The sequence below is a fragment of the Bos javanicus genome, chromosome 6 (genome assembly GCF_032452875.1).
Source record: "Bos javanicus breed banteng chromosome 6, ARS-OSU_banteng_1.0, whole genome shotgun sequence".
Lineage (NCBI taxonomy): Eukaryota > Metazoa > Chordata > Mammalia > Artiodactyla > Bovidae > Bos > Bos javanicus.
This window is the reverse complement of record NC_083873.1, coordinates 26423653-27536986: the sequence shown is the minus strand read 5'-3', so window position 1 is coordinate 27536986 and position 1113334 is coordinate 26423653. Positions and strand designations below refer to the sequence as shown.

The window sequence follows — 1113334 nt, the reverse complement described above, 5'->3', positions numbered from 1 at the left end:
AGATCTTTGTTAGGAATACAATCACTGGGCTAATGGGTATTTGGGGAGACTGGGTATTAGAAGAATTGGTTTTAGGTAAAGCACTCTCAGTCTCTCACAGGGTCGGGATGTGAGAACAGTGGCACCAGTTTGTGCCTGAGTCAGTTTGCTGACTTTCCTCTGTGACTAGGTTCAGCTCTGAAACTACTTGCTGTCAGATCTAGTCTGACAGCTTGCAACTTCCATTCCATGACAAATTTTCAGACCTGGAGCCTGCTTGCCCACCTTGGTTGACCTGATGATGAAGTAGCAAATCTGTATTCTGCACAGATTTGACACAGCCACAGAAATCTATTTTGCCCTATCTATGAACTCATAATGGTACACATTAGTTAATATAACAACTTCTTTTCATTTAACTGTTTTGATAATATGTATTTTACATTAACCATCTCCTCTAATAATAGGAAGTTCTATAATCAGTTCTTCAAAAATGAGAAAGATAATTCGGATGTAAAGGTATGGCAAGTTTGCCTAGGAAAAGAAGTATGGGAGAACATTCAAAATGGATGGGGAACACATACAGTGTTTACACAAAGGAATCCTAAGATGCATGCAAACTCACAGTGCTTTTCCAAAAATGGCAGCCAACACACCAAACCTCTCTTTGAAATCAGTTTTATTTTCACTGATCCCAGCTCTCATATGAAGGAGTCAGTTCTCTGATATTGCTACTTCGTAAAATTCTTCTTCCATTGTACATGTACTGTAAAGGCAAGGAATTTTCATTTTGAGGAGAACATTTACATTTTCCTGAATGCAAAGGAAAGTAAATAGCATGCTAGGTGCCCGGAGTTTGTTTAAAGTTCCACTTGCCTATATAATAATACAAGTGTGTCCATCCCATCATGCAGTAACTGGTAGTGTGGAAACTGACATCTGCCAACCAGTAATGGTGGTCATAGCTCACTGCTGCTCCAACTGCTCACAGTCCGGCTCAGCCTGCCACCCTGAGCTCCAGCCAGCTGTCAGGATCATCACAGCTGCCATCGTATTTACTGCCATAAGCTTTCTTGGCATTGTGGACCCAGACACTGCTGAGATGGCGCCTGTCATTGGCTGTAAAAGGCACAGGGACGAAAGAGTCTGAGGAACCCTGGGAAGGTGCAACATGTTCAGACCACCTGACAGGGGAACCAGTCGGCACTGAATTCTCCAAGGTTGTTCTTTGTTGACTGATAAGATTGGACAAGGCACAGTAGGCCCCCAGAACTCCTATTCAGAGCTGTTTTAATTGAATGTGTCACTGACAAGGGACATCACTTGGGCTGTGGCATCTATTCCAAATGAAACAATTGTTTTAAAGTAATTGGTCTGACAAGAATGCTGGCAGCCATTGAGGATAAGATGCATGTGTTTCTATGAGAAGAGACAGAAAACATGCTCCCTGTAATTGCCCAGGCTAAGCTTTTAAACTTTTCCCTTTACTTCTCATGAAACAAGTCCTTTCAGACCTCTGATTTGAATAAACATTAAACAACTCGAGGGACACCGCTTTACTTTATGTTTTTTATACACATAAGAGGCTCGTTCTCAGCTTGTTTAAACTATTCAGCCACAACAATATACAATGGATTTAATAGGAGGGGAAAGTGCAAAGAGTTAGCGTCTTTCTGAAATTCTTTGCAGATCTCACTGTTAGCAACTCTCTACACAAAGGTTACAATTACACATTATAAGACAGAAGGTCAATTACATCCGCCAGTTAGCACGGATTGAGCCAAATTTTTCCCAGTATGTCCATGGTTCCTCAGGAGACTGGGTGAGTCTGCAGGAGCCAAAAGGTCTGGGCAAATGGTGTTTAACCATATAACACACCTATGCCACAATAGAATATATAGCATGTTAGAAAGAGAAGAGATTATATTGAAGGAGGAAACAGACAGAACAGTCTGTCTTGAAAGCAGGACTTCACCTTGGGCTGGACAGTGGACTTTGAACTATATGCCCAGTATCTATGGAAACGACATACCAATTAGAAAACCAGACCCCCGGATGGAAGAGCCCCAGGGCTCGTACCTAGACTCTCCGTTACCTAAAAGAATACCCTAATTATCTGTGTAACCAAATAGAATCATAAATTCTATTATGCTTATTGGGGTATGACCACAGGTCTATTGAAAATTGTCCACTGTTAACTACCTAGGCTTAAGGCATATGGATCACAGGTTAACTTTGATTATATCTTTCTTTTCCTTTGTTCAGAATAGTTTCAGGGAATTTGGGGAGGTGGGTTTGGGCACGTACACTTAGGGTATATAAGGTTTTCACAAAAACTGGTCAGGGTCCTTGGCTAAGAGGAAACTCTGCCTTGGGCCCGCAGGTGTAATAAACGCCACTCCACTATCTGCATTGTCCTTCTGAGTGAGTTTGTTTCTCAGAACATGTGGCTATAACAATATGCTCTAACCCACAATCATTGCATGCACTTAGGCAAGATCACGCCCTATTATAAAGAAAACCAATGTTGCTATAATATTCTACAAAATATCTCACATATATGATCTCATTTGATCCTCACAATATCTAAGGTAGGAATTATCTTTAGCCATTTTGCATATAGGAAGAAAGAAGCCCATCTTTATGTGGTGGAGGTTAATATGAAAGCCGTATTTTTCACTCCAAGTCATCATTTTTCTAGCACACCGCAATGACTGATTCTGTTTTCAACCTGCTTTTATGTTTGCTATATTGAATATTCTCTTCTTATGAAATCACATCTGGTCTAAAATTTTAACTGAAATACATAAACAAAGGAAGGAGAGAGAATTTATTTCTTTTTCTCTAATACCTTCTTTTGTGAATCAGTTTCCACTGTGAGTCACAAAGCATATAAACATGCATGTTCTTAGTGATATTGCTTAGGCTTAAAATCCAGCTTTTGACATCTAATAGCTGTAGGAGTTTAGAAAATTTACTTATTTCTCTATGCTACAGTTTCTTCATCTATAAAAAGAGCATTAATTCATCCTTTCATTCATTTTTAGAATGTATTCAGCAAGCATTATTTACCCAAAGAAGGCAGGGGACTTATCCCAGGTCCTGGGGGATATAACAGGGAACAAGCCAAAGAAAATCTCTGTTTATGTTACCCAGGGAGATAGTCAGTTAACAAATAATAGGTATATTTATTGGATAACAATACTGAATTACAAATGAATAAAGACAAATTTGGTTGGAGGCTAGAGACTTATGGTAGAGGAAGAAAAGAATGCTGTTTTAGATAGGATGGTCAGGAAAGACATCTTATAAGAGATGACGTTTGAACAGAGATCTGTCTGTGGGAGGGAATTCTCTGAATACAATTCCAGGCAGAGAAAACAAGTACAAAGGCCCTGAAGCCAAACTTGCCAGTGTGTATTCACAGAAGAACAAAGACTACATATTGAGCAGAGTGAGAGAGGTGGAGGAAAGGTAGACATTTAGGTCAGTGAAGTAACCAGTGATTGCTCAGGTAGGGCCTTGATGATCTTCAGAAAGAGTTCTGATTTAGGTCTGAGAATCAGTTGATGTGTCTGAAGCCTGGGGAATGTCACTCCAAGTACTGTAGGATGAATAGAATGTATGGAAACAGACAAGAACAGGCAAACCAGTTAGCAAGCAGTTTCAATTGATACTGGGGAAAGATGATTGCAGACTGGACAAGGGCTGTGGCTATGGAAGTGGTAAGAATGACTATCCTCTTTACTGATGAATTGGAGGAAGGGTAGAAGGGAAATATTAATCAAGATTCAAGTTATTAGGTGAAAGGGAGTCCCAGTTACTCAGCTGAGACACATTAGTGGTCAACAAGTTTTGGGGAATTAAACATACCTTCTGGTGAAGAAGGCTGAGCACCAAAGAACTGATGCTTTTGAACTGTGGTGTTGGAGAAGACTCTTGAGAATCCCTTGGACTTCAAGGAGATCCAACCAGTCCATTCTGAAGGAAATTAGCCCTGGGATTTCTTTGGAAGGAATGATGCTAAAGCTGAAACTCCAGTACTTTGGCCACCTCATGCGAAGAGTTGACTCATTGGAAAAGACTCTGATGCTGGGAGGGATTGGGGGCAGGAGGAGAAGGGGACGACAGAGGATGAGATGGCTGGATGGCATCACTGACTCGATGGATGTGAGTCTGAGTGAACTCTGGGAGTTGGTGATGGACAGGGAGGCCTGGCGTGCTGCGACTCATGGGGTCGCAAATAGTTGGACACAACTGAGCGACTGATCTGATCTGATCTGATCACCCTCCAGGATGTCTGGCTCTAAGTGACCATACCATCGTGGTTATCTGGACCATTAAGGTCTTCTTTGTATAGTTTATTTGTGTATTCTTTTCACCTCTTCTTAATCTCTTCTGCTTCTGTTAGATCCTCGCCATTTCTATCTTAACAATGCCCAACCTTGCATGAAATGTTCCCTTGAAATCTACAATTTTCTTGAAGAGATCTCAAGTCAATGTTGTAGCCATGCATTCCGGGAAACAAACTCACTCAGAAGGACAATGCAGATAGTGGAGTGCAGTTTATTACACCAGCGGGCCCAAGGCAGAATCTCCTCTTAGCCAAGGACCCCAACCAGCATTTGTGAAAATCTTTTATACCCCATGTGTACGTGTCTGAAGCCACCACTCCAAATTCCTTGAGACTTACATAAACCAAGGAAAATACAATCCCAATAACCCCATCATTCACGTGCTATGGGCTCATGTGCTCAAACAGTCAAACAATTAGCCAATAATCAATAAACCCGAGACTACACTCCGATAGATACAGAAAAATTTATGGCCTGTCTGGAAGAAGGGGTGATTAGTGTATGTTTTCTCTTAGGTGATGAGTAATCTAGATATGATCTTCAAGGTTCCCCTGTCTGGAGGGGGTCTTATCCTTCTGTTGTTTTAATAGGCACTAAACACAGAGTTCAGAGTCCATTAGAAAGGTGGCTGAGCATGGTCAGTATGAACAGGCCTAAGATGGAGTCCAGGCCCTATGAATTCCTTCTTCAACCTCTTCTTAATCTCTTCTGCTTCTGTTAGATCCTTTCCATTTGTGTCTTAACAATGCCCATCCTTGCATGAAATGTTCCCTTGAAATCTACAATTTTCTTGAAGAGATCTCAAGTCTTTTCCATTCTATTGTTTTCCTCTGTTTCTTTACATTGTTCATTTAACACGGCCTTCTTATCTCTCCTTGCTATTCTCTGGAACTCTGCATTCAGTTGTGTATAGTTTTTCTTTTTCCCTTGCCTTTTGCTTCTGTTCTTTCTTCAGGTATTAATATTTCTATAGTCTGCTCAGACAACCATTTTGTCTTCTTGCATTTCCTTTTCTTTGGGATCGTTTTGGTCACTGTCTCCTGTGCAATGTTACAAACCTCCATTCATAGTTCTTCAGGCACTCTGTCTACCAGATCTAATCTCTTGAATCTATTCATCACCTCCACCGTATAATCATTAGGGATTTGACTTAGGTCATACCTAAATGGTCTATTGGTTTTATGTAATTTCTTCAATTTAAGCTGCAATTTTGCAATAAAAAGCTCATAATCTGAGTGACAGTCAGCTCCAGGTCTTGTTTTTGCTGACTGTATACAGCTCCTCCATCTTCATCTTCAAAGAATATAATCAATCTGATTTCAGTATTGACTATTTGGTGATGTCCCTGTGTAGACTGTCTCTTGTGTTGTTGGAAAAGGGTATTTGCTGTGACCAGCATGTTCTCTCAACAAAACTCTGTTAGCCTTTGCCTTGCTTCATTTTGTATTCCAAGACCAAACTTACCTGTTACTCCAGATATCTCTCGACTTCCTACTTTTTCATTCCAAGCCCCATGATGAAAAGGACATCATTTTATAGTGCTAGTTCTAGAAGATCTTAGAGTTCTTTATAGAACCAATCATCTTCAGCTTCTTCATACATCAGTGGTTGGGGCATAGACTTTGATTACTATGATGTTAAATAGACTTAGAAAGAGGCTATGAATCACTATGAACAAAGCTAGTGGAGATGATGGAATTCCAGCTGAGCTATTTAAAATCCTAAAAGATGATGCTGTTAAAGGGCTGCACTCAATATGTTAGCAAATTTGGAAAACTCAGCAGTGGCCACAAGACTGAAAAAGGCCAGTTTTCATTCCAGTCCCAAAGAAAGGCAATGAGACAGAATGTTCAAACTACCATACAGTGCCTTCCTACATTTCTCATGTTAGTAAGGCTATGCTTAAAATCCTTCAAGCTAGACTTCAGCAGTACATGAACTGAAAAATTCCTGATGTAAAAACTGGGTTTACAAAAGGCAGAGAAACCAGGGATCAAATTGCCAACATTCATTAAATCATAGAGAAAGCAAGAGAATTCCAGAAAAAGATGTCTATTTCTGCTTCATTGACTACACAAAAGACTTTGACTGTGTGAATCACAACAAACTGTGGAAAATTCTTAAAGAATACCATCTTACCGGTCACCTGAGCGAATTGTATGTAGGTCAAGAAGCAATAGCTAGAACCTTACATGGAACAACTGACTGCTTCCAAATTGAGAAAGAAGTAAGACAAAGCTATATATTGTCACCCTGTTTATTTGACTTCTAAGAAGAGTACATCATGTGAAATGCTGGGCTGGGTGAATCACAAGCTAGAATCAAGATTGCCAGGAGAAATATTAACGGCCTCAGATATACAGATGATACCACTCTAATAGCAGACATGGAAGAGGAACTAAAGAGTCTCTTGATGAGGGTGAAGGAGAAAAGTGAAAAAGCTGGTTTAAAACTCAACATTCAAAAAACTAAGACTATGGCATCTGGTCCCATGACTTAATGGCAAATAGATGGGGAAATGATGGAAACAGTGACAGACTTTACTTTCTTGGGCTCCAAAATCACTGCAGATGGTGACTGCAGCCATGAAATTAAAAGATGCTTGCTCCTTGGAAGGAAAGTTATGACCAACCTATACAGCATATTAAAAAGCAGAGACATTACTTTACCAACAAATGTCTATATGGTCAAAGCTATGGTTTTTCCAGTAGTCGTGTACAGATGTGAGAGTTGGACCTTAAAGAAGACTGACCACCAAAGAATTGAGGCTTTCAAATTGTGCCTCAATTTGGGAGAAGACTCTTGAGCGTACCTTGGGCTGAAAGGAGATCAAACCAGTTAATCCTAAAGGAAATCAGCACTAACTATTCATTGGAAGGATGGATGCTAAAGCTGAAGCTCCAATATTTTGGCTGCTTGATGGAAAGAGCCAACTCATTAGAAAAGACCAATGCTGAAAAAGATTGAAGGCGAAAGGAGAAGGGAATGGCAGAGGATGGGGTGGTTGGATAGCATCACTGACCTATTGGAAATGAATTTGAACAAACCCTGGGAGATAGTAGAGGACAGAGGAGCCTGATGTGGTGCAGACCATATAGTTGCAAACAGTAGGGCATGACTTAGTGAATGAACAACAATGATTGTTATGATCATTACCATCCTCATTATTAGTAGTAGTAAATTAAGCAAGTCTTGTAAATCTTTTTTCCTAAAAATCTCTCAGATACATATTTTCCTCTCTATACCTACCATTATGCCTTGATCCAATCCCTCATTCATCTTACACTTGGATTCTTGCAATGGCCACCTGAATTTCCTGCCTCTAGACTAGACTATATTTAGTCTGTTTTCTTTAATGCAGGCAGAGTAATCTGATTATGTTTCTTCCTAGGTTCAACACTTCAGTGGTTCTCCATGTCCAACAGAACAAAGCTATAACTAATGATTTGCCTCTCTTCTACTTCTTAGCACTGCTGCTGCTACCGCTAAGTCGCTTTAGTCGTGTCCGACTCTGCGCGACCCCGTAGACGGCAGCCCACCAGGCTCCACCGTCCCTGGGATTCTCCAGGCAAGAATACTCCTGTTTTGTTTTGTTTTGTTTTGTTTTACAGGCTCCAATAATTTTAAAAAATACCTATGGTTACCCTAACATTATAGATGTTGCGTGTATTCCTGCCTTTGCCCATGTCATTTATCTTGCTTCGCATACTCTTTCAGTATCAGTAGATCTTGCAAAATTTTATTCTTTGTTTAAATTAGAAATCACCTTTTCCACTGTAGTATTTTATAAATATTCCTAGGAAGAGTATGTTATCATGTTTTATACACAGTTCTATTACTAAAATAGTACATGTCTCTTATATTCAGAAAGCTTTACCATTATGTTTGTCTCTCCTTCACAATTGTGACATCCTTGATGGCAAGGATATGTCTTTTTACCTATGAATGAATATATGTGCAATGTTAGTGGCACATATGTGTTTACCTTTATTTTTGTACCCTAACTTGAATGGTTTGTAAGAACAGGGTTTTCTTCATCACTCCTGAGTCTAGATGTCAGAGATGAAGAATAGAACTTTAGTGGACCTTCTAGGCTTTGCTGCCTAAGATCATAGCTTCTTAAGACAGGTTTTGGGGTTTTAACCAGATTTTATTATGGATATTCCAATGACATATTGGCTATTAACACTAGTGAGTTACGCTAAATTTGAAAACCATTATAAAGATGAAATAAAAATTATGATGGAAATAACACTATTTTCTTTGCTTCATGTAATTACTACATTGCATCATGCCTTTCTAATGTCTTATGTATTCATCCTTTTCTTTCATCACTACCTCAAAATAGTCATATCAATATCCTCTTTTAGATATTTTTAAAATCATCTCTGCCTTGGAGCTTTTATACTTCTGCTATTTTAAATAGTGTTTCTTGTTTTCTGAGACTGTACATCAAATATATACCATTTATGAGTCACCTCTGTCTTGGTATCTTTATTGTTTGTTGTGGTTTAGATTGATACCTCCCTTCCCTGAAGTTACAACATTGTACAATCTTCATTGGTTTCCAGATACACATGGTTTTATATTATTTTGGTACTATTTCATTTGTACATTTATTCTTTCTCCAAATAGACTTTAAAGCCAGTAATAGAAAATACTGTCACATATTCTTTTTGCATCTCTCAAAGCCCATGGTACCGTTTTGACCTCAGTACAGGTGTTCAATAATAGATGTCAAAATGAAAAGAGAAATGTGTAAGATGTGATGATCAAACCCATAATTATAATCATTTCAAGCTTACATTCATGGATACTTGCATGATCTCAGACAGAATGTCTTTTCGAGGATCTCAAGGCAAAGATAATAAACACTTTATTTCCTTTCACCTACAACCATATCTAGGAAAATGAACTAAATTAAAAATGAAAATATGATCATCAGTCTTTTTTTTCTAGTTAGAAATGGAGACTCTAGTTAGAAAAGAGAAACAGAACTCATTCTCCCTTCAATTTTATAAGTATAATAAATTCCCAGGTGGTATTTTACCACACAGAAATGATCTTCCAATTTTCATTTTTCAAAGAAGTGGGGCCTATCTGAAAATAGTTGGCTGAAGTTTTATTTGTTTATGTGCTTCAGAGGCCAGCATTTTGAGGGCAAAACAAAATGGACCTGAAGGCTGAAGGCCTTGTAGACCCAGATTATACCACCTCTGTTCTCCAAGAACTACAAGACAAACAGATAATTCAATACACCATGATTAAGAGCTTTGAAGGACCCAGGAAAGTGATGTTATCATGGTAAATCCAGTGTATTATTTGACTGCATTCCATCCTTGGTTCCACTATTGAAATACAAAGTTTGGGGAGAGGAGAGGGGAGATTTAAAAGCACTTCTACCTTCTGATACGTACTAAAACAAGAAATAAGGGAACATACACTTTTTATAGCACACAATCTAAGGACTGTTTATATTGCCCATGTAATATCTAGTGTAAAGTTTCCTCATTAGAGTTTTTCACACTGGCTGACTGGCCCCCTCTCCATTACTTCTTTGTCAAAAAGTTTCAAAAATGAAAGCCCAGTTCAGTTCAGTCACTCAGTTATGTCAGACCGAATGCAGCACACCAGACTTCCCTGTCCATCACCAACTCCTGGAACTTACTCTAACTCATGTCCATAGAGTCGGTGATGCCATCCAACCATCTCATCCTCTGTTGTCCCCTTCTCCTCCTGCCTTTGATCTTTCCCAGCATCAGGGTCTTTTCCAGTGAGTCAGTTCTTCGTAACAGGTGGCCAAGTATTGGAGTTTCAGCTTCTGCATCAGTCCTTCCAGTGAATGTTCAGGACTGATTTCCTTTAGGATGGACTGGCTGAGTCTCCTTGCAGTCCAAGGGACACTCAAGAGTCTTCTCCAACACCATACTTCAAAAGCATCACTTCTTTGGTGCTCAGCTTTCCTTATAGTCCAAATCTCACATCCGTACATGACTACTAGAAAAACCATAGCTTTGACTAGAGGGACCTTTTTTGGCAAAGTAATGTCTCTGCTTTTTTAATATGTTGTCTAGGTTGGTCATAACTTTTCTTCCAAGGAGCAAGCATCTTTTAATTTCATGGCTGCAGTCACCATCTGCAGTGATTTTGGAGCCCCCCCAAAATAAAAAAATAAATAAAGGGCATTTTAGGAATTAAAAACTCTCACAGCTCTTCCAACCAACCTGGGAATACATACAGCAAATTTTACACACTTTCATGTTATTTTTCTTAGAATAACTGTTGGCAAGTGGTAAGCCTGTCATGACAGAGTCCAATTAAAATTATATATCTTTGCAAGTTTTCTTTTCTCTGATGTCAATAATGGGATCCTTTAGATAGCCCTTCAATATCCACTCCTGGGCATTTTAATTTCCTGACAAATCTATCATCTGAAACTTGCCATCAGGAATAGTCAGTCTCTGAGCAGTGATAAAATAGAATAAATCCTGGTACTTCCCTTAGCATTGTAACAAAGAGACAATCTTTATGACATTATTGTGGTTTGTATTCTTTTAATCTTGCCTGTGTCTGTGTATCAGAGTACTATAGGAATGAAATTCAGTCAGGGATTTGATAGAATTAGGAAGGAATATATAAATAGATGATATTTTAGACTAACATTTCCAAATCTTCAGGATCTCCCTGGTCTCTCAGATTCCTATTATGTTATAATAAATTTCTTATACATTGTTAGACTATGTAAAAAGTAAAATTTTTCTTCACTCACACAGAAAAGTAATTATCCTCCACAATTTCCTGGTGAGTATATTGAGAATGAATGCAGATATTTTGAAATAGAAAAATTACTAACAGAGAGGTCAAAGCCACAAATTTAAACAGTTATGAATATATTGTTTTTGAAATGTTTATCAAATTAAACAAAATATAATATGTTCTCCTGGTATATATAGAAATACTTAGGATCTGGGGCTAGGGGGTAGGGGTGAGAGTTTATTTTTGAATTGTTAACTATTTTTTACTTAACAAATCAAAGTAGAGGCCAGTGAATTTATTTACTTTAAAATAAATTAATTTTAAAATAAATTTATTTAATTTTAAAAATAAACCAGTTATTTATTAATAAATAAATAATAAAAACCAGTTATTTATTTTAAAAACCTGTTATTTATTAAAGTGGTTTAATAGCAGCAATGATTACAGAGTATTTGGGGGAGCTATCGAGTTTGCTTTCCAGTAGTGGTAAGTTGCTGTGGAAGAGATTAGCTGATAAATGGGATGGCTCAAATGAGAGAACTGCGAAGACATCAGCAATGCAGAGTACTGTATATGCTACTGTTAGAACTGTAGAATTATGCCCTTCCCCAAATATTTATGTTGAAGTCCTAACACCCAGTTACCTTAGAACATGACTGTGTTTGGAGATGGGATCTTTAAAGAGGCGATTATGTTAAAATGAAACTCTTAGGGTAGGTCTTAATCCAAGCTGACTTGTATCTTTCTAAAAAGAGGAAATTAGGATACAGAGAGAGATGCCAGGGATGCTGTGCACAGAGAAAAGAGCATATGAGGACACAGCAATAAGGCAGGCATGTGTAAGCCAAGAAGAGAGGCATCAGAAGAAACTAAACCCTTCAATACCTAACCTTGGACATCTAGCCTCCAGAACAATGAAAAAATGAATTTCTGTTGTTTAGGTCCCCTCTTTCTGTGGTACTTTGTCACGGCAGCCCTAGCTAACTAATATATTAGGGAAGGCCAAGACCCACTAGGAGTAAATGCAATGGCATCCAGAATGGAACTGAGGGAACAATGTTTGTTGCAGAAGTTTCCCCTACCCCACACATTTATGCAAATGGAGCACAAGAGAGCCAGTTTGCATTTGAAGCTCTGTACCTTGTGAGCATAAGCTTAATCACAGTTACATACCAAGCATATGAATCTGCATTCTGGGACATAGCAGTAAAGGAGAATTTGGTAATAATTCAGTTCTGAAATGGGGCAGTGATGTTTTGCTCTACGTCTGGCAGTTTGTCCATACAAAGGAGGATCTTCTAATTAGAGCCAGAGGTAAACTAAGCAGGATTTAGATCTAGGATAAGAGGATTGGCTCCCTGATGTGAACAGCTGACTCATTGGAAAAGACCCTAATGCTGGGAGAGATTGAGGGCAGGAGGAGGAGGAGGCAACAGAGCATGAGATGGTTAGATGGCATTATTGACCCAATGGACATGAGTTTGAGCAAACTCTGGGATATGGTGGACAGGGAAGCCTGGTGTATTGCAGTCCGTGGGTTGCATAATCATTTATTTATTCAGACACTCATTTAAATGCCACCATTTGTGGAAAAACCACAATACCTGAGGGTTCTTTCTGCCATAGTTAATTCAGCAACTGATATTGAAGATGGGCTGAAAGGGAAGGTAGTTTAGAGAGGGAGGTAGAACTTGAGTTTAGTGAACTACAGAGGGAGAGGGAGAGAGATAAAGGTGTGGATTACATTTATTAGGTAATCTTCAAATTAGCAAATACTTGGAATTGTATAATGTGCCTAGTGTTACACAAGATTCATTATAGAATTCACAAATCATTTAAAACATAATCTCAAATTTTAAAGAATGATTCTTACTTAGCAGAAAAATGCATTTACAGGGAAATGTAAACTATATGACTTAGTGGGATAAGGAGCATAGTCTTGCAGACAAAAGGCAGTGGAATGTCAATGTGGATTAAGATTTTGTGCATTGTAAATGGGGTTGGCACTGAACAAATGGGAAGCATTGAAGGCAGATACACTTAGCAGAGGTTTTGAACTAAGAGATCAGTAAGGCAAATTTTTTTAAAACAGAAAACATGTTGGTCCTCCTGGAGGGACATACATATTTGAAGAGTGAAGGGCACTTGAAGGTGTTGATTACCCCAGGACGGAGACTCTGAGATGGAGAGTGCATCAGGGGGTGCTTGCAGGATTAACAGCCAAGGGAGGGCCTGGGTTTGGAGGCTGTCTCAGCAAAGGCCTCAGCTAGCCAAGGTGAGGAGCTCTGAAGCTGAGACAACCCTCAGAGTTGCAACGAAGAGGACTGAGTCTTTGTAGTCTCATACTGACCTGTTCCCAGGAAGAAGTGTTTATTTTGGACAAACTAGATCTCTCCAGCTGTGGGCAGCTCCCAGAGGGCCCAGACAGCCAGAAGGATGAGCTGACAGCTGGGAGAATTAGTCTTTGAGCTCTGAAAGGAAATATGTGCCTGTTAGGTACAATCGTATGTATACATTTTTGGAGCAAATCTTCTAGGATGCTGGTGTACCTATTTTCCTTAGGAAAACACAGAAGAGAAAGGTTAATGGGTCAAACTACAGCCCCACTGGTACAGCTGGTTTCAGGATCACGAATTATGCACAAATCTTCCTTCTATACTATTGATCAGTTCAGTTCACTCGCTCGGTCATGTCTGACTCTTTGCAACCCTATGGACTGCAGCGCACTAGGCTTCCCTGTCCTTCACCAACTCTATATACTACAGAATGTACAAGGTATACTATTGATACATTCTAGTTTTTTTCTATCCTCAGCTGATTCTCTTTGTCTAGGTGGTTTACTAGATGATGTGACTGTGACACTCATTCCTGTGGGATCTGAGCTTACCCTTTTTAGGCTGTTTTTCTACCTTAGTCCATTTACTGTCAAAGTTGAGCAAGGAAATAGCAAAAGGTACTGAAGTGAATCAGCTGGAGCCAAACATTTTCCTCCCTGTCCCTCTTGTGTAACATCAGGCTGATAACCCTGGTCAGTTATCCTTGCCAGAATGGTGAGTCCTCCTGTTGCCCTCCTGTCTCATGCCATAAGGAGCCTGAAGTTCTCAGGAAAAGTCATAACTTATAGAAATCATTAGAACTTTGTGTATGTGTCCAGTTAGAGACATCCCTGCTTTTGAAATCAGAATCTTTAACTGATTCACTTTGTTGCACACCTGAAACTAACACAGCATTGTGAATCAAATATACTCCAATATAAAATAAAATTTTAAAAATCTCTGCCATGACTATTACTAAAGAATGAAGGCAAAGTAAACCTGTTTTCTAATTATCAAACAGTGTTTGGTACCATCACATTCACTAAAGGATGTTCTAAAAGCTTCATCTTAGGAACATGGAAATTGAACCTCAAAAGGTGTACTGTGATATAGCAGAGAATAATGAGAAAAAATTTTGGTAATATATGGTACATATTTATGACATGAAACAGTAAGTTAGTGATTAGTCTATATATTAGGATAACAACATAGAATTAAAATACAGAAAATTAATGTCATGAAAGATGTGAGGGAAGAAAAGCAGAGTTAAGCATTCCAAGTTCCTAAAATTGTTCAGGAGTAGAGTTGAGATGTGGCTTCACATTTGTTACATATGGAAACTGAAAATGTGAATATGCACTAAAAAAATAGACAATGTATAATTTGCAATCCAAAGGAGAAATAAAATCAATAAATGAAAGAGAAGAAAGCCTGCTTGCAAAGAAAAAGAGGAGTAAAAAACATGGTGATAACTGGGTAATAAGAAAGTACAAAATAAAATCAAATAAAAGATGTAAATATGTTGATAATCACAGTAAATATAAATGAATTAAATTTATCTGTTGCAATTCAAATATTGACATTTTTTAACAATCCAGCTGTATGTTTTTAAAATAAGAGGCACACTTATAGCATAATAATAAAGTAAATTAAAAAAAACAAACAGAATGTTAAAGTGTACTAGGTATACACCGTCCATCAGTGTCCTATCTTTTTGCATTCTCACCTGACCTGCCTCCTGAGAAATCTGTATGCAGGTCAAGAAGCAACAGTTAGAACTGGACATGGAGCAACAGACTGGTTCCAAATCAGTAAAGGAGTACATCAAGGTTGTATATTGTCACCCTGTTTGTTTAACTTATATGCAGAGTACATCATGAGAAACGCTGGGCTGGATGAAGCACAAGCTGGACTCAGATTGCCAGGAGATATATCAATAACCTCAGATATGCAGATGACACCACCCTTATGGCAGAAAGTGAAGAACTAAAGAGCCTCTTGATAAAAGTGAAAGTGGAGAGTGAAAAAGCTAGCTTAAAACTCAACATTCAGAAAACTAAGATCATGGCATCCAGTCCCATCACTTCATGGCAAATAGATGGGGAAACAATGGAAACAGTGACAGACTTTACCAACAAAGGTCTGTCTAGTCAAAGCTATGGTTTTTCCAGTAGTCATGTACAGATGTGAGAGTTGGACTATAAAGAAGGCTGAGCACTGAAGAATTGGTGTTTTTGAACCTTGGCGTTGGAGAAGACTCTTGAGAGTCCCTTGGACTGCAAGGAGATCCAACCAGTCCATCCTAAAGGAAATCAGTCCAGAATATTCACTGGAAGGACTGATGCTGAAGCTGAAACACCAATACTTTGGCCACCTGATGCGAAGAACTGACTCATTGGAAAAGACCCCAATGGTGGGAAAGATTGAAGGCAGGAGGAGAAGGGGGAAGACAGAGGATGAGATGGTTGGATGGCATCACCGACTATATGGACATGAGTTTGAGTAAGCTCCAGAGTTGGTGAAGGACAGGGAAGCCTGGCATGCTGCAGTCCATGGGGTCACAAAGAATAGGATATGACTGAACAACTGAACTGAACTGATATACCCTCCAGAATGCAGTTGATAAGGTGATATAAGTGTCAAATAAATGATATTCTAATTTAGTGATGAACAATTTATTAGGAATACAATGCTTTCAACATATGAATACTGACTAATTTGCCATATGTAATCTATTATAAATCTATATATGATCTGCCTCTTGAGAAATTTGTATGCAGGTCAGGAAGCAACAGTTAGAATTGGACATGGAACAACAGACTGGTTCCAAATAGGAAAAGGAGTTCATCAAGGCTGTATACTGTCACCCTGTTTATTTAACTTATATGCAGAGTACATCATGAGAAACGCTGGACTGGAAGAAACACAAACTGGAATCAAGATTGCCGGGAAAAATATCAATAACCTCAGATATGCAGATGACACCACCCTTATGGCAGAAAGTGAAGAGGAACTCAAAAGCCTCTTGATGAAAGTGAAAGTGGAGAATGAAAAAGTTGGCTTAAAGCTCAACATTCAGAAAACGAAGATCATGGCATCTGGTCCCACCACTTCATGGGAAACAGATGGAGAAACAGTGGAAACAGTGTCAGACTTAATTTTTCTGGGCTCCAAAATCACTACAGATGGTGACTGCAGCCATGAAATTAAAAGATGCTTACTCCTTGGAAGGAAAGTTATGACCAACCTAGATAGCATATTCAAAAGCAGAGACATTACTTTGCCAACAAAGGTTCGTCTAGTCAAGGCTATGGTTTTTCCTGTGGTCATGTATGGATGTGAGAGTTGGACTGTGAAGAAGGCTGAGCGCTGAAGAATTGATGCCTTTGAACTGTGGTGTTGGAGAAGACTCTTGAGAGTCCCTTGAACTGCAAGGAGATCCAACCAGTCCATTCTGAAGGAGATCAGCCCTGGGATTTCTTTGGAAGGAATGATGCTAAAGCTGAAACTCCAGTACTTTGTCCACCTCATGTGAAGAGTTGACTCATTGGAAAAGACTCTGATGCTGGGAGGGATTGGGGGCAGGAGGAGAAGGGGATGACAGAGGATGAGATGGCTGGATGGCATCACTGACTCGATGGACATGAGTCTGAGTGAACTCCGGGAGTTGGTGATGGACAGGGAGGCCTGGTGTGCTGCGATTCATGAGGTCGCAAAGAGTCGGACACGACTGAGCGACTGATCTGATCTGATCTGATCTGATATATGTATACATCTCATATTAATTGATTCATCAAAAATAATATATATTAATTCAAAATATGCATTCATTCATTGGGTTATGGAGAAAGCAAGTGAGTTCCAGAAAAACATCTACTTCTGCTTCATTGACTACACTAAATTCTTTGACTGTGTGGATACAACAAACTAGAAAATTCTTAAAGAGATGGGAACATCAGACCACCTTACCTGCCTCCTGAAAAACCTGTACGCAGGTCAGGAGGCAACAGTTAGAACTCGACATGGAACAAATTGGGAAAGGAGTATGTCAAGGCTATACATTGTTACCCTGCTTACTTAAATTATATGCAGATGATACCACTCTAATGCCAGAAAATGAAGAGGAACTAAAGACCCTCTTGATGAAGGTGAAAGAGGAAAATGAAAAAACTGGCTTAAAATTCAGCATTCAAAAAACTAAGATCATGGCATCTGGTCCCATCACTTCATGGCAAATAGTAGAGTAAAAAGTGGAAGCAGTGATAGATTTTATCTTCTTGGGCTCCAAAATTACTGCAGACAGTGACTGCAGCCATGTAATTAAAAGACATTTGCTCCTTGAAAGGAAAGCTGTGACAAACCTAGATAGCATGTTAAAAATCAGAGACACTTTGCTTACAAAGGTCCATATAGTCAAAGCCATGGTTTTTCCAATAGTCATGTACGGATGTGAGAGTAGGGCCATAAAGGAAGCAGAGCACCACAGAATTGACGCTTTCAAATTGTGGTGCTGGAGAAGACTCTTGGGCTGCAAGGAAATCAATCCAGTATATTCTAAAGGATATCACCCCTAGATTATCCATTAGAAGCACAGATGCTGAAGCTGTGGCTCTGATACTTTGGCCACCTGATACAAAGAGCCGACTCATTGGAAAAGACTCTGATGCTGGAAAAGATTGAGGGCAAAAGAAGAAGGGGGTGGCAGAGGATGAGATGGTTGGGTAGCATCACTGACTCAATGGACATGAATTTCAACAAAAACTGGGAGGTAGTGGAGGACAGAGGAGCCTGTTATGCTGCAGTTCATCAGGTCACAAAGAGTTGGACACAAGTTAGTGACTGAACAACAACAAATGCACCTAGTATTATCCAAAAATACAGAAAACAAAAGTTAACAGATTTATATGAAATCAATATATCAATTTTTATAATATGTACAAAATAATGAAGAATTTTTGGTTTGAGCCCTTGATATTAAATTCTTATTTCTTTTTCTAATTACCTTATGTTGTACAACAGAAACCTCAGATCTTAGCATCTTAAAACATTTATTTTGCTCTTAAATCTGCAATTTGAGCAGGGCTTCCCAGGTGGCACTAGTGGTGAATACCCTTCTGCAAGGGCAGGAGACACAAGAGATGTGAGTTCGATCCCTGGGTTGGCAAGATCCACTGGAGGAAGACATGGCAACCCACTCCAGTATTCTTGACTAGAGAATCCCATGGACAGGTGGAGCCTGGCAGGCTACAGACCATAGTGTTGCAAAGAGTTGGACATGTCTGAAGCAACTTAGCACACCAGGGATAGTTCATTTCTGCTGTACTCAGCATCATTTGAAGTGCCTTCAAGGCTGGGAATTGTAATCATCTCAAGGCTTGGTCACTCACATGTCTAGAAGCTGATGTCATTCATTTGATACCTTAACTGGAATACTGATCAGAACAGTTATTCGTGACTACTACACATGGCCTGAAATTCTTCACGACACAGTGGCCGGATTCTAAGGGTGAGCATTTGAGAAAAAGCTGGGGTAGGGATTGAGCCAGGTAGAAGCTACATTACCATTTACAGCTTGTCCTTGAAAAGTAATGTATCATCACTTCTATTTTATTCTACTTATTTGGCAAAAGAAAGGAGGGGAATCATATCAATCTGACAAATAATTACTTGAACTTAACTACCTTGTGTACTTATCTTACTTTAACATAAGTATCTTAGATAACCAAAAGATTTCATTGCCATCTTTACTGAGTTCCCTTTTATTATAAAAGGTAAATCAATATTTGAAGTATAAGACTTGTTAAACCACCTATAACTTATTATCTAAAGTAATTATCTATTATGAAAAGCAGTACTTTCTTTATTGATAGGTGGAAGAAGTTGAAAAATTGCAATTGGAAACAAACAAGGGTATTTTATAATTGCTTTTCATGGAGTTTTCTCCGGCTGTTAAAAACCCCAGACAAGCAAGCGACTGGGTCAGATTTTGAGATGGTCTACAAAAATCTTAACACACTTATAGTTCAGTGAGAGAATAAGCTCTTAGTTTCAAAGCCACACTATTCTTAGTAAATGGGGGAAATATAAAGATAGAATTATATTGAAGCTTTAGTAGAACTCACCTGGAAAAGTAGGGGAGTTTTTGGTTTGTTTTTTCCTGCCTTTTGACTTGTTTGCCTTCCTCCAAGTAATAGCATCCATAGGTAATCACACCCATATTTTAATTCATTTTAGGTCGTGATCCTAACGATAGCGACATTTTGTTGACATTTATGTTTTCTCCATAGTATCCATTGCAGTGTCCTCATGCTGAAAAATAATCACAATTATTTATTAGAAAAGTATCATATTGGAAAACAACATAAAAAATAGTAAGGTTACAAAAGATGTCAACAGCACAATTAAGCAAGCTTCCACTGAAGGACATAAACAGTACATACCTATTTTCCCTAATTAATGATTTGATAAATTTACTATAAGCACATAGAAAATTTATGAAAACTAGTATTAGGTCATAAGTTAATATGCTACGCTATTATACTTTAATGCATGTTTTCCAATAAACTTTTTTCTTAAGTTCTTTATAGTTCTTGTTGCTATTGTAGGTGACTTGTTAATATAAGTTTCATTTTATAGCTGTTGTTAGGAGCTTCCTAGGTGACGCTAGTGGTAAAGAATCAACCTGCCAATGCAGGAGATGAAAGAGACGCAGGTTTGATCCTTGGGTCAGGAAGATTCCCTGGAGTAGGAAATGGCAACACACTCCAGTATTCTTGCCTGGAAAACTCCATGGACAGAGGAGCCTGGCAGGCTAAAGTCCATAGGGTAACAAAGAGATGGACACAACTGAGCAACTGAGCACATAACTGTTATTGGACTGTACTTTTAGATATTAACTTCTGAACACTTATCAATTATGAGAATGTATTTTCAGCTTCTCTCTGGATTCTACATGCACTCAGACTTTATGGATTTCTGGAAAAAGTAGGGGCATGAGGCTTATTGGAAACAGCTGTGACTTTCTTGGCGGAGAGTGACTACACTGTTCTGGAGTTCTTGTTCCAAATGCTTAGCATGGTGATGCAGCTGTGAAGCCGTCTCCCTGGCCCTTTCCTGTAGTACTCATGGCACAGCATTAGCTCGAGTCTCACATTCCAGTTTTCACCATTCTAAATACATTCAGTAGGATCACAGTAGGGTTATGAATAGCTCTTGAAAGCAAGGACAGTTGTTATGTGGAAAACCTCTTTTAGACAGGAAAAAATCAACGCTTATCCACTTAGCTAATTGACATTAATGAATTGCTTTTTAATTCACTCACTCTTAAATTTAATGGCCACTTCACTGACACATTTGTTTAACATTTTTCTCTTGTTGCTTATATTTACTGTCCTTAGTATCTAAAGATTTTATCTAGAGATTACTCTGAATATTCCCAAATAAGCAAAATCCTTCTTATGTGGAACTAGACTGTTTAAGGACTATGGAATAAAGCCATTCTAGGAATGAAACATTAAGTGTGGACAGACCTAGGTATAACAGGATGATAAAAGACTATAAAGTCACCCATCATGAACACAAGCTAGATGTAGAGGCTGGAGTGGATGGTATGTGGAAGAATAATAACAAGGAAATATACTCACAAAAACATTTCCTGAAAATAGATATTGATTTGAACTCTGAACAAACTAACACTTAAGTATCACATTCATCAATTTTATTTTAAGCAATAAACTGCATTTTCTGTGTATTCACAGAATGATTACCAAAATATTTTGTTAACATGTATAATATTATTTCAAAAATGTCATTTTTAAATTTAAAACATGAAGCCCAAAGGAAGTGCTGTGACACACAATTTTGTTTTGGAAGTCATGAGAGGTCTGAATGCCAGACACAGGTCTAGTGAGTTTTAGGGGAAATATAGGTCTATCCAGTTAGATAGTTAAATGCTAGGTAGATAAGTGCCCTCAAATAAATACAAGGATCTGTGCTTTAGTTCTCTCATCTATAAAATGACTCTCATAAATTTAATGTAATTCTCAATACTATACAGTTGGTGATTTGGGGGTATTTCTAGGAGAAATTATATATCCATTCATTTATCAGAACTGTTTTGAATGCTAATAATATACCACTCCTCAAAACAAAAAGGACAAGTCTCAGCTTCATGAAGCTCATGTTCTGTTAAGGGTAAACTGATAAATATATCAGAGAAGGCAATGGCACCCCACTCCAGTACTCTTGCCTGGAAAATCCCATGGGCAGAGGAGCCTGGTAGGGTGCAGTCCATGGGGTCGTGAAGAGTCAGACACGACTGAGAGACTTCACTTTCACTTTTCACTTTCATGCATTGGAGAAGGAAATGGCAACCCACTCCAGTGTTCTTGCCTGGAGAATCCTAGGGACAGGGAGCCTGGTAGGCTGCCGTCTATGGGGTCGCATAGAGTCGGACACGACTGAAGCGACTTAGCTGCAGCAGCAGCGGATAAATATATAACATTCCAGGTACCAATAAGGGTTTAAAATACACACACACACACACATGAAAATGTAATCACTAGGGTCTAGGGTTCTATTCTACCAAGGGTGAACAAGAAGCCAGCTGAGCAGAGGTCTGAATGAAGCAGATCAGTGATTGAGGTGGTTAGTATGGTAGAGTGATCCAAGCAAAACAACAGACCAGGACAAGAGTTCCAAGACAGAAGCAAGAATGGCATGTGCAAGGGGCAGCAAGAAAAGCAATGTGGTTAAGAAATGTAAATGAGGGAAAGAGGAAAGCGAGGTAATGGGTCCATAACTCCTAGGATTTTACTCTGAATTGCACTGCAAGCCATGAGGAATTCTTAGAAGGAGAGTAACATGGTCTTATTTAGTGTTCACAGGATCACTCAGGCTGCTGTGTGACTTGGGATTGGGAATGGGAGGATTCAGGGAAACGGTCCTATTGTTGTAGCTTAGGTGAGCCACGCCATGTAGGGCCACCAAAGACGGACAGGTCATAAAGTGGAGAGTTCTGACAAAACATGACCCACTAGAGGAGGGAATGGCAAACCACCTGAGTATACTTGCCATGAGAACCTCATGAGCTGTATAAAAAGACAAAAAGATATGACACTGAAAGATGAGTCTCCCAGGTCAGAAGAGCGGAGGACAACTACTAATATCTCCAGAAAGAATGAAGCAGCTGGGTCAAAGCAGAATCAATGCTCAGTTGTGAATGTGTCTGGTGACAAAAGTAAAATCTGATGTTGCAAAGAACTGTATTGCATACGAACCTGGAATGTTATGTCCATGAATCAAGGTAAATTGTCATGGTAGACAGGAAATAGTAAGAATAAACATCGACATCTTAGGAAACAGTGAACTAAAATGGACGGGAATCAGCGAATGCAATTCAGATGGCCATTATGTCTACTACTGTGGGCAAGAATCCCTTAGAAGAAATGAAGTAGTCCTCATCATCAACAAATGAGTCCAAAATGCAATATTTGGGTACAACCTCAAAAACAACAGAATGATCTTGGTTCGTTACCATGGCAAGCCAGTCAGTATTACAGTAATTCAAGTCTATGCCCCTACCACCAATGCTGAAGCTGAAGTTGGTTTTCTGTTCTATGAAGACCTAGAAGACCTTCTTGAACTAATACCAGAAAAAAGATGTGCTTTTCATCATTGGGGATTGAAACGCCAAAGTAGGAAGTCAAGAGATACCTGGAGTAACAGGCAAGTTTGGCCTTGGAGTACAAAGGAAGCAGGGCAAAGGCTAACAGAATTCTGCCAAGAGAATGCACTGGTCATAGCAAATGCCCTTTTTCAACAACACAAGAGATGACTTTACACATGGACATTACCAAATGGTCAATATCAAAGTCAGATTGATTATATTCTTTGTAGCTGAAAATGCAGAAGCTGTATACAGTCAGCAAAAAACAAATAAACAAAAAAGACCTGGAGCTGACTGTGGCATAGAAAGGGGGGAAAACCACTAGACCAGCCAGGTATGAATTAAATCAAATCCCCTATAAATAAACAGTGGAGGTGATGAATAGACTCAAGGGATGAGACCTAGTAAACAGTGTGCCTGAAGAACTATGGACAGAGGTCTGTAATATTGCACAAGAGGCAATGAAAAAAAAAAAATGCCAAAGAAAAAGAAAAGCAATAAGGAAAAATGGTTATCTGAGGAGGCTTTACAAATAGCTGAAAAAAGAAGAGAAGCAAAAAACAAGGAAGAAAGGGAAAGGTGCACCCAATTAAATGCAGAATTCCAAAGAATAGAAAGGAGAGACAAGAAGGTCTTCTTCAATGAACAATGCAAAGAAATAGAGGAAAACAACAGAAGGGAACAGACTAGAGATCCCTTCAGGAAAACTGGAAATATCTAGGGAACATTTTGCCCAGAGATGGATACAGAATAAAGGACAGAAATTGTAGGGACCTACCACTCCAGTGTTCTTGCCTGGAGAATCCCAGGAGCAGGGGAGCCTGGTGGGCTGCCGTCTATAGGGCTGCACAGAGTCAGACACGACTGAAGTGACTTAGCAGCAGCTGCAGTAGAAGCTGAAGAGATCAAGAGATGGAAAGAATACATGGAAGAACTGTACAAAAAAAGATCTTAATGAACCAGATGACCACAAAGATGTGGTCAGTCACCCAGAGCCAGACATTCTGGAGCGTGAAGTCAGAAGGGCCTTAGAAAGCACTGCTGTCAGTAAAGCTAATGGATATGATGGAATTCCAGAAAAGCTATTCAAAACCCTAAACGTTGATGCTATCAAAGTGTTGCAGTCAATATGTCAGCAAATCTGGAAGACCCAGCAGTAGCCACAGGACTGCTGCTGCTGCTGCTAAGTCACTTCAGTAATGTCCAACTCTGTGTGACCCCATAGACGGCAGCCCACCAGGCTCCCCCATCCCCGGGATTCTCCAGGCAAGAACACTGGAGTGGGTTGTCATTAAAAGGTCAATCTTCACCCCAGTTCTCAAGAAGGGTAGTACTAAAGAATATTCAAACCATCAGACAGTTGTACTCATCTCCCATGCTAGTAAGTTCAGTTCAGTTCAGTTCAGTCACTCAGTCATGTCCGACTCTTTGCGACCCCATGAATTGCAGCACGCCAGGCCTCACTGTCCATCACAAACTCCTGGAGTTTACTCAAACTCATGTCCATCGAGTTGGTGATGCCATCCAGCCATCTCATCCTCTGTTGTCCCATTCTCCTCCTGCCCCCAATCCCTCCCAGCATCAGAGCCTTTTCCAATGAGTCAACTCTTCGCATGAGGTGGCCAAAGTATTGGAGTTTCAGCTTCACCATCAGTCCTTCCAATGAACACCCAAGACTGATCTCATTTAGGATGGACTGGTTGGATCTCCTTGCAGTCCAAGGGACTCTCAAGAGTCTTCTACAACACCACAGTTCAAAAGCGTCAATTCTTCAGCATTCAGCTTTCTTCACAGTCCAACTCTCACATCCGTACATGACCACTGGAAAAACCATAGCCTTGACTAGACGGACCTTTGTTGGCAAAGTAATGTCTCTGCTTTTGAATATGCCATCTAGGTTGGTCATAACTTTCCTTCCAAGGAGTAAGTGTCTTTTAATTTCATGGCGGCAATTACTATCTGCAGTGATTTTGGAGCCCCCCAAAAAATAAAGTCTGACACTGTTTCCCCATCTATTTCCTATCAAGTGATAGGACCAGATGCCATGATCTTGTTTTCTGAATGCTCAGCTTTAGGCCAACTTTTTCACTCTCCTCTATCACTTTCATCAAGAGGCTCTATAGTTCCTCTTCATGTTCTGCCATAAGGGTGGTGTCATCTGCATATCTGAGGTTATTGATATTTCTCCCAGCAATCTTGATTCCAGCTTGTGTTTTTTCCAGTCCAGCGTTTCTCATGATGAACTCTGCATATAAGTTAAATGAGCAGGGTGACAATATACAGCCTTGACGTACTCTGTTTCCTGTTTGGAACCAGTATGTTGTTCCATGTCCAGTTCTACCTGTTGCTTCCTAACCTGCATATAGGTTTCTCAAGAGGCAGGTCAGGTGGTCTGGTATGCCCATCTCTTTCAGAATTGTCCACAGTTTATTGTGATCCACACAGTCAAAGGCTTTGGCATAGTCAATAAAGCAGAAAAAGATGTTTTTCTGGAACTCTCTTGCTTTTTCGATGATCCAGCAGATGTTGGCAATTTGATCTCTGGTTCCTCTGCCTTTTCTAAAACCAGCTTGAACATCAGGAACTTCACCATTCATGTATTGCTGAAGCCTGGCTTGGAGAATTTTAAGCATTACTTTACTAGTGTGTGAGATGAGTGCAATTGAGTGGTAGTTTGAGCATACTAGTAAGATCAGATCAGATCAGTCGCTCAGTAATGTCTGACTCTTTGTGACCCCATGAATCGCAGCATGCCAGGCCTCCCTGTCCATCATCAACACCCGGAGTTCACTGAGACTCATGTCCATCGAGTCAGTGATGCCATCCAGCCATCTCATCCTCTGTCGTCCCCTTCTCCGCCTGCCCCCAGCATCAGGGTCTTTTCCAGTGAGTCAACTCTTCGCATGAGGTGGCCAAAGTACTGGAGTTTCAGCTTCAGCATCATTCCTTCCAAAGAAATCCTAGGGCTGATCTCCTTCAGAATGGACCAGTTGGATCTCCTTGCAGTTCAAGGGACTCTCAAGAGTCTTCTCCAACACCACAGTTCAAAGGCATCAATTCTTCGGCGCTCAGCTTTCTTCACAGTCCAACTCTCACATCCATACATGACCACAGGAAAAACCATAGCCTTGACTAGACGGACCTTTGTTGGCAAAGTAATGTCTCTGCTTTTGAATATGCTATCTAGGTTGGTCATAACTTTCCTTCCAAGGAGTAAGCATCTTTTAATTTCATGGCTGCAGTCACCATCTGTAGTGATTTTGGAGCCCAGAAAAATAAAGTCTGACACTGTTTCCACTGTTTCCCCATCTATTTCCCATGAAGTGGTTGGGACCGGATGCCATGATCTTCGTTTTCTGAATGTTGAGCTTTAAGCCAACTTTTCACTCTCCACTTTCACTTTCATCAAGAGGCTTTTGAATTCCTCTTCACTTTCTGCCATAAGGGTGGTGTCATCTGCATATCTGAGGTTATTGATATTTATCCTGGCAATCTTGATTCCAGCTTGTGTTTCTTCCAGTCCAGCGTTTCTCATAATGTACTCTGCATATAAGTTAAATAAACAGGGTGACAATATACAGCCTTGACATACTCCTTTTCCTATTTGGAACCAGTCTGTTGTTCCATGTCCAGTTCTAACTGTTGCTTCCTGACCTGCATACAAATTTCTCAAGAGGCAGATCAGGTGGTCTGGTATTCCCATTTCTTTCAGAATTTTCCACAGTTTATTGTGATCCACACAGTCAAAGGCTTTGGCATAGTCAATAAAACAGAAATAGATGTTTTTCTGGACTCTCTTGCTTTTTCCATGATCCAGCGGATGTTGGCAATTTGATCTCTGGTTCCTCTGCCTTTTCTAAAACCAGCTTGAACATCAGTAAGTTCACCGTTCACATATTGCTGAAGCCTGGCTTGGAGAATTTTGAGCATTACTTTACTAGCGTGTGAGATGAGTTCAGTTGTGTGGTGGTTTGAGCATTCTTTGGCATTGCCTTTCTTTGGGATTGGAATGAAAACAACTTTTCCAGTCCTGTGGCCACTGCTGAGTTTTCCAAATTTGCTGGCATATTGAGTGCAACACTTTCACAGCATCATCTTTCAGGATTTGGAATAGCTCAACTGGAATTCCATCACCTCCACTAGCTTTGTTCATAGTGATGCTTTCTAAGACCCACTTGACTTCACATTCCAGGATGTCTGGCTCTAGGTCAGTGATTACACCATTGTGATTATCTGTGTTGCGAAGATCTTTTCTGTACAGTAGTTCTGTGTATTCTTGCCATCTCTTCTTAATATCTTCTGCTTCTGTTAGGTCCGTACCATTTCTGTCCTTTATCGAGCTCATCTTTGCATGAAATGTTCCTTTGGTATGTCTGATTTTCTTGAAGAGATCTCTAGTCTTTCCCATTCTGTTGTTTTCCTCTATTTCTTTGCATTGATCACTGAAGAAGGCTTTCTTATCTCTTCTTGCTATCCTTTGGAACTCTGCATTCAGATGTTTATATCCTTCCTTTTCTCCTTTGCTTTTTGCATCTCTTCTTTTCACAGCTATTTGTAAGGCCTCCCCAGACAGCCATTTTGCTTTTTTGCATTTCTTTTCCAGGAATGGTCTTGATCCCTCTCTCCTGTACAATGTCATGAACCTCAGTTCATCAGGCACTCTATCTATCAGATCTAGGCCCTGAAATCTATTTCTCACTTCCACTGTATAATCATAAGGGATTTGATTTAGGTCATACCTGAATGGTCTAGTGGTTTTCCCTACTTTCTTCAATTTAAGTCTGAATTTGGAAATAAGGAGTTCATGGTCTGAACTACAGTCAGCTTCTGGTCTTGTTTTTGCTGACTGTATAGAGCTTCTCCATATTTGGCTGCAAAGAATATAATCAATCTGATTTCGGTGTTGACCATCTGGTGATGTCCATGTATAGAGTCTTCTCTTGTGTTGTTGGAAGAGGGTGTTTGTTATGACCAGTGCATTTTCTTGGCAAAACTCTATTAGTCTTTGCCCTGCTTCATTCCGGATTCCAAGGGCAAATTTGCCTGTTACTCCAGGTGTTTCTTGACTTCCTACATTTGCATTCCAGTCCCCTATAATTAAAAGGACATCTTTTTTGGGTGTTAGTTCTAAAAGGTCTTGTAGGTCTTCATAGAACCATTCAACTTCAGCTTCTTCAGCGTTACTGGTTGGGGCATAGACTTGGATTACTGTGATATTGAATGGTTTGCCTTGGAAACGAACAGAGATCATTCTGTCGTTTTTGAGATTGCATCCAAGAACTGCATTTTGGACTCTCTTGTTGACCATGATGGCCACTCCATTTCTTCTGAGGGATTCCTGCCCTCAGTAGTAGATATAATGGTCATCTGAGTTAAATTCACCCATTCCAGTCCATTTCAGTTCCCTGATTCCTAGAATGTCGACATTCATTCTTGCCATCTCTTTTTGACCACCTCCAATTTGCCTTGATTCATGGACCTAACATTCCAGGTTCCTGTGCAATATTGCTCTTTACAGCATCGGACCTTTCTTCTATCACCAGTCACATCCACAGCTGGGTATTGTTTTTGCTTTGGCTCCATCCCTTCATTCTTTCTGGAGTTATTTCTCCACTGATCTCCAGTAGCATATTGAGCACCTACTGACCTGGGGAGTTTCTCTTTCAGTATCCTATCATTTTGCCTTTTCATACTGTTCATGGGGTTCTCAAGGCAAGAATACTGAAGTGGTTTGCCATTCCCTTCTCCAGTGGACCACATTCTGTCAAATCTCTCCACCATGACCCGCCTGTCTTAGGTTGCCCCACAGGCATGGCTTAGTTTCACTGAGTTAGACAAGCCTGTGGTCCTAGTGTGATTAGATTGACTAATTTTCTGTGAGTATGGTTTCAGTGTGTTTGCCCTCTGATGCCCTCTTGCAACACCTACCATCTTACTTGGGTTTCTCTTACCTTGGGCGTGGGGTATCTCTTCACAGCTGCTCCAGCAAAGCACAGCCATTGCTCCTTACCTTAGACAAGGGGTATCTCCTCACCGCCACCCTTCCTGACCTTCAGTGTGGGATAGCTCCTCTAGGCCCTCCTGCGCCTGCGCAGCCAGGGCTCCTTGGACGTGGGGTTGGTCCTCCTGGCCGCCGCCCTTGGCCTAGGGCTTAGGGGCATGCGGTAGCTCCTCCCGGCCGCCGCCCCTGACCTCGGACGTGGGGTGGCTCCTCTTGCCTGCGCTATGGTGCGCCCATGGCAGCCGCCTGCGCTATACTAGTAAGGTCACACTTAAAACCTTGCATGCTACGTTTCAGCATTATGCAAATCAAGAACTTCCAGATGAATACGTTGGGTTTAGAAAAGGAAGAGGAACCATAGATCAAATTGCCAACATTTGCTAGATCATAGAGAAAGCAAGGGAATTCCAGAAAAACATCTACCTCTGTTTCATTAACTATGCTAAAGCCTTTGACTGTGTGAATCTTAACAAACAGTGGAAAGCTCTTAAAGACATGGGAGTACTAGACCATCTTACCTGTCTCCTGAGAAAGCTGTATTTAGGCCAAGAAGCAAGAGTTAGAACCCTGTGCAGAACAACTGATTGACTCAGGATTGAGAAAGTACAACAGGGCTGTCTGTTGTCACCCTGTTTGTTTAACTTATACACTGAGCTCATGTATAAATACATGATAAATGACGGGCAGGATGAGTTACAAGCTTGAATCAAGATAGGCAGGAGAAACATCAACAACCTCAAATATGTAGATGATACCACTCTAATCGCAAAATTTGCACTCATCTCACATGCTAAGCAATGGTAACCCACTCCAGTACTCTTGCCTGGAAAATCCCATGGATGGAGGAGCCTGGAGGGCTGCAGTCCATGGGGTCGCTGAGGGTCAGACACGACTGAGCGACTTCCCTTTCACTTTTCACTTTCATGCATTGGAGAAGGAAATGGCAACCCACTCCAGTGTTCTTGCCTGGAGAATCCCAGGGACAGTGGAGCCTGGTGGGCTGCCGTCTATGGGGTCACACAGAGTCGGACACAACTGAAGTGACTTAGCAGCAGCAGTAGCACATGCTAGCAAAGTAATGCTCAAAATTCTCCAAGCCACATTTCAACAGTACATGATCTGAGAACTTCCACATGTTCAAGCTGGTTTTAGAAAAAGCAGAAGAACCAGAGATCAAATTGCCAACATCTGCTGGATCATCAGAGAAGCAAGAGAATTCCAGAAAAACATTTACTTCTGCTTTATTGACTACACCAAACCCTTTGACTGGGTGGATCACAACAAACTGTGGAAAATTATTTAAGAGATGGGAATACCAGACCAACTTACTTGCCTCCTGAGAAATCTGTATGCAGGTCAAGAAACAACAGTTAGAACAAGACATGGAACAACAGACTGGTTCCAAACTGGAAAAAGAGTACAACAAGGCTGTATATTGTCACCCTGCTTATTTAACTTATATGTAGAGTACATCAGGCATAATGCTGGGCTGGATGATTCCAAAGCTGGAATCAAGATTACCCAGAGAAATATCAATAATCTCAGATATGCAGATGACATCACCCTCATGGCAGAAAGCAAAGAGAAAGTAAAGAGCCTCTTGGAACTAAAAGAGGAGAGTGAAAAACCTGGCTTAAAACTCAACATTCAGAAAACGAAGATCATGGCATCTAGTCCCATCACTTCATGGCAAATAGATGAGGAAAGAGTGAGAGACTTTATTTTCTTGAGCTTCAAAATCACTACAGATGGTGACTGCAACCCGAAATTAAAAGGTGCTTGCTCCTTGAAAGAAAAGTTATGACCCACCTAGACAGCATATTAAAAAACTGAGACATTACTTTGCTGACAAAGGTCTGTCTAGTCAAAGCTGTGGTCTTTCCACTAGTCATGTATGGATGTGAGAGATGGACCATAAAGAAAGCTGAGTGCTGAAGAATTGATGCTTTTGACCTGTGGTGTTGGAGAAGACTCTTGAAAGTCCCTTGGACTGCAAGGAGATCAAACAAGTCAATCCTGAAGAAATTAGTCCTGAAGACTTATTGGAAGGATCGATGCTGAGGCTGAAGCTCCAATACACTGGCCACCTAATCCGAAGAACTGACTCACTGGAAAAGACACTGATGCTGGGAAAAATTGAAGGCAGGAGGAAAAGTGGATGACAGAGGATGAGAAGGTTGGATGACATCACCAACTCAATGGACATGAGTTTGAGCAAGCTCCTGGAGTTGATGATAGACAGGGAAGCATGGTGTGCTGCAGTCCACACGGTTGCAAAGAGTCCGACATGACTGAGTGACTGAACTGAACTGAACTGAAGGGCAGGAAGTGAAGAGGAACTAAAGAATGTCTTGAAGAGGGTGAAGGAGGAGAGTGAAAAAGCTGGTTTAAAACTAAATATTAAAAAAAACTAAGATCATGGCATCTGGTCCCATTCAGTTCAGTTCAGTTGCTCAGTCATGTCCGACTCTTTGCAACCCCATGAATCATAGCACGCCAGGCTTCCCTATCCATCATCAATTCCCGGAGTCCACCCAAACTCATGTGCATTGAGTTGGTGATGCCATCCAGCCAACTCATCCTCTGTCGTCCCCTTCTCCTCCTGCCCCCAATCCCTCCCAGCATCAGGGTCTTTTCCAATGAGTCAACTCTTCACATGAGGTGGCCAAAGTATTGGAGTTTCAGCATCAGCATCAGTCCTCCCAAAGAACACCCAGGACTGGTCTCCTTTAGGATGGACTGCTTGGATCTCCTTGCAGTCCAAGGGACTCTCAAGAGTCTTCTCCAACACCACAGTTCAAAAGCATCAATTCTTTGGCGTTCAGCTTTCTTCACAGTCCAACTCTCACATCCATACATGACCACAGGAAAAAGTCTAGCCTTGACTAGACGGACCATTGTTGGCAAAGTAATGTCTCTGCTTTTTAATATGCTATCTAGGTTGGTCATAACTTTCCTTCCAAGGAGTAAGCATCTTTTAATTTCATGGCCGCAATCACCATCTGCAGTGATTTTGGAGCCCCAAAATACAATTATGTAAGGTTTAAAAATAAAATAAAATTAATTTAAAAAAAAAAGCAAAAAATAAAATAAAATAAAATAAAAGATGTGTATTTTAATAGCTAAAAAAAAAAAAATAAAGTCTGACACTGTTTCCACTGTTTCCCTATCTATTTCCCATGATCTGGTCCCATTACTTCATGGCAAATAGAAAAGGAAAATGGAGAAGCAATGACATATTTCCTCTTTTTGGGCTCTAAAATCACTGCAGATGATGACTGAAGCCATGGAATCAGAAGACAGTTGCTCCTTGGCAGAAAAGCTATGACAAACCTAGACAGTGTGTTAAAAAGCAGAGACATCACTCTGCTGACAAGGTCCATATAGTCAAGGCTATGGTCTTTCCAGTGGTTACATATGGTTGTGAGAGCTGGACCATAAAAAAGGAAGAACACCAAAGAATTGATGCTTTCGAACTATGGTGGTGAAGGAGACTTCTGAGAGTCCCTTGGACAGCAAGGAGATCAAACCAGTCAATCTTAAAGGAAGGACTGGTGCTGAAGCTGGAGCTCCAGTATTTTGGCAACATGATGCAAGCAGCCGACCCTTTGGAAAAGTCCCTGATTTGGGGAAAGATTGAGGGCAGAAGGAGAAGAGGGCATCAGAGGATGAAATGGCTGGATGGTATCACTGATGAATAGACATGAAGTTGGGCCAACTCTGGGAGAGGGTGAGGTCAGGGAGGCCTGGTGTGCTGCTTCCCATGTAGGGACATGCCTGAGCAACTGAACAACAACATGTGAGGCTCATGTTGAATTTTGAGTAGGATGATGGAGGTGAAGGTGATGAGTAGCGATCAGCTTTGGGCTCCATTTCAAAGAAACAGCCAAGATTTGCTGATAGGTTGGATGTGGTATATAAAAGAGTCTAAGATGGCTCCAATGTTACTATTAAATTTTGTAACTCAAAATTGTACAAAAAAAGTTAAAATAAAAGAATGTATAGTATTGAAATGTTTTAGTTCTTCCCCTTCATGGTTTGGATCAGTGGTTCTCAAACTTGGGTTTGGAGAATTGTTCGGAAAGCTACCAGAGCATAGAGGCGAATGGATTGATGCAAGATAGGATATGAGCCTCTGTACTTTTACCAATTCCCCAGGTGACTGTAAAGAATGCTGAAGTTTAGGAACCATGGGTTTAGATAAAATCTTTTAGGGATATTGACTAATAACTTAGGTCTTTTTCATCATAAGCCAAAAGAAAACTTAGAAATTTATTTTTCTTCTACGCCCAAGGACTGTTCTTTATAAGTTATTTAGGATTTACTGGGCAGAAAATAAATCTTATTAAATTAACCATACATATTTTTATTTCCTGACATTTTCTGTTTTGCTTAGATTTAATCCCCAGACTGAATAAATTCTTGTTTCCCTATTGTATTTGAAAACCGCATTTATTCTTGGTGACAGTTGCCTGTAACTGGGCAGGTGAGTGTGTAATTCTCCTCCTGTTTTCACACACATAGGAAGGAATACTTGCTGGCATAATGGAACACTGTGCTAACATTTTCTGCTTTGCTACACTCACCCTCCTGCTCTTTGGGGCTTTCAGTTTCGCATTGTGCCTTCATTTTTCCAGCAGAGGAAATTGTACCACCCACAGGGATCCTGCTGTGTTTTCAAATCCTGGAGGTAATGAACAATGGTCATTCCTGGAAATGGGGAAACCCAGAGAGAGGAAAACAGTTCTAGTATCTGGGTCATCCCAGCTGCTGCTGGCTTAAGGAACAAGCGTGAGAAGTCCTAGACACTTGGGAAACTGGTCTGTGCCCAGTTTGTTTTTGCACAGCAGGCTGCCTCTGTGTGGCTGAGAGGGCACCTGATGAGATGCAGTGGAGTGATGTGGGCTTCAGGAAAGAGGAGGGAACTTGGGGATAAAATATTGGACAAAAATGCAAATGAAGTAAAGGTAATGGCTAGCATTACCAGGCTCCGTTGCTTTCAATAACACAAATGCTTTCAAGAAGATGAATTTCTAGGACAAGAGAAAGACAGCACAGATACAATCTAATTGACAGAACTGCTATGGACAACTGATTCTATTATTTGCAATAGGCTGAATCAGAGAATATGTTGAAGCATAGTCATACCTTGTAATATTTAAAAGGGAAGAATGCGTAAGAGGTAAAACTGAATTTAGCTTTTTAATATTCCTTCACATAAATACCTAAAGATGTAAAGTTTCAAAATGGCCTAAAGAGTAAATCTGGAAAGGGAATCTGTGTCAGGCTAAATAATCTAATTAACATAGTTGAGAGGTAAAGAAACTAGAAAGCAAAACTCTCAATCTGATCTTTCATTCACCATCTTTCAAACAAAACCTTTTTTCTGAAAATTCATGTATCACCCACATCTGTGGAGTTATCTGAAAAAAAGCAGATATTTCTAAAAAGCTGGTATAATGGATTTCCCTAATCTATTGATCATATACTATGTTACTAGATTTTAGGATATTGATAGGTATTCATAACTTTTCATTTAAATCCATTGGCTCAAACCTATAAAACTTTTTCCTTCATTTTAAAACCAATTTCCTAAGGTAAAATTATTTTCTCAGTTTTAAATCAGAAAGAAAAATATATATTGAGATTTTTTGGAAAGATATTCCTAAATCTATAAATATTAATTTTTCTGTGTTTATTAGTTTAGAAGCAAGCAACTAATGAAAAATTCAGGATTAATATTTTGATTTGCATATCCAGTCATGGTCCAGATAGCTATGAGAATAATCATTAAACGGTATCTGCATTTTAGTTTCCTTACCTGTCAAGTGAAAAGACTCCCAGTCTTGTTTTACATCGTTTGTGGAAACTTGATGAAGTTCATTAAAATTCTCTGGAGAACTGTGCCTCATACATGCAGAATTACTACTTAAAAAAATAGGTATCACAGAGATTTAGACACAGACTGTACTTGGAAATCCCTGAAAATAGAACTGACCTCATCTGTTCCCAGGGGTATTGGTGAATCAGTAATCTAGTGGGATGGATTTCTGTGAAGAAAGCACTTTTTAAATTGCAAAGTACTTACAGAAAGTGCAAGTTTGGGTGTTATTATTAATAATATCCATCTGTGTTACAGTTGTAGGTGGATGGTCACAGTTGGTCTCTGGCTCTGGGAAGGAACAGTTAAATAATATCAGAGTATATTTTTATAAGATCAAGTAAAACTTACCTAGTCTCCTAAATTCCATGTTTAACTAGGCATAACTTTACAACAGAAAAATACGCTTAAGCCACAAGCTCAATAAATAATTCCTGCATTTCCAAATGTTTCATTGTTATCATTATCATTCAAAACACTTCTTTTTAGGATGGGATTCATAAACTTTGGAGTCACAGATTCCTTTGATAATCCGGTGAAAACCAGGAATTCTCACTGTCCCACTCCTTTGTGTATACACAAAATTATACTTAGAATTTCAGGAGGTCTTGGAGCCATCTGAAATCCAGGTGAAGAATTCATTCCTAGGACCTCCCTAATGGCTCAGTGGCAAAATATCCACCTGCCAATGCAAGAGACACGAACGAGTTCGATCCCTGATCCAGGAAGGTCCCACATGTCTTGGAGCAACTAAGCCAGTGGACCACAACTGTGAAGCCTGTGCTCCATAACTCAGAAGCCAAAACTACTGAGTCCACGTGCTGCAACCATTGAAGCGCATGCGCTCTAGAGCCCATGCTCTGAAAGAAAAGCCACTGCAATGAGAAGCCCATGTCCAATTAGAGAGCAGCCCTTGCATACAGCCCAAGAGAAAAGCCTGCACAGCAGCAAAGACACAGCACAGCCCACCCCCCAAAAAAGAATTTACCTCTAAAGGGACTAAGATTAATCCATTCAGCAACCTCTTACTGAGTACCTACTTTGTTCTCAAATATGCCCTAGATACTAAAGATACACAGGGAACTAGGCTCTGCCCCAATTCTAGTAGCTGGTATACATACATTGAGTAAAACATAAATCTCATCTAGTCAAAGATATGACCTCATTTGGCTTCACAGACACAAAAAAGGTGATAATTAGGATGATTACGACTTTTGAACATACTAAGGGAATTGAAAATATTCCGCTCAAGGAAATAGTGAGCTTTTTCTTTTGTCTTCCTTTTTTCTTTTCCTGCTTTTTTAATACCATAAAACATAAGTAAACATGGCATCTAAATTTTGCTTTCAAAAAGTATATTATGGCTTATCTTTGCATTAATAATCGTTTTTGAGTGCCTACAATACAAAGAGCACTATACTAGAAATTGTAAGAATACACATCTAAATATTTCAAAGTCATCTTTTATTTCCATCCATTTCTATGCTTTCATAATCATGTGTTCTCTCTCACTGAGCACTTGCCTTTGAAAAATGGTATTTTAACACTTGGTTGTCTCTTCAGCAAAAGTCATCTTATTGAAATAATAAAGCAGACTATACCCTGCTGAGCATGATATTGTGTGAGGAAAAAGAGAAAAGGAATAAAGATTTGCTTAACACTGATAAATGTAAGGAAAAATAAACAAAATGTTAAGAGATAAAAAGGATAAATACCCAATATTATATACCCCTGTGTATGTCCTATGCATCAAAGTCCTAAACAAAGAATGTGACAGTGATATTCAGATAAGGAAGCATAACAGTAAGCGCTCCCTCTGTATTTTACTGTTTCTCATTTGGGAACCAATTCATTCAGTAACTGGGAGGTAGGTGAGAGGACTGAGAAGGCAATAAAAACAGAGGGAAATAATAGAGAAGGAGACCGTTAGAGATCCTCTGGGAGTTGTTCATGAAGTGGGTGTGCTTCTAGAACAGAGAAAGAGACCCAACAAAACCCTTCTATTTCTGCAACTCTTTCACCTGAGAAGTAAAGCAAGAAGCACTGATAATAATAATAATAATAAAAGGAGAGGACAGCAGAATAACAAATAACCACACACAGTCACTTCAGACCTATTCTGAAACAACAGAATACACTTTAAAAAGCAGTAAAAACAATAAAAATCCAGTCATTGTGAAAAAGGAAAGCCTTCGCTGCAATAAAGCCAGTCAATAAAGAAGCTCTCTCATTTAAACATCAAATGCACATTGTTTTGCAACACCTGTTATTCAGACATAATAGCTTTCTTAACCTGTCAAAGTGTTTAAGCTGAGGAAAAGAAATGGGCCTCCAGCTGTGCAGTTCTGTGGAGAAAGCCTGTGCGAAGCGATATTAGTTTAATGAAATGTGTACAGATTGTAATTGTGGTAATAAGAGGGCAATTCCCTGAGGTGTCATAGGAAGGCGGTGAGCTCAGCCAGGCAGAAAACAGAAGCTTGCAGGCTGAGGGAGAAAACCCAGCCTACTCTGGAGAGAGGGCAGGAAGTGAGCAGAAAGGCCGGGGAATGTGCTGTCCTCAGACTCTCTCCGAGAAAGAAACCAGGTCTAGAAGGAGTTAAAACCCTCTTCTTACAGCACTGCTGACCCAGAGCTAATCTGAATCAATGTAAACTGTGCTGCAGGTGCTGGGGAACTCAGGGGAGACAGTTCTCATTCTGTGACAAGATGACAGTGACCCTTCTGAAACTCATATTCAGGGTGAGAGACAGTGAATAATCAAACATAAGTGAGGCGAAAAGGGAGGGATGCAGGAGAAGAATAATGCAAATCAAGCAAGCAGGGCCTTCTTTTTGTGTTTATCTAGATATCATCCCGGGATTTACTCTGGAAAGGACATATTTTAGGGAGTCTTCTTGAGAGATGGAGCCACTGATATCAGTTGCTTGACAATCAGTTTGTCAAAGGTTTAAATTTCCCAAATAATTTAAATGCCTGAAGGTGAGGCACGTGTAGCCAATCCTTTTTCTAACTAGCTGTATGCCTTTGGGCAAGTCATAGAACCTCTCTGGTCCTCCATCTTATTACCTGTAAATCTAAGGAAGTCATTCTAAGCAATTACTTTGTGTGATGCCTGTCAGTGGTTTGCTACTACCTAATAATATCAAGGTCCCTTTCAATCTTGACTCTCCTCCCCTCCTCAGGATTCATGTTCTGTTATTTGACTGCAGAATTTGATAGAATTATACCAAAATACTATTGCTTCCTCATATACATAGTGGATTTAATTTCTCTATAACTTTACACACGGTTTTCCCTTTCTCAAAAATTTTACTCAATTGGTTTAATTCTATTTGTTTTAGAGTATGAGGTTGAGGCTGTTCTTTCTATATACTCTTCTCTAGGCTGGAATATTTCCTTCACTTTCCCCTCTTTTCTGGGGCTATTCTTTCTCTGACTTCAATTATCAGTTCAGATGTCACTTTGAGAAAGCCTTCCTCGAGTTCCCAAGTTTGGACGGTTTTCATTTCATATATTCCAGTAGCTTCTTCTACTGTCTATATCATGTCAATCTATGTTGTAATAGCATAGTCACTAACATCAATCAGATTCCTATTCCTTAAGGACAACGTTTATAGATCTATGTTAATTTTTTATGGTAGTGCCGTGAGAGATTGGTAAAATTCCTAACATCCGACTGACTCACAATGAGTGTGCCGTGTATGAAAAAATGAACAGAGCACTAGGAGAAGCTTAGCATGTACATCCAGGCAGAGCAAAGGACCCAGTATGTGTGCTGGCCCAATGCATCCTTTACAAGTTAAATACTCCCTGTCTTTGTCCACCTCACTCACCAAATTCTTAACTTCCTTCAAAGCGGTAAGGTCATTTAGTACTCTGCACAACACCTCGACTATAAAGATGTTTGATGAATACTCTTTGAAATATATGTTTACTGCTGGAAGTTCTATATAGATTATATAATGATAAGTCATTTCCAAAAAGATTTTTCACTCAAAAGGGATTTGGGGGAAATTATATATCTTATTTATTCAATATTTGTCTTGTGTTTTAGAGAGCATATGTATAAAATTTAGAGGAGGAAAAACAAATATGAACAAAAAAACAAATTAGCACCAAAGTTGAACAAAGACTACTCAGCTTACTTTCTCTCTCCATGGAAGGAATACGGGATATTATAATTCTTATCCTCAAAAATGTACAGACTGAACATTCCTCAAGCATTTCTGATAACCACTTATGGATATAAAAATAATTAACTGATATAAAACTTCCTGGAATAAATTTATCTCTTTACTACATGACATATGCCCAGGGGTCATTTTTTAAAAGTAAATCAATCCTTTAATAAAATTGATCTGATAGAACTTGAGCTCTAGAAATCATCTGTTAAATTATGTTTTCTTTGTCATGTCTTGGACACAGTAGAAGGTGGCTTTTAGACTTTGAAATTTAAAAATTAGGTTTATGTCCTCTCTCACTTTGTGTTCATTGGCCTGGCTGAACCTCGGTTTCCTCTTATGAAAAATAAGAGTAATAATATGTACTCTCATTCCTACTGGGTCCCCCCACAAAAGTTTTATATAGCCGTAGCAGCAACATATCCTCAGTTGCTTAGGAACGGGCATTTTGAAAGTCTGAGCTAAGAGAACAGAGATCCTAGATAGCATAGAGCAAATTGAACCTGGTTTCTTGCATTATTTGAAATTCGATAATAGAACAGATTTTAAAACTTAAGAGTTCAAAATTGTTAATACTTGGGGACTGAGTGTATCTTCTTTTCTTCTGTGTAATTACTAGGCATTATAGTAATTATATCTGAAGTCATACAGATATTTAGTTGACTACTTAGAAACTATGGGGTGCCAAGTAGCATCACTGTTACTATTAACTGATATTTACAAATAGCATTATAGTTTGTACAGTATTCATAAAGCTGCTCACTTACTGTAGACAAAACATTTATTGCATTATTACCTAGGAATTGTGGCCTAGGACATGATTAACCTTCAACAAATGATAAATTTTCTATAGTTTAATTATCTTCAGTGACTATTACAAAGAGGAATATTTTAATTCATGGTTCACCAATAGGAAAACTGGCTCAAAAGTCAAGTGACTTGCCTAACTTTACAGCACTAATTTTCAGTTTAGAATCTGAATCTAGATGATACAGTACCAAATTGTGTACCCTTATCATTACTTCCCTGATAGCTCAGTTGGTAAAGAATCTACCTGCAATGCAGGAGAACCCTGTTAAATTCCTGGGTCAGGAGGATCCGCTGGAGAAGGGATAGGCTACCCACTCCAGTATTCTGGCCTGGAAAATTCCATGGACTATTTCCTTTCCAAGACTACATATTTCTTTAATTTCTATGACAACTATGTTTTCCTGTGTTATTTACATCAAAGGTATCTTGCTGTTAATTAAACTACAATTTGAAGAAGACATACACTATATGTGAGGTGCTGCAAAGCTAGGATCTTCATTATCATTTTCTTGTTTCATCCTCACTCCAACCTTAGGTAGTAAATAATATTATCCCCCACTTACTAGGGGCTTTCCAGGTAGTGCTAGTGGTAAAGAAACCTGCCTGATAATGCAGCAGACATAGAGACACGGGTTCAATCCCTAGGTCCAGAAGATCCTCTAGAGGAGGACATGGCAACTCACTCCAGTATTCTTGCCTGGAGAATCTCGTGGACGGAGGAGCCTAGTGAGCTATAGTATACAGGGTCACAAAGCGTCAGACAGGACTGAAGCACGCACATTTACTAGAGAAGGAAATTCAGGTTTAGGGTTGCTAACTGACTTATCAGGTACACACACTTAGTAGTAAAGTTATGATTCTGAGCCAAATCTATTTGAGTTCTCACCACCACACATTGCCTTGAGGAAATGATGAAGAAGCATGTTAAAGAGGTTTTTTGAAAAAAAAAAAAAATTATCAGGTCTTGAATACACTGATATACAATGAGCATCTCCAGATGATGGTATATTATACACTACTACTTATATTTTTTTAATGATAAGACTTTTTTCAGAACATCTCGTGGAAATACTATTCTTAAATTTGTACGTTTTAAGAAATAGATGATTTCTAAGAAAACTTCCAACTCTAATAACTGTAGTTTTATTCCTAACATTTTATTACCTGGATCTCTCTTTTATTTCTATCTAAATCTTCTTTTTAACCAAGACTGGTCTCAAGTTTCCTCTATGTGAAATGATGTCATATAAACACAGAGATATTTATTGGTGTCATTGGGCATCACTTGCAAAAGAAGGTAAAACAAAAAGCATTTATTTCTGAATGGTAATAAGGACTGTGTGAGTTTAAGTAATATCATAGATTGTATCATCAATTAGAAAACCCATGTAGGCTTTTCTAACTTAAATGTATTTTTTAAATAATGGTGAGATAAATGAAAGAATTTAGCAAGTAAGATGAAGCCTAAGCTAAGTGGGAGAATTCTAAGACATATCCTTGAACTAAACAAAGTCTCTGAACCCAACTTTGCAATCTTTGTTTACGCTCATGTGCTCTGAAGTTTTTCTGAGATAAAATTTTGAGCCAAATAAAATTCATTTTGCCCAAAAAGCTGAGCTTTTCATTTCCAATTTATTTACTTTTAAAAATGGGTTGGAGGTTTTCTGAGACTTTCCCCAGCTGAGACCTCATATAGTGAGTGACACCATCTCCTTTCATCACCTGCACTCGTCTCTGAACCATGAGGTCATGTGGAGCGTTATGACAGATAGAACCTGACGCGCCCTGTCATGGAGCCAGATGCACCAGCTGGGAAGCCTATGGAGCAACAAGATTCATCTATGGGCAACTTGGAGGTTAAAGACTTGTCTTTTTTTGTTGTTTTCTGAGGACCAATTTACCTGAATTACAGAGAACTGTTTCCAAATCTAAGCCAAGCAAATGATTGAGAACCAGCTCCATGTTCACTTTTGAATGAAAGATTCTGGGATGATCCTGCATATATATCCTCTTCTGATTCCATTTAAAATAAAAAGTAAAAGTTACTTTTCTCTCTTCATATTGAAAACTAAAAGAAACTATTGAGAGAGACTAGCATATTCTTAATAAAGCTCAAACAGTATTTTGGTTATCCAGTTTTAGTAAGTTTCTTTAAACAGTACAAACATTGCTTTTGCACTGATTTCTATTCAAGTATTACAAGGGAAATGGTGGGTTTTCTCAGTGGCCTATGGAGTAACTCATATTTTCTCATGGCTATTAGCATTTCCTTCTTTTAGGGGGTACCTGATAACATTGCCATGGGAAAATCTCTGCCTAGGGATGAAGTTGAATGACCTTATTCTGACTGTCTTATCAGTTAAAAAAAATTGTATTGCAGTATAGTTGATTTAAAATGTTGTGTTAGTTTCAGGTGTACAGAAAAGTGATTCAGCTATATATGTATATGTATGTATATACATTCATTCTTTTTTTTGATTCTTTACCCAGATAGGCCACTGCAGAATACTGAGTAGAGTTCCCTATGCTATAGAGTAGGTTCCTGTTGGTCACCTATTCTGTGTATAATAATGTGTGTATGTCGATCCTGAGCTCCAAATCCACCACTCCTCCCATTTTCCCCTTTAGTAAACATGTTTGCTTTTGAAATGTTTCTGTTTTGTAAATAAATTAATTTGTATCATTTTTAAAAATTAGATTCCACATATAGGTGATATCATGTGATATTTGTCTTTCTCTCTCTGATTTATTTCATTTAGTATGATAATCTCTAGGTCTATCCATGTTGTGATAAATGGCATTATTTTGTTCTTCTTTATGGATGAGTAGTATTCTATTTTATATATGCACTGTTGCTGCTGCTGCTAAGTCACTTCAGTCATGTCCGACTCTGTGTGACCCCATAGATGGCAGCCCACCAGGCTCCCCTGTCCCTGGGATTCTCCAGGCAAGAACACTGGAGTGGGTTGCCATTTCCATCTCCAATGCATGAAAGGGAAAATTGACAGTGAAGTCGCTCAGTCATGTCCGACTCTTAGCAACCCCATGGGCTGCAGCCCACCAGGCTCTGCTGTCCCTGGGATTCTCCAGGCAAGAACACTGGTGTGGGTTGCCATTTCCTTCTCCAATGCATGAAAGTGAAAAGTGAAAGTGAAGTCGCTCAATCATGCCTGACTCTTCACGACCCCATGGACTGCAGCCCACCACGCTCCTCCGTCCATTGGATTTTCCAGGCAAGAATACTGGAGTGGGGTGCCATTGCCTTCTCCAGTTATATATGCACTACATTTTCTTTATCCATTCCTCTGTTAATGGACATTTAGGTTGCTTCCATGTCTTAGCTATTGTAAATAGTGCTACAATTAAAATTGGAGTACATGTATATTTTCAAAATATGGTTTTCTCTGTATATACGGCTGGGAATAGGATTACTGGATCATATGGTAGTTCTATTTTTAGTTCTTAGAGAACTTTCATACTGGTCTTCACAATGGTTGTTCAAGTTTACATTTTGACCAACAGTTCAGGAGGGTTCTCTTTTCTTCACACCTTCTCCAACATTTATTGTTTGCAGACTTTTTGATGATGACCACTGTGACCTGTTTTTGTTTTTGTTTTTGTTTTGCCACCTAATGTGAAGAGCTGATTCATTAGAAAAGACCCTGATGCTGGGAAAGACTGAAGGCAGGAGGAAAAGGGGATGAGAGAGGATGAGATGGTTGGATGGCATCACCGATTCGATGGACATGAGTTTGAGCAAGCTCCAGGAGTTGATGATGCACAGGGAAGCCTGGTGTGCTGGCGTCCATAGGGTTGCAAAGAGTCAGACACAACTGAGTGACTGAACTGGACAGAAGTGATTGTAACCTGTGTGAGGTGATACTTCATTGTGGCTTTGATTTGCATTTCTCTGTTGAACATCTTTTCATGTGTTTGTTTGTTTTTTGGTGTTCTATATGTCTTTATGGAGAAATATCTGTTTAAATCTTCTACCTATTTTTTGATTGGGTCGTTTATTTTTCTGACATAGAACTGCATGAGCTATTTGTGTAATTTAGAGATTAATTTCTTATTGGTCACTTTGTTTGAAGATATTTTCTCCCATTCTGTGGGTTGTCTTTCATTTTGCTTATGGTTTCCTTTACTGTGCAAAAGGTTTATGTTTAATTAGGTCCCATTTTTGTTAATTTTTGTTTTTATTTTCATTACTCTGGGAGATGGATCCAAAGAGATATTGCTGTGATTAACTTCAAAGCATGTTCTACCTATGTTTTCCTCTAAGAGCATTTTCGTGTCTGACCTTACATTTAGGTGTTTGATTCGTTTTGATTTTACTTTTGTGTATGGTGTTAGAGAATGTTCTAATTTCATTATTTGACATTGCAGCTGTCCAATTTTCCCAGCACAGCTTATTGAAGAGACTATCTTTTCTTCATTGTATATTTTTGTCTCTTTTGTCATAGATTGATTGACTATGCTGCTGCCGCTAAGTCGCTTCAGTCGTGTCCAAATCTGTGCGACCCCATAGATGGAAGCCCACCAGGCTCCCCCGTCCCCAGGATTCTCCAGGCAAGAATACTAGAGTGGGTTGCCATTTCCTTCTCCAATGCGTGAAAGTGAAAAATGGAAGGGAAGTCACTCAGTCGTGTCTGACTCTTAGCGACCCCATGGACTGCAGCCTACCTAGCTTCGCCGTTCGGGATTTTCCAGGCAAGAGTACTGGAGTGGGGTGCCATCGCCTTCTCTGTGATTGACTATAGGTGAATGGATTTATTTCTGGGGTTTCTATCCTGTTCCATTGATTTATATTTCTGTTTTTGCACCAGTACAATATTGTTTTGATTACTGTAGCTTTGTAGTATAGTCTGAGGTCAGGCAGCCTGATTTTTCTCCAGCTCCATTTTTATTTCTCAGTACTCCTTTGGCTATTTGGGATCTTTTCTGTTTCCATACAAATTTATTATTTTGTTGTTGTTGTTCTAGTTCTGTGAAAAATGCCATTGGTAATTTAGTCCTACTATTACATTATCTTGACATTATTAAAATACATCTCCATTCTAAACAGGAAGACTTACCTCCTTGAACACCAGGGGAAATGAATTTGAACTTTGGCTGTTCTATTACTTCCTCTGTTCCAGCAGCCCTAAATTCAACACAAAAGCAAGATTCCCTGTGTGAAATGCCTCTGAAAGCTTTATAATAGTGCATATTGTCCCAATATAAGCAGCTGAACTTTTTCTCCACTTGTTTATTCCAATTTTTAATTATCTTCTTCCATTCAACATCTGAACCCAAAGAAGGTATCCTTTCTCTTATCTCACCACCCCACTACCAATCAATAAAGCAAAATGGATCAACTTTAGGTTAATATGAGTGAGTGTTAGCCAATATTCAGTTATACTTCTATAGATATTTAAGCCATTTCTCTAATCATGGAAACAAAAAGTCCTGGAACCCCCATTAAAATAAATATAAAACTTCATTGAATGAGACAAAAATGGAAAATTTTATGACCTAAGGAAGAAAATTTCCTTAGAACATCTCTAGAAAAGGACATTCTAATTGGGATGGTATTAAAAAAGAATTCAGTTCTTACTCTATGTATTAATTCAGCATAACCTCTGCCTGTAAAATGTTTCCCATTTAAGAGTAAAAGGCTTGGTTTCTGGAGGTTTGCAGAATGGGCTCTATTCATAATAACATTTTTGCTGTCAGTAAACGTCAGCAAGTTGAGAATTGTCTCTCTCTATTCTTTCAGCCTTCAGCTGCAGAGAAAAGAAAAACAAACCTAAGGGAAAATATATGAGCTACCTGTATTGAAAAGCCTTGCTCATTTTGTCTTCTCTGTGTGCTCTCTGGGCATCCACAAGTTCTGCAGTGTTTTGCTCAAGCTACTCAAGGTTGAGCATCCATTCATACTACTTTGAAATTGATATAGTCATAGCTTTTCCAAAATGACCTGCCTATTAGGTCCAGGCCTTTCTACTCCCTATCTCAGGGGAAATAATCAGACCAGCTTCCTTTTCTCCTTTTTGTACTTTAATATGTGTTTCAAGATTGAGAAAAATACAGGATCAATGATCTTCCTTTAAAGTATGACACAGCTCTTTCTTGCCCACAGAGTAGATACCATAGATTTTCCCTGGGCCCTGATTGTGATACTAGATGAAGTTAATTTTAATGCATCAATTTGAGACTGTTTAACTCCTCTACTCTTTGCAGGCGTAATTCACTTCCTTCTTTACATATATCCTGGCTGAAATTTTAAAACTGTGGGTTTGTTTCCTTTTAAGCACAATACACAAAATCAAATTCAGTGGCAGCTTTATCTATACCCAGAAGGCAAGACAATTCGAAACCCAAGACAAAATATCTATTTTAATAAAATATTTTTTAAAAATAAAGCATTATCAGGTTTTGCCTGGGATATTCATCAAACATAGGAAATGATATTGGTTACTTGTTATCATCATTGAATCTTTTTGTACTTTGATTTTAATTTATTTTGGTGATATGGCTAATAGCAACAATCCTGCATTTTTATATGATCACATCAAAATGTATAAATCTTCTACTATAACATAAATTTTCAGGGTACTCAAGCTTTTGTTGGATAAAACTGAGCCACTTTTCCTAGTATCAGGAAGATATATCTTTGATCCCGTTTAACATATAACCAAAGGAAAAGATATTTTCTAATGGTGACTTAATTTCCATTTTTATTAATATATTGACTAGCATGACAGAATTTTTAATAAAATGCTGAAATAAATAGTGTTTTAGCTGTTTTAATTCAAACTGAAGCCAAAAGAACTTCTAGGCACTGCTGACCTCATGAGAAAGCTAGTTATTTCAAATGAAATGAGGAAGCATGAAATACAGAGTTTAAGATCACAAATTTTGAAATTAGCTATATTTGCCAGTCATTACCTGTTATTTAACCCCCATGATTTCCCTGGATTGGGAAGATCCCCTGGCAGAGGGCATGCCAACCCACTCCAGTATTCTTGCCTGGAGAATCCCATGGACTGAGGAGCCTGTGGGGCTACAGTCCATTGGGTCGCAAAGAGTCAGACATGACTGAGCAACTAAGCATGCATACAACCCCCATGATCCTCAGTTTTCCTATTTCTATGGTAAGAATAATAATGGGTAGATGAAGAGGATTCATTTGAGATAGCATAGATCCTAGCATATCAAAAATACTCAAGAAACTACTGATACCACATTATATATTTTTAATATTTGCTGAGAACATAGAAGAGTTCCTCCAAGTGCACTGGTATCAGATAATGGTTCTAGACTCTTAGCTTAAATCTTATCATTCAAAAACACAATAACCAATGTATTTAAACATTCCTTCAACCTCATACTCTCTACAGGCATGAGAGAAGGCCATCAGCATTTTAAGCTTCCCTTTTACTCATATTCTGCACTCCGGACTGAGATTTACCTCAGATGTGGTTACTAAATCATGACCCACTTGAGGCAGTTCTGCCCATTGACTCACTCCATGTTATAGTTCTGACAAACTAGGTTTATGCTGGGCAGGAAGAATGAGTTGCCAATGCCAAGTTAGGATTTCCATTGTATGAAAGACAGCAGAGACCATAACAATGATAACCCCCATAAGTAGGAGCCCCCAGCCCTCTGCCCACTGCATCTTCTATACGTTCAGAGTTGCCAAAGAAGACTCAATAATGCGCTGGTTGGAAGAAGCCTTACTCACAGAAAGGAGAAGAGATGGAGCGAGATCAATGTGTGAATTCTGATTGCCAGCACAAGGCAGGGGAACTCACTACCCTTTTTGTGCTGCAGGCGAAGATCTCTTTACCTTGGGCAGGGAGTGCAGATTTATTGGTGGACTTGTCTATACAACAAATGTGTAAGTAATTCCAGGGAATTCACCGTGTACCCAGAATATGGGAAAGTTTCCTGCTAGTAAGGAAAAATCTGGAGCCAAGTGACACCTCAAACTGTCTTCCATATAAGGAAATGTTCCAGTCCTAGGACACTAATTGGGCAGTCCCAGAGAGAGGGGTGGCAGGTTAAGCAATGGCTGCTTACCCAACAGTGTGTGTGTGTGTGTGTGTGTGTGTGTGTGTTTAATGGTGATGTAAAGACAAGTTCTGTGACTTAGAAGTGAAACTCTTCTTACTAAATTACTAGGCCTTTGAACTCATATGTCTCCTAAGTAGGCAATTCCTATCATCAAATTTTATTTTCTATCTTTATGATTGTATTTCACTCATCGCTAATCCCCTATTTCTCTTGGTCCTCATTAACTTCTTTCATTTTTTTATTAGTCCATTGAGAAAATGTGCTCTCAACATGTTTTAAACAGTAACAAGTTCATATATATTTACTCACCAAGCAATCATTAAGAAAGCATTTAGGATGTGCAAAGAACCATGCTAAGGATGGGCAAGTATACAAGAATAATAAGATAAAGCTACTGTCCTTAAGGATATCAAACTGAGAAAATAGAAGTGTTCACACCTAAGAATAACAAGAGGCAGATTCTGATTAATCTCATAATTGTCTCGTCTTACAGTAATTGATTTCATAGACTACAGTTTTGCCTTCCTTTACTGTATACCTCGTCCTGGAATCATATTGGTCTTTTAAAAAAAATCTGATCATTGCTTGCCTTCAAATTCTTCATGGGCTGCCTTTTGTTGTCAAGAAAAACTTCAAACTCCATAGCATGATATTCAGTGCTTTTCATGATTTGATCTCGGTTTAGATCTGTTGCCCTTCTTGCCCTCATCTCTCTCAAACCCCACCCCACTTTCTGTTTACTTATCCCCATCACAGAAACTCCATTCTGTTTATTACTTCATCCTTAGCACCTACCAGAGCCTGGACAATTGAAGCCAACTGATAAATAATTTTTTTTTAATTAAGGGGAAAAGTGATGTGCCTTTTAATATTGAATTCAAGGTTCTGGCATAAGATTCCATCCAAGCTATTCAACAGGTAACTGGGAATGTGGATTAATGTTTGACATAGAAACCAAGACCCATTATACACAGTTATTTGCAGATACATGATCCTTTAAAGTATAGTAACAAACAGGAAACCAGGAAGAGTGCTAGATGTTAAACACAAACAAGGTTCTTTACTCCACGTCTTGTAAAAGAGTCTAATATGCTTTGGTAAGTTACAAAGAAAAAGGTATAATTTGTAGTATTTTCCAAATTTATTCAACAAAATAGCACCTTTCTCACTGGTTATTATTGGTTTATAAACATTTTGAAAGAGAGAGAGAAAGAAAGAAAGCAAACAAGAAGTGGTCAGAAGGTAGAAGGAGAACCAGGTGAATGAAGCATCTTGAAAATAAAAGGATCAATTTTAAGAATAAATTGGTATTCAGTAAATGGATTAATGTTGAAAGATCAAAGAGAAGTAGCCTAGCATAAGTATTTTCAACAAAATAAAATATAACCAACTTGGAAAATGGAGTAGACTGGAAGAGAGTGAGAAAAGGGTAAAAGAGAATCAGGAACAAAATGAGACAGTGTCATAGATGGGACAGCAGCTGTGGAACTGACTGCAGCCATCCTGCATTGGCCCAGTAATATGAAAGAGGTGATACCACCACTTTCAGCTTCCAGCTACATGAGCCGCACAAAACTGGGCCAATTAAGATTGCAGTCTTCATTCATTCAGTACACAGAGATGCTTCTCAACATAGAATTTGGATAATGGTTGTGCCTATTAGAGTTATATAATTGATAGACAATAGTCCCCACATTGAGTTTATTTATTTATTTTTGACAGCCTAATTCATTAGAAACAGGCACATTGAGTGTTTAACATTCCAGAATCATTTGCTCAGGGACAAATAACAAATGTGACCCCAGAGAGACTGCTGACTGCCAACATACCTGTACTTATTTTATATTCTGCATCTATTCACCCCACTTCCATTCCATTTTATGTGCCATTTCTGTTTTATTTCACTTTTCCCCTTTAGAATCAGGCTTTGGTGAGTCTCATTTTCTGCTTATTTTCCACCCTCCTTTATTCTCCCTTCTCTCTGACCAACAAATGCAGTATAGCAGACAGACTCATTCATCTCTAGAACCTTATCTAGGGGAGCACATGTTTCTTTTCTTTGAGGTCAGATTAACTATTCCATATATGTAACACAAAGAAGAAATATGCATTGGCAGCAAATTCTGCTACAGTAAACCATCATTTCTGTCCACTATATTAAGCCAATTTAACATGCTTAAACATGCCTTTTGTCATAGACAACAAAAGCAAAAAGCAGCTGAACTCTGGTTAATAAATCATTTTCTGAATCAGAGAGACTGCTTGGGAAATATGATGCCAGACATTTAAGACTATTCTCTAAAGAATTTTAGTCATGCGTTCACTCAATTTCCTCATGATTAAAACTATTAATATTTTTTTTTAATTTTTTTAAATTTTATTTTATTTTTAAACTTTACATAATTGTATTAGTTTTGCCAAATATCAAAATGAATCCATCACAGGTATACATGTGCTCCCCATCCTGAACCCTCCTCCCTCCTCCCTCCCCATACCATCCCTCTGGGTCGTCCCAGTGCACCAGCCCCAACCTGGACTGGCATCTCATTAATATTTTAACAAAAGACAGTTAAAGGTGCAAGAGGAGTAACTAAATTTAAAAACAAACTCACAAAGTAGTAGAGACAGAAGATTTTTTATTTGCAGAAGGGTTTATGGGATAAATTATTCCACAGAGAAGAATAATGGGAAGATATAACTGAAGTATTTCATGAGGATATGAATTCTAAGAAATGTTAGCTTCTATAGTCCCCCACGCAAAATCCCAAGCCTTCAACTTTCTCTATTTGAACTTCCATTTTTATTAATTAAAGTAAAATGCATTTATTCACTACTAACAGGGTTATAAAAGAGCTTCCCAGTGGTTCAGCAATAAACAATCCACCTGCAATACAGAAGCCACAGGAGATGTGGGTTTGATCCTGGGTTGGAAATATCCCCTGGGGGGAAGGGTTGGCAACCCACTCTGGTATTCTTGCCTGGAGAATCCCATGGACAGATGAACGTGGCAGGTTACAGTCCATAACATAGCGAAGACTCAGACATAACTAAAGCCACTTAGCATGAATACATAGTGATAAGGCTATTGTGTTTTCTCCAAGAGCACATTATAAAGTACTTACCATAAAAGGCAAAATACCTCAACACCAAAAATGAGGGAAAAAAAAAGAGAGAAAGAAAAGCAAACTTCTGGAGACTACTACATGTTCAGCTAAAATGGCCATCTCTTATTTGACCACACACACACAAAGGCACTACAGCTATTATAGCAAAAACTTGTCAAATGCCAGGTTCTTAGTGATCACTGCCAGATATTTGAGATGATAGCATAAACAGGACTAACTATTCACACTCCTGTATTTAATTTTATTACACTATGAAAAAAATTATTGATATATATTCATTATGTTTGGTAATATATGCATTCATTTCAGATAGAACATTTTCAGGTCTGGTGATATGTTTAGAAATACATCTTCAGGTGGTCTGGGAAGAATTTTTCTGGCCTGTTTTTTATTTCTCCTCCCACCCAGCTGGTATATGACTTTTAGAGTTTGGTCATGCTTCCAAACTGGGCAAACTCAGACTAAAGCGGAGTAAATCTTTTGAACACACAGGTGGCACTGTATGTACAATCTTCTGTTGCCATGTTTACTGATGAATGTAGGGGTGTGACAAACAGCCCTGGCCAGATAGCATAGTCATCTCTAATCTCTGAAAATGACATTGTTTCCTAATAGATGAGTAACATTGCAAAATACCATTGCCCATATGGACACCTCGAGGAAAACCGGGTTGAGTGGCATTTAGGACGACATAACAAGCTGTTCTTTGAAAAGAGCTGTCTATAGTTAGCAGAGACAAATAGCAAATCTCTGACTAGTGTGTGGCTTACTACTGTCTCTATAACAACATGCTATATTTATATAAATGTTTAGCCTTACAATAATGAGGTCAACTTGGCTAAATGCACTTATAGTAACCAATGACACTTATGTGCCAGTTAATATGCAAATGCTAAATATTCATTATCTCTTTTATATGAGACTGTTAGGCTGAAACAGCAAATTATTTAGCATGCCTTTCGTTATTTTTATTAGCTTTATCAATGGAAAGAGTGCTACTTTGAAACATCTCTTTGAGGCCAGTTCTATTCCATACAATTATTACCTTTACTATCTTTTAAAGTAAATATTTATTAAACACATACTATTCTGCAGGCATTGTTCTAAATGTTTTACTCATTTAATGTTACTCATATTAACAATAAAGCCATAAAATTGTATTATTGTTTCCATCTTACAGATATGGTAACTGGGAGCAAAGGAGTTGTTTACTAGATAATTACACATGTGATAGGAGGCACAGACAGGACTTGCACCCTGGCATTCTGGGCGTTCTTCACCATTCAATGCATCACTTCTCTTAAAACCCTGGAATAGCTCACTTCTTGGTGTTTTGTTTTGTGTTTTTTTTTTTTTTTTTTTCTTTTCAAAATCGTGAATGATATTGGGTAAGGAGATTTTTATTCTGGAAAGTACCATGCAAATGGTGATTTATTCATCCATCCATCCATTCACTTATTCATTTACTCCTTTTTCCACTAAAGAATGAAACCATCAAAATCAGTAAAATGCTGTTTAATTAAACCTTTGTATTGCTTCAGATGCTAGATTGACTTCTTCCTTCCTATCTAACAGCTGCTGCTAAGTCGTTTCAGTCGTGTCAGACTCTGTGTGACCCTATAGACGGCAGCCCACCAGGCTCCTCCGTCCCTGGGATTCTCCAGGCAAGAACACTGGAGTGGGTTGCCAGTTCCTTCTCCAATGCATGAGAGTGAAAAGTGAAAGTGAAGTCGCTCAGTCGTGTCCAACTCTTCGCGACCCCATGGACTGCAGCCTTCCCGGCTCCTCCATCCATGGGATTTTCCAGGCACGAGTACTAGAGTGGGGCGCCATTGCCTTCTCCGACTCTCTTAGGTACTTTTCACATATATCAATAAGATGCCCAGTTTAAATTGTTTTAATTTAACAGAAGCTACTTCAATTTCTCTCAACTTCCTGACAACTTTCCTGAGGAAAATAAACCTCATTCATGAATTTAAATAAAATAATAACAACCTAAAATCACCTGGATGTATATAAATTTCAGTTTACCTCAGAAATGCATAGACAGTTTAGTATCAGGAAATATATAAGTACAATTAATTATATCATTATGTTAAGGGGAAAAAAGCAATATTCATAAACAGTTCCTATGAATACTGAGGTCCTACTCCACACACAATCAGATATATCCTTTTAATACATAATGCTTATCACATCACTTCTTTGCTCAAAATTCTTCCATGACTTGCTACACATTTAGAATGAATTTCAAAGTCCTTACCATGTCCTTAAAAGGTTTTACTTGATCAGGTCCCAAATTATCTTGAGATATCATCTCTTAACCAGTCTCCATCTCATTCTTTGCTAAGACTCAACTCACCTGTACCCAATCAGAGTCCTTTATACGTAAAGATCTTCTGCCTGAAAACTTTTTCCATTTTATTTTCATGTAATTTTGCCCTCTCATATTATTCAAATTTTATCTAGTAACACTCCACACAGTGTTTATTGGCATACATTAGAATATTAAAAATATAAACCCAAAAGCAAGCAAAACATGGTAAAATACCTCTAATTGAGCACAGTAATGAGTCCCTTATACACATTTGACTTTTCATAATTTATATATTAAGGGAATACACAAAAATTTTAGTCCAGTCCAAATGATAAATATAAATTTTATGTCTTCCTAGATTAACAGACTCATTCTGGGTAAGCAATAAAAATGTACATTTTGAAGTATACAGGTCTGCTCTATATGCCTCACATTTAATTCAACCCAGACATCCACGCAGATTTGCAAAAATAATAAAGTGGAATGTTGAAATGAGCATCCACTTGGTTGAACAACATACGGCAAATAACCTAATGAAATGCACCCAACCTCCTTTCACAGCTGCACATAATACAACTGATACTCCTGCAAATATTATAAGCTTGTGTCCACTTGCCTCTATCCACAAAGGACAGATTTTCTGACCTAACAAAATTAATACAATGGACAAGCATCAGCATTTACAGTGCACTCACAGTGCAGCTGTACATTAAAATCTCCGGAATTACGCTTTCATGGGACATCAGAAGTCTAAGCCTTAGACCTCAGGATTCTGGTGTACTGTACATATAAGGATATTCTTTACCTTAGATACTGATTCTTTATCTTATTCTTTATCTTTGATACTGATTCCTGAACATGTAATTAGGTTGAAAGATGTGAATAAAAAGTTCTTTTTACAAAATTTGTTTGGTTGCTTGTGTGGATAGTTAGATTAATTATTTGTGCAATATAATAGCAGTTCTAAATTCTTTCTGTCACTGAGAAGTTGTTGACACAAAATGTTGCCCTCTTTTCCAATTGCGTATTTGGGTCAAATGAAGGGATGCTGTTGTCATAGATAACAGAGTTTCTAGCTAGATCAACACATCTCGGGTTTTCATATAACTGATGCAGAAGGAAAGAAAGATTAGCTTTGACAGCCCCCTACCCCACCACGGACTTTCTTCATGTAAATTTGATTTTCAACAGATTTCTTAGGGAAACTATGTTACAGCAAGCCCCTAAGTTTGAATATGCTCTCAGAGCATCTCCCTAGGTCTTTGAAGTAACATAAATATGTGCTGCCTCTGTCTGTACATCAAATTTCAGAAATAAGCAGGAAAAAAAATAAACAAGTGCTTACATTTGTGAGGGCACCTAATTAAAAAAAAAATTATTTTTTCAGGTATCATTGACAAGTGGTGCTCACTTTCTCAGTCCAATCAGATCACTGGGGCAGTGAGCCAGTGCCCACAGCGCCTTTTCCTACACTTGCATGACAGGATTCTCTCAAATCACTATCGCATGAGGAATGGAAAAAAAAAAAAAAAACACAAAACTTAGGAAACTGATCTGTCATTTTGGAGTGAACTGATTTTCATCTATGTCACAAAAGCATAAATATATATAGAAAAATACAGCTATATATATCCATGCTCTCCACATAATTTTAATAAATCTAGACAAGGAAAAGAATAAATCAATGCTGTCAAGTTCTAGAAAATTACTTTCTATAAATTAATATATATTTTCATAAATATTTTAGTTTCATGAAAGAGGTTAATATGGTATACCACATATCTTTAGACATAAAGTTATTCCCAGGGAACTATTTCTCTGAATTCTTCTGAGAATCCCTTTTTGCCGTTTGTTTTCTCCCTCTTTGGGCCTGAAATTCAAATGTAATGACACTAACATGATATCATCATCCTAGGAGCAGAAAAAATTAAGCCTTCTTTTGTATAAGAAAGTAATAAATTCCTATCTTGCTCTTATTACTGCCATTTAATAAACTATCTAATCAAACCTAAACCAACAAATAAAAACAGGTGGAGACAGGGGAGGTAGGAGTCCCTTATTGGGGCACAAACAGGAAGTCTTCTTTGTACTGACTGCTATGGTAAGTGTGTGAAAGATCCCATATACCTGCTCCCAGGGATTCCACCCTGAGAAGAGAAATACGCTGGCTAAGAATATTGTTTCTTGTCTTGATATCTTTTTCCTAAAATGATCTTGAAGGTGCAATAACTTGAATTGACTTAGGATTTTTTTTTTTTAATGATAAGCTAGAAACCAATTTCACGTATGTCATTTTGGCTGTGGAGCAGATATCAGGTGGTCTTAAAGATTTTCGTCTTTTTACAGTTTGTCCCTGGGTTGTTTTTAAAAAAGTCAACAAATACCTTGAATTGCATTTTATTTAATAACAGGATCACGTAGGGAAAAAAATTCACCTTTTCAAAGGCTTTGACCAATAGAAATGACATAGCAGTTTTTTAAACAATGAAGAAAAAGTACATATGAAAAACAACTAGAAACATCTTCAACCATTTATATAATATGATTTATCTTAGAAATCTTAAGCAAATAGCAAAAGGAAGTCATTTTTAGAATGTTTATTTTCTTTAGATTTGCTTTTTGAAATACGTTTCTTAAATGTTGAAGAGCCAGAATTACTAAAATATATTCAATATGTGAGATATTTTACATTGTCTTCACAGCAATGCTTAAACCTAAATACTATACATAGCATCAGCACTTACCAAAGCTGATTCCCTGGTTTGTTTTGCCTTCATTCCACAATATATCTGTATTACACATATGTAAATACTCCAAATATAAATTTTCAAAATCTTCTGTAAAGAAATAGGAAACATTTGTACCTTTACAAATACAAGAAAACCATGGAAGATTTCACACTCCACAAGCAGTTCAAAAGCACTGATAAAACCATAAGAGCAATTTGATAAGTTGCCAACATGGTTTGCCCTCCTTTAAGTTTTATAAATGTCTTTCTGCATGTCTGGAAAGAAAAAGTGCAAAGGATGTTCAGGGATGATCTTACAATTCTTTTCCAAATGTCATTCACCTTCTTGCCTAGAATAAAGCTTCAGTGCAGAATTAACAGAGCCCTCTTGCTTAGGTTTAATTTGGATACCTTCGCTCTTTAAGGAGAGATATTTTACACAGACAAAGATCCTATTTGGAAAGCAGTTGGCAGGGGGATTCTTTCCCTCAGAGTTTTGAGTATTGAAGGTATATCAATGTCAAATCTAATTGATCTGTTTTCCACGATTGATGGAGTTGAAGCCAACAAGTCCATAACACATCTCATCATTATAGCTTTCTCACTGTGGGGTTGATCGGTGCACCTGCCCATGTCAGACCAAGGGCCATCCAGATTTGTCTTTTTAGTCTCTCTGTTGCTCCTGCAGAGTAGAGCTGCCTCCTACCCTGAACATGAGTCTACCAATCATTGAGATGAAATATGGATTCATAAATAAATCAAACAAGTTATGAAAACAAATTCATGAAGAAACCAGTATGACTAATTTTAAACATAATATAGGCAAAATAAAAATGGATCTTACCTATACATGAGCATATATACCTGTAAAATGAGCATAGCTTAAACTGCAATCTGGAGAAAGGCATAAGCTGTAAGATAGGAATAACTGCAAACTACTGATAACTCTGAGACATAGGCTTGAATGCAACAGCACATCACAGGTAAAGAACATACATTAAGAAAATGACAGCTCTAGTGGCTGCAGAACCAAATGTCATTGAAATACAGGCTTAGAAGTTCATAAGTTTGAGTAATATCAAATAAAAATGATAATCACTAAGCATGTTCTGTATTCTTGGGGCTATGCCAGTTCAGACAACGTAATTCCCTTTTGGAGGGAACTACTTTGAGAGGAGTACACTGATGTGAGTTGATCAACATCTGATGAAACATTGAGATCATTTTCTCATAGCAGAGGAAAAATTGCCTATGAAGACAATACCTTATGTTCAGATAATACAGTATGGTAAGTGCAAATACAGATATGCATGCATGTGTCTGGGTCTTGAGTCTGCATGTAGTGTATAAAAAACTACAAAATTAGCATTCTGTATCAAGATCTGTTGTTCATTTGCTCACTGTGTCCCGCTCTTTGCAACCCCATGGACTGCAGCATGCCAGGCTTCCCTGTCCTTAACCATCTCCCAGAGCTTGCTCAAACTCATGTCCATTGAGTCGGTGATGCCATCCAACCATCTCGTCCTCTGTTGTCCCCTTCTCCTCCTGCCTTCAATCTTTCCCAGCATCAGGGTCTTTGCTAATGAGTCAACTCTTGGCACCATGTGGCCCAAGTATTGGAGCCTCAACTACAGCATCAGTTTTTCCACAGAATATTCAGGATTAGTTTCCCTGAGGATTGACTGGTTTGATCTTCTTGCAGTCCAAGGGACTCTCAACAGTCTTCTCCAGCAAGACAGTTAAAAAGCATAAATTCTTCAGTGCTCAGCCTTCTTTATGGTCCAGCTCTTACATCCGTACATGACTACTGGGGAAAAAATCATAGCTTAGACTATACAGACCTTTGTCAGCAAAGTAATATGTCTGCTTTTTAATATGCTGTTTAGGTTTGTCACAGCTTTTCTTCCAAGGAGCAAGCATCTTTTAATTTTAATTTCATGGCTGCAATCACCATCTGAGAGATTTTGGAGCCCAAGAAAATAAAGTCTGTCACTGTTTCCATTGGTTCCCCATCTATTGCTATGAAGTGATGGGACCAGATGCCATGATCTACATTTTTTGAAAGTTGTGTTTTAAGCCAGCTTTTTCACTTTCCTCTTTCACTTTCATCAAGAAGCTCTTTAGTTGCTCTTTACTTTCTACCATAAGGGTGGTGTCATCTGCATATCTCCCGGTGATCTTGATTCCAGCTTGTGCTTCATCCAGCCCAGCATTTTGCATGATGTCCTCTGCATAGAAGTTAAATAAGCAGTGTGACAATATACAGCCTTGACATATTCCTTTCCCAATTTGGAACCAGTCCGTTGTTCCATGTCCAGTTCTAACTTATTTCTTGACCAACTACAGGTTTCTCAGGAGGCAAGTGAGGTGGTCTGGTATTCCCATCTCTTTAAGAATTTTCCACAGTTTGTTGTGATCCACATAGTCAAAGGCATTAGCATATTCAATGAAGCAGAAATAAATGTTTTTCTGGATTTCTCTTGCTTTTTCTATGATCCAATGGATGTTGGCAGTTTGATCTCTGGTATCAAGATCTGAAAGTGCATAATTAATAATTTCACAAATCTTATATATATATTACTGTAAATGTGAAATAAATAAAGCACCTGAGCAAAATATATTTAGCACCTGAGCAAAAATATAGCACCTAAGCAAACATTTATGCTGAATGATTTTCAGCATAAAAATTCAGACTGAAAAAAATAATCAGGATGAACTAGAATCTTAAAGTTTTGATTTTTTTTTTTTTCATTTTTTGGCATGCAATCTTAATTTTAACATCAACAATTAATCAACTTAACTTATCATGGTCAATTGGCTTTCCATCCCAAGGGCCACTATATAGGATGGCAGGAGGTTTCCTCTTGGAAACTGTGCCAGCTTCACTGTGGAGCAGATGGCAAGTCAACTGGGTTTAGGTGGGTAGTCTAGATAATGCCATATTAAATGACATCGTCCTTCAGGAAGTCAATTTCATTGGACACTGATGCCGCCTTGATATACTACAAGGCTATCTCCTTGCTTTCCATTAGACATGTTGCCACTGACAATGAAAATAGGAAAACTTAGGCAGTGATTGAGATATTCAAACAGTAAACTCCTGAAAATTTATTTCAAAACACCTCAGCTTCCAAGTAAAGTCCTGTCCTTTAACTGTTCAAACAGAGACATGCATTGTGAATTAATAGTCCACGTTGTAAATGAACTATTGGTTTAACAGTTTAGAATGCATCTTTTCTATAGCATCAGACACACAGTCCACAACTTTTTATCATGTTGAAGAAAAAGTGATACTATATTCCCTTTACCTCCTGCAATATAGTTGGCTGTTGTTGTTCAGTTGCTAAATTTTATCCAACTCTTTGCGACCCCATGGACTGCAGCACACCAGACCTCTCTGTCCATCACTGTCTCCTGGAGTTTGTCCAAGTTTATGCCCATTGAGTCGGTGATGCTATCTTTCAATCATCTCTCCAACCACCAATAGTTGGCTAGAATAATGGGAAGTATTTATACTATTTTACTGTGAAAGTAAAATATAATAAAATTCCTCATGTATAAAATTCCTAATGTATAAAGTGTATAATGTATATTCCTAATGTATAAAATTCTCCATCAGTATTGTATTCTTACCAAATGAAAACATATCTGACACCCTATTCAGTCTAAATTCAGGCCAAATTTGGCATAATTTGTTGTATATCCTTAGCAATAGCTTGGAGCAGAAATTATTTCCTCTTCTATTTTCCTGGAGATCTGACTTTTACTTAATTTTAGCTCAGCATCTCCACTTGTATACCAGAACATGAAATCTCATTGGTATTCAGTTCTTCTGAATTGAAATAATGTCTCAACCAACGAAGCAACTTCCAGTAGGAATTATGTAACTGGCCCAGCCATGGCAGAAACAACAGCGTGCTCTGCCAGAGGCCCCTTTTCATCTGTCCTGGGTAGCTTCATTGTTATGCATGTTGATAGGCATAACAACAATCTTCTTGTCTAAATACTACAACACAAAAGAAGCAGGTCTCTGCCTCTGAAATGAGGACTAAAGCTTTAGAATGTGGTGCCTTTGATAGCAAAAATTGTAGCTGGGCAATTTACATCCTCGAGCAATAGTACCCACTTGTTTTGGCAGATTGTAATCAGTTTATAATGGTCTGTATTTTACCAGCTAAAAGAAATAGACTCATTGCCTTTTATCAACAGCTTTTACAATTATTTTAATGCCCAATTATTTCATTATTTTTTGAATAATATAACCAAGAGTTTCCCTGTTTTTTTGTGCTTAAATTTTGTGGTATCATTAGGAAATGATTGTGAATTGAAGCCTTTTTTTTTCTTCCATCAAGTGAACCTGAGTTCATATCATAAATCGTTAACATTTTTAGAGAGTGGAGATCTAAGCATTCTTCACTGGCAGCTTTGTCTTTGGGTTTAGCTTTAAAGTCCATCTCACATATACCTGCTGACCATGAGAAGCAGCCAAGATAGTCTGTTCAAAGTTCAGTTCTATAAAGCATTGCCTAGTGATTAGGGCAGATGACAAGAAGTGATAAGCAATATTTCAGAGGATCTGTATTTTGCCCAGGATCACTATGTGATCCCAGGATATACGTGCCATGTATCTGTGCTTTGGTAACATTTCATTCAAGTTTGTTTTCATGCAGAGGGCACAGAAAGCATGAACCCCTAAGAGTAAGATGATTATTTTGGTTTGTAAGTTTCGTGATAAATTTTAGTTCCATCTTGTCCTCAACCCCCAATCGAGATGTATTTCTCTCCTTCTTTCTTTGTCCAAGGAGAAGTTAAGAACACTACTGGAGACAGACAGACGCAGACACTCCGATAGGTACTTTGTTTGGGTCTTATTTCACTCTCAACACAACTTGAAAGAGTTAGTTCAGTTTTATAGTTCAGAGAACAGAGCATAAGGGGGTCTAGGCAATTCTTCAAGACTCACAACTTGTAAGACAGAGCCATGAGCCAACATTTGAATCCAAGTCTAAAAGACTTCATAGCCCTTCCCTTTTTTCACTGTTGCTGAGTACGGCAAAGCAGTTTCCTGCCTCTTGATGACAAACTTCAGTTGATTGGCAGTGGGTCTCTGGAACTGGGTCTTTAGAAAGATTCTGAGGTAAAGTTAAAACCCAGAGGAGATACGTACCGGGATCTAGGGATCTAATAGTATTAACTGAGGAAATGGGAACCGGAGGAGTTTGTCATGGGTGACATGTACTTGGCATGAAATCATTTGGCCTCTAAAGATCAGGCCTCTTTTCTGATCTGCAAGTTGGAAAACATTTTTGTATTTCTCCATAATTCCACTCAGAGTTGAAGTGACATTATGGTGGACTTTGCTATAATGCTTGCTTTGAAAACATATATTTGTGCTAGTGAGATTGATTTATTAAGGAACATTTTGAGCATCATGTAAATTTCACATTTGCTTATGTGTAAGTTCATCAGTGAGAAAAGCTATGTGATGGCAAAAAAACTGCCCTGCTGAATTAAGACCTATATGAGTGTATGCGATAAACACATGCACATACCTCAAATATTTAATAATTATCTTAGTTCATCCAGTGTGTTATAAGCCATACCTACCCACAGCTGCCATTACAAATCTCAAACTGATTTCAGATAACACTCCCTTTGCTATTTCACAATAACTCTAAGGCTACAACCCTTCTAAAATGCCCCTCCAAGTAAACTTTAGGTCTCTGTCAAGATAAAGTGTCATATAAATTACTTATGTATTTCTTAACAATTTAAAATGTGTAAAACTGTTCTAACATTTTTATTAGATTCCTATCTTTTTAAAATGTCACTGAAGAAGTTTTTAGAGTGGTGACTCTCACCCCATTGTTCCTATAAGTCCTGTGAACTTGATCAGTGTTAAGAGCTTAGCTAAACCATTAACTATATTACTGTCTTTACATCCAGCATCTGTGTTATGTGGCAAAAAGCCTTCAGGTACCTTGAAGTGACACTAGCCACACCCTCGGTAACATGCCCTGGATAGCCTGTATTTCAGTTCAGTCACTCAGTTGTGTCCAACTCTGCAACCCCATGGACTGCAGCACACCAGGCCTCCCTGTCCATCACCAACTCCCAGAGTTTACGCAAACTCATGTCCATTGAGTCGGTGATGCCTTCCAACCATATCATCCTCTGGCATCCCTTTCTCCTCCCGCCTTCAATCTTTTCCAGTATCATGGTTTTTTCAAATGAGTCAGTCCTTCGCATCAGGTGGCCAAACTATTGGAGTTTTAGCTTCAGCATCAGTCCTTCCAATGAATATTCAGGACTGATTTCCTTTAGGATGGACTGGTTGGATCTCCTTGCTGTCCAAGGAACTCTGAAGAGTCTTCTCCAATAAGACAAGTTCAAAGGCATCAATTCTTTGGCACTCAGTTTTTATAGTCCCACTCTCACACCCATACATGACTACTGGAAAAACCATAGCTTTGAATAGATGGACCTTTGTTGGCAAAGTAATATCTCTGCTTTTTAATAAGCTATTTAGGCTGGTCACAGTTTTTCTTCCAAGGAACAAGCATCTTTTAATTTCATGGCTATAGTCTCCCTCTGCAGTGATTTTGGAGCCCAAAAAATAGTCTCTCACTGTTTCCACTGTTTCCCCATCTATTTGCCGTGAAGTGATGGGATCAGATGCCATGATCTTAGTTTTCTTAATATTGAGTTTAAAGCCAAGTTTTACACTCTCCTCTTTCACTTTCATCAAGAGGTTCTTTAGTTCATCTTCGCTTTCTGCTGTAAGGGTGCTGTTAACTGCATATCTGAGGTTGATATTTCTCCCAACAGTCTTGATTCCAGTGTGTGCTTCATCCAGTCCAGCATTTCTCATAATGTACTCTATATATAAGTTAAATAAGCAGGGTGACAATATGCTACCTTGACATACTCCTTCCCTGATTTGGAACCAGCCTGTTGTTCCATGTCCAGTTCTAACTGTTGCATCTTGACCTACATACAGATTTCTCAGAAGGCAGGTCAGGTGTTCAGGTATTTCCATCTTTGGAATTTTAAGAATTTTCCATAGTTTGTTGTGATCCACACAGTCAAAGGCTTTATGTCAATAAAGCAGAAGTAGATGTTTTTCTGGAACTTTCTTGCTTTTTCGATGATCCAGTGGGTGTTGGCAATTTGATCTCTGGTTCCTCTGCTTTTTCTTAATCCAGCTTGAACATGCAGCTTGGAAGTCCACAGTTCACATACTGTTGAAGCCTGGCTTGGAGAATTTTGAGCATTACTTTACTAATGTGTGAGATGGATGCAATTGTGGCCACTGCTGAGTTTTCTAAATTTGCTGTCATATTGAGTGCAGCACTTTCACAGCATTCTTTTAGGATTTGAAATAGTTCAACTGGAATTCCATCACCTCCACTAGCTTTGTTCGTAGTGATGCTTCCTAAGACCCACTTGACTTCACATTCTAAGATGTTTGGCTCTAGGTGAGTGATCACACCATCATGATTATCTGGGTCATGAAGATCTTTTTTGTATAGTTCTTCTGTGTATTCTTGCCACCTCTTCTTAATATCTTCTGCTTCTTTCAGGTTGATACCATTTCTGTCCTTTATTGAGCCCATCTTTGCATCAAAAGTTCCCTTGGTATGTCTAATTTTCTTCAAGAGATCTCTAGTCTTTCCCATTCTATTGTTTTCCTTTATTTCTTTGCATTGATCACTGAGGAAGGCTTTCCTATCTCTCCTTACTATCTTTGGAACTCTGCATTCAAATGGGTATATCTTTCCTTTTCTCCTTTGCCTTTCACTTCTCTTCTTTTCATAGCTGTTTGCAAGGCCTCCTCAGACAACCATTTTGCCTTTTTTCATTTCTTTTTAAGGAGATGGTCTTCATCACTCTCTCCTGTACAATGCCACAAACCTCCGTCCATTGTTCTTCAGGCACTCTGTCTATCAGATCTAATATCTTGAATCTAGTTTTCACTCCCACCATATAGTCATAAGGGATTTGATTTAAGTCATACCTGAATGGTAGCCTGTAGAGTAACAAGTAAATGTATGTGCTGATATGACTTCCAGCATCTGCCCTCATGATAAGCAGTCTCCCCACATCCCAGGGCCCTCCCCTTATGCCTTAAATAAGTTTCCCCTTGGATAAGACCCCTTCAAAGCCAGTTTGGCCTTAGCCCTGGAATCCCAAAGTGCTCTGGCCACGGACCATATTGAAGACATGTGTCCCATGCCCAGTTGTTCTCTCTGCCCTCACTCTGCCTTGATTTCACCATGAAGTCTCTGAGGAATGCCTTTTCCTCCCACAAGATCTGTGAGCAATACATTTCTCTGTTTCAGTTTTTTTGGAGTCTTTTATTGAACCGTAGCTTACCATCAGATGAAAAGTGAAAGTGAAAGTCGCTCAATCATGTCCAAGTCTTTGCAACCCCATGGACTGTACAGGAGTCCAGGCAGGAATACTGGAGTAGGTAACCTTTCCCTTCTCTAGAGGATCTTCCCAACCCAGGGATCAAACCCAGGTCTTCACATTGTGGACAGATCCTTTACCAGATGAACCACAAGGGAAGCCCAAGAATATTGGAGTAGGTAGCCTATCCCTTCTCTAGGGCATCTTCCTGACCCAGGAATCAAATCACAGTCTCCTGCATTGCAGGTGGATTCCTTACCAACTGAGGAACCAGGGAAGCCCGTTCAGATATCATCAGATACCCAGGGCTTTACTTAACAATTGTTAATTTAATGAAGTCACAATATTGAGAATCTTTATATTGATTTTTAGGCCTATATATGTCTCTTTATAGCATCACTTACTGTACCTAAAATAGCCAGATTAGATTCTGATAAGCAGACATTAAAAAAAAATACACCTAGAAAGAATATTATTGATTCAGTGGCAAACCAAAAGTGGAACAGCAGGAATAGTGCCTCCTATGTAGAGATGGCAAAAGAAGGCCCATTGATCTGCCTGCTGTCATCATGATCCTAAACAATGTTAGCGGTAAATTGCCTCTCTGTGAAAAGGATCTTTCGATGGTCTAAATTTTGAACAAGTGCTACAGTTCCTGTTGAATTTCACTATTGTACAAGTGACTTTAACATTAGCACATTTTCATGGCTTATCCTTTAATAAATATCATTTTCTTCATTAAAGTTATTTCAGGCAAATTCAAGTTATACAACTGGCCCTGACACATGTAGGCTCAACTATACAAATACATTTCAATAAATTCATAGGAATTCAAAAATTTTTCCACTTTTGGTACAGTTCGTTTATCTAATTGCCTTGACAAATTCTGTTTAATAAATTATATTAGAAATGAACATATTTTTGTGTTTACCTGTTTTGACAGAAATAAACCAACAGAGCAACAGTCCCTAGCTTTTTTAACACCAGGGATTGGTTTCATGGAAGGCAGTTTTTCCATGGACTGGAGGGGTAGGGGCTGTGTTTCAGGATGATTTAAGTGTGTTACATTTATTGTGTACTTTATTTCTTTTATTATTACATTTTGATATATAAATGAAATAATTATATGACTCACCATAATGTGAGTAGTAGAGAGAAGCTGTAAATACAGATGAGGCCTCACTCACTAGCCTGCCACTCACTTCCTGCTGTGCAGCCCGGTCCCTAACAGGCCATGGACCAGTTCCTCATCTAGGGGTACTGCAGTAGAGCACAGTCATTGTAAAAACAAACAAACAAAAAAAATCCAGTGTTTGAGTTCCTTCAATTCTGTCAATCCATGCATGATGCTCCTGAAATAAACTTGGGTCTGCTCACCCAGTGAACAGTAAAGCCAATCTACTGACACAGGTTTGTGGAAAAGGAAACTACAGTGTTTATTGGCTTTCCAAAAAGAATTTTTAAAGACAGTGAGAGAGAGGATCACCAAGTTGTGCTCTGCTTGTGTACCACTCTCTGAATGATTGACAGTAAGGTAACGGGGTGGTATTTTGGGAGTCAACATCATCAACCTTCTGGTTCCAACTGGTCTGGGGTCTACATCTTTAGTACAATTCAGTCACTCAGTTGTGTCCAACTCTTTGTGACCCCATGAACCGCAGCACACCAGGCCTCCCTGTCCATCACCAACTCCCAGAGTTCACTCAAACTCATGTGCATCAAGTCAGTGATGCCATCCAGCCATCTCATCCTCTACTGTCCCCTTCTCCTCCTGCCCTCAATCTTTCCCAGCATCAGGGTCTTTTCCAATGAGTCAGCTCTTCGCATCAGGTGGCCAAAGTATTGGAGTTTCAGCTTCAACATCAGTCCTTCCAATGAACACCCAGGACTGATCTCCTTTAGGATGGACTGGTTGGATCTCCTCACAGTCCAAGGGACTCTCAAGAGGCTTCTCCAACATCACAGCTCAAAAGCATCAATTCTTCGGTGCTCAGCTTTCTTTATAGTCCAACCTTCACATCCATACATGACCGCTGGAAAAACATAGCCTTGACTAGACAAACCTTTGTTGGCAAAGTAATGTCTCTGCTTTTTAATATGCTGTCTAGGTTGGTCATAACTTTCCTTCTACCACATCCTAGTGGTCAGCAATTAATTTCTTCCACCTGATAGGGGTTTTCGTATCTGCAAAAAACCTCAAGGATATATTCTTGAAGGAGGAACTAAAAGTCCTTGACTTTGTTTTATTTTTTAATCATTATTTTGTCTTGCTTGACTGTTTTCTCTTGATTCTGCATTTCTCTGATTAAATTTCCTCTTTGGAACTCTGGGAAGGCCTAGGAGGCTGACACTTTATTACAAATAAGGGGAAGGAGACATGGCTGAGGTGGGGGGTGGCTTTGAGAAAGTCGGGCAGGTTTGGCATGGCTTCAGTGTCAGCATTTGGAGGTGTATTTGTGTTTAAGATAAAAAGCCATGAAAGAAAGAGCAAACCCTAAGTCATAATAATTTTTCATTTGAGTAGTAGGCAAAATAATGACCCTTTCCCTAAGATGTCCTTATCAGAATCCTTGAATCCGTGAATACGTTACCTTAACTCAGCTAAAAGAACTTAGCAGATGTGATTGAATAAGGACCTTGAGATGGAGTGGGCTCAATGTAATGGGAAAAGGTAAAGAAAGTCTTTCCTACAGCCTCCAGAAGGGACACAGCTCTGCCAGTAGCTTGATTTTAGTCCCATGAAACCCATTTAGGATAAAACGTCTGACCTCCAGAATTATAGGACAGTGAATTTGTATTGTTGTTAAGTTTGTCATAATTAGTTGCAGTAGCTATAGGAAGCTGCAATTGGTTAAGTACAATTTTAGCTCACACATGAAATATGTTAATAAATTTTAATAGCTTTAAAACTGAAAGCAATTCTCTTCTTAAATTATTATTTTCATTAATAAAGGACAAATAAAAATAATTATTAAATGCTACATAATTATTACTGAAAACAATTTTGCTACAGAGAAAGGAGTAATGTTAAAAAAAAATGTTAGTATGCTAAGTCCATCATAGCACTGGTGCTAAAGATCAAGAACTAAGTTGGCTTTTCCCTTTTTATCATATTTATTTGTTACCTGCTCTGATTTATTAATTTTAATGTCTTTTCTCTCTATCTTATCTTCTCCCCTTATAACTTATAAGTTATAACTTATAACTGACTGGTTAAACACAATTTTTTAAAAGTCTGCATTGATATATTTATACTACAAGAAGAAAAAGAAAAAAAGATAAATTGCTTTCATAAAATGAACCACACAATTATTTCTTTGAGGGTAGAGACCACACCTTATTCTTCCTTCCTCCCAGCATTTGACATAAGACCTGACATATAACAGAACACTCCATGAAATTTGATTAATAAATAAATGGTAAAAAGCAAAGGTCTGTGTTTTGAATGTCCTCACTCCCCAGATACTGTAGCCCACCACGCTCCTCTGTCCATGGGATTCTGCAGGCAAGGATACTGGAGTGGGTTGCAATTACCTTCTCCGATATAACTTCTAGGTGTCTTTTAATATTCTGCTTCAAAGCTGTATATGTTTACCAAAATTTTTCCAGGTACCCTCCACTCAGAATTAAGTTCTTTCTTCCCTAATTCTTATGGCCTATTTGCATCACTGTATAAGGATCTTATTATGGTGTGCCACATTTTAAATCTAATTATATATGATATTTATTTCCTCTGCTAAATTATATGCTCTTAATGGTTAAGGACATGCAGTTTATTAATAACTGTGATCACCATAGGACCTATAGAATAATTTTCGTATTTACATTAGCAATAAATCACTGCTCAATTTCAGTTGAAAGCACCATCTCATCATTACCTATTTCATTCTGTCAGATCATGCTTTTAAAGGTCTAAGAGTGTCAAACATCTTCTCATATACTCTAACAGCCTTGTGTAGTAAGATCATAACTTTCCATCATTACCTTTACTTATTTTATACTATAATGTATCAAACGAAGAAATTTCCTCCAGGGAACTGATTCAATTTACTTGAATCAGTTATTATATCTGTCATTATTTGAGATTTCAATATATGTTACATGCACTTATTCATGGCCCTGGATATAAATGAGTTATTTTTCCTTTCCTTACTGAAACCATGTAGTTAAAATGAGTATTTTTTATATAAATGCATTTCAATACATTTGCAAAATATTTTCCTTCCTCCTTTTTCTCTCTCCAAACCCTCCCCTCACCCCTGCCCACCTTATATTACTGTACATCATATTCTTATTTTCTCCCTAAGCCACCTACTGAGATTTATGGAGACTAAATGTCAATGACTTTAATGTTAATAAAAGATTTGATGTGAAACTGCATTTGCAATTTAATCCCCGAAGTCTTTCCTGGAAACTAAAATAATCTGGGCTTCAACCTTACTTCTTCATGTATAAAGGGGAGCAGATAGCTGAAGCTTTGGGCAAATTGTCTTTTTCCCCCCAGCTTCCAAGACTCCCCAAGCTCAAAACCACTGCCACTGCCTATCTGTGGCACTAACATTATTATGGCAAAGGGCTCCAGGGAACAGCAAATTTTCCAAAGTCTGGTGAAAAAAATCAACAGAAAATCTGTCGAAAAGAAGAGTACCCGGCTTAACTCTCTAATATTCCTATCACAAAAAATCCACATGGCAGTATCTCAGATCAACCAAGTCCAAGATGTTTTACAAGTAAATGCTGAACCATAGCGTCGCTGGGAGTCGGACATGACTGAGCAACTTCACCTTCACTTTTCACTTTCATGCATTGGAGAAGGAAACGGCAACCCACTCCAGTGTTCTTGCCTGGAGAATCCCAGGGACAGGGGAGCCTGGTGGGCTGCCATCTATGGGGTTGCACAGAGTTGGACACGACTGAAGTGACTTAGCAGCAGCAGCAGCAGCAACATGAAAAAAAAATGGGAAAAATGAATTTGGCTGGAGGATCTTGAGAAGATAAAGCCCTCTCTAGGATGAGAATACTCTCTGAAGAAAATAGTCTCAATGAAATGCAAAATAGCTTATTATTAACAAATATATTTGTACATATATCTTGTTACAAAGTTTGTTTAAAATCATACAGTGGTTAAAGGGTATGGTTTCATAGACCTAGGATTCAAATATTTCAGATGACGTTTGTAGATATTTTTCTAACAAAATACATGAGAAACAAGACATTTTGAGACAAGTTGATTATAGAGAAAACATCTCCACATCTTTCTCCAATAGTCAGAATGGGAAGGGAAGTAGTAGCAGAGAGATAATGAAAGAGGTTATACTTTTAAAATACAGATTGTGGTGTGCTGGAGCCAGGTCATACTGGTTCATGAACATTAAGGTAATTCTGTAAATACTAAGGAATTTTTATAACTGTTACTATTTTTGCCACACCATGCAGTGAATGGAATCTTAGTTCCCTGACCAGGGATGGAACCCGTGCCCCCTGCAGTGGAAGCTCAGAATCTTAACTGTTGGACCACCGGGGAAGTCCCGAAGGAATTCTCTTAAACCATTGGTAGCCCAAAATTGTTCACAGTGGGGGTATTTTCACCACATAAATTATTTATGCATAATTATTTAGCACATATTAATTTAAGGACATTATTTAGCCTAGTATGAGCTATTTTATATACTTGGAAGACGAATGTATATATTTAACGAGTTCAAATTAGCTTATTTCTAGTTGGCTCTCATTACAGAGGTTTTACTGCACAGGTTGATAGTTGTTTCGTAATTGCTTTCATGTTGTTTCATGTGCCTATGTTTTATTTCCTTATGCACTGGAGAAGGCAATGGCAACCCACTGCAGCATTCTTGCCTGGAGAATCCCAGGGACGGGGGAGCCTGGTGGGAGGCCGTCTATGGGGTCGCACAGAGTCGACACGACTGAAGCGATTTAGCAGCAGCAGCAGCAGCAGCAGCAGCTTCTAACAGCCTCATAATCAGGAACCATATTTTCTATTTTATATTCCTATCTAAAAGATCTGTGTGCACTACTAGCTGTAAGATTATACAATGAATTTTTAATTTATGTTGGATAATTGGGAACATATTAAAAGAAACAGTTACTACTATTCTCAAGAGGCAAATACATATAATATTATTTTGTGCATCTTCAGTCAACTTAGTCTCAAAAGCAATACTGTTAAGACAAATGTACTTTGTTATTGTAGTAGGTATAAACATACAGACTTACCCTCTTTGGTAGCTATCATTCACCATCTTCCTAGCAAAGCTGATATTTTGTCTTTTCGACAATTTTCTCTGCTAATCATCAAGGATGGTGCTTTACTGTATTTGTTTATCAGTAAGTGTTCAGTAAATAACATATTTGTTCTCTCTTAATAGTCATAACAAGAACAAGAGATCAAATGTCTAAGCTACTAAGTTTACATGGGGCTTCCCCCAGTGGCTCAGTGGTAAAGAATATGCCTGCAGTACAGGAGCTGCAGGAGGTGCAGGTTCAATCTCTGGATCAGGAAGATCCCCTGGCAGGGAGGCGGAGGAAATGGCAATCCCCTCCAGTATTCTTGCCAGGAGAATCCCATGGACAGAGGAGCCTGGGGGGCTACAGTCCATGGGGTCGCAAAGAGTCAGACACGACTGAAGTGACTTAGCATACACGCAGGAGCTTATATGGGCCAATTTCTGTGTTCTCTTATAGTTTCTAGCTGCTTACTACTAGATCTGAAAAATGATGATGATATTTGTAAGATATTTTGTAATTAGCAAGCTACTTTTCGTTTTAACAACTTATTGATTCTGTTGGACTTTCTATGTAGATAATCATGTTATCTGAAAAGAAGAAATATTTTTTAGTCCATTTATATTTTAGCTAGGATCTCCAAACTTGTATATTATATTTTGGCTAAGTTTAAAATCAGTATCACAGCTTTTCTTTCAATCAATATTTTCCTGGTATATCTTATTTGATCCTTGGCTTCATTCTTTGCCCTGAATATCTTCTTTCAGGTAATATCACTTAAAGACTAAGAGTGGTGAGAAGAAAATTCTTGGGAGCTACTCCCCCTTATTAGCTCTAGACACTATGAGCTCTCCACCGCAGCTGGACCCCTGTCTATACTGATGTTACCCTGCAACCTCTGATTGGTTTTACTGTGGTGTCTTTGGTTTTTCTTTCCCAGAATAGTGCAAATGCAGGTAATTATCCCCCCATGCTTAAGTGGTGGAGAGAGAAAGGCACAACTCTAAAGCTCTTGCCCACTTTAAAACATCTAATTCTTCTCTGACCTCAACTCCAGATATCCCCATTATAGATGTGACCCAAATGTCTTCTCTCTCCCCAGGAAGTTATTTCTATTTGTCTTAGGTTATTGAATCATTCTTAAAAGATTCTAACTTTGTATCACTGAATATACTTGACACTTTCCCTAAAGGCTTAATAACATTTAACTAAGGTCTAGAAATAACCTTTAAAATACTGTTTATAAGGATGTCACCAGGAATTCACTAAAGACTTGCACTTAAAATACCTTTATTAGTAATGTGAAAAAGATAGTAAGCACAGATGAGAAGAGCTTGGGATACACGGGTGAAGAGAAAGACCAATCTTTTATCAAAGACATATTGTGGATAAAACTTCAAGGTAATACCTTAAGGGAACAAAATGGAGGTAAGGAAGGACAATAGGGCATAAGAGATTTTTAGCCAAGTTACTCTGTCATTGTCCTTCAAATGTTGAATGTTTCTCACACTGTTTATGCAGAATTCTAGTTCTGCTACTACTGCATTTAGACCAAGTTGGACAGTTATTATATGAAAGATTAATCTTCTAATAATTTTTCTCTTGTAGCTGTTTTAAGAATTCTACAATCCTTTACAAAATATTTCAGTTGAAGAATAGCCATTTTCTCATTCAAGTTATAAGTAGTATTTTATGAGTTTATTCTTCCCAATAGATTTTTTTAGCTTAAAAAAGAGGCAAAGTTTAGAGAAAAATCAATCCATCTGAGAGGTTTTTTTTTACCCCCCTTTCTTTCAGAGGCATATAATATGCTTTACAAGGAATTCTGATGTAATTAACATTAAGAGACACTTCTGTAGGATTATTTATGCACCATGTTCAAGAAGAGAAGAGAGGAATCTGCTGGTTAGAATTTCAGGTCATATCCCACTACAGTACATGACTGATGAGTTTCAAGGTTATAATTACATATTGATAAATATGTAGACATAGAAACATCCTGGGATTTACAAAGACAGAGTTAAATCTCTCCCCTTGGTGCACAGTGACGTTTGTTATTTCTATACCTCCTTAACAAGGTGGAATGATTTTCATTCGTTATTAAAAAAAAAAAAAAAAAACTTTCATGTGGAAGGCATTCATCATCGGGATCCTTTATATGTTATTTCTGTGTTTATTTATATCTGCCATAAAGCGAAACAGGAATCTGAGATAAAGGATATTGTATACTAAATCATAATCCATGTCTTTTGTTCAAATGACCTAAAATCTTAAATATAATTAGCATGGAACCAAATCTACATTCTCCAAAACCATGAAATTTCAAGCAACCTATGCATTTGTTGTTGTTTAGTTGTTATGTCTTACTCTTTGTGACCCTATGGACTGTAGCCCATCAGGCTCCTCTGTCCATGGGATTTCCCAGGCAAGAATACTGGAATGTGTTGCCATTTCCTTCTTCAGGGGATCTTCCTAACCCAGGAACTGAACCTGCATCTCCTGTGTCTCCTGCATTGCAGGCAGATTCTTTACTGCTGAGCCACCAGGGAGCTCTAATTCAAGTTGTTTCCCGTTGTTTCCAGTTCTATCTCTAAACACCAATACAAGCTGGTAATGTTTGCCTTAATATGTTCTGACTTTAAGAAGAAATGATGTGGTTATTCTGACTGTAAATCTGAGATAATCGTAGCTACCTATAGGACAGTAGAGGCTTCCCTAGTGGTTCAGACAGCAAAGAATCTGCCTGCAATGGGGGAGACCTGGGTTTGATTCCTGGGTTGGGAAGATCCCCTGAAGAAGGAAATAACAACACATTCCAGTATTCTTGCATGGAGAATTCCATGGACAGAGGATCCTGGCGGGCTACAGTCCATGCAGTAGCAAAGAGTCGGACATGACTGAATGACTAACACACTATAGAATGGTAGAGGAAATTTTGAATGTTAGTTTTGTGGTAAACTCAGAAGTCAGAATGAACTTTCCTTCATTAGAATCTACTGCCTTAGGAACATTCTTTAAATTCAGAACCATCCATTTTATTTACACTTCCTCTTATGATGCTTATCCACTCCTCTGTGAATTATCTAGCTATCTACTCTAAAACTGCAAAAAGGGAAAATTAAATTAAATTTTAAAAATTAGATGCTTCCTATTATTAGTTTTCTTTTATTATCTCTTTATTCTTAGGAAAAAAAGTGATGTATCATTTTGCATCATTTTATATGTATTCAGGAAGGATGACTACGCAAATAAGAATGATTGATTAGACTTTTCCCATGCTCTTTCACGTGTGCTCATCCATGGGTTATATTCCAGTCTTCTGCAGTCTACACACTGACAAGGCCTGCAGAATCTAAGGCCGGTTTGAAAGTATAGAAAATATAGAAAACATCAACACAACAGATGCCCAGTTCTGGGACATGGATCCCAATAGTTAAAAAAGTAGACTGTTTATTTGTCTGGAATGAATCTGTCAAAGGAACATTTTTTTAACTCAATTTTCAAACACTTTTAAACCCTGCTTTTTGGGAGAAAGCATTGTGATATGTTTTTTAAAACATTGTTTATATAATATAATGTATATTATATATAATTATATATTATATTAAATTATATAGATATATTTTCAGTTTCTAACAGATCCCAGGTACAATAAAAGGCATATGACATTGATTAATTAGTTTTATGTTTAAAAACACTCAGAAACTCTTAGAAATTAAAAAGCATAAATGTTAGAGTGCACAAATCAAAAAGGGGATATGGACAAAAGTAAATGTTTCTTATGGCATTTTAAGATTTGATGTATATCAGCAGTCAAAACATCACACACATTTGGTTTTATCTTTTTTTTCCCCCAGAAAATTCAAGAAATTTGAAGGCATTCAAATGTGCACTTGGCCTTAAGATATCAGATGTATAAATATGGCAAAAATAATAGTTTTATATCTTTTTAACATTCTATTTTATACCTTGTGAATAGGGAGGTATAATTAATCTAAAAATATCATGTTCATTGAAGGGCTAATATGTCTTAGTCTGCATTGACTTAAGTGCATTTATCAAAATAACAATTCCTTAAATTGTACACTGTTCTTGAAGAGGAATGCTATCATACAGGGAAAAAATTAATTAGAGATTTTAAAATATAGTATTAGAAATATAAAATATAGTGTTTGGAAATACTATATGTATATAAAATTTATTCTTCAAATTATTCAGTGTCTACTATGTATCAAACATTTTGGCTCTCACCCTTAATAAATTTAATACTATTCACATAGAATCTACATATTAAAAAATCAGGAGTATCTTCCATAGGAAATTAAAACTGTCATAAACTATATGAAAGACTACATGTGGAAGAGGGATTATACTTAGTATGTATTGTCTTAGAAAGGAGAATAAAGATCAAGAGATATAAGTCCAGGACTATAAGTGGGAGTAGAGAGGATAAACCTGCAATTCACCTTCTATATCAATGATTTAATAAACTCTATGGAATATATCACCAGTTTCCATTCATTCAACACACATTTATTGGACACATATATCAGGATTCTTGGTATAGCCCAGTAAAAAAATTAATATCCTCACATTTGAGTATTTCCAATTCTTATTTCTAAAATTAAGCTCTTGGTTCCCACTAATAACCATCTGGTACTAGTCGTGATTATCAGGCTGTGGGTAGTGCTGAAGTACATATTTTTACTACCAGTTTTATATAAGTTTCCTGCTATAAATTCACTTTCATGAGAGCAAAAATCACTGAAGTAATGCACATCACCTGCAATTTTGTTATCACCATTGGAAGTGTCCAATATAAACTGTCAGCAGAACACCAAAAATATGTGTGTGTGCTCAGCTGCTCAATCATGTCTGACTCTTTGATGGACTGTAGCCCACCAGGCTCCTCTGACCATGGAGTTTTCCAGGCAAGAATACTGGAGTGGGGTGCCATTTCCTACTCCACGGGATCTTCCCAACCCAGGGATTAAATCCATGTCTCTGGAGTCTCATACAATGGCAGGTGGATTCTTTACCACTAGCACAATCTGGGAAACACACGCCAAAAATTAAACAGGCCAAAGAAAGGGCAGGAGACACCTTGAGCATTCCTCAATGGGGCAACATTTTATGATCATTGTTATGCTAACAGAAAGATTTGGAAAATTGGGATCTCTGATATGATTTAATGCTTACCTAGTTATCCAAATTACTTAATATATTTCTGGAAAAATAAAATCAGTGAACAAGAGATGGGAAAAATAGAAGAGTAGAAAGACCCTAAACTCATTTTCTCCAATGGACACACCAAATTTGCATCTATTTACAAAACAACTATCTATGAGAACAACCTGAAGGCTAGCAAAAAAAGGTTTTCCCCAGCTAAAGACATAAAGAAGGATCCACGAGAGATGCGGAGGATGAAAACACACACAGGTATAAGCTAAACAGAATGTTGGTAAACAACCAATGGGTCTCTGAAGGAAAAAAAAAAAAATTGGAGGTAGGAATTCCCTGGCGGCTCAGTGGTAAAGAATCTGCTTGCCAGTGCATGAGACACAGATTCAGTTCCTTGTCCAGGAAGATCCCACATGCCTTGGAGCAACTTAGTTGCTCCACAACTGTTGAACCTGTGTTCTGGAGCCCAGGAGCTGCACCTACTGAAGCCCCAAGCACCTAAAGCCTGTCTACACCACGGTAAGTCCAAGCACCACAGTGAAGAGTAGACCCCACTCTCGGCAACCAGAGGAAAGTCCACTCAGTCATGGAGACCTGTTACAGCCAAAAGCAAATAAATAACTTTTAAAAAACCCTGTAGGTAAATGAAAATGGAAACACAATAACCAAAAATGTATGGGATGCAACAAAAGCAGTTCTAAGAGTAAAGTTTATAGCAATAAAGCCTACCTTATGAAACAAAAATTTCAAATAACCTAACCAAACCTTTGTGCCTAAAGGAACTAAAAAAAGAACAAACAAAACCCAAAGTTAGTACAAGGAAAGTAATACTAAAGATCACTGGGGAAATAAATGAAATAAAGACTAAATAACAAGAGAAAGGATCAATAAAACTAAGAGCTGGTTCTTTGAAAGGATACAAAAAATCAATTCACTTTTAGCCAGACTCATCAAGAGCTAGAGAGGGGGGCCCAAGTCAAAAAAATCAGAAATGAAAAAAAGAAGTTACAACCCACACCACAGAGATACAAAGGATCATCAGAGACTACACTGAGAGCTTAGTCACTAGTCGCTCAGTCGTGTCTGACTCTTTCCAACCCCATGAACTGTAGCCCACCAGGCTCCTCTGTCCATGGGATTTTCCAAGCAAGAGTACTGGAGTGGGTTGCCATTTCCTTCTCCAGGGGATCTTCCAGATCCAGGCATCAAACCCACATCTCTTGCACCTCCTGCATTGGCAGATTGATTCTTTACCACTGTACTACCTGGGGAGCCCATGGAGAGTACCATAAACCATCACATGTCAATGAAATGGACAACCTTAGAAGAAATGGATAAATTGCTAGAAATTAACAATTTCCCAAGACTGAATCATGAAGAATTAGAAAATATGAATAGACTGATTACTAGTAATGACATTGAATCAGCATTTAAAAAACAAACAAACAAAATGCACGACTCCCAACAAATAGAAGTTCCGGACCAGATGGCTTCAGAGGTGAATACTACCAAATAGTTAAAGACAAGTTAACACCTACTTTTCTCAAACTAGTCTAAGGAGTTTAAGAGGAAAGAATGCTTCCAAACTCATTCTCTGAGGCCAGCATAACCCTGATACCAAAACCAGAACAAGACAGCACGATAAAGGAAAATTTCAGTCCAATATCAGTGATGCACATAGATCCACAATCCTAAGCAAAGTATTAGCAAGTCATACTCACAAAGGCATTAAAAGGATAATACGCCATGATCAAGCTGGACTTATGAATGCAAGGCGGTTTCAATATCCACAAATCAATAAATGTGATATATACCACATTAACAAACTGAAGAATAAAAATCATGTGATCTTTTCAAAAGATGCAGAAAGGCTTTTGACAAAATTCAATATTTATTTATAATAAAAGTTCTCAACAAAGCGTGTATAGAGGGAACATACCTCAACATAATAAAAGCCATATATGACAGATCTGGGGTTTCCCCAGTAGCTCAGCTGGTAAAGAATCCACCTGCAATGCAGGAGATTCTGGTTCGATTTCTGGGTCGGGAAGATCCTCTGGAGAAGGGATCAGCTACTCACTCCAGTATTCTTGGGCTTCCCTGATGGCTCAGACACTAAAGAATCTGCCTGCAATGTAGGAGACCTGGGTTTCATCCCTGTGTTGGGAAGATCCCCTGAAGAAGGGTACAGAAAACCACTCCAATATTCTGGCCTGAAGAATTCCATGGACACAAGCTACAGTCCATGGGATTGCAAAGAGTCGGACACGACTGAGCAACTTTCACTTTCATGACAGATCTACAGCCAACATCATACTCAATGGTAAATAGTGGGAAGCATTTCCTCAAAGATTAGGAACAAAACAAAGATGCCCACTTTCACTACTTTTATTCAATATAGTATTAGAAGCAAATACCCATGTATATCTAGAGTTAATAAATATTTATGAGAATATCAATAAAATTTGAACAGAAAATTCACAGAAGAGGAAGCAGGCATGGCTGTATTACTAGATAATGAAACTCTATAAAAATTTTAAAATAGAAATTAAACAACAGTGAGTTTTTGGATTATTTGTATTTGAATATTTATTGTGGTACATACATACCACACACTATATATCTGAGTGGAATTTAAACTAGACACAGTTGATAAAATTTTTACAATTATACAATAACCTTTAGGACAAGAAATAGTTTCCTAGGTTCTCATTGCTGGTGACCCCACAAGCAACATGGCAGCAAACAAATTTGTATATTTCCTTCATTATGATTATTTGTGGTTATTTGATATATGATTATTTGTAAGTAGATAATGTGGCTGTGCCCCTTCACATAAACTTCAGGATCACTGTGAAGTTGGCTGAAATGTTGTGAAGTTCTCTATTCCATTTCTGAATAATCATTCAGGCTCACCAGGATCAGCAAATGTACTCTTAAATGCCAGATAGAAAATATTTTACGTAGGCCATAGAGTCTCTGTTGCAACTTGACGTTGCAGTCATCAGGGAGGAGAGACTCCTCAACCCTCTTAGGTTTATTACATGGACGCTGTGACTTAAACTGACAGAAGACCAATGAGCAAGAGAGAAAATAAGCTTACCTACATGCTTACAAAAAAAGAAAAAATATGTCTCAGAGAGAGAGAGAGACAGAATTGGGGATTTATATACCATCTCAATAGGCGAAGAGGTGGAGGAGAGAGGGCACTTGTGGGAAAACAAGTGACTTTTAGGAAAGATCAATGGGCCCTTAGGTGAATAGATAGGAGATATGATAGTTCTGTGACAATTTCTGGTTATTTCTTATTCCCATTGCTGACTTCTTTCTAGTGATAGGAGTCGATCTTCCTTGGTTGTAAAACTACAGAGAGGGATTTTATGACATTTGAATTCTTTTGGGAGACTCTGCTTTTAAGCAGATAAAGGGAGTTCAGAGGAAGCCTCTTTCTTTATCCATTGATTCTCAAGTGTCTTCAGCTCTATATAATCCTTATGCCACAATCCTAAATTCTAGGACCCTTCATAGTTTTATAACAAAGGCAGTCATAGACAGTATGCTAGTGAATGGAGATGGCTATGTTCTGATCAAACTTTCTTTACAAAAACAGTCATCAACTAGGGGTTTGTAGTTTGCAGACCACACTCTAGACTTTTACTGTAAGTTCAGGACACACACTAAATATAGATGATGCAGTTAAGATCCATCTTGTGAACAAAGTTTTTACTTAGTTTCCTATACTTAGTCTGTCAAGAGCCTTCAATATGTATTTCTATAGTATTTATAATGTTGTTTTTGACAAGGTAGAAAATAATAGCATATAATGCTCAGATTATTAGAAAATTGTCACTTGAAAGAACATGGCTTTGAAAACAGTAATATTGCTCAGATTTCTGGCTCTGTCATTTACTAGTTATGGGAATATAATGTTTCCAAAACTCAGTTTGTTCATTTATAAAAGGGAAAGAATACAATCTATTTCACAGGTGGTGGTGGTGGTTTAGTCACCAAGTCGTGTCCAACTCTTTGCGACCGCATGGTCTGTAGCCTGCCAGGCTCCTCTGTCCATGGGATTCTCCAGGTAAGAATACTGGAGTGGGTTGCCATTTCCTTCTCCAGAGGATCTTCCTGACCCAGGAATCGAACCTGGGTCTCCTGCACTGTAGGCAGATTCTTTACCAACTGAGCTACAAGGGAAGCAGATTATTATGAAAATGAAATGAAAAATATACTGAAGGAGATAGCATACTCTTAAGCATAAAGTAACTTCTAAATAACTAACGGCTAAATTATTGTTTTATGGTGGTGTCAGCCCACTCCAGTACTCTTGCCTGGAAAATCCCATGGGCAGAGGAGCCTGGTAGTCTGCAGTCCATGGGGTCGCTAAGAGTTGGACACGACTGAATGACTTCACTTTCACTTTTCCCTTTCATGCATTGGAGAAGGAAATGGCAACCCACTCCAGTGTTCTTGCCTGGAGAATCCCAGGGACAGGGGAGCCTGGTGGGCTGCTGTCTATGGGTTCACACAGAGTCGAACATGACTGAAGTGACTTAGCAGCAGCAGGTGGCATACTAGTTAAAGAATCTACCTACCAATGCAGGAGATGCAAGAGATTCAGGTTCAATCCCTGGAGTAGGAAATGGTAAACCATTCCAGTATTCTTGCCTGTCCTTGGACGAAAGAGCCTGGTGGGCTACAGTCCATGGGGTCACAAAGAGTCGGACATAACTGAGTGAACACATACACAAGTTATTGTTATCATTTATAAGTAAATAGAGGTTTTACTGGACAGACAATAGTGAAATGAACATTGGGTTCTACTGATATCCTAAAATAGATTTGACATCTGCATTTTAAAACATTCAGTTTTAATGATCATAATTACCACTTAGAATTCCTTCATGGGTCACAGCCTTGTTGTGGTGAAGGGGCTCGCATAACTCAAAGAAGCTATGAGGCATGCCATGCAAAGCCACCCAAGATGAACAGGTCATATGGAAGAGTTCTGACAAAACTTGGTCCACTGTTGCAGAGAATGGCAAACCACTCCAGTAGTCTTATCGTGATAACCCCATGAACAGTATGAAAAGGCACAAAGATATAACACCAGAAGATGAGCCCCTCAGGTCAAAAGGTGTCCAATATGCCTTTGGGAAAAAGAAGAGGGCAAGTATATACTAATAGCTCCAGATAGAATGAAACAGCTGAGCCAAAGCAGAAACAATGCTCAGTTGTGGATGTGCCTGGTGGTGAAAGTAAAGTCCGATGCTGCAAAGAAAAACATTGTATAGGAATCTGGAATGTTAGGTCCATGAATCAAGGTAAATCAGGCATGGTCAAGCAGGAGATGGCAAGAGTGAACATCCACATCTTAGGAATCAGTGAAGTAAAATGGACCAGACTGAATGAATTTAATTCAGATGACCATTGTATCTACTACTGTTGGCAAGAATTCCTTAGAAGAAATGGGGTAGCCTGCATAGTCAAGAAAAGAGTTTGAAATGCAGTACTTCGATGTAACCTCAAAAATGACAGAATGATCTCAGTTTGTTTCCAAAGCAAAACATTCAACATCACAGTAATCCAAGTCTATGCCCCAACTGCTGATGCTGAAGAAGCTGAAGTTGACCAGTTCTATGAAGACCTACAAGACTTTCTAGAACTAACACCAAACAAAGATGTCCCTTTCATCATAAAGGATTGGAATGCAAAAATAGACAAGAGATACCTGGAGTAACAGGTAAGTTTGGCCTTAGAATACAACTGAAGCAAGGCAAAGTCTAACAGAGTTTTGTCAAAAGAACATGCTGGTCATAGCAAACACCCTTTCCCAGCACAAAAGATAACACTACACATGGATACCACCAGATGTCAATGCCGAAATGAGATTCATTGTATTCTTTGCAGCCAGAGATGGAGAAACTTTATACAGTCAGCAAAAACAAGACCTGGAGATGACTGTGGCTTAGACCATGAACTCCTTATTGCAAAAATTATGCTTAAATTTTAAAAAGGGAAAACCATTGGTACCAGCAGTAAAGACCCCACTTGGAAATGCAAGAGACATAAGAGACACAGGTTCCATCCCTGGTTTGGGAAGATCCCCCAGAGGAGGGCATGGAAACCCACTCCAGTATTCTTGCCTGGAGAATGCCATGGACAGAGGAGCCTGGCGGGTTATGGTCCATAGGGTTGTCAAGAGTCAGACACAACTGAAGTGACTTTGCACTCAGCACACCAGGGAAAACCATTATGTCATTCAGCTATGACCTAAATCAAATCCTTTATTGTTATACAGTGGTGACAAATAGATACAAGGGATTAGATCTGGTAGACAGTGTGCCTCAAGATCTATGAACTGAAGTTCGTAGCACTGTATAGAAGGTGATGGCAAAACCATCCCAGAGAAAAAGAAATGTAAGAAGGCAAAGTGGTTGTCTGAGGAGACTTTACACATAGCTGAGGAAAGAAGAGAAATGAAAGGCAAAGGAGAAAGGGAAAGATGTACCCAACTGAATGTAGAGTTCCCAAGAATAGCAAGGAGAGATAAGAAGACCTTCTTCAATGAACAATGCAAAGAAATATAGGAAAAAAAAAACAAAAGAATGCAAAAGACTGGAGATCTCTTCAAGAAAACTGGAGATATCAAGGATGCAAGGATGGGCATGATAAATGCAAGGATGGGCATAATAAATGGCCTTAACAGTAGCAGAAGAGATTAAGAAGAGGTGCCAAGAATACATAGAAGAACTATATGAAAAAGATCTTAATGACCTGGATAACCATGATGGTGTGGTCACTCACCTAGAGCCAGATATCCTGGAATGTGAAGTCAGGTGGGCCTTAGAAAGCATTACTATAAACAAAGCTAGTGGATGTGATAAAATTCCAGCTGAGCCATTTAAAATCCTAAAAGTTAATGACGTTAAAGTGCTGCACTCAATATGTCAGCACATTTGAAAGACTCAGCAGTGACCAGAGGACTGGAAAAGGTCAGTTTTTGTTCCAATCTCAAACAAGGGCAGTACAAAAGAATGTTCAAACTACAGTATAGTTGGGCTCATTTCACATGCTAGTAAGGTTATTCTCAAAATCATTCAAGCTAGGCTTCAGCAGTATGTAAATTGAGAACTTCCAGACGTACAGCCTGGGTTTTGAAGAGGGAGAGGAACCAGAGATCCAATTGGCAACATTTGTTGGATCTTAGAGAAAACAAGAGAATTCCAGAAAAAACATCTATTTCTGCTTCATTGATTATGCTAAAACCATTGACTGTGTGAATCACAACAAACTGTGGAAAATTCTTAATGAGATGGGAATACCAGACCACCTTACCTGTCTCCTGAGATACCTGTATGTGGGTCAAGAAATACAACAGAATGAACATGGAAAAACTGGTCCCAAATTGGGAAAGAAGTACAACAAGGCTGTTTATTGTTGCTGTCTATTTAACTTATATGCAGAATATGTCATGTGAAATGCTGGGCTGGATGAGTCACTGGGTGGAATCAAGATTGCCAGGAGAAACGTCAATAACCTCAGATATGCAATGACGCCACTTTAACAGCAGAAACTGAAGAGGAACTAAAGAGCCTCTTGATGAGGCTGAAAAATCTGTCTTGAAAATCAACATTCAAAAAAGTAAGATCATGACATCTAGTGCCATCACTTCATGGCAAATAGAAGGGAATAAAGTGAAAGCAGTGACAGATTTTATTTTCTTGGGCTCCAAATCACTGCAGATGGTGACTGCAGCCATGACATTAAAAGGCGTTTGTTCCTTGAAAGGAAAGCTATGACAAACCTAGATAGCATATTAAAAAGCAGAGACATCACTTTGCCAACAAAGGTCTATCTGGTCAAAGCTATGATTTTCCAAGTAGTCATGTACAGATGTGAGAGTTGGACCATAAAGAAGGTTGAGCGCCAAAGAATTGATGCTTTCAAATTGTGGTGCTGGGGAAGACTCTTGAGAGCCCCTTTCCCAGCAAAGCGATCAAACCAGTCAATCCTAAAGGAAATCAACTCTGAATATCATTGGAAGGACTGGTGCTGAAATCTCAAGCTCCAATAGTTTGCACCTGATGCAAAGAGCCAACTCAGTGGAAAAGACTCTGATACTGGGAAAGATTGAAAGCAAAAGGCAAAGAGGGTGGCAGAGAATGATATCCTTAGATAACATCACCGACTCAATGGACAGGAATCTGAGCAAACTCCAGGAGATAGTGGAGGACAGGGGAGCCTGGCATGCTACATTCCATGGGTTCACAAAGAGCTGGACACAACTTAGCAACTCAGCAGCAGAACAAACCACTTAGAAACAGCAACTCTGAATTTTGTAACCAGCTGCTGCTGCTAAGTCGCTTCAGTCGTGTCCGACTCTGTGCAACCTCATAGACGGCAGCCCACCAGGCTCCCCTGTCCCTGGGATTCTCCAGGCAAGAACACTGGAGTGGGTTGCCATTTCCTTCTTCAATGTATGAAAGTGAAAGTGAAGTCGCTCAGTCGTGTCCAACTCTCAGCAACCCCATGGACTACAGCCTACCAGTTTCCTCCTTCCACGGAATTTTCCAGGCAAGAGTACTGGAGTGGGGTGCCATTGCCTTCTCCAGCAGAGGAGTCTAAATTGGCATCACCAGAAGTTGAGGAAGCTGACTCTTATATCCTTTTGTCTAAACTTCCTAGTTTTATGTAAGAGGCCTAGTGATTGAATAAGAATAGTGTAGTTGAATAAACAGGTTATAAAAGTGCTTTGAATACTTAAAATACAATAATAATGAGGTAAACTGCTGTCAAGCATGGGAGAAGCTGATGACATTACAATCACAGCATTCTCTGCAAGTCAAAAGTATTTTATTCACCCTTCTCTCTCATCAGGGAGCACTGACAACCCTAATGACATCTGAGTTTCTTTCAAGCCAGTGGGTTTTGGACAGGGTGGAGAGTTTTTTTCTCTGAATGGTTCAGAGCCCCAGTTAGGAACCAAATTAGCTACTATCAGGGGATGGATGATTCTTTTCACAGAAGACTTCTTCTGAGTATATTTGAAATGCAAGTGTCAAAACCTCTAAAGAAAATGAAGGCAAAATAAATAAATAATGCAAGTATTCTTAAGAGCAACAGTAATTTATTATCAAGCAATTAACCTTGCAATAAGCTCCCATTTCTGTTTAGGATATTTCAGTCAATATAGGAAATATAATTATGATAAAGGTTGAAGACACAGTGCAGTACTCAAATGTTAACCATTTACAAACAATTTGTCTTTAATGACAGACAGGAGAGCATCTAATTACACTCTGCATTTCAAGAAAGGCTGACTGTTTGTCAAACATCATTCCATTTGATTGCCTGTAAAGTGCAGCCCTGGGTTGTTAAAGGGAAAATAGGATTTTTGGCTCCAGGTAATTAACTTTCCCACGGTTTCTTTCTAAGGCCCTAATGAAGGCCCTTTGAAGTCTTCATTTTACCAATGGGTATTTGTGAAAGCCAAAAAAAAAAAAAAAAAAAGTGCAGAGCCCAACCAAGTTCTTCAAGTAATAATTTTCTTTATCATTCCTCTGTAAAATCTTTGAAATAACAAATGATGACCTGAAAGGTGCACTCGCCAAGGCTCTCTGCCTGAAAGGAGGTCAGTCATCTAGAGGGCTGGGAGAGGACAGCCTAAGAGAGAAAAGTAATACTGACCGAAAGGCGCTAGAGAGGGATTATTTGAAATTTAGACTCTTTCAACACAGGCTCATTCTTCAGAGCATTGTGGAAAAGTACAAAGTAAAAAAAGAAAGCATGAAAAATAAAGATAAGTGAAAAATTTTAAAGCATATTTTAAAATCCATACGTGATCATAGGAATTCTTTGTTGAATGTGAATGGGTCTATATTTAGAAGCATTTGCCTTGAAATAGGAATAAGAGTGAGATCAGTCAGAGAGCTGGTCGGCTGCGTTTATCTCAGAGATCACTAGATATATTTCTAGCAGTTCTTTTTCTCCTGAGTCTAGCATTTATAGAATCCATTCGACAAAACTCAGGAGTGCAGAATTTCATGGACTTTTGATGAGCTGTGTGAATCAGGTGCCATTGTGCCATGGATTTCCTCAAGCCCCTTCCTTCATTAAGGTGCACAGAGAGACTCTGAATGACTGACTCGCCTTTGTTAAGACTACTGCCCAGTTTCTGCAGTGTCCTATTGGAGACAAGTTTTCTTAGAGCTGATAATGAGCTCTCTAATTTTGACACATTTGGAGGTCTCACGTTCTTATATATATATATTTCAGATTATTCAGAAGAGAACCAGCGCTGATGGGATATTCACTATGTGCCACATTACCATTTCCTCACTTTAACTTCCCAGCTCTTGGGAGGATGAAGGCATGATTTTAATGAGTTAGCCCCTTTCTGGTTTCAACTCCAGGTAGCCTGGACTTGATTTACTTAAACTGCTACATAAACCACTCTCCCAAAAATGACTTCTAACACCTAGTGCAATATTCTTCCAGAAAACTCACCAGGCAAAATCTAAGCCTTAGAATAATGGGGACATCTGCTCTCTCCAGTGCCTCACTCTATAGCTTATTCCAGATGTATCTGTTGTATGTTCAAATGAAGCCTCTAAAAACTTGCTTAAGACTTGCTTTTCTTCTGAAACATACTAGCATTCTACAAATCTGCTACACATAATTGTTAAAAAAAGAAGACACCAGACCCAAATGGAGTCCCTTATGCTGAGCCCCATGCCACCAAACAGGCTTCCCTGGTGGCTCAGATAGTAGAGTCTGCCTGCGATTCAAGAGACCAGGGTTCGATCCCTGGATCGGGAAAATCCCTTGGAGAAGGGATTGGCTACCCACTCCATTATTCTTGCCTGGAGAATCCCATGGACAGAGGAGTCTGACGGGCTAGTCTATGGGGTCGCAAAGAGTCAGACATGACTAAGTGACTTTCACACACGTCACCAGACTTAATTACAGTTTCAGCTCTTCCAGAAATGGAATCTTAAACCAGCACTGGTTAGGTAATCTGCCTGATTACCTGCCATCCCCGAAAGGAAAGCAATCTTGAAGTAATCAATCTGCTTTTTTTGCCTCATATTAAACTTCCTTGTTATTCTCTTCTACCTATAAAAGTCTTCCATTTTTTCAGCTCTTCAGAGCTTCTATCTGCTAGATTGGATGCTGCTCTATTCAAATTGATTTCTGCTCAGATAAATTCTTAAAAAGTTTAATATGCCTCAGTTTAACATAATAAATTTTCTTTGATTTAATATTCTCCTCCAGCCATCATCTGATCTCTCCTTCACCAAAAAACCTGTATATCAGAAAGAATGCTAACCCTGTGCTGTCACAAGTGCTTAACCTGCCATTTAATTACCATTGAAATCTGATTTCTCTACCAAAAGAATTGATGCTTTTGAACTGTGATGTTGGAGAAGACTCCTGAGAGTCCCTTGGACTGCAACAAGATCCAACCAGTCCATCTTAAAGGAAATGAGTCCTGAATATTCACTGGAAGGACTGATGCTGAAGCTGAAACTCCAGTATTTTGGCTACCTGATGTGAAGAACTGACTCATTGGAAAATATCCTGATGCTGAGAAAGACTGAAGGTGGGAGAAGAGGGAGAAAACAGAAGATGAGATGGTTGGATGGCATAACTGACTCAATGGACATGAGTTTGAATAAGCTCTGGGAGTTGGTGATAAACAGGGAAGCCTGGCACACTCCAGTCCATGGGGTCACAAAGAGTTGGACACGACTGCATGACTGAACTGAACTGAGGCTTCCCTGTCCTTTACCATTTCCCTGATTTACTCAAACTCATATCCATTGAGTTTTTGATGCTATCCAACCATTTCATCCTCTGTCATCCCCTTCTCTTCCTGCTTGCAATCTTTCCAAGCATCAGGGTCTTTTCCAATGAGTTGGTTCTTCGCATCAGGTGGCCAAAATATTGGAGTTGATATATACATATATATCGCTATAGATCCACATGTATGGCTCTTTCCCTCATTCCATCCAAATGCTATCTAATCAAATAAACCCACCTGACAACCCCAACTAAAGGGGTAACCTCCCTTCAGTATTCCCTATTTTCTTATCCACCTCCTTTTTTTTTCATAGGATCAGTCAATGTGACCTATATGTTGTTTTTTCCTACTATTCCCCAATAAAATATAATCTCCAGAAGAAAGAAGCTTCATTTTACTGTCCACCACTGCATTCCCAAAATGGGAGATGATGAGTAAATGAATGACTAGATGACTGGTAAATGGATGAATGCTAAGTCGCTTCAGTCGTGTCTGACTCTGTGTGACCCTATAGACAGCAGCCCTCCAGGTGCCCCCATCCCTGAGATTCTCCAGGCAAGAACACTGGAGTGGGTTGCCATTTCCTTCTCCAATTCATGAAAGTGAAAGTGAAGTCTCTCAGTCATGTCCGACTCTTAGCGACCCCATGGACTTCAGCCTACCAGGCTCCTCCGTCCATTGGATTTTCCAGGCAAGAGTACTGGAGTGGGGTGCCATTGCTTCTCTGAATGGATGAATAGATGATAGTAAATGAATGAATAAATGGATAGATGAATCTATTATCTTTCAATTTGTATCTTCCCGTCACAATAGATTCTAAGTAAAAACTTGTTATCACTCTTTTAGGATTCTAAAGACAGTTTGCTCCCAATTTTGAGACATTTGGAACCACAGGGCATCACATTCCATATGTTACTATTACCCATTAACTTGTAAATACACATTCATTCATTTGATTGTTCAGTTCAAAGAGCTCACATTTCAGGTGGATACCATGTTGGGAAACTGTTAACATCTTACAGAATTGAGGCAATCCATAAATTTTAAAAGTGCTTTTATTTTCTTGCCTAAAGCTAATTCCATTTTAGAGATAACCCTGAGTAACATACAGTGGTAAAGAATCCACCTGCCAGTGCAGGAGAAGGGAGAGACATGGGTTCGATCCCTGGGTCGGGAAGATCCCCTGAAGAAGGAAATGGCAACCCACTCCAGTATTCTTGCCTGGGAAATCCCATGGAAAGGGCAGCCTGGCGAGCTCCAATCCATGGGGGTAACAAAGAGTCAGACATGACTAAACGACAGAGAATGTACCGTGAGTAATGTAGATAAGACCATTGAAACATATTAGATATTTGGTTTCCTAGCATTGTCCTAACAAAGCACCACACCAGGTGTGGTGGCTTAAATCTGCATACATTTATTCTCTCTCAGTTCTGGACACTAGAGGTCTGAAATCAAGATGGTGACAGTACCGTGCTTCCTTCAGAACCACTAGTGGAAGATCTTCCTTGTCTCTGGTAACCCCCGTTGCTCCTCAGGTTATAGGAACATAACTCCAATCTTTAGCCCTGTCTTTATGGTCCTCTTCCTTCTGTGTCTGTCTTTCCTCTTCTTATAAAGACACTAGCCTACCCTCCTCCAGCATGATCTCACTTTAACTAGTTACATCTGCAATGACCTTATTTCCCAATAGGGTCACATTTTGAGATCTGGGATTCAGGACATCAACACATTATTTTAGGGGGATGCAGATCCATCCATAGCCCAGGGAAATGAAATCTTGTATATTTCCCACCATTGAAGCTGCTACTTTATTCATTTCACAGACATCTTTTCAGTGGGTCTTTTTTGATAGACACAATGCAGGATTCTGAGCAATAAAAATGAGTTAGACCTGGTTTTTACCAAAAAGGATATATAGAAATAAATAAAATACCATGTTTCAATGTGATACTGGTGGTATGACCAGAGTGCTTTGGGGACACAGATTAGTGTGTGATTAATTCAGCCTGTGCAAAGAGATCCAACCAGTCCATTCTAAAGGAGATCGGTCCTGGGTGTTCTTTGGAAGGAATGATGCTAAAGCTGAAACTCCAGTACTTTGGCCACCTCATGCAAAGAGTTGACTCACTGGAAAAGACTCTGATGCTGGGAGGGATTGGGGGCAGAAGGAGATGGGGATGATGGAGAATGAGATGGCTGGATGACATCACTGACTCAATGGACGTGAGTTTGAGTGAACTCCGGGAGCTGATGATGGACAGGGAGGCCTGGTGTGCTGCGATTCATGGGGTCGCAAAGAAAGAGTCGGACACGACTGAGTGACTGAACTGAACTGAACTGAACTGAATTCAGCCTTTGAGACCAGGTTAGCCAAACAAAGATAATTTTCTGAATTTAATATTAATGACAGTATAAAAGTGAATCAGGCAGAAAGATCAGAGGAGGCATTCCAAATGGGAATTCATTCAGCACACATGTATTGAGCACCTGTTGTGTGTTAAACATGAGTTAGGTGCTGGCATACAGATATAATTGGTGTTAGTTTTGGGGTATAGTGACATAAAATGTTCTTGTTTTATGTAATATTAATTTAATCAAGAGTACAGAAAAGAAAACAAATAATAATAGAATGTGATGATGGAACTGTAAAGAAACAGATGAAGACAAATAATTAGGCTTGAATGCCATGTAAAATGCCTTGGCAATATCCTGCAGACTATTTATATAGGGGAATTATATGACTAGACATTTTGCTAAAAAGAAAGAAAGATTCCTATAGAGCATTTTACTGCAGAATGAAGAATACTTTAGATAGGGCAGTGTCAATCTTTCTTTTGCTTTAAGTCCAGATTTTTATGTATCTATTTTCGTATGTTCTTTGCTAGATGTTGCATGGGTGTTGTGTTTTTTATCACTATCCATAAATTAGCCACCCAGGGTCTAAAACAAACAGATGCTAAGAAAGGAATTAAAAAGAGGGCCAAATTTCTATCTTTTCCTTTGGCATCAAGCTACCAAAAAAATGGAAGGGAAAGAAAGTACCAAATCAGACATCATTTGGTAATATGAACTGGAATTTAGTTTTAAAATACATTATAAAAATGTAATCGCCTTTTAAATCACTGGATTTAAGGATTTGAGGAAATCCTCATTTACCAGAGTTCATAATTTTTACTAAAGACAACATTTTCCCATGATTCCTTTTGTTTTAAGAGGATCTCAGAAATAATGGATTTATATGAATGGACATATGCAAAAATTACATGGAATAAATTTACATATACATATGAGTTACATGTTATAATCTTATCTTTTGAAATACACATGGATGAAATTCTATAATACACTAACCTCTGGAAACCACCTTAAAATAAAGCAGAGAGAACTTTTGCTGAAGTTGTTAAGCATAAGCATAAAACCCTGTCTTTGAGGAAAAACTTTTCCTCTACCCTCTTAGGATGAGTTTTTTTGGGGGCATCAAATTAAATTGACAGAACACAGGTTAACATGAAAAATGACAGATTTTAATGACGTATGTACATAAGAATGTTCACCAAGAAATGGTGACTCAAAGTGGTGGTTAAAACACATAAGTGAAGGGAATGGGAAGAAAATTTATAGGAAAGAATAGTTTCTTAGAAGGGGGGTGGCTGCATAAGAAAGGTACTTATGGGAAAACAAATGACTTTTTGATAAAGGAGTACTTCGCAGAACAGACAGGAGTTTATGATAACTTTGTGACAGTGTCCTTTTTCAGGTGTGCTGATGACGTCTCATTGTTTGTCTCGGGTGATAAGAATCAACTGTCCTGTGGCTTCCTGGAGGGAATTCATGACAACTGAGTTTTTTGTGTTTTTAGAGGCTCTACTTTTAGGTAAATAAGGGATTTCAGGAAATCTAATGTCTTCAGCTTAAAATAATTGTTATGCTACCGTAGGGTATTCTTCAACCAGATAATGAAAAGGTGGGTGCAGGGTCTCAATGGAATAGTAGAGATAATAGGATTCTCAGTCTGTGCTGCGCACACTAAGGCAAAGAAGAAGAATCTTCCTGTATCCTCACTGAGTAACTGGGCGGCTACCACTTCCAGTGGAGTGTTGGAGGATAGATAGATTTCACCCTCAAATTTTAACTCAGAGGACATAATGGGCTAAGTACATTTGCCCCTGCCTCTTTCCTCCTTCATTTCTCTCTTTTTTTTAATAGGGAAGAATTATAAGCAGCTTAAATTAGCTAAGATCCTCTTTACTGAGTTATTTTCTAACTACCCTTGCAGTTAAAAGGAGAAAAAATCCACTTCTAATAGTGAAGGGATTTAAATTAGGACTTTGAAATCCAAACACAATACAACTCTGTGTATGACTGAAAACGAAGGAGACTCAGAAGCACGCAGGGTGTCTGTAGTAAGCCTGGGTCTATGAGGTCAGGGAGGGTGACAGACCAGCTGGAGAGAGCTGCCTGTGCTTTGAGCACGAGGAAGGGGTGCTTCAGACACAGTGGCAATGGAGTCAGCGGGGGCAGTGGGGAGGGTAATGGTACCGTACAGTCTAGTGACTGCCTCTCCTCCTCTCGGGCTGATTTGGATACCACTACTGTCAAACATCCTTTCGATTATCTGTGCTAAACATAGACAATGCAAATCATAATCGGAAGGGTTTTTTCTACAAAAATATAAAAACCACATTTTCTGTTTCTTTAATTAATCAATGCCATCTTGTTCTCTGTATTTCTATCATGAATTCTGTAGTTGTAGCTTCTTTTCAGTTCCTTCCTATTTCGTACTCACTTTTATGTATAGATAAGAGGTTTTAAAGGCATTCTCATTTGCTGAATATAAAAACTGAAGTGGAACTGAAATCCTTAGAAGAGTAAACTATGTCTATCATGCACCATTACCTTCTACATTGTTTGTGATTACCGGGCCGGAACTTAACAAAAGGCTTAGTTAGAAACCAAGGGCAAGATCCCACTTTTTTGAAAGAATCTATTAAACAAAACAAAGCCCATGAGATCTGGGGGAAAAAAATGAATATCTGACCCATTTTTAGCATACTAAAATAAACCACCAGCACCATCTATCAGGAGGTTTTAAACAATGGCAGTAGCACAAAAACCATCCAAACAAAAAGGTGATTTGACTTGAACTGTTGGTTTGCCTCACAGTCTTTAATTAGTTCATTATTAATTCATTATTTATTGCCTATTTCAAACTCAAAACTCATTTCATGTATGCAAAACATAAAAAATGCATGTGCATCCATGAATGTATGTATGTGAGTGTGTGAGTGTACATACACACACTGTAAAGTGCAGCAAAGACAAAGACACACACACAAAATAAAGTCACATTAAGGTGAATTTAAAAACATAAGGACTTTTTAATATGCTAGATACAGGCTTTTGGGGCTGTTCTTAGTCGCTCAGTCACTCAGTCCAGCTCCTTGCAACCCTGTTGACTGTAGTCACCAGGCTCCTCTGTTCAGGGGATTCTCCAGGCAAGAATACTGGAGTGGGTTTCTATGCCCCTCTTCAGATGATCTTTCCAACCCAGGGATCGAATCCAAGTCTCCCACATTGCAGGCAGATTGTTTACCATCTAAGCCACCAGGGAAGCCCAATTAATTATTTATTTATTACCTAGTTCAAACTTAAAACTCATCTCTTGTATGCAAAGCTTAGACAATACATGTACATCTGTGAATGTATGTATATGAGTGTGTGACTATTTGTATACATACTGTAAAGTGCGGCAAAGACAAACACACACACAAAATAAACACCGAAATCAGATTGCAGCCAAAGATGGAGAAGCTCTATACAGTCAGGAAAAATAAGACCAGGAGCTGACTGTGGCTCACATCATGAACTCCTTATTGCCAAATTCAGACTCAAATTGAAGAAAGTGGAGAAAAACACTAGACCATTCAGGTATGACCTAAATCAAATCCCTTATGATTATACAGTGAAAGTAAGAAATAGATTTAAGGGACTAGATCTGATAGACAGAGTGCCAGATGAACTATGGATGGAGGATTGTGACATTGTACAGGAGACAGGGATCAAGACCATCCCCATGGAAAAGAAATGCAAAAAAGCAAAATGGCTGTCTGAGGAGGCCTTACAAATAGCTGAGAAAAGAAGAGAAGCAAAAAGCAGACGAGAAAAGGAAAAATATAAGCATCTGGATGCAGAGTTCCAAGAATAGTAAGGAGAGATAAGAAAGCCTTCCTCAGCGATCAATGCAAAGAAATAGAGGAAAACAACAGAATGGGAAAGATTAGAGATCTCATCAAGAAAATTAGAGATACCAAGGGAACATTTCATGCAAAGATGGGCTCGATAAAGGACAGAAATGGTATGGACCTAACACAAGCAGAAGATATTAAGAAGAGGTGGCAAGAATACACAGAAGAACTGTACAAAAAAGATCTTCATGACCCAGATAATCATGATGGTGTGATCACTCATGTAGAGCCAGACATCCTGGAATGTGAAGTCAAGTGGGCCTTAGAAAGTATCACTACAAACAAAGCTGGTGGAGGTGATGGAATTCCAGTTGAGCTATTCCAAATCCTGAAAGATGATGCTGTGAAAGTGCTGCACTCAATATGCCAGCAAATTTGGAAAACTCAGCAGTGGCCACAGGACTGGAAAAGGTCCGTTTTCATTCCAATCCCAAAGAAAGGCAATGCCAAAGAATGCTCAAACTACTGCACAATTGTACTCATGTCACACACTAGTAAAGTAATGCTTAAAATTCTCCAAGCCAGGCTTCAGAAATACGTGAACTGTGAACTTCCTGATGTTCAAGTTGGTTTTAGAAAAGGCAGAGGAACCAGAGATCAAATTGTCAACATCCACTGGATCATGGAAAAAGCAAGAGAGTTCCAGCAAAATATCTATTTCTGCTTTATTGACTATGCCAATGCCTTTGACTGTGTGGATCACAATAAACTGTGGAAAGTTCTGAAAGAGATGGGAATACCAGACCACCTGACCTGCCTCTTGAGAAACCTATATGCAGGTCAGAAAGCAACAGTTAGACCTGGACATGGAACAACAGACTGGTTCCGAATAGGAAAAGGAGTACGTCAAGACTGTATATTGTCACTCTGCTTATTTAACCCATGTGCAGACTACATCATGAGAAACGCTGGGCTGGAAGAAGCACAAGCTGGAATCAAAATTGCCAGGAGAAATATCAATAACCTCAGATATTCAGATGATACCACCCTTTGGCAGAAAGTGAAGAAGAACTAAAAAGCCTCTTAATGAAAGTGAAAGGGGAGAGTGAAAAAGTTGGCTTAAAGCTCAACATTCAGAAAACGAAGATCATGGCATCTAGTCTCATGACTTCATGGAAAATAGATGGGGAAACAGTGGAAACAGTGTCAAACTTTTTATTTTTTTGTGCTCCAAAATGACTGCAGATGGTGATTGCAGCCATGAAATTAAAAGACACTTACTCTTTGGAAGGAAAGTTATGACCAACCTAGATAGCATATTCAAAAGCAGAGACATTACTTTGCCAACAAAGGTCCGTCTAGTCAAGGCTATGGTTTTTCCAGTAGTCATGTATGGATGTGAGAATTGGACTGTGAAGAAGGCTGAGTGCCGAAGAATTGATGCTTTTGAACTGTGGTGCTGGAGAAGACTCTTGAGAGTCCCTTGCACTGCAAGGAGATCCAACCAGTCCATCCTAAAGGAGATCAGTCCTGGTGTTTATTGGAAGGAGTTTTGCTAAAGCTGAAACTCCAATACTTTGGCCACCTCATGCGAAGAGTTGACTCATTGGAAAAGACCCTGATGCTGGGAGGGATTGGGGGCAGGAGGAGAAGGGGATGACAGAGGATGAGATGGCTGGATGGATCACCGACTTGATGGATATGAGTTTGGGTAAACTCGAGGAGTTGGTGATGGACAGGGAGGCCTGGCGTGCTGTGATTCATGGGGTTGCAAAGAGTTGGACGTGACTGAGTGACTGAACCGAACTGAACTGACTGAAATACATATAAGGACTTTCTCACATTCTAGATATGGGCTTTTAGATTTCTAATGGCAACAAAAAAGCTATGGTCAGTTATAAGATTCACATTGGCCAAACCTTTATGAACCTAAGAAATATCCCCAGCAATCCCACTGCTGGGCATACACACTGAGGAAACCAGAAGGGAAAGAGACACGTGTACCCCAATGTTCATCGCAGCACTGTTTATAATAGCCAGGACATGGAAGCAACCTAGATGTCTATCAGCAGATGAATGGATAAGAAAGCTGTGGTACATATACACAATGGAGTATTACTCAGCCATTAAAAAGAATACATTTGAATCAGTTCTAATGAGGTGGATGAAACTGGAGCCTATTATACAGAGTGAAGTAAGCCAGAAGGGAAAACACCAATACAGTATACTAACGCATATATATGGAATTTAGAAAGAGGGTAACAATAACCCTGTGTACGAGACAGCAAAAGAGACACTGATGTATAGAACAGTCTTATGGACTCTGTGGGAGAGGGAGAGGGTGGGGAGATTTGGGAGAATGGCATTGAAACATGTAAAATATCCTGTAAGAAATGAGATGCCAGTCCAGGTTCGATGCACGATACTGGATGCTTGGGGCTAGTGCACTGGGACGACCCAGAGGGATGGTATAGGGAGGGAGGAGGGAGGAGGGTTCAGGATGGGGAACACATGTATACCTGTGGTGGATTCATTTTGATATTTGGCAAAACTAATACAATTATGTAAAGTTTAAAAATAAAATAAAATTAATTAAAAAAAAAAGCCTGAGTAAACCTCTGAAAAAAAAAAAAAAAGAGAAATATCCCAAGTTTGAACAAACAAAATACTTGACAGAGCCTTTGACTAATCAGAGGTATGTTCTGATTATATCATCCAGCATATCCAGCAAAGTTCTATGGACAACACTGAAATAGGAAAGCAGTGATAAAAGTGAATGTAAGAATTACTGAGGGTATACAGGGAAATCCTGGCTGTCATCACAGAGTCTAAAACTCTAATAATCACAGTCTTCATATAAGTCCTTTTCAGAAAATAAGGTTTGCAAAAAGAGTGTATAACACATACAAATTCTCTAGTCTGTAATCTGGATTAAAAATAAGAATGGGATACTAATGCATATATATGGAATTTAGAAAGATGGTAACAATAACCCTGTGTACGAGACAGCAAAAGAGACACTGATGTATAGAACAGTCTTATGGGCTCTGTGGGAGAGGGAGAGGGTGGGAAGATTTGGGAGAATGGCATTGAAACATGTATAATATCATGTATGAAACGAGTTGCCAGTCCAGGTTCGATGCACGATACTGGGTGCTTGGGGCTAGTGCACTGGGACGACCCAGAGGGATGGTATGGGGAGGGAGGAGGGAGGAGGGAGGAGGGTTCAGGATGGGGAACACATGTATACCTGTGGCAGATTCATTTTGGTATTTGGCAAAACTAATACAATTTGTAAAGTTTAAAAATAAAAATAAAATTAAAAAAAATAAGAATGGGAGAGTTTTTCAGTTTTTTACAAGTAAAACAACTTTTTTATGTTATTGGTAATATACTTCTACCTTTCTCAGCAATTTTCTCTAAATGTTTTATTTCAGTTCAGTCGCTCAGTCATGTCTGACTTATTGCGACCCCTTGAACTGCAACATGCCAGGCCTCCCTGTCCATCACAAACTTCCGGAGTTCACCCAAACTCATGTCCATCAAGTCAGTGATGCCATCCAACCATCTCATCTTCTGTTGTCCCCTTCTCCTCCTGCCCTCAATCTTTCCCAGCATCAAGGCCTTTTCCAATGAGTCAACTCTTTGCATCAGGTGGCCAAAGTATTGGAGTTTCAGCTTCAGCATCAGTCCTTCCAATGAACACCCAGGACTGATCTCCTTTCGGATGGACTGGTTGGATCTCCTTGAAGTTCAAGGGACTCTCAAGAATCTTCTCCAACTTTACCCAAAAAGGAAGTAGCATGAGTGACTTTATAAAAATGATCCTTAAACCAGTCCTTTATGTTTCACTGACAAGAAAACATGTCAGTGTTTTCAAGGTATGATTTTAGATAACATGAAATAAGTGAGAACTCTGAAAGCCAAGTCAAAACATCTTATTCCTTATGAACTTCCCCTAGTCATGACTGCTCCCAGCATTTGAGAAGAGGTGCAAATTAGGACTACACCCAAGAATTATACTCCCAGTAGAAACATCCATAGCTGCTGCAGCATGTGTTGTAGAGGCTGGTTTGAATCAGCACTGTTAGTTTTAAAGAAAGATAAAAACAGAGTCTTTATTGTCTTACTTTCATTTAATATTAAAAGTGAGGCATTTTATTCAGCAATTTTCCATCTAGTTGCGACACAACAGTACTCATCATGGTTGATGGACAAGTAGATGATTGAGTTGTATTTGAGGTAAGAACTGCTTAGTAGAAGAGTTGTGGAGCAAACCAGCCAATAAATCCATCTATAAAAAATAATGGACAGTGAAGACAGAGCTATAAGCACAGCAGGAAACATTTTTAGCTCCTTTTCCTGTCATGGGGGTGCACTTTCCTCTGCATTAGCAAGGGTTGGGTCAACACCTGCAATGTAATGCATTTTAAATCTCAAATGCAAGATCACCCTGCTCAAAAGCAAAATGTTCAATCAGATTTCCTTTCAGTTTAGTGGAGCCATTGTGATTGTGTGGCCACCTAACAAAACACATGGGCTGGACATCACAAGAAAAAAATAAGCCAAATTATGACAAATTCTTAACATCTGATAATACCAACCTATTTACATATAGAGATAAAGTGATCTAATCCAAATGACAGAACCTGACTTCTCCCACAACTACAAACATAGAAAAAGTGGGCACATTTTATTCCTAAATCCTAATTTCAGTTTCATTTCCACCATAAGGTTTCCAAGTTATTATCAAAGACAAGTGGAAAAGAGAATGGGAATATAGACAAGTCCTGGCTTAAGCTCAGGCTGTTGGGCAAAATTGGAAACTTGAAGAGAAGCCTAAATTTATGAGATACTAAAAATTTCCAGAGAAATAACTCAATCTAAGAGATACTAACAAATCTCTTTTCCTTGGAGGGCAGAGCAAAGAGTCATTAAGATGGCCCCCATGGATATATAGCTAAGTGGAATATCTCATAAATAAAAACCAAAACTTCTGCTTTGCTAAGAACTCAATTAGACACAGACCACATAAGAGTTCCTGGTACCGGTTTTATGTGTGACTTCCTCAAACAGATTTAAAACAGCTTTGCATTCAGTATACAGTTAATGACAGCAGAGAGAAATTGATTTTCTCTTTTAATATTGTTTTAAAAACAGGCTAACATTATTTAATCTCCATTGTCTGAATCAAACCTGGAATTCTGGAAGTAGCTTATAAACCACTGCCTTTTTTTGTACTTGTTCTTTAGCACTGTCGTGATTTTTCAAAGCTTTTTGGGAGGCACATTAAGCCATTTATGACCTTAGATAATAAAAGAGGAAAATTAGTCTCAATAAACAGCACCATGCCATGTATTATTATTTTTAAGTTTTCAGTTAACTGTGATCACTGGCTTTCAACTAGCCAAGGTATGTGACTTTGCAAACTGAATCAACAGAATAGACCTATGTTAGCAGGAAGTTGATGCTGTTGTTGTATTGTGATGGTTTACTTTTGTCAAATTCCAGCCAGTGCTCCAGTCCATTTCACAGGGAGTAAACATCATAAAATGAAAGTGTCAATCACTACTAAGTCATGTCTGATTCTTTGCAACCCCGTGGAGTGTAGCCTGCCAGGCTCCTCTGTCCATGGCATTCTCCAGGCAAGAATACTGGAGTGGGTTGCCATGCCCTTCTCCAGGGAATCTTCCTGACCCAGGGATTGAACCCAGGTCTCCCACACTGCAAGCAGATTCTCTACTGTCTGAGCCACTAGGGAAGCCCCAAACATCATAATATACCAATAATGTTTTCTCTCTAGAAGGAAATGGCAACCCACTCCATTGTTCTTGCCTGGAGAATCCCAGGGACGGGGGAGCCTGGTGGGCTGCCGTCTATGGGGTCGCACAGGGTCGGACATGACTGAAGCAACTTAGCAGCAGCAGCAGCAGCAGCAGAGCTACATGTTGGCTGGCCTACTCTTTTCTCAGACCAGGACTAAAGTGGTATCTTCTTTATACCCTCAATCTTAGAACAACCTTTCAAGATGAGAAACCAGTTAGTTCCCAGCTTCATCTTAGAGCACTGTATGATGTTAGGGGATACACTATTCCATTTCCCCCATGTTTACGTGGGTTTCTTTCTCCAGATTCTCTGTCCTTCTCTTAGTTTCTCCTCTCTGCAAAAAGAGGATTGACTGATTTGATTGGTGAGATGAGGAGGCTCTGGTGCCCTCTGTTCCATGTGTCCATGATCGTCCATTGGCTAGTGGCTCATGTCCTGGGTCTCACTCTCTGCCCCTGCTCTCGGGGGGTAGAGGGTATGAAATGGCCTGCATACCCTGTATTCCTAAAAGGAGTTTTTCAAGATCAGAAAAGAGTTAGTAGGAAGTCCACGCACAGTCACAAACCCAAGCTGTGTTTTCTAATCAGCCTCTGCTGGTGATTAAGCTGATATTTTAGACTATATTTATCAAGCTCCTGTATCTGTCTTTCAACTGACTCTACACTTCACAGGAAGGGAGTGTGTACTACATTGGCTCTATTTAAGCTCCCAACTCACAGGTCTGCCACCTCTAAAGCTCAAGGGCACTGTACCCAGAGAAGGCAATGGACCTGGCAGGTTCCTAGGGCCTTACACAGGGAGGCCATGCCAGGAGAAAGGGTAAAAAAATCTGCGGATGACATTTGATAACCCATTGAAAATGTTTACAAGAACATGAGAGACATCCCTTGGAAGTGAATGTGAAAGTTGCTCAGTTGTGTCTGACTGTTTGTGACTCCATGGACTATAGAGTCCATGGAATTCTCCAGGCCAAAATACTGGAGTGGGTAGCCTATCCCTTCTCCAGTGGATCTTCCCAACCCAGGGATCGAACCCAAGTCTCTGGCATTGTAGGTAGATTCCTTACCAACTGAGCTATCAGGGAAGCCCATCCCTTGGATGCTCAAATTAAAACTCAAAGAAGAAATTTTAGGAGGAGTTGTAGTGAACTTATGAAATGCAGGGTCAAAACAGTCAAGACATTATTATCTTAAGGTTTGGGATCTCAGACTAGTGATACCTGAGGAAATTTAGGTCATGTGTGCATATATCAAATACGTTGTTATAGGCAACTTATTTGTTCAGAGTACTTTTTTTGTTTATATCATTTAATTATAAGAATATGTCTGTGAGGTAGACAAGATAGCCATAATTTCCCTGTTTCATATGTATAAAACTGAAGCATAGTGGATTATGAAATTAACCTATGTTACATAGCTGGCAAAGACTGAGGAACAATTTTAAAATATATATGTTCTCTAATTTCTAGACAGATTCAATAATACATCACTTAGGATTTCTCAAGCCTATGAATGCTCCATCACAGAAATATTTGTACAAAACTTTTCAGGAATACAAAGTTATTTAGACATGTTGTTTTTGTTCAGTTGTCCAGTTGTGTCCAACACTTTGCAACCCCATGAGCTACAGCACTCCAGGCCTTCCTGTCTCTCACCATCTCCAAAAGTTTGCCCAGGTTCATTTCCATTGCATTGGTGATGCCATCCAGCCGTTTCATCCTTTGATACCCTCTTCTCCTTCTGCCTTCAATCTTTCCACGCATCAGAGACTTTCCAATGAGTTGGTTGTTTTTCATCAAATGACCAAAATATTGGAGCTTCAGCTTCAGTATCAGTCCTTCCAATGAGTATTCAGGGTTGATTTCCCTTAAGATGGACTGTTTTGATATCCTTGCTGTCCAAGGGACTCTCAAGAGTCTTCTCCAGCACCACAGTTCAAAGGCATCAATTATTTGGCACTCTGCCTTCTTTACAGTCCAGCTCTCACAACTGTGCATGACCACTGAGAAGACCATAGCCTTGTCTATATGGACCTTTGTCAGCAGAGTGATGTCTCTGCTTTTCAACACACTGTCTAGGTTTGTCATAGCTTTCCTGCCAAGAAGCAATCATCTTCTGATTTCATGGCTGCAGTCACAATCTGCAGTGATTTTAGAGCCCCAAAAGAGGAAATCTGTCACTACTTCCACCTTTTCCCCTTCTATTTGCATGAAGTAATGGGGCTGGATATCATGATCTTAGGTTTGTTTGATTAACATTTAATTTTAAGCCAGCTCTTTCACTCTCCTCCTTCACCCTCATCAAGAAGCTCTATAGTTCCTCTTCACTTTCTGCCATTAGAGTGGTATCATCCACATATCTGAGGTTGTTGAGAAATCACTTAGGATTTCTCAAGCCTACAAATTCTCCCTTTGAATGTGGATAGCATTTAAAGCAGTCATCTCCCTTTGAACGTGGATAGCCACTGTGACATGCCTTTAGCCAACAGTATATGGCAAAAGTGATCTATCCTCCCATAGGGCAGAATCTTCTAGAAGACTCTCACTATTGGCTGTGTCTCTTGCTGGCTCTGATGAAACAAACTGTCTTGTGAAAAGGCCTGCATAGGAATTGAGGAAAACCTCCAGCCAACAGCCAGCAAAGAACTGAATCTTGCCAGCAACCATGTGAACTTACAAGAAGATCCTTCCTCTGTCCAGCCTCAGAGGTAACCCCATTCCTGGTAGACACCTTGATTGCAGCCTTGTGAGACCCTAGGCAGAGACTTTGGCAAATCCATGCCCTGAATCCTGACCACAGAAACCATTAGGAAATAATATGTGTTATTTTAAGCTGCTAAGTTTGTGATAATTTCTATGAGACCATAGTAGCTAAAGTAGTCATTGATCCATCATTTTATTTTCAATAGAAGGATTTCAAAGAATCCTGCTGTAGGTAAAAAAGTGCAAACACATGTGTGTGTGCATGCTAAGTCTTTTCAGTTGTGTCTGACTCTTTTCAACCCTGTGCACTGTAGCCCACCAGGCTCCTCTGTCCAGGGTATTCTCCAGGCAAGAATACTGGAGTAGGTAGCCTATCCCTCCTCCAGGGGATCTTCCTGACCCAGGGATGGAACCCAAGTTTCTTTATGTCTCCTGCATTGGCAATGGGGGTTCATTACCACTAGCTGTCATCAGTCTGCTTTATATGCTACCCTAACTGGTACCAGGTAATAGAATAAGTACTTGTGCCTGTGATCTTGTGCAGCAGACATAATATCATATTGTGTTATCACTTACTTCCCCGGAAGAATTTAGTGCTCGGTTGTCTACTACCTGGCACTGGAAGGCCAAAATCATCTATTACAGAATGTTTAAGAATATTTCTGTATTAACAAGCCCTTGTGAAATAAGTATTAATGGAAAGCATAACTCAGTCTCAAGGTACCTTATGGAACATTTATCGTGAATAACTCTACCAAGGCCTGGAAACAGGTGATCGAAATTCTCCTCTGATGATGTACGCAGCACAAGACTATTGTGATAGATGAAGGAAGAAGAAAAAAGATATCAAACCCCTTATATTGTTCCCAGGCAGTGTTTCATTTAGGGCATCTATTTTATTAATGTTTTTTATTCCTCCTGCTTCCATGCAAGAAGTGGAAATGAGAAAGAAATTGGTTTAATCATTTTCTGAGAAATCAGCTAAATTCTAATGTTGTTTGATCACATCCAGTTGCAAAAACGTCAAGTGCATTTCCATTTAGAGTGCTTGCTTAAACAGCCGTGCGAAATGGGAACACCCGAAAATCAGCATGTATCATAAGAGAGTTTTGATTTTTTTTTTCAGTACACACTTGCATTAATCCACTGTTACTCTTGAAAATAATGCATTTTTCCAGCACATCATTCCTTAAATGAGGGTGATCCATCACCACTGGGGATTCACCAGTGAGGCACATTAATAAAAGCAGACAGCTTTAGTCGTGTATTCTTTGGGAAGTTTTGCTTCTCATGAGTACATGTTGTTGCTTATGCCAAAAATCCAACCCAGATGTTTCTGCAACCTCTATTTTCCTTGCTAGGACATTTCCCTAGATAATAGTGTATCATAGCTCTCATTCTACTCTTCATTTAGAAGCTGTTCATCTCAAAGTATTCTATGTGACATGGTGGGATGGGATTTTTCTCCCCTCTTCTGAAAACTAAAGAATTAAAAGGTGTTATACTAGATATCCTAATCTCTGATTAACTCAGAACTATTATGTGATTAACACACACATTAAAAATGCCCATTTGAATAATAATCAGTGAGGCTCAGACATGGGGTTTAAACAAATTTCACATTTTTATCACATAGTTTTCAAATCAAATATTTCTAGATCATTTGCTTCTTGCAAATGGGTAATAATGTACTATATGGGAGAAATGAATCTTTAAATTTCAGTGTTTAATTAGATTAAGAATTAGCTAAGTGATGTTTTATTGAATGAAATTATATGGTATTTTTTGTCCTAATCAAAACCCATTTTTAAAATTCCAAAATGTGTTTAAGTGCATTCATTACATGTTCGGGCAGCACTATTGATTTTGTGCAGTTTAATCTCTAAATCCCACTACTATATTTTAAAATCTAGACTTTCTATATGGTAGTGTGAACTCTCCAGCATAGCTACATTTTAACCTCAGTGAAAAGATGATTTAATCATCTCATATTTATCTTGACAATTCCATACTTCAACTATATATAATGATTGAAAGAAATGTCTTTGCTTGTAGTGTTGCTTCAAATATCTAATCACCTTAATAACCCTAAAAATAAAAATGTCTTAATATATGAATCATCAAATAATCAGCATTCAACTATATATATTTATCACATATACAGGAATATAAAACAATAGGATACATAGGAACTCTCTAGAACATATCAGCTTTTTTGTTATTCTCAGTAAATAGATTCAAAGAAGTTCATGAAGTAAAGCAAATTGATAAAATATGTGTTGATTAATCATAGCAATATGGTTACATGGTAGATCCATGGGGCCATGCATTATTTGAAATTAATTTACAAAAATTCTCAATAGAAATAGTGCTGAGTACCTAACTGCATGAAGTTGCCAAAAGCTGGGAAGGGATTTATTTATTTATTTTTCTTCCTGTTTTACTGATATGCTTCCCAGGTGGCACAGTGGTAAAGAATCTACCTGCCAATGCAGGAGACTTAGGAAACATAGACTCAATACCTAGGACAGGTAGACCCCCTCAAGTAGAAAATGGCAACCCACTCCAGTATTCTTGCCTGGGAAATTCCACGGACAGAGGAGCCTGGCAGGTTACAGTCCATGGAGCATCAAAGATCCGGACATTACTGAGCAACTGAGCACACACACACACACACACACACTGTATAAAGTGCACAGCATAATTATTTGTTTTATGTACAGCATAAAATGTTTTGCCCATAATAAGTTTAGTGAACATCCATCATCTCATATAGCTAAAAAATAAAAGAAGAAAAAAATGTTGTTTTCTTTGTGAAGAGAACTCAGAGTTTACTCTCTTAGCAACTCTCATAGATAACACACAACAGTGTAAATTGTATTTATCATATTGTACATTACATCCCTAGAACTTATTTATCTTATAACCAGAAGTTTGTATCTTTTGGCTACCTTCATCCATTTTCCCCTCTACTCACCCTCTACCACTGGTAAACACAAATCTGATCTCTTTTTCTATTAGTGTGTATGTTTGCTTGTTTGTTCTTGATGTATAATTGATGTGCAACACCATGGTAGTTCATGGTATACAAACATAGTAATTTGATATCTCTATACATTACAAAATGATCACAATAGTCTAGTTGCCATTTGTCACCATACAAAAATATTACATTATTATTAACTATGTTCCTTTCACTGTACATTTTTTCTCTGCAGCTCATTTATTTTGCATTTGGAAGTTTATTCCTCTTTACCTCCCTCACCTATTCACTCACTTCCTCCAAAAGACAGGAAGGGTTTTCAAAGAAAAGAGAATTACCTTAAGACTCAGATGTAAGATCAGGAGGATTCACATGCTCTTATATAAAGACAAACTGACCTAAACAAGAAAGAATACATTCAAATCAATTGAGGAAGTTGGCACAAAAATGAATACTATAGAAATGAATTGAAATGTTCAAACACCTAGTATGAAAAGCTTGGAAACAAATAAATTTGTATGCTTGATTTTTTCCTTAGGGTTACCTGAGGTTGGGTGTGAATTTCATAGTGTCCCAGGGCACCAGAATTCACATTAGTAATACTAATTTTTCATTATCAACCGGAGTTAATATCTAGAAAGTCACAAGTGAATCTCACTCCATCCTAACAATAAAAACAACCGAGGTAAGCTACAAAATCAGGTGTTTTAGAAACTAGAGAATTGACTATGCAAAGAAACTAAAATGAACTAAAATCCTGAAAGGTATGAGTGCTTGGGCACCTGTTTTCATGGCTAACAAAGGGAGAAGTGGAGAAATCTTTCAGAGACAAGAGCAAGATTTGTAGAAGTCTGACCAACATTTAATGAACTTTCACAGCAAAATGTAGGTCAGTATGATGAGTGAGAATCACAGAGCACTTGAGCCACCGTGTAAGTCTGCACCCAGTCACCCAATTCTCCTCCAAGTATTCACATAATGGGGTACAGTGAAGCCCAGAGACAGAGCAGCAAAGTTGAGAGAGATACCCCTCAAAGTACCTGGACCTTTTCCAAAGGTGAAGCAGCTGTACACTGAAGGCTGGGTCTAAGAAGGGAGTTATGAGAAATTCACAGAGGTTCTCTTAGCTTTTGCCGCCTACACTGCCGCAGCATGCCAAAGGCTGGGGACAGGGCAGGAGAGCAGAGAGAAATCCCTCAGACAAACTCTGGCCCTACACCAAGAGCACTGCAGCAGTACCAAAGCCTATGAACTGGGCTGCAGGACAGAGAGAATTCTCCCAAGGAGCAGGACTAGAGAGCAAAGAGAACTCCCAAATGGCCCAGAAAGTTGGAAGGTGGACATTAATGAAAAAGAGGGTAGCCAACTCTTCCCAGTGAGCAGATCCTAAGCCTTGCTAAAGGGAAGCATTTAAGTCTGTTCTCCAAAGTATTTTAAATCAGGGATTCAGTTCAGTTCAGTTCAGTCGCTCAGTTGTGTCCGACTCTTTGCGACCCCATGAATCGCAGCATGCCAGGCCTCCCTGTCCATCACCAACTCCTGGAGTTCACTCAAACTCACATCCATCGAGTTAGTGATGCCATCCAGCCATCTCATCCTCTGTCGTCCCCTTCTCCTCCTGCCCCCAATCCCTCCCAGCATCAGAGTCTTTTCCAATGAGTCAACTCTTCGCATGAGGTGGACAAAGTACTGGAGTTTCAGCTTTAGCATCATTCCTTCCAAAGAATACCCAGGGCTGATCTCCTTCAGAATGGACTGGTTGGATCTCCTTGCAGTCCAAGGGACTCTCAAGAGTCTTGTCCAACACCACAGTTCAAAAATATCAATTCTTCGGCGCTCAGCCTTCTTCACAGTCCAACCCTCGCATCCATACATGACTACTGGAAAAACCATAGCCTTGACTAGATGGACCTTTGTTGGCAAAGTAATGTCTCTGCTTTTGAATATGCTATCTAGGTTGGTCATAACTTTTCTTCCAAAGAGTAAGTGTCTTTTAATTTCATGGCTGCAGTCACCATATGCAGTGATTTTGGAGCCCCCAAAAATAAAGTCTGATACTGTTTCCACTGTTTCCCCATCTATTTCCCATGAAATGATGGGACCAGATGCCATGATCTTCGTTTTCTGAATGTTGAGCTTTAAGCCAACTTTTTCACTCTCCTCTTTCACCTTCATCAAGAGGCTTTTTAGTTCCTCTTCACTTTCTGCCATAAGGGTGGTGTCCTCTGCATATCTGAGGCTATTGTTAATTCTCCCGGCAATCTTGATTCCAGCTTTCCTGAATTTAACTAAGCTGCAAAAAACTCAAACAATGGTCAAATATGTATTAGGCTGATTTAGTCCTCATCACCTATGGCTGACATAAGAAGAGCATACCTTTATGGAGACAAATAGTATCCACTTTGCTCTTTTATGTATAAATTATCATAAAAAGCAATAATAATAATAATGAATGCAAAGAAATAAGCTATATGATCTTAGATGAAGAGAGGAACTAAACAATGGAAACAGAACTAGAATTAGCCACAATGCTGGAATTATCTATGACAGCAACTTTTAAATAACTGGGAAAATATACCTAGTGGAAAAGGTGAGCAACATGCGCATACAGATGATGGATTTTTGCAGAGAGGTGGACAATATAAAAATGAAGAAAATTAAAAGTACAACATCAGAAATATTTTTATTTTCCCTATGGGATTAACAGAAGACAGGCCACAACAGAAGGACGAGTCAATGAATTTGAAAACCTGTCAACAAAAAAGTATACAAAATGTAACCCAAAGAAGATAAAAAGGCAAAGAACACCTGAGGTCTGTGGAACAATATCAAAGAGTTAGGCAATATATATGTAATTCAGGTCCCTGAAGAAGAGAAAACAGAAAGTGGGCCAGAACTATTTCAAGAGATTATTGGCAAGATTTTTCCAAACTGATAAACCATATCAACTCACAGACTGACAAAGCTCAACAAACCTCAAGCAGAGTAAATGCAAAGAAAACCATAATTCATTTCATCATACACAAACTGATGAAAACAAAAACAGCTAAAGAAAAAAGAATCACTACATAGAGATATATTGGTAGCTGACTTCTCATCAGAAAAAAATGAGAACCAAGTACAATTGAATGACACTTTTAAAGTGCAAAAGAAAAACAAAAATGAACCACCAAATACATTCAAAATCAAGTTAAAATATTCTTCAAATATGAAGGCAAAAAAAAGATATTTTCAGACAGGGAGAAATCAAACAAATTCATTGCTAGCAGACCTGTACTGGGTAGAATGTTAATGTAACTCATCAATACCATAGAGAAGTCAGATATACAGAAACAATTAAGGGGACCAGATAGGGTAAAAATATGGGTGATTATAAAACTTCTTTTTACTTACATCCAAATTTATTTTTAAATATTTTAAAAAGAATACTGACTTGTTAAACATATGTTTCTAGCATAATCAAAAATAAATATATTACAATAAGAGCATGGAATTATACCATTGTACTTTTTAACATTGTTAAAGAAGTAAGATTTAAAAAAATTGAAAGTTTTAGTTGCTCAGTCGTGTCTGACTCTTTGCAACCCCATAGACTATTGCCCACCAGACTCTTCTGTCCTTGGAATTCTCCAGGCAAGAATACTGGAGTGGGTAGTCATTCCCTTCTCAAAGGGATCATCCCATTCCAGGGATTGAACCTGGGTCTCCTGAAAAGCAGGCAGATTCTTTATCATCTGAGCCACCAGGGAATAGGAACAAATATGAAGATGATAGACAACCTTAATCATGATATATTAAATTAAAAGGAACTAATCACTCCACACAAAAGGCACATATCATTAAACTAGATTTTTTTTAAATGGATTCTGTGAATGGATTCCAAGAAACACAGTTTATATATTAACAAAAATGTTGAAAATAAAAGCATGAAAAGATACAGCATGCAAACACCAAGCATAAGAAAACTACCATGGCTATATTAACAAGATGGTGATTTTCACTATAACTAAAGACATGTCATAATGATAAAAGAGGGACCTGATTAAGAAGAACTTTGTTGTTGTTGTTCGGTTGCTAAGTCCTATCCAACTCTTTGTGACCGCATGAACTGTAGCACACCAGGCTTCTCTGTCCTTCACTATCACTATCTCCCTGAGTTTGTTCAAACTCATGTCCATTGAGTCAGTGATGCCATCCAACCATCTCATGCTCTGTCACCCCCTTCTCCTCCTGCCTTCAATCCTTCCCAGCACCAGGGTCTTTTCCATTGAGTCATCTATTCATATCAGGTGGCCAAAGTATCAGATCTTCAGCTTCAGCACCATCCCTTTCAATGAATATTCAGGGTTGGTTTCCTTTAGGATTGACTGATTTGATCTCCTTGCTATCCAAGAGACTCTCAAGAGTGTTCCCCAGCACCACAGTTTGGAAGTGTCAATTCTTCAGTGCTCAGCTTTCTTTATGGTCCAACTCTCACATCCATACATGACTACTGGAAAAAACATAGCCTTGACTAGATGGACCTTTGTCAGAAAAGTAACATCTCTGGTTTTTAATATGCCGTCTAGGTTTGTCATAGCTATTTTTCCAAGGAGCAATTGTTCAATTTCCTGGCTGCAGTCACCATCCACATTGACTTTGTAGCCCAAGAAAATAAAATCTGGGCTTCATTCAGATTTTCTGAAATAGTGTTTCCCATCTATTAGCCATGAAGTGATGGGACCAGATGCCCTTAGTTTTCTGAAAGTTGAGTTTTAAGAAGACCTAGCAAACTTAAATTTATAATTACATAAAGATAAAACTTTCAAGTATATGAAGCACAAGCTAAACACTAAGGAAGAAATAGACAAAATTCACACATGGATGGATATTTTAAGAAACTTTTCTCAGTAGTTGAAAGGACAAAAGTAGTTGAAAGTAGACAAAAAACCAGTATTATGATGGAAGACATGAGAAGAATTATCAACTTAGTTGTTCTGATTGATATTTGTGGAACTATACCAAACAGTTATACACTCTTTTTGTGAGCAGACATACAGCATTCACGAAGAAGGACAATATGCTGGGTTCACAAAACAAGCCTCAAGAAATTTCAAAGGATTGAACTAATAATACACAATAGTGTTTCTGCCATGATAATGTTAACTAGAAATTAATAACCATAACAAATCAGAAACTTCAGAAAATAGTAGGAAATAAAAACACTTAAATGGCCCATCATCAAGATGTACAACTGGATCAGTCTGGCAAACTTTCAGATGTCAACAGGAAACAAGATTGTGGATATATAACTATAGCTTTAAAGCTTTCAAGGTATATAGCTTTTAAAGCACAAGGAAATGACTAGTCCTTCTAATGTGAAATAGAAATGCTCTTATATCTTTCACAATCACTGAGAGTTAATTCCTATTTTTGGAGTTTTGATCAACTGTGATTCATTTCTATCTGGAATTTTTTTTTTTTTAGTTTCTCCACACTTCTCCTATTTTATCCTTCATCTTCAGTAAAATAGTTTACAGCAATACCAGAATAGTATGGGTAGCAGCTGGTAAATACATTTAGTTCCCAGGAGTCCACAGTGCTGTAGTTACCATTCTGACAACAGAAAGTCTGTAAGGGAAGGTTGGGTGTTGGGGATGAATGTTATTAATGTAATCAACTCATGGATATAGGTATAAGTACATATATACACATATTACAGACTATCCTGTAATCTGACTTATTCATATAATTATGCAATGCAGTTCTATTTCAAATTGTGTATGCATGCCTGCTAAGTTGTAATTTAAATACTAGAATGTTGGCATAATTAAAAAATAAGTTCTCAAGTATTAAAACCTTATAATAAAGCAAGACAAACAAATGTAAAGAATGAAATTTTAAGAAAAAATGCAACATAAAAACCACAGTGATTGTTCAGAAGTAAGTGTAGCTGCAGGAAACTAATGTGCATGGAAATATTTAACTCTGACCTCTCTTAAGAAGATGTGATGGAAATTGATGAAGTATACAAAAATCTAAAGATTTTGCATCTGATCTTAATACTTGCATCTATAGAACAGTATCTGATCCCAATTATTTTCTGTTAAATTACTAATAATTATTGGGCCAAATTTGCATATGTAACTAAATTTTCTCCTTTATTTGCAAGTGTTTTGCTTTTCAGATCATTCTTATAATCAAAGTAATCTTGTTCTATTTTTAAAAGTAATGCATGTGTATTATTAAATATATATTGCTTTTGTTGTTTTTTAAGTTAATTTTCACATAATTATGCAATGCAGTTCTATTTCAACGTGTGTGTGCCTGCATGCCAAGTCAGTTCAGTCATGTCTGACTCTTTGTGACTTTATGGACTGTAGCCCTCCAGGCTCCTCTGTGTATGGGTTTCTCCAAGCAAGAATAAAGGGGTGGGTTGTCGTGCCCTCCTCCAGGGTATCTTCCCAACCCAGGGACTGAACCCACATCTCTTATGTCTCCTGCATTGACAGGCAGGTTCTTTACCACTAGCTGCACTTGGGAAGCCCATTTCAAAATGTACTGTAGGTGACAAAAATCCAGCATTTATAATAGCTATGTGCCAGGTGTCTTTGTCAGCACTTGACATTAACTCATTTTATCTTTGTAATAATCAGTGTGTTAGATACAATTATTATCCTCACTTAAAGTTGAGAGAAATGTTGTGCAAAGAGGTTAAGTGAATTGTCAAAGATTGTATCACTAAGTGGAATAACAGGGGACTCAGGTGGCACAGCAGCAAAAAATCCACCTGCCAGCATAGGAGATGCAGAAGACATGGGGTTGATCCCTGGGTTGGGAAGAGCCCCTGGAGAAGGAAGTGGCAACCCACTCCAGCCTTCTTGCCTGGGACATCCCATGGACAGAGGAGACTGGTGGGTTATAGTCCGTGAGGTCACAAAGAGTTGGACATGACTGAGGGACTGAGTACACACACACACACACACACACACACACACACACACACATACTTATCCTCTTTTACAGTTACCCAGCAGCCCAATGAATAAATGCACCTTAGTTATTTAATTAATCCCCTGTGGATTAGCATGTAAGCTACTTGTACTTTTAAAATAGATGTTGCAATACACATTTCTGTACATGTGTTTTTATATATTTGTCCAGTCATTTTCATAGGATAATTTTGTAGGATAAATAGACTATCTGGACTCGAGGATATACAGATATACATGTACTGCTGTGCCTTAAGTACATGGTGGGGCCCACACATACCAACCTCCAGCAGGGGAATCCAAGTATAACAGTATAGTCTGCCCTCCATATTCAAGATTCCTCTGTATCTGTGGTTCCAAATCTGAGGACTCAACCAATAGTGGGTAGTGTAGTGCTACTGTATTTACGAAAAAAAACCCATGTGTAGGTGGACCCACACAGTTCAAACCAATACTGTTCAAAGGTCAACTGTACATAATAAAACCAATAGAAGAAAAACAGCTTTTGTTTCTTGAAAGATTGTTGACAAGGGTAAAAATGGAGAAATATAAATTTTGATGACAAATCTTATACATGCATATAGATATGTTATACAGGTATGTATATGTTTTTACAAATAAGTTTTACACACACATATATATATATCATGTATTGTGTATTTATTATGTGCCTATTGCATATATATGTATGTAGGTATATATAAACACGAAATTTCGCATCAAAGTGCATTTTTATCCATACACAACTTTCCCAGTAATCTTTACAAAAAATACAAAATTGTGTTTCTTTTATTATCAGTGATATTATGCATCTTTTCATAAAGTTTAATAGCTATTTGTTATTTCTTTCCCAGGAGTATTTGGTCCTGTGGTTATTTCTACTCTGGGAGACTGTTGTTTCACATTTGTGGTTGAAATTCCATAACTGCTTCTAGCCCACTTGCTACTCTCTAAAGGAAAAGCATATGTTCCCTGTAATTTATCTACAGTTAAAATAAGTGTGCCCGAGAGTTGGCCTCTGTGGGAAGAACACCTGCGTGGAATGCAGAAAAAGAGATGCATAAGCCCCCATGTGTGATGTGCCTGCCTCTATTTGTAATGCAAAGTTTGTTAATAAGAGCCAGCTGTCTCCTACAGAGCCAGGGAGTTCCTGCTCAGAACAAGTTTACTAAAAGGGCCTCTCAAGATGACAGCCAACCGGGCAAGTATCCTCAAGCTGTTTTTAGATGAGAGAAAAGAAGGGAAAATGGGGTTAAAGATACATTTTATAGGACGCCTGCTGAACAACTTCAGGAAGCTTTCCAATAAATTTAAGGTGATATTCAATAGAGAGAAAACAATTGTACTTAGAAATTGCTTTTAAGACCCTTAATTTCCTTCATTTTCACTTCATTTGGACCATTTCATCAAAGCAACTCCTAATCTGGTAATGATGCATATCTCTTTATGTATTCAAAATATATATCAATTACCTAATATTCAGTCATATTCAAAAGTGTTTAAAGACCAATGCCTTGATATATTTTTTTTCAAAATGAAATATTACTCATAAAATGTGTGTGTGTGCATGTGTATGGGTATGAAAGCACTTTAAACAAAACAAAACAAAAATATGTCTCATTTGGAAAGATTTGGGAAGACAGTAAGGAACTCTATTATTCATAGAAGGAAAATTGTGGAAGAGAAATTAAGCAAGATGTTTAATGTATGAATTGTAATTTGGAATAGTCTGATAAACAGGACCTAGTTGGAAGAGAGCCTTTAGAGATTCATTTTGTAAACTATGTCAATTCAAGTATTGTTAGGGGAAGCACACTGATTGAAACTGCCCACCCTGGCCAGACAACATGGAAACCATTTGCATGAGTTCTTTCATGACAGGAGATCCTGATAAGGAATACGGAACTAATAAGCCACCATCAACCGGAAGAGTTCAGGAAAGGTGTAAGGGAGACACCACGTTTCTGTCCACTTCCCAGAATCCCTCTCACTAGCATCCATCTTGGCTGAGTGATGCGTATGCCACCAGGAAAGACTCTGAATTAGAATGATTGGCCAAAGACCACCCGGAAACTAATCCCATCACCATAAAACCCGAGACTGTGAGCCACCCAGCAGAACAGTTCTCCTGGGTTCCCTTACCCTACTGCTCTCCACCCGGGTGCCCTTTCCCAAAAAAATCTCTTGCTTTGTCAGCATATGTGTCTCCTTGGACAATTAATTTCCAAGTGTTAGACAAGAGCCCAGTTTCTGGCCCTGGAAGGGGTTCGCCTTCCTGCAACAGTATCATTTTACTTATTCAGAAGTCACAAATTGTCAATAGTGAAAACTATTGATTTCCAGCCTACGGAAACTTTGTAGAAGTCTACAGATATACTGAGTTATTACGCAAAGTTGAATAAGATCCAAATGCAAATCAAAATGTAGTAAAACAAAGTTGTTGCTTTACATTTACAAGTTTCTTAAAAAATCAGTAATAAAAAGATGATAGTCCAAAGGAAACTATAATGAGTTTAAAAATATAGCTAGTGAATGGCTTTTACAGCATACCCGTAGGCAGGACATGAAATTTTGAAACGTTTCTTTTCAGTAGGAAAGGTTGAATGGTATATTGTTGGGAGCACTGGGTTTAAGTCAGAAGGTCTTGGGTTCCAGCTTTGTGACCTATGGTAAGATAGAAACATGGCGTTTTAAGTTTCAGTCTCAGTATTTTTATTTATAAGAGAAAAATAGTTCTTATAGTGTTATGTGAGAATTTTTTTCTTGAAGAAGTGCATTGGTAGCTAATAAAATATTTTCCATATTTTACTTAGTCAAATAATTAGACAATGCTATTCAGTATCCGTGGGGTCGCTGGGGGTTGGACACGACTGAGCGATTTCCCTTTCACTTTTCACTCTCATGCATTGGAGAAGGAAATGGCAACCCACTCCAGTGTTCTTGCCTGGAGAATCCCAGGGACCAGGGAGCCTGGTGGGCTGCCGTCTATGGGGTTGCACAGAGTCGGACACGACTGAAGCGACTTAGCAGCAGCAGCAGAGAAATGAATAGAACATTTCATGTAGAAGTTCAAGCTGAATCATCTTGCTACACTGGAAGGAAAGTTGGCATGTGAATCAACACAGGGAGCAATTCCATTTAAAGAATCCATATTAAAGAAATAAAAAAAAATAATGAAAAGTGTATGTGCAAGGTTGTTTGCTAAACTTTTCCTTTTAGTAGCAAGAAAAATTCTAACAGAAAAACACTTTTGCCATGTAAAGCAGTACCTGATAATTTACAGGGCTTATATAATTCTCTGACACTAGCAGTTATATTGAATTTAACAAACCTTTTTAAACTTATTTTTAATAAGTTCTCAAGTTCTATCTGCCCTTCCCTTAGTAGGATTAGCTAGTTACAAAAATGAAGGAAAGTTTTAAAAAATGGATATGCCTCTCGTATACCTTTCCTCTTATGAAAAAAAAAAGAACATTTCTCATATTTTAAAAATGTTGCAAAATACATTGGTCAGGTTGCAAAGAATGTGTTTATCTTGATGATTTTTCTAAGGTTTCCATAGAAATTCATGCTAAATCATTTGCATATATTGATCCAATAAATGTTTATGGAAAACCTGCTGTGATCAAGGTGTAAACTTGGAGTGAAAGCCTGAGTGAAAACAATGGCTCAATGCATCCATTGATCCCCAAAACAAGACTGATACTAATGATTAAAAGAATCTGGTCATGAACAACAAAATCACATTGCTTTCCCCCCCCCTCACCCCCAAACACTAACATACAGAAAGCAACTAAAAATAAATAAATAAAATTTATATTTTTATTTATTCCTCTAAGTACAATTTGGGCTTCCTGGGTAGCTCAAACAGTAAAGAATCTGCCTGCAATGTGGGAGACCCGAGTTCAAACCCCTAGGTCAGGAAGATCCCCTGGAGAAGGGAATGGCAACCCTCTCCAATATTCTTGCCTGGAGAATGTCATAGACAGAGGAACCTGGCAGGCTACAGTCCATGGGCTCGCAAAGATTCAGACACAACTGAGTGACTAACACACACATGCAAGCACATTTTAATGGTAATTTATTTTTCTTTTCTGATGTTGGCCTTTATTTCCAACTTACAAACTTTGACTACATCTGATTTGAATATTATAAAAAATTATAGTAACATCTGATTAAAATATTATAAAAAAGATTACAGTAATTTCCATTATTCATAAACAGAGTGGAGAGAAAGAAAATAGGAAGAGTATGAAACAATCACAGTATTTGCTGAATTCTGGATGAAATGCCTTACATATATAGAATCCCTTTCTAAAGGATGTTATATAAAATTTCAATATATAAGAAAAGCCATCTTATATAATCACCTGTGTGAGCTAGAATTTGTAGATTCAGGGACAATGACTTTTCTTAGTGAATTTGTCATTTTCTTTGTAAAATGTAGATTGTGAAGAGAAATGAACAGCCACAGGAGGCTCGATTCAAATTTGTTGAGTCAATTCATTTAAAGTCAACAAATGTTTTTTGAACACCCACTGGGTGTCAAATCTTGGCGTTGGAGTAATTGATTCATAATGGCTTGGTGGTTTTCAATGAACAGAGTTTCCCATATTTCCTTTGTTGTATGTGTGGTGGGGTTCTGAGATAACTAACATATTAAAATCTTGTAAATTCCTAAAGGCATGATACAGAAGGACAAACAAATACTATTATCTGCACTCAAGACTATCATTTCTTTTGTAACAACCCTTTTGTCAGAAAATTGTGCCTTAAAAATAAATATGAAAAACTTGTTGATAACAAATGCAAATGGAATCAAATTTGCAAATTATTTTGAGACTTTACAAAAATCTTGACAAATCAACATCTGCTCCTAGAAAGTTATTCAGGCATGCTAATAAATAAAGAAAGATGAAGTTATACATAAAATCATGAAGCTAAATGAGGCTTCAGGATGTATCTTTATTTTTTTTTCCCTTCTCAGAAAAACTATCAAATTATTCACAGAAGATTTGGCTATTTTACTCACACACCTCCAAAAGAAGAGTTTTTTTGTTTTGTTTTATTTTAAAGCTTCTACAGGAGATTCACTTATTCTTTATTGAATTCTATGGCAAGCCACTTAATATCTCCTTATATGGTCAAAATCTATTAAGCTTACCATTTAGCTGCCAATTTCTATTTTCTTATTACTGTATTTCTTTATCACTTCTCACAGATTGCTCTAAAATATTTCACACCCTGGTGTCTCTCTTCAGTACCCACTTAACTCTGCTCTTAAAATTCTCCCATAGGTTTTTTTTGAGCAAAGTCTAAGCATCTAGAATTTAACCAGTGTGTAGTCTTAGGAGATAAACTCTTACAGTAGTAGAAGCATGAGAAACAGGAATCCAGGATTTTTATATTATGTCCGGTTTTGTCACACCAGTGAATTCGAGTCAATGTTGAAGGAAAATGCTGATGTAGGATGCTTGGATAGGTCAGTTCTGGTACATAAGGTTGTACTTCTTTTATGGGAGGCACCTATGGGTGGTAAACAGCTAGAAAAGTAATTCCACTAGAGGGTTCTCTAGTGGTTCTCTATAGAGACAGTCATTTACAGCCCTGCCTGCTCATTTGCTTCTCAGGAAGCCATTTGGCTTAGGTAACAGGTCTGCTTTCAGGGCTGGTCATACAGCAAATCCCAAACCCACGATAAAATCTGTTTTTGTTCGGCTTTCACTAAGAAGGGTCTGTAGCGATAGGAACCATTCTGGGACCTCCAGTACCGAAACCCTGATACTCACACACCCCCTACCCTCCCATCCACACCCCTTGTCAAATTTCCCAAAAAGGATTTTGCCTTCCATTAATAGGCTGAGCTTGGCAGCACCTCTAGAAGTGACCATATGAAGTTACATTTACTCTGGAAGAAAGGGGTTTGTGCTTTTTTAGTGGTGCAATTAAATGTCAGGCATCTCTTTGAGTACATTTTAGAATAAAGGTGGGGAAAATGTGGTAAGGACTAGATTCATTATCATAGAAATATTTCAGTGTCCTGGTCTAACTTAGTCCTTCGCTTTCCTCCATAGGAATGAAATAATTTTTAGATATTTTGTAAATGAAGAAACAGGATATTAGGAAAGAGTGGAGGCAAAAGTGAAGGACTTGATTTCAGAGGCTAAACGACCAATGCAATAAATAACTGGAAGTAGAGGAAGAAACTGAGAAAAAGAGAACTTGAGATGGCAAGAATGGTGGATGTGAGGTGTGAGAGATTCTGAATGAGTTGTGAATGAGTGAATGGGCTATTTGAGATGTGTCACCTGGGCTCTTCAGGAGACAGGAGTGAAAAAATGAAACTCTTAACTTACACAGCTGTTGTCCAGTGCTTCTCCAAATGTGACTGTGCAGACGTGGAATCCCAGTGCCCCGGGTTTTGTGGGTCTTCATATAATACTCAGTTTATCTGTACTTCTCCCTTTCTAAACTTTGAACTGCTTAAGGGCTATACTGTTTTACTCATCTCTGATTTCTGGCCATGTTTGAACAATTGCAGAGAAGGCAATGGCACCCCACTCCACTTTCATGCATTGAAGAAGGAAATGGCAACCAACTCCAGTATTCTTGCCTGGAGAATCCCAGGGATGGGGGAGCCTGGTGGGCTGCCATCTATGGGGTTGCACAGAGTCAGACACGACTGAAGTGACTTAGCAGCAGCAGTAGCAGCAGCAGTTGAACAACTGTGTGATTACTTTAGCATGTCCCTGCAATGCTACATTGGCATTTCCAAATACAAAGATTTTATTACAATAGTTTAATAATAATTTTCTCTTTTTCTCTTGAAAGCATTAATATATTTGTGTTACTTTAAAAATATATATGTGTGCGTATGTATATATATATATATATATATAAATGTATAAATATATATGGATATTTACTGTGCTTGGTCACTCAGTCGTGTCCAATTATTTGTGACCCCCATGGACTGTAGCCTTCCAGGCTCCTTCTGTCCATGGGGATTCTCCAGGCAAGAATACTGGAGTGGGTTGCCATTTCCTCCTCCAGGGGATCTTTCCAACCCAATGATAGAACCCAGATCTCCCACACTGCAGGCAGATTCTTTACCATCTGAGCCACTGGGAAAGCCCATGTATAGACATCAGTTCATTCTCTCAGTCGTGTCCAACTCTTTGCGACCCCACGGACTGCAGCATGCCAGACTTCCCTGTCCATCACCAACTCCTGGAGCTTGCTCAAACTTATGCCCATTGAGTCAGTGATGCCATCCAGCTATCTCATCCTCTGTCATCGCCTTCTCCTCCTGCCCTCAATCTTTCCCAGCATCAGGGTCTTTTCAAATGAGTCAGTTCTTCGCATCAGGTGCCCAAAGTGTTGGAGTTTCAGCTTCAGCATCAGTCCTTCCAATGAATATTCAGGATTGATTTCCTTCAGAATGGACTGGTTTGATCTCCTTGCAGTCCAAGGGACTCTCAAGAGTCTTCAACACCACAGTTCAAAAGCATCAATTATTCTGTGCTCAGCTTTCTTTGTAGTCCAACTCTCACATCCATACATGACTACTGGAAAAGCCATTTGTCTAGACAGATCTAGGCATAGTTATATTCAGCATATCTCTTAAAGGTACATATTGAAGGTATAGTTAGAATATTACACTTTATTCTTCAGAACTATTACAAAAGTGTAATGACATCATGCTTGAGAAAGCACATTTCCTACATCTGAAGTTATACAGTTTGGCAGCTACTGTTTGAATAAAGATACAATGCACATAATCTAATGTTGAGGCTCTAAAACATCTTAAAATACATTTTAAGTTTTATTACATTCTAAGTCTAGACTATCACCTAAGAAAATAATTTTTTCTATTCTTCCATTGTCTCTCTCTCTTTTTAATTTTTATTGTATATTCAAGTATAGTTGATTAACAATGGTATGTTAGTTTCAGGTGGTTATGTTACTTTTCGGTGCACAGAAAAGTGATTCAGTTATACATATACATTTATCTATTCTTTTTCAAGTCAATTTCCCATTGAGGTTATATGGAATATTGAGCAGGGTTCCCTGTGCTATTAATATATAGTAGATCCTTGTTGGTTTGTTGTTGTTCAGTCACTAAACTGTGTCCTACTCTTTGTGACCCGATGAACTGCAGCACGCCAAGCTTCCCTGTCCTTCACTATCTCCTGAACATTGCTCAAACTCATGTCCATTGAGTCAGTGATGCCGTACAATCATCTCATCCTCTGTCACCCACTTCTCCTCTTGCCCTCAGTCTTTCCCAGCATTACTCTTTTCCAATGAGTCGGTTGGTTATCTATTTTAAATATAGCAGTGTGTATATGTCAATAATTTTTAATTCAGAAAATAAACTTATGTGCAAAGATATTCATTGAACATTGCTTTTTGATAACGGAAAAATTAAAAATATCCAAAATATCCTAAAAAGAGAATAATAGTTTAGTTTAATTGGTATAGTTTTAAACAAAATGGCTAGAAAATATTTTGTTGTGATGTTGCTGAGAAAGGCAAGATTAAACTAATGTACATATATATAAAACAATCATTAACTTTATAAATATAAAATGATTAGAAAATAATACATTTGAATGTTAACAGTGTTCTTTTTTTTTTTTTTAACAGTGTTCTTTAGATTGGGTTATTTTCTCTTTCCTTTTAAATTTCTATATTAACTGTATTTCTATAATGGTATAACTTTCAAAATTAAAAATAACTTTAAAAATCTTATTATTAAGGAATAGTTAAACACTATTTTTAAAATTCAGTTAATAAAATTTATTTTTCAAATTTCTCATGTTTCCAATAAATTAATATGCATAACTACTCATTTGATCAATGTATAGTGAACACATTCTGTATATGAGACAGGATGTTAGATGTTTGGGACACAAAGTGCCAGAATTTGAATTATGAATCTCTCCTATGTTATTTTTTGAAATAATGAAAAATATTATTACCAAGATAATCACACGTATTATGGAAATTTTTACTATTAGAATTATTAAAATGTACTATTTTCCTCTATATGCTGGGTATTAAAAATACATACAAAATTCACAGTAAAATATCACTAAAATGTATTAGCTACAATTAAGTCCCAAATGATATTTTAGAAGTAAGCCAGCCTAAAATTTAGTAATAAAAAGCATGCTTATACTACCTCTTCCCCCCATAAAAAGAACCAAACTAGAAGATAGAAAGAATTTAAGAAACAGAAGGATAACAGACTAAAATCAACCTTGGAGTTTAGGCCATCAGTGAACTTCTTTTACCATCTATACTCACTCATAGGTGATTTTGTCCAGTTCAGAGGATTAAATACCATCTTTAGGCTTGTGTCTCTAAATCTTATATATCTGGTCTAGATTACTCCCTTGAATTTCAGCCTTCTATCCAACTAGCTCTTCACTTTCTTCACGTGGATATCCAGTCAACACCACAGACCTAACATATTTAAAACTCTCTTCCTAAGAGTTTCCACTGTTCCTCTTACAGCCTTTAGTGTTTTTTTTTTTCTCAGAGCTTAGGCCCAAATCTTGATGGTCTCTCTTATCTTTTATTTTATTTTTTTCCTTTCACACTCATGTGTGATCTTTGAGCAAATCCTGTTGGCTCTGCTTTAAGAATATGGCCAATTCTCTCTGCCTCCACTGCCACCACCCATGTCTCACCTGAATCATGATCTCCCCATTTCTGTCCTTAGTTTCTCCTCCTCCTGTTCTCAGAACAAGAGAAGAGACTGTTATTCTGCTGTACCTGGGTTCTTTTCCTTAATAGCCACAAGGCTTATCCCAACTCTTCCTTTTGATCTCCCTTCAAATGCCCCCTTTCTCAATGAGTCCTCCTCTGGCCACCCTAGACAAAATTGCAACCCCCACGCCCCACAATGAAATTCCCTAATCCCCCTCCCTGCTTTGTTTTTCTAACCAGCACTTTAATTATTTTAATATCTTACACCCTCCTCTCCCAATATAAGCTTCATGAGGGCAGATATATTTGTCTGTTTTGTTCATTGCCACATCTTCAGTGCCAAGGAGAGATGCTTGGCACATAGCTGATACACAGCAAATATTTCTTAAATTGATAAATGAATGCCCCATGGAATGATGGTGGTAACTTGGGTAGAAATCTGAGTAGAGGCAAAAGAGGGACTAAAGATAAAATCTTGCTTGTTTAAGAGCTGGGAAATGTAGCTGAGTTATTTCTCCCATCAAGTGAATTAATAGATAGTGAAAATAAGTTAAAATTGGCCAATTTGCGTTGTTTCACATTCTCAGCCAACCAGCCTCATTATAAACCCTGACTGAAGGGCAGAGTACATCATGAGAAATGCTGGGCTGGATGAAGCACAAGCTGGAATCAAGATTGCTGGGAGAAATACCAATAAACTCAGATATGCAGATGACACCACCCTTATGGCAGAAAGCAAAGAACTAAGGAGCCTCTTGATGAAAGTGAAAGAGGAGAGTGAAAAAGTTGGCTTAAAGCTCAACATTCAGAAAACTAAGATCATGGCATCTGGTCCCATCACTTCATGGCAAATAGATGGGGAAATAGTGGAAACAGTGAGAGACTTTGTTATTTTGGGCTCCAAAATCACTGCAGATGGTGATTGCAGCCATGAAATTAAAAGACACTTGCTTCTTGGAAGAAAAATTATGACCAACCTATACAGCATATTTGGAGAAGGCAATGGCAACCCATTCCAGTACTCTTGCCTGGAAAATCCCATGGGCAGAGGAGCCTGGTAGGGTGCAGTCCATGGGGTCATGAAGAGTCAGACATGACTGAGCGACTTCACTTTCACTTTTCATTTTCATGCATTGGAGAAGGAAATGGCAACCCACTCCAGTGTTCTTACCTGGAGAATCTCAGGGATGGGGGAGCCTGGTGGCTGCCGTCTATGGGGTCGCGCAGAGTAGGACATGACTGAAGCGACTTAGCAGCAGCAGCAGCATCAGGCAGCATATTAAAAGGCAGAGACATTACTTTGCCAACAAAGGTCCATCTAGGTGGTGTTGGAGAAGACTCTTGAGAGTCCCTTGGACTGCAAGGAGATCCAACCAGTCTATCCTAAAGGAAATTAGTCCTGAATATTCATTGGAAGGACTGATACTGAAGCTGAAACTCCAATACTTTGGCCACTTGATGTGAAGAGCTGTTTTTTTGGAAAAGACCCTGATGCTGGGAAAGATTGAAGGCAGGAAGAGAAGGGGACAGCAGAGAATAAGATGGTTGGATGGCATCATCGACTCAACGGACATGAGTTTGAGCAAGGTCCAGGAGTTGGTGATGGACAGGGAGGCCTGGCGTGCTGCAGTCCATGGGGTGGCAAAGAGTCAGACACTGCAGGGAGCTGCCCGTGAGAACGGGGTCCTTTGTCCGAAGGACACAGCTCTGGGAGCTGCCTCAGTCCTTGAGGGTTTGCTTGCAAACATAGCTCTCTGTCCCGCCACCCCAGAGATTAGGCGCTTATTTACTGCAGGCACCTGGAGTTCTGTGCAAACTTCTCACGCACAGAGAAATGTTATCTGGTGTAAGAAATAATAACAGGGTGCCATTCCCATGCTCTCAAGATTTCTTGTGACTGTTTGTAAGATGTATAGGTCAACCAAGAAAAAATGTCAACTGTCTTGTCTCTCTCACGCTCTTCTGTATAAATATAAGATGCTGAATAAAGTTGGTGTCAGACTGCATCCCTTCGTGGAGACGTGTCTGAACCTCTCGACCCCATCTTTGTTGTAGTCTCTTGCTTTAGTTTCCTTTCTTAGCCCCGCCGTGCATATTCTCGGGACCTGATCGACTTTGCCGGCTGGCACTGGCAGGTGGCGCCCGAACAGGAACTCGGGAATCGGAGCACCATGACGGCCGCTGCCCGCCAAGATTGAGGTAAGTAACAAGAAATTCCTAATTATTTAAAGTAAAGGACAGGGAGTGTTATTGTAGAGAGTAATAAATCATGGGATAAGACAATAGCCGCCAGTTATTTGTACATATGTTGAAAACTATGTTAAAAGGCAGGGGAATTCATGTAAATAAGTTACAGCTAGAAAAGTTTTTACTTTTTATAAAAGAAGTTTGTCCTTGGTTTCCAGAGAAAAGAACAGTTAATCTGGAAACTTGAAAAAAAGTAGGAAAACAATTGCAGACATATTATTCCTTACATGGTCCCAATCGTGTCCCTGTAGATACTTTTTCTTTGTGGACTCTCATAAGAGACTGTCTGGATCCTGAACATGAGGGACATAAAATTCAAACGGCTCTCAGGGATTCCACAGAACCCGAAGTTACAGAGCCTTCCGCCCCTTCGCCTGAGCCGCTTTATACTGTGCCTGAGGGAACAGCTTGTAAGGCTGGAGGGAATGATGATGTGTTAAGCTCTGATGAACAGAAAGAGTTCAATGAACAAGCGGCTCAGTACCATAGAGAGGATATGCCTTGGGAGATGATGGTTAGCATACAATCCCCCTCAGGAAAAGGGGAATTAAAACATTCAGGGCTTTCCGAAGAACAGCTGGAAAATTTAATTCAGAAGATTGTTATAGCAGTAAAGAAGGATGCACAGGGAGACTCCCACTCCAGCCAGCCTGTGGCTCCAGCATATCCTCCCTCAGTTCTTGCTGGGCTCGACCCACCTCCACCTTTCGTAGAACCGCGAGAGCTTATATCTATCCCTGCTTCTTTGCCTGGTGAAAACATAAAAATTAGAAGTGAGATATTATTATCTCCTCTTCAACAAGCAATTAAGCGAGCCAGTGAAGAAGGAGAACATATTCCTGGGTTTTCAGGAATCTATCCAGTATTTGAAAATGCTCAACAGCAGAGGTATTATGAACCGCTACCCTTTAAGCAACTGAAAGAGTTAAAAGTGGCTTATGCACAATACGGCCCGACTGCACCGTTTACTCAGGCTATTATAGAGGCTTTAGGAAATCAAAATCTGCCACCTAATGATTGGAAACAGGTTGCTCGGACTTGTTTATCTGGAGGAGATTATTTACTATGGAAATCTGAGTTTGCTGAGCAGTGTGGGATCACAGCCGATATCAATCGGCGACAGAGACTGAACACTACTTATGAAATGATGGTGGGAGAGGGAGATTATCGAGACACTAATAGTCAACTTAATTATTTGCCTGGAGCCTACCCTCAGATTAGTGCTACGGCTCTACAAGCATGGAAAAAGCTTCCAAATTCTGATAAAAAGACTGAAGATTTATCTAAAATTCGCCAGGGGCCAGATGAACCATATCAAGATTTTGTTGCCCGCCTGCTTGAGGCAATTGATAAAACGATAGGGGATGAGCAGGCAGGGATGGTGTTGGCTAAATTGGGTTATTGCCTTAGCTGGTTTTAGTGGATGGCTTGATAATCATTATCCCTCAGATAAAATTTTGCAATTTGCTCACTATCACCAATTTCTCTTCCCCAAAATCGTTGTTTCTCAGCCCCTTGCTGATGCCCTAACTGTATTTACTGATGGCTCTTCTAATGGAATAGCTAGTTTGATTATACAGGACAATACTGCCGCCTGGCGTGCTAATTATAAGTCTGCTCAAGAAGTAGAACTATTGGCGGTTTTTCAGGCTCTATTACAAATTTCTGCTCCATTTAATTTATATTCTGACAGTCAATATATCATAAGAGACTTAAACACTATTGAGACTGTTCCATTTATTGGTACCCTGAATTCTACTATCCAAACTCTTTTTTGTGATATACAACATTTAATTTGCCCCAGAGTTAATAAATGCTATTTCGGTCATATTCGTGCTCACTCTGGGCTTCCTGGACCTTTAGCACCAGGCAATGCTTTGGCTGACGAAGCTACACGTATGATATTTCCTTAATTGGAACAAATGGCAAAAACTTCTCACAGCTTACACCATCAAAACAGCAATAGCTTAAGACTTCAATTTGGCATTACTCGAGAAGCTGCCAGACAGATTGTTAAGCAATGTCAAACATGTCCTCAATTTTTTAGCGTCCCCCATTATGGAGTTAATCCCCGAGGATTGTTGCCAAACGATATATGACAGATAGATGTTACCCATATTCCTAAATTTGGTAAACAAAAATTTGTTCATGTTACTATTGACACCTTCTCTGGCTTTTTACATGCCTCTCTACAATCCGGAGAAGCTAGCAAACATTGTATAGCTCATTGCATTAAATGTTTTGCTGTTATGGGAACCCCTAAGACCATAAAAACAGACAATGGTCCAAGATACACTGGAAAAAATTTTCAACTATTTTGTACACAATTGTCTATCTCAAAAAAACGGGTATCCTTTATAATCCTGAAGGTCAAGGAATCATTTAACGGGCACATCAAACTATCAAACATCAATTGCAAAAACTAAAGAAGGGGGAATTGTATCTCAATACCCCCTCCAACTCTCTAAACCATGCTTTATTTGTTCTAAATTTTTATAATTAGACATAAGTGGCTGTTCAACAGCACAGCGATTTTGGAACTTTGATACACAAACAATAAGACCTAAAGTCTTTTGGAAAGACCCACTTGTGAGAAAATGGTATGGACCAGATCCTGTAATAATTTGGGGACGAGGGCATGTTTGTGTTTTCCCACAGGATGCCGAAGCGCCGCGCTGGCTGCCAAAAAGGTTGGTATGCACGGCGGAGATGATCGCTAGTAAACCAGATGAAAAGACTGACGATTCAAGAACATGATAAATTACCATCTCGGCAACAACTTCAGACATTGATGCGAGAGGCACAGAATTGTGTTGATGTGCAGGGCGATCCGATATCGCCTTTAAGCTTCCTAATAACCTTATTAATTATCTTAAATCAGATTAACACTGCACACTCTGAAGAATATTCAAGTGCTTACTGGGCTTATTTTCCCGACCCTCCCCTTCTCCAACCAGTGGGCTGGGAGGGTCAGTCCATTCCCATATACACTAATGAAACTGTTTTATTTCTTGCACCTTGTTTAATTACAAAACTGATTCATGATCTATGGATGATAAAGGCTTCCATCTATGGAAATGGTCTGCGGTTAAAGGAACATAAGCGTGCGCCTATATAAAAAAAAGGGGGGGGAGATGCAGGGAGCTGCCCATGAGAACAGGATCCTTTGTCCGAAGGACACAGCTCTGGGAGCTGCCTCAGTCCTTGAGGGTTTGCTTGCAAACATAGCTCTCTGTCCCACCACCCCAGAGATTAGGCGCTTATTTACTGCAGGCACCTGGAGTTCTGTGCAAACTTCTCATGCACAGAGAAATGTTATCTGGTGTAAGAAATAATAACAGGGTGCCATTCCCATGCCCTCAAGATTTCTTGTGACTGTTTGTAAGATGTATAGGTCAACCAAGAAAAAATGTCAACTCTCTTGTCTTTTCTCACGTTCTTCTCTATAAATATAAGATGCTGAATAAAGTTGGTGTCAGACTGCGTCCCTTCGTGGAGACGTGTCTGAACCTCTCGACCCCATCTTTGTTGTAGTCTCTTGCTTTAGTTACCTTTCTCAGCCCCGCCATGCACGTTCTCGGAACCTGATCGACTTTGCCGGCTGGCACCAGCAAGACACTACTGAGCAAGTGAACTAAACTGAAGTGCATTGGATTGGTCAGTTTCTGGGAGTCTCATCACAACTGAATTGCTCTCCCAACTCCTGTTCCCAGCTGATGCATGAATTAGAGAGTGGACTCAACAATATCTGGATATGGGGTACTTTTGTCTTTGAATTTACATGATAGAAAGCTAAATTTCTGAAAAGGATACATGCATTATTCTGGAATCACCAACATCTGCAGGACTTTGAGCTGGAAAGGATTTAGGCAATATATAGTATATTCAGTGTTGAGGAATTTTTCAGTATTTGGCTAAATATGGAAAAAAATTATTAGAAAATTAGATATTAGGCTCTTTGCAACCCAATGGACTGTAGCCCACCAGGCTCCTCTGTCCATGGAATTTTCCAGCCAATACTGGCATGGGTTGCCATTACCTCCTCCAGGGGATCTTCCCCACCCAGGGATCAAACCTGTGTCTCTTGGATCTCCTGCATTTGCAGGTGTATTCTTTACCACTGAACCACCTAGGAAGTCCATCAGATGCAGTAAGTTCAAGTAAACATAAATATGACTTCCTATTTTTATCTTTGAGGCTCAAGTGACAATGATTCAGAATTGCCATGTTCAGAATAGAATTCACAGATAATTATGTCCCACATTTGTAAGGAATCTAGTACATAAATTCTTAAACGGAGCAGTTTAACCAACTTTAAAAAGAATGAACTGCTGAATGAAATTGTAAAGATATAATGTAGAAGCATAAAAATTGAGAGTATAGACACCTTGTAAATTTTATCCATTTTATATTTATGCACTCTCTTCTGTTTATTGTATCGTATATCATATGATTCAGCTTCCATGGAAACTCATTTTTTTGTGTTTTGAAAAATAGTCCCAGTGATATAGCCATGGTAAGCTTGGAGTAGTAACTTAAGGATACGTGACCCCCTATCCACTCCAGATGGCCTTGTATGATTTCTTCAATAGTTTTAAAATGTAAAGAAGCTCTGTGGACATCAGTCAAATAGTGACATTTAATAGTTCACTAACTTAAGATTTTCTTGAGTGAAAAAGGCATCTGGATATATGTGCACATTTGGAAAGCAATGCAGTCAGTCTCCCCAATGCAACCCTGTAAAAGAACCAGAATGAGTCAGGAATGATCCGATGCACTCCCACACAAAAGCAAATCATGCTGTACCTTGAACCAATTCTTCGTCTTGAGTGTCAAATTAAAGTGGTTAATATATCCATTGGTCTTAGAAATGGCTTGATAGCTGTTGATAAGACTGGATTGCTTAAATTGCCACTGAACTGCCCTCTTCAATTACTTTGCCATGATCAGTAAAAAGCTTCCTATATTATGTATAGGACTCTTGAGAGTTCCTTAGACTGCAAGGAGATCCAACCAGCCAATCCTAAAGGAAATCAGTTCTGAATATTCATCGGAAGGACTGATGCTGAAGTTGAAACTCCAATACTTTGGTCACCTGGTAAGAACTGACTCATTTGAAAGGATTCTGATGCTGGCAAAGATTGAAGGTAGGAGGAGAAGGGAACAACAGAGGATGAGATGGTTGGATGGCATTACTGACTCAGACATGAGTTTGAATAAACTCCAGGAGCTGGTGATGGACAGGGAAGCCTGGCATGCTGCAGTCCATGGGGTTGCAGAGTCGGACACAATTGAGCAACTGAACTGACTGATATTATGTCTAAGGTGGTATCTAAGGCTATTGCTCTTGATGAGACCTATGAAGTATTCAGTATTACCTTTCTAAAAGATATTTATGTCATACTGTTCTTATATATAATTTTTTAGGTATTCTGTTGTCTGTTGTTAATAACTACTTTATGTGGACTTTGAGTAACCACTACAGAATATTTCTATTTAGCACTCTGTCATGTTTTTGGCCTTCTTTAATCTCATTCAAGCATATTATTTTATTAGAGAAATGAAAATTATTATTAGCTTATTTCAGAGAAGGTTTTTTCCTCCTTTATCTATAAAAATGATTCAGATGTGTAAAATGTCCACAATGTACAAAGCAGTTGTATTTACAGAATAGCCGTAAGTCATGAAACTTTTAAAGCCAAAGTACATCTTTTCATGGCATTAATTTTACTCAGAGGTGGCTATAAAAATGTTATTACATGTAATGTTCAATATATTAAGGAATATAATTAAGAAGTCATATGCTTTTTTTTTATTTTAAAAACAAGTAAAACAAAGAAAATTTGTGTTTGTACAGCTGGTTTACATTTATCCCTGGAGTCTCAAGGTTATACATCCATACCCCAGGACCATAAATCTTGCATAGATAAAAACTGGGAGACACACCAAATACATTATTTAAACATTTTGTTTTATTTTATGGTTGCACTGGATCTTCACTGCTGCACGAGGGCTTCTAGTTGCGGTGAGTGTGGGCTACTCTTCCTTGCAGCGCACGGGCTTCTCATTGTGGTGGGATCTCTTGTTGCAGAGTACAGGCTCAAGAGCATGTGGGCTTGGTTGTTGCAGCTCACAGGCTCTAGAGTGCAGGCTCAGTAGTGCAGGATTAGTGCTCTGCGGTGTATGGAGTCTTCCTGAACCTGGGATGGAACCTATGTCCCCTGCATTTTTAGGTGGATTATTTACCAAGGGACCACCAGGAAAGCTCCTATTTATTTGTTTTGCTCATTTTAACTGTTGTGCATGGTAGGTATGGCAGAAGTTTAACAATCCCATTTTACAGAAGCTGAGGCTAAAAAGGATTTTATGATGTGCCAAAATGAATAATTATTGTTTTGAGACATGGTCCTAGGTCTTAACACTACAAATCTGAATCTCTTTTCTGAATTTCAACTTATATTAATAATAATTGTGAAGGACAAAAATTTATAAAGAAAAAATAGTAATAACATAGCAAGAATAGATGCTGTTCTTGTTGCTGTTTAGTCACTAACTCACGTCCAATTCTTTGTGGCCCCATGAACTGCAGCATGCCAGGCTTCCCTTTCCTCCACTGTCTCCTGGAGTTTGCTCAAATTCATGTTCATTGAGTCGGTGATGCTGTCTAACCATCTCATCCTCTGCTGCCCGCTTCTCCTGTTGCCTTCAATCTTTCCCAGCATCAGTGTCTTTTCCAGTGAGTCGGCTCATCAGAAGGCCAAAGTATTGGAGCTTCAGCTTCAGCATCCGTCCTTCTAATGAATAGTCGGAGTTGATTTCCTTTAGGACTGATGGTTTGACCTCCTTGCAGTCCAAGGGACTCTACAGAGTCTTCTCTAGCACCACAATTCAAAAGCATCAATTTCTTGACACTCAGCCTTCTTTATGGTCCAGCTCTTACATCTGTACATGATTACTAGAAAAAACATAGCTTTGACTATACAGACCTTTGTTGGCAAAGTGATATCTCTGCTTTTTATTCAACTATTTAGATTTGTCATAGCTTTTCTTCCAAGGAGCATGCGTCTTTTAATTTCATGGCTGCAGTCACCATCTGTAGTGATTTTGGAGTCCAAGAAAATAAAATCTGTCACTACTTCCACTTTTTTCCCCATCTATTTGCCATAAAGTGATGGGACCAGATGCCATGAATAGATAAAACCCATCACATCAAAAATGAACTTTCTTTCTTGATTCTAATATATACTTTCTCTGATTTGTAAAAATTCTACTTAATAAACTTCTTAGTATAGCACTTTTAATATGACTTTTAATATGGCTCATTTGGCCAAATAATCTGTTGCTATGAATCACCCACAAGAGCTATCTGTCTATTTACCTATCTACCTATCTAGTTGTATGTCTACAAGGTGTGAAGTATAAAAATAAAAAGCTAAAAGGAAATATTTCCTTACCACAGTAATAATTACAATAAAATTGTTCGCTGCAGGACAGCCATGGCCTGGTGTGATCCATATTGGATGCTGTAATATGAACTAAATGCAGTATATTAGCCAAAGGAACTCAGCAGCATATGCAGCTGTTAATTGACAAAAATAAATTCAGCTGGTACATGAACTCATACCATGAACCCTGCTTTATAGTCCCACAATTTCTGTAAAACTGAATGGTGCCCACATGACATAACAAAACAATGGTTATCAGAAAAATTGCCTCCACTACCTCCACTTGATTTGTGTGTTTAAATACTCCCATGGTTTCACATTTCATGCAGACAAAGCCATTACTTAAAGGGGGATCAATGAAAAAAAAATTGTTTTGGAGTTCAGTTATTTTGTAATGTCATTTAAGTCAATCCAGATCCATCCATTTTTAGAGAAAGAAGAATTTAAAAGCTTTGTGTTTGGTATACCTTATAATAGATAGAAATTTGTGGAATTTCCAAAAATTGATGTTATGGATTACTAAAGAATGACTTAAAAAGAAACATGTATTCAGTGAAGTCTCTTCACGTGGCATATACTGCATCTGTTTCACAGACTGGTTTATGCTATAGATACTCTGTAAAATAAATATTTTACTTGATATTTTTCATGGTATACTAACTTTTCACCCAGGTACTGACTTTGACTCTCTTCTGTGGACCAGGCGGATTTTTTTCCATAAAAATGAAAAAGACACAAATAAATAACTTTTATTTTCTTATTTTACTAAGTATGCATCCTGTCACTTAATTCTCACAGAAAAACTATTAGATAGGTAATTTTATCTGCATTTTCAATAAAAGTATGTCAAAGTTTACAGCAATTAAGTAACTAGCCACAAATTACATATGAGTATACTGGGATTTCTTTGGAAGGAATGATGCTAAAGCTGAAACGCCAGTACTTTGGCCACCTCATGCGAAGAGTTGACTCATTGGAAAAGACTCTGATGCTGGGAGGGATTGGGGGCAGAAGGAGAAGGGGATGACAGAGGATGAGATGGCTGGATGGCATCACCGACTCGATGGATGTGAGTCTGAGTGAACTCCAGGAGTTGGTGATGGACAGGCAGGCCTGGCGTGCTGTGATTCGCAAAGAGTCCAACACAACTGAGCGACTGAACTGAACTGATACTGGTATTTGATCCCAAGCCTATGTAAATACTCCAGAGTCAGTGCTTTTAACCAATGCTCACCATATTTGCCTCTAAATGAGTATAGGAATTTTTAAAAAAATCAAGTCAGGTTATCTCTTCATTTTTTAAGCTTCAGTTCAGAATTTTCCACAGTTTATTGTGATCCACACAATCAAAGGCTTTGGCATAGTCAATAAAGGAGAAATAGATGTTTTTCTGGAACTCTCTTGCTTTTTCGATGATCCAGCAGATGTTTTTAAGCTTAGAAAAACATAAAATCGTGAAATCTTTATCTGGGTATGACAGGCAGACCCTAAGGTAACCCCAGTGATCTCCGCTATCTGGCATTCATGCCTGTCAGATCCCCACCCCTAGAGTGTGGGTGGGACCTGTGACTTGTTTGTAACTAACAGAATGCAAGAAAGGTAATGGAATGCACTCCTGAGATTATTTCACATGGTGTTAAGTCTTACTGGGCTTCCCAGGTGGCGCTACTGGTAAAGAACCTGCCTACTAATGCAGGAAACATAAGACATGCGGATTCGATCCCTGGATGGGGAAGATCCTCTGGAGAAGGGAATGACAACAGACTCCAGTATTCTTGCCCTAAGACTCCCATGAACAGAGGAGCCTGGCAGGCTACAGTTCATAGGGTTGCAAAAAGTCAGACAAGACTGAAGCGACTTGGCATGGAGGCAAGTCTTGCTAGTCAAATTGCTTCAGAGCTTTTCTTTGCTGGCTTGATGAAGTAAACAGCTATGCTGAGAAAGCCCACCTGGCAAGCAATCACTGGTGTTTGATTTGTAGCACCTGAGGGCAACCTCAGTTGAGAGTTGACAGCCAAGAACAAGTCAGGGCCTTTGGACTTACAGCCCCAAGTAAATGAATTCTGATTGGATGTGCTTAAGAGAAGATATATTCCCAGCTGAGCCAGATGAAAATGCAGTTCATAAACTTGTTTGCAACCCTGCTACATCTTGAGCAGAGAACCCAGTCCTGTATCAGGATGCCACACCAACAGAAACTAAGAGGTAATAAATATGTGTTCTTTTACCCACTAGGTACATAGGAACTTGTTGTGGAGAATATAAAACTAATGCCCTGGATGAGAAGCAAGATTGGCAGGAATATTTCAGAAAGGAAAATGACATCTCTATTTTAATTCACTTGCATCTGAACCATATCTGTGTGCACTATCAATCCTTGAAATATAGACTCTAGACTTCTGAAATTACGTCAGTGATCTCGACCTTGAGGCTTAGAGCAAATCCCAGAATGAACAGTGCTTAGAGTTCCATCATGTCAAGTGGAGAGAAGTTTTGCTTTCTCTCAAGTTAAAGTATTTTTTATTCTGCAAGTGAGAATTCATCTCCTGAGTCATTATTATTCAACATCAAATATACAATATTTGAGTTGAGATTTTGCTAATGCACAAGGAAAAAATAACAATATTCTTTTATTTTTCTTGCTGTCCCTTGATTTTCTTGGGTGCCCTTTATAAAAAGTCAAGACATACCCAGGGAAAAATAACTGAATTTCAGAAAACTTGGAGTTATGTTGCTCACTTTCAATGACTACTAAATGTCAGGAAACCATCTGAAAGAAAAGGTGATGTTGATGTAAAATTCTAAATAGTGTTTGGGAAAAAATGTAGATGTATTTACAAAGTGTTTCCTGATTTATTGTATATAGTCTATCACAACCATAAAGAATCACCACACTCTTAGCCATTTAAACAACGCAAATGCATTGTCTCACAGTCCTATGGGTCCTAAATACAGTAGGTTTGGCTGGTTTCTTTACTAAGGCTCCCAGAAGGCCAAAATCAAGGTGTCATCAAGGTTCTGGGTTTGTTTTGTTTTTTTCCTGGAGGTTCTTGGGGAGAATCCATTTCCAAATCCTTTTAGAATCCACCCACTGGCAAAACTTCAGTTCCATGGGTTTGTAGTACTGAAGTTCCCATTCCTTTGCTGGCTGTTGTCTGAGCTACTGATGTGTAATAGGGAAGATTCTATTACAAGCACATCACTAAAGGGATGTTGCCTATAACAGGTGTCTCCAACCTTCCAGGATCTAATTCTTGGTGATCTGAGGTGTAACTGATGTAATAATAATAGAATTAAAGTGTGCAATAAATGTAAGGTGCTTGAATCATCCCTAAACTTCACCCCCACCCCCCAATCCTGGTCCATGGAAAAATTGTCTTCCACAAAAGTGGTCCCTGGTGCCAAAAAAGTTGGGGATCACCAGCCTATAAGTTTAAATTATACATAATAACCCAGTTCTGGGAACCTGGCTTCCCAGATAATGAAGGTTAAGCTAAAATACCTTTTGTTAACTCACAGGAGCATCTTGACCAGGGCCACCTGTGAATGGCTAGGGAAAGGAATAAATTAACACATTCTTTCCAGAGTCTGGCCAAAAGCAAGACCTTATCCCCTCCCCTTTTAGGATTAAAAAAAGCCCGAATGCCATCTTGGGGAACATGGTTCTTTAGGAACGCTAGTCTGCCATCCTTTCCATCTGCTGGCTTTCTGAATAAAGTCGACATTCCTTTCCCCAACATGTTGTTTCATGACTTATTGTCAGCCTATTTTGTGTCAAGCAGTACAAACTTGAACTTGGTAGCACTAGAGGTGAGTTCATTTCTTGGCTTATGACCACCTTCCTTCCATCTTCAAAGGGGCTCCAGCTCTTCTCACATTTCAAATTTCTGTGCTTCGTCTATCTGTTCCTGGTGAATTTAAGGTCCTTTCTTTATCGTGAAAGAATTCAAAGAAGAAGCAGAGACATTAAGAAGGGAAACAAAGTTTATTTAAGCAGGATATGCTCTTACAGGGAGAGCGGGCAGATAGGTGAAGCGCTGTTGCCCTGAGTTTCCTTGGCAAGCCAGTTAGGGGCATACAGATGAAGGGGAGGAATAGTCACTGGGAAAGAGGAGTGTGGGGGGTCATGTTCCCTTATTTTCATCCCAGCCCCAGATTCCCAAGAGGAGGAGGAATTTTTTTCCTTATTTAGCTTAGATCAGAAGTATCATGGCGTCAGTGCATGATGGGCACTTCTTATCTGTAAGTCTGATTCTACTGTAATGAGAGCATAATTCTCAACAGGCTAAATAAGGTCACAGGAGAGTCCCACCTTTCCCCACCTTTTTTTGTCTGCTAGGCAGACACTTAACACCCCAAATGTGCGGTTCTTGTCAGTCTGCAGGTTGCTGCCTTCCTGTCTGCCTGTGAACCCCAATTGTTTGTAAGGTACCAGGATTTCTGCCTCTTTGCCCCTCCCTGCCCCCATTTTTCTGCTCATACCTAGCTACCTGCCTGCTGGAAAATATCCGCTGCCCTTCTCTTCTGTTGCATCTCTGACAACAGCCAGAGAAATGCCTCTGTTTTTAAGGGTTTATATGACTGGCTCAAGCACATCTCTGTAAGCCAGGCTGATCTCCCTATCTCACATACTATAACCTCAATCATATCTGTGAAATCCCTTCTGCTGTGTAACTGGTAACATTCACAGGTTTGGGGGATGAGAGCTTGGGCATATTGGGTGCGGGGCCATTATTGTACCTAGTATACTATTCAAGTTAAATTATCATTTTACAGTAGACAGCTGCATAGAGCCAACACCATCTTTAAATTGGGGGAAATGGTTTCTCACAGTAGTTTTCTGGTGGCTAACTTTTGTGATCTTTGTTTAGAATTGATTCCCTCACTTTCTTTTCCACTCTGTGTAGAAGCCAGTTTAAAAGCCTCTCTAGTTATCCACTATCATATACTTTGCTTTTAGTATCTAGTTATCTAATAATGATAGTCTTCTATTTTTTCTTTACAGACTTTTTTAATTGTGATAAAATTTGCATAACATAAAATGTTAACCATTTTTAAGTGTATGATGCAGTGGTGTAAAGTACATGCACAGTACTGTGTATCCATCTCTATTTTCAGAACTTTATCATCATCTCAAATAGAAACGCGATGCCTATTAAGCAGTGATTCCCTATTGGCCCAGCCCCTAGGTGATGGTAACAATTTCTGTCCCCAAGAATTTGCCTTATTCTAGATACTTCATATAAGTGGCATCATAAATAGTTTTTCTTCCGATTCTGGCTTATTTCCGTTAGCATGTTTTCAAGGTCCAGCCTGTTGTGTGTGTGTGTGTGTGCTCAGTCATTTCCAGCTCTTTGCGACCCCAAGGACTGCAGTTCACCAGGCTCCTCTGTCCCTGGTATTTCTCAGGGAAGAATACTGGAGGGGTTGCAATTTCCTACTCCAGCAGATCTTCCCGACACAGGGATCAAACCCACATTTCTCCTTGTAGCATGCATCAAAACATCATTTCCTTTGGTTGCTGAGTAACATTCCATTGTATGTATGTATCACATTTTATCTGTTCAATCATCTGTTGATGCACACTTGGGTTATTTCTGTCTTTTGGCATTTGTAAATAATGCCACTATGAATATGAGTAGACAAAAATATCTTTGACTCCCTACTTTTAATTTTACATGCATATAACCAAAAGTGTAACTATCAGATTATGAATTATTAAATCCATTTTTAATATTTTGAGGACCCACCATACTGTTTTCCATAGTGGATACATAATTCTACATTCCCCAAAACAGTGCACAATGATTCCAATTTTTCCACATCCTTGCCAATACTTATTTTCTGAGATTTTTTTTGTTTTTTTTTGTGTGTGTTTTGATAATAGCCATCCTACTGTGTGTGAGGTAGTAGTATATCCGTATGGTTTTGGTTTCTCAAATTATTAGTGGTGATGTGTATACTTTAATTTGTTTATTGTCTGTGTGTATATCTTTGGGGAAATGTCTACCCAAGTCCTTTGCCCATTTTTTTCATCTCATTTGTTTCAAATGTCCCTCCTCTTATTAAATCAGTACATACTCATTCTAGCAATTTTGACATATTCAGAGCAGTATGAACAAGAAATTAAAAGCCCACCAACACGTTAACAATTGCTAAACACTTTTGTGTCTATTCCTCTTGACTTTTCTAGGCATACATTTTTTTGTAAATATATTAGCTAGTTATAATTTCTAATATTCTGGATACAGTTATTTGCTTCCTATTTAACACTGCTGCATTTGGTTATTAGCTCCCCCCCCTTTGCTTGTGTTTATAATTGAGCTATTTTTCTTCTATTAAGTTGTAGGTGTTCTTCATTCTCAATATTACATCCATATTAGATATGTGATTTGCGAAGTTCTTCTCCTGTCGGTTGCCATTTCACTTTTTATAGTCTACTTTGCATGAAAGTTTTTAATTGTGATGAATTTCAATTTTTTTTCTTTAGTAGCCTGTGATTTTGGTGTCATATTTGCAAAGTTATTGCTTAATTCAGGTCATGAAGATTTTCCTATTTTTTTCCAAAGAGTTTTATAGTATTAGCTTTTAAGTTTAGGTCTTTGATCTGTTTTAAATTCACTTATTTTTAATCCTATTGTTTACTCTTTCATTTTTCATGATTTCAATCCAGATAGCAAAAAGTGTTCACATTTTTTCAGCACTTGGCAGCAAAAATATCTCCCCTTCTGTTTCAAATGAAAATCTTTAAGATATGAACAATATCTAATTGCTCAATATTGTGTCTTGTTCATTTTAATAAATGTAAGCAGAGTCAAGATTTAGATAAATTATGGACACTGACCTTTTTCTCATTAAGTTTAAAAATGCACACATGGAAATCTAAGGAGCCAAATTTTCTTCTGCTTGGTAAGAATAAGACTGTTAAACTTGTATATTTAATTTTGTGTGAAAAAGGATTTGGCTGGCTGTTTTACCCAGTACTGAAGAAATAACCTTCTAATCTTTCAAATTTCCCGAGTGATAGGACTGTTATCCAGGGTTGGTCCCTGAACCACATTTGATAGTTTATGCTGACAAGGTAAATCTTGGGCTCTTGGATAAGTTTATGCTAATGAGATGACTCAAGAGGGAAACTGGCCATGCCAGAAAGACCATTTGTGCAAGTTGAGAGATGGAGCTTTGAGCCAGGTGATATTAGTCCTGCGTCTGAGGAGGAGGGTAAGAGGATAGACATTTAGTTCAGTCACATGGCCAATTTTTTAATCAGTCAGGCTCACAGAATGAACACTCAGCAAAACCTTGGACAGTGTAGCTTAGGTGAAGTACACTGGTTGGCAACACTTTTTGAGTATTGTCACATTTGGTTCTGAGAAGTTAACACATTTCTGGAAACTTTGCATTTGGAACTCTCCCCAACTTTGCCCTATTTATCTCTTCTCTTGGCTAATTCTAGTTTGTATACTCTTGCCATCATGCCATCATTCCATCATGAGTGCACACTCAGTCGTGTTTAACTTTTTGCAACCCTATGTACTGTAGCCCACCAGGTTCTGGCAATGGGATCCTCTAGGCAAGGATCCTGGAGTGGGTTACCATGCCCTTCTCCAGGGGATCTTCCCAACCCACGAATCGAACTTGCCTCTCTGGTGCCTCCTGCATTGGCAGGCAGGTTCTTTACCACTAGCACCATCTGGGAAGCCTGCTATAATAAACACTTGCTATAATAAAACTAATTCCAAGAATGGCGCTTTTAGTAAGCTTTGTTGAGAAGACTTGATGATAAATCTGAAGGAAGGTCAATGGAAATAAAAGGCAATTAATGAGGAGAGCAGGTGGAGTTAAGGGTTCAGTTCACATCAATTGTAAAACATGTGCTGAATATAAGAAAGAAAGATTACGCTGGGCTTGAGGTATCTGAGAACTTCTTGGAGGTGTCTTGTGAGGATGTTGAAGGCAGAACAAAGTGAAGGAAGAGAAGATGTGAGCATGCCAGGCAGGGAAATAATGTGAGCACAGTCACACACTGGTCATCAGTTTTAAGACCATGGTGTGAAGATCTAGAGGTACAGATTTAAACTGAGAAATGGTTTTAGTTTTTTTTCCCCTCAAATTTATCCCCTAAATTAAATGATAAGTGTGATAACCAATAGAATGGACTATGCATATTGCTATGTTTTTCTTACTAGTATAAAAAAGATGAGCATTAAAGAGATCATATGCCACAAATATGCCACTTATGCTCACCACATGGAACTAGGATACCTAGGGTTTTTTTTAATTTTTAATTTTATGCTAATGTTTTACTTACTATAAAAATGTACATATATGGCATAAAAGCTAATTTTAATAATATAAATAAGCAAAATAAGATCATCCATAATACTTCCATCTAGAGGTAATAGTCATTATAGATAATAACTATATTTTTAAGGAAAATATCCTTCTAGTTTAGGCATTTTTTACATAATTGGGGTATTATAGACAGAGTTTTACTTTAATTGCATAAATTTATAAGCAGTTTTCCATGCTTTTATAAAAACTCATAAAACATTTTGAAAGACTTAAAAACATTCTAGTATAATTAGGCATTTGCCTATTAAATATTTAGTTTGTGTTCATTTTCATAATTCTAAATATTTATGTACATAAGTCATTATGTACATTGCAGATTATTACCTTAAAACTCTAGGCATTATGTTACAGAAATAGTGAGTAGAACTGAGATACCTTATTTTGACAACCAACTTATTTATCAAACTTGCAAAATATTTGTTTTATTCAATTTAATGAATGACCAAGAACCAAACCCATACCTTCATATGCACAAAGGAAAGACTACTTTTCTCCTCCCAGGGTCTCTTCGATACTGTTATGTTGGAATAAACTTGTGGGAAATTACTTTGTGAAAGCATTTTGTTCATTCAGCTAAGCTGAAGGAAAAATAGTCATACCGTATACCTGGAACAGTGGTGTACGTACACTGTAATGCATGTAACTAAAATAAAGTATGATTTATACTGGCATTTAGTATAAGCACTTTCTATCAAGGAGCATCCATGGAAGAATGCTTGCCAGGAATCTGAGTCTGCCTGTACCTCTGAAACCCATACATCAATCAGCTTGACCAGATGAAGGTGTGGGTTTTTGGCAATATCAGACTATATATTGCTGTGAAGGTATCTTTCAGATGGGATTAATATTTAAATCAGTAGACTTTGAGTAAAACAGATTGCTCTCCCTAAGTGGATAGGCCTCATCTAGTCAGGTGAAAGCTTTAAAGGACTGAGATTCTTGAAAAGGAATTTTCTTCTCCCTCCAGATGACCTTCAGGCTCAAGTCACAACACCCACTCTTGCTGGAATATAAGGATATATCTCTATTTGTATATATTAATCCTATTGATTCTTTTCAGCTAAAGTATGTGCATATATATGTGGCAGTGGTTTAATCTCTAAGTCATGTCCAACTGTTTGTCATCCCATGGACTAGAGCCCACCAGGCTCCTCTGTCCATGGCATGTTCAAGGCAAGAATACTGGAAAAGGTTACCATTACCATCTCCAGGGGAACCTCCCCACCCAGAGGTTGAACTTGTGTCTCCTGCCATGCAGGCGGATTCTTTGCCAACTGGGCCCCCAGGGAAGCTGCTATATACATATATGTGTGTGTGTGTGTATATATATATGCATATGTATATAGTCATATGGTCTCATTTAATCCCTACAAAAGACTTCAAAGTTAGATACAATTACTATCTTAATTTCATAGACAAAATCTCAACTCGATATTATTTCCTCAGAGAGACCTTCATGATTATTATAAGTAGCATCCCTTTTATGCAACTTTCACTCATCTCCCTATTTATTAATAGTATCTTAAAATCACTAATCACCATCAGGATTTTCTCACTTAAGTGATTTGTGTACTATTTTACTATCAACTTGGCAGAGAGTAGGCTTTTGGCAGACAGTAGGCTCTCATTTGGGCTTCCCTGGTAGCTCAGCTGGTAAAGAATCCACCTGCAAGGCAGAAGACCTTGGTTCAATTCCTGGGTTGGGAATATCCCCTGGAGAAGGGATAGGCTACCCACTCCAGTATTCTTGGGCTTCCCTGGTGACTCAGATGTAAAGAATCCACCTGCAATGCAGGAGACCAGGATTCGATCCCTGGGTTGGGAAGATCCCCTGGAGAAGGGCATGGCAACCCACTCCAGTATTTTTACTTGGAGAATCCCCATGGACAGAAGAGCCTGGCGGGCTACAGTCTGTAGGGTCCCAAAGAGTTGGACACAGCTGAGCAACTAAGGACATCACAACCTCTCATTTAATACTGGAAAAATGAATGAGTGAATGAAATTGTTTTGGGAAGATGTGAACATATATTATAATTCAACATACATAACCATTAAAAATTTAGAAGTATTAGTAAAAGCTCTAGAAACAAATGCTATTGCAGTTTACATTTCTGAACAATTAACAGAACCTGGAAGACTCATCAGAGAAGGCAATGGTACCCCACTCCAGTACTCTTGCCTGGAAAATCCCATGGATGGAGGAGCCTGGTAGGCTGCAGTCCATGGGGTTGCTAAGAGTTGGACATGACTGAGCAACTTCACTTTCACTTTTCACTTTCATGCATTGGAGAAGGTAATGGCAACCCACTCCAGTGTTCTTGCCTGGAGAATCCCAGGGACAGCAGAGCCTGGTGGGCTGCCGTCTATGGGGTCGCACAGAGTCGGACACGACTGAAGCCACTTAGCAGCAGCAGCAGGAAGACTCATCTCCACTCTTTCTGAGAAGCCTGAGATACAAAGTTTCTTGGTTCTCACCTCCACTGTTCTATAGAATCCAACTGTGGGCAAGCCTAGCTAAGAAGGAAGATACACTTCAGAATGGTACTCTCTCCCTCTCAGCACTTAATCAGGAAGATATTGAGTGCCTGTTGCTGATGTTTGCCCTCCTCATAATTTCCCTTGTAACATACCCAGTCCTTCAGTAATACAGTCATTTGGCCCCACTGTGTTGGTGTTATGGTCTTGAAGGATCTAGATGACAAGGAAGGTGACCTCCACCTCTCCACTAACACCCAAGGTCAACAAGTTGTACCCAAGAGAGGAGGAGTTGTAGATGTGGTCAGCATCACTATGAGTGGAGGTCCCAGAGATACTGGTACATGTGCAAATCAAAAGCAACCAAGGACCAACATCTGCATTTCCCCACCATAGTCTATAGTGAGCCAAACTACAAAACAGGGGCTTGAGGAGCGTGGGAAGAGGTATTTAACTGCAGTCTTATTGGTGAGGAAACTGTGACCTGACAGGTCATGAATTACCCAGGTTTAACCATTAGTTACAGAGAAAGGTCTAAAACTCTAATAGTAATAATTCTTCCCACTATGTGGTGCTTTACTTTTTCTTGATTGACAATGAGTATTGCAAAGCTTATTTTCAATGAATTCATTTGAACAATAAAAAGAAGAAACTATATTTCAGAATATGATAGATGAATACCTGCATTTGGCAAGGCATTCTCTTCCCAGAGGCTTCATTTGGTTATCATTTCAAAGATTCTTCATGTGGCTTTCTGGTACGTCTACTACATTTTTGTGCTTCATCTCTTACCCACCTCAACCACACCCCCCAAATGGTTTTGCAAATTGTCCAGCAGCTGTTATAATCAGGCACTGCATAATTTTGTAGAAATTCTGATAGTCACTCTTATCTTTAAAGTCAAAGTAAAATATTATTTTCTCACCTTCCACAATTAATGCTTTAAGAGGCAAGCTGTGAGTGAAGGCACTTTCTATTTGGCCAGTAAATATTTGGTATCTTGAGTTGAATTTTGAGATCTCCTCAGCAAAATTAGCAGTATCTGGTAGACTGGTTCTCTTCGTTGGGGAACTGTGCTTTAAAGTTGTATGAGTGACGAGTGAAATGGTTCTGACCTCCACGCTGCATGAGACAGACTGAACTCAGATTGATGGGATATATGCTTGCACTTTAGTGTTCGAGGCAGCTTGTGAGCTCTTGGTCTCAGGGAGCCTAGTTACTTATTTTCTATGACAATTCATAATTTCTTTGTCCCTAAACACATTCATATCCAGTGTCCTGCAACACTTCCCTTTTCTGTTATTTGTACTTTTGCATTATTTGTCATTTTTTTACCCCCTGAGTCCTTGCTTTAAACTCATTCTTTTCATAATTTTTGAACAAATTACTTATGTAAAGTGAACTTTGTTTTAATTTATAGTTAACTTGGCAGACTGTATTTTTACATGGATATAACAAATGTGGAAGCTTTCCCATAGGGGTGCATTATATATTTCTTTTTAGAAGACAAACTAATCCACTGAAATAAAATTTTTCACAGCATAACAGTGAGAACAGTAGCTGTCTAATTAAATCTCCCCCTAGGTGACAGATATCAGATGAAAACATTGAGGTTGGTTCCAGATAACATCTAGTCCACTCTTTCTCTAATTTTCATTTCTCTTACTTTAAACAAAGAGGGAAGTGGGAGCACTTATTTGTGGAAGTTTAAAGAGAGCTGTAAAAGTGGCCACTAGTAACAAATGAAATATACTCCATAGAATGAAGTAGAATGTATAGAAACAGCAAGTGCCTGCTGTTTCAATATTCAAATATGTTAATAGACTGAAACCAAGCAAAAATATATTGAGTTGGCCAAAAAGTTCCTTCCATGTTTTAGTAAAAGACACATTTTTCATTTTCATAAAGAACTTTATTGAACAATGCATTGTCCATTTTATTCCACTATCTTCTGCCATTTTTAAGGCAACTTCATAATTCCATCTTTCCAAAATTTATCTTTTTGAATAAAGAACTCTTCTAGGGCTTTTACAGTCTTCCAGGTAATTGGCGGGTTTTTTTTTTTTTTTCCATAGAGACTGTTGTAAATCTGAAATAAACGAAAATTGGAAGGTGCAATACCAGCTTTCCATGGGGCACTGGTGGTAAAGAACCCACTTCCCGTACTGGAGACATAAGAGACAAGGGTTTGATCCCTGGGTCAGGAAGATACCCTGGAGGGTGCGGCAACCCACTCTGGTATTCTTGCCGCCTGGGAAGTCTGGTGAATATGGCAGATGAATCAGAACTTCCCAGCCAAGCTGCATAGTGTTACCTGGTCATCAAAGAAACATGCCGTCCTGAGTTATCCTGATGGAAGATGATGTGTTTTCTGTTGATCAATTCTGGTCACTTTTTCATCATTTGCTGCTGTCAGTGGGTCTAACTGGGAGCATTCCTTGTTGGAATTAATCATTTGGTTTTCCAGAAGGAGCTCCAGTAGAGGACTCCCTTCCAATCCCACCATATACACATCATCTTCTCGGGATGAAGATCTGCCTTCAGTGTGGTTGAATGGTGATTTATTTTACTTGCCCAATGATTTCTTCTGTTCCACATTATTGTACAGTATCCATTTCTCATCACCTATCACAATTTTTTTAAAAAACAACATTTTTGTTACCTTTAAGTACAGAATTGCATGCAGAAATGCAGTTAAGGTTTTTTGTTTGTTTGTTTTGTTTTTTGCTTAACTTATGTGGAATCCAAACATCAAAGCAATGAACATAACCAAGCTGGTGCAAATGATTTTCAGTGCTTATTTGGACATTTTGAGTATGTTGGCTATCTCCTGCATACTATAGCAATCTTCTTCAGGCTAAGTCTCTTCAATCCTGTCTGACTCTTTGCGACCCTAGGGGACTGTAGCCAGCCAGGTTCCTCTGTCCATGGGGATTCTTAGGCAAGAATGCTGGAGTGGGTTGCCATGCCCTCCTCCAGCGGATCTTCCTGACCCAGGGATCAAACCCATGTCTCTTACATCTCTAGTATGGGAGGCGGGTTCTTTATCACTAGCTCCACCTGGGAAGCTAATATAGTATTGATTATTCTCAGTGTCTTGATTTGATCCCTGTCAACTTCAGCTGGTCTATCTGACAATGGAGCATCATCCAGTGAGAAATCTCCAGCATGAAACTTCTCAAACCACTTTTGACGAGTTCAATCAGTCACAGCACCTTCTCCATACACTACTCTGATCTATTTTTGTGTTTCAGTTTTGCTTTTACCTTTCTTGAATTAATAAAGCATTTTGCTGTTCAGTTGCTAAGTCGTGTCCAACTGCAATCCCATTGACTGCAGTACACCAGTCCTTCACTATCTCTGAGTTTGCTCAACTCTTGTCCATTGAGTCAGTGATGCTATCTAACCATCTCATCCTCTGCGGCCCTCATTTCCTTCTGCTGTCAATGTTTCCTAGCATCAGGGTCTTTTCCAATGAGTCAGATCTTTGTATCAAGTGACCAAAGTATTGGAGCTTCAGCATCAGTCCTTCAAATAGATATTCAGAGTTGATTTCCTTGCAGGCCAGGGAACTCGCAAGAGTCTTCTCTAGCACGACAATTCAAAAGCATCAATTCTTCAGTGTTCTAAAAAGCATCAATTCTTCAGTGTTCAGCCTTCTTTATGGTGCAACTCTTACATCTGTACATGATTGCTGTTAAAAGCTGTAGCTTGACTATTTGGACCTTTGTTGGCAAAGTGATGTCTCTCCTTATTAATGCACTGTCTAGGTTTGTCAGAGCTTTTTTTCCAAGGGGCAGGTGTCTTTTAATTACATGGCTGCACTCACTGTCCACAGTGATTTTGGAACCCAACAAATTAAAATCTGTCACTGTCACTGTTTTTTACTTTTTATGCCATGAAGTGATGGGGCCAGATGCCATGATTTTAGTTTTTTGACTGTGGAGTTTTCATTCTCCTATTTCACTTTCATCAGGAAGCTCTTTAGTTCCTCTTCACTTTCTGCCATAAGGGTGGTGTCATCTGCATATCTGAGGTTATTGATATTTCTCCCGGCAATCTTGATTCCAGCTTGTGCTTCTTTCAGCCCAGCATTTCTCATGATGTACTCTGAATATAAGTTAAATGAACAGGGTGACAATATATAGCCTTGTACTCCTTTTCCAATCTGAAACCAGTCAGTTGTTCCCATGTGAGTTTTTAATTGTTACTTCTTGATATGCATACAGGTTTCTCAGGAGAAATGCTAAAAATGTTGCTTTTTTTCCCATCTTCAATATTAAAATAGCTACACAAAAATTCACCAGTTTTGATAAATATTTTACTTAAATGCATGCTGATATGACAGCTGTCACCATACAGTCCAATTAAATTGATTTGAATGATGTTAAAGACAAGCACTACTAGATCTACCTGATGGAAAAACTGAACAAATGTTTTGGCCAAACAAATATATACCCTTCTCTGTACTGAGAGGAAAATGTTTATAAGTCAGGATCATCTTGGGAGAATATGCTTATAAACATGGACCATACCCACACTTTTTCCAAGAAATTAAGTCAGGATATATCTTAACTCTCCCTCTATCTTGCCTGTGATCTATTCTTACCACTTCACTGCTACCACCTTGAACGGAAATACTATGAACTCACACCAGTTACATCAGTGGCCTAATTTCCTTGCTTCTACGCCTCGCCCTTCATAGTGTTTTACCAAATCAGCACTTATGAAGGTTACCCTTTAAAAAAAGGGTCAAATCTTACCCATCTTCAGCTCAAATTGGCAGATCCTATAGCTCAGAGTCTAAGCCTTATAATAGCCTAAAAAGCCTTACTAGACATAGAACCTGGTGTTCTGATGACCCATTGCTGTGTGACGTCACCCCACAGTGATCATTTTATTCTTTCACATGGTTCTGGGGTTGACTTGGCTCAGCTAGGTGGTTATTTCTTAGTTTCTTTCATGGTGGTGGGGACTGGAATCATTGACAGGCTTTCCCAGTTACAAGTCTGACAACTAATCCTGGTTGTAGGTGGTCTGTTAGCTGGAACCTACATGCAGTCCCTTCACTCAGCCTGCACATCTCACAGTTCTGAGAGCAAGCTTCCCAAGGAACAGTAAGAGAAGGTACCAGTTTCATAAGGTCTGGACCTAGAAGTCAGCACAGCATAACTCCACCCACATTGCCAGTCAGTCACCAGCCTCCGTCCAAGAGGATGAGACCTATAGGCCCCAGCTCTTGATGAGGGGCCTGTCAAAGCATTTGGTAATTAGGCTTTGAAACCACCAAAGCTGGCAGCCTCTTCTCCTTGCTCACTCAAATCTAAATCTACTCATTCCCTTTTGGTCTTAAACATGCTAGTCAGGCCCCTTCCTTTTGAGGCATTTGCACCACTGTACCACCAACCCTCACTTTCTGCCACAACCACACATGCAATGTCTAAATACCATAGTGTTCCTGAAAGGTAACTCTAAAAGATCCCATTTGAAACTATGCTATTTTTTTTTAATACTAAGTTATTTGTTTCTTAAAGAAGCTTTCTTTACCTTCCTTTGGTATACTTCATGAACCAAGTCATTACTGAATATAGAGAGAGTTGAAAGCTGATTAACCATTTCTATTTGTAATAATGACTTAAAGAGTACAAAAATAACCTGGATTCAACAAAAGATTAAATTATGTTTGGTATCATGTAGTTAGTAAAGCAAGGGATTAAGTTTAATAAGATTTTCAATTATAAATATTGATATAAAAAGAAAATTCTGGTTAATTTAGGGTTAACCAGAAAACAATTTAAAATATGTCTTTTCTGAGACTTAGTTCAGGGTTGTACTGAAATAACACATAAAGCTGTATCACAATTGATGGAAGTTGTACCTGGTGTCTGTCTTATTCATACTTGAGTATTATGTTCAAGGTTGGTTTTTTTCTTTTTCTGGAAAGTGATGTGATAGTTTGTTCAAAGATACATTTTTATCTTTGCTGTCTTAGGCATTGACAATAAAAAAAAAAAACTATAAATGAGTGAACATTCTCAGACTTTTAACAATGTAGTTTAAGTACATGCTTGGTAAAGAAATATAAAACATGGGAGAGTAACATAGTGTTACAAAAATGTCCTTTGATGAATGATGAAGGAGGAAGGGCTACAAAAGCATAACTATCCTATGTCATTCCTCATGTCCAATTAACCACTAAATACTGTCTGTCCAATCTCTCAGATCTGTCCTCTCCACCTGGGGAACCAGCATCTTGAATTATGGCATCATCATTTCACAGTCCACTGTGGTAACAATTTCCTAAATGGTTTCCAAGATTCCTATCTTGCCCCCTTAAGTTCACTTTTCACATTGTCACCAGGGTAATATTTCTTTACACCACATTATGTAGCGACACAATCGTTTTCTCAAAACCCTTCAATAGCTCTCTATTGGCCGAAGGGAAAGGAAAGTTTAAATTCCAGTGTGACATGTAGGTTCTTTTATGGCCTCTCTCCTGCTTCCCTCTTCAACTCCCTCTCTTCCCTCCTTCCTACACTGGCCACTCAAAATCCACTCCATCTAAAGCACTAGCAGTTTCCTGAAAGAGCCCAGCTTTTCTTGCCTTCAAGCCTTTGTATTTGTTATTCTTTCTGTAAAACACCTCTTCACTCTTCTTTCTTTCCTTTGGGAATGTGTAAAGGTGTTAGCATCTGCCTATTATCTAGTCCTCTCTATACGCATGAATTGGGAGTAGTGAATACAGAAAATTATGAATCAGATGCTTCCAGACAACATAGCATCAAGGTCAGGCAGAACTGATCAGCATGAGTGGGCACACTCAGTACCCGGATCCAACAGTACGTTGCAATAGACATTGAGCTTTGGCTAGGCTGAGGCTGGACACACACCCCTTGCTCTTAAGTGGAGTATAAACGAATGTGTGTTTTCTCTGGCTTATTGCTAGTAAAGGACAAGTGTACTTGTGGCCCTAGGAAATTCTTCTGTCTACACTGGACTTGGTGCTTGTGGACCCAGGACCTTATAATAAGAAACTACTTAATCATAGTCAAAGCTGAGGGTTAGTATTCACCTGCTCCTGGAAGAGGTGCAGGTGAATACTCAACCCACTTCCTCTGGCCTTTCCTTCCCAGCTTAGGTCAGTGCCCTCCTTTGCGCCCATGGCAGCCTGTGCTAATCTCTAGGAGCACACTGTCAGCCTATCTTGTGAATTTCTATTTATTTATTTTTACTTCCTCTACCCATCTGTATGTTCTTTAAATAAAAATACAAATAATTAACACCTAACACAGCGCTTGACACATAGTAGACTCTGAATTAATAAAGTGAATGATGTCCTAAGACTTCGAAAGACACCAGAGTCTGAGACTATCACTGCTGTCTTTGTCGTCGTTGTTCAGTAGCGCAGTTGTGTCAGACTCTTGGCAACCCCACAGATTGCAGCATGCCAGGCTTCCCTGTCCTTCACCATCTCCCATAGCTTGCTCAAACTCATGTCCATTGAGTCGGTGATGCCATCCAACCATCTTGTCTTCTGTCATCCCCTTCTCCTCCTGCCTTCAATCCTTCCCAGCATCAAGGTCTTTTCCAATAAGGCTGCTCTTCTCATCAGGTGGCCAAAGTATCAAAGCTTCAGCTTCAGTATCAGTCCATCCAATGAATATTCAGGATTGATTTCCTTTAGGATTGACTGGTTTGATCTCCTATAACTATGGTACATTTATCTTCAAATTCTAGGATGGAAGAAAAAGACAAGTAGAAGATAAGACTTCCCTGGATAAGAATGCTTTAGCTTACTTGGTGAGAACCTGTGATTCCAAAATATAATGGCATTATATTATAGCATGGCAGTCAGAGTCTATATCCTTGCATTATTCCCAGTCTTAAAGGAAAAGTGAATATTTTATCACTTAGTACGGTGTTGGGTGTACGAGGCTTTTCATACATAGATCAGGCCTTGGAAGCCTCTTTTTATTCCTCACTTACTGAAAGTTCTTTTTAAAATGAGTGCTAAATTTCATCAAATGCCTGTTCTGATCCTATTGAGGTTAATTTATATTTTCTTCATAATATGGTAATTAAGTTGGTAAAAATGTTAATGCTGAACTGAGAATTTCTGAAAAACTTTGCTTGATCATGATGGATTATCCTTTTTATGTATTGCATAATTTGATTCACTATATTCTGTTAAGGATTTTGTATCTGTGTTCATAAGTATCAGATTCAAGTTTTATTGACATTGACTCAAGTTCACTAAATCTTCCTCCATCTTGCTCAGACCATATTAGCCCATCAAATAAATTATCTGTGATATATATCATATTTTTTATCCATAGAAACTCCAATCTTGGTTCTTCCTATAGTTTCCACCTCTCTCCTGTTGTCCCCTTAAGTTACTAATCTTTCCCCTAGAACATTCTACATTATTTCTCAGTTATTCTGTCATATCTGAAAATTCCAACATCTGAGCCATCTCTGAGTTTGATTTTATTGACTCTTTCCTCTTTTGACTATATGTATTTTTTAACTTCTTTATGTGTCTTAAGTTTTTATCATAAAATATTAAGAAAGTATGTTATTAAATAAATATATTTTCCACATAGAAAAATCTGTGTGTTGGGAAAGGCAGTCTCATGTTCAGTCTTTTGACTCCCACTCAACCTCATAGGAATGGACCTTGGGCCTGGAACACTTCCTTAACCAAGAGAAAGGGAGCCACCTACACGGTAGGTGGTATATAAATTGGCGCAGTCATTATGGAAAACAGTATGGAGATTTCTCACAAAACTAAAATAGAACTAGCATATGATCTAGCAATGCCACTTGTGGGTATATGTCTGAAAAAACATAAACACTAATTGAAAAAGATACATGCAGCCCAATGTGCATAACAGCATTATTTACAACTGTCAAAATATAGAAGAAACCTGTGTCCATCAGCAGGTGAATGGATAGAGAAAATGTGGTACACACACACACAATGGAATACTACTCAGCCATAACTCCCTGAAGAAGGTAATGGCAACCCACTCCAGTATTCTCCCCTGGAGAATTCCATAGACAGAGGAGCCTGGCAGGCTACAGTCCATGGGTCACAAAGAGTCAGACACCACTGAGCAAATAACACACACACACATAAACAGAAATGAAATGTTGCAATTCACAGCAACATGGACGGACTTGGAGGACATTATGCTAAGTAAAATAAGTCAGAGAAAGGCAAATACTATACGTTATCCCTTATATGTGGAATCTAAAAAATATAGCAAACTAGTGAATTAAACAGAAAAAGAAACAGACTCATCGCTGTGCCAAACACTGCAGATAAGAGTCCAGATGCCCCTGCCTATTTCATCTTGTTATCAGAGTTTCCAGGGAAAACAAAGCATCAAGCAATAGATAAAATGATGTTTTACTTACACAGAGATGGACAAAGCGTGATCAGCTTCTATGCTGCTGCTGCTAAGTCGCTTCAGTCGTGTCTGACTCTGTGCGACCCCATAGACGTCAGCCCACCAGGCTCCTCTCTCTGTCCCTGGGATTCTCCAGGCAAGAATACTGGAGTGGGTTGCCATTTCCTTCTCCAATGCATACATACGTGCTAAGTTGCTTCAGTCGTGTCTGACTCTGAGAGCCCCTGGACAGCAGCCCACCAGGCTCCTCTGTCCACGGAATTCTTTAGGCAAGAGTAGTGGGTGCTGATTCCTCATGGCCCGCAGGTCTCTCTTGGCAGCCAATGCAGGGGAGAGAACAAAGGAGTGGTTACAACTGGTGAGAAGGGAAGAGGGAGGGGCAATATAGGAGTAAGGGACAATAAAAATGGTTATTATGGGATTCTATGAAATCATGTGTGTGTGAAATTTTTGAAAACTGTAAAGCATTATAGAAATTAAAGAATCTTTCATTCAATTTAAAAAAATTAAGAGTTTACACAGCCTGTGTCACGCTTAGTGTGTAGAAGTAACCTTTCCCTGTTTCATGTTCAGTGGGTTCTCTGTGGTTCTGTTTGAATCTGTGCCGTTAGGGCCCTTGACCAACCCTGCCACTATGTCTGCCTTTTACAGGAATGGCACGGGGCCCTTCCACTGCAGCATGAGGCTGTACATAGGAGAACTCCCCTGCATTGACTGCCGAGAGAACCCTGCAGGCCATGAGGAATCAGCACCCACTACAGAAGCTGATCACGCTTTGTCCATCTCTGTGTAAGTAGAGCATCATTTTATCCATTGCTTGATGCATTGTTTTCCCTGGAAACTCTGATAACAAGATGAAGTGGGTAGAGGCGTCTGGACTCCTATCTGTGGTGTTTGGCACAGTGATGGTCTTTTCTATCCTCCATGTAGTTGAGAATTTTTCCTTGGCTTTGGGATGTGGCGTACAATGTTTTATTGGACATTATGCCTCTTCTTCTCTTAAACTGTTGGTACGAAGGCTTGAGTTAATATAATCTTTTATTTTGGTCTGAGTTTTGTTGTACTTCTAGCTAGATTCAGTTCACCACTGACTCCAATGATTTGAGGGCAAGGTCATAATCTTTCCTTCAAAATTGGAGGCTGGAAATGCATGGCATTGTTTCTGAAAAGAGCATTGCAGTTTGGGATCATACGATCTTTGGAGGATGTGATACATTTTTTAATATTGCTACTGTAGATTTTTATCCTTTAAGTGGATTCTTGTATTTTAAAAGTAAATATCTTTTTTAAAGAAGATTGTTTTTTAAATTATTTCTTCATTGGCTGTGGTTGGTGTGTGGACCACATAGGTCTTCATTGTTGTGTGGACTTTTTTGTAGTTGCTGAGAGCAGGGGCTGCTCTCTAGTTGCGATTCCCAGGCTTCTCATTGTGGTGACTTCTCTTTGTGCAGAGCGTGGGCTCTAGGGTGCGTGGGCTTCAGTAGTTGTAGCGCATGAGCTCCGTAGCAGCTCCCGGGCACTGGAGCACGGGCTCAATAGTTGTGGGGCACGGGCTTAGTTGCTCCACAGCATGTGGGATCTTTCTGGATCAGGGATGGTACTCATGCCTCCTGCATGAGCAGGTGGATTCTCTACCACTGAGCCACCAGGGAAGCCCCGAAAAATAAATACCTTTGAAGCAACTCAGTCAAATAAAATTTATGTGACCAAAAGGGTAAAATGTCGTTATGATTACAGTAAGATAGTGTGGCCACCAGGGGAAAATGTCAGTTTCTTGGAGTGTCTTATGCTCTGTCCCAAAGTCAGGTTCATAGCAGATTTCAAGCAATGACAGTCTTTTTGGACTAGGGGTACTGCTCAAAGCACTACTTTGTAAAGGGCAATGTGTCTGACTCATTAATTTGTTCTGGCCTAGTGCTTCTCAGAATGTAGTGTGTGTGCAAATCACCTGGATGTTATTAAAGGTTCTAATTCACTAGGTCTGAGATATAGCCTGTGATTCAGCATTTCTACTCAGCTCCCGAGTAATGTCAACCCTTGGATCACATCTTGAGTGGCAAAGGTTGTGTCTCTGGTCCTAAAGTCAAAATGCCTGACACCCCACCCATGCTAGCCAGCTTCCAACAGGGCTTCCACTGATCTGTGCCTCCTGGTATTAAACTTTGTGTGGCCCTCTCCTTTGTGTGTGTCACCAATTAAATATGACAGAATAAATGGTATGTCACTTCCAAAAGGCCCTCTTTCTTGGTTTCTCCATTTCTATCTGAGATTCCTCACTTTGGTAGATGCTGGCTTCCACATCACAAACATCCCTCTGGGGAGGCTGACCTGGTGAGGCACTGGGATCTAAAGCCAACTAACATTGCAGAACCAAGTGAGATTCCAGGTGGATCCTCCAATCCTACTTAAGCCTCAGATGACTATAACCTCAAACACCAGTTTGACTAAAACCTCATAAGAGAAGCTGAGCTAAAACAACCCAATTAAGCTATTTCTGGATTCTTTGATCCTCCTAAACTGTTAAATAATAAAAGTTTACTATTTTAATTGTGTGTGTGGGAAGCACTTTCTTATGGAGCAAGAGAAAAGTAATAGAAGTTGTTAACTTCTCTGTTATTAAACACAATGGTATCAGTGGATTTTAGACACTAGATCAGAACTTTTTACTTTGAGTACTTTAGTTGGTTAAATTGTGTCAATTCTCTACCAACACCTGTATATTGATTTCCTAACCCTGGGTCCCTGTGAATGTGACCTTATTTGGAAATAGGATTTTTACAGATGTAATCAAGTTATAATAAGATCATTCTGGATAGCTGGGGCCCTAAATCCAGTGACTGGTATCCTTATAAGGAGAAATATGGAGACACAGACACAAAGGGAGGAAGACCATGTGGCAGCAGAGAATGGAGCAATGCAGCTGCAAGCCCAGAAATAATAAAGATTGCAGCAACCTCAGGAGCTAAAATGAGGCAAGGAAGGATTCTTCTTTTCAGGGCTTTCACAGAGAACATGGTTCTGCTGACACCTTGGTTTTAGATGTCAAGCCTCCTAAACTGTGAGGGAATACATTTCCGTTGTATTAAGCCACCCAGTTTATGATACATTTTTATGGCAGCTCTAGGAAACTAATAAAAGTGCCCATTAGAGTGATCTGTGAAAACTCTAAAAATATACATGCCAGGTTCCCACTCTTATCCATCCAGTGAATAAGAATCTCAAATTCCTATTCATACCTACCTGGGGTTCAAGTATATATGCTTTCGCTCCAGCGCTTATTATAATGAATATTCAAGCTTGCAAATCACTACAGTAGATGGTTTTGAAGTCCTAACTTTAAAATTCAATGACTTCAAGTCCTAGGAGGACTATTTTAAAAGAAAAAATTATGTATTAATGTATAGTCTACTTTGATTATTCATGCAAACACATGAAAGGCATTTGCAATCATCTGCACAGGTATATGTATAAACATAATTAATTTTTTGTATGTAAGGCATTCTAGGTATTGAGTTGTTAACATTAAGTTTTTTGTTCTGGAGTTAACTTTTTAAAATTTAGAGACAACTACATTTAAATATTTAAAGATTTATAATTATCCCAAATAAGAACAGCATATGGTTTTGCTTCTAAAAGTGTTCCACAAAGAATAACTGCCTGCATTTTGCTGATTTTTTGCATTGTGTGATAAAGTGAAAAATTATCAGGATCTGGGTCTTCAGTTTCTGTTCAAATAATTACTGAAAAATCGAACAGATGCTGGATATAAATAAATTTTGTAAATGCAGATAGAGATCTTCCATGGGTTCCAGACACCATTCATAGAGATGTAGAGATATATTTATGATGGCCTCAGTGAAACAGTTATTTTGTACTTTTCCAGGTCAGTGCAGTGAGGTGAATCTCTCTTCCAAAAGACCCATAGCAACATGGAGCCGGAATGTCACAGTTTTATCTGCCAGCAGGAGGGCAAACAAGCTCTTGATTCCCACACAACCAGAGCCTTGGCAGGCAGTCATAAATTACTTCCAGCATAATACTGCTCTTCTTTTTCTGTTCTCTATCGGCAGTACCCAAAGCACAGGAAGCAAAATTTCCCTACTAAAAATAGAGATGCTAAAATTTGTTTCTAGGACTTACAAAAGAGATGACGTGGATAGAATGTGACCACACAGATTTCAGGACACTGCTGAGGGCTTGGTGAGAAAGGCTGCCACTTCACTGCATCATCGTTTACCAATGAGAAGGATTAGGTTAGTAGCAAGTGCCATTCTTGGGAAATTAAATTTAGAACTGCTATCACTGCCACACTCGGAGTAATTATGGATAAATAAGACGAGTACATACAGAACAGTTGAAAATATAGGATTGTGTTTCTAACAACAGACACTTAGGAGAGGGCAACTTTGGATTTATGATGATTTCTGCATATTCAGGCAGAAGGAGCCAGCATGCAGCAGAAGATGTGATTCACATGTGGGCTTCAATTAAGGCTATCAAAGAGCAACAAGGGAACAAGATATGTGTGTAGGAAGGAAATTAGAACCTACTCTTAACATTCCTTAATTGCCAACCTTTATCAGTAGCAGATGGTAGGTGAGCTGGAATTTGGGAGAATAGCTACCTTTCCGGCATTATCTCTAATTAAGAAGGTTTTCCCAATTATCAGGACAAACTTTGAAATCATTGTATTTTTCCCAGATCCATATTAACTCAGAAGGTATAATGAAGTCTGTTCCTCTTCTGTCTATCATCTCTTCCAGCTGCTTCCATCTGTTCTAAGGTGAAGAGATGAACTTTTCAATGATTCTAGTCAGGCTGCAGACTCAGGGGCCCACAGTAACTCAGGAATGTTACTTCTCATTGGATAACTTTTAGGGGAGAACCATCCTGATGGCACCATTGAGACAGACCTGGGAGGGTGTAAAATGTGCTCTAATAAGTCAGACCACCATAATGTGACAGCATGGGAATTTGATACAAAACAACAGTGAAACAAAACATTGCTACTTAGCATCAAGCTTGAACACAATGCTGTTCTGGAAGAATAAATCATCCCAGGCCAATAAAAGACCAGTGCAGACCAGCTGAAAACATTTGTGTACCTCTTCACAAATACTATTCTTGGAAGACTCTAAGACAATAATTCTGCTTAAAGGCCTTTTTATTTAACATATCTAATAGGTGTATATGTTAAATGCCTCTGACAAATGTCCCTGATACAGCATGATCACTTTGACAGCATCTATTTTATAAAACATTTGTCAGAAACTCTATGGCAATAATGCTCACCATATGATCCTCAAACCTATAGCAGCAGCATCACTTGGGAAGTTATTAGTAATGAGGATACTCAGGCCTTGTCCAAGAGCCACTGAAACAGTAACTTTTGGAGTAAAGCTCAGAAATCTGTTAACAAGCCCTCCTGTGTGTCCAACGGAAACTTGTTTGAAGCTGTAATAGGGATAGATACCAGGTGCTGAGTGATAGCTGCATACCACACTTGATACTTCATAAGCATATGTCAGCCATCACAAAAACCATTTGAATTGTTTTTTATCACTATTCACACTGTATAAGTCAAGAAGCAAAGGCTTATCAAGGTAAAGTAACTTGGCCAAAGTTGCAGAACTAACAAGTGGGTGATAGATGTCTAACCACATTCTGACCAGTCTAAAGCTCATACTCTGAACCACTGAAGAATAGTCAAGCATAAATGGAAAAGATAACTTCTCCAGTACTGCATAAAGATACACAGTAGGCACTACACAAAAGTCAACTCTAGGCCTCAAATAGAAAAGGCTATGCAAAACTTATCAGAAAAACAAGGCTTGGGGAGTCAGTAATTGCCCCAATGGCGAGAAAAAATGACCTCCCTTATGGATATAAAAACTCTTGTATTGTGGAATACAATTACTTTACTCCAATTTAATGCATGATTTAAGGTTATCTTAATAAGTATTTTCAAAAATTTCAATTGGGAAGCAACTGATATGAAACATGAATAATATAAGTAATAGTTTTGGAAATTGTGGCAAGTACTCAGCTTCCATTTCCTATAAAAACCATAGGAAGATTACATACAGTCTAGTTTCATTCAGGACCATCTTTAACACATTGTATTTCAGTGTTAATCATTCAATTAAAAAAAAGTTGATGAAAGTATGTAAAAACCAATGCAGTATTTGTTTTTTGGATTTTTGCCAAGGATACGTTGAGTATATTATTCAGCAGCCCATAAGGACCCACATTAAATAAAACTTTCACAACTTTCTCATAAAAATGATTCATGATGAGTCATTAGTTCTGCAAGATTTTAGTGAGTGTTCTTGAACACTCACTAAACATTGTTCCAATGTTGAGCAGGTTTGCAAACACTAGATTACACCCATGCAATATCTTCATTGCACATCCGAAGCCTTCAGCATACTAATATGCTTTGTGAATTTCCAAAGAAGTTATACCATGGTTAAAGTTCCCCTATTCATTAAGCCACAGAATCTTTTTCGGGTGATTATTCTGAGAGATTGTAGTTCTCTGGAATAAGTGCAAAGACATCTTTCTATAATTAAATACCAAGAGGAATGTCTTCCCTGAGGTATCATTATGCTCCATTTTTGCCCTACATTCTGGAACTCAGAATCAAGCCAGATACTCAGTTGTACAAAATGATCGCATAATGTAGAGGAAGAATTAACTCCAAAGCCTGTCTACCAGGACTTGGTTTCCAGTTCTACCTCTCCTTAGTTCTTTGACTCTAACAAGGTACTTAAACTCTCTATGTCTCAGTTCCCTCAGCTGGAAAATGTTACTTTTTTAAAATAAGAGCAACCTCTTTGGGGTTTTTTAAATATTAAAATTTGCAAAGGACTTAGAGTACCTGACATATGGTTAAAACCACATAAGCATTTGTTAAGTAGCAATTAAACTAGCTCTCTCATGGCTAATATTATTGCTTTTTCTTTTGATCCAGCTCTTGCTTGTTAGCATCTATTTCTCTTTTACTAATTTTAAGGTACCCAAGTCACTTGTGGGTGGTATGCTTTTTTGGAATCATATAAATCATATAATGTCACGGTTCAAAATGAAGCAGATGGGGTTCAAAAAAGAAAACTTTTAAAATAAGCGTGATCAGTCAGTGCTTCTGAGAACAGTTCATGGAAATAAGTTCTATGTCAGCTCATCACAAATATAGTTAATGGAGACTTTCCAGAGGATCTGGTCGGTCATGGGTAGGTGCCAGCTTTGTGACACTCCTCCAGTCTTAATATCATCTAACTAACTCCTCGTGCTCTGATCTCAGTTTCCCAAGAAAACTTTCCTACTGGGATAAATAGCTATTTGGGGAATTTTCTATTCTTCTTAACAAATTTTGATTTATCTTTTGTTCTTTTCTGATTTTTGATGGTGTGCTTTAATTCACTAGGGTTTAGAAACCTTGAGTGATCTGATAAAAGTGTGTTTTCACCCTGACAAAGGTAGTTAAGTAGAAGCTACAGAGGAAGCCAAAACGGAAGCAGTTCCCGTGACTGGAAACCTGGTCTTGCTTAGACTAGCAGGTCAGCTGTGCTTTCATTCCAAGGGATACACAGACTCTTGCTGCCCAGGGGCTGTGCTGCGTAAGTAGACCTGCTGATGTTATTTGAAGAAATGGAGAAAAAAGTGTTTGCAACCTGACAAAAGTACAAATGTGAGGAAATAATTAAATTAAGATGGAGACTAGGTTTAGAACCTGCTGGTGTTAATGAAGATTTATTCACTAGTGACATTTGACCAGATCTACAGGGTGGATTCTTAGGTTTCATTAGTTAAAGACATAAAGCAGTCTGTCTGATTAAAAGGGGAACAACGGTAGGGAGCACCCATAAATTACTATAGCACAATTAGGTGCAGGCAGTTTAGTGAGTGTTTATTACTAGTACAAAGGAAGATTTTCCAATTAGATTAAAAGGTTTTGAAAACAACAATTATAGTCACAGTGATTTAGACCAGTTGCCAGAATAATGCATCGTGAGAAGCTTTATTGATTAAAAGTAAACTGATAACTTATTTGTAGTGTTCATTGTTTAGCGGTAGAAGCCCTGTTGTGAACAATTTCCCTCCCAAGATCAATGAGAGGACTCAGCTAATTTCTTCTTGCTCTGAAAATTGATAAGAATATAAAGGGCAGTGCTGAAAATACCAGCATGATTTATTCGGGTTAATCATCAAGAAAGTGACATTGCATAAATCATTGGGAATTTGCTTGCCAGGCTGGGCCCTTCAGGCTGGTTTCACTGTCAAAAGTTGGACCAAAAATAAAAAAACCAAAAAGAAGCCTAGGATTTGTTCAAAGCCTTTAGCTTACTGAGCTACCATTGTAAGCTTTTGTAAAACCTGGAAATGGCAAGAAATCAAAGGGAAATTACATGGACACCGTCTGTGATAGTGACCACTAGTATTTATGACAATAATTTGTTGGGATGAAGCCTTAAGATGCTGAAGCTCATGTGTCTCTTTGTCTTGAAATATCCATGTGACTTCTAGGAGAGCTGGAAACACCCTCCACTTTGCCTGATGTCTTGGAGTAGGCATTTCATTGGCTACAAACTACCACTTTCTCAATACATGTGATTAAGTATGAAAAGAGGGAAAGGAACAAAGAGATGATAGCTGAGATTCTGGATTCTGCAGCTGCAAGCAATACTAATGCGTGCTACACGCAGACACCATGACACACATTACCGAAATTCTGCAGAAAGAATGGCATAAACATCATTTCCCTTAAAACTCTTTTTCTTTAAAAAGTAGTTCAGAAATGAACAGTGTCCCCTTTGTTTTCTTATTAAAGAATATACTGAATTTGTCTTTGATAGATTTGCCCCCTTGTGGTTCTATTCTTTCTCATTCAGTTTTTCTGACTATGACTTTCTAACTGAAGTTTTGAAGCCAGAAGCAGCAAAGGACAGAATAAGAAAACAAACTAACATTCCATCTGTTGTGACATTTAGTATTAATTTTCCTAAGAAACTGTTTATTGAATCAACTTCGTATCAGCATTAAGAACTTGAAATCTTAGTTCACATGATAGACACGCATGTCTATTTCCGTTGATTCTCGAATTCATCTGCCTTTTTAAATACCTGAACTGCTCTTCCTTGCTGCATGTGTGTGCCATTGGATGAGTTTTTCTATTTTTTGCTTTTTATCGAAGTATCCCTGGTTTGCAATATTGTGTTAATTTCTGATGTACAGTAAAGGGATTCAGTTTACACACACACACACACACATACATGTATATACTTATTCAAATTCTTTCCCATTATAGATTATTCAGTTCAGTTCAGTCACTCAGTCATGTCCGACTCTTTGCAACCCCACGAATTGCAGCACGCCAAGCCTCCCTGTCCATCACCAACTCCCGGAGTTCACCAAAACCATGTCCATCGAGTCGGTGATGCCATCCAGCCATCTCATCCTCTGTCGTCCCCTTCTCCTCCTGCCCCCAATCCCTCCCAGCATCAGAGTCTTTTCCAATGAGTCAACTCTTCGCATGAGGTGGCCAAAGTACTGGAGCTTCAGCTTTACAATCATTCCTTCCAAAGAAATCCCAGGGCTGATCTCTTTTAGAATGGACTGGTTGGATCTCCTTGCAGTCCAAGGGACTCTCAAGAGTCTTCTCCAACACCACAGTTCAAAAGCATCAATTATAAGATACTGAATATACTTCTTGTACTACACAGTAGAATCTCGTTTTCTATTTTATATATATAGTAGTTTGTATCTGCTGATCCCAAGCTCCTAATTTATATCACTTCTTTCCCCTTTATTGACCATAAGTTTGTTACCTAAGTCTTTGAATCCATTTCTCTTTTATAAATTCATTTGCATTATTGTTTAGATTCTGCATATAAATGATATGATATGGTATTTATCTTACTCTTTCTGGTTTACTTCACTTAGTATGATAATCTCTAGGTCCATCCACATTGCTGCATGGCATTATTTCATTCTTTTTTATGGCGAAGTAATATTCCATTGTGTATATAAATACACACACACACACTACATCTTTTTTAGTCATGTGTTCATGGACACTTAGGTTGCTTTCATGTCTTGGCTATTGTAACTAGTACTCTATGAATACTGGGATGCATGTATCTTTTCAAAGTATGGTTTTCTCTGGATATATACCCAGGAGTGGGATTGCTGGATCATATGGTAACTCTATTTTTAGTTTTTAAAGTAACCTTTATACTTTTTAACATAATGGCTACACCAATTTATGTTCCCACCAACAGTATAAGAATTCCCTTTCTCCACCCGTCTCCAGCACTTATGATTTGTAGACTTTTTAATGATGGCCATTCAGACCAGCCTGAGGTTATACCTCATTGTAATTTGCATTTCTCTAATAATCACTGATGTTGAACACATTTTCATGTGCCTGTTAACCATTCATATGTCTTCTTTAGAGAAATGTCTATTAAGGCTTCTGCCCATTTTTTGATTAGGTTGTTTGCCTATTTGGTATTGAGTTGTATAAGCTGTTTGTATATTTTGGAAATTAAGCCATTATTGATCACATAGTTTGCCAAAATCTTCTCTGATTCTATAGGTTGTTTTTTCATTTATTTATAGTTTCCTTTGCTGTGCAATAGCTTATTAGTTTGATTAGGTGTCATTTATTTATTTTTATTTCTTCTACCTTAGAAGACTGATCTAATAAAATATTGCTACAGTTTAAGTCAGAGAACATTTTGCTTGTGTTCTCTTCTAGGAATTTTATGGTGTCATGTCTTATATTTAAGTTTTTAAGCCATTCTGAGGTGTGTGTGTGTGTGTGTGTTTGGTGTGAGGATGTGTTCTAACTTTATTGATTTACTTGCGACTGTCCACCTTTCTCAACACCACTTGCCAAAAAGACTGTCTTTTCTTCATTTTATGCTGCTGAGCATGTAGGCCAGATTAGAAAACTGTTGCGTCTTTTCTCTTACGAACATTCACTAAAGACTTCACACAAAAAATGCTAGGACTGATAAATGAATTGAGCAAAGTAACAGGACACAAGATTAACATACATAAAGATATTGGATTTGGACAGAGATCAGGATTGGACAGAAATCAGGGATCAGTTGGAGAAATTAAATAGCCTGTATTGTTTATATATTAATGAAAACAATGTGGGCATCTGGCCCACAGGCTCAGCAGCTCTTGCCTCCTCCTTTGTCAAAGATTACTTGACCGTAGGGATGTGGGTTTGTTTCTAGACTCTCCATTGAGATCCACATGTCTGCTTACATGCCAATCCCATGCTGTTTTGATTTCTAAAACTTTGTAGTATCTTCTGAAGTCTGGAAAGGTTATGCCACTGGCTCTGTTCTTTTACTCAGGATTGCTCTGGCAATCCTGGGCCTTCTGTTGTTCCATCTAACTCTTAGGATTATTGTAATTCTGGGGACAATGTCATGGGTAATTTGATAGGGATCGTATTAGATCTGTAGATTGCTTTGGGTAGTATGGCCATTTTAACAATATTAATTCTTCCCATTTCTTGAATCATCTTTTATTTCCTTTATCAGTGTTTTATAGTTCTTAGCATAAAAGTCTTTCACTTCCTTGGTTAGGCTTATTCCTAAGTAATTTTTTCAGTGTTATTTTAAAAAGTGATTTTACTTTCTCTTTCTGATATTTCATTGTTAGGAGAGGGAAATGGCAACCCACTCCAGTATTCTTGCCTGGAGAATCCCTTGGACAGAGGAGCCTGACAGGTTACAGTTCATGGGATCACAAGAGTTGGACACTACTTAGCGACTACAGCACCACCACCACCATAAAGAAATCCAACAGATTTCTGTATTTTAATCTTGTATCCTGATACTTTGCTGAATTCATTTATCAGTTACAGTCTCTCTCAAACCCTGTCGATAGTATCTTTGAAATAGCACATATATCCTTACTGTTGTTTGTAGTTATAATTTTCATTTTCATTCTGTGCCATTATTCCTTCTATTCTAAACTAAAGCAATTATTGCACAAATAACTATATTACCTCTGTTTTACTCAAATCTCTGATTCTAAACTCTTTTGCAAGCTGCCATTTGCTGAGCACTTATGTCAGACACATTGGTGAAGGCATTAAACACAGATGCTCATCTAATCCTCACAGTCACCTGAAAGCTAGGAGGTGATAAGTGAATTGGCTCCTTCAACGTTTAGTCTAACTTCTTCCCAGTGTACCTTCCTGGGCTTGGAGGTGGGAAAGCTAAATGCCACCTTCCCCAGACTCATTTCCAACAAAGGTATCAGTGCATCACTCATATACATTCATGCAAAACTTGATTCAGAACTGAGAGAACTTGAGAGAGATGTGGAAATGGAGGTGTATGTTTTCTATCACAAAGTGTAGCAGAGATGTTGTGACTCTGGACTTGAGAGAAGCCATGGTGACTTGGTGACACAGCAGTGGCTTCCTGACTATGGCAGCAGCATCAATGCTGGTTCAATTCCACAGTGGCTTTGGGCATCAGTTTTAAAATTCAGCATAAAGCCTGTTTTCTTCCATCCAGTCATTGCTTCTAAAGGTCATTTACTGTTCTGTGGTAACTCTCTCCATGCATAAACAAATAGCTGAGAAAAGAAAAGAAGCTAAAGGCAAAGGGAAAAGGAAAGATATACCCGTCAGAATGTAGAGTTCCAAGCAAGGAAAGATAAGAAAGCCTTCCTCAGTGATCAATGCAAAGAAATAGAGGAAAACAATAGAATGGGAGAGACTAGAGATCGCGTCAAGAAAATTAGAGATACCAAAGGCATATTTCCTGCAAAGATGGGCAAATAAAGGAAGGAAACAGTATGGACCTAACTGAAGCAGAATATATTAAGAAAAGGCAGCAAGAATACACAGAAGAACCATACAAAACAGATCTTAATGACCCAGATAACCACAATGGTGTGATCACTCACCTAGAGCCAGACATCCTGGAATGCGAAGTCAGGTGGGCCTTTTGAAGCATCACTATGATCAAAGCCTATTGGATGTGATGGAATTCCAGTTGAGCTATTTCAAAAGACGATGCTGTGAAAATGCTGCACTCAATATGCCAGCAAATTTGGAAAACTCAGCAGTGGCCACAGGACTGGAAAAGGTCAGTTTTCATTCCAACCCCTAAGAAAGGCAATGCCAAAGAATGTTCAAACTACCACAAAACTGCACTCATCTCACATGATAGCAAAGTAATGCTCAAAATTCTCCAAGCCAGGCTTAAACAGTACATGAACTGAGAACTTTCAGATATACAACTGGATTTAGAAAAGGCAGACGAATCAGAAATCAAATTGTCAACATCCGCTGGATCATAGAAAAAGCAAGAGTTCCAGAAGAATATCTATTTCTGCTTTATTGACTATGCCAAATCTTTTAACTGTGTAGACCACAACAAACTGTGGAACATTCTTAAAGTGATGGGAATACCAGACCTTACCTGCCTCCTGAGAAAGCTGTATTCAGATCAAGAAGCAACAGTTAGAACTAGACATGGAACAACAGACTGGTTCCAAATTGGAAATGGAGTACAACAAGGCTGTATATTGTAACCATGCTTAAACAACTTATATGCAGAGTACACCAAGTGAAATGCAGGGATGGATGAAGAACAAGCTGGAATCAAGATTGCCGGGAGAAATATCAATAACCTCAGATATGCAGATAACACCACCCTTATGGCAGAAAGCAACGAGGAACTGAAGAGCCTCTTGATGAAAGTGAAAGAAGAGAGTGAAAAAGCTGGGTTAAAACTCAACATTCAAAAAACGAAGATCATGGCATCCAGTCCCATCACTTCATGGCAAGTAGATGGGGAAACAACGAAAACAGAGAGAGACTTTATTTTCTTGGGCTCCAAGTACACTGCAGATGGTGACTGCAGCCATGAAATTAAAAGACTCTTGCTTCTTGGAAGAAAAGCTATAACCATCCTAGACAGCATATTAAAAAGCAGAGATGTTACTTTGCCAACAAAGGTCCATCTAGTCAAAGCTATGGTTTTTCCTGTGGTCAGGTATGGATGTGAGAGTTGGACTATAAAGAAAGTTGAGCACCAAAGAATTGATGCTTTTGAATGGTGGTGTTGGAGAAGACTCTTGAGAGTTGCTTGGACTGCATGGAGATCAAGCCAGTCAATTCTAAAGGAAATGAACCTTGAATATTTATCAGAAATACTGATACTGAGGTGAAGCTCCAATATTGTGGCCACGTGATGTGAAGAACTGACTCATTGGAAGAAACCCTGATGCTGGGAAAGACTGAAGGCAGGAGGAGAAGGGGATAACAGAAGAGGAGATTGTTGCATGGCATCACTGACTCGATGGACATGAGTTTGAACAAGCTCCGGGAGTTGGTGATGGACAGGTTAGCCTGGTGTGCTGCAGTCCATGGGGTCGCAAAGAGTCTGACATGACTAAGCAACTGAACTGAACTGATACATAAACTGGCCGAGTGCTTGTAATAATTGCAGATGAGCTCTAAACTTATCGGCTAAATTTATTTCTACAGTCTATTTGAGATAGAGTGGCTAACTATATTTTAAATATATACAGATAATCAGTAATGATTTAGGATTTAAATCCAGGCAAAACTAAGACATTTCTTTTACCCACTATGGCATCAAGTGTGAGCACTGTTCTCTCTCTCTTCATGAACTCCTCACTGCTGAAAAGATGAAGTCCAATTACCACCAGAAACCACTAGCCTTTCCTCCTCTTTTTTTTTCCCCACCAAAGCACTCTATGCCCTAGTCATGCTGAAATTACTCCTGGCCTTCCCCTTCCATTTTGTTTTCCACTCTAATTCTTTTATCTGTAATTCTTTTCATTCACTTTACTTGGCCCAATTCTACCCATACTTTGAAGAATTTATTCCAGTGTATTGCTTAGAGAAAGCTGTAGTGCTTAATGATCCTTGCTTTTTAATTTCATATCACTTAACAATATATCACTGCTTTGATAATTGAGGATAATTCCTTATATCTTACTTATCATTACCTTTTGTAATAACTCTTTAAACTTGTGTCCATTTCATCTTTATGGCTAAGTCAGAAAGATTTTGATAAATGGGCTTCCTTTATAGTCCACTTACTCATCCTCAGTAATATAAATATCCTGGTGACCTGCTTCTTCTATTTGTATAGTAATTTTAAGATGATCATTTTCAAGCTATAACACTCACAAGGATTCCGTAAAATATGAATTTTACGGAATCCTTAAAATATGTTCTTAAAATATGAATTCCTGAGCCCATCCTCAAAAATTCTTATTCAGTAGAACTGAATAAGAATCTGTAAATTTGAAACTTTAACAACCTCCCAGATGATGCAAATGCTGCTAGTCTTGGAACTGTATGCTGGCCTTGTGATAAGAATAATGGACTTTTCTATAAAGTTTTAGAAATTCTTTTCAGAAGTACCATTTTACTTGATTCCCCACAATAGCTCTTTTAGAATTCTAGTATTATCCTATTTTAAAAATAAAAGGATATTACAAAGTATAAATGATTCTCCCTGGTCAAAATGGTAGTAAGCAGCAGAACAAGATTTGTAACACAGGTATGTCCATTAATTTTAAATTCTAATCTTTCCTTTGACATCATAATGCCACTAACTTCTCTTAAAACTTGAAAAGAATTTATAGTCAGTTATTTGTTACAAATGTTTTCCTTTCTTTCCATCTTGGAGCTCAGAAGTAAAAGTTTCCTGTCATAGGATAGATGTTTAATCCTTGGTTTTATTAATTTGATGTCAAATGAACAAATAAAACATGCTTTATACAACTCTGATCAAATGAAAACCTTTACAGAAGAAAAAGGAATCGAAAGGTAAACAGAAAGCATGTATTCATTTGCATATCAGAAAATTCTAGAAAACTGCCTATGAATCAAGACTATTTTAGTTGCAAATGACAGAAACCCAACTCAAACCACTCCAAGCAAAAAAGGGAAATGTATTGATTCACAAGTCTAGAGGACAGAGCTTCAGTTACAGTTGTATCTGAGTACTTAATACTTCTCTTTTCTTTTTCTCTTCAACGGTCAGAAATTCTTTCCTCTGATCTGGATAATTCATATGAGCTATACCTTCATGGTGGCTCACAGAGTTACCAGTAGTTCCAAGTATGGATCTTAGTACCTCATGTGCCCTGTACAAAAGAGAGAGGGTCTTTCCCCATGGCCTGGCTCATAGCTATTGGCTCTATACCTCAGCCTGATTCGTATATTCACTTGAGTGACGTTTAGTTAACAACTCATGTTTAGTTTCAACTGAGTAAATCTGAAAACCTAAATTTGCAGAAGTTTTAAGTGATTCATGAATTGGGCAGCATCTTATCTGGCAAGTACAGTGATGCTCTGAGGGGTTATACAAATTAGAAGGCTTTTATAGAAAATGGGATAAGGAAGCTATCAAAGCAAGAGAGAAATGAAAGTTCATTGAAAGAAAATAAGAGCTCAGGTGCAGGTGATAATAGTTTCTCATTGGTTGAACTGTGGCAGATCCATTGGCTGGGCTTGTTGCCGGGCAGGAAGAAAATCTTCTTCTCCCTGCTGGCTAGCAAAGCAGTAACACGTCCTGTTTAGGAGCACAAGACCGTCTCCTCCAGATGGGGTCTGTAGATGACCAAAAATGGTTGGGTGTGAGTTTCCTCTATGGGCCTTCCTGACTCAAATTTTAGATGAGTTTTTCTGTTTTTAATTTTCACACACTTTAAAGTACAGAATACCAGCTGAGACATGGGGCTGAAAATGGTGAAAGGGTAACTTTTTTATAATTGGAGTATTATTACCAGAAGAAGCTGGAATGTTACCTGAAGTAGGAAGAAGCAAAAAATGTCTAATAGGCCACTAAATATTTGGGTATAAATTTTGGGAAAGGTAATATTAATCAGCATATAAGGGAACCTTTTGTTTATTTGGAGAGCTTGAAGAGATTAATTAATCTCTTAATTAATTGAAGTGGATTAAATCTGATTTAGATGTTTTTCAAAAGGTCTTTTACGAGGGCTATCAATATTAGTCATTTCAAGGTTACAATTATATTTTTCCAGACTAGAAACAACAAAAATAGGTGAATGTTAAGGGGAACATCTATGGAGAAAAAAATACCAATATTGGTGTTTTTCAGGTATCAGAACTATGATTATCTTTGTAATTGACTGTATTATGTCCCAAATTATTTTCTTTCTCTTTTCCTGTTAGAAGATTATGCAGTTTTGTCTTTTATTATGTAACTTTGAGTGCCTTTCTATGGAAGAACTATATACTTCCCAATCTCCTGGCACCATGCAGGCCCAAATGATCTGCTCTGGGCAATGGCACTTAAGCAGAAGTAAGACTATGCCAGCTGTGAGCAGAGCTTTAGAGCTTTGACTATTTTTGTTTGGTTTCCTTTCCTCTCCTGTATAGAACATACAAGAACAGCATGTTCTAGCTAGGGCCTTCGGTCACTATTTTTAGCATTCTGAAAAGAGGGAGAAACCTGGAGGAGCAGAACTGATGGGACAAGTAGCTAAAGCAAAACAGGAATGAGGAAGAAACAAAAACCAAAATGAAAAACAAAGCCTCTTTGTTCTTATAAACTGCCAGAGATTTTGGGGAGGGTCATTTGTTACAGCAAACTAACCTAGGACAAAATTGAAACAGTTTTCTATAAATTTTGTTGAATGATCTGGAGAAAGGCCAGCGCTGTTTTTCCTTCACTAAGCCATTTTGAATAATAAAATGAAAATGAGTAAATTACCTGAACATCTGTTAAGTGTCAAGCATCATGCTAACAGCTTTACTGCTTTTATTTTTAGTTTTGTGTTCAGTCCTCTCTGAATCCCTATTATAGATATCATGAATTCCTTCACCAGTAGGGAAGCTCACTTGCCCAAGGTCGTAGATCTACTATCAGGCAGATTCAAATTAAAATTCCTGCTTCAGGTGCCAGGCTTTGAAGCATTTATGAATTTTGGAATGAACAAGTTATACATAACCTATGTATGACATGACAACCCAAACAATAACAATGAAGTTGAGGACCCTAAGAATGTAGAAATTAGAAAGGATAAGAAGGAACACTGTAAGGCACCTGCATGGAGGCATTTGGAACATTATAGACACTGAAAATAAATGCTAAAAGAATATGTGACAAATCTAAAAAGCCATGAAGAGTGTAAGAAAAATGGATATAATTTAAATATAAATTTTAGACTATAATGAGTTATTATTTCGTGTTGCTTGAATAAATTTAACTTAGATTAAATACAATTGTATTATAGGTTGAATTATGTGCCCCCAACTGTCAAATTCATATATTGAATTTCTAACCCTTAAATCTCAGAATGTGACCTTATTTGGAAATAGAGTTGTTGCAGATGTAATTAGTTAAATTAAGATGAGGTCATATTGGAGTAAGGTGGGCCCCTAATTTAGTATGACAGGAATCTTTATGAAAAGGGGAAATTTGGACACAGACATGCACACAGAGATTGCCGTGTGAAAATGAAGGCAGAGATTACGGTGATGCAGCAGGCGCTGATGAAGGATAAAGATTGCTGCCAGACCCCCAGAGGCTAGGAGAGAAGAATGCACAGATTTCGCTCTCCCAGCCCTCAAGAGGAACTGATGTGGCTGACACCTTGATCTCTGTTTTCTAGCCTCTAGAACCAAGGGACAAAGGCACCCACTTTTTGGGACTTTATTGTCATTTAAGCCACCCAGTTTCTGGTACTTTGTTACAGCAGCCCTACAAAACTATTAGAAATAAATTATTACCTTAGAAAATAAGTTGTAAATTTATTACATACCACCACAAAGTGATAATCTGCCTATCAATAAGATAGAACGTTTATATAAATTCATAAAGCTAAATTAAGCTGTGAAGGACAACTGTGATATATTTATGCTTCTCGTCTTTGAGGCTGACTTCAGAGGGAGATCCTAATAGAAAGCATGACAAAATTTCAGTTACTTATATCAAAGGGATAAACACTCAAGGTTACATCAATAATTGTAAGACCAGGATGCTTTTCCAAATTTAATTTTTGGTATTTCCCAAGAGTGTTTAATATCTCCTTTAAATTTTTAGTTGCTTTAAAAATGTAGGCATAGTGGGAAGGGCAGAAGAACTTTGGCCTCTCATAGAAATAGTGTATTCTTTCATGCTCTCTAGCATTCAGCTGAAAATGGCCTGAGAGAGTTAATTCACATCCCAGATGCCAAACTTACTCCCTGGGAGTAAATGACTCATTGACTGGACAAGGTCATTCATCATTTTAACCATTAAAATAACATTTTATATTGTCAAGTGCTACGTGGTTTCTCAATTCTTAAAATCCCCTGGTGAAATAAAGGGGATGACAAACAAATTATGTCTGATTTACAGAGCGGGGAACTGGGACTCAGGCAAGAGACAAAGCCATCGTTGGTAAGGACTGTCCCGGAAGGCAGGCGCTGTGGCTTGGGTCTTTGTTTATCATGTAGAGAGCAAACACAAACCTAAGGGATAGTAACTATACCTGAAACGCTTTCATTTCTTGAAACTCTACTCCCCACCCAAGCTGATTCTTGGCAGCAGCCATCTGTCAAAGAAGCAAAAGGTACAGAGAAAGTTAAGCACAAATTATGCAGTGTGTTAGAATCTAAACGAAACACACTGTAACTTAAAGTCTACTTCCCAAAACAGCGTCCAGGGAACTAAGGACACTTTACTGTTGTTCAGTCGCTCTTCTTCCCTTCGCTCAGTCGTGTCGACTCTTTGCGACCCCATGGACAGTAATCTACCAGGCGCCGCCCATGGGATTTTCCAGGCAAGAATACTGGAGTGGGCTGCCATTTCCTTCTCCAGGTGATCTTCCCAAGCCAGGGATCGAACCCGGGTCTCCTGCATTGCAGACAGACGCTTTACCGGCTGAGCCACCAGGGAAGCCCGCTAAGGCAGTCGCTAAAGAATGGCAAATTCTTTGAGACCCCATGAGCGAGCTGCAGCACACCAGCCTCCCCTGTCCTTCAATATCTTCCAGAGTTTTCTCAGATTCATGGGCACAGTGTGCCACTATTTTGACAGGTGAATCCAACTAAAAGTATCAGTGGTAACATGACAAGGGGGCCAAGAGAGACAAAGCTTCAGAAAAAAAGTACAAAGAACAAGTATTCAACTTCTTACTATAATTTAATCTAGAAGTTCATATTAATTTGAAAAAAAAATCACTGTTTCCACTTTGTCACTTAATAGTGAGGTCATAAAACCATTCAACTTCAGCTTCTTCAGCGTTACTGGTTGGGGCATAGACTTGGATTACTGTGATAGTGAATGGTTTGACTTTGAAACAAACAGAGATCATTCTGTCGTTTTTGAGATTGTACCCAAGTACTGCATTTTGGACTCTTTTGTTGACCATGATGGCTACTCCATTTCTTTTAAGGGATTCCTGCCCACAGTAGTAGATATAATGGTCATCTGAGTTAAATTCACCCATTCCAGTCCATTTTAGTTCGCTGATTCCTAGAATGTTGACGTTCACTCTTGCCATCTCCTGTTTGACCATTTCCAATTTGCCTTGATTCATGGACCTAACATTCCAGGTTCCTATGCAATATTGCTCTTTACAGCATCGGACCTTGCTTCTATCACCAGTCACACCCACAACTGGGTATTGTTTTTGCTTTGGCTCCATCCCTTCATTCTTTCTGGAGTTATTTCTCCACTGATCTCCAGTAGCATATTGGGCACCTACCGACCTGGGGAGTTCCTCTTTCAGTATCCTATCATTTTGCCTTTTCATACTGTTCATGGCTTTCTCATGGCAAGAAAACTGAAGTGGTTTTCCATTCCCTTCTCCAGTGGACCACATTCTGTCAGACCTCTCCACCATGACCCACCCATCTTGGGTGGCCCCACATGGCATGGCTTAGTTTCACTGAGTTAGACAAGGCTGTGGTCCATGTGATTAGATTGGCTTTTTTATGTGATTATGATTTCAGTGTGTCTGCCCTCTGATGCCCTCTCCCAAATCCATTCTAAAGGAGATCAGTCCTGGGTGTTCTTTGGAAGGACTGATGCTAAAGCTGAAACTCCAATATGTTGGCCACCTCATGCAAAGAGTTGACTCATTGGAAAAGACTCTGATGCTGGGAAGGATTGGGGGCAGGAGGAAAAGGGAATGAAAGAGGATGAGATGGCTGGATGGCATCAAGATCAGGGCAGCTGGCTGATTTTCAAATTTCTGAAGTTGAATATTGGACATTTCATGTCTGCTTCAAACTGAATCCTAAAATGCAAGCAGTCAGTGCAGAAGTGATTTGATGTAGTTTAATGTTTCTTGCCTTTATTTTATAAAGTTTGAAATGTTCTCACCCATTTCGCTGCTGCCAATCAGAGATCCAGCATTGCCCTGATGTCCCACTGAATCTAAAATCAATGGCCGTGCTGCCTGTTTTTAGAGAACATGATTGCTCTTTGAAAGCAAGCTCTGGGTAAAGATGACCCTTCTGAGTTTGATCAATTTTTACCACAATAAGGCAGAAAAGTTAAGAATCAGTGTGATGATCTATTTAGATGTCACTCAGGTCTAGAGCTCTTCTGGCATAAAGACTTATAGATAGAAATTACAAATTGGGGGTGACAAGTGTGGAAACAGCTGCCACAGATGTATAACACAGAGCATACCAATATTTATTTCAGTGATTTTACAATTCAAGAAATGAATACATAATTAGACCCAATTGTATGATCCAAACCACACTCTTTAACATAATCATAGAATTTCTTGTTTGGTGGTTAGATCATAGTATCTCCTGAGTTTAATAACTTTCCAGCAGACCAAGCAAATAAATTAGCATTATATGCTCTCACATGGAATAAATAAGGGAAAGTTCTCAGATGCTCTTTCATCTGAATTTTAAGATAAAATTCCATTACAAATATTTGGGGAAAAGTTTATACTTTAATGAGAAATAAAACTTAAAATGAATGTACACAATCCATTTGGTGGGGAATTTTTTTATTCTTTTATTGTTAAAATTCACAGCATAAAATTGACCATTTGAACTACTTTATACAGTTCAGTGGCATTTTACTAATGAATATGTGCAATAAATAAATAAAGTAAATATGTAAATAGATATACTATTCCCAGTGTTATGAAACCATCACCACTTTCTCATTCCAGAACAATTTCATTACCACAAAAGGAAACTCCATATCCGTTCATGAGTCACTACCCATTCCTCCCTACCCACAAACCCTGGAAGACTACTACCAGTTTGTCTGTTCTTGAATATTTCATATAAACAGAATCATACTGAACATGGCCTTTTGTGTCTGGTGCTTTGGGTCTAACTTTTCACTTAGCATAAGGTTTCTAAGGATATACATGTTATATATTATATCAGTGCTTCAGTCCTTTTTATGGCTAGATAGTATTCTATTGTGTAGATATACCACACTTTGCTTATCCATTTATAAGTTGATCAACATCTGGTTTGCTTATATCTTTTTGACTATTCTGAATAGTGCTGATATGAATATCCATGTATAAGTTTTTATTTGAACGTCTGTTTTTAATTCTTTAGAGGATTTCCCTAGGAATGGGATAGCTGGGTCACGTGGCCATGCCATAGGGGACTGCAAAGCCGCAGTTTTCCAGTCACAGCACTGTTTTACATACTCAATGGCAGTATACGGGCATTCCAGTTTCTCCATGTTTTTGCAATATTATCGACTACTTTTCTTGTTATTTTTATAGTCATCTTACTGGATATGAGGTGGTATCTTATTGTTTTGATTTGCATCTCTCACATGAAAAATGATGTTGAGTATCTTCCATGTGCTTCTTGACCATTTATGAATCTTCTTTGGAGAAATCTCTAAGTACTTTACAAAATCTTTAACTGAGTTGTCTTTTGTTGTTGAGTAGTAAGGTTGTTTACATATTGTGGATACTACATCCTCTCTCTCTCTCTCTCTCTCTCTCTATATATATATAATTTACAAATATTTTCTCCCATTATGTGGGTTGCCTTTTCACTTTTTTGAAAGCATCATTTGTACAAATGTTTAATTTTTATGAAGTCCAATACATATTTAAACTTTGTTGCCTGTGTTTTTGGTATCATATCTAAAAAAATATTGCACACCCACGGTTATGAAGATTTACTTCTGTTTTGTCCTAAGAGTTTTTTTTTTTTTTCCCTTAACTGTAGTATAGTTGATTTACAATGTTGCTGCCAATCTCTCCTGTATAACAAAGTAACTAGTTGTGTGTGTGTGTGTGTGTGTGTGTGTGTGTGTGTATTCTTTTCCATTCTGGTTTATCACAGGAATATAGTTCCCTGAATATATAATAGTTCCCTGTGCTATAGTTTAGCTCTGGCACTTAGTTTTTTGCTCCATTTTGTTGTAATTTTTGTATATGGTAGGAGGGAAGGGTCTAATTTAATCTTTAGCATGTATTTATTCACCTGTCCTAGTATCATTTATTAAAGACACTATTCTTTCCCCACTGAACTGTTCTGGCATCTTTGTCAAAATAAACTGATCATAGATATATTGACTTATTCTCAATTATATTCCATTAATCTAATATACAATATTTGTTTTTCTCTTTCTGACTTACTTCACTTTGTATGACAGACTCTAGGTCCATCCACTTCACTATAAATGACCAGATTCTGTCCCTTTTATGGCTGAGTAATAATCCATTGTATATATGCACCACAACTTTTTTATCCATTCATCTGTCAATGGACATTTAGGTAGCTTCTATTCTATGTCCTAGTTATTGTAAATAATGCTACAATGAACACTGGGTTGCATGTATCTTTTTGAATTTTTGGTTTGCTCCAGGTATATGCCCATGAGTGGAATTGCTGGGTCATATGGTAGTTCTATTTTTAGTTTTTTAAAGAACCTCCATACCGTTCCCCATAGTGACTGTATCAATTTACATTCCTGCCAACACTGCAAGAGGATTCTCTTTTCTCCACAACCTCTCCAGCATTTCCTGTTCATAGATTTTTTGATGATGGTTATTCTGTTTTGAACTGTGGTGTTGGAGAAGACTCTTGAGAGTCCTTTGGACTCCAAGGAGATCCAACCAGTCCATCCTAAAGCAGATCAGTCCTGGGTGTTCATTGGAGGGACTGATTTTGGAGCTGAAACTCCAATACTTTGGCTACCTGATGCGGAGAGCTGACTCATTTGAAAAGACCCTGATGCTGGGAAGACTGAGGTCCGGAGGAGAAGGGGATGACAGAGGATGAGATGGTTGGATGGCATCACTGACACAATGGACATGGGTTTGGATGGACTCCAGGAATTGGTGATGGACAGGGAGGCCTGGTGGGCTGCCGTTCATGGGGTTGCAAAGAGTCAGACTCAACTTAGCAACTGAACTGAACTGATTCTAACAAGTGTGAGATTATATCTTATTTTAAGTTTTATTTACATTTCTCTAATAACTAGTGATGTTGAGCATCTTTTCATGTGCCTCTTAGCCATCTGTATGTGTTCTTTGGACCAATGTCTATTTAGGTATTCCTCCTTTTTTTGATTGGGTCATACGTTGTTTGATATTGAGTTGCATGAGCTATTTGTATATTTTACAGATTAATCCCTTGTTACCTGCTTCATTTGCCAATATTTTCTCCCATTCTAAGGGCTGTCTTTTTGTCTTATTTATGGTTTCCTTTGCTGTTCATAAGCTTACAAGTTAAATTAGGTCCCATTTGTTTATTTTTATTTTCATTCCTCTAGAAGGTGGGTCAAAAATCTTGCTGTGGTTTATGTCAAAAAGTGTTACTCTTGTTTTCCTCTATGAGTTTTGTTATGTTTGGTTTGACATTTGGTCTTTAATTAATTTTGAGTTTATTTTTGTATATAGTGGATATACTTAGTGTTTTAATTCATTCTTTTACATGCAGCTATCCAGTTTTCCAATGAGTCAACTCTTCACATGAGGTGGCCAAAGTACTGGAGTTTCAGCTTTAGCCTCATTCCTTCCAAAGAACACCCAGGGCTGATCTCCTTTATAACTGAACTGACCCAGTTTTCCCAGTACCACTAATTAAATAAACTTTTCTCCATTGTGTATTCTTACCATTTTTTCATTGATTGATTGACCACAGGTACATGGGTTTATTTCTGGGCTTTCTACCCTGTTCCTTTGATCTGTACATATTTCTGTTTTTGTTTTAGTAGTATACTCTTTTGATGGCTGTAGTTTTGTGGAATAGTCTGAAGTTAGGGATCCTGATTCCTCCAGCTCCATTTTTCTTTCTCAGTATTACTTGGGTAATTTGGGGTCTTTTGTGTTCCATGCAAATTATTTTAAAAAGTTTGTCTAGTTCTGTGAATATCTCCATTCTAAGAAATATAGATCAATAGTACAGGATAGAAAGCCTACAGATAAACCCATACACTTTTGGTCACCTAATCAATGACAAAGGGGGTGAGAATATACAATGGAGAAAAGACAGTCTCTTTAATAAGTGGTACTGGGAAAACTGGATAGCTGCATGTAAAAGAATGAAATAGAGATGATCAGATGATTTTTATTCTTTAATTTGTTAATATGGTGTATCATACTGATTGATTTACATTTATTGAAGAATCCTTGCATCCCTGGAATAAATCCCACTTGATCATGGCATATGATCTTTTTAATATGTGTTTGAATTCTGTCTTCTAATATTTTATTGAGAATTTTTGTGTCTATGCTCATCAGTGATATTGGTCTGTAATTTTCTTTTTTTGTGATATCTTTGTCTGGTTTTATTACCAGGATGATGGTGGCCTCATAGAACAAGTTTGGGAGTGTTCTTTCTTCTACAGTGTTTTGGAAGAGATGTATAGGTGTTAGCTCTTCTTTAAATATTTGATAGAATTTGCTTATGAAGTCATCTGGTCCTGGACTTTTGTTTGTTGGAAGATTTTAAATTATAGTTTAAATTTCATGACTTGTGATTGGTCTATATGTATTTTCTATGTCTTCCTGGTCTAGTCTTGGAAAGTTGTACCTTTCTAAGTATTTGTCTATTTCTTATAGGTTGTGCATTTTATTGGCATATAGTTACTTGCAGTATTCTCTTATGATCCTCTGTATTTCTGTGGTATCAGCTGTAATTTCTCCTTTTTCATTTCTAATTTTATTGGTTTGAATCCTCTTTCTTAATGAGTCTGGGTAAAGTTTTATCAGTTTTATCTTAAATAATCAACTTTAAGTTTTATTGATCTTTGCTGTTTTTATTTCTATTTACTTCTCCTTTGATCTTTATGATGTTTTCCCTTCTACTAATTCTGTTTCTTTTTTGATATTGTTGCTGTCCCTCTTTCTCTAGTCGCTTTATTTGTAAGGGTAGATTGTTTATTTGAAAGTTTTGTTTCTTGAGGTGAGATTGAATTGATGTAAACTTCCCTCTTAGAATTGTTTTTATCACATCCCATAGGTTTTGGGTCACTGTGTTTCCATTGCCATGGCTTCTATTTATTTTTTATTCCCTCTGATTTCCTCAGTAATCTCTTGGTTATTTAGTAGCATACTGTTTAGCCTCCAAGTGTTTGTGTTTTTTATAGTTTTTCCTGTAATTGATTTCTAATCTCACAGTGTGATTGGAAAAGATGCTCATTATAATCAACTTTCTTAAACTTACTGATGCTTGATTTGTGACAAAGATGTGATCCTGGAGAATGTTCCATGTGTACTTGAGAAGGAAGTTATTCTGAGGCTTTCAGGTGGGATGTCCCAGTATTGATTAAGTCTACCTGGTTTATTGTGTCATTTAAAGTTTGTGTTTCCTTATTTATTTTGTTCCTGGATGGTCTGTCCATTGGTGAAAATGGGGTGTTAAAACCCTCTCTTATTGTGTTAGTATTGATTTCCCCTTTTATGGCCATTAGCATTTGCCTTATATATTAAGGTGCTCCTTATTGGGTGCACCATACTTTTTTTGGATGATTGTAGGTTTTAGTAAGTTTTGGGATTACAAAGTGTGAGTGTTTCAACTTTGTTCTTCTTTTCCAAGATGGGTTTGAGTATTTGCACTCTCATGCAATTCCATATGAATTTTAGAATCTTTTCTGTTTAAAAAAAGTCATTTAAATTTTGATAGAGATTGCACTAATCTATATGTTGCTTTGGGGAATAATTCCATTTTAACAATATCATATCTTCGAACCCATGAACATGCAATGTCTTTCCATTTACTTAAGTCATCTTTAATATTTTTAACAACATTTTATAGTTTTTAATATACCAGTCTTGTACCTCCTTGGTGAAATGTATTCCTAAATATTTCAATCTTTTTTTATGCTATTATAAATGGAATTGTTTTCTTAATTTCCTTTTTGGAATGTTCATTGATATATATATATATATATATATATATATATATATATATACACACACACACACACAACTGATTTTTGCATGTCAGTCTTGTATCCTCTGACTTTGCTGAATTCATTTCATAAAACTATGTTCTATGTTATACTTACTAGTCAAAAACAGACTAGGGAATGCCTGAAAATCTTAGGCACAATAAGTTACTTTAGAAAAACCATTACATGTTAAAAAAGAAAAAAAAATAATAGCACTATACTCATCATAATTGTATTTTAATTAATATTATGGTTTATATACCTCTTCTACAGAAGACTAGTGAATTTAAAATAAAACCCTCTGAATGTGACCAGACCAACTAATTTTTCTTGCTTTCAGAAAGACTATTTGTCTTCTTCTTCTGGAACCCCTATGATTCGAATGTTGTAGCGTTTAATATTGTCCTGGAGGTCTCTGAGATTGTCCTCATTTCTTTTAATTCGTTTTTCTTTTATCCTCTCTGATTCATTTATTTCTACCATTCTATCTTCTAATTCACTAATCCTGTCTTCTGCCTCTGTTATTCTACTATTTGTTGCCTCCAGAGTGTTTTTAATTTCACTTATTGCATTATTCATTATATATTGACTCTTTTTTATTTCTTCTAGGTCCTTGTTAAACCTTTCTTGCATCTTCTCAATCCTTGTCTCCAGGCTATTTATCTGTGATTCCATTTTAGTTTCAAGATTTTGGATCAATTTCACTATCATTATTCGGAATTCTTTATCAGGTAGATTCCCTATCTCTTCCTCTTTTGTTTGGTTTAGTGGGCATTTATCCTGTTCCTTTATCTGCTGAGTATTCCTCTGTCTCTTCATCTTGTTTAAATTGCTAAGTTTGGGGTGTCCTTTCTGTATTCTGGCAGTTTGTGGAGTTCTCTTTATTGTGGCGTTTCCTCACTGTGTGTGGGTTTGTACAGGTGGCTTGTCAAGGTTTCCTGGTTAGGGAAGCTTGTGTCGGTGTTCTGGTGGGTGGAGCTGTATTTCTTCTCTCTGGAGTGCAATGAAATGTCCAGTAATGAGTTATGAGATGTCTATAGTTTTGGGGTGACTTTGGGCAGCCTGTATCTTGAAGCTCAGGGCTGTGTTCCTTTGTTGCTGGAGAATTTGCTTGGTATGTCTTGCCCTGGAACTTATTGGCCCTTGTGTGGTGCTTGGTTTCAGTGTCGGTATGGAGGCATTTGATGAGCTCCTGTCAATGAATGTTCCTTGGAGTCAGGAGTTCCCTGGAGTCAGGGTTTGGACTTAAGTCTCCTGCTTCCGATTATCGGTCTTATTTTTACAGTAGTTTCAAAACTTCTCCTTCTATACAGCACCATTAATAAAACGTCTACATTAAAGATGATAAGTTTCTCTACAGTGAGGGTCACTCAGAGAGGTTCACAGGGTTACATGGAGAAGAGAAGAGGGAGGAGGGAGTTAGAGGTGACCCAAATGAGATGAGGTGAATCAATAGTGGAGAGAGCGGGCTAGCCAGTAGTCACTTCCTTATGTGCACTCCACAACTGGACCACTCAGAGATGTTCACGGGGTTATACAGAGAAGAGAAGGAGGAAGGTAACAGAGGTGGCCAGAAGGATAAAAGGGGGGAATGAAAAGGAGGGAGACAGATCCAGCCAGTAATCAGTTCCCTAAGTGTTCTCCACCGTCTGGAACACACAGAAATTCACAGAGTTAAAGGAAACTATTAGCAAGGTGAAAAGACAGCCTTCAGAATGGGAGAAAATAATAGCAAATGAAGCAACCGACAAACAACTAATCTCAAAAATATACAAGCAACTCCTACAGCTCAACTCCAGAAAAATAAACGACCCAATCAAAAAATGGGCCAAAGAACTAAATAGACATTTCTCCAAAAAAGACATACAGATGGCTAACAAACACATGAAAAGATGCTCAACATCACTCATTATCAGAGAAATGCAAATCAAAACCACCATGAGGTACCATTTCACACCAGTCAGAATGGCTGCGATCCAAAAGTCTACAAATAATCAATGCTGGAGAGGGTGTGGAGAAAAGGGAACCCTCTTACACTGTTGGTGGGAATGCAAACTAGTACAGCCACTATGGAGAACAGTGTGGAGATTCCTTAAAAAACTGGAAATAGAACTGCCTTATGATCCAGCAACCCCACTGCTGGGCATACACACTGAGGAAACCAGGAGGGAAAGAGACACGTGTACCCCAATGTTCATCGCAGCACTGTTTATAATAGCCAAGACATGGAAGCAACCTAGATGTCCATCAGCAGATGAATGGATAAGAAAGCTGTGGTACATATACACAATGGAGTATTACTCAGCCATTAAAAAGAATACATTTGAATCAGTTCTAATGAGGTGGATGAAACTGGAGCCTATTATACAGAGTGAAGTAAGCCAGAAGGAAAAACATAAATACAGTATACTAACGCATATATATGGAATTTAGAAAGATGGTAACAATAACCCGGTGTACGAGACAGCAAAAGAGACACTGATGTATAGAACAGTCTTATGGACTCTGTGGGAGAGGGAGAGGGTGGGAAGATTTGGGAGAATGGCAATGAAACATGTAAAATACCATGTAGGAAACGAGTTGCCAGTCCAGGTTCGATGCATGATGCTGGATGCTTGCGGCTGGTGCACTGGGACGGCCCAGAGGGATGGTATGGGGAGGGAGGAGGGAGGAGGGTTCGGGATGGGGAACACATGTATACCTGTGGCGGATTCATTTTGATATTTGGCAAAACTAATACAATTATGTAAAGTTTAAAAATAAAATAAAATTAGAGAAAAAAAAAAAAGACTATTTATGTTAACAAAACATTGTTTGTCTTGTGAGTAAATAATAAACCTGTCAGCCCCAAACCTATAAACCACTGAAGAAAGCAAAGATGAACCTAGGAGCTAAGCAAAATAAATTTTTAAAGAAATGGTGGTGAGATATAAAAACATGTTTTAACAGTTAAGACTCAGATATATTTCTTGGGCACTTGAGTTCTGCTGAGGTCACAGGTCCTGTCTATTGGTAAAAAGTTCACAGTATTTGCAGACAGGTTTAAACCAGAGCATCAGAAAGTCTGCCACTACAAAGAAAATGAGCACACAAAATTTATGTCATAGAAAGTTGAGTGAATTTAAAGCAAAAGGGATTTATGAAAAATTAAAAATCTTAGCAATGATAAGAGAGAAGAGACTAAGTGGCACAGAAAAAATTTAGCCAGAGATAATTATGTGATTGAAAGGGTGGGGCTAAGAACTTCACTCTCCATCTATAAAGAAAAAGATAGTGATACTGATAGTGAAGTCCCTCTGTCCTGTCTCAAGAAAAAGAGGTGAAGCAGAAATAGGTTGGCTCAGGAATGGAATCAATCACAAACCAAAACTGAAGGAGCTAGATAGTTTATGGCCAAATACAGGGACAAAAACCTGGGAAGAATCAGATTTCACATTAAGAGCTTAATGAACAAAGTAAGTAATTTGCTGAGAGCTTAAGCAGTGGAATTATCAACCAGTAACATCCCTATCTAAGGTATAGTAGAACCTGAGCTCTCTAGGCAAAGTGTGAAGTGACTGGCTGAAAATATTTTAAGGCAAGTAAAACATGATACATTTTTATGGCATCAAGGACATGACATTTGAAATAATTTTGTTTTAAAGTCCCAGCTTAAATTCCCCAGAGTGGTAGCAGTAAGAGGTGATCAGTGACAAAATAACAGTGAGTTGCTCTTTAGAGTTTGCTTCAAGTCTGCTTTATCATGCTGATCTAATAGTGTTTGAAAGCTCAGGTCAGCATCCATCAGTGTAAGAAAGCATTTAGCATTCAAAATTTCACAGAGTGCTCATATGAACATAGAGAAGAACCCTGCCTCCAGCAAGGTCAACATGTGAATATACTGGTTATCTTGAAGCCAGATCTCTAAATTAGTGTGTGGTTATTTCCTTTATGAAATAAAGCATCTTTCGTTTATAGAAGTTTTAAATATGACATCTCTTATCTCATAATTAAAATTGTTCCAATTAAAAAGATTATGTAGAGACTATTAAGAGTATCTTTTACAAGAGAAATTCATGGGGACATTCATTCTTCCACGTAATGGGCACTGTAATGCGGTGCCCAGGTTCCTTTCAGTGAAGGACTTGCCACCTCAGCTGCAGGAAGTGCTGTTGGTAAACAGCTTTGAACTGTCAGCCCCTTCAGGGGATAGACTCAGCTGCAGAGCCACCCTGCACAAGGTCACACTCATTTCAGGAGTGGCCCAGTCCAGTGACTGATGTGCATAGGAGTACAAAGGCCAGCTGCCTTTGCCCATTAGCAGAATTCTGAAAGCCCATTCTCTCTCCAAAGCACTCCTGCTGAGTTGACTAGAGCTGCTGTAGGGCTCAGATCGCAGTTTAACTTCTTCTGGGTAACCCTGCTTCCTCTCCCTCCCTCCCTTAAGTGTTGATCACAAGGATCCTTAAAAGACATTCTGCACAGAGACTGTATCCCAAGGAGTCCCATTTCTAACTTAGAAGACACATCAAACATGTATATAAACAAAATGCATCCAGATTGCAAAAAATTACAGATTACAGAAAATTTGTAAAGAAAAATGTGTCCAGGTTGTTGAAATACATACATTATTTTAAGAGATAACAGAGATAATAGAGTATTGACAGAAAATGTTAAAAAAAAAAAAACACACACACACAGAAGTACTTAAATAATACCAAATAGAAAATTAAGGTTGAAGCTAACACGGATACATAGTGGTTAAAGGGAGAGTGTGTGAATATTCCATAAATGATATGCTTTTCCTTTTTTTTTAATGAATATTACTGGAAATTAAAAAAGAAAAAGATGTCGTTCTCCTCCTATCCATTAGAAAATAGAATTCACCTACACTTTATTTTTGGTGGCCAAAATAAGGATTATTAATAAACTGAAAAGGACAAAAAGAATGGAAAATTAGAAGAGAGAAAGTAAATTTCTATAATTTGCAGTATTATCTATGGTTCTCTTTTCCAGTTTCATTTTCAACACTACTTTGTACACAGAATTTTTTTTTTTAATTTCCTAAAATTAAAATCTGATATTGCAAATAGATTTCTGTTGACTTTCATCACAAATATTTGTTTTTGCCTCCAGCAGCACATTTTAACCTATAATTGAAAGGTTAAACACTAGATTCATTCTTACATAACCTAAGTATCTAAATCTAAATTTCAAGTTGTGATTCATTCATACTGTGTTAGCTTACTAAGGCTGCCAGAACAAAGCACCACAATCTGGGTCACCTAGACAAAGTCTTTTTGCCTGGTTCTGCAGGCTAAAGTTCGAGATCAAGATGTTAGCAGTGTTGATTCTTTCTGTGGGAAAATCTACTCCAAGCCTCTCTCCTAGCTTCTAGTAGCTTTCTGGCAATCTTCAGTGTTCATATTTTCTGCTGGATCACTCTGATTTCTGTTTTATCTTCACATGGGGCTCTCTCTATGTGTATTCACACAGAGAGAAAAGTCTTCCCTTTATAAGGACAGAGTCATATTGGATTAATCTGTCTTAACTTAAATATCAGTAAATATCCTATTTCCAAATAAAGTCACATTTACAGCTGCTGGGAGTCAGATATCAACATCTTTTTGGAGGACACAATTCAACTATATACATATGAAATATTTTTTTTCCTTATGTTCAAGTAAGTTACAAATTCTAGTAAGATATGTATTTTGAAGATGGCTTAATACTTCTGATAACATTGTTATAATATTTTCCCTGAGCAAAAAGAGAAAAACCATACTTTGTTTTCTTACATCTCATTTTATCATCAATCTGGCATGGGCAGAATTTATCTTAGTAAATCAATGTGTATTAACCAATCAACCTTTACATGCAAAACATTTTTGCTATGCTCTTTGGGTGATATGAAGATATATAAGTTGAGGACTTTGCTTTTTTAAAGTTTGTAACTTCATATTTACATGTAATTTCATGGTGGTGGTGCTTCAGTTGCTAAGTCATGTCTGACTCTTGTGACCCCATGGACTGTAGCCTGCCAGGCTCCTCTATTCATGGGATTCTCCAGGCAAGAATACTGGTGTGGGTGGCCATTTCCTTCTCCAGTGTAATTTCATAATTACATATAAATAAATTACTGATGCAATGAATGTGAACTTGGGCAAACTCCGGGAGATGATGAAGACAGGGAGGCCTGGTGTGCTGCTGTCCATGTGTCACAAAGAATTGGACACAACTGGGCAACTGAACAACAACAATTTCATATTTATAAAAATATCAAGGGTACAAAGACATTTCAATCTGAAAACTTTACTGCAGAATTTGGTTTATACTCAGAGCTGGAAGTTGTGAAAAGTCCTTGAATGTTGTAATTCTGTGAATTTATACCACCAGTTACATGGAGAATGACTATAATAGAACAAGAACTTTTCAATTGATACAGGAAATTTAAAGCATTTTTATTGCTGAGTAAAACAATGATTCAATACACTAAAGTTACGATTGGTAGTTAACTTGTTACAGGATCAGCAGCTTATGTTTCATTTGACATTCATGAAAAATTATCCTTGAATATTAATTGAATGACTTCAGTTGAGAATGAACAGCTTCAGGTACAGGATCTGGAAAGTAATCTTTTATTTGCTTAAAAATTGGTTTTGCGACCCGTTAGCAAACAGCATACAATATATTATCATTCTGACATAAAATTCTGATTAATGCTATATTCAACTTCCTTGTCTCTGCTGCTGCTGCTAAGTCACTTCAGTCGTGTCCGACTCTGTGCGACTCCATAGAAGGCCTCCCACCAGGCTCCCCCATCCCTGGGATTCTCCAGGCAAGAACATTAGAGTGGGTCACCATTTCCTTCTCCAATGCATGAAACTGAAAGTGAAAGTGAAGTCGCTCAGTGGTGTCCGACCCTCAGTGACCCCATGGACTGCAGCTTTCCAGGCTCCTCCATCCAGAATAAAAATTTAGGCAAGAACGAACTGTTCTCTAAGAAGATGGTTTTACATGTCACGTTCCATATAATTGAGTGGGTAACAGGCAGGAAGGCCAGGGGTCTCCAAACGGAGGAAATAGGCTGCAAGTATCAGACATTTTTTCTCTCTCTTAAGTGGCAGGAGGAAACAAACTACAAATGTTAGATATTTTCCCCTTCTGTATACAAATTTAAAAAGAGGTTTCTTTTAAAATTCTGTGTTGCCATTAGGACACCTGGTTCCACCTGAACTTAACCTTTCTCAAACCTTGAGCTAACCAATGCGTTTTTCTTATGGAAAGTTTTCCTTAAGCTATGTTAAAAAACTATGTATTTACCCTAGACTCTGTCTTCAAGTCCATTAGCCTAAGACTCAGAACTGACTTGACAAACCAGTATGTTTTACTCATGCAAAATATTCTCTTAAACTATGTTAATGTGACTCTGTTTGCTTGGAAACCTACCTTTCTTCAAGATTCATGTCAATCATTTTATGGCCTGGGACAATTCACTTTGTGCCAATGTTATCTCAAAATTCATGTAGTGGGTAAAGGGGCTGGAGCCAGTCTCTGTGTTTTGAGACATTTCCTTCCTTTAATTTCCAGACTGTTCAGTTCAGTTCAGTTTAGTTCAGTCGCTCAGTCTTGTCCGACTCTTTGCGACCCCATGAATCGCAGCACGCCAGGCCTCCCTGTCCATCACCAACTCCCGGAGTTCACTCAGACTCATGTCCATCGAGTCAGTGATGCCATCCAGCCATCTCATCCTCTGTCGTCCCCTTCTCCTCCTGCCCCCAATCCCTCCCAGCATCAGAGTCTTTTCCAATGAGTCAACTCTTCGCATGAGGTGGCCAAAGTCCTGGAGTTTCAGCTTTAGCATCAGTCCTTCCAAAGAAATCCCAGGGCTGATCTCCTTCAGAATGGACTGGTTGGATCTCCTTGCAGTCCAAGGGACTCTCAAGAGTCTTCTCTGGCTAAACACTAGCAGGTGGGCACTCTTTCTGCACCCTTCTGATGTCTATGTCAGAAGCTTTTTCTATCTTTTTTACACTTTAATAAAACTTTATTACACAAAAGCTCTTGAGTGATCAAGCCTTGTCACTGGCCCCAGATTGAAGGACTGAATTCCTCTCCTCCAGAGGCTAAGAAAGAATCCCGGCATCTTTCATGGCTCAGCAAAAACCTTTCATAATCCTATAGGTTACACAGATCCCTGTTCACCCTCAAAGCAGTTTATAAGATTAAGTTAAAAATGAGATAATTTGTATTTTTGGAATAGTGTCTCTCTTTTTCCAAATCATTTAACAGTAAGATTTAATACATTTAGCCACAGGGAGAGAGACAAGCTTCAGTAAAGAATTTATGCCTCCCTCATGATATCATCTGCTAAGAATAATGTTAAATCCTACTTCAGATCTTTGATTGTAGAGAAAATTGTATGTATAGCCACCAAGGTAAACTGAAGACAATTCATGAATAGGACCTATATCACAGAAAGATAAAATCATAATCCACAGAGTATATATCATTGTGGATATCTGAATTATCTAGATAGCTAAGGTATAACCTTTTAAATACTATCAATTAAAAATTTTTAAATTATTTTTAATGGACACATTTCCTTCAACAAATCTGAACGTCCCTGTCATGTTAAGCAGAAGATGAGCAATGAAACTTTCTTGACACCATAGCCATTATTATTTAATATTTGTTATTTAATAGAGCAAAATATGATTTTAGACCAGATGTATAATGAAGAGATTTAGTCCTGAGGGGGCCCTGATGAAGACATGAGCCCTGAATTTTCTTTCTTGACTTCAGTCTTCTTTTTAATCATCGGTTGTGTCATTATAAAAGCTGCTTGTGAAAGATTAATTGGTACCTCCTCATGATTTGATGTTACCTTCTTTTATGTGGTTTTCTCATTGTTCAGAAAATTATATTCTTCATTGTATTAATCTCCATCACTCAAATTTTATCTCCCAACTGAGTATCATTGGCTCAAAAACTGTCCCTCAAATCTCTGTATCCTTTCTTTTATAGTAAGTATCTTACTTTCCAAAGAGCATAAAGGAAACATATGCCTTATCATTTTAAGAATTAGTTTTAAAAATTTAGAGTTAGCTTACTATAAATTCAATAAATACATACAAGAGAGAAACCTACAGACAAGACTCTTAAGATTCTCTTAGTGTTTGACATTTATTAGAATTCTAGGTATTAGTAATATTAAAGACCACACATAACCTACATAAATAAATATTATATTCAGTATTTCTGAGTATAAGTTTACAAATCAGAGAACCTTTTAAATCTTGAGTTTTATAGGTAAAACTTAGTTTAAACTGTACTATGTCTCCATATATATGTTGTTTTATATATATATATAGTTTCATATATAGGGAAATTATTTTTAATGGCCACATTTCCTTCAACCTATCTGCATTTCCCTGTCATGTTTTAAATATACACATACACACACACACACACACACACACACATACATACATATACATGCATACATACAGTGCAATGAACACTGTAGGGGTTCAGTTCAGTTCAGTCACTCAGTCGTGTCCGACTCTTTGCGACCCATGAATCTCAGCACACCAGGCCTCCCTGTCCATCACCAACTCCCGGACTTCACCCAAACTCATGTGCATCGAGTCAGTGATGCCATCCAGCCATCTCGTCCTCTGTCGTCCCCTTCTCTTCCTGCCCCCAATCCCTCCCAGCATCAGGGTCTTTTCCAATGAGTCAACTCTTCGCATGAGGTAGCCAAAGTACTGGAGTTTCAGCTTTAGCATCAGTCCTTCCAAAGAACACCCAGGACTGGTCTCCTTTAGGATGGACTGGTTGGATCTCCTTGCAGTCCAAGGGACTCTCAAGAGTCTTCTCCAACACCACAGTTCAAAAGCATCAATTCTGCAGTGCTCAGCTTTCTTCACAGTCCAACTCTCACATCCATACATGACCACAGGAAAAACCATAGCCTTGACTAGACGGACTGCCGGGGTCCAGCCTCGGCTGATCCAGGGAGTTTGAAGCGGGGACGGCGTCGGCGAGGATCAGGATACAATAGCTTCAATTAGATATTAATTAGAGATGTAAGGAGTAATAGAATGAGGATAGCTCAGTAGGAAAATTCAGTGGAGAAAAGAGGCTGAGTAGCTTGGTTTACGTGGGAGACCAATAAAATTTCAAGACAAGAAGGTTGCACCACTTACGTAGGCCGCAGGCGTCCTTCTGTTCTCCCGAAGGAGAGGAGACACTGAGGCCTCCCTGGTCGGATCTTAGAAGCCCAGGCAAAATTAGTAAGCTTGGTGGGTTCCGCGCTCCAGATGGAGACTCAGCCAGAATGAGAGAGAGAGAGAGACATGGGGAGACCAGTATTTCGAGAAACTGATCCCAATTCTTTATTTCCCATGGTCTACTTTTATACACTGAGATGTTATGCAAAAGTCACGCAGGGTCAGCAGTCCTGACTTTTATCAAAGTCAGGTGCTTCATACAAATGTATACAGAGGTCTTAGGGGTGTTACATCATCTTCTGGCCAGGGGGACCCGCTGACAATTTATGACCTTCTCCTTGTGACAGCGGTCAGTCAACCAGGACACTTATTTCTCCAGGGGTGATTATTCTCAAAACAGATACCACTAAAATAAAGTTACATTCCTATAGGGTGAGGGTATAGTGGGTTTTAGTTAAGGAAAGAATTTACTTAGCTTAAGGTCTAACGTGATTTATATCAAAGGTTAGTACTTATTTCTTCTATATTAATGTGTGTAAGGGCAGGGGATGTGGAGACTTAGCAACAAACATTGGCTCAACAAATGAAAAACCCTTCACCAATACAATTTCTAATCAACCCATTATACTTATATTAATAGTTTTCTAACTTTTCTAAGGAACCTGTTTTTAGAAGGTTTAAAGCATCTCGTGCCTCTCACAGTTGGGAGGCTGTGAGCAATCACATGTGGCCAGACAAGCCTGTCAGGCAGGCTAGAGAACCTTCAGAGGAGTTTGTAGGTTAAAACACTCTTGTCACGCCCAGGAGTTTTTATTAACTGGAGCTCTAGGTTAACTCCTTCTCCGAAAGAGGTGGTGGGGGACAGCCCCCCGTAAAGTCAGAGGTGTAGGTGAGAGCACAAAGTAGTAAAGTAGGCAGGCTCTGGTTATGGGGGTAGATGCTCGAGGATGTCCAGGGGGACTCCTGAGGCTCGATCCCGCCTTTGCGTATGTCGAGCCTCCTTCCTCATGACCTTTGCCACGGGCGGAGTACCTCACTCTGGCCCCCAACAACGGACCTTTGTTGGCAAAGTATTATCTCTGTTTTTTAATATGCTATCTCGGTTGGTCATTACTTTCCTTCCAAGGAGTAAGCATCTTTTAATTTCATGGCTGCAATCACCACCTGCAGTGATTTTGGAGTCCCAAAAAATAAAGTCTGACACTGTTTCCACATGTCTTTCCCATGAAGTGATGGGACCAGATACCATGATCTTCGTTTTCTGAATGTTGAGCTTTAAGCCAACTTTTTCACTCTCCTCTTGCACTTTCATCAAGAGGCTTTTACTTCCTCTTCACTTTCTGCCATAAGGATGGTGTCATCTGCATATCTGAGGTTATTGATATTTCTCCTGGCAATCTTGATTCCAGCTGGTGCTTCTTCCAGCCCAGCGTTTCTCATGATGTACTCTGCATATAAGTTAATAAGCAGGGTGACAATATACAGCCTTGATGTACTCCTTTTCCTATTTGGAACCAGTCTGTTCTTCCATGTCCAGTTCTAACTGTTGCTTCCTGACCTGCATAGAGGTTAGCATTGGGAGGACGCTCAGGGACCACCAGAAACTGGTGGGAAAATATTTGTCCATCCCAGCAACAAAGAAGTGCTCAGGTGAATCTTTTTGTAATTGTTTTCCTGTAGCAACCAAAATGGTACAGGTTTGGGATGAGAAGGCTCTGGAGAAAGAGGTCAGGACAAAGTAGGTAGTCCCTTTGTCAAACAAGAAATTCTCTGACCTACCTGCCACATCCAGTTGCACCCTTGGCTCCAGTCCCATGATGGTTATCTGTGACAGGAAGGCTGGCTGGGAGCGGGCCACTTCAGTCCTGTTGAACCATTGTGTGGGAAGACTTGGCTCTTGACCTTGAGGCTCTTTGGTCCCCAGGGCAGAGTGCTGCCCAATGTCCCAGCTGATGGCAATTGTAGGAAGCCATTTTCAGAGACTTGTCATGGTTTGGACATTCTGGCCCAATGTCCTGCTTGTCTAAGATTAGGCATTTGCCTTGTGCCTTGTCCTTCAAGGACTCACGGTTACCATAGGGCTTCCCTGGAGAGTGGCCAACAGCTTTATGCCTTTTCTCTTTCCTTTTTTCCCTTTTCTGGGCCTTGGCCTCCCTCTCCTTTTCTCTATTATAAAAGGTATTGGTGGCTGTCTGAACCATCTCATCTAAAGAGGCATCAGGGTCCTGCTGCTGTAGCTGTTGTAACTTTATCCCTATGTCTGATGCACACTGGGACAGGAATTTGTCCATTAAAATCACCTGTCCATTGTAAGAGCCTAAGTCCAGATTGGTAAACTCTTGGAGGGCCTCTTTTAGTCTTTCCAGAAAGGCAATGGGGTTCTTATTGGGCTCCTGAGTTATTGCTGAGACCAGGCACAGTCCGACAACTAATAGGCTTCCTTCTATTTCCATGGGTGGACTTCCTTAGGGGTGAATCTTTCTGAAGCTTATCCTACCCACTACTGTTGCAACATGAGAGCCAAGTATCCCTGGGTCAGGGTGCGGATCCCCAGGCAGGCTGACGCATGACAGCCTCCTAGAGATCGAATCCCTGGGCAGGTTAAGGCAGGTCAGCCTCCTGAGAATTGGGGCCCTGGGCAGGTCAAGGCATGTCGAACTTCTGGGACCCTTGGACTGGCAGGTTGAGCCACGACAAACTTCTGAGAACCAGATCTCTAGGCAACTCGAGGTAGGTTGACCTCCTGGAACACCTGGACTGAAGTTGGGCACCTCCAAGGTCTCCAGCATGACCAATGCTGGGTAGGATGAAAGGGTTGTAATCTTCACTCATTGCCAGTTTGTCCACTGCAGATGGGAATAAGTATCATGATGTAACGAAATTCAAGCCTGTGCCCTCAGACTGGGACACCTGGTGAAAAAGCCATAAGCCTTATCCACTTATTAATCTGATGGAATGTAAGTCACTGATTTTCCTCCCTTCAGTTCAGTTTAGTCACTCAGTCATGCCCGAATCTTTGCAACCCCATGAATTGTAGCATGCCAGGCCTCCCTGTCCATCACCAACTCCCAGAGTTCACTCAACTCAGGTCCATTGAGTCAGTGATGCCATCCAGCCATCTCATCCTCTGCCGTCCCCTTCTCCTCCTGCCCCCAATCCCTCCCAGCATCAGGGTCTTTTACAATGAGTCAACTCTTCGCATGAGGTAGCCAAAGTACTGGAGTTTCAGCTTTAGCATCATTGCTTGAAAAGAACACCCAGGACTGATCTCCTTCAGAATGGACCAGTTGGATCTCCTTGCAGTCCAAGGGACTCTCAAGAGTCTTCTCCAACAGCACAGATCAAAAGCATCAATTCTTCGGCGCTCAGCTTTCTTCACAGTCCAACTCTCACATCCATACATGACCACTGGTAAAACCATAGCCTTGACTAGACGAATCTTTATTGGCAAAGTAATGTCTCTGCTTTTCAATATGCTATCTAGGTTGGTCATAACTTTTCCTCCAAGGAATAAGCATCTTTTAATTTCATGGCTGCAATCACCACCTGCAGTGATTTTGGAGCCCAGAAAAATAAAGTCTGACACTGTTTCCACTGTTTCGCCATCTATTTCCCATGAAATGAAGGTACCGGAGGCCATGATCTTCATTTTCTGAATGCTGAGCATTAAGCCAACTTTTTCACTCTCCTCTTTCACTTTTATCAAGAGGCTTTTTAGTTCCTCTTCACTTTCTACCATAAGGGTGGTGTCATCTGCATATCTGAGGTTATTGATATTTATGCTGGCAATCTTGATTCCAGCTTGTGCTTCATCCAGCCCAGTGTTTCTCATGATGTACTCTGCACAGAAGTTAAATAAGCAGAGTGACAGTATACAGCCTTGACGTACTCCTTTTCCTATTTGAAACCAGTCTGTTGTTCCATGTCCAGTTCTAACTGTTGCTTCCTGACCTGCATACAGGTTTCTTAAGAGGCGCTCAGGTGGTCTGGTATTCCCATCTTTTTCAGAATTTTCCAGTTTATTGTGATCCACACAGTCAAAGGCTTTGGCATAGTCAATAAAGCAGTAATAGATGTTTTTCTGGAACTCTCTTGCTTTTTCCATGATCCAGCGGATGTTAGCAATTTGGTTCCTCTGCCTTTTCTGAAACCAGCTTGAACATCAGGAAGTTCACGGTTCACATACTGCTGAAGCCTGGCTTGGAGAATTTTGAGCATTACTTTACTAGCGTGTGAGATGAGTGCAATTATGCAGTAGTTTGAGCATTCTTTGGCATTGCCTTTCTTTGGGATTGGAATGAAAACAACTTTTCCAGTCCTGTGGCCACTGCTGAGTTTTCCAAATTTGCTGACATATCGAGTACAGTACTTTCACAGCATCATCTTTCAGGATTTGGAATAGCTCAACTGGAATTCCATCACCTCCACTAGCTTTGTTTATAGTGATGCTTTCTAAGGCCCACTTGACTTCACAGTCCAGGATGTCTGGCTCTAGGTGACTGATCACACCATCGTGATTATCTTGATAGTGAAGATCTTTTTTGTACAGTTCTGGGTATTCTTGCCACTTCTTAATATCTTCTGCTTCTGTTAGGCCCAAACCATTTCTGCCCTTTATCGAGCTCATCTTTGCATGAAATGTTCCCTGGGTATCTCTAATTTTCTTTATGAGATCTCTAGTCTTTCTCATTCTGTTGTTTCCTCTATTTCTTTGAACTGATCATTGAGGAAGGCTTTCTTATCTCTCTTTGCTATTCTTTGGAACTCTACATTTAGATGCTTAAATCTTTCCTTTTCTCCTTTGCTTTTTGCTTCTTTTTCACAGCTATTTGTAAGGCCTCCCCAGACATCCATTTTGCTTTTTTGCATTTCTTTTCCATGGGGATGGTCTTGACCCCTGTCTCCTGTACAATGTCACGAACCTCCATCCATAGTTCATCAGGCAGTCTATCAGATCTAGTCCCTTAAATCTATTTCTCACTTCCACTGTATAATCATAAGGGATTTTATTTAAGTCTTACCTGAATAGTCTAGTGGTTTTCCCTACTTTCTTCAATTTAAGTCTGAATTTGGCAATAAGGAGTTCATGATCTGAGCCACAGTCAGCTCCTGGTCTTGTTTTTGCTGACTGTATAGAGCTTCTCCATCTTAGGCTGCAAAGAATATAATCAATCTGATTTCGGTGTTGACCATCTGGTGATGTCCATGTGTAGCGTCTTCTCTTGTGTTGTTGGAAGAGGTTGTTTGCTATGACCAGTGCACTCTCTTGGCAAAACTCTATTAGCCTTTGTCCTGCTTAATTCTGTACTCCAAGGCCAAATTTGCCTGTTACTCCAGATGTTTCTTGACTTTCTACTTTTGCATTCCAGTCCCCTATGATGAAAAGGACATCTTTGGGGGGTGTTAGTTCTAAAAGGTCTTCTACGTCTTCATAGAACTCCAGCTTCTTCAGCATGACTGGTTGGGGCATAGACTTGGATTACTCTGATACTGAATGGTTTGCCTTGGAAATGAACAGAGATCATTCTGTCATTTTTGAGATTACATCCAAGTACTGCATTTCAGACTCTTTTGTTGACCATGATGACTATTCCATTTCTTCTAAGGGATTCTTGCCCACAGTAGTAGATATAATGGTCATCTGAGTTAAATTCTCCCATTCTAACCCATTTTAGTTCACTGATTCCTAGAATGTTGATGTTCATTCTTGCCATCTCCTGTTTGACCATTTCCAATTTGCCTTGATTCATGGACCTAACATTCCAGGTTCCTATGCAACATTGCTCTTTACAGCATTGGACCTTGCTTCTATCACCAGTCACACCCACAACTGGGTATTGTTTTTGCTTTGGCTCCATCCCTTCATTCTTTCTGGAGTTATTTCTCCACTGATCTCCAGTAGCATATCGGGCACCTACTGACCTGGGGAGTTCCTCTTTCAGTATCCTATCATTTTGCCTTTTCATACTGTTCATGGGGTTCTCAAGGCAAGAATACTGAAGTGGTTTTCCATTCCCTTCTCCAGTGGACCACATTCTGTCAGACCTCTCCACCATGACCCACCCATCTTGGGTGGCCCCACATGGCATGGCTTAGTTTCATTGAGTTAGACAAGACTGTGGTCCATGTGACTAGATTGACTAGTTTTCTGTAATTATGATTTCAGTATGTCTGCCCTCTGATGCCCTCTCTCAACACCTACCATCTTACTTGGGTTTATCTTACCTTGGATGTGGGGTATTTCTTCACAGCTGCTCCAGCAAAGTGCAGCCGCCTCTCCTTAACTTGGATGAAGGGTATCTCCTCACCACTGCCCCTCCTGACCTTGAATGTGGAGTAGCTCCTCTCGGCTCTCCTGTGCCGCGCAGCTGCAGCTCCTTGGATGTGGGGTAGCTCCTCCCTCGGGTATGGGGTAGCTCCTCTCTGCTGCTCCTGTACCATCACAGCCTGGCACTCTCGGTCACCGCCCTTAGTCCTCCTTAAGAATATCTAAGGGGTTTTCCAGTGGTAAACATCTCATTGTCATAGACCCACTTTAGGTAATAACAGAAGTAATGACAAAGGAACAGGTTATTTGGTCCTGTTGGGGCATTAGGAGTTTTTTAATAATGAAAAGTGTGGTGGAGTGATGTTGCGTACAATGGGGCAGGGTCCTGGTTACAGGAGTTAGTAAGTGGCTTAAAAACAAATTGATAAGAGGCAACAAACCAGATGTTCCATAAAAGTGGAGTGGAGATTTGATCCAGGGATATGTTTATAACTCTAAGAGAAGGGTGGTAAGGTTTTGGGCCCAAATGGCCTACTGGGCTAACTCTCAACGTGGCAAACATTATCCCTAGAAGCCCAACTGCCCTTGAAGGGATACCACCAACAGATGGACTTCTAGCAGGCTTTGTGTGCCTGTCACCCACCCTAGCAGGTTCACTGAGAGATGCTGTTGTTGCACATGTTGCAGGAAACATGGAAGATGAAGACCTGAATATCTAGAGGGATTGGGTTATACAGTATTTCTCTCCAAAGGGCCAGCTATTTTCTGGTTGTCTCTCCAGAAGATTGTAGAGCCAACATTGTGGGCCTGGACCGGGCTCAGGAAAAGAGCATGAAACAGGAGGGAAGAGCGGAGGGCACAACTTTTGAAAGAATAGTAGTAGTAGTGAAGTCATTCAGTTGTGTCTGACTCTTTGCAACCCCATGGACTGTAGCCCACCAGGGTCCTTGGTCCATGGGATTTTCCAGGCATGAATACTGGAGTGGGTTGCCATTTCCTTCTCCAAGGAATCTTCCCAACCCAGGGATCGAACCCAGGTCTCACATGTTGTAGGCAGACGCTTTACTGTCTGAGCTACCAGGGAAGCCCTTTGAAAATGACATAGCCCAAAGACATAACATAAACTGATTAAAATCTATTGGGTCCAATATGACAGACAAGTCAATTTCACCTAAACCTTGGTTCTCAATCTGCAAGCTAAATAACATACCCAGAGGTGTCAGGACAGTTCCAAGGCACTGTCAAAAGACCAAGGAATAGGTGGTTCCCCAATTGTTGGAATGATCCTCCCACTCATTAGCATATGAAATCACCCAGCCAGTGAAAACTAACCACACCGCATTCCATGACCCATACCGCATTCCATTGCCACAGCACTCCGCTCTGTAATGGCCCACACTCTTTGGATTGTGCCTCTCTCCAAATCTGAACAAATCCACCTGTTACCTATTACTGTGTCTCTCACTGATTTTTGCAATGAGACATCAACAGCCTGAGCTTCATTAGGCCCTGAAGCCAGGCACCATGGGTTTTGGCCGGGTTCAAGTCCTGGGAGAGAGGAGCTGAAGGACAGGAGGAAAAAGCAGTGGGAAAAACATGACTCGGAATCCCCTTCATAACCTGCCAGAAAATCTGCTAAATACCTGACCTGTACTTACAGTTTTCTTTGGCCTGATCCTTGGCACAAAGAAGGTTAAGAAGAGAAGAACTTCAACCTCCTTGGGCAACAGCTACTAAGTAGCCGCTGCCAGATCCCTCAGTTGTACCCACTGCCACTCGCCTGCTCACAGGTGGTTCGAGGAAACAAGAGATTGTAAAGGAATTAAGATTTTGTTAGTCATATGTCCTTCCAGCCATAGGAGCGAGGAGTTCCTACCCCAGCTGGAGGTCTTCTGGAATCTGAGACTGAGGTGCGTCAGTTTTTGCCAAGTTTGTGTTTGCTGCCCTGGTTTCCAGCACACTGGACTTCTTGTCACTTCCACTGTGCTGGGTTTTCTTCGCATTCAGCTTCCACCGTGGGACCTTTTGCCAAGCTGCACTTTGCTGTGCCTGGCCTTTGCCTCATGGGGGCCAAGCCAACGTTGTTTCAGCCAGGTTAAATCTGAGAAATGGCACCATATATGTCAGGGGAGTTTTTAATTTCCCCAGTTCTGTCTCACTGCAGCAAAAATTTGAAGCGACGGACTGATTGGTATTACAGCTCAGTTTTATTTGGCAAGCAAAGGAAAATACATCCTCAAGGGATGAGGGCTGGCTGACCCCAAAGCGAAGAGAAGAGAAGCCCACAGTCCAGTTTTGGCTCCACTTTTTACATGTTTCTTTCCCCTCCCCCTGAGCCTTTCGTATGTAAAGTGGGCTAGCCAGGAGGGCTGTTTGTTTCACCTGAGGTTCTCACTTGTGTCCTTGGACCTTCCTTTGTTCTATTTTCAGGGCTTTTCCCTCCTTTGTCTTTTACCCTACCATTCTGGACTCCTTTTTCCTATTCTATCTAACAGAAGTATACAAAAGATCCCTTTTGTAATAACATTTAATATCCCAAACATTAACATATTAAGCAAAGATTAAATTTGTCAGTAACTCTAAAGGTGAGATATGATTTTTAAAATACCTAAATAAACAAACAAAAAAAACCCAAAAAACCCCGCCTCCTCAAAACAAGCTCTATAATCATCAAATAAGAGATGAGTTTCCTCAACAAAACCTAATGTTGACAGTGCTATTTCAACTGAAACAGAGGAAAACGAATTAAAACAAATAAGAAACTTGGTGAAATTGTTGGAAAGGATTAGTTGGAGGGTGAGTAAGAGTCTTTTCCAACTAGTTTTGTTTTTCCAGCTAGTTCTGGTCTAGAAAACTTTTGAAGAATTTAGGATTACAGAGGTAAGGATTGTTTTAAGAGCCGTGACTGGTAACTCTCTCCCACATTCTAAATTTTCATTTTTCTGTTTTTCTTTCATCAACAAATTTTCTTATCTTGTAATATAGAAGTATAGAGTTAAGCCAGAGTCAATAAAAATCATTCTGTAAGTTTTATCTTAAAAGAGTACATGCAAGGGTATCACGACATATGTAATGCTTCAAATGCCTCTAGTCACCTGAATTTTCTGGCACCAGAATTATATTTTATGTGGTTCACGTGACATATAACATGATAACTGCTGAAAAAGCACCATGTGGATAACAGAAACCTTGTAGATTATATAGCTAGAGTTTAACTTCACCACATGAACACCTAAAGGACAATAGAGGTTCCAGGGCTCCATTCCAGGATACAGACCACAGGAGCTGGGGAGTTGTTAGATGGGGAAGCTGTGTTGTTTTATCAACTCATTTACTAATTGTGAAGCAGTGTCTGTGTTTGAAAATTACTGACCTGGCACACCAGCTGCTTTATTTTACAGCCATAGAATAAAAAACTAGGTGATTAAGTAATTCACTTAGGGTTACCTAGCCAGGACATGAGCTCAAGGTTTCCATTCAACTATCAACTTTGTGCTGTTTTCCAAATTCATCAATCCAATGGAAGAACAAGTATTCATAGACCATTTATTCTGGGTTTTATTGTTCCAATCTTTGATGAGTACTATTAGGTATGCTAGTGGATATATTTTAGGTAAAATTTTCTTAAACCAGAACATATAGAGAGATTTTCAGACATAAATCTTTTGAAATTAGGTTAAATTTTAGGTTATCTGCTTAAGTCCACATTTTTCAAATAAAATATTTTTTATTGGAGAATATTTGCTTTACAATGTGGTATTGGTTTCTGCCATTTCAAGGGAGAAACAGACCCCCCACCAAAAGAAAAAAAAAAAATTAAGAGGGATTGATCCAAATCCTTATCTCTGATTGCTTTCCAAGATGATGTTAGAGCATTAACCCCAAAAGGCTTGTAAGATAATATTTATCTTCCCCAAATATGTTGGCTACTGAAATTAAATTGTGTTGCCACAATTCAGTCACTTTTTCCTTACTCTCTTGTTTGGACATAACATTTACAAAATGTAAAGCATACTGAATATTCCTTTTATGATTTTTATTCTCCATATTTCTATGTATGTATTATAAGGAAATAAGTAGATAACACACATGAGAACATCATTTACTTTGTTTCAGCATGCCTAGTATTTGGAAGGAGCCAGACATGACTGAGTGACTGAACTGAGTATTTGGAAAATAATTGCATTTTCTGGTCACAGAATGAGATTCTGTACAGTAAAGAAGAAAGGCTTTTCATTAGATGTATTTATCCAGCATTGTATTTTATACGAAAGTCTGCTGCTAAGTTGTGTCAGTCGTATCTGACTCTGTGCGACCCCATAGACGGCAGCCCACCAGGCTCCCCCGTCCCTGGGATTCTCCAGGCAAGAACACTGGAGTGGGTTGCCATTTCCTTCTCCAACGCATGAAAGTGAAAAGTGAAAGTGAAGTCGCTCAGTCGTGTCCGACTCTTAGTGACCCCATGGTCTATAGCCTACCAGGCTCCTCCGTCCATGGGATTCTCGAGGCAAGAGTACTGGAGTGGGGTGCCATTGCCTTCTCTGTTATACGAAAGTAGTAGTAATATATATTCAGAAAGAATGCAACAAATACACACATTGCTTTTGTAATAGGAATTTTTTGAGGAAAATATACAAAATTAAATGTCCTGTAAGAACAGATTTTTCTATTTCTTGAGGTTAGAAGAGCAATTATGTTTCTTTGAGCAGCTGATGGATGACATCATCAAAATGGAATTACTTCTTTGTGAAAGAATGTCAGCTTACCTTTATATTAAAAATACCTTTAGAATATATCTGTGGGAAAAGAAAAGCTGTTTCAGTAAGTGATGTCTCTATTGTACTTCTCAACCTAAGCCAAAATATTCTCTCAGATCACTCCTCTAGTTACAGTACCTCAAATTTAAAAAGATACAAAAATATCACAAAATACCTTCTCTTCCCCACCTCTCCACCCCACACCCTGGTCCTTCCTGTAAACCAAGTTAACTAAGTATGGCTGATACCAAGTAGTTCTCATATCAAAATCCTAGCTTTTGTATTGTCCTAATGACTCTGCTGGAGACTCAGGCCAGTTGAAAATATATATTAAAATACATATTATACTTGCACCTGTTTAGATGTTATATCATAATAATTTAATGAGATGAAATAGCAACTAATAGAACAGAAGATGCAACTAAGTAAGCTGCTACAACTTTCAAAATGTAATTTGATATACTGATTTATTCACTGATGAATATTTAGGGAATGAAGATCCTTTATAATTGGTTTTCTAATGCACTTGTGGCACATAAGAAACTGTACTACATTTCATCTTAGGATATATCATTTTTTTCACTAAGTTTCATGTATATGAGGCTTTGTGCTGCTGCTGCTGCTAAGTCACTTCAGTCGTGTCCGACTCTGTGCAACCCCATAGACGGCAGCCCACCAGGCTCCCCCGTCCCTGGGATTCTCCAGGCAAGAACACTGGAGTGGGTTGCCATTTCCTTCTCCAGTGCATGAAAGTGAAAAGTGAAAATGAAGTCGCTCAGCTGTGCATGTCAAAAACATTTTATGTTCATTTCCATCATGACCAGGAACAATTGAACAAAATGTGGTTATTTGACCCAAGGTAAACCTATGAAGTCCAGAGACTTTGTTCTGGTGATATGACCCTTGCTATTTGGTATCCAATTGGTGATTCTTTCCTAATTTTCAATCATCCAACATTTTCTACTATTATCTAGCTTGCTTCCCCTTCACCCAGACATGTGTGGAGCTGATACATGAACATGTTAACTCACTCATTTTTCTTTAGAGTTAGTGTAGTGGCTCACCCAAGCATTAAACTCCTCTCTAATTATGAAATACAATTGTCTTTCCTGAAAGTTAACTGAAGGAAAGGGCCTCTAAATGACTCTCAAGTTTTCTGAAATGCAGAATAATTCTGAATGCAACTCTGATGTCTTTTTTTCCTGAGGTTCTCTGGTGGTAATAATGGTAGGAGTATACTTAAACCAAAAAGATATACTTAAACAGAAAAGTCTTTCTGTTCATCTGTAATGGTAATCTTGAACAAGGACTAGACTGCTTTATCTTCTGCAGGTTTATTGCACAAAGGGTTTGGGATTAGGCAGGCATATCTGGGACATGAAAACAGTTTTGAGGAACTTATTTTGTGACACCAAGTATAAAATAATTAAATAACTAAACATATAACCTTAACATGTTCTTTTAGTTTACAATGTGACAATAATAATCTTCTGGGAAATAAATATACAAGGAAGTTGAGAAATATAGGTCCTTAAAAATAATGTATAATTTTAGTAGGATGATGAGCATATAGTTACATGTCTAGGAAATATTCTTTTTAGGTATAAATGTTCAGCAAAGACATACGATTTCAAGACCTGTTTGAGTGGTAAAAGGCAAAGAACTTGGCAAACTAAAGTAAAGGAAGAATTTTAGGTATGGCAGAGTAACTTGATGTAAACCAAGTCTCTGAGAAAAATTAGGGAATTTATTTTTGTTTCTATCTAAATCAGGAGAATAGAGAGTGACAGAGGCAGCATGTCTTAAGGGCCTGGAACATGGTGAGCAGGGTGTGGAGGAGACAACACCGAGGCGAGCATTATATTGCCTTGGAGGACTCTTACCTAAGGCTAAGAAGACAGCCTGAAAGTAGACAGAAATCTATGCTGAGATTTTAGGCTTCTTAGGTTTTATAGCAACAAATGTTTACTTCAGGTCCGAGATGGCAGGACTTGAGGGGACGAAAGTTCAAAGAAAAGAGAAGATGAAAGTATGGCATTGTCATTTTTTCCCCCTCAAGCCATTATTAAATTTTATTTGCTGGAGGGTTGAGGTCTAAGAAGTAAAGTCAGAAGTCGCAGGTAAAGATCTGGGCAGCTATACACTCTTTGGTAATTTCACAGGATGGAGGAAAAAACACTGGAGGAGGATCTCCAGTGATTATTACTGAATTCCTCTTAGGATCACAGAAAGGTTAAACCCTAGGAATATGGATGATGAGAATTAGATTAATTTTCACAAAAATGGGAATCTCAGTCCTAAACAAACAAAATCTCACACTACAAAAAAAATTATTTGCCCCATATTTAAGGTGCCTGAGAGAAAACAGAAAGATATTCTGTTTGGAAGATAATATGAAAAAAAAAATCAAATTATCTCTATAATTTTTCACAAGCTATAACCAAAACTTGATCAAACTTATTAGGCATGCCAGGAAATAGAATTAAAAGACAGGAACTAAGAAAATAAACAATATAAGCAGATCCAAAGGTGAATCAGAGTTGGATTCACTTTCATGTATTATGAGCTTAATGAAGAGTAAAATGCTTAACAAATTGTTGGTAAGATAAAGAATCTCACCATATAATTGAAATTTATAAATAATAACCGAATGGAAATCATAGAATTAAAAATATAATTGACATTAAGAATGCAACAGATGTGTTTAACTGCAGATTAGACTATTGAAGAGATGACTAGCGATCTAGAAGAGAGATTGTTAGAAAATATACAGACTGAAGTACAGACAGAAAAAAGGTCTCTAATATAGAAAAGAAATCCAAGACATGACATACAGTAAAGTGATTTAATATCTGTGACTAGTTTCAGAATAAGAAGAGAGAGAAGGTTATAAAATGTGATAAAAGGAATATTTTAACAGATAATACCTGAGAATTTCCCACAACTGATTAAAGGGCGTCAATCCACACAATTCAGAACTTTAGCAAATACCAAGGAGGATTGTAGCGGAGTGAAAAAAAAACCCTAGGTGTATTAGATTAAAATCCATTTTTTAAAATGCATAAAGAAAATTTGTAAAAGTAGTCAGACAAATAAAAGACATACTATATTAAAAGAAAAAACATTTCATAAAAAGCATGCAGAAGATAATACAATGAAATCTTTCAAGTGCTGAAAGAAAATATGTGTGAACCAGCAATTTTTATCCAGGAAAAATATTCCTCAAAAATAAAGATGAAATAAAAATGTTTCCAGACAAAAACTGAAATGACTCATCAACAGCAAATCTGCATGAATGTGTACATTAAAAGGAGTTCATCAGATAGAAGAATAATGATCCCAAAGAGAAACATAGAAAAGAAAGAATGGAGAGCAATGCAACAGATAAGGGTAAATTTAAATGAATATGACTCAAGAAATGATAATAAGAACAACCCCTTTGGGGTCAAAATAGATATCTAATTGAAAATATGACAATTAGAGCATAAATGGTAAGGCACTAGTTTTAAATGAAATAGCTTTTAAATCTTTGCATTTTAGAGGAAATACTGCATATTAATAACTAATAATGATTATGAGTAAATTTAATGGGCTATTGCTCCCAGTAATAACAAAACATATAACAAAAGCAGAAGTATAATGTGTGAAATGGAATTGAAAATGAAACATTATTGCAGACTTTGTTTTTCAACATAATTTACTGAGAATTTCATTATTCCTAAATATGGATGTTCTAGATCAGCACTGTACAATAGAAATCTAACATGAGCCTATGATCATATTAAACAGGTAAAAATAAACACTAAAATAAGCATAATGTAATATTTTTAAAAATATATCTTAATATTCTTTCAACATATAAAATATTTTTAATCAGATATTTTATATTTTTTGTCAAATTAAGTCTTCAAAATCTGGTGTGCATTCAGACTTGCAGCTCATTTCATATTGAAATAGCCACATTTCACGTGCTTAATATTCACACATGGTTAGTGGCTACCATCATGGGCAATAGTCTGTGGTCTATAATGTAGCAGGAATAAACTTGGATGAATCTATATGAATTAGATCTACTGACCAGTAAGTCATCTAATGATATATTAAACTGTATATTTTATTACTTAAATAACTTTCTGCTTAGAATCTAATTCCCCAGCAATTAATATTATCTTAGTTCTTGAAATATAATGCTAATTGGCAGTATGGATACTGACGTAAAAAAGAATTCTGGAATACAATAGTATCAAATTGTTCACACCCAGCCCCTCCCCCAAATCAAAGTCAAAAGCACTGTCACAGTCATTATTATATAGTGGAAAATCCAATACGTTGGCCACCTGATGTGAAGAACTGACTCATTAGAAAAGACCCTGATGCTGGGAAAGATTGACGGCAGGAGGAGAAGGGAACGACAGAGGATGAGATGGTTGGATGGCATCACTGACTCAATGGACATGAGTTTGAGTGAGCTCCAGGAGTTGGTGATGGACAGGGAAGCCTGACATTCTGCAGTCCATGGGATCGCAAAGAGTCAGACAGGACTGAGCAACTGAGCTGAACTGATTTGTCTAAATGTAAACTTGCTTGATTATACAATTTGGTCAACAAAACATAAATGTCAAGAGATGTAATCTCACAATAACTTACTTAAGCATGACCTTAATTTTTAGATTACTTTGTATTAAAAAAGATAAGTTAATTCAAATAAAGCTGGCCACCTTCACCTCATTAAGGAAACTTCAATTGTGGCTTCAAAGGTAAATGAGAAGCATGCTTTATAAAACTGAAAATATAATAGCTCTACTTTTAGCTATTAAAGATTATAGCTTATAAAGCTATAAGATTAGCACTTATTTCTATAAGCATGTAGACTTTACTCAACTATAATCTCTTAATTACTCCATGTGTGTGTGTGTGTGTGTTAGTAGCTCAGTCGTGTCTGAGTCTATGAGACCCCATGGACTGTAGCCCACCAGTCTTCTCTGTCCATGGGATTCTCCAGGCAAGTATACTGCAGTGGACTGCCATTCCCTCCTCTAGGGGATCTTCCCGACCCAGGGATTGAACCCAGGTCTCCTGCATGGCAGGTGGACTCTTTACCATCTGAGCCACAAGGGAAGCCAAATTACTCCTTCGGCCCATGAATATAAGCAATCTTTAGAAACGGGATGTAAATATATTGCTTTGAAGACAACAAGTCGTCTCACCCAGAGAGTCTGTATGACAGTTAAATTATGGATTGTAAAAATGTACCAGCTGTATGATTCAGTGAGGACAAGCAAGCATACTTACCATTCAGAAGACCCTGCTTGGCTTCCCAGACATTTTTGTTTGTTTTTTTTGTAGTATAAGTGCAGCATCTTCTATCTTAATCAGAGAAGGATTTGGTAGAGTGACATTAAATGTTCTTTTCAGAACAGAATGTCTTAAAAATGGACTGAGCTATGGGTAGTCAAACAAAAGAAAAAACTGTCTTAATTATACTATTCATAAACATAATAATTACACTATTCATAATAATTTGAAAAAAGTATTATTTTACAAAAATGAATAATGTATTCATTAATGGAAATAAATTTTGTAACATACCTACACCATTCATTAATATCTTACACTAAAAAGGAATTTGGGGATATAATAATTTTAGATTATAATTTAGGTTTACATTATAATTTAGGAATATAATTTAGGTTTTTAGGGTTAATATCTGTAAATGTATGTTAAAGTGTAAAAAAGTTACTAGTCATGAGGTAGACTAAAGTATGTTTAATAGTTTTGCCAAAAATCATATATATTTGAGAGAGACCAAAATCTTGGATGAAATCTTAAACATTTTTAATAAGAAATACATAGATTTTTGCATATATTAATATCACATAAAACTGGCTTAAAACACAACTTTCAAAAAACTAAGATCATGTCATCCAGTCCCATCATTTCATGGCATATAGATGGGGAAACAATGGAAACTGACAGACTTAATTTTCTTGGGCTCTGGAATCACTGTGGATGGGGCCTGCACCCATGAGATTAAAAGACACTTGCTTGTTGAAAGTAAAGCTATGACAAACCTAGACAGTGTATTAAAAAGCAGAGACATTACTTTGCCAACAAAGGTCCATCTAGTCAAAGCTATGATTTTTCCAGTAGTCATGTATGGAAGTGAGAGTTGGGCCATAAAGAAGGCTGGGTGCCAAAGAGTTGATGCTTTCAAACTGTTGTGTTGGAGAAGACTCCCAAGAGTCCCTTGAACTGCAAGGTGATCAAACCAGTCAATCCTAAAGGAAATCAACCCTGAATATTCATTGGAAGGACTGATGCTGAAGCTGAAGCTCCAATAATTTGGCCACCTGATGTGAAGAGCCAACTCATTGGAAAAGACCCTGATGCTGGGAAAGATTGAAGGCAGGAGGAGAAGGGGACGACAGAGGAGGAGATGGTTGGATGGCATCACTGACTCAATGAACGTGAGTTTGAGCAAGCTCTGGGAGGTGGTCAAGGACAGGGAAGCCCAGTGTGCTGCAGTCCATGGAGTCACAAAGAGTCGGACATGACTGAGCGACTGAACAACAACAAATATCACATAATTTTATTCTGAAAACACATTTTTCTTCCAATGAAACTAGGTGTTGGTTTCTCAGATGTCTTCTCTCAACCTTATCGTTTCATCAAATATTGACTAAATTCTTATCATCTGCCCAAAACTATCTTTCATACTGTAAACATCCAGTAACAAAAGTTCATTTACTTATATTCAGCATTTACATTCCAGTGAAAACATTCAGAAAGACAAAAATTTGAAACAACTCAAAAACTAAAAATCAAATAAACCCCCTAGTGTCTAAGTTTCAACTGCTGTGAGGAATGTCCACTGAATCTCTTGCTAAAAGGAGATGACTGATAAACAAAATTATGGAATTTCACTCAACTGATATGTACTGAGTACCTCAGAGGGGACTGGCAAGGCTTCCCTGCTGGCTCAGACAGTAAAGAACCTGCCTGCAATGTGGGAGACCCAGTTTTGATCCCTGGGTCAGGAGAAGACCGCCTGAAGAAGGAAATGGCAACCCACTCTAGTATTATTACTTGGAGAATTCCATGGACAGAGGAGCCTGGTGAGCTACAGTTCATGGGGTTGCAAAAAGTTGGACACAACTGAGTGACTAACTCACTTTCATGTGACTGGTACCAGTTCTACCATAACCTTATCAACACATATCCTTTTTTTTTTTTTTTAAATGACCCTGCCAGGAACACTGTATTACTTAGGTATACAAAGAATTTGGGTATTGGGATGAGTAATTAATAAGTAAATGATTTTTGAGAATACTGCATTTCTCACTGTCTACATGCGATAGGAAGATAATTACAGGTTTAGAACTGGTTTCATAAAGAAAGGGTATTTAACAGATCTCAGTGAAAATTTGGACTTGTACACTTGTAATATCTGTGGCATTTGGAAGGTTATTTCCCCTTTTTGAACCTTGATTTCCTCATTTTTCAAATAGAGAAAATGTTATATACTTTATACAAACTTTATGGTTATATTAATTGAATTAAAGTATGTAAATTAGTCTTTGTTCTTGAGAAGCAGTATAACTCAGCAGTTAAAAGCATGGACTATCAATCCATCCTTGATATCTGCTTTATTTGTGTCCTTAAGCAACTTATGGGCTTCCCTGGTGGCTCAGATGATAAAGAATGTGCCTGCACTGCAGGAGACCCAGGTTCAATCCCTGGGTTGGGAAGATTCCCTGGAGAAGGGAATGGCAACACACTCCAGTATTCTTGCCTGGAGAATTCCATGGACAGAGGAGCCTGGTAGGCCATACTCCATGAGGTCATAAGGAGTCAGACATGACTGAGCAACTAACACTTTCACTTTCAAGCAACTTACTTAACTTACTCTTTGGTTTTGACATGTGTTAGATGAAGATGATAAAATAATACTTATTTGACAATATTGTTTTGAGGACTAAATTAATTACAATGTTTAAAGCACATCAAACCTGGCACATCAACACCACTATGTATCAAGTATTATTATTATTACTTATATAGTGTCTTCCCAAAAAGTGAACATTTGCATCAAGTTACTAAAAATAAATATTCTGATATAAAGAGACAGAAAGATATCTTGTGTAAATGGATTGGAATAATAATCTCTGATGGCTCAGCAGGTAAAGAATCCTCCTGCAATGCAGGAGACATAGGAGATGCAGGTTTGATCTCTGGGTCTGGAAGATCCCCTGGAGGAGGAAATGGCAACCCATTCTAGTATTCTTCCTGGGAAGTCCCATGGACAGAGGAGCCTGGTGGGCTACTGTTCTTGGGGTCAGAATGAGTTGGACACGACTGAGCAACTAAGCACAGGGCACTATTGATAAAATGTCTATACTACTGAAAGAAGTTTACATATTTAATGCAATCTCTATCAAAATACCCCTGACATTTTTCACAGAATAGAAAGAATAATCCTAAAATTTGTTCTGAACCACAAAAGACCCTAAAATAGCCAAAGTTATCTTGGAAGAAAAAAAAAAAAAAGCTGCATTTATCAAGTTCTCTGACTTCTGGCTATACTACAGAGCTATAGTAATCAAAACAGTATGATACTGGCACAAAAACAGATACATCAATCAGTTAAACAGAACAGAGAGCCCAGAAATAAACCTATGCACTCATGGTCAATCTATGACAAAGGAAGTAAGAATATACAGAGGAAAAGTCAGTCTCTTCAATATGTGGTACTGGGAAAACAGGACAGCTACCTGTAAAAGAATGAAATTAGAACACTCTCTAAGACCACATAAAAAATAAACTCAAAATAGATTAAAGACCTGAATATAAGATGAGATACTATAAAATTCCTAGAAGAAAACACAGGCAGAACATTCTTGCGTAAGTAATGGCAATATATTTTTTGGATTTGTCTCTTAAGGTAAAGGAAACAAAAGCAAAAGTGAACAAGCGGGACCAAATGAAACTTAAAAGTTTTTGCACAACAAAAGAAACTATCAACAAAATGAAAGTAAAACCTATGAAATGGGAGAAAATATTTGAAAGTGATGCAACCAACAAGCAATTAATATTCAAAATATACAAATATTCAAAATAATATTCAAAAATATACTGAGTTCACATAACTCAGTATAAAAAAAAAAAAAATCAAAAAGTGGACAGAAGACCTGAACAGACATTTCTCCATAGAAGACACACAGATAGCTAACAGGAACATGAAAAGGTGCTCAACATTGTTAGTCATCGGAGAAATGTAAATCAAAACAAGATACCACCTCATGCCTGTCAGAATGGCTAGCATTAAAAAGTCTACAAATACCAAAATTTGGCCAGGATATGAAGAAAAGGGAACCCTAGAAAGCATACGTGGGAATGTAAATTGGAATAGCCACTAAGACGAACAGTAGAGAGGTTCAAAAAACTAAAATTAGAACTACTGTATGATCTAGCAATTCCACTCCTGAGTATATATATCTGAAGAAAATGAACACTAATTTTCAAACATGCATGTTCTGCTATTTTCATAGCAATGCTATTTACAATAGCCAAAATACAGAAGCAGCTGAAGTGTCCATCCACACAGGAATAGATAAAGAAGATGTGGAATATATATACAATGTAATACTACTCAGCTATAAAAAGGAATGAAATTTGCATTTTCAGCAACATGGATGGAGATTATCATACTAAGTGAAATAAGTCAGAAAAATACAAATATCATATATTACTTGTAAGTGGAATCTAAAAATATGATATAAATGAACTTATTTACAAAATGGAAATAACAGTGAACCAATGTTTGTGCCGAAGAATTGATTCTTTTGAACTATAGTGTTGGAGAAGACTCTTGAGGGTCCCTTGGACAGCAAGGAGATCCAACCAGTCAATCTTAAAGGAAATCAGCCCTGAATATTGATTGGAAGAACTGATGCTGAAGCTGAAACTCCGATACTTTGGTCAACTGATGTGAAGACCTGACTCATTGGAAAAGACCCTGATGCTGGGAAAGACTGAAGGCTTGAGGAGAAGGGGACAATGGAGGATGAGATGGTTGTATGGCACCACCAACTCAATGGACATGAGTTTGAGCAGGCTTTGGGAGTTGGTAATGGATAGGGAAGCCTGGTGTACTGCAGTCCTTGGGGTAACAAAGAGCTGGACACGACTGAGCAACTGAACTGAACTGAATGTTTATAGAATTACTTTCAAAACTATAGTCCTAATCCAAAATTTTCATGATTTAAAGAAGGAAAACTGGGTAAATACTATTTATTCCCCCTTCCTCTTATTTATTTCACAAGTGGATATGAAGTGCTTACAACATACCAGGTACAACACTAGGGTCTAATGATAAAATATTCAAGAAATAAGACAAAATATCAGGCCTTGTGAAATCCATTACCAATAATCAGATAATCATAAAATAAATGTAAAATCAAAGAGTGATAAGAACTCTTAAGAGGTACATAAAGACAAATAGGAAGATTTGACCAAGGAAGGGCAATCAGAGGCTTCATCAAAGAAATGATGATTGAACTGAAATCTGAAGAAAGGATAGAACGCAGTTAGGCAGTGGTGATGGGGGAAGGAAGGATGTACTCCAGGCTGAGAGACCTAAACAAAAACTCTGAAACATGTTCTAGTAACTAAAAGAAGATTAGTGGGCTTGGAGTGGAATAAAGAAACACATCGTAAGAGATGTTGCTTTGAGGATAAACAGGCCAAGTTAAGGGGAGTCTTTATGATAAAAGTGATTAGAGACCACTGAAGTCTATTAAAAAGAGGGTGCGAGATGATTTTCTTGTTTTTTAGAAAGATCATTCATTACTATATTTTTTAAATTCAAATTTGAATTTGAAAAGGAGTCCTCCCATTCAAATTCCCATGGAAATGGCCAAAGAAATATATGATTAGGAAAAACTCTATATTAAGGAAAAAAAGGGATAGAACATTTTTATGCTGAAAGTTTCAAAGAATTACAAGCAGATAGAATAGTGATGAGAACGGACTGAAGGAGATTTAGAGGGATGATTCAGGCTTCCTGTCCCCTATCCTGAACTGATTTCCAAGTAAAAATATTCACTTCAGGAAGTTGAAATTTTGTCATTCTCAATCTGCTGCTGCTAAGTCGCTTCAGTCGTGTCCGACTCTGTGCGACCCCATAGATAGCAGCCCACCAGGCTCCCCCATCCCTGAGATTCTCCAGGCAAGAACACTGGAGTGGGTTGCCATTTCCTTCTCCATCTAGAGATGATCAAACTAGCATAATGTCACTGAGGGTAAAATACTGGAGTCAGTGATGCCATCCAACCATCCCATCCTCTGTCATCCCCTTCTCCTCCTGTCTTCAATCTTTCCCAGCATCAGGGTCTTCTCCAAGGAGTCAGTTCTTCAAATCAAGTGGCAAAAATACTGGAGCTTCAGCTTCAGCATTAGTCCTTCCAATGAATATTCAGAATTGATTTCCTTTAGTATTGACTGGTTGGATCTCCTTGTAGTCCAAGGGACTCTCAAGAGTCTTCTTCAACACCACAGTTCAAAAGTATCAATTCCTTGGCACTCAGCTTTCTTTTTGGTCCAACTCTCACATCCATTCATGACTACTAGAAAAACCATAGGTTTAACTAGATGGACCCTTGTTGGCAAAGTAATGTCTCTGCTTTTTAATATGCTCTCTAGGGTAGTCACAGCTTTTCCTCTAAGGAACAAATGTCTTTTAATTTCATGGCTATAGTCACCATCTGCAGTGATTTCAGAGCCCCAAAATATAAAGTATCTCACTGTTTCCACTGTTTCTCCATCTATTTGCCATGAAGTGATGGGACCAGATGCCATGATATTTGTTTTTTGAATGTTGAAATTTAAGCCAGCTTTTCACTCTCCTCTTTTTTTTTTTTTGCTTCTTCCTTTTTGCCATCATCATTTTCCCACCAAATGTGAACAATTGAGGCTCATTCTTTTGTCCTTCCTCTCTATTTTTTTTTAAACTTTATTTTATTTTTAAACTTTACATAATTGTATTAGTTTTGCCAAATATCGAAATGAATCCACCACAGGTATACATGTGTTCCCCATCCTGAACCCTCCTCCCTCCTCCCTCCCCATACCATCCCTCTGGGTCGTCCCAGTGCACTAGCCCCAAGCATCCAGTATCGTGTATCGAACCTGGACTGGCAACTCGTTTCTTACATGATATTTTACATGTTTCAATGTCATTCTCCCAAATCTTCCCACCCTCTCCCTCTCCCACAGAGTCCATAAGACTGTTCTATACATCAGTGTCTCTTTTGCTGTCTCGTACACCGGGTTATTGTTACCATCTTTCTAAATTCCATATATATGCGTTAGTATACTGTATTTATGTTTTTCCTTCTGGCTTACTTCACTTTGTATAATAGACTCCAGTTTCATCCACCTCATTAGAACTGATTCAAATGTATTCTTTTGAATGGCTGAGTAATACTCCACAAGACAAGGGTGCCCACTTTCACCATTACTATTCAACATAGTTTTGGAAGTTTTGGTCACTCTCCTCTTTCACCTTCACCAAGAGGCTCTTTATTTCCTTTTTGCTTTCTGCCATAAGGGTGGTGTCATCTGCATATCTGAGGTTATTGATATTTCTCCCAGCAATCTTGATTCCAGCGTGGGCTTCATCCAGCCCAGCATTTCACATGATGTATTCTGCATATAAGTTAAATAAGCAAGGTGACAATATACATCCTTGATATACGCCTTTCCCAATTTGGAACCAGTCCGTTGTTCTGTGTCCAGTTTTACCTGTTGCTTCTTGACCTGCATACAGATTTCTCAGGAGGCAGGTAAGGTGGTCTGGTATTGCCATTTCTTGAAGAATTTTCCATAGTCTGCTGTGATCCATACAGTCAAAGACTTTAGGGTAGTCAATGAAACAGAAGTAGATGTTTTTCTGGAACTCACTTGTCTTTTCTAAGATTCAATGGATGTTGGCAATTGTTTTGGCTATTATGGGTCTTTTGTGTTTCCACATAAGTTAAAAAAAAAAGTTGTTCTAGTCAGTGAACGATTGCCATTGGTAAGTTGATATGAATTGCACTGAATCTATAGATTGTATATTGTATATTGCCTTGGGTAGTATTTGTTTTTTAAAAAAACAGTATTGATTTTTCCAATTCAAAAACATGGTATATCTTTCCATTTGCTTGTATTATCTTTAATTGCTTTAATCAGCATCTTACAGTTTGGAGTATATATCTTTAGGTAGGTGTATTCCTAGGCTTTATTCTTTTTGATGCAAGGGTAAATGGGATTGTTCCCATAACTTTGCATTCTGCTATTTCATTGTTCGTGTATAGAAATGCAACAGATTTCTATGTATTACTTTTGTATCTTACAAATTTACTGAATTCATCGATGAGCTCTAGTAGTTTTCTGGTAGTGTCTTTAGGATTTTCTGTGTATAGCATTATGTCATCTTCAAACAGTGACAGTTTTACTTCTTCTTTTCAAATTTGGATTCTTTGTATTTTTCCTCTTATTGCTCATGGCTAGGACTTCCAAAACTATTATGAATAAAACTGCTGAGAGTGGACGTCCTATTCCTGGCTTGGAAGAGATGCTTTCATTTCTTCACCATTAAGTATGATGCTAGCTGTGAGTCTGTCATAAATGACCTTTATTATGTTGAGGTGGTTTCCCTCTATGGACAGTTTCTGGAGAGATTTTGTCATAAATGGATGCTGAATTTTATCAAAAGCTTCTTATGTATCCATTGAGATGATCATACTGTTTTTATTCTTCAATTTGATAATGTGGTATATCATAATGATCTATTTGTGGGTATTGAAAAATACTTCCATCCCCAGGATAAATCCCACTTAACCATGGTGAATGATCCTTTCAATATATTGTTTTTGTTGGATTTTTTCATCTATATTTATCAGAAATTTTGGCCTGTGATTTTCTTTTTTTGTAGTATCTTTCTTTGGCTTTCAAAGGGGCTTCAAAGAATGAGTTTAGAAGTGTTCCTTCCCTTGTCAAGTTCTGGAATAGTTTTCAGAAGTATAGATGCTAATTTGTCTCAAAATGTTTGACTGAACTCACTTATGAAGGCATCTGGCCCTGGACTTTTACATCTTTGGAATTTTTAAATCATAGTTTCAATTTAAGTACTTGTGATTGGTCTGCTCATGTTTTCTATTTCTTCCAGGTTCTGTTTTGGGAGATTGTATCTTTTTAAGAAATGGACAAATTCTTATAGGTTGTCCATTTTATTGGCATATGTATACAGTTGCTTGTGGTAGCCTTTTGTTCCATTGTATTTGTGTGGTGTAAGTTGTAACTTCTCCTTTTTCATTTCTAACTGTATTGATTTGGACCTTCTCTCCTTTTTTCTTGTTTGGCTAAAGGTTTGTCAATTTTATCTTTTCAGAGAACCAATTTTTTTTTCATTAATCTTTTCTATTGTTTTTTTAATTTCTATTTCATTTATTTCTTCTCTGATCTTTAGGATTTCTTTCCTTCTATCTTTGGGTTTTGTTTGGTTTTCTTTCTCTAGTTTCCTTAGGTTATTTCTATGAGATGTTTCTTGTTTCCTGGGGTAAGCTTGTATCAGTATATACTTCCCTCTTAAAACTGCTTTTGGTCCATCCCATAGGTTTTAGATCACTGTGTCTCCATTTTCATCTGTCTTTGGGTATTCTTTTTATTTCCTCTTTAATTATTTGATTATTGGTTGTTTTCAGCATATTGTTTAGCCTCCATGTATTCATGCTTTTTGCATTTTTTTTTCTTGCAGTTGATTTCTAATCTCAAAGTGTTTTGGTCAGAACAGATGCTTGATAAGATTTCAGTTTTCTTAAATTTACCAAGATTTGCTTTGGTCCAGCATGTGATCTATCCTAGAGAATGTTCCATGTGCACTCGAAAAGGATGTATAGTCTGCTTCTTTCATATGGAATGCCCTATAAATATTAAGTTCATTTGGTCTAATGCATCACTTAAGACCTGTATTTCCTTATTGATTTTCTGTCTGGATCATCTGTCCAATGATTTAAGTGGGATGTGGAAGTGAAAATGAAGTCACTCAATCGTGTCCGACTCTCTGCGACCTCATGGACTGTAGCCCACCAGGCTCCTCTGTCCATGGGATTCTCCAGGCAAGAATACTGGAGTGGGGTGCCATTTCCTTCTCCAGGGGATGTTCCCAACCCAGAGATTGAACCCAGGTCTCCCGTACTACAGGCAGACGCTTTACCGTCTGAGCCACCAGGGAAGCCCCCCACTATTATTTTGTTACTGTCAATTTCTCCTTATAAAGTTGTTAATATTTACCTTACATATTAACATGCTCCTATGTTGGATGCATATATATTTACAATTATTTTATCTTTCTCTTGGCTAGATCCCTTGATCGTTATGTAGTGTCCTTCTTTGTCTATTTTAAAATTTATTTTGTCTCATAAAAGTATTGCAACTCCATATTTATTTTGATTTCCTTTTGAATGGAATACCTTTTATCAACCCCTCATGTTCAGTCTACAATGTGTCCCTAGATCTGAAGTTGGTCTCTTATAGGTAGCATATATATGGGTCTTGTTTTTGTATCCATTCAGCTGGTCTGTGTCTTTTGGTTGGAGCATTTAATCCATTCATATTTAAGGTAATTATCAATATGCATGTTCTCATTGTCATTTTTAAATTGTTTGGATTTTTGTAGTTCTTTTTTATGCCCTCCTTCTTTTATTCTCTTTTCATATGATTTGATGGCTTTCTTTAGTTTTGTATTTGCATTGTTTTCTTATTTGTGTGTATATCTATTGCACATTTTTGATTTGTGGTTATTGTGAGGTTTTGATACAGCACTCTCTTGCTACCTGTTTAAATATACATGATTGTTTTATGTTGCTGATCTCTTAATTTCAAATCCGTTTCAAATATCCTGCATTTGTACTCATCACAAAATTATTGTTTTTTTGTTCATTGTTCAGTCACCCAGTCTTGCCCCACTCTTTGCAGTACCATGGACTGCAGCACGCTAGATTTCTCTCCTTCACTGTTTCCTAGAGTTTGCTCATATTCATATCCATTGAGTCAATGATAGCATCCAATCATCTCATCCTCTGTTGTCCCCTTCTCCCACTTTAAATTTTTCCCAGCATCAGGGTCTTTTCCAGTGAATTGGCTCTTCCCATAAGGTAGCCAAAGTACTGGAGCTTCAGCTTCAGCATCAGTCCATCCAATAAATATTCAGGGTTGATTTCCTGTAGGATTGCTTGGTTTGATCTCCTCACAGTCCAAGGGACTCTCAAGACTCTTCTCCAACACAACAGTTAGAAAGCATCAACTCTTTGGTGCTCAGCCTTCTTTATGGTCCAACTCTCACATCCATACATGACTACTGGAAAACCATAGCTTGGATTAGGTGGGCCTTTGTTGGCAAGGTGATGTCTCAGCTTTTTAATGCATTGTCTAGGTTTGTCATAGCTTTTCTTTCAAGGAGCAATAGTCTTTTAATTTCATGACTTTAGTCAATTTCTGTAGTGATTTTGGGGCCCAAGAAAATAAAGCCTGTCACTGTTTACACTTTTCCCCATCTGTCTGCCATGAAGTGATGGGACAAGATGCCATGATCTTAGGTTTTTTGAATGTTGAGTTTTAAACCAACATTTTTGCTATTCTCTTTCACCCTCATCAAGAGGCTCTTTAGTTCCTCTTTGCTTTATGCCATTATGGTGGTGTCATCTGTATATCTGAAGTTATTAATATTTCTCCCTGCAATCATGATTCTAGCTTTGAGTTATCCAGCCTGGCATTTTGCATGATGTACTCTGCACATAAGTTAAATAATCAGGGCAACAATATGCAGTCTTAATGTACTCATTTCCTAATTTTGAACCAGTCCATTGTTCCATGTTTGGTTCTAACTCTTGCTTCTTGACCTGCATATAGGTTTCTCAGGAGGCAGGTAAAGTGCTCTGGTATTCCTATCTCTTTAAGAATTTTCCACAATTTATTGTGATCTACACAGGCAAAGGCTTTAGGGTAGTCAATGAAGCAGAAGTAGCTGTTTTTTTCTAGAATTCTCTTGCTTTTTCTATGACCCAACAAAAGTTAGTAATTTGATCTCTGGCTCCTCTGCCTTTTCTAAATCCAATTTGTACATCTGGAAGTTCTTGGTTCACACACTGTTGTAGCCTAGCTTGGAGGATTGTCAGCATTACCTTGCTAGCATGTGAAATGAGCACAATTGTGTGGTAGTTTGAACATTCTTTGGCAGTGCCCTTCTTTTTGATTGGAATGAAAAATAACCTTTTTTCAGTCCTGTGGCCACTGCTGAGTTTTCCAAATTTGCTGTCATTTTGAGTGCAGCACTTTAACAGCATCATCTTCTAGGATCTGAAATAGCTCAGCTGGAATTCCATCGCCTCCACTAGCTTTGTTCATACTATTGCTTTCTATGGCCCACTTGACTTCACGTTCCAGGATGTCTGGTTCTAGTTGAGTGACCACACCATCATCATTATCCGAATCATGAAGGCCTTTTTTGTACAGTTCCTCTGTGTATTCTTGCCACCTCTTCTTAATCTCTTCTGCTTCTGTTAGGTCCTTACCGTTTCTGTCCTTTATTGTGCCCAACTTGGTTTGAAATGTTCCCTTGGTATCTCCAATTTTCTTAAAGAGATCTCCAGTCTTTCCCCTTCTATTGTTTTCCTCTATTTCTTTGCATTGTTCACTTAAGAAGGCTTTCTTGTTATCTCTCCTTGCTATTCTTTGGAACTCTCCATTCAGATAGACGTATCTTTCCTTTTCTCCTTTAACTTTTGCTTCTCTTCTTTTGTCAGCTGGTTGTAAGGACTCCTCAGACAACCGTTTTGCCTTGTTGAATTTCTTTTCCTTGGAGATGGTTTTGCTTACCACCTCCTGTACAATGTGCTAACTTCTGTCCAAGTTCTTCAGGCACTCTATCAGGTTTAATCCCTTCAATCTGTTTGTCACTTCCACTGTATAATCATATTATTGGTTTAGATATCAGATTTGTGTGTGGATGATTTCCTACCTTTACCATGTGTTTCCCTTTACGGGTAAGATTTCCCATTTGTAATTTCCTTGTTTCTAGTTGTGGCCTTTCCTTTTTCTGTTTGGAGAAGTTCCTTTGGCATTTGTTGTAAAGCTGGTTTGGTGGTGCTGAATTCTCCGAGGTTTTGCTCATCTGTTAAGCTGTTGATTTTCTGTTAAATCTGAGTGAGAGCCTTGCTGGGTAGAGTATTCTTGGATGTAGGTTTTCCCCTTCTATGAAAAGGAAAGATTTTATTCCTTTATTTAGTCCCTTCTATAAATATTTTGTGCCACTCCATTCTGGCCTGCAGATTTTCTGCTGAAAAATCAGCTGATAACTTTATGGGGGTTCTTTTGCATATTATTTGTCACTTTTCCCTCACTTCTTTTTAATATTTTCTCTTTATCTCTAATGTTTGTCAATTTGATTATTATGTATCTCAGTGTGCTTCTCCTGGATTGATTCATTATGGTAATCTCTCTGCTCCATGGACCTGTGTGACTGCTTCCTTTCCATATTAGGGAAGTTTCTGCATTATGTCTTCAAACATCTTCCCAAGCCATTTTCTTCTCTTATCCTTCTAGGAACCCTGTAACGCAAATGTTGGTGCATTTCTACATTGTTCAAGAGTTCTCTTAAACTGCCCTTGTTTCTTTTTATTTTTAATGATTTTATTTGTTTTTGGCTGTGCTGGGTCTTTGTTGCTGTGTGGTCTTTTCTCTAGTTGCAGAGGCTACTCTAGTTATGGTGGGGGGGCTTCTTATTGTGGTGCCTTCTTTTATGGTGCCTAGAGCACGTGTTCTAGGGTACGTGGGCTTCAGTAGTTGTGCTTCCTGGGCTCTAAAGCACAGCCTCAGTAACTGTGGCATACCGGCTTAGTCACTCCACAGCATACGGGATGTTCCCAGATCGGGGATCAGAGCTGTGTCTCTGGCATTGGCAGATGGATTCTTTACCACTGAGCCACCAGGAAAGCCCTGTCCTTGTTTCTTTTAATTCTTTTTTCTTTATTCTGCTCTGTAGTGATTTCCACTACTCTGTCATCCAGCTCACTTATTTGTTTTTCTATCTGAATTATTATGTTATCAATTCCTTTTACTGTATTTTTCATTTCATTGTATTCAACTGTTTGGTTGTTTTTCTATTTTTTGTAATTGTTCGTTAAAAATTTCTCATAACCTCTTGATCAGTTCATCAACAGTAAAAATGACTGGAAACTATCAAAAAAAGATACTCTATATCCAAAGACAAAGAAGAAATCACAGTGAGTTGGTAGGACAGGCATACTCAAAATATAATTAAAACCAGGTTGGCAACCCACCAACTGGAGAATAATTATATAACATTCTTTTCCTGAGTTCTTTGATCATCTTTGGACTCTTTCTTGGGTAGACTGCATACCACTTGGTTATTCTAAGGGAGTTTTATCTTGTCTCTTCATTGCAAACATGTTTCTATGTCATCTAATTTTGTCTAAACTTCTATTTGTATTTTTATGTATGTACAAAGTTAGTATATTCCTTTACCTTGGAGAAGCTGTCCACTGTAGGGGATATCTTATGTGTCCCAGCAGTACACTCCCCTCCTATCACCCACTGGCCAGGGACCTGTCCAGCTGTAGGCTGGGCTAGCCTACAACTGTGTTGGTGGGCTCAGTTCCACAGGCTGTGGGGATGCATATTTTTTGCTTCTGGTTTCTGCCCCCTCGTGGATGAGGTTGGTCTAGAAATTTGTGGTGGGAGGGGCTCATCCCTGCGTACTGGTTGGTGTTGATCAGTGACCTTCCGATGATGGGTGGGACTGTGTTCCTGTGCTCTTGGTGGTTTTGGCCTGAGTCATTGCAGCACTGGAATCTACAGGCTGTTTGGTGGGACCAGGTCTTGGTGTTAATGTCCTAAGTAAGATGTCAGCCTTCAGACAAGTACTCCCTGATATGTTTACCTCCAGCTTTTATGTCTCAAGAAAGAGTCACAGTCACGCCCTCCACCTCCCAATGAGACCTTCCAAGACCAGCAGGTAGGTCTGGCTCAGGATCACATGAAGTCACTGCTTCTGCCCTGGATCCTAGGGCACATGGAGATCTTGTGTGTATCCTCCAAGAGTAGAGTCTCTGTTTCACCCAGTCCTATGAAGCTGCTGCGATCAAGCTCCACTGGCCTTCAAAGCCAAATGCTCTCAGGGCTCTCAGGCTACAAAGCCTGATTTGAGGCTCACTCCTGTGTGAGAACTTCTGTGATATAATTATTCTCCAGTTTGTGGGTTGCCCACCTGGTGATTATGGGATTTGATTATATCTTGAGTACACCCCTCCTACCATCTCATTGTGATTTCTTCTTTGTCTTTCAATATAGAGTATCTTTTTTGGTAGGTTCCAGTCTTTTTTATTGTTGGTTATTCAGCAATTAGTTGTGATATTGTTGTTCTCATGAGAGGACGTGAGTTCAAGGTCTCCTACTCTGCCAACTTGTCTTCTCTCCTTTGGATTCAGTATAATTTTGTGAGCCTTCTAGTTTTAATCATGGCACAGCACACTAAACAGTCTTAGACATGCACACGGTCAACTTTGCTTCTGACAATAGGAGCAAGACAAAACTAAGGCACTAGCATGTCTGGATCTGGGAAGCAGAGATGTAGAAGTGGAGTGGAGGTATATCAGGTTTATCTAGAGCAGAGAAAAGAAAGTCTTCCAGAGACTATTCATTGTACCAATTCTGTCTGTATCTTTACCCAAAGGCTTTTGGATCTGAAGGGGTGTGAAATTTAATGTCCATCTGAGAAGGATTTGGGGAGGTGTGTAAGATTATAAAACCAGTCTTTATAAAATAATATGTCTATAATATTTAAAACAATGGCTCAAACCCTAATATAGATGGGGAAAGACAATGGAAAAGTAGCCTGTTGTGTTTAAACATATGATATAGCATATGGTAAAACTGGCATTTCAAGTCAACAGGAAAAGAATATACTCAAAGTTCATTGGTACTAGAATAATGAGATTTGTAAATGACTGTATATCATATCTTCACATTATGGGCTCATGCAAATTTAAATGTTTAACTTGGAACATTTAAAATGGAACATTAGAATAAGTAGAAGAAAACAAAAGTGTGTATCAGGTCTAGGATTTTACTTTAAGAAATCATCCTGGTTCTTCACAAATTAGTATATGAGATGATATTTATTGCATTGTTTTATTTAATAAGTATGCTAATAATCTTTTACATATTCTAAAAAGAACTTCTGATAATGCTATAGATTATTCCCAATATAGCAAAATAGAATGGTCATTTTATAAAATTAGTTATATGATTCTAAAATGGCTACTATGCTTATAAAAATATCTACTTCAAGACTTAGTCTATGATACATTCTATGCAGTAATTAAGATAATGTGGCACTGGTGAAAGAACTGACTAAGAGATAAATGGAATAGAATAAAAAGCCCCCAAAATGACCCACACAAATGCAGTCAACTCATCGTAATTTTTTTTTTAAATTGGAGTATATTTGCTTTACAATATTGTGTTAGTTTCTGCTGTACAGCAGCATGAATCAGCTGTATGTATGCACATATCCTCTTCTTTTTAAGCCTCTCTCCCACCCACCGCTCCTCATTCCACTCCTCTGGTAGTCAACTGGTCTTTGACAAAGAAATAAAGACAATGCAACAGAACAAAGACTGTCTTTTCAACAAACAGTGCTGTAACAACTGAACATCCAAACGCACAAAACAGATCTGAAAACACATATTACACGGTTCATAAAAATTATATAAATTGACCTAAATGTAAAACCAAGAAACTCAGAGGGTAACATAGTAGAAAAACTAGATGATCTTGTGTTTGGAGATAACTTTTTAGGTATAATGTCAAAGGCATAACCCGTAAAAGAAATACTTGATTAACAAGCCTTCATTAAAATTGAAAGCTTCTGTTCTACCAATGCTACTGGTCAAGACAATGAGAAGGCAAGTAATAGACTAGGAGAAAACATTTGCAAGAGACATATCTGAAAAAGGAACATTATCAAAACATGCAAAGAACTCTTAAAACTGAGTAATCTGATTTTAAAATGGGAAAATCTAAAGAGATATTTCAGCAAAGATATGCAGATATCAAATAGGCATATGATGCTCAGCACCAAATGTCAGTGGGGAATTACAAATTAAACCAATTATACCACTACACATCTATTGGGATGGCTGAAATCTCAAACACTGACACCAAATACTGGTGAGGATGTGGAACAGAAACTCATTTATTGCTGATCAGAACATAAAATGGGACACCTATTTTGGGACACTTTGGTGACTTCTTACAAAACTAAACTTATTCTTACTAGATAGGCCACATGATTTGTATTAATATTTACCCAAATGATTTCAAAACTTTTGTCTACAAAAAACTTCAACACAGACATTTATAGCAGTTTTATTCATAATTACCAAAACACGGAAGCAACAAAGATAAGCTTCAGTAGGTAAATGGATAAACACATTGTGGTCCACCTAGACAATGAGATTTTATTCAGTGCCCAAAATAAACGAGTTACCAAGCCATAAACCTGCTGCTGCTGCTAAGTCGCTTCAGTCATGTCCGACTCTGTGTGACCCCACAGACAGCAGCCCGCCAGGCTCCTCCGTCCCTGGGATTCTCCAGGCAAGAACACTGGAGTGGGTTTGCCATTTCCTTCTCCAATGCAGGAAAGTGAAAAGTGAAAGTGAAGTCGTTCAGTCGTGTCCGAACCTCAGTGACCCCACGGACTGCAGCCTTCCAGGCTCCTCCGTCCATGGGATTTTCTAGGCAAGAGTACTGGAGTGGGGTGCCATTGCCTTCTCCATATAAAACCTACTGAGGAACCTTAAATGCATACTACAAAAGAAGAGAAGTTCAAGACATTATACTGTGTGGTTCAACTATGGCATTCTGTGAAAGCAAAACCATGGAAACAGTAAAAAGAGGAGGGGTTACCTAGGATTAGTGGGGCATGAAGGATAAATAGTTGAAATATAAAGGATTTTTTAGAATAGGAAAACAATTATTTATGATCTTAATATGCTGGGTGGATGTTTTATTATTAACCAAAGTATATTTGATTTACAATGTGCTGTTATTTTCTGCTCTACAGCAAAGTGTTTCAGTTACACGTACACACACACACACACACACACACACACACACACAGTTTTCCATTATGGTTTATCACAGGATACTGAATATACTTTGCTGTGCTATACAGCAAGATCTTGGTGCTTATCAAACTCCCACTCTAACCCCTCCCAGCCCCTTGCGCACCACATGTCTCTCCTCTATGACTGTGAGTCTGAGTCTTTCTGTTCCATAGATATGTTCATTGGTGTCATATTTTAGATTCCACATGTAAGTGATATCATATGGCATTTGTCTTTTTCTTTCTTATTTAATATAATGATCTCTAGTTCCATCTATGTTGCTGCAATTGGCACTGATTCATTCTTTTTACGGCTGAATACTATACCATTGTGTGTGTGTGTGCACGCACACATAGATACCACATCTTCTTTATCCACCCACCCGTCTGTGGATATTTATGTTACTGCAACGTCTTGGTTATTGTGAATACTTCTGCTATGAACACAGGGGTGCATGTATCTTTTTGAATTATAGGTCTGTCTGGATATATGCTCAGGGTGGGATTTCTGGATTATACGGAAACTCTATTTTTAGTTTCATGAAGAACCTCCATTCTATTTCCATAGTGGTTGCGCCAACTTACATTCCCACCAACAGTGTAGGGAGGGTTCCCTTTTCTCCATAGCTTATCCAGCATTTGTTATTTTTAGACTTTTTAATGATGGCCATTCTGACCAGTTTGAGATGGTACCTCATGGTAGTTTTTATTTTCACTCTTTGCCGGGGTCCAGCCCCGGCTGATCCAGGGTATTCGAAGGAGAGACGGCGTAGGCGAAGATCAGGAAACAATAGCTTCATTAAATGTTAATTAAGCATATAAAGAGTAATAGAATGAGGATAGCTCAGTAGGAAAATTCAGTGGAGAAAAGAGGCTGAGTAGCTTGGTTTACGCGGGAGACCAATAAAACTTCAAGACAAGAAGTTTGCACCACTTACGTAGGCCACAGGCGTCCTTCCGTTCTCCCGAAGGAGAGGAGACACTGAGGCCTCCCTGGTTGGATCTTAGAAGCCCAGGCATAATTAGTAAGCTTGGTGGGTTCCGCGCTCCAGATGGAGACTCAACCAGAGTGAGAGAGCGAGCGACATGGGGAGACCAGTATTTCGAGAAACTGATCCCAATTCTTTATTTTCCATGGTCTACTTTTATACACTGAGATGTTATGCAAAAGTCACGAAGGGTCAGTAGTCCTGACTTTTATCAAAGTCAGGTGCTTCATACAAATGTATACAGAGGTCTTAGGGGTGTTACAGGGTCTTCTGGCCAGGGGGCCTGCTGACAATTTACGACCCTCTCCTTGTGACAGCAGTCAGTCAACCAGGACACTTATTTCTCCAGGGCTGATTATTCTCAAAACAGACACCACCCAAATAAAGTTACGTTCCTATAGGGTGAGGGTGTAGTAGGTTTTAGTTAAGGAAAGAATTTACTTAGCCTAAGGTCTAACGTGATTAATATCAAAGGTTAATACTTATTTCTTCTATATATTCATTAATGTGTGTAAGGGCAGGGGATGTGGAGTCTTAGCAACAAACATTGGCTCAACAAATGAAAAACCCTTCACCAATACAATTTCTAATCAGCCCATTATACTTATACTAATAGTTTTCTAACTTTTCTAAGGAACCTGTTTTTAGAAGGTTTAAAGCATCTCGTGCCTCTCATGGTTGGGAGGCTGTGAGCAATCACATGTGGCCAGACAAGCCTGTCAGGCAGGCTAGAGAACCTTCAGAGGAGTTTGTAGGTTAAAACACTCTTATCACGCCCAGGAATTATTATTAACTGGAGCTCTAGGTTAACTCCTTCTCCGAAAGAGGTGGTGGGGGACAGCCCCCTGTAAAGTCAGAGGTGTAGGTGAGAGCACAAAGTAGTAAAGTAGGCAGGCTCTGGTTATGGGGGTAGATGCTCGAGGAGTTCCAGGGGGACTCCTGAGGCTCGATCCCGCCTTTGCGTATGTCGAGCCTCCTTCCTCATGACCTTTGTCATGGGTGGAGTACCTCACTCTGGCCCCCAACAACTCTTCTAATAATTAGTGATGTTTAGCATCTTTTCATGTATCTGCCGTCATCTCTTGTTGTCTTGGGAGAAATGTCTATTAAGGTCTGCTGCCCATTTTTTTGATTGGATTGTTTTGTTGTTGAGTTGTATGAGCTGTTAATGTACTGTGGAAATTAAGTCCTTGTCAGTCACACCGTTTGCAAATACTTTCTCCTATTCCATAGGTTGTCTCTCCACTTTGTTTATTGTTTCCTTTGCTATACAAACCTTGGAAGTTTGATGAGGTTCCATTTGTTTATTTTTGCTTTTATTTCTACTGCTTGAGAGACTGACCTAAGAAAACAATGGTATGATTTATGGCAGAGAATATTTTTGCCTATGTTGTCTTCTACAAGTTTTATGATGTTGTGTCTTATGTTTAAGGCTTTAAGACATTTTGAGTTTATTTTTGTGTATAGTGTGAAGTGTATTCTAACTTCATTGATTTACATGCTGCTGTCCAATTTTTCCAACATCCCTTGCTGAAGAGACTCTTTTTTCCATTGTATATTCTTCATCTTTTGTCAAAGATTAGTTGATTATACCAGTTTTGGTTTATTTATGGGTCCTCTCTTCTGTTCCATTGACCCACACATCTGTCTTTTGTGCCAGTACCATGCCATTTTGATCACTGTAGCTCTGTCGTATTGTATGACGTCTAGGAGCGTTATGTCTCCTGCTTTGTTTTTTTTCTTCAGGAGTGCTTTGGCAATTCTGGGTCTTTAATGTTTTCATATAATTTTAAGATTATTTGTTCTAGTTCTCTGAAAATTGTCATTGGTAACTCAATAGGGTTCACACTAAATCTGTAGATTGCTTTGGGTATAATAGCCATTATAACAATATAATTCTCCCCATCCAAGAGCATGGAATATTTTTCCATTTCTTTGAATCATCATTCATTTTCCTTTATTAATGTTTTATAGTTCTCTGCATATAAGTCTTTCACCTCCTTGGTCAAGTTATTCTGAAGTATTTTACTTTTTTGGTGCAATTTTAAAAGTTGTTTTTTTTTTTTAATATATCCTTTCTTTTAATTAATTACTTTGGCTGTGCCAGGTCTTGTGGTACACAAGATCTTTGTTACAGCAGTGGGATCTTTTGTTGCAGTGCAGTACTCTTGCCTGGAAAATCCCATGGATGGAGGAGCGTGGTAGGCTGCAGTCCATGGGGTTGCGAAGAGTCGGACACAACTGAGCAACTTCACTTTCACTTTTCACTTTCATGAATTGGAGAAGGAAATGGCAACCCACTCCAGTGTTCTTGCCTGGAGAATCCCAGGGATGGAGGAATCTGGTGGGCTTCCGTCTATGGGGTCGCACAGAGTCAGACACGACTGAAGCGACTTAGCAGCATGGGCACTAAAACATGGGCACTACAACATAGTTGTAGTGTATGGGTTTAGTTGCCCTGTGTGATGTGGGATCTTAGTTCCCAATCAGGGATTGAACCCATGTCCCCAGCACTGGAAGGCAGCTTCTTAAGCACTGGACTACCAGGGAAGTTCCCTACATTCCCTTTCTGATATTTAATTGTTAGCATAAATAAATGTAATCAATTTCTGTATGTTAATCTTGTATCCTGCTATCTTGTTGAATTTGATTATCAGTTCTAGTAGTTTTTATGCGGAGTCTTTAAGGCTTTCTCAGATAGATACATAGATCATATTATCATCACTATACATAGAGAACATAATGCCATATGCATATATAATGAAAAATTTACCTTTTCCCTTCCAATTTAGATAACTGTATAATGAAAAATTTACCTTTTCCCTTCCAATTTAGATAACTGTAGATAGAACTTCCAATATTATGTTGAACTGAAGTGGTGAGAGTGGGCACACTTGTCTTATTCTAATTTTAGTGGGAAGACATTCAGATTTTCATCATTATTATATTGGCTATGGGTTTGTCATAAATGACTTTTATTATGTTGAGATATGTTTCATCTATACCCACTTTGGTAAAATATTTTATCATGAATGAATGTTGAAATTTGTCATATGTTTTGTCTGCATCTACTGAGGTTATCGTGGGTTTTTTTTGTTGTTGATGTGTGTACCACATTGACTGACTTACATATGTTGAGCCATCCTTGTGAACTTGGGAGGACTCCAGCTAGATTTGGTGTATGACCTTCTTTATGTGTGGTTGGATACAGTTTACTAATACTTTGTAAAGAATTTTTGCATCTATACTCATCAAAGATATTGGCCTGTAATTTTCTTTTCTGGAGGTATCTTTGGTGTGGGTTATCATGGTGATGGCAAGCTTCATACAATGTCTTTGGGAATGTTCCCTCCTCTTTAGTCTTTTGTAAAAATTTCATACGAGTTCTTTGTATGTTTGGGAGAATTTGCCTGTAAAGTCATCTGCTCCTGGATTTTTGTAAGGAGATATTATATAAATTATAGATTCTATTTCACTTCTAATGCTTTGTGTTTTCAAATTATCTGTTTCTTCTTGATTCACTTTTGGTGGGCTGTATGTTTCTAGAAACATATTCCTTCTAGATTGTTGAATATGTTGGCATATAATTGTTCATGATATTCTCCCATATATATTTTTAATTTATGCATTATTCATCATTAATTCTTTTTCATTTCTTATTTTATTTGGGTTCTCTCCCTTTTCTTCTTGGTGAGCCTAGCCAGAGGTATGTTGCTTCTGTTTATGCTTTCAAGGAATCAGGCCTTGGTCTTATTGATCTATTTTCTTGTTTTTTAAATCTCTATTTTATTTATTTCCTCTCTGATTATTTATTATTTCTCTCCTTCTGCTGATTCAGATTTTGTTTGTTCTTCTTTTCTAATTCTTTTAGGTGGTAGGTGCATTGTTTATTTGAGATTTCTCTTGTTTTTTTGAGGAAGGCTATAAAATTCCTTCTGAAAACTATTTTTGCTATATTTCATAGACTTCGTATGGTTGTGTGTTCACTGCCATTTGTCTCAAGGCAATTTTAAGTTTCCTCTTTGGTTACATTATTGAACCATTGGTTTTTAAGTAGCATGTTGTCTGGTCTCCTTTTGTCAACCTTGTCTTATTTCTTTTTCTGTGGTTGATTTCTAGTTTCATGCTATTGTGGTAAGAAAAGATGCATGGAATAATTTCTATACTTGTAAATTTATTGAGGCTTGTTTTGTGCCCTTTTTTGTTGTTCAGTCACTAAAGCATGTCCAACCCTTTGTGACCACATGGATTGCACCATGCCAGGCTTCCCTATTCTTCACCATCTCCTGGAATTTGCTCAGACTCATGTCCACTGAGTTGATGATGCCATCTCATTCTCTGTCACTCCCTTCTCCTCCTGCCCTCAATCTTTCCCAGCATCAGGCTCTTTTCCAATGAATTAGCTCTTTGCATCAGGTGGCCAGAGTATTGGCACTTCAGCATCAGTCCTTCCAATGAATATTCAGTGTTGATTTCCTTTAGGATTGACTGGTTTGATTTCCCTGCTGTCCAAGGGACTCTCAAAAGTCTTCCCCAGCACCACAATTTAAAAGCATTAATTCTTTTGCACTAAGATTTCTCTATGCTCCAACTTTCACATCCATTTATGACTACTGGAAAAGCATAGCTTTGACTATATGGACCTTTGTTGGCAAAGTGATGTCTCTGCTTTTGAATACACTGTCAGGGTTTGTCATAGCTTCGTGCCCTAGTATGTGGTCAATCTGAGAGAATCTTCCATGTGTACTTGAAAAGAGCGCATTCATTCTAGGGGATGTAATGTCTTGAAAACATTAAGTCTAACTTTTCTGTTGTATTATTTAGGAGATCAGTTTCCTTATTGGTTTTCTATCTAGAAGATCATTCCATTGATGTGAGTGGGGTGTTAAAGTCCCTGCTATTATTGTACTCATGTGAATTTCTCCCTCTATGTTTGTTAGTATTTGTTTTATGTGTTTGGGTGCTCCTATGTTAGATGCATACACGTCAATAAGAGTAATATCCTCTTCTTGTATTGATTTTTTAACATTATATTGCATTTTTATCTTTATGGCCTTTGTGTCAAACTCTATTTTGTCCTGTATGAATACTGTGATTTCCCTCTTTCCCATCATTTCTCTTTGCATAAAACATCTTTCTCCATCCTCTTACCTTCAGTCTATGTGTGTCCTCTGTCCTAAGTGGATTTTTATAGGCAGAGTATTATAGGCTCTTGTTTTATTATTATTATCCAAACTGCCACTCTGTCTTTTGATTGCAGCATTCAGTCCATTGACATCTAATGTAATTACTGATAGATAAGTATCTACTGCCATTTTAAAGCTTGTTTTATTTTTTTTAATTTAATTTTATTTTTTAACTTTACAATATTGTATTGGTTTTGCCATATATCGAAATGAATCTGCTTGTTTTATAGTTGATTCTGTTTCTTCTTTGTACCTTTCTTATTGGTTTTCCCTTTGTAGTTTGATGATTTCCTTTTATTTTATGCTTGTGTTCTCTTTTTTATTTTTGTGAATCTATTGTATATTTTTCACTTGTGGTTACCATGTTTTTCAAATATGTGACCCTCTCCTATATCTATTTCCTGTAGACCAATAGTCATATAGGTTCAAACACATTGTAAACAGAAGAATTTTTTTTCATTTTCTTACTCTCCTCCCATACATTTTATGATTTTGGATGTCCATGCTTTTACATCTTCATGTTTATCACTTTGTTGTTAATTTTGGTTGTCATCGTTTTCAAGAACATTTTTTTCATTAAAAAAATTTGGGGGGACTTCCCTGGTGGTCCAGTGGTTAGGCCTCTGAATTCCCAATGCAAGGGGCTCAGGTTTGATCCCTGGTCGGGGATCTCCTGTATGCTGCATAATGCAGTCAAAAAATTAAAAAAAAATTTTTTTTACCATATACTGAGTTACTTAAGTGATACTTTCCAATTGTGATTTTCATATAGCTTCTCATTTCTTTTCCATTTAGAGAAGATCTTTCAACATTCAAGGATAGGTTTAGTATGTATTCTTTTAGAGTTTGCTTGTCTGAGAAATTCTCTCTCTCTCCCTCTATTGTAAACGATAATCTTGCTGGTAGAGTATTTTAGGTTACAGATTTTTCTCTTTCAGTACTTTGAATATATTTTGCCACATCCTCTTATCTACGATGATTCTGTAGAGAAATCAGCTGATAGCCCTCTGGGGGTTCCCTCGTAATTAACTGTGTTTTATCGTGCTGCCTTTAGTGTCCCCGCTTTAATTTTTTTCATTTTAATTATAATATGTTTAGTGTAGGTCTATTTGGATTCATCTTGTTTGGAACCCTCTGTGCTTCCTACACTGGAATATCTATTCCCTTCTTCAGACTGGGGAAGTTTTCAGCCATAATTGCCTTAAATATATTTTTAATCCCTTTATCTCTTTCTTCTTCTTCTGGAATCCCTATTAGCATAGATTAGCATAGATGCTAATCTATGTATTATCCTATAGGTTTCTTAGGTGCCTTTTTAAAAAAAGTAGGTGGGGCTTAGTTCTGGTCAGTTCAGTCACTCAGTCGTGTCCAACTCTTTGTAACCACATGGACTGCAGCACACCAGGCCTCCGGGTCCATCACCAACTCCCAGAGCTTACTCAAACTCATGTCCATTGAGTCAGTGATGCCATCCAACCATCTCATCCTCTGTTGTCCCCTTCTCCTCCTGCTTTCAATCTTTCCCAGCATCAGGGTCTTTTCCAATGAGTCAGTTCTTTGCATCAGGTGGCCAAAGTATTGGAGTTTCAGCTTCAACATCAGTACTTTCAATGAATACTTAGGACTGATTTCCTTTAGGATGGACTGGTTGTATCTCCATGCAGTCCAGGGGACTCTCAAGTCTTCTCCAACGCCACAGTTCAAAAGCATCAATTCTTCAGTGCTCAGCTTTCTTTATAGACCAACTCCCACATCCATACGTGACCACTGGAAAAACCATAGTCTTGACTAGACGGACCTTTGTTGGCAAAGTAGTGTCTCTGCTCTTTAATATGCCTTTTAGGTTGATCATAACTTTCCTTCCAAGGAGCATCTTTTAATTTCATGGCTGCAATCACCATCTGCAGTGATTTTGGAGCCCCCCAAAATAAAGTCTCTCACTGTTTCCATTATTTCCCCATCTATTTGCCATGAACTGATGGGACCAGATGCCATGATCTTAGTTTTCTGAATGTTGAGTTTTAAGCCAAATTTTTCAGTCTCCTGTTTCACTTTCATCAAGAGGCTCTTTAGTTCTTCACTTTCTGCCATAGGGTGATGTCATATGTGTATCTGAGGTTATTTTGATATTTCTCCCAGCAATCTTGATTCCAGCTTGTGCTTCATCCAGCCCAGTGTTTCTCATGATGTACTCTGCATATAAGTTAAATAAGCAGGGTGACAATATAATGAGTTCCATTATTCTATAATCCAAATCATTTATTCATTATTCTACATTATCCCTTCTGCTATTTATTGCCTTTAGCTCAGCTTTTGTCTCAGCAAATGAAATTTCTAATCTTTCTTGTCTTCTTATTGTTTCTAGTTACTTTTTTTTTTTTTAACAGTAAGCTGTATTTCTGTTGAGAGTTTGTCTTAATTCCTTCAGTATTTTCATTATCTTCTTTTTGAACTTGATACCTATTAAACCAAAGAGGTCTGTTTCATTGTTCTTTCACAGGAATGAATTTCTTGGTCTTTTCACTGCAAATGGTTTCTCTGCTTTATTATTATTATTTCTTTTACATTTCTCTCTTTTATTTTTTTTTTTTTTTTTGTTGGAGAACTCAGGTTTATTACACAGGCGGGCCCAGAGGAGTTAACACTTCAAGCTCTGAGCCCCAAACAAAGGGATTACAGAGTTTTTATAGACAGACTGTAGTGGGCAACACTAGCTGTTATAGGCTGGTTTAATTTAAACTAAGGGGTTTCGCACACGCAGGAAGGAGTAAAATCACCTACCATGGTCTTGGAGGTCTATTTCACATGAGAGCATCCAATTATAGCCTGTGTGGGTTTAATATTTTTGGTGTGAGAGCTGTTTCTAATATGGATGTCTGCCTCCTCTTTCCTCAGTAAGTGCCAGCCATTATCCCCTTGACGGGTTCTGTGCAGATGCAGTGGCCAGTGCCCACCTCTATGGCAGGCCCAGGCTCCCTCCACATATGCCCTCAGTGGCACCTACACCACACTCCAGCCCCTTCAAGCTGTCTCTGTGCAGCTAACCCCAGTCCTTCACCTGGGCCTGATGTCTGAAGCTTTAGCACCAAGTAGACACATTTCTCTGTCTGGGGAACACAGGGTGCTGGCATGGACCATCCATGCAGGATGCAGGTCTGTCCACTCTGTAAACTGGCTGCTGTGCCATCCTCTGAGGCTCCCCACCAGTGATGAAGGGGGAAACTCCTCCAGGCTCAGGAATCTTTCTTTTCTCACAGTTCCCTCCAAGGGGCACAGGTCCCATCCTGATTCTCTCTCTTTTTTCTTTTGTCCTACACAGTTACATGGGGATTCTTCTTGCCCTTTCAGAAGTCCAAGGACTTCTGCCAGTGTTCAGTATGTATTCTCTGAGAATGGCTCCACTAATGTATTTTTTGGTGTAGATGTATTTTTGATGTATTTGTGGCAGGAGATGAGTGCCGTGTCCTGCTACTCCATCAACTTGATTACGCCCCTCTGGATACAAGTTATTATACATTTATCCAAACCCACAGAACATGTAACACCAAGAGTGAACACTAATGTAAACCATGGACTTCAAGCTGTACCACTGTGGTGTGGGTGTTAACAGTAACGGAGGCTGGGTGGGGAAGGTGGCATACAAGAACTCCCTGTATTTTTCACTCAGTTTTACTATGAACCTAAAACTGCTCTGCTGCTGCTGCTAAGTGGCTTCAGTCGTGTCCGACTCTGTGGGACCCCAGAGACGGCAGCCCACCAGGCTCGCCCGTCCCTGGGATTCTCCAGGCAAGAACACTGGAGTGGGTTGCCATTTCCTTCTCCAATGCATGAAAGGGAAAAGGGAAAGTGAAGTCACCCAGTCGTGTCTGACTCTTAGCGACCCCGTGGACTGCAGCCTACCAGGCTGCTCCATTCATGGGATTTTCCAGGCAAGAGTACTGGAGTGGGGTGCCAGTGCCTTCTTTGAAAACTGCTCTAAAAATAGTCTATTAAAAATGTGGAGTAATTATGACATTCATCTGAAAAAATAGACAAAAAGAATAGTAAACTTTTAAAAAGAATAATAAGGAGAATAATCTTGTCCTGCTTTAAATAATTTATGCTATTGACTAATTTTTGTGGAAACAACTTTTATCAAACTCAAATGTTACAGTGTCCTACTTTTTTAATCTTAACCTCTTGTCAAACGTTAATTCATCCTCTTAGACAGGTTTTTAATGTAATTTAATATAATTTTCTCTAATATAAGTTAAGCATAAGGCATTCATAGTAATTGTTCAAGAATACATCTATTGTTATGACTGAAGACATAAACTTAGAATCTGAGGCTGGTATGCAACATAAATTAAGGGGTTAAAAGTTATTATACTGCAAATAAATTGCAAAAGGACAATAAACAAGTATATGAAGAGAGAGCTTAGGTTTGAAAAAAACTAAACTACATGATGACAAATTAACAATATCCTAATAACTAATTTTTAACATTCGTTATACTGTCAGGCAAACAAAATGTTGTATGCATGATAGCACATAATCATGGGTTCTAAATTATTCAAAAACATCTTCTAATTTTGTTGTTTGGTTACTAAGTCATGTCTGACTCTGCAACCTCCTGGACTGTAGCCTACCAGGCTCCTCTGTCCATTGGATTTCCCAGGCAAGGATACTGGAATGGATTGCTATTTTCTTCTCCAAGAAATCTTCCTAATCCAGGGATCAAACCCGCCTCTCCTGTTTGGCAGGCAGATTCTTTCCCACTGAGGATGAAGTCATATGAATGGTAGCACATAATCATGAGTTCTTAACTAAGCAAAACATCTTCTAATTAACAATTTGCTTTTGCTTAAACCATACACAAGTAGGAAAAGTAGAAAGACTGCTATCTTTGCTATGTGGAGATAAAAACATTTATTTTGTATTCCAAGCATTTTCCACATGGACTGAATGAATATGAGATGGCTCTTAAGTGTATTTGATCTGCACGGAAATCATGTTCAGATTGTAGCTTTCAGAATACAAAAATATCTGAAACTATTTGTCTGCAGCAAAGAGTCACCTAATGTCCACTTAGACTTTTTATATTCTGTGCTCTGTGGTTTGTAAAACTGATTTAAGATTAATCTGAACTAAAGAACAATTTATATGTACCATTTCATTGAAATTATGGTAAGTGCATTTGAAATTTGAATTACAATTGAAGTAAAATCAATACAGTGTTCAAAGTTATGTTTTCTTTTTCAAACTCATAATGAAATAAAAGCTAAAATGCCTACATTCTAATTTGCCATGTTACAGTTTTCATTGAAATTATAAATAATATATTATACATTTATTATGTGAAATAAAACACACTGCCTAAGACATTTTAGTCCCAACAAATCATTAGGATATTTATATTCATATGTTTGGTAGGATAACAACTATTCTATATCCTGGCATGATGAATGTCTTTGCATGCCACTGTGGAATATTAAAAGAGAAAAAAAAAAAAGCATTACATTGTTCCCTGTTGGAGAAGGATGAAAGGACAATTACTGGATAACTTTTGTACTACTGATAAGAAGTATGCATTTAGAAGAGAGAATGAACAAATATTGAAACTAAGTTTACTAAATAGCTTCAGCAAGGTCAATGTCCTTAAAGACAATAAAGACTGAGCAACAGTTATAGATTAAAAGAAAGTAAAGGAACATGATGATTAAAGGCATTAGATGATCCTGGATATAGAATATTGTTAGGTTAATTCAAAAAATTAGAATAAGGACTGTAGTAATGTAAAATCCCAGGATTTGATCACTATTTTGTTGTTATAGAGGAGAACATCTTCACTGTCAGAAGACACATGCTGAATTATTTAAAGATGAAACATTGTGATACTTGGTATATTCTAATGATTACACAGTGCTGCTGCTGCTGCTAAGTTGCTTCAGTCGTGTCGGACTCTGTGCAACCACATAGACGGCAGCCCACCAGGCTCCCCTGTCCCTGGGATTCTCCAGGCAAGAACCCTGGAGTGGGTTGCTGTTTCCTTCTCCAATGCATGAAAGTGAAAAGTGAAAGTGGAGTTGCTTAGTCGTGTCCAACTCTATGCAACCCCATGGACTGCTGCCTACCCGGCTCCTCTGTCCATGGGATTTTCCAGGCAAGAGTACTGGAGTAGGGTGCCATGGCCTTCTCCATTACACAGCACATAGTTCCACAATAACAACATGAAATATATGTATATACATGTGTGAGAGTCAGTGTGTAAGAGAGACAAAGATAAAAAGATCAGAGAAAGTGCAAATGATACAAAATGCTTCCACTGGTGCATTAAAGCTTGAATTTTTTCAAAATAAATGTTGAAACAAATTTAAATTCAAAACATGCTCTCTTCAGGACTTCAAGTATTCAGTGGCTCTTAGCTAATATTATGGTTACAATTTCTCTTTCCAGGGAATAAGAAACCCTCTGCCTGCTACTCAGTCTTATACTATGCAGTTCAAAGGATGCCTCTCTTAAACAATACAAGCTTTGATGTTAGCCTCAGATTTATTTTTCTCTTAAAAATTTGTAAAAATCTATATTATTGGGCTGGTTTGGATTCTGCTAGTCATCAAGTCTATTTGCATGAACTCCATCTATCACCCTTATGAGTGGTGGTGTTTGGCGGTTTAGTCTCTAAGTCATGTCCGACTCTTGCGACCCCATGGACTGTAGCCTCCCAGGCTCGTCTGTCTATGAGATTCTCCAGGCAAGAATACTGGAATGGGTTGCTATTTCCTTCTCCAGGGTATCTTCCCAACCCAGGAGTTGAACCTGGGTCTCCTGTATTGCCGGCAGATTCTTTCCCAACTGAGCTATAAGGGAAGCCCATCCTTATGTGTACTAAAGATAAATACATTTTTTCTACTGTATTTCTGTCATTCTTCTCAAATAGTATGACCCTTTGATCTTTTTCTCTTTCAAATAGTTAGAGTGATATTCTGAGAGGCTTAGAGAAACAACGTGATGCATCATTTACTAAGTGTATGGAGTAGAAGGGGCACAGAGAGGGGGAGGGAGATGCAAATGTACATGTTAACATTTGATATATAGTCATTCTACATGGTCCTTATAAAACACCATGGAATGTTCCTCACAACTGGGTAACAATAACTGAATTATGATTTAACTACAGAGAATTAGCTACAGTTTTTGTAAATGGATATCTGACTTTATCCTCTTCTATCAACCCCCACAACCACATCTACCCACCTACCTATATCTGTATATTTTATATCTCTTCACATTCAGTAAAGCTATCCCTACTCCGGAGAAGGCAATGGCAACCCACTCCAGTGTTCTTGCCGGGGAGAATCGCAGGGACGGTGGAGCCAGCTGGGCTGCGATCTATGGGGCTGCACAAAGTCGGACACGACTGAAGTGACTTAGCAGCAGCAGCAGTATCCCTACTCCATTTAAGATTTCACCATTGCTTCCCAAGCCCAATATTTCATATAGTTTCTCTGCTTTATGTTTTATACTGACTACTAATTTACATATTATATAGTTTGTGTCTTGCTTTACTTCTTATCTAGCTTACTTGAAGTAGTTTTTGTCTTTTGCTGTGTAGTAATAACTATTCCTGACCCAGAGACCTGAGAAGTTTTATGTTTCTTTGTTTTAACATTCTGAGGACTTCAGATCTTCATTTCTGGAAAATTCTCAGCTAAGATTATATGTGTATCTCTTCTCCATTTTGTTTCCTTTTTCTGGAACTACTATTAGACATTGTTTGCTGCTGCTGCTGCTAAGTCACTTCAGTCGTGTCCGACTCTGTGAGACCCTATAGACGGCAGCCCGTCAGGCTCCCCTGTCCCTGGGATTCTCCAGGCAAGAACCCTGGAGTGGGTTGCTATTTCCTTCTCCAATGCATGAAAGTGAAAAGTGAAAGTGAAGTCGCTCAGTCATGTCTGACTCCTAGCGACCCCATGGACTGCAGCCTACCAGGCTCCTCTGTCCATGGGATTCTCCAGGCAAGAGTACTGGAGTGGGGTGCCATTGCCTTCTCCAAGACATTGTTTAATCCTTCTAAACATTATTCATTTAAGTGTTTGCTAAAGTATAATATACACAAAGAAAAATTGAGAAATACATATAATGAATCTCCAAAAAGTAAATATTGTTGTGTAAAACAGACATAGGTCAAGAAATACTACCAGTCCTCCAAAAGGTTCCTATATGTAGTCATAACTCTCCAAATTCACTTCAGGGCCTGTAAGAGTCAAAAGTATCCTGACTTCTAAGACTGTATTAGATAAGTTTTGCCTGAATTTGAACTTTACATGAATAGAATCACACAGAGAATCTACTTTTGTACCTGGCTTCATTCATTCAACAGTATGTTTGTGATACGTATTCATGTAGTTTGCAGTTCATTCTCTTTTCTTTTGCATTCTATTATATAAACAATGTATTTAATCCATTGTACTTCTAAGGACAATTCATAGGGATTTTTTCCCCCAGATTTTAACAGTTACAAATAGTGCTGCTATCCATTATTATGCATGTCTTTTGATGTACATATGTACATGTTTCTGTTGGTTATATACCTAAAAGAGTAACTGTTAGGTCATAACGTATCTATACTTTTAGTAGTCACGTCTTTGTGTGACTTATGTGTGTACTCAACTTCTGAGTACACGAGCTCATTCCTTTTTATCACTAAATTTTTTTTTTTCTCTCTAATTTTATTTTATTTTTAAACTTTACATAATTGTATTAGTTTTGCCAAATATCAAAATGAATCCGCCACAGGTATACATGTGTTCCCCATCCCGAACCCTCCTCCCTCCTCCCTCCCCATACCATCCCTCTGGGCCGTCCCAGTGCACCAGCCCCAAGCATCCAGCATCATGCATCGAACTTATTGTATAGATGGATCACAGTTTGTTTTTCACTCACCTGTTGAATGACATCTTGGTTTCTCCCAGTCTTTAGAAATTAAGCATAAAGCTTCTATAAACATTGACATACAGGTTTTTGTGTAGACATTAGTTTCAAATCAGTTGGGTAAATACCTAGGAACATAATTGCTGGATTGCATGGTAAGACTGTATAGCTTTGTAAGAAAGTGTAAAATTATTTTCCAAACTATTTTCCATTCCCAAGAACAATGAATTTTCTTCCTGCCCCTATAGTTCCACATCCTCATCAGCAATTTTTATTGACAGTTGTTAGATTTTAGTAATTTTAATCGGTTTATGGTGGGATCATAGGCTCTTTTAATTTGCATTTCCTAATGATAAGTAATGTTGATAAATTTTACATGCTTATTTGCCCTGTCACTGTGCCTGATATGTATCACTATATGATAGTAGTGATGACCAGTGGGTGAACTGAATTATTTCAAAGATTATCTGTGAGGAATTGAAATGCATTATCATGTAGGCATACATTAATAGCTCAAAGGTCACATTTATTGTCTGCTCCAATAATTGTGCTGTACTGGGCTTAGTCGCTCAGTCGTGCCTGACTCTTTGCGACCTCATGGACTGTAACCCTCCAGGCTCCTCTGTCCCTGGGGTTATCCAGGCAAAGATACTGGAGTGGGTTGCCATTCCCTTCTCCAGGGGATCATCTCAACCCAGGGATCTAAGCCAGGTCCTGCACTGTGTCAGATTCTATACTGCCAACAGGGAAGTCTTGCTCCAATAATTATTGCACTCTTAAAAAAAAAAAAAATCACCTATATTTTTCTGGGACTCAGTGTTCTTCAGCTAGCATAAAGTTTCAGAATTACATCAGGCGAAGTCCTTTCACCTGGAGAGTAGACCTTTATTACAGAGAAGGCTCTGGGCTTGTTTCACAATGGTTACACTCTCTGCTGGGTTTATAAGGGGATCTTTCTAGGATCCTCACCAGAAGAACCTATTGGTGAAGGATTTGGGAAGGAGGTCCCTTAAGCCTGCAGCCCCCATGATTTTCTCATCTTTAGATTAGTCCACACTCAGCCTCCAGAATTGTCAAATTTTCCATGTAGATATCCCTACCAGTTTACAGCTCTAGTGGCTCCTGCTCCAGGTGAGACGAACTCAGTCCCTGTGTCTCTCTGGATGTGCCTGTCTCTTCAGACTTCAGAGTGGTGGTTGTCCCTGCAACTTCAGTTTTCAGATGGGGCTAAGAAAAGTCATTGATTTTCACATTGTCCAGTTTTTTGTTGTGCAGACAAGAGTGATGATTTCCATGTTCTGTATGTGTGACAGCTGAAATCAGGAATCTATGAGTATTTTAGAAATCTTTAAAAATCTTTAAAATCTTTGTGTTTCTTTGCTTCCCAGATTTTTCATTCTGGTTTATATTAAATCTTTTGCTTTTTCTTATGTATTTTATAGTCTGATTATATGTATTTTTAGAGTTTCATCAAATTGCTTTATTATATATTGGTTTTGAGTGTGCTAATTTTCCTTTTATTTACATATGTTTATTCTTCCTAATAGGGGTTTGTAATGTTTCATTTGTAGCTCATTTTTAGGAATAGGAAAGAAAAATGTGTTCAAAACTGAAAATAATCCTATAAAGAAGTGTTGTATTTGCTTTCACAAGATTCTGGAGTTTTAAAATAATTCTCTATCCATTATTATACCAAAAGGTAATAAAAGTAGACCCACACCTATGATTAATGGGAGGCCTATGGCTTAGATTTCTCCTATTTACTACCCAGCCACACCAAACTCTTGTGCGAAGGACAGAGAGCCTCTAAACTTTCAGTTTATACAGCCATTCTGAAATGTAATTGACAGAAGTGGGGATTCATCTTCTACATTAGTTTAGTTTTAAAATATCTAGATGTTTCCCAATCACTGTTCTATGCATTCCTTTATGGGATTTGTTACTGTTGCTGATTGCTGCTTGCTTATCATTTTGTATTATGTAGGAATAGTTATAGTATATATACAATGTCAGGATTTTCCCAAGGCTATTCAGTGAAGGACATATTTTAGGGCTGTTATGTCACATTTACTTCTACACTTTAATACATATATATAATTTATACAGTTTTTAGTTTTTCACTTTTAAGGTAGATGATTAGACACAGAATTACTTAGCCAGAGGGAATCATATTTTGATTTTTTAAAGAGGCCCAATTCATACTACTGTCTTTTTCATCAGATTTTTATTGTCATTGTGTATCTTTTTGAATAAAAAGTCTTTTTGGTATCTTAATTGATATATAGTCATCTAGTTCTTTTTAATTTTTTTGGTTGATAGTACAGGGGAGTCTAAATTCTACTTTTACCCAGTTATTTTTAACTGGACCCTCGAATTAAACTGACTTAAGACAGATAAACAGGAAAAAAACATACAAGTTTATCTAACACAAATTTTACATGGCATGTAAGCCTTCATGAGTGAGGAGTCAAAGAAATGGCAAAATCTAGGTTTTCTGTACTAGGTTGAGAAAAGAGAGACAATTGGGAAAAAGTAACTAACCCATGTGGAGAGGCTACAGGGAGATAAGAATTATTTTAACAAGGTCTACTTGTACAGAATTCTCCTAGTCTTAGCTTCTCATCCTTAATGATGGGAATGTTACTTTTCTTCTGGTATAGGGAGGATATCTTTCACAGGGAAATTTCATCTTTTTTTTGTTGTTTATTGTCTTTGCCATTTTTCAAGTGTCTTTAACTCAAAACAGAGGGTACTTCAGAGTGGCTTATGTTAGGGTGGCATGTTCTGAACTTATTCACTCATAATGGAAATAATTATATTTCTTTTAATTCTTAGTAGAGAGGTTAAGAGCATGTTCTCTCAAGCTATACTTTTCTAGACTTAGAACCAGGCATTGCCTCTTAATAGTTCTGTGAATGAGAATCGGTGATTTGTTTAATTTTCCATTAATGGGAATGAATAGTGGGAATTAGTGATTGGTTTAATTTTCTATTGATGGGAATGAGTAGTTCTTAGAAGGGAAGTGGGCACATAATAAATGATCCACATCTGTTAGATATCTGTAATATTTGATCATTTTAATTTTTCTGAGGATTTTAGATGCTTATTTATTTTTCATCCAAAAGTTTTTACTCTCTAGATGGATAAATTGATCATATTTGTCTTTTGTGGGTTTCTTCCATTTTATGGTTACATTATTCACACTCTCCTAGAGTTTAATGAAATCATCCTAAAAGTATATGAAGATCATAGTAAAAAATGCTAGAATGAATAAAAAAGATACTGGAGATCTTTTTCCATGTCCTTTCAGAAGACTAGATCATAGATTATTCAATGCCATAAATCATGCATTGAAGTGTGAAATAAGATTATAAGTTGAGAAATACAGAGTTTGTTAAACATATTTGCAATAGACTTTTTCGCACCCATGTTAGTATAGTCAAAACGCACAAATGTGTGAAGAAAAAAAAAATAGTTAACATTTTAGTGACATTTTTTAAAAGTTCACAACATTCAAAAGAAATATTATAGCTGAGAAATGGAAAATGACTAAGTTATCTCTAGTATCTGAAAAAGGTCATGAGAATTGCATAGCCACTCAATTTAACCCCATCTTATGGGAGAGTTTTAACCAGGCAGTGCTTTGACATTATTTTAGATGGAAGTTAGAAACCAGACTCACTGAATACATTCAAAGTCTTCTAAAATAACCATTTCTGGTTTTCATGATCCCTCTAAAAGAATTCTTTCTTAAATTTTTTAATTAAAATGTTAAAAAGTATAGGATTAAAAGAATATTAAATATTTTAAATTGGATAAAAGCATGCAAATTCTTAATTATATATTGTAATTACTCTTCTTTTATTTATACAGAAAAGAATTCCAATACTAATGACAAATGTAGAAGAGCCTAACCAGATGATGATTCACCAAAAGATGTTTTCCACTTAAAAATAAATTACATGTATAATATATTCAAAAACTCATTTTACAGTCATATAGTATGGTATATGAACCATAAAGCATATTAATAAAAAAGTAATTTTTGAAACCTATGGAAAGGACACTAGTCTGTTAAGCAGTTATATTAAAAATGTAAATTGGAGAGGAAAAAATGAGAAAGCTGGTAAATAGGTTAAAAATTTAAACCATTTTGATGACTGAGTTCAGGAAATATTTGTAAACTCAGTAGACAAATGCAAAATAATTAAATTGTGATCAAGGAACACTGCCAGGAGCTGGACAATAAGTAAAAGTCATCCTATGACTTAAATAAGAATATGGTTGATGAAGTTTATTGAAACTACTTTGGCTTTTTTTTTCTTTTTAAGATAGAACTCTGTATACTGCAGTAAGAATGGATTCTCTACTTGATAAGGCTTCTCTCTGGAAAACTGTAGACTGTAATGCCTCTAATAGAAGAAAGTAAGGTGATAGGAAAAAGATACACTAGCATATTTAAGGGAGGGCCTGGTGGGCTGACGTCTATGGGGTCACACAGAGTCGGACACAACTGCAGTGACTTAGCAGCAGCAGCAGCATATTTAAAGGATGTGACTATATATCCTCTTAAAACTAAATCCTGTGACTAAATTATACTTTAACAGCCTACCATCAATGTCCTGTATAAACAATGAAAGCTAAAAGAAATAAATGTTTATGATGTTAATAAATTAGTGCATAAAATATTTCTGTTACACATTTTTCCTCATTTAATGATTTATTTAAAAATATGTGATATGACAAATGTATATTGTCTTATTAAAATTTGAAAGTAATAAGGAAAAGTGATTTAAAATTTTCAGTCTTTTCTCCTTCCATGCTGTGCAACATTCTCTCCCTTAAATTCCTAAATATATAACATGCACTTCTACATAAAGTTCTGTCTGGAGGCTTTGAGCTTTTTAGAAAAGATATTTTAAAGTGGTAATAAATAGTTCAAAGTTTCTCTGGAGGCGGTCATGATAAACCTGATCCCTAAAGTACTAAATTTCTTTCTTTGCCCTATAAACACTATAGAGCAGCAAACCTACTCCCCACCCCCCCCCGCCCCCCACCTCCCAGGTTTCAGCTGAATCCCATTTCCTTCCCTTTAGGCAAAGAAAGTTCTTGCTCCGTGTCAAATAGTCTTGCAATAATTTGGCCTGTGCAGTGGAACTGGAAAATAAAGAAAAAGATATTTGAGAAATGTATTTGATTAGTCAATCTGCTTTCAGATTTCTCACAGATGACTACAAATTGTAAACTCCTTTCTCTCTATCATCTAGCTTCTCTTGCTGCAGTCCATGGGGTTGCAGAGTTGGACATGACTGAGCAACTGAACTGAACTGACAGCAAAACTAAAACAAAAAACACATACAACCATAGTTTAGTACATTCAAAACTTTATGGTATTTTGGTCAGACAGTTAAATGTGTTGCTACTTTTCTAGAAAATATGGGTCAGAAAAAACTAAGATTGGAAATATACCCACATGTCAAGAAGCATTTTTTAAAACTCAGGCAAATATATATATATACATATATATAAAATAATAAAATCCATGTAGTATTAAAATTTGCCCACTTACTGGCTTAACAGAGTACTCAGTTATCTATAATAACAACCCAATAATGTTCATAATTTTTAAAAAATATATCTTAATACCTTATAGTAAAAACTGAGTGTACTTTGAAGAATTTGGATTTGGAATTGCTGTAGTCATTTTTTTACTACTTTTTGAATAAAATGAAATAAAACCTGAAATTATATTACTGAATCAAGATATTCAATAATAACATCTGGAATAGAGAGTTGGTGATTCATTGGAAACACTGGGTGAGTTCTCCAGTTAAATACGGTAGGGATGTACAGGAAAAGGTCAAAAGTGGTGCGATGTTGCTATAGCTCACCATTAGAGAAGGTATAGTGGGAGAGCAGAGTCAAAGAGAAAGATACTAAGCTTAGTTCTAGACGTCTGGGGTCTGAGATGTCTGAGGGAGAGCTAGAACAATGAAGGAAGGAGGCAGCCAGCCGCCCATTTGAGTCTATCACTCACAGGATGGGAGGGATAAAATTAGTTGTTTCTAGCCCATGACTACAAAGAAGACAAAAAAAAGAGGCCAAACCAAATCAAAAGACCAAGCTTAAATAGCCAAAAAGAAGACTGGAGAAATATACACATAGAGAGTACAGAAGCTAAAATACTGAGACAGAAACCTCTGTCAGGAACTCAGGAAGGTGATGGAGTGCAAGTGCCTAGAAAAGGTTTTGTTATTCCTTGCCTCCTTTTATGTCCTGGCCAGGGCATTGTGAGGGAATGATGAGACAGAATTTATAGGACCAGTAACCAAATGAACAGACAAGGAGAATACTTTGAGCATGCGTCATTTCTAAAAGCTATGATTATAAAGAAGTGGAAATTAACATGTGAGTAGAACCACTATATTTAATAAGCTATGATTATGGGAGCTTTCATGTTTTCATTTTATAAAACAAACTTAAAGTTTGAGACAATTATTTTGTGATTTGGATTCAAGTTGTCTCTCAGGAGACAGAGAATTAACAATATTTTTTTTTTTAAATGGAAGCAATAAGATTAGGGAATTAATGTGGGTGAACTCTTTAATGGGAACTATGCAATTGCACAAAACACCTGATTGAGATCTGACACATATTTGCTTTGCTGATATGTGCTGCTTTGTCAAAGTTTTTCATCAAATATTCTGTGATTTATAATGAGGAAAAATTCCATAATTTTACAAAGAACTTCATATGTTTTAAATATAGTATTTTTCAGTGTACATTCAGTTCAGTTCAGTAGCTCAGTCATGTCCAACTCTTTGCAACCCCATGGACTGCAGCACCCCAGGCTTCCCTGTCCATCACCACCTCCTGGCCTGGAGCTTATTCAAACCCATGTCCATTGAGTCGGTGATGCCATCCAACCATCTCATCCTCTGTCATCCCCTTCTCTTCCTGCCACCAATTCCTCCCAGCATCAGGGTCTTTTCTAATGAGTCAGTTCTTCACATGAGGTGGCCAAAGTATTGGAGTTTCAGCCTCAGCATCAGTCCTTCCAATGAACACCCAGGACTGGTTGGATCTCCTTGCAGCCCAAGGGACTCTCAAGAGTCTTCTCCGACACCACAATTCAAAAGCATCATTTCTTCGGCACTCAGCTTTCTTTATAGTCCATCAGTGTACATTAGGAAAGGTAATTCTTAAAATATATGATATATGATACAAAATGCATCTTTATAGAATTTTTATACACTATTATGGGCTTCTCCAGAGAAGGCAATGGCAACCCACTTCAGTACTCTTGCCTGGAAAATCCCATGGATGGAGGAGCCTGGTGGGCTGCAGTCCATGGGGTCCCTGAGTCAGACATGACTGAGCGACTTCACTTTAATTTTTCTCATTCATGCATTGAAGAAGGAAATGACAACCCACTCCAGTGTTCTTGCCTGGAGAATCCCAGGGATGGCAGAGCCTGGTAGTTCGCATGGAGTCGGACACAACTGATGTGACTTAGCAGCAGCAGCAGCCTGGGCTTCTCCAGTGGCTCAGCAGTAAGAATCCACCTGCCAATGCAGGAGCCACAGTTTCAATCCCTGGGTTGGGACGATCTCCTGGAGAAGGAAATGGCAACCCACTCCAGTATTCTTGCCTAGGAAATCCCATGGACACAGGAGACTGGTGGGCTATAGTCTATAGGGTCGTAGAGTCAGACATGACTTCGTGACTAAACAACAACAACAATTATATCATGTAGAATATATTGTATCACAAAGTCTAAACTTTAGTCTGATTTATCTGTGTTTCCTAACCACAAGTGTCTCCTGACCATAGTCTCTAGTTGGAACAATAAAAGGAAATAGGAATAGTCACATTATTAAAAAGAATATGTTATTTGTATTATTTCAATGTTTTTCAAACAATCTTCAGAATTATACAGGTCACTGAAGTGATTCCTTTCTATGGCAATAGAAAGGAATCCACAGTAAAATACTAAAATACTGCCCAGGAGACCCACAGAGATTCTGAGAACGTGCCTCAGGGACTCTCTTGGATGTGGGTCTAGGGAAAAAAGTAGTAGCAAGCAGGGCAGGGTAGCCACCCAACCATTCCCTGTAACAATTGCAGTTGTATCTGTTTACCCTATTTGACTTATTAAAAAAGTAATTTTAAGATAGTCTTTCACTGTTGGGGAAAAAATGAAAACTAATATTCCAAGAAGAGGTTCATAGCAGTTAAGGCTTAATACTGTAAATAGAATACCTCTTGAATTTGTAGAAAACATTTTCTGAGTGTTTATTGATTTATCTAAGCACTGTTATTTCTTCAGTTTCACATATAATGCAAAACCAACTTTTATAAGGCAAGCAGATCTAACTGGTAAATAAAAGATTTCTTTCTTCCTTTTGAACTCTCAAATTAGATATGCATAAAATATGCATCATGCAAAATTTCAAACTGGCTTATTGGAGAATACTTATGTTTATATATTGAGTGTATGCACCATGTATGAAACTCAGGCTATTTGGAATACATATGAAGTCAAGTTACATAATTTGATAAATAGCACAATAGAGGATAATGCCTATTTAACATTTAGAAAACCATGTAACTGAATTTTGAAATGGTTCAATTTGTTTATGTTTAATCTAAAAAGATCAGAAGGAAGAAATATCTGCTTATTGAATGATATACACCAGGGGTTTAACATTGGTTGTCCTTTTTGAGATAGAATTCAACATTCTATTAACTTTCTTGAATATTTCATTTTTATGAATATATATTTCTATTGTGATGAAAGTAGACTTAACAAAAGAAAAATGCTGTTTATAATACTTACTGCCACTCCCAGAGCATACACACATATATATATATATACGTACATATATATATATACACCAAAAAAACCCTCAATATGTGCTACAAACACACAAAGGCACACACACATTCTTTGTTAATGGCAAAGAATTAAGTAGATAAAAGTCTAAAATTGAGATATGAGAGAAGTTACAGGTTTGGTAATTAGTTACCTAGAATTTATTTTTCTACTTACATATAATTGACATATAATATTATATTAATTTCTTAACTAAAAGTGGAAAATGGAAAAATTGTGGAGGGAGGGTGATAGTGGACACTCTGGCAGGGAGAGGCAGTATCACTGATGTTATTTAGAATCGCCAGTTCATAGTGATAATAAAAATCCAACTAACTTTTAGTGGGTGTGATTATTATCTTTAGATTTTTTTCAATATACTTTCTTATTACTTTCATGTAAGACGAACTTTTCCTACCACCCTTCCTTTTGGTACACCAGAAACTTGGAACATGTTTAAAGAGGAGAAAGTCTCACCAGTGGATCAGAAGACTTTGAGTTTCAAAGAAAAGGCTCAATTAATATCTATCATGAATTTCCCTCTTATGATATCAAAGTTTTTTTAATAAATTGTATTTTTTAAAGGTAAAAACAACTAACCCTTTCCCAGCAGGTAACAAATAACTTTTCCATGTGGATCCATCCATAATTTTCTCTTTGCTGAAACAAATTATGCACATACGGATTTTCATAACATATGGCATTACATAACAAGTTTTAATTGCTTGTTTACTTAATGTATTATGATATCTCTATAAGACAATTAATACAGCATCAATTCACTATTCATTTTCTATTTTGTCATAGTTGTAGTATAGATACTTCTATCATTTATTCAGATAAATGATAAGACATGAGATTGCTATAGATAGACATGAAATTTGAGTTTGTTGCCTACAAAAATATTGAATAGCCATGTTTAGAAATAAATCTTTATATAATTATTTTTTAAGGATGTTTTCTAAAATTGGAATCTGGTAGGGCAAATAAATACGGTTTCTCCAAAAATGCTGTAATACTAGATATTTTGATTGTTCCCTACTTGGGCCAAACATATTGTAAAGACAGTAGTGGGCCCATTGTTTTGATTCATATTTCACTGTTAAAGACTTTGAATATCTTATGGTCATTGGTCATTTGCTCTTCCTCCAGACTGAATTTCATATATTTTTTCCCTCTTATTTTTTTTTAGTGAAGTATTGTTGACTTCTAATGTTGTGTTAGTTTTACCTATATAGCAAAGTGATTCAGATACATATTCTTTTTCAGCTTCTTTTCCACTATAGATTATTATAAGATATTGAATATAGCTCCGTGTGCCATACAGGAGGCTGATGTTATGTATTTAAATACAGTAGTGTTAATCCCAAACTCCTAATTTATCCTTCCTCTCTCTTCCCCCTACTGGTAACCATAAGTTGCTTTTTTATATCTGTGAGTCTCTCTTTTGTAAATACTATTTTGTATCATTTTTTAAGATTTCATATAAATGATATGATATTTGTCTTTCTCTGTTTGATTTATTCAATATGATAATCTCTATGCCACCTATATAGATGCAAATGGCATTATTTCCTTCTTTTTTTTTATAGCTGAGTAATACTTCATTGTATATGTGCCACTTTTTCTATATCCATTCATCTTCAGTGAACACTGAGGTTGCTTCCATGTCTAGATTATCGTAGAGAGTGCTGCTATGAATACTGGGGTGCATGTATCTTTTTGAATTAGAGTTTTTGTCTTTTCTGGATATATCCCCAGGAGTGAGATTGCTGGATCATATGGTAACTCTATTTTTAGTTTTTAAAGTAACCTCCATACTGTTCTCCAAAACGGCTGCACAAGTTTACATTCCCAAAAACACTGTAGAAGAGTTTACTTTTCTCCACATTTTCTACAGCATTTACTGTTTGTAGACTTTTTGATGATGAGAAATGTCTTTTTAGGTTTTCTGCCCATCCTTTGATTGGGTTGCTTTTAGTTGTTGAATTATATGAGCTGTTTATGTATTTTGGAAATTAAGCCATTGTCATTGGCATCATTTGCAAATATTTTCTGTCATTCCATAGGTTATATTTGGCTTTGTTTATGGCTTCCTTTGCTATGTGAAAGCTTTTCAGTTAATTTGGTCCTATTTGTTTATTTTTGCTTTTATTTCCATTACTTTAGGAGACAGATCTGCCCCAATATTGCTGTGATTTATGTCAGATGGCAGGGTGTTCTGCCTATGTTTTCCTTTAGGTGTTTTCTAACTTCTGTTCTTAGATTTAAATGTATAATCCATTTTGGGTTTATTTTTGTATATGGTATTAGAGACTTTTCTGATTTCATTATTTTGCATGTGGCTGTCCAGTTTTCTGAGTGCCACATATTGAACAGACTGTCTTTCCTCCATTGCATATTCTTGCCTCCTTTGATATTGATTAATTGACTGTAAGTGCATGGGCTTATTTCTGGGCTTTCTAATCTGTTCCATTGATCTATGTGTCTGTTTTGTGCCAGTACCATGCCATTTTTATTAGTGCAGCTTTGTAGTATAGTCTAACTTACCAGGAGTCTGATTTTTTCAGCTTTATTCTTCTTTCACAAAATTGTTTTGGCTATTTGAGACCTTTTGTGTTTCCACACAAACATAATCTTTTGTTGTTGTTCTAGTTCTGTGAAAAATGGCATTGATAATTTTATAAGGATTGTATTGAATCTGTGGATTGCTTTGAGTGACATGGTCATTGGACAACATTGATTTTTCCAATCCAAGAGCACAGTATATCTTTCCTTCTCTTTACGTCATCTGCTTTTTTTCGATCAGTGTCACAGTTTTTGGAATACAGATCTTTTAGCTTCTTAGGTAGGTTTACTCTGAGGTATTTTATTCTTTTAGTATGATGGTTTCCCCAGTTTTTCCTTTTGATCTCTCATTGTTAATGTAAAGAAATGCAACCAATTTCTGTAAATTAGTACCCTGAAACTTTACTGCCTTTATTGATATTGATATAATACCAGTAGTTTTCTGGTAGCAATTTTAGGATTTCCTATGTATAATACCATGTCATCTGGAAAAGTTACAGCTTTAATTCTTCATTTCCAGTTTGGATTCCTTTTATTTCTTCTTCTCTGATTGCTGTGATTAGGACTTCCAAAATTATGTTGGGTAAAAGTGGAAAGAGTGGGCAAACTTGTCTTGTTCTTGATCTTAGAGGGAATGCTTTCAGCTTTTAACTCTTGAGTACTATGTTAGCTTGGGTTTGTCATATATAGCCTTTATGTTGAGGTATGTTCCTTCTATGTCCACTTTCTGGAGACTTTTTATCTGAAATGGATGTTGAATTTTATCAAAATCTTTTTCTGAATCTACTGATATTTTTTGCTTCAGTTTGTTAATGTGGTGTATTATACTCATTGATTTGTAGATATTGAAATTTTCCAGCATCCCTAGGATACATCCCACTTGGTCATGGTGCACGATCCTTTTAATATATTGTTGGATTTGGTTTGCTAGTATTTTGCTGACTATTTTGTTGACAATTTTGTTATCATATTCAACAGTGATACTAACCTGTAATTTTATTTTATGGTATCTTTGTCTGCTTTTGGTGTTAGGGTGATGGCAGTATCATAGAATGAGTTTGGAAGTTCTCCTTCCTTTGCAAGTTTTGGAAGAATTTTCAGGAGTATAGGTGTTAAATAGTCTCTAAATATTTGATAGAATTTACCTGTGAAGCCACCTTGTCCTGAACTTTTGTTGGGAGTTGTTTTAAATCACAAATTCAATTTTAGTACTTTTAATTGGCCCATTTATATTTTCTGTTTTTTCCTGGTTCTATCTGCACCTTTCTAAGAGTTTGCCCATTTCTTCCTGGTTGTCCATTCTATTGGCAAATTGCGGCTTGCAGTAGTGTCTTAAAATCATTTGTGTTTCCGTGATTTCAGTTATAAGTTCTCCTTTTTCATTTCTGATTGATTGATTTAGACCCTCTCCTTTTTTTCTTGAGTCTGGCTAAATATTTTATCAATTTTATCTTTTCAAAGAATCAGATTTTAGTTTCTTTTCTATCTTTTTTAGTCAATTTCATTTATTTCTGCTCTGATCTTTATGACTTCTTACCTTCTACTAACTTTGGGTTTTGTCTCCTTTCTCTAGTTGCTTTAGGGATAAGTTAGGTTTATTTGATTTTTTTTTCTATTGTTTTCAGAGGTAATCTTGTATTGCTAGAAACTTCCCTCTTAGAATTGCTTTTTCTGTGTCCCATAGGTTTTGGACAATCATTTTTGTATCTAGATATTTTTTGTATTCCCATCTTATTTATTCAGTGATCCATTGGTGGTTTAGTAGCATACTTTTTAGCCTCCATATATTTGTGTGTTTGCAGTTTTATCCTTACAGTTAATTTCTAGTCTTACAACATTGTGTTCAGAAGAGATACTTGACATATTGAGGCTTGTTTTGTGGTCTAGAATGTAATCTATCTCAGAGAATGTTCCATGTGTACATGAAAAGAATGTGCACATAGTCTGAATCTTTCAGGTTGAATGTTTTATATATTATTAAATTTATTTGGTCTAATGTGTCACTGAAGACTTGTGTTTCCTTATTGATTTTCTATCTGGATAATCTGCCCAATGATGTAAATGGAGTATTCAAGTACCCTACTATTATTGTGTTACTGTTGATTTTTCTATTTATGTCTGTTAACACATTACTGACTGGGGGATTTTTATAGAAACTAATACCTATGGACAGTGATTTGTTATGTAACTGAAGTCACATTTGATGTTATTTATCTGAAACTTTGTACATGTCTTACTAAAGCATTCTAATATGTTGTTAGAGTGTGTTAGGCACTGTGGCAGCACCTCTGCCTCTGTGCAGGGAAATAGGACATCTTTTACAACTGTACTGTGTTTTCACCTAGAAGGGCAGACTACACTTTCTGCCAGCATTTTTTTTTTTTTTAGTTCTAAACTATGGCGTAAAACCTGATACACAATCCTATCTCATTCCTTGGAGTGACAGAAATGGAGTCAGTTTCAAGAGAATAATTTATATTTCAAAAACAATGTAAATGTAGGTAAAAACTATATATTTTTTGTATTTACAATGTTCAAAGAAACTCACTCCCAGCAATAAAGCTATATACATTAAATGTTTGAGAAAAAAGTTGTTTAGGACAAAAAAAAAAAAAACCAAGGGAACAATATAAGGAACAAAATTTCAAATTTCATTGAATTCTATCTGAGGAGTTTGGTTAAAAAAAAAAGATGAAGTAATTTATATCAATAAGTAGCTATTGTCCACATGAGCCTGTATACTTGCAAGGTCTTTTTTTAAGTTTCACTCTTAAGAGACAAGAGAACTATTTTGTATTCTCTCTGAAGACTTCATGAACACATTAAATAAATACTTGAAAATGATTTACATATATATATGTTAAAAAATCAGAAAGGGACCAAATGTGTTTTATATATGACAAATATTTATAAAGGCAATTTTTTTCAGTACTGTCATTTTCTACTTTTATTACCCTAAATATGAAAATGTCTTCCAAACCCTACTTGTATGCCCCAAAAGGAGGAAAGTGTTCTCAATCAGAATATATTGTAAACAGAAATCTAAAAATAATTTGCAATTTTTTTCTTGATTTTAAAGCTGTTGCTTATACTAATACAGAGCTTTAACAGTTGAACAGAATGTCTTTGTATCTCCAGGCAGACAAAATAAAACTGCCTCAGGAAAAAAAAATTATTAAACACACCTCCCCAAGACACATGCTGAACTCAAAATTACACAGCATGCACCTAGTCTCAAAAGATTGTGATTTGCTTTTCAGTCAAATGTTTCCTGCTGCTAGAACAAAAAAAAGAAAAAAAAAAAAAGTAAGCTTTGTTGCATGAAAAAGCTTAAACCAGAGAATTACTGCACTGCCTTGGTTATATGAAATATACTGCATAATCTGGAAGGTAAAAATAAAGCATTAGGTTAGGGTAAAAATGATCTTTCTGTTGCCAAGACATACACATACCCTTTATGCTTGTACAGATATCTGTACAGTTTCATGCACTCTCTTAGAAGCATCCTAACTCTGAAGGAAGTTCCCATAGAGCCGTATGTGTATCCCAGCAGTGTGTGAATCATTTCTCTTATCTAATAATTCCTTACAAATGTACCTTGGTTGTTCTTTGACTTTCTTCAAAGGTGAGACTCACAATGGGGCATTAATTTTGTCTGCCAAATATATTTTTAAAAGTTGTTTGTTTTTCTGCTCTATAGCTTAGCTAGAAATTCATGACTCCATGAGAGAGAAGAAAGCAACATTTATATTAAAATGCTAAGAAAAATAAATTTCTCATGTTTAAGTCCATTTTTTTTTAAAAGCAGGAGTTCTTGTCATTGTTTTACATAGGATAAAAGAAGCATTATTTAAGATGAGTTATACAGGAAAACAGAGAAGGCACTGGCACCCCACTCCAGTACTCTTGCCTGGAAAATCCCATGGACAGAGGAATCTAGTAGGCTGCAGTCCATGGGGTTGCTAAGAGTCGTGTCATTTTCCCTTTTCCCTTTCATGCATTGGAGAAGGAAATGGCAACCCACTCCAGTGTTCTTGCCTGGAGAATCCCAGGGACGTGGGAGCCTGGTGGGCTGCCGTCTATGGGGTCGCACAGAGTCGGACACAACTGAAGCGACTTAGCAGCAGCAGCAGCATACATGAAAAAATAACCATTATTTAAAATAAAAATGATTAAACAGTTTAGAAGTATTACTTATTGCCATTACTTCCCAAGTATTAAGGATAATCCAAACAGAAAAAACCATATGCAGGCAGCTTATACAATTCTGATTACTTGCCAATTTGACCTAAAAATGATAGAAATTAATTATATAGAACTGTTGATAAACACGACCTTTACTGCATGAAAATTACAATTATTTCACTACAGTATTTAACATAACCAGTAATTTAATAAATGTCAATTATTTAGCATTATTGATCAGGTTACATAAACAAAATGTGTAGCCATATAAATGCTCCAGTTAAGTTCTAATACAACAGGAAAAGCAATACTTTCCTAACACATCATGTTTTCCAAATTATAAGAGATCATTTATAAAAAAAAATCTAATAGAGAAATATATACCTCTTTTATTTAAAGTCTTCAATTTAAACAAACATACATTTCTGGTAATCTCTTTGTTAGCTAATTAAATTAATTTGAGGACCATAAAGAAGGTTGAGCCCTAAAGAATTGATGCTTTTGAACTGTGGTGCTGGAGAGGATTCTTGATCTCAAGGAGATCAAACCAATCAATCCTAAAGGAAATCAACCCTGAATATTCATTGGAAGGACTGATGCTGAAGCTCCAATACTGTGGTCACCTGATGCGAAGAGCTGACTCACCGTAAATGACGCTGATGTTGGGAAAGATTGAGGGCAAAAGGAGAAGGGGGCGGCAGAGGATGAGATGGTTGGATGGCTCAATAGACATGAGTTTGAGCAAACTTAGGGATACGGTGAAGGAAAGAGAAGCCTGGCGTGCTGCAGTTCACGGGGTTGCAAACAGACACAACTTAGTGACTGAACAACAAATGTTACACTCATTACTTTGAATCTGTAATAAAAGATTGTTACCCCGTGTTAGAACTTTAAAATATTTTAGCACTATAAACAGTAATACTCTAAGAATCCATGGCCCATTACTTTGTTTTCTTTAGGCAAAACTGCTAGCATGCCGTTGTATGGTATGTCTGTAAGGGAAGTGCATATTATTACAAAACATTGATAAGGAAAACACGAATTGCCAAGCTGTCACTATAAATTTTTGCTTTCTTACATAATCATGTACATATTTTTCTGATTCCTATATTTTCTGTTATTTATTCCATTTCTCTTATTTCATCAATATAATTTATCATTGCTTAGGTATAATTTTAATGATGAACAGTCTGGGAGCCAGTTCTCCTGACCATGTGCTAGAATGGGAACAGGGAGAAACAGCTATAGATAGCACTTACTAAATGAACCCTGGAGAAAAATCAGAATCCAATAGACCTCTTTACTTTCCTAAAAATGAGGGTATAGAATTAGAGCATATGTTCATATATAAATGAATTTTAAGAAAGAAATTCTCAATTTAGTATTGGTGAGTCTTCCATGGGCTAAGCACTCTCAAACAAAGACTAAGTTTTCATTTCTGAAATAAACCATGCTCCCCACCTTTAACTGGTGGACTTTTTAAATTGCAGAGAATGTGCTCATAAGGAGCAATGCTGCTTCAGTGGGTGAAGTATTTTTGAAGGTATATGTAATTTTCATGTAAGATATTAAGTTCTTTTTTAATAGTACTCTTAGAATTTTGGTTTTTATTTTGTATGGAGGTATAGCTGATTAACAAATGTTGTGATAGCTTCAAGTGACCGGCAAAGGGACTCAGGCACACATATACATGTATCCATTCTCCCCCAAATTCCCCTTCCATCCAGGCTGCCAATGTTAATTGAGCAGAGTTCCATGTGCTATACAGTAGGTCCTTATTGGTTATCCATTTTAAATATAGCGGTGTGTACAGGCAACTATAAGTTCATCCTCTAAGTCTGTGAGTCCCTTTCTGTTTAGTAAGTTAGTTTCTATCATTTCTTTCTAGATTCCACATATAAGGGATGTCATACAATATTTCTCTTTCTTTGTCTGACTTACTTCACTCAGTATGACAATCTCAAGGTTCATCTGTGTTGCTACAAATGGCATTATTTCATCCTTTTTAGCAGCTGAGTAATATTCCACTGTGCAAATGTACTACATCTTTTTTTATCCATTTCTCTGCTGATAGGAATTTAGGTTGCTTCCATTTGTTGGCTATTGTAAACAGTGCTGCAATGAACACTGGGGTGCTTATATACTTTTGGATCATGTTTTTCTCCAGATATATGCATAGGAGTGGGATTGTAAGGTCATATGGTAGCTCTAATTTTAGTTATTTAAGGAATCTCTATATTGTTCTCCATAGAGGCTATACCGATTTACATTACATTACTGTTTGTGGATGTTTGATGATAACCATTCTAGCCAGTGTAAAGGGATATCTCATTGTAGTTACTCCTAGAGGAAAACATAGGCATCACTCTCTCTGACATAAATTGAAGAAATATATTTTTCGCTCGCTCTCCTAGAATAATGCAAATAAAACAAAAATAAACAAATGGGATCTACTTAAACTCAAGCCTGAATTGGATGGAGCTAAAATAAAGATGTAAACATCCTAACTCATCCATTGAAATCTTCTTAAAAGGCCAGAGCAGTGGCTGTTCGGTGCTGGAGCGACCATGAAGAGATACCCCACATCCAAGAAAGTATGGAAAAGCACTAGACCATTCAGGTATAACATAAATCAAATCCCTTACAATTATACAGTGGAAATGACAAATAGTTTCAAGGGATGAGATCTGACAGAGCACCTGATGAACTATGGACAGAGATTTGTGACATTGTACAGGAGACAGGCATCAAGACCATCCCCAAGAAAAAGAAATGCAAAAAAGGAAAATGGCTGTCTGAGGAGGCCTTACAAATAGCTCTTGAAAGAAGAGAAGCAAAAAGCAAAGGAGAAAAGCAAAGATAAAACCATTTGAATGCAGAGTTCCAAAGAATAGCAAGGAGAGATAAGAAAGCCTTCCTCAGTGATCAGTGCAAAGAAATAGAGGAAAATAATAGAATGGGAAAGCCTAGAGATCTCTTCAAGAAAACTAGAGATACCAAGAGAACATTTCATGCAAAGATGGGCACAATAAAGAACAGAAATGTTATGGACCTAACAGAAGCAGAAGATATTAAGAAGAGGTAGCAAGAATACACAGAAGAACTATACAAAAAAGATCTTCATGACCCAGATAATCACGATGGTGTGATCACTCACCTAGAGGCAGACATCCTGAAATGCAAAGTCAAGTGGGCCTTAGGAAGCATCATTATGAACAACTCTAGCGGATGTGATGGAATTCCAGTTGAGCTATTTCAAATCCTGAAGATGATGCTGTGAAAGTGCTGCACTCAATATGCCAGCAAATTTGGAAAACTCAGCAGTGCCCACAGGACTGGAAAAGATCAGTTTCATTCCAATCCCAAAGAAAGGCAATGGCAAAGAATGCTCAAACTACTGCACAATTGCACTCATCTCACACACTAGTAAAGTATTGCTCAAAATTCTCCAAGCCAGGCTTCAACAGTACATGAACTATGAACTTTCAGATGCTCAAGCTGGATTTAGAAAAGGAAGAGGAACCAGAGATCAAATTGCCAACATCTGTTAGATCATCAAAAAAGCAAGAGAGTTACATAAAAATATCTACTTCTGCCTAATTGACTATGCCAAAGCCTTTGACTGTGTGGATCACAACAAACTGTGGAAAATTCTTAAAGAGATGGGAATACCAGAATACCTGACCTGCCTCTTGAGATCTCTGTATTCAGGTCAGGAAGCAACAGTTAGAACTGGACATGGAACAACAGACTGGTTCCAAATTGTGAAAGGAGTACATCAAGGCTGTATATTGTCACCCTGCTTATTTAACTTATATGCAGAGAACATCATGAGAAATGCTGGCCTGTACGAAGCACAAGCTAGAATCAAGATTGCTGGGAGAAGTATCAATAACCTCAGATGTGCAGTTAACACCACCCTTATAGCAGAAAGTGAAGAACTAAGGAGCCTCTTGATGAAAGTGAAAGAGGAGAGTGAAAAAGTTGGCTTAATACTCAACATTCAGAAAACTAAGATCATGGCATCTGGTCCCATCATTTCATGGCAAATAGATGGGGACAGTGGAAACAGTGGCAGGCTTTATCTGTTGTGGCGGTGGAGGGGGGGGCCTCCAAAATCACTGCAGATGGTGACTGCAGCCATGAAATTAAAAGAGGCTTGCTCCTTGGAAGAAAAGTTATGACCAACCTAGATTTAAAAGCAGAGACATTACTTTGCCAACAAAGGTCCTAGTCAAAGCTATGGTTTTTCCAGTGGTCATGTATGGATGTGAGAGGTGGACTATAAAGAAAGCTGAGTGCTGAAAAATTGATGCTTTTGAACTGTGGTATTGGAAAAGACTCCTGAGAGTCCCTTGGACTGCAAGGAGATCAAACCAGTCCATCCTAAAGGAAATCACTCCTGAATATTCATTGGAAGGACTGATGTTGAAGCTGAGAAGCTGAAATTCCAATACTTTGGCCAACTGATGCAAAGAACTGACTCATTGGAAAAGACCCTGATGCTGGGAAAGATTCAAGGTGGGAGGAGAAGGGGACGATAGAGGATGAGATGGTTGTATGGCATCACTGACTTATGGACATGAGTTTGAGTAAGCTCCAGGAGTTGGTGATGGACAGGGAGTTCTGGTGTTGCAGTCCATAGGGTCACAAAGAGTCGGACATGACTGAGCTACTGAATTGAACTAATTTCAAAAGCTTTTGCACAGCAAAGGAAACAATAAACAAAATAAAAAGACAACCCACAGATTGGTAGAAAATATTTTCAAATGATGTGACCAATAATGGATAAGTCTCCAAAATTTACAATTAGCTCATGACACTTAACAGCATCAAAACAACCCGATCCAAATAGGTCTTCTTGGGCAGAAGACCTAAACAGACATGTATACAAAGAAGACATACAGGTCACGAGGGACTACGAATTGTGCTGGAGGCGGGAGTTGACAGACGGTCTCTGGCTGAATCTCTGCAGCCCCGGGACCCTGGAAGAGGCTCCGAAGGGCAGCCGCGATGCCCAGCCCTCAGCGGGTCAGTCAGCTCCCGGATCTATGCCTTTGGTGCTTCATGAAGGATATTTCTAGATATATCACAGACATTAAGCCTTTGCCACCCAACATAAAAGATAGACTCATCAAAATTATGAGCGTGCAGGGGCAGATAACAGATTCAAACATAAGTGAGATTTTACATCCTGAAGTCCAAACTCTAGATCTACAAAGCTGTGATATTTCAGATACTGCTCTCCTGCACCTATGTAACTGTAGAAAACTGAAGAAATTAAATTGAAATTCCTCAAAAGAAAACAGAATTTCCAAAACTTCAAAAGGAATAAAAGCTGTGGCTTCATCTTGTTCTTACCTGCATGAAGCTTCTTGGAAAAGATGCTGCAATCTCACTGATGAAGGAGTCCTTGCTCTTGCACTCAATTGCCGGCTGTTAAAGATCATTGACTTAGGAGGCTGCTTAGGTATTACTGATGTGTTCTTGCAGGCATTAGGAGAAAACTGTGCATTTTTGCAGTGTTGATTTTCCAGCCACTCAGGCATCTGACCATGGTGTGGTTGCACTTGTTAGTGGACCTTGTGCCAAGAAATTAGAGGAGATTCATATGGGGCATTGTGTGAATCTGACTGACGAGGCTGTAGAAACTGTCCTTACTTGCTGTCCTCAGATATGTATATTACTCTTCCATGGATGCCCTCTAATAACAGATCATTCACGAGAAGTCTTGGAGCAATCAGTAGACCTGAACAAACTAAAGCAAGTGATGTGGACTGTGCATTGATGCTCACTGAAGCTTAGCAAATCTATGATCTTCATACTACTTTCCCTGCAAACAGTGGTCTCAGAGATTGGCTTTCCAATAGTATGATTTATGCTTTGAAGTTAACCTGGCTTTGCTTTTATTTTAATAGTGCTTTTATTTCTATATATAAGTTCGTTGATGAGTGAGTGTTCTTGAAATGGCAATTATAGCATGCCCTCTGATATATTGGGGGAGGGTATTGTTTTCTTTTTAAATAATAATGTTTTTAAGTTACCTGTTTCCCCTGGAAATTTCCTTCTAACTAGAAATTTGAGCTGCTATAAGAGATATTTATCATTGTGGATAAACAGGAGAATTCTAAGTTATTTCTAAAAGCATAGTTACCTTCCTAGCTGTTTTCTGGCTACTGCCTTCCAAAGTATTTAAATGTCCACTGGCCAAAAAGCAAAGCTGAATATCAGGCCTGTATATTCTTCACAAAAATTATTATTTCAATGACACAAAGAAATGTAATAGTTTAATGTCATAATCTCAGATATCATATCTTAGCATTTGAGTGATACTGAGGCCTCTGCCTGGCCACTTATTTCATTGATTTTTATGGCTACTTTCCCCCAATACATGCTATTCATCTACAAAATTTCTTCCTTAAAAACTGCATTCAAGAACGTGTTCAGTTCAGTTCAGTTCAGTCGCTCAGTCGTGTCCAACTCTTTTCGACCCCATGAATCGCAGCACACCAGGCCTCCCTATCCATCACAAACTCCCAGAGTTCACTCAGACTCATATCCATCGAGTCACTGATGCCATCCAGCCATCTCATCCTCTGTCGTCCCCTTCTCCTCCTGCCCCTAATCCCTCCCAGCATCAGAGTCTTTTCCAATAAGTCAACTCTTCGCATGAGGTGGCCAAAGTACTAGAGTTTCAGCTTCAGCATCATTCCCTCCAAAGAAATCCCAGGGCTGATCTCCTTCAGAATGGACTGGTTGGATCTCCTTGCAGTCCAAGGGACTCAAGAATGTGTAAGAATGAGTAAATATGAAATAGCATCACAGAGGTTGTATCCTGAAGCTCTACTGGTTTCACATTGTAAAATAAACAGCAGAGGTCTTAGTTTTCAAATGCAATATATTACTATCTATAATCACAAAATTCTCTAAAATACACCATGCTTAAACGATCCCCAAATTCACCATATTCCCTATGCCAAAAGCCTTTGTCAGTGGGACCTTCTTGCTGCTGCTGCTGCTGCTGCTGCTGCTGCTACTGTGTCGCTTCAGTCGTGTCCGACTCTGTGCGACCCCATGGACTGCAGCCTACTAGGCTCTTCCATCCATGGGATTTTCCAGGCACGAGTACTGGAGTGGGGTTCCATTGCCTTCTCCAGGGACCTTCTTAAAGACTTCCTATTTTAACTGTGATACTGTGAATAACAGGGAAAGTACGGTATGGTAGATTACTTGGAGATACATAGAGGGACAGGTTTACATATTCAACTCGACTTCTTCTCCTTACTATTACCTACTTTATAAACGTGCTGTTTATAGTGTATAGTGTACAATATAGTGTATTACCACTGCAAAGGTGGTACACGTGTGTGTATGTATAAAATGGGTAAGGCCTGTTCCATCTATGAAATTTCTCTAAAGACAAATTCAGTAAGATTTAATATTGAACACCTAACCAAGTCACTACCTTTTTCCCCTTTTTAAGAAACTAGTTTCAAGATCTAAAGTGTCAGATTTTTAAGGTTTATAAAGGACTTATCATCCTAAAAAAAAAAAAAAAAAAGAAGAAAAAGAAGACATACAGATGGCCAAGAGGTACATGAAAGGATGTTCAACACCGCTAATTATAAGAGCTTTAATAGAAAATCCATTTGTGGTGGTTCCCTGGTAGTCCAGTGATTATGACTGAGCTTCCAGTGCAACAGGCACAGGTTCCATCCTTACTGGGGATCTAAAATCCCATATGCTGCAGGATGCACCCATGAAAATTTCAATTTGCTTCAATTTTTATATTATTCAGTTTATATTTTTTACATTTTTAAATGTATGTTTAATGGGAGGAAAATTGCTTTACAATGTTGTGTTGGTTTCTGCTGTACAGAATCACAAAATCAGTCATAATCATACATAAGTCCCTTCTGTGTGAGTCTTGCTCCCCTCCCCACATCCAACCTCTATAGATCATCACAGAGTGCCAGCCTATCTATTTAACACCCTACTCCAGCACTCTTGCCTGGAAAATCCCATGGATGGAGGAGCCTGGTAGGCTGCAGTCCATGGGGTCGCTAAGAGTTGGACACGACTGAGTGACTTCACTTTCACTTTTTCACTTTCATGCATTGGAGAAGGAAATGGCAACCCACTCCAGTGTTCTTGCCTGGAGAATCCCTGGGGCAGGAGAGCCTGGTGGGCTGCCGTCTATGGGGTCACACAGAGTCGGACACGACTGAAGTGACTTAGCAGCAGCAGCAGTGCATATATGTTGATACTACTTTCTCCATTCATCCCACTCCCTCCTTCCCTGACTGTGTCCAAAAGTCTGTTCTCTACATCTGTGTTTCCATTCCTTCCCTGCAAATAGGTTCATCAATACCATTTTCTAAATTCCGTATTTATGTGTTAATATATGATATTTCTTTTTCTCTTTCTGACTTACCACACTCTGTATAACAGGTTCTAGTTTGATTAACACTAGAATTGACTCAAATTCGTTCTTTTTTATGGCTGATATTTCACTGTATACATGTACCACAACTTCTGTATCCATTCATCTGTCAATGGACATCACTGTTTCCATGTCCTAGCTTTTATAAATAGTGTTGCAGTGGACAGTGGGTTACATGTGTTGTTTTCAATCATGGTTTTCTCAGGGTATATGCCCAGTAGCGGAATCACTGGGTCATATAGTAGTTTTATTCCTAGTTTTTAAGGGAATCTCCTTACTGTTCTCCATAGTGTCTGTATCAATTTAAATTCCCAACAGTGCCAGAGGGTTCTCTTTTCTCCTCTTCTCTAGAACATTTATTGTTTGTAGACTTTGATGATGACCATTCTGACTAGTGTGAGGTGATAACTCATTGTAGTTTTGATTTGCATTTCTCCAATAATTAATGATGTTGAGCATCTTTTCATGTGTTTATTGGCCATCTGTATGTCTTTGGAGAAATGTCTGTTTATGTCTTTTGCCCATTTTTTGATTGAGTTATTTTTCTGATATTGAGCTGCTTATATAATTTGGAGACTAATCCTTTGTCAGTTGTTTCACTTGAAATTATTTTCTCCCATTCTGAGGGTTTTCTTTTAATCTTATTTATTGTTTCCTTTGCTATACAAAAGCTTTTAAGTTTAATTAGGTCCCATTTGTTTTTGGTTTTATTTTCCATTACTCAAGGAAGTGGGTCAAAGAGGATCTTGCTGTGATATATGTCAAAGGGTGTGCTGTCTATGATTTCCTCTAGGAGCTTTATAGTTTCTGGCCTTACATTTTAAGTCTGTAATCCATTTTGAGTTTGTTTTTGTGTATGGTGTTCAGATGTGCTCCAGTTTCATTCTTTTACATGTAGCTGTCCAGTTTTCCCAGCACCACTTAATGAAGAGGCTATGTTTTCTCCATTATATATTCTTGCCTCCTTTGTCAAAGACAAGGTGCCCATGGGTATGTGGATTTATTTCTGGGCTTTCTATCTTGTTCCATTGGTCTATATTTCTGTTTTTGTGCCTATTATGCAGTTTAGTTAAGAGAAATCTCATAAAGATCTTATTTAGCATTTGAGAAGACGTTTTCGTCACTGAGAAGCGATACTGCTGAATGTTGCTGTTATTTAATTATAAAGAGTTTTTATAAATCACAAACCAAATGCTTTCATGGATGAAACAAAAGAAAAATGCATAATCATATGGTTTAGGAAAATGTCACTCAGATTCTCAGTAAAATCTACAGCTGCAAAAATAAAAAGGAAGACTGAACAAAAATATAATGGTCTTGAAACTTGCAACAAATAACTGCACATTTTAACTAAAATAAGAAACAGAGAAACAAAAACATGCCAATGGTGCAGATTGCTGGTTTATTTTTAATATTGCTTCATTTTTAAAAATAAAGTATACAGACTTCCTGTAAAGATAGAGGATTGAAACAGTACTGGGGGAAAAAAAAAAAAAAAAAACCCTCACTCCTTCCGTATTTAACAAAATGAAGGAAAACAGTAAAAAATTACAACAAAATTCACCAGCAAGACCTAAACTATGAATGGGATACAATGAGATGCCCAAACTAAAAAATGTATCACTCCTTGCCCCATCTCCCTCAAAGAAATTAATATATACTTAGGAAATGAGGACTTAAGAAAATCCTGCTAATTCTCATTATACTTTCTAATTTTGAGCAAAGCTTACTCGAGTGACTCATCAGCCCTGGGAAAATCAGGATAAACCCAAGAAAGTACAAACATTAACAACTTCTCTGATGCAGGACAAAATCAGCAGAGTGAGAAACTATCACCAGGAATTTCTATAATCCAGGATATCATGTTGAGTTAAGTAAAAGATCTAAAAACTATGGGAGTTCCACACCTCTTTAGTTGGGATGAGTGAGCCCTAACATGGCAATTAATAAACAATAAGAGAAAGAACCCAGGTTGCACAGCATGGATTATAGTGAGCTATGGCTGAGACCTAGCCCTTGCACAGTTCACTTGCTCATTCTTTTCTTTGTTCATTTTACCACACTTAATTGAGAATCTATTGTGTATATGGCACTGCTTCAGGTACTGAAGAAATGGCAGTAAACAAATCAGATAAAAATATTTAGTTTTATGAAGTTTACATTATTTAGAGAGTTATTAAAATCAAAACTCAAATATGTCTATAGCGTATTAAAATGTGATTAAACATTAAAGAAGAGACATGGAGAAGTCCTTGGGGGAGAAGGGTTCCAATTAATACAGTAGTCAGGGAAGTCCTCTGTGAGAAGGTGATAAATGAGGAAAGACTGGAAGGAATTGAGAATGAACCACTGGACAGGTGATGTTGAGATTCAAGGCATCAGAGATAGCAGGTACAAAGGCAGGCCTGAGGAACAGCCAGAAAGACAGTGCCACTCACATGGAGTGAACCCGGTGGAGGTTAGTAGGGGATGAGAAAAAAGAGCAGTTGGGTTGGAGCTAGAGGCAGGTATATTGCATAGGACCTTATATCACTGTAAGTTAAGTATTTTCGCTTTTACATAGAATGAAAAGTAAAGCATGGAGTGTTTTGAACAGATGGGAGATTTAGTCTAATTTATATTTTAATTAGCACAGTCTGACTACAGTCTTGAGAATAAATGCTAGAAGGAGCAAGCAGACACGCAAGGAGACCCGTTAGGAAGTTACATCCATCATTCAGAGAAAAGTTGATGACAGTGGTAGCACCAGAAGTTTTAGAGCAGTTGAAATTCATATATATTCTGAAAGGAGGGTCAATAGGGGTTTCTGACCGATTACATGAAGGTGAGGAAGAGATGAGTCAAGCCAGAAGTTTGGCTTTGGATATGTAAATTTTGAAATGTCCACTAGACTTCCAAGTAGGGGTTTGATGATTGAAGCTTAGTGAAAGAGCCTGACTGGATGGAGGTAAAACATGAGACATCATCAACATAAAGATAGCATTTAAAGCTGTCATCAAGGCTCCGAGATAAAAAAAGAAGTTGAAAAGTAGAGCCTAAGAGAACTCCAACTTTAATAAAATTAGGGAGATCAGAAGGAACCGGAAAAGGAAATTGAAAATGGGTGGTTAGGGAGACAGGATGCTGTCCTATATGTTAAGCATAGAAGTTTCAAGGAGGTGAAAGTGAAAGTCACTCCGTTGTGTCCGACTCTTTGCAAGTCAGACTATACAGTCCATGGAATTCTTCAGGCCAGAATACTGGAGTGGATAGCCATTCCCTTCTCCAGAGGATCTTCCCAATCCAGGGATCGAACCCCCGTCTCCTGCATTACAGGTGGATTTTTTTACCAGCTGAGCCACCAGGGAAGCCCTTCCAGGAGGAATGAGTGCTAAGTGCCATGTCAAATGCTGTGAACAGGTAAGATACAGACCGAAAATCCACACCGTATTTAACCACATGGCCGTTCTTACTGGCCATGACAACAGTGGCTTCTGTATCGTGTAGAGTAAAAGCCTACTAGGTACAAAAGAGAATAACAGGAGAGGAGGTGGGGAAAACAAGTCCAGAAAATGTTTTAAGGAAAGTTATAGTAAATGGAAACAGAAAGATGCAACAATGATTGGAGGGGAAAAGGGATCAACCAAGCACTTTAAAAATGCAATATACCAGAATCTGATGTTGAGATGGTCTAAAAGAGAAAAAAAAGCCTGATGAAGAAGAAGGAAAGCAGAATTGCTGAAGAGATGCCTTTGAGTGAAGGAGGACCTGATCTATTAATAGTACATGATGGAGAGAGGAGGACATAGGTGCAGGAAGAGTTCATAAATACTACTTAATATGCCAATACAAAAAGTGTATAGATAAGAATATTTAGCCTTTAGATAATAGTAAAATAGAGAAAATACTCTAAAATGTACAGAAGTGTCAAGGATAATTCAATCACATGAAGTCAGAGAAAATAAAAGATCTGAACAAAGCTGCCCATTTTAACATTTCTAAAAAATGAAAGGAAATAGCCTATACAAACTATACAAACATATTCTAATAGGAAAAAAAGAAAAAGTATTAGAAGGGAGAGAGATGCAAAATAAAAACATAATTTGAAACATAATATAAGGACTAAAAGCATATTCTCAAGAACAATATGAGAAAAATTTAATAGAAGAAATTAGAAATCAATAAGGTGACTTACAAAGATAAGATGAAAGACAACAAAATTTAGAGCCAAAATACTCAAATTGAATGTACAGATTAGAAATATTAAGAGTCAGAATTAATAAAAGCCACATCAATGACTTTAGAGAATACTTGAGGTAGTTATAAAAAATTAAGACAAAATAGAAACATATTAAAGATTCTCATTGAGAGATGCTGATAAGCAGACACTAAGATGATCAAATATATGGATAATTACTCAATAGAAATCTGGTAAGTTGAATTTTAAAAACTGAAGACATGTAGTAACATTTCTCGGAATAAATGAAGAACTGAATCTAAAGATGTTACACTATATACCAGAAAGGACTTTAACATTCAGAAATGACACTAACTCTGGTTAAACTTATTCTGTGTCCATGATAAAGAGTTCCTCAGGCAAACAGGCAGAAAATTCAAGTCAACTTCAAGGAGAAATAAATTTAAGCTAGTCTCAAATTTCATCACCACAACACTCAATACCAGAATTCGGTCAAATGTTGTTTTCAAATTAAAATTTCTGATGGGGAAAAAAATGTATGAGTGAATATTATTATTCCCCAATGAGTCGCTTTTTGGGTATAAACGCAAATGCCAAACACTCTAATATATGAGATAACATATATGAGTTCAAGGATGCTCAAAAATTAACTATTCAGTGTTGAAATCCACACAGCCAAAAGATGAGTCAAAAGTCAAGAATTACAATTTAATGATATAGCTATGATTATTTAAGGATGACACCAAATGTTGAATTCACTTAGTGCTCTAGTACATACCTGCTAGAAAAATTAGGGTTGTAGGGGAATATATACTATAAACCCTGACCAAGAAAAACAGTATTAGCATCAAAATAATTAAAATGAGAGGAATGGAAAAAAGCAGAGCAGGCAGTCATTACATGCAGAATAAGTTGAAACATGTAGTTAAAAACATTAAAAAAAAAAAATTGCTGTGTTCTCCTCCATTACACGGTCAGCAGCAGAGATCATGTCTATTTTGCTTTTGTGTTGACTATTTCTCTCCCTCACTCACTCTCTCCTATTGATGTTCAAAAATCTATTTTGAGTTCACTGAAAATAGGAAAGTTGTTATAGTTAATTTTTATTATTTTGTGTTCATTTGTAGCTGAAATAATTATTTATAAGGAGATATTTCTTTATATTATTTGGTTACCAAGGATATAATTCAATTGTGAAGTGAAGTCACTCAGTCGTGTCCGACTCTTTGCGACCCCATGGACTGTAGCCTACCAGGCTTCTCCATCCATGGGATTTTCCAGGCAAGAATACTGTAGTGGGTTGCTATTTCCTTCTCCAGGGGATCTTTCCAACCCAGGAATCGAACCCAGGTTTCCTGCATTGCAGGGAGACGCTTTACCCTATGAGCCACCAGGAAAGCCCTTGTAAATACTTTATTCTTTCCTTTTATGTACCTAGTTTTCAGGATGATAAGATTCCTAAAATGCTAGAGTGACATAGACCACAGAACAGTGTCTAAAGTTTCAGAATTTTTACCCACTAATATTTTAAAATTGTCATGGTAGAAGTATTTACAGAAATTGTCAAATGCTATGAACAGAACTTATAGATAATATATTTTTAATAATTTAGATGTTTCCAAAGATAAGACATGGTTTTCAATATCTTAAAAAATATTCATTTGAAAACAGAACAGCAGGGAAAAAGAAAATATATTTCAAAAATGTATCATTTAGTCATAACTGCCACTAATATTCTTGTGTATTTATAAGTTTTTAGTATGTATGGTTTTAAAAATTAAAATGCAGCTTATAATTGTGTTTTTCATACTTTATATTGCAACACAAATTTCTCCCTATACGCAACATTTGAATAAACTAAGACACTAAATGGAAATAGTATATACAATTGTTCTGAATTTGTTGGGTATTTAAATATTTTCAAAATATGTACAGTTATACAAACTCATCTGAGAACATGCTTGTGTACTTTTTTCTTCCTATTTTATGATAATTTCCATTAAATATATCCTAGATTTGAATTATATAGGAAAAGAAAATTAACTCCTTTAAGATTATTGCATGTAGGTAAAACTGGTCTATATTTTACATTCAACAGATTCTGGTTTTGGTTCAAAATTATACTTCTCCATTTAAATAAGCTTAAAAAATCTTGTGGTGGGGTAAAAAAAGAACATTATTTAAAAATGAGAAAACCTGAAAAAGTACCCATGGAAAATAATGTGAGAAAAAATAATTATCTTTTAAAATTTTAAGCTATGTTACACATAACAAATTATTACATTAAATAGAAAAAAATATTAAATTTTCTATTCTCCAGGATCTTAAAATCTGAATGTTCTCTTTTATCAACCTACACTGGTCATTGGAGAGGAAAATAATCCAAATCACGTACAATGCAGCAGATTAGTAATGAAAGTGCTTACATGGAATTTCCTAAGGGATTGTTAAAATGTAAACAAAATAAACAGAAAAAAATATGCTTGAGTTTTTAAAGAGAAACCTTTTACTTTCAAATAATGGTTGAATGCCAACAGAAAAAACTATTACGTCCTGGGAGTGATTTAATACCTATTGTTATATGTTTTTGCTTTTTACAATTCTGAAAGTTATTGTTGTCAACATGTTAAAGCAATGCCAACATTCATAGGAATTAGTCTTGCCCAAAGTAGCACAGCTAAAAAATGGAAGTCTGAAGCCCACACGCAAAAGGACAGTCATAAATGGTGACATACTCCAGAGGTATGTCTTCATTTAGATAACCTGAGTTGGACATGTAGTCTACTGCTGCTAACAAAACAAGACAGCACATAAGTACCAATCCAAGCAGAGCCCAAAGCATTTACTCAGGATGACCTCAAGGCATGCAAAGGACCCCTCTCCCTAAACAGCATTGCTCCCGTTTTCACAATGATTACCCTCAGGTGAGCTTTGCTTACTGTCGCCCCTACAATGACTAGCAACAGCAAATATGTAATCAAGATACTTATCTAACCCAGAAGTTGAAAATAGAAGTTGATAGTCCTTGACATACGATTTCTGGGGATAAGTTATTGAAAGAATAATTGTTGAAAAAAAAAAAGGGAAACAACAACAAAAGCAAAGAGTGACTCAGGTACAGAGGGGTTAGGGTGAGAAGGCAGACTGAACTGGTTACGTGCTGGATGAGGCAAAAGCCCTAAGTTCTTGGTGGCACTGTTTGGAGCACTGTGCTTTGAAACTGCGCGCGGTAGTGTTCTAATGATGCGTTATCTGTTGTGAATATGGAACTGCAGCAGCTTGTCTATAATAACTGCACATATTTTGAATAATATTTTGCTTATCGCTCATCTTAAAATGTAAAAATCAGCTAACCATAGATCAGTACTATTGTGCACCTCCACGTGGCATTTTAACTAGATGGTGACCCTAGAGTTGTGTAATGAGAAAATCCTACCTTAGGTTGTCATGCTCATTTTGAAGAGATTTTTATATAAAATTGACTAGCTACTAGTTTTACATGTATTTTCTCCTATCATTGTTAGCAATTATATACTTGTTAAAGACAATATGTTTAGTGCAGCAAATGAAATATTTCTTAGCATCTGGAACACATATGTTCTTCTGTACAGATTGTTCATTCAACACACTTAAAAAAAATCTCTAGCATGTTCCACACAATCAGGATACAAAAAAAAAAAAAAAATGAACAAGACACTCTCATGGTCCTTGAGAAGCATATTAACTTGAGTATCAAACTTCAAATCACATAGCTAATTTACCTTGTTCTGATTAGATATTCACCAAACTACCTTTCAATTATAATAGTTTCTCTCATGGCACCTAGAGAGAAAATGTGCTTACTGCAAGACTCAAGTGTCCAGTTCCCTGGATAGTTGTATTTCTTACCATGAATTTATAGACTGGTGCCTTGATTATAATTAGGCTTTGCAAGGTAGTTTTCCTTATTTAGTAGTACCTTTAGACATTACAGTTCTTATTGTAAATTGATATTTGGGTTTTATATGTCTGTCTCCTGAGCTTGGTTAACATAAGTTTTCCCATGAATTTTACATGTCTTTGGTGTACTAGAAAATAACAATTTATGAAATAGAATAGCTGACTCGGGCTTTGGGAGATGGTAGATTTACTAGGGTAGTGCCATGTTTTAGAATCTCCTGGGAATTACCCATCTTGGCTTCCCTAGTTAATCCAACTCTTCCTTTAGATTAGTTGAACCAATTACATATTTGATAGTAAACAAGTTAAAATATGAGGTTAAATATTAGTGTTTCTGGACCAATTACAATTCATGCATATGAAATTATAACTAAACAACTTGATGTTTTCCTCTTAAATATTGATATATTTCTTTGAATAACTATCTACTAAAAGCACATTTAACCAGCTGCTTCCCCTACCCTACCACCTATAATCCAGAGAAGCAGAAACCATAAATATAGGCAACATATTTTTGAATAATTCCTGGGTCAAAAAAGTCAGAGTGCAAATTAGGTAACATTTTTAACTGAATGATAAAGAAAATCAATATATCAAGAAAGCATCAACTCAGTATTACTGAGCTACTCAAAATAGTTTGCTGTTTTCCATTTCATTAACTAGTGTTTTTTAACAAGCATGTCTATTCTATATATTCAAAAATTTGAAACTGTGTTTTATAGGCTATTAACAAATCACTTAATTCAAAAGAAGATAATATTTGGAATAAAAATAATGTAAGAAGCTTTATAGAAAGTGCTTCAAATCTGACTTCTTAGATATTTTTAATATCACATTATCACTCATTAATCCCCTATGATTTGTTTCCTTTCTTAAATAACTAGTGAGGAATTTTGTTAAATTAACAAAAAGGTTTTAGTAGAAAAAGATTGGTAGTTACAATTTGACTACATTAGGGATATAAAGCTAAGAAAATATTCACCAATTAATTTCAACTCATGACAAAATTTTAAGAAGGCTCAGATGTAGGGTTACATAATACTGAAAAAGTTTCCATTTGAAATTTTAAGATGAAACTTTACTCCTCCTTATGAACTTTAGACATTCAATCTGTAAAATTAGAAATGATGCACTAGATTTTAATTAGGTTCAGACAAATCTTACAAGAAATTGTAAGAGTGTCTTGCTTTAAAATAAACCATAAAGAACAGTGAAGCTTCATTAGCACATTGTTCAGGGAATCATAGAATTTCCTAATGAGAAAGAAATGTGTGATCAAGAATACTTAATTAGAATTTGTGTAATTACAATATTAAAAAAAAAACCCTGAAAACTAACCCTTATGTAGGTGTTAACATTAGAAAGTTACTCATAGTTTGTGATTTTAAATCAAGAAAAATATGCACTTTTAGCATTACATAAGGACAAAAATATATAAAACTTTGCTGTGGTTTTCCACACTTCTGTCACATGGTAAAGAGATGGAAAAGGGCAGGAGTTTGTGCTACAGAATTACAAATAACATTGTGATAGTGTTCTCCAGGTAAAAATGTTATACAGATGATTATCAGAATTAAGTCTTCAAAATTTAAGAACACTGCAACTTTAGCAAGAGTTTTACCTATAAACATTGTCTACTCAGAGCAGAGCACTTCACTGAACTCTATGAAAGATACAAATTGGAAGTTCTATGTTTACCAGGGTAAAATGATAAACTATTGTCAGGGCCAAAATTACATCTTTGGCACAAGATTACATATCAGATGGGAGATAGTTATGGATACTGGAACTATTTACATCAAGCTATTTTAAATATTTCAGATGACAACTAATTCCAAACATCTAATAACCTGTGTCCTAGAATGAGTATAATTGCCAATCATTGATTTGTTCCACGTGTATTCACCTTCCATCATTCATAGGCACATGCTGGGGACATTGACTCTAGAAACCCTACAGTCTAGGCACAGAGACAGAGAAACACAACCAGTATACCCTATCCCCTGCACACACATATAGACACAGAGGGGATCATTGTTATCAAATGAGAGAAGTATTATGACAAAGATAAGCAGACAGTATCAGGATGTTATGAGAACCCTAGGAAAGAACAGACAGCTTCAGATTCTTTATCGTCTGAGCCACCAGGGAAGCCCAAGAATATCGGAGTGGGTAGCCTATCTCTTCTACAAGGGATGTTCCTGACCCAGCGATCCAACTGGGGTCTCCTGAATTGCAGGCTGATTCTTTACCAGCTGAGCCACCAGGGAAGCCCAGATAAGAGTGGGGAGCCTCCATTTCTTCACAGCATCTAATCAGTTGCCAACGTTCACACTACAACAACTAGTAAAATGAGTAAAACAGATAACTTGAAAAAGAAACATTTTAAAAATATATCAGAGTATTGAGGAAACAATAAAGAAGAGAAAAACTAAAATACCAAAGTGGTGAGTCTTTTCTCAACAGGCAATCACCATCTGTTTTCTTCTCTAGGGCATTTGGGTATGATCTGCAGATCAGAGTAGGATCATACAAAGTGACTTTACTGGAATAAGAAGAAACCAGCAGAATAATCAGTGGGCATGTGGATCCAGTGTACCTGTTCAGAAACTAGACAAGTCACAGGGTAAGTGGCTGGTTTTCCACATCAGGTGTAAGTGGACAAGGATGGTGCTGGGCCTGAAGGAAACAGTGCAGTCTTTTCCATCTTGCTGTGTTTGTGAGGCAAATACTAAGAAGCCACAGTCCCATCACACATGCACATCTGATATATCATGAAGCTTTCTGGGGCAAAACACCAAAGCTAAATCTCCTGTAGTCTTTCATAGCTAAGGAGACAAAAATTTACCAGGCTTTCAGTGAAAAGTTTATCAGGGTCATGTTCAAGGAACAGGGATGAACCAAAGATAAACTGAGAGTTAACTCAAATTGCAACCTAAACTTGATCCTGCTCAGTCCTGGACAGGATTGAAGTGATTAGTCTCACAGGTAAACCTATCCTGTTGGCAAATAAATTATAGAGCTAAAACTTATCTTATATACAAGGTCTGATATACAGTAAAAAAATTACTGTCATGCAAAGGAGCAGGAAATCGTGATCAACAGTCAGGGAAAAAAGTAAACAAGTATATGAGCAAGATAGATGAATAATGATTCAGATACTGAGTTATTCAAGATGAATACTAAAATATCAGTGTTATTCATAATTAAGGAAAAGACTGAAAAATTTCATGAAAAGATTAAAAATTGCTATAAAGTAAGTATCAAGTAGGCATTTAAAAACTGTACAAGCACAATATCTGAAATTTAAAGCTCACTGAATGAGGTTAATAGAAACTTTCTATAGTAAACTAAAAAACAGGTCAATAAAAAATTTGTAAACTGTAACACAGAAAGAAAAAAGCATGGCAAGAACAAAGTAGAGTACAACACACATAAGGAAATAGCAAAGGTCTAACATACTTGAACTAGACTACCCACAAGAAATGACAGGGAAATTGTAGCAAAATCAATTTTTTATTAGATAATGACCAAGAATTTTCTAAAACTGATCCACATTATCAACCCATATATTTAAGATCATTGCATCACAAGCAGAGTAAACAATATGAAGACCATAACTAACCACATCAAGGGTAAGCTGATGAAATACACAGATTAAATTATAAAAGTAGTAACATAAAACTGATAACCAACTTATCAACAGAAGTATATAAGTCAGTAGAAAATGTGCTAAATTCTGAAAGATTTAAAAAAAAATTCCAAACTAGACTTTAACCCAGTGAAATATCCTTTAAAGATAAGGGTTGGAATCAAAGTATTTTCAGACAAGGAAACGATAAGAGAATTAGTCACCAGCTGAAATAATTGGTTACAATACAAAAAAAGTACACAACAAGTTTCTCAGGCTGAAAGAAACACATGACCTCAATGGAAAGATGAAACTGAAGGAATGAAGGGATGAATGAAGAGCAAGCACTAGAAAAGGTGATTTTGTTGATATATAGAAAAAAGGTTGACTTTTTAGAACAACAATATTATTTCTGTCTTGTGGATGTACATCACAGAAAGCAAAATGTCTGAGCAATAGTACGAAAGGTACGAAGGGGCTAAATGAACCTAAAGTGAGGCGCCAGGCCTCCCTGTCCATCACCAACTCCCGGAGTTCACCCAAACTCATATGCATCGAGTCGGTGATGCCATCCAGCCATATCATCCTCTGTCGTCCCCTTCTCCTCCTGCCCCCAATCCCTCCCAGCATCAGGGTCTTTTCCAATGAGTCAACTCTTCGCATGAGGTGGCCAAAGTATTGGAGTTTCAGCTTCACCATCAGTCCTTCCAATGAATACCCAGGACTGATCGTCTTTAGGATGGACTGGCTGGATCTCCTTGCAGTCCAAGGGACTCTCAAGAGTCTTCTCCAACACCACAGTTCTAAAGCAACAATTCTTCGGCACTCAGCCTTTTTCACAGTCCAACTCTCACATCCATACATGACCACTGGAAAAACCATAGCCTTGACTAGACGGGCCTTTGTTGGCAAAGTAATGGCTCTGCTTTGAATATGCTATCTAGGTTGGTTGTAACTTTCCTTCCAAGGAGTAAGCGTCTTTTAATTTCATGGCTGCAGTCACCATCTGCAGTGATTTTGGAGCCCCCCAAAATAAAGTCTGACACTGTTTCCCCATCAATTTCCCATGAAGTGATGGGACCAGATGCCAGTGTTTTTAGGAAGTGCTAATAACACTAACTTAGGAAGACTCTAATAAATCAAAGTTGTATATTAAAATCTACAGCAAAAGCACTAAAAATGAACACAAGAAAAAACAATAATAAACAAGTAAATTAATTAGAAAATATAATTAAATACAATGAATATAAATATAATTAAAGTTCTTTATAAGAAAGAGGGAAGAGAGAAATAACAGCAAAAAGTACATGGAAGAAATAGAAAATATATAGCAAGATGACATTAGTATATATTAGCAAATATATTACCTACTGCATCAAACCTAAAAGTACTAAAAATACATTAAAAGAGATGGAAACTAACATAAACCACTTGCTGTTTACAAGAAACATGTTTAAAATATGAGCACACAGAAAAATGCAAGTAAAAATGAAAAAAAATGCCACAAAATTAAAGAAGTGTGGATATATTAATATTTAACTAAGATGATTTGAAGATAAAAATAATCACGAGATAAAAAAGGAATAATTCATAATGATAAAATAACTCCAATAAGAAAATAGTCCTTCAGTTCAGTTCAGTTCAGTTGCTCAGTCATGTCCGACTCTTTTCGACCCCATGAATCACAGCACACCAGGCTTCCCTGTCCATCACCAACTCCCAGAGTTCACTCAGACTCACGTCCATCGAGTCAGTGATGCCATCCAGCCATCTCATCCTCTGTCGTCCCTTCTCCTCCTGCCCCTAATCCCTCCCAGCATCAGAGTCTTTTCCAATGAGTCAACTCTTCGCATGAGGTGGCCAAAGTACTGGAGTTTCAGCTTTAGCATCATTCCTTCCAAAGAAATCCCAGGGCTGAGCTCCTTCAGAATGGACTGGTTGGATCTCCTTGCAGTCCAAGGGACTCTCAAGAGTCTTCTCCACCACCACAGTTCAAAAGCATCAATTCTTCGGCGCTCAGCTTTCTTCACAGTCCAACTCTCACATCCATACATGACCACAGGAAAAACCATAGCCTTGACTAGCCGGACCTTTGTTGGCAAAGTAATGTCTCTGGTTTTGAATATGCTATCTAGGTTGGTCATAACTTTCCTTCCAAGGAGTAAGCGTCTTTTAATTTCATTTTCTGTTTAATGATAATGAGATGTAAAGTATATAAACAAAATTTTACCAGGGGAATAAGGAGAAATATATATATCTACAATCATAGTGGGAGATTTTAATGCACCTCTCAATAACTAGTACAATAAACAGACAAAAAAATAGTAACACAATTGAAAATTTGAAATACATATTTAACCAAATTGATATAACTGACATATATAAAAAATTATGCACAGTATCTTCAGAAGAGAAATTATTTTTCAACTGCACCTAGAACATTTGCCAAGATGTATCTATCATTAGAATATCATTTGCCATACGTAAGACAGTAATGGTCAAAACAAAATATACAGAAAACAAAGCAGTTAAACCATTCATATGCATACCTTGTTAAGAAGTTGTTTTAAACCTGAGATTGTACAAGGAACAATTAAAACTTTAACAATTATATGACAATCAGATCTGTACTTTGAACGTTTCAAACTGGCATAGTTTGAATACTGGATGAGAAATGTGCAAGACCAAAGGTAGTGAGCTTGTATAGCAGGCCACTATAGTAATCTAGGTGAACAATAATAAGACCATGAGCTAGAAAAGGAAGAACGGCCAGGAAAAAGATGATACAGATTTAAGAGATAGTGAAACTAAAGAACTTCCAGGACTAAGTGACTGGCGTTAATAACAAGGAACGGAACTGTAGGTAATGGAGCATATGGAGAGTGAATGGTGAGATGGGGTCACTTTAGCATGGAACATGCTGTCCTTGAAATCCCCAGCTGGAAATGTTTAGTGTGAAATTCAATACGTAGTTGAAGCACCTGAGAAAAATGTGACCTGGGATAAACAGATTGGGATTTACTGGTAGCAGAAGCCATGCTAGTGATTGGAGCATCTGAAAGGACTAAAGAAAGAGACTGAGAAGCGGGGAGGAAGAAAGTAGGAAGAGGGGAGGCAGGGGACAAGGAAAAGGAAGAGAAGATAAAGAAAAAAGGGGAAGGATAGAGGAGTGGATATAAAGAGGAAAGGGAGAGAAAGGAGTGTCCTCATGGTTTAAAAATATGAATAACAGCTATCACCTACTGAGGGCTCAGCATGTATCAAATGTGATAATAGACTCTTTAATAACTAAAAAAAATTGATCCTTAGAGCATTATGGGTTAAATATGATTACTATCTACTTCAAAGAAAAGAAAACTGAGTTTAGAGAGATTAGGTAATGTTCCCAAAGTAACCCACATATTAAATAGTACAATAGGGATAATAAATCCAGATATTTCTGACAAGTTTCATGAAATCAAACACTATGCTGTCATGCCTGCCCAGTCTGTGTCACAAAGCTAAGTCAAGACAGACAAGTACAAATACAGAGGAAGTGGTCACAGTGGCCCATAATGAAAAAAATCAAAATCAAATCAGACAAAAATTACAAAGTAAGAAACAATACTTCAAAACCTGTTCTTTTGATTCTGTATTTAAGAGTTCACAGGTGCTCTTAACAGCTGCCACTGGGTGGTAGAAGATAGAGTACAATAGGCGGAGGCATCATAGAAGGTAAACAGATAGAGACAATATAGTTGGACTCTGCTTTAGAGCCTGAACACAAAGAAAGGGAGACTGAGAATAGTTAATGCGTCAAGGAAGGACATCTTGATTTTGGTCCAACTATTCTTGGAATCATAAATATACTGGATGCTGAAGGGAATGTCAGCAGCTGGAGAAGTTAAAGAAATAGGAAGAAGAGGATAATTGAATTAGGGAGTATTCTGAAGAAATGGGACAGAGGAGATTGATGTAAGTATGACAGCCATGGAGACAGATGAAAGCTAGCCTCAAACCCAAGGAAAGATTTTCTTTTTTCTCTGAGAGTGGATTTCCAAAGTGTCTATAAAAAATGAGTTAAAGAAATTCTTCCTGATCCTTTCTTACAGAGCAGAAAAAAAGTGAGCTGCATAATTTATTTACAATAAAAATATTTTTCATACAGTATGTGACTTAGTTTTATTTAATGGTACACAAAACTGAGTCACTCATATTTATCCTTATAATTTCTTTGCTTCAAGAATAGAGGCTTAAATACGTGAAGATACTATTTGTAGATATTTGAATACAATTTAAAGTTCCACTTCTTCATGGTAGTTGGCTCAAAGTTTTTCCCCAGCCTTCAATTATATTTTGTACTTTCATCTTTTTTATTACTGCCAAAAGTGATATACACAGTCAAGCCTGAATTCCTTTACTTGTAGTTTCTCTCTCCTGAACCTATCATTACCCTGCAAAATCTCATTTAAGAGAGATGTGTGCTGTTTATTTTTATACATTCTTAATGCAGATGACACCACCCTTATGGCAGAAAGTGAAGAGGAACTAAAAAGCCTCTTGATGAAAGTGAAAGTGGAGAGTGAAAAAGTTGGCTTAAAGCTCAACATTCAGAAAACAAAGATCATGGCATCCGGTCCCATCATTTCATGGGAAATAGATGGGGAAACAGTGGAAACAGTGTCAGACTTTATTTTCTTGGGCTCCAAAATCACTGCAAATGGTGACTGCAGCCATGAAATTAAAAGACGCTTACTCCTTGGAAGGAAAGTTATGACCAACCTAGATAGCATATTCAAAAGCAGAGACATTACTTTGACAACAAAGGTCCGTCTAGTCAAGGCTATGGTTTTTCCTATGGTCATGTATAGATGTGAGAGTTGGACTGTGAAGAAGGCTGAGCGCCAAAGAATTGATGCTTTTGAACTGTGGTGTTGGAGAAGACTCTTGAGAGTCCCTTGGACTGCAAGGAGATCCAACCAGTCCATTCTGAAGGAGCTCAGCCCTGGGATTTCTTTGGAAGGAATGATGCTAAAGCTGAAACTCCAGTACTTTGGCCACCTCATGTGAAGAGTTGACTCATTGGAAAAGACTCTGATGCTGGGAGGGATTAGGGGCTGAAGGAGAAGGGGACGACAGAGGATGAGATGGCTGGATGGCATCACCAACTCGATGGACGTGAGTCTGGGTGAACTCCGGGAGTTGGTGATGGACAGGGAGGCCTGGCGTGCTGTGATTCAGGGGGTCGCAAAGAGTCGGACATGACTGAGTGACTGAACTGAACTGAACTGAATGCATTCGCTTTAACTATGATGGCTGAGGATGAAGCAGGGCTGAGGAAAATAGTCAGTAACTGGAATATCTTATCAAAAAGTTTATAAAATGTTATGAATAGTAACATTATAACATTGTCTTTTAAAAAGTATGTATATTTAAGTCCAAGGTCTCAGTGAAATCAAGCTAAGTACAAAATATTCAGAGACCTTTGGACAAAACCAAAACTATGTGGAATGCGATCTCCCTAAAGTGAGTGTGAGGCATGACTAATAAGTGCTTTGAAGATATACAGTCATAATTAAGTAAACTACAAATCTGTTTTGTTGTGGTATGGAACACTTTCAGAGATGAAAATCTTATAGGAATTTACACGACTGTAAATCATGGCCTTAGTAAATCTATAAGGTTGCATTATTATAAGTAGTTATGGATATTAAAGTAAGTCATTTGCCCGTCTGGCTTTTCAGATTTAGGGTCATGTATTCAGAAATGTATACGCATTTGGGACACTACATTCTGGAATTTTTAACCAGATATAAAATTTCATTTTCACAGAAAGACAGTCTCATGAAAAAGACCACATATCAAGTAAACGAGGAAAGACACTTACATGTGTTTGTGGGTGCTTAGAGGGGAAACCTAGAAAAGGGAATTCAAAGAAGGAAATAACTGGAAAATAATCAACCCATAAAAAGTTAACCACTGTCTCCAGAGTAGTAAATTATAAGTTGACGGAGCAATTTGAAACAGGAAGTTGGATAGAATGCAGTTTGTTAGAATGTTGTTTAAAAATTAAAATGTTGCAAAATTGGACTAAGGAATTTTAACATAATTTTAATGTATGAAAAAATTTTGGAACTATGCCGTATTACTTTTCTTCACTTCTAAAAAAGTGTACAGTAACTGGGTATAAAATTTCCTATGAATTCAGCCTGTAATTATATGTTAGAAAAATATTTTTATTTCCTTTATACATGCAAACTATGTACTACATGCATATGTATGTGTGTATCTAACTTTAAACTTTTATGTGGAATATTTTTTGTTCTGATATTGCAATACTATATTTTCAGTCTGATATAAAGAAAAATGTATCAAAAAGTCACTATTTTCCACTCCTTAGTGAAATCCAGGGGAAAAACATGAAGATTGAATGAAGAGTGGAGGAAATTAATAAATGAAGCAAGTCATCTTTATTTCTCAGCATTCATATGCACCCTAGAAAAAGATCTTTAGGGTCTACCTGAAATTCCTCCATCCTTGTCACTTGCAATGGAACAGGATCCATAAGCTATGAAGCTGCCTATTACCAATCTCAGCTCATTCTCCACTGAAAAAAATACTTCTAGATTCATTCAAAATAGCAATTTACTTGCAGTCACTTTTATATGATTTAGCCATGAATTTGGATCTGAATCAGAGTTACAAATTTTAGGGTTAAAGAGAAAATTTCAAATACTCTAACAGAACTCATCTGTTTTATATGCAAATCTGAATGTCAATTGTACTATATACTACACTGTTTTTTCCGTCAACAACTATCCATATGGAGCAAGTTTTAAGAAATCTGAGATATATCTCACTTGAATTATCCTTTTTGCCATTCTTATGTTACTTACAAGCCAGTTTTTTTTTTTTTTAATTAAAATAATATGGTTTGGCCCTTGAGGGAGAACATATTTTTTTCATATCAAGTACTAACTGGGTTCCCAGTTTGTGTTATATATTGGGCTTAGTCCTGGAAGCCACAATGATTAGCAAGATAGGGATGGCCCCTGTTCTAAGGGAGCCCCCCCAAGAGAGAGACAGGCTTAGACCAAACAACAATATAGTGTTATAAGAATCTCTGATTGCTATGTGGAAAAACAATAAAAGCACATTTTAAACTAAAACACAGCATAAAGTGTATTAGGTCATAAAGTGTATTAGCCTTAGAATTTTGTATACCCTTAGTTTTAAAATATACTTTTCCAGTTTTAAAAACCAATATATAACTATATTTATATTTATTACATTATTTATCATAAATTTTTATTTATGAAGTGTATTTTACATTTCAAATCCTTTCGTCTTCAATTTCTTCTAGGTGTCAAAAAGCTATTAGTCTGACAAACCACATTACCACATCCATTTTTATTAGCCACAAAACAATAACTTATAATATTCGACCTGTGATTAAATTGCAGTTTAAATGTTAACAACTGAATTAATTTTAACATGCTTCTACCTTGTTAGTTTTGCTGTTTGAAGTTTTCTGTTGCTACTTTAACATAAAGCACATCAACTATATTGTCTTTATAGATTGTTCTCTTATTCAAAGAGTTATTACTCATTTACTAAAAATAAGGTGACTAATAGAACAAGGCTTTCTGAACTATATATCAGGGAGAAAGTTTTATAGCCTTCGTATTGCTTACAAATCAATTCCTTAGAGTCGGCCTGCCATTAGGAGCTTTTAAGACTGCCGAGAGCTGTGTCATTCACTGCTGTTTTGACACATTAATGCACTAATGGTATGTTTCGGCTGACATAACTTCTTTTAAGTTCTGTTGCAATAATTATCAAGACCTATGAGATATGCAAAGTTAAGCAAGGTGACAAAGAGTATGGAAATACTCAGATATTCCTGGAGCATTCATTTCAAAATGACAGTGAATAATTAAGAAACTATAAAAACAGAGATAAGAACTATCTGCTTGAGAACCCCGTCAGAGGAAACAAAGAGACAGTCACTTAGAAATGATGGCAGGTACACTTAAGTATTCATTTTCTTTTTATAAAATAAAGTTAAAAGTTATGATAACACATTCACATACTAAAACATTTGAGTTATTGGTAGTTTATTAAATGAATATACATTTAAAGAGCACCTAATATGGTGAAAATGGAATTGTCAAAAATTATTTCTCCTTTTGTGGGAAGGTAGACACTAGTCTTCCAGGAAAAACAAAAGCATTAATGTAAACTAGTAGATATGGCACACTCAGGAGGAAATAATTGGCTATAGGCAGGAAAGTACTTAATCTGCCTTCTGTTGTCTCCCTCTTTTATTTTATCATATCTAGCACAGCAGCACAAAACAACAAAATTCCTCCATACAACCTTCCTGTTAGGTTACTTCCATCTAAAACATTAAACGCCTTCCTTTTATTTATCTCATTAAAACAAAATTTTCATCAATCTAGCTCCCTATCAGTTCATTCATATCAACATTTTCTTTACCTCCAATCTGATGCTAATGTGAGGAAATTACATTAAAATCTTATAATAGAATTTGTTTTCATCCTTCCCCTTTCCTTGTCCTGATGAATGGCCTAGCTACTTGCTGAAACTTGGTGCCTTACGGGACAGTGGAACCAAAAATAAACATCAAGTCCCTGCCTTTCAAAATATTAAAATCAGCAAACAAATAAAAATAGTAATTCAGTCTTAATACAGGAGAACTGAAAATAATAAGAACTGCAGAGCTGACAGTACAGAGACAAGAAATTAAAACATAGAAAAGATGGAGATATGAGAGGCTTAGAACCAGAACTAAAATATAGGATATAGCTGCTCTCTTCCCTAGCTTGCTCTGAGAGGTATCAAGGTCCAGAAAGTTGCCCAGAATTCCATGTCAAAAGGAAATGGAATTGAGGGAGCTATGAAAGGAGATTGGTGTAGAAAAGCCCATGGAGATTCCTGGAATGTCAAGAAAGTATAGAAGGGCAGCCAAATTCTCCTTATCATGAAAGGATTAAAAAAAAAAAAAAACAACACAGAGCCAGGAGACACTGAGGAGCATTTTGGACATAATGAAGGAAGTCGCAAAAAAAAAACAACGGGGGATCAAATGGAGATGCATACACCTCTGCAAATGCCAGCACAGAAGGAAGATCCCGGGAAGATGATGATCACTCAGAAAAGATGACTCTAGAGCAAATATCCCTTTGCATCTCTAGCTGGGATACTCCACAGCTAGGAATTCATCTTATTCCTGAAAAAATGAGAGAAGAGTAAAGGGGAAAAAGGGAGAGAAGGAAAGATAACAAGAAGTAGAGAAAGGATGAAAGAGAAGAAAGAGGGAAGGATGGGGGAAAATCTCAAAATAAACTAGTTGGGAGATCAGATTTTTTTGAGTCAGAATGTCAGAGTTTAACTCTCAGTTCTATGTTATTTGCTGTGTAACCTTGAGCAAGTTACCTCACCTTTTTGTGCCTCAGATTTGCTATCTGAAAAACTGGGATATCAGTGGTACCTAACTCACAGAGATGCTATAAAATTAAATGTGTCGATACACAGGCAGAACTTAAAGAGAATAAAAGTAAAGCTTTTAAACAAGTGGAGAGGATATTCTGGTAAAAAGGAATAGAATAATTATGGCATGTCCAGGTAGCAAGTACATGTCCAAGTAGAGGACAGTTGGCTAAAGTGGAATATTTGTACAGAAAAGAAAATGAGCTGAGTATGGCACACTAGATAGGAATTAAGTATAAAAAAGCGGACAAGGACTTGGGTCTAGATCTTGCGTTCTGCATGCAGAGGGTCTACTATAAGTAGGTATGGAATTGATGCATGAAAAAAAAATGGTCATTGGGGAGTCAAAGAAGGCCTTTAAATTGGAGGAAACATGTATAAACCACTAGATTTTGAAAGACCAATCTTGCCTAGTTAGATTGAGAATAAGAGATGAACTAGAATGAAGTAAATAGGATAGAAGATACACATATTTTCATAATAATGTGCTAACATTGACAAGAATAGTGACAGTGAAAATCAAATGAAATTTATAACTAGAAATCTAAGTCAGAAAAAATACATAACAAAATGATAAAGCTATGAAAATCATAATCTCCAAACACTGACTTCATAGATTAAAAAGAAGGACATTAAAAATCCCAACATTCTTTTCCTTGTTTCCTGGCCTTTCCATAACGACAATGGTCCTCTGTTGATCATTATCCAGAATGGACACATCAGTAAGTCAGTATTCAGAAATACACTGTGGACACCATGAAATATGTATGACAGTAACACTGGGGTTAACAACAAAATCAAAGACCCATTATTTTATATTATTTCATCATCTTTGGGAGAGTTTTTGAAAAATCAAACTAGAATCTCATCTTCAACATACATAAGTTCTAATTTGTTCAGAAAGAATTTACAATAAAGATTATATTTAAAAACTGAACTATATTAGCATGCATGCATTAGTGGGTTAGAATAGAATCCTGAAGTTAAAACAGGATGAATTAAATTAACTTTAAAGAAAAGTATTTTACACAGCCAAAGTTAATTTGTCATTTTAAAAGTCAGAAACAAATATACTATGCAATCCAAGTATATTTTATAAAATATTAGTTGTAATGGAATATCTATGATTACTAGTAAATACCAGTTAGTTATTACACTTTCAATCGAAAGCCTGAACTTCTCTATCTCCTGTAATCAGAGGATATAATTTTTTTTAAACCTACATCCTGAGATTATTAGTAAAACCTAGTAATCACAGATATCTGATTAACTGAATACTGTTTACACAAATATTTATTTTGATACATTGGACTGTTTTTTAATATAGTAATTTGATGCTACAACTAAAATAGAAAAAGAATATTAATAGAATTGCTAGTACTGTATATTTTCATGGTTTTTCTTCTATTGAAGAATAAAAATAAAAATCTGCTGCTTTTACATAAACTTTACTAGGCTTCTTGTATATAATTTAGGGGCTTTTTAATAGGTTTTCAAGCTTTTATAATTTCAAGTAATTAAAAATTTCCCTACTTCCAGTTTACAATGGACTCTGGTGGAAAATCAAACACTGTATAGTAAAATTTGTTGGAATTAATTTTTCCATGCAATTTCTATGCAATTAATATTCATTTAGCTATTTAAATTCAATATGTTACCATACAAGTATGGTAACCATACTTGTATGGTAACATACCATACCATATATTATTAATATATACTTACTTTAGGGGTTACTAGTGAGAATTAAATCATTTATAATAACACAAGTTTTACTACAGAAACCTGACAAACACCCTGCAGGTGATATGAAAACTTTGTATAGCCTTAAGTAATATTTTTAGCTCAGAGAAGAGAGCTGATTTATACACACACACACATACATGCTGGTGAGCTGTCCTACAGATAAACAATGGAAAGTGTAAATTAGACCAGCAGAAGTTTTGGTTGGACAGCTGAAGAATAAATAAAACACTGGTATGGCCTGGAGGGGTTTTAAGTTTAAAAACAATTGTTGACCATCTACACTAAATAATTTGAACAATCTTATGACTCAAAACAGATGTCTGGAAGGCATAATCGCTTATAAGTCTTTTCAGCTATGATATTACAATTTTAATTTCTTGCAATATCATATACCGTTGTACTACCAAGATGCTTGTCACATGTGAATGAAAAGTTTCCTCCACTACAGTGAAGTAGCTCCTTAAAGAAGCCAGCTAGTTGAACAATTAAAAATGTCATGCTGCTTTAATGTTACAAGTTTAATGTAATACAAAACATGTTTATCCACTGTATAAATAGCACATAGTATTTGACATTTTTCTACTATTTTATGGTTTTAGATACATAACATGAAGTTTTCAGAAGAAAAATTTAGTTCAGTATTCAAAAACTTAATTAAAGAGTATGCAGAAGTTTTGATGCAAGATAGATTTGGATTGTATTATAGCCTCTGTTTCCTATCAGTTGGATACAGGTTTTAAACACTTAGTCTCACTTTCAACATCTATCAGAAGAGGCCATACTTACAAAATTAAGTATTCCCAGCATATTTATAAAGATTAAGTAACAGCTATTATATACAGGCCTGGAAAGCATATGATAGATGCTCAATAAAAACCAGTCATGAGTCCTCTTATTATTTGTGTTTATTAGCAAATTAGTAATAGTAAAAGGTAAATGGATAGTCAAAAATTGTTTGTTAGACTTGATAGTCTTAAAAGGTATGATTATTTATCAGACAAAGTGTATAGTATTAGGTAACCATATAGTTACTATGCAGTTGTTTGACTTTCCACCAGATTCCATTGTAAAATTGGAGAGGTTGGGGAAATATTGTCTAACATCAGAGGAAAAAAAATATTGGTCAGTAAGTGCATCTTCTCTAGGTTGAGGTAATTCTATTTTACCCAACAACAAATTACAGTCATTCGCTCAGCATGTAGTCACTGAACGGGGTATTGGCAATGCAATGATAAAAAGAGATGCAGACCCAGAAGCATGAAATGTACAGTGAAGTGAGGGAGACATATACTATTAAAACGATCACAATACTGAGTACATAGTTAAAACTTATATAAAACATCTTGGTCCCTAAACAGGGATTCAGACTTGGGTTCAGAGCACTAGGAAAACTTCTTGAATGACCAGATTAATCAGTTATTGTTGCAGAAATAGACAATGGAGACTCCAGGTATATAGCAGAGAAGCTGAACTACAACAAAATGTGTAAAAGCTCTGTTTATTTTATAATTTAAAAGCTATCAAAATATAGAAGAAAGGAAATTAAAATAAATATGGCTAACAACTATTTAATATGCCAATTATACCATTATCTTTTTCTAATAGCACTATTTCAACAAATCCCTAAATTTATCACTGCAGTTGTACCAGACTTGTTTTTTTTTTTTATTTTTTTGGTTGGTATTACCAACTTTAGGAAATGGCAACCCACTCTAGTATTCTAGCCTGGAGAATCCCCATAGACAAAGGAGCCTGGCGGGCTACAGTCCATGGGGTCGCAGAGAGTCAGACAGGGCTGAGCAACTAAGCACGCATAGAGTGTTATCTCTATAACACAGAGTAAACAAATTTGAGATTTTCCAGTGCTATTCTGATTTTCTTGAGTCAATATTTCAAAATTTCTTTAATGAGCAAGACACGTTTGGTATTATATTGGTGTGATTCTTCTCAACTTACAGGAAGCTCCATATTCTATCTCCTTTATTATTGCCTTCTGTTTGTACTAATAATGCCTTGATTCTCACTCTTTTGTTGAAACACAAAAGAACAATGTTCTTTTCCTAAGTATCTTATTCTAATGGGATTCTAAGAAGCTAGTCCATTATTTTATTTTTTAATGGACAGATTAACATGCACTTCATCAAACAGCAACCCTATCTTTTGGAGCATTATCTACTGAGATCTTCCTAGTAAGGATCAGATTGTCTCCATCTCTGAGTTTCAATCTGGAAAGATTTTGTACAGTCAATCACTGGATTTCTAAGCTGAAGCAAGCTAACATTCCCAGATCACAGACTGATTCTTCATACTGACAACATTTTTGTTCTTCAGTAGAGGCCTGTGTTCACATCTTTCCTTTCCAAGAATTCAACTTCAGTAGCTCAAAAGGTAAGTGAAGCAGCAAGCTGACTTTCAAATTAAAGACTTGTCTTTATATAGAACATATATATATAAAGTAACTATTTAACAAAAAAGGCTAATTTTAATCAGAGATATTTCTATATTTAAACATGTAGAATATTCTATATGTAAAATCCAAACTCTTGGATAAAGTGAGTTCACTGAACTATACCTTATAAATTATAATAATAAGCAATACCTGTATATTTATAATATGTATAAGTCATATGTATATATTATATACACTTGTTCTTAAATCTTAAGTACTACTGGAGGAAGGAATAAAAACTTAGTATTTAATGGGGATAGAGTTTCATTTTAGGAAAGTGAAAAATTTGGGAGATGGATGGTGGTGAGAATTGTACAATGATGTGAATGTACTTGGTGCCACTGAACTGCACAATATGTTAAAATAGTATGTTTTATATGACTTATCACAATAAAAAATTTTAAAAATAAAACAAACACTATTACAGAGAGTAATCAATACCATGAATAAAACATTATAGGGTGACACAACAGAAGCTATCTGAGATTGAATTCAAAGGGAAAGTTTCTCTGAGGAATTCATAGTTCACCAGAGACACTAAAGACATGAAAAGAGGCAGTCTTTAATCAAAGTGAGACAGAAGGCTCCTGAACCTCCCTCCTCCCATGGACACACCAAATAAATAACACACATGGAGCAGTTCCCTCTAAAAGAAACCCAGAAATCAACTGAGCAGCTCTTACACATTGGCAAATGAGAAAACATTCACAATGAAGTGGGTAGGAAAATCTGAGATGTGCTCTCCCTATAAACCTTATTGCCAGCATAGCACTATAAAATTAAGAGAAAACTCCCAGCTTCTCCCTGTAAAGCAGAGAGTTTGTACACTATATCTAGCACATCAACTTTAAAGACTCAAATAAGGGCAGGCCCTCAAGACATTTACCTGGGAAAGCCAATGGAGCTTGAGGCCATGAGACCCACAAGACCACAGCAAATAAAGAGGTAATGAACAGGATCAAGCATAATCTGCAGCTATCAACTGAAGGCTCAGTGCAGAGACAGTGGCAAAAATTGCCCATCTCCTAGTCTTTCCCTAAATGGGGACTATTTGTATACTTTAAAGGCTGTGGTCTAAAAGTCAGGCTTCTAATTTAGCATACATCACTAGGCTGGCTATGAACCTCAGCTGAGAACAGGGAAGCCAGTGGACACCTCTCTCACCCTTTCTCTCCTGCCTACTCCAATTCACAAGTAATTCCCCTGGAAAAGAGCTTGTACACAGTTCTGCACCCCAGCTTTAGCAGCTGCTACCCAAGGGACAGGTCCCCAGATTGTCTGGCTCTAAATGGATTCCCACGGGACTGTAGCAAACAAAAGAGTCCTTAATGGGCTTAGGAGTTCCGCCCCCCGCCCCCCCCCCCAAAAAAAAAGTTACACACCTGAGCCCAGTACAGTCTCTCTCTCTCTTTAGTTGCTAAGTCATGTCTGACTCTTGCAACCTCATGGACTATAGCCCACCAGACTCCTATGTCCATGGAATTTCCCAGGCAAGAATCCAGGAGTGGGTTGCCATTTCCTTCTTCAGGGAATCTTCCTGACCCAGGGAACAAACCTGGGTCTCCTGCACTGCAGGCAGGTTCTTTACCAAATGAGCTAGAAAGGAAGCCTGCCCAGTACAGTGGGAGATGGCAAAAAGTCACACCCCACCCCCAGGAGTGACTTAACCATGCATTTCCCAGTATTGCCTGGGATCCAGTTCTACTCAGGCTGAATATACATGCTGACTGTGATCCTTTCTTTTGGGACATTGATGGATCTTGGCACACCCTCAAATTAGTTGGAGTCACTAAGAGCAAAGGAAGAGGACTGGACATCATAAAGATTTAAGAAACAATCAGGAGCATGGGTTGGGCTAACTGACAAGATTCATTCATCTCCTACATGAGACCACTCTGTCAGGCCCAGGAGAGGTGGCTGTTTTACCTAATGCACACGCTGCTGCTGCTGCTGCTAAGTCGCTTCAGTCGTGTCCGACTCTGTGCGACCCCATAGATGGCAGCCCATCAGGCTCCCCCATCCTTGGGATTCTCCAGGCAAGAACACTAGAGTGGGTTGCCATTTCCTTCAATGCATGAAAGTGAAAAGTGAAAAGGAAGTCGCTCATTTGTGTCCGACTCTTAGGGACCCCATGGACTGCAGCCTACCAGGCTCCTCCATCCATGGGATTTTCCAGGCAAGAGTACTGGAGTGGGGTGCCATTGCCTTCTCCGACATAATGCACATAAACCAACACAAAGAATCATGGAAAACGAAGCAACACAGAAATATATTCCAAACAAAATAACAAGATGGAACTATAGAAGTAGATCAAAATGAAATGAAGACTCATATAGAGTCAAAATAATGGTCATAAGAGATGCTCAGAGGTCAGATGAACAAAGTACTTAAAAGTACTAAACAGAAATAACAGAGCTGAAGAGGATAATAACTGAACTTACAAATTCAATAGAGAAATTGAACAGTTGACTAGATGAAGTCAAAGAAGCAATCAGCAAACTCAAGGACATAGCAGCAGAATTAATTCAATCAGAAGAACAAAAATAAAAAAGAATGAAAACAGTGATGATGGCTTTAACAGAATTTATGGACTACCATAATAATATGCACTATAAGGATACCATTAAAGAGAGAAAATGGGTGAGGGAACTAGAAGAAATAATGACAAGAATCTTTCTTAACCTAAGAAACAAATATCCAGATCCTTTTGCATGGAACAACAAAAGACCCAGGACAGCCAAAAAGAAGAAAAAAAGCTAGAACTTTCAAAAGCTTCTTGAAAAAGAAGAACAAAGCTAGAAGCTTCACCCTTTTTGATTTCAAACCATATTACAAAGCTATAATAATCAGAACATATAATATTGGCATAAAAACAAGACACAGACCAATGGAACACAATGGAGAGACCAGATGTAAATTCATGTATATATAGTCAATTAGTGTAGGACAAAAGAGCCAAGAATACACAATGGAAATAGGACATTTTCTTCAATAAATGTTGCTGGGAAAATTGGGACAGCCACAAGAAAAAGACAAAAACTGGATCCTTTTCTCACACCATCCATAAAATTCAACTTACAATGGATTAAAGACTCAAACACTTGAATGTAAGAGTTAATACCATAAAACACCTAGAAGAAAACATAGAAGGCATATTCCTTGACATTGGACTATTTATATATTTTTACTTTGACACCAAAAGCAATGACAAGAAAAGCAAAAAGAAACAAGTGGGACTACATTAAACTAAAAAGCTTCTCCACAGCAAAGAAAACCATCAACAAAATGAAAAGACAATTTAAAGAATGGGAGAAAATATTTGCAAATCATATCTTATAAAAAACTCATAGAAGTAAATAGAAAAAAGAAAACCAAAAACTAATCCAGTTTAAAAATTGGCAAAGGAGCTGAATAGATATTTTCTCAAGAAGATAAACTAATGACTAACAAGTATATACATGAAAAGCCTCTCAACATCACTGACCATTAGGAAATTCAAATAAAAACCACAGTGAGAAATCCTTCTTCTTCTGTTAGAATGGCTATTATCAAAAGAGAAGAGATAAAAAGTACTAATGAGGATTGTGAGAAGAGGGACCCCTTGTGCACTGTTGGCAGATAGTAAATTGGTACAGCCCCTGTGGGAAACTGTATGGAAGATCCTCAGAAAATTAAAAACAGAACTACCATGTGATCCAACAATCTGACTTCTGGGTAAATATACAAAGTAAAGAAAATTATTTTCTGGAAGAGAAATCTATACTCCATTTTAGCATTATTCATAGTAGCCAAAATATGGAAAAAACCTAAGTGTGTTTATCAATGCATAAATGGATAAAGAAAATTTGGTATGTATGTGTTGTGTGTGTATGTGCCTAAAATGTTGTAATTATATAATGATGATGGAATATTATTTAGCCATGGAAAGGAGGACATCTTGCTGTTTGTACATGGATTAGCCCTGACAACCTTCTACTAAGTGAAATAAGTTGGATAGAGAAAGATGATATTGTAAGAGAGAAGAACAAATCTGGCATATTGGATCTGTTTATTTTACTTTGCCTGAGCATACTAAAGTCCTTTGTTTAGCTCATAGGAAACATCTTGACCAAGCCCACATGGTCAACTCCAGCAAAGAAGAAATTAACACCCCCCTCCCCAGAGTCTGGCCAGAACTAGGAAATATTTGCAGCAACTTACTGCCTTTTAAGTTTATCTCCTCATTTCTCCATCTTTGTTCTATGAAAGAAACTAGCACCCAAACCCAGGGAAGATGGTTCTTTGGGACACTAGTCTACCATGTTCTTGGTCTGCTGGTTTTCTGAATAAAGTTACTGTTCCTTGTCCCAACAACTTGTCTCTTGATTTATTAACCAGTTGTGCAACAATCAGTATAAGCTTGGACTTGGTAACAACATAATTATATGTGGAATCTAAAAAAAAAGCTGAATTCACAGAAACAGATAGAATGATGGTCACTAGAGACTGGGGTGGGGTGGGGTGGGACTATGCAGAGATTTGGGTCAAATCCAGTTACAAACTGAATAAGTTCTGGTGATCTAATGTACAATACAGTGATTATAGTTAACAATTATGTATTATATAATTGACAGTTGCTAAGAAAGTAGATCTTAAATATTCTAACTACAAAAAAGAAATGATAATTATGTTGTGTGATAGAGGTGTTAGCTTATGTTATGGGGGTAATAATTTTGCAATATATAAAATATATCAAATCAATACATTGTACACTTTACATTTACACAGTATTTTACGTCAGTTATAGCTCCATAACTGTAGGGAAAAAAGAAAAAGGGAGGAAGTTCAAAAAGAGAAAAAAGACATGAAGGAATCAGGCTGCAAAGCTTCTGGGATGAGCCCATGGTAAGAAATAACAGCTAAAAGAAAATCATCTGGAAATCACTGTAGCTGAAATATAGTAAATAAGGAAGAGAATAATTTAAAAGTAGGTAAGAGCCAGATTGTGTAGAGTCTGGAAAGAAACGTTGAGAAGATTGAATATTATTCTAACGTATGGCTTCCCTTGTGGCTCAGCTGGTAAAGAATCCACCTGCAATGCGGGAGACCTGGGTTCCATCCCTGGCTTGGGAAGATCCCCTAGAGAAGAGAGCAACTACCCACTCCAATTCTTCGCCTGGAAAATTCCATGGACTGTATAGTCCATGGGGTCTCAAAGAGTCGACACGGCTGCCACTTTCACTTTGCTTAGGGCTTCTCATTTTAGGAGGAACACAGAGAACATGGAATGGCATAGCACTGAGGCTAAATCAAAAGGTACACCCAAGAGCTTCTCTCCCTGCTGATGATCTGAATATTTCCTATCATGGTGCCCAAATATTTTAAACATCTTCAAGCTTAATATAAATGGTTTGCTCACTGAACATTCCTGAAAAGAATAGAGGGTGTCCTTTTTCACCTTCTCTTCTAAGGACATGAGTTCTAGTGTTTAATACATAGTCATAAGTGCCTATCCTTGCTTTTCCTAGGAGGTCCATGTAAATACAGGTTCTCGTGTACATATTTCCTTGAAATTCACTCTGGAAAACAAGTTATCAGATTAAGACTCTTCATTAATCAATAATAATAAACCCCACATCAATGGTCTAGGGCTTCCTTATACTGCTTGAAGTATGACCATCTGGAAAAGAAATTTAGTGTGTAAAGAAGAAATTTCTTTTGAGAGAAATATGTGGAAGTAAATTAATTTTTCTGACTTAATAAAGAGAAAGACTAATAGCTTATAGCTTCAAAATGCATTTGTGAAAAGAAAAAGGCATATATGTCTATGTAGTCAGTTTTCTTACCTAAGGGAGCTTCTTTGTCAATTCTGAAAATACAGTTTTAATGTAGTAATATAACTCAGAGATTAAAGGATTTTTAGCAATCATATAATCCTAATTGTTAATAAATGTATAATTTATTAATGCCAGGTAATTATATAAGCCTTGTTTTGCCTTAGAGTTTTGTCTTTTTTATTTAGGTCACTATACTAGATGGCAAATACCAATGAGAGAAAATATCCTGCTTATTAAGATTTAGGTGATAATCAAATTATACATTAACTACTAAAGTTACTATTGACTTTATGGTTCCAAGAATACAAGGTTTATATAATTTTATTTTATGACAATAAATTGAATATATAATCTGTAATCTTGATTCCTAAAGGAGATCAGTCCTGGGTGTTCATTGGAAGGACTGATGTTGAAGCTGAAACTCTAACACTTTGGCCACCTGATACAAAGAGCTGACTCATTTGAAAAGACCCTGATGCTGGGAAAGATTGAGGGCAGGAGGAGAAGGCAATGACAGAGGATGAGATGGTTGGATGGCATCACCTACTTGATGGACATGGGTTTGGGTGGACTCCGGGAGTTGGTGATGGACAGGGAGGCCTGGCGTTCTGTGGTTCATGGGCTCACAAAGAGTCAGACACGACTGAGTGACTGAACTGAACTGAACTGAATCTTGATTCAGTCTCCTTGAGATCATAAGTAAAGTCTTTTAAACGTTATCATATTTTAATAAAAATCACTTGGAGAATTAAACACATAGATGCTGGAATGAATAGGTCCTTGATAGCACTCAAATATTTGCATAATTAGGAATCCCCTTGATATATGAGATCTACTGGCCACACATTGGTATATTGTAATGAAGAAGACATCCAAAAGAGAAAAACTGAAAAGCTCCCCCCACCACCCACCCAGTCATAATTTGATTTATCTAAGGGAAACTCTGCAAACAAGTCATGGAAAGTTTAACTTAAAATTAAACATATTTATCAAATAGCTTCTAAACAAACTTAACTAAGCAAATATACGTCATCAAAAAATAAGTTGTAAAACGAATCTCTATGCATAAAAACATTATGAAGACACAATTCCAATTAATTATAAGTCAATATTTCAGAATGTGTGATAACAAAGTTCATGGAATCTATAGAGATATCCATAAAGTATACAGTTCAGCTTCAAATAACAGTACCAGTGAGTAGTAGGACTTTTCAGATGATATCTATAGACTATTGTTCTTTATTGTAAGATTCACAGGTTGAAAGAAAGGATAAATGGATTAAATATTTTTAAAAGAACAATGGAAATAGCAGAGCTCTCTTCAAATATTCAAAGGACATTCACAAAGAAAACACTTCAGCCACATAGCTGTTGTAGAGAACTAGAAAAATTGAAGAAAGCTGTGAGGAGGGAATTGTGTAATACAAACAGCCTTCAGCAGTTAGAGCTGTTTAGTGAAACAGAATAGTACAAGTACAAGCTGTCAGGAGAGAGGGTTCCTGACCTTGGCAAGATGTTATACTTGATGACCCTAATGTTCCCTTTCAAATCTGAATTCAGTGAACAAAAGAACAAATCTACCAAAAGTAGAGGAGCATACTTTGCAAAGTAGCAGCAATACAAAAATAAAAAGCATTCTCTTTACAGGAGAATTGAATTTTATAGCCATATTTTAAAAATGATATTAGCACAAGCTCACATGAGCTTACAGAAGAAAGGCTGTTTAAGGAAGGTCTACATCCACACAAGTACATATCTCACAAGGTCTCTCAGGTGGCTCAGTGGTAAAGAATCTGCCTGCCAATGCAGGAGAAGCAGGTTCAATCCCTGGGTAGGGAAGATCCCCTAAAGACGGAAATGGCAACCCACTCCAGTCTTCTTGCCTGGGAAATCCCACAGCCAGAGGAACCTGGTAGGGTATAATCTGTGGGATTGCAAAGAGTCAGACATGACCTAGTGACTAAACAACATACCTTGCAACTGAACTCAAGAGTTCCTCGTAGCTCCAAAATATAAATCCTCTCTACAAAGCATTACAAGGCAACAATATAGATTTCACTGAATATTTTGGTAAAGTTATGCAAGAGAAGGTATATTACCTCAGTTCAGTTCAGTCACTAAGTCATGTCCCACTCTTTGCAACCCCATGAATCACAGCACGCCAGGCCTCCCTGTCCATCACCAACTCCCGGAGTTCACTCAAACTCACGTCCATCAAGTCGGTGATGCCATCCAGCCATCTCATTCTCTGTTGTCCCCTTTTCCTCCTGCCCCCAATCCCTCCCAGCATCAGAGTCTTTTCCAATGAGTCAACTCTTCGCATGAGATGGCCAAAGTACTGGAGTTTCAGCTTTAGCATCATTCCTTCCAAAGAAATCCCAGGGCTGATCTCCTTCAGAATGGACTGGTTGGATCTCCTTGCAGTCCAAGGGACTCTCAAGAGTCTTCTCCAGCAACACAGTTCAAAAGCATCAATTCTTTGGTGCTCAGCTTTCTTCACAGTCCAACTCTCACATCCATACATGACCACTGGAAAAACCATAGCCTTGACTAGACGGACCCTTGTTGGCAAAGTAATGTCTCTGGTTTTGAATATGCTATCTAGGTTGGTCATAACTTTCCTTCCAAGGAGTAAGCATCTTTTAATTTCATGGCTGCAGTCACCATCTGCAGTGATTTTGGAGCCCCCAAAAATGAAGTCTGACATTGTTTCCATTGTTTCTCCATCTATTTGCTATGAAGTGATGGGACCAGATGCCATGATCTTCATTTTCTGAATGTTGAGCTTTAAGCCAACTTTTTCACTCTCCTCTTTCACTTTCATCAAGAGGCTTTTTAGTTCCTCTTCACTTTCTGCCATAAGGGTGGTGTCATCTGCATATCTGAGCAAACAATTTAATGCTAATTAATCACACTTCTCTTTTATCCAAAAAAGTCTTCATTTCCAGCTTCCATGCCTTCTTCTTTCCATGCTTCCCAATAGCTTCTAAAAATTTCTCAGATTTGAGTCTCTCCCTCCACCTACATATACCTCTCTATATTTGTGGCTTTCAGTGCTAAACTATTCAGCTAAATACCAACTCCCTTGATGCTGCATCCTCCACATTATTGCTTAAAACCATTCTGATGTGTATGAAATGCCACTGAATGCAGAGTGACTCTGTACTCTCAGAAATACTCAGGGTGACTTGTAAATAACAAATACCTTCTTCTGCTTCACTTTATCTTTTTTATTTTATTTATAAGCATAACTATGGTATGTATTAAATGTAAGTTCATGTTTAAAAAATAATTGTTTTGCTAACAACTCAATTTTCCTATCAGTGCAAATCTTCTAAATGTATAGGCTCGCACTACAAACTTCTGGTTATAAATCAAGATCTACATATTCATTTGGATTGGTACTTTTGAGGTAGACAATAAACTATAAAATATAAGTGGAAACAGTTAATGAATTTACTGCCTACAATGTTTAGTATATGATTAAAAACAAATGCTTGCTTATGTTTACAGAGGAGCAAAAGGTAATCTTATATATTGTGAAATCATAAAATCAACTTAAAATTTGCTAATTATAAAGATAATACTTTTTATCTGAGTTTTCTATAACAGTACAGATTAAACTTGGCTATTCTAAAAATATAAGAAAAATACAGACCAGGAAATTTCTAAGAAGCCAGAATATTATCAAAGAAAATTAACATGGTTTTAAAAATTCCCCAACATACTGAAGGCATTAAAACACAAATGTAACACCTGAAAAGACTCTTTCCTTCACCAAATTTCAGTTATGTGTATCTGAATTATCTTTTTGACCAGGCCCTACCCAAACTCGAGATCTAAGTAAATCTTTTGTCTACTTACTTTGGTTTTGACAAGAAACCTACTGAATCGGTTTAGTTAGATCCCCTACTCTAGATATATTATCCCTCTAGATACCTAATCAAATTCCTCATCCACCATCTTTAATATTTCATCCCTCTGGCCTGCCTTCCACAAGAATCCTGTTGAGTTGGTTTAGAAAAAATTCCCATAGCCTTGATGTTTCCTCCTAGTAATTTTCCATCCACTGACCCCTATCCTTTCCTTGGCAGTAAATCTACACATATCCTTATTGCATTTGCAATTGAGCCCAATCTCTCTCCCCTACTGCAAAAACCAATTGTATCAGTCCCTCTTGAATAAACTCTTACCTTTAACAAGAGTAATACTTTTTTTTTTTTTTTAACACACTAAGATAAAGGAGACATAATGCCTAATCTCTACTTAAACCTAAAATCTATAATGGAAAGTTAAACATAACATGCTAGACAACATGTTCTATCAGGCAAGAATCATTTAAGTACATTGTATAGTTCATTATCCAGTAAAAAAAAAAGAGAAAAAACACAAACCATAGATACTACAAAGCCTAGATCCAGATAAAGTGGTAAATGCTAAAGAAGAGAAGGGGACTAAGGAGGAAATGAAATCTATAGCTGATACTAAAACTGACATGTGATTGTTTTTTTACACTGTAGTATTTCTCAAAGTGTGGTCTACAGAGTGCTTCTCGAATTTTAACAGGCAAATGACATGTAAGAATACTGTTCAAAACTTAAATTCTGATTCAGTGCCTGGGAACAGGTCTGAGATTCTGCATTTCCAATAAAGTGCTGATGCTGATTCTTCTAATCCTTGGGCAAGACTTTAAGAAGCAAAGCATAGGCAACTAGTATTCATCTAGGTTGTTTCTTATGTTAGGTAGTTAGAATAGGAAACAGGAGTCCAAAATGGCGGTGGCTAAAAGACAAGGAAGGGAAAAGCCCATGAAAACAGAACAAAGGTCGGTCAAAGGAAGGTCTGAGGACTGGAGTGAGGACCTCAGGTAGAACAAACAGCACTCCTGGCTAGCCTAATTACATAGGGCAGGCCCGGGGGGAGGAAAAAGGATATAAAACGAGGAGCCAAACGGCAGGGGCTCTCTCTCCTCCTCCTGTCTTTGGGTCAGTATGCCTTCACACCTTGAAGATGTATTTTCCTGCTATTTTCTAAATAAAACTGAGCTGTAACATGGAGCTGTAACACTGATCTAAGAGCTATAACATGGTCTGTTCCAGACTCGAGAGCTATAACATGGTCTGTCTAAGAGCTGTGACGCACCTAGGGCTTTAATGTCTGTTGCTTCAAATTTTTGTTGAGACGAGACAGAACCAAGGAGATTACACTCACCTGACATTCAAAAGGGTAAAATGAGTCAACCAAACCATGCTACATTCTGATTCAACAGATCCAAAGGGAGGCAAAGGAATCCACATTTTTAACATCTTCTCCTAGATGTTAAACTCTGAGAAGCACTGACTCATTAAAAAAAAAAAAAAAACTGGAGGAGGATTTGGAAATGGGTTTGCTATCTGAAAACAAGTCTTCTTTATACACAGCTCCCAGGAGCTTTATACTTTAAGGATGCCCTTGATGTTAACTTTCACATGATTTCATATGAATAAAAATGTTAAGCAATGAGACGGCAAAATGATTTGCTCAGGGCCCTCTACCCCACTGGAGATGGCCCTAAGCCATTAAAAACAAATTAAGTGGTAGAAATTGAGTGGAAATAAGTTCCAAATCCTTAAGAAGCAAAGAGGTTAATTAGCAGGGTTAGTCTAGGATCCAGAACTGTGTCTTCTTTTCAATACTTTTGTTAATGATCTGGAAAAGAAGATGAAGTTTTAAAATTTGCAGAAAAAACTTATTTTAATTTTCTTGAGATTAGGGAAACTGGTTGAATTCCAAAAACACCTAACAATATAAGGTAATTAAGAAGCACAAAGGTTGGTAAAATCTATTTAAAATATGTAAAGGCAAAGCACATTTGAAAAATAAATTTAGATTACTCATACACATTGATGAGCCTTGAACTAAATGCAATTTTCTCAGGAATAAGATTTATGTATCTCTTTGTATAATTCAATGAAGACATTTGTTCACTACCTAAAGGCAATAAAAATGGAATGAGGCATTAAACCATATTAAAAGAGGCCAGAAATAGGACACACATATTATAATACCTCAATTTACAAATCAATAATATCTCTTTATCTTAACTATAGTACTTGAGTAGTCATCTTAGTCATATCATCTTTAAGAGGCTATGTGAAAAAAACAGAGAACCAGAAAGCAATGAGGACTGTTACACCTACAAGGAAAATGAGGTACTCTTTATGATGAAAGATTAAAGAATACATTTAGTTGAAGAAGGAAAATTAAAAGGATATGTAATAGTATATAAAATAATGAATACTAATGGAAAAACCAATTGGGCACTTTAATTTACCTATATTTCTAAAGACCATTTGCTAGTAATAGAAAATATATAATCCAATTATATTAGGAAATAGACAAATATTACAAATAAAGGATATACTGGTTCTTAAAAATGTCTCCCTATGAAAAATTCATTGTAAACTGTATTGTATTATCTAGGTAAATAAAATGACAATATTAGCAGACATGGTTTAAAAATAATGGCTCGTAGCTATATCTGAAGATAATATGCAGTATATTGAATAATATGACCAGTTAAAATAGAGGGTTTTTCCTTTGTTCCTATACTTTGTGGTACAAAGAAAAGAAAATGGAAAAAAAAAAAAAAAAAGATTGCTATTTCACCATGGCAGGCAAGGTGGATCTAATTCTTTCCATCTATTGTTTCTAAAAAACACAACTTTAAATATGCATTTATCAATTCTTATAAAGAAACAAATAAAATTCAGTTCAGTTCAGTTGCTCAGTCGTGTCCAACTCTGTGACCCCATGAATCACAGCACGCCAGGCCTCCCTGTCCATCACCAACTCCCAGAGTTCACCCAAACTCCTGTGCATCGAGTCGGTGATGCCATCCAGCCATCTCATCCTCTGTCATCCCCTTCTCCTCCTGCTCCCAATCCCTCCCAGCATCAGGGTCTTTTCCAATGAGTCAACTCTTCACATGAGGTGGCCAAAGTATTGGAGTTTCAGCCTCAGCATCAGTCCTTCCAATGAACACCCAGGACTGATCTCCTTTGGATAGACTGGTTGGATCTCCTTGCAGTCCAAGGGACTCTCAAGAGTCTTCTCCAGCAACACAGTTCAAAGCATCAATTCTTTGGTGCTCAGCTTTCTTCACAGTCCAACTCTCACATCCATACATGACCACTGGAAAAACCACAGCCTTGACTAGATGGACCTTTGTTGGCAAAGTGATATCTCTGCTTTGTAATATGCTATCTAGCTTGGTCATAACTTTCCTTCCAAGGAGTAAGCGTTTTTTAATTTCATGACTGCAATCACCATCTGCAGTGATTTTGGAGCCCCAGAAAATAAAGTCTGACACTGTTTCCACTGTTTCTCCATCTATTTCCCATGAAGTGATGGGACCAGATGCCATGATCTTCATTTTCTGAATGTTGAGCTTTAAGCCAACTTTTTCACTCTCCTCTTTCACTTTCATAAAGAGGCTTTTTAGTTCCTCTTCACTTTTGGCCATAAGTGTGGTGTCATCTGAATATATGAGGTTATTGATATTTCTCCCAGCAATCTTGATTCCAGTTTGTGCTCCTTCCAGCCCAGCATTTCTCATGATGTACTCTGCATAGAAGTTAAATAAGCAGGGTGACAACATACAGCCTTGACGTACTCCTTTTCCTATTTGGAACCAGTTGTTGTTCCATGTCCAGTTCTAACTGTTGCTTCCTGACTTGCATACAGGTTTCTCAAGAGGCAGGTCAGGTGGTCTGGTAGACCCATATCTTTGATAATTTTCCACAGTTTATTGTGATCCACACAGTCAAAGACTTTGACATAGTCAATAAAGCAGAAATAGTCATATGCTATTAAAAAGTTAATATCATCTCCTCCTGTGAGAATACCAAAATTGCAACTAGCTGTTGAGAAAACAATCAACAGGAGGACACTTGAACCTACCAAAGAAAACATACCCCGTGTCCAAAGACAAAGAATAAGCCTTAGCAAGATCATAGGAGGTGCATAAACATGATAAAATCAAATCTCATACCCACCAGGTGAGCAATGAACAGTCTGGAGAAATATAATACCAAAGAAATTCTCTCACTGTTGTAAAAGTTCTAAGTCTCACATCATGCGTCCAAGCTTGGAGATCCAGCAAAGGGACTGGGAATCCCCAGGGAATCTGCCTTTGAAGGCCAATGGGATTTGATTTCAGGACTTCCATAGGACTAGGGGAAGCAGATTCCATTCTTGGAGGGCACAAACAGAATCCTGTGAGCACCAAGACCCAGGGGAAAGGAGCAGTGACCCCACAGGAGACTGAACTAGGAGACTACCTGCCAGTGCTGGAGGGTCTCATGTAGAGATGTGGGTTGGCAGTGGCTTGCCACTGGGACCAGGGCACTGGCAGCAGCAGTCCTGGAAGGTGCTCCTTGGCATAAGCCCTCTTGGATGTTACCATTAACCCTGCCATTGAACCCAAGTAGACGCCAGAGTTGGGTCACCTCAGGCCAAATAATTAACAGGGACTAATTAACAATAACCTCACCCATCAGTGGATAATTGGATTAAAGTTTAAGGAGCGTGGCCCTGCCCACCAGAGCAAAACTCAGTTTTTCCCACTGCCAGTCTCTCCCATCAGTAAGCTTACACAAGCCTCTTAGTCTCATCCAGAGGGCAGACAAAAGAAGCAAGAAGAAGCACAATTTCACAATGGATAGAACAGAAACCACATTACAGAATGTTAATCAGAATGAAAAAGCAGAGAGTGATGTTCCAGATGAAGGGACAAGATAAAACCCCAGAAAAACAAATGAAGTGGAGATATAGGCCATCTTTCAGAAAAAGAATTCAGAATAATGATAAGTGAAGCTTATCCATGATCTCAGAAACAGAATGGAAAAGATACAAGAAATGTTTACCAAAGACCTAACGGAACTAAAGAACAAAGAAACAGGTGAACAGTACACTAGAAGAAAGCAATAGCAGAATAACTGAGGCAGAATGGATAAATGACCTGACGGACAGAAGGGTAGAAATCACTGCTACAGAACACAATACAGAATGAAGAATTTTTAAAATGAAGACTGCCCAAGAGACCTCTGGAACAACATTAAACCAATATTCAAATTATAGGGGTCCCAGAAGGAGAATAGAGAAAGGAAATATATTTGAAGAGATAATAGCTGAAAACTCGCTAACATGGAAAAGCAAATATTCAACCAAGTCCAGGAAGTGCAGAGTCCTAGGTGGTTAAACCCAAGGAAGAACACTTTGAATACAGAGTAATGAAACTGAAAAAAATTAAAGACAAGAGATAAAATATTAAACACAACAAGGGAGAAATGACCAATAACATACAAGAGAACTCCTGTAAGGCGGTAAGCTGATTTCTCAACAGAACCTCCACAAGCCAGAAAGGAATGGCACGATAAAGTGATGAAAGTGATGAATCTACAGCCAAGAATACTCTACCCAGCAAGACTATCTTTCAGATTTGATGGAGAAGTCAAAAGTTTTTCAGACAAGCAGAAATTAAGAGAATTCAGCACCACCAAAACAGCTTTACAACACATGATAAAGGAACTTCTCTAGGCAGGAAACACAAGGGAAGGAAAAGACTTACACAAAATAAACCCAAAACAATTAAGAACATGGTAATAGGATCAAATATATCAATAATTATCTTAAATATAAATGGATTAAATGCACCAATCAAAAGACATAGAATGGCTGGGTAGATGAAAACATGTGCGTGTATGTACTTCCACTTACCAAATCACTCTGCTTAATCCCTCCAAATTGTACATAATTATTTTATGTTGTTAGGTTAATCGTGTTTCCATTATGGCTTGCAATTATAATTATCTTTTGTCTGGCTATTGATTGAGAGAACTTATAAAAATCTTTTACTGTAGTGATTATGTAACTATTATTTGCTTAATTCCATTGTATCGTAATTGGTCAACAGAAAATAATAGAATTCTATATCACCAAAACTACCATTTAATGGAGAAACCTGTAATCACTTTTTAAAATCCAGATGCATACAGAATTATCTTAGACCTTTTTGAAAAATACAAAAGCCCAGGTATTGTTTTTTTCCTCCAAAGCTCCAGATGCGTTTCTAATGAGCAGTGATGTTTAAAAACAACTGGACTACGTGATGATCTTTTATCTAGTTTCACTTTATCTATTTCATATTCAGTGCTCCCATTTCATGCAGTTTATGTTTTCCAATATCTGTCTATTTTTGTTGTTCTTTCTCAAGCTTTTTATGAAGTATAGTAGAAAAACATTTGTGTATATATATATATATAGTATGTATAATATATATATATTAGAAAATTTATGAATTTTTGCCTAGCTAAAAAATGTGTTGTATTTTGATTCCACATGTTTGACTTAGTGTGAATAGAATGCTAGATTTCTATTTTTTTTAACTTTAAAAAATATTTATTTTTAATTAAAGGATAATTGCTATACAACATTGTTTTAGTTTCCTCCATACATCAATCAGCATGAATCATCCACAGGGGACAGGTATACATATGTCCCCTCCCTCTTGAACCTGCCTGCCACCTCCTACCCTACCCCACCCCTCTAGGTTATTGCAGAGTACTTGTTTGAGCTCCCTGAATCACACAGCAAATTCTCACTGGCTATCTTACGTATGTTTAGTTCAGTTCAGTCGCTCAGTTGTGTCCGACTCTTTGTGACCCCAAGGACTGCAGCACACCAGACCTCCCTGTCCATCACCAACTCCCAGAGCCCGTTCAAACCCATGTCCATTGAGTTGGTGATGCCATCCAGCCATGTCATACTCTGTCGTCCCTTTAGTGTGTATGCTTCTATGCTACTCTCTCCATTCATCCCATCTCCTTCTCCCCCTCCCACCCATGGCCACAGCTCTGTTCTCTATATCTGCATCTTCATTCCTTCCCTACAAATAGGTCCAATACCATCTTTCTAGATTCCATATATATGCATTAATATATAATATTTGTTTTTCCTCTGACTGACTTCACTGTATAATAGGCTCTGATAATATAAAGAAATGTTATATTGTAAAAAAAATTAAATACAGATTTTGTTCAAATTTCAAAGAAAGTCTAAATCAAAAGATTATAATCACTTGAACTTGAAGTGTGTTTGTTCATTTTTCCCTATTTAGTCAATTAGAAATTTTTTGTTTTTTACATACTAAACATTTCCCTGATTTGTCTGATTCTTTTCATTTTCAATATCAATACCTTCCCCATAATCATCTACTCCATAGAAACTGTACAAACTTCCAGTCTTTCTCCTCAGCCTCAATTCCCAGTCTGTGCTTCACCATGCAGCTACATCACTGTCTAAAAGTAAAAATTTACTTATGTATTTCTACCACTCAAGAGTTTCTCATATCTTTCAGGATAAAATTTAAATAGTTATCATGGCATGCATGACCAGACCTTAGTTTTTCTCCATAGCCTCTTTTCCATTCTCATTTTTAGTTTGAATACACTGAACTTCTTTCATTTGCAAGAATATACCATGTAATTAATTCCATTGAACAGGTTGGCTCTGTTGCCCTTCATGTGAATATTTTTTAGCTCCCCATGTTAGGAATCAGATGTTCCATAAAGCTTTACCTGATACCCTAAATCTGGATATCTTCTGTATGTTAGATATGTCTCTATATGGATATGTCTCTTCTATATGTTCCTATATTATCATATACTCATTGTATTTGTCTGTCTTACAGTTTCTCACGCTGGAGTATCAGTGCCTATGGAGTTGGCTTGACGAAGTCAGGGACAATGTATTTCCTGTTCATCAGTTTACTTCCAGCATCTAGCACAGTTACTGGCAACAGAAACTCCACAATTTAAAATATCTTGATTTATTTTGCCATAAAGATTTTTTTTTGCCATAAATGGATTTCCAGAAGCCTGGAAATAAAGACACAGCATTGGATCTGGAGTGTGAACACATAGGTTCAATTCCTAGCATGTCTCTTATTAGTATATGCAGATGTCATGGGTTGAATTGTGCTCGTACCCAACAAAATGTCACCAAACATTTATCCAAACCTGTAGAATATACAACACCAAGAACACTCTCTAATGTAAACTATAGATTTTGGGAGATAATGATATATTAAGTACGTTCATCCTTGGTAACAAATGTACCAACTTAGTGAGGGGTGCTGATAATTTGAAAGGCTACGTATGTATGGGAGCAAGATAATATATGAGAAACATGCATATACTGCTCAATATTGCTGTGAACCTAAAACTGCTTTAAAAATAAAATTTATTAAAAACAAAACAAAAAAGCTAATAAAGTAATTATTTAAAAAATTAAACAAGGGAAATGGCTATAGAAAAGAGTGGCTTATACTATGGTACAGCCTAGTTTAGAAGAATCTTAGGCTATTTCTGTATTTATTTACCACCATGTATGGAATGTTGTAACACTAATAGCTATAACTACCTATGTTGTTAATACTATCTACTGTAACAATATATAGGAAAATAATATATCCCTTATGATTTCTAAAAGGGAAGTCAGTTCTCTTTAAAATTAATAAAACTCCAAATGCTCTGTGAGTGCAGAATTAAAGTAGGAAATGAAGCTCTTTTTAAACAATCTCTTGTGGTGCTAAGCTCTCTCTTTGTGTAATAAATAGAGCTTTCAATTTGCTTAGACTATCCACACAACTAAATAAAACACTACTTTTTCTGAGAGTTTTTCACTTTTAATTTTTTTTTTTAGAATGTAGCTTTAAATCACTTTTGATCAAAATCTGCTGTTGATTTTTTGTTTGCATGAGAATAAATTTTAACCTCTACTGAACATCACCATAGGATACCTAAATTTTAGTCTTTGCTCTCTCATTAATAGCTGTGTTACTATGGTTATTATTATGTAAATTATAAGGTTTAAAATGAGGAGCCCTTACATGTGTATCTGGACAAAATGACTCTTACTATTACTATAAAAATTCTTTTTCTAGCTGTCTTTGATAGTTGTCAAGTGTACAGATAATATTAACAGGTTCAGGGAAGTATTCAAGCTGGTACCTAGGCTTGGTGGGTTCTTTGTATCATAGTTACTTGTTTATGGACACTTTCACTGACAAAGACTGAGGTGCCTCTTACTGTGACTATTAAATGAATTTAAGAGTAACTAAAATCTTAAAATCTTATCCATGTTGCATGATATTATCTAGATTCTTAATACCTAAATAAACTAGGATATAATAAACGTGTTTCAACACAGATAAATATAAAGATATATATTTTAAAGAATACAAATCGGACGTAATAACTGTCTAGATTAGTTTGTGTCAAAAAGATTTAAAAATTGTCTGTGAGCTGTACTGATGCCAAGAAAGTAACTGAGCTGGTAAGGAGAATCTAATCTTAGTTCACATAAATAGGAGAAATTTATTGGTCCATATAGTCAAAACCATGGTTTTTCCAGTAGTCATGTATGGATATGAGAGTTGGACCATCAAGAAGGCTGAGTGGTGAAGAATTAATACTTTCAAATTGTGGTGCTGGAGAAACTCTTGAGAGTCCCTTAGATAGCAAGGAGATCAAACTAGTCAATCCTAAAGGAAATCAACCCTGAATATTCATTGGAAGGACTGATGCTGAACCTGAAGCTCCAATACTTGGCCACCTGATGTGAAGAGTCCACTCACTGGAAAAGACCCTGATGCTGGGAACGATTGAGGGCAGGAGGTGAAGGGGATGACAGAGGATGAGATGGTTAGATGGCATTACTGACTGAATGGACATGAGTTTGAGCAAGCTCCAGGAGGTGGTGAAGGACAGGGAAAGCTGGTGTGCTGCAGCCTATGAGGTCGCAAAAAGTCAGACACGACTGAGTGACCAAACAACAGCAAAAGGGATTTAACAAGCAGGACAATCCATCACATGCACACTCTCAAGATGCATGTACACTATCAGGTTTTCCCTGTGCTGCCCAGCACCATATACTCAATATATTTAGTTTTCAGATACTAATACTGGAGAAAATATGAGAACATACTTTTTCAAGTTCTCGAAAGTATGCTAGGAGTTGCTTTCCATGATATTCACTATCATTTCATTCACTGCTATTAATATCTGGACCCTGAATCCTGAGAAAGGTCAAGCTATCTATGAGTTATGTTTTAAAGCAAATCAAACCAGACTGATACTCTTAACTCTCAATCACCCCATTAGAGTAATATCTTGCAATCATAAGTCTCTTTTCCATGGATCCTTTTTCTGAATCATCTACCTCCATTATAGAAATAGATGGCAATGCTCCTTTTTACAGTTCTCAAGTACATCTCTAATTTTCTCCATTGTGGAAGCAGTTAATGGCTTATCTTTTCTTTCTTTATGACATGAATCTTAATAGCAAGGGTCTGAGAGATAAGTGACTATATCCTAGACAAAAGGCTTTGTTGGAAACATCCCAAGTCATGGCAGAAAATGAAATTATTTTTGTTTTCTTCTAATTTCTATCATTGTGGTGTATCGTGGCCATTTCATTTTTGTTACAGAATAATATACTGCTGTACATGCTTAGGAAAACAACCAGACTAATGCAGATGCAGTGAGAACAAGTCACCCCTTTCTCATCATTTTCAAATATTACTAAATTTCTTCATGTGACACTTAGATATAGGCTCTATGGTTTTATGAATATAGGCTCAAAACTATTCAGACTGGCAATACATTCTAGGACTTCTTTTATTTAAGCATCATTTCTAAGTCTCCTCTTCCATTAAAAATTCTCAGTATTATGTATGTTCTTGGAATAAAAGATTCTGATTATATTTGAAAGAACAACTGACTGGGTGTTAGATAAATGGTTTCACATTTACTCTGCTACTTAAGATCTATGATATATTTGGGAAATCCGTCCACCTCTCTTAAATCTCTGAATTCTATAGGACTGTTTTGCCTCAACCCCAAGTCTTCCTGGTCAATAGTAAGCAGCTCCGATCAGGTATGGGTATAGGCCCTTTCTCTTGGGTCTGGCCTATTCTACCATCAGAATAGTCAATTCAACATCATTTGCAAGCCACACCTCAGGAGAATGACAATAATATGCAATTTTGTTTTCACTTCTAGCTCAATCTCATTATCCCAACTTTAAAGCTTAGATTATTGAGAACTATGTGGTAGAAGGCAGTTCATACCTTCAAGTTCAACCTCAACTCCCTATTTCCTAAATGTTCTAAGGTCCATATTTAATTTCTTACCATTATTTTTTAAATCTCTCCTAAAAAGTCATAAATAACACATATATTTCCAACTGCAGAGTTTATTTTTCTATCCCTAAATCTAAACTCTTTCTCTGTTGTATTTCCAATTATGTCTCAACAAAATGGAGTGAGTACAGAAATTCTTGAGCCAAGAACAACATTCAGATGTAAACCTGTGTGTCCTAGAATTTCAGGAATGAAAAACAGGAAGAGTTTTAGACTCCTGTGAAAATACTACCATAAGATATGCTTATATGCTTATGCTAGGTAAGCTATTCCAACTTGAGCACTCAAAGAGCATCTGTTTTTAAGGATGCATCACTTTTCTTTAAATTGGCTTGGCTGCAAACCGTTTTACATCTCATTCTGTCTCAGTAGAAGACATGGGTAGGTAATACAATGAAGTAGGTAAAATCTCCCCGAAACTCAGTCTGCCTCAGGGGGCTGAAATTCATATAAAATTTATTACCCTGTTAGGTTTTTTTCCCTGTAAAAGTACTGTGGAAAGAATGATGGGGAAAGGGAAGTACAGAACATATTATCTGTCCATACATTAATGCTATTTTTTTAAACCTAAAAGGTAACTCAGAACAGTTATTTATGGTTATGCACGCTATCATAAGAGTAAGGAGAAATGATAACTCCAGAGATCAATTAATTTGTAAAATCAACACATTAATTGAAAGTTCACTATATGCCAAGCACTCAGTACATACTAGATTCTGCACAAGTAGAAGCCCTGAAGCAGGCAGTACAGGACAGATTGGGAGCAGCATGAAAAAATAATCTAATAGAAACAGGTGGGGGGGAGGAGCCAAGATGGCGGAGGAGTGGACGGGGAGAACACTTTCTCCCCCACAAATTCATCAAAAGAGCATTTAAACGTCGAGTAAATTCCACAAAACAACTTCTGAATGCCGGCAGAGGACATCAGGCACCCAGAAAAGCAACCCAACTCTTCGAAAGGAGGTAGGAAAAAATATTAAAAACAAAAAAAAAGAGACAAAAGAGGGAGGGACGGAGTTCCGTCCCGGGAAGGGAATCTTAAAAAGAGAGAAGTTTCCAAACATCAGGAAACCTTCTCACTGCCGAATCTGTGCCGAGCTTTGGAAGCACAGAGGGCAACATAACAGGGAGAAAAAAATAAATAAACAATTTAAAACTCGCAGATTGCGAGCCCTACGGTAACTCCCCCAGCAGAGAAGCAGCGCAGACGCCTGCATCCGCCATTAGCGAATCGGGGCTGGGCAGGGAGGCGCGGCGTGGGCTGCATCGCTGAGAGTAAGAATCTGGCCTGAATACCCTGAGCGCTATCTGAGCGAAATAATTTGGGCTAGCAAACCAGACTGTGGGATACCTACCACGCGAAAAGCCAGCCCTAACCTAAGACCGCCAGGCCCGCGCACGGAACAAAGGACTGAACAGAGATAGCCGGCTGCAGACCTTCCCCCTCCGGTGACAGGCAGCCAGAGCCGGAAGGGGGCAATCGCAGCCCCAGAGAGACATTATCTATAAAATTGTAAGCAGGCTTCTTTGCTAACTAAAACTTCTTGGGGGTCTGGACGGTCAACATCTGCCTGAGAAGGTGCGCCGGTTTTACATCCAGATAACCGAGTGGCGGGGAGGCGATAAGTCGCAGCATTGGCGCTCGCCTGGGAAGAGCAAATTGGCGCTCGGACCTGGGAAGAGTACAAAACGCAGGCCCAACTGAGTCTGCGCCTCTGAGGACTACCCGAGTGCCTGAACCTGAGCGGCTTGGACCTGGAAGGTGCATGCAGCCCAGGGCCAGCCTCGGATTGTTCTCGGCGGAACAACCTAGAGTCCGAGCAGTGTGGACAGGGAGGCTACACGCGCCGTGAGCGGGGGCAGACCCAGGGTGGCTGAGGCACTGCGAGCCCACGCCAGTGTTATTTGTTTGCACCCTCCCTCCCTCCCTCCCCACAGCGCGACTGAACAAGTAAGCCTAAAAAAAAAAAAAAAAAAAAAGTGTCCTCCACCGTGCCCTTTGAGTCAGGGCGGAAACCAGATACTGAAGAGACTAGCAAACAGAAGAAGATATAACAGAGGGAAACGCCTTGGAAGCTACAGGCAATAGATCAAAACCCTGTGGTTACTACGGACTACATAGGAAGGGGCCTATAGATCTTGAGAAATATAAATCTGACCAAGGAACTAGCCAAAAATGAACTGAACCCACAACACCCACAAAAAAAGAAACAAAAAAGTCCTAGATATATTTTTATTATTTTTACGATCATTCTTTCTTTTTTTTTTTTTTTAAGAGAAAAAAAAAATTTTAAGTCCTCTATTGTTCCTTTAATTTTCGCTTTTATAACCTATTACTTTGCAAAAAAAAAAAAAAAAAAAGACCCTATTTTTTTCTTCTTCAGCAAACTTCATATATATATATTTTATAATTTTTTGACCTTGTTTTTTTTGTTGTTGGTTTTTGTTTTTTTCTTCTTTTCTTTAACATTGTATTTTTGAAATTCCAAACTCTACTCTAGATTTTTAATTTTCGCTTTTTGGTATATGTTATCAATTTTGTACCTATAGTTTTTTTTTATATAATTTCTGTGATTTTTTTTTTTTCTTCTTCTTCTCTGTTTCTTTCTCTTCTTCTTTTATATAACATTGTATATCTGAAATTCCAAACTTTACTCTAGATTTTCAATTTATGCTTTTTGGTATTTGATATCAATTTTGTACCTGTATTTTCTTTATAATTTTTGTGACATTGTTCGTATTTGTTTGTTTGTTTTCTCTCTTTATTTTTCTTCTTCTTTTTTTTTTTTTTTTTAACATTGTATTTTTGAAATTCCAAACTCTACTCTAGATTTTTAATTTTTGCTTTCTGGTATTAGTTATCAATTTTGTACCTGTACTTTCTTTATAATTTTCACGACCTTGTTTGTTTTTGTTTGTTCATTTTTTCTCTCTTTCTTTTCCTTCTTCTTTTCTTTAACATCGTATTTTTGAAATTCCAAACTATACTCTAGATTTTTAATTTTCGCTCTCTGGTATTAGTTATCAATTTTGTACCTGTCTTTCTTTATAATTTTTGCGACCTTGTTTGTTTTTGTTTGTTCGTTCTTTCTCTCTTTCTTTTCCTTCTTCTTTTCTTTAACATCGTATTTTTGAAATTCCAAACTCTACTCTAGATTTTTAATTTTTGCTTTTATGTATTTGTTACCAATTTTGTACCTTTAAGGACCCAATCTTCAGGACCCATTTTTCACTAGGGAGTGAGATTACTGGCTTGACTGCTCTCTCTCCCTTTGGACCCTCCTTTTTCTCCACCAGGTCGCCTGTGTCTCCTCCCTAACCTCTCTCTACTCTACCCAACTCTGTGAATTTCTGAGTGTTCCAGACGGTGGAGAACACTTAGGGAACTGATTACTGGCTGGATCTGTCTCCCTCCTTTTCATTCCCCCTTTTATCCTTCTGGCCACCTTTGTTACCTTCCTCCTTCTTCTCTTCTCTGTATAACCCCGTGAACATCTCTGAGTGGTCCAGTTGTGGAGTGCACATAAGGAAGTGACTACTGGCTAGCCCACTCTCTCCACTATTGATTCACCTCATCTCATTTGGGTCACCTCTAACTCCCTCCTCCCTCTTCTCTTCTCCATGTAACCCTGTGAACCTCTCTGAGTGACCCTCACTGTAGAGAAACTTATCATCTTTAATGTAGATGTTTTATCAATGGTGCTGTATAGAAGGAGAAGTTTTGAAACTACTGTAAAAATAAGACCGATAATCGGAAGCAGGAGACTTAAGTCCAAACCCTGACTCCAGGGAACTCCTGACTCCAAGGAACATTCATTCACAGGAGCTCATCAAATGCCTCCATACCGACACTGAAACCAAGCACCACACAAGGGCCAATAAGTTCCAGGGCAAGACATACCAAGCAAATTCTCCAGCAACAAAGGAACACAGTCCTGAGCTTCAAGATACAGGCTGCCCAAAGTCACCCCAAAACTATAGACATCTCATAACTCATTACTGGACATTTCATTGCACTCCAGAGAGAAGAAATACAGCTCCACCCACCAGAACACCGACACAAGCTTCCCTAACCAGGAAACCTTGACAAGCCACCTGTACAAACCCACACACAGTGAGGAAACGCCATAATAAAGAGAACTCCACAAACTGCCAGAATACAGAAAGGACACCCCAAACTCAGCAATTTAAACAAGATGAAGAGACAGAGGAATACTCAGCAGATAAAGGAACAGGATAAATGCCCACCAAACCAAACAAAAGAGGAAGAGATAGGGAATCTACCTGATAAAGAATTCCGAATAATGATAGTGAAATTGATCCAAAATCTTGAAACTAAAATGGAATCACAGATAAATAGCCTGGAGACAAGGATTGAGAAGATGCAAGAAAGGTTTAACAAGGACCTAGAAGAAATAAAAAAGAGTCAATATATAATGAATAATGCAATAAGTGAAATTAAAAACACTCTGGAGGCAACAAATAGTAGAATAACAGAGGCAGAAGACAGGATTAGTGAATTAGAAGATAGAATGGTAGAAATAAATGAATCAGAGAGGATAAAAGAAAAACGAATTAAAAGAAATGAGGACAATCTCAGAGACCTCCAGGACAATATTAAACGCTACAACATTCGAATCATAGGGGTTCCAGAAGAAGAAGACAAAAAGAAAGACCATGAGAAAATACTTGAGGAGATAATAGTGGAAAACTTCCCTAAAATGGGGAAGGAAATAATCACCGAAGTCCAAGAAACCCAGAGAGTACCAAACAGGATAAACCCAAGGAGAAACACCCCAAGACACATATTAATCAAATTAACAAAGATCAAACACAAAGAGCAAATATTAAAAGCAGCAAGGGAAAAACAACAAATAACACACAAGGGAATTCCCATAAGGATAACAGCTGATCTTTCAATAGAAACTCTTCAAGCCAGGAGGGAATGGCAAGACATACTTAAAATGATGAAAGAAAATAACCTACAGCCCAGATTATTGTACCCAGCAAGGATCTCATTCAAGTATGAAGGAGAAATCAAAAGCTTTTCAGACAAGCAAAAGCTGAGAGAATTCTGCACCACCAAACCAGCTCTCCAACAAATACTAAAGGATATTCTCTAGACAGGAAACACAAAAACGGTGTATAAACTCGAACCCAAAACAATAAAGTAAATGGCAACGGGAACATACTTATCAGTAATTACCTTAAATGTAAATGGGTTGAATGCCCCAACCAAAAGACAAAGACTGGCTGAATGGATACAAAAACAAGACCCCTACATATGTTGTCTACAAGAGACCCACCTCAAAACAGGGGACACATACAGACTGAAAGTGAAGGGCTGGAAAAAGATTTTCCATGCAAATAGGGACCAAAAGAAAGCAGGAGTAGCAATACTCATATCAGATAAAATAGACTTTAAAACAAAGGCGGTGAAAAGAGACAAAGAAGGTCACTACATAATGATCAAAGGATCAATCCAAGAAGAAGATATAACAATTATAAACATATATGCACCCAACACGGGAGCACCACAGTACGTAAGACAAATGCTAACAAGTATGAAAGGAGAAATTAACAATAACACAATAATAGTGGGAGACTTTAATACCCCACTTACACCTATGGATAGATCAACTAAACAGAAAATTAACAAGGAAACACAAACTTTAAACGATACAATAGACCAGTTAGACCTAATTGATATCTATAGGTCATTTCATCCCAAAACAATGAATTTCACCTTTTTCTCAAGCGCACATGGAACCTTCTCCAGGATAGATCACATCCTGGGCCATAAAGCTAGCCTTGGTAAATTCAAAAAAATAGAAATCATTCCAAGCATTTTTTCTGACCACAATGCAGTAAGATTAGATCTCAATTACAGGAGAAAAACTATTAAAAATTCCAACATATGGAGGCTGAACAACACGTTGCTGAATAACCAACAAATCACAGAAGAAATCAAAAAAGAAATCAAAATTTGCATAGAAACGAATGAAAATGAAAACACAACAACCCAAAACCTGTGGGACACGGTAAAAGCAGTCCTAAGGGGAAAGTTCATAGCAATACAGGCACACCTCAAGAAACAAGAAAAAAGTCAAATAAATAACCTAACTCTACACCTAAAGCAACTAGAAAAGGAAGAAATGAAGAACCCCAGGGTTAGTAGAAGGAAAGAAATCTTAAAAATTAGAGCAGAAATAAATGCAAAAGAAACAAAAGAGACCATAGCAAAAATCAACAAAACCAAAAGCTGGTTCTTTGAAAGGATAAATAAAATTGACAAACCATTAGCCAGACTCATCAAGAAACAAAGGGAGAAAAATCAAATCAACAAAATTAGAAACGAAAATGGAGAGATCACAACAGACAACACAGAAATACAAAGGATCATAAGAGACTACTATCAACAATTATATGCCAATAAAATGGACAACGTGGAAGAAATGGACAAATTCTTAGAAAAGTACAACTTTCCAAAACTGGACCAGGAAGAAATAGAAAATCTTAACAGACCCATCACAAGCATGGAAATTGAAACTGTAATCAAAAATCTTCCAGCAAACAAAAGCCCCGGTCCAGACGGCTTCACAGCTGAATTCTACCAAAAATTTAGAGAAGAGCTAACACCTATCCTGCTCAAACTCTTCCAGAAAATTGCAGAGGAAGGTAAACTTCCAAACTCATTCTATGAGGCCACCATCACCCTAATACCAAAACCTGACAAAGATCCCACAAAAAAAGAAAACTACAGGCCAATATCACTGATGAACATAGATGCAAAAATCCTTAACAAAATTCTAGCAATCAGAATCCAACAACACATTAAAAAGATCATACACCATGATCAAGTGGGCTTTATCCCAGGGATGCAAGGATTCTTCAATATCCGCAAATCAATCAATGTAATACACCACATTAACAAATTGAAAAATAAAAACCATATGATTATCTCAATAGATGCAGAGAAAGCCTTTGACAAAATTCAACATCCATTTATGATAAAAACTCTCCAGAAAGCAGGAATAGAAGGAACATACCTCAACATAATAAAAGCTATATATGACAAACCCACTGCAAACATTATCCTCAATGGTGAAAAATTGAAAGCATTTCCTCTAAAGTCAGGAACAAGACAAGGTTGCCCACTTTCACCATTACTATTCAACATAGTTTTGGAAGTTTTGGCCACAGCAATCAGAGCAGAAAAAGAAATAAAAGGAATCCAAATTGGAAAAGAAGAAGTAAAACTCTCACTATTTGCAGATGACATGATCCTCTACATAGAAAACCCTAAAGAGTCCACCAGAAAATTACTAGAAATAATCAATGACTACAGTAAAGTTGCAGGATATAAAATCAACACACAGAAATCCCTTGCATTCCTATACACTAATAATGAGAAAACAGAAAGAGAAATTAAGGAAACAATTCCATTCACCATTGCAACGGAAAGAATAAAATACTTAGGAATATATCTACCTAAAGAAACTAAAGACCTATATATAGAAAACTATAAAACACTGGTGAAAGAAATCAAAGAGGACACTAATAGATGGAGAAATTTACCATGTTCATGGATTGGAAGAATCAATATAGTGAAAATGAGTATACTACCCAAAGCAATTTATAGATTCAATGCAATCCCTATCAAGCTACCAACAGTATTCTTCACAGAGCTAGAACAAATAATTTCACAATTTGTATGGAAATACAAAAAACCTCGAATAGCCAAAGCGATCTTGAGAAAGAAGAATGGAACTGGAGGAATCAACTTACCTGACTTCAGGCTCTACTACAAAGCCACAGTTATCAAGACAGTATGGTACTGGCACAAAGACAGAAATATTGATCAATGGAATAAAATAGAAAGCCCAGAGATAAATCCACGCACATATGGACACCTTATCTTCGACAAAGGAGGCAAGAATATACAATGGATTAAAGACAATCTCTTTAACAAGTGGTGCTGGGAAATCTGGTCAACCACTTGTAAAAGAATGAAACTGGACCACTTTCTAACACCATACACAAAAATAAACTCAAAATGGATTAAAGATCTAAACGTAAGACCAGAAACTATAAAACTCCTAGAGGAGAACATAGGCAAAACACTCTCCGACATACATCACAGCAGGATCCTCTATGACCCACCTCCCAGAATATGGGAAATAAAAGCAAAAATAAACAAATGGGACCTAATTAACCTTAAAAGCTTCTGCACATCAAAGGAAACTATTAGCAAGGTGAAAAGACAGCCTTCAGAATGGGAGAAAATAATAGCAAATGAAGCAACCGACAAACAACTAATCTCAAAAATATACAAGCAACTCCTACAGCTCAACTCCAGAAAAATAAACGACCCAATCAAAAAATGGGCCAAAGAACTAAATAGACATTTCTCCAAAAAAGACATACAGATGGCTAACAAACACATGAAAAGATGCTCAACATCACTCATTATCAGAGAAATGCAAATCAAAACCACTATGAGGTACCATTTCACACCAGTCAGAATGGCTGCAATCCAAAAGTCTACAAATAATAAATGCTGGAGAGGGTGTGGAGAAAAGGGAACCCTCTTACACTGTTGGTGGGAATGCAAACTAGTACAGCCACTATGGAGAACAGTGTGGAGATTCCTTAAAAAACTGGAAATAGAACTGCCTTATGATCCAGCAATCCCACTGCTGGGCATACACACTGAGGAAACCAGAAGGGAAAGAGACACGTGTACTCCAATGTTCATCGCAGCACTGTTTATAATAGCCAAGACGTGGAAGCAACCTAGATGTCCATCAGCAGATGAATGGATAAGAAAGCTGTGGTACATATACACAATGGAGTATTACTCAGCCATTAAAAAGAATACATTTGAATCAGTTCTAATGAGGTGGATGAAACTGGAGCCTATTATACAGAGTGAAGTAAGCCAGAAGGAAAAACATAAATACAGTATACTAACGCATATATATGGAATTTAGAAAGATGGTAACAATAACCCGGTGTACGAGACAGCAAAAGAGACACTGATGTATAGAACAGTCTTATGGACTCTGTGGGAGAGGGAGAGGGTGGGAAGATGTGGGAGAATGGCAATGAAACATGTAAAATATCATGTAGGAAACGAGTTGCCAGTCCAGGTTCGATGCATGATGCTGGATGCTTGGGGCTGGTGCACTGGGACGGCCCAGAGGGATGGTATGGGGAGGGAGGAGGGAGGAGGGTTCGGGATGGGGAACACATGTATACCTGTGGCGGATTCATTTTGATATTTGGCAAAACTAATACAATTATGTAAAGTTTAAAAATAAAATAAAATTGGAAGAAAAAAAAAAAAAAAGAAACAGGTGGTTAAGATAGACACCTAACATTAAAGATGGGAGACAACAAAGACAAACTCTTGCTCTGGGTACATCTTTCTTATCTGCCAATATCACTTCATCAATTACATCTATTTATCATTCCACAAAGGTCTTTATCATTACATACATACTTTTAAGATAATGTGCATCCGTTTCCTGAGCATTATAAGGCATGAGAGAGTCTTACATTGCTCAGGTTCCAGCATGATTTTTTAAACCTCAAAAATGAAAAAAGTCATTATTAGGTATCTCTAAAAATAGCTATTTTGAGTAATAAAAATATTTTTATGGAAACTGGTAACATCTCCTACACACATTTGCAGATATAAAGAGATTTTATTGCAGAACTCTTGAACAAAGCACTCTCCGTCTACTAAAGAAAGTGGTCATTAGAGTAAATGGTGAAGTTACTCAGGTTTACATCGGTAATGCATGGAATTAACCATATTTAATGTTATTAGAGAGGAATAAGCCATCTCCCTAATCATAATCATCTTGATCCAATTCCACCCTTCAGAAATTTTAATTTATCTAACTTATAAGAAAATGTGTTAAACAAAGGCACTTCACAATATTAGTGCAATTTGCATCAAATGCACTAGAGAAAATTACCTAATACAATTTTCTAAACCATTTAGTATCATGAGCTTGGCACTAAAAGGAGAAAATTGCATTTTATGATTTGTAGGCTGCTGAAAACATCACATACCTGAATTCACACAATTCTACATATTTTTATGCAGTTTTCTCTCAAAAAAGCCAAATCTTTAATAAGCCAGAACACTAACTTGAAGATGCTTAAACTTAAACTGAAAGATAAGACATTTAGCTCTATTTGAGAAACAAATATTAACTATAAAAGCACTATAATCATTTCTTTCCATCTTCTGGGATAAATTATGAGTCTCCTCTTGTCTCTATAGTTATATTTTTTGTAAGACTGAAGGAATAAAAAAATTAAAAGGAGTACTGAAAAAATATATGTGCATATATATTTTATTAATGTTCATATTCTACTGAATAAAAGGACCAAAGAGATAAGACCTATATATTAATAGAGTACATTAATTTCCCTTTTAAAAAATACTTATACTTTGAAGGTTTGTGTTAGTATAAAACTAAATTATATAGCTTAGATAGAGTTATTAATTTAGAAAATTAATCTTGTAAGTAAGGGCCTTTTAAATTCCCTAGTCACTATCAGAGACAGAGGGAGTCAAATGAAATACTTTATTCAGATTTGGAATTATGATAAACAAGTTTTTCAGGATTTGTCAAATGAGTTCAACAGAGTAGCTATCGTTACTGTCTTATCATCATCATCATCACGTGGCACATAAAATAGTGACAATAAAATAAAGAGAATTATTCCTGAGACTCTTCTGTTGTCTAGGCACATACAGCGGGGTCACATTTCCATGCAGACACCCAAAAACTGACTCATTTTGCCAAAGGCGAAAGAATATAAAACACCACCTTAACCTCTGCATCAGAAAGAGAAATAAGATGGCAGAAAAGACAGAAGGGCAGACACAGATTTCTCAGGCAGGAGAAAGCGCTGCACACAGGGCCAGGCAAACAGACAAAAGTCATTCCTGAGGTTAACAACTAACACAGGCAGCAAGCATTGTGCAGGATATATTTGAGCAAAGGAAGCAAAAACTCTGTAGAAATCAATTTATAAAGACTGTACTTAAAGTGACCTTTGAGCAATTGCATTAGCAGGGACTGAGAATTTCTTGCAAACAGAATAAGGATCCTAAAATAGGAGATACCAACACTGAGGGGGAAAAGGCATAGAAACGAGGGCAAAGTGATATACACTAAAGAGGAATCTAAATTAAAGGGGAATACAGACTACTTCCTAAGCCAAACAAAGTCTTTCTTACATTATCTTAGCAAGAAGGAATCATCACTACATTATAACCGTATAGTATACTTTTTGGAGTGGTTGTATATATCTGTGTCTGAGGTAGCTGTACGATAAAATCATACAGTGTCATACACACTGTTATTCCTTAGTATGGGTTCCGTACACACACACACACACACACACACACACACACACACACACACATATTGGTGTATTGTTGTTGTTCAGTCGTTAAGTGGCATCTGTTCTTTGCAACCCCACGGACTGCAGCACACCAGGTGGATGGTGCCCTTCATTATCTCCCAGAATTTGCTCAAATTCATGTCCATTGAGTCAGTGATGCTATCTAACCATATCATTCTCTGCCACCCCCTTCTCCTCCTGCCTTCAATCTTTCCCAGCATCAGAGTCTTTTCCAATGAGTCGGCTCTTCATATCGGGTGGCCAAAGTATTGAAGCTTCACCTTCAGCATCAATCCCTCCAATGAATATTCAGGGTTTATTTCCTTTAGGATTGACTGGTTTGTTCTCCTTGCTGTCCAAGGTACTCCTCCAGGAGTCTTCTCCAGCACCACAGTTGGAAGGCATCAATTCTTTGGCGCTCAGCCTTTTTTATGGTCCAACTCTCACATCCATCTCTTACATCCATACATGACTACTGGAAAAATCATAGCTTTGTTGGCAAAGTGATATCTCTGCTGCTATCTAGGTTTGTCTTAGCTTTTCTTCCAAAGAGCAAGCATCTTTTAATTTCATGGCCGCAGTCACTATCCACATTATTTTGGAGCCCAAGAAAATAAAATCTGTGACTGCTTCCACTTTTTCCCCTTTTATTTGCCATGAAGTAATGGGGCTGGATGCCATGATCTTAGCTTCTTAAATGTTGAGTTTTAGCTTTTTCACAGCTTTTTCACTCTCCTCTTTCACCCTCATCATAGAGGCTCTTTAGTTTCTCTTCACTTTCTGCCATTAGAGTGGTATCATCTGCATATCTGAGGTTGTTGATATTTCTCCCAGCAGTCTTGATTCCAGCTGTGATTTATGCAGCCCAGCATTTCACATGATGTACTCTGCATGTAAGTTAAATTAACAGAGTGACAATATACAGCCTTGATGTACTCCTTTCCCAGTTTTGAACCAGTCCATTGTTTCATGTCTGGTTCTGTTGCTTCTTGACTCATATAAGGGTTTCTTAGGAGATAGGTAAGGGGGTCTGGTTTTCCCATCTCTTGAAGAATTTTCCAGTTTGCCATGATCCACAAAGTCAGAGGCTTTAACATAGTCATTGAAGCAGAAGTAGATGTTTTTCTAGAATCCCCTTGCTTTCTCTATCATCCAATGAATGCTGGCAATTTGGTCTCTGGTTCCGCTGCCTTTTATAAACCCAGCTTGTACATCTGGAAGTTCTCAGTTATATAGTCTACTAGTTAATGAATTTGAGATTAAACATGCAAATCTGGAAAATGTAACTTAACAGATCTTTGGATCACATAAATCCTAATAGTCAAAATCCCAGAATGTGGGGACAAAACAGTAGGTGGCCTTCTGCTGCTGCTGCTGCTAAGTTGCTTCAGTCATGTCCAACTCTGTGCGACCCCATAGATGGCAGTCCACCAGGCTCCACCGTCCCTGGGATTCTCCAGGCAAGAACACTGGAGTGGGTTGCCATTTCCTTCTCCAATGCATAAAAGTGAAAAGTGAAAGGGAAGTCGCTCAGTCGTGTCCAACTCTTCGCGACCCCATGGACTGTAGCCTACCAGGCTCCTGCACCCATGGGATTTTCCAGGCAAGAGTACTGGAGTGGGTTGCCATTAAGCCCTAATGATCCCCATGGTATTCACAACCTTTTGTATTCCCCTTCACCTGGGTGTTGGTTGGACTTGGAAGAGGAGTATCACTTTTGAAACTATGTTACAAGATTCTGTGACTTGCTTCTTGCTCATATTGCATCATATTGCAGCAGCCTTTGCCTGTGCTGCTGTATACAGAGACCCAAGTGGCAACCCCAGCCAAGAGCCAAGAAGAAACTCACACCTCGGTCCAACAGCCTCTGAGAAAGCGAAGTGTAACAGGATCGTTTCCAGTCAACACACCTGGATGCAGCCTTGCCGAAGACCCTGAGCTAGGGGACCTAGCGAAACCTCGCTCCGGTGCCTGGGCCAGTGAAACTACAAGATGATAAATGCTGCTCTAAGCCATTAAGTGTTGGATTGATCTGTTAAAGAAAAGAGTTAACGAATACAATATTACTATTTAAATAAAATTTGAATATTTATGACTTTGTGGTTTTGTCACATAGTTACTAAATTTAAACAAAGCCTGAACAAGTAAAAAATATATATCTTTATTACATCTAAATTTGAAATAATCTATATTAAAGCTACTGAGAAACGAGTAGCTGGCCTCCCTAAAAGACTTTTTTTTTTTGGCTATAAATTTGTGTCATATTGTCTGCAGTCATTTTACCAATGAGATTTTCTTTATTTTTTTCTCTCAACATAGCTACTTATTAAGAATGAGGAGAGAAAACCATCTATTTTAAAGAAAAAGTAATCTAGAAATGGAAATTAATATCTGACTATTATTTAAGCATTACCAAAGAATAAAAATTTTTATAAAGTTAAAGGATGAGATAAATGTAGAAAATAAAATATGTTTAAAACAATAAAGCCTCTTTTGATATTATTGCATTCAAAATTTAAATGTTTGAGAATATAAAAAAATAATTAAAAATATACTTTACAATTAAATTCAATACTTTCCTCTTTACTTCTGGAGGAGTGTTGTGCACTATTACTTGCCCATGCACATGTAGCAGAAAGCACAGAGTAGAGGTCAGGCAGTCCCACCCTAGTAGGATATGGCTTAGTTAGTGCTTCTATTCAGTAATGAAACTGTTTCAAGCCCCTCTGCCTTTCTATAGTCCTTTTTCTTTATTTGGCCTCTGAAATCTGCAAGAGTTATTCATCTTCAAGGGACTTTTCTACTGGCTTTTGATTTTGACTACTCATAATCGTGACCTCAAAGACCTCTGTCCTAAATTCTGACTTCCAGAACTTTCTTTATCCTATGCTTACTACTGCCAAGTATTAAACCTTCAATGCTTTGTTTCTAGTCTGGAGTTTTGACTGATTCAGTTTCAGCTCCAGTCTGAGTTACCTTACCTGTTTGTATGCTATGCCACCTGCAGTTCCTACAGCTCTTTTGATAAAAAATAGTAAATATTTTAAACAGCATTTTATTGCTCAACAACAAATGTTTAATAAATATATAGTAAGAGCGTACCTTATACAAAACATTTTCAAGTCCTGTTCTAATTTCCTTGTCTCTTCCTTCTGCTATAACACTTCACTGATCCAAGTGATTTCTCTCCCATAACTCTCAGTCCTCCCTACTCACCAGACAAACCTGAATGATAGAAGGGTAATATTCAAACAGTGTCGGTTTCCACTGACTAGGCCATAACATCTGACACCCTTGGAAATGTTACAACTGTGGGAAAGTTACTCAGTTTTCTAGTTACCAAAGAAAACCTTTATCTGCTGAGATACTACTAAGAAAATGGGTCTAAAACACAAAGTCTAATGCGCTGTTTAATCAACCACACTGTAAAACTTTGCAGTCAGAAAGACAGCTCTCCTTTCCCTCTGGAGTACAAAAGTCTTTAGACAAGAAAAGCAAATCTTTTGTGATAAAGAATATGATTTGTGGAGGAATGAGAGTCCATGCCTTTGAGAGAGGGAAAGAATTAGGTATATTTTAGATATAAGGGAATATTTAAGAGGAGAAGGCCTCAAAGACACTAGAGTCATGGAAAATATGTCTCTCTAATGCAAAACTAGACTGACAGATGAGTCCTAGTTGGAACCATAGCTCTAAACTCCCCTTTTGTCCATCTACATGAGAAGAGGCCAACTGCCACAGGCCAAAAATAAAGCAAAACTAAATTAAATGAGAAATTACGAATCCAAAGAAATAACATCTGGTAGCCTGGAAAACAGGATTTAAGCAAGCCCCAATTAGATAGGAAAGATCAGAGACCCTTATCTAAGACTGGGACTCACAACAGATGAGAATCTGAGTAAAATCATTGAAATTATTTGCCTACAAAGGGTAGATGCTGCTAAATGATTTGGAAAAGATTCAGTTCAGTTCAGTTGCTCAGTCGTGTCTGACTCTTTGCGACCCCATGAATCACAGCACACCAGGCCTCCCTGTCCATCACCAACTCCCGGAGTTCACTGAGACTCACATCCATCGAGTCAGTGATGCCATCCAGCCATCTCATCCTCTGCCGTCCCCTTCTCCTCCTGCCCCCAATCCCTCCCAGCATCAGAGACTTTTCCAATGAGTCAACTCTTCGCATGAGGTAGCCAAAGTACTGGAGTTTCAGCTTTAGCATCATTCCTTCCAAAGAAATCCCAGGGCTAATCTCCTTCAGAATGGACTGGTTGGATCTCCCTGCAGTCCAAGGGACTCTCAAGAGTCTTCTCCAACACCACAGTTCAAAAGCATCAATTCTTTGGCGCTCAGCCTTCTTCACAGTCCAACTCTCACATCCATACATGACCACTGGAAAAACCATAGCCTTGACTAGATGGGCCTTTGTTGGCAAAGTAATGTCTCTGCTTTTGAATATGCTCTCTAGGTTGGTCATAACTTTCCTTCCAAGGAGTAAGTGTCTTTTAATTTCATGGCTGCAGTCACCATCTGCAGTGATACTTCTCTGGGTGTATACTGTTGAATAGTTTTGACTTTTAGAAACATATTGATGGTCTACATATAAAAAAGATACTGTTTGCTAACAGAACCAAATGAACCTAACTATTTAAAAAGAATAACATAGCTACACTAAAAGAGGAAAAAAATAATTCCCGTGTTGGAACCCAGTACAAAGAAGAGGAAAACTACAAAAAATCTTGAACTGGTTTTAGTAGGTTTGTTTAGTACAGCAATTCTGAAATTCTTTATACACACAGTACAGTTGAGCAAATGAGTAAATGTGCAGATGATGCCTCTAAGAATAGAAGAAGGAAGTGATGAATGTCAGTTCAGTTCAGTTCAGTCACTCAGTTGTGTCTGACTCTTTGTTACTTCATGGACTGCAGCACACCAGTATTCCCTGTCCATCATCAATTCTCAGAGCTTGCTCAGACTCATGTCCACTGAGCTGGTGATGCCATCCAACCATCTCATCCTCTGTCATCCCCTTTTCCTCCTGCCTCCACTCTTTCCCAGCATCAGGGTCTTTTCCAATGTTTCAGTTCTTCACATCAGGGGGCCAAAGTATTGGAGTTTCAGCTTCAGCATCAGTCCTTCCAATGAATATTTAGGATTGATTTCCTTTAGGATTGACTGGTTTGATCTCCTTGCAGTCCAAGGGACTCTCAATAGTCTTCTCCAGCACCATAGCTCAAAAGCATCAATTATTTGGCGCTCAGCTTTCTTTATAGTCCAACTATCACATCCATACATGACTACTGGAAAAACCATATCTTTGACTATAGGGACCTTTGTCGGCAAAGTGATGTCTCTGCTTTTTAATATGCTGTCTAGGTTGGCCATAGCTTTTCTTCCAAGGAGCAAGTATCTTTTAATTTCATGGCTGCAGTCACCATCTGCAGTGATTTTGGAGCACAAGAAAATAAAGTCTGTCACTGTTTCCATTGTTTCTCTATCTATTTGCCATGGAGTGATGAATGTAGAATGAAGAAAAGGAAAAACTCTGTGGCAGGTGATTGAAATTAGGGGCAAAAATGAACTTACATGGGTTTCCCTGCTGATGCAGCAGTAAAGAATCTGCCTGCAATGCAGGAGACCTGGGTTCAATCCATGGGTCAGGAAGATTCCCCTGGAGTAGGGAATGGCAATCCACTGTAATACTCTTGCCTAGAGTATCCCTACTCCTGCCTGGAGAATCCCATGGAAGAAGGAGCCTGGTAGGCTGCAGTCCGTGGGTCGCTACCAGTTGGATACGACTGATCGACTTCATTTTCACTTTTCACTTTCATGCATTGGAGAAGGAAATGGCAACCCACTCCAGTGTGATTGCCTGGAGAATCCCACGGATGGGGGAGCCTGGTGGGCTGCCGTCTATGGGGTCGCACAGAGTCGGACATGACTGAAGTGACTTAGCAGTAGCAGCAGCAGAGTATCTCATGCACAGAGGAGCCTGGCAGGCTGCAGTCTTAGGGTCGAATAGAGTCGGACACAACCGAAGTGACTAAGCAGCAGCAGCAGCATGAACTTACACAACTAATTACCTCTCTGTCACTGTCTCCTGAAAGGGCAAGAAACAGCCACAACCTAGCAGCAATGAACACGTCTAGTACCCAGATCTCGGTTTCTAAACACCATTATCTATTAAAGGAGACTGACTCCTTGGAAAAATGATTGAGTCCAGGACTTGATCTGGGAAGGTACAAAATGATCCTGTAATATTTTCTTATACCAGAAAAGAAGTTCCCCCAAAGTGGTAAAATAAATGATGGGGAGAGACATGTCAAAAGATCCTAGGAGTAGTCTGAAGGGGCTAGCACTGGCCAAATATGAATGAGCATTAGAAACATTTTTTGCTATAATGGCTTAGAATCAACTGAATATAACATAGATCTATTAGTAATACTGATCATAAATATATAAGTAGATATATTAACTAATAAAGGGGAATGGGGGGGTCTTCTTTACAGACCCCTTCTGAATAGCTAACTGATAAATCTAGACTGAGGCAGAGTTAGAAAAATTCCTGTTTGGTAATCATTACAGTAAAAATTAGTTTGGGCAGGAATCATCAAATGGTGCTACATAGAGGAAGCATAGAGAAAGGATGACAAGAACAAGTATTTACATAATCTCAAAGTATCTCCTTATAAATTTCTTATTAATTACAAAAAAGAAAAACAGCATTTATACAGTAGATGAAATAGACAAAATCTTAACGAAATGACCTTACTTAATAAAGAAAAATAGTCGTTATGTGCTTCTAAATGTGATATCCTAAAACACACACGTGACACATGCAGCACTTCAGCCAGAAATACATATTCTGTTCCTAGCCATGAGAAAACACTAGAAAAACCAATACTGAGAAAAATTCCTCAATGTCATACGAAAAAATCCCCATCAAAGACAAAGCCTACACCAGTTTAAAGAAGACTAAAGACACATGACAACTAAACGTGGAACATGACCCTGGACTGGATTCTGCATCCCCTCAAAAATCATCTAAAGGACATTATTGGGATAATGGACAAATATGAGGTGTGCATTATTAAAGTTACTGTATCAGTGTTTAATTTTCTAAACTTTATAGCTATACTGGGTTCTATGAACATTATTCTTATTCTTTGGAAACACACACAAAATTTTAAGGCCTAAAGAGTGGCACAATATATGCACCCATTCTCAATGGTTCAGAAAACTGTTGCAATTTAGTCTAAGAAGAAAGAATATTTCAAAATAAATGGTTAAAAATTCAATATAATATTGAAGTTAAAGCTGAGGCCAAAAACATATCGCATATCAACAACATAAAATGAACTTCTGGAATGACAGAATATGTTTGAAAAGTAATTTTTCAGACAATCAGTGGTGTGTGACTTTTTATGATTCACAGACTGTAGCCCACCAAACTCCTCTGTCCATGGGATTTTCCAGGCAAGAATACAGGAGTGGGTTGCCATTTCCTACTCCAGGGGATCTTCCTGACCCAGGGATCGAACCCATGTCTCCTGCACTGAGGGGCAGATTCTTTACCACTAGTGCCACCCGGGAAGCCCTCTGCTTCACATTTCAGTCAGTTCAGCTCAGTTTCTCAGTCATGTCCGACTCTTTGCGACCCCATGGACTGCAGCATACCAGGCCTCCCTGTCCATAAGCAACTCCTGGAGTCTAATAAAAGTCATGTCCATTGAGTCAGTGATGCCATCCAACCATCTCATCCTCAGTCATCCCCTTCTCCTCCCACCCTCAAACGTTCCCAGCATCAGGGTCTTTTCAAACGAGTCAGTTTTTTCGCATCAGTTGGCCAAAGTATTGGAGTATCAGCTTCAACATCAGTACTTCCAATGATTATTCTAGACTGATCTCCTTTAGAATGGACTGGTTGGATCTCGTTGCAGTCCAAGGGACTTTCAAGAGTCTTCTCTAACACCACAGTTCAAAAGCATCAATTCTTTGGTGCTCAGCTTTCTTTATGGTCCAACTCTCACATCTATACATGACTACTCGAAAAACCACAGCCTTGACAAGCCGGATCTTTGTTGACAAAGTAATGTCTCTGCTTTTTAATATGCTGTCTACGTTGGTCATAACTTTCCTTCCAAGGAGTAAGCGTCCTTTAATTTCATGGCTGCAATTACCATCTGCAGTGATTTTGGAGCCCCCCAAAAATAAAGTCTGCCACTGTTTCCCCATCTATTTGCCAAGAGAGGGGAATGGATGTCATAATCTTAGTTTTCTGAATGTTGAGCTTTAAGCCAACTTTTTCACTCTCTTCTTTCACTTTCATCAAGAGGCTCTTTAGTTCTTTACTTTCTGCCATAAGGGTGGTGTCATCTGCATATCTGAGGTTATTGATATTTCCCCCAGAAATCTTGATTCCAGCTTGTACTTCATCCAGCCCAGCATTTTTCATGATGTACTCTGCATATAAGTTAAATAAGCAGGGGGACAATATACAGCGCTGACATACTACTTTCTCGATTTGGAACCAGTCTGTTGTTCCCTGTCCAGTTCTAATTGTTGCTTCCTGACCTGCATACAGGTTTCTCAAGAGGCAGATCAGGTGGTCTGATATTCCCAACTCTTTCAAAATTTTCCACAGTTTATTGTGATCCACACAATCAAAGGCTTTGGTATAGTCAATTAAGCAGAAGTAGATGTTTTTCTGGAATTCTCTTGCTTTTTTGATAATCCAACGGATGCTGGCAATTTGATCTCTGGTTCCTCTGCCTTTTCCAAAACCAGCTTGAACATCTGGAAGTTCTTGATTCACATATTGTTGAAGTCTAGCTTGGAGAATTTTGAGCATTACTTTACTAGCGTGTGAGATGAGTGCAATTGTGCAGTAGTTTGAGCATTCTTTGGCATTGCCTTTCTTTGGGATTAGAATGAAAACTGACCTTTTCCAGTCCCATGGCCACTGCTGAGTTTTCCAAATTTGCTGACATATTGAGTGCAGCACTTTCACAGCATCATCTTTCAGGATTTGAAATAGCTCAGCTGGAATTCCATCACCTCCACTAGCTTTGATCGTAGTGATGCTTCCTAAGGCCCACTTGACTTCACATTCTAGGATGTCTGGCTCTAGGTGAGTGATCATACCATCATTATCATTTGGGTCATGAAGATCTTTTTTATATACCTCTTCTGTGTATTCTTGCCACCTCTTCTTAATATCTTCTGCTTCTGTTAGGTCTATACCATTTCTGTCATTTATTGTGATCATCTTTTCTTAAAATGTTCCCTTGGTATCTCTAATTTTCTTGAAGAGATCTCTAGTCTTATCCGTTCTATTGTTTTCCTCTATTTCTTTGTACTGATCACTGAGGAAGACTTTCTTATCTTTCCCTGTGATTCTTTGGAACTCTGCTCCACAACAGTGAGGCAAATTTAGAGAAATAATCCCTCAAACTGAAGTTTGTATATGCCTGAAGGAAATGCTACCTAAACAATTATAAGGCTATAGATAGACTGTTGACCTTAAATAGACTTTTTTAAATTTTCTAATCCCTTTGCATGCTCTTGCTTTTTTACATGGTCGCTTTCATCATTTTACTCTTCATGGAATGCACATTTTCAGAATGGCCCTGAAGTCTAACAGCAGGGGCATTTCTCTAAGGTGTATTATGTAACACACACCTGCATTTTCACAGCACAGCCATTTGGTTTCCTCTTCCATAGTTTCATCAAACTATTTTCTGTGCTAGTAACCATTGCTTGTTAGATATTACTGTTATCCTGAACTGTATGAGATTTTTTTTCAAGCAATAGATTAAAAAAAAAATTTTTTTTCTTACATGAATAGCTGTTACTATAGCTTGGTTGAACATCTCACAAAAAATCAGTTTACAGTATCTTTTAAGTCATAATAGAATTCCAAAATATGAAGCATATTATATATTAATTTTTCTATATTTACCTCTATTTGGAAATGAATCTTTGGATATTAACATAAAGGCGAACGTCAAGTCTCATTTGTGCTAGTGATAGAATGCTTTGGAAAACTGCGCGATCCTATGACCACTGTTACTGGTAAGTTCAAGGATGTCAGAAATGGTTTTGAAGTGAGCATTTATTTGCCCATTCTGTTTTCCAACGTATGAGACCTGAAGTTGAAGCTGAATTGCATGTTTTGGCTAATAAAACAGAATTCAAGCTCCCATTCATGTCTACTTTATATGGATGAAATTTCTGAGAAGCATACTAAATAAATGTGGGAAATGAGAAAACATGATTAGTATTATAGGTAGCAATCATTCATAAATTTTAACTACTATTAATCAAACTCATATGTAAATAAATTTAAATTGAATTCAATAGGCTTTTAAAAAGTTTTATCCCTTTAGAGTTAGTTGTTTGATTAACATTATAAAAATCGTCAGGGTAATTTGTAGTTGCTAAGACAGAAGACTAATTTATTATCTCCTCTCCACAGTGATTTAATAAAAACGCCTCAAACATTTGCTAAGCCTAAGTACAATCTGAAATTCTTATTCTTATATGTAGGTAATTTATTTTAACTTTGTTGTTTACTTTGAGTTTCTGAATTCCTTATATTCCTAATTTCTATGGCAAATTGCTTTTATAATTAGAACAAATCTACATACATTATATAAAAAATATTCTAATGCAATACAAAGTGTTCTGAATATTTAGAAATAAAAACAATTGCTCATGTAATTTGTTAAAGATGCTCTATAACTTAATAGCATATTCACTCACCCAACTTCACCCAAGTAATCATTAGACCACAGTTGATAATTGCATCAGATATGTAAAATCATATAAAACAAGAGGTAGCTTTATAAGGACATGGGGAATCTGAAGAGGGGAGGAGGAAATGAGCGGAGTGCTGGTTGTGAAGACTTATGTGGCAGAAATCAGGCTTAACTATGCATTTTTTTAACATAATCATAATTACTATTAAATGATAATTTAAAGACAAAACTAAGAGTTCTGAACTTTCAATTAATTTAAAATTTTTGACATTCTAATAGTAGGAGGAAAAGGCAAATTAAAGCATTAGTTCTCAAAACTTAGATAAATATATACTTTTTTAAATGTCCTCGTATCACCTATGTCCTTTCATAATCATTATTTTCTTCATCTACCAGCAGCATGGCTTAAGCAGAAACTGTATGAGATTATAAGCCAACTCAACTATGTTTTAACACTAACAAGTGAAGGATAACAGAATATGCCACCTCAAAATGTGCCGCTTTGGCATAGGGATCAGTTTGGGCAAACGTGACCTGGAAAACAGTAACTGCAAGGACACCCTGATGTCCTCTATTCTTCCTTAAAGCAGAGAGAAAACTCCCATGGGAAAGAAGCCCTCCCTCCAGGGGAAAAAGGACATTATTACCACTATAGATGGGAAGCTAAGGCCGAGAGAAAGATGTACAAACCATTTTTTGTTAAAATAACCCTTCTTTATTCTTCCCTATACAGGGTTTAGATACTTTTCCACAATTATCACTCTGTTCAACATAGTATGTAAGCACTAAGGCCTACTTTGGAGTCTTCATTTTCCTGTGAGGATTCTTATGTACATGTAACAATACTGAAAAAACTTGTATGCTTTCCTCCTGTCAATCTGTCTTATGTCAATTTAATTCTCAAGCCTAGCGGGAGGTCCTGGGAGATAAAGAAAGAGTTTTGCCTTTCTTACAAAAGCAAATTTTCTTGAGTTTGTCAAACATCTTTAACATCACTAGGCCTCATTTTTTTAATCAATGAAAGAAGTTAGAAGCCTGCATTTCCCAAATCACTGAAAATTTAGTGACTAACAACACAGTTTAGCTTACAGTTCTGTAGGTGCAAAGTCCAAAATAAATTTCAATGGACAAAAGTCATGATGGCAGCATGGATGTGTTCATTTCTGGAGGCTCCAGGAAAAAAACAATCTGTTTCCTTGTGTCTTCCAGCTTCTGGAAGCTGGCTGCAACCACTGGCCCATGGTTCCCTTGCTTCATCTTCAAGCCATCAAGGGAAGAGGCATTCTGCTTTTTTAAAGTCCTATGATTATTCTGGGTCCACCCAGATAATACAGAATCATCTCCCCACCTCAAGGCCTTTGACCTTAATCATTTTGCTATGTAAGGTAAAATGCTTACAATTTCTGGGGGTTGGGACTGGACATTATGAAAGAGCCACTATTCTGCCTACTACACAGTATTATTTCATGTGACTGCACTTTAGGAATGTTATTACTGATTTCTGAGAATAAAAAATTATGTGGTCAGATAACCTTATGAAATCCTATATTAAAGCTGCTGCTTTTGGAGAATCAAAGACACATATTCCTACTTCAAGAACTCTAAAAGCCTTCAAAGTATTTACAAATCTTTGTTTAATAATTATTTTATATATTTTCACACTTATTACCTGGGAAGGTTCTCTCATAACACTAGTTGTAATTGCATTTCAGCAAAAATAATCTGATATATTAACTCAATAATTATTAATATTCAAAATCATCTAAAGGATGTTAATAGCCCTCAAAAACAAAATAAAGGGCACAGCATGTGTACAATGACAGGTATGTGTCCACTGTGCATTATAGATTGGCAAGAAGATCATGGATACATCATACTGTTTGTTAGATTCGATTAACTCCTCACGTAGTTTGTTGAAGAAAGAGAATTTAAAGCAAGCAATGTTTTAGTCCCTGAGAGCCTCCTAGAGACTATACCTTAGTCTCTATTCTAAGCTCCAAGTTGTTTACTGAGTTTGTCTACCAAGATAGGAACCTGATAGTCAAGAGACTAGCCTAAACCTTACTCTCTCAAAAGCCTTTTCTATAAGCAAAACGTCTGACTCTTCTGGGATGTGAATCAGTCTCATCAGAAAAGCCATATCCTCATCTGTGGACCCACAGCTCAGCCTTCAGCTTTCCTACAGTAACAGAAGGCTAATTTCTCTGCAATTTTCAACAAGCGTTAAACAGAAAAGAGTTCCACTAAATATCTGCTTAATCAGAAATTCCAAAATGAGAGGAGCCATTCTTCCTATAGCAACACAAAGGTGAACATATCTATATCAAGCGCCTACATACCGAGGTACTTCTATTCATAACTATGGCACAGCCATACCCTTCACTGGCTAGGAACTAGAAATTAAACACCTGAGGAAATAGATTTTGTTAAGATTTAGAATTTAGACATTTCTAGTTTATTTATCACCAAATTAAAAGTATCGGTCATATCAAAGAAATAAAATACCCATCTATTGCAGCCAACAACTCAGGATTAAAAGAGAAAGAGAGAGTATTTATAATAAATATTCTGTAATCTTTAAACTACATCTGTCTTCTAGGCAAAAAAAAAAGGAAGTTATCTATTACAATGAACTTTCATTCATTTTCAATAAACTGATAGCAATGATCATTGCTGCTGCTGTTTCCAAGTTGCTTCAGTCGTGTCTGACCCTGTGCAACCCCATAGACAGCTGCCCACCAGGCTCCCCCGTCCCTGGGATTCTCCAGGCAAGAACACTGGAGTGGGTTGCCATTTCCTTCTCCAATGCATGAAAGCAAAAAGTGAAAGTGAAGTCATGACAGCAATGATCATTAGTTATGGTTAATAAATGATATTTTAATATGTCCAACATTGACTTTTTATTAATAGAAAAGTATATATCACTAAACTTAGAGTTTCATATTAATATAACACACACTCGGGAAATATCATTGCCTATGGGAGTTAAAATATTAATTATTTTTACTAATCATCCTAATAAGGAAAACAGAAGGAAAAAAATTGACTAATACATTTTTTCTTTTAGGTACTAATATACGGCTCTTGAAAATTCAAAGTAAAATATTATAACTTGTGCTAAAAAAAAAAAAATTCAGTCCTTACCCCTCAGAGGAGATTTAATCCTAGAATTTGAAATGTATCCAAATAGAAGTTTGAGAGTAAATAAAATGTGTACTTTCTCTTTTCTTTGAAAGATTTTTGTGCTGTTAAATTTCTTACTTCATTTTACAAGCTCCAGCTTTATTTAAACTCTTTTTAAAGCAATTACAAGTTGAGGAAGGGATTATAATTGAGTATTTCTGGATAAACTTCAAAATTATGGCTTTTCATTTCCTTAGAAGGAGGCTGAGACTTAACTGTTGCCACCTTTATAAAATAAACTTTTAATTTACTTTTACTCATCAATTTACTTGCGGGGATCATTATTTGACTGTTCTTTCAAGTGTACCACACTAAGGAAATCTATAGTCATTAAGCTCATGCTTTGGTCTTCAATAATGGATCTTGATTTTTCTCTCATTTAATCAGATTTACACAATTTTGCAGACTAATTGGGGTAAACTGCCTAATTAAAAGAACAATTATATTTTATAATTGACCAAACCTTTTATTGAAGCCACTATTCTATATAAGTCATTGTAGATTTACACATATGCAGCCATCTAAGTATGAAGTACAAATACTTTATCCATAATCAATTATAAATGTACAATGAATTGGACTGGGCAGGTAAATATTGTGAAAGAAAGTTTGGATTGATTGCATATTTAAAACCTTAATCACTATAGTTATATATTAAATTTTTCAACATGTATTCAGAACAGTAATAAACTATATGAATAACTAAAGTCAAAATAATACTGTTTCACATGAGTGAGTTTTAGTCACTCAGTCATGTCTGACTGGTTGTGACCCCATGGACACAGCCCACCAGGCTTCTCTGTCCATGGAATTCTCCAGGCAAGAATATTGGAGTGAGTAGCCTTTCCCTTTTCCAGGGGATATTCCTGACCCAGGGATTTCTGTACTGCAGGCAGATTCATTACCATTTGGGCTACCAGGGAAACCACTGTTCCACAGAGCAAATGATTATCCTACAAGATAGAAGAATTATGCAACTGTTCAGAAGCAGGCACATGAAGACACTTATTACCTGAAACTAGTCTAAATTAACGTCACAAGATAGTATTCACTCATTCATTTAACAAGCCACCCTATCAGAATCATCAGGTGACACACACATGTAAGTTTTACAGTACAAGCTGTGATTATCTAATATAATAACTGAGATATCATTAAGGCAACCACCAATAGAGAACAAGCTAAAAAGACCAATAGGCCATTACTTAGAATTTTGCGCCTGTATCTAAGTGAAGCTTACAATACCCTTCTACCTATTTACTTGACAGTTTCAGAAGGCCCAACCCTGATGGTTTCCTACATGGATAATTAATAGTCATAAAAATTTCTGTCTTGGTCTCTTTCTCCATGCATGTTCCTTTGTTTCTCTTTCTGTTTCTGCCTCTATGTCTGTCCCTCTCTGTCTCTCTCACACACACACATATAAACATACAGAGTCATTTAAATTCCTTAATAAATTCTATTTGAAATACTAATCAAGAATAAGAGATTCCAGATAACTACAAACTGCTCCTGCTGCTGCTGCTAAGTCGCTTCAGTCGTGTCCGACTCTGTGCGACCCCATAGACAGCAGCCCACCAGGCTCCCCCGTCCCTGGGATTCTCCAGGCAAGAACACTGGAGTGGGTTGCCATTTCCTTCTCCAAAGCATGAAAGTGAGAAGTGAAAGTGAAGTCGCTCAGTTGTGTCTGACTCTTAGCGACCCCATGGACTGCAGCCTACCAGGCTCTTCCCTCCATGGGATTTTCCAGGCAAGAGTACTGGAGTGGGGTGCCATTGCCTTCTCCGAACTACAAACTATCTTAGGGAAAAAGAAAAGTCCACAAAAATAATCCTGCTTATAGTAGGTAAATATTTAAGTGTAAGAAAATTATAATTTGATGGAAGTTGGGTCAGTTAATAAATACTTTATTCTTACTACCTCTTCAGATATGCTTATGGATGGTCTAATTCATTATGTGAAATAGAACTGGATTTCCATGGAGATACAATTTTTTCAAACAAGCATCAAAGATCCTTTTCATGTCTACATTGTAAAGATACACATTTTTTTTAGCATTTTTCTATGAGTAAAGATAATTGCTCTTATTTTTGTGTTTATTTGTGTTTTTTTTTGCAATTTTTTACATTATTGAACTATAACTGACATGTTAATTGGGTAACTGCAAGTGTACAGTATATTGATTTCATACACTTACATATTTCAAAACGATTACCACCATAGTGTTCGCTAACACCTCCACAAGTCATAATTACCATTTCTTTTTTGTGGTGAGAATATTTAAGATCTATTCTCTTAGCAGCTTTCAAATTTATAATAGAGTATTATTAACTCTAATTACCATGCTATACATTAGAGTTTGATTTCCTAAAGGAATTCAGGCCTAAAGGAAATCAACCCTAAACATTCACTGGACGGACTGATGGTGAAACTCCAATACTTTGGCCACCTGATGCAAAGAGCTGACTCACTGGAAAAGATCCTGATGTTGGGAAAGATTGAAGGCAAGAGAAGAGGGTGGCAGAGCATGAGATGCTTAGATAGTATCACCAACTAAATGGGCATGAATATGAGCAAACTCCAAGAGATAGCGAAGGACACAGAAGCCTGGCATCCTGCGGTCCACAGGATAGCAAAGAGACGGACACAACTTAGCAACTGAACAACAATAAATACTTCAGAACCCCATGATATAGTTGTCTTTTTACTAAGTTGTACCCTTTTATGGACAATTCTGTCATTTTCCACATCCCTGAGCCACTGGCAAAGAGGAAAAGCTTTCAACCTTTCACCACTGAGTATGATGTTAACTGTCAACTTGTCATAAATGGCCTTTATTTGTAGAGGTATGTTCACAGTATACTGAATTTGTTGGGCATTTTGTCACGATCAAATGTATTGTGTCAAATGCTGTTTTTTTTTTCAAATAAGAATAAAACTATAAATGGTTTTGATTAAAGTACTAATGATTAAAACTTAATCCTTTATCCTTCTTCATTTTATATAGTTTTGGGGTTTTAGTTATGATTGCAATGGTGGTTAATTTTTTACTTTTATACTCTAGAGCTGTGATATCCAACAGAATAGACACTAGCCACAGGTATCCATTTAAATATAAATTAAGTAAAATTAAATTTCATATTCTCAGTGTTTATAGTAACTTTCACTGCTCAAGTAACAGATATTATGGAACATTTGTATTACCTCATAGAGTTCTTTTGAGCAGAGATACTCTGTAATACCGCAAAGAGAGAAGAGATCACGAGGTTAAGGCAAGCAGCATCTAGTGTTTTAGCCAACATTCTGACCCAGGCCATCTCCAGAGACACTGCATTTCCTACTACAGCAGGTATTTGGCAAAGAGTGTGGCACTAGTGATAAAGAACCCACCTGCCAATGCAGGAGACTTAAGAGATGCGGGTTCAATCCCTGGGTCGGGAAGATCCCCTGGTGGAGGGCATGTCAACCCATTCCAGAATTCTTACCTGGAGAATTCCTTCAACAGAGGAGCCTGGCAGGGTCCATAGGGTTGCAGAGTTGGACACAACTGAAGTGATTTAGCACACATGCACACATTGCCAATTAGCCAAAGATATTCTAGTCAACAATACAATTTCATCAAAATTTATAAGTGTATAACAGTAACAAACAGTTATACAAAAATTGTATGTGGGTGAACTAATTAGATACAGAAAGCATTACAGAAATATTTTTAAAGAAAATCAAGAAACAGAAACATAGATTAATTGATACTTAGCTAACAAAGATGATAAAGATGATCAGTCCAGTTCAGTCACTCAGTTGTGCCTGACTCTTTGCTACCCAAGGACTGCAGCATGTCAGGCTTCCCTGTCCATCACCAACTTCCAGAGCTTGCTCAAACTCATGTCCATCTAGTCGGTGATACCATCCAACCATCTCATCCTCTGTCATCCCCTTCTCCTCCTGCCTTCAATCTTTCCCAGCATCAGGGTCTTTTCTAATGAGTCAGTTCTTTTCATCAGGTGGCCAAAGTATTGCAGTTTCAGCTTCAGCATCAGTCCTTCCAATGAATATTCAGGACTGATTTCCTTTAGGATGGACTGGTTGGATCTCCTTGCAGTCCAAGGGACTCGCAAGAGTCTTCTTCAACACTACAGTTCAAAAGCATCAATTCTTCTGTGATCAGACTTCTTTATACTCTAACTCTCACATCCATACACAATTACTGGAAAAACCATAGCTTTGACTAGATGGACCTTTGTTGGCAAAGTAATTTCTCTGCTTTTTAATATGCTGTCTAGGTTGGTCACAGCTTTTCTTCCAAGGAGCAAGCATCTTTTAATTCCATGGCTTCAGTCACCATTTGCAGTGATTTTGGAGCCTAAGAAAATAAATTCTGTCACCGTTTCCATTGTTTCCCATCTATTTGCCCTGAAGTGATGAGACCGGATAAAGATGATCATTTCATATAATCTCTTCTCAGTCTACTTTCAAAAATAATTTGGAATTAATTATACTGTAAATTCTAAATACTCAGTACCTTATCAGAACATTGGAACTTAACTCATCTGTGTTTTTTTAATTATAATTTAATTTTGTTGTTCACCAAGTGAAAAATAACTTTTGAAATATTATTGTCAAAGAAATGGGAATGTCTTAGTCAGTTTAGGCTGCTTTGGCATAAATACCTTAGATTCAGTGGCTTTATTTATTTCTCCTATTTCTGGAGGCTAGGAAGTTTAAGATCAAGGTGCTGGCCTCTTGGTTCCAGGTGAGAGTCCTTTTCCTGATCTACAGAGGGACATCTTCTTGCTGTATCTTCATATCTTCTTTTTAAAAAGGCACTAATCTCACTCATATTGCACACAGTGTATTTGACTAGACTAGAGGATTAATGGTATAATAAGCACAATGAAAGTATTATAAAGTCAGCCAAAAACAGCATAGACTTGTCAAAACACTAGCCAGTAAAATGGGTTCCTCGATCAGTATAAAGTTTGAGAGGAGTTTTCCAAGCAGGGATAATCATCTGCAAAACAACTTTAGCCATAGAATATGCAATAGCCCAACTGCAGTAGTGTAAAGCTTCAGAGCCGCATGAAAACATGAAGACCGTGACTAAAACAGATCTATACACAGGAGACGGAGGGAACTGTACGAAACCCATTTTTGACAGAGCTTGAATGGTCCACTGAGCAGTTTAAAAGATCTGGGGCAATACGAACATATTTCCTGGTTTCTGCTTCATGCAAGTGGGACAAATGAGGTAGGCACTTTTTGTGGCCTTATTTCCCTGCTAATACTGATTGATGAAAAGGCAATCATTTTGACAGTAGACCAATGGTCAACACATGTGCAAAGGTGATAAGCAGGAATTTTAGAGTCTCCAGTAAAACTGGGTCATTATTTGGTCCAAAACATGATTTCACTTTTAATAAAATCAACAACTGTTGAATTTCCAACTTCATTTCCCTTCTCTGAGGTTCACTGTTGGGCTTTGCTATTTTCTAAATTATCATTTAAATATTATTTGAAATATCCCTTTGTTTCATGATGGAGGTTTGCCTGCTGTTAGTCCCTTTACAGTAAATATTCCTTGTTGAAATATCAGGAAGATGATTTCCCCAAGCTTCCAAAGAGTCCAATTTAGACCCCAGAATCTTGATAATAGCAAAAGAGCAGGCAAAAACATACTGCATCCAGTAATTCCTGCACATTGGGACCATTTAAAATTTTATTTCCACTGAAAGTAGGAAGTCATGTTGCTTCCATAGCATTTCAAAATCATGAACTACTGTGAAAGCATATTTATTTATACCATCAGTATAAATAACGGCAATTCTGTCCCTGGCTAAAGTACAAACCCATGTCAGGGAGTAAAATTTAGCCAAAATATCCATAAGTAATGACGCTGCCTCAGTGACATCAAAAGAAGTTGGAATCACATACCTAACAAAGTATTTTCCATTGTCATCTTTTAAATAAGAACCATCAAGGAACCATAAGGAGAAGCAAGTGTTAACCAATGGAATTTCCTATAGATCAACAACTGGAGGTAGTCTGTCAGTGTTAAGTAGTCCAGAGGGACTTCATTGTTGATGGAAGAGGTAAGAGTATCCAGATTAAGATTATTATAATGTAAAAGTTATTCGAGGGCCAGTGAATAAAAGGACTTATGAGGTGAGACAGCTGTCTGAGAAATGTTGAGTGTGATAAGAATTCAGGGGAGCTTCTAATCCATGAGGTACAAAAGTAGTTAAAGGGAATCCAGCAATGATTCTTTTTAGGGTAGGGGTGGTGGTAAGTGTCTTTAACTGTAAGGGCAATGGCCATAACGGCTTTAAGGCAAGGGGCACAGACCCATGCTACCCCAGGTGGCACTAGTGGTAAAGAACCTACCTGCCAATGCAGGAAACATAAGAGATGGGGGTTCAATCCCTGGGTCGGGAAGATCCCTGGAGGAGGGCATGGCAACCTACTCCAGTACTCTTGCTTGGAGAATACCTATAGACAGAGAAACTTGGGGGGCTACAGTCCATGGGGTCACACAGAGGAGGACATGACTGAAGAGACTTAGCATGCACACACACACGGGGTTCAATTGCTGGCCTTAATATCCTGTGGTTCAATGGAGGTGTGCTATTTTTGAGTTAGTACCCAAAGGGCACTCCCTTCCTTTTTATATACAAAAAGGGAAAAGGGAATCTTACAATTGGAGTACCCAAGGGCAAGTGAATTCATCAAATGCTCCTTTAAGGCTTCAAAGGCTGTGTTGTCTTATTAGGTTGGAGTTCTTATTTTTGAGTAAAACAGAGTGTTAGGTAGGTAGAATAGGGAAAAGGAGTCCAAAATGGCGGTGGCTAAAAGACAAGGAAGGTCCGAGGACCAGAGTGAAGACTTCAGGCAGAACAAACAGAACAAACAGCACTCCTGGCTAAGCCTAATTTGCATAGGGCAGGCCCAGGTGGAGGAAAAAACATATAAAAGGAGGAGCCAAAGCACTTTCTCTCGCGTGCATGCACTTTCTCTCTCTCTCTCTCTCTTTCTCTCTCTCTCTCTCTCTCTCTCTCTCCTGCTATCTTCTAAATAAAATAGAGCTGTAACACTGATTTGCCTAAGAGCTATAACACAATTTGTCCAAGACCTGAGAGCTGTGACGCGCCGAGGGCTTTAATGTCCGTCGCTCCAAATCTTTGTTGTGACGAGACAAAGAACCAAGGAACATACACTCGCGTGACAAGAGGAATGGTATAAGAGAGAAATTTAGAATCCAATTTTGACAATAACTAGTCCCAGAAAACCTTGCAAATTGGTACTTAGTTTTAGGAAGTTTAGGACACCATGAAGTCTACCTGAATCTAGGTGTAGCCCTTGTTCTGATCAGATGCCCTAAATATCAAACCTGGGTTTGGGGGAAAAGTGATTTTTATTTGGCCACCTTATTCCCTTTGAAGCAATAAGCTTTAACAAGTGGAGGCTGTCTTCCTGTGAGGAGGTGAGGAGAGTAAAAAAGCAACTATCTATATATCCCAACAAAGTAGAACCTCTAGGGGACTTTATAGCATCCAGATAAGCCTTCGGGATTTGTGAGAAATAAGAAACACTCTCAGTAGAACCCTGAGGCATTGCTGTCAAGGTGGATTGTTTTATTCCCAAATGAAGGCAAAAAGGTATTGGCTAGTTTTATCAATTAGAATACTGAAGAATTCACCACACAAAGGAATTACAGTAAAACATTGATTTCCAGTGGTGAAATCCAGCAGGACACTTTTGGGGCTCCTGGGCACAGAAGACTTTCTATTTATTCCCTGCTTCTTGACTCCAGCCTCCAGGACCTTCCCTGAGTTCCAAAAGGGCAGATTCCAACAGTTTCCCTTCCAATCTGGGAAGGGAAGGGAGGCAAAGACAAAGGCGGGGCAGTGAGGAAACAGCAGTGCAATCTTAGGGCTAACACCATTTGGAGAGTTTTGCCCCTAAGAAAATGGCAGCCAACTCTATAGGGACAAAGGATTCCTGTTTCCAGAATCTATGGTAGTATCATCAGAAAGAGGACGAATAAAGGGTCATTTAACTCACCTAGTTTGTTACTTTGACTACTGTTAAATTCTAGAATTGTCTCTCCCTTTTGAGAGAAGGAAATTCTAGCATGATACTTCTCAAAAGAAGTTGGAGGATCATAAATGGGTAGGGGCAGAGGAACTAATGAGCATCATAAATGGAGCAGAAGATCTAAAGATAACAGAGTGGGTATCTCCCAGAGGGTCTAAACAAAAGGGAACAGGTACAGAGACAGGACCCTCTTGAGGTTCACTAGAAATCCCCACTATCAAGCTGTCTTAGGACTAAAAGACACTGGTTGTGTTATAGTAGTGAGGTTGGGCCCTGGAAGTGTGGTTCAGTGTAGACTAGAACTGGAAAATTCATCCCCATGTGGAGAAATGTTTCCCAAGTTGATTAAGAGGGAGGATTGGAAAGAGTCCCTGTGGTTCCTCTGAGTCCCATCATCAAGACCTGGGAGGAGGTTGGAAAGGTTGGTTAGAGGTCTGAAGGCACCTGAAGTACTTAAATTTGTAACAATGTCTTTTCCAATGTCCTGGCTCTTTGCAATTATAGCAGAAACCAGGAATGTTTTGTTTTTGTTTTGGAGCCTTTGTTTGCTGCATTTGAAGATTAAGAGTTTTGGCACTCTTGGGTTTACGGCGCAAGGGTGCCGGTTTGCCAGATTAACAAAATCTGGAGTTAACATAGTTTCCCGTTCCATCTTGTTTCTTTGGTATTAGAAGGAAAAGATCCTGATTCAGTCAATTAATAAACATAGGTTGAAAAGCTACCAGAGATAAACGAACATATGAAGGAAGACTAGAATTTTCTTTAAAAATAATCTGGGTTTGATTATAATAATCAGGAACAGGTTGATCAGATTTTTGTGTACAAGCCTGAATTTTGCTCTAATCAGCAGGCTTTGTAAAGCCTTAGGAATTGCTCAATGAAGTTGTCTAATGACCGACTTAGCCTGATCATATTGGTAAGTTAGTGGGCTGCTTCTCCTGGTTGTAATTCTGGAGACTTTTCAGGATTTTCCCAGTTATCAGTTTTTATCCAATGCTGAGCCTGAATTTTGCCAAAAAGCATATGAATGAACTGACATAAGTTAGAGAGTTGAGGGTGAAGAGTTTAAATGACTATATTAAATTCCTTAGCAAGTCTGTGAGGATCTTCAGTTACTTTGGGAAAATCTTTGACTATGGCTCACTAAAGTTCAGCTTTAGTCCAGGGAGTATAAGAAATTAAGGGCTTATCTTCTGGATTCTCAAAAAGCTTAAAGGGATGGGTTCTGACGAGTTTAGAGAAGGAAGTGGGGAGAGTTTAAGAAAAAAATGGAAGATCGGTGAGAGATTAGCCTCACAACTGAGAGATTGAACAACAACAAAGTTTAGACTCCTGATAACACTGGCTAGCTTCAAAATACCTATCAAAATAAGCATGCCATTCAGTTCTGCAATTTTTGAGCTATTATAGTCCAACACAGCTTTAAGAAAATTAAGGTTCGGGAAATCAAACATTCCCCATTAGGACCACTGATATTTGGTCAGTTCAGTCCATTCAGTTAGAAGAGCACATGAGAAAAGAGCTAGGTTTTAAAACACAGATTCAGCCAAAGTCCCTGAAAGGTAAAGGGATGTACCGTCAAAATACTTCAATAACCCAGATCCCATTTGTCAGAGGTTTTTTCCTCTAATGTAAACAATTTTCAAACAGCTTATAGCACAAATGGCTCAATTCAAACAGCTTGCAAACTAATCCCCACAGTCCTGACGGTTCACTTGGTCCCAGAGGAGCCAGGCTGCAGGCTTTTTTAGCCAGTCTCCAGAGGACAGGCCCTTCCAAAGCAATAGACCAAAATTAAATTGGCCTTCAACAAAATTAGGGCTTCCCTAATGGCTCAGACAGTAAAGAATCTGCCAGCAATACGGGAGACCCAGGTTCAGTCCCTGGGTCAGGAAGAATCCCTGGAGAAGGGAATGGGAACCCACTCCAGTATTGTTGCCTGGAGAATTCCATGGACAGAGAAGCCTGGCAGGCTACAGTCCATGGGGTCACAAGGAGTCGGACACGACTGAGCGACTAACACTTTCACTTTCTTTCACTAACAAAATTTAAATTTATTATTTCTCAGAAAAGAATGTTTTTGATATATTACGGGAGGGGGGGAGCTCATATCAAAACATAGTATTTGTAACTGAGTAAAAGATACAGTCTAAATGATAAATTGATTGTAGGTACAATTATTCCTGGGCTTCTCAGGTGGCTCTAATGGTAAAGAATCCGTCTGCCAGTGCAGGAGACATAAAAGATGTGGGTTTGATCCCTGGGTTGTGAAGAGCCCCTGAAAGAGGGCATGGCAACCCACTCCAGTATTCTTACCTGGACAATCCCATGGACAGAGAAGCCTGGTGGGCTACAGTCCATGGGGTCACAGAGTCAGACACGACTGAAGCAACTTAGCATGCACTCACAATTACTCCTTTAACTTTTTATTCACTGAATGTATACAAATGTGAGTAAAAACCCTAAAAATATATATGAATATAAAATTTAGGTTACCTGGATCACTAGCAAGCTCTGCATTAGCATGAAGATAAATGAGGTCAGTGCTATGTGAACTGCTGTCATAAAGAAAAGAAAGTCCATGAAGTGACTTTTTTTTTTTTAAATCAAAAATGTGACAATCTCCTGATGTTTTTGAGATTCTATATGCTTATCAATGAAACAGCCATGGGGATATATTTTTTGCATAAATATACAATTATTGACAGTACTAATGAAAATTCTCCTATTACTGTAATGCTTTTTAGGCGCTCATCATTTCCGAACTTATAAATAAATATAGATTTGAGGACTGAGGCTGTCATGGCTTCTTGCCAAGGCTACAAACTGACTTACATGGAATTTCTCGCTAGAAGAGATTCGCTGTATCCTAAATGCCAGTTTCACAGTGGCCAGCTACCAGTCTTATTATCCTATTATTAGCTACAAAAACTTCTAAAGTAACCATAGAAAGAAGTCTATTTAGGGTCACTCAGAATAAACTGAAGCAATAGTAACTGTGTATTGTTGGTCACTTGGAGGTCCTTTACAATGTTGGCGTAAAGTGCAGAATTACTCTAGTCATAATGCAAATATTAACAAAGATTAAGTTGCCAGAACTTTTTTTTGAAAATAGCATTGAGCCTTCATTATCGAAATTTGGGGAATGTGTTGCTTAAGCATAATAAACAGGCCAATTCAAAAAAATGGGCAAAAATTTTGCTTAAGAAGTATTTTTGCTTATCTAAGAGTTATTGCTATTTTCATGTGAAGTAACTAATAAAGAAACATTCGAGGAGGATCACTGGCTCTTAGAACCAACTTCTTATCTTTAGGGTAAAGGAAGAACTATCCCCAGAGCTATAAGCCATTTAGGGCTACAGTTAAGTCCCGTACATATGAACCTTCAAGTTGGAACCTTTAAAGAGGCAAACATGCGCTCGCACATCCAATCACGTTTGTTCCTGTGCCTGACGCACATTGTCACGTACGTGCATCCTCTACAAGTGGTTGTGCTTTTGTGCACAGGCTGGAGCTAAAACTGCAGGAGGATGACTTCACTGAACTCCTCAGTGTGTAAGGAGCCTACTGCTGAAGAGCTAATTGGAATTGGAGGCCCAGAGAAAGGACAAAGAGAAAGAGGAGGAAGTAACTGAAGAACCCAAGAGATTTCATGACAGAGGATATGGCACGGGGATTTTCTTTATTTGAGGAGGCACTGAGGTAGTTTCTGCGACACAGGACCTGAATGTAGAACAGTACACGAAGGTTGCAGTGGCCATTCAGAACGCAAGCCAGTGCTATGGGGTAATCTGTGACAAGAAAAAAAGAGCTACTACCTAGACATCGATGGATCATTTTTTCAAGAGGGTAGGTAGAATTAAATTCACTAGAACCTGTGCCATCAACGTCAGGCATGACTGAAATTGCAGCTTGCCCTCCATCTTCTATTGCTTACAATCCTTCAGCTCTACCATCTCCCACCTCCTCTCCCTCCTCCAGTCAGTAACTTTTCTTAACAACCCCTGTATGCCAGCTGTTGCACTGTACTACTATACTTTTCAAGGTTCTGTACTGTAAGATTTAAAATGTCTTTATTTCTTGTGTTTTTTTTTAATGTATTATTTGTGTGAAAAGTAATATAAACCTATTACAGCATAGTTCTATATAGCCAATTGTATTAGTTGGGTACTTGGGCTAAATTTGTTGCACTTAATGAACTAATTGGACTTACAAACACGCTCTCAGAGTGGAACTCATTCGCATGCAGGGAACTTGTATTTGGTTGGGGGGAAAGAAATAAAATGATGTATGCTAGCCAGAGGGATTAAAGGAACAAAACCTCAAACACAGTCTCTTAATATCATGAAAAATATCTGCTCTCACATCTTCTATTTAATATTTTACTGGAAGTTCTACTTAGTGCAATGAGCCCAGAAAAAGGAATAGGCAGTCTCCATAATGGAAATGAAAAGTAAAACTCTCTGAACTCACAGAAGGTATTATCATGTACATAGAAAATTTTGTGATATTTATAATAAGAAAAGCTACTGGAACTAACAAATGAGTTTTGCAGAATTGCAGGATACAAGGTTAATATACAAAAATCAATCACTTTTCTAAATGTAAGAAATAAACAATCAGAAATGAATGTGTGTAAAATACCATTTACAAAAGCATCAAAAATATGAAATACTTAAGGAGACTTATGACAAAAGATGTGCAATACCTGTAGACTAAGATGTGTTGTAAAACGCTGAGTGGAATGAAAGAAAACCTAAATAGGATCGAAGCATATAATTTTCTGATTGAATGACTCAATATTATTAAGGTGGCAATTCTCAAATAGAACTTCAGATTCAATACAATCTCAAACAAAAAAAACAGTTTTCTAAAAATAAAAATTGAGAAATTTATTTTAAAATTTACATGGGATGCAAAGTGTTTGCCATAGCTAAAATAGCTTTATAAAAGGAAAAATTTGGAGAAAAATTTGGAAAAATTTCAATTCACAACTTACTATAAAGTTTCATGAATTAGAACACTGTAGCATAACAGGGGCGTCCGAGGTGTTGCAGTGGTAAAGAACTCACCTCCCAATGCAGGAGATGCAAGAGACCTGAGTTTGATTCCTGGGTTCGGAGGATTCCCTGGAGTAGAAATGACAACCCACTCCAATATTCTTGCCTGGAAAATTCCATGGGCAAAGGAGTCTGGGGGCTTCAGTCCATGGGGTCACAAAGAGTCAGACACAACTGACCACAGCATGGCACAGCACTGGCTACATGTGGTCAAATAGGTCAAAACAGAAAAAATAGCTGCAGTAAGCATAGAAATGGACTCACAGCTATTTTATCAAAGGTGAAAAGGCAGCTTGATAGAGAAAGGACAATCTTTTGACACACAGTGCTAGACGTTCATACACAATAAAACTTCAGTTTAAAGCTCACAGCATACAAATAAGTCAAAACATATCCTACACAAATGTAAAACCTAAAACTAAAGAACTTTTAAAAGAAAACATAAGAAAATGTTTTTGTGTCCATGAGGTAGGTTTTTTTAGATATGACATCAAAAGTATAATGGGTAAAAGAAATACAAATTACACTTCAACATAAGAACTTCTTCAACAGCATTATTATGAAATCAAAAAGATAAACCACAGATTCTAAAAAAGTCACAAAACATATATGATAAAGTATGTGCATCCAAACTATATAGGAAATTCTCAAAACTCAATAATAGAAGCATCTTTTTCCCTGTGAAGCTGAGACTCTCCTTTCTCAATTGCTGACCTTAAAGCAGGCAGACAGAACCAGTTAGAAGGAGCCAACCATAACACAGAGACAACTAGGAAGTCCTTGTGCTGCCAGTAGGCTGAGATTCCTCTATCCGTCTAAGAGAAATAGGATATAGTCAGTTGCTTGTTGTTTAGTCACTAAGTCATATCTGAATCTTTGGACCCCTGCCAGGTCCATGGAATTTTCCAGGCAAGGATACAGGAGTGGGTTGCCATTTCCTTCTCCAGGGGATCCTCCTGACCCAGGGATTGAACCGACATCTCCTTCATTGGCAGGCAAATTACCAGTGAGCCACCAAGGAAGGGATAGCCAGTAAGCATCATCAAAGTGCTCCACTAATGCTAAGTGACCAGGAGACGTGCCCTTTCTCACCACCAGACCCGAGATTCACCTCACCCAGGGAAAAATACCAACATAGCTGGGGCAGCACTGGCAAGAGGGACCGAGCCACTACAAGCAGTCCAGCAAAGCTTTTTTTGACCCTCGGAGTCTGAGAGTCTCCTTTCAAGCACACCTGAAAATACCAATGTGGTTAAAGGGCCTTGGTAGAGAAGATCCTGTCACAAGGATCCAGACTTGGAAGTGTTATAGATCTCTCACAGACAGGACAGCTCTGACCCATCAAGAAAGCCTCTTTATTTCCACGTGTCTGAGACCTTGCTACCCCTGAGAGAAAACTGTGATCCAACGTACCAAACACTGTCTGCCTCTTCAGGCACCTTACAAGGGTCCAGTAGGAGCACCATTGGTGCCAGATAAACAGAAATATCACTGTAACCAGCAAACCTCTAAAAATTAAACTGTCTTTACAACTATAACTCTCAAAAGTAGGTCAAACCTGTGGGCTAAATCTAAATAATGTGACTGCCTGCTAGAATAAAATATTTAAGCAGAACTCAGACAAAATAGAAAATGTAACAGTAAACAAAATATCTAGGATATATATATATATATACACACACACATATATATATCACCTGTCCTACCAGATACCAAAATAATCAGTCTTAAAGAGAAAAGACTGATCCCAAACTGAAAAGGATTAGATGCTGGAATTACTTAACAAGAATTTTAAAGGAATCGTCATAAATATTACTCAACAATCAATTATAAATCCTCTTTAAATAAATAAAAGTAGAAAAATCTCTGCAAATAACTTATTTAAAAGTAGCAAATGGAAATTACAGAACTGAAAAATTCAGGAACAAAACATTTACTGAATGGACTCAATAGTAGAGTGGAGATGACACAGTAAAGAATCAATGAAACTGAGAACAAATCAGTAGAATTAATCCAATTCAAGCAACAGAGAAAATATATCAAAAAACATTAACAGAGCTTACTGGGCCTAAGGAGGCTAAGGCACAATATGAAATGATCCAATATTCATATCATCTGAGTTCCAGAAGGAGAAAAGAAAAAAATGGTGCTAAAAATATATTCAAAGATAATGACTGAAACTTGTTGATGAAAGACACACACCTGAATATTTAGGAAGCTGAACACTACAAAAGTGATGAATTCAAAGAAATCATGCCAAGACAAACTTCTGAAAACTAAAGAAAAAGAAAAACATCTTGAAAGCAGTAGAAAGAAATAACATCTACAGGGGAACACCAATTTAGATGACAGCAGATTTCTGATATGAAAACCATGGCAGCCAGAAAGAAGTGGCATCATGTTTTCAAGGCCTGAAAGAAAAGAACTGTCAACATGAATTTATACCTAGGAGAACTTCGTTGAGGAATGAAAGGTAAATAATGACATTTTCAGATATAGGAAAACTAAAAGAATTTGTTGCCGGCCAACTTACCCTTAAGCATCAAGTAAAGGAAGTTCTGCAATAAAAGAGCTTGGAGCATCAGCAAGGAAAGAAAAGCCACAGTAAAAGCAGAAATATGGATACATACAATAGAATTCCTTTTCCTCATGAGTTTCCTAAATTACATATCATAGTTAAAACAAAAATTAAATGAGAGAGTATATATATCATGCACCTGTCTTATGTATGGCACTTATCAATGTGGTCATTCAGTTAATACTGTTTTCTCTTTGCTAGTAAAACATAAGCCTCTAAAGAACTAAGTTCATAATTCATTATCCATCATAATATCATGGTATCTTTCAGAATAATTAGGACTTATTATTATTCAATAAAATTTTACTAAGTGAATAAATAAAATGAAGAATAAAATATTTATCATCACCCTCTCTTCCTCTAAATACTAGGTAAATAATTCAAATATTAAAGTGATTATTATGAAAAGCATTAAGAAAAAGTAATAACTTGCTGAGAAATACTATGATCTATAATTAAATACCTAATTAACTAGTCACATTATTTTTCACCAAAATATTTCTTTGTGTTATGCTACTTTTAAGACAGCATTCAACAATATTTCACGGATTTTTTAAGACAGCATTCAATAATGTTTCATGGCTTTATAACTTCTTGGGAACTGAAGAAGTACGAAGAAGAATTTATACTTTAAAAAATAAGGACCTTCATTGTCTATCATATAGGAACCCTCCTTCCACGCGCACGTGTGCTAATTCACTTCAGTCGTGTCCAACTCTTTTGTGACACTATGGACTGTAGCATGCCAGCATCCTCTGACCAGGGGATTCTCCAGGCAAGAATACTGGACTGAGTTGCTGTGCCCTCCTCCAGGGGATCTTCCCCACCCAGAGATCGAACCCGAGTCTCTTAGGTCTCCTAAGTTAGCAGGCAGGTTCTTTACCATCAGCACCAACTACAGCCAAGTTCAATAATATGGTTAACATTAAGAATTAATGTGAGTAACACTGCTTACTATAAAAGTCCTATGGCCTTATTTTTAACTTATGGTGTTTCTCATGGAGGTTAGAGGCCCAAGTTTCCATTCTTATATCTGGAAATGATTGGAGATGTTTTCTAGAACAATCACTGTAGCCCTAGAATGTCATAAGTTTCTACTTCATACTTCAGACTCCACACTAGGCCCCAACTTCTATTGCTATATTTCTAACCTCCTCACATTGAAGAATATGAAATGCGGGAGGTATTCATTTTCTAAAAGAATCTCTTTAGGATCTTAAAAATTACATATTAGGACATTTCCTGACAATAATCAATGTGGAATGAATTCCTGATAGTGGTGTGCATCAGTAAATTTATAAGAATACCCAAGCCTAAATGGGTTTCCCTGGTAGCTCAGCTGGTAAAGAATCCACCTGCAATGTAGAAGACCTGGGTTGGGATGATCCCCTGGAAAAGGGCATGGCAACCCTTCTGGAGAATACCCTCCGGTATTCTTGCCTGGAAAATCCCCATGGAGAGAGAAGCCTGGCGAGCTGCCATCCATGGGATTGCAAAGAGTCAGACACAACTGAGTGACTAAGCACACACACTAGCCTAAACACAAATGAATTTCATAGTCCCATTCACCTTTAAGCAGTTTAATCATGGTTGTGATACAAAGAAAAGATGTTCCTAAGGTCTGCTCTCTAGAGTCAGGAAATCAAATGTATGGTATCACAAAGTGTAATATGATGTAAAAGGAATGTGTGCAGGAAATAATTCAGGACCATGTTCACCAGAAGTCTGATAAATTTGATAAAAATATTCCAATACAGGAAAAATACCACAAATGCAAATGAAAGACTTACATTATTTCAAGAAATCTTATTTAGCACAGATATGACATCCATCCGAGCATTCTGGTTAACTTATGAAAGGCTCATTACCACTATGATGAAAATAAACTATCCTAATGGACAATGGGTCCTGAATAAGTATTTTAGAGACCAAGAAAAACATAAGCCAGCACTCACTGACTATATTTTTTTAAAAAAACCTCATTGTCATTATAATAAGGAAACAAAGGCATCATTCACCAACCTAACAAGTATTAATTAAAAGTTTGATGATATCCACTGCAGGCAAGCAGGCAGGGGTGTGGTGGGAAAAGTTCACACCATTGGTAAGAATATAAATTGGAGCACCATTTCTGAAAAGTAATTTGGCAATATTGTTTTGAAAATTGAAATGGACATCCCTTTTGATCCAGAAAACTCACAACTTGGAATTTACCTTACGGACATGACTATCAAGGTTTTCCAGGACACTATTATAAAGTTATCTTTTGCAAAATTGTAACAGCAAAAGTACTGGGAACAGCTAAAGTGTCCAACAATAACAGCAGAAACAAAGACAACAGCTAACACTTGCTACCCAGCCTACCTGGCACTTAATATGTATAATTTTATCTAAACTGTAAAGATGGAAGACATAAGCATGAGGAGTTCTCCCTCAAGTTTCCTTAGATAGAACACAGCAGAGGTAGGACATAAACCTGTACCGACTACAGAGTGCCCACCCGTAGGGAATATCACACAGTTAAGAATAGAAGATAATACTTATGGCTGATTTGCATTGTTGTATGGCAGAAACTAATACAATAGTATAAAGCAATTATCGTCTAATTAAAAATATTTTTTAAAAGAAGAAAAAAAAGAATAGAGGTAGTTATACATGTGTTATGGAGTAGGAAATAATGGCCCACTCCACTATTATTGCCTGGAAAATCCCTTGGACAGGAATCTTGTGGGCTACAGTCCTTGGGGTCACAAAAAGTCAGACACAACTGAGTATACCATTGCATACATGTGTTGATATGAAAAAAAAAAAAATCTCCAAAAGGAAAAAGAAGGTGTAAACTAGATGACAATATGCTTTCATGTGTGTTAGTGTATGTGTGTATAATTAGTTTGGATTTTATTTTCTAGAGAAAAAAATTACAAAATAATTTAATAATTACCTAGTTAACTTTGGATTATGTATGTATATTGTTTTTATTTGAGCTTCCCAGGTGGCTCAGTGGTAAAAAGTTTGCCTGCCGAGCAAAAGATGTGGGTTCAATCCATGGGTCAGGAAAATCCCTGGAGAAGGAAATGGCAATCCACTCCAGTATTCTTGCCTCAGAAGCCCCATGGACAGAGAAGCCTGATGGGATACAGGCTATGGGGTTGCAAAGAGTTGCACATGACTTAGCAACAATAACACGTTTTTATTTAGAAACATCAATAGCCCCTGTATAGGCAAGAAAATTACCATCTGTTTTTATTAACCTCTTTGTAGTTTTATACATTTAAAACACAAAAATGACATATTTTAAGTAATAACAGCAATGCTATCAATAATAATCTATGAATCGGTAATTTTAACCTAACAATCACTAAATTATTCCTTTCATATGCTAATTTAATCATTTATATATTTACTAAGCTCTTAACAACCATATAAACAATTTCCTAGGTGAAGAGTTGGCAAAACATTTTCTGAAAAAGCTAGATAGAAAATGTGTTAGGCTTTGTGGATCATAAGATCTTGGTCACAACTTCTCAACTCTTCCACTGTATAATAGATAATATATATAAAAATTCGGAGAAGGCAATGGCAACCCACTCCAGTACTCTTGCATGGAAAATCCCATGGACGGAGGAGCCTGGTAGGCTGCAGTCCATGTGGTCGCTAAGAGTCGGACACGACTGAGCGACTTCCTTTTCGCTTTCACTTTCATGCAGTGGAGAAGGAAATGGCAACCCACTCCAGTGTTCTTGCCTGGAGAATCCCAGGGACGGGGGAGCCTGGTAGGCTGCCGTCTTTGGGGTCGCACAGAGTCAGACATGACTGAAGTGACTTAGCGGCAGCAGCAGCATATAAAAATTACTGTAGCTGTACTTCAACAAAAATGTATTTACAAAAATAGGAATCAAATCAGTTTGGTATATAGATTATAGTTTGCCAACTCCTGTTTTAGGTGATTATTTTTAATCTGTCTAGGTGTTCTTAGCCTAAATATATATATATATATATGTATAGTTATAATAAATACATATCCATATAATTTATATATGCCTATTGATAGCACACATACACACGTCACTTTAAAAGAACCAACTAAGAGGTTATGCCTGACTTAAGTATAAGATAGAGATGCAATACCATGGAATTATGTAAAAATTAATACTATTAATGATTATATACTTAACTGATAACAAGTAAGTTACTAAAGTGAATAATGTAGAGGAGAAAACATGACACAGCATTATTCTCAGATTTTGCATAAAGAAAGCAATGGTGAACTAAAGAGAAAACTAATTGTAATCTGGATAAAATACATCAAGAAAACAGGTCATTCCTATTTTAGGAAAAGCAAATGACATCACATATCAAAACTAGGTGATGAATTCTTCACTACACAATTATATTGATGTGCATCTGGAATACTCATTTTAGTTGCACATATCAGTACCAGAAACACACAGGATAACTTGCAAGCTGTTCAAGAAACAGCATTAAAAATAGTTCAAAGACAGAAGTGATTTTAGTCAAAGAAATAATATATATGCAACTAAGAAACAACTGTAAGACAATAAGAAACTTAAAAAAGAGAGCACAGGTCCATTTACCAAATTTTTTTAAAAAATTTAAATGAAATATAACATTTATATTTTAAAAATCAAGTTCCATTAACAAATCCTGTAATTTAAAATTAGACCATAAAAAATACAATTGAATACATAAGAGAAAGGGTATAACCATGGGAGCAAAACAAGAGTATCTTTTGCTCCATGTTCTCTAACACTAATCAGTTTACGTAATAATGAAGACCTGAGTTACACAGCATCTTCCCCAAGGGAGTCAGTCCATAAGTTGACTTGTTCCATTTTTGAATCATGAGACTAGAAAGTTTTAGCAGCTTGGAAAATTTCATAGTTCTAAATAAATGGTACACTTTCGGATAACCTGATTCTTCCACAGATCATCACACTTGAAGATGAAAAATGATGTGAAATAAGAGATATGGGAATAAAATTCTGAACAATGGACCTTTTATTTCCTTGAAGCACATGTTGTACCCTAGTCTGCCATGGTTCACTGCAGCCAAATTGGTTTTCTCTTCTGGTATCCATATCCAAATCAGGGTTCTCTCAGAAGGCAAAAACTAACCTCATTATTCCCATGAATGTCATCAGTCAGGATATGAGTAGCTAATCCACGTTGCTTTCTCAAAGAATGTACCTTAAGATTTCCAGAATATTATTTGTTCCAAATAGTCAGAAAAGCTTTAAAACATTCTTTTAGCTAGGTGATATAGACCTGACCTTAATAAATCCCTAAACACACTGTTCCTCTGATTTAAAAAATCTGAGAAATACCTGAGTAGCTTGAGATAATTTTTGTGGTCAAATGTTTCAATTCAAACAGTGAATTGTATAAAAGGAAATATATTAAGATATATTCCTTTAGTGAGTTAATTAAATTGAGTAAAACTTCAGAAGAAATAGCAATTAGAAAGGGCAATAGAAAATAATAATCATTCTGATAATTAACCCCGCATTGGCAGGTGGATTCCTTACCATCGCACCCTCTGAGAAGCCCTAAAAAATATATAAAATTTTAAAATTACCATATTGACACTTGGGAACTCAAATTAGTGTAGGCAGTTCTTTTGATTTACTAACTAAGAGAATATATTTATCCACTTTAAAAAATTTAAGAAATGAAAAACAAATCATTAGAATGTTCATGCAGAGGGATTACTTCATTAGAGCTAATTTGTTGTTGTTCAGTCATGTCCAACTCTTTGGGACCCAGTGGACTGAAGCACATCAGGCTTCCCTGTCCCTCACCCTCTCCTGAAGTCTAAGAAATTATTATACACATATCTTAATTTTTTTAATTTAAATTTATTTATTTTAATTGGAGGCTAATTACTTTACAATATTGTATTGGTTTTGCCATACATCAACATGAATCTGCCACAGATATACACGTGTTCCCCATCCTGAACCCCCCTCCCACCTCCCTCCCCATACCATCCCTCTGAATCATCCCAGTGCACCAGCCCCGAGCATCCTGTATCCTGCATCAAACCTGGACTGGCGATTCGTTTTTTATATGATATTATACATGTTTTCATGCCATTCCCCTGAATCATCCCACCCTCTCCCTCTCCCACAGAGTCCAAAAGACTCTTCTATACATCTGTGTCTCTTTTGCTGTCTCGCATACAGGGTTATCATTACCATCTTTCTAAATTCCATATATATGAGTTAGTATACTGTATTCGTAGAAGGCAATGGCACCCCACTCCAGTACTCTTGCCTGGAAAATTCCATGGACGGAGGAGCCTGGTAGGCTGCAGTCCATGGGGTCGCTAAGAGTCGAGCACAACTGAGCGACTTCACTTTCACTTTTCACTTTCATGCATTGGAGAAGGAAATGGCAACCCACTCCAGTGTTCTTGCCTGGAGAATCCCAGGGACGGGGGAGCCTGGTGGGCTGCCGTCTCTGGGGTCGCACAGAGTCGGACACAACTGAAGCAACTTAGCAGCAACAGCATACTGTATTGGTGTTTTTCTTTCTGGCTTACTTCACTCTGTATAATAGGCTCCAGTTTCATCCACCTCATTAGAATTGATTCAAATGTATTCTTTACATTCTTTACACATATCTTTATTATACATAAGTCCATGTCAATATATCTTTGAAAGTGAAAGTGTTATTCGCTCAGTCATGTCCGACTCTTTGCAACCCCATGGACTGTTGCCAACCAGGCTCCTCTGTCCGTGGGATTTCCCAAGCAAGAATACTAGAGTGGGTCACCATTTCCTACTTCAGGGGATCTTCCTAACCCAGGTCTCTCACATTGCAGGCAGATTCTTTACCACCTGAGCCACCAGGGAAACCTTTATGAGGTTTCAATTCACCAAGTTCAAATAATAAATTCACACATATAAGGTTTACTTTTACTGTGGACACAATTTAGAATTTTTAATCAAACACTTTTCTCTTTTTGATATTCAAAGTATGTACTAATTGAATAAAGTTAAGAATTTCATTCAATACAACAAATGTTTACCAAATGTTTACCAAATGTTCCCTATGTATAGGACACATGCTAGGTGCTAGAATATAGGCACATATATAAAACAAAGCCCTTTCTTCAAAGGGCTTAAAATCAAATACTGTTAAGTAGTTATAAAATAACAAACAAACTAGTTATACAAATAGTTATAAAGTTTAAAAAAGGGCAAATATTTTGAAAATGTTCAAGTAAATATGGGATTCCAATGAGATAAATGTCTATTCCACATTTGTGGAGAGCTCAAAAAAGAATTCATAAAGGAGGAAGCTTTGATTGGGCTTTGAAGGCCAGATGTAATTTCTACAGAAGGAGGTGCACAGAGAGAAAAGGTATGGATGGCAGAGTCCACAGAGGACTGGAAGTGTCTAAGAGCGACTGGAAGATGTAGTCACTCACACCTACCTCACAAAACCCCTAAAGCACAGGTGTACAGATGCATGGAGGGAAAAAAATCAAAAATCAGGGTAAGAGTATTTCCGCACATACTCTTAAAACTCCAGATAAGGAATTTGGACTTAATTTAAGAAGCAACAGAAAGGAGCAAGTAATTTTGGGCACAGTTAGCTTGAATGTCTAGTGGCACAGAACTGAGAGATTGCAGAGAGATGGTAGGCAAAGATTAATTTGGAGATTATTGATATAAACCAGAAAATGAAGATCATGAGCTGAAACACATGGCAGTGGAAGGAATGGAAGGAAAGGAATAAGGTGAGAAATGTGGCACAAACAGAATCTAGAGCACTTAGCAGTGGCTTTGATTAGGGATGGGCATGGAATGGATGAGAGGAGGTCAAAACTGACCTTAAGATTTTTGTTGGTATAATTATTCCAGTTATTCTGGAAACTACAAAACAATGTGCCTTTCTTTGTGCAGCTGTTTTTGCTTGCTTTTCCTTTCACTGTATCAGGACATTAGTAGTCCTTTTCAATCTGGAGGTCATGTCTTTAAATCTAGAGAGAACTTTTCATACAAATTCCATGATAAATTTCTTAGTTTAATTTGTCCTGTTTTCTCTTTCTGGAACTCCTGTTATATATTTTCCTCCCAGATTTTCTTATGTGTTTCTGTGAATTATTTAAAAAATTAAAATTATTACATAAATGGTTTCTGTATATTCTTCTAGAAGATTTAAAGTATTTTTTCAAAATAAATATTTAATCTATCCAGAAGTAAATTTTGTATATGACATGTTGCAAAGATCCAATTCCTTTTTTTCTGATATGGATTACTAACTTTTTATGTAAGAGTTCTCAGAAGTCCATCTTTTCCCCAAAGGTCTTCAAGGTCACCTCTTAAATATATCAACTTTTCTTATGTATATATCTATCTTGAGGTAGTCTTACTGCTCAATTGTTGATCCCTACACCAATATTATACTGATTTAATCACTGCTGCTGCTGCTGCTAAGTCGCTTCAGTCGTGTCCAACTCTGTGCGACCCCATGGACTGCAGCCTACCAGGCTTCTCCATCCATGGGATTCTCCAGGCAAGAACACTGGAGTGGGTTGCCATTTCCTTCTCCAATGCATGAAAATGAAAAGTGAAAGGAAGTCGCTCAGTCATGTCCGACTCTTAGCGACCCCATGGACTGCAGCCCACCAGGCTCCTCCGTCCATGGGATTTTCCAGGCAAAGTACTGGAGTGGGGTGCCATTGCCTTCTCCACTACTGCACTATAAAATCTTATGTGGTACAGGAGTTTCTCTGCAATGTTCTTCCTTAGGTGTTTCTTATATACTCTTTACTATTTCAAACAAATTTTAAATAATCTTGTCAACTTTGCTAAGAAATCTTTTTTAAAATGTCACTAAATTTACAGAGTTGGGAGAATCCATATTTGAGAAGCTTTCTATTCATTGCTCCATTTATTTAGGTCTCTGTTTATGTCTTTCCATATAGTTTTAATTATCTTTCTTTTGTTGGATTTATTTCTCTGTACCTAATTTTATAGCTATTTAGCTATTAACTATTATGTAAGTTTACATTTTCTAATCACTGCTGATATTCAGAATTGCAATCACTTTTTGTACAATCAAAGGCTGTCAAAATCTCTTATGAATTTTATTATTTGTCTATAGATTTTTAAATTTTTTCTGTTAACAATATAATCTTCAAATAGTGCCAGTTTTTAACTCTTTTTCAGTTTATTAATTTTCATGTATCACTAATGTTTCCCACATGCTTCATCAACTCTAATGTCTATTAATTTCATTTTTCAAATTCTAAAATGTATCTGATACTCTAATCTGTCATAGATTTTGCTCTTTAAAACTCCGTCCATTCTTCTCCTCCAATCTTTATGAAGCCACTCCATACCAGTCTTTGTACACATTTTCCCCATTTCTTATTATTCAAGATGGTTCTGGGACTTCCCCAGTGGTCCAGTGGCTAAGACTTTGTGCTCCCAATGCAAGAGGCCTGAGTTTGATCCCTGGTCAGCAAACTAGAACATATATGCCACAAATAAGGTCCAGTGCAGCCAAATAAATATTGAAAAAAATATACAGTTCTTCCAACTTAAAAAAAAAAAAAATGCAGTGCCTCCATTATTCTCTCAAATAGGAGTGGAAATGATAAGACATACTTATCCTTTTCTTCAATTTGAATAAAATGTTTTTAAGATTATAACACTGAATACAATCTTTGTCCCATGTTTTGGGTAAATATTCAATTAGATTAATAAATTTTCCATCTATTAATAGTTTTCCAAGAGGTTTTTTTGAACTAGGTAAGGCTCGGCACACAATTCTAATATGTGGGTATTTTCTCCACACATTAGATCAATTTTCTGGCATCAACTATGTATCCTACAATTCTACTCAATTCTGACACTAAGGACCTGGAAATAGCATCAGATCACACAGGTTAAGTGTTCACACCTAAACACCCACTTCAGATGCCAATTACAAGACCAGGTTGTAACCTATGCTTCTGACTGACTGGCTACAGATTAGAAGTTCCAACAAATCCCACCTTGGGTTGAATAAGAATATTGACTCATTTCATCCTCACCAATGATGCTTGATTTGTTATTTCCTGTATTACCTATACTACTTAGAAGGAACTGGCTTCCAGGAATGCTTGAAGTGAGTGAAAGTCACTCAGTTGTGTCTGATTCTTTGAGATCCCATGGGAGAAGAGAAGCTGTTCCCTTCTCCACGGGGAATGCTTAACAAACTTCAAATACTTTAGCAATAACTTTGAAATTTCATTAACTATCTGAATACAAGAATGACAATGGAATAAAGTAATGGAAAATGATTTGGGGTACATTTTGAATTATATTCTTGGTTTATAGAGTCAAAAGAAAAAAATTAGAAAAGAAAGCTAAAGATCTCTTTTCTAAAAGTACTAGGGCCAAAGAAAATAAAGACAAAGTCAATTGTAGCATCTTGAGAGACGTAGATCTTGAGAGAAAAGCTAGTATTTTCAGCTGATAAAATAATCATGTTCATTCAATGCAAGACCAAAGTTCTTCTACAACTGAATAAAGATGAAACCAGCTAAGAAGTTTGCTCTAATCTTTAAAAAACCTAAAGAGAAGGACTGCCTCTGGACTATTTAAGACCAGATAAGTAAGAGTTTTAACTTAAAGACGTTTGAGTGACTTGAGTACCAAAACAATCTTCTATCCTCAATATATGAAATGAAGGGCAGCTTTCATGTTATTAAAGTGTGACAACAGTATTCATTAAAATTCTTTATAGGAGTCTTAGTCGTATGTAACACATAAAAAGTTCCCGTTCAAAAGGTAAATTGGATATCGACTTGATATTTTTGCTTTACAACAGACAATACTGCACATGAGAAAAAAAGGAATCACGTTGACACATAAGTAGAGAAGCAAGGGACAAATGGGGGGAAAGCAACAGGGCTTCAGGATAGTTATATCATTGGTTATTGTTTGTTTTTTGAATTAAAAAAAAAACAAAAAAAAACCTCTTGCTTCATGTTCACTGAGGCATATTAAAACAGAATGACCCATGTCCTCTCCTCTCCACAGTCTGAGAAACCAAAGGATAAGGTAAGGAAGATAAGCTGAAATAGTCCTCTTCTTTCTCTCTCTTCTCATTCCTCCTTCCCTCCTTCTTTCATTTTAATAATTTGGGTAAGAAAAGTCTTTAATTAGATTGTTTCTCCAGGCACATTCTTAGGGGAAAAACAAAAAAAAAAACTTAAAAGAGAGGAGTAATCTGAGTATATTTTGACATACATAGAAATAGAAAATAAATCAGTGTCAAAAAAAGGGTTCCATGAATGAATTATAGTACAGTAACCGTCTATGGGGTCGCACGACTGAAGCGACTTAGCAGCAGCAGCAACCATATAACAAGAAAAATTGTGGGGAAAATGGCTGTTTAATAATGCTGTTAGCATAATTGCCTGTATATACCAAAGAAAAGCTAGAAACAAAAAATGGTCTTCCCATAAAGCAAAAGAATAACAACTATCAATTATTTAAAAATTAGAAAATACTTTTATACCTTTGGAAGGAATGGGGCCCTCTTAAAGAAAGAAAACTCAGAAACTATGAAGTAATAGACAGCTAGGTTTAAATATATATAATTTACATCAGAATGCAAAAACCATACACAAGAAAGACAAGAATCAGTCAAAATGTAGTCATAAGAATAAATGTTATATCTCTACTATATGATGAACTCTATCATTTTTCCTACTCAAAAGCAATTAAAGAAATTTAAAAGTGGGCAAACATACTCCTAGCCATGTAGAAGAGGAAACACAAATGGGTAACCTATAAAAAAAGATATAAAACTTCAAAAATATAAGTTAAAAACAAGCTTTCTTCTTTTTCCTTGACTGGACAAAATGTAAAAATTGATAATATTTAATGCTGGCATTATTGTGGGGGAAAAGGTACTTTCATACATTTTTGATTGCTATATAATTCATACCAGTTATTTGGAGAATAATGTAGCCATTCCTAATAAAATTTAAATGTGTACTAATTTTGACTCAATAGATCACTTTAAGAAAATAACCCATTAAGATTAAACTCCAGCATGTAAGTTTAAACATACAAAGTTTTCATTATCTTCATAAATAACAAATACATGGAAACAATCTGGAAGATCCAAAATAAGGAAATGACTGAATGAATTTTGTGATATAATTCCACAAATCACTGCAGATGGTTATTGCAGTCATGAAATTAATATTCAAAAGCAGAGACATTATTTTGCCAACAAAGGTCCATAGTCAAAGCTATGGTTCTTCCAGTAGTCATGTATGGATGTGAGAGCTGGACCATAAAGAAAGCTGAGTGCTGAAGAACTGATGCTTTTGAACTGTGGTGTTGGAGAAGACTTGAGAGTCCCTTGGGCTGCAAGGAAATCCAACCAGTCAATCCTAAAGGAAATCAATCCTGAATATTCATTGGAAGGACTGATTCTGAAGCTCCAATACTTTTGCCACCTGATGTGAAGAACTGACTCATTAGAAAAGACCATAATGCTGAGAAAGATTGAAGGCAGGAGGAGGAGGGGATGACAGAGGATGAGATGGTTGGGTGGCATCACTGACTCAATGGACATGAATTTCAGCAAGCTCTAGGAGTTGGTAATGGACAGGGGAGCTTCGCGTGCTGCAGTTCATGGGGTCACAAAGAGTTGGACATGACTGAGCAACTGAACTGAACTGATTCTACAAATACATATATGTTAATAGTATACAATTATTTAAAAATAAATTATTAATGTTATGGGAAAATGTTTATGATATACTGTTAAGTGAAAAAAAATGCTAGCAGATAGGATATTTTAGGAAACATAAATCATAGAAAAAGAGAAAGAAAATAGAAATTCATGACCTTACCTAGACATAACCAGTACTATATTTTGTTATATTTTTTATTAGTTTATCTTTCTACCAAGTTCAAAGTTTGCCTAAATCAACCTTAAAGGATGTCTCAAAATACATAATCAACAGAGTGAAAAAGTAAACTGAATGGAACAGAATAGACAGCTCAGAAGTAATTAGACTGCTCTATATATACACAATGGAATTCTGACAAAGGAGCAAAGACAATATCATAGAACAAAGACAATCTCTTCAACAAATGATACTGTAACAACTGGACAATGACATGCAAAAAAAAAAATTAATTTAGGCACAGACATTATATCTTTCAAAAATGTAATTTAAAATGGATCACAGTCCTAGTGTAAAACTCAAAAGTATAAACTCCTAGAAGATAACACAGAAGAAAACCGAGATGACTTTGGATACGGTGAAGTCTTTTTAGATATAACAACAAAGACACACCATGAAAGAAAGAACTGATTAGCTGGATTTTATTAAAATTAAAGACAACTGGTCTGAAAAAGAGACCATCAAGAAAATTAGAAGACAAGCCACAACTGGGAGGAAATAAAAAAACACATATGATAAAGGACTGTTTTCCAAATATACAAGGGACTAATAATGCTCAATAATAAGAAAATAAATAGCTCAGTTAAAAAATAGGCCAAATCCTTAACAAACATTTCACTGAAGGATATACAGATGACAAATAATGATATGGAAATGGTTTTTGGTTTTTTTTTTACCACTAGTGCCACCTGGGAAGCCCCATATGTCATCAGGAAGTGCAAATTAAAACAACTAGTTGCCACTACTGGAGAAGGCAATGGCACCCCACTCCAGTACTCTTGCCTGGAAAATCCTTGGACGGAGGATCATGGTGGGCTGCAGTCCATGGGGTAATGAAGAGTCAGACACAACTGAGCGACTTCACTTTCACTTTTCACTTTTCCTGCATTGGAGAAGGAAATGGCAACCCATTCCAGTGTTCTTGCCTGGAGAATCCCAGGGACGGGGGAGCATGGTGGGCTGCCGTCTATGGGGTTGCATGGAGTCGGACACCACTGAAGCGACTTAGCATTAGCAGAAGCAGCAGTTGCCACTACACAATCATTTAGAATGGCCTAAAAATGACAACTCTTTTCCTAGGTGGCCAAAGTATTGGAGCTTCAGCTTCAACATCAGTCCTTCCAATAAACACCCAGAACTGATCTCCTTTAGGATGGACTGGTTGGATCTCCTTGCAGTCCAAGGGACTCTCAAGAGTCTTCTCCAACACCACAGTTCAAAAGCATCAATTCTTTGGCACTCAGCCTTCTTCACAGTCCAACTCTCACATCCATACATGACCACTTGAAAAACCATAGCCTTGACTAGACGGACCTTTGTTGGCAAAGTAATGTCTCTGCTTTTCAATATGCTATCTAGGTTGGTCATAACCTTCCTTCCAAGGAGTAAGCGTCTTTTAATTTCATGGCTGCAATCACCATATGCAGTGATTTTGGAGACTCCCCAAAAATAAAGTCTGACACTGTTTCCACTGTTTCCCCATCTATTTCCCATGAAGTGGTGGGACCGGATGCCATGATCTTCGTTTTCTGAATGTTGAGCTTTAAGCCAATTTTTTCATTCTCCTCTTTCACTTTCATCAAGAGGCTTTTTAGTTCCTCTTCACTTTCTGCCATAAGGGTGGTGTCATCTGCATATCTGAAGTTATTGATATTTCTCCCGGCAATCTTGATTCCAGCTTGTGCTTCTTCTAGCCCAGCGTTTCTCATGATGTGATTCATGGGGTTGCAAAGAGTCGGACATGACTGAGCAACTGAACTGAACTGAACTGAAAAATGACAACACCATATATATCAATGATGTAGAGCCACAAGAATTTTTATTCACTTCTTGTGGGAACGTAAAATGGTATAGCTACACTGAAACACAGTTTGGCACTGTCTTAATTACATGCTCTTACCATAAGATCTAGTAGTCACACTCCTTGATATGTACCCAAAAGAGCTGAAAATTTGTCAACAAAAAACTGTTCTTTTTTTTTTTTTTAATCACACAGAGGTTGACAGTAGTTTTCTTCATAATTGCCAAAACTTGGAAGCAACCAAGATATCTGTCAGCAGATGAATGGATTAAAAAAAAAAAAAAGTAATATATATACAATGGACTCGTACTCAGTTTTAAAAAGAAATGAGCTATAAAGCCATGAAAGAGCATGAGGAACCAGAAATTCATATTACTAAGTGAAAGAAGCCAATTTGCAAAGGCTACATACTGTACGATACATTGTAAAATGCAAAAGTATGAGACAATCAGTAATCAACAGAGGCGATGGGAGAGGGAAGGATGAACAGGAAGAGCAGAGAGGATTCTTAGGGCACTAAAAATACTCTCTGTAGGATACTAAAATGATAGATATATGCTACTGTTCATTTGTCCACATTCATAGAATGTCCAACACCAAGGAGGAACCCTAAGGTTAACCATGGGCTTTGAGTGATTATGATATGTCAACAGAGACTTGTCCTTGGTAACAAACACACTGCTTTGGTGGGGGATGCTGATAATGGGAGAGGCTCTGCATAGGTGGGGGCAGGGTCTATATGAGAAATTTCTGCATTATCTCCTGAATATTGCTGTGAACCTAAAATTGATCTAAAAATGAATTGTTCAAAATAAAAGCAAGCTGTGAAATGGGAGAAAATATTTGCAAATCCTAGCTGATAAGAGATTATTTAGAATATATAAAGAACTCCTATAACTCAACAACAAAAATCCTTTAAAAATAGGCAAATAAGTTAAATAGAGATTTCTCCATAGAAGACATTCAAATGACCAACAAGCACATGAAATAATGTTCAACAACACTCATCATTAGGAAAATGCATATCAAAACCACAGTGTGATATACTCAAAAGGATGGCTAATACTAAAACTCAAAAAAAAAAAAAAAAAAAAAACAAGTGTTGGCAAAGATGTGAAGAAATCAGAATATCACTGTTGGTAGGAATATAGAGTGGTACAAGGCTATGGTTTTTCCAGTGGTCATGTGTGGATGTGAGAGTTGGACTGTGAAGAAAGCTGAGCGCCGAAGAATTGATACTTTTGAACTGTGGTGTTGGAGAAGACTCTTGAGAGTCCCTTGGACTGCAAGGAGATCCAACCAGTCCATCCTAAAGGAGACCAGTCCTGGGTGTTCATTGGAAGGACTGATGTTGAGGCTGAAACTCCCAATACTTTCGCCACCTCATGCAAAGAGCTGACTCATTGGAAAAGACCCTGATGCTGGAAGGGAGTGGGGGCAGGAGGAGAAGGGGACGATAGAGGATGAGATGGCTGGATGTCATCACGGACTCAATTCACATGAGTTTGGGTGAACTCCAGGAGTTGGTGATGGACAGGGAGGCCTGGCGTGCTGCGATTCATGGGGTTGCAAAGAGTCGGACATGACTGAGAGACTGAACTGAACTGAACTGAATCACAATGGAAAATAGTATGATGATTCCTAAAAAAATTAACAATAGAATTACTATATGATACAGCAATTCTACAACTGGGTATACATCCCAAAGAGACTTAAGGAGAATTATATTCATAGCATTATTCACAGTAATCAAAAGGTGGAAGCAACCCCAGGGTCACTGATAGATACATGGATAAATCAAATGTGTTATATGTATACAATGGAATATTATTTAGCCTTAAAAAGGAAGGAAATAGTGACACATACTATGATATGGATGAACCTTGAGAGTACTGTGTTAAGTGAATAAGCCAATTATAAAAAGACAAGTACTATATGATTCCACTTATATTAGGTATCTTGAGTGGTTAAATTCACTGAGGCAGAAAGCATATTGGTGAGTGCCAGGGGCTGAGGAGAGGAGAAATGGTGAGTTGTTGTTTAATGGGCATTGAATTTCAGTTTTGCAAGATGAAAAGAGCTTTGAATATTGTACAACAATATGAATGTACTTTACACTATAAAATTGTATACAAAAATAGTTAAGATGATGAATTTTACATTATATATATATCTACCATTCAAAATTGTTTCAAATTAATCTTAAAAGATACTATCCATTTCTGAATACTTTATAAGGGAAAATCTTTGTCATAGTAAGGAAAATCTAGCCCTAAAGTTGAGAATTCCAGTGTATTCTTATATTGACCTTTGGTCTCAATTTTACTCTAGAGTAATTCCATATTCTAAATGGTAAAGTAGTAATCCATATTCTGAAAGGATAGGCCTGTATCTTGCAAGTCCTCTGAGTCTGTGGGAGAAATCTGGCCAGAAGAAAATGACATAAAAATCTTTTATAACATACCCACAGTGGGTTGACTTAAGGATTCAACAATTCAAAAAAGATCATAAGTCTAAACTGGCATTTAAATATGCTATGAAAGGTAAAGAAGAAGAAGAAAAAAAAGATGCAGCAGCATTGAAAATTTAGTTTCCTATCCCTAGTTCTAAGAAATAATCTGAGCTTTCTCTCTGAGGATGAATGTACCGCATGATGTCCCTCTTGAAGAATGACTCAGTTGAGAGTCAAAACATTATCTGAATAGGACTCAGAGTTCTTTCTCCTTCCCTTCTGGTATCCCAAGAAAACAGCCCAATCTTGCCTGGTTCCTTCCAAAGGTAGACTCTCATGTTTAGTTGGCCTAAGGCCCATCCAAAAGAAAAAGACTTTAGTGTTCTAAAGGAGACAAATTTATTAATACTTGAGAACTAAAATATCTTAACAGCCAGTTCTGGCTGCCAAGTAAAATTTATTTCTAATTTATCTTACATTCTACCCCTAAACATACAACACATCTGAGCATAACCATATTTAATATGCCTTTCCCTTTTCCATTTGAAAGGCAAGATAATCAGTACAGTATTCTTTAAATTGCCCCAGGCAACAAATATCCTCTCCTTTCCCCTTTTCTTCTAAGGAAAGGAGAAAAAAAAAAAAAAGCAGAATTATAGGAATGAAACCTAGCACAGTGAACATGTATAACCACTTTTGTTTTATGTTTTAGTCACTAAGTCGTGTCCGACTCTTTGCAACTCCATGTCCTGTAGCCAGCCAGGCTCCTTCCCGGGATTCTCCTCCTGGGAGAATCCAGGCAAGAACACTGGAGTGAGTTGCCAAGAAAATGATCTAAAAACATTCAGAGTAGGCTTCTTTGAAGTGATTTGAACTGAATCCACAATATAAGTAAGAGTTAACTGGATGTGTTTGTGAAAGGCTATTTGTAAATAAAATTATAGCTTAAAAAAAAACCCAGAATTTTAGAATACAATGACACTTTTCAAAAAACAAACCAAAGATGCTCCAGCTGACCTAAGATCCTATGTTAACCTTTTAACTGTATAGAGTAACTGAAAATAGCTCTTTGAAGAGCTCTACCATCAGAGCTATTCTCAACTCTATGATGTATGTATCTGCAATTTACTTAGTTCAGTAATTACACACATTTGCTGCTTCTCTTCCTTGTTACACAGAAGTATAAATCATCAAGCTCTGAACTATAATATTTCATTACCTTTTAAAATTTTACTACTAACAGAGGCACAGGGATGTGAACTGCTATATCTGATGCAAAATAAAATTTATCATTATTTAAAAAAAAAAAAGAATTTCCAAAAGCATAAGAAATTTCTAACCCAGTGAAAAATCTACATATAATACTTCAACACACAAATATCTGGTAGTGCTGAAAGTGTTTAGATTGGAACTTAGAATATGCTTACCTGCACTAAATATATACACTATCTCATTCAACTTAAATGCCCTCATGAAGCATTTTAGGAAGTATGTATCACAGACTTAAAGAGCTTATGTTGCTGGTTGTTCAAAGTCACAAAACTATGACCTGGGACTAAGACTCAGTTCATGATTTCAAGACCTGCACCTTTTTGTTTAAATGACATATGTTGTCACTCATTGTTAACAATTAAATTAATATTCAGAAGTGTTGCATAAAATTTTCAGTGAATTACTGATAATAATATGAAAATTAAATAAATAGAATCTGCATAAATTTAATAGAAGCATCATTATCCCTGTACTGTAATCAAGTACAGTATTTATAAACTTATATAGCTTCAATACCTATCAGCTAATTCAGATATTTATCAGGTTCAAATTGGGGATTTCAATTTTATTTGTATTATTACAAAAAGAAAACTGAATTCCACATAGAAGAAAGGTACAGCACAAGGTAATCAATCTCATCTAAAACATTCCAGAAAGAAGCGTTTGAAAAACTAGTGCAGAGCCATGGAAATTTCATTGTGGGAGTTTTATATGTGTCATAAAATCTCCTGCTATGGAATTTTTAGATCTAATTTTCATTCCTAGATAAGAATTGAAAGACAAATTACTTTCAAGCAGCAGGTCAGCCCTATTCACCTTTTTTGGAAAAATCTGAAATGGTCTAGGACCTTCCAGAATACAGATGTTGATGATGTCAATTTTTAAATGTTTGCTCTTCTCATCATATGAGGCATTACAGTATTGTGAATTTGTGATTTTAGTGCATGACTTGTGACTGCACCACCACGGTATGTGTTCTGAAGAGAAGCAATGCTTTCAAGACGGACACTTTTTTCTAAATAAACACTGTTAAATACCCTTCTTTTAAAGCAAGTTTTATTTTACTTTCTTAGCTGATATGCTTACTGAATATGAATAAAACCACTGAGCATTTAGGAGCCCTGCTCTCTAGGGCTATACATTTTCTATAAATCTCATAAATGGAACCCTCTGTCAGGGAGCTTCCCTGTGTGCAAAATAGACAGAGTATAAAAAATATTTTATTGGGAGAAGGCAACAAAACATAACTTACATAGGTCAAGTTCAGAGATACATACAAACTCTGAGGTTTTTTTCATCTTATAAATGTGCTTCAACAAGAATGACTAAATATAATACACATTTGATTTCCACTGACTGATTTGATTTCTAGCATTGCAATTTTTGAAAAATTTATTTTTAAAAATAATAGCTTACTATTGCATTATATATAATACAATATTACATCCAAATGAATGATTAGATACATATTGTGGCAATTTATCTTTACAAATCTTTATATTTTGTTGTCTTTCGCCTTTGAAAATATGTTTCAAGTACTTGGATTCTATTAGATGCTTCATCCTTTCTGTTATGCCTATAATTCCAGAAGCATAGTTTACGAAGACAATTCTAAGAAAAATAAGAAACTGTTGTGGAATTTCTATAAAATTAAATTTCAAGAGGACTGCCATTTGTGGGCCAAAATTAATATCAGAAATAACGATACAGAACTGTATCATCTCCCCTCTACAAGAAAGCAATAAGAACAAAAGAAAGCAGTTTTATAGCAAAAAGGAAAAAATGATTATACATACTTCTGGCTTTGCCTCCAACAGAAAGAAATCTCCACTGAATAACTTCATGGAGATTTTCAAGGTATTGATTTTGCCTACAATCTGAGACACTCAGATTGTGAAAGTGTGTATCAGCTACTGCAATAGCAGCAGGGGTAGTAACAGCAGCCAAGGTTAGATCCGCTGCTGCTACTATATAATCCAGTACTTTGAAACATTTTTCTGTAGTATGTCTTCCCTAGTGGCTCAGACAGAAAGGAATCTGCCTGCCATGCGGGAGACCTGGGTTCAATCCCTGGGTCAGGAAGATCCCTGGAGAAGGAAATGGCAACCCACTCCAGTATTCTTGCCTGGAGAATTCCATGAACAGAGGAACCTGGCGGGCTACAGTCCATGGGGTCACAAATAATTGATCACAACTGAGCAAATATATAGATATAGTTCTTTCCCTCTCTCATATATACATACATACATCCGTATGTGTGTGTTAGTCACTCAGTCATGTCTGGCTCTTTGTAATCCCATGGACTGTAGCCCACTAGGCTCCTCTGTCCATGGAATTCTCCAGGCAAGAATACTGAACTGGGTTGCCATTTCCCTCTTCCAGGTGTGTGTGTCTGTGCGTGTGTGCACGTGTGTGTGTGTGTGTCTACTGAGGAGCCCACATTATATGGGGGTGGTAGGGCTCTTCCAAAAGCAGCGATAAAGAACTTTCCCCATGACTCTTGTACTCACCACATAAATCAAGGATACTAGAAGGCACCATAGGGGTGGGGGCGGGAGAAGAAAATCAGTGGAAAGATCTGTTATTACGCTGTTAATTCACAGTCGACTCATTTGTGGGGGATGAAGAAGATGCATCATTTTAACAAGTCTAGAAAGGGGGTATTTTAAAAAAGCACTCAGAGTTTTGAAATGCATTCACTGCATTAATTAGACTTCTGCTTAGGACACTGCCCTTGGCCTATACTGCCTGACTTTGAAGGCCTTAGAAAAGCTTGAGTTTTTGTCAAAATTGGGTTTCTGGGAAAAAAAATAGATTGAAGTTGTTTGAGTCTGGTCTAACAGAGCTCCTAGAATGGCAAGAGGACATCAAGCAGAAAGTTTAGGGGTCACTCAGTGACTGCAGAAGGAGAGTCAATGAGCCATCCAAAAGAAGTGAGTGTCTGCCGGGATGGAAAAAATAGAGAGGTCTGAGAGGAAACTCCAGGATCCCACAAAAGGGTACATGAAATTCAACTTTATGCATCTGTCATCCCAGAGGGCTTGAAGCCAACTTACCCAGTTCAGATAAAAACTGTTCAATTCAATGTCTTTTATTCTCCATATTTCCCACCCCTGTGAGGTCAAAAACCACAGCTAGAACACAAAGGCATGAGATAGAAAAAGAAAGCTCAAATCAAAGGAAAATGTATGCTAACAAAACCATATTCTTGTTCCAGTTGAGCTCAATTCCAGTTGAACTGTTTCAAATCCTAAAAGATGATGCTCTTAAAGTGCCGCACTCAATATGTCAGCAAATTTGGAAAACACAGCAGTCGCCACAGGATTGGAAAAGTCAGTTTTCATTCCAATCCCAAAGGAGGACAATGCCAAAGAATGTTCAAAGTACTGCACAATTGCACTCATCTGACATGCTAGCAAAGTAATGCTCAAAATCTCCAAGTCAGGCTTCAACAGTACGCAAACTGAAAACTTCCAGATGTTCAAGCTGGATTTAGAAAAGGCAGAGGAAGCAGAGACCAAATTGCCAACATCCATGGGATCATTGAAAAAGCAAAAGAATTCCAGAAAAAATCTACTTCTGCTTTATTGATTATGCCAAAGCCTTTGACTGTGTAGATCACAACAAACTGTGGAACATTCTTAAAGAGATGGGAATACCAAACCACTTTACCTGCCTCCTGAGAAATCTGTATGCAGGTCAAGAAGCAACAGTCAGAACCAGACAAGGAACAACAGACTGGTTCCAAATAGGGAAAGGAGTATGTGAAGGCTGTATTATATTGTCACCCTGCTTATTTAACTTATATGCAGAGAACATCATGAGGAATGCTGGGCTGGATGAAGCACAAGCTGGAATCAAGATTGCTGGGAGAAATATCAATAACCTCAGATACACAGATGACACCACTCTTATGGCAGAAAGTGAAGAGGAACTGAAGAACGTCTTGATGAAAGTGAAAGAGGAGAGTGAAAAAGTTGGCTTAAAACTCAACATTCAAAAAACCAAGATTATGGCATCCATTCCCATCTCTTCAAGGCAAATAGGGCAACAATGGAAAAAGTGACAGACTTTATATTTGGGGCTCCAAAATCACTGCAGATGGTGACTATAGCCATTAAATTAAGACACTTGCTCCTTGGAAGAAAAGCTATGACAAACCTAGACAGAATATTAAAAAGCAGAGACACTACTTTACCAACAAAGGTCCCTATAGTCAAAGCTATGGTTTTTCCAGTAGTCATGTATGCATGTGAGAGTTGGACTATAAAGAAAGCTGAACACCGAAGAATTGATGCTTTCAAACTGTGGTGTTGGAGAAGAGTCTTGAAAGTCCCTTGGACTGCAAGGAGATCAAACCAGTCCATCCTAAAGGAAATCAGTCCTGAATATTCATTGGAAGGACTGATGCTGAAGCTGAAACTCCAATACTTTGGCCACCTGATGCGAAAAACTGACTCATTGGAAAAGACCCTGATGCTGGGAAAGATTGAAGGCGGGAGGTGAAGGGGATGACAGAGGATGAGATGGTTCAATGGCATCACCGACTCAATGGACTTGAGTCTGAGCAAGCTCCAGGAGTTGGTGATGGACAGGGAAGCCTGGTGTGCTGCAATCCATGGAGTCGCAGAGTCAGACACGACTGAGTGACTGAACTGACTAACTGATCCTTGTTCACACTGCAGGTACAAGGGAGGGAAAACAATTGTAACCAACTGAATTCCACAGCTTGGGAAAAATAAATGAGATATTTCATTTCTTATTTGAGACTTCTTTCAGGATAAAGTGTCTACAGTGGAGCACTGTGTCTATTTTTTAAAGGTGGGCAGAAAAATCATGATCCTGCTGGAGTTTTTAAGCCAGGGGCAAGGAAATATTATACCTGATTAAAGTTTAAAGGAAAATCCTAAAAGACGAAGATCCACAGAATGTGCTCACTAAGCTTATTAGTTACACATACATTTTATAAAGTTTACCGACTAGCTAGTGAAAATAGGCAATATTCCCTAAAACTTCAGATAGGAAATTCCCAGGGTAGTGTCTGATAAGCCCTCCTTAGTCACTTAGTCATTCTCGAATCAATACCTCTGCTCAAGGGACTGTTGTACTCTGACCAGGCATGTATCAGTTTCCCATTTATTCAGTAAAAGGGGCTCTGTTTTCATGAGAAAGATGAAAGAAGTGAAAGACAGACAAAAACAGCAAAGTGCTCTCCACTATGATAAGTATCATAGTATCTTAAGTATATCAGTAAGACACCAAGTTAGCATGCGAAAGAAACAACATTATTATACCCTGTTCCTATGGTCTTTCTTCAACATGGTAGCTATCTGGCAAAATGTCTGTGGTGACTTAGACAAAGTGCAATTAATACAGTATCTTATCCTTTAAATATTCTTCTAAATTAAAATTTTCTCTTCTATCAAGGGACCTCTAAAAATTTAGATCAGAAATATAATTTGGAATATATCATGCTAGAAATTAATACTTAAGTTAATCATATGTATATCTTGATTCATTTCATAATCAATGTTTGTCCTCTGTGCCTAAGTGGATTTATATGAAAGATCATAAATTTTCCCATCTTGATTTATAATCACTGAAAATTTACAGGCAAAACATATATATTTATTATTGACGTCATATAGTATATACATATATAACAGGACTACTTAGAGACCACCAAGAAAACCTCCTCCAATTGAAAAGAAAAATAATTTCCTGATGAGGTTTAGGTTAAAATATTAGCTAGCTAGGAGGTCCTAATTTTTCTTCTTCAATTTTCCCACAGAAAGATATTAAAAACTAAGAAGGAAAACAAAGCCACAAAGCAGTGAAAATCAGGATAAATGGCCAGGCATCTGCTTGACTCCAGAGGGAATTTCTAATAACTAAAGGTTAGATGGAGCCATTAAGCAGAATCATTTAGGAGAAGGTAATAAATTATGTCCATCAAACGTTAATGCATATTCTTACCTCAGAGACATGGTACCATCACTGAATAAAGCAGCATAAGTCATTGTTTTAAGGAGGAGAAACAGTTTTCTAAGTAACTCAAGCCATTCTCTGTTGCCCTCTATTACCACAACTGGGATTACAAATCCAATAACCAACAGATTCCATGACAAAACTGGCCTAGAATTAACAAATTACTCCCCAGAAGGAAGTCAACAGCCAAGGGGGATGAAGGCAAGAACAACCAGGAGAAGACTACACACGCTGGGCGCGGGTTTTCACAACCGCTTGGAACTATCTTAAAATTAATTCCTATCTACACACTGCGGGAATAAAAGCAGGAGGGCCAGTCCAGCGCAGCTTATCAGATTAGTGACTAAATAGCAAAGAACCTTCTAATTTTAGGCCTAGCAGTAAGTTTCTAATAGCAACCAGGTATTAGTGAGGCAGAACAAGAAGAATCAATATATTTGGTGACTGGCAAGTATGACCACCTTTTCAATAAATGGTGAATACAAAAAGAGTAACATGTCAATTATGATGCAAAAGAAGAGGAACAGTGCATCTAGGTTGTGCAAATAAAAACATTCTTCTTTAAGAATCTGGCTATGCTAAGTCACTTCAGTCGTTTCCGACTCTGTGCGACCCCAGAGACGGCAGCCCACCAGGCTCCCCGTCCCTGGGATTCTCCAGGCAAGAACACTGGAGTGGGTTGCCATTTCCTTCTCCAATGCATGAAAGTGAAAAGTGAAAGTGAAGTCGCTCAGTCGTGTCCGACTCTTAGCGACTCCATGGATTGCAGCCTAACCAGGCTCCTCCGTCCATGGGATTTTCCAAGCAAGAGGTACTGGAGTATAACTCAAAAAAAGGTAAATTTTAGAATTCAAATAGGTGAACTGTTTTTACATTTATATGATATTATTATTAACAAATCTACACTAAGACATTTAAAAACCAGAATTTAAATGACGAATTTTAAAACTGTCATAGAATTCCTAGTTTTAAAGGACACTGAACCCAGAAGAATTTTAACCATGAAATTTTAATCTTGCAAGCAACAGGTACGTATAAGCTGAGTAAACTGAGGCATCCATTGGTACCCATCACGTGCTGAGAGGCTACTGGACACCAGGAACAAAGTGGTGGGCAAGAAAATCACGGCCATCATCCCCACAGAGCTTACAGTTGGTCTACAGAGAGACCACAGGTCCAAAGCACAGAACAAAAAGGCAGGCCACTTCAAATTTCTTCATTTGTATAACCATGATATAAAAACCTGATGATAATAATACACATATATACACATAAAAATAGATAAAACATCTATAAACAAAGGTTCTAAATTAAGAAAGCAAATGCTAGTAAACAATAACTACGCTCAGATGCGCAGTCATGTCCAACTCTTTGAAACCCCATGGACTTTAGATCACAGGCTCCTCTGTCTTTGGGATTCTCCAGGCAAGAATATTGGAGTGGGATGTCATTTCCTCCTCTAGGAGATCTTCCCAACCAAGAGACTGAATCCACATTTCTTACATCTCCTGCGTTACTAAGCAGATTTTTTACCACTACAGCTACCTAGGAAGCTCCAGTAAACAAAAACTAGACTTTCATAATAAAAGATGGTACAAAGGTAAGTTTGGTTTATACCAATATTAAAGTTTTGACATAATATTAGAAAGTGTATTAAATAATTAGGTCAAAAATGGAAAGCCATGTTTTTAGTTAAATTGATTGCAAAATGTAGCATTAAGCAAAATGAAAATCATAAAAACAATGACTGGAATGAAATAGAGTCTGCAGGAAATAATAGGTCAAAAATAACAATGTAAAAACTGAGATTTCAAAACATAGAATACATAGATGTAGGACAGTATATGATGAAGCTGACATTTTAATTCAGAGGAAAGAATTAGTCAATAGTTATGAGACTGTTATTTATTATCAAAAAGAAGGTTAAGCTTTTACAGTATAAAACAAGGTAAATTTAAGACGGGTTAAGTGTAAAATATGAATAATATTAAAAGCAAAGCATAAAATAATATGTGTTGAATTTCAGGTTATATTCTTTGTAAGAACAAAAGCAGAGGAAGCACTTACAAAATAAGAGTGAATCTCTGAAATTATGTACACCATTTACTACTAACAATGTAATATGCAAATAAGTTATGATTAAATATTTTCAAAATATATTACAGGAAATAATATAGCATGCTTAATATATCTGAAGGTCTTGAAAATAGAGAAAAGAATAACCATAAGATGCACCAACTGAAAAATGGCATTAATGCACGACCCTGATACTGGGAGGGATTGGGGGCAAGAGGAGAAGGGGACGACAGAGGATGAGATGGCTGGATGGCATCACCGACTCGATGGACTTGAGTCTGAGTGAACTCCGGGAGTTGGTGATGGACAGGGAGGCCTGGCGTGCTGTGATTCACGGGGCCGCAAAGAGTCGAACACGACTGAGCGACTGAACTGACTGACTGACTGAGACACTTCACACACAAAAAAGGAGAACTGGTAAGAATATCATTATTTACCAAATTAGATAGACTATAACAAGACACATTTTCCTTGCCTCTAAAAATGACAAAAAAATCAGAATTTTCAGCAACCATAAAGATTTTGTGAAACAGAACAAGTCATTTACTGTTGACCTGAGATTAACTGATATAGTCATTCTAGAAAATAATTTGTCAGTGTGTGTAGAGAACCTTGTAAATACTAGGCCATTGGCAGTAGTTCTCAAATAAAGGTGCACTGAGGAAGCACACAGTTATGAACCTCTGGTGTCCTCTCTGCTCAGACACTTCATAGGGACGATGACCATGTGGGGAAGCTTTTAGGTCTTGGTCTGACAGTGGCATTCTATTACCTCCTACCACACTGCATTAGCCAGAAGTCAGACACGGGGCCCAGCTATTTACAGGAGAGGCTGGGGAATATAACCTGGGTGTGCCTGGTGAAGTGAACAAAAATATAACAAATTTTAATTAACACAAATGAAATCTGCCACACCATCTTTCTGAGAGGTGCACAGGTTGGAGGGAGCGGGTGGGCGGAATAGGTGAAAAGGATTAAGAGGTACAACACCTCCAGTTACATAATAAAGTCATAAGGGACACAATACACAACATAAGGAATACATTCAATAACATTGTGATAACTTTGTATGAGGACAGATGGTTACTAGACTTACTGTGGTGATCATTCCATAATGTATGCAAATGTCAAATAACTACATAGAATACCTGAAAGTAATATAATATTGTATGTCAACATGTTAAAATTTTTAAAAATAGATCCAAATAATACAAGGAAACAAAAAATAATGGGAGGAGGGAATAAAAACTCTGAAGTAACAGTGATCAGTTGTTCACATATACTTGCTTTTCATGACTTTCACTATTGTGAAAAGAACCATTCAGGTATTTTATAGAATGTCCTTCAGTTTGTGATTTTGTGACATTGTTCTCATGATCAGACTGGGGTAATGGGTTTTGGGAAAGAATACCAAAAAGGTGAAATGCCCTCCTCATCACACCATATTAGAAAGTCAGTCAGTTCAGCCGCTCAATCGTGCCCGACTATTTGCGACCCCATGAACTGCAGCACGCCAGGCCTCCCTGTCCATCACTAACTCCCGGAGTTTATTCAGACTCATGTCCATTGAGTCGGTGATGCCATCCAACCATCCCATCCTCTATGGTCCCCTTCTCTTCCTGCCCTCAATCTTTCCCAGCATCAGAGTCTTTTCAAATGAATCAGCCCTTCGCATCAGGTGGCCAAAGTGTTGGAGTTTCAGCTTTAACATCAGTCCATCTAATGAATATTCAGGACTGATTTCCTTTAGGATGGACTGGTTGGATCTCCTTGCAGTCCAAGGGACTCTCAAGAGTCTTCTCCACACCACAGTTCAAAAGCATCATGATATTAAAATGATTTACCACACTAACCTTGGTCATTTGGTTAAGGTAGTGTTTGCCAGATTTCTGCACTATAAAATCACTATTTGTTCCCTTTCTATACTTTACTCTTTGGAAGTGAGTCACTAAGTCCAGCCAACACTCAAATAAGTCTGGGGAGTGGGGTAAAGAAGGAATAACTCTTTACCTCTTGAAATGGGGAGTACATAAATTATTTATAACTTTTCTTTAAGGAAGATTTGTCACTTCTTCCTCGTTTATTCAATTGCTAATTTGTGTCAGTCTGGACTCATGCATATTACTTTTATACATTGGGTTATTAAAATACTTTGTTTCTGGTAAAATTGAATACTATTTCCTATACCCTTTTAGTGAGGTCAGAAAGAAAAAGAAATATCAAGTGATGTAACTTACTTAGCAAGAAAAGGAACGGGACTAATACTTTTCTAACTTTTTATTTTCTCTTCTTACTAAGGTTCTGACTTTTGGAGCTGTATTTTCACAGGTAAAATGGCACTAGAATATTTCCTATCCATTACAAATTTTCAGAAATAAAATGGTTTCCCACATATCTAGCAAAAGAAATCTTTAGAACCACACTTTTAAGTCTCCTTTCCACTGCTTATAACATTCTCCTGAACACTAGAAAATCATTTTTATTTTGTTATTGCTAGTGTCTTTTTCTCTTTGGCATTACTGATTTGTCTCTCCTCCATTTATTCCTGAGCACAGACTGCATGAAGACTGATTTATTTAATTTGGTGTTTTGTCAAAAACATGACTAGTAGTGATATAAGCATGGCTTGGGGAATAGAATTTGCTAACTTAGGCTTAAACAGGTGTTACCACTAAAATCTCTCTCTCAAAAAAAAAAAAAAGACATTAAGTTTGCACAATAACAGAAGTTACTTTACACAATTATTTCTTTGCAAAAGATGGCTAGCTAATGCCAATTCAAACGTGCATCTTTTGAAGACTTACTAATTATCAAACGAGCAAAAGGTAAGAGTGATCTTGTTTGCAGGAAGAGTCATACATACTACTTTAAATGTCTGAAGCTTGAAGACATTATAAATAAAATTAATAAATTCTATCAAATTTTCTCAGCTTAATAAAAATTTTAGTATTATTTTAATTTTGGTTTATATGTCTTACTAGACAAATTATTTCATGTTTACATTGTAACAAAGTGAAGGACAGGACTATTTACATAAAATATATATGTTATCTTAACTTATGGAGAAGGACAGAACAACTCACTCCAGTATTCTTGCCTGAAACACCCCATGGACAGAGGAGTCTGGCAGGCTAAAGTATGTGGGGTCTTAAAAGAATAAGACATGACTTAGCAACTAAACAACAAATCTTAAATATTTATATCCAACAAATACGTATGTAAACTTAAATATATACCTATTATATAAACTTAAATATATATCTGTTATCATGAAGGAAAGAATTTTTGCCTATTTTGTTGAAAGCTGTATCCCCAATACCTAGCATTAAGTAGGTACACAAATTAATAAATTACAGGGGGAAAGTATCATCCTATTTCTGGGATAAGAAAATCAAAGTACATATGTAATAATTGATTTACAAATCTGATTTAATTTTCTGACTTTTGATCTCATATGAAAAACACGAGGTCTCAGACTGGAAATCTGAGAATATTATTTCAAAATATTTATTCTTATTTCCAATTTAAGTTTGGGAATTAGAACCAGTGACATCTCTATAATTCTTAAAAGGGACTAGCATTTTGGAGAAATTGCAAGAGTACTTTTCTGGAAATTTCATTTGCATTGCAAATTTTCATTTTACTTTAATTATGTGTTTAAATTATATGGCTGTAGTAAGTTTGATGGAGATTAGGGATAAAGCAGAGAGAACTCCCCCCTCACCAAAATCTCTTTTTGCACTTACTCTCCTTTTCTCTCACTAACTGGAGAACTAGAGTCAGGATATACCATATCAGTAGTAATAACAAGATACTCAGACTACTCCCTTCCATCCTCAGCCATGCAAATCCCTTTAAGTGTTAGAGAAGATGATAAACTAGCAAGTCGACATAGGAAAGGAGAAATGTGAGTTGATACCAGCAGTGGATGTTGTCCAGTCAATATTATGAAAGAGTAGTAGGGTAACAGAGAGAGAGAGACATGCAAGCTCGAAACTGTGGAAATCCATGTTAAATTATGCAAATAATACATCATAGTTTATAAGAATGGTGGTTAGATAGGTCTCTATTATCATTCAGTTTTGTCTAATTAATATTACTAGCAAGTAATCTTTAGTATAAAAATCCAGACTTGCTTACTAAGGTGATTAAAGGAAATATAGCCAAATATATTTTCCAAAGAGCATCCAAGCTGTTCTGTAGTCTGACCTAGCTGTTCCTCCATCCAGAGTTGGAGTCTAATTCCCCTGCTCCTGAACCTCAGGGGCTTTTGTGACTTTCCTGACGGGGTAATTTGGGACTTCCAGAGCTAGGTCATAGGAAGCCTGAAGTCCCCTGCCTGGGTCTCTTAGAATGCTTCTTTTTGGGAAACTCCCTCTGGGGAAAGAGTTATGCTGTGAGAAGCCTGCATCCGCTTCCAATCATGAGATCTTTCATGGACATCCAGCTCAATCAGGTCTTCACATGATGCTCCAGCTCACATCTTATTGCAACCAGTGGATAAGTGCTCCACTCCAATGGAGAAGTGCCCAGCTGAACCCACAGAATCATGAGAGATAAAATAATTTTGTTTTAAGCCATTAAACATTTGGGTATTTTGATCTATAGCAAAGGATAATATAAATAGATACAAAGCTCTTTCTACTCATTAAGCATGTAAAATATTTCAGGGTAGGAGAAACCTTGAATAAATGAGTTATTTCAGGGTACCAGATCATTCCAAGAACAGCTCATGGATAAAATCTTAATATCTAAATGGGTGACCAGAGTACAGGCCCATGATTACAGGATGCTCTGTGTTTTTCAACAGGATGCTGTTTTCTTGTTAATCAAGTGGTTTGCATTCACTGTAAGGAGCTTTATTGCTAGAATCAATTTGAGGACTCATGCTGTGGTGGCTGTTTTACTGTGTATTTTATATTCTCATTTTTTGTTAGGTAAGTGGAACAGCAACAATGGCATGAATTACTATTAAGGCTTTTCTTATTAGGAGTTATTACTTCATACCCATCAACAGAGTATTGGTAGATGTAAGTGGTACCTAAATTTCTATTTTCATTTACACAAGAGACATAGAACACAGATCAACAATTTATTCTTAAGTTATTTGCAATAATCAGCTCAAAAGTGACATTAACTTGACACAAGACTTAATCAGGGAGCCATTTGTTTCTACTTTATTTTTCCTCTGATCACAGATGCTCCTTCTCACCTACCCTGAAACAGCACCTATCTCTTCTACTGGGAATGAAAAAGTAGGTACTGAAGACTGGCTAAAATCTGTTTTTACATAAAGAACAGCCTCACCTCACTGCTATAGGTTTTTAAATAGTAGCCAATGGGTGGGAGAAGGAAAAAATGAAAGTGCGTGTGTGTGTTTCCAAGTGTATTTGATAGTTTTAGCATCTGGTTATCTCAAAACTCAAATTCAAAACCCTTTCATTTTGTTCATAAGCAAATACAGACAGGCAGACTCTGGACACTCGTTTAAAACTCTATCTAGAGGCTTTAACAGTATGGTAACCACACCAAACTTCATAAAGCTATCCAACCTTAAACACAGGGAGGCTTACTCATTTGCACGTGCTGGTATATTTAAAAAGATAACATAAAAAGGCATTAGATAAGTGGGAACAGAAGAGAATGAAAGGGAAATTTGTTAGCTATTCTAGAGCATAGATCAAGATGCTATTAGTAAAAAAAAAAAAAGTAAAAGTAAAGTGTTAGTCACTCAATCACGTCCGACTCTGTGCGACCCTATGGACTGTAGCCTGCCAGGCTCCTCTGTCCATGGAATTCTCCAGGCAAGAACACTGGAGTGGGCTGCCATCAGATCAGATCAGATCAGATCAGTCGCTCAGTCGTGTCTGACTCTTTGTGACCCCATGAATCATAGCACACCAGGCCTCCCTGTCCATCACCAACTCCCAGAGTTCACTCAGACTCATGTCCATCGAGTCAGTGATGCCATCCAGCCATCTCATCCTCTGTCATCCCCTTCTCCTCCTGCCCCCAATCCCTCCCAGCATCAGAGTCTTTTCCAATGAGTCAACTCTTCACATGAGGTGGCCAAAGTACTGGAGTTTCAGCTTTAGCATCATTCCTTCCAAAGAAATCCCAGGGCTGATCTCCTTCAGAATGGACTGGTTGGATCTCCTTGCAGTCCAAGGGACTCTCAAGAGTCTTCTCCAACACCACAGTTCAAAAGCATCAATTCTTCGGCGCTCAGCGTTCTTCACAGTCCAACTCTCACAGCCATACATGACCACAGGAAAAACCATAGCCTTGACTAGATGGACCTTTGTTGGCAAAGTAATGTCTCTGCTTTGTAATATGCTATCTAGCTTGGTCATAACTTTCCTTCCAAGGAGTAAGCGTCTTTTAATTTCATGGCTGCAATCACCATCTGTAGTGATTTTGGAGCCCAGAAAGATAAAGTCTGACACTTTTTCCACTGTTTCCCCATCTATTTCCCATGAAGTGATGGGACCGGATGCCATGATCTTGGTTTTCTGAATGTTGAGCTTTAAGCCAACTTTTTCACTCTCCACTTTCACCTTCATCAAGAGGCTTTTGAGTTCCTCTTCACTTTCTGCCATAAGGGTGGTGTCATCTGCATATCTGAGGTTATTGATATTTCTCCCAGCAATCTTGATTCCAGCTTGTGTTTCTTCCAGTCCAGCGTTTCTCATGATGCACTCTGCATATAAGTTAAATAAACAGAGTGACAATATATAGCCTTGATGAACTCCTTTTCCTATTTGGAACCAGTCTGTTGTTCCATGTCCAGTTCTAACTGTTGTTGACCTGTATGCAACTTTCTTAAGAGGCAGATCAGGTGGTCTGGTATTCCCATCTCTTTCAGAATTTTCCACAGTTTATTGTGATCCACACAGTCAAAGGCTTTGGCACAGCCATACTTCTGGGTAAAAACAAAAGCTTCCTCCAAATATCCAAACAGATCAGATAAATATCTTCTCAAGGAATTCATTCTTTTTTACCGTTATTCCTAAAAAGTAATAGCTAACAACCCCAAAGGCATTAATTATCTTAAAAGATTTTGTCAAGCAGTATCCGTGTATAAGACATAAAATATACTGTGAAATATTTTTAAAAAAAATAAAATGTAGGACGTGTTCTCTGGCCTCACTAAGATTACAGGGCAAATTAAAAGATGAAGTTAGGTTGAACTAAAAATACTAAAGATTCGAAAATTATAGTGTCATATTCAAGTATAGTCTTTCAGATGGGAATTAAGGTTGGGTTAAGTTGTATGATTTAGAATGTTGGAGATAGTCTGTAGTGACCCCTGAGGGTTCCTGTACATTCTCTCTGTGTAGCAAAGAGTGTAAAGTCCTGATGACTCTTTCCCTAATCCGTTCCATTTTCCAGGGGTGTGTGTTTGTTTCCAGTGAACAGCATGGTGGGATAAAGTAACATTTCTTCCCAAAGAACAGCCTTATTTCTGCTTGCTGTGAAAGCAGTCTATCTCCCAGGTAGTGGTTCTCTCTCCTCTGACCTGTAACATAGCCCACAATACGTGCAGGCGCCCATCGTGGGCCTTCTGTGACCCATGCAGAGCTGCGAGACAAAATACAGGACACCTAGTTAGACTTGAATTTTGGATAAACAATGGACTTTTTTCATGTGTGTTTCAAATACCAAAGACACATATGTATGATGATAAAAAGCTAAAATTCAAATTTAACTATATAGTTACACTAAATTCAGCAAATCTGTCTCCATGAGCATAGAATTGGCAAACTAGCGACTGCTTTTGCTGTGAGTGATAAAGTCCTTTGTTGCTGACCCATGATCTCATGTCTTGCTGGTGTTCATGATACAGTAACAGGATAGTAACATTTCTTCCTCGGAAGGAAAGCTATGACAAATGTAGACAGCATATCAAAAAGCAAAGACATCACTTTGCCAACAAAGTTCTATAAATTCAAAGCTATGGGTTTTCCAGTCATCGTGTACAGCTGTGAGAGCTGGAACAAAAGAAGACTGAACACTGAAGTATTGGTGCTTTTGAACTGTGGTGCTAGACAAGTCTCTTGAGACTCCCTTGGACAGCAAGGAGATCAAACCAGTCAATCCTAAAGGAAATCAATCCTGAATATTCACTGGAGAGATTGATGCTGAAGCTGAAGTTCTAATACTTTGACCACCTGATGGGAAGAGCTGACTCCTTGGAAAAAAACCTGATCCTGGCCAAGACTGAGGATAGGAGGAGAAGGGGGCAACAGAGGATGAGATGGTTGGATAGCATCACTGACTCACTGGACATGAGTTTGAGCAAATTCTAGGAGACAAGGAAGGACCAGGAAGCCTGGTGTGCTGCAGTCCATGGGGTCGCAAAGAGCTGGACACAACTCAGTGACTGATTAGCAACAACAACACTGGGCTAGCATGTTGCCCTGCAAGTATGTAAAATCTAAGAATCTGAATAGCTCCTGATATAGGCAAAGGGAGCTTTGTTTGGACCTGTCCCAATTTAGGAGTTTATAGTTAAGCAAAGGAGGAAAAGCTAGGGTTTTTCTAGATAGGGAAACTGAGTCAAAATGGAATACTCTGAAAAATAAAAAGTAAAACTTCATATTCAGAAAAAGCAAAGTTATAGAAGGCCTTAAAATAGTTGAGAAACAATTCTCTATGGGTCCCTTTCATTTCTTATCAGCAGGAGCCCTGCTTTTGTTTTAGCTAAATTTCCAAGGATGTTTGTACAGTGAACAGTCTTGAAAGATAGTATATCCTTCTGGAGCTAAGGGTGAGTGTGTTTACTGTTGAGTGTAATAAAGACAATGCCTCCTTGTGCAAAGTTCAGGCAAGCTTACAATGCCTTATAAAATATTCAAATGTCCTACATTTGATATTCCCCCCACGTAAGGCAGCACACTGTATGTTCAGGCATCACCTGACCCTCTTCATACCACCAAAACAAACTGGGCCTGAGGGAGACGAGGCAAATGCTGATGCTCATGCTATTGCTACGGCTTCAGTTAATAAAAGGTCTGTATCTCTGTGCCAGGTGTCTTGTACTTTTGCCAGCATCTATGACTTGTGGCATGCTAACTTGCAAACATAAGAAAATGCTATTTCTGCACAGCTCTTAAGATCATAGAGGATTTTATAATTTTGAAGAATTTATACATGATGTGACAGTCACTGGACGACTATTATATGCTTTGGCTTGAGGGCTGACAGGAAGAAGATGAGATGTTGACATGATTCTCATGCTCCTTCTCACCTTCAGGACCTTCCCTTACACTGTTTCTCTGGCTGGAAGAATGTTACCGTATCCTCTCGTTAGTACACAAAATGCAACCCCCTACACACACATACATAATTTCCAGGCTAAATACTTATGTATGAGCTGTCAACCATTCCAAGAAGTCTTCCCTGACCCCTTCCAGTTCTGCTGTTTTGCTTTTTCTAAGGACTCTGAAAGTGCCTTGTGCTTTACAGATTCTGTATCACACTATCGTATTGTCCTATTTATGAATCATTTTACTCTCTAGACTTTAAGCTCTGTAAAGATATGTTGTAAACTCACATTCTCAATGCTTAGGATGATAACTGGCATAAAAGAAGTCTTGATAAATATTTGTTCAAAGGAGAATTGTAGAAGTCACAGGAAATTCCCCTCTTTGTCATATGTTTGGCTGAATTGTCAAAGAATATATTTTTGAGTGCTCATCTATGATTATCGAGTGTTGTGAAAACTTAATGACTGAGAGAAGACAAGGGCCCAATATTTTAGTTTCTCATTCTATTTCCAGGAAGGGTTTCCCAATTTAGTTGGCTAATGTCCAATTTCAAGGCACTGCAAGCCTTGAAAGATGTCCTTTCTAGTCTCAAGAATTACTTATACCACCTAATTTTTTTTTATGGTGGCTAACTTAAAAGGCAGATTTTTTTTCCACTAAAGATAGAATTTAAAATATAGTTATTAAGTAATTATGGGGAAAGAACGAGAGACATTCATTCCAGATGAATAGAGACAGTGAACTACAGGTTCTATGGACTGAATGTGTCTCCCTCAAATTCATAAACTGTGTACTGGAGAAGACTCTTGAGAGTCCCTTGGACTGCAAGGAGATCAAACCAGTCAATCCTAAAGGAAATTAGTCCTCAATATTCATTGGAAAGACTGATGCTGAAGCTGAAACTCCAATACTCTGGCCACCTGATGTGAAGAACTGACTCACTGGGAAAAGACCCTGTTGCTAGGAATGACTGAAGGCAGAAGGAGAAGGGGACTACAGAGGATGAGATTGTCAGAAGGCATCACCAATTCAAAGTACGAGTTTGAGCAAGCTCTGGGATTGGCAATGGACAGGGAAGCCTGGCATGCTGCAGCCCATGGGGTCGCAAAGAGTTGAACATGACCTACTGAACTGAACTGAATTCCTAATATGATTACATTTGGAGATAGAAGCATTAGGAAACAAGATTAAATGAAGTCATTAGGGTGGGGCCAAAGATAACCATGGTGCTGGTATCTTTACAAAAAGAAAGATCATTCTCTTTATCTCTACACGCACACAGTATGTGGATATTGTAGAGGTTAAAGTTTCATCCCTTAGAGATTCATTGCATAGGCCCGTTCAGTTCAGAATTCTAAAAACATAAAAAATATTTTAGTATGACATCTAGTGCAGCAAAATTTTTATAAAAGTGAAATTATAAGGTAATTTTTCTCTGCTAACACATTTATTTAAACTAGGATGTTAACCTACGTGAGCTAAATTAATGCACTGAACTGGAGAGTTGTGCATTTTTGAAACTTTATATAGGATAGCAAATAGAGCATAATATAAAGCATCTTGAAGGGTTTTTTCATAGACATACTGACAGACATTCTGTAATTAGCCAAATGTTTTTTAAAATGGCTTTCCTTTTTTATATTTCATAACAAAATGTTTAAAGGACAGAGTTATTTATACATACATCAATTTTGTTTTCTACACAGTCTGTAGTATACTCAGGAAAACGCTATTCTTTGAGGACTTCGTATTAAGGGATATCGCCCTGATTCTGGCAGGATTATCAATAAGATATTGAACCTGTTGAGGTTTAACAAGACAATTTAAAATCTCCTTTATAAGCTGGATGACAAATGGCATGCATGGGTCTCTTTTCTACCAACCATCTCAGCAACTCAAAAACAAAGCTATGCCAGAGTGAATAACTTAAACTACATGGTTCTGGTTGACAAACCTAGATTTTTCACATACATACCAAACTAAAGTTTACAGTTTACAGAGAGGAAAATCAAATATACATCCAACGTGTGTTTTTTATCTTTCAATACTACTACTCTAATATTTTATTAAATATGTGTGTCAGGCACTGTATTTAGTACTTCATATGAATTACTGTATTTTATTACTTCTAAGAAACACATTTTTCACATTTTAATATCTCTGAAATATGGATTTATTTTAAAATAACAATTAGACAACTAAATTCAGTTGTTACTGTATGTACATATATGAACTTCACTCATCCCTAGGGTGATGATTGGATAATTGAAATTCCTCACTCAACAAATCATTTAAAGATTATAGTTAAACTGGTAGTATGTGTTTTGTTCTTAGTACATAAAATAATGGTGCAATTACAATATTCTCACTCATGGTCAAATTGTATCTAGATTAATTTTTTGCTGAAAAATACAGTTTGTATTTCAACGGCAGCAACTCCAACTGTTCATCATTTCTTATAGAAATCTCATACCACACTTTCAAAGCAAAGACTAGAAATATTTTGGATCTGATTAGCCATTTATATATTTAAATATGGGGCTACCCAGGTGGCATAGCTGTAAAGAATCTGCCTGCCAATGCAGGAGATGCAGGAGACACAGGTTTGATCCTTGGGTTAGGAAGATTCCCTGGAGTAGGAAATGGCATCCTGCTCCAGTATTCTTGCCTGAAAAATTACATGGACAGAGGAGCCTGGGGGGCTGCAGTCCATAAGATTGCAGAGTTGGACACGATTGAACACAAAATTTTAAATATCTAATGTTATCTGCCTTTGATCCCTCACATTTACATATAAATGTTAATTCAGTACACTAACCAACTTATATACGTATAGAATAGGGTGCCAGTGAATTAGAAAAATAAATTTAGAGTGAGAAGGTCAAATAGTAATAATAATAATACACTTTAAAAGCCATCAATAACATGTGCTATTGAAAGAACAGAATAATTATTTTCAACTGCAGATTTTATGTAAGAAGGCAAACTACTTCATGAAGGCAGCATTAGAACTAAATCTGAGCAAAGGGCCCATACAATGGATGATTCATTAATAATGCAAAAAGTTTTTTTTATTGTTGTTTTTACCATTTTGCCAGTTGAACATACTGCTAATAAACGTTGAGATTAAAAAAAGTAGATTAAAAAAAAAACATGCTATAGAAAAAACACATGCTATAGAAAATTCAACAGAGAAGTGTGGAGTCCTTGAGAAGCAAAAAAATATAATGATAATAGGAATGAGTGGCTTGGTTCCAACATACAACTTTCAAGAATGTCAGTGACAAAAAAAAAAAAAAAAGAAAATCAGTAGTGATATAAGCCAGTTCAGTGAATTCATGAGCACATTAATTTGAACCAAGTATTTATCCCATGAATAATGGTTGAAGGAATCAAACAGAGGAAGGGTTACAAGGAACAGTAGTTTTGAAAAGAATAGAAATCCATTTGGCTGCAAAATAATTTCATCTGTAATATCTGAGAGTAGCAGCAACATCTGAAACATGACAGGAGTAACAAAATGAAAGAAATTAGGATTGCCAAATAAACAAGATGAGGATAATCAACAGGACCATAACAAAAGGATACTTTATAAGTGAAATATGATTAATGAAAGCACACACACTCTGGAAAGTGCTATGTGAATCTGATGTGCCCATTAATCCATAGATAATATCAAACTGTTAATCAGACAATGAATCAATCTTCCCTGACATTAATTGACTTGTTGTGAAATAAATTAATAACTATCTACATATTAAGCACCAGCTGTTGTTCTATAATCCGTATAACTATGTGAACATTTTCCACACAAAGCTAACTCATCAATGCAAAGTAATAATGGAACTCATTGGCTAATTCCAAAAACACAACATGATGATACAGTGTGATATGCAAATTTTGCTGCAAAACTACAAAATAATGCCTAGATTCACCAAAAACAGTAGAAGCCACTGAGTCTATTTGAATTAACTTACTTAATTCTTAGTGTTACTATAAATCTTGAAATAAAATAAGTCTACTTTTAGAAAAAATAAAAGTAGAAACAGCATACTGTGGCTGTTTTACAACAATCTGTCTCAGAAGTAACCGTAACTACTGTCACACAATATCCATCATGTTAGAGGACTATTAGCTATGATTAAGACAAAAGCAGTTTATTTTCTTTAAACAATATAAATCATAAAATATGTTAAAAACTGACCCTATTTGTTAGTCCACTGATATATTACTCTGATTTTTTCTTCTTAACTATAGGAAATAGCTTATCTATTATCACTTCCTATTTATGCATACATTTAAATTACAATTATATCTTGCTTATACACTGCATCAGAAATTAATCTGAAATTCAGATTAGATATACATAAAACACATTTGCTCTTCAGCAAAAATAATTATTTGTTTTCTGTATAAAACTATTGGATTGAAATTATAAATACCAAAATAACTAAGTATACTGTAAAATATTACAGTTATGAAAAAGTGCTCTATTAAAGGATGTGTTATTCAAACTCAAAGATGGCTAATCATTTTTGCTTTATTAATCCTACACAAATCTAATAAAATTAAAAATCACATTATAAAATTGATTTTAAAAAATTCAGTGTTTCTAACAGTTGACAGACTACATGGCCATTATGAAAAATTAAATATGAAACCTTCATAAAACCGACTATAAAAAACACTGAATGTATACTATAAAATGTTTGATTTTACTATTACCAGGTAAGAGGCAAAGACTTCTTGGACTACATTCTTATTTTAAGAAATATAAAAACTACTCTGAAAATGACAGTAATATAGACACACATATTTATGTATATATTGTTCCTGAAACCAAAACATTGCTTGCCTTTTTTTAATTGATTTTCTATTACAGTGGAAAATATATTTTATCAAACCTGAACAATCATAAATAGAGAAAGAAGGCAATACAGAGTCACTATTTTAATATGATTATTTCCTAGACAAAGCAGGCAAGATATTATTCAATATCAAATTCAGAACAAAGAAATGGCTTTAGAAATATTCAGGTGTCATAACTTGTTTAAATTTCCATCAACACAGTGAGTAATATTCCTCAAAGATACTCAGACTCATTTACAAAGTGACCTGGGCAATGCTTCTGGGACCTCGTATCAATCTTGATGCTAAATTTAGCTTTGCAGCATTAAAAAATAACTAAGTTTATGCAATCAAAAAGTTAGAGAATTAAAATATATTCTGTAAGTTTTATAGCTTTTGAATAATAAAAAAATTTAAAGGTCAAGTTAGTTGAAAGTAAAAGAGTACTCTGTATATTTATATTTGATAAACCATTTTAAAATTCTAGAAACTCTTGTCCTTGATTGAATACTGAAGAAACCTAAAGCACTAAGTTTCTGCACAAAGTTATTGCACACTAAATGCTCTCACAGCCACCACATTAAAGGAACAAAGGCTGAAAATGTCACCTGGTCTGGGAAGAATGTTTTTGCTAGATTGTGCTAGGTTGGTTGAGTTGTCAGAATAAGATAAATGGAGCTGAGCTGTACCATTAACCTGTGACATTTCTGACAGTGCAAGGCTATAGGTTCTGAGAAAAGTAGACTCTTTCTTTCTTTGCTATTCCTCAGTTTTTAATAGGAATAAGAAAAGATAGATGAAATGTTTTAATGAACTACAGAAACAGAGCAGAAGCCTATCTTGAAAATAATATGCTTTCTGTTCTATGTAAAAGCATATCCCTAAATCAGAGTATGTTAATAAATACATCACATAATTTTTGTCTATATTTTAAAGAGATAAACATTAAAATAGTCCTTACTCATATCTAGTCATTTAAGAGCAACAAAAGCTGTTTTTCCTTATTTACACTTTGACTTGTACTTCTGTCAAAAAAGTTCAATTAAAACTAAGCCATCATTTTAATGACAATAAGTCTCACTCCATTCTTAAAATCACTATTGGTATAAAAATACAGAAGCAGGGGTGGGAGAGAGGCTCAAAAGGGAGGGGATAGAGAGTTATGACTTATATTGTTATACAGCAGAAACCAACACAACATTGTAAAGCAATTATCCTCCAATTAAAATAAATAAATAAACAAACTAAAAAATAGAGAAAGAGTAATAGCATTTTCTGTTTTAAGGTTACTAAAATTACATAGAAACTTTAATATGCTTGTAGTTTTTTTTTTTTTTCCTGAGTTTCTGATTAACATGGAAAAAGTAAAATAGATGGATGATGGCTATATTTTTGGAAAGATAAACTAGCAAGATACAATGAAGAATAAATACCAGTCAATGTTCATAAGAGTAAAAAAAATCAAATGAAATCATGAATTAGTACTGATACTCATAATCTGATGATAAAATCTAATGGCCTGGTATGCATCTCTATGCCTGGTATGCATCAGAAAAATGACATTTTTTGATCCTGAGTCCTTGCAATTCATATACAAAAAAAAATCAGTTTTCAAAGATCAGGATGTTACACATTCATTTACTCAAAGGAACCAATATCTTTTATAAAATCATATCATAACTAATACAAGTCAACAAAAAATTCTGTACAGGTCACTGTGCAGAAGAATGACAATATGAAGATGCAGATAGACACAGCTTGTGCTGAATGTGTTCAAATCTATAAAGGAAAGCAGAAATAGGATCAGTGCCTATATCAATAATATAGTGTTAAAATGCAGCAGTGTTCATAAAAGTGAAAGTCGCTCAGTCGTATCTGACTCTTTGTGACCCCATGGACTGTAGTCCAAGGAATTCTCCAGACCAGAATACTGGAGTAGATAGCCTTTCCCTTCTCCAGGGGAATCTTCCCAACCTAGGGATCAAACCCATTTAACAACAATTTATTGGATTATTACTATGTGCCAGATACAATTCTAATTATATTTAAAAGGGAATGCATATGTAGGTAGGTAGACAGGTACATAGGTACACAGATTTGAATATTTCTTCCAAGTATTTAAGAAAATATCCTTACTAATGCTGTATTACACATAATGTGCTTAGTCACTCAGTCATGTCTGACTCTTTGCGATGCTATGGACTGTAACCCGCCAGGCTCCTGTGTCCATGGAATCCTCCAAGCAAGAACACTGGAGTGGGTTGCCATGTCCTCCTCCTCCAAGGGATCTTCCCAACACAGGGATTGAACCCAGATCTCCAAGTGGATTCTTTACCATCTGAGCCACCAGAGAAACCCATTATATATAATAAATAAATAGATTTCATGATCTTTAAATCATGTTGCATTCATATGGGTTTATCATTATGAAGTAAGGAATTTTTTTTGAAATAAGTGCAGATTTAGTTGTACTCCTATCCAGTATTAAGTAATTTCTGTGATCTCTCAGTTCTTGACCAAATGCTAACTATTTTCATCACAACTTTGAAGTTTCATTTATAATCTGAAGTAGCAAATTTACTTCCTTAGTTTTCCTATTTTATGACCTATTCAATAATCTCAACATTTTATAACTTAAAGTGAAAGTGTTAGTTGCTCAGTCACGTCCAACTCTTTGTGACCCCATGGACTGTAGCTGGCCAGGCTCCTCTGTCTATGGAATTCTCCAGGCAGGAATACTGGAGTGGGTAACCATTTCCACCTCCAGGGGTTCTTGAAGGCCCAGGGATTGAACCCAGGTTCCACACAGTGCAGACAGATTCTTTACCATCAGAGCCACTAAGGAAGCTCATTATACTTTAACGTTTGGGCTAACATCACTTTTCAAGATTTACTTGGTAATCCCATATTGAGAATTTTAATTATGGAAAATCAAAGTATGATTTTAAGAGTAATCATTGGTGTTCAAATATAGAGACTGCTAACACTTCAACATAGCTATTTATTGATTTTTATATCTCAGGAAAATAATTCTGCTTATTCTCTACAGGTCCCTAACAACAGATAATGATGGCTACTTCTTAAAACTTTCTTTTTCATCCCTCCTTCCTGTACAACTTTACTGATGTATAATTTACAAATAAAAATTGTACATATTTATAGTGTACTGGGAGTTCCTGGTGGCCTAGTGGATAGGATTTCAGGCTTTTACTGCTTTGGGCTGGGGTTCAATCCTTGGTCAGGGAACTGAGATTCTGCAAGCTGCAATATAATAATTTGATACACATGTACACTGTGAAATAATTATCACAATGTGTTCATTAACACACCCATCAACTCACACAGTTTAACTTTGTGTTCATGTTGAGAACAGAAGATCTATGCTCAGTAAATACTGCACATTAGATCCCCAGAACTTATTCATCTTATAAATAAAAGTTAGTACCCTGTGATCCCTTTACCCTTTACCCCTACTTCTCGTTTAATTAATCAATTTAATTGGAGGATAATTACTTAAAATATTGTGATGGTTTTTGCCATACAGAAACATGAATCAGCCACAGGTATACATGTGTCTCCCCCATCATGAGCCCCTTCTCACCTCCCTCCCCACACTATCCCTCTGGGTTGTCTCAGAGCACCAGCTTTGGGTCCCCTGCTTCATACATCAAACTTGCACTGGTCTTCTATTTTACATATGGTAATACACATGTGTCAGTGCTATTCTGTGAAATCATCCCACCCTCGCCTTCTTTAAGTGAGTCCAAAACTCTGTTCTTTACATCTGTGTCTCCTCTGCTACCCTACATGTAGGATCATCGACACCATCTTTCTAAACTCCATACATATGCATTAATATACAGTATTTGTGTTTCTCTTTCTGACTTACTTCACTCTGTGTAATAGGCTCCAGGTTCACCTACCTCATTAGAGTTGACTCAAATGTGTTCCTTTTTATAGCTGAGTAATATTCCATTGTGTATATGTACCACAACTTCCCTGGCAACCACCATTCTGCTTTTTCTGTGAATATGGATTTTTTATATTTCACATATAAGTGAGGTCAGTGTTTATCATTTAGTGTCTAAATTATTTTGTATAATGTCCTCTAGGCCCATCCATGCTTTTGCAAATACCAGGATTTGTGTAAAGGCTGAAAATATTCTATTTTCTGTGTCCTTACATTTCCTTTATCCATTCTTTTGTTGACTGTTATTTAAATTGCTGTCATATATTAGACATTGTAAATGATGCTGCAATGAATGTGGATGTGCAGATATCTTTTCAAGATCCTGATTTCATTTCCTTTGGATATACCAACAAAAGTGGGATTGCTGGATCATACGGCAGTTGTTTTGCCCTGTCCAGCACAGCAGGTGAGAAAGACCTGTAATGGGGGTGAGAGCATAATGCAAAGACAGACGCACACAATTTGGCAAGCAGGGAGTCAGGGGGCCCTCCTGCTCTCATGGCAGGAAGGCAAGATGGCTCCTTTCAGCCCATGCTTTATTGGTAGAAGTCTCATATGAGATCATTAGGAAATAGCTATACTGGGGAATTTGATCAGCACACCATAAAGAGGGAGGAAAGTTAAAGCTCTGCTGTTAATCAGGAACATCTTGTTTTGTTTCCATGGAAACGGATGCAGGGCCAGGCAGTGAAGTGAAGCAGAGAGCACAGTCCCGCCCCAAGTATGTCTGTCCAGCATGCCTACTAAGACAATCACGAGGCACAGTTTGCCACGCCCTCGAGTCATGGGGCAGGTTCTGGTCTCTGCTCTGCCAGGCTGCAACAGTATTTGATTATTACACAACGGCTATACCAATCTACATTCCTACTAAGAGTGTACAGTGTTTCTTTTCTCCACATACTTGCCAGCACTTTTTATCTCTTGCCTATTGATAAACACCACTCTAACAGGTATCTGGTGACATCTCATTATGGTTTTGATTTGAATTTCTCTGGTGATTAGTGATGTTGACCATTTATCTGTTGACTATTTGTATGTCTTCTTTGGAAGAATCTCTAAGCAGATCTTTTTCACATTTTTAAATTGGATTGGTTGTTTTTGCTGCTGTTGAATTGTAGGAGTTTCTCTATATTTTGCATATTAACCCCTTTTCAGATATATGGTTTGCAAATATTTCTTCCATTCCATAGGTTGTCTTTTCTTATTGTTGATTATTACCTTTGCTGTGCATTTTTAGTTTGATGTAATCTCACTCATTTATTTTTACTATTGTTGCCTGTGCTTCAGAGTTATATTCAAAAATATAATGCTAAGACCAAAGTCCAGGAGATTTTCCCCTACGTTTTCCTCGAGGAGTTTTATAGTTTCAGGTGTGTGTTTAGTTGCTCAGTCGTGTCTGACTCTTTGCGACCCCATGAACTGTAGCTCACCAGGTTCCTCTGTCCATGGGATTTTCAAGGCCAGAATACTGGAGTGGGTTGCCACTTCTTTCTCTATATAGTTTTAGGTCTTACATTTAAACCTTTAATCCATCCTGAGTTAATTATTACTTATAGCTTTTGTAAGAGTCCAATTTAATTTTCTGCATGTGAATATTTAATTTCCCTCTTATTATTTATTCAAGAGACTATCCTTACCCTACTACATATTCTTGACACCCTTATCAAAGATTAGTTGACCTATTAGTAGCAGGGATTTATTGCTGCTGTTCAGTTGTTCAGTCACTCAGTCCTGTCTGACTCTTTGTGACCCCATGGACTGCAGCACACCAAGCTTCCCTGTCCTTTACCACCTCCCAGAGCTTGCTCAAACTCATGTCCATTGACAAGTCAATGGTGCCATCCAACCATCTCATCCTCTGTCATCCCCTTCTCCTTCTGCCTTCAATCTTTCCTACCATCAGGACCTTTTGCAGTGAGTCATCTGTTTGCATCATGTGGTCAAAGTATTGGAGCTTCAGTTTCAGCATCAGTCCCTCCAATGAATATTCAAGGGTGATATCCTTTAGGATTGACTAGTTTGATCTCCTTGCAGTCCAAGGGACTCTCAAGAGTCTTGGAAAAGTGTTGGAAAACACCACAGTTCAAAAGCATCAATTCTACGTTCAGTCTTCTTTATGGTCCAATTCTTACATCCACACATGACTACTGGAAAAACCATAACTTTGACTATATGGACCTTTGTCAGCAAAGTTATGTCTGTGCTTTTTAATTTGCTGACTAGGCTTAAAACCTAGACAGTCATTTGAACATTCTTTGGCATTGTCCTTCTGTGGGATTAGAATGAAAACTTACATTTCCAGTCCTGTGGCCACCACTGAGTCTTCCAAATTTGCTGGTATATTGAGTGCAGTATTATAACAGCATCATCTTTTAGGGTTTGAAATAGGTCAGCTGGATTTCCATCACCTCCACTAGCTCTGTTCTTAGTGATGCTTCCTAAGGCCCACTTGTCTTCTTCCTCCAAGATGTCTGGCTCTAGGTGAGTGATCACACAGTTGTGTTATCTGGGTCATTAAGGGATTTATTTCTGGGCTATAAATTCTGTTCTTTTGGTCTGTGTATCTGTTTTTATGCCAGTACCACATTGTTTTGATTAATATGTGCATGCTCAGTCGCTTCAGTTGTGCACGACTCTTTGCGGCCCTATTGACTATAGCCACGCCAGGCTCCTCCTTTGCCTGGAAATCTTCAGGCAAGAATACCGGAGTGGGTTGCCATGACCTCCTACAGGGGATCCTCCCAACCCAGGGACTGAATCTGTGTCTCTTATATCTCCTGCATTGGTAGAGGAGTTCTGTACCACTAGCCCCACCTGGGAAGCCCTTTTTGATTACTATAGATTTGTAGTATATTTTGAACTCAGGTAGTATGACGCCTGCAGCATGTTACTCTTTCTCAAGATAGCTTTGGCTATTTGAGTTCTTTTGTGACTCCAGAGGATTTTTAGCATTGTCTTCTCTATTTATGTTAAAAATGCCATTGGAATTTTGATAGAGATTGCACTAAATCTTTAGATCACTTTGAGTACATTCTAACAAATACCAATTCTTCTCATACATGGTCACAGTACATTTTTCCATTATTTGTGTCTTCTTCAGTTTCTTTCATCAATGTCTTCTTTCTAGTTTTCTCTACATGATCTTTCACCTCCTTGGTTAAATTTATTCCAAAATGTGTGTGTGTGTGTGTGTGTGTGTGTGTTTAATGGTATTGTAAGTGGAATTGTTTTCTCAGTTTCTTTATCATAGAGTTCACTTGCAGTATAGAAAAACACAACTGATTTTTGTATGTTGATTTTGTATCCTGTTCCTTTACTGAATTCATTTACTTGTTCTAACAGGTTTTTTTGTGGAGTCTTTTGGGTTATCTATATTTAAATCATGTCTTCTTCAGAGAAATAGAGGAAAAATACTTAATTTTTCATCACTGAATATGATGTTATAATAACTATGGGCTTGTCATATGTGGCCTTAATTATATCAAGATATATTCCTTTTATATATAATTTGCTGAGTTTTTATGATGAAAGTTTGCAGAATTTTGTCAAATGTTTTTCTGCATCCTTTGAGATAATCATATATAAATCAAATAGCAAGGAGATTAATAGTAAAATCTGGGCAGAAAAATAGTTTTAAAACAAATGGTAAATACCAGACTAAGTAGCATGCAATGCAACAAGCATTATGAGGGAAAAAGAAGTTCAGTTTTGTAAAAGAGGAAATCTTAAAATGAATATGTAAAATGTGTGTGGAACCTACATTAATATGAAGATCAACATCATGAATAAAGTGAAATCCTGGCATTTTTCCTTCTAAAATTAGGAAAAAGGCGAGGATGTTAGCTCTCACCATTTCTATTTAATATTGTACTGGAGGTAACATCTGGTGAAATAAAGGAAGAAAAAAGAAAAAAAGAATAATATATTCAAAGTAAGAATATTTCTTTGCAGAAGACAACATTATTACTAATGAAAAAAATGCAAGGGTATATATAAGGCAATTTCTAAAACTAATAAGTTAACTTAGTAAGACTGTAAGATTCAAAATGAACATATACAAATAGGCCACATTTCTGTATATTATCAGAAAAGAATTAAAAACAATTCCCATTTATGACTGTGATTGTAAAATTAAAAGTGGTTTGCTGACTGTACTAAAATAATTTTACTTGATATCAGTTATTAACAAGGAATTAGACATAATTTTAATACTCTATTTCAATTCTGTTGAATTGAAAGATGAAAATATCATATAATAAATAAAGAATAAGAAAATTAATGTATCTTTCTTTTGATATATATATACCTATAGATATATGTCACATTGGAATATATCAATAGAAAATTTAGATAATAATAAAACAAGGTAAGAGAAAATTAAACTTCAGGGAATAATTGCCAAATAAATTCAAAACAGCTGAAGAATAGCAGAACTTTCCAGAATAAAGGAAATATTTATAATCACTTTGAAAAAATGCTTAGTCAATTTAGTAAACATTATTTGATGAATAGATGAATCAATTAAATCCTGCAATTGCATATTTTTCATTCAGTTCAGTTCAGTTACTCAGTCGTGTCCAACTCTTTGCAACCCCATGAACTGCAGCACACCAGGCCTCCCTGTCCATCACAAACTCCCGGAATTTACCCAAACTCATGTCCATTGAGTCGGTGATGCCATCCAACCATCTCATCCTCTGTCGTCCCCTTCTCCTCCTGCCCTCAATCTTTCCCAGAATCAGGGTCTTTTCAAATGAGTCAGCTCTTCGCATCAGGTGGCCAAAGTATTGGAGCTTCAGCTTCAACATTAGTCCTTCCAATGAACACCCAGGACTCATATCCTTTAGGATGGACTAGTTGGATCTCCTTGAAGTCTAAGGGACTCTCAAGAGTCTTCTCCAACACCACAGTTCAAAAGGACCAATTCTTCGGCGCTCAGCTTTCTTTATAGTCCAACTCTCACATCCACATATGACTACTGGAAAAACCATCGCCTTGACTACACGGACCACTGCTGACAAAGTAATGTCTCTGCTTTTTAATATACTGTCTAGGTTGGTCATAACTTTCCTTACAAGGAGTCTCTTTTAATTTCATGGCTGCAATCACCATCTGCAGTGATTTTGGAGCCCCAAAAAATAAAATCAACCACTGTTTCCTCATCTATTTGCCATGAAGTGATGGGACCGGATGCCATGATCTTCATTTTCTGATTGTTGAGCTTTAAGCCAACTTTTTCACTCTCCTCTTTCACTTTCATCAAGAGGCTCCTGGCAGTGATTCAACTTGTATTAATGTGTCTTTTCCAAATGGGAGTTTATTTTGAGAGTGTCTGATACAAGAGAATTTGAGATAACTCCTATTTCAAAGATAATTTTGGTAAAATTACTTTGTTTTCAGCCATACTATTATAATAAAACATGTAGGATGAAAACTAGGCTACATAAAATGGCATCACAAGGAAATGAGATATACTGAACTTATCTCAAACGCTGTAGATGAATACATTTTTTTTAAGATTTGTATATGGACCATTTTTAAAGTCTTTACTGAATTTGTTACAGCATTGCATCTGCTTTATGTTTTGTTTTTTTAGCCAGGAGACATGTAGGATCTTAGCTCCCTGACCAGGGATTGAACCTGCACCCCCTACAACTGGAAAAAGTTTTAACTTCTGGACTGCCAGGGAAGTCCCTGCAGATGATTATCTTTTAAAAAACTTTCAGTATTTCCAATCTCAAGGATTTTTAAATCTGAAAATCTAAACTTGAACTGGTATACAAAAATTCATGCCCCTCTATTCTATAAGAGAATGAAATTTAAATAGAATGTGATGTTTATTTGATGTGCCCTTGATCTTTTGATTTTCAGAAAACTCTGAAATATAACTTTAGTAAAATCTTTCTTTTTAAAATGGCATGTGTATATATTACTTAATAGAAGTACCTACCTCACATATTTGTTTTGACAATAAAATGAGAAAATGTTTTTAACACATCTTGAACAAATAAGGCATCAGAATACATCAGTTCCCTTCTCTTTCAAAGAAAATAAGACATGGATGGTCACAGAAAATCATCAAGAAAATAAGCATTTTATCTGTTCTGCATCACTGATTCATATGAAAGAATTGTTTTTCACTAGTCTCCAGCCAAGCAAATAAGCACCTTAAAGGAAACAAACCTTCAACAAGTGAAATATTTTCTCTGACAAACTGTCTGGATGTTGTGCCACAGAAATATGTATTATTGGACCCACAACTTGTTACTATGTCCTACCTTTTAATACCAAACTGAAAGAATCAGAAGGGAAGCAAACATCACACGGCTCTGGTCACTCGTGAGATTTAAGCCATTTTTGGCTTAAATCTGACACTTAAGAGGCTGGGAACCCTAAACATAATATTATCTATTTTTCAGTTAAGCAGATCTCACTTGGGAGAAGTGCAATAATGTTCAATATTCTTACTTGAAAAGCACAATGAACAGATAAATAATATAGTTTTTTAGTATTCTAATTTTCTTAAGCCTCTTTATTTTAAAACTCTGATCAAGATAGGTAAATTTGCTTCCCTTCTCTTAAGAACAGGTTTAGACATGTTAAAGCTTTCTGTCAGTGACAACACTAAATTTGAGATGAAGTGGTGTCATTTTTTTGTTTCCCACAATGTCATGTTCAAAATTGGATAAAGTGTACAAGCAAATTGCATGGCACAGGAGGGTCGAGGAAGTTACAGGCAATTGCATTGCACTTTTTCCCATATCTTAAAGGTACAGTTATACAATTCTTCTGATAACCTTAAAAACTAGCCTTCGTCAGATGTTATTTAGAGTATAATATGAGGGTTATAAATAAACTGTTGCTTCTTTAAGCAATCCAGAGAGACATAAAAGACAGATGGAGAACTGAATGTGGCCTATTGTTTTATATAGCTATGGTTGGAAAAAAAAACAACCTCTATTCACAAGAAAAAGCCTCTGCTGTATGGCAGCTGTTGACTAGAGTGGGCTGAAAGCATCTTGTTAGAAAAACAAGAACCAGCAGCAGAATAATGTGAGTGCAGCTCTATAGCCTTCTTAAGAGGAAGGACTTGAAACGGGTGTTAAAGATAGAATTCATAAAATAATATCAAGAAGCCTTTTTTATTTTGCTATTAATTTCCACGTAGTCTGCAGCTATCAGAGTTTCAAATACTCTAGCATCTTTAGGCTCCACTAGATGCATTTTAACCTCTGCCGTGTGGCATGTGAATGTGGCTTGTTTAGTTAGTTTTACGACATAATTAATAGGCATTGTCAGAAACTCTCATCTTTGATCACGGGAGGTTGGCAGCCCTTTGTTGCTCTCATTCCAGGCTTTGAGAGAGTGGCCAGATGGTACGTCCTACCACAAACTGCAGTGTGGAAGATATCCTTCCTAGGACACTTTCAAATTCTGTTTGGCCAACTTCATGACTCCTGCAGAAAAGTTCGTTTAGTTACAGTTTAATTTAATTTGCTATAGGTACACAGACTGCTCCTGGACTCCCTCTAAAACTTCACTGAGGTAAAAATAATTTGAGTTTTTCTCACATGTTTGACTCAGTGAAGCAGCGGCATTTTATACTAGAGAAAAGTGTTTCCCAGATACCTAAATTCTAGTCCAAGCCCTGCCACAAACAGACTTCTAAAGACCAGGGATGTATTTTACTCTTTCCAGGTCTCAGTTGCTTCATCTTTGTAATGAAGCACAAAACTGAATGATCCGATTACTTCTCTCTGGATAAATCCATGGTTCTGTGGATTTTTCTAAGAGTAATCAATTGTAAACATTATGTTGCTTGAAGTAGACCTTTGTTTGGTATTCACAAGTTAAAATGTCTGGTTTTGAAGATTTGTGAGAGTCCCCCTGAGTTCTATGACAAGTAGCACTTTGTAATTTCACTGATGAACAAATTTTATTTACCCACACTCCAAGGCTATATGCAGGAGTCAGATATATTATAACAAAATCTAGTCCTCCATCCACTGTTTGTATTTCAATGTCAAATACAAATGTTATCATGTTATCGTCTTGTTATCAGCAGATTCCAAAGAGATCATTTCTTTTTTTTTTCCTTTGATATATCTTATTTCATTTTATGATGGGAACTTGTAATATATTACTTTGAAAAATTAGCCTTTTGTATAAAACCTGAATTATATATCAAAGATAACTAAACAAGGTTTAGAATGGAAACCAGAAACATAAGAACCCATGGGAAAGTTTCATGTGATTCCATACTTTCAATTCAAATCAGAATCATCTAACTTCTCCATCTTAAGTATTCACAGATTTCAAAAGCTTTGATTATTTATGTAAATCAATATATGCATACACTGTTCAAAGTATATTCATACTGATTCTCTAAATTATCAGCATTACTTATGTAAATATTATAAAATCTTAATAAGTTATATAAATTATATTACCCTAATAATTTCAAAATCAATTCTTTTTTTTTTTAGAAATGCCTAGCGTAATTTTTTGTTTGGTATGAATAACACTAAGTAATGGAGAAGGGACTGGCACCCCACTCCAGTACTCTTGCCTGGAAAATCCCATGGATGGAGGAGCCTGGTGGGCTACAGTCCATGGGGTCGCAAAGAGTCGGACACGACTGAGCGACTTTACTTTCACTTTTCACTTTCATGCATTGGAGAAGGAAATGGCAACCCACTCCAGTGTTCTTGCCTGGAGAATCCCAGGGATGGGGGAGCCTGGTGGGCTGCCGTCTATGGGGTTGCACAGAGTCGGACACAACTGAAGTGACTTAGCAGCAGCAGCAACAACACTAAGTAATGCCTCAGTATAATCCATGATCTGACATAGAGAACTATATCAAAGTTTTCTAATAATTTATTGTGTTTAATTGATAGCAATTAAACATGTCAATAAACAGAATTTCTCTTCAGATCAACATCGTTTAAAGCACTTTCTCCTTCAGCTTCTGTTAAACTAATAGCAAATGCATTTAAGTATTTTCTAGTTCATGTTTGAGATCCTTATAGCTTCAATTTTATTTTATAACTAAAACATGACAACATAAATCTGAATCTCATATTTAGTAGGATTAAGCATGTGAGGGGTGGCATAAAGTCATGATTAAGAGCAGGGGCATGTTTCTAGGCTGCCTGAGTTAGAATCCTAGTTTTGCTGTTTAAGTTTTAAATAGTCTGTTAGTGCTTCAGTTTCCTGGCCTACTGAATTAAGAAGACTCAATTGTGTTGGAATGCTGATCTGGACCATGACTTGTTATTAATATTGATGTTATTAACAACTGTGACTAGTTGTCATGCAGTGAATTAAACAGAGGTAATACGGATCTATTGTACAATTGTGCTCATTCTGCAGGCTACCAAGGTTATGCTCAAAATTCTTGAACCTAGTCTCCAACACTATATGACAGAACTTCCAGATGTACAAGCTGTGTTTATAAAAGGCAGAGGAACATGAGACCAAATTGCCAACATTCACTAGATCACAGAATCAAAAGGAAAGTAATGCCACAAAAACATCTACTTCTGCTTCACTAACTATGCTAAAGCCTTTGACTGTGTGGATCACAACAAACTCTCAGAAATTCTTAAAGAGACGGGAATACCAGACTACCTTACCTGTCCTGTGAGAAATCTGAATGCAGGCCAAGTAGCAACAGTTAGAACAGAACATGGAACAACAGACTGGTTCAAAATTGGGAAAGGAGTCTGACAAGGCTGTATATTGCTACTTTGCTTATTTGACTTACACGGAGAGTGAGTGGTGCTGTGTTAAATTGCTCAGTAATGCTGACTCTTTGCGAACTCATGGACTGTAGCCTGCCAGGATCCTCTGTCCATGGAATTCTCCAGGCAAGAATACTAGAGTGGGTTGCCATGCCTTCCTCCAGAGGTTATTGCAGGTGGATTCTTCACCACCTGAGCTACCAGGGAAGCACATCACGTGATATGCTGGGCAGGATGAATCACAAGCTAGAAACCAGATTGCTGGGAGAAATATCAACAATCTCAGAAATGCAGATGATACCACTCTAAGGATGGAATGTGAAGAGGAGCTAGAGTCTCTCGATAAGGGTCAAAGAGGAGACTGAAAAGGCTGACTTAAAATTCAACATTCAAAAAACTAAGATCATGGCATCCGGTTCCAATACTTCATGGCAAACAGATGGGGAAAAGTGGAAACAGTGACAGATTTTATTTTCTTGGGCTCCAAAATCACTGCAGATGGTGACTGTAGCCATGAAAATAAAAGACACTTGCTCCTTGGAAGGAAAGCTATGACAAACCTAGACAGTATATTAAAAAGTAAAGATATCTATACAGTCAAAGTTATGGCTTTTCCAGTAGCCATGTATGGATGTGAGAGCTGGACCAAAAAGAAGGCTGAGCACCAAAGAATTGATGATTTCAAATGGTGGTACTGGAGAAGATTCTTGTGAGTCTCTTGGACTGCAACAAGATCAAACCAGTCAATCCTAAAGGAAAGCAATCCTCAATATTCATTGGAAGGATTGATACTGAAGCTGAAGCTCTAATACTTTGGCGAAGTATTGATGCGAAGACTTGACTCACTGGAAAAGACCCTGATGCTGGGAAAGACTGAAGGCAATAGGAGAAAGGGCCACAGAGGATGAGATGGTTAGATAGCATCAGTGACTCAATGGACATGAGTCTGAGCAAACTCTGGGGGATAGTGAGAGACAGGGAAGCCTGGCATGTTGCAATCCATGGGGTCAGAGTCAGATACGACTTAGAGACTGAACAACAGCAACAATATTTAACTGAGAAGGCTGAAAATAAGGATTTGTACCCCTGGCATCTCCTAGTCCCATGTTATTCCCACAGGCTCCTTCCATCTTCCTCCCCTTTGGCAAAATAATTCCCATCCTGTCAGAAGAGTCAGCAAGCATTGGTCTTTACCTAAGGTATACCAATTACATTGGACAGGAGGCAGGGATCAAAACCATCCTCAAGAAAAAGAACTGCAAAAGGGCAAAATGGTTGTCTGAGGAAATAGCTGAGAAAAGAAGAGAAGGGAAAGAGAAAGGAGAAAAGGAATGATACACCCATCTGAATGCAGAGTTCCAAAGAATAGCAAGAAGAGAGAAGAAAGTCTTCCTAAGTGAACAACACAAAGAAAACAATAGAATGGGTAACACTAGAGATTTCTTCAAAAAAATTAGAGATACCAAGGGAACATTTCATGCAAAGACGGGCAAAATAAAGGACAGAAATGGTATGGACCGAACAGAAGAAGATATTAAGACGGGGCAAGAATACACAGAACTATACAAAAACGATATTAATGACCCAGATAACAACAATGGTGTGGTCACTCACCTAGAGCCAGACATCCTGGAATGTGAAGTCAAGTGGGCCTTAGGAAGCATCATTACGAACAAAGCTAGTGGAGGTGATGGAATTCCAGCTGAGCTATTTCAAATCCTAAAAGATGATGCTCTTAAAGTGCTGCACTCAATATGAGAGCAAATTTGGAAAACTCAGCAGTGGCCACAGGGAAAAGGTCATTTTTCAGTCCAGTTCCAAAGAAGGGCAATGCCAAAAAATATTCAAACGACCCCACAATTGCATTCAATTTATATGCTAGCAAAGTAATGCTCATAATTCTCCAAGCTCGGCTTCAACAGTATGTGAACCTATTTCAAATGTTCAAGAACTTTTGAACTCCAAATGTTTAGGAATTTCCAAATGTTCAACTGGATTTAGAAAAGGCAGAGGAACCAGAGATCAAATTGCCAACATCTGTTGGATAATCAAAAAAGCAAGAGAATTCTAGAAAAAATCTATTTCTGCTTTATTGATTACAACAAAGCCTTTGACTATGTGGATCACAAGAAACTGTGGAACATTCTTAAAGAGATGGGAATACTAAACCACCTTACCTGCCTCCTGAGAAATCTGTATGCAGGTCAAGAAGCAACAGTTAGAACCAGACATGCAACAATGGACTGGTTCCAAATAGGGAAAGGAGTATGTCAAGGCTGTATACTGTCACCCTGTTATTTAACTTATATGCAGAGTACATCATAAGAAATGCTGGGCTTGTAATATGGGAACTTAAATTCACAACATGGTATATATATGTTTAGTAACAATTTCACTCCTCAATGCCCATTTTGACCCAGGTATGAGGGAAGCACATAGCAGCACAGAATGGGGATAGAAAAGAAAGCGATTTGATGATCTAACTTTGTTACTTAACAACATGGCCAAAGGTAAACTTTGAGTTCCAATAATAGAACAATGTTTCAGTGAACAGTATTTGGAAAATATTTACTGTTACAAAAAAAAAAATTAACTTTGAATCTTCACCTTTCTCAACTTGCAGCAAAATTCCAAATGGAAAGTAAAATAGAAAAAACAAAAACAACTGAGTACTAACAAAGTATTGAGGGTTTTTTTGGGGGGAGGAGGTTGTTTTGTCTTTTAACATTGTACAGTAGGATTAAAAAAAAGTAAGCATGAGTCTGGAGCCAGAAACTATAGAGGAAATAGCTGAACATATTTCACCTAACAGAAATGAAAAATTTGTCTCTGAGAAAACACCATAAAAAAAAAAAAAACTAGAAAAATATTTATAAGCTATGTAACTGACAAATGCTTCTATTATTGATAATTTAAAAGCTTGTAGCAGCAAAGAAATAGAACAACTCTTGCTGTGTGCAATGTCCCTAAGCTGATCCTAAGAAAAGAATTCACATGTGCAAAATTTATGTGGGAGGTGCTAGAAGCAATGGCAAGAGAGGGGGGAAGTGAGACAAGAGAATCAGACACCTAATAAAGGGAGCATTATTATAGCAGTTACCAGTGTGGGCGACAGCAGCTGACTCCTACAGAGAAACTTGAGGAAATGGTGTAGAACACAGGCCTCAGAAATATAAACACAGGGGCAAGAAAGGTGGGTGTTTACCATCAACTCCTGTCAGCCTTCAGTGCAAAGTCACCCTAAAGAGTGTTAATTCTCTAGAGGCGTGTGCTATGTTGGAGAGCTCTCTCAAAGAAACAGATGCAGATACTGGCAGTTGGAAGCTGGTGAGCACTCCCTGGAATGATTAATCTCAAGAGAAATGGCAGTGTTTCTATGGTCTCTGCTATGAGGACCAAATGATAATAATTCTACTGATAAAATGAACTCACAGTTTACATTAAAAATACACAAATGTTCCACAACAATGAAAAATAAACTTCATTAGTAACCATGTGAGGCAGATTTTACATATTCAAATTCTGTATATTAAAATTGTGTTTATGTAAGTCAGTCATTATGCTATACATCTAAAACTTACCCAGTGCTCTATGGCAATTATATCTTAACTGGTACAAAAGTACAAAAAATTAAATAATATTTTTAACAATTTTATTTTTTATAATGTGAGAAAACAGTTTCTCATACATTGGTAGAAATGTAATTCATAAAAGGTTTATGGAAAATAATAAGCCAAAATGTTTATAGTGTTTAATATATATTGATGCAACAGCTTTTCTTCCAGACCACCCTATTTACAATTGCAATTCTATCTCTGACACTTCAATCACCTATCCTCATTTTCTTTATCTCCATAGTATACATCACCATTTATTAAATATCATTACCTATTTTTATAGTTTGTTATCTTTACTAAACTATATGTCACATGAGGTTAAGGATTTTTGTCTGTCTTATTCATTGGTACCTAGATTTGAGAAGATTAGCTTACACCTAATAGATAGTCAACAAAATATGTTGAATGGTTTTTCCATGAATATATCATTAGACAACAAAAGAAAAATTAATCACAAAAATATTTAGAGTTTATCTTGATATTGTTGATAATAGTAAAAATAAAAAAAAAACCATAATGTCCAAAAGAATGTGCTGCTTGCATAATATATACATATATTGTTGTTGTTTAGTTGCTAAGTCGTGTCTACCTGTTTTGTGACCCTACAGAGTGTAGCCCACCAAACTACTCTGCCCATAGGATTTCTCAGGCAAGAATACTGGAGGGGGTTGCCATTTCACCTCCAGGGCATCTTCCCTACCCAGGGATCAAACCCATGGCTCCTATATTGGCAAGCAGATTCTTTACCACTGAGCCACCTGGGAAGCCGATATATTACACAGATTAAAAATGATAATCTGAAATACCATGGAAAACAGGGCATAAAATATCATTAAGTTCACAATGCAGTTTACCAAATATCACATCAAGTATAACTCAGTTTTGGATAAATATATTTTTAGTATAAATCTAAATCTAGGATAATATACAGAGAAATAATAACTGGTTTTTACAGGTACTATTTACAGGTAATTTAAAAATTTTTTCCACTATGAATCTTATATAGTATTCCCTTTTTAATCACAACAAATTACTGGGTGATTTTTATTGTGAATACACGTTGAATCTATTATAGAAAGCCACAGTGGTTAAAACGATACATCTTTAGTTTTTACAATGTAATGAACTGACCAAACATCAAATACTTGAGAATGACCAAAACACTTGCATATGATATGAACTTGCAACTTTTTTATGTAACCAGACTTTACATTAGAGTTGCATTACTGAGGATTAGTTTTACTAAAAAAACGATCATTAATGGGATATGTTTCTGTGTATTTCTTAGGGGAAAAAACACTAAAATTAAAGTTGTTCTCTCTGACCATTTCAGGGATCTGATAGTACTATTAAACCAAAGCATAACTTTTCATTTTTGTTAGTTCTTAATTCATACCAATATTAATCTCCTACATTAATCTTGGAGGCAATAAAATCCCAAGGGAAGAAGACATTTCCATTTTTGTTTATCAAGATAAAACACACTATATTTTAATGCTGTCTAGAGAACCAAATAAGAGACTTTAGGTATTCCTTAAAACAGCTGGCAGAACTATTTATTTTATTTCTTTCTTTAGTTTCAATATTATACCCATTACTGATATTGCCTCAATTTTACATACTAGTTTTTATAAGATGAGAAATTACGCTATTCTTCATGTCAGTGTAGTCTCATAATCCCTTGTCACATTTGTATAGAATAAGCAAAAAGAAATAAACTTTAAGACCAAATAGCTGATGCAAAGCTGGAATTTAATTTGCATTATACCCTTTTCTCTTGCCCAAAGAAAGGCAATGCCAAAGAATGTTCAAACTACCACAGAACTGTACTCATCTCACAAGTTAGCAAAGTAATGCTCAATATTCTTCAAGCCAAGCTTCAACAGTATGTTAACCAAGAACTTCCAGAAAGAAAAGTCAGAGGAACCAGAGATCAAATCACCAACGTCTGTTGGATCACGAAAAAGCAAGAAATTTCCAGAAAAACATCTACTTCTGCTTTAATGACTATACAAAAGCCTTTGACTGTGTGGATCACAAAAACTGTGGAAAATTCTGAAAGAGATGGGAATACCAGACCATCTTACCTGCCTCCTGAGAAATCTGTATACAGGTAAAGAAGCAACAGTTAGAACCGGACATGGAACAATGGACTGGTTCCAAATTGGGAAAGGAGTATGTCAAGGCTATATACTGTCACCGTGCTTAACTTATATGCAGAGTACATCATGTGAAATGCCAGGCTGATAAAGCACAAGCTGGAATCAAGATTGCCAGGAGAAATATCAATAACCTCAGATATGCAGATGACACCATCTTATGGCAGAAAAGAAGAACTAAAGAGTCTCTTGATGAAAGTGAAAGAGGAGAGTCAAAAAGCTGGCTTAACATTCAACATTCAAAAAACTAAGATCATGGCATCTGGTCCCATCACTTCATAGCAAATAGATGGGGAAACAATGGAAACAGTGAGAGACTTTATTTTCTTGGGCTCCAAAATCACTGTAGATGGTGACTGTAGCCATGAAATTAAAAGACACTTGCTCCTTGGAAGAAAAGGTAGGACCAACCTAGACAGCATATTAAAAAGCAGACATTACTTTGCTGACAAAGGTACATCTAGTGAATGCTATGGTTTCTCAAGTGGTCATGTATGGATGTGAGAGTTGGACTATAAAGAAAACTGAGCACTGAAGAATTGATGCTTTTGTTTTTTTTTGTTTGTTTGTTTGTTTAAATTTTATTTTATTTTTAAACTTTACATAATTGTATTAGTTTTGCTAAATATCAAAATGAATCCACCACAGGTATACATGTGATCCCCATCCTGAACCCTCCTCCCTCCTCCCTCCCCATACCATCCCTCTGGGTAGTCCCAGTGAATTGATGCTTTTGAACCTTGGTGTTAGAGAAGACTCTTGAGAGTCCCTTGGTCTGCAAGGAGATCCAAGCAGTCAATTCTAGAGGAAATCAGTCCTTAATATTCATTGGACGGACTGATGCAGAAGCTGAAACTCCAATATTCTAACCACCTGATGTAAAGAACTTACTCCTTGGAAAAGACCCTGATGCTGGGAAAGATTGAAGGCAGGAGGAGAAGGGGATGAGAGAGGATGAGATGGTTGGATGGCATCACTGATGTAATGGACATGAGTTTGAGCAAGCTCTGGGAGTTAGTGATGGACAGAAAAGCCTGGAGTGCTGCAGTCCAAGGGGTCACAGAGAATAGGACATGACTAAAGTGACTGAACTGAACTGACTGACACACTTTTCTCTAGTTATTAAGTAACATTTGTAGTTACTTCATATTTTTAAGATGACTCATTTAGAGGCAATCACGAAAGCTAGGTAGATTAATCTTCCCTTGTGACTCAGCTGGTAAAGAATCCTCCTGCAATGCCAGATACCTGGGTTCGATCCCTAGGTTGGGAAGATCCCCTAGAGAAGGAAAGGCTACCCACTCCAGTATTCTGGCCTGGAGAATTCCAGTCCATGGGGTCGTAAAGAGTTGGACATAACTAAGCAATTTCACTTCAGGTAGACTGTATCTCAGACTATAAAATCAGATATCTATAGGGATGGCTGCACTAACCATGTATTACGAATTCTCATACAACTAGCAAGAAGGGCATCTGCTTAGAGACCCTGCACATCACAAATTCACAAAGATAAATGTTACAATATGCATGAATGCCCTGGTTCTGGGATGCAGAGCTCAGTACTGGCACAACATAACCCTTAACATTACAAATCCTCTTCTATGACTAACATTGTTTACACCAGGGGAACATTTCACATTTTCTCCCTATGTCCTTAAAAATAAAAGGTGACTCCATTCAAATGTCATGAAGGCTACTTCAACACTGGACACAAACATTTCAAAATATTTCAGAGAGGAGATGATTTGAGTACTGGAAATACTTAAGAGAAGAGAAAAAGGAACTGTCAGATCCTTCCTGTCAGGACAAAAGCAATACTGAACTATGGTGTTGGAGAGGACTCTTGAGAGTTTCTGCAAGGAGATCCAACGAGTCCATCCTAAAGGAAATCAGTCCTGGGTGTTCATTGGAAGGACTGATGCTAAAGCTGAAACTCCAATAATTTGGCCACCTCATGTGAAGAGTTGACTCACTGGAAAAGACCCTGATGCTGGGAGAGATTGGGGGCAGAAGGAGAAGGGGACGACAGAGGATGAGATGGCTGGATGGCATCATAGACTCGATGGACATGAGTTTGAGTGAACTTCAGGAGTTGGTGATAGAAAGGGAGGCCCAGCGTGCTGCGATTCATGGGGTCACAAAGAGTCGGACACGACTGAGCAACTGAACTGAGCTGAGGCATAATTGACAGATACAATTTTTATACTTAAGATGTAAAAGTGATATTTTGATATGCATATGCATTGTGAAATGAGAACCACCATCACTCTAATTAACATACCCATCATCTCACATAGTTAACACTTTATGTGTGTGCATGTGGGTGTATGTGTGTGTGTCGTTAAGAGTACTTAGATTTACCCTCTTAGCAAATTTCAAGAATAAAATACACTACTGTTACCAATAGTCACCAAGTTGCAAAGATCTATAGAATACATTTATGTTGCATAACTGAAACTTTATACCCTTTACCAAGATTTCCCTCTTTCCCCTACCTCCCAACCCATGAAAATTATCACTCTCTTCTCTTGAGTATGACTGTTTCATTCTATGAATAAGTGAGATCATGCAGTCCTTGTCTCTTTGTGCCAGGCATATTTCGCTCAGTATAATGTCCTTCAGGTAGATCCATCTGTCACAAGTGGCAGAATTTCTTTCTTTTTCAAGGTTGAGTCATATTCCATTGTATGAGTGTGTATGGATGTGTGTGAGAGTGTGTGTTTGGCATAATCCATTCATCCTTTTATGACTGTTTATATTGTTTTCATATCTTAACTATTGTGATTATTGCTACAATGAACATGGGGGTTCAGTATCTTTGAGTTACTAAATTCATTTTTTGAATATATATACCCAGAAGTTGGGATTGCTGAATCATATGGTAGTCTACTTTCAATTTTTTGAAGAATTTCCATAATATTTTCCATAATGGCTGTTTTGTTTTGTTTTTTTTTTTACCAATTTCTATTCCCATAAACAATGTACAGGGCTCCCTTTTCTCCACATTTTTGTCAGAATTTGTTATCTTTTGTCTTCTAAATAATAGCCATTCTAACAATTGTGAGGTGATGGCTCATTGCAGTTTTGATTTGCACCCCTGGTTAACAGTGAGGTTGAGCATCTTTCCATATATCTGTTGGCCATTTGTATGTCCTCTTTTGTGAATTGTCTACTTAGGTCTTTTGTTCATCTATTTTTTTTAGGTTGTTTCATTTTTTGCTATTGACTTGTAGGAATTGTTTATATATTTTGGATATTAACTTCTTATTATATATGTGGTTTGCAAATATTTTTTCCCATTCTGTAGGTGGTTTCTTCACTCTGTTAATTGTACCTCTGCTGTGCAGAAGCCTCTGGTGTGATGTAGCCCCACTTGTTTATTTCTGTTTTTGTTGGCCGTGTCAATAAAACAGTATTTGGTGTCATATCAAAAACTCATTGCCAAGACCAACATCAAGAAGCATTTTCTCCATATTCTCTTCTATTAGCTTTATGATTTGGGATTTTATGTTTAAGTCTTTAACCCATTTTTAGTTGATGTTGTAAATGGTTAGAGATAAGAGTTCAATTACACTCTTTAGCTAGTATCTATCCAGATTTCCCAACACTTGTTTACTGAAGAGATTGTCATTTCCTCATTGTCAAGGACACCATAAGAAAAGTTAACTATGGTCAATATTCCTATTGAACATAGATGTAAAAGTAGTCAAAAATAGAAGTAAGTTGAATTCAGCAGCATACTGAATTCAACCTATAGACTATGACCTGGTGGGATTATTTATCTCTGGGATACAAAGATGATTCAATATACCACATTAACAGAATGAAAGAATTCACATGATCATCTCAATAGATGCAGGAAAAGAATTTGATAATTCAATACACATTTATGATAAACTAATCAAAGAGGTGAAATATTTATACACTGAAAAGTACAAAATATTGATGAAGGAAATTAAGAAAAACAGGTAAGTGGAAAGATACTTCATGTTCATGGATTAGAAGAATTAGTTGTTAAAATGTCCATACTACCTAAAGTGATCTACAAATGCAATGTAATCTCTATCAAACTACCAATTAAATTCTTTACAGAAAAAAAAAAATCCTATAATTCATATGAAACCACAACAGGCTTGGAGTATCCAAAGCAATTTTAAGCAAGAGAATCATCGCACATCCTGGTTTTAAAAATATATTAAAAGCTACAGTAATCAAAATGCTATGATATTATCATAAAAATAGACACAAAGACCAATGGAACAGACTAGAGCTCAGAAATAAATCCACACATTTGTGGTCAACTGATCTTCCACAAGGGTGCAAAGAACACAAATGTAAAAGAGTTTTACATAACAAGGCATTATATTCTGTAGCACAGAGCATCTCTTTTTCTGTTTTCCCTTTATGTACTACAAACTGGCATTGTCTTCAAAACAGTTTCAGGTTACATGGTGGCACAGAATATTTTAGGGTATTAGTAATACATATTCACCTTACTTATTTAACTTATATGCAGAGTACATCATGAGAAATGCCGGGCTGGAAGAAACACAAGCTGGAATCAAGATTGCCAGGAGAAATATCAATAACCTCAGATATGCAGATGACACCACCGTTATGGCAGAAAGGGAAGAGGAACTAAAAAGCCTCTTGATGAAGGTGAAAGAGGAGAGTGAAAAAGTTGGCTTAAAACTCAACATTCAGAAAACGAAGATCATGGCATCTGGTCCCATCACTTCGTGGCAAATAGATGGGGAAACAGTGGAAACAATGTCAGACTTTATTTTGGGGGCTCCAAAATCACTACAGATGGTGATTGCAGCCATGAAATTAAAAGACGCTTACTCCTTGGAAGAAAACTTAGGACCAACATAAATAGCATATTGAAAAGCAGAGACATTACTTTGCCAACAAAGGTCCGTCTAGTCAAGGCTATGGTTTTTCCAGTGGTCATGTATGGATGTGAGAGTTGGACTGTGAAGAAAGCTGAGTGCTGAAGAATTGATGCTTTTGAACTGTGGTGTTGGAGAAGACTCTTGAGAGTCCCTTGGACTGCAAGGAGATTCAACCAGTCCATTCTGAAGGAGATCAGTCCTGGGATTTCTTTGGAAGGAATGATGCTAAAGCTGAAACTCCAGTACTTTGGCCACCTCATGCGAAGAATTGACTCACTGGAAAAGAGTCTGATGCTGGGAGGGATTGGGGGCAGGAGGAGAAGGGGACAACAGAGGATGAGATGGCTGGATGGCTGAGTGAGTATGAGTGAACTCCGAGAGTTGGTGATGGACAGGGAGGCCTGGCGTGCTGCGATTCATGGGGTTGCAAAGAGTTGGACATGACTGAGTGACTGAACTGAACTGAACTGAATACATATTACTCTTAAATATGTATTTAAGTGTCACGACAAGCATGTAACATGAAATTATCTTTATACTGACAATGAGATGAACATAATATTCTTAGAATTGTACATAGTTTCATTTTCTTATAAAAATAATGAGATGTAATTGGATTTTCATATTATTAAATATCAATTCCAGCTCTATATGTTAAATCCAAAATTTTATATTCACTATTCATGATGTATTTGTCCTTTTAATAATTTAAAATTTTAGAATAAATACAATTAAATAGTTATTAATTTAAATAGTTTAATTTAAAGTTTTTAGAAGACACTTTTGAAAATACACAAGAAAAATATTTTAATCATTTTACATTTATTTTAAAATTCTGAAAATATATAACCATATTTCATGTGCTTTTTAATGCAGTTACCATGTACTTTACAATCCTAATTTAAATCATTACTGTCAAGAGAACAAAAGTATTTGAAAGATCTTGATCACAACAATAGAATTCATGATTTTACTGAATAAAAACAAGAAAAATAAATTTAATGAAAAAAGATGTGATGATTTTGAATTATGTATTTTTATTTTTTACTCATGAAAACTCTGCCGCTTGCCAATTATAAATTCACTCAGGTAGGCATAGTAATGGACTGCAGCCTACCAGGCCCCTCTGTCCATGGGATTTTCCAGGTAAGAGTACTGGAGTGGGGTGCCATTGCCTTCTCCGAATTAAATTATTGGTATCTGCCAACTCCAAAATATAAAAGTGATAGCTTTATACACATTTTTCTTAATTTGGGGTTATAAAGGTATATCTTTTAAGACAGGATGATAGAATATACTGAATTTAAAAGTTTAGCTTAATGCATAACTTTAAAACATTTGAATATAAGGAGTGTAGGCTTCCATTTGCAGGGTGGCCCTAGAACAACCTTGGGGTAGGCCTACAGATCCCGGTTCCAGGTGGTAAACTCTTTTCTGCTTCATCTTATTTTGTGGCTGCTCCAGAGTCAACCTATACCTTATCTCTGACAAACAGCTCACTAGAGTGGTTTACCTGTAGATTTCAACTCCACCACAATTTTGATGTGAACTCAAAATATTATTTCAGTTAATCTAGTTTATAGTCACTTGTTTTCATAGTATTCCATGAAAGCTGCGTTGTACCTAAAATTTGTCAGCTATGTTACTTACAAGGGTATCATTATTTAAAGGAAGAAGTTCAAAATCAAACTAACTAAAATAAAAATCCCAACTATGAACACATCTATAAACATCTATTGCTTTTCAGTTTGTGTTCGTAACAAAGCAACGAGGTACCATGTACCCTGCTCCATACTGTGCGAGAAATGTGACCAAAACTGCTTCTACAGAGAATGTGACTTGCACAAAACGATGAGATTCTATGGGAAGAACATACATGATCTGTTTGTTTTCTTTTCCCCTTCCAAGATGGAGAATTTCATGATGATGGATTATTATAAAAATTTCCAGATTTTATCAGATTTTATAGATAAGGTTTCCAATAGCTAGGATGCCAATATTTTGAAGGAATAGCAGATGGTATCTGCTACAATGTGCTCTGATAGTTGGTCAATACTAAATATGACATACACCTGCAATATTTAAATTTGGAATTTTGTTTTTAAGGAAAAATGTATGAAAATAAATTTTATTCAAGGTCTCCAAACATATGACTCATTAATAACTTTACAGCACAATCTCCAAATATATTAAGTTGTACTGAAAACCACTGAAATAAGCAAGATCAAGCAGAATCATCCATGTGTGTGCCAATATACAGAAGATATTAGATCATATATTAGTAAAGAACAGGATGGACTGGTAAACTGCAAGGAAACGGGGCAGAGTTGGAAGGACAAGTACCAAGGAATAGACCCCTGAACCATCTTCATGGAAGATTAAGTTGTAGAGTAATTGGACAAACTGTTTTACTGGAAGAGTGTCTAGCCTTTCCATAGACTATGAAATAGCAAAGGGTATCTCAACAGTACTTGTATTTCCAGGATAAGCAGAAAGATGCTAACAGGAACTGACTACCAGGCTTAACTAAGAAAATACGGACCTTAATGGGACATTCTGTGTTGCAAGGAGTACTTGACCACTATACTATGTAGAAAATTGCTTTTTCTAAGAAATTAAATTTTCTTTAACAAAAATCACTAGACCAGATATTATCATACACATATGTATGTAAATATGAACTTATTAGATTTAAACTGAAAATAACAAAGAACACTGTAGGCAGTGGGTGTATTAAGGAAATATACACAAACATTCATAACTAAATACATGTGCTTCAGAAATAACATTTAAAAAATATAAATCCTAGAGTTTTCTGTCCTATTATCCACATACTCTTTCCCTAATCATTTGACTAGTCATTCTATATATCTTAGAAGAGTAAGAACCCAGAAGAAAAACAAGGAATTAATATTGAAAGAAATTATGTTTTAATTTCTGCACTGAATATAGATACAACCCACATAAAGAAAAGCTCTCTGAAGTCCTCAATTACTTTTAAGACTATAAAGTGTCTGCTGAGCAAAATATCTGGGAATCAAAGCCGGGAACCAAGATGGTTCCAAATCTCTACTTATGTGGAACTGAAGAGGACCTGTTAGAGAACTTTCATCGAAAAATTTATCCATTTACCATTTATACAAGTATAACAAACAACAAAATAACTTCAGTATTTGAGTGACATTCTTAATTCAGTTCAGTCGCTCAGTCGTGTCCGACTCTTTACGACCCCATGGACTGCAGCATGCCAGGCCTCCCTGTCTACAACACCTGGAGTTTGCCCAATCTCATGTCCATTGCGTCAGTGATGCCATCCAACCATCTCATCCTCCATCATCCCCTTCTCTTCCTGCCCTCAATCTTTTCCAGCATCAGGGTCTTTTCAAAGGAGTCAGCTCTTCACATCATGTGGCCAAAGTATTTGAGTTTCAGCTTCACTATCAGTCCTTCCAGTGAACACCCAGGACTGATCTGCTTTAGGATGGACTGGTTGGATCTCCTTGCAGTCCAAGGGACTCTCAAGAGTCTTCACACCATAGTTCAAAAGCATCAATTCTTTGGTGCTCAGCTTTCTTTATACTCCAACTCTCATATCCATACATGACTACTGGAAAAACTATAGCCTTGACAAGACGGATCTTTGTTGGCAAAGTAATGTCTCTGCTTTTCAATATGCTGTCTAGGTGGGTCATAACTTTCCTTCCAAGGAGTAAGCGTCTTTTAATTTCATGCCTGCAGTCACCACCAGCCGTGACTTTGGAGCCCCCAAAAGTAAAGTCTGCCACTGTTTCCACCGTTTCACCATCTACTTGTCATGAAGTGATGGGACCAGATGCCATGATCTTCATTTTCCGAATGCTGAGCTTTAAGCCAACTTTTTCACTCTCCTCTTTCATTTTCAGCAAGAGGCTCTTTAGTTCTTCTTCACTTTCTGCCATAAGGGTGGTGTCATCTGCATATCTGAGGATATTGATATTTATCCTGGAAATCTTGACTCCAGCTTGTGCTTCTTCCAGCCCAGCCTTTCTCAGGATGTACTCTGCATTTACCTTAAATAAGCAGGGTGACAATATATAGCCTTGATGAACTCCTTTTCCTATTTGGGACCAGTCTGTTGTTCCATGTCCAGTTCTAACTGCTGCTTCCAGACCTGGATATAGGTTTCTCAAGAGGCAAGTCAGGTGGTCTGGTATTCCCATCTCTTTCAGAATTTTCCACAGTTTGTTGTGACCCACACAGTCAAAGGCTTTGGTATTGTCAATAAAGTAGAAATAGATGTTTTTCTGGAACTCTCTTGCTTTTTCCATGATCCATCATATGTTGGCAATTTGATCTCTGGTTCCTCTGCCTTTTCTAAATCCAGCTTGAACATCTGGAAGTTCACGGTTCACATATTGCTGAATCCTGGCTTGTAGAATATTGAGCATTACTTTGCTAGCATATGAGATGAGTGCAATTGTGCAGCAGTTTGAGCATTCATTGGCATTGCCTTTCTTTGGGACTGGAATGAAAACTGACCTTTTCCAGTCCCATGGCCACTGCTGAGTTTTCCAAATTTGCTGAAATATTGAGTGCAGTGCTTTCACAGCATCACCTTTTAGGATTTGAAATAGCTTAAGTGGAATTCCATGATCTCCACTAGCTTTGATCGTAGTGATGCTTCCTAAGGCCCACTTGACTTCACATTCCAGGATGTCTGGCTCTAGGTGAGTGATCACACCATTGTGATTATCTTGGTCATAAAGATCTTTTTTGTACAGTTCTTCTGTGTATTCTTGCCACCTCTTCTTAATATCTTCTGCTTCTGTTAGGTCCATACCATTTCTGTCCTTTATTGAGCCCATCTTTGCATGAAATGTTCCCTTGGTATCTCTAATTTTTTTGAAGAGATCTCTAGTCTTTCCCATTCTATTATTTTCCTCTATTTCTTTGCACTGATCACTGAGGAAGGCTTTCTTAGAGTGACATTTTAGTTGTTAGTTAGTTTGGATAGAACATATGCAGGCTCTGGACTGCAAACCATTTAAAAACAGAATTATAGTTTAATCCAAGGGTCTTCTTACTTCATTTACAAAAGTTAACCTTGATCCTGACAGAACTGGAGAGGGATCTACTACATAAAAAGTAAACTTGTCTTTTAGGATGTTTCTCATATGGCAATGAGTTCCTATATACTCTCGGATTTCATGTCAGCTCTTGAAGCTTGTTGGATAGCCTGGGAATAAATGGTCTTTTTTCTTTTGAAGCAGCTATTTCAGATAAAGCTTTATTTATATAATAAGAGAGAAAAATAAAAATGTTTCAGCCAACTACATATCCTATAGATATCAAAGCCAGTCCAGTGATATAATAATGATTACTTTTGGCTTCTGAACAGTGTATCTACCATACTGGACATGAGCCTCTTTGTGTTACATGATAATAGTAAATGGGGTGAGAGGGTAAAGTTGCCACGGCTTAACGGACCATACTGGACACACGTTTGAAAGAATTGGATGAGTAAGCTCTAGCACATGAGTGCATATTCTGTTAACTTGAGAGAGAACACATCTATCATATCCCAACAACAATTCATCATAATACGGTTCCTTTCAGCCTTTGACCAGTAATTTGGACGTGATCTTCCTAAGGGAGAAGAGCATTTGTAGATGAGGCTTCATATTATATTGATGTATCTGTTAAATTAGATTTTTCCTAGTAGCTATTGAGCAACTGAGCTACTAAAATTCCACCTCCCTCCTCACCCCCCTTGCCAAGAGCTTTTGTGTACTTCATCACATACATTTACCAGAACTAGAATACTGCCCGCAACAGACCAATTGAAATTAAAAAGGAATGTGACACACAGTATGAGAGACTTCTTAAACACCTCCCAGCATGATGAAAAAGGATGTCCTTTATCCATATTCTTTCATGAAATACGTCTACTAAATAATGGCAACATTACCAGATCCAGGGAAATCACTATAACTGTTCAATCCACAGACAAGACAAGTAAGGTCTGCTTAAATGATTTATTGAGCGCTTTCTGGGTCAGGCATGGTGCCAAGTATTTTACATCCATTTTCTCATGTAATCCTTAGAAAAATCTTATAAGGGTTTTACTGCCATCATACCAATTTTATAGGTGAGGAAATGGAGGTTCAAAAAGGTTAAATAAATTGCCCTATATCTCAAAGTTAGTAAATGGAAGGGGCTAGGATGTTAATTTTTTTCAGTTATTATTTCACAGTATAATTCAGAAATAATTATTTCACAGATTAACCAACGTACTTATTAATTCATTAGTTGTATTCTGACAAGTGAGATTTGCTTGGATTTAGGATTCACATTCCAGGTAAAACCACAAAGTACACTCAGCTAAGCTACTTAAAATAACAAAATACACATCTGAGTGGAAAGATTGTTGTCTGAAACTAATTTCAGGAGTTATTTCTATGAAACCAAAAATGACTTAAATGCCTGTCTATTGTTAAGGCAACAAAAGAAATCATACATGAAATCTATTCATAACGAGCACAAATACAGCAATGATTCCTTGGTTAAACTGTCATTCTTGACAGTTTGGGAAAACAATTAATAATAATATAGGGAGTTTAGTGCAGGGAAAGCAGAGCAAAGCAAACATAAATGCAGGCTTTAGACTAGGTATACCTAACTTTACTGCTGATGAGCTATGTAAATTTGGGTAGGGTATTTAAACTTTCTGAGCCAGTTTCCTCATCAGTAAAGTGGAGATCCAACTTCCCGAATGGCATGGATATTGTTAGGATTAGTGGATTGCATGGAAAGGCCACTGTGACATAATGTGTCTCTTACAATCCTTATCCATCATAAAATTCTCTAGAATGAACGACATCAAAATAATACATTTTACTGTCGGAGGCTGAAAATCTGTATGCCAAGAAAAGAAAAAAGCAGGCATTACAATCAATTTGGAAAAAGTGAATTAGAAGACACAATGTACCTACTACTAAATGTTCTTTAAACCACAGGTGAAAGGGGAAGAAAATCTAAGTTTCTTACAGTCTTAATACTTCAAAGAGGAATGCTATTCACAATGTGTACTTTTAGTAAGAAGTTATATTGGTAGAGGAAAAAAAAGACCATGAATAAGAAAGGAAAAACCTGAAGTTTTCAATTCTAGGCTTATGCTGCACACACTATTTTTTCCAATCCTCTGCTACTTTTTATAGGTCTGATATACTGAGAAAGAGTTTTGGAAGAATTCAAGGCTTCAGCTCTGAGTAGTTCTGTGAAACTGTTAGTCACTCAGTTGTATCCAACTCTGTGAATCCGTGAGCTGTATCCTGCCAGGCTCCTCTGTCCATGGATTCTCCAGGCAACACTGGAGTGGGTGGCCATTCCCATCTCCAGAGGATCTTCCCAACCCAGAGAACAAACCTGGGTCTCCTGCATTGCAGGCTGCTTCTTTACTCTCTGAGTCACCAGGGAAGCCCTGGTTACCGAGTAGCTCTGTAACCCTAGACTAGCCATGAATTCTGAGATGATTCCTCTATAAAATGAATATTTGGATCATTTGCACTAATTCTACAGTTTCCACCAGCTATGAAATTCAATACCTATAACCTTGTAATTTTAGTAACTGTCACTGAACAGATTCCAGTAGGAGATAAGTGAAAAGTGTTTATTAAAACATTTGAAGGAGATTCCAAAATATGCCCAGAAGAAATTAAATCTTGTGCACAACAACTTTAGCTAGTTTCAAAATAAAATACAATAAACTATATTAGATTAAACATATAAGACAAAATGAAATACTGTTGGGGCACCTATGTAAGTATAAGGTATGGCAAACCAATAAAATTAGAATTTCAATTTATGTTATAGCTAGTAGAATCAGCTTTGTCAGTTTATATTGATATGCTTAATGTGTTTGTTATATGAAAATCATGTTTCATTAATTTATTTCATAAAGGCTATAAATGTTTGTACCTAAATAAGCTGGGCTCTATGCTAGCTCTAAGAATGATACCAGTGATTAAATATTTCACCTTTTAACAGGGATAGATGTTAATTACATAAATAATGATAAGTTCTGCAAAGGAAGAATTAAAACTGCAATGTGAAAAATTAACATAAAGTCTGGTATAGATTGTGGATTTATGAAGACATTTTTGAGGAAAGGACTTCATATTTTAGTTGCAAACCATAAATGAAAAGTTGGAAAAAAAAGTGTAGAGGGAACCTGAAAATACTACTTACTGTATGATTCCAACAATCTGACATTCTGGAAAAAAGCAAATTCCAGAGACAGGAAAAAAAGATTATTGGTTGACAGGAGTTACAAGAGAGGGAAGGATGAACAGGCAGAGCACAAAGGGCGTTTAGAACAGTGAAACTAACTACTCTGTGATACTACAATGATGAGTCCATGTGACTGTGTGTGTTAGTCACTCAGTTGTGTCGACTCTGAGACCCATCGACTGTGGCCCACCAGGACCCTCTGTCCATGGAATTCTGCAGGCAAGACTATAAACTTGTCCAAACCCATACAGGTGTACAATATCAAGAGTGAATTCCATTATAGGTTACGGACTCTGTGTAACAGTTATGTGTCAATGTGAACCCTATCGTTTATAAAAAATGTATCACTCTGATGGAGGGATACTGGTAACAGAACAGGCTATGCATGTTTGGAGGGTAAGGAACCTATGGGAAATACTTAAACTTTCAGCTCAAATTTTGCTGTGACCCTAAAAGTGCTCAAAAAAAAAGTATATTAAAAAACACCCAGAAGAAGATTCAAGATGTGCAGGACCTGAAGCAGGAAATTTTTAAGTATTTGAAATAGAAGACATGGGTTTCTTGTCATTCTAAGACAGTCTTGTCCACCTAAGATATTTATCAAGTTAAATATGAGCTGTGAATGAATTCTAAACTAAAATCTAAGGCATTAAGTGCTCATGTAAAAGTATTATGCTAAAATGCTCTCTAACAATTATACAACTTTATTCCATAGTACTTGTTACCTAAAGTTTTAAATCGTATATGTGTGTATGTGTATATGTTTTATATGTTTATATATATACACACATACATAGATATAATAGGACTTCCCTGGTGGCTCAGTGGTAAACAATCCACCTGCCAATGCAGGAGCCAAGGGTTTGATCCCTGGGTCAGGAAGTTTCCCTGGAGAAGGAAATGGCAACCCACTATAGTATTCCTGCCTGGGAAATCCCATGGACAGAGGAGACTAGGAGGCTATAGTCCACAGAGTCACAAAAAGAGTCAGACATGACTTAGCGATTAAGACACAATATAGATCTAACAAGTACCATCTCTAAATCTCCATACAACTTCAGTTCAAACATAGATACAAGGTAAACTAACATCTGTTTCAGTTTCTAATACGACGTAACAAATTAACCCAAAACTTAGTGACTTAAAAACATTTATTAAACCACTGGGTTCTATGACTCCAAAACACAGGCAGGGGGTGATGCATCCTTATTGTATACTCAAAGCTGTTCTTTTCCCAGTAGTCATGTGTGGATGCGACAGCTGGACCATCAAGAAGGCTGAGCACTGAAGAACTGATGCTTTTGAATTGTGGTGCTAGAGAAGACTCCTGAGAGTTCCTTGGACTGAATGGAGATCAAACCAGTCCATCCTAAAGGAAGTCAATCCCCAAAATTCATTGAAAGGACTGATGCTTAAGTTGAAGCTCCAATACTTTAGCCACCTGATGCAAGAAGCTGACTCATTGGAAAAGACCCTGACACTGGGAGAGATTGAAGGCATGAAGAAGGGGTGACAGAGGATAAGACGGTTGGATGGCATCATCAACTCAATGGACAAGAGTTTGAGCAAACTTCAGGAGAAAACGAAGGAGAGGGAACCCTGGCGTGCCGCAGTTCTTAGGGTTGTAAAGAGTCAGACATGACTTAGCTGCTAAACAGCAACAACAATATCTCAAACTAGGAATATCTGAAGCTGGGGCTTATTTGTCAGCTGAGGGCTAGAATCCTCCAAAGCCTCCATAACTCACATATCTGGTGCCTGGGAGGGAATAACTGAAAGATGAGGACTGCTGGCTGTAGGTCCTAAATACGGCCCCACCACATGGCTTTGCATCCTCCCAGAATGTTGACTTAACAAGTAGTCAGACTTAAGAAGTAGCCAGGCTCCTTAGATGGACTCTTTGGACTCCAAACACAAATATTCCAGAGAATAAAGTAAAAGCTCCATCACTTCTGGGGACTTGGCCTCTAAATTAATGCACTTTCATTTCTGCTATATTCTGTTAACCATAAACAATTTGTATAGTACTAGTATTAATCATTCAGTCGTGTCCGACTTTTTGCAACCCCATGGACTGTAGCCCACCAGGCTCCTCTGTCCATGGGATTCTCTAGGCAAAAATGCTGGAGTGGGTTGTAAGCCCACCTAAATTAGAAAGAGTACACAGACACCAAATATTAATTAAAGGAAGTGTGAAAGAATGTGTGGCAATTCCTTATTCCCACAACACCTAAAGCACTACCCTAATCATGAAAACAACAGCCTCTACTTCCAGATGTGCTGGGGAAGTCTACTTCTCCTCAGGAGATCATTATTTCTTCTAAAGAAATGTAAGCATTCTCAATCTAATTTTACTGCCACCTTGTATATTCTCTGCCTTGACTGGCCAGAGTGCCTCTTGTAACTTCTACCACATTCTCTCCTAGAGGCCTATATTGATTACTTTGATCACTATCCCATCATCCTAACAATCACTTCTCCCCTCAACATCTCATTAACACATATCAATGTAATAATATTTTAATTAATAACTTAATTATAATTAAGAAATAATATTTAGATAATATTTTAATAATTCTATTAAATTCCTAAGTATCCAAGCTGATCTTTTAAGTTCCAGAATTTCACAGCCTAGTTTGACTAGAAAGCAATCATTTAAAAAATGAAGGAAATAATCAGCCAAGAATAAAGAAATAGCTATTCTATATTCAAATTTCTAAATATAAATTGAGAAGGTAATGTACCAGAGAAAGTACATTAAATAACAAAAACTAACTTTAAAATACATTTTAAATTATCACAACATTAAAAGTGAATGAAAACTGACTTATGGGACAAGCATTAAGAAGAACAAACTGATAATATAATAATAGTAAATATAATAGATTTTGTTCATTTTCATCTTACAAAATATCTACTTTAGGGAACATAATTGTACAGATCTACTTTAATGTCATTTAACAATCTTGAGCTCATAGGTTTATTCTTTAAGCCTGATTAGAGCTAAATACAAATTTAAATATATAATACATCACATTTAATTTCATGGACTTTAAAGTTTACTTACTTTGCATGTGGACATTTTTTAGAATGCATTCATATAAATTTTCTGTCATTGTAAGTTGTACCAAATGGGATAATAAATGTGTCCATCTCATGTTACTACTGGTATGATAAACTGAGATAAAGTCAAGTCAAAATATTTAATACTCAGTATATGTTACTTATTATCATCATCATCATTATTGTTACTAAGAGCTCATGCTGGAAATATATACCTAGGCTTAAAAGTCTGAAATATTATATTGAAAAAATAAAAATTAAATTAACAAAAATAAACAAGTTTTTAAAATACAATTAGAGACTACAATAAACTAATTTAAAATACTGCACCTTACATAAATCACTCAGTCAACTAATTTATCCTAAAATTTTTTATAAGAGGGAATAGCAAACAATGGTGTCACAATTTTTAATATTGCATTTTTATAAGAGAAAACAAAATTCTTTGCATGAAAAAATTTTCTCCAACTCAAACGACCTTTTATAGCTAAATTTAAAACTCCGGAAAAGAATATATATATTGAAAAAGTTAAGATGTCATTAGCTTTAATACTGAAAATGATCACCACTTAAAAAGTACAAATCTTTGCCAATACAAAGATAGTTCTGAATTACTGACCCTATTATTAGACACATATGTAATTTATTAAGCAGTACTGTATAACAGTCATTTTTTCAACTCTTTTTCATCCTTTATCTCATTTAATCCTCATAACCCTCTAACATGTTACTACAATTATTATTCCCATTTCATAAATAAGAAATGTATACTTAAGAAGCTTAAGTATTGTTTAAAGTCACACAGGCAAGCAATGGGATAACCAGGATTTAAGCCTGAATTGTGTCTTACCCCAAAGCTCACGCTTTTAACCACTAACCATGCTGCCTTCCACAAGGTGAATGAAATTAATGACAATCTAATATCTGCCAGGCATTTTATATACTTTTTCTTTTTTACAGATGAAGAAATTCACAAAGGTTAAGTTGCTTGTATGTATTAAAGTTCCAGAACTTTTCCTTACTTAGTATTTCTCATAGTATGATCTATGGATTACTCATATGAAAGTCATTAGATGCTATTTTAAAAGTCAGATTCTTGAATTTAGTTACAGAAATATGAATTTGATAAATCTTGGGCATGGCACTTTTTTGGATGTTCCATATGAACTATTATAAAATGTTTGCTATATTCCCTGTATTATACAAGAATAAAGTCCTTGTATATATCTATTTTATAAATAGTTGTACCACTTAATCCTCCTGCCCGTTTTGCCCCTTTCCCTCTTGTGAAAACCACCAGGTCTGCTTTCTGTAAGTCTTTTTATGCTTTGTCCTATTTTTCCATTTGTTTCATTTTTTAGACTTCACATATAAGTGAAACCATACAGTATTCCCCCTGTGACGTACTCCAGAGTTCTCAGGAGTGTGCACGTGTGTCTTTCTGATGAGAAGCTTTTTAATTTTTGACTTTAAAATCTCCTATGAGAGAATGAGAGATTCATTGTTGCTGCTTTGTCTCTAAGTCATGTCTGACTTTTTTGTGACTCCATGGACTATGGCTCACCAGACTCCTCAGTCCATGAGACTTCTCACACAAGAATACTGGAGTGGGTTGCCATTTTCTTCTCCAAGGGATCTTCCCAACTCACTGATCAAACCCATGTCTCCTTCATTGGCAGGAGGACGCTTTACCACTGAGCCACAAAGGAATATTTATAACTGGCTAAAAAAAAAAAAAAAAGATGAAACTTTGTCTCCAGAATATACACTTCTAACATCAGGTTGTTTTATTGATTAAAAGGCCTTCAGAAGGCCTTTTAAGCTTTCTAATATTAAAGTATCACTAAGTAATATTTATAGAAATAAGGAAAATGAGATACATGAATACTCTTTGGCTCTGGTTTATGAAACTCAAAGATATAGAGTTTTAGATATACTTCTGTTCTTGCATAGAAAATCCACCCTCAAAATGTTGTTTACAAAATTGGAAAAGAAACAAAGCCACTTCAGGAGTATTTAATAGTTGGCATTTATTATATATGATATTTACTACAGGCCAGGTATTGTGCTAAACCTTAAGAATTGTGGAAATTATTATCATCATTTTAAACATGAGGAACCTTAGGATTAGAGAAGTTAACTAATCTGACCAAGATTTTAAATGCAGTCTTAGAGCTGGGATTCAGATTCAAGGCAATTCGATTCCAAAGGCCTGACTTATGCCAGCTCCATTCCATACCCCCCACCACAACCACCACCTCCAGAATTACCACCATCACTGCAGCTATCACCATGACCACAAGCTCCCCATTTTTTGCCTCAACTTGTGTTTCTGAAGAAATAGTTTCCAGAGCACAATTAGAGTAGTAGTAGTTATAAGGACATGAAGTTAATATTCAAAACATACACTTGAAAAAGAATTTTCAATGGTAGAAACTAAAAATATATATTTTACCACACTACCCAGGAAATTATTACCCAAAGTAAAATGAAAGGACCACTGTAATATGTAATAGTGCCTCAATTTATATGGAAGTATGTCAACTATTAAAATACTTCAAGAAGCATTTTTGAGACTATGAAAATATAAATAGAAGGGTAAATGGGATAGTATTTTAAGTATAGGTGCAGTCACTTACTCTTTTGTATCTTGTGGCATTTGAAAATGTATGACCTAATGCAATTAGCAAGCAAGTATACAGTAAGAATTCGGTGTGAAAAATAGTTAGGTTTATTAGGAATAAATGAATCCCAAAGCTCTAATCTATTTTCACATTTTAGGACAAAGAAGGCAATGCAATACAGGTTAACTTTCAAAATATATTTCACTTGCAGTTAAAGCCTGTTAATGAGAGAGCCTTATTAGGTAAAATGGTGTCACACTTTGACATGACACAGAAAAAACATCGACTAATAGATGGTTTTCAAAACTTTCATTCCTTACATTTATTTGCATCATATAACTACATACCAAACCAAGCATAACGAGGGAATTTTGACACTATTATACTTCATACAAGGACATTTCAAGTAAAGAAACTTTGGGAAATGATGACAGGTGTCTGCATTGCACCATCCTCTCATTACTCTCCACAGGTCTCCAGATTAGCCATTAATTACTTAATGAATTGTGCACATATGCTCAAAGATACCATAACAAGATTGTTTGCTGTGGTATTTTTATGCAAAGCAAAAAAAAGTAAACCAACCTATTTGTTCCTCACTAGAAGAATGAAAAGCCATGAATTACTCATATAACAGAATGTTATCAATAAGTAAAAATAATAAACAAAATCTACATATTTTGACATGAATACATCTCAAAAAAAAATTAAGTCAAAAGACCCAGTTGTACATATGTAGTATGTGGCAATTTATGTAAAAAAAAAAATTAAAAATAAGGAAAAGGGTATAGGAGGACAAAAGTGAGTACAGCATTCAAGGCAGCAGTTAAAACCAAAGTAAAAGAAGAAAGACACAGAGATACAGCATATTCTTGGAATAGGCAGCAGTCCTCCATAAGAAACTGTCAGGAAAAGACGCTAGAAAGATAGACAGTCCAGACTGAAATGTTCTGATGGCTGTGCTAAAGAATTCGGACTTCACTATGTTGGAAATGGAGAGCCAGAAAAAGTATTCAATAGGAGGGTGAAATGAGTGGATCCACGCCTTAGAAAGATGACTGACTATCATATGCAGAGGCTGGTAACAGAATTAGGAGCCTGTTAAAATAATCCAGGTAAAGAACAGTATGTGACTTTCTCTGAGAACAGTGTTTGTTTTATCAGCATTATTTCAGGAGCAGATCTCAGTAGAAGACTAGAAATGTATACACAATCTCACAAGAAAAGGGGAATTATAAAAAGTTAGATTAAGTGGTATAAAATGAGAATAAAGTTATGATATCTGAGATGAAATCAGGGTAAGATAGAACTCAGGCAACCATCTGTAGACTGATAATAAAGCTGCAGGCAAAGAAGGAAACCTCATGGAAAACAGCACCATCAAAGAGGTGAAAGAAAAAGAAGCAAGTATTGCTTCAGAAACAAAAGGGAAGAAAATGTATTATTTAGCAAATGAAGAGACTAAATAAATGTATTTTAAAGATTTTTCCAGGCCTCTTGGTTCTTACCTAACAGATTTTTAGTTAAGAAAATACTTCACGAACTCTGACCTAGCTAGTCAACAAAATATATATATATTCTCTTGTGTCCTGGCTCATGAACTCTTAAAGATCACCAGGTGAAAGAAATCAAAGAGGACACTAATAGATGGAGAAATATACCATGTTCATGGATTGGAAGAATCTATATAGTGAAAATGAGTATACTACCCAAAGCAATTTATAGATTCAACGCAATCCCTATCAAGCTACCAACAGTATTCTTCACAGAGCTAGAACAAATAATTTCACAATTTGTATGGAAATACAAAAAACCTCGAATAGCCAAAGCGATCTTGAGAAAGAAGAATGGAACTGGAGGAATCAACCTACCTGACTTCAGGCTCTACTACAAAGCCACAGTTATCAAGACAGTATGGTACTGGCACAAAGACAGAAATATTGATCAATGGAATAAAATAGAAAGCCCAGAGATAAATCCATGCACATATGGACACCTTATCTTTGACAAAGGAGGCAAGACTATACAATGGATTAAAGACAATCTCTTTAACAAGTGGTGCTGGGAAATCTGGTCAACCACTTGTAAAAGAATGAAACTAGAACACTTTCGAACACCATTCACAAAAATAAACTCAAAATGGATTAAAGATCTAAACGTAAGACCAGAAACTATAAAACTCCTAGAGGAGAACATAGGCAAAACACTCGCCGACATACATCACAGCAGGATCCTCTATGACCCACCTCCCAGAATATTGGAAATAAAAGCAAAAATAAACAAATGGGACCTAATTAACCTTAAAAGCTTCTGCACATCAAAGGAAACTATTAGCAAGGTGAAAAGACAGCCTTCAGAATGGGAGAAAATAATAGCAAATGAAGCAACCGACAAACAACTAATCTCAAAAATATACAAGCAACTCCTACAGCTCAACTCCAGAAAAATAAATGACCCAATCAAAAAATGGGCCAAAGAACTAAATAGACATTTCTCCAAAGAAGACATACAGATGGCTAACAAACACATGAAAAGATGCTCAACATCACTCATTATCAGAGAAATGCAAATCAAAACCACTATGAGGTACCATTTCACACCAGTCAGAATGGCTGCGATTCAAAAGTCTACAAGCAATCAATGCTGGAGAGGGTGTGGAGAAAAGGGAACCCTCTTACACTGTTGGTGGGAATGCAAACTAGTACAGCCACTATGGAGAACAGTGTGGAGATTCCTTAAAAAACTGGAAATAGAACTGCCTTATGATCCAGCAATCCCACTGCTGGGCATACACACTGAGGAAACCAGAAGGGAAAGAGACACGTGTACCCCAATGTTCATTGCAGCACTGTTTATAATAGCCAGGACATGGAAGCAACCTAGATGCCCATCAGCAGATGAATGGATAAGAAAGCTGTGGTACATATACACAATGGAGTATTACTCAGCCATTAAAAAGAATACATTTGAATCAGTTCTAATGAGGTGGATGAAACTGGAGCCTATTATACAGAGTGAAGTAAGCCAGAAGGAAAAACATAAATACAGTATACTAATGCATATATATGGAATTTAGAAAGATGGTAACAGTAACCCAGTGTACGAGACAGCAAAAGAGACACTGATGTATAGAACAGTCTTATGGACTCTGTGGGAGAGGGAGAGGGTGGGAAGATTTGGGAGAATGGCATTGAAACATGTAAAATATCATGTAAGAAACGAGTTGCCAGTCCAGGTTCGATGCACGATACTGGATGCTTGGGGCTAGTGCACTGGGACGACCCAGAGGGATGGTATGGGGAGGGAGGAGGGTTGAGGATGGGGAACACGTGTATACCTGTGGCGGATTCATTTTGATATTTGGCAAAACTAATACAATTATGTTAAATTTAAAAATAAAATAAAATTAGAAAAAAAAAATCAACAGGATGCATAGGTTACAGTCTATGTATAGTGTATTTAAAACTAGATATAGGTCTGAAGGAAGTGACTAATAATGCTTCAATGAAAGATAAAACCTTATAGAATCAGATATGGGAGTATAGTCTGAAGCATAGTAAAGAAATCAGAAACATACCGATAGAATGTAGTTTTGACTTGATTAACACTAATGCTCTATTTAATTTTCATTGTAATTTTTCTTTTGGACGCTTAAGTCATTATAATGCTAAGAAGGTTATCCGTTTTAAAATAGTTATAGTAAAGCAACTCTACATGTGCAGTAGCCAAATTTAATATAACCAATTAAATTTATTCTCAATGTGTGGAAGGCTTCTTATTATAGACAACTGCTATGAAAAGTACATTTTTATAATCACTATATTACTAAAACTTAAAGAGCAAAAGATATCTTTTATAATATTAAAAATAAAACCCTATCAACCAAGAAAAACAAACTACTTTACATTGTTGATAACACTTTCAATGCATAATTACAGTCCTAATCTTAAGAATTCATTTTAAAAATATTTAACATGTTTTCATAACATTAGATATGTTTCATCCCTGTGGTTCCAGTGGTTTTCTCAAGACACTCCCACATGGACAAAATTAATAAATAATAAAATAAGTCTAAATATAGAATTAAATAAAATATAATTTTCCAGCAGTTCCTGAAAGATTTAATAATTTTCAAACAATTATTAAAGAGGAATCAGTGCTTAGTCATGATTTGCTCATTCAGTTATTTTGCTCAAGTATTGAAATAATTATTCAGATGGTTTATATAATATAGCATTTCTTGAAACAGAACTCTGAGACTCCTTTTTAATTTAATAGTGCAACTAGAGAAAGCATATAACTAAAACAATGAGCTGTGGACCACAGAGCGTTCCTCTGAGCCCTTATGCTCTTTTCTCTTATTCTGATAAATTTATTCTTAACCTTGCCTATTATTACATAAGAAACCACTGCTGAGAACTGCAGTTAGCACAGCAATGAAACTTTAATATCACCTTCCCTGTTACAAGTTGTGTGATTTTCTGTCATTACCAGTATAGCTTAGATTGAGATATGAAGGCAGGTGCACTGACACATTGGATAACCATATACTATTTAAAGGACACAGTAGTAGTTTCACAGGAGGGGAGAGAAGCCCCACAACAGGTCCCATGTCATGTCGTCAATCACAGGCCTGCCACACTAATGACCAAGGAGATGCAGGGCGCCACGGCAATGAGGACATTCGTCTCCTCCTCTGGAAAAGGCGTGCCTGTATACCACTGCGCTCTGTCTTCCGCTGCTTCCTGCCTCTCTGGCTTTTGTTCTCCCTGACAGTGAACGCGATCCTGAGAATGCGACCTATCCATCATCCTTTCTTCCTGAAAGGCACCTTGACTATGGTTAATGACTGTAATAAGACCAAACAATACATACCAAACCCCAAGCTCTTCTATTCAGCGTCTCTGAAAATGGGCTCCATTGAGACAACAAAAGGACGGAAGGATTGCACTAGAAAGGCAAGTATTTCATAACATCTCATTTAATTTGTTGCTCTGCTGCTGCTGCCGCTGCTGCTAAGTCGCTTCAGTCATGTCCAACTCTGTGCGACCCCACAGACGCCAGCCCACCAGGCTCCCCGGTCCCTGGGATTCTCCAGGCAAGAACACTGGAGTGGGTTGCCATTTCCTTCTCCAATGCATGAAACTGAAAAGTGAAAGTGAAGTCGCGCAGTCGTGTCGGACTCTTGGCGACCCCATGGACTGCAGCCTACCAGGCTCCTCTGTCCATGGGATTTTCAGGCAAGAGTACTGGAGTGGGGTGCCATCGCATTCGCTGACTTTGTTCCTCTAGTTCACATCACATTCAGAGAGGAAATGTAACTGAAAAGTGATGGGACTGAATATCTTGTGTGGATCATAAAAACAGCAGCAGTGTATGATAAGTAAACATTCTACACATGTATAAACTTAGACACTCAAGCCTTGTACATTTTATTGTGAACCCCATATTACCAGCACACACATTATGGAATGTTTTTAATCAAAACAAAAAAAATGTGAGAGAGATTTTTATAAAAACAAACAACTATCCAGCAGCTATTACTGCTACTGGTACTACTTCCTTAAGCAGTTCTTTGCCAAAAACCACCCTCCGCAGATCCATGCCTTTTGTCTTGTCACTTTAATAAAGCTGCTGTTGTTGTTTAGTCCCTAAGTCCTGTCCAAATCTTTTGCGACCCTTTGGACTGTAGCCCTCCAGGCTCCTCTGTCCATGGGATTTCCCAGGCAAGAATCCTGGAGTGGGTTGCTATTTCCTTCTCCAGGGGATCTTCACAACCCAGGGATCGAACCCATGTCTCCTGCATTGGCAGGTGGGTTCTTTACCACTGAGCCACCAGGGAAGCCTTTAATAAAGCTTTGTTGTTGTTGTACTTCAGTCACTAAGTCATGTCTGACTCCTTGTGACCCCATGGGCTGTAGCACATCAGGCTTCTCTGTCTTCCACTATCTTCCCGAGTTGGCTCAAATTCATATCCATTGAGTTGGTGATGCTATTTAACCATCTCATCCTCTGCTGCCACCTTCTCCTCCTGTCTTCAATCATTCCCAGCATCCAGGTCTTTTCCAGTGAGTTGGCTCTTCGTGTCAGGTGGCCAAAGAATTGAAGCTTCAGCTGTATATTGCAATAAAGCTATATATTACAACTAACTTTTAAACCAGCCACCTCCATGCTCTACTCATCTCTGGCCTAAGCACACTTTCAAATCTTTTGATTACAAAATGTCTAACCTGTTGACTCTCTCCAAAGATCAAAAAAGTAGAAATGAATAATTAACAGATGACTAGATCTTTTCCCCTGGAGAAGGAAATGGTAACCCAATCCAATATTCTTGCCTGTGAAATCCCATGTACAGAGGAGCCTGGTGGGCTATAGCCTATGCAGCCCAAAGAGATGGATACAACTTAGCAACTAAATAGCAAACATCTTTTCCCCAGCTTCCCTTTCAGTAAACTTGTGAACAGACTGTGAACAAGATAGCTTTTAAATAAAGATCACAAGGAGTCGACACATATGGACACAGCGGGAAATAAGGAGCAGGCTGATTCCCTACCTGAGTGAGTGAGATTGTTTCTCCTTTTTCCCTTTAAAACTTTCATGGCCGAGCAAAATCTTCAGAGTTGGTCTGGGACAAGAATCTGTCTTCTCCCCAGACGTCTGGCCTTCAGATTAAAGCAATTTTTCCATTCCTCCTGGCACTTGCCTCTCAAGGACTGATTTTTGAGCAGCATCTGGACCTGAGTTTAGTAATACCACTACCACTATTATTATCATTTTTACTACTTGTATTGTTGCTGCTGTGATAGCTACGTGTCAGGCACTGTAAGGTACTTCCAAGATATATAGAGTTAAAGGAAAGGAATTTTAGGGGTGGATCTCAAGACAACATAGCTGAGTTTATCCTAAGGAGTTCTGTATGAACTTGAACTGCCTAGAGCAAGAAGACAGGTTCCCTGGTGGCTCAGATAGTAAAGAATCTGCCTGCAATGCTGGAGACCTGGGTTTGATCCTTGAGTTTGGAATATCCCCGCAGAAGGGAATGGTTACCCACTCCAGTATTCCAGCCTGGAGAATTCCATGGACAGTGGAGCCTGGCAGGCTACAGTCATCTTTTCTAGTCATAGGAAGGTATCTGATGATGGTGTGTGGAAGACACCAAAAGACTGTAAAATTCATGTTAAAAATCTATTAGTGGGATAGGGGAGGCATCCAGTTACTGGGTTCTATGTTATGTTCAGGATGGGGATCACATGTATACCTGTGGCAGATTCATTTTGATATTTGGCAAAACTAATACAATTATGTAAAGTTTAAAAATAAAATAAAATTAGAAAAAAAAATCCAGGAAATCAATGCCTTTTTGAATTTTCCCTGTTATCTCTATATTTGCAGCAGTTTCTAAACCTGAGCAAAAATAGGTACTGGGTATAATACAACTTAATTTTTGGGAAAAAAAACTAGTACATGTGATGTTTTCAAAAATGAGCGAATTAGAATCACTAGATCTACTGTAAATAAGCCTGTAGGGGAAAAAGTCCTTGATACATTCCATCTAAGAAACAAACAGAAGCCGCTTACAGAAGGAAGTTACAGGAAAAGATATCAGTGCGTTTATAGTTGATACTACAAATATGGTAGGTAAAATCAGCTTCCAATGAACAATCGTATTTACAATCTTAAATGAAAAGGCAGATATTTCACACAGACTTTTTAACATGTAGTCCTCTATAATAAATATTTAATAATTTCACAGTCACAAGTAAACAGCCCTTGGGACTTTAAAAACAAATGATTCAATATTACTTTGCCTTTTGTAGCTGATAGATTTAAAGAAAAATTCAAATTTATGAAAACTAAATAAAAATAAACATACATTTAACTTAAATATTTTGGTAACTGTTATACAAATATTCATCAATCCCTTTTTTCATCTAAACAGATGTAATGATTTGCTCAGGGCTTGTCTTAAAGCACCAAGAGTCTTGCATTCTTTCAAAAGTCTTCATTAAACTGTCAACTGAGCCTTGTACCCTCTGGCTTCAGTTATATTTTCTACCAGGATTAAATTAAGAATATGAAGCTTTATATTGTTTTTCTTTTCACCTTGGCAGGCTCCTATAACTAACTATGAAAATAATTAAAGTGCAGAAACATACATGATTTTTCTATCCTATCCTGTCTCTTTATTACAGTGTAGAACACATCTGACATTTTGTAATACATGTACACACATATTTTAAGTATATACTTTTGTAATCAGTTTATATCATCAGAATGAAATTTCTCATTTTGTGTTTTAAATTTGAATTTGCTTGAAAGGATGATTTAGTTCATCATAAATTACCCATGTCAAGCAGTTTATCACACATGTACTCAAAATATCCAACAGGATATCTAACAATGACCCAAAGGATTTAGCACAATGTATGCATATTATAATATATTCTGATTAAATCATTTAAGTCTAGTCTATAAGGGATATTTCTCTCTGAAGTTTCTATCAATGGACTTAGCCACTCACTGGTGATCTCTCCCTTTTTTGATCTTCTCTAATGCTTATCATTCATACCACTTGTGAAATGTTAACTAGTCTCTGCTAGGATAGGTCCTGTTCATCTAACCAGACTGGAAGTTCTTTGAGAGCAAAAGTGCCTTACTTTGTTGTATCTCCAGTTGTAGATAGCAACAGGTGATTCATGTAACAAAGGTTCAAAAAATTTTTTTAAATCTGATGATAATGAAAAAAGGAGGAGGAGGAATAGAAGGGGCAGAAGCAGAAATTTAGGAAATATATTATTATAAGGATATTGAAAATTTAAAGTGTAATTCACAAAATTCAGAACATAGGAAGGTAAGACTCCGGCTGGTTATTTTGGGAAGGTGATAATATAGCAGCAAATTGGTCAAAATAGCTCAAACTGCTAAAGCAATAATCACATTTTACTTGGGTATGCTCATTTCACATATAATTTTGTGGACCCTAGACTCAGTTTTTCACCCTCAAAACAGAATAGTATAATGAAGGAATGGTACTGAATGCTCTGCAACCAATCCTTTAAACATATCCAGAGTTATAGAATGAGTGAACATTCAAGTTACCCTAACTTCAAATGGTCAGTTCCTTTTAACACAGTGGAAAATCCCATGGATGGCGGAGCCTGGTAGGCTGCAGTCCATGGGGTCGCTAAGAGTCGGACACGACTGAGTGACTTCACTTTCACTTTTCCCTTTCACGCACTGGAGAAAGAAATGGCAACCCACTCCATTGTTCTTGCCTAGAGAATCCCAGGGACGGGGAAGCCTGGTGGGCTTCCGTCTATGAGGTTGCACAGAGTCGGACACGACTGAAGTGACTTAGCAGCAGCAGCAGCAGCTTTAAGCAGTGAGGCACTATATTTCTATTGATAACATTAAAAGAGACTAACCAAAGCAGGTATTTATTCATTCTCACACTTGAAACATTTATATTTCTAATAATTTTGATCTAAATCCTGAAATTCAAATGTTAGATAAAACAAAATTCTTGATATAATAGTGATGATAATATACTTAGTGGAAACAGGGTGCATTAGATTAGAGCAAAGAAATCTTTAGGCTTACCTCAGTACTGACACTAACTAACCGTTATGACCTGATAATACTTTTCATATATGAACCTGGTGTGATACACAAATATTTTAATGCTAATGCAATATAGGAAGCAGAGGAGGGAGGGAGGAAGGATGGAAGGGAAAGGAGAAGGAAAGGAGGGAGGAAACAGAGACAGGACGCACTAGATTAAAAGGCAGTAAAACCTTAGTCCTGATTTCAGCATTGCCACTAACTCAATAACATGACCTTGCAAAGTCACTTAAACTTTGCAGATTATGGTGCCTCAACATAAAATGATGACATTTGGAGGGTGTATTCTCAAAGGTTTCCACAAATTCTAAAATGCTATGTCTTATTAAATTAATCAAAGTTAAATCATTAGCCGTACTGCTATGCAATATTCTTAAATTGTAAAGCAAATGACTTGTTTCCCTTATAACCAGAGCAGACAAAAACTTGCACTTTTAAATTTTTCTGATGGTTTTTTGTCTCATATGTAAGTAGTTTCATCAGAAGACAAGAAGAGGTAGTGCTACTCTGAAAAAAGAGAATTACTCATACGAGCAACTTTCTGAATTAGCCATTTTTATTTCAATCTTTAACAAATTTAGATTGGTAGTTTTCCATTTTTTTCCAAAATTAAAAGTATGAAGTACAGTCCTTTTTTTGAAAGCCAATTACCTAAGCATTTTAGGCAATATGGATACTGTCCTAAAGCAATAGCCTTAAAGGATATTTAGGTACTATAGTTCATAAGCCATAACAGGCTCTTTGCAACTCAATATTGTTACCGACCCAGTAAAAATGCTTGAAAGGAACTCTAAAGTGGTTCGATGTGTTGAAAAGTTGAGTAGTATGACACGGCATTCACTGCTTTTTTAATAATGCTGCCATTTTCTTAGCAGATGATGCAGAACCAATTATAGCTATCATAACAATTTAATCATGAAAAAATGATGATGACTAAGTTGTAATAGCCTGACCAATTTACTGTAGTTTACAAAGCCAGATTTAATAGTATTTTTTTTTAACACTCTGAGACATACCTGTATTCTTCAAAAGATAGTGTAGCAGAGACTGCTAATTGGTTTTAATATCCTAATTTTTAGCTGGGCCCCTTACAGCTGAATGTAGCCATGTATCTAAACCACTGGCTTTGTAAAGAAAATTGTTATCCAATTACAACAGTAACATCTTGTAGCAAATTTGGGGGATATTTCCTTCAAGAGAAGAGGGGACACCCTTCCCCTCACCCTCTGGTACATGGAACAAGATGTGATGTCTGATAGCCCTTTTGAATCAGAAAGATAAAGGCCACAGGCCAGGACTGCTAAATGATAAGCTGGTTGAAGCCCATGTACCTGGTGACTTTGTGGATTCTCTGTAAGAGCACCAGACTGCCTGTCTCTTACATGAAAGAAAAAGAAATTACTACAGCTATTTTGAGTTTTCTTCCATACACAGCTGAGAATGTGGTTCCTAGGCCGCCTTAGTCTTGTCTGACTCTTTGTCACCCTATGGACTGTAGCCCACCAGGCTCCTCTGCCCATGGGATTCACCAGGAAATGATTCTAGAGTGGGCTGCCAGACTCTCCTCCAGGGGATCTTCCCAATCCAGGATCAAACCTGCGTGTCTTATGTCTCCTGTGCTGGCAAGCAGATTCCTTACCAATCAGTATTTCTAAGATCAGGAAGTTATTTTAGTTCTCATTAAAACTGTAAATAAACATATCTTAAAGAATCAAGAAAAATCATACTAATCACCATTTAGTGAGAAAAAAATAGTAAGAGGAAATGCTAGATATTATAGGAAGGATATACCTCAAAAATACCCAAATTTCACTTAATCAGACATATTTAGCACATAATCTAAATATAAGAGTACACTCTACACATGGACATCACCAGATGCTCAACACTGAAATCAGATTGATTATATTCTTTGCAGCTAAAGATGGAGAAGCTCTATAAAGTCAGCAAAAACAAGACAAGGAGCTGACTGTGGCTCAGATCATGAACTCCTTATTGCCAAATTCAGACTTAAATTGAAGAAAGTACGGAAAATCACTAGACCATTCAGTTCAGTTCAGTTCAGCTCAGTTGCTCAGTTGTGTCCAATTATTTGTGACCCCATGATTCACAGCATGCCAGGCCTCCCTGTCCGTCACCAACTCCCAGAGTTCACTCAGACTCACATCCATCAAATCAGTGATGCCATCCAGCCATCTCATCCTCTGTCATCCCCTCCTCCTCCTGCCCCCAATCCCTCCCAGCATCAGACTCTTTTCCAATGAGTCAACTCTTCGCATGAGGTGGCCAAAGTACTGGAGTTTCAGTTTTAGCATCATTCCTTCCAAAGAAATCCAAGGCTGAGCTCCTTCAGAATGGACTGGTTGGATCTCCTTGCAGTCCAAGGGACTCTCAAGAGTCTTCTCCAACACCACAGTTCAAAAGCATCAATTCTTCACCATTCAGCTTTCTTCGCAGTCCAACTCTCACATCCATACATGACCACTGGAAAAACCATAGCCTTGACTAGACAGACCTTTGTTGGCAAAGTAATGTCTCTGCTTTTCAATATGCTATCTAGGTTGGTCATAACTAGATAGTTGACAACTAAAATGGTTATAAAATTAAGCTTCGTTGATCCCTACCATAGCATCCAATTTCTCCCATAAATGTTTTTTGCACTGATGAGAGCATGTCCTGGGATAAGGCAATGGCAACCCACTCCATGGAAACTCCCATGGGCTGCCATCTATGGGGTTGCACAGTCGGACACGACTGAAGCGACTTAGCAGTAGCAGCAGCAGCAGCAGAGCATGTCCTGAAATATTCTAATAAGTTTCCTTTCCTCATTTCTGTATAGAACATGAAATGAGCCTATTCATATCAGAGGTCAAAACCCCTGCTCAATTAAACATTCTCCACATTATCTAAAACTTGTATTTTCTCGTTAAGAATGGTTGTTATCTTAGACCTTTTCACTTCGGTTTTACTTCCATTGGCACTAATAGGTTTCTCTTTGGGTCTGCATTTGTTCAGAAAATACCGTTAGAGTAGTTACTATGTTCCTGCATATGAGAGACAAATAGAAAATCACCTGTTTTAAGTGAGATGCAGATGCCAACATCCTAACAGTGGGTAATACTGTATACGCTTGAGGAAGAATCACATACTATAGATTTTTTAAAATTCTTAAAGTCATTGAAGCTTTTAGGGATAAATTCATTAAAGCCAAATCCCTATATAGTTGTGATTACAGTTACTATGTATGTATTAGCCATGTACAAGATGGTCTTGGAGGCTGGGAAAGCAAAAGGAAGAAATGTTGTTTTGTTATTTTGTTGTTGAGGGCCTTATGAGTAGCACAGTCTAATCATCAAGAGTTAACTTTTTTGATAAAACAGACATTGGAGCTCTACTAACTTTTTTACCTCCTCCTCCTTCATTCATATCCAGAGAATTTGAAAACTGAGCCCCAAACTCCCCATATTTAAAATGGGGCTGTTAATAGGATCTATTTAATTGTACATTTTAAGTGTTATGAAAAAAGTAGGTATGCTGGCTAGCCCATAGTAAGTGCTGATTATGTTATTTATACTTGTATTTTAATCTTTTTTTTTTTTATCATTGGTAGGCTCTATTTTAAAAACAAGAAATTTTGTAGGTGTAATCTGTTTTTGTTTAGTCGCTAAGTGGTGTCCAACTCTTTTGTGACTTCATGGACTGTAGCCCACCAGGCTTCTCTCTGTTCATGGAATTTCCCAACCAAGAATGTTGGAGTTGGTTGCCATTTCCTTCCCCAGGGGAATCTTCCAGACCAAGGGATTGAACCCATGTCTACTGCTTGGCAGGTGGATTCTTAACCACTGAGCCACCTGGGAAGCCTGTGTAATCTATTAGTAAGTACTTAATTTTGAATTCTATTGTATTTGCATATAAATTATTTCAAAATGTTTGTGTGTTAACTATTCCTCTTAAGTGGATCTTTCCTTAGTTTCTTTACTATATATTAGCAGAGAAATTGTTACTGGAAACTGTCCATGTCCGTGATGCTGAATGAGAATGAGGAGGCCAAGTGTTTGAAAATAAAGGAAAGAGAATTTTATTGATTTGCCAATGAGGAGGGTAGTAGACAAACACCTTAAGAATTATTGTCCTGCCTTCTAAGAGAAAGCAGGTGTATTTAAAGAAAAGTTTGAGGGGCTTTACGTGACCATTGCCACATATAGTTTTGTTGAGATTGGTTATTTCATGATATTATCTCCGTCTGTTTCGGTCCTCTGGTTGTTTAAGACCTCTGGTTCCAGTCAACATATTCCATTTTTGATAATCTTGGTTTGCTGACTTCATGGCCTTGAGTTTCTGTGGTTAGGCGGAACAAATAGAAACACTGAGAATGCTTACCCAGGTTCAGTTCAGTTCAGTCGCTCAGTCACATCCGACTCTTTGCACCCCATGAATCACAGCAAGCCAGGCCTCCCTGTCCATCACCAACTCCCGGAGTTCACTCAGACTCACATCCATTGAGTCAATGATGCCATCCAGCCATCTCATCCTCTGTCGTCCCCTTCTCTTCCTGCCCCCAATCCCTCCCAGCATCAGAGTCTTTAGCAATGAGTCAACTCTTTGCATGAGGTGGCCAAAGTACTGGAGTTTCAGCTTTAGCATCATTCCTTCCAAAGAAATCCCAGGGCTGATCTCCTTCAGAATGGACTGGTTGGATCTCCTTGCAGTCCAAGGGACTCTCAGAAGTCTTCTCCAACACCACCAAAGTACTGGAGTTTCAGCTTTAGCATCATCCTTCCAAAGAAATCCCTTCCAAAGAAATACATCCTTCCAAAGAAATACATCCTTCCAAAGAAAAACAGAATACAGTAAATTTTGTTTTCTTTAATTTTAAGTGTGACTAATGTCACTAGGTTCTCAATATGTTCATAAACTGACATTCTAAGTTTAGGATTTAATTTTGAAAGTCACTACTTTTATGGAATTCGATAGCACACATCTTTTAACTCAGTTTCTACAGAACTGGAACCGACTCTGTAAGCAATTCAGCAATTTACAAAAGGCATAACTTAAAAAAAGTCAAATCAGAAGCCAGATCTTTACTAGTTATCATCTTCAGTAAAAAATAAAATTAACATAGGTGTTGAAACAGGCTTATATGAGATTTAAAAAAGATTTCTGTGATAGAGTTACTCTAACATTATTTAACATATTTGCTCTGTTTAAAACCTTGTTTCACTTTTTGTGATATAACAATAGAATCACCTAGAAGTCTGTAGCACCATTACCAACTTAGCATTTGTAGACAGGGCTGGTTGTTCAGTTCAGTAGCTCAGTCGTGTCTGACTCTTTGAGACCCCATGGACTGCAGCACACCAGGCCTCCCTGTCCATCACCAACTCCCAGAGTTTACTCAAACTCATGTCCATTGAGTTGGTGATGCCATCCAACCATCTCATCCTCTGTTGTCCCCTTCTCCTCCTGCCCTCAATCTTTCCAGCATCAGGCTCTTTTCACATGAGTCAGTTCTTTGCATCAGGTGCCCAAAGTAGTGGAGTTTCAGCTTCAGCAACAGTCCTTCCAATGAATATTTAGGACTTATTTCCTTTAGGATGGACTGGTTAGATCTCCTTGCTGTCCAAGGGACTCTCTCAAGAGTCTTCTCCAACACTACAGTTCAAAAGCATCAATTCTTCAGTGCTCAGCTTTCTTTATATTCCAACTCTCAAATCCATACAGGGCTTCCCTAGTGGTTCAGATGGTAAAGCATCTGTCTGCAATGCAGGAGACCCGTGTTCAATCCCTGGGTTGCAAAGATCCCCTGGAGAAGGAAATGGCAGCCCACTCCAGTATTCTTGCCAGGAAAATCCCATGGACCGCGGAGCCTGGTAGGTCCATGAGGTCGCAAAGAGTCGGACACGACTGAGCAACTTCACTCAAATCAAAATCCATACAAGACTACTGGAAAAACCATAGCCTTAACTAGACAGACCTTTGTTGGCAAGTCTCTGCTTTTTAATATGCTGTCTAGGTTGGTCATAACTTTTCTTCCAAGGAGCGTGTGTCTTTTAATTTCATGGCTGCAGTCAGCATTTGCAGGGATTTTGGAGCCCCAAAAAATAAAGTCTATCACTGTTTCCACTGTTTCCCCATCTCTTTGCCATGAAGTGATGGGACAGGATGCCATGATCCTAGTTTTCTGACTGTTGAGTTTTAAGCTAACTCTTTCACTCTCCTCTTTCACTTTCATCAAGAGGCTCTTTAGTTCTTTGCTTTCTGACATCAAGGTGGTGTCATCTGTTTATCTGAGGTTATTGACATTTCTCCTAGCAATCTTGATTCCAGCTTGTGCTTTATCCAGCCCAGAATTTCTCATGATGTACTCTGCATATAAGTTAAAATAAGCACGGTGACAATATACAGCCTTGACGTACTCCTTTCCTGATTTGGAACCAGTCTGTACTGATGGCATTAATAGTCTCATTAGAATTTAGCAATGATGGAATTAATCATTTGAGTCAAATGGTATTTTTCTAAATAGCCACTAATAATAGAACACTTGCTTATACAATATTATAGAAAATGTTCAAGATCAAATTCCTAAAATTATAAAGCAGACATTTCTCTACTTTATGGATTTATGGGCTCTTTCCTATTAGTTATCCCTATTTTTTTCCTATTAGTTAAATGCAGAAAGTTTATTTTATCACATTTCACAAGTTGTATACATCATAGTAAGCTCTCTACTGGACATCCAAAAGAGCTCAAACTTCAAAAAATATGTCATTTTACAGAAGAATGTGGCCAAGATAGTCAATATTATAGCCTCAAAAAATTAATGATTAATCTACCTCTATCATCATCATAAACTGACAGATGGAAAGCATCTTGAGAACCTTTTATTCATGAAGAAACATAAAATCACATTTACCTTTTCTGTTTTTAAAATCTGAAGTGAATGAGCATTGCTACTATTCCTCTTATCATTTAACTATTAATGGATGTTCTGATAATATTTGTAGGTACTCTGAACTGTGAAAGCTTAGAATGTTCTATAAGATCTTCCATCCTTGTTGAGATCATATCTAACCTTCAGATACTATAAGTTTCTGCCCAAAGTTAAAGTTCTAATGCAAACTTCCATAAAACTAAAAAATTACAAAAATTATTATTACAAGGATGACCATCTAATCTTATGTTTCCAGCTTGCAATAATTACCTGGAATATTACTAAGTTGATTCTCCAATACAAATATACTTTGAATAAACACACAGAAAAATTCCACAAATAATTTCTTATTCTCAAATTTTGAACTAAATATCCCCCCCTTTACTTTCTCATTTTTAATACAGGCATGGTTTGTAATAATAACAACTAACATTTACTAGCTGGCCAGTACAATTCTAAGTACTTTAAGCATATTAACCTGGTGAACTAAATTAGCAGAATTTAGTTAGTAACTAAGTCAGTGAATCTTCAAAACTAACATAAAGAAAGCATTACTATTTTCTCCACCATTATTATCAGATGGGGAAACCGAAGAACAGAAAGCTTAAATAGCTTGCCTACAGACATACAGGTTTATGTGGGGAAATTTAAACTTGAATACAGGAGTCATAGTTTGAGTCCTCAGAGCAAATCACTATTCTACAATGCCTATTAATTTTATAAAAAGAAAATAAAAACTTAATTATAAAAAGAGGCAACTGAAAATGAGCCACAGTGGTGGGGACTATGAAAACTGGAGAAAAGATGATTTTTTTAAGTGGTAGCTACTAAGTAGCTCCAGTCAACCAGAGGCAGTAGAAATGCAATGGATTGGGATTTTATTTTACTCACAAGTTAATTAGTTAGCTTGTTACTATTTCATGATGCTGGCAAGAACAATGATACTCCTGGGTCAGAGAAAAAGAAATTTGTGACCTGAGGTACATCAAACAGCCTGATTATCAGCATATTTATGTCAGTCCACCTTCCCTGTCACTGGTCCTGGCCCAGACAAACATGTGGGTTTCTAAATGATGCATACACAACAAACAATACTTACTCAGAAGGAAGGAATTCAGTCACTAAAGAGTTCCATTTTATATTTTCATAATTACACAGATTAAGTGACATTTTCAAGAGAGCTGTGCCTTATAAATTAATAAATTTTAGACTTATTTATAATTACCAGCCTTGTTGACAGATCAGGTTCACAGTGTTATAAAAGTATTTCAAGGGTAAAGATTCTGTCTGGTAAATACCACTAGTGTGATTGCAAGGATGTCCGTTTTTAACATGTTTATAAGATCTGACCAGAAGAAAAATCATAAGGTCACATTAACAGATGTGGAAAAAGCATTTAACAAAATCCAGACTGTTCATGATAAATAGTGAAAAAGTGTTAGTCTTTCAGTCATGTCAGACTCTTGGCAATCCCATGGAATATAAGTCTGCCAGGCTCCTCTGTCTACCAAATTCTCTAGACAAAAAATACTGGAGTGGGTAGCCATTCCTTTACTCCAGGGGATCTTCCTGACCCAGGGATTAAATCTGGATATCCTCCACTGCAGGCAGATTCTTTACCATCTGAGCCACCAGGTAAGTCCACAGATGATAAAACTCACAGCAGACTAGGAATAAAAAGGAAACTTCTGAACTTGATAAACATCTACTGCTACTGCTGCTGCCAAGTCGCTTCAGTCGGGTCCAACTCTTAGCAACCCCATGGACTGCAGCCCACCAGGCTCCCCCGTCCCTGGGATTCTCCAGGCAAGAACGCTGGAGTAGGGTGCAAGTTCCTTCTCCAATGCATGAAAGTGAAAAGTGAAACTGAAGTCGCTCAGTCGTGTCCAACCCTCAGCGACCCCAGGGACTGCAGCCTTCCAGGCTCCTCCATCCATGGGATTTTCCAGGCAGGAGTACTGGAGTGGGGTGCCATTGCCTTCTCCAGATAAACATCTACAACCCCCACCTAAATCTAATACTGTGAAAAACTATATGCTTTTTCCCTATAATCAGGAACAAGAGACAGCTGTTCCTGCTTACCATACTTATTTAATATTGTACTGTAAAAAGACAACCAAGTAAAGGAATATTGATCGAAAAAGAAGCAAAATTCCCTTTTCAGGAAAATAAAACAGTTGTCTATGTAGAATATCTCAAAGAATCAACTAATAGCAAGGCTACAAGATACAAAATTTATATGAAAAGTCAGTTGCTTAACTATATACAAGGAATGAATTATTGGAATTAGAAATCAAAGACACTGCTATTTGCATTAGTATTCAAAAATGTGAAATACTTAGGTATAACTCTAACAAATATATACAAGATTTATATAAGGAAAACTACAAAATTCTGATGAAAGAAATTAAAGTTGATATAAATAAATGGAGAAATATCCCAAGCTAATATTGTGTGGATCACAATAAACTGTGGAAAATTCTTAAAGGTATGGGAAAACCACACGACCTTACCTGCCTCCTGAAGAAAGCTGTATACACATCAACACGCAAAATAACCAGACATGGAAGAACAGACTGGCTCAAATTTGGGAAAGGAGTACTTCAAGGCTGTATATTGTCGCTTATTTAACTTATATGCAGAGGACATCATGTGAAATGCCAGGCTGAAGCACAAGCTGGAATCAAGACTGCCAAGAGAAATGTCAATAGCCTCAGATATGCAGATGACATCACCCTAAAGCCAGAAAGCAAAGAGGAACTGAAGAGCCTCTTGAAGAAAGTGAAAGAGGAGAGTGAAAAAGCTGGCTTAAAACTCAACATTCAAAAAACAAAGACCATGGCATCCAGTCCCCTCACTTCATGGCAAACAGATGGAGAAACAATGGAAACAGTGACAGACTTTATTTTCTTGGGCTCCAAAATCACTGCAGATGGTGACTGTAGGCATGAAATTAAAAGACACTTGCTTCTTGGAAGAAAAGCTATGACAAACATGCTGCTGCTGCTGCTGCTGCTAAGTCGCTTCAGTCGTGTCCGACTCTGTGCGACCCCAGAGACGGCAGCCCACCAAGCTCCCCTGTCCCTGGGATTCTCCAGGCAAGAACACTGGAGTGATGACAAACATAGACAGTGTTTTAAAAAGCAGAGACAGCACTTTGCTCACAAAGGTCCATGTAGTCAAAACTATGGTTTTTCCAGTATTCATGTATGGATGTCAGCTGGACCATAAAGAAGGCTGAATGCCAAAGAATTGATGCTTTCAAACTGTGGTGTTGGAGAAGACTCTTGAGAGTCCCTTGGACTGCAAGGAGATCCAACCAGTCCATCCTAAAGGAAATCAGTCCTGAATATTCATTGCAAGGACTAATGCTGAAACTAAGGCTCCAATACTTTGGCCACCTGCTGGGAAGAGCTAACTCATTGGAAAAGACCCTGATGCTTGGAAAGATTGAAAGTAGAAGGAGATGGGGGTAACAGAGGATAAGATAGCTGGGTGGCATCATCAACTCAATGGACATGAGTTTGAGCAAACTCTGGGAGACAGTGAAGGACAGGAAAGCCTGGTGTGCTGCAGTTCATGGGGTCATAAAGAGTCAGACACAACCGAGTGACTGAACAACAACAAAGACAATGTTAGTAAAATGAAAATTCTTACCCAAAAGGCTATAGATTCAATGCATTTGCAATCAAAATCCTAGAAGTCTATTTTGTAGATATAGAAAACCCGATCCTAAGGTTTATACAGAGAGGCAAAATGACAATATTATGGAATATTATTATTCTATAATAACCTAGACAATACTGAAGAACAACAAAGTTGAAGGACTAACACTCCCAGCTTCAAGACTAATGATAGTTATCAAGACGAATGCTAGTCATGAAGACAATGTGATATTGGCAAAAGAATAAATAGATCAGTGGAACAGAATAGGCTGAAAATGCTTCCATACAAGCGTAGTTTAATTATCTTTGGCAAAGGAGGAAAGGTAATTAGGTGGAGAAAAAATATTCTTTTCAACAAATGACTCTGAAACAAATAGACATTCATATTCAAAAAATTTAATCTAGACAGACTTTATCAGTTCAGTTCAGTCGCTCAGTCGTGTCCAACTCTTTGCAACCCCATGAATCGAAGCACGCCAGGCCTCCCTGTCCATCACCAACTCCCGGAGTTCACTCAGACTCACGTCCATCGAGTCAGTGATGCCATCCAGCCATCTCATCCTCTGTCGTCCCCTTTTCCTCCTGCCCCCAATCCCTCCCAGCATCAGACTCTTTTCCAATGAGTCAACTCGTTGCATGAGGTGGCCAAAGTACTGGAGTTTCAGCTTTAGCATCATTCCTTCCAAAGAAATCCCAGGGCTGAGCTCCTTCAGAATGGACTGGTTGGATCTCCTTGCAGTCCAAGGGACTCTCAAAAGTCTTCTTTAACACCACAGTTCAAAAGCATCAATTCTTCGGCGCTCAGCTTTCTTCACAGTCCAACTCTCACATCCATACATGACCACAGGAAAAACCATAGCCTTGACTAGACGGACCTTTGTTGGCAAAGTAATGTCTCTGCTTTTCAATATGCTATCTAGGTTGGTCATAACTTTCCTTCCAAGGAGTAAGCATCTTTTAATTTCATGGCTGCAGTCACCATCTACAGTGATTTTGGAGCCCCAAAAAAGAAAGTCTGACACTGTTTCCACTGTTTCCCCATCTATTTCCCATGAAGTGATGGGACCAGATGCCATGATCTTTGTTTTCTGAATGTTGAGCTTTAAGCCAACTTTTTCACTCTCCACTTTCACTTTCATCAAGAGGCTTTTGAGTTCCTCTTCACTTTCTGCCATAAGGGTGGTGTCATCTGCATATCTGAGGTGATTGATATTTCTCCTAGCAATCTTGATTCCAGCTTGTGCTTCTTCCAGTCCAGCGTTTCTCATGATGTACTCTGCATATAAGTTAAAAAAGCAGGGTGACAATATACAGCCTTGACGTACTCCTTTTCCTATTTGGAACCAGTCTGTTGTTCCATGTCCAGTTCTAACTGTTGCTTCCTGACCTGCATACAGATTTTTTAAGAGGCAGATCAGGTGGTTTGGTACACCCATCTCTTTCAGAATTTTCCACAGTTTATTGTGATCCACACAGTCAAAGGCTTTGGCATACTCAATAAAGCAGAAATAGATATTTTTCTGGAACTCTCTTGCTTTTTCCATGAACCAGCCGATGTTGGCAATTTGATCTCTGGTTCCTCTGCCTTTATACCTTTTACAAAAACTAATTAAAAATGGAACATAGACATCAATGTTAAACACAAAACTATATAACCTCTAGAAAATCTAGGCAAACTTGCAATTGGCAATGATTTTAGATATAATATCAATAGCACAATCCATTTAAAAACTAAAAATATCTACTGTATGATAATACTGTTAGGAGGATGAAAAGATGTGACAGAAAATATTTGTAAAACATGTATCGAATAAATAAGGACTTTTATTTAAAACATACAATGAAACTCACCAATTTAAAAGAATTATAAAATAGGAAAAAGATACAAATGGACACTTAACCAAAGAAGAGACACAGATGGAAATTAAGCATATGAAAGGATGTTCAAAATTATAGGTCACTTCAGTTCAGTTCAGTCACTCAGTCGTGTCCGACTCTTTGCGACCCCTTGAATCGCAGCACGCCAGGCCTCCCTGTCCATCACCAACTCCCGGAGTTCACTCAGACTCACGTCCATTGAGTCGGTGATGCCATCCAGCCATCTCATCCTCTGTTGTCCCCTCCTCCTCCTGCCCCCAATCCCTCCCAGCATCAGACTCTTTTCCAATGAGGCAACTCTTCGCATGAGGTGGCCAAAGTACTGGAGTTTCAGCTTTAGCATCATTCCTTCCAAAAAAATCCCAGGGCTGAGCTCCTTCAGAATGGACTGATTGGATCTCCTTGTAGTCCAAGGGACTCTCAGGAGTCTTCTCCAACACCACAGTTCAAAAGCATCAATTCTAGGGAATTGCAAATTAAAATGAGATACCATGACATACCTGTTAGTATGACTAAAATCTACCAAATGCTGGTGAGAATGTGTAGCAATAGACATTTATTCATTGCTAATGGAAATGAAGAATGGTAAAGCCACTTGAGAAGTCAGGCTTGACTTCTAAATATATTTACTCAAAGGTAAATATATTCTTGTCTTATTTCTTATGATCCAGAAATCTCACATCTATTTACCCAAAAGAGCTGAAAACTTTTATCTACAGAAAAACTAATACACAAATGTTTACAGCAACTTGATTCATATTAGCCAAAAGAGTCAAAAGATGTAACCAAGATGTCTTTCTGTGGTGATGGATAAACTATATTACATTCATATAGTAAAGATGAAATATTATTTAGCAACAAAAAGAAATAAGCTATCAGGCCATGTAAAGAAGTGGAGGAATCTCACATGCATGTTATAAGGTGAAAGAAGTCGGTGTGAAAAGCTACATACTGTGTAACTCAAACTATATGACATTGTTGAAAAGGCAGAACTACATGCACAGTAAAAAGATCAATGATTGCCAGGAGCTCAAAGAGGGAAGAATGAATACATGGAGCAGAGGGCTTTGTAAACGCAGTGAAATTATTCTGTAGAGTTACTCATTTTGGAAAAACCATAGAATTGTACAATATAAAAAAATGAAAATGATGTGAACTGTGAACTTTAAGTAATAATAACATATTAATATTGGTTTGTCAGTTATAATAAATGTACACATATGTAAGATATTAATATTGGCAAAAACTGTGTATGTCAGGGGAGAGTATACAGGAACTCAGGACTTTCAGCACAATTTTTCTATAAACCTACACCTGTTCTAAAAAGTATAATTTACTTTTTTAAAAGGCAAGGTGAATGGTCTGGCTGATAGAGTGTACAGTATACACAGGAAGAAGAATACTAGGTCAAGCCATATGAAATCGCCAATATTTAACCATTGTTGACCTACAAAATTGGTAATTTTATATGCTCTAACCTGAATTGGAGAAGAGGTCAAAAAGTGAGGACTGTTTGGGAGAAAGAACTAAAGAAAAAGCACATTATTTATTTTAGGTAACAGCACTCAGTCCTCAAAAGCACTCCTTACAAAATACAAGTTCACTAACTGCTCTCATGTTTTGGGCAGTGTGTTGTCTCAAAACCGTTAACATTGGGTTATTTAAAATTTTCTTCTCCTTGAAAGATCTGTGTGTCCTCAAAGATTTTTCTTTTCTTTCCTGCCTTTATCTTATCAAAGACTAAGGACTCATATGTCATTGATCTCTTGTCCATTCATTTCTGTCCCTCTACTTAGGCCATTAAAAGTTGATTAGAAGTTCTCTGGGCATAGTTGGGACTTGTCAACCTAATCTTGTGTCCAAGATGATGGTTCAGACATTTCATTAGCAGAACTTTGAAGTCAGTACCCTTACACATTGCTTGTGTTTTTGCTTTTTTGTTTGGATTGTTTTGTTCCTCAGAGAAGCCTCTTTTATTTTCCTGTTGGAGATTAGAATCTTAGATGCTAACCTTCTCAAAATAAGCTGAGAGAAGAAGGCTAGTAGTCTCCAGGTTCAGTGAATATTTATCCATCTATCCTACCCACTCTCTTTTTTCTTTTTTTTAGTACATGACTATTCCCCCTTTTAATTTGTATATTAAATTCACTGATTGACAAATAATAGCTTTATTTTCTTGATTATTTTTAAAATAACAATTTTCTAGTTAGCTGAGAATATTTTTTACCCCATTAGATGAAATATATCAGAATGGTAAATGCACTGTACTTAGGTTTATAAATGGATATTTACTTTTTCTCTAAATTTATTTTATATGCCTAATTTTCCAAGTGGAAATTTCCATTTTTATCAAATTATATATTTAACATTTTAATATGTTTTCTAATATAAGCCCAGAATAAAGAGAAAAATTAAAGTATATGCATGGAATTTTAAGATTCCCAGTCTTTCCTTCTACCAGCCTGTATAGAGTGGGAGAAAGATTTGAGGATCGATCTGTTTCTTACAAAATTAGCAGTGACAAGGTCAGAATTAAAAAGGGAACTTACTATAACAGGTATATTGCATGCAAAGAAACAAATTGGTGTATGTTCTGAAATTACTCTGTACTAAACCACTATCTTGTTAATAATACACTTGTCTTTTCTTTTATCTCCCAATCAAATTGTGAACACCTTAGAGGCTAATCTGTGCTTGGATCCTTCAAAATATGTAGCTTAATTCTTTGCATGCTATAGATGATCAATGAAAGAATAAAATTAGAGAGCATATTAAGAAATAAATTAGGTAATGCTCTGGTACCCTTCAAGTCCCACATTTATGATCTAAAAGCAATCTTCACATGATATATACATACACATTAAGTTGTTCAGGTTAGCAACCTGCTACATCTATGTTTAACCAGTAACCTTTATACAAATATTAGCGAGCAATATGAGCAAATATTCATTTAAATCTCAACTGAAGAAAATACTTAATATATACTAACTAAAGTTAGTTTAGCCAAATTATGACAATAAAAATTTTGAAAGTCTGCTTCCTTATCTGCTATTTGCACCAAATTATCAAGTAGATTATACAAAATATAGAATTTAGAAAGATGGTAACAATAACCCGGTGTACGAGACAGCAAAAGAGACACTGATGTATAGAACAGTCTTATGGACTCTGTGGGAGAGGGAGAGGGTGGGAAGATTTGGGAGAATGGCATTGAAACATGTAAAATATCATGTAAGAAACGAGTTGCCAGTCCAGGTTCGATGCACGATACTGGATGCTTGGGGCTAGTGCACTGGGACGACCCAGAGGGATGGTATGGGGAGGGAGGAGGGAGGAGGGTTCAGGATGGGGAACACGTGTATACCTGTGGCGGATTCATTTTGATATTTGGCAAAACTAATACAATTATGTAAAGTTTAAAAATAAAATTAAAATTAGAAAAAAAATAAAAATAAAAATTTTGAAAGTCTGCTTCCTTATCTGCTATTTGCACCAAATTATCAAGTAGATTATACAAAATATAGTTGGAATTATAAATATTTAGAGATCTTAAATACAATTAAGTTCAATTAGGCAAGTGAACATCAAGAAAATAAATCTACAGATAGAAAACCGCTAGATTTCTAATAAAGCAAAATAATTCAGGGTCATTGAAATAACAATGATTCTACAATTTTTAATAAGATAATATAAGATCTTATTTATGCCTAATAGGTATCAGATTATTTAAAAATACAGGCCACACACATACATACACACACAATGAACTAGTACTATTCAACCATAAAAAAGAATGAAATTTTGCCGTTTACAACATGGTGGGACTAAGTGAAGTAAGTCAGACAAAGACAAATACTGTATGATACCACTTATACATGGATTCTCAAAAACACAACAAACTGGATAATATAACAAAAAAGACAGACTCACAGATAAAAGAGAACACACTAGTGATGTCCAGAGGGAAGATGGAAATGAGGAGAGACAATATAGGAGTCAGGGATTAAGAGGCACAACCGTTATACATAAAATATGCTACAAGGATATACTGCACATCACAGGGAATACAGCCAATATTTTATAAAAACTTAAAATGGGGTATTACCTTTAAAAATGTTGAATCACTAGATTGTACACCAGTCACTAATATAATATTGTATATTAACTCAACTTGAATTAAAAAAAAAAAAAAAAACACAGGGCACCTATGTCTCTGATCTCTCAGGACTCAGCTCAAATTACTGACTATACAGAAATGAAGGTAGCATATGGGAAATAGATGACCGGTCCAAGTTTGGTGCATGAAACAGGGCGCTCAAAGCCGGTGCACTGAGACAACCCAGAGGGATGGGATGGGGAGGGAAGAGAGAGGGGGGTTCTGGATGGGGGACTCATGTATACACATGGCTGATTCATGTTAATGTATGGAAAAAACCACCCCAATATTGTATTTAGCCTCCAATTAAAGTAAATAAATTAAAACACACATACACAAAAATGAAGGTAGTAAAAGTCATAGAACAGTGAAGAAAATAAAAATTTAATATTACAGGATAAGCTGGGAGCACATCTATTAATTCAGCAAATAATTATTAACTATTTATTACACCAGGAAGTCTAATCAAACATCTTTCACTCAGAACAGAGATAAGGAAGATACATATAAATATACAATTTTAGCAACACATCTATTTTCTACTACAGAAATAAAATATAATTTTAAGCTAGACTGCTTATTCTTCTAGAACTAAACAGTACACTTACTCAAAAAAGAAGCTAAATAAACAGCTTTTAAATGCATCTAAATATGCTGTCTGATTTTAGTTTTACTTTTTTAGTCACATTTTGGCCACCAAAAGGAAATAATACAAGATTAAGAGAAAAGCATCTGAGGATATAAAATAAATGACATGAAACTCTTTGTATTTGTAAGAAGTTACATCCCCATCTTCCTTATCAAGAAACTGAGAAATATTTTGATCAAATACAAAGCGTTATATATCATACATAGAAAAAGATACTGTTTAAAACTGTCATTTATATGTGAAAAGTACAAGGAGATTTACTTCTTTCTCTTCTCTCTCTCTTCTCTTTCAAGTGTAAATGTTTTATTCTTGCAAGGGGAAAATATTGCAATAATTGATGGTGGTTGTGACACTTGCTATTTTATATACAAAAATAATTAGTAACTTTCAAATAGGGAAGTAGATAGTTTATATGAATATTAAACAGTGTATTTGCTAGAAAAGTTTAAGAAGGCTTCTCTCCTTTTGGGGACTGACAGACATTACATGATAGTAGAACTTAAATGTAGAGATGTTTAGAACTCATAATATTAAAGAAAATAACCTTTAAAAACTGTATTTAGTTTTTAACCATGTAATCCCATTTAAGACACAAGTCTCTCAGGAGGAGTCTCACTTGGGAATTCTTCAGTTTTCAAAAATAAGTTAAAATAATTCAGATTGTCAACTTTGACACCTTAAAATTACGTAAAAAGAGAAAATGCTAAAACCATGTATATCTTCTCCCTCCATAATTTTATCTATTTTTCATAAAATAATACCCATTAAAGTTTTCCAATCTTTCTTTTGTCTTAAAATGGGTGCTTAAAACTAATTTTACACCTCAAGGATGTTTAAAATAATAAAGCAGTTACTAAAGCAACAGAAGTTTTTCTAAGCCAGCACTTTTTAAATATAACTTCCAATAAACAGGAATATAAAGAAACACTACTTTTACAGAGTGAATACTATTATCACCTTTTTCCCAAGTAAATTATAATTTTTTTTACATTTTATTGACAGCGCTACTCAAAATGACATATATTTCAGATTCATGCTTATTAAGTTCAAGCTACTTCATAAGAGTCAATTATGAGAAAACCAGTGTTTTCCAGGAGACAAAATAGACTATCTTACAAGATTTTAAGACCGTTGATACAGGAGGTAGCCAGAAGGTGGTCTATTGCAGTCTTTAGGGGGAAAATATGAATCTGGGCAAGTCAGGACTAGTCTAAGACCACCAAGAGTAGTTCATTGGTGGTCCTCTTTACATAAAAATCAAGGACTATTTCTGATGTATAATCACTGTACAAACTGATATGGATATACGAGGTCCAACATTCTTAACCAATATTGAGGAAATAATTTAATAGCTCTCTCCATAAAATATGTGGTGAGCTGAGAGCTCACTCTGAAGGAAGAGAGTGTTTAGGGTACCCTAGCTTTTTTAAGCAACTTTGAACATAGGTGGCATTACATTATACAAGTAGCTATTAATTTATAAGATCCATTAATATTTCTATCTTCCAACTTCTAGAACAAAGAAAGATGCTAAGGAAGAAAAAGAAAGATCAAGGCAAATAACAAAATTTGGGACTCTGAAAATCTTTGGGTGAAAAGATATATTATTTTGTAGTTATACCTCCTGTTCTTTAAGAGAACTATTGAACGTGAACATGAACAGGTGAATATCAATGGCTCTAGGAATGACTAGGTCAACATCAATGTCAGAATCGGTGAAAATGAAACATTACGGCACTAAGCGCCAATATCCAGTCAGTAATTGGTGTAGTAGAGGCTAAGGAAAGAACATACAGAACCTTGAGGAGCATCATCCTTGGGACAAGGTAGCATCATGAGAAAGACAGGGCCACAGGATATACGTTTCGATACTTGTCAGTAAATAATTATATTAACTGTCACAAAGGACACAAAACTAGTCTATGACTTTCTTGGAGAAGAAAATAGTTGATATTTCTAATGATTTTACTGTTGAGAATTCAAAGAAAAGCCTATTTCTCTTACTACTTTGATTCTCCTCTAACAATGATTCTAATCCAAAAACCTCAATTATATATACAAGATGCTATGGCATGGTTAAAAAAAAAAAAGTCTGCATTTTAGGAGAATATGTAAATGAAAATATGAATTGTTATGATAACCAGAGATAAGCCCCCAAGAATTGCTTAACTGCTTAAAAAGTATCATTTCATTGGTTATAAACATGGTTATTTATCAAGAAGTTAAAGTTTAAATATCACCTTCAACAAATAATGAAACTTCTACATTATAATTAGAACAAGATACTAGGAAAGCATGTCATTATCATTTGGGTAAGATTTTTTTTCTACCTCCACAGATTCTTAAATTATACCTTAGGCATAAGCACTTTTTGGTAATAAAATCAATGACAGCTTAAAAGACTTTAGCAAACTGAAACACACAGAAAAGAATATATTTCAATGTAACACATTAAAATGACACTGATTCAAATAAAAATAGGTTAAATAGATATGGACCTGGTTCCTTTACACTTTCCTCATTTTTGATGTTGTTACATTCAAATCATCACTCGGTGCCATTGCAAAATCATATACTTAACCCACCTTTGTGACTACAGTACTCCACTGTTTATGCAAAATATAATGTGTAATTTTCAGTTTTAAGAATATTTTAGACAATTCCATAAATAAATTCTGCATTAAATCAAGAAAACATATATAGGAAAGAGGTCTCCATTTATGGCAATTAGCATAGGTATAGTTGACTTAAAGCTCAACATTCAGAAAACTAATATCATGGCATCCGGTTCCATCACTTCATGGCAAATAGATGGGGAAACAGTGGAAACAGTGGCTGACTTTATTTTTCTGGGCTCCAAAATCACTGCAGATGGTGACTGCAGCCATGAAATTAAAAGACGCTTACTCCTTGGAAGGACAGTTATGACCAACCTAGATAGCATATTCAAAAGCAGAGACATTACTTTGCCAACAAAGGTCCGTCTAGTCAAGGCTATGGTTTTTCCAGTGGTCATGTATGGATGTGAGAGTTGGACTATAAAGAAAGTTGAGCATCAAAGAATTGATGGCTTTGAACTGTGGTGTTGGAGAAGATTCTTGAGAGTCCCTTGGACTGCAAGCAGATCCAACCAGTCCATCCTAAAGATCAGTCCTGGGTGTTCATTGGAAGGACTGATGTTGAAGCTGAAACTCCGATACTTTGGCCACGTGATGCAAAGAGCTGACTCATTTGAAAAGATCCTGATGCTGGGAAAGATTGGGGGCAGGAAGAGAAGGGGACAACAGAGGATAAGATAGTTGGATGGCATCACCTACTCAATGGACATGGTTTGGGTGGACTCCAGCAATTGATGATGGACAGGGAGGCCTGGCGTGCTGCAGCTCATGGGATCACAAAGAGTCAGACACGACTGAGCAACTGAACTGAATTGATACCTCTGATAGGCAAGTCAAAGCTGAATTCAGTAGGCTGAAAATAGATTTTCTGGAACAGATCCTAACTAGTCTCCCATAACTTAGTTAACTTAGGAAGTTCAGAGGAATATTAAAAGTTCTGTAAACAGAAATGAAAAGGGAAAATTAAACTAAGAATGTAGTCCATGGAGAACCAAAGACCTTTTTTGGAGAATGGCAAATGACAGTTACCTTTTTCATTTTGGGGTTTTAAATACTGTGCTATGACCTTTACAAATGAAGTGCAAAACTGATTTCTAAAACCAAAGTTTAAATCACATTTTCAAAGGCTATGATATACTTAATGCCACAAACTTTAAAACTATGGCATAAAGCTGGGTTTTTAAAAACAGGAGTTTAAGTCACATTTTAAAATAAATATATTTTATAGCTATAACACACACACACACACACACACACACACACACACAAAGATGTGCTTTTCATCATAACGAACTGGAATACAAAAGTAGGAAGTCACAAGATACCAGGAGTAAGAAGCAACTTTGGCCTTGGAGTAAAAATGAAGCATGGCAAAAGCTAAAATAGTGTTGCCAAGAGAATACACTGATCATAGAAAACACCCTCTTCCAACAACACAAGAGACGACTCCACACATGGACATCACCAGACGGTCAATACCAAAATCAAACTGATTATAGTCTTTGTAGTCGAAGATGGAGAAGCTCTATATAGCCAGCAAAAAAAAATCACCGGGAGCTGAGTGTGGCTCAGATCATCAACTCCTTATTGCAAAATTCAGACTTAAATTTAAGAAAGTAGGGAAAACAACTAGACCATTCAGGTATGACCTAAATCAAATCCCTTATGATTATACAGTGGAAGTGAGAAATAGATTCAGGGATTAGATCTGATAGACAGAGTGCATGAAGAACTATGGATGGAGGTTCATAACACTGTACTGGGGGCAACAATCAAGACTATCCCCAAGAAAAAGGAATGCAAAAAGTCAGAACGATTGTCTGAGAAGGCCTTACAAATAGCTGAGAAAAGAGAGAGGCTAAAGTCAAAGGAGAAAAGGAAAGATATACCATTTGAATGCAGAGTTCCAAAGAATACCAAGGGGAAAAAAGAAAGCCTTCCTCAGAGATCAATGCAAAGAAATAGAGGAAAACAACAGAATGGGAAAGACTAGAGATCTCTTCAAGAAAATTAGAGATACCAAGGGAACATTCCATGCAAAGATAGGCACAATAAAAGACAGAAATGGTATGGACCTAACAGAAGCAAAAGATATTAAGAAGAGGTAGCAAGAATACACAGAAGAACTATACAAAAAAGATCTTCATGACCCAGATAATCACGATGGTATGATCACTCACCTAGAGGCAGACATCCTGGAATGCAAAGTCAAGTGGGCCTTAGGAAGCATCACTACGAACAAAGATAGTGGGTGTGATGGAATTCCAGTTGAGATATTTAAAATCCTAAAAGATGATGCTGTGAAAGTGCTGCACTCACTATGCCAGCAAATTTGGAAAACTCAGCAGTGGCCACAGGACTGGAAAAGGTCAGTTTTCATTTCAATCCCAAAGAAAGGCAATGCTAAAGAATCCTCAAACTACTGCAAAATTTCACTCATCTCACACACTAGTAAAGTAATGCTCAAATTTCTCCAAGTCAGGCTTCAACAGTACGTGAACCATGAACTTCCAGATGTTCAAGCTGGATTTAGAAAAGGCAGAGGAACCAGAGATCAAATTGCCAACATCCATTGGCAATTTGAAAAAGCAAGAGCAACTGAAAAAGCAAGAGTTTCAGAGAAACATCTACTTCTGCTTTACTGACTACACCAAAGCCTTTGACTGTGTGGATCACAACAAACTGTGGAAAATTTTTAAAGAGGTGGAATATGAGACCACCTTAACTGCCTCCTAAGAAATTTATATGCAGGCCAAGAAGCAATAGTTAGAACTGGACATAGAACAATAGACTGGTTCCAAATTTGAAAAGGAGTATGTCAAGGCTGCATAATGTCACCCTGTTTATTTAACTTATATGCAGAGTACATCATGTGAAATGATGGACTGGATGAAGCACAAGCTAGAATCAAGTTTGCCAGGAGAAATATCAATGACCTCAAATATGCAGATGACACCACACTTATGGCAGAAAGCAAAGAGGAATTAAAGAGCCACTTGATGAAAGTGAAAGAGGAAAGTGGAAAAATCGGCATAAAACTCAACATTCAAAAGCTAAGATCATGGCATTGGGTCCTATCCCTTCATGGCAAATAGATTGGGAAACAATGGAAACAGTGACAGACTTTATTTTCTTGAACTCCAAAATCTCTGCAGATGGTGAATCCAGCCATGAAGTTAAAAGACTCTTGCTCCTTGGAAGAAAAGCTATGGCCAACCTAGACAGCATATTAAAAAGCAGAGACATTAGTTTGCCAATAAAGGTCTGTCCAGTCAAAGGTTTTTCCAGTAGTCATGTATGGATGTGAGAGTTGGACCATAAAGAAAGCTGAGTGCCGAAAAATTGATGTTTTTGAACTGTGGTGTTGGAGAAGACTCTTGCGAGTCCCTTGGATTACAGGTAAATAAAACTAGTCAATCCTAAAAGAAGTCAGTCCTGAATATTTATTGGAAGGACTGATGCTGAAGCTGAAACTCCAATACTTAGGACATCTGATGCAAAGAACTGACTCCTTGGAAAAGACCCTAATGCTGGGAAGATTGAATGCAGTAGGGGAAGGAGACAACAGAGGATGAGATGGTTGAATGGCATCACTGACTCAATGGACATGGGTTTGAGGAAGCTCTGGGAGTTAGTGATGGATAGAGAAGTCTGGAGTGCTGCTGTCCATTGGGTCACAAAAGTCAGACATGACCAAGTGACTGAATTGACTGACTGACTGAGAGCTATAATAAAATATTTTATACAGAAATCATATGGGTATTTGAAAATAAACTTAAGAACATTTGTCCAAAAATGACATAATTTAAATCAACCTTTATCATTAGTTATTATCAATATATCAAGAAAAAATAAATGTAAAACATTAAAAAGTGAAAAGTGGATTTTGCTTTATTTCTATTAATATATAATAGTACTTCTACTCAGAAATCGCAAGTGTCTACCTATAATAAGGGGAATAATACAAAAGATGAACATTGCTTAATATACTTTGTTATCTAGCATTCTCTACATGTGTAATGTCATGCCATCTATATTTAAAAACAGTGATAATAAAGACTTGCCAAGGATATTTTTTATTCTTCAGTGTTTGTTTGAATTTGTATATATCATTTATTTTGCCTACAACAGGATCCCTTAGCTTATACAAATGGAAAATTCCCACTAATCTCATATTTCACATAAAATGCTTTCGGAAGATTTCCTAGTTCCATCTGATTAGCTTATATCCAGATACCTTTCACCTATTCCAAGATAATAATTACTTTATTATAATTAAAATATCTATATTTTTTTCTCCATTCTTGATGGCTACATATTTGAGTCATTTTTAGATCCTCAGAGCCTGGGGCAGACTGGATTCATTTTTATAAACTAGAAATAAATGAATATAGCCATGAAATACTACTAGTAATAACTAATTTACGGATCCACCTATTTGGCAAGTACAGCAATAAAGACTTTTGGGTACTATTTTTGGTACTGTAGTTTTAGTAACTTTTTATCCTTATATCTCAGCTATTAATGATTAAAGTCGGTAAGTTTTCTCTTAGACCAATGCACCTACCTTTTCTCTATAACTGTGGCTTTACTTTAAATTTTTCCTTTTAACTTTAAGCAGTGGAAATATTTCTTTAATGTAATTGTATAAAAATTGCAATTTACTAAGCATAGAATATGAAACCACCCCATTGAAGCAGATAATGCTTCAAAATCCAGACAACTGTCCTTGTTTCACTACGTTAAAAAATTAAATACAGCTAAAATATAAAAATCAAATATATAACTTTATTTTTTTTATTCTTACATTTATTCTTTTTAATTTTATTTCATTTTTAAACTTTACAATATTATATTAGTTTTGCCAAATATCGAAATGAATCTGCCACAGGTATACCTGTGTTCCCCATCCTGAACCCTCCTCCCTCCTCCCTCCCCATACCCTCCCTCTGGGTCATCCCAGTGCACCAGCCCCAAGCATCCAGTATCATGCATCGAACCTGGACTGGCGACTCGTTTCATACATGATATTATACACGTTTCAAAGCCATTCTCCCAAATCTTCCCACCCTCTTCCTCTCCCACAGAGTCCATAAGACTGTTCTATATATCACTGTCTCTTTTGCTGTCTCGTACACAGGGTTATTGTTACTATTTCCTTCTACTAACCCTGGGGTTCTTCATTTCTTCCTTTTCTAGTTGCTTTAGGTGTAGAGTTAGGTTATTTATTTGACTTTTTTCTTGTTTCTTGAGGTACACCTGTATTGCTATGAACTTTCCCCTTAGGACTGCTTTTAAAGTGTCCCACAGGTTTTGGGTTGTTGTGTTTTCATTTTCATTCGTTTCTATGCAAATTTTAATTTCTTTTTTGATTTCTTCTGTGATTTGTTGGTTATTCAGCAGTGTGTTGTTCAGCCTCCATATGTTGGAATTTTTAATAGTTTTTCTCCTGTAATTGAGATCTAATCTTACTGCATTGTGGTCAGAAAAGATGCTTGGAATGATTTCTATTTTTTTGAATTTACCAAGGCTAGATTTATGGCCCAGGATGTGATCTATCCTGGAGAAGGTTCCATGTGCGCTTGAGAAAAAGGTGAAATTCATTGTTTTGGGATGAAATGTCCTATAGATATCAATTAGGTCTAACTGGTCTATTGTATCGTTTAACATTTGTGTTTCCTTGTTAATTTTCTGTTTAGTTGATCTATCCATAGGTGTGAGTGGGATATTAAAGTCTCCCACTATTATTGTGTTATTGTTAATTTCTCCTTTCATACTAGTTAGCATTTGTCTTACATATTGCGGCGCTCCCGTGTTGGGTGCATATATATTTATAATTGTTATATCTTCTTCTTGGATTGATCCTTTGATCATTATGTAGTGACCATCTTTGTCTCTTTTCACGGCCTTTGTTTTAAAGTCTATTTTATCTGATATAAGTATTGCTACTCCTGCTTTCTTTTGGTCCCTATTTGCATGGAAAATCTTTTTCCAGCCCTTCATTTTCAGTCTGTATGTTTCATCTGTTTTGAGGTGGGTCTCTTGTAGACAACATATGTAGGGGTCTTGTTTTTGTATCCATTCAGCCAGTCTTTGTCTTTTGGTTGGGGCATTCAACCCATTTACGTTTAAGGTAATTACTGATAAGTATGATCCCGTTGCCATTTACTTTATTGTTTTGGGTTCGAGTTTATACACCATTTTTGTGTTTCCTGTCTAGAGAATATCCTTTAGTATTTGTTGGAGAGCTGGTTTGGTGGTGCTGAATTCTCTCAGCTTTTGCTTGTCTGAGAAGCTTTTGATTTCTCCTTCATATTTGAATGAGATCCTTGCTGGGTACAGTAATCTGGGCTGTAGGTTATTTTCTTTCATCACTTTAAGTATGTCTTGCCATTCCCTCCTGGCTTGAAGAGTGTCTATTGAAAGATCAGTTGTTATCCTTATGGGAATTCCCTTGTGTGTTATTTGTTGTCTTTCCCTTGCTGCTTTTAATATTTGTTCTTTGTGTTTGATCTTTGTTAATTTGATTAATATGTGTCTTGGGGTGTTTCGCCTTGGGTTTATCCTGTTTGGGACTCTCTGGGTTTCTTGGACTTGGTTGATTCAAATATATAACTTTAAATGCATGCTACTAAGTGAAAGAAGCCAACCTAAAAAGGCTACATACTGAATATAAGATATTTTGGAAAAGGAAAAACAACGATCATAAAATTATCAGTGGTTGTCAATGGATAAGGAGATAAACAGAAAACAGGAAATTTTTAAGGCAGTAGAAATACTTTGTATGATATTATAATGATGGTATGTATCATTATATATTTGTCAAAACCCATAGCACATACAACACTTAGAATGAATCCTAAAGTAAACTATGGGCATTGGGTGGTTACAATGTGTCAATATAGGTTCATCCTTGGTTAAAAAAAAAAAGACCAATAGGTAGGGAGTACATGGCAAATAGCTGTATTTCCCTCACAATTTTGTTGCAAATCTAAACTGCTCTTCAAAAAAAATAATATCTTAAAGAAAAGCATGAGTAGAACTAAAAATGTTGTAGATGATACTAAAGATAAAAATTACGCTTATAAAATATCTAACTAGAAACATGGCATGGAAAAAAAGTTAAAATCCATTCAAATACTGAACAAACATTTATTGAGTCATGCTATATGCCAAGCACTGTTCTAAAGCAAAAGAAGGAAAAAGAAATAAGGAACCTACAATATAGCCAGGAAACAATATGATGGAATTAGTAAATTATCTAATCTAAAGGCATAGATTGGATTAGATGGATTAAAAAAAATAAAAAGACCCAAATATGTGTTTTCTATGAAAGACTCATTTCAGCTTTAAGGACACTTGGCTCAAAGTGAAGGTATGGAAAAAGATATTCCATGGAAATAGAAACCAAAAGACAACAGGATTAGCTATATTTATATGAGATAAAATGGACCCTAAATCGAAAGATGTAAAAAGAGACAAAAAGAGGTCATTACATAATGGTAAAGGGGTCAATTCACCCAAAGGATATAACAATTGTAAATATATATACACCCAAAATCAGAGCTCTTCAATGTATTAATAAAAAATTATTATATTTGAAAAGAGAAATAGATAGCAATCCAAATATAGTTGGGGATTTCAATACCATACTTTCATAAAATGCACACGAAATTAACGAAGAAACAAAATACATCTTAGACAAGTGAACTCAGCAGACATAAAGAACACTCCATCTAAGCAGAACATATTCTTCTCAAGGGCACATGGGACAGTCTATGGGAGAAATTATGTTAGGTCACAAAAGAAGCCTTTGCAAGTGTTAAGAAGACTGAAATCATACAAAATACCCTTTCTGATAGTTTCATATTCTATGAAATCAGAAATCAATGGGATAAAACTGATGAATTCACAAGTATCTGGAAATTGAACAACATACTCCTAAACAACAATGGGTCAAAAAAAAAATCAAAAGGGAAGTCAAAAAATATCTTAAGGGAACTCCTTGGCAGTCCAGTTGTTAGGACTCTGCACTTTGACAGCAGGGGTCATGGTCTGATACCTGGTTCTGGAACTAAGATCCCACAAGTCACACGCTGTAGCCAAAAATATGTATTTATCTTGGAACAAACAAATAAAAAATGGCAAAACAACATACCAAAACTTAGGAGATGTAGAGAAAACTGTTTATAGGAAGAAATGCCACATAAGAGAAAAAGAAACGTCATAAATAAATCTACTACACATCTTAGAAAAAGAAGAACAAACTAAGACCAAAGTCAGTAAAAGAAAAGCGGTAACGAGTTTTGGAGCAGAAATGTAATAGAAACCAAGAAAACAACAGAAAAGATTAACAAAATAAAGATCTGGTATTCTGAGAAGATGAAGAAAATTGACCAAAGTTTAGCTAGACAAAGGAAAAAAGAGAGAAGATTCAAACAAATGAAATTATAAATGAAAGAGGAGATATTACAATTCATACCACAGGAATAAAAAGGATCATAAGAGACTAATATGAACAATTGTACACTTCCACACTGAATAGTCTAAGGGAAAAAAAAGGATAAATTCCTAGAAATATATAACCTACCAAGACTGAATCATAAAGAAATAGAAAATCTGAAAAAATTTAATCACTGAACTTTTCCTGGTGGAACAGTGGATAAGAATCTGCCTGCCAATACAGGGGACATGGTTTTAAGCCCTGATCCAGGAAGATTCCACATGCCACAGAGCAACTAAGCCCATGTGCCTAGAGCCTGTGCTCCACAAGAGAAGCCATCGCAGTAAGAAGCTGTGCACTGCAACTAAGGGAGCCCTTGCTCACTGCAACTAGAGAAAGCCCACATGGAGCAATGAAGACCCAGCGTAGCCTAGAAAAACAAAACAAACAACAACAGCAAAAACTTAATGACTGAGGAGATTGAAGCAGTAATTACAAATCTCCCAGAAAACAAAAGAATAGGACCAGATCGTTTCACTAGTGAATTCTACCAAACATTTAAATGACTAATGCCAATCCTTCCCAAACTCTCCCAAAATATTGAAGAGGAGAGAAGACTCCTAAACTCATTTTATGAGGCCAGCATTATTCTGAAAATAAACTTAGATAAGGCTACAAAAAGAAAAAGCTACAGGCTAATATCCCTGATGATTATACTTGCACAATACCTCAACAAAATATCAAAGCTAGCAAACCAAATTCAACAGTACCTTAAAAGGATCATACACCATTAGCAAATGGGATTCATCCCTGAGAATAAAGTGGTTCAACATAAACATATCAATAAAAGTGATGTACCACATTAAAACAATAAAAAATAAAAATCATATGATCATCTCAATGCAAAAAAAGTATCTGACAAAATTCAACATTTTTTCATTAGAAAAAAAAATCTTAACAACTTGGTTATAGAATAAGTGTACAATACCTTGACATAATAAAGGCCACTGAAGACTAACTTACATCTAAACATTATATTCAACAGTAAAAAGTTAAAAACTTTCTGGCTAAGATCAGGAAAAGGCAATGATGACTACATTAACCACCCCTATTTAACATACCCTGGAAGTTTTAGCCAGAACAATTTGGCAAAAGTCATGTCCGACTCTTTGTGACCCCATGGACTGTAGCCCACCAGGCTCCTCTGTCCATGGAATTTTCCAGGCAAGAATACTGGAGTGGGTTGCCATTTCCTTCTCCAGGGGATCTTCCCAACCCAGGGATTGAACCCAGGTCTCCCACATTGCAGGCAGATGCTTTACTATCTGAGCCATCAGGGAGCTTAATGATAATAACAGCCAACCAAATTGTAAAGAAAGAAGTAAAATTATTTCTGTTTGTAGACGAAATAAATCTACAGAAAATTCTAAAGATGCCACAAAAATATCAATGGAAATACAATAAAATAATAAATAAATGAAATCAAAAAAGTTGCAGAATGAAAACTGAACATATAAAAGTCAATTATGTTTCTATGCACTAACACAAACTATCTAAAACACAAAGGAAACAGCCCCATTTACAATAGCACAAAACATAAGAAAATACTTAGGAATAAAGGTAACCAAGGCAAAAAATATCTGTACACTGAAAATTATAAGACACTGATGAAAGAATTTGAAGTAGACACAAATGGTAAGATATCATATGTCCAAGAATTTAAAAAATCAATAATAATAAAATATGCACTCTACAATATGCAGTCATCCATTGATTTCATATAATCTCTATCAAAATTTCAAAGGCATTTTCACTGAAACAGACAAAATAATCCTAACATTTGTATGGAATCATATAAGATCCTGAGTAGCCAAGGTATTCCTAAGAAAGAACAGCTAGAAACCTCACACCTCCTGATTTCAAACTCTGTCACAAAGCTAAAGTAGTCAAAATTGGCATAAAAAAAAGACACATAAGCAATGGAAAAACTTGAAAGCCCAGAATGACCTGTTTCATATACCGTCAACTAATCTTTGAAAAGGATATCAGGAATACACAATGGGAAAAGATGTTATCCTCTTATCAGTGATGCTTGGAAAACTGGAAGTACACTGGAACCCTTATTTATACTACTTATAGTAATTAACTCAAAATGGATTAAAGACTTAACTTGAACACCTGAAACCATAAAACTTCTAGAAGGAACATAGGGAAAAGTTTCCTGACATTGGTCTTGGCAATGATATTTTTGGATATGACATCAAATGTATAAACAAAAATAAAGAAGTGGGACTACATCTAACTAAAAAGCTTCTGCAGAGAAGAAAATCAACATCTGTCAACAAAATACTAGTGAACTGAATGCAACAATAGATTACAAAGATCATACACCATAATCAAGTGGGATTTATCCCAGGGATGCAAAGATTCTTCAGTATCCACAATATCAATCCCTTTGATCAGTTCAGTTCAGTCACTCAGTCATGTCCGACTCTTTCTGACCCCATGGACTGCAGCACGCCAGGTTTCCCTGTCCATTACCAACTTGAGTAAGTTGAGCTTACTCAAACTCATGTCCATCGAGTCGGTGATGCCATCCCCTTCTCTGTCGTCCACTTCTCCTCCTGCCTTCAATCTTTCCCAGCATCAGGGTCTTTTCCAATGAGTCAATTCTTCACATCAGAGGGCCAAAGTATTGGAGCTTCAACTTCAGCATCAGTCCTTCCAATGAATATTCAGAACTGATTTCCTTAGGATTGACTGGTTGGATCTCCTTGCAGTCCAAGGGACTCTCAAGAGTCTTCTTCAACACCACAGTTCAAAAGCATCAATTCTTCACATTAAAAAAATTGAAGAATACAACCTTGTGGTCATCGTAACAGATGCAGAAAAAGACTGACAAAATTCAACATCAATTTACAGGAAAAAAAAAAAAAAAAAAAAACCCTCTCTAGAAAGTAGGCAGAGAGGGAAGATACCTTAACATAATAAAGGCCATACATGACAAACTCACAGACAGCATCATACTCAAATGTAAAAAGCTGAAAACATTTCCTCTAAGAATAGAAACAAGATAAAGATGTCCAGTCTCACCATTTTTATTCACCATAGTTTTGAAAGTCCTAGTCACAGCAATTGAGAAGAAAAAGTAATAAAAGGAATCAAAATTGTAAAAGAAAAAGCAAAACTGTCACTGTGCAGATGACATGATACTATACATAGAAAATCCTGAAGATGCTACCAGAAACTAGTGGAGCTCATTAATGAATTTGATAAAGTTGTAGGATACAATATTAATACACAGAAATCTCTTGCATTTCTGTACACTAACAATGAAAGATTAGAAAGAGAAATTAAGGAAATAATCCCACTTATTATTGCTTCAAAAAGAATAAAATACCTAGGGATAAATGTACCTAAGTAGGCAAAAGACCTGTACTCTCAAAACTATAAGATGCTGATGAGAGAAATCAAAGATGACATATAGCTATACTAGGTATCTGGATTGGAAGAATAAATATTGTCAAAATAACTATACTATCATCCAAGGTGATCTACAGATTCAAGTTAATCCTTATCAAATAACTAATGGCACTTTTTGCATTTCTTAACATTTGTATGGAGACACAAAGACCCCAAATAGTCAAAGCAATCTTGAGAAAAAAAGAAGGAGCTTAAGGAATCGGGCTTCATGACTTAAGATTATACTATAAAGCTACAGTAATCAGAACAGCATGGTACTGGCACAGAGACAAACTTATAGATCAATGGAACAGGATAGAAAGCCAAAAAATAAATCCATGTACCTATGGTCAATTAATCTATGACAAAGGAGGCAAGAATATACAATGGAGAAAAGACAGTCTCTTCAATAAGTGATTCTGGAAAAATTGGACAGCATCATGTAAAAGAGTGAAATTAGAAAATTCTCAAATACCATACACAAAAATAAACTCAAAATGAATTTAAAAACTAAATGTAAGATCAGATGGTATAAAACTCTTAGAGGAAAACATAGGCTGAACACTCTTTGACATAAATCACAGCAATATCTTTTGGGATCCACTTTCTAGAATAATGAAGATAAAAACAAAAATAAACAAACAGCTTTTAATTAAAAGCTGTTAATTAAACTTTTACACATCAAAGGAAACTATAAAAAAAAAAAAGACAACCCTCAAAATGGGAGAAAATATTTGGACACGATGAGACCAACAAGGAATTAATCTCCAAAATATACAAATAGCTCATGCAGATTAACAGAAGGAAAAAAAGGAATCAAAAAATGAGCAGATCTAAATAGACATTTCCTCAAAGAAGACATATAGGTGGCCAAAAAGCCCATGAAAAAGATGCTGAACATAACTACTTAGACAAATGCAAATCAAAACTACAATGAGGTGTCACTTCAATGGTTAGAATAGCCATCATCAAAAAGTCTACAAACAATTAATGCTGGAGAGGGTGTGGAGACAACAGAACACCCCCACACACACACTGATAATAGGAATGTAAATTGGTACAGTCATTATAGAGAACAGTATGGGGGTTCTTTAGTTTTTTAAACTAAAATGGAGCTACCACATGACCCACCAATCCCATTCCTGGGGATATATCTGGATAAATAAAACCATAATTCAACAAGATACGTGCACTTCAGCATTCTTGAAGCATTCTTCATGTGGCACTATTTAACAATAGCCAAGACATGGAAGCAACCATGAGTTGTGAGATATCACCTCACAACTGGTAGCTATCATCAAAAAGACAAGAATAAAATAGGTTGGTAAGGATGTAAAGAAAAGGAACATCCGACAATTGGGATCCAAAGTGGACATGAAATACTAAAGAAACCTCTAACCATCTCGATGGCAGACATTATATACATTTAAGTATTTTCCAAATAGAATCTCATATTGCAATCTCAAAAGTGTTATAAATTTCTAGAATCATCTTTTTCTATTGAAAAAGTAAAATATTTAAGGCAAATATGTTTTTAGATCATCAATTTAAATTTATTAAACATGATAAAGGAAAAGAGAAGCATCAAATTAAAAACTCAGAGCAAATTATAAGGAAACAAATGGTGTTGTGAAGACAAAAAAAATATAGGTAGTTTTCAATAGAAAAGTTACCATGCACTGTAGTATTATATAGACTATATAATGTACGGATATATTAGTTTGAAATTTCAGGCATTACCTTAATTATACCTCATTGTTAAATCCATAAATGTTTTTTTCTGATGTGGAAAATAATTTTTCACAACAAATGATTGATGTATAAATAAAAATTATTAAATCTCAGTGAAAGGAAAAAGGAAAAGCATCTTTAAATACAAGGAAGACTAATTGGTACATCTTCTCTGACAAGTGTATCACAAAACGAAAAAGGTAGCATCAGATTTACTGGCATTTGTATTTTGTGGACATCATTAAAATCACTTTTAAAAAGGAGTGTGGACACAAGCAACTAAGGATTTAATATGATTTAATATTATCAAACTGTGAACATCTATAATACCTAACCTACTTCATTAAGACTAATAGTTTACTGATAAATACTTGCTTAAAGACCCTTCCTCATACCCAACAATCAAGAGTAAATATGTCATAAACTTTGCCAAATCTTTACAATTGTAAGTTTCTAATTTGCAAGTCTTGCCTTATATTACACAGGCAAGGCTCTAAAACATTAAATATATAATGTATCATTCTTTTACTTTCACATTCTGAACTACTATGAAGGCTCTATTTAGCATATTTTCCCTTTCTGAAGTAAATCTTATAAAAGTATTTGCTTATCAATAGACATTAACAGTGATCTTCTGGGAAAATCAATAGCCAATGGGTAAAAATAACAAGTCTTTCATAACTTACTTGATTTTCTTCCTTTTTTGCTATTATATTATGATTATACTTTTGACAGAATGCTGAAAAACTATTTGGATTATGACATTTTAAGTAAGTAGAAAAACATACATTCAATACAGAGAAATTTGTCATTAACTATCTCAGATAAGAACATTCACTATGGTTTGCACTCAAATTAACTGCTAATAGCCAATGGGAAGACCTTTTCATCCAAAACAGGTAATTAAAGCCTATAGTGAATACAATTTCTAAAACCCAGCAGTTTATTTCAGCCTCCTCCATACAATCAGAAGACCCACAACAGAATGAGACATTTATTTATTATGAATCTAAACCATCTGCATTTATTAAAAGAAAATAAAAGATCAAACCTGTTCTTCCAGATCTGCAGGGCTTTCTTCCATGCTCTTTAATAAATTCTTAATTTCAACAAATATTTGGAAATTTCGATTTGTGTACGTAGACAAGTAAATATTTAAAGTTGCAGAGATATAAAATTATATATATATATATATGCATTAATGCTGTTTAGGCTATTTATATATGAGTTATTAAATAATTCTTAAATCTTTAAGAACTGTCAGAATATATTTTTTACAAAGTCATTATCAGCTAAAGGTTTTGGTTAGTAATAAGAATAGATCATACGGAAAGGACTTTAATGAAGACATTTCCAGTGACGTTCTCGAAATTTTTTCATTCTTATGTTATTATTTAAAGAGAAATATTATTGACAAACCTCATATGTCGCTGGACCAGGAGTAATCTCTTTGGAATCTTTAAAACGCTTTGATGCTTTAACAAATGAGGGTATGAAGCAGGATTTCTTAAAAACAGGATTGTATGTTGTAGGTCCTAAGAGAAAACAAATGTAAAAATAATAAAGCACATTTTAAATTATTGATTTTGGTCACATGGATATTATTCTTAGATTTGTGAACTTAACATTTAAATTTGGCATCAAACAATCTTGAACCCATCCTTTTGAATGCTTAAAGTCATTCAGTTCAGGGATTTCAAATATAATAAGCATAAAACAGAGGCATACTTCATTTTATAGCAATTTGCTTTACTTCATTTTTCAGATATTATGTTTTTTTCATCTTTTTTTTTTTTTTTTAACAAATTGAAGGTTTGTGGCATTCCTGCTTCTAGCAAATTTATCAGCACCATATTTCAAAGCATTGGTCCTGAAATTTTCACACTAGTTCAAACTTCTTCATTATTAAAATTATATCTGTTTGGTAATCTGTAATTAGTGATCTTTTGATAAGCTAAAGACAAAAGAGAAAAGAAAAGATATACCCATTTGAATGCAGAGTTCCAAAGAATAGCAGAGAGAGATAAGAAAGTCCTCTTCAGTGCTCAATGCAAGAAATAGATGAAAGCAATAGAATGGGAAAAAATAGAGATCTCTTCAAGAATATTAGAGATACCAAAGGAATATGTCATGCAAAGATGGGAACAATAAAGGGCAGAATGGTATGGACCTAACTGAAGAAGAAGATATTAAGAAGAGGTAGCAAGAATACACAGAAGAACTGTACAAAAAAGATCTTCATGACCTAGATAACAACAATGGTGTGATCATTCACCTAGAGCCAGACATCCTGGGATGCGAAGTCAAGTGGGCCTTACAAAGCATCTCTATGAAAAAAGCTAATGGAGGTGATGCAATTCCAGTTTAGTTATTTCAAATCCTAAAAGATGATGCTGTGAAAATGCTGCACTAAATACACCAGCAAATTTGGAAAACTCAGCAGTGGCCACAGGACTAGAAAAGTTCAGTTTCATTCCAGTCCCAAAGATAGGTGATTCCAAAGAACATTCAACCTACTGCACAATTTCACTCATCACACACGCTAGCAAAGTAATGTTCAAAATTCTCCAAGCCAGGCTTCAACAGTACATGAACCATGAACTTCCAGATGTTCAAGCTGGATTTAGAAAAGGCAGAGGAACCAGAGATCAAATTGCCAACATCCACTGGATCACTGGAAAAGCAAGGGAGTTCCAGAAAAACATCTACTTCTGCCTTATTGACTACACCAAAGCCTTTGACTGTGTGGATCACAACAAACTCTGGAACATTCTTAAAGAGATGGGAATACCAGACCAGCTGACCTGCCTCTTGAAATCTGTATGCAGGTCAAGAAGCAATAGTTAGAACTAGAGCTGGAACAATAGATTGGTTCCAAACTTCAAAAGGATTACATCAAGGCTGTATGTTGTCACCCTGTTTATTTAACTTACATGCAGAGTACAACATGCAAAATGCCGGGCTGGATGAAGCACAAGCTGGAATAAAGATTGCCTGGAGAAATATCAATAACCTGAGATACGCATATGATACCACCCTATGGCAGAAAGTGAAGAACTAAAGAGCCTCTTGGTGAAAGTGAAAGAGGAGAGTTTAAAAGCTGCCTTAAAATTCAACTTTCAGAAAACTAAGATCATGGCAACCAGTCCCATCACTTCACGGCAAATAGATGAGAAAACAATGGGAACCATGAGAGATTTTATTTGGGGGTGCTCCAAGATCACTGCAGATGGTGACTACAGCCACGAAATTAAAAGATGCTTGCTCCTTGGAAGAAAAGCTATGGTCAACCTAGACAGCATATTAAAAACCAGAGTAATTACTTGGCCAACAAAGGTCTGTCCAGTCAAAGCTATGGTTTTTCCAGTAGTCATGTATGGGTTTGAGAGTTGGGCCATAAAGAAAGCTGAATGCTGAAGAATTGATGCTTTTGAATTGTGGTGTTGGAAAAGACTCTTGAGAGTCCCTTGGACTGCAAGGAGATCCAACTAGTCAATCCTAAAGGAAATCAATCCTGAATATTTATTGGAAGGACTGATGCTGAAGTTGAAACTTCAATTCTTTGGCCACCTGAAGCAACAGTTCTAACTGTTGCTTCTGATTCTTGGAAAAGACCCTGATGCTAGGAAAAACTGAAGGCAGGAGAAGGGATAACAGAGGATGAGATGGTTGGATGGCATCACTGACTCAAGGGACATGAGTTTGAGCAAGCTCTGGGAGTTGGTAATGGACAGGGAAGCCTGGTGTGCTGCAGACCATGTGGTCACAAAATCAGACATGACTGAGCAACTGAACTGAACTGACCTTTGATATTACTATTGTAATTGTTTGAGGGCATCACAAATCACCCCCATATAAGATGGCAAACTTAACTGATAAATGTTGTATGTGTTCTGATTGTTCCCTTATTTCTTTCCCTCTCCTCGGGTCTCTCTATTTCCTGAGACACAATAATAATGCAATTAGGCCAATCTGTACCTCTACCACGGGTTATTGCCATAGTGTTCAAGTGAAAGGACAAGTCACATGACTCTCACTTTAATTTAAAAACTGGAAATGATTAAACTTATTGAGAAAGGCATGTCAAAAGTTGAGACAGACTGAAAGCCAGGCCTCTTGCACTAGCCAAGTCATAAATCCAAAGGAAAAAACTCTTGAAGGAATTTAAAAGTGTTATCCCAGTGAGCACACAAATGATAAGAAAGCTAAGCTGTTTTAATGCTGATATGGAGAAACTTCTAGTGGTCTGGTTAGAGATCAACATTCCCTTAAGCCAAAGCCTAATTCAGAGTCAGGCCTAATTCTCTTCAATTTCATGAAGGCTGAGAGAGCTGAGAAAGCTCCAGATGAAGTCTGAAGCTAACCGAAGCTGGTAAATATAAAGAAGCTATTTCCATAACATAAAACTGCAAGGTAAAGTAGCAAGTGATAATACAGAAGCTGTAGCAAGTTATCCAGTAGATCTACCTATGATGATTAATGAAGGTAATATACTAAACAGATTTTCAGTGTAGAAAAAACTGCCTTCTTTTGAAAGAAGATGTCATCTAGGACTTTCATAGCTAAAGAGGAGAAGTCAATGGCTATATTCAAAGTTTCAAGGACAGGCTGATTCCCTTGGTAGAGACTAATATACTTGGTGATTTTAAATTGAACACCATTCCAAAAACCTTAAGGCCCTTAAGAACTATGCTACATAATGCCTGGATAATGCGTCATCTGTTAACAATGTGGTTTGCTGAATATTTCAAGCCCGCTGTTGAGACCTACTGCTTAGGGAAAAAAAAAAAAAGTTTCCTTTCAGAAAATTACCAAATATTGACATGTACTTGGTCACCCAAGAACTCTGATGAAGCTGTACTATGAGATTAATGATGTTTTAATGCTTGCTAACATAATATCCATTCTGCAGCCCATAGATCAAGGAGTCAGTTTGACTTTCAAATCTTATTATTTAATAAATATATTTCAAATGGATCTAGCTGCCATCAATAGTGATTCCTATGATAAATGTGAAAAGAAAGTGAAAGTAGTCACTCCATCATGTCTGACTCTTTGCGACCCCATGGACTGTAGCCCACCAAGCTCCTCTGTCCATGGAATTCTCCAGGCAAGAATACTGGAGTGGGTAGCCATTGCCTTCTTCAGGGGATCTTCTCAACCTGGGTTCAAACCTGGGTCTCTTGCATTGCAGGCAGATTCTTTACCATCTGAGCAACCAGAGAAGCAGGCAAAGTCAATTAAAAACCTTCTGGAAAGGATTCACCATTGCATTTGCCATTAAGAACATTTACGATTTACGGAAAGTGGTAAAAATATCAACATTAACAGGACTTAGTTGGAAGAATTTGAATGACTGAGTGATTCAAGACTTAGTAAAGGAAAAAACTGCAGACACGGAAATAGTAAGAGGACTAAAAATAGAAATGAAGTCTGATGATACGACTCAAATTTTCGCAATCTCGTAGTAAACCTTAACCGGATGAGGGGTTGCTTCTTATAGATAAGTTTAAAAAGTGGTTTCTTAAGATGGAATCTGCTCCCAGTGAAGGTGCTGTTAAGACTGTTAACATTTTGACAAGAAAGGATTTAAAGTATTACATAAAGTTAGTTGATAAAGCAGCAGCAGGGTTTGAGAGGATTGACTCCAATTTTGAAAGATGTCCTATTGTATGTAAAATGCTACTAAACAGCATGTGTGATATAGAAAAAAAATGTGAAAGGAAGACATAATTGATGCAGCAAACTTCACTACTATCTAAGAAACTGCCTCAACCACTTAGCCCTTCAGCAACCACCACACAATATCAAGGGAAGAAACTATACTAACAAAAAGAGCATCCCTTGCTGAAGGCTCAGATGATGTACAGTCTTTTTTTTTTAGCAATAAAGCATTTGTAAATGAAGGTATGTACATTTTTTAGACAAAAATTATTGCGTATTTAATAGACTGCACTATAGTGTAAACATACTTTTATATGAACTGGAAAACCAAAGATAATTGTATGACTCTCTTTATTAGGATATCTGCTTTGTTGTGGTAGTCTGAAACCAAATCCACAATATCCCCAAGATACACTTGCAGGGACCTCTGCTTACATAGTAATTAATTGTAAGACACACGTAATTTCCAAAAAAAGAAAATAATACCCACTCAAAATACATCTACATCATCAGAAGTGATACCCAAGTCTTATTTCCTAAATATTCATTCATATGTTCATTCATACTCATTGGAAAATACCTTGATGTTGGGGAAGACTGAAGGCAGAAGGGGATGACAGAGGATGAAATGGTTGGAAGGCGTCAGCGACTCAATGGACATGAATTTGAGCAAACTCCAAGAGATGGTGAAGGACAGAGAAGCCTAGCATGCTACAGTCTATGGGGTTGCAAAGATTCAGACACAACTTAGTGACTGAACAACATTCATATGTTTAGAGAAGAGGTGATGACTGAATAGCATTGGAAATATGAATAAGATTTAAAGAAGGAGAATGGTGGTTTTACAGCATACTGAGCACTAACCATGATAAAAGTCAAGGCACGAAGATGAAATTTACAACTATGGAACAGTTGTATGGAGTAAACAGATTGGCTGAACGTAACAGCCTAATTCCTAAATAAAGATTTTGTACTAGAGCCAACAGTTTCAAATTGTATTCTAAAATGTTCCAAAAATTCCAAAGAATTGCCCAGGGGACAATGTGTAGGTAGAGCCCAAATAAAATTTTGAAAGACGGAATGGCAACCCACTCCAGTGTTCTTGCCTGGAGAATTCCACAGACAGAGGAGCCTGGTAGGCTACAGTCCATGGGATCGCAAAGGGTTGAATATGACTGAGCAACTAACACTTACACTTAAATATTTTCACCCAAAACAACTACAGGTTCACTGCTTTGTTTGGGTTCCGTGTAAAATTTTATTTATCCAAAGTTGTTCAGTAATTTTTTTTTATAAAAAAGCTTTTAAAAACCACTTCCATAGTCTACCCCTTGAAGATTTTAGACTAAAGGAGATTCGTAAAGAAAAATATAATTAAGAAATAAACTCTGGCAATAGTTTATAGAATGAAATGGCTTGTAGAAGGTCTATTTCAGGGTTACTAACAAGGAGTTTACTAACATTGTAAGGAAAAAGAATAACAATTCAGAATACTTTCTAAGAAATGCAACAAACATTTAGTATGTACAGTGATTGGAAGGAGATAAAAATGAATAATGGCTATGAGAAAGGTAATGTTGTGATGGTAATAAAGAAACACAGAAAGAAGAAGCAGAGGAAGATTTTGGGCTTGATTTTGAGCCAGTTATGTATGAAAAGATGCAGGATATCCAGAGGACAATTGTAGATATGTAACTGAAACTCATGAGAAAGCTGACCTGGAGAGAAAGAATGGAGTTACTTATATAGAGGCAATACTCGAGGTTTCTCTAAGTGAAAACTAAATAACTGAGGAGTGGAACTTGGGAGATTGCACACAGAGAGGGAACAGAAGAGTCAAAGAAGGAAACAGTCTAGTTAATACACCTAGCTACTACAACATCATAGACAACAAATAGAAAGAGGCTACTTTTTTCTCCATTTCCATGTTAACCAATAATTACTGTCTATAGCATGCCATGCCTCGTATATGAAGAGTGTTGTTGTTTAGTCACTAAGTAGTGTCTGACTCTTTCTCAACCCTACGGACTATAGCCTGCCAGGCTCCTCTGTTCATGGAATTGCCCAGGCAAGAATACAGGAGCAGGTGCCCATTTCCTTCTCCAGGGAATCTTCTCAACCAGGGATCAAACACACGTCTCCTGAATTGCAGATGGATTCTTTACCACTGAGCCACTGGAGAAGTGCATGAAGAGGGTTGGAGGTCTAACGTATCAAATATTTCACAAGGAGGTTTATAGTAGAGTGTATGTACTGTGCTTAGTCACTCAGTTGTGTCTAACTCTTTGCAACCCCATGGACTGTAGCCCACCAGGCTCCTTGGTCCATGGGATTCTCCAGGCAAGATTACTAGAGTGGGCCACCATTCCCTTTTCCAGGGTATCTTCCCAACCCAGTGATCAAACCCAGGTTTCCCAAATTGCAGGCAGATTCTTTACCATTTGAGCCACCAGGGAAGCAGGGAAGTAGTGCATATAGAATCTAACTTTAGAAGAGTGGTGACAAATGAAACTAAATTAGAAGGCATTAAAAAGACACTGTGGAGTGAGGCAATAAAAACTTAAAGCACAGAATACTGAAAATGAACATAAATAGTGAAATAGCAGAATAGATATAAAGATATTAATAGGACACAAAATTAATGCCTCTATCTCCCTAGGAGACATGCAATTTGAAACAACTTACTTTGAAGAATACATTCTTGTTGATATTTTAGAATCTTATGTATTTTAGAATTGATAGGTTCACATGAAACATTTTTAAAGCTTTAGCTTCATTTACAAATGACATTTCAAAATTTTAAATAAAATGTAACATTTGACTCTAGATTAATCATTCTAATATCAATTCAATTAATGGGATAGATATCCAAAGTTATAAAGCCCTTGTGAGAGACTGCTACAGAACAGAACACAAACAGAATGTTTCTGTCCCTCTACAATTCATATTTTGAAATCCTAATCCCCAGTGTGAGGGTATTTGGAGATGGGGACTTTGAGAGGTAATTAGTTCATTACGGGGGAGCCCTTGTGATGGGATTATTGTCCTTGTAAGAGGAGACATAATGAGCTTATTTTCTCTCTCTCTCTCCCTCCTGCCCACCAACTCTCTCTCTCTCTTACAAAGTAAGATGTCTATCTGCAAACTAGGAAGAGGGCCCTCACTAGGAACAGAATTGGCCAGAACCCTGGGTACCTTAATCTTGAACTTCTCAGATACCAGAACTATGAGAAATAAATTTTTGTTTAATCATGCAATCTATTGTACTTTTGTTATAGCAGCCCACAGTGACTAAGACAGTGGGATGTTGTTCAGTCACTGCTGCTGCTGCTAAGTCACTTCAGTCATGTCTGACTCTGTGCAACCCCATAGACGGCAGCCCACCAGGCTCCCCCGTCCCTGGGATTCTCCAGGCAAGAACACTGGAGTGGGTTGCCATTTCCTTCTCCAATGCATGAGAGTGAAAAGTGAAAGTGAAGTCGCTCAGCCGTGTCCGACTCTTAGTCACTAGTCGTGTCCAACTCTTTGAAATGATATTAACTTATATTTATAAGGCTTCCCTGGTGGCTCAGCAGTAAAGAATCCACTTGCTATTGCAAGAGACATGGGTTCAGTCCCTGGGTCAGGAAGATCCCCTGGAGAAGGAAATGGCAACTCACTCCAGTATCCTCGCCTGGGAAATTCCACATAACAGAGGAGCCTGGCAGGCTACAGTGTATGGGGTCACAAAAGAGTTGGACACAACTTGGTAACTAAATAAACAGAGCAATTTATATTTACAGTGCAGAGAATTAATGTATATATACAAATATAGTATCTTAACAGAAAATCTTAAATACACGAACTGAACTATGCATAGGAAAATGTACCAGTTGCTGCAATATCCAGAAAAAAACCACGAACTACCATCAGGAAATGGGTACACAATTCCACAGTTAATTGAAAACTGCAATTTTAAACCATAAAGATTTATAAAAGTTAATGCAATAGGTAAGGCTATTATCCAAACACTACTGTAAAGGTGTTCCACTTTCAGTTATGAAGTATAGTCTATCCCCCGCCTTTACCATAATGTGAAAGGTATAATGCTAAATGCTATTGATCATAATGCTGATAACTATTTACATTCATGGTTATAACTCATTAAAAGAAAAGAAAATATTCAAATGTAGTTGTAGTAGATTTTCTTTTACTGGAATTCCTTTGAGGAATATTAAGTGAAGCAAAACTTTTCTTAATATGCAGCTTGCTGCATTTTAGCACTTAGACTGCTCTGAGCTACAGAGCATTAAAGAAAAGGTTTACTGCACTTAATTTTAAAATAAATTTTCAATTATGTATATTACTGCTTATATGATACAGGTCAAAGATTTACATTGCTTCACTAGCTCTGATTCACATCTGGATTATGTAGAAACTATCTTCTATTTATTTACCAAAAGGCCATATTTTAATCATGGGTCATAGAAGAAGAAAAACTTCTCATTCCAAATCAAACACCTATGAAAAGTCTGACTGAATCATGACTACTATATAATGGAAAATTCAAGAGCAGGTGATTCTTATAATTACATATTTTCCAGCCCTACGCCAACTCACACACTCTGAAATGTCAACCAATGCTACAAAGCAAAAATGGGAGATAACAGGAACCATGAGTAATTTAAAGTGAAAATTATTTAAGTACACTAAGAGTGGACTCAAAAATAAATACTTCTATGAATAAAGTTGCAAAACCTCGTATTTTAAAAAATGGCTATCTTTATAATGAGCCAAAATTTATAAATCATGTAGTCAATTTTGCTTATGATTAGAGTCCTTATTTCATCTGAAGGTGACAGAAAACTACTGGAAAGTAAATATCCCATATGTGAGCAACATTAAAAAAACATCTAGAAAACTGTTCATTGAAATGGACTGCATGGCTTTGAAATGTCATTTAGAGAGTTTAGGGATCATAGAACACATTTTTTCACACTGATTTTATTCTTCGACTCTACAAATGCAATAAAAGCAAAGACAAAAGATTGGTACACAAGAAAGTATTATCATCAGTGTCAAAATCACTCCTCTCCTGCTCTCAATGCTCCTCTCCTGCTTCTAAAACTTGATTTGCTTAAATGGCACTTCAGATTATGACTACAGAACTGCACAATCTATTAAATTCACTGTATAGGTAATGAGAAAAAATAACAGAGTCCAAATGATAGGTAAACTTTTAACTGAAATTTCTGGGTATGTGTTATCATATTGTTGACTTCTCTTTCCAAAAACCAGTTCAATTCAGTTCAGTTGCTTAGTCATATTCGACTCTTTGCAACCCATGGACTGCAGCACACCAGGCTTCCTTGCCCATCACCAATTCCCAGAGCTTGCTCAAACTCATGTCCATCGAGTCAGTGATACCATCCAACCATCTCATCCTCTGTTGTCCCCTTCTCTTCCCACCTTCAATCTTTCCCAGCACTAGGGTCTCTTCCAATGTGTCAGTTCTTCACATCAGGTGGCCAAAGTACTGGAGTTTCAGCTTCAGCATCAGTCCTTCCAATGTATATTCAGCACTAATTTCCTTTAGGATGGACTGGTTAGATTTCCTTGCAGTTCAAGGGACTCTCAAGAGTCTTCTCCAACACCACAGTTCAACAACATCAGTTCTTCAGTGCTCAGATTTCCTTATTCTCACATCCATACATGACTACTGGAAAAACCACAGCCTTGACTAGATGGGCCTTTGTTGGCAAAGTAATGTCCCTGCTTTTTAATATGCTATCTAGGTTGGTCATAGCTTGTCTTCCAAGGAGCAAGTGTGTTTTAATTTCATGGCTGCAGTCACCATCTACAGGGATTTTGGAGCCCAAGAAAATAGTCTGTCACTGTTTCCATTGTTTCCCCATCTATTTGCCATGAAGTGATGGGACCTGATGCCATGATCTTAGTTTTCTGAATGTTGAGTTTCAAGCCAGCTTTTTCCACTCTCCTCTTTCACTTTCATCAAGAGGCTCTTTAGTTCTTTGCTTTTTGCCGAAAGGGTGGTGTCTTCTGCATATTTGAGGTTATTGATATTTCTCCCAACAATCTTGATTCCAGCTTGAGCTTAATCCAGCCTGGCATTTGGCATGATATACTCTGCATATAAGCTAAATAAGCAGGGCGACAATATACAACCTTGATGTACTCCTTTCCTGATTTGGAAACGAGTCTATTGTTCCATGTCCAGTTCTAACTGTTGCTTCTTGACCTGCATACAGATTTCTCAGGAGGCAGGTAAGGTGGTCTGGTATTCCCATCTCTTGAAGAATGTTCCACAGTTTGTTCTGATCCACAGTTAAAGGCTTTGGAATAGTCAATAAAGCAGAAGTAGATGTTTTTCTGGAACTCTCTTGGTTTTTCGATTTTTAACCAATTGTTTAATCAGTTCTATTATCTTCAATTGTTTAATCAATTCTAATATCTTCAAATACTGAATTTGAATATCTTCAAATAATGAAGTCTGTTTAACCATGTACCTCTAAGTAATACTTATCAAAATGCATATCCAAAACCCTATCAGATGAAGCCTTTGATCTTACTGATAATTTTACTCTCTGATAACATAAGTAACATTGTACAAGTTTGAAAGACTTTCACCAGTCTTGGAATGAAGTTATAACACCCTTTATGTATGAATTATAGGCACCAACTGGAAGGAAGGATGATCAGCTTTCACCCTAACACAACTTTGAGTAGGTAGTGTATAAATATGTAACACATGGATGATTTTTATTGATGAACAAATTATCAATTAATCAATAAAACTGACATTATCTTCGAGGTAAATAAAATACCTCACAATTAGTCTGATACATTATTAGTAAAGTTTCAAGATTGGGAAAGGAGTAAGACAGGGCTGTCTGCTGTCACCCTGTTTATTTAATGTATACACTGAGCACATCATGAGATATGCCTGGCTGGGTGAGTTACAAGCAGGAATCAAGGTAGGAAGGAGAAACATCAACAGTCTCAGATATGCAGATGATACTACTCTAATGACAAAAAGCAAATAGGAACTAAAGAGCCTCTTGATGAGGGTGAAGGTAGAGAGGGAATGAGCTAGCTTAAAAGTAAATATTAAAAAAACTAAGATCATGGCATCTGACCCCCTACTGCAAGGCAAATTGAGGGGGACAAAGAGGAAGTAGTGACAGATGTCCTCTTCTTGGGCTCTAAATTGAGTGCAGCCATGAAGTAAGATGTTTGCTTCTTGGCAGGAAAGCTATGACAAACCTAGACAGTGTGTTGAAAAGCAGAGACATCACTGTGCCAAAAAAGGTCCGTATAGTTAAGGTTATGGTTTTCCCAGTGGTCACATACGGTTGTGATTGCTGGACCATAAAAAAGTTGGAGCACTGAAAACTCGACGTCTTTGAACTGTGGAGCTGGAGGACTCCTGAGAGTCCCTGACAGCAAGGAGATCAAACCAGCCAATCTTAAGGTAAATCAACCGTGAATACTTGTTGGAAGGACTGATGCTGAAGCTGAAACTAGCTAACTCATTGGAAAAGTCCCTGGTGCTGGAAAAGATTGAGAGTAGAAGGAGACGAGGGCATCAGAGGATGAGATGGCTGGATGGCATCACCAATGCAATGGACATGAACTTGGGCAAACTTTGTGAGATGGTGAGGGACAGAGAGGCCTGGCAGGCTGCAGTCCATGGGGTCACAAAGAGTTGGAACCAACTGGGTAACTGAACAACAATAACAATTAGTAGCAAATTTTCCTTTCATAACTGAGTTTGGGCTTTATATCCCACTGTTCATTTAAAGGCTTGGATTCAGAATGCCAGGAATATCACCTAAGCAAAAAGTTGAGAAGTCTCTACATATATTCTAAGTCTTCTTAGGTCATCATCAATATATCAACACTCAGGGCTAAAATAGTAAGCTTTTCCCTGTTAAAACTGGTACTAACCTCTGTGAATACTGTATGTAAAAACCAGGATAATGTTATATGTCTGTAAAACATGTCATGTCATAGATCAAGTTATATAGAGTTCTTAAAATAAATACCAACTCTATTTTTTAAAATAATTAAATATTTAATTAGCATTAAACTAAATTATTTAAGAAAGCTATAGTAAATGAGCTATAATTTAAAGCAAAACTTTATTTTTGTCCTCCATGCAATATGTGGGATCTTAGTTCCCCGACCCACACCTCCTATATTAGAAGTGAGGAGTCTTAAACACTGGACTACCAGGGAAGTCCTAAGCAAAAATTTTTAACTGGATAATTTTTACCATTTTATTGTGACTATTGTCATTTTCTTAACTTGCTAAAAATTGTTAAGTCCCCCAGGTGCATTTGGATTTGAAGTTTCCTTTGAATATGTCTGCTACAGATAGCTACAATAAAGCTAGGTTCACAGAGTTTAGAGTTTTCTGAAAGAAGAGCTCAGAGAATTTATTTAATGACAACTCAATTAAAAATGGTTAACATTTTTATTTTCAACTTAATACATTCTGCATCTTAAACATATTTTTATAGACTAAATGAATGACAGAATGGGGCTTTCATGCACAAATATTTTGTTTATATTCATTAGAAATCAAACAAAAACTATTAGGCTAACCACTGAATATTTCAGAAAGCTTCTTGCTCATTTTCAGTAAATTTAAATCTATGCATATATTTAAATCTAAATAAGATTTTTCTTCACCATAACAGTGTTCTCCATTCATTCTGTTGTTGTGAATATAATACTAATAAATATTTTCCAACCCTGTTCCTATACCTTCATGAAATAATACCAAAATTCCTTCCTTGCAAGCCTTCTCATCAACTACAGTAATGAATATAACCAAGACAAATAGAAGTGGGATTTGTTTATATTAATAATGCTTACTTCCAAATAGTTAGGGCTTCCATCATCTGTGTTCAATACATGACCCACAAGCCCTATTTACTGTGCTTCCCTAGCCTTGGATATGTTCTCCACTGGTCTCTGGACTGAATTTGTTCTAGGGCTTGAAATATCAAGACAAAAAAAACAAAGAAGATCATATGGGGACCTTACATTTTAAACTAATCTTTCTCAAAGTGTAGTTCATGGATCACAGGCATCAGAATTACCCAGGTTAGTTATTTAAAGTATAGCTTCCTTGGATTCATGACAAAATAATAAGTCATATTCTCTGAAAGTGGAATGAAAAAATGTAATTTCATAAAACTCATTGTTTAACCTTTAAACTACAACTTATTATGTGGTTGTTCTCAAATATATTTAAACACTGAAGAAATCACTTTTCCCTAAATCTCAAAAAATAGTGATCAAAGAATAAACCTTAAGGAATTGGCTCAGTTGGTAAAGAATCTGCCTGCAATGGGGAAACCTAGGTTCAACCCTGGGTTGGGAAGATCCCCTCGAGGAGGGCATGGCAACGCACTCCAGTATTTTAGTCTGGAGAATCCCCATAGACAGAGGAGCCTGGTGGGGTACATTCCATGATGTCGCAAAGAGTTGGACATGAGGGGTGACTAAGAAAACATCATTTCCTCTAGAATATGTCTGAATTTCTTACTGCCTCAGTTCAGTTCAATTCAGTCGCTCAGTCATGTCCAACTCTTTATGGCCCCATGAATCACAGCATGCTAGGCCTCCCTGTCCATCACCAACACCCGGAGTTCACTCAAACTCATGACCATCGAGTCGGTGACGCCATCCAGCCATCTCATCCTCTATCATCCCCTTCTCCTCCTGCCCCCAATCCCTCCCAGGATCAGAGTATTTTCCGATAAATCAACTTTTCACATGAGGTGGCCAAAGTATTGGAGTTTCAGCTTCAGCATCAGTCTTTCCAATGAAAACCCAGGACTGATGTCCTTTAGGATGGACTGGTTGGATCTCCTTGCAGTCCAAGGGACTTTCAGGAGTCTTCTCCAACACCACAGTTCAAAAGCATCAATTCTTTGGAGCTCAGCCTTCTTCACAGTCCAACTCTGACATCCATACATGACCACTGGAAAAACCATAGTCTTGACTAGACGGACCCTTGTTGGCAAAGTAATGTCTCTGCTTTTCAATATGCTATCTAGGTTGGTCATAACTTTCCTTCCAAGGAGTAACTGTCTTTTAATTTCATGGCTGCAGTCACCATCTGCAGTGATTTTGGAGCCCAGAAAAATAAAGTCTGACACTGCTTCCACTGTTTCACCATCTATTTCCCATGAAGTAATGGGACCAGATGCCATGATCTTAGTTTTCTGAATGTTGAGCTTTAAGCCAACTTTCTGACTCTCCTCTTTCACCTTAATCAAGAGGCTTTTTAGTTCCTCTTCATTTTCTGCCATAAGGGTAGTGTCATCTGCATATCTGAGGTTCTTGAGATTTCTCCTGGAAATCTTGATTCCAGCTTGTGCTTCTTCCAACCCAGCATTTTTCATGATGTACTCTGCATATAATTTAAATACGCAGGGTGACAATATACAGCCTTGACGTACTCCTTTTCCTATTTGGAACCAGTCTGTTGTTCCATGCCCAGTTTTAACTTTCCTTCCTGACCTGCATATAGGTTTCTCAAGAGGCAGGTCAGGTGGTCTGGTATTCCCATCTCTTTAATAATATTCCAGTTTATTTTGATCCTCACAGTCAAAGGCTTTGGCATAATCAATAAAGCAGAAATAGATGTTTTTCTGGAACTCTCTTGCTTTTTCCATGATCCAGCGGATGTTGGCAATTTGATCTCTGTTTCCTCTGCCTTTTCTAAAACCAGCTTGGGCATCTGGTTCAAGTTCACGGTTAATGTACTGCTGAAGCCTGGCTTGGAGAATTTTGAGCATTACTTAGGAGCCGTGGCTGCGCGGGTGCAGGAGGGCCTAGAGGACCTATCCCACATTGAAGGTCAGGAAGGGCGGCAGTGAGGAGATACCCCTTGTCCAAGGTAAGGAGCAATGGTTGCGCTTTGCTGGAGTAGCCATGAAGAGATACCCCACGTCCAAGGTAAGAGAAACCCAAGTAAGATGGTAGGTGTTGCAAGAGGGCATCAGAGGGCAAACACACTGAAACCATACTCACAGAAAACTAGTCAATCTAATCACACTAGGACCACAGCCTTGTCTAACTCAATGAAACTAAGCCACGCCTGTGGGGCAACCCAAGATGGGCGTGTCATGGTGGAGAGATCTGACAGAATGTAGTCCACTGGAGAAGGGAATGGCAAACCACTTCAGTATTCTTGCCTTGAGAACCCCATAAACAGTATGAAAAGGCAAAATGATAGGATACTGAAAGAGAAACTCCCCAGGTCAGTAGGTGCCCAATATGCTACTGGAGATCAGTGGAGAAATAACTCCAGAAAGAATGAAGGGATGGAGCCACAGCAAAAACAATACCCAGTTGTGGGTGTAACTGGTGACAGAAGCAAGGTCCGATGCTGTAAAGAGCAATATTGCATAGGAACCTGGAATGTCAGGTCCATGAATCAAGGCAAATTGGAAGTGATCAAACAAGAGATGGCAAGAGTGAATGTCGACATTCTAGGAATCACCAAACTGAAATGGACTGGAATGGGTGAATTTAACTCAGATGACCATTATATCTACTACTGTGGGCAGGAATCCCTCAGAAGAAATGGAGTAGCCATCATGGTCAACAAAAGATTCTGAAATGCAGTACTTGGATGCAATCTCAAAAACGACAGAATGATCTCTGTTCATTTCCAAGGCAAACCATTCAATATCACAGTAATCCAAGTCTATGCCCCAACCAGTAATGCTGAAGAAGATGAAGTTGAACAGTTCTATGAAGACCTACAAGACCTTTTAGAACTAACACCCAAAAAAGATGTCCTTTTCCTTACAGGGGACTGGAATGCAAAAGTAGGAAGTCAAGAAACACCTGGAGTAACAGGCAAATTTGGCCTTGGAATATGGAATGAAGCAGGGCAAAGACTAATGGACTTTTGCCAAGAAAATGCACTGGTCATAACAAACACCATCTTCCAACAACACAAGAGAATACTCTATACATGGACATCACCAGATGGTCAACACCGAAATCAGATTGATTATATTCTTTGCAGCCAAAGATGGAGAAGCTCTATACAGTCAGCAAAAACAAGACCAGGAGCTGACTGTGGCTCAGACCATGAACTCCTTATTGCCAAATTCAGACCTAAATTGAAGAGAGTAGGGAAAACCACTAGACCATTCAAGTATGACCTAAATCAAATCGCTTATGATTATACAGTAGAAGTGAGAAATAGATTTAAGGGCCTAGATCTGATAGATAGAGTGCCTGATGAACTATGGAATGAGGTTCATGACATTGTACAGGAGACAGGGATTAAGACCACTCCCATAGAAAAGAAATGTAAAAAAGCAAAATGGCTGTCTGGGGAGGCCTTACAAATAGCTGTGAAAAGAAGAGAAGCGAAAAGCAAAGGAGAAAAGGAAAGATATAAACATCTGAATGCAGAGTTCCAAAGAATAGCAAGAAGAGATAAGAAAGCCTTCTTCAGCGATCAATGCAAAGAAATAGAGGAAAACAACAGAATGGGAAAGACTAGGGATCTCTTCAAGAAAATCAGAGATACCAAAGGAACATTTCATGCAAAGATGAGCTCAATAAAAGACAGAAATGGTATGGACCTAACAGAAGCAGAAGATATTGAGAAGAGATGGCAAGAATACACAGAACTGTACAAAAAAGATCTTCACGACCCAGATATTCACGATGGTGTGATAACTGACCTACAGCCAGACATCCCGGAATGTGAAGTCAAGTGGGCCTTAGAAAGCATCACTACGAACAAAGCTAGTGGAGGTGATGGAATTCCAGTTGAGCTATTTCAAATCCTGAAAGATGATGCTGTGAAAGTGCTGCACTCAATATGCCAGAAATTTGGAAAACTCAGCAGTGGCCACAGGACTGGAAAAGGTCAGTTTTCATTCCAATCCCAAAGAAAGGCAATGCCAAAGAATGCTCAAACTACTGCACAATTGCACTCATCTCACATGCTAGTAAAGTAAAGCTCAAAATTCTCCAAGCCAGGCTTCAGCAATATGTGAACCGTGAACTTCCTGATGTTCAAGCTGGTTTTAAAAAAGGCAGAGGAAACAGAGATCAAATTGCCAACATCCTCTGGATCATAGAAAAAGCAAGAGAGTTACAGAAAACCATCTATTTCTGCTTTATTGACTATGCCAAAGCCTTTGACTGTGTGGATCACAATAAACTGTGGAAAATTCTGAAAGAGATGGGAATACCAGACCACCTGATCTGCGTCTTGAAAAATCTGTATGCAGGTCAGGAAGCAACAGTTAGAACTGGACACGGAACAACAGACTGGTTCCAAATAGGAAAAGGAGTTCGTCAAGGCTGTATATTGTCACCCTGTTTATTTAACTTATATGCAGAGTACATCATGAGAAATGCTGGACTGGAAGAAACACAAGCTGGAATCAAGATTTCCAGGAGAAATATCAATAACCTCAGCTACGCAGATGACACCACCCTTATGGCAGAAAGTGAAGAGGAACTAAAGAGCCTCTTGATGAAAGTGAAAGTGGAGAGTGAAGAAGTTGGCTTAAAGCTCAATATTCAGAAAACGAAGATCATGGCATCCGGTCCCATCACTTCATGGGAAATACATGGGGAAACAGTGGAAACAGTGTCAGACTTTATTTTTCTGGGCTCCAAAATCATTGCAGATGGTGACTGCAGCCATGAAATTAAAAGACGGTTACTCCTTGGAAGGAAAGTTATGACCAACCTAGATAGCATATTGAAAAGCAGAGAGATTACTTTGCCAACAAAGGTTCGTCTAGTCAAGGCTATGGTTTTTCCTGTGGTCATGTATGGATGTGAGAGTTGGACTGTGAAGAAGGCTGAGCGCCGAAGAATTGATGCTTTTGAACTGTGGTATTGGAGAAGCCTCTTGAGTGTCCCTTGGACTGCAAGGAGATCCAACCAGTCCATTCTGAAGGAGATCAGCCCTGGGATTTCTTTGGAAGGAATGATGCTAAAGCTGAAACTCCAGTACTTTGGCCACCTCATGCGAAGAGTTGACTCATTGGAAAAGACTCTGATGCTGGGAGGGATTGGGAGCAGGAGGAGAAGGGGACGACAGAGGATGAGATGGCTGGATGGCATCACTGACTCGATGGACGTGAGTCTGAGTGAACTCCGGGAGTTGGTGATGGACAGGGAGGCCTGGCATGCTGTGATTCATGGGGTCACAAAGAGTCGGACACAACTGAGCAACTGATCTGATCTGATCTGATCTTACTAGCTTGTGAGATGAGTTTACTGCCTATGCCTGCCTTATTCTCAGAGCCTCAATTAAAGCTTGTTCTGCTAAACTGAGCCAAACAAAGGAAGGAAGAATCAATGTATAAGTCCACTAGAGTCCTCTCCCATTACTTATAAGCATTTTAACCATTCTTTTCTCCTTTCCCTTTCTTTGTCAGCAACTGTCAATGGAAAATTGATACTTTGAATTCATAGTTTTTCTTACAATGTGAAAATGGTATTTAGATGACATATTACATAAATGTTGGTGAACAGGTTTAGAACCCTTACTGCCTGAAAGGACAGAGAGTTGTAGGAGACTGGCTCCATTAAGACGGTAAAGAGATGCACTTTTCAGTGTATATCCATCAACACATTATGAATTCTGTTGTAGGTATATTACATTATTTCAAGTTGGGGCCAAACACATAATACGTATTTCATTATCATGGAAGATACACTTCTTTGAAATATAAGTATATTTCATCTCTATTTTATTTTAGTCTATTATTTCTCACATTAAATCTTTAAACCTAAAACATTCAAGTTTCCTGTACACTAGCCATATTAGCTTCATAAATTCTGTAAATTTTCTAAAGTTTTACTTTCTTTCTTTATAAAATGGGGATAAAATGGTGCAGATCACTTAAATAACTTCTACAAAGTCACAAAATGAATAAGAATCAAATCATTCAACCGCTTTTAATCCTTAGAACATCCCTAGGAGGAAAGGAAAATAAAATCACTTAAATTTTATAGGAAATTAAGTTACTAGCAGATGGTGACTTCAGCCATGAAATTAAAAGACGCTTACTCCTTGGAAGGAAAGTTATGACCAACCTAGACAGCATATTCAAAAGCAGAGACATTACTTTGCCAACAAAGGTTCATCTAGTCAAGGCCATGGTTTTTCCTGTGGTCATGTATGGATGTGAGAGTTGGACTGTGAAGAAAGCTGAGTGCCGAAGAATTGATCCTTTTGAACTGTGGTGTTGGAGAAGACTCTTGAGAGTCCCTTGGACTGCAAGGAGATCCAACCAGTCCATTCTGAAGGAGATCAGCCCTAGGATTTGTTTGGAAGGAATGATGCTAAAGCTGAAACTCCAGTACTTTGGCCACCTCATGCAAAGAGTTGACTCATTGGAAAAGACTCTGATGCTGGGAGGGATTGGGGGCAGGAGGAGAAGGGGACGACAGAGGATGAGATGGCTGGATGGCATCACTGACTCGATGGACGTGAGTCTGAGTGAACTCCGGGAGTTGGTGATGGACATGGAGGCCTGGCATTCTGTGATTCATGGGGTCACAAAGAGTCGGACATGACTGAGCGACTGAACTGAACTGAACTGAAGTTAATAGCTGCTCTGTGACTTGGACACTGTTTTTAACAACTCTTTCCAATATTTCACAGTCTTTTTAATCTTCATTTTCTGTCGCTAGCATTTTCCAAAAATATCAAATTTGCCCCCAAAATCATGGTAATTAAATGGTGAAAGAAATCAAAGAGGACACTAATAGATGGAGAAATATACCATGTTCATGGATTGGAAGAATCAATATAGTGAAAATGAGTATACCACCCAAAGCAATTTATAGATTCAATGCAATCCCTATCAAGCTACCAAAGGTATTCTTCACAGAGCTAGAACAAATAATTTCACAATTTGTATGGAAATACAAAAAACCTCGATTAGCCAAAGCTATCTTGAGAAAGAAGAATGGAACTGGAGGAATCAACCTACCTGACTTCAGGCTCTATTACAAAGCCACAGTTATCAAGACAGTATGGTACTGGCACAAAGACAGACATATAGATCAATGGAACAAAATAGAAAGCCCAGAGATTAATCCACGCACATATGGACACCTTATCTTTGACAAAGGAGGCAAGAATATACAATGGATTAAAGACAATCTCTTTAACAAGTGGTGCTCGGAAAACTGGTCAACCATTTGTAAAAGAATGAAACTAGAACACTTTCTAACACCATACACAAAAATAAACTCAAAATGGATTAAAGATCTCAATGTAAGACCAGAAACTATAAAACTCCTAGAGGAGAACATAGGCAAAACCCTCTCTGACATACATCACAGCAGGCTCTTCTATGACCCACCTCCCAGAATATTGGAAATAAAAGCAAAAATAAACAAATGGGACCTAAGTAAAGTTAAAAGCTTCTGCACAACAAAGGAAACTATAAGCAAGGTGAAAAGACAGCCTTCAGAATGGGAGAAAATAATAGCAAATGAAGCAACTGACAAACAACTAATCTCAAAAATATACAAGCAACTCCTACAGCTCAACTCCAGAAAAAGAAATGACCCAATCAAAAAATGGGCCAAAGAACTAAATAGACATTTCTCCAAAGAAGACATACAGATGGCTAACAAACACATGAAAAGATGCTCAACATCACTCATTATCAGAGAAATGCAAATCAAAACCACTATGAGGAACCATTTCATGCCAGTCAGAATGGCTGCGATCCAAAAGTCTACAAGCAATAAATGCTGGAGAGGCTGTGGAGAAAAGGGAACCCTCTTACACTGTTGGTAGGAATGCAAACTAGTACAGCCACTATGGAGAACAGTGTGGAGATTCATTAAAAAACTGGAAATAGAACTGCCTTATGATCCAGCAATCCCACTGCTGGGCATACACACTGAGGAAACTAGAAGGGAAAGAGACACGTGTACCCCAGTGTTCATCGCAACACTGTTTATAATAGCCAGGACATGGAAGCAACCTAGATGTCCATCAGCAGATGAATGGATAAGAAAGCTGTGGTACATATACATAATGGAGTATAACTCAGCCATTAAAAAGAATTCATTTGAATCAGTTCTAATGAGATGAATGAAACTGGAGCCTATTATACACAGTGAAGTAAGCCAGAAAGAAAAACACCAATACAGTATACTAACACATATATATGGAATTTAGAAAGATGGTAACAATAACCCTGTATACGAGACAGCAAAAGAGACACTGATGTATAGAACAGTCTTATGGACTCTGTGGGAGAGGGAGAGGGTGGGAAGATTTGGGAGAATGACATTGAAACATGTATACTATCATGTATGAAACGAGTCGCCAGTCCAGGTTCGATGCACGATACTAGATGCTTGGGGCTGGTGCACTGGGACGACCCAGAGGGATGGTATGGGGAGGGAGCGGGGAGGGAGGAGGGAGGAGGGTTCAGGATGGGGAACACATGTATACCTGTGGTGGATTCATTTCGATATTTGGCAAAACCAATACAATATTGTAAAGTTTAAAAATAAAATAAAATTTTAAAAAAATGAGAATATTATGCTTTCACCTGAACATTATATTTCCCTAATAGGTGAATTAGGTCTAACAGATGGAATAAATTAAGGGCTATATGAGAAATTCAGGAATTTTGTTATTGGATTAATTCATTAGCTAGCATACCAAAGTGGATGTAATTTTGGTTTTATATCTATACTTTTCTATAATGAGTGCATATACATTTAAGGAAAACAAAAATGTCACAATTTTGAAAGCCAAGTTGTCTTCCAATCTCCATGCTATCACACACACTCCCAGGTGTCGAGGCTGCCATACTTGCTACTTTCTCAACCTGTTATAAACATTTTTTTTTTTTAATCAAGAGTTAAATGTTAGTTTCCAAAAACCAAACACCCCGAAGTCCCATCTTTTGGTGAAGGCTGCCTCTCTGTGGCAGAATGCAACATGTCATATTCTCCAGGGGACAATATTTTCTCTCTTTTCTTTTAAGCTGGTAGAAAAGATCTATATAATATTTTTATAATACATAAATTTCAATACAGTGTCTTTACTATTCTTTCTGGATATTTTTGGCTCCATTTTGGAAAGGGCTTTGGACCCCCAGGAATCACCTCACTCATCTTGGCAAAAGTATACAACAAGAGATGAAAATAGTATTTATGCAAATAACAAAAATCAAGTAAAACAGAATTGCTGAAATGTAATGGTCTTTTCCTGTCTTTACTTCAAGCTGAAGTCCTTATTCACTTTCCACTGAATGATTCTGCAGGTCAGAAAGACATATTTATTAATAGACGCTGCACCAACAGCTGCTATCTTAATTTCTTGAAAGAATTACTTTAAAATAAATGCTAAGTGTTCCACAAAATAATGCCTCTTATCCACTTAAAGAAAAATGATAGAAGAACATATCCTATTTCAAATGCTGAAAGCAAATATCAAATGGATATCTTTAATATATACGTATATTGAGTTAATCATTCTTCCACTAATTACCATTATTAGTTGAAATGAAGTGGGCTCAAAAGACCTTATTATAAGACATATTTAGGAGGGACATAAGTTCTGATAATAACATTTTTTTAATACTTGATACATTTAACCATATCATAACTGCAAGAGTAACATTTGCACATTTTTAACTGAAAGGAACAAAATCTTTATTATGAGCTTGCTATATCTCAAAAATAAAGGATTTATCTAATTAAGCAATAGAGTCACAAAAACAACATTTACCTTCTCTAAAGCAGAACATGCTAACTAATCACTGAAAACAGTAAAAAGTAGATAAGAGAAATTACCCAGAGGGTCATAATAAACATTTCAATAACCAACATGAAGCTGATTTGTTGTTTTTGTTTGAAGCATAATTATATCAAAAAAATCACTAAGAAAACTATGCAGAGTCTTTTTTGAAAAATTGTTTTAATAGAGTCAAAACCTTTGACATGACAAAACAAACACGAAAGAAAGTTGCTTGCAAAAATTTTCCATCAAGAAAATTATTTAGAAATACTAATTGTTAATTATTGCAATGTTGACTTCTCCTTTTTTATTTTGTTTTGTTTAACAGTGTCCGGAGGTGGAGGGGAGAGAGGAAGAAACATGTTTTGTTTCTGCTTCAGCAAATACTGAAATCTATTTATATGCAAATTAGCTATCCATTATTAGTATGAGAAGAAACTTGTGCATAAAGGGAGAAATAAATTATCACTAGAAGCCATTAATGAAATCTATTTCAAAACATAACATTTTACAAGAGTCCTCATTCACGTAATATTTGTTTAAGCCTTGAGGGGAAATGGTGAGTTCTACGCTTAGGTGAAACCCAATACTACATTATTTCTCATGCCAATTTGTTTTATAAAATTCATCTATCCTCTTCTTAGAAATGACTAGATAATTTTAACTCCAATGAGTCTTTTTAGGGAACCTTATCACTGAAGTAAGGGTCCTATGTATTTGTCACATAATTGCCAGACTTCTTAGGAGAATTTATTTTTACTCTTAACAATATAAGAGTATTAACAGGGAATAACTGTTATTCCCTGAGGTTTACAAACATTAACATTCAGTTTTATACTCTAATAGCAGTAACATAGAAATAAATGAGCTTTAATAAGGAACATAAGTCTTACTGCAATAAGTTGAACTTCTATGGAAAAGACTAAAATAAGCAACAATCAATAATCAATAGAGACTATAAATTAATTTCATAAGCTCTGCAGATTTTCTCTTTGGGTTTCTCATTTTGTTCTTGAGCTCATAAATTCCTTGGTTAGTCCATATCTGAGTCTCCATCAGTTTTAAACACTGCAGATATTCTTCCCTCTGTCATCTGCTTAACTTTGCCTTGGCTACTTAATATTGAACTGAAATATTTAGTTTTTGATATATTCAAGCTCATACCATTTTTTTTTTTGCCTTTGGTTCTTTAAAGTTTTTATTAAGAAATCTTTCTGCACTTTTTTAGGTTGCAGTGGTGTTCCCAGTATTTTCTTCTACTAACTTTGAAGTTTCAGCATTTTATGTCTTTAATTCACCTGGATTCCATCACTGAATGTAGTATTTTGTCTGCCCATTTTCCTAGTGTGTGCTACTAAAATTTTCCTTTATCCATTGATTTGTGATGGCAAGTTTATAATAAATTGTCTTCATATGTACATAGATCTATCTCTGAGCTTTTTCTTTGTTTCCTTATTCATTTATCTTACTTATTGCCAAAACCACAATGTTTTTATTAATATAGTTCTATAATACATCTCAATAAATAATATAGGGATTTCTCCTATTCCTTTACTCTTTTTTAAAATTATTCATGTACCTTTACTTTTTACATACATTTTAGTGTGTTTATCAATGTCTTCCAAAATTCATACTAGACTTTACATTTGTAAATTACAGTGGGGTTACATTTATAAATTAAAAGAGGAAAAATTAATATCTTCATTATAGAAGGAAATCCTATTCAAGGGACTAGAATTGGCTCTTCATTTATTCAGACCAATATGTCTGTCCATTATTAGAATTTTAAAATTCTATTTTTTGAAAACTCTGGCCTTCTTAGTTAATTCCTAGAAATTTTATTCCTTTTAATATATGACCACTGCTGATACAGAGAAATATTACTCATCATTACACCATTCTTATATCTAGCAAGTGTGCTTAATTTTATTAGTTCTAAGAAAATAGCAACCCACTCCAGTGTTCTTGCCTGGAGAATCCCAGGGACGGGGGAGCCTGGTGGGCTGCCGTCTATGGGGTCACAGAGTTAGACACGACTGAAGCGACGCAGCAGCAGCAGCAGCTTCTTGATTTAAAAAAATTTTTTGCAACAATGCTATAATCTGAAACTGAAGACTGTTTTCTCACTTTTCCTTCAATACTGCCATTTCCTCTGCATTCTTAGGTATTCTATCCTTAGGTAATAGTGTATGGACTACCTACTTTATTAAGAAGGTATGGTAATAGTGGATAGCTCTGTCTTCCTGCATTTAAGAATAATATTTAGTATAAGTTTTAGGTTTATTATATATAGGCTTCCCTGGTGGCTCAGACTGTAAAGAATCTGCCTGCAATGCAGGAGACCCACGTTTGATCCCAGAGTCTGGAAGATCTACTGGAGAAGGGAATCGCAACCCACTCCAGTATTCTTGCCTGAAAAATTCCATGGACAGAGGAGCCTGGCAGGCTACAGTATATGGGGTTGCAAAGAGTTGGACATGACTGAGCCACTAATACTTTTAAGATACTGCTTCCGCAGCTCTTTATTAAAGTACTTTTTAAACAGTATTGTACAGAAAAATGAGAACATCTTAGACTGCACTACAACCGGAACTGCTCTTATCTTTGCTCCTGTTAATTTACCTTTGCCCTTGGATGACTAAGTAATTTAACATGCAGTGTTCTTCTGGCCATCACCCTCTATGATCCTTGTGCTGGCATTTCAGAGACAAGACCACATAGAATTGGGATGAGGCAGGACAGTAGGAAGAAGCTGGCTGGCCTCCTCATCCATCCTAAAGCAAACCTCACTCTTCAACAAACTCCCGCCTCTGTCAAACAAGACAGAGTTGCACGTCAGATCTGTTGTACAAAGAGAGAAGAGAATAGTACCTCTTCTATTGGTATACCCAAAGAGTACTGAAATAGAGAGAGAATCTTCTTTTAAATATGTGAACAGATACCAAAGATCATTTGGAATATATGAAGAGTTTATTTCACATATAAAGTGTTCTCTGGTCAAATAAATTTGGGGAAAGTTGGATTAAGAAAGATTAAAACCGATTTATTTATTGCAGATCATAGGAGAATCTGTGATATTCTAACTCAGACATAACGAAGGATCAACACAATGTGTGCGTCTCCTATCAAGTTTCATCACATACTCCCCTTTTGTCCCTTGATCTTATAGCATCAATATTTATGGAACATACTTTAGCAAATTTTAATTTCCAAATAACCAACTTAGTTACCCAATTTCTAATGTCACTTTTCAATATACTAATTCTGAAACTGCCATTTAAAATTTAGCCATGGTGCTGGTTAGAAAGCACAGATGATAGGAGAGACAAAATTACAATAAAGACATTTAGCCACTGATATTAAAAAACTCAAAGTAAATTATCGTTAAATAGTTCACATTTTTAAAAGCCATTTACATAATATTTAGTTTTGAATGTTATGGAACTGTCCTCCTCAGTCTGCATAATCAGTCTTTAGCAATGCATGCTATTATCTGACAGACAATAGCTTTGTCAGTTTCAGCATGGAGTATCTTGAGATAAACATAAAGTATGAACCAAAGATTTACATCAACAGTGAATGGTATTCTCTAATAATTGTCCACAGCTGCAAGAAATTTATTCATTTATATTCTTTTCAACCTCTCTATCCTCTAATTTAAAAACATATCTTAGAAGCATAGTGGCTATAGTCAGAAATTTGTACAATAAAATTATTATATGGCACAGTAAAACAAATATGGGTATTCAGAGAAATGAAATAATTTGAAGGCATGAAGTTTATTTATAAATGTTGGTTTAAAAACCTTCCATTCCATTGATGACATTTTTACTTTTATTATTATTTTAAAAATTTCATGGGAGGCCAAAGAAAGTCACTTAAATAGAAATTGTTTCATTTTAGGTTAAACAAATTTATATGTAGAAGTATTTTTCTATTTGATGTCTTTACTTCCTTTTCTATATGGCCAGAATAATTTATTCATGATACAGAGAAAACTCCTACATCGAAACTGGGCGAAAGGCTTAATTCACCCAGAAAACGGTCACTTTAAAATCTGAGTTAAAGTAGCTGCCCAGAACTGAGAAAAAAAAGCGGATGAAGTAAAAGCTTAGGTGAAGTCATACAAATTATTTGACCAAATTGAACAAACTTTTCAGCAAATACTCTGAAAATGCTCAGAAGTGTTAGACTTCAGAAAATATCATTCAAAACACAAACAATCAAAGAAAAAACAATTCTTCCCTAGAAATATCTTCAGGAGAACTTTTTAATCAATAAATCTGTGTGAGTGTATGTGTGTGTGTGCATGCAACAGTGAACAAGAGACAGAGAAAGACGGGGGGAAACGGAAAAAGAGAAAATAGTGTATAATTTTCCGTGGCAAAATCGTCATCTCATTTCTACGACTTGTGCCCTTAGCTGATTTCCGGAAAGAAAGCACCTGTTGTCAAGAGTCAGTGGAAGCTTTGATGGACCCTGTAGATTATGGGGAAGAATATATGAATTTGCCATCGTTCAAAATCAGAGAATGGAATAAAACTCATGTCAGCATAGTTCCTTTTATTTTGATGAAGCAACCTGAAAGGGTGATCTAGTTGGAACTTCAGAATTAGATTCATTTTGTCAATCATCAAAATAGAAGGGTGAATTATTTAAATTAGAAATTCAATTATTGATTGAATTCATTGAATTCACTACTGAATTAGAAACATATTAGACATGTTCCATGTGAGAATGCTGTGCCTCTGTGGACTGGGTTTTGGGGGAGCAGTTCTTCCCCTGCTATACATAAGGGGCTTGAAATTCTGAACAAGGTAGATTAGTTAGGTTAGAACTAGCTCACCAATAGAAGTCTCAAAACAAGGAAGACTCCAAGATCTTAAACTCTTCTAAGGAGCACAGCAAAGAAGGAATTTAGGTTAAAGGTCACAAGAATTTCTTTCACAAAAAAAGAAGAATTTAGTTAAAAGCTTTCCAGATGGCGCAGTGTAAAGAATCCGCCCGCCAATACAGGAGACACAAGAGACAAAGGTTCTATCCCTGGGTTGAGAAGATCCCCAGGAGGAGCTAATGGTAATTCACTCTAGTATTCATGCCTGGAAAATTCCATGGACAGAGGAGCATGGCGGGCTACAGTCCATGGGTTCACAAACAGTCAGACAGGACTAAACGACTGTGAATGCATGCATCACAAGAAAAATACTAAAGAAACCAGACAACTCTGATAAAATTTATCACAAGCATCTAGAAACACAGACTTCATAAAGCCAAGTCATTTTAAAATACCTTTGTTTCCATACATGGATTGAACGATAGACAGTAAAGAAGCTAGCCTACTTTCAAAAAAAAATTGTGTGTTGTGTTTCTTTTTAATATATGCATTCCAGAATAACAAGAGCTAAGACCTACATTTTGGTTGCACTATGAACAATGGTCATTTAGATTGATGCTGCCCAAAAGGTTGGTTATTATTACTCCACACCTAGTATCATGCATTTGTACAGAGCGGTTGTTTTTAAATATTATCAGAGCAAATAAAGGAATGAGATCAGATTAAATACACTCAGTTCCAAGCTTTGGGGGAAAAAAAAAAAAACTTGACCACTGTTTCATTTGTATTGACTTCCTTTTATTTACACAACCAAAGAAATCTAAATTTTAAATCATTTTTCCGGAAGACTGATAGACCAAAGGTGATCATTTGTTTCCAGATTACTCAGAGTTTGAATAACCTATTAATTTCATTTCTCATTTTATATTGTGGAGGGCTAATCTGTAGAAACTGAAGTTAAGGAAGATTCTCATATCTTACATCTTTTGCTCAACAAGGTGTAAATTCATTTAGCACTTGGTGCATAGGGGATACAAAGAAGAAAAATAATCAAGTTCCACCTCAAGGAAATTCCACTAAAGTGTATAGGGAAATAAGACAAATGCACAGATATCTATATTGCAGGGAAGATTAGTATTATTAGTTCTATAGGGCTCTTAAAGAGTAAGAGATTTCATTTCATTGGGAGAATCAGAAAAGGCTTCACAAAAGGAGATGCTAGAGATAGATCAAGAAAATGAGTGGAATTTTGTTAAATGGTATGAGTGATTTCTAGGTGAGAGAAACAGTATAAACAAAATCCTTACACAGCAAAGCATAAGGCATGACTTGGGAACTGAATAGTGTAATTTTATTAGATGATACAGTAGAAGAACAGAATAAAGGGAGAGATGAAGAACAGAGAAGCTATGACTAGAATGGAAAATCTGGGCCATAATACAGGAGTTGAAACTTTTGCACTTACATAACAGTCAATAGTAAGGCATGAAATGTTGGTGAGCTTAGGAATGATATGACGAGAACTGTGTTTTAGGAGACCCTTGAACCACTCATCTTTCCATATACATTAGAAAAATAAAAATGGCTTCTGAGATTCTTTTTTTTCCTTCATTCTGTCACAGGTTTCCTATAGAATAAATTTGACAATTTACCCATACTACTAATACTATGTAATATGCACTATTCTATTGATAAGTAGCATGACAAGAATGCATGGTGACAATAAACCCATAGGTAATTATTGTGTGACCTTATTTTAATATCAAATGCCTCTTTAATTGTAGGAGGTGAGGGACAGAAAAGAGGAAAACTAGTATCCTCTTATTTTTATATTAAATTTCAAAAATATTGCTCTAGTTTTATTTATCAAACTTGTTCCTTTTTATAATTGTTTTGATTGAGCTGATTACTACTATATTCTGAAAATTAAATTATAAGGTTCAAATAGAAGACTTCAGTGAATTTCTTTTTCTTCTTTACCATCTGTTCTTCACATAAAAGTTGTTTCTCCAATTACCAATGAGATTTCTATTCTTCTTCATTACGCTGAGTTGGTACTTCCAGAAATAGTTCCTTATAAAATTGCCTATTCAGTCAATCTAGACACAGGCTACGAATGGTTTAAGAAGACATTTAAGAAATGTGCCTGCAATATGGTATAATTTATGAACTTGTATTGACACTTGAAAACCAGGGCCTAAGCCAGAACTGCTTTCAAATTTAAGTCATCCATACCTTTGAGAACTCACTGCACAAAAATTATAAAATTGTACAGAAAAGTGTCCTTAATTGGTCCAGTAAATCAAATTCACATCAATAAAATGCAATTATGGCATATTTAATTTTATTCCTTTTTAAATCAATCTATAAAATTATATGTTAATCGCTGTACAAAAGATTTTTGTAAAGGTAATTTTTTCATCTCCATTTTCCCCTTACTCTATTAAATTTCATGAAATCACATCATTCACAAGATTATTAAAGTATGCTACAATTATAAAATATCATACATGACATATCTCATTAAAAATTTTTACCATGAAAGATCTTTAGTAAACTTAATACTGTCATAAATAAAATGTAAAAAAAGCTGTCATCTAAATATCTATGGGAAAACACAATGTGTTTTATTCAGAATTCAGGAAAACCTTGAATGAGTAAAAGAGTTTTATATTGATTTATATAGGACTACTTTGGTCAATGAACATAGATTAAAATTGATTAAGAAAATTCAAGGAAAATTCATATCATATGTGTATATTATTTAATCTTTACAAAATACTCCGAGTAAATTAAACAAAAAGGTTCTCAAAATTACACTGCAATTCAATACTTATTTGAAAAATAAAGAGTTAATCTTAACATCTGGATTTCTAATCTTCTATATAAAATGTAGTATGAGAAGATGGGAGTCATTTGAACTAATTTATCTTTTGGGCTTAAGTACCTTATTATTTTTTTTTTTTCTAAAAGCTCTTGGATGTTCTAATTGCCATTTCTACATAATATAATGAAACCTTTATATCAGGTTTCATTTTCTTTATAGAGATGATCATTTAATACTGATAGATACATGTGCCTGAATAAAAATTATGAAACAGATATACTCATGAGAATTATAGACTACCTTTAATTTATAGTTAAACCTTTAATATACTCTTACATTGTACACAAAACCATATCAATTTGTATCTTTAGCTTACTAAACAAAAGGACACCATTTTAAAAAGCTTAAAAACAAAGCAATATATAATAACTTGGCTGAAATGATATTCATACTTAAGTCCATAGATTTTGAAGTTAAACGTACTACAATAGTTCGTCCCATGCTTTACCCAATATGATTCCATCCACAATATACTTGAAATGATTATCTAACTTAACAACTGAACTTCTCCACTAAGTTCTCTTATTGGCAGAAAGAGAAGGGATAAAACTTAATCCACAAAGAAAAATACTGAGAAGTAGTTGTATTTTGCCATGTCAAACATTCAAAAAACCAAAGATTAGGATGATGGCTTGTGCCAGGAATTTTAAGATAGTGGATGACATTCTGAGACAAGATCATATCCAAAATCTAGTCAGCTAAATCATAAGGCTATCAATTACTAACAGTGGGATTTTTTAAAGGGTTTTAAAGGCCTTAGTGCTGCACTCAATATGCCAGCAAATTTGGAAAACTCAGCAGTGGCCACAGGACTGGAAAAGGTCAGTTTTCATTCCAATCCCAGAGAAAGGCAATGCCAAAGAATGCTCAAACTACCGCACAATTGCACTCATCTCACACGCTAGTAAAATAACGCTCAAAATTCTCCAAGCCAGGCTTCAGCAATACGTGAACCGTGAACTTCCAGATATTCAAGCTGGTTTTAGAAAAGGCAGAGGAACCAGAGACTAAATTGCCAACATCCTTTTGATCATTGAAAAAGCAAGAGAGTTCCAGAAAAACATCTATTTCTGCTTTATTGATTATGCCAAAGCCTTTGACTGTGTGGATCACAATAAACTGTGGAAAATTCTGAAAGAGATGGGAATACCAGACCACCTGACCTGCCTCTTGAGAAATTTGTATGCATGTCAGGAAGCAACAGTTAGAACTGGACATGGAACAACAGACTGGTTCCAAATAGAAAAAGGAGTACGTCAAGGCTGTATATTGTCACTCTGCTTATTTAACTTATATGCAGAGTATATCATGAGAAATGCTGGGCTGGAAGAAGCACAAGCTGGAATCAAGATTGCTGGGAGAAATACCAATCACCTCAGATATGCAGATGACACCACCCTTATGGCAGAAAGTGAAGAGGAACTAAAAAGCCTCTTGATGAACGTGAAAGAGGAGAGTGAAAAAGTTGGCTTAAAGCTCAACATTCAAAAAATGAAGATCATGGCATCCGGTCCCATTACTTCATGGGAAATAGATGGGGAAACAGTGGAAACAGTGTCAGACTTTATTTTGGGGGGCTCCAAAATCACTACAGATGGTGACTGCAGCCATGAAATTAAAAGACACTTACTCCTTGAAAGAAAAGTTATGACCAACCTAGACAGCATATTGAAAAGCAGAGACATTACTTTGCCAACAAAGGCCCGTCTAGTCAAGGCTATGGTTTTTCCAATAGTCATGTATGGATGTGAGAGTTGGACTGTGAAGAAGGCTGAGCGCCGAAGAATTGATGCTTTTGAACTGTGGTGTTGGAGAATACTCTTGAGAGTCCCTTGGACTGCAAGGAGATCCAACCAGTCTACTCTGAAGGAGATCAGCCCTGGGATTTCTTTGGAAGGAATGATGCTAAAGCTGAAACTCCAGTACTTTGGCCACCTCAGGCAAAGAGTTGACTCATTGGAAAAGACTCTGATGCTGGGAGGGATTGGGGACAGGAGGAGAAGGGGACGACATAGGATGAGATGGCTGGATGTCATCACTGACTCAATGGATGTGAGTCTGAGTGAACTCCGGGAGTTGGTGATGGACAGGGAGGCCTGGCATGCTGTGATTCATTGGGTCGCAAAGAGTCGGACATGACTGAGCGACTGAACTGAACTGAAAGGCCTTAAACTAACTAAACTGACATAACTGTCATCTTTTTAAACTCTTTGTTTCTCGAGTATGGCGAAGGGCACAGCAGGCTCAACTCTCTGCGCACCTCTAACATATCTCACAAATTATCACAATAATGGGGAACTCCTAAGCCCTTTAAATACCCTATTTCATTTTCCGAATACTTTGTCTACTGGAACTGTTACTGTTGCTATGTTTAAAGGCCTATTATCCGCTAACCATACTGGAGTGCCTGATCTTGAGACGCAACATTATTGTATTCACCAATATACTTTGAACACTTGCATATACCAGCCACCAAACTAAGCATTTCTGTCAGGAATAATTTTGTCCAAAATAGAAAACAGAAAACCCACCCGCTGGCTTAAACAAATAAGTGATTATTTCTCTGATGTAGAAAGAAGTGTAGAGTTAGGTAGCTTCCAGTGACAGGTCAACCACCCAGTAAGTATGTATGTGTTCCATCAGCTGTCCTCTTGTGTTGGCAAGATGACTGCTACAGCCTAGTTAGCACATCTGTCTCTGAATTCATCCCTCTCGTCTCCTCACTAATCAGTCATACTGCCCTCCACAGTGCTGCTCAGTTAATATTCCTAAAATATTGATCATATCATATCTCCTCTCTGTTATACAATATTTGTTCCCAGTTCCATAGAAAAAAATATACACTCTTCATCCTTGGTTTTATGACCATTTAAAATCTAGTTTTATACCATCTTCCATGCTTTTATCCCATACATGTCCCAAATGTCTATATCATGTCTTTACATTAACTATCTGCTCAAACTTACCCTGTATCATTACCTTACAATATATTAATAGCATGCTAATTACAGAATCCAAGACTAATGTATTTGTTTTCTATACCAAGATTTAATGTCCTATTTTCTCATATATCCAAATACTAAAATCCCCAAGGCTCTATTCAAATCCTGTATTCTTCACAAAGCCTTTTTCAACCAGTCTAACATACTCTTTCTTAGTTCTCTGAATTCCTAAAGCTTCTTTTTATATGAATAGTAGAATACTTCCTATTAGATGTAAATTATCTCAATTATTCATTGGCATGTCAATGACTCCTGCAATGCTAAAGAAAACTAATCAGTTGTACTGCCTGGACTCATTCTAAATTCATGAATGCAAACTTCAGATGGGTGCCTTTTAAAATTTTTTTCATTGTGGTAAAATATACATGAGTGTATGAAGTCGCTCAGTCGTGTCTGACTCTTTGCAACCCATGGACTGTAGCCCACCAGGCTCCACTGTCCCTGGGATTCTCCAAGCCAGAACACTGGAGTGGGTAGCCATTTCCTCCTCCAATGCATGAAAGTGAAAAGTGAAAGTGAAGTCGCTCAGTCATGTCTGACTCTCAGCGACCCCATGGACTGCAGCCTAACAGGCTCCTCCGTCCATGGAATTTTCCAGGCAAGAGTACTGGAATGGGTGCCATAGATGTACATTTAACTTCATTCCTTTGCATGTGGACATCCAGTTTTTCCAGCAATATATGTTGAAAAGATTATCTTTGCCACACTGAAAGATCTTGGCATTCCTGTTGAAAATTAATTGATTATATACCTAAGGGTTTATTTCTAGGCTATTTCACTGGTCTAAAATGTCTGTCCATGTGCAAGTATCATACTATTTTAATTCCTATAGCTTTGTTGTAAGTTTCGAAGTCAAAAAATGTGAGTCTTCCAACTTTATTCTTTGTCAAGCCTGTTCTGGCTTTACAAGGCTCCTTGGAATTCTTTAGGTATTTGGGGATTGTTTTTTCATTTCTAAGACAATGGCTGTTAAAATTTTGATATAGATTGTGTTGAGTCTGTAGATCACTTTGAGTAGTACTGACATCTTCAGTTCAGTTCAGTTCAGTCGCTCAGTCGTGTCTGACTTTGCGACCCCATAAATCACAGCACGCCAGGCCTCCCTGTCCCTTACCAACTCCCGGAGTTCACTCAAACTCATGTCCATCGAGTTGGTGATGCCGTCCAGCCATCTCATCCTCTGTCATCCCCTTCTCCTCCTGCCCTCAATCCCTCTCAGCAGCAGGGTCTTATCCATGAGTCAACTCTTCACATGAGGTGGCCAAAGTATTGGAGTTTCAGCTTCAGCATCAGTCCTTCCAATGAATATTCAGGACTGATCTCCTTTAGGATGGACTGGTTGGATCTCTTTGCAATCCAAGGGACCCTCAAGAGTACTCTCCAACATCATAGTTCAAAAGCATCGATTCTTTGGTGCTCATACATGACCACTGGAAAAACCATAGCCTTGACTAGACGGACCTTTGTTGGCAAAGTAATGTCTCTGCTTTTCAATATGCTATCTAGGTTGGTCATAACTTTCCTTCCAATGAGTAAGTGTCTTTTAATTTCATGGCTGCAGTCACCATCTGCAGTGATTTTGGAGCCCAAAAAATAAAGTCTCTCACTGCTTCCATTGTTTCCTCATCTATTTGCCATGAAATGATGAGACTGGATGCCATGATCTTCATTTTCTGAATGTTGAGCTTTAAGCCAACTTTTTCACTCTCCTCTTTCACGTTCATCAAGAGGCTTTTTAGTTCCTCTTCACTTTCTGCCGTAAGGGTGGTGTCATCTGCATATCTGAGGTTATAATGACATCTTAGCAAGGTTAAACCTTCCTATTCATGAACATAGGTCTCAGGTCTTTTCTAAGCCACAGTCTTTCTCTGGCATGCCCAGTCACTTTATAAACCCCCGTGTGCATGGCCATTTTTGAATGTCCGAAAAATAATCAAGTTCTGTCTTTCTAAATCTTCTGGAAGCTGCTTTAGCCAGTAGGGATTAAAACAATGGTGACTTTGTGCACCAAACTGATCAGAAAAATCAAGATGCAATCAGAACACATAGCCCCAGTACTTGAAGTACAAGGTCCTCATTGTCCACCGTGGCTCCAGCAACCCAAATCAGAAACGTAGGTTACCATTTCCACAGCTGCCTGCCATGGGGCAGATGAGAGTTGTTACAATGCACTGAAAGCTGAAATTGACAGATACTAACAGCAATGAACCAGTCAAGCTTTTCTCTGGAGGGTACAGTGATCAAATAGACTCCAGAGTTGCAAAACAAACCCTTCAGTTTCTAGCAGTTCAATTGTTTTTTTTTTTAGGGAAGAGGCTGATTCCTGGCACTTTTCTGTCTTGACCATCTTCCCCGACTTCACTTCTCATCAAATGGGTTCTCAATCCCCAACTTCGCACATCTAGCCTGGACTTCTCTGCCAGCCCCCAGTCTCAGATATCTAATTCCCACCTCTAAGGACTCTTAACATTGCCATTCAGTCATATAATTTCTGCCTGGTCTATGCAGTCTCTCACTCCTAAATGACTATTCCACACCTTCTCTCTTCTCAATCACCCAATAAATCTTCACTCTCAGCCAATTACAGTACTTTCTATCTCACTGAGAAAATTAATCAGAGGAGACCTTCACAGACCCCCATTCTCATCTGCCTGACCAATAGCTTCCACACATACATCTTTTTCTCCCCTGTCCATTGTCAAAGATCCAAACTCAAGGCCATGAATGCCAGGAAGTGAGAATCATTGAGGCCTCCCTAGAAATCCACTTACCACATTCATGACATAGAAATATCCATCCTGTGGCTGGATATTTTGCTCACCACATTTTTGGAAAGACCACTCTGAGTGAATGGATGATGAAGTTAGTGAGTCAAATTAAATGTCCAAAAGGGTTAACATGAGATTCCTGCTTACCTTCAAACTTCAAAAAAATCTTTTTTTTTTTGTGGCAAGTTTTTGGGGAATGTTAAATACTTTTTCTTATTATTTTCATTTACCTAATAAATAATGAGTCTTTACCTATAGCTTCTCAACTATAAAATATTTTTTAAATCTTGCAGAGAATGCTACGTGTCTATCAGTGATTCAAGTATGTCCTCTAACAATATACTCTTAACTGCAATCAGAGTGCAATGTATAAAACCTTGAAAAACATTTTACCTTAATTACTTGTTCATGAAAAGCAACATAATAGTTCAAACAGGAAAAAATGTGCTCATACTGCATACTCTTGCATTTTTTTCTATTGTAAGGATTTATTAATATCTGCTCTACAACTGAGGTATCTTTATTTTTCTGACATAAGCCTATTTTCCACAGACATTCTGCATTTTCTTTTCCCTAGTAGTAAAAATTGCCCATTTCCTTAAGAAAAAATAAAGATAAGCTTTATATTCCCTTTATCTCTTTTCATCTTTGCTTGATTTGTTTATAAACCATTTGGCTCTTAAGAATAGACTAGCATTGTCTGTATATCTAAATTTGACCAAAACTCTCTTAAACAAAGCAATCACTTAAACCTTTATATTAATTTATATCTACTGGGCTCTCTGAATATACTGCAGACTAGTGAAACGCTCTAAGGATGAATTCTTACAAAATGATCCTCTGTGAAAGATATATAAAATCCATCCTATTTTTATATATTCTGATCTATATTCCACATTATGTTCTTTGGTTTTAAACATTAAAAAGTCCTTGGATAAAAGTCTTAGGAAGCAGAATCTGGAAAGAGATGCTCTAAAGACATAAATAATAATGACACCTGGCATAAGATTCACATCAACAGTGAAAAACTTTGACTACGACATAGATTAGTTCTTCAGATTCATGGCTTCTAATGCACGAATCAACATTGCCTGAGTACATTTCTGATTTGTTTCTTACCAGGATTTTTTTTTTCTCTTTCCTCTACACTCTGTTTCTGTTTTTTAAATTTCTAAATTTCTTTTTCTCCTTCTGCTCTCGCTACAAGAGTTATTTTAAGCCTCCCGCTTTTTGAAGGACATGAATAAATCTCTCCGTGATATATTCTCCCTTGGCATACTGTGATGTTTTCTATTTAGAAATCATTAGATAAAATTAATAGAAAATACAAAGGAAGTAGTTCCTCTTACATTCTTTATAGACTATTCCAACTCTGTCTTTTTAGAAAGTGACTCTGACTCCTGTTTTAGGAAGAAATTAGTGTTCCTTAGGAGGAATCACCTCAATTTCTTGTTCACGCCTCCCATTCAAGAAGCATAGGAGCATTTCCACTATTTATATTTTCCTCCTTTTAAGTTTAGTAGAAGAAAACTAATACAGACAACCAGAACAAAGTTTGAAATACTTTTTAAAGCCTTCATACATCTGGTTAAGTTTCTATGTGCTCCTCACATTGCCTCCTTGTTCTATTACCCCATCTGCTTGCAGATGCACTCTTCTTTGCTACAGCAGGCAGCTAGGAAATAGTCAAGGCAGCAAGCTACTACTGTTGATTGTAACTCAAACCAGTAATTTGTAAGAGCCACTATTTGAACGCACTATCATTTCAAAACCCCTGGACTTTTCTCCAAGCACTGAAAACACCAAGTGAAAGATGTGAGAGAATGTGAATCATAGCCATTTTCTCTTTTTACACTGACTACATATCACATGTAGCATCCATGAAGATGAAAACCTGGTACAGGACTTCTAACTGATAATTCGTGTCCATCTCTTCATTACCTTATCCTTTTATCTCCATAACAAAAAACCCTTTGAAAACTTCTCCCTGACTTCCCCCTAAAATAAAGTTAATTATGTCACAAGCAGCTTTTCTCCTAATTAAGCTACTCCAACTACAAATGCATTTTCTCATTTTATCATCACTAACATTAGGCAGTAATTATGTGAATGCTCTGCTCTGTGATATTGATGTCTCAAATGAAAGATAGGCTTGACTCAGGGTTGTGGTTACATGAAAGTAAGCACTTTGCAGAGTAAATCCTTCTTGACATATAATTTACTATACTCAAAACTTTCCAGAATTCTATGAATTTTAGCATTTTCTATTGCTATTTCTAAACCCAGGCATCCACACACATACACACACACATGCATATATACACATATATATGCATATATATCCCTCACACAGGACAATAGATCTTCTTCTGATTAGTATTTGCAATACTTTATGTACATTGAGACTAAAACCTCCACTTACTCAAATATAACAACATTTCTAAACAAATATATGCATGCATGATTAATGGTCATTGAATTCATACTGATTCTGTGTAATGTGTTTCTCTTGTCATTTTCTGATATTTAATAGAGATGTAGATAGGCTGAGTAAGTTGTGAGTTTAGCCTCTGTGACTATATCATTAGTCTTATATTAGCCCCAATTTACTACACAAATTAACAGCAAAACACTGAACTTCCCTGACATTCAGTCACCTTCAATGAAGAAAAGAAAAATCTACATTACAATGTTGTTGGTGAACATTGCTAAACAAGATATATACTAAAAAAATTAATTTTACTTAAAATTATTATAGCTGTTATTTTCATACATTATTTGAAGTTGTCAGTCTAGGCTTTAGGGGTTCTGAATTATTGGCTTTCAGTCTTTTAAATGAGCCACAAATATGTTATATTAAGAAGTGGTAGCAGATATTTCAAAAAAGAATGACATTGGTTTTTTTCAAAGCATTTTAGAAAGCCATTCGTGTGAGAACAGAGAGGCCCTAGAGAGAGATTTGCACAGAAAGTGTAAAAAAAAAAAAAGGAAAAAGAAAATAATATACTCTGTTAAAAAATAAAGGATATTTAATTTTATTTTGCTCTGGCATTCCAGACAGGAAAGGGATGATGAATTCAATAAATTCAAGAGACAAGAAAATTTAGATGGAAAAATGGCATAGGATTTAGAAGGATGACAGAGAGTTGGAAATAATATACTTGCTAGAGAAAGGCATGGCAAAAGACACAAGACAAATTGATACATATTACTTATATTTCAATTGTTAGGTAATGAGAAAGACAAAGTACAAAGAACAGTTAAGTACACAGTTATTCAGGTGTGACTGCACCCATGAAATTAAAAGACGTTTACTCCTTGGAAGGAAAGTTATGACCAACCTAGACAGCATATTAAAAAACAGAGACATTATTTTGCCAACAAAGTCTGTCTCATCAAGGCTATGGTTTTTCCAGGAGCCATGTATGGAAGTGAGAGTTGGACTATAAAGAAAGCTGAGTACTGAAAAATTGATCCTTTTGAACTATGGTGTTGGAGAAGACTCTTGAGAGTCCCTTGGACTACAAGGAGATCCAACCAGTCCATCCTAAAGGAGATCAGTCCTGGGTGTTCGTTGGAAGGACTGATGCTGAAGCTGAAACTCCCGTACTTTGGCCACCTCATGTGAAGAACTGACTCATTGGAAAGGACCCTGATCTTGGGAAAGATTGAGAGCAGGAGGAGAAGGGGACAACAGAGGATGAGATGGTTAGATGGCATCACTGACTCTATGGACATGAGTTTGAGTGAACTCTGGGAATTGGTGATGGACAGGGAGGCCTGGCATGTTATGGTCCATGAGGTCGCAAAGAGTCGGACACGACTGAGTGACTGAACTGAACCGCAAATTGGTACTTTGGTGCACATGGGTGAAGCCATCTGCCTCTACATTAAATCATGTGCTGCTGCAGCTGCTGATCTCCAACACCCTCTGAAGTAGTTCAGTGTGGAGAGCAGAAAGGACGCACTCTGTGCTTCCAGAAAACTGGCAGGACAGGTTTTCAGAGAGTTAGATATTCTCAGGTGCTGATTTTATGAGCTCAATTCTTGTACCTCCTCATATCTAGAAAAGCACTAAAATCCTTCATGGTGATGACTGTTTCTCGTGACTAGTGGAAGCTTCATGAGACCAGCAGAAACTTTCCAAAACAAAATAAATATGCTTGATTGCACATACTTCTCTTTAACCAAAATCACATATATCCTGTCCTTCCCCTCTACCTCTTTGGAACAGTTTCTCAGAGCTATCTGAGGTGTTCTCAGGCTACAGTCCTCATATTGCTCCAAAGAAACTTAACTCATAACTCTCACACTATACATTTTTTTTAAGGTGACAAGGCTACTGCATAAAAGATGTCACTAATGAGAAATGCCTCAAAGAAAGGGAAAGGGGCCTGAAGTTCTATAGAGAAAGCTAAATGTGAATTGTCTCTGAGTCTTTTGGGTGTCATACGAAAGGATGGAGGTTGGTCTAATATCAAAGGATGTCAGGGTAGGATGGTCTTTTGCCATTAGCTTCTACACAGAATACAAAAGGGTGGGGGATTTCTTAATCTTCACTGCTTTCCCAGAGTACAGGGCTCAGGAAAAAGGTCAGCATTGTCACTACTCTCTTAAATAACCCAAATTTCTTACCACCTACCTTTATCAAAGTCTGCTGTGTATAGTACTTTGGGGGAACAGTCAAATTCTGTGTTTCAGATTAAAGGAGTGGACGGAGGAAAAAATATTAAGGATAGTGAGACATAAAGTAGCAATTGAGGACTGAGTAGAAAAATGGAAATTAAAAGGTAATCAGAAGAAATGTAAGTCATCAAGAATCTCCAGCAATATTACATGATCAGGGAGTAAGTAGCTGAATTTTTCAACATATGTGGAAAGGAAGGTTGGAGGATTTATTTTCAGATAGTTAGTATTGATATTTTGGCAATTCAGGTAAGACTAGAAAAATCAGCTGTTCGTAGGGAAATATAAAAATATTTAAGGGGACCAGCAAAATACACACTTGCTGAAGTTTCAGGAACTTGTTTACTGAGTTTCAGATGTAATCTAAAGATGAATTACAAGAAAGAATGCCATGTATCTTTATCTATCTAGGTAATAAATCAGAGAGTTTTGGAATGCCAGAAATTCTAGGAAATATGGACATCTGAACTATTGCAAGAGCCTCCTAACCAGCAATCTGCCCCTCTTTCCAGGCCTTTCTCAACACTAGCACAAGCTCTCTCTAGTATGAACCTGATGTGTCACTCCTTTCTTTAATAGCTTCTGATGGCACATCAAGGTTGTCTGTCATTGAACCTAACACGCTCATCTTCTGCCACTCTTAGCACCATGTCACATTATGTAACTTGCTATCCCTCAAACATGCCAGTTATTTCATATTTTCATGGTCATTTACTGGTCTTCATACATCTAAATAGAACTGATTATTTCTATGTCTTTGTTGGGAACTTTGTTCCCAATGTATGCTACTGGAGAGCTCATTACAATAAGGTCCTTGCAACTGAAGGTCAAATTCCCCCACCAATATAAGAGTTCAAGGACAGGAACAAAGGTTTAGGTTTTACATACCCATCTCATACAAGGTACCCTGCCAAGAACCTAGCTCTAGATGTATCATCAATATATGGGTTTAAATCAATAAACCAAGTTGTGATAAGTATCTCTTCCCTAGTAAGTCATTGAGGCAAAGCCAGACCATATCTGGATACATGTATCCCTCAGGAGGGGGTCAATTTCAATTTACATGGTATGCATGTCAAAATATTATAACCTCACAAGAATGCTATAGAGAGAACATAAGCTTGAAACAGTGGATTGAACTATATGTTCTTGACGTTTCTTCCAAACATTTAAGCCAACAATTCTATGTTTAATAAGTCATGAATGGAAACAAAAGAGGATCATAAAGAAAATATTATGCTAACCATCTAAAGATAGTCATATTGGAAGAGACATTACACTAACCCAAGTCTTTACTGTCTCTGTATATACCTTACTGGGCTTCCCTGGTGGCTCAGTGGTAAAGTATCCACCTGCCAATGCAAGAGATGCAAGTTCAATCCCTGGGTCGGGAAGATGCCCTGGAGAAGAAAGTAGTAACCCACTCCAGTATTCTAGCCTGGAGAATCCCAAGAACAGAGGAGCCTGGCAGGCTATAGTCCATGGGGTCACAAAGAATCGGACACAACTTAGCAACTAAACAACAGCACATACCTTACTCTAGCAAGGGTCTGTATGTTTGTTTCCTACAAAGCTGTAACAAACTATCACAAACACAGTGGCTTAAAATAATGGAAATTTACTATTTTGTAAGCCCTGGAGGAGAAGGCAATGGCGACCCACTCCGGTACTCTTGCCTGGAGAATCCCATGGACGGAGGAGCCTGGTGGGCTACAGTCCCTGGGGTTGCTAAGAGTCAGGCACGACTGAGCGACTTCACTTTCACTTTTCACTTTCATGCATTGGAGAAGGAAATGGTAAGCCACTCCAGTGTTCTTGCCTGGAGAATCCCAGGGACGGGGGAGCCTGGTGGGCTGCCGTCTATGGGGTCGCACAGAGTCAGACACGACTGAAGTGACTTAGCAGCAGCAGCAAGCCCTGGAGAGAAGAAATTTTAAAATTGGTCTCACTGTGGGGCTTCATTTCTATCTGGAAGCTCTAGAAGAAAATTCATTTTCTCACATTTTCTAGCTTCTAAGAGCTACCGACACTCCTTAGCTCATGATTCCTTCAGTCTCCAAAGACAGCAATGGCAGGTGGAATCTCTCTAACAACATCACTCTGAACTCCTGTTTCCCTTTCACTTTTAAGGACCCTTGTGATTACACTGGATCCCCTTGAAAACTTTGGGATAATCTCCCCATCTCAAAATCAGCTGACTAGCAACCTTAATTACTTCTGCCATGTATTATGGGTTGAATTGTGTTATCCTCAAAATAATATTAAAGTTCTGCCTCTCAGGACCTCAGAATGTGACCTTATTTGGAAACAGGTTGCTGCGAGTGAAAGTCGCTCAGTCGTGTCCAACTCTTTGTGACCCCATGGGCCATACAGTCCATGGAATTTTCCAGGACAGAATACTGGAGTGGGTATTTCCCTTCTCCAGGGGATCTTCCCAACCCAGGGATCAAATCCAGGTCTCCTGCATTGCAGGCAGATTCTTTACCAGCTGAACCATAAAGGAAGCCCAAGAATACTGGAGCGGGTAGCCTATCCCTTCTCCAGCGGATCTTCCCAACCCAAGAATCAAACAGGAGTCTCCTGCATTGCAGGCAGATTCTTTACCAACTGAGCAATCAGGGAAGCATAATGGACTAGGTGGGCTCCTAATCCATTATGACTTATGCTTTTATAATAAGAGGAGACACAGAGAGAAGATGGCCATGTGGCCATGTAGATTGGAGAGATATATCTATTAGCCAAAGAATGTCAAGGATTTCCAGCAAACCCCAGAAGCTGGAGGAGCAAGGGAGCATGTCCCCTGCTGACACCTTTATGGGAACTTCTTGCCTCCAGAGCAATGAGAAAATAAATTTCTGTTGTTTTAAAGCATCTAGTTTGTGGTACTTTGCTATGGCAGCTTTAACAGATGAATACACCATTTCACAAGTTCAGAAGATTAGGATATAGACATCTTTGGAGAGGCAGTTATTCTGCCACAACCACCAGTGGGGAAATGATAAAAATAGAAGACATCTGCCCTCTAATTAAGAAAGAACAAGGTAAATCTCTTTTTTGAAGAAATGGAAATTATGCTCTTTTTTTCCTTCTAATTTACATAGCATTCTGAGCCTTTTATCTTTCTAGAACTTCTATTAAGAATTCTAGATCACTTAGCAACAACTTTTAACCACTGCTTTTTTTTGCTGATTTTACTATTAAATGAATTAAATGCTTAACTAATATAGGTGGCTACGATTTTGGAAAGCATAATTGAAACTAAAAATGCATAGCTGAGTACAGACTAGTAGACCATGAAAAAAAACCACTCCAGCTGAATGTCCTTGAGTTTGAAACAATGAGGGGAAAAAGTTTCCACTTTCAATTTTTCAGGGTTATTTTTAAAATTTTATCTTATTGTGGTAATAACACAACATAAGATCTACTCTCTCAATAATTTTTCAGTTCAGTCGCTCAGTCGTGTCTGACTCTTTGCGACCCCATGAATCGCAGCACGCCAGGCCAATTTGTCTGCAATGCGGGAGACCTGTGGGTTGGATTCCTAGGTTGGGAAGATTCCCTAGAGGAGGGCATGGCAACCCACTCCAGTATTCTTGCCTGGAGAATCCCCATGGGCAGAGGACCTGGAGGGCTACAGTCACGGGGTCGCAAAGAGTTGGACACGAATGAGCGACTGAGCACAGCACAACACAGAGCTTATTTATCTTGCTCATCGAAACTTCATGCCATTGATTAGTAACTCCCCATTTCCTCTCCTCCTAGTCCCTGGGAACCACGATTCCACTCTGATTTTATGAATTTGACTACTTCAGATACCTCATATAAATGAGAATATACAGTACTTGTCATTCTGTGACTGACTTATTTCACCTAGTATAATGCCCTCAGGGTTTGTCCACATTGTCCCATATTGCAGAATTTCCTTCTTTAAGGTACTAAAACCTCTTCAGAATTCTTATTTTAATTGGGGATAAAAAAGTGAAGTAGCATTGCTAGGTCATATGGTAGTTCCATTTTCAGTTTTTTGAGGAACCTGCATATTCTTTTCCTAGGCAGCTACACCATTTTGCATTCCTAGTGACAGCGTGCAAGTGTTCCAATTCTCCACATCTTCCCAACACTGGTCCTTTGCTTTTTTTTGATAAAGGCCATCCTTTATTAGATACATCCTGATAGGTGTAAGAGAGTATCTCATTGTGGTTTTGATTTGCAGTTCCTTGATGATTAGTAACACAGACCTTTTTTTTTTTTTTTTCATACACCTGTTGGTCACTTATATGCCTTCTTTGAGTAACATTGTCTATTCTAGTCCTCAGCACATTTTTAACAGGGTTATTATTTTTTGTGCTATTGAGTCATAGCAGTTCCTTAGATATTTTGGAGATTAATGGCTTACCAGATACATGGTTTGCAAACATTTTCTCCCATTCCTTAGGTTATCTTTTCACTTTGCTTCCTTTGCTATAAAAAGCTTTAGAGTTTTTTATGTATTTATTTTTTAATTGACAGATAATTGCTTTACAGGATTTTGTTGTTTTCTGTCAAACCTCAACATTAATCAGCCATCGGTATACATTATATCCCTTCCTTTTTGCCTCCCTCCCATTTCCCACCCCATTCCGCCCCCTTTAGACTGATACAGAGTCTCTGAGCTTCCTGAGCCATACAGCAAATTCCCGTTGGCTATCTATTTTACATATAGTAATGTAAATTTCCATGTTACTCTTTCCATACATCTCACCCTTTCCTCCCCTCTCCCTATGTCCATAAGTCTATTCTCTATGGACATATTTAAATTTGTATTCAGTGCAGCTGGTGTCTAACAACACTTTTAGAGGTGGCAGGATTCCTTTATCTTATTTTGAAAGAAAAACAGAATTCTAAAGATCTTTTAACCCTACAGAAACAAAATGAGTCATTTGGCATTTTTTCGTTCTGTCAGATTTATCTTTCTCCTTCTTAATAGAGTAGGATTAACACATTTGTCTTTTGAGATAAAGCACATTCTCTGCTGTCCATTGGTGACCAATCTTTACAGGAACATTAGGCTCAGACTTGTTTTGCCCATACAGGTAGCTGATAATAGAATGAACAGGAAAATGTGAACAGAGACAGCTGAAAAAAAGTTAGAGCTTTTGACAATGGGAAGCATTCTCCCTAGGAAAAGGATTTCATTTGCCATATAGACGTGCAAACCATTAACAAATATGCACACTTACTTCAATTATGAGGAACATGTAGCTATAATGCCCCAGGAAAAAAAAAGGTATAGAAAGAAAATCTTATTCTACAACAGCAGTGGAAAAGAAAATCAAAACTACTGCCTCACTTCTAATTGAAAAATATTTTACATTAAATCCAAACTAAATATAGACCTAAAGTATTCCATATGGAAAACAAAACAAAAATGCCTCAAAAAAAAAAAAAAGTCATTCAAAAATTCTTCAATTTCTTGTGAAATATTTTCATTTATTTTAGCTATCATTATTAGCTTATAAAAAGATATTATTCTTAAGATCACATAGCTAAAAATGAACAAAATATTATAGTTTTTGCATAAATATTAACACATCTCTTTCCTCTCATATTCAAAGCTTCTTTATTAAATCTTGCTAATATTTTCTCAATCTTGACTCTCAGAAGACCTAACTATAAATATAATAATCTGTTATATTTTCAAAAAGAAAAATTGGGCACAAATATTAATACTAGAAATTAATCAGTGACTTCTACCCCAAGAATGAAATAAAGACCAACATATAGTTTCCTATAAAATGTTAGTCATTTGTGTAGCATATAAGTGATAAGCGGTCAATTTAAACATGCTGCCCTAACTCCTGGATCTTGGATTTTTACAAAACAAGAAATTAATCATTTTATATACAGAGACACACTAAAATTCCATAAAAGCAAGAGATGTGTTAAATCCCATGGTAAGGATTTTAAAATAAAGCTTTTGTGTATATTTAAATGTCAATAAATATTACATGTTTATATTACTCAGTTTACTGAATTTCAGGCCAAAACGTCATGAGATGTAACTAGGGACAAATATAGGACATATAAGTAGGATAACCAAATGTCCCAGTTTGACTAGGACAGTCTTATTTTATGCCTTTTGTCTGAGCATTATTATTACAGAGTCCCTTTCACTCTCATAGGCCTCTTAGACAAGCAATATTATATGGTTACTCTATCCAAAAGAATTAAACCAAGAAGGACAATTCCCCTCAAATAAGTTGTACTTTCTAAAAATCTTTATGTTTGCATTTTAAGAGATTAAAAAATATGTAGGCAAGACAGATATTATTTACATCTAGTCATTTATTCATAGTATAGTACTACTTGCTAATATTAGATACCTCTGTTCTAAGTTGGCTCCAACTCTAAGTTGGTTTTCTTAGCTTAGTATATTTTAGGTAATTGAAAACAAAACGGCAGGCAAAGGTGGATAATAAGGGTAATAGAAATCTAAATGGGAATGCACCTATCTGCTCAGAAATCCAAATTTCAGAAATTCAGGTCTACCACTTGGGATGTATTGTAGCCCAGGAAAGTGAAGCAAATTGAAATTTAGATTATGGGAGCATTACAGTGGTATAAGAGGAAGTAAACAGAATATAACAAGTGTGAGGAAGTGGAAATGGTTTAAATTCCAATTGCTTTTTTCTAATTGGATTAGAGTAGATTCTACAAACAATATATCAGTTCTCCTCAGCTCTCCTCAGTTTGTTAGTCTATGGAATACTGGAGCCATACATACAGTCTATCCAGAGTTTATCATGACATTTAATGATATCTTTTACTCTATCAATGCACAAAGGTATATAACTTTGTATGTGAATATCTATACTTTATATTTGGGTACACCATAGGAGAGTGAAAAAGTTGGCTTAAAGCTCAACATTCAGAAAACTAAGATCATGACATCCGGTCCCATCACCTCATGGCAAATAGATGGAGAAACAGTGGAAACAGTGGCTGACTTTATTTTGGGGGGCTCCAAAATCACTGCAAATGGTAACTGCAGCCATGAAATTAAAAGACACATGCTCCTTGGAAGGAAAGTTTTGACCAACCTAGACAGTATCTTAAAAAGTAGAGACATGACTTTGCCAACAAAGGTCCATCTAGTCAAGGCTATGGTTTTTCCAGTAGTCATGTATGGATGTGAGAGTTGGACTGTGAAGAAGGCTGAGCGCCGAAGAATTGATGCTTTTCAACTGTGGTGTTGGAGAAGACTCTTGAGAGTCCCTTGGACTGCAAGGAGATCCAACCAGTCCATTCTGAAGGAGATCAGTCCTGGGTGTTCATTGGAAGGACTGATGTTGAAGCTGAAACTCCAATACTTTGGCCACCTGATGCGAAAAGCTGACTCATTTGAAAAGACCCTGATTCTGGGAAAGATTGAGGGCAGGAAGAGAAGGGGATGACAGAGGATGAGATGGTTGGATGGCATCACCAACTCAATGGACATGAGTCTGAGTAAGCTCCAGGAGTTGGTGATGGACAGGGAGGCCTGGCATGCTACACTCCATGGGGTTGCAAAGAGTCAGACATGACAGAGCAACTGAACTGAACTGAACTAATACTCCATACTGTAATTCTCATAAGATCAACCCAGAAAAAAAAAGCACACCTATTCCAGGAAATTACTTAGACAAAGCTGGGTTACATTTAACCTTCAGCCTTCATTCTTTAACCTCAGTTTTTATTTTTTTATCCTATAAAAATTAATATTTCTTTAGTTAATTTGTTCTATGCATTTATAGTTTATTAAATTCATTTCAGGGTCTTGCCCCTCCCCAACCCCCAGGACAGTCATTTCTGACATTCCAGAGAGGCACTCCCTCATCTATCTCCAGCCCTATAGAGGGAACCTGGCAGGACAAGCCCCACTAGGAAAGGGAATTCATTCTGTACACTATTAAGGAAATTGCTAATGGTCAGTATGGATAGTTCTCCTGATTTTCTTGACAGCATTGTGTTCAACATTTTTTATCTTTATCTTAAATGATGATACTGAAGTCACATTTTTCACTGCATAAGGACTAAGCTTAAACATTTTTAACATGGTCTGCAAGGCCTACATGATTTAGCCCAAGCCCACTTCTGCCCTTGTCTTGTACCACCCTTCCCGTCTCTCCATTTTAGCCACACTTCCCTTTTTCAGTACTTTGAATGTTCTATGCTGAGAGAGACAGAACATATTGGTTCCTCTCCCAGGATCACTCCTCAGACCTAACCTCCACAACACACACACACACACACACACACACACACAGAGTGAACTTTTATAGACCTCAAATCAGCTGAGTATTAGAGTTTTTTAACTTGCAGAGGTGGTAAAAATATAAAATAAAAATTAGCAGTGTTAGGGTGCTTGAAAAGTTTCCAGACACTGGAAGGTTCAACTAGCTCAACACATTTAGTTAGGAATATTTCATAATGTAAACATTGATTGCATCGATATATAGCCCCTTTTTAAAACAAAATGCAAACTTTATAACAAAATTCAGGCAACTCAAAACCATCTTTCTCAAAGACTCACTGTCCCTTACATGTTGGTTTTCTCTCCTCATTCTGTTCTTATTCAGTCATTATGAGCAGTTACTGGTAAAGAGACAAAATGTCTTTTAAATAAATCATATGTCTCCAAAATTACCAGTCTAAGACTGGGTATATCAGCCAAGTATGAGAAAATAGCACCGTTCACAAAGATTTAGATTAAATATTTAAAATAATTAAATTTTAAATTAAAATAGGGAATTACAAAATTTTTTGCTACTAAACATTCAAAAATAAAATACTTTTACTAATGAATATACAGAGATTTACAAAATAAACCTTCACTGTATTCAGAATATGATTTCTACTTCATTTATGAGTCTATAGTGTATGTACAGGCATTAACATGACAACTAATAGGACATTCAATGATTTCAGTTTTTCCATCCAATATAGACTTTGGTAAAGAATTTTAATATCAAAATGAACCAACTTGTCAATTAAAAATTAATAAAATGCATCTTTAGGAGAATGTTAATTTTTTCTTTTATAAGAAAAATAACTATCAAGTAAGTTTTCTTCTGGTACTTGTTTTTGTTAAACAGATAAATTCAATATATACATAAAATCTTAAATAATTGACATGGTAAATTGTGACTGCCAATCAATACCTGTTTCTTCTATCTCTTCTAATTAGTTTTTCTATATTTAATTCTAGACATCATACGTTCAATTTTATAGCACACTTTTTTTCAAATAGGTAATCACTTAATAAATATTTATTAAATTTCAGTAAGTTCAAAACAAGTATAAGTAATTTAAAAGTGTGAGAAATATCTCACTATCATCTGAAATCACAAAATATTCAGCATGAGTAAGTATAATTCTGGACACTCACAAAAAAACTTTCTTTCCACATCAAATTTAGAAGCTCAGTGATTTTATGACCTAAAAGGCAAATGAAACTCAGCTATTGACAAGTTGTAAGAGAGGCTTTATAGTGTTTAAGTGGTAGGCACTCAGTTGTGTTTGATTCTTTGTGACCCCATGGACTGTAGCCTGCCAGGCTCCTCCATCATGGAATTCTCCAGGCAAGAATGCTGGAGTGGGTAGCCATTCTCTTCTCTAGGGAATCTTCCTAACCCAGGGATCAAACTCAGGGTATCCTGCACTACAGTCAGATTCTTTACCATGTGAGCCACCAGAGAAGCCCAATAAAACTGTCTCTATTTGATGATGACATGTGCATGCTAATTTGCTTCAGCTGTGTCTGACTCTCTGCGACCCAATGGACTGTAGCCCACCAGGTTCCTCTGTCCATGGGGTTCATTACTGACTTTGTTTCTCTCTTCCTTCTATTAAAATGTTTATTAAATACCAAATACAATGCATTCTTTTAATCAGTTTTTCCATTTTATACCTTTAACAAGCTCACAAAGGAGTGCAGTAAGTGAGCCAGGCTAAGTTTGGTTTCATTTTCCTTTCTTTAATTTTTTTAAGGTTTTATCATTTATCCTCAATGACTCCCATTTAATTTGATGGAACAAATTTAGAAGATCCAGAGTATTTCTAACAATTAAACATGGCAGCATGATTTAATAATAAACTACAGCCATTATTGGAATTTAACTTTTATACTATTTGTTACATTTAACTACGAAAGGAAGGAAATAAATCTTCCATAATTTGTTTCCATGTACTTTGTTATTCATGTTTACCAGTTACAAAATTTCAACTTTGTAAGTAATTTTCCCTGAAATTAGTTGTCTGTTTTGTCTTCAAAATTAGGAGACACCTTTACATAATGAGCATTTAAACAACGTGTTAATCAGTTTTCCATGTTATAACAGGTACAGGAAAGAGTTAATTTGATTTGGTCTTCTCTTGGAAATTTGGCATTTTAGAGGAGGGAGAAAAAAGTGACTGAAACTCAGTAGACATTAACAGTCAAGTGATGGAAAGAGAAAATCAGAAATATTGTAATGAAGGTAAAACCATAGAGGAAAGCCCTTGACTCCAGGCTCATACAAATGACTTGCTATACCAATGAAAATTTTAAAGACAAAGTGAATAGACGCTTGAAATGAGTGGATGTGCACAGTGGATGACGCTTGCTCTCTTTCAACCTTGCCAATAACAGAACATACCTATTAACCTGCTGGAGAGTGATACTCACATGGAACACCTCCTAAACTGGTCCTGTTACCCCAAAAATGGCCAGTCTAGACCAGCCAATAGACAGCTAGCTCTCAGCCAAGATCAACTGAGTCTCTGTCTCAACTCCTCGCTGTTTGGAGAGTTATAAAGAGTTGCCAACAAATTTTAGGGTAGTTTGTTACATAGTAAAAGTAAAACAAAATAATACCAGATGGTCTATAATTATTAGATGTGAATTTTGAATATTCTTAAGTATAAATGTTACTCTCACTAGAATAGAATGTACCTAATATAACATTTAAACACTAAAGGGCCCTACTCTTACAAACTAAGTGGCAAAGAAAATATTCTCAGTTTCAAATATACTTTAAATATATATATTCTTATATTGTCATACATTTGATTATATCTATTTATATATGTGTTAGAAATTCTGAAAGACAGTATGATTTAGTTAAAAGTCATTCATGGGCTTTGGTTACAGATATGCTTGAATTCAAATACTCTGCCATTTATTACTACTTATTTACAGAATGGATGAAGCACAAGCTGGAATCAAGACTGCCAGAAGAAATATCAATAACCTCAGATATTCAGATGACACCACCCTTATGGCAGAAAGTGAAGAACTAAAGAGCCTCTTGAATAAAGTGAAGGATAGTGAAAAGTTGGCTTAAAACTCAACATTCAGAAAACCAAGATCATGGCATCTGGTGCCATCACTTCATGGCAAATAGATGGGGAAACAGTGACAGACTTTATTTTGGGGGGCTCCAAATAACTGCAGATGGTGACTGCAGCCATGGAATTAAAAGATGCTTGCTCCTTGGAAGAAAAGTTATGACCAACCTAGACAGCATATTAAAAGCAGAGAAATTACTTTGCCAACAAAGGTCCATCTACTCAAAGCTATAGTTTTTCCAGTAGTCATGTATGGACGTGAGAGTTGGACTATAAAGAAATCTGAGCACCGAAGAATTAATGCTTTTGAACTGTGATGTTGGAGAAGACTCTTGAGAGTCCCCTGGACTGCAAGGAGGTCAAACCAGTCAATCCTAAAGGAAATCAGTCCTGAATATTCACTGCAAGGACTGATGCTGAAGCTGAAACTCCAATACTTTGGTCATCTGATGCAAAGAACAGACTCCTTGGAAAAGACCCTGATGCTGGGAAAGACTGAAGGCAGGAAGAGAAGGGGAAGACAGAGGATGAGATTGTTGGATGGCATCATCAACTCGATGGACAAGAGTGTGAGCAAGCTGCGGGAGCTGGTGATGGACAAGGAAGCCTGGCGTGCTGCAGTCCATGGGGTCGCGAAGAGTTGGACATGACTGAGTGACTGAGCTGAACTGATTTAATGTTAACAGCTGTTTATTATTGCCATGGAAAAATAATTAAAACGTTCTCTGCTCCAATTTTCTGTCTGTAAATGGGGATTTGATACTCCATAAGATCAATACTTGAATGAAATATTATAGGCAACCAATTCATTCATTCAATTCATTCATTCAACAAATATTCATTGAACATTTACACACACCATGCACAATCTTTGATGCTGAGGATATGGCACTGAACTAACTCAACAAGGTGTTGCCCTTATGAGGTTAACCTTCCAGGAATAGCAGACAAATAAATTGTAAATATTAAGTAATCACCATGAAAAAATATCTCAAAATAAAATGAGGTATAGGGGACTGTGAGTCTTGAAAGAGATGAAGAAGTGAGCCATGTGGATCTTTGGAGGAGAAACTACAGGATGGAGCTTACATGGGAAGTTCAAGGAACAGTTGGCCTAGAGCACAGTGAGCAAGGGACAGAGAAGGAGGTGAGATCACAGAAGCAGAGGAGGGCCAGGTCTACCAAGTCCTTGTAGGCCACAAAAAGGTCTTTGTTTTTAATCTAGTTAACAGTAGAAGCTACTGGAGGTTTTGAACAGAGGAGTAACGTGAGAGCAGACTATAGGTAAGAAAAGCAGCAAGACCACTAGTTGGGAAATGTCTGCAAAGATCCAGTTAAGACAGTAGCTTGAACCAAATGTTACCTTTACTGTAATTGTACTGTAAGTCACTTCAGCCGTGTCCGACTCTGTGCGACCCCACAGACGACAGCCCACTAGGCTCCCCCATCCCTGGGATTCTCCAGGCCTGAACACTGGAGTGGGTTGCTGTTTCCTTCTCCAATGCATGAAAGTGAAAAGTGAAAGCAAAGTCGCTCAGCCGTGTCCGACTCTGTGCGACCCCATGGACTGCAGCCTACCAGGTGCCTCCGTCCATGGGATTTTCCAGGCAAGAGTACTAGAGTGGGGTGCCATTGCCTTCTCTGAAAAGTTACCTTTAGATGAGATAAAAAGCTGTTGAAAATTGGATACATTTGAAGATGGAACCTACAGGACTTGTTCACGAACTGTATTTGGGATTGAGAGCATCAGAAGAACCAAGGAGGAAGGTTCTAGTGTAAGAAACACAAAATGAAAATGAAACTGCTATCACTGAGATGGAGAGAACAGGTAAAGGTGACGAGGTAGGACGTGAGGGTAAGACAGATTAGACAGTAGGTCTTCAACAAGCTTTTTTTTTCTTTTCACTTGTTTTGCTTTGGGTTTGAGATGTGGGGGAGGGTCTGTCAACCATCCAAGTACAAATGTTTAATAAGCACTTGGATATACAAGTTGGAGTTCAGAACAGAAATGTGGGCCAGATGTATAAATTTTAAAGTTAAATGCTGACAGTAGGAGTGCCCTAAAGTTCAGTTTGAGGTTTGGTTTTGTGGCAAATACTGTTATCCACTTTTGGAAAAGTGAACATACTGAATGTTGGCATTATTTCTGGTACTTATGATCATGGATGTTACCATCAGGTCCTGTCAGCATCACAATTATAGTAAAATTAAAGCATGCTGTATGAATTCTAGGCCAATCAAGAGTGTTTGAAAGCACACAGTGATTTAAACAGAGAAGGTTGAATGTAAATAATTATTAACTATGATAAAGGAATGACTCCATTGTATAAGAAAATTCTAAATCTTGCCTAGGGCAAAGAGAGAGTACCCAAACTAGGAAAAGAAGACTTCCTTCCCTACACTGGATTTCAAACCTCCTGGGGAAAGGATGACAAGGGATTTTCTGATTATCCCAGTGCAGAGTTTGTTGGGAGTTGGTGGGTGAGAATGAAGCAGCCCTCTGGAGTGGAGGAGGGCCAAGGGGAGGTACAAGTGGGACACAGGTGAGCACAGTCAGGTATGTGAGCATGCAGAGGGAACAGGAGCAGCAGACGGCTTGGAGCACAGTATCTGTGAGGTGAGCCTCTGACAAGAGCCAGCATGTAGACATGCGGAGGGAATGCAGGCAGGGGACTGGGCACATGGACATGCAGAGGAAACAGGTGCCCTGGCATGGCAGGGGGCCTGGAGCACAGAGTGTCCATGTCGAGAGGGCCATGGCAGAGAGACTATGGGAAACAAACCCGGGGTAGCTTACATGCAAACAGGGACAGGGGTGCCAATGTGGGCAGGAGGCCTTGAGTATGTGGTATCATGTTGAGAGAGCTATGGAAAAGTTATAGCTCTGGAGCTATCGCCAGGACAGACTAGAGCTAAGGCTGCGTTCTGGGTGGATGGCTGCAGCAGTGTACCCAGATGTCTTTCCAAGCACCTGCTGACCCCACTGCCCAGCAGCCAGAAACAGCAGGACAGCCCCTTGATCCTGCAATGTCTCTTCAGTGCCCTCTACTGAGAAAGTTCAACATCACACACACCGTAAAGCAGAGAGGCTTAGAGGAATTTCATTCAGTTCCTTTGCCCAGCATGTGTTAAAGGGTAAATCTGGATCTGCGAGGTAATAAATTGATAACTGATTGTTAAGATTTGTTATCAATATCTGAACAATCATTCTCAAATACAGGCAACCATTCCAGAAATATCTTTAAGTAAAATTTCCCATGTGCATTATATGTTGAAATTCTATCATTCATTTAAAATGTTAACTGCATGTGTACTATTGCAAGAGGGAATAATGATGGTTGTGTAATTTATAATGTTATACACGGAACAATTATTAACTGTCAAGTATTTTTGAAAAATAGTGAATAGATTGACAGCTAATATCCCTCTTACCAGAGAGTTTGTTAGCTAGATAACTTCAGGGAAAATGTATCTCCATTTAAGAGTAAATGCCTATGGAAATTTAAATAATGAAAAGTATTAGAGCATTATCTTACATCATAGTTTAATTATACTTTTTGTAAAATATTTGGTATATTAGCTCCAAACATTAAATAAAATTAACCTTTCAGCATATATTTATCTTATAGTCATTTAATTTTATTTAGACCATACATCTTAAAAAGTTCTACTGGGGATCCTCAAAATTTTAAGGATGAAATAAAAGCAGAGTATCAATCTTTCTATCTCACAATTTAGCCAAAAAGATAACCTCCAGAAATAAATACAACATTTATTTTGAACTGTTTTCTACCAACATAATAAGGAACATAAAAAAAAAAATAAGGAAAAATTGTAAATGTTAGAGATACTGGTGAAAATTCAGAGATAATTTGGTTTGAAAATCTATTTCTCTGCTCCATTGCTGCATTTTTAGGCCTAAGGATTAATGAATTAAAGACAACTTTTCCCTAAATCATTATGAGAAATAGTAGGTATATACATTAAGAGGAACAGTTTTAAGTTGGCTTTGAGAAATGTTCAGAAAGATCTATGTTTTGTGCATTAATGGAATGTGTATCATCACTGTTTTCATAAAGTCAACAACCATATTTCTTTAATATGATTTCTTCTTATGATTTGAGCTTCAATCTCACTTTTAATTTCTTTTCAGAAGCAACACTTTCCACTTACCATTTTACAAAACCGCACAAAACTCCATGATTGAAGGAAGTAAGACTATACTTTCGATCATGCATTTGTAATTCAACAGTAAGATTTTAGCTGAATGGCATCCCACTCCAGAACTCTTGCCTGGAAAATCCCAGGGACAGAGGAGCCTGGTAGGCTGCAGTCCATGGGGTCGCTAAGAGTCGGACACGACTGAGCGACTTCACTTTCACTTTTCACTTTCATGCATTGGAGAAGGAAATGGCAACCTACTCCAGTGTTCAGGCCTGGAGAATCCCAGGGACGGCAGAGCCTGGTGGGCTGCTCTCTGTGGGGTCGCAGAGAGTCAGACACGACTGAAGCAACTTAGCAGCAGCAGCAGCAGCAGCATTTCTATCATTAACATCGAAATAGCTATCATTTTAAAGTATACACTGCAGCATTTAAAGCCAGTTTCATAAAGAAAAATGTCCCATACTCTAGGAAGGTAGAATTTTAAGAAAAAATTGTTCAGTGATAAGCCCAATCTTTAGTATTCATTCCATTCCATTCACAATGATCAAAAAGCAAAGTGAATTTTATTTTACTTCTTCAGTTCAGTTCAGTTCAGTTCAGTCGCTTAGTCGTCTCCGACTCTTAGCAACCCCATGAATTGCAGCACACCAGGCCTCCCTGTCCATCACCAACTCCCGGAGTTCACTCAAACTCATGTCTATCGAGTTGGTGATGCCATCCAGCCATTTCATCCTCTGTCGTCCCCTTCTCCTCCTGCCCCCAATCCCTCCCAGCATCAGGGTCTTTTCCAATGAGTCAACTCTTTGCATCAGGTGGCCAAAGTACTGGAGTTTCAGCTTTAGCATCATTCCTTCCAAAGAAATCCCGGGACTGATCTCCTTCAGAATGGATTGGTTGAATCTCCTTAAGGGACTTACAAGAGTCTTCTCCAACATCACAGTTCAAAAGCATCAGTTCTTCGGTGCTCAGCTACCATTTTCTAGTTTCCAAAAGAAATTCACTCACACCAATAACAAAATGGTTATATTTTTGCTGAAAATAATTAAATTCACAGTGAGTTCAAATTGAAGATAAAATTCAAGTGCACATAATTGAAAACCCAAAAGAAAAATGAGTTTTATCTCTTTTTCACACACATACAGAAAAACAGAAATCAACAATATCTAATGAGAGTACTGGCTCGGCACTAGTGAGAAGCCTAGCTCCTTTCCATCCTCCTCTCCCAGCACACATGGAACATATATTTTAACCTCAAAGTTACATGGAGCTCCAGGAAGAAAAATGACTACTAGATCTTCAGGGTAGGGTTGGGGTGAGAAGATGAAGTGAAAGGGGCAAAGAGCATCTTCCGCCTGTCTCTCCTTTAAGCAATCTCTCCTACATGTCCCACAAAATGATGTCCATTTTGATGTAGACAATGGTTTCACACCTGCTCAAAAGAACTACCAGGCTTGCAGTCTTTTATCTGGATACATTACGGCTCTGAATAAAATTAGGACACTGAAATGTAATTAGCCCATTCTCTCTCTCATCTTGTTATAATAGAAAGGGTTGTTAAATAGAAACGAATATGAAGCGTACAACAGAGATAGAACAGAAGAATCATTGTGACCAACAGAAAAAGATGAAGTAAAGTAAATATGGTCCTTGGAGACAAGCACTTCGATGCTAAAAAAAAAAAAAAATGGCTGAGGAATAAAGGTGAAGAGAGCAGGATAAAAACAAAAGGCAATCATTTATTTCTTTGCCTACTATATATCAAGAACTACACTAGGTTACAGAGTGCATAATGGCCAACAAGAGAGATCCTTGCCTTCATGAAATTTATATTCTAATGTATACTATGAGAACAATATAATCAAAATAACCTAAATAGCTGGTTGGAGGACCAGACTAGAATAAAATGCCCCCTTGATGTTTGTATTATCTAAAACAAAGCAAAATGAATTTTCAAAGTCTCACTAAACTTCAGGAAATATACAAATTTTCACTTATTTTCTATTCCCATTAATTTTAGTTCTGCTACTATTAAAATTTCTTTAACCTCAGCAACTATAAAGGGGCTGATTTTAAAACAAAATATTATAGGAAGATGAATGGATTAGAGAAAGGTATGAGAAGAAAGAAGTTTAGATCTGCCAAGGATGTGGAGGAACTGGTACTTAATACATTACTGGAGTTATGGGTGGAAATTCAACAAAATGTGGACAGAAGAACATTGCACATAGGGAAGAAGAGCATTTTTAAAAGCATTAAGGCCATTAATATTCACTTATTAATAAAATTTATGTAGATCAATCAAAAGATTACGGCATCTGGTCCCTTCACTTCATAGCAAATAGATGGGGAAACAATGGAAACAGTGACAGACTATTTTCTTGGGCTCCAGAATCACTGTAGATGGTTACTGAAGCCATGAAATTAAAAGATGCTTGCTCCTTGGAAGAAAAGCTATGACAAACCTAGCAGCATATTAAAAAGCAGAGACATTACTCTGCCGACAAAGGTCCATATGGTCAAAGCTATGATTTTTCCAGTAGTCATGTATGGATGTGAGAGTTGGAAAATAAAGCAAGCCAAGTGCTGAAGAACTGACGCTTTTGATCTGTGGTCTTGAAAACTCTTGAGAGTCCCTTGGACTGCAAGGAGATCAAACCAGTCAATATTAAAGGAAATCAACCCTGAGTATTCATTGGAAGGACTGATGCTGAAGCTGAAGCTCCAGTACTTTGGACTCCTGATGTAAAGAACTGACTCTTTAGAAAATACCCCGACACTGGGAAAGATTGAAGGCAGGAGCAGAAGACTGAAGGCAGGACGACAGAGGATGAGACAGTTGGATGGCATCACCAACAAGATGGACATGAGTTTGAGCAAGTTCAGGGAGTTGGTGATGGACAGGGAAGCCTAGCATGCTGCAGTCCATGGGGTCACGAAGAGTCGGACACGACTGAGTGACTTAACCGACTGAAGTGATCGAACATAGAAAGATTATCTCTGGAAATAATTCCAAAAGACAAAAATAAATATTGTTATTTTTCAGTGTAGAGGGTTTGGTGAGGCAACACTGTGAGACCAAAAGAACACTGAAGTACATGCAAAAATGCATAGAATTTTATGCTAGTTCTTCCACTGAATAAGTTTAGAAATAGTAGACTCATAATGTCAATCTATGCTACCTACTAGCTCATTTGAAGAATTAAAAAGTATGTTTAAACACTTTGAAAACTGTTAAATACTATGCAAATATAAAGTTAAGTCATTATGCTCAATCACCATCATTATACGTGAGCTCAGGAAATGAAGGTTAGAGGATTTTCACAAGGCACTTTACACTGGTTACTGATTCAGGAATAACTCCACAAAAATGCAGAAACAGATGCCCAATTAGACATGCAGGAAACGCTACTGAGCATTCATTTTATATTCTATAATTAAGTTGTAACAATACCTACCTGTATAGGTTTGTCAGTTTTTCTGTGTCAATTTTTGGCCAAAATTATAGGGACAGGGAAGCCTGGCATGCTGCAGTCCATGAGGTCACCACGAGTCAGACAGCGCTGAGCAACTGAACTGAACTGAAACCACAAAATAGTCCCTTCTTTTAAATCAAACTGAAAAGTCCTGTTTAGATCTTACTTAAAAATGGGGCTATGGGGCAGCTGAGTCATGTCTCCCAGGCAACAAAAACTGAGTCAAAGAAATTCCAATTCCTATCAGAGATCTCCAATACAGACTCTGTTCTCTGAATAAAGCAATGCAGATTCCTGGTTCCGCACAAGCGTTTTCCAGGTATGTTGCTAAACCAGGTGCTATTAGCTCTAGGGAACCAGACAAAAAGTTGCAATACCAATGATGATTTTTCAGTTTCTTACTTTCTGCCATAGAGCTACTCATTGGTTGGTTTTACATTCAAGTGTAAAAAGTAATGTAAACCCCTATCCTTCTCTTGATTAAAAGATGTAATCAAGTAACGTCTCTACATTTCATTGTTTTAGATTATATACTATTTGCCCTAATACGTACTTTAAGTAGATAGAAATATCTTTCTTCTGCTGTTATTCACAGTGGATTAACCATTCTCCTTTATTTCTCTTATTATGCCTCTGGTAGATTATCAACCTAAGATATCAAATTACTATCTACTAATTTTCTGCTTTTAGAATCTATCAATCAAAGATAAGGATTATGCACTCTATCTTTATTTGTAAAATTAAAATTTAATTGCATAAAATTAGGACAAACATGATATAACACCCCATAATTTGGGTAATTTTCCATATGTCAGAAATTACATTTTTGCTAAAGGACTGTCTGCTACTATTTTGGTAACAAACTTTCTGGATTCACTTTTAAATTCCTCTGCCAATTATGTATGATAATAACATTTCACTATTAAAGATTTAAATAATGATATTCATTTTGCTATAATGATATTGCACTACTAAATATAGGGAGAAAATCATTAAAGAAATTAAAACACTGAGCTACATTGCCAATAAAATTTTCACTTATCATCTCTGAACATGAATCATCTCTAAAAGAAATAAAACAACTGCAGATGGTTTAAGCATAGTTTTATATTGAATCAATATAAATATCATAGAATCTTGACTTTAGAATTTCTTCTTGCCTTATTATTCCATGATTCATGCCTATGATTATTATAAAGACAAACACTGATAAATAACATAGGAAACAATGTTTTCTAGTCCAAATAATTTGGACTTATATAATCAACTGGCAGTGATTAACAAGAACTAAACAGTGAATTAACAAATAATCTATGAATGCAATTTTGCTATTTGTTTTATGGATATAATTAACTATCTATCCTTAAAGTAAAAAATTTAATGATCATATATCCTGTCATATTGTTTATATCTATATCTAAACATAGCAGAGATTTAAGTCTTTGCTCTTTTTCTCACAAGCTATGTATGGTTTGAAAATCCCTTAACCCTTGGGCTCTCACATTTCTGATTTGTAAGCAGAGAGAGGATCAAATGATATATACAATCCTGTCTACCTCTGGGATTCTACAATTTCATGACATATAATTTAAAGATGTGCTCAAAGCTTTTATCCTGCAAGATAAAATTCACAAGAGTCATCTCTCTTTTTCTTTCACTTTGATCAAAGATGACTAAAACTGATAAAAGTAATTTGTTAAATTCTTCATGATGACAAGGCATTCCATCAATTCTGACCTAGATGTCTATCAAATGCAACTTTTGATTTAGCAGTTTGTCAGTTACATTCTTAACTACCATAAAGTGCTCATGAATGAAAATTTTCTAAGAGTGCATTCCACCCCAACCCTGCTTGTATTTTTAATCGCAATAACATATATGGGTCTTAGCAAGATTGTCCCATAACATGAATTAATTCTATAAATATTTTAAACAATGCATATAAAGGAATGGATACAGTCAACTCTTTATCAGTAGCTCACTAGAAGACTATTTTCGAAATATGAATCAAAAATTTTCTGCTCTAAGACACTTATGGTTGAACTTTACTCTGTACCACAAAAATCAACTGAGAGCTCAATGATGATATTTACAATATTAATCTTAATAAATAGCAGACAGAGATACACAAGATAGGATAATTGTACTCTTTATTTTGTCATTTCACGCCATCAGAAAATCTACTAAAACATAAGATAACATTATGATAGAGAATATGTTATTTTTCGAAACCATTAATAGCACTGCTAAACAAAAAGGGGAAATGGATAAACAGTCTTATGTGAGTTATAGCTATAAATTCTGACAAAATTTATTCTAATTTAAACTTTCTGTACTGCTTCAAAATGACAAGCATTTACAAAAATGTTTTTAATGAACTCTGCCTCAGATGCTTTTGAACATTCTGACCAAGATTAAAAAAAGCATTCTGATGGGAAAAAACAGAATCACTACAAAGTTTTTATTTGCTATGACTTACTTATTCAATGCTATGGTTTTTCCAGTGGTCAGGTATGGATGTGAGAGTTGGACTGTGAAGAAAGCTGAGTGCTGAAGAATTGATGCTTTTGAACTGTGGTGTTGGAGAACACTCTTGAGAGGCCCTTGGACTGCAAGGAGATCCAACCAGTCCATTCTAAAGGAAATCGGCCCTGGGTGTTCTTTGGAAGGATTGATGCTGAGGCTGAAACTCCAATACTTTGGCCACCTCATGTGAAGTGTTGACTCATTGGAAAAGACCCCGATGCTGGGAGGGATTGGGGGCAGGAGGAGAAGGGGAAGACAGAGCATGAGATGGCTTGATGGCATCACCGACTTGATGGACATGAGTTTGGGAGAACTCCAGGAGTTGCTGATGGACAGGGAGGCCTGGCGTGCTGCGATTGATGGGGTCGCAAAGAGTCGGACACAACTGAGAGACTGAACTAAACTGAACTGAACCTAGAGAATAAAAATATGTATCTTCTAAAGTACAGGCAGTATAATTTTACTAGGATTTAGGGTAGCTTATAATTGTGCTAAATCATATAATATTTTTCTGGTAAATTTTTTAAATTAATGAAATTATAATAGATGAAATCAAAGCTTCATATACATTTAAGAATTGTTCATCTAGAAATACAGAGTGTCCTGAACGTAAAGTACTGTGAAATAAAATTCCAGGACCTTTGTTTTATTATAATATAAAAATGTAATACATCAGAGCATCAAGTGATAAACACTCTATTTCTATGACAGGGTTTTTCCTTAAGGTGTACTATCACAACCAGTAGTTCTGAAGAAGCTGAAGTTGAACAGTTCTATGAAGACCTACAAGACCTTTTAGAACTAACACCCAAAAAAGATGTCCTTTTCATTATAGGGGACTGGAATGCAAAAGTAGGAAGTCAAGAAACACCTGGAGTAACAGGCAAATTGGGCCTTGGAGTAAGGAATGAAGCAGGGCAAAGGCTAACAGAGTTTTGCCAAGAGAACGCACTGGTCATAGCAAACACCCTCTTCCAACAACACAAGAGAAGACTCTACACATGGACATCACCAGATGGTCAACACCGAAATCAGATTGATTATATTCTTTGCAGCCAAAGATGGAGAAGCTCTATACAGTCAGCAAAAACAAGACCGGGAGCTAAGTGTGGCTCAGATCATGAACTCCTTATTACCAAATTCAGACTTAAATTGAAGAAAGTAGGGAAAACCACTAGACCATTCAGGTATGACCTAAATCAAATCCCATACAGTGGAAGTGAGGAATAGATAAGGGACTAGATCTGATAGAGTTCCTGATGAATTATGGACAGAGGTTCTTGACATTGTACAGGAGACAGGGTTCAAGAACATCTCCATGGAAAAGAAATGCAAAAAAGCAAAATGGTTTTTGGAGAGGCCTTACAAATAGCTGTGAAAAGAAGAGAAGTGAAACGCCAAGGAGAAAAGGAAAGATATAAGCATCTGAATGCAGAGTTCCAAAGAACAGCAAGAAGAGATAAGAAAGCCTTCCTCAACGATAAATGTAAAAAATAGAGGAAAACAATGCAATATGAAAGACTAGAGATCTCTTCAAGAAAATTAGAGATATCAAGGGAACATTTCATGCAAAGGTGGGCTCGGTAAAGGACAGAAATGGTATGGACCTAACAGAAGCAGAAGATATTATGAAGAGGTGGCAAGAATACACAGAATAACTGTACAAAAAAGAGCTTCATGACCCAGATAATCACGATGGTGTGATCACTCACCTAGAGCCAGACATCCTGGAATGTGAAGTCAAGTGGGCCTTAGAAAGCATCACTACAAACAAAGCTAGTGGAGGTGATGGAATTCCAGTTAAGCTATTTCAAATCCTGAAAGATGATGCTGTGAAAGTGCTGCACTCAATATGCCAGCAAATTTGGAAAACTCAGAAGTGGCCACAGGACTGGAAAAGGTCAGTTTGCATTCCACTCCCAAAGAAAGGCAATGCCAAAGAATGCTCAAACTACCGCACAATTGCACTCATCTCACATGCTAGTAAAGTAATGCTCAAAATTCTCCAATCCAGGCTTCAGCGGTACGTCAACCGTGACCTTCCAGATATTCAAGCTGGTTTTAGAAAAGGCAGAGGAACCAGAGATCAAATTCCCAACATCTGCTGGATCATCAAAAAAGCAAGAGTTCCAGAAAAAACATCTATTTCTGCTTTATTGACTATGCCAAAGCCTTTGACTGTGTGGATCACAATAAACTGCGGAAAATTCTGAAAGAGATGGGAATACCAGACCACCTGACCTGCCTCTTGAGAAACCTATATGCAGGTCAGGAAGCAACAGTTAGAACTGGACATGGAACAACAGACTGGTTCCAAATAGGAAAAGGAGTACATCAAGGCTGCATATTGTCACCCTGCTTATTTAACTTCTATGCAGAGTATATCATGAGAAACACTGGCTGGAAGAAGCACAAGCTGGAATCAAGATTGCCTGAGAAGTCAATGTATAAGTTTTTCTAAACCATTTTTCATTTCAAGTTATACTATAATTTGTAATGAATATAATTTTATATAGACATGTTCATACAAATGAAGAAGTTGATGACTACAGAGAAAGGATTTTTTTTTAAAGTTTGTGTTCAGATGTTATGGAGGTTACTACAGTAAGATAAATGTGAAGGGAAAAAAAAGTAGAAAAGTTAGAGCAAAATAAGTGTATCAGGGTTAAACATACACATACACAAGCAACCACAAAAATCTTTTTCCCCATCTGGCTCCAGATTTCTCTTAGGAAGAGAATTTCTGATTAGAAAAATATCTTGATTCACTGCCTAGAGTTGGGAAGAGAAAATTCAACAGGCATAATCATTATATAAACACAGTAAGACAAACACTGCAAATTTCAAGTTGATTATATTTTGTTAAGAAATTTTGTATCTGTCCATGAGGAAACTGATGTTTTTAATTTTCTTATAATGGGGATATATCTGCATTCCTTTCTTATCCAAAATATGCTAGATATCATTAAAAAATAAATAATTTCCCATCTTTTCCATTTTCTAGAAAAGTTTCTATTTTTTGTTCCCTAAATGTTTATGCCTGGTATTGGGGTCAGAAGGTTTTTCTTTAAGAATTCAAATTTTTAGTAGATACGAACTGAACTAATCAGATTTTGTTTCTTTTTGAGACAGCATATTAATTTATTTCTTTCAATAAATTTGTCTATTGTATCTAAGTTGTTGACTTCTTTGGCATGAAGTTTGTCACAATAATTATATTATTATACTTTTAATGTGTGGAAAATAAAGATGTTGGCTTTTAAATAACTTATGTTGCATATAAGAATTTTTTTTGTTAATTGGAATATAAAAATTGTTATTGCTGGTATATAAAAATATTGTTCAGTTTTGTTGCAAACATCTCTTATATATTTCATTGTGAGTTGTCTCTCTAATTTGATGAATCTACCTAGAAGTTCATCAACCTTACTAACTTTAAAAAATAACTAGCTATATGTTTCCTTATTCATTGCTTTTTGTTCCATTGAATTTAAATCTTTTTTCTAATGTAAACATTAAAAATAGCTGATTAAAGTAGATATTTAGGGAAAAAAATATAGGGAAAATATCACCAACTTTGTAACCAAGATGGATCTTGGGAAACCATAAACAAAAATGAAAAGCCAACATACAGAATGGGAAGAAAATATTGGCAAATGATACAACTGACATGCTTAATTTCCAAAATATAGAAACAGCTCAACACCAAAAAATCAAACAACTCAATCAAAAAATGGGCAGAAGACCTAAATAGACATTTCTCCAAAGAAAACATACAGATGGCCAACAGGAAAAAGAAAAGATGCTCAACATCACTAATTACCAAAGAAAGGCAAATCAAAACTACGAGGTAGTACCTCATACCAGTCAGAATGGCCATCATCAAAAAGTCTACCAAAAAAAAAAAAAAAATGCTGGGTGTGGAGGAAAAGAAACCTTTCAACACTGTTGCTGGGAACGTAATTTGGTATAGCCATTATGGAGAAAAGTATGGAGCTTCCTTAAAAAGCTAAAACTAGAGCTACCATATGATCAGGAAAATAACTCCTGAACATATATCCAAAGAAAGCTCTAATTTGAAAAGATACATGCATCTCAATGTTCATAGCAACAATATTTACAATAGCCAAGACACGGAAGCAACCTACACGTCTGCTGACAGATGAATGGATAAAGGTTATGTGGCACATATACAACGGAATATTACTTGGCCATAAAAAATAAAATAATGCTATTTACAGCAACATGGATGGACCCAGAGATTATAAGTAAAGTAAGTCAGAGAAAGACAAAACTCATAGAATATTGCTTATATGTAGAATCTAAAAAAAAATAAATTATACAAAGGAACTCTTGTAAAACTGAAATACACTCACAGACATAGGAAACAAACTTTTGGTTACCAAGGGGATAAGGGATGGGAGGGATAAAATGGGAGCTTGGAATTAACATACACACACTAGTATATGTAAAATAGATAACCAACAAGGACCTGCTATATAGCACAGGAACGTATACTCAATACCTTATGATAACCTATACTGAAAAATAATACATATATAAGTGTATGTGTAAGACTGAATAGACTGCTGTATACCTGAAACTAACACAACATAGTCAATCAACTATACTTCAATGAAAATAAATTAAAAAATAAAAAGCTGAAAAAAAATAAAATGCGTCACATCTAAAAGTAAAACACTCCTATATCATTTATCTTAATTCTGATCCTAATTAAAATGTAATGAAAAATATACAGCTCATACATCATTCAAAATATACAGTTGTTTCATCAACTAAAACAAAAATTTCTGAAGTTGAACAACAAAAAGTTATTTCAAGACCACTTGGTTTCCATTAACTAGGGAAAATCATTTTACAGTTGTTATGCTCTTTTATTTAATCCACATTCCATCACTAAATCTGTCAGTGCTGAAATATTAGCACCATAGTCACTATATTCAAATTTTATTAACTTTAAAATTCTCACACTATGGATAATTATTTGAAAACTAATGTATAAAACCAAAACTAAGTCTCACAATTTTCTGGTTAATAGAAAATTTTACAGATTTTAAAGGATTTTTAACAGTCATAATTCCTTAATAGGTTTTTCCTTTAGGCCTCTACTAATAAAGATTAATGCATAAAATATTACCCAATCTAGGACTACCTGTAAAAACAGTCTAAGCCTCTGCCCACTACACTAAGACAGTGGAACTGTAGGACAGCAGGTTATTTTTTCTAACTCCTTCTTTCCAAATTTTCCTTCTTCTTAGTCTCTCTTACCTCTATATATGTAAAAAACAAACATCATCAAAGAAATGATTGCCCATTTGACTTCTATCACTCCTATAGAGTATAAGCCCCATGTAGACAGGATTCTTCTCTACTTTTGCTCATCATTAGAGTCCAGCATCTAACAAGGCACATCAGGAATAAACTGTGCAATGCATTTGTGGGATTAAATAAATGAACTAATTGATTAGGTAACGAAAATTAATGAGTCTCCTTCTCTCTCTCTCTCCTCCCCCCAATAAAAGCAGTTATGGGGAAGGAAAGTAAAATTTCTCCTTAAATTCTCTTTTCTCATGGAAAACTGAAAATTCTCTCCAAAAATAAATAAATAAAAACAGAAACAAGCTATTCTGCAGACTTTGACAAAATAGTTTACATTAATACAAGATTCTTAAGATGCAAACCAAAGAATGAAGAGATCCACTTTTGTTTTTTATGTCTAACTCCTACAATTTTCTAGCTAGGTATGTTAAATATTCCATAGAAATGTGTTTGGAACAGATAATTGCAGAAATATACAAAGACTGATTACTGGAGGACCTCAAAAATGCAGCTCTCACTTGGATGCAGGGTGATTTTAAATAGCTTTTAGATTAAATAAATTTTTCCTTCTGAAACTCCTGAGATACAGTGGGAGTAACTGGATTATAGAGGATTTTTTCAACCTAAACTTTGGAGAATATGACTGCAATTTTTATTTCTACAACACAGAAATTAAACTAACCAAGTAAACCAAGACATTATGGAATTGAAACTCTTCATCGGTGTTTCTAAGTTTGCTTTTTGTTTGAACATATACTTCCTAAATACATTCAATACTGCTGTGTTCCTCACTGCTTGACCCTATTATGTTTCACTTGGATACAAATATCACTAACTCATCCACAGTATGACATATTTTTTCTGGATTTCAAAAACTTGAAATTTGATCATTTATACTGTGTTTCCAGAATTAAGCCTGGTCTCCCTTGTGACTCAATTGTTTGTACCTGAAAAAAGTTTAATGAAAGCAAAAGGAAGATCTACTGTGTTCAAGGAATGGAATTTTCATCTATGTAAACGAGCTGAACTTCAAAGGAATGTAGCTGCTGATCTGGAGCTTAACAACACCAGACTTTTACAATGAGCTAGATTTCCTAAGCACCTAGATTTTCCCAGGTCCACTGCTTCAGAAATTGTATTACCAATTTTTTCTTTTGCTTCTCTTAAATACAATAAATAAAAATTACATATATTTAAGGTCTACAACAGAATCTAAAAATTAAAACAAGTGAATACCATTCAATGGCATTGAAACATGTAAAATATCATGTATGAAACGAGATGCCAGTCCAGGTTCAATGCACGATACTGGATGCTTGGGGCTGGTGCACTGGGATGACCCAGAGGGATGGTGTGGGGAGGGAGGAGAGAGGGGGGTTCAGGATGGGGAACACATGTATACCCGTGGTGGATTCATTTTGATGTTTGGCAGAACTAATACAATTATGTAAAGTTTGAGAATAGAATAAAATTAATTTAAAAAAAATAAATAAATAAAAAATAAAACAAGTGAATATTACAGAAAAGAGGCAGATGACTTCCAGATACAGAGAACAAACTAGTGGTTACCAGTAGGGAGAAGAAATAGGGAAGGGGCAAGATAGGAGACGGGGTTTAAGACCTATAGACTGCTATGTATAAAATCAATAAGCTACAGGGACAAGATATATAGCCAATATTTTATAATAACAATAAGTGGAGAATAAACTTTAAAAATTCAGAAACTTTTATAACATAGTAAATCCACTATACCACAATAAAAGAAAGAAAAGTAAAAGACAATCTGATTAAAAAAAAAAAATGTTCACAAGCACCTGAAGTTTAGGGAGAGGTGTCTTGGAGAGAATGAGGCTGAGGTATAGGAAGGCATTATTCTGTCTACAAAACCTATTTATAAAATTTAGTTTATAAAATTTAGATGTATAAAATTAGTTACTGAGCATACATAATACTCAAAACAAAGCAGTTACTCAAATTCTTCCAAACTTTGCATACTCTGTAAGCAATTCCGAAGTAGAGTTTATGCTCCTACTTTTTAAAAAAAATGCAAAGCACATCTTTGCACATTTGTTTTCATTATTTCTTACTAACATAAGTTCACTTCAATTTGTATTTGATAAAACCTCTGGTTGAGGTACGAGAACTGTTCTGAAAAGGTGCACCGAGATGGAAAATTCTCTTTCTGAACTTATTCCTACACTATAAAAACCTCACAGTATAGTTCCAACAGATAGGAATTGTTACAATCAATGAAAGCATGTACCTTGCAATGAATAGAATCTTCACAAAATAACTTAACTGGAAAACACAGTTCAGGAGGCCATGCTGAACAATGAATTTTATTTATACAGACATAAAATGGCTAACAGTACAACTATTATTTCTACTTCAGATATTATGATTTTATGTAACACCATTTTTCTACCTAGTGCTGAATGCAATTTTAAAATTGTCAAAGTCAAAATTACTTTAGAATACAAATCATCTCTATGAAATAGTTTATAGCACACTGAAGCCTTAAGTAAACAGTTTTAATTACTTTACAAATACAGTAATATTGATTATTATATTCAATTAAGAACAATTGGGCATTCAAAACCTTTACTGTTAAGACATAAGTAGAACAATTGTGAAATCATGAAGATAATAAACATATAAAAATTTTTTTCAAGGTGACCTCAATATACAGGAGTCTGTTTTTCCTCACAAATATACATATTATGATTTACTTCATAAATAAAGTTGTGTGAGGAGGCCTTACAAAAAGCTGAGAAGAGAAGTGGAAGTCAAAAGAGAAAAGGAAGATATACCCATCTGAATGCAGAGCTCTAAACAATAGAAAGGAGAGATAAGAAAGCCTTCCTCAGTGAACAATGCAAAGCAAATAGAGGAAAACAACAGAAGAGAAAAGACTAGAGATCTCTTTAAGAAAATTACAGATCCCAAGGGAACATTTCATGCAAAGATAATCATAATAAAGAACAGAAAAGGTACAGACCTAACAGAAGCAGAAGATATTAAGAAGAGGTGACAAGAATACACAGAAGAACTGTACAAAAAAGATTTTAATGACCCAGATAACTACAACGGGGTGATCACCTCACCTAGAGCAGACAGCCTGGAGTGTGAAGTCAAATGGGAAGCATCACTTAGGAAACATCACTACAAACAAAGCTAGTGGAGGTGATGGAATTCCAGCTCAGTTATCTCTAATCCTAAAAGATGATGCTGTTAAAGTGATGCACTCAATATGCCAGCAAATTTGGAAAACTCAGCAGTGGCCACAGGACTGGAAAAGGTCAGTTTTCATTCCAATCCCAAAGAAAGGCAATGCCAAATAATGTTCAAACTACTGCACAATTTCACTCATTTCACATGCTAGCAAGGTCATGCTCAAAATCCTTGAAGTGAGGCTTCAACAGTACATGAACTGAGAACTTCCAGATGTACAAGCTGAATTTAGAAAAGGCAGAGGAACCAGAGATCAAATTCCCAACATTCACTGGATCATAGAAAAAGCAAGAGAAAGCCATAATAACATTTATTTCTGCTTCATTGACTACATTAAAGCCTCTGCCTGTGTGGATCACAACAAATTGTGGGAAATTCTTCAAGAGATGGGACTACCAGATCACCTTACCTGTCTCCCGTGAAACCTGGATACAGGTCAAGAAGCAATAGAACCAGACATGGAACAACAGACTGGTTCCAAATTGGGAAAGGAGTACATCAAGATTTATATTGTCACCCTGCTTATTTAACTTACATGCAGAGTACATCATGAGAAATGCCAGGCTGGATGAAGCACAAGCTGGAATCAAGTCTGCCAGGAGAAATATCAATAACCTCAGATATGCAGATGACACCACCCTTATGGCAGAAAGCAAAGAAACTAAAGAACCTCTTGATGAAAGTGAAAGAGGAGAATCAAAAAGCTGGCTTAAAACTCAACATTCACAAAACTAGGATCATGACATCCAGTTGCATCACTTCATGGGATATTTGAGGAAACAGTGGAAACAGTGACAGAGTTTATTTTCTTGGGCTCCAAAATCATTGTGGATGGTGACTTCAGACATGAAATTAAAAGACACTGATGTATAGAACAGTCTTATGGACTCTGTGGGAGAGGGAGAGGGTGGGAAGATTTGGGAGAATGACATTGAAACATGTAAAATATCATGTAAGAAACGAGTTGCCAGTCCAGGTTCGATACACGATACTGGATGCTTGGGGCTAGTGCACTGGAACGACCCAGAGGGATGGTGTGGGGAGGGAGGAGGGAGGAGGGTTCAGGATGGGGAACACATGTATACCTGTGGCGGATTCATTTTGATATTTGGCAAAACTAATACAATTATGTAAAGTTTAAAAATAAAATAAAATTAAATAAATAAATAAATAATAAAAAAAAATAAAAGTAATTGACCTGAAAAAAAAAAAAAAGATGCCTTCTCCTTGGAAGAAAAGTTATGACCAATCTTGACAGCGTATTAAAAAGCAGAGATATTACTTTGCCGACAAAGGTCTGTATGGTCAAAGCTATGTTTTTTTCAGTAGTCATGTATGGACGTGAGAGTTGGACCATAAAGAAGGCAGAGTGCCAAAGAATTGATGCTTTTGGAGTGTGGTGTTGGAGAAGACTCTTGAGAGTCCCCTGGACTGCAAGGAGGTCAAACCAATCAATCCTAAAGGAAATCAAACCTGAATATTCATTGGAAGACTGATGCTGAAGCTGAAACTCCAATACTTTGACTACCTAAAAAAGAGCTGACTCATTGGAAAAGACCCTGATGCTGGGAAAGACTGAAGGCAGGAGGAGAAGGGAATGACAGAGGATGAGATGGTTGGATAGCATCACTCACCCGATGGACATGAGTTTGCACAAGCTCTGGGAGGAGTTTAAGCAAGCTCCAGAAGATGGTTACAGACAGGGAAGGCTAGCGTGCTGCAGTACACTGGGTCACAAAGAATAGACATGACTGAGTGAGTGAACAAATAAATAATTGAGTGAACTGCAGTTTTTGAAATAAATATACCTGTATACCAAACATACAACTTTGTTTACCAATACTAACCTTGTATTCATATTGCATATCATATTTCTAGAGAGATTACTGAAATATATATACATATCATAAAATTTGACTAGTCCAGATACTAGTCATTATAGCAATATAATGGATACTAGTCCATTATAGCAATAATGAACACCTTGAAATACTATCATAGTATTTCAACTCTAAAACTGACAGTTACTAAAGCTGGAAATATCTCCTAAAGAATAGTAACAATGAATTTAGTAACTGTCAGGACTAAGGTGCAAAGTCAAGAAATGAAAAACATATATGTCACTTTTTGTTAATGGGCATGAAAAATTCCTAAGGAACTGAAAATAGATACAACTGAAGAAAACCTCAGGCTAGAGGAGAAGCACTGAAGGCGCAAGAGGCATGCAGAATTCAACTCAGGAAGAACTGGCAACGTTGTTGTTTGAGCTAGGATATTTCTTTCTTGAAGAAACCACCTAAGTCTGTGCCCTGTGCTGGGTCAGATGTGGGCGTGGGGAGGTGACAAGAACAGAAAGCAAAAGTCAACAACCTTGGACAATGACACAAGAGAGTGTCTCAGATGTCTAGTGAAACACTGTTTGTGAAGACTCAAAGCCCAAGTGTCCCATTTATTGGCACATATTAACAACCTTTCCTTCCTACTGGAGAGCATGTTCAAAGAGTAGTTCAGAGCCCTAACAGCAGCAGCCCCTCCCCTGGCCCAGGAGGGCTGTTTCAGCACAGACTCTCCAGAGTCTAACAATTGTGTGACCATGGGTCCTAGTATTCCCAGCACTTTGATCTGGATCTATAGTTCTGATGTCCCATCCAATTTAGTATTTATTTTGAAAACAGCAGCCAAGGTTGAAAGATAGATCATTTGATCTATTTAGCAAGAAATCTCAATTACAAAACTGAACACAAAATCAAGTACTGACAAACATTTGAGGAAAGACAATTAAAAGGACATCTTAAAAAACCAACTCATAACCAAATAAGCAAAAGCATCATTCAGAATCATAGTTTAAAATCAGAATATGTAATGTCCTAAGACAGATAAGCTAACACCTACAAAATCCTGTAAAATGTAGGATCAAATGAAAACACAAATTTATGAAAAATAAAAATAGAGATAGAACTAACTTCTCAGACTGTAAATCAAAAACATAAATACGTAGTTTGAATAGGAGAAAGAAAGTTTTTGCATGACTAGGCTGGAAAAGAGCCAAATTATGCTCCAAGATCTTACAACAGAATCATAAAAAGAGTTAGAAGATACTAAAAGAATAAGTAATTTAGAAGCTAGAAGATCCAACATTAGTTAGTAAAAAACAAAAGAAGCTGCATGCATGCTAAAGTCTCTTCAGTCGTGTTGGACTCTTTGTGACCCTATGGACTGTAGCCCACCAGGCTCTTTATGTCCAGGGATTCTCCAGGCAAGGATACTGGAGTGGGTTCCCATACCCTCCTCCAGGGGATCTTCTCAACCCAGGGATAAAACCCACATCTCTCATGTCTCCTGCACTGGCAGGCAGGTTCTTTACCACTAGTGCCACCTGCAAGAAGCTGTTGGAGAGGGCAATATAAGAAGATATAATTGCTGGGAATTTCTGAGAATGAAAGAAAGGCATATGAACTCAAACTGAAGGGCTCAGCTAGATCCAAACAGAACAAATAAATAAAACCATCATATCTATCCAAATCAGTGAAAATTAAGGACAAAGAAAAATCCTGAATGATTACAACAAAAGGAAAAAATTACATACAGAGGAATGCTGAATACTGGCATGAGAAGACCAGTAAGCAATGTGAAAGATAAAGAGATTTTAAAAGCAGGTACAGAAGACAGATTACTTATAAAAAGATGACAATTAATCTGAAGACCAAATTATCAGCAATGGCAATGGAAGTCTGAAGCTAAGACTTTAGAGTGCTAAGAGAAATTAAATACCAAATAAAATGATACAGCCAGCAAAACTATAATGACACTGTAAGGATGGAATTAAGATTTGGCACGCATTTCACAGGTGAGCAAGGTACTGCCCCAAATCCTTCAAGTCAGGCTTCAACAGTATGTGAACTGAGAACTTTCAGATGGACAAGTTGGATTTAGAAAAGGCAGAGGAACAAGATAGCAAATTGTCAACATCTGTTGGATCACAGAAAAACCAAGATAATTCCAGAAAAACATCGACTTCTGCTTCACTGCCTATGCCAAAGCCTTTGACTGTGTTCAGTTCAGTTGCTCAGTCATGTCCGACTCTTTGGGACCCCATAAATCGCAGCACACCAGGCCTCCCTGTCCATCACTATCTCCCGGAGTTCACTCAAACTCATGTCCATAGAGTCGGTGATGCCATCCAGCCATTTCATCCTCTGTAGTCCCCTTTTCCTCCTGCCCCCAATCCCTCCCAGCATCAGAGTCTTTTCCAATGAGTCAACTCTTCATGTGAGGTGGCCAAAGAACTTGAGTTTCAGCCTTAGCATCATTCCTTCCAAAGAACACCCAGGGCTGATCTCCTTTAGAATGGACTGGTTGGATCTCCTTGCAGTCCAAGGGACTCTCAAGAGTCTTCTCCAACACCACAGTTCAAAAGTATCAATTCTTCGGTGCTCAGCTTTCTTCACAGTCCAACTCTCACATCCATACATGACCACTGGAAAAACCAAAGCCTTGACTAGATGGACCTTTGTTGGCAAAGTAATGTCTCTGCTTTTCAATATGCTATCTAGGTTGGTCATAGCTTTCCTTCCAAGGAGTAAGCGTCTTTTAATTTCATGGCTGCAGTCACCATCTGCAGTGATTTTGAAGCCCAGAAAAATAAAGTCTGACACTGTTTCCACTGTTTCCCCATCTATTTGCCATGAAGTGATGGGACCAGATGCCATGATCTTAGTTTTCTGAATGTTGAGCTTTAAGCCAACTTTTTTATTCTCCTCTTTCACTTTCATCAAGGGGATTACAATAAACTGTGGAACATTCTTCAAGACATGGGAATACCAGACCACCTCACCTGCATCCTGAGAAACCTATGTGAGGTCAAGAAGCGACAGTTAGAACCATGTATGGAACAACTGAGTGGTTCAGAATTGAGAAAAGGGTATGACAAGGCTGTTTATTGTCACCCTGTTTATTTAACTTATACAAAGAGCACATCATGAGAAATGTTAGCCTGGATGAATCACAAACTAGAATCAAGACTGCTGGGAGAAATATCAACCACCTCAGACATGTAGATGATAGCACTCTAATGGCAGAAAGCAAAGAGGAACTAAAGAGCCTCTTGATGAAGGTGAAAGAGGAGAGTGAAAAGGCTGGCTTAAACCTCAACATTCAAAAAACTAAGTAATGGTATCTAGTCCCACCACTTCAAGGCAAATAGATGGGGAAAAACTGGAAACAGTGGCAGATTTTATTTTCTTGGACTCCAAAATCATTGTGGATGGTGACTTCAGCCCTGAAATTAAAAGATGCTCACTCCATGGAAGAAAAGCTATGACCAACCTAGACAGCGTATTAAAAAGCAAAGACATCACTTTGCCAACAAACGTCTGTATAGTCAAAGCTATGCATTTTCCAGTAGTCATGCATGGATGTGAGAGTTGAACCATAAAGAAAGCTGAGAGCTGAAGAACCGATGCTTTCAAATTGTGGTGCTGGAGAAGACTCTTAAGAGGCCCTTGTACAGACCAGTCTTTTGGACTCTGTGGGAGAGGGAGAGGGTGGGATGATTTGGGAGAAGGGCATTGAAATATGTATAATATCATATATGAAACTAGTCACCAGTCCAGGTTCGATGCACGATACTGGATGCTTGGGGCTGGTGCACTGGGATGACCCAGAGGGATGGTATGGGGAGGGAGGAGGGAGGAGGATTCAGGATGGGGAACACGTGTATACCTGTGGCAGATTCATTTTGATATATGGCAAAACCAATACAATATTGTAAAGTTAAAAAATAAAATAAAAATTTTAAAAAAGAGGAAAAAACAGTAAGGAAGGCAAACAAAGGAATAAATGTACAAAAAAATAATAGGTTTTTAAAAATTAAAAAAAGAAAAAAATAACAGAAGAAGAAAGAAAAAAGGGGGGAAAAGGAAAACTTCACATAACTGCAAAAGCCCAATGTAGAGGCAGAGGTTTATAACAACAATGAAAAGTGTGACTGAATATACACATATACCCATAAGCAAAATCAAAACAGTCCAACAACAACAATAACAAAAAAAGAGGCCCTTGGACAACAAGGAGATCCAACAAGCCCATCCTAAAGAAAATCAGTCCTGAATATTCAGTGGAAGGACTGAAGGTGAAGCTGAAGCTGGCCAATACTTTGGCCACCTGATCTGAAGAGCAGAGTCATTGGAAAAGAACCTGATGCTGGGATTTATTGTGGGTGGGAGTAGAAGGAAATGACAGAAGATGAGATGGTTAGATGGCATCATCAACTCAATGGACATCAGCATGAGCAAACTCTGGGAGATAGTGAAGGACAGGGAAGTCTGGCGTGCTGCATTCCATGAGGTCACAAAGAATGGGACATGACTTAGTAACTGAACAACAACGACAAAGATTTTTTATATATTTTTTAAAGTTAATTTGTTCCAAATTAAGCTAACAATCTTTCCCAAATCATCATCTCTTCTATTTGTTTTCATCTCAGTGCTAGTGCTAGTTGTGCTACTTGTGCTAAGTCGCTTTCAGTCGTGTCAGACTCTTTGCAACCCCATGGACTATAGCCCACCAGGACGATAGGCTCCTCTGTCCATGGGATTCTCCAGGCAAGAGCACTGGAGTGGGTTGCCATTTCCTTCTCCAGGGGATCTTCCTGACCCAGGGATCAAACCTGCGTCTCCTATGTCTCCTGCACTGGCTTGGGTTCTTTACCGCTAGCACCACCTGGGGAAAGCTTTCATCTCGGTAATGGCAAATCTTCTGACAGTTGTTTGGACCTAAATCTCTTAAGTCATCCTTGGCTTCTCCCTTGTCTCACATCCTACATCAGGATGCCACAGTCCATCAGCTAGCTTTACCTTCAAAAAATGCCTTGACCTCTTGCCACCATCATTGTCAATACTCTGCACCAAGCTACCATTTTCTCTCACTGATATCACAATAACCTATTGATTCTACATCTGCTGTTCCCCAGTCTATAATGTACAAAGTGAACCTGCTAAAACAAATCATATCAACTACCATTTCAGAACCCTCTAAGAACCTTCCATCTCACTGTGAAGCATGACCTACAGAGAAAAGTGTCATCAAGATGTACACTACATCTCTGGGCACATATACTAATCTGCAAATCATTCTTTCTCTTAGAGCCTTACTTGTTTCTCTCATGTACCTTGAACTTGCTAGTCTCTCTTGCAAAATCTGTTCCCTGTGTCTGCAGTGTTTTTTCATTATATACCTTCATATTCTCTTAGTTCTTTTGGTCTGATCAAAAGTTCCTTGACCCTCCTATCTAAAATTTCATATCACATTTTTCTGCTTTATTATACTGCTACACAATGTAACATACTACATACAACATGTTTTATGTTTTATCTTCCTTATTGCCTGTCTCCCTTCCTAGAATCTTAGTTCCATGAGAGCAGAGATTTTTGCATATATTACTTTATGCCCAGCACACAATATGAACTAGTTTGAATGAATAAATGAAAGTATTTACCACTAAAGTGCTCTTATCACAGCATTTATCACTAAAGGGGTTTCTAAATGATTCACTTGAAGAAGAAGAAAAGTGATGGTAGAAGGAATGTCTGAAATGTAAAAAAAAAAAACTAAAGAAAATAATAATTAATGGTGAATCTAAACAGCAATTTATTGCATAAGATAATATGTAAGGTTAAACAAAAGTAAAGAAAGCTAAAGCATTGTTTGGGAGAGCAAAGATCTTGATGAAATATAAATTTTATTAAGTAAATGTGTGTGTAGCAACACCAAAGGTATTTTATAAAAATGTAAGAATAGCTTGCACACCAGTAAAGCAAACAGATGAAGTAGGCTCAGGGGTAGAAGACAGTGTGAAGGCCCTGAATCATTTCCCAAAAAAAGAAAAAAAACAAAGAAATACAGAAAATTGAAAACAACAGAAAATACAGATTTTGCAATCCGGTTATAAACATAAAATCCACCTAGTTCCTGAATATGTTAGCAACAAAAGGCAACAAATAAAAGCATATGGTCAGAAAACAGTTGAAAGTAGAAGAATGAAGAATGATATACCAGATAAATTCTAACCAAAAAAAAAAAAATGGCTGCTATACCTGAAACACACAAGTTAAGAGGGTCATTATAGCATGATAAATGGTTCAGTTTAACCGACAGCTATAATTGGTAGACACATAACAGTATTGATTCAAAAATTATTACATAAAAATTGAACAGACCATGAGGAGTAATTATAAAATATATCACTACAGTGGGAATTTTTGACACACTACTCAAAGTAATTAATACATTAAGCAAGATAAAAAAGACATGAAAATTTCATTAATAAGCTAATTAATCTAGCTGATATTGGTAGAGCATTACATACAACTACTGGCAAATACATATTTTTAAGTGTTAATGGAATATTTATAAAAACAGTAAGTATTCAGCTTTAAATCAAACCTCAAGAGATTTCCAAAAATGAGCAACAGATAGATCAAATTTCTAGACTACAAAATTTAAAACTCAATCACCAAAAAACTGTACAAATTTTAATAAGGCTATAAACATTTATGAAACTTAAACAGAATTTTTAAAAACTTATAGGTCTAAGAAGATATTATAAGGTAAATTAGGATATATTTAAAACTGAATGATACTGAAAACACTATAAGCAGAGAGAAGTAGCATAATAGCTTAAACTACTGTCTAAGCCACTGAGATTTCAAAATTGTTTACAGATAGAGCAATAGCTGATTAAAGTCTGTTAACAAAGACTAATAAGAACAAGTTCAAGAATATTACAGGGTAAGTGAAGTGAATGTCTCTCACTCATGTCTGATCCTTTGCAACCCCATGGACTATAGATTTCCAGGCTCCTCTGTCCATGAAATTCTCCAGGCAAGAATACTGGAGTGGGTATCCATTCCCTTCTCCAGGGGATCTTCCCAACCCAAGGATCAAATCTAGATCTTCTCCATTACAGGCGGATTCTTTACCAGCTGAGCTACTAGGGAAGCCCATTACAGGGTAATCTCATCCATAAATATATGTGCAGCATCCACTTAAATAATATCATAGATAAAGAGTAGGACACGACTGAGTGACTGAACTGAACTGAACTGTAAAGAGCAGTGGCAGCACCAAGTCCAGGACACTAGACAGTCAGAGAACTCTTGATGCCAAGGGGTATTAGTGAGAACTCCCATGAATGCCTCCATCCAAATCCAAGATCTGGCACCACCCATCTGCCTGCAGCACCCAGTGCTGGATGCCTCACGCAAGCACAAGTGACACAGGGACACAAATGCAATCAGCAGCAGACAGGCTGCACAGACACCACAAAACACACCATCTCACATGACCCTATCCATCAGAGGAAAAGAACTCACCTCCTCCCACCAGAATGCAAGCCGAAGTCGCTCCCAACACAAAGCCTATACAACACACCAGCGCAGAGACCAAAAGCAAGAAGTACAACCCTACATCCTGGGGAAAGGAGATCTCAAACCCAGCGAGTTAGACAAAATGAGAGACAGGGAAATACCATGCAGGTGAAGGAACAAGGCAAAAATCCAAAAAACCAAGTAAACAAAGAGAAAATAGACAAACTATCTGAAAAAGAATTCAGAGCAATGTAGTAAAGATGATGCAAAATCTCAAAAACAGAATGAAGAAAATACAAGAAACTTTTAACACATTTTACAAAGACCTAGAAGAAATAAAGAATAAACAATGACAACACAATTACTGAAATTAAAAATACTCTAGAAGGAATCAATAGGAGAATAATTGAGGCAGAACAGACAAGTGACCTGGAAGATAGAATGGTGGAAATAACTGCTGAAGAGCAGTATAAAGAAAAAAGAATGAGAAGAAATTAAGATAGTCTCAGAGATCTCTAGGATAATAATTGTGAAAAGCAAAACAATAAAACTTCTATAAAAATTATTTAAGAACTATGATAAGGAATGAATTCTTAAATAGGATGCTAAAAGCAGTAACTGTAGGGAAAATAATAAATTTGATATCAAAATGAAAAAGTTAGATCCATCAATACAAATCATTAAGAACGTGAAAGTGTAATCATAGATTTATTTACATTATGTATAACTATAAAATATATCTAATATACCAAACACTACTAAAACTCAATAATTAAAAGATAAATATACAAGTTATATTAAAAGGCAGTTTACAACAGAGTATCTAAATAGTCAAAAAATATATGCAAAGGTATTAAACTTCACTGGTGGTGGTGTTCAGTCACTAAGTCATAGCTGATTCTTTGTGAACACTTGAACTGTAGCCCACCATGCTCCTCTGTCCATGGGATTTTCCAGGCAAGAATACTGGAGTGGATTGCTGTTTCCTTCTCCAGATTAAGCTTCATTAGCCATCAGGAAAATGTGTATTAAAGACTCGATGTAATACTCCTAAAGACTAATGGCTAAAATGAGAAAAAAAAAATGATGCTATGGTTTTTCCAGTAGTCATGTATGGATGTGAGAGTTGGACCTTAAAGAAGGCTGAGCACCAAAGAATTGATGCTCTTGAACTGTGATACTGTAGAAGACTTTTGAGAGTCCCTTGGACTGCAAGGAGATCCAACCCATCCATCCTAAAGGAAATCAGTCCTGAATATTCACTGGAAGGACTGATGCTGAAGCTGAAGTTCTAGTACTTTGGCCACCTGATGCCAAGAGATGACTCACTGAAAAAGACCCTGATGCTGGGAAAGACTGAAGGCAGGAGGAGGAGGGGACGACAGAGGATGAGATGGTTGGAAGGCATCACCAACTCAATGGACATGAGATTAAGCAAGCTCTGGGAGATGACAAAGGACAGAGAAGCCTGGACTGCTCCAGTCCATGGGTCACAAAGAGTTGGACATGGCTAAGTGACTGACAACAACAACTTCAACACTATTCATAAAAGCACTAAACTAGAAACAACCTAAATTTCCATCAGTAGTCAAATGGATAAAGAAAGTGTGATATATTATATTGAAAATGAACTAATTACTGCTACTTGCAGCAACATAGATGACAGCCTACAAATTAAGAGGTTGAGAGAAAGAAGCCAGACACAAAACAGAACCCACCATATTCAATTTTTGTAAAAGTTGAAACACAGTGAAAATAAACCAATGGTGTCAAAAACCAGAACAGTGGCTACTTTGGGGCAAAAGAAGTAGGGGGTTAAGGATGCTTGTAATGTTCTGTTTCTTCATTTGATAATGGTTATATGGGTGTTTATAAAAAACCTTTGAGATATAAAGTAATGATTTTGTACTTTCTATAATGTTTTAATAAATGTTTTTATTATAAAAAGTACATGGCGTGGAAGTTACTGATTATAATCAGATAAATGTTTGTCCTCTGAAATTATAAATTTAATATTTCTGTTATTGCTTTGTAATAGTAATATACTTATAACAAAAATTACATCTATGATCCCTAAAATGCTAACAGATACACTGAACCTATGATGGGAAAATTTAGCTTTATATGTAAAGAGGCTTTTAAAATATGTTTTCAATATCCTAATATTTCCTAGGATTTCACATTTCATTACATTTCCTCAAAATACAAATCCCTCTGCAGTGAAGAATAATCTGCATATATAATCTTGAATTCAGACAATGAAACCTTCTAGCAACATCAAATAATATTTTAAGAGAATCGTAACGTATTCAGGTAACCAATGCTGACTCTACAAAGTACGCTACAAAAAAAATCAATTTTTATCACTCGAAATCTATTGCAATTAGAGAGCAATGCCAAGTCACTGACACACTAATGGGTTTCAAAATATTTCAAAAAGAACAAGGAAATTGCTAAGTGTTTAATTGAAATGCAGTTCCAACAATTATAGCAAATTGGATAATATGAGCTTTCTGGAAAGCTACCATCTAAAACTATCATATCATACAGTATTGAGTTTTAATAAATTTGCAGAATCATCTAGATACACTTTATATAACAATTATCCTACATTGAACCATGTAAAATCTTTTATTATATCTTCTAATATAAATTGAGTTAATTTCTATGTTCCAAGTGTTTGAATTTTAATTTAATTTTAGAACAGTGTAGCATTTCTGAAAAGGATCTGCTCCAAAAATTCAACACGGCTTGCTTGAAAAGAATATTATATCTGACTAAAACATATTTTTCATGTATTCAACTGTAGTACTCTACTGCATGGAAATGATTAAGCTTTAGGAACAGGATTATCTGAACCTAAGGTGTTAAATTGGGCTTCCCTGGTTGCTCAGCTCCATTTCCCAGCATGCCGTGGGGGGTGGAGTTGAGGAAGACTCCAGCGCCCCAGACTACCTGACTTCTCCGTGTCAGTCTGGTCCCACCCTGAAGAAAATGGAGGTGGCCAGCAGCCCTGCAGCTCCAGAACCCGGCGAGGTCTGGGCTCTAAAGCAGTGTCTGCTGCGCTGCAACAACAGCCGCGAACAGCACGGCATGGCAGCCTCATGCCTCGAGGAGCTGAGGAACAAGGCTTCTGACATTCTGGCCATCGATAAGTCCCAGGCGCCAGTCACCCTGGTCCTGGAAGAGGATGGCACCATAGTGGATGACTATGATTACTTCCTGTGTCTTCCTGCCAATACTAAGTTTGTGGCATTGGCTGGGAATGAGAAGTGGACACACAATTCAGATGGAGGTACAGCTTGGATAACCCAAGAGTCCTTCCACAGAGATGAAACAGACAGCGGGGCAGGGCTGAAGTGGAAGAACGTGGCCAGGCAGCTGAAGGAAGACCTATCCAGCATCATCCTGATGTCCAAGGAGGAGCTCCAGATGCTCACTGATGTCCCATGTTCGGAGCTGCCTCAGGAACTCGACCAAAATCATGTGGTAGTCCAGGGGCTCCAGAACACCCTCCAGCAGGTGCTTGACCAGAAAGAGGAAGCCCGTCAGTCCAGACAGCTCGTGGAACTTTACCTCCAAGCTTTGGAGAAGGAAGGCAGCATCTTGTTGAAGCAGCAAGAGTCCAGAGCTGACCTCGGGGATGAAAAGGACGCTGCTGAGACGGGCGTTAGAAAGCGCTCCTCAGACATTATGCCTGCAAGCCAGATCCTCTTAGTGCTGAAGGAGAAATCTGCCCCAGAGCTGAGTTTGTCTGGTCCGGATCTGGAAGTGGGCAAGCACCAGGGACCCTGACCTTTGGAGGGAGACACTTGTATCGGGATTTTTTCACCTCTGCAGACCCTGAATTATAGCTGCCAATTTGCCTATCATTACATGCAGAACTTCTCTTGTAGCTCAGTTGGTAAAGAATCTGCCTACAATTCAGGAGACCGGGGTTTGATTCCTGGGTTGGGAAGATCCCTTGGAGAAAGAAATGGCAACCCACTCCAGTATTCTTGCCTGGAGAATCCCATGGACTGTAACCTGTCAGGCTCCTCTGTCCACGGGGTCACAAGAGTTAGACACAACTTATCAACTAAACCGCCGCCACCACCACCACCACCACTAATGTGTTAAATTGGGCTTCCTTAGTAGCTCAGCTGGTAAAGAATCCACCTGCAAGGCAGGAGACCTGGGTTTGATTCCTGTTTTAGGAAGATCCCCTGGAAAAGGGAAAAGCTACCCACTCAGTATTCTGGCCTGGAGAATTCCATGGACTGTATAGTCCATGGAGTCTCAAAGAGTCGGACATGACAGACTCTTTTCAACATGTTAAATTAAAACTTGAAAATCATAATTTCTGACCAAAATGTTGTAATAATTAGATATAATCGGTAGACCCACTTAAAACTGATATTTAGTGTTCATATTATGAATACACAAATATTGTTCATAGCTGTGCCACTCATTTCACTGTCTTTCCTGGTCCATTTTAAGTTCTTCGAGAACTTTTCTTTCTTCTTTGCTTTTCCATGTATTTAGCATGCCTATGCTGTGCAGTGCTTAGTCACTCAGTCATGTCTGACTCTTTGCAACTCCATGGACCACAGCCCACCAGGCTCCTCAGTCTGTGGGGATTCTCCAGGCAAGAATACTGGAGTGGGTTGCCATGCCCTCCTCCAGGGGATATTCCCAACCCAGGGATCGAACCCAGGCCTCCCACATTGCAAGATTCTTTATCATCTGAGCCACCAGGGAAGCTCCTAGCATGCCTATAGACCCTATTGATAATATAAAATATCATCTATAACTCTTCTATAGTCAAGCATAACAGGTAACTTATAATATTCATTTTATTCCTGGAGACACTACTCTTGTTTTGCCCTTCTGCTAAGGTCTGATGCTTGGCTGCCTTCTAGGATTTATCTGTAGCAATATCCTAGGAACTCCTTTGTCCTTTTTCTGTATTGAATCCTGGATCTTGTGTCTTCTGAATTTATGGCACCCTTGCCTGGGGGTACACATACTCTGCTAATTTGTTGAAAAAGTGTTTAGGGAAGATAAATTTGGTGAGAACTTATGTATCTGAAAACCTCCTTTTTTTTAACCTTCATGCCAGATTGATTCTGTGGGTGAGAAGAGAATTCTGGATTGGAAATTATTTTCTCTGGGCATTTGAAAGGCATTGTGCACAGTCTTATAGTTTCTAATGTTGCTGTTGAGAACTAGAAAGTATTCTAATGTTTAGACATTGTGTATAAATTGTATTTTTCTCTTTTCCAAAACACTGTAGGAAATTCTATTCACACTCATTTTCACAAAATCTCATGATGTGAGTTTGCTTATTGACTGTGCTGGACACTCTATGGCATCTTCAAATCAAGAAAATGCACTTTATTCAATATCCTGTACTCTTACACTTCTCCCCAACCCTAATGCTAATATCACATTATTCTCAGAACATTCTTTTCATTTTGCAAGGGTTTTTCAAGGACTAGTATAACTTGTGTCTGGTGCATTCTGATTTCTTTCAACCAACAAGACAACACAAGCTGTGATGAACATGTAAGCTAGACAGGAACCCAGGGTTAGTAATCTGGCCAGTGATATAGCTGGTACTGAAGTGAAGTGAAATTGCTCAGTCGTGTCCTATTCTTTGTGAACCCATGGTCTGTAACCTACCACCCTCCTCCATCCATAGGATTTTCCAGCAAGAGTACTGGAGTGGGTGGCCATTTCCTTCTCTAGAGAATCTTCCCAACCCAGGGATCGAACCCAGGTCTCCTGCATTGTAGGCAGATGCTTTTCCATCTGAGCCACCAGGGAAGTCCTACTCAGAAGTAAAATTACAACAGATGGAGCTCATATTCAAACCCCCAGATTTGTTTCTTTTTTCTTTCTTCTTTAAGATTCACATGCCCATAGTATATACTGCGGAAGACATCCATTTCCCCTCAAGTCTCAGATTTGTAGATGCTGTGGGAGGGACAATGGGAGTAATTGTTTAATGACTACAGAGTTTCAGTTTTAAAAGATGGAAAGAGTTCTGAAGATGGATGGCAATAATGGTTGAAGAAATGGATGTATTTAATACCACAGAACTATACACTTAAAATGGTTAAGATGATCAGATAACATTAATTTGTTCAATATATTTACAGCTCACTTAAAAATAATCTATAAATTTGTTTATACATTTTTAATATTTTCTTCTACCTATTTTCCATTTCTGCCTTTAAACTCCTGGAAGCAAAAAATGTATTTGTTTGTTTGACAGAACTTTCCAAATTTGGGGCGGGGGGCGACATCAAGGCATAAACTCAAAAAACAGTGTATATATGTATCAGGATAAATATATAGAAAATCATACCTAGGTTCATCATAGTAAAACTGTTATAAACCGAAGAAAAAGAAACATATTTAAACTATCTTTAGAACAAATATACATTATCTTCAAGGAAGCAATAGTTAGATGGACAATATTTAGGTGATTCTGAATTCTATACAGAAACAATGGAAGCTAAAATACAATTGAATGATAATTTTTCAAGTGCTGAACAATCACTGTCAATATTTAAAATTTAAAACCCAAGTGAAATATGGAAGGGAAAAAACACAAAAATCAAATAACTAAAATGTCTTAACCAGCACTAATGGAGAAATCTCAAGTCCTATATACAAATAAATTAGAGATATAATGACATCAAAAGAAGGAAAAATTGAGGAATGTGTTCACTATATTGAGTAAGCAAATTCTGATAAGCAGAATTTTAAATATATCATTCCAAGATTCCTATCTCCTGGTTAACGAAACAAACACTAATCTGTCAACTACTATGAAGGAATTTTTGTTGATGTAATTGAAGTATCAGTCAATGGATCTTCCCTGGTGGATCAGTGGTAAAGAATCTGCTTGCCAATGCAGGCAATGTGGGTTCGATCCATGGGCTGGGAAGATCCCCTAGAGAAGGAAATGGCAACCTACTCTAGTGTTCTTGCCTGGAAAATCCCATGGACCGAGGGGCCTGGACAGCTACAGTCCACGGGGTCACAAAGAGTTAGACACAACTTAGAAACTAAACAACAACTGATCTTAAAATATGGAGATTATTGGATGCTGCTGCTGCTGCTAAGTCACTTCAGTCGTGTCTGGCTCTGTGCGACCCCAGAGACGGCAGCCCACCAGGCTCCCCCGTCCCTAGGATTCTCCAGGCAAGAACACTGGAATGGGTTGCCATGTCCTTCTTCAATGCACAAAAGTGAAAAGTGAAAGTGAAGTCACTCAGTCATGTCCAACTCATTGCAACCCCATGGACTGCAGCCCACCAGGCTCCTCCGTCCATTGGATTTTCCAGGCAAGAGTACTGGAGTGGGGTGCCACTGCCTTCTCTGGATTATTGGATGAACCTGACCCAATTAGGTGAGTCCTTTAAAAGTAGAGTTTTCTCTACCTAGTGGCAGATGAGGCAGTCAAATATCCGAAGCACAGTAAGATTTTGATATGCCTCTCCTAGCTTAAGGATAGAGGAAGCCATGTGCCAAGGCATGCAGGCAGGTTGCATTCAACCAGAGCTCAGAGTAGCCCACTGGTTGACTGTAGCAAAGAAACAGGGACCCCAATCCTAAAACCATGAAGACCTTAATTCACAGCTTGAATGAATGTGGGGACAGATATTTCCCTGGAACCTTCAAGTAAGAGTCTAGTTTCACCAACACTGATTTTTTAACCTTTTTGAGAGGTTAACCATATAACCTCAATGAGATGTCCAGACTTCTGACCAACAGAACTGTGGGCTAATATAGGGATTTGGTTTAAGCCACTGAGTTTGTGATAATTTATTATATACAGCAATAAAAAACAAACACACTAGTAATGTATAATGTTTAGACCCACAAGACATCATAAAAAATAATATACCTTAAGAAGACTATTTGGGAGGCAGTCTTAAGATGGCGGAGGAATAGGAAGGAAGACCACTTTCTCCCCCACAAATTCATCAAAAGAACATTTGAATCCTGAGCAAATTCCACAAAACAACTTCTGAATAACGGCAGAGGACATCAGGCACCCAGAAGGCAGCCAGCCCATTGTGTTTGAAAGGAGGTAGGACAAAATATAAAAGATAAAAAGAGAGACAAAAGATGTAGGGACAAATATGTCCTCGGAAGGGAGGCTTAAAAAAGAGAGATGTTTCCAAACACCAGGAAACATTCTCTCTGGCGGGTCTGTGGCGAGCCCTGGAATCTCAGAGGGCAAAATAATCAGGAGGAAAAATAAATAAACAATTAAAACCCACAGATTACGTGCCTAACAGCAACTCCCAGCAGAGCAGCAGCCCAGATGCTTGCATCCCTACTAGCAAGCGGGGGTAGACAGGGAGGCGCGGGCTGCATTGCTGAGGGTAAGGACCAAGCATGAATGCCCCAAGGGAAATCTGAGGGTTTTAACTTGAGATAGCAACCCAGACTGTGATATAGCTATTCCGTGAAAAGCCCTAACACAGTGGAAGTGAGAAAGAGAATTAAGGGACTAGATCTGATAGAGTGCCTGATGAACTATGCACAGAGGTTCATGACATTGTACAGGAGACAGGGATCAAGACCATCCCCATGGAAAAGAAATGCAAAAAAGCAAAATGGTTGTCTGAGGAGGCCTTACAAATAGCTGTGAAAAGAAGAGAAGTGAAACACAAAGGAGAAAAGGAAAGATATTCCGATTTGAATGCAGAGTTCCGAAGGATAGCAAGGAGAGACAAGAAAGCCTTCCTCAGCGATCAGTGCAAAGAAATAGAGGAAAACAACAGAATGGGAAAGACTAGAGATCTCTTCAAGAAAATTAGAGATACCAAAGGAACATTTCATGCAAAGATGGGCTTGATAAAGGACACAAATGGTATAGGCCTAATAGAAGCAGAAGATATTAAGAAGAGGTGGCAAGAATACACAGAAGAACTGTACAAAAAAGATCTTCATGACCCAGATAATCATGATGGTGTGATCACTCACCTAGAGCCAGACATCCTGGAATGTCAAGTGGGCCTTAGAAAGCATCACTATGAACAAAGCTAATGGAGGTGATGGAATTCCAGTTGAGCTCTTTAAAATCCTGAAAGATGATGCTGTGAAAGTGCTGCACTCAATATGCCAGCGAATTTGGAAAACTCAGCACTGGCCACAGGACTGGGAAGGTCAGTTTTCATTCCAATCCCAAAGAAAGGCAATGCCAAAGAATGTTGAAACTACCGCACAATTGCACTCATCTCACATGCTAGTAAAGTAAAGCTCAAAATTCTCTAAGCCAGGCTTCAGCAATACATGAACCGCGAACTTCCAGATGTTCAAGCTGGTTTTAGAAAAGGCAGAGGAACCAGAGATCAAATTGCCAACATCCGCTGGATCATGGAAAAAACAAGAGAATTCCAGAAAAACATCTATTTCTGCTTTATTGACTATGCCAAAGCCTTTGACTGTGTGGATCACAATAAATTGTGGACAATTCTGAAAGAGATGGGAATACCAGACCACCTGACATGTCTCTTGAGAAATCTGTATGCAGGTCAGGAAGCAACAGTTAGAACTGGACATGGAACAACAGACTGGTTCCAAATAGGAAAAGGAGTTTGTCAAGGCTGTATATTGTCATCCTGCTTAGTTAACTTCTATGCAGAGTACATCATGAGAAACCCTGGGCTAGAAGAAGCACAAGCTGGAATCAAGATTGCCAGGAGAAATATCAATAACCTGAAATATGCAGGTGATACCACCCTTATGGCAGAGAGTGAAGAGGAACTAAAAAGCTTCTTGATGAAAGTGAAAGGGGAGAGTGAAAAAGTTGGCTTAAAGCTCAACATTCAGAAAACGAAGATCATGGCATCTGGTCCCATTACTTCATGGCAAACAGATGGGGAAACAGTGGAAACAGTGTCAGACTTTATTTTGGGGGGCTCCAAAATCACTACAGATGGTGATTGCAGCCATGAAAATAAAAGACGGTTACTCCTTGGAAGGAAAGTTATGACCAACCTAGACAGCATATTAAAAAGCTGACACATTACTTTGCCAACAAAGATTCATCTAGTCAAGGCTATGGTTTTTCCAGTGGTCATGTGTGGATGTGAGAGTTGGACTGTGATGAAAGCTGAGGGCTGAAGAATTGATGCTTTTGAACTGTGGTGTGTGGAGAGGCCCTTGGACTGCAAGGAGATCCGATCAGTCCATCTTAAAGGAGATCAGTCCTGGGTGTTCTTTGGAAGGACTGATGCTGAAGCTGAAACTCCAATACTTTGCCCACCTCATGTGAAGAGTTGACTCATTGGAAAAGACCCTCATACTGGGAGGGATTGGGGGCAGGAGAAGGGGATGACAGAGGATGAGATGGTTTGACGGCATCACCGACTCAATGAACATGAGTTTGGGTAAACTCTGGGAGCTGGTGACGGACAGGGAGGCCTGGTGTGCTGCAATTCATGGGGTCACAAAGAGTCTGGAATGACTGAACGACTGAACTGAAATGAACTGAAGCCACCACCAGGCCCGCTCACAGAACAAAGGACTGAGCAGAGCTAGCCGGCTGAGCACCAGCCCACCCCCTCCAGAGACAGGCAGGCAAGGGCAGCCAGAGCCAGAAGTGGGCAGTCGCAGCCCCAGAGGCATCCTATACCAAACTGCTAGCAGACTTCATTGCTAACCAAGACTTCTTAGGATTCTGGATGGTCGACCTCCCCTGGGAGGGTCAGAGCCAGAGATCAGCTCTCCAGAAGAGACACACAGCACACCTGAGAATGCGTGCCCGTTGTACACCCAGAAAACCGAGCAGCTGGGATGGGGGAGGCGATAAGACACAGCCTTCAACTGGGGGCAACTGTTGTCGCCAAGCACCTGGTCACCTGAGCTGCTCGGACCTGGGACAGGCACAAAATGCTGGCCCAACCAAGTCTGCACCTTTGTGGAGTATCCAAGAACCTGAACCTGAGCGGCTTTGACCTGGGAAGTGCATGCAACCCAGGGCCAGCATCAGACAGTTCCTGCCAGAGCAGCCTAGAGCCTGAGCAGTGTAGACTGGGACAGCACACACACTGTGAGCGGGGGCAAACCCAGTGTGGCTGAATCACTGTGAGCACACGCCAGTGATATTTGTTTGCAGTGTTCCTCCCTCCACACAGCACGACTGAACAAGTGAGCCTAAAAAAAGTGACCACCACCGCCCCCGTGTCAGGGTGGAAATCAGACACTGAAGAGACCAGCAAACAGAAGAAGCTAAAATAAACAGAGGGAACTACTTTGGAAGTAACAGGTGCAATAGGTTAAAACTCTGTAGTTAGCACCGACTACATAGGAAGGGGCCTATACATCTTGAGAAGTACAAGCTGGACCAATCTGAAAATGAACTGACCACACATTGTCCACAATAGCTCCAGAGAAAGTCCTAGATATATTTTTACTATTATCATTTTTTTATTTGAAAAAAATTTTTTTGCATTTTTAAGTCCCCTATTACTCCTTTAATTTTCATTTTCATAACCTACTATTACCTTGCCAAAAAAAATACCCTATTTTTAAAGCAAACTTCATATATATATATATATATTTTATAATTTTTGTGACTTTTTTTAATATTGTATTTTTGAGAATCTAACCTCTACTCTAGATTTTTAATCTTTACTTTTTGGTATTTGTTATCAATTTTGTACCTTTAAGAAACCAATCTTCAGTACCCATTTTTACTTGGGAGTGAGATCACTGGCCTGATTGCTCTCTCCCCCTTTTGACTTTCTCCACCAGGCCGCCTCTATTTCCTCCCTCCCCCTTTTCTTCTCTACCCAACTCTGTGAATCTCTTTGTGTGTTCTGGGTTGTGGAGAACACTTTAGGAACTGATTACTGGCTGGATCTGTCTCTTTCAATTCCCCCTTTTATCTTCCTGGCCACCTCTGTCTCCTTCCTCCCTCTTCTCTTCTCTGTGTAACTCTGTGAACATCTCTGAGGGATCCAGACTGTGGAGAGGACATAGGGAAGTGATTACTGGCTAGCTTGCTCTCTCGCGTTTTGATTCCCCCTCTTCTCCTCCTGGTCACCTCTAGCTCCCTCCTCCATCTTCTCTTCTCCATGTAACTCTGTGTACCTCTCTCGGTGTCCCTACTGTGGAGAAACTTTTCATTATTAACCTAGATGTTTTATCATCAGTGCTGTATAGATGGAGAAGTCATGAGGCTACTGTAAGAATAAGACTGAAAACCAGAGGCAGGAGGCTTAAGTCCAAATCCTGAGAACATTTGAGAACTTCTGAATCCAGGCAACATTAATCAATAGGAGCTCATCAAACACCTCCATACCTACACTGAAACCAAGCACCACCCAAGGGCCAACAAATTCCAGAGCAAGACATACCATGCAAATTCTCCAGCAACACAGGAACATAGCCCTGAGCTTCAATATACAGGCTGCCCAAAGTCACACCAAACCCACTGACATCTCATAACTCATTACTGGACACTTAATTGCACTCCAGAGAGAAGAAATCCAGCTCCATCTCCCAGAACACCAACACAAGCTTCCCTAACCAGGAAACCTTGACAAGCCATCTGTCCAACCCCACCCACAGTGAGGAACCTCCACAATAAAGAGAAACCACAAAACTGCCAGAATACAGAAAGGCTGCCCCAAACACAGCGATATAAACAAGATGAAAAGGCAGAGAAATACCCAGCAGGTAAAGGAACAGAATAAATGTCACCAAATCAAACAAGAGAGGAAGAGATAGGGAATCTACCTGATAAAGAATTCAGAATAATGATAGTGAAAATGATCCAAAACCTTGAAAACAAATTGGAGTTACAGATAAATAGCCTGGAGACAAGGATTGAGAAGATGCAAGAAAGGTTTAACAAAGACCTATAAGAAATAAAAGAGAGTCAATATATAATGAATAATGCAATAAATGAGATCAAAAACACTCTGGTGGGAACCAACAGTAGAATAATTGAGGCAGAAGACAGGATAAGTGAGGTAGAAGATAGAATGGTAGAAATAAATGAAACAGAGAGGAAAAAAGAAAAAAGAGTTAAAAGAAATGAGGACAACCTCAGAGACCTCTGGGACAATGTTAAATGCCCCAACATTCAAATCATAGGAGTCCCAGAAGAAGAAGACAAAAAGAAAGACCATGAGAAAATACTTAAGATAATAGTTGAAAACGTCCCTAAAATGGGGAAGGAAATAATCACCCACGTCCAAGAAACCCAGAGAGTCCCAAAACCCAAGGCAAAACACCCCAAGACACATATTAATCAAATTAACAAAGATCAAACTCAAAGAACAAATATTAAAAACAGCAAGGGGAAAACAACAAATAAAACATAAGGGGATTCCCATAAGGATAACAGCTGATCTTTCAATAGAAACTCTTCATGCCAGAAGGGAATGGCAGGACATACTTAAAGTGATGAAAGAAAATAACCTACAGCCCAGATTACTGTACCCAGCAAGGATCTCATTCAAATATGAAGGAGAAAGCAAAAGCTTTACAGACAAGCAAAAGCTGAGAGAATTCAGCACCACCAAACCAGCTCTCCAACAAATGCTAAAGGATCTTCCCTAGACAGGAAACACAGAAAGAGTGTATAAACTTGAACCCAAAATAATAAAGTAAATGGCAATGGGATCATACTTATCAATAATTACCTTAAATGTAAATGGGTTGAATGCCCCAACCAAAAGACAAAGACTGGCTGAATGGATACAAAAACAAGACCCCTATATATGTTGTCTACAAGAGACCCACCTCAAAACAAGGGACACATACAGACTGAAAGTGAAGGGCTGGAAAAAGATATTCCATGCAAATAGAGACTAAAAGAAAGCAAGCATATCAGATAAAATAGACTTTAAAACAAAGGCTGTGAAAAGAGACAAAGATGGACACTACATAATGATCAAAGGATCAATCCAAGAAGAAGATATAACAATTATAAATATATATGCATCCAACATAGGAGCACCACGATATGTAAGACAAATGCTAACAAGTATGAAAGGGGAAATTAACAATAACACAATAATAGTGGGAGACTTTAATACCCCACTCACAACTATGGATAGATCAACTAAAAAGAAAATTAACAAGGAAACACAAACTTTAAATGATACAATAGACCAGTTAGACCTAATTGATATCTATAGGCCATTTCACCCCAAAACAATGAATTTCACCTTTTTCTCAAGCACACACGGAACCTTCTCCAGGATAGATCACATCCTGGGCCACAAATCTAACCTTGGTAAATTCAAAAAAATTGAAATCATTTTAAGCATCTTTTCTGACCACAATGCAGTAAGATTACAGGAGAAAAACTATTAAAAATTAAAATATATGGAGGCTGAACAACATGCTGCAGAATAACCAACAAATCACAGAAGAAATCAAAAAAGAAATTAAAATATGCACAGAAATGAATGAAAATGAAAACAACAACCCAAAACCTATGGGACACTGTAAAAGCAGTGCTAAAGGGAAGGGTCATGGCAATACAGACTTACCTCAAGAAACAAGAAAAAAGTCAAATAAATAACATAACTCTACACCTAAAGCATCTAGAAAAGGAAGAAATGAAGAACCCCAGGGTTAATAGAAGGAAAGAAATCTTAAAAATTAGGGCAGAAATAAATGCAAAAGGAACAAAAGAGACCATAGCAAAAACCAACAAAGCCAAAAGGTGGTTCTTTGAGAAGATAAATAAAATTAACAAACCATTAGCCAGACTCATCAAGAAACAAAGGGAGAAAAATCAAACCTACAAAATTAGAAATGAAAATGGAGAGATCACAACAGACAACACAGAAATACAAAGGATCGTAAGACACTATTACCAGTAACTATATGCAAATAAAATGGACAACTTGGAAGAAATGGACAAATTCTTAGAAAAGTACAACTTTCCAAAACTGAACCAGGAAGAAATAGAAAATCTTAACAGACCCATTACAAGCATGGAAATTGAAACTGTAATCAGAAATCTTCCAACAAACAAAAGCCCAGGTCCAGACGGCTTCACAGCTGAATTCTACCAAAAATTTAGAGAAGAGCTAACACCTATCCTACTCAAACTCTTCCAGAAAATTGCAGACAAAGGTAAATTTCCAAACTCATTCTATGAGGCCACCATCACCCTAATACCAAAATCAGACAAAGATGCCACACACACAAAAAAAAACTACAGGCCAATATCACTAATGAACATAGATGAAAAAATCCTTAACAAAATTCTGGCAAACAGAATCCAACAACATATTAAAAAGATCATACATCATGACCAAGTGGGCTTTATCCCAGGGATGCACAGATTCTTCAATATCTGTAAATCAATCAATGTAATACACTACATTAACAAATTGAAAAATAAAAACCATATGATTATCTCAATAGATAAAAGAAAGCCTTTGACAAAATTCAACATCCATCTATGATAAAAAAAAAAAAAACTCTCCAGAAAGCAGGAATAGAAGGAACGTACCTCAATATAATAAAAGCTATATATGACAAACCCACAGCTAACATTATCCTCAACAGTGATAAATTGAAAGCATTTCCTCTAAAGTCAGGAACAAGACAAGGGTGCCCACCCTCACCACTACTATTCAACATAGTTCTGGAAGTTTTGGCCACAGCAATCAGAGTGGAAAAAGAAATAAAAGGAATCCAGATTGGAAAAGAAGTAAAACTCTCACTGTTTGCAGATGACATGATCCTCTACATAGAAAACCCTAAAGACTCCACCAGAAAGTTACTAGAGCTAATCAACGAATATAGTAAAGTTGCAGGATATAAAATCAACACACAGAAATCCCTTGCATTCCTATACACTAACAATGAGAAAACGGAAAGAGAAATTAAGGAAACAATTCCATTCACCATTGCAATGAAAAGAACAAAATAGTTAGGAGTATATCTACCTAAACAAACTAAAGACCTATATATGCTGCTGCTGCTGCTAAGTCACTTCAGTCGTGACCGACTCTGTGAGACCCCAGAGATGGCAGCCCACCAGGTTCCCCCATCCCTGGGATTCTCCAGGCAAGAACACTGGAGTGGGTTGCCATTTCCTTCTCCAATGCATGAAAGTGAAAAGTGAAAGTGAAGTCGCTCAGTCGTGTCCGACTCCTAGCGACCCCATGGACTGCAGCCGACCAGGCCCCTCCATCCATGGGATTTTCCAGGCAAGAGTACTGGAATGGGGTGCCATTATATATAGAAAACTATAAAACACTGGTGAAAGAAATCAAAGAGGACACTAATAGATGGAGAAATATGCCATTTTCATGGATTGGAAGAATCAATATAGTGAAAATGAGTATACTACCCAAAGCAATCTATAGATTCAATGCAATCCCTATCAAGCTACCAACGGTATTCTTCACAGAGCTAGAACAAATAATTTCACAATTTGTATGGAAATACAAAAAACCTCCAATAGCCTAAGTTATCTTGAGAAAGAAGAATGGAACTGGAGGAATCAACCTACCTGACTTCAGGCTCTATTACAAAGCCACAGTCATCAAGACAGTATGGTACTGGCACAAAGACAGACATATAGATCAATGGAACAAAATAGAAAGCCCAGAGATAAATCCCCGCACCTATGGACACCTTATCTTTGACAAAGGAGGCAAGAATATACAATGGAGAAAAGACAATCTCTTTTAACAAGTGGTGCTGGGAAAACTGGGCAACCACTTGTAAAAGAATGACACTAGAACACTTTCTAACACCACACACAAAAATAAATTCAAAATGGATTAAAGATCTAAAAATAAGACCAGAAACTATAAAACTGCTAGAGGAAAACATAGGCAAAACTCTCTCCAACATAAACCACAGCAGGATCCTCTATGACCACCTCCCAGAATATTGAAAGTAAAAGCAAAAATAAACAAATGGGATCTAATTAAAATTAAAAGCTTCTGCACAACAAAAGAAACTACAAGCAAGGTGAAAAGACAGCCTTCAGAATGGGAGAAAATAATAGCAAATGAAGAAACAGACAAAGAATTAATCTCAAAAATACACAAGCAACTCCTACAGCTCAATTCCAGAAAAATAAACAACCCAATCAAAAAGTGGGCCAAAGAACTAAATAGACATTTCTCCAAAAAAGACATACAGATGGCTAACAAACACATGAAAAGATGCTCAACATCACTCATTATCAGAGAAATTCAAATCAAAACCACAATGAGGTACCATTTCATGCCAGTTAGAATGGCTGCGATCCAAATGTCTACAAGCAATAAATACTGGAGAGGGTGTGAAGAAAAGGGAACCCTCTTACACTGTTGGTGGGAATGCAAACTAGTACAGCCACTATGGAGAACAGTGTGGAGATTCCTTAAAAAACTAGAAATAGAACCACCATATGACCCAGCAATCCCACTGCTGGGCATACACACTGAGGAAACTAGAATTAAAAGAGATACGTGTACCCCAATGTTCATCGCATCACTGTTTATAATAGCCAGGACATGGAAACAACCTAGATGTCCATCAGCAGACGAATGGATAAGAAAGCTGTGGTACGTATACACAATGGAGTATTACTCAGCCATTAAAAAGAATACATTTGAATCAGTTCTAATGAGGTGGATGAAACTGGAGCCTATTATACAGAGCGAAGTAAGCCAGAAAGGAAAACACCAATACAGTATACTAACATATATATATATATATATGGAATTTAGAAAGATGGTAAAGACAACCCTGTATTTGAGACAGCAAAAGAGACACAGATGTATAGAACAGTCTTTTGGACTCTGTGGGAGAGGGCGAGGGTTGGATGATATGAGAGAATGACATTGAAACATGTAAATTATCACATGTGAAACAAATCACCAGTCCAGGTTCAATGCATGATACAGATTGCTCAGAGCTGGTGCACTGGGATGACCCAGAGGAATGGGATAGGGAGAGAGGTGGGAGGAGGATTCACGATGGGGAACACATGTACACCCATAGCAGATTCATGTCAATGTACAGCAAAACCAATACAATATTGTAAAGTAAAAAATAAATAAATAAAACTGAAATGAAATATAGCATGAAGACCAAACAAAATCTTCACAAAAAAAAGAAAAAAGAAACATGAATTAAAGATATTGGTCATAGTTTCTGAATTAATCAAAGGTGCTCTTGTTTCTCATACATAAGGACTACATTGGTCACATTAAGAATGAGATGAATGCTCATATTAAAGGAATAGGAAGGGAAAAGTGAGATACTTGCTTAGGGTCATTTAGCTCATAAATAAGCCCCAATTAGAATGCATTCTGTCAGAATCTAGAGTTTATTTTTATCCTAGTACATCAAGTTACTTTCAATAGAATGTGTTCAAGAAAGAACAACAAATACACTGTTTAATTATCACAACATATAAATATTAGCTCATAAAGAAACAAAAATAGTAACAGGATATAGTAGCCCTTATGGACATATAATGCATTATTGATATTTAAAACCAATATATTTTGTTTTTCATGGTGAGTACAAGTGTGTGCTTTTTATCAAATGCATTTTAGAAAATATTTTTACTTATGTTCTAATGAATACAAAAAAAGTAACTCAAATATTTAAAAATTAATGATAAACATGACTTAAAATTACAAAATTATAAAATATAAACTATAATTGCATGTTGTTTGTTGTACTTCAGTAGCTAAGTCATGTCTGACTCTTTGCAACCCCATGTTTTATAGCCCACTAGGCTCCTCTGTTCATGGGATTCCCTGGGCAAGAATATTAGAGTAGGTTGCCATTTTCTTCTCCAGGGGATCTTTCCAACCCAGGGATTGAACTCATGTCTCCTGCACTGGCAAGAAGATTCTTTACCACTGTGCCACCATATTACCTTTGAAAAGCTTATATTTTAAACTCTATTAATGGCACAGTGGGAAAGAATCCACCTGCCAACACAGGAGATGTGGGTTTGGATTTCTGAGTTGGAAAGACCCCCTGGAGTAGGAAATGGCAACCCACTACAGTACTCTTGCCTGAAAAATCCCAGTCCATGGCATTGCAGAGTCAGACATGACTGAGCATGCTTACGTGAGCACATGCACACACACACATACAAACACACACACACAATGCAGGAAATATCTTTTTTCTGTTTACTTTCAGAAATTCAGTTACTGCCTGGTGCAAATTAGCTGCTCACTACATTTATTGGAAGAATGAATCCATTAATGGAAGAAGGAAAGAATCATATCAAATAATTGGCATCATAAAATGCAAAGTCTGTCCAGTACAATTTGCTTTACTTTTGCTGACATAATTTGCTTTACTTTGGTAACTTACAGTATTCTGATAAAATGGAATAACATAAATACTTTTTATATTTATCTTAAATATCAATCAATGGATTAGTCTAGCAACCCCCATGCTTAGGTTATTAATTTTGGACTTTCTAAGGTGCATTTTGTTAAATTCCTTTAAAGGTCCAGTCCTAAAAAAAAAAAAAAAAAAAAAAAGCCTTAAAAAAGATAAATTGTGAATTAACTCAGCTTACAAATATTCGATTAAATTGAATTTCCTTTTGCATTTCCAAAATCATTGTATCCAGCACAGTGGATGGCCAGAGTACAACCTTACAATATTTGTTGATTTTTTACACAGAGGGGGAAGGAAAGGGTGGGACAAACTGACAAGGTAGCACTGATGTATATACACAATCATGCATATAAGAGATAGCTAGTTGAAGTTGCTATATAACACAGGGATCTCAGCCCAGTGCTGTGTGATGATCTAGAGGGGTGGGATGGGACAGAGGAGGTAGGCTCAAGAGGGAGGAGATATATGTATACTCACGTTGTATGGGAGAAACCAACACAACATTGTAAAGCAATTATCCTCCAATTAAAAATAACTTTTAAAAAAACCTGATGATAAAAAGACAGTTAAGTCAATGAAAATAAAAATAAAAATTAAAAAAACTTCAGGTAAGCTGATAATGTCAGTGCTCTGTCCAGATTTCTCAGATTGTTGTTAGTACATTTTACACATTTCCAACTACTGTGTACTTTTTCTTACAGCAGCCAGCATCTATGGCTCTTTTTCAGAAGAATGCTGTCAGGAGCCCAGTTTGCCTATAAGCTCAGAGATCCAGATGTACATGGGATTTTATGTGCCCCCAAGGCAGCCCTTAATCAATGGCTGATAGATATACAAGTATGAAAGTGTCAGTACTTTTGTTTCTGAACAGGACAGCTTTTAGGTATAGCTTGCATTGCAAGTATCCCCTTGGAGTCTCAAATTAGGCCTTGCTTTCAAAGTGATTATCGTGATGTCTATCATAATGTAAGAACTTACTGAAGTGAAGTGAAAGTCGCTCACAGTCGTGTCCAACTCTTTGCGACCCAGTGGGCTGTAGCCCACCAGGCTCTTCTGTCCATGGAATTTTCCAGGCCAGAATACTGGAGTGGGCTGCCATTTCCTTCTCCCGGGGCTCTTCCCAACTCAGGGATTGAACCCAGGTCTCCCGCAATGCAGGCAGATGCTTTACCGTCTGAGCCACCAGGGAAGACCCCTATTCCCTTGGTAATCAGGCTAAACTTAGGCTTCCCTCTGTAGGACTTTGCCATAGACTGCATTTCTGCTGGGCTTCCACCCCTTCCAATTCCTGTTTTTCCCAATCTTTTACCAATTTCTCATAGATACCTCCTTAATAAATAATTTTAATTCTTATCTCTGGGTCTGTTTCTGGAGAACCTGGTTTAATACTGATATATTAAGTTTCTTGGTATTGCTTCAGTTTGTCTTAAGGCCCAAGGGGGAAGTATACAGGAAAACAAATAGAATGAATAGGAACACTCTCATTTTGTTAGCTTGAGCTGGACCTACAGATATGGGTAAGAATTCCATACTCAATAATTAGAAAATAACTCAAAATTATGGATGACTTTAGAAAACATATGACGAATCCTAAATAAGATAACTGTGACACATTGAGAAATGATAAATCCTAACTCACTTGCATTAGACTTAGTCTGGGTGCTTGTTAACAATGTAGATCCTGCTCGACCTTCCCATCCTAATGAAATAGGATTCCCTGAAGGAGAAGGGTGTCTTCAACAACACGTCGACATTTTATCACATTTTGGTCCCTAAAGCAATACTGCTTGGACCTAGAGTCTCATGTTGCTTTTTAAATCTTTCTAGAAATGCCTTTATTCCAGATCTTACCTATCTTTCATGAAAATCTCATTTCTAGTTCTTACTCCTCTTGCCATAGGAACTAAAACCTGGTCCAAGAAGCATATTGAGAACAGATGCATTATCATACATTTCATTTTCTTCTGCTTTTCTTCTAATCCTCTTCTCCCCTGAGATCTTCCTTCATCCTTCAGTTATAAATACATTTCCCTTATATACAAAGGAATGCAAAAGGTACCAGGAAATGAAGATGATGTCTACACTTAAAACTGTATCAGGGGGCTGCATGTCATCCTCAGAAACTCTGTTTATAAAGTCAAGTTAAATTATTGCCTAGGGACTGACCTACCTCATACTATTAATAGAGTCTCTATCTTACAACTGACTCATCTTTATATGTTCTATTTGATCATTTATATATGTATATATACAGGCATATAAAAACCCCAAGGAATGAGAAAGAATTCATTCTAATCAGGCTCATAACAAAAGGATTTATAAATTTAATGTCAATTTATTAATTAAAACTATACTTAGAAAACAGCAGTTAAAAGCACAGGTCCATGTGCCAACATCTTTTATTTGAATGCCTGCTATCTTCGAAATGTAAGAGTTTAGGCAAGTAACATAAACTAAGATTTGGTTACTTTTTCTGTAGAGTGTGGTAACTATAGGATTGTTGTGAAAATTAAACTAGTTAATACATACAAAGTATTCTGAAAAGTGTCTGTTGACACTATGAAGTGTTGATAAATTACTGTTCTTGCTAAAAGTGATTCCTATTCAAGACCTACTATTATCAATGACATTAGTGACAAAAATGGAATTAGACCTATATTATATAGGTGAAAATGAAATATTTAATATGATGTCTTTAGGAAAAAAGTCCTAAAATTTTGAATACAGATTAGAGATGGTATTATTTACCCTTATTCTCTATAAATTTAAATTTCCTTCATAAATAATCTCATTATAATCACATTATAATTTATAATCTTGAAAAAAATAATTTATAATCTTGTATAATTTATATAATATTTACATTCTTGTATTACAATCACAATATAATTTACATTCTTGTATAATTTACATTCTTGTATACTAGCCACATTCATGCACGTGCTTAGCCATGTCTAACTCTTTGTGACCCCATGGACTGTAGCCCACTGGACTCCTCTTCCATGGGATTTTCTAGGCAAGAATACTAGAGTGGGTTGCCATTTCCTATTCCAGGGGATCTTCTCAACCCAAGGGTTGAAGCTGCATCTCTTGCGTCTCTTGCATCGGCAGGTGGATTGTTTACCACTGCACCACCTGGGAAGCCCTTATGCTAGCTGCCTGCTCATAATTTAGAGAATTATTAGACTTGGACACAGTGCAAAGGGGTGGGGGGCTTAAAGTTTCTCAGATCCAACTTCCCACTCTGCAGAAATCTATCCCAAAGCATTCCTGAAAGTTAAGTCATTCAGTTCATGAATAGAGACCTCCAGTGATAAGAAGCCTCCTAACTATTGAGACAACTTCTTCCATTAGAAGGCAAGGCTGACCACTTAGAGTTGTATTATATTTTCACACATTTTTGTTAAGATTTAATTTGATTAGCTTCATTCAGATTTGAAGGTCCAAGGGCTTCCCTGAGAGCTCAGTTGGTAAAGAATCTGCCTGTGATTCAGGAGACCCCGATTCGATCCCTATGCTGGGAAGATCCTCTGGAGAAAGGAAAGGCTATCCACTCCAGTATTCTGGCCTAGAGAATTTCATGGACAGAAGAGCCTGGTGGGCTACAGTCCATGGGGTCACAAACAATTGGATATGATTGAGCAACTTTCAGTTCACTCACTGAAGCTGAACATCTTCATGAATTATAACTGAGGATTATATAAATTTGTGAAACAGTTGTTTTTTCCTTGAAGTCACCATATCATTTAATAAGCAAAATATTTTGTTGTTACAGATGAAATGTGAAAAAATTTTGAACACATAGTGCTTTGATCTACTACAAAGATATATATGCAATTATAAATTCATCATTTATTATACTTATTTTAGATTCCATGAGGATTTGCCACTATGTACTTTCCAAGCTTGCTATTATATACTGTACATGTTGAATGCTTTGTAATGTCACGTTCTGTGTTTAAGAAATCTGTATAAAGAGCTGCTCCACTATTGAAGAGATACAAGCACTCCCATATTTATTGCAGTACTATTCACATTAGCCAAGATAGGGATACAACCTTAAGTGCTCATGAAAAGGTAAAGATATAGGCGATGTGGCCCATGCCACACACAAACAATAGAATATTGTTCAACTACAAGAAAGAAGGAAATCTTGCCAATTGAAATAATAACATAGATGGACTTCAATGACATTATACTAAGATAAGTCAGAGAGAGAAAGAAAAATACTGTATTGATATCACTTACATGTGGAAATCTAAAGTCAAACTCCAAAAAAAGAGTAAAATGGTGGTGACTAGGGACTGGGAATGGGATAAGAGGAGAGATTAACATCTCTCCTCTTATTGATTAAAGGGTTATTTAAGGGTACGCAACTTAAAACTAATAAGTCATAGAGATTTAAGGCATAGCACAGTGATTATAGGCAACAATATTATATCATATCAGCCTATCTCAGCTTTCAAACATGCCTTTCTCACTAAACCTGATCATTTCTAGCTTTTGATTTAAAGTGAGGGATGTAACATTTCCTTTCACTTGAACACTTATAGGCTATTTTAGGGTTATTAATTGGCCTGATTTCCATATTGTTACGTATCAAAGAATAGGGAGGCCTGAAAGAGTGAGAGAGGGAATTACAAGTTGATGGAGCAGTCAGAACACACATGACATTTACCAGCTAAGTTTGCCATCTTATATGGGTGTAGTTCATGATGTCCCCAAGCAATTAAAACAGTAATATCAAAGATCACAGACTACAAGTCACCATAACAAATATAATAATAATTAAAATCTTGAAATATTGTGAGAATTACCAAAATGTGACACAGAGACAGGAAGTGAGAAATGCTGTTAGAAAAATGGTGTGGATAGACTTGCTCAACAGGGTGGCCACAGAGCATCAGTTTATTTTTTTTAAAAAAAAAGCTGTATCAGTAAAGTGCAATAATGCAAAGTACAAAAAAAGAGTTATACTTGTATTATCTCTATATATAAAATCTATATATTTTCAGTTATTCTTTACATCTTACCTTGCACCTAAATAAACAAAGTCCATTTTCTGCTTTAAGGCTACCATTCTATTTCAGATTTTGATTCTGTTAACCTTTGTGTTCCAAAATATTTTGCATCAGTCCTTTCTTCCCCTCCCCCAACATAGTTAATTTCTCCTCAAATAAAGCTTTTTCCATTGTCTTCAAAGATTCTTTAGTATACAAAAAGTGAATGACTCAGAAAATTCATTTTCTGTATACTACATACAGGGTAATTTTACCTTTAAGATACACCTAGTAAATAAATTGATCTTTCTCAAATTGTATATAAATAAGAATTTACCTGATATATGAAGTACCCAAAGAAACAAAACAATTTGAAAGCAAATCAAATAAAGTTATCTTACTTTCAGTAATAAAATTTCACTATTTTTAATAATGATATAAAATCAGCAAGTTTCCAATATTGATCTGATCAATTTTTGCCTATACTCAGAATTATACTGCATTTTCAGAGCCCAAAAGCATTTCTGGAAGCTATAGAACAACAAGCCAAAAAATTACATGTTTATTGCAACAGCACTCAGCAAGTGGGATGAACTGCATTTTGACAAACTCTTTAGTATTTCTGAAGCTATAATATTACAAACGACTGAGAAAATAGAATAAATAATTAGTTTTCACACTACACTGATTTTTATATCAAAGGTACCACTTATATTTATTAAAAAAGTGAACAAAAACATCTTCATGGGATGTGTTCAATTAACTTCAAAGATGAATTATATTTGTTTCCTAAAATAATTTCCCATAGGAATGTGATACATAAATCACACTGTTTTCATTAGAAATGATCTATGCTTTCTATATAAAAACAGTCTCAGTATCTGTTATGTTCAGCTTACAAGTGTTATATTTATACTATGTATTGTTTAATCTATTATTCACTTAAACATTGATTTTAATTAAAATTATGCTTTAAATTTCAATTGTTTTATTACAATTTTAAATCATTTTTACTTATTATAAAACAGTGTATGTTCATATAGAGAAAGCAAAAATTGAAAAGCAAAACAAAATCTTTCATGAGCCTAAGGTTGTTTAATCACATATTATTTTCCAAGTAAGCTCTTCACTGATAACACTTTTTAAACTGATGCAGAACCCACAATGAACTCCCATTCTTTCTTTTTTCTCATTTTTCTCCATAGCATGTATAACCATCTTGTATTCTTTCTTTTCCTTCCCTCATTTATCAACCTATTGACCTATTTATTCATTTATTTATTAAATGTCTCACTCCTAAAGTTTTGCTCCATGAAACAATGTTTACATCTTGTTCACGGCTCTATCACAAGTCCCTGGAACAGTGCTTAATATGTAAGAGGCTCTTGGTACATATTTGTTGAATGACTGATCAAATTAATCCTATCCTATTATCAGGTTTAAATGATATATACCATTTTAAAATTTTTCATAGGACTCTATTCAGCTTTTACATCAGAATTACCTATTTTCTTTCATTTAATATATTTAAAACTTTTCATTTTTAGTATTCTTGGATGAATATACTTGATGTGTAAAACTTCAGGCATATTATCAATTACTTCACAGAGGAATCACAGAAGTAGAATGTTAAGGTTAAATGGGATGTATATTTGAAACATTCTGCCAGCTTGTCCTTTAGAATCACTGACATCAACTTATACTTCCACTGTGATACAAGAGTCCCCAAATTTCCACATTCTCAATGTTTTCATTCATTTTCTTTTTAAATTTGCTGAGTGTTTTCCTCCTCCAAATGTCCAAAAACAGGTTAAATATGAGAGAAAAAATAATGTTTAATTCTCTTTACACTTAACAATTTTACTTTACCTGAACTGGATTAATCACAAAGTCATTTACATATCCCTGAATTAAAACGTGGTGTGTAAGAGTAGATTGCTTTATAATGTGATACACCTCATTTAATAACTTCCTCATTAAATGATTCAAATGTGTTTTTATTGGTTACACAACATTTAATGGTATACAGTATACTGACTGCAACTATACTACTTCTCCTTTAATTTAGACTAATGAAAATGAGTTTTATCCTTCTTGAATAACTTCAAAGAAAAGACTTCATTTGAATAAAATAAAATCACTTCCATAGTGTTAATAAAAGTTCTAAAATAATTTGAAATAAATACACAGCTATAGAATGTTCAGTGATTGAATATCCTATAAGTTTGTGAGTCCCAAGAATACTATTCATATGTCAACCAAACTCATATTATGTCATTTATCAATCTCAGTTCTTACCACTTTTACCTACAAATATCAGACAGTAATAAATTTTTAACTTGCCTATTATTCTATTATAGGTACATGTTCTTTAAGTTCTGTAAGGCAAAGCACTCAATTCTTCTTGCCAATGTCATGACTCAAGGAAGAAACATGAATATCAGGCTCTATAAATTAACTCAGTCTTATAGTTCCAAATGTATACAAATACACATATATAGTAACAGAAAGTAATTTTATCTGGCTGATAAATAATTTGACATAAAACCCAAATGGCTCTTATCACTGGTATTAAGGTAAAACAATTACTAAGATTTAAATGACAAATATTAGGGATTAAAAAAAACCCACTCTTTTTCTAAGAAGATATGATAAGAAAGAATATCATTCTTGGGATAAACGTTGACACAAAACATATAACCAACAGAATTACTATCATTGTACCTTTTGATCATATACCAATGATTTAAAACAAAGGCCTAAAGACTTAACATACTAGTTGTCCCCAACAAAAGTTAAATGGTATTAAGAACTATAAATATAAATGGGCTATTCTCATTATAGAATTAAGAACTGCTTGTCATATTGGTCGATAAAAAATCTAGCCTACACAAAAATCAACAAAATAAGATGAACCTATTCAGAGAGTTGATACACACCTGACTTATTTTCCTAGATTAAATCAATGTAACAGGACAAACAGAAGTTAATCTTCAATTACCAAAACAAGGTATGGATATTAATTGAATTGGCCCTGGTTACCTATTAAATATATGTAAGAGACATATTTTGGACTATATATTTTAAGATTAAGTTCAAAAAAATGAATCATTCTATAATATTACAGTATCTACATTGTGTCAGAGGAAATCAAATTTCATAATCATGGCATCAGGTAATAGCTTCAGAAATGCATATATTTTTTCGAATGTGTTGATTATAGAGGCATGTGGGATATCTGCTATCATTTATTTGAATTGTAGGCTACTTTAAGATGCAGGATGGCAAACTTAATGAAGTATTGTCTTATTGTGATAAACTCTTTTCATTTAGTTAACTAGCTAATCTACAGTTGTATAGTGACGTTGACAGCCCATATGTCTTTGACTTCCAAATAATAATTGTCTTCATAATGAAGATATTTCCCTATCCCAAATTCTTTCAGAAGCTATTGCTGGCTTGGCACTAAGAAGAAACATGTTTTATATTATAATAAGATTTTATACTTCTAGGAGATTCAAATATTCTGAAAATGACTTTGAAGTATAGTTTTATTAATCTTTCATATTCTCATGAGAGTCAAGTAGGTGGCAAGTATTATCTCAATTTTGTAAAATAGAAACTAATGAAACAGTTTACTTGCCTGAGGCTAAATATTGAAGTAATGAAAAGTCATATTCCAATTCCGGAACTTAACTCAAACTCTTACTATGCATTCTATCTATAATACATTTTATGGAGATGAGAGTAAAAGCAAAGGAAAAAAATCTTCAGAAAATATGAAAACCAATCTAATCTACTTTAAGGGACTCTGGAATAGATATCTGTTACTTGATTGATTGTTCTTGGTCTTGGTGACAGTGATGATACCTCGACTTCAAAGAATTAATTTCCCTAAAACATTTCTGGGTGACCATATATTGAGTGTGGTTATGGACACAGTAAAGGTAATTGAATTCTACTGATATTTCAAACAAAGCTAAAACCTGACAAAATATACAATGGCACAATAACTCAAAAGGTGAAAAAGAAACTAAGGAAAGCTAAATTTGGACTTCAAATGGACCTGTAAGTTGGTAATATACCTGATTCTTGAAAGTGAAAAATAAAGCAAGCCTCTGGGGATTTCAGGGTTTCCCAAGTATTCTTATTTGTTTGACCCATCATATTCTCCTGTTTGATTCTTCTTTAAAATCTCTTAATTTTCTCTATTCTATTTCATTTTTTTCTTTTTATAGTCTCATAAAGATTCATTACAATAGTTTGATTATTTATTGGCAATACATTTGTAAATTACTGTTGAAAACTCATGTTCTGATTCTTTAGCACTCTGGTATGAAATAGACTTACCAATTCATTTTCATTACCAAGAAAAGCTATTTCATTATATTTTAGTACAAAAATGTAATTACTAGTAGCTGAACTAATTGCAATTCTAAAAATCAAAATTCCTTTTGGTATTTCAAGCCCTGATAAAAACATTTAGCTTTTAAATAGTTGCTTTCTTAATACTTGAGGAAAATTTAAATAATTCCATAAGACTGGCATGATATGTACAAGATATATACCTTGTATATGACTGATTTTCCAAATCAGTAGTTATTTCTCCTCTAATAATATAGCATATTTAGAGTTCGTTTTTTTCTCTAATAGGAGATGACTTATTAGCTGTAGTAAAATTAGTAAAATTGTCTTTGGAAAAATTAAAAGATATAAAATTCCAAACAAACCATACAGTTGAAAAAAATCTAACATCTTTCACTAAATAAGCAGATTTAGGTTGTTTTTTGTTTTTTGTTTTTTTTATTTTTTGTCCTGCAAACTTAAAAGAGACATGGTAAATGTAAACATATATTTACAATTATCTATTTTAATAAGGAAACCTTAGATTTTTTTCCTCATATCTTTAAAAAGACAATCTTTACTTACCTGGCCCATCATCCACTTTGTCCAGGCACCGAGGTGTTGTGCTAAGAAAGGAGGCATGTTTTATTCTAGCCACAAAAGTACGAGGTGGCATGTATTTATGTTGAATTTGAGACATCTCATATGATTTTTGAACATCATAGGCACCTGGTGCTGGAACACCCTGAAACAGATTTCAATGAACCAGCATAAACATATAGGAAATTTCCAGAAAGATGTAGCATAGATGTTCACACTATAAAATGACATACGTAGAAAAATACAAAACTTTTACTTCATTATTAAAAATAGAAATTTAAAAGAGTATCCCTAAATTATCCTCTCCTAAACGAACTATAAACTGACTCACAAAAAATTAATATGAACAGAATCATGAAGTACAGATTCACATTCTTAAAAAATTAGTCTTCATAATATAGTTGTTATTGTTGTTTAGTCGCTAAATCGTGTCTGACTCTGCAATCACATGGACTATAGATCACCAAGCTCCTCATCCATAGGATTTCCCAGGCAAGAATACTGGAGTTGTCATGTGTTGTCATGGCCTTCTCCATAGGATCTTCTGGACCCAGGGATCCAACTCACATCTCCTGCATTGCATGTGAATTCTTTACCACTGAGCCACTGGGAAGCCCTTCATAATATACATCAAACTCTAATTTTCAAATTTCACAATAAAAATCAAATTTTTTATAGAACACTGATTATTTATTTTTTTAAGTAGCAAAACTATTCCTGCTTTACCATCCTATGTGAGCATACTTTACTTATCCTACAAATGAGACTGCTTATTTCATTTTAATAGATTTCAATTAGGTTAAAAGGCTTCCCCCTTTCATCACTTATGGCTCTTAACATGCTCTACAGTTATATTAACATTTTTAATCAACATAAACCACATGGATATTAATAACTATAATAATCTAAACAAAATAAAAATATTATATATTTGTTACACAATTAATGCCTACAAACCATTAGCTAATTACCTCAATGAAAACTTTTAAAACTCATTTTCTTCAAATAATTTCAAAAAATAATGTTTTATATATAACAAATCTGTTCATCTGTTTTATGTACAAAGACAATATTTTTTAAGTTTTAATAATTTTCAGGCAGGCAGGAGACTTGTCTTGTGGCTAAGGGTGGAGGTTCTAGCACTAGACGTTTTTGGTTCCAAATATTTGCTTCTTACTTGCTGTAGGACCCTAACCAAGCTACTTAACCTCTGTAATTCCCAGTGTCTTCATCTGTAAGTGGGAAAACGACAGAACTTATATTCTATGTCACTGAGTTGCTGTGAGGTTTAAATCAGTTAAAACAAATACTTAGATTGGTCCCTGAATCTACAAATGGGTTTGCTAATCTTACTATTCCCTGGTGGTTCAGATGGTAAAGAATCTGCCAGCAATGCAGGAGACCTGGGTTCAATCCCTGGATAGGGAAGATTTCCTGGAGAAGGGAATGTCTACCTACTCCAGTACTGTTGCCTGGAGAATTCCATGCACAGAGGAACCTGGCAGGCGACAGTGCATGAGGTTGCAAACAGTTGGACATGACTGAATATCTAATACACAACCTTACTATTCTACAAAAGCTAATTTCAATGTAGAAAACAAGACTGAACAATCAAAGTATAGGCAAACAGAAAAGAGTTTATTTTTAATGTTTCAAATAAGTCAAACACATTTGGATACTGAGAAAGCATACTTTTGAAGTCCATCTGGGAGCCATACTTTATAAAACGTACTTTCTTTGATCCTTAAATCCCTATGATCATCACCTTCATGCACAGGCCCACAGTATGATCTCCCACTTCCAAAGAATCACTAAATAAGGTAAAAGCACGGATCATGACTGGTGGAGGAGATTCTTACACGCAATTCCATCAAACACAAACTCCACAATCTATAAGTCAACTGAGAAATGTCAATTACTGTTTCTTTCTTGTCTACACTAGGAGTATATTTAGTAAAAGTAGGCTGAGGATAAATGGTAGTAAAATAGCTCCAAAGATGACTTTTAGATCTTTCAGGACTGCCTCTGTGGTATGTGAAAGCAAAGCATAAAAGAGCACAAAAACACAAAGAAACCATTCATATACAAAGTACTCTGTGTATTTAGGAAAACTTTACAAAGATCTTGATTATACTACACATTTTCATTTTATCAAAAGCTGTTCAGTTCAGGTCAGTCACTCAGTCGTGTCTGACTGTTTGTGACCCCATGGACCACAGCATGCCAGGCCTCCCTGTCCATAACCAAACTCCCAGAGTTTACTCAAACTCATGTCCATTGAGTCAGTGATTCCATCCAACCATCTCATCCTGTGTCGTCCCCTTCTCCCCCTTCCATCAATGCTTCCTAGCATCAAGGTCTTTTCCAATGAGTCGGTTCTTTGCATCAGGTGGTCAAAGTACTGGAGCTTCAGCTTTAGCATCAGTCCTTCCAATGAATATTCAGGACTGATTTCCTTTAGGATGGACGGGTTGGATCTCCTTGCTGTCCAAAGGACTCTCAAGAATCTTCTCCAACACCACAGTTCAAAAGCATCAATTCTTTGGTGCTCAGCTTTCTTTACAGTTCAACTCTCACATCCATACATGACTACTGGAAAAACCATAGCTTTGACTAGACAGACTTTTGCTGGCAATGTAATGTCTCTGCTTTTTAATATGCTGTCTAGGTTGGTCATAGCTTTTCTTCCAAGGAGTAAGCATCTTTTAATTTCATGGCTGCAGTCACCATCTGTGGTGACTTTGGAGCCCAAAAATATAAAGTCTTATTCCCTAATTGTGTCCTTTACTGATGTTTCTAGGCTGTTCTTACTCATCTTCAACTCTCATTTAATCTAAGAGATTAATATGTCAGGCAAATTTTCTAGGCATTCATTCATTAATTCCTAGGATTAGTAAGACAAATCTGAAAGCCTGTCTAAGAGCAATAATGGAGAGGGTGAGATGTATGGAAACAGTAACATGGAAATTTACATTACTATATGCAAAATAGATAGCCATTGAGAATTTGCTGTATGGCTCAGGAAACTCAAACATGGGCTCTGCATCAACCTAGAGGGGTGGGATGGGGAGGGAGATGGGAGGGAGTTTCAAAAGGGAGAGGATATATGTATACTTATGGCTGACTCATGTTGAGGTTTGACAGAAAATAGCAAAATTCTGTAAAGCAATTATCCTTCAATAAAAATAAAGTAACTCTTTAAAAAAAAGAGCAACAACACTATCTATATATTGTATTTTATACACCATTTCAGGGGGAAATAGTATGTATAGGTAAAATCATCAAATTTCTGTTGGTGATCCTTTATTCATCACAGAAAATAGGGAAGGCATTTGATGAGTGGATATAATAGACATTTCTCATGTCTTTTTTTTACCCAGTATTTGAATCCTGTTCCTGTGTATGGAATATCCCACATGTTTTGCAGTACAATCTGAGTCCCAGCACAAAAGCTAAAACTACTTGATTCTCATCTTCCTGGTCTAATTTTTAAAACCTAGGACATGAGTTTAAGCCATAAGCTCAAATGCCAGCTTTTCAACTGGCAGTTATTAAAAAAAAAATAGAGAACATTAAAAATTCCATTTTAGAGGTTATTTTATTTTTTTAGCTTAAATAAAGTGAGTTTAAAAAAAATCTATTCCAGTGATGGCCTTGGCAGTGCTTGCAGTTATGTTCACTTCCCAGAGGCAACAGTGGGAGGACAAACTGAAAGACGCAAATAGAGACTGAGGGCAAACGCCATAAATGTCTGATGAAATAAAAGTTATGTTTTAACGCAAATTAAATTCTAAGGTGTTTTGACTTCTTCACCTGGAAAGCCAGGGTCCTATCTAAAAATGACATAAATTATAATAGAATTAAAATAATTGATGTATGCAAAATTCTTAGAATGGTATCTATTAAAGCATTAATGAACAAAAACCTCAATTAATTATAGTCAGAAGATCAAAAGAGGGAGCTCTCATACCCTGGGATGATAGTAAAGCCCTACAGGAAGAAATACCCTCTTCTTTCCTGGCAAGAACTCAGCCAATGAAATACCCTGGACTCTGTTTTCTATAGCCCTCCCAACTTCCTTTTCATCTCTGCAAAAATGTTCTCCTTCCCTTGCCCTGCAGGGACTTGCACATGACTCACCATGGTTGCAGGGACTTCCCAGGTGGTTCAGTGGTAAAGAATCCACCTGGAATGCAGGAGGCACAGGTTTGATCCCTGGATTGGGAAGATCACCTAGAGGAGGGCATGGCAACCCACTCCAGTATTCTTGCCAGGATAATCCCAGGAAATGGGCCTTGGTAGGCTACAGTCCATAAGATCACAAAGAGTCAGCCACAACTGAAGTGACTGAGCACACACACATACACCATGTTTGCAGACACCAAATTGTCATTCTCTGCTGATCTCAAATAAAGACATCTTTGCTAGAGAAACATTCAGCAATCTATTTGTTCAGATCAACATGCTTGATACATAACAAGAACTACAGTTTGTTTTCACTGCCATCATTATTATTAGCATTATTATTTCCATTAGTTGTGAGACTACATGAAACCCTCGATGATATTTCCATTTCCTGCAGAGAAATACCAATAGGACATTTAAAAGGAAAGTTCCTAGCATTTTAAGCCCCAAACAACCAACAAAACAACAAAATTAAAAATCGAAGGCCCTAATTCCCCATGTCCAGAATTCTTAACCACTTAAAATCCTAACTGACCTGAAGCCCATTCTGAAGGAGATCAGCCCTGGGATTTCTTTGCAAGGAATGATACTAAAGCTGAAACTCCAGTACTTTGGCCACCTCATGCGAAGAGTTGACTCATTGGAAAAGACTCTGATGCTGGGAGGGATTGGGGGCATGAGGAGAAGGGGACAACAGAGGATGAGATGGCTGGATGGCATCACTGACTTGATGGACGTGAGTCTGAGTGAACTCCGGGAGTTGGTGATGGACAGGGAGACCTGGCGTGCTGCGATTCATGGGGTCGCAAAGAGTCGGACATGACTGAGTGACTGATCTGATCTGACCTGAAGCCTCAAAGACCAGTTCATTTCAAAATTCAATTTTTCCGATCCTTGTTCCCTGCCATTTTGACATGTGAAATTTCATAAACTCTCTAATCTTGGACATATTAAACTGCAGGTATGCTTTGATCTTTAAAATCTCTGATTACCAAATACCAACATTTAAATCTTCAGCCCCAGCAAGATATGGAGCATTTAATCACAAAGTTGACTCCTAAGATGTAGTACACTATGAACAAAGACTGAACCTGAGTTAGCCTCAGAATGAATTTTCCTTTTACCATGCTATGGTTTACAGATTTGAGGATGTCTTTATTTCACGTTTCATTTTTTAGTGATGCTTATACTGGCTAGAGAATTCTTGATTCACTTATTTTTCTCCTGGCATTTAACATGTCATTTCACTGATGTGGGGGGCTTCCCTGGTGGTTCAGATGGTAAAGAATCTGCCGTCAGTGCAGGAGACACAGGAGGCACTGGTCCAATCCCTGAATCAGGAAAATCCCCTAGAGAAGGGAATGGCCACCCACTCCAGTATTCTCACCTGGAGAATCCCATGGACAGAGGAGCCTGGCAGGCTACAGTCCATGGGGTCACAAAGAGTTGGACATGACTGAATGACTAACACTCACTGATTCTGGGCCTCTACTATTTCTGATAAGAGATTCATAATCATATTATTTCCACTGTATGTAGTAAACTATTTTTCACTTTTAAGATGTTCTTTTTGTTTTTGGCTTCCAGCCATTTGACTTTGTATGCCTAAGAGCAGATTCTCTTTATAAATATATTTCTTAACAGTTCACCAAACTTCCTGGACTTGTATATTCATGTTTTTCATTAATTCTGGAAAAGCTTTCAGCTATCTTTTCTTCAAACTTTTTTTTGCCCCTTTCTTTCTCAACTCTCCTCCTGAGACTATCATTTCATATATGCTGGAAAATGTGACACTGACCCAAAGATTTCTGAAACTTCTCATTTTGTTCAATTTTTTTCTTCACATTCAATGATTTCTGTTGAGCTATATTTTATTGAGTTCACTGATTTTGTCTTCTGTTATATCAAATCTGCTATTAAGTCGCATTGATCAATTTTCATTTACATTTTTGTCCTTTATAATTCTAGAATTCTTTTTTGGTTCCTTTGCTTGCTTGCATGCTTGTTTCTATTTTGTACTGATATTCCCTACTGTCTAACTCAGTATATTTACTTTAATTATCTAAACTGAAGTTCCCTTGACCCCACAAGAGACTGACCCATACTTTCCCAGGAGTGTCCAGGGGTCTCCAGTGGAGGCGTGGGTCAGTGGTGGCCTGCTGCAGGGTTGGGGGCACTGAGTGTAGCAGTATATGCATGAGATCTTCTAAGGAGGACCCATTATCATATTCCCTGGTGGCTCAGATGGTAAAGCATCTGCCTGCAATGCAGGAGACGCAGATTTGATCCCTGGGTTGGGAAGATCCCCTGGAGAAGGAAATGGCAACGTACTCCAGTATTCTTGCCTGGAAAATCCCATAGACTGAGGAGACTGGTAGGCTACAGTCCATGGGGTCGCAAAGAGTTGGACACGACTGAACGATTTCACTTTCACTTTCCTTATCATATTACCTCCACCAAAGTTTCAATCAGTTCAGTTCAGTCACTCAGTCGTGTCTGACTCCTTGCCACCCCATGAATGGCAGCACGCCAAGCCTCCCTGTCCATCACCAACTCCTGGAGTTCACTCAGACTCACGTTCATCGAGTCAGTAATGCCATCCAGCCATCTCATCCTCTGTCGTCCTCGTCTCCTCCTGCCCCCAATCCCTCCCAGCATCAGAGTCTTTTCCAATGAGTCAACTCTTCACATGAGGTGGCCAAAGTACTGGAGTTTCAGCTTTAGCATCATCCCCTCCAAAGAAATCCCAGGGCTGATCTCCTTCAGAATGGGCTAGTTGCATCTCCTTGAAGCCCAAGGGACTCTCAAGAGTCTTCACCAACACCACAGTTCTAAAGCATCAATTCTTCGGCCCTCAGCCTTCTTCAAGTCCAACTCTCACATCCATACATGACCACAGGAAAAACCACAGCCTTGACTAGATGGACCTTTGTTGGCAAAGTAATGTCTCTGCTTTTGAATATGCTATCTAGGTTGGTCCTAACTTTCTTCCCAAGAGGTAAGTGTCTTTTAATTTCATGGCTGCAGTCACCATCTACAGTGATTTGGGAGCCCCCCCAAAAAAAGTCTGACACTGTTTCCACTGTTTCCCCATCTATTTCCCATGAAGTGATGGGACTAGATGCCATGATCTTTGTTTTCTGAATGTTGAGCTTTAAGCCAACTTTTTCACTCTTCACTTTCACTTTCATCAAGAGGCTTTTGAGTTCCTCTTCACTTTCTGCCATAAGGGTGGTGTCATCTGCATATGTGAGGTTACGATATTTCTCCCAGCAATCTTGATTCCAGCTTGCGCTTCTTCCAGTCCAGCGTTTCTCATGATGTACTCTGCGTATAAGTTAAATAAGCAGGGTGACAATATACAGCCTTGACATACTCCTTTCCCAATGTGGAACCAGCTTGTTGCTCCATGTCCAGTTCTAACTGTTGCTTCCTGACCAGCATACAGATTTCTCAAGAGGCAGGTCAGGTGGTCTGGTATTCCCATCTCTTTCAGAATTTTCCACAGTTTATTGTGATCCACACAGTCAAAGGCTTTGGCATAGTCAATAAAGCAGAAATAGATGCTTTTCTGGAACTCTCTTGCTTTTTCCATGATCCAGCAGATGTTGGCAATTTGATCTCTGGTTCCTCTGCCTTTTCTAAAACCAGCCTGAACATCAGGAAGTTCACGGTTCACGTATTGCTGAAGCCTGGCTTGGAGAACTTTGAGCATTACTTTACTAGCATGTGAGATGAGTGCAAATGTGCAGTAGTTTGAGCATTCTTTGGCATGGCCTTTCTTTGGGATTGGAATGAAAACTGACCATTTCCAGTCCTGTGGCCACTGCTGAGTTTTCCAAATTTGCTGGCATATTGAGGGCAGTGCTTTCACAGAATGATCTTTTAGGATTTGAAATAGCTCAACTGGAATTCCATCACCTCCACTAGCTTTGTTTGTAGTGATGCTTTCTAAGGCCCACTAGACTTCACATTCCAGGATGTCTGATTCTAAATGAGTGATCACACCATCGTGATTACTGGGTCATGAAGATCTTTTTGTACAGTTCTTCTGTGTATTCTTGCCACCTCTTCTTGCCACCATAATTTGGTCCCAGGTAAATAACAGGGAAGGAACACAGCCCCACCCATCATCAGAAAATTGGGTTACAGATTTTCTGAGCATGGCCCTGCCAATCAGAACAAGGCCCAGTTTCACTCTCAGTAAGTCTCTCCCATCAAAAAGCTTCCATAAGCCTCTTATCCTGCTTAAAGAGGACAGACAGACTGAAAACCACAATCACAGAAAACAAACCAATCTGATCACACGGACCATAGCATTGTTTAACTCAATGAAACTATGAGCCATGCCCTGTAGGGCAACCCAATACAAACAGGTCATGGTGGAGAGTTCTGACAAAATGTGGTCCACTGGAGAAGGGAATGGTAAACCACTTCAGTATTCTTGCCATGAGAACCCCATGAACGGTATGAAAAGGCAAAAAGATAGGACACTGAAAGATGAACTCCCCAGCTCGGTAGGTGCCCAATATGCTACTGCAGATCAGTGGAGAAATAACTCCAGAAAGAATGAAGAGACATAGCCAAAGTAAAAACAATGCCCAGTTCTGGATGTACTAGTGATAGAAGCAAAGTCCAATGCTGTAAAGAGCAATATTGAATAGGAATCTGGAATGTTAGGTCCATGAATCAAGGCAAATTGGGAGCAAACAGGAGATGGCAAGACAGAACGTCGACATTTGAGGAATCAGTGAACTAAAATGGACTGGAATGGGTGAATTTAACTCAGATGACCATGATATCTACTACTGTGGGCAAGAATCCCTTAGAAGAAATGGAGTAGCCAACATAGTCAACAAAAGATTCTGAAATGCAGCACTTGGAGGCAATCTCAAAAATGACAGAATGATCTCTGTTCGTTTCCATGGCAAATTATTCAGTATCACAGTAATCCAAGTCTGTGCCCCAACCAGTAATTCTGAAGAAGCTGAAGTTGAATGGGTCTATGAAGACCTACAAGACCTTCTAGAACTAATACCCCAAAAAGATGTCCTTTTCATTACAGGGGACTGGAATGCAAAAGTAGGAAGTCAAGAAATACCTGGAGTAACAGGAAAATTTGGCCTTGGAGTACAGAATGAAGCAAGGCAAATGCTAATAGAGTTTTGTCAAGAGAATGCACTGGTCATAGAAAACACCCTCTTCCAACAACACAAGAGAAGATTTTAACATGGACATCACGGGATGGTCAATACCAAAATCAGATTGATTATATTATTTGCAGCCAAAGATGGAGAAACCTGTACAGTCAGCAAAATCAAGACCAGGAGCTGACTGTGGGTCAGATCATGAACTCCTTGTACATCAAGGAGTACATCAAGGCTGCATGAACTCCTTGTACATCAAGGAGTACATCAAGGCTGCATATTGTCACCCTGCTTATTTAACTTATATGTAGAGCACATCATGTGAAATGCTGGGCTGGATGAAGCATAAGCTGGAATCAAGATTGCTGGGAGAAATATCAATAACTTCAGATATGTAGATGATACCACCCTTATGGCAAAATGTAAAGAAGAACTGAAGAGACTCTTGATGAAAATGAGAGAGGAGAGTGAAAAAGTTGGCTTAATGCTCAGCATTCAGAAAACTAAGATTATGGCATCTGGTCCCATCACTTCGTGGCAAAAAGATGGGGAAACAGTGGCAAACTTTATTTTCTTAGGCTCCAAATTCACTGTAGACAGTCACCGCAGCCATGAAATTAAAGGACACTTACTCCTTGAAAGAAATTCATGACCAATCCAGATAGCGTATTAAAAACCAGAAACATAACTTTGCCAACAAAGGTCCATCTAGTCAGGCTATGGTTTTTCCAGTAGTCATGTATGGATGTGAGAGTTGGACTATAAGGAAAGCTGAGTGCTGAAGAATTGATGCTTTTGAACTGTGGTGTTGGAGAAGACTCTTGAGAGTCCCTTGGACTGCAAGAAGATCCAACCAGTCCATCATAAAGGAAATCAGTCCTGAATATTCACTGGAAGGACTGATACTGAAGCTGAAACACCAGTACTTTGGCCACGTGATGCAAATAACGGACTCATTTGAAAAGACCCTGATGCAGGGAAACATTGATGGCAAGAGGAGATGGGGATGACAGAGGATGAGATGGTTGCCTGGCATCACTGAATCAATGGACATGAATTTGAGTAAACTCCGGGAGTTGGTGATGGACAGGGAGGCCTGGAATGCTTCAGTCCACTGGGTTGCAAAGAGTCAGACACGACTAGCAACTGTACTGAACTGAAGTTCCCTTGAGTCTTTGAATATATTTATGATAGCTACTTTGAAGTCTTCATCTGTTAAACACAATGTTTAATCTTACCAAAGTGTCTCAACTGTTTTCTCCCTCTGAGTTTGAAAAATACTTACCTAATATTTACATATCTAATAAGTTTTGGCTGAAAAACATATATTTTAGATAATATATTAACTCTGGATTCCATTTTTCTACAGTAAGGACCATTGTCTATTGTTGTCCTAAGTTTTCAAATTTATTTAAAAATTTTTGTATTACTTCAAGAACATGCAGAAATATCCTTATCTACATTGTTTATACTTGTTGTTTTTGCCTTTTCTCATTTTGTCCTAATCAGTCCTCATCACAAGGTGATGAACTCTATTCTGTCTTTTAAAGATAGATCTATACAGACAAATAAGTTACCTTTGTTTTTAAATTTGTCTGCTTTCCCCTGTAGTTATGCCAATATTATTGTATATATTAGTGCAGCTGTGATAAAATTTTTTTAATTATATTATTCTGGCAAATTAAATTTTTTAAGATGTGAAGCTTATCTCTAAATTGCAATTTGTCTTAACATGTTTGATTTGTAATTAAAGTTGCTATTCAAACATTTCCACCAATGAGTAGGTTTTGATAAGCCATCATTACTTTTTAAAAATGGTAAAATGTTAAAATTATAATTTTAAAAATATAAGAAATCTGTGGAAGCACACTTAATTTTATGTACTAAATTCAAAAATGGGGAAAGCCCTTCTAATGTGGTTTACATTACAAGCTGCTTTCTCCTATATGGGCATTTACCAAATCAAGGCAAGAGCTAAAGATTAGGTTTTTCATAGGCAGCCAGGTTATTCTACCGGAAAGAGGAACTAGTGGAGCTTTCAAAGGACACAAAGTCTAGCATAAGGGACTGAAGATCAGGAGAGAACAAACTCATTATGGTTCTTTACAATGGACTATTTGCTGAGTGCTGGAGCAAGCAAAAGAACAGAAGTCTGGGCTAAAGAGACAGAATAAAATGTGCAGCCTCCTGATGCATAGGAGCCAAAGTCACACTATTGTATGGGCTGGCAACAAATACAAGCCTCTTTCTCAGATATTTGTCAAGTTTTGAACCCAAACAGCATAGGAAGCTAAAGAGTAAGCTGAAATTTTATAAAGGGTAGGACTTGCAGGGAGGAAAAATGAGACCCTCAGGAAGGGGAACATGAATAGGGGCAGAGCCACAGAGGCAGAGTGGAATTTCAGTTTTCCTTTACTTAGAAGACAAACTCTGACCAGCAGGTTGAGTCCACAGTGATACACAACAGCTCTAAGAATGATAACTAGGTAACAAATTCACACACACTACAACAAGAGTTAACATTCTAGGCAATTGGACACGAACTATTTCTTGCAAGATATAAAACAAATGTTCTTCCATTTTCGCTTTCTGTAAGGTATATATGTATACATATATACCGCACGCACACACACAAAGCTAGGTAAAATAATAAATCACTAATCAACTATGATTTGGGCTAAAATTAACTTTATGTTTTGGGACAACTTGTTCTAGCTGTTATTTCTAGCTAGGTATATTCTGGTCTAAAATTCTGGTCTAAGATTCTAAAATTCTATTTTAAAATTTCAAATATATAATTATTAAGAACTCAGGGATTCTTTTATAATGAAGCTTGTCATATTAGTGAAGTGTGTTAAGAAAATTTCAAGGATACTTTCAATCAAAGCATCAAATCAAAATCTTTAATCAAATATATACAGTGAAAATTTTATAGACCATATAAATGTAGTGAAGTTTGCCTGAATATGCAGAAAACTTTGATTAAAGCAATTTACCAATATGTTTATCCAAGTTATTTCATTTTGGCTTTATAGAAAAGAAAGGCATTTCAGATGATAATCAAATTATCTTTGTTCTGTATATTGTAAATTATAATTACAAACATGTTACCCCTGCCTTTTTTCAGCATTCCTAATATTCACCATTCTAAACATACACTTCTTTAAATATATGACTTAGAAAGGAATGCTATTTTAGAAAGAAAAGTATTTTAATACAGATGTAATATAATGTAATTGTGATCATCAAAAACAGGAAACATGGATTTCATTTTCTGTAATCTCCCAGCACAGTGAAAAAGACCTTTTATCCTAATGCTGTTTTATGAAAGAAAGTAGAATTGTCAGCTACACTATGATACTTCAAAACCCAGTAAAGAAAAAAAAAAAAAATGCTGATGGGCAAAATCATGTTGGCAATAAAACCATTAACTTCAACTAATTTCTCCAACATAATACTATACAACTCGTCATGCTTAAGTCACAAATTTCCAATTGTTTGCTGTACATTTCCACTTCATTATTCTCAGATAGCCTTAAGATAAAATTCATTTTCTTTCCTTCCGCAACTACCCAATCATCTATCCTTTCTCACCTGCCTACAACAATTCTTTATGTAGCCAGGCCTGAAAACAGAAAGCTGTCTGTCATTTCACCCTTCTCTCCTATATCTAAAAATCAACGCTCTCTTTCCTTTACTACCAAAAAGATCCTGGTAAGGGCTCCAAAATACTGCTTGACAACTGTAATAACTGCCTCTTTAACCTTTAGGTCTTCCAGTCTCAAATCATTGGCATTCCAACAGCAACTAAGTTATCGTACTAAAACATGACACACATCCACCAGAAGCATTCATGAGCTCCTGAGTGTTTATGGGGAAAAAATTCAGAAGATTCTCCTTTTAAAATTGTGAAGGCAACTTTACAATTTTAAAGCTCAGTTCAAATGGAACATTTTCCATGAAGCATTCTTGATCACTCAAGCTGGAATTGATATTCTTTACCTTTTAATTCTTCTAATACTTATTGCTTGTATAGACACACAAACATATAAAAGGCACATTAAATAAATACACCATATCTACTTGAATATTGCTTTCTTTGTCAATATAAGGATAGAAAGAGAATAAAGTCATTTAATGAGTAGGCAGTCAAGGTTTCCACAGATAGGATTCTATATACCCTACATATTGTCAGATTAATTTTTCTTTTATTCTCTCAAATTAAAGAAAAAACAATACTAGGAATCCAAGAGTTTAGGGGCTCCAGAGTTACACAGGGATTCAAGGTCCTTTCAGGCTTTCTATTTTACTATACTTAGATTGTGACCATCATCCTAATGTTCTCAGACATTAGCCATAGCTCCTGCCATAGCATTCTCGTTTTAGAAATCCAAAGAAAAAGCAAATGGCAAAATTCTGTTCAACAGCTGAAAAACTTTCCAAGAGGAAATTTCCTAGGAGCCCAAATCAGTAACTTCCGTTTTCTTCCCATTGGTTAAAACTGTGTCAAATGACCACCATATAAGTGAACTTTTAAAAAGTAGCTATTTTATCTGGGCATGTTATTCTTCTAAATAAAATTGGGTTATATTATAGAGGAATGTTAGAAAGGAAGAAAAAGAATAAAGATGGGGTAGGGAACTAATAAACTCAGTCACAATAGCTGCCTGTGAGGAAATCAGAACCATAAAAAATTAACTCACTTCTAGAATACTATCAGGATTTTAGACTATATAAAAAGCTATTTTGACTCATGACTTATTGACTTTGTTTAATTCATGCTCAGCCTTTGGGTCTCAAATCTTCCCTGGATCCATTTGTTCTTGCAATAGGCTTTCAGAACACATAGTCCTTAAGTTTGCAGTCATTATTGCATTTTCAATTGAAGTCAATTATTTTTTAACATCACTCATTCCCATAGAAAGATAAACTTCTTGAAGATGCAGAAAGCATCTGTTTTGCTCATCATTATACCCCCAATATATCATCATACCTTCAAGTGTGTGGCACACAGTAAGTGATTAATGAACATTTTAAAATCAATGAGTAGATACATGAGCTAATGAATGAGTCAATGAATCTATCAATATCTATCTCGAAGCTTTCCCTCTCATGTGTGATCTTATCACCGAGTTTCTCCATAAAAGTAGGGCTGACACTATACCCTGAACGCAGTTTCAACCCCTACAGTGATTAAATTAGCCTCATGTATAAAGCAGTTCTTTAAAATATCTGTTGTGTAAAACCATTCAAGTACTGCTTTCCCTAAAGATGCTCCAGTTTCTGGTAAAGATAAATGAAATTTATAATCTCAGCAATGATGCAGGAGTATTTCTATTCAAACTGATCTAGGACTAAGTTTCACAAAATCATTACAATATGACTCCAGTTAGTTAAATTTGATTATTATTTTATGTGAGACATATTTCTTTCTCTTTGCTATCAAAGAAGTAGACTTTTACTTTTGATGCTTGAGCTTTTCATGACCACCTCTGACACTGGTTTTACAGAAAAATATATCTATCTCAGCAGGTTAAAGTAAAACATGTGAGCAGAAATAGCCTATATAACCTTTTTGTTCCTATAAATGCTAACACTACTCAGGCAGGGAAAAAGCATAGATTATTACCAGATAATCCTTTATCGGGTATAAATCATTCATCTGGTATAAATTTATCTGGTATAATCCTTACATTATTTCTACAGAGTTTTATCAATTCAATAAAAATCCAAAAGTAATTTACTTTGTAAGTAGAATGTGGAAAGAAAGAAAGTTAGTGTAAATGATTCTTTAAAAAGAACATAACTGCTCCCAGAGCCAGTTGAACAGATTTGGATAAGGCAGTAAAAATCATCTTGATAAAGCTAGAAAACTTAGAAGAGGTAAAATTTCAATATGATTTGTGAGCAAACTGTGAATTTGAATAATAGAGTTGTAAAATTGTACATTAACCCTAGAGAAACATCTATAAAAAGAGTCCAGTCAATACGTCATGTTTAAACTTTGTGAAATCAAATGACCCTTATTATCAACTATCAATGCTCTGTATGTCAAGAATCACCCACTGTATAAAAAGAGGAATCATTTCAAGGTAGTGCTACTAAAATATATTAGAACTTGAAGTCAGAATTGCTGGGTTATATTCATAACCTTATCATTAGTTTCAAGAAGGCCCTCAAGGTCTCACTCACTCATCCAAACCCCTCCCATCATAATGCATGCTGAAGGTCATGTTCAGAAAGATTCAGTGGGTCATTGTACAGGAAACATGTCTTTTTTCTTTTCCCCTCTTATGAGATTGGCAGTAGATGAGTCATAGAACTACTGATATTTGGAAACTAACACCACCAAACATAGTAAGCCAAGAGTGGGCAGAATGATCCACGTTGGCTTTCTGTAAGCTATAAATATCTTAGCATCCAATTATCTACTTCAAATAATTATGCTTATATATAGACAGACAAGAGTAAAGATGATGACAGAGAAGAATGAACTGAAAAAGATGAAAAGAGAGAAGAGAAAGCAAGGTGTAAGACAAAGAAGGTATATAGAACAACAAAAAATGAACATTGATTGTCTCAACAAATAAAGAGGGCAAGATATGAAGCTCTGGTAATGTTAACCATACACAAAAATAATGTTTTATGACACAGGTTGTAGATTTCAATATCAAAAAATAAATTGCACATTTAAAATGCAGGAAATCTAATTATGCTCCCCGTATGTTCCTATAAACATCCTTTTTGATGAATGAAATATTTTAAATATCCCCTCTTCTTTCAAATCTATGGTATTTTTGTGACACCAATGAACTCTGCAGGTTTATCATGTATTTGGTGTCAAATGTAACAGCATATTTCTTAGAAACATTAAATGTTTGTTGATTAACTAGATAAAAAACCAAACAGGCAAAATTAAACATAAGATGAAAGTGCTTCAAGGGTGCTATTACTATTTTCCAAGATTATGTATTTAAAGATTAGAGCCACATAAAAACATCCAAAATATTATTTATCCAAAAACTTCATAAGAAATATTATTAACCAAAAACTTCATAAGGAATCAAGAAAATGACCATCTAAAATAAAAAAGTTAATATCCTTACTTCTTCTCCCTTCTTTAATAGAATTTGATATATTGTTTCCTCCGTACTAAAAAGAAAAAACTACTTAAAGATACTGTTTTTAAATGCTACCCTCACTTCCAGTGAAATACAAACATTTACTGAGTGTTTACAAAGCACTGGCCTCAGTGCACACTAGTAGTAAAGATTGTGGACTCTGAAGGGCACTGCCTGAGGTCAAGCCCTGGCTTGATATGTTTCTAAAACTGTATGACAATGGGTGAATATTATGTTTCAATTTCCTCATTCATAAAAGAGGTATAACAACAACAGTTCCCACTTCTTGGTGTTCTTATGAGGATAAATGCATTGTTATGTGCAGCACAGCGTGCCATGCACCAGCTGAGCACCACCTGAGCACCACCTGAATAACTGTTAGTTATTATTATACTTCATTACAAATATTGTTTCTAATATCTCACATATTTAGGTAACACTTGATTTTTCCAAAATAATTACTACAAATACAACTTGAAAGTAATACACCCTTCACCGCCATAAATTAATTTTAGAACATGCAGTTAAAAAATCAGTGTATCTGTTTCAAATGACAAAACGCACAAACACTGACAGGAATTATCACTTGTCCAACTCCTTGAGAGCCCATGGAGTGTAGGCTGCCAGGCTCCTCTGTCCTCAGGGTTCTTCCAGGCAAGAATACTGGAGTGGGTTGCCATTTTCTTGTCCAGGGGATCTTCCTGGATCAGGGATTGAACCCACATCTCCTGCATTGGCAGGTGGATTCTTTACCACTGAGCCACCAGAAGCCCACATTAATACCTGTACTTACTAAGAGAGTAAGTCAACTAAGCATGTACCAACGCATGTGAAAAAGAAGACAAGTGTAAGAGGAAGAAAATGTGGTTTCAGTCAGAAAAAGCATCTGATTACCATTTCACATGAAGTCACTCCAAATTTTTTATCCCCTCCTTCCTCCCAAAAGTTAGTAAAAAATACTGGCTTTGACTTTGTCCTTCTCTCTTTCCAAGGAAATTATTCAATCTAATACTATAAAACATACTGTCCTCTGAAAGGCTTTTACACCAAACAATATAATATTATGTAAGATCTATGGAAATTTGATTTGAAGGCAAATTAAATAATGTTTTCATACTAATCATTTTTAATGTATACCATTAAAACCTAGACAACACAAATTAAAGCTGATGTACAGGGCCACTTGAGAATGCAGGAAAGGAAATCAAACAACAGTACAAGTGGCATTATTAAATACTACCTGCAATGTTGATGAAAAATCTAACAATATGCTACTATATACTATATTTTCTACTCTTGATTTTATAAAGATGCTTTATTGTCCATTAACTATAAAAATTGTCCTTGCTTTGACTTTTTTCAAATCAATAAAGTTAATAAAGACATTTACTTCGCAATATCTGCATTTCATTATCATATATGCATTTTCAGAACTCATCTATTGCAAATGATGTTTTCACATTAATCAGTGATTACATCATTTAATGAGGTTCCTAAGGATTAAAAAGTACTCATGACCACACAGTGTTTTTATATACATGAAACACTAAAAACATCAAACTACATTATACATGAGCAGGGAAACATAATTATGAAACAAAATATATGTTCTTTAATCTATCTTCGAAGTTTAGAACATTTATTAATTTAAACAGATTATCAGTAGTAGTAATGTAGTCACTCAGTAGTGTCCCACTCTTTGCAACCCCATGCACTGCAGCATGCCAGGCCTCCCTGTCCATCACCAAGTTCCGGAGTTTACTTAAACTCATATCCGATGAATCGGTGATGCCATCCAACTATCTCATCCTTTGTTCTCCACTTCTCCTCCCGCCTTCAGTCTTTCCGGGCATGAGTGTCTTTTCAAATCAATCAGTTCTACACAGCAGTTGGCCCAAGTATTAGAGTATCAGCTTCAGCATCAGTCCTTCCAATGAATATTCAGGACTGACTTCCTTTAGGATGGATGGGCTGATTCTCCTTGCTGTCCAAGGGACTTTCAAGAGTCTTCAACACCACAGTTCAAAAGCATCAATTCTTCCACACTCAGCTTTCTTTATAGTCCAACTCTCACATCCATAAATGACTACTGGAAAAACCATAGCTTTGATTAGACAGACCCATGCTAGCAACATAATGTCTCTGTTTTTAATATGCTTTCGAGGTTGCACATAACTTTTCTTCTAAGGAGTCTTTTAATTTCATGACTGCAGTCACCATCTGCAGTGATTTTGGAGCCCCAGAAAATGAAGTCTGTCACTGTTTACCCATCCATTTCCCACGAAGTGATGGGACCAGATGCCATGATCTTAGTTTTCTGAATGCTGACCTTTAAGTCAGCTTGTTCACTCTCCTCTTTCACTTTCATCAAGGGCCTTTTTAGTTCCTCTTCACTTTCTCCCATAAGAGTAGTGTCATATACATATATGAGGTTATTGATATTTCTCCCAGCAATCTTGATTCCCGCTTGTGCTTCTTCCAGCCCAGCATTTCGCATGATGTACTCTGCATATAAGTTAAATAAGCAGGGTGACAATATACAGCCTTGATGTACTCCTGTTCCTATTTGGAACCAGTCTGTTGTTCCATGTCCAGTTCTAACTGTTGCTTCCTGACCTGCATACAGATTTCTCAAGAGGCAGGTCAGGTAGTCTGGTATTCCCATCTATTGAACTGTTTTCCACAGTTTACTGTGATCCACACAGTCAAAGCCTTTGGCATAGTCAATAAAGCAGAAATAGATGTTTTTCTGGAACTCTCTTGCTTTTTCAATGAACAAAAGGATATTGGCAATTTGATCTCTGGTTCCTCTGCCTTTTCTAAAACCAGCTTGAACACTTGGAAGTTCATGGTTCACATACTATTGAAGACTGGCTTGAAGAATTTTGAGCATTACTCTACTAGCGTGTGAGATGAGTGCAATTGTGCGGTAGTTTGAGCATTCTTTGGCATGGCCTTTCTTTGGGATTGGAATGAAAACTGACCTTTTCTAGTCCTGTGGCCACTGCTGAGTTTTCCAAATTTGCTGGCATATTGAGAGCAACATTTTCACAGCATCATCTTTTAGGATTTGAAATAGCTCAACTGGAATTCTATCACCTCCACTAGCTTTGTTCGTAGTGATGCTTCCTAAGGCCCACTTGACTTCATATTCCAGGATGTCTGGCTCTAGGTGAGTGATCACACCATTGTGATTATCTGGGTCGTGAAGATCTTTTCTGTATAGTTCTTTAGTGTTCTTGCCACCTCTTCTTAATATCTTCTGCTTCTGTTAGGTCCACCCATTTCTGTCCTTTATTGTACCCATCTTTGCATAAAATGTTCACCTGATGTCTCTAATTTTCTTGAAGAGATCTCTAGTCTTTCCCATTCTATTGTTTTCCTCTATTTCTTTTCACTAATCACTGAGGAAGGCTTTCTTATTTCTCCTTGCTATTCTTTGGAACTCTGCATTCAAATGGGTGTATATTTCCTTTTCTCCTTTCCTTTTCACTTCTCTTTTTTTCACAGCTATTTGTAAGGCCTCCTCAGACAACCGTTTTGTCTTTTTACATTTCTTTTTCTTGGCATTTGTCTTGATCCCTGTCTCCTGTACAATGTCAGGATCAGCCATCCATAGTTCATCAGGCATTCTGTCTATCAGATCTAGTCCCTTAAATCTATTTTTCACTTCCACTGTATAATCGAAAGGGATTTGATTTAGGTCATACCTGAATGGTCTAGTAGTTTTCCCTACTTTCTTCTATTTAAGTCTGAATTTGGCAATAAGGAGCTCATGATTTGAGCCACAGTCAGCTCCCAGTCTTGTTTCTGCTGACTGTATAGAGTTGTCCACCTTTGGCTGCAAAGAACATAATCAGTCTGATTTCGGTGTTGACCATCTGGTGATGTCCATGTGTAGAGTCTTCTCTTGTGTTGTTGGAAGAGGGTGTTTTCTATGACCAGTGTGTTCTCTTGGCAAAACTCTATTAGCCTTTGCCCTGCTTCATTCTGTACTCCAAAGCCAAATTTGCCTGTCATTCCAGGTGTTCATTGACTTCCTACTTTTGCATTCCAGTCCCCTATAATGAAAATTACATCTTTTTGGGGTGTTAGCTCTAAAAGGTCTTGTAGGTCTTCATAGACCCGTTCAACTTCAGCTTCTTCAGCATTACTGGTTGGGGCATAGACTTGGATTACTGTGATATTGAATGATTTGCCTTGGAAACGAACAGAGATCATTCTGTCATTTTTGAGATTGCCTCCAAGTACTGCATTTCAGACTCTTCTGTTGACTATGTTGGCTATTCCATTTCTTCTAAGGGGTTCCCGCCCACAGTAGTAGATATCATGGTCATCTGAGTTAAATTCACCCATTCCAGTCCATTTTAGTTCACTGATTCCTCAAATGGCAACGTTCAGTCTTGCCATCTCCTGTTTGCTTCTAATTTGTGTTGATTCGTGGACCTAATATTCAGTATTGCTCTTTACAGCATCGGACTTTGCTTCTATCACTAGTCACCTCCACAACTGGGTTTTGTTTTTGCTTTGGCTCTGCCTCTTCATTCTTTCCGGAGTTATTTCTCCACTGATCTCCAGTAGCATATTGGGCACCTACCGAGCTGGGGAGTTCATCTTTCAGTGTCCTATCTTTTTGCCTTTTCATAGTGTTCATGGGGTTCTCAAGGCAAGAATACTGAAGTGGTTTGCCATTCCCTTCTCCAGTGGACCATATTTTGTCAGAACTCTCCGCCATGACCCGGGCGTCTTGGGTGGCCCTACAGGGCACAGCTCGTAGTTTTATTGAGTTAGACAAGGCTGTGGTCCACGTGGCCAGATTGGTTCATTTTCTGTGATTGTGGTTTTCAGTCTGTCTGCCCTCTGATGGAGAAGGAGAAGAGGCTTATGAAAGTTTCCTAATGGGAAAGACTGACTGAGGGGAACTGGGTCTTGTTCTGATGGGCAGGGCCATGCTCAGAAAATCTTTAATCCAATTTTCTGTCGATGGGTGGGTACTGTGTTCCCTCCTTGTTATTTACCTGGAGCCAACTGTGGTGGGGGTAATGAAGATAATGGAGATCCCCTTCAAAAGGTCCCAGGCATGCACTGGGACACTCAGTGCCCCCAACCCTGCAGCTGGCCACCACTGAACCACTCATCCACCAGATACTCATGAACACTCACAGGCAAAATTATTTCTTAGGGATGTCAAACAAATTTAGGGTGAAAAAAATAATGGTTTCACCTTTTGGACTAATGGATTCATTTTCTAATGCTGAGTAACAAATTGTCACAAATTTAATGGTTTAAAACAGTGCCTGTTCATTAGTTTGCTGTTCTAGAAGTTAGAAGTCATGGTTGGGTTCTATTCTCAGGGTAGGGTTAAGTCCAAAATCAACATGTCAGCCTGGCTGGGTTCTTAGCCTGAAAATTCAGAGGAAGAATCCACTACCAAACTAATGCAGGTAGTTCCTTGAGCCTGGAGGTCTGACGTCCCTACTTCCATGCTGGCTAGTAGCTGAGGGTCTTTCTCTGCTCCTATAGACTGTGCATATTCTTTTTCACCATGTAACTGTCTCCATTTTCAAATTAGCAATGACCTATTATTCAGTTCTCATGATTCTAATTTCCCTGGCTTCTTTCATCTCCAGGTACAGAAAGTTCTCAGGTATTGATGCTATTATAAAGCTGCTGCACTAAGTCTTGGGCTGCCAACTTTCAGATATCATGTTATGTGATAAAAATAATTTTTTGGCCACACCACAGAGCCTGTGAAATCTCATTCCCCTACCAGGGATTGAACCCAGGCTATAGAAGTGAAAACAATGAATCCTAACTATTAGTCCACCAGAGAACTCCCCAGTAACTTTCAATTTAGTCAACACTGTAATAGGGCTTCTGTTACATGTAGTAGAATTAAAAATGATAAATAGCTTAGGAGAGATTTAGCATACTGAATGAGAGATCTAAAGAAATTGTCAAAATACTAAAGAGGTAATTAGTTGGAAAATGTAATAGAGAGATCAGGGGGAAAAAAAGAATGATAATTCCCAGAATGGATCTAATAGAAATTCCACAGAGAATTAATTGAGATAATCTGGAAGAGATAATATCTGAAGAGGTCATATGACATTCTTCCAATACTGATACAAATGAAAGGTGAGCACTCAGATTTAGGGAGCTGAATCGAGTTCCAATGAAGATAAGCAAAGAATAAATACATACCTAGGTGCATCATAGTGAAACAGTAGAACACCAAAGAAAACATTACCTAATAGCTATTGATGTTTCCCTTAAAATAAGAGGGTTTCAAGTTATCTAATTGTAAATTATGTCAGAATGCTGATATAATTTTCAACATTAATTGATCATGTGACTCTATGAAAAATGTACCTGTAGACAACCAATATTATGGCCAGGAAAAGAGGCAATATGAAGAACTTAGAAATTATTCTGCTCTATTATTTGCTGGTGAGTTTATTTGTTAAAAATTACTAAATCCCTAATACTCTCAGTTTAGAAACAAAATACCTTAATAGTATTTCAAAATTTTAATGAATAACAACTTAGGAACCAATTAGAATAACATTAATAAATATATTCTCTATAAAATTAGTTTAGAATTTTAAAACTAAAATTAGTTCTAAAATGCCCTCAAGGTCATCTTCATTTATTAATTTTAAAAAAAGAGAGACAGAGGAGCTAAGTTACTTGTTCTAAGTCAGAATTCGACTGAGACTTCTGTGGAGCCCAGGTAGACTAATTATTTAGTGACCAAGAAGACAAACATTTTGATGCATTTTTTAAAAGATAAGCTTTTGATATTTTAAGGCATTTAGGTATTTAAAAAAATATTTATTTAGATTAGGATTTGAACACAGTATATAAAATGAATGGAAGAGGTAACCCTTGATCAGTAAGGTTCCATCTTTCTTTTACACCCAGAATTTCTTTTTCATGGCCCTAAATTAGCAAAACTTCACTGGAAGACCAAATTCCTTAATCAGTCCCCGACACCTTAGAAAGCAATTTTGTCATCATCTATTATTAGAAGCATAACTTTTAGAAGTACTAACTTGCCCTCCAATACCAGAAAGCTAACCAACCAGCACTCGGTAATATCCTCAGAGAATTTCAAATAAACATAATTTTTAGATTCTTTTCATATCTAGTAACAGTTTAAGACCCTCAAATATTTATCTCCAAATTGTAAGACATCTTGCCCACAACTAATATGACTTTGCTACATTTTACTACATATTATCAGTGGGGCTTCCATGGTGACTCAGATGGTAAAGAATCTGCCTGCAATGTGGGAGACGTGGATTTGATCCCTGAGTTGGGAAGGTCCCCTGGAGGACGGCATGGCAACCCCCTCCAGTATTCTTGCCTGGAGAATCCCCATGGACAGAGGAGCCTGGCAGGCTACAGTCCATGGGGTCTCAAAGAGTCGGACACAACTGAGCAACTAAGCACAACACATCAGGGGCAAGGTCAAGACAAGAACCCAGGTCTTCCACCAACAGTTCCATGCTCTGTAAGCTACAACCCTCCTCAACAATTTATAAGTCTGCTCAGGCATTTCTTTCCCTAAGCATACAATAATTTCTCTTCATTGTACTGAATGACATCATCATAGTAATCTGATTTATTAACATCAAATATAAGACCTTTAGCCACATGATCTCTTCAAAGTCATATCTAGAGGAAAACTGGCAACTATGTATGTTCTTGATTAAATGTTAACAGTTTGACAGCAACAAAACACTAGCTAATGAATGCCCCTCCAACATACACACATAGAAGTAAAAAGAAAAAAATGAAACAAAACAAAAAACTCTTAACACAAAACTCCAAGATGAATTAAATTTCCTCAGTAATCCTTTTGGTGATTACCAAAGTATAACTGCATGCAATTTAAAAATTAAGAGCAGAAATGAACAAAAAATGAAAAAAATAAAAGTTGATTTGACTTAAGAAAAAAAAGTGAAAGGAAAAAAACACAACCATCTAAGAAATATAGACTAAGTTATAAGGTAAACACAGAAGAAAAAAATTTTACGTAAAAATTTCAAAAGAAATGTTGACTAAAATCAGGAAATGAACCAAGAGTTAGAATATTAGATAAAGTAAAAAGGGAAGAATCAGAGAAAAAGTGATTTGAAATGGAAAATGGACAGAGAAGATCCAATGTGTCTATAAGTGGAATACCTGAATTTTTTTTTTTTAATGGAACTGCCAAAAACCTAGAAAGAGCAAAATTAAAACCACCAAATCAATAAATAGTATTTAGTAAGAGTTTATTGTGCATAATTAGAACTGAGTATGTCCAAAAATAAAAACTGATATGAAGCTTGGGGGTATGATGTTTTATTATGTTTTACAGAGTAAAATGAGAAAGCGGCTAACCTTTACAGTCATTGGTTATTATAATGAAGGTTCCTAGATGGCAGAGGATTAGTTAAAACTGACCTCATACTATTTTTAGAAATATGATATGTTTTCTTTGGCCACTTGATGCAAAGAGTTGATTCATTTGAAAAGACCCTGATGCTGGGAAAGATTGAGGGCAGGGGGAGAAGAGAACAACAGAGGATGAGATGGTTGGATGGCATCACCGACTTGAGGGACATGGGTTTGGGTGGACTCTGGAAGTTGGTGATGGACAGGGAGGCCTGGCGTGCTGTGGTTCATGGGATCACAAAGAGTCAGACGTGACTGAGCAACTGAACTGAACTTTAATGATTGCCAGAGGATTTATAAGAAATAACCTAGGTTAGTTATCTTCATGAAATAAGATCTAGTTTTCCTTATGTGGCTTAAATGTTTTTTACTTCTCAGGAAATTCTCAAGTATGGTCTCCATTTTATATGCTACTTTAACAGAGCAAACTAATATATAAAGTAATAATAAGGGAAAATATGAAAGTTAAAAATATATTTAAATATATATATTAAAAGTGACCATTTTATATGTAGGAAAACTGAAATTTCAGCCCTGGAAATGTGCCAATAAATCTACTGGACTTTAAACATTAAACAAACAAAAAAACTTTTTTAAGATTTCCAAGAAAAAACAAAGAAAACAAATGCAATACAAAGGCGATAAAATTAGGTGTGCTATAGACTTCTCCAGAATAACATACCAAGCTAAGTTACAATAACTGTTATCTTTAATAAACAGAAAAAATATTTATCAATGTAGAACAACATTGCCAGCCACGCTGCCCTTAAAGTATCAAGACTACAGGAAAACAACCTCAAACACTCAAGAACCCAGGTAATATTGTCCTTATGAAAAATGTGCACAAAGATGAGTCTCGCTCAACCAAGATACAACAAATAAGACTTCAGCAAAAGTACTAACAAACATGAGTAATATATGCAACAGTATATCTAAGACTAAAACAGGGTATAAATAATGCAATGAATAATGGCAAGAGGAGGGAAAGGATAAGAAAAATAGAGAAGCCCATTGACTGCTATATAGGTCACAGATGATAGTCAGAAAAAAAAAATTAAAAAGTGGCAAACCAGATAGTAAAAAGATAAATAAGAAAATGAGACTAAGAAAATTTTCAAAAGTTCTAAGTACAAAAATAACAATTGCAACAAAAATACAAATTTTCTTAAATAAATAAATTGACATTATGAAAGGCCAAAGAGAAAAAACAACATTTAGAGAGTAAAATTAATATAATATATAGTAATTATTAAAAAATGTTATAATAGAGACTACAGGCATACCACATTTTGCTTTTTTGTGCTTCACAGATAACTGCATTTTTCACAAATTAAAGGTCTGTATCATCTTGTGACAAGTCTACCATACCACTTTTCTAACAGAATTCGCTCATTTCATATCTTTATGACACATTTTGTAATCCTAACAGTATTTCAAACTTTTTCACTATTATTATATTTTTATGGTGATCAGTGTGTGATCACTGTGATCAGTCATGTTTGATGTAATTTTTTAGGGGAACCATGAATCACACCCATTTAAGACAGTAAACTAAATCAGTAAAGGCATATGTTCTGACTACTCCATCGACTAACTGTTCCCCCATCTCTCTCACTCTCCTTGGGCGTTCTTATTCCCTGAGACACAACAATGTTTAAATTAGATCTATTACTAACCCTACAGTGACCTTTAAGTAAAAGAAGAGTCAACTGATGCAGCAAACTTCATCGTTGTTCTATTTCAAGAAATTGCCACAGGCACCCAGCCCTTTAGCAACTACCACCCTGACCAGTGAGTAGCCGTCAACACAGAGAGAAGACTGTCTACCAGCAAAAAGATTACAACTTGCTAAAGACTCAGATGACAAAGAACAGTTTTAGCATGAAGTACTTTTAATAAGATAGGTACATTGTTTATCAGATACAATGCTACTGTACTCTTAATAGAATACTGTATAGTGGAAAAATAACTTTTATATGCTCTGGGAAACCAAAAAATTTGTACAATTCACTTAATTGCAATATGTGCTTTACTGTGGTGGTCTGGAACCAAATCAACAATATGTCCAAGATTTGTGTATACTCAATAAGTGTGAACAGACATAATTCACTTATTGAAATAAAACAATTTTCAAATTGGGTAACAAAACAGTCAACAAACAACTATATGCTCTGCACAAGACACAAACATAAAAGTAACTTTGAAAATCTAAAAAATAATAAAATGTGCTGGGTAAAGATAAAGGTACATCAGGCAAATGCAAATAAGATAAAGGTTTATGACCGTATCAGATAAATTAGAATTCAAGCCAAAAATATTACTGTAATGAAGAAGAAAACTTTCAATGCTAAAAGATACATTCATTTTGAAGATTAAAAAAAAAATTTACAACTGCCTATGTACCAAATAAAACAGCAACTATTATAAAAAATTATAAAAAATATAATTTTAGAACAATCGGGCTTTCCTCATAGCTCAGTTGGTAAAGAATCCGCGTGCAATGTAGGAGACGCCAGTTCCATTCCTGGGTTGGGAAGATCCACTGGAGGTAAAAAAGGCTACCCACTCCAGTATTCTGGCCTAGAGAATTCCATGGGGTCGTAGAGAGTTGAATACAACTGAGCAACTTTCACTTTCACTTTACAGATGTGAGAATAAGTAGATGGAAGCACATTAAGAAACGTTAAAATACCATGGTCAGTTCAACACAGTTCAGACATGCTGACTAGTGGATTCCTGTTTTATTCTATGCATTACAACTCATTATTATCATTATTTATTTTGATATTCAAATTATTTCAGGTGCCTATGGGAGCACCTTCAATCTAGCTCCTGTTCTTTCTGACTTGTTTCAATCACTTTTTTTTAAGTCAGCACTGATTTTTAACACAACAAGATAGTCCTGCCCCTGCCCTGGAATCAGCCAGTTCTCTAAGGACCTCCAGAACCTTTCGGTAAGGAATGATTTTTAGAAACCGAGATCTGAGAATAAAGTGTGTTCATTGCTACAATGGCTCTTTAAGCAGACAGAGATAGGGAAAAAAAGAATGTACACATACATACACAAATAACTATGTTCATATCTATATCCATATATCTCTATCTATACATTCGAGTTTTCCTTTTCATATTTGTAACTCCTTTTCTAACGGTGAAAAACACAGCTCTTCTTATTCTCAATGTATTGACCCATTCACTTACTCCTAACTCACACAGAAAGTTGTTTTAAAATCGCTAACCTACACCACTGTGAAAACCGGACCTACTAAATACAGTTCAGAATTTGTTTATAGTTCGTTTTTGCCCTTAGTCTGAAAGTATTGTGTTCAAAATTTTATTTGGGTTACTACTATTAGTATTTTTTAAATAGCAGGGAAATTACAGCAATAAAACACACTAGTGAACAAGAAATTTCTCTCATATGTCTTCCCTTTTTAAAGTGCAACATTATACAATACTACAAAAATATCATACCACATAGAAGAAACACCATGTTATGCCTTTTTTTTTTCCAAATGACTCAAAAATACCCCACTATCAAGATTCTTATAACTTTGTGCATGCTCGGTTGCTGAGTCATGTTCGACTCTGTGACCCCCATGGACTAGCCCGCCAGGCTCCTCTATCCATGGGACTTCCCAGGCCAGAGTACTGTAAACAGAATGCCATTTCCTACTCCAGGGGATCTTCCCAACCCAGGGCTCAAATCCACGCCTCTTCAGTCTCCTTCATTGGCAGACAAATTATTTACCACTGCGCCACCTGGGAAACCTTATGTTCAATTTATTTTCCAGAAACAAGAGAAATAAAATCATTCCACTCACTCTAACATGTTTGAATTAGAAACAGTTTCCATCTCTTGCAAAATAAAATTCTTGTTAGTAACACATTAATTCTATTAAATACATTGAACCTTTGAATCTAGACCCTGGGGTCTACTAAGTTTCCAGTGCCTTGGTAAGCTTCTGTTATTGGAGTATGCCAAGAAAATAGTAAAAAAAAAAAAAAAAGTATATTTTCTACATTATTTTTCTCTAACTGTATAATTGAAGTAAAATAATGGATAATCAGAAATGTAGATAATAAAAGAAAAGCTGAAACATTAAAACATTCAACCTATTGTGCAATAAAGAAATTTACACCATAAAGTAAAAGCAATATAAAAAATAAACTCTATTCTCTCATCAATCAAAATAAGAGTCATTTTAAAACTGTGAACATGTGAAATGAAAATTAGTTATTCAGAAACTCCACTGGAAACACTTTATGAAACCCATTAGTCCCTGGGGTTACCAATTCACACAATGATCATCTTAATGACTTATTTTTGTTTGTCATTAATGTATTTTCTCTTTACTTTTATAATTTTCATCAATTTGTCTTATCTTTCTAAGTAATTTTTTGCACTTTACTAATGTATACTTGACAAACAGTAAACTTCACATATTTCCAGTGTACAATTTGACAAGTTTGGGGATGTCACCTGCATAAAATCATCTCAACAATCATGATAATAGACATTTTTTTTTATCCCCCAAAGTTCTCATGTTTCTTTGTAAGCCACCCCACCTTCTACCCACATTCACATGTAAACAGTGATCTGCTCTTTGTGACTTTACTTTAATCTTCACTTCTAGAATGTTATATAAATAGAATCAGGTATTATATAGAGTTTTGTTTCTAGCTTTCTTCACATAACATGATTTTAAGACTCACCATGTTCCTGTGTATATCTGTATTTCATTCACTTAAATTTATGAGTAGTATTTCATTTTATAGACATCCTAGCTGACTTATTATTCACTAGCTGATGAACACTCAGGCTGTTTCCAGTTTGGGGTAAATAATACTAGTTTAGGTTAATAATACTGCCATAAACATTCATATACAGGCCTCCCATTTTTCCTGAATAGAGACCTAGATGCAGAATGGGTACTTATTACTTATATTGCAACTACATTGATCTTGGTATATTTTTCTCTGAAGGTCAAAAATCTCCAAAATACTAAGAAAAAAGATTAGAACTTAATGATTAATCAGGAAAAAAAAAAGGGAATTCATCATGACATTAAATTACAAGTAGACTATGCACATAAGTGGGAAAAGAATTGTCCCAGATGATATAAAAAACACAAACTATGTTGCTCAGAATTTGTTTTCAAAGGCATTAATTCTACTTTTGGATGAAGTTCTTCTGGAAGAAAGATCATAGCTATCTTTTATCCCAAATACTATCACAGTGATTAGAATACATCAAGGTAATAATAGTGTTTATTAGAATTAGAATAATGAACTTAGATGAGCTCATAAAGGAGACAAATGAACAGAAATTATAATATGTGTAAAATGTTAACAACTTACAAGATAAAATGTTTTATAACCACAATTGGACTCTAAACAATAATCTGTTTTACTTCTATTTTCTAGCATTAAGTCTTCAGACCAACACTGTTTTGTAATTTTACAGTCTTGTAAATATACAATAGAATTTTATTAAAGTATTTGAGATATGGCATATTAGAAAGAGAATGACAACTGAAAAAAATAAAATAAAGGACACTTTGAGAAAAAACTGTATATACAAAATAAAGAAATTACATAAGAATTAAAGAAAAAAGTTAACTTCATTAAAAATTTAGCTGGTACACAGTTCATCTATTTCACTGTGGCAAGCCATCAAAATAATTATGATTCCGTGAATACAATCTAATCTCAAGCGAATGCTAAAAAGTCTGTCTTCCAATTAGCACATTAGTGTGACTTGCCTAATTAAATCAACAGAATACCAGTAGAAGATAAGCCCCTAAGTGTGCACTATGAGACTCATATGAAGAAACAGATGTAATCATGTATTTACAATGCACATTAGGAAATTGTTGAAAAGTGTTTAATATGTGATTTTTTTTCTTCATATAGAGCAAATCAAAGGTCTAGGAAAGGTATTAAACCCTAGCGGAATGCTCAAATGTGCAAAATCAGATTTTAAAAATCTACTCTGTTAATGCTTCTTTTATAATTAAGCAATGATGTCTTAAAAGCATACTTCTAGAATTGGATGTGGGACCATAAAATGGGTAAATTAATTTTCTAAATATAAACGCCATATTAGAAGGTAATTAGAAAGTCCTCAGAGATACTTATCATTAAATTACATGCTGCTTCCTTTGTTTTCCACTGTGTAGGGAACGGCTTTTCTTTTCTATGAATCTCTTTTCCATACTACTCATTACATACATTTAAAAGCTAAGGATATCTCACTGTATAGAAGTTTTAAAATATTTCTTTTAAAAAAGTCTTGTAAGATTTTTAAGGGAATAAAAAACAATTAGTAGAATGCATAAAACTTCATTTTTCCCTTTTAGTTATCATATTTAATAGTTCATAAAAGTTTGCATTTTATGTAGATGAGAATTAGAGGTTTACTTACACTCTTCAAAGAGACTCCTGTATTCTTTATATGGTAAAAAGTAAGGGAAAAGGAAAATTTTGGACTAGAACACAGCTGCATTTGAATAAAACACTTTGATAAAACACCTTTTGCATTTTGTATCAATGGCATCAGATTCATTGAGAGTTTCTATTTCTGCAGGTACAGTTAAAAAGAAAAAGCAGAGATGTCAAAGAGCAATTAGTAAACATGGAGAAAGTATGTTCAAATAGGAAATAGCACAGATGAAAGATTATCTTCAGACATCAGTAAAAATAAGAAGATGGATTTTACTGGGAAGCATTAATAAAGACCTGAGCAGACAATCAAGATTCCCAATTTCTAGTTCAGGGACTGTTATAATGTAACTGGAACACTAGAGAAGCCCCAGAATCAAACACTTCTACAGCAAAAATGACCCTACTGGTTAAGAAGGTATGTCCCTTAAGAACTGATTATATATGAGGTAGGTAAGAAGTTGCCATCACTGGCTACAGAGTTTATAAGAAATCCAAATTATCCACTTGAGCTAAAGTACAACATTGTTCTTTCCTGAATATTTTGGCATTTTTTCATGCTAGGAAGAGATGTCTTCAGGGAAAAGGGAATAAGCTCAGAAGGGAAAACCTATACACACTTCAGAATAGATGTGGAATAAGAACACTAAGACTTTCGTTTCCAGTTTAGAAGGTTTCCAGCCATTTTGGTTAACATAATTTTAATATTCGACAGCTTAAAATGTGCTTTTTTGTTGCTATCTTCAATCTGTCCTCCTAAAAGGATTATCCTTAAAAGGAAATGGTCTGTTTACCAATTTGGAAGAAAAAAGGAAAAGCAAAACTGAAGAATGCACCTGAACTCAGCCACAGAGTAGACCCAGGAAATAAGGGAAGGATATAAATAAGTTACAAAAAGAAAAAAAGCAGAGGTCCAGCACTCTGAGTTTGCTAAAAATCAGAAAGGAGAGCAAAGTAGAGCTCTAGTAAAGTAGGCTAGAGCAAGTCTAAACTTTAGCCCTAATTCCAAAAATTAAAGGACAAACACAAAACTTTTCTTCTGACAGATTTCATCTAAGACAACTCTCTCCTTTTCTCAAGAAATCTCTTTGCAATATTTTCTTTAAGTCACTTAACATTTTTGCTTCTTAATTTTTTCATCTCTTAAAGGTAAAAATGTTACTTTGCTGCTATTGCTGCTGCTGCTAAGTCACTTCAGTCATGTCCAACTCTGTGCGACCCCATAAACAGCAGCCCATCAGGCTCCCCCCTCCCTGGGATTCTCCAAGCAAGAACACTGGAGTGGGTTGCCATTTCCTTCTCCAATGCATGAAAGTGAAAAGTGAAAGTGAAGTCGCTCAGTTGTGTCCGACTCTTCGTGACCCCATGGACTGCAGCCTACCAGGCTTCTCCATCCATGGGATTTTCCAGGCAAAAGTTTCCTAAAGTCCCTTCATCTCTAAACTGTTATTATCAATATTTAAAGTAGTCATTCTACCCTCAAATTCTCATTAAAAGGACTTTGTGAATGCATTTTCTATACTTCTTATAATATTCTTGAAATAGGTAACCATACAGTCATAAATGGACAAGCAAGAAAATAGTATAGAGTTTTAAATATTCCTATATTCCTTGGAAGGAAAGTTATAACCAACTTAGACAGCATATTAAAAAGCAAAGACATTACTTTGCCAACAAAGGTCTGTCTAGTCAAGGCTATGGTTTTTCCAGTAGTCATGTATGGATGTGAAAGTTGGACTGTGAAGAAAGCTGAGCGCCAAGGAATTGATGCTTTTGAACTGTGGTGTTGGAAAAGACTCTTGAGAGTCCCTTGGACTGCAAGGAGATCCAACCAGTCCATTCTGAAGGAGATCAGCCCTGGGATTTCTTTGGAAGGAATGATGCTAAAGCTGAAACTCCAGTACTTTGGCCACCTCATGTGAAGAGTTTACTCATTGGAAAAGACTCTGATGCTGGGAGGGATTGGGGGCAGGAGGAAAGGGGACGACAGAGGATGAGATGGCTGCATGGCATCACTGACTCGATGGACGTGAGTCTGAGTGAACTCTGGGAGTTGGTGATGGACAGGGAGGCCTGGCATGCTGCAATTCATGGGGTCTCAAAGAGTCGGACACGACTGAGTGACCGAACTAAACTGAACTGAATAAATTAAATGACAAGAGAAAATGACATAAGGAAATAATATTCTGGCTTATTGAGTATAAGAAAATGACATTCATAATTAAATTGTATAGTTTAAAAGAGTGACTTTATCAGAAAATATTCAGTCTAAAATATTTCCTAAGTACACCTCAAAACTAAAAACTCCCAACTTTTATACTTCTCCCATTACTCTGGTTTCAGTTACCACTATATATCTCAAAGATTACTGAAATAGTATCAAGAGCACTACATCATAATCTTCAAATCTATTCTCTTTTAGTTATACAATGTTTTTAACGTCAAAACTGACTTTCAGCCTCTACCTAGGATGTAGAAAGCTAGAATGACTGTCATTTCCACCCTAACAATAACAAAAGGCCGATTTCTTATATATGATTATAATTTTTCTAAGCCAATTAGAGAGACAAAGTCACAGAGACACAGTTATCAAGACAGTATGGTACTGGCAAAAAGACAGAAATATTGATCAATAGAACAAAATAGAAAGCCCAGAGATAAATCCACGCACATATGGACACCTTATCTTTGACAAAGGAGGCAAGAATATACAATGGATTAAAGACAATCTCTTCAACAAGTGGTGCTGGGAAAACTGGTCAACCACTTGTAAAAGAATGAAACTAGAACACTTTCTAACACCATACACAAAAATAAACTCAAAATGGATTAAAGATCTAAATGTAAGACCAGAAACTATAAAACTCCTAGAGGAGAACATAGGCAAAACACTCTCTGACATACATCACAGCAGGATCATCTATGACCCGCCTCCCAGAATATTGGAAATAAAAGCAAAAATAAACAAATGGGACCTAATTAAACTTAAAGCCTTCTGCCCAACAAAGGAAACTATTAGCAAGGTGAAAAGACAGCCTTCAGAATGGGAAAAAATAATAGCAAATGAAGCAACTGACAAACAACTAATCTCAAAAATATACAAGCAACTCCTACACCTCAATTCCAGAAAAATAAATGACCCAATCAAAAAATGGGCCAAAGAACTAAACAGACATTTCTCCAAAGAAGACATACAGATGGCTAACAAACACATGAAAAGATGCTCAACATCACTCATTATCAGAGAAATGCAAATCAAAACCACTATGAGGTACCATTTCACGCCAGTCAGAATGGCTGCGATCCAAAAGTCTACAAATAATAAATGCTGGAGAGGGTGTGGAGAAAAGGGAACCCTCTTACACTGTTGGTGGGAATGCAAACTAGTACAGCCACTATGGAGAACAGTGTGGAGATTCCTTAAAAAACTGGAAATAGAACTGCCTTATGATCCAGCAATCCCACTGCTGGGCACACACACTGAGGAAACCAGAAGGGAAAGAGACACGTGTACCCCAATGTTCATCGCAGCACTGTTTATAATAGCCAGGACATGGAAGCAACCTGGATGCCCATCAGCAGATGAATGGATAAGAAAGCTGTGGTACATATACACAATGGAGTATTACTCAGCCATTAAAAAGAATACATTTGAATCAGTTCTAATGAGGTGGATGAAACTGGAACCTATTATACAGAGTGAAGTAAGCCAGAAAGAAAAACACCAATACAGTATACTAACGCATATATATGGAATTTAGAAAGATGGTAAAAATAACCCTGTGTACGAGACTGCAAAAGAGACACTGATGTATAGATCAGTCTTGTGGACTCTGTGGGAAAGGGAGAGGGTGGGGAGATTTGGGAGAATGGCATTGAAACATGTGTAATATCATGTATGAGATGAGTCGCCAGTCCAGGTTTGATGCACAATGTTGGATGCTTGGGGCTGGTGCACTGGGACGGCCCAGAGGGAGGGTATGGGGAGGGAGGAGGGAGGAGGGTTCAGGATGGGGAACACATGTATACCTGTGGTGGATTCATTTCGATGTTGGGCAAAACTAATACAATATTGTAAAGTTTAAAAATAAAATTAAAAAAATAAATTTAAAAAAGTTAACCTATTAATAAAAATGTAAAGAAAGGCAAGTGTCCCCGAGAAAAGCCATTTTAAAGTATTGATTTATCCAAGATGGAGCATGGAGGGAAGACAGGAAACACCATACAAGCTGGTAAGAAAAAAATTAATGAATTGCTTAAGGCTAAGCATGGACGGGCATGAGAGTATAGAATACCATACTAGGACCTTCAGACACAAAGATAGCTACGACTCATTCAAGGGCTCTACACTACAGACCATGTGCTCACAAGAAATACTGGGGACAGAAGGGAAACTAAAGAAAGCATCTCTTTCGGTAGAGACTTGGGGGAGGAAAGTAGTTGTCACTGCAGAACAGGCCAAAGCTGTACCCAAAACACTCTTTCATGTGAGACTAAAGCCTTAAGCTGCCAGAAGAAAGGCAGTAAATTCTGCTGCCTCTAGGACACAGATGAAGAACTATTATGGCTGGAGGGATGGAACAGGAAATAAAACCTGCTCCTCTGAGATAAATAAGGGCAGAAAACCAGAGGACTGCTGCAGAAACTCAACATGACTGTGAAAGATCCACCTAGCTGCTGCTGCTGCTAAGTCGCTTCAGTCGCGTCTGACTGTGCGACCCCAGCCAGATGACCTGATAAATGGGTCTAAGGCTGAGGATGATCTAGGACACTGGAGAACAGGGGTTCCCAACCCACTCTCCCCGACCCAGTGCACAGCCTGTTGGGAACCTGGCTGCACAGCAGGAAGTGAGTGGCAGGCCAGTAAGGCCATCGCTCACCTGCACCACCCCCACCCCACTCCACAACCCTCATTCTGTGGAAAATTGTCTTCTGTGAAACCAGTCCCTGGTGCCAAAAAGGTTTGGGACTGTTGATATAAAACATCCATCCCATGCCCCTCAACACCACTAGTAAGACCTCAGTAACAAGCAACATGAGGCATAGCCTAAAAGGAGGACAGAACAGAAATGAGGAAAAATCTTCTGGAAGCCAACTTCCACCCTAAACAAAAGATGACAATGGGGTAACATAAAGCCAACAATGCACTAAGTAAACCCTAGCAACACAAAATCCCAAACCAGCTCAATTCCTGACAAGACTAGCCCAACTCTGCACTGAAGTACAGCAGAAGAAAAGGTATGCCAATCCAGGCAGAGCTTACTTTATTCTCTTTTACATCGTGTCCAGCCTTCAACCAATATTTATGAGACACAAATGGAAAAAAAAATGCTATAAAAACACTCATCTGCCAAGAAAGAAAGCAATCAACACAGCCTGACACAGATATGGCCCAGATGTTATAATTTTCAGACAGAGAATTTAAAATAACTGTGATTAATGATAAAGGCTTTAGTGGAAAGTGGGTAACAGAAAAGAATCAAATAGAAGGTGTTAGAAATGAAAACACAGAAACAGACATGAAGAGTGCTTTCTACTGATTCATCAATAGATTGGACACAGGCACAGGAAGAAGTAATGCATAGAAAATAGGCCAATGTGAGGGAGTCTGGAGAGTAAATGTCTGGGAGGCTGTAGTCAGAGAACTGAAGAAACAGTCTCCAACAAACTTAGCCTGAAACCCTAGAGTTGGTCAAGAAGTAAGAGCTCACAAAAAAGTCTAAGAAACTGCTGGGTCCAGTCACCACAACTATAAAACATGAATGTGTGGGAAGATCTCCAAAGCTACTGCAAATAGGCATCATTACATGCCAAGAATAATGACTTCTATTTTATCTCCATATTCCAAATAGCATGTAAGATTCTCTTAGCGCCTAACTCTAACCTGGAGCTATACAGGGAATGAAATTCTAGAAAATACACTTGCTAGCTTTAGTATGAAGTATTGGTGGCACTTAGTTGACCATATACAACCCAGAACATTTAGTATTTCAAAACAAGCTAAAAATGAAGAATATGGTATAAGATGAAAGTGTAGGTGTTAGTCGCTCAGCTGAGTCTGACTCTGCAACCCCACGGACTGTAGCCCAACAGGCTCCTCTGTCCATGGAATTTTCCAGGCAAGAGTACTGGAGTGTGATGCCATTTGCTTTTCCAGGGGATCTTCCTGACCCGGGGATCAAACCAAGTCTCCTACATTGCAGGCAGATTCTTTACTGTCTGAGCCACCAGGGAGTCCATCATTTTGGCCTTAAGAGACCCGAAACAAAAAACAAGCTGAGTTATGCTGCACCTGGACTTCTGACCCAAAGAAAATGGGAGATAACAAACAGATGCTGCTGTTTTCTGCTAAATTTGTGGTAATTTGTGAGAGCAGTTATACAAAACTAAAACATCTCCTTACTGGACATGCTGATTCCTGTGTATCCCACTCCAACTCATTCTCTACTCCAGAGTAATCCTTCTAAAAATTGAATCCATTTTTGTCATTCCTCTGCTTAAAACTACCACTGAAACCTCACTGCATTCTCAGATAAAGTTCTATCCCCTTGCATGAGCAGATAAGACCTTTATTTAGTGCTGCTGCTGCTGCGGCTAAGTCACTTCAGTCGTGTCCGGCTCTGTGCGACCCCATAGACGGCAGCCCACCAGGCTCCCCCGTCCCTGGGATTCTCCAGGCAAGAACACTGGAGTGGGTTGCCATTTCCTTCTCCAATGCATGAAAGTGAAAAGTCAAAGTGAAGTCGCTCAGTTGTGTCCGACTCTTAGTGACCCCATGGACTGCAGCCTACCAGGCTCCTCCGTCCATGGGATTTTCCAGGCAAGAGTACTGGAGTGGGGTGCCATTGCCTTCTCCATTATTTAGTACAGCTGGCTGAATCCAGCTGATTCAGCCACCAAATGTCTTGACAGTCGCTGCCCTAAATATTCTGAATTATTTTTGTTCTGAAAAATAGAAAGCAAAGGAGCCTTTGCACATGCTGAGTGTTGCATGGAAGAGCCTTCTTTTAATTCATCTCACTCAGCTTTCAGGACTCAGATTAAATATTACTGAACCCCCCTCAGTAATATCTCACCCTCAAGCCTGGTTAGGCAGTCTGCCTATGTTTATTCCTATCAGGGTGTCTTTCATTATTTATTGGAAATTGCCTCTATTTCTCAGTCTCTTCCACTAAACTACAAGATAGGAGACTTGGTATTTAATTCTTCAAAGCAGTTCAAGTAATGCTTGCCACATACACAAACACATACAAAGATGGAAGGTAGAATTTTAAAGAATCTATTAATATGAAATATAAGAGGAAAGTTAAAATAATAAGCAATTATTAAAGGTAATATTACTTTTTCTAGATTGATGGTATAATTTCTTCTGCCTTCATAATGTTTAAAAATACTATAATTTTAGTGATTGGAAATTACTTTGAATTTACTTTAAATTTGAGCTTACTTCAAAATGTTTTCCCCTAGGATTATTTCTAAGAAAAGAATGGTTAGGCATTTTTTTCTAAGTAGAAAATACCAAATCTGTGGTATTATTCCAGTTTTCTCAAAATAGTCTGTTTCCAGCTAACTTTTTTTCTAAAGCCTCATGACCCAAGAACTTTTCACAGTGCTCACAGTGAGTTACCATGGTAACTCAAAATGTTTCCCACCATCTCATAGATCAGGTTCATCATGATTGCCATAAGACTGCTGAGAGAGTGATTAATGGGTGAAGTCACTGCAAAAGGGTTCATAAAAATGCTATCATATTTGAAAACTAAAGGACAATATAGAATGTACCACTCACAAGATTTTGAACACTAAATTTTGAAAAGAGTAAAAAGCATTATTTTTTAAAGAGTAAAAAGCATACTAGCAAAAGATTAACTCTTTATGATTGTCTAGAAGGACAAGACTTGTCAAAAACTGTGCCAGTAAAAACTACTTGACCTTAAACATTTTAAAGGAATCTGGAGGTGAAGGATGAATAAATTAGGAGTTCAGGTTTAATATATATACACTGCTAAGCATTAAATAGAAAACCAACAAGGAGCTACTGCATAGCACAAGTAACTATACACAATATTTTGCAATAATTTAAAGGGAAAATAATATGAAAATACATATTTTTATGTATAACTGAATCACCTTGCTATACACCTGAAATTAACATTTTAAATCAACTATCCTGTGGTCATGTATGGATGTGAGAGTTGGACTGTGAAGAAGGCTGAGCGCCGAAGAATTGATGCTTTTGAATTGTGATGTTGGAGAAGACTCTTGAGAGTCCCTTGGACTGCAAGGACATCCAACCAGTCCATTCTGAAGATAAGCCCTGGGATTTCTTTGGAAGGAATGATGCTAAAGCTGAAACTCCAGTACTTTGGCCACCTCATGTGAAGAGTTGACTCATTGGAAAAGACTCTGATGCTGGGAGGGATTGGGGGCAGGAGGAGAAGGGGACGACAGAGGATGAGATGGCTGGATGGCATCACTGACTCGATAGGTGTGAGTCTCAGTGAACTCCGGGAGTTGGTGATGGACAGGTAGGCCTGGTGTGCTGCAATTCATGGGGTCGCAAAGAGTTGGACACGACTGAGCGACTGATCTGATCTGATACTTCAATAAAAATAAGATTTTAAAATAAGATATCCAAAATAGGAATGATACAATTAACTTAAAAGGGAAAGAAAATTGTATATAAAGCTAAGATAATTTAATAAAACTCTGTCTCCATTGTATTAATGGAAATGAAGCTATAAAAACGTTGACACAAGGACAGCTCTTTCACAAGATTCATCACAGAAGGCTACAAGTCAAATCACTGAGTTCTGCTTTCAATCTCTGAGAAAAACTAGACACTAATATTCATTGAACTGAATATTCACTGAATTGGGAATAAAGCTTCTTAACTGGCAATTTTGATCCAATGTACTCTCAGAGAAAACAAGGGTACCATCAAAAGAGAAAGAATTACTGAAGGTCCATGCCAGTTTCTGATTCAGATAAGGAACATGATAAAGATAATACTAGCTTATCAGCTGCTATTTGAATCTCTCTTTTTTTCAGTACTCATAAAGATAACTGGAGAATTCAAATACTAACTGCTACAATATCATGCTGATTTTCATTAAATTTGGCAAAAGGGTGCCCAGCATGGGAATATTAAACAACTTTCCAACCATATGACAAAAAAAGGTTTTTGTATTTATAGCCATTATGCTTTATTTTAACTTTTTTAATACTGGCACCCATTGAAGTCTAGATAATTAAAGTCAGCTACAAAATACTTCTTTTCAAATCTTCATGCCTTGAGAAAAAGACCCCTTAAGGAAAACTTTGAACTTTAGTATGCTATATAAAATAGAAAATTATAGTCTCACAAACATTATAAATATAAAGTTTTTAAAGTAGATTAATCACATAAACAAAAGACTTATTATTTGATAACTCAAAATCATAATAATCTATAGAAGTCAAATTAGTTATTTTACAAAATTCTGTATTATACAATAGATACCCCAAATCTTTCATTTTCTGATTTATAAAGAGCACTGTGTTAAGTTTACATATGTTGAATTGGTTAAGAAAACTGAGGAGACTAAATTAAGACAGTAAAAAAACACTTGAAAGCAAATTATATTTAATGTTGCTAAACTTAATTCAGAAACAAATTGACAAGTTTTAAAACCATTATCCATCTTTCACACTGGGAGATACTTACAGTTTTTTATGAATAGTACTAAGAGATTTTCTAAATTAACATGGCGATAGGTCATCTGATATCCACAGTGGGTCTGATGGAGGAAAACACTAACACATAATATGAACAACACAAGCTCAAAAGGAGAAAACTGTATTTTATAATCTGGATTATTTAGTTAACACTTTAAAAAGTTATACCTATTACTTTCAATGTTAGCATCTACCAGGAAGGTAGTGAATAGAAGACAGTCATCTAAATAAAGCCTTGGCCAGTTTCAGTGCATGATGATGCCATTTGGCCTGGAAACCATTTTAATTCACAACAAGTGCACATTGAAGCATCTTTCCTGGCCTTCTACCATAAGAGCTTGTGGTTTCATGGGTAAATTAAGAATATGGTGCCATAATCTGACTTTCAGTATCCCTGACTCAACTTAGTCCTCAACCTCTAGCTGCAGCACTGGTTCTGGGTCCAAGTTAAAGACGGTAAAGGTATTCTGAGATTTTCTTTGGAATTCTGGAGTGGTTATTTTCTCTGAACACGAGATAACAGATGCTACAAGATATCTATGGTTTATAGATGAACAGTCTTTCAGGTCCATTCAATACCTTTCAAAGTTATCTCAATTGGTTTTGGCATCAACATAGACTCACCATATATTGACAAACCAATTCCAAGCATTATAAACAAAGATATCCTTCCCCATACAATGCCAGCTTTTGGCCTCTGAAAATATCCTACTTCTAGAACTATAGCCAGGAGAAGGTGAAGTGTTCATCTAGGAAATCAGAACTATAGACACTGAGGATTCCTTGCAGCCTTCGTGGGAGTATCTTGTGAGAGGCTGGCATAGCTACTTAGAACCCTGTAGTACATGAGACAGACTCAACTTAGTTTGAACAAAGGCAAATCAAACTGAAATGCCAGGTGAAGGTACTGGTGGTCATTACTGGAGAAAATATTTAAAACAAAGAGCTTTTTCACCTATTTAACATTGCATACAGTTAACTGATATAATCAACATACTTCAAAAACCCTAAGAACACTGGAAGCACTCAATGAAAGGAGTGGTAGCAACCATGATCATGTGACACTGAAAGCAATACATTAATTCAAAAACAAGCATCACCACAAACAAAGCTAGTGGAGGGGATGGAATTCCAGTTGAGCTATTTCAAATCCTAAAAGATGATTCTGTTAAAATGCTGCATTCAATATGCCAACAAATTTGGAAAACTCAGCAGTGGACACAGGACTGGAAAAGGTCAGCTTTCATTCCAATCCCAAAGAAAGGCAATGCCAAAGAAAGTTCAAACTACCACACAATTGTACTCATCTCACATGCTAGCAAAGTAATGCTCAAAATTCTCCAAGTGAGGCTCCAACAGCACATGAACCGAGAACTTCCAGATGTTCAAGCTGCTTTTAGAAAAGGCAGAGGAACCAAATATCAAATTGCCAACATCTGTTGGATGACAGCAAAAGCAAGAGAGTTCCAGAAAAATATATGCTTCTCCTTTATTGTCTATGCCAAAGCCTTTGACTGTGTGGATAACAACAAACTGGAAAATTCTGAAAGAGACCTGACCTGCCTCTGAGAAATCTGTATGCAGATCCAAAAGCAACAGTTAGAACTGGACATGGAACCATGAACTGGTTACAAATTGGGAAAGGACTATGTCAAGGCTGTATATTGTCACCCTGCTTATTTAACCTATATGCAGAGTACATCATGAGAAATGCCAGGCTAGATGAAGCACAAGCTGGAATCAAAATTGCCAGTAGAAATATCAATAACCTCAGATATGACATCACCCTTAAGGCAGAAAGTGAAGACGAACTAAAGAGCCTCTTGATGAAAGTGAAAGAGGAGAGTGAAAAAGTTGGCTTAAAGCTCAACATTCAGTAAACTGAGATCATAGCATCCAGTCCCATCACTTGAGGCAAACAGATGGGGAAACAATGGAAACAGTGAAAGACTTTATTTGGGGGGGGGGTCCAAAATCACTGCAGATGAATACTGCAGCCATGAAATTAAAAGACACTTGCTCCTTGGAAGACAAGCTATGACCAAATTAGACAATATATTAAAAAGCAGAGACATTACTTTTCTGACAAAGGTCTGTCTAGTCAAAGCTATGGTTTTTCCAGTAGTTATCTATGGTGTGAGAATTGGACCATAAAGAAAGCTGACTGCCAAAGAATTGATGCTTTTGAACTGTGGTGATGGAGAAAACTCTTGAGAGTCCCTTGGACTGCAAGGAGATCCAACCAGTCCATCCTAAAGGAAATCAGTCCTGATTATTCACTGAAAGGACTGATGCTGAAGCTGAAACTCCAATACTTTGGCTACCTGCTGCAAAGAACTGACTCTAGAAAAGACCCTAATGCTGGGAAACATTGATGGCAGGAGGAGAAGGGGATGACAGAAGATGAGATGGTTGGATGGTATCACTTACTTGATAGACATGAGTTTAAGCAAGTTCCAGGAGTTGGTGATGGACAGGGAGGCCTGGCATGCTGCAGTCCATGGGGTGCAAAGAGTTGGACATGACTAAGCAATTGAACTGAATTGAACTGAAAAAGGTTCAATACAAGCTGCTGGTAATAATAAAAGAAACAACAATAGTAACAACACAGTACTTTTTTGAATGCTTCATTGATTTTCACATGTCTTAGCATGAATGTCTGGAATTTCACAATATTTATTATTATTATTAATTTTATTGGCATAATATCCTATTTAAATGGGGCTGACAGAGTTTTGCCAAGAAAATGCACTGGTCATAACAAACACCCTCTTCCAACAACACAAGAGAAGATGTCCATGTATAGACATGGACATCACCAGATGGTCAACACCGAAATCAGACTGATTATATTCTTCGCAGCCAAAGATGGAGAAACTCTATACAGTCAACAAAAACAAGACCAGGAGCTAACTGTGGCTCAGACCATGAACTCCTTATTGCCAAATTCAGACTCAAATTGAAGAAAGTAGGGAAAATCACTAGACCATTCAGGTATGACCTAAATAAAATCCCTTATGATTATACAGTGGAAGTGAGAAATAGATTTAAGGGCCTAGATCTGATAGATAGAGTGCCCGATGAACTATGGACTGAGGTTCGTGACATTGTACAGGAGACAGGGATCAACACCATTCCCATAGAAAACAAATGCAAAAAAGCAAAATGGCTGTCTGGGGAAGGCTTACAAATAGCTGTGAAAAGAGAAGTGAAAAGCAAAGGAGAAAAGGAAAGATATAAACATCTGAATGCAGAGTTACAAAGAATAGCAAGAAGCGATAAGAAAGCCTTCTTCAGCAATCAATGCAAAGAAATAGAGGAAAACAACAGAATGGGAAAGACTAGGGATCTCTTCAAGAAAATCAGAGATACCAAAGGAACATTTCATGCAAAGATGAGCTCGATAAAGGACAGAAATGGTACGGACCTAACAGAAGCAGAAGATATTAAGAAGAGATGGCAAGAATACACAGAAGAACTGTACAAAAAAGATATTCATGACCCAGATAATCACAATGGTGTGATCATTGACCTAGAGCCAGACATCCTGGAATGTGAAGTCAAGTGGGCCTTAGAAAGCATCACTACGAACAAAGCTAGTGGAGGTGATGGAATTCCAGTTGAGCTATTCCAAATCCTGAAAGATGATGCTGTGAAAGGGCTGTACTCAATATGCCAGCAAATTTGGAAAACTTAGCAGTGGCCACAGGACTGGAAAAGGTCAGTTTTCATTCCAATCCCAAAGAAAGGCAATGCCAAAGAATGCTCAAACTACCACACAATTGCACTCATCTCACACACTAGTAAAGTAATGCTCAAAATTCTCCAAGCCAGGCTTCAGCAATATGTGAACCGTGAACTTCCTGATGTGCAAACTGGTTTTAGAAAAGGCAGAGGAACCAGAAATCAAATTGCCAACATCCACTGGATCATGGAAAAAGCAAGAGAGTTCCAGAAAAACATCTATTTCTGCTTTATTGACTATGCCAAAGCCTTTGACTGTGTGGATCACAATAAACTGTGGAAAGTTCTGAAAGAGATGGGAATACCAGACCACCTGACCTGCCTCTTGAGAAATCTGTATGCAGGTCAGGAAGCAAGAGTTAGAACTGAACAGGGAACAACAGACTGGTTCAAAACAGGAAAGGGAGTACGTCAAGGCTGTATATTGTCACCCTGTTTATTTAACTTACATGCAGAGTACATCATGAGAAACGCTGGACTGGAAGAAGCACAAGCTGGAATCAAGATTGCTGGGAGAAATATCAATAACCTCAGATATGCAGATGACACCACCCTTATGGCAGAAAGTGAAGAGGAACTCAAAAGCCTCCTGATGAAGGTGAAAGTGGAGAGTGAAAAAGTTGGCTTAAAGCTCAACATTCAGAAAACGAAGATCATGGCATCCAGTCCCATCACTTCATGGGAAATAGATGGGGAAACAGTGGAAACAGTGTCAGACTTTATTTTGGGGGGCTCCAAAATCACTGCAGATGGTGACTGCAGCCTTGAAATTAAAAGATGCTTACTCCTTGGAAGGAAAGTTATGACCAACCTAGATAGCATATTCAAAAGCAAAGACATTACTTTGCCAACAAAGGTCCGTCTAGTCAAGGCTATGGTTTTTCCTGTGGTCATGTATGGATGTGAGAGTTGGACTGTGAAGAAGGCTGAGCGCTGAAGAATTGATGCTTTTGAACTGTGATGTTGGAGAAGACCCTTGAGAGTCCCTTGGACTGCAAGGACATCCAACCAGTTCATTCTGAAGGAGATCAGCCCTGGGATTTCTTTGGAAGGAATGATGCTAAAGCTGAAACTCCAGTACTTTGGCCACCTCATGCGAAGAGTTGACTCATTGGAAAAGACTCTGATGCTGGGAGGGATTGGGGGCAAGAGGAGAAGGGGACGACAGAGGATGAGATGGCTGTATGGCATCACTGACTTGATGGACATGAGTCTGAGTGAACTCCAGGAGTTGGTGATGGACAGGGAGGCCTGGCGTGCTGCAATTCATGAGGTCGCAAAGAGTCAGACACGACTGAGCGACTGATCTGATCTGCAGCAACATGGATGGACCTGAAGATGATCATACTAAATGAAGTCAGGCAGAGAAAGACAAATACTTTACAATATCACTTTTATGTAGAATCTAAAAAAAAAGAAAAATCACAAATGAATTTATTTACAAAACAGAAACAGACTCACAGACTTAGAGAATGAATTTATAGTTACCAGGGTAGAAGGATGCAAGAGACAGATAGATTGGGAGTTCTGGATTGACATGTATACACTGCTATATTTAAAATAAAATGCCTTTCCATGAAAAGAAAGGTTAGTGGATGCAATCTTTAATATATTCTAAGAAGCACTGAGAGAGGCAATGCAGCAATTTAGAAAAAGGATGAGAGACCAGGAGTGAGACTGCTGGATCATATGGTAATTCTCTTTTTAGTTTTTTAAGGAACCTCCATACCGTTCTCCATAGTGGCTATACCATTTACATTCCCACTTACCATGTACTAGGGTTCTCTTTTCTCTACAACCTTTCCAGTAATTTTTATTTGTAGACTTTTTAATGATGGCCATTCTAACCCATGTAAAGTGATACCTCATTGGAGTTTTAAACTGCATTTCTCTAATAATTGGCATGTTAAACATCTTTTCATGTACCTGTTGGCCATCTTGATGTCTTCTGTGAATAAATGTCTGTTTAGGTCTTCAGCACATTTTTGGATTGGATTGATTTGGGTTTTGTTTGTTTGTTATTGAGCTGTATGAGCTGTCTGTATACTTTGAAAGTTAAGCTCTTGTTGGTCTCATTGTTTGCAAATATTTTTCTCCCAGTCTGTAGGCTGTCTGTTGATTTTTGTTATGGTTTCCTTCACTGTGTAAAAGCTCACAAGTTTGATGAGGTCCAATTTGCTTGTTTTTGCTTTCATTTCGTTTGCCTTTGGAGACAACCTAAGAAAACATTGCTAGGATTTATGTCAGAGAATTGATTGCCTATATCTCTCCTAGAATTTTTATGGTTTCATGTATTATATTTAAGTCTTTAAGCCATTTTGAGTTTACTTCCTTTATTTTGGTGTGTTCTAACTTCATTGATATACATAGGGCTATCCACTTTTCCCAAGACCACTTGCTGAAGAGACTGTCTTTTTTCCATTGTATATTCTTGCCTCCTTTGCCAAAGATTAATTGACTGTATGTGTATGGGTTTATTTCTGGGCTCTCTATTCTATTTCATTGATCTATATATCTGTTTTTTGTGCCAATACCACACTGTCTTGACAATTGTAGCTTCGTAGTATTATCTGAAGTCTGGAAGAATTATGCCTCCAACTTTGTTCTTGCTCTTCAGGAATGTTTTAGTAATTCTGGGTCTTCTGTGGTTCCATATAAATTTTAGGATTATTTGTTCTAGTTCTGTGAAAATATGTCATGGGTAATTTGATAGGGATCACATTAAATCTTCAGAATGCTTTGGTTACTATGGCCACTTTAAATAACTATATTAATTCTTCTAATCCAAAAACATGAGATACCTATTTCCTTTCTATTTCCTTAAATCATCTTCTACTTCCTTTATCAATGTTTTATAGTTCTAATATAAGTCTTTCACCTCCTAGGTTAGGTTTATTCCTAGGTATTTTGCTTTTTTTTTATGCAATTGTAAATGGAATTTTCTTTTACTTTCTGATATTTCATTGTTAGTGTAAAGAAATGCAACAGACTTCTGTATATTACTCTTGCATCCTGCTACCTTGCTGGATTCATTTATTAGTTCTAATAATTTTTATTTGGAGTCTTTAGGGTTTCCTATATAGAGAATCATCTCATAATTCTTTTAATTTTAGCCAACCTAATAGGAGTGCAATGGTATCTCACTGTGATTTGTCCAGTTCCATCTGTGATTGTTTTAGACACTTAATATGCCTGAAAATAAATCCTTTTTTCCTTAAAATAGCTAAAGTAGTTTCTATTGTCAGCAACTGAAGTCTAATCCAACACATTTTAGATATGTGAAGCAGTTTAGAGAGTGAGAATAAGAAGCTAAAAATAGTGGTAACAATGACTTGGAAAAAGTAATGATTTCTTTTCTAATTTCAAAAAATAATAATAATAAAAGAGCAAAGATTTGGGAGTAAAGATAATCCCAAAGGCTCAGGAGTATCATGACTATGAAAGGGAAGATTAGGGAAGGTGAGATAGCCAATGAAAATTTTATGGAAAATATGCCGGCTCTGTGGAACTAAAGAGGGAAGAATGTGAGTTTATCTCCAACAGAGCATAAATATCTGAAGATAAAACTGAACAAGATCCCAGTGTAGGGAAAAAGCAGCAGGATGGTGGTTAGAATGGGAAAATATGAAACAGAAATGATTGACATTGGAAACAGAAATGAAACAGAAAAAATTGAATAAAATGTGGGCAATCTAAATATTAATACATATAAGAGTAAAACATTTCAGTGACAACAACTGAGTGTTATAAACTCCAGGGGAAGCCAGTCACAGAGGGGTAATCACAAGGTTGTGAGATTTAACTCCAGGAGCTCCAACAGAGTCCTACAGGAAGTAGCAGAGAAAAATTCTCTTGGTTTTCTTCCAATAGTAGGGGAATAGGAACCATTTTGAAATACCTCAGAGCATGCTGTTCTTCTTTTTATATATATATATATTTTAAGTATTTATTTTAAATTTCTATTTATTTTTTAATTGGAGGATAACTGGTTTACAATATTGGGTTGGCTTCTGCCATATATCAATATGAATAGGGAGGGAGGGAGGGAGGTTCAAGAGGAAGGAGACACTTTGCTCTTCTTGATAAGACCTGGCCTCAAGGCAAACTAGTTAACCAGAGCCTAAGCTTCTCAGAGAAGGTAATGGCACCCCACTCCAGTACTCTTGCCTGGAAAATCCCATGGATGGAGAAGCCTGGTAGGCTGCAGTCCACGAGGTCGCAAAGAGTCAGACACGACTGAGCAACTTCACTTTCACTTTTCACTTTCATGCACTGGAGAAGGAAATGGCAACCCACTCCAGTGTTCTTGCCTGGAGAATCCCTGGGATGGGGGAGCCTGGTGGGCTGCCGTCTATGGGGTCGCACAGAGTCGGACACGAATGAAGTGACTTAGCAACAACCTTCTGGGGCTATTTTTCTGAGCCTAACTAACTTTGGGAAGGTAAATTACCCAACTCCAGCCCACTTGAGTTATCCAGTCCCACCTAAAGGAAGAGAAAAAAATGAGAAACACCTGTGAAGTTCACGGCCTAGAGGCTTAGGCTCACTAAAAGAATGAGACTATAGGACTGTAAAATGGACTATAATCCATAGGACTACAGAATGCTCCCCCACCACACACACCTCAATACCACATTACTAACAGCTGATTCACAACAGTTCCTTCACTCTGTACATAATCCACTATGAAGAAAAAATTACAAGGCATACCAAAAGGCAACAAAACACAATTTGAAAAGACAGAGAAAGCATTAGAACTAGATATGGAAGGGGTGTGATGAACCATCAGATCAGGAATTTTAAGCAACAATTGATATGCTAAGGGCTCTAATGGATAAACTTCCATGGTAGCTCAAATGCTAAAGAATTTTTCCACAATGTGGGAGGCCTGGGTTCCATTCCAAGGTGAGGGAGATCCCCTGGAGAAGGGAACAGCAACTCACTCCAGAGTTCTTGCCTGGAGAAACCCATGGGTAGAGGAGTCTGGTGGGCTACAGTCCACAGGGTCGCAAAGAATTGAACATGGCTAAGCAACTATTGCTTTCACTTTTCAGTGGTTTAAAAAAAAAACCAGAACAGATAGACAATATCAGTAGAGAGACAGATATCCTAAGAAAGAACCAAAAAGAAATTATAGAGATAAAAAAAAAGAAAGAAATTATAGAGATAAAAACGGAAATAAACAACTCATTGGGCGGATTTATTAGTAAATTGGAAATGGCTGAAGAAAGAATCCCTGAGCTAGAAAACATACAAACAGAATCTTTAAAAACAAAGTAAAGAAATCAGACTGACAATAAAGAACTGAAACAAGATCAGAAAAGCCAAGATAGAAGTTAAAAAAAAAAAAAAAAAAAGCACTACATACCAAAATCTCTGGGATGCAATAAAAGGAGAGAGAGGTTCACAGCAATACAAACCTAACTCAAGAAACAGGACAAATTCTATATAATCTAACTTTATATCTACTAAAAAAAAAAGAACTACAAATGAAGCCCAAAACTGGCAGAAGGAAGGATATAATAAAGATCAGAGTAAAAAATAAATTAAACAGAAATTTTAAAATATATATTTAGAAAAAGTCAATGAAATTAAGAGCTGGTTTCTTAAAAAGATAAACCAAATCCACATGCCATTAGCAAGACTAACAAAGTAAAAAGAGTAAAAGGTCAACTAAGCAAAATCAGAAATGAAAGACAAGTTACCACTAAAATCACAGAAATAAAGAGGATCATAAGAAACTACTTCAAACAATAACATATCAAAAAAAATGAACAATCCAGAAGAAATGGATACATTTCTAGAATCATATAACCTGTAAGACTGAATCCTAAAGAAAAATCTGAATAGACTGATGGACAAGGAGATTGAAACAGGAATCACAAAGCTCCTAATAACCAAAAGCCCAGGACCAATGGCTTCACTAACAAGTTCTACAGAGCATTTAAAGAATTCATACTTATCCTTCTCAAGCTCTTCTAAAAAATTAAGAGGAGGGAAAAACCTTCCAAACATTGTATAAAGTTAGCATTACCCTGATACAAAAACCAGATGAGGACACAACCAAAAAATAAAATTGCAGGCCAATATCCTTAATGAAAGAAAAGCGAAAGTGAAGTCGCTCAGTAGTGTCCAACTCTTTGCGACCCCATGGACTACAGCCTGCATCAGGCTCCTCCATCCATGGGATTTTCCAGGCAAGAGTACTGCAGTGGGTCATCATTTCCTTCTCCAAACACAGACACAAAAACTTTCAACAAAATAACAGCAAGCCAAATGCAACAATCCATTAATAAGATCATACACCACTATCTAGTAGTATTTAGTCCAGGGATGAAAGGATAGTTAAGCATCCACAAATTAATGAAAGAGATACATCACATTAACAAAATGAAGGATAAAAATCACATGATCAATATATATAAGAATATCTATAACTTAACAACCACACACACACACACACACACACACACACACAAACCTATTAAAGAACAGGCAGAGGATCTGAATAGATATTTACCCAAAGAAGACATACAGATGGCCAATAGCCAGTCAAGAAAAGTTCAACATAACTCTCAGGAAAGTGCAAATCAAAATCACAACAAGATTACCACCTCATACCTGTTAGAATGAAATTACTGAAAAGTCAAGAAATAATAAATGTTGGAGAGGAAGTAGAAAAGGGAATACTCATATACTGTTTGTGGGACTGTAAACTAGTACTACCACTATGGAAAAGAGTATGGAAATTCCTTAAAAACAAAAATTAAGAACAGAACTACCATATGATCCCTATTCCACTATTTATCTGAGACTTCTTGGGTGGTCCAGTGATTAAGACTCCACGCTTCCACTGTAAGTCAAGTGGGCCTTAGGAGGAACCACTATGAGCAAAGCTAGTGGAGGTGATTGAATGCCAGTTGAGCTATTTCAAATCCTAAAAGATGATGCTGTGAAAGTGCTGCCCTCAATATGCCAGCAAATTTGGAAAACTCAGCAGTGGCCACAGGACTAGAAAAGGTCAGTTTTCATTCCAATCCCAAAGAAAGGCAATGCCAAAGAATGCTCAAATTACCACACAATTGCACTCATCTCACAGCCTAGCAAAGTAATGCTCAAAATTCTCCAAGCCAGGCTTCAACAATATATGAACTGTAAACTTCCAGATGTTCAAGCTGGTTTTAGAAAAGCAGAGGAAACAGAGATCAAATTGCCAACATCCACTGGATCATAGAAAAAGCAAGAGAGTTTCAGAAAAACATCTGTTTCTATTTTATTGACTATGCCAAAGCCTTTGACTATGTGGACCACAACAAACTCTGGAAAATTCTTCAAGAGATGGGAATACCAGACCACCTGACCTGCTTCTTGAGAAATCTGTATGCAGGTCAGTAAGCAACAGTTAGAACTGGACATGGAACAACAGACTGGTTCCAAATTGGGAAAGTACAGAAAGGCTGTATATTTTCACCCTGCTTATTTAACATATATGCAGAGTACATCATGAAAAATGCCGGGCTGGATAAAGCACAAGCTGGAATCAATATGGCCAGGAGAAATATCAGTGACCTCAGATAAGCAAATGACACCAGCCTGATGGCAGAAAGTGAAGAAGAACTAAAGAACCTCGTGATGAAAGTGAAAAAGAAGAGTGAAAAAGTTGGCATAAAGCTCAACATTCAGAAAACTAAGATCATGGCATCTGGTCCCATCACTTCATGGCAAACAGATGGAAAAACAGTGGAAACAGTGGCTGACTTTATTATTTGGGACTCCAAAATCACTGCAGATGGTGACTGCAGCCATGAAATTAAAAGACCCTTGCTCCTTGGAAGGAAAGTTATGACCAACCTAGACAGCCTATTAAAAAGCAGAGACATTACTTTGCCAACAAAGGTCTGTCTAGTCAAAGCTATGGCTTTTTCAGTAGTCATGTATGGATGTGAGAGTTGGACTATAAAGAAACCTGAGTGTGGAAGAACTGATTCTTTTGAACTGTGGTGTTGGAGAAGATGCTTGAGAGTCCCTCAGACTGCAAGGAGATCCAACCAGTCCATCTTAAGGGAAATCAGTCCAGAATATTCATTGGAAGGACTGATATTAAGATGAAACTCCAATACTTTGGCCACCTGCTGTGAAGAACTGACTTATCTGAAAAGACCCTGATGCTTGGAAAGATTGAAGATGGGAGGAGAAGGGGGCAACAGAGCATGAGATGGTTGGATGAAATCACCAACTCAATGGATGTGAGTTTGAGAGTTCCAGGAGTTGGTGATGGACAGGGAGGTCTGGTGTGCTGCAGTCCATGGAGTCGCAAAGAGTCGGACCCAACTGAGTGATCTGAACTTAAATTCCACTGCAGGAGTCACAGGTTTGACCCCTGGTCAGGGAACTAGGATCCTGCACACCATATGGCACAGTCAAAAAAAAAGAAAAAAAAAATTAGCTTTAATTTGGACTTTCGTTATGGTCCAGTGGTTAAGAATCCACCTGCCAACACAGGGCACACAGGTCTGATCCCTGGCCTGGAAAGACACCAGGAAAGATACCTCGCATACAGCGAGACAACTAAGCCCGTGCACCACAACCACTGAAGCCACGTACGCCAGAGCCTTGCTCCACAACAAGAGAACCCACAGCGGTGAGAGGCTGCCCACTGCAACGAAAGAGTAGCCCTGCTGCCTGCAACTAGAGAAGGCCCACACTCAGCAACAAAGACCCGGCACAGCCAAAAATAAGTAAAGAACACCCATCCTCAAAAAAAAAATGTTTTTTAAAAATACCACTTCAAAAAAATACCATTTTAAAAATACCACTTCTCTGTTCGCTGAAGCATTAGCAAAAGTATGGAAATAATCCAAGTATCCATTAATGGATGAATAAAGTTATTCATGTGAATTTTCTGGTTTTCCAGAGCATATAAAGTTATGTTTACGTAACATTGTAGTCGATTAAGTGCGCAATAGCATTATATTTAAAATAACAATGTACATATCTTAATTTATATTTGGCAAAACTAATACAATATTGTAAAGTTTAAAAATAAAATAAAATTTAAAAAAATAATAAAAGAATAACAGAAAAATACTAACAAGAAAAAAAATACTTCTTTGCTAAAATCTGCTAATTGTCATCTAGGCCTTGAGCAAGTCATAATTTTTTTGGTGGTGGAAGGCTTGGAATACTGCAAGAATTACAAAAAGGTGGCAGAGAGACAGAAAGTAAGCAAACACTGTTGGAAAAATGCTGCTGATAGATGATCAACACAGCAAACCTTTACAAACCTTTAATTTTTAGACACCTCAGAGTTAGTGAAGGGCAAAAAACCAAGGTATGCCTGTAGGCTTATGTATGTCATAAGCACACACATACACACGCTTATGTATGTTTATATAGGTGTGTGTATGAAGTAAATGACAGCAATGATAAAATACACAGGACAAATAAATTACACAATGAACAGGAAGAGTAATTTGGAGTTTGCTTTGACATTAAAAATAAATCCTTGATCTGACAAAAGTTAAATCTTCCTTCTCTAGACTCTAAAATATTTCAAGCAAATGGTTGGCAAATTATTTAGAAATAAAGAAAGAAAAATAGATTAATAATACTATGACATAAGTCAAGAAAATCTCTTATGAAAACTCACTGAAACACAATAAAGTTAGTCCAGCTTTCTATATAAGCACTAGTTTGGATTTTATGTAATTCATTTAAGATTTTCAGGAAGCTAGTAGCAGTTTTCTATAACCAACATGTTACCCCTACCCTTTATTCTTTTCAGTTTAAAAGTAGAATATTACTGTATACAGCTGAATTCTCTGAAAAGCTTCTAGCTATTTTCAAAAAGGACTTCCTGGCTGGCTGAGTGGTAAAGAATCTGCCTGCAATGCAGGATACCTGGGTTCAATCCCGGAGTCAGGAAGACCTCCTGCAGAAGGAAATGGCAACTCACTCCAGTATTCTTGACTAGGAAATCCCATGGACAGAGGAGTCTGGTAGGCTACAGTCGTGGGGTTGCCAAAGAGTCAGATAGGATTTGGCGACTACCCAACAACATCTTCAAAAACATAAAACTTTAAAAACTATTTTCTTTTATCTTCCAAGTATCTCAAAAGCTATGGATCATTCTTCTAAACCTATTCAATATATAATAAATTAGAGCTGTTTCTAAAGAATTGAAGTAAATGACATAGAAATCTTACAGATTTCCAACAAGTATTTCCTTTCCATCTGTGATCCATCTGTAATAACATGCCAAATTTATGTACCACATAACAATCAACCATAAATCTTGTTTAGGATTCCTAATGTTCAATGAGAAGTTTATATTCTAAAACAGTCACTATCAAAGTACTGCACATTGTACATGTAATTAAACAACAATATGCTTATACAGAATATTCACAGCAAGAGAATAACTAACAATAAACTTAAATTCAAATAAAGGTTGTTCTCTTTTGGTTATTTTAGATGACATAATATATGTCTGAATTTCTGGGACCCTTCCTATTTCTTTTAAAATAATGATTTTTAAAAATATACAGTCATCAGATATTTAATATTACCTGATGCTCCATATGAAGCAACAAAAAATACACATATAATCCTTAGGGTTAAACAAAAAAAAAGTATACAGATTCATTAAAAGTTAAACAGTTGAAAAATGTTCTGTAGTACGGTAGCCAGTGAAGAGACATTTTGCAAAGACTTAGATCTAACAAAGGCTATAAGGAGATAAAAATCTCCAGAGAATCCTAACCACGAGACTTTTAGAGTACTTTTTAAGCTACAGTTGGAGAGACTGTTAAACTAACCATTTTATTCTAGAGATATACATATGCAAACTGGAGAAGGCGATGGCACCCCACTCCAGTACTCTTGCCTGGAAAACCCCATGGATGGAGGAGCCTGGTAGGCTGTAGTCCACGGGGTCACAAAGAGTCAGACACGACTGAGCGACTTCACTTTCACTTTTCACTTTCATGCATTGGAGAAGGAAATGGCAACCCACTCCAGTGTTCTTGCTTGGAGAATCCCAGGGACGGGGGAGCCTGGTGGGCTGCCATCTATGGGGTCGCACAGAGTTGGACACGACTGAAGTGATTTAGCAGCAACAGCAGCATACATATAGGAAGGAGAATACATAATAGTTTTCTGGTCTGTAGAAATCAACTGTCACAGTGATATTCTTAAAGGAAATGTTCTACCTTAATGTGACTATTAACCCTGTTTATATTATATATTTAAATAAGAAAATAACTTTTTCCTTTTCATTTGAAGTCATGTTTTCTAGGCATCAAGTAGGTATAGAAAATAAAGTTATTTTAATAAACTAATGTAATCCATACTTGAAAAGGGATATTATATTCATAAACAGAAGTCATGCAGTGTGATTTTGAATTGTATTAAAGTAATATTTAACATTGTGTGAATCAGGAATGCCAGAATTTATAAATGATGTAATCAACTGAGACTGTGTAAATCAATTATTTAATATCATTTTGGGGTTATAACATGTTTGTCTGTATAGGATTAGTTCATTAAATAAAATGACTTATAAAAAAGAAATATACACTAAACTTGCCTTGCTGTAAATGTTATGTAAATGCTGTAAAACTTTGCCCCAAAACTGGCATTTTAAGAATAGTAATAGACTCCCTCACTTTATGCTGACACAGAGTCATCTCTTGGTGTCTGTGAAGGATTGATTGTAGGACCAAACACCAAAATCTGAAGTTGCTCAACTCCCTTCTAGAAATTGATATATTATTTGCATATAACCTACACATATCCTCCTGAATACTTGAAATCATCTCAGTGTTATTTATCACATCTAATACAATGTAAATACGATGGAAATAGTTGTAATACTGTGTAAATAGTTGTAAATACAATGTAAATGATATGTAAATAGCTGTCAGCAAGGGGCAAATTCAAGTTTTTCTTTTTGAAACTTTTGGGAATTTTTTTCCAATATTTTTCGTCTGCAGTTGGTTGAATTCAGGGATTCAGAACTTGTGGATACAGAGGGCTGACTACACCATTTAAGACTAAAGAAATAAAGTTTCATCAAAGCAAGCAACTGAAGAAATGACATACTAATATATTAAGAATTGACAACTAAATAAAGAAAAAGTTGTTATTTGGGGGAAATTATGGCTTCCCTTGTGGCTCAAGCTGGTAAAGAATCCACCTGCAATGCGGGAGATCTGGGTTCAATCCCTGTGTTGGGAAGATCCCCTGGAGAAGGGAAAGGCCACTCACTCCAGTATTCTGGCCCAGAGAATTCCATGTACTATACAGTCCATAGGGTTCCAAAGACCCGGACACAACTGAGCAACTTTCACTTTCACATTAATCTACTGCTTATTGCTCTGTGTGTAAATTTGCTTTGGGTAGTATTTTCAGTTCTATCTGAAAACCAAAATATATTTTCATCTTATTCATTTTATTATAAAGAGAAAAAGATCTTTGGGGATAGTTAAAGAACATAAAGATTCACATGCACGTTACTCAGTCTTGTATTTTAATGAAGAGGATTATTTTCTGAATTGGAATTACTTAAACCTCTGAAGGGATAATAATCTTAATAATGCTGTTGTTGTTTAGTTGCTCAGTTGTGTCCAACTCTTTCACGAACCCATGGACTGTAGCTCGCCAGGCTCCTCTGTCCATGGGATTTCCCAGGCAAGAATACTGGAGTGGGTTGCCATTTCCTTCTCCAAGGGATTTTCCCAACCCAGGGATCGAAACTGCGTCTCCTGAGTTGGTAGACAGATTCTTTACCACTGAGTCACCTGGGAAACCCAAACTTAATAATAATAAAACAGTATTGCATTTGAATAGAAAAACAATAAGCTTAACTACAAAACCAGAGAAACTAGTAAGCGCTATGAGACCAGAGACCATCATATCTCCCCCTTTTTCACTAGATCAACACTTCCCCAGCACTAGCTACCTGGTAAGTAGTACAAAGGTCATCTGCCTGAACTACCTTTGCACTCCACGGTGTCCTCCTCCACCCCCCAAAAATGCTCCTCACTATAGAAGTCAGTTAGACAATTCCCATCAGGTATCAATTTTTCTGTAAAATTTTCTCTACCAATGCACTTATCACCTTCTATCATAAACTTTGCACAACAAAATATGTATATCTAATCATGGGTTTTGGTATCAGATAGATATGAGTTCAAACTCCAACTCAGTTTTACTAACTACAAAAATGTGGGCAGGTTTTCTTAAGAAAAATGAGCCTTGGGAACTCCCTGGAGATCGAGTGATTAGAACTCCATTCTTCTGCCGCAGGAGGTGTGTTCAGTCCCAGGTTGGGGGACTAAGATCACACAAGCCACATGGTGCATGCAACCAAAGGAAAAGAAGAGGAAAACTGGGCCCTACTTTACTACTCAGAAAATGAAATCTGCACACACAAAAAAGCGTGATTAGGAGGATGAAGAGATGGTGATGGACAGGGAAGCCTGGCATGTTGCAGTCCATGGGGTCACAAAGAGTCAGACACAACAGAGTGACTGAACAACAACAGGAGGATTAAAGAAGAAAATACAAGTGGCAAGTGAAAATTTTTCATTTTTGAAGGTTTATAGCTCTACACTTTTTGTCTGATCATAGCATTCAGATACTACCTACTTATCTCCTCTTAGTCAGAAAGGAAAACCAACTATATTCCCCAGTAGACTGTATGTGGCAGGAGTATCACATGACCATGGGTATGACCAAGAAGGAAGATGTTGGTGCAAGAGAGAATTCTTCTGGGAAAAGAAAGATAGGTTAAATAATTATAGTGGATGGCTTATTTGGAACCATAAGAAAAGAGACACAAAAGAGGATCAAAATATATTTTTAGACTGAACTACTGAACTACTTTGACTAAAACACTACTCATATTGAACCATTTGGTAATCAAAATTTAGCTTACATTTAACACAGAAGTACAAAATACAGTATCTTAAGTAAGGCAGAAGCTTGTTTCTCTTTCACTTAAAATAATTCTAGGAGTAGGTTAGGCAGGGCTGTTATGGAACTCCTCAAAGTTATCAGAGATCTAAGTTCTTCTAACTCACTGCTTTGCAGTCCCTAAGTGAGGCCCTTGTCCTTACTAAGAAATGGAAAAGAAAAGGTTACCTCCTCTCTTTTAAAATTTTTTGACAAGAGTGAAGAAACTTAATGCAAGTGTCAGAAAAATATAAGAAACTTATTTTACAAAGGAGAAAACCGGGCTCAGTTACTAAGTAAATTCAACTTACTTTTCATTGGCCAAAACTTAGTCACTGACTACATCTAGCTACAAATGATGTATTATTGGTTCAAAAGAATCACGGTTCTGCTAGTAAGGGGGAAGGGGAGAATACAAGTCTCTGCCACGTTACGTGTCACATTTTTCTAAGCCCCTTAAGGTATACCATTTATAAATATGAAACCCAAGATGATGGGTCCTGGCATCAATAACAGAATGGGTAAAAGTCCACAGAGTACAAAACAGAATTCAAGAGTGGAAAACAAAACATGTATTTTTTTTCCTGTGTCAATAACAACAATGTAGCTATTCAATTATACGGAATATAGAGACAAAAGTAAAGGGTACTTTGTAGAAACCTAGGTTCCTAAAGGAGAAGGCAATGGCACCCCACTCCAGTACTCTTGCCTGGAAAATCCCATGGACGGAGGAGCCTGGTAGGCTGCAGTCCATGGGGTCGCTAAGAGTGGGACACGACTGAGCGACTTCACTTTCACTTTTCACTTTCATGCACTGGAGAAGGCAATGGCAACCTACTCCAGTGTTCTTGCCTAGAGAATCCCAGGGATGGGGGAGCCTGGTGGGCTGCCGTCTCTGGGGTCGCACAGAGTCGGACAGGACTAAAGCGACTTAGCAGCAGCAGCAGGTTCCTAAAAGTCCAACCTATGGAATTATAAAAGATGGATCACATTCTAAAAGGTGTGTTTTATGAATAAATTAATTTCTAAATATTACTTGATTTTTTTTTAAATGTTAAATAGGTAACTTTTAATCAAGCAATACCAGCTACATATTGAATGCTATAAACATTTTAAACATTTGAAGAAAATGCATATTTAAGTGTTCATCTTACTATTAATAAGACTCTAACTTTAAACAATATGTTACCTTTAAAAGTAAGCAATTAAAGTAATTTATGTTATCAGATAAAGCCAAAGAATAGGTCTTGAAAAGTGTTCCAATATACACTCTAACCTAATAGAACTTCTTACAAAATGAACATAATCAATACAGGGACCATTTCACATTTAAGGAAACAGTTTACCAGAGCACACATGGGTTCACTGTTCCTAGTGAAAACAGGGAACATACATTTAAACCTATTAATGATAAATATTACTTGATTTTTAAAAATCTATTTTTCACATTGGGCTTCCCTGGTGGCTCAGTGGTAAAGAATCCACCTGCCAAGCAGGAGAGGTGGGTTTGATCCCTGGGTCAGGAAGATCCACTGGAGAAGGAAATAGAAACCCACTCCAGTATTCTTGCCTGGGAAATTCCATGGACAGAGAAGCCTGGTGGGCTACAGTCCATGGGGTCACAAAGAGTTGGAAACAACATAGCGACTGAGCACAGCACACAGTTTTCATATATCTGTTCTATAATATGTGATTCCCAAATTACTTTCTATAACATTTATTTATCTCACCTTGTCTCAAAAAGGGCTTCCCAGGTGGTGCTAGTGGTAAAGAACCCACTTGCCAATGCAGGAAATGGGTTAGATCCTTGGGTCAGGAAGGTTCCCTGGAGGATGGCCTGGCCACCCACTCCAGTATTCTTGCTTAGAGAATTACATACACAGAGGAACCTGGCGGGCTAGGTCCATAGGATCCCAAAAAGTCATACACAACTGAAGCGACTTAGCACGAAGCACATCTCAAGAAGGAATTTAAAGTAGTAAATTCTTTCATATTTTCTCTCAGAACACTAATAAATAAAATGTAGTACAATTGCCCTGTGTATGGTAGACTGGTGTAGAAAACAGGCCATTTAAAGCAACTGCTTCTGACTCCTAGTTGCAAAAAATTTATTTTCTAAACTAATTTATTTTCTAAGATAAGAAATCACTCCAGTCTACTTTGGCTATAACTTTGCTTCTAGCACCACTGTTTTCTCAAGATCTCCAAAGAGTTCAATGTTTCCTTCTCAGTTGATTTATCTCTGGATTCCCAAGTAACTGCTCTACACAGTCTTAGCCATATACTTTAGTTGCCAATTTACATGAAAAATGTTTAAATTCATCCTTAGTCATCTCTGTATCTACTAGTTTACACATTTGAATTTCAGTCTTCCTTGATCGAAATTTACAGCAGTTCGGGAATTTTGCACAGATTTTCCAATACAGGTATCCCTGTTCAGAGGCCTGAGTGGGTCTCAACTATAACAGCCAGCCTGGGACTGGAGAACAAAAACACACTCACAGAAAAAGTAAGAAGTTGATCTCTACATTGTTTTTAAAATATTGAAGTTCAGTGGCCAAGAAAAAAATTCTATAAAGGCACAAGAATATTTGATGCCATGTGCATTCCCAATTTTATGTTTTTCAGAGCCATGCTGTGAATTTGTTATTACATTTTTTAAATAAACATGATCAGATACTAAATTAGGAAATAACACAACTCAAGTAGAAAATAATAATATGATATTTATTTCAAAAATCAAATCAATAATGGGCTCAAGGTTTAAACGCCAAAAGAAAATACAGTTCTGATATACCATCAAGCAATTGAAATAAAGTCTGATGATGATGACCCAGTCGCACATGAGTAAAATATAAAAGACATTTTATATTTTCCCCAGTAAAATATAAAAGAAGGGTCTGTTACTAAAAGATCTCCTTAACTATAAGTCAAGTCTAAGAATACATGATATTTCAAGAGATACAGTCAACTTTATGACAAAACTCTCTCTCTCTCTTGTCCAAGTGAAAAGACCTTGGAGGATGTATGTCTAGTTCTGTATATACTCCATTAAGTATCTGACATGAAATAGAAGTATTTCTACAAAGTGACAGTTATATCTTCTTAATAAGGCTTAATATGTTTTCTCACTGTAATGGTTTTCATTCCCTTTTACCAATTTTCCAAACCAAATGAACTTAATAGTTTTTACATATTTTTTTAATAAGTTATAGACCTAGAGTCTGGATGTTTAGTATAGGAATTCTTTTTAATATTTTTCACACTAACTTTCCTTCCTAAGTTTTTCTAATGAAATCTCCTTTCCTTGTATATTACTGAAACTGATTTTAGTTGTATATAACAGAAAAAGAAACATAGCTAACTTAATAATAAAAAAAAAAACAGGCTCATATTACTGAAAAATCAAGAGCAGTATTTCTTACCTGGTCTGTATATTAGAATCACCTGGGTTATTTTTCTTAAAACCTGTCTTTCCCCTAATCTTTATCCCAATGCCCCCTCTTAAGAGATCATTTTTTAAATGGTCTTGAGTTCTCCAGGTATATATTAATATATATGTGTGTACAGAATTATCTACATATATATTATATATATACAGTTATGTACAAATATAATGTGTATTTGTGTGCATACACATATATTTTATATGTTATATACAATTATATGCATATATTATTATATATGTTAATATATTAATGTATATTATAACCATTTGTAATTGTATACTCATACATGTTATATTCATACATAACAATTATATACATATATAATTTGTATATGCACATATATACATTGTATATATTATAAATATATGTGCATATATATATACATTATATATATATATTTGTTTTCCACGTTCCAGATAATTTCCAAAGTGTACACAAGGTTAAAACCACAATTTTAGAAGAACGGTGGGCTTCATACATGACTTAATCAGGATTTCAAATCTATTTATCTCTGATTCTCTAAGCCTTATTCTCTTCCATGAGTCAATTCCTTTTGCAGGCCAGTCTACCTAATGATAGAATAATGGCCACAGCCTTATATCCATCTGTTATACAATCCAGAAAAAGAGAAAGTTTATTTATCGTCAACTACAGAACAGTCTTAGGCCATTGTCTGGGCCAGCTTAGTTTCTATTCCCACCTGAACTAATCACTGTGGTAAAAGAGCTAGAATTATGCTAATTATTATGATTAACCTAAATCAAGTAACATAAAATTAAAACAAAATTTTATGTCTAGAACTAATGAACACTATAAAATTCTAACCAATGCAAAAGTGTCAGTTGCCTCTGAATAATGCCTATACATCTCTACACACACGGAAAACAAAAAATCACAATCAAACAGTGTCAAAAGTAAACAAGAACAAACACCGCAGATGCTTGATTTATAAAAAGCATTACATAACTGGGAAGGGATAATGGAAAGATTTTTTTGAAGCCTGTGGGGAATATGACTCCAAATTAAAACTACTAGTTTGTTATTAAGTTATAATAGATATTTATATCACTGAATATAAATAAACTCACATTTTTATATTTATTCCTATGTGAAAATTATTAATGTAATTGAGAGTTGAACTATAGGGCATCTTTAGTAATGCATTCCTCAGAACAAATAAAAGATTCCTGTATTTTATACTCATTAAATAATGATAGTCAAAATGCTTTGTATCAAAATATTTGCAATACAATCCTGATTGAGAAAAACAAAAGACAAACAGGATATTTCACTATTATTACGATGAAAGAAAAATTTACTCAAACATTAGCATTGTTCGTTTCAGGTGGTGGAACTATATAAACTTCTTTTGCTCTTTCTCCTTTCTTATCTTCAAAGATTTCTTTAATTATGTACTACTCTTATAAATAAAAAAGCTTTAATAGACCATTTGTTGTCTCAATTACACAATCAGTGGAAATACTAAGTTAAATAAAAATCTTTCTAAAATCCTTCACTTAATTCTAAACCTTGAATTTCTAAATATTTTTTCTTTGCCAAGAATTGAACATTAATCACTAAATCTTTGTTAATATTATGTGTGCAAATGTCAATGGTGGAAGTGAAGTTGCTCAGTCGTGTCCAACTCTTCACAACCCCATGGACTGTAGTCCACCAGGCTCCTCCATCCATGGAATTTTCCAGGCAAGAATACTGGAGTGGGTTGTCATTTCCTTCTCCAGGGGCTCTTCCTGACCCAGGGATCGAACCCAGGTCTCCTGCATTGAAGGCAGATGCTTTTACCAACTGAGCCAGGAGGGAAGTGGTATTCTGATGTTTACAATGTATGCAGAATACCAATAACTGGATGTTTTCATATAAGGTAACACTTCCACAGCACCTGAGAAACCATGACTTACCCTTTGCTTAAAATAAACTTCATGGAGAGGTATTTAGTTTTTCATGACACTGCCTACTCTGTAATTTAAATTCTTTAATTATTAAATTGCAAACTATTTAAGTGCAATGATGGCATCATATACTTATGAAAATGCAGATAAACAGAAATTTTGAAGGAAAGAGGAGAGATGTCACTGAGATGCCAACATAAGTTGTTCCTGACTTGGTTTCCCCTTACAAGAACCACTAACACATATTCAAGAACAATACTACTGGGAGAATCCTAGACATGGGGGTGAAGATGAAGCATCCCACTGATCAAGACAGACTACTTTAGAAGGATAAGGGAAGCAAGTAAATTTTGACCACGTGTCCCCTTCCCTTTGATAGGACAGAGCCAAGCAGAGAGGTCTCCCCTGGGTCTCTGGTTCCTCCAGTGGGAAAAGAGAGGAGGGTGTAAGAGGAGAAGGCTAACAGCCTCCCCTGGCATTGTGAATCAGTTTGTGAGAGCCTCTACTCTGATCTCATTCCACAAGAATTGCAGGGGAATCTATGGGGACCAGCCACAGGGTATCTGATTGTGACAGAGAAGATGAAAGAGGCTTACAACAACCAACACACAGGTCTTGGTGGACCAAGATCATACCTGCAATGCCCAAAGAGTAATCCCAGCCATCAGCTTTACACATCTGCAGAACTAAGTCAAACACACACAGTCAGTAAATATGACAACCAAAGAAAACAATAAAGCCCCAACAACTGACCCTATAGAAATGGAGTTATATGAACTGTTAGAGAATTCAGAATGATTTTAAGGAAGGTTAGTGAACTATAAGACAACACAGGCAATGTGTTTAAATGAAATTAGTAAAACAATGGATGAACAAAACAAGAAGTTTGTCAAGGAAACAACCATCAAAAAGCCAAACAAACACAGAATCCTACAGTTAAAAAATATAATAACAGAAATGTTTCAATAGTTTCAAAAGTAGACTCATTCATGCAGAAGAAAGCAAGCCTGCAGAAATGACGGGACACATGAAAAGAAACAATTTCCTATTATAGAATCTGCACCTTGCCTCTTCCCCATTAGATGGTGCAGAGACAATAGATGTCGGGCAGAGCCCTGTGGAACATCTATGCATTGTGCTCAGAATGAAACCTCTCCCACTCCCCAACTGGTGCTGTGGAAACTACAAGGCAGAACCTTGACACTCAAGCTCACTCTATAGTAAGTAAATGACAACGAAAAGGAAGCAGTTCACCTCTCAAAGATGGAGAGAGAAGGAAGTGGATAGAGTACAGAAAAGAGGCAGCTGAAGAAAGGAACTGCTTAAACCTGTGTATGGAGTCCTGGGTACACCCTCCAACTGGCTCATGGATGAAACCAAAAACAACAAAACAAAACCTCTGAGGAAAAAATATCATGTGAACAACCTTGCTTGGCCATTGGGTAGCATACAAACAGGCTAGACCAGAATAACCTAACTACTAAATTGACATTTGAATCACAGTCTAAAAAAGTGGCCAAGGATGTGTGCTCTAAATTCAAATAAGCTGACTGTACTAAAATAGAAGATTTAAGTATTTGCATAACACAGTTACTGAAAATGTCCAGACAACACCCAAAATTACTCATCATATCAACAAAGAAGAACATCTCAACTCAAATGAGAAAAGATAATCACTGGATGACAACACCAAAATGGAGCAATGCTGGAATTGTCTGACAAGGATTTTAAAGCAGATATCATACAAAAGTACAAAGAAGCAATTACATCGTTCTTGAAACGAATGGAAAATTAGAAACCCTTGGCAAAACTCTAGAATAAACAAAGAAAAACTAAATGAGAATTGTAGAATGGAAGTATATAATAACAAATCAAAAACTACAGTGGATGAGCTAAATTAAAGAATGAAGATGATGAAATAATCAATGAACTTAGATCAATAGAAATTACCCAAACAGAAAAACAGAGAGAAAGTAGATCTTAAAAGAATTAACAGAGCCTTAGGCATCTGCAGGTACCAAAAGATTTAACATTTTTTTTATATCAGAGCCTCAAAAGAAGAAAAGAAAGAGTGTAGGGATAATATATGTATGTGAAGGAATAATGGCTAAAAATTCCCAAATTTGACAAAAGATATAAACCAACAGATTCAAGAACCTCAAAGAAGATAAAACCATGTAAATCTATACCTAGACACATCATAATCATATTGATAAAAACTAAATATATATATATATTTTTAGCTAGATCAGAGAGAAATGATACATTATCACTGAGACAGTATCAATTCAAGTAAGAAGTGATTTTTCTCATCTGAAAGCCATTCATCTGGTTTCCTTTCTGTTCCTCAAATATATCAAGTCTTTCCCTCCTTAGGGGTATGATACTATATATTCCTTCTGCCTGGTTCAATCATCCTCAGGCTCTTTTTACCATGGGCTTCTTCTCATTCTTTAGCTTTTTATTCATTTCATCAGAGAAACATTCTGAAAGTATCAACCCACCCCATATCGCTGTCACTCCTCTGTTATTACACAGCATTGTATTTGTTCTCTTCCTTACTGATAATACCAACAAAAATATCATGTAACTTTTTTTAACTTATAGCCTGTATCCCCTCTGTACAAAAATATTAGTTCCATGAGGGCAAAAATCTTGTCTTGTCTACCTCTGTGTTCCTAACATCTAGAAATACTCATAATAGACCCTGAATAAGTATATGTTGAATATTTGAACTAATGAACGAACAAATGCTTGGATTTAAGCTAGTTAGAAATTAGGGAGGGTGAACACTGAGTAAAATTTAGTGTAAATCACAGGATATTCCAACTTTTTTCAACTTGCACTTGTCTTAACATTGTCTGAGAGTTTTAAAAAACATGGATTCCTGGGCCCCATACCACAAGAATTAATTCCTAATATGTAAGGGATGGGGCCTTGGCAATGGTATTTTTTTAAAACTCACTAGCTTATTCTAAGCCATGGCCAAGAAACACTGCTGCTACTGCTAAGTCACTTCAGTCGTGTCCAACTCTGTGCGACCCCAGAGACGTCAGCCCACCAGGCCCCCCTGTCCCTGGGATTCTCCAGGCAAGAACACTGGAGTGGGATGCCATTTCCTTCTCCAATGCATGAAAGTGACAAGGGAAAGTGAAGTCGCTCAGTTGTGTCCGACTCTTAGCAACCCCATGGACTGCAGCCTACCAGGCTCCTCCGTCCATGGGATTTTCCAGGCAACAGTACTAGAGTGGGTTGCCATTGCCTTCTCCACAAGAAACACTGGGGCTTCCCAAATGGGGAAGTCGTAAAATGGTTAAGTGGAAAAAGAATCTGCCTGACAGTGCAGAAACCAGAGGATATATGGGTTTGACTCCTGGGTCTGGAAGATGCCCTGGAGAAGGAAATGGCAACCCACTCCAGTTTTAAATTCTCAATTAAGGTTTCAGTGCATGATAATAATGCATCATTCTAAGTATTTACTATTCCCAAATATCATTAACAGTGGGCCATAAACCTACTGATTATGTGTATGGCCAATAGTGGGCCATACACCTACTCACCTACTACATATACCCACTACATTAACAGTGGGCCACAACACTGGAAAAGGTCAGTTTTCATTCCAATCCTGAAGAAAAGCAATGCCAAACAATATTCAAACTACCGCACAATTGCACTCATCTCACATGCTAGCAAAGCAATGCTCAAAATTCTCCAAGCCAGGGTTCAACAATACCTGAACCGTGAACTTCCAGATGTTCAGGCTGGATTTAGAAAAGGCAGAGGAACCAGAGATTAAATTGTCAATGTCTGTTGGATCATCAAAAAAGCAAGAGAGTTCCAGAAAATCATCTACTTCTGCTTTATTGATTACGCCAAAGCCTTTGACTGTGTTCAGTTCAGTTCAGTCACTCAGTCATGTCCAACTCTTTGCAACTCCCTGGACAGCAGCACTCCTGTGTAGATCACAACAAACTGTAGAAAAAGATGGGAATACCAGATCACCTTACCTGCCTTCTGAGAAATGTGTATGAAGATCAAGAAGCAATAGTTAGAACTGGACATATGGAACAACAGACTGGTTCCAAATTGGGAAAGGAGTATGTCAAGGATGTATATTGTCACCCTGCATATTAACTTATATGCAGAGTACATCATGAGAAATGCTGGGCTGCATGAAGCACAAGCTGGAATTAAGAGTGCTGGGAAAGATATCAATAACCTCAGATATGCTGATGACACCACCCTTATGGCAGAAAGTGAAGAAGAATTAAAATGCCTCTTGATGTAAGTGAAAGAGACTGAAAGAGTTGGCTTAAAACTCAACATTCAGGAAACTAAGATCATGGTATCTGGTCTCATCATTTCATGGCAAATAGATGGGAAAACAATGGAAATAGTGTCAGACTTTATTTTCTTGGGCTCCAAAATCACTGCAGATGGTGACTGCAGCCAAGAAATTAAAAGATGCTTGCTCCTTGGAAGAAAAGTTATGACCAACCTAGACAGCATATTAAAAAGCAGAGACATTATTTTACCAAAAAAGGTGTGTCTAGTAGTCATGTATGGATGTGAGAGTTGGACCATAAAGAAGGCTCAGTGCCTTTTATAAGGCACTTGATGCTTTTGAACTGTAGTATTGGAGAAGGCTCTTGAGAGTCCCTCGGACTGCCAGGGACTAAAGGAAATGAGTGCTGAATATTCATTGGAAGGACTGATGCTGAAGCTGAAACTCCAATACTTTGGCCACATGATGCAAAGAACCAACTCATTGGAAAAGACCCTGACGCTGGGAAAGATTGAAGATGGGAAGAGAAGGGGACAACAGAGGATGAGATGGTTGGATGGCATCATTGATTCAATGGACATGACCTTGAGCAAGCTCCAGGAGTTGGTGTTCCCTAGAGTCGCAAAGAGGTGGACATGACTGAGCAACTAAACTGAACTGACTGGTACACCTACTCATTCAATACAGGGGCATCATCTTGTTCTTTCAGTGTAACAAATATCAGACAGAATCAATACAAGTTTTAAAGCTTCTAAATGCATACATAAAGCCCAACATTTTCTGTATGATCTTATGATATGGTCTTATGCTAAATTTGAAATTTAAGTGTAAATATTTAAATGTAATAAGCAAATTTAAAAGAGCAAGTTAAAGATGAAATTTAACATTGACAACAATATACTTTTTAGGTTGCTTCCTGATTCTGAGTGTTTATTTTAATCAAAAATAACATAAAATTATAATTGCAAATCTTAAGAATGTTCAAGCTGAAATCAAACTGTTCTTTTCAAACAGATCCTAAATATATAATTTTCAAAACTTTTAACAGTTCTGAGATCTATACCTATATATGCAAGATAACCAATTCTTTGATATGATTTATCTGAACTGGATATATACAAAGCTTGAAATCAAATGACCAAGAAAATCTCCCTCTATATAGTTATTTTCAGAGTAAACTTTATCTGAAATAAACTTCTTATTCTCAAGTTAAATTGACACTCATTATATATTTCTAGAAATTACTTTTAAGGCAAACACAACTAATCTGAGAATTCTTGGAAGCTCAGTTAGAACCATTTTAATGGTAGTTAATCATCACTATAAAAAAAGAATTAACACATCAAATTAATCTAAAGAAAGTATAAATGAGATAAGTCTTCAGGAAAATAAAGTGCTAGATCATGAAATATCTTGGAAATAGGAGACCAAATTGAGAATACATAAACACATATTCAATACTGACAAACAATGACTTTCACTTTTTTATCTTGCCTGGCTAAAAAATTTTTTAAATGATGATTAAAAATTAAACAATATACAATGCATTCTACATAAATACAAGAAATGTCATATTTTAAAAGTATATTCATGTGGAGGAGCTAAGATGGCGGAGGAGTAGGACGGGGAGAACACTTTCTCCCCCACAAATTCATCAAAAGAACATTTAAACGCCGAGTAAATTCCACAAAACAACTTCTGAATGCCGGCAGAGGACATCAGGCACCCAGAAAAGCAACCCAAGTCTTCGAAAGAAGGTAGGAAAAAATATAAAAGACAAAAAAAGAGACAAAAGAGGGAGGGATGGAGTTCTGTCCCGGGAAGGGAGTCTTAAAAAGAGAGAGGTTTCCAAACACCAGGAAACCTTCTCACTACCGAATCTGTGCCAAGCCTTGGAAGCACAGAGGGCAACATAACAGGGAGGAAAAATAAACAAACAATTAAAACCTGCAGATTGCTAGCCCTACAGTAACTCCCCCAGCGGAGATGCAGCGCAGACGCCTGCACACGCCACTAGCAGGCCGGGGCTGGGCAGGGAGGCACGGCGCGGGCTGCATCGCTTAGAGTAAGGATCTGGCCTGAATACCCCGAGCACTATCTGAGCAAAATAATTTGGGCTAGCAAACCAGACTGTGGGATATCTACCACGCGAAAAGCCAGCCCTAACCTAAGACACCGTCAGGCCCGCGCACAGAACAAAGGACTGAACAGAGATAGCCGGCTGCAGACCATCCCCCTCTGGTGATAGGCAGCTAGAACCGGAAGGGGGCAATTGCAGCCCCAGAGAGACATCATCTATAAAACTGTAAGCAGGCTTTTTTGCTAAGTAAAACTTCCTGGGGGTCTGGACGGTCAACATCCGCCTGAGAAGGTGTGCCGGTTGTACACCTAGATAACCAAACCGGCAGGGAGGCAATAAGTTGCAGAAATCGCGCTCACCAAACACCGCATCACCTGAGCTGCTCAGACCTGGGAAGGGCACAAAACGCAGGCCCAACAGAGTCTGCTCCTCTGAGGACTACCAGAGTGCCTGAACCTGAGCGGCTTGGACCTGGGAGGTACAAGCAGCCCATGGCCAGCCACGGATGATTCCCAGAGGAGCAACCTAGAGCCTGAGCAGTGTGGGCAGGGAGGCTACACGCTCCGTGAGTGGGGGCAGACCCAGTGTGGCTGAGGCCCTGCGAGCACACGCCAGTATTATTTGTTTGCAGCGTCCCTCTCTCCCCACAGTGCGACTGAACAAGTGAGCCTAAAAAAAAAAAAAAAAAAAAGTGTCCACCACCGTCCCCTTTGTGTCAGGGTGGAAACCAGACACTGAAGAGACCAGCAAACAGAAGAAGCTATAACAGAGGGAACCGCCTTGGAAGCTACAGGCAATAGATTAAAACCCTGTGCTTAGTACCGACTACATAGGAAGGGGCCTATAGATCTTGAGAAATATAAGTCGGACCAAGGGGAACTAGCTGAAAATGAACTAACCCCAGAATACTCACAACAAAACCAGAGAAAGTCCTAGATATATTTTTACTATTTTTACAATCATTCTTTCTTTCTTTCTTTTCTTTAAATTTTTTAAAAAAGTTTAAGTCCTCTATTATTCCTTTAATTTTCACTTTTATAACCTACTATTACTTTGCAAAAAAAAAAAAAAAGACCCTATTTTTTTTACCTTTTTTTTTTTCTACTTTTCTTTAACATTGTATTTTTGAAATTCCAATCTCTACTCTAGATTTTTAATTTTAGCTTTTTGGTATTTGTTATCAATTTTGTACCTATATTTTTTTTATAATGTTTGTGAATTTTTTTTCTCTCTCTCTCTTTCTTTCCCTTTTTCTTTTATATAACATTGTATATCTGAAATTCCAAACTCTACTCTAGATTTTTAATTTATGCTTTTTGGTATTTGTTATCAATTTTGTACCTAAATTTTCTTTATAATTTTCGCGACTTTGTTTTTGTTTTTGTTTTTTTTCTCTCTTTCTTTTTCTTCTTTTTTTTAACATTGTATTTTTGAAATTCCAAACTCTACTCTAGATTTTTCACTTTTGCTTTTTGGTATTTGTTATCAATTCTGTACCTACATTTTCTTTATAATTTTTGCAACTTTGTTTTTGTCTGTTTTTTTCTCTCTTTTCCTTCTTATTTTCTTTAACATTGTATTTTTGAAATTGCAAACTCTACTCTAGATTTTTAATTTTTGCTTTTATGTATTTGTTACCAATTTTGTACCTTTAAGAACCCAATCCTCAGTACCCATTTTTCACTAGGGAACGAGATTACTGGCTTGACTGCTCTCTCTTCCTTTGGACACTCCTTTTTCTCCACCGGCACGCCTGTGTCTCCTCCCTAACCCCTCTCTACTCTACCTAACTCTGTGAATTTCTGTGTGTTCCGAGCGGCGGGAACACTCTAGTGGAACTGATTACTGGCTGGTGAGTACTTGCTAGCCCACTCTCTCCTCTACTGACTGCACCTCATCTCATTCGGGACACCTCTAACTCCCTCCTCCCTCTTCTCTTCTCCATGTAACGCTGTGAACGTCTCTGGGTGACCCTCACGGTGGAGAAACTTTTCATCTTTAACGTAGATGTTTTATCAATGGTGCTGTATAGAAGGAGAAGTTTTGAGACTACTGTAAAAATAAGACCGATAACTGGAAACAGGAGGCTTAAGTCCAAACCCTGACTCCAGGGAACTCGTGACTCCAGGGATCATTAACTGACAGGAGCTCATCAAACGCCTCCATACCTACACTGAAACCAAGCACCACACAAGGGCCAACAAGTTCCAGGGCAAGACATACCAAGCAAATTCTCCAGCAACAAAGGAACACGACCCTGAGCTCCAAGATACACGCTGCCCAAAGTCACCCCAAAACCATAGACATCTCATAACTCATTACTGGACATTTTATTGCACTCCAGAGAGAAGAAATACAGCTTCACCCACCAGAACACCAACACAAGCTTCCCTAACCAAGAAACCTTGACAAGCCACCTGTACAAACCCACACACAACGAGGAAACGCCACAATAAAGAGAACTCCACAAACTGCCAGAATACATAAAGGACACCCCAAAATCAGCAATTTAAACAAGACGAAGAGACAGAGGAATACCCAGCAGATAAAGGAACAGAATAAATGCCCACCAAACCAAACAAAAGAGGAAGACATAGGGAATCTCCCTGAAAAAGAATTCCGAATAATGATAGTGAAATTGATCCAAAATCTTGAAATCAAAATGGAATCACAGATAAATAGCCTGGAGACAAGGATTGAGAAGATGCAAGAAAGGTTTAACAAGGACCTAGAAGAAATAAAAAAGAGTCAATATATAATGAATAATGCAATAAATGAAATTAAAAAACACTCTGGAGGCAACAAATAGTAGAATAACAGGGGAAGAAGATAGGATTAGTGAATTAGAAAATAGAATGGTAGAAATAAATGAATCAGAGGAAAAAAGAAAAATGAATTAAAAGAAATGAGGACAATCTCAGAGACCTCCAGGACAATATTAAATGCTACAACATTCGAATCATAGGGGTCCCAGAAGAAGAAGACAAAAAGAAAGACCACGAGAAAATACTTGAGGAGATAATAGCTGAAAACTTCCCTAAAATGGGGAAGGAAATAATCACCCAAGTCCAAGAAACCCAGAGAGTCCCAAACAGGATAAAACAAAGGCAAAACACCCCAAGACACATATTAATCAAATTAACAAAGATCAAACACAAAGAACAAATATTAAAAGCAGCAAGGGAAAAACAACAAATAACACACAAGGGAATTCCCATAAGGATAACAGCCGATCTTTCAATAGAAACACTTCAAGCCAGGAAGGAATCGCAAGACATACTTAAAATGATGAAAGAAAATAAGCTACAGCCCAGATTACTATACCCAGCAAGGATCTCATTCAAATATGAAGGAGAAATCAAAAGCTTTACAGACAAGCAAAAGCTGAGAGAATTCAGCACCATCAAACCAGCTCTCCAACAAATACTAAAGGATATTCTCTAGACAGGAAACACAAAAATGGTGTATAAATTCGAACCCAAAACAATAAAGTAAATGGCAACGGGATCATACTTATCAATAATTACCTTAAACGTAAATGGGTTGAATGCCCCAACCAAAAGACAAAGACTGGCTGAATGGATACAAAAACAAGACCCCTACATATTCTGTCTACAAGAGACCCACCTCAAAACAGGGGACACGTACAGACTGAAAGTGAAGGGCTGGAAAAAGATTTTCCATGCAAATAGGGACCAAAAGAAAGCAGGAGTAGCAATACTCATATCAGATAAAATAGACTTTAAAACAAAGTCTGTGAAAAGAGACAAAAAGGTCACTACATAATGATCAAAGGATCAATCCAAGAAGAAGATATAACAATTATAAATATATATGCACCCAACATAGGAGCACTACAATATGTAAGACAAATGCAAACAAGTATGAAAGGAGAAATTAACAATAACACAAAAACAGTGGGAGACTTTAATACCCCACTCACACCTATGGATAGATCAACTAAACAGAAAATTAACAAGGAAACACAAACTTTAAATGATACAGTAGACCAGTTAGACCTAATTGATATCTATAGGACATTTCATCCCAAAATAATGAATTTCACCTTTTTCTCAGGTGCACGTGGAACCTTCTCCAGGATAGATCACATCCTGGGCCATAAAGCTAGCCTTGGTAAATTCAAAAAAAATTGAAATCATTCCAAGCATCTTTTCTGACCACAGTGCAGTAAGATTAGATCTCAATTACAGGAGAAAAATGGATTAAAAATTCCAACATATGGAGGCTGAACAACACACTGCTGAATAACCAACAAATCACAGAAGAACTCAAAAAAAAAATCAAAATTTGCATAGAAACAAATGAAAATGAAAACACAACAACCCAAAACCTGTGGGACACGGTAAAAGCAGTCCTAAGGGGAAAGTTCATAGCAATACAGGCACACCTCAAGAAACAAGAAAAAAGTCAAATAAATAACCTAACTCTACACCTAAAGCAACTAGAAAAGGAAATAATGAAGAACCCCAGGGTTAGTAGAAGGAAAGAAATCTTAAAAATTAGAGCAGAAATAAATGCAAAAGAAACAAAAGAGACCATAGCAAAAATCAACAAAACCAAAAGCTGGTTCTTTGAAAGGATAAATAAAATTGACAAACTATTAGCCAGACTCATCAAGAAACAAAGGGAGAAAAATCAAATCAATAAAATCAGAAATGAAAATGGAGAGATCACAACAGACAACACAGAAATACAAAGGATCATAAGAGACTATTATCAACAATTATATGCCAATAAAATGGACAACGTGGAAGAAATGGACAAATTCTTAGAAAAGTACAACTTTCCAAAACTCGACCAGGAAGAAATAGAAAATCTTAACAGACCCATCACAAGCACGGAAATTGAAACTGTAATCAAAAATCTTCCAGCAAACAAAAGCCCAGGTCCAGACGGCTTCACAGATGAATTCTACCAAAAATTTAGAGAAGGGCTAACACCTATCCTGCTCAAACTCTTCCAGAAAATTGCAGAGGAAGGTAAACTTCCAAACTCATTCTATGAGGCCACCATCACCCTAATACCAAAACCTGACAAAGATCCCACAAAAAAAGAAAACTACAGGCCAATATCACTGATAAACATAGATGCAAAAATCCTTAACAAAATTCTAGCAATCAGAATCCAACAACACATTAAAAAGATCATACACCATGACCAAGTGGGCTTTATCCCAGGGATGCAAGGATTCTTCAATATCGGCAAATTAATCAATGTAATACACCACATTAACAAATTGAAAAATAAAAACCATATGATTATCTCAATCGATGCAGAGAAAGCCTTTGACAAAATCAACATCCATTTATGATAAAAACTCTCCAGAAAGCAGGAATAGAAGGAACATACCTCAACATAATAAAAGCTATATATGACAAACCCACAGCAAACATTATCCTCAATGGTGAAAAATTGAAAGCATTTCCTCTAAAGTCAGGAACAAGACAAGGGTGCCCACTTTCACCATTACTATTCAACATAGTTTTGGAAGTTTTGGCCACAGCAATCAGAGCAGAAAAAGAAATAAAAGGAGTCCAAATTGGAAAAAAAGAAGTAAAACTCTCACTGTTTGCAGATGACATGATCCTCTACATAGAAAACCCTAAGGACTCCACCAGAAAATTACTAGAATTAATCAATGAATACAGTAAAGTTGCAGGACATAAAATCAACACACAGAAATCCCTTGCATTCCTATACACTAATAATGAGAAAACAGAAAGAGAAATTAAGGAAGTAATTCCATTCACCATTGCAATGAAAAGAATAAAATACTTAGGAATATATCTACCTAAAGAAACTAAAGACCTATATATAGAAAACTATAAAACACTGGTGAAAAAAAATCAAAGAGGACACTAATAGATGGAGAAATATACCACGTTCATGGATTGGAAGAATCAATATAGTGAAAATGAGTATACTACCGAAAGCAATTGATAGATTCAATGCAATCCCTATCAAGCTACCAATGGTATTCTTCACAGAGCTAGAACAAATAATTTCACAATTTGTATGGAAATACAAAAAAACCTCGAATAGCCAAAGCTATCTTGAGAAAGAAGAATGGAACTGGAGGAATCAACCTGCCTGACTTCAGGCTCTACTACAAGCCACAGTCATCAAGACAGTATGGTACTGGCACAAAGACAGAAATATAGATCAATGGAACAAAATAGAAAGCCCAGAGATAAATCCATGCACATATGGACACCTTATCTTTGACAAAGGAGGCAAGAATATACAATGGATTAAAGACAATTTCTTTAACAAGTGGTGCTGGGAAAACTGGTCAACCACTTGTAAAAGAATGAAACTAGAACACTTTCTAACACCATATACAAAAATAAACTCAAAATGGATTAAAGATCTAAACATAAGATCAGAAACTATAAAACTCCGAGAGGAGAACATAGGCAAAACACTCTCTGACATACATCACAGCAGGATCCTCTATGACCCACCTCCCAGAATATTGGAAATAAAAGCAAATATAAACAAATGGGACCTAATTAAACTTAAAAAGCTTTTGCACAACAAAGGAAACTATAAGCAAGGTGAAAAGACAGCCTTCAATATGGGAGAAAATAATAGCAAATGAAGCAACTGACAAACAACTAATCTCAAAAATATACAAGCAACTCCTACAGCTCAATTCCAGAAAAATAAATGACCCATTCAAAAAAGGGGCCAAAGAACTGAACAGACATTTCTCCAAAGAAGACATACAGATGGCTAACAAACACATGAAAAGATGCTCAACGTCACTCATTATCAGAGAAGCGCAAATCAAAACCACTATGAGGTACCATTTCACGCCAGTCAGAATGGCTGCGATCCAAAAGTCTACAAGCAATAAATGCTGGAGAGGCTGTGGAGAAAAGGGAACCCTCTTACACTGTTGGTGGGAATGCAAACTAGTACAGCCACTATGGAGAACAGTGTGGAGATTCCTTAAAAAACTGGAAATAGAACTGCCTTATGATCCAGCAATCCCACTGCTGGGCACACACACTGAGGAAACCAGAAGGGAAAGAGACACGTGTACCCCAATGTTCATCGCAGCACTGTTTATAATAGCCAGGACATGGAAGCAACCTAGATGTCCATCAGCAGATGAATGGATAAGAAAGCAGTGGTACATATACACAATGGAGTATTACTCAGCCATTAAAAAGAATACATTTGAATCAGTTCTAATGAGGTGGATGAAACTGGAGCCTATTATACACAGTGAAGTAAGCCAGAAGGAAAAACACCAATACAGTATACTAACGCATATATATGGAACTTAGAAAGATGGTAACAATAACCCTGTATACAAGACAGCAAAAGAGACGGTGATGTATAGAACAGTCTTTTGGACTCTGTGGGAGAGGGGGAGGGTAGGATGATTTTGGAGAATGGCATTGAAATACGTATAATATCATATATGGAACGAGTCGTCAGTCCAGGTTCGATGCACGATACTGGATGCTTGGGGCTGGTGCACTGGGATGGCTCAGAGGGAGGGTATGGGGAGGGAGGAGGGAGGAGGGTTCAGGATGGGGAACACATGTATACCTATGGCAGATTCATTTCGATATTTGGCAAAACCAATACAATATTGTAAAGTTTAAAAATAAAATAAAATTTAAAAAAATAAATAAAATGCAGACTTCTAGGGCCTAAAAAAAAAAAAAAACAGTATATTCATATGGGGTGAGTGAGAAATGGATTGGGAGCTTGGGATTAAAGATGCCAACTATTACACATAGAATGATTAAACAACAAGGTCCTACCGTATAGCACAGGGAACTATATTCAATATCCTATGATAAATCATAATGGAAAATAATATGAAAAAGAGTGTGTGTATATATATATATGTATAACTGAATCACTTTGCTGTGCAACATAAATTACCATACTGTAAATCAAATATACTTCAAAAAATAATTTTTTTTAGAAATATATTCATGTTCATGGAAAGATATCTCATATCTTACATGATACAGAGTCTAGAAATACTCTAACCTCAATCAGCCATGGACCTCAGAAATCCTAGGCGCAGAAACCCAACTAGACCAGGTGAAAGGTACAATATAAAAGATATACCCATTCTCTAAATTTTTATGTAAGCAATATCAAGTGGGTTTGTGGGGGGACTATACATTAATTTGACAAAGACTTCATTTCTTTTCAGGATAATTTTATGTACATCTATGCTTCCTTTGAGATAGGTACTGCTCCCATGAAAAAAGAGCAACCTCTGATTTATTTACTTTCCTTTTGTTGTTGTCGGTTTTTAATTATTTTTATTTTTTAATTAATTTAAAGCAATTTTTAAATTGATTTATATTTTTTCTTAAATGTAAAGCTATATGCTGAGAATCTACTGTGTACCTAGCATGATACCAAACCATGAAGGGTAGCAATGAAGATAGAATCGCCACCTTTAAGAAATAAATGTCTTAACTTTAAGACATTCATATAAAAAGATGATAAAACAAAAAAACTCATAGCAATGTTCTTAAATAAATGTGTGACAGAGAGATCCAAAGTGAAATTAAGGTTTTAAAAGGTATGCTTGAGTAATGATGTTCATAGAAGACTTATTAGAAGATTGAGGGAAAAAATACTAAACCATTTTATGCCCATCTTTTCTGTCAAAAAATAACAGTCCTAATCAAAGTTTGTGATCCCATGGGTGTTCCAAAATAAATCTGATGCTCCTAATTAGCTCTCTCTCATGATATTAAGAGAGACAGCAGATGAAAGAGTGTGCATTGTTAAGAAAATTTTAATGAATTAAGGAAAATACTACAGATATCACAAAGTGAAGATGGATCATTCCTTTCACATAAACAAAAATACTGATATACACTGATTCATAAAGAAAACATTTAAATTGTTAACAGATTGAAACAACTGAGTATCTAACTCTGTTTCCATAATGGAAGTAAGCTTGAAATCAATAACAAATGGTTAAGGAAAAGAGTTCACTTCAAGGAAATTAAACAATAGTCTTAAATAGGTCTAAGCAGAAAAAAGGTGAATTAAAGAATGTTTGAAACTAAGTAACAGAAAATGTGTGGAATACAGCTAAAGCAGTGTATTAAGGAAATTTATTGCCTTAAAAATACATATAGTCAAAAAGAAGCTTAAAATCATTGATTTAGCTTCCATTTCAAGAAACCAGGAAAAGAACAACAAATCAAACTCAAGGGACAAACAAAGAAATTATAAAATAATCAATGAAACAGAAAATAAACACATAATGGAGAAAATCGACAGAGCCAAAAGGTTTTCCTTAAAAAACAGTTTATAAATATCGCTAAAACGCCTAGTAAGGCTGATTACAGAAAGCAAGGAGGAAGGAAGGAAAACATAAAGTACCAAAGTCAGGGGGTAAGGAAAGGGCATCATCACTGCAGATCTTATAAACAGAAAAAGGAAATATAGCAATCACTTTTTCAAGAAAATAAACTTGGTAATTTGAAAGAAATGGATATATTTCTCTAAAAGTTGAATTAACAAAACTAGAAAAAATATATAAAATGTAAATGGCCCAATATCTACTAAGGTGGTTTTATTATTATTTATCATTACTGAAAAAGAGTTTGTTATACTCACATGCCTCAGGAGGAGGAGCCTGTTCCACCATGGAGGTCACACAGGGAAAGAAGAAATGAAGCGAAAACACGGGCGAGAGCCTTCCCTGAGGTTTCCACAGGACGGAACAGGTAAGGCAGAGTATGCAAGCTTAGGATTGGCTAGTTTGAAAAATTTCAGCAGACTCTGGGGTATAGGGTACTGTCTTTAGTTCTCTGGTACCAGGCCCTAGAGTGATTAGAGCAGAAGTAGCTACAAGTGTGTGAGGCCCAGAGGAGATTAGCTCATGAGCCCTAGATTGGCTAGTTTGCATAGAAACAGCATGCTTGCCAGTTACTTGTTTTCTCTATTATCTGCCTAAAGCTAGAGAAGCCGTCCATTCAGGGTCAACAAGGCCCCAGCGCCAAAGCATCAGAAACAATGATAACGGATATGAATTTTTTCTTAAAAACCCTTCCCCAAATACCAGGTCCAGAAAGTTTTAATGGTGAATTCTTACAAACATTTAAGAAAGAGCAACTCAATCATGCAAAAAAATTAGCAAACTTATTGACAGAATTGGAGGAATACGAACATTTACTCTCTTTTAAGAACCCAGCATAATCTGACTCCAAAACCTTTCAAAAAAAAAAAAAAAAGCTCCTTACAAGAAAGGACCTCATTTGTCCATCTGCCAATAATTCTTTTGCCAACACTGGCCTCCTTGGACTTACAGAATGGGCTTATTTACTGTTAGGATATTTTAGACAACATTATTTCTGATCAAGGAATTCATTTCAGCAAAACAAATGTGGGCTTTTGTTCACAGAATTCACTAGGTCTAACAAACTCTCCACTTAGAAGCAGCTAACAAAGAGGACCAGCTGAAAACAATAATGATGCCAATTGAGAGACAAGACCTTGAGCGGACCTCTTTAAGCATACATGATACAGAATATGCAATGTGTATCAAATATCTCTTCTTATTGTTTCACCTGATAACTCACAAAATTTTTGCCACTTGTCTCCATAATTTTGAACTCTACTCATTTAAAATCCTGATTCCTGAGGGAGGCATGCTTCCACCTAGAGACAAGACTCTGGTTCTACAGAATTGAAATTTAAAATCATCAACTAGCACTTGGGGCCCTTGAAACAAAGTAGAGGTCACTCTACTGACTGGGGTGATTTGTCACAATGAACAAGAAGAATCTGAGTTGCTGCAACACAGGGAAGGCAGGAAGAACTCTGTTAGCGTATTCTCTGGGATTCCTCTTAATACTTCTATCTCCAATATCAAGAATTGATGGAAAATTACATCAAACAAAAAAAAAAAGGAAGGCTCACTGAAGATTCAAAAGGGAAGGTCTGGCCATTCACCAGACAATGAACCCTGAACAGCTGAGAGCCAAAGAAACATGGAGAGAGTGACAGAAGAAAGAAGTCATAAATATCATCTACAGCCTCAGACAAGATAAGAATGCGGATTGTGTTCAACAAACAAACTGGACTTCAGTTAAGAATACTTTGTCATAAATAACCGTAGAAGGGATTGGTTTCTTTCCCAGCTGATACACTTCAGCTATATGTTAACATTAACATCTCAAAGGGATTGATTTATGCTAGTGTGAGTGATAGCTGAACAACACACACCTGTCCTCATCCTGCTCTCTTTTGCTGTCTCTAGTTCCCTAAAGTGTATTCAGCAAAAGTTTATGGTACAGGAAACAAATATTCCATTTTCGGAATTACTATTTTAATTTTAGTATCCAAAGAACAGTTCTATAGTGCACAACCTATCAGTGAGCGCTTCTTAATGATCTGGAAAGAAAATGTGTTTCATAGATTGGTTAAGGACATTTTTCATGGTTGGGTCAGGTGAATCAAAATTTCCAAATACAATGTCAAGACATTTTAAAATTTAACAATATGTTTTTGCTACAGGCTTCAAATACCTAAGCAATACCTAACAACACCTCTTTTCACTGACTGTAAATAGTTGGTTTTTTGTTTTTTTTTTTTTTTGGTCCATTGAAGTATTTGTTTCAAAAAAACAATAAAGATTGTGGCAGCTATTCATATAAATTTCCTTGTGTGTGTGCATATATGTGCACATTAACTAGTATCATTTTCCTTCTTTGCCTTCTCCTTATTTTCTAAAAATTTAACTGAAATTAACAATACATGATTTACTATGTAATAGTGAACAACTGTGAACAAATAGTGAATAAATGAGAAACGCTGGACTGGAAGAAACACAAGCTGGAATCAAGATTGCTGGGAGAAATATCAATAACCTCAGATATGCAGATGACACCACCCTTATGGCAGAAAGTGAAGAGGAACTCAAAAGCCTCTTGATGAAAGTGAAAGTGGAGAGTGAAAAAGTTGGCTTAAAGCTCAACATTCAGCAAACGATGATCATGGCATCTGGTCCCATCACTTCATGGGAAACAGATGGGGAAACAGTGGAAACAGTGTCAGACTTTAGCCCAAAATCACTGCAGATGGTGATTGCAGCCACGAAATTAAAAGATGCTTATTCCTGGAAGGAAAGTTAGGACCAACCTAGATAGCATATTCAAAAGCAGAGACATTACTTTGCCAACAAAGGTCTGTCTAGTCAAGGCTATGGTTTTTCCTGTGGTCATGTATGGATGTGAGAGTTGGACTGTGAAGAAGGCTGAGCGCCGAAGAATTGATGCTTTTGAACTGTGGTGTTGGAGAAGACTCTTGAGAGTCCCTTGGACTGCAAGCAGATCCAACCAGTCCATTCTGAAGAACATCAGCCCTGGGATTTCTTTGGAAGGAATGATGCTAAAGCTGAAACTCCAGTACTTTGGCCACCTCATGCGAAGAGTTGACTCATTGGAAAAGACTCTGATGCTGGGAGGGATTGGGGGCAAGAGGAGAAGGGGACGACAGAGGATGAGATGGCTGGATGGCATCACTGACTCAATGGGTATGAGTCTCAGTGAACTCCGGGAGTTGGTGATGGACAGAGAGGCCTGGCGTGCTGCGATTCTTGGGGTTGCAAAGGGTCGGACACGACTGAGCGACTGATCTGATCTGAGTGAACAACTGTAACTTAACAATTTATTAAAGTGTTTAGATAACAAAAATTTTTATGGTCTCTGACTAAATTTGCCAGAGATGAAGACAGTCAGTGTTGGAAATTTGTGCCTTCTCATTCTGTGCAAGGAGAAAACGTATTATACAAAACACAGTTGTACTTTTTTGGGCAGAAACAAAGTTGTTTGGAACAGGATATGTAACTCCAAATGAGTGGAAAGATCAATTAAGATGCTAAGCCGTCAAAGTGATGAAATGTACCAGATTTTAATCTGTTGTCCCAACTCCAAACCTAGAAATCTGCAAACTCTATTTGTGCTTTGTCAGATGGGGTTCCTTGTTAGGCTTGGCCAACAGGAGGTGCTACAGGGTCTTTACAAGGCTGGCAGAAGAAGGAATGTCATTCCAGAAGCAGCAGTTTCTTCCCATCAGTTTAGTCACTCAGTCGTGTCTGACTCTGTGACCCCATGGACTGCAACACGACAGGTTCCTATGCCCATCACCAACTCCCAGAGCTTCTTCAAACTCCCATAGTAGCAAATGAATCTAGCTGCAAGTTTTCCAACATGTTTCTGCTTTAGCTTTTGCTTGTGTTACTCTGCACCCTTTCCTTTTTTTTTTAATATTTTATTTCATTTTTTAACTTTACAATATTGTATTGGTTTTGCCATATATCAACATGCATCTGCCACAGGTATACACGTGTTCCCCATCCTGAACCCTCCTCCCTCCCCATAAAATCCCTTTGGGTCATCCCATTGCGCCAGCCCCAAGCATCCTGTATCCTGCATCGAACCTCGACTACCGACTCCTTTCTTATATGATATTATACATATTTCAATGCCATTCTCCCATATCATCCCACCCTCTCCCTCTCCCACAGAGTCCAAAAGACTGTTCTATACATCAGTGTCTCTTTTGCTGTCTCGTATACAGGGTTATTGGAGAAGGCGATGGCACCCCACTCCAGTACTCTTGCCTGGAAAATCCCACAGATGGAGGAGCCTGGTAGGTTGCAGTCCATGGGGTCGCTAAGAGTCGGACACAACTGAGCGACTTCCCTTTCACTTTTCACTTTTCACTTTCAGGCATTGGAGAAGGAAATGGCAACCCACTTCAGTGTTCTTGCCTGGAGCATCCTGGGGACGGGGGAGCCCGGTGGGCTTCCATCTATGGGGTCACATAGAGTCAGACACAACTGAAGCAACTTAGCAGCAGCAGCATACAGGGTTATTGTTACCATCTTTCTAAATTCCATATACATGCATTAGTGATTATATTCTTTGCAGCCAAAGATGGAGAAGCTCTATACAGTCAGCAAAAACAAGACCAGGAGCTGACTGTGGCTCAGACCATGAATTCCTTATTGCCAAATTCAGACTTAAATTGAAGAAATTAGGGAAAACCACTACACCATTCAGGTATGACCTAAATCACATCCCTTATGATTATACAGTAGAAGTGAGAAATAGATTTAAGGGCCTAGATCTGATAGATAGAGTGCCTGACGAACTATGGAATGAGGTTCGTGACATTGTACAGGAGACAGGGATCAAGACCATCCCCATGGAAAAGAAATGCAAAAAAGCAAACTGGATGTCTGGGGAGGCCTTACAAATAGCTGTGAAAAGAAGAGAAGTGAAAAGCAAAGGAGAAAAGGAAAGATATAAACATCTGAATGCAGAGTTCCAAAGAATAGCAAGAAGAGATAAGAAAGCCTTCTTCAGCGATCAATGCAAAGAAATAGAGGAAAACAACAGAATGGCAAAGACTAGGGATCTCTTCAAGAAAATCAGAGATATCAAAGGAACATTTCATGCAAAGATGGGCTTAACAAAGGACAGAAATGGTATGGACCTAACAGAAGCAGAAGATATTAAGAAGAGATGGCAAGAATACACAGAAAAACTGTACAAAACAGATCTTCACGACCCAGATAATCACGATGGTGTGATCACTCACCTAGAGCCAGACATCCTGGAATGTGAAGTCAAGTGGGCCTTAGAAAGCATCACTACGAACAAAGCTAGTGGAGGTGATGGAATTCCAGTTGAGCTATTCCAAATCCTGAAAGATGATGCTGTGAAAGTGCTGCACTCAATATGCCAGCAAATTTGGAAAACTCAGCAGTGGCCACAGGACTGGAAAAGGTCAGTTTTCATTCCAATCACAAAGAAAGGCAATGCCAAAGAATGCTCAAACTACTGCACAATTGCACTCATCTCACACGCTAGTAAAGAAATGTTCAAAATTCTCGAAGCCAGGCTTCAGCAATATGTGAACCGTGAACTTCCTGATGTGCAAACTGGTTTTAGAAAAGGCAGAGGAACCAGAAATCAAATTGCCAACATCCGCTGGATCATTGAAAAAGCAAGAGAGTTCCAGAAAAACATCTATTTCTGCTTTATTGACTATGCCAAAGCCTTTGACTGTGTGGATCACAATAAACTGTGGAAAATTCTGAAAGAGATGGGAATACCAGACCACCTGATCTGCCTCTGGAGAAATTTGTATGCAGGTCAGGAAGCAACAGTTAGAACTGGACATGGAACAACAGGCTGGTTCCAAATAGGAAAAGGAGTACGTCAAGGCTATATATTGTCACCCTGTTTATTTAACATATATGCAGAGTACATCGCGAGAAACGCTGGACTGGAAGAAACACAATCTGGAATCAAGATTGCTGGGAGAGATATCAATAACCTCAGATACGCAGATGACACCACCCTTATGGCAGAAAGTGAAGAGGAACTCAAAAGCCTCTTGATGAAAGTGAAAGTGGAGAGTGAAACAGTTGGCTGAAAGCTCAAAATTCAGAAAACGAAGATCATGGCATCCGGTCCCATCACTTCATGGAAAAACAGATGGGGAAACAGTGGAAACAGTGTAAGACTTTATTTTGGGGGGCTCCAAAATCACTGCAGATGGTGACTGCAGCCATGAAATTAAAAGATGCTTACTCCTTGGAAGGAAAGTTATGACCAACCTAGATAGCATATTCAAAAGCAGAGACATTACTTTGCCAACAAAGGTTCGTCTAGTCAAGGCTATGGTTTTTTTGTGGTCATGTATGGATGTGAGAGTTGGACTGTGAAGAAGGCTGAATGCTGAAGAATTGATGATTTTGAACTGTGGTGTTGGAGAAGACTCTTGAGAGTCCCTTGGACTGCAAGGAGATGCAACTAGCCCATTCTGAAGGAGATCAGCCCTGGGATTTCTTTGGAAGGAATGATGCTAAAGCTGAAACTCCAGTACTTTGGCCACCTCATGTGAAGAGTTGACTCATTGGAAAAGACTCTGATGCTGGGAGGGATTGGGGGCAGGAGGAGAAGGGGATGACAGAGGATGAGATGGCTGGATGGCATCACTGACTCAATGGATGTGAGTCTGAGTGAACTCCGGGAGTTGGTGATGGACAGGGAGGCCTGGCATGCTGCAATTCATGGGGTGGAAAAGAGTCGGACACGACTGAGCAACTGATCTGATCTGATCTGATCTGATACTGTATTGGTGTTTTTCTTTCTGGCTTACTTCACTCTGTACAATAGGTTCCAGTTTCATCCACCTTATTAGAACTGATTCAAATGTATTCTTTTTAATGGCTGAGTAATACTCCATTGTGTATATGTACCACTGCTTTCTTATCCATTCATCTGCTGATGGACATCTAGGTTGCTTCCATGTCCTGGCTACTATAAACAGTGCTGCGATGAACATTGGGATACACGTGTCTCTTTCAATTCTGGTTTCCTTAGTGTGTATGCCCAGCAGTGGGATTGCTGGGTCATAAGGCAGTTCTATTTCCAGTTTTTTAAGGAATTGCCACACTGTTCTCCATAGTGGCTGTACTACTTTGCATTCCCACCAACAGTGTAAGAGGGTTCCCTTTTCTCCACACCCTCTCCAGCAGTTATTGCTTGCAGACATTTGGATTGCAGCCATTTTGACTGGCGTGAAAAGGTACCTCATTGTGGTTTTGACTTGCATTTCTCTGATAATGAGTGATGTTGAGCATCTTTTCATGTGTTTGTTAGCCATCTGTATGTCTTCTTTGGAGAAATTTCTGTTTAGTTCTTTGGCCCGTTTTTTGATTGGGTCATTTATTTTTCTGGGACTGAGCTATAGGAGTTGCTTGTATATTTTTGAGATTAGTTGTTTGTCAGTTGCTTCATTTGCTATTATTTTCTCCCATATTGAAGGCTGTCTTTTCACCTTGCTTATAGTTTCCTTTGTTGTGCAGAAGCTTTTAATTTTAATTAGGTTCCATTTGTTTATTTTTGCTTTTATTTCCAATATTCTGGGAGGTGGGTCATAGAGGATCCTGCTGTGATGTATGTTGGAGAGTGTTTTGCCTATGTTCTCCTCTAGGAGTTTTATAGTTTCTGGTCTTATGTTTAGATCTTTAATCCATTTTGAGTTTATTTTTGTGTATGGTGTTAGAAAGTGTTCTAGTTTCATTCTTTTACAAGTGGTTGACCAGATTTCCCAGCACCACTTGTTAAAGAGATTGTCTTTCACCCATTGTATATTCTTGCCTCCTTTGTCAAAGATAAGGTGTCCATATGTGCGTGGATTTATCTCTGGGCTTTCTATTTTGTTCCATTGATCTATATTTCTGTCTTTGTGCCAGTACCATACTGTCTTGATGCCTGGGGCTTTGTAGTAGAGCCTGAAGTCAGGCAGGTTGATTCCTCCAGTTCCATTCTTCTTTCTCAAGATTGCTTTGGCTATTTGACGTTTTTTGTATTTCCATACAAATTGTGAAATTATTTGTTCTAGCTCTGTGTAGAATACCATTGGTAGCTTGATAGGGATTGCATTGAATCTATCAATTGCTTTGGGTAGTATACTCATTTTCACTATGTTGATTCTTCCAATCCATGAACATGGTATATTTCCCCATCTATTACTGTCCTCTTTGATTTCTTTCACCAGTGTTTTATAGTTTTCTATATATAGGTCTTTAGTTTCTTTAGGTAGATATATTCCTAAGTATTTTATTCTTTTCGTTGCAATGGTGAATGGAATTGTTTCCTTAATTTCTCTTTCCGTTTTCTCATTATTAGTGTATAGGAATGCAAGGGATTTCTGTGTGTTGATTTTATGTCCTGCAACTTTACTGTATTCATTGATTAGTTCTAGTAATTTTCTGGTAGAGTCCTTAGGGTTTTCTATGTAGAGGATCATGTCATCTGCAAACAGTGAGAGTTTTACTTCTTCTTTTCCAATGTGGATTCCTTTTATTTCTTTTTCTGCTCTGATTGCTGTGGCCAAAACTATAACTTTACCATGTGAGTACTTCTTCCCATTATCTCTCTTCTTTATATTCCTTTGTACATCTCTGTCCTTTTTCCTTTCCCCTCTTTTTCTATTTTTCCATTAATATAATTTAAATTTATATGAACCTGTTAAGACTTTTCTATATTTGTTTCCTATATGCTTGTGGTGATGATACAAATACAATGGTATATATACCTATGTTGTAAATTTATGTGATGGAAAAATGCCTTTTCTCTTAGATATTTATAAAAAATAGAATGGAATTATTGTTTATCCCTAGAAATCCAAGTGGAAATACATATTTTTGTATATAATGATGATCACATACTCAAAAGTTTAATATTCTGAATTGGTCAAAAGATGACTATGCTAGCCACGTCAGTGAAATCCAATTTCTATAAATAAATCCAGCATTGCAGGCTATAGCTTTCTTCATCAATGAAGATAACATTGAAAAAAGATGAATTCTTAAACACTTAAATATACTAAAATGGTTTATAACTCATGAATATGTGCCTCCTAAAATAATTAGACATTGAAGTCAATTTCTAAATGTTGTGTTTCATTAGTTGTGAATTTACTATACAGAGATTTCAGTGGTATTAATGCCATCACTCTACCATATGTAGGATTGCATATATAGTCATGTTGGCATCAAGGACTTAAATGATGGGGTTAAGGTCTTTATCAGTCATTTCCATATCAGTTTTAACATACTTACCCTCAATTCTCATATAAGCTATAAAACAATGACTAGTTGATATAAAATGTAGGAATCAGATTGGAATGAATACCACAAACAGCTTAAGTCTCAGAGGTTACATCGGAGAAGGCAATAGCACCCCACTCCAGGACTCTTGCCTGGAAAATCCCATGAATGGAGGAGCCTGGAAGGCTGCAGTCCATGGGGTCACTGAGGGTGGACACGACTGAGAGACTTCACTTTCACTTTTCATTTTCATGCATTGGAGAAGGAAATGGCAACCCACTCCAGTGTGATTGCCTGGAGAATCCCAGGGATGGCGGAGCTTGGTGGGCTGCCATCTATGGGGTCCCACAGAGTCGGATACGACTGAAGCGACTTAGCAGCAGCAGTAGCAGAGGTTATGTACAGTATGAGTCATTTTGATCACTTTAAATGAACATGTTATCTTTAAAGACAGATTTTATCCTCAAAACATAGAACGTGCAAAATTTTTTATCAAAGAGAAAGAAAAAAATCATTTCTTCATAAAGTTATTATTTGCTTCTGACATTTATGTATGACAATTAAAATAACTAATATAAAACTGCAGAACTGCATTCTTCTCACAATCTGTGTAGGTACTGACAGGCAATGGCATGCAATCAAGGAGCAGGCTACTAGAATCTGATTTATTACACTGTATCTTGCTTAACAGTTTCCTTCACCATCCTTCTGTGCTTTGAGGAATGTGGCATCCAGCAGCCCTTGTTCTTTCCTTTGCATAACAAGGCCATTTTCTGAACTAATGAGGTTAGACAATTACATGAAAAATTTATAGAGACTTTAAAATGTAATGGAAGAAGAGAAAGTATGTAAGTGCACTGTGCCTGACTTCCTCTTCAGTATGTCAGAAATCGTTTTCCTAAAAACCTTTACTTGCACTGATGGGCCTGCAGTAAGAAAATTCACTTTAAGGTGCTTTCCTCCAATAGTTCAGTAAATGATAAGATACCAACAAGCAAACTAGCATCCAATAAAATAAACATTAAAAACTACATAAAAATCTAAGAACTTTCTATCCCTGTTTAGTGAGATACTGTAAGAAAACAAAGATTGAAAGTAAAAGAAGACAGTTTTTAGTCAGAATAACTTTGATTCTTATGGATTTCAGCTGAAACTCATTTCTAACATATTTTTACCATCTCCATGATCACAAGGTCTGTGCCCCAGACCCAAGCGTTTTTTTTTTTTTTTTTGGAGCTCCTGAGCCACTAGCATCAGCTGAGCTGCGCATCCACTTCACAAACTTAAATCACCTTAAAAGGTCTCTCTAAGATTTCGAGTTTTGTTAATTCCAATCTATTCTCTTTGCTCCCCAAGGTCTAAAGGTGGTGGCATTGTTTGTCACTAGTTCCATGATCCTTTAGTGTTCCCTCTTTGACTTTTTGGGTTCTCCATTATCCACAATTCCTTGTACTGCTGCTGCTGCTGCTAAGTCACTTCAGTCATGTCTGACTCTGTGCGACCCCATAGACGGCAGCCCACCAGGTTCCCCCGTCCCTGGGATTCTCCAGGCAATCACACTGGAGTGGGTTGCCATTTCCTTCTCCAATGTCTGCAGCAGCTACCCACCCAATATAAGGAAAGGAGACACCCTCCTAGGCTCTCAGATATGAAGTCGAATTCATACTTCAATTTCTCATACTCCAGCTAGCCCCCTCCCACCGCTCCTAAGAGCGACCCCAGTGAAATGGCATCAGTGAAGCAGCATCTCCCCAGCAAACCTGAAGCCTGAAGTAAGCTGCTCTAGCAGACCTGCAAACTTGTCGGTGAGTAATGAAAGATTTTTATTATATTCTACTATTTTGAGTTTTTTATCCATAAATAGCTAATTTATATAGAAGTTGGAACTCTTAGCCAACTCTAGCTCTAGAATATTTAAAGGAAATTGAAAATTAGAAAATATTTTTCATTATTTTTAAGGCTCTATCATAAAGCTGAAGAACCAATACTTTCGAGTCGCAATGCTGCAGACTATCAAGAGTCCCTTGGATGGCAAAGAGATCAAAGCAGTCAATCCTAAAGAAAACCAACCCTGAATATTCATTAGAAGGACTGATGCTGAAGCTCCAATACTTTGGCCATATGATGCAAAGAGCCACGTCATTGGGAAAGACCCTGGGAAAGATGGAGGGCAGGAGGAGAAGGGAGTAAGAGAGGATGAGATGGTTGGATACCATCACCGACTCAATGGACATGAATTTGAGCAAACTCTGGGAGATAGTGGAGGACAGAGGAGCCTGGCAGGCTGCAGTCCATGTAGTCACAAAGAGTCGGAAATGACTTAGCAATTGAACAGCAACAAATAAAGCCATGGCCCCCACAACTATTGTCTCTGAAATGAGCTTCAAGAAATGCTTCCAAAGTAAAAAGCTGAACATTTATTCTTTCTGCTGCTTTGCATTCCTGACACAGCAATACCATGCAAGATAGAGGGTGCCTCTGGTTGCAGAAGGTGAATGTCACAAGGAAATATAAAAAGCAAAAGATATTACCATATTTTAATATATTCTCATTATTACTATAAAAAGATGAAAAGAGAGTACAGGCTTTGAAACGGTATTTACTTAGCTTTGAGCCATAACCCTGCCATTCACAATTTTTATAGCTAACTTACTTATAGCTTACTATGGGTAACACAAGGAAATGAGTGTTGCTCGCAGTAAAACACTTAGTTCTTACTATGACTCCATCAGGTATGCCTACTTATTATCACTATTTAACATTTGAAAAAATAGATTTAGAGACTTGAAAAGCATATCCCTGATGCCAAAGCACGTGCTCTTAAACTTTATTCAGGGATGATATTCAAAATATTTTAAAAATCAAATGAACATAAATTTAATATAGGAATAAACAGAAATTGAAATTTACTTTTAAAATGTCCTTCATTCTCAACTGTATTATAAAACCATTTATCAACTGATAAAAGTGGTAGCACAGCTGTTCAGCAAGCAATTCTAATGTATTTCATTTGTTAATTTTTATAAAATGGTATAATTTTGTGATTTTTTTATACTAGGTTGCCACTAACCAAATGATGCCCCTTTCTGAGACATGACTCAATCTAAGAAAGTACATCAAATTCTTCCAAAAATTTTCCCCACTAAATAGATATTCCTTAGTTAATTGTTGGCCTCAGTAACTAGAGGAAAATTACTAACTTCACTATTGTTTCATAATGCTGAATCCTCCATCAGTTTCTAATAAACATAACTTTTTTTTCTTTTGCATTAAAAAAAAAAGTTCTATCCTTTATAATATGTCTGAGATCTTTACAGTCATCTCTCTTTGGTCTTAAATCACAAAAATCATTTATTGTATTGTCATATTTATTCTAGTTAAGCCTAATTCTTCAAGTTAGAGGAAAGGAGCAGAAAAAGATCCCTAAAGGAGTGGATTCTATTGATAGACTGCCTCAGTTTGAAATTACCACTCTGCCACTTAAAAACTTTAAATTCAGTTTCCTCATTTTTAAGATGGCCATAATTATAATATTCAAATGAGTACCATGCTTTATATTTGAAATGGTCTCTGGAATAGAACAAGCATATTATAAGCACTAGCTCTTATTTTCATTAATAAAATTTATTTCATTAATATCTGTAACAGGCAGGTATTTTGTATTAACAATTCACCTCATTAAATGAAGGTGAAATGTTCAGGATTTCAGGGCTTATTCCCCTAACACACATTCTATAGCAAAAAGTTTAACACTGGCCGACTTCCTTTAAATTCTTTGGTGTGTAAGAAACGTAGACTTATTTGCATTTTACTCTTAACCTGCCTAGGTTTCCTTCTTTCTCTGGAGGTCTCTGCTGCTAAGTCGCTTCAGTCATGTCCGACTCTGTGCAACCTCAGAGACGGCAGCTCACCAGACACCCCCGTCCCTGGGATTCTCCAGGCAAGAACACTGGAGTGGGTTGCCATTTCCTTCTCCAATTCATAAAAGTGAAAAGTGAAAGTGAAGTCGCTCAGTCGTGTCCGACTCCTAGCGACCGCATGGACTGCAGCCCACCAGGCTCCTCCATCCATGGGATTTTCCAGGCAAGAGTACTGGAGTGGGGTGCCACTGCCTTCTCCATGGAGGTCTCTGAGACTGTACAAATAAAAACTCAAGGTCATCTAGCTTGGCAAACACCCTCGGGGTGAGAGTTGGCTTCAGTGCTCTACTTGCCACTCTGGGTCCTTCCTTAATTTAGCTTGTGTACTCCTCCTCTCTTTCTAATTCTTGGAAGCATTCACAAATATCTTTTGTTTTTATTTTATCTAGAATTTTGGTTGTTTGCAGAGAAATGAGTCAGTACAGACACCAGTATGTAATAATACCATTCCAAATGCATACTCATAAAATCAGGAGTATTATTTCTACTTTTATTTAAAAATATCTTCACATCATGAATAAAAATCAAATCAATACAAGAATCCAAAATGAATAATAAATTTATCCTCAACCTCTCCCTGGTTCCAGTCCGAGAAATAATTCACACAATAAATAATAAACACAATTAATAGTAATTGTGTTTTTTAGTTTGAGGTGTGATTTTTTTCTTTGGATTTTACCATTATAAATTGAATATAAGGAAGGGCTTAATACTGTTATTTGTCGATTTTTGATAACATGTTAGCTCTGCACTATGAAACAAAAGACCCAACATATCCTACCGTCTCCTACTTTACACTTCTTGATATATTATTTTATTGATGATATTAAGGTTTCTAATATTTATATTGTTATACTATAATTAAGTCCTCTGCAATGTATACAGATGGATTTCAAATCAATCAATATAATTTCCTATCAAACCAAATAGTGCAGCCAAACACACAGAGAAGTAAATGAAATTCTGTGGTCACCAAACCCCTGACTTTGGAAGAATGTCCCAAGCATGAACTAAAAATGTCTTCTTTATTAATTTGTTTCCACTTTTCTCTACTTCATCCAGAAATTCTCAATTTATGTTCTGAATGTTTATGTCACCCTTCTCTTGTTCCCTTTTTTTTTTTTTTTTTAATTTTGCTGGACGATCTTCACATATGGGGATGTGGAATTACTAAGCTTTCCAAGCTCTTGCATGTCAGAAAATTATTTTCTTGTTTCATTTAATTGAAACTTTGGGTAGAAACAGAATCCTGTCAATATGTCCAAAATTATCTCCTCTTAGAAATTTTAGAAAATATTATTCCATCACTCCCTGCTCTGAAAAGTCTCTAATCCTGATGAGAAAGTGTTGGTAACAGTACGTTTCTCATCCCATTGTAGGTGACCCCATTAATTTCCTCTGGGGAAGCTTCAAGGGGATTTTATTTTTAGTCTTCTGAAAATGCAAGCGAATGCGAAAAAAATAAATGTCTTTGAAAATCTGTCTGTGGTATTTTGTTGAGCTCTTCTAATTGAAGACATGTCTTTATTCCCTTCAAGATAACTTACTGTTTTTTACATCAAATACTTCCAACTACCATCCTAGCATTCTGCTCCTGGAATGCCTAATAAACAGATGTTTGGCTTGTGTCTAGCTTCAATTTATCATATTTTCAATATCTTTGTCTTTTTATATTCAACTAATGCTTATATTGTAGTTTTTTTACAAAGTTATTTCATTGGGACCTTGTAAAAAAAAGGGAGATACAGACATATATGTGTACATATATGTTCTTTCATATGATACCAGAAGTCTGGGTTTTTAAATACCTTTATGCAAAACAGCAGAGACATTACTTTGCCAACAAAGGTCCATCTAGTCAAGGCTATGGTTTTTCCTGTGGTCATGTATGGATGTGAGAGTTGGACTGTGAAGAAGGCTGAGCGCCGAAGAATTGGTGCTTTTGAACTGTGGTGTTGGAGAAGACTCTTGAGAGTCCCCTGGACTGCAAGGAGATGCAACTAGCCCATTCTGAAGGAGATCAGCCCTGGGATTTCTTTGGAAGGAATGATGCTAAAGCTGAAACTCCAGTACTTTGGCCACCTCATGTGAAGAGTTGACTCATTGGAAAAGACTCTGATGCTGGGAGGGATTGGGGGCAGGAGGAGAAGGGGATGACAGAGGATGAGATGGCTGGATGGCATCACTGACTCCATGGACATGAGTCTGAGTGAACTCCGGGAGTTGGTGATGGACAGGGAGGCCTGGCGTGCTGCGATTCATGGGGTCGCAAAGAGTCGGACACGACTGAGTGACTGATCTGATCTGATCTGGTACATATATATAAAATGTAATATTACTCAGCCAATAAAAAACAAAATAGTGTCATTTGCAGCAACATGGGTGGACATAGAGATTGTCATAGTGAGTGACGTAAGTCAAAGAGAGAAAGACAAATAGTATATGATATTGCTGATACATGGATCTTTAAAAAAAGGCTAAAAATGAACTTATCTACAAATAAGAAATAGAGTTACAGATGTAGAAAATAAACTTGTGGTTACTAGGGATAAGGGGGGGAGGGATAAATTGGAAGATTGGGATTAACACATACACACTACTATATACAAAATAGATAACTAATAAGAACCTAGTGTATAGCACAAGGAACCCTACTCAATACTCTGTAATGGCCTATATGGGAAATGAATCTAAAAGTAGAATGGATGCATGTATAACTGAGTCACATTGCTGTACACCTGAAACTAACAACACTATAAATCAACTATATCTCAATACAAATTATTTTTAAAATAAAAAGGAGTTTTCAAACGCAGTGAGAGATAAACGCTAAAAAAGGCAAGCATAAGTTAGGTAAAAACAACTGGCAGGCAACTCATCTTTCTCTAGAACAGATCTCTCGATCATCTTTTTTTTCATTACAAACATAAGATGTAACATTTACATATACATTCCTACTCATTACCTTCAGAAATCTGCATTGGCTTTTCCTAGTAGCTATAATACTACAATAGAAATAACTCTGAATCCATTCTAAACATTCCAAAGCTTAAAAACTTTATAGAGGCTTCGTTGCTAAGTCATGTCTGACTCTTGCAACCCCATGGACTGTAACCTGCCAGGATCCTTTGTCCATGTGATTTCCCAGGCAAGAATACTGGGGTGGGTTACCATTTCCTTCTCCAGGGGATCTTACCAACCCAGGGATCAAACACTGGTTTCCTGCAGTGTTTTTTGTAGGCAGATTCTTTACCAACTGAGCTACCAGGGCAGCCCTAAAAAGCTTTATATTAGTAATAAATTACTCATGACATACTCAACAATGGATCCAAAGGTATGTATAACAATGACTCATGTGAGAATCACAGCACAACCCACAAATTCCTCAAGATGAAGAAATAATTTGCTAAAACAATTATGAGAATTTCTTAAATGTCAAGACACTGCTGGATCTAATGCTAATTTTGACTCCATCTCTCAGATTCAGTCAACTAATGTTTTAGAAAAAAAATAAGTCTATTCATGAATGCCTCTTACCAAATTAATTTTATTTCTATAAATTCCTAAACATTCACAGCTGTATTTAACTAGGCTTGCATTTGTACTTCATTTAAATGAGTTCTTCCCATACTTGTAAGTTACTTCATCATTCAAAAACACAGTAAATGAACTCTTGGCATTATATACCCAGTAGAATTTTAGTTCAGCAAGCCATGCTACTTCTCTGGTTTGACTGGCTATACTTTAAAACCTGGTTAATGGTCCTATTTTGCTCTTGTCACTAATAACATCCTGTGATAGTCTAATTTCTATAAAAATTTATTTTAACAATATCTTACATACAATTCTAACTTTTTAACTTTAAATTTCACTTTGATCTTTTAATAAATTTAATTTGAATGAGTTAGTTAAGTATATAGTTTTAAACTTCACATACTTTCCTTATTTAAATTTATTCAATATTAGCTATTTATAAAAAAAAAGGGGGAATTCAGGTAGCAAGGTTCACATCAACACAGTTTAAAATACAGATTAACAGGGATAAAAAATGTTGCTCAAGAGTCTGAAATTTCAAGAGAGATTCAAACTGAAATGGGTAAATATTTGCACTTATGAGTAAATTGATTTGAGCTTAAAGTAAATTTTCCACTTCACATACAAGCTGAATTTTCCTATTTGTCCTAAGAATGGATTCTCTCTGACCCTAAAGGAAATATTGCACATAATATTTTCTCCTGGAGCAATGCTAGACTTCTGATTAACTTCAAGAATTTCATTGAACTTTACAATAGAAGTTTCACACTAGCTGAAGATGTTACAGCAGGCCACCAGGTACCACTCTCAGGTCCTAATATAATGTATGTTACATAGTCTCCTCACGATTCCTAAATTACAAATACATTTGGTTAGAAAAGTGTTCTTACCATATCTGACACTTTAGTAGTTCTTTCTGTTCTTGACAAGAAAGCAGCATATCGATTAGTCAAGTTGGGTAGTTCATCAGAAATTTCAGGGACCTGTGAATGCCAAAAATAAAACACATGTTGAATGAAGAGGTATATATTGCTTATTTTTCTCAATACAAGGGGCATGATAAATAACTCTGCAATAAGCTTATAGAACAAGATTCTGTAAAGTAATTATCCTTCAATTTAAAAATAAATTTTAATTTAAAAAAATTTTTTAATCACTTATGATTTATTGGCTTTTTGTACATAGTGTGTAAATTATCACCATTATCTAGTTACAGAACATTTTCATTACCCCCAAAGGAAGCCTCATACCCATTAAGGAGTCAATCCTCATTCCCCACTCTTCTCAGCCTCTTGCAACTGCGGAGCTATTTTCTGTCTCTACACGTTTGCCTTTTCTGTTTATTTCATGTAAGTGAAATTATGTAATAAATGGCATTCTGTGTCTGACTTCTTTCACTTAGTGTAATGTAAGGTTTATTAATATAGCATGTATTATTACTTCATGTAGCAACACTTTTCATGGGTGAGTAATATTCCACCATGTATGTATCTGATTTTTTTTTTAATTTTATTTTTAAACTTTACATAATTGTATTAGTTTTGCTAAATATCAAAATGAATCCGCCACAGGCATGCATGTGTTCCCCATCCTGAACCCTCCTCCCTCCTCCCTCCCCACACCATCCCTCTGGGTCGTCCCAGTGCACCAGCCCCAAGCATCCAGTATCGCGCATCGAACCTGGACTGGCAACTCGTTTCTTACATGATATTCTACATGTTTCAATGTCACTCTCCCAAATCTTCCCACCCTCTCCCTCTCCCACAGAGTCCATAAGACTGTTCTATACATCAGTGTCTCTTTTGCTGTCTCGTACACCAGGTTATTGTTACCATCTTTCTAAATTCCATATATATGCGTTAGTATACTGTATTTATGTTTTTCCTTCTGGCTTACTTCACTCTGTATAATCAGCTCCAGTTTCATCCATCTCATTAGAACTGATTCAAATGTATTCTTTTTAATGGCTGAGTAATACTCCATTGTGTATATGTACCACTGCTTTCTTTATCCATTCATCTGCTGATGGACATCTAGGTTGCTTCCATGTCCTGGCTATTATAAACAGTGCTGCGATGAACATTGGGGTACATGTGTCTCTTTCCCTTCTGGTTTCCTCAGTGTGTATGCCCAGCAGTGGGATTGCTGGATCATAAGGCAGTTCTATTTCCAGTTTTTTAAGGAATCTCCACACTGTTCTCCATAGTGGCTGTACTAGTTTGCATTCCCACCAACAGTGTAAGAGGGTTCCCTTTTCTCCACACCCTCAACATCCATTTATGATAAAAACTCTCCAGAAAGCAGGAATAGAAGGAACATACCTCAACATAATAAAAGCTATATATGACAAACCCACAGCAAACATTATCCTCAATGGTGAAAAATTGAAAGCATTTCCTCTAAAGTCAGGAACAAGACAAGGGTGCCCACTTTCACCATTACTATTCAACATAGTTTTGGAAGTTTTGGCCACAGCAATCAGAGCAGAAAAAGAAATAAAAGGAATCCAAATTGGAAAAGAAGAAGTAAAACTCTCACTATTTGCAGATGACATGATCCTCTACATAGAAAACCCTAAAGATTCCACCAGAAAATTACTAGAAATAATCAATGACTATAGTAAAGTTGCAGGATATAAAATCAACACACAGAAATCCCTTGCATTCCTATACACTAATAATGAGAAAACAGAGAAATTAAGGAAACAATTCCATTCACCATTGCAACGGAAAGAATAAAATACTTAGGAATATATCTACCTAAAGAAACTAAAGACCTATATATAGAAAACTATAAAACACTGGTGAAAGAAATCAAAGAGGACACTAATAGATGGAAAAATATACCACGTTCATGGATTGGAAGAATCAATATAGTGAAAATGAGTATACTACCCAAAGCAATTTATAGATTCAACGCAATCCCTATCAAGCTACCAACAGTATTCTTCACAGAGCTAGAACAAATAATTTCACAATTTGTATGGAAATACAAAAAAACCTCGAATAGCCAAAACGATCTTGAGAAAGAAGAATGGAACTGGAGGAATCAACCTACCTGACTTCAGGCTCTACTACAAAGCCACAGTTATCAAGACAGTATGGTACTGGCACAAAGACAGAAATATAGATCAATGGAATAAAATAGAAAGCCCAGAGATAAATCCACGCACATATGGACACCTTATCTTTGACAAAGGAGGCAAGAATATACAATGGATTAAAGACAATCTCTTCAACAAGTGGTGCTGGGAAATCTGGTCAACCACTTGTAAAAGAATGAAACTAGACCACTTTCTAACACCATACACAAAAATAAATTCAAAATGGATTAAAGATCTAAACGTAAGACCAGAAACTATAAAACTCCTAGAGGAGAACATAGGCAAAACACTCTCTGACATATATCACAGCAGGATCCTCTATGACCCACCTCACAGAATATTGGAAATAAAAGCAAAAATAAACAAATGGAACCTAATTAACCTTAAAAGCTTCTGCACATCAAAGGAAACTATTAGCAAGATGAAAAGACAGCCTTCAGAATGGGAGAAAATAATAGCAAATGAAGCAAAAGACAAACAACTAATCTCAAAAATATACAAGCAACTCCTACAGCTCAACTCCAGAAAAAGAAATGACCCAATCAAAAAATGGGCCTAAGAACTAAATAGACATTTCTCCAAAGAAGACATACAGATGGCTAACAAACACATGAAAAGATACTCAACATCACTCATTATCAGAGAAATGCAAATCAAAACCACTATGAGGTACCATTTCACACCAGTTAGAATGGCTGCGATCCAAAAGTCTACAAATAAAAATAATTTTTTAAAAATATGGCTATCATTAAAGAGAGACATTTATTTTTAAAATGTTTTAAATGGAATATAGTAAAAGAGTTTAACAATGAAACATTAAAATGGGAAAAGGGTTGATTATATGAACCTCTAGGAAAGTAAGATGGATCTGCATACATTATTTAAACATATTTAGGGGCAAATTACAACCTGATAATTATGAGTCAGGATAAGAATTGGTTCTGAATTTAACATTAGAGTATGGCTAATAAAGTGAAAGTGTTAGCTGCTCAATCGTGTCCGACCCTTTGCAACCCCATGGACTGTAGCTCACCAGACTCCTCTGTCCATGGAATTCTCTAGGCAAGAATACTGGAGTGGTCAGGAAGATCCCCTGGAGAAGGGAATGGCAACCCACTCCAATATTCTTGCCTGGAGAATCCCATGGACAGAGGAGCTTGGTGGGCTATACAGTCCATGGGGTTGCAAAGAGTTGGACATGACTGAGCAACTAACTCTTTGACTTTACTAGCTACACTCTAATGTTAAATTCAGAACCAATTCTTGTCCTGATTCATAACTAGCAGGTTGTAATATCAATAATATATAAGATATTTGGCCAATTATATAGTATTATTTGTTACTGCCTGATTATTAATACAAGAACTAGAAATACATTAACAATAACTATTTAAATTGATTATGTGGCAATCCTGGATTAATAAATTTTCTAGTAATATGATCCACACTTTCTTAAATATAATTCCTTATATTCATTGAAGATGCAAATTAATAGACTAGAGGAAGATGGTACTCTAAAATTTTAACTGACAATTAGTTAATGCTCATGATATTATACTCCTAATTTATTATACAATTAAGTCATTTGTATTCATTTAATAATTTAAATGATATAACCAACAGTAACATTCTTTTTATATACAAAAAGGATGAGGATTTATTTTCCTGTTTTTATACACATCACTATTTTTATTTCAGAATTTTATATTTGTATTTAATACTTCAGAATTTAACACCTAGTACAATAGTTAGATATTTCTTTCTCAGCTCATTTTTTCAAGAACATTGATCTACTAAAAAATCCACCTCTCACTGTATCTTTGAAACTATATGCTTCACTATCATGAAGCTGGTGCCTCTCCATTCTTTTCTTCATGTTTCATTCCTGCATAGTCACTCAAAAATAAATAGGTAGTTTCTGTCACTTTCAAAAACAGAAAAATCACACTTTAAGTCTTGTAGAGATGTGAAATCCTTCAAACAGGGCATCTGAGCCAGCATTATTATTTCATGTGATTTTTAAATTTATTGAAACTGAAAAACAATCCACTTTCATAATAATTGTATTATTATCATGTATGTGGTATTAGAAATTATGAAATAAGTTCAAAAGCATTTTGCAATTTTTACTGTTTAAAGTAGAAATTAATGAGTTAGAAGAATGTATTACTCATTGAATGACTTTGGTTTTAGAGGGAATGTAGTTTACAGAACACTACAATTTTGTATTTTTACCAAATTAATCCATATAAAATATAACAAAATAAAAATGATTTTTTAATTTGTTATAAATATGATATATTTGTTATAAACCCAGATAAAATATATATTTTTAAGTCTTCACAGGGCTGTGAATGCTTCCAAATCTAGGAGTTGTCAGCACAGACAAGAGGGGTTAAGATTCTGAAGAGGACAGAATCTCTGAAAGGTTATCTATCAATCTGCAGGTGTTTTTTTTTTTCCTGGGATAATTGCTGATAACAGGACAGAAAGAATCTGGGTTTAGATCTGGCAGAGGGCTGCTATTAAAGAGCTAGAAAATAAGTTTACTGTGGTCTTGTTGGGACACATGACAAAACTAGATTTGAAGTGCCTCAAAACACATGATTTGTTTTCCCCTTACGATGTTAGCCTTGACGAACTCCTTTTCCTATTTGGAACCAGTCTGTTGTTCCATGTCCAGTTCTAACTGTTGCTTCCTGACCTGCATACAAATTTTTCAAGAGGCAGATCAGGTGGTCTGGTATTCCCATCTCTTTCAGAATTTTCCACGATTTATTGTGATCCACACAGTCAAAGGCTTTGGCATAGTCAATAAAGCAGAAATAGATGTTTTTCTGGAACTCTCTTGCTTTTTCCATGATCCAGCAGATGTTGGCAATTTGATCTCTGGTTCCTCTGTCTTTTCTAAAACCAGCTTGAACTTATTGTCATCCTGTTTATTTAACTTATATGCAGAGTACATCATGAGAAACACTGAACTGGAAGAAACACTAGCTGGAATCAAGATTGCCAGGAGAAATATCAATAACCTCAGATATGCAGATGACACCACCCTTATGGCAGAAAGTGAAGAGGAACTCAAAAGCCTCTTGATGAAAGTGAAAGTGGAGAGTGAAACAGTTGGCTTAAAGCTCAACATTCAGAAAACGAAGATCGTGGCATCCGGTCCCACCACTTCATGGGAAATAGATGGGGAAACAGTGGAAACAGTGTCAGACTTTATTTTTCTGGGCTCCAAAATCACTGCAGATGGTGACTGCAGCCATGAAATTAAAAGACGCTTACTCCTTGGAAGGAAAGTTATGACCAACCTAGATAGCATATTGAAAAGCAGAGACATTACTTTGCCAACAAAGGTTCGTCTAGTCAAGGCTATGGTTTTTCCTGTGGTCATGTATGGAAGTGAGAGTTGGACTGTGAAGAAGGCTGAGCGCCGAAGAATTGATGCTTTTGAACTGTGGTGTTGGAGAAGACTCTTGAGAGTCCCTTGGACTGCAAAGAGATCCAACCAGTCCATTCTGAAGGAGATCAGCCCTGGGATTTCTTTGGAAGGAATGATGCTGAAGCTGAAACTCCAGTACTTTGGCCACCTCATGCGAAGAGTTGACTCATTGGAAAAGACTCATGCTGGGAGGGATTGGGGGCAGGAGGAGAAGGGGACGACAGAGGATGAGATGGCTGGATGGCATCACTGACTCGATGGACGTGAGTCTGAATGAACTCCGGGAGTTGGTGATGGACAGGGAGGCCTGGCGTGCTGTGATTCATGGGGTCGCAAAGAGTCGGACACGACTGAGCGACTGATCTGACCTGATAAGATGTTAGCAAGGGGGTAAGAAGCAGGATAATGCTAAAAATCGAAGCTAAAACTCTGAAACGCGGAGTCATTAAATATCAGCATCCAGAACATGGGACTGGCAGTGGCCAGCACATCCGGCTCACAGTTGAAATCCCCAGAGGACAAAACTTTATACAATGAACACACGACGTAAACTAAGTCCTGGAAAAACTGTAAATAACACAAACCATGATTAGATTAAGGTGATCTCCATTGACTTCTATCTGTTTTGCAGAGAAAAATGTGAAATCTTTCTATTAGAAGATAATACCACTTAAAGCCCCTATATTATACACTAAGTATTTAACATTCAATTTCCAACTATGTGTGTTCCATACTTTCTGTGTTGAAAATCATTTGCTCCTAGTGACAGAAGAATCCAATCTGGTTCAGTAATTCAGTGGCTCTGCTATTCCTATATCATCTACCCTACCCTAGGATTCTGGGAGCACAGAGTCTTAGTCATTGGACCACCAGGAAAGTCCCCATTTTAATTTTCTTTACCAATTTTTACAATAAATTGTTCTTCTCTTTAAGCTTCCTAGATCATATTTCTATGCTTCTCTTTTGTATTCATTTATTCAATTATTACTTCCTGACTGTGTACTATAGGATAGACATAGTTCCAAAGTTCTGTACATGCCCTTTTATTATGTGACAACTATGTTCAAACTTCCCCAATGTTTAACTTCTGTTTATATTCTACGTACAGCATATCCACATGTCTATTCTTTCCATATTTTCCACCTGAATTTTTAGCTACTTTAACTTTTCCATATATGCATTCTTTTAAGCTTTCTCAACTTCTGCAGTGATGAGAAAAATGAATAATTTTATATATATATATATATACACATTAAGATATCTTTTTAAATCTGAACTCTGAATGAAGAAAAATATCATATAACATCACTCATATGTGGAATCTAGAAAAACGGTACAGGTGAACTTATTCCCAAAGCAGAAATACAGACACAAACTTAGAAAACAAACTATGCATACCAAGGGAAGAGAGGAGGGGTGATGAGTTGGGAGGTTAGAGTCAACATATATACACTGTTGTTGTTGTTGTTTAGTCACTAAGTCACGTTCGACTCTTTTACAACCCCATGGACTATAGCCCGCCAGGCTCTTCTGTCTATGGGATTTTCCAAGCACAAATACTGGAGTAGGTTGCCATTTGCTTCTCCAGGGGATCTTCCTAACCCAGGGATCAAACCCCTGTTCTCCTGCATTGGCAGGTGGATTCTTCACCAGAATCATATACACACACACACACACACACTATTATATATAAAATAGGTAACTAATGAAAACACACTGTATAGCACAGGAAACTGTACCCAATGCTCTGTGTTGACCTAAATGGGCAGGAAATCTAAAAAAGAGTGATTATTTGTAAAATAATTAATTTTAAAAAAGTTTAACGTGCAGCAAACTACATTGTCAGAATTTTACTCATGAAAGTGGTTTTCTGTCAACCTGTTAGGCTAATTTTATTTGTATCATCTCTTATCTTAGGAACATTTTTTCTTTTCTGCTGATCATTTTGAAACAGGGATTTTCTGTATTTCTTGTACATGTCTAACAATGTCCAGAATCTCTTTCTTTGACGATTCTTAACTTTTAAATATCATGATCACTATTTACAAAATTATTTTTCCCTTCTATTTCATAAATGAGTTCTCCTCTATTTAATTAAAATTAAGGTCAGAATAAGAGTTCCACTATTGGCTTCCACTTCTTTCTACAGAGGTAAACTGTCAGCAAATCAAAAAATGAAAACTTTTTGCTTTCAATAAAATGATAAATCAAACAAAACTTTTATATTTACCCACACGAGTATTTTTTATACTCTGCATTACTTCATAAAGATCCAGATTTTATTGGGTAACATTTTTTCTGCGTGGAGGACTTTCTTTAACATTTCTTACACTTTTGTGGATAAATATTTCAGCTTTCATATATATGAAAAGGTCTTCTTTTTTATTGAGGTAGAGTTGACATACATTATATTAGCTTCAGGTGTACAATATAATGGTTTGATACTTGTACATATTGCAAATGGTCATCACAATATCAAGTTAACATCCATCACCCCAAAGTTTTTTTGTGCAATAAGAGCTTTTTAGATTTACATAACAACTTTCAAATATTCAGTATAGTGCATATATGCATACTAAGTTGCTTCAGTAGTGTCTGACTCTTTGCAAGCCTATGCACTGTACCTGCCAGGTTCCTCTATCCATGGGGATTCTCCAGGCAAGAAGGCTAGAATGGGTTGCTATTGCTTCCTTCAGGGGATCTTCCCAGGGATCAACCCACATCTCTTATGTCTCCTGCACTGGCTGTACATTACATTTCCATGACTTATTTTATACATAGAGGTTTTTAGAAAAGCTTTTCACTTTGTTTGCATTTTTGCAGGGTATTTGAGCCTGCAATTGAATTATAGGCTAACAACTGTTTACTTTCTTTTTTTTTAATTTTCTTTTATTTTTTAACTTTACAATATTGTATTGGTTTGCCATATATCAAAATGAATCCGCCACAGGTATACATGTGTTTACTTTCAATGCTTTAAAGATGTTGCACTGCTCTCTTCTGGCTTGCATCATTTCCAACCTGAAGTGTAGTATCATTTTTAACTTCATCCCTCTTAATGTCACATTTACTTTTCATCTGGTTGTTTTTAAGAATTTATTCTTTGTTACCATTTTATTCAATTTGAGTAATTTGCCTTGGCATAGTCCTATGATGCCTTTTTGCTATGGGTTTGTTGAGCTTTATGGATATGTGATTTTAGATTTCATCAAAATTTGGAAATTTTCAGCCATATTATTTCTTTAAATTATTTCTTGTGCTTCATTCACTCTTTCTTTCCCTTCAAGTACTCTAGTTACACAATTAGGCCACTTCAAATATACCATAGTTCACTGATAATTTATTCATCATTTTTTCTCTTTTTTTCTCACTGTATTTCATTTGAAGTTGTTTGTATTACTGTCTTAAGGTTAACTAATAGTTTTGTCTGAACAGCATAAATTGCTGTTAGTCAGAATGTACTTATTTTCATATGGTATACTTCCCATCTCATGAACTTCAACTTATGCTTCTTTATTTGTGACATTTCTCTACTTAATATTATCTATCTTTCCACTACCTCCTTGAACATACAGAATACAGCTATCAGTTCAGTTCAGTCGCTCATTCATGTCCGACTCTTTGGACTGTAGCACACCAGGCCACCCTGTCCATCACCAACTCCAGGAGTTTACTCAAACTCAAGTCCATTGAGTCAGTGATGCCATGCAACCATCTCTTCCTCTGTCATCCCCTTCACCTGCCTTCAACTTTTTCCAGCTGCAGGGTCTTTTGAAATGAGTCAGTGCTTTGCATAAGGTGGCCAAAGTATTTGAGTTTCAGCTTCAGCATCAATCCTTCCAATAAACACTCAGGACTGATCTCCTTTAGGATGGACTGGTTAGATCTCCTTGCAGTCCAAGGGACTCTCAAGAGGCTTCTCCAACACCACAGTTCAAAAGCATCAATTCTTCGGTGCTCAGCTTTCTTTATAGTCCAACTACCACATTCATACATGACCACTGGAAAAACCATAGTCTTGACTAGATGGACCTTTGTTGGCAAAGTAATGTCTCTGCTTTTTAATATGCTGTCTATGTTGGTCATACCTTTTCTTCCAAGGAGTAAGAGTCTTTTAATTTCATGGCTGCAGGCACCATCTGCAGTGATTTTGGAGCCCAAAAATAAAGTCTTCCACTGTTTCCACAGTTTCTCCACCTATTTGCCATGGAGTGATGGGACCAGATGCCATGATCTTTGTTTTCTGAATGTTGGGTTTTAAGCCAACTTTTTCACTCTCCTCTTTCACTTTCATCAGGAGGCTCTTTAGTTCTTCTTCACTTTCTGCCATAACGGTGGTGTCACCTGCATATCCGAGATTATTGATATTTCTCCCGGAGATCTTGATTCCAACTTCTGCTTCATCCAGCCCAGATTTTCTCATCATGTACTCTGCATATAAGTTAAATAAGCACAGTGACAATATACAGCTTTGACGTACTCCTTTTCCTATTTGGAACCAGTCTGTTGTTCCATGTCCAGTTCTAACTGTTGCTTCTTGACCTACATACAGGTTTCTCAAGAGGCAGGTCAGGTGGTCCGGTATTCCCATCTTTTAAAGAGTTTTCCACAGTTTGCTGTGATCCACGCTGTCAAAGGCTTTGGCATAGTCAATAAAGCAGAAATAGATGTTTTTCTGGAACTCTCTTGCTTTTTCCATGATCCATCAGATGTTGGCAATTTGATCTCTGGTTCCTCTGCCTTTTCTAAATCCAGCTTGAACATCTGGAAGTTCATGGTTCATGTACAGTTGAAGCCTGGCTTAGAGAATTTTGAACATTACTTTACTAGTGTGTGAGATGAGTGCAATTGTGCAGCAGTTTGAGCATTCTTTGGCAATCCCTTTCTTAGGGATTAGAATGAAAACTGACCTTTTCCAGTCCTGTAGCCACTACTAAGTTTTCCAAATTTGCTGGCAGTCAGTGCAGCACTTTCACAGCATTATCTTTTAGGATTTGAAACAGCTCAACTGGAATTCCATCACCTCCACTAGCTTTGTTTGTACTGATGCTTCCTAAGGCCCACTTGACTTCACATTCCAGGATGTCTGGCTCTAGGCCAGTGATCACACCATCGTGATTATCTGGGTCGTGAAGATCTTTTTGTACAGTTCTTCTGTGTATTTTGCCACCTCTTCTTAATATCTTCTGCTTCTGTTAAGTCCATACCATTTCTGTCCTTTATTGTCCATAAGCCTCTTATCCTTCTCCATCAGAAGGCAGACAGATTGAAAACCACAATCACAGAAAATGAACCAATCTAATCATATGGACCACAGCCTTATCTAACTCATCAAACTATGAGCTATGCCCTGTAGGGCCACCCAAGATGCCTGGTTCATGGCGGGGAGTTCTGACAAAATGTGGTCCGCTGGAGAAGGGAATGGCAAACCACTTCAGTATTCTTGCCTTGAGAACCCCATGAACAATATGAAAAGGCAAAAGATAGGACAATGAAAGATGAACTCCCCAGGTCGGTAGGTGCCCAATATGCTACTGGAGATCACTGGATAAATAACTCCAGAAAGAATGAAGGGATAGATCCAAAGCAAAAATAACACCCAGTTGTGGATGTGACTGGTGATAGAAGCAGGGTCCGATGCTGTAAAGAGCAATATTGCATAGGAACCTGGAATGTTAGGTCCATGAATCAAGGCAAATTGGAAGTGGTCAAACAGGAGATAGTAAGAGTGAATATCAACATTTGAGGAATCAGAGAACTAAAATGGACTGGAATGGGTGAATTTAACTCAGATAACCATTATATCTACTACTGTGGGCAAGAATCCCTTAGAAGAAATGGAGTAGCCATCATGGTCAACAAAAGAGTCCAAAATGCAGTACTTGGATGCAGTCTCAAAAATGACAGAACGATCTCTGTTCGTTTCCAAGACAAACCATTCAATATCACAGTAATCCAAGTCTGTGCCCTGACCAGTGATGCTGAAGAAGCTGAAGCTGAACGGTTCTATGAATATCCATAAAACCTTCTAGAATTAACACCCAAAAAAGATCTCCTTTTCATTATAGAGGACTGGAATGCAAAAGTAGGAAGTCAAGAAACACCTGGAGTAACAGGCAAATTTGGCCTTGAAATACAGAATGAAGCAGGGCAAAGACTAATAGAGTTTTGCCAAGAAAATGCATTGGTCATAACAAACACCCTCTTCCAACAAAAAATGAGAAGACTCTACACATGGACATCACCAGATGGTCAACACCGAAATGAGACTGATTATATTCTTTGCAGCCAAAGATGGAGAAGCTCTCTACTGTCAGCAAAAAACAAGACCAGGAGCTGACTGTGGCTCAGATCATGAACTCCTTATTGCCAAATTCAGACTTAATATGAAGAAAGTAGGGAAAACCACTAGACCATTCAGGTATGACATAAATCAAATACCTAACGATCATACAGTGGAAGTGAGAAATAGATTTAAGGGGCTAGATCTGATAGACAGAATGCCTGATGAACTATGGACAGAGGTTCGTGACATCGTACAGGTGTCAGCGATAGAGACTATCCCCAAGAAAAAGAAATGCAAAAAAGTGAAATGGCTGTCTGAGGAGGCCTTACAAAGAGCTGTGAAAAGAAGAAAAGTGAAAGCAAAGGGGAAAAGGAAACATACACCCATTTGAATGTAGAGTTTGAAAGAACAGGAAGGAGAGATAAGAAAGGCTTCCTCAGCGATCAGTGCAAAAAATAGAGGAAAACAATAGAATGGGAAAGACTAGAGATCTCTTCAAGAAAATTAGAGATACCAAGGGAACATTTCATGCAAAGATGAGTTCAATAAAGGACAGAAATGGTATGGACCTAACAGCAACAGAAGATATTAAGAAGAGGTGGCAAGAACACACAGAAGAACTATACAAAAAAAGATCTTCAACAACCCAGATAATCACAATCATGTGATCACTCACCTAGAGCCAGACATCCTGGAATGCAAAGTCAAGTGGGCCTTAGGAAGCATCACTACAAAAAAAGCTAGTGGAGGTGATGGAATTCCAGCTGAGATATTTCAAATTCTAAAAGATGATGCTGTGAACACACTGTACTCAGTATGCCAGCAAATATGGAAAACTCAGCAGTGGCCACAGGACTGGAAAAGGTCAGTTTTCATTCCATTCCCAAAGAAAGACAATGTCAAAGAATGCTCAAACTACCACAAAATGGCATTCATCCCACACACTAGCAAAGTAAGGCTCAAAATTCTCCAAGCCAGGCTTCAACTGTACGTGAGCAGTGAACTTCCAGATGTTCAAGCTGGATTTACAAAAGGCAGAGGAACCAGAGATCAAATCGCCAATATCCGCTGGATCATTGAAAAAGCAAGAGAGTTCCAGAAAAGCATCTACTTCTGATTTATTGACTATGCCAAAGCCGTTGACTGTGCGGATCACAATAAAGTGTGGAAAATTCTGAAAGAGATAGGAATACGAGACCACCTGACCTGCCTCTTGAGAAACCTGTATGCAGGTCAAGAAGCAACAGTTAGAACTGGACATGGAACAACAGACTGTTTCCAAATAGGAAAAAGAGTACATCAAAGCTGTATATTGTTACCCTGCTTATTTAACTTATATGCAGAGTACATCATGAGAAATGCTGAGCTGGATGAAGCAAAAGCTGGAATCAAGATTGCCAGGAGAAATGTTAATAACCTCTGATAAATGTTAATAACCTCTGATATGCAGATGACACCACCCTTATGGCAGAAAGTGAAGAGGAACTAAAGAGCCTCTTGATGAAAGTGAAAGAAGAGAGTGAAAAAGTTGGCTTAAAACCCAACATTCAGAAAACTAAGATCATGGCATCCAGTCCCATCACTTCCTGGCAAATAAATGGGGAAACAGTGGAAACAATGACAGACTTTACTTTGGGGGGCTCCAAAGTCACTGCAGATGGTGACTGCAGCCATGTAATTAAAAGACACTTATTCCTTGGAAGAAAAGTTATGACCAACCTAGATAGCATATTAAAAAGCAGAGACATTACTTTGCTAACAAAGTTCCGTCTAGTCAAGGCTATGGTTTTTCCAGCAGTCATGTATGGATATGAGAGTTGGAGTATAAAGAAAGCTGAGCACCAATGAATTGATGCTTTTGAACTGTGGTGTTAGAGAAGCCTCTTGAGAGTCCCTTGGACTGCAAGAAGATCCAACCAGTCCATCCTAAAGGAAATCAGTCCTGGGTGTTCATTGGAAGGAGTGTTACTGAAGCTGAAACTCCAATACTTTGGCCACCTGATGGGAAGAACTGACTCATTTGAAAAGACCCTGCTGCTAGGAAAGATTGAAGGCAGGAGGAGAAGGGGATGACAGAGGATGAGATGATTAGATGGCATCACCAACTCAATGGACATGAGTTTGAGTAAACTCCGGGAGTTGGTGATGGACAGGGAGGCCTGGTGTACTGCAGTCCATGGGGTTGCAAAGAGTCGGACACGACTGAGTGACTGAACCGAACTGAAGTGAGGACTTCTCTGCAGTACAGTGGATAAGAATTCACCTGCCAGTGTAGTGGGCATGGGTTCGATATCTGGTCCAGGAAAATTCCAAATGCCAAAGGTATACAAGATCTTCAAAGAGGTAAATAATAAGACTTCTTTTTTTTATCCATACCACATGGCTTGTGAGATCACAATTTCCCTATCAGGGGCTGAACTTGCACCTGCACACCTTCAGCAGTGAAAGCATGGTGACCTAACCACCAGGGAATTCCCAGATAAGATCTATTTTTGAAAAAGAAATTATAAACATAGCTTTAACCAAATTAATTGTTGTTTTTATGCCATAATTGACCACATGTAAATAATTTTAACAATAACTGTATGGCTTATAATAATGAGGTACATATACCATAGGTAATTTTGTAAATTCCAAATTCTTCATATGAGATATAAATAATATAATTTTGGTATTCACATATTACCTTATAATCAGCAGGCCCAGGAGTAGTATAATCTTCTTTCTGAACCAGGAAGAGAGTCCGAGGAACAGAAGAACCAAATGCACTTTTCTTTGGTTTCTTCCAGTAAGTATTGCTAAAGTTGTCGATGAATGTATTGTTTTGGATATTATAAAACCCAGGACCTAGAATTATAAAGAATATAATATAAAAGCACCCTTTTAATTCTTTTAAACTTAGTAACTTTACTATTTATTTTATTGTATTGCATTTATTGAATGAGTCTTTAAATTCTATAGTGCTTTAAAGATTTCAAAAGTTTCACACACCTGATTTCATATAATCCCATAATAACCCTTTTACTTATCCCTGCCTCTGTACTCCTCGCCTCTGCCCTCTCCTCACTGGTAAACACTAGTTTGTTCTCTTTATCTGTGAGTCTGCTTCTTTTTTGTTTTTATTCAGGTTATTTAGTTTGTTGTATTTTTTAGATTTCACACATAAATGATATCATACTGTACTTTTCTTCTCTGACATTTCATTTAGCATAATATCTTCAAAGTCGATCTGTATTGCTGCAAATGGCAGAAGTTCACTCTTCTTACGGCTGAGCAGTATTCTGGTGTTTATATACATCTTCCTTATAAACTGAGTAACTGTAGGCAATTTTTTTAGAAAGACTTCTCATATATTGCGGACAGGAATGCAAAGTGCTTTGCTACTTTGAAAAACAATTTGTCGACTTCTTACAAAGTTAAACTTATACTTACCATATGACCCAGAAATTCTACTTCTAATTATTTTTCCAAGAGAAGTGAAAACAAACCAAATGTCCATCAGCTGGCGAATGGAAAAACAAAATGTGCTACACCCAAACAATGGAATACTACTCAATAATAAAAAGAAAATATAAATGCAACAACATGATTGAAACCCAAAAACATGCCAATGAAAGATGATATACAAAATTCTAAATAATGTGTGATTCCCTTTACATAAAACTTTAAAAACGGCTACCAATTCTTTGCTATCCATGTCATTGAGAGAGAAAGTTTCATGCCCTTCTGTTCAATATGGGCTACCCTGGGTCATTTGACTGACTAATAGAGTGTAGCAGAAATGATGTCCTGGGATTTTCTGAGGGTCAGTCATAAGAAGTCTCGCAGCATCCTATCAGGTCTCACGGAGCTCTGAGCTACTATGTCAAAAATCAACTACCCTGGGGCAGCAGTGCTGGAGCTATGCACACACTCTGAATGACATTCTCATCTGAACTCTGCCTTCTAGAAACCCCACAAACTAATGAGATATGACAGAAAAAGCATTTTTTAAGCCTCTAAGTTTGTCATGCAGCAACAGACAACCTATACGCTAGAGTGTGTGTGCTCAGTTACTTCAGTTGTTTCCAATTCTCTGTGACCCCGTGGACTGTAGCCCACTAGGCTCCTTTGTCCACAGGATTCTCCAGGCAAGAATACTGGAGTTGGTAGCCATGCCTCCCTCCAGGGGATCTTCCCAACCCAGGGATCAAACCCACGTCTCCTGCACTGAAGGTGAATTCTTTACCCACTGAGCCACCCGGGAAGCTCTATATGTTATTTTTGTGTTATATTCTTAGATATATAAAGATTACCCACTGTAATCTAGTATATAAATCTAGTCTCTATATATAAATATATAACATATATATAATAATTATATATAAATGTATATACTTATATATAACATATATTTTATATATATATATATAAAATACCCACTGAGAATACTAGAACATATGATAGGACATCCCCCAAAATAAAATTTTAACAAAATTGAATATCGTAAGTTACATTACTAGCAGTGACCACATAGTTAATATATTATATATGTTCATCTACCAAGAGAAAATTAGGAACTTTAATGAAAAAAGGAAAGCAATAGAAAATTATAACTAAGATATGTGATAAATTAAATTAAAATCTTACTAAAATTACACATTATTTTTATCTGAGTTTAGTGTATAGTCGGAGAAGGCAATGGCACCCCACTCCAGTACTCTTGCCTGGCAAATCCCATGGACGGAGGAGCCTGGTGGGCTGCAGTCCATGGGTCGCTAGGAGTTGGACACGACTGAGCGACTTCACTTTCACTTTTCACTTTCATGCATTGGAGAAGGAAATGGCAACCCACTCCAGTGTTCTTGCCTGGAGAATCCCAGGGACAGGGGAGCCTGGTGGGCTGGTGTCTATGGGGTCGCACAGAGTTGGACACGACTAAAGCGACTTAGCAGCAGCAACAGTGTATAGTCAATGCTTAAAAAAAAATGTTGACTTAAATTAACAACACAACCCACAGAACAAAAATAATTGTACTTTCTGGTGCATCCATCTTGTTAAGAGTATCAAGTTACATCAAGTTAGAGTGGATACATATGAATTAATTTCCAACCTGGCATTTTCTCTGTCTTAGAGTCTTGTGTGAATCGAGCAGCACTTTGACCAAATGAGGTATTTTTCAATCCTAACGTTTTCTTCAAGGGCTTGAAAGCAGTTCGAGATTCATTGTATGTGCCAGGAGCTGGAGTGATTGATTTCATAGAGACAAACCTCTAGTGAAGAACAGGAAAATATGCCAGTTAGAAAGTAATAGTACATTTTGATATTTCATGACTTAAAAGCTGTCTTTTTAGTAATATAACATCTGGAGTTTAATTTATTTCTTAATGAAGTGAAGAAAATGTAGATGAATTAAGATCTTGCACCTATCAAAACATAAAATATATACTTTTAGTAAAATCATATGTATATTAATACAGTAATGCATTATATACTTTGCTAAGCCAGAAAGACTTTTCAAAGGACAACATCTCATTATGAGATTCAGATGATAGTGTACGGACAATTTCCACATCTAAGATATTCTGAAAGTTAAGATAATAAATAAAATCTATATGATCAAATACAATTTCTTCTATGTAATAAAACTGTATAAATTGACAAAGTTCCTGAATATGTATATTCAATTAACACAACCATATTAGCTACCTTAAGAGAAAATCTTATAGATTCAAGTGGTACATAAATCACTTTAACTTATAATATTACTTTTTTTATATTATAAACTTATAATAAGCTTACTTGGTATATTCATTTACAGGGAAGCCTGGTGTGCTGTAGTCCATGGGGTCACAAAGAGTCGGGCATGACTGAGCGACTGAACTGAACTGACTAATTAAATATATCTATATGTAAACTATGAAGTCTTATGACATATAGCATTGTATAATTTATTTTTTAACTTTTTTATTTAGAATTAATTTAAAATTTGGAATATTCAAAGTTATAAATAAAAATAATACAGAAAATTCCTGTGCCATATTCACCTACTGTTAATATGCCATTCACTTTTTTCATTTGCCCACTTTATTTCTGCTTTTCTGTTTGTATGTCCATTATTCCCTCTCTCTGTCTCTACACACACGTACACACACACACACACACACACACACACAGAACTATTTAATGGAAAGTTATGTATGTTGTGTTGTGGCCAGCCCTTTCTCCCTAAATCCTTTGTGTGCATTTACTAAAAATAGGGATATTTTCCTACATGTATTTTCTTAATGTAGCAATAATATAAGACTTTTATTTAATCTACCATTCATATTCCAAATTTGTCAGTTGATCTAATTATACCTCTAATGCAATTTTCCCATCCAATACATCATCTAGTCTAGGCTCAGATATTGCTTTTAGCCTCCTTTCATGTAGAAACATTTCCAAAGCCTTCCTAAATACTATCTTATTATTTAAATGCTGAGTACAATATTTTTAAATGGTAACATTCAACCCTGGCTGCATTTCTTGAGGAGTTTAAAAAAAAAAAATTGATGCCTGCCTGGGCCCTATTCTGGATCAGCTCCATCAACTCTGGGAGACAGGAAAGAAAGCAATTGGATTTGTAGTAAAATTTCCCAAAATATTCTAATTTGCAGCAAAAGTTGAGAAGCATTATTATAAAGAAAATCTTAGGTTTTAAAAATTACTAGTTGAAGACATAAGAAAATTCAATGCATTTAGATAAAATACCAGACAACTCCTTAAGTCGAAAACTTTTTAAAATAAGTATCCGAGAAACATAATATGTCTTTATTCCTTAAAAAAAAAAAAAAAATTGTCTTCTAAGTCCACCTGGTTAATCAAATTATTGCTTTTTCAATCATGCTGCTGCTAAGTCACTTCAGTCATGTCCAATTCTGTGCGACCCCATAGACGGCAGCCCACCAAGCTCCCCTGTCCCTGGGATTCTCCAGCCAAGAACACTGGAGTGGGTTGCCATTTCCTTCTCCAATGCATGAAAGTGAAGAGTCAAAGTGAAGTCACTTGGTCGTGTCCAACTCTTCACGACCCCATGGACTGCAGCCTACCAGGCTCCTCCATCCATGGGATTTTCCAGGCAAGAGTACTGGAGTGGGGTGCCACTGCCTTCTCCGTTTTCAATCATAGTCATTAATAAATCTATCCATATTCAACTAAACACTAACACTACCCTAGCAGGCAGTCCTGTTGGTTTTAACTCTTCCACATCTTTCACTTCAGAATCCCTTAAGCAAAACTGATACCATATTCCTTTTCATTTCTGAAAAATATATTTAAAATATTATAACCGATGCCAAGTGATGTCACATTAGGACTATATATTAGATGAACAGAACAGCATGAAAACTGAGAGTTCTGGTTGCAAAAATGTGATTTTTAAAAATGAAGGGCACACACAGTATCTCACACCCCTGCATCCATTCTGTTTTGTATCTCAAGTACCATCAAGCTGCTCAAGGCAGAAACCTAGTATTCATTCTTGATTCCTCCTAGTCCCTTACCACAACATTAACTCATTAAAAGGTCATGTTAATTTTGTCTCCAAAATATACCTGCAATCTACCTGTCTCCAAGGAGGTGCCTCTTAAGTACAATGAAACCAAAGTAGTCACATGTAGTCATCTAAAAGTTAATAATCTTCCCTAGATAATCACATTTTACACAGTACAACTGGAGAAATATCACAACTACTTGATCCAGACAGTGCCACATTATAAAGGCCTGTTAGTATTATAATGTTCTTGCCTAAGAAATAGCTTCAGTTCAGTTCAGTTGCTCAGTGGTGTCCAACTCTTCACGACCCCATGAATCGCAGCACGCCAGGCCTCCCTGTTCATCACCAACTCCTGGAGTTTACTCAAACTCACGTCCATCGAGTCAGTGATGCCATCCAGCCATCTCATCCTCTGTCGTCCCCTTCTTCTCCTGCCCCCAATCCCTCCCAGCATCAGAGTCTTTTCCAATGAGTCAACTCCTCGCACGAGGTGGCCAAAATACTGGAGTTTCATCTTTAGCATCATTCTTTCCAAAGAACACCCAGGTCTGATCTCCTTCAGAATGGAATGGTTGGATCTCCTTGCAGTCCAAGGGACTCTCAAGAGTCTTCTCCAACACCACAGTTCAAAAGCATCAATTCTTCAGCACTCAGCTTTCTTCACAGTCCAACTCTCACATCCATACATGACTACTGGAAAAACCATAGCCTTGACTAGATGGACCTTTGTTGGCAAAGTAATGTCTCTGCTTTTGAATATGTTATCTAGGTTGGTCATAACTTAGACACCTTCAATTCAAGCCCCCTAAATATAGACCTTGAAGAATATAAAATGATTACTGTGAAATAGACTCTTGCATCACTAACGCCCTAATGGCAGGTTTAGACATGACCTATGGCTAGGCTCCAGAAAGCCTTCAGAACCTTCTCCAAAAGACTGGCGTATTCTTATAGATTACATGTTAACACTTCAAATATTCATTGTTGTTGTTGTTGTTCACTCACTCAGACATGTCTGACTCTTTGCAATCCCACAGACTGCAACATGCCAGGCTTCCCTGTCCTTCACTATCTTTGGAGTTTGCTAAAACTCATGTCCATTAAGTCAGCTATGCCATCCAACCATCTTACCCTCTGTTGCCCCCTTCTCCTCCTGACTTCAATCTTTCCCAGAATCGGGGTCTTTTCAAATGAGTCAGTTCTTCACATCAGGTGGCCAAAGAATTGGAGCCTCAGCTTGAGCATCAGTCCTTCTAATGAATATTCAGGGCTGATCTCCTTTAGGATGGACTTGTTGGATCTCCCTGCAGTCCAAGGGACTCTCAAGAGGCTTCTCCAATACCACAGTTCAAAAGCATCAATTCTTCGGTGCTCAGCTTTCTTTATAGTCCAACCCTCACATCCATACATGACCACTAGAAAAACCATAGCCTTGACTAGACAGACCTTGGTTAGCAAAGTAATGTCTCTGCTTTTTAATATGCTATCTACATTGGTCATACCTTTTCTTCCAAGAAGTAAGTGTCTTCTAATTTCATGGCTGCAGTCACCATCTGCAGTGATTTTGGAGCCCAAAAAAATAAAGTCTGACACTGTTTCCCCATTTATTTGCCATGAAGTGATGAGACCAGATGCCATGATCTTAGTTTTCTGAATATTTGGTTTCAAGCCAACTTTTTCACTCTCCTCTTTGACTTTCATCAAGAGGCTCTTTAGTTTCTCTTCGCTTTCTGCCATAAGCGTGGTGTCACCTGCATATCTGAAGTTATTGATATTTCTCCTGGCAATCTTGATTCCAGCTTGTGCTTCATCCAACCCAGAGTTTTTCATGATGTTTCATGACTGGTTTGATCACTTTCCAGTCATATACTCATTAGCAAAATATATTTAAACCCAGAGTAAAATTTCTTAAAAGATAAACTGAACTTTCACATATGCAAATTTGCTTAGTAGAAAATGTTTAATAAAAATTACAATTTGAATAGTAATCTCTGCAATATTCTTAATACTGTAATCTTACGTCATTTAAGTCTACCCACATTTTTGGCAATATGATTTGCCTAGACTATGTCGGTTCCCAACTTGTTTATATACCACTTTTCTTTTTATAATCTCCCTAACACCACTGAGTTTGTTGCTAGTGTCACCTTTTGCCTATTATCCTCTATCTGTGAAGCAACTGAAGAACATTACCTGGGATTGAGAAAGAAAAGCAGGTGATGCATCATTCACATTTGATGTCACACTTTTATTCTTCTGAAATTGACTCTTAATGTCATATTTTCCTGGCCCTGGTACTCCCTAAATTACAGAAAGAAAAAGACATGCTCTCATTAAGAAAGTATCTATAGCACCTAAGGGAACAGTTGGTTAAATATCTGAACCAAAGCTACAGGGCTTTTAAGTGATATTACCAAAGCTCTTCATTAAAAAGCAAGCCAGAACAAACTTAAGAGCAACAAACAAAGAAAAAGAGAGAAAGGCTTTGCTTTCCTTTGCAAAGCCTCCCAGGAACCTAAAAACACACTGCTTGAAACTTTGCTGCCCTCTACTGATAGATCTCAGGAAAAAAAATTATCTGAGCCCTTCACGTGATTAAGCATTACAGTAAATAAATATATTTCTTCCATTTAACTTATACAACCAGCTCTTCTATTTTAACTACAAATGTTAGAAGATATAAGACATTAGGGTTTTAACTAGATACTTTACAAAAGATAAAATTAACTCAGTAAATAGTGGGATTGAGTTTTAATTATCCTGCTAATAAAATACAAATATGTATCAGGAAGTACTATTGATTCATCATCAAATATTTTAATTACCTTGATAAAGTACCTTTCATAGTATATAAAAAGTTAGATTTAAATCATCTGCTTCATATATAACTCTCCTACTTTTCTATAGTTGAAAGAATTATACATTGATTTATGAATGAAATACTGGGCCTATAACTTGGATATAAAAGGAAATTCTATTAGCAAATTCTGTCACCTATCTTATTATAATACATCAAAATCCAACCATGTTTCCCAACCTCACAAGTACTCTGATCCAAGTCACCATCTCTTACCCAGGTTACTGTAAAAATCTTCCTAACCACCTCCCCGGCTTCCAATATTGCCTATCTTCAGTCTGTTTCTACCACAGAAGCTAGCAATGAGTCCAGTTAAGGCCCTTTGTCAGATTGCACCATCCCCCTTCTCAAACCCATTCAATGGTTTTCAATTTCACTTCCAGCAAAAAAAAACAAGATCCTAAATATGAAATGAATTTCACTTCCAGACACAGTATTACCACTCTAACCTCCTCTCCTACTGCTCTCTCAATTCTATTCACTCTGTTTCCCAAAAGATCAATCATATATTCACCTAAGGACCTTTGCATTTACCATTCTCTTTGCTCAGAATGTTCTCCTAGATAGCTCCAAGGCTCACTCTCTCAATTCAATCAGTTCACTACTCAATGTTACCTTCTCAGTGAGCCATTTCTAGGCAACCCAAACAATCCCTGTTCCCTCTCCTATTTTTCAACCTTATCATTTTTCACTACCCAAAATATCATTTCCTGCTATGTTGTAAGCTCCAAGAGGGCAGTTTCGCTTTGTTATTTTTCTGTTTCATTGGTTGTTGTATCTTTAGAGAACAGAAGAGTAGCTGTGGCATACTAGGTGCTCAGTAAATACTTGCATGAACTCATGAGCTGAATCTTACATTTGCAATGGCCATATAATGATTTTAGAAGATATGTCCCTCTGGGAACTAATACGTCTCCAAAGAATAGCATTATCCATTTGTAATAATAGTAAAATATCTATAATTTAAGTAAAAAAATAATTCGAAAAATTCTTTAGGAGAAATTCTTATACATAAATATCTCTTCTTAAAAACAAATTAGATTCTAAAAATGTATGCAAAAGTCCATATTAGCAAAAGTCCATATTATATTGCCTCAAATGAACAGATTTATGCAATTATTTGATAGTTGACAGAAAGATTCATTTTGGTCATGGCATCTAAGATTGTTTTTTCCTATGAACTTGCAGAAAGTTACATTCAGAAGAAAAAAAATTTCTGTATAATTCTGAGTGTATACAAACCTACGAAATATGTATCAAATACAAAAATATGAACAAATATTCAAATACATGATGTAATCTTTATTTTTTTTTACAGATATGCTGTATCAGTTTTCTCTCTGTATAGGCAGGCATGATAAAAAATAATTAGCTACTGACAAACAGGAACTACTACTACTTTCCTCCTGTTCTGAACAGTTGTCTCAGTTCAGTTCAGTTGCTCAGTCGTGTCCGACTCTTTGCGACCCCATGAATCGCAGCACGTCAGGCCTCCCTGTCCATCACCAACTCCCTGAGTTCACTCAAACTCACGTCCATCGAGTCAGTGATGCCATCCAGCCATTTTATCCTCTGTCGTCCCCTTCTCCTTCTGCCCCCAATCCCTCCCAGCATCAGAGTCTTTTCCAATGAGTCAACTCTTCGCATGAGGTGGCCAAAGTACTGAAGTTTCAGCTTCAGCATCATTCCTTCCAAAGAAATCCCAGGGCTGATCTCCTTCAGAATGGACTGGTTGGATCTCCTTGCAGTCCAAGGGACTCTCAAGAGTCTTCTCCAACACCACAGTTCAAAAGTATCAATTCTTCGGCGCTCAGCCTTCTTCACAGTCTAACTCTCACATCCGTACATGACCACAGGAACAGCTGTCTAGACGATTATTAATATGGAGCACAGGGAAAAGACTAAGTGTGATTAATGAGGTAAGTGAATATACTTAGTCTTGAGAACTATTTTGCTAAAAGACTAAATGAAATCTTGACCTCTTCAATAAATACTTCCTTTTCCTTTTCTTCTGTTTTCAATAAAGTTTCTAATATTACTGAACTTTATTTCACTAAAATAACATAAAATAGTAAAATCAGGTCTTTACTTATAAAAAGTTAGAATTTAATAAGCCAATTCCAAATAAGTTCCAAAATAGGACTGTGAGACACTGACCACGGAAGGGCAGGTCTCCCTTTGTGACCGTCTAAGAAGGTAAAATAAACTCTGCAAAGACCAAACCCTAGACACAGGATGAAAATGCTGTGATATTTATCCTGCTTTTACAAACTGTGATCAACCAAACACCGGCACTGATATCAGTCTATTAAGTACATGGCCTCCCAGAGTGTCCTCTGAGACCTTGAATCAGAATCTTTCTGGGCACAGGAATCTACACTTTTTTTTTTTTTCTAATTTTATTTTATTTTTAAACTTTACATAATTGTATTAGTTTTGCCAAATATCAAAATGAATCCGCCACAGGTATACATGTGTTCCCCATCCTGAACCCTCCTCCCTCCTCCCTCCCCATACCATCCCTCTGGGCCGTCCCAGTGCACCAGCCCCAAGCATCCAGCATCGTGCATCGAACCTGGACTGGCAACTCGTTTCCTACATGATATTTTACATGTTTCATTGCCATTCTCCCAAATCTACACTTTTAACAAGCCTCACAGAGGATTCTCAAGCACAATAAAGAACCACAGCTCAGCCAAAAAGCGGTCCCTGCCACAGCTTTTTCTGCAAAGCACATCTATCTTCAAGTAGAAGGCTTAGACCTTAAAAGTATCCTGCTTTAGGAAGAAAACTTTAAGATTACTGTGGCAGATTGTTTATGTAATCTTTTAATGTACAACCTAATAAAAATGGCCCTCTTTAGACCACGTGCTACCTAATGGAAGGACACACAGTCACTTATAAAGCAGTGTTTCCCCTACCCCAGGCAAAGGAATATGCTTGAGGCGGATGCACTTAGCACCTCTTGTAGAAAATTACAGGACAAATAAATTGCTCAACAAATAACTTCAAGGAAAGGAAAGAGAAGAAAAGAGGGAGAGAGCAACAGAGATGTTATCAGTCAACACCAATGGCAAAGCGTGGACATTCTGTGGATCCTGTTTCTAATATTTATGAGACACTTGAAATTTGAACACTAATTAAAAATCTATCATATTAAGTAAACACTGTGAATTTTTTAAGATAATTATTTGGTTTTTAAAGACTATCTTTCAGAGGTCACTACTGAAATGTTTACAGATGAAGTGAAATGCCTAGGATTTGATTAAAAAAAAAAAAAGCTCTCTTTAAAAACTAGGGTATAATCATTTATTTCATCAGGGACTGGGGCAAGTCAAACAGTTTAACCTTTACTCCTCTAACTTGGAGCCACCATCAGTGATGATGACTATTTCCAAAGAAAATACTAAAAGTTTACTATGTACAAAGCAGTGTACATACTAATAAATAAAGCATGGGCTTTGCTTTTGAGAAGCTTACACCAGATCTCAACCCATGCTTTACAAGAGAATTATCTGGGGAACTTTTAAAAATAATAATGCCTCGTTCTACTTTACTCAAACTAAAGCCAATAGAAATGAGACCCAGGCGTTATTAAAATTTTAAAAGCTTTCTGTTTAATGTTAATGTGCAGTCACAACTGAAGCCTAAAATAGTTTAAAACTCACACTGCTAGGACCCTGCAGGTACAATCACTTTCCATTGGTCCCATAACTGCCATTTTTCCCTAGAGTTCCACAGTCCCCTTCTGTAAATAAGGACTACAGTGAGGCCAGGCTTCCAAATATTTCTTCCAGCTCATGTTCTATAATTTTAAATTCTATAATTAAGCTCTATAATTATATTTTCTTGAAGAAAATTAGAGGTACCAAGGGAGTATTTCATGCAAAGATGGGCTCAAGAAAAAGACAGAAATGTGATGGACCTAACAGAAGCAGAAGAGATTAAGAAGAGGTGACAAGAACACACAGAAGAACTATACAAAAAAGATCTTCACAACCCAGATAATCACAATAGTGTGATCACTCATCTAGAGCCAGATCCTGGAATGTGGGCCTTAGGAAGCATCACTACGAACAAAGCTAGTGGAGGTGATGGAATTCCAGTTGAGCTATTATTTCAAATCCTAAAAGATGATGCTGTGAAAGTGCCACACTGACTATGCCAGCACATTTGGAAAACTCAGCAGTGGCCACAAGACTGGAAAAGGTCAGATATAATTCCAATCCCTAAGAAAGGCAATGCCAAAGAATGCTCAAACTAGTGCACAATTGCACCCATCTCACACGCTAGCAAAGTAAGGCTCAAAATTCTCCAAGCCAGGCATCAACAGGATATGAACCATGAACTTCCAGATGTTCAAGCTGGATTGAAAAAAGGCAGAGGAACCAGAGATCAAATTGCCAACATCTGCTGGATCATCAAAAAAGCAAGAGAATTCCAGAAAAACATCTATTTCTGCTTTATTGACTATGCCAATGCCTTTGACTGTGTGGATCACAACAAACTGTGGAAAATTCTTAGAGATGGGAATACCAGGCCACCTGACCTGCCTCTTGAGAAATCTGTATGCAGGTAAGGAAGCAACAGTTGAAATTGGACATGGAACAACAGACTGGTTCCAAATAGGAAAAGGAGTAAGTCAAGGCTGTATATTGTCACCCTGCTTATTTAACTTATATGCAGAGTACATAATGAGAAATGCCAAGCTGGATGAAGCACAAACTGGAATCAAGATTGCCGGGAGAAATATCAATAACCTCAGATATGCAGATGACTCCACCCTTATGGCAGAAAGTGAAGAACTAAAGATCCTCTCAATGAAAGTGAAAGAAGAGAGTGAAAAACTTGGCTTAAAGCTCAACATTCAGAAAATGAAGATCATAGTATCTGGTCCCATCACTTCATGGCAAATAGATGGGGAAACAGTGACAGACTTTATTTTGAGGGGCTCCAAAATCACTGCAGATGATGACTGCAGCCATGAAATTAAAAGATGCTTACACCTTGGAAGTAAAGTTATGACCAAGCTAGACAACATATTAAAAAGCAGAGACATTACTTTGCCAACAAAGGTCCATCTAGTCAAGGCTATGGTTTTTCCAGTGGGCATGTATGAATGTGAGAGTTGGACTATAAATAAAGCTGAATGTGGAAGAATTGATGCTTTTCAACTGTGGTGTTGGATAAGACTCTTGAGAGTCCCTTGGACTGCAAGGAGATCCAACCAGTCCATCCTTAAGGAAATCAGTCCTGAGTGTTTATTGGAAGGACTGATGTTGAAGCTGAAACTCCAATACTTTGGCCACCTGATGCAAAGAGCTGACTCATTTGAAAAGACCCTGATGCTGGGAAAGACTGAAGGTGGGAGGAGAAGGGGACAACAGAGGATGAGATGGTTGGATGGCATCACCAACTCAATGGACATGAGTCTGAGTAAACTCCAGAAGTTGGTGATGGACAGGGAGGCCTGGAGTGCTGCAGTCCATGGGGTCACAGAGAGTCAGACACGACTGAATGACTGAACTAAACTGATAATTACATTTTTAATTTTCAAATTATCTTTATTATTCTTGACATCTTTATTCATGCATGCATTATCCTCCATCTTTCTCTGAATATTAATTATAATTTTAATTATTCATAATATTGTTTTACTATCTGTTTCCTTGGAGTTTGCTTGATGTTGGCTTCTGATTTTTTGCTTTTGTGTTTCATATCAGGGAGTTCCCTCAAATGTCTGGTGATCCCTTCCTCCTCATTCAGATGTAAGAGTGAGTCACTGAAAAATGTTACTTAAAATTTCACACGTGAATAGATGTGACTTGAAACCTACTGAACTTTATTATGTTGTGACAGCCTCACAACTCAGCCTTTGTATTCAGTTCAGTTCAGTTCAGTCACTCAGTCATGTCCGACTCATTAGCCGGCCCCCAAATGTCACTCTTTTCTCAACCCTGGCTGACAATTTTGGTGAGTGGGAAAAGTGCCTGGAACATCTCCCCACTCTCTATATAAGCTTAAACTCTCCATTTCCTTTCTTCCCTACTTATAATTATGAAAAAGTAAAATACACAAAATAATTCCCACATATACATTACCCAGGGTCAATAATCCTCAACTACATCCCCATATGTTTCTAATCCTATCAATCTGCCCAGTTCTCACTCATGATGTACAGGCAAATCCAAAATATCATATAATCCATAAATAAATACTTTAGGATATATCTCTAAAAAATAAAGGACTCTTTCTTTAACATAACCACAAAACCATTTTTCTATCTAAAAAAAAAAAAAAATCAACATTTGACTCCTTAATTATCAGAGTTCAAATGTTTGTGATTGCCTTATAAATTCATGTATATATTAAAAATATATCAAATATGAAAATATAGAAAGAAATACATATATACAAGGTATAATGCAATAAGATTGCAGAAAGGGCAAAGATAAGGGGGGGAGAAATATTTTTTTTTACTAGCTCCATTCAGATATCACAAGGTTTTACTTTAGATGCTTTGCCCAGTCTATAAAACTGACTTTTGCGATCAATACTTACTTAGATGATGTTTTTAGCTTTCCCTTTCTGTGATCCTTCTTACAAATAAAATAAACACTAATTCCCTATAGTTACTGAGCATCACTGTGCGGCAGGCACTGTACTTGAGACTATTCCTCTTATCTTTAATCTTTAAAAATCCTGCAAGATAAACAAAATTACTTAAGTTTGCCTAATTGGGAAAATAAGATCCATGGAGATTAAGGAACTTACCTCTAAGACAACTAGTAGGAACACAAAGAAAACTAAGGTCTGACTAACTACAAAGCCCCTCTTCTTTTCTTCAAGGAATATTACCACAAAAGTTTATTACACAGATCATGGCAAGACTGGTTGAAGACCATTAAATTTTCATTAACCTATTACATAGTGACATGTCCTCTTGTATATTTCATAACAGAATTCCTTTGGTTGTCCATTTTTACAAATAACTGAATTGCCAGGGATGTGCTAGGTACATGCTAAGTTCCTGGATGTATAACAGGACAGATCTATGCCCTCAGGAAGTGAAAATTCCAGTGAGAAAGACAGACCAATAGCACCGAACAGATAAATACACTATTTATAAATTGCAAGTAATGCAATTTGTATGAAGAATACAGAGTGCTAAGTTAGAAAGTAACAAGGGAACTTAGACAGGAAAGACAATTTATGTTGAAACCTAAACAAAAGAAGGAGCTTATTTTGGGAAGAATGGATGGAACAGAAAAGCATATACAAAGGGGAAATTCGTCAGTACAGCATTCCCGGAAGAGGCTGGCAGGAACACATTTACATCTGGAAGTAAAACTTCCCAGTCATATGGTAATACTATATATAGCTTTTCAAGGAATCATCAAACTGCTTCCCATGGAGACCACACCATTTCACATTCCAACTAACTACGTACAAAGGTTTCAATTTCGCTACATCCCCACCAACACTTGTTGTTTTCCATTTTTTTATTATGTAAATCCCAGTAAATGTGAAATGGTACCTTGCAGTGATTTTGATATGCATTTTCCTAATGACTAAAGGTATTGGATATCTTTTTGTGTGTTTACTGGGCATTTGTATATCTTCTTTGGAGAAATGTATATTCTCAAAAAGTCTTTTGCCCATTATTCAATTGAGTTGTTTGTCCTTCTGTTGTCAGATAACATTTTAAGATGATACATCTGCCTGCCTGTGAAGATAAAAGAAGGGAGTGAATTTGCTATATGGCTCAGGAAACTCAAACAAGGGCTCTATATCAACCCTGGGATGGGGTTGGGAAGGGTGGGATGGGGAGGCAGATGGGAGGGAGCTTCAAAAGGGACGGGATATATGTATACCTATGGCTGATTCATATTGAGGTTTGACAGAAAACAGCAAAATTCTGTAAAGCAATTATTCTTCAATAAAAAATAAATTAATTTTTTTTTAAAAAGGGAATGAGACTGGAAGCAAAGATACTTGTTAGGAGGCTATTTCAGAAGTCCAGGCAAGATAATGTTTTCTTACTTTGACTAAACAATAGTTCTAGTAATGATAATACAGTAATTATAACAAGAATAATAATCATGACAGACTGTCTACAAACACGCCCACCAAAAATTCTTCCTATCCCTAAAAGTTCATGCCTTACCTCCCATCAGAAGATGGAGTTCATCTCCCTGTTTATGAATCTGAGCTGGCCCTGTGACGTGTTCGGACAAAGAGAATATATGGCAAGTTACACAGCACCATTTCCAAGCCTAGGCCTTAAGAGGCCTGACATGTTCCAAATTTGCAGTCTCAGAGCCCTAAGCCTGTTACACAAGTCCAACTACCTAGAAGGGAAGTGAGGTCCAGCTAAAGTATAAGAAATTCTGATGAAAGACTTCATTCAAGCTCCCAGGTTCTGAGATGTCCACACATCTGTTAGCAGTTCCTGATCTAAGAAAGCGTGTCCTGATATGGCCTTATGGAGAGAAGACGATTAGAGCTCACTCCTGGTCTCTCTGGAACCCTTGCAGCCTTTGATGACAAAGAATACTTTAATGTTGTTGCTATTTGTATTCTTTGTCTGCAAGAAACTGTAGATAAGTACCATCGTTTGGGGCCTTGAGTCTTCTCTAGCAATCTAACTCCATTTGTTGCCATTAGCACAATCATGAAAATAACAAATAGTTGTTGTTTTAGGGCACTGCATTTTAGGGCAATTTGCTAGGCAGCAATAGGTGACCAAAACAAAGCTAACATTTACTGAGTACACACTCTTTGTCAGCAATAAATTCACAGACAAGAAAATTGTGACACAAAGAAATTATTTCCAAAAGCAACATGGCTTTTAAGTAGGTGACTCAAATATTATCGGCTACTAGCACAATCCCAATTTCCAACTCCCCTTTCCATAACCATATGCCAGATAGGGATAGCCTTGTGACACTGTCCTGGCTAATGTCATATATAATGTGTATGTGCTCAGTCACTCAGTCATGTCTGACTCTTTGCAGCCCCGTGGAGTGTAGCCCACCAGGCTCCTCCGTCCATGGGGTTTTCTATTGGAGTGGGTAATATTTCCTCCTCCAAAGGAATGTCAAGATCCAGGATCAAACCTGCATCTGTTGCATCTTCTGCATTGGTAGGTGGATTCTTTACCAGTAGCACCACCTGGGAAGCAGGCACTTGTCAGGTGGAGAAAATATAACAGAAGGAAGAGCAGGGTTAGAAGAAAGACAAGTTCCATTTTAAAATGTTACTTTTATAGTCCTTATAAAACATCAAGCTAGAGGTATCATACAGACAGCAATTTGTGTAAGACTGGAGCTCAGTGGAGAGTTCAAGGTACACTGGAAGTGATCTGTGTATTTGGAAGTGATCAGTCCATACAGGTCATACCCAAGGTCATCAGAGTAAAGGTGGTTTCTGAGGATATTGTGTAGACAAAGAAGAGAAAGAATTAAGAATATTATGAAATACTTATGTGATCTCAGTATTGTATTAATTTCAATATTAATTTATATTCTAAATATCACTAATTCTTGTATGCAGGTCAGGAAGCAACAGTTAGAACTGGACATGGAACAAGAGACTGGCTCCAAATAAGAAAAGGAGTGAGTCAAGGCTGTATATTGTCACCCTGCTTATTTAATGTATATGCAGAGTACATCATCGGAGAAGGCGATGGCACCCCACTCCAGTACTCTTGACTGGAGAATCTCATGGACAGAGGAGCCTGGTAGGCTACAGTCCATGGGGCCGCTAAGAGTCAGACATGACTGAGCGACCTCACTTTGACTTTTCACTTTCATGCATTGGAGAAGGAAATGGCAACCCACTCCGTGTTCTTGCCTGGAGAATCCCAGGGATGGGGGAGCCTGGTGGGCTGGTGTCTATGGGGTTGCACAGAGTCAGACATGACTGATGTGACTTAACAGCAGCAGCAGCAGAGTACATCATGAGAAACACTGGGCTGGAGGAAGCACAAGCTGGAATCAAGATTGCGGGGAGAAACATCAGCAACCTCAGATATGCAGATGACAGCAGCCTTATGGCAGAAAGTGAAGAAGAACTAAAAAGCCTCTTGATGAAAGTGAAAGAGGAGAGTGAAAAAGTTGGCTTAAAGCTCAACATTCAGAAAACGAAGATCATGGCATCTGGTCCCATCACTTTATGGCAAATAGATGGGGAAACAGTGTCAGACTTTATTTTTCTGGGCTCCAAAATCACTGCAGATGGTGACTGCAGCCATGAAATTAAAAGACACTTACTCCTTGGAAGGAGAGTTATGACCAACCTAGACAGCGTATTAAAAAGCAGAGACATTACTTTGCCAACAAAGGTCTGTCTAGTCAAGCTATGGTTTTTCCAGTGGTCATGTATGGATGTGAGAGTTGAACTATAAAGAAGGCTAAACACAGAAGAATTGATGCTTTTGAACTGTGGTGTTGAAGAAGACACTTGAGAGTCCCTTGGACTGCAAGGAGATCCAACCAGTCCATTCTAAAGGAGATCAGTCCTGAGTGTTCATTGGAAGGACTGACGTTGAAGCTGAAACTGCAATACTTTGGCCACCTCACACGAAGAGCTGACTCATCTGAAAAGACCCTGATGCTGGGAAAGATTGAGGGCAGGAGGAGAAGGGGATGACAGAGGATAAGATGGTTGGATGGCATCACCGACTCAATGAACATGGGTTTGGGTGGACTCCGGGAGTTCATGCTGGGCAGGGAGGCCTGGCGTGCTGCAGTTCATGGGGTCGCAAAGAGTCGGACGCAACTGAGTGACTGAATTGAACTGTTCTAATCTTTCAACTCTAATAATTTTTGAGCATTTACTATACTAAAACATCTAGATTTAATATTTTGGTAAGACTGATGATTGTTTCATTTTCCAAAGCTAATTAAAATGTTTTTATTCTAGTTTCTAAAAACAAGATGATGTCCAGAATCCTCTTCTATTACAGCATCTTACAGTAAGAAGTAGTAACTTTATAAGGAACTTAAAATGATGATTTGCAACTTAAAATATTTTAAGTATGCTGAATTCAACAAAACATTTGCTACATGATTATAATTGGCATTATCTTCTTAATTTAAAATTGAATATATTTAATAAGTATGTCCCAGATACAGTTAACTCTTTAAGTCATTCAGTCATAAAGATTGATTGGGCAGAGCAATATGTAACTCTGACTTGAGCGTATAGGAAAGAACATGTGTTTATTATGTGCATTTTCATAATTGCAACATAAATTGTGGTTCATTTAGAAAGCATAATGCCCTCTGTTTCTGATCTCAGGAAGCAAAATACTCTGATTTTTTTAAAAGAAACAGTTAAATTTAAACAGAATTAAATAAGCATGGCTAGAAGAACTCAAAGTAACCAAAAAGATTTGAAAAATTTGTGTTAATCAATAATTGTATTATAGATATCACTGGGTCTTAGATATAGCACTTAGGTTACACACCATTGAAATGAGAAAACTAAATACATGACCAGAAGTGCTCTGTAGGACAAACCGTATACTACTTGTATGCTAAGTTGTTTTACTCATGTTCAACTCTTTGCAACCCTATGGACTGTAGCCTGTCAGGCTCCTCTATCCATGGGATTCTCCAGGCAAGAGTACTAGAGTGGGTTGCCTTGCCCTCATCCATGGGATCTTCCTGACCCAGGGATCGAACCTAATCTTCACCACTGAGCCACTAGGGAACCTTATTCTAGTTAGCTAGTTAGTACCATATTTTCAGTAACAGAAATAGAAAATAGCTTTCCCACATAAATCTAGACAAGTATATCAGGAGTACGTGAACTAAGAACTTCCAGATGTACAAGCTGGGTTTAGAAAAAGCAGAGAAACCAGAGATCAAATTGCCAACATTCATTAGATCATAGAAAAAGCAAAGGAGTTCCAGAAAAACATCTACTTCTGCTTCATTGACTACATGAAAGCCTTTGTATGGATCACAATAAACTGTGAAAAACTCTTAAAGAGATGGGAGTACCAGACCACCTGACCTGTCTCCTAAGAAACCTGTATGTAAGTCAAGAAGCAACAGTTAGAATCCAACATGAAACAACTAACTGGTTCCAAACTGGGAAAGGAGTACCTCAAGGCTGTATATTGTAGCCCTGCTAATTTAACATCTATACAGAGTACATCATGAGAAATAACAGGCTGGATGAATAACAAGCTGGAATCAAGACTGCCAGGAGAAATACCAACAACCTCAGATATACAGATAATGCCACTTTAATAGCAGAAAGTAAAGTGAAGGGAAGTGAAGTGAAAGTCACTCAGTCCTGTCCAACTCTTTGTGACCCCATGGACTATATAGTCCATGGAATTCTCCAGGCCAGAATACTGGAGTGGGTAGCCATTCCCTTCTCCAGGGGATCTTACCAACCCAGAGATCAAACCCAGGTCTCCCACATTGCAGGCAGATTCTTTACCAGCTGAGCCACCAAGGAAGCCCAAGAATACTGAAGTGGGTAACCTATCCCTTTTCCAGCAGATCTTCCTGACCCAGGAATTGAACTTGGGTCTCCTGCACTGCAGGAGGATTCTTTACCAGCTGAGTGACCAGGGAAGTCAATGGCAGCAAGTGAAGGGGAACTAAAGAGCCTCTTGAGTAGTGGGAAAGAGCAGAGTGAAAAAGCTGGCTTAAAACTCAACATTCAAAAAAAAAAAACAACAACAACAAAGATCATGGCATCCAGTCCCATCACTTCATGACAAATAGAAGGGGAAAAAAGTGGAAGTAGTGATAGATTGTATATTCTTGGGCTTCAAAATCACTGCAGACAGTGACTACAGTCATGAAATTAAAAGAAACTTGCTCCTTGGAAGGAAAGTTATGACAAACAGAAGACAAAAAGCAGAGACATCACAATGCAGACAAAGGTCTATGTACTCAAAGCTATGGTTTTTCCAGTAGTCATGTCCAGATATGACAGTTGGACCATAAAGAAGGCTGAGCATCGAAGAACTGATGCTTTCAAACTGTGGTGCTGGAGAGTACTCCTGAGAGTCTCTTGGACAGCAAGGAAATCAAACCAGTCAATCTTAAAGGAAATTAGCCCTGAATATTCCTTGGAAGAACAGGTGCTGAAGCTCCAATACTTGGTCACCTGATGTGAAGAGTCAACTCATTGGAAAAAGACCCTGATGCTGATAAAGATTGAGGGCAGGAGAAGAAGGGAACAACAGAGGGTGAGATGGTTGGATGGCATCACCAACTCAATGGACATGAGTTTGAGCAAACTCTGGGAGATAGTGGAGAACAGAGGAGCCTGGCGCACTACAGTCTAAGGGGTCACAAAGAGTCAGACTCAGCAACTGAACAACAACAATCTCAGGAGAGGCAGAATTTAAATGTGAGCTACTAGGTTTGACTGTACATTGGAGTAGAAGATGGCTTTATGAAGTTTCAGCCATTTTGTGAAATTGAGGAAAGCTGATAAAAGCTACCAAGATTCCTTAATACAGTTGCTCAAATAACAGTTCATGTCAACACTGGGATTAGTAATTCAATTGTGTCAAAAATTTAATATAGCAAATCTGAAGCTACATTGCCAAGTTCTAAGCTAGAGTAAATATGAGTAAACATGGATATCCTGAAAATGAAAAATGTCACCACAATAATCAACAATTATGTAAGAATTATGTGATTCTGTGTTCAAAAATGTTTCACTAAGAGAAAACATACAAATAGTTTATATAGTTTTCCTGAAATTACATATCCAAATGATGGATGATCTAGTTGTGGCCAAGATTTAAAGTGCTTCTATGAGTAAATTAGAACTATGTGAATGTTCAGAATTCACTGGCATTTATTACTGTGCAATGCACCATGAACTTCTGCCTAGAGTTATGCAACCCAAGTATATTCTTCCTGCTCCCTAAAAACCTAAATTCCTCTTTTTAAAGAAACAATTGACATTTAATGAATAATACACAATTGAACATATCTAAATGAAATAAAGTTAAGGGTTACAACTCTTAAATGAAGCTAAAGGACCCTATAAGATCAACTGCTATTACACTCACAAGGGTGGAGAACTCAATGACGGCTGGGGCCCGGTGGGTAAATAAGTGTTGAATGTAAAGGGCACACTAAGGATCCCTCATCCACACCAGGTGCAGCATTTAATCATCCCCAGTTGACTGCTGTTAGGATTGGGCTTTTGTCTTTTTCATTTTTAAGAAAAGCTGAACATCTAGATTATATTTATGAAATTCTACAGGTTACAAATGTTGGTAACAAATTCAATTTTTTATAACTATGAATTGGCCATAATCCACTTGTAGGTTCATTTCAGCCTATCTAGCCACCAGATTTTACACACTGCTCTTAGTCTACTCTTAATCTATCCGTATCTTAGTCTAAGTTTAAATATATTAGAATATATCTCCCTATATGAATTTTTGCATATACCTCCAGATCTTGTAAAATCAGAGCCCAAAAGAAGTTTGATAAATGACTTGGAGTTTTCTATGCCTAGCTGTAATAGCATCATGATGAAATTATAATTTTCATAATTATAAATGATTAGCAGAGAGATGACCTTTACACAGACTGATAGTTCTACAACTAGGATTGCCTGGGTCTGAAAGAATCTCTGAAATGCTATGTAGGAAAGAAAAGCAATTACTTATACGTAATTTCACTAGATTATTGTTCAGTGCTCAAACTATGGAGTCTCATCAGAGGCATTGCCTCATACCATGAAGAGACCAATTGTGTCTTCACAATTCTCATTGTTATGAGATGGTCTAACTTCCTGATACATTCCAAAGTCAGTGAATTAAATAAGTTAAAATTGTCCACACTTCTCTAGGCTTCCCCAGGAGGTGCAGCAGTAAAGAATCTGCCTTCCAACGTAGGAGACGCAAGAGATGCAGGTTCGACCCCTGGGTTGGAAAGATCCCCTGGAGGAGGAAATGGCACCCCTCTCCAGTATTCTTGCCTGGAAAATTCCATGGACAGAGAAGCCTGGTGGGCTACAGTACATGGGGTCACAAAGAAATGGATATGATTGAGCATGCACACAAATATAAGCAAGTATACTTCTTTAAGCAGTGTAATCAAGGATATGTTGGTGGCAATCAGAAAATGAAGTGTGAAAGTAGGCTCTGCAGACACATTTAAAGATCCCAGAAGATAAGACCATAGATCAAATCATCAAGCTATGAAAGAACTGGAATAAGAACCTTCTCTGATTCTGTGTGGTGGAATATCAATGTGAATTTCATATAGATAGAGGGTCAAGAAGATGACAGAGAAATTTTAATTCGCTAAATTGAGCTACTTGTAATTACCTAAGCAAAGGAGATTCCCTATCTATAGCTTCAACAGTAGTATTTCTTAAAGTTTGTTGTCTACCACTCCTTCATAGGTATCAGTGTACATGAATATCATCAAGTTTACATATTTTTGAAAATGTGTTTCTGGGAGGGGAGGGAGGCTCAAGAGAGAAGTGGTATATAATTATGGCTGATTTACACTGTTGTATGGCAGAAACCAACACAACATTGTAAAGCGATTTTTCTCCAAAAAATAAAAAGAAAAATTTAAGTGTGTTTATTTTCTTGACAACAAAAGAAAATATCTTTTAAATAAGCAGTAAAATAAGTTTTATTTCAGTGAGAAGGATAATATTATTTGCAATTTTTCACCAAGGTAGCTCTATGCAGCTCAATGGTGGATAGCTTAATTTATAATTTAGGTTATATTTGCAATTGATCTCTCATGCTGGCTTCTGCTAAGCTGGAAATTTTAAATTCACAATCATAGATCATTATAAATGGCACCAAGTGTTTAGTGGCTGCCAGATAAATATAGATTTTCATATTAACACAAATGGTCCAGAAATTATGGAGAAATGGCTCACTGAAGACTACTTTCAGGACTCAAATAGATGATAAGTTCTAACATTTTATAGCCAAAAGCTGGAAGGCTGGCTGTTTCGACTTGGAAGACAACAATAAATGTATCTCTAATCCACTCTTGTTTTCAGTTCTCAAAATTATTTCTTCATGCTCTGCTGCAGCATTTGGATGTGGTTTATATATTAGCTAAATAATATATCATCAGTTTCTTTTTCCAGACTAAAAAAGACATTAAGCTGGGAAAAAATCCAAATGTCAGTCTCAAGCTATTTGTATTTCAGTTTGATTGCCTTTAAAAATTCTGAGAAAATAACCTTAACACTAAAAAGAACAGTATTTTGGCTTGGAAATGACAAGTTCAGACCACTCAAGATACTAAAATATGCCACCTGAAAAGACCACATGAAATCATAATGGTCTTACTGGCAGAAAATGTATATTTTATTTCAATAGCTCATATGATCATCTGTCCCTTTTCAACATTCTTACTTGAGTGTGATCAGAAAGTTAAATCTAACATTACTTATTTCTTCATGATCCACACTTACAGTACACATGTACACTGACTGAAATTTGAATATATTCATGCTTTTCACTTTCTGATTCAAATCCAATTTAAAATTAGAAAGCTAACTGACGATTACCAACTCTCTTCTATGAACAAAGCACAGAAGGGATCGCCACTCAGGTGGAATCTCTTTGATTTACACAGCACTCTCCCATGTTGTGAATACGGTTTTTGCTGCTATAACCTAATGCAAGTTTCCAAGCCCACATGTCTCATTAAATCAAAGAAGCACCACTTCCCCCTTTGCTAGAGTTTTCAAAGATAAATAGAAGTAAATGTTGGCAAATTCTTCCCCACATATGTATGTAGCACACATAAGCAAGAGTTGATTCATATTCTGCAAATCAGTAGTTTAACAAAGAATAAACCAAAATTCCATACATCTGTACAGATATTACTACATGTTTATAGGTACTCTCATACACATATGCTACTAATATTATATGGCATTTGCTTATATCATTTAATGAAAGAGATTATTGTGCTTTCTGTGCTTTTACTGTGCTTTCTCTCAGCATAATTATTGTCTTTGACTTTTCATCTTATTTTATAAGAATATCAGGTAGGAGTGAATCCAGTCACAAATAGCAACAAACCCAACACTGTCTTTAAAAATAAAGTTTTATTTGTCTCATAAAGTAGTAAGCCCAGTCTGTGACTTAACAATGTCAATACCCAAGTCTTTGGGACTCTCTCAATATTTTCTCATTTTGGTACTTCATGGTTATAGACTACTGCAAATTCATTACTCCATCTACAATTCAGAAAGTGTAAGGACAAAAAAAAAACAGCAAAGAATAAAGAGGCTGTATTTTATTATTAAGAGTTTATTGGACAGCTGAGTCTTCCATGAAGAGTATTCAGCTGAATTTCAGCCAAATTTGGAGATCAATTAATATAGCTGGCAAGCAATTAATATAATGACTCCTCGAATTGGCAGGATTATGGCAGGGTTTGTGCTTCCTTGCCTTAACCAACTTCCAAAGGCTGTCCCTGTCCTTGGCTTGTGGCCTTGCATTACCCCAACCTCTGCCTCCATCATTACATTGCTTTCTCTCTCTCTCTGCTTCTGTTGTTACGATGCTTTCTCTGACTCTGTCACTCCCCTGCACCTCATAAGAATCCTTGTGATTAGACTACCCTGGTGGCGTAGTAGGTAAGAATCCACCTGCCAATGCAGGAGACACAGGTTTGATCCCTGGTCCGGGAAGATTCCACATGCTATGGAGCAACTAAACCCATGACCACAACTACTCAGCCCAAGCTCTAGAGCCCAGGAGCCACAACTACAGAGCCTGAGCACCACAACTACTGAAGTCTGTGTGCCTAGAGCCTGTGTTCTGCAACAAGAGAAACCACCACAGTGAGAAGCCTGTGCACCCCAACGAACAGTAGTCCCCACTTGCCCCAACTAGAGAAAGCCCATGTGCAGCAACAAAGACCCAGCACAACCAAAAATAAATAAATAGAATCCTTGTGACTACACTGGGCCCATCAGAGTAATCCAGAAAAATATTTCTATATCAAGATCCCTAATCTCATCTGTAAAGTTCCTTTTATCATGTTCACATATTCACAGGTTCCAGGAATTACTACTTGAACATCTTTGAGGACACATTATTGTTTCCACCACAGTAAACCCTGTGGTCCCCAAAGATTCATACCCATTCCACATTAAAATGCATTCACCCCATTACAACATCTCCATAGGTCTGAATCAATTATGGAAGCAACTCAAACTGTGAAATCTCATCTATATCGCATCGACTAAAACGTCCCAAACTGTACTATTTAAATCATATATTATAAATCAGGTAGGAATGAGACTCTGGATATATTCCATCTGGGGCAAAATTTCTCTCTACCTGAGGACCTGGAAAACTGGAAAAAAAAGTTATCAGCTTCCCAAGAACAATGATGGGACAATCATATGACAGAAAACATAGATATCCCATTCAAAAAGGAAGGACCCGGAAGAACAAAAAGGAATCAGCCATCCCAAGGAATTTCAAAATAATAAGAACTGAAGCCCTAGGATAATCCTCTGTGGATCACAGCTTCACATCTTTGGGCCAAAGCTCCACCCTGGGAGTCAACCATCCTTTTTCATCAAGGTAACATGTGCTGCCAGCCCTGTAATGGTCTTTTCAGCCTGTTTCCTAATGACAGAACCTGGCATCCACAGCCTTCCTTCAATTAACCTTCTCTCTGTCCCTTTCAGTCCAAGCTGGCATTGCTGTTGTTGATGTAAAATTCTAAAGTGAGTCTCCTATATCTGACACCGGGATCCATTCCACACAAGAGGCTCTTTCACCGGTTTTCCCTAAATTATCCCGTCTCTATTTTGGCTTCAGTTGAGACCGTTAAAGGGATCCATAAGTCACAAACCTAGTCTCTTAGAACAGCCCTCTAAGTGTGACTACACACTGTGCCTGTATACCCAGACCTTTCAAAGAAGATTTTCAGCCATAACCTTGGTTTTCTCACCAGATACTCTTTCCTGACATGAATCTTCTACTTTTAGTGTCTTTTTCAATCAAGATATTCAAGGCTGGAAACTTCTTAAATCATAAGTCCTACTTCCTTTGGCTTAATGGTTTTTCCCTTTTTTTATCTTTTTCCTCTCACATTTTACCATAAGCATCAAGAAGAAACCTGAGTGTATCCTCAACACTTTGTTTATAAATTACTTCATCCAAATATCCAAGAATATCTCTAACAAATTCTAATTCCCACATAAGTGAGTAGGACACAATTCTGCAAAAGTCTTTTACCATGTAAAGTAACATATCCATAGGTTCTCAGGAACAGGACATGGGCATCCTTGGAGGGTCATTATTTACTTACTACACAAGGCTTACCTCCTTGGGCCTCCTTTCTCCCCCAGTCAAATCTTGATTGGTAAATTTTTATTGCCTGGTAGTATTTTAATATATTCAAGCAGATTTCTTTATTCACTTTTTAAATTGTCCTTAACTGGATAGTTCACCCAAAATACAGTACTTCTGTGTACTTTCTTAGTAAACTGTATTTTTAAAACCCAGTGTAAAACAACAAGGTCCCACTGTGAAGCACGGGGAACCATCATCAATATCTCATAGGAAACTATAATAGAAGAGAATATGAAAAGAATACATGCAAAACTGAAACTCTGCTATAAAATAACTCTGCCAGAAACTAACACAACACTGCAAATTAACTATACTTCAATAAAAAAAAAAACTTGTATAAATAACTTCATACCTCAAGATTCCTGTCATTAAAAACATTTTACTCTTTTTAGCTTTTTTTATTTTACTGAGGCTGGATTTTAGAAGTATGTGATCTAAACTTTAATTCTAAATTGCTATCATCTTTGCATATATTCATGTCATTTGCCTCTCAATCATTATGACCTTAAAATTTATTATCTCATCTTACAAATGAGAAACCTAAGTATTAAAATAAGCTGAACAGGTTACCTTAGGTCACAAAGTAAGTAAGGACCAAAAACAAAAAACAGGAGCTAAGGTTTTCAGAAATATTAATAAAATTTTCTTATTTTTAAAAATAGATACTTTGAATCTTAGAAGTTCCTTATTTCCTTTAGAGATAAAGATGTTAGAGAACTTTATTTCACCTATATCCACTTGGTATTTCCTCTCCTTGTTCTATATTTGATTTTCTCTTTTTTCTATTTCCTAAAGACGGAAATTGATTTCATTGATTTTACTTATTTCTTCTTTTCTAATATAAATATTAATTCTACATATTACCCCCTAAGGACTGTGTTAGCTCTTGCCCCACAAATATTGATAGGTTGTGTTTTTCACTTACATTTAGCTCAAAATATTTTAATTTCCCTCATGATTTTTTCTTTCTTTCCAAGGTTTATTTAGAAGAATATTGCGTAAGAAAGACATATGGATCAATGGAACAGAAAAGAGTCCAGAAAGAAACCCACACACCTATAGTCAATTAATCTTCGACAAAGAAAGCCAGAATAGACAATGGAGAAACGTCAGTCTCTTCAGTGAGTGGCGCTGGGAAAGTTGGACAGCCTTGTGTAAATCAATGAAGTTAGAGCACACCCTCTTACCATACACAAATATAAACTCAAAATGACTTATTTTTGGAATAAAACCAAAAATAAACAAAGGGGACCTAATCAAGAGTTCAAGCTTTTATACAGCAAAGGGGACCATAAACAAAAAGACAACCTATGGAATGGGAGAAAATGCTTGTAAATGATGTGACCAACAAGGATTTATCTGGAAAATATATAAGCAGCTTGTACAAGTCAACAATAACAACAACAACAATAACAAAAAAAAATCCAATTGAAAAATGAGCAGAAGACCTAAATAGACATTTTTCTGAAGAATACATACAGACGGCCAACAGGCAAATGAAAAGATGCTCAATATTGTTAAATATTAGAGAAAGGCAAATCAAAACTACAATGAGGTACCATCTCACACCAGTTAGAATGGCCATTGTTAAAAAGTTGACAAATATACTTTACTGTACACCTGAAACTAAAACACTGTAAATCAACTATACTCTAACAAAAATTTTTAAATACTAAAAAGTAAAATTAAGAAAATAATCTAAACGTCTACAAGTAATAAACGCTGCAGAGAGTTTGGAGAAAAGGGAACCCTCCTATATAGCTAGGAATGTGAAGTTGGTGCAACCTCCCTATAGTGGAAAACAGCATGGGGGATCCTCAGAAAATTAAAAATAGAATAGCCACATGATCCAGCAATCCCACTCCTGGGCATATATCCAGACAAAACTGTAATTCAAAAAGATACATGTACCCATATATTCATAGCAATAATCGCAATATTCAAGACATGGAAACAACCTAAATGTCCATCAGCAGGTGAATGGATAAAGAAGATGTGGTACATATAGACAATGGAATACTGCTCATCCAGAAAAAGAATAAATTAATGCCATTTGCAGCAACATGGATGAATGTAGAGATTATCATACTAAGTCAAGTAAGTCAGAAAGACAGATGCCATATGATATCACTTATACGTGGCATCTAAAATGTGACTCAAATGAACCTATCTTTGAAACAGAAACAGAACCACAAACATAGAAAACAGACTAGTGGTTGCCAAGGGGGATGGGGCAGGGGGAGGGATGGAGTAGGAGGTCGAGGTTATTAGATGTAAGCTTTTAATATATACAATGGATAAACAAGGTCCTACTGTATAGGGAAAAGAGTATTTGCTTTAGCTCAGCTTAAAAGTTAGCCCCCTTAAATAGAGGTTTTTTTTAAGAGATTAAATTTTTAAGAACCATTGTAATTTCTGTATCTATCTAGGCAGATACTTCGCTCATAGTATGCATGCATATTAGTTCAGCACCAAGCCCTGTAACGAGGAGGTGAGGCAGAGAAGAAATTGAGGGAAATTAAAGCATTTCCTTATTTAAAAATTTACTCAAGAAATAAGTTTAATAAACAAATCAGGGAAACAGGAGGCAGGAAAAAAATTCCTTCTGGCTTTTCTTACTTTTTAGATCTAGGAGTCTCTACTTATGTTATGGAAATGATTATTGATAATGCTGAAAATTAACTATGTTCATTGTACTTTAAAAATATCAAAGTGCTTGATTTTTTCACTTGAGATGCCTTCTTTGGCCCTGAAGTTTTATTCATACCTGCTGTTTCTTTTAGTTGTTCACAATGTCTCTCCACCCACTAGACTGTAAACTCCTTGAGGGTAAATTTCCATCTTCTCATTCTCAAGATGCCTTGCTTTTTCTCTTCTCTGTAAATCAATCATGGATATCTTTGAACAAGGCTTCCCTGGTGGCTCAGACAGTAAAGTGTCTGCCTATAATGCAGGAGACCCGGGTTCAATCCCTGGGTCGGGAAGATCCCCTGGAGAAGGAAATGGCAACCCACTCCAGTACTCTTGCCTGGAAATCCCAGGGACGGAGGAGCCTGGTAGGCTACAGTTCATGGGGTCCCAGAGAGTCAAACACGACTGAGTGACCACTTCTTGATGCTGCCACTAATGGAGGTATTCTGTGGTATTAGAAATTGTTGGAAGACAGCCAATTTCCCAAAGAGCAAAAATAAACCAGCATCTGAAACTATCATTTAGACATTATTCTCACCACACTAGAACTCTTGAACCCTTTACAAGGAATTATAAGGAAAATGCAAGGTAACCAAGAACCCCAAAAGGGGGCAGAAGCAAAGAAGGCATCTTGGTTTGCTGCCACACCACCACTGCTTATGAAATCTGCTAACAGACCTGGAAATCAGCACCCCAATGGGCTGTGTGCTTTGAAAAACACTCTGGTAACACCACTCTCTCTACAATATTGAGGAAATAAATGTATGTCAAAAACAGCCCATTAGAAAGTGCAATCATACACTCATAAAAAGAGAAGTGTTTCTTAATTTACAAATATATGAGAATACCTTTACGCGATTTCAATCAAATCTGTTATAGTCAAAGAAGATGACTTCAATATTGTTAAATATATTGACACTTGTTTTATTTCCCATAATATAGCCCCTCCTGATGAATGTCCTGTGTGCACTAGCAGCGTGTGCATTCTATTCCTTCAGGTGGTGTGCTCTACAAATGTCTGGTAGGCCAAATGACCGAGAGTACCGTGCAAGTAAGCTTCAGTAAGCTGACCGATGTGCTATCCCCTTGTCCTATCAATTATTGAGGCCAAAGTGGTGAACTATCCAGCTCTAATTGTCAATTTCTCTATTTCGTCATTCTATCCTGTCAGTTTTCACTTCATGTATCCTGAATCTCTGTTTCTACATGCATAAATATTCAGGATTACTGCGTCTTCTCGATGCCTCTTTCCTTTGTATTATGAAAGGCCCCTCGTTTCCTCTGGTATTATTCCTTGTTCTCATACCTACTTTGTCAGATACCGCCACTACTGCATTTTCTATTTGTGTTTGCATGGTATATCATTTTCCATCCTTTCATGTTTAACTTAAGTGTATCTACATAATCAAGGTATGGTTCTTAGAGATAGCACAGTTCTTTCTTGCTTTTATATCCATATGACAATCTCTGAATTTAAATTTAAATGTTTAGACCATTTAAATGTTTAAATGTTGGACCATTTAAATTTAAATGTTTAGACCACTTAAAATAATTACCGATATGTTTATGTTAATATATTATCAATAAATGCATATTGTTTCTATATGCTCCATTTCCACCAGACATCCTTTGGAATTTTTTCCTCCTTTCCTGCATTCTTTTGGAATAGATAATATTTTTTAAAAATTCTATTTTATCTCTAGCCCTCTTCTGTCCTGAAGGGCTCACTACCCATGTCATAATTTTTTGCTTTTTCACATGAAAACAGTATGAAAAGGCAAAAAGATTTAATACCAGAAGATGAGCTCTCCATGTCAGTAGGTGTACAATATGGGGAAGAGCAGAAAAATAGCTTCAGAAAGAAAGAAGAGGCTGGGCCAAAGCAGAAACAATGCTCACTTGTACATGTGTCTGGTGGTGAAAGTCAAGTCTGATATTAGAAAGAACAATATTGCATAGGAACCTGGAATGTTAGGTTCATGAATCAAGGTAAGCTGGACTTGGTCAAGCAGATGATGACAAGAGTGAACATCAACACCTTAGGAATCAGTGAACTAAAATGGATGGGAATGGGTAAATTTAATTCAGATAATCATTATATCTACTACTGTGGGCAAGAATCCCTTAGAAGAAATGGAATAGCCCTCATAGCCAACAAGAGTCCAAAATGCACTAATGGGTGCAATCTCAAAATGACAGAATGATTTCAGTTTGCTTCCAAGGCAAACTGTTCATCTCACAGTAATATAAGTCTATGTCCCAACCACTAATGATGAAAAAACTGAAGTTGACTGGTTCTATGAAAACCTACAAGACGTTCTAGAAATAACACCAAAAAGGTGTCCTTTTCTTCATAGGAGATTGGTATGCAAAAGCAGGAAGCCAAGAGATACCTGGAGTAATATGCAAGTTTGGCCTTGGAGAAAAAGATGAAGCAGGGCAAAGGCTAACAGAATATTGTAAAGAGAACACACTGGTCATAGCAAACACCATCTTCCAACAACACAAGAGAACACTCTACACATGGATATCACCAGATGGTCAATACCAAAATCAGAGTGATTATATTCTTTGCAGTCAAGTATGGAGAAGCTCTATACAGTCAGCAAAAGCAAGACAGGGAGCTGACTATGGCTCAGATCATGAGCTTATAAGTAGGGAAACCACTAAACCATTCAGGTATGACCTAAGTCAAATCCCTTGTGATTATTCAGTTGAAGTGAAGAATAGATTGAATGGATTAGATCTGGTAGACAGAGTGCCTGAAGAACTATGGACAGAGGTTCATAACATTGTACAGCAGGCAGTAACCAAAAACATCCCAAAGGAAAAAGAAATGCAAGAAGGCAAAGTGGCTTTCTGACGAGGCTTTACAAATAGCTAAGAAAAGAAGAGAAGCAAAAGGCAAGGGACAAAGGGAAAGATATACCCAACTGAATAAATCCAGAGAATAGCAAAGAGAGATAAGAAAGCCTTCTCAAGTAAACAATGCAAAGAAATAGATGAAAATAATATAATGGAAAAGACTAGAGATCTCTTCAAGAAAACTGGAGATATCAAGAGAAGATTTCATGCAAGAATGGCATGATAAAAGACAGAAACAGTAAGGACCTAACAGAAGCAGAAGATATTAAGAAGAGGTGACAGGAATACACAAAAGAAATATATAAAAAAGGCCTTGATGACCCAGATAGCCATAATGGTGTATCACTCACTTAGAGCCAGACATCCTAGAATATGAAGTCAAGAGGGCCTTAAGAAGCATTACTATGAACAAAACTAGTGGAGGTGATGGAATTCCAGTTGAGCTATTTCAAATCCTAAAAGATGATACTGTGAAAGTGCAGCACTCAATATATCAGCAAATTTGGAAAACTCAGCAGTGGCCACAGGACTGGAAAAGGTCAGTTTTCATTCCAATCCTAAAGAAGGTCAATGCCAAGGAATATTCAAACTACCATAAAATTTCACTCATTTCACATGCTAGCAAGGTAATGATTAAAATCCCTTAAGCTAGGCTGCAGTAGTACCTGAACCAAGAACTTCCAAATGTACAAGCTGGGTTTAGAAAAGGCTGAAAAACCAGAGATCAAACTGCCAGCATTCCTTGGATCATAAAGAAAGTATGGAATTTCCAGAAAAACATCTGTTTCTGCTTCACTGACTATGCTAAAGCCTTTGACTGTGTGGATCACAACAAACTTTGGAATATTCTTAAAGAGATGGGAATATCAGACCACCTTACCTGCCTCCTGAGAAACTTGTGTACAAGTCAAGAAGCAACAGAACCAGACATGGCACAACTGACTAGTTCCAAATTGGGAAAGGAGCACCTCAAGGCTATATATATTCACCCTGTTTATTTAACATGTATACAGAGCACATCATAAGAAATCCTGGGCTAGAAATGAATCACAAGCTGGAATCAAGATTGCCAGGAAAAATATCAACAACCGCATATAGGCAGGTGATAAAACTCTAACAGCAGAAAGTGAAGAGGAAGTAAAGAATCTTTTGATGAAAGTGAAAGAGGACAGTGAAAAGGCTGTCTTGAAACTCAACATGCAAAAAACAAAGTTGATGGCATCCAGTCCCATCACTTCATGGCAAACAGATGGGGAAAAAGCAGAAAGCATGACAAATTTTATTTTCTTGGCTCCAAAATCACTGTAGACCGTGACTGCAGCCATGAAATTAAAAGATGCTTGCTCCTGGAGAGAAAAGCTATGACAAACCTAGACAGCGTACTCAAAAGCAGAGATATTACTTTGCCAACAAAAATCTGTATAGTCAAAGCTATGGTTTTTCCAGTAGTCATGTGTGGATGTGAGAGTTGGACCATAAAGAAGGCTAAGCGCTGAAGAATTGATGCTTTTAAATTGTGGTGCTTGAGAAGACTCTTGAGAGCCCCCTGGACAGCAAGGAGATCAAACCAGTCCATCCTAAAGGAAATCAACCCTGAATATTCATTGGAAGGACTGATGCTGAAGCTCCAATTTGGCCACTTGATTCAAAGAACCGACTTATTGGAAAAGATCCTGAACCTGGGAAAGACTGAGGGCAGGAGGAGAAGGGGACAACAGAGGATGAGATGGTTGGATAGCATCACTGACTCAATGGACCAGGGTTTGAGTAATCTCCAGGAAACAATGAAGGACAAGGAAGCCTGGCATGCTGCAGTTCACGGGTCACAAAGAGCTGGACATGACTTGGCAACTGAACAGCAACTGCCTTATGTGTTATTCCCCTTTGATGACTTTTTAGTAGCTGCTCTAGACATCTTTAGCATCATATTTTCACTTCAAATAACAGAATGGCACCATGTGTATAGTGTTAGAATCTTATATCAGTACACTACAGATTTTTATTTCTTCAAGTTATTATTGTCATCATTTTGTTTCTATATATGTCATAAATCCCCTAGGCATTATTACTCATTATGCTTTAGACAGTCAATTATCTTTTAAAGAAATTAAAAGTTTGAAATATTGTCCATATTGATTTATGTATTTACCATTTCTGGTACAGTAGGAGTCAGTGTGAAACAATCTGAGCATATATGGATTATTCGTATCTTCCAGCCACACCTGAATCTTGCCCCTTACAGGCCATTTGCACATCATAATAATTACCGCTAGACACACTAAGCTGATGACTATTTGGTTAGAAAACACCCAGTTCGTGATGGTAAGCTTAGGTTACATGGTCATCTACTGTCCCATGATTAAGCATTTGATTTCTAGCAAGCCAGAGCTGTTTCTCATTAAGAAAAGTTATCTGCAGAAGACAACGCAAAGTGCTTGAAAGACCTAGAGGTAGATACTCTTATTTTCATATTGGTACTTGTCAGAAGTTGCAATACACAGTTGCAATATAAACATCTGCAATACACACTTCAAGTATAATCAAATCTGCTGAATCATAAGGCCCAAGTAAAAGAATAGCCTATGATGCAGGCCAGACTTATCATATTAATACCTAAGGATATGGTCAAACCTTCTCTTGCTCTGGTTCCCACTTAAAACTAGCAGACTTACCAGTATTTCAGTAGATGGGCCAAAGTAACATACTCAAATGTGATACATATTGCTCCCCAAAAGCACAGGGAGGGAAAGGAACAGCAACTTGTCTTTCACCTTAGAGGGGATATCCTGACATGATCCAAACCACTAGACTCCCAGAAACTTCACTGAGGTCAGAGGTCTCTGAAATTTTATGGGGTTTATCTTCCACTTCCTGCTTTACATATGTCTTCCTAAGACATATAAAGTTGATGCTACTTTCTGCTCATCAAATCTAATGAGCATAATGCCATCAATAGCGTGAACTCTGTTATTTTGCTCCAGTAAAGATACTGTATCTCAGACAGCAGCTTCAATCTTCATCACACCCTAAAGAACTACATGTGATACACAGTCATTCTCCAAAATTCATCTGACTTCTCCGCAAATCACATGGGATAGTTACATGGAAATATAATAGGTGTCATTACTACCGAATCTTTCAAGTCTTCTGATGGTAGCACTAGTCTCTGCAATTCCCTAGGATTTCACTATGGCAACTCGCTTGATACCTTGGAGGAGAAAGGAATTTCCAACAATTTCCACAAAGCTCTTTCTACCATAATGGCCCATAACCATATGTCACAGACCCACTCTGTGGATACTGCCAGTTTCTAAGTATATCTACCCCAATTATACATTCAGAAACCAGACTTAAAACCACAAAGTAAAATCTGTGGACAAACTGTACCCCCTCTGAGTCTAACTTCAGCTAATCAGTCTATCAACAGACTAATACAACCCTCACTTTGACTTCTGAACCACATTTGCATTTTAGCCCCGAGAAATAAGCATCAACTCAAAGCTGCTGCTGCTGCTAAGTCACTTTAGTCGTGTCCGACTCTGTGCGACCCCATAGATGGCAGCCCACCAGGCTCTGCTGTCCCTGGGATTCTCCAGGCAAGAACACTGGAGTGGGTTGCCATTTCCTCTTCCAATGCATGAAACTTAAAAGTGAAAGTGAAGTCGCTCAGTCATGTCTGACTCTTCTCGACCCCATGGACTGCAGCCTACCAGGTTCCTCCATCCGTGGGATTTTCCAGGCAAGAGTACTGGAGTGGGTTGCCATCGCCTTCTCCGCAACTCAAAGCTAGCAACTAGTTTTCCTCACATCTTCCTTTTCCCTAGAGTACTCAAGTTAACTGGACCAAGACTTCATTGTAAAAGGCTAGAAGGAGGATTCATAGTAAATACTTGGGGTGAAGTTTCAGTCCTTCTTCAGGGGAAGCTCTGAAGATATCTGCATCAGTTGGTACTGCATCATAATCCTCTACAAGTGACAGCTCTGTTAATTGTGATGGCAACGATGCCACTGCATGCTGTAAGTTACTAGCATAGCATTTCCCATTACAAGGAAATCAATACTGCTCAAGCCTAAGAATATTGTCAAACTAATTCCAAAATTTTGACCAATCTTTTGGGAACATTTTCTGGTTTTGATTCAGGGTTGCACAGGGTCCAGTCAAGAGACAGAAGTCAAATTAGTAATCCAAACAGGGAATATTTGGTACAAAAATTATACTATTAAAAGTTAGTCATCCTATACACTACTATGCATAAAATAGATAACTAGTGAGACCCTACTGTTTATAGCATAGGGAACTTTACTCAATGCTCTGTAATAACTTAAATGGGAAGGAAATCCAAAAAAGAAGGACTATATGTATAAGGATAGCTGATTCATTTTGCTGTACAGCAGACACACAACATTACAAAGCAACTATACTACAGTAAAAAAAAATCATAATTTTTAAAATTAGTCATCCTCTGAAAGTAGTAAAAGAGGACTCCAAGGAATATATGGTGGCTCAGACGCTAAAGCATCTGCCTACAATGCGGGAGACCTGGGTTCAATCCTTGGGTCAGGAATATCCCCAGGAGAAGGAGATAGCAACCCACTCCAGTACTCTTGCCTGGAAAATCCCATGGATGGAGGATCCTGCTAGGCTATGGTCCATGGGATAGCAAAGAGTCAGACATGACTGAGTGACTTCACTTTCACATTCATACTACAGTAAAAAAATAATAATTTAAAAAAGGTTAGTCATCCTCCAAAAATAGTAAAAGAGGACTTCAAGGAATATAGCAATTGTTACTAGAAGCAGCATTTTATTACCTCTAGGATTCAGAGAGAGTAAGCAAGGAAAGAACTAAGAATTTGGAAAAAAAAGCTAAGGCCAAGATTCTAACCCAATTGGAGACAGTGTGGCTGTAGCAAATTAGAGAGCTGGAAAAGTACATGAGGGTGCCAGCGGACTGGAGCTGCTTCATAAGAAGCTGCCCACTGAGGTCCTGGTGAGCCAGCACTGGTCTTCCAGAAACCATTCCCTGGTGATAGGGGTAGGCTAACACTAATCTGCAGAAAGCTGTCTACTGAGGCAGTGAGAGGATGAAGCTGGTGCTCAGCCTTCTGGGTGCCCGAGAAGCTAGTGGAGACTGAGCACCACCAGTCCTGCACACTGCTCACCTTCATGTTATAGAAGGAAGAAAATGCACACCAGAATCAGGAAGAGAAGCCCCTTCCTCTGCTAGTCCTATCTCTGTCTCTCCTATACTCAGTCAGTTCATTTCAGTTGCTCAGTCGTGTCCTACTCTTTGCGATCCCATGGACTGCAGCACGCCAGGCCTCCCTATCCATCACCAACTTCTGAAGCTTACTCAAACTCATGTCCATTGAGTCGGTGATGCCATCCAACCACTTCATCCTCTGTCGTACCCTTCTCCTCCCACCTTCAATCTTTCCCAGCATCAGGGTCTTTTCCAACAAGTTGGTTCTTCATATTAGGTGGCCAAAGTATTGGAGTTTCAGCTTCAGCTGAAATCAGTCCTTCCAATGGATATTCAGGACTGGTTTCCTTTAGAATGGATTGGTTGGATCTCCTTGCAGTCCAAGGGACTCTCAAGAGTCTTCTCCAACACCACAGTTCAAAAGCATCAATTTTTCAGCACTCAGTTTTCTTCAAAGTCCAACTCTCACATCCATACATGACTACTGGAAAAACCAAAGCTTTGACTAGATGGACCTTTGTTGGCAAAGTAATGTCTCTGCTTTTTAATATGCTGTCTCGGTTGGTCATAACTTTTCTTCCAAGGAGCAAGTGCCCTCCTATACTATCTGTTGGCAAAATCTAACATTATGCCAGTTGGCAAAAAGAAATAGTCAACTATCCAATTCTAACATCACAGGGTAGAGTAAAAAAAAGGTAGATTTGGAGCTGCGAGACAATAAATGTATAAATAGCATATGGAGCCAAGAGGGGAGCCTGACAAACATCCCTTGTTTTGAAGCTAAACTAGGAGGTACAAGGACAAACTATAAAACAATAACAGCAAGACATTTTGATTCACCTCTCCCTCCAAGAGATGAACTACCTTTTGTCAGAACTTATGGCACACGTTCCTTTCTTCAGGGGATCTTCTCAACCCAGGGACTGAACCTTGGTCTCCTGCATTCCAGGCAGATTTATCATCTGAGCCACCAGGGAAGCCCATAATAGTGTTCTGCTGCTGCTGCTGCTAAGTCGCTTCAGTCATGTCCAACTGTGCAACCCCATAGATGGCAGCCCACCAGGCTTCCCCGTCCCTGGGATTCTCCAGGCAAGAACACTGGAGTGGGTTGCCATTGCCTTCTCCAATGCATGAAAGTGAAAAGTGAAAGTGAAGTCGCTCAGTCGTGTCTGACTCTTAGTGACCCCGTGGACTGCAGCCTACCAGGCTCCTCCATCCATAGGACTTTCCAGGCAAGAGTACTGGAGTGGGGTGCCATTGCCTTCTCCAATAGGGATTCTCTAATCTCTTTTAGAGTTTTCTCCCCATCAAGGAAAATTTTTTCAGCCATATTTATGTATCATATATCCATTTACTTTAAGCTCAGGCTTAAGTCTGGCTTCATTAACATTTAAAGATCAGAATTTCTTAAAGTTATTAAAAAATGTTTCATTAATCTTTCCAAAGAACCAGTTTGATTATCTCGAATATTATCTCTTGCATTAATTTCTTTTTTAAAGAACTTTTGGGTTTATTATATTGTTAACTGTCCTTCTAGCTTCCTTATAAAATAATTTAAAATTAAAAACACTGAATAGGCAATATATTTTATATGGTTCAAAATCAATACATATTTAAAAATACACACAGTGAAAGTTCTGCTACCTACCACTTTTCTTTATCTGTTGATATCTGAAAACCCACCCCAATAAGTAAGCCACTTATGTTCATTTCCAGCATTTACTTCTTGAAAATTTTTATGTACATAATAAAAACATACATTTTTATTTTGTTTTTTTTTTTTTTACAGAAAATGAAAATGGTTAACAGATTCTAGATGCTCTTCTTAAACTTTTCTTAAAAATTTAACAATGTAGATATTTTCATATCTGTTTACAAAGAGTATCCTTTAAAAAAATAGAGCTATATAGCATTGGATCATACTTATATATCATGATTTACATTGCCAGTTCCATACTGATGTAAAATCACTTTGTTTTCGGCTTTTTGCTCTTTCAAGCAGTGGTAAAATTAATAACCCTGCATTTACTTCCTTCAGTTCAGTTCTGTTCAGTTGCTCAGTCATGTCCGACTCTTTTCGACCCCATGAATCACAGCAGGCCAGGCCTCCCTGTCCATCGCCAACTCCAATTTGAGTTCACTCAAATTCACGTCCATCGAGTCCATGATGCCATCCAGCCATCTCATCCTCTGTCGTCCCCTTCTCCTCCTGGCCCCAATCCCTCCCAGCATTAGAGTCTTTTCCAATGAGTCAACTCTTTGCATGAGGTGGCCAAAGTACTGGAGTTTCAGCTTTAGCATCATTCTTTCCAAAGAAATCCCAGGGCTGATCTCCTTCAGAATGGACTGGTTGGATCTCCTTGCAGTCCAAGGGACTCTCAAGGGTCTTCTCCAACACCACAGTTCAAAAGCATCAATTCTTTGGCTCTCAGCTTTCTTCACAGTCCAACTCTCACATCCATACATGACCACAGGAAAAACCATAGCCTTGACTAGACGGACCTTTGTTGGCAAAATAACGTCTCTGCTTTTCAATATACTATCTAGGTTGGTCATAACTTTCCTTCCAAGGAGTAAGCGTCTTTTAATTTCATGGCTGCAGTCACCATCTGCAGTGATTTTGGAGCCCAAAAAATAAAGTCTGACACTGTTTCCACTGTTTCCCTATTTCCCATGAAGTGATGGGACTGGATGCCATGATCTTCATTACAGATGTATAATTCCATCTGTAGGATAATTCGTAAATTTAGAACTGCTCTTTGAAAGGATGCATACTTTTGTAATTATGATAGATATTTCCAAATTGCCTTTCACAGAGATTGTATTAGCTTGCTGCTGCTGCTGCTGCTAAATCACTTCAGTCGTGTCCGACTCTGTGTGACCCCATAGATGGCAGCCCACCAGGCTCCCCCGTCCCTGGGATTCTCCAGGCAAGAACACTGGAGTGGGTTGTCATTTCCTTCTCCAATGCATGTAAGTGAAAAGTGAAAGTGAAGGCACTCAGTCATGTCCAACCCTCAGGGACCCCATGGACTGCAGCCTTCCAGGCTCCTCCATCCATGGGATTTTCCAGGCAAGAGTACTGGAGTAGGGTGCCATTGCCTTCGCCTGTATTAGCTTACCTTCCCACTATTAATATATGAGTACTCCTATTTCCCCATGGTGAGCCAAGTGATATGGATACAAATTTTGAATTTTTGTTAATTTTATAGGTGAAAATGGCATCTCAGTTCATTTCTCTTATTAGAGAATTTATGTAGCTTTTCAAATAGCTAACAACCATTTGTATACATCTCTTGGTATTCCATCTATTTAAAATTAGGGTTTTAAAAATAGTTTTATGAGAAATTTATATATACTGGAATTTACCTTTTTTTGATTGAGTTGCAAGTACCACCTCACAGCTTGTATGATAATTTTTATACTACAGATGTTTTATGATACTTCTGTGGTTAAATTTCACTGTTCTCTTTTATGGTTTTTGAGTTTTATATCATAATTTAAAATGTCTTTTATACTCTCCTGTTCTAAAATACTTTTCACATGGTTTCCTCTGGTACTTTTATGACTTTATTAAAAAATGTATTTTTATTCATTTTTAGGAAAGATTAAGTTGTTTTTTCCACAGAGGGCCACTGATTTGTACCAACAACAGACATTTACTAACCTATTTTTTTTGCCCACCATTTTTAGATGCTACTTTCATCACATGTTAAGTTACTGTAGGTTTCTGGTCTATCGCTAGGCTGACTGCCTTTCCTGTTTTGCACAGTCTTACATTGTATCTGTAATTCTGGTGTCCCACTTATGACTATGCGAAAGCCTTTGACTGCGTGGATCACAATAAACTGTGGAAAATTCTGAAAGAGATGGGAATACCAGACCACCTGACCTGCCTCTTGAGAAACCTATATGCAGGTCAGGAAGCAACAATTAGAACTGGACATGGAAAAACAGACTGGTTCCAAATAGGAAAAGGAGAACGTCAAGGCTGTATATTGTCACCCTGCTTATTTAACTTATATGCAGAGAACATCATGAGAAACGCTGGGCTGGAAGAAGCACAATCTGGAATCAAGATTGCCGGGAGAAATATCAATAACCTCAGATATGCAGATGACCACCACCCTTATGGCAGAAAGTGAAGAGGAACTAAAAAGCCTCTTGATGAAAGTCAGAGTGGAGAGTGAAAAAGTTGGCTTAAAGCTCAACATTCCGAAAACGAAGATCATGGCATATGGTCCCATCACTTCATGGGAAATAGATGGGGAAACAGTGGAAACAGTGTCAGACTTTATTTTGGGGGGCTCCAAAATCACTGCAGATGGTGACTGCAGCCATGAAATTAAAAGACGCTTACTCCTTGGAAGGCAAGTTATAACCAACCTAGATAGCATATTCAAAAGCAGAGACATTACTTTGCCAACAAAGGTCCGTCTAGTCAAGGCTATGGTTTTTCCTGTGGTCATGTATGGATATGAGAGTTGGACTGTGAAGAAAGATGAGCTCTGGAGAATTGATGCTTTTGAACTGTGGTGTTGTAGAAGACTCTTGAGAGTCCCTTGGACTGCAAGGAGATCCAACCAGTCCATTCTGAAGGAGATTAGCCTGGGATTTCTTTGGAAGGAATGATGCTAAAGCTGAAACTCCAGTACTTTGGCCATGTCATGCGAAGAGCTGACTCATTGGAAAAGACTCTGATGCTGGGGAGGGATTGGGGGCAGGAGGAGAAGGGTCAACAGAGGATGAAATGGCTGGATGGCATCACTGACTTGATGGACGTGAGTCTGAGTGAACTCCGGGAGTTGGTGATGGACAGGGAGGCCTGGTGTGTTGTGATTCATGGGGTCGCAAAGAGTCAGACACGACTAAGTGACTGGACTAAACTTAACTAAACTGATTTATGACTATTAGAGTTTTCCAGTCCAGTATTCTTGCCTGGAGAAATGCAGTATCAGAATTACTGGAAGGTCTCTCCAAAAATATACAAGTGAAGCTCCTACCAACCCTACTGACTCAGAAGCTAGCAATAAAGGTGTGTTTTTATTCTAAAGCATAACTCTAATGAACTTCCTACATTAAGTAACACTGCACTAGGGAACTGTACAGAGCAAGGGGGCAGAAGGAGTAATTCTCAAGGTTGGAAAGGATGAAACAATATAGTCTGAACTGGTTTCTTGTGGCTTTCTCTTTTAACTCAAAAGATAAAATAAGTACAAGAATGTACAGAGAACTCTAGATTCTTGAGAATAATGAGATTCTGTACTGGATAAGAGTTCATATAATTAGAGATAGCAGTAAAGCAATTAATCTTAGGTGAAGAATAAAGTTTCTCTTAAATTTGAAATGGAAAGAGCAAGTAGAAGTTACATGTAGGCGGTTTGATATATAATAAAGCAAGAGAAAGCAAATATAAAAAGCTTAGAGTTCCTTTTTCCCTTAAAGCAGAACTTGTAGAAACATAAATTAGTTAAATAAATGCTAAATAAGAACTGAGCTCACAGGGTACTCTCCATGTCTCCAATGGCTAATGGATTTGGGAATTTTAAAATAAAATGGATCTGGGTCATAATAGCAAGCCCATCATTTACTAATTGTAAAACACGCCAAGCTTCAGCTTCCTCAGCTTTAAAATAAGGATAATACTGAAAGGAACCAAGACTCCCTTAAGAAATCACAGACTACATGTATTATAAGGATGAGCTTGGAACATTTTATTATATCAGAAAGGGATCAAAGATTGCTAGGTTTTAATAAAAAGCCAAATTAGGCTCCCAACTGACAAGAATGGAAGATGATGGCAGGAATAAACATTAACTAAACACACCTGTCTAACTATATGAATTCATAATGATATTTTTTTAAAAAATCATTGGTCACCATTGGAGAATGCTGAGTGACAACACAATATTTTGAAAAATGGCAAATAAAAGAAATAAATATATCAAGCATTTATCTTGACTTTTCTGTATGAACTATAACACAGCATATTCAAGCAAGTATGTGTATTTCAACTAATAAACAGGTAGAAAATTAGAAACTACCAAATTTTGCAGCCCCTAGTAAATAACTAGATCTAGATTATGATCATCAATGGCCACCAATATCACAAAAGAGAGAGAGTAGATACTATGCATCCCCTGATGGAAATATACAATATCATTTAAGAAGAGTTTTGCTGAAAAGACTGAACATTAATATGATCAAGCTTATAGATCTACTTTGTAAAATGCACAAGAGACAAAGGAACATTAAAGGACACCATCAGGATATAGTTGGAAAAGCCAGACTGTGGGAAATTTAAGAGAAAAATAATCCTTTTTTTCCAATAAATATATATAAAGAAATGAACAGAAAGCTTAGATATTAAATGAAAGTTAAGAGCTATATCAATCAATTACAATGTATGAATCTTATTTTGATTCTTATTGAAACAATTTTTAAAAAGTGAGGCTGCTGAGAAAATCTGAACACCAAATGGCAAGTGAAGTGAAGTATTAGTCACTTGGTCGTGTCACACTCTGCGACTCCATGGACTGTAGCCCTCCAGGCTCTCCTGTCCATGGAACTATCCAGACAAAAATACTAGAGTGGGTTGTCATTTCCTTCTCCAGGGGATCTTCCCAAACCAGGGATCAAACCTGGGTCTTCCACATTGTGGGCAGATTATTTACTACCTGAGCCACCAGAGAAGCCCTAAATGGCAACTGAAAGTGAAAGTGAAAGTCACTCAGTCGGGTCCAACTCTTTGCGACCCCAAGGACTATATAGTCCATGGAATTCTCCAGGCCAGAATACTGGAGTGGGTAGCCTTTCCCTTCTCCAGGGGATCTTACCAACCCAGGGATTGAACCCAGGTCTCCCACATTGCAGGCAGATTCTTTACCAGCTGGGCCACAAGGGAAGCCCAAGAATACTGGAGCGGGTAGCCTATCCCATCTCCAGCGGTCCTTTCTTACCCAGGAATCAAACTGGGGTCTCCTGCATCGCAGGTGGATTCTTCACTAACTGACCTATGAGGGAAATGGAAACTGGTGGATATTAAATCATTTTCATTTTGTGGGTATAATATTCAGTTCAGTTCAGTTCAGTCCCTCAGTCGTGTCCGACTCTTTGCGACCCCATGAATCGCAGCATGCCAGGCCTCCCTGTCCATCACCAACTCCCGGAGTTCACTGAGACTCACGTCCATCGAGTCAGTGATGCCATCCAGCCATCTCATCCTCTGTTGTCCCCTTTTCCTCCTGCCCGCAATCCCTCCCAGCATTAGAGTCTTTTCCAATGAGTCAACTTTTGCATGAGGTGGCCAAAGTACTGGAGTTTCAGCTTTAGCATCATTCCTTCCAAAGAAATCCCAGGGCTGATCTCCTTGCAGTCCAAGGGACTCTCAAGAGTCTTCTCCAACACCACAGTTCAAAAGCAGCAATTCTTCAGCACTCAGCTTTCTTCACAGTCCAACTCTCACATCCATACATGACCACTGGAAAAACCACAGCCTTGAGTAGACGGACCTTTGTTGGCAAAGTCATGTCTCTGCTTTTCAATATGCTATCTAGGTTGGTCATAACTTTTCTTCCAAGGAGTAAACGTCTTTTAATTTCATGGCTGCAGCCACCATCTGCAGTGATTTATTAGGGTTACAATTATTTTTAGGTATTCATATTCAAACTTACATATTAGAATATATAATATTTAGGTTTTGCATCAAAATAACTCAAGAGAGAGAATAAACATGATTGACCATGAGCTGAAAATTATGTTACTTTCTCTATACTTTTGTACAGGCTTTAAATTGCTCATATTAAGTTTTTTTTTTTTTAATTTAAAAACAAAATGCATGCCCCTCTTCCTCCCTGGAAAGCCTTGCTTTTCCTGACCAGGCTTCCTGCCAGTAGGCAGCCACCTCTCACCAGAGTTCCATATAGCCTCTGGCACCACAGAGGAGTCAAGACAGTGAGTCCAAAACAGACCCCAGTTTCCTCCAGACACTCATCTGCAAGGTTTCAATCATGGGCCAGATTTTCTAAAAAAAATAATAATTGTCAAAAAAATGATGCTAAAGAAACATAAAAACCCAAACCAACATTTGAAAACAGAGGGTGGATAGATAATTCTTTACAAAGGCAATCATTTTTGATAAGATATATCTGACAGATGCTGATGCGGCTGAATCCAACACCAAGTTTTGTGGTCAAAACTCCACGTATAAAGCTCCTTTTATGTATTGACAACAAAAAATTACCTGGAAGATTGGACTGAAGGACTGAAAAATGTTCAGAACAGGGAACGTTTGAGTCTGCTCAGTATCATGACTATCATTTCTCAGGAATGTATAATTGGCATTCCCATTCACATGCTAGGCCAACATATTGTAATTTGCGTTAGAGGTTTAATCCAGGGTCATATCACACAGATCAGGAGTTGGCAAAGTTTTTCAGTAAAGGGCCAAATAGTAATTATTTTAGGCTTTGTAGACCATACGCTATCTCTACTGCACACTATTTTATTTTACAACCCTATAAATTTTTTATTTCGGTGCCTGTACAAGAAGAAGCACAAGTCTATAGGCCATGATTTGGTTCATGGACCACAGTTTGCCAAACTCTAAGGACTGTCTTGTAAAGTGTGCAAGTTTAAAGTCCACAAACGTGCTATGGAAGCAACCAACTACAAGTGGACCACACAGTCATTGACTGGGAAGGACTGCATCAAGAATGAAGATGAGACAGCTATGCTTCACCACAGCTGGAAGGCAATTTCTCTGTGAGTGCCAAGTGTACAGTGAGCTGCACTGCAACATCATGCAAGCAATGATTACTGACCAAGTGTCCCTGACCTGTATAAAGTGTTTGCCCCACATCTTTCTTGCACCTTTCACCTCATCACAGGTCTGTCAACTCAAAGAAAGAGAAAATAAAGGTATAACATTTCTTAGCAGATTCAAATAACTGATGAATCCTGTTTGGGTCTTTGCCCTAATTAGTGGAAGACCCCACTTTAAACAGTTCAGGCATGGCTGTACTTATGGAGAAAGTTCTCCAATCTGCCAAAGTTAAAGATGATTCTATCAAAACTTGAACACATAACTGATCTTTCTTTGGAAAAAATTTTTATGGCACAGAAGAAAAAGAACCAGTAGATAAATGTTTTGGAGGTCACGGAGGTTGTCAAAGAGAAGAAGAAAGACAAGATAGGAGGCTTGACAGCAGCATAGAGGTAAAGAAGTTAGGCTATTGTGTACAAATGGGAGACAAATTCACATTTAACAACTAATAAATAGTCTATAAAGTGCCTTCTCTTCAAAAAAAAATCCTGAGATGAAAGAGGAGGATCTAATAGATCAAGATCCTCTATTCCCAGCAGCTCTTCTTTTTCACAGGCATGTAATTTATGGTTTGATATATACATATATTTGGGGGGGGGGGAGAATTTCCCTATTGCCCCTATTTCTTTATCTCTTAATGAGAAAGATATTTAAATATACTTGATATATTTGGCAAAGATACTTGTCAAATATACTTGTGAAAGATAGGGTTCACTGGCCTTAGTTTTTTGTACTAAAATTAAAATGGCATGTTTCTTTATTTTCAAAATATTATGTATTCATGAATTCTCACACCTCCTCCCTCCTAGCACCAAGAAATTACTAACCATTGTTAACATTTTGATAAACATCTTTTAAGATTTCTAAACATATAAATATGTATAATAGTTTTAAATCTGTTTTTCTGTTTTGTAATGGCTTTTTAAAACTCAATACTATGCTCCTGACATCTAGAATTCCACTTTAATAAATACATATCCATATGAAAGTGAAATTTGCTCAGTAGTGTCCACTCTTTGTTACCCCATGGACTATAGCCTGCCAGGCTCCTCCATCCATGGAATTTTCCAGGCAAGAATACTGGAGTGGGTTGCCATGCCCTCCTCCAGGGGATCTTCCCAAACCAGGGATTGAACCCAGGTCTCCCACATTGCAGGTAGATTCTTTACCCTCTGAGCCACTAGTGAAGCTCTATATACATAGTGAAAAAATAAGAAAAGTCAACAATTTATACCCAATATAGGAGAAATAATAGAGATATTAATATTTGGTAATTAGAAAGAATTAGACAAGATCATATATTTAAAATACCTAACACTGAACTGATGGGCCAATTCTGGAGAAGAATCTTTATACATTGATACATCCATAAATAGGCATCACCTATTAAGAGATAGCTAGGAAATTCAGTGACCGAGTCCATTCTTTCCATTCTAACCTCACTGAGAGAGAGTAACACAGTCTTATTCTCAAAAAGAGTACTCCAAGTATACTTAAATTTTTAAGGTTTAAGCAATACCCAAGAACTGATGAAACATCAGAAACTAGTAGTTCTCAAAGGCTAGTTGGTAAGTTTCTCTGACAGTCTCTTAAGCTAGATAAAAGATGGGAGGCCCACTTACACCAAACATTCTCCATTTCTTATAACAAAATTATAACAAAGAACTGGGGAAAAAATAATTAAAGTGGTATAAGGATTCAGGTAAAATTAGTAAAATTTTAAAACCTTGTTCTCTTTCAGCTGCAAAATATCATCAGAATAGCTTCCAGAAATGTCATTGATTTTGGCAAATGAGAACATGCTAATTGAGATCAGCTCTTAACACTTTATGAGAACCCATCTGCTGATAGATAATTACACTTTGAATCCCTTGCTTAACATGTAGGTATACAGCATCCCATACCCTTTAATATTCTGGTTCCTATAGATACATCTAGCAGGGATTGACTCTACAAAAGCCATTAACTATACCCCACATAACAATTTTAAGAATCAATCCCCAAGATATTTACAAAAGCAAATAAGTCTTTACCAGCTAAGCCACCAGGGAAGCCGAAGCAAATAATTCCAAATCTAAATTAGAGTAAAATTAACACGGGGTTTTTTACTTTAGGCTTTTAGTAGGTACCTGTGTCATAATGTGCTTCCTCATCCCATTTCCTTCTATAAAGATGGAAAGTTTAGACAACCAATAATTTTCCTTTTTCCCATCACATAATTTGTGAATTGTCTTGAAAAATAATCATGAAGGCATAGATTGATTTCCTTTAGCAGCATTTTTGTGAATTTCATTTACCTGAACGCTAAAGATATATAAATCTTATGTTTGTATCTTCTTTTAAAAAGTAAGCAAGGATAGCTATACAACTGATTTTTCAGATGCTTTCATCTTAAAATTCACTTGTTGAATGATATGCACAAAGTGCTGAAGACTTTAATCATTCTTGAATTCTGTCACAGTTCCATTTTTAAGCTTTAATCATGATTGTGCACATTCTTACCTGTGAATTACAATTTCTCTAAATTATTTAGATAGCTAATTTCAGATCAAATATATTATCCACTTCTTTAGTTTATCCTGTAACCTCTAACTTTTAGCTAAGTCTTTTCTCTGATCTCTTCAAGATATATTTCTTATAAAAAAATTAAAATTTTATGATAAAGGGAGAAAATATGTTACAGAATATGATATTTTAGGGGAAAATAGCTTAGGTTATGTGCCTATTTTTATTTTTCACCATTCCTCATGATCACGTTCTCATACGTGAAAGTCACTCAGTCGTGTCCAACTCTTTGCGACCCCATGGACTATACAGTCCATGGAATTCTCCAAGCCAGAATACTGAAGTGGGTAGCCATTCCCTTACTCCAGGGGATCTTCCCAACCCAGGGGTCAAACCCAGGTCTCCTACATTGGAGGCAGATTCTTTACCATCTGAGCCACCAGGGAAGTCCAAGAACACTGGACTGGGTAACCTATCCCTTCTCCAGCAGATCTTTCTGACCCAGGAATCAAACCAGGGTCTCCTGCATTGCAGGTGGATTCTTTACCAACTGAGTTATTAGGGTAGCCCTCTCATAAGTTTATGTAAAACAGAAGATATTTCTCAAGAAATCAAATCAAAATGCATAATGTCATTCAACAAGATACAAAAACAAGTGTTAATCACATATTTAATTTTGAACTCTACATTTTATACAATTTACTCCAAAGAACTAAATACAAATGAGGAAACTTGTTCTTCACAAGGAACATCCCTAAGAAACTATGTATATGATGAAAAATAACCTTTGCATTACTGTCAATTTTAACTATAACTGTGAGAAAAATTAATCAGCGTAAGGGTTTATTTTGTTCAGTTCAGTTTGTTCACTCAGTCGTGTCTGACTCTTTGCGACCCCATGAATTGCAGCATGCCAGGCCTCCCTGTCTATCACCAACTCCCGGAGTTCACCCAGACTCATGTCCATTGAGTTGCTAATGCCACCCAGCCATCTCATCCTCTGTCGTCCCCTTCTCCTCCTGCCCCCAATCCCTCCCAGCATCAGGGTCTTTTCCAATGAGTCAACTCTTCACATGAGGTGGCCAAAGTACTGGAGTTTCAGCTTAGCATCAGTCCTTGCAATTAATACCCAGGACTGATCTCCTTTAGAACGGACTGGTTGGACCTCCTTGCAGTTCAAGGGACTCTCAAGAGTCTTTTCCAACACCACAGTTCAAAAGCATCAATTCTTCAGCACTCAGCTTTCTTCACAGTCCAACTCTCACATCCATACATGACCACATGAAAAACCATAGCCTTGACTAGACGGACCTTTGTTGGCAAAGTAATGTCACTGCTTTTGAATATGCTATCTAGGTGGGTCATAACCTTTCTTCCAAGCAGTAAGCGTCTTTTAATTTCATGGCTGCAGTCACCATCTGCAGTGATTTTGGAGCCCCCAAAATAAAGTCTGACACTGTTTCCACTGTTTCCCCATCTATTTCCCATGAAGTGATGGGACCAGATGCCATGATCTTAGTTTTCTGAATGTTGAGCTTTAAGCCAACTTTTTCACTCTCCTCTTTCACTTATTTTGTTGAAGATTAGTAAATGTGATTTCCCTAGATACTTAGAGCTCAAAATTCTTTGGTAAACTACCTTTATTTTATCCACTAAAAGACAGTTTTAACTCAATAGTTTTACTAAAAATTTTCACTAACCTTAATAAATTTTACATTTACCATAGAATGTAATTCTTATTACTGATCCATTTTGAAGTCTATCCAAAAGCTGTTAATTATCGAAAATATTACCAAATCATTAATTCCAAAAATAATGAAGAGAATGACACTTTGATTCATACTATTCAGTAATTTTATTGCGATTTTCCTTTTGTGGAGTTATTTTCACAATGTTTTAATGAGTTATAGATTTAGTCATAAAATAAGGAGTTAACAACTGTAGTAACTAGCACATAGTAAGTGTTTAATAAATATTTTCTCTAATATTATGCACAAAATGTAAGGAATAAAAAGTCTTGAGCCAAGGGCTAGGACAATGCTAATAGAGTGCTGTTCCTGGGACCTATGTTGGTGAGAGGAAACTGGGACTAAACTGGATCATAAACAGTTTGGGAGAAGACTGGATCATGGAAACCTGAAACAGCCAATGGGAGAATCTGGGAGCCAATATAGCATGAATATATATAGTCAATATAGCATTGAAAACAATGCCAAACAAGGGGCACAAATAAGACCACTTATTTAGTAGTCTTACTAAAGACAACTTTGAGGCACAGTGCAAAGTGAAAATGTGGTATTGCCTGTTCAAATAGTATTGAGTTTCAAGATAACAGCAGTTGAGCATTAAATCAAGCATGTGGTCCTTCTGAATGTGATTCTGTGGAACTGCACTGGCTGGACACTCAAGAAACTTACCTTGAGTGCAAATACTTATGATAAATCTATAAACAGGAGAAAGAATAGGAAGGTCAAATATGAGAAAGCTCAGAGTTCATCACATCAAACAGGTCAGGTTAAGTAGCTCAGGACTAAATCTGTGAAGGACAAGAGAGAGTGCTAAGGACAAGAAAGGGCTTAAGGCCTGCTTTTATACAATACTAATTATGCAGCAAAGAATCATCTGCTGCGGCTTTACTTTATCCAGGATAACCAAAGCATGTTTGCTCTAGGGTATAAATGTACAGGAGTGTCCTTACTAACCGTACTCCTCTCACCAGATTATCCAGTTTGGTATGTTCAAAGAAGCCATAAAAGAACAGCACAATACTAAAGAGTAAGTATAAAAAAAAAAGTGGTAGAAAATAAAATTAAAGAGATAGGCTGGGTCTATATTATTAAAGACCTTACCGACTATGACTAAATGTATAAATTTTATTCTTAAAATGGTGGAAATCACTGGAAGCTTTTGAGCAAGACAAGTATATGATCTGATTATGATCTAATTTCATTTTGGAAAGACATCTCTGAATGATATATGCAGAAGAGATCATATAGAAATATCAATTAAAACTCCTAAGTTCCTTGGAAAAAGAAATTGGTACTATTTAGTGACTGGTTTGTTGGACTGAATGGGAAAGACAGGTAGGAGAAATCAAAACTTTTGATTTGGACATAGGTGATTTGAGAAGCCTATTAGATATCTGAGCAGATGCTGAATATGCAGTTTAAAAATATATATATAAACCCTGAAATCTGGTTGGGGAACTGAGGTTGCATACAAGCCTCAGAATCCATATTTTTGTGACTATTCTCATGAAGAAGGGATGGGATAACACTTACTCAAGAAATGTCTCTGTGTGTGTGTCAGTGAGCAGAGGTAGGCATGAGTATAAGGTGGCCTTTCTTTACCTATATCTTCTTTTTATATATCTTCTGCTGTCTTTTTATAATTACCATTAAAAATAAAGAAACTTCATAAGGTAACTTCTGCAATAACAGTGTTTTTAAAAGCCCAACCCAAGAAGATAAAGTAAAATCTTGATTATAACTTCAGACTTCCTAGATCCCCTGGTTCACTAAAAGTATATTTTTTGAAATGAAAGAGACATATTTGATATAAAAGGATATTTTAAAAAATCACTGTACCATGTTTGGTTTACTAAACCCTGTCATGTATTTTTCCCTGATGTAAATCTACCTGCGATCTACAGAATTTAAGAATCCGCCTGCAATGCAGGAAACCTGGGTTCGATCCCTGGGTTGGGAAGATCCCCTGGAGAAGGGAAAGGCTACCCACTCCAGTATCCTGGCCTGGAGAATTCCATGGACTATATAGGGCCGCAAAGAGTCAGACATGACTGAGCGACTTTCACTTTCATTTTTACAGAATTAAAAGTATGGTAGGCCCTACAAAACTAATTTTTCGAAAGATTATTCCAGTTAATTAAGGTAGAAAGTGAACAGTAATGCCCCTTGAATAATGCAATACTGGTGGTCATAAAGTGTGTCAATTGTCCTTGTCTATGTGAACGTGTTAGCCAAAGTGCAAGGAGAAGACCATAGGCAAAGGATTAATAAAAACCCTTTCCCTCTAGCTCCAATAACCCTGAAAAGGTACCCTGCCTCCAATAACCTGAAAAGAGTCAGTCCACTGGATTGCTAGGCAACAATTCTTACATGCCGCCTGATTAGTAAGATGTAATTGCACTTGGAGAACTATAAATACATAATGGGGGCACCACGGCTTTATCATTTGCACCAGACATGTCCCTTGTAGGGATCCTGGAAGTTATTCCTGAGGTAGTTAAAAGAGACAATGCTTCCTGTGGGACATGAGACTTTTAAACCAGGGAGAGAATATCACACCCTCCTCATATGTATCGAATCTCCTTACACTTGAGCTCTTATTCTGTGATTGCTAAAAGGACTTCTGTAGAAGAATTCCTGACACTTTCAGCAGGCAAGCTGTAGTTCCTGTCCAATATCCTTCTAAACAGATAGTTTAGTGTAGTCTGTGATAGTTTTATGAGTGCAAATGTTTAGGTGAAACTTTCTAGGCAGCACAGTAGCAAAGAATCTGCCTGCAATACAGGAAACACAAGAGACGTGGGTTCAATCCCTAGATTGGGAAGATCCCCTGGAAAAGGAAATGGCAAGTCACTCCAGCATTCTTGCCTGAAAAATTCCATGGACTAAGGAGCCTGGTGGGCTACAGTCCATGGGGTCACAAAGAGTCAGACACAACGAGTGACTGAACACACACACAAGTGAAAAGTATTCAAAGTCCAGGATATTACCCTGGCTGGCTCATCAGTCTTCAAGCTGTATAAAGGATAGTTAAGATTTCTGCACAAATGGACTAAAAGAAAATGCTCCAAAACTACGATACGACATAAGCCCCTGATCTAATACAAAATGATGGAGAGGCTGTGGAAGGAAATAACAGTGTAGTTGAGGCTTAGGTGGGCTTCCGTGGTGGCTCAGACAGTAAAGAATCTGCCTGCAATGCAGGAGATCCAGGTCCAATCCCTGGGTCAGGAGGATCCCCTGGAGAAGGGAATGGCAAACACTTCAGTATTCTTAACTGGAGAATTCCATGGATAGAGGAGCCTGGTGGGCTAAAGGTCATGGATTTTCAAAGAGTTGAACACAACTGAGCAACTAACACTTTCACTTTTTTCCCCCAAAGGCTACGGTAGTAATGGCTAAAAGTTGGTTGAGACAGAGAAGTCAATAAATAATCTTTATTAGGCCTTAAAGAATAAGAATCAAATCATAATCCTGTTGGGGAAGTCCAAGAAAATCCTAAGGTTATAACTTCTATTTCTGCTTTATTCCTCACACATCCCATGTCTTTCTGTATATTTCAAGGCATGTCCTAGATAAGAGTTACCAGATGTCTCAGTTTGTCACAATGAATATTTGAAAGGGATCAGACGGTCCACTATGGCAGTGGTATGGTACAGGTGAACAGACACCAGCTCTCATGTTACCTGCTGAGGATGACAAGTGGCTAAACAGGTAATGCCACCACCACCAGTCTCACCTTACTTGCACCCCTTTGCTTGCTAAAGAAATATGTGAACTGTGGGGCCACAAAGTCCTCCATAAAGAAGAAAACCCAAATGGAAATGCCTTTGTAGAAAATACAGTAAAAATCTTTCATCAACTAGATGTGGGTAACTGATGTGCATATGAAATTCAAATTATGGAAAAAAGTCATTTCATATAAAACAGGATTGGTTGTTTTGTCAAAACTGCTCCAAAGTATTTTTCTCACAGTTGCCTCCAGACTTTAAGCAGTGCTTTTTCACAACACATAACCTGAATCTCATATGAAATACTCCATTTAGTAGGGAACAGTACATGCGAAAATTATATATTTAAGAAGTTATCACTCAATAATATTCCTATGAGGAACTCTTTCCCAATAAAAACTCTTTCCCAATTAAATGTATTTGTTTCTTTTCTGAATGAATTTTTAAAAAACTAAAGAGCAGAGATAACAGTATCGTTTTCCGTATTGAGTACCCTGAATTAAAGAACAACTGTTCCTTCCATTAAATACTGAGCTACTACTGCTAAGCCACTTCAGTCGTGTCCAACTCTGTGCAACCCCATAGACGGCAGCCCATCAGGCTCCCCCATCCCTGGGATTCTCTAGGCAAGAACACTGGAGTGGGTTGCCATTTCCTTCACCATTATAAAAGTATACACAACCGTTTAATTTTGAACATCTAAGCAAACAATTCATGGCAGGGGGGAGGAACTATACCTACCTACTAGTGTTAATAAAGTTACCAAGGACTTCATAAACAATAATACTTTTCAAGTAGACTTTTTTAAGGAAAAATAAAATCATCATTGAGTAGTGGGATTCAGAGAAAACATATCATTAGAATCTAACAGGAATTTCCACAAGTTTCAGGGTAGACAGAGCAAACCTGAAAGAGAAGGATGACTTCAATACTCTCCTATGATGCTCTCTTGTTAAAAATCATGAACTAAAATTGTGGATAATAATCCTTCCACTGGGTCTATGCTGTAGCATGAGATACCCAGAGTACTATTCCACCCCATCTCTCACCATTCATCTACACATATCTTTCCTTGTCCACTGAGAGATGTATCTCAAAAAAAAAAAAGTAAGAGAGATAGGAAATGTTATATCCTAACATGTAATCGTCCCTTCAAGTAAAAATGTTTTTAAAACCCTATTAAACATAGCTGCTACAGATTGCCATTTTACATTGTCAATACAATACAATACAATACCAAATACATTGTCAATAAAATTCCCTTAAATTTTCTGCATTCATGGGTAGAATAAAAAGATGTCATTTTGTACATAAAGTTGATAATAAGAGAAATAATGATGTGAAATTTTTTGAAAACCTGTGAGCAGTTATGAATAGGACTAAAGCCAACAAATGGATATATCTGTCTGAAGAAAAGGCTGATTCTTTCTCTTTACCTACAGTATTTACCTAATTGAATACTTCCACCAACTTAACAGGTTATAAGCCAAACACTAAAGGAAGATGTGCTTCAATATGGAAAAACAATCCTGCTATTCTTGCAGAGAGGTAGTTCTACTTCTACTACATATATAATTGCAAATCTCTGTTGCAGGTGGCACTTCCTACTGCTGATTCAGGCACAGAGAGAAAGCTGCCTTTGCTTCAAGATCATCTTGAATGTTTTTGCCTTGAATTATATTTTATAGGAAATGAATATAGTCACTCATTTTATTTTCTATTTCTGCTTTCCTGATATATCCTTGTCCATTCTTTCTTTTATAGCCATTACATACCTTTGTGTGTGTGTGCCTCTAAAAAGCACTATTTTAATTTATTTATTATAACCCAAAGCCTTTTCCTTTCATATGAATTTAAACGATTTACACTTAATGCCATGATAAAATAAATTAATTCTGATTTCCATGTCTCATTTGCAATCAATTCAAATTTGTACCACATCAAATAATGGTCCTTATCTTACCTTGAACGTAGCTAAAGTTTCCAACCAATGATGGGTTTCAAATTTTCATTCCCCACAGAAATTTTAAAAATTAAATTCTGTATACATTGGAATCATTCTCTCAAGAACAAAGATTGGTAATCCATCCAGCATGGAGAAATGCAGCTACTATCAAAATCTGCTTGCAGCTAAGTTGTAGGCCAGACACACAATCATAAAGAGCCACAAGGTGACTATGGCTTCCATGGGTGCGTGTGCACGCTAAGCCACTTCAGTCATGTCCCACTCTTTGCGGCCCTATGGACTGAAGCCTGTCAGGCCCCTCTGTCCTGGGAGGGGACAGAGGGATTCTTGTCTGGGATACCCTAGGCAAGAATACTGGAGCGGGTTGCCATAGTCTCCTCCACAAGATCTTCCTGACCCAGGGATGGAACCCACATCTCTTATGTCGCCTGCATTGGCAGGCAGGTTCTTTACCACTAGCGCCACCTGGCTTCTGTAGAACCATCTAAAATCAACTGCTTCACTCCTCAAGTGTAAAAAAATACTCTATCATTTATTATTGTATTCTTTCTTGTAAACTCCACTAAGATGAAAAATTTGACTCTATTTTTTGATGTTTGACTGCTGACATCTTTTAAAGCCTCACCATTTCTTCTTTCCCTTCTGCCTACATCTGAGCAAGCTGATAAGAAAAGCTGGACGATCCCTTCTTCAGTCTTAGCATGAGTTTCAAACCGTACCAGCATGTGGGACCCCTCAGCCTAGCCACTGCTAACCACAGCAAAACCCCAAGATAATTGATTCAAAATTCAGTAGGAAAAGATGGTTGAACAGAAAATTATAAAAGTTGAATTATAAAAGTTAATTAATAACTCAAAAATGATTCAGGATAGGAAAATGCGTCACCTAGTTCCTTAAAATGTCAAGATTAAATTACACACATTTATTTTATGAAATAAATAATTCTGGCATCATAATCTGACATATTTGCTATTATTACTATGCTGCTGCTGCCGCTGCTGCTACATCGCTTCAGTCGTGTCCGACTCTGTGCAACCCCCTAGATGGCAGCCCACCAGGCTCCTCCGTCCATGGGATTCTCCAGGCAAGAACACTGGAGCTGGGTGCCACCTCCCTCTCCAATGCATGAAAGTGAAAAGTGAAAGCGAAGTCGCTCAGTCGTGCCCAACCCCCAGAGACCCCATGGACTGCAGCCTACCAGGCTCCTCCATCCACGGGACTTTCCAGGCAAAAGTACTGGAGTAGGGTGCCATTGCTATAGACAATCTCAAAGGTATAAAAATCCAAATTAAACATAGGCATCAAGTGCATAACATCATTCCTTCCTAAAACTTAGATGTTCTGTGCTAAAATAATAATGATAATGCATTATACATCACCCTCCCTGAAGTAGGAAATGGTAACCCACTCCAGTATTCTTGCCTGGAAAATTCCATGGACAAAGGAGCCTGGTGTGCTGCAGTCCATGGGGTCACGAAGAGTCAGATACAACCTACATCAACCTAAAACCTCTAACAATTTTTTATGTAATAACTAAAACCCTATAAAAAATCTATATATTCACCAAACTATTGTAAGATATAAAATGTTAAAACATAGCTTCCTGATAAACAATTCACATAGCTATTAACAAACAGTTGCTTTGAATGTTTTAATATTATCTTATTCCAGCAACAGTGAAATCTTTGCTGACAATTTCTATATATTCATAAAACATCTACAGTTGAATTTCATATTCTACCAAAGTTGCATTTAGAATATACCTAGGAACTTTCTCTGCATATCATTTTGTTAAAATGTTTGTGTTGGGTATAGAGGATGCACATTCTATGACATTACTGTACTCATAAATAAGGGGCAGTCTCTACTGGGAAAGCATTAACCAAGGAGATGTTCTGTGAGTCAGCTGCATATTTGCAAAATTAATTCAACAGCATTTTATGAGAATCACCTACCATCACTCAAAAATTAAAGATAGCTTTATTAACATAGGGCTTCCCTGGTGGCTCAGAGGTTAAAGCGTCTGCCTGCAATGCGGGAGACTCTGGTTCAATCCCTGGGTCAGGAAGATCCCCTGGAGAAGGAAATGGCAACCCACTCCAGTATTCTTGCCTGGAGAATCCCATGGATGGAGGAGCCTGGTAGGCTACAGTCCATGGGATTGCAAAGAGTCGGACACGACTGAGCTACTTCACTTTTATTAACATAAGAAAAGCTCTCCGTATGTTTAGTGAGATCCTTCACATGGTGACTTCATTAGATAGCCAAAGTGAAAGTGAAGTCGCTCAGTCGTGTCCGACTCTTTGTGACTCCATGGACTGTAGCCTGCCAGGATCCTCCATCCATGGGATTTTTCAAGCAAGAATACTGGAGTGGGTTGCCATTTCCTTCTCCAGGAAATCTTCCTGACCCAGGGATTGAACCCAGATCTCCCGCATTGTAGGCAGACACTAGGGTGCCATTGCCTTCTCCAATTAACATCAAAAATAAGCACTAAATACACTAAAGTCATTCCCACTAAAAGCAGGATAGGATGCCAAATATCAGACACCACCATTATCATTTAACACTGTCGTACAATTCCTGTCCAAGGCAGCAAAATAGCAAACCAAAAATAATGCTAACAAAGCCAGGAGCCAAATTACCATTTCAATGGCAAGATCATACATCTTGTATGAAGAGCTAAGAATTATTTAAGAGAATTATTTATAAATCTCTTAGAATTTAGAAAAAGAGTTTTGCAAGGAATCCATTTACTGGATAACTATTTTAAATAAAATATTTTTCTATGTCACTTACAGCTAGTTAGAAGTGTTTTTCTCACTTTAAAATGTTTCATATGTGCCAAAAAGGTACAACTCTTGTAAACATCATTGTTATAATGATGTTACAATTGTTACAACAATTCTCCAATCATATTACAAAAAGCTATCACATCCATTCTCTAAAATAGCACTCATTTCAAAGATAGAAGTTCTAATAAAATAAAAAAAGATTTCTTTTGCAATATCCCTATCCTATATTAGCTGTTTGAGCAATCTAAATAGCCCAGAAACTGACCCTAATGAATACAGGAATTTAATACATGACAAATAAACATCACAAACCAATAAATTGTTCAAAATGGACTTTTGTTCAAATTATCCAGAAGCAGAGATAACTCTTTCACTATACTTGAACAAGGGACTGTGAGGCTATTCCGTGCAATAACCTCCATTTGACTATTAGGAAAAATCCCATCTATAAACAAAAGAAGTACAAAACAGGAGGTTCTCATAATCGAGACAGATAAATCAGGCCCCGGTGACATCACTGGAGCCTTTAAACAGCCTTAAACTGGACCCAGGGTAGACCTACTCTAAAATGTACCAATAAATTCCTTTTCTATTTAAGACAAACTGAGCTCTGTTTACTGTCACCTGATACACCTACCAAGAAAAGTAAAAAACCTTTAGAAGTGAAGTCGCTCAGTCGTGTCCGACTCTTTGCGACCCCATGGACTGTAGCCTACCAGGTTCCTCTGTCCATGGGATTTTCCAGGCCATAGTACTGGAGTGGGTTGCCATTTCCTTCTCCAGGGGATCTTCCCAACCCAGGGACCAAACCCAGGTCTCCTGCATTGCAGGCAGACGCGTTACCGTCTGAGCCACCAGGGAAGTCCTTTAAGGAGTCCTTAAATACCTTTAAGGAGTACACAAAGTAAACAAACACATATTTGAATATTCCAACAAAGCAGACACATCAGAGACTCACTTGCCACCAAGCTTTCATTTAAACAACACAGAGCTGCTCTGCCTAAATAACTGCCCCAATATCTAGGCAATTTCTGCTACTTAATATAAGACAACAGAGCTTGAATACAGATGCACTAAGATGACCAGTATTAGTTATGACATTGACTTATACTATTACACTGCATGTTTAAGCTGTGTATTTTTACAACTACAACTGTATCAAAATTAGTAAATTTGCAAATGTATTTATCCACATTTTAGTTTGGATATCCATCTGCAGTTCAGTAAAGTACTGTATTATAGTGTGTTTCATGAGTAGAGGTTGATGTATATTTCATTTAATGTTTTCTACTGGATTATGCTATGACTTAAATACAACTGAAAGATTGATGCCTCAGAGTCTTTAGCCACTTATTTCATTTTATATATATATATGTATACATATATATATATCAAAGCTGAAGGAAGCCTGTTTAATATACCAAAAATATATGGTTTATAATATAATCAAATATATTATCTACTTAATATTTAAATGAATTTAGTGACTAACAATTTTTTAAATTACACATTTAGTGAAAAATGTGATCTAACCTGACTCTCACAAAAGGCAAATTGAGTATGGATATACAGTATGTCTTAATACATAACCTGTCAAAATTTAAAGAGAAAGCCACACTTTAATATTTATTCCATTTGGAAAGTATTTTTGTCACATTCTTTTACCATAAGCTAACAAGAAAATATATCTTCATCTGTAGAAATACTGATAAAAGACATCAGAAATGGCTGCAAATATATTCCCTTTCTACTAGACCAACTATTATTGTTACCATTCATAAATCAGGAATATGTAATATCCATAAATCACCTTCACTATTAAGTGAATAACCAGTACTCAAATTGCCTAATTTAGTCTCTCTACCTGTAACTATACAAGTGACTGCTTTATTTATTCACAAGTTTATTTTTTCTGACAATCAATATCAGTTATGGTCCTTTTTATTAAATGTATAATACGTATTCAGAAATATGAAGAAATTTCATTCTTTTTTTTAGTTCAGCATTTACAGATGTCAAAAGGCTCAAAATTCAAATACGGGCCCATCAATTACAGCAAAACATTACGGAAATGTTTTTTCCTTATTGCCTCTTCTTTTTAGGAATCTAAGCAATCAATCGAGTTCACTGAGCCAAACATTCTTCTCAAATAAAAATACTTATAAAAAGAAGATTAAAAATGCTCATTTGGTTATCAGCAGAGTAAGATGGGCTTTTTTCAGAAAGCAACCTGCAACTGTATCTCAGACAAGTGCTTTCTGAATTCCATAATGAAAATACTAAAAAAAAAAATAAAACACTGATCTGAAATAAATTTTCAGTTTTATATTTCTGAAATAACTCCCATAATATTCAATTACAAAGAAAATTTCAAATCCAATCAGCCAACGTAGTGATTTAACTATTAAAAATAAATAATTAAAAGATTTAACCTTTTGAATGTTATTGTTTAGTTACTAAGTCATGTCTAACTCTTTGAGACCCTATGGACTGTAGCCTGCCAGGCTCCTCTGTGCATGGGATTTCTCAGGCAAGAATACTGGAGTGGGTTGCCATTTCCCTCCCCAGGAGATCTTCCTGACCGGAGTTCAAACCCATATCTCCTTCATTGGCAGGTAGATTCTTTACCACTGAGCAACCAAGGAAGCCCAACCATTTGAATGGTATTGCTTATTATACATCTGGACACCAGATAGTCTGTAAGTCAGTGTCTTCATTGTCTTTCACCCAAAAACATAAAAGATTCTGCTGCTTTATGAAGTTTTTAGAGCACAAAAGGAAAGCAGTATTAATATAAAAACTACATTTAAAATATTACTTTATATCTTAAAAGTACCAATATCCATATACTCCCTACCTGTACTATACCACTTAGGTATAAAGTTAAAAGAAATGAAGGAGAGGGCTTATATATTTTTGAAAAGTTTTCAACAATGAGCACTGAAACAAAAGGGGTTTCCTGATAGACTTATATCTTTCATTTTTGACTGTGGGGTTGAAGCCTTGCTAATATTATGCTTTATTAGCAAGCATATTTTGAAAAAGAGTTCTTCTTTTCCTAAGCCTACAATGTATTTTTTTCCTATAAAAATCCAAAATCCTATGTGCCATTTATTACTGAAGTCAGAAGAATATACAAGTAGTTATTACATTTTTCACTTCTCTGGTAAACAGTTTTCCTGATGATATGATGTAAAAAGCCTAGATCATTTAAAGAAAAGTTAAAGTATTAATAACTCAGTCATGTCCAACTCTTTGCAATCCCATGAACTGTAGCCCACCAGGCTCCTCTGTCCATGGAATTCTCCAGGAAAAAAATACTGGAGTGGATTGCCATTCCCTTCTCCAGGGGATCTTCCCAACCCAGGGATCAAACCAGGTCTCCCATATTGCAGGTGGATTCTCTACCATCTGAACCTCTAAGTTCAGTTCAGTTCAGTCGCTCAATGGTGTCTGACTCTTTGCAACTCCATGAATGGTAGCACGCCAGGCCTCCCTGTCCATCACCAACTCCCAGAGTTCACTCAAACTCACATCCATCGAGTCCATGATGCCATCCAGCCATCTCATCCTCCGTCGTCCCCTTTTCCTCCTGCCCACAATCCCTCCCAGCATCAGAGTCTTTTCCAATGAGTCAAGTCTTCACATGAGGTGGCCAAAGTACTGGAGTTTCAGCTTTAGCATCATTCCTTCCAAAGAACACCCAGGACTGATCTCCTTTAGAAGGACTGGTTGGAACTCCTTGCAGTCCATGGGACTCTCAAGAGTCTTCTCCAGCACCACAGTTCAAAAGCATCAATTCTCTGGCACTCAGCTTTCTTCACAGTCCGACTCTCACATCCATACATGACCACTGGAAAAACCATAGCCTTGACTAGATGGACCTTTGTTGGCAAAATAATGTCTCTGCTTTTGAATATGCTATCTAGGTTGGTCATAACTTTCCTTCCAAGAAGTAAGCGTCTTTTAATTTCCTGGCTGCAGTCACCATCTGCAGTGATTTTGGAGCCCCCCAAAATAGTCTGACACTGTTTCCACTGTTTCCCCATCTATTTCCCATGAAGTGATGGGACTGGATGCCATGATTTCATTTTCTGAATGTTGAGCTTTAAGCCAACTTTTTCACTCTCCTCTTTCACTTTCATCAAGAGGCTTTTTAGTTCCTCTTCACTTTCTGCCATAAGGGTGGTGGTCATCTGCATATCTGAGGTTATTGATATTTCTCCCTGCAATCTTGATTCCTGCTTGCACTTCTTCCAGCCCAGTGTTTCTCATGATGTACTCTGCATAGAAGTTAAATAAGCAGGGTGACAATATACAGCCTTGACATACTCCTTTTCCTATTTGGAACCAGTCTGTTGTTCCATGTCCAGTTCTAACTGTTGCTCCCTGACCTGCATACACATTTCTCAAGAGGCAGGTTAGGTGGTCTGGTATTCCCATCTCTTTCAGAATTTTCCACAGTTTATTGTGATCCACACAGTCAAAGGCTTTGGCATAGTCAATAAAGCAGAAATAGATGTTTTTCTGGAACTCTCTTGCTTTTTCCATGATCCAGCAGATGTTGGCAATTTGGTCTCTGGTTCCTCTGCCTTTTCTAAAACCAGCTTGAACATCTGGAAGTTCACGGCTCACATACTGCTGAAGCCTGGATTGGAGAATTTTGAGCATTACTTTACTAGCGTGTGAGATGAGTGCAATTGTGCGGTAGTTTGAGCATTCTTTGGCATTGCCTTTCTTTGGGATTGGAATGAAAACTGCCCTTTTCCAGTCCTGTGGCCACTGCTGAGTTTTCCAAATTTGCTGGCATATTGAATCTTAACCATAATTCCACAATCAGGTAACCATTTCACAAAGTAATTAATAATCTTTTGCATATTTCCTTATGAGTATATATGTCCAGAAACATCCAGGCTGTGCTCCTTGGACATCCACTCCCCCTTGCCACCTCAGGGTCTCTGATGCTCTCTCTGCCTAGAATGTCCTTTTCTGAACCCTCCTCCAAGTCATGTTCTTCAGATCTCTCCTCTAACCTCACTTCTAAAGCTGAGTCTTCCTTTCTTGATCTCCATGACTAGCTCAAATTCCTCTATTTAAACTCTCAAAATTCTGACTACCTCTCCTCCCTGTGATGCTTTTCCTTTATTTTTTTTTTTTTTCCTTCGCTAGGCTGACTATAAAATCCTGGGAACTTTTGTGGGCAGGGCCGTGTTTAAGTGTGGCTGCAGGCTCAGTGAGTCTTGAGACTGGCTGCCTCTCTGCTTGTTGGTGGGACTGTCCCTGCCCAGTTAGTTGCTTGGCCTAATGTATCCCAGTACTGGTGCCTACTAGGTTGGGATGTTGTGTGAGAATAGGGTTAGGTCCTGAGGTTAATAAGCTAGAGGGAGGATTCTACAATGGTGATTGCCAGCACCAGCATCCACATAGTAGAATGAGCTTCCCCAAATGGGCTGCTGCCAGTGTCTATATGGCCCCAAGGTGAGCTGCAGTTGCCTACTGCCTCTCTATATAGGACTGTCCAAGGTTAGCTGGTAGGTCTGACCCAGACTCCTTTCAAATCATTGCTTTTGCTCTGAGTCCTGGAGCATGTGGAATCTTGTGTGTGTCCTTTAAGAGTGGAGTCTCTATTTCCCCCAACCCTCAAGATCCTGGAAAGTAAGTTCATGTTGTTGTTGTTTAGGTGTTAAGCTGTATCTGATTCTTTCAAGACCCCATGGACAGTGTGTAGCCCACGAGACCCCTCTGTCCATGCGATTGCCCAGGCTAGAATACTGGAGTGGGTTGCCATTGCCTCCTCCAGGGATCTTCCCAACCCAGGGACTGAACCCACATCTTCCGCATTGGCAGATGGATTCTACCACTGAGCCACCCAGGAATCCCTACTGGCCTTCAAAGCCAAACATTCCAGGGTCTTGTCTTCCCAGTGCAGAAACTCGGGGCTGGGAAGCCCAATGTAGAGCCAGAACCCTTCCTCCTTGAACTTCTGTGATTTTAATTATTCTCCATTTGTGGGTCACCCACCCAGGGGTATAGATCTTGACTATACCTCAATGGCATGCCTTATACCCATCTCACTGTTGTTCCTTCTTTATATTTTCAGTTTCTTTACTGATAGGTTCCAGGCTTTTTCATCAACAGTTGTTCTATAAGTAGTTATAATTTTAGTGTGTCTGATAAAGTATATGAGCTCAGAATATTTCTACTCTGCCATCTTGGGAAGTTCCCCCTGGCCATGTGTCATTTTTGACATTAAGAGCAATCATGGGTATTTCAAAGTTTACTGCTTTGCCTAAGACTGCCATTTCAAACTAGTCAATCCTCAAGTTCACCGCTGACAGTAAAACATTCTAGGACATTCTGTATAAGAGTTTCAAATGCCAGCAATATCTCTAAAGGTCGCTATAATTTTAACAGGTTTAGTTAGAAAACCTATTCTCATTCCCAATTTAAGTTTCACTATATGTTTAAAGATTAACTTGTACTTTATTAACTAAAAAACAGTTGTATTAGTTACATATATATTAAAATACAATGTAATAATACACATAGTAATAGAATGTTTACTACTAACCATTAACATTAAATTTTGGCATTTAATCACCAACAACAAAATGATGCTATTTATAACATCAAAGATCCTATAGTCACAGTTTTCAAAGTTTGTTCCAGTGACCCCTGGGGAGTCCTTGATTTCCTTTCAGAGAATCTTCAGCATCAAAATTAATTTTATAGAAAAACTGCCTTAGTCCATGGAGGCTCAGTTCAGTTCAGTCACTCAGTCATGTCGGACTCTGCAACCCCATGAATTACAGCATGCCAGGCCTCCCTGTCCATCACCAACTCCCGGAATTCACCCAAACTCATGTGCATCGAATCGGTGATGCCATCCAGCCATCTCATCTTCCGTCGTCCCCTTCTCCTCCTGCCACCAATCTCTCCCAGCATCAGAGTCCTTTCCAATGAGTCAACTCTTCGCATTAGGTGGCCAAAGTACTGGAGTTTCAGCTTCAACATCATTCCTTCCAAAGAGCACCAAGGACTGATCTCCTTTAGAATGGACTGGTTGGATCTCTTTGCAGTCCAAGGGACTCTCAAGAGTCTTCTCCAACACCACAGTTCAAAAGCATCAATTCTTCGGCACTCAGCTTTCTTCACAGTCCAACTCTCACATCCATACATGACCACTGGAAAAACCATAGCCTTGACTAGACAGACCTTTGTTGGCAAAGTGATGTCTCTGCTTTTGAATATGCTATCTAGGTTGGTCATAACTTTCCTTCCAAGGAGTTAGCGTCTTTTAATTTCATGGCTGCAGTCACCATCTGCAGTGATTTTGGAGCCCCCAAAAATAAAGTCTGACACTGTTTCCACTGTTTCCCCATCTATTTCCCATGAAGTGATGGGACCAGATGCCACGATCTTAGTTTTCTGAATGCTGAGCTTTAAGCCAACATTTTCACTCTCCTCTTTCACTTTCATTAAGAGGCTTTTTAGTTCCTCTTCACTTGGTGCCATAAGGGTGGTGTCATCTGCATATCTGAGGTTCTTGATATTTCTCCCGGAAATCTTGATTCCAGCTTGTGCTTTTTCCAGCCCAGCATTTCTCATGATGTACTCTGCATAGAAGTTAAATAAGCAGGGTGTTTAAGTTATCCAGTTAATAGTAATTTTTGCTATTAACTGGATAACTTAAACAACTGAAATTTATTTCTTACATTTTTTGAGGCCAAGAAGTCACAAGATCGATGTCTGGTGAGCGCCAGCTTCCTGATCACAGACAGTTATCTTCAAACTGTGTCCACACATGGTAGAAGGATAAGGGGGATCTCTGGAGTCTTTTTTATAAAAGCACTAATCATATTCATGACTTGTGAGGGCTTTTCCCCTCATGTCCTCATCACCTCCCAAAGGCTCCCCTCCAAATACCATCACACTAAGGATAAGTTTTCAACATATGAATTTTGGAGAGGCACATTCAGTCTCTAGAAAATACTAAGGCTTTATTTGCCTATTTTACTCCTGCTCTCTCATAAGCACATATATTCTTATATTTTAAATGTTTCTTAGTTTCAGTTTCTAATACAAGTGTCAGTAGACACAATCCACATAAATAAAAGATCTTTAGGGTCCTCAATATTTTAATAGTGCAAAGAGGTCTTGAGGCCAAAGACTTTGAGTGACCTACAACCTAAATGATAAATTAAGAGAGAAAATGATCAAACAAAAAATTGTTCCTACATATATAGAACTACTTTCTAAAATATCACACATGTAAAATATCACACCTGTAAAAATACAGGTGACCCATGAACATCACAGCTATACACTGCAAGGGTGAACTTACAGATTTTTTAACAATAAATACTGCAGTATTACATGATCTGAGGTTGGCTGAATCTATGAATGGCAACTGTGAAGTGAATACAGAGGAACTATGTATATAGAGAACCACATCAAAGTTATACAGATTTTTAACAGTACGCAGGGTTAGCAACCCAATCTCTGAGTTGCTGAAGGGTCAGCTATAGTAAAAAATTAATTTACAAGTTGCATTGATAAATCCTAAATTCCTAAGTGTAGCAATAAAATATAATAAAATTAAATCCAAAACCAAAATTCACCAATATGAAATATTCCTACTCTTGCAGGATGATATGAATTGAATTGTATGTCCTCCAAATTCATATATGGAAGCCCTAACCTCCTCCCCTAGTGTGACAGTATTTACATAGGGCCTTTAAAGAGGCAACTAATGTTAAATGAGGTCATAAGGGTAAGGGTGGTGCTGTGATCAACTAGGATTTGTGTCCTTATAAGAAGAGGAAGAGATACCAGGCCATGCAAAGAAAGGCCATGGGAAAAAAAAAAAAAAAAAACAGCCAGAAGATGAGCAACTGTAAGCCAAGGACAGAGCCAAAAGAAGAAACTAAATGTGCCAACACTTTAATCTTGGACTTCAGCCTCCAGGCTTGTGAAAAAATAAATTTGTGCTTTTTAAGCCACCAACACGTCTAACCACAACTGCGGAAAAGAGAACTTTCCCACGAAAGGCTCTAACCTAACAACCTAACGAGAAGCCTGGCCTGCCCACAGAACAGCGGACTGAACGAATACCAAAGGAGAGCTAGCCAGCTGTGTACCGGCCCCTCCCCACCCAGAGGCAGAGAGGCAGGCTTGCCACAGCCAGAGCAGACGGCAAGGGGCTACTACAATCTCAGCCCCAGAGACTGCATCTTTCACCAAACTGTGAGCAGGTTTCCAGCTGCTAACCATGTCTTACTGAGATCCTGGATGGTTGACATCTGCCAGGAGGGTCGCAGCCTGAGATCAGCTCTCCAGAGGAGACGTATGGCACACCTGAGATGGTGCTCTCACAGCATACCCAGGAAACCAAGCAGCCAGGACAAGGGAGGTGATTAAGATGCACAGCCCAACTGGGACAGTGCTCACCAAGCACCTGGTCGCCTGAGCCACTCATAACTGGGAAGGGCACAAAATGCATGCCCAGCCTACAGAGACTGAGCCAGAACTCTGTCTGAGTGTCTCCTGAGGAGGTAGGGGTCAGCAGTGGCCTGCCACAGGGGCTCTAGGTGCAGCAGACCTGGGTATGGCATAGGCCCTCTTGGAGGAGGTCACTATTAATCCCACCACAGAACCACCAGAACTTACACAGGACTGGGGAAACAGACTCTTGGAGGGCACAAACAAAACCATGTGCACACCAGGACCCAGGAGACAGGAGCAGTGATCCCAAAAAGAACTAACCCAGACACGCCCATGAGTGTCCAGAAGACTTCCAGTGGAGGCGTGGGTTGGTAGTGGCCTGCTTCAGAGTCGGAGGCACTGAGTGCAGAAATGCATGCATGGGAACTTTTAAAGGAGGTCACCATTATCTTCATTACCTCCACCATAGTTTGGCCTCAGGTCAAGCAACAGGGAGGGAACACACCCCTGCCCATCAACAGAAAATTGGATTAAAGATTTACTGAACATGGCCCTGTCCATCAGAACAAGACCCAGTTTCCCCATCAGTCAGTCTCTCCCATCAGGAAGTTTCCATAAGCCTCTTCCTTCTCTATCAGAGGGCAGATAGACTGAAAACCACAATCACAGAAAACTAACCAAACTGATCACATGGACCACAGCCTTGTCTAGCTCAATGAAACTATGAGCCATGCTGTGTAGGGCCACCCAAGACAGATGGGTCATGGTGGAGAGTTCTGACAAAAAGTTGTCCACTGGAGAAGGGAATGGCAAAACACTTCAGTATTCTTGCCTTGAGAACCCCATGAACTTTATGAAAAGGCAAAAAGATAGGACACTGAAAGATGAACTCCCTAGGTCACTAGGTGCTCAATATGCTACTGGAGATCAGTGGAGAAATAACTCCAGAAAGAATGAAAAGACAGAGTCAAAGCAAAAACAACGTTGTGGATATGACGGGTGATAGAAGTAAAGTCTGATGCTGTAAAGAGCAATATTGCATAGGAACCTGGAATGTTAGGTCCATGAATCAAGGCAAATTGGAAGTGGTCAAATTGGAGACGGCAAGAGTGAACGTCAACATTTTAGGAATCAGTAAACTAAAATGGACTGGAATGGGTGAATTTAACTCAGATAACCATTATATCTACTAAGGTGGGCAAATATCCCTTAGAAGAAATGGAGTAGCCATCATAGTCAACAAAAGAATCCAAAATGCAGTACTTGGACGCAGTCTCAAAAATGACTGAATGATCTCTGTTTGTTTCCAAGGCAAACCATTCAATAGCACAGTAATCGAGGTCTATGCCCTGACCCGTGATGCTGAAGAAGCCGAAGTTGAATGGTTCCATGAAGACATACAAGGCCTTCTAGAATTAACACCCAAAAGAGATGTCCTTTTCATTACAGGGGACTGGAATGCAAAAGTAGGAAGTCAAGAAATACCTGGAGTAACAGGCAAATTTGGCCTTGGAGTACAAAATGAAGCAGATCAAAAGCTAACAGAGCTTTACCAAGAGATCGCCCTGGTTATAGGAAACACCCTCTTCCAACAACTCAAGAGAAGACTCCACACAGGGACATCACCAGATAGTCAATACCAAAATGAGACTGATTATATTCTTTGCAACCAAAGATGGGGAAGCTCTCTACAGTCAGCAAAAAAAAGTCCAGGAGCTGACTGTGGCTCAGATCATGAACTCCTTATTGCCAAATTCAGACTTAAATTTAAGAAAATTAGGGAAAATCACTAGACCTTTAAGGTATGACCTAAATAAAATCCTTTAAGATTATACAGTGGAAGTGACAAATAGAGTTAAGGTTTTAGACCTGATAGAGTGCTTGAAGAACTATGGACAGAGAGGTTTGTGACACTGTACAGGAAGCAGTGATTAAGACCATCCCCAAGAAAAAGAAATGCAAAAAGGCAAAATGACTGTCTGACAAGGCCTTACAAACAGCTGAGAAAAGAAAAGAAGTGAAAGGCAAAGGATAAAAGGAAAGATACCCATTTCAATGCAGAGTTCCAAAGAATAGCAAAGAGAGAAATAGCAAGAGAAAACCTTCCTCAGTGATCAATGCAAAGAAATAGAGGAAAACTAAAGAATGGGAAAGACTAGAGATCTCTTCAAGAAAATTAGAGATACCAAGGGAACATTTCATGCAAAATGGGCACAATAAAGGACAGAAATGGTATGGACCTACCATTTTAGGTCCTCAGAAGCAGAAGATATTAAGAAGAGCTGGAAAGAATACACAGAACTATACAAAAAAGATCTTCATGATCCAGATAACCATGAAGGTGTGATCACTCACCTAGAGCCAGACATCCTAAAATGTGAAGTCAAGTGGGCCTTAGGAAACATCACTACAAACAAAGTTAGTAGAGGTGATGGAATTCCAATTGAGCTATTTAAAATCCTGAAAGATGATGCTGTGAAAGTGCTGCACTCAATATGCCAGCAAATTTGGAAAACTCAGCAATGGCCGCAGGACTGGAAAAGCTCATTTTGCATTCCAATCCCAAAGAAAGGCAATGCCAAAGAATGCTCAAACTACCACACAATTGCACTCATCTCACACACTAGCAAAGTAATGCCCAAAATTCTCCAAGCCAGGCTTCAACTGTATGTGAACCATGAAATTCCAGATGTTACAGCTGGATGTAGAAAAGGCAGAGGAACCAGAGATCAAATTGCCAACATCCATTGGATCATCAAAAAAGCAAGAGAGTTCCAGAAAAACTTCTACTTTTGCTTTATTGACTATGCCAAAGCCTTTGACTCTGTGGAACACAAAAAACTGTGGAACATTCTGAAAGAGATGGGAATACCAGATCACCTGACTTGCATCCTGAAAAATGTGTATGCAGGTCAAGAAGCAACAGTTATAACTGGACATAGAACAACAGACTGGTTCCAAATAGGGAAAGGAATACATCAAGGCTGTACATTGTCACCCTGATTATTTAACTTACATGCGGAGTACATCATGCAAAATGCTGGGCTGGATGAAGCACAATCTGGAATCAAGATTGCCAGATGAAATATCAATAACCTCAGATATGCAGATGACACCACCCTGATGGCAGAAAGCAAAGAAGAACTAAAGAGCCTCTTCATGAAAGTGAAAGAGGAGAGTGAAAAAGTTGGCTTAAAACTCAACATTCAGTAAATGAAGATCTTGGCATCTGGTCCCATCAGTTCCTGGTAAACAGATGGGGAAACAATGGAAACAGTGACAGACTTAATTTTTTCAGGGTCCAAAATCACTGTAGATTGTGACTGCATCCATGAAATTAAAAGACACTTGCTCCTTGGAAGAAAAGGTATGAACAACCTTTCCACAGGACTGGAAAAGGTCAGTTTTCATTCCAATCATTCTAAGTTTCCAAATTTGCTGGCATATTGAGTGCAGCACTTTCATAGCATCATCTTTTAGAGCATATTAAAAAATAGAGCCATTACTTTACCAACAAAGGTCTGTCTAATCAAAGCTATGGTTTTTCCAGTAGTCACGTATGGATGTGAGAGTTGGACAATAAAGCTGGAGAGTTGGATGAAGAAAGCTGAATGTGGAAGAATTGATGCTTTTCAACTGTGGTTTTGGAGAAGATTCTTGAGAGTCCCTTGGACTGCAAGGAGATCTAACCAGTCCATCTTAAAGGAAATCAGTCCTTAATATTCATTGGAAGGACTGATGCTGAAGCTCAAACTCCAATTCTTTGGCCACCTGATGCAAAGAACTCATTTGAAAAGACCCTGACCCTGGGAAAGAGTGAAGGTGAGAGGAGAAGGGGATGACAGAGGATGAGATGGTTGGATGGCATCACTGATGCGATGGAAATGAGTTTGAGTATGCTCCGGGAGTTGGTGATGGACAGGGAAGCCTGATGTGCTGTATTCCATGGGGTCGCAAAGAGTTGGACATGACTGAGTGACTGAACTGAACTGACTGAACACTATAATAATTTGTTATAGCAGCCCTACCACACTGATATACAAGACTGAAATTTTTCATGTTATTCTATTAACCTTCTATAATTTTCAACTATCACAGTGAGAGTTCCATGGTGGAAAAAAGATATTGCAATCACAACACAGTTCTCACAACACAGTCCTAATTCTTTGATTGTCTTTGTTGCTTTGGGAAAAAATATAAGCAGTTTCCTGAAATAAAATAAATTTTACATTAGACACAGAGCTTGAGTATCATTTCAAATGTGATCCTTAAAGAATCTATGGTTTTTCCTCTCCCTAACTGTAAAGCAAGTGGATCACTGCTAAAACTAACAAACCAACAAACATGAAGAAAACATTTACTTTTTTAACAAAAAGTAGGGCAATGTGCTTGCAGTATACTCTCATTTGGGTTCTTAGGCAAAGAATATCTTCTAAGAATACTGTAATATAAAGAGAAAACTAGCCCACAATTACTGTTATTATTAACATCAGAATCATCATGATGTAGTAGCCCTCATAAAAGTTTTCTGTTAAAAACTAACATGAAAGAAACCAAATTCATCACTAGCCAGCCAATCAGATTTAAGGAAAAAAAATAGAATTTCTGTCTTCCAATTTCCCAGGACCCCAGCCTCCAGATTTCTAAACTCAGAACACTAAATTTAAAATACCACATTATAGTATTATGGGAAGAGTAACCATTTCATAAAATAGTTTTCCTTTCAGTGTTCTAAGTTTATACATGTAGCCTGCATTACTGGTAACCCTGAACATTAATGAACAAAGGCATCTCAGTAGATTAAAAAAAGAAGCATGGTACAAAGATAAATGTACACAGTCAGTATCTTCCCATCATTTATACCCAGGAAAGTACAACCAGTGTAATTAATCTACCATAACAAAAGTGTTTGCTGCCTCTGAAAGAAACAGTCTCAGATATAACTCAATACTAAAATTGCATACTCTAAGACTATAAACATGATTTTGCTTTTATTTAAGTCAGTTAGATGGATCAAATATATGTATTTAAGCTTTTAATATCTTAAATTTTCAGTTTAGTATCATATGCTTTAAGGTATAATCTTATTTGAACCCTACTAAACAAATGGAAGGAAATCTTGAAATATTAGACATAAAAGCATTGTCAATAAAACCATGTCTATTACATACCATGTTTCTACTGAAGTTTTTCAATATATTGTTAAATTCAAATAATCTGAATAAAAATTTATCAGTTTATGTCTAATTTACAATTCAACTGTATCTGAGCTTTCACAGATGTTCAAATAGTTATATTTTAAATATGCATTTAAGCAATTTCCCTCTCCTCCAAAATAATATTTTTGCATAAACAGTTTGCAAATATGAATCCACATGGGCAGCCTTTTGGCTAAAAAAAAAGAAATCTCAATATATCATCATTACTCAAAATATTTTGTGTATATCCTAGTAGGTAAATAGGGATGTGTCCTATGTAGGATGACTTTGCATGTCCTCCAGGTAGCCCCAGAGGGCAGTGTTGGCAATAATGACCCATCTGTTCACTACCAGCAACCAGAAAACTTCTAATGAAGACAGATGTGGGTCACCCTGTACAGGCAGGCTGCAGGGTGTTAATGAATCCACCTAATGGTCACTACTTGCCACTCTTAACTGATTGATGACCTAAAAGGTTTGGTTTGAAAAGCAAAGATGAGTATTTCATACTCATCAGTCTTACCAGGACACTGCTTTCACTTTCTCTTACAAACTCATTCTTTACTACTTGCCTTTATCAATTCTTAGAAAATACTACTATTGTTTATTAGACTCAGCCTTTTAAAATAAACTTACTACTACTAGAACTTTTGAGAAATTAATTCCTCCTAAATTTCTTTACTGACTGACCCACAAGATAGCTCCATATGGTGACATAGCAACACTATATATATATACAACACAAAAGGTAACATTTTCTTTTACAGCAAAATTCTTTAGGAACATTTGTATGTGTTGTATATATGTTATTTATATAGGATAAAAATCTCTCTATAATGTTACTTTTTAAAATATATTTTCATTAACTGCTTTGAAATAAAATTATTTCACTCCAGGTTCCAAAAAGAATGCTCACTTACAGAGGCCACTTCATGAAATATTTATATGCCCATTAAAAAATGTATAGAGATGCTCATTTTACTTTCCTAAAGATGCTATGGTAAGACTCAAGAATCATAATTTATGTAGCTGTTTTTCAGAATAAATCTGTATTATATTATACCTAAACTCATAAAGAAAAACTAATGTAGCTATAAATTGGTTCTTAGAAAAATTAATACAAATAAAAGGTAAATACATACAATCAAAAAGTAAAAATATACTTTAGAAAATACACATTTATATATACATAAAACTGTATTTTATGTATTATCTAATGTTAATAGATATTAACATATCTATTAATATGTCGCTAAGACATACTAGGGGTCGCTAAGAGTCGGACACGACTGAGCGACTTCCCTTTCACTTTTCACTTTCATGCATTGGAGAAGGAAATGGCAACCCACTCCAGTGTTCTTGCCTGGAGAATCCCAGGGAAGGGGGAGCCTGGTGGGCTTCCGTCTATGGGGTCACACAGAGTCGGACACAACTGAAGCGACTTAGCAGCAGTAGCAGCAGTAAGATAAGAAATATTATCTGATGTCAAGCAATTGTTTATGTTTGAAGGAATATCTATAGTTTATAAACTATATTGCTATAAAGTTCACTTTCTGTATTGAGTTTTTGTTTTTTTTTTTTTTTACTTTACAATATTGTATTGGTTTTGCCATACATCAACATGCATCCGCCATGGGTGTACATGTGTATTGAGATTTAAAACAACCTGTTGCTTTAGTCACAAATGAATAATTTACCCTTTAGAACAAATCTGTTTACTAGATTGGTAACCATGATTGACTTTCACTTATACTACCTGACAATCCTTAACAGTTACAATTCATATGTGAACACATGCACACAACAAATGTAAACACACACACACACCACCCCAGTCGCTACTCTTAGAGAGAAAAGGTGTCTCTTTTAGTCTACCAAATCTAAAATATCCAATAAAAAAAAATCAATGTGAATTTTTAAAAAGCAGAATAAGATGATTCAAATAATTTAAAATTAGGCAAACTCAAAGTATAATTATAAACACAGCAATAACACAATCACATTATGAAATATAACAAAGATTAGTTTTACTCACATGAAGGCAGTGATGTAAGTAACTATCACAATTTCTATCTTCAAGAACAGTACACAAAGATGAATTGCACATGGCTGCTTCTGTCACTCAATTTTAGGGCATTATATTAGAAAAGTACATAGGGATTTTTTTTTCAAACAGCAGCAATTAATATATGTAGTACCTTAAATGCAATAAGTGTTTTCATACACATTATCTCTTGTCTTACGTAATCCTGTGAAGTAGGAATTATCATAACTCTCATTTTATATATTAAAAAACTGAAATATTAAGTTACTTTTCAGCATCCACATTTAATAAGAGATGAATCAATTTCACATCCATATTCTCTAACTCATAATCTCCATAGTCTTTTTCCTTCTACATGTCAAAGTTGAAAACAAGGTCTACTTGATTTATATCACAACCATACCTTGTTTTATAGCAACTTCACTTGCCTTTTATTCAGCTAGCATGGATATATGAAACAGAGTATAAACACAAGATATAAGCAAAAGGTACCTATGAATAAGTATAAAAAATATCCCATAGGATGAACCTGGAGATTATCATACTAAGTGAAGTAAGTGAGACAGAGAAAGACAAATATCATATGCTGCTGCTGCTGCTAAGTCGCTTCAGTCGTGTCTGACTCTGTGCGACCCCATAGACGGCAGCCCACCAGGCTCCCCCGTCCCCGGGATTCTCCAGGCAAGAACACTGGAGTGGGTCGCCATTTCCTTCTCCAATGCATGAAAGTGAAAAGTGAAAGTGAAGTCGCTCAGTTGTGTCTGACTCTTAGCAACCCTATGGACTGCAGCCCACCATGCCTTCCGTCCATGGGATTTTCCAGGCAAGAGTACTGGAGTGGAAATATCATATGGTATCACTTAAATGCAGAATCTAAGAAACAATTATAAAAGTGAACTTATTTACAAAACAGAAACACTCACAGACTTAAAGAATTAATTCATGGCTACCAGGAAGAAAGGGTCAGGGAGAGCATAGATTGGGAGTCTGGGATTGACATGTACACGCTGCTTTATTTAAAACAGTTAACCAACAAGGGCATACTGTATAGCACAGGGAACTCAGCTCAGTATTCTGTAATAACCTAAATGGGAAAAGAATTTGAAAAAGAATGGATACTTACATGGGTATAATTGAATCATTTTGCTATACACCTACAACTAACACATCACTGTTAATCAACTATACCTCAACATAAAGATTTTTTTTAATCCCATAGCAAAAATTTAAGACTGTTGGGTACTTCTCATAGTCAAGTAGCTGGAAACTTTATTCAATTCTTGTTTGATTATATTGTGTTTCCCAAGTACACAATGGTTTAGTGGCCCAAGCCGCATGCAATTTTTCAAAAAATGAAAATAAAAACTGGGATACTACAGGGTCTCTATTAAAAAATAACAAATTTAAAGGCAGGTTTAGCATGACGTAATTAATAAGGTTAGAGTGGGGTAGATACAGAAAGTATAGATAGAATAAGGTAGCAGAAACAGACAGCCAAAGCAATGAAAGATCAGAACAAAAGAGTAGATCTGACAGCAATCTGTAACGTCTCTTCAAAGCTGCTCTGAATGGCCCACTTAAACTTGCAGTGGCTCTCACTCTGCAATTATCCAAAAGATGTCTCCTGATATCTGACACCACAGCCCCCTGTACACAATCATGAAGGCATGAGCTTCAGGGGCTGTGGTGACAGAATGTTCCCACAACAACAGTTCACCAGGAATGAAGGTCCATTCTGATGTATATGGCATTCCAGTTTAAATATAATCGGATATTCTGGTTTATTAATGCCATAATCGACTAAGGGTAATAGATTACTTGATGGATTTACAGACCAGAAAAGTATACTCTCTAGGAGCAGACAGTAGAAAGCCATTAATGGGAGAGAAGGGTTGCAGAAATTTTCATTTGGCTTCTATGATACCAGGACAGAATTGAAACCTTTCACTTTCCTAGGACAATTCTCTAATGATGCACAGAAATCGAAGTAATTACAAACTACATTTTTCCAAGACAAATGGCTGAGTCTGTAAATTTAGAATTATTTGCATTCCCAAGAGACCCAGAAAATCTTAAGTGTCTTCCAGTTACTCACTGAAGGGGATGGGATGTATCATGGCTCAGAGATTTTACACACAGAGAGTATACAGGTATAAGAGCATGTGTAATGGGCTATCAACAAGGGAGGCCCATTACAGGTGAAATGACAGAGTTGGAAACATTGGAAAACAGGCTGGTGAGTTTGTGCTTTTGAAAAAAGAAGGTGAACTCCAAGTTCAGTGGAGTAATATGTAATCTAGCATTTAAGACATTATGTTCATCTTTAAAACACACAGCCAACCATGCACAAATACGGACATCAACATGTTCACACTATTTGTGTTCTGCTCTCTCTGCCTAAACCATCTCTTACTATTTTACCAATCTAATATTGACCTTCCCAGACTCTGAGCTGTTCCCTCACTTTCCTACCTATAATCTAACCCCATTCTTTAGACCTAATAATCAGCTACCTTTGAATTTTCCCTGTCTTCCTTATCTACATTTTAGATGCTTCCTTGACCACATTTATATCTTTGCCTTGGCTCTCAAGGCTGTTGCCCTCTACTAGGTCCCCTTAGCTCTGAGAAAGTTAGAGTGTTAGTCACTCAGTTGTGTCTAACTCTTTGCAACCGCCTGAACTATAACCCACCAGGCTCCTCTGTCCATGGAATTCTCCAGGCAAGAATACTGGAGTGGGTCGCCATTCCCTTCTCCAGGACATCTTCCTGACTCAGGGATCAAAGCCTGGTCTCCTGCATTGCAAGAAGACGTCTTTACTGTCTGAGCTACCAGGGAAGCTCTGGGAGCATGACTAAATACATGGTTGCAAAGTTCTCATATCAGAGAATGAGAGTCTTCTGTGGATTTTAATCCTGGTGACAAGAACTCCTTTTACATAGGTATTTAAAGTGAAAGTGAAAGTGATGTCGCTCAGTCATGTCCGACTCTTTGCAACCCCATGGACTGTAGCCTACCAGGCTCCTCCCTCCGTGGGATTCTCCAGGCGAGAGTACTGGAGTGGGTTGCCATTTCCTTTTCCAGGGGATCTTCCCAACCCAGGGATCTAACCCGGGTCTCCCGCGTTCCAGGCAGATGCTTTAACCTCTGAGCCACCAGGGAAGCCCCACATATATGTATTTAGGAATATCATAATTTCTTCTTTCTAAATCGTTGATAAAAATATACTGATATAAATTTTCCTTTACTTTGAATAGGTCAAGAAGATTTTTAGTGGAGTTGGATCCTTTTATTCATAGAAGTTCTTGGAAAATATGAACTAATACATTACTATATGAAAAACAGACAAGACTAACAAGTGGAAAAAAGACTGTAGGAAAAAATACTGAAAAGGAAATGCTCATAGCTCATTGAACTTAAATGTCTATCAGATTTATCAATTCACTCATCAAATACACAAAAGGACCATTCTAGGAAGTAGGGATACATCACAATGAACAACAACAACAACAAAAAAATCTATGCCTTCTCACAGTTTACATTCCAGTAAACTATATAAATCATATAATTTACACTACAATGTCATTTACTAACAATATAATACACCCATTTTCAATGTAAACTCCTGAGTTTTAAAAGATCCAAACTTCTGTAACCATCACCATAATCAAGGTATAGAATATTTCTATCACCGCAAAACTTTTCATGTACCACCTTCCAGATAATTCTTCTACTCCAGGACATAGGCAACAGCTAATTTGTTTTCAGTTAATTTGTCCTTTCTAGAGTTTTATATAAATGGAATCATATAGTATTGTTTTAGTATCAGGTTTTATTTGCTCAGGAGGATAATTCTGAGACTCACCATGAAGTTTTGTGAATAAGTTATTCCATGGTTAGCTCTTTCTATTGCTAAATACTATTATGCTGTATAAATATTCACAATTTATTTTAGCAATCACATACTGATAAACATTGGGTTGTCACCAACTTGGGGAATATTCACAACAATAAACAAAACTGCTATGGTTATCACAGAACTCATGTTCCTTTTATAAATACTTTGTTACAGTATAAAGACAAAATAATTTGGGGGAGGAGTAAGTAATGGCTCAGATGAATAGAGAAAAAAAATTTTTAACCATAAAAACCCAATATATTACTTTTACTAAAGTTAAATGAAGATGTATCAATAGGGTACAATCCAAAAGAAAAGTTTCGCATGTACTTAGACTTTAAATGTGTTATATTTTTAGTTTTACAAAAAAATAATATTTGAGTACTAGGTATTTATCACTATAATAAGTACTCTAGTAAGAAAACCTCCTTCACTGTTCAAATTAACTCTTAAAACAAACTATGAGATAGTCTCTATTTTATAGAATAGCCTCATAACAGTTGAACAATTGGCCCAAGGGTCTACAGCTAACAAACATTAAACCAGAATTCTAACCCAAGTCGGACTTTCACAAAGTCCATACTATAGTTTTTTAGTGTTTTTGACTTTAATGAAAGAAGAACCAGAAAAGACATTTTAAAAAATACTGATGCAAGAAAGAACTCTCCATTTTTTTAATATACTAAGAATAACAAGATTTAGCAAATCAAAAAACCTCAGTCCACAAAAAAGATCATCTACTTCACTTCATTTTGAAAGCATTTCCCCTAAAGTCAGGAACAAGACAAGGGTGCCCACTTTCACCACTACTATTCAACATAGTTTTGGAAGTTTTGGCCACAGCAATCAGAGCAGAAAAAGAAATAAAAGGAATCCAAATTGGAAAAGAAGAAGTAAAACTCTCACTATTTGCAGATGACATGATCCTCTACATAGAAAACCCTAAAGACTCCACCCGAAGATTACTAGAGCTAATCAATGAATATATTAAAGTTGCAGGATATAAAATCAACACACAGAAATCCCTTGCATTCCTATACACTAATAATGAGAAAATAGAAAGAGAAATTAAGGAAACAATTCCATTCACCATTGCAACAAAAAGAATAAAATACTTAGGAATATATCTACCTAATGAAACTAAAGACCTACATATAGAAAACTATAAAACACTGGTGAAAGAAATCAAAGAGGACACTAATAGATGGACAAATATATCGTGTTCATGGATCAGAAGAATCAATATAGTAAAAATGAGTATACAACCCAAAGCAATCTGTAGATACAATGCAATCCCTATCAAACTACCAATGGTATTTTTCACAGAACTAGAACAAATAATTTCACAATTTGTATGGAAATTCAAAAAACCTCAAATATCCAAATAAATCTTGAGAAAGAAGAATGGAACTGGAGGAATCAACCTGCCTGACTTCAGGCTCTACTACAAAGCCACAGTCATCAAGACAGTATGGTACTGGCACAAAGACAGAAATATAGATCAATGGAACAAAATAGAAAGCCCAGAGATAAATCCACGCACATATGGACACCTTATCTTTGACAAAGGAGGCAAGAATATACAATGGAGAAAAGACAATCTCTTTAACAAGTGGTGCTGGGAAAACTGGTCAACCACTTGGAAAAGAATGAAACTAGAACACTTTCTAACACCATACACAAAAATAAACTCAAAATGGATTAAAGATCTAAACGTAAGACCAGAAACTATACAACTCCTAGAGGAGAACATAGGCAAAACACTCTCCAACATAAATCACAGCAGGATCCTCTATGACCCACCTCCCAGAATATCGGAAATAAAAGCAAAAATAAACAAATGGGACCTAATTAAAATTAAAAGCTTCTGCACAACAAAGGAAACTATAAGCAAGGTGAAAAGACAGCCTTCAGAATGGGAGAAAATAATAGCAAATGAAGCAACTGACAAACAACTAATCTCAAAAATATACAAGCAACTCCTACAGCTCAATTCCAGAAAAATAAATGACTCAATCAAAAAATGGGCCAAAGAACTAAACAGACATTCATCCAGAGAAGACATACAGACGGCTAACAAACACATGAAAAGATGTTCAACATCACTCATTATCAGAGAAATGCAAATCAAAACCACAATGAGGTACCATTTCATGCCAGTCAGAATGGCTGCGATCCAAAAGTCTACAAGCAATAAATACTGGAGAGGGTGTAGAAAAGGGAACCCTCTTACACTGTTGGTGGGAATGCAAACTAGTACAGCCACTATGGAGAACAGTGTGAGATTCCTTAAAAAACTGGAAATAGAACTGCCATACAACTTAGCAATCCCACTGCTGGGCATACACACTGAGGAAGTCAGAATTGAAAGAGACACATGGACCCCAATATTCATCGCAGCACTGTTTATAATAGCCAGGACATGGAAGCAACCTAGATGTCTGTCAGCAGATGAATGGATAAGAAAGCAGTGGTACATATACACAATGGAGTATTACGCAGCCATTAAAAAGAATACATTTGAATCAGTTCTAATGAGGTGGATGAAACTGGAGCCGATTATACAGAGTGAAGTAAGCCAGAAAGAAAAACACCAATACAGTATACTAACGCATATATATGGAATTTAGAAAGATGGTAACGATAACCCTGTATGCGAGACAGCAAAAGAGACACAGATGTATAGAACAGTCTTTTGGACTCTGTGGGAGAGGGAGAGGGTGGGATGATTTGGGAGAATGGCATTGAAACAGGTATAATATCATATATGAAATGAATTGCCAGTCCAGGTTCAATGCATGATACAGGATGCTTGAGGCTGGTGCACTGGGATGACCCAGAGGGATGGTATGAGGAGGGAGGTGGGAGTGGGGTTCAGGATGGGGAACACGTGTACACCCGTGGCAGATTCATGTTGAAGTATGGCAAAACCAATACAATATTGTAAAGTAATTAGCCTCCAATTAATATAAATAAATAGTAATAAATAAAAGAACCCAATGAAACAGGTTCTACATCACTATTCAAACTTTCACTACCTGAAAGCAAATATTTAAATAATGACATGCCAAATATCTTACCCCAAATTCAATACTTAAATAGGAATTTTTTATGAGTCTGAAGATGTATGCCAGCAAAAAAAGTACCCTGCACAAACATAGGCTGACAGTGAAGAGCAGTCTGCAGTCTATCTCAGCTCTTAGCCTAATGTGATCACTACTGTTTGGTTTAGAGCACCTTACTGTAGTCAGCACATTCCCACTCCCTCCCACCCTTCCCATGCTCCTCAAGCTTAGCACTTCACTGGTCCCAGACTGTGCTTTTGCCAGGTGGCTAAGGATACAATCAACCCATAAAATTTAGATATTTTTAGTACCTATAACATACTATTATACTATTTATTTACAATACAGAATACGCTTTTTCAAATTAAAAAGTAATATTTGATATAGAACAGTATTATTGTCTACTGCACACAAACATATCAATGTTCTCAATAAATGCTTTTTTTTCCTTAATTAGGTAACTGGTGTTTTAAATACCTTGCTGAAATTCTTGTGTGACTGTTATATAGCTGTTTAAGAGTGTTTTGGGAAATTGAGGTACAATTTTGCAGGGTTGGTTGTAATATTTTTTGTCACATAAAATAGCAAAACACACGTTCCTGCTACCCAAGTATTTGCTATCTAATATGTTTTTAGGAACAGATTAGATTTGAAAAGGGGAGTCTGTAAAATATACAACTATCAGATAACAACCTGAAAAACTTTTCTACATCTTCCTGCTTAAGAATGACTATTACAATTTATGTGGAATCTGGACATTTCCAGCTTGCATTAAAGCCCTCCATTATTTCCATCTTTAGAGCTCTCTCAGTACTCACTAAAACAATCTCATTTAGACTAGTCTGCCAGCTAAACAAATGTTATGTTTTCTATTTCTACTCAAAATATCCTCATCTGCTTACTCTCCATCGATCTGTTCTCCAGTATTTCCTTTAAGAGATAGTTTAACATGATTTTTTTCCTTCATTCAATAATTCTTTTAATCTACAATATGTTAGGGATTTAAATTCAATAAGATGTAATCCCTCAAGAATGGCATGGTTTGGCAGAAACAGAAAATTATAATATAGTATGATAAATGCCATGATTGAGGTATGCATAGATAACTAGGAGAAGAATCTCACTGATGACTGAGAGTCAGCTGCATGAAGAGAAAGGGAGCACTGTAGGGAAAAGACTAGTTTATGCAGAGGGAGATAGGTAGCAGCTGAGGGGACAGTTCAATATGACTAAAGTCCTGAATGCATGTAGAAGAATTATGATATGTGCAGTTAGTATAGTAAAGGGTCAGATTGTAACAGTTTTGCATATCAAGATAAGAAGTATTAAGGCCCATCTCACTCCGTATATACCTGGAGAAGGAAATGGCACCCAACTCGAGTATTCTTGCTTAGAAAATCCCATGGACAGAGAAGCCTGGTGGGCTACAGTCCATGGGGTCACAAAAGAGTCAGACATGACTTAGCGACTACACAACAACACTCTGTATATTCCCATATTTCACACACACCCTGTTTTCAGCCTTCATAGATTAATGTCATTCATTCATTCAGCAAATGTTAGAGGGAATACCATATATTTTTCTCTAATTGTTTCTTCTACATAACTTGTGTCTCCAAAGGCAAATAAAAAATACACTTCTTTTCTTAACCCTCCGAAGCCCTAAGGCAACTAGTGTAATGCTAAGCATACAATATTCACTTCTATAAATGCTTCTTGATTTAAAATATTAATAACCTAATTATTATCAGGTTATTTAAAATCATTAAGCTAGCTTTTATCTTGGAAATAATCCTAAATTAACAAAAAGTAAATATCATATGCAGATAATTATAGGGAACTTTCCTTCAGGGAACAAAAAAACTGGATAAAAGCTTATTTTTGCCTTTCATTTTAGACACATTCACAGGATCCTATTTTTTCCCATCCATCTATTCTTCAATCTACCACCAGCCTGCTATCTTCAACCCAGTCCATCAGAAATGCTTTACTAAAGCAACCACTGATCTCAAAATTCTGCAAAGTTCAGGGGACCATTTTCAGTTCTTATCTTTGTTAACTTATCCAAAGTATATAAGACAGGTGGCAGCTACTTTCTTGAAACACAATCCTCATCTGGCTCCTGTGAGATCACTCCTCCATATTTTGTCCCTACCATTTTTAATCCTCCTAGTTCCTTTCTTAAATCCCTTTTCCTCCTTAATTTATTATTAAATCCCTATTCCTCCTTCCTTAATTTATCCATTAAATGCTATCAATCAATCCTCACCTTTTATGGATTATATAACTAACCCAAAGACTAATTCCTAAATCTCCAGTCCAAATTTTTCTAAATTTTCTACTATCTTCAAAACATTTCTACCTATATAACAAATAGATGCATAAAAGAATGTGATCCCCCAGTATTATGTACACACACACACACACACACACAAAGTGTAGTAAGCTTTCTTTCTATATTTTCTCTCTGTACAATGCCATTTATCCAGCATTTTAAATGAGAAATCTATGTCATCCTCAACTTTGCCAGTCATCTTCCCATATCAAATTAACCACCAGATAAAAATCAATGCTAACAGCCAGGTATATATCACTACCCTCTCATTTCACTATCTCAACACAGCCATCCACTATGTGAATCACTACATATCACCTCATGACTTCTCCTGTCCTCCCTTTCCCCACATTTCATCCATTTGATTCACAGCTTACTGTCCTATTTTCCTGAAATTACAAAACTGTTCATGAATCTTCCATTTAAAATATACTAGTTTATTATTACACAGATAAAAACTGCTTTGCTTGAAACTTCATGGCTTTGCACATCCTCTTTACGTATAATGTTCTACTCCATTTGACAAACACCTACTCTTTACTCAAAACACAAACACATTTTAGAATTCTTTCCTGACTTGTGTCATTCCCCAAGCAGAATCAACGACTTTCTCTTCTGAAGTCCCACTGTACCTTATTTGGATATCATTTTATAATTCTTTATATATTTGTATCATCCATCAATGTGTAAAGTCCTTTGATTCAGAAAACTTCGTACTATTCATCATCTTTCTAGCCACAGCATGGTATTATCAAATGCCAAACACTGTATTAAGCAGTGTGTGTGTATGATCACATTTCATGAATTTTCACAATGATGTCTTTATAGATATTATTATTCATATTTTAGAGATTTAGATGGAGAAGGAAATGGCAACCCACTCCAGTATTCTTGCCTGGAGAATCCCAGGGACGGCGGAGCCTGGTGGGCTGCCATCTATGGGGTCCCACAGAGTCGGACACAACTGAAGTGACTTAGCATTAGCAATAGCATTAGAGATTTAGAAGGAAAAGTATATAGGCTTAGAATGGCAAAGTAAGTTGCCCAAGCTCACACAACTAGTTGTAATGGAGCAAGAAATTGCAGTGTGATTCTAAAACCTGAACTCTTTACCACTAAAATACAAATAAATCTAAGAATGCTTTATTTATTTTACATAGTTCTTACATTTTTACCACAAATATGACTTCAGTATATATAAAACTCACTAATAATAGTACAAACTATTATACAATTACACTTGAAGAAAGATGCTCTTTTAAAAGATACTGAATCACTGTTTAAGCAATAGAAAAAAAAAATGTTTCCAACTTCAACTTCACTGCTTTTCTCACACAATTTTCTCAATTCATATTTTAATGATTCTATCTTTTCCTCCAACCTTTCTTGGCATCTTTTTTTTCTCTTTGAAATCCATAATTTAAAACTTGGAAAAGATATCTTAAAAAATAAGAAAAGTGATCACTCAGATTTCTAGATACAGCAACCATAATTCAAACAATTAATTTGTGTTTGGGGAGAAAATAATTTTCTGCAAATCTTCCTAAATGTTTGTTTATCCTCAAAGTTCATTTCTTTCAAGGTAACCACTATATACTGCTAGCTGCAATAAATTTCCAAGTATCTGTTATAATGCCCACTAATCAGGTAGTTTAATAAATATTAAAGGCTAGCAATGAAAAATGAAAAGGTGAAATTTTGGGTCAGAAATACTAGAACCATTCATCCTAAAAGAAAATCATTAGAATTATTGTAATGATGGACTTCAAAAATAGTCACAAAAGGCTATATATTATTTCTGCTGCTTATGTCATTATTAATCTTTTTAGAATATTTGTACTTATTTCAAACTACAACTTTCTACTTGAAGATTTCTACTTAATATCTTAGGTAGATGTTTCTACCCAATATTTACTTCAGACAAGTACACTATTTTTAGGTATATTCTAATCTATAAGAAAACCAAGTTTATTAATTACAACTTTAAAATAACTTTAAAATTCTAACAGTTTTCATAAATTTATATATTGATAGATAAATGAAATGAAAAATCTATAACTCAGTCTGCAACTAGAATTTAAATAACATTTTAAAATATATGGTTCCAAGTTATTTCTATCTGGCAGAACTTCCAAACAAATAAAACTTCCAATTTAGGTTTGCTCAGGGTAACTACAAGGCAAATTTTCATACCACATAATTTTTAACCATTTATTTTAATGAATATGGGAAATTAACAAATAAACAAGGTTTTCTGTCAATAAAGACTCAAACTATTGGCGCCACCTAGTGAAATTTTGAAAAAAGAAATGGCCACCCATTCCAGTATTCTTGCCTGGAAAATCCCATGGACAGAGGAGCCTAGTAGGCTATAGTCCATGGTGTTGTAAAGAGTCGGACACGACTGAGTGACTTCATTTCAGTGAAATTTTACTCAGATTTTTAACTGATCAGGAGCTATTTACAGAAATTTCTTAAGTCTTGTATTACCAAGTCAAAGAATCTCAATAGAAATAACTTAAGTATTTATGTATATTAAAGACTTCATTAATATTAAAGAGAATACTAACAAGAATTTTCATTGCCAAAGGCAAGACATATTCCTGTAGAAAACATTCAGGTTGAATAAAAGTTAATATTTGGATTTCTTTTCTTTTCTCACGTATATATCAGCTATCAGTTCAGTTCAGTTCAGTTCAGTTGCTCAGTCGTGTCCAACTCTTTGCGACTCCATGAATCACAGCACGCCAGGCCTCCCTGTCCATCACCAACTCCCAGAGTTCACCCAGACTCACGTCCATCGAGTCAGTGATGCCATCCAGCCATCTCATCCTCTGTCATCCCCTTCTCCTCCTGCCCCCAATCCCTCCCAGCATACTGAGATATAATTTTGTACATTATATCTTATATAATTTATCCATTAAAATGTACAACTCAGGTGTTTTTAGGGTATTCACAGAATTACAAAACCATTAGAGATATATTTGTATTTCTTAACAGAATTTATCAGTAGAGTCAAATGCCAGAATAAATTCAAAAGATATATTGTAATAATATTGTGCATACAACCGAATTAAATACATTCCAAGGATATAATAAACAAAAATCACAATCATTCATATTATCATATTTATATTTAAGTTATGAATATTCATGTTATATTCATATTATTGGGTTTCCCAGGTGGCTTAGTGGTAAAGAATTCCCCTACCAATGCAGGAGATGGGGGTTCAATCACTGGGTCAAGAAGATCCCTTGCAGAAGGAAATGGCAACCCACTCTAGTATTCTTACCTGGGAAATCCCATGGACAGAGGAGGGCTACAGTCTATGGGGTCACAAAAGAGTCTGACATGACTTAGCGACCAAACAACAACAATTCATATTATTATATATTGTATTTTGCTGTACCATCAGAAAATATTTACATCCAAAGACATTAGAGCATTTACTTGCCTAATTATTTTATTGCTTTAAAATTTATCCATCTAAGGCAATATTATAAATGGGAAGCAAGAGAAAACCTTAGAATTCTTTCTCTAAATTCATATTTTAAAATAAAACTGCAGGTACGGGGAGGGAGGAGGGAGGAGGGTTCAGGATGGGGAACACATGTATACCTGTGGCGGATTCATGTTGATATAAGGCAAAACCAATACAATATTGTAAAGTTAAAAAATAAAATAAAATAAAACTGCACATTTTTCAAATTTGTAATCATTCATTCAAAAAACATTATGTATCTTACTCCACTAACTATAGGAATACAAAAAAAAAGAAAGTACAATGAAAGATCCCTGTTCTCTAAGAATAATGGTTTAACTGGGGACATAAGATAAATACATTTTTAAAAAGATTTCATATACAAGAAATAAGTTATTTCTTGTATATGTTATTCAAATTAATCATAAATTGAGAGAAAAACAAATCAAATTAACAGAACTCCTAAAAGTCAGTAACAAAAAGACAATAAAAATTTTAAATGGGATAAGTCTAGTTAGACATTACTCTAAGGAAGATATACAAGTGACCAATATGTGTATGAAAAGATACTCAATATCATTAATGTTTTAGTCAGTTCAGTCGCTCAGTCGTGTCCAACTCTTTGCAACCCCATAAATCGCAGCACACCAGGCCTCCCTGTCCATCACCATTAATGTTTAGGAAATGTAAATCAAAAATGCAAAAATATATCACTTCACATCCACTAGAATGGCCATAATCAAAAAGAAAAACTATAGCAAGTGCTGCAATGGTGGAAAGAAATTAGAACCTTCATATTTTAGTGGTCACAATATAAAATAGTGCACCTGTTTGTACCACAAAAAGTTAGAATTACAGTATTACAAAGCAATTCTACACCTACCCAAAAGAATTGAAAACATATGTCCATACAAGACTCATACACAAATGTTCACGGCTTTTTTCTTATGCTTTCACTTAGCATATTGCTATACTTACTACTTTTATCTTAACCAAAAAGTGATTATGACCCAAATGTGTGTATACTAATGAATGGATAAACAAAATGTGGGATTTCCATACAATGTAATATTATTCAGCCATGAAAAGAAATAAAACATTGATACATGCTACATCCTAGAAAACACTATGCCAAATGAAAGAAGTCAATAAAAGACAAATGTGTATGATTCCATACGTATGAAATGTTCAGAGAAACAAATCTACAGAGCCAGAAAATAAATTATTGATTGCCTAGAGCTAAGAGGATTGGAGGGGGATGGAAATGATTAGGGTGAATTAAAATATTCTAGAATTGATTGTGGTGACAGTTGTACAACTCTGAGAACATACTAAACCATGAAATTATATACTTTAAATAATTATATTACACATGAATTATATCTGAATAAAGCTATTTTTTTCCAACAAAGCAAACCTCTAAATTAAAAAGAAGTAAATTTTGAGGTTGGGTCAAGACAGTGGACTACAAAAATCTTGAGCTTACCTCCTCTCATGAGAACACCAAAATCACAACTATCTTCAGAACAACCATCAAGGAAAAAGCCTGGGAAGATCTTCCACAACTAATGTCATAAAGAAGGAACCATGAGACAAGGTGGACTCCAGAGAAAAAGCAGTAATTCTGTAAGTGCCTGAGCCAGAGCTTCCTGCTAGTCCTGGAGAGCCTCCCCTGGAGCTGCTACTGCTGCTGCTAAGCCATGTCAGTCGTGTCCGACTCTGTGTGACACCATAGACGGCAGCCCACCAGGCTCCCCCGTCCCTGGGATTCTCCAGGCAAGAACACTGGAGTGGGTTGCCATTTCCTTCTCCAATGCATGAAAGTGAAAAGTGAAAGTGAAGTCGTTCAGTCGTGTCCGACTCTTAGCGGCCCCACAGACTGCAGCCCACCAGGCTCCTCCGTCCAGATCCCACACCCAACTGTGTGAAGAACCCCCCACAAACACACAAATAGTCTGAAACAAGCTCTGAGATCCCTGCGCCCTACCGCCAGACTCCAGGAACACTTCTGCCTCCCAAGAGTCTGGCACTAACCCCAGGAACAGGCATCACCCACCAGTGGGCAGGCAACAGTCCCAGAGTCTTCAGAACCGTACACTGCCCACCACTGAGGCAGTACTAGCCCCAGGGTCCCCTAGGGTCCTGAATCTAACCACTTGGTGACCAGACTCCACTAAACAACAGCCAGTAGCTCCCACACAAGGTGGGGCGTGGCAACCCACTGGACGAGGGGCCAGCAAAGCCTACCCAAACACTTACAAATAAGGACACACCAGCCCTCATATGAGGAACCCCTCCAGCATATAGCTTGGGTGATAAGAGGAGACTGTGCTGCTAAGACACATAAGACATCCCCTACAGAAGGTCACTTCTACAAGGTTGAGAAACATAACTAATGTACATAAAAATACATAGAAATAAAATTGAAAAACTAATACATAAAAATAAAATTGCAACCTAGACAAAATGAGGCAGTGATGAATATGTTCCAGGGAAAGGAACAAGATAAAATTCCAGAAGAAGAACTAAGTAAAGTAGAAATAGGCAATCTACCAAGAAAGACTACAGAGTAATGATTGCAGAGATGACCAAAGAATTTGAGAAAATAGGTACATAGTGTTTAACAAAGAGTTGGAAAATATAAGAACAATCAGAGATGAAGAACACAATAACTGAAATGAAAAATACACTAAAAGGAATTAAGAGGAGACTAAATGATACAGAGAAATGGATCAGACAGAATAATAGAAATCACTGCCACTGAAAAGGAGAAAGAAAAAAAGAATGAAAAGAAATGAGGGTGGTTTAAAAGACCTCTGGGACAACATCAAACACATTAATATTTGCATTATAGGGGTCCTAGAAGAATGAGAGAGAGAGAAAGGGCCTGAGAAACTACTGAAGACATGATAACTGAAAACTTCCCTAACCTGGGAAAGAAAACAGACATCAAAGTCCAGGAAGCACCAAGAGTCCCATACAGGATTAACTCAAAGAGGAACGAGGCCAAGGCAGATTGCAATTAAAACGGCAAAAATTAAAGATAAAGAGAAAATATTTAAAGCAGTAATGTCAGCCACAAAGCAAGCCTTGGTAAATTTAAGAAAACTGAAATCGAATCAGGCATCTTTTGTGACCACAACACCATGAGATTAGAAATCAACTATATGGCACCCCACTCCAGTACTTTTGCCTGGAAAATCCCATGGATGGAGGAGCCTGGTAGGCTGCAGTCCATGGGGTCGCTAAGAGTCGGATACGACTGAGCGACTTCACTTTCACTTTTCACTTTCATGCATTGGAGAAGGAAATGGCAACCCACTCCAGTGTTCTTGCCTGGAGAATCCCAGGGACGGCGGAGCCTGGTGGGCTGCCTGCCGTCTATGCGGTTGCACAGTCGGACACGACTGAAGCGACTTAGCAGCAGCATAAGAAAAAAACTGTAAAGAGCACAAACAGTATGTTATGAGTCACCAATGGATCGATGAAGAGATTAAAGAGGAAATTTCTTAAAATACCTAGGAGAAAGAAATGGCAACCCACTCCAGTGTTCTTGGGGAGAATCCCAGGGACGGGGGAGCCTAGTGGGCTGCTGTCTATGGGGTCGCACAGAGTCGGACACAACTGAAGTGACTTAGCAGCAGCAGCAGCAGCAGAGACAAATGAAAACGAAAATAACGACAATCCAAAACCTATGGGATGCAGCCAAAGCAGGTCTAACAGGGAAGCTTACAGTGATACAAGCTTAGAAACAAGAAAAATCTCAAATAAACAATACCAAGAGAAACAAGAACAAAACACAAAGTTAGTAGAAGCCAGCTGATGGAACTGCCTCTATTTCATGTTACTATGCCTCCCTTGGAGAAGGACCTGCCACAGCCTCGGCTACTCACCACTCAGGGCTGGATCCGCCACCCACCATGCACAGCCAAGACCCTGGCTCTGTGCCAGTTCTCTGTGTGGCCTCATCTCAGACACTGGCAGCACCACTGCAGCAGGGATGTGCCTATACCAGACCAGCTCCAAGAGAACACCCACTCCCTTTCCCAGGGGATCTTTTTCTAGGCACAGAGACAAAAATGCATGGGGAAAATCACCTTTCTCATGTGATTTTCTTCTTTTGTCTTAATAATTTAACTTTTACTTTAGATTAAGTATTCTATATGTCTTTCATAACTTAGCTATGGACTGAGGGATGACGTCATGCAGGCAAAATGCCTTCTACAATTTTCTACGTGACCATCCTTAGTTTTGAAGCTCCTTGAGGCCTCCGTGGCTTCTTCATTGCAGAGCTTTCTCAGAGCTATTTTCATCAGGATATAGTTGTTTATTGAGTGTTACTATTTTATGGGGAATAAAGAATGTTGGGACTCCTAGTTCACCATCTTGCTGATATCATTGCCAGAAAATATTTTATGTTTAAAAAACTTGTTTCCTGACTTCCAGTCTCCAGTCCCACATGTAAGAAACTTTAATGTTGACACTCTTCCCTGACAACAAGTAAAAACCTGAACAGCATGAAAAATCAAACTCTTCTTGAATCCATGAGAGAGCAGAGAACCCAGGGCAAAATGGCTCCCCCCTAGACTGGAGAGACAGATAAGCCAACGCAAGAAGTCCCAGCTTACCAGAGCAGAAACTTACACGTAGAAACCACTGTGGGAACCACTGCCAAGGCAGGAAAATCTGAACTATATTTGATGTATTGCTGGAGGCTCCATGCAGACAAGTCTGAAAGTTAAAAACTCCAGGGTCTCAGTCATAGAGGAGGACCCCACAATTTTCATCTACTCCAGGAGCTCAACTTAGATTCTCACAGTAAATACTGGAGTAAAATCCCCTTAAGTTTCTGGCAGAGACAGAGAGAAAGGAATCATTTTGAAATATACCAGAACACTCTGTTTATCTCAACAAAGCCTGCTCTCAGGAGAATATCATTAACCACAGTCTAAACTGCTGCATTATTATTCACATCTAGTAAACTTGGTATAAGAAAAAAAATCCAGTCTTGCCCTCCACACAAAATAAAGAAATTACCCAACTCCAGGCCCCACTAGCCATTCTATTTCAGCTAAGGAGAGAGAAAAACACTGAGAAACATTTGTGAAGTTCACAGTCCAGAGACATGGGCTCACTAAAAGACTAAGACCTAGTCATAGGATTGTAGAACACTCCTCCTTCCCCAGACTACATTACGAAAGGCATATTTTCATCAGTTTCTTTACCTGATAAATCATGTCAAGTGCTAGAGATTTAATGCTTTTGTCCCTGAAAGATACACATTTAAACCTACTCTCCCAATGTGATGGTATTTGAAGGCAGTGCCTCTGGGAAGTGATTCACTCATGAGGGTAGAGCTCTCATGAATGAAATTAGTGCCTTTATTAAAAAAAAAAAAAATCCCAGACAGTTCCCTTGTTCCTGCCACTATGCAAAAACACAACAAAAAGATGTCTATGAGTAGGACACAGACCCTCAATAGGCAATGAATTTGCTGGCACCTTCATCTTAGACTTCTCAGCCTCATGGAACTATAAGAAATACATTTCTGTTGCCTATAAGACACGCATCTATGGCATTCTTCTATAGCAACCCAAGCTAAATAATACATCCAGTTATCAAGAAAAAATGACACCAAATATTAGAAAACAAAAACTCCTTTAGAAGAGGTAGTAAGCAACACAACTGGGAACTGGGCACTGCAGAGATGGTGGAATCAATCAGATTGGGAATTTAAAATATGTATGATTAATAAGCTAATTTATCCATTACAGGACAAAAATGACAGAATATAAGAATAGATAAGCAATGGAAGAAGGGAGATTAAATCCTAAAAGAAAAATTTAAAAATAAATGTCAGAGACCAGAAACAAGAATACAAGTGAAAAATGCCTTTGTAGGTTTATCAGTAAACTGGAGAAACCTGAAAAAACAATCTCTAGCCTTGAGGATATATCAATAGAAACCTCCAAAACTAAGTAGCAAAGAGAACAAAAACTGGAAAAAAAAATCAAAACAGACTATCCAAACACTGGGAGACACCTCCAAAGGTTTTATATATGTGTCATGATAGTACTGGGCTTTCCAGGTGACTCAGTGGTAAAGAATCCATCTGCCAAACAGGAGACATGGGTTAGATTCCTGGGTCAGGAAGATCCCACTGGAGAAGGAAACGGCAACCCACTCCAGTAACCTTGCCTGGAGAATTCCATGGACAGAGGAGCCTGGTGGGCTACAGTCCATGGGATTGCAAAAGAGTCAGACATGTCTTAGTGACTAAACAACAATAACAACTGGTAATACTAGAAGAAGAAGAAAGAGAAAAAGGAACATAAGAAACATGCGAAAAAGTAATGACCAAGAATTTCCCCAAATTAATGTTGGACATCAAACCACAGATCTAGAAAGCTCAGAGAACACCAATGTCCCCGAAACAAGGATAACTGTTGAAAAAACTACACCTAGGTATTTTGTCTTCAAAATACAGAATTAGATAAAGAAAAAATCCTGGAAGAAGCCAGAGGAAAAAAACACCTTACATAAAGGGGAACAAAAATTACACTTGACTTCTCCAAAGAAACTTTGCAAGCAAGAAGAGAGTAGCGTGAAATAAAGTGTTGAAAGAAAAAAAAAATCTAGAATTCTGTACCCTATGAAATTATCCTTTAAAAGTGAAAGAGAAATACTTTCTTAGACAAACAAAAATTGATGAAATTTGTTGCTAGTAGACTTGCCTTACAAGAAATGCTATGTTTCTTAAAAAGAAGGAAAGTAATAGAGGTCCAAAATCTGAATCTGCATAAAGGAAGAAAATTGAAGCATGCATAAGTAAAGGTAAAACAAAAAGTTTTATTTTTCTTATTCTTTATGGGTCTAACAGAGCCATTATTATTTTTCTCAAATAATTATTTTACTCAAAATAATAGCAACAATGTATTCAATTATGTATGTGTGTGTATATATATATATATATACACACACACATATGCATATGTTTCTGTATGCTTAAATATAAGTGAAATGTATGACAACAATGATGCAAGCAATGGAAAGGAAAAACCAGAATTTTTTTTTCAATTATAAGGTACTCACACTACCCATGAAGTAGTGCAGTATTATTTAAAAGTTGACTAGAATTAGTTATAAACTAGAACTAACACTTAAAAAGTCAAAAACGAAGTAAAGCTATATTCTAAGAAAGGACAGAAAAGAAATCATACAAAATACTCAATTAAAGCCACAAAAGGCAGGGGGAAAAATGTACAACAAAAATATCAATAAAGTGGGAGCTCCTTGATGGCCTAGTGGGTAGGATTCTGGGTTTTCACAACCATGGCCTAGGTTCCTGAGATCTTACAAGCTGTGCAACATAGGCAAAAAAAAAAAGAATAAGGGCAAACAGAAAACAGAAGTGTATACTAATTCCACTATATCAATAATCATTCATGTCAACTATCTAAATGCACTAATTAAAAGCCAGATTTTCAGAGTGGATCAAAGATATCACTATACTTGTATAGTAAGCCTTGTCTACAAAAATCCCACTTTAAATATAAAGGCATATAAATGTAAAGTAAATGGATAAAGGACAATATACCACAATAATACTAATACAAAATACTAATCAAAAGAAAGCAAGAGTGAAAGTGTTAGTTGTTCAGTTGTGTCCACCTCTTTGCAACCCCATGGACCGTAGCCCACCAGGCTCCTCTGTCCATGGAATTTTCCATTCAAGAATACTGGTGTGGGTAGCCATTTTCTTCTCTGGGGGATCTTCCCAACCTAGGGATCAAACCCAGGTCTACCTGCACTGCAGGCAGATTCATTACCATCTGAGCCACCAGAGAAAGCTCTTTATTCAGAAAGAGTATACTTCAAAGCAAAGATAATTATCAGGGATAAAGAAGGTCATTACATAATGGTAAAGGGGTCAGTTCTCTAAAAAGACGTAATGATCATTAAGGTGTAGGCACCTAACAACAGAGCATCAACTAAATGAGGCAAAAACTGATGGAATTGCAAGGAGAAATAAATGAATTCCCTATCACAGTTGGAGACTGCACCCTCTCTCAGAAGTGGACAGACCAGTGGGCATAAAATCCATAAGGACATGCTTGAACTTAGTAATACCATCAGTCAACTAGATGTAGTTGACACCTACATGCTACTTCATCCAACAACAGCAGAATACATTCTTCTCAAGCTCACACAGAACATTTACCAAGATAGACCACGTTTTGAGTCATAAACACACTTTCACAAATTTAACAGACTAGAAATTATATGACATCTGCTCCCAGACCATGTAGAACTAAGTTAGAAACCAAAAACAGAAAGATCAATGGAAACTCACAAAATACATGGAAATTAAGCATCACAATTCTGAATAACACATTGGTCAAAGAAGAAATCCCAAGAGAAATTTTAAAATATTTTGAACTAAATGAAAATGAATACAGAAACAATCAAAAGTTGTGAGATACAGGATAAACAGCTCTTTCAGGGAAATTTATACCACTGAAAACACATATGAGCATCTAAGTTACCAGCTTAGGAAAAAATTTTAAAAGAGCAAATACAAAATAAAATATTAAATACCAAAATAATACCCAAGAAAAGAAATTAAGAATTAATTATAATTAAGAATTAGAGAAAAAATCAATGAAAATTTATAAACCTCTCACCTGGCAAACTAAGAAAAATGAGAGAGGACATAAATCACTAATATTAGAAATGAAGGGGGAGACATAAGTATAGACCCCATATACATTAGAAGAATAAAGGAGTGTTATGAACAACTCTATGCCCATAAATTTGATAACCTAGATGAAATAAACCACTTCCTTAAAAGGTTCAGCTGCCAAATTCTCATAAGAAGAAACAGATAAACTGAATAGGTCTAAATCTATTAAAGAAATCAAGACAGCCTTCCAAAACTAAAAGTACCAGACCCAGATGGGTTCACTGGTAAATTCTACCAAACATTTAGGGGGAAAAATTATACCAATTCTCTACAGTATCTTTCAGAGGACACAAGTAGAAGGAATACTTAACTCATTGTATGAGGTCAGTATTACCTTAATACTAAAACCAGACAAACACATTATAATGTAACAGACCAATCTCTCTCATGATTCTAAATTAACACTTCTTTTATCTTGTTTGAGATTTATAATTATTATTCTATGAAAACAACTGCATTATATTTCCCTGTTAATGTATCTTTTTCTAATAACTCCATAAGCAATATTTTTCACTGCTGATCAATATTCAGGGGAGAACCAAGTAAATCAAGTGCAGAGAAAATTCTTATTGAAATACTCACTGATTTCTCAATTGAGAATCATTTATCCTTACTCTAAATGGATCCACTTTGAAATGTTTATCCTAAAACCTTCAAGTTTTTAAGTTTAAACATAAACTTTAAAAAAATCCAAGGTTTCTGTGACTACAAAAAATCCAAGGTTTTTATCACTACAAGTTCCAAATGATTAAACTGAAGCATAGCTACAAAAAAAAAAAAAATTTAATGGCATTTAGAGTTTTATATTAATAAATATAATCTACCTAGAACAATGAAAATAAAAACTATGTACTATTCGGACTGTACCAAGAATATTATTCTTAGTTCTCAATCTCATATTTTAAAGAGAGAAAAAGTCAAAAACTGAAGATCCCTAGATAACCTCAAAGGAAGATAAGTTATCTTGAAGTTAAATACTGAGAATAATCAAAGGTATTTAGAACATTTATCCTTACGAGCAAAGATTTAAAGGCAGATTCAAAAGAAGTCATAGGAAAAGGGAGAATTAAGAAGACAGCAAGCAGGTAAATTTAAGTCAGTTTAGGAAGGAAATTGTAGGAAACAGGGCAGTCTACTACTGGAACAAGAAACCTCACGGGTATGGAGTTTTTTAATCACAAGAGGTGCTCAAGCAGAAATAGTGATCACCTGAAGGAAATTTTAAATACAGTTCCTTAGTTCCTTCCACATGGACGGAGAAGCCTGGCAGGCTGCAGTCCATGGGGTCGCTGGGAGTCGGACACGACTGACCGCCTTCACTTTCACTTTTCACTTTCATGCATTGGAGAAGGAAATGGCAACCCACTCCAGTGTTCTTGCCTGGAGAATCCCAGGGACGGCGGGGCCTGGTGGGCTGCCGTCTATGGGGTCGCACAGAGTCGGACAGGACTGAAGTGACTTAGCAGCAGCAGCAGCATTTCCTTCCACAAAATTCACTGAATGACAACTACCTACCAAGCACAGTACATCCAAGAGTACTCTAACTTTGTTTTAAGATTTAATTATCTTAAAATCTAGAAAGCGGATGAAATGGTTAATTTTTAACGTACCTCTTTTTCCTCCTTCGATATTTTTACTTCATAAAGTCGTCGGAGATTTGAGCAACTATTTTGCTGTTGATCTTTCTTGATGTTTACATTTTCATAACGAGGTGACTTTTTCCTTTAAAAACCAAGAAAAAAAATTTATTCTCAATTTCAAATATATAAATGTCTATATAGGCTAAAAGAATATTTTTACACCAACATTTCCTGCTTAAAAAGTATTCCGTAAGATCATGTTATTGATGATAAACACATCTGGGTGTTGTTAAGCCAATATATCCTTAGTAAGTGCTAAGTCACTTTAGTCATGTCCAACTCCTTGCAACCCTATGGACTGTAGCCTGCCAGGCTCCTCTGACCATGGAATTCTCCAGGCAAGAATACTGGAGTGGGTTGCCATGCCCTCCTCCAGGGGATCTTCCTGACCCAGGGATTGAACCTGTGCCTCCTGAGTCTCCTGCATTGCAGGCAGATTCTCTACCTGCTGAGCCACTGGGGAAGTCCCAAGGGAAAAACAATTAATGCTACTTATATCACATAACAATCAGAAAAAAAGGCATAAAGAAATCTTTGAAAATGAAAAGGAAGCTTATTTTCCCTGAAATTTACACAACCTCAAGTGAGAATAATAAACCAAGTAAGCAAGGAGTAACAGCTCTGGAGTCAGACAGCCTGATGTGAATCCTAAGATTGCTACCTACTAGCTACGTGACCTTGCACAAATCGCCTAACTTCTCTAAACTTCAGATTTGACTCTTCTTCTGTAATTAGAAATATTAATAACCAATCCTCATGGTTGTAATGATTAGAGCAGATAATTATATGTGAAGTGTTTGGTGGCATACATTTTTTCTAATTCTTAAACAGAATTCTGGGGAAACAGTTTCACATTAAACATTTCCAATGAGCTATGTTGAACATAAGCAGATTATAAAACAGATAATAGAAAAACAAATGCTTAGGTTACATAATTTTTTGTTTACACATTACTATGAGTTAAACAATGCATAGAACATCTCAGTTCACTATTAAAGGCTGACTTCATTGATTTTTTTTACACGAAATTCAACAAACATTTTCAAAACCTCAAATAGTTTTATGGATAAAAATATTTATATTAGGGATATCAAAAGAGTCACATATCATTCAGGTCTGTTTCCCAAATTAAAAAAAAAAAAAAAAACTATAGGCCTATCTTTCCATTTAGAATAGTCAAATATTTCCATTTTTTAAACTTTTTGTTTTGTATTGGAGTATGGCTGATTAACAATGTGATAGTTTCAGGTGAACAGCAAAGGGACTCAACCATACATCTACATGTATCTTCTTCTTGTTCAGTTGCCCAGTCATGTCCGACTCCATGTGACCCCATAGACTACAGCATGCCAGGCCTCTTTGTCCCTCACCATCTCCCAAAGTTGCCCAAATTTATGTCCACTGCATTGGTGATGCCATCCAGCCATCTCATCCTCTGACACCCTCTTCTCTTTCTGCCCTCAATCTTTCCCAGCATCAGGGACTTTCCCAATGAGTCAACTGTTGGCATCAGATGACCAAAATCCTGGAGTTTCAGCTTCAGCATCAGTCCTGCCAATGAGTATTCAAGGTTGATTTCCATTAAGATTGACTGGTTTTATCCTCTGCTGTCCAAGGGACTCTCAGGAGTCTTGTCCAGCACCACAGTTCAAAGGCATCTGTTCTTAGGCACCCCACCTTCTTTACAGTCCAGCTCTCACAGTGTATGTGACCAATGGGAAAATGATAGCTTTGACTTTACAGACCTTTGTCGGCACAGTAATGCCTCTGCTTTTCAACACAATGTCTAGGTTTGTCATAGCTTTCCTGCCAAGAAGCAAACGTCTTCTGATTTCATGGCTGCAGTCACTATCCACAGTGATTTTTGGAGCCCAAGAGGAAATCTGTTACGATTTCCACCTTTTCCCCCTCTATTTGCCATGCAGTAATGGAGCCGGATGCCATGATCTTAGTTTTTTTAATATTTATTTTTAAGCCAGGTCTTTCTCTCTCCTCCTTCATCCTCATCAAGAGGCGCTTAGCTCTTCTTTGCTTTCTGCCATTAGAGTGGTATAATCCGCATATCTGAGGTTGTTGATGTTTCTCCCACCTATCTTGATTCCAGTTTGTAACTCATCCAGCCCAGCATTTCTCAGGATATGCTCAGCATATAAATTAAACAAACAGGGTGACAGCAGACAGCCCTGTCATACTCCTTTCTCAATCTTGAACCAATCAGCTGTTCCATACAGGGTTCTAACTGTTGCCTTTTGACCCGCATAGAGGTTTCTCAGGAGACAGGTAAAATGGTCTGGTATTCCAATCTCTTTAAGATCTTTCCACAGTTTATTATGATCCACATAGTTAAAGGTTTTGGCAGAGTCAATGAAACAGAGGTAGCTGTTTTTCTGGAATTCCCTAGTTTTCCCTGTGATACAGCAAATGTTGGCAATTTGATCTCTGGTTCCTCTTTCTTTTCTAAACCCAGCTTCATCATCTGGAAGTTCTTGGTTCGCATAAGGCTGAAGCCAAGCATTCAAGATTTTAAGCTTGACCTTACTAGCACAGGAGATGAATGCCACTGTCTGATGGTTAGCACAATATTTAGTACTAGCCTTCTTGGGAATTGGGATGAGGATTGAGAAGTATAATTACACTATACTTCTAGTGTAACTACACATATCTATGCTCCCCCAAACTCCCCTCCCATCCAGCAAGTACTTCCATTTTTATACTATATCAAATCTCCTAATTATGACTCAGTCAATAAACAAGAAGTAATAAAGAAAAAATGGTAGAAAATACTGACTACCAGAAGGAACCAAGACAAGTCCAAATAAAAGATACAGTGAAGGCAGCAAACCAAAGAGTAGACAAATTATGGAAATGATGAACTGTCTGAAGCAGTTAGGAGTGCAATCTATACGGATACATTCCAACTAGCAAAGGGAAAATGCAAACAGAAGAAAAAGAAGAAACAAGACAAATAACAAAGATAAAAAAGAAAGTAACATTTAAAAACTAGGATGAGAATGGGAGCAGGACAGGGCGAGAGAAGTAAAAGTGACTGCTATAAAGAAAATAGCAAGCAAAATTAGAGCAACATAATTAGAATACTGGTCATGCCTGAGGTACTCAGTTAGATGTGTACTGAAATGGATGGAAAACAACCATCACAGAACTACATACCCTAAAAAAGGGTTAATTTTACCAAATGTTAACAAAACCTCAATAAAACTGATAGCCAGGAAGACAGATAGGGAATCAAGCAGCCAAACTGAAAGAAGAAAGAGTGAAGTACTAACAGAAGTATTATGTCAAGGGAATGAGCACCATTAAGAGCATTCGACAGACTTTGCTTTATTTGGAATGACAAAGATTAAATTTAGATCCCACTGCTGTATATCGGAGAAAGCAATGGCACCCCACTCCAGTACTCTTGCCTGGAAAATCCCATTGATGGAGTAGCCTTGTAGGCTGCAGTCTATGGGGTCGCTAAGAGTCGGGCATGACTGAGCAACTTCACTTTCACTTTTCACTTTCATGCATTGGAGAAGGAAACAGCAACCCACTTCAGTATTCTTGCCTGGAGAATCCCAGGGACAGAGGAGCCTAGTGGGCTGCCATCTATGGGGTCGCACAGAGTCAGACACGACTGGAGTGACTTAGCAGCGGCAATCTGTGTATACATGTTAAGTTTATTCATGTTAAGTTTCTAGTGTAACTACTAAAAAATAAAAATACATGGTATATCTCCCGTACTAGGAAAATGAAAAAAGAAAAGGACAATAGAACAGGGTATAAATTCCCCCAAACAAGGACCACGTTTTATTCTTTTTATTCTCAGTTACTAAGTTCATTACTAGGTTATAGCAAGAATTCAAACAATGTCTGTTCAATGAATGCACAGCAGCAGGGAAGTTTAAGCAAGACTCTAAGCTATGTCCACTGCTGGTATGCACGTGCATCTGACTGTATCCAGCAAATTAACTGGAGGTAATCATTGTGGGACTTCCTGTGAGAAAATTCATTGTATGAGAGAGAAAGGATCAGGCACATAAGCTGGAACCTATTTAAAAAAAAAAAAAAAAAACTAAACCATGGAAAGCAGTTATAGCTTCTGAGAACATCATATTTATTAGTCAATTTTGCCCTCCATGGACTCATATCTAAGACCGTACTTGTGTCTAAGATAAGAGTAGGAAAAAAATAAAGACAGTTATTTTACAAGAAATGTATTTCCTAGTTAGACTTTGTAAATATTACCTTCAACCTAATGTTATGGCTCTGACTCAAAGTGAGAATGCCTTCTCAATCTATCATTAGTCAGAAGAATGGACACCAGAGCCAGGAACAAGATACAGAATCCTGGGATCACCTATTTTTATATTTTTCCTGAACTTTTGTCTATCTTGTAATTAAAGACAGCATATTTTAGTACTTAGACATATGGGCTATATATCAAGTTCTGCCACTGAATAGCTACATTATATTAAATATGTTATTTATTCTCTGACTCATTTTTCACTAATAAATAGACGTAACAATAGAAACTACACAGAGACTTGCAAATATTAAATGAGTTAATACATGTAAAACAGGTAGCACAGGATCTGGCAGACTGAAAAAGCAATAGTTTTCACATAGGTTAGCCTAAAATATAACATTTCTTTAAGTCTTTTATACTGATTTTTCCTTTCATAACAGCATAACCTAGTCTAAATTACTAGTAAAATCTACAGTAAAAGTATACTATTTTTTTACTTACTGGGTTATATCATACTGTCCAGGACCAGGCCCTGACGTTATAGGTAATTGGAGTCTTCCCAAAGAGTTGCCAAAATGTATCCCCTTGTATTTCAAAGTTGCATTGGAAAAATCCTTTTTAAAAAAAGGGAGGATGAGACATAGTTTATATAAATCATGAAACAAAGTTTAACTTTACTCAAGTCTAAAGCAAGGATAGCCTTAGTCAATGAGTTTCCCCTGGTAAATGCTAGAATCTTCTCTGATATAGGTTATCATGATAACTTAGATAACCTAAGTTATCGCTGTATCCTATTCCACTCCTAAGTCAACCAGGATTCCCAGAGAAGGACCTCTAGCTTAGCATGAAAGTGAAAGCTGCTCAGTTGTGTCTGACTATTTACGACCCCCTGGACTGTAGCCCTCCAGACTCCTCTGTCCACAGAATTCTCCAGGCAAGAATACTGGAGTGGGTTGCCATTTCCTTCTCCATCATAACCTCAACCAATACGAACAGCTTTGCTCTAGGCAGTACACTCAACAACCTAAATCCTTAAGGGTAATGAAAATCAGCTCCTTACCATTTAAATCAGGGAGGAAGGACAGAATTGCATGCTTTAGGGAAAGTCTAACACAGATGACTTAATTAAATAGAAATTAAATTAGAATTCAAACATCACCAACAGATACTAGATAATGTCTAATTACTTGATATTTAAGTTATAAGATATTCACATAAAATTTTCATATAGTAACAAATACACAACAAAAATTAAACTCAATTCATTTTATAGTTACTATTTGAGATCAGGATCAGTACTTTAACACCAAAGAAGTCATTTGTGACTTAAGAAATCAGCAATCATCTTCCTTCACATCCACTATAATAAATACATATATTTATTTATTTTATATATATAATATATATATATATTATATATATTATTTATAAATAAATATAAAAAAAATTAAGCATGACTCACTGAAGATTTTGTTTCAGAGAAGTTAAAAACACCTGCTTTCATTAGACACTAATAATATAATATGAAATAAGAACAGTAGTGTTTCTTATAGGAATTCTCTTATATTGAGTAAAAACATTAAAAATCATTTAAAAAATTTATAAAATCTTATTTTTTTAACTGATGTAAAGTTAAACTCTAGTCTATTTCACTTTTAATTCATATTTGTAAAAATACAGCTTTAAAATAGGCATGGATTATTAAAACAATATACAAATACAATGAATAAAATCCCAGTAACATAAACTTGTAGTTTAACTGCATAAAACAGCATGCCAGTTGTTCTAGGTGATCACTGCTATTCTCGAACAGTGGAACCAATCTCTCTCAATTACCATTATAAGCAATATTAATTAAATAAATAGCGATTAAATGTTAAGAAGACAAAATTCTAGTTCCGACTGGTGAATTGAATCAGATTCCCGTCAGAGCCTCAAAAGAAGAGTGTAAAATAGATTCAAATTATCAGTGCTGGTAAAGAATCCACCTGCAATGTGGGAGACCTGGGTTCCATCCCTGCATTGGGAAGATCCCCTGGAGAAGGGAATGGCTATCCACTCCAGTATTCTGGCATGGAGAATTCCAAGGACAGTATAGTCGCAAAGAGTTGGACACAACTGAAAGAATTTCACTCTTTTTTTCCTTCAGAAACTAAGAGAAGGTATCATTCACATTCACATTCCACTCCAAGGAATTTCTGGAAAATACAGCACAGCAGAGACTAGAACCAGAAAAAGACCTCGCTGCATGTGAAAGAAACCTCAGCTGAACCCTATTAATATTCCCAGGAAGATAGATACTAGAGGTAAGGACAGACTCATGGGTAGTGAGTACAGAGTAATTCTCAAAACTACTAATAACCTTCGAGATTTACTTACACCAGTGCCATTACGTGAAGTGAAGAAAGAATGCTAACACCCATTCCATTCCTGCCACAGATGGTTGGAAATAAACTGGAAGCACTGCCATTAGGCCCTAACAAAGACAGACTTCCTAGTTAGACAGGCATCACTCCAGAAAGGTGCCACAACAAAATTCAAAAATAAGCTGCTACAGCACTAAGATTTCCTACTATGCGAAAACATCTTTTATTTCCTAGAACTCACCACTAACAACTAGCCCTCAAATACTATAAAATACAAAAATCAATAAAACTACACTTTTCCTTTTACACCCACCTGACCTTAAACAATTAAACAGAGGCAAACACCATCTGACAGAACTTTGATGTTTGAATGAAATGAAATGGAACCTTTGTTGATTCTTTCATCACAGATGGTAATCTGAGACAGAAACTGAATTACAGTAAGTCTCCTTTCTTGGGGTGGTAGAGGATGTTGGAGCTGAGGGTATAGAAACAGGGAAAGTTACTAGCTATGTCCATATAAGATTCAGACATATTTTGGAATGTCTAGTGACATTCAAATCAACAGAACAAATCAACCAGAAGGTAAATGCAAAAACTAATCCTATGGGAAGCAGCTAATCATGATAATCCACATCCAGTAAGAAAATCAAGAGTGGCAATGCTTACTACTTCGTAGTCTTTTCTGTTGACTGAATTTGCCTTCTACAACACAATCCCCCAATGGATTTATGCCTGTGTTCTGTGGAGTGCAAAAGGACTATGATAAAAGTCTCAAAGATCTATTTCATTAAAACACTGGTAAACAGCACTGCTACTTTTAGACCCTTCTAGCTATTAGAGTATAACACAGAGAGAAGAGCATTATCACCTGACTTCACCTCAGCTCATCGTGCAGCTTTCACTGTGATGGAGTACATGGGCAGAAATGCCCAGCAGAGAGCACCATCTGGCAAGAGACTAAAGTGCCTGGGGCAGGAGAAGCTGTCTCAGTGGAAACAGACTTGTTCAGGAGCATAGTTGAGACAGCCCTTCTAGAAGCTTCTGCGAAGGAGAACTTTGAAGAAGGCTTCAGTTCCACCACATCAACAGGAGGAGACAATATGCATATATTTGAGTTACTAACATAACTGTGATGCTCTTTAGCACCCACAATCCAATGAAGCCTGGGAAAACTTGTTACATAAATAAAAAGGATTGATCCTTCTTTCCACTAGTAATATTTCAAACTGTAAGTCATCTTGCTGTGCTTAGCTAGTTGGTATACAGATTCCTTCTAACAAACTACAATGCAAAGAGCAGAGAAGTATTTCCCTTCTTCACTAGGGATGCTTAGCTTGAACACATTATGTAGTTATAACACTCTATAAAGCACCAAATCAAAGCAAGATGATGACATTATTATAAATAGGTTGATATATGATTCCCAAGCCCAGATCCTTGTCAATCCTAGAAGGAACAGAGCTATAAATAAAAATTAAAAGAGCTATCCCACCAATCTCTCTAACACATAGAGCTTATACCACTCTAGCACCTCTCGGATTCATTTTGATATTTGGCAAAACTAATACAATTTTGTAAAGTTTAAAAATAAAATTGAAAAAAAAAATCAAGAAAGGAAATAAAGGTAGTCAGACCATCCAAAGGCTTTGGGTCTAGTGTGCAAAGACAAACACCATAACACCTAGCAGAATAGCACAGAAAAATAGCACAGCCTGACATGACCAACAGAGCAGCATATGGTAAAAGAGGAGTCCTGCAAAAACCATGTTAGCCACTAGAGTAGCTACAAAGCAGCCTGTTCCTTTGGGTCAATGGCAACTCTGAAGACTACTGCACCCCAGAGGGCTTCAGAAAGGAAGAGCGCTGAGCCATACAACACTTTTTTTGCTAAGATATGTTCTAGACCACCTTTCAAATGAAATTACTTAATAGAGGCATGGATTTTAAAGTACATATACAGTTTTGATGTCAGAAAGAAAGTTTTCTCATTTGTGTTGTACTTTATTTTTACTTTGAAATAAAGCAAAATATCATAATTGTGAAGATTTTAGGCATAATAAGTAATAAAATAAATGTAGAACTCTCTTTTAATATAATATAGCCAGGTTAGATGTGCCAGATATTTTCTATTTTTCAGGCAGGAGTGTATCTATTGATTTGCTATAGCTTATAGATTTTTAAAAATAAAACTCATATTTTAAAACAGAGCATTTTGACAAACCATCCTTAACATTATATTTTTATAGCCTAAAAAATTTGAGGCTATAAAATTTGATAGCCAAAGAACTGATGCTTTTGAACCGTGGTGTTGGAGAAGACTCTTGAGAGTCCCTTGGACTGCAAAGAGATCCAACCAGTCCATCCTAAAGGAAATCAGTCCTGAATATTCATTGGAAGGACTGATGCTGAAGCCAAAACTCCAATACTGGCCACTGCTGTGAAGAACTGGCTCATTGGAAAAGACTCTGATGCTAGGAAAGATTGAAGAGGGGAGGAGAAGGGGATGACAGAGGATGAGATAGTTGGATGGCATCACCGACTCAATGGACATGAGTTTGAATAAACGCCAGGAGTTGGTGATGGACAGGGAGGCCTGGCGTGCTGCAGTCAAGAGTTGGACATGACTGAGCAACTGAATTGAACTGAAAAAATGTTAGTTTTATAGTAACTGCTTCAACATAGCATTTCAGGAGAAATTATAATCAAGTAGAATTAGGTCCAAGAAGCTTTCTTCAGGTTAATCATTGGGATTTTGCAGGTTAACTATTTAACAATTCTTAAAACTAATCCAACAGAAGGAAAGATTATGCACACACAAACATACTTAAACACACACACACCATTCAAGACACCAGCAAAATCCTTTTCCTGTGTATACACTGAAATTTATTTCATTTAAACCATGTGAACTACTTAATTCACTAACCTTTGCAGTTCTCACGTAAATGTTCAATTGGAAAATTAATTTAAAAGTCTTTTTAAAACACAGACAGAAAATAAAGAATAAATTGACATACTCTTAGTTCTGGATCACATTCTCTTTACGTCGAGATGTGTTGACAATACCGTCCTTCAAGGACATTGTTAACTTGTAAAATCATTAGCAAATAAAATATGACTTAATTGAAGCAAACTCAGCAAGGAGCTCCATTATTTTAAGTGAATGATGTAATATAACTTGAAGAATTACTGACTGCCATTTTCACTGACAGTGAAATAAATGAAGCGGCTATGAAACTTTCTCCTCATGTCTTTTCCATAATTAAGTGAAGAAAGAGAATTTGTGAAGAATTACACGTCCCAAGGTGCAGCAGTTCAAACACTAATAGCCTGCACTCCAGTGTGGCAGCATGCAGGTAGTTCCCAACATGTTATTATTAGCAAGTATGTAAGTGTCATAATTCTAGCCGCAAAACCCTGCTTGCAAAATCCACCTCTGAAAAGCAAATTTCCAATGGGCTCTTGTTTTTAAAGAGCCCAAGTTCCCTGGGCTCTTCTTTTTAAAAAGAGAAAGAAGTCAAGTTTTATAATTCAAAATGTTATACAAAATAACATACAGAATTTCCCTTTATAGATTAAATATAGCTGAAAATTATTTGGTGGCTTGAGTCTTATATAGCTTTTAACTTTACAGGTACTTCCATAGTTAAGGTATATAAAATACCTTCAGCAGATGTTATTTCAATGACTCAGTGAATAATCACAATAATTACCTATCCCTTGGATTATTTTCTCAATTTTCTATTAATATTTACATCTGGAAACTGAGCCCACATATAGTATAAGCTCACAAAGCAGCTAAAGAAATATACAGAATTATCAGAAATTTGGATAATACTTGAATTAACATTTCTACAGTATCAATTTGAAAATAGTCTGTGAGGCACCTATTTTTTTTTTTTTTGCAAGAATAAACAAGAAATTTAAGCCTCCAGCTACTAAGCTACTCCAGCTATGCTTTGTTGAATCTTCTTGAATTTTAACAATTATGTATTTAATTTATATGTAAATCTATGTTTCTACAAACATGTTTTCTTAAATTCAATCTAGATTTTTTATTCTAATAAATACAAGTTGAACTGACTCAGTAACTACTAAGACATGGCATCAGATAAATTTGACCTATTAAAATTATAAGTTTTCTTATTTTTCTCTTCTATAAATAAGAATTTAACCAAAAAGAAATCAAAAGTTATATGTTAATGTTTATTCACATGTGAAAAAGGTTTTATACACCTAGGAAAGCGTGGAGGCATTATTCAAGCCTTTTAATAGATGATATATTCTTCTGAAACAAAGAAATAGCATATATAAAACATACAATTTTAAAACAAGAATAACATTTTGAGATTTAAGACTAGAGAACTGTTTAAGCTGAGACCACGGACCAATGACTATTGTGAAAAAGAAATATTATTGATAATTTCAATGTACTAGATCAAAGTTTTCTCCCAGGATACATTAGATAAGGAAACATCATAAAGAGCTGAAGAAACTTGGTCAAAGACAAGTAACTATTAAGCAGAAAAGCAAAGAAAGAAACCCAGGCAGTCCAGTTCCATTACACTACATTTCATCATTGTCCTTTACCTTGGGCAGAATATACTTGTATCAGACCACAGGACTGCCATTCATTCCAGTGCAATTTTTACAGAACTATCTCCATTGTTCTTCTAAGCATATCTTACTCAAATATCTAAGATAATAGCACTATCTGTTGATGAAAACTCTTTTTATATGACTGACAGGATGATAGGCCAGTCAAGGCCTGGAAAACCAGGTATGGCATAGAGAGGGGGGCGCAAAATAACCTTGGGACAAAAAGGCCACATGGCCACAAAGAAATGGGGATTCTCAGGGTGCGAACAGGAGACGTACCTATAACCTCAAAATCCTTACTCTCCTTTTTACCAGAGGTAAGTTGGTTCTTCGTAAGTTTTACAGAGCAACCTATCAGGTCTTAGAATATCTGTATTTGAACATATAATGTATCTCTATTATGTTCCACAATCAACAGAAATTTTCAAAAAAGAGGAATTATAAACCAAAAATAAAATCATACCAGCTTGTCTATTTACCTTCACCTTTGTATTTTAATTCTTTAAATAGAATTTGAGCTATTATCTAATAAACTTTCATTTCATCCTGAGGAACTTCAGTACTAGAAATAAAGTCTATAGGTTTCTGTTTACCTGGGAATCTTAATTTTGCTTTCATTTTCAAAGAATTTTTCTGCTGACTATAGAATTCTTGATTAACAATGATTTTTATTTAAGCACTTTGAATATATCACTTCACTGCCTTCCAGCCTCCATTTTCTCTGATAAGTAAGCTCTTAGTCTTCTTAGGGATTCCTTGTCATGTCTCTCGCATCTTTCAAGATTTCTCATTGTCTTTGGTATTCAACATTTTGTGTTATATCTTGCTGTGCATCTCTTTGAATTTATACTACTTGCAATTCATTGAGCTTCCTGTATGTGCAGATTATTTTTCATCAACTTTGGGATGTTTCCAAGCTATTATTTCTTCAAATATTCTCTCTGCCCTTTTTCTTTCTTTGACTCTCACCATGTTTATGTTAGTATGTTTGATGTTTCATGTGTTCAGCTGCTCAGTTGTGTCTAACTTTTTGCAATCCCGTGGACTGTGGCCCACCAGGGTCCTTTGTACATGGAATTTTCCAGGCAAGAATACTGGAGTGAGTTGCCATTTCCTACTCCAGGGGATCTTCCTGACCCAGGGACTGAACTGATGTCTCTTGTGTCTCCTGCATTGGCAGGCAGATGCTTTACCACTGCACCCTGGGAAGCCCAAGTCCTTTATTTATTTGACTGTATTTAAATTAGCTGATACAAAGACTTTATCTAATAGCCAGTCCAACATCCTGGCTTCCTCAAGAACAGTTTCTAACAATTGCTTCTTTTCCTGCATATGGATCATACACTTTTTGTTTTTTGTATGTCTCATAATTATGTTGTAAACCAGACATCTGAGATAATTCAATGAGGAAAATCAAAAATCAGAATCTCCCTCCTGCCCCTAATTCTGTTTTTGTTTGTTTTGTTCTATGATTTTCCTGAAATAATTCTCTAAATTCTGCATTCTCTGTCATGTGTGTTCACTAAAGTCAGTCTGGTTAGCTAATTGGCCGGGTAATGGCTGGACAGGGGTTTTTAATGTCCTTCCAGTAAGCCTCCAACCTTTGCAGACATGCTGTGCGCATGTGTTAAAACACACCTTGAACATTCAAGTTGGCAGTTTATAAGTCTGTCTGAGCTTTCACTTCCCACTTGTATAGAACCGCATGGTCACATAGAGGTAAGAACTTTGTACCTTCTCCAGTCTCAAAATGGTTTTCAATCCTGAAACCATTTTCAGTCTTTTACAAGATTAAGCAAATAAGTAACTATACTGAGAACAGTGTGAGCCAGGTTATGTGAGAGAAGGGAGATCAAATATGGCAAAGGAGATACTGGAATAAACATGTGGCATTGAACTGGAATCAGATCAATATAAGCTCAAAGTTTTTAATAAGTAATAAAAAGTACAGATTTATAACTCTGTCCATTGAGATGGCCTAGAAGGAATGATATCCTAAACATACCTAGTGTACTGATATTGTTTTGAAATATTATTCTCTACTAAAAAAGTCGGGTTCCTTGAGGAAATGACTGATTTGAACAACTGGGGCAGGGAAAAAACAAAATGGGTCTGGTGCATTTTATTGTGCCATAAAATAAAGAAATGCTCAATCAATGTCAAAAACACAATAAGCAGATTTAAAGAGCTCCCAAGGGTCAAACATTAGATAATTTTAACTTCAAAATAAAAAGTGAGAGCAGTAAATTATAACCTTTGGAGTAAAACAGGAATTTAAGAACCCATACTGATATAAATACATAAAAGAGAAAGAACATAAAGCCATTCTTTAAAATGCCAACAAAAAATGTTAAAAGAAAATATAGAATTAGAAAACCATAATTTAATAAATATCACAATAAAATTGATTCAGGCATCATCAATGGATGTTAAACAGGTGAGAGTTTGATAAGGAACAGCATATATATTCATTCTTAAAGTAATTTTTCCAAAATATTTATAATTTTTAAAAATAGTAACTTTACAGTAGATAAAACTAGAAGACACCCCCTCAAGTTAACATCACCAATTACCAGATAAGTAAACATCCTATCCCTCTTTATGTGATACACTGATACATCACTTTCATTCCAGCCAAAAAGATAAACTTATCCTAATCATGATAAAACATACACAAATCCACAATGGAAACATATTCTACAAAATAAACACTCCGTACTCTTTAAAAAGTCAAGACTACAAAACACAACGAAAGACTGAAGAACTGTTCCCAATTAAAGGAATCTAAGGAGACACAACTAAATGTGGCTTATAATACTAGATTAAGACTCTAGACCAAAACTCATTTTTAAAGAACTTCATTGAGATAATTAGCAATACTTTAGAAATACTTATAGATTAGATGATAGCATTATATGAATGAAATTTTTCCGATTTTGATCATTATTGTGCTCATAATAGAGATTCTTGTTCTTAGAAATTCTACATTAATGTATTTAGGTATAAAGGGGCATAATGTTTGAAATGCAGTACTCTCAAATTGCTTAATGAAAATACGGATAGAAATAAATATGGAGGAAATGACAAAGAAAATGTAATAAAGTGTTAACTGCAGGATCTAAGTGAAAAGTATAAGTAATTACTTGTATTATTCTTGTTACTTTTCTCCCAATCTTAAATTTTTTCAACATATAAATTTTTTTTTAAAAAGAAATTCACTAACTGGGAACAATGAATAAAATAGATAAAATATATTGATATAGTTAAATCTAGAAAATACAGCATTAAGTGAAATAGGAAGCAATCTACATACCAGATGATACCATTTACAACAATATTTGTTATTTAAATGTAGTAAAGATTCAAAACATGGTCCACTGGAGAAGGGAATGGCAAACCACTTCAGTATTCTTGCCTTGAACCCCATGAACAGTATGAAAAGGCAAAAAGATAGGACAGTGAAAGATGAACTCCCCAGGTTGGTAGGTGCCCAATACGCTACTGGAGATCTGTGGAGAATAACTCCAGAAAGAATGAAGAGAAGGAGCCAAAGAAAAAAACAACACCCAGTTGTGGATGTGACTGATGATGGAAGTAAAGTCGGATGTTGAAAAGAGCAATATTGCTTAGGAACCTGGAATGTTAGATCCATGAATCAAGGCAAATTGGAAGTGGTCAAACAGGAGATGGCAAGAGTGAACATCAACATTTTAGGAATCAGTAAACTAAAATGGACTGCAATGGGTGAATTTAACTCAGATGACCACTATATCTACTATGGTGGGCAAGAATCCCTTAGAAGAAACAGAGTAGCCATCATAGTCAACAAAAGAATCCAAAATGCAGTACTTGGATGCAATCTTAAAAATGACAGAATGATCTCTGTTCGTTTCCAAGTCAAACCATTCAATAGCACAGTAATCCAAGTCTATGCCCCAAACACTAATGTTGAAGAAGTTGAAGTTGAACGGTTCTATGAAGACCTACAAGACCTTCTAGAATTAACACCCAAAAAAGATGTCCTTTTCATTATAGGGGACTGCAATGCAAAAGTAGGAAGTCAAGAAACACCTGGAGTAACAGGCAAGTTTGGCCTTGGACTACAGAATGAAGCAGGGCAAGGCTAACAGAGTTTTGCCAAGAGAACGCACTGGTCACAGGAAACACCCACTTTGAACAACACAAGAGAACACTCTACACATGGATATCATCAGACGGTCAATGCCAAAATGAGATGGATTATACTCTTTGCAACCAAAGATGGAGAAGCTCTCTACAGTTAGCAAAAACAAGTCCAGGAGCTGACTGTGGCTTAGATCATGAACTCCTATTGCCAAATTCAGACTTAAATTGAAGAAAGTAGGGAAAATCACTAGACCATTCAAAATGAAGTCACTCAGTTGTGTCTGACTCTTTGCGACCCCATAGACTGTAGCCTATCAGACTCCCCCATCCATGGAATTTTCCAGGCAAGAGTACTGGAGTGGGTTGCCATTTCCTTCTGCAGGGATCTTCCAAACCCAGGGATTGAAGCCAGGTCTCCTGCACTGCAAGCAGATGCTTTGCCATCTGAGCCACCATTCAAGCATGACCTAAATAAAATCCTTTACACTTATACAGTGGAAGTGACAAATAGATTCAAGGGATTAGAGCTGATAGACAGAGTGCCTGAAGAACTATGGACAGAGGTTCGTGACATTGTACAGGAAGCAGTGATCAAGACCATCCCAAGAAAAAGAAATGCAAAAAGGCAAAATGGTAGTCTGAGGAGACCTTACAAATAGCTGTGAAATGAAGGGAAGTGAAAGGCAAAGGAGAAAAGGAAAGATATACCCACTTGAATACAGAGTTCCAAAGAATAGCAAGGAGAGATAAGAAAGCCTTCCTCAGTGATTAATGCAAAGAAATAGAGGAAAACAACAGAATGGGAAAGACTAGAGATCTCTTCAAGAAAATTAAAGACACCATGGGAACATTTCACACAAAGATGGGCTCAATAAAGGACAGAAATGGTATGGACCTAACAGAAGCAGAAGATATTAAGAAGAAGTGGCAAGAATACACAGAAGAACTATACATAAAACATCTTCACGACCCAGATAACCATGATGGTGTGATCACTCCATCATGAGCTCACCTAGATCACTCACCTAGAGCTAAACATCCTGGAATGTGAAGTTCAGTGGGCCTTAGGAGGCATCACTACAAACAAAGCTAGTGGAGGTGATGGAATTCCAGTTGAGCTATTTCAAATCCTAAAAGATGATGCTGTGAAAGTGCTGCGCTCAATACGCCAGCAAATTTGGAAAACTCAACAGTGGCCACTGGAAAAGATCAGTTTTCATTCCAATCCCAAAGAAAGGCAATGCCAAAGAATGCTCAAACTACCACACAATGGCACTCATCTCACACACTAGCAAAGCAATGCTCAAAGTTCTCCAAGCCAGGCTTCAACAGGACATGAACCGTGAACTTCCAGATGTTACAGCTGGATATGGAAAAGGCAGAGGAACCAGAGATCAAATTGCCAACATCTGATGGATCATCAAAAAAGCGAGAAAGTTCCAGAAAAACATCTACTTCTGCTTTATTGACTATGCCAAAGCCTTTGACTGTGTGGATCACAACAAACTGTGGAAAATTCTTTAAGAGATGGGAATACCAGACCACCTGACCTGCTTCTTATAAATCTTCATGCAGGTCAAGAAGCAACAGTTAGAACTGGACATGGAACAACAGACTGGTTCCAAATTGGGAAAGGAGTATGTCAAGGCTGTATATTATCACCCTGCTAATTTAATTTATATGTAGTACACCATGCACATTTAATTTATATATTGTACACCAGGCACAATGCTGGGCTGGATGAAGCACAAGCAGGGAGAAATCTCAATAACCTCAGATATGCAGATAACACCACCCTTATGGCAGAAAGTGAAGAGGAACTAAAGAGCCTTTTGATGAAAGTGAAAGAGGAGAGTGAAAAAGTTGGTTTAAAACTCAACATTCAGAAAACTAAGATCACAGCATCTGGTCCCATCACTTCATGGCAACTAGACAGGGAAACAATGGAAACAGTGACAGACATTATTTTCTGGGGCTCCAAAATCACTGCAGATGGTGACTGCAGCCATGAAATTAAAAGACGCTTCCACCTAGGAAGAAAAGTTATGACCAACCTAGACAGCATATTAAAAAGCAGAGACATTACTTTGCCAACAAAGGTCCATCTAGTTAAAGTTTTGGTTTTTCCAGTAGTCATGTATGGATGTGAGAGTTGGACTATAAAGAAAGTTGGGCACTGAAGAATTGATGCTTTTGAACTGTGGTGTTGGAGAAGACTCTTGAGAGTCCCTTGGACTGCAAGGAGGTCCAACCAGTCCACCCTAAAGGAAATCGTCCTGAATATTTATTGGAAGGACTGATGCTGGAGCTGAAATGCTAATACTTTGGCTACCTGATGTGAAGAACTAACTCACTTGAAAAGACCCTGCTGCTGGGAATGATTACAGGTGGGAAGAAAAGGGGACGATAGTGGATGAGATGGTTTGATGGTATTACTGACTTGATGGATCTGAGTTTAGTAAGCTCCAGAAGATGGTGATGGACAGGGAGGCCTGGCGTACTGCAGTCCATGGGGCTGCAAAAAGTCGGACATGATTGAGCAACTGAACTGAACTGAACTAAAAGATTCACTGTTTACTTTTGCAAAGGGTGACAAAAGCAGGGAGGGAACTTGGGCAGGGTAATAATTGTAAAAATATATTTTTTAAAAAATACAGGCTTCCCTGGTGGCTCAGACAGTATAGAATCCACCTGCAATGCAGGAGACCTGGGTTCCATCCCTGGTTTGGGAAGATCCCCCGGAGGATGGCATGGCAACCCACTCCAGTATTCTTGGCCTGGAGAATCCCCATGGACAGAGGAATCTGGTGGGCTACAGTCCATGGGGTCATAAAGAGTTGGACGCAATTGAGCAAGCAAGCACACATTTTAAAATATAGCTAATTGAAGTGTAATAAAATTTTATTATGTATTATATGTGATGGTAGGTACATGGTTATCTGTTTTTATGTTTTTACTAGTCAATGTGTAATTATATAAATTACAATAAAAATACTTTAGGAATAAAAACTTAACAATTCAAAGTATCTAAGACTCTAAAATGCCCCAGTATACCTGTTACCAAAAATTAAATGGTTTCACAAGGTGCTTAAGTCTACACCCAAAAATGGAAACATGTTCAAACATTAGAGAGTACTGGGAATAAAAGCTAAGCCAAATTCTGAATATACCTTTTCTTTGCCCAAGATGTCTCTTCAGCCTCTCCTTAACTGTACCCTAAATTTGCCATTTTCCTCACTAGGATTACTTCTTCCAGATCCCGTAAAAGTATAAAAATACAACAGATTCAAAGCACAATGTGCTTCAGTCTTGTAATGAAGTAAAACCAGACATATCTATATTCATGGATAATGCATACATTTCAACTGACTGAATGAAGTTTTTGCTCATTTGAAATTTAAAACCTGGATAAGATGGATCTGCTATATTATGTTTGATATTTTAAATCAGAGAGAGACTCCTTATCTTTTTTAATGATCACTTATGAAATAAATAATGCTTATTAGATTCAAATTCTGTCATAGGACTTCCGTGGTAGTCCAGTGGCTGAGACTCCACAGCCCCAAGGTAGGGGGCCTCAGTACAATCCCTGGTCAGGTAACTAGATCCCACATGACACAAATAAAGATCCCACATGCCACCACATGGTACAGACAAATATTTTTTAAAAACAAATTATTTTATAAATAAAATGCTTTTTCCCTTTCAAATTCAGGAAAAGAATACCTATGTATTGCATATGCTTATACAATGCAGCAGAAGACTTTTAGTAAGTTAAACCTACTTCCTCTTTTTCTGGAATATAGCTAGACTATATTTCCCAGACTCCTTGGCAGTTTATATTATACCTTTATATTATGAGGTATACAAACGTAATATAAAGTTCGGTGTGCCCCGAACTCCCAGGCCTAGCCTAGAAAGAAACCCACGAGCAGTTCTTTGTCCTCTTTCCCTTCTGCAGGATGGATGCATATGACACCAAGACCCTTGGAGATGACAGTAACATGAATGGAATAAGCCTGTGTTCCTGAATCTATACGTGGAGGAAAGTCTCTTATCAACAAGAAATGCCCATATGAATGAGAAAGAAAAAGAATTTCTACTGTATTAAGTCAGTGAGATTTGGGGGTCTATTTGTTATGCAATTAGCGTTACCTTAACTAAAACATGCAAAATCATAAATGGTCTTCCAACTGTCAATGTGAAATGTACTATACTTACAATTTGAGGCTTATAGTATGCTGGACCTAGGGTGCTGTCACCGGCAGGTGGTAAATGTTTTATGATACTGTCATCCTCATTAATATCATAACCGTATGACCGTCCAAAAGGAATTGAAGGAACATAAACACTTCTGGAAACTGTAAGTGCCCTTGACATTTTCTGTTAAAAAAAAAATGATACTATTTACTCAAAGACAAGAGAAGGAATGAATAATAAAATATTAAAATTTACAACAGACAACTATTAAATATTGACCTCATGAGTTTTACAATATAAATCAAAAATGTCTGTAAAAGTAATTTAAAAGAGTGAATTCAAGTCTTCATAATATAAACCAAAATTTAATCAAACTATTATTAAATAGTAACATAACCATAATACAAACCAAACTACTGTTTAAGCCACTATTAGAGGTAAGGAATCTCTCTCACTTGGCTGTTTTTTATCTTGATTAGTAAAGCAAGTATTAGTGATTTCAAAAATGGGCATTAATTTCTACAGTCATATCAACAATCAGCAATTCCAAGTGGAATTGCTATGCAATAATAGTATCTGCCAGGCCAAAACAAACTTTACATTTTTCTGTAACATTTCCTGGCTTCATTCCTTCCCAGCTAAATCATCTTACCAGTGCCCTATTAAAAATCCTAATTTTGCAGACTATGTAGCAAGGAAAATATCTGATATAACGTTAAATGGAAATCAAAAATATAAATTAAAATTAAATTTTTGACTATAGCTATTTAAATTATGTAATATTATATGTCAGTGTATAAAGTCATATGGCTTCCCAGATGGCTCAGTGATAAAGAACACACTTGCCAATGCAGGAGATGGGGGTTCAATCCCTGGGTGAGGAAGATCCCCTGGAGAAGGAAATGGCAACACTTTCCAGTATTCCTGCCTGGAAAATCCCATGAACAGAGGAACCTGGCGGGCTACATACAGTTCATGGGGACACAAAAGAGTCAAACACAACTTAGTGACGAAAGAACAACTACAATAAAGTCATATACATATACAGTTTAACACTAAAAAAATTAACAGAATTATCAGTGTTAAGAGTCAGAAGTTTTCAGGTGATTATCTGTTTTTTCAGAATTTCCTTTAATGTAAACTATTTTATAACTTAAATAAAAACAAGAAGGAGTAACATATATTAGAAATATTAGTATAAATATAGGGCCTCTCTGGTGGCTCAGATGGTAAAGAATTCACCTGCAATGCAGGAAACCTGTGTTCAATCCCTGCATTGGGAAGATCCAATGGAGAAGGGAATGGCAGCCCACTTCAGTATTCTTGCCTGGAGAATTCTATGTACAGAGGAGCCTGGCAGGCTACAGTCCATGGGGTCACTAAGAGTCAGATAAGACTGAGCAACTAACACACACATCTGGTATAAGAATATCAAATAAAATACTGGCATTTAAATGATTTAGTCATCTGAAAATTTACTTATTAAGAATATACTGATCCTCTGGAGAGGATATTGCAATCCTATGCTTCAAAACAAACCTCTGCTATAAACCATCTCCAAACTATGCTTTCCCATAATACATCAGTCTTCCTTTAAATTCCTATGGCACTTAATCACATGATCATTCACTTAGCATCTGTCATATTTCATCTTATATTATTAATGATCTATATATTTCTCTCTCACCTAAATTTTAAGCTTATTTATTTCAGGAGTCATGTTTCAATTTTCACTATATTATTAACAGTACTTAACACACCTCTATATACAGATGTAAATCACTATGGCAACTTTTAAAATCTCCTTTACTTCTTGTTCACCTCAGACACTGGAAGAGATTAGACTTTTATCAAAAGCAAAAATGAAGTCAAATGTTAATACAGGTAAAAAACTAAAATTTGTAAACAGAGTATTCATTTAATTATGAACTACATATGGATACTAATAAACCAGATAATTATCACCATAAGGTTTTTTAAATGTACTTATCACATAAAACATTATACCATTTCTACATTACTTTAACTTTAAAAAAAAGTAATTAGGAACAGAAATCAAAATAGCAACATACTGACTGAAGACGCTCTTTAGCCTGCAGAGTTTTCCTGTTCACGACAGCCAATGTTCCAGGATAAGATCGATCATAGCTTGCTGGCCCTGGACCATCTGAAATAAACTTCTTAAAACGCTTTTCCCGGTTTTGTAGACTTTGGCCTCCTTTTATATTACACTAAATTGGACAGGAAAAACATGAATTAAAAGAAACACTTTTAAATCAATATCTATTTGATAAATATTACATATTAATATGAACATTATTAGTTTTAAAACTCAGCCTGAGAAAGTTAAGGCTCTTGACTGAAGACAGTTCTCTAATGAGACATTAATAAGAAAGGATGACAATACAGCTGTCAGTTTTAATGGCAAACTCAAACTAAAATTTGCTGTACTTTGAACACTCAAAAAGAATGCAACACTCAGTTTTAAAACAGATATCAAAGATAAAGGAATCTCCAAAGTTATGGAGCAAGAATAAAGAGTGCATGTTTGTTTATAGGTCTCTGGAGAATTTAAACCTCTGAAATGAGATAAATTCTCATACTGCAGGGGGGAAGAAAGCCTTCCAATCTTGTTTAGGATTAATTATTTTCACGAATAACACTTTGGACATTTCCAGGGATGTTTATGCAGTTTTACTGGCAACAGTTTGGTTTTATGCTCAGATTAGTTCTAAACACTGTTTATTGCAGGGAGAGTCCTGGAAGATTCCTTGTCACAAGATTCTCCATGTCACATATCTATTCTCTAGAATCAGAAAGTTATCAACTGGCTAAAAGCCAGCTAATTCAAATAAAATTCCATCATACTAGTTTCAATAAAGTCACAGATCAGTCATTTCAAAGATGATTCATATTCATAGTTGTTGGCATCTGATTGATCAGATATGTTTTTTTAAGTTATTAATTTACCAACAGACTTTTTCACACGATGTGTTCATGTCAGTTGTTCACAATCACTATTGACTGAGCATATCTCTAGTTTGCACCTTATTAGGCTTTATTCAGTGTTTAAGAAATACACAAAAGAGTTCTTTTGGTAAAAAAAAAAGTCAAATTATTCTTAGATACTCAATTCACTACTTGATTACTGATTTAATAAAATCACAATTCCTATGTTTAAAGAATTTGGATCTATAATGGTAGACATTAATGATTTTGTAAAAAATTTAATAAGTTAAATTAAAATATAAAATCATATGAAGAGAAGATCTCCAAATTTTCATTCTTTGACAGCCATTAGTATAGTCTCTAAGATCTGACATTTCAAACTGAATTTGAATTTATATTGAATACTTCAACAGAAGTTTAGATAGCTCTAATCTGATTTTTTTAACTGCATACAAATTAACCAGGGTATGTTTCATATTATTCATAACTACCAATTCTACAAATTTCACAAGAGTTTACAAAGGGAACTTCCATACATTAGATAACTGAGTCAAAATCATATTACCAAGTAATAACACATTTTATATAAACACGTGTGAGAAAGCGGTCTTAGTCTTTCTTGAGAACTATGCTTTATCTATGTGCTATGGTTATGTGATGAATTATTATATTGTCAGCAATCTCTCAACACTATAGGAGGCACAGTCTCATCTAAAGTGTGAACCTATGCACTGTATCACACATAGATAGCCTATCATTCAGCTCTAATGAGGTATATCTCTTCAATCAAAAATAAAACCTAGATTTGGAGATCTCTTACTAGGCCTAGTTAATGAAAAATAAGACATAAACTATATAAGCACGGGAAATAGATCCCCATATCTAGAACCATTCTTCTCTCTGTGTGTGTGTGTGTGTGTGTGTTAGTCACTCAATTACGTTCGACTCTTTGCAGCCCCACGGACTCTACACCACCAGACTCCTCTGTCCATGTGATTCTCCAGGCAAGAATATTGGAGTGGGTTACCAGTTCCTTCTCCAGGGCCATTCTCATGTAGGAAGGAAGGAAATGGTATCTACCTTGCAGAAACAGGTCTAATGCTAGAAGACAACCAGAAAACAGTGAAATTTGTACTGAATTTTTGGAATGGGAATCATCCTAGGAAATAGGATATGAACAAAACAAAGTATGTGACTTAATGGGTTAATTATCAAAGGATCAGAATTGCACTTTGTAAATTTATTTCTTCTGCTTCTTTTATTTTCTTAATTTTCTTTGTGTTCTTTTCTACAAAGCAAATGTCCTTTATGTTCTTTGCTACTTTTCTTTTCCTCTTGAAAAAAATTTACATACTTCAGATATGCTAAAGGAAACTGCTTTGCCTATAACTGGCCAAGAGCTATAAAGGCAAAAATTATGCCCCACCTCCAACTTTAGAATAATGGTCACAACCATAGCCAAAGTGAAATGACCATAAGAGGAAGAGAGAAACAGAGAAGACCAAATAGGGGGAAAAAATTTCAACTCCTAAATCTTCTGCCTTCATAAAAGCTTCAACTTTTCTACAAGTATTCTATTGCTACATTTAGCAGTGGAGGCAGGCCCTCACAAATACAACCCACATTTTGGGTTTTTTAACATTTCATTTGAAGTCTTCAAATGATATTTACTAACTGCCCATAGAAAGCAACATTTCAATCTATGCTTCCAAAAGAAAAGTATAAAAATAAATTACCAAATATACCCATTAATTTCCAGTAAGATTACTCCTTTATTATCTAATATATTATTTACATAACATGTAACCTATGTCACATTACAAACATGTTTCCTATTGTTGTTTAAAATGAAATGACTTTTATTTTTCAAATAGTATGATAAATTCACGCTTCTTGAACTTCTAAAAGTTCTACCAGAATTTAACTTAAAACTCTAAAACTTAACAGCAACTGTGTAAATAAGTAATAAATCATTTTTTAAAGCAAGGAAATCAATATTTTCCAGGCATTTGCTTATAGTTTTAAGGATAAAAGTAGAGAATACTAGAACTTTTTCTTAGATCACCCATTTCACAAAAAAGCACACTTCCTTATTTCTTACTCTTGAAATCCAAGAAATGTACCCAATTGGGAATAAAATAAAATTTTACTTAAATTGTACTTTATATTACAAGAGAATTGACTAAAATCAGTTTTAAAGTAACACTCCAACATCCTGATAACTATCACATTTGACAAGTTTGAAACCTATATATTATGTATTTTTACTGTATTTCCCTCTTTGAATACAATTACATAACAGGCTTAATGAGGGAAATAATGTCAGAACCAGCAAGCCCATAGACCCATGCTGGTCTGGTCTGTAAGCCAGGGAGTGGAAGCAGGAGTGACACTTCTAGTGACTACATCTAATGTCCCACTATTTAATGTTTTGCTTTTTGTGCTCTAGGCTCTAGTTTTCTGGAAATTTTAAGAGTTCGTGGAAAAGCAAGACATGTTCCCCTGAAGTGGAAGATGAAACCACCAAAGTGATCATTAACGTTCTTTCCTACCAAGCAGAAAACAAAACAAGGAGGTTTGTGTATTGACAGGGGAAATTAATTTTCTGTGCTGACTAGGACAGAAAAACAGGACTAAAGAGTACCAGGAGTGTGGTAGGATGGAAGATGGGACACCCTGCAGAGCCTTCTAACTGTCGGTGAAAATGCTAAGAGCAAGTTTATTTAAAGGACAAAAAGCAAGCCTAAGAACCAAGAACTCAGACACCTTAGATCTGAAGTCTATTCATCTCACTAGGCTTAGAACTCCACCAGATAAAGTTCGTGTTAAAGGAACATGGAATGAGTAACGGAAAAATCTTAAGCTATAGCCTTTTGTTCAGTTACAGAAACAGAACAGGTCCTTACCTATATTTCCTTGCTTCATACGTCACTTTTTTTTAAAATTTTCCTTCTATTACTTTCTCCTTTCTATTGTAAAATGGCAACACTAATAATTGTTAAAATTTACTGAAGGCCAACCTTCAGTACTTTTAGGTACTATTCTAAATGCTTATTAATATATTTAATCCTTAGGAAAAAAAAGCCTACCAAATTACTGCCGCTACTTAATAGACGAAGAAACAAAGGCCTGAAGAGACTAAGCGGTTAAGATTAAGTCTCACAGCTAGTAAGCAGAGACAGATTTTGAGTCTAGGTAGTCTAGCTCCAGAGCCCACACTCCCAACCACTTCTTTATAAAAGCTCATGTTATATTTACCATCAAATCTATAAACTGCAGAATAATGAAACAGGAATGTCAAGAACAAGAAGCAGTCTTAATCTAAAGATCCAGGATTCATTTAGCAGTGACACTATAATATCATCTTTACAGGTAGTAGCAAAACACTAATTAAAATATACATAAAATAACTGAACTTTTAAAACTACATATATAGGAAGAAGTGTGTATATGTCGTGTGCATTAGAGAGAGGAGAACTAGGCAATCAAAGCATGAAACGTAATGGAAATCTATTGCTTTTCTCTGTCCAGCATCCCTTCCATTATTTGCTCAAAATAGCATATTTACCACTCTTGGGATAATCAAACCTACTGTATTTTGTGTTTTAAAAAGAACTTCCAAACACAGGAACCCCTGACCTAGGAATCACAGGTGTGGGTCCATAATAAAACCAGACCAGATTTTCCCTACTGAGAATTTTATCTTTAGTGTTGTCAGACATTTAAAAAAAAAAAAAGTGGAAGGAATTTATGGAATTACATTATCTAATCTCACATGCTAGTAAAGCAATACTCAAAATTCTCCAAGCCAGGCTTCAGCAATATGTGAAGCGTGAATTTCCTGATGTTCAAGCTGGTTTTACAAAAGGCAGAGGAACCAGAGATCTAATTGCCAACATCCGTTGGATCATGGAAAAAGCAAGAGAGTTCCAGAAAAACATCTATTTCTGCTTTATTGACTATGCCAAAGCCTTTGACTATGTGGATCACAATAAACCATGGAAAATTCTAAAAGAGATGGGCATACCAGACCACCTGACCTGCCTCTTGAGAAATCTGTATGCAGGTCAGGAAGCAACAGTTAGAATTGGACATGGAACAACAGACTGGTTCCAAATAGGAAAAGGAGTATGTCAAGGCTGTATACTGTCACCCTGCTTATTTAACTTATATGCAGAGTATATCATGAGAAACTCTGGACTGGAAGAAACACAAGCTGGAATCAAGATGGAGAAATAACAATAACCTCAGATATGCAGATGACACCACCCTTATGGCAGAAAGTGAAGAGGAACTAAAAAGCCTCTTGATGAACGTGAAAGTAGAGAGTGAAAAAGTTGGCTTAAAGCTCAACATTCAGAAAACGAAGATCATGGCATCCGGTCCCATTACTTCATGGGAAATAGATGGGGAAACAGTGGAAACAGTGTCAGACTTTACTTTGGGGGCTCCAAAATCACTGCAGATGGTGACTGCAGCCATGAAATTAAAAGACGCTTACTCCTTGGAAGGAAAGTTATGACCAACCTAGATAGCATATTCAAAAGCAGAGACATTACTTTGCCAACAAAGGTCCGTCTAGTCAAGGCTATGGTTTTTCCAGTGGTCATGTATGGATGTGAGAGTTGGACTGTGAAGAAGGCTGAGCGCCGAAGAATTGATGCTTTTGTACTGTGGTGTTGGAGAAGACTCTTGAGAGTCCCTTGGACTACAAGGAGATCCAACCAGTCCATTCTGAAGGAGATCAGCCCTGGGATTTCTCTGGAAGGAATGATGCTAAAGCTGAAACTCCAGTACTTTGGCCACCTCATGCGAAGAGTTGACTCATTGGAAAAGACTCTGATGCTGTGAGGGATTGGGGCCAGGAGGAGAAGGGGACGACAGAAGATGAGATGGCTAGATGGCATCACTGACTTGACGGACGTGAGTCTGGGTGAACTCCGGGAGTTGGTGATGGACAGGGAGGCCTGGCATGCTGCGATTCATGGGGTCGCAAAGAGTCAGACACGACTGAGCAACTGAACTGAACTGAACTGAATGGAAGTTTGCCACTGAATAATGCAGAAGTTCTTACTACTGAAATGCCTGGAATTATCTTAGTCTTATCCTTCTTTACTGCTTCCTTGGTGGCTCAGCTGGTAAAAAATCTGCCTACAATGCGGGAGGCCTGGGTTTGATCCCTGGTTGGGGAAGATCCCCTGGAGAACGCAACGGCTACCCACTCCAGTATTCTGGCCTGGAGAATTCCATGGACAGAGGAGCCTGGCAGGCTATAGTCTATGGGGTCGCAAAGAGTCAGACACGACTGAACAGCTTTCACTTTCATTTTATCCTTCTTGGCAATGGCACCCCACTCCAGTACTCTTGCCTGGAAAATCCCATGGACGGAGGAGCCTGGTAAGCTGCAGTCCATGGGGTCGCTGAGGGTTGGACATGACTGAGCAACTTCACTTTCACTTTTCACTTTCATGCATTGGAGAAGGAACTGGCAACCCACTCCAGTGTTTTTGCCTGGAGAATACCAGGGACGGGGGAGCCTGGTGGACTGCCATCTATGGGGTTACACAGAGTCAGACACGACTGAAGTGACTTAGCAGCAGCAGCAAGACCTGTTTGAACAATTCTTCCTTCAAGTCCATGAGCCAACCAAGTATCTTACCTATAAATTTATTAGAAACCTAGTATCTGTCTTAAAAATTCATTTGACTGCTTGCAACCAAAACCCCATAACTGGTAGAAAACATTGCTATTAAAAAGTCTAATCAAAAATTAAGACATCAGCGATTGGATCTGGGCCTCTAACAGGGGAGATATAGGTCTGCTTGGGTCAGGTAGGACTTACTATGACTGCAAAATGTATGTGAAAAGGGTAAAACTGGATGTTAATGATTATGAAAATACTGGAATTAAAACATTATTTCTGAACATAAATGAACCATTGAAGATTTTCTGGTCCAGACTCTTGAGACAGTACAGACATAGGGGACAGTGGCCATAGCTACAGCTTTAGAGTACAGCCCACAAACCAATTCCTGCACCCTGCTGTCATTCTTATTCTACATTATCTTGACCATCTGTACAACTTTCATGGGCCTTAATAAACTCAGTAGCCCTATTCTCCCACTCAGGAATCTCAAGGACAATGCTTTTGTCCTATAGGTTATATAGACTAATGACAAACACCCACCAGACAATTACCATTGAACACACTTCTTTTTCTCTTATTCTATTGCAAAATACAGATTGAAAGGCGAAAGAAAATGATATGAAGGGAAAATATAATATGGCAAGTGACACATTAGTCTATTAGAGGAAGAAAGCATGATTTTTATTAACTCAGACAATTATAATGACTGCTGTAAATTTACCTGCTTTTCTGAAACATTATAGTGTCCTGGACCTGGAACATCTTTCTCAGTGTTAGAGACGACAGTAAAAGTACTTTTCCTGGCAGTCAAAGACAGGAATGGTGCATAGCCATCTATGAGTAAAATCATATCATTGGCAGATAAGACAGGATTCTAATGATTTCAGAGAAAAAGCACTCAAAATATGTAAAATCATTTGGTACATCAATTGCTAAGACTATATATTATCAGAACTAATGTCTAGCCACAGAAGTTGTTGCATTTTAAAAGTTCTATGTAAGAGTGGAATTAATATTAATATATATTAAATTAAGAACCTATAGAATTGAACTTACTAAACGAAAGAAAAAATACCTAAAGAAAACAAAAGCTTTTTTTCTTCTAAGCATATTTGGTTGGGATGAAAATGGAAGTTCTATTTAACTGATAAAATATTTTCATCCTCAGAAGATCACAGTTTTATATGCGGGAGAAACCTATTAATTATACAGCTTCCCTGGTGGTTCAGACAGTTAAGAGTCTCCCTACAATGTGAGAGACCTGAGTTCGATCCCTGAGTCGAGAAGATACCCTGGAGAAAGAAATGGCAAACTACTCCAGTATTCTTGCCTGGAAAATGCCATGGACAGAGGAGCCTGGCAGGCTATAGTCCATGGGGTCATAAAGAGTTGGACACGACTGAGCAACTAACACTTTCACTTTCATTAATTATACCAAAGAGCATATATGAATTTATAGAGAGAGCCTGCTGCTGCTAAGTTGCTTCAGTCGTGTCCGACTCTGTGCGACCCCATAGACAGTAGCCCACCAGGCTCCACCGTCCCTGGGATTCTCCAGGCAAGAACACTGGAGTGTGCTGCCATCTCCTTCTCCAATGCAAAGTGAAAAGTGAAAGTGAAGTCACTCAGTAATGTCCGACTCCCAGCGACCCCATGGACTGCGGCCCACCAGGATCCTTAAAGTGAGCTTACAGCAAGTAATTAATAAATGTTTCAGAGAGTCAGACACAACTGACTAAAATTTTCAGCTTCACTTCCTTGCTTGGGTACATGTTTGGCACTCAGTATTTCCTGGATACAAGCATAAGATTACTGACATCACTGACATACTCAGTAAATGAACTTATTAGACAGACTTAGTCTGCTGAAAGGCTGATAAAAACTTTTTAAGAAATATATCAAGAAAATGAGCACAGTTTAAGTAACACTGATATTCAAGAAAAAATGAGAGAAAACAGAGCAACTATATTCAACAGGTAATAAAAAGATAAAAGTGAAGACTCAAAACTTGTGAAAATCTTGTACACCTAAGGAAAATGTACACTATGAGGATTTATGGCAATAATTTGTAGTTTAAAAGCTTGCTAATCTGAACTAATAAAATATATTTTTTAAACCAGAAATAATGTTTTTTTGAGGCCCTCACGCATTAAAATGCAACTGAAATCAAGATTTATTTGTGTAAGGTCTGAAGCACAAAAGAGGTGAGAAAAATACATACCTTACCCTTAAAAAGAAACAACCTACTGAAGCATTAAGTGCTAAAATAATTTTAAACAAGTAAGAATATCTGAAGTGCTAAAGCGCCCAGAGGGTCAAAGGAGGGGAAGTTCTCAACAACACTGAGGTGATTCGAAAAAAAATTCATGAATGACGTTAAAACTCTGGGTGTTAATTTAGTGACTGATGGTTTGAATCTGCTGTTAAAAACAAAAGCAAACAAAACCACACAAGGACCACAAGAACAGAAATCTTTAAAAGGAAGTCAAGGTCCATTTTAAAAAGACAAGGGTTGTCTGATAGAGCAGAGAAATCCAGTACAGAAGTTGAAAGGTTCCAAAATGGGGTAAGCAACCAAAGAACAAAATACAGATTTCAAATGGAACACACATACAGGCACACACAAACCAAGCTACAGATTATATCAAGGGAACAGTGCAAACAACCAGAGAGTGTTCTTCCAAGAGGCATAGAAATATGTCCTATAAACTGGAGAAAAGTCAATGAAAAGAAATAGATCTTGAAATGCAAAAACAGAATTAGCACAAGAAGCACTATGGTGTCTATTATAAATATTCTTCATATGTTCAACAAGAGAGAAAGATGAACATGAGGATATAAAAAAGACCCAAAGAAAACTTCTGATAGGAAAAGTATACTTGAGATTAGTAACCACTTTTTATTTTATTATGAGATTTATAACTACTTTTCTGCAGGTTAACAAGACTTTTTTTTCAGTTCAGTGATGGAATTCCAGTTGAGCTATTCCAAATCCTGAAAAATGATGCTGTGAAAGTCCTGCACTCAATATGCCAGAAATTTGGAAAACTCAGAGTGGCCATAGGACTGGAAAAGGTCAGTTTTCATTCCAATCCCAAAGAAAGGCAATGCCAAAGAATGCCCAAACTACCGCATAATTGCACTCATCTCACACGCTGGTAAAGTAATGCTCAAAATTCTCCAAGCCAGGCTTCAGCAATACGTGAACCGTGAACTTCCAGATGTTCAAGCTGGTTTTAGAAAAGGCAGAGGAACCAGAGATCAAATTGCCAACATCCACTGGATCATGGAAAAAGCAAGAGAGTTCCAGAAAAACATCTACTTCTGCTTTATTGACTATGCCAAAGCCTTTGACTGTGTGGATCACAATAAACTGTGGAAAATTCTTCAAGAGATGGGAATACCAGACCACCTGACCTGCCTCTTGAGAAACCTATATGCAGGTCAGGAAGCAAGAGTTAGAACTGGACATGGAACAACAGACTGGTTCCAAATAGGAAAAGGAGTACGTCAAGGCTGTATACTGTCACCCTACTTATTTAACTTATACGCAGAGTACATCATGAGAAACACTGGGCTGGAAGAAGCACAAGCAGGAATCAAGATTGCCAGGAGAAATATCAATAACCTCAGATATGCAGATGACCACCACCCTTATGGCAGAAAGTGAAGAGGAACTAAAGAGCCTCTTGATGAAAGTGAAAGAGGAGACTGAAAAAGTTGGCTTAAAGCTCAACATTCAGAAAACAAAGATCATGGCATCCGGTCCCATCACTTCATGGGAAATAGATGGGGAAACAGTGGAAACAGTGTCAGACTTTATTTTGGGGGGCTCCAAAATCACTGCAGATAGTGACTGCAGCCATGAAATTAAAAGACGCTTACTCCTTGGAAGTAAAGTTATGACCAACCTAGATAGCATATTCAAAAGCAGAGACATTACTTTGCCAACAAAGGTCCATCTAGTCAAGGCTACGGTTTTTCCAGTAGTCATGTATGGATGTGAGAGTTGAACTGTGAAGAAAGCTGAGCGCCAAAGAATTGATGCTTTTGAACTGTGGTGTTAAAGAAGACTCTTGAGAGTCCCTTGGACTGCAAGGAGATCCAACCAGTCCATTCTAAAGGAGATCAGCCCTGGGTGTTCTTTGGAAGGAATGATGCTAAAGCTGAAACTCCAGTACTTTGGCCACCTCATGCGAAGAGTTGACTCATTGGAAAAGACTCTGATGCTGGGAGGAATTAGGGGCAGGAGGAGAAGGGGATGACAGAGGATGAGATGGCTGGATGGCATCACTGACTCAATGGACGTGAGTTTGAGTGAACTCCGGGAGTTGGTGATAGACACGGAGGCCTGGCGTGCTGCGATTCATGGGGTCGCAAAGAGTCGGACACAACTGAGTGACTGAACTGAACTGAATCACTTTAAAAAATAATTGTTTTAAGCAAAAATAATTTTGATTTATTGTGGCATTATAGTATATGTAACGGAGAAGGCAATGGCACCCCACTCCAGTACTCTTGCCTGGAGAATCCCATGGATGGAGGAGCCTGGTAGGCTGCAGTCCATGGGGTTGCTAAGAGTCAGATACGACTGAGCGACTTCACTTTCACTTTTCACTTTCATGCATTGGAGAAGGAAATGGCAACCCACTCCTGTGTTCTTGCCTGGAGAATCCCAGGGACGGGGGAGCCTGGTGGGTTGCTGTCTATGGGGTCGCACAGAGTTGGACACAACTTAAGTGACTTAGCAGCAGCATAGTATATGTAAATAGAAAATATTTAGCCACAATAGCACAGAGAATGAGGTAAGGAAAACAGAAGATGTATGGCTCATATACTGTACATGAAGTGGTACAATATTATTTGAAGTTAGACAATGTTAAGTTAGAGATGTATATTGTAAACACTAGTGGAACCACTAAAAAATAAAAGAAAGCTACAGCTAGTAAACCAGTAGTAGAGATAAAAACAAAAGTACCTTTTTTAAAACTCAAATCATTCAACTATGGCAGGGAAAGAAGCAAAGGGTAACAAAGAACAGATGAGAAAAACAGCTAGCAAATTCTAAGAGAGTAAATTTAAACACAACAATATTGGTAACAAAATTAAATGGAAAATGTCTAAACATCCCAATTAAAAGAGATTGTCAGACTTGATAAAAAAGCAACATCTAACTTCAGGGTGTCTATAGGAAACCCTCTTAAAATATAAGACTCAGAGATGAAAGGATGAGAAAAGATGTATCATACATCCATGCATCGAAAAAACCTGGTGTGACTAAATTAAAATCAACAAGGCAGATTTCAGAACAACAAATAGCAGGAATAAGAGACATTTCATTATGTTAAAGAGATCATTTCATCAATAGGATTCAACGATCCATTAAGAAAGGCGAGAAGTAACTGCCATAAAAACTAGAATAGTGCTTACCAGTAGGGGAGAAGGTAAGGGTTATGACTGAAAAAGAAAATTTTGCAATGCCGTATTTCTTTGAGTATTCACTTTTTAAGTTGTATGTTTACATTTTATGTGATTTTCTGTATAAGTATTTCATCTCACAATTAACGGTATATATTTTTTTTAATTTAGGTGTATACAGACACTGGGATAATGTGAGACAGATATGAAAATGAAGAAAGCTAAGCTCAGGGGTAGTTCTGAGGCAGCTGTCTCAAAACATGGCAGAGATTCTAAATGAATCTATCTAAAGAAATATAAAATGAATTGCAAAATACTGAAATTCATATAAAACTGGGGGAACCTCCAATAGCCCATGTGCTCAAAAGAGACAGTGCTCCTAAAATCTTCACTGAAGTTTCCCAAAATTAATCACATAAAATCTTTCATCAATAGGTTAAAAGTTTACATAACATATTGAGCTCAAGTAAAACCACAAGAAAATTAAAATGTTTTTACTAATAAGCTCCATAAGAAAGGAAGATTTTCTGCTTTATTCATAATTACATGCCTCTTTACCTATGGTTTACAATTATGGTGACACACTGCCTCAGTTGGCCCAGGACACAGGACTGGAAGTGCTGAAATCAGGACATTCCCAGACAAACCAGGATGGTTTGTCTCCCTATCACACTGTCCTGCACACTAAACAATAAATGTAGAATTAATAGATGATACTCTAAACTACACCTTTAGTCATTCATTCAGCAACACTAAATGCTTTATTATGTGTCAGAGAGAGGCAATGAGAGTGCGATAACGAATAAGCTAAAACCCTGGCCTCAACTAGAGGGAAAGCCAGACAAATAAACAAATACTTAGATTACAAACAGTGTTGCCAATAATTAAGGTATAAAATATAGGAGTAGAGGGTTCTGGCATATTAGGGTTGGTGAAATGAAAAATAAAAAGTTTGATTTGAGACATAGAATATATTGACATGTGAAGTTCCAACAATAAAAGATAAATCAAACTGTCAGGTAGAAAGAAGAAATGAAGAATGTAGGATGATAAGATTTGAGAAGAATAAGTTCAATTTGAGATGTATTAAGTTTGAGGCACCAATAGCAGAAAATAAATCAGACTGGCATAAAGCAATAAAAGTCAGTCTATTTTCTGAGAAAGAAGGTGAGCAGCTGGGGGATAGAGTACAAGTTCTATAGCCACAATTACAGATACAAAGCAAGCAGGGCATTCTTCACATAAAAGCAATAACTAGAACTTTGAAACATACTCATCTTCAGGGATATCAACATTTAAAGCAATCACATTTTTTAATATAAACTTAAATACAGATAAATTGCATTCCCTCAAGTGGTCTCCTGAATTCTGAATGGCTAATAAGATAAAGTCATTATTGTTGGCATAAGCACATAGGCAGGAGTTTAAGTCCATGGAGAGCTCGTGCTTCTACGGCAGATTAAACTAACAGCTTCCCTATAAAAAAAGAAATTTGGCAAAAAATATATTAACAGCCAGCATTATCCAGTTCAGATAACTAATAGAAAACCAATACAGATAACTAATACATTTTAACATGGGGTACCATATATTATGTAAATAAAGATCAGAAAACAATGAAATATTCCTTAGCACAATAATGCCAGGAGCTGTCCATTATTAAAGGGACTATGTTTTTATCATATTTTACTAGGCTGGTCATTTATGGCAAAGATTTGCTTTAATGAGATAAGATTTCCTTGCTTCTCAGATAATTCACAAGAAAATCAGGAGCAGCTCTCACTAATCTGGATCTGGAATATCCATTATCTCTCCCAGTCATGAAATCTGAATCATGAAATCAGTCCTATTCCTTTCAGGCTGCAAATCCTGGGTAGAAGAGAGTCTCCCTGATTAGCTGGACAAAAGTCGAGGCAATGAAGTTTGCAAATTAATGTGGAAAGAATTTCCTGAGGGAAATATGAAGACAATACACTAGAGGACTGACCAAGCAGGGTACAGTAAGCAAAGAATGGTAATGAGGAGAGAAAGGCTGGAAATAAAGAATATCTGCACTGTTCTGAAGTTTTAAGACTCTAAGTTTTTTCTCTTTTTGTGTAATTCAAGGTAACAAGTAAATTACATAAAGTTCCCAACATTTCCTACATCATACTCTACAAAATTCACCTGACCCTTAAATAACTGTGTGTACTTCTCTATAGCCCAGTGTTACTGATCTCAAAGAAGTGAAAAGCAGAATGTACCTAGGAAAGAGGTAACAGCTACTTTTAATTACCTTGCCAGGGAATCTGGTAGAAAAATGACTAAAGAAATGCCTATGCCCTCTATTGATTACTATTATTAGAATGTCTGCCGAGTACTGCTAAAACAGGATTCCATATGATGCAGTTGCTCCAAGTTCCCATGAATGGAATTTCCTAGCTTCCTTCATAGGTCAACAAGGCACAATTCTATAAAGCAGTAAAAGGACCTTGCAAACCCTAGTTACTTATCTCCAATCAGAGTTCACACAAAGAAGAATTAAAAACTCTTATAACCTGACACATGTAACTCATCAGATTTTTCAAACTTTACTTCAAGAAATTACTGTTTTGCTATTTTTTTTTTTAACTAAGCACTTAGGTGTTAGGGTATTGAGCAAAAAACTGAGACTAATACAGTGGAGATCTTGGTTATTGCCCTCAAAAATCTCACATTTTAGTGCAGCAGCCGGGTAAGTAAACACGTAATTACAATACAGTACCAAAGTCCTTTGAGTTATTAAGGAGTCAAAGAAGAAAGACCTGGGACTGAGTGGAGTCAGAGAAAAACTTCACCTGGGGCTCAAGACGTAAGTAGTAATTAGCCAAGTAAGGAAAGAAGAGAGAACATACCCAGCAAAGGTAGCAGCAGGTACAAAGGAATGCAGGTGAGTGAGCATGAATTTACAGATAATGCAAGGCTGGAATTGCTAATGTGTTGGTTAGCTGTTGGTGGAGGTGTAGATCACATTAGACATAAAACAGACATTGTTAGAGACTGAAATAGAGGGAAACGAGAAATATTTTATTGACAAAAGTGTTAGTCACTCAGTTGTGTCCAACTTTTTGCCAACCCCATGGACTGTAGCCCACTAGGCTCCTCTGTCCATGGAATTCTCCAGACAAGAATACTGGAGTGGGTTGCCATTCTCTTCTCCAGGGGATCTTCCCAACCCAGGGAACAAATCCAGGTCTCGTGCATTGCAGGCAGATTCTTTACCATCAGAGCCACCAGGGAAGCCCTTGTTTCAGAATAAAAATAACAAATACCAAATTAAGTCAAGGGTAATTAAATGACGAAAGGGAACTAGTTTGAGAGATAAAGATAAGAAAGAATCAATAGGTCCTAAGATCAATGAGAGTGATTAGAGGGGAAAAAAAGGAGTCTACAGTAATTTCAAAGCTTCAAGTTTCTAATTGACTGATAGGGAATTTTTTTTCAAAGAGCCCAGTAATTCTGGGGAAACTGGTAAGTTCACACACTTTAGGTAGAGATGCCTAAAAAAAGTAAAAGACCTTATCAAAAGAAAACTCATCTTAGAGATATGAAACACCTGTATCACGGGAGTCATCAGAATATAGATAGCAGTTGAAGCTGTGGATTTGAATGAGAAAGTAAACATGAGAAAAGTAACAAGCAAATGATGGAAAGTACAGTATATAAACTTTTACCTTTACTTTATTACCTTATAATAAAAATCTTTAAAGAAGACTATAGAGTATTGGTTTGAGAGGGGAAAATGATACTTTGATTCAGCATTTAACAAATGTTTACTGTGTCCAAACCATGTACCAGGCACTGTTACAACAGTTAGGAAAAGAACCAGCAAAAAGATGTTACAGACGCCAGGGAAAGAAGTATCTCTAAAAAAAAGAGTGGTAAGTTGTGTCAAAATAAAATAAAGATAGAAAAGTGTAAGCATTTTGGGTGGTCATTGGTGGCTAATAAATCGGTAGGGAGGTAATGCTTTTAACTCAGCTGCATTAAATAAAGATGCATCATAAGCTCCAAAAACACTGATATTAATATCAGAAGCTGAAAGGCGGTAAAATTCAAGATTAAAACAATGACAAAAGACAAATTAGTACTCCAAAGAAACCTAAATCAACCTACCATCCTAATCTCATCAATCATGTCAATGGAATAATGGATCCTAGCACTTATTCAAAAATACAGGAATTGTGTGGGAATAGGGAAAATGTAGGCTAAAAAGGAAAAAAGTTTAATTTGGATGGTATCAAGCCCCACAAAAAATCAGATTAGAAAAAACAGAAAGAAAATTATGTTACTTTTTAAAAGTTACCCCATCCACTAACTACAAACAAATGAGAGCAAATAATTACTTAAATTATCCATTCCCATTTCACCTCTCAACGAGTAAAGCTCTTCTTAAGGAAAGTGGGATAAAGAGCTCTCATTAAGTAAGTTCTAGTAGATGGTGATGGTCAGATAGAAGGCATCTACATGAAAAAAAAAGATATTCCAAAACAAATATAAAAGTATTATCTTAGTAAATGTTTCTAGGAAAGGTGTGTGAGGCAGGCAGGATTACAAAGAAGAGACAGAAGGTGGTAAGAAGCACACCAGTGATTTGGAGACTCATATAGTAAACAGAACATTTCATGCAAAAGTGAAGTCACTCAGTTGTATCTGACTCTTTGCAATCACATGGACTGTAGCCCACCAGGCTCCTTGGTCCACGGGATTTTCCAGGCATGAATACTGGAGTGGGTTGCCATTTCCTTCTCCACGGGATCTTCCCAACCCAGGGTCGAACCCAGCCAGGTCTCCCGAAGTGTAGGCAGACGCTTTACTGTCTGAACTACTGGGCACAATAAAGGACAGAAATGGTATGGACCTAACAGAAGCAGAAGCTATTAAGAAGAGGTGGCAAGAATACACACAAGAACTATACAAAAAAGATCTACATGACCCAGATAATCACAATGGTGTGATCACTCACCTAGAGCCAGACAATCTGGAATGCAAAGTCAAGTGGGCCTTAGGAATATCACTACAAACAAAGCTAGTGGAGGTGATTGAATTCCAGTTGAGATATTTCAAATCCTAAAAGATGATGCTGTGAAAGTGCTGCCTTCAATATGCCAGCAAATTTGGAAAACTCAGAGTGGCCACAGGACTGGAAAAGGTCAGTTTCCATTTCAATCCCAAAGAAAGGCAATGCCAAAGAATGCTCAAACTACTGCACAATTGCACTCATCTCACACGCTAGCGAAGTAATGTTCAAAAATCTCCAAGCCAGGCTTCAATAGGACATGAATCGTGAACTTCCAAATGTTCAAGCTGGTTTTAGAAAAGGCAGAGGAACCAGAGATCAAACTGGTAATATCCGCTGGATCATCAAAAAAGCAAGAGAGTTCCAGAAAAACATCTACTTCTGCTTTATTGACTATGCCAAAGCCTTCGATTGTGTGGATCACAACAAACTCTGGAAAATCCTTAAAGAGATGGGAATACCAGACCACCTGACCTGCCTCTTGAGAAATCTGTATGCAGGTCAGGAAGCAACAGTTAGAACTGGACATGGAACAACAGACTGGTTCCAAATAGGAAAAGGAGTACGTCAAGGCTGTATACTGTCACCCTACTTATTTAACTTATACGCAGAGTACATCATGAAAAACGCTGGGCTGGATGAAGTACAAGCTGAAATCAAGATTGCAGGGAGAAATATCAATAACCTCAGATATGCAGATGACCACCACCCTTATGGCAGAAAGTGAAGAGGAACTCAAAAGCCTCTTGATGAAAGTGAAAGAGGAGAGTGAAAAAGTTGGCTTAAAATTCAACATTCAGAAAACTAAGACCATGGCATCCAATCCCATCACTTCATGGGCAAATAGATGAGGAAGCAGTGGAAACAGTGACAGACTTTAGTTTGGGGGGCTCCAAAATCACTGCAGATGGTGACTGCAGCCATGAAATTAAAAGATGTTTGCTCCTTGGAAGAAAAGTTATGACCAACCTAGACAGCATATTAAAAACCAGAGACATTGCCAACAAAGGTCCATCTAGTCAAGGCTATGGTTTTTCCAGTAGTCATGTATGGATGTGAGAGTTGGACTATAAAGAAAGCTGAGCGTCGAGGAATTGATGCTTTTGAAGTATGATGTTGGAGAGGACTCTTAAGAGTCCCTTGGACTGCAAGGAGATCCAACCAGACCATCCTAAAGGAAATCAGTCCTGAATATTCATTGGAAGGACTGATGCTGAAGCTGATACTCCAATACTTTGGCCACCTGATGCAAAGAACTGACTCATTAGAAAAGACCCTGATGCTGGAAAAGATTGAAGGCAGGAGGAGAAGGGGACCACAGAGGATGAGATGGTTGAATGTCATCACCGACTCAATGGACATGAGTTGGAGTACATTCCGGGAGTTGTGGATAGACAAGGAGGCCTGGCATGCTGCAGTCCATAGGGTCGCAAAGAGGCGGACACGACTGAACAACTGAACTGAACTGATAGTCAACTGGGACAGGGAAATCAAAATCCCAGATCGAATCTGCAGCATTTAAACTAAGATGTAGAAAACCACTGTAAAATCAAAAAGGCTTACTGGTCTAGTGAAATGGGAAAAATTAGTTTATCATCTGTAAAAACAGGGATAGAATTTTCCCGGCTTACTTCATGTTCTGTTATACCTATGGAGTTGTACTATAGTGTTTAACTCAGGCACACATGAGCGGGGCAGACTGAAAGTGAGGCGCCTGTCACAAAAGGCTTGCCTTTCTCTCCATCTTACCTGTTGCCTGCTGCTTCAGGTAAGGAACCTGGTAAGATCCAGGACCCACACGATCCTCAGTGCTGCCACCTTCAGCCAATCTAAGCACACGGGGAGCCCGGTCATACATAATGGCGTGAGGGGAGGGGTGCGCGGCTGCAAAGGGATTAAGAACAGAGCAGCTAGAAGAAAGGGTGGAGCAAAAAGTCGTCAACAAACTTAGAAGGCCCGGGAAGAATTTCTGTAAATGGAAGAGCTAGCGCAGGGGCTATCGCCCCACCTGCTGATTGGTGTCAGATTTCTCCCAGGCGACTTCTAGCCGCATGGAAAACTTGAAAACAGTGTAACCAGACATAAGACTTCCCACAGAATCATCGGTTCACCAACCGAGACCTGAAGCCGCTTCAAGGAACAAGGTTAAGTACTGGGCGTCCTCCCCCGTGCTTCCGGCCCTGCCTCCGCGCATTTCTCGCCTCCCGGAAGTCTCTGGAAGAAAGGTTGAGACGCTTTTCTCGAGCCGAGCCCCGGGAGCATGCGCACCGAGCCGTAAGCTTCCCGACTCGCCGCGCCCGGCGCTTTTGGCTTTCTAAAGGAAAGAACATACTCGAACCCCCGCGATATTCTTACTTTTCTAATTACATTGGATCCTGACTCGTCAGAAAACCTCTAGAAAACGGATTAGGAGTTAGGGCTCATTTGATTGTGATCCATTTTCCCTTTAAGTCAGTGCGGCTGGGAAAGAGACTACCAAAAACTGTGAAATAAAAGTCTTACTACGAAAAGCAACGATTCTGTGCCCACACTCCCACCACAACTATACTCGCACCCCAGGGGGAAAGAAAGCACTTCTCACTTTATCCCAGATATAGTCCACACTGCGGCTCAGAAAAACCCAGAAGGTGGTGATGACAGAAACAGAAAACCCGGGGAAGAAGAAAAACTCACCAACCGAAGCAATGCAAATGCAGGTAACTGAAAGGTGCTTCTGTTGTCAGATACCAAGCAACAGCAGCAGACTCATTACTCTGTTCATAAAGTAAAACAGAGGCGTTAAGAAAGCGCAGCTCCGTACAAGGCGTATCAGTGTCTCAAGAATGTATCTGTAGTACCTTTTTTCCTACTCAATAACCTGAATAATTATTTACTCACTAAAAAAACACTGGCATATACTATCGGTTCAGTATCATGCTAGATTGTGGGGACCCAAAGATATAAGAAAGTCTTCATCAAGTCTTCTATATCTTATAGAGAAAGAGACGTGTGTAATCCATAACAAGAGATGGATAAAATGATTTTTTTTTTAATTTTCAGCACTTTAGATACCGCCCCTTCCTACTAAGAAACTGATTCTTATCAGTCAGTCAGTTGCTCAGTCGTGTCCGACTTTTTATGACCCCCATAGACTGCAGCATGCCAGGCTTCCTGTCCATCACCAACTCCGGAAGCTTGCTCAAACTCATGTCCAAGGAGTGGGTGATACCATTAAACCATCTCATCATCTGTTGTCCTCTATGGTGACCCCAAAAAGCAGATTCAGGTCCAGGCCATTTTGCTGTGGCACTGGTGCAGGCTCTCACCTCCTGATTTTTCTGGTCTGCGCAGTCTACATTACTCTTCCCTGCGGTAAGGGTTTGCCGTTGAAAATGGAAGTGTCAAAGGAGGCTTTTCTACTTCCTGTCTGGATTTGATTTTTGTCCACTGGCGCCAACCTAGTTTAGACAAAAGGAGCTCTTTATAGGGTCTATCGAAGCTTGTTTACGGATCTCCAAAGGGGATTTTGTAACCGTAGGACCTGTGTACCAACTAGTAATGAGCTTCCCAAGTGGCACTAGTGGTAAAGAACCTGTCTGTCTGCAGGACAGGTAAGAGATGCCGGTTTGATCCCTGTTTGGGAAGATTCCCTAGAAAAGGGCATGGCAACCCACTCCAGTATTCTTGCCTGGAGAATCCCAAGGACAGAGGAGCCTGGGGGGCTACAGTCCACAGGGTCACAAAGAGTCTGACACGACTGAAGCGACTTAGCACACACCCACCAGCTAGGAATACAGAATTTATATCTTGCTGCCACCTCAGTGTGTGGTCTTTCCTCAAATACCTCACAGAGAGGGATAGCTGATCAGTGGCAAGACTAGCATTTCAAAGTCTTGTCAGTCAGTCAGTCAGTTCAGTCGCTCCGACTCTTTGCGACCCCATGAATCGCAGCACACCAGGCCTCCCTGTCCATCACAAACTCCCCAAGTTCACTCAGACTCATGTCCATCGAGTCAGTAATGCCATCCAGCCATCTCATCCTCTGTCGTCCCCTTCTCCTCCTGCCCCCAATCCCTCCCAGCATCAGAGTCTTTTCCAGTGAGTCAGCTCTTCGAATGAGGTGGCCAAAGTACTGGAGTTTCAGCTTCAGCATCATTCCTTCCAAAGAAATCCCAGGGCTGATCTCCTTCAGAATGGACTGGTTGGATCTCCTTGCAGTCCAAGGGACTCTCAAGAGTCTTTTCCAACACCACAGTTCAAAAGCATCAATTCTGCGGCGCTCAGCCTTCTTCGCAGTCCAACTCTCACATCCATACATGACCACAGGAAAAACTATAGTGAGATCCTATTTAAATATTTGTGGTCAGGTCTATTTTAAATATGATACCACTGAGGTACAGCGTCTAGAGTCTTCCAAATTTTGTAACATTTTGTCGCTGAGAATTCTGTATTCCTAACAAAACACTTTTCTTTGAAAAGTTTTTAGTGTGAAAATCCTTTATCTATTTCCTTGATTACTGTGCCTCTTCTGTCTAACTTCCCCAGCTTTTATTTCCACCTTATGGTTCAGTAACCAGAATAGTACAAAGTATTTAAGAATTGGAAGATACTTTTAAAATGAGAACAGCAAACCTTTTTACTTATTTCTCAGTGTGGTAAATATTTCTGGAATAGTTTAGAATGAGTGTGCTGCTAATAAAATTACAATGTTAACATTGAATTATAATTATATATGAATACAAAATAATTTGATTCAGCATTCCTCAGTTCCTACAAAATAGTTTTAATGCTAATCAACCACACTGTATTAACATTACTGTAGTAAGACATGGAAACTGTCTTTGAATTCAGGTTTATTTGACTGTAAAATTTGGCTTCTTTCCATTTCTCCATACTGGCTTCCACAACAATAAACTTTAAAATGAAGCTTGGGAGTGGGAACTCTGCTTTAAGTAGCATTAAATACCTTATAAATATAAAAACGGAGTTGTTTTTGAAACTAATTTCTTCACTCATGATGGTTTTCAATTTTTTTCCTATTGTTTTGCTTTTTGTTAAAAAAAAAAATCAAGCAATAGTAACAAATCATTTAGCATGTATCAATAAAATGAGTATACTTTGTCAATGTTATTAGAGGTCATATTATAAAGTGATATTGTTGTTCGTTAAGTAATGCCCAACTCTTGTGACTCCATGGACTGTAGCCCACTAGGCTCCTTCTGTCCATGGGATTTCCCAGGCAAGAATACTAGAGTGGGCTGCCATTTCCTTCTTCAGAGGATCTTCCCTACCAAGGGTTCAAACCTGCATCTCCTATATTAGCAGGCAGATTCTTTACCACTGAGCCACAAGGGAAGCTAGTAAAGTTACTAGCTTTAACACATTCAAGTTAAAAAGGTAAAAAACACAAAGGTAAAAATAACACATTCAAGTTAAAAAGGTAAAAAAGGCATTAATATAATGTTTTGAAGCTTACACAGTATATGTTATGTTCAGTATTTTAATTTGTGTTTAAGCTGCAGATTTAATGATTCTGAAATCATGAAATGTGTTTTTTTAACTATAGTTGATTTACAATGTGTTAATTTTTGCTGTAGAGCAAAGTGACTCAGTTACATACATATACACATTCTTTTTTATATTCTTTTCCATTATTGTTTATCCCAGGATATTGAATATAGTTCCCTGTGCTATACAGTAGGACCTTGTTGTTTATGTATCCTATAGGTAATAGTTTGCATCTGCTAACCCCAAACTCCCAGTCCATCCCTCCCCTACTCTCCTTCCTCTCGGCAACAACAAACCTGCTCTCTCTGTGACTCTGTCTGTGACTGAGTTTCTGTTTCATAGATCAGTTCATCTGTGCCATATTCTAGAGTCCACACATTAAGTGATATCATATGGTATTTGTCTTTCTCTTTTTGACTTACTTCACTTAGTATGATAATCTCCAGTTGCATCCACGTTGCTGCAAATGGCATTATTTTGTTCTTTTTTATGGCTGAGTAATAGTTGTGTGTGTGTGTGTGTGTGTGTGTGTGTGTACATCACATGTTATTTATTCCTCTGTCAATAGACATTTAGGTTGTTTCCATGTCTTTGTTATTGTGAATAGTGCTACTCTGAACATAGGGGTGCATATATCTTTTTAAATTATAGTTATAGTTATATATATATATATATATATATATATATATACACACACACACACATATACATACCCAGGAGTAGAATTGCTGAGTCATATTGTAATTGTATTTTTAGTTTTCTGAAGAACCTCCATACTGTTTTCCATTGTGGGTTCACCAGCTTACATTCCCACCAACAGCATAGGAGGGTTCCCTTTTCTCCATACCCTCCCTAGCATTTGTTATTTGTAGACTTTTTAATGATGGTCATTCTGACTGATATGAAGTGATACCTCATTGTAGCTTTCATTTGCATTTCATGAAATGTATTTTAAAAATTATACCATTATCCAATGCCTACCTGAGTTTTTTTTCACTGACATTTATTGAGCACCTACTATGTGCTAGCACTATGTGAATCACTTTACGTGAATAGTCTAAATCATTTCTCACATAACCCATGTAGTAGACTCTATTAATATGTCTACTCTGTTAATACGATGAGGCTTAGAGCCATTGAATTGCTTATTCAGTATCACATTGTTAATGAATGATGGAGCTAATCAGTTTGACTCTAGAAACTGTTTTCATAGCCATTATGAAGGAGATGCCCCCAACTGCACTGTACTCTGACACCTGATAGTAGTTTGTTTTTATTTTTTTTAACCAATTCTTATTTCAGTGTGGCTGCATGTTTATTTATTTCTAAAATGAAAATCTAGAAGTGATCTTTCAGGCGTGATGTGGTAGCTCCTTGATGCCAGGAAACTAGGATGCTATATTGTGTTGCTCTGTATCTTGATGTGCCGTTCCCATTCTTGAGATTCTTCATGGTCCAAAAATTATCTGCTGGAGCTCTAGCCATTATTAGTGGCAGAAGGACTATGAAGACATTTTAAAGACTAAAATAAAGTCATTTAGGGCTGGTGACTCCCTAGTGTCTCAGTGGTAAGGAATCTGCCTGCCAATGCAAGAGACATAGGTTCAATCCCAGTGTTGAGAAGATCCTCTCAAACCAGAATTGAAAGAGACACATGCACCCCAGTGTTCATCACAGCACTGTTTACAATAGCCAGGACATGGAAGCAACCTAGATGTCCATCGGCAGGTGAATGGATAAGAAAGCTGTGGTATGTATACACAATGGAATATTACTCAGCCATTAAAAAGAACGCGTTTGAATCAGTTCTAATGAGGTGGGTGAAACTGGAGCCTATTATACCAAGTGAAGTAAGTCAGAAAGAAAGACACCAATACAGTATACTAACGCATATATATGGAATTTAGAAAGATGGTAACAATGACCCTATATGCGAGAGAGCAAAAGAGACACAGATGTAAAGAACAGTCTTTTGGACTCTGTGGGAGAAGGCGAGGGTGGGATGATTTGAGAGGGTAGCATTGAAATGTGTGTATTATCATATGTGGAGCAGATCGCTGGTCCAGGTTCGAAGCATGAAACAGGGTGCTCAGGGCTGGTGTACTGGGATGACCCTGGGGGATGGGATGGGGAGGGAGGTGGGAGGGGGGTTCTGGATAGGGAACACATGTACACCCATGGCTGATTCATGTCAATGTATGGCAAAACCACTACAATATTGTAATTAGCTTCCAATTAAAATAAATAAATTAATTTTTCTAAAAAAGGAGAAGATCCTCTCAGTTCAGTTCACACATGTCTGACTCGTTGCAACCCCATGGACTGGAACATGCCAGGTTTCCCTGTCCAGAACCAACTCCCGGAGCTTGCTTAAACTCATGTCCATTGAGTTGGTGATGGCATCCAACCATCTTATCCTCTGTCGTCCCCTTCTCCTCCTGCCTTCAATCTTTCCCAGCATCAGGGTCTTTTCCATGGAGACAGTACTTCACATAAGGTGGCCAAAGTATTGGAGTTTCAGCTTCAGCATCAGTCCTTCCAATGAATATTCAGGACCGATTTTCTTTAGGATGGACTGGTTGGATCTCCTTGCAGTCCAAGGGACTTGCAAGAGTCCTCTCCAACACCATAGTTCAAAAGCATCAATTCTTTGGTGCTCAGCTTTCTCTATAGTGCAACTCTCACATCCATACATGACTACTGGAAAAACTATAGCCTTGACTAGACCAACCTTTGTTGGCAAAGTAATGTCTCTGCTTTTTAATAATGCTATCTATGTTGGTCATAACTTTCCTTCCAAGGAGTAAGCGTCTTTTAATTTCATGGCTGCAGTCACCATCTGCAGTGATTTTGAAGCCCAAAAAAATAAAGTCTCTCACTGCTTCCATTGTTTCCTCATCTATTTGCCATGAAGTGATGGGACCAGATGCCATGATTTTCATTTTCTGAATGTTTAGTTTTAAGCCAGTTTTTTCACTCTCCTCTTTCACTTTTATCAAGAGGCTCTTTAGTTCCTCTTCACTTTCTGCCATAAGGGTAGTGTCATCTGCATATCTGAGGTTATTGATATTTCTCTCGGTGATCTTGATTCCATCTTTGGCTTCATCCAGCCTGGCATTTTGCATAATGTACACTGCATATAAGTTAAATAAGCAGAGTAACAGTATACAGCCTTGATGTACTCCTTTCCCAATTTGGAACCAGTCTGTTGTTCCATGTCCTGTTCTAACTGTTGCTTCTTGACCTGCATACAGATTTATCAGAGGCAGATCAGGTAGTCTGGTATTCCCATCTCTTGAAGAATTTTCTACAGTTTGTTGTGATCTACACAGTCAAAGGCTTTGGCATAATCAGTAAAGCAGAAGTAGATGTTTTTCTGCTATTTTTTGCTTTTTCGATGATCCAGCAGATATTGGCAATTTGATCTCTGGTTCCTCTGCCTTTTCTAAATCCAGCTTGAGCATCAGGAAGTTCACGGTTCACATATTGCTGAAGCCTGGCTTGGAGAATTTTGAGCATTACTTTACTAGCGTGTGAGATGAGTGTAATTGTGCAGGAGTTTGAGCATTCTTTAGCATTGCCTTTCTTTGGGATTGGAATGAAAACTGACCTTTTCCAGTCTTGTGGCCACTGCTGAGTTTTCCAAATTTGCTGGCATGTTGAGTGCAGCACTTTCACAGTATCATCTTTCAGGATTTGAAATAGCTCAACTGGGATTCCATCACCTCCACTAGCTTTGTTAGAAAATCCTGTAGAGAAGGAAATGGCAACCCACCACAGTATTCTTGCCTGGGAAATTCCACAGACAGAGAAGCTTCGTGGGCTACAGTCTATGGTGTTGCAAAAAAAGTTGAACACGACTTAGCAACTAACGGAGAAGGCAATGGCACCCCACTCCAGTACTCTTGCCTGGAAAATACCATGGACAGAGAGAGGAGCCTGGTGGGCTGCAGTCCATGGGGTCGCTAAGAGTCGAACACGACTGAGCGACTTCACTTTCACTTTTCACTTTCCTGCATTGGAGAAGGAAATGGCAACCCACTCCAGTGTTCTTGCCTGGAGAATCCCAGGGACGGGGGAGCCTGGTGGGCTGCCATCTACGGGGTCACACAGAGTCAGACACGACTGAAGCGACTTAGCAGCAGCAGCAGCAGTAGCAACTAAACAACAGTAAAAGTCATTTCAAATCCTTGGCATGATTTCCATAAGGTATTACTGAAAAGAGCAAGATTCAGAAAACATGTGTCATGTATTTTTCTAAAACCAAGGAATAATCAAAAAACATCTATTAATGTTAAATGTACATATGCATGTATACTTACATATATGATTACATAAACATGGAGAAAATGTAAAAAGCATGCTAGATCATCAGTATAGATTACCTAAAATGGGGAGAGAATGTAGTGGGAGAGGAGAAGAGTGAAGAAGGAATAAATAATGATTATATTTATTAATTGTTTATAAAATGGAGATGTTTCAGGATTATTTAATAAAATTTAAACAGGTAAAACCTTGATTAAAAGAAACAAAACAGAAAGCAAGCAAGGAGAGCTGTGAAATGTTGATATTGTTTTAGTGCCATGAATAAGGTAAAGCAGAAACATGGTGAGATATAAATCATGTACAGTTTGCAATAAATGTTGCAACATATACCACCTGGGCTTCTTTGGAAAATATGGCTCATCCCACCTGCTTCAGACAACACCATGATGAGAAAAAGCCAGTACCAAACGAGGTAAACAGTAATTAGAGGCAGAGCCACATGTCTTCTAATGAGGGCAATTATGGGGAAGATATGGAAATGTGGTGCAAGAGGTTTTACTGCAAAATGTAGTTATGAAGAAAATAAGTTACATAAAAATGGGATAAATGAAGTTTTTACTTGGGATTTTTTCAAGAAGGGATAGATAATATGTTTCTATTATTAACTTTGACCAAAATCAGTGTACTTAATAAATCATCTGCTTGGAAGCAGTAGCAGCTAATCGTTCCTCTAATGCCCTGTGGAAATAGGGTTTGAGATGAGGCAAATGCACCAACCCAGTCACTAGATTGCTCTCGCTGTCCCTGTCATGGGTTTTTCTGGGTTCAGTTCTCCTAGAGTGAATAAGTCCAGGTAACTGTTTACTGGGAATACAATTTTAATGGTGTGAAAATAAGGAAAAGAATACCAAATGCAGTACTTTTGTTTCCAAAAGTGTGAATGAAATGCCAGGATATTACTTTTCCTTTCTAGATGGTAAAATTCAGTTCAGTTCAGTCACTCAGTCGTGTCCGACTCGCTGCAACCTCATGACTGCAGCATACCAGGCTTCCCTGTCCATCACCACTCACAGAGCTTGCTCAGACTCATGTCCATTGAGCTGGTGATGCCCCCCAACCATCTCATCCTCTGTCGTCCACTTCTCCTCCTGCCTTAAATTTTTCCCAGCATCAGGGTCTTTTCCAACGAGTCAGTTCTTCGTATCAGGTGGCCAAAGTATTGGAGCTTCAGCATCAGTCCTTCCAATGAATATGTAGGACTGATTTCCTTTAGGATGGACTGGTTTGATCTCCTTGCAGTCCAAGGGATTCTCAAGAGTCTTCTCCAACACCATAGCTCAAAAGCATCAATTCTTCAGCACTCAGCTTTATTTATAGTCCTGCTCTCATATCCATGCATGACTACTGGAAAAACCAAAGCTTTGACTAGACAGACCTTTGTCAGCAAAGTAACCTCTCTGCTTTTTAATATGCTGTCCATATTAAAGTTATGTCCAGGTTGGTCATAGCTTTTCTTCGAAGGAGCAAGCATCTTTTAATTTCATGGCTGCAGTCACCATATGCAGTGATTTTGGAGCCCAAAAAAATAAAGTCTGCCACTGTTTCCACTGTTTGCCCACCTATTTGCCATGATGATGGGACCAGATGCCATGGTCTTAGTTTTCCGAATGTTGAGTTTTAAGCCAACTTTTTCACTCTCCTCTTTCACTTTCATCAAGAGGCTCTTTAGTTCCTCTTCACTTTCTGCCATAAGGGTGGTGGTCATCTGCATATCTGAGGTTATTGATATTTCTCCCAGAAATCTTGATTCCAGCTTGTGCTTCATCCAGCCCAGTATTTCGCATGATGTATCTGCATATAAGTTAAATAAGCAGGGTGACAATATACAGCCTTGACATACTCCTTAAGTAAATTAAGACCAAAGAAAAAGTATTTTTTAAGATGGTGTGTGCTTTTAAAAACTTAAGTACATTCGACACTTCTCATCATTTAGATTGAGTATTTTAAAAATGGAAAGTATAGTACTAAGATCCAAATCTCATGTGGCTCAATTTATAAACTGTTGATAAAAGATTTAAGAACATATTTATATGGCATTTTTTTAAAAACCTATCGTCTTGCATAATGGTCCCAAAGGAGCTTATTAAAGTTTTAGAAGGTATTCGATCATTAAAGTTCTGTCTCAGCATTGCACAGTGTTTTACTAAATATATGTAGCTATATTCTTCTGTTATTTAATGCAGACCAAATTGATAAGTAGTTTTCACTGATTAAGTTTTCTGACTGCAATCTAAGTACTTTAAAAATATCTACCTTCAATTATTATTCAGTCTTAAAAAGGAAGTAAATGCTGTTAGTTGCTACAACATGGATGAACCTTGAGGGCATTATGTTAAGTGAAACAAGTCAATCACAAAAAGACAAATACCATGTGATAATTACTTACATGAAGTATCCAAAATAGTCAGATTCATAGAAACAGAAGGAAGAGTGGTGGTTGCCAGGGGCTGAGGCAGGGGAGGATTGGAGAGTTGTTTAATAGGTATGGAGTTTCAGTTTGGCAAGATTAAAAAGTTCTGGAGATCCATTGCACAACAGCATGAATATATTTTGCTCTGCTGAACTGCACACTTAAACATGGTTAGGATGATAAATTTTGTGTTGTATGTTTTTATCACAATTAAACATAAAATAACTACATAATTTACATAAGTGCTTGGAAAATCACAAGTGTGTTTGGTGAAATACACTTTCATAGTTGCCAAATAAAGGATTTGTTGACAACATATCTACCTGGGTAGGGGAAAATTCTATCGAAGCCCAGCATATAAGATAACAAGGATTTATGAATTGCCTACTATGAACACGGAGAAGGCAATGGCACCCCACTCCAGTACTCTTGCCTCGAAAATCCCATGGACAGAGGAGCCTGGTAGGCTGCAGTCCATGGGGTCGCTGAGGGTTGGACACGACTGAGCAAGTTCACTTTCACTTTTCACTTTCATGCACTGGAGAAGGAAATGGCAACCCACTCCAGTGTTCTTGCCTGGAGAATCCCAGGAACGGGGGAGCCTGGTGGGCTGCTGTCTATGGGGTCGCACAGAGTTGGACACGACTGAAGTGACTTAGCAGTAGCAGCAGTGCTATGAACAAAGCATTGAGAAGGATGTAAACATTTTGGTAGATACGTAGATATTTGTAGATAAAGACACAGTTGTTGACTCAAGCCTGAAAAACATAATAGCAATTCAAGATAGAAAAAAATGTCAAGAAAATAACTGCAGTCACAAGATGGTACATGATTAATAGTTGAGAAGGTCACTAGATAAAAGATCTTTAGCTTAACTGAACAGGCATAATAACTAACATAAGTGTGTACATGTGTCTCACATATATAGGTTGGTACTTGAAATTTTTCCTAACACATTTGTGGTTGAAATGAATTGATATTCATTACATCATTATTTCTGCACAACCATTTTATTGATACAAAGTATCTGAATTTTCTTTCCATCTGCTACCACCTTTTTTTTAATATGAAAATTAAGTCACCAAAAGTAATTAGATAATTCTAAAGTCATGGGGTTGCAAAGAGTCGGACACGACTGAGCGACTGAACTGAACTGAACTGAAAGTCACATAAACCAAAACCTGGATAACTGTAACTCCAAAGCTTTCTGTCAATTAATTTCAGCTTCCAATACCCTAAAATTTAATTTTTAAACTTTCTCTATCTTCTCCTTTGCATTTCCCCATTTTTTCTAATACAACTGACAATGCCTCTTACCCTCCTCTCATCAAAATATGTACATATACGCGCACACGTGCACACACACACACAACTCTATTTTTCCCAGTTCGGAGGATAGGGCAATATAGAAGGAGAAGGGCTTTCCTGGCAGTTCAGTGGTTAAGACTTTGTGCTTACACTGCAGGGGGTTTGGGTTTGTTCCCCAGTCAGAAAAGGAAGACCCGCATGTCATCAGCATGGCCAAAAGAAATTTTTTTTAATTAATTAAAAAAAAAAAAAGATCTCAGGGAAAGGCAAGGAAGGAGAGAAGAATCTTCAAACCCCACTCTTCAAGATCTTTCCTCCCTTTCATCACCAACCACCAATTATCTTATTATCTTGTGGTCTTCATCCTCCCCACTAATAGACACAGCATGGAGGATGTTAATACGAGATGTAGTAAACAAATCGCAGGAAATGCTTGGAGTGACCACAACAGTTCCTAAGGATTAGCTAGAATTTTTCCCTGTACATGGAACACTCTTCTATGATGTATGTCCTAATATTTCCTATCTGTAATATTTAGGGTTGGAAAATCAGTTTCTAGACTCATTTTTAATCTGTAACATGTAAGATTTGAGGGACTGAAAAATAAATTTTTTCTATAAAGGACACTAGATGGCACAGTTTCACCAATTCATGCTAATAACGTCATTTGTCTTCTTATTAATACAAAAATAAAATAATTTAGCTTTATAAATAGTTACACCTAAATAATTTAACAAGGAATCTTTATAATAGTCAAGAGAAAAGTTCTTGACAATATAATGTTTCCAATAGGCCATGTTTTATGTCCTTGTATATAAACACAGTCATCATAATTCCATCATTGGTTGAGTAAGTAACCCAATGAAAATAGCAGTCTCTCTATAGTGAAATGAGGGCTTCCCTGGTGGCTGAGTGGTGAAGAATCCATCTGCCATTTTAGGAGACATGGGTTCAATCCCTGGATCAGAAATATCCCATGGAGACAGAAATGGCAACCCAGTCCAGTATTCTTGCCCGGAAAATCCCATGGACAGAGGGGCCTGGTGGGCTACAGTCCATGGGGTCATGAAAGAGACACAACTTAGTGACTGAACAACAACAAGAAAATAAGGAAATAACCCTACTTAGATACTTAGATGGAGAAGGCAATGGCACCTCACTCCAGTACTTTGCCTGGAAAATCCCATGGATGTAGGAGCCTGGTAGGCTGCAGTCCGTGGGGTCGCTAAGAGTCAGACACGACTGAACGACTTCACTTTCACTTTTCACTTTCATGCATTGGAGAAGGAAATGGCAACCCACTCCAGTGTTCTTGCCTGGAGAATCCCAGGGATGGGGGAGCCTGGTAGCTGCCGTCTATGGGGTCGCACAGAGTCGGACACGACTGAAGTGACTTAGCAGCAGCAGCAGCAGATACTTAGATGCACTTGTCTAATGAAAAGTTCTCCTCTTAGGGCAAAGACATAGTCTTGGCCAGGAAACAGCTTCTGGAGGGCCGCATATAAAGAGGGCAGTAGGGGAAATAACATCTACCTGGTTAGCTAGACTGCTGCACGGCGCATTAGATATTCACCAAGTGACATGCTGCACAGCCAGATTGCCCTTACATTCCAACAAACTAGGCAGAGGAGGCTGTCGATGGACTGAGTCAGGGAAGGAGAAATTAGACAATTGCTAGAAAGGAATGTTTAAAGCAATACTGCAGGTCCTTTAAAGTTGATGCTGACTTTTGGAAGATGGCGGAGGAGTAGGACAGGGAGAACACTTTCTCCCCCACAAATTCATCAAAAGAGCATTTAAACGTCGAGTAAATTCCACAAAACAACTTCTGAATGCCGGCAGAGGACATCAGGCACCCAGAAAAGCAATCCAACTCTTCGAAAGGAGGTAGGAAAAAATATAAAAGACAAAAAAAGAGACAAAGAGGGAGGGACGGAGTTCCGTCCCGGGAAGGGAGTCTTAAAAAGAGAGAAGTTTCCAAACACCAGGAAACCTTCTCACTGCCGAATCTGTGCCGAGCTTTGGAAGCACAGAGGGCAACATAACAGGAAGAAAAAACAAATAAACAATTAAAACTCGAAGATTGCGAGTCCTACGGTAACTCCCCCAGCGGAGAAGCAGCGCAGGCGCCTGCACGCGCCATTAACAAGCGGGGGCTGGGCAGGGAGGCGCAGCGCGGGCTGCATCGCTTAGAGTAAGAATCTGGCCTGAATACCCTGAGCACTATCTGAGCGAAATAATTTGGGCTAGCAAACCAGACTGTGGGATATCTACCACGCGAAAAGCCAGCCCCAACCTAAGACACCGCCAGGCCCGCGCACGGAACAAAGAATTGAACAGAGATAGCCGGCTGCAGATCTTCCCCCTCCGGTGACAGGCAGCCAGAGCCGGAAGGGGGCAATCGCAGCCCCAGAGACATTATCTATAAATCTGTAAGCAGGCTTCTTTGCTAACTAAAACTTCTTGGGGGTCTGGACGGTTAACATCTGCCTAAGAAGGTGCGCCGGTTTTACGCTCAGATAACCGAGTGGCGGGGAGGCGATAAGTCGCAGCATTGGCGCTCGCCAAACACCTCATCACTTGAGCTGCTCGGACCTGGGAAGAGCACAATACTCAGGCCCAACTGAGTCTGCGCCTCTGAGGACTACCCGAGTGCCTGAACCTGAGCGGCTTGGACCTGGGAGGTACATGCAACCCAGGGCCAGCCTCGGATTGTTTCCGGCGGAACAACCTAGAGCCCGAGCAGTGTGGGCAGGGAGGCTACATGCGCCGTGAGCGGGGGCAGACCCAGTGTGGCTGAGGCACTGCGAGCGCACGCCAGTGTTATTTGTTTGCAGCATCCCTCCCTCCCTCCCTACAGCGCGACTGAACAAAGAGAAGAAATACAGTTCCACCCATCAGAACACTGACACAAGCTTCCCTAACCAGGAAACCTTGACAAGCCACCTGTACAAACCCACACACAGTGAGGAAAAGCCACAATAAAGAAAACTCCACAAACTGCTAGAATACAGAAAGGACACCCCAAACTCAGCAATTTAAACAAGATGAAGAGACAGAGGAATAGCCAGCAGATAAAGGAACAGGATAAATGCCCACCAAACCAAACAAAAGAGGAAGAGATAGGGAATCTACCTGATAAAGAATTCCGAATAATGATAGTGAAATTGATCCAAAATCTTGAAATTAAAATGGAATCACAGATAAATAGCTTGGAGACAAGGATTGAGAAGATGCAAGAAAGGTTTAACAAGGACCTAGAAGAAATAAAAAAGAGTCAATATATAATGAATAATGCAATAAGTGAAATTAAAAACACTCTGGAGGCAACAAATAGTAGAATAACAGAGGCAGAAGATAGGATTAGTGAATTAGAAGATAGAATGGTAGAAATAAATGAATCAGAGAGAATAAAAGAAAAACGAATTAAAAGAAATGAGGACAATCTCAGAGACCTCCAGGACAATATTAAACGCTACAACATTCGAATCATAGGGGTTCCAGAAGAAGAAGACAAAAAGAAAGACCATGAGAAAATACTTGAGGAGATAATAGTTGAAAACTTCCCTAAATTGGGGAAGGAAATAATCACCCAAGTCCAAGAAACCCAGAGAATCCCAAACAGGATAAACCCAAGGCGAAACACCCCAAGACACATATTAATCAAATTAACAAAGATCAAACACAAAGAAAAAATATTAAAAGCAGCAAGGGAAAAACAACAAATAACACACAAAGGAATTCCCATAAGGATAACAGCTGATCTTTCAATAGAAACTCTTCAAGCCAGGAGGGAATGGCAAGACATACTTAAAATGATGAAAGAAAATAACCTACAGCCCAGATTATTGTACCCAGCAAGGATTTCATTCAAGTATGAAGGAAAAATCAAAAGCTTCTCAGACAAGCAAAAGCTGAGAGAATTCTGCACCACCAAACCAGCTCTACAACAAATACTAAAGGATATTCTCTAGACAGGAAACACAAAAATGGTGTATAAATTCGAACCCCAAACAATAAAGTAAATGGCAACGGGATCATACTTATCAGTAATTACCTTAAACGTAAATGGGTTGAATGCCCCAACCAAAAGACAAAGACTGGCTGAATGGATACAAAAACAAGACCCCTACATATGTTGTCTACAGGAGACCCACCTCAAAACAGGGGACACATACAGACTGAAAGTGAAGGGCTGGAAAAAGATTTTCCATGCAAATAGGGACCAAAAGAAAGCAGGAGTAGCAATACTCATATCAGATAAAATAGACTTTAAAACAAAGGCTGTGAAAAGAGACAAAGAAGGTCACTACATAATGATCAAAGGATCAATCCAAGAAGAAGATATAACAATTATAAATATATATGCACCCAACACGGGAGCACCGCAGTATGTAAGACAAATGCTAACAAGTATGAAAGGAGAAATTAACAATAACACAATAATAGTGGGAGACTTTAATACCCCACTCACACCTATGGATAGATCAACTAAACAGAAAATTAACAAGGAAACACAAACTTTAAACGATACAATAGACCAGTTAGACCTAATTGATATCTATAGGACATTTCATCCCAAAACAATGAATTTCACCTTTTTCTCAAGCGCACATGGAACCTTCTCCAGGATAGATCACATCCTGGGCCATAAAGCTAGCCTTGGTAAATTCAAAAAAATAGAAATCATTCCAAGCATCTTTTCTGACCACAATGCAGTAAGATTAGATCTCAGTTACAGGAAAAAAACTATTAAAAATTCCAACATATGGAGGCTGAACAACACACTGCTGAATAACCAACAAATCACAGAAGAAATCAAAAAAGAAATCAAAATTTGCATAGAAACGAATGAAAATGAAAACACAACAACCCAAAACCTGTGGGACACAGTAAAAGCAGTCCTAAGGGGAAAGTTCATAGCAATACAGGCACACCTCAAGAAACAAGAAAAAAGTCAAATAAATAACCTAACTCTACACCTAAAGCAACTAGAAAAGGAAGAAATGAAGAACCCCAGGGTTAGTAGAAGGAAAGAAATCTTAAAAATTAGAGCAGAAATAAATGCAAAAGAAACAAAAGAGACCATAGCAAAAATCAACAAAGCCAAAAGCTGGTTCTTTGAAAGGATAAATAAAATTGACAAACCATTAGCCAGACTCATCAAGAAACAAAGGGAGAAAAATCAAATCAATAAAATTAGAAATGACAGTGGAGAGATCACAACAGACAACATAGAAATACAAAGGATCATAAGAGACTATTATCAACAATTATATGCCAATAAAATGGACAACGAGGAAGAAATGGACAAATTCTTAGAAAAGTACAACTTTCCAAAACTCGACCAGGAAGAAATAGAAAACCTTAACAGACCCATCACAAGCATGGAAATTGAAACTGTAATCAAAAATCTTCCAGCAAACAAAAGCCCAGGTCCAGACGGCTTCACAGCTGAATTCTACCAAAAATTTAGAGAAGAGCTAACACCTATCCTGCTTAAACTCTTCCAGAAAATTGCAGAGGAAGGTAAACTTCCAAACTCATTCTATGAGGCCACCATCACCCTAATACCAAAACCTGACAAAGATGCCACAAAAAAAGAAAACTACAGGCCAATATCACTGATGAACATAGATGCAAAAATCCTAAACAAAATTCTAGCAATCAGAATCCAACAACACATTAAAAAGATCATACACCATGACCAAGTGGGCTTTATCCCAGGGATGCAAGGATTCTTCAATATCCGCAAATCAATCAATGTAATACACCACATTAACAAATTGAAAAACAAAAACCATATGATTATCTCAATAGATGCAGAGAAAGCCTTTGACAAAATTCAACACCCATTTATGATAAAAACTCTCCAGAAAGCAGGAATAGAAGGAACATACCTCAACATAATAAAAGCTATATATGACAAACCCACAGCAAACATTATCCTCAATGGTGAAAAATTGAAAGCATTTCCTCTAAAGTCAGGAACAAGACAAGGGTGCCCACTTTCACCATTACTATTCAACATAGTTTTGGAAGTTTTGGCTACAGCAATCAGAGCAGAAAAAGAAATAAAAGGAATCCAAATTGGAAAAGAAGAAGTAAAACTCTCACTATATGCAGATGACATGATCCTCTACATAGAAAGCCCTAAAGACTCCACCAGAAAATTACTAGAACTAATCAATGATTATAGTAAAGTTGCAGGATATAAAATCAACACACAGAAATCCCTTGCATTCCTATACACTAATAATGAGAAAACAGAAAGAGAAATTAAGGAAACAATTCCATTCACCATTGCAACGAAAAGAATAAAATACTTAGGAATATATCTACCTAAAGAAACTAAAGACCTATATATAGAAAACTATAAATCACTGGTGAAAGAAATCAAAGAGGACACTAATAGATGGAGAAATATACCATGTTCATGGATTGGAAGAATCAATATAGTGAAAATGAGTATACTACCCAAAGCAATTTATAGATTCAATGCAATCCCTATCAAGCTACCAACAGTATTCTTCACAGAGCTAGAACAAATAATTTCACAATTTGTATGGAAATACAAAAAACCTCGAATAGCCAAAGCGATCTTGAGAAAGAAGAATGGAACTGGAGGAATCAACCTACCTGACTTCAGGCTCTACTACAAAGCCACAGTTATCAAGACAGTATGGTACTGGCACAAAGACAGAAATATAGATCAATGGAACAAAATAGAAAGCCCAGAGATAAATCCACGCACATATGGACACCTTATCTTTGACAAAGGAGGTAAGAATATACAGTGGATTAAAGACAATCTCTTTAACAAGTGGTGCTGGGAAATCTGGTCAACCACTTGTAAAAGAATGAAACTAGAACACTTTCTAACACCATATACAAAAATAAACTCAAAATGGATTAAAGATCTCAACGTAAGACCAGAAACTATAAAACTCCTAGAGGAGAACATAGGCAAAACACTTTCTGACATACATCACAGCAGGATCCTCTATGACCCACCTCCCAGAATATTGGAAATAAAAGCAAAAATAAACAAATGGGACCTAATTAAACTTAAAAGCTTCTGCACATCAAAGGAAACTATTAGCAAGGTGAAAAGACAGCCTTCAGAATGGGAGAAAATAATAGCAAATGAAGCAACCGACAAACAACTAATCTCAAAAATATACAAGCAACTCCTACAGCTCAACTCCAGAAAAATAAATGACCCAATCAAAAAATGGGCCAAAGATCTAAATAGACATTTCTCCAAAGAAGACATACAGATGGCTAACAAACACATGAAAAGATGCTCAACATCACTCATTATCAGAGAAATGCAAATCAAAACCACTATGAGGTACCATTTCACACCAGTCAGAATGGCTGCGATCCAAAAGTCTACAAATAATAAATGCTGGAGAGGGTGTGGAGAAAAGGGAACCCTCTTACACTGTTGGTGGGAATGCAAACTAGTACAGCCACTATGGAGAATAGTGTGGAGATTCCTTAAAAAACTGGAAATAGAAATGCCTTATGATCCAGCAATCCCACTGCTGGGCATACACACTGAGGAAACCAGAAGAGAAAGAGACACGTGTACCCCAATGTTCATCGCAGCACTGTTTATAATAGCCAGGACATGGAAGCAACCTAGATGTCCATCAGCAGATGAATGGATAAGAAAGCTATGGTACATATACACAATGGAGTATTACTCAGCCATTAAAAAGAATACATTTGAATCAGTTCTAATGAGGTGGATGAAACTGGAGCCTATTATACAGAGTGAAGTAAGCCAGAAGGAAAAACATAAATACAGTATACTAACGCATATATATGGAATTTAGAAAGATGGTAACGATAACCCTGTATACGAGACAGCAAAAGAGACACTGATGTATAGAACAGTCTTATGGACTCTGTGGGAGAGGGAGAGGGTGGGAAGATTTGGGAGAATGGCATTGAAACATGTGAAATGTCATGTATGAAACGAGATGCCAGTCCAGGTTCAGTGCACGATGCTGGATGCTTGAGGCTGGTGCGCTGGGACGGCCCAGGGGGATGGTATGGGGAGGGGGAGGGAGGAGGGTTCAGGATGGGAAAAAAAATAAATAAATAAATAAAGTTGATGCTGAGTGGACAGTGACTTCTTGAAAGTTGTTCCCAGATACCCAGAGTGACTTACCTGTAACAGCTGAATCAACATCAGTGCTACATCTGCCAAATCCTACATGTTTTACATAAAAAAGACATGGAAGAAGCTCCAAAGTTGTAACCATAATGGTGCTGCCATCCATGAGCTTAACAAGTTAGTCGGCTGTCTCTTTTAAAAATAGTTCACCGTAATAGCATAGAAAAACCAGACTTTGTTCTGTTGCTCTCAAATGCCTGGCTTCACTTCAGAAAGTCTCTTTTTACCTGGTATGGTAACCAACATGTACCATATCATTATGATTAACAAGGAAGAAAATATAATATTAACAACGTAATGGTATTCTTTGTAAAAGAATATATATATTGTAGACAGAATATATGAACCTATTTAGCACCTCACAAAGGAAGCATTATTATGTGAGTACATAATGTACATTGTGGTTTATTCCCCAACACATCCACTCCATCCCAGAAAACTATCTGAGCAAATTATGGTAATTAATTCCCTGGACAATGGTTAGTTCAGGAAAGGGCATGTGACTCAACTGTGGCTGTTGTAGGCATAATTCTAAAATAGCCCCCCAAAAATGTCCCATACTAATCCCTAAAACCTATAAATATAAGGAAATGTTCCTCTCCTGATTATAGTCTGTGATTTGGCACAGTTGGTTTTATGATAGGGAAATTATCTGTGTGGTCTAATCCAATCACACCAGCCATAAAAACAGCAGAGAGGTTTCTTTAGCTGATGGCAGAAAGGAAAATCAGTGAGATTCAAAACACAAGGATCCAAGGGAACCACTTGTTGAGGAATGTGGGCAGCCCCAGGAGCTGAGATCAATCCCCAGGTGACAACCAGCAAGGAAACAGGGACCTGAGTCTTATAGCCACAGAGAATTGGATTTTGTAAACAATCTGAATGAACTTGGAAGTGGATTCTTCCTCAAACCCTCCAGCTAGAAGCCCAGTGCAGCTTACACCTTGACCTTAGCCTCTGAACCCCTAAACAGAGAACCCAGTAGAGCCAGTACAGATTTCTGTCCTATAGAACTGTGAGATAATACATGAGTGTTGTAGTAAGCTACTAAGTTTGTAATAATTTGTTATGACAGCAGTGGAAAGCTAATGCAGTTGACAAAGAGTTGTAAAATACAGTCTGCTGATGTTTCTGAGGAAATTTTCTTCAACAAAGAGCCCCTGGACAAAATGATGTGTCTTCTTTCTTTGAATGTTGCTGTGTCTGGATCTAATGGCTAGAGCTGACACTGACATGTGGGTGCAAAGAATTGTGTTGATGGAATTCTTAAAACTAAATCACCCTTACATCACGGAGTAAGCTTACTTGATCATAATGTATGTTGTTCAGTTACTAAGTCATGTTCAACTCTTTTCACCCTCATGGACTGTAGCATACCAGGCTTCCCTGTCCTTCACTACCTCCCAACTTTGCTCAGACTCATGTCCATTGAATCAGTGATGCCATCCAACCATCTCATCCTCTGTCACCCCCTTCTCCTCCTGCCCTCAATCTTTCCCAGCATCAGGGTCTTTTCCAATGAGTCAGCTCTTCGCATCAGGTGGCCAAAGTACTGGACCATATAAGAGGGAATTAAAACCATGTGAATTGTCACCCAACATGAGAGGGCAAAGAGAGAACAGTGCCTGAAAACAAAAGACCCCTCAGTTCAGTTCAGTTCAGTCACTCAGTCGTGTCCGACTCTTTGCGACCCCATGAATCGCAGCACGCCAGGCCTCCCTGTCCATCACAAACTCTCAGAGTTCACTCAGACTCACGTCCATTGGAGTTGGTGATGCCATCCAGCCATCTCATCCTCTGTCGTCCCCTTCTCCTCCTGCCCCCAATCCCTCCCAGCATCAGAGTCTTTTCTAATGAGTCAACTCTTCGCATGAGGTGGCCAAAGTACTGGAGTTTCAGCTTTAGCATCATTCCTTCCAAAGAAATCCCAGGGCTGATCTCCTTCCGAATGGACTGCTTGGATCTCCTTGCAGTCCAAGGGACTCTCAAGAGTCTTCTCCAACACCACAGTTCAAAAGCATCAATTCTTCGGCGCTCAGCTTTCTTCACAGTCCAACTGTCACATCCATACATGACCACTGGAAAAACGGTAGCCTTGACTAGACGGACCTTTGTTGGCAAAGTAATGTCTCTGATTTTCAATATGCAGTCTAGGTTGGTCATAACTTTCCTTCCAAGGAGTATGCGTCTTTTAATTTCATGGCTGCAGTCACCATCTGCAGTGATTTTGGAGCCCCAAAAATAAAGTCTGACACTGTTTCCACTGTTTCCCCATCTATTTCCCATGAAGTGATGAGACCAGATGCCATGATCTTCGTTTTCTGAATGTTGAGCTTTAAGCCAACTTTTTCAGTCTCCTCTTTCACTTTCATCAAGAGGCTTTTTAATTCCTCTTCACTTTCTGCCATAAGGGTGGTGTCATCTGCATATCTGAGGTTATTGATATTTCTCCTGGCCATCTTGATTCCAGCTTGTGCTTCTTCCAGCCCAGCGTTTCTCATGAAAGACCCCTCAGAAACAGCCAAGATTAAATATCTGTGGGCAAAACAGGAGAAGCTCGTTAAGGAAAATAATAAAATTGGTTAGGCATATTGATTAGAGTCCGAGTAAGTAATGTCTGTCTTTGTGACCCCATGGACTATACCCACCAGCCTCTTCTGTCCATGGGATTCTCCAGGCAAGAACACTGGAGTGGGTTGCCATTTCCTTCTCTAGAGGATCTTCCCAACCCAGGGATCGAACCCGAGTCTCCCATATTGCAGGCAGATTCTTTACCAACTGAGCCACCAGGGAAGCCTAAGAAATGTCAGGGATTCCAAGTGCATGGACGATAATTTTGAGAACTGCTTGTCCAGTAATCAGAAATAGAGAAGAGCTTCATTAAGATAAATATTGGAAAGGATTCCCTGAATTTATACATTTCAATGCATTATTTTATTTCAATAAAGATAATTTCTTTCATGGGGTGAGAGAGAGAGATGGGGGATAAGCAGAAGCCAGATTGCTGTTGGTTGAGCAGTGGGAGGGACACTTCATCTTCTGAGACAAGAGGAAAGGAAATAAGGATGAATGCAGATGTTTATCACAATGGAAATATGCAAATGTGGGCAAATGGAAATAATACAACAGCAGGATACCTATGCGCAAGTGAAATAGTTATAAGGAAAAACAATGCTGAAGAGAGTTCCTTAATCATTATTTCACACAGTCAGAATAGCTCTTGGTGTCCAGGATATAGCATCAACCTCAAATGCAGCTGTAAGTAAAACATTAATTTACTTTCTGCCGTTGTCAGTACAGAGCACTATAGTGAGTGGTCACACAAGAATTTGGATATCGAGTAAATAAGATTGCCCTCAGAGTTGAACAATATATTTATACGTAATCGACTTATAGGCAAAGTCACCTGAAAGATAATTCCTGCCAAGTCCACAGGATTTGAAATGCTTTATGAATAAATTAACATAGCTAATGAAAGAATATTAATAAAAAAGGGAAGGGAGTATTGATTGGCTAGGAAAGTAAAGTAACCACGACAACCCGGGAAAACCACCCAAATACAGGGATGAGTATGTTTGTCCTGCTGGTAGGGCTATTCCTGATGGGAAAACCACAGAGAAAATGTATGCATAGAAATTATAATTCAACTTGTAGATAGAGTACCATAGGGATTAAGAGGAAAAGGAGACGACTTCTAATTGATCCTTGAGGCAGGGAAAAAAACATTCTCAGGTTTATGGAAGAATTTGCTGCTGTTCTACAAGTTTTTCATCTCTGGCTGTGTTTAGTTTTCCCAAACCAGGTTACCAAACGTCTTTCTTGTCAGAGGACTCACAGTAAGATTGTAATGAAAAAGCAGCTCTCAACATCACTTCCTTAGAGCAAGATTACAACTAAACTTCAACAAATTCACCAGCTTGAGGCAGAATATGCTCTTTCCCATGACTTCATAGGAATTTCTGTCAGTTGGGCCTTTCATGTGGAATAGTATCAAATCTCTTCCTTCTGATTTTCACAACAGGCTTCCAGGTAGGAATAAGTGATGTCATTGTTACTATTTAAGGGTGAGATCTTGAGACAGTGGAAACAAGTAGCAAGGTTATACTACCTGTGATAATCAAAAACCTAGGACCAAAGTAGAGAAGGGACACATCTATGATTTCTCCGCAGAGAGAAATGGAAGATATGTAGGTGAAAGAAAATCTCTTCCTTTTAGTGTTAGAAAAACAAGGAAGGTATTAACATGTGCATTGCACATGTACGCATGGGAGCAGTCAGTAATAAGTAACAGAAATGGATAGGTAGAACTTGAGTTTAAAAACCTACAAAGGAAAAGGAATTTGGGGGCTTTTGGGCAGGGGAGGCAAGAGATATAAAAGGGACCAGGAAATTCATGGTAAACAGGGTTGTTTAGTAAGGATTGTATTGCAGATCTGAGTTGGTGCTTTCTTCACTGATAAGAGTTGTTAAGAGTCTTCCTCTTCCTGGTAGAAGAGAGGGAGACATTTCTACAAATGAAAATTTGTAAATTGCTACAGGGCAGCTTGGAGAAGATGCTTGAGAGTCCCTTGGACTGCAAGGAGATCCAACCAGTCCATTCTGAAGGAGATCAGCCCTGGGATTTCTTTGGAAGGAATGATGCTAAAGCTGAAACTCCAGTACTTTGGCCACCTCATGTAAAGAGTTGACTCATTGGAAAAGACTCTGATGCTGGGAGGGATTGAGGGCAGGAGGAGAAGGGGATGACAAAGGATGAGATGGCTAGATGGCATCACTGACTCGATGGACATGAGTCTGAGTGAACTCCGGGAGTTGGTGATGGACAGGGAGGCCTGGCGTGCTGCGATTCATGGGGTCACAAAGAGTCAGACACGACTGAGCGAATGAACTGACTGACTGAATTCTTAGAAGAGTCATGTACAGTTTTTATTTACAGAAGAGAAAACTAAAATTCAAAAAGATTGGTGATAAATATGTGACTTATAGGGCTGAAAGTTCAGTTCTGATTCCATAATCCTTTTACAATACTGCAGTGTTTCCATATTGCTTTCTTCATTATTGTTTTTATTTTTGGTTGCACTGGGTCTTTGTCGCTCCGTGCAGGCTTTCCCTAGTTGTGGAGAGTGGGGGCTGCTCTCTAGTTGTGATGCACAAACTTCTCATTGTGGTAGCTTTTCTTGTCATGGAGCACATGCTCTAGGGCGCATGGGCTTCAGTAGTTGTGGCACAGCAGCTTAGTTGCACTCCCAGATCAGGTATCAAACCCATGTCTCCTGCATTGGGAGGCAGATTCTCATCCACTGCACCACCAGGGAAGTCCTGTATTACTTTCATACTAGCAACTGTTTGTTTGACAACAGAGGAAAAGGAAATGACTAAAGTCAAAATGATCTGTAAAGTGATTTTAAAATGCTATTTGTACATCTTTCAAATTTGAGTTTGGGTTCTAAGAATTTTTGGTGCATGGAAAGAAACTGCTCAGCAGTCACTGCAATAGTATCTAATACTATTAGATGCTTGTGCATGCATGCTAAATCGCTTCTGTCATGTCCAAGTCTGCGATCCTATGGACTGTAGCCCACCATGCTCCTCTGTCCATGGAATTCTCCAGGCAAGAGTACTGGGTGGGTTGCCATGTCCTCCTCCAGGGGACCTTCCCGATCCAGGGATTTAACTTGCATCTCTTGAGTCTTGCATCTTGCATCTTGTGTCTCCTGCATGACTTGCATCTTGCAACTCCTGTATAACTTGCATCCTGCGTCTCCTGCATGGGCAGGCAGGGTTCTTTACCATGAGCGCCACCTGGAAAGTTTTGTCTAGCTATTATTGCTGTAGAAAATCCAGTAGCTTTGCAATTTAAAAGGGAAGATATTCTTTTGAGTGAATTCCCAAACACTATAGAGGTATCAAACTTATATCACCACACAGATACAAAAACTAAAGTATTAAAAAAATTAAAATAAAATGTGTTTTGGTGATAGGATTGTGGGTTTCACTTTCTTCTAATTAAAAAAAAAAGTCCTTTATTTTCTATCATCTTTGCTTATTTTGCAATAAATAAACATCAAGAAGAAAATTATTATAAGAGAGTATGCTTATGAATTGCTCTTCTAACGTCATTTTAAAAATGTTTTCCTGAGCCTTGGGACTGATTGAATTCTGGATAAACTTACTCAGTTTCTTAGAATTAATTTTTTGGACACGTTTTGCAACACAAATCCTTTGATCTATGCTGAGACAGTAAATTTTGTCTCCCAGACAACTTTGTGTAAATCAAAGCTGAAGGTCAGACCAAAGTTAATGTATTACATTAAAGCAAAATAGGATTGCTTTGCATTTCAATTGGTGTTACTAATTTTGTGTGTTTAAAATGTCACTATTAACATTGTTGGTTAATTCTAGATAATTTGAATCTCTTTTACATTTATCGTCTAAAGCATTTTATAAAAGAAAAATTAAGCTTTAAAAATTAAACAGTAATTAAACAAAAGAATCAAGTGATAAATTTTATCTTCATTATTAATAGAAGACATTGAAATCCAAACATCAATGAGATAGCATCAGTCACCTATAAAATAAGTAGATTTAGAAAATAATAATTAGCACCAGTAAGGGTGCAGAGAACTGTTTCCTGTTTTGGTTTCACAATTCTGTGTGCGTGTGCTGTGCTTAGTCGCTCAGTCCTGTCCAACTCTGCAAACCCATGTACTGTAGCCTGCCAGGCTTCTCTGTCCATGGGGATTCTCCAGGCAAGAATACTGGAATGGGTTGCCATGACCTCCTCCAGGGTATCTTCCCAACCTAGAGATCAAACCCAGATCTCCCTCATTGCAGGTGGATTCTTTACCATATGAGCCAATAGGGAAGTCCACATTTCTATAGCCTCCTTAATCAGATCCTCATTATCTCCTACCTAGACAATCTCAAAAACTTTCTCACTAGTATCCCTGATCCCAGTCCTTCAGGTCTTAAATCCACTATCCACACTGCAGCCTGAAAAGCTATCTAAAATTTAATCTAATCATAATACTGCTTGTGTTTCTCAGCCTCTCAGTTTCCAAGGTAGAAAAGTCAGTTAATGATGTATCTGTAAAGAAATAGCTAAATGTATCATTACAGTTCAATTCTTCCATCAGATCAGATCAGTCGCTCAGTCGTGTCCGACTCTTTGCGACCCCATGAATCGCAGCACGCCAGGCCTCCCTGTCCATCACAAACTCCCGGAGTTCACTGAGACTCACGTCCATCGAGTCAGTGATGCCATCCAGCCATCTCATCCTCTGTCGTCCCCTTCTCCTCTTGCCCCCAATCCCTCCCAGCATCAGAGTCTTTTCCAATGAGTCAACTCTTCGCATGAGGTGGCCAAAGTACTGGAGTTTCAGCTTTAGCATCATTCCTTCCAAAGAAATCCCAGGGCTGATCTCCTTCCGAATGGACTGCTTGGATCTCCTTGCAGTCCAAGGGACTCTCAAGAGTCTTCTCCAACACCACAGTTCAAAAGCATCAATTCTTCGGCGCTCAGCCTTCTTCACAGTCCAACTCTCACATCCATACATGACCACAGGAAAAACCATAGCCTTGACTAGACGAACCTTTGTTGGCAAAGTAATGTCTCTGCTTTTGAATATGCTATCTAGGTTGGTCATAACTTTCCTTCCAAGGAGTAAGCATCTTTTAATTTAATGGCTGCAGTCACCATCTGTAGTGATTTTGGAGCCCAGAAAAATAAAGTCTGACACTGTTTCCACTGTTTCCCCATCTATTTCCCATGAAGTGATGGGACCAGATGCCATGATCTTTGTTTTCTGAATGTTCAGTTTTAAGCCAACTTTTTCACTCTCCTCTTTCACTTTCATCAAGAGGCTTTTGAGTTCCTCTTCACTTTCTGCCATAAGGGTGGTGTCATCTGCATATCTGAGGTTATTGATATTTCTCCCAGCAATCTTGATTCGAGCTTGTGTTTCTTCCAGTCCAGCGTTTCTCATGATGTACTTTGCATAGAAGTTAAATAAACAGGGTGACAATATACAGCCTTGACAACTCCTTGGTTAGTGCTAAATCTAAGATTTGTTTCTCTGACAGCCACAGGAAGCCAAATTGAGTTACAATGTTGTTTATTAAGTGCCAGTGTGTGTGTGGAGGTGGAGGGGGGTGCCACGGGGCGGGGCCACAGGTGTTAAAATAAGGACAACAGTTATGCAGTTCAAATGGTTAAGGGAATCAGGTTAAAGAAGCTTGGAGTTCTCACCTCCTCAGCCATTTTCATTAATCTGAACATTCTCTGCCTGGGCAGTTTTTGAATGGATGTTAACAACTTTGTATTGGAGGGCTTCATAATTCTCTACCCCAAACAGAATTTACCTTTTGGTTGTATAAGGGAGGCAAAACTTCTCCTCTACCCTCTTAAGGTCTGTGACTGAACCTGAGAATTAAATTGATATAGACAGAGTAACATGAGAAAAGCATATAAATTTTATTTTCATGTGTGCATGAATGTCTTCACAGGAAAATGAAGACCCACAAGGTATTTAGGCCTATGTGATAAGCACATAGATACTAAGTATATAAGATACTATTAATAGATTGAACACACTTTAGTAATTGTGGAAAAGTACCTAAAATACATGAGGGGACTACACAAAGGCAGAGAAGGGTTCTTTTAGCAAGGTTTGTTTGTGCAATTTCTTTGCAATCTCGACTCCCTGTTCCTGGTGATAAGAATTTCTCCACCTCCATGTACAGGAAGGGCATCTCTTCTTAGGAGTTTTCTCTCCTATTTTCACAAAGAAAAGAGAAGGTCAGTGTAGCTTTCTTATGTCTGTTGTTTTTCTAGTATTTGTAACTCAAAACAGTTAATGTCCCAAACTGGTATATTCTGGCATGTTTTGAACCCCTACATTTATATCATCTTTTTAAATAAGGTATAATACCACTGCTTAGAGTTTTATTTATTAAAGTTTGATCACATTCCAGATTTTGCACCTAGTTTGTTTTGACTACAGTTTGGGACATTCCCAAACACTTTAGTCCTGTAATTCTATATAGTCTCCAGGTTTTACTCATACAAAGTCACTAATTTAAGAAATATTTGCGTGTCTACTCTGTGCAAAGCACTATTTAATGTTCTGAAGATACCTATGACCTGGACAGACCTGTTCCTTTTTTTTTTTTTTAAGCCATAAGATTAGCTTTCCAGAGAGCAACCGTATTTTTCTTATTATTGTGTTCTCAGGTGGCCCTTCACTATTGATGCTATTTCCAAAAATAAATCATTGGGAAGTTTGTTAAAAACTTTGTCATCATTTTGTATCATAAATAACCCCCTTCTGGTTGTCTATCGCACCTTGGTTGGCTTTTCTTAAAATGTAGCACTGAGGATGACCCTAGGTTTTCCATTATCCTTAAATTTAACACTAGATAATTTTAGAAAACATGTAGAGTAATAGTCTTTGCATTTAATCAATATTAACGGATTTAAAATTAGAGGTATAGAGTTTGACAATTATCATTAAATTGAATGGTACATTCAATACTTCTCTCATTCTTCATTCACCAGACAGTGTTGAACTTTTATTTGAACCCTGTGTTTTGAGCAGCAGTGGTTTGGAAATCCTTGTATGTTCTCATGTTCTGGGAAATGCATACCTGCAAAGCACAACTCTGTCTCTGTCATTCTTCATAACCCCCTCATGGCAGATGACACTCTTGCTTACCTGCCTCCATAGAATCCCAGGCCCCTGCCTGTTCTTCAAGACATCCCTCATTAAATTGTCTCTTTACTGCTATCTTACAGATGAATAACTTCCTCAATTGTCTAGTACATTTTGTCTTTCACACACCAAATCATAATGCTCAATGCTGCCTTAACACAAAGTTGGTTGGGTTTTTATGAGGATTGTTGTCATTGTTCAGTCACTCAGTCGTGTCTGACTCTTTGCAACTCGATGGACTATAGCGCATCAGGCTCCACTGTCCATGGGATTCTCCAGGCAAGAATACTGGAGTAGTGATGAGTTAATATTTGTATAGCACTTTGAATGATGTCAGACATCTAGTACATGTTCAACAATTTATCATCCTTAAGATGTATATTATCTACACTAATAATCATTATTGTTTCATTGTTGTAACTCCTGATAAACGTTAGGGGAAAATTTATTCAAATTGTTAAAGAAAATGTTATTCATGACCTTTGTTGAAGGTGGTAAGGTAGATGTTATTCAAGGGAGATCACTGTAAAGGATATAGGGACAACCGCAGCAGGATCTTGCAGTGGGAGACAGAGATTTGACTCAACTCCTAACAAAGCATAGGCAAGGGGAACTTTTAGCCAAGGAAAAGAGTTGGGTGGGGGAGATTACTACTAATAGGAAACATCAGCAGTGGGGTAGGGGGGATTCTGGTTAAACTGACCTAACAGGATTCTTGCTGTAGCCAGGCCAGACACCACCTGGGGGATGGTGACAGATAAGGAACCAAACTAAATATTGAGGGTGATCAGATATGAAGGATGGGGAATTCTAGTTAAAGTGACTTTAACAAGATTCTTGATAAAGTTGGAAAATGCTGAAAGGAACACGGAAATTCCAAAGGCAGGCCTAGTTGAAATAGAGTTCCAAGGAAACTAAGTAGAGTCTGGTCAAGGAGAGAATCTTTGTCATCAGGGAAGGAGGTTTGGAAAAATAAACTCATCTATATATCTTATTTTTAGTGCTACAGTCTGACCTAAATAACCCAGAATAGGAGGAACAGAAAAAGTTCAAAGGGGAAATATGGGCAGTGGAGGGATGGCAAGGTTGAGAGAAGGAGAAATATATGGTCCATTCCTCAGAATTAATGTTCTTCTAGATTCTCAATCTACTTCCACACAACAGAGTGAGGACCTTCCCTTCCAATCTTATCACGTAAAATGTAAATCTTCAGTCTAATTCCTTTCCCCAATTCACAGCATTACCTAGCAGAGACCTCTTCCTTCTCCATGGATACCTTCAGCCTACAACAGTACTTTCTTCCTCCATATTTGTATCTTCCTTACTCTAAGGTAATTTAACAGCCCCAACTCCCTTAATCCTTATTTCTTTCCTTGCTTGATTCTGAAGATCTCCATCTCCATTCTATTAGCCAGACACCTGCAGAGCCTATACTTCTCATTACAATGAGCATCCCTCTGATTCTTTAAATCAGAAATCCCTCCTTTTCAACAGAATTTCCTTTTTACATGCCACATTTTCATTTTTACCCTACAGAGTCTAACTTGCTTTTTACCTTTATCATGAATTTCAGTTACCTACCCATTCCCTCTTTCTCCAGTTAAAAGTTACTTTCTTACCTCCCAAGACTCTGTTCAAAATCTAGTGCATCAAAGTGTGTTCAGATTCAGAGAAAAGAAACCCCAACTAAAAGTGGCTTAAGTCACAATCCTCTGAGAGCTATAAATGGTTAAAAGTAAACTGAGATAGTGATCATTTAGTCTTTAGAGTTGGCATTTAAGCTATGAGATTGTCTCCGGTTCTAAGAAGCTTTGTCTATCTACCTCCATGTGGATTATGAATATTTTCATTTCGTTGTGTGCTAAGATATGGAAAAGGATGCCAAGTACTGGCTTAAAGGAGTAGAAGTTTCTTGTCTCACTGACGCAAATCTTGGGATAGGCAGTTCCAGGCTGATCTTATGGCTTCTGCCTTTTTGGTCTATCATCTTTATCTTGCTTTCATTTGTTCTCTTACTTGTTGCCTTATGGTACCAAATGGCATCAGTGCCTCCCGTTCTTGAAACTAAAAACCAGGCAAAAATAAGAGAGGGAAAATTGTGATGCTAAATCACATCTGCCTATGCCTCAGGGGGTAGAACCATGTCACCTGGCGCTTCAGTTTCAAGAAATGCTGAGGAACTGAGTGTTTAGGTTTTACAACTGCTGCAGTAGAGTCGGATAAGAAAAAGTCAAGGAAGTGGGTGGAATGGGTATTATGTAAACCAATCTATCATATCCGAAACACCAGGATTCCAAGGCGATAATATTTAATACAGCCATTTCTAGCAGAAGTTCAGTACCCTAGACTTTCCGAACCATGCCGTGGGCCTCATCTCACCAAACACTGAATCTTCGCTGGTGCCTGCTTCTAGTCTCTTGTGGAAAAGCAGGATGGTGCTGGAGGAAAAATCTGGTTACTAGTTCTCACTCTCCAGCTGAAATCTTGCAGCTCAGCTTTTGTAGCACTCCTACCTGTGGTGATTATGGGTCTTTCTTTAAAACACCCATCTCTTTTTTTTATAGGGACAAAAATAATATCCAGACTGTCATATGTCATATCTCATGTCAGAATCCCCTTTATGCTGTGAACACAAATAACAGAAGCAGAAAGGAGAATGGGACCAGTTCAGGAACCCAGTCAAATGGCAGAAGTATCAAGACTGAAGAGAGAGCCGTTGTGAAAACTTCAGATGAGAGACTGATCAGGACTGCAGCTGTTATCACATTGACAACAGTGTGAAGAGGCAGGGCAAGAAATTAGGAGGGTTTGCACCACATCCAAATACAGCTGGGAGGACTGCATTGTTTTCTAACTTGCACTATGCTCTAACCTGGTCTCTTTTGAAGGCTTCTATCCTGCCCCCAAGAATATACCACAGATGTCCTTAAAAGTCACAGCAGTCTGAGCCCATCACATGACCGATTAATCCAACTAATTACCTTCACTGTAGTTTCTCCTAACTTTCTATGTCTTTCCTTGACATTTCACTATTTTGATCCTACAATTCTAAGTACTCACCGAATAACCCCAGTCGGATGGTTACAGTGTGCACTGGAACTTTAGAGTGACATCTGGAACAACACGGGAAAGTCACCTGCCCTCCCATCTGAAAGATTAAATTCCAGTTGGTAAGGCACAAGCTGTGAAAAGCTTCTTGCACAGACTACTAGGAAGAAGAAAGTTGCAAGATATTTTGAGATAGAACTAGGGTAGAATCTTGACACCTTGGTTGAGAAGAGTAGGAATTGAAAAAAATTTCCATTTCAAAGCTGCCAATGTTGTTTTTTTTGTTTGTTTGTTTCAAAAAGACATGGAACCACATTTGGGACAAACAGCAGCTTTGTTCTAATTAAGCCTCTTGAGTTTTTTGTTATGTAAATATACAGCAAAGACTACAATTTTTAAAAGAAGGGCTCATTTAATTATGTAAAAGATTGTTCACTTAGTAAACAAAAGTTGAGTTTCGACAAATTTGGCTCCTTTGAGTAAGTCTCTTCCCCTGAGACTGAAACTCCTTTATACCTGAAAAGAGTTGCTTTTCTTGGGAGATGTGAGTTGAAAACATTGCTGGTAGAAGATAAGAACCTGGAGGCCAGAGGGTGAAGGAATTGTTTATGTAAGACTTAATCTGAGCCCTGGGCATGAACAGTGCCTCTTTCAGCTCCAGATGGTGAAGTGTGATACAGAGGAGGCAGCCGCCTGAGCCCAGAAATTTTCATTGACTAACACCCTGAGCAATGACAGCTTCTAGAACCTCAGACCTGGAAACAGCAGGCGGTGCTTCCTGGCCCCTCTCTATCTCTCTCTCATATCTCACCACATCTATAATAACTCTGCTCTCTCTCTGTGATTTCATTATTTCCACAAGATAAGAAATAAGACCACTGGCATCTATTTTCACAAACTTCTAACTCCAGTATTCAAAAATAAGGCTTTCCTTGCTATCTGCATCCAGAACAATTCTGGTGAAACATTGTGACTTGGATCATATGACTTACTTCCCCAAGAGGAAGAAATATTCTGGTTGACCTGGTCTGAGCTACATGCCCAGGAATATAAGCTTTGCCACTAGAAAGTATGATGGGAGTTGGCTGGTGCACTTGGCAGCTAAATACAATAGCTAGCACTTGCATTATGTGAAAAGCCGAGTAAGATTTATTTCCCAACTCTGAGCATATCTCCACTGCTTCAGAGCCCCATCTGTGCTGCCTTGTACTCTCAGGCAAGCCCTTAAGGAAAGAGAGAACAGGCATGTTGTTCAAATGCTTTACGAAGGACATCCAGATATTTGTAAAAGAAGGAATGAATGAAAAACTTGAGGCCATTTTTTCCTACATCATTCCCTCCTTTCACTTTATTCACCCTGACCCTTTTCTTCACATAATTAGGTTTGTACCCATGGCAAGGGTACAGTAAAAGGAGTGGTCTTGTCTGCCTTGAATCTTGACCGAATAATTGAGGAAGGGGTTTGAGGAACACAATTACAGTTTGTCTTCAACAACTTGAACTTGAACCATTTAACCTCCATAAGTCTGTGAGGTAGGAGTTCAAGATCTTGGATTTTTAAATATGCAAATCAGTCAGCATGAGTGTGATCAAGTTTAAACTATTAAAAGTCTATAGAATCAGAGTGGACTTTTAATATGTACCATTTTTATTGAAAAAATCATGAAATTTAGTTTTTAATAAGAAGGAAAACAGTTTGACTCTGTGACATTAATATAATTGCAACCATTAAAAGAATCGTTTACCACAGATTCCTAATTATCATTCAGGACAGTAACAACTATGCATTGTTAAGTGTCAAATTTACTGTGAAAATTCTTTTTATTTCCCCAGTTTTAGTGAGCTGTAACAGCCATATAACATTGTATTAGTTTAAGGTGTATACATATTTGTATACATATATACAGCGAAATGATTACCACAGTATTTAACATCCATCACCTCACATACTTACAGTGTTTTCCTTGGATCCTCTTTTTATTTTTATTTATTTGTTCAATTTATTTTTAATTGGAGGATAATTGCTTTACAATGTTGTGTTGGTTTCTGCTGGACAACAATGTGAGTCAGCTGGCCGTATACATTTATCCCCTCCCTCAAAGCCTCTCTCCCAAGCCCCCTGATCCCACTTCTCTAGGTCATCACACACCACCAGGCAGAGCTCCCTGTTGCTAGACAGCTGCTTCCCGCTAGCTATCCAGTGTACACATTGTAGGGTATGTTTGTCGATGCTACTCTCCAGTTCTTGGATCCTGTTAAGATACATTCTCTTAGCAACTTTCAAATAAACAACACAGTATTGTTAATGGTAGTCACCATGCTGTACATTACTTCCCCAGAATTTATTTATCTTATAACTGGAAGTCTTTATGGTTTTGGCCACCTTCAGCCATTTCCCCTACTCCACATGAGGGATACTGAAAGTGAAAGTCGCTCAACTCAGTTCAGTTCAGTTCAGTCGCTCAGTCGTGTCTACTCTTTGCAACCCCATGAATCGCAGCACGCCAGGCCTCTCTGTCCATCACCAACACCCGGAGTTTACTCAAACTCATGTCCATCGAGTCAGTGATGCCATCCAGCCATCTCATCCTCTGTCGTCCCCTTCTCCTCCTGCCCCCAATCCCTCCCAGCATCAGAGTCTTTTCCAATGAGTCAACTCTTCACATGAGGTGGCCAAAGTATTGGAGTTTCAGCTTCGTCATCAGTCCTTCCAAAGAACACCCAGGACTGATCTCCTTTAGAATGGACTGGTTGGATCTCCTTGCAGTCCAAGGGACTCTCAAGAGTCTTTTCCAACACCACATTCAAAAGCATCAATTCTTCGGCGCTCAGCTTTCTTCACAGTCCAATTCTTACATCCATACATGACCGCTGGAAAACCATAGCCTTGACTTGACAGACCTTTGTTGGCAAAGTAATGTCTCTGCTTTTGAATATGCTATCTAGGTTGGTCATAACTTTCCTTCCAAGGAGTATGCATCTTTTAATTTCATGGCTGCAATCACCATCTGCAGTGATTTTGGAGCCCAAAAAAATAAAGTCTGACACTGTTTCCACTGTTTCCCCATCTATTTCCCATGAAGTGATGGGACCGGATGCCATGATCCTCGCTTTCTGAATGTTGAGCTTTAAGCCAACTTTTTCACTCTCCACTTTCACTTTCATCAAGAGGCTTTTGAGTTCCTCTTCACTTTCTGCCATAAGGGTGGTGTCATCTGCACATCTAAAGTGATTGATATTTCTCCCGGCATTCTTGATTCTAGCTTGTGCTTCATCCAGCCCAGCATTTCTCATGATGTACTCTGCATATAAGTTAAATAAGCAGGGTGACAATATACAGCCTTGACGTACTCCTTTTCCTATTTGGAACCAGTCTGTTGTTCCATGTCCAGTTCAAACTGTTGCTTCCTGACCTGCATATAGGTTTCTCAAGAGGCAGGTCAGGTGGTCTGGTATTCCCATCTCTTGAAGAATTTTCCACAGTTTATTGTGATCCACACAGTCAAAGACTTTGACATAGTCAATAAAGCAGAAATAGATGTTTTTCTGGAACTCTCTTGCTTTTTCCATGATCCAGCGGACGTTGGCAACTTGATCTCTGGTTCCTCTGCCTTTTCTAAAACCAGCTTGAACATCAGGAAGTTCACGGTTCATGTATTGCTGAAGCCTGGCTTGGAGAATTTTGAGCATTACTTTACTAGCATGTGCGATGAGTGCAATTGTGCGGTAGTTTGAGCATTCTTGGCCACCTTTAAATGAAGAAGTAATAAGTAAGTCTTATACCTTCTTGTATTGCCCAAATTGTTTTCAATATGTGATGTTATTTTAATTGGAAAAGAGCACAATAAAGTTATTTTTATTTTGTAGGGGAAAATAGGACGTTTCAACATTTGTTTTTATAGGCCGCACCAAAATATCTCTGGTATTAAAATGTCTGCTTCAAATGACCATGTCAAAATACTCTATTTTTTTAATTGGAAGATAATTGGTTTATAATGTTGTGTTGATTTCTGCCATACAATAATGCAAAATAGCCATAAGTATACATATGCAAGCTCCCTTTTAAGCCTCCTTTCCGTCTCCCACCCCATCCCACCCCTCTAGGTGGGATGCTAGAGGGCACCAGGTTGAACTCCCTATGTTATACAGCATCTTCCCCCTAGCCATCTATTTTACATATGCTGTGCATAGTCTGACTCTCTGTGACCCCATAGACTGTAGCCCATCAGGCTCCTCTGTCCATGGGGATTCTCCAGTCAAGAATACTGGTTGGGTCACCATGCCCTCCTCCAGGGGATCTTCCCAACGCAGGGATCGAACCCAGGTCTCCCGCACTGCAGGTGATTCTTTACTGTCTAAGCCACCAGGGAAGCCACATATAAAATATTCATACTGAGCTTATAACTTTGAGGACTTCCCAGGTGGTACAAGTGGTAAAGAACCCACCTGCCAAGGCAGGAGATGCAGGTTCAATCCCTGGTCCAGGAAGATCCCCTGGAGGAGGGCATCGTGACCCACTCCAGTATTCTTCCCTGGAGAATCCCACGGACAGAGGAGCCTGGCAGGCTATAGTCCATAGGGTCGCAAAGAGTGGGACACGGCCGAAGTGACTTAGAACACATGCATGCATATTTATAACTTTGACCTTATAATCTCTGAACCTTAGTTAACTTATCAATAAAATAAGGGACATTACAGTCAACTCTCAGTTACTATAATATTTAAATGAGATAATGTATATACAATACATAGCTCAGTGATCATTAAATTGTAGCTTTTGTTAATAGTACCTAGATACATGGTGCATGCTAAGTCGCTTCAGTTGTGTCTGCGTTTCTTATGTTTCCTGCATTTGGCAGGCGAATTCTTTACTACTAGCACCACTGGGAAAACCCTTAGATATATGGTTACTGCTGCTGCTGCTAAGTTGCTTCAGTCATGTCTGACTCTGTGCGGCCCCATAGATGGCAGCCCACCAGGCTCCCCCGTCCCTGGGATTCTCCAGGCAAGAACACTGGAGTGGGTTGCCATTTCCTTCTCCAATGCATGAAAGTTAAAAGGGAAAGTCAAGTCACTCAGTCGTGTCCAACTCTTCAATATCCCATGGACTGCAGCCCACCAGGCTCCTCCGTCCATGGGATTTTCCAGGCAAGAGTACTGGAGTGGGGTGCCATTGCCTTCTCCATAGATACATGGTAGATGATATAAAATAGCTGTTTTGATTAACTATATGAGTTATTGATTTTACCTAGCTATATTTTTTGTGTTAGCTCATTTCTACTGAATATTTACTATGTAAGAGGAATCATGGGGCTTCTCAGGTGGCTCAGTAGTAAAGAATCCACCTGCCAATTCAGGAGATGCGGATTCAATCCCTGGGTTGGGAAGATCCCCTGGAGAAGGAAATGGCACCCCACTCCAGTATTCTAGCCTGGGAAATTCCATAGACAGAGGAGTCTGGCAGGCTACAGACCGTGAGTTCACAAAGACGACTTGGTGACTGAGCAAGGGGAATCACACTGTCTTATTTATTTTAAGTCATTCAAACCTCAAAATAACCTCTGGCGTACATAGTATTATCATCTATATTTTACAGATGAAAAACTGCACCTTAGGGAAGTTAAGGAATTGACCAAAATTATATAGCTAGGATCTAGCAAAGCTTGAATTTAGATCTTTGCAGTTTGACCCGAAGTTTTTGTCCTTAACTAGTCTACTGTAACACAAATCTGAGCCATTCTAAAATTATGAAAGCATTATTACACTGGTTATAAATCAATTCATCCAAGAAGTTATTTTAATTTCTGAGTCTAGCAAAAAGAACTGTAGAATCAGCTGAAAATACTTTGAATAACATCCAGAAATTAGAACCTTGTCATTGCAGTTTTTCCTAATGATATAACCCTGTTCAATAGTGCTGCATTGAATAACTTCTGAAAATTCTACTCTAAATTCTCAGCAGAATGTGGATTCATGCTTTTTATAAATACCTAAGATGAAAGTTTTTCAAGTTAATTCATTTACTAATTACAATTGGACTAGGTCAGTCTAGAAAACTACTGTACAAGAATCAAGGTATGAAAAAGAAGCAATCTATTACAAAAGAGCAGTATAAATAGACATTCTTTCGCAGGTATTATACTGACATGACTCCATTCATAAGTATAAAATTAATAAAATGAGAACAGAATAATGAGACTTTAGTCTAAAAGATACTAATTGAAGTCATTATATAAACAATTTACAAGTGATTTGAGCTGAATCTAAAAGACTGAGTGAGTGAGTGAAGTCGCTCAGTCGTGTCCGAGTCTTTGTGACCCCATGGACCAGCCTACCAGACTTCTCGGTCAATGGAAGTCTCTAGGCAAGAATACTGGAGTGGGTTGCCATTTAAATCTAAAAGGACTATATTAATTGGAAAAATACATTGGTAAAAATTTTAGACAATGTTCTAGCAAGTATCTCTCTAAGGCTATTGCAGTTACCAACACAAATAGATTAAGTTCAGTAAAAGTAAGTGCCTAACATGAAATTAGACTCCAAAAACCTGAGTTACTACAAAGGCTGAATCTCAGGTTTGAACATCAGAATTAGAAAGTCAAATAGGTACCTTTAAAAAGCATCTGACTCTCACTGTTGTTGTTCAGTCACTCAGTCATGTCCAACTCCTTGCGACCCCATGGACTGCAGCATGCCAGGCTTCCCTGTCCTTCACCATTTCCCAGAGTTTGCTTAAGCTCATGTCCATTGAGTTGGTGATGCCATCCAACCATCTTGTCCTCTGCCATCCCTTTTTCTTCCCACCTTCAATCTTTCCCAGCTTCAGGGTCTTTTCCAATGAGTCAGCTCTTTGCATCAGGTGGCCAATCTATTGGAACGGCAGCTTCAGCATCAATCTTTCCAATGAATTTTCAGGGTTGATTACCTTTAAGATTGACTGATTTGATCTCCTTGCAGCCCAAGGGACTCTCAAGAGTGTACTCCAGCACCACAGTTGGAAAGAATCAATTCTTCGGCACTCAACCTTCTTTATCAGATCGGTCGCTCAGTCGTGTCCGACTCTTTGCGACCCCATGAATCCCAGCACGCCAGGCCTCCCTGTCCATCACCAACTGCCAGAGTTCACTCAGACCCACATCCATCGAGTCAGTGATGCCATCCAGCCATCTCATCCTCTGTCATCCCCTTCTCCTCCTGCCCCCAATCCCTCCCAGCATCAGAGTCTTTTCCAATGAGTCAACTCTTTACATGAGGTGGCCAAAGTACTGGAGTTTCAGCTTTAGCATCATTCCTTCCAAAGAAATCCCAGGACAGATCTCCTTTAGGATGGACTGGTTGGATCTCCTTGCAGTCCAAGGGACTCTAAAGAGTCTTCTCCAACACCACAGTTCAAAAGCATCAATTCTTCGGTGCTCAGCCTTCTTCACAGTCCAACTTTCACATCCATACATGACCACAGGAAAAACCATAACCTTGATTAGACGGACCTTTGTTGGCAAAGTAATGTCTCTGCTTTGAATATGCTATCTAGGTTGGTCATAACTTCCCTTGCCATGATCTTCATTTTCTGAATGTTGAGCTTTAAGCCAACTTTTTCACTCTCCACTTTCACCTTCATCAGGAGGCTTTTGAGTTCCTCTTCACTTTCTGCCATAAGGGTGGTGTCATCTGCATATCTGAGGTTATTGATATTTCTCCCGGCAATCTTGATTCCAGCTTGTGTTTCTTCCAGTCCAGCGTTTCTCATGATGTACTCTGCATATAAGTTAAATAAGCAGGGTGACAATATACAGCCTTGACGTACTCCTTTTCCTATTTGGAACCAGTCTGTTGTTCCATGTCCAGTTCTAACTCTTGCTTCCTGACCTGCATACAGATTTCTCAAGAGGCAGATCAGGTGGTCTGGTATTCCCATCTCTTGAAGAATTTTCCACAGTTTATTGTGATCCACACAGTCAAAGGCTTTGGCATAGTCAGTAAAGCAGAAATAGATGCTTTTCTGGAACTCTCTTGCTTTTTCCATGATCCAGCAGATGTTGGCAATTTGATCTCTGGTTCCTCTGCCTTTTCTAAAACCAGCTTCAACATCAGGAAGTTCACGGTTCACATATTGCTGAAGCCTGGCTTGGAGAATTTTAAGCATTACTTTACTAGCGTGTGAGATGAGTGCAGTAGTTTGAGCATTCTTTGGCATTGCCTTTCTTTGGGATTGGAATGAAAACTGACCTTTTCCAGTCCTGTGGCCACTGCTGAGTTTTCCAAATTTTCTGGCATATTGGAATTGATTGCTCTTTCACAGCATCATCTTTCAGGATTTGGAATAGCTCAACTGGAATTCTATCACCTCCACTAGCTTTGTTCGTAGTGATGCTTTCTAAGGCCCACTTGACTTCACATTCCAGGATGTCTGGCTCTAGGTCAGTGATCATACCATAGTGATTATCTGGGTCGTGAAGATCTTTTTTGTACAGATCTTCTGTGTATTCTTGCCATCTCTTCTTAATATCTTCTGCCTCTGTTAGGTCCATACCATTTCTGTCCTTTATCGAGCCCATCTTTGCATGAAATGTTCCTTTGGTATCTCTGATTTTCTTGAAGAGATCCCTAGTCTTTCCCATTCTGTTGTTTTCCTCTATTTTTTTTGCATTGATTGCTGAAGAAGGCTTTCTTATCTCTTCTTGCTATTCTTTGGAACTCTGCATTCCGATGTTTATATCTTTCCTTTTCTCCTTTGCTTTTCACTTCTTTTCTTTTCACAGCTATTTGTAAGGCTTCCCCAGACAGCCATTTTGCTTTTTTGCATTTCTTTTCCATAGGGATGGTCTTGATCCCTGTTTCCTGTACAATGTCACGAACCTCATTCCATAGCTCATCAGAATGTGGTCTGACAGAATGAGGTCCACTGAAGAAGGGAATGGCAAACCACTTCAGTATTCTTGCCTTGAGAACCCCATAAACAGTATGAAAAGGCAAAATGATAGGATACTGAAAGAGAAACTCCCCAGGTCAGTAGGTGCCCAATATGCTACTGGAGATCAGTGGAAAAATAACTCCAGAAAGAATGAAGGGATGGAGCCAAAGCAAAAAGAATACCCAGCTGTGGATGTGACTGGTGATAGAAGCAAGGTCCGATGCTGTAAAGAGCAATATTGCATAGGAACCTGGAATGTCAGGTCCATGAATCAAGGCAAATTGGAAGTGGTCAAACAAGAGATGGCAAAAGTGAATGTCGACATTCGAGGAATCAGCGAACTGAAATGGAGTGGAATGGGTGAATTTAACTCAGATGACCATTATATCTACTACTGCGGGCAGGAATCCCTCAGAAGAAATGGAGTAGCCATCATGGTCAACAAAAGAGTCCAAAATGCAGTATTTGGATGCAATCTCAAAAACAACAGAATGATCTCTGTTCGTTTCCAAGGCAAACCATTCAATATCACAGTAATCCAAGTCTATTCCCCAACCAGTAACGCTGAAGAAGCTGAAGTTGAACGGTTCTATGAAGACCTACAAGACCTTTTAGAACTAACACCCAAAAAAGATGTCCTTTTTGTTATAGGGGACTGGAATGCAAAAGTAGCAAGTCAAGAAACACCTGGAGTAACAGGCAAATGTGGCCTTGGAATACAGAATGAAGCAGGGCAAAGACTAATAGAGTTTTGCCAAGAAAATGCACTGGTCATAACAAACACCCTCTTCCAACAACACAAGAGAAGACTCTATACATGGACATCACCAGATGGTCAACACCGAAATCAGATTGATTATATTCTTTGCAGCCAAAGATGGAGAAGCTCTATACAGTCAGCAAAACAAGACCAGGAGCTGACTGTGGCTCAGACCATGAACTCCTTATTGCCAAATTCAGACTTAAATTGAAGAAAGTAGGGAAAACCACTAGACCATTCAGGTATGACCGAAATCAAATCCCTTATGATTATACAGTGGAAGTGAGAAATAGATTTAAGGGCCTAGATCTGATAGATAGAGTGCCTGATGAGCTATGGAACCTTCTTTATAGTCATAGCTAAATTTTTGCTTTGGCAAATACTTTAGCTTCTAAAAAAAAAAAAAAAAAAAATTGAGTGCCTAACATCTTCCTGCTGGCTACCAGGAAAAGGCAGAATTGTACAAGAAATTATTTTTTTATATGTTCATGAGGTACAGAGGTACATAGAGGAGGGAAGGATTATATGCAGAGATCAGTAAGAAAAGATTTAGCGAGGGTATAACAGAAGACAGCTTTGAAAAATAAATAGAACTTTTCCAGGTGATTTCCATGAAGAAAAGCATTACAGGGAAAAGGACTAATATGAGCAAAAACACAGGCAGCATAAAACAATAGGATGAGTTTGAGTAAATTGCATGCTCTTCAACATGGCTGAACATGAATTTTGTGGAAACTGAAATTCTTTGTGGAAAGAAATGTCATGAGAGGTAAAGCAGGTGATTCACAAAGGATCTTATCTACTATAACTGTAGTCTGAGCTTTATTCAAGGTCAGTGGGGAGACACCAAAAGATTTATATCAGTGAAGTAATGTGGTCATCTGACATTTTAAATCAATCACTTCCATCACTTTGATGGAGGACTCTTGTATCATTCATTATGAAATATCTTTCTATGCTTCTAGTAATACATCTTGCATTAAAATCTATTTTGATCTTAGCATAGCCATACCAGTTTTATTTTGGTTAGAGTCTGCAGGTATGGACTTTGTAATCATAGTTTGTAACTATACAAACCCAAAGTTTGTACTTTGAACATTTCTGCATACTAATATGTTAAAAAAAAAAAGTTGCAACATATAGGTAGGGACTTTTACCTGATTTGACCATCTTAATCTTTAATTAGAATGTTAATCCATTTATTTATTTAGTGTAAATTTACTGCGATAACTGTTTGCTATTTGTCCTTTCTGTTCTATATTCCTTTTTTCTTTCCATTCTTTACTCTTGAATTAGTTACGTAATTTTTACTGTTAATTCTCCTCCTTCCCACCATTATCTTACTAGTTGTATAATTTTTAAATTTTATTTTAGCAGTTACTCTGGAGCAGGGTTTCTCGGCCATGTTGTGACTGACATTTTGGACTGAAGAATTCTTTATGGGATAGGAGGGGGCTGTTTGTGTATAAGATTTTTTTTTTTATCATCCATGGTCTCCACCCTCTAGATAACAATAGTACCACCCATGCTCCTACAATCATGACAATCAAAAATGTCTTTAGACACTGTCATATATCCCCCAGGGGGCATGATCTCTCTTCTTGAGAATCACTGCTCTAGAGTTGGGCTGTCCAATATATTAGTAGCCACATGTGAGAACTTGAAATGTGACTAGTCTAAATTGAGATGTGGAATAAAAAGTAAGACACCAGATTTTGAAGACTTAATATTATTTTAAGGATCCTCATTAATAATTTTATTATAGATTTTATTATTAATAATTAAATTAAATATAAATAATTAAATTATTATTAATATTACATCAATAATTAATTATAGATGTACTAGATTAGAAATATATTATTAAAATTAATTTCACATTTATTTTTACTTGTTTTAATATAGCCGCTAGAAATTGAAGATTCACTTATGTGATGCTCATTTGTAGCTTGCATTGTATTTTAATTGGGCATCACTTCTCTTGAGATTATGACATACATCCTTCGTTTATTCAAGTCATGGATAAACCTGGATTTTTACAAAGTACCAGACAACGCAAGGATTCTGGAGCACTTCACTCTGTTCCTTCTCTTCTCTTGTGCTATTGCTGTCAGTTATTTTAGTTCTAGATATTACAAATGTCCTTTGACATTACTATTATTGTTTTATACAATAATGTTTTACTATTATACATGTTATACTGTTATACAATAATGGTTATAATGTTAACCCACATTTGACCCTTTCTGTGCTATTTACTTCTGCCTGCATTGCTTGCTTCTATCGAGGCTCATTTCTTTCTAATTGAAGCTCTGCCTTTTTATTTCTTTGAATGCACACCTACTACTGATTAAGTCTCTCAATAGTTTTCTTTTTCTGAAAATATCATTTATTACAGATAAATGAATCTTTACATATGTAAACACTCATGTGGCCACAGCCTAGATCAAGCACTCTAGAAGAATTGCCAGCAGGCTAGGAGGCTCCATTATGCCCTCCTAACCAATATTTCCCCAAAGCTAATACTATCCTGACCTTTATAACCACAAATTAATCTTGTCTGCTTTCAATTTTCATATAAATGGACTTATAATGCAATACGTACTGTTGTGTGCCTGCTTCCTTTTGCACAACATTGTGTCTATGAGATTCATTCATTTTGTGGCATGTAGCAGTTTTCTGAATAGTATTCCATTGTATAAATATACCATAGATGGTTTATCCATTATATTAATGAAGATTTCGATTGTTTTAGAAAACTAAGATTATGAGTAAGGCTACTTTGACTATTCTTGTACATTTACTAGGTGAACATAGGCACTCATTATACTAGGAATGAAATTGCTGATCATTTAATCAGATCAGATCAGATCAGTCACTCAGTCATGTCCGACTCTTTGCGACCCCATGAATCACAGCATGCCAGGCCTCCCTGTCCATCACCAACCCCGGAGTTCACTCAGACTCATGTCCATTGAGTCAGTGATGCCATCCAGCCATCTCATCCTCTGTCGTCCCCTTCTCCTGCCCCCAATCCCTCCCAGCATCAGAGTCTTTTCCAATGAGTCAACTCTTCGCATGAGGTGGCCAAAGTACTGGAGTTTCAGCTTTAGCATCATTCCTTCCAAAGAAATCCCAGGGCTGATCTCCTTCAGAATGGACTGGTTGGATCTCCTTACAGACCAAGGGACTCTCAAGAGTCTTCTCCAACACCACAGTTCAAAAGCATCAATTCTTCAGCACTCAGCCTTCTTCACAGTCCAACTCTCACATCCATACATGACCACAGGAAAAACCATAGCCTTGACTAGACGAACCTTTGTTGGCAAAGTAATGTCTCTGCTTTTGAATATGCTATCTAGGTTGGTCATAACTTTCCTTCCAAGGAGTAAGCGTCTTTTAATTTCATGGCTGCAGTCACCATCTGTAGTGATTTTGGAGCCCAGAAAAATAAAGTCTGACACTGTTTCCACTGTTTCCCCATCTATTTCCCATGAAGTGGTGGGACCAGATGCCATGATCTTCGTTTTCTGAATGTTGAGCTTTAAGCTGACCATTTAACACATACCACCAAACAGATTTCCAAAATGGCTGTCCTATACACAAACCTTGATACTTAATTTCTTCACATCCTTACTAACCCTGTAGTATACAGCCTTTCTGTTAGATAGCAGTCTTTGGGTGGCTATGTCTTATGCTTATATTCTTCTGTTCTTCTGGCTTCCCTTTTCACTCTTTAATGGTGTCTTTTGATGTACATAAGTTCTTTATTTCAATGAAGTCCAATTTTCCAATCTTCTTTTTTGTGTCTAGTATGTTTTGTTTAGGAAATAATTGCTTACCAGAAGACCATTAAAATAGTTTTTTTTTTAATTATTTAGTCTAGAAGTTTTATCATTTAACTTTTACACTTAGTTCTATGATCCATCTTAAATTACTTTAATTTTTGAAGGATATTTTTACCTGTTGGGAATTCTAAGATACTTGTTTTCATTTGCTTACAGAAACTGTCCTATTTTTTGTTATTTTCATCACTTATGTTGGGAAGTCTTATTGTTTTTCTACTGGGTACTTCCAAAATTTTCTATGTATTTATTTATTTATTTGGCCATACTACAATGGCATGTGGGATCTTAGTTCTCTGATCAGGGATAGAACCTGCATCCCTGTAGTGGAAGCAGAGTCCTAATCACTGGATCACTAGTGAAGTCTCCAAGATTCTCTCTTTATATTTCCCTTTCAGCAGCTTGACGAATAATGTGTCTAGATGGGTTTTTTTTAATTATCCTGCTTGAAGTTTATAACCCTTCTAGATTATGTGACTATATCTTTCATAATTTTTAAAAAATTTAGTTCTTCATGTATTCCAATATTTCTGTGTTCTCTCCTTTCTAGGACTCAGATTATGTATATATTAGCTCCAGAATTCTTCTGCTCTTTTCTGCAATGTTTTCTGATCTTTCTTATGTTTCATCAACCCTGTCTTCAGTCATGTCTAATCTACCACTGAGTTCATTAGCTAAGTTCTTGACTTGCTATCATTTTTAGTTCTAGAATTTTAAAGAATTTTTAAAATAGTTTCAGTTGAAATCCCTTACCTTTTCACACTTTTCTTAAATGTTTTGATTTAGTTATTTTAAAGTTCATATGTAATAAATACAATATATGGATCTCTATGTGTTTGTTTCTTTTGTCTTTTTTTTTTTTTCTTCCCTCCCTCTCTTAGGTTATTGTCATGTCCCGGTATACCTATGTTGTGTGTGAAAATTTGGAGTACTAACTTGAAGCTCTGGATAATGCTTTCTATCTCTTTCTCCAAAAAAGATTTACGCCTTTTTTTCCCCCGTCAGCAGTTAGAATAGGGACAGTGATGCCGCTCAGCTGTGCCCGACTCTTTGCGATCCCGTGGACAGTAGCCTGCACCAAGCTCCTCTGTCCATGAGATTTTCCAGGCAAGAGTACTGGAGTGGGTTGCTATTTCCTTCTCCAGGGAATCTTCCCAACCCAGGGATCGAACCCAGGTCTCCTGCATTGTAGACAGACGCTTTACCCTCTGAGCCACCAGGGATATATCACCTTAAATGTCCTCCTGGGTTGTATGGATCCTAAGCTGAATTTCTGCCTTTGTGATAGCTCTATATTTTTAGTTTGTACTATTTCCAGGGTGTTTCCTTTCCTGAGTCTCAACTGAAAGTCTGGAGGGTTTACCATAGCCTCTTTTCTTTAATGGTCCTTGAACTCCAAATTTTGTCTCTCCAGCACTGTAAAACTGATGAAATTCCTGCTCAGTTTATCACTCTCTTGGCCAGCGATTTCTGTTAGATGTCTCATTCTATACCATGCACAGTGAGCATGTGTCTGGGGCAGGGAGTGGGGGGATAAGCAGCACAGCCTGTTGGGATCATCTCAATTTATGCACCTTCTCCCCAAGGTCTTGATTCATGGGTTCTAGTTCCTAGACACCTAACTCTCTGATGCTTCAAAACCAAGAAAAGAATCAATAGATGATGGACAGTGGTACCACTGACTGAACAGGGCTGACACGATAAAAAGAAATTGAGAGGTTATGATGGAAAGGGATGTGTGCAAGAGGAAGAGATAATAAATCCTGCTTTGATAATGTTTAAGGTGTTTGCTGCTCTGCTAAACAAAGAAAACCAGTAAGCAACTGGATGAAGGGTAAGTGGTTTGGCCTACTGATATTGATACAAATCTGCAAGTTGTCTGAATATAAGTGATGCTTAAAATTATGAGGTCAGAATTTACCCTGGGGTCCAGTGGTTAAGGATCTGCGCTTCCTTTGCAAGGGGTGTGTGTTCGATCCCTCGTCGGGGAACTAATATCCCATATTCTGTGTGGTGTGGCCAAAGGACAAAAAAAATTATAAGGTGAGATGCAACCATGAAGGTAGAGTTTTATATTTAGAATATATGAACAAGCTTAATAAATAACTCTGGAAAACTTATATATTTAAGATGATATAATAAATATCTGTTTAGTCTCAATTATATACAAAAATATTTCAATAGTCTTAGAAAACTGTCAATCCTTTTTTTTAATCATTGTATGACAAATTATTTCTTCCAAATGCTAGTTTATAATCTTTGCTCCTATAGTTCTAAATTAACAAAACTAGCATGTTAGTAGATCCATAGGGAAACTGTTAGGTATTTCCATAAAGATTTATGTTTCCAGAACATAGCATAAACACCAGAAAGATATAAATGAAACAAAGGTAGCATATAAAAGTTCAAGCTGAAATTGATATGGTATTACCGGTTTAGAAAGTAAGCTCTGAAGTATACTACAGTTTGTAGAATCTGTCAATATTTTATCCTGCTTTTCCCACTTATAAGTTGTATGACCTTGGGAAAGATGCTTAATCTCTCCAAGCCTCAGTTTTCTTATTGGGAAAATGAAAATAATAGCAGTCCCTATTCCACTGGGTTGCTGTGACAATGAAACGGAATGATGTAAGTCAAGTGTTTTGCACAGTGTCATGCATATAATAAACTACACATAAATATGAAAAGGTATATAACTTCTAAAGACTAAATTATATGAAGGTAAAATTGGTATGATATTAAAACCTCTGTTAAATTCAAGCTTAAAACCCCTTTTACCTATGTCTAAATGCCAGGGGAAATTTAGTTGCAACATTTTTTAACCCCTCTGATAACCAAAACTGATTCAACTTTGAATATTTCCTTTTTCCATATGTCTCTCCTAAAATAAAAATAAAGATGAACTTCCCACATAAACTGACCAACTTTTTGTTGAAGTATGAGTGGCTATGATCCTTGATTGAACTGCATTTGCCTACATAACTGATGAAAGAAAGTGAAAGTGAAGTCGCTCAGTCGTGTCTGACTCTTTGCGACTCCATGGACACCAGACTCCTCTGTCCATGGGATTTTCTAGGCAAGAATACTGGAGTGGGTTGCCATTTCCTTCTCCAGGGAATCTTCCTGACGCAAGGATCAAACCCAAGTCTCCCGCCTTGTAGACAGATGCTTTACCATCTGAGCCACCAGAGAAGTCCTACATAACTGATGAGAGGAAAGTTATATTATCTAAAATGTAAAAGTGTATGCTTCCAGGTGGCACTAGTGGTAAAGAACCTGCCTGCCAATGCAGGAGACGAATCAGATGCAGGTTCAAACCCTGGGTTGGCAGGATCTGCTGGCGAAGGAAATGGCAACTCACTCCAGTATTCTTGCCCAGAGAATTCCATGGACAGAGGAGCCTGGTGGGCTACAGTCCATAGCATTCCAAAGAGTCAGACACGACTGAAGCGACTGCACAGCACTTCTCACGCTGTTTATCAGATGTTAGGCTACATTTAACCATACTGCTGGAAGATCTAGGTATTGTTCCTTTTTAAATTCTGCATGATCAGAATATTTCTGGGAAATTGATTCTCCTAAATCAAGCACAAAATTTGTGTTTGGCCAAGATGACAACTTCACTTTTGAAACCAATGAACTTCAGTGATTCAAAAGCTAAATGCTTGCTATTTTATCCCAATATAATAATTAAGTTTACACTCAACAGTGACTAACCAAAGCAGTGACTTTACTTTCTTTTGTCTTCAGAGATTTTTTGAACATTTTTTACCTGTAATACTGTCTCCATCTGAGTGTGCTTGGTTAATGTACATTAATATATTCAGAAAGCATTCTTCTTTCAAGAAATTCACTTCACCTGTGTGGATGACAACAAAGAAACTTGGTTCTGCACTCTCATTTTCCTTACACTTTACAAGTTAGAAATTTGAAAATAAGATTGCTATCTTGTATCTTTAAGAGTTTCAGTTGTAGATGGTAGAAATACAATACAAATTATTTGGTATTCAAAACAAATGATCCCCCCACCTAGTAACTGCAGTGTACAGGAATGGTGCTGGCTTAGACAGATAAATCAAGGGTTTCAGAAACACCATCAGAATCATCAGTGTTTTCATCTTCATCGATCTCTGTGTCTCTTTCTGTATTTCTCTCATCTCTCTTATCTCTCTGATAAAAGAGGTGTATTGGGGTTTTTGTCACTGCTTTAATAAATCACCACCTTTAATGGCTTCAAATAACACAAATTTATTCTTATAAAGTTCTAGAGGTCAGAAGTCCTAAATAAGTCTTGCAGGGCTAAGATCCGGCTGTGGGTGCTGTGCCACTCCTTTCGATGGTAGCATTCCCAGGACATGCAGTTTCTCTGTGGTTTTCAAGGTCTACTTCCTGGCACCAAAGTGGCCTAGGTGGGGAGCTGGGAGTTGATAGCACCTTCCCTAACGCTGTGTAAGACAGCAACAGGAGCAGCAGTTTCCTCTTGGGACGGCTGTGCTGTGTGATGATCAGAATCTGTTCCCAGGCACCTAACTTCAAGTTTAGTTCTCTGGGCCTTCCAGCAGTTCTGTGAGGCAGCCAATATCCTTTTAATAAACTCCTTTTCCTGCTCAATCAGCTAAAGAGAGTTAGCTTCAAGTGCTTGAAATTGAGGGTGATGACTGACTTATCTACCTCAGAGAGTTAGTGTGGTGATGAAACAGAATATTAATGTTGTCACACAAGTTGGCTGCCTTGATTTGCCTGCGGATCATTCCCCTAGCACATCATCTGTACCCAAGTCCCTTGTTTCAGGGTTGGCTTTTGAGGGAACACAATGAAGACAGACCATACTGATGGAAGGAAAATGGTATGTTTTGACTTTGAACATTTCAGATAGAAAGAGGCATTCAAAACTGAAATTCCAGAGTGACTCCTCTACTTTCATTTTCTTCTATTCAAAGTGTTAATATACTGAATTTTATTTTTTAGAAGTTGAGATCATTCCCCTAGCTTTCTGTGCCACTGATGATTCTGGCATACAATTTTCATTTTCAAAAAAAAAAATTGGTAAAATTCCCTAAGTAGAATTGTCTTTTTAACATATCATCTTTTTGTTTATCCCAGAGGTAAAGGTTTAATATGTTTGCACAGAAAATAGTGCTGATATTTGAGAATTCGTTTAAAAGAAGATTAATATTTTATAATATTCAACTGATTGAAATGTAGTTTACAAGAAAAACTAATTACTTTTACAGAGTAGTTGAAAACCTTAGACCTAGAATATATGAATGATTTTCATTTGAACAAATTAAGAGAATTGATTCATCTTTGTGGCAAAACGATCCAGTTACATTTAGTCAGGGAACATTCACAATGTTGGACTCAGTGTTTCTGGAAATCAGAAAAACAAAACTAGAGCACATTTTCCCTGCAGGCTCTAACTTGAAAATTCAATTAAGATTTATTGATAAAAGACTGCACCAGCTAAAATATATTATCCTAATTTACAAATCAATAAGCATTTCTGTGATTTTTATGCACTATAAATTATATAATTTAATTTATGCCTATCTGATGTCCAAATGTGTTGGTAAATGAGATGCCTAAAGCAATGAGTGGGGGTAGAATATAATTCTGTTAATGTTGAAAAGAGGTGACATTTTTATTCTAATCATAACAGAGCTTATGTGGACGTTTTAACAACTTGCATACTAAACTTATTATATTTATATAGTGTCCCTTCTGTCTCCAGTCTTTTACACCTGGCCAATTCACCCACACACCCTAAAGACAGACTGAAAGCACCAAGAAAAATTTTAGGCAATTCTCCTCAAATTTTCCAATTTCTCTTTCCCCAAACTCATACGTCCTCCTAACATGCTTTGGTTTTCTGATAGCCTCATGTGTAACAGGTTTCAGGTGGGCTGAATTCAGAACACTGAGTGACAAGCTGGCAGCATTTCTTGGTTTAAGTACCTGAGGCAAGTCTCCTTGGAGACCTTTGTTTTGCTCTTAGTTATGTAAGATGTTCAGGCACCTGTTCTCTTGAGAGTAAGTCTCACAACCTGATGTTTTTTCATCACAACTTCATGAAGCAGGGAGCCTGTCTCCAGAGTAAGGCTTGGGAAATTTTGCATACTAGTGAAAAAGTTGCTTGGGGGAAAAAAAAATGAACCAGATTTTTAATAACTTCCTTTTTGAGATTAGTAGTTTTCTGACAGATTGAGGTGGTTCAGTCCAAGATTTTTCACTGGATAAGAGCAGCAAGGGCTTCAAAGTAGAATTCTCCCTCAGTGATTTGTGCTTAAGATCCAGTCAACCCAAGAACTTCAATACCCAAGGGAAGCAGCTTTGGTCATGGCACATGTGAGAAATAGGTACTTCAGGAGCTTCCAGTAACACCCTAGCATGTTATCACCTTTGGAGATCAGTTGCTGGTTATGTGTAAGTATAAACCTGAAGCCTAGCTATGGCATAACTGTACAGGACTGAAGAGCTCTGGGCAAGAAAGGACATCACTGTGACAACAGATTCATATTCCTTAGATTGTGCAGAACAGATGCTCAATAGAGACACCAAATATGACAGCAAAATACCTGTGGTTCAAAGGTCTCAAAACACTTTTGATTCTCTCTCCTCACATCTGTTTAGAAGTTGAATTGACCATAGTGGACAGTTTCTTACGGGGGGGCCACAGGAGGTGGACATTGATGTTCCTGCAAGTATGAGAATGAAGTATGCCAAGCTGGCGAATTAAGCTGTGAGTTTCATGCTTTCGTTCAGTCATGTCTGACTCTGTGACCCCATGGACTATAGCTCACTAGGCTCCTCTGTCCACATAATTTTCCAGGCAAGAATACTGGAGTGGGTTGCCATTTCCTACTCCAGGGAATCTTCTTGACCCAGGGATTAAACCCATGTCTCTTGCATCTCCTATGTTGGCAGACAGGTTCTTTACCACTGACCCACCTGGGAACCAGCTCTGTTTACTTCTAGAGTTTTGACAGCCTCCCTCTACTCCTGTGTCTCTGGATATATTGCAAAACTTTAGATCACAGATTTATTTTTCAGTGGAAAATGCAACTGAATAAAAATGTAATTGATAAATTTATTTTTAAATATCCACATAACTCAAAATATTAGGAACAATTTAAAAACAAAGAAAACAATATTTAGGTGTATAATAGCCTGTTTTACAAATCTCAGAGTGCTTGAGTGAACAATAGGTAGCTGACTTTCTGAGAAAGATGCTGAGACTGATTGAATAATAAAATGGCCATTCTCAGTTTTAGAATGGATGGGGGCAAGTAGGAGAAAACCGAGACAAAAACAAAACCAGGTATAGCCCAGAACTTGAAGTTGTTTGTCTTATTTCTGTTCAAACCAGATTCACACTTGTACTTCTTATGTGGCTGGCACCTAATGAGAAAACAAACCTTTGGACAAAAATAAGTTAGGAAATAAAATGAAAGAAAGTATCCCATCTTACAAAATCAGGTTTTTAAAATAAAATACAAGGTCTACTTAGGAAAAATTGTGGGATATAAAAAATATACATAAATGTACAGTTGGCTCTTGAACAACAAGAGTTCAGACTACCCAGATCCACTTATACACTGATTTTTTTTTCAATAATAAATCCTACTGTACTATATGCTCTGCAGTTTTTGGAATCTAAGGATGTGGAATTGCAGATGCAAAGGACGGACTATAAGTTACACTTGGATTTTGCACTGCTTAGAAGATCAGCACCCCAACAAAGTAGGTTATTCAAAAGTCAACTATACTTTGATTCAGCATAGAAACACTCAATAACACAAACATGAAGGACCTACTGTGTAGCACAGGGAACTCTACTCACTATTCTGCAGTAGCCTATATGTGAAAAGAACTGGAAAAAGAATGGCTATATTAATATGTGTGTATAGAACTGAACCACTTTGCTGTATACCTGAAACTCACACAACGCTGTAAATCGACTATACCCCAATACAGAATAAAAACCAACTTAAAAATAATACTAATACAAACATGAAATTTCTCCAAAGATTAGTAAGGTAATTCAGTATCATCCCAAACAGAATCCCAAAGAGATTTCTTGTTTTCTTTTGAACTTGCAAAAATAATAGTAGAGTTCATCTATAAAAATAAATGAGTACAGCCAGAAAATTTCTGCAAAAGAAAATTTATGTGGAGGAAATATACCTACCAGATATTAATTATGTAAAATTTCAATATTAAGGAATGTTATTATTAGCCAAGTAAAATTCTGTGAAACAAAAGAGATTTTAAAAATAAACCTCCAAACAAAAAGGTATTTAGTATATAATAAATGCTGCTTTTACTATTTAGTTGCCAAATTATGTCCAACTCCTTTGCTACCCCATGGACTGTAGCCTGCCAGGCTACTCAATCCATGGGATTTCCCAGGCAAGAATATTGGGGTGGGTTGCTATTTCCTTCTCCAGGGGATCTTCCCAAGCCAGGGATCGAACCCACGTCTCCTGCATCACAGGCAGATGCTTTATCACTGAACCACTTGGGAAGCCACATAATACATAAACATTTTCAAATTATTGAGGGAAATGGCTTATTCAGTAAGTGATGCTAGAACAACTGGGAGAACAATTTAGAAAGTTTTTTTTTAATTTTCAAATATGTAAATATTTATTGTAAAAATAAAATCATAAAAACTAAAAAAATGAATTAAAAAATAATTTTAGAGTAGGAGTCTTTTATGGGAACATTGAAAATCTAGAAATCATTAAGGAATATATTAATATATTTGACTAGATAAAAACTAAGGACTCGTGCAAGACAAAACAAATACTTCAAATAAGATAAAATACAACCAACTAACTGGAGAAAAATTGTAATATATATCAGTAAAATTCTGATTTCTTTAATATACAAAAAACACTTGCCAATCAATTTTTAAAAAGCAACCACATAAACAAAAATTGACATAGAGTATATATGTCATAGACTTATAAATAGATTTAACATATTTTATTTAACAAAGAAATGATGCAAGCATAAAACATAATCTCCTTAATGAGTCTTAATTCTAGTAGGTAGGCCTGATGCTCAGCTGGTAAATCCTTGTAGGACTAGACTAGTTGCTTATGACTGATGCCCTATCTGACTGACCAGAACTCATACCCTTTCTAGTTATTAAGTATCCTCTCTGCTAGTAGAGGGTTGACAGACAAGAAACCAATAAATGTCAGAGTTTCTCAACCTTTGTGGTATTGACATTCTGGGCAAGATAGCTCTTTATGTTAGGGACTGTCCTGTACATTGTAGGATGTGTAATAACCTCTCTGGCCTCTACCCACTACATGCCAGCAGTAGCAGCTCCTTCTCCCCAGTTGTGAGAACCAAAATTGCTTCTAGACTTTGTCAAATGCCTCTGCCCCTGTTGACAAACACCAGTATGTATAAATGCCAGGTAGAATATTAGGAAAAATTATAAAGGAAAATAAAGTTGGATGAAGAGAGGCAGGTGCTTCTTTCAGTGGGGTAGTAGGGTAAGAGCTCTCTGAAAAGATGACATCTGAGCAGCAACTTGAAATGAGGAAATCATCCTGTTTTATTAGAGGAAAAAGAATTCCAGGCAGAGTGAATAGTAAGAGCAAAGATTCTGAAAGCTGAACACGTCTGGCCTTGGTGAAGAATAGCAAGAAGGCCACCAGTTGGAGCAGAGGGAGACAGAGAGAGTGGGGTTGATAGACAAGGTCAGAGAGGAAGACAGGAGGCAGATCTTTTAGAATCTTGTAGGCCGTGGTGCATGCTCAGTCACTTCAGTTGTGTCCAACTCTTTTTGACCTGGGGACTGTAGCTCGGCAGGCTCCTCTGTCCATGGGATTCTCCAGGCAAGAAAACTGGAGTGGGTTGCCATGCCCTTCTCCAAGGGATCTTCCCAACCCAGGAATCAAACCCATATCTCCAGCGTCTCCTGGATTGCAAGTAGGTTCTACACCCACTGAGTCACCTGGGAAGCCTAGGCCATGGTAAGAACTTCCAATTTTACTTTGGATAAAACGGAAAATGAAAGGAGGGTTTTTAGAGAAGACTGATGTAATCTTATATTAATAGAAAAAAGGGATAAAAATAACTAAAAATCTTATGAAAAAATTATCAATTTCAGTTGTAATTAATTGAAAGGAGTTTAAAAAATTGATATACCATTTTTTTTCCACCTAGGATATTCAGTTCAGTTCAGTTCAGTTCAGTCGCTCAGTCATGTCTGACTCTTTATGACCCCATGAATCACAGCACGCCAGGCCTCCCTGTCCATCACCAACTCCCAGAGTTCACTCAGACTCACGTCCATCGAGTCAGTGATGCCATCCAGCCATCTCATCCTCTGTCGTCTCCTTCTCCTCTTGCCCCCAATCCCTCCCAGCATCAGAGTCTTTTCCAGTGAGTCAACTCTTCTCATGAGGTGGCCAAAGTACTGGAGTTTCAGCTTTAGCATCATTCCCTCCAAAGAAATCCCAGGGCTGATCACCTTCAGAATGGACTGGTTGGATCTCCTTGCAGTCCAAGAGACTCTCAAGAGTCTTCTCCAACACCACAGTTCAAAAGCATCAATTCTTCGGCTCAGCTTTCTTCACAGTCCAACTCACATCCATACATGACCACTGGAAAAACCGTAGCCTAGGATATCAGCAAAGATTAAAAAGTTGAAACATCCAGTGAGAGTGAATCTTGAGTGGAAAAGGAACATTCGTCTGCTTTTAATGGATGTAAATTTGTACAACTTCATTAGAAGACAATTTGTTAATGCCTATTAAAATTTAAAAATTGGGGCAGTAACTGCATTTAAAAGGAATTTAACACATAGATCTACTCCACAAATGTAAAAAGTCATATTATAAAATTACTTCTTGCAGCACTGTTTGAAATACTAAAAACTCAATCCATGTTCAGTAGCATTGGATTGGGTCTGTGCGTGCGTGTATCGGTGCTGAGTCTTTTTAGTCATGTCTGACTCTTTGCAACCCCATGGACCATAGCCTGCCAGGCTCCTCTGTTCATAGAATTCTGCAGGCAAGAATACTGGGGTGGGTTGCCATGCCCTCCTCCAGGGGATCTTCCCGACCCAGGGATCAAATCCACATCTCTTATGTCTCCTGCATTGGCAGGCAGGTTCTTTACCACTAGCGCTACCTGAGAAGCCCAGGAATGGTTGTGTAAATTATAGCAAATCCATATAATAGAATCTAAATAGACCCACATGGAAAGATCTCCAAAATAATTGTTAGTTTAAAGAATAAAGTTAAAACAAAAGCAGCTTATAGTATAATTCCTTGTTATGTAAAAGAATTAAAAAGCTATATGTGTGTTTGCTCTAAGGATATTCATTCTCTATGTGCGTGCGCATGTGCTAAGTTGCTTCAGTCATGTCTGACCCTTTGCAACCCCATGGACTATAGCCCGCCAGGCTCCTCCGTCCATGGGTTTCTCCAGGCCAGAATACCGGAGTGTGTTGCCATGCCCTCCTGCAAGGGGATCTTCCTGAAGCAGGGACCAAACTTAGTCTCCTGCATTGCCAAGCCACTAGCGCCACCTGAGAAGCCCTCATGCTCTATGTATGTGCTTCTAATTAACTGATTTGTTCCTTCTACTTGTCACTGTACATAATACAAGATGATTACTAGTGATTACTAATTCCTTTTACTTGCCTGCTTGATTTTTAGAACTTTATTTTATGTATGTGTGTATATATATATATATTTTCATATATATATAACACATATAGGGTGACTCTGCTTTTTTAAGGTATTATATTCCTTACATTTATATTTTAATATAATTTCATAATAAATATAATGGTAATTCTCAAAGTAGAAATTGTTTTTACTAGTATATGGATAGAAAAGTCTGGAGGGATACATGAGAAACTGTTAACAATGGTTATCTCTAGAGACTAGAATTGAAAGTAAGTGAGTTAGGAGATTTTATATTTCATTTCATATCTCTATGTACTCATTTAAGTTTTTTATCATATGTATATTTTCTATAATATTCCTAATAATTTAAAATAAAAAACAAAAAACACAATATTCTAGAACACCAGCTTTGAACTCCTGTCTTCCAGGCCTGTCTCCCTACATTCCTAGTGTAGGAAATGATAACAAATTTGGTTTTCCTGGTTTTTATTCTCAATTCTCTGACTCTATTTGCATTTTGTCTGGCTCTTGTTTCTCCTAGCTCTCCAGGTAAGCACTTCATATAATCTAACCTGTGGTTCATCTGCTTGCTTAACTGGCACCCAAACCTGAAAGAAGGTCAGACCAAAACTTCATAAACTTGAAGAATAAGTAACATTATCACTTAGGAAAAGTGTTAGTCACTCAGTACTGTCTGATGCTTTGCAATCCTGTGGACTATAACCCATAGGGCTCCTCTGTCCATGAAATTCTCTAGGCAAGAATACTGGAGTGGGTAGCCATTCCCTTCTCAAGGGGATCTTCCTGACCCAGGGATTAAACCCAGGTCTCCCGCATTGCAGGTGGTTTCTTTACCAATTGAGCCACCAGGGAAGATAGCCCAAGATATTGTTTAAAAAAAAGTAATATTTAATAAAATTGACTTCATTAAGATGCTCAATAATTGTATTAGATCTAATTTAGGGTTAAAGATAAAAAACTGGTTGTTATTGTTGTTGTCACGCATTTATTATAAAATTGTAAGATTACTATGGATCTTTTATGGTTTAAGGCTGGGTGAACAGACACATACCTAGCTCATTTTTACTCACACCATACAACAAACATAACAATTACAAAACAGCAAGTGAAATTGGTAATTGTTTCCTTCCCAGCCTTCAATGTGCCACAAAGTCTAGAGAATATAAGGGAGTATTATTTCAGATTGACTTGAGCCATATGTAGTTTGCAATGCAGAATTTTTTATCCATCTATTTCAGACCCTTCGCCCCCATGGTTGGTTTCCCCTCACCATTTTTAAAGACCACTTTCTTGGCCATTTACTCCCACCTCTCAAGTCTGTGTTGAATACCTTTCATCTCTGTTGCTATGACGGTTTACCCTGAGTTGTTAACACATAGCCAGTAATAAATGATGACATTCCTGACATTTTCACAAGGAATAAAACAGTGTATATAGACATACATGTCAGTTTTTTGATGTCCAATTCATTTCATGCTTTTCCTAACCTTTATTTTTTACCTTTATAACTCACATCTATTTCTGAGCAGAGTTTTCTAGATTAAAACTTCCTGATTTGTTGACATCTTCTGGCTGAGTAACTGTCAGATTCCCATTTGGCCTTTATACTTGCTTCAGCTCCAAGTGGATAAACACTAAAGGGGGAAAAAGAAACAGAACTAGCCTAAATAGCATTTTTTTTCCTACTCTTCCAATGTCAGTGGTAGTATTGCAATTCCAATTAATAAATGTGGTTTGCTACAGCCAAAACACACTTATTATTTTTTCCAGTAATTATATTAAGACCATATTAAAATAATTATTCAGGTACCCTACTCCTTAAAGACAAATGAGATTCTATAAAACTGTCTGGAAAGCTAATTTGGTGAAATCCTTACTTGATATTTTAATTACAGAATTAGAGATATTACCATGAAAAACAAATTCTTCAATGGCCTGGATCAAAAGCTTTCTGGAAAGAAAAGATTGCTATGCCATCATTATTGTGGTTTGCTGGGCCCTGTCAGATAATGACATTCCAGAGCATCATTACACCTAGTGATCCACTCGTTGCCTTCCAGTTTTGAACATTTGAACAGATTGTAGCAGTGCCTTCTCTACTTCATGATCTACCCTTTCGTTATTGCCTTTCATCACAAAATCTTACTCTTTTTTTTGCCAGAGTATGTTCAGGTTCTACATAGAACCCATCTACCTCCTACGCTCTTTTTTTTTAACTTTTTATTTTGCGTTGGAATATAGCCGATTAACCATGTGGTAGTTTCAGGCGCACAGTAAAAGAACTTATCCATACATATACGTGTATCCATTCTCCCCCACACTCCCCTCCCATCCAGGCTGCCACATAGCATCAAGTAGAGTTCCCTGTGCTATACAGTAGGATTATCTCCTATGCTTTTGAAATATGTTGTGGACCTGCCACATATGACTAACATGTGGTGTATTTCTTGGGATTTTTTATTTGTATAAAATAAGAAATTATTTGTACTAAATAACATATTAAGTTTCATATACCTTCACATCAGTTCGGTTCAGTACAGTCACTCAGAAATGTCCGACTCTTTGCGACCCCATGGACTGCAGCACGCCAGGCTTCCCTGTCCATCACCAACTCCCAGAGCTTGTTCAAAATCATGTCCATTGTGTTGGTGGTGCCATACAACCATCTCATCCTTTGTCATCACCTTCTTCTCCTGCCTTCAGTCTTTCTCAGCATCAGGGTCTTTTCCAATGAGTCAGTTCTTTGCATCAGGTGGCCAAAGTATTGGAGTTTCAGCTTCAGCATCAGTCCTTCCAATGAATATTAAGGACTGATTTCCTTTAGGATGGACGGGTTGGATCTCCTTACAGTCCAGAGGATTCTCAAGAGTCTTCTCTAACACCATAGTTCAAAAGCATCAATTCTTCAGCACTCAGCTTTCTTTGTAGTCCAAGTCTCACATCCACACATGACCACTGGAAAACCCATAGCTTTGACTAGACCGACCTTTGTCAGCAAAGTAATGTCTCGGTTTTTTAATACACTGTCTAGGTTTATTATAGCTTTTCTTCCAAGGAGCGAGTGTCTTTTAAGTTCGTGGCTGCAGTCACCATCTGCAGTGATTTTGGAGCCCCCCAAAATAAAGTTTCTCACTGTTTCCATTGTTTCTCCATCTATTTGCCATGAGGTGATGGGACCGGATGCCATGATCTTTGTTTTTTGAATGTTGAATTTAAGCCAGCTTTTTCACTCTCCTCTTTCACTTTCATCAAGAGGCTCTTCAGTTCCTCTTTGCTTTCTGCCATAAGGCTGGTATCATCTGCATATCTGAGAATATTGATATTTCTCCCAGCAATCTTGAATACAGCTTGTGCTTCATCCAGCCTGGCATTTCGCATGATATACTCTGCATATAAGTTAGATAAGCAGGGTGACAATATACAGCCTTGACGTACTCCTTTTCCTATTTGGAATCAGTCTGTTTTACCATGTCCAGTTCTAACTGTTGCTTCTTGACCTGCATGCACATTTCTCAAGAGGCAGGTAAGATGGTCTGGTATTCTCATCTCTTGAAGAATTTTCCACAGTTTGTTGTGATCCACACAGTCAAAGGCTTTGGCATAGTCAATAAAGCAGATGTTTTTCTGGAACCCTAATAATATATGAAGTTTCATATATTTAATAATAATGATGCTATCTACTGTCTACAATGAATAATATTTCATATATGATAATCCTTACCATTAATGTATAAAATATGATATATTAGCAATGGAACTTTAATAAATATTCAGTCAGTTTTAGAAGGACTGCTAATGAAATATGAAGATATTTTATCTATTTTATCCAAAAATATGAAGATCTATTTTATCTAAGATGTAAAAGGAAAACACTGCAATTTTACTTGCTAGCATGATGTTTGTCAGGAATTAATAATAATTCTATTTAAATTTTAATAATATTATTGCATAAGAAGTATAAATATTTTTAACAATTAAAAGATAGGTTCTTAAACAAGATATATGTATTTGACATGTGGATGGAAAGTTTCTTAAAATCTAATTTTAACTACCTGCCTTGTAACCTATATGTGATGAAATATAATTATTGATGATTACTAATAAAAACTCATCAATTTCTTGCTTGCTTAATAGTTATACTATCAGCTCAACGGAGAATAATTATTTTAGACATTATTGTTAGACATTAAATTTAGTTTTTTTTATTTACAAGTTTTATGAAGGGCTTCCCTGGTGGCTCAGTGGTAAAGAATCTGCCCACAAGTGCAGGAGACATGGGTTCGGTCTCTGGATTGGGAAAATCCCCTGGAGGAGGAAATAGAAAGCCACTCCAATATTCTTGTCTGGAAAATCCCATGGATAGAGGCACCTAGCAGGCCATACAGGCCATGGGATGGCAAAGAATCATACACAATTTAGCAACTAAACAGCAACAACAACCTTTATGAAACAGGGTCTCTGAAACTAAAAATAAACACAAAAACATGATTGTGAGCATGTCTTTTCCTCTATATGCCTCATGTATATTCTTCTGGAGCTTCTTTTGAAGTTGTGACTGTCAAAAGATAGAAGAAGAAAGCAATAGAAAGAAATCAAAATTTCACTACAGCTGTTTAATATCATTATAAAGTCAATTCACCAACTTAAAAAGAACAGTGATAGGAAGTGGTGAGAAGAGAGATCAGATAGAATAAATTAACAGAGGTTTGAATGAAAGACTAAGAAACTTGGATTTAATTCTATTAATACAAGTCAAGGAAGTCAGTGAAATTTCCTGATCAGAGGGTTAAACATAATAAAAAATCATCTTCTCAAAGATTAATCTGCAGTTCTGTCACAAATTAACAGGAGGATATAGGAATCTGGTTATAGCTGTTAGAGGTCCTCACTGCCCGAAGTAAAGTAGTTATTATGTAGAAGCAGATAGCATCTAAGAAATATTCTAAAGGAGAAATGGATAGAGCTTTACAACTGACATGGATGAAAAATAAGAATGAAAGATAAAAGAAACTCTCAGGCACCTGGCTTAGTTATTAGGGCAGGAAAGCTTACAAATATATATGTATATTTTTATGTAAGGACATTTTTTTTAAGAAAGTCATAGCCACCTATAGGATAGTAGTTCTAACTTAAAAATCTAATGATGGAGAGAAATACCTAATAACAAACAACTGCCATTAACTCAGTAATGCTTTTAGATGAAATTGTATCCTATGAATCACAATAGCATATGTCTGTTTCCACAGGATATAGTTTGACTCTTCTGCATATTGCCGCTGATATGAATGCTGCCCTAAGGGTTGTGCAGTGCATAGTCTATACCATCTACCCTACTGTACACAGTGTTTATGACTATAGCATCTACACATTTTTGGAAATAGTTGAGCAAAACTGGAGGAAACCCATTTATTCAGTTCTCAGTTACTATCTAATTCAGCACGGCTTCATGGATTCTTTGCAAGGACTCCTTAATTTCCCGGGGGACAGGCATCCATAGCTCAGTTACCAATAGGAGGAAGAGAAGCAGGAGGATTATTATATTGTTGCAAACAGTGATGGGAAAGTTCAGAGAAGGAAGGACTCTTCTCCCCACTAAATCTCTGGTCTCTTTGCTTTCTAAGATGAAGTATGAGCTAAGAATTATATACTGTATGTTAGTTTCCTAGAGCCGCTATGAAATTACCATAAACTTGGTGACTTAAAACAAGAGATATTTTTTCTGTCACAGTTTTGGAGGCCAGAAGCCCATAATCAAGGTGTCTACAGAGTCACGCCCCCTCTGAAGGCTCCAGGAAAAATCTTTCTTGCTTCTCCCAGGCTCTGGTAGTTATCAGCAATCCTCGGCCTTCCTTGGCTTTTAGCTGCATTGTTCTACTCTCTTTCTCTGTTTTCACACAGCATTCTGTGCGTGTCTCTATGCCTTTTCACTTCTTCTTCTAAAGACACTTGATTGGATTTAGGGTCCTGTCTAACCCAATATGACCTTATCTCAAAATCCTTAACTAATTACATTCTTCAACGACCCTATTTTCAAATAAACTTCCACTCTGAGGCTCTGGATGGACTGGAATTTGGGGAGAACACTGTTGAACTCACCACACATCCCTACTAAAAACCTAAATATGTCACAGACATGCCTTCACATCTTTTAAAGAAACCATTGCATTTTTACAATCCAATATCAAGGACTTTCCTTGTGTCTCAGCTGGTAAAGAATCCGCCTGCAATACAGAAGACCTGGGTTTGTCCCCGGGTTGGGAAGATTCCCCTGAAGAAGGGAAAGGTTACCCACTCCAATATTCTGGCCTGGAGAATCCCATGGACTGGAGAATTAAACGGGGTCGCACTGAGTTGGACACAACTGAGCGACTTTCACACTCACACACTCACATTGCATTTTTACAGTTGCTGAGTTTTGCAAAGGTAAAGATGCAGTATATTCTGATTCTGAAGCTGAAATAGGAAAATCAACGCCACAAGGCTACAACTGGGAGTAGGTTAAAGCAAACATGTTTTGATCGAACAAAACAGCATAAGGCATTAAAGAAAAGGCAAAGTTTTTGAGCTCCTGCTTTAGCCTCTTGAGAACACAGCCTTCCCCTGAGTGGTGACTTTTACATGTATACATCTCCCTACTAGTGTTGACAAATCCTGCTTTTAATTCACCATGAAGGAAGGAAATGAAGGAAAGAAGATAGGACATAATTCCATAAGCTCGTTATCTGACTTGCTTTTCATAAAACAAAAACCTGTTTTGTGTTGTTAATTGATGTTTAAAATGTACAATTAGTTGCTATCTTGATCTTTCTTTCTCTAGTTCAGCTTATTCATTCACTGAAGCCTGATTGGAATATTTTATTTAAAACACTCTGATTGTTTATTAATGTAGAACAGAATGGGTAGGGTTTTTAAAACATTAATTTATAATTCTTTTTGAAGTTTGTATAAAATTTTGGGCTTTAAAAAATCCACCACAATTTTTTTAACATGAATTCTTTATCCTTCATATATTTGTATAAAAAATAGAAAAGGGTTAAGTAAGAATTTCAGATTTATTAAACTAGCTTTGTTCTTCCTCTTTCTTGCTTTTACATTTTTATGTAGCAAATTAAAGGGGAAATTGCATCACTATAGAAATTCAATAACCTTTTCCTTTTCTTATCTTTGCTCAGTCACTCCATCATGTCCAACTCTCTGTGACCCCATAGAGCCTACCAGGCTCCTCTGTCCATGGAATTTCCCAGGCAAGAATACTGGAGTGAGTTGCCATTTACTTCTTCAGGGGATCTTCCTCACCCAGGGCTCAAACTCACATCTCCTGTGTCTCCTGCATTAGCTGGCAAATTTTTTTTAACCACTGAGCCACTTGGGAAACCTTTTCCTATAAAGTACTAAATTTGTTCTCCTGTCTAATTTAAATAATAACAGAAGAAATATATTTAACCAGAGTAATAGGGTCTATTGGTAAAGAGATGTGTAAAACTCTGCCCCTGCCACTGATGTGCTGAACAAACTAGTGGTTAAAAAAAAAAAAAAAAAGTACTGTGATGATGCTACAGTGTGTGATGTTCACATACTGCTTTGACATTATGGAGTACAAGCTGGTCGAAGGAGACTTCTCTGGGAGATGACATTTGAACTAAATCTGGAAGGATAAAAAAGACTTTGCCAGGCAGAGTGCATCAGGGAATGATGTTCTAGGCAAAATAAACAGCTGTGCTAATTCATGAAGTATGTTGTGTTCAGACAGAGAAGGCAATGGCACCCCACTCCAGTACTCTTGCCTCGAAAATCCCCTATATGGAGGAGCCTGGTAGGCTGCAGTCCATGGGGTCGATAAGAGTCGGACATGACTGAGCGACTTCACTTTCACTTTTCACTTTCATGCATTGGAGAAGGAAATGGCAACCCACTCCAGTGTTCTTGCCTGGAGAATCCAGGGGACGGCAGAGCCGGGTGGGCTGCTGTCTATGGGGTCGCACAGAGTCGGACACGACTGAAGCAACTTAGCAGCAGCTGTGTTCAGAAAATGATAAGAAATTTATGGTGTCTAAAGAACCGGGTTTGTGTAGCAGATGGAGCATAGCAGGAAATGAGGACAAGATGAAAAAGCAAACTGGGAACAGGTTATGTGTAGTACGGATAATATTTGAGAAATACTAAATCACTCCATTGTAATGTCCCCATACAAGCATGTTCATTTGTGTTCTTGCACTTCCAAAGTCAAGCCATGATATTTACCATGCCATGGTAGGGGAAATACTGTAAAATAAAATAGCCTTTGATTAGCTTGAGGTCTCAAAGCAGGCTTTCTTAACTTTTTTAGGAAGACAGTAATTGAGAGAGCCAGGTTTTATAAGAGGGAGAAAAGGACTTCATAAATTCCTCAATCTCCCCTCTGAATATTTCAAAAGCCAGCCTATACAGTTTGTGTAAGGCACAGTCAGTAGAGGCAGAAAGGTTAAATTGGAAGCAACTTCTCCTTTCAGTCTTGAGCATTATCTCAAAAGACAAGAAATAAGAAGAGTGACCCCTGGAAGATGTCTCTCTCCTCTTTCCTCCAGGTTTCTGCTTGGAGACAGCAGAAGGACTGCAGGTAAAGGTGGGACATGAGAGAGAGAAGGGCATTTATCTGTTTGTTTGTTTGCTTATAATTATTTTCTTTTTAAAATTTGTATTTTATATTGGAGTGTAGTTGATCTACAATGTTATATTAGTTTCAGGTATATAACCACGTTCTTCCATTATACTGACACATACATCCATTCTTTTTCAGATTTTTTTCCCGTACAGATTATTACAGAATACTGAATAGAGTTCCCTGTGCTATACAGTAGGTCCTTGTTGATTATCTGTTTTATATATAGTAGTGTGTATATGTTAATCCCTAATTCCTAATTTACCCCACATTTCTCCTTTGGTAACCATAAGTTGGTTTTCAAAGACTGTGAGTCTGTTCTTGTTTTGTCAATAAGTTCATTTGTATCATTTTTTTTTTTTTATTCCACAAGTAAGTGATGTTCATATATTTGTATTTTTCTGTCTGACTTACTTCACTTAGTATGAAAATGTCTAGATCCATCCATGTTGCTGCAAATGGCATTATTTCATTCCTTTATGGCTGAGTAGCATTTCATCATGTACATGTACCACATCTTCATCCATTCCTCTGACAATGGGCATTTGGGTTGCTTCCATGTCCTGGCTGTTGTAAATAGTGCTGCAATAAACATTGGGGTACATGTATCTTGGGGTCACAAAGAGTCGAATATGACTGAGCGACTGAACTGAACTGACATGTATCTTTTCAAACCATATTTTTTCCAGATACATGCCCAGGAGTGGAATTTCTAGGTAATATAGTAGCTCTATTTTTAGTTTTTTAAGGAACCTCCATACTGTTCTCCATAGTGGCTATACCAATTTACATTCCCACCAACAGTGTTGGAGCATTCCCTTTTTCTACATCCTGTCCATCATTTATTTTTCATAGACATTTTCATGATGACTGTTCTAGCTGGTGTGAGGTGATACCTCATTCTGGTTTTGATTTGCATTTCTGTAATAATTGGCAATGTTGAGCATCTTTTCATGGCCTTCATGTGACAAAAGGGCATTCAGAAATATTGAACCAGAAATTATTAAGACCAAGGACTTTGGACCTAGGGACTCATTAGAAGAGTGTTGGGGAGGGCCCTGGCCTGGGAGAGCCCTGCCTTTCACTCAGTACCATGTCCAACATGGCATGGGAACCACGGTGTGCAAGTGGGGGTATATAACGGCCACATAAAACCTGAGGCACATCTCCTGGCTGCTCATGGCCTATACATGTCCTGCCGTGTCCCCAGAAGTTCCTAAATGCTTTATAGAGGAAGTCTGAAAGTGCTGGGAGTGCCAGTAGACCAGCATAGCCTGGAATCACAGAAAGAATACTGTGAGAGTGCCCGAAGGCCCTGGGCAAATGACCAGGCCACAGTACTGGATGCCACCACATCACTCCCAAAGTTGCACCTTGGCGCTCACTAGTCCACGGTAAATACTCATCCAGACTTGTCACAGCAGAAATAAGCCAGCCATCTAACTAAGCTGTTTTTTTGAGTAGCTAGATGTTTTCATGTGAAGAAACAGAAACAAATAAGACAGGCAGACATTTCTGAGGAAGTGATATTTAGCTTGAGCCGTAAATTGTGAGAAGGAGGCCGTACATGCAGATCTGGGGGGAGGTCTGAAGTGGGCTATAGGACTGTGAATGAGGAGGACAGTGGCAAGAGAGGAGGTCAGCGAGGGAAGCAGAAGGAGAAGACATATGCAGGGCCTTGTAGTCCTTGGTAGAGAGCTTGGATTTTATTCTGATTCCAGTGGGAAGTCATGAAGGGAAGTGACATAATCTGGTTTACCCATCAGAAAGACAATTCAGGATGCTGTGTGAAGGACTGACTGTAAGGGACAAAACAAGGAGGCTAGAGAAACTGAGTTATAGCAGCAGAAACAGTACATATCTGAAAGTACAGTTAATAGGGCTTGCTGATGGATCAGATTGAAATGTGAGGCAAGAGAGGAGTGGGGACTGTTGGTTTGAGCAATTGGGGTACAGTAGCCATTACTGACATGGGAAAGTTTGGTAGGAGATGCGTGAATTTGGGGAGAGGTGGAATCAAGAGTCTTGTCTTGGCAATGGTGAGTTTGAGATGCCAGTTAGGCATCCAAGTGGAAATGTCAAGTTGGGAGATGGAAATATGATTCCAGAGCAGCACAATTCAGGACTGGATATGGAAGGTCAGTCAACAGATCATCTGCAGCATATAGATGGTATTTAAGCCAACAGTCAGGATGAGACCATATAGACAGAGAGCAAGGACTCCTCTCCTCACCACCACAAGATCCTTTACCACCCTCTCTTCACAGTTTAGAGACTCTTAGAGAGTAATAGTGGAAGGAGAAGCAATCTGAGACATACTGAGCATCCTGTAAAATTCTATAGAGTCATCCAAGTGGATGTTTAAAATTATTTTACTGGATTACATTTACAGGTTTAGATTAAAATTTCACTTTCTTTTATCTACTACAGTGTAAGTAAGAACTTAACAGATCAGCCCTAGAGAAAAATAAAGAAATTTCCTTTTCTTTGATCATCTGAATATACTTTTAATACATCTGATATATCATCTTCATAAGTAGTTTTAAGCCCAATAATTCTCATGATAAATATTCATCCTTGTTCAGTTCAGTTCAGTCGCTCAGTTGTATCCAACTCTTTGTGACACCATGGACTGCAGCAAGCCAGGCGTCCCTGTCCATCACCAACTCCCAGAGCTTGCTCAAATTCATGTCCATCAAGTCAATGATGCCATCCAACTATCTCATCCTCTGTTGTCTCCTTCTCCTCCAGCCTTCAATCTTGCCCAGCATCAGGGTCATCTCCAATGAGTCAGTTCTTCGCATCAGGTGGCCAAAGTATTGGAACTTCAGCTTCAGCATCAGTCCTTCCAATGAATAGTCAGGAGTGACTTCCTTTAGGATTGACTGGTTTGATCTCCTTGCAGTCCAAGGGACTCTCAAGAGTCTTCTCCAACACCAGTTCAAAAACATCAGTTCTTTGGTGCTCAGCTTTCTTTATAGTCCAACTCTCACATCCATACATGACCACAGGAAAAACCATAGATTTGACTAGACCTTTGTTGGCAAAGTAATGTCTCTGCTTTTTAATATGCTATCTAGGTAGGACATAACTTTTCTTCCAAGGAGTAAGCATCTTTTAATTTCATGGCTGCAGTCACCATCTGCGGGGATTTTGGAGCCCCCCCAAAATAAAGTCTGTTACTGTTTCCATTGTTTCCCCATCTATTTGCCATGAAGTAATGGGACCGGATGCCATGATCTTAGTTCTCTTAATGTTGAGCTTTAAGCCAACTTTTTCAATCTTCTCTTTCACTTTCATCAAGAGTCTCTTTAGTTCCTCTTCGCTTTCTGCCATAAGGGTGGTATCATCTGCATATCTGAGGCTATTGATATTTCTCCCAGCAATCTTGATTCCAGCTTGTGCTTCATCCAGTCCAGCGTTCTGCATGATGTATCTGCATATAAGTTAAATAAGCAGGGTGACATACCTGACATACTCCTTTCCCAATTTGCAACCAGTTTGTTGTGCCGTGTCTGGTTCTAACTTCTTCACCTGCATGCGGATTTCTCAGAAGGCAGGTCAGATGGTCTGGTATTCCTATCTCTTTAAGAATTTTCCACAGTTTGTTGTGGTCCACACAGTCAAAGGCTTTGGCATAGTCAATAAAGCAGAAGTAGATGTTTTTCTAGAACTCTCTGGCTTTTTCTATGATCCAATGGATGTCCTTGTCCTTGTTACTCTTCTGAAATGAAATTCAAGGATGACAAAACTGACCGACACATGGTTTAAAAATCCATATATTTAATGTTATATATAAGAGAAATAAATAAAAGTAATAAAATAAAATAACATGTATTTCAATATGTCAATGCTTGGGTACAACTTCACTGGAAAACATGAAGTAGTCAGATGCTTACATCTATATATAGGCTCACCATAAATGTGATAGCCACAAGTGAAAATGTGTTTCTGGAAACTCAGATACCCCAAGCAGCATCCACCATTAGTGTTATGAGTCTCAAAAATGGCAAACAACTTTAGTAAAGTTTTGATCAAAACTGATACTTCCCTGAACTTACACAATGCTTCCATTCCTATAAAACATCTGTTTAAATGCTTATGCAAGTTTCCCACTTACATGAATTTCTTGGGGGACATTTAAAAGATGTGCAGAATATGAAATAATTTTTTATTAAGGAAGACTGTCCATACATTGGAGAACATCTAACCTCCCTGGTCCCTGCCCAGTGAAGGTCAGTAGTACTACCAATCCTCATGACAATCAAAAATGTGCTCACAAATTTGCAAATATCCCTAGGGAGCAGTATTACTCTCCTTGAGGACCACTCTTTAAGTGATATAAGGCTATTTTTTAGGTTAATAAAGAGCCAATGAAAAATTATATGTAGCAAGGTATTCACACACCAGTGGTTTGGAAGACAGCCCTCAATGGCATTGTACAGATTGAAATAGGTAGAAATTACTGGCTCAGGGTTCATTAGGTGGCTGTTGCGGTATTTCAGATAATAGAAAATAAAAGCCTACATTAAGATCATGGCACTACAAGGGTAGAAGAATCAGAATCTGGAGACAGTCTAAAGCAAAATGAAAAAAAAAAAAAATTGAAAGTCAATTATATGTAGATTGGGTAAGAGAGGAACGCAGAATGCCTCTGAGCTTTCTAATTTGGGAGATCAGATAAGTGATAACACCATTAGCCATATTAATGAATACAAGAAGAGAAACAGATTGGAAGGACAAAAGGCAGAAGCTAAGTTAAATTTCATTTCATGAATATACAGCTTGAAGAAGCTGCAAGACATTTTTCACTCTCACCCAATTTACTACCATCAGTTCATTCAACAAGGATGTGTTAACTACCATACAATAGTATATACACTTGTTGATTACCATACATGTACCTGTCATTGGATTTGTAGCTGTAAGACAGTCATGCTCTCTGCCCTCAAGAAGTCCACTATGTAATGAAAAAGTAAGACATTTCAACCAAAAATTACACACATAATTATCTGATCGTAATGAGAGTTGGTACAGTTGTGATAAATACATTAAAGAATTTGGCATGCAGTGAAAAGTTGACCTAATTAATCTAGGCAATAAGGAGATGGCTCCCCCACCACAGAGGCTCTAGTTATTTTTATGCCCTCCAGCTTCTCAATCACACTTCTTACTGTCACTCTGCATTGCCAGGGTATGACATGCGTTGAGAATTATTAAAATGACCTATTGTTCAGTGTCCTTAGCTATTGTCTTCTTGTGGTCTCAGAGTCAGGCTGGCAACCTTTATTACCCATTGTGGCTTTCATATGAGAATACCCACAACTAAACTCATTGCGGGGAAAAGAAAATATTTCCTGATCCCAATCTGATTTTTTCTTACCGAACACCTCTAACTTTGGGTTGGATCTGAGAGAATAACTTTTTGACATCTCATATACATACATGGACCTGGCTTCTCACAGCTGTGTCCCTATGGCAGATAACTATCAGGTAATCATGTACAGATTTGAAGACTGGACCATAAAGAAGGCTGAACACCGAAGAATTGACACTTTTCAAACTGTGGTGCTGGAGAAGACTCTTGGGAGTCCTTTGGACAGCAAGGAGATCAAACCTAAAGGAAATCAACCCTAAATATTCATTGGAAAGACAGGGAAGCCTGACATGCTGCAATGATGGGGTAAAGAGTCAGATGCGACTGAGCGACTGAACAACTATACTTGGGAATGTCTATTTGTCATTCAAAGTCACCTCTCCCACCTCCCCAGAAAACTCCACCTCCACTTTCCCAATTCAGATGGACAACAAGAAATCTGGTTTAGAAAAATCAAACAGGTCCTCTTTCAGAATCCTTGTGAGTGTTTGTGGCAGCAAGCAGTAAGATCATCTGACACCCCCGAGACCCCAAAAGCGACTAAATTCCAAGGATATCCTTACTTACAAATGTGAAGAAAAGCTGTTGCAGCAATTTCTGTTGCAGTGAGACAAAATTCCTATTATAATCAGAATAAAAGGGGAGTTGTAACATAAACTTTAATGAGTGTAAGACTCTGGGGATGAAATAAGTTTCTTCCTAAAATCTGGCTCGTAACATCTCTCTTCACTCCATACTGAATTGGCCAGAAGTCATAGCATCAACACAGAGAAAATATGAAAGGTTTTCCATGTTTTAAAATTTTCACTGCAAAACTGTGTTTTAAATATAATTTTAATATAAGTTACTACTGCTGCTGCTGCTGCTGCTAAGTCACTTCAGTCATGTCCAACTCTATGTGGCCCCCTAGACAGAAGCCCACCAGGCTCCCCGTCCCTGGGATTCTCCAGGCAAGAACACTGGAGTGGGTTGCCATTTCCTTCTCCAGTGTATGAAAGTGAAGTCACTCAGTTGCTACTACTTTCTAACTCACAATTTGAAAAATCTGTGTTTATGTGAACTTCTGAATGTTGCCCCTAGACCTACACCATAGTTAACACATATACACACACACGCCCACTTTTTTTAATAGAACAAATCTAGAATATTATCCGGAGAAGGCAATGGCACCCCACTCCAGTACTCTTGCCTGGAAAATCCCATGGACAGAGGAGCCTGGTGGGCTGCAGTCCATGGCGTCACTAGGAGTCGGACACGACTGAGTGACTTCACTTTCACTTTCATGCATTGGAGGAGGAAATGGCAAGCCACTCCAGTGTTCTTGCCTGGAGAATCCCAGGGACGGGGGAGCCTAGTGGGCTGCCGTCTCTGGAGTTGCAGAGAGTTGGACACGACTGAAGCGACTTAGCAGCAGCAGCAGAATATTATAATCGAGGTTACATTGCAAATAAAAAATTTAACATCTATCTTTTAAAGACATCTTCTCAGTTTTACAAAATCATAAATGCATAAAGCCCCAGTCATTCTCCAAACACACGGTAACTCTGTTAAGGAGACATAGGTAGTTAGAAAATCTGTAACATTTTCATTAAATAGTGGTGTTTCCAGAGATGAAAAAGGCAGTTTCGCCTCTATTGTATGCGGTTTTACTGTCATCATCAGCAATTTGAAGACCGTAGACACAGAGGTCTCTATGTAGAAGATTTAGTGTCTATGGAACATCTATAGGAGAGTAATTCATTTGTGCTAGAACATTAAGTACCAAAATACTCCTCAACTATTTTAAATAAATGGAAATAATACAATGGATATGTATATATTATTATATTTTAATTACAGTTCCAATGAAAATTAAACCAGTTGCATCTCTGATGTTAGGTGTGCTGTTTTCTAAAAAAAAGATCTTTCTTTCAGTTACAATGATGAATGTGGAAAATATTGAACTATCTTAATAATTGGGCTCAGAAAAGAGCTGATGATAGATTCAAATCCTAGGGTACATATTCAAACAAAGCATATATAAATAATGAAGTCTTACTTAGCTATAATCTCTTTGGGAGCATCTTTACAAACTCAGAAATGAGAACCTGGAAAACACAAGCTGATGCAATATTCTGAAAAATCCTCCAGGGAAAAGAACATCTACAAAACAAGCATAGCAAATGAATCGTATTCAAGAATTTAAACCAAAATGTTAATGTTAAAAGAGCAATACAGGATCATGAAAGTAAAATTATTTCACATTATCATTTTAAACCATTCTCTCTGTTTGGGGACTGCAGTAATTACTATCAAGGATATATTCATTACTGGGAAATTGAAAGCTATAGTTGTTTTGTCTTGTTTTTTTTTTTTTTAAGTATTGCTTTTATAATAGCATTTGATTTAATAAAAGTGATGAAACTAACACCTGTCACTGCACCCCAAAGTGTGGTATTATTTTAAAAGTTCCCTCTTTGGCTACATTGACCTGAAAAATAATAAGGCAAGTTTAATGTTCATGATAAACCCCATGAGATTTGAGAATATTTTATGAATATGAAAGCTCCTTTGAGAAACATTTGCATTTTCCCACTGCATAAAAAACAAAGCAAATTGCAAATGAGGTAGAAAGAACTTAATTAAAAACATTTTACCAAATTTTAATTCTCAAGTACTTACCGAACCATCATGATAATATTCTCATTGACTGGTTAACATAGAAAAAGCCTCTTAATTTTTAATTTTAAGTAGATCTTTGAGAGTATAAATGATCCTCACCCTAAACTTGATTTACAGATTAAAATGTTGAAATATGATAATTAGGATACCTTCTGAATTACTAGTAGAAAGTAATCACTGTGATGTTTTATGTTTTAATGTCTCCAATGGAAAAAATACTTCTGTGAATTTAGCAAGACATAAAAACTTATAGTAATTTCTGTAGTTGAAATTCTTATGCATTATTCAGTACTTACATACTACCTTTTTGCACTAATATACCTAACAGAGGACTTACAAAATTTAGAATCCTTGATAGAATAGGAAGAACTCTTATAAGTTAACTAGTATTAAGGTAGATGAAATAATGATCCCCCAAAGATGTCCATGCCCTAATCCCTAACACCTTTGAAAATTAGGTTACATGACAAAAGGGCTCAGATCATGAACTCCTTCTTGCAAAATTCAGACTTAAATTGAAGAAAGTAGGGAAAACCACTAGGCCATTCAGGTATGACCTAAATAAAATCCCTTATGATTATACAGTGGAAGTGAAAAATAGATTCAAGGGATTAGATCTGATAGACAGAGTGCCTGAAAAACTATGGACAGAAGTTCATGACATTGTACAGGAGACAGGGATCAAAACCATCCCCAAGAAAAACAAACGCAAAAAGCTAAATGGCTGTCTGAGGAGGCCTTACAAATAGCTCTTGAAAGAAGAGAAGCAAAAAGCAAAGGAGAAAAGCAAAGATAAAACCATTTGAATGCAGAGTTCCAAAGAATAGCAAGGAGAGACAAGAAAGCCTTCCTCAGTGATCAGTGCAAAGAAATAGAGGAAAACAATAGAATGGGAAAGACTAGAGATCTCTTCAAGAAAATTAGAGATACCAAGGGAACATTTCATGCAAAGATGGGCTCAATAAAGGACAGAAATGGTATGGACCTAACAGAAGCAGAAGATATTAAGAGGTGGCAGAATACACAGAAGAACTATACAAAAAAGATCTTCATGACCCAGATAATCATGATGGTATGATCACTCACCTAGAGCCAGAAATCCTAGAATGTGAAGTAAAGTGGGCCTTAGGAAGCATCACTACAAACAAAGCTAGTGGAAGTGATGGAATTCCAATTGAGCTATTTCAAACCCTAAAAGATGATGCTGTGAAAGTGCTGCACTTAAAATGCCAGCAAATTTGGAAAACTCAGCAGTGGCCACAGGACAGGAAAAGGTCAGTTTTCATTGCAGTCCCAAAGAAAGGCAATGCCAAAGAATGCTCAGACTACCACACAATTGCACTCATCTCACACGCTAGAAAAGTAATGCTCAAAATTCTCCAATCCAGGCTTCAACAGTATGTGAACCGTGAATTTCCAGATGTTCAAGCAGGTTTTAGAAAAGGCAGAAGAACCAGAGACCAAATTGTCAACATCTGTTGGATCATTGAAAAAGCAAGAGAGTTCCAGAAAAACATCTATTTCTGCTTTATTGACTATGCCAAAGCCTTTGACAGCATGGATCACAGCAAACTGTGGGAAACTCTTTAAAAGATGGGAATACCGGACCACCTGACCTGCCTCTTGAGAAATCTGTATGCAGGTCAGGAAGCAACAATTAGAACTGGACATGGAACAACAAACTGTTTCCAAATAGGGAATGGAGTATGTCTTGGCTATATATTGTCACCCTGCTTATTTAACTTCTATGCAGAGTACATCATGAGAAACGCTGGGCTGGATGAAGCACAAACTGGAATCAAGATTGCCGAGAGAAATAATAATAACCTCAGATATGCAGATGATACCAGCCTTATGGCAGAAAGTAAAGAACTAAAGAGCCTCTTGATAAAAATGAATGAGGAGAGTGAAAAAGTTGGCTTAAAACTCAACATTCAGAAAACTAAGATCATGGCATCCGGTCTCATCATTTCATGGCAAATAGAAGGGAAGCAATGGAAATAGTAACAGATTTTATTTTGGGGGGCTCCAAAATCACTGCAGACGGTGAATACAGTCATGAAAGTAAAAGATGCTTACTCCTTGGAAGAAAAGTTATGACCAAACTAGACAGCATATTAAAAAGCAGAGACATTACTTTGCCAACAAAAGTCTAGTCAAATCTAAGGTTTTTCCAGTAGTCATGTACAGATGTGAGAGTTGGACTATAAAGAAAGCTGAGCACCAAAGAACTGATGCTTTTGAACTGTGGTATTGGAGAAGACTCTTGAGAGTCCCTTGGACTGCAAGAAGATCAAACCAGTCCATCCTGAAGGAAATCAGTCCTGAATATTCATTGGAAGAACTGATGCTGAAGCTGAAACTCCAATACTTTGGCCACCTGACACAAAGAACTGACTCATTGGAAAAGACCCTGATGCTGGGAAAGATTGAAGGCGGGAGGAGAAGGGGATGACTGAGGATGAGATGGTTAGATGGCATCACTGACTCAATGGATATGAGTTTGAGTAAAATCCAGGAGTTGGTGATGGACAGGGAAGCCTGGCGTGCCACAATCCATGAGCTAGCAAAGAGTCGGACACAACTGAGTTTCTGAACTGAACTGACAAAAGGGAATTAAGGATTGAGGTTGCAGATAGAATTGACGTTGCTAACCTGATGAATTTGTGGTGTGGAGGTTATCCTGCATTACCTAGGTGGGCCTAGTGTAAGCACAAGAGTGCTTATGAGTAGAAGAGGGAAGCAGAAGGGTCAGAATCAGAGAGATTGAAGATGCTATGCTGTTGGCTTTGAAGATGGAGGAAGGGACCACAAACAATGCAGGCAGCTTCTAGAAGAAGGAAAAGGCAAGGAAATGGATTCTCTTCTGGAACCTCCGGAAGGAATGCAGTCCTGCTTAGCACCTTGATTTTAACCCAGGGAGGCCCATTTCAGACTTCAGACCTTCAGAACAGTAAGAAAATAACTCTGTGTTGTTATAAGCCAGTGTGCTTGTGGTAATTTGTTATAGCAGCAATAAAAAATTCATATGCCTGGTTTTACAAACAGGAAATAAAGAGTTAAAGTAACAGTGTTTTCTCATTAATGGAAAATGTCAGCTAATATAAAGGGCTTCTTATTTTTAGGCCTAAGGGCTAAGCCACTTACAAATGATGAAAACTATTAAAAGTATAAGGAAAAAATTAAAACAAAGATATAGCACAATTGAAGGGTTGTACCATGTATGCAACGAATAAAAACGAGGAGGGAAGCATCATGTAGTCCAACAGTACTGTGGAGAGTTACGGCAGATTACCCAAAGAACTAGACAATCCGTTCTTTTAACTTGAGAGTATAATATTTTATGGATGTACCTGACATTTTTTTGGAACTTCCAGAACCACACAAATGAGTGATCTTGATAATGATACCATAAAATAAAGCTTTTACCTATGAGAAGCTATGAAACGTATGAGAAGATTATGCAACCCAGTGTATAATTTCCTTTCCACACAAAGGTTGCACAGAACAACTTATATCAGCGAAAAAGAGACTGTAAGGAGAGAGAATCTAATGTGCTGTTTTTCTCATCTTTTTCTGGTGTAGAGCAAATATAAAATATTAGGCTTTGAAAGAGTACTGAGAGATTTACAGTCAAGATGACACTGGAAGTTCAGGTTTTCATGTACTCACCCAGCACCAAAAATAATCAGTAATATGTATAAACATTAAGAGAGAAAACCAAAAAACGCCTATCAGACTCAAACATAAATCTCCGTGGATAAGAAGCAGAAGAGAAATGCCACAAGCTCTGCTGGACTCTAAATCCAAAAATAAATGTTGGTGACTAGAATTTGCTTTCTGAATGTATGCCATGGAAAGTGAAGGGCTGAAACCGCATCCACTGATCCAAACTAAACTGGGGTGACACTCACTTCCTAAAAGGTACATGAAAAATCATGTTGTATCTGCTGCTCTGCATCTGGAGCTTCAAGCCTAGGCATGGAAAATAATAAGCATAGCTCTTTGACTGTTAAGAAAAGCAAGTCATCAGCTGGCTAGGTGAACAAAACTGCCCTCTTCATCTCTGAAAGTATCACTATTTAACTAACTAAGATTTCATAAACTTTCTAATTACCTAGGTTTTCTTAACAGAACTAGAATATGTTTGGAGAATGACTGGGTCTTTATGAATCCATGATCTTTTAGAATTGAGAAGATGTCTTTAAAAAATAGAAAGATGGGGCTTCCCTTGTGGTCCAGTGATTAAGAATCTGCCTTGCAATGCAAGGGAAACTGGTTTGATCCCTGGTCTGAGAAGATCCCACATGTCTGGGGCAACTAAAGCCTGTGCACCACAACCACTGAGTCTGTGTTCTTGAGTCCATGAGCCTACGACTACTGAATCAGCAGCTAATGAGCCCCTGTGCCGCATCTACTGAAGCCCACGTGCCTAGAGCCTGTGCTCCGCAACAAGAGAAGCCACCACAGTGAGAAGCCTGTGCACCACAAGAGAGAGTGGTGAAACTAGAGAACTTACTGAACCATGCCGTGCGCAGCAACAGACCCAGTGCAAACAAAAATAAATATCCTGCTCAGTCATGCCGTCGTGTCCAACTCTTTACAACCCCATTGACTGTAGCCCACCAGGCTTCTCTGTCCGTGGGATTCTCCAGGCAGGAACACTGGAGTGGGTTGCCATTTCCTTCTCCGAGGGATCTTCCCAACCCAGGAATGGAACTCGAGTCTTTCATCTCCTGCACTGACAGGTGGATTCTTTACTGCTGCGCCACCTAGGATCAGCACAAATAAGTAAATAAGTTACTTTAAAAAATAAAAAAACATTTAAACTCTGGTTGCCAAAGGGGAAAGGGGGACAGAGAGGGATAAAGTTTTTTGATTCCACATAAAAGTGATAGTATAGAGTGTTTGCCTTTGACCTTTTCACTAGCCCTGATACCCTCTGGGCCCATCCGTGTTGCTGCAAATGGCAACATTTTGTTCTTTTTGAATGCATGCGTGGTTTTCCACTGTGTGTATGTATATATCTATCTATATGTCATGGCTTCTTTGTCCATTTACCTGTTGGTAAACACTTAGGTTGCTTTCACATCTTGGTTATCATGGGGGGATGCTGCTGTGAGCATTGTGTGCATGTATCTGTTCAAATGAATATTTTCATTTTCTTCTGGTGTATGTCCAGGAGGGAAATTATTGATCATATGGTGGTTCTAGTTTGGGGTTTTTTTGTTTGTTTGTTTGTTTGTTTTTGTTTTTGAGAAACTCCCAGTGTACCCTTAATTTGCAACATAAAATAAACATAACATCTCCTTTCAGGGAAAAGTTTCAATAAATTTGCTTTCAGCACACATATAAAGTATTAGTTTTCTGAACTTGTGATTATTTGGCTAGGTTGCTTTCTGGGAATCCAACCACATTGCTTAGACATTTTACTTTGTGACTCATGGGTCTCTTACATCATTTTCTTATTTTGCTTCTTAATACATCTTTTAGTCTGTATGTATTCTGATCCAACATGAATCTCATTGTTACTCATTTATTGAGTCTAATCTGCTTTAATCTATTTGTTGAATTCTTTATTCATTGTTGAATCCTCTCTATTTCTGTGCACTTCTTTTTTAGATTTTATTTTATCATATATTTTCTTGAATATATTATTCATAGCTATTTCAGTATCTGGAAATTTTAACATCCAGATAACCTGTGGGTCTTTTAAAAATATCTAGTTTTTCTCTTGGCTATGATTTTTTATTGAATAGAATTTTTACTGAATGCTGAAATAACTTGTCCCTAACCTTTTAATCTGTAATATATTCTTTCTGAGTAAGACTTTGAAGTTCCATTTCAATAATTAAATCACAATGTCCCAGTATTATACCAAAAAAAAAAAAAAAATTTAAACTTACAGTTGCCAAAGAGGAAAAAGGGAAAGGGAGGGATAAATTAAGGGTATGAACAGATTCACACTACTGTATATAAAATATCAACAAAGATTTACTCTATTACACAGGGAACAATCTTCAATATTTTGTAGTAACAAATGGAAAGTAATCTGAAATATATATATGTATATATATGAATCATTTTGCTTTACACCTGAAACTAACACAATATTGTAAATGAATTATATGTGCGTGTGCATACTCAGTTGTGTCCAATTCTTTGTGACCCCGTGGACTGAAGCCCACCAGACTTCTCTGTCCATGGAATTTTCCAGGCAAGAATACTGGAGTGAGTTGCCATATCCTCCTCCAGGAGATCTTCCCAAAGCAGGGATCAAACCCTTGTCTCTTATGTCTCCTGCTTTGGCACCACCTGAAAAACCTATACTTCAATAAAAAAAATTAATGAAGCACTTGCTTCAGCAGCACATATACTAAAATTGGAATAATACAGAGTAGATTAGCATGGCTTCTGCACAAGGATGACACACAAATTTGTGAAACATTCAATATTTTTTTAATTAATGAAAATAAATTTAATTACTACTGACTATAAAAAAAACTTACTACTTTTGTATTTTAAAAAAATCAAGCAATCATAAGATTGGAGAGTACAATTATGGATAATTGAAGCATGCTAAGATTGTTCTGTGTTTGAAAAATAAAAGCACCAAATAGGTTAAAATATGTAAGAAATATTTATAGTTAAATGTAATGCTGAAAAAGTAAGGATTATAACTAATAGACAAAATACATAATCAATAATACATTACTCAGCAGACAAAAAGTGCAGAATAGAAAATTTTGGACCCAAAAAAGGCAGAAAAAAAAATCAACAGAAAAAGAAAGGTAAGCATAAGATATAAGATGGTTAAAATCATTGCAGATATCCCAGAAAGAGTAGTCAGTGAGATTATTAAGTTGGATTAAAGCAACAAATCTTGCTCCATGTAGCTAACAATACACTACATTAAAAGACCACACACAAAAGCTGAAAATAAAACATAAAGATACTAGCCAAAGAAAGTTATTTTAACAATATATGATTTGAAAAAGTCAAATTTCAAAACAAAAATCAAGATTAATGAAAAGGAAAAAAACCACACACTTGGAGAAAATATTTGCAAAAGACTCATCTAATAAAGGACTATTATCCAAAATACATGAAGAACTCAAAATTCAGCAATAAGAACCTGATTAAAACATGGGCCATTAAAAAGGAATGAATATGAGTCAGTTCTAGTAAGGTGGATGAATCTAGAACCTGTTTTACAGAGTGAAGTAAGGCAGAAAGAGAGAAGCAAATATGGTGTATTAATTCATATATAGGGCTTCCCAGGTGGCGCTAGTGGTAAAGAACCCGCCTCTCAATGCAGCAAACATAAAAGACTCAATCCCTGGATTGGAAAGATCCTCTGAAGGAGGGAACCACACCCGACTCTTAACTGGAGAATCCCATGGACAGAGAAGCCTGGTAGGTTACAATCCATAGGGTCGCAAAGAGTCAGACATGACTGAAGTGACTTAGCAGTCATGCAGCATGCAACGCATATATATGGAATCTAGATAAATGGTACTGATGAACTCATTTGCAGGGCAGGGATAGAGAACAGGCTTACGGACACAGTTGGTTGGGGTGGCCAATTGAGAGCGATGCATTGAAACATATACATTACCATATGCAAAATAGATAATGGGAAGTTGCTGTCTAACGCAAGAGCTCAACCGGGTGCTCTGCGACAACCTAGAGGAGTGGGATGGGGTGTGGGGTGGGAAGAAGGTTCAAGAGGGAGGAGACATATATATAATTATGGCTGATTCTCATTGTTGTATGGCAAAAACTAACAGAACATTGTAAAGCAATTATCTTCTGATTAAAAATAAAATTTAAAAAACATATGGGCCAAAGATCTGAACAGATACTTGTTAAAGATATACAGGTGACAAATTGCCTGCGAAAGGATGCTCCACATCATATGTCACTAGAGAATGGCATGTTAAAACAATAGTGAGATACCATTGCATACATATGAAAATGGCCAAAATCAGAAACACTGACAATACCAAACGCTGGGAACTATGTGGAGTAACAGAAACTCTCATACATCACTGTTGGGATGCAAAATGATACAGCCACGTTGGAGGACTTTTGGAAGTTGGCAACTTCTTACAAAGCTACACATATTCTTACCAGTTATCCAATCATTGTGATCCTTGGTGTTCATCCAGAGGAGTTGAAAACTTACACATAGGTGTTTATAGTCAAAGGTGTTCTTTAAAAAAAAAAAAAATTTATGGCTGCATCAGGTCTTAGTTGCGGCACTCAGGATCTTTCCTTGCAGCACATGATTTCTTGGTTGCAGTGCACAGGCATCTCTCTAGCTGTGGCACTTGGGCTCCAGAACATGGGTTCAGTAGTTGTGGCAAATGCGCTTAGGTGCCCTACAGCGTATGGGATCTTAATTCCCCCACCAGGGATCAAACCCACATCCCCTACATGGGAAGGAGGACATTTAAACATTGAACCATCAGGGAAGTCCCCAAAGGTGTTTATGCTGCTTAGTTGCTTCAGTCGTGTCTGACTCTGTGCGACACCAGAGACAGCAGCCCACCAGGCTCCCCCGTCCCTGGGATTCACCAGGCAAGAACACTGGAGTGGGTTGCCATTGCCTTCTCCAAAGCATGAAAGTGAAAAGTGAAAGTGAAGTCGCTCAGTTTCGTCCTACTCTTAGCGACCCCATGGACTACAGCCCACCAGGCTCCTCCGTCCATGGGATTTTCCAGGCAAGAGTACTGGAGTGGGGTGCCATAGTTGGTCATAATTGCCAAACCTTGGAAGCAACAAAGTATTTCATTCAGTAAATGAAGAAACCAGACAATGGATTCATCCAGACAATGGTACATCCAGACAATGGATTATTATGCAGCACTAAAAAGAAATGAAGTATCAAACGATGCAAACACACAGAAGAACATGAAATGCATATTACTAAGTGAAAGATAACAATCTGGAAAAGATACATACTATATGGTTCCAATTATATGACTTTCTTTTGAAAAGGCAGAAACATGGAGACCATAAAAAGTTCAGGGATTGCCAGAAGTCAGGGGGACAGAGATAAATACACAGAGCACAGAGGAATTTTTTATAATAATGAATATTTGTTGTTGTACATACACTATCTGTGTTGTGCAAAGTCACTTCAGTCGCATCTGACTCTGTGCAACCCTATGGACTGTAGCCTTCCAGGCTCTTCTGTCCAAGGGATTCTCCAAGCAAGAATACTGGAGTGGGTTGTCATGTCCTCTTCCAGTGATGCATACACTATAAGGTTGTCCAAACCCACAGAATGTATAACACCAAGCGTAAACCCAAAGTTACCATTATGGTGAGTGATGTTGCTAATGGGGGAAGCTATGCACGTGTGGAGAAGAGAGCATATGAGAAGTCTCTGTATCATCCTCTCAATTTTGTTGGAAACCTCAAACTGCTCTAAAAAATAGTCTTAGAAAATACAGTGTTGAGGCAATGTGTCTTTACAGGTCTAGACTGGCTTCAGACTTCTGACTCACTTCCTATTTATGCAGCTTCTGAGACTGAGTCTCCTTTCTTCCCAGAGATTTTAAAATCCTTTCCTGCTGATGCCTAGCAGAACTGGTCTTATTGCTTACAGCTAAGATTCCTGATTAATACAGCTCTAAGGTCCAATTCACCTGGAAATTAGAGTTTATCATATAGTCTGGTGAGAAACAAAGACAGTGCCCTTGGGGTCTATTGTGGATAACCTAAGTATTGTAGCATAGGCACGAGTTTGAAGAATCCAAAAGTATGTGCACTTACATTGACGCTCCAGTGAAATGGCTCTCTCTATGATTTTTTACTGCTAAATCCGGTGGCCTCTGTTCTCAGGACTTACCTTTAGCCATATTTGAAACTGTTCACCAGTCCTTCTCTCTGGAAACTCTATTATCCCTTGACAGAGAGCATTTCAAGGAGAGAGATTGAGCAGGATTATCTTTGTATTTCCAACACATTGCATTCTGGTTGATACCTGGCACTCAGTGAGATTTCAATAAATGAATGAATAAATGAATGAAAGAATACATATTGTATTTTTACCTGTAACTAAAGGAGAGAGTCTAATTGAATAAAGCACACAGGAAAATGTTAATTAAATAGTGAAAAAGTAATAGTAACTCATCTTGAATGTTTTCAGTCCATTTTAATTGTAGTGATTAATAATAGCATATAAGCAAATTGTGGATTAAAACAAAAATAATATAGATAATTTTCTTCTAACTAAAATATATCAATGGGATTGGCCTGTTAACATATATTGATTTATCAATTAAATTGGTGAATAAAAAGATAATGAAGGAGCTTCAAAAATGGCATGCAGTTGTCAAGGTCCCAAGGAACATCAAAAGGCCTGGTGGATACTCTGTTTATCATGCAGGTCTCTGTCTCAACAAAATCAAAAGTGCCCTTGCTGCTTTCACAGTACCACCTCATTTTGGTTGGATCTTCAAAGATCACCAAATTGATGTTTACCACACCTTGATGAAGACCTGAAGATAAAAGTGATTTCCTCCTGGACAAAACTGAATTAACTCTTGGGAGATTTCTAGTTCCTACTTATTCTGAGGTCAAACACGCACCCCCTAACTAGATATCAATCTCAGAGAATGACTGATCGGGAACTAAGGTAAGAAAACTATAGCCTATGGACCAAATCCAGCCCTTCATCTGTTTCATAAATAAAATTTTATTGGGAAACAGTCATGTTCATTTTTTTTCATGTATTGTCTATGGCTGCTTTTATCTTACAATGGCGAAGTTGAGTAGTTAGGAGAAAAACATTGGGTTGGCCAAAATGTTGGTTGGGTTTTTTCTGTAAGATGGCTCTAGTAGAACTTAGTTGTCTTCAACTTAATACAAAACAACTTTGTTAGGTTGCATTATGACAGTTGTCATATCAGCATGCATAAAAAACTTACCAAAGTTAGCAAATTTTTGTGCAGCCATTTTAATATTGAAGATGGAATTTAAAAAAAAGCAACCTTTTCAGCATATTATTTTTTATTTTTTCAATAAAGGTAAAAACACAACAGAAATATACAAAAAATAATTGTTTGGTGTATGGAGATGGTGCTGTGACTGATCAGAATGAATCACTGTCTGTATACCTGAAACTTACACAATATTGTAAATCAACTATTTTTCAACAAAACATATTAAAAGTAAAAAATATAGAGAAAGCAGAGAGGAGTGGTCTAATTTAGATTTCTAGACTTGTACCAAAGGCCCCTGAAAATGGGAATTCTCTCTATTCCAACGTCAGAGCTGAAGTTTCTCCCTCACCCCACCTTTACCACACCCAGTCCCTACTTCTTTATAATCAGGGCTGGTAACTGTGAACAGTTCATTGTAAATAGATTTTGTAGTTAAAAACCCATGGTATATCAGAATTCCACAGCCACTTGTACATCATGTATCCTAATTCTTTACCCTAAATTCTCACTTTTTCAAAAATAATGGTCTTTTTATCGACAGTCCTTCTCCTTCTGGCAACTCTTGGTCAATCTGTTTCTGTTCCTATTTTTCACAAATATCTTAAATGTAATACTTCCTTATGTACCTGTTCTTAGCACTATTTTCTCCCCGCTTCACACTTGCTCATGTGTCATTTATCTGCTTCCATAGCTTCCATCATCATCTGTACCATTAATTTCCTCTTGCTTTGACCTTTCCTTTAAACCTCACACCTGCATTTCCAATGCTGTACGTCTTCATGTGGGTGTACTGCTTTCCTACTCACACTTGTCCGGTTTGACATCTAAATCATTTTCTAGGCCCACAAAAGCAAACCATAAAGTACATACAAACATAGAGTGGCTATTCACTGTTTACACTCCCTAACTCACTTAATTGCATCACTCTCCTACTGGTTGCTGAAGCTAGAAACAAGAGGACCCTCTCAACCTTCTACATCTATTCAAACTTAAAATTCTGAGGATTCTTGAATTTTAAGTGTGTTTAGAAATCAACTGCTCCATGTCATCTCCATCACTCTATTTTATAACTTCATCACTGAATAACTTTAAAATAGTTGCAAACTATGTTCTTATCTTTGGTGGATTATTTTTCTAATTCATCCTTCATATTGTTCCCATGTTTATCTTATTGTAATACAAATCTGATCATGAAGCATTTCTGTTCGAAAATCTTCAAAATTCCCTATTGACCTACAAAAAGTAAAAATGGGGTGGCATTCAAAGTTAATCATGCCTTGAGGTGGCAAGAATACACAGAAGAACTGTACAAAAAAGATCTTTATAACCCAGATAATCACAATGGTGTGATCACTCACCTAGAGCCAGACATCCTAGAATGTGAAGTCAAGTGGGCGTTAGAAAGCATCACTACGAACAAAGCTAGTGGAGGTGATGGAATTCCAGTTGAGCTATTTCAAATCCTGAAAGATGATACTGTGAAAGTGGTGCACTCAATATGCCAGCAAATTTGGAAAACTCAGCAGTGGCCACAGGACTGGAAAAGGTCAGTTTTCATTCCAATCCCAAAGAAAGGCAATGCCAAAGAATGCTCAAACTACCACACAATTGCACTCATCTCACATGCTAGTAAAGTAATGCTCAAAATTTTCCAAGGCAGGCTTCAGCAATACATGAACCGTGAACTTTCTGATGTTCAAGCTGGTTTTAGAAAAGGCAGAGGAACCAGAGATCAAATTGCCAACATCCGCTGGATCATGGAAAAAGCAAGAGAGTTCCAGAAAAACATCTATTTCTGCTTTATTGACTATGCCAAAGCCTTTGACTGTGTGGATCACAGCAAACCGTGGGAAATTCTGAAAGAGATGGGAATACCAGACCACCTGACCTGCCTCTTGAGAAATTTGTATGCAGGTCAGGAAGCAACAGTTAGAACTGGACATGGAACAACAGACTGGTTCCAAATAGGAAAAGGAGTACGTCAAGGCTGTATATTGTCACCCTATTTATTTAACTTATATGCAGAGTACATCATGAGAAATGCTGGACTGGAAGAAGCACAAGCTGGAATCAAGATTGACAGGAGAAATATCAATAACCTCAGATATGCAGATGACACCACCCTTATGGCAGAAAGTGAAGAGGAACTAAAAAGCCTCTTGATGAAAGTGAAAGTAGAGAGTGAAAAAGTTGGCTTAAAGCTCAACATTCAGAAAATGAAGATCATGGCATCTGGTCCCATCATTTCATGGGAAATAGATGGGGAAATAGTGGAAACAGTGTCAGACTTTATTTTGGGGGGCTCCAAAATCACTGCAGATAGTGACTGCAGCTATGAAATTAAAAGACACTTACTCCTTGGAAGGAAAGTTATGACCAACCTAGATAGCATATTCAAAAGCAGAGACATTACTTTGCCAACAAAGGTCCGTCTAGTCAAGGCTATGGTTTTTCCAGTGGTCATGTATGGATGTGAGAGTTGGACTGTGAAGAAGGCTGAGCGCCGAAGAGTTGATGCTTTTGAACTGTGGTGTTGGAGAAGACTCTTGAGAGTCCCTTGGACTGCAAGGAGATCCAACCAGTCCATTCTGAAGGAGATGAGCCCTGGGATTTCTTGGAAAGAATGATGCTGAAGCTGAAGCTCCAGTACTTTGGCCACCTCATGCAAAGAGTTGACTCATTGGAAAAGACTCTGATGCTGGGAGGGATTGGGAGCAGGAGGAGAAGGGGACGACAGAGGATGAGATGGCTGGATGGCATCACTGACTTGATGGACGTGAGTCTGAGTGAGCTCCAGGAGTTGGTGATGGACAGGGAGGCCTGGTGTGCTGTGATTCATGGGGTCGCAAAGAGTCGGACATGACTGAGTGACTGAACTGAACTGAAACACCAGTGTGAAACTTAAGCTCTAATAATATTGAATTAGTTTCCAGACATATCTGTGGCATAAAAGTTGAGTCATTCTCCCCACCCACACCCCTAGACTGACCATCCTAAATTCATTTGAGAAACAGTAGATGGTCGTGGTTTGGCTGACAATTAGATTTTGGTTTGCTAAGAATACTTCACAAGCTGGCTAGAGAAGGGGGATGGGGGAAAAGAGGACTAAGCAAGGTGATTAGAAAGGCTGCAGAGGAAGGACTAAGGGAATTATAAGAAAGAGAAAAAGAGCAGAGTTTTAGGTTATTTTGCAATATGAATTCTCCCTCTGTTTTCCTGGGCTTCGGTGGTGGCTAAGATGGTAATGAATATGCCTGTGTGCAGGAGACCCGGGTTTGATCCCTGGGTTGGGAAGATTCCCCTGGAGAAGGAAATGGCAACCCACTCCAGTATTCTTGCCTCGAGAATCCCATGGACAGAGGAGCCTAGTGGGCTATAGTCCATAGGGTCACAAAGAGTCAGGTTATAGTCAATAGGGTCAGAAAGAGTCAGACACGGCTGAGTGACTGACACTTCACTTTTCTGTTTTCTCATTATATCTTTAGTAAAGCTATGTTTCTAAGCAGTTCTCCCACAGTCAGATTTATTTAAGGGCTAAAATCAAGTGGCCTGGCTTGAAGGTGTGCCTTAGGCTAGTTCAAGAAGTATTTTGGATTCCACTTAACTGTGTATATGTTCACTTTCATTTTTATATTGTAAGTTTCCTTGAAGGCATGAATCATGTTTTATAGTAACTATCTCTGTTTGTGCAATCAATTTGGATTCTATCCATCTGTAACTTGTATTTTTCCAATAATTTCTATTTTAATATTATCTCTGTGTTCTATTCTCCCAACCTTTCATAGTTATGATCAACTGGACAAATGAGTTGGCTCTCTTCCACCATTTCTTATCTCCTATCTTATCCTATGACTGTCCCTAGCATAGCACATGCTCAGAAGAGCTCCTTAAGTTTATTCATTCATTCCCTGAATCAGAAGTCTAGAGCTATTAAGATTCTTTTGAAAACAGCTGTTCCATTAGACATCCTTCCCATTACTAAACAACAGTTGTTGGATGTACCCTTCTCCCATTAAACAGCATTAGATATGAGACATTTTTAATGAGGCTTGTGATATTCTGTCTTTAAAGCTCTCTCTTCCAGGGCACTAAATTAGAGCATGCAATTGATGTTTAAAAGAAAAGCATTCCAGACACTGCTCTAACAGTGCCAGTTTAAAAGAAAGACAAAAATCCTTGTTCTTATTATTGTTACATTCTAGTACAGGGAGAAAACAAACAAGTAAAACAAGGAAATAACAGGTAATAATATGGCTATAAAGGCAGTAAATCAGAGTGATGTGATGGAGTAACTACTTCAGATTTGTCGGTTTGCGTACATTTGGTTTGCGAGGCAGTTGGTTTGCGAGGCAACTGAGTTCCTTTGCGATAATTGAGCTGTGACCTGAATAATAAGAAGGAAGCAGTTATGGAAAGAGCATTCCTGGCTCAGAGAACAGCTAGTTTAATGGCTCTGAGGCAGGAATGAACTTGGCATTTTCAGGAAACAGAAAGAAAGGCAGTGAGAAGGGGAAAGGGTTTAAAATTACGACAAAGAAGGAAGCAAGATAGATTACATGAGGCCTGGTAAGCCAAGGTAAGGAATTTGGGCCTTCTTCTAAGTGAGGTAGGGTGTTTTGGAGGGAGGAGGGCCTCAGCAGGGGAACGATGGATTGGATTTACATTCTATAATGATGACTCCAGCTGCTATGTAGAGGTTAGAATGTAAGTGGGTAAGAGAAAAGGCCAGAAACCCTCAGAGAAATCAAGATATGAGAAGATGGCAGTTTGGACCAGGGTTGTATATCAGAGATAAAAGTGGGCAGATGTGAAATAATGGTTGGAAAGAAGGAGAATCGGAGGGATTGGATAGAGGGCAGGCGAGAAGAAACAAAGAATGAAACAGAAGAGTGCGTTCCAGGTTTTTGGTTTAAGAAAAATAAGATAGTAAAGATTAGGAAAAGAGCAGCTTGGGGATGAAAGGATGATTAAAATTTCTTTTTTGGCCATATCAAATTTGAAGTGTTAATAAGACAAGGAAGTTCGGTAGGTGAGCAGAAATGCAAATCTGGAACTCAGGATCAAGATCAGGGATGACATATAGCCTTGGGGCTTAAATTAATGGGGAGACTGTGTAAAGAAGAGAAAGGGAGAGAAAGAAGGAGAGAGAAGAGGGACTACCTCATTTTGAGAGGTGAGCAGAGCAGAAAGAGCTCCAAGAAAAGAGGAAAAGCAGAGCATGAACTCCTCTTGTCCATTGAGTTCCAGACTCCGACATCCAGTGTCTGCTTTATAATCATTCCCAAACAACCAACAAGATATCCTTTTCCTGTGTTACTGTTTGAAGAAATTCTAGGACTTGCCTCTGAGCCATTAATCCAATATGCTTATGTGTTCTAAGAAGACAAGTGTTTCCAATGACTTCCTTCCTTTGACTGATCCCACTGCTGCTGCAAACCAACACCGGTCCTTTCTGAACTCAGCGGGCTCCACTACCCAAGTCTGGCTTCTGAATGTATGTTTCCCCTGATAGTGTAAGTCCTGTTGTGCTTTTAGTTCAGGGGGACTTTTGTATTTTGTTTTTGTCTTTAACATTTTATGCCTGTTTAATTTCCATCTTAGTACCTGAAGACCTTCTTAAAGGAAATAGTTTAGATTAAAAAGTATCTTAAGCATATAGCTTAATCTTCACCACTCACTGTAAGTGTAATCCTTGGTAAATCCTTGAAACTCATCAGTATTACCTCACTTCTAAAATATATGCCAGAAGTTATGGAAAATATATGAAGTGAATGACTGAATTTAAACTGTATATAGTACATACCTGAAGACCAAAAGTTGGATCATCTGTCTTCTAGTGTAAAAGTCATGGTTATAACTATTATCTGCACATAGTTGGTGCTTATATACAATAATAACTGTGCTGCAATGAGACTTTTTTAGCATAAAAGTCTTTACTATATTGAGTGGTGTCAGAAAGAGCAGTCACCCCAAAATCACTGTTTTAATGTTTTACTGTGGACCATGCTGCCAAAACCAAATGTTCCTCCTCTTCAGCCTACTCAAAGAATATGATTTCCAAAATGGAATGAGCAAAACAAAACCATGAGGAGCAAGAATAAAATATTAGGATTTCCCTGGTGGCTCAGTGGTAAAGAATGTTCCTACCAATATTGGGGACACGGGTTCGATCCCTGGTCCGGGAAAATCCCACATGCCTTGCAGCAACCACAGAGCCTGTGCTGTAGAGCCTGGAAGCTATAATGACTGAAGGCCATCTGCCCTAGAGCCCAGGCTCTACAACAGGAGAAGCCACGGCAATGAGAAACCCATGCTCTGCAACTAGCCCCCACCTGCTACAAATACAGGGGCGGGGAAAGGCCCGAGCAGCAATGGAGACCCAGCACGGCCAAAATAAATTTGCAAAATTGTTTTAAAAAGACGATGCAGGGACACAGACTCCATCCCTGGTTGGGGAACAAAGATCTTCCATGCTGCAGAGCGTGGCCAAAAGTAAAAATAAAAAGCAGGGAGGAAAAAGAATAATAAAATATTAGTCCTGACACATTTATTTTGTATCTAAAAAGCATGAAGGGATTTATGCTTGTCTAATACTCAGTGTACTGACTGGCACTCCTTTCGTCACTTGCTCCATAAGTCAAATAAATGGCATCCAGATGCTACAAATTGATTTCCTCTCCACATATGATACGTACCACAGCTTATGTCCAAACAGAATGTCAGTGCGATTCATTTTTTTAAATAAGATCTTTAAAATAATAGTGGAGCCTTGTAATAAGCAAGGGCCGACCATTAAAATCTTTTTACCACAGAGTAGCCAGTTTACTGGTTTTCCTATAGAAAGGACTATCCAACTAAAAGCTGAATAATACTTATCTGTAAGTAAACTTGACAAGTGTGCCCAGTATGCTAACCTTTTCTATGAACATAAGCAACAGTCAGATATATTTGAAAAAATAACGTTCAACCACTTTCTTCAAGGTAAATGTGACATTTTTAATAATGAAGGAGAATGTAACTGCTGTTTCCAAGACATTTGGGCTAAGGAGAGAGCATTTTTAAAATAGACACTTGGAAATGTTCCACTGTTATGTAATTTTGTTGTTGAAAACAATTTAAATGTAAAACTCATAATATCTGCACACAAAACTTGGAAATTGAATTTTTCAGACTGTTTTTTGAAAATCTTCTGTAAAGATCTTCTTTTAAATCTCACTTTAAAAAAAAAGTAGTTTCAATGGGTTTTGAATCCATTTCTTAAAAATATGAAAATACAATAACTTCTGATTGGCTTATAAGAAGGGCTGATTGATATTGGGGATGATATATATTAGGGATGATATATGTTGGCTAGCTGAATTTCAACAAAACCCTTCTCATAATTGGGGATGGGTTTGAAAAATGAGCATCATGATTTAGCAGGCACAGCTAATGGTGCACTTCTTCCATCTCCCTGAACTTATTTTTGTGAGAAAGCTCCTTCAGCTAAAAAGCCATTAAAACCAACATGGGGATAAACTGAACTTAGAACCAGACCTCTGAGCCACTGTATCACAAGATATTAAAATAAGATTTTTTTAACCAACAAGAAATTGTCAACCAAATAGCTGTCACCAAAAAGAGCAAGGAAGCTGATCTATTGATAAATAGAATAAAAGAATAGGAAAACTATTATTTAATCTCTTAGTCTAATCATTATTAATTTCTATTTTAAGGTGTTCTACAAAGTACACATTACAGTAGAGTATTTATACATAATTAATAATTATCTTATTATCATATATTAAAATGTTAAATAGTTAGTTAGGGATGCGTAATCAAAAAGAAATATGGAAATCACTGCTTTAGTACAACTAGACCCTCAAGTACATCATACCTCAAGCTCCTCTTTATTTCAGTCATCTTTGGAAGTTCAAGTCCCTCCATCTTCCATTACAACCTACTCTTCCATTTCTACACTGCTCTGTTATCTCCTAACATGACTGGAACCCACTCCCATCTCAGCCTTTCCACTCTGCCAAGAAGTCTGAGTCTGAATCAAAAAGTTTCTTATGGTAGCTAATTGCCATTGATGGCTACTGCTACCAATGGTAGCACAAATCCTGGTACTGACATCACTGTAAGACTCCTCTCCTGAATCTGGACTGGCCCCATGACTCACTCACTTTAATCAACAGGATGTGGTAGAAATGATGATGTGCCAGTTCTGGGGATAAACCTTAAGGTCTGCAAGATCCCACTTTTGTGCTTTAGGAAAGCCTAAGCTGCCAGGTTAAATGTCTAGCTATACTCCTGGTAAGTTCATATGGAGAGGGAGAGACCCTGAGATGAAAAAAGAAGAGAGACAGACAGACAAGCATTGGCATCCCAACTGAGCCCAGCTTTCCTGTCTTCTCCACTAAGACACCAGATATGTGAATTAGCAAATTGGATTTTCCAGACCAACCATAGCTCCTAATGGTTTCAGCCCCATATGACATCATGTGAATCAGAAGAATCACCCAGCTGAGCCCAATCAACCTACGGTATCTTGAGAGACAATAAAATTGCTGTTTTAAGCCATTGGGTTTGTCATGGTTTATTAAGCAACAATTGATAACAAAACCCTGTTACATTCTCAATCTTATAGAAATTTTCACTTCCATGTTTTAACTGAAAACCAACATTCTGGTTGAGGACACTTAACCTACAGGCCTCTCGAGTGACACTTGCTTTCCCCCTCACCCTCCACCTACCGCAGAGCCAATAGATAGAGGAGGTGTTTTCCTCACTCCCTGCTGTCCTCCTGCAGGAACCTCTGCTCTCTGAAGCCATGACATCTGGCTGTGTCCCTCTCTAAATCACGTTGCTGCCATCTGCTGATGTCTTGGCTGTTCTTCTTTATTAGTAGACAACCTACCCCCTGGCTCACACTCCACTCCTTGTTTGTCAGCATGCTCTGTGATTTCACCCTGCACGTAGATGACCCAGCCTAGAAGTTTCCTCTCAGTTCCTTGACCTCTTAACTTTTCCTCTACTCCTCTTCAGACACTTATTCCCATGGTCACGCCTAGAACTTGTAAACTGAATTACCTCTGAAATATAAATTTCAAATTTTATCCTTTTAGCTCACACATGCTATTAACTGTACCACAATAGTTCTTTGACCATATCAGAATATAGTAAAGAATGAAATGTTGAAGAAAATAACCAACGTATACATTATACTTTTCATAGATAATTACAAACCTTACACAGGCTTTAAGCACTGCCCAGTGATAGAACTTTGTTTCTACATTAAGTTTGTGTTCATAATTTTGGACACAACTACTTTATGACGTCTCTTTTCAAATCTCTTATCTGCCCTACTTCTCCCCTTATCCTCCATTAATGATGTCCCCTCATGCTTCATAAATGAAACGGAAGTTATTCAGTGAGGACTCTTTATCTTCCTGTCATCAGATATACCAGTCTACCTGTATATGTATCATTACTCCTCTTATAGAGATTCACTTCAAGTGTCCGTATCTGGGGCCCATTACCCAATTAGACTCTGGGTACCATTCCCTCTCACCTTTCCAAAGGTTTTGTACCTCCATGTATTCTGTCTGCTTTGCACCATCAGTAGACCATTCACTTCAGTGTAAAAAGAAAAATTTTTCAAAAAATCCCTTATCTCCCTTATTATGCCACTTCTCTGCTTACCTCCACAGTAAAATTTCCTTTAAAAATGTACACAAGCAGGACTTCCCTGGTGGTCCAGTTGTTAAGAATCTGCCTTTCAACGCAGGGAATGTGAGTTCAATCCCTGGTCAGGAAACTAAGATCCCACATACCTCAGAGCCCCACATGCCACAACTAGAGAGTCTATGTGCTTCAGTGAAAGTTCCTACAAGACACAGCAAAGGTCCCCCAGTGAAGATTCTATGTGCTGCAACTAAGACCCAACAACTAACCCTAATGTTAACCCTAACACAGCCAAATGAATAAATAAATTTAAAAAAATGTACACAAGCAACCACCTGTCATTTCTTCTTCAAATTCTAAATCTGGTTTTACTTCCCAGTGTTCACAATTATTGTTGTTGTTTAATTGCTAAGTTGTGTTCGGCTCTTTGTGACCCCGTGGACCATAGCCCACCAGGCTCCTCTGTCCATGGGATTTCCCAGGCAAGAATACTGAAGTGGGTTGCCACTTCCTACTCCAGGGGATCTTCCTGACCCACGGATCAAATCTGTGTCTCCTGCATTGGCAGGCAGATTCATTACCACTGGGCCACCTGGGAAGCCAAAAATTACTCTTGCAGAATCAGTAACAATATTTTCCTTGCCAAATCCAAGGAATGTAATTCTGTTGCTGTCTTATTTCTTTCCCAGTTTTTCCCAGTTGAATACATGGCTCCATCATCTACCCAGTCATTTAAATGTGGTATCCCAGTCTCAATTACTTAGCCTTAAGTCCTCCTTGACTGTCTCCCCTAAATCTAATTCATCAGCAAGCACAGTCTTTCTAACTCCCGTTAATCCTCTTACTTTCCTCCTCCGCTACCTTGATGTAAGCCACACCATCTCTCGAATCATCTAGGAGGCAGTAGCTCTTCCTGCTAGATGCTCTCCTTATTTCCACTTGTCTCCACAGCAGCCAAGGTAATTTTTCCAAATTGTGTATCAGTCTGTAACTCTGCTACTAAAAACTTTTCTTCGCTTGTTGTTTTTATTTAGAATGAAATTCAAACTCTGTATCATGGCCTGTAAGATCCATCTGATGGAACTGTAAGGGAAATATTTATTCTTCCCCTCTCCTCTACACATTCCATAGAAAGGAGAGAACTTTCTCTCTGCAGGAAGAAAGTGAAAATAGTCCTATTCTCTCTCAGCAACTGCACCCACCCCCAACTCTCATCCCTTAGCACTCCTTCCCTGGAGTATAAAGAGGAAATTATTAATATCTCACTGGTGATATGGCAGTGGGAACTGAGAACGTGTGTCTCAGAGACTTCTTTCTTAGGTTCTTTCTTTCAGACTAGCTTAATTCTCCTCTGCCCTTTAGCAACGAGCTTGCCCCTGGAAGGAAAACCTGCAGTTCAGTTCTGCTAGGGACAATAGGGGAGGGATATTTTTTCAGGGTGATGGCAGTGGGAGGAGTATTAAGAAGTCTATTTGACTGATTCTCCATTCAGCAGAATCAGTAATATAGCTGCTATTTTGACTTCTATCTAATCCTGACTCCTGAGTCCTATATCCCACTTGTTTTTAACTTCTGGAATAACACATGGTTTGTTTGGGTTTTTTTCCATCCATAAAGCCCTCAGTGCTCTATTACTGGACTTTGCCTACCTCTGCAACTTCATTTTCGCCACTCTCTCCTACTTACTAGGCTTCAGTTATCCTGGCTGTCTTTCATTTCCTAAAACACAGCCGCAGTTTTTCTGCCTCAGTATTTTTGCACTTGTAGCTCCCTGTGCCCGAGGAGCTCCTCCTCTGGTTTTTCACATGATGTGCCTCTTATCTTCAGGCCTCAGGTTAGTTATGATGTTCTACGAGTGGCCTTCCCACACGGCGTCATGTCAGTTACTTCCCCACTGTCATTTTTGTCTGCCCGGGCTTCTTATCTGCTTCTCTTACAGGACTCATCCACCCCGACCCCCACCTTTTTTGAGACTGCAGGATCTTAGTTCCCCCAGCAGGGACTGAATATGGGCCTCAGCAGTGAAAGCACAGAGTCCTAACCACTGGAGAGCCAGGAAATTCTCTATTTATCCCATCTTTATGTTCTGTTTATTTGCTTGTTTCTTCTCCTCACTAAAATCTGCTCAATGAAGGAACAAATCTTTATTGTTCACGGTTGTATCCAAAAATCTTAGCTCGTAGTAGGCTAGTATTAAGTATTGAATATTTGTTGAATCAATGAATGATTACATGGAAATAGCAATTCAGAATCAATAACCTGGCTTGCTGACTTGATAATTACAAAGTGTAAATTCCAATTAATTTCCATATGAATTTTTCATAGTCCTATCATTGTTTTGAAACCAGAAATTGGTTTATTTACCATATAAACCTGGTTCACACACTTATTCCTTCAAGAATATATCAGTTTATTAAAGATGTACACATTAAGAGCTATTACTAGATTCTATGAAGGAAAAAAGGACATGAAAAAGGAGATCTGGATAGTGGATCTAGAAAGACAAGTATTATATCCATGAAATGATTAAAACTCATATATAAAATAAAAATTAAAGTATTTTTAGCATGATTAAAGAAATAGTAAATTTATCATGTACATTCACATATATATATCACTTATGTATCATATATACATATAGGTTTTTACTAATTCTCATACATTTAATAGGACAAAATAAATTTAATATGTACTACCAAGGTAGGCAGAATAATGTCCCTTCACCCACAAGATGTCCATGTTCAAGTTCCTAGAATCTGTCAATCACTTAGAGACTATCATACTAAATGAAGTCAGTCAGAGAAAGACAACTATCATATGATATCACTTATATATGGAATCTTATAAAAATGGAACACATTTTTTTTAACTTACTTAAAAAACAGAAACAGACTCATAGATATAAAAAATAAATTTATGGTTACCAAAGGAGAAAACAGGGGGAGGGATAAATTAGGAGTTTGGGATTAACAGATACACACTACTTTATATTAATATAAAATGAACAACAAAGACCTACTGTATAGCACAGGAAACTATATTCAATATCTTGTAATAACCTATAATGGAAAAGAATGTGAAAAAGAACATATGCACATACCTACATACATATATATATATATATATATATATATATATATTTACATATGTGATTGAATCACTTTGCTGGATACCTGCAACAAATATAACACTGTAAATCAACTATATTGCAATAAAAAATAAGAAATATATTACCTTTCATGGCAGTAGGGACTTTGCAGATATGATTAAATGAAGGGTCATGAGATGGGAAGGTTGTCTTGGGTTATTTTAGTGGGTCCACAATAATCATGAGGGCCCTTATAAGGCAAAGACATAGGCAGGAGAGTGAGAGGAGGAGATGTGACTGCAGACTGCAAGGAGCACACTAGCTAAGGAATGTAGGCAGTCTTGAAAAGCTGAAAAAGGCGAGGAAATTTCCTCTAGAGCCTCCAGAAGGTGGCTCAGATGGGAAAGAAACTGCTTGCAATGCAGGAGACCTGGGTTCAATCCCAGGTCAGGAAGATCCCCTGGAGAAGTGAATGGCGACCCACTCCAGTATTCTTGCCTGGAGAATCCCATGGACAGAGGAGCCTGTCTATGGGGTTGCAAAAGAGTCAGACACAATTGAGCAACTAACACAGAGCCTCTGGAAAGGAAGGAAGCAAACCTTGATGACACCTTGATTTTAGCCCAGTGAACTCCATTTTGGATTTCTGACCTCCAGAACTGTAAGATAATAAATTTGTGTTATTTTAAGCCAATAATTTTGTGGGTAATTTGTTACAGCAGTCATGGGAAACAAATATAAGTACATTAAGCAAATTTCATTCAGTCTTTAATATTTCAGAATCTTGCCCCTCAGGATCGTCATTATGAGAATCAATTATGAGTGAACTGCAGGTAAATAGACATGCTGGTAAATGAGGCGTTTCTATTCAGAAGTCTGAATAAGCTAGTTTTTATTGAAGAAGTTTTATAAGCACTAAGAACTTAATCAGGGTTGGATGAGATTAAATTAGAATGTGTTTCCTTAAGGAAATCTTTAGGTGAATTTTAAAGTAGATAAAAGAGGACCCCTGAAAAGGAAATGGAGGAGATTTCAAGAGGATCTGGAAAAATCCTAAGTGGGGAAAATGGGCAATTATTGGTGATTTGGGCTACACAAAAGTATATGAAGATAGTAAGATAATCAGAACTCCTCTTTTGAATTTTTACTTTTATCTAAAACACCACTCTTTGAGTGATTACACATGTTTCACAAGAGGAATGGATGGTTATAAGCCTATTGGCATAGATTATCAGATTAGCTTCCATTAACCCTGAAAAGAAAATCATTCTTAATTAGAAACTGAAACAGATAGTTAGCCTTGCCAGTGTGGAGAAGTAAGATAAAATATAGGTGTTTGTTCTTCATGCAGTACTACAGTGGAGGTGAGGTTTGGGGTGAGAAAACAGATTTATATGCGGTAATGCAATGAAAGGGAGGGAGCATGGACTTTGAGATCAAACAGCCTTGGTTCAAATTCCAGCTCTACCTTTTATTGGTCATGTGACCTTAGTCAAATTAATTAAAATATCTTGTTTCTCTACTTCCTTATCTGTAAAATATCTAATTCATGTGATTAGTATTAGATGTTAGTGTTGAAAGTGAAGTCACTCAGTCGTGTCCGACTCTTTGTGACCCCATGGACTGTAGCCTACCAGGCTCCTCCCTCCATGGGATTCTCCAGGCAAGAGTACTGGAGTGGGGTGCCATTTCCTTCTCTAGGGAATCTTCTTGACCCAGGGATCGAACCCGGGTCTCCCACATTCCAGGCAGACGCTTTAACCTCTGAGCCTAGGGATTATATAATGATGTTAGTGTTACATGAGACTTTTTGAGAATATCCCAAGATTCTCAAGGGCATCAGACTAATTTGAATTACTTTTCAGTTTTGCCTTAGGCTAGCACAGGCAGGAGCAATGGAATGTTTTCAGAGTTGGAGGATTTTTCTAGTAAGTTTGTAAGAACGTGTACATGTGTGTGGGTGGGGTGGAGCATGGAGATAATTTTAGGTAGTAGAACTGAATGCCTCCATCAGAACTTAGCACCATGGGAAAAATATTCCTTAAATTTGAAAGAGAGGTCATGTTTTCTTCCTTTGACATATCTATTATAATTCACAATTTTTAAAAAGAATGAATTTGAGAGTCAGGGAATGAATTTGAGAGTCAGAGAACTGTCCCAAAAGGCAAAATTAACTGCCACAGAGGTAGTTAGAGGTAGACTAGGACTCAGCATTCTTGTTTCTTGAACTCTCTTTGCCTCTTTGGTAACATAACCATCAGATCTCAGTGTTCTCAAGCCACCTATTCATTTTACTTTGGTGCAACTTTCTCATTATTATGAAACATGGAAGATGAAATGAGAACTCAGTAAGGAGACTGGAAGCTGAGATGTCAGTTTTCTGAACTGATATCTCCCTAACAACCTTTTAAGGACTGAATTAAATTTTAAGTTTACAGGAAGAAAAGGAAACACATGTTATCCATACTTATCAAATGGTCTAAAAACATAAAAATGTACCAAATTCCTGCATGTCATAATAAGAATTCTAGATGCATAGCAAACTACTAACCCCTTTTTTAATGCAACGGAATGGTAAAGGCAACTGAAATTAAAATAAACCAAATATTATTTCAAGAATAACTGAACCTATATCCTAATGAAAAGTAGCTCTATTAAATATTCATAAATAAAATATTATAGTAACACAGAGATTCTGTCTTCTAAATTCATAAGATTCAGAGAAGTAGAGCCAAAAAAATTATTTTAGAGACAATGAAATTGCTTCAAATAAAATTTTATAATATAGCATTTTTAATCTGTTGAGGTCACCCAAAATAGGTATTTTCCCTCAGCATTTTTATCTACATAGTGCAGTGGGGGTTTGAGTCAGAGAGGCTTAAATTTGACTTCTGCTTATTTTATTTATTAGTTGTGAATTCTAAGTTAAATTATTTAACCTCTCTCAATATGTTTCATCATTTGCAAAACTGGGATATTAATAATACCTTACCCTTGGTACTGTTGTATTATTTAAAATAAACAATCCTAAACAAATCTAATGTTTAGTTTAAACCTTTCCCACCAAACCTATACCACTTCCTTAGTATTTCTCAAGAGTATCCTTCACTCTCTGTCCCTACTGCTTCTATTTTAGTTCAGCTCACACCTGGAATGTTGCAATAGGCTCCCACCTTCTAGTCTAGACCTCATTCTTAGACATTTTCCACTTTGCAGCTGCTCAAATATATATTTAACTATGCCATTTTCAAACTTCACACCCTCCTTACTGCCCTCAGGATAATGCCCTCAGGATTATACCCTCAGCCATCAAGGCACTACAAGATCTGATCCCTCTTTCTTGTCCACTTTTATTCCATGACCTTCTCCCTTTCCCCACGTGTGCATATCTCGCTCTAGCCATGAACTGCTTACAGGTTCCTCAAAGATCCAAATTCTTGTCTCCTTGCCCATGTACATAAAATAAAGCCTTTTGATTCCTTGACCTGTTTCTCCTTCAGGTCTCTGCTTGATGGCATCTTTTCCAGGAAGCTCTCCACAATAGGGTTAAACATCCTACCTACTTCCTTCCACACTACCCCTTCCTGTTACTTACAGCTCTGGACTCTACTTGTCTGTCTCTACCACTGTACTCCTGGAGGGCCGAAACTCTTATTCGCTGCTGTGTACCTAACTCCTAGACAGATTGTCACATACTCTTATTAAGTACTGCTTTCTTTAATCTACTACTTCTTCTCTGGCCCCTATATTGTTATCACTACGTTCCATTAATCAGAAACTTTCAGTGGCTCTTATTTCTTACCTTATCAAGTTCAAATTCCTTCACTTGGCTATTTTAGGCCCTCACAATCTGTCCCTCTTACTACAATTTCAATCTTATTTCTCAGTATGCCCCAACATGATCTTTTTTATGGTCTAATGAATATGACATATGTGTGACCTAGCTCATACATACTGTTTCTCTCTCAGGATAGATTCCTTTCTTCCAATAATATCTTCAAATATCCATTCACATCCTTATGGAGCAAGCTTTGACTTCTTTGACTAGATTTCTTTATATGTTGATATTCAGACTTAGGCAATTTTCTAATAGGAAGAAACTTCAAAAAATTGACTGTTTCTACTCTTGTTTTGCATGCTGCATACTTATACCTATCTCTGAGAGCACCTAGCAGAGTGCTGAGCTCAGAAGAGATGCTCAAAAACTACTAGACTGGTTGTAAAGCATTTAGTCTCATCTAATATATATATATATTTGGAGAAGGCAATGGGCTTCCCAGGTAGCTCAGTGGTAAAGAACCCCCCTGCCTAATGCAGGAGACATAACAGATGCAGGTTTGATCCCTGAGTCCAGAAGATCCCCTGGAGGAGGAAATGGCAACCCATTCCAGTATTCTTGCCTGGAGAATCCTATGGACAGAGGAGCCTGGCGGGAGTCCATAGGGTCGCAAAGAGTCGGACACAACTGAAGCAACTGAGCAGGCAGGCACATATATATATTATATATTATATATATTTATATAAATATAACATTATATATAAATACATATATGTGTATACACAAACACACATACAATATACATAACAATATTATATAAGTTAATATATATAAATTATATTTATATAAATATATAAATACACATATATGTTTATATATATACACACATACAATCTAGGCTTATGACTGTTTATAATAGGTAGACATTGATAATTTGAAGTGACAGACTATGAAAAAAGAAAATTCATCAAATGTAGAAAATGGTCTTGGACTGTAGAGAGATGTAGAAAATGGTCTTGGTCTGCAAGGAGATGTAGAAAATGGACTTGGACTGCAAGGAGATCAAGCCAGTCAATCCTAAAGGAAATCAGTCCTGAATATTCATTGGAAGGACTGATGCTGATGCTGAAACTCCAATACTTTGGTCACCTGATGCAAAGAACTGACTCATTGGAAAAGACCCTGATGCTGGGAAAGATTGAAGGTGCGAGGAGAAGGGGATGACAGAGGATGAGATGGTTGCATGGCATCACCAGTTCGATGGACATGAGTTTGAGCAAGCTCCAGGAGTTGGTAATGGATAGGGAAGCCTGGCATGCTGCAGTCCATGGGGTCACAAAGAGTCAGTCGGACACAACTGAGCGACAGAACTGAACTGAGAAAATGGTTAATAGATTAAGTACATGAGAGAAGAAGGGGAATAGGGTTACAGTAAGGTAGGGATAGACATTTCAGTTGCTCAACCTGGACTAGCCTAACCTCATTGCGGTCATTTAAAACTAGAGTTTAGGCAGAAGACTGTTCACTGCCAAATCATTTTATTTTTTATCACTGCACAGTTTAGTTAACTACTCCAGTGAGATTCCCTTAAATGTTATTTAGAACATCATGGTGAAGAAGCAGCGATCAGTTCCCTATTATTTTTTTAAAGAACATTCTCTTTTCCTACTTCTTGCTCTGTCCCTCCCAGTACATTTCCTTTACAGAATTTAAATCAACTTCTAACCTCTTGAAGTTTACATGCATCAATAAGGTAAGTTTTGTTATAAACCCTGTCAAAATACAGTGCTCTGACCCTTTGTAATATACATTTTTCTTGATACTTCTTCTCACCTGCCCCCATCCCAATAATAATTAGCCACCCAAATAAATCTGTGGCACTTCACGAATATATAGATATTTCTAGATAGAATTTCTTCCTTTATTTGTAGCAGGCATAATCAAATCCTGAGCATTGCTTTACCTGAAACGTGAGAACTAGTAGATTTATTCTGGAAAACTATTTTGAGATCAGAATAATGTATATGGGATCAATGACTGGAAGCTTCATCAAAGCGATTTTTCTATATATATATTTTTTGAGAGCAGGGACCATAGTTTATTTTTTATCCCTAATGCCTATTATAGTGCCTGATACATAGTAGGCATTCAGTGTCTCTATTAACTGAATGAGTGAATGAATTAGTACAAAAACTAGTCCCTACTGTTTAGAAGATTCATACTTTAAGAAAGAAGTAACACAGATAGCAGCTGTCATTAACTTATTTTACTTGGTCAAGTGCTGGAGTTTATAAAAAGAATCATAATACTATTCTCACTCAACTTTAAGACAAAAGCTCTGAAAGCATGAGAAGACTTTCATTTATAAAACAGATTTTTATTGAGCACTTTCTAATATGCTAGCATTATTCTGGCACTGAGGATATAATGGCAAATAAGACAGACAAAAATCCCTGTGTTTGAGGAGCTTAAATATATTATTTTAGTGGTAAGTGCATAGGAAAAAATACGGAAGTGGAGCTAGTGTTGAAAGTTTAGATGAAATGGCTAGGGAAGGCCTCATGTAGATAACATTTGAATAAAATGATAAAGTGAAGACATGAGAAAAACGTTACTTTCATATGAGAAGAGAAGACAAGGAAGGGGAGGGGAGCTTGTGTGTGTGAAAGAGGTAGGTGTTATGGCAGCCCGCATCTGCATGTAGCAGTCAGTATTGGGTCTCACGGGGGCTCCCCCTGTGGCTCAGCAGTAAAGAACCTGCCTGCAATGCACAAGATTTGCAGGAGATGCAGGTTCAATCCCTGGGCTGGAAAGATCCCCTGGAGAAACAAATGGCAACTTGCTCCAGTATTCTTGACTTGAAAAATTCCGTGGAGAGAGGAGTCTGGTGTGCTACTGTCCATGGAGTCGCAAAGAGTCAGACATGACTCAACAACAGTAGCAGCAGATGTTACACGGCAATGCCCTGGAGCTCAGTGTACGCAATACGCAGGGACAGCCCTGTGGCTTTAACTGGTGGGCTGCTGAGGGGATGGTTTGTGGATTCAAGCAGAACAAAGGAGGCACTTAAACTAGTGTCAGGTGGGTGATCACAAAACCGCTTCAGCTGCTTTTGCTAGTTTCAATCTATGCATCCAAACGAAAGATAGAAGATGCTCTCAGAAATTACTGTAATATATAACTGCAAATGGAAGTAGCATGGGAGAGCAAAGCAAGTGAACTTGAAAATCTGGAAGAGATTAATGTAGGTTAAAGAAAGAGAGAGGGACAAAAAATGAGGAGCAGCAACACTAAGGCCCCAGAGTGGTCTTCTGGAAAGGTCCCAAATGAAAGTGGAACATGGTAGGGTGTGTGTATGTATGTAGCTTGCATTGGTGTGTTATGGATTGAATCATGTTCTCTGCAAATTTATATGTTGAAGTCCTATCCCCTCAGTATATCAGAATGTGACCTTATTTGGAAATAGTATCACTGAAGGTATAATTAAAGATGAGGTCAGATTAGAATAGTTGGGCCTGTAATTGAAAATGACTGGAGTGCTCATAAAAAAGAAAAATTTCAAGAGACATGGATGTGAAGGATGGAGATGCATGAGCACAAGCCAAGAAACTACCAGAGGCTAGGGGAGGTCTGGAAGAAATCTTTCCCTAGTGCCTTCACAGTGAGCATGGCCCTGCTCACACTTTGATTTCAGACTTCTGGCCCCTAAAACTGTACGAAAATACATTCCTGTTGTTCTAAGCCAAGCAGCTTGTGGTACTTAGGAAACTAATTCAAGCCTGTAAGACTATTTTGAAGTAACCAGCAAGAGCATTTTTGTGTCACAGAAAGGGAAGTAGCGTACAAGCAGCGAAGTGCCTGACCATCTCGGGCATCAGAAAAGTCTGTGTTTCTGTTTTTTTGGCCAAAGCAGGCAGTTTTTATACCTTTCAGAGAAAGACTTCTTTCTGAGAAAACAGGGACTCAGACTTGGGATAGCAAGGGTTCTCGGCCTTGAATTATCTATCCCTGGCGATAAGGATGCCATCGATACCTATTCCTGATTGTTGTTCACTCTCTAAGTTGTGTTCCACTCTTTGCGACCCTACGGACAGCCACACTCCAGGCTACCCTGTCCTTCACTATCTCCTTGAGTTTGCTCAAATTCATGTTAATTGAGTCCGTGATGCTATCTAACCACCTCATCCTCTGCTGCCCTCTTCTTTTGCCTTCAGTCTTTCCCAACATCAGGGTCTTTTCCAATGAGTCGACTCTTCACATTAGGTGGCCAGGTATTGGAGCTTCAGCTTCAGCATCAATGTCCTTCTAACAAACATTGGAGCTTCAGCTTCAGCATCAATGTCCTTCTAACAAACATTCAGGATGGATTTCCTTTAGGATTGACTGGTCCTTCTGATATACAGAGGACATCTCATATGGGAAATTTATTTCGTGCTTTCAGGGGAACCAATGATCACAGTGGTCTTTTTGCACTGGATGTTTCTCAACCATGATTTCAAATAATAAATACGCCATAGTAACATATTTAAAGGGAAGCCTGCCCTGCACCCCATCAATAGTGCTTAGAACAGTGCCTGACACCTGGGAAGCACTCAGTAAATGTTACCCGCTTTTGTTATTCAATAATATTGCCTTTACTTATTTGAAGTCCTTTAAGGGCTCAACAAGTAACAGCTTTTGTTAGTGTTTCTTCGCATCGACAGCTGAAGGACCATTACAACCGAGAGAAATGAAACTAATTTTACATACTCCCCTCACCCGGAATTAGGGCTGAGAGGCAGAGGTGACTAAGCCTGAAAAAAAAAAAAAAAAAAAAAGCAGCAGCCAGAAAAGTCTAAAAATTTTGACTTCTGTAGTTACATTGTATTTTCTTGTTTTACCAAACCTTTTTCTTTTTACTTACCATGTTTCATTTTTGTTTTAGAATATTTGACCTCTGCTCAACAAGTTACAAGGGCTTCCCCTGGTGACTCAGTGGTAAAGAATCCACCACCCCAGAAGATGGGGGTTCTATTCTTGGGTCTGGAAGATCCCCTAGATAAGGAAATGGCAACCTACTCCAGTATTCTTGTCTGGGAAAACGCATGGACAGAGGAGCCTGGCGCCCTACAGTCCCTGGTATTGCAGAGTCGGACACAACTTAGAAACTTAACAAGTTACAAGACCTATTCTGACTTGTGTGGTATCAGTTATACAAATAGAAACTGAGCTGATTTAAAAGGTGCGAAGAGGGGGCTTTTTCTCAACACTGAATATAAAGAGTAAAAGTTGAAAAAGCAAAGAAATTTCCATTTAGCTATTCGTCATCTCCCTCTCACAGGTTGTGCTGCTGACTGCGCCCTTTCCCCTGCACGACTGCAGTTGCTGCTGCCTCGGGAGAGCGACCAGGTTCCTCACCCCAACCATCCAAGTGGGGCCAGGGAACGACCAGAGCGGCGAAATAGGTTTCCCCCTGCCTCCTCTCCCAGGGCGGAGGAGCGAAGACCAGCGTCCGCCCCGCGCGCATGCCCAGTTGGGAGGGCGCCCTCACTAGGGAGCGCGAGGCTCAGGTTCTCCCCGCTGTTGGGGAGGTGTGGGGAGCAAGCGGTGGCCTCGCGGACCCAGGAAACTCCGACCGATGTACCCTGAGGGGCCGCAGGCAACTCTGCGGACTTTTTAATTTTCCACTTTGGCAACCTTGTGCCTGCCGCGTTCAAAGGGAGCCGGGCACATCCCGGCAGGGTGGCGCCCCACGGCCAGGGCACCCTAGTTCTACGTAGCTTTTCAGGTGTCCTCCTGAACGGAAGGCCGCACTCCTCTGGAAGGAGAACAACACTTTCTGAAGAAATCCCGGGACGGTCACTCCTCTCGTTTGCCGAACCTTTTTTTTTTTTTTTTTTAATGGCCACAGACAAGACAGTCCTAATGCTGAGGGCCCTCCCAGCGGCCGCCTCCTTGCTCTGTGCCCAGCGGGCCCATAGGCTGCTCTGAAAACGGGCGTTCTCAGGTATCTGTCTCCAGAGTCGCTGGCCTCATGGCCAGTACGTCCATTCCACCTTCATTTCAGAAGGTCCGCTTTGCTTCCCGACTACACTCCCGGGTCTAAGAAGGCCCAGCGTCTCCTTCTTCGGGAAATTCCCGCCGGTGCACCTGGACTGCCCCGAAATGAGCACGGGCCCGTTTTCCGGGTGTGGGTTGGCGGGGGCCATGGTAGAGAGCCAGGTGTAGTAGCTCGGGCTCAGCATCCCGGTGCCCAGCCTCTGAAGGCTCGCCCTCGGCCCCTCGGGCGGCCGCCATCAAGCTCCTCCGCCGCAGCTGCAGCCGGCCCGCAAACGCACACCCACCCGCACGCTCGGATTCACTGGCCCCAGGCGCGGGGGGGCGGGGCGGGGACGCACTGAGCATGCTCGGTGGGGAGGGCGGGGCGCTCTCGGACGGCGCGTCGGGGCGGGCGCTCCTCCGGCTGGGCTCGGCGCCTCCGCCGCCCGCCCGCCCGCCTGCTCGCTCGCTCGCTCGGAGCCGCGCCCGCCGCAGGCTGCGCCTGCCGCGCCCGCCCCCCCCCCCCCCCCCCCCCCCCCCGCCGCTCGTCTCCGCCGCGGCCGCGCCGTCTGCAGCAGCAGCAGCGGCAGCTGCTCCTCCCTGGCGGCCGCCCCCCGCGGGTCCCTCCCTGGCTGCGGGAGAGACAGAGGTAGAAGGAGGACACAGCGCCGCGCCGCCCGCACCGGAGACCTTCGCCTCGCCCTGCCGGCTCCTCACCCTCTGGGAGGAACATGGGTAAGTCATCCTTCCTCCCCCGTCATCGCCTGACATATTTCTCTTACTCGGTGTGTTGCAGGGTGGGAAGCATTTCTCACGCAAAGTTGCCGGATTTCTCAAATCCACGGGTGTGAGGCAGTGGCTCTTCCTCCTGGGAGAGTCGGCGCACGCGGAACGCACGCCCGGTCCGTGAACTGGGAGGGTGCCGAGTGCGGGGTGGGGTCGGGCCGCGGGGCCGGACCGCCGCCCGGCTCTCGGGCACCTCGCTGCCTAGCCTCCCCTCCTCCATTCTTCCTGCCCGAGCCGGTGCTCTGGCACCACGGAGCCTGCCTCGCGGGCTCGCATCCGCTGCCCCTTCCCGGTTTCTTCGGTGGCCGCCCGTTTCTTTTCCCCGGCGGCTGCTGGACTGGAGGCTCGGGTCGGACCGCGAAAAAGACCACTTCACCCAACTTCCCTGCCAGGGCGACCTTTCCCCACTGTGCGGACTGCTCATCCCAAGGCGAGGAGGTGTGAGCATGTAGTCTGGGGGGTGGGGGGGGGGATTTTACAACCTGCACGGGAATTATATTTGTTGGGGGAGAGCGGACAGTCTCATAGGTTGAAAGGATGACTTGTCAGAGGCCACGAGGAACGTGAGGAAGGATGGATAGAGCCCGCTAGATGTTGAATTAGTGTTGAGTGGCTACAATGTAGCAGTATTGCTGTGCTCAACCCATTTTCTTGGTTCTTTCGCCTGTCTACTGTAGTAGGAAACTGCACCCTGTAACATGTTACCGAACTTACATGTTAGTTATTCTTTCCCGGCTTCCCTTGTCGAAATCTAACATAATCTGATTTTATTTTTTTGTTAATGTCAAGAGTTTTGGATATTTAAAAGCAAGTATCTTTTATAAAAGTGCATGTAATTTATCCTATTTTTTTTCCCACAGTATGTTGCTTAATTTTGAAGTTCAGTAATTGCAAAAACGTCTCATAGATACTGTAATGTAATTAAAAGACCAAAGTTTTTTTTTTTTTTTTTTTTTTAATGGTAGCAATTTGGGATACCATGCTTCTCCAAGTTCCCCAGTTTGTTTCCATTCCTGTCTATTAGAGTTTCCTCTTTTTAAAATGTGCTACATTGGCATATGTCAACTCGGACTTTTCCCACCCCTTCCCTGCAAGTTATTTTAAGCTTCAGATGAGTGTGGGCCTTTCATCTGTCAATACAGTTCTCAGCACGTCCAGAGTTAGGTCATGGCAACTCAGAATCTTCAAAGAAGTGTCTAAATCTAGAAATGGTGTGGATGGAGCTTGAAAAGCAAATGCTCCAGGCTCTGATTCAGACCTTTTGCTGTATATCAGGAAGAGGTCATTGTTACAAGAGGAGGTGGTATGAATGAAAAGTGAATCTAAGACCCAGAATTTTATTTTCACTTGTTCATTTTTTTTGTTTTTAATGTCCTATTGGTATGCTGAACAGATTTCTGTAAAAATTGGGTGGTCCATTTATATGTACCTAGACTTTCTCTAGGAGTAGAATATTAGTTCAGATTGTTGGAGACATAGTTTGTCTTCCCCTTGAACATAACAAAATTTTTCCTGTTAAGTATAGGCCACAAGGTTGGCCTATAAACCGTATTTCACCATGTTTCAAGCTGAGCTGATAAAAATCTGTTTAAAATTTTAACTTGCATGTTGAATCAGTACCATTTCAGTGGGAAAAAAAATTAAATTCTGTTGTGATACTACTGAAAAAATATTTTAAAAATAATTAATCTTGAATATTATTACTTGATTTCAAAGAAAGTTAAATCCATTCCTCATTTGAAGCTTCTCAGGTATACTTTGACTATATTACTCTCTTCTCATATCATTCTGTTTGTACCTTGTTGGAAGCTTTTTAGCTCTTATATAATCAGCTTTATAATGGTGTTGTTTATGTGTGTGTGTTGTGCGTTTAGTCATGTGTTCCAGAAGATGAAAATTGTGTCTTATTAATTTTTGGGTCCTCCATAGTGCTTTCCACATAGTAGGTATTCAGTAAATCTTTGAATTAATTGTTGAACTGGAAACCCATCTATTATTGTGAACTTGTGAACCTGTAAGTATGGACTCTGAAGAATGTTTGAGTTGGTAGATGTTAGGGAGGTAACGGTCGGAGAAGGCAATGGCACCCCACTCCAGTACTCTTGCCTGGAAAATCCCATGGACGGAGGACCCTGGTGGACCGCAGTCCATGGGTCGCTAAGAGTCAGACACGACTGAGCGACTTCACTTTCACTTTTCACTTTTATGCACTGAAGAAGGAAATGGCAACCCACTCCAGTGTTCTTGCCTGGAGAATCCCAGGGACGGGGGAGCCTGGTGGGCTGCCGTCTATGGGGTCGCACAGAGTCAGACACGACTGAAGCAACTTAGCAGCAGCAGCAGCAGGGAGGTAACAGAGGTGTGAAGGAAGTGGAAACAGAAGTATAATTACACTATGATTGCTCTTCTCTCTTTCTTAAAAAAAAAAAAAAAAGTTGTCTTAAGAGGTATGGGTTTTGGAGCAGCCACAGGCAAGCTATTTCTTTTTACATTGCTGTCTTCAGTGGTATGTCGGTTTAGTTTGTGATCAGTAGGTACATACAATAATGTAAAACTGAAAGCTTGGGAAGCAATTTTATATTCTAAGCCAAGGAAGTTATTGTAACAATTCATTCATACATAAGGGCTATACTGATTACTGATAAGGCAAAAAAATCACTTGTTAATGTCTTTTCAAGAAACATATAGGTGGTTTAAAAAAAAAAATTCTTGTGGCAGTGATTTTCTCCATAAGAAAGTGAAGGAAACTTCTTATGTGGTCTTATGGATCTTGGCTGTTATTTTATGTATATATTAAAATTCAATGTATACTTCATATTTGAATATCAACCATATGTAATATACTATGGGAGGATAAAGATTAATAAAACATTCTTTAAGTTTCTTATACTCTTAAGGAATAATATGATACATACACAGATAACTGTAATAGACGTAAAGTATGAGTGATACAGAAGACCTTAATATATTTTATACTTTCCGACGGTGGAGAGAAGTTTTCAGAAAAATGATGCTATTTGAACCAGTATTTGGTTAAGCTTCTGAAAGGTAGAAATGGAGACTGTTAATTGGGATGGGGGTGGAGGGAGAGAAGTGACGTAAATGAAGATACAGCAATAGGAACATTCAGACAGTTTCAGGATATGATTAAATAATCATGTTTGGCTACAGCAAAAGGTAAGGAAATAGTGGGTGACAGAGATGAAAAAGTAACAGGTAAGGAACAGATAATGGAAGGCCTCTAATGTCAAGCTGAAGTTGTTTTTGGACTTGAGGGACTGTTAAACATTTTATGCAGTTAAGTATTGGCTCACGTCTGTGGTTTAGGAAAATTAGTTAATTGAGTGCAGGATGGATTGGATGAGAAACTAGAGAATGGTTAAGAAGGTTGTTGCAGTTGGGTGAAAATACATATTAGCCTGAACCAAGCTATGGCAGTAGGAATAGAATATGGCACATAAAGAGTATAGAGTTAAGGAAGTCATACATTGTTACATGGGAATACTGAGAAGGTGGGATCTGTTAAATATATATTCAGTCCATTGGAAGAGGACACATGAATGGTCAGTTTTGCACCTGATGGACTATTTAGCTTTTCTTTTAGCTTCTCTACTTCTTGATGACAAGGATTCTCATACTAGGTTTTGAAATACATTTCTAACATTAGTGTATCACATGTGGAGCTGGCAGTAAAAATTTGTTGAATGACCAAAACTGGGTAAAAAATGTATAATGATTATTTTAACTCTCAAGAAAGGATTTGAGCTAGATATCTGAAAATTACCCACCAATATCCTGAGATAATATTTGAAGTTAGGTAGGAGGATGAGAGCCAACAAAGAAAATGAAGAAAATATATTCAAGATAAGAGTCTTGAGGAGTGCTGCATCATTAGGAAAAAAGAATGAAATGATTTGACACTGAAAAAGACTGTAGTAGGTAGGAGGGAAAGACTAGAATTGGTTGATTTCAAGAATGGAAGGTCAATGACTGCTGCTTCGAAACAGTGAGCAATAACGACTGAGAAAAGGCTCCAGGTTCATGTGGTTTGGTTGGGGTATTACCTCTGGCTAAGTATTTTCTAAAAAGCATCTTTATGAGGAATGATAGATTTGGAGGTCACCTTATAAAGGCTAAGTGGATAATGAATAGAATAAGTAGAAGCAGAGTTCACTATGTATAGTAAGTAGTACGGTATTCCTTGCCCTGTTTTAACATCTATAAGTAAGCGTGTAAACATTTTTTAAATGTCTCACATTACATGGAATGACACATGCTAATTTTTGGCTAACCAAAGTTTGTAATCTCACCATAGTGCCTCACGTTTCTTTGACATTCTATGTTTTATGTCTCTGTGACTTAGTATAGTACCCTTTTTATTTTCGCAGTATCTGTCATGTAGAGTGAGTTTAGAAATGGTTTTGTATTTTACGTGACATTTTGCATCAAAGATACTCTACTGATGAATGGTTTATCACTTTTTATTTTCTGTTAGTCTTTGTGAATTGGGGATTTCTCTAGTTATATGTGTGCCTCTAATTATACTCTTAACTCATGGAGTTTTTTCTCTATGTATAAGCCTTATGGATAAGTCTTTTTTTTTTTTTTTGGCTTGCATTTCTAAGTCCAGGAATAGGTTCATAGAAAAATAGTTAATATTGGTACTTTTACTTGTTCTTTACAAGTCAAGGTAGAGCAATAAAATATTTTTGTAAGCTGGCAATAACTAAAAATTTATTGTTTTAAAAGAGCATATACATTGGTTCAGTAATTTTTCTTATGTTGGCTTTATGTCTGTTTTGTATATACACCCCCCTTTTTTTTTGTATATGGCTAGATTTACTATCCTTGGTAGAGTCATATTCTGAAATCAATAGTACTACTACTGAGAAAGCTGTAATAGCCTTAATTCACTTTGAGAACCATAGTTTTACTTTTCACAGCAGAATAGTCAAGCCTGTGCTGCTGCTGCTGCTACGTTGCGTCAGTTGTGTCCGACTCTGTGCGTCCCCATAGACGGCAGCCCACCAGGCTCCCCGTCCCTGGGATTCTCCAGGCAAGAGCACTGGAGTGGGTTGCCATTTCCTTCTCCAATGCATGAAAGTGAAAAGTGAAAGTGAAGTTGCTCAGTCAAGTCTGACTCTTAGCGATCCCATGGACTACAGCCTACCAGGCTCCTCTGCCCATGGGATTTTCCAGGCAAGACTACTGGAGTGGGGTGCCATTGCCTTCTCCGAGTCAAGCCTCTAGGTACCTTTAAGGAAATACTGGTGCTCTTGCCAGAGACTCCAGATCAGCTGAATTGAGTCCGGTGGCATTGAATTGAATTGAATTCTGGCATTATTGGTGGTACCAGCCATAAAGAATTATGTAGATTTTTAATATCCACTCATGAACATCAGAAGGAATGGAGAAGGAAGATCCACTGCTTTGTCAACTCCATGTTAATTTCAGATAATCAAATGTTCAGATAACTGATAAGGAAAAAACTTAATTTAAAATGCTTTCCTAGACATTTAACTTAACAAATAGCTCTTTCTTATGGAGAGAACAAAAAAATTAAGATACCAAAGTAGCTTATAAAGTCTATTTTGGTTCTAAAATTCTATGATTCTTTGAAACTAAACTTTCAAATATGCTCAGTATCATTGATATTTAAACTATGTTATCATCTCTCAATAATTTGTTTTTCTTTATCGTTCAAAGGGCAATGTCTACTTGAGGTAGAAATTTCAGAGTATAAACCAACTTGTTCAGTTCACTTCAGTCGCTCAGTCGTGTCCGACTCTTTGCGACCCCATGAATCCCAGCACGCCAGGCCTCCCTGTCCATCACCAATTCCCGGAGTTCACCCAAACTCATGTCCATCGAGTCGGTGATGCCATCCAGCCATCTCATCCTCTGTCGTCCCCTTCTCCTCCTGCTCTCAATCCCTCCCAGCATCAGAGTCTTTTCTAATGAGTCAACTCTTCGCATGAGGTGGCCAAAGTACTGGAGTTTCAGCTTTAGCATCATTCCTTCCAAAGAAATCCCAGGGTTGATCTCCTTCAGAATGGACTGGTTGGATCTCCTTGCAGTCCAAGGGACTCTCAAGAGTCTTCTCCAACACCACAGTTCAAAAGCATCAATTCTTGGGCGCTCAGCCTTCTTCACAATCCAACTCTCACATCCATACATGACCACTGGAAAAACCATAGCCTTGACTAGACGGACCTTTGTTAGCAAAGTGATGTCTCTGCTTTTGAATATGCTGTCTAGGTTGGACATAACTTTTCTTCCAAGGAGTAAGCGTCTTTTAATTTCATGGCTGCAGTCACCATCTGCAGTGGCTTTGGAGCCCCCCAAAATAAAGTCTAACACTGTTTCCACTGTTTCCCCATCTATTTCCCATGAAGTGATGGGACCGGATGCCATGATCTTCGTTTTCTGAATGTTGAGCTTTAAGCCAACTTTTTCACTCTCCACTTTCACTTTCATCAAGAGGCTTTTTAGTTCCTCTTCACTTTGTGCCTTAAGGGTGGTGTCATCTGCATATCTGAGGTTATTGATATTTCTCCCGGCAATCTTGATTCCAGCTTGTGTTTCTTCCAGCCCAGCGTTCTCATGATGTACTCTGCATATAAGTTAAATAAGCAGGGTGACAATATACAGCCTTGACATACTCCTTTTCCTATTTGGAACCAGTCTGTCGTTCCATGTCCAGTTCTAACTGTTGCTTCCTGACCTGCATACAGATTTCTCAAGAGGCAGGTCAGGTGGTCTGGTATTCCCATCTCTTTCAGAATTTTCCAGTTTATTGTGATCCACACAGTCAAAGGCTTTGGCATAGTCAATAAAGCAGAAATAGATGTTTTTCTGGAACTCTCTTGCGTTTTCCATGATCCAGCAGATGTTGGCAATTTGATCTCTGATTCCTCTGCCTTTTCTAAAACCAGCTTGAACGTCAGGAAGTTCATGGTTCACATATTGCTGAAGCTCGTTAGCTTTGTCTAAACAGGTGACCTAAAATACCATTACCCATGTTGGCTAAGATATAGATGCTAAATTCAAGTGGCAGAGTAATGTAATTCAGTGCATCTATTTATATAGCTTTTGTTGGTAGAAGCATTCCAGGAGTTAAAGCTGAGAATTCGGATAGTGATAAATGGGAATAGTTAAATTGACTTGCTAGCCATAATTGGCTATACTTATAAATTCCAAAGTCTTTCTGACTTATTGTTCATATAATTTTTTCCATATCATTGTATATCTGATCCCTTCTCTAAATGCTCTTTTGCTCAATTTTGTTAATGTTTATGGCTTCAGCTACTATCTATATGCTGTTGGTACCTAAAAATACATCTTTTTAACTAACAGATTGTTAGACATCCCTATGTGCATAGTTAATTCAGACTCATTGAGTTCAAAACTGAATTCATTATGTAATTTTTAATAATGATAGCCAGAAGTGTGTTGATTAATGTTTCGCCAGAAGCCCTTCTCCAAAAAAGCTCTGATTTGTGGTGGTTGATTTCCTGTGAATGCGTAGTTGGGAAGAAACGAGATGCAGCACACCAATATACGGAAATCTACCATCTAGACATAATAGCTGCGTGAGCACAGATGGTGATAAAATGTGGTAAGGTAATTAAGTAGTGATGAGTTTTGAGTGTTAATAACTTTGATTTAGTGTAACTTACTTAGTTTTAAGTTTACAAAATTTAAATAACTGTCTCACAAAATTCCTAAAAATTTAATTTTCATGTGTCATGGGCTCGTGTGTGGAGGTCCCCCAGTACACCTTTGAATTAATAATTATCATTTATTGTTGTTGTTCAGTCTCTCAGTCATGTCCAACTCTTTGTGACCCCATGGACTGCTGCATGCCAGGCTTCCCTGTCCTTCACCATCTCCCGGAGCTTGCTCAAACTCCTGTCCGTTGAGTTGGTGATGCCATCCAACCATCTCATCCTCTGTCAGCCCCTTCTCCTCCTGCCTTCAGTCTTTCCCAACATTAGGTCTTTTCTAATTTATTACCATTTATTAAGAATTACTAGTGTCAGTTACCATGCTAAACCTTATGTTATTTTCTCATATTTTTAAAGTTAGTTTTAATCTCTTCAATAGTTCTATGAAGTGGGTGACACTGTTCCCATTTTACTGACTCAAAGAATTAAATAATTTATCCAAGGGGACAGAACCAAGTCTCTAAAATCCTTAAGAGCGATTCTTACATTTGTTAAAAAAGAAAAAAATTACTGGGCTCGCCCTCAGAAATTCTGATTCAGTAGATGTGGGGTGGGCCAAGAATTTGCCTTGTCAAGACATTTCCCAGATGCTGCTGCACTTTGAATAGCATCTCCATAGAGCAGAGGTCTGCAAACTTTTTACATTAAGAGCCAGATGGTAAGTATTTTAGACTTTGCAGGCCATGAGGCAAAATCAAAGATATTATTAATACATGGATAAGAGTGAAAATACTTATGAGAGAAAGCAAATAACCACAAAATCTTTATTGACTACGTTCAGACTAACATGAATTGAACATGATTTATTGTAATACAGATCTCCTAATGAAAATATTCTTTTTGAGATAGCAATTTCATTTAATTGGGATTCACAGTTACCCTGTCATCAAATTTGATTGCACTTGTTCATTTGTTAATGCAGGTCTGTAAAGGCATTTAACTGATTTTGTCTTGGAAATGTGTTCATACAGATAGGTGACACCAAATGCTGCTGTCAGTCATGGGCATATGATCTTAGTGATCATATTAATTGTATGGAAAGCATTTATAGAATTCTTTTAGATTCTCTTTAATATTTGCTATTTAGTATGCTGTTTACATTGCAAATTAACCAGTCGAAAGTTAGAGGCTCCTCGATTACATAGTTAAATGGGTTTTGGTATATGGAAGTTTCTCTTGCGCTTGCAGTGAAGTCTGAAAAACACTGCTGGCACTATAGTTTGAACTTGCATAATCTATCTGTTGCAACTTTGTATATGCACAGAGATCTTGTTTTTAATTTTGACAGCACAAGAAATATATAAAGCAGATTGATGGTTATTTCTAATTTGAAAAATGTTGTCAAAAGGACTTAATGTAGTATGTTTTGCATATAAGTACTATTTTGCCTAGACTTTCAGGTCAAATTCAAGGAAACGTTTTCAATCTGCAGCAAAATATAGTTTCCAAAGGTATTCATTGTTTAATAATGGTTGAAGGCTTTTCTTTTTGTTCAGAAATTTCAGTCTCACTGTTGAGCTTGGGGAAAAAAAAAACCTCACAATAAAACCATACAACTGCTAAACCCGTAAGCTGTTGTGTGATAGGGCAAGTTAGGATATTCAGCTTCTGTTTTCTATCAAAGTAGAAACAACTGACAGTGGTTAAATCTGTAGGAGTGAATGAAGTCGATACTATTAGTTCAATAATACATGTTATTTTAAATGTTTTCCCATAAAATAACTGCTGATTAATAATATAATAAAGAAACATAGGCTTTAAATACCTTATTTTCACAAACTTTGTGAATTTATTCTACTGAAGAAAGTTATGACCAACCCAGATAGCATATTGAAAAGCAGAGACATTACTTTGCCAACAAAGGTCCGTCTAGTAAAGGCTGTGGTTTTTCCAGTGGTCATGTATGGATGTCAGAGTTGGACTGTGAAGAAAGCTGAGCGCTGAAGAATTGCTGCTTTTGAACTGTGGTGTTGGAAAAGACTCTTGAGAGTCCCTTGGACTGCAAGGAGATCCAACCAATCCATCCTAAAGGAGATCAGTCCTGGGTGTTCATTGGAAGGAATGATGCTGAAGCTGAAACTCCAATACTTTGGCCACCTCATGCGAAGAGTTGACTCATTGGAAAAGACTCTGATGCTGGGAGGGATTGGGGGCAGGAGGAGAAGGGGACGACAGGGGATGAGATGGCTGGACGGCATCACTGACTCGATGGACATGAGTTTGAGTGAACTCTGGGAGTTGGTGATGGACAGGGAGGCCTGGCGTGCTGCAGTTCATGGGGTCGCAAAGAGTTGGACACGACTGAATGACTGAATTGAACTGAACTGAACTGAAATTCATTTCCACTTTTTATTTTTGTGAAGAAAACTCTGGTACAGTGAAGTACTTTGTTTTATATTTTCTAATTCCTGTGATTACTTTGCTATGAATTATGAATATGATGGATACCTAGTCTGGTTATATAGATAAGTGTTAAATTTTTCTAGTGTAGCTTTAGTGTCATTGTGTGATATAGTGGTTTGCCATCTAATTCAGTAGCAGAATAATCCATGTGCCCCTTAAAACATTAAAAGCCTGATATTTGAAGTATAGTTTTCTCTTTCTGTTTTGATGTGATTGTTGTTTAGTTGGTAAGTGGTGTCCAACTCGCTCCTCTGTCCGTGGGATTTCCCCAAGAGAATACGGGAGTGGGTTGCCATTTCCTTCTGCAGGGGATCTTTCCAACCCAGGGATCAAACCTGAGTGTCCTGCGTTGGCAGGTGGATTCTCCACCACTGAGCCACCTGTGAAGCCCTTCGATATGATAGTCAAAATGAAACGTTGTGGTATGACACTACACATGGTACTTGAAACACTGAGCAATCTGAGCAATAACTGTGTCACTACAATTCGTAGTACCTCAAGAAACAGTGTTCAGTGATGAGAATACCACATATGGTTGCTGTCTCAGCTACTCATCTCTGTCATAGTGAAGTGAACCCAGGTATAGACAGTGATTAAAGGAATGAATTGTGTCCCAGGGAAACTATTTGTGGACACTGAAATGTGAATTTTGTATAATTTGTACTTTATGAAATACATTCTTCTTTTGACTTTTTCCAACCATTTACAGATGTGAAAACCATTTTACTCGTGGGTTGTATAAAAACAGGCAGTGAGCTATAGTTGGCCAACTTCTACTGTGGAGTAATGCTATACCACCTCACCTTTCCCCGAGACTTCTTCATCCTTGTGAATTCTGTACACTGGATGGTATCACCATTTATCTAGTGAACCATCCCTAAAATCTAGCATCTTTCTACTTCCAGTACTTGTTGTGTTCCCCCAATTCTAATAATTCTATCTCCTTGAATCAGTCCCTCCTTTCTCCACTGTAAATTTGTCGTTTCACCTCTTCAGACCACTTTGGTGCTCTGACAGATATTCTTTCTCTCAGTCATACCCCTTTTAAGTTTTTGCATTGTTCTAGAGTACTCTTTCTAAAATGTGAATCTAATTATTTCACTCCTTTGATATTTCTTTCAATAGCTTTCCAACATGTGTAACAGGGCTTCCAAACTAAATGAAGCTATCTGATTAAAGAGGGTTAAATGGTAATCTTTTCATGCAGATGAGCTTTTTTGCCTGTTAAATCTAAAGGAATATTTATTTTCATAAAAATGCGTGCTTTTATTTTTCTTGGAAAAAAATACCTCTTTTCTTACATGTTCTCACCCCTGGTAAAAGACAAAGTTTAGAAAATGTAGAGAAAAGTGTTGAGAAAAAGTAGAGAAAATGTTTTTCTACCGTAAGAAAAACAGCAGTGAAAGCATGATGAATAGCAGGTAACACTGGGCCTCACTTGAGGAAGTGATGGGACTGTGGCAAACTAGAGTATGTGCCCAACCTAAAGGAGGAATTCACCACTCAACTCCAGCCAGTTTTGCCATGTACAAAAGTGGAATCAAGGAAGCCAGCTTTTGGACTTTGAAAAGAAACCTGAAATTACACTTTTATCTGAATACTTCAGATTGTTGCTTTTCAGAATTGTAAGATCCAGAGTTTCAAACAATGACATCTGTCTGGTTCTGTCCTTTACTACCCAGATTATAGAACTGAGGTTTAATGAGGTTATGAGACTTGCCCAGCTTTACCCATGTAGTTAGGTGCAGTGTCAGATCTAGAATCTTGATTTCCTAACTCCTCTCCTAGTGTTCTGTTCATTATATTAGGGCAGCTCCAATTTAAAGAAGAAAAAAAAAAAGTGCGCTCATAACACACACACACGAACAAGCTACTAATGAGGATTCATTCAGGTAAATAGGTTGGGGGAGAACACTTCACTCATTCCTACTGCCAAAGTCCAGGCCCCTCATTTCATTCCTGTGCTGCTGAGACCATTTCTTAGCTGGCCTCTCTGTTACCACTCTGCGGCTCTCCAATCTTTTCTACATACTATAATCAGTCTTTAAGACACTGCATCGATCATATCACCTTCCTGCTGAAGATCTAATGTTGCTTCAGCTGCCTATTACATCAAGTCTTAACTCTGCTTAGCTTTCAGGATCCATAGAAATCTGCTGTCTCTCTCGTATTTCTCACTAGTCTGAAATACATCTTCCTTTAATAATCTTACAGTCCTCTAAATATTCTTCATCAGTGATACCACCAAGACACCATTGTTCTGTTACTCTTCCTTCTAGAATAACTTTCTCTTTGTAAAGTACTGCTGACCTCTCATACTGGCCTCTTATTTCTCTGGATACCTCTCACTTCTTGAACTGTAACACATCTAGTAGTATAATTTTAGTTCCTCAATGTTTTATATTATTGGCATTCAATAAATACTTGTTTGTTCATTTTACAGAATCCCTGCAGATTCAAGTCTCCTCCTAATTTAACAACATTATCCTATAGTGATGATAGACATGTCTCTAATGGAGTTTGCAAACCAGCAGTCCTTGGGCCAAACATACTCTTGCAGATGGATTTTTTTAGCAAAGTCTTAGAAATTGGAATTAGTTGCTAACATTTAAATATTCAGGAAATCTCTGATGAAAATCTGCTTCAGCTTATCTTTTTTGTTGTTGTGGGTTTTTTTTTTTTTGCTTCAGCTTATCTTGAAAAATTAAACATTTCGGATCCTTAAACCTACAGTATTTCAGTTAGTGACAATCAGTGATAATTGTCCTTTAGGCAGGGTATGAGGTCCCCAGTTCATTACTTACTATTGTCTTAAATCCTACAGATTTCACTCGGTACTCTCTCATTCTTGAAAGTATTTAAATTTGCAGTATTCTGAAATTTCTATTATAGCTATTGAACTACTAAAGAATTAATTGTATTCAAACCTGTGACAAAATTGAACTTATTACTTTTAAAGATTAATACATTTATTTTAAAATCAACAAATTGTGAAAATTATATCATGCCACTCGTCAAGAGCAAAATTAACTGTCTGTGATATGTATGGTCATCAGGAATGATTAAACTGAATTTTCAGTTGATCAAATAATGTAAGAAATCAAAGAGAAGATAGAATCTCTGGTCTTCCAGAAGTTGATTGTTCCGTATCGCCTTTGGCAGGCTTTCCTGGTGGCTCAGTAGTAAAGAATCCACCTGCCAACGTAGGAGATGCGGGTTCAGTTCCTGGGTGGGGAACATCCCCTGGAGAAGGAAGTGGCTACCCACTCCAGTATTCTTGCCTGGGGAATCCTATGGACAAAGGAGCCTAATGGGCTGCAGTCCATGGGTCACAAAGAGTCAGACATGACTTAGGGACTAAACAGCAACATAGCCTTTGGCAAGTTGGTGAAGCTCTTTAAATCTTCATTTCTTGCATGTGCAGTCACTCAGTTGTGTCCAACGTTTTGTGACCCTGTGGACTGTAGCCCACCAGGCTCCTTTGTCCTCCAGGCAAGAATACTGGAGTGGGTTGCCATTTCCTACCCCAGGGAATCTTCTTGACCCAGGAATCTAACCTGCATCTCCTTCATTGGCAGGCCGATTCTTTACCACTGTACCACTTGGAAGGCTCATTTCCTATATGGATATAGGAAATACTATCATTATTATTGAAGGGGAATCACATAATAGATTTCAGTAAAAATAGAGGGTGTATGCCTGTTTAGTAGGGGACTAATATAAATTATCATGTGGAAAACTTCAAGCTCAGTTACCTAATAAAGACCTACTCATTTCAGTTCAGTCCAGTTGCTCAGTTGTGTCCCACTCTTTGCAACCCCATGAATCGCGGCACGCCAGGCCTCCGTGTCCATCACCAACTCCCAGAGTTCACCCAAACTCATGTCCATCGAGTCGGTGATGCCATCCAGCCATCTCATCCTCTGTCGTCCCCTTCTCCTCCTGCCCCCAATCCCTCCCAGCATCAGAGTCTTTTCCAATGAGTCAACTCTTCGCATGAGGTGGCCAAAGTACTGGAGTTTCAGCTTTAGCATCATTCCTTCCAAAGAAATCCCAGGGTTGATCTCCTTCAGAATGGACTGGTTGGATCTCCTTGCAGTCCAAGGGACTCTCAAGAGTCTTCTCCAACACCACAGTTCAAAAGCATCAATTCTTCGGCACTCAGCCTTCTTCACAATCCAACTCTCACATCCATACATGACCACTGGAAAAACCATAGCCTTGACTAGACGGATCTTTGTTGGCAAAGTAATGTCTCTGCTTTTCAATATGCTATCTAGGTTGGTCATAACTTTCCTTCCAAGGAGTAAGCATCTTTTAATTTCATGGCTACAGTCACCATCTGCAGTGATTATGGAGCCCCCAAAAATAAAGTCTGACACTGTTTCCACTGTTTCCCCATCTATTTCCCATGAAGTGATGGGACCAGATGCCATGATCTTCGTTTTCTGAATGTTGAGCTTTAAGCCAACTTTTCACTCTCTACTTTCATCAAGAGGTTTTTTAGTTCCTCTTCATTTTCTGCCATAAGGGTGGTGTCATCTGCATATCTGAGGTTATTGATATTTCTCCTGGCAATCTTGATTCCAGCTTGTGCTTCTTCCAGCCCAGCATTTCTCATGATGTACTCTGCATTTAAGTTAAATAAGCAGAGTGACAATATACAGCCTTGACGTACTCCTTTTCCTATTTGGAAGACCTACTAGTCCCCCCAGAAAGATGTGTTTTATTTTTCCTTTTTTTATTTGCCCACAAGTATAAAATACACTTTTTAGGGGAAAATAATGGCATGACATTTTAAAAAGTCATCAAAGTGCAATAAGACTGCTAAATTGTTTCCTGAGAATATTATTTTCTTTTATATATATATATATATTAGTGTTTTCTAACATATAAGAATTATATAATATTAATAAATGATTTTCATAGTCTCATTATTTTAAATTATTTTTAAAATAATTAAAAATTTTTTTTTCATTATATAAAAATGATTGTATAGAATAATTTCAGATAACTAATAAGTTCCTTGAATTTATTTAAGGAGTTTTTTTTTTTTATAGTCAGTAAAAAGTAACCAGCTATCATTGTACTTTAACAAAAAATTGTTTTCAAAACTGTGAGAAGCTCACATCATCTAAGATTCTTTTTAACAAGAAATTTGTCAGGTTGTAAAAATTATTTTCTTTAACTTTTCTGAAAAATATTCTGCTTTGAAGATGTCTTGTTTGTCACTTAATGATATCTGACTCTTCGGGACCCCATGGACTGTAGCCCACCAGGATCCTCTGTACATGGGATTTTCCAGGCAGGAATACTAGAGTGGGTTGCCATTTACTTCTCCACGGGATTAAGGAACTCCATTATGAAAAATGAAACTGGTATTATAAGAAAGTAGAATTTATGATATATTTATGCTTCACAGAAATATAAATGTTGATTTATCTTTAAAGTTACAAGATAAAGTTGGCTTCAAAAATAAAATCAATTAGAACCAAGACAAAATTTATATGAGCTGATTAACTTAATTTCCTTTCAGTTGCCAGAACACATTTTTGGGGAGAGAAGTGTTAAGCTCCCAGAAAAAATAACTGTCCACCGGGTTATATTTCTGACTTTTTTATGATTTGTACAAATTACCATAAATCAAATCAGAAACAAGATCACCATATTAGGCATTACAGAAAGTGACAAAATAAGTAATGTAAATAGTCCCATTTTTTGTTTCATTTAGAAAGCTTAACCTCTAGTAGATAAAGAATAATATAAAGTAATGAGTAATAGAAATAGATAAGGCTATAATTTGGATTTTAGAAAAAGAGAAAACACCCCCCCCCCAATTAATTTAAATGAGAGGATAGATTATATTTACCTTTTCAGCTATAGCACAGCTTCTCTGGAATATACAAGAGCTCACTACTAAAAATGATCATGAAAAGTTTTCGTAAAATTTATGTACTTATTCAGTTAAACACTTATTTGTACTAAACAGCACTGTATTATCCTTGAGATATTAATAGTATAGCAGAGACTGCTCCGTGATAAATTTCATTGTGATTTTTTTCTTTTTTTAATCACATAACTAAGGTACATACTGTTGCTAGCTAGTGTAACCATCTAACTTGGTTGGGTTATAAATCTGTTATTGAAGAACTAACATCTATGTAAAGCAAGGTACAGGTAGTCCTTGCTTTGTATGGCTCTGGTGCACATGAGATTTGGGTGAGGTTCACTTAACGTGGCACTGTGCAGATTGCTTGGTCAGTGAGAAGAGCCTGGACTTTGAAGACACACATGTCTGGATTTGTCTCAACTTTGATGTTTAACTTTCTGGGCAACTTATTAGCTTTCAAATTCAGCTTTCTTGTCTGTTAAAATATAGGTAATAATAACACCACCTATTTCTCAAGGTAGTTGCAAATATTATATAAAATAACAACCTTATACATTTTAATTTGTTTCCAAAGCCGAAAATAGTTATTTTTTAGGAAATGTTATCTTGTATTCAGAGCTAAAACCAACCACAGGTTGTAATGCTCTTTGTTGTATTATATTAACCAAGTTACCTTGTGAATATTAAATTACTATACAGATTATATTTTCCATACATGGCCACAAGAACATCTGGCCCCAGGTAGTCTTCCAAAAGTTGTCACTCTCCATTGAGAGTTTGGGAGTTCTCTTCCTGTTGGATACGAGCATGCTTGTGACTCACTTGTAACCAGTAGAAGGCAGCAGAGGTGATGCTCTGATTTCCTAGGTTCAGTTCAGTTCAGTCTCTCAGTCATGTCAGACTCTTTTCGACCCCATGGACTGTAGCAGGCCAGGCTTCCCTGTCCATCACCACCTCCCAGAGCTTGCTCAAACTCATGTCCATCAAGTCAGTAATTCCATCCAACCATCTCATCTTCTGTCATCCCCTTCTGCTTTCAGTCTCCCAGCATCAGGGTCTTTTCTAGTGAGTCAGTGCTTTGCATCAGGTGGCCAAAGTATTGGAGCTTCAGCATCAGTCCTTCCAATGAACACCCAGGACTGGTCTCCTTTAGGATGGACTGGTTGGATCTCCTTGCAGTCCAAGGGACTCTCAAGAGTCTTCTCCAACACCACAGTTCAAAAGCATCAATTCTTCGGTGCTCAGCTTTCTTTATAGTCCAACTCTCACATCCATACATGACTACTGGAAAAACCATAGATTTCACTAGACGGGCCTTTGTTGGCAAAATAATATCTCGGCTTTTTAATACACTGTCTAGGTTGGTCATAGCTTTTCTTCCAAGGAGCAAGCATCTTTTAATTTCACGGCTGCAGTCACCGTCCTCAGTGATTTTGAAGCCCAAGAAAAAGTCTGTCACTGTTTCCAATTATTTCCCCATCTATTTGCCATGAAGTGATGAGACTGGATGTCATGATCTTAGTTTTTTGAATGTTGAGTTTTAAGCCAGCTTTTTCACTCTTGTCTTTCACTTTCATCAAGAGGTGCTTTAGTTCTTCTTTGTTTTCTGCCATAAGGGTGGTGTCATATGTGTATCTGAGGTTATTGATATTTCTCCTGGCAATCTTGATTCCAGCTTGTGGTTCATCTAGCCCGGCATTTCGCATGATGTACTCTGTATATAAGTTAATTAAGTAGGGTGAATAGTGACAGTAGGCTCAGGAGTGAAAGGCAGTGTTGCTTCTCTCTTGTTTGTTGGGACACTGGCCTGCTTGGAGCCCTGGAAGTCTAAGACCCTACTGATGCCATGCTGTAAGAAAGCTAGGCCATGTGGGAAGGCCTCAAGTGTCAGATCTCAGGTCAGCAATCCTAAAATTCATGTCTTTCCAGGCCGATCAGCAGATATGTGTTTGAATGAACTGATAACCAGCGTCAGCCATTGAGTCATTCCCAGAGACATTCCTAGCCTTTGAGACTGCACTGAGACCCCAGACCTTGTGGAGACAACACAAGCCGTCCTCACTGTGCCCTTTGTGAATTCCTGGTTCATGGAATCTCTGAGCACAGTGAATTGGCTTTTGTTTTATGCCAGTAAGTTTGGGATGGTTTGTTATGTAACAGTAATAATTGGAACAGTTATAAAACTTGAAAGATTATGCATTGTTTCAGTAAGAAACAGATTGCTGTTAAAACTCATCAGAGTGGGAACTACCTGCTGAATAAATGTTTGCTGATTTTTTTTTTCTTTCATTTCAAATGAAGATAGAGTAACAGAATTTTTTCTATTAAGTAACATTTCCCTATGGTATATTTTTCTTTGTGACATTAATTCCCTTGAAAAATTATCTGTTGACTGTCTTGGCTATCAGAAAAGACATATGCATGTTTAAACAATATTACAGGTTTTACTATAGCTTTTTCATAAATGTTACCTGTTTGGCTAATAAAAAATGTCAATCATTAATTACTCTTTTTTAGTCAGGATAGTTACCACTGAAAATTGCATATTTTTTCAAAACTAAGGGCCTAATAAAACCTCATAGGAATAAAGGAATATTTGTACTCCTCTCTCCAAATGAAAATTTAATTATTCTTGATGTTAATATTAATCTTATAATAGTAAGCTTATAATAGTATATTTGATGAAATTATTTTGAATCTATATCTTTCCTGTCACTTTTGGAACACAGTGGGTTTTCTAAGTGTATTACCACTACATGAAATAATACTTTGTCAAATGATTACCAAGGAATTTCAGATATATAGTTATCAGGTTTTCTAAAATAATACTAAAATAATTCTAATAGTTAATTACTATGGCTACTTTATTAGGATCATTACTATGAGAAAGATGATTAGTACTGTGGTAACATTTGGGTTGATTATGCTTTAATTTTTTAAAAAAAGAATGTTTATTTGATATTTATTTTTGGTTGCACCAGTTGCTGCACGTGGTCTTGCTCTAGTTGTGGCGAGCAGGGGCCACCCTTGTGGTGCCCGGGCTTCTCATTGCAGTGGCTTCTCTTGTTGCAGAGCTCAGGCTGTAGGTGTGCGGACTTCAGTATTTGTGGCGCATGGGTTTAGTTGCTCCATGACATGTAAAATCTTCCCAGATCTGGGATCAAACCTGTATCCCCTGCATTGGCAGGTGGATTCTTAACCACTGGACCACCAGGGAAGTCCTGATTATGCTTTAAAGTTTCTATGTCTATGTGTTTCTAAATATAAATAATTGCATAGATACACATAGAGTGCTTCTGGAAGGACTCATAAGAAAATGTTAACATTGACTTCTTCTAGGAATAAATTGGACCTGTGAAGGTAATTCCCACAAAAATGAAATGAAAAAAAAAAAAAGTTTTCTATATTGTTCAAACAGTGTTGTGTTCATCTTTCTGTCTTAGTATAGTATTTGGTGGTTGGTAGGTGCTTAGTTTGGGAGAAGGCAATGGCACCCCACTCCAGTACTCTTGCCTGGAAAATCCCATGGATGGAGGAGCCTGGTAGGCTGCAGTCCGTGGGGTCGCACAGAGTTGGACATGACTGAAGCGACTTAGCAGCAGCAGCAGCAGCAGCAGCAGGTGTTTTGTTTATATTGTTGAGTGAATAGAAGTTTGAGGTTATCTTTCTAACCTTTATTCACCAGTACATAATATTCATGATCTGATTAAGATATTGTTGACTGAAAGAGTTAATACTCTTGTTTGCCACATAACTCCTCATTTTTCTAAGCCCACTATGTATATGTCTGTATCAATCTGGGTCCGATGAGAAAATAAACCACATAATGTTAAAGTTATGTGTATGTATAGATATTCTGAAGGAAAACAAGGTCCGTAGATCATAGAACAGAATTTATTCCTTGTAGAACATTTTAGTTCTGTTATTGTGCATATGTAGTGGAGAGGAATTTTAAGAGCGGAATCCTAAAATTATGACACTGAGATATTGAGTTGCTGGCATATCTTTTATTCAAGGAACACAAAACCTTATCTTTGCTCTTGAGTGAAACAAAGCCTCCCTAGGGAGGCGGATGGCATCTCTAGATTTGTCACCTGAAAAGTAAGCTAAAAGCAGATCTCTTGGAAGAAGGAAAGTTTTTTACAATCCTAGATTGTGTCTAGGGTGGGAGACTTATCTTTATTATAGGTTATCGATTTCCTTTATTCAGAGTGCCCCAACAGTGCAGGAACATCATGAAATCCAGGGAGAACTGTCTTTCAGCTCACAGTAATGTTCCAGGGGACATTTGATATAAAGCTGTTAAACAATAACTAGAGAGTAACTTTAAAGGTAGACAGCAGACTCCAAATTATTTGGTGCAGGAGCACATCCAAGGAAGGACAGACTTCCTTGGAAGGGTTGAGTGAGTGAGTGAGTGAGTGAAGTCGCTCAGTCATGTCCGACTCTTTGCAACCCTGGGGACTGTAGCCCCCCAGGCAAGAATACTGGAGTGGATTGCCATTTCCTTCTCCTTGGAAGAGTTAGTTCTCATTAAAAATACAGCTTCAGGTTTCCTGATGGCATAGAAGTTCTGTGAATTGCCTAGGCTAGAGACAATCCATAGTCAGACCCACAGCAACAACTCTTTGGAGAACGTGCAAAAGAAGCAAGCTGGAGTTGATGGGTGGCACACAGACAGTTGGGCATGCAGAGGAAATTGAAGTACCCCTGCAGGTAACTGCTGGGACCTGGAGCTGGAGAGGCCTTCTGCAGGAACCCAGGACACTCCTATGTACAATTTGGGCCAGAGTGGCTCTGGGTGGCCAGATCCAAAGGGCTTTTGGCATGCACACTTACAGGGCTAAGGAGAGGGTGTGGGAAGCAGTAACCTGGGATGTAGACTTGAGTTTTGTGGGACTGTTGTACACAGCACTTCTGCCGCAGTTGAGAGCTGGAGATATGTGTAGTGAAGGCAGTGACTTGCAGACACTTGATACTGAACAAAATTATGCAGGCTGGGCAGGAAGGACATACCTCTTCAGTGCTATCCATTGTCATCTGCAAAGCCTGTATCCTACCATCTGGCAAAGAAAAAGCATTTAAAAGGCCCAGATGCATTCCTTACAGATCAGGCAATAAGGGTGAATTTAAAGCTGAGAGACAAATAAGTTGAAGAGTAACCTAATGTCTCTTCATCCTATTGCTTGAATAGGATTCCTTTTAAATTCATGGTACATTGTAGCTTTAGATACAGATAAGAGACAGCTTTAGATACAGATATCATACTATCTGTTTTGTGTATTTTTATCTAAATTTTCTTTTGCTTTACCTTGACCCTCAAGTTTCTTTTTGCTTTCTGTAGCAGTATCTTGGGAAGACATTCCTTTGTGGGTTCATAATTTATAGTTCAGACAATATCATCTTTATTAGGTTTTTAAAAAATTCTTAATCTATTCCTTGTGCTTAGTTGTTCAGTCGTGTCCAACTCTTTGCGACCCTATGGACTGTAACCCCTCAGGCTCTCTGTCCCTGGGGATTCTCCAGGCAAGAATACTGGAGTGGTTTGCCATGCCCTCCTCCAGGGGATCTTCCCAACCCAGGGATCAAACCCAGGTCCCCCGCATTGCACGTGGATTTTTTACTGTCTGAGCCACCAGGGAAGCCCAATATATTCCTTAACATATGCCTTATATTGAATTCATCTGTCACCCTTACAACTCCTTGTTTATATATCTTTTTTCTCTGGTTGACATTTTATTACCCAGAAAAGTTATTGCCTAAGAGTTTATAAATTTCAGTGTATATTATCTCTTCCTTGTATTTATTCAGTTATGAAATAAGACTGTTTGCTTTGTGCCACTCTTAATGAAGTACTTCTTTATTCTCTAGCTAAAGAAAGTTCCATTTATGTAGGTCTTTTATGTCAATCTTTAATCTAGTTCTCTATTATTACAAAGCATTTAAAGCAGGGTATTCTTTCTCTTTCATAATTGATTAGTCATAGCTTTAAGTATGTTCTAGTGAAGCTATTGTGCAAGACTGTTTGAAAGTGTAAGTAGATAGCCCCCAAACACTTTGGTTTATTGTAGGATTTCCTCTTATTGAAATTATATTATCTGTCTCTTGTTTGGTCTTCCTCCCCTACCCTTGTCAGGCATGTCCTACCATCCAGGGCAGAGCTTGGAGGCGGGTTGTCTTTTACTCTTGAATCTAAATGCAGGAGCGGAAGCACTATCGGCAGACACTTGAGTAGTGTCCTGGAGGGGTAAAGGTCACAGCTAAGATATTAAGACCAAGATCAATGTACTATTCTAAGGGACTACATAGAGTATGAAAGCCTGAAGATAAACAGGGCCTGAGAAACAGGGAAATAGAGGATAATAAAGTAAACTGATAAAACATTATTCCAAAGAATCCTGGCGATAGAATGCTGATATTGTGAGGACTTGGTTTGCAGGCACACCCCAGGTATAGAGAGCTGGAACAGGGCAAATACATTTCAAGTAGTTACTTTTTATGTTTAGAGAGTTTCTCTTTTGTTATGGACTCAATTAGCTTACAGAAGTGAAGTTTAAAGGTACATAGTTTCCACTCTCCAGCTTCTCCTGGAACTCTTGTGTGTAGAGATCATTCCCATAGTTGTACGTAGAAGCAGTTTGTAACGACAGATGAGGCAGTTTCACCAGTATTGTTTTAGTATAATTCTTCATTTCAGTTCAGTTCAGTCGCTCAGTCGTGTCCGACTCTGTGACCCCATGAATTGCAGCACGCCAGACCTCCCTGTCTATCACCAACTCTCGGACTTCACCCAGACTCACGTCCATCGAGTCAGTGATGCCATCCAGCCATCTCATCCTCTGTCATCCCCTTCTTCTCCTGCCCCCAATTCCTCCCAGCATCAGAGTCTTTTCCAATGAGTCAACTCTTCACATGAGATGGCCAAAGTACTGGAGTTTCAGCTTTAGCATCATTCCTTCCAAAGAAATCTCAGGGCTGATCTCCTTCAGAATGGACTGGTTGGATCTCCTTGCAGTCCAAGGGACTCTCAAGAGTCTTCTCCAACACCACAGTTCAAAAGCATCAATTCTTCGGCACTCAGCCTTCTTCACAGTCCAACTCTCACATCCATACATGACCACTGGAGAAACCATAGCCTTGACTAGACGGACCTCTGTTGGCAAAGTAATGTCTCTGCTTTTGAATATGCTATCTAGGTTGGTCATAACTTTCCTTCCAAGGAGTAAGCGTCTTTTAATATCATGGCTGCAGTCACCATCTGCAGTGATTATGGAGCCCCAAAAAATAAAGTCTGACATTGTTTCCCCATCTATTTCCCATGAAGTGATGGGTATCTTTAAAATTCTTTGACACATGATTCGTAGATTTATCCACATTGATTTTCTAAGTTGGTTTACTATATCCTGAGTGTTGATGACTATTTAGCATGGTAGTATTTTAAATCTTTCTGTTAGGGGATTGTTGAGGAGAGGAAATTACCCTGGTGTTTTTCTTGGTCAGTTTGGGTCAAAGAATTAATTAATCCTGAATCTCAACATAAGTCATTCTCTAAATAAAAAAGAAAAGCTAATGTCATTATCTGCTAAAGCTATATTTGACAACTATAAACCAGTGAGATGATTCTTGAACTCTCAGTGAAAAGGTCTTTTGGCATTGTGGGAAATGCAATTTTACAAACTGTACCACTGTACCTTGCTCTTATGCATTATGGTTTAATATTGTAGTTGTGAAGGTTATCAATCAGATTCTTAACCCTCTAATCAAACACGACATGTTACTAAGACTGCAGTGTTACAGGTTCAAACTAAAAAAGGTTTTAACTCTGTTTAAGAATACATGACAAGTGAGTGGCTCAAAAAGTTTATCTAATTTCTGAAATAGAGAAGAAAACTTACAGTGAAACGTAGTCAATTTTTTTGGTGTAACATCTTAATAAAAATGTTTCTTAGTCATGGCAGTTTATACCATTAATCTGCAATAAAAAATGCAAGTGCAAGTAACTCAGTAAAATAGGTTTTCAAAATTTAAGTTTCTACTATAGGAGAGTTGTGTGAGGAGAGTCGTGTGAGTATCCTTAAAGAATCTGTTGTATAAGAATTTCCATCAAGTAGTAGAAATAGTAGAAATAAACTAAAAGGGTTCTATGAACCTAGGACTATAAAACTAGCAAAGTGAAAAATACAGAAGAAATAGAACAGTATAATACTGTACAAAAATGATTTCTTAAATAGATTTATGAACTTAATTTAAATTTTGAAATTTATCTACTTAGCATGTAGTTCAAACTGTTGACATATAGAAGAGATTAATCAAATTCATCTAAGATCTTACATTTTTATTAACTCTGAAGTTAGTAATTTCAAATGAGGAAGGAAGTAATGTGAGATGTGCTGTTATAATCATCTTGTGGAATGAAGGAGGCATATCCAGCAGATGGATGTGTGGGTAACTGGCAAATGGACACAGAGTTACCATGTCATTGCAGTCTGGAGAAGCATTTTGGGAGAGAACCCATGTGTATAAAGAGGTATGATTACATGTTAAAGTGATTAATGAATTAAGGTAGAAATTAGGAGTTCTTTCATTAAGTGGAACAGTTTCTAGCCTTCATTTGTTTCACTCTAAATATTACAAATATTTCTATTTCTCCCAAGTGTTGCCTGAATTGCTATTGAAAGTAAATACTGCAACACATACACTTTGAACTGTTACATTTTTACTCAAGTATCTCTTTTTCAAATCAAGTTTAGTATTCACTAAATAGGTAGATTCCTGTCAGACCGCTTCTATGGAACTTAGTCTTGGAAACTAAAGAAAATGGCCTATTTACATTAGCTTTATATTCACTTTAATTTTTAAATTCTTTATTCTGTGACCAAACAATAATTATGAAGATAATAATGAATGATTAAATTTTAAATCTTTTCCTATATTCTCAGATGTTCCCCCTGCCAGTTGATGTTTTGACCCCCCAGGATTCTGTAGTATTAACAGTAGTGACTGAGTCATGAACTTTTTTACTAAGCCTTTTTTAACTTGCCAAGAAATAAGTCCCTGTCTTGTTAGGTATGTATGTTTATGTGAGTGTATCTCACTTTCAGAGAGTCAAGGAGGATGCAGTGGTTTTAAGAGCAGGACAGAAAGTTTTCTATATTGCATTTTAACGTAAAGAAATTAACTTAGTTGGCCATGAGTTAGTCGAGTTTACAACTATTTTCTCCTTTGATCTTGTCTTAGAAATGGGTCTAAACATTAGAAAAGAAGCAATAACATGATTTGTTTCTACTAATCATGTAAAAGTATATATAGAAAACTCAGGAAACTAAAAAGTGCTGTTTTTTAATAAGAGAATTTAGTTGATTATGTAATAATTATACAAAGTAGCTCTTTCTTGCCCTAGGCATAAATACCTACATGTGATATTGGGAAAAATTATTGAGTTCTCACAAATAACATAATTTTTAAATATGTTCAAATAGACTGAATAAATTACAAAATCTACATAAAAGTGGAACATTTTACTGAGACACCAAAAACAAGATCAGAATAAAATCAAATACATATATTTAAGAGAAGACTTCATAGTGTTAAGAATGCAAATTATCCCAGTTAAGATATGAATTTAATATAATTCCAGTTATAATCCCAGGAGGGTTTTTATTCATTCATCACTTTGGAATGATGAGATGAAATGATCTTAAAGCTCTTATAGAAGGAAAAAATTTGAGAGACTAGTCAATAGGCAAACTAGCTGAGAAAGAACATAGTGGTAGTACTAGCTTAACCAGATAATCAGAATATTAGATAGAGCCAGTGTGATTGATTACATAGATATGATGTTGGTATAAGAATAGACAAAGGTCACTGAAAAGAAGAGAGACTTCAGAAAATACATTTCTGTATAAAGAGACAAAGATGGTAGTTTAATTCCACGGGAAAAGGATGGAGTATTAAAACTACTCCTGATACAATAATGTGCCATATGTAAAAGTGAATTCCTGTGAAAGCCTTAAACGAAAGCTAAAAGAATCATAATAATGTAAGAAAATTGAGGCATTTGCTGGAAGCCCAAGAGTTTCTTAACCATGGCTGGAAATCCAGATGCTATAAAAGGAAATTAGGAAAAAATACATAAACAATTTTAGTGGAATAGTAATAGGTTTGGAGAAACAAAGTTAAATGGATTACAGACGAAAGGTTAATGTTTGTACTGTACAATAACAGCAACATTGGCAAACCTATTTGAACACTAGGAGACGGATGTGAATAAGCATTTTCACTTCAGTTCAGTCGCTCAGTCGTGTCCGACTCTTTGTGACCCCATGAACTGCAGCACACCAGGCCTCCCTGTCCATCACCAACTCCCGGAGTTTACACAAACCCATGTCCGTTTAGTCAGTGATGCCATCCAACCATCTTATCCTCTGTTGTCCCCTTCTTCTCCTGCCCTCATCTTTCCCAGCATCAGAGTCTTTTCCAATGAGTCAGCTCTTCGCATCAGGTGGTCAAAGTATTGGAGTTTTAGCTTCAACATCAGTCCTTCCAGTGAACACCCAGGACTGGATCTTGCAGTCCAAGGGACTCTCAAGAGTGTTCTCTTAACAACACAGTTCAAAGCGTCAATTCTTTGGTGCTCAGCTTTCTTTATAGTCCAAATCTCACATCCATACATGACCACTGGAAAAACCATAGCCTTGACTAGATGGACCTTTGTTGACAAAGTAATGTCCCTGCTTTTTAATATGCTATCTAGGTTGGTCATAACTTTCCTTCCAAGAAGTAACTGTCTTATAATTTCCTGGCTGCAGTCATCATCTGCAGTGATTTTGGAGCCCAGAAAAATAAACTCAGCCACTGTTTCCACTGTTTCTCCATCTATTTGCGTGATGGGACCGGATGCCATGATCTTAGTTTTCTGAATGTTGAGCTTTAAGCCAACTTTTTCACTCTGCTCTTTCACTTTCATCAAGAGGCTCTTTAGTTCCTCTTCACTTTCTGTCATAAGGGTGGTGATATCTGCATATCTGAGGTTATTGATATTTCTCCCGGCAATTTTGATTCCAGCTTGTGCTTCTTCCAGCCCAGCATTTCTCATGATGTACTCTGCATAGAAGTTAAAGAGGGTGACAATATACAGCCTTGACGTACTCCTTTTCCTATTTAGAACCAGTCTGTTGTTCCATGTCCAATTCTAACTGTTGATTCCTGACCTGCATATAGGTTTCTCAAGAGGCAGGTCAGGTGGTCTGGTATTCCCATCTCTTGAAGAATTTTCCAGTTTATTGTGATCCACACAGTCAAAGGCTTTGGCATAGTCAATAAAGCAGAAATAGATGTTTTTCTGGAACTCTCTCGGTTTTTTGATGATCCATCGGATGTTGGCAATTTGATCTCTGGTTCCTCTGCCTTTTCTAAAACCAGCTTGAACATCTGGAAGTTCCCAGTTCATGTATTGCTGAAGCCTGGCTTGGAGAATTTTAAGCATCACTTTACTAGCGTGTGAGATGGGTGCAGTTGTTCGGTGGTTTGAGCATTCTTTGGCATTGCCATTCTTTGGCATTGCCTTTCTTTGGGATTGGAATGAAAACTGACCTTTTCCAGTCCTGTGGCCACTGCTGAGTTTTCCAAATTTGCTGGCATATTGAATGCAGCACTTTCACAGCATCATCTTTCAGGATTTGAAATAACTCATTGGAATTCCATCACCTCCACTAGCTTTGTTCGTAGTAATGCTTCCTAAGGCCCACTTGATTTCACATCCCAGGATGTCCGGCTCTAGGTGAGTGATCACAGCATCAATAAGCATTTTACAGGAAAGCAATTTGGTGGCCAACAAACATGAAAAGATGCTGACATTTATAGTGGTTGAAGTAAAGTGAAAGTTGCTCAGTTGTGTCAGACTCTTTGTGAACCCATGGACTATACAGTCCATGGAATTGTCCAGGCCAGAATACTGGAGTGGGTGGCCATTCTCTTCTCCAGGGGATCTTCCCAACCCAGGGATCGAACCCAGGTCTCCTGCTTTGCAGGTGTTTTCCTTACCAGCTGAGCCACAAAGGAAGCCCAAGAATATTGCAGTGGGTAGCCTATCCTGTCTCCAGGGGATCTTCTCGACCTAGGAATCGAACCAGGGTCTCCTGCATTGCAGGAGAATTCTTTACCAACTGAGCTATCAGGGAAGCCCTTATAGTGGTTAAATTAACACAAATTAAAATAACAACTACGTATTACTCTAAAGCCATCAGACCATCAAGAAATAGATACCAGTATTTATTATTAGCCAGATTACTGGAAAAAGAATACTATCAACACATAGCTGTAAGAAAAGTGAGATCTTTCATCCTTTTTGGACAGCTGTTTGCAGCATTTAGATTCTTTACTGTCTCAGCTACCAGGGCAGCCCCATTTTAAATTAAAATATCAGCAATTCCAACCTGAGACGCTATCCTATAAAACCAAAAGTACTCTGTACATGTCCAGCGATGCTTATTTGCATTAGTGGTACCAGTGACCAAAATGAAACACAGCAGAAGAAAGTGAAATGTATACAGGAATGATTGACTAAATTGTGCTCTATATCTGTACTAAGTTATTTAGAAACATGAGTTAGAACTGTCCAGATTGGCTTAGAGTAATTTATGAGTTATTGAGTGAGAAAAACAAGATGCAAAAAAGTGTGTGTAGTATAATCCCATTTTAGTGAACAAAGCTTCCCAAATTTACTGTATATATTTATACATGATTCTGTAAAGGTTGTTAAAAAAAAAAAAAGTGAAAGCTTAAAAAACTTAGGTTACTGACATGTAAATAGAGAGGTTGATATGGGGGCAAGGAAGACCAGGCAAAAAAGAGACGATATTATCACATTTATGCATTTTAATTAAGCTTTCTGTGCATGTATAAAACATTAAATAACATTGAAAAAGCAAATTGAAAATAGTTCATTTGATGGGTCACATCTGGTGGGTGCTGTTAAATTCTGTGCAGCCATTGTTCACTGAATGCTTACTGTCTGAGAGAGAGCATGGTGGGTGTAATGAGTAGTACAACTTTGACAGTTATTAATTATTACATCAACAGTCATCAACAGTGGTTGATTGTTTAATGTGTGCTGGGGCCTATTGTAAGAGCATTATGCATAACTTCACTTAATCCTCACAACACTCTGGTGAGTGTTGTTGTTATTATATTATACTATATATTATTATAATAATAATAACACTCATCACAGTGTTGCAAGGATTGCATAATGCTCTTACAATAAGCCCTAGTACACATTATATTATTGTTATTATCCCTGGAGGAGGGCGTGGCAACCCACTCCGGTATTCTTGCCTGAAGAAACCCCATGGACAGAGGAGGCTGGCAGGCTACAGTCCGTGGGGTCGCAAAGATTGTCATACACGACTGAGTGACTAAGCACAGCACATTATTATTATGTGTTACTTATTATTGTCATCTACATTTTATATATGAGAAAACAAAATAAGCTTGTGTAATTTGTACAATTTAAGTGGTAGAACTAAGATTTGAACCCAGATGAACTGACTCCAGAGGCTACTGATCATTAAAATATGCTGCCATCTTTGTCCATGAGTTGCTTGTTACAGTGAAACAATGGCAGTATAGAAAACAGTGACCTCAGTGCCATCATTGAGGTTATGAACAAAATATGGGAGCCTAGAAAAGGAAGGGCTTGATCTGATTGCAAGAATATAGAATATCTCACAGCAGAATTGAATATTAGTTGACTCTGCGGAGTAAGTATAAGTAGTCATTCTGCAGATGGAGAATGCACAGAACGGTGGGGAGAATTTAATAAGCACAGTTATAAAAATGGGTGTATGCCTGCAAAAAAGCCGGTAATGTAGTGGGACTGACATATATAATGTTGTGTGAGAAAGAAATAAGAGATAAGGGCATAATATTAGCTGAGGCTCTTGGCTTTGATGTAAGGTATTCTGAACTTTAGGTAATTATTAATGGCTGAATACTTTTGAAAGAATAGTGATATGCTTTGAGAAGATCATATTTCTGAGGTCTTTAGCCAGGTGAATAGAAATTGAGAAGTTTGACCCAGGTTTCATAAGACTCAGAAACAATCTCAACATACTCATTTTAGTGTTAATAAGAAAGTTACAGAATCTAAGATGTATTTGTAAAGGAGGAGCGATAATAACCAGAGGGAACTTAAGTCCTCTGTTAGTTTTTGAGTTTTCAACTAGCAGAAATGGATTAAAAGAAATAAGGAAGCAAATATACTTTAAAGATTTTTTATTTCCTCACACATAGTATAATTTAATGGAAGACACAAAACACTAATTTGTTAAAAGGTTCTGGGTTTTAGACTTGGCTCAGGACTTAATCTATAAAGATACATTAAGCAAAATAACAAGAAACTGAGTTACAATTTACAAAAGCTGAAAATACTATGAATTTTAATACATTACTTTCCATTGTCACACTAGTAAAAAACAATGATTTCTTCCTACTTTACTAGAAAAACTTATAAAATACTTTAATTTTGTCAGATAGTAAACGCTTTAGATAAGTGAAATAAAATATTCAAGAGACATTGTTACTATTTCCAGCTCCCTAAGCCACTTGCTGGATCATCAAAAAAGCAAGAGAGTTCCAGAAAAACATCTATTTCTGCTTTATTGACTATGCCAAAGCCTTTGACTGTGTGGATCACAATAAATTGTGGAAAATTCTGAAAGAGATGGCAATACCAGACCACCTGACCTGCCTCTTGAGAAACCTGTATGCAAGTCAGGAAGCAACAGTTAGAACTGGACATGGAACAACAGACTGGTTCCAAATAGGAAAAGAAGTACGTCAAGGCTGTGTATTGTCACCCTGCTTCTTTAACTTCTATGCAGAGTACATCATGAGAAACGCTGGGCTGGAAGAAGCACAAGCTGGAATCAAGATTGCCGGGAGAAATATCAATAACATCAGATATGCAGATGACACCACCCTTATGGCAGAAAATGAAGAGGAACTAAAAAGCCTCTTGATGAAAGTGAAAGAGGAGAGTAAAAAAGTTGGCTTAAAGCTCAACATTCAGAAAACTAAGATCATGGCATCCGGTCCCATCACTTCATGGGAAATAATTGGGAAACAGTGGAAACAGTGTCAGACTTTATTTTGGGGGCTCCAAAATCACTGCAGATGGTGATTGCAGCCATGAAATTAAAAGACACTTACTCCTTGGAAGAAAAGTTATGACCAACCTAGATAGCATATTCAAAAGTAGAGACATTACTTTGCCAACAAAGGTCCGTCTAGTCAAGGCTATGGTTTTTTCAGTGGTCATGTATGGATGTGAGAGTTGGACTGTGAAGAAAGCTGAGTGCTGAAGAATTGATGTTTTTGAACTGTGGTGTTGGAGAAGACTCTCGAGAGTCCCTTGGACTGCAAGGAGATCCAACCAGTCCATTCTAAAGGAGATCAGTCCTGGTGTTCATTGGAAGGACTGATGCTGAAGCTAAAACTCCGGTACTTTGGCCATGTTATGCGAAGAGTTGACTCATTGGAAAAGACCCTGATGCTGGGAGGGATTGAGGGCAGGAGGAGAAGGGGGACGACAGAGGATGAGATGGCTGGATGGCATCACCGACTCGATGGACGTGAGTTTGAGTGAACTCCAGGAGTTGCTGATGGACAGGGAGGCCTGGCATGCTGTGATTCATGGGGTCGCAAAGAGTCGGACATGACTGAGTGACTGAACTGAACTGAACTGAAGCCACTTGCCCTAGACTGACTTAATGCCATTCATTTTGAAATGAATATGAAATTCTTCCAGGCATGTATTAGCTATATTCTAGGTGCTTCAGAAGCTTGTTTGTACAAAAAAAAAATTTTTTTTTGGTGTAATAGTGATATGGTAAAGCCTTGCCACTTCCTGTGTACATGAAGATTATATTCTCTTCAGTCTCAAGAATTACTTAATCTCTCTCATAAGAGTGTTGCTATTACTGTATATTTAGAAAATAGACTGTACATTTAGAAAATATTGAGAGGCATTTGAATTTGGAGCATAAACAAATAGATCTTGAACTTTCACAAACCCGGTTAGCAGCATTCGTCATCAATAGTGATAGTGTTGTCCAGAGAGATAAATACCTATCTCTCAGTCTGTCCATCCATCCGCTACTATATAGTAAGATGATAGAATTAACATTTAAAAATATACGCTATATTTTTATTTACATCCAGTGACCTTGAAGCTAAAGGTATTATTTCTAGATAACCTCTGTAGAGAAGATAAACTCTTAAAATTATGCTACCCTGAATAGCACAAAGAATTTCATGATTTACATTTGGAATCTAAAAACGTGATACTGTCAGTTTGGTTTATTTCTCTCACTCAGTTCTTGTCTGCTCGTAACAAAGATTTAGAATGACTGGAGAACTTGTAGCTCAAACAGACAGGGTTTTATTAAGCAGGCAGTATTCTTAATGACAGACTAGTTACAGCTCAAGCAGGCAGCAGACTCCTGAGACAGAGGAGCAGGCAGACCCCTACAGAAGCACACGGGACCTTCTTGGCTTCTCTTTTTGTACTTTCTGTTTCCTCCGCCTGGAGTAGGATTGGTTATGCTCACTGCAAAATAGGGGATGGTACCAGTGTTTGCCTGATTGGTTATGCCCAGCAGCAATCAGGGAAGGGGTTGTGTTTTCTTGCCTGCGGTTCTCACTCTCGTCTTCCACTTCCCCTTTCAGGGTTTTTGGTTTTTTTTTACCCTCTGCATGATTCTATATCTGACATTGCCAAGGAACTTATTTACAAGACAAATAGACTCAAACAAGCAGAAAAGGTTGCATATACTAAAGGGGAAAGAGGAGGAAGAATATATCAGGGATTTGGGACTACCAGATGCACACTACTATATATGAAATATTAAAACACTGTATAGCACAGGGAACTGTATTCAGTATCTTGTAATAACCTATAATGGAAAAGAATCTGAAAACCAGTGTGTATATGTATACATACACACACTTTTTCATATATATATACACATATCTCCCAATCACTTTATTGTACATCTGAAACATTGTAAATCAACTATACATCAATTAAAAAAAAAACAAGTTTTGGATTAATGTGATTCAGAAAGAAAAAATGAACATAATACTAAAAGCTGAATAATTCTGGGTCCTAAAATAATTCCCTTTTGGATCTATTTTGTGACTAAATATTAATATCCTTGCATATGAAATAGTGCTTTCAGCATTCAGGTATTTAATTAGGGAATAATACTTGGAAAATACAAATTTGTTAAAAATGAACGGTATGTCTTCTCTACCGTCAACTGTTCTGACCATCAACCCCACTCTTCAGGTTGACTATAAAGCAAATGTTGCACAGTGCTTTACTTTATATTATTATATTAGAAATAAACAGTGGTTGTTTTTCTCTTTTAAGAAAAAATAATTTCAGGACTTCCTATCCTAATATGACACTGTCTCATTTTGAGACAAGCTATTTTACACAGTATATTCTTTGATAGTGATTATCTTAAGCACTTCTGTAGTCCAGTTATTTAAAAATAGCCCCACCTTTCTCATCTTTTTTTTTTTTAATAGATATTAAGAAAAGAGAAACTGATAGCTGTAAAATTTTAGGTCTTACTAAAACACTTCCATTGCAGTAAATTGACTTTCTATCTAATAGATGAGAAATTGGAGCATAAAGAGCCTTTGGTGCCTAATGGTATATATGATTAGAAAAGACTGGACAAGGTTGTTTTAAAAGTTCTAGCAGGAAGCATAGCTGTGTTTATGTCTTTATGTCTTAATATCCTTAACAAGGGCTTCTAAGAGGAAACACCTGAAATGAGAGCTAGCTTGCTGATCATGGTTAACAAAAGTTACAGTCATATTTTATCCAAATATAACAAGGCCTAAAAAGTGGCAGTTTTTTACATTGATAGGTAGATAGCTGGATAGATAAAGGAAGTTATCTGTTGAGCTGGGTAAAGGAAGGAAGGACAGAAAGAGAGCCAGCATAACATTTTATGTATTTATTTTTTTAATAATTTTTTTGAAGTATAATTGATTTGCTGTATTGTGTTAGTTTCAGGTGTACAGAAAAGTGATTAAGCTATACATATATGCATATATCTATATTCTTTTTCTATTTTTTTCCATTATAGTTTGTTACAAGATATTGAATATAGTTTCTTATGCTATGCAGTTAATCCTTGTTGTTTATATGTAGTAGTGGGGGTCTGTTAATTTCATACTCCCAGTTTATACCTCCCTGCCACTTTGGTAACCGTGTTTGTTTTCCATGTCTGTGAGTCTGTTTCTCTTCTGTAAATAAGTTCATTTGTACTAATTTTTAGATTCCCCATATAAGTGATGACATATAATATTTGTCTTCCTCTAGATTCCATGTATAAGTGATAACATATAATATTTGTCTTTGTCTGATTTCACTTAGTATGATAATCTCTAGGTCCATCCATTGTTGCAAATGGCAGAACATTATTCTTTTAATGGCTGATTAATATTCCATTGTGGGCTTCCCTGATAGCTCAGTGGTAAAGAATCCACCTGCCAGTGCAAGAGACGCAGATTCGATCCTTGGGTTGGGAAGATCCCCTGGAGGAGGAAATGGCAGCCCACTCCAGTATTCTTGCCTGGGAAATCCCATGGACCGAGGAGCCTGAGGGGCTACCATCCATGGGGTTGCAAGAGTGGAACATGACTTAGTGACTGTATATATGTATATTTTTTCCCATTCTTTTATATATGTGTGTATATATATATATAGTTATATAGATATGTATCCATACTTTTTTAGATTCTGTTCCTGTATAGGTCATTATCACATGATCCAGGAATCCTACTCCTAGGCGTATATCTGGAAAAAATGAAGGCTCTAATTAAAAAACATACATATGCTAAGTGGGATTGCTGAATCATGTGGTAACCATTGTATTTTGATTTGCACTTCTCTAATAATCAGCATTGTTTAGCATCTTTTCATGTATCTGTTATGTCTGTTGGCTATCTGTATGTCTTTGGAGACATGTCTAAGTCTCCTGCCCATCTTTTGATTGAATTATTTGGGTATTTTTGTTACTGATCAGCATCCCTTTCTAATTCTCTGGTGAACATGTCTGTTATCCAGAGAGAGAAGAGGACTCTGGGCAAAACCAAGGTCACACTAACATTAACGGGCAGGTAGAGAAGAAGAAGACCAAGAACAAACGTTCAGAGACACTGGTGTTTTGAAGTAAGTGGAGGAGAAAGAGTCTTGTTGCAAGGATATTAAATAAGAGAGTCAAGAAGAGTCCATTGGATTTGTCAAGATATCATTTAAGACTTTTGCCAGACTAATTTTAGTTTTAGAGTACTTCATTAGATTGTGGTTTTAAGAGTGATTGAGTGGTTAAGAAGTAGGAGACACAGAATTAATGACCAAAGTCAGTTTTCCTTTAACTCTTTGAAGATGTCATATTTTCTTTCATAAGATAAGCTAGACCATATGCTGTCATATAAGAAATTATTCTTTTAAGAAAAAAAATTCATTTTAGTTGTTAATACTGCTTAATACTAGAACTTTTCATGCAAATTAGCCTGCTCTACTTATTGCCCCTGCCCTCCCCACCAGCCAGGAGCTTAGAAATTTTCTATTAGAACATGCCCTCCCCACCAGCCAGAAGCTTAGAAGTTTTCAGTTTTCAGTGCCTTAAATCTGGTGGTGGTTTAGTCATTAAATCATGTCCAACTCTTTGTGACCCCATGAACTGTAGCCCACCAGGCTTCTCTGTCCGTGGGATTCTCCAGGCAAGAATAATGGAGTGGGTTGCCATTTTCTTCTCCAGGGGATCTTCCTGACCTAGGGATCAAAACAGGGTCCTCTGCATTGAGGGCAGATTCTTTACTGACTGAGCCACCATGGAAGCCTGTCTTAAATCATTAGTAAATGTAAAATCCAGAAATATGGATGTATGCACAAAAAATTCAGATGGTAAGGATTCACTACTGAGATGTACTGTCATAGTTTGAGGGAGTCCAAAAATAATACCCTCTGTTGGCAGCCCACACCAGTATTCTTCCCTAGAGTATCCCATGGACTTAGGAGTCTGGCGGGCTATGGTCCATGGGGTTGCAAAGAGTTGGACATGACTGAAGCAACTTAGCATAGCATCCCTGCCCAAGTTCAGAATCATTGGCGATATAAGCAGATGAATTCTCTGGTGGAATTCAAAATAACTGCTTTAAAATTGATAAAGTCTAGAGTGAAGGACAGGGCTTATTTGCGTAGTCACAAAGTAACAGCTAATACTTCAGGGCTGACTTAGATATGTTTACTAATAAGCTTGTTACTGGTGCGCTGGACAGCCAAAGAGAGGGAGAAACAGAATTCTTGCCCCTTCTGCTAAAAGATCAGGAGCCCAAAAGGGGCTGAGCTATGCATACCTAGTTCTTCTCTTTCATCTTATTAGTGAAATAAATCATTCCTCTCCTGGATAATGGAGGTGGCAGATGCCCAGTGAGGAGGCAGAAGTGTCACTGTAATAGAAATTCCTAGTAAGGAAGCTTGAGACCAGTGGAAAAGGGGTTACTGCCTCATTTTATTTTCCAGTATGCTCTTTTAATGAGGTGTAATTCACGCAAACTAAAATGCACAGATTTTAAGTGTACAGTTTGAGCTGTGACAAATGTACATACTTACGTAATCGCTATTCCCATCAAGATATCAACGTTCTAACACTTTTTAAACGGACTCAAGGCAAGAGTTTTTTAAGTAGTAGCCTCTTAATTCATTTAAAATGCTTAAGTTCAGTTCAGTCTCTCAGTCGTGTCCAACTCTTTGCGACCCCATGAATCGCAGCACGCCAGGCCTCCCTGTCTATGACCAACTCCCGGAGTTTACCCAAACTCTTGTCCATCGAGTTGGTGATGCCATCCAGCCATCTCATCCTCTGTCGTCCCCTTCTCCTCCTGCCCCCAATCCCTCCCAGCATCAGGGTCTTTTCCAGTGAGTCAGCTCTTCGCATCACGTGGCCAAAGTATTGGAGTTTCAGCTTTAGCATCAGTCCTTCCAATGAACACCCAGGACTGATCTCATTTAGGATGGACTGGTTGGATCTCCTTGCAGTCCAAGGGACTCTCAAGAGTCTTCTCCAACACCACAGTTCAAAAGCATCAATTCTTCGGCGCTCAGCTTTCTTCACAGTTCAACTCTCACATCCATACATGACCACTGGAAAAACCATAGCCTTGACCAGACGGACCTTTAAATGCTTAAAAGATACATTAAATTTGTAATAATTCTGTTGACAGCTTTGACTGTCTCTGGATGAAGAATTTAGTGAACTTTTCCTCAAGAAATCTCACATCATTACATATATAATTATTTCTATGGAGAGACTGAATGGTTTTTTTAATTGAGTAGAAATCTTTTTAAAAATGTATGTAGTTTTTAGTTATATATTATATATCCTTAAGTGCTTAAATTGGCTTCATTAATATCTCTCTATATTAAAATATAACATCCTGATTTATATTTCTGATAATATGAAATGCATATTTAACAGGTAACATTTATTGAATACCTTCCCTTCCCCGTTGGTATACTTTGGCTCATAAGTGGGTGTTACAGAGGACGGCAGCTAGACAGCTTTCTGCAAGTAAGGAATGCGTTCCTTTATGCACTGAGTAAATTTAACAAATACTGACTGGCTGCCTTTTTGTGCCAAGAAATAGGTATAATGCAATGACTGTAATTGACAAGGTGCCCCATACAATATAGTGGGGGAGCAGCTGTGAAGGCTGGATGCAGGGATGGAAAATGACCCTGGAGGGTTGAGGAAGAGAAGATTTAGATGAGCACGGATGGTCTCTGGGGTGGTGACAGTTAGGCTGAGACTTAATGAGAAGGGGATGTCATGCAGGGAGCATTGGGGATGGAATCAAGGAAAAGAAAGAAGTAAAACAGGTCCAGATGTCTATACACATAGTACTAAATAAGTCTTAACTACTTTTATTACTTGTTGACTAATAGTTTTGATGGATTATTATAATTTGACTAACAGGGTATCTTGTTTTTTTCCTCAGTTTTGTGGTAACTATTTGTTACTTTTAGTAATATCAACTTAGATATTGTATCTTATTCATACTTTATTTCAGAAAAATTAACCTAATAGCTACATACTAAGATTGAACAAGTATATCTGAGATATGATTCCCTATGAGTTTTTAGTTAACAGAAGACGTACATATGGACATAGTTTTCTTTTCCTTTAGGGAAAAAAATCAATTTCTTAAGCTATTTGAGCTCTCTTAAGAAAATAAGTAGTAACAGTGGTTGTGAATTGATACGCTGAAATTTTTAATAAAGTTTATTTGGGATGATTAGGTTAGCCACAAGTTGTATGAGGCATCACTGGAACATGTTTGTATTATATAACATATATTTTTAAGTTTACTTTTTCCTGTGTTAGCATGGAAAATAAATGACCACTCATTTAATAATTGTTGTTCTTTAGTCAGTTAGTAATGTCCGACTGTTTGTGACCCCATGGACTGCAGCATGCCAGGCTTCCCTGTCTTCCCTGAGTTTGCTCAGTCATGTCCATTGAGCTGATGATGCCATCTAACTATCTCATCCTCTGCTGCCTCCTTCTCCTCCTGCCCTCAATCTTTTCTAGCATCAGGGTCTTTTCCAAAGAGACTGCTGTTCACATCTGATGACCAAAGTATTGGAGCTTCAGTGTCAGCATCAGTCCTTCCAATCAGTATTCAAGGTTGATTTCTTTTAGCATTGACTGGTTTGATTTCCTTGTACACCAAAGGACTCTCAAGAGCACAGTTTGAAAGTATCAATTCTTAGGAACTCAGCCTTCATGTTCCAACTCTCACATCCTTACATGACTACTGGAAAAACCATAGCTTTTACTATATGGACCTTTGTTGGTAAGGCGATAGCTCTGCTTTTAATATGCTGTCTAGGTTTGTTATAGCTTTTCTTCTACAGAGCAAAGGTCTTTTAATTTCATGGCTGCAGTCACCGTTCGCAGTGATTTTGGAGCCCAGGAAAATAAAGTCTGTCACTTTTTTCCATTTTTTCCCCGTCTGTTTGCTATGAAGTATGAAGTGATGGGACCAGATGCCATGGTCTTCGTTTTTTTAATGTTGAATTTTAAGCCAGCTTCTTCACTCTCTTCCTTCACCTTCATCAAGAGGCTCTTTAGTTCTTCTTAGCATTCTGCCATAGGGTGGTGTCATCTGCATATCTGAAGTTGTTTATATTTCTCCCGGCAGTCTTAATTCCAGTTTGTGCTTCATGCAATCTGGCATTTCTCATGATGTGCTCTGCATATAAGTTAAATAAGCAGGTTTGACAGTATACAGCCTTGGTGTTCTCCTTTTTCAAATTTGAACCAGTCCATTGTTCCATGTCCATTTCTAACTGTTGCTTCTTGACCAGCATACAGGTTTCTCAGGAGGCAGGTAAGGTAATCTTGTATTCCCATCTCTTTAAGAATTTTCCACAGTTTGCTGTGATCCACACAAAGGCGTTCACGTAGTTAATGAAGCAGAAGTAGATGTTTTTCTGAAATTTCTCTAGTTTTTTCTATGATCCAACAGATGTTGGCAATTCGATCTCCAGTTCCTCTGTCTTTTCTAAATCCAGCTTATACATCTGGAAGTTCTCCATTCATGTACTATTGAAGCCTAGCTTGGAGAATTTTGAGCATGACTTTCTGGTATATGAATTGAGTGCAATTGTGTATTAGTTTGCACATTCTTTGGCATTGCCCTTCCTTGGGATTGGAATGAAAACTGACCTTTTTCAGTTCTGTGGCCACTGCTGAGTTTTCCAAATTTGCTGAAATATTGAATGCAGCACTTTAACGGCAGCATCTTTTAGGATTTGAAATAGCTCAGCTGGAATTCCATCACCTCCCCTAGCTTTGTTCATAGTGATGCTTCCTAAGGCCCACTTGACTTCACACTCCAGGATGTCTGACTGTAGGTGAGTGACCACACCATTGTGGTTGTCCAGGTCATCAAGACCTTTTTTGTACAGTTCTTCTGTGTATTCTTGCCACCTCTTCTTAGTATCTTCTGCTTCTGTTAGGTCCATACCATTTCTGTCCTTTATTGTGCCCATCTTTGCTTGAAATGTTCCCTTGGTATCTCTAGTTTTCTTGAAGCAATCTCTAGTCTTTCCCATTCTGTTGTTTTCCTCTATTTCTTTGCACTGATCACTGAGGAAGGCTGTCTTATCTCTCCTTGCTGTTCTTTGGAGCTCTGCATTCAGATGGGCATATCTTTCCTTTTCTCCATTGCCTTTCATGTGTCTTCTTTTCTCAGCTATTTGTAAGGCCTCCTCAGACAACCATTTTGCCTTTTTGCATTTCTTTTTCTTAGGGATGGTTTTGATCACCACCTCCTAGTGCTACGAACCTTCGTCCATAGTTCTTCAGGCACTCTGTCTGTCAAATCTAATCCCTTGAATCTATTTGTGACTTCCACTGGATAATCATGAGGGATTTGATTAGGTCATACTCGAGCAGCCTAGTAGTTCCCTTCTTTCTTCTGTTTAAGTCTGAATTTTGCAGTAAGTCCATTAAAGTTTATACCTTATTTGAGGCAGGGTGCTCAGGGCTGGTGCACTGGGATGACCCCGAGGGATGAGATGGGGTCGGAGATGGGAGGGAGGGTCAGGATGGGGAACACATGTATACACATGGCTGATTCATGTGAATGTATGGCAAAAACCACCACAATATTGTAAAGTAGTTAGCCTCCAATTAAAAAAAGAAATAAAGAAAAAAAAAAGTTTATACCTTATTTGAAGTAAGAAAATGCCTGAGTTCATGATCTGAGCCACAGTCAGCTCCTGGTCTTGTTTTTGCTGACTGTATAGAGTTTCTGCATCTTCAGCTGGGAAGAATATAATTAGTCTGATTTCAGTATTGACCATTTGGTGATCTCCATGTGTAGAGTAGTCTTCCATGTTGTTGGAAGAGTGTGTTTGCTATGAACAGTGCATTCTCTTGGCAAAACTGTTAGCCTTTGCCCTTCTTCATTTTGTACTCCAAGGTTAAATTTGCCAGTTACTCCAGGTATCTCTTGACTTCCTGCTTTTGCATTCCAGTCCCCTGTGATAAGGCTTCTCTTGTGAGTCAGAGGGTAAAGAATCTGTCTGTAATGCAAGAGACCTGAGTTTGATCCCTGGGTCAGGAAGATCCCCTGGAGAAGGGAATGGCAACCCACTCCAGTATTCTTGCCTGGAAAATCCCATGGACTGAGAAGCCTGGCGGGCTACAGTCCATGGGATCACAAAGAGTCAGACACAACGAAGTGACTGACACCCCTGTGAAGAAAAGGACCTTTTTCTGGTGTTGGTTCCAGAAGGTCTTGTAGGTCTTAATAGAACTGTTCAGCTTCAGCTTCTTTAGCATTAGTGGTTGGGGTTTAGACTTGGATTCCTGTGATACTGAGTGGTTTGCCTTGGAAACGAACCGAGATCATAAGCTGACAATGTACAAAATTCTATTAAAATTTATACGTTACTTTGAAGTACGAAAATGCCTGAAATTCAAATACTAGAGCAGCAATCTCAGGGGTCTTTGGTAACCTATTAGGGTGTCTGTGATGTCAAAACTATTTGCATAGTATCGAGACATTTTTTTTTCTCTTTTTCACCGTGTTGACATTTGCATTCACAGTGTTCTAAAAGTAATTGGGGTTGAAGACTGCTGGTGCTTCAGTATGTGCTAATCAGTAGTAGCAGCAAACTGCAATATTAGTATTTATTATATTCTTTATTATCATATCCTTGAGGTTGAAAAAAATGCCAGTTTCATTTAAGAATGTCCATGATGTGGGCTTCCCTGGCAGTCCAGTAGTTAAAACTTTGCCTTCCAATGTATCAAGTATGGATTCAGTCCCTGATCTGGGAGCTAAGATCTCCCATGGCTCAGGGTCAAAAAAATAAAAATAAAAAAGAAGAAAACAAAACAGAAGCAGTGTTGTAACAAATTCAGTGTAGATTTTTAGCATGTTCCACATCAGAAAAAAAAAAAGACCATGTTTTTAAAACTTTCAACCTTTTCATACACATTTTGAAAGTACACGGTGATAAAATGGGAAGTACACATAAAACACTTGCATTGCATTGTAAACTCTGATAGTTATCTCTAAGTAAAGCAGTTGTGCACTCTTGAGTTGTGAGCTGACTGAGATACTTTTTTTCCTTGGAATAACTTTTTTTTTTTTTTTAAGAACTGAGAGATAAACTGGCTTTTCATATTTGGTAGATATTTTCTCACAAATGAATGAGGTTAATTTCTCACTGAAGAAAAAAATTGACAGTATCTGTTCCTAGTGATAAAATTAAGAATTTTTAAGAGAAAATTGGAACTTTGGAAAACTTGTATCACTTTCAGCTTGATAGTGTCCTAATACCTAGTCTTTAAAAAAGATTAGTGATGATATTAAGAAATATGATATCTTGAAATAGTACAATGAAATGTGTTGATATTTGGAAGATATGCATGTCTCCATGACCTAATTTTTTAAATGATCCATTCATCAATGATAAATCTATTGCATGTATAAAAGCTTCAGAGTGCAAAAGAGCAATGGATTTTCATATAACTTGGCAGTGCTCATTTGTATTGTTTCAGATTTCACATGGCAACTAATATTTTAAAAAATACTGCTCATTAAGTTTTGGTATGGTATCAAATAATGCCCACCGTTATCTGAAGCCTATATGCAGTTCAGGAAGCAACAGTTAGAACTGGACATGGAACAACAGACTGGGTCCAAATAGGAAAAGAAGTATGTCAAAGCTGTATATTGTCACCCTGCTTATTTAACTTCTGTGCAGAGTACATCGTGAGAAATGCTGGGCTGGAAGAAGCAGAAGCTGGAATCAAGATTGCCGGGAGAAATAACAATAACCTCAGATATGCAGATGACACCACCCTTATGACAGAAAGTGAAGAGGAACTAAAAAGGCTCTTGATGAAAGTGAAAGAGGAGAGTGAAAAATTTGGCTTAAAGCTCAGCATTCAGAAAACAAAGATCATGGCATCTGGTCCCATCACTTCATGGGAAATGGATGGGAAAACAGTGGAAACAGTGTCAGACTTTATTTTGGGGGGCTCCAAAATCACTGCAGATAGTGACTGCAGCCATGAAATTAAAAGACGCTTACTCCTTGGAAGAAAAGTTATGACCAACCTAGATAGCATATTCAAAAGCAGATACATTACTTTGCCAACAAAGGTCCGTCTAGTCAAGGCTATGATTTTTCCAGTGGTCATGTATGGATGTGAGAGTTGGACTGTGCTGAAGAATTGATGCTTTTGAACTGTGGTGTTGGAGAAGACTCTTGAGAGTCCCTTGGGCTGCAAGGAGATCCAACCAGTCCATCCTAAAGGTGTTCATTGGAAGGACTGATGTTGAAGCTGAAACTCTAATACTTTGGCCACCTCATGCGAAGAGTTGACTCATTGGAAGCAGGAGGAGAAGGGGACGACAGAGGATGAGATGGCTGGATGGCATTACCAACTCGATGCACATGAATTTGGGTGAACTCTGGAAGTTGGTGATGAACAGGGAGGCCTGGCATGCTGCTATTCATGGGTTCGCAAAGAGTCAGACACAACTGAGCAACTGAACTGAATTGATTATCTGAAGATGCAGTTAAAATACTCTCCTGTTTCTCAACTGTGTATATGTGTGAGGCTGAGTTTTTTTCATCTACTCAATCAAAACAACAAATATAAAAGATTGAGTACAGAAGCAGATAGGAGGATCCAGTTTTCTTCTATAGGGCAGACATTATAGAGACTTGTGAAAATGTAGAGCAATGTTGCTCTTCAGTAAGTTTTCTCAGTTTTGAAGTATTTTTCATTAAAAATATAATTATGTTAATAGTTTTATATTAGTTTTAAATGAACTACTAAAGTCAGTCTTTAAAAGTCTCATTTTTAATTTTTAGTATGTTAAATATCAATATAAATAATTTTAAAAAGAGCTCTTTTGTACGTGATACTATACACAGAAAATCCTAAACACAGCACCAGAAATTATCACACCTTATCAATGAATTTGGTAAAGTTGCAGAATACAAAATTATTATACAGAAATTTGTTGCATTTCTGTACTAACAATGAACTATCAGAAAAAAAAGTTATGATGATAATCCCATTTACTGTTGCATCAAAGAGAATAAAATACGTAGGAATAAACCAACCTGAGGAGTTAAAAGACCTGTACTTGGAAAACTATGAGACATTGATGAAGGAAATTGAGATTTTACAAGCAGGTGAAGATATACAATATTCTTGGATTGAAAGAATTACTATTGTTAAAATGACCATACTACCCAAGGCAATCTACAGACGCAATCTTTGTCAAAATACCAGTGGCATTTTTCACAGAACTAAAACAAATAAGTTGTATGGAAGCACAAAAGACCCTGAAAAGCCAAAACTATCCTGAGAAAGACCAGAGCTGAAGGAATGACACACCTTTACTTCAGACTATACTACAAAGCTGCGGTCATCAAAACAGCATGGTGCTGGCACAGGCAGCACCATAGATAAATGAAAGAGAATAGAAAGCCCAGAAATAAACTGACACACCTATGGCCAATTAATATACAACAAGGGAAGAAAGACCATACAATGGAGAAAAGATGGTGTCTTCAATAAGTAGTGCTGGGAAAACTGGATAGCTCCACGGAAAAGAATGAAGTTAGAACATTTTCTAATACCATATGCAAAGCTAGACTCCAAATGGATTAGAGACCTAAATGTAGGACCAGAAATTATAAAATTCCTAGAGGAAAATATAGACAGAACACCTTTTCATATAAATTGTAGCAATGGTTTTTTGGATCAGTCTCCTAAAGCAAAGGAAATAAAGCAAAAATAAACAAATGGGACCTAGTTAAACTTAAAAGCATTTGTGCATCAAAGGAAAGCATCAGCAAAATGAAAAGCCTACTGAATGGGAGAAAATATTTACTAACAATATGACCAATAAGGGGTTAATATTCCTAAATATATAACTAGTTCATACAGCTGAAAATCAGAAAAAACAAACAACCTGATTAAAAAATGGACAGAAGACCTGAACAGATATTTTCCAAAGACATGCAGATGACTATTAGGCACATTAAAAAATGTTCAACATCATTAATCATCAGGAAAATATGTCAGAACCACAATGTGCTGTCACCTAACACCTGGCAGAATGGCTGTGATTAGAAAGACCGCAAGTAACACATGCTGGTGAGGATGTGAAGAAAAGGGAATCCTTGTATACTGTTAGTAGGAATGTAAATTGGTGCAACCACCGGAAAACACCATGGAGATTTCTCTAAAAATAGAACCACCATATGAGCCTGTAATTCCACTCCTGGGTATACATACCAAAACACTAATTCAAAATGATACATTCATCCCAGTGTTCATAGCAGCCCCTCTCCCCTTCCTTCTCCAAACTGGTTACCACTGCTTTGTTCTCTGTATCGGTGAGGCTGTTTTTTTTTTCGCTATATTTACTAGTTTGCTGTATTTTTTAGATTCTACATATAAATGATATCACACATTATTTGTCTCAGTGTTCCAGTATTAAAAAAAGAAGGAAATTCTGCCATTTCCAACAAGGTGGGTAGACCTAGAGAGTATTATGCTAAGTGAAATAAGTCAGACAAATACTGTATGATATCATTTATATGTGGAATTTAAAAAATACAACAAACTAGTAAATACAGTAAAAAAGCAACAGACTCACTGATACATAGAATAAAGCATGGGCAATAAAAGGGTAAAGGATTAAGTACTACAAACTATGATGTAGAGAATAAGCTACAAGGGTATATTGTACAATATAGGGAATATAGCAAGTATTTTATAATAACTATAAATGGATTATAACCTTAAAAAATTGTGAATCACTGTATTCTATACCTGTTATTTATATAACATTATACATCAAATATACTTCAATAAAAAGTTAATAACTCCTTGGCATCCTAAATAATTTTTAATATGTAAAAAAATTTTAACAATCTATGGTCTGGAGAAATCCATATATAATTTAGGAGAAGAGCAGTGTTTTAAAGGGCTTCCCAGGTGGCTCAGTGGTAAAGAACCCGCCTGTCAATGCAGTAGACACGGGTTCAGTCTTTGGGTCTGGAAGATCCTCTGGAGGAGGAAATGGCAATCACTCCAGTTTTCTTGCCTGGGAAATCCCATGGACAGAGGAGTCTGGAGGGCTACAGTGCATGGGGTCACAAAAAGTCAGACTTGACTTAGTGATTGAGCATGCCAAGTGCTATAAAATCCAAAATGTGCACCTTTTGACTTAAAGCAGTACTTTGAAGTGTTTAAATGGCAGTTTTAAAAAGCTTTGTATTATTGAGCATCCCTGTAGACAGGGGCTTCTGTGAATGGAATTCTCCAAGCAAGGATACTGGAGTGGGTAGCCATTCCCATCCTTCCCCAGGGGATCTTCCCCATCCTTGGGTCTCCCACATTGCAGGCAGATTATTTACCATCTGAGCCATCAGGGAAGCCCATAATAATAAACAAACTTTATTATTTTAAGTCAGATTATTTTGAAACTTTTCTAAAGCTTCATTTTCATTTTATATATTTAAAATGCAACAGAGGAAGCCAAAAAAATGTAATCCATTATTACTTGGAAAGCTTATGTAAGTTTTTGTGGACTTTTCGTTTTTTTCAGTTAACCATAGCTGGTTCATGAACAATAAATAAGGCATAAGAATGCTGAAAAGATGTTCTATGACTGTAGAATATTCTTGGTATCATACAGATACAATGACTATTTTAGATGAGTTAAATGGATACAATTTTATTAAAAAATGAGTAATTGTATAGTCCATTGCCATTTTGAATGTATATGAAAATTAATTCACCATAATGGGAGCCTTTTGCTTCTTTGTACTGTTTATCGTGAAACATGATGGTTAGTGAGGTTTCTGATTTCTCTTTTTTTCTCTAAGCAGATAATCTCAGTGATACCTTGAAGAAGCTGAAGATAACAGCTGTCGACAGAACGGATGATAGTTTAGAAGGATGCTTGGATTGTCTACTTCAAGCTTTGACACAAAATAGTAAGTTGATTTTTTTAGGTGGTGGTGGGGGGGGCAGTGCCCTGGTGGCTCAGACTGTGGAGTCTGCCTGCAGTGCAGGAGACCTGGGTTTGATGCCTGGGTTGGGAAGATCCCCTGGAGATGGAAATGGCAACCCACTCCAGTATTCTTGCCTGGAAAATCCCATGGATGGAGGAGCCTGGCAGGCTACCGTACATGGGGTCGCAAAGAATCGGACACGACTGAGCAACTTCACTTTACTTTACACTTTAGTAAGTTTTTTTTATGTTTACTCAAATGCCAAACAAAAAAAAAAAATCAAGTCAGCAAACTTTCAAAAATTTATATATAGTTTAGCAAATAACTTGCATTCACATTGTTTGAATTCTTTTGAATCCTGTGTTTGAATACTGATGCTGTTTTCCTTGTTCCACCCTCCTACCTACCTTCCCACCCCCAGGATACTGAAAGCCAAGTTGATAGGCAGAAGAAAGGAGAAATTGATTGGTAGTGATGACATTAATACCAATCCCAGAGAGAGGCAGTTCTTAACTGACATGCATCAAGAGTTGTTTTTCTTCTTAACACCTACATTTGTGCTTTAAAAAAAAGACTGTGTTTACATGTGGAGAGGAGAGAGAGGAAGCTTATGAAAAAAGGAAGAAACAGAGAGGGCACTTAAAACCCTTAACATTTTTTTATGATAGCTTTTTAATCATTTTACTTTAAAATAATGTATGCTTAAAATTGAGGTAACTCTTGATCTTTGGTGGTGTGGTAAATAATGCTAGAGATAAAAATTACACAGCTCTTCACTGACCAATTCATTGTATTGTTGCATTTGAGCCATCATATTTCTAGTCATTAATTTCTGTATTATCACAGTGAAAAGATAGATACAGAATACTTTTCATTTGTTCTCTTAATTCTGCTTGGTTGTACTTTGGTTTATGCTTTACTTGTTTTTAATTATGCCTTTATTTTACCCTAAGTAATTATGTAGCTGACAAATAATTCAGAAGGGAAGTTATATACTGTATTGTTAAAGTTAAATTTGAAGCACTCTGAGATGTATGCCTTTTTTTTTTTCTTTAGTAAACTGTGATTAGAAAATTAAAATAATTGACTGCAGTGGTCTTCATGAAAAAGTGCATTTTAAAGGTGGCTTTTAAAGTTCTGTTTCCGTAGTTGTTTGCTTTTGAGATTACAGTTTTGTCAAGCTGTCTGATCTTAGAGATATCACAGAAGGGGTTTAAAACAAGGTGTTCAGTGAGACCATCTGGATAAAGGGCACAATGGTAATGAAAAGGAACAATGAAAAAGGGACTTCCCTGGTGGTCCAGTGGTTGGTTGTCTTTGCTTCCAGTGCAGGCGGTTTGGGTTCCATTCTGGTTTGGGTGCTAAGATCCCACATGGCAAAGGGCCAAAAAACAAAACGCAAGCAATATTGTAACACATTCAATAAAGACTTTAAAAATAGTCCACATCAAAAAAAATTTAAAAAAAGAGAAAAGAGAATGTGTAAGGCTTTGTTCACCATTGTAGTAAATTTGTGTGGCTATTTAAATTTAATAGTTAAATTTAATAAAAGATTAAGTTTTTTACTCTTAACTTTTCAGTAACCTTGTTTGGTTGGTGACTACCTTACTGGGGATCATAGATGTAAACTATTTACACAATGACAGAAGATTCTTACGGATAGCGCTGGTCTTAAAGATGAGAGAAAACCACAGGATGACCTGATTTTTACGCATGCCTATATAGGTCGATTTACATAATATGTAATTAGTCTACATAAATTGAGTATCTCAAATTCATTTTTTTTTTGAAGCCTTGCTTTTTTATAACTTCATTTTAAATGGCCCAGTTTTTTTCTTTGTGTTAGAAACATGCAGTTTTTCCCAAATGGACCATTCATTCAATTCAGTACCTGAAGGATGGGGATTCCATGTCCTTTGTTATACATCGAGGGGCGCTCAGTGCTCTCCTGGAAAGACTGAAACCCAGAGAAAGTTGATAAAGAGAAGTGAAAAAAGGAAGCAAAATTTTATAGTGTTTTAAAGAACAGATTCAGGAAATACTGACAATTGTGTATGGTGTTGGATTAAATTTCAGACCCATTGCAGAGTTATTTGTTAGCCCTATTTATTGAAGATGGTTTTGAAATTGTATTTCATAAAATGGTAAGGACTAATAGTTACACAATGGTAATGAAAACAACAAACTGCCAATTTAATCATTGACTCTTCGGGAAGGGAACAAAAGGATATGTCTTCTTAAGAATCTGTAACAAAATTCATAATTGTCTTCACATCTGAGACTGTTGACACAAAAGAATTTGATATAGGAAGAGGTAGTTCCTGCAGATGTCCTGTCTTTAACTTCCGAATGATGTGTATCATTGATTGAGGGTCCACTGTGTGCTCAGCACTAGACTTCAGACAGTCTGTTGTCTGATCTTTCCTATAGACCCATGATGAGGTATTATATACATCACCATTTAAAAGATAGGGAAACAGTCCCTGTAAGTTTACTTGCCTTGCTCTGGCAGAATCCAAAGTTTGAATTTTAATTCTTAGTTTACAAAATTAAAAAAACTACATTCTGAGTAAAGTGCAGCTTTTTTCTGAGTTTATAGAATGTGAAAGTGTTTTCAGAAGCTAGATTTTAATATGGTCTTAAATTTTTGCCTTTTTTTAAAAAGTAGTTTCAAATTATTAGTACAGAGGAAGGAGATTTATAAACCCATGAGCTGTGTATTTTTAGATATTTGTTGATATGTTTTATAAAATTAACATCTAGCTTTTAAGCAAGAAAAAAAATTTTAAATATCAGTGAGATGTTTATTTTATACAGTTGTTCTTACTTCTCTGAATAAAGTGCTTGATCCATTGCTACTTCTATGCTCTTAAAGGTAAAATTATAAAGCATGTAAGTTAGAATCTATTCTGGCTTTTTTACACAGAGAAGTTCTAGTTTCATAATTCTTCCTTTAGTGTCAGGTATTCTAACTAAAAATATCAGTGTTTGCATTAGTATTACACCTGATCAAGAAAGAATGATTTCTCTATCTGTACAAGATGGTAATGTGGGTAATGGAAATCTAAAAGTTTTATTTTATTATTTACTAACCTGTCATTAAAAGCAGAGATATTACTTTGCCAACAAAGGTCCATCTAATCAAGGCTATGGTTTTTCCCATGGTCATGTATGGATGTGAAAGTTGGACTGTGAAGAAAGCTGAGTGCTGAAGAATTGATGTTTTTGAACTGTCGTGTTAGAGAAGACTCTTGAGAGTCCCTTGGACTGCAAGGAGATCCAACCAGTCCATCCTAAAGGAGACCAGTCCTGCGTGTTCATTGGAAGGACTGATGCTGAAGCTGAAACTCCAATACTTTGGCCACCTAATGAAAAGAGTTGACTCATTGGAAAAGACCTTGATGCCCGGGAGGGATTGGGGGCAGGAGGAGAAGGGGACGGCAGAGGATGAGATGGCTGGATGGCATCACCGACTCGATGGACATGAATTTGGGTTAACTCCAGGAGTTGGTGATGGACAGGGAGGCCTGGTATGCTGCAATTCATGCGGTTGCAAAGAGTAGACACGATTGAGTGACTGAACTGAACTGAACCTGTCATTGGAAGGGACATTTCTGAAAGGAAAGAAATGCTTTTACGTTTTTACATTGTGGGAATTTACAAATGATTAGAATCTGAAATTAGAATTTTCACTTTACATGACTTCAGAGTGTTTTTTTGAATTTGGAGTGGGCATTAAATCTAGTATATGTAAGGATCTTAAGAGACAAAAGTTGAAAATTTGAGTATTTGCTAGACTTTATTGAAAACATTTTGTTTAAGCAAGCATTTTGTGTACATCTGAGATCTGAATTAATATAGAAGCATTCAGTCACTCATTTATTACTAAATACTTCAGCTCTCAAATGTTTTTAGTAAATATATAAAGGCTACCAGTAAAGAAATCAGCCTGGTTTATTCTGGTCTCTCTTGATTAAGGGAATAGTTAGAAGATTGTTCATAAATGCTTTTTAAGTTGTATTGGTACTCGGTTTCATGCTTATTTGAATATGGAAAACAGGCCACATTTTTGTCCCTAAACATTAAGACAGGAATTGTCCTTAGAGAATATGACATCTGATCCACCTTATAGGACAACCTACTAGCATAAATTAAAGGCCTCAAAATAAGCAAAATTAACAGTCATTCATAATAAAAATTCTGTTCTGTTGTAAGAGAATGGGGACCATGTTCTTGTTGGTTGGGGGAATCACAGAACAATATCAGCATGATCACCAACACAGCTTTTATATCTTTTTCCTAACAGATTAGACTGTTTTCCTCTGTCTTACTGCCTCATATACCTTTGTGTTTTAACTTGAGTTAATTGCCTGGTGGCAGTTATTATCTATAGAAAACCTTATGAAAGAACATCAGTTTACTTGTTTTTAAAGAGGGAAATATTTAGCATCTAGTTCCATATTTATAACTTCATAATATTCATCTCTGTATTGAATTCTTGGGTTATTTCTTAGCCCTTGTTCTTTATTTTATTCATTATGTTGATTTTTGGTTCCCTATTAGGCTATAATCCTAAGCATATCAAATAATGTACGAAAGCTGCTCAAGTAGATCATAAATCTTCTCTAACAGTAAGAATTTTCTGTTGTCATTTACTTTTAGTCTGCTTTATGCCTTTAATTTTGTTGAACAGACTCATTGTCATGTATCAAAATTATTTCCTAAGTTAAAGACTTTGAAATTTATTATCAACTGTTTTTCAATAGCCTTATTAAATCTGCAGTTACTGATCATGAAAGATTGCTGCTGTTTTAGTAGAAATGAAAGTTTATTTTACTTAATTCTTTCATAGTAATATCTAGATATCACTTTTTTACTCTAAGGTATCAGATGTACCACAGAGTGGTATGTATTTTTTGCAAGGTGAATTATGTTGGTCTCCTCCTTTACATACTTTTGTATTATGTGGCTCTTTTAATTATTGTGTCCATCATTTATAAGGGCTTATGGCTGGTGCTAATCATAAGTTACCAAGGGTTCAGTTTTTATTAAATAAAGAAAGAAAGTGAAGTTGCTCAGTCATATCTGACTCTTTGCGACTCCATGTACGGTAGCCTACCAGGGTCCTCTGTCCATGGGATTTTCCAGGCAAGAATACTAGAGTGGGTTGCCATTTCCTTCTCCAGGGGATTTTCTCAACCCAGGGGTTGAACCCTGGGTCTCCCGCATTGCGGGCAGACACTTTACGATCTGAGCCACCAGGGAAGCCCTTATTAAAGGTAGTATTTGAAGAGTTCAGTTCAGTTCAGTCGTTCAGTCGTGTCCGACTCTTTGCGACCCCATGAATCGCAGCACACCAGGCCTCCCTGTCCATCACCAACTCCCGGAGTTCACCCAGACTCACGTCCATCGAGTCAGTGAAGCCATCCAGCCATCTCATCCTCTGTCGTCCCCTTCTCCTCCTGCCCCCAATCCCTCCCAGCATCAAGGTCTTTTCCAATGAGTCAACTCTTCGCATGAGGTGGCCAAAGTACTGGAGTTTCAGCTTTAGCATCAGTCTTTCCAAAGAAATCCCAGGGCTGATCTCCTTCAGAATGGACTGGTTGGATGTCCTTGCAGTCCAAGGGACTCTCAAGAGTCTTCTCCAACACCACAATTCAAAAGCATCAATTCTTTGGCGCTCAGCCTTCTTCACAGTCCAACTCTGACATCCATACATGACCACAGAAAAACCAGAAGAGACTGAACTAGAGACTGTTCAGTTCAGTTCAGTGGCTCATTCGTGTCCGACTCTTTGCGACCCCATGAATCGCAGCACACCAGGCCTCCCTGTCCATCACCATCTCCCGGAGTTCACTCAGACTCACATCCATCGAGTCGGTGATGCCATCCAGCCATCTCATCCTCTGTCGTCCCCTTCTCCTCCTGCCTTAAATCTTTCCCAGCATCAGGATCTCTTCTAATGTGTCGGCTCTTCGCATCAGGTAGCCAGAGTATTGGAGCTTCAACATCAGTCCTTCTAATGAATATTCAGGATTGATTTCCTTTAGCATTGACTGGTTTGATCTCCTTGCAGTCCAAGGGACTTTCAAGAGTCTTCTCCAACACCACAGTTCAAAAGCATCAATTCTTTAGCACTCAGCCTTCTTTATGATCCAATTCTCACACCCATACTTGACTACTAGAAAAACCATAGCTTTGACTAGATGGACCTTTGTTGGCAAAGTAATGTCTCTGCTTTTTAATACACTGTCTAGGTTTCTCTTAGCTTTTCTTCCAAGGAGCAAGCATCTTTGAATTTCATGGCTGCAGTCACCATCTGCAGTGATTTTGGAACCAAAGAAGATAGTCTGTTACTGTTTCCATTGTGTTTCTCCATCTATTAGCCATGAATTGATGGGACTGGATGCCTTGATCTTAGTTTTTTGAATGTTGAGTTTTAAGCCAGCTTTTTCATTCTCCTCTTTCACCTTCATCAAGAGACTCTTTAGTTCCTCTTACCTTTCTGCCATAAGGGTAGTGTCATCTGTATATCTGAGGTTATTGATATTTCGCCTGGCAATCTTGATTCCAGCTTGTGTTTCATCCAGTCTGGCATTTCACATGATTTACTCTGCATATAAGTTAAATAAGCAGGATGACAATATGCAGCCTTGATATACTCCTTTCCCAGTTTTGAACCTGTCCATTGTTCCATGTCCAGTTCTAACTATTGCTTCCTGACCTGCATACAGATTTCTCAGGATGCAGGCAAGGTGATCTGATATTCCCATAGTAGTGGTGGCCATCTAAATCTGAATTTTCCTACACAATCAACAAAAAAGATCGGATAAAATAAAATATTCATAACCTGTGTTGGAGAAAACTAAGAACTTCACGTTACTAGGAGAGAGAGAAATAAATACCTGTATGTGGCCTACTCAGCTTCAGATCCCATTTTAGAGTTCATGAAGACTGCAGAGACTACATGGAAAAGACAAGAGGGGTTGAATCAGCAGCCCTAGGGGTGGTAATTTACAATTAAAATTGTTTTTAGAAAAATCTTACCTTGGTGGGAAAATCCTAAGATTTGGGCTTAGATTCACTTAGAGCATTGGCTGTTCGGAAATCAAAAGGAGACTTTTGTCTCCTAGGGAACACAAGACCCTAGGCAGCAGATCAGGAGAGTGCTTCTTCTGAGGATGAAATCGTTCTCCCTCGTAGGCAAGTGTCCTGTAGAAGTAAGAAAATCATGCTGTTAGAAGACACACTAATATCTCTCTTTGGCTTAGTTTCAGAAGAAGGAGCTTTCGAACTAAAAAACCGGAGAATGGATCCTAAATCTTTTCCTTACTGTATACAACTTTTATTGCTAGTTAAAGAAAAACTACACACTGAAGAGCCTGGCATGCTACAGCCCCTGGGGTCACAGAGAGTCGGACTTGACTGAGCGACCAACACTTTTACTTTTCACACACTGCCTAGGAAATTGCAGGTTATGTATGTACGTAGGTACTACAAGGAAAATGCAGAATATGAGAATTGAAACATTTTAGCTATTAAATTTTTTTCTCCTAAACCAACCATGAAGCAGTTACCAGTAACAGAACACCATGACCCATATTAAATATCCTTAAGCCTTTATAGATATGAAAAGGCAGAAGAATATATGAATAAGAAATTCAGAAACTTGGAGCCAGAGTAGATAAATACTAGGAAGATATGAAGTAAAAGTTGACTAGAAGATGAAGAAAAAGAATCATTTTAAAAATTAAGAGTAAATTACAGGGTACCAAGAGGAATAGAGATGACTGAAAATTTAATGAAGCACATTGAAGAAAATGGGTCAGATGAAGACAAAATAAAGGATCAGAGAGAAAAGGACTAATATAAAAGGTAGGCAAAAAGATCTAACATACCTGCAATTGGAATCCTTAAGGAGAAAAACAAAACATTGAAATAGAACTCATGTTTAATTGAGTATGAACTTTTCTGAAGTAGAGAACCAGAATCTATATGTTGAAAGTGCCCACCATGTGCTTGTGAAAATTGATCTTGAGGAAGTTTAGCAAAACTTTGATACTTCAAAGGTAAAAATAAATACAAAAAAGAAATCCTCCAGGCCTCCATGCTAAAAGATTAGGTTATTGTAAAAGAAAAGAAAATTAGATTGACCTCAGACTCTTCAACAACAATATGCAGAACAATTCAATATTAAAGCAGTATTTTCAGAAAACTCAAGGAATAAGAATTTGACATTGAGCCAAAGTGCTCAGTAAGTATCAAGACAATAGAAAAATTCTCCTAACCATGGAAGAACACAGGGAATACTATACTCATTAGCCTTCCAGAGGAATCTTCTAAACTTGTGCTATTCAATATAGTATCCACCCTCTGTCATGGCTGTTGAGCATTTGAAATGAGGCTAGTCTGAGCTAGTGGTCCTGTAAGTATAAAATGCATACTGTTTTTTAAAGACTTAGCAGATCCCCAAAAGCCAAATGTCTCATTAAAAGTTTTAAAATTAGTGATTATATATTGAATCTCACTTCTTAAATTTTATAAAATATTTATAAATATTTTATTTTTGTTGGAGCTTTGTAAACCATCATTTCTTGAATTATGATTTAAGAGTTAAGATTTAAGAGTTGGGCCAGCCAGTATGGTATGATGGAAATGCAACTTAGAGACAAAATCATTATCATTGTCGTCAATAAAATGCAATTGGGTTATTCAGTGGAGGAGAAGACATTTTTAAAAGAGGCCGTTTAAAATAATGAACCTTAAGTTCATTATCCTAAGGATAGAGTCTAAGGAAGTGATAGCATATAGGTCTAAGGTATATGTTAGTCAGAAGCAGGAAGTAGAGATTATACTCAAATATATTCATATTCAGGAGCTCGTAGAAACAGGGTCACAGGAAGACTTGAATCTGATTGAAATAACGAGAAAGATCATCTTGAAATCTTCCCCAGGCCACGAGATTAGTAACAGAAGATAATAACATGATACTGGGTGCTGTTTGCATTCTGTTATGTTTTTAAGCATTGTACTTCATAAGGGGCAAAGAAAGCTCCATTATGTATAATCTCAAGAAGGACTTAAGCCTCTATTAGTATTTATAGTTTGTGATTAAAGCATTGACAGAGGATTTTGGGTTTTCTTACACTAGCTAATTAACAAATGATACCATTTTTGCTTCTTAGGTTTGCTAAATATGAAAAACTTCTTACATTCTTAACAGTAAAATACATAAGACAAACGTGATTTGAAATGATGCTGTGTGCCAAATATATACTGAAAAAGATTTACCGTCCTCAGTAAAATACTAACATTTTGTATTCTAAAAGCATAGTTATACTTTTTATTCAAGTTTTCTCTTTTTTATGTCTCATTACAATTATATAATTTGGTTCACATGCTTTCTATATATATCTTATTCAAAGGACTATTCCTGATCTTGGATGGTCTGGGCCTGCGATGGCTTGGAGCAGGGCTTGGCTTTCCAGCCAGAGATTGAGACCGAGTTCTGGTGGTGAAAGCACCAGATGCTGGCCACTAGACTAGTAGTCAGTGACAAGGGCCCTGCCCCTTCAGCTTTGCAGAACAGAATTTCCACAAAGATGGAAAGTAGTGAAGCAAATAAAGTGTTTATTAAGAGGAAAAAGAGTACAGTTTGTATGGATAGACACATGGGCAGACTCAGAGGACAGTCCCTGAGTTGCGCCCTTGTGGAGGTTTAAGTCACTTACATGAGGCATTTCTTTGGGTTTTCCTTTGGCCAGTCACTTTGATGTGCCTGGTTCACAGTCCATATTTGGTATATCTCAGGATCCTTCCATGTGTGCGTGCACGTCTCTTAGCCAAGATGGATCCTACTGCAAAGGCATATGGGTAGCCTGGCATTAGTTAACATCACTCCTCTTTGACCTTCAGGGAGCTTCTATGGGCATGTGTGATCAGGAAGGTCTCCGGACTTTGGGAATGAGGGATATGTGGTCTGGGCAGGGCCTAGCCTTCTCCCTTAATTGTTCTGCTAGTCTCCGTTTTCATCTTGGAGTTTTGGTCAATAGGGAATGAATTTCCAACTGCTTTACCCTGGGGGAGGGCCATCTGCCTCCTGCTTCATTCCTATGTATTTGACATTTTTTGGTGGTTTTTGCAAATTTCTCTCATTATAACTTCCAGGTGCTTTTGTTGGAGATCAGTTTGAAAGCTATTAATGTATTGATTTTTATATCTTTATTTGTATTCAACTACCTTTGGAACTCACATGTTAGTTACAATGATTTTTTAGCTAGATCTATTGGGTTTTGCAGTCAGAACATACAACAAAGTGTTATTTTTATTTCCGCTTTCCCTTGTCACTGTAGCTGACTTACTGGAATTGGATTGGCTTGAATTGCTGGCAAAGTAGTAAATAACAATGGTATGAGTAGTATCTTAGTTTAGTTTCTGATATTAATGGCAGCCCTTATAATGCTTCACCATTCAATATAATGACTTGGTATATAATTTCCTGTTAAGAAGATAGTCTTTATTAAAGAATGATTTTCTTTAAAAAGTCAAGAGTGGGTGCCTTTAAACCATAACTCCTTAGCCTAATCAATTAGTATTAAGAATAGTAAATATTTTTATTTTTATTATTTTAAAGTTTGTTTATAATGAAATTATTTGTTGAGAGCATTAATACTAGAGGAAGTTTTTCTTTTTTTTCTTTTCTTTTTTTAAACTTTTTATTTTATATTGTAGTATAGTCAACAATATTGTGGTTGTTTCCAGTGGACAGCAAAGAGACTCAGCCATGCATATACATGTATCCATTCTTTCCCAACCTCTCCTCTCACTCATGACATTGAACAGAGTTGGTCATTGTTGGTTATCTGTTTTAACGTAGCAGTGTGTACATGTTGATTTCAAACTCCCTAACTATCCCTCCCCTCCACCATAAATTTGTTCACTTAGTCTAGGAGTCTATATCTGTTTTATATCATTTGTATTGAGATGACCATATGGTTTTTATTCTTCAATTTGTTGACTTTGTGTATCACACTTAATTGTGGATATTGAAAAATGCTTGCATCTGTGCTGGGATGTTTTTCTTCCTCTGTAATTTTTTGGAACAATTTCAAAAGAATAGATGTTAGCTCTTCTGTAGATTTTTGGTAGAATTCATCTCTGAAGCTATCAGGTCCTGGACTTTTGTTTGTTGGGAGGTTTTTAATCATGGTTTCAATTTCAGTGCTTCTAATTGGTCTGTTCACAATTTCTTTTTCTTGCTGTTTCATTCTTGGGAGACTGTACTTTTCTAAGAATTTGTCTGTTTCTTCCAGGTTGTGCATTTTATTAACATACACTTGCTTGTTGTAGTGTCTCATGATCTTTTGTATTTTTGTGGTGTCAGTTTTAACTTCTCCTTCATTTCTAATTTTATTGATTTGTGTCATCTCCATTTTTTTCTTGACATGCATGGCTAAAGGCTTATCAATTTTGTTTGTCTTTTTAAAGAACCAGCTTTTAGTTTCATTAATCTTTGCTATTGTTTTCTGTTTCCTTACTTCATTTATTTCTGCCCTGATCTGTATGTTTTTTTTTCCTCTACTAACCTTAGGTTGTGTTTGTTCTTCTTTCTCTAGTTGGCTTAAGTGTAAGTTAGGTTGTTGGAGATTTTTTTTCTTGTTTTCTGAGGTATGATTGTGTTGCTATAAAGTTCCTTCTTGGAACTGTTTTTGCTGCATCCCATAGGTTTTTGGATCGTTGTGCTTTCATTTTCTTTTGTCTCCAGGTATTTTTGATTTCTTCAGTGATCTATTGGTTGTTTAGTAGCAAATTGTTTAGCCTCCACGTGTTTGTGATTTTTTTTTATAGTTTTTTTTTCCTTATAGTGTATTTATAATCTCATAGTGCTGTGATCAGAAAAGATGCTTCATATGATTTCTTTTTTTTTTTTTTTTTGGTAAAAGTCTGTGTTGAATTTGTTACAGTGTTGCTTTTGTTTTACTTTTGGTTCTCGGCCCTGAGGCATGTGGGATCTTAGCTCCTTCACCAGGGATCAAATCTTCACCCTCTCCATGGAAGGCAAAGTCGTAACACTGGACTGCCAGGGAAGTCCCAATATGATTTCCATTTTCTTAAATTTATCAAGGCTTGCCTTGTGAACCAGCATGTGGTCAATCCTGGACAACATTCCGTCTGTAGAGGAAGTTTTTCTTAATGAAAAGTACAGTGTAGTTTTACAATCTCCAAGTCCTTGTCATTTAGTAGACTAATGAGATTCAGTATAATTTATATCTTTCTTTGTATATTCAGGGACAGACATTTACTTAATGAGAATTAGTACCTAAAGAATAAATAAAATTAATATTAATTATTATATATTTTAGACTCCATGGTTATTAAATAGTCCAATAAACAATATAGGAAATTTCTCAATTTAGTAATTTATAGCCCTCTTAATTTCAAAATTACAGTCAGTAGAGCATTAATTTTGCAACCAGATAATTGTTTGGTTGCAATTATAAGGTCATAGTATATCAGTCTTTGAACTATGTCTTTAGCTGAATGAGATATTCATTTTTTTTTTAGTTTGTATATATTACTCAATTCTGAAAATGTGAACGTGATTGCTTATTAGTCTTCTACCTTTATTTTAATAGTTTTATATAGATATGTAGTTCTGCATGTAGTTTTATATAACAGCTTCCATAGATTTCCTCTTAGATGTTTACAATGTGTGAATTTTGGTATTTCAAGATTTAATGAATTATGGATATAAATTATTTTATAAATTTAAAAATATTTTAATCCTTGACATTAAAGATAATTTTTAAAGTTTCTAACATTTAGGTTAGAGGGAAAAAAAGAAAACTAGCCAGGAAAGTAGGTAACTGTAGTAAATTCTTCTCCTTTTGGAGGTTTGATTTTATGTGAATCTAAATCCATATGAATCTACAGTTTATCTATTATGTTAAAACTGGAAGAGATGCCATACCATGGGAATATATTTATACCAAGTAAATAAACAAAAGCAAAGTTATTTCACTTTTCATTGTTACTCATTTACTTCATTTTCCATTTTTTGAGTTAAGAATGTATGTGAATATTAATAACCATCTGCAAAGATTGTTGAAATAGGGAAAATTTTTAACATTAAAGACAAAATAGAGAGTAAATGATTAACCCATTGTTTGAAATATTCGAAGTAAGGGAGGAATAGCCAGAAGGGGGGAAAAGATTCCAAATTAAGAAACACTTTTTAGAAGCACATTGAAAAAGAGTTGAAGAAATGTATGCTAAATCAGAGCTAAATCTCTTTAACTGGAAGTAAGCTACTATATTGGGCTTCCCAGGTGGTGCTAGTGGTAAAGAACCCGCCTGCCATTGCAGGAGACATAAACGATGTGGGTTCAACCCCTGGGTCAGAAAGATCCCCTGGAGAACAGCATGGCAACCCACTCCAGTATTCTTGCCTGGAGAATCACATGGACAGAGGAGCCTGGTGGGTGACAGTCCATGGGGTTGCAGAGTCAAGACGTGACCGAAGCCACTGAGCATGCGTGCACAAACTACTGTATTATCTTCTATTTGCTGTACAATAAGATCTCGATGAGGAATACTGAGGCCAGTAATATTATATGCTGTATTCTTAACTGTGTGTGGCTTGTGGTCGTTTTACTGTCTTATAACAAATCACAACATAAATTGTAGCAATAATTTTTGGCTCTGTTTCCTAAGGCTTAAAAATAAAAACAAAAAATAAGCAAATGGGACCTAATTTACTTTTAAAAGTTTTACACAGTAAAGGAAGCCATCAGCAAAATGAAAAGATGACCTACCAAATAGGAGAAGATGTTTGTAAATGATATGAATGATAGGGGTTAATATCCAAAATATATAAACAACCCATTTAACTCAATATGTTTTTCTTTAAAAAAGAACAATTTAAAAATCGAGTCAGTGAAGCCATTCAACCATTTCATTCTCTGTTGTCCCCTTCTCCTCCTACATTCAGTCTTTCCTAGTATCAGAGTCTTTTTTAATGAGTCAGTTCTTCGCACCAGGTGGCCAAAGTAGTGGAGCTTCAGGCTTCAGCATCAGTCCTTCCAATGAATAATCAGGACTGATTTCCTTTAGGTTTGATCTGAACCATTCCTTTGACTGATTTGATCTTCTTGCAGTTGAAGAGACTCTCAAGAGTCTTCTCCAACACCACAGTACAAAAGCATCAATTCTTCGGCGCTCAGCTTTGTTTATGGTCTAACTCTCACACCCATACGTGACTGCTGGATAAACCATTGCTTTGACTAGACAGACCTTTGTTGGCGAAGTAGTGTCTCTGTTTTTTAATATGTTGTCTAGATTTGTCATAGCTTTTCTTTCAAGGAGCAAGCATCTTTTAATGGACATAAGTTTGAGCAAGCTCCAGAAGTTGGTGATGGACAGGGAAGCCTACCTTGCGGCAGTCCATGGGGTTGCAAAGAGTTGGACATGACTGAGTGACTGCACTGAACTGAATTCCAAACTGAGCAGAAGACCAGAACAGACATTTTTGCAAAGAGGATATACATCTAGCTAAAAGGCACCTGAAAAAGTGCTTAACATCACTAATCGAGAAATGCAAATCAAAACCATGAGATATCAACTCATACCTGTCAAAATGACTGTCTTCAAAAAATATACAAATAATCAGTCCTGGCTGGGATGTGGAGAAAAGGGAATCCTAGTACATTGTCGGTGGGGATTGTAAATTTGTGTAGCTACTAATGAAAAAGGTATGGGGGTTCCTCAATAAACTCAAAATAGAATCACCATTGTTGTTACTCAGTCATTAAGTTGTGTTTAAATCTTTGTGACCCCGTGGACTGTAGCCCACCAGGCGTCTCTGTCCATGGGATTTCCTGGGCAAGAATACTGGAGTGGATTGCCCTTTCCTTCTCTAGAGGGTCTTCCCAACCCAGGGGACAAACCCACATCTCCTGCTTGGCAGTCAGATTCTTTACCACTGAGCCACCTGGGAAGTCCAAAACTGGAGAATGCAGGCCTTGATCCTGCTACCCTTCACATGCAAAGTGACTGCTGTGCCATTTGAGCTAGTTCCCCCTTCCCCAGCCATATTATTCAGCAATTCCATTGCTGGGTGTATATCTGAAGAAAACACTGGATCAAAAGATACATGCACTCTGATTTTCATGGCAGCATTATCTACAGTAGCCAAGATATGAAGCAATTTGAATGCCCATTGTTAGATGAATGGATAAAGAAGTGGCATGTGTATGTGTACACACACACACACACACGTGCACATTAGAAGATTCTCAGCTATAAAAAGAATGAAATCCTGCCTTTGCAACAACATTGATGAACCTAAAGAGTGTTATGCTTAGTGAAGTAAGTCACACATAGAAAGACAAACACCCTGTTATCACTTGTATGTGGAATCTAAAAAAATAAAGCAAATGAACATAACAAAACAGAAACAGACTCACAGATACAGAGAACAGACTAGTAGGTTACCTGTGGGACAGTGAGGGGAAGAGGGCACAATAGGAGTGTGGGATTAAAAGACACAGATTTCTATTTATGTGATATGTTGTACAGCACGGGGAAGTATAGCCCTTGTTTTATAATAACTTTAAATAGAGTATAATCTATAAACATTGATTTATATGCTATACGTTATAATCTATAACACATAGAATGTTGTTATAACTATATGTAACATCTAACTATAGAAATGTTATAATCTGTAAACACTTCACATGTTGTACACCTGAAACTAATAGAATGTTGTAAATCAACTGAATTTCAAAAATAAGGAAAAAATAGGCAAATAGAGAAAAATAAACACAACCTATTTACTCAAAAATCATCATTAATAACTGAGAAAATGTGAATATTTCGTGTTTTTGGTAAGAATATTTTAGGTGTAATATTCTAGGTAATATTCGTATAATGGGCTGTGTAGTGTAGAGAATATTCTCTAATTCTTTTTTTTTTTTTTAACTAGGGACTAGTAGTATTCAGTGCCTTTTGTTGTCAGATACATTCACTTGGATATTTGGGCTGTTTTATCACCAGTTAAAAAGCAAATAATGCATTGGGTAATTTCTTGGGATTTCACAAAGCTAACACACATTTAGGTTTTTTTCTTTGACTCTAGTTATACAAGGCTGTTGGAGCAGTAGTAGAGAATACTATGTGAAATTTCGTGACCCTGCAGATGAGTTATTCTGTTGGCCGAATTCCTCTTACACCAGGGCATGTGTGGGAAAGAGGTCCAGATGGTCAGCCCCTTGTTCTGGTCAAACCCTAAACAGATAAAATGAGGTCTACCTATATTATTGGGAGGCAATCTGCTTGGCTTACTGTGTACAGATTTTAATGTTAAGCCTATCCAAAAACATCTTATGAAACATCTTTCACCTTATGAAAACATCCAGAGTAATGTTTAACTGAATACGGAGATACCATGGCTCAATCAAATTGACATACAAAAGTAACCATCATGAGTGGACTCTATTCTACTGATGTATCAATGTGAATTGTGTGGCATAATAGTTGTGTATAACTGCTAGTGAGATGCCCTTAACCTTAGAGTTTTCCACAAAGGAATCTATAGTTGATTTTTACTAAGGTTGATTTCTTGACCTGCTTTTTAGTATTCTTTGTGATAAACCCCAAAATTAAACTCCAGAAGGCCAAGTAGTGGGGTTTTTTTTTTTTTTAAGAGACATCTGGATTTAAATTCTAGGTTTCAGCACACAGTGTTCTCTGGGGTGAGTTCATTTAGATGCTAGTAATTTTCTCTTCCCGTATTTCAGTGTTAGACATCTTTTCTCCTCCTTGTACTAAAGAAGCAAACAGAATGTTTTGATTTTGCTCATAATAACTTAGTTATGGATTGATCACCTTTTCTTTCTGATGTGTGCATGTGGGAGGGATGAGATAAAGGCAAGGTAATTTTCTAAAATGATTTCTGAAGGTTTAAAGAACATTTTTGCATATGTTTGCTTTTGAAAAAATGTAATCCAAGACCTGATTAGCTTAATGCAAAGTGAAAAGTTCAGTCTCTGCAGGAGCTTGTGATTGGTGATTCTACTAAAAAAAATTTCTGTTCTTCATGAGAGAATTCTTAAAATACAGGACAGTCTCTTTATAAGCTCAATCCTCTTTTCTGTTAAAAGTAATTAGAACTTCTACAACATTAATAAATACTCATCTTAAACATTAAGTTATCAGCTAGGACATTAATAAAAACTCACCTACTCCATCTTTAGTGTTCTGTGACAGCTTATACTTCCCTTTTTTGTTGCTTAGTTGCTAAATAGTGTCCTACTCTTTTGCAACCCCATGGACTGTAGCCCACCATGCTCCTTTGTCCATGGGGATTTTCCACGCAGGAATACTGGAGTGGATTGTCATTTTCTTCTCCAGGTGATCTTCGCCCGGAGATCAAACCCACGTCTCTAGCATTTTTTACTACTGAACACCAGGGAAACCCAGATACATCCCTTTAGTCAAACAACTGAATAAAAAAGGCATATAAAAACACATTAAATAAGTTTGACTAATTAATATACATTGAAATACATCCCTTTGAACTTATTTCAGTGTATATTAATTGTGTCTGTCTTTTTTATTCAGTATATATTCCTTAAAGACTGGACAGCTCTCTTCAACTGGCATTAATTGGGTCCCACCATGCATTAGTTGGGCTCCAAAATCACTACAGATGGTGACTGCAGCCATGAAATTAAAAGACGCTTACTCCTTGGAAGGAAAGTTATGACCAACCTAGATAGCATATTCAAAAGCAGAGACATTACTTTGCCAACAAAGGTTCGTCTAGTCAAGGCTATGGTTTTTCCTGTGGTCATGTATGGATGTGAGAGTTGGACTGTGAAGAAGGCTGAGCACCAAAGAATTGATGCCTTTGAACTGTGGTGTTGGAGAAGACTCTTGAGAGTCCCTTGGACTGCAAGGAGATCCAACCAGTCCATTCTGAAGGAGATCAGCCCTGGAATTTCTTTGGAAAGAAGGATGCTAAAGCTGAAACTCCGGTACTTTGGCCACCTCATGCGAGGAGGTGACTCATTGGAAAAGACTCTGATGCTGGGAGGGATTGGGGGCAAGAGGAGAAGGGGACGGCCGAGGATGAGATGGCTGGATGGCATCACTGACTCGATGGACGTGAGTCTCAGTGAACTCCGGGAGTTGGTGATGGACAGGGAGGCCTGGCGTGCTGAGATTCATGGGGTCGCAAAGAGTCGGACGCGACTAAGCAACTGATCTGATCTGATCTGATGCATTAGTTGGTACCTTGCCCTGGAGAGATTGGATAGGCAAGTAATAGATAAGTTTTAATACAGTGTAACACATTATATAGAGTTGATTACAAAGTGTTCAGAGAATCGGACTCATTTCATAGTTATAAGAGTGTTTCAAAGTATCACAGAGATAAACATTTCACCTAGGTTCTGATGGATAAATAGGTGTTGCGTTGGTATATTCTGTTATTTTTCTCCTTTTACCTGCCTTTTCCCAAACCTTTGATAGTATCACCTATCTACCTTTCCCATTTCTTAATTTTGGTAGCCTCTAGCAGCAGGCAAAAAAAAAAAAAAAAATCACCCAGTGGTTCAAAATGAAGCTATTAAAATTTAGGGTCATTAGCGTTAGCTGGTCGGAGAAGGCAGTGGCACCCCACTCCAGCATTCTTGCCTGGAAAATCCCATGGACGGAGGAGCCTGGTAGGCTGCAGTCCATGGGGTCGCTGAGGGTCGGACACGACTGAGCGACTTCACTTTCACTTTTCACTTTCATGCATTGGAGAAGGAAATGGCAACCCACTCCAGTGTTCTTGCCTGGAGAATCCCAGGGATGGGGGAGCCTGGTGGGCTGCCGTCTGTGGGGTCGCACAGAGTCGGACATGACTGAAGCGACTTAGCAGCAGCAGCAGCAGCAGCCTTAGCTGGTAGTGGTTTTTCATATTCCTTCTTTGTAGAATATATTTTTCTCCTTTTTCTGCTGAGAACATGCTTTATTGGTTTCCAAACACAGCTTAAATGTTAACCTTATTTATGGAAATTTCCATGGTCTTCATGGAGCTGTGATTGCTACTCATTATACATTATATGTAACTTCCATGGTGGTATCAATCACATAAAATTGTGATAATTTATTTACATCTCTCTGTCTCTCACTAGACAGCTCACTGAGGGTATGATTTGTTTCCTCTAGCTTATACTCCCAATATAGTAGGGACTCAGTAAAAATACGTCATCTGTGGGTAATCTCATCTACTCCATGTCTTCAGCTACCAATAGGCTCTGACACCTTGGAAACAATGACAGCATTGTGTGTGAATATTGGGAAAGAGGGGTGAATTTGATTAAGCAGGAACAGGGAGTGCTGGATTTTGAAAATACAGTGTATTTACCTAGGTAACGTGAGGGCACAAGGACTATGGGAAGAACATCCCAAGCAATGGAAGCTACATAGACAGTTTCACAGGGAAGAAACCTAGTTCAAACAGAAACTGAAAAAAGTTTGGTGTAACTAGCAAAAAGGATCCATTCAGGGAAGGGGCTGGAGATGATAATTGGAAAGGGAATAGGGGTCAAATTATGAAAGGACTTTGATGCTCTGTGTCTTAGTCCACTTGGGTCACTGTAACAAAATAGCCTAGACTGGGTGGTGTTTCTCACAGTTGAGGTGACAGGTAAGTCCAAGACCACGACACCAGAAGATTTTGGTGAGGGCCTGCCTTCTGTTTCATAGATGGCTGTCTTCACTAGAACCTCACGTGGTGGAAAAAGCAAGGCATCTCTCTGGGGTCTCTTTTTGTAAGGTCACGGATCCCATCAATGAAGACTCTGCCCTGTGATGTACACATGCCAACCTCTTTGGCTTTGTTTACTTTGTATTGTTCCCTAAGCTATTTCACAAGAGGATGGAGATGGATCTTCTACTGAAAAGATTCCTTCACTGTGTTTCGCTATACAGTATCCTTATTCTCTTAGTATGAAGTAGAGAAATCCACATTTACTTTATTTTTAGGGACCATATTTTCAGTAATCACTCTGAAATTGTAGTTGAACAGTTCTAGTTATATACTCTGCTTTTACCACATTCATTAGTATTGCTCCTCTTGGTATATACTTTGTCAGTAAATATCTTCCATTTTTTAACTATATAGCTTAATTTTTAGCAACTACTTTTGACCTAGTTAGTGATAACTTTAAAGAAAATAGTTAAAACTAGCAGATCTCCCTACTTATTCTAGTGATGATTTCCAAACACATAACTTCTCCAACTCCCACAGCTTACATTATCTCTGGAATTGAAATGACTGCAAGACTGTCAAAAATCATTTATTGTAATTTTATAAAATGACTCTCTCAACTTAATCTTTTAGTAAAACCTCTCTTGGTGAGTCATTGTACGAATAGGTCTTTGTCCTACCCTCTTTGTTTTCATGACTGTATCTATCCTTTTCTCTTCTACATTTCATATTCCTTTTATTTGCTTAAAATCCATGTTGGGGAGGAAAAAGTTCTCATCAGTGAAAGAGCATTTTGTAACGTCTCCCCACCATGTACTTCCATTTTCTTTTAGAAACACTAATTTCTCATTTGTAAGGCCTTTAATCTTCTTATACCCAGCATACTCTTCTTATGTGTTTTAAATCTATTTTAAATGTTTCAATTTCTCTGTACGCAGTTCCCTTTCTCTCCTTCAATCACTGAGTCAGTTTATCTGTCTCAAAATACTGTGCATCCCTTTCTCACTCAATTGTTTTACTTTAATTCTTATTTCTGCAAAATGTGTTAAATAAAAATATTTATCACATAATAACTTGGCGAATCTGGTCAAGGTGTTGTTAGTACTATATATCTTCTAAATTAACATTTGTGGTGGGAAGAGCCCAGGATTAGGTATCAGAAAACTGGTTTGTTGTTACTTTTCCAGTATAATCATATGACCTTATTTGTAGTATGAAGGAAACAGTCTATCATGCCTATGTCACATAGTTATTTTAAGAAATGAGTTTTTATGATAGTATCTTTAAAAGATCAAATAGCCTTCAGTCAGGTACCTTTAAATGAGGACACTATACCTCTGTGTAGGAATTAGTTAAAAGTCATGGGGTGAGTGGCATTTCAGAGAGGGAAGTAGTAAGAAGATATGAAATGGTTAATTTGGATCTCTATAATTTAGTGTGGCAAGAATCAGTGGAGGAGTATCCGGAGATATGGTTGGAAAATATCATGGATGTGCTTTAAAAGTTAGAGACGATCATTTAAAGATTTAAAGTAGGGGAGTGACATAAAATTTGTATTTCCAGAAGCTTATTCTGCAGTCAGTGTAGATGACAGATGGAGGGAGGCTAGAGTTAGGGAGACTCTTGAGGAGGCTGTTGCATTTAATAAAGGTCAGAATTGAGAACTGGAAGTAACATGAATTTAACAAGTAAAGAATAGATGCAAAAGATGCTAATCACATGGGATCTATGGAACTTACACTCTGATTAACGTGGGTGGTAGAAAGGCATTTATTAAAAGAGAAAAATTTATAATCCTTCTTGGGCTTCTGGCTTAGCTGGGTTCCCTGCCATGAACTGCTATGGAGAATAAAATGAAACGAAAGAGGAGGATTGATTTGAGGAATGTTTGAACTTGAGGTATTTATTCCATATCCAAGTGCACATGCTTTGTTTTAGTTGGATGAAGGGAGAGAGAATTTGGGACTTGTCTTTGTAGTAGTAAATGAAGCCTTGGATTTGAATCAGATTTCTCAGGCACGGGGCCAGGTCTCTTGTTATACCTTATTCTAAAAGTCTGTCCCTTGAGAAATAAATAGTTCCCCAGAGACAAGGATACACATGGCCCCTGAGTCATGTTCCTGGTCCTTGCTGTCAATCCCAAATCTGAGTCTTCTCTTCACAATCAGTCACAAGAATCCTTGGACATGTAAATGAAACTAAGAGTTTCCTATCGTTCTTATAACTAGAAGTAAACAATACTATAAATATAATCCAAGTACATTTTTAATCTAGTAGAGTCATAGTAATAACAGTCTTTATTTTTGTTTTTCTGTCTTGGAGTTTACTGTAAATTGGTTATCAAATGCTTTTCATTAATTTATCCTCATGAAAGCAGATGCTAACGTAACATCATAAATTCAGCTTATGATAGTAACATACCTGAAAACCCCTTCTTGATATATAATTATAATGCCAATTATTTTAATGTATTTACTTGGCAGCTTTTTTGGGAACTTGAGCCTTTCTCCAGCCATATCTTCAATTATGAGTCCTTCCCATTCCACCTGTTCCCTGCCTTCTGCTGGCTTTCGCCTTGAGACATTATGAGTTGTGCTTTAACTTCTCCTCTCCCTATAGCATTGTAGCCCAGCTTCTTGATTTACTTTTCTTTCAAGCTTATCTGACCCTATTCCTGGTTGGTTTTTTTTTTTCCTTTCTGACTCTGACAATTTCACAACGAAGCTGCGTTTTTGCCATCGGGAGGTCAGGCGGAGTCTGAACATACGACTGCAAAGACCAGAATGAGTGCCTGCACAACTGCAAGGGCACTATAATGGCTGTGGCTCCCACAGACATTATTTTTGAGAAGCAGTTGCCCTTCGTATCTGGGTCCTTCAAAATTCAAGGACTGCCAGCTGCCTGTAATTTGTAGACATACTCAAACATTTTTATGGCTGCACCTAAATGTGAAGGGGGGAAGTTGGATCGATTCCTGCAAACATTTAAAAGGAGTGCATTTACAGTGTCAGTAGTGGTCTGGGTAAAGATAATGAAAAGTATACCTTTTTTTTTTAGAACTGATCACAGCATTTTTTTTTTTTGCAAGCAGTCAATCAGCCATTCATTTAGACCTGCATACACCACACTCACTGACTCCCTTAAAATCATTTCAAGGGTGTTCACAGATATCAGAGAAAATGTTTAGTTCACAGATACACACTGAAATATGGAGTAGAATGCCAGTGTAGAAAGGATACATGGAGTGAGACTGAAACTTTGTAATTATTTATTGGATAGTGGCAGTTTAACAATAAGCGGTATTTGACTCTCTGTTTTCATGCCAGATGAAAGAAGATAATTCCCAGCTGTTTCATTTAAATTCTAGACCTACATAAAAATCCACATGATAACAAATAAATAGAACTCTTTTTCAGTTTTTCTAAATGGTAAATCAGATTTATATGAAAACCAGATTATATTTTCTCTGACAATAGTATTAAAAAAGATACTATCCCCAAATCTTGATTCATTGTATTACAACTATCCTTCCAATACTTTGGATTGTAATTCATGGAAATCCATCAGAGTGCAAGAGTTTTGTATTGTTTTCTTTTATTCCCCTTGCCCCTGACATTAGCTCTGATGTTAAGCCATTCTTTTAGTTATAGTTAAAATGAGACATGCATGGGTGATTTGCAGTTAACTCCTCGCCTCCACACACACAAATGCCTCAGCCTCACATCTAATCATGATTCATGCCTTATGCCAGATTCTTGCTGTCATCCCAGCACCAGCAGATGGTGGGACATGACCCCTGGGGCAGTCTGCCCCAGTGTTCTAAGGTTGTACATCTTTTGGTAGCAATGGTCAGAAAAGGAAGAATTTTAACGTGGCAAATTGAGTTTTTCTTTTGACGTCTTGCTTTAAAAAAATAAATTAATGGAAATTTGGTGTCAGATGTTCAGGTGGTACCATAAAAACTTATTTTTTAATCCCAGAAACAAAAGTGAAAAGGCACATTGTATTTTATAAATGGGCTTGCTGAAAGAAAGGACAGCTGCTGTGTTTATATTTTATCATGCAAACTCTACATTTGTAATAATCTGAATTGCGAGAAATGAGTAACAGCATACAAAAAGACAAATTTCATTGATTTATGCTTAAGTACGTTTTCTGTTGTAAAGAATGGCACCAGTGGATGCCAGATGACACACATTGAATTGTTAGTGTAGTTGAGTTTGAATTTGCTCCTTATGCTCTATGATGAGTATGATTGGTGACTTTAGGCAAGTTTGCTTCATCTTTCTGGACCTCTGTTTCTTCACCTAATAAAAAACGTTGTTTTAAAGTGTCTCCAAAATAATCCTTTTTATTACAGAACGTAAAATGTAAGAAACCAAAATGCTATTAGCTGCTTTAAAGTGTACTAGGCCTATGGTAGAAAAAGGAAATGCATGGATGGAGTTTAAACATTAACTAATCCTCATTACTTGATCTTTTGTACTGGATAGATAAACATACACATAACTACAGTATTTGCAAAGGAATGTTTTTAAGATAATAAATCCATGGAATTTTTACAATTTTCAATTTTTACAAATTTTTCCGTGTAATTTTCTGTTGATGCAGCCATTAATTCTAGCTTCTCCTGATGACGTTAAGATTATTAAAGCTCTCTAACCCAGAGTCCTGGGTAGTCGTGGGTTGCACAGAACATTGCTGTTGAGCTTGTTGACCAGAACCTATGACCAGGGCTACATTTTGCATTCAGTAAGCATGCACATACAGTTACACGTGCATGTGGAACTCAGTGTTTTACCTTACTATGCAGGAACAAAAATTTTTTCTATTCTTTTGTTGTAGATATTGTAAATTCTATTTCTCTTTTTAAGGAATTGCTGGTCCTTATTCACCAAATTGATTTCAGGGTTCTTAATGGATTGGGACACACAGTTTGAAAAACACTGAGCTGAACAATCAGCAATTACTGTAAAGAAATAATTATTTTTTAGACTTTCTCAAATTATTAAAAATGATTTCCTACTCTATTGATCACAGCAGCTGTCATTTACTTAACAAGAAATCTTTAGAGTCCTTTTATTTATATGTGTATTCAAAGGCTATAAAAGATATTGAGGAGATACACATAGAAACAACATTCAAATAGAATGTTCTGGGGAGTCTGTGAGTTTCAAATAGCTTTGGACGGCCTGTCTTTTACCGTTCAGAGTTGTGTTCCTGTTTTGCTGGAAGATTGGCGTAGGGTGTCTTGCATGGGAGTTTGCTGTTTTTGGGTGGAGCTTGGTCTCAGGGTAGGTATGGGAGGCTTTTGGGTGGGCTTTCGTCTATTAATGTTCCCCAGTGTCAGGAGTTCTGTGATGGTCCAAAGTTCTGGAGTTGAGCCTCCTGCCTCTTGTTTTGGTCCCCCTCTTATGGTAACATCAAGAGTCTTCCCTCCAAACAGCACAGAAGGCAAAACCCCTAGGTTAATGGTGAAATGACTTTCCAGAGCCAGGAACACCCAAAGAGATTCATAGTTTATATATATAAAGAAGAGAGGAGGGAAATAGAAGTGACTGGGGGGAGAAAAGGGAGAGTCAAAAGGGAAGAGAGCCATCAAGCCAGTGATCAGATCCTTCATTTTGAAGAGGCTGGTTTGCCTTTCTGGTATCTGGGTCCTCCGCCAGCGTTCAGAAGTTGTTTTGTGAAAGTTGCTCCACACACAGGTGATCTTTTGATGTATTTGCGGGGGAGAAAGTGGTTTCCCTGTCTTATTCTTCTGTCATCTTGGGATTGCCCCCTAAACAGAATGTTTTAATGAGCCTTATAACTTCCTATTTTTAAACACTTGGCATTCCTCTTCACTGTTCAAATAGTAATTTTAGATTTTGTTTCCTTGAGCTTTTATTTCCATCATCGCTCCAGGTGTTACTATTCCAGGTGTACATCATTCCAGTTACTGTTTAATAGGTCATACTTTTTTACATGAAGTGGCTTTGTTTCATGCAAAGGCTCTTCATTTGTAGTTTAACAAAGATGGAAAGCAAAGAAAAGAAGTAGGCCTCTTGAATTTCTATATAACCATATAGAATTCGGAATGAAAGTGAAAGTCACTCAGTCGTGTCCGACTCTTTGCAACTCCATGGACTGTATAGTCCCTGGAATTCTCCAGGCCGGAATACTAGAGTGGGTAGCCTTTCCCTTCTCCAGGGGATCTTCCTAACCCAGGGATTGAACCCAGCTCCTGCATTGCAGGTGGATTCTTTACCAGCTGAGCCATCAGGGAAGCCCAGAATTCTGAATACCGTGGCCTTATTGCTGCCTAAACTACTTCCGTTTTTCATTAGTGGTATTTTGAATAAGTTATGTGAGAAACACAGTAATCATATGGAACTGAATAGTCTCTTCTGTCACTCCATGTAAAATGATATGAGGTGAGTTTTTCGCACATGTAGTTAATTGCCACTTTTAATTGCTGTAGCATTATTGGACGTCATAGAATTTATATATATATAATAATACACTATTAGGAAACTCAAGGGAAGTAGAAAATAAAGCATTCCTACTCTGAATAGACAGGATTGGAAATAACATTGAAAAGTAAGTCTGGGATGCAAATGGTATATTCAGAAAGGATTCCTTTGTAATCTGACTGTAGGTTTACAAAAGATTGTATTGAAAAGTGTTTTGCATAGGGAAAAACCTGAAGATAAAAGCAGCTTTTGGAACTGAAGATAATTTTATATAAATACACACATTTTAATATAAATAATTTCTACTATAGATGGTGAAAATTCTTTAAGAATTTACTGTAGACGTATTTGTCAGTGTTAGTGTTGAAGAGGTTCACTGAAGCTCTTTGTATGTATCTCTTTCAGATATGGAAACAAGTGAAAAAATCCAAGGAAGTGGAATACTTCAAGTGTTTGCAAGTCTGTTGATTCCACAGTCCTCCTGCACAGCCAAAGTAGCTAACGTCATAGCAGAAATAGCCAAAAATGGTGAGGTTTTCCTCAAGAACTTTTCTGCTGGGAACATCTTCAGTTTTACACCCTATCTGTCAGTATGTTTTATTAATTTATGTTTCCATTTTATAGATTAGACCTTTTTTTAAAAAAATTTCTCTATTTTTCTTTCCATTAACTTTTTTTCATGTAATTGTTTAAAATGACTGTAGTCATTCTGTTCATATATTTCCCATTTGCTGTTCCATTCTGTCAGAGTAGAGTTAAAGAATAGCACTGCTCATCCCTGCTGTACCTGAATCGTTTATTACTTTGGTTATGGGATTCTTGAATTGTCACTGAGTCATGTGTCTTCATTGTCACAGGAGACCTTACCTTTTTCAGTGTATATGTTGTTTTACGTTATATCCAGATAAACTCACTTTTTCTTGTCTGACCTACCGACATGGCACTGGACTGCAGTAGTGCAGTCAGAATACATACTGTGTTTTCTGAGTTCACCTTCATGAGAAGCATTTATTTCTTAAGTGTCCATGTAAATATACTCTGGAGAAACAACCTCAAAGCGTGGATTATATAATAGCCATCCTGTTACATATGGTTTATATCCAAGGGGGAAGGGATGCTTTGGACGATATTTCAGGGATATTTTGTAGCAGAAATATTTGTATCTGATTTTAATTCAGTCAATTTAAGAAAAACACTAGCTTAAAATTTGTTTTTTCACTTTTAAACTTTAGAATTACTTTACTGGTTTCTGCTATACATCAGCATGAATCAGCCACAGGTATACATACATCCCTTCCCTCTGAATCCTTCCTTCCATTTCTCACACTCCTAGGTGGTCAGAAAGCACTGGGTTGAGCTCCCTGTCTGCAGGCTTAGTCACTCAGTCATGTCCAGCATCTTGTGGGCTGCCGTTGCCCCACAGCACATTCCCACTTGCTGTCTGTCTTGCGTATGGGAATGTGTGTGCTTCCTGCTACTCTCTCAGTCCACCCCACCCTCTCCTGCTCCCACTGTGTCCATCGGCGTCTCCACTGCTGCCCTAGGTTCATCAGTACCATCCTTCTAGATTCCATACACATGCATTAATAGATAATATTTGTCTTTCTGTTTCTGACTGACTTCACTGTACAATAGGCTCCAGGTTCATCTACCTCGTTAGGACTGACTCAAATGCATTCTTTTTTTATAGCTAAGTAATATTCCATTGTATGTATGTACCACAATTTCTGTATCCATTTATCTGTCAGTGGACATCTAGGTTGCTTCCATGTCCTAGTTATTGTAAAAAGTGCTGCAGCAAATATTGAGGTACCTGTATCTCTTTCAGTTATGGTTTTCTCAGGGTATATTCCCAGGAGTGGGATTGTTGAGTCATATGGTAATTTTATTCCTAGTTTTTTAAGGAATCTCCACACTGTTCTCCATAGTGGCTGTGTCAGTTTACATCCCCACCAGTGCAAGAGGGTTTCCTTTTCTCCACATCCTCTTCAGCATTTATTGTTTGTAGATTTTTTAAATGATGGCTGTTCTAACCAGTGTGAGGTGATACATCATTGTAGTTTTGATTGGCATTTCTCTAATAGCGAGGGATGTTGAGTATCTTTTCATGTTTGTCCTTCTGTATGTCGTCTTTGGAGAAATGTCTGTCTAGGTCTTCTACCCATTTTTGATTGGGTCGTTTGCCTTTCTGGATTTGAGGTGCATGAGCCGCTTGTATATTTTGGAGATTAATCTTTTGTCAGTTGTTTCCTTTGCAGTTATTTTCTCCCATTCTGAGGGTTGTCTTTTAATCTTGTTTACTGTTTCCTTTGCTGTGCAAAATGTTTTAAGTTTAATTAAGTCCCATTTGTTTACTTTTGTTTTTATTTCCATTACTCTATGAGATGAGATATTGCTTATGTTTTCCTCTAAGAGTTTTATAGTTTCTGGCCTTAAATTTAAATCTTTAATCTATTTTGAGTTTATTTTTGTGTATGGTTTTATAAAGTGTTCTAGTTTTATTCTTTTACAGGTAGCTGTCCAGTTTTCCCAGTACCCCTTATTGAAGAGGTTGTCTTTTCTCTATTGTATATTCTTGCCTCCTTTGTGAAAAAATAAGGTGCCCATAGGTGTATGGGTTTATCTCTGGGCTTTCTGTCTTGTTCCATTGGTCTATATTTCTGTTTTTGTGCCACTCCTGTTCTGTCTTAATGACTGTAGTTTTGCAGTATAGTCTGAAGCTAGGAAGGTTGATTCCTCCAGTTCCATTCTTTTTTCTCAAGACTGCTTTGGCTATTCAGGGCCTTTTGTGTTTCCATGCAAATTGTGAAATTTTTTGTTCTAGTTCTGTGAAAAATACCAGTGGTAGTTTGATAGGGATTGCACTGAATCTGTAGATTCCTTTGGGTTGTGTAGTCATTTTGACAATATTGATTCTTCCAAAAACACGGTGTATTTTCCATCTGTTTGTGTCATCTTTGATTTCTTTCATCAGTGTCTTACACTTTTCTGCATACAGGTCTTTTGTCTTTAGGTAGGTTTTTCCCTAGGTATCTTATTCTTTTTGTTGCAGTGGTGAATAGTATGAGTTTCTTAACTTCTCTTTCTGATTTTTCATTGTTAGAAACACTGACTTCTTAAAGCAGTTTTTAAACATAAAGGAAGGCCATGCTAAATGCAATAGCATTAGTATGCCTCTATTTCTCAGAGTTTGATATTATTTTTAGTCTTTTTATTTTAGTAAGTTGCATATATTATACTTTAAAAAGAAGAAACTTTAAAATTCTGGTCTCAGTTTTACACAGTTTTATATGTTGTGTAATCACTATGCAGGTGGCATTGTAAAGTACCAGTATATGTTATTTCTGGTCCAGTAAAACAGCTTGTTCATGTGTGTGTTACCAAAAAGAATTGCCATGAAATTTTTAAATTTGTTTTGTTGTTGTTTAGTCGCTGTGTCGTACTCTTTGCAACCCCACGGACTTCAGCATGCTAGGCTTCCCTGTCCTTCACTGTCTCCCAGAGTTTGCTCAAACCTATGTCCATTGAATTGGTGATGCCATCCAGCCATCTCATCCTCTGTCGCCCCCATCTCCTCCTGCCCTCAATCTTTCCCAGCATCAGGGTCTTTTCCAGTGAGTCAGCTCTTCACATCTGGTGGCCAGAGTATTAGAACTTCAGCTTTAGCATCAGTCCTTCCAGTGAATATTCAGGACTGATTTCCTTTAGGGGATTAACTGGTTTGTTCTCCTTACTGTCCAAGAGACTCTGAAGAGTCTTCTCCAGCACCACAGTTTGAAAGCATTAAAACTTCAACCCTCAGCCTTCCTTATGGTTCAGCTCTCATGTCTGTCCATGTTTGTTTGCAGGTTTCTTTTGTTTAGAGGTGCTCAAAATATATTTTAAATTTCAGTGAGGTTCTATATTGGTAAATCATTATTTTGGTTGTTAATGAAAACTGATCGTCTGTACGTCTAAGCTACTATGGTTATAATCACTATGCTCTGCCTTGGATTTGAGCTGGTCATAAATGTTAAGAGATTCCTAGTGGGTCTAGGAGTACTTCGTGTACTTCAAGCAGATTTGAACTGCTCTGAATAGATAATTACCTTGGGACAACAAAGAACTCTTGAGGTAGATCTGGTTTGAGAATGAAACCCCTCCAGACATTGTTAACCTAGACCAGCCACTATCTAAATTCTTAGGTGCAAGGTAGCTTGATTTTTATATCAAGTAGTTTATTTTTAACTTTATTAGAAACACAGTATAATTTCCAGAAATCGGTTTTTATCTTTAAGCTTTTTTTCTTAAGAATGAGCACACACACATAACATAGATTGAGAAATTTTGAATAGCTGATTTTGAAATGGATTGCCATTCCTGTATGATCTCACTGAGTAATATCAGTCCTCATAATAGTTTGCAGTTTCATGATAACTCTGCTGCTAGAGCTTGCTTCTAGTAACACTTTAGTAGATGACAGCTCTGTTTTACAGACATAATTAGTAGCATTTATACTTTTAATTAGAGGCTTGTTAAGGGCCTGTCACTAATCCCTGCTGGTTAAAATAAATGGGACCCAATTTAAATGGTTGTTTATTGCTTAACCACCACATTGTTGTTGCGGTTTTTTAAGTGACTGGCTGAGAAAGTAGATTAGAGTCTTATTTTTAAAATAAATATCTTCAGAAATGCAACATGACCCAACAGAGATATTAACTGGGCTTACATTTCTTCCTGTTAGAAACTTGACAATGAAAGAAAATTGTGTGAACTGGAGAAAAAAAGAAATTAGAAGTTGACAGGTTCATCATTACTCTGCTATGCATGTTACATAACAACAGAAGAGAAATATTAGCATATAGTTGTTAGATTTTGATTAATTATAAAATATAATTTTGTTTAAATTTTTATTTCCAAAAATATCCTCTAAAAATTGACATAACTGACTGTGTGCTGATGTTCATACACCAGAGGATTATTAAGAAGTTCCAGGTACAAGTTTAATGTGGGAGCATAGCTATGACCATAAGTTACAGTAAGAAATTTGATACTTTTTAAAGTAAGTATTCCTCTAGATAACAGATTTAAGATGAATTTGGGGCAAATAAAAAATAAGCAGAAGAGAAAGTGTCCATGAATATTTCTTCCTTTTTAGAATTGTACTCTTAAAGTATCTATTAATAATAATAACAACAATATATTTCTGAAACTAGGTGCTATTTTGGGTCTACAGTGCTAATAAGTAAAGTTGTAAAAGCAAGTAAAAACTTCAGTTCTTATTCTCCTCCTCCTCCTTCTCCTTTTATAACATGCAGTTAAGAAAATAGTGATAAATTAGGATAATGAAAGTTAATGAAAAATTGTTTTGGTTTATGGTCGAGGCTATCAGCAAGACAAATATGATCCCATTCATTTTTGTATACTTATTTCATGAAATATTTAGAAGGGTTGTAATAGTACTTTTGGACAGCGGTGTACTCTTCAAATAGCAAGCCATTGTAAACATTTTAATAAGTGTTAATAATATGTAAATATTTAATTAAGGAAAGTTATTTATGTAATTGTGAATGTTTATTTTTTTAATTAACCATATCTCTTATTTTCAGAATTTATGCGAATTCCATGTGTGGATGCTGGATTGATTTCACCACTGGTACAGCTGCTAAATAGCAAAGACCAGGAAGTGCTGCTTCAAACGGGCAGGGCTCTAGGAAACATATGTTATGATAGCCGTAAGTGTTGACATAACAGTGGTACACTTACAAACTTTTAAGAATCATGACTTTGTAATAATTCTGCGTTGAGTGTTAGCACCCTCTCTTCTAGCCGAAGACATTAACGTGGGGGCAGTATGACTTAGTTCTGCTTATGAAACTGAATTGATGGAAATTTGGGCCATAGTATTCTAAACTAAGACTTATCCGACATGAATTCTTTTTTTGTGTGTGTGATTTCACAAATGATATTGTCAGAAGAAAGTAAGTAAATTTCTAAGTTTTGGAGCTTTTAATTTTAGGGAAAAAATATTTTTTCAGTTAGGCTTTATGAACTACCATCTCTGGATGAGAATGCTTCTGAACACATTTTTTAGTTTCTAAGTCTATCCAAATACATTTTAATTCCTTGCAATTTAGTAAAGCCATTCATAAAAACCATTATCTTTCAAGAGCTAGATTGGTTTATTGCATCTTGCATTGACTCCATTCCTATTTGTCATAATGTCATTGTCATCCTCACCACTTTATACAATATTACTGTTCCTACTAGGCAAAGAGAAAGCAAGAACTTGGGTATGAGGATAGATATTGCAAAATTTTTACATTTTCTACCTTTTCTTCCCATATATATGCAAACGAAATACAGAAGAAAAATCTTGAGTATAGTCAATTTAATTAGACTTATCCTGATTTTCCTTTGATTTCTATTTTCTGAAACAAAAACACATTTTTAAACACTCACTTTTAGCATCTCCTAAGAATTTATTTAATTCAATAAAGTCACTAACATACTTATTTATGATAAAAGAAAGATACAAAAAAAAGATTGAAACCATAGGTTTCAGTTGTAACTTCTCTGTAGCAGTAGAGATAAGGCTAGTCTCATTTATTCTTTCCTTACTTTTTCTGAAATATCATGTTATAGCTGAGGACATAGATATCTTTTATTTTGAATTTTAATTGGAGAATTTGAGTCCCCAATATTGCTTATAGATTGATCTTACTTTGCCTTCATTCCAGTTCTTACTTATCCTAGGGTATTAGCTTTGTTTACAGAATCTATGTTTATGACTTTATGCTTTCACATTCAGAGTTTTTATTAAACACCTTAGTTTATAATACTACCTTTCAACAATGAATGTGTATTTTATATGATTAATTCTAACAATATGCATTTAATAGACCTGCAGAATAATAGGTAAAGGTTGATTGCAGCTATTTGGAGCACAATCATTACTCTTTTTATTCTTCTGTGTTTGTTACTAGATTTTAAGGCTATCAAGTATTCTTTAATCTTTGTTCAGTTTAGATAGTCTTGAATTATGCATTGCTTGAACATCATAGGAATTAATCTGTTTTGAGTACACTTGTTCTAGAGTTTCACTTAACATTGGCACAATGGAAGAAATACCCATAGTGATCTATTGTCTCATCTTGCTATGATTTTTATGGGCACAGAGTAATTTTACTTTCTGTGTACTCCAAAGAACCTTGAAGTTAGGGTAATAAATGTCTAGTTAATAAGATTATCATTTTTGATGAAACTGAAGTCCATTATAATTAATTCTGTTTGTCATATCCGTTTACTCTGTTCTTACGAGGTATACTGTCTATAAAGTCTGTGGCTATACTTCAGGCTATAAAGTTAATTTTTTTGTTTCATTTATTTGTGAATATAACCACTTTATTTGCATTTAATTCAATGAAAATTATAGCTGAATAGAAAATTAAGCATAGTAAATACAGACTAATTTTTATAGTTTTAGATCTTCTTTAAGGAAAATGAAGTTAGTAGTCTTAAAATGAATAAATACAAAAATTTATTTCTTTACAGTTTATCACTGTAAATCATCTGGTAAAATGTGTTCACTGTGCTATGTTATCTTAAGCATATAACTTCCATAATACTATATGCTTTCTTATCCTTTTATTTGAAATTAAATCTCTGTAAACTTATCAGTGGTTCTCCAGAATAGTTGTAGGAAGAGTAGGCCCCTTTAATTATAAGAATGACAACAAAGTCTAGAAATGTGATGCTGTGTGGTTGATTTTTTAATTTAATTAAAATCCAATGACATTTTATGACAATTGGGAGTTTGAAAGAACTAAGAAATTAGATTTATCTTTTTAAAGAGTATTGAATAACTTCTATTTTAATGAATTAATTAACCTTCTTCCTTCTTAATAGTGTAATACTTCATTCCTAAAAGGAGAATAGACAACTATAAATGACAGCCTTGTATAGTAAAGGAATGTTCTTCTTACAAATAACATGTGATTTAAAATTTACATGTGTATTTTATCAAACTTAGCCATAGGACTGGTCAGTTTTTTCTTGTTTTACAAGTGTATTCCAAATGAATAATCTTTTAATGTGGGTTTATTTAGAATTTTATTGGGCCTACAATACATATTAAACTCAATGTATGAATAAAGTAACATAGAAAATTCAGTATTAGAGATAAAAGCTTAAGCAATGTGTGCATATTTATAGATTTTTATTTGATAGTTAAAACATAAGGCATTTGCTACCATATTTCAGTTAAAAGTTTTTTCTTTTTTAAAGAAGAGCTATAACTGTAAAAAAGAATTACACTTACCACAAAATTCATGGCCATCTTTTGAAAAAAGTAGGTCAGATTTCAGTTTTACCAGTTTTGACAGTGCCCATTTTAGGAGCTCTTCCTAATGGAAGGAAACTGTCTTATATAATGCTAACATCAGGTAATAGACTGATATAACGGCTAAATGGGACAGAGTGAGGCTTTGTTGCTGATGAACTTTTTGAATCCCAGTCTCTCTCTTGAATCCCAGTCTCTCTCTTGGATGTAGAGATGAAAGAGTCACTGAGTGGGAACATTTTTCATTTAAAATGCTTAGTCTTTTTCTTGTGCTTCTAGAGAACTGCCAAAGCATTTATGGATTTCTCTTTTCAAGTATACAAACAGACTTCTGATATAAGCAACATTTTTTAAAATTCTTTTACCTGTAACTTTGCCAAAAGTACTCTTTTTATAAGAAGTTTAACACCTTTTAGATCAAAGAAGAGAAAAAAATTATATTTTAATTTGGAAAGAAGTCAGCAAAGCTTTGATGGGATATGCTAGGGGGTGTGATTTTAAATAAAGAAAAGTAGTCTTGAATCTCAGAAATTCATACCTTTGGCTTATTTAATTACACATTTCTCTCAAAAGTGTTATGGAAAAAAAATGAACTCTTTCTTCTTAACTGGCCATCTTTGTGGTATTTCCTTCTTGTAATGATTAGTTTTGTGTATATATCTTTGTATGTTTAAAATTGCTCATATACCTAAATGGTCTTACAGTATTAAAGAGCTTCATGTTGAATTCCCACCAGTGTTTATAATTTGCAGGGATAAATTAGAGACTAGAGTCTCAACTTTCTGTTTGTAGATTTTACTGCTTGAGGTCAGTAAATAATCGATATTGGAAATACTGGTTAAAAAAGTTATTTAGTAGAGGCTAAAATAATATGATTGCATGAAATTAAATATTTGCACCTTTTGTATACCAGAGAAAGAATAATATGCAATTCAAATTATGCGTGCGTGCATGCGTACTCAGTCATGTCCGGCTCTTTGCAACCCTTGGACTGTAGCCCACCCGGTTCCTCTGTCCATGGGATTTTCCAGGCACTAATACTGGAGTGTGTTGCCATTTCCCAGAGGGTCTTCTCAACCCAGGGACCGAACCTGCATCTCCTATATGTCTTGCATATAATACATATTAAAATTAAGTAAATATACCTCTTTATAGAAATAAAATTAATGCTTGTGATTATATAATTAGTCCTATTATTAGAAATGTGCACACTTAAGAAGCTTGTGTTATATGCTATCTTATTTGATGTAAAGAAACTTAAATTCTTGCTCACTGAACATGTACCAAACTGAGGTAGTAATCTGGAGAAGGAAATGGCAACCCACGGGGAAATCCCATGAGCAGAGGAGCCTGGCAGGAGTCCGTGGGGTCGCAAAGAGTTGGACACGACTGAAGCGACTTAGCTGCAGCAGCAGAAGTGGTAATCAGGCTTGCTGAAGCTAGTATTTATGAAGTGAACTAAATATTGTTTATTTCAATGACTTCAAGAAGTATAAAAAGGAAAGGGTGCCCAAGTATTCAATACATTTGTGGACCTATTTGTATGTTAGTGATTCTAACTGTGCTATACTATTTCTGTATAAGGAATAAAGAAAAAATCTGTTATTCTAACTGAAAATGCTGAAAAATAGCAGTAACTCTGTAATATTTTATAATGTAAATTGGTTAGATAAGAATAATACAAACATGCTTTGAAATGTCTAAATAGTTAGGGTATATTTACAGCAGTTATATTCAACATGGAACTACTAATATTTATGTCTTGCATTTAAAATAAATTTTTATTTCACTGATATAAATTAGGTTAAATATTTGATTATTTTATTAAAGTGTTTGCAGGTCTATATGTTTGTCCTACTTTTTTTTTTTTTGGTATTCAGTTTTAGAGTAGAATTATCAAACAACAAGTTTTAAAATAAGACTTTTCAGTTTTTATCAATGATGTTATATTTTTAATGAATTTATTATCAAAGTGCATCATGTATTTAAGAAGAAATAACTGTAGGCAGCTGTTAGTTTTAAGAGACAGTGGTTATGGCTATTATCACATGAAAATCCTCCATTGTAAAGATGTCCTAAATATATAGTAGTTAGAGATAGATAATGTTTTGTTATACTGTCATAAGCTCTATAAAAGGTCCATGCCATTAAAGAGTTTTAAATATGGTGGAGAAAATAAACTGCATAAAGGAATAAACTTGTGGACAGTTACAGAGTACACGCTAAATATGTGGTTTTTTATCAGAATGAAGATCAATGGATGAATGGAGTAGTGATTGGAGCCTTTTTTTAGAAATTAAGCAAATAGTGCATTGTTTATAAAATATAGTTTATTTTTAAGTTAAGATTATAAAAAAGTAAAATTTTAATATGCTCTCTGGAAGGGAAATATTACAGATTGATAAGATTTCCAGATGTACCATTTACTAAGTTGTCATTTGATGTTTCTGAATTTTAGTTTCCTCATTGGAAAAGTGGGCTGTTGAATGGATTAAATGAGGTTTATATAATAGATGTACAATATAAATTATGAACTGCTGTGCAAAGGGAATATGTAGCATTTGCATATAGTCATTTGTCTTGTTCAGTTTGGGCTGCTATAACAAAATACCATTGACTGAGTGGCTTAAACAACCAGTGTTTATTTCTCAGTTTTGGAGGCTGGGAAATCTACATAGGATCAAGGCAGCAGTAGATTCAGTATCTGGTGAGGACACTCCTGGTTTTCCCATGGCCTTTTTTTCCCTGTATCTTCACAGAGAAAGGAGAGAGAGAGAAAGCAAACTCTCCTGTCTCTTCATGCAGGCCTTACCTGAATGACCTAATTACCTCCTAATATCATTTCAGGGGTTGGAATATCAGTTATATGAATTTTAGGGGGACTCAAACATTCATTCAATAACATTATTTCTAAAAAGTATGCTGTGACATATGTACACTAATGTACATAGGATATTTAAAATAAAGATAAAAAGAACAGAAGCTGCATAAAGACAGGCAAAGATAAATCTAGTAAGAATCAGGGAAAATATGCTTACTATAAGGAACACTAGTTCCATTTGAGCTTCTCATTTGCCAAGGGGAAAAACTTGATATACTATATAATTTTTTAGCTGTGCTAAAGAGAAATTTTGTAGGTCTTCAAACAGAAAACTGTTGAGACAAATGCAAGAAGAGATTTATCATCAGGATATCATTAGCTCCCTAGATGATTCTGTACACATTCCTCTTAAAATATGCAGACAACACCTTCAATAACAGTTCTACAAAAGTTGCTTAAATAGTTTTCATGTGATTATTTCTTGGACCAAATCTTTAATAGAATCTAATAAATAATATGGAGTACTTTAGCAAAAGTAGTTCTGTTTAGACAGTATAGCCCAAATGTGTTGTTTTTTGGTAGTTGAACTTGATTCAAGTATACAACTTAAAATTTTCAAGAAGTTTTGACTTAAATATATTTCCTAGCTTATTTTAAACCAGAATACATTTCTACTTTGGATTCACTATACCTATTCAGTTTCTTTGTTTGTGTAATGTATCAAAGTTCTATTTTCTGAGACCAAAAAATAACTTAATCTGTGATTTTTAAGCCTGTTATCGATTTGATAAAATTTGATTTAAGTGATAGTTACTACTTAAGAATGCCACATTAATGGCATGGTTTAAACCATTAATTAATGGTTTCATGAATGTGATAAAATTGCTTTAAACCATATGTGCCTACACACAGCACAAATGCATATAAAAACTGATGAAATCTAAATAAGGTCTGTAGATTGTCAGTTTCCTGGTTGGTATATTGTATTAGAGTTGTATAAATGTTATCAAAGACAAGCTGGATGGAGGGTACATGGGACACGTCTACTAATTTTTTTTTGGTAGCTTTCTATGAGTCTCTATTTCAAAATTAAAACTTTAAAAACACCACATTTCTGAGAGACACACATAATCTCTTCTTTGGGAAATGACCTTGTTTCTTTCAGCCCTACTTGAGGGAATGGGAAGAAAAAATGTACATAATTATGAACTTAAATACATATACACAGACATGTAAAAGTTTAAAGTATGATCTGCAACAATAATTGTGTTTTTACTAGTTTTGTGTAGTTAAAGTAGAGGGGAAAATTGCCTCTAATTTTTCTCCCTCCAAATTTGACTTTCAGGAAAAAAATAAAAAATTGACAGCCCCAGAATAAAATTTAGGGAGAGACAATTCATACTTTTGGAACCTTGATCAGAGCAGATAATCTAGAGGTTCTTCTTTCTATGCATCCTCTAGGGATAAGTTAGATATTAGCATTCCTAAGTCTCAGGAGAATTTCTATGTTGGACCAGAAGCCTCGGATGAGATCTCTGGTCAGGATCAGCCTGTAAGTAATATATAATTTACCTTGGTTCTAGAAAAGCCAATGCAAATAATGTGAGAGGGAAAATAGTTTTGCTGATACTCATTTCTGTTTAATTGTTCAAGTGTGTCTCCTATGTTTAAAGAAGTTCTAGTGCATTCAAGGTAATGAATCATGTATATCAGTAAGTAAAAACAGGATCCAGTGATGGTGCTATAAGAGGATACACAATAGAGGTCTAGGAGGGAACTCATTTGTATTGGGGCTCTTCCAGTGGTGTTAGTAGAGGAGGAAGCAGTTAATCTGCATGGTATTTGGACATGTGGAGAAAGGATTCAGATTTTTCAGGAGCACAGAAAAGCATTTGAAAAGGTAGATAATAGAGTAGAGAGATATATCTGGAATCCATGTACAGTGGGGAGCCATGGAAGTATTTGAACAAAAAAGTTGTGTTCAAATTGATCACATAGAAAGTTAATTTGAAAAAGATGTATCTTATATGGGCAGTTGTTCTTAACAGAAAGGATGCATCTGAAACACTTAGGGAACTTTTTCAAAATATGTCTTCTTGGCCACACCCTAGAATCAGTAAATCAGAATCTTTGAGACTATAATCTAACCTATCATTGATATTCCTGCAAATATTCCTTAGATGATTCTCATGCACATTTGTACTTAAAAACCACTGAACAGTAGACTAGATGAAAAATAACCAGTTGGAAGGTTATTGTTCTTTTCAAGCTTAAAGAGTAAATGAAAGAATAGAAAGAGAAGGATGCATGTGTGTATGTATAAGAACCCAAGAAAGTATCAGGTAAGAAGGAGTCCATGAGTCCCAAATTCAGATCTGAATAACACCAACAGAAGCAGATCTCAACCAGGTGGATATGTTTCGAGATGGGTTGAATTTGAAGTGGTGTTATCATCTTCAGGTGACAGAGCTTTGAAATTCACTCACGTAAAAGTGATGGTTGACCAATGGGAATAGAAGAAATGTTTAAAGGTGAGCATGAGGCAAACAGCTCAAATTAGAGTGTAGAAGAAATGAAGGAGCTTGTGAGGAAACGCTGAAAGATTTGAGGAAAACAAATTTCATGTCATGGGTTCCCAGGAGTTGAGTAGTAAGCTCTGTCAAGCACTGCCAAGGAAAAAAAATGTAGCTGAATTTTGATGATTTAATTAACAGACATTCATGTTTTTAAAAACATCTCTAAGTTGAATCTTCCAGAGAAAGAAATAGAATTTCAAGGGCTATGGTGAGCAGTGAGGAAATGAAACAAAGATATTAAGTTCCTAGAAATTGAGAAAAGAAAAGACAGTAATGCTCTGTGGGAAGGGCAGCCTTGTGAGAGTAATTAAAGCAGTGGAAACAGGAACTTATTTGTTGGGCTAGGACCCAATGCACAAGGACAGAGTAAATTTCCTAGAGTGGATGATTGTTGGAAAAACATCACAGATAAAGAAGAAATGAAATCTTTGGTGTTAGAATGGGAAAGGACTTTCTGCCTTAGAGAAAAAGGACCAGATAGGTGAAACTATTTTAAAAAAAAAAATGTTTACGTTAGTACAGAGGGCAGTCGAAATGTCTTTCTGGCATGGCCTTCATCTTCCCAGTAAAGTTAGAAGTCAAAGCTAATTATTAAATAAAAGTTACTGGCAAAGTGATGGTAAGAAACTTTGGTGTGGGGGAAGAGTTGAGAATTGGAACTGTGAGGAATATTTTAAATAGTCATAAGGATATGATTTTTAACTAAGCAAATGGTAGTGAAGGTTTACTTAGAGATCTTGATTTTGCATCCATTTATTGATGTGTGTTTTGCACTTAAAATGTGTGTAGGCTATGGAGCTGTCTTATACTGGAATGTGTGAACAGGAAAGAGCCACTAAAAATAGCTTGCAATTGGCATTTTCAGTTCCATAGAAGGATTCTGTGGAACTCCTATGAAATCCTGTGGAATCCAGTTTGTATTGGAAAGGTAAGAGAAGTCAGATGGCAGAGAGATCAAGAAAGCATTATAGTAGGCCAGATGTGATGTGGTAAATACAGGAGCAGAAAGAATGAAATTAAATTACAAAGTACAGTTGGATTATCATTAATTTGGTTGGTTCTTATAAAGTATCCACCAGGTGTAAGCAGTGTTAAATATTATTTAATAACCTTTCAGTTTATGGACTTCCCTGGTGTCTCAGTGGTAAAGAATCCACCTGCAGTGCAGGAGCTGCAGGGGACACGGGTTTGATCGCTGGATCAGGAAGATCCCCTGGAAGAGGTCATGGCAACCCACTCCAGTATTCTTCTCAGGAAAATCCCATGGACAGAGGAGTCTGGTGGGCTGCAGTTCATAGGGTTGCAAAAGAGGACACGACTGAAGAACCTAACACAGAGTTTATACTTTGAGGAACTATGATTTTTACATTTTTGTGCTTGGTATTACATCCAAATACATTTTGTTTATTAAAATGGTATTTAAAAATCTAAGAGTCTATGAATTTTTACCATAATCAAACTTACAGGGCAAAGAACATGTTAAATACGCTGCTTTTTTCCAATGCTTGATTGGTTTCCAAGTACTATGTTATAAAAAAGTAAATGCCTTGTTGAAGAGATAGAGTAGTAGTTTTCAGGTAGTTGGCATCAGTTTTATAGATAGGCAGGTAAGTGAAGGCAACATAGAGGGAGTCTTCACGTGGCAAAAGTATTAAATGATTTTTTTTTTTAGCTCAATAGGAAGTCATTTGTGGTTGCCAAATTTTAAAAAAAAGCATTTTTTTTTTGTCCCTTGGATACCAGATTCTCTCCTTGCCTCTAAGTCAAAACCTAAATGGCCTTTGAAATTTGACTTTCCTGATTAGCAAGTCTTTAAAAGGGTAGGAAAATTCTAAATATGATGCAAAAGGAAGATATTTGGTTTTTCTTGTTGTTGCTGTTTAGATCTGTTTTTCCCCCTTACCTTTACTACTCTGAGTTCACTTGTTAAAGGTCAAGTCTATGTATAGACACATTAAACATAAAATCTCTAGTCTACTTTTACCACCATGTCAATATGTATTATCCTCTGCTCTTAATTGTATTCTGTTTTAATCTTTCTATTTTTCTTCTTTGTAACCAAGCTAAAGTACTGAAAACTTTCTCTGTTTTTAATCAAACTTATCTTTGCTGCAAGTTGGGAGTATTTCCCATGATTGGGAAGCAATAATAAAAGATAAGTACTTTTTAAAGGTGAACAGTTCATATTCTTCTTGTTGAGTGGAATAATGTACCTTTTGAGAAAATGTGCTGTTATCAATTCACATTAAATGCTAAATTTTAACTACATTTACATATGCACACATGTACACAGAGTTGTATGTATATATAGTCTAGTGTAGTTTTTTAACTATGAAATAACTTGATACAAAAGCCTCTCATTTAAAATAGTTGGAATAAAATTTAATTTTGATCTTGAGCAGTTAAACTAAAAAATTGGAGCAATATATTATTTACCTTGTTACCTGAATGCTGTTCAGAAGAGACTTAAGGTAAATTTATTAAATGATTGAGTTTAATTAATAATTTATAATATATAGATAGTCTTTTGCTGATAAATGTAGAAATGTAAAGCTATAGTAAATAGAGTACTTCATTGATTTCTTTAGCAAATACAGTGTGATTTGCAGATGCTCTACTATTATCTAAAGGCTTTTTTAAAAAATTAGAGTTGTCAAGAATTTTGACTGACATGAAAAATCTATTGCTTTGTAGAAATTAATACTGATAACAGTGGGCACACCAAAGCTGTCCATCAAATGTCTCACTGTGACCTAATTTTAAGCTGCGTCTGTGGAATTAGTGTTTTCCTTTCCTGATCATATGCTATAAATGTAAATATATAAATCTATTTGAAATTATCCTACGTTAAATAAAGGCAATGTTTAAATCTGAATATAGTACTCTGCCACAGAATTGCAAGCTTTATATTTCCTTTTGATATATGGGTATTTATTGGTCATGATGTTTTTTTCTTCATGACTTACTTTTTAATTTCACTGACATAATATTTATAGTTTTTGCTTTTATATCTAATCTTTCATGCATTTTACCTGCACCTGGAGGGTGAATAATTGTTTTTTTGGGATTTCAGCAAAGATGTTGATGAATTTAAAGTTTTCATTAGAATGCTTAAAACATACTTGACTATGTCTAAGGTACATAATAGAAATTGGGGAAAATGTAAGCATCAGAAGTTAATTTTCTTCCTTGGTAGATTTCATAAGTGTCTTTTGACTTGATCTTGAAAAACAATGTAAGGGTGTCTATTTACCAGTAGTCTGCTCCAGGAAAATAAAATATCATTAGGCGTTGGAGAAGACTCTTGAGAGTCCCTTGGACTGCAAGGAGATCCAACCAGTCTATTTTGAAGGAGATCAGCCCTGGGATTTCTTTGGAAGGAATGATGCTAAAGCTGAAACTCCAGTACTTTGGCCACCTCATGCGAAGAGTTGACTCATTGGAAAGGACTCTGATGCTGGGAGGGATTGGGGACAGGAGGAGAAGGGAACGACAGAGGATGAGATGGCTGGATGGCATGCATCACTGACTCGATGGACATGAGTCTGAGTGAACTCCGGGAGATGGTGATGGACAGGGAGGCCTGGCGTGCTGCGATTCCTGGGGTCGCAAAGAGTCGGATACGACTGAACTGAACTGAACTGAGGCAAAAGTAAAAGGCAGTATATTTAAGAAGCATACAGAAAACCCTGTATAGTTATGCATATCATAGCCAATATGTCTGACTTAAAAAATAATGATACAACTCAATAATTTACATCATGACTGTCAACTCTTTGGAAGATGTTGGGAATCAGAAAATAGGAGCAAGAACTCCTTATCTTTGTGTATCTTGTAAAGGAGGAGATAGATAATAAATGAGTAAATACTACAAAAAGAAGGTATTTACAGTGATCATTGGTATCAAGAAAATAAACAAGAAGATATAATGGAGAGTATCTGGAGATGAAGTTCTTTTGTTATTTGAGCTGAAGTCTGAAAAATGAGAATAAGCCATTTAAAGAGAAGGGGAAGAGTGTTCCCTGGAGAAGTATAGCAATTACAAACCCCTGAGTGAGGAAAGAACTTGCTGTGGTCAAACCACGTGAAAGAGAGCAAGGTATATGAACTGTGGTGAATAGGGAGAGTGTTGTTTAATAAAGTGGAAGAAAAAAATAAGACCTAAATTACAGAGAGCTTTGCAGGTCATTCGAGAGTAATGAGAAAATATCCAAGGGAATCTGATACAGATTTTAAAAACATCACTCTTGGAGCTGCATGAAAAGTGGGTTGAGAAAAATGGAAGACTTAAGAAAGGGAGCCTGGAGACCAATTATAAGACTTGTAGTAGTCCAGGCAAGAGATAATGGTGACTTGAATTAGGGTTGTAGTAGTGAAGCTGAGAGGCATCAGACGAATTTGAGAAGTATTTAGAGTGGTGGATGAATCAGGAATAAGGGTAAGGGAGAAATGATCTGGGGCTTGAGCAACTGGCCAGAGGGTAGGGCCGTTTACTGGTATGGAAAGAACGAGTCCATTTTGTTACATTTTTCTGAATTTTGTCATTGCTGCTTGTTTTTGTTTTGTTGGTGGCAGTAATAAGTCTAAGATTCTTAAGAGAGAGATGCAAGAGGAAATGGCAGTTGGGCGGTTTCCGTATCTTTATATTCTTACACACTTTGAGGATAAACATACAAAAAGTTTAAACTCTCATGTTTAGTAAAATATTCAGATGTTACTTGGATAGAATATGTAGATTGAAGGAACCATGATAAATTAGAAAATTTAAGGGAATAAACCTGCTTAGAATTTATAATTTTTTTTAAATAGAAGGGATTTTGGAAGTCATCTAATCCATCTCCTCTAAATTTTACAGATAAGGAAACTGAGGCCTCAGAGTTCACATGACTTTTGAGGATCAACAGCTAACTGGGTGATAGTGTTGATCTAAAATTATGTCTCTGGTTTATTTTCTCAAAGTAATGCAATTGAAGGAATTACCACTTTCATAAATACCTAAATATTTCATGAAATAATTTTATGCTTCAATATTAATAGTTCAGCCCTTAGATTCCAGATATAGGAATTTGTTGTAAGAATTTTGCTAAAAGCTAGTCTTAAATGAATATTTTGTTTAATCTAAGTCAAAAATAAACTTTACACTAATTTGAAAGAAGTCAGCAATCAATGCAAAGAAATAGAGGAAAACAACAGAATGGGAAAGACTAGAGATCTCTTCAAGAAAATTAGAGATACCAAGGGAACATTTCATGCAAAGATGGGCTCAATAAAGGACAGAAATGGTATGGACCTAACAGAAGCAGAAGAGGTGGCAAGAATACACAGAAGAACTGTACAAAAAAGATCTTCACGACCCAGATAATCACGATGGTGTGATCACTGACTTAGAGCCAGACATCCTGGAGTGTGAAGTCAAGTGGGCCTTAAAAAGCATCACTATGAACAAATCTAGTGGAGGTGTTGGAATTCCAGTTGAGCTATTTGAAATCCTGAAAGATGATGCTGTGAAAGTGCTGCACTCAATCTGCCAGCGAATTTGGAAAACTCAGCAGTGGCCACAGAACTGGGAAGGTCAGTTTTCATTCCAATCCCAAAGAAAGGCAATGCCAAAGAATGCTCAAACTACCGCACAATTGCACTCATCTCACACGCTAGTAAAGTAATGCTCAAAATTCTCCAAGCCAGGCATCAGCAATACATGAACCGTGAACTTCCAGATGTTCAAACTGGTTTTAGAAAAGCAGAGGAACCAGAGATCAAATTGCCAACATCTGCTGAATCGTTGAAAAAGCAAGAGAGTTCCAAAAAAACATCTATTTCTGCTTTATTGACTATGCCAAAGCCTTTGACTGTGTAGATCACAATAAACTGTGGAAAATTCTGAAAGAGATGGAAATCCCAGACCACCTGACCTGCCTCTTGAGAAACCTATATGCAGGTCAGGAAGCAACAGTTAGAACTGGACGTGGAACAACAGACTGGTTCCAAATAGGAAAAGGAGTATGTCAAGGCTGTATATTGTCACCCTGCTCATTTAACTTATATGCAGAGCACATCATGAGAAACGCTGGGCTGGAGGAAGCACAAGCTGGAATCAAGATTGCCGGGAGAAATAGCAATCACCTCAGATATGCAGATGACACCACCCTTATGGCAGAAGGTGAAGAGGAACTAATAGCTTCTTGATGAAAGTGAGAGAGAAGAGTGAAAAAGTTGGCTTAAAGCTTAACATTCAGAAAACTAACATCATGGCATCTGGTCCCATCACTTCATGGGAAATAGATGGGGAAACAGTGGAAACAGTGTCGGACTTTATTTTTTGGGGCTCCAAAATCACTGCAGATGGTGACTGCAGCCATGATATTAAAAGACGCTTACTCCTTGGAAGGAAAGTTATGACCAACCTAGATAGCATATTAAAAAGCAGAAACATTACTTTGCCAACAAAGGTCCATCTAGTCAAGGCTATGGTTTTTCCAGTAGTCATGTATGGATGTGAGAGTTGGACTGTGAAGAAAGCTGAGTGCCGAAGAACTGATGCTTTTGAACTGTGGTGTTGGAGAAGACTCTTGAGAGTCCCTTAGACTGCAAGGAGATCCAACCAGTCCATTCTGAAGGAGGTCAGCCCTGGGATTTCTTAGGAAGGAATGATGCTAAAGCTGAAAATCCAGTACTTTGGCCACCTCACGCGAAGAGTTGACTCATTGGAAAAGACTCTGATGCTGGGAGAGATTGGGGGCAGGAAGAAAAGGGGACGACAGAGGATGAGATGGCTGGATGGCATCACTGACTCGATGGACATGAGTCTGAGTGAACTCCAGGAGTTGGTGATGGACAGGGAGGCCTGGCATGCTGCAATTCATGGGGTTGCAGAGTCGGACCCAACTGAGCGACTGAACTGAACTACTCCTTGGAAGGAAAGTTATGACCAACCTAGACAGCATATTCAAAAGCAGAGACATTACTTTGCCAACAAAGATCTGTCTAGTCAACGCTATGGTTTTTCCAGTGGTCATATATAGATGTGAGAGTTGGACTGTGAAGAAAGCTGAGCTCTGAAGAATTGATGCTTTTGAACTGTGGTATTGGAGAAGACTCTTGAGAGTCTTCTATATTATTAAGTCTATATTATTAAGTAATTAAAATCCTATAGTATATAATTGCTTGAGAAATATTATTGTTAGTAATCTGAAAATTAATTTCTGTGAGATGTGTAAAGTCTGAGTATATAGTATAGGCTTACATAATGCCAAGTAATGTCAAATTATTCCTTTTTTTAAGATGAGACTTGAATATTTTACACTGTTTATGTAGATCAGTGTGTTAGTTTCTTGGGAATACTATAACAAAGTACCACAAACATGGTTTAGAACAACAGGAGTTTGTTTTACAGTTGTAGAGGCTGTAACTTCAGAATCAAGATGTCAGGCAGGACCATGCTCCCTTTTAACCTGTAGGCAGAGACTTTTTTTTCTTTTTCTTTTTTTTTGCCTCTTTCTAGCTTCTGGTGGCATCTGGAGTTCTTGGCTTGTGGCCCAAACTCCAGTCTCTGCTTCTGTCATCACATGCTCTTCACAAATGTCTTTTCCATTTGTGTTTTCGTATCTTCTCATGGCATTCTCCTGTCTGCATCTCTCTCTTCTTATAAGACTAATAGTCGTATTGGATTAAGGACCCACGGAAATGTGACCTCATCTTAACTGTCTGCAATGACCCTATTTCTCAATAAGGTCTGAGGTACTGGGGGTTAGGACTTGAAAATACATTTTTGCAAGACCGAATTGACCCATGCTGCTGCTGCTGCTGCTGCTGCTGCTGCTAAGTCACGTCAGTCGTGTCTGACTCCGTGTGACCCCATAGACAGCAGCCCACCAGGCTCCTGTCCCTGGGATTCTCCAGGCAAGCATACTGGAGTGGGTTGTCATTTCCTTCTCCAGTGCAGGAAAGTGAAAAGTGAAAGTGAAGTCGCTCAGTCGTGTCCGACTCTTAGCTACCCCATGGACTGCAGCCCACCAGGCTCCTCTGTCCATGGGATTTTCCAGGCATGAGTACTGGAGTGGGGTGCCATTGCCTTCTCCGAATTGACCCATAAAGAGCAGAAATAATGTCTGTATTTCAAAGACATACTCTTTTATCAGTAGCATTATCTCAGATAAAGATATTAAACTAATGAATCTAAAAGACAGTCTAAGAATATACTCATGAATAAATCTGTGTGTCATAAATTTGTTTTTTATAGGAAGAAACTTGGCATTTGATTACTTTTCAATTCAGGTAAATTTAAAGATAGCAGCTGACTTTTTAAAATCATATTTTAATGAAAATATTTACAAACTTTATCATATTTACTCCTTATTTGTAGCATTATTCATACAGAATTCTGGCAGACTTTAGAAATTCAGTCTTTTTTTTTTTTTTAACTCAGCTGTGAAATAGTTTGGAGATTTTGAGTAATACTTTTCATTTAGTCATCTAAGACATCTGAATTTCATAACACATGTGGCTGATATTCACTGAAAATGAATGGGCACTTTTTGGCCTCTTTGAAGCTTAAAATCTAGGGTTCTAATCTCAGTTATAGTTTGTTATTGACTAAAAAAGGCTCAGAATAGTATTTGTGCCCCTGCATTTAAAATGAGTCTGATTTGTGTTGTTTGTTTTAAAATCTTTGTTCACTATATTTTATACACGTTCAGATTGTCTTGTAACAAAGTATTTGTTCATAGAGGCTTAAAGGTGGCATAGTAGTGGAGTCTGAAGGAAAAAACTTGAGAAACATGATTAAAATAAATGTTACTGTGATGTCTTTGTCTTTTACAAACCAATGCTAGTAAAGACTTGTGTTATAATTGTTTTGAATTTAAGCATCTATTCTGAATCACCTCTCTGTTCACTAAGTAAAAACACGTCAAAAATTATGATTGTTATTTCTAGACAGTATAATTTTTCAGAGCTCAGCTTTCTAGCTTAGTTTATATAAAGGATTTATTTGCCATAAGTCTTTATAGCCTCTAGTGGTATTTATTTGAGAACATTAAAATAAGTACCTAAATTACTAATATAATTATTAATAATTGGAAAGCTAAAATAGATAAATTTAAAACATTAAAAAAACATACACAGCATATACTGAGTACTTCCTGTTTGCACAACATGGACACAGTAGAAATAGAAGTAGAAATTGAAATGAATAAGAGAATGTCAAAGCTAAAAAGAAGTTTGACCATCTTCTCCTCGTCCCCTCCATTCTAGATTAGGAAACTGACTTCAGTAGAGGTTAAGAAGCTTTCTTATGGGCAAAGTTAACAAAATCCTTAACTTAAAGACCTAATTATAGTTATTTTAAAAGTCATTACCTCAGTGATACTACAGGCTTTTAAATATTAAAAACTTCTGCCTTGCCTTTATTAAAATAACCTTAACATTTCAAATTTTAGGTAACAAAAATGCTCATTTCTATGCCAACAACCAGGAGTAGTCCCAAGAATTTCATCGTTAAATGTTCTTTGCATTCAGATCCTCAGTTTATTACACGTCTACGACTTTATTTACTTGAAGAAGAAAGTGACTTTCTGTTGAAAATACATCTTCTTTGCCCTTAATTAGCTGTGCTGCTGCTGCTAAGTCGCTTCTGTCGTGTCCGACTCTGTGCGACCCCATAGACGGCAGCCCACCAGGCTCCCTTGTCCCTGGGATTCTCCACGCAAGAGTACTGGAGTGGGTTGCCATGAACTTTAATTACAGTATGAGATTCTGAAAGTGATTGGGAAAAGAAGCATATTATCCTCGGTCTAATAGTGCAGAAGGTGAAAGTGTGAGAAAGATTGTATCTGTTGTGTTCTCTTTTCTCTCTGTAAAAGTGAAGAAGCATGTTTTCTGTCAAGAATGCAGAAGTTGGAAAAAGGAAGGATTTCCTTAAAATTTTCAAAAATTATGAAGCCCTGCTATATAAGTTGTGTGTGTATTTCTGCCACAGGAAATGATATGTATTGTTTCATTTTCTATTATGATTCAGCAACAGTTATAAAGATATGATCTTAGTTTCAGTTCTTTTATTAGATTTCATTTACTAATTTCATAGCAGTAATTCTTTTATGAGGCATTTCTTCTACTGATCCTTTTGTATGCTTCTATAGCTGCACAGTTCAGTATGGCAGCCACTATCCAGGTTTGACTCTTGAAATGTGGCTAGTCTGAACAGACATGTAACTGTAGTGTAAAATATAAAATACACTTGGCTTTCAAAGATTTATTACAAAGTTTTATTACTAAGACGAGAATGTAAAATATTTCACTAGCAATTTTATTGTGTATTGCAGTGGTCATATTTTAGAGATTTTGGATTGAGTAAAACATATCACTAAAACTAATTTTTCACTTTTTATGTTTTTAGTATGGCTACTTGTAAATTTAAATTATATATTTGGTTCACATTTGTGGCTCTCATTTTTATTGTATGCACTGTTCTAGAGTCTATCATTTTATATAAGGAAGTCAGATTTAGAAAGACATATTCTTTCTTTTATCTCTTTCTAATTCTGTGTTAAAGGTTTGCAAAAGTATTTTAAAGTGATATCTATGTTCCGATAGTTAAATGATATCTCTTCTGTGTGATGTACACATAGCAGAGGGTATGTTTGACCACTTGACCATTGATTGTAATGTTTTAAGTGTATTGGTGTGTTCTTGAATGGAAAGAATAAGGAAAAATGAAATGCAAATTACTAAGAATTGAAAGAGGAAATATGCTTAGGTACTATAGAAAATGCCAGTAAAAAGACCCTAGTACTAGTCTTTAGCAATTACATATTGTAATCTAGAGTTAAGCTGTACTGCAGATGGTTGTCTTTGATAGTAACTGACTTTGAAACTACTGAGAGAAAGAAACATTTAGTGGTTTCCAAACTGAAAAAAAAATTCCAATCAAATTTTAGTTCCAGTTTTTCTCCTCTTACACAGAGTTGTCATTTGTGAAAGAGAAGGCAAAAAATTTCACGTCGGTCATAAACTCTTAGGACCCAGAGAAGTTCTTTAAATTCCTATAAGATACCAATGAGAATAATCTTTTTTCTCCTAAAAAGTGATTGCCTCTCTTCCCCATCCCACCCCCATTTCCATGTTTATTTGTTTTGTTTTGCTTTCCAAGAAGACACTTAATGCCCTACTTTGGTTTATTTTCTGCTTACTAAATAAGGAATAACTCTGTTATGTTTTGTATTTGAAATTTTAAGGTACATTTCTTTTTTCTTTTATTTTTAATTTGACTCTTTGTTTTACAGATGAGGGCAGAAGTGCAGTTGACCAAGCAGGTGGTGCACAGATTGTAGTTGACCATTTAAGGTCACTGTGCAGTAAAACAGATCCCGCCAGTGAGAAGCTCTTGACTGTCTTTTGTGGCATGCTGATGAACTATAGCAATGAGAAGAATGGTAAACAAAATTGAAAACTTGCTTTGTCTGTGGGGGAGAAATTAAAAATCATCATTACTGTAGTATACACTAAAAATACTTAGGAAAATTATGAACAAAGCATTCATGTTAATAAGTAGCATATAAAATTAGTAACTAGCCAACATTAAATTACAATGTTTCAAAAATATACAGTGGTCTAATTTACTAATTGTTCAAGGGTTGTCCATGCTAATCAGTACCAAAACCAAGAAACAAAACAATGGTATGGTTTGGGATTTCTTGTTATGAACATTTAAAAAATATACAGTGTTAAAATAGCTTTTTGTGTATTACTTTATATTAATACCAGGAGCAATTTTAAAACAAAAACACTGTCTATATAAATAAAATTATTTTCTCTAGATACTAAATTTACTTGTAACAGTAAAAAAAAAAAAATGTAATGAAATCTGGCCTTAGAAAAATAAAGTTCAGAGCAATTACAGATATTTAATTTTAGAAATTTAATAAGTACTTGTAAACAGAAGTTTCTTGTCTCTGTAAAACATTCTTGGAACCCAGCAACAAATGATATGTCAATTTTCAAAGAGCCTATATGGTTGTTGATTAAACAAACATAAAAACAATGAAATGAAGTATTCTTCACCATACTTTTAAATATCACAAAAAAATCATCTGTCTTCTTCTATGAATTACTGCATGGTTCAAACACTCAACTTCTGGTGTGTTCCTAGAATTAATACAAATAAGGTCTTTTTGTGACTTATTTCATCATGATATTTTAAGTTGGAAGTCTCTTGCAGAGACAAATTTACTTGTATACTGAACATGTAATAGTGTTCTTTCCCATGTTCTAGAAACATGGGGGTCTTTAGGTATATTTGTTATTTCTTCATGAGTCCAAGGAAATATTCTGAATAATTAAAAAAGAAAGGTAAACATTGATGACAAATGACTACTGACATTTGACCTTGGTGTTAGTGACAACAGCAGGTGGTGGGGACTATAGCCCTTTTCCCCTTGAAAGGGGAGAGCTACTGCTCTTCTCTAGCCGTTGTTTCTGTGGGCAGTTTGGCCAACTACTGCCAAATCTTTTCATTTGGTGGTAGGAGGAAGTTAAAAAACTTAACTTTTTTTGTGACCTCTCTTTTTAAATGTTGGATTACATTTGCTTCTTTAGCACTGTACAGGCTAAACAGAATGTGTCCTCAAGTCGCATCCTTCCAAGAAACACTGGTTTTAAACTTCTGAATTAAAATTATCCATTATAATGATAATAAATAGTTCTTATTCATTAAATGACTTGCCAGTTACTTGAACTGATAACAGATGTAGTCTTTATAGGGTCAGTTTCCACTCTTTTTCTTACCCTCTGGTGGGTTTACTTTTGAAAACAAAATGCCCTAAACATATTAATAGGCAAAGCAGAAATGCAGAATCTGGGTAATCTACAAAATGAATAGCCAGTTCCTAAAGAATTGAAATTTGATCATAATACACAGGTATCTGAATTGCATTAAGAAATCATTGGCCAGATATTCATGTCACTTCCTTTTCCTTCCATTTCATTTAAGCTTGGATATCTGCAAAAGTGGGACAAGAGCTAAGTGGGAGAATGGTTTAGAAAGATATAAGTGAAAGAAACTAGTTAAGTTACTATGGCAGCTTTGGCTGTAAAAGAATTAGTCTTGGTATGCACCTAAACTTGCTGTTTATCCTTTGAGGAAGCTGTTCAAAAATCTGTACAAAAGCATATCAAATAGCCAGAATGGTCTTTAACAACATTACTCATTCTAATCTAAGGAGATTGTGATTCTCTATTAATTAGGATATCACACCGTGTAGGAAAATGTACTGAGAAGGTAATGTTAACACCTGCAGAATGCATGGTCTAAATGCATGATATATTTCTTTTGTAAACGTTGTTACCCACCCCCTCACCCCCAGGTGTGCAAGTACTCCCAAGAAATAACTTAGATATTTTGGAAAGCTATATTAATTTTTCTTAGAACATTTTTGGAGCATTGATGTTTTTATTCCTTTCTTCTAAAAGCTGCAGTTTGAATGCACTTTTAAAAACTTATTAGGTAAAACAGAAATAAAGTTCCTTTAGTATTTTAAAAGAATACCAAACTTGTAGCAATATTGTTTCCTTTGCTTCCTTCTACATTGTCTATCATGGGAATCATAGTTTGTGAAGCATTTCTTTTTCTTCATAATGCTCTTTAACTTAAATTATATCCTTTTTTGTTTGTATAATTATTAAGTATCTTTGTTGTATCCATTATTACTATTTTCTTTAAAATATATTTAATACTTTCCAACTTAATTTTAGGTCTTGGCCAAGAGCAGATCATTTGGTATTGATCCTATCCACCTGAAGAGCGTTTTCAAAGTCAGGAGGCACTTTTTATTAGAACTGATAAATGAAATTCCTTTTTATGTGTATTTGCTATTGAATTTCAGTACATCAAGCCTCTGCTAGTTTCTGAGTAGAATAGTTTAGTGATAAATACCTTCTTGTTACTCTAACAGAAAAATTAACTCTACCCGCAGGCCCAATAACTTGTCTCCTTAGTAGTTAGGAGGTACTCTTCAGCTTCATAGTTAAAAGTTTTTAATTATGAAGATAAACTACTGAAATGGTCACAGAGACTCACCAACATAGTTTCTCTAGTGAGAACATTTTCAAATTGTTAGTCTTAAAGGTGGCTTGACACCAGGCTGAGGCTCAGGAAATCTTGATTCCTGTCCTTTTAGTGGACAACTCTGAGCATTTCAGATCTTGGAATACATTAAATAGGAAATCAAATTTCCTAAACACATCCAGGAAAGATATATAATGAAAACACTCAGTAAGGTCATTTTTATATCCTTTGATAAAACTATATAAAACTCAAGGTTCATGAGTTCTAAAACTTGAGAAACTGCTAAGACTTTTAAGCTAAAAACTAGATATATTCTTTTGTTTCCCCACTAGTGAAGCAGTTAAAACTTTTTATATTCAGACAATTAAGTGTAGACTATCTGAATAGAAAAAGTTATAATTACTTAGCTAGAAAAGTTGTATCAATTATATTGCTAAATGAAATTATATTTAAATAAAATAACTGAATAAAACTTTTTGTTTAGTGAAAATCATTTCAAATTTTTCTTTTTTGAAAAAGTCATACCTCTTTTTCACGTGGTGAGAAAGCGCTTCCGTTCTGTGACCTTCCAAAATATTCTGAACATCTAACTGTTGTGGTTAGAGAAAATTGTGTTGACAATTTGACATTCAGTTTGAGGAAATGTGAACTTTACGTAGTTATAACTTTAAAGTTTTAGTTATTCTATAAACCAGAACTCAAACTTATTATTGTAGGTATTTTTAATTTCATTAGTTTCTTGGATTTTTTTTTTCTTAGCTTTGGTTACCCAGTGCCAAAACATTGCACTGAAGATTGAAAATTTTGTTCACATATCCAGCTGTTTTCAAATACACCATCATTTTGGAATATAGTAGGAGTTTGGAAAATATTTATATAATAGATTGACTTTTCTTGGTGCTTTGTATTGTCTAAATTCTTTTAATCAGCAAAATCAATGACTGGAAGAAATATATGTTGCTGGTATGCATTTTCTTCATTAAATGAGTTAGGACCGTTATAAACTCTAGCCTGTCACATTATAGGAGGAAGTGGCATTGAAAACAAGCTGACAGTAACAGCACCAGATCCGTGGTTAATAATTTACCGTAGGTGATCCACCAACTTGACAAATCTGCGTATGTATACTGGAAAGCTGACTGCAGCTTGAATAGAAATAAACCAGTTATCTAAAGCAAAGCACCGGAATAATTTAGCGCCTTATTGTGGAATCTAGATGGCCACCATTTTTATTATATTACAAGTAACTATGGTAACCAATATACATTTCTTGGAAAACTCCGAAACTGAGAGTTTATGTTTTTCTTAGTACACGTATGCTACAAACATAAAATATAGGAAAAAATCTGTAATAATTCTAAGAAAAATTATTAATGATGATAAGCATTAAAGCAAAGACTAGAAGTTACTTGTTTTATATAACCTATGCCATCAGAGAAAAAAGTAGAGGAAATAAACATGTCATCAGGAAAGGAAAAGTTAGTTTCCTTCTAAAGTGACTAATATGCACAGTCTATGGTAGGCTTCTTCATGTGACAACTGGTATCATATATATACAGTACATATATATGTGTGTGTGTGTGTATATGTATATGATTTTTACAAATAGAGCTGATTTTTCTGTGATATCTTAATAATTCCTTGTTACTTAAAGAGTTAATTTCTCTTAATAATTCCTTGTTACTTAAAGAGTTAATTTCTCTTCTATTATGGTTCCTGAAATCTCTCTAGCATACTCTCATGATAATGTATTTGCCACGTGGACTTACAATAACTGAACTATGTTTGGAGGGAGGCCATCTATGTGATTTAAGAAGTGCATTTCATGGAGTGTCAGAGCCTAAAAATTGAATTTAATTATTAAGCCCAGTACTTAAATCCAGTTGTTTAAAATGGGCTTGTAAAGTATATCTTCTCTCCTCTAATTTAAAGAGCACTTAATATGTAGTTAGTATTAGCTGCTACTTTCATTTCAACCAGCAGTTTCTCAATTCTAATAATACTCTTCATTTTTATAATGAACTCAGCCCAATTAACTTGGCTTACTTGATTTTTATTCTTACTTAAAATAGGAAGAATAGAAATTAATAAGGAATAATCCTGATTAAAAACTAGAAGTGCACTTCGGCCTGAGCCTTTTGTTTATGTTTTGGTATTACTTTATTATAGGTAAGAAAGAATGCTTCCTAGATGTTAGATGCTTAGAGAATGATTTGCTTTGCATGAATGAGGAACTGGTTTCAAAGTTTACTTACTGTGCATATAAGCTAATTAATAATTCTGCAAATTTTCTAAATACTAAAAACTTTCTGGCTAACTTAAAGGGGAAAAGGCAAAACAGTGTATCTTTGCAATTTATTATCTTTTTTCTTAAGTATATTAATTTTTCTATATAGAGTTTTCATTTTACCTTCTGTTCTTTTTTTTCTCTTTTTAAAACAGCATGGGAGATGTACTTTTAAGTTCTATCTATTGAAACTCAGTTTGTCAAATTACTCTAGTTGAAGTGCATGAAAGACTTATATTAGAATTCTTTATTTGCTAATTGCTGTTCTCTTTGTAAAAATTTTGGAATTTTCATTGACCAACAGAGCTTTCTAATCATTCTGAAGCAGGTGACATTCATGAAGTTCTGCTACAAGTAATGTCATTTTAAATAAATTGTTTTATTGAATGACAGAGCAGTCAATTGTTCCTGTTCTGCTAATTCTGCCTATTAAATTTGACCAATTAGAGTACTAGCTCTTTGTCATAATCCTCCTAAACTGTTACTCTAATAATACTGTTATTTAATGGACAGACTCTGAATTTGGTTTTTAGTAGAGGTGTACCAAATGTACATGTTAGTTTGATTCCACATGAACAATTACTACCAGTAATATTCAGTTTTGGCTATTATAGAATAAACTTCTGAATATAAGAATTCAAAATATATCACAAAAAATGAAGTGATTGCCATAGTTTTGTTAACATAATGTTAAGATTGACATTATATTAAAGAAGTAATACTTTTTGCAGCATTTTTAGCTTCTGGATTGCTTTTATCATTATGACAGTGGATTTAGCATTGTGATACCAAATAACCAATTTTAACTGAGGACAGTAGGGTAACAAATATATTGGGGGTTTCTCATTCTCTAACGTAAAAACATGTGTAGAAGGTGACTAATAAGATGTTGTTGAATATTACTTTTGAGAATGTCCTCATAATGAAAATTTAAGGTGGCAGAGTTGGCTTTCTGACTTTAACTCATCCTTGTAAGATGTAAAGAATTCTCAAATTGGACTTTCTCTTAAAAAGATTCATGGCTGGAATGGAATTAATTAACTAAAAAAAAAAAACTCCTAACATTTATTTTTTGTTGTAAATTCTGAAGAGAATAGATGATAAAATCTCTGTTATTCTGCCCTGATTTAATTTTTACATTTATAAAGCTTTCACCATCATTACTTATTGCCACATTTTAATATTGCAATATAAATACACATTTACATTTCAGCTGATAGAATTTCAGCATGTGACGCACATTAGGAGATTTTTATATGAAATGTTTACCTGTATTTGAAAGTGCATATTTAGATAGTGAAGGGAAAACTGAAAGACCAGGCCTTGTTTTTATTATTTATGTTGCACTAATTGAAATATGAGGGTATCAAACACATGATCATTGACTATGCACAAATTTGTAGGTGCCAGAGGTGACACTGACATAAACATTCTTGTTTGACAGAGCTGTGGCAAAAGTCAGAGATACATATACAATGGATTTTGGTCTGATATCAGCACATCTTTAATTTAGACCACTTAAAATAATTCATTCATCAAGAAACTTATAGCAGAAAAGTATCATATGTAAGCTAACTTGTATGAAAATTAGTAACTATTTTCTAACTACAAATAAAATCTAGTTAACAGCAAACTGCCTATGTTTTACTTACTGAAAAACAAATTTAATTGAAAAATGTTTACTGGAAAGAAGTCAGAAATCTTTGGCTTATGTAGATACTTCTTAACACAGTTTGTGTGTTGCAAATAACTTTTATGTAATTTTAAAGTGTAAAAACTTAATCATAGTAATTCTCTAGGGTAACTACTACTATTTGTTTTGTTGTTCTTAAAACCAAAGCATTCGTTTGGAAAACAGAATTTTTATGTTTTTAAACACATATGATTGCAAGATATATGTGTTGTCTGTATATTAGCCTCACAACTCAATTGGCTGTACAAAATTTATGCTTAAATTTATACTTAACTGTAGATGTGGCTTTTCAGCCATGCCATAGGAAAGCCAAGACTGAATGTTTTTCTCTCAGTTAAGAGCCGCTTAAGCAATAGCTGACTGTAGTCCTCTTCTAAAAAACAAACAACTTTAACCTTTAAAAGACCAGTTTATGTCTGAGGTGAAAGCATAGAATTTTCTTAATGTATCTGTAGGAATTTTCTTAATTTTCTAGATGGATCTGTAGGAATCTTCTTTGTAACAATTCATTATAACAATAGGTGATCTGTAATATGTAATTTAACCTGAAGTGAGCCTAGGGAAAAAAAATATCTACTAGATTAAGAAAGACATAATCATTCTGGATGTCATTGGATTGAGAACAGTAAATGAACAGGCCTCTTAAGAAATATAAAATATTTTCCTTTCTCTTGTGATTTGCTTTCAGGTTTTCCATTGTTATTGTTGTTTTTATGTTCTACTCACTCATGTAATTTTGTCATTTATCTCTATAACTTTTACAGAAGGGAAATTTTGCTCTGTAGAGACTCTTTTAGTTTCAGAACTTACAAACTTTTTCACTTTTTATTGTTAACTTTCAGAAAGTACGAAATGTGTAAGTGTATTATTTTTAAACCTCTAGTACTCTAAAATACTAATGAATCTTGATTCCTTTTTTTTTTTGAAAATTGCTGATTATCATTAAGATATGTAACCTGGGGCTTAAATTATAGAGGTAATCTGTATGTAAACATAACATGAAATGCATGTTTTGAGTAAACAGAAATTTCAAAATAATTGAAGTTAATTTTAAGCAATTGTAAATATTTTTGGTTTTATTTGCTCAGCATTAGATTTAGAATAAAAATTCTTCCCTTTCCTCATCAATCAACAAAAAGATATTAGGTAATAAGTTTAACTGAAATCAGGAAGTCTTTACTTGTATTTGCACATGTGTATGTATAAAGTTTTTAACCACAGACCATCCTCTTGGTTGCTGTATTTAAGCCAGTTTACTTTTCAATGTAATGATAGAGCTACAACTTGCTTCAGCTCACAAATTATACTGCACTGTTACATCATATCTAATTTTTACTTTATATATATTTTTTTGGAAATATAGATGTGCCATTAGTAAAGGGCAATTTTTTTGTTCTTTATTGTACCCAAATGATTTTTATCCAACTCATCAGGATTTATATTTGCTTGTTTTTATTGTTTCCACTATATATAATTAGACTCTAGATGTTTTTGTGCAAGCTTATAAATAAGACTGTTGTACTCTTTACACTATGAATACTATACATACCAAATCTACATACTGATGTAGAGACTGTGTATTTTGAATTGTCTATGTGTGTTACTTTGACACAGTTTCATCATTATGTCCTATTAATCAGCTTAAAAATTTTTTAACATTGTAAGGACCTTTTCTTGGGAATAAGATAAACATGTGTTATCTTCTTTAAAAACCTATACTTTTTAGTAATTGATCCACATAACTTCAGTTGAGTTACTAGAATTCTTGGCATACTTTTCTGGACCTATAATCTATACCAATGTTTGAAACATTAAACTGAAAACTCAGGGGGAAAAAGGTTCTTCAACTTGAGATCTTCTCTCCAGATCTCCATTCTTTGGAGTTTCCATGTGTGTGTGACCTGAAGAACTTGGAACCATTGAAATTCAAATGTAGGTAGGTAAGTGTTCACACCAGCGCATGCGTTGATTGCCTTATATATCTCTTTGTATATGCATCTGTATTGCACCCCCTCAGTGCCTTTCTTCCTCTTCCTCCCATAGATCATGCAGGGCCTGTGTCATCTTGATATTATGTAATTTTGTAATTCTGTATTTTGGTCAGTATCTGTCTGTGATGTGTGTCAGGAGCAATTTTTAAAAGTCTTCAGACGTTTATGACATTGTCCTGTCTAAAGACTGTCTTTCACACATACATGTTTGCTATGTATGGGCCTGGGTTGCATTCTTGTGAACTGTATTTGTTGAGCTCTGACATTGTTTTGGAGTTGCTGGTATTCATTGAAGGATGCGATAAGTCTCAGTCTTGAATTATGTCTCATTCTCTCAAGTGTCTCTAGAGAATGTGAACTGGTTCTGAGGATTTCTTCCAGTTAGTCTTTAATTTATAAGTCACATCCCTGATACCGTTCACAATAGCATGAGTGTCAGCCATGGCCTTTGAAGTCTATTCACAGCTTTCTTTGGGCAATAAGAAAAAGTGACTCAACTTAATCATTTGCTTCCAGCAATAAGAACTAATAGTAATTTATTCCACACAAACAGGAGCTTTACTTAACCCTCAAAAGAACTATGTATTGATAACATAGTAAGTTGTAACTGAAATAGGGAAACAGATCTAATCATGGAATATTCTCCTAGACTTAAGTAGAATATCTACTCATATAAGCAAAATGAGGTGTTCCAGTGCTTAATTAATGTTATCTCACTCAAAATATCTAAGCACCAGTATCTAGGATTCCTACCGTGCTTTTAATTTTAATTTTTTTCTTCTGTCACATCTGCCAAGCATATCATTGAATTTTAGAACTCTTTTCTATATTTTTTTTCCCCAATTCCTATAAAAATTAGGTAATCCATTGGCAGTGGTTCTTAAACTTTTGATCTCAGGGCTCTTTTAAACACTTAAAAATTACCAAAGATCTCAAAGAATTTTTGTTTATATGTATGCGTTATATCTATCAATATTATATTGGAAATTAAAATGAAGACATTTTAAAGATTATTTAGTATATGCACTTTCAAATAATAAAAACCCATTATAGGTCAACATAAATAGCATCTTTTTATGAAAAAATAAGTTAAATTTCTTTAACTGCTGAAAAGAATAGCATTTATTTTACTGTGAATGTGTGATTTTAAGACTACACTGACTACATTTTGGTGCCATTGACTGGGTTCATACTAATGCCCCAGCAGTTTTACTCACTACTGTTTTTGTGCCATCAGTGGAAATGTCAGCACAGTCAAAAAGGCAAATCAAATCTTGGTGTTTTAAGTAATTTTGACCTGGTGATCCTCTGAAAGGGTTTTGGGGACTCCACTTTGAGAACTGTGTTCTAGGATGCCTGCCTATCTTGAGATGAAAATTTCTATCAGCCTGTTTAAGATATTTCTGTCTTCTGGGCCTCCGTTAACAAAGGAGAATGACTTGCCTGCAATTGGCATGAACAGATTTTAGAATTATTTGAGTGTAATTTTTGTTTTAATTGCCTTCATAGAAATGGATATAAAAGAAGGGCACCCAAGTGGTCTAAAATGAGGCCTGTCCATTGGATGACTACATATTTTTTCTCTTTACTTGTGTGTGGTATGTGTGTTGTATGTGAATACACAGTTAATTTGGCTCCTGGGTAGCTTGAAAACACATTTTAATGAAGCAATGTGATTTTCATGAATTATGGCAATTTATACCATATGCCATTGGACCATGCTATTTTTTCTGCTTATCTACCACAATTTCAAATATTGCTGCTTCAATTTGTATGCCACAGATTGTATGAAACTCTGCAATGTTTCTCTTTTTTTTTTTTTGGCCCTCTTATCCCTGGAACCAAAATCCATAATGTTGTAAAAGTGGTCAAAGAAAGTGGTAGAGATGCCAAGTTCAGAAAACATGAAGAGCATTATTTAAGTGGCGTTCTCCTGTTAGCTCCTTCCTATATTTTGTTATTCCTCTAATGTCCCTGGACTGTTGGATTTTCATAGTTTGTACCAACAGTACTGAGGGGGTGTGTGATGCTTACATATATGCAGACATATAGTGGAGTTTGACTCACTCAATGCATGCGCTAGTGCTCACGCTTACGTACCTGAGATTTAATGATTCAGCAGTTCTGCAGTATTTGAAGAGGTAGTCAAAAGGAATAAATAAAGTTAAAAATATTGCTAAAGAATAAGGATCTGCAGAGGTGACCCAATAATAAGGCACTCTGTCAACTGGTAAGTAACCAAAATAATCTCTAACTTGGAAAGCTTCTTGGTGCATGATCTTTATAAATACTATAACCAAGATACAAATATTCTGCCAATATAACATATAGGTATATACTGTAATACATGTAATACTATAGGTATAATAGGCGATTTGCCTGTAAGATAATGTAAGAGTTGTGAATCATTCATTAATTACTGAATTGTATAGTAAGAAAAAAATAGCATCAGAAGCATAAAAACGAATCATTTAATTGAATACATTCTTTTACATATATGTCATTTTAGAAAAGACTTCATAATTCCACTGCAAAATTTGAAATTGTTTTAGACTATTTGAACTTTCAGTGTAAACTTCATTTGTCTCAGGATTTGTTTTCTATTCTTATTTTGGTAATAAGCCTCTTTCTAGTATAGATGACTCCCCCTCCCATCCCACAGGCAACTGAGCCAGATAATATCCATAATTACCATTAGTTTTCAGGGCCGACAAGCCTCTTGTTGGCTATCTCGTCATATTTGACTCTAAAAGCAGGAAAAATTAACTACACAGACCTCTAGGCAAGTAATCAATTGGCATGTGAGACAGCTCAGCCTTACCTTTATGTCCTTTCTGATGGTCACCCAACCATCTTATCTATAGGTTAAGAACTATGTTGTTGTTATGGTTTAGTCATTAAGTCATGTCTGACTCTTTGCATCTCCGTGGTCTGTAGCCCTCAAGGCTCCTCTGCCAATGGGATTCCCCAGGCAAGAATGCCGGAGTGGGCTATTTCCTTCTCCAGGGGATCGTCCCAATCCAGGGATCCAACCGGCATCTCCTGCATTGGCAGGCAGATTCTTTGCCACTGAGCCACCAGGGAAGCCTAAGAACTCTGAAGAGTGGTAAAGAGATTAATACACAAACTCCATCAAGGGATGCATGCTATGAGGAAAATGTGTTTTGTAAGAAACAGATTTTTATCTTTAGATAAAAAAATACATAACTTAAATATGGAGAAAATTATTAACTTGAAAATGGCATATAATTTTTAAAAGGAAAAGAAAAAGGTTTTGAAAGCTTTCCTCTAGATGAAGCAGGTGTTAGTAGTGATAGTGTTTTGCATAGGCATATGAGTGCCTTTCTTCATAGTGTCTTTCTGCTGATTCTTAGAGGTAGTACTTTTGGTTTTCATTTTTGTTTATTTACCTTCAACTCTGTTACAGGTATTCTATTATCAGTGTTCATGAAGAGCTGTTGTGAAAAATCTGGGGCTTATCAAGAACTTTAAAATCAATTAGTTTCTTAGAAAATGAAGGCAAGCAATGATAACAAAGCCACATTGACCTCTTTACCTCTCAAGCCAAATCTTCCTTTCTTTCCTAAGATGATTGTCACTATTATTAAATAAAACTTTGAAAAGAGAAATATTTTATGTAACCAAATTTTTTCCTTGTTAAAACTTTTCCTTCCTAACAGTCATCAAAGAACACTCTGCTGCAAATAAATAATAATTTTAATGTGTTATATATTTTTCATTCTTTATTAAGCATTTTTAAGGGGTTCTAAGACTTTTTATCTTCTTAGTCTTTATTAAAGTTGCTTTTTTTCTTATGCTTTTCATATACTCTGTGTCTTCCTGTAATGCAAGTGTTACTTTGTCTAACCTTTTAACTTAAAAACCAATAGTAATGTTTAATTGTTTATGCATTTTAAAACCTACTTAGTAAAGGTATAAGACCATTAAAAAAAAAAACTGGTGATGTGACATATTACTTGAATTATTGTCATTTCTAAATTTCTTTGAAAATGCCGCTGAAAAGTTTCAAAATTCAATTCCTTTGAACTAATGTCTTAAACATTTTCAAGACTTATGAGTGGATTTAACCTTGTTTTACCATAATTAAAATAGTATGAAATAGTATTGTGTTTGCCGTAGGGAGTATAAGAGGTGGTTTCTTCTTACTAATGTCCATTTAATACGTAAACACTTTTTTTGTGTTTTGTTTTCTTGTTTGTTTGTTTGTTTTTTAACAGATTCCCTTCAAGCCCAGCTTATCAACATGGGTGTTATTCCTACCTTAGTTAAATTACTGGGCATCCACTGCCAAAATGCAGCTCTTACAGAAATGTGTCTTGTTGCGTTTGGCAATTTAGCAGAACTTGGTAAGTCCCAGACATGAACCAAAATGTAATTATTCATAACTGATTAATATACTTAGAATACATTTTTCTTTAGATGTTAACCTGGAAATCCATTTAGATTCTTCTAGTTTATTTTTTTTGAAACGTCACAGATACATTGTTTCAGTGCTAAAGTGTAGATCCTATTACATTTTAGGATTATATTGTTTATAATTGGAGCTAAGAAATTTATGTGTTTTTGCTCACTAAAGATATAGCTTAAAGATAAAATAGAAAATAAATGAATGCAGTCTAGTTTAGGATTGGGGGCAGAAAAGTAATGTGCAGCCCTTTTTAAGTCTTTGATTCCTAGTTTATGTGCACACAATATTATTCTGTATTCTGTATTCACAATTATAGGATGAATCCAGTTTTAAAGTTTGCATGCTTATAAACATTATAGATTAAACAGAATGAGATTTTCCCCCTTTTTGTTTGGCTTCACAATCTTTTATAAATAAACTTGTCTGCTTAAAATATTAGTATTTTGGGAGGCGGATAGAAATGTTAGAATAAAAATCTGTACTTTCACTCCCTTTTGAAAACCAACTAAAACTACAGTGAAGAGTTTTTTTTTGTTTTTTGGGTTTTTTTTAATGCAAAACAATTAAGGAAAGGGGAGGGAAAACAAACAAAAGGGATAATACAAAAACTTTTTAGAACCTGGAAAGAAAAGAAGCAGTAACTCACTTAGCAAAACTTTGAAATTTGAATCCTGAATTGGAAAGCCAAGAACTAACCAGTTTGTTCTTTGGTATCTTCAAAAGGCTCAGGATTTAGTGGCATCAAGAGTTTCTTCTGTCCCTTCCCACTCAACTGGCCTTCCCATCTAAGCACAAGACTGTGTTTACTCTGTAGAGAGACTCAAAGGAGAGGATATGGACTTAAAGCTACTTATGTTGGAGTTCTTGTACACAGAGCCTTCAGATCTACAGGGAATCTTATGAGGCCACTCATAGATCCTAATCAGTTTTTCAATCTCAGTTCTTAATGAGTAGCAGACAATTAGAAAAGTGAGGACCGCCTTTAACATGGGAAATAATGAAATAAAGTAACTTGGAGGAAGTAGAAACTATGCAGGGTGGGGCGGGCGGGGGAGGACTCTAATATGCTCAAGTAGGAAAATAGTGTAAGCATGAAAACTATGACAGGACGCTATTTTTAAAGAAAAAGGAACAGAGCAAGAAAGCTAAAACAGCTGAAATGAAAGACAATAAAATGAATAGAGAAATATTTACAGAAGTAAAGCAAAAAGCAAGGTTATGGAAAATAGAGGATCAGTCCAAGAGTTTTAGAAAGAGATAAGTAGGAAAAAATTGCTGAATAAACCCAAGTGTCACAGAACTCAAATAAATATTTCTCCAGATTGGAAGAATCTTATCAAATGACAGCCTAGTGGATGAAATTTGGTCCCCAGACCACGGCACATCAATGTGAAATTTTAGAATAATGGGGACAAAGGGAACATTTTATAGAATTCCAGAGAGAGAGAGAGAGAGAGGAAGGAAAAAAGTTACATAGAAAAAAGGTTGTGAATCAGTAGACATCAGATGTATCAAACAACACTGGTAACCAAAAGAAAATGGAATGTTGTTGCCTTCAAGATTTGAGAAAATATTATTTCCAGTATAGAATTCTATATGCAAATCATCAAGTCAAGTGTGAGGTAACAGTAGGGACAGTGTTAAACATGAACATCTCAGAAAACTGGTATCCTTTATATCTTTCCTAGAAGCTTCTGGAAGGTATGTTCCAATGAAACAAGGGATATAAATAATAAGACTACATAGGAATCAGGAGACAGGAGATTCAACAGGAAAATAGAAGTTTCTAGTAGTATAGTGACATGACAGCCCCAAATTTCCTGTTTTCAAAGAGCAGCCAGTCCAGATTGGGGAAACTTACACGAGATGAAATTAATTGAGCACCTAAAGAGAACGTGCTTATTAAGAAAAAAATCAGACAACTGATGGAAAGTTTGGAGTTGAATTAATAAGTACATTGAAAGCTAATTAAATGGGAAAAAAAAAACTAATTCCAAGGAAATAGAAGTAACCCCAGGCCAAATGAAACAGTATATTATTGAGACACTAATTATTTCAAACCAAAATTACAGTATAATTACATTGTAAAGATGTAGGTTATTGTGGAGACATGAAAAGGAGAAAGCTAGTGCTTCATCTTTCATAGTGAAAGGTCAATCAAAAATACCTAAAACTAAAAGCAAAAATTGTCAATACAAAATGTTATTTAAAGATTTGTAGGTAAATACCAGTGAATTAGCTAAAAGAGCTTTATGTGCTTGTTTTTGAAGAAGAAATGGGAAAGGGAGACTGGATTCTGCTGGTAATATAAGTATTAGAATTAACTCTTTAAATTCGTATATAATTTTGTTAAAAAATAAACGCTTAAGGGGGGACTTCCCTGGCTGTCCAATAGTTAAGACTTCACCTTCTGACGCAGAGGGTGCAGGCTTAGTTCCTGGCTGGGAAGCTGAGACCCCTCATGCCTCAGCCAAAAAAACAAAACAGGAGTAGTATTGTAACAAATTCAATAGAGACTTTTTAAAAAATGGTCCACATTAAAAAAAAAAAAAAACTTTAAAAAATAAACCTTTAGGAAAAAATCCTTCTTGCTGAAAGTCTGTTAAGGATCTGTGGCATTTAAATCAAATATAATGTCCAAATCACAGATCATGCTGTCTTTTCTCTGTATCCACCTACAGGATATGATCAGGTTTTCTTCGCGAATTCCTGTATTAATCATGGTGCATTGTTCCCTGTGCTGGCAAATGGACTGAATTACTTAACGGTGATTTGGTTTCAGTTTAATAAGTGGAAAAACAAACTATGGATTGGAAAAAAGTGCTACAACTTTTTAAAAAAGAGTTAAGAGTACATAACTAGATAAATGATGTCTGTTTCATCTATGATTTTATGTTTCGTTTATTTGAAGAATTGTGAGAAACAGAAGAGCAACCACAAATGTTGAGGAGTTAAATCATTCCTGTTTAAATCAAACTAACTTTTTAGGGTAAGGTGTTATGTTTGTAAAATTTGATTTCTGAGGGTTTAGGTAGCTTATTAGAAAAGACACTCCACCCTTGCTCTTTTTTTGTAGCACTAAGGAATCTTAGAAGTCTTGGAGTGGAGTCTCATCATTTTGGCATAGATCTGGTACATGTGCCAAAAGCAGGGTAACAGTAGAGTAAATCAAAACTTTTAAGCAATATAAATATTTGTTCTCCATTTTCTTTTAAAGTTGAATTTGTAATATTTTTTATTTGATATTGGCAGAGATTTACCAGAAACGAGAGAATAGAATGTAACTCTTGCATTTGTTTACTTGTTTTTTCCAACATTCAAAATCAACACATTTCTTTTGAACACTTGCTCTGTACTAGGCACCACACTGTATACTGTGTTCGTGGTAGTCATGCTCTCAGGCAGCTTAGATTTTAGTAGGTGATGTGGAAACTTATTTCTATAAATAAGCTTATAAATAAGCATGTAATTGTAAGTTATAATAATTGCTCGTATGAGGACATAATTGAATGAGGTAAGGAAGGAATTTAAATTACAGATGTACATTTTAGGTGGGAAGGAACATTTCAGACAGTTAAAATCTCTAAATATTTATCTTCTTCAAACTGTACTTTACCTTTCTCAGAAAGCTGCTGGTGGATGCCTCCAATGAAACTAAAAACCTGAATGTGAATGAACATAGATAATAGAGTATCTAATACAGGAAGGAGAAGAAGGTATCCATCAAGATGATGAAAAAGAAATTCCAGAATGTCGGTGTGCCCAGCCAACATGGAGAGCAAGCAGTCTCAACTAGATTGGTTGATTCTCTGAGAGAAACTTTTAGATAAATTGATAGGATATCTGACGCAGCAAAAGAACTGAGAATCAGAAAGGAAACAGAATGGATTCTGGTTGTATTTTGGAGGTAGATTGATAGATTTTGGTTATTCTTTGGATACACTGAGTGAGAACAAGTGAGCAGAGACCCCCAGGTTTCTGCCTGTGTGGCAGGTGGGTAGGTGGCATGTTTATTCACTAAATTAAGGAAGTCTGGAGAAAGAACAGAGATATCAGAATATCAAAAGTCTACATTAGGCATGGTGTTTGAATGCTAGAAAGATACTCAAATGGAGATGTCAAATGGCCATTTAAATAGCCTGGAGTTAAGAAGAGGGCTAGAGATATGATTGTATAAGCATCAACATATATGTGGTATTTTTATGCTTTGGAAAAAAATTAGATTGCTTGGGGTGAGAGTAAGGATCAAGGTAAGGAAGCCGAAGATGAAGTCTTAAGGAACTTGAATTTATACAGGTCTGGTGGAAAGGAGGAGCACGCGAAGGAGACTGCAGAATGTAGAGGCGGGCCAAAACTGGTCTGAGGTGGGTTTAGGTATGCCTGTGAGTTGAGGAAGTAGAGACAGTGCATGTAGGCAGTGCTGTCAAGACACTTGTTTGTGAAATTCAACAGACTGGATGGTAGCTTCATGAAAGTGGAGTAAAGGGATGGTATTTGGTTTTAATATTGCTTTTTTTGTGAGAAATATTAGAGCATATTTAAATGCTGAGGATGAGGCTCTAGAGTGAAAGGTCAGAGGTGGTGAAGAGACAAGAAAGAAGGCATGTCAGGGACAGTGTGAAAGTATACCACTCTAATGGTATAAAGACAAGTCACCTTTAATTCAGCCATGTGAAATGCAATCTGTTATGAGTAATTTTTCTTCTTTGGCTAAAAGCCTTGAAACTATGAATTTATAACAGTAATTTTACCATTGCTATGGTTACCTATATGTTATGCTAGCAAACATTTTTTTTATAGCCTTGAATATAATTGGGTCAGAACATCTTAAAGCTTTAGACATTTTTCCTCTACAGAGGCATTAAAAAAAAAAAAAAGGACTGTTTCTGTATTTGAAGAGTGCATTTATCAGTAATGATACAAAATGACCAAGCATTGAAAGTAATAGAAAAAAATTTCTGTGCTTAATTTTGTTTTTTTACTTTAAATTTTCCTCTTATTTTTTACAGAGTCAAGTAAAGAACAGTTTGCCAGCACAAACATTGCTGAAGAGCTGGTGAAACTCTTCAAGAAACAAATAGAACATGATAAGAGGGAAATGGTTTTTGAAGTTCTTGCTCCATTGGCAGAAAATGGTGAGAAAATAAATGCACCTCTTAATTTCTGATCATGTAGGCTTTTTCCATTTTTTCTAATATTATTTAATTGCCAGCTATTTAACTCAAATTCCTTTCTTTTATTAATGATGTGATACAAGTTTTATTTCGGATATCTCTAACTTCAGCCACTTTATCTATCTCATAAGTATACATATATTGGCCAAAACTATTTTCCAAATTTCTTTGATTTTAAAATCTTGGGAAAAGTGGTTCTGTAGGTTACAAAACCATAACTGGTTCTTATGCCAGTCTGGAAAATGCAGCTGAGAGGCTCTACTCCACTTACATACCCTTGCAGGGCAAAGGCCATAAAAGTTGGAGCACCCAGCCTACCAACGGTGTGGACACTGAGGATGAGGCTCTAGCGTGAGAGGTTGGAGGCGGTGAAGAGGCAAGAGGGAATGAGGAGGGCCTTTAAAAGAGGCATGTCAGGGACAGTGTGAAGTATACCACATCAATGTATAAAGTAGTCTTTATACCAGTTAGGCAAAAAATCTTAAGGGATACACTCTAGGAATAAGAGGGAACCAGAGGAAACAAACCATCCCATAATAATTTTTCAAATACATTGTCTAGCACATAATCAGAGAGGACGTGAGGAGACAAGACATTGTAAGCAAGAATCAGCACAAAGAACAGGCAACAAATATCCAGATACTGGAATTATTAGACATTGACTCAAAACAGGTGTGCTTATTATGTTCAAAGAGTTAAAAACAAAGTTGAAAATTTTAGATAGAAACTAGAAACTATAAAAAGCAGAATAGCTGATTTGAAAAGGAAATAATTGGAAATTCCTGAATTGAGAAATACAACAAAAATTAACCTAATAGATGAGTTTGATGGCAGATTAAATATAGTTAAATTAGAGAACCAGTGAACTGGAAGACAGAATAGAAGGAAATCCAGAATGAAATCCAGAGAAAGAAAAGGACCAATATACATAAAAGAGAATAAGAGGGAAAGGGACTCATATACATTTTTTGGAGTCCCAGAAAGAAGGGAGATGGAAAGGTAGAAGTTTGAAGAGATTTTGGCAGAGCACTTGTCAAAAATTATGAAAGATATCAAGGATTTAAGAACCCCAATAATTTTAAAACATTCAAAGAAATATGCATTTAGATATGTCATATTGAAATTGAAAATATATATATATATAAGGACAGAATTTTAAAATTAGCCAGGAGAAAAATAGATTACCTTAAAAGAGGCAAAAGTTTGACCGCTAACTTCTTGACAGTCGCAAAGAAAGCCAGATGACAGACATGTTCTGTGTGCTGAAAGAAAATAAATACAACCTAAAATTCTAATCCCAGCGTAACTACCTATCAGAACTGAAAGCAAATGAAGATGTTTTCAGATTAGAAGCTGTGAAAGTTCACCACCAACATACTCTCACTAAAAGGAAATTATAAAGGATTTTTGTAGATAAAAGGAAAATGCTGCTGCTTCTGCTAAGTCACTTCAGTCATGTCTGACTCTGTGGGACCCCATAGACGGCAGCCCACCAGGCTCCGCCATCCCTGGGATTCTCCAGGCAAGAACACTGGAGTGGGTTGCCATTTCCTTCTCCAATGCAGCAAAGTGAAAAGTGAAAGTGAAGTCGCTCAGTTGTGTCTGACTCTTAGCAACCCCATGGACTGCAGCCTACCAGGCTCCTCCATCCATGGGATTTTCCAGGCAACAGTACTGGAGTGGGGTGCCACTGCCTTCTCCAAAAGGAAAATGATTCCCCCCAAAAAAGTAAACTGAGTCCAGAAAGAAGGTTATAGGTGCAGGGGAGGAAAAAGAAGCAAAAAAAAAAAAAAAAGCAGTAAATATGTATGTAAATCTCATGAATGTTGAATATACAAAAGATTAAAAATAATTCATTGTGAAATTTAAAGTGTGTGTGTATATATATATATGTATATATATTTTATATACCACAAAATGGAGGAGGCAGGAGGAGAAGGGGACGACAGAGGATGAGATGGTTGGATGGCATCACCGACTTAATGGACATTAAGTTTGAGCAAGAGTTTGAGCAAGCTCTGGGAATTGGTGATGGACAGGGACGCAAAGAGTCAGACACGACTGAGCAACTGAACTGAACCACAAAATGAGTGTATAAATCTGGAGGGACATAAAAGTGAAGAGTTCCAAGACACTTGTATTATCTGGAAGAAACTACTATTAGATTCTGATTAATGATTCCAAATTTTAAGGTGAACTAGAATAATTTTTAAAACCAAATGCAACTAATGGAAAGGTTTATGGAAATAATTTTTTTAAATACAGCATCAACTAACAGAAGAACAGAGAGCAAAGGGAACATGGAACAGGAGGTAAAAATAGGGATGAAAAAATATACTAGATTTATGACACAGTATTTTGGTAATTACATTAAATGTATGTGCCCTAAATGCTTTAGTTAAAATTATGACCAACTGTTAACTGAATTTTTAAAAACCAACTAAACAAGCAATACTTCTTAAGTATGGGGAGATTTAAAAGACTGAAAAAAGACACCATTCAAAGTTGAAAAAGGCTGAGATAGTCATATTATCAGTACTATCAGGTAAAATAGACATTACTGTTAAAAAAACTTGCTAGAGATAAAGGTGACGTTATCATGATGAAAGATCCAGTTCACTTGGAAGCTATATAAATACATATTATCCCAAAAGATTAAAAGCAAAAGTATTCAGAACTATGAGGACAACTACATATCCACAAATATCATAGGGCAAATAGACTTCTAAAAAATAATAGTATAGAAAATGTGGACAACATGATTATGAAAATTGATTTAATGGACATACTTGGAACCCTGCACCTTGCTTCAGAACCCTTGCAAGTACATATGAAACATTTAAAATGTGTATACTTCTCATGGAAAAAATTTTAACAAAGGATTGCCATTTTAGAGTATGTCAGAGTTTTTTTTTCCCCCTAATAATGAAAAATTAGAATGAAAACACTATCTCAAATCTTTTATGATGCATGTAAAGCCATACTTAAAGCGATCTTTTTTTTTTGCTTAAAAGTATATAATGGAAAATGAAAAAAGCCAAAATCAATAAGCTCAGTTTTAATCTCAGGAATTAGTGAAGAAAAACATAAATGAAACCCAGAGAAAGTAGAAGGAAGGAAACACAAAGAACTGAAATTAAGGAGCTAGAAAATATGTAACACAATATAAGCATATACTGGCCAATGTTGAGTCTGAAAAGATGTCATAGAATTGGTAAATCCCTAGTAAGATTAATCAGGAAAAAAAAAGAGGGAAGGTACAAATAACCAGAATCAAGAAAATAGATCTCACTACAGATATTACAGATACTAGAAGAATGTTATAAAAATTTGATGCCCATACATTTTCAAGTATGGATGACACAAGAATAGAAAAGTCGAGTAATCTTACCTTAAATTCTTTCAAGGAATAGGAAACGCAAATATACTCACTAATGTATTTTGTGAAGCTAATAAAATACCATCAAAAACCATAGTAGAATAAAAATTAAAGGCCAGTCTCACCATGAACACAGATCCAAATTCCCATAAACTTTTAGCAAACAATTTCCAATAATATATTTAAAAATCATCATACTAAATTGGATTTATTCTGGAAATGTAGTTTATTATTCCAAATGCAATCATATATTTAATCACATTAAAACTTAATAGGAAAATCATATGATCTTCAGTTCAGTTGCTCAGTCGTGTCTGGCTTTGTGACACCATGGATTGCAGCACACCAGGTCCCCCTGTCCATCACCAACTCCCGGAGTTTACCCAAACTCATGTCCATTGAGTCGGTGATACCATCCAACCATCTCATCCTCTGTCATCCCCTTCTCCTCTCATCTTCAATCTTTCCCCGCATTAGGGTCTTTTCACATAAGTCAGCTCTTCGCATCAGGTGGCCAAAGTATTAGAGTTTCAGCTTCAACATCAGTCCTTCCAGTGAATATTCAGGACTGATCTCCTTTAGGATGGACTGGTTGGATCTCCTTGCAGTTCAAGGGACTCTCAAGTCTTATCCAATACTACAGTTTAAAAGCATCAATTCTTCAACACTCAGCTTTCTTTATAGTTCAACTCTCACATCTGTACATAGCCTTGACTAGACGGACCTTTGTTGGCAAAGTAATGTCTTTGCTTTTTAATACGCTGTCTAGGTTGGTCATAACCTTCCTTCCAAGGAGTAAGCGTCTTTTAATTTCATGGCTGCAATCACCATCTACAGTGATTTTGGAGCCCCAAAAAATAAAGTCTGCCACTTTTTCCCCATCTATTTGCAATGAAGTGATGGGACCAGATGCCATGATCTTCATTTTCTGAATGTTGAGCTTTAAGCCAACTTTTTCACTCTCCTCTTTCACTTTCATCAAGAGGCTTTTGAGTTCCTCTTCACTTTCTGCTGTAAGGGTGGTGTCATCTGCATATCTGAGGTTATTGATATTTCTCCCAGCAATCTTGATTCTAGCTTGTGCTTCTTCCAGACCAGCAGTTCTCATGATGTACTCTGCATAAAAGTTAAATAAGCAGGGTGACAACATACAGCCTTGGCGTACTCCTTTTCCTATTTAGAACCAGTCTTTTGTTCCATGTCCAGTTCTAACTGTTGCTTCCTGACCTGCATACAGATTTCTCAAGAGGCAGGTCAAGTGGTCTGGTATTCCCATCTCTTTCAGAATTTTCCACAGTTTATTGGGATCCACACAGTCAAAGACTTTGGCATAGTCAATAAAGCAGAAATAGATATTTTCTTGAACTTTCTTGCTTTTTTGATGATCCAGCAGATGGTGGCAATTTGATCTCTGGTTCCTCTGCCTTTTCTAAAACCAGCTTGAACATCTGGAAGTTCACAGTTCATGTATTGTTGAAGCCTGGCTTGGAGAATTTTGAGCATTACTTTACTAGTGTGTGAGATGAGTGCAATTGTATGATCTTATCATCCAGAAAAATCATTTCATAAGATTAAGCATCCGTATATGGTTTTTAAAAACTTCAGAAACCGTTACTAGAAGAGAGTGAAGAGAATATATAACCCGAATTCTATAGAAAACATCACACTCAGTGGTAAAACAAAAAGCATTCCTTCTAAAGTTGGGAATGAGAAGGATCATCCCCATTTTTATTTCTTATTGTATTGTAGAAACTATCCAGTGCTATAGAGTAAAAAGGAAAGAAAAGATATTGGAAGGAAATAAGCTATCATTTTTCATAGATGATATGATTACATCCAGAATACAAAAGAATAGGTTAATCTTGAAAATTAGAATTTGGTTTGCTAGCCAAAACAAAGAAAAACATCTGAAAACCCAAAGCATTGTATTTTTACATACCAGCAAAAACAGAAAATACATTTTAAAAATACATTGTTTACTATAGTATAAAAAACAAAATATTTAAGGGAATTCCTTGGTATTCCAATGATTAGGACTCTGTGCTTTCACTGCTGGGGGCCCTGAATTTGATCCCTGGTCTGGGAGCTAAGATCCTGCAAGCTGAGTGGCTTTAAAAAAAAAGAGAGAAGTACTTCAGAATAGATTAATAAAAGATGTCTAAGATCTCTGGCAGAAAAGTGTAGAAAATCATTAAGAGAAACTAAGATCTAAATAAACAGAAAGCTATATGTATTCTGTAATGATGTTATATCGCCCCATACTGATCTGAAGACTTAACTGCAGTTCTCATCAAAATCCCAAAGACCAGGAATAGTCAAGATAATGTGAAGGAGATCAAGTGAGCAGAACTGGTTTTACTTCATAACAATAAAATATTGTTTACTTCATAACAATCAGAATGAAACAAGTTAAACTCTATTATATTTAAAAGGCAATGTAGTATTATTTCAAAGATGGACAGGAAGACCGGTGGAACAGGATAACCCAGAAACAAACGGATGCATTAGTAGATGTCTGTTTTACTAAGAAAAAAAGGTACCACTATGGAGCTATATGGAAAGGACAGTTTGTTAAATAAATGGTGCTGCTAAGTCGCTTCAGTTGTGTCCGACCCTGTGCGACCCCATAGACGTCAGCCCACCAGGCTCCCCCGTCCCTGGGATTCTCCAGGTAAGAACACTGGAGTGGGTTGCCATTTCCTTCTCCAATGCATGAAAGTTAGAAGTGAAAGTGAAGTCGCTCAGTCATGTCCGACTCTTAGCAACCCCATGGACTGCATCCTTCCAGGCTCCTCTGTCCATGGGATTTTCCAGGCAAAAGTACTGAAGTGGGGTGCCATTGCCTTCTCTGTTAAATGGTGCTAGAAATGTACAAAATACAATTGGAGACACACATACAATCCCACTTTTTACTATTTTAAAAATTCATTTCAGATACATTATTGAACGTAAAAGTTGAAATAAGAAAGTTTGTCTTAAAACATGAGATAGGAGAATATCATCACAGGCTTGCATACAGAAAATTTTCTTATGTCACAAAAAGCTTAACTAAAAGGAAAAAATGATAAATTTGGTTATTTTAAAAATAAACATTTGAGAAAAGCATGACAGTAGATGAGCTGATATTTACAACACATGTAACCAGCAGAGGGCAGATGTGTACAAAATGTAGAAAAACACGCCCAAATCATTAAGAAACATGTAGAAAATTCAGTGTTGAAAATGTGCAAATGATTTAAGAAAGCCCTTGACAAAAGATAAAATCCAAGTAGCTAACGAACACATGAAAATATGCTCAACTCATTAAAAATTAGGGAATGCAATATAAAACCACAATAAAATACCACTCTGTACTCACTGGGAAAAATGGTATTACCAAGTGTTGACGAAGTGTGGAACAGTGGAAACTCATTAAATGCTGATGGGACTATAAATTGGTACAATTTGGAGAACAGTATCTATGGAGTTAGAGATGCGTGTTCCCAGTGATCCAGAAATTCTGCTGTTAGGTGTATACCCAGAAACGTGTTCGTGTACACCAGGAGCCATTCCGGGAATGTCCATAACAGCATTGTTTATAATAATGAAATATTGAAACAACTTGCATCCACTAACAGTAGAATAACATGGAATATCCATATTATGGAAAAATACACAGTTACAGAAAGGAATGAAGATGAGATCAGATCAGATCAGTGGCTCAGTCATGTCAGACTTTTTGCGATCCCATGAATCGCAGCACACCAGGCCTCCCTGTCCATCACCAACTCCCAGAGTTCACTGAGACTCACCCCCATCGAGTCAGTGATGCCATCCAGCCATCTCATCCTCTGTCGTCCCCTTCTCCTCCTGCCCCCAATCCCTCCCAGCATCAGAGTCTTTTCCAATGAGTCAACTTTTCGCATGAGGTGGCCAAAGTACTGGAGTTTCAGCTTTAGCATCATTCCTTCCAAAGAACACCCAGGACTGATCTCCTTCAGAATGGACTGGTTGGATCTCCTTGCAGTCCAAGGGACTCTCAAGAGTCTTCTCCAACACCACAGTTCAAAAGCATCAATTCTTCGGTGCTCAGCCTTCTTCACAGTCCAACTCTCACATCCATACATGACCACAGAAAAAACCATAGCCTTGACTAGACGGACCTTTATTGGCAAAGTAATGTCTCTGCTTTTGAATATGCTATCTAGGTTGGTCATAACTTTCCTTCCAAGGAGTAAGCGTCTATTAATTTCATGGCTGCAGTCACCATCTGTAGTGATTTTGGAGCCCAGAAAAATAAAGTCTGACACTGTTTCCACTGTTTCCCCATCTATTTCCCGTGAAGTGATGGGACCGGATGCCATGATCTTCGTTTTCTGAATGTTGAGCTTTAAGCCAACTTTTTCACTCTCCACTTTCACTTTCATCAAGAGGCTCTTTAGTTCCTCTTCACTTTCTGCCATAAGGGTGGTGTCATCTGCATATCTGAGGTTATTGATATTTCTCCCGGCAATCTTGATTCCAGCTTGTGCTTCTTCCAGCCTAGCGTTTCTCATGATGTAGTCTGTATATAAGTTAAATAAACAGGGTGACAATATACAGCCTTGACGTACTCCTTTTCCTATTTGTTCCTGAAAAGGAGTACATCAAGGCTGTATATTGGAACCAGTCTGTTGTTCCATGTCCAGTTCTAACTGTTGCTTCCTGACCTGCATACAGATTTCTCAAGAGGCAGATCAGGTGGTCTGGTATTCCCATCTCTTTCAGAATTTTCCACAGTTTATTGGGATCCACACAGTCAAAGGCTTTGGCATAGTCAATAAAGCAGAAATAAATGTTTTTCTGGAACTCTTTTGCTTTTTCCATGATCCAGCGGTGTTGGCAGTTTGATCTCTGGTTCCTCTGCCTTTTCTAAAACCAGCTTGAACATTTGAAAGTTCACGGTTCACATATTGCTGAAGCCTGGCTTGGAGAATTTTGAGCCATTACTTTACTAGCGTGTGAGATGAATGCAATTGTGTGGTATTTTGAGCATTCTTTGGCATTGCCTTCCTTTGGGATTGGAATGAAAACTGACCTTTTCTAGTCCTGTGGCTACTGCTGAGTTTTCCAAATTTGCTGGCAGATTGAGTGCAGCACTTTCACAGCATCATCTTTCAGGATTTCAAATAGCTCAACTGGAATTCCATCACCTCCACTAGCTTTGTTCGTAGTGATGCTTTCTAAGGCCCACTTGACTTCACACTCCAGGATGTCTGGCTCTAGGCCAGTGATCACACCATCATGATTATCTGGGTCGTGAAGCTCTTTTTTGTACAGTTCTTCTGTGTATTCTTGCCATCTCTTCTTAATATCTTCTGCTTCTGTTAGGTCCATACCATTTCTGTCCTTTATCGAGCCCATGTTTGCATGAAATGTTCCTTTGGTATCTCTGATTTTCTTGAAGAGATCCCTAGTCTTTGCCATTCTGTTGTTTTCCTCTATTTCTTTGCATTGATCGCTGAAGAAGGCTTTCTTATCTCTTCTTGCTATTCTTTGGAACTCTGCATTCAGATGTTTATATCTTTCCTTTTCTCCTTTGCTTTTTGCTTCTCTTCTTTTCACAGCTATTTGTAAGACCTCCCCAGACAGCCATTTTGCTTTTTTGCATTTCTTTTCCATGGGGATGGTCTTGATCCCTGTCTCCTGTACAATGTCACGAACCTCATTCCATAGTTCATCAGGCACTCTATCTATCAGATCTAGGCCCTTAAATCTATTTCTCACTTCCACTGTATAATCATAAGGGATTTGACTTAGGTCGTACCTGAATGGTCTAGTGGTTTTCCCTACTCTCTTCAATTTAAGTCTGAATTTGGCAATAAGGAGTTCATGGTCTGAGCCACAGTCAGCTCCTGGTCTTGTTTTTGCTGATGGTATAGAGCTTCTCCATCTTTGGCTGCAAAGAATATAATCAATCTGATTTTGGAGTTGACCATCTGGTGATGTCCATGTATAGAGTCTTATCTTGTGTTGTTGGAAGAGGGTGTTTGTTATGACCAGTGCATTTTCCTGGCAAAACTCTATTAGTCTTTGCCCTGCTTCATTCCGTATTCCAAGGCCAAATTTGCCTATTACTCCAGGTGTTTCTTGACTCCTACTTTTGCATTCCAGTCCCCTATAATGAAAAGGACATCTTTTTTGGGTGTTAGTTCTAAAAGGTCTTGTAGGTCTTCATAGAACCGTTCAATTTCAGCTTCTTCAGCATTACTGGTTGGGGCATAGACTTGGATCACTGCGATATTGAATGGTTTGCTTTGGAAACGAACAGAGATCATTTTGTCGTTTTTGAGATTGCATCCAAGTACTGCATTTCGGACTCTTTTGTTGACCATGGTGGCTACTCCATTTCTTCTAAGGGATTCTTGCCCGCAGTAGTAGATATAATGGTCATCTGAGTTAAATTCACCCATTCCAGTCCATTTCAGTTCGCTGATTCCTAGAATATCGACATTCACTCTTGCCATCTCTTGTTTGACCACTTCCAATTTGCCTTGATTCATGAACCTGACATTCCAGGTTCCTATGCAATATTGCTCTTTACAGCATCAGACCATCACCAGTCACATCCGCAGCTGGGTATTCTTTTTGCTTTGGCTCCATCCCTTCATTCTTTCTGGAGTTATTTCTCCACTGATCTCTAGTAGCATATTGGGCACCTACTGACCTGGGGAGTTTCTCTTTCAGTATCCTATCATTTTGCCTTTTCATACTGTTCATGGGGTCCTCAAGGCAAGAATACTGAAGTGGTTTGCCGTTCCTTTCTCCAGTGGACCACATTCTGTCAGATCTCTCCACCATGACCCGCCCATCTTGGATTGCCCTACGGGCAATAGTGTAGATGAGCCCTATAAACATATTAAAAAGCCAGCACTGAAAAATATATGATTCCATTTATGTGAAGTTTAAAAAAAAGCTAAAATTAAGCTATAGTTTTTTAGGAATGATTATTTGGTGAAACTGTAAAAGTATGGATAAGTATGGATATGTATGGATATGGTTACCTTTAAAAATCAGGGTAGGGATTTGAAAGGGATGGATATGTGACAGGAAAAAGTCACAGGGGTTTCTCAGGTTCTTGGTAATGGATTTATTGATTTAGGTGATAGTTCTGTGGTTATTTAATGTATTTAATAATAATAGTTGATCAAGTGTAACGTAAGGACTTCCTTGATAGCTCAGTTGGTAAGAATCCACCTGCAATGCAGAAGAAGACCCTGGTTCGATTCCTGGGTTGGAAAGATCCGCTGCAGAAGGGATAGGCTACCCACTCCAGTATTCTTGGGCTTCCCTTGTGGCTCAGTTGGTGAAGAATCCACCTGCAATGTGGGAGACCTGGGTTTGATCCCTGGGTTGGGAAGATCCCCTGGAGAAGGGAAAGGCTACCCACTCCAGTATTCTGGCCTAGAGAATTCCGTGGACTGTATAGTCCATGGGGTCACAAAGAGTCAGACATAGCTGAGCAACTTTCACACTTAAGCATAACATATATTTATGCACTTTGTTGAATTTGTGGGATTTTTCCACCACTTAGAAAAGATTTTTAAATATACATTCATACAGATATACGCATGCATATATATATAAACCATGATACATAAATGGTAGTGATATAAGTAGATGTCCTTGGGCAGAATGGTACTGTAAAAGTGTGCTAGGCTGTCTTCTTTGGCAGCATGCCTTGCTAATCCTTTTTAATAAGGCATTTTAAGCATCCCATATATATATGTGATTACAGTTAAACTGTGAGAAGAAAGATCTCATAGTTTAACCTTAGCACATGTTATGTTTTCTGCCTTCCTTAGATCTTATAGGAGAAATTTATTTTTCATCTCATTTGGTGGTTTGGCCAAATAGGAAATTTTCATTGCGACCTTCAGGTAGTTTTATGCCAGAGAACGACCTGTAATCTTCCTTGTAGTATTTCATAATAACTGTTTTTATTTATTTGTTTTGTTCTCCACTATCTTCACTTGTGTTTTATAACTGTGAAGTGGACTGAATGATAACTTTGAACATTTGTGTCTGGACTGTCCTTAGCATATCATCCTTGGTTTTCTTTGTATGCAAAGGAGAGCGATTCCAACATTTAAACTGGGATTTCTATAATTCAAGGTTTTTTGTATTTTTTAAGGCTTTTTCGTCATGGCTTTCAGTTCTAGTCACCACATATTTCTAGTTCTGTCATTCTGTAACCAAGGAAACGCCCTACTTTCAGCATGGCACAGTGCAAGTATACCTTTAAAAAAAATATTCCAGGTTGAATATTCTGTGTATTCTGAAATAATATGCCAAAGAAGATCAGTGGTCCTAGTGATAGGGAAAAAAGGGCCAAATTTTTATACATTAAAATGGTCTGAAAGAAAAAGTCTTAAGTTTGGGGGAAAAAAAAAGGTGTGTTTCTCCCAAATAACAAGCTTACACTATAGATATAGCCCTTGCTATAGATATATGCATATACAGCTTAGAGAAACTGAAGACTAAAATAAAATCCAACTAAAAAATAAAATTTAAGTTTGAAAATATATGTGTAGCTAATGTATTTCTAAGGTCAGTTGTTATCTTAAGCAGTATCAAATATACCCAAAATATTTAAGTAGACCAATTTAGGTTAAAACACAAGGATGAATGAAGTATATACAATATCTGCTGAATTGGGGGAGTCAGATATGAATGTGAATGTAAAATCTTCAGTGAAATATGTTCTATAATGAAAGAATATTTAAGATATTAGGAGTATAAACAATGTTGATTCCATAGACAAATATAGTTTGCTATGAAGATAGTGTTTTAAAATACAATTGGGATGTAAAATCTGTCTAAAATTCCTTAGTTATCCATCAAAAAATTTCAAAGTTATTTTTCTTTCCACTTTTATTATGAAAATTTAAGAACCTATTCAAACATAGGGCAACTATAATATAATGAACCACGTTCCCACCACTTGAGGAAGCTTCAAATTAATGAAGACCTGAAGCTCTTTTTTAAAACATGACTTTTTAAAGTTCAGAAAGTTACAAATTAACTGCCCTAGAAAAATAACAATGTACAAATATGAATTCAAATATGCATACTTTGTGATATACTTTGAAATTTACTAATACCTCTTCTTCAGTATCTTGGTATTCAAACTCCATTAGTGGATATATTTTAACTATATCATCTGTGTATGTTTTATTTTAAACAGTGTGGGATATTTTATAGTGTTGCCTTTTAAATGTGAGTATAATCTCTAGAATAACAGTAGATATTACTTGCCTTCAGAGCTGAGAATCAATTTGTTTAGGTGCTGCCAAACATTGTAAAAAGTGACATAATATCAAATGGAAAGATGAAATAAAGCTCTTGTGTAATTTAAGCTGCACTGTCTGATACTTCCTTTTGAAACTCATATCTTCAGAGGAGTATTATCTAAATCATGTACTTTCTTGGTGTCTTATAATTCTTAACAATAAATTGCTTATACCAGCACTCTTATTTTATCTTAAATTTTGGTTATTTTGTTCACATTATTCTTTAGATGCTATTAAACTACAGCTCGTTGAATCAGGCCTGGTAGAATGTCTACTGGAGATTGTTCAGCAGAAAGTGGATAGTGACAAAGAGGAGGATATCGCTGAGCTCAAAACCGCTTCGGATCTAATGGTTTTATTACTTCTTGGAGGTGAGTTGTAATTTATGCCAATAAAAGAACATGACTGTCAGATTTTTAAAAATTTATTGTCTCTTTTATAAATACTTCATTAGGCATTTCTCTTATTTTCCTGTCACATTTAATCTTGTTGATGTAATGATTTTGAAACACATCATAAAGAGAACTAGAGATAATGAACCTGGACAGGAGGAGTCTTTACTATCTTACAAAAGTATTTAAAGAGCTGTCTTTAGAAGAGACAGCTATGATGCCAAAGGTCTAAAAGCTAGGTGGCTACTTGGGATTTAGAATAGAAAAATTCTAAACCCTTTTGTCCAGTCTCTACTATAAGTTTATTACAAAAAGAGCTATTACTTCTCCCTTTATGAATTGTGGATTGTGAAGTATATGATTTCCCAGTTGGGTATTCAGCTAAGAATATGGATGTGTCACTCCTAAGTATTTCCCTTGAATCTGCTTCATTTATCTCTAGATGAATCCATGCAGAAATTGTTTGAAGGAGGAAAAGGTAATGTGTTTCAAAGGGTACTATCTTGGATTCCATCAAATAACCACCAGCTACAGCTTGCTGGAGCATTGGCAATTGCAAATTTTGCCAGAAATGGTAAGCATATTTGTTCATTCTTATTAAATCAGACTTTCTATATTTTAGAATTATGCTTTGCCATAACATGTACTAAACCTAGAACCGTTCAGAAGCATATACAGAATCTGTGTGTACTACTACCTTAATTTTTCCGAAACCTGAAATACTAATAGCGACTTGCCCAACAAATTACATGTTTTATGCACTTCAACTAAGAGCTGATAGTTTAAAGATAATGAACAGTGACTTTGAAGTCCTTCTTTTTGAATACTCTACACTTCAGAGATGAATAAACTTTAGTCCTGTGCTAATATACTTCTGATCTAGGAGGATATGCTCTTTGGATTTAGATTTAATCTTGGATTTAATAATCTGAGTATTCATTATTGTGCCTCAGTTTATACTCTAATGTGTACAAAACTTAAGTGTGGGTGATCTACTGGTTTAGGCTGGAATAATACTTCAGAAGCACCAGGCCTTCATGTGTATTTCTGAAGTCTGATACTTCTGCTGTTCATTCTAGAAACTTATACTGTGTCTAGGAAATATGAGTTACTTTTATTTTTAATTTGATTTTATTTGAGTATTAACTCTTGTTATAGCATGTTTTAATAATGACTTATTCCATTTTTCCTTCTGTCTTTTTGGGGACCATCATCAGCTCCTTAATAATGAAAATAAGACTTGCAAAATATTGATAATTCATGAAGCTAAATGGGGGTTAAATAGTAATTCATTATAATATTCTGTTTTATAAATGTTTCAGAAATTCTTCTTTAAAAATAATTTAAATATCAACCATGATAACAAAATGTAGAGTACTGTTACTGTAACATTGGCAGAACACTGGCATACTTCATTATAAATGGAAACAATTGGGGGACACGATAAGCACGTGGTTTCTACCTACTCATCTTCTGACATACTGTCAGGATCTCAGCTAGAGATTTTGGGGGCCAATTTTTAAAATGTTATCTATTTTAAGAATCTTAGAATCAGACTTCTCACTCAGTAAACAAACAAAAATCTCATAAATCTGATGTGAGAAAGAGATGGAATTCTTTTTATTTTTCTGTAGCTTCATTTTCCTTAATGTAGATAATGGGCTGGCATGAGTATTACAAAATATTTATAAATATTTGTAAAGAAGGGAAAAAATGTTTTCTGTTGCTATTTAGATGGAAATTGTATCCATATGGTAGACAATGGAATTGTAGAAAAACTTATGGATTTATTGGACAGACATGTAGAAGACGGAAACGTAACTGTTCAGCATGCAGCACTAAGTGCCCTCAGAAACCTAGCCATCCCAGGTAAGTCTTAAGAATGGGAGCCAACTGTGTAAGAGAGAAAACCTGTTGTTTTGGAAAGATATTTACTTTATGTGGTTTGTGGACCTACCCTGACCAAGAAAAGAAAAATTCATAGTCTTCAGATTGCTTACATTTTTCTTACTCATAAATGGAGATTATATGTTAAAGAAGTTTTTTGAGACTACACAATACACAAGCACAATCTTCCTTTTTCAGATTCAAATAGTCTATTACGTTTTGTGAACTCCCAGATTTTCATCATACTGTATAGTTAAGATTTTTAAAGCATCTTCAGTTAAGGTAAGATAATGGTATCAATTCATAGAATCCCCTAAAGATGACTTTTAAGAATTTTTTTCCCTACAAGCAGACGTGAAATGTTTTCCTTTTGAACTTTTTGTATTGGGCTATCGCCAATTAGCAATGTTGTGCTGGTTTCAGGTGAACAGGAAAGGGACTCAGCCATACATATACATGTAGCCATTCTCCCCCAAAGCCCGCTCACACCCAAGCTGCCACATAACATTGAGCAGAGTTCCATGTGCTGTACAGTAGGTCCTTGTTGGTTATCCATTTTAAATATAGCAGTGGGTACAGACATACAGTTTTTTTTTTAACTAGGCTTAATGTGCCTTTTTGGATTACTAGTCTTTCAAAATAACATTATCATGGAAAATAATACAGGATATAGTTAAAACTATCCTGTTATTCTACTTTCTAATGGTAAATTTCTGGTTAGGTAAAAATAGTGTAACATGAAAATGCAATCTATATAAAATAAATTTGTTTCATGTAGCAGATTAAGATTGCTTATTAATGTCTTTAATATCTATATTAATGCACTTGGGTCAAGGATAGAGACATTAAAAAGAGACATTTATTAAAGTTGAGGAATCATGCTTTTTGTAAATATGAAGGCAACATTGTCAGATTTCCTTTACAAATTATTAGTTTTTTTAATTAGATTTTAAAAGCCAGTAAATGTGATTTTGTATGTTGTGCTTCTGTAGACAGAGGATATTTATCCCCCAGACCTCTCATTCCCAATCCCATTCTTAAAGTTAATAGAAAAGTAATACGACTGTTTTTAGGTAGAAGAATGTAACATGGAGCCTTAAAGCTAATAAGACACTCAAAAATTATATTGAATGATTATCATCAAAAATGCTAACATAATTTTAACCAGTCTCTCTGTCCCTCCCTCCCTCCCCCCCCCCCAGTTGTAAATAAAGCAAAGATGTTATCAGCTGGAGTCACGGAGGCAGTTTTGAAATTCCTTAAATCTGAAATGCCCCCGGTTCAGTTCAAACTCTTGGGAACATTAAGAATGTTAATAGATGCACAAGGTAAGAGAAATTCTTGCCTAAGGTGTATGTTTTGTATGAAAAAAGGCCTGTTTTTAGCTTTCAGAATTAATGTAATCATAGAGATAAGTAGCAAATAAAAGGCAAAAGAGATTGGTTTTAGATCCCCATTAATTAATTTCCATGGTGGTTATAATTGACTTTAAATGGAAATTATATTGCACTTCTCTTTATTTGTAGGTATAATCTAGGTTTTAGATTGATTTATTAACAGTTCTCGGAGGAATTTTTATGTTTTGGCATTTTCTATACTGATTTTACTTTGTCTTCAAAATCATTGTTTCAATACAGACAGTCAAAAAATTTTTAAATTTGTTTTACAAACAGGGAGATCATGTTTCTGTTTACAGAAACAATAATGAAAACTAATCCTTGGAATGAGTTAAATTCTAAACTTTTTGTATATTGATTCCTTAGAGTACTGCTGAAAACTCTTTGGTACAGTTTTCCAGAGTACTAACAGACTACCAGGCTGAGCCAAAAGAGTATAAAGTTATTTCATTTTTATATAAAAGTCCATAACTCTTTATAAAAAATCTCAATAATCCATTAGATACAGAGTATTTTGTAGTTCTTATTTAACAAAATGGTTGTGTTCTGGTTTTTAGACCTGTAATTTCCTTTACACTCTAAAATCTTTAACTAGCTGTTTTAGTTGATGGCCTATTAGTGATTCATTCCTTTGTGGTTTGCCTTCTTTCCTATAGCAGAAGCTGCTGAACAACTGGGAAAAAATGTTAAATTAGTGGAACGTTTGGTGGAGTGGTGTGAAGCCAAAGATCATGCTGGTGTGATGGGAGAGTCAAACAGACTGCTCTCTGCCCTCATACGACACAGTAAATCAAAAGTAAGTCTGAGGAAACCATTCATTTATTTATGAAACAGATTAAAAGAAGATGGCAAGAAAAAAATCTTAAAGGTACCCCTTGTCTTGAGTAAATCTCCTTCATATAAATAATTGACTTCAAGACAGTAGCTATTCCAGCTGGTTGGTCATAGGAATGTTCCTCCCCATCACATGCTATCTCTTGGTATCTTTCCCTGGAGCAAAAACAGCTGGTAACTTGGCCCTTCCTACCACCTGTCTCACCTAGAGCAGCCTGAAAGCCCATCCATTTCATTGACACCAGTACAGGACCAAGTGTATTGTTGACGAGATGGAAAGTTTTGAGAAAGAATAGCAAAATGAACTCCTGTGGTCCTCCTTTTACCTCTTGTCCATCATAACTGTGCTCTGTCGGGCCCAGAGACAGTCACCAAAGGGGAAGAGAAGTGGGCATTAAGATGAACTATGTGCCAGCTTGATTCTGTAGAGAATTAAGGCGCTCCCAAAGGATTTTAAGCAGCAGGGTGCCATTATTTGGTTTTCCTAGAAAGATGACTCTACAGCTTATTTACTAGGAGCAAGGAAAACAAAGCTATTTCTAAAATATACATGAGTGATGATGAAGGGCCGAACTAAGGATTTGGGTTGAGTAATTTGAAATTGGTGATATTCAACCATTTTGACACAAAGAAATAAATAGCATATAGTTCAGCCTAATAGAAGCAGTGAGGATGGAAAAGAAGAGAAGGATTTGAGAACGATGTGGGTGGTAGAATTGATAGAATTCAACATTGGGGTCAAAGGAGGAGGAGGTTTTAGAGATAATTCCATGTTTGGGGCTTAGGACCAGGTGGGGTCATCATGTCATTCATCAAAATGAGACTGTGGGAAGAACTGACATTCCAACTAACTTGCTTATTCCCAAATCACTCTTCTGTCCTTTTTGGAGTCTTTACCCTAATTCTTTGCTCCATTCCATGAGGTCTCTTACCAGTGGTTTCGTTTAGGCAAACCATAATTCTGTTAACTAGATTAAATCAGACAGACATGTTTTGGCATCTGAATCTGGAACTCTCAAATAAATTCCTGTTACATGTGGCGGTTAGGCCAACAAAGACTTGAGTTTGAAGGCAACAAAACCCTAAGTGAGATGAAGACAAAAGTGAGTACTGGAAATAAGTGTAGCCATTTCTTTTCGTCTAGCCTTTGCTGTATACTTTTATGTGTGCTTTTCATGTAATAATTTTGTGTAACAAAAACCTGTGAGATATACACTTACATTATCTCAAGTGAAATCTCTGAGATGCAGAGAGCTTTTGTAATTTGCTGAAAGTCAGTGAGATTTATTGAGTCTGGAGCCCACTGCCACTGGGATGGACAGAGTTGTAGTTACGATGAGAAATGAGGGAGACAGAATTTTGGTTTAAGTTCTCCTCAAGTCCTGTTGTATGTAATCTTTGTCAGATACAGCAAAGGTTTTAAGACTACATAGATACATGCATACATACATACATAAAAAGCTTCATCACCTGGTTCATCTGAAAAGCAGCCACCTGGTATTAATAATAAAAATTTGAAAGGAGGAACTTTTCATTATTATTACTCCAAGATTTATTCTGTTTTGTTGATCTCATGGTAGGTGAACATTTGTTCAGTGGCGCTTTTGTTTGTTAGCTTCTGGAACTCTCTTCCTTGATATGAACTGCAGTGGTCTTTTTTGCTTAGGTAATTTAAGTTGTCATCTTTTGATGAATTTATTTAAAGCTAAAAGCCTTTTCCTTCTCTTCTGTGAAGAAAAAAAATTATGGTTAAATGTAATGATTCATAGGGACACTGTCAGAAAACCACTCAACAGTGAATTGACTGATTGTAATGCAGTTTATGTTTAAAATTAAAGTTTATAATTTCATGATACTTATTTATTGTAGGATGTAATTAAAACCATTGTACAAAGTGGTGGCATCAAGCATCTAGTTACCATGGCAACTAGTGAACATGTAATAATGCAGAATGAAGCCCTTGTTGCTTTGGCACTAATAGCAGCTTTAGAATTGGGTAAGTACCCCAGTGACAAACTTATTTTCTCCTATTTTTATCTTGGATGAAAGGAAGCACAGGAGTGGAATAGAAGTCAGACAAAACCTTTGACTAGAAGCATTTTGCCAGTGTGTCTATACTATATCTGAGTATATGGAAATCATGCTCTATAGATTGTCACCATAGATGTCCCTTAGGGTTGTCCTTCTGGTAACATTTGTAAGGCAATGCTTTAATGTTAGTTTGACTCTTAAATGATATCTCAAATTTTAGACACTTAGGGAATTTCAGCAGGCCTCATGGAAAAATGAAACAATATTTAGAATACAGTAGCAAGCTTAGAGTTTGCTACTCTTCCAGCCACTGAGATTCTCTTCTGTCTGTGCTGCTGATTCTGTCTCTTGCTGGTCTCCTGTCGCCGTGGTTTCTGTTGCTTTATAGCATCACCTTCATTCTAAATTCCCACCTTTTATGTCACTCTTCTGTGTATGTACACTCAGAATCCCCCCAAAGCAGAGTCTGAATGCTTCAGTTAGTCTCTTCGTGGCAGTATCCCTGTTACTCAGAATTCTTCAGGAAAAGCCCACTCATAGACAAATAGTTTATGGGAGGCAACTTTGTGTCAGGAACCCAGCTCTGATACATAGTCAGCTGGAGACAATGGAAGTCACATGGCCTGAGGTAAGACCTGAAGCTGCCTTACAGGAAGGAGGCCTGTAGACTTGGTACACATGTCCTGTTCCGTTCAGAAATACTCTGGTAAATACTGTTAACTGATCAGTTCTAAGTGATGACTTATGTCCATAACTCTCACTGTGGGGAATTCTCACTCTCACCAACCATTATCCCAGGAAGGAGAAGCCAAAAGATAAAAATGGTATATCTTCCTCTAGTGTCAGATTTACTCAGATTTCAGGTATGAGAGATTTGAATTTGTTTGTCCTCTTAACAGGTTATAAACTTTAAAACCATATATAATTTTTTTAAAAAAATCATAGGATGTAAACGTTTCTTGAATTTTAAAGCTAGAAAAGACTTCAAGCTTCCCAGGTGGCCCAGTGGTAAAGAATCCACCTGCCAAAGGAGGGCAAGAGATGTGGGTTCCATCCCTGGGTTGGGAAGATCTCCTGGAGGAGGACATGGTAACCAGCTCCAGTATTCTAGCCTGGAAAATTCCACGGACAGAGGAGCCTGGGGGCTACGGTCCATGGGGTCGCAAAGAATCAGACACTACTAAGCACGCACACATACACAAGACTTGAGGAAGATGATGTGACTTTGGTCACTTCAGTTAAAGATGCTGTGGAGGTCAGTTTGAGTCCTCGCCTAGCCTATGATTTCCTCCATGGGTAGGGGAGATTACTTCATCAGAAACTATGAGGAAGAGGTGAGAATTGTTAAGGACACTGAATGCCAAACAGAGTTCACGACTTGATTTTGTAAAATGGCTTACAGTGATGAAGCTATTTTAGAAGATCCTTGACCTACCAACCTGGGGTGAATCTGGTCTTGTGCCCTTCATAACTAGTATCTTCTAAATAGGCTTTAATTTTGCCTTCTTCTCAATAACTCATTATCACCTAGTGTTTCCTAGGCTCCTTGAGCCTAAGATTTAAAAATAAGGCCATACTACCTTTTTAATATACAACACACTTTGAAAACCATATTTTTCCAAACCTGTATCCTTTCAGGTTTTTAGATACTATTAAGGAATTATAAAATTTTTGTATGATAATAGTATTAAAGCAACATTTTAAAGAGTCCTTTTTGTTTGTTTGTTTATGGTAATTGTAAATTCACATGCAGTTAAAAGAAATAATAAAGATGCCTTTACAGTTTGCCCAGTTTTGCCCAGTGGTAACATTTTGCAAACCTAGTATTACATCCCAACCCCTGATAAAATTTACCTCTAGTTCAGACTTCCCCAGTTTTACTTGTATGCAATTTCTGTTAAATTCAGTTTGATCACCTGTGTAGGTATATCTGAACAGTTCTAACTCCACAAGGATCCTCCATTCATAACAACACCCACCTGCCTCCTACCCTCCTAATCCCTGGAAACCACTAACCGACCCTTCATTTCTAAATTTTTTTTTCATTTCAGAAATGTATGAATGGAATCATATAGTATATGACCTTTTGAAATTGGCTTTTTTTCGTCAGCGTAATTTCCTAAAGAGTCATTAATTTGTGTGTCTATAGTTTATTCCTTCTCATTACTGAATAGTATTTTATGATTTGTATGTACCACGACTTGTTTAACCATTCACCTATTGAAGGCCATATGGGCTGATTCTACTTGGGACTCTTAAAAATAATGCTGCAAAGAACATTCATGTATAGAATTTTATGTGAACACAAATTTTCATTTTTCTGGATAAATGCCTAGGAGTTATAACTGCTAGGTTGTATGGTAACTACATGTTTGATTTTTTAAGAAATAACAAACTGTTTTCCAGAGTGGCTCTGGAAAACATTACATTCCTGCCAGCACTGTATAACTGACCTAGTTTTCTCTTTACCCTCACCAATATTTAATATTATCCCTAATTTTTAAAATTTTAGTCAATCTGAGCAGTATGTCGTGATACCTCATGTAGTTTTAATTTCCACTTTTCTAAAGACTACCAGTGTTGAACATCTTTATGTACTTCTTTTCCATCTTATGTGTTCCTTGGTGAAATGCCTGTGTCTTTTGCTTATTTTCTAATCTTTTTTTAAACTATTGAGGATTTTAAACTTTTAAGGATTATTTGTGTCCTGAAAGTCCTGTCGTTTTACATTTAAGTCTGGGATCTTTTTTAGTTAATACCTGTATAAAATGTGAGGCTTGGGTCAGGGTTTCTTTTTTTTCCCCTGCCTATGGATCTGCTTGCCCCAGCACCTTTTGTTGAAAAGGCTGTCTTTCCTCCTCTGAATTGATTTTGTCAGAAATCAGTGGAGCATACTCCTGTGGGTCTGCTTCCAGGGTCTTCTTCCAGTTCCTTTGTCCTGTGTGTCTGTCTCTCCACCAACACCACGCTGTCTTGATAACTGTACCTATGTAGTGATCTTCATGTCAAGTAGAGGAATTCCTCCCATTTTATTCTTTATCAAGACTGTTTACCTCTTTTAGGACCTGTGGTTTCCCACACAGATTTTAGTATAAGCTTACCTGTTTTCTCTAGAAAATCCTATTGGGATTTTGATAGGAATTGCAGGGTACCGTTCTCTTAAAGATACATTCTAGACTACATATAGAGGAAATTATGTGACTATAGGATTTGCTCCAAAATACCTTGGGGTGGGTGAGAATAGGTGGATAAGAAGAGAGATAGAGGATATACAATTGGCCGTGATAATTTTTTTTTTAATTTTTTTTTAACACCAAAAACATTCTGTATTGGGGTATAACTGATTAACAAAGTTGTGATAGTCTCAGGTGAACAGGGAGGGGACTCAGCCATACATACACGTGTATCCATTGTCCCCCAAATCCCCCTCATATCCAGGCTGGCACATAACATTGAGCAGAGTTCCATGTGCCTTAGAATAGGTCCTTGTTGGTTATCCATTTTAAATATCGCAGTGTGTACATGACCTTCCCAAAGTTCTTAACTATCCCTTCCCCCTGGCAACCATGAGTTTGTTTTCTAAGTCTGTGAGTCTCTTTCTGTTTTGTAAGTAAATTCATTGGTATCATTTCGTTTTAGGTTCCACATAAAGGGATGTCATAGGATATTTCTCCTTCTCTGTCTGACTTACTTCACTCAGTATGGCACTCTCTAGGTCCATCCATGTTGCTACAAATGGCCTTATTTCTTTCCTTTTAATGGCAGGGTAATATTCCGTTGTGTGTGTGTATATATACACACCGCATCTTCTTTATCCATTCCTCTGTTGATGGACATTTAGGTTGTTTCCATGTCTTGGCTATTGTAAACAGTGCTGCAAAGAACGTTGAGGGGCATGTGTCTTTTTGGGCCATGCTTTTGTCTGGATATATGCCCAGGAGTGGGATTGCAGGGTCATAGGGTAGTTTTATTTTTAGTTTTTTAAGGAACCTCCATACTGTTCTCCATAGTGGCTCTATCGATTTACATTCCCACCAACAGTCCAGGAGGGTTCCCTGCTCTCCCCACCCTCTCCAGCATTTGTTGTTTGTGGATTTTTTGATGGCAGCCATTCTGACAGGTGTGAGGTGATATCTCACTGTAGTTTTGATTCCCATTTCTCTAATAACTAGCGATGTTGAACATCTTTTCATGTGCCTATTTGGTCATGATAATTTTTGAAGATGGTGACAGTACATAGTGTATCATACCATCTTTTCTGCTTATCAGTTCCTTTCAGAAGGTTTAACATGTTCATTTTCTAAAAGGTGAAGCAGTTTTTAGCCAGACTGTACCAGGTTTATACCCAATGAATATAACTGATCCTTTAATTATTTCGTGTTCCAGGTACTGCTGAGAAAGACCTAGAAAGTGCTCAACTTGTACAGATCTTGCACAGGCTGCTAGCAGATGAGAGAAGTGCTCCTGAAATCAAATACAATTCCATGGTCCTGATCTGTGCTCTCATGGGATCTGGTATGTGTTTCCTCTGTTATTTGGTATTCATCAACATGTGGTTGACATTAAATATAAAATAATAGTAAAAATTTATGGAAGATATAGGGTTACTTTTATATTGCATATACTTTCAAAAGATATTATTTTATATAAAGAACAAGTTCTGATTTTGTGTACCATGATATTAGCTAAGGAATTTGTTCAAGAAATTGGCATATCTTGGTATATATTTCATGGACACTGGAGAAGAGCGTGCATCCTGCTGGTATCGAGTGGTGAGTGTTATAAATGTCAGTAAGAGCCTTTTGCTTGGCAGTGGTGTTTCTATTGATATACTCTTGCTGATTTTCTACTACTTCTGTCAATTATTGAGAGATGTTGAAGTTTCCAACTGTAAATGTTGATCTGTCTTTATCTCCCTTCAGTTCTATCAGGTTTTGCTTCATATATTTTGCAGCTCTCTTGGTAGGTGCATACACCTTTAGGATCACTGTGCCTTCCTAGAGAATTTACCTTTTCATCAGTGTGTAACATTTCTCCCTGTCTCTGGTCGTAGTCTTTGCTCTGAAGTCTGTGTGATATTAATATAGCTACTACTGCTTTCTTTTGAATAACATCCACTTGGTTCTTTTCTACCCTTTTAGACTCAGTCTGCTGTATCTTGTATTTTAAGTGTAGGCAGCGTGTTGTTAGGTCATGTGTTTTAATCCACTCTGTCATCCGCTGCCCCCCCCTTTTTTTTAAATGCTTAAGGATTACATAATTTCATCCAGAGTTGGTTGTCAGTATCATCACTACCATTTATTAGACAAGGAAGCCAAGTCTGTGAAGGAAGGAAGCACCACATTGCAGTGGTGCTGGGTGAGGAGTAGTGAATGTAAATAGTCCTGTCTGGTTAGCAGCTTTCAAGGTGATGGTAACAGCCAAGGTGGTGGGCAGTAGACGGGGGTGAGTATCAGGAAAGCCTTTCTGGAATTGAGCCTTGACAGGCAGGTTTAGTTTTCTAGATAGACTTTTTTGTGCATACACCAAGGGTGGATCTGTCTCTTGGGATAGGCTCAGCTCATCCCGGTACAAAACCAGAATGGTGGTTTACCCCTTTATAATGAGAAGTATGACTGCCACTGATCTCAGAACACTGCAAATGCACGTCTGGTGCATTGACTCCTTCAGGGCAGACAGACATCAAGGGTTGCTTGATGAGCTTTGATCAGAACAAGGAGAGTTAAATGAGGGGACTGTACAATGGCATCAGGTCAAGGTGGCTTTCTCTGCAGTTGTGTCAGCTATGCTAAAGGAACTGGGATCATGGACTCCCTTGGCTTGAGCCTCCATCTCTTTGGATGTTGCTGACATGACTCTGTCTACATTGCCCATGGTAGTGTTTTCTGTTGTGTTCTACTATACTGACTGCTGCTAAGTCGCTTCAGTCGTGTCCAACTGTGCGACCCCGTAGACGGCAGCCCACCAGGCTCCCCTGTCCCTGGGATTCTCCAGGCAAGAACACCGGAGTGGGTTGTCATTTCCTTCTCCAATGCATGAAAGTGAAAAGTCAAAGTGAAGTCGCTCAGTCGTGTCCAACCCTCAGCGACCCCATGGACTGCAGCCTACCAGGCTCCTCCATCCATGGGATTTTCCAGGCAAGAGTGCTGGAGTGGGGTGCCATTGCCTTCTCCGGCTATATAACACCCCAGTATTCCTCTGCCTTGAGATAATTGCAGATATTTTCCACAAATTCTGCTTGGGCAACCCCTCAGATGTTAAAATTTTCCTTGAAAAGAGTGTATCCATTCTCAATTTGACCAGTAAATAAATGGTCAAGATGCTCTTGTGTTAAGTCTTTAGTTAGTTAGGGAGTATTGTCTTTGGGTATTTTCTGAATTTTCTATTTTTATTCTGCTAGACAAAAATAGAAATACTATTTGCTCTACTGGTAAGTTTGTGTTTTTTTTGTAATATGAAATCCAAATTGGAGAACAGTGAGGGGAAAAAGCATGTTTGCTTAATCAGTAAGCAAAAATCATTTACTGTTTCTTTGGATTTTTTATTACTGTAGTTTTTAATATTTAAACAACAAATCAAAAAATTCACTCATTTTTCCGACCCCCAATCCCTGCCCCTTGTAACCACCAATCTGTTCTCCGTATCTAATGAACTTGGTATTTAGATTCCACATATAAGAGAGATCATGTGGTATTTATCTTTCTTTGTCTCTTCTTTATCTTTCTTTCACTTAGAATAGTCCCTCAAGGTCCAGCTGTATTGTCATAAATGGCCAGATTTTATTCTTTTTCATGGCTGAATAGTATTCCATTGTACAAACACACCATCATTTCTGTACTCGTTCATGTATCCTTGGACACTCACATTGCTGCTGTATCTTGGTTTTTGTAAATAACGCTGCAGTAAGCACAGAGGTGCCGGTGCATGCTGCTGCTGAGTCACTTCAGTCGTGTCCGACTCTGTGAGACCCCATAGATGGCAGCCCACCAGGCTCCACCGTCCCTGGGATTCTCCAGGCAAGAACACTGGAGTGGGTTGCCATTTCCTTCTCCAATGCATGAAAGTGAAAAGTGAAATCGCTGTCATGTCCGACCCTCAGCAACCCCATGGACTGAAGCCTTCCAGGCTCCTCCATCCATGGGACATTGTTCTAAGTTGTTACAATTTTTCTTTTCAAGCATCAAACATAACCCAGAAAAAGCTTGAGGAAAGGAAAGCTATTGTATTTATCTGTGTCTTTGCTCTATCTGTTCTTTCTGATGTTCCAAGGTTGCTTTTTTTAAAAAACATTCTCTTCTTGTTTAAAGAATTTCCTTTAGCCATTATTTTAGGTTAGGTCTGCTTGTAACAAATTCTCATTTCCTTTATTATTCCTCACTTATTCATTTTCTTTGAGAGTATCTTGATTTCCTCTTCATTTCTAAAAAATATTTTCTCTGTATAGAATTCTAGGTTGACAGTTGTTTTCTTTCAAAACTTGAAAATGTTGTGCCACTTTCTTCTGGCCTCCGTGGTTTCTTATGAGAAATCCACCATCTCCGGATTTGTTTTTCTCTTGTAGGTAAGGTGTCATTTCTGACCTAAGAGTTTCTTTTGTTAATAGTTTTCAAAAGTGTGACTATACTTTTCCTTGGCATGAATTTCTTTGGGATTATCCTATGTAAGGTTTGTTCAGCTTCTTGAATCTATAGGCTTTTTGTCTTTTGCTCAATTTGCAAAGTTCTTAATCATATTTCTTCAGGTACTTTTTAAGTCCCACCCTATCCCTCTTGTCCTTCAAGGCCTCTCATGACACAAATGTGAGCTGTTGAGTTATATCCCTCAAGGCTCTGAAGTTTTGTTCATTTTTCCCCAGCTTATCACCTCTCTTTTGTTCAGATTGGGTAATTTGTATTGCTTTGTCTTAAAGTTCACTGATTATTTTTTCTGTCTTTTCCATTCTGTTCTTGAGCCTATCAAGCTTTTTATTGCAGCCACTGTGGAAAAGAGTACAGTGTCTCTTCAAAAAAATTAAACAGAATTATTATATGACCTAGCAATTCTACTGGAGAAGGAAATGGCAACCCACTCCAGTGTTCTTGCCTAGAGAATCCCAGGGATGGGGGAGCCTGGTGGGCTGCCGTCTATGGGGTCGCACAGAGTCGGACACGACTGAAGTGACTTAGCAGTAGCAGCAATCCTACTTCTGTGTATATATGCAATATACATAGACATTACATGTATATAGTTCTGAGTTCCAAAAATTTCTGTTCTTTATATCTTCTGTTTCCTAGCTGATATCATTTGTTTCAAGCATGTTCATGATTGTTCATTTTTTAATGTAAAATATACATGTAATTTGGCATTTGAACCATTGTAAGTGTAGAGTCCAGTGGATTAAGTTCATTCACATCTGTGTGCAGTCATCTCTATCATTCTTCTCCAGGCCTTTTTCTTCTTTCCAAACTGAAACTCCATACACTTTAAACAATAACTCCCTAGTCACCCCTCTCCCCAGCTTTTGGCAACCACAGTTTTATTTTCTGTCTTTATGAGTTTGATTACTCTTTGTACCCTGTGTAAGTGGAACCATACAATATTTTTTGTTTTGTGTCTGGCTTATTTTCCCTTAGCATGATATTTTCACGGCTCATATATGTGTAGCGTGTCAGAACTCCATTCTTTAAGGCAGAAGAACGTTCCATTGTTTGCATATATCACACTTTGTTTATCCATTCACCCAGTCAGTGGACATTTGGATTATTTTCACCTTTTGGCTGTTGTAATGCCACTCTGAACACAGGTGCACAAATATGAGCTCCTTCTTTCAGTTAGTTTGCATATATATACAGAAGGGGAATTTCTGGGCCATACAGCAATTCTGTGTTTAATTTTTTGAGGAAACACTGTCCTCTTTCCCACAGTGGCTGCACCATCTTTGCATTCCTGTCAGAAGTGCACATAGGTCCCAGGTTATACATCCTCACTGATACGGTCTTTTGTCTTGACCATCCTGATGGGTGTCAGGTAGGAACGTACTGTGATTTTGATTTGCTTTTCCCTATTGATTAGTGATGTTGGGGATCTTTAATTGTTCATTGGCCATTTGTATACCTTATCTTCTTGGTGAAATGTTTATTCAAATCCTTTACCTATTTTTTATTTGGGTTGTTTCTTGTTGGTTAAGTTCTTTATATGTTCTGTATATTAAATCCTTATTGGACATATGATTCACACATATTTTCACCTATTTCAAGAGTTGCCTTTTCACTGTTGTATCCTTTGACACCCAGTTTTTTTTTTTTTTATGAAGTCCAGTTTCTCTTTTTCCTTTTGTTGCCTAGGTTTTTAAGTTTCTTTAGAGTTTTAGCTCTTATGTTCAGGTCTTTGATCTATTATGACTTAATTTTTGTATTGTGATGTAAGATAGGTTTGTTTTATATGGCCCTTATTATGTTGAGGTCTGTTCCCTCTATGCCCAGTTTCTGGAGAGTTTTTATCATAAATAGGTCTTGAATTTTGTCAAAAGCTTCTTCATCTAGTGAGATGATCATATGGTTTTTATCCTTTAATTTGTTGTGTTGCATCCCTGGGATAAATCCCACTTGATCATGATGTATGATCTTTTTAATGTATTGAGTTTTTGTTCTTTAATTTTTATTAAAATATAGTTGATGTACAATATTAGCTTCAGGTATACAACATAGCAATTCAACATTTATACATATTATGAATTGATCACCACTATAAGTCTAATTGGGCTTGACTTATAGTGATGATCAGGAAATTGGGCTTCCCTGGTGGCTCAGATGGTAAAGCGTCTGCCTGCAATGCGGGAGGCCTGGGTTCAATCCCTGGGTCGGGAAGATCCCCTGGAGAAGGAAATGGCAACCCACTCCAGTACACTTGCCTGGAAAATTCCATGGATGGAGGAGCCTGGTAGGCTGCAGTCCATGGGGTCGCAAAGAGTCGGACACGACTGAGTGACTTCACTTTTCATAAGTCTAATAAACCACCTGTCACCATACAAAATTAATGCAATATCATTGACTGTATTCCCTATGGTGTACATTACATACCCCTGACTTGAAAAAAATTTTTTTATATATTGGAGTTTGATAATGATTAACAATGTTGTGACAGTTTCAGGTGAACCTTTTACTATATTGTTGGATTTGGTTTGCTAATATTTTGTTGAGGATTTGTGTGTCTGTGATCATCAGTGATACTGGCCTGTAAATTTCTTGTGTGTGTGTGATATCTTTGGTTTTGGTATCAGGCATGATGGCTTCATAGAATGTTTGAGAGTGTTCCTTCCTCTGATTTTTTGGACTAGTTTAAGAAAGATAGGTGTTAACTTTTCTCTAAATACTTGATAGAATTCACCTGTGAAGCCATCTGGTCCTAGACCTTTGTTGGGAGGTTTTTAATCACATTTTCCATTTCATTACTTGTGACTATAGCAGGAAGAAATGGAAAAATATAAACAGACCAGTCTTGGGAGACTGTACCTTTCTAAGAATTTGTCCATTTCTTCTAGGTTGTCCATTTTATTGGTATACAGTTTCTTGTAATAGTCTCATGATCCTTTGTATTTCTGCGGTGTCTGTTATAACCTCTTTTTCATTTTAAATTTTATTGATTTGAGCCTTCTCCATTTTTCTTGACAAGTCTGGCTAAAGGTTTATCAATTTTTATCTTTTCAAAGAACCAGCTTCATTGATCCTTTGTTTTCTTCATCTCTGTCACATTTATTTCTGCTCTGATAAGTATGATTTCTTTCTTTCCACTAACTTTGGGTTTTTGTTAGTTCTTCTTTCTCTAAATGCGAATAGATTGAGATTTTTCTTGTTTCCTGAGGTAAGATTGTATTGCAGTAAACTTCCATCTTAGAATGATTTTGCTGTGTCCCATAGGTTTTGGATTATTGTGCTTTTGTTTTCATTTGTCTCTAGGTGTTTCTTTTTTTAATTTCCTCTTTGATTTCTTCAGTGAGTTAGTGGTTGTTTAATAGCATATTATTTAGCTTCCACATGTGTATGTTTTACAGTTTTTCCGATCTCATTGCATTGTATCAGAAAAGATACTTGATATGACGTCACGATTCTTGAATCTACCACGGCTCACTGTGTGGCCAACGTGCGGTCAGTCCTGGAGCATGTTCGACGTGCACTTGCAAGTGTTATCTGCTGCTTTTGGATGGAATGCTCTACAAATATCAATTATTTTAAAATCTATTCTGAGTATTGCTACTCCAGCTGGTGTTATACCTCAGTTTTATCAAAGTAAACACACCAGTTTGAGGAATGCTAATTACATAAAACTTACTGGCCTTCAGAGGAATATCCTGTATTTTACTGTAATTGAAGTTAAATAGAGCAAGAGAAAGAAGAAGATAGGAAATCTGAAAAGGAGTCTACTGTCACAGAAATTTGTTGAAAAGAGGTGAGGTGTAACTTTCTAAATTGGAGGATAACTGCTTTATAGTGTGTGGGTTTCTGCTGTGCAGCGACATGAATCACTTGTAAGTATGCATGTTTCCCCTCCCTCTGAAGAGGTAAAACCTTTTAATTTGCCACAAAATTTAAAACTGATCTATTTTGATAACTCAGCATCCTTTACCCCAAGCATTCTGGGTATATGCTTTGGGTAGTGTGTATCGTACGATTAGAGCAATCTAATAGAAGCGTACCTGTTGTCCTGTTTTTGTCTTCCAGAATCTCTGCACAAGGAAGTGCAGGATTTGGCCTTTCTAGACGTTGTGTCTAAACTTCGCAGTCATGAGAACAAAAGCGTGGCTCAGCAGGCCTCTCTCACAGAGCAGAGACTGGCTGTGGAAAGCTGAGAACTGCCCCTCGCCGACACTCCTCTCCTCTCCCCTTTGTCCTCCATCCTCCTCCACACCACTTGTGCATGCGTGTAACGTTCCAATGCCAACCGAAGAACTGCTGTAGGTACCTGCCCAATAAGATTTCTAAACCCATAGTTAGTGTGAACATGAATTTGTCAAGAACAAGTCTCCACCCATCACTGTTTTCTTGTATTCCTGTTGCTTGAGCTACATTAAGTAGAATGTGCATGTTGTAGTCCTGTGATGACGTAAACGCGGTACTACACAGTGACTTGCTCCTCACCCTTGCTAAACTACATACGAATGTAAATTAGAAACAAGCGAGAACGCAGCAGGATCTGATTAGCTCATGAAAGATGGGATTGAATAATAAAATTAGCTCCATTTATTGGTGCTTGGAAAGCACAGTGACCAAAAAACCTGTATGGCTGCTTATTCGTTAGTCTTACCTACTAATGTCAAATCCATGGTACCTAGAGTTAAATAAAGTCCAACACTCTCACTCTTTACCCTATGGTTTCTTCTTCTTCCTTTGTAGTCTGTTGAAACTGCCACAAACTTGGCAAGACTTCCTGAGGTTTTTTTATTTCATATTTACTTGGCCATCATCAGTAGCCTGATGCTGAAAACATTTGTAGTTTTCAACATAAAACTAAGGGGTTGAAAAATATTACACTAATACATCTTGTTTTTTGCCTGTATTTTAGATTTTGGTATATGTACAGTTTCACCTCAGAATTTCTTCCATCAGTTAATATTGTCCAGCACATGTCTTTAAAAATCACTTGACATTTGTTTTCAACTGAGAAATTTGAGTAGAGCTCATTGGAGAATGGATTTTGTTTTGTTTTTTATCATCCAGCTTGAGAGCCAGAAGTTTCCTCAGTCTTAGCCCTTTAAAATTTTATATGAGACATATGCAGGACATACAGGAAAAGTTTCAGAAATGATTGTCTAAAGAAAGGAAGCAGGTTATAAAAGCCATAGCAGCCAGTCCAGTTCATTCTGCAGATGGCCTCATTCTAGTAGGTGTTAGCATTTCCCACCTCTGCTTTTCACAGAGAGCTTCAGTAGATCTTAAAGCCTAATGGAAAAGTGGCAGTGCCAAGCCTCAAGAGATGAGAAGACCCTCTTGGCAAAATGTGGTATACTCTTCACCACCACCACCACCACACGGGTTTTTAGAGCTTTGAAACTCAATCTTTGTAAATTAATCAGAACACCCCAGTGACATACCTGCCTTCTCCGTATGCTCAAGTTTGACGAATACTGGCTGAAAGGTAAGGTGGGCTCCTTGCTCTCCAACATTGATGCTGCACACCTCTCGGGGGTGCTCGATGGTGGACTTCTGACTCTGAAATAGCTGTCATTCAAGAACGTTAAAACTCCAGTGGAGGTGAAAGAACCTTTTCACTGACTGTTCCCTTTGATGTCCAAGAAAAGGACGATTATTGTGAGTGCTTATGCTACATTTACTCTAAGAATGGTCTTGTTCATTGTCTCCTCCTGGGCTGGACAGTGGACTGTATTTTAGGTTTTGAAAGATATCTATAATGTTGCATAATAGGCTGTCCATATTAATAACTAAATAAATAGTATATCAAACTGTAATGGCATCATTTGGTTTATTTGTGTATTGTACTTCTGTTTCCAGCTCCTGGACTAGCACCTGCTGATCTCTGGTGCTCAGTAGGTATTCACTGAGTGACTCCCTACTGCCATGAAACTTCCAGAGTGCCTGAACTATTTCTAGATATATAGAGAAATTGAGATGTAGGTATCTGACTTCAAGGAATTTTTTTTCTTTTTTGATAGTAGGCTGTCTCTACTGAAAAGCATTATACAGAAAACCTCAGAACAAAAGCATCCAAAAATCATGGATTTGAGAAAAGACACTAAATGGGCCAGCTGCCAGCAATCAAGTTGCTGATATGCTAGGAACTCTCATCTTTGGCAAAATGAAATGCAATTCAAATCACCAGTTGTTCTACAAAGACCAGAAGCTGCGCCCTTAGGATGACAGGGCTCCACTGAACTCAGGATGTGCTGCTGTGCGGTGGGCGGGAGCCCACAGACCATACCATCCCTCTCCCACTACTTAGTTTTAGAGACCACCTTTACATTAGTTTGCTACTCGTAAGAGTGCATTCTGACGGAAAGATGGGCGGCGCCACACAACAAAGCTTTTGTTACCAGTTTGTGCCAGGACTAGAGCACAGATGAAAAGCAAACAGGCCAAAAATTAGAGGGGAGATGTCTGAGTGAAACGCACTGGAATGTCCTCCCTTCCTCCCTCCCGGTCCTGTTAGCTCCTTGGAATCTTGCTAACCACCCCACCCAGAGCGAACCCATACTGTGCTCAAAGCAAAATTGATTAAATACTGGCCCACAACCCTGTATTTTCCTTGATGAAACATGCTTTGAGCATACTCTCTGATAACAGTGGAGATGTGGAACAAAGTTTTTCAGTTCTAAAACAATTTCCTCTTGGGTGCAACAGGATATAAGGATTAGTGTGAATTGTTCTGGAAAACCCTGCATGTGAACATTTGAAAAAGAAATACTCTTTGGTATCATCAGAGGGCTTATTATCTAACTCTGCTGAACATAAAGGGTGAAGCTGTCTATTACTTAGGTGAGCATTATCCTTCGTATCCAACTGTTACTAGAATCAGTACGCTTAAAAGACACTGCTTAATGTGAGGAAGCCGTACATTTGAATTATACAAGTGTCTGTTAAAAAAGCACTTAGTGATAATTTGGGGTGAATCTTCATGGCTATAACCAGGAAAATTGAGGGTTTTCCCCACAGATATGGTCTATTAGTTTATGTATTTATATGCCATATAGCTTCATAGATAGGTTTTTGTTTTGTTTTTTTTTTTAATTTTATTTTATTTTTAAACTTTACAATATTGTATTAGTTTTGCCAAATATTGAAATGAATCTGCCACAGGTATACCTGTGTTCCCCATCCTGAACCCTCCTCTCCCCCCATACCCTCTCTCTGGGTCATCCCAGTGCACCAGCCCCAAGCATCCAGTATCGTGCATCGAACCTAGACTGGCGACTCATTTCATACATGATATTATACATGTTTCAATGCCATTCTCCCAAATCTCCCCACCCTCTCCCTCTCCCACAGAGTCCATAAGACTGATCTATACATCAGTGTCTCTTTTGCTGTCTCGTACACAGGGTTATTGTTACCATCTTTCTAAATTCCATATATATGCGTTAGTATACTGTATTGGTGTTTTTCATAGATAGGTTTTAAAGCTGTGTCTAAAATGTTGAAATAGCTATTTTAAAAGTGTGGTAAGTGGAAGGAGTAAGGTCTCTGAATACTCTCTCTCCTGTAGTGACATCCTGGTTCTGTTACGTACTGGCTGTGTGACCATCACCACATTACTTAAACTCTCTGGGCCTGTTTTCTTATTGTGTTTAATAATCTCTACTTTCTAGAATTTTTCTGATAATTGAAACGTTTAAAGAGGTTGACATTGAGGCTGGAGGGAACTAGAACATATCATGGCCTAAACTATACTCCCCGCCTTGCCCCGCAGCAGGATTCCTGGCTACAGGAATTCAAAGAACAAGAGCCAAACAGGAGAACTAGTTCTAGATAGAGAAATTGAGATTTCAATATTTGTCTGACTTGAGAGAATTTCTTTTGATATTAGGTTCTGTCTCATTAATTGTGTGTCTTATTAGTTTCTGGAGAAGGAAATGGCAACCCACTCCTGTATTCTTGCCTGGGAAATCCCACAGACAGAGGAGCCTGGCGGGCTACTGTCCATGGGGTCACAAAAGAAATATGACTTAGCACCTAAAAAAATTCATAGTTTCAGGAGCACCCAGTTCTCCTCAATGTGGAATGCATAACCCCTTACCTCCTTCCTGAAACAAAGATGGCCAGGTGGGCAGAGCAGGCCTTGAGCATGGCTCTCCACTGTAGTGTTTTCTCTTCCTGTCTCAGACTTCTTCATCTGTGAAGTGGGAATCACAGTACTAGCTCAGTGATATTAGCTTCTATTAGCAGAATTACTAAATCAATATAAACAAAGCTGTAGTACTATGAGTTTTTTCTCAATATAGAAACAAAACAATGCCCCTTCCCCATTTTCAGTGCTGCCAATTGTTTATATATACAATATACCTTTTTAATATACATACTTCATGTTTTTCTTATATATAATTGCTGTGTGCTTTGCATAACGGTTTATGTTAGCTGTGCCCCGAATCCTCTGGTAGAAGCCACCCATGTACCATTATGCTTCTTGACTAGACAAAGTCCCTGTTTCAGGGGTAAGATATTACTAGTTTCTTATTTACTGTAAATGGTCAGCTACAGTATCTGAAATAAAAAGTGAACTTTGCATGGAATTTATGCTCCAGAGTTCAATCGTTCAATTTATTTATTCTTTCTCAGTTGACTTTTTAAAGTTAATTATTTCCTTATCCTTACTCTGTTCCCAGAAAAACAAACAAACCCTTTCACCAAATTGAGCTTTTCAGCATGGCCATAGAGGTTGTAATCTAACAACATTTCAAAAAAATGGGCAATATGCATCTGTCTGCTATTTATAACACTAGAGAGACACTTAATATGACAACGACTCATTTATATACTGGAACCAATTATAATTGGACCAACTTAAGCCAGGGAGGAACCGATGGCTGGGTTCTCCTGCCATTTGTTTCCCAAGTCCCTGGCTTTTCTATGGCCTGATGTCAGATTTGTCCACAGAGAGATGGAGAGCCTCCCACTTCCTAAGCAAACTGGAGGATCAGGGTGTTGTCATGAGCCATGCGCTCTTCTTCCAAGTGACTTAAATGAAATGGTTTCTCTCATCCCATAATTATTAATGCAGCTTTCAGGGAGTAAAAATGGAGCAAGTTGGATGGCTGAATCATGGAAACAGGGGTTCAAGGGAGAAGTGATTTAATTCAAACACCATATACAACATAAAAATCAAACTTGCCTTTATCCTTCACCCCCAACTTCAGAGCACATTCTTGGAATTTATCCATGACTCAGAGATGTGTGGTTTTGCTGGTAGGCATGTGTGCAATCTTATATTAATCTGCTTAACACTATAAAGGTAAAACCACATTCAGTGGTGTGTGAAATTTTATAGTGTTCAGTTGGTTTTGGTCACATATATAGAGAATTTTCTGTTTCAGGATTCAGTTTTAAAAAAATTAGTTGGAATTTTTAATCTTCATCAAGGAAGTTGAAAACTTAATCCTGTCATACTTTGAAGCTGCTTAGTGTCAAATTTGGGATTTTTTCTTAAATAATTCAAAAAGATATTTTTTAGATTTCTGTTATCTTGAGATAAAACATTTTAAAGCTTTAAGCCAGATTTCCAGTATATAAATTTTAAATCCAACCACAGATCTTCTAAAATATAGGAATACTGTATCAGTTCAGTTCAGTTCAGTCGCTCAGTCGTGTCCGACTCTTTGCAACCCCATGAATCGAAGCATGCCAGGCCTCCCTGTCCATCACCAACTCCCAGAATTCACCCAAACTCATATCCATTGAGTCGGTGATGCCATCCAGCCATCTCATCCTCTGTCGTCCCCTTTTCCTCCTGCCCCCAATCCCTCCCAGCATCAGAGTCTTTTCCAATGAGTCAACTCTTCGCATGAGGTGGCCAAAGTACTGGAGTTTCAGCTTTAGCATCATTCCTTCCAAAGAAATCCCAGGGCTGATCTCCTTCAGAATGGACTGGTTGGATCTCCTTGCAGTCCAAAGGACTCTCAAGAGTCTTCTCCAACACCACAATTCAAAAGCATCAATTCTTTGGTGCTCAGCTTTCTTCAAAGTCCAACTCTCACATCCATACATGACCACAGGAAAAACCATAGCCTTGACTAGACAGACCTTTGTTGGCAAAGTAATGTCTCTGCTTTTGAATATGCTATCTAGGTTGGTCATAACTTCCTTCCAAGGAGTAAGTGTCTTTTAATTTCATGGCTGCAGTCACCATCTGCAGTGATTTTGGAGCCCCCCAAAATAAAGTCTGACACTGTTTCCACTGTTTCCCCATTTACTTGCCATGAAGTGATGGGACCAGATGCCATGATTTTAGTTTTCTGAATGTTGAGCTTTAAGCCAACTTTTTCACTCTCCTCTTTTCACTTTCATCAAGAGGCTTTTTAGTTCCTCTTCACTCTCTGCTATAAGGGTGGTGTCATCTGCATATCTGAGGTTATTGATATTTCTCCCGGCAATCTTGATTCCAGCTTGTGCTTCCTCCAGCCCAGCGTTTCTCATGATGTACTCTGCATAGAAGTAAGCAGGGTGATAATATACAGCCTTGACATACTCCTTTTCCTATTTGGAACCATTCATGTCCAGTTCTAACTTGCTTCCTGACCTGCATACAGGTTTCTCAAGAGGCAGATCAGGTGGTCTGGTATTCCCATCTCTTTCAGAATTTACCACAGTTTATTGTGATCCACACAGTCAAAGGCTTTGGTATAGTCAATAAAGCAGAAATAGATGTTTTTCTGGAACTTTCTTGCTTTTTCGATGATCCAGCGGATGTTGGCAATTTGATCTCTAGCATTCCTCAAAAAAATAAAAATAAAAGTAGAACTACACTATGATCCAGCAGTCCCCCTTCTGAGTATTTACCCAAAGAAAACAAAAACACTAATTTGAAAAGATACATGCATCCCTATGTTTAAGATACAGAAGCCATCTAAGTGTCTATCAATAGATGAATGGATGAGGAAGATGCAGTGGTGTACACAGTCGTACCTCAATATCCACGGAGGACTGGTTCCAGGACCTGCCTTGAATACCCAACTCCACAGAGGCTCAAGTACCGTGGATCCATGGTCCCACGTCTGTGGAATCAACCGACCTTGAAGAGTGTAGTGCCATAGCTTATACTGAAAAGACCCACATATAACTGGACGCATGCAGTTGAAACCGTGTTTAAGGTTTGACTATAATTTACAATGAGATATTAAAAGAGTGAAATGTTAGCATATGCAACACCATAGATGGATCTAGATGGTATTTACGCCAAGTGAAGTAAGTCAGACAAATGCCATATGATTTCACTTACTGTGAAATTTAACAAAAAACAGAACCACACACAGAGAAAAAACTGGTGGTTGCCACCGGGAGAGGGGCGTGTGGTTGTGCGAAATAAGCGAAGGGGATTAAGAACTACAGATTTCCAGTTACAACGTCACAGAGATGTGATACAATATTCTTGAATATAGTGAATATTGTAATAACTTTGTATGATTACTAGACGCACCATGGTGATTATTTCATAATGTGTTAAAATACCAAACCACTGTTGGTACACCTGAAGGTAACATAGTGCACATCAACTATGCTTCAACTTTTTAACCATCTAATTTTCAAGTACAGGTGACAGATATTACTTACTATTGCAGTAGTTCTTCTGTCATTTATTGATTCCCAGGAATCCTAAAGGAAAGAAACTCTAGCTGTACCCTCAGATTACTGTCAAAAACAAACTCCTATATGAATACTCACTCTGAATCTTATAGCCATATCTACTTTAACATAGGCCTCCCTTCTACCCAGATGGTGGGACTGGGGGCAGGGCAGGGGGTGGTTTTTAATGGACTGTATTACAAAGGATGGAGCCAAGCCTGCTGAGACGCTGTCCTCGGGGTGTTCATACCTCAGATGAAAAACCCCTGCTCTTAGAGGACATTTTACAGTGCCCTCCCACAGTCACCATCACCCCACCACCAGGAACGGAAAAGGTCAGCTGCCTCTGACCTTGACTACATCTGGACGTCACAACCTGAATTGCCGGGCCCTTACTCTAAATTGCAGGCTTTGTCTGGTGCAGTCTCGGAAGGATGTCCTGGCGTGCTCTCCACAGCAGTGGCCCTGTGTGTGTGCGCGTATTTTATGTAGTCGAGGTGTTATGCCACATGTAGCTCTCTTTTTTTCCACTTATACAATAAGCATTTTTCCACATTACTAAGAACTCTGTTTCATAACCTCATTTTTAATAGCTGCATGTTCTTCAACTATATGGATGTACCATAATTTACTTTTACTCTAATTTACATAAGATATAAGCCATTTTCTTATTTCTGGACATTAAAGATGTATTTCAAGTTTAGAAAAACAAACCCCAAGTGCTAAATTGTGAACATTTACAGATGCTCAACTAAAAACTCTCTGACCTGTCGGTCCCTCTGCCTTCTGCCCCTCATCCTAAGTTAGAAGCCATGTTCCTTTTTCTCTTCAAGGGTCCTCAGTTTCCCAGTGCAGCCTCTCTGCACTCTTCTGACCCACTTGCACTTCTGTCACCTTTTGGACACTCTTGGCTCCCGCCCAGCCCTTCCTAGTCTCCTAAGGAATCCCCCCACAAACGTCGGAAAGAAGTGAAAGTCATTCAGTCGTGTCTGACTCTCTGACCCCGTGGACTTCTCCATGGCCAGGATACTGGAGTGGGTAGCCGTTCCCTTCTCCAGGGGACCTTCTAAACCCAGGGATGGAACCCAGGTCTCCCGCATGGCAGGCGGATTCTTTAGCAGCTGAGCCACCAGGGAAGCCCCCCACACGGGGGAGTGGGGTCACAAAGGTGGGGTGACTGCACCTCCCCCTCCTGACATCCAGGCCTTAAATCAGTTCCACCCACTCATCCTTCAGCAGCACCACTTACCTGATACTAGAGAGGGCACGGAACACACCTCCCAGTACCTGCTGGAGCTATAGCTAATGGAAGTCCAATTGCCTCTCAACACTACCGTCCACCACTCCCAACACAGACCTCTTACCATAGCCTGTGAACCGCCATTCTGATTGGTTCCCGGTGATGAACACTCTCCAGGCACCACTCACAAGGAGAGGAGGGAGAGCGGTAGAGGGCCTCCTTTCCCACAGGAATCCTCATTTCATCCTCCTGAGGCATCTGTGACCCGGCTGACCCATTTCTTCCTCAAAGATGGCAGACTGTGGACCCCTCACATCTTTGTCTGGTCCACATGGTATTTTGAAAAAATAAGAAAATGAACAGCTGTAAACATGGAAAATCTGGATGAATCTGCACACCCACACTAATCCGGTTAACTGACTTTCCTTTTAAAATGGAGAGAGCTGGCAATCAGCCATTCTGTGTTCCAGGAGGGCAGCGGGTGACTGTGACCCTGTGCCTCTGGACAGAGCATGCATCTCCAGCCTGTTCAAGTCCCCCACACATGCCCCAGCTCCCCTCAACGCCACAGCCCCTGGAAGCCCATGTGGCTTGACCCTGTGGAGACCTCATGTGCCATCTGTCCGCTTCGAGACCAGGAGTAAGGAGTGGGGATTTTTAGGGAGAGAAAAGCAGTGCCAAGGGAAAGGCCTTGTCAAACACAGATCCAGATACTTGACCCAAGGGCGTTTTTATGACCTGTGCAAACTTGCATTGTTTTTAGCACCTCAGAAAAAAGACTTGACATTCTGAAGGCCAGTGACAGCTGCAGTCTGTCAAGTGTCAGGAATATGGAGACCCAGACAGCTGTTAGCCGTGCCCACACGTGTACCCACGCCATCCTGCTGACAGGAGGGTGCTGCTGCTGACCTCCTGTGCTCTCACATGGCTAGCAGCACCCAGAGGGGACTGCAGGAATTTAGAACATCCTTTCTCAGCTGGATCAGGAATGCAGCCCTTCTCCCGAGGCCCAAAGTACCCTCCCCACCTCCTTTACCCCGTGATTAAGGGGCTCTTATGTAATGGGGAATCCGCTAGCCAAGCAATTACTCTCTCTTCTTAGAGAAGCGCAGAATTCTAATAACCTGCCAAACTCCCGGGATAACCTGATCAACCACAATTTCCTGTGGGTTCAATCCCTGAGTCAGGAAGATCCCCCAGAGGAGGGCACGACAACCCACTCCAGTATTCTTGCCTGGAGAATCCCATGGACAGAGGTGCCTGGTGGGCTACAATCCATAGGGTCGCAGAGAGTCGGACACGACTGAAGCAACTTAGCAAGAGTCAACCCTTCAGAAATAAGTCTCTTCATTTAAAAAGGCACATACAATTCAAAGTTTCAATCCACTCTCAGCCAAAACACCCATGAAGAGAAACAGCCTGCTGCTAAATGTTTCACGGGCATCATGCACAAAAGGAGAGCATGTTCCCTGTTTCCCTGGAGTTGAGGAGTCCCGAGCCAGGTAAGTCTCCACGCCTCTGACCACCAGGAGTCACAGACAGAACAGGAGCTAAAGTGCGGCACTAGCGCACACATGGTTGTCAAACCTTGCAAAATTTCTCTAGAGGTGACTAGCCCAGGATCAAAAAATGCCAGGGTTCCCCACCTCCCTGCCATGACTGAATATAATATCAATATTGAATATGAAAATAATATCAATAGGAGACACAAAACTGCCTTCAGTTTCTGAGAAGATGAAGCGGAACATGGAAGAAGAAGAAATCAATCAAGACTCAAAATCAGCGACAGGAACAGTGGACCTAAGCAAAGGCTGATGTTGGTAGAACCAATAAATAAATAATATAGATTCTTCTGGTGGCTCAGACGGTAAAGAATCCGCCTGCAATGAGGGAGACCTGGGTTCGATCCCTGGGTTGGGAAGATCCCCTGGAGGAGGGCATGGCAACCCACTCCAGTATTTTTGCATTGAAAATCCCATGGACGGAGGAGCCTGGCAGGTTACAGCCCATGGGGTTGCAAAGAGTAGGACACGACTGAGCGACTAAGCGTAGCACAGCAGATGCAAAGTATTATATATATAAGAACTGAATCACCTGGCTGTATACCTGAAATTAACACAACATTGTAAATCAACTATACTCCAATAAAATAAATTTTTAAAAAATACAAAGACAAGAAAAAGGACATTTTGTCTTTGGGGCAGATATTGCAAGTGATTTACCCAACATCCAGCTACCCCTTCTGCCCTATTTACAGAACCCCAATTTTATTCAGGGGGACAATGTACCAAGCTTAAAACACTCCAGTTCCCCAGCTTTCCAAGTGGGCATTACCCTTCTATAGAAGTTCATGGGGAGGGTATCCCTTAGTGAATTAGGCAAAGACCTGCTAGAAGGCCTTTGGCCCTTCGCCTTTTTTTCTTTCTTTTCCCTCCCTCAAACCTTGACATGGGTCCCAGAAGTACAGCAGCCCTCTTGCAACTGTGAGGTACAATCATGAGAATGCAAGCCTCCACATTAAGGACAGTGGAGCAGAAAGGTGGAAACAGCCTAGATCCCCGGTAGCACTAATGAACCAAAAGACCCGCTATGTACTGAGGAACCTCAGACAACACAGGAGACACACTTGCCTGCTTCAACCCCTACAGCGAGGTTTTCGGTTATTTGGATCAGGATGAAATCTTGATGCACATGGCTAGTCACTAAAGCATCAAGGCCTTCCTAGAACAACTTGTTGTGCTTACTGGCCATGGCCACAGAAGTCAGTGGATTGAAACAGTGGGGGCTACACACTCTAACCCTCAAAGTTCAAAAAATCCCCAAACAGCCTGATTTGCTGACCTAGCAGCCTGCCTCACTACAGAGATTTACTGAGCACATACTGTGTTGCACTCTGGATATCTTAGATAGATATGGGCCACTGAGGGAGGAGAAGAGGGATATTTACCTGACTGTCATAGTAAAGCAAGCAAGTAAGGATGCTAGCTGCTGTATAAATAGAATCATGGGGTTCTGCAGAGATGACTCAGCTCTGGGCCTCTTGGGGCAGAAGGCACCTGTAAAAGCAGAGAAGAAGCAAGAGACAGGGAAGGAAATATAGAGCAGAGCAGACAGAAGAGGGCCTGAGACATTTTAACTTGTTATTACGTAGTGGAAAACTAAAGTTTAAACAGAAGATTAGCAGATTGCTTTATGGTTTGATCTAGAACCAGAACTATTGCTAATGGAAGACAGAAAGACTAATAGAGATCTGCAGGTAATTGTGCTGCGTTCCCAGTGTTGGGAGACCATTCTTCATGGGTGTCTTGCATTTCTATACTTCTGTGAAGAGCTTTCGTCTCAATCTCTTCAAGGATGTTCACCTAGCATACTTGTAAGAGAGACAGTGCCTCCCGCTGGAGGCAGGGGCAGATTTTTGTACCATGCGGAATAATAGAGAGACTTTGAGCCCAGGGGAAAGTTGGTCAGGATTGCTTTCAGACCCCTTATAAAGTTGGGGGACTCCTGGGACTTCCGTGGCAGTGCAGTAGTTAGGACTTAGTGCTTTCACTGTGGTAGGCCCAGGTTCAGTCTCTGGTTGGGCAACTAAGATCCTGCAAGATGTGTGGCATGGCCAAAAAAAAAAAAAAGGGGCGGGGGGATTCCTGAGCTCTGTGGACAGGTACTCTCTACCCAGAAACAAAGATCTGTTTATCCTCCTTTGACTTGCTCAAAGCCACAGCCTAGGCTAGGGACAGAGGTTCCCAATTCCATGGAAAAGAGATGTCATCAAGTAAGTTCGAATGTGGTGAGTTCTCCCAGACAGGATGCTGCAAGACTGCATCTTGGCGGGCTTAACAGAGTTCTGAGGGGACCTTCCTGAGAAAGCTGATTTAAGTGAGGTCTGGGGGAGAAGAGCAGGTCGACCCTTTTCATCTTTGCAACATCTCCATGATGTAGGCATGATTATCTCCATCTTATGAGGCAGGCACTGAGGACTGGAGAGAGAAGCCACACCCACACTGGCATCAGTGGCCAACGCTCTGGGTCCAACCAGCACACAGTCTGTGACTTTCTTATTTTGCTACACATGGACTAAAGCAACTTAAAGAGCTTTTCACTGAGTACAGACCATATGATATCCATCAGGCTCAGCAAGTGACCAGCTAGGGTCGCCATAGAGACTGAGTCATTAAGGCACATGTTCCACTGTCCAGTCCAACTCCAGTTCTTTCCACAACAGAGTCAATAAAAGAATCAACATCTCCTCCAGGCTTTGCTCTGCCCTGCTGGTGGGAGGAATGAGCCCCGCCTTACTCTTTGTTCTTATTTTAATACCTTCTGCTCTCTCCTTCTCTTGCTCTAGAATTCAGTATTAACAGAATGTTTCATATACATAAGGCTCAAAATGTGCATTCAGCTTGAGAAACAGAACATGAAATTGCCCGAGAAAGATGCCTGACCTCTACCAGGAAGAGAACATTTATATCACCAGAGACGTGGAATCAATGCCAAAATGGACCTATACAGACACATCTACTAAGATGACCTTCCCTTAATTTCCCCCCACTTAGTTGCTGGTCACTGGCCCCCAACACACTGCCCCAGCCCAGGCCCCTCTGTCTTGTCATCCCCACAAATTATTGCTCTTTGTGTAACAAGGTATTTAAGCTTTTGATCCTAATAACTCCTGGTCTTCATTTTCCTTTTGAAGACTGCCATATACATGTAAAACAATAAGTTTGTATGTTTTTTTCCTTGTTAAAAAAAAACATGTGCTGAGAGTCCCCATTACCAATTATTCTAGGAAGCAGACTAAAGAAAGCATCAGCAGAAATTAAATTAAAATAAATTAGAATGTGAAGCCAGAGTCCTGAGATGATCTTTCCTAAAATGGCCCGACAGACCCTTGAGAGTCGTTCTGTCGTTCAAGCTTTCACACTCCAGGCATGTGACAGGGGAGGGCATGGAGCTCCGCACTAGAGACGCCTTGTGGAGTTGAGCATCTCCATCGTGACAGGTCTGGGTTGCGGTGTAACTGGCATTCTAATTCATAAGGTAAACAAAAATGTTAATCTGGAGCAGAAGACATTAATTTTTCCTCTTTCTATTTGGGTACAAATCTTGACTGAAACAATTTTTGCTTTAAAATTTAAATGTCTATGGTAAAGTATTCATTGGGTGCCACAAATGAGATGCTTTTAAAGCCTCTGATCTAGTCATTCCACGCTATTAGGACTCAGTCACTCAGTCGTGTCCTACTCTTTGCAACCCCATGGACTGTAGCCTGCCAGGCTCCTCTGTCCATGGGATTCTCTAGGCAAGAATATTGGAGTAAGTTGCCATGCCATCCTCCAGGGGATCTTCCCAATCCAGGGATCAAACCCTGGTCCTCCACACTGCAGGCAGATTCTTTACCTTCTGAGCCACCAGGGTATCTATGTGCAATGTATAAGAAATGTATAAGAAAGTTCACTGTACTGTTATTTAATGGGGAAGAGTCTAAATTTCTAATAGTGATGGGTAGATTAATTCAATTATAGTTTATCTGCATCAGGAGTTCTCAAACTTTTTGGTCTGAGGATCCCTTTAAATGGCGTAAGCCCCTGAAGAGTTTTTGTGTCTGTGGGTTATTTCCATGAATATTTAATATTAGATATTAAAAGGGAGAAATAGTTAAAAACAAAAATACACACATATTCCATTAGCTGTCAGAGTGATATCATATCATCATGTAGTCTCTGAAAAATGACACTGTATACTCGGAAAGAAGGTACCAAAAAGGGAAATGATGTCCTATTATACTATGAAAAAATTTTGAGCTTGTGGACTTGAGAGGGTCTTGGGAATCTCCCAAATTCTCTCCACCATGTCTTGTGGACCCTTGATTGATACAATAGACTAGTATATCAGTTCAGTCGCTCAGTTGTGTCCGACTCTTTGCGACCCCATGAATCACAGCACACCAGGCCTCCTTGTCCATCACCAACTCCCAGAGTTCACCCAAACTCATGTCCATGGAGTTGGTGATGCCATCCAGCCATCTCATCCTCTGTTGTCCCCTTGTCCTCTTGCCCCCAATCCCTCTCAGCATCAGGGTCTTTTCCAATGAGTCAACTCTTCGCATGAGGTGGCCAAAGTACTAGAGTTTCAGCTTTAGCATCAGTCCTTCCAAAGAAATCCCAGGGCTAATCTCCTTTAGGATGGACTGGTTGGATCTCCTTGCAGTCCAAAGGACTCTCTAGAGTCTTCTCCAACACCACAGTGCAAAAGCATCAATTCTTCGGTGCTTAGCTTTCTTCACAGTCCAACTTTCACGTCCATACATGACCACTGGAAAAACCATAGCCTTGACTAGATGGACCTTTGTTGGCAAAGTAATGTCTCTGCTTTTGAATATGTTATCTAGGTTGGACATAACTTTCCTTCCGAGGAGTAAGCGTCTTTTAATTTCATGGCTGCAGTCACCATCTGCAGTGATTTTTGGAGCCCAAAAAATAAAGTCTGACACTGTTTCCACTGTTTCCCCATCTATTTCCCATGAAGTGATGGGACCAGATGCCATGATCTTCATTTTCTGAATGTTGAGCTTTAAGCCAACTTTTTCACTCTCCTCTTTCACTTTCATCAAGAGGCTTTTTAGTTCAGTATATATAGTAAATTTAAAATGTTATTGTATAAAATATTCAGATACTGAAAATGCTGTTTTTTAAAAAGATTAAAGAACAGTATAAACCATATTAGACAATTTAAAACAAAACATGAGAGTAATGGAAAGACACACAGTAACATGGCTCTAGATGGTGTCTACCAGCATAGACCTCTAGGTGATGAAAATACAGCTTATTTCTTTTTCTGTTTTCTTGTGTTTTCTACATTATTTTGTAATCAAAATAAAATGTATGTAACAAAGATATGCATATTGCCCATGTATAATCACCCTTTATTTTCCTACCCAGATCTGAAAATTTCAGCTTAGTAAAGATTGAGGACGGGAGGAGAAGGGGACGACAGAGGATGAGATGGTTGGATGGCATCACCAACTCAATGGACATGAGTTTGGGTGGACTCCAGGAGTTGGTGATGGACAGGGGGGCCTGGCGTGCTGCAATTCATGGGGTCGCAGAGAGTCGGACACGACTGAGCGGCTGAACTGAACTTTTAGGAAAGATCTCGACCAGAAATATCTATATGACAGTGGTTTTGCACAGCTCTACATGAGGCAAACGTCTAGACTGTCCTTGCCTCTCCAAGCGTGTTCTACAAAGGACATCCACGTCCCCTGGGAGCCTGCAGAGCCTCAGATTCTCTAGTCCCACTCCAGACCAGCTAAATCAGACCCAGATAATTTATTTTTACTTTTTTTTCTTCTTGTTATTTTTTTGGTCACATTGCACAGCTTGTGGGATGTCAGTTCCCCAATCAGGGACTGAACCCAGGCCATGAGAATGAAAGCGCAGAATCCTATCCACTAGGCCACCAGAGAACTCCCAAATCCAGATACTTTAGACCCGAGTAAATTAAGACCCAGGTGATATATGTGTATAAAGTTTGAGATGCCCTAGTGGCATGTTCAAACCACCTGGAAGCTTTAAAACAGGGATGGGGAGGGGCTGCACACGGGTTTGTTTAAAGGTCTTGGGTGATCTTGACGGTAACTAGAGCTGAGAACTACCATGGAACACACAAACTCCAACCTCTGCCAGCTTCAGGGCCATGTCCCCTACTGCCACACGGCGAGTTCCATGCCAGCCCCCAGGTCATAGAAATTCAGGATGGTGGAACTAGATGGAGGAAAAAGGTGGATTTCAGAACACTTCCCACGGCCTGCAGAGCTCTAAGACTGTTTGACTTGCCAGTTTGCAAAGTTATGGTCACTTCTTTAGAAGGCCTGGGGTATTACCAAAAAACTCACTATTGCCTTCTACAAAATGCTTTGATAGACAAGTCTGAGTTTTTAAACAGATTTTTAAATTTTGAATCAGATGGCAGGGGGGTTGTAACTGCAGACACTGTCCAGCTTTACCCAAAATTCTACTTTGCATCAGTTACCTCCTCATTCAAACCCATCTCCACAATTACCTACCCAAGTCATTCAGCAAGTTTTTGAGTGCCCAGCATGGGCCAGAGACTGGCCACAATTCCTGGATTCTCCGTACCTGAACTTCTCGGGGCTTACCCATGCTTCTCCCTCTTCTCGAAGCGCCAGGACCTCCCCATATCCCTAGCAGCACTCACCTCCTCATTCCTGCCCTGGAGTCTCTTCCTTCACTCTCCCTCAGGGGCCTGGGTCAGGCCTGTCTTCCGCTGGGCCTGCTTGTGTTCCTCCCGTCTCAGCAGCACCACCTAGGGAAGCTCTTGGTGAAGTCTGCATTTTCCACAAGTGGGGTTTTATTCTTTCAGTTTACATTTCCTCAAAAATGCATGCAGAGTGCTCACAGCAAAGTGCCTGGAACACAGTAAACTCTCAGTGAAAGTCACCTTTTACTTCAAGGCTTGGAACAGCACACACACCTGGGAGCTGGCTTGCAGCGGGGGTTCGTGGGTTAGTGGGCTGATTCGGTCACAAAGTAACAAGACTAAAGAAAGCAGCATCGTGGACAACAGCTGTTTTATTTATAAGACTTTAATCCATCTCACAAGGTGCATTCAAGATGGTTTACTTCAAAGAAATACATACAGCAGTGTGACCACTTTTAATCATCATGTAATAAAACATTGCTTATGTCTTAAATGTCCCACAAAACACATCAAAGCAATTTTCAAAGAGCTTAAAGCAGATACAGAGAGTAAGTCCCAAGTCAGGTATGTCCATTCAAATAATAAGAGCCACATACATATTCTATACATTTCCATCCTGAAAGCCAGCAATAGGTGTTCAGACTCTACTAGTTTCCTAGAAACTACGAAGCAAAATGCCACAAAGTAGATGGCTTAAACCATGGAGATTTATTGTCTCGTAACACTGGAGGCTAAAAGTCCAAAGTTACGGTGTTGGCATGACTGGTTCCTTCTGCAAGCTCTGGGGAAGAATCAATTCCATGCCTCTCTCCTGGTTTCTGGTGACTTGTCACCCATCTTTGGCATTTCTTGCCTTATAGATGCATCGCCCAATCTCTGCCTTCATGTTCACATGGCATTCTCCTGTGTGCATCTGTGTCCACATTCCCCATTTATATAAAGATAATAACCTACCGGAGTAGGAACCCACCCAGTATGACCTTATCTTCATTACATCTCCCGCACGCTATTTCCAAATGAAGGCCACACTCTGAGGTCCTGAAGGTTTAGGGCTTCACATGAATTTTTGGAAGACATGGTTCAATCTGTAACAAACTCCTAAAACACAAGGTACAGTCGGGAACACTCCACCAGACTTCACAGCCCTTAAAAACAGGGTTGCAGAGTCTCAGATCAAAGTGAACTCCACGTGGTGATCCACAGGGGTGCTTTCAGAGGAAACAGTCATACAAGGAATGTCTAATCCTTGTTTCAGGAGTTTTGTTTGTGTTTGTTTTGAAGAGGAACTGAGATGCAGATCAGGACCCTGGGGGCCACAGAACCCCCCTAAGTGCCAGTGGAGGGTAGGGGAAAGTATAAAGGTTCAGCACACCTCTCCTCCTTGGTGGGCATTTGGACAGAGGCAGTGCCTCCTGCCTGCAGATTAGCATTTTCAGACCATCACCACCCCATCTATAACCTCCAAGTCTAGGCAACAGGGCAGGGCCCAGCTTCAACCTGTACACATTGCTGCAGTGCACTGGAAAGTTTCAGCAGCAGTATCAGGACTTAGATGATGAAGGGAGCTTAACACCTGCTCCCTGACTTTCCAAAATAAGCTCTGTCATTTTCACGAATGTCAAAGGAATAAAACACCTTCCCACTCTCAGCAAGCAACATATGGCTGTACACCCTCAAGTTCTTCCAAAGAGCTAGTGCCTCTGAGCTAGTGCGGTCACTCTTCCAACTTGTCAGGAGTGCTTTTACATGATCGCCACTAGAGGGCAGGCTATTAAAACGTTCCTTTCGAACTAGAGGTTCTGCAAAAGCAAAAGCTAGCATGAGCTGACGAGCTGCACATTTAAAAGGCAGCTTTCTAGCTGGCCCTCTTGCACATGAACTGCAGCTACAGTCAGTGAAGAGCAACAGCATGCAAACGGCTACCTTGTATGCTACAGTTTTCTTTTTGGAGTAGCTTCACAGAGCAAAGCCCAGGAACTAAGCTGCTCTTCCTTCAGCTTTTCTACTGTTGGGAGTTCCTGGAAGTGAAGGGGTAAATTGCATGGTCAGGACAGGTCCTGAGGAGTTTGGTTTGGGTTAAAGGAAATCAGGATGGACTCACTCGGGCATCCCTCCCCTTGGAGGCCAAACTTACACAAGAACTACTCAGCATGAAAATCCCCCAAACGAAGCTGTATTCAATTAACTATTCAATTAACTGTATAAGCTGTATCCCTTAACTAAGTCTTGAAAACTATAATGTTATAAACTCTTTTGTTGCAAACTCTTCCAAAAAGAAAGGCTCAAGTCTACAGATGGCTTTGGTCCCTAAGCAGTCTGGCTTCCCTTCTCTGAGCCCTACCCCTAACCAGATACACCTGCCTCATCTGTTGTCACGCCTAGACTTTATCATGTCACCACAATAAGGCCAAGATAGAGTATTTCCAAACACTGCATTTTCCTTCTCATTCAAAGCTTAGGCTTCCTCCTCCTGAGAAGGCATCACAAAGAAACAGCCCCCTGGCCTCCCTGGAGAGAGCTGGCCACCAACCCTGTTGGCCAGTGTTTATGGAGGGGTTCCCAGTCCTTCCTTGGAGGTCTCCGCAGGATCTCCCTAGAGGAGGAGGGCTTTGTGGAATAAATGACAAAAGAGCTGGGGAAGTCCCTGGGCCCGGGGTTCTCATTGTTTAGCCCACCAGCTTCCCAGGGCTACGGTCCAAGCCCGCCAGAAACAGGAAACTGTAGAATTAGTGCATCCCTGCCTGCTCTCCCCCTACCCCAACCCCCGCCAACCAACACACACAGGGCCCAGAGGAGGAAGCGGGCTGCATAAGAAGAAAAAGCCAAGCAACACTTTTCAGCATCCCCTTGAGAAAAGGGTGGCAGGGACCTGGAGCAGGAAGAAAGCTGAAAGAGAAGGAGAGGTTTATTCTTTGTGAGGGAAAAAAAAGGAGAAAGAACAAGGAAAGGCACTTTTTTTTCAAGTGCTTCATGACATGAAAGTCTACTTTTGAATTCCTGCATTCATTAAAAAAAACTGTATATTTGTAAATCACAGAAGGGAATGCTATTTGTGGGCAACTGGTTAAACAAGAGAGATAAAGACAAATCCAATAATCATCCTCCAACGTCTATCTGCCAAACTTGGAAGAAACTTCCTGTAAGTTCTAAGCTTTGTAGACAAAGCATCTTTTTTTACTTCTGAGCTGTGACATTTCTCCTTTGTTGGCCCAGAGTTTGTTCTGAACAAAGAGGTCCAATTACCTCACATGTACACATAATCTCTACAGCACAGCTAAGAAAACTCAACAAATGTGAATTGGTTATCTCCAGTTACCCCTGATAAATTTCCTTATAGCCATAATAACAAAATAACATTGTCTCAAATATCCAGACAAGTGAGCTACACTGTTTCTCAAACAAGTACGGGAACACAATGTCATGGTCTGAGAATACTGTATGAACCTTCAATTTTTATTGTCTTTGAAAAAAGTCTTTAGTAGTTTGCAAGACAGAAGCCTTCTGCAGAGATAGTTCACAATGAAAGGACATTTATCAATACACTGGTATTTTAATCTTAAAAACTCAGGTGGGTTTTTAAGAATCCTGCTCTAAGGGACTGCTAGAAATTATTTTCCCATAAAAAGCTTGTGAATGTTATTAAGATTTACCTAGGTCTATGGGTTCTAAATCTTATTGTGTGTTAAAATTGCATGGGAGTTTCTTAAAAAAAATATAAGCTCCGACTCCCACTCCAGGATTGCTAGGGGCAAAGCCTGATCTGTATTCTGCATGGTCCCCAGGTGATGGTGATCACAGACAGTGATTTCGGAGA

General features: G+C 37.5%; 3 protein-coding genes, 1 long non-coding RNA gene, 2 other non-coding genes and 1 pseudogene across 14 annotated transcripts; 4 read left to right on the top strand and 3 right to left on the bottom strand.

Moving 5' to 3' along the window:
• Positions 1-171998: 171998 nt before the first annotated feature.
• On the bottom strand, positions 171999-172070 carry TRNAC-GCA (transfer RNA cysteine (anticodon GCA)). The gene has a single exon. It is a non-coding gene; the product is annotated as a tRNA-Cys (tRNA).
• Positions 172071-200025: 27955 nt separating this feature from the next.
• STPG2 (sperm tail PG-rich repeat containing 2) lies at positions 200026-836869 on the bottom strand. 3 transcript variants are annotated; one of them, XM_061419605.1, is made up of 14 exons: positions 835936-836861; positions 824452-824564; positions 817207-817365; positions 815156-815317; positions 800343-800455; positions 795566-795677; positions 703397-703504; positions 698780-698939; positions 696374-696534; positions 681744-681836; positions 584247-584406; positions 474308-474423; positions 206054-206203; positions 200026-200800 (listed from the first exon to the last, which is right to left on the bottom strand). In XM_061419605.1, the coding sequence occupies exons 1-13, from the start codon at positions 836042-836044 to the stop codon at positions 206057-206059; spliced, it is 1713 nt and encodes a 570-aa protein (XP_061275589.1). In that variant the 5' UTR covers positions 836045-836861; the 3' UTR covers positions 200026-200800; positions 206054-206056. The 3 variants fall into 3 exon arrangements, with proteins under 3 accessions (XP_061275589.1, XP_061275588.1, XP_061275590.1); XM_061419604.1 differs by lacking the exons at positions 200026-200800; positions 206054-206203 and adding an exon at positions 442081-444164 and having other exon boundaries at positions 835936-836869; XM_061419606.1 differs by lacking the exons at positions 200026-200800; positions 206054-206203; positions 824452-824564; positions 835936-836861 and adding an exon at positions 442081-444164 and having other exon boundaries at positions 817211-817298.
• Positions 259680-260492, top strand: LOC133250075 (protein AMN1 homolog; annotated as a pseudogene).
• LOC133250074 (DNA fragmentation factor subunit alpha-like) lies at positions 557845-558789 on the top strand. The gene has a single exon (XM_061421221.1). The coding sequence runs from the start codon at positions 557956-557958 to the stop codon at positions 558754-558756; it is 801 nt and encodes a 266-aa protein (XP_061277205.1). The 5' UTR covers positions 557845-557955; the 3' UTR covers positions 558757-558789.
• A 27455-nt stretch (positions 836870-864324) lies between the features above and the next one.
• On the bottom strand, positions 864325-896165 carry LOC133249346 (uncharacterized). Its single transcript, XR_009736915.1, has 6 exons — positions 895768-896165; positions 892672-892820; positions 885952-886038; positions 884101-884185; positions 868676-868763; positions 864325-864678 (listed from the first exon to the last, which is right to left on the bottom strand). It is a non-coding gene; the product is annotated as an uncharacterized LOC133249346 (long non-coding RNA).
• Positions 896166-916889: 20724 nt separating this feature from the next.
• LOC133250166 (U6 spliceosomal RNA) lies at positions 916890-916992 on the top strand. The gene has a single exon (XR_009737270.1). It is a non-coding gene; the product is annotated as a U6 spliceosomal RNA (small nuclear RNA).
• Positions 916993-944511: 27519 nt separating this feature from the next.
• On the top strand, positions 944512-1093137 carry RAP1GDS1 (Rap1 GTPase-GDP dissociation stimulator 1). 7 transcript variants are annotated; one of them, XM_061419597.1, is made up of 15 exons: positions 944513-944773; positions 991875-991982; positions 1018623-1018745; positions 1023806-1023931; positions 1043214-1043363; positions 1056203-1056331; positions 1061403-1061528; positions 1074485-1074628; positions 1075092-1075223; positions 1076384-1076518; positions 1077739-1077864; positions 1078590-1078729; positions 1080637-1080763; positions 1085185-1085313; positions 1092495-1093137. In XM_061419597.1, exons 1-15 carry the CDS (start codon positions 944770-944772, stop codon positions 1092620-1092622), a joined length of 1827 nt encoding a protein of 608 aa, XP_061275581.1. In that variant the 5' UTR covers positions 944513-944769; the 3' UTR covers positions 1092623-1093137. The 7 variants fall into 7 exon arrangements, with proteins under 7 accessions (XP_061275585.1, XP_061275581.1, XP_061275583.1 ...); XM_061419599.1 differs by lacking the exon at positions 1092495-1093137 and adding an exon at positions 1091828-1092488 and having other exon boundaries at positions 944574-944773; positions 991872-991982; XM_061419598.1 differs by having other exon boundaries at positions 944575-944773; positions 991872-991982; positions 1078593-1078729.
• The last annotated feature ends 20197 nt before the right edge of the window (positions 1093138-1113334 follow it).

What these genes read in the sequence shown, in the direction of transcription:
- LOC133250074 (XM_061421221.1), top strand. Translation starts at nt 557,956, where the DNA reads ATGGAGGTGGCCAGCAGCCCTGCAGCTCCAGAACCCGGCGAGGTCTGG.
- STPG2 (XM_061419604.1), bottom strand. Translation starts at nt 836,044, where the DNA reads ATGTATGACCGGGCTCCCCGTGTGCTTAGATTGGCTGAAGGTGGCAGC. An exon ending in TATCGAAGGAGGAAAAAGAG is followed by an intron (nt 703,505 to 795,565) that starts GTACGTTAAAAA and finishes TCTGTAATTTAG; the next exon opens with GGAGTACCAGGGCCAGGAAA. An exon ending in CTTTTCTTTCTCAATCCCAG is followed by an intron (nt 698,940 to 703,396) that starts GTAATGTTCTTC and finishes GTTCTTCACTAG; the next exon opens with AGGTTTGTCTCTATGAAATC.
- RAP1GDS1 (XM_061419596.1), top strand. An exon ending in TGGCAATTTAGCAGAACTTG is followed by an intron (nt 1,056,332 to 1,061,402) that starts GTAAGTCCCAGA and finishes TATTTTTTACAG; the next exon opens with AGTCAAGTAAAGAACAGTTT. An exon ending in CAGAAACCTAGCCATCCCAG is followed by an intron (nt 1,076,519 to 1,077,738) that starts GTAAGTCTTAAG and finishes CCCCCCCCCCAG; the next exon opens with TTGTAAATAAAGCAAAGATG.